Below are 1,153,433 nucleotides of genomic sequence, written 5' to 3'. Positions count from 1 at the left end.
GCCAAAAAAATTTTCAAAGCCAATTACACCTGGTGCTAGGTATATACGGCCAATATATCCCACAGGTCGCAGAAGCAGCACCAGAACACAGGACCCTCTTGATATATGAAATGATATGTATACACATCAGGCCTTGCACTGATGTGTATACAGCGACGTACACTACCCTGCCTGCCTAACACTGGAACCTATATACTCCGGAATTAGTCCTTAGAAGGACAGTTGGTTTAGCTGGATTTGAGATATTTAGGATGGTAGACCCCACACTCACTAATAAATACCTAATTCTGACCCTATCAAGGCAGCAGCTGTCCCTACATTATCTCAATCCGGAGCTGAATGCGGAGAGCAAGGCGGCGTCAGGTCTCTTATACCTCTGATGATGCTGTGCAGCCAGCCAATCACTGCAAGACCACAACAAAGATGGCTGTGGCGTTTCATTGCCTGGCAGACAATCCCTGCATCGTGATTGGTTCTGTAAAGTCCGCCAAAAATGCTGGGTGGAGACCCGAGTTCCCGCCGAGTAATCCCGGAAATACTCTGTGCTCGCCGAGTACACCGAGTACAGTGATACTCGGACGAGTACCGCGTAGTGGCAAACACGTTCGCTCATCACTACTTGGATATTATTCATGTGCTGTTTTTCACAGACCGTTTGTAATGAGAAGCTCCCTCAGTTTTTTTTTCATCTGAGAAAAACTAATGAAAATCTGACCAAACTCTGATGATAAAAACTGACACTGACAAAACTCTCATAACAATGTTCAAAAACAATGATAAAACTCTGGTCATTTTTGGCATACAAGGAAAATCACTGGAGAGTGAAAGCTATTTGCATCCTAAGTGGTAGCTGCAGTGTTTCTACATTCAATCCTGCAGATGCTGAGTATGGAAATGGTCCTGTCTGCTCCTTATCCATGAATACGGAGGTAAGAATTGTCTCACAGCCCCTTTATCAGTCAGCTAAACCTCCTTTCGCCTTATATGGAGACAGAACAGTCAGAAATTGCTTTATTGTCCAGTCATGGTGTCTCCCCTATGCCCCCACACCAGACTGCAGCTGCTCCTCACACAGGAATTTCCCTATCAACAGGTAAGTCTGAGGAGAAGCACAGTCCGTCTGCAACAATCTTCACTCTCTTAGAAGTCTTTTGCAAACTGCACCAAGCCGGTCTCAGGTCTGAATGAACTCTTTTCTTGCACAAGTAAAGAACAGTTTATGTGTGTGCAGCTTCACCTCAGATCTCACTGTTTAAAGAGACTTTCTGCATATTTTACCACAGACTACTATAACACTTCCCACATAGCAACAGTCACCCAGACCCGGATCGGTGTCTGATGTTCTCCTGCTGAGCCAGTGCTATGCCTGAGGCCTGAGAGAGAGGACGTCCTAGTATGCCCGTGCCAGAAAATCCTGGACTGCATCAACCCATGATGACTCCTGCCATCGTCTGACGTCTGTCCTGGGAATGTGTCTGATGTTCTCCTACTGAGCCAGTGCTATGCCTGAGGCCTGAGAGAGAGGCCGTCCTGATATGCCCGTGCCAGATGACCCTGGACTGCATCAACCCGTGATGACCCCTGCCATTGTCTGAAGTCTGTCTGAGGTCGGTGTCTGATGTTCTCCTGCTGAGCCTGTGCTACGCCAGAGGCCTGCGGAAGAGGCCGCCCTGGTATGCCCGTGCCAGACAACCCTGGACTGCATCAACCCGTGATGTCCTCCTGCCTTCGTCTGTTATCCTGAGACATGTACCCCTCCCTGATGTGCGTAACCGGGAGCCTTGCATAACTGTTTCGTTTATGTACCATGTCTTGTTCAAGTAAACTTTGTCTATACCTGAAGTTGTGCGGTGTCATGTCGTTCTGCCTCCTCGTCCACATGTTCAGCTGCCACAGACCCCGGTCGCTACCCGAGTCCCCCCTGTGGTCCAATGGGTCCACATTCCGTCCCCACCTGAGACACTCGCCCCACGTCGGCATGGTCGGTCGACGTGGAGGCGCCGGCTCAGCCGCGAGCGCGGTCGCTAGTCGAGACACTTATTAGCTTTACTCCTAGAGGGAGCACATGTCATCATGGCTTCCAGGAGCCTTCTTCTCCTCCTTCTTCCTCACCACTGAAAACAACAACTCTGACTACTCCCCCTCCGAGTTAGGGCATGTCAGCAGAGCTCTAAGCTTCAGATAAGCAAGGGAGTGAGGTAAATTGTGTGTGTGGTCTCTAGCAGATAAAGCATAACTCCCATTGCTCACAAAACACATACAAAACAGTACATATTTAACCCTTTTGCGGCGGTAAAGACGTAGGGTGCCACATATACACTATTTTGGGGGGGAAAAAATACAGGCCACATATTGAACAGTCTGGTATCTCCGTCAGACAACTGATCTATCTGTGGGCTACAAATTGTGGAATTTGAAGCCTCCATTCTACTGTATTTGCTGTATGTTACTCTATTTCTATACACTATTTTTGGGGAAAAAATAAAAAAAATACAGGCCACATATTAAACAGTCTACAATCTCCGTCAAACACCTCTTCTATCTGTGGGCTAAAAATTGTGGCATTTGAGTACAGTAATACATTTTACAATCATATGATCTTCAAGGAGTATTGTGGACAGATCTGCACTTCTTAACTGTACCCCCAAACAATAACATACAGTACTACCTTTGAACATGGCACAGCAGTACCCCAAATGGTAATAACAGTAGTACTTGCCCTTATAGCCAAGATGTGCAGCTGTGCTCCTTCATGTCCTTGAAAGTATTCAAAGCAGGGAGCTTTTTCCTCAGATGTCATATTAATATCCAATACCCTCACAGTCATATAGACACTTTACCCCAGCAAGTAAAATATAATAGCACAACTATTTTGCTCAGGAGTCACATTAGTGTCCCCTTTTACATACTATTGTCAGTCCCCCTGGCAAAAGCTTTTTCCCACAGCAGGGCAAAATTTAACAGCCCATTAAAATAGCAGGGCTCCTCCTGTAGCTAGTGGTCCACAGCAGGGTTTCCTTTTTACCCTAGTGGTTCACAGCAGCACCCCCTCCTTACCACCCTCATTTATTTCACTTTAGTCACTGACAGATCTCCCCCCCTCCTACACTCAACTCCTCCACACTGCACCCTCTGCTCCCTCTGCTGGCAATACAGTCTACCCTACACCCTATAATTCTCTACTCTTGTATCCATCTCTCCTCACAGAGACTGATATGGAACCAGACACCTGAGAGGTGTCCTGTGCCCTCTATCCTGCTAGAGACGTCACAGTATAATAGATCGGTTAGTGGAACTGCACCCATGACCGGCTCACACTTGTGTAATTTGCAGTATGCTCTAAATATAAAAAATGATCGTCTGCCATCATACAACTGTCAGCAAATGCTCTTCATAGGATTCAAACTGATGCAAGAGTCCCCAGCGTTTACCAGTACTTCTATGACCATCTTTGCTTTAGGATCTATTATGATCATTCTTTATTATATTGACAGAATAAATAAAACTAATGTAAATGCAGCACTGGTCTTAAAATCAATTTTGATTGAATGCAAGAAAAGACCATATTGAAAATATGCCACATCAATCCTGTCCAGAGTTTCTTTTTTGTGGGATTTTATTCTTCAGCATTTGGTTTTCTAGAATAGGAAACACATTATATTGGACATTATTAATAAGGCATTCAGAATGTGAGAGAAAGCGATGGTACTCCTGAAGAGCCCCTGCATGATGTGACATTAGTGAGGAAAGACTGCTGTCTACTGGATGGACGAAACCAGGAGGAACCAACTAGCACCAAAAGAATTGCAGAGGGAGCCAGTTCTTGTGCAGGACATGGTCAGGTGTGTTGCATGACAGAGTTCCTGGATATAAAAGCTCTGTGCAACAAACAACTGCAGGGGGATTTGACGCCAAGAGAGCGTTCTACACATGGGAAGAAGGAATCAATATTACCATTACACACTGAACAGGAAACCACTGGGTAAATCTGACATGGAGAAGGACTTGGAGATCCTAGTTAATGATAAACTTACCTGGAGCAGCCAGTGGCAGACAGCGGCTGCCAAGGCAAACAGGATCATGGGGTGCATTAAAAGAGGTCTGGATACACATAATGAGAGCATTATACTGCCTCTGTACAAATCTCTGGTTAGACCGCACATGGAGTACTGTGTACAGTTTTGGGCACCGATGCTCAGGAAGGATATAATGGAACTAGAAGTGGGTACAAAGGAGGGCAACAAAATTAATAAAGGGGATGGGGGAACTACCATACCCAGAGAGATTAGCAAAATTAGGATTATTTAGTCTAGAAAAAAGATGATTGAGGCGCGATCTAATAACCATGTATAAGTATATAAGGGGACAATCCAAATATCTCTCCGAGGATCTGTTTATACCAAGGAAGGTGACGGTCACAAGGGGGCATTCTCTGCGCCTGGAGGAGAAAAGGTTTTTCCACCAACATAGCAGAGGATTCTTTACAGTTAGGGCAGTGAGAATCTGGAATTCCCTGCCTGAGGAGGTGGTGATGGCGAACTCAGTCGAAGGGTTCAAGAGAGGCCTGAATGTCTTCCTGGAGCGTAACAATATTGTATCTTACAGTTATTGTTAGGTTCTTTAGAAGGATGTAGATCTGAGGATTTATTCTGACAGAATTTTATAGGCTGAACTGGATGGACTATTGTCTTTTTTCGGCCTTACTAACTATGTTACTACGTTACTATGTTACATAAGGTGCAGATGTGCACAGGAGAAGACGCCGCAGCCAGACTGACAGGCCGCAGCACGAACCATGTGCCAACAGTGAGCTGATAACTTGCAGATGGGATCCAAACAACACCAAATCAGATCCAGAACCCCGACTACGTCGGAGAAGCCACAAGGACCCGATCTATGGTGGTTGAGACTCCAACTCCAGACTGCATCGGTCAAAGCCTGAATCCCAGACCTGCGCCAGTGAGGATACCATACCCTGTCAACGCAATTCAAGATCCAGAACCCAGGCCCCTTTTCCACAGATTCGGAAGACAACCATCAACTCTCATGCACAGAAGACCCAAAAGGAGACCCTGCACAGAAAAGGATGTCTGCAAATACAGAAGGATTACACGAGTGAGCCGGGCTTTCACTTCCAGCAATAACGTGCATGACAGAGGTCGGCATGGGTTAGGAAAATAGGTGGGGTGGGGGCCAGTTGGTATACAAGAGGCTCAATGTTCCTTGATAGAATTTGTTAGGAGGATTTGCAGCCTAGGGGGAAAATCCGGTGACCCCCACTAGGGCCACTGTTGCAGGAAGAGCTAAGGTAGCAGCTTCCAGGAACGGGTGTGCCACCCTTGTATAAAGAACATTAGTATAATTCTTGAGAGACTTTCCCTGTTATTCACATTTTATTGTTGTATGGTTTATTGCTGTTTTGCACTGTTTGATATCATTGCCTGTCCCCTAACTCCTGTAAATTTTCACTGTAATTGAAAGAATTAAATTGTGCATTGACTGTTCCTGCCTCGAGCCTCCTGTGCGTTGTGTTCGGTCTCGTGATTTACAAAAAAACATAAGTAGTTTTCCATGCTTGTAATGATAGGTGTAGTTCTGCTACTTATATTTTTGTTTTCTTACAATCAGTAGGGACAATTTTACTTATGTTATGTTACAACATGGACACTAAGGCAATTTATCACTACAACATCTGCAAATAGTTTGAATATTCTCTGTGTGAGCTTCCACCGGGTTCTCTGGTTTACTCCAACACTCCAAAGACATACTGATAGGGAATATAGATTTATGAGCTCCAATTGGGACAGTGATCATGGTGTCTGTAAAGCGCTGTGGAATATGATGGTGCTATATAATTACCTAAAATAAATAAATACATTACTATGTACATTTGTTATTTACCTATTGGAGTTCTGACTACAGATAGCAGTTAGTCTCTGCTGCGCAAATAGGAAAGCAAAAAGTCTTATCTCTTATCTGTAATATCTACAGTAGAAATTTCATTTCATTAATAAAATAATAGCAGCATGTTTGGTAATTTATATTTAAGAAACATCCTAATATTTAGAAATAACTTTAAAGGCCCCTTTACATTTAGCGATGCACCAGTGATCCCGACCACGATATGACCTGGTCAGGATCGCTGGTGCATCGCTAAATGGTCGCTAGTGAGCTGCCAAACAGGCAGATCTCACAGCGATGCAGCGACGAAGCAGTGGTCGTTACTTACCTTTCAGACGCGGCGATCCTGACGTCCTTCCGCCTGCGTCCACGCGTCGCTTGTCGGCGCCAGCAGGAAGCAGCCGACGAGAAATGGACCTGGACGATGTCGCACGATCAGCGATAGTCAGCGGGGGAGCCGGTCGGAGGTAAGTATCACACATTGTGATATTGCTGCTCCATCACAAAATCAGTGACGCTTTAGCGATATTGCTAGCGATATCGCTATGTGTAAAGCCCCCTTAACTCCAAGTGAGTTAAGTAAATTCGAACTAGCAGGTAAAAAAAAGTCAATATACTTCAATTGTTCTTGAAAGAAATAAAGACACTCTGAACTGTTTTGTAAGCAAGATTTATAGCTCCTGTAAATTTAAAGCTATGCTAAAGAGGTGGTCCGGCCTTAGGCCCCCGTGACACATAGCGACGCACCAGCGATCCCGACAACGATATGACCTTGTCAGGATCGCTTGTGCCTCGCTACATGATCGCTGGTGAGCTGCCAAACAGGCAGCTTCACCAGCAATCAGGACCAGCGACGACACTGTGTACCTTAGATACCAGCGTGCTGGAGCTGGTAACCAAGGTAAACATCGGGTTTCTAAGGCTGAACAACCTCTTTAATATCCCAAGCCTGAAATGATATGCGGCAAAATTGTAATAACAAATGCACCCTGAGCAAAACTACAGCACATTGTCTATAGCTGTAAAAAAAACAAACCACAACTTACAAGGATGACATCTATATGCATGTGTTTCCGTGTATGAAATAGCAATAGAAAAAGGGATGTGATCAGCTCACCTATCCAAGAGTGTACAGAATCACAAATCCAAGGAAAGGCAGTCCATAACGAGAAAAAAGTTGATCCAGCACTTCAAATAAATTGCAAAATTTTATTCCGAAATGATTCCATCAGTAAAACATGATCCAAGAAAAAATTCACATTCTGAAATGGATAAATGTATAACCCGGGGAGAAAGTACCAAGAGAAATTCAATGTCCTGGTTGACACGTTTCAAAGTGATACTTTTTATTTATAACCTGCATGAATTATGAGTAATGGTTATGAATAAGAACACATCAACCTGGACATTTTTTCCTTTTAGTGTATGAAATCCTATGCGACAAAGGAACTTTGCACTAATAACACAAACTATGTAGTACCATATATTTCGATTTGTTGGATTTTGGAGCATTCTCCTGATATCAATCATCAGTTTAGATGTTTAGGACATAGAGTCAGATGTTCAGAAAGGTCTTCATAACAAAAGGCAAATAAACTAGTCAGTAGCTGGGAAACAAAACCTATAACAAATGAAGGTAAACATTCAGCCACAGGAAGCCATTAACAACAGTGGGTACCAATTAGGACCCAGTAGGTGTTCTTTGGACAACCTGCTGCTTGTCTCCTCCTCGAACACTTTGAAGAGACACAGGGGTATGGTTTCAGAAACAAGGGTCCCCATAATTTATTCCTTGGCTTTCTGTCTCCTTACCATGCTGACGTGACGGCATCCTATTTTTTACTTTTATGCTACTGAATTCCTTTGCATTTGTTACTTTTTACCAGACATCGTTATATTATTATAGAACATTATTATTTTCGGAGATTAGGTAAAAGGAGATGCAGACATGCTGTGCTGCCGGTAAAAATTCAGGTAAAGTAGCTAGAGAGTCCAGGGCATTGTAACATAGGTTTGGATTATTCTCAACTCATTTCAAAGCCTGTATGACTTCTTCATCAGAGGAACCAAAGAAAGTGGTACAAGCAGTTTAATAAACTTGGTGCACCTTACTCCAGTGGGCTTTGGGTTCCCTTTGGGGTACGTGCACACGCTGCGGATTCTGCTGCGGATTGATCCGCGCGGATTTTGCAAAATCCGCAGGTAAATCCACAGGTCATAAGATTAGGCTGCAGTTTTGCCCTGCGGTTTTGACACCTCTACAATTGAGGAGATGGTAAACAGCAGCGGAATCCGCAGAAAGAATTGACATGTCAATTCTTTCTGCGGATTAGAAACCAAGCAGATCCGGGTGGAAAAATCCGCACCGTCTGCACTGCGGTTTCCATTTCCCATAGGATATTATGGTACTGTACACCGCAGCAGTTTCTGCTGCGGATCCACAGGACCAAAACCGCTGCGGATCCGCAGCAGAATCCGCAGTGTGTGCACATACCCTTGTAGTTCATTTTTTATTCTTCTATAGCCTATAAAATAGCCTGAACTGTATGTGCTTCCTGAAAGTTTTTTTTTTGGAGAGCTTAGTCTTTTCAGATATTTTAAACAATTAGCTATTTGGGGAAAATGGCAGAAAAATATGCCATACCTAAATCACACTGTGACATAAAAAAAGACCACGTAGCAAAAATAAAATACCAAAAGTGAATGGAAATACCACAAACATGAATGCAAAACTCTGTAGTTTTTTTATTTTAATTATGAATTTTATCAATCATCTGGCTGCAGTGATTTTGGTAAAAAAGAAAAATCCGCATTAATAAATTTCAGGGGAAATTCTCCAAAACATAGGCATTTATGGGTGAAAATATGTAGGAAGCCACCCTTACACTTTTTTTTTAGTCCTGCTCTGTCTTTCATACTGTGGGAAAAAACATATACGTTAATGTTTTACCATGGTGCTTTTTTCCCTAACAGTATTCCACAGACAATTGATCAAATTGTGAAGTTTACACATTATACAACAAAATGTGAAATACTTTTTGTAAGGCTAAGTTCCCGCAATGAGCTTTTGGTGAGTTTTTGATGCTGCAGCATTTCTGCACCATTTCGACAATTTAAATTAGGTCACTTGTGTGTTTTCATTACGTCTTTTTAACATGTATTTTTTATCACGTTTTTGTCTCTTTTTGGTGTGTCATCCTTTCAATAATGCTGTTTTGGTTATGACACTTCTTGGTATTTGGTTTTGACATAACTTAGTAAAAATACTGCATTTTTGACACAGCAAAAATACGCAGTCAAAAAGGTACCAAAAGCTCATCGAAAGAATGTAGCCTAAAACGTCTGGGAAAGATAGGGTATCTGCATTGTTTTCTGCAGCATGCACTGATTTTTTTTATTGACTATACATTAATAAGAATAACAAACCTGATTCCCTCATGTATATATGTGGCGCCCCTGAGGCTTCAGTCGCCACAGAGGTACTGCACCTTCTCCTAAGGCGTAGTGCCTCACCATCCAGGTAGGGTGGGAACTCCTGACCACGCTCCACACCTGCATTCCACACACAGGATAGTTCAGTGGGGCCACCTAACAGTTTTAGGCTGGGGGTTAGCAGAGCACCCCTCGTGGAACCCTGCTTTGTAACACGAGATGTGCTGGGAGGCGGGTGGAGTGAGATGATATAAAAGAGTGGGAAGAGTGAGAGTTAGAGGTTGGTTGGTGGTTAGAGAGAGAAGATGGGTGTCTGAAGGATGTGCTGCAGCAGGTCCCAGTGATCTGGGCTGCTGGCACGAGAAAGACCAGAGAAAGAGACTGATAAGATTGATAACTTAACCTTCCATAAGAAAGATAGAACAGATCGGAATGAAGGAGAATAGAAGGAAGGTGGGAAGCTGGTTGAAGAAAGATAGAGAACCCTTCCAGTCCAGAGAGCGCAAAGGCCGGGGCCCGGTCCCCGAGGTTGATTGGACCTTTATGTCCGGCAACAGACACCGGAGGAGTAGTGAGCCACTAATGCCTTGCTCCCATCATAGACTTGGGACACAACAGCAACTGAATAGAGAGCCGGGACGCAGTGAGGAGTCCCCGAAGCAGGCTACAGCTGTGTGTCATACAAGTAAAGACTAGGAACACCTAGAGAGAGGCAGTCCAGGGTATCTAAGTACTGGAGTGCTTCGCACCTAAAGGCGCATTGGAGGAGTCGTTCAGAAAGGTACATATTGGCGGAGTGTGGAGGGGAGAATCATATCCTGCCTGGAGGTTGGCTGGGGCACTGACCTGGAGAACACAGTATGGAGACAGGCAGTTGTGTGAACTGCAAACAGTGAGTAAAGCTTTGGAACCGCATAATCTGGTGTCCTCCAGTTATTCCAGCACCGCTACATCTGGGTAACAACATCTATACCATTCTGCGCCTCTCCTCATCCATTGCACCTACACTGCCCTGGGACTATAGTTCCATCTGTGGGGAGCTACACCATCTTTGCTGCACCAGACCATCAGTCCCAGTGGATCTGCATGCAGCGTTGACTCAACATCTTACTTGCCAAACACCACGGGTGGCGTCACGAACTATCCAAATAAACTACTATACCATTAACATCACCGCCATTGATATTGGGTGCCCAGGGCCACGGACCGGGTCACCGCTGCTGTGACATGCATCCCCTTGACACTGGCCCGGTACCGATTACGCCGCTGCCCTGGGTGTGAGAGGGCGACCCATATACTCATGCTACTCAACTTGATACAGAAGATTCTGTGGAACCTATGCCCCAATTCCACAATGAAGTACAGTCCAATGTTAGTGAATGATGTTTGCACAAACTAATTCATTCATAGAGAAAAAAAAAATCCATAGTGGATTGTAGGCCTGCGACCAATTTCCATCCCTACCATATCCTATCTCTTGGGGACATGCTGCAGATTTTTTCAATGGATTTCATTCATTGCAGTGCAAATTGCTTCTTCAAAGAAGAAGGGCTAGAACTCTAGCGCCACCTATTGGAAGTAGCAATCCTAAACGTCAATGTCGACCCTTTAATGAGCCTTATCACATGACTTAGGAAAAAGTCAAACCAGAATCTCAACTTGCAGACACTTTGTTTTGAGGTGTCGCCCTTCCTTAATGCAAAATATGAGATCTAATTTGGCTAAATGGAGGCTTAGACTGGGATCTAAGGGTAATGTTTCTACTTTTAGGTTTGCTACTTCCAATTGGTGGTGCTATAGAGATCAAGTTCCCTTCCTCTCTGAAGAGGCAATTTGCATATTTAATTTTCCAAAGGAACATTACATGGCGTATAAGTCTCCTCACTCTGACATGCCAGGCCTGGCTTGTCACTCTTCACAAGGAGAAACGTTACCTCTTAGATCCCATTCATTGCAGGGCAATGACTAAAATCTATGGCTAAATCCTACAGAATATGCAACACATGAAGATTTTATTGAAGTTTTTTGAGTGGATTTTATTAAACAGTTTCAGGCTAAAGTCCCACAATGCACATGTGCTGCGTTTCTTATGCTGCACACTTTGTGCAAAAAAACGCAGCATCTTACAGCTCTAGTGTAGGGAAGGTGACCAGACGGACGGACTGACTGGTCAGGTTTCAAAGGGGTTTGCACTTGTCAGGCAGGATGTCAGTTATGACAGAAGGGAAAACAGCTAGGAAAGTGTAGGTGACGTGCAGTACCTGGAATTGACATTAGAGGGCAGGGAGGAGTGTGAGCATAGGACTTGACATCAGCTTAGGGCTAAGAAACCGTTGGTCATGGGGGCGGAGTTATAGGGAACCGGGAAAGCTATAAATTTGCCAGGAGGGTTCCAGAAAGTTCCAGTCCCCAGGGGGAGCTCAAGTGACGAGGAGACTGTGACAGTTGCTGCACTGTGAGGAAAACCCAACCAGGGGGACTGAGGAGAAAGGAAGTCAGGGGGTGGTCCTGACACAAAATACCACATTGTAGACGAGGCTCCGGGTGTGGGACACCGTATTGGAATGACGCTTGACCAGTAACATTACTGTTGGTGTATAGGCCTAAGGCAGCCACAGTGACGGAGCTGTCAGAGGGTCACTGAGTGTAAAGGGGACGGTACGTAAATATACGTCCCTGGAGAAAGTGTGTCACCCTGTGTTCTGTAACCAAAAGAACTGTGAAGAAAAGTGTGGTGTGCTGTGAGGCCGTCTGGCGGACGGCGAAAGAAAGAATAAACTTGGACCTGTTGCACCCGAAACATGCCTCCAGCTTGTGTCTGTACGTTACTGCGCGGTATCCAGAGGGACCACCCCCCAGCCCGGCCCACCGACCCTACACTAGTAAAGTGGATAGAATTTATGGATTGATAGAAATCTTATGCCCATTGTCTTTTTTATGTTCTTTTTTATACTGACCTGCAGTGTGTTTTTAGAATTTGCAGTATGTCATTCTCTTGCAGTACAAGACTTTACCAATAAAGTGTTATCAAACCTACGGAATATGCCAGGAAGAATTAAAAACAAACTAGCTTTATTTAAAAGATGACACACCAAAAAGAAACAAAAACTGTATCTGACAAAATGCAATAAAAACGTAATAAAAAACGCAAGTAACCTAATTTAACTAATAGGTGCAGAAAATCTGCACAATCAAAAACTCACCCAATACTCATTGTGGGAACGTAGCTTTATAACACAATTTTTGCTCTGTGCCATACTCTTATCAGTGCAGAATCTGTGTTTAAAATCCATTGCATGGAAATGTACCTGTGTTTAGCTTCCATTTGGAAATATTACATCCTTTAGTCTAATATACTGTACATATAAGGACGGGGTCAGACTTGCGAGAAACTCAGACGAGTCTCGCACGCCAATACCCAGCACTGCCGCCGGCACTCGGATTGGAGCATGCGGCTGCATGTGTTTCTATGCAGATGAATGCTCCGATCCGAAGTTCGGCGGCAGTGCTGGGTATTGACATGCGAGACTCGTCCGAGTTTCTCGCAAGTCTGACCCCGGCCTAAAGGGAACAGTTGCGTTTGTTTCTCCTTTATGTTCCTTTAATCAACTATTAGGAAGATGCAGGATCTTGTCATTATAACCCATAAATGGCAGCTACTGTATAGCTCGGTCTTCCTGTCTGCTGCCGGGATCTTTTCCTGTAGAATCCCTGTTTCCTGCTGGGTTTTCCCACTGATCTGTCACATTGGATGCTAGTGTGGTGTTATAAACATAGGAGACTCAGACTTCTGTAAGATCTGGGAAGGCAGAATGGGCCATGAACTGCAGGAGGCCCAACACATCCAGGGATTATGCCTGCAGGGGACAAAGTATTCAGCTGTGGGAGATGTAAAACTCAGCAGATCAGTAGTCATTCCAGAATGCTTTCCAGAAACGATTGGTTTTCCATAGATACAAATGCAAATATGCTCTATGACGATCATATACAAGAGAAGAAGAACTAAGAATTCAGTTTACTAACCGGGATCATAATATTGTGATAACTTCACTTGCAATCAGAATTTACATGCGATTTTACTGGCCTGTGTATAGACGACATTGTTACAACATGATTTGTTAGATTTCTGTAACAAATCTGACCCATATCAACATATTTTAAAGATTCCAAAACACAGCCTCAGAATTACAGGTTTATTACATTTTTTAAAGGAATTTATAGAGAAAAATATCAATCACGCCATTTTTTTTTTTACGTCATTTACCGATTACCGTAAACAGTTTCATCGCTAAGTTGTGGGGGGTTATAACGAATACAGGACCACTAATATGTCCGTATTATTTGCTGGTTTGTGATATTTATAATTTTTTTAAAAACGCAGTAGAAATGACATTATTTTTTTTCATTATCAAGTGTTTTTCATTACTATTTTTTAGCAATTTTATAGGATGAAAAAATCTCTTTTTCTCCCTCTAGAATAAAAAATCATATATTGTACACAGCAGTGCATGTCTATCAGTATAATCTGCCTGTAGTCAGCGCCTGAGGTACAGATCAAGTACACAAAAGTCTCTCCATGATATCATCATGGCTTGTGGCTCAGTAGATTATGTGCTGTGTATAATGTTTTAAGTTTATGGGTTTGAGACCTAGGAACTCTTACAGAAAAATGAGAAATAGTTATCTTTTCTATGAACATAAAAAAAATCTTTTTCTTTACCTCAGTATACAGGCACCATAAAATACATTGCTATATACACAGTGCATTTCTATGTATATTTATTACCTTCTAGATTCATTGCCAGCAATAGAGGTCAAGATAACCAAAATCTTCTTGCTACATGATTGTGGGCTGCAGCTTGTGTAGAGCAACAGCCTGTGAACACAGATCTGCTAGAATTTGGGAGTTTGAGTCCTGGGGAAACCCAATCACAGGAGAAAGAAGAGGTGAGTAGAGATGGGCAGACCCCTGGGTGTTTGGCAGAAAAGTTTGTGTTTGGGTACCAGAACAGTATCTAGCCCCAAAACTGACCCTGGACCCTATTCACTGCTTCTGATTGGCAGTGCATTCATTACTGCTGGTCAGACAGCTGCAGTTCCCACGCTGTCAAATGCCAAGGTGATTTTCTGGATTTGTTTTCTCATTTTGACTCTCATAGTTGTGGTCTACCTATGATGTCAACTACAGGCCTCTTTCATCTTTTTAAGTGGGAGAACTTGCACAACTGGTGGCTGACTAAATACTTTTTTCCCCACTGTATATGGATCCAATCCAAAAGTTGATCATAATGAAATGGAAATGGAGACGAGGACAGAAACGCAAGAAACAGTGCACACACAGCTGAAATATGTATATAAAAAGGCTTTATTAGACACCAATGCCTGACAGACAGAAAATACAAGTTAAAAACACCATAAAAATCACAAAAAGCAAGGACAATTCAAACCTGACAAGGTAGACTGGTAAAGCAATATTTAATCAGGGTATAGTAAAGGATAAAGAATTAGTAAGTAACTGACACATAAATCATGGCTGAGGAAGCATGAATGTGATTTTTATGGTGATTTTAACTTATATTTTCTGTCTGTCAGGCATTGGTGTCTAATAAAGCCTTTTTATATACATATTTCAGCTGTGTGTGCACTGTTTCTTGCCTTTCTGTCCTCGACTCCTTGTCCATAGTATTTAGACGCATAGTAGCACCCGGCTAATTTATAGTCATATATCAAGTGTGGTGAGCCATTTATAAAGTTCGATGCAAAATGGCCTACTTCAAAATGGCCACCAGGGTCAACACCCATCTTGAAAAGTTTTCCCCCACCCAAATACTAATGTGCCACAAACAGGAAGTTGATATCACCAACCATTCCCATTTTATTTAGGTGTAGCCATATACATGGCCTACCCAGGTGTATCCATATAAATAGCCCACCCTATACTATACATAGGCGGTACAAGTCATCTCATTAGTGTAATCATAGCTCCCAACCACCCTAGATTCAGTGGGACTGTCCCAATTTGAGAGTTCAGTCATGCACGTCAAGGCTTTGTCCCAACTTCCAATACTCATCTTTCTCTGACATCTTCATCACTCAGTGCTCCTCCTCCTCAGGAGTGGGGCTGCAATCTCTTTTACACTCTTTTAAATAAACAATTCTCCTTTTATAATCGGGTCTGCCTGTGACTCAAAATCATGACCTCCATGTTTACAGGCAGCAGCTAAAGTCATGAGCCACAGCAAACAATGATAAACATTAGAGAATTTGGTAATCCTGAGCTGTACTGGATGCAGTGAACCCAGAAGATACAGGTGCATAGAGATACATCAGTACATAGCAGTGTAGCTCTATGTCCCTGTATTCAAGAGATAAAAAAAGTCAGAGTTTGATCAGAGTGGAATCTCTTTTCCTCAGAGGTAGAGAGAAAAAAATACATTTCTTCACCCTCTTTATTCAGTCATTCTGTTATGACATCAGAGTGCGGTCTGATGTTTTTCAAAGCCCCATAAACTTGCATTGCCAATTTTGAAACTTAGATCGAAATCTGATATTTTACTGATTTTTTTCAAGGGGCCTTTCATTCCAAGAACGGACATGTGCAAAGCCCCAAAGAATAACATGGATACAATTGCTATTTGACAAAACCACAGATAGCATTTTGCTCAATATAAATGGTCTATTGCACCTGCCCTTAGAGGACATGAATTTCATCATGAGTTTAGGGTTGTGGCGAATTTTCAGAGCTTTTGCACCAGAATTCTGTTGTGAAAGCTTTGACAGCTTAGGTCCAATAATTACTGAAAGATGTCTTCTCTTTTTTTCAACACAAAAAAAAATTATTTGTAACAGGAAAAGTTTGGGAAACATTCATATATATCAACATTTTGGTTAAAACAATGAAGTGAAGGTCCCAGGTCCCAGCAGGTCCTCCTCTGCTTTGTGTCTGACACAGGATGGCATGTCCTATGTCAGCACATGGCCATAAATGAGCAGTCAGCCAGTCCTTTCATACACAGCTCAGGAAAGAACCAGATGGGACCAAAAGATTGTAGCTCAAGATTGGGGAATTTTTCAGACATGTTAGTAAGTATCATAACTTATAGGGAATCTGTCACCACATTTGACCTATCTAAACTATTAATATGGGCATATAGGCCATAGACTGCTGAAAAAGTCCTACCTGCATGTCTCATATCACAAGCCGTGTTGTTGGTAAATCATTTTTTATCACTTTATGTAAATTACCTCTTAGAGGCTATGGGGAGGATGTTGCCTGGAGTATAACTGCCTCCAGTGCTTATTTTACATAACGGGGGAGTTACCGGTGTGAGACAAGTAAGGCTAGTTTCACACTTGCGCTGTTTTGCGCAGCGTTTCGAGCGCACATGAAACGCATGCAAAAAACGCATTCAAACGCTTGTAAACGCTGCGATTTTTCGTCACATCATCGTGAGTATTACGACAAAAAAAACACAGTGTTTGTATGCGTTTTCAAGCGTTTTCCATGCGGTTGCGTTTTTTATGCACATGGGTTGTCCTAGGTGTCACATTTCACAGAAGGAAAATCCTTGAAAAATTCTTGCAACAGACTCCACAAATGGGACAGCAGTGGGCGTGTGTTATGGGAATTCTTTATATAGACCCTGTTTACAGCTGAATTCTTCACATTTGCTTGCATTTTCCTTTGTGAAACATGGATCTACGCTGGAAGAGTTTTCACTTCAACTTGGATCTGGACATCAGGATGGCTCAGGCTCATGCAGTTGCTTGCCATCAACAAAGGGAGAGAGAGAGACAGTGAAGACGGCAGCGGCGGCATTTGTGGATACATCCTATTACTGAACTCCGGGAGAGCCGTGGTGCGTACCACACCCTCTACAGCGAGCTTCAGGCAAACCCGGAGAAATTTACTGATTATACCCGGATGTCCAAAAAAAGCTTCAGTGATTTACTTGCTTGTGTCCAAGAAGGCATCCGGAGACAGGACACACAGCTCCGTCGTGTGATTCCTCCGGAGGAGCGGCTCCTGGTCATATTACGGTACGTAGTGTTGCAAAACCAATGCCTGCATAATTTTCTTTGTTGTGTCATGTACTATTCCAAATCTGTCAGAATTATTGTTCTGCCATATAGTAAACAAAAGGCTGCAGTATTATTTTTATGCCATGTAGTAAACAAAAGGCTGCAGATTTATTTTTATGCCATTTTTTTATTTTTTTTTAATTTTTTTAAAAATCCATATACATAAATATTAATTTTTGTATTCTCTTGGTTTCATAGATTCCTGGCTACTGGAGAGACCCACTCTTCACTCTACTTCCAGTACCGGATTGGAATGTCCACCTTGTCTGGAATTGTTGCGGACACCTGCCGGGCTTTGTGGAACACTCTCTGTCCTGAATTTATGCCCCTGCCCACCGCCGAAAAGTGGTTGAAATTGCAGAAAAATTCTGGACAGTCTGCAATTTCCCCAACTGTTTGGGAGCGGTTGATGGGAAACATCTGGAAACTAGAGTTGAACGAAACGGGTCGGCCAAATTCATAATCCGCCGACTTTTGCTAAAGTCGGGTTTCGCCAATCGAAACCTGACCATAGCGTGAGGTCGGCCACGAGGTCGCCGACTTGAGCGCCAAAGTCACGTTTCCCACAATCCTTCCAGCACCTATTTTCAGCCAATCTTGAAGGACGCACACTGTGGGCAACACGATTACGTCGGCAGTGGCCCCCACCATGTTAGAGAAGGGCATGCAAGTGATTGGCTGGCTTTGTGTGGCGTCACAGTGCCTATAAAAGGCCGTGACCGCCGACCGCCATCTTACTTCTGCCGATCTTAGCATAGGGAAAGGTTGCTGCTGATCGTTCTCAATAGGGAGAGTATTTAGGCAGGGAAAAAGTAAAAAAAATTGCTTGTGCTGATAGCGAATGTCACTGTAAAACAACTGTATAGTGTGCAGTGACAGGGGAGGATATATTTGCGTGCAGCAGCTCTGTTGGTGATTAGGCTGCCTTATAAGGCTCCCTGATAGCTGCTTTGCAGTTTGCACACTGCTGTGCAGAGTGCTTTTTTAAAAGCAAAAATATTTTTATTCCTTTTTTTCTGCAGTTACCAATCCTTCATTTTTTCACACTTTTTTGTACAGCAGCTCTGTTGGTGATTAGGCTGCCTTGTAGGCTCCCTGATAGCTGCATTGCTGTTTGCACACTGCTGTGCAGACTGCTTTTTTAAAAGCAAAAATGCTTTTATTCCTTTTTTTCTGCACAGTAGATACTGAGCGTACATTCTTTCACACACCGTATAGAGGTGTACGCTCCTCACACACTACCGTGTACTGGCTGGTATCACAGACAAATACATGCTATATGTGTGTGACTCTGTAAAAAAATACATGGAGATTAATATTTTTCCATACATACACCGTATAGAGGGGTCCGATTATCAAACAGTATCGGATATCTGGTGTTCTTATTACTGTCACATCTACACAGAGTCAGTGTAACAACCCTGCCGGCATCACTGCATGGCCTCCCATCCCCCACACTCCAACTTACATACTGCTTCAAGCCATGCTGTGAATTCTGTCTGTTGCCAGCTCTGTGCTCCGTGCTCTGTGCCTCCGCTCTCCTGTATGCTTCCAAGCTATGTGTGTATAGGGGGCGGCGCCAGAACTCTCTGGTTCTTATGCAGTCAGGGTGGACCTATGTAATCTGTCCCTGACCAATCACCTTGAGCCCTTGACTATTTAGTTCCACCACACCCACTAACCCTTGCCTGTGCAATGTCTCTACTCAGCGCCTTTCGACTGAGGAAGCCAGGTCCTGTCCTTTGTCTTGCCTTCCTTGAGAGGCTTTACACCTAGCTTTTATTGTACACTCTGAGTGCCCGCCAGGAGGCTTATATCCTGGTCCCTGTCTTGTCCTAGCCTTGTCTGAGTACTTGCCTGGTACTTCTCTGATTGCCCTCCAGGAGGCAGAATATCCTGGTTACTGTATCCTTCGGTCCCTGTACATTGTCTCATACTGTTTCCCTATCTGAACTCTGCCTTACTTCTGTCTGTCAGTCTCCTTGTCCGTGGTTCCTTTCCCTGCTGTGTCCTTCCCTGTGTCCTCCCTGTCTTACCTTGCACTCTTGAAAGCTCCGCCTACCTTGCACTCTTGCAAGCTCCAACTACCTTGCACTCTTGCAAGCTCCGCCTACCTTGCACTCTTGCAAGCTCCGCCTACCTTGCACTCTTGCAAGCTCCGCCTACCTTGCACTCTTGCAAGCTCCACCTACCTTGCACTCTTGCAAGCTCCACCTACTCTGCTCTCCTGCGGCTCAGTTCCTAACCTGTTCCAACACACTCCACTCCTTCCTGCCTATATCGTTACCTGCATCTGCTGTGTGAACAGATGCCTGCCTGTTCCTTCTCATACCACGCCCGCCTGTCCTGTGTCTCCAAGCCATGCTCACCTGTCCTGTGTCTCCAAGCCATGCCCGCCTGCCCAGTGTCTCAAGCCGTGCCCACCTGCCCAGTGTCTCAAGCCATGCCTGCTTGCCCTGTGTCTCAGCCTGCTTGTCACTTGCACCTGTCCAGGTGTTCTGTTCCCGAGTGGGATCAGCAGCCACAGCCAGACACCACCCTGGAGTGGCACCCGGCAGCTACCTGCCACACAAGCCTGACCTCACCATCAGAGGCTCCAGTGAAGACCAAGGTAGCTGTCGTAGTCACGCCCCTTCCAGGGTAGTCTGGTTTGTGGCACAGTGGGGCTACAACCCCTGGCTCACGCCAATCAGCCAAGGCGCGAGCGTGACAGTCAGCGTGTGTGTGTGACACTCCATAAATACATATACGGATATTTCCCTTTCTTTATACACCGTATTGAGCAGTCCGATTGTCAAACAGTGTCGGATATCTGGTGTTCTTATTACTGTCACATCTACACAGAGACAGTGTGTGTGTGTGACACTCCATAAATACATATATAGACATTTCCATTTCTTTATACACCGTATTGAGCAGTCCGATTGTCAAATAGTATCGGATATCTGGTTTTCTTATTACTGTCACATCTACACAGTCAGCGGGTGTCTGTGCCATTCCGTAAATACATATACGGAGATTGACAGTTTCACCAACAACGCATACAGCTGTAGTGTACACCTCTGATACAGTACCGTATATCTGCTTGTTGGATTACGGTGAAATATATACTGGGTGAGCGTCTGTGATTTACAAAATATATACGGAGATTTCACTTCTTACATACACCATACACAGCTGTACGCTACTCATACAATACCATTTCTCTGCTGGTATTTTTGGTACATTTTCCAAAACATGAGGAAGTCTGGTGGAACAGGCCGCGGATGTGGGCGGGAGGGCGCAGCTGGTACTGATGGTGGTGGTGCATCGGCTGGTTCTGGCAAAAGCACAATAGCAGCTCAGGCTGGTTTCACACTTGCGTTTTTTTGCGCTGTTTTTTAGCACAAAAAAGCATGCGTTTTTTTCCCTATCTTTTACATGGGTGCGCATAGGTGCGCATACACATGTGTTTGTACGCGTTTGTATGCGCATGCGTTTTTTGTAGTGTGCGCTCGGGCGCACAAGATGCATCCTGTTGCATTTTTTGTGCGTCCGACTTGCCCAAAAAAAAGCATGCGCACGCAATGCGTTTTTTTACAGCAAAACACCCATTATAGTCTATGGATGCGCATGCGTTTTTTTAAAAAAAATGCACCAAACCCACAAAAAAACGCACACAAAAGCATGATGCGTTTTTTATGTGCATTTGCACTGCGCATGGTGCGCAGCGCAAAAAACGCAAGTGTGAAAGTAGCCTAAGGCAGGAGGTGTTGAGCCTGCATCATCGTCTGGCACAAGAAGGCCTTTAAGGTTCCCTTTTCTCGGAGTAGGTAAACCACTTTTAAAGCCGGAGCATCAGGAACAGGTTTTGGCTTACATTGCCGAAACAGCCTCCAGCTCTATTGCCTCCTCTTCTGAAGTTACAAAAACTGCAAGCACAGAGTCGTCAGTACAGGCCTCTGGTCAGGAACAACACCTTTCGTTGTGTTCACCCACACCAAAAGTGAAGGATGCTGCAGCACACACTTCAGATTACTCCATGGAGCTCTTTTCACATACCATTCCGGGGTTATCAAGTCAAATCCTGAATTCCCCAGTCCAAGATGAATTTGACATGGAGTGCACTGATGCACAGCCACTGCTAGACGAATCTGCTGGTACATTCACCCACAGCAGTACATTGCGCTCGCAGTCTACTGAGCCCGAATCAGACCCTGATGAAACTCAGGTGCCCCTTCCCGCATACTATACCACCTTACACGGTGACGCAGAGGAAGGTACAGAGGAATGTGCAGATGACATTGAAGACGAGGTCATGGATGACCCAGTTGTTGACCCAGATTGGCATCCATTGGGGGAAGAGGGTGCTGGTGACAATAGGTCAGAACAGGAGAAGGATCCGCAGCAGGCATCGTGATCGCAGCAGCGGTTATCCGGCAGGCCCGTAGCTGTCAAAAAACTTGGCAAGAAAACTAAAAGAGTTGCAGGACAGCTTGGCCAGATGGTAAAATTAGCACAGCGTGCAAGCCCTGAAAATTGGTACCATAGTAGGAAGAGTGCAGTGTGGCACTTTTTTGAACAAAATCCTACTGATGACGCAAAGGTTATCTGTAAGAAGTGCCGAAGGACCTTTAGCAGAGGGAAAAATCTGAGAAATTTGAATATCAGTTGCATGCTTAGACATTTAACCAACATACACTTGCAAGCGTGGACAGACTACAAAAGCTCAGGTAGCACATGGGCATCTGGTCTGACTCAAGTTAGCCGGCAACGCTCCATCGCTTCCCCCACTGTAAGGCCACCACTAAGCACACCACCATCAAGAAATGTTGAGGTGTCGTCACTAGGCCAAACCAGTCACGCAAACACAATATTTTCGCGAGGAAACACTGAATCTAGGCCATCAACACCCTCACCATCACCAACCCCTTCTCAGTCCGTCATGTCCAATGCTAGTTCCCCCATATGCAGATCTCAAGTCCAGCTCACCCTACCAGACACTCTGAGTAGGACAAGAAAGTACTCATCCTCTCATCTGCGTACACTGGCTTTGAACGCCTACATTGCCAAACTGATCTCATTAGAGATGATGCCCTTCCGTTTGGTAGAAAGCGAAGCTTTCCGAGAGCTCATGGCCTACGCTGCCCCACGCTATGACCTACCCAGTCAGCACTTCTTTTCTCGAAAAGCCATCCCTGCCCTCCATCGGCATGTGAAAGACCGCATTGTCCATGCACTAAAACAATCAGTGAGTGGAAAGGTGCACCTCAAAACAGATGCATGGACCAGTAGGCATGGCCAGGGCCATTACACGTCCATCACTGCACACTGGGTTAATGTGGATGCAGGCTCCACAGGGGACAGCGGCAGTGGAACAGTGCTGCCTAGCCCACGGTATAGGAAACAGTTGGGTGTAGGCGTTCGACCCTTCTCCTCCAGAAGCGAAAGCTCATCGACAGAGCGCAGTCGCACGAGCACTCCATCCACATCTGTCAGTGTTGGACACGAGGTGTCCCACTATCGAACAGCTAGTGGTAAGCGGCAGCAGGCTATTTTAAAAATGATGTCTTTGGGCGACAGTAGACACACCGCAGAGGTACTGGCCGAGTACTTGCATCGACAAACTGAGTCATGGCTGGGCAGTCTACATCTTGAGCCAGGCAAGGTAGTCAGTGATAATGGGCGGAATTTTGTGGCAGCCATAGCCCTTTCAAAACTCACACACATACTGTTAGGTGCCAGATTCCTGCAGCTACACAACAGGAATCCAGAGCCTCACATGCTGCTCTGCAGCAAGTCATTCCTGAGGCTAAGTTCCTCTGCCGCTCCACTGAGCATGCTCACGAGATGATCTCCCATTGGAGGTCGGGAGTCACATGCTCAGGTCCTTCTCCAGATCTGATTGGTCCATCTCATAGATCTGGAAGGTCCCGGCAGCGCACGGCTATAAAAGGCCCGCATGGCCATTAGGCCATGCGCTAGTATAGACTCTTCTTGCTAGATGTGTGAATGGTGATGGATGTATGATTCTGGTGACTGACTTATTAAGATTCCCTTCCCTCTGATATTACGCATGGGGATAGGGAACTATAGAAAGAGTCAGCACCAGTCAGTGGCAAGCCATAGGCCACTGTGCACACCGCACTCTACACTAGCGTCCGGTGGTGTCTCGTCTCTCACGGCACTATCGCATAGCGGCTGTGTCTGCCACCGCGCTGCATTCAGCAGCACTTACCGGCGTCCGCTACTGCACGGTAGGTCTAGACGGACACCGTCCCCTGTCTTGGACCCGTGTCCTGTGACCTGATACCGTGAGTGCAATTTCGCTGAGACCTGGGAGTCTAACAGGCTCGGTGTTTATGTTTATGTTACAGTGCCTCTTTGAGTTAACAGAGTCCGCTCTGCGCACATCGGGTGACATTGAACCCATGCACATTATTTCGCCATATAGCGTGTCTGCCATTAATTAGCAGCAGTGTTAACACCTTCTGCACGGTGGACCCCGGGCGGCGAACGCACTTTATTATTTATTTATTTAGTGCGTTCCGTCATTCCTAACACATGCCTTGCCTGGCTCACACCTTGAACCTGGTGGTGCAGTGCTTCCTAAATAATTATCCAGAGTTAACAGCCCTGCTCCATAACGTGCGAAGACTCTGCTCGCACATCCGTCGCTCAAATGTCCACTCCAGTCATATGCAGAAGCTGCAGCGATCACTCAGCCGCCTCAAGCACCGCCTAATCATAGACGTTGCTACAAGATGGAACTCCACCATGCACATGGTTGAGAGGCTGTGCGAACAGAGGCAGGCTGTAATGCATTTGTGGGAGGATACACAGGCAGGCAGTTTGAGGGCAGTGGTCAAAGCTGAAAGACCTCTGTAAAGCCCTTCAGTGTTTTGAGGAATGCACACGGCTGGTAAGCGCAGACGACGCCATCATAAGCATGAGCATACCACTTATGAGTCTGCTCATGCAAACTTTGACGCACATCAAGGATCAGGCATCTGCAGCTGAGGAGAGACAGGAGGAGGAGGAGGGAAGCCTTGATGACAGTCAGCAATTGTCTGGTCAGGGTACTGTCGTGGATGAGGTGGAGGAAGAAGATGAGGAGGAGGATGAGGGGGATGATTATTTTGGGGAGGAGGATGCTTCTCAGGGGGCAAGAGAACATGTGGGTGTGCCAAGGTAAGGTACAGGGTTTGTGCGTGACTGGAGGGATGTAGATTTGCCAGAAAGCGCTCCTCCACCCACCACTGCTTCCCACCACTGGCAGTGCAGCATTGACACCTGGAACATTGGCCCACATGTGTGACTATGCCTTGGGATCCTAAAAAGGGACCCCCACATTGCCAAAATGATGAGGGATGACGACTACTCGTTGGCCAGCATCCTCGATCCACACTATAAAGGCAAATTACAAAACATCATGCCACAGGAGAACCTAGAGCTAATATTGGCTAACAAACAAGCAACTCTGGTAAACAGGTTGTTTGAGGTATTCCCAGCACACAGCAGCGGAGCTGGTTCTCCCACGGACCGTAGTGGGCAAAATGGAAGAGGTGTTCGTGGTGCACACAGCCGAACTGGCGTTGGAGACAGGGGTTTCCTGACCATGTTGTGGTCTGATTTCTCAAGTCCTACGCACACAACAGCTAATACAGAATCGATTGCAAGTGACAGGAGACAGCAGTTGTCAACTATGGTTACAAACTACTTACATATCGAGATTCTCCCTCACAGGTCATTCCCCTTTGATTATTGGGCCTCAAAACTGGACACATGGCCTGAATTGGCACAATATGCCTTACAGGAGCTCGCTTGCCCTGCTAGTAGTGTGCTATCTGAAAGAGTCTTCAGTGCTGCTGGATCAATCCTGACAGAAAAAAGGACCCGTCTGTCGACTCAAAATGTTGATGATCTTACCTTCATTAAAATGAACCATGCATGGGTTTCAAAAGATTTTGTCCCACCCTCCCATGATAACACATAGGTTGCCAGAAAAAAGGCTCGCTTTTGTCCTCCTCTTCCTCTAACTTCTCCAATTCCTCCATTTGCAGCAGCTGAAAGTCCAGCCTACACATCAACATATGCCATTTTTTAAACCACTCGAAATGGGCTGCCCCCCCACATCCCAGGCCCGGGGTCAACACCTGCTGCACGAGGGCAAGTGCTGTTGCCCTGAACAGGTGTGTGGCCCAACCCTAGTGCGACGGCCCTGGCACAGGGCCTCTCATAGTGCAATAAAGTGTCTCTGACGGTGTGGGCCCACTCACCGTCAGACACACTGGCGTACTATGAGGGGCCCTGTGCCAGTACCGGCGCCCACGAGTGGGTCCCCCCTGCTTGCTCAGGGACACAGCACTTGCAACACTTACCTCTTCCTGCTCCACCGCTGTGTAGTCTAGCCAGTTAAATCCATCACAGGGACGGCCACTACAAATTTGGTGTACTGATCGATGATGGTTAAGATGTAGCTATGTCCTGTCCTGACGGCCTCTACCTTCAGATTACCAATGGCTACCATTTGTAATGGACGTCAACTCCCAATCAGATGCAATGGTGCATTATGATCACCTTTTACATTTTTCATAGTCACAGAGGTGTGACATTCCTGCCACCATTTTTCAATGTGTCCTGAAATGGCAATCCAATAGAATCCCCTACGGCCTGTGGCTTGTGTGTTTTGCACTTCAAAGTGACCAAACATATCATGATAGGCAGTGAGGACCATGTCTACAGCTCTCCCTGTGATCACAATTTGATGGAAACGAATTATGGTGATGGGATCGATGCAACTGCGATACAGCAACCCTTTCTTCACTAATTTGCGTTTTATCTGTATCCACAGTTAAAGTTATTGAGGGTCAGCATTGTCTCTGCGAATTCTCCTGGGAGGTTTTCCCATGATTACAATTTCAAAAACATCTAAAATAACTCGACTTTACGTCTGTACTTTTATCCATCTACCTTCCTAAAGCGGAGAGTCTGGACTGGCAGACTGACACTGAAATATAAACGAAGATTTCAAAGTACTCCAACACTGTACACTGGTGTATGTTTCGAATACATTTCCCTTTTTTTCATTTTTATATTTGGGTGTAATCCATACTGAGCCTGTGAGAGTTTGTGTCTTACTCTGGTAAAATATAAGGAGATTTAAAATGACACCAACACTGTACGCAACTGACCAATTGTAAAACATTACCCTTTTTCAAGTTTTTATATTCTTGTGTAATCCATACTGAGCCTGTGAACGTCTGTCTGTAACTCCAGAAATTTATTTGTAGATTTAAGATTAACCCAACACTGTATACAGCTGTACGCTTGTGATACCTTACCCATTTACTGCTTTTTATATAGTGGTCTAATCCATACTGGGCCAGTGAGAGTCTGTTTCTGACTCTGGAAATATCTACTGAGATTTACAATTACCCCAACACTCTATGCAGCTGTATGCTTCTGATCCATTACCCTTTTACTGCTTTTTATATTGTGTAATCCATACTGACCCTGAGAGCGTCTGTGTCTGCCTCCTGAAAAAATAAGGAGATTTATAATGTTTAAACAATACTATATGTACCTTGTATCTTGTGATACAGTAACCTTTTTATATTCTTGGCTAATGCATACTGGGACTGAGAGCATCTGTGTCTGACTCATGAAATGTCTACGGAGATTTAGAATGTTTAAACTATACTATATATATCTTGTATCTGGTCATACTGTACCCTTTTTCAACTTGTTACATTATTGTCAAATCCATACAGAGCGTGTGAGCATATGTGTCTGCCTCCTGAAATACATACTGAATTTTTTTGTGTTTTAAGTAGACTATATATACCTTGTATCTGTTGATCCAGTACCCTTTGTGCCCGAAATTCATCCTCCACGCACCACTCAAAGTGCATCATTGACACCTGGAACATTGGCACACATGTGTGATTATTTCTTGCGGATGTTCTTTTTATATTATGGTGTGATCCATACTAAGCCTGTGAGAGGCTGTGTGTTACTCTTGAAATATATATGCAGATCGCCAAATGACCCCAACACTGTATACAGCAGTACGCTTGGGATCCATTCCCCTTTTACTGCTTTTTATATTGTTGTGTAATCCATACTGGGTCTCAGAGCATCTGTGTCTGCCTCCTGAAATAAATACGGAGATTTTGAATGTTGAAACTATGCTATATATACCTTTGATCTGGTGATACTGTACCCTTTTTCTACTTTTTAGTTTGTTGTCGAATCCATACTGGCCATGACAGCGGCTGTGTTTGCCTCCTCAAATATATACGTAGAAATATATCCCTGTTATCTGGTGTTAAAATGAAACGCCACGCAGGGTCGGAGGTTACTCAGTACCGGGCCTTTCAGGCTCTTTTAAGGGGGAAGTATGTCACGGTGGTGATTGGGACCCGGTCCGTGGCCCTGGGTGTCCAATAAAGAAGATGACAGTTCAGATGAGGGGAAGATGGTATGATAATTAATTTTGAAAAGGGGGCTCGTGACGCCACCCATGGTACTCGGCTAGGGTAGCCAACGCTGCAATGCAGATCCTCTGTGCTGGTGTTAAAGCAGACAAGATGATGAAGCTCTCCACGGGCAGAGCTGTATCCCAGGGCAGTTGAGATGGTGTTTGTGAGCCGTTGACGGTGATGGTGAGTGTAGCGTGTGTGTAGCAGGCGAGTTGTAAAAGCAAGCAAGGACGCAATTGGGTGCAGTTTCTGAGTTTTTCCTCAAAAGTTTTGTGCACAAGATGACCCGATTGGTACTATGTCATCCGAGGGAGGGGTCCGGCAAACTCAAAGGTAGATCAGGAACACCTGGTCAAGACTCCTCCTTGTGTATCCTTTCTAGGCCATGTCTCTGCGCTGATCTCTCCCTTCCTTCCTCCTGTGGGCCTTCGCAAACCACGGATCACACCGGGCGACGTGGGTCAGGCTCCGGGGTCCTTTATTCCAACTGCTGCCTTTTTGAGTATTGAATGCGGCTGCGACTGAGGCACTTAAAGTTACCTCAGTGTCCGTCTTTCTAGCTGAGCCCTGTATTTCTCCACTACCTTCAGGAGCCACCTTCCCCAACGAGGCCTGGCCCTTCCTTCTCCAGAAACGGGCTTCACAGGTGGCTTATTGCACTGCCCCAAGGACCCCTTCCTTCCAGTCTAGGAGCTTGGACAAGATTTTTCTCTTTTCTCTGACCCTCAGCCCTCTCACAGCAATCCTGCTCTTACTCTGTCCTGTCACCGAATGACAACTCTCTAGAAAGATCCATTTACCTCAGACTAGCTCCACCCATCAACTGTCAGCTTGCTCTCTCTGATTGGATGCCCACAATCACTCCACTACCTAAGCTCCTCCCACTGTACCTACCTTCCACACTAACCCCCAACTCCCTTTCCAAGTCTGTCTGGGATGAGGCCATCCTCCCGCCGGGTACACCCAGAAAGCACTGACTAACGTGTGTGTGTTGAGTGCAGGGTTAGGAGTCCTGAGTGGTGATCCCTCCTTACCTGAGGGTGGGATACCACACCTGTGGATGAGGTGCAGTACCTCTGTGGTGACCGTACCCTCAGGGGCGCCATAGTACCCTTTCTCAACTTTCTATATTAATGTCGGATCCATACTGGGCCTGAGAGCATCTGTGTTTGCCTCCTAAAATGTATATGGAGATTCAGTATGTTTAAACTATACTATATATACCTTGTATCTAGTGATACTGTACCCTTTTGCAAATTTTTATATTATTGTCTAATCCATACTGAGCCTGTGACCATCTGTGTCTGACTCATGAAATATATACGGAGATTTACAATTATCCCTAGACTGTATAGAGCTGTCCACTTCTGAAACAGTACCATATATCTGCTGGTATTTTTAGTCCATTTTCACAAAAATTATTACGTATGGTGGAAGAGGCCGCGGACGTGGGTGTTGGGGGGCCAGCTGGTACTGATGGTGGTGGTGCATCTGCTGATATTGCCAAAAGCACAATAGCAGCTAAGGCAGGAGGTGTTGAGCCTGCATCATCAGCTGGCACAAGAAGGCCTTTAAGGCTCCCTTTTCTGGGAGTAAGTAAACTGCTTTTAAAGCCGGAGCATCAGGAACTGGTTTTGCCTTACATTACCGAAAAAGCCTCGAGCTCTATCGCCTCGTCTTCTGAAGTTTAAAAAATGCAAGCACTGAGTCGTCAGTGCAGGCTTCTGGTCAGGAACCACCCCTTTCCTTGTCTCCTTCACCCCCACTAAAAGTGAAGGATGCGGCAGCCCACACTTCAGATTACTCCATGGAGCTCTTTTCACAGGCTATGCCTGTGTTATCAAGTCCAATTCTGAATTCCCCAGTCCAACATGAATTGGAGATGGAGTGCACTGATGCACAGCCACTGCTAGATGATTCTGCTGGTACATTGACCCACAGCACTACATTCCCCTCACACTCTACAGAGCCAGAAGGTGACACTGATGAAATTCAGGTGCCCCTTCCCGCATACTATACCACCTTACATGGTGACACAGAGGAAGGTGCAGATGAAAGTGCCGGTTCCCTGAGTTCTACTCGTGGGCGACGGCAGTGGCACAGGGCCCCTCATAGTACACAAAAGTGTCTCTGCCGGTGGGAGGGCCCACTCGCCATCAGACATACCGTCATACTATGAGGGGCCCTGTGCCAGTGCCGTCGCCCACGAGTGGGCCCCCCATGCTTGCTCAGGGCCACAGCACTTGCAATACTTACCTCTCCCTGCTCCACCGCCGTGACGTCTCCGCCTTTCCTGACAGCGACATTCAGATAACAGAGTGCGATGACATCACGTCTGTATGCCCTCTACCGAAACAGTACAAGTGCAGAGAGCTTTAAAATGGCAATGCTGAGGAGTCCAGAGTAGAGCAGTGCCCAGCGAGGAGCGGTATTTAATTTTTTTAAATGTTAGGAGCATTTTTTGGGGAGCAATATACACTGGAGAATGATATATGGGGCCATCATACACTGGGGCATCATCCATTTGGCCCATCATATACTGGAGCAATCCAAATGGGGGACATCAGACACTGGAGCAGCATTTACGGGGCCCATTATACACTGGAGCATTAGAAATGGGGCCCATTATATATGGAGCATTATTTGGGCCCATAACATACTGGAGCATCGTCCATGGGGACCAACATATACTGTAGCATTATGTGGAGCTCATCATATACTGTATGGAACATTATATGGGACCAATTATTCTGTATGGAGAAATATATGGGGCTCATTATTCTGTATGGTGCACTAGGTGGTGGCCATAATACTGTATGGAGTAATATACTGTCCGTTTTTTGAGCTATTGTAGAATTTAAAATAGATATCAGTCATGTCATGTAAGCAGTGAAGTATTTTTCATTGTACTATACCTATATTTCTGTGCCATATCGGAGCATTATGAATTGTGGTATGTGTTAAAAAGGTGCACTGACACTCTTTTGCCCAGGGCACACGAAAACCTGGTGCCAGCCCTACCCCCCACAACTTTAGCCAAATAACCACGAGTTTTCAATGCGTAACTATTATTATAAAGTAAATTAAGGTTGACAAGCTTAAGTAATAAGAATTGATGTCGTTGGCATTGAAATGGGCACTGTAGGTGTGTTTACTGTCCTCCACTCCCTGCCGACTTTGCTTCCTCATTGACTTGCATTGGGTTTCGTGTTTCAGTCGGACCCCGACTTTTCCCTATAGTCGGCCGATTTCATTCTACCCAACTTTTTAGAAAGTCAGGTTTCATGAAACCCGACTCGACCCGAAAAAAGGAAAAGTCGTTCATCTCTACTGGAAACATCCGGATTATCAAGCGAAAAAGAACTGGATCTGAGTACTATAACTACAAAACGCACTTTTCTACAGTACTCATGGCCATTTCGGATGCAGACTGTATGTTTCTTGCAGTGGACATTGGGGAATTTGGCCGTGGGAATGACTCCCAGGCTTTTAAGAACTCGGACATGGGCCGGAGGTTGTATGGCAACCAGTTCAATTTCCCCATGCCACGGCCTCTTCCCAACACCGAAGGTCTGCCACAGCCATTTTTAATGGTTGGGGATGAGGCATTCCAGATGTGCCAAAACCTGCTCAAACCCTACTCTAGCCGGGACTTGGACCATACTAAAAAAATTTTAATTACAGGCTGACCAGGGCCAAAAGAACTGTAGAGTGTGCCTTTGGTATACTGGTCTCCAGATGGTGCATTCTTGGCACAGCCATTAATCTGAAACTGGAAACAGTGGATGAGGTGGTGAAGGCCTGTGTGGTTCTACAAAATTTTGTGATGGCTAGAGAGCACCCGAACTTTGAACTCGATGATGCATCTCCTAACCCATTGCCTGAATTTACTCAGCACCCTCTCAGGTCATCCATTGAAGTTGGCCAAATGAGGGACCAATTTGCGGCCTACTTCAACTCAGATGTAGGACGGGTGGAATGGCAAGATCAAATGATGTAAAAATGTTTTCTTGTGTGTATGTTAATAATAAAAACCTGTTTTCATATCTGTACCGAGTGCACTCTGTCTTTTTACACTCCAATACAATAATCAACTGGCTAAGTGTACCAGTGAATTCATGATGCTGTGTTTTGTGCATCATGAATTTACTAGTACTCCTGACCAGGTGACTATACATACACACACAAGTTGTATGACCTTTATCATCTCTACAGTTTGCGTTCATTTTTCAGCGGCGGTGGAGATAATACAACTAATATTTATGCCACATGGCCTGATGTTACAAATAGTGATTTGGGGATGCACTAGCATCCGTCACTCTTCATGACTCATGACCCTGTGATTATAAATCTTATTTGTAGTATCATCACTGTGGCTTGAGTTTGAACGCAGACTGGAGACATAATAAAGTTTATACAACTTCTACAATACCCAGGCCTGGTGTCATGCTAAAGTGAGGATGCCCAAACTAACACATCCTGACTTCAGAAAGTTATCACACATGGGCAGGAGAATACACATGAGTTAAACTGCAGCATCGCTACTGTCTGCTTGAAATATATGCAGACTGAAGCGATGCTGCAGGTTAAAACTCATGTGTATTCACCTGTCCAGGTGTGATAGTTATGATACAAGGCCAGGGTATTGTACATATGAGGTGTATTTTCCCCATCATGTCATCAGTTTATTCAACACACACTGAATAGAGGATTAGAGGATGTGGTTAATTACAAGGTATATGTAGAATCCCCTTGCCTTGTCTCACAAATAGTTAAATGATGATGGTAAAAAAACACCATAGTCAATTAACTTTTTATGATACCTGGCAAGGTAACAATAGATATGCCTTGCATACAACACCATCCTCTATTCCAGGGTTCCCCAACTCCAGTCCTCAAGGCCCACCAACAGATCATGTTTTCAGGATTTCCTTTGTATTGCACAGGTGAAGCAAATATCACCTGAGCAATACAAAGGAAATCCTGAAAACATGATGTGTTGGTGGGGCTTGAGGACTGGAGTAGGGGAACCCTGCTCTATTCAGTCTGTGCTATATTAGCAGACTGAAGAGACTGGTGGTGAAAATACAAGTCATAGATTAGCGTTTTTGACACCACATAGCTTCAAGACTGACACAAGAATCATGTGTCAGTAATGGAGCTATGTGGTGTCAAAAATGCAAAGTGTACGGCGCAGTGTGTGTACGGCGCAGTGTGTGTAGGTGGCGAAAGACACATTAATGAAACTGTATTTTGTGAAAGCAGAATTGCACATTTATTTTTAAACACAAAAAAAATCTAATTTTTTATTGTGAATGACGTTTGGGGGAAGATTGGGATACTTTGGGGGGTGTGGAGAGACGAGGAACAGCTGGAAGTTGAGGAAGGGGTTCTAGGGGAAGGGGCAACAAAAGTACTGGGGGAAGGGAGCTCAGGGATAGAACTGGAGGCAGGTTGAGACACATTAGGAGGAGAGGGGGGAGGGACAAACAAAGTCTTTTGTTTTTTTGCTTCTTTGTGACTGGAGTCTGCTGCCTGGACTGACTTCCACCATGTGACCGCCTTACATTGCTCGACCGCCTTGAGCTGCTGGACCGTGGGCTTGATGGGTAAAAGAGGGAATGTGGGTCACCCCTCTGATGCTCGGTGCTGACGGTGCTCCTAGAAGGAGAAGTGGTGTCGGTGCTCCTAGAAGGAGAAGTGGTGTCTGTGCTCCTCGGAGAAGTGGTGGCGGTGCTCCTAGGAGAAGTGGTGGCGGTGCTCCTATGATGAGGAGTGGTGGCGGTGCTCCTAGGAGGAGAAGTGGTGGCGGTGCTCCTATGATGAGGAGTGGTAGCTGTTATGAATTGGTCACCGAAGAGGATAGCAGACCAAGGCTAAGCCACAGAAAACCAGAGAGGTTGGTAACTAAGCAGATTGCAGACCCCTGATCCTGTCCAGACAACTAGCAGTAGCCGTGGAGCGTACCTACGATGATCCTAGACGCCTCGGCACAGCCGGAGAGCTAACTAAACCTAAAGCAAGAAAGGGGAAATCTAAACTGCCCCGGAGCAGACCCCAAAAGAATAGATAGCCCTCAAACATATATTGTCGGTGAGACAAGATGAAAACACAAACGCAGGCAGAAAAATAGACTGAGCAAACGATGGGGCCCACACTGACTAGACAGGACAGGAAAGGAAAGATACTGTCTGCAATCACGCAAAAAACCCTGCAAAAAGTCCAACATGTCTGATGCACAAAAACACTGAAGTCGCACGAATTCACCCCCACTATATCAGCACTCTGGTATATTCTGAAAGCAAAGCAAAAAGAGACCAATATAACAGGGGACAACACAAACTGACACATGCAGTAACATATGGGCGGTGATTCAGCACAGCCCCAGCCGGAGCTGGCTGACCCGCACAAAGCAGAGATAGACAAAAACAGATCAAATGCAAACAGAATAGCAAATGAACCACTTAGCTGAACATGCAGGGAAAGAGCAGGAGACATCAGACCTCAGGAGGCACAGGAAGAAAATCACCAGCAGGGATAGGAGTCAGCTGTCTTAAATCCCAGTCAGAAACCCCAGATCTCCAATCGTCTTCCTCATTATCAGGTGGCAAGCCTCTGTCAATCAGATCAGCTCCACTACCTCCAGTAACCACCAGAGGGAGCCCAGAAAGAGAACTCTCAATCTGTCCAGCTCCACTATCTTCAGTAATCACCAGAGGGATGCCAGAGAGAGAATTCACAACAGGTGGTGGTGCTCCTAGGAGGAGAAGCGGTGGCGATGCTCCTATGATGAGGAGTGGTGGCGGTGCTCCTTGAATGATGAGGAGTGGTGGCGGTGCTCCTTGAATGATGAGGAGTGGTGATGGTGCTCCTTGAATCTTGATGAGTGGTGTCGGTGCTCCTAGACGGCGAAGTGGTGGTGGTGCTCTGAACAGGAGAATAGGTGGCGGTGGCCCAAGCAGGTTCGGCCGTGGCGGTGCTCCAAGATGGTGCTCCAGTGGTGGTGGTAGTGCTCCAGACAGGAGCAGCACTTGCCATGGTGGTGGCGGGGGTGGAGTGTCCAGCAGCACTCAGCATTGGTGTGGTGTAGTGGTGTAGTGGTGTCCGGCTTGGCTAGGAATGCAGGTGGCCGTGCAGTGGTATGCAGAAGTCGGTAGTGAGGTGTAGCGAGTCAGTAGTGGCACTGTTGGAAATGACACCACTGACTGCTGCACGTACCGATTCTGCTGCATGTACCGATTCTGCTGCATAGCCTGCAAGTAATCAGTGTTGCAGGCCTGCAACACACTCAGCTGTTGCTCAGGACTAAGGTGTTCCACCATGCCCCGTTTAATTTTACTGAAAAAGTGGTGCGCTGGTCTGTTGAGGTCGGCCTCCAGACGGTCAAGGCGCTGGTCGACAGAGTGCAAGCGGTGTTCCATGTGGGTAAAACCGCGTTCCATGAGTGAAAAATCGCTTTCCACTCTGTCTGATAGCGACTTGAGGTTGGCATGAAAGGCCTCGCTCAAGTGCATGAACTCAGGCAAGATAGGCCTGTCTGAGGCCCTCTGCCGCTGGCGGGAAGTGCCCGCATAACCAGTGGCAGAGACCTGGGACAGGGGAACACCTGATTGACCAGTTTCCTGGTCACCAGCTGTCCGTGTTGCTGACCTGCAAGATGCTTCCTGGCTGTTGGATGGCTGGGACGGGTCCAAGGTCGATCGATGAAAGACCGCTCCAGGGACAGGTTGCAGGGTGCTGCTCCAGGTGCTGTGGAAAGAAAAGAAAAAACATTACTATCATGCATTTACAAGAAGCATCAGCTGTGGAATAGAAAAGCACAGATTATTTAAAAAAAAATATATATATAATACTTACTCTCTGGTGGCAAGGATCGGTCTTAGGAATGCCAACTCACGATGATAGTGGTACTTTCTTCTGGTCCTTGCAGCTGAACCACTGCGAACCTGTCCCTCAGCATGAACATCAGTGTTGAAGCAGTCCTTCATCGAGCGCCAACTTGTGCGGACTTTGCTCACTGTTGAAAAAGCAAAGAAAAACGTTATACAATGCACTGATGGCAACATCTATGTCATCACACACACCTGAGTGAACTTGGCAAACATTCAATGCGGCATCAATAAAAGAATTCAATAGACAATGTAGTCACTGTTGATCCTGAGGACACTGGTGTGTTTCCTGCCAGAATATATCTTGCAAAAAACACACCAGTATCATCAGCAGCATGAGTGAAAGCATGATCAATACAGCATTACAATACACTATGCAGTCACTGTTGATCCTGAGGACACTGGTGTGTTTCCTGCAAGAATATATCTTGCAAGAAACACACCAGTATCATCAGGAACAAGAGTCAATGCGGCATCACAGAGCATGGAAATACTTGCAAAACACCTTTTTGGAAGTTGGAGAGGCGCTGTCCTAGCCAGCCATTATTGCTGCGGCCATCTCATTCCAGAGCTGCCGAGTCACCGCAGTGTCCTTGTATTGCTGGTCATGGCTGTCCCACAACGGGACACGCTCCTGGACCAGGCGGGCGGATCAGGTGCTCGTTGTCCAGATAGACGTCTTCATCCCGCTGAGGAACCTAGAAAAAAAAATTATAATCTTGGAAATTTTGGAGAATGAAAAAGATAGAAAAATAGAAATAAAAGAAGCAAGAGAGAAGATGAAAAAAAGGATAGAAAAAAAGGAAGAGAAAAAATAAATTAAAAAAAAGGGACATTGAAAGACTGTATACTTACATTATGTCTCCTCGCCGGGACTTGGGTAGGATGCTCCCGCTGTTCCACCTCACTTGCTGGGTCCGATGACGATGTCTGTAAAGAAAAAATTTTTTACACAATTGTAGAGGCAGCAGCTATACTTACCCAAAGGCAGCAAAATCCTCACCTCACGCTCTGCTTGGGCCAGTTCTTGCTGGGATGGAGAATATTCCGATCCAGAAGACATGCTGGAATTTAAACAAAAAAAATACATTAGTACAAAATAAATTTGAAAGGACAGGCAGACATTATGTTGAAGAATACTCACATTTTGGCTGATGCAGCTTGTATCCAAACTTGTGGCTCTTCTTTGTTCAAGGCTGTCTGGTCTATTCCAGGCTGTCTTTAGAGTAAGTGGTCAGAACGTGCAGACACCTTTTATCTACACTCCTCCCAAACAATGATGCTTGTGTAGGGGGTGGTTTAAACCAGTGTCTAGACATTATTTACTCTAAAATCGCGTGTGTGCTAAAAGCGCTGACTAGCGCAAAACCTCGCGCAAGCCAGCGATCCCATAGACTGTAATGTTATTTTTTGCGCATGCGATTTTTTAACGAGGTTGGGTGGAACAAAAAATGCAACATGTAGCGTCTGGCGCGTCTGAGCTCACGCCTGGAAAATGCGTAGCGCACGAAAACACTGATGAGTGCGTGCAATCGCTAGACACTGCGCCCGCCATTTTAAAGATAGGGAACCATTGCGCGTGCGCCCGATAGCGCACGATGCGCTGCGCGATAAGACGCTAGTGTGAAACCAGCCTAACTAACACAGAACCGGGGGAATTAGATTTGCCTTCTTGCAAGTACATTTTTTGCAGCTCCCTGATCTCTGCTCCATTGCAACAATATTGCAACTCTGTCTTCCTGTCAGGTGGAAGCTGAAACTGAGAGGAAAGGCAGATAAGTCAGTTATAGTCACACATAACTTTGCAATGAGATTAGAAGAGCCAAGAGCGGCCATTGCACATCAGTCACCTTCATGTATTATAGACTCTGGAGGCAGAGTTATCTTCCAGAAATCATCCTCCCCAAAGCCTGGAAGAGATCAGTTACATAAAGTGATAACAGAACTTTTTTCAGCAGTCTATAACCTGTATGCCCATAGTAATAGTTTAGATAGTTCAAATGTAGTGACAGATTCCATTGTGTTATTCCCATCTCCAAGATCCCAATATGTGGAAGGTGTAATAATAATAATATTAACAAATACCTCCAATTTCAAATGTAGTATAGTTCTTCTGTTTTGCCATGTCATTTTCCCTATGTGCAGGGCATTGTATTAGGTTAGGTATCCATGGTTACAACCAATGCTTTTTTTTTCGCCGGTACACGATGGTACGGCGTACCTGAAATCTGAAGGTGCTTCAGCGGGGGAGGGGGAGCGATGGCAGGAGTCGGTGGCTGGGAAGTCATACTCACCCCTCCCATGCCTCCCTGAACATCCCCTGCATCCTCCTTGTCCCAGAGCTGACAGCTTCTTCCTGCCTTGAGCAGTCACATGGGACCGCTCATTAAGCTCATGAATATGGACGCCCATGGGCGTGGAAGCATATTCATGAGCTTAATGAGCGGTACCATGTGACCACTGAAGGCAGGAAGAAGCTATCAGCGCTGGACAATGGAGGATTCAGAGATGTTCAGCGACGGCACAGCAGGGTGAGTATGAAGGAGGAGGACGGGGCCTGCACAGAGGAGGTCGGGGGCTGCATAGAGGAGGACAGGGCTGCACAGAGGACGGGGGCTGAACAGAGGAGGTTGGGGGCTGCACAGAGGAGGACGGGGGCTGAACAGAGGAGGTCGGGGGCTGCACAGAGGAGGACGGGGACTGCACAGAGGAGGACGGGGGCTGCACAGAGGAGGTCGTGGGCTGCACAGAGGAGGTCAGGTGCTGCACAGAGGAGGATGGGGGCTGCACAGAGGAGGACGGGGGCTGCACAGAGGAGGACGGGGGCTGCACAGAGGAGGTCGGGGGCTGTACAGAGGATGGGGGCTGCACAGAGGAGGACGGGGGCTGCACAGAGGAGGTCGGGGGCTGTACAGAGGAGGTCAGGGGCAAATATTGCGTACCGGCAAATATTTTTTTACAAAAAAGCCATGGTTACAACCAATTATATAGTGACAGTTAGCTCTTAGTGGATACCTAAGCTTCTGCACATAGGATAAGAATAAGGCTACTTTCACACATCCGGCTTTTCTATTCCGTCGCCGTGCGGCAAAAAGCCTGACAGCCGGATCCGGGATGAAGCGCTGACACCGTAACGTCTTCCGTGGCCAGATATGGTGCTCCAGAGATTTAAAGGAGCAGTGCAGCCGAAAGGAAGCTATGAAGAGAGAGAGAGAATTTTTTTTTTTTCCCCTGGGTTGCCGGGCACTTGTGGGGTTAAAACTTACAGTGTCCAGGCATGCGCTCTGCAAAAAAACCATTCCGGCGCTGCAAGAAAATGTAGCAGGGAACATTTTTTGCAGAAGCCGGACGGCACACGTTTGCCATATCCGGCAAAAAAACGGAGGCGCTGCATGTCCATCCGGCACGATGCGGCGATCATTACATTCTATGTGAAAAAAAACAGATCCGGTATCGGATCCGGTTTTACAATTTTCGCCACATTGTGCCGGATTGCAAAAGCATGCCCCCCCCGAAGAAGCAGGTAGAAACGAGCGCATCGGAGCAAAGAAACTTGAGTCCTTGAGCACAATTTTACATGCAGCAGCAACATTGAGGTATTATATGTTATTCTTATTCATATATTTTATTTGTAGGTTATGACATTGTTTTTGAATGGGCCCCATAGCATACAGTGCTTTGCAAAAGTATTCGGCCCCTGGAACTTTTCAACCTTTTCCCACATATCTTGCTTTAAACATAAAGATACCAAATATATATTTTTGGTGAAGAATCAACAAGTGGGACACAATTGTGAAGTTGAACGAAATTTATTGGTTATTTTAAATTTTTGTGGAAATTCAAAAACTGAAAAGTGGGGCGCATGCAATATTATTCGGCCCCTTTAACTTAATACTTTGTTGCGCCACCTTTTGCAGCGATTACAGCTGCAAGTCGCTTGGAGTATGTCTCTATCAGTTTTGTACATCGAGAAACTGAAATTCTTTCCCATTCTTCCTTGGCAAACAGCTCGAGCTCAGTGAGGTTTGATGGAGATTGCTTGTGAACAGCAGTTTTCAGCTCTGTCCACAGATGCTCGATTGCATTGAGGTCTGGACTTGGACTTGGCCATTCTAACACCTGGATACGTTTATTTGTGAACCATTTCATTGTAGATTTTGCTTTATGGTTTGAGATCATTGTCTTGTTGGAAGACAAATCTCTGTCCCAGTCTCAGGTCTTTTGCAGACTCCAACAGGTTTTCTTCAAGAATGGTCCTGTATTTGGCTCCATCTATCTTACCATCAATTTTAACCATCTTTCCTGTCTCTGCTGAAGAAAAGCAGCCCCAAACCGTGATGCTGCCACCACCATGTTTGACAGTGGGGATGATGTGTTCAGGGTGATGAGCTGTGTTGCCTTTACGCCAAACTTGGGGATTTAATGCCTATATTTCAATAGTTTCCATTCATTCAATTCATTCATTCAATGGATTTATTTCAGTGATCCCAAGTGTTTTCTTGCACAGGTACTTTGTGAATCAGGAGGTGGTAGCACCATCTTGTGTTCATTTAATACAACAGCATATCTTTATTTTTAATATGTAATTAAAATTACTCCTACTTATTTATTATATACTGTATATTTATTTAATCTATTTGAATTTGTTATTTATAATAATAATTATAATATATATTGGTATCTGCACCTTCAGTAATGTTTGTATATTTTATTGATTTATATATGCATCAACACTTTAGGGATCATGTGCGTTAATCTAATTTAAGATACTGTATAACAAATTGTTTTGTATACCTGGCTGCTATATATTATATTAGTACTTTTAGTCAAGCCTCTACTTTCCAGTACCTCCTTTCTGAAATTGTAAATGTTTTTATCAGTAGTGAAATAAACATTATGTTTTAAATTAAATTTATTCTGTAGTAACTTCTATTGTTTTGTTCCCTAATATTTAGTTGGGAACAAACTTTGGCTTGAATTCTATGTTAAGAAAGTGCAGCCCACTGAATATGGACAAATTATTATAGGTATTTGCTAATATTATTACACCTAATACATATTGGGATCTTGGCAATGACAGTCAGCCAAGCCAAGTGGAAATGCATGTGCAATATCCAGGAAGAACAGCTACTCATTTGTCTGACAACTATTGAAGCTGTATTTACACCTTGAGAATATAAGTGATTTTTAAAGTTTGCATCTGTAATCTACTTAATAAATAGTAATCAACTGCCAGCATGCTAACAGCATACTCATTTGTGTCCCTGCCTATAAATGTAACACTAGCTGTATAAACTGGTAAATGGCTCCACCAAGTGGCAGTTCCTGGCAATCGGCTAAACATACTAGTGATAGTCTGTTAGAAGGACTTAGCATAGGTATCTTCATGGAAATCTGGAAAGATGAAAACTTTTCTGACACTAAACATGCCATAGATGACATAACTGAATGTACATAGCATTACTTTCAATTTAGAGTAGCTGTTTTAAACTGCAGGTATGGCAATGGTCATTCTCCAGTGTGAGGATCTGCTCCTCTGCCCCATGCTAGTGTAAGGAGGTGGCGGGAACCCTCAATTGCCTTCTCTCTTCCTGACGTTTTCTAATCTTCTTGCAATGTGTAATGTGCTGTATATGTTCTCTTTATGTTTTACACTGTAATGTGAATGCATTTGTACATGTTAAGCTTATGGATAGAGTGTTAAGTGTTAAATAGATGGGGGGAGTTAAAAGGGGGACAGTGCAAAGCCTCTGGACTTAAAAAAAAATCTCATCTTTAAGGAACTCATTGTCCATTATCCTGATGAATTCCTTGTCTTCCATTGACGGGGCTACTTTGGTGTCATCCTTAGTCATATGAATCACCGATCTTCCCAAGTCATCTGCATAGGGAGAAGGGATGACATCAGACAGCTGTACGGGATCTGGAGGTTTCTCTTTTACATCATAGTGATGAGGGCATGGTTTGCAGAAAGTATTGTGTCCTTCCCGGCGTATGCAGGTCTTAAAGGAATCGACTCCTGTTTGGCCCAAGCATACATTTCCTATGACTACCCACCCCAAGTCGAGTCTCTGGGAGTAGGGGACGTAGTTGTAAGAGAATGGTCAGTCATAATATACTGAGCGGCCATGTTGTCTCTAGCGGCCATTTTGTTGAAAGTTAGAGAAGATTCAACTTTTACAAAAGAGCTGATAAAATGTATTAAATGGAGGATGGAAAATGAGATCATGTCTCCTAGCAACCTCAGCCGATGTGCGTAGAGGAAGATTGGATCAATCAATAGGGTCACAGGTTACCAAATATATGGTCAGTATGCTTATACGTGATAGTGTGGTAGCGAAGAGTAGAGTAGTTAAAATGTCAGGATGTAAGAATTTAGGGACCTAGACTGGAGACAATGATAAGATTTTAGGACAGTAGCCATAGATACCAATGACTTATGGGTTTTAGTGTTGCTTGGAGAAATGTTAATTAATATCTTTGTATTATGTCATTATATTCTCTGTTCTAAACCACGTTTCTGTAGATTACCATGAAAACGCCTTAGAATTATAATGTTAACGCCCTCTGCTGCAAAATGCAGCTTTCTTTGTTCTGGTAATGTATAAGAAGCCCCTGTTACTGTCGATCGGGGCCATTCCATCGCCATCATGCCCCTGTGCCTCACCATGGCCAGGGCACAGAGCCTTACCATCGCCAGACTTCCTAGCGAATCTCTGCCTGTCTGAATTCCTGTTTTTGCCCGCATATTCCAGCTCCTCTGTTATTCTGTATCTGTTTTGCTGTGTATCTCCGAATAAACCTTCAACCTCAGCTTGATAAGAGATCGTCTGTGGAACTTCTTCCCGACTCTTCCAGCTCTCAGTAGAACTTTTTCTTACAAGTGGCGAGCCAGCCAGGAGGAGCGGCTCCGGAGAGCTGCCTCCAGAAGAACCACCGGAAGAAGCCGCAGATGAGGGCTTGGAGGTGGGAAGAGAAGAGAAAAAATAAAAGAAACGCGTTTGGCCATACGTTAAACCGGTCAAAGGAAGCCAGCCTGAAGGAGAACCTCTCGTGATCGCTCTGAAACCGCCTGCCCGATTTTTTTATAATAAAACCACGGACAAAGAAAAAGACTATAAAAAGATGAGTAACTAAGAAGAAGCTATCTACAAGGACGTGAGAATTTGTTGTGCCGGGTAGCAAGAAGCTTTAAAAGGGCGTGGGGAGACGCTTGGCAAGCGTAACGAGTGAGGCTGGAATCACGGCTGCACCTCTTTTGATATCTGGTCGACCCCAAACAGCTGCAGCGAGGTCTTCCATCTGAGAGGTGTGAGTATCTAACTTTGCTTAAATTGCATTTGTTGATACTAGGACAGAGTAAAACTCGTCCTTGTAGACCACTGTAAATATGGAGTGGTTACGGAAGCAGGCAGAGAAATATGCTGGCACACCCCAGCTGGAGGGGGTTAATGTGGAAACCACGTGGTTAAATTGTATGCGTTGGTTTACCACAGAGAACAGGGAACTAGATAGGAAAAAATTTCCTAGGTTAAGCTAATAGCCAAGTAGTGGCTTTGTGTAAGACAGTCATAACCTTTGATCAGGCTCTTGATAAATAGTCTACACAACAATATGTTAACATGATCACCCGGGGAGGGGCAGCGTATAGGGAGAGATCAGAAAAGCTCAGTGAGATGCTGGAGCTAGCACGGAAGCACAGAGAGGAGGGGTGCGAGCAGCAGCAGCAGCTGAGAGCAGTTATGTCACAGATGGACACTGCAGCTTCAAGACACAGTGCTGATGTAAATACAGTTGTAGACTGGAAGAGAGTTAGGAGAATGAGTGAAGTAGTACATAACAAGATATAGTGTCCCAACAGCTCCAGCTTATGCAGACACAGTTGAGGAAAGATATATTGTCCCGACAGCTCCAGCACATGCAGACCCTAGGTTAGGTGTGATGCTGCTTCTACCCCGAGAGAAAAAATCCCAGGCCAAATGTTCCTGGTCCATCTTAAATTTATTAAAAAAAATGTTGCCTAATTGGGAGGAAAGTAAGTGAGTGTTTTGTTAGGACGATGCAATCCGAGGTGAGGGGTGATGAGTCTAATGTTTTTGCATACCATTCACCTCGGGGTGTATCTGCTGATTCGGGGAGGCCAGGGGTTCCGGGGGGGTATAGCCAGGTACCGAGAATGGGCAGGTCCCGTTCGGCAGAGCCCCCAAGGGATCCCATGAGAGGCCCCCCCCTTGTGTTATTTTTGTGGACAGCTGGGACATGTTAGACGTTTTTGTCCCAACCTTGTGCCAGGGATTGTACCCCTAGAACCCCGGGCACCATTTAATCCCCAACAGCCCCGGGAGTTCTCTAGATTACCTTTCGGAGTTAGACCTCCGTATCCAGCAGTGAATGACCTTAGGCAGTATCAGCAGTATAATGGTCTTCAAATGGTTAACCCAGTTTCACAGGTGCCTTCTGCTCCTGTTCCTTCCCCAACGGCTTTCACTCATCCGTGCCCGGAGGTCCATGCCATTCAGGGAGGGGTCGCTCCTCCTCGTCCCTACGCTCCCCTGATCAAGGAGCTACGGGAACATGGGGACCGGACCCTGACTAAGGATCTCTTTGGGGCGGAGATGGCAGCTGTTGGACGGAAGCCATGTCCAGATGGGGATGATGGATTTTTCGGGCTTCCCACGGCAGGTAACACTGATTGATGGAGTGCTCCCCCTGTTCCCCTTACCCTCCTTGCCCCCCTTTCCCTGGGCAAGGACGGTAGACCTTATGTCAGAGGGAGAATAGAGGGGCTGCCTTGGGAAGACATCCTCATCGATACAGGAGCCTCAGTTTCAATAACACGACACAAATTGCAGTCACCCCCTGGACTGCCTGAGACTATCATTTTGGGTAGAATTTGGGGGCTCCTGTATTCACGCAGTAAAAAGTCGTCCAGTAAGCCTGAGATTTCAGGACACAGGGGGATCGAAGCAAAGGGGTCTTCGATGCGCTTTTTGGGTAAACCCACAGTTACGGTACACTATTTTGGGAACTGATGTTTTGGGAGCAATGGGAATTGTTGTTGATTTATGAAACAAAGTCTTGTGGCGGAACAAAGAAGCCACTATCTGTTCTGTAATTGTACCTGTGGAGGAGTATGAGGGGAGTCACAAATTACCCATTGCTAGTTTCGGAGTATGTACTGGTGAAAATGTTGAAAATGCTGACAATGATGCTTTAAAGAATGAATTGAAGCAAAAGTTCCCTGAATTGTGGATCTCAAAGAAAACTGATTGTGGGTTAATGCAAACTCAGGTTAAAATTGATGGTGAAAAGCTGCCACCTTTCCAGCGTCAGTACCATATTCCGGAGGACGCAATCCCTTACATAAGGGTAGCAGTCAGTGAATTGGAGAAGCAAGGTGTTGTTCTGAAAGGTAATTCTCCATGTAATAGTCCTATTCTACCTGTAAAAAAGGAAGATGGCAGTTTTCGAATGGTAGTAGACCTGAGACTTGTAAATAAGTACACTCCCTCAGCTGCTCACCTTGTTGCATCTGTCCCTGAAGTTATGTCACAGCTGAGGAGTGATTGTAAGGTATTTTCTTGTTTGGATATTGCAAATGGCTTTTTCTCAGTACCCCTAACACCTGAATCTGCACTCCGCTTCGCACGCGGTTGCCCATGGGATTTCACAGTTCTCCTGTGTATTTCCATCAGGCATTGGCTCAGATGTTAGAATCCCTTGGTTACGGAGACAAAGTCTTACAGTATGGGGATGATTTATTGATTCAAACTGTCGATGAATGTGAACACAGAGAAACCCTTGAAAATGTTTGTCAGGCTTTACAAGAGGCAGGACTCAAAATGAGTCTAGATAAAGTACAATTGATGAAATCAGAGGTTAAATTTCTGGGTGTGTCTGTCTCAGCAGAGGGAAAGAAGCCCATGCATGATAGGGTTAAAGCTATTCAGGCTGTCCCCATACCAACTAATATTACTGAACTCAGAAAATTTTTGGGTCTTATTAATTTTTCCAGAGAATTAATTGAAGATTTTGCTTATTTGGCTAAACCACTGTATGATTTATTGAAAAATGTTGATAATGACTTTGACCCTGTTAATGTAGAGGGAACCGCCTTACAGGCTTTTGAGGGATTGAAGCGCGCCCTTAAGGCAGCTGCTGCATTGATTAACCCTGACCCTTCCCAGCCTTTCTACATTCAGACTCACACCGGTGATATCTCTATTTCTTCAGTGCTCCTACAAAAATGGCCCAAAGAAAGCCCAGAAGTGTCTAGTCAGTTGGATGCCTTAGGTTATTACTCCAGGTTGCTTACTCCTGTGGAAAAAGGATTCACTCAGTGCATGAAGCACCTACTGGGCGTGCACTGGACTATGAATCAAGTGAAGCATATAGTGGGATTTGCTCCTTTAATTCTACAAACCACACATGTCACTTTAAAAACTTTGCTGAAGGGAAAAGATTCAGGGATTAATTCACAGAGAATGGCCCAATGGATCATTGATTTTGAGACTAGAGACTTACAAGTTGAAGTAGGTGAGAGATATCACTTAGCCCAGATGATGCAATATGCAGGAAAAAGTCACGATTGTCAAATTGAACAGGCTAATGTTACTCCCTCTCCCTTCCGAGCAGACTTTCAAGAGGGAATCCCCTGTGCCTATATTGACGGAGCTCGCTATTGGCATGAGGGGCATTAAGTCACAGGCTTCGCTGTGTGGTTTCCAGCTAAGCCATTGCTGCTGCAGTATAAACTCCCTGGTCATTTCTCCGCTCAAAGAGCTGAGATGGAAGCAGCTCTACAGGTCATTCTCGTGTGTCCAGAGCCAATGAATATCTTCAGTGATAGCGCATATGTCGTGTCGTCACTCACTCTATATCTTAATGTATGGGCCCTTAGGGGGATGGTTGATTCTCAGAACAAGCCCTTGCAGCATGCAGACATTCTAAAACAAATTGAGCAACGGGGTAAAGAATTTCCAAAATTATGGTCCTTCTGCAAAATTAAAGGACACCAAAGGCTAATTCCTGACCCTCACATCCTTGGCAATGCATATGTAGATCACGCAGCCAGGGAAGCTGCACTCACAGGCGAGGACAAATATCCCCAAGAAGTCATCGCTGCAGTTACTAAAAAAACCCCGAGAGCCCCCCCCTTGTTTATTCTTCTCTTCAAGATCTCATAAAAGCACAGGAGAAGGATGGAGACTCATCTCTGTTCAATTCCCTTGAGTCCCTGCCCAATGAGGGGGAGTGCTTGTACTACAAACGGGTTAATGATAGACTAGTGCTTTACATCCCAACGACAATAAATGGTTCATATCAATCAGTGTAGACTTCTTAATTATTTTACTGAGATTTCTGGTAAGGACTGATACTCCACTTTTTTTTTTCTATTTCCTCCAGGTCAGCTGAAGTTTTTCATATTCGACTCCAGGGACCATGAACCTATTGGATGATCAGGAGAAGATGTTTCACACTATACAGTGGGACTCTGATAGTGTGAGAGGGGGAGAAGATCAGGAAAATCCAGAAGACAAAGAATGAGAAGAAAAAGACCAAAAGACTTGACTAATGTGCAACTTATTTCTTGACTAATGTGCAACTTATTTTTTTCGGGACTATTTGAATTATTTTTTTATTATGTGTTTGTTCTATTTTTAGGGACATTTGCCTTACACACACATGTGCATAAAGTGCTGAATTACCTCAATATTCTTATTTTCAGTAATTCACCCATGAATATTACAGTACTGTATGTTGTACTCTGGATAGAGTACAAGAGGGGGACTTGTAAGAGAATGGTCAGTCATAATATACTGAGCGGCCATGTTGTCTCTAGCAGCCATTTTGTTGAAAGTTAGAGAAGATTCAACTTTTACAAAAGAGCTGATAAAATGTATTAAATGGAGGATGGAAAATGAGATCATGTCTCCTAGCAACCTCAGCCGATGTGCGTAGAGGAAGATTGGATCAATCAATAGGGTCACAGGTTACCAAATATATGGTCAGTATGCTTATACGTGATAGTGTGGTAGCGAAGAGTAGAGTAGTTAAAATGTCAGGATGTAAGAATTTAGGGACCTAGACTGGAGACAATGATAAGATTTTAGGACAGTAGCCATAGATACCAATGACATATGGGTTTTAGTGTTGCTTGGAGAAATGTTAATTAATATCTTTGTATTATGTCATTATATTCTCTGTTCTAAACCACGTTTCTGTAGATTACCATGAAAACGCCTTAGAATTATAATGTTAACGCCCTCTGCGGCAAAATGCAGCTTTCTTTGTTCTGGTAATGTATAAGAAGCCCCTGTTACTGTCGATCGGGGCCATTCCATCGCCATCATGCCCCTGTGCCTCACCATGGCCAGGGCACAGAGCCTTACCATCGCCAGACTTCCTAGCGAATCTCTGCCTGTCTGAATTCCTGTTTTTGCCCGCATATTCCAGCTCCTCTGTTATTCTGTATCTGTTTTGCTGTGTATCTCCGAATAAACCTTCAACCTCAGCTTGATAAGAGATCGTCTGTGGAACTTCTTCCCGACTCTTCCAGCTCTCAGTAGAACTTTTTCTTACAGTAGTCAGGACCATTACACTGTTGGCAGACTTTATGTATCCTTAAGTTGTCTCAGCTGAGCAGAAGTAGGATTTCAGCATCTGTGTCCAAAGGTGGAATAATGCTGGCTAGATGCCTTAAGTGTGGTTGGGGAACGTAGCTTCCGGGGTAGGGATCTCATCCCTTTGGTCAGGTATTTGATCGTATTTGATTTGCATAGGTAGGGGTATTTCTAAGTCTCCGTTGATAGGGGAAGCATTGAAACCTTGTGCACTTCTGCCGCTAGTCTCTATGCGGCCTGAGCAAGTGTTCAGAGTGTAGGGTGTTGCTGGCCCCTTGATTCAGAAGGCTTCAAAGAACTTCGGTCCAGCTAGGGATCGATTGCTCTGATCATCAATGATGGCCTACATTCTTACTGCCTTCTCTGGTTGCCCTTCTGAATAGACTCCGATTAGGTATATCCTGGCACAGCATTTAGCACTTTGGATCTCCCCACATATCTCTAAGCATGGGCAGGAGACAGCCGTGGTGGACTTGGCGTGATTCTGTGGCTCCCCGCCATGGATTGCAGCTGGACTAGAGGTAACTGCGAATGCTGAATCGCTGGTGGCTGAGATCGGATGCAAGACTGATGGGTGTCTGTCGCTAAATCACTCGTCAGACTTAATGGCAGATTTACAGTCCTTGGTAGTGTTGAGCATTCCGATACCGCAAGTATCGGGTATCGGCCGATATTAGCGGTATCGGAATTCTGATACTTAGTTCCGATACTTTTGTCATATCGGATTCCGGAATCGGAATCGGAAGTTCCCATCATGCTATGAGCCTGCTTGCTTTGATTAAGCCAATGGGAATCCTCCGAAGTGTGGGCACATCCTGTTAGGCATGTAGGCATGTTAACTATTGGCATGGCTGTGATTGGCTGCCGAAATGATGTCATGATGCACTATAAAAGCCACCGCAGCCGCCATTTCTGGTCACTCTGCTGTGAATTCAGTTAGGGACAGGCTGCTGTAGAAGACTGTGAGGGACAGTTAGAAATAGCGATTCCACCAAACATCTAGTGCTTTACCCAGGCTACATAAACCACCACTGTAGCCTTCTTTGCCCTAGCAGCAGTGTTCACAGCTGTCTGCAAGGGCTGTGTGAGTGCAGCTCACGCTGTGGAGTGGGTCCTGCAGCCACGTCAGGCTGTAGGCCACCCAGTGTGATCACTGCTGCCTCATACATCTTTTATTTTTTGAGCTGCATTTTTTACATAATTTCAATCTAGTGTGCTTCCATCCGTATCCATATACGTTGGTTGCAAACACTAGTAGTAGACAGCGGAGCCTTTCTGCAGCCTTTCAGTGCTAGTGTCCACTTTGCTGCACTGTTCACGGCTGTCTGAGAGGTCTCTGACTGTGTGTGAGTGCAGCTCACGCTGAGTAGTGTGTCCTGCAGCTACGTCTGGCTGTAGGACGCTCAGCGTGCGTCAGTGCCTCACACATATTTTTATTTGAGTGCAGCTCATTTTTTCTTCTATTAGTGTGCATCCATCCGTCTCCATCTACGGTGGTTGCAAACACTATATAGGAGTACACAGTGGAGCCTTTCTGCAGCCTGTCAGTGCCAGTGCCCACTTAGCTGCACTGTTGACGGCTGTCTGAGAGGCCTCTGACTGTGTGTGAGTGCAGCTCACGCTGAGTAGAGTGTCCTGCAGCTACGTCTGGTTGTAGGACGCTCAACGTGCGTCACTGCCTCACACATATTTGTCTTTGAGTGCAGCTCATTTTTTCTTCTCCTATTAGTGTGCATCCATCCGTATCCATCAACATTGGTTGGTTGCAAACACTATATAGGAGTAGATAGAGGAGCCTTTTTTTCTGGCTTGTGCCCTGCCGGCGCAGCCAGATTAGTATTACCCAATTTTTTTGGAGCCTCATCTTTTGCATTGTAGGTTACCTGCCTGCATTGTAATAGCTCCAAAGAGTTGGTGATACTATCAGTTTCAATTCTTTGTTCACATACTTTGAGTTTGTTTCCAACAAAGAAACCACAAAAAAAGTTCACCAAACACTACATTTTGAACTTGTGTAGGCCACATCAGCTCCTATTAAAGTCTAGTCCACACACACACACACTTCATAAAATTAGTGTTTCTTGTACCTGTAACCAGCTGTTCAGGAATAAGCACACTAAGGCCCCCCTTTGTACTTTTTTGCCTATCTTAAGCAGTCTTGCAAGATGAAGAAGGCAGGGTGTAAGGCGCGTGGGCGTGGGCGTGGGCGTGGAGTTTCAGCAGGGAGAGGACGTGGGGATTCTGCAGGGAGAGGACGTGGGGATTCTACAGGTAGAGGACGTGGGGATTCTGGGCCTGCTGCGGGCACCAGTGGATCAGCATCCCCCAGTTTTAGCAGGCAACAGTCCTTTATGCGCAGCTTTGTAGGACCTCAACGTACCCCACTGCTGCGGGAGGAACAAATTGAAGCCGTTGTCGGATGGATGGCAGCTAACGCATCGACTTCAATTACTTCCGCATCCTCTCAGGGTCAGAGCACCGAAGAGCAACCATCTGTCTCTTCACCACCTGCCAAAGTGCCCAGGCAGTCAGAGAGACATGGACAGGAGCCATCACAGTCTCTACTTCTGTTCTCGGAATCTGTTGGCTTGGAAAGAGGGGGCCAGCCAAGCAGCATTCCTGAATGTGAAGAAGAGGGAGTATGCAGTGATGCGCAACTTCTTTGTCCCTCTGAATCTGAAGAGGCGAGTGGGCCAGTGCCTATGGTCAGCACACCTCAGTACACATCAGATGATGACGAGACTCAGTTGCCACTTTCTGGTGCGTACGGTGCTGGCGAGACAACCCCGGAGAAGCAGCTGTTTGAAGAGGGGAGGGAAGATGATGAGGTCCTTGACCCATCATGGCGTGAGCAACAGGAAGGTGGTGGGAGCAGCTCGGAGGAAGAGATTCCCCTACCGGCCAAAACAGGAGGCAGAGGGAGGGGGAAGACTTGGTTGCCTGTACCCTCCACTTCGGCACCCGTTAGGAGCATTCCTCCTTCCAAAGGCAAACCGGGCGCTCACAAGAGTTGCAGTGCGTGGTCCTTTTTTGACACAGTTGCAGATGACATTTGCTTTGTCAAATGCAAGCTGTGTCATCAGAGAGTCAAAAGAGGGAGAAATGTCAGCAACCTCAATACCACAAATATGTGGAAACATGTGCGCACCAAGCACGAGTTGGAGTTGCAGAGACACCCTGAAGATGTAGGCCAACGTACAGCACCACCTACCACCTCTTCAGTTCGTGTTGGGCCCTCTTCCTCCAGCTCACACACTGCTGGTTCGGCTTCCTCACAGGATCGCCAAGGAAGAACCTCTGCCACTGTTGTCCGGAGACCCTGTCAGATTACACCCATAGCAGCACGTTCCCATCCATCACAGCCATTGGTAGCACAGGCATGGGATAAAAGGCGCCCTTACTCGGCAAACCATCCCCGAGCACAGTCTCTGAATGCTGGCATTGCCAAACTTCTGGCAGTTGAAATGCTGTCATTCAGGCTGGTGGACACTGACACCTTCCGGGACTTAATGGCATTGGCAGTCCCCCAATACAACGTGCCCAGCCGCTTTTATTTCAGCAGGCGAGCCGTCCCTGCCCTGCAGAAACATGTTGAGGGCAAAATAAAACATGCGCTACTAAACGCCGTTAGTAGCAAGGTCCACCTGACCACCGATGCGTGGACCAGTAACCATGGACAGGGACGATACCTTTCCCTCACTGCCCACTGGGTCAATGTTGTGGAGCCGGGTACAGATCTGGAGAGTGGCGCTGTACGTGTTCTTCCAACGCCACGGATTGCAGGACTCCAGTCTGTACACATAGACTCCTCCTCCTACTCAAGTTCCTCAGAAACAGCAGAGCAGGAGCCTGTTACGACCGATATGAGCACAGCCGTGGCCAAACGTCAACAGGCTGTACTCAAATTAATTTCTTTGGGGAATCGAAGCCACACAGCGCAGGAGCTCTGGAATGCTATCAAGCTGGAGAGCGATGTGTGGTTTGGGCCAGCGAATCTCCAGCCGGGCTTGGTAGTGTGTGACAATGGCCGAAATCTGGTGGCAGCTCTTGGCCTAGGCAACCTCACACACATCCCATGTCTGGCACATGTTCTTAACTTGGTCATGCAGAGCTTTCTGAGGGACTATCCGGATCTTGCTGCACTGTTGCACAAGGTCCGCATAGAGTGCGCTCACTTGCGACGTTCCAGCACGGCAAGATCGCGCCTCGCTGCTCTGCAGCGACGATTTGGCCTTCCGGAACATCGCATCATATGTGACCTACCCACCCGGTGGAATTCAACGTTACATATGTTGGAGCGGTTGTGTGAGCAGCAGGCAGCAGTCATGGAGTACCAGCTGCATCAGGCGCAAACAAGTCGCACTGTGCGCCGTTCACACTTCAGCACCATTGAGTGGGCCTCTATGAAGGACATCTGCCTCGTTTTGCGTGCCTTCGATGAATCCACGCGGATGGCGAATGCAGATGATGCACTAGTCAGCATGACTGTCCCCCTTATCTGCCTGCTTCAACAAACACTGCAAGTACTAAGGGATGAGGTTTCAGAAGAGGTGGAGGATGAGGAGTCCCAAATGCCATCTGCTTCTGGACAGTCTGCGCTACGTGTTTCCTCACAAAGGCCTAGGCAGGGGACACTTTGTGAGGAGGATGAGGAGGAGTCGATGGAGGAGGAAGACATCTCTCCAGAGGAGGGAGGTACACAAACCTCTACTCAGTATGTAGAGCGAGGGTGGGGTGATGCAGAGCAGGCCGAGGTCACGCCTCAAACAGGGGACAGCGGTTCTTTGGCAGTTGGGAGTCTGCAGCACATGGTTGATTTCATGCTGCAGTGCCTGAGAAACGACCGCTGCATCGCCCACATTCTCGTCTCGGCTGATTATTGGGTGTACACCCTCCTAGATCCTCGCTACCGGGACAGCGTACAAAGGCTCATACCAACGTTGAACCGGGAGCGTAAAATGCGGGAGTACGAAGAGTCACTGGTGCAGTCCATAATGTTTTCCATTCCACCCGACAGCATTGTTGCTAGTGCTTTACAAAGCAGCTCTGTGCGTCGAGGCAGTGGAGGAAACTCTGCACAAAGAGGGAGCAGAGGCAGCGCCGCAGCACAAGGCAAGACCACTATGGCCCAAATGTGGCAAAGTTTTGTGTGTCCACCACAATTGTCTACACCATCAGCGACGCCTCGAGTCAGCAGGAGGCAACGCTTCCGTCAGATGGTGTCAGACTACATGTCTTGCCCTGTCGCTGTACTCCCAGATGGCTCTTCCCCCTTCAAGTTTTGGGTCTCTAAGCTGGATACATGGCCAGAGCTTAGCCAGTATGCATTGGAGGTGCAGGCTTGCCCTGCTGCCAGTGTATTATCGGAACGTGTCTTTAGTGCCGCAGGTGGTGTACTAACAGACCGTCGCACGCGACTATCTTCCGATAATGTTGACCGGCTGACTTTTCTGAAAATGAACAAGGCCTGGATCTCCAAAGACTTTGCCATTCCTCTTACAGACTAAATTAGTGGTTGGCAACTGTATCCAGGTCTGCTGGTGTGTTCATTTTTCTACCACCTGAACTATAATCCCTGTGCTTCAACACAGCCAGTTGTCGCTCAGATGTGTCGTCTGCACAGAGAAACACACTAGCTCCTGTGTTAGTGGGGTTCAGTAATGCCAGCTGATCCCCTGCTGTGTGGACGGCAAAGTCACCAGCTCCATCAACATTCAAACCACTACTGATTTTTAACCGTGCCCAACTTAGGTCTCTGGCTCCACTGTCTCTACTATTTCCCCTGACCTCCAACCCCGCCATCTACATCTCTGAAGTGGCGTCAGCACAATCTACACTTGTTCCTGTGTTCCTGTGGCTCAGTCCCATCAGTTTATCCCCTGATGTGTGTCCGGCAAGGTCTCCTGCTCTGTCCACATTCCCATAACCAGTAGTGGGAATGAGGACAGAGCTGGCGAACTTGCCGGACAAACATCAGGGGATCAACTGACGGGACTGAGCACCAGTAACACAGGAACAAGTGTAGATTGTGCTGACGCCACTTCAGAGATGTAGCTGGCGGGGTTGGAGGCCAGGGTAAATAGTAGAGACAGTGGAGCCAGAGGCCTAAGTGGAGCATGGTTAGAATCAGTAGTAGTCCACAACCTCCATAAAAACCGCTGCCCATTGGCCTCTGCATGCGGCATGCGTAATCCTGGGCTCCAACAGCGTCAGTTGGTGTTCAGAAGTGTCGTCTCCACAGAGCCAAACACATTCGTTAGAGTGTTAGTGGGTTTCAGCACTGCCAGCTGTTCCCCTGCTGTGGAGATGGCAAGTCTCCTGCTGCCTTCACCTGCCAAAATCCAGTAGGCCCCAGCCTGCTCCTCGCCTAATCCTGGGCTCCAACAGCGTCAGTTGGTGTTCAGAAGTGTCGTCTCCACAGAGCCAAACACATTCGTTCAAGTGTTAGTGGGTTTCAGCACTGCCAGCTGTTCCCCTGCTGTGGAGATGGCAAGTCTCCTGCTGCCTTCACCTGCCAAAATCCAGTAGGCCCCAGCCTGCTCCTCGCCTAATCCTGGGCTCCAACAGCGTCAGTTGGTGTTCAGAAGTGTCGTCTCCACAGAGCCAAACACATTCGTTCAAGTGTTAGTGGGGTTCAGCACTGCCAGCTGTTCCCCTGCTGTGGAGATGGAAAGTCTCCTGCTGCCTTCACCTGCCAAAATCCAGTAGGCCCCAGCCTGCTCCTCGCCTAATCCTGGGCTCCAACAGCGTCAGTTGGTGTTCAGAAGTGTCGTCTCCACAGAGCCAAACACATTCGTTAGAGTGTTAGTGGGGTTCAGCACTGCCAGCTGTTCCCCTGCTGTGGAGATGGCAAGTCTCCTGCTGCCTTCACCTGCCAAAATCCAGTAGGCCCCAGCCTGCTCCTCGCCTAATCCTGGGCTCCAACAGCGTCAGTTGGTGTTCAGAAGTGTCGTCTCCACAGAGCCAAACACATTCGTTAGAGTGTTAGTGGGGTTCAGCACTGCCAGCTGTTCCCCTGCTGTGGAGATGGCAAGTCTTCTGCTGCCTTCACCTGCCAAAATCCAGTAGGCCCCAGCCTGCTCCACGCCTAATCCTGGGCTCCAACAGCGTCAGTTGGTGTTCAGAAGTGTCGTCTCCACAGAGCCAAACACATTCGTTCAAGTGTTAGTGGGGTTCATCATTGCCAGCTGATCCCCTGCTGTGGAGATGGCAGTCTCTCCTGCTGTCTCCGCATTCCAAAGACAGTAGGCCTCTGCCTACACCCTCCTATTTCCTGGGCTTCAACTCAGCCAGTTGTAGCTCGGAAGTGCCGTCCACACGGAAAGAGATACTTGCTCCCGTGTCTCAGTGGGGTTCAGTAACGTCAGCTGATCCCCTGCTGTGTGGATGGCAGTCTCTCCTGCTGTCACCTCATTCAAAATACAGTAGGCCTCTGCCTACACCCTCCTATTTCCTGGGCTTCAACACAGCCAGTTGTAGTTCGGAAGTGCCGTCCACACGGAAAGAGATACTTGCTCCCGTGTCTCAGTGGGGTTCAGTAACGTCAGCTGATCCCCTGCTGTGTGGATGGCAGTCTCTCCTGCTGTCACCTCATTCAAAATACAGTAGGCCTCTGCCTACACCCTCCTATTTCCTGGGCTTCAACACAGCCAGTTGTAGTTCGGAAGTGCCGTCCACACGGAAAGAGATACTTGCTCCCGTGTCTCAGTGGGGTTCAGAAACGTCAGCTGATCCCCTGCTGTGTGGATGGCAGTCTCTCCTGCTGTCACCTCATTCAAAATACAGTAGGCCTCTGCCTACACCCTCCTATTTCCTGGGCTTCAACACAGCCAGTTGTAGTTCGGAAGTGCCGTCCACACGGAAAGAGATACTTGCTCCCGTGTCTCAGTGAGGTTCAGTAACGTCAGCTGATCCCCTGCTGTGTGGATGGCAGTCTCTCCTGCTGTCACCTCATTCAAAATACAGTAGGCCTCTGCCTACACCCTCCTATTTCCTGGGCTTCAACACAGCCAGTTGTAGTTCGGAAGTGCCGTCCACACGGAAAGAGATACTTGCTCCCGTGTCTCAGTGGGGTTCAGTAATGTCAGCTGATCCCCTGCTGTGTGGATGGCAGTCTCTCCTGCTGTCACCTCATTCAAAATACAGTAGGCCTCTGCCTACACCCTCCTATTTCCTGGGCTTCAACACAGCCAGTTGTAGTTCGGAAGTGCCGTCCACACGGAAAGAGATACTTGCTCCCGTGTCTCAGTGGGGTTCAGTAACGTCAGCTGATCCCCTGCTGTGTGGATGGCAGTCTCTCCTGCTGTCACCTCATTCAAAATACAGTAGGCCTCTGCCTACACCCTCCTATTTCCTGGGCTTCAACACAGCCAGTTGTAGTTCGGAAGTGCCGTCCACACGGAAAGAGATACTTGCTCCCGTGTCTCAGTGGGGTTCAGTAACGTCAGCTGATCCCCTGCTGTGTGGATGGCAGTCTCTCCTGCTGTCACCTCATTCAAAATACAGTAGGCCTCTGCCTACACCATCCTATTTCCTGGGCTTCAACACAGCCAGTTGTAGTTCGGAAGTGCCGTCCACACAGAAAGAGATACTTGCTCCCGTGTCTCAGTGGGGTTCAGTAATGTCAGCTGATCCCCTGCTGTGTGGATGGCAGTCTCTCCTGCTGTCACCTCATTCAAAATACAGTAGGCCTCTGCCTACACCCTCCTATTTCCTGGGCTTCAACACAGCCAGTTGTAGTTCGGAAGTGCCGTCCACACGGAAAGAGATACTTGCTCCCGTGTCTCAGTGGGGTTCAGTAACGTCAGCTGATCCCCTGCTGTGTGGATGGCAGTCTCTCCTGCTGTCACCTCATTCAAAATACAGTAGGCCTCTGCCTACACCCTCCTATTTCCTGGGCTTCAACACAGCCAGTTGTAGTTCGGAAGTGCCGTCCACACGGAAAGAGATACTTGCTCCCGTGTCTCAGTGGGGTTCAGTAATGTCAGCTGATCCCCTGCTGTGTGGATGGCAGTCTCTCCTGCTGTCACCTCATTCAAAATACAGTAGGCCTCTGCCTACACCCTCCTATTTCCTGGGCTTCAACACAGCCAGTTGTAGTTCGGAAGTGCCGTCCACACGGAAAGAGATACTTGCTCCCGTGTCTCAGTGGGGTTCAGTAACGTCAGCTGATCCCCTGCTGTGTGGATGGCAGTCTCTCCTGCTGTCACCTCATTCAAAATACAGTAGGCCTCTGCCTACACCCTCCTATTTCCTGGGCTTCAACACAGCCAGTTGTAGTTCGGAAGTGCCGTCCACACGGAAAGAGATACTTGCTCCCGTGTCTCAGTGGGGTTCAGTAACGTCAGCTGATCCCCTGCTGTGTGGATGGCAGTCTCTCCTGCTGTCACCTCATTCAAAATACAGTAGGCCTCTGCCTACACCCTCCTATTTCCTGGGCTTCAACACAGCCAGTTGTAGTTCGGAAGTGCCGTCCACACGGAAAGAGATACTTGCTCCCGTGTCTCAGTGGGGTTCAGTAATGTCAGCTGATCCCCTGCTGTGTGGATGGCAGTCTCTCCTGCTGTCACCTCATTCAAAATACAGTAGGCCTCTGCCTACACCCTCCTATTTCCTGGGCTTCAACACAGCCAGTTGTAGTTCGGAAGTGCCGTCCACACGGAAAGAGATACTTGCTCCCGTGTCTCAGTGGGGTTCAGTAACGTCAGCTGATCCCCTGCTGTGTGGATGGCAGTCTCTCCTGCTGTCACCTCATTCAAAATACAGTAGGCCTCTGCCTACACCCTCCTATTTCCTGGGCTTCAACACAGCCAGTTGTAGTTCGGAAGTGCCGTCCACACGGAAAGAGATACTTGCTCCCGTGTCTCAGTGGGGTTCAGTAACGTCAGCTGATCCCCTGCTGTGTGGATGGCAGTCTCTCCTGCTGTCACCTCATTCAAAATACAGTAGGCCTCTGCCTACACCCTCCTATTTCCTGGGCTTCAACACAGCCAGTTGTAGTTCGGAAGTGCCGTCCACACGGAAAGAGATACTTGCTCCCGTGTCTCAGTGGGGTTCAGTAATGTCAGCTGATCCCCTGCTGTGTGGATGGCAGTCTCTCCTGCTGTCACCTCATTCAAAATACAGTAGGCCTCTGCCTACACCCTCCTATTTCCTGGGCTTCAACACAGCCAGTTGTAGTTCGGAAGTGCCGTCCACACGGAAAGAGATACTTGCTCCCGTGTCTCAGTGGGGTTCAGTAATGTCAGCTGATCCCCTGCTGTGTGGATGGCAGTCTCTCCTGCTGTCACCTCATTCAAAATACAGTAGGCCTCTGCCTACACCCTCCTATTTCCTGGGCTTCAACACAGCCAGTTGTAGTTCGGAAGTGCCGTCCACACGGAAAGAGATACTTGCTCCCGTGTCTCAGTGGGGTTCAGTAATGTCAGCTGATCCCCTGCTGTGTGGATGGCAGTCTCTCCTGCTGTCACCTCATTCAAAATACAGTAGGCCTCTGCCTACACCCTCCTATTTCCTGGGCTTCAACACAGCCAGTTGTAGTTCGGAAGTGCCATCCACACGGAAAGAGATACTTGCTCCCGTGTCTCAGTGGGGTTCAGTAATGTCAGCTGATCCCCTGCTGTGTGGATGGCAGTCTCTCCTGCTGTCACCTCATTCAAAATACAGTAGGCCTCTGCCTACACCCTCCTATTTCCTGGGCTTCAACACAGCCAGTTGTAGTTCGGAAGTGCCGTCCACACGGAAAGAGATACTTGCTCCCGTGTCTCAGTGGGGTTCAGAAACGTCAGCTGATCCCCTGCTGTGTGGATGGCAGTCTCTCCTGCTGTCACCTCATTCAAAATACAGTAGGCCTCTGCCTACACCCTCCTATTTCCTGGGCTTCAACACAGCCAGTTGTAGTTCGGAAGTGCCGTCCACACGGAAAGAGACACTTGCTCCCGTGTCTCAGTGGGGTTCAGTAACGTCAGCTGATCCCCTGCTGTGTAGATGGCAAAGTCTCCTGCTGCCTACACAGTCGTACCACTACTGATTTTTAACCGTGCTCCAATTAGGCCTGTGGCTCCACTGTCTCTCGTATTTCCCCTGTCCTCCAACCCTGCCAGTTACAGCTCCGAAGTGGTGTCTGCACAATCCACACTTGTTCCTGTGTTACAGGTGTTCAGTCCGGTCAGTTAATCCCCTGATGTGTGTCCGGCAATGTCGCCTGCTCTGTCCACATTCCCATTATGGGAATGTGGACAGAGCAGGCGACATTGCCGGACACACATCAGGGGATTAACTGACCGGACTGAACACCTGTAACACAGGAACAAGTGTGGATTGTGCAGACGCCACTTCGGAGCTGTAACTGGCGGGGTTGGAGGACAGGGGAAATACGAAAATCAGTGAAGCCACAGGCCTAAGTGGAGCTTGGTTCAAATTAGTAGTCTACAACCGATCTTAAAATTTCTTCAATGCAGCCTCAGCCTGCTCCGTGCTTGTCCCTGGGCTTCAACACAGCCAGTTGTTGCTCGGAAGTGCCGTCTTCACAGAGTAAAACACTAGCTCCTGTGTTTGTGGGGTTCAGTAACGTCAGCTGTTCCCCTGCTGTTTTGATGGCAATCTGTCCTGTTGCCTCCCAATTGACAGCACATCAGGCCTCAGCCTGCTAAGTGCTTGTCCTGGGCTCCAACATCGCCAGTTGCTGCTCATAACTGACTTTGGCACGGGTACTCCCTCCTGCCCAGCTTGGTTCCAGCCCTGCCTGCTGTTTCCGGGAAGTGTCAATGTCAGTTTGCCACCCCAAGTTGCCATGTCGTGTTGCGGTTGGGTTAGCCGAGGCTAGGGTGCCAGCAGTTTAGGTGCTTCCTATGTGGACTGCGGGTTCTGGTAAGAAAGGCTTGTTCCATAGTGCCAGTAGGACAAGCACCCCCTGTAGGACTGTGTGATTCGGTAACTGCGGCCAGCTTGCGACATGCCAACTTTGCTTTTCAGGGGTAACTTCTGATACCCCTCCGGGTTCCAGCACCGTCAGCTGGTTCTCGTCAGAGCCTTTGGCCTAGGTGCCTCCATCTCGGTATCCGAGTTCCGGCAACGTCTGCTGGTCCTTGGTAGTGCTTTGTAGCACAGGTACCTCCTGCTTAGTAACCGGGTTCCAGCACCGTCAGCTGGTCCTCGGTTGTGCCATTGGCTCTTATTCCTTCTGCTGCCCCTCCGGGTGCCAGCACTGTCAGCTGGTCCTCGCTATTTCCATTTGCTCTTGCAGCTTATGCTACCCCTCCGGGTTCCAGCACCGTCAGCTGGTTCTCGTCAGAGCCTTTGGCCTAGGTGCCTCCATCTCGGTATCCGAGTTCCGGCAACGTCTGCTGGTCCTTGGTAGTGCTTTGTAGCACAGGTACCTCCTGCTTAGTAACCGGGTTCCAGCACCGTCAGCTGGTCCTCGGTTGTGCCATTGGCTCTTATTCCTTCTGCTGCCCCTCCGGGTGCCAGCACTGTCAGCTGGTCCTCACTATTTTCATTTGCTCTTGCAGCTTATGCTACCCCTCCGGGTTCCAGCACCGTCAGCTGGTTCTCGTCAGAGCCTTTGGCCTAGGTGCCTCCATCTCGGTATCCGAGTTCCGGCAACGTCTGCTGGTCCTTGGTAGTGCTTTGTAGCACAGGTACCTCCTGCTTAGTAACCGGGTTCCAGCACCGTCAGCTGGTCCTCGGTTGTGCCATTGGCTCTTGTTCCTTCTGCTGCCCCTCCGGGTGCCAGTACCGTCAGCTGGTTCAAGAGGACAAAGAACAGGAAGACAACCACCAAGATGCAGAACAACAAGAGAGAGAAGACAAAGAAGCATAAAAAAAACAAAGCAGAAGAACCTTAAGCATAAGACTAATACTCTGAGCAAATGATATTATCTTATTTATAAGCAGAAGAAGACTAAGCAGTGTATGGGGGTGAGTCCGTTCCTCCTCGTGGTGCCCCTGGAAAAGGCCTGCTGCTGCAGGCCAAACTGAACGCGGACAAATCCTGTTGTAAATCTTTTGTGACAGGCAGAACGGAAGGTGTAAACTTCTAACTTTTCTAGATAACAACTACAGGAATGCCTGACACAAACAAGAATATGATGAAGAAGAATAGGAAGAAGATGAAGAAGTTGAATATGTAGAATAATAATTGTTGAATAAGAAGAATATGAAGAATGTAAGAAAAGGAAGAAGAAGAAGAAGAAGAATGTAAAAAAAGGAAGTAGAAGAATTTAAAAAAGGAAGAAGAAGAAGAATGTAAAAAAAGGAATAAGAAGAAGAATGTAAAAAAAGGAAGAAGAAGAAGAATGTAAAAAAAGGAAGTAGAAGAATGTAAAAAAAGGAAGAAGAAGAAGAAGAAGAATGTAAAAAAAGGAATAAGAAGAAGAAGAAGAAGGTAAAAAAAGGAAGAAGAATAAGAAAGAAGAAGAAAGAAGAAAGAAGAAGAAGACATACATGTCTGGCAAAATATAAATGAGGCTAACATAGTCAATATCTTTGTAACTCCTAACATCTTTAAAAAAAAAGTTTAATTCCTGCTATTCCATTTGATTGGGCTAAACCTCTATGGCTTTAATGTCTCCTCCACCTCCCACAATACATTCTACATTATTCTTAGTTGTTTTTCTTCATGTAGAATTAACCTACAAGGAAAGAAAGGTTTTTTTTTAATTCCGATATTTTGGCCCCATTGACTTGCATTGGTTCCCGGTATCGGAATCGGCGATACCGATACTTTTTTTTAAGATCGGCCGATCCATTCCGATCCGATATTTTCAAGTATCGGCTGGTATCGCTCAACTCTAGTCCTTGGCCATGTGTTCTAATGAGGAACAGTACTTCAAACATACCCCAAGTTTACTGAGGATTTTCTTGCGCTCCTGCTTAGTTTTGGGCCTGAGGCCTCTACATTTGTTCAATGAATGTGGTTTTTTGTGAATGGGACACTCACGATTGGAAGACTAGTCCCTCAACGGAATAGTGTACTGTTTATCGGCAGGTACAGCAGGTGGTGGCAGGTTAGTCTTTCTGACGCTTACACTGTTCCTCAAGTCCTTGCATCTATGTGCGACACTTTCATACCTTGATGACGGTGTTGCTGGAGTTGCAGTGCTAGATTCCAGGAAGTCGAGGCTAGGATCGTTCCTCATTTGGACCTGTTCATCAAAGAACTTGCAGAATTGAATGAACGGAGGAAAGGTGATATCATGTAACCTTTTGTACCTGGAGATGCACACTGCCCACTTCTCTTGCAAATTGTGGCAGCTTTGAGACGATAGGTTTCACCCCATGGGCAGTGTCCAGGTAGCACAGTCCAGACAGATGAGGGTCCCTTTTCGCAAGTTCCAGCTCCATAAGCAGATCACTTAAGTCCAGAAGCTTATGGGCTTCCTTAAGGTTGATCCTTGAAACATTCTGCAGTCTCTTGAATAGGGACTTTTCTATGGCTTCTGTCACGGGAAGGGTTGCAAGTGAATGCACCAGTGCAATCTCCTGGAAGACGGGATCAGAAGACAGCCTCAGGCTCCTTGGAATGTGAGGTGAGCAGGACAGAAGAGAGATTGCTTCAGGCCAGATAGGACCTGAAGCACCAGACTGTTGGGGGCGTGGCCTAAGCTACAGAGAGCTAGGAGCTGAAGGAAAACTCCTAGAAAGGTAACTGCATCTAATGAGCATCCACTACCTACCCACACCCTCCGTTTTGCTGATGACCTGAGGTTAGTATCCTCAATAGTCAGAACCTCCCACTCCCGTCTCCAAGACTTTACACGTGCCGCGCCAATTCTTTGGAATGCACTTTCCAGGTCAATACGATTAGTCCCCAATCCCCACAATTTTAAGCGTGCCCTGAAAACGCATTTATTCAGACTGGCCTATCGCCTCAACACATTAACCTAATCTATCCCGGTGTGGCACTTTTACCATGACCAGATTTCACACATCATGTTCCCACATGCTTTATGCATCCATTAGCCCTCTGTGTCTGTACTGTTACACACTTAACATTATGGCTGGTCCATACAATCAGGGCAACTGTTACCACCCACCTTTCGTGTCTACCTCTTTCCTCATAGACTGTAAGCTTGCGAGCAGGGCCCTCTTTCCTCTTGGTATTTGTTATAATCTACGGTATGTGATTATTGTTATGCTGTAATGTCTATTGTCTGTACAAATCCCCTCTGAAATGTAAAGTGCTACGGAATATGTCGGAGCTATAAAAATACAATTTATTGTTTATTATATTATTATGGGTATCATGGCTCACCACAGCAAGCGGTGGACACCGTGCTGATGAGCCTGTCATACCGCCCACTGAACCACCACTGGGCTGACGTTAATACTGCCTGGGGACACAGTGAGACTATACATAAGTAAAGGCTTTACCCTATATGATAGATTTAAACAATTTCCCATTATCCTATTAGAGGACGTTTTCCTCCTGAATACATCTTGCCATATTTAAGTGCCTTATGCCATCCATGAAAATTTTTGATACCTATGGTAGTGGATGCTCATTATCTTCTAACTATTATATTTGAACATACTGTAGTATGTAATGATATTATGGTCTTTAACGGGGAAATGTAAAAGAAGAGGCTGGACAAGGAAATGACATCACAATTCTTTTTTTGTTTGTTTGTTAAATAATATATCTTTATTTAGCTTCCATCTGATGTTTATTCCATTTGCACAACAGCATGTGAAATTGATTGTCAATCAATGCTGCTTCCTAAGTGGACAGTTTGATTTCACAGAAGTTTGATTTACTTGGAGTTATTATTCTGTTGCTTAAGTGTTCCCTTTATTTTTTTGAGCAGTGTATATATATATATATATATATATATATATATATACATACATATATATATATATATATATATATATACACTACCGTTCGAAAGTTTAGGGTCACTTAGAAATTTATTTTTTTGAGCAGTGTATATGTATATATATACATACAGATCTGGCAAAAATTAAGAGACCACTGCAAAATTTTCATTCTGTCTGATTTTTCTCTATAGGTGTATTTTTTTGAGTAAAATGTAAATTACTCTTTTATTCTATAAACATGTCTTCGAATTTCTAAGCACTAAAATTTGTATTTTCAGAAAATGAGAAATGGTCAAAAGAACAAAAAAATGCAGTGCTTGCAGACCTCAAATAATGCTAAGAAAACAAGTTCATAATCATTTAGAAACACCAAGGCTACTTACCGGTAGCCTGTTATTCTGGAACCCATGACAGCACACCTGAGGGGGGGGTGGTTTTGCCTAGTCAGGACAGGAACCCTATTGAAAATAAAAGGGTGGTACCTCTCCCTCACTTCAGTTGGTTTACAGAGCATGAGAGGCCCCCCTGGTTAGTACACATGGCAAAACTATCACCACGTTATATTAACTAAAAACACCCAAACTATAGTGCACACCAAAGAGTGATAAGGGGGGAATATACGGGTGCTATCATGGGTTCTGGAAAAAACGGCTACTGGAAAGTAACCTTGGCGTTTTCCCTTCCCCCATGACAGCACACCTGAGAGACTTTTGGAGTATGAAACACCTTAGGGAGGGACCACCACTGGCAGCACCCTTCTACCAAAGGTTAGGTCAGCAGAGGAGGACAGATCTAGCCGGTAGTGTTTGAAAAAAGTTGATGGGGAGGACCAGGTAGTGGCCTTACATATCTGATCAATCGATACCTCAGTCTTTTCTGCCCAGGAGGTAGCCACGGCTCTGGTGGAGTGAGCCTTGATGCCTTTAGGAACCAGAGCACCACTCGCAGAGTAGGATAAACTAATGGCCTCCCTGATCCATCTGGCAATGGTACTTTTAGCTACCCCATAACCTTTTCTGCTACCCTGGAAGGCTACAAATAGGGACTGATCTTTCCTCCACTGACTAGTCATGGGCATGTATTGTAGCATGGACCTTCTCATGTCTAGAGTATGGAACTTTTCCTCCCCTGGATTCCTAGGGTTACTACAAAATGATGGCAAGGTGATCTCCTAGCTCCTATGGAACTTAAGAACTACCTTGGGTAGATAGGCCGGACCTGGTCTTAACACTGCCCTGTCCTGGAAAACCTGAGTTTATGGTGGGCACATAGACAGGGCCTGTAAGTCGCTCACCCTACAGGCTGATGTTAGGGCCACTAGTAACACCGTTTTAAGTGTGAGAAACTTTGGTGATAACTCCTGTAATGGCTCAAAAGGGTCCCTGGTTAAAGCCTCCAAGACTAGATTCATATGCCAGGGAGGAATCTTTGGAACAATGACCAGCCTAGACCTGCTACAAGATTTAATAAAATGGGACACCCACCTATTGGATGCTAAGTTGCAATTATATAGGGCCCCCAAGGCTGAAACCTGAACCTTGAGGGTGCTAGTTGCTAACCGAAGTTGCAACCCAGCCTGCAGAAAACGCTAGGATAGGTCCCACCAGCGCTACCTCCCCCAAAGGTTGACCCAGGAATTCCAGGAACTTTTTCCATGTTCTACCATAAATTCTCGATGTGATCGGTTTCCTACTTTTCAACAGGGTGGAGACTAGCCTTGTGAGAATCTCAGTAGCACCCTCTCAAATTCCAGGCTGCCAGATGGAAGCCCTTCACCTGAGAGTGGCAAACTGGTCCCTGAGTAGGTAGGTCCAGAATTTCTGGCAAGATCCATGGATCTGTAATGGACATCTGCCTTAGCAGGGAGAACCACGGTCTCTTTGGCCAAATTGGGGCAATGAGAATTACTCTTGCCTGATCCGCTCTTATTTTCCTCACTACCACCAGAATCATTGCTACCAGGGGGAACACGTAGGCCAGGGTGAACCTCCAGAGTATCTGTAGAGCATCCACGGCAAATGGATTTTCTCCTGGATCTAGAGAGCAGAACTTCCTGACCTTCCTGTTGTTTAAGGTGGCAAACAGGTCTATCTCTGGTTTGCCCCAAGCCTGCACTATTAGCTGGAACACATAAGGGTTTAGGGACCATTCCCCCTCTTAGTTTTCTGCAACTCAGGAAGTCTACTTGGACATTTTTGATGCCTCTTATATGTAGTGCCATGAGAAACAATAGGTGTTGTTCTGCTAATTGAAATAGGAGGTTTGAAACCTCCATGAGCCCACAGGCTCTTGTCCCCCCGGTGGTTGATATAAGATACCACTGCTATAATGTCCGACATGACCCGGGTATGGCGGTCCTGAAGTAAGGTGAGAAAATGTCTCAAGGCAATTTTCTACAGCCCAAAGTTCTTTTATATTTGAGCCCTGATCTCTTTCTAGAGAAGACCAGGTTCCTTGTACTGAGTGGGCTCTTAGGTGTGCTCCCCAACCTGAACCACTCGCATCGGTTGTAATAATGTCCTCGAATGGTCTCAACCACTGGACCCCCGATGTCAAATGATCCCTTACAGTCCACCAGGTTAGGGAATCTCTTATGGCCAAAGAAAGATATAATTTTCCTTCTAAACATCCTTTCAATGATCTCTGTGCTGACAGGACATCCCACTTAACAGTCTTAGGTGAAATTGTGCCCGGCCTACAGCCGGTATACATGATATTAATGAGTCTAGTAGGGCCCTCCTCAGTGTCATTACAGGCTGCTGTATTGCTGTCTGAGCCAGGCTTCTTATCTTGACCACTTTGCTTTCTGGCAGGAGGCCGAGCTGGCGTTCGGAATCCAGCATCAACCCTAGGAAGAATTGTACTTTCTGTGGCTCCAACTTCAACTTGCGGGTGTATACCACCCATCCTAACTCCGTTAGGGTTAACATTACTTCCTTCACCTGATGAGCACAGTGAGTTTCTGACCTCCCCACTACAAGGAAGTTGTCCCGGTATGGGATGATCACTATGTTCCGGGATCGGAGGTATGACATTACCTCCACCATCACTTTGGTGAAAATTCTCGGAGCTGTAGATAGACCGAATGGAAGGGCTGTGTATTGATAATGCCTGACCTGTTCTTGGACCCAGAGAGCTACTCTCAGGTACGTTTGATACTCCTGATGGATTGGTATATGATAGCAGGCCTCTTTTAAGTCTACTACTGCCATGAAGCAGTGCTGGAACAACATTTTTATGGCCGTGCTTATTGACTCCATCTTGAAGGAGCAATTCTCTACCCACTGGTTGAGCCTCCTCAGGTTGACAATGGTTCTCCAAGAACCGTCCGGTTTTTGTGTAAAAAAAAAAAAGGGGAGAATAAAATCCCCTTCCTTCCTCCTGAGTCATGACTTCTTATAGCACCTGTTTCTGCCCTAAACTCAAGACCTCCCTCTCCAAGGCTAGTTGTTCCTCCTGGGACTTTCTGCGAGGTGCTAACGCAAAGGTCTGCTGAGGTGGAAGATGAATTTTATTCTTAAGCCGTCTTTGATGATATTCAGTACCCAACTACTGGGGGAGATATTTACCCAGGCAGGGAGGAAGAGAGAGAGCCTTCCCCCTACCTCTGACCTGACATCATTGGGGAGACTTTTTTGATTATGTAGAGGGCCCTTTGAACATGTAGCCAGACCCTTTCCTGTCCTTAAAGTCCCAATTTTATCTTTCCCCCGGGGGACGACCCCTATAAAATTTTCTTCTCCGAAAAGAAGGCCTTTTGGTCTCGTCAGGTAAACTGGGAAAGCCTTTCTTTTTTAACCCCTGCCTTCTCCAAAATATCCTCCAGCTTCTGCCCAAAGAGGAATTGACAATCACACGGGAAGGAACAGTCTATTCTTGGACGGTAAATCACCCGGACACCCTTTAAGCCACTGGGCGAGTCTCACCACATTAGACAAGCCTGCCGCCCTGGCTGCCAAACTTACTGAGTCCGCTGAGGAGTCTGCGAAGAAGGTTGCTGCCCCTTGTGCTAGGGCCATATTGGGTAGAATCTCATCTCTTGGCACCTTATTTCTCAGCTGATCCTCTATCTGCTGTAGCCAGATCATAGGAGGGCGGGCAGTACATGTCCCCACTGTCACTGATTTTAATCCTCCTGCTGCTGCCTCCCAGGTGTCTTAAGAATCCATCTGCTCTTTTGGCAAGTAGGTCTCTTCTAAAGGCATGTATAGTCGTTTTGAGGACCTAGCCACAGCACCATCGATTTTAGGGATTTTTTTCCCCAGGTCTCAGAGTCTTTCTCCTCAAAAGGGTACCTCCTTTTAGATGAGGAAGGTACCCAACCTTTCTGTTTTTTTCCACTCTTTCTCTATTAGCGCTTTTACTTTTGTATTGACACGGAAGGTGAGCTTTCTTTTTTCCTCCAGTCCTCCAAACATAGCATCCTCTAAGGATCTTGGTGTTTTCTCCTCTTTTAGGCCCATCGTAGATCTGACTGCTTTACCCAGTCTCTCCACATCCTCAGCTGGGAAGCACGGTTGGTCCCATACATCACTGTCCGAGGAGTTCGAGGACTGGGGAGAGGGGGAGGAGGGGGAGGGGGAGGGGGACGGAGATCTTTCACAACCATCCCCACCCAGAGAGGCTTCCGAGTCCGTAAGTATCTTATGACTTTTCTTGCCCCCTTTTTTAAGGGCTGCCTTTAAGGAACCTTTTACTTCTGCCCATATTATGGCCCTAAGGCCAGTGGCGAAGTTTTACTAATACAGTCAGCGCAGAGTTTCTTCTGCCTCTGAACTGTGATCGGGGCTTTACAAAGGGCACACTCCTTGTTCTTTGTTTTGGCGCTAGCTTTCCTTGACCCCTGGTGATCAAGCAGAAAATATGGACCCCATTACCATAAGGGTGACATTCACCATCGCTGTCAATCAAGGGTACCAGATTCGGAGGCTGGTGAGAGGCACATACAATGTCCCATCTGGATGTTGAGGAGTCCTGTGACCACCGGTCAGGGTGACTGCTCATCCTGCCAATCGAGCGGCTGCCCCTCCTGGTATGCTGGTGACCAGCCGATGCCTCAGGTGAGAGCTCCTGCTGCTGCTCCATCTTCAGACACGAGCGCCTCTTCTGTGGTCATCCCTCCTTAAGAGGGATTCACTGCACTCTCCGCCTACTCCGGTGCCCATAAAAGAGCCCCTCTCCCCTCTACCAGACCGCCAGGATGCGTACAGACAATCGGTGTTTTTCCCATGGGTGCTTCAATATTGGATCCTGCACCGCCTACTGACATCAAGCAGACACGCCTCATTCCCAGCATGCCCTGCGTGCGACGCCAGAAGCGCGCTACCCAGAAGCAGCCGCTCTTCCTGGAGCTACAGACCGCCAGCAGAGGGAGGGTGGTGCGGCAGCCATGGAAGAGCCCCAGGACCCCTGACCGTGCTGCACCCACGCCCGCTCATACGTCGACCCCCCAGGACCCATGGTTGGCGCTTCCACCACCTGAACGCTAGCATACAGGCGTCCTGCCTGTTCTTCCAGTGCCGGGACAGGCGTGGGTAAGGAGAAAAAGAAAAAATCCTTTAACCGCCATCTTCAGCACAAGGGTCTCTGTCAGGACAGGAAACCAAACTGACGCGAGGGAGAGGTACTGCCCTTTTATTTTCAGTAGAGTTCCTGTCCTGACTGGGCGGATTCCCTCTCTGATGTGCAACAATACTAATTTTTTAACTGAGGAAGAGTTCATAAATCAATATTTTTTGGAATAACCATGATTTTTAATCACAGCTTTCATGCGTCTTTGCATGCTTTCCACCAGTCTTTCACACTGCTTTTGACCTTATGCCACTCCTGGTACAAAAATGTAAGCAGTTCTTTGTTTGATGGCTTCTGACTATCCATCTTACTCTTGATTACATTCAAGAGGTTTTCATTGGGGTTCAGGTCTGGAGATTGGGCTCAGCATGATAGGGATTTTATGTGGTGGTCCTTCATCCACACATTGATTGACATAGCTGGGTGGCATGGTGCATTGTCCTCCTGGAAAAAACAGTCCTCAGAGTTGGAGAGCAGAACGAATCAACTGTTTTTCCAGGATAACCTTGTATGCGGCTTGATTCATATGTTCTTCGCAAAGAATAACCTGCCCAATTCCAGCCTTGCTCAAGCATCCCCAGATCATCACCGCTCCTCCACCAAATTTCACAGTGGGTGCAAGACACTGTGACTTGTACGCCTCTCCAGGTCTCCATCTAACCATTAGATGAACAGGTGTTGTGCAAAGCTAAAAATTAGACTCATCAGAGATTACCTTACTCCAGTCCTCTATGGTCTTTGGCAAACTTCAGCCTGGCTCTCCTTTGCTTCTCATTGATGAAAGGCTTTTGGGTCGCCCTCCCAGGGCTGTGGGGTACTCGGTACCGGGCCGGTCTCTCAGATGGGAATGTTCACAGCAACGGTGACCCGGTCCATGGCCCTGGGCGCCCAAATAATAGGGGAGATTGAATGGTAGAAATGCAATGGATTAGATGAATAGTTCGTGACGCCACCTGTGGTGTTCGGCAATTGAGGTGTTAAGCCGACGCTGCATGCAGATCCTCTGGGACTGGTGGTGTGGTGCAGCACAGATGTTAAAGCTCCGCACAGGTGGAGCTGTAGTCCCAAGGCACTGTAGTGGTGGTTGGCACCGGGATGTAGCGGTGCCGGCAGGGTAGGAAGCAGGCAAGACAGCGGTGTGCAATTTCTGTACCTTTACTTGATAAATGCAGTCCAGGGTCCTGGTTACAGATGGTACCAGAGCAGGTTAGCCTGGAAGCAACTCAGGGATTCTCTCTCAGCATATGGGCTGTGCAGTCTCCTTCCTAGCGCTTACTTGAGGGATCTCCAGTACCGAGTTACACTGGAATTCCTCCTGACATATGTTCCCAAGAACTCTACTTGTATGGCAGACAGCTGTAGCCTGCTTCGGGGACTCCTTGCTCCTAAGTCCCGGCTCGCTATCAAGGTTGCTGTTGTGCCCCCAAGTCTTAGATGGGAGTAGTGCATTTACAGCCTCCTACTCCTCTGGTGTCTGTTGCTGGACCATTAGTATCCATACAACCATGGAGACCAGGCTCCAGATCATGCGCTCTCGATGGAGATGAACCTTCCCTTGTTGCTTGATCTCCGCGCTTCTTCCTCACATCTGCACACTTCACCCTCCTCACACTTACTCTCCACTCCTTCCTCTTGGCCCTCAGAGAGCACTCCTCCCCTCAATTCCGGTTCAGAGTCCCCCCTGCTGGCCTGGAGTGGAACTGTGTTGCATGTATAGGTTAACTGCAAGAGAGACCCTTCATTGCTTCCAAGCATGACATCACCCTCCCAGGAGGAAGGCAATGCCATTGTGGCGACCATACTCCTGGGGGAGCCACTGTTTTTCTAGCTTTACATAACTTGAGCCCTGCCTCCAGGAGCCTGTTACGAACTGTTCTTGCCATGCACTTCACCCCAGCTACCATTTGCAATTCCTTTTGTAGGTCACGTGATGTGCAGCGGTCTCATTTTTTTTGCTAGAGCTGTGTGTACGCATGTAGGTATGTATATATATAGCCATTTAATCTAAGCACATTTATCAAAGTACCTGGCAGCTATTTCATGGCAGTTAGACAGGGCAGGAGACAGGTAAGACAATTAAACAAACCTGTTGTGAGTTCATTTTCCCCTCTGTCACTGAGGTCTGGTGAACTCCCTATTCTCGTAAAGGAAGGTAATGAGCCTGATTATCAGGCAGCTGAGCCTAATGAGGATGACTGGCTGAGTGGAGTCACGGACTGGATATAAGGCTGCCGACGCCCTTCTGCCCTGCGGGTGATTTCTCTGTGGACTTCTAGGACACCAGTCTGATTCCTGCTCCTCTAAAGCTGTTTTCTGCTTTGCCTGTTAGCATTTGTGTTTTGTTTTTGTTTTTCTTGCTTTTCTGGATTCTGCCATTCCCTGCTGGGGTGAGCTGAATCTCCTTTTGCCTGTTGCTCTGTCTTCAGAATATTCCTGAGTACTGACATAGCTTTTTTGAAGCCTAGCGTCTTCAGGGCCTTTTTCACTGTCAGTCTGTTGGCTCTTATTTTCATAGGGTTTTTCACGGATTGCAGACAGCAGCCTTCCTGTCCTTTCCTATCTAGTTAGCTTTGGCCCCATCTTTGCTCAGTCTATCTTTCTGTCTGTGTTAGTGTTTTCATCTTGCTTCACCGTCATTATATGTTGGGGGCTGCCTATTGCTTTGGGGTCTGCTCTGGGGCAGTTTAGATTTCCCCTTTCTTTCTTTAGGCCTATTTAATTCTCTGGCTGTGATCGAGGGGTCTAGGGCATCGTAGGAACCCCCCACGGCTACGGTTAGTTGTTGTGGATAGGATCAGGGGTCTGCAATCCGATAGCTGCCAACCTCTCTGGTTTTCTGGACTTAGCTAGCATTTCAGTTTTTGCCTCCTATGGTGACTCAATCATAACACAAACCTATTACCAGTACATTTAGACTACACAAATATTTACTATATACATTTATATAATTTCTATCATGGCTGCTGCATTCACTCACATCCACCATCCTTGCATTAATTCTTTACACTCCATCCATATTGGCACCAGTCCTCTCCTATGTATAGCATTCATGCTCTTTTCAACTGCTAAAGTGCACAGATCCATGCAGTCCCACCATTCAACACAAGAGACACTCTCACAAATCACTTAACCTCCTTCTTCTCACTCTATCCTTCTTATTCGCAGGAGATCTCTCTCCCAGTCCGGGCCCCCGTGTTATAGTAAGTCAAACCCCTCAACCCTCATTAATATTCCCTGCATGCCTTCTGTCTCTTTTAATTGTGCCTTTTGGAATTCTCGCTCAGTGTGTAATAAACTCTCCTTCATCCATGACTTCTTCCTTTCTGATTATGTTAACCTTCTGGCTCTTACTGAAACCTGAATGCAGCAGTCAGACACCACTGCTGCTCTCTCATATGGTGGTCTACACTTCTCTCATACCCCAAGAATGGACAACAGAGCAGGTGGAGGCATTGGTCTGCTCCTACCACCCAAATGTATCTTTCAGGTTATCCCTCAAGTACCATCACTTGTCTTCCCTTCTTTTGAGGTCCATGCTGTCAGACTCTACATCCCCTTCTCCATGCAAGTGACAGTGGTGTATCGTCTTCCGGGCCCCTCCCATCAGTTCCTGGATCACTTTGCCACCTGACTTTCACATTCTCTCTCCTGTGACATCTCCACCCTAATCAAGGGTGGTTTCAACATCTCCATTGCTTTTCCAATCTCCCCATCTGCTACTCACCTTTTATCTCTAACCTCTTTCGGCTTTTCGCAGCTTTCTAACTCTCCTACGCATGAAGGCAGAAACTCCCTCGACTTGGTCTTCTCCCGGCTTTGCTCAGTGGATGATTTCACAAACTCCCCTCTCCCACTCTCTGACCACAACTTTCTTGCATTCTCTATCAAGAACTGCCAGAAACTTAGGAAAAACTTGCAGTCATCATTGGCCCCAATCTCCTCCCTCTCATGTCCTGATTCTGCACTGAAGCATTACAATGAAACACTGCAAAGTGTCCTGGATGAAACTGCACCTCCTATACATAGAACAACTCAGCACAGACGGCGACAACCGTGGCACACGCTGCAAACACGTTTCCTACAGTGGTGCTCCAGGTGTGCCGAACGTCTGTGGAGAAAATCCAATCTACCCAAAGATTTCATCCATTATAAGTTTATGCTTAAAACATACAACACTGCTCTTCACCTCCCCAAACAAACCTATTTCAACATCCTCATCACCTCACTATCCCATATCCCGAAACGTCTGACACTTTTCATTCCCTACTCAATCCAAGAGTACAGGCCCCAACCACGGATCTCCACGCTGACGATCTGGCCAATTATTTCAAAGAAAAAATTGTTCATATTGACAGGAAATTATCTCCCAATCCCCTCATACCATGCACTGTCCTCTCTCCCCACTGCAGCTACCTCACTCTCTGATTTTGAGCCAGTCACAGAAGTAGTAGTAATCAGGCTCCTTTCATCTTCTCGCCCTACCACTTGCACCAGTGACCCCATTCCGTCATATCTCCTCCAATCCCTTTCCCCTGCTGTCACCACTCACCTAACAAAAATAATCAACCTCTCTTCTGGTAGCTTTCCCTCCTCATTTAAGCATGCCATCATACATCCATTACTTTAAAAACCATCCCTCGACCAAAACTGTGCCACTAACTGTAGACCTGTCTTTAATCTTCCTTTCATCTCTAAACTCCTGGAACGGCTGGTTCACTCCCGTCTTTTCCGCTAGCTCTCAGATAACTCTCTTCTCGACCCTCTACAATCCAGTTTCTGCTCTTTACATTCTACTGAAACTGCCTTCACTAAAGTCTCTAATGATCTACTAACAACTAAATCTAATGGTCACTACTTCATGCTAACTCTCCTAGATCTCTCTGCAGCATTCGACACTGTGAATCATCGGCTCCACCTCACTATGCTCCGCTCCATCAGCCTCAAGGACACCGTTCTCTCCTGGTTCTCCTCCTATCTCTCTGACCCCTTCTTTACTGTTTCTTTGCTGGCTTCTCCTCCTCTCATCTTCCCCTTACTGTTGGGGCTCCTCAAGGAACAGTTCTAGGCCCCCTCCTCTTCTCTTTGTATACTGCCCTTAGTGGTGAAACAATCAATAGATTTGGTTTCCAGTACTATCCCTATGCTGATGACACCCAATTAATACACTTCTTCTCCTGATATCATGCCTGCCTTTTTAGAATACACCAGTGATTGTCTTACCACTGTCTCTAACATCATGTCCTCCCTCTATCTGAAACTGAACCTGTCAAAAACTGAACTCCTTGTGCTTCCTCCCTCTACTAACCTACCTACGTCCGACATTGCCATTTCTGTGTTTGGTTCCACCATTGCTCCCCAGCAACATGCCCGCTGTCTTGGGGTCATACTTGATTTCGAGCTTTCATTCACCCCCCCACATCCAATCACTGGTTCGCTCTTGTTATCTGCACCTCAAAAACATTTCTACAATTCAACCCTTTCTTACTTTCAACTCTGCAAAAACTCTGTTTCTCTTATTCATTCTTGTCTGGACTATTGTAACGCTCTACTAATCGGTCTCCCTCTTACCAAACTCTCACCTCTCCAATCTGTCTTGAATGCTGCAGCCAGGATCATGTTCCTCACCAATGTTTATACCGATGCCTCTACCTTGTGCCAGTCATTACACTGGTTACCCATCCACTCCAGAATCCAGTACAAACTTATTACCCTCACCGACAAAGCACTCCATGGCTCAGCACAACCCTACATCTCCTCCCACATCTCAGCCTACCACCCTACCTGTGCCCTCCGTTCTGCTAATGAACTGAGGTTAACATCCTCAATAATCAGAACCTCCCACTCCCATCTCCAAGACTTTTCACGTGCTGTGCCAATTGTTTGGAATGCACTACCCAGGTTAATATGATTAATCCCCACAGTTTTAAGCATGCCCTAAAAACGCATTTGTTCAGACTGGCCTACTGCCTCAACGCATTAACGTAACTATCCCTGTGTTGCCCATTCAAAATTTTTACCATAACCAGGTTTCTCACATCATGTTCTCACATGCTTTATGCATATAATAGCCCTCTGTGTCTGTACGGTTATATACTTAGGCTGTTAAACAGTTCATGCAGCATTACAAGAACACCCGATTCTTATACTATGGCTGGTCTGAACAACGAAAGCAATTACCATGCACTTTTCGTGTCTTCCCTTTTTTTCTCATAGATTGTAAGCTTGCGAGCAGGGCCCTCATTCCTCTTGGTATCTGTTTTGATCTAAGTGATTATTGTTATGCTGTAATGTTTATTGTCTGTACAAGTGCTGCGGAATATGTTGGCACTATAGAAGTAAAATTATTATTATTATATATTCACTTATATTTGTTTTGTGTGTGTAAACATTATAAATTTGAACATGGTATGTAATGACATAATGGTCTTCAATGGAGAATGAAAAAGAAGAGGTTGAACAAGGAAATTATATCACAATTTTTTTTTAATAATATATCTTTAGTTCTATGGATTTACAAAAACGCATAAAAACGCGTAAAAAAGCGAGTATTTTCCACTGCATTTTTCTGCAGAATACACACATAGCCTAACAAGTAACTGACACAGAACAGGAGAAATGAAATTTGTCTTCTTGCAAACACATTTTTTGCTTCTCTCAGCTCTGCTATATTGCAACAATATTGCAACTCTGTCTGTGAGCTGGAAACTGAAGCAGAGAGAAACCTGCAGATGTGTCAGGTATAATCACACACAGCGCTGCAGTGAGATCAGGTGAACAGAGAGCGGTCATTACACACCACACTGGTAATTCCTCCTTCCTGTTAAATAATCTCTGAAGGCAGAGTAGTCTTCCAGGCAACATCCTCCCCATAGAAAACAAAAAGCAAAAAAACACAAATAAAAAGTAAAAAATAAACTGCAAATAATGCATAAAGGTAATAATAATAATAAGGGTATTTAGTAAACATAATTTTGATCAAAATACTGTACAAGCCATCCCGCTACATCACGGCAACCCTTGTGGGACAGTCCTACTCTAGTATTTAAAACCTTTTCACTTGCCAAGTGACGTGAATGTGAACAAGGATCGAGGGACTGACCCACTAGTAAAAGCATAGGCCAGACTGGATGGTTTTCCCAGCTCAGAAAGAGGGCGGTCACACCCGTATATGCACTAAATGCACAATAAAATGAATAAAAAAACTGAACGGAACGGAGATGCAGAATACTGGAGAAACTGTTGAGAGAGGTGAGTCAGCAAACAGGAGTCATGTGGACACCATGCAGCCTCCTCCCCTCCCCTCTACACTTACTACTCAGAGTGAGTTACAGTGCATCAGAGACTTCATTCAAGCCCTACCATCTAAACAAGACCTAGATGCTCTGAAACAGATGCTTGAGGCTTCCCAGGAGCGGGCCCTGAGTTCTATAAAAGAGGACTTAGATTCTCTGAAAGAGAGAGCTGTGGCTAATGATGAAGCTGTGTCCTCACTAGAAAGCAGAGTGGCAGCCCTGGAGAGGGAAGTGGGGAGGCATCAGGCTCATATTCTGTCGCTTACTATGCAACAGGAACACCAGAGACAGGACTGGAGTAGGACGGCACGACTGGAGCAGGATGGAACAGGAACACTGGAGGCAGGACTGGAGTAGGACGGCAGGACTGGAGTAGGATGGAGTAGGATGGAACAGGAACACCGGAGGCAGGACTGGAGTAGGACGGCAGGACTGGAGTAGGATGGAACAGGAACACTGGAGGCAGGACTGGAGTTGGACGGCAGGACTGGAGCAGGATGGAACAGGAACCCTGGAGGCAGGACTGGAGTAGGATGGCAGGACTGGAGTAGGATGGAACAGGAACACTGGAAGCAGGACTGGAGTAGGACGGCAGGACTGTGGAAGACAGCAAGGAACACGGGTAGCAGGACTGAGAGGCTGCTGCGGGGAGCAGACGAAAACAGAACTGCAGGAGCAGAGAGCACATGATCAAGCGAGGCCCATTGTGCTAGGAAACACAACAATCAGGCACCTCCCCCAGGGGGAAGCGGCCTGATATGCTCCTGTCTGGTCTGCCATTGGTCATGGAGGTGCTTCTGGGTCAGGGCATAGCCGGAGCACAAGAAGCAGGAGGGAGGCGCGGCCGCGGCCTATGGCACATGCGCATTGCATGCAGGGACGCCGCCGGCCGCGCACCTGCCAGAGGCGACCTCCGTGGATGTCGGGCGGTGGGAGGCTGCGGCATGGGAGCGATGGCCGGGTGAGTACGCAGAGACGGCGTAACAGATCTGTTTATAAGATTGACAGAATACACTTAGTATCTCGCCCAGGCCCAATCGACAGCGCTAACCCACATGATGTCTTATGCAGGCTACACTATTTTACGGATAAAGAGGCCATCATTCATGCTGCACGGTCGCATGGCTCAATCTCTATGGTGGACACTAAGATCCGCTTATTCCCTGATGTGTCCAGCCGCACACTTTTCAAGAGGAAGCAGCTCCGTACCCTCCTTTTGAAGATTAAAGAAACAGGTGCCTCATACAGATGGGGGCACCCTTTTCACCTGATTGTAAGACTGGAGGGTTGCCTGTAATATTTATGGAGAAAGGAAGATCTGGAGGGTCTGTTTGCTTCCTTAAACATTCCACCTATTTCGATCCCCGACTGGCTGTCCATGGAGGACTTTGTTAGAATTCCCACTCGGAGACGTTGAAGATCTGAAAGTCAGACGCTTCCTAGAGGGCAGCTGGGAGACAAAACAGGTCGCGGGCTACGAGAGCCTCCGGGGAGATCCCCAACTTCAAGATCAGACACTCCTATTTTTTTTTTTTTTTTTTCGTACGCACCTGTGGGTCATAAAGTGGACTTCGAGTGGTGGGGCGAGTCGGACGGCGTAGTTTGGGATTAATATATGGTCTACTTCCTTACAATCGTCGTTACCTGGGAGTTTGATCTCCCTGGTAAATTACAGTAACTGCTTTTCTTTTTGTTTCAGAGCCGATAGTGTTACTGTTGTGCTTTCTATATGCAGCCCTTAATTCACAAGATATAAATGGTGACTGGGATGAGAAAAAGGGTGAATAGGATACAGTAAAAAGGGTCTTGTCTCCCTGATGTGTTGGATGGGTGAGGGCGGAACCTGTTATATTAACGTTGACAGTGTTTTGGTTACTCTTGGGTCTGCAGGGCTTCACCACGTGGTTGTCTTCATCCCCTAGGATCCCCCCTAACTTTTCAGCGGGGATCTGGTACTCCGGCTAGGTCTGGACAAGGCTTATTAAGCCTCCTTCTATCTGTGCATTTAACTTATTCTTAGCCTTTATCCTTTCACTTTTCTATCATAAACCTATTTGCTTTGAATTTACTGTATTTCTTTAGAAACTTTTAATTTACCCCATACTTTTCTCTCCCTTTTTTCTCTTCCCCCCACTGGGCAATGTCTCTCAGTTAGCAATCAGAGCTGAAAATAGGCTCTCTAAATGTGAAGGGTCTTCATGATGCAGGTAAAAGGTCAATCATGTTTAACTATCTGAAGTCTAACCTGATTAATATTGCATTCCTACAGGAAACTCACTTATGCGCAGCCAAACCGTTCAAGCTTACGAATCAATGGTACCCCACGGCGTATCATGCCTTTTCGACAGATACCAAGTCATGTGGTACCAGTGTAGTGGTGACGCACTCTGTTCCGTGGGAGTTTGGGGAGTCTCGTAGTGATGATGCGGGCAGGATGCTGTTGGTAAAGGGTAAGATTGCCTCTCAGACATACACTTTTGCTTCGCTATACCTCCCAAACACTGGTCAGATTTTTACGCTAGCTTTTTTGGAACATGTTGATGATTTTGCTGAGGGGACTCTGATACTGGGTGGCAACTTTAATGAGGCTCTGGAGCCTGCCCTTGACACATCTGTAGGGAAAACATTGGTGTCTGATGCTGCCTTACGCAGACTGCGACGTACCTTACAAGATCATCAATTACTGGACACTTGGCGCATGTTACATCCTGAAGATAAAGACTTTTCATTCTATTCTACAGCTCATGATACATACTCCAGACTTGACTATTTTTTTTATACGACATGCTGATCTCTATAGTATTATCATGGAAAAATAACCCATTAATAAATAGTAAAACAAATACACTTATATATATAAATTACCAACCAATGGGATATAATTTATACAGACCTAGAAGACAATCGCAAAGAAATGTATAAAATATGTAGAAAAAACAGCGAAAAAAGGAAGTCCAATACAGATTTAGCAAATTCGTAAACAATTTTATTCAAGTATATCAGGATAATCAAAAAAGGGGGGAAGTGAGACAATGATGACCATAAAAGGTACATGGGCAAAAACAATAGGGCACACAATGGTGTCAGGACATGGGAATATACATAGTATTACAAGTATATCATACAAAATTAGAACATGCATCATAATCCCAAATGTAGAAAATGCTAGTAACCAGTCATAATGACCCCTAATCCGGGCTAACGTAACCAGGAGGTTAGCGTGCACTCAAGTCCAAATAGCGAGGTGCAGGTGTAACAGACCTGTAGGTCCTATTACCAATAATAATATAATTCACCGCACACTCAGAGGGGTTTTTTTTTATGCAAATAAGTGCTTATTTTTATTATATACAAAACATGTGGGAGCCAAACAAGTATATATAGCACGAAGTAGAAGCGATATAATTTAGTACTTTTTTTTTTTTTTTTATGCAAATAAGTGCTTATTTTTATTATATACAAAACATGTGGGAGCCAAACAAGTATATAGAGCACAAAGTAGAAGCGATATAATTTAGTACGACGTTTCGGCTCAATCCGAGCCTTTATCACTTTTATCGCTGAATTGAAATTCGGATCTTTGAATAAGGAAGAACAGAACTCCCAAGAGAATAGCCCAAGAAAGATGGCTGGTGCAGTTGTGCTAGATAGCGGCGCTCCCACGCCTAGCTGCAGTGGCGCATGATGGCTGCTGTCGTCAAGGAGATATGGGATACTATTTCCCAAAAAAATATATATATTGTAGAATGTAATCACCATAACGCATAAAACACTACAGCCTCATGAAAATGGCCATTGACCAAAAAGATCACTCAAGACAAATGTTTATAAGGTCCACTCACACAGATAGACCAGGATAAGAATAATGATCAAAATCGCAAAAAGAAACTTTATCTATATATGCACATAATCTAATCCTGTACCAGGTCACCGCCATCTTCAGAGTCATATACATAATAGTTGTCAGGGACACATCGCCTGACAATCCGCACCGTCCTGCACAAAAACCGTGGGCGTGGCCAAAATAGCAGAGGACGCAAGTCGCCGGCAGCCAGCCACAGCTGGTGACGTCAAAGGTCTGCGACCGTTCCCCCGGCGACGGACAACCAGCGTCCAGGAAATGGCGATCATGAAAGCGCATAAGGGGCGCATAGGAACAAGCGCCCAATGACTCAGAGCACGTCACGTCCGCCCATGGTGATGCAGGCGCGTCGGCGGCAACCATGACTACGGGCAGCGTTGGCATCACATGACCCGCGGCGTCACGAGGTGACCGCCCACAAGCCAAAACCCGATGCCAAAGGCCACCCGGAGTGTTGGAAGCAGCATGGTGCATGCGTACAGGCAGGACATGAGATGCTCCGGGGACCCGGTCAGAAAAGAGGAGATTCAAGTGATATGGCCGCTGGTATAAAGAGGCTGAAAAACTGAAAGGGGATATAAATGAAAGGTGAATATGTAAACAAAATTATAAAAATAGAAAATGGGAAATACTTAAATAAATCCAAAATATAATAATTAATGTCAAAAAAAGGGGGGGGGGATTAATGGAATAAAGACAAAAATATATATAAGAATATAAATATATAAAGTCACATCTCTATACAATAGCTATATCTCACAATAGTAACCATAATGCATAATCCAGAAATATAGCACAACATCACACTTATTTGTGAAATAAATATAGACACACTATATATATATATATAGTCTTCGTCCGTTAATCAGGATCCAAATGGCTACGTTTTCCGTGTCCAAGATCATAGCGGAATGGAATAGACAAACATCAGTGGGCAATTTCTAAAAGTAAACAAAAATAATATTAAAAACAAAGCAACATGTACACAAAAAATGGTCAAACAAGTTCAAGCCGTTGAAGATGATTTAAAGAAATGGAGCAAAGCTGATGGCCTCATTTAGTCCTTTTGGTTGAACTATATCGAGTGCCCAGAACCAACGCGTTTCACGTTGTGATAGTCTTTTTGTGAGATTACCCCCTCTAATGCCAGGTTTAATAATGTCAATACCTCTGACACGAAGGAGTGAACTATCACAATTATGTTTAAGTTTAAAATGCCTGGGTATTGTCCTGAGTGTGGATGGGTCCTCACCGTCGGCTGCCGCCTGAATCCCCAACACGTGTTCACGGACATGCGTTTTTAATTGGCGAGTGGTCATTCCAATGTATATTAGATTACAAGGACATACGGCAAAGTATATCACATAACGTGATGTACAGGTGATGTAGTTCCTGATGTCGTATGTCCGAGTTCCTGAAGAGTTGTAGAACGCATTGATATGATCAACATTGGGGCAGGCGACACACCGGCCGTAGGGAGCACATCCACACCCAGGACGACCAGCATCCAAAAAGGTGGTTTTCGGTTCAGACTGATAGGTCAACAGCATTTTTGGTGCCAAAGATATTTCATCGAATTTAGGGTATTTTTGGGGTGCTGATTCTGAATATGTCATCAGTTTTGCCAGATTGGCTCAAGTTTTTGAGATTTTTGGTATCTTATTTATAGCACTTGTTGGTAAATGCGACGCATCATCTCATTAATTTCTTTGGATTAGTACTTGAACTGAGCAGTTCTCAATATAGTTTTGTGTTAATTAGTGTTCTAAAAGTTTGTTCATAGCTTGATTTTTGCACTAACTTTATGTTGTTGTCTGTTTTCCAGTGAAAAGCATGAACTCATCAAGAAGAAGTTGTCTTAACGATCCAGACTCATTCTGTTACATTTGTGGTGAATACACACTGCCAAAACATAGAAGAAACATAACAGACTTCGTAAAAAAAGTGTATTTTGCCTATTTTGGGGTTATGCTTGGGGACCAAGACAAGTTTTGGGCACCACACATAGTGTGCAAAGCATGTATCGAATTATTACGAAAATGGAGCAAAGGACAAAGAAAAAGCTTCAAATTTGGTGTTCCAATGGTGTGGAGAGAGCCAAAAAATCATCATGATGACTGTTATTTATGGTAAACACAGGTACAGGCACATCTTCACAATGAGGGACAGGCCTTCTTGCAGATTCCATGTTACTCCCATTTTCGTTTCTTATGCTTATTGAATCCTTGCACTTGCACTGCACAGAAATAACAGTCATCATGATGATTTTTTGGCTCTCTCCACACCATTGGAACACCAAATTTGAAGCTTTTTCTTTGTCCTTTGCTCCATTTTCGTAATAATTCGATACATGCTTTGCACACTATGTGTGGTGCCCAAAACTTGTCTTGGTCCCCAAGCATAACCCCAAAATAGGCAAAATACACTTTTTTTACGAAGTCTGTTATGTTTCTTCTATGTTTTGGCAGTGTATATTCACCACAAATGTAACAGAATGAGTCTGGATCGTTAAGACAACTTCTTCATGATGAGTTCATGCTTTTCACTGGAAAACAGACAACAACATAAAGTTAGTGCAAAAATCAAGCTATGAACAAACTTTTAGAACACTAATTAACACAAAACTATATTGAGAACTGCTCAGTTCAAGTACTAATCCAAAGAAATTAATGAGATGATGCGTCGCATTTACCAACAAGTGCTATAAATAAGATACCAAAAATCTCAAAAACTTGAGCCAATCTGGCAAAACTGATGACATATTCAGAATCAGCACCCCAAAAATACCCCAAATTCATTAAAATATTTTGGACACCAGAAAAAAAATTTTTTTTCGTTGACCTGTGTAATGACTGTGAACAAGATGGTCACGAAGATTCCTGGACCTCCTTATAGTAATACTAGGCACAGGAGGAAGAAGCTGATTCAGGACAGGATCAGTCTGAAGAATAGGCCAAGCACGTCTAAGACAGCCTTCCATACGGGCAAATTGTGCATGATAGTTAGTAATGAATCTTATTTTGTTATCCGATTTAGCCACTTTTTTCTTAAATAAGAGGGACTGATGTGTGGACCATTTTGCACAATTCAATGCCCTCTTAATAGCACGCCCACTGTATCCTCTCTCGCGGAATCTGTCCGAGAGGTCCTTGGCCTGTAAATCAAGCTCACTTTCAGTGGAACAGATCCTACGAAGTCGCAGGAACTGTCCGACCGGTATAGAGTCAATCATTGCTTTGGGATGGGCAGATGTAGCGTGCAACAACATATTTGAAGATGTCTCCTTCCTAAATATGCCAGTTTGTAAATTGTTATCCATATCCCTCCAAATGGTGACATCAAGAAAGCTAATCCTGTCAGCATCCTGTTGGTATGTAATATGGATATTTTTATCATTCGAGTTGATCCCTGCCATGAAAACACACAACTGAGAAGTGTTCCCCTGCCAGATCCAGAAAATGTCGTCGATGTACCGCACCCAAAATGGGATGCGGTCCATCGACAGACACTGATCAGACAGGGGGAGGTCCCTCTCCCACAGCCCCAGGAACAGGTTGGCATACGCAGGGGCAAAATATGCCCCCATAGCAGTGCCCTGGAGCTGCAGGTAGAAGGACCCCATGAATGTAAAAATGTGCGTCAGGGAGAACTCAAGGAGTTCAAGGATTAAACAATTAATCTCCACTGGTAGATTAGACATATTGAGGAAGTATCTAGTTGCTGCCAGCCCATCCAAAGGCCTGATGCTGGTGTACAGAGATTCAACATCACCTGTCACCAGCATCATATCTGTGCCAATGTGAAGGCCATCAATACGTCTTAGAAACTCCCCTGTGTCCAAGATAAAAGAGGGTAAACTCTCAACTAGAGGCTGAAATTTAGACTCTACCCAGCGGTTAACTTTTTCCAAGAAGTTACCGGTCCCTGAAATGATAGGACGTCCCGGAGGGGCCTCAAGGTTCTTGTGTACCTTGGGTAGCAGGTAAAAAGTAGAGATAGTAGGTTCTTGCACCTGCAAAGCCAGCGCTAGATCTTTAGTAATGACACCATTTTGTACAGCTGAATTCAAAATATTTGTCAGCTGTACGACAAAGGAGGAAAGGGGATTAAATGTCAAGCGCTTATAACAAGCCTTATTGTTCAACTGCCTAAAGGCTTCTTGTTCGTATAGGGATCTAGGCCATATGACAATGTTTTCCCCTTTGTCTGCTGGCCTAAAAACGATGTCAGGAAGTCCCTTCAGGATGTCCAACCTGTTACGTTCGTCACGAGTAAGATTATCTCTACACCTCCCCTTGGGGATGGCCAAGAAATGCCTCGTTACAACCTGCACAAATAGGTCAACCGCTGTGCAGGTTGTGAGAGGAGGAAATTTCTTAGATTTGATTCTAATGGATGCGGGGGATCTTACCTCCCTCTCCGCATTCATGCTCTACAGACAGATCCTCAAGGTCCCGAAGTGCTAGTTGCTCCTCTTCTGTAGGAAATAAATTTTTCAAGCAAGGATCAAAAAAATGTTTTTTGAATATTAAAGACCTGGCAAACAGATGTAAATCTTTGATTGCCACAAAGGTGTTAAAATTAGATTTAGGAGAAAACGTAAAACCCCTATGCAATAACGACAGGTCTGAGTCAGTTAATTGATAGGAACTCAAGTTAATTACCTTATGTTTATTTTTCTTCCGTTCTGGTGATTTAAATTGCATCCTCTTGTAGGGGTGAAAGTTCACATCTCTCACTCTTTTAGGCCTAGGCCCAGACCTTGTCGTTATAGATGGGGTGGACCAATCAGACGAGTCACTGACTGAAGAGAGAACTCATAGAAGGTGCCTCTGATAGCTTGGGCGTATGGATGTTAGGCTTTCTCCAAAAATAAACATTCTTACTTGCAAAATCCCTACTGTCTCTCTGAAGCTTAGGCCTCTTTCACACTTCCGTTTTTTACAATCAGTCACAATCCGCCAGGTTTTGAAAAAAACGGATCCTCAAATTTTTTTTGAGGATCCGTTTTTTTCCCCATTGACTTGCATTAATGGCGGATTGTGACGGATTGCTGTCCGTTGCATCCGTTTTTTTTGAGGATCCGCCAAAAATTGCTGTCCGTCACCATCCTCAAAGATTTCAAAACGGAGCTTGTAACGTTTTTTTCTCTGGCGGATCCTCCAGACACTCATTTAACCCGAAATTCTTTCTGGGTGCCGGACAAAAAAAAAATTCTCTCTCTCTCTCTCTCCCCCCCCCTTCCCGGCCAGCATTTCCTTTAAATTTCCGCATTTTCAGGATCCGTCTAAAAACGGATCCTGTGCCATCCGTTCACATCAGTTAACAACGGATCCGCTTGTATTACTTTTTGGCGGATTTGAACTGATGCAAAAAAACTGAAGTGTGAAAGAGGCCTTAGCAGATTGTGTCTTGTGGATCCTACTCACACAAGCATCCAAGTTTTTCTCAATTCTGGACTATATCCAGACATCTTATCTATTGGACAAGCTATTTTGAATTTTTGTTCCAATTCATCTATAGATTTGTCCAGATCCACAATGGCCTTAGAGTTATGTTCGATCAAAAGCTGCATCAGGGAGGAGCAACTACCACACGTTTCCTCCCACCGGCTAACAAAGTCCTTGTCATCGACGGGAAAGGATGGAGTCACCCTGACTCTGAGTCCCCTAGGAATCATTTTAGAGGAAACATACTTCTCCAGGAAGGCCCAATTCCACCATATTTTAGTCCGCTTTAATAATAATTTTTCAATTTCTAGGACCTGGCTATCAAGACTTTGATCCACAGACGGCTGAAACTCACTCCCACCTGTTCCAAATACCTGATTAATTTGACCGAGCCAAGCCTTGTCTTTGGCTCTGAAGTCCATTTCCAAGAGACAAAAATAACCTGTGCATGACACGGCAAACATAAACCATAGTATTATCATGGAAAAATAACCCATTAATAAATAGTAAAACAAATACACTTATATATATAAATTACCAACCAATGGGATATAATTTATACAGACCTAGAGGACAATCGCAAAGAAATGTATAAAATATGTAGAAAAAACAGAGAAAAAAGGAAGTCCAATACAGATTTAGCAAATTTGTAAACAATTTTATTCAAGTATATCAGGATAATCAAAAAAGGGGGGAAGTGAGACAATGATGACCATAAAAGGTACATGGACAAAGTCCGTTCCGTTCCCCCGGCGACGGACAACCAGCGTCCAGGAAATGGCGATCATGAAAGCGCATAAGGGGCGCATAGGAACAAGCGCCCAATGACTCAGAGCGCGTCACGTCCGCCCATGGTGACGCAGGCGCGTCGGCGGCAACCATGACTGCGGGCAGCGTTGGCATCACATGACCCGCGGCGTCACGAGGTGACCGCCCACAAGTCAAAACCCGATGCCAAAGGCCACCCGGAGTGTAGGAGCAGCACGGCGCATGCGTACAGGCAGGACATGAGACGCTCCGGGTACCCGGTCAGAAAAGAGGAGATTCAAGTGATATGGCCGCTGGTATAAAGAGGCTGAAAAAAGTTGAACAAAATGAAAGGTGAACAAAATTATAAAAATAGAAAATGGGAAATACTTAAATCCAAAATATAATAATTAATGCCAAAAAAGGGGGGGGGGAATTAATGGAATAAAGACAAAAATATATACAGTATAAGAATATAAATATATAAAGTCACATCTCTATACAATAGCTATTTCTCACAATAGTAACCATAATGCATAATCCAGAAATATAGCACATCACCACACTTATTTGTGAAATAAAGGGGAGGCCAAATGTGTCATTTCATTGGCTTGTTCTATCATGTGTCCTGCAGCTAGTCTCTCATTGGTGGGCTTTCCTTTTAAATATTTCCTGTTTCTCACTTCTCCTCATACCCCTTGATGAAGGCCATCTAGCCGAAACGTGCGTTGGGGAGGGCACACTTGAGTGGACTCACTTTACTGACCAGTCTGAAGGTAATATGACGTTGTGTGAATATTTTGTGTTTAACTTGTTGTTAGCACTTACCATGAGTGGTGGCTGGTTCCACAGCCTATGTTAGTGCTGTCTAGCCCAGATTAGGGGTCATTATGACTGGTTACTAACATTTTCTACATTTGGGATTATGATGCATGTTCTAATTTTGTATGATATACTTGTAATACTATGTATATTCCCATGTCCTGACACCATTGTGTGCCCTATTGTTTTTGCCCATGTACCTTTTATGGTCATCATTGTCTCACTTCCCCCCCCCTTTTTTGATTATCCTGATATACTTGAATAAAATTGTTTACAAATTTGCTAAATCTGTATTGGACTTCCTTTTTTCGCTGTTTTTTCTACATATTTTAGACATGCTGATCTCGCACGACTGCAGCGTGCAGACATTGACGCTATAACATTCTCGGATCACACTCTGGTGACGATCTCTGTCTCCCTCTTCTCTCCGGGTCCCAGACAATATCAATGGAAACTGAACACTTCTTTACTAGATGATCTTGTGGTGTTCGGAGAGGTTAGAGACTTTAACTGAATAGTTTGCCCTAAATGTTACAGGAGACTCCTCCCCGATCATGGTCTGGGAGGAACATAAATGTGTCATAAGAGGTGTGTTTGTAAAACACGGAGCTAAATTAAAAAGGGAGAGGGAGGCTGAGATTGCTGACCTGTTGACACGACTCAGGGACCTAGAAATGCGCCACAAAAGGACTGACAGTTGATGTGAGACTCATTGCTCACGAGGGAAGCACTTAGGTCTATATTGATCAAAAAAGCAAAGGGACTCCTTTTCCAGATGTAGGCGGCACTATTATGAACACGGAAATAAGGCTAGGAAGTCGCTAGCCAGGGCTGCGAGACTGCAAAAGGCTTCCACATGTCTCAGAAATTGTACCATCTACAGGGATCTCCCAATTAAAACTCCCTATTGAGATAGTCTCTGCCTTCCAAAAGTATTATGCCTCTCTGTATAATATAAATGATAGAAACGCCCACTCCAACCAATCAGAATTCAGGTCTCGTATTCGAGAATACATCAAAACCTCGGGACTGCCTTTTCTTCAGGAGTCTGAAGTGGCGTCCTTGGAAGAACCAATCACAGGCCAGGAAATCACATATGCAATTTCCTCTTCCAGGTCGGGGAAAGCTCCAGGCCCGGATGGGTTCTCCCTTGCTTATTATAAAAAGCTGCGGGAAAAGTTTACCCCTCACTTAAAAAATGCATTTAACGCCATGGCGGTGACCCCCGTCGCCTCCGGAAGACGCTCTTAGAGCGATTATAACAGTGATCCACAAGCCGGGGAAAGACCCCTCGCAGTGTTCCAGCTACCGCCCAATCTCATTACTAAATGTAGACACTAAGCTATTCACTAAGATTTTGGCAGCTAGATTGTCTCCCCTAGTGTGTAATGTCATTCATCCGGACCAGGCTGGTTTTGTGTTGGGGCGAGAAGCGCGGGACACCATCAAAGCAATAAATCTAATATATAAAGCTAAACTCTCCTTAATGTTGCTCTCGACGGACACAGAAAAAGCGTTTGATAGAGTTGGACATTTATGGAAGAAACTCTGATTCATATAGGTCTGGGAGGGAAGGTGCGGTCCCTGTGTGGTCCCTGTACTCAACACCATCTGCTAGGGTGTGGGTGAACGGCATCCTCTCTGACTCTTTCAGAATTAAAAATGGCACCCCTCAGGGTTGTCCCCTCTCCCCATTAATATTTGTTCTGACTCTTGAACCCCTGCTTCGACGCATAAGAGCGAATATAGATATAGGGGGAGAAGTGGGATCAACCATAGATAAAATCGCAGCTCATGCAGACTACTTGCTGTTTTTCATTACTAAACCTGAGATTTCCCTCCCTAATCTCAAGGAGTTGGAGAAATATTCCAATCTCTCAAATTTTAAGATTAATCAATCTAAAGCTTTGAATATCAATTTATCCCCCTCACTTGTGGACCGACTAAGGGCTACTTTTGGTTACAGGTGGTCCTCACAGGCCTTGGATTATTTGGGTCTACGCATTACAGCAGATATTCAAGCATTATACAAATGTAATATCCCGAAACTTATTAATTCTATTCGTACAGATTGTGAAAGATGGGCAAAATTAACCTTTACTTGGTTGGGCAGATGCCAGTTGTTTAAAATGAATGTACTGCCCAGAATTCTATACTATCTACAGTCTTTGCCTATTAAAATACCATCTTCCTTTTTTAAGTCGATCAATAGGATCCAAACTACATTCATATGGAATGGAAGAGGTTCACGACTTAGACGTTCGGTGTTATGTAGGCCTAGGGTGGAGGGTGGAGTGGGTCTCCCTGACATTAAGTTGTATCATCTGGCGAGTCACCTCACATGGGTTGTTGACTGGTGTAGAAATGGCGAAAATAAATTATGGGTACAGATTGAACAGAGCTTTACCCCCTGCCCCCTACATTATCTCCCTTGGGTGGCGATAAAGGACCTGGAAGGCTTGAGGAACCATCCTATCAAAAGGCCTACATTATATAGTTGTGACAGTTACTTGATATGATCAACAGTAATGCTTAACGACTCGGCCCTCACACCGATACCAAGTCACCCGACCTTTAAACCAAGTGTTTCAGACCCAATATTCAAGTCATGGATCGAGGCAGGAATTGACAGAGTGGAGAGCTGGGGTGATGGGGATGAGTGGCCATGAATTGAATCTCTTGGAGCTATGTCTGCTCCGGTCCGTCTTGGGTTTTGGAGATGCTTATAGCTCAAACACTTTTTTAGTAGGCTCCCTCCTAAAAATAGGCTTTGTAAAACTAGAACCCTATTTGAAAATATCTGCATTGGTTCTGGCACATAGACATGCTTTGTCTAAAATATACGCAATGCTAATCTCGTCGCCAGAACCGACACCGCCCCCTTACATGACACAGCGGGAGAGCGACTTGGGGCTAGATCTTAACACGGAACAGAGAGCTAGAATATTCACTCTCGCACACACACATCAATCAGTTCCAGGTTTCAGGAGGCAAGCTATAAATTGTTGACACGCTGGTATAGAGTCCCCACTCGCCTTCATAAAATGTTTCCATCCTTAAATCCTTTGTGCTGGAGGTGTGGTGAGGCAGAAGGCTCACTTATTCATATCTTCTGGGAGTGCAGAGTGCTCAATCCCTTTTGGTCTGGGGTTGGTAGCATCATACGTAAAGTTACAGATTATGAGGGCGAGTTGGGTCCGGCTCTGTTTTTGCTGCATCACTGCGGGATCCCCACTAACACTTACAGGCGCTCTCTTCAAACTTCTAAGATTCCTGATAATGGCGGCTCGCACCTGTATTCCCCTGGCGTGGAAGAGAACAGTATGTCCCTCGGTTGCCTTATGGATCACAAATATGAATGACCTAATGCATATGGAAGATCTAACTGCATCCTTACATGATACCTATGCAAAGTTGAGAGATACTTGGTTTAGCTGGCTAGAATATCAACAATCAGAGGAATATAGATCTTATCGTAGAGAGATTGTATGAACAGTGATTATCAAAAGAAAGAAGACAGCAAGCATTGCACAGTGGTCTTCTTCCCTCCCTGTTACCCTCTCTTATCCTTTTTTTTTCTTCTCTCCTCTTCTTATTAAATTTCTTTATTGAGTAGTTTATCTTCTCTTTCCATCTCTTTTCTTTATTTCTTCTAACACAGTGTAAAGGTGAATAGTTATTTGGTATTGTTTATACACACAATATGTAAGAATATTGATGGTCCAGTCACTGATTTTTATTGCTGTGTAGTATTTGTTATATTGTTCTGATTTTTCTGAAGTAAAATTCCATAAATAAAGAATTATAAAAAAAAGGCTGTTTATCCAGACACTTTGCATCACACTAGCATCCTATGCAAGCCCTATGTGTGTGCATTTTTTCTACTAGGCAGCCAACCCCTCCATGATTCATTCAGGTGAGTGGGTGGTTGTTCTCATCAGTAGAGTGCACCTGTGCTGCTCCAGCCTTTATCGTGGGGGGTTGCTGCATCCTGCTAGTGCATTTGTCAAGGTTTTGGTGAGGCTATTTTCATGATGTGTTTTTTTGAGTTTCTCTATGTTAGTAGTTTTGGATTATGGTAAACCATTGAGGTCCCATTCAGGAATCATAAACAAAAATTCAGACTCCTAGAAATACTTATTTGGGACACTACACTACAACAGATTTATTTTTTTTAAATTCTTAGTGACAAAGCCTATCTATATTAATGCTGCTGCATCCCCCAGTGATTACACAAATATAGACACTATTTCCAAAATAGTAAAGGTGCATTATTTCCCAAAAATCATGAACTGTAAATTAATGATCAAGTAGATAATGAACGTAGTGTATGAAATATGAAAATAATACAATGTAGTGCACAAAATAAGCAAATACTACTACACATTTTTGCACTTAAGTTTATTTTAAGTTTATTTTAAAATATTGAATATCCCTAAAATACCTGTGGGAAAATAAGTTATATTACAGCTCCTTAGGCAAAAATGAAGATCACTGGATGAAAGCAGCAGGTTACCGGAGCATACAAATCTTTTTCGAAAGCATTTTGCAGTTGGAAGAGTTTCACTGTTACTTAGAATCATATTCCATCCTTGTTTTACCATCTGACCAAGACACAATCTCCATTTTCCATAGAGTAAAACTGAAGTGTTTTTAGGTCATTCTCTAGTTGAATTTCTTTGCCTTCCATCTGTCAATAAAATTAAAACAGGAGAGATTAATACTGAAAATTCATATTCTCACAATGCTGTCAAAATGTACGGGGCATTAGGGCAAACTTCCTAAGCTGTGGCCACATCAGCTGTGATCTGTGTACGCCCCCTTTCATGTGCAGTTCACAGCTGTGGAAGTCAGCGCCATGTCTTTCAATAACACTTATAAAGATATCTTTCTATGCGCAAGGTCCAAAAACACTAGGAAATCCTTATGGCAGCAAAGTCAATGAGAATCCAGAAGTGCTGTGTACATGATCAGTAGTTTTCCTTTCAGGATTTTCTGTGCAGCATGCCAAGTCTTTATGCATTTTTGACCCATTGAATATGCATGAAAAAAATGGACCAAAAACGCTGCGGTTTTTGCAGTCAAGAGATGCAATAACTTTGAGTATTTGCTTGCAGAAATCTCTGCAATGTGTGAACATATCCTTGGGCTATGGTTCAGTATTTGCTCAGTATTTTACATCAGCATTTGTAAGCCAAAACCAGGAGTGGGTGATAATACAGAAGTGGTGACGTGATTCTGTTATACTTTTCCTCTGACTGTTCCTCTCCTGTTTATGGCTTACACATACTGAGGTAAAAACCTCACAAAATACTCAACGTGTGCACATAGCCTAAGTTTTTCATCCCTTGAGAAAGGCTCAGTGTGAGAATTGAAACGTTGCATACCTTGGGGCATGGAATAAAGGTCTTTCTAGGCTTTAATGAAGGACATGCTGCCTCCATTTTTATTTTTGCGACTTATTGCTATTGGACCTAGGGGTTTGCTGTAACCGCATTGATGGATGGATGCTGCTTTGTTTTTTTCTTTTACAAAATATCTTCTTTGAGGGACACAGTAGTAATGGGTTATATGCTGCCACCTGGAGACTGACATTAAGAATACTGCGTCAAGTATAGCGTGGCACTACCACAAGGTGCACAAGTAGGTTACCCAGACCCAAGTGAATAATAATAAAGTAACTTGGCACTCAACTGAATTGTTCTTTTTAAGTGAAGTTTTTATTTATGTGCAGTCATTAAGAATACATCCTAAAAAAAGAAAAAGCTGACTCCTCCCCAAAAGTCTACACCTGATAGCCAACACCCAGCTATTAAGTTAGTATAAAATCCTTAGTAGGAGCAACATTAAGGATCGCCAAAACAAGAGATGGTGCTGTGCCCTCCCCCCAATGAAGGCTGCAATAAAAAGATTTAAGGGTGAGTAGTAAAAATCTTCACTTCTCAGAGACTTCTTTTGGGGGACACAGGACCAAATTCTAAAGCAGCCCCTGGGGTGGAAAAACTAATACCAGTAACGCAGACGGAAGAATAGCAATCAGGGATGGAAGTTCAGGTTCTAAAACGTGCCCCAGACTTTTCAAAAAGTTTGGTTCGGGTACCAGAACAGTTCCTGAACTTCCACCAGAACCCCATTGAAAATAATGGATAGCCGAACTGCTAAGAAATTTTTTTTAAAAATTCTCTCTCTACACAGGACCTACAGCAGAAAGTCCAGCATTCAGGCCCAAACAGTGACTGTCCATTACGCACCCAGAACATTTCTGTTCGGGTTTGCCCATCTGTAATAGAAATCCCTCAGGTTACGACCCGAGCAACTGCCGCTTGTAGCACCCTTCTGCTAAAACTTGCCACCATAGATGTAAAAATAAGATGTGGACTGAAGACTAAAGTAACGGCCCCACAGAATAGAAGAATAGATGCTTGGAGACTTCTGACCCAGAAGCCTCTATTACATGGGGGGAGTGAGCTGTGCCCTGGCAGTAGCACCGTTGTTTCTATTATACTCTTCCTCTGGCTGTTCCTCTCCTGGTTTTGACCTACAAATAGAGGTGAGCGAATATGTTAAGAATCGGTCACTGAATCTGAATTTGCCATATTCGTGCATGTTGGTACCTTATTCGTGCCGAATATATGTTTGACAATCGATTCTGAACATGTTCGATAATTTCTACTCCTATTGACTCTAATGACGAATAATGTAAATACAATATTAGCCTCCATTCGTAATCGGAACAGAATTTTTAAAAATTCGCTCAACTCTACCTACAAATAATGAGGTAAAAAACTTTCCAAATACTCAGTGTGTGCACGTGGCCTGATAGGGAAAGACCAAGATTCTCCTGGAATATTAAAAGCTCTGACTTGCACCCTGACCAACTCTAGTGGAGGAGGCGAGCTCTTGGGAGACCATTAGAGATGTAAAATCTCCAAATGCCTGGCAGTCCAGGCACCACAACTAGAGTCAATTGTCTGAACGACCTGCCTTAAACCTTGAAAGAGACGAATCTGGCCAGCACTCCCATAGAAAGTGAAAAGATGAAAACACAGTTAGTATTCTCTAATCCAGTCATCAAAGACAGTAGGCGAAAAAGACTAGAATAAAATGGAGACCGCCTTGGGAACCAAGATAGCAGGATGGATGAACCAAAGTACTGAACCAGCCGCCTCAAGGTAAGCTTCACCAGACAATCAATGTATCTAAAGTGGTGCCCAACCCAGGTATGATGATGTATCCACAAGGGCAGAGAGCATGGGCATTTCCTTAAAAAATGAAGACCACTTATGAGAAGATCAGACAAAGGAGATAAAAGGTGACGGGACTCTAGGGGTATGTTCACACGTTTTTTGGTGCATTTTTTTCCAGTTTTTTTACTGCAAATTTTGACTGTTTTGCGGTACTAGCTATGTGTATGAGATTTCAGAAATCTCAGGCACACAGCTTGTTTTTCTGTCCTCAGTATTTTGTGAAAAACTTTGGGTTTTGCAAAATAGAATGTCATTTCTCTCAGCGCTTCTTCAGCGTTTTTCACTCATTGAAAGTAATGGGTGGCAAAAACGAAAATGTGTGAACATAGCCTAGGGCTCAGGGAGCATCAATCCAGATAAATCTGATCAAAGATCTAAGATACCACGAATAAGAGACTCAAACTGGCTAATGAAGACTATACAAGTGTGACCTGTCAGCATACCCCACTGCAAATTGATTAAATCTAGCTGAGTAAAGAAGTCTCCCCTGCCTCTAGAATTAGAGGACATTTCCCTGCTTAAGGTTGGAATCATCAACTAAAAGGGAGCTATCCTCTTCCAGCACAAAAACTGGAGCAAGGCTACTTTGACTCTTTGAAGGATACATTAAGCTATTAAGCTAAAAGATCTTTTCCAGAGAACGAGGTTAGAAGTTAGATAAATCCACACAAATCTGTGACTTCGCCAGACCGAGAGATCTCTCCATAATCCATAGAAGAAAAGAAGGACCACACTCACCGGGCTTGTGAAGAAAAACTTGCTGCTTTATTGGCACATGTGAGACATGTTGGCCAGGGGAGTGAGAGCAGGAGTGAACAGGGTTTATGGATATCACTGTGGTATTCTAAGGACGAGCACCCGTGGCTGAAGGCAAGCCATCAGTATGATAACGGCACACAGCTTGGACCAATTACCGTAATAGCAGTGCCACCCGCGTTTTCTTTTATACTGCGAGAGAGATCTCCGTTCATAGGTCTGACTCAACAAAGACACGATCAGAGACTTGTCGTTCACCAGAAATACACCCATCTGAGGGTCTTAAGTTAGCTGAAATGACTCACCTAGGACAAGGTCAGAGTACTCACTAGTCCATGTGCAGTGAAAACTAACTTACCAAGTGGTATCTGCTTAATTATAACACGTCCTGGATAGTGACAACTGGATTTGTGGCATGAGCAGCCCTACAAGCCGCCTCGTTTATTTACTTGACATGCTGAGAAAAATGGTCAGAGTACCGATTGTACGATATGCAATACTTCGCTTGGATGAATCACCTATGAAGAGACATTTGCCTTAGTAAGTGGTCAGAGTTCCATCAGGATTGGCTATGAGGAGTCTGAGCCAGGTAGTCTGACTTCTGACTCATCCAGTTAAGATATCAAAGTAATGTTTGGTCAACTAGTGTAATACACCCAGCGAGGGATCTCGCTTGGTTGAACTGGCTAGTTGAGGGAAGTGGAAAGAGCATTGCACTGTTTGCTTCTATGATGCATCCTGCTGAGATGTTTCAGTGTGCTGTTCTGACTCACTCCGGAGAGAGGTCAACATAGAGATTGGTTTACTTGAGTGCTACATCAGGCTGGAAGGTCTCTGGTTACGGACCTTAAATACCCTGAGAATAGGTCTGAGTACCATATTGCTCGCTTCTACTATATAACCTATTAATTTGAGTTGAGCGAATTTTTAAATATTCGGTTTGGATACCGATCACCGGCAAATATTGTTTTTGCAATATTCGCCAAACATAGCCAAGCGCCATTGGAGTCAATGGGATTAGAAATGAGCAAATATGTTCGCAAATGATCGTCAAACAAATTCGGCACAAACAGGGTACCATTATGCATGAATATGGCAAATTCGGATTTGGTGAACATCTCTACTAATAATGAAAGACACTGGTTAAAGGTCAATCTCACTGCAAGTCTGAGGACAGTTAGGTACTTTTGCACGGTTATGTGTTACTGAAGGAACTCTGAGGGAGGACTCATGACTCATTCGGAAACATTCAGAGTAATGTCTGACATACTTGAATGATAAACACCTCGAACTGAAATTTGTTTGTTGGCCTGACCAAATGGGGTAAGTGGTCAGAGTACCTACTGTAAGGTAAAACTGCTGGGGGTTCAGATACACTGAGGAAAGCATTTGGAGCGCCAGCAGATCGCTCAATCAGCAGTGCACCGTCTAGAGCAAACTCTTTAGCTTGTCTGACTCAGCCAGAATTCAGAGTGCTAGATAGATAACTTCTGCGAGGTGCCACCTTAGCTCTGTGAGAGTTAGTCCAAATAGCATCCGGGCTGCAATTTCATATGTGGTATAAGACCAGCTGTGAGGTCTTATTTTGAGGGTCTGACTCTTTTTAGAAGGTGGTCAGAGTAGCATCTGGGTTGCACGGTCCTCTGTGGGATTCGCCCAGCTTTGAGGTCTCAGCTGACGGGTCTGGCTCACTCTGGGATGGAGGAAGAATAGTATCTGGGTTTCAGAGTAACCTTCAGGATTTGCCCAGTTGAGACAATCTCAGATGGTTAGTCTGACTCCGAGAAGCACTGGGGTACTCTGCAGGGTATTCTGCTGGCTATGCCTGGATGTATGACCTGAGTTGGTGGGTCTGACTCACTCTGGGAGGTGGTCAGAGGGGAAATGGTTAGTCGCTCCACAATTGTAACCAAGGACAATCACACCTTGGCAAACTCTGCACCTGACTATGGACATCGGCAGAGGAAGCGGGCAGGAGCCAGCAGTATAAATCAGCACAGATTAAACTGATGTAAACTTGCTCTTACATAAGGGAAACCAGGAAAGGCAGGTGAATACTATTTTTTCTAGGTTGGGGCTTGATAGTAGCAGTTGAGCTGCTGGGGCAACGCTAGTGTCAGCCACCTAGCAGACCAACAGCATACCTGGTTTTGGAAGGTAACTTTCCAAAGCTGCAGGGGCCAGTGGTGGGGCAAAGTGAGGTGAGGCTTGATGGTGGCCTGCAAAAGCCAAACTGAGGCAGGGTGGCAGCGTGAGGCCGAACTGTGGCGTAGTGAAGTTGTACGGCTGCCTGCCTAGTAAGGCCGGACAGGGTCAGCAAATAGGCCATGACGGTGCTTGCAGATAAGCTGAATGGTGACTATAGAGATGCCAGCAGTGAGGTGCCTCTAAAAGACAGCAAGTGCCCATGGAAGTGGTCAGAAAGGTCAGAGCCTCAATAAGGCAGGAGTTTGTCTGATTGACTGGCGGGTGGAGGGACATGGCTTGCTGGCTTACTTACTGGGAGACAGTTAGGAAGCAGGAAAGCTAGAAACTCAAATAGGTCAACAATCATGAAGGAAGCCCCAATAATGCTCCAACAAGCCAAGGGAACACATCAGAGAGGAAAGGAAGGCCCCCTCCACTTCCTAAATCAAAGGGACTCAACAGACTTACTGAAGACCCAGAAGAGAGGAAGAGACGCAAGGAGACATGAGACTGATGGTGCGGACACCCAGACTAGTGTCACATTGCTGCAGATATGCTGAAGCTGCCACAGGTGAGCCAGCCAAATGCCGGAAGGTAGCAAATGACATAATTAACTGTCCTGAACAGGCTTGATCCTGAGAATAAGAGTCTGGAAGTTCTGGGAAACGCACAACGCTGTACAGTACAGTCGGGCAGGATAGTAAGGATGGGGAGGGCACCACCAACAGTAGACACGGGGTTACACCAATAGTCAGTATGAGAAACTGATAAATGAAAAAGAGGAAAGCTACTGACCAAAAACTGGGATCACCACAATAAATCACAAAAAATATCAAATTTTTATGAAAGTGTCACACAGACCAAGACATAATTAAAAACATTAAAAAGTCACTAAATGACAATACACCCATAAGCTTAATAATATAACCCAAAAGGCTCCCCTAAAGCTTAAAGTACAAGTAAAGACAAATAATTGGTCAATAGAATCAATAGTCACATCATATTATTCCACAAAACATGTAATACAAGTAAATAAATAGAGTCCAAATGGACACAGTAAGAAACCACTGATATACTTCATACTATTTAACAGTCTATCGTTAATCAAGCCGCCCTATAATGTAGGAAAAGGACATAAACTAGAGGCAGGGGCTGACGAAGCTACCTGTGTGGTAGCGATACGCGTCGGGCACTTCCACAGGCTCCCCCTACCTTTGGTATGGTACGGCTGCTATGCATTTGAGCGCACATGTTATGCGCTATCCTGGAGGATGGTTCTCTGGCTCTGAGTATATTTCTACAGGGCTCAGATATTCCATTGGAAATTATTCCTGCCTCTAGTTTATGTCCTTTTCCTACATTATAGGGCGGCTTGATTAACGATATACTTCATACTATCTAACAGTCTATCAGTGGCTTCTTACTGTGTCCATTTGGACTCTATTTATTTACTTGTATTACATGTTTTGTGGAATAATATGATGTGACTATTGATTCTATTGACCAATTATTTGTCTTTACTATACTTGTACTTTAAGCTTTAGGGGAGCCTTTTGGGTTATATTATTAACCTTATGGGTGTATTGTCATTTAGTGACTTTTTAATGTTTTTAATTATGTCTTGGTCTGTGTGACACTTTAATAAAAATTTGATATTTTTTGTGATTTATTGTGGTGATCCCAGTTTTTGGTCAGTAGCTTTCCTCTTTTTCATTTTACAGTCGGCAGGAGTCAAAAGGACCAATTTCCTAAAGTACCTGATACTTGGCTGTGTCAAGGAACAAGGTCTTGCCATCCCAATGAGAAGGAATACAGGCTGGTCAGTACAGTCTGTGCTCTACATCGCTCAGTGGGGTGAAACAAAGCAGCACCATTCCCACTCTATTACCTGTCCTAAAGGGGAGAAAAAGAGAATGTGTTTTTACTAACCTAATAAAGCCAAGGAAAAGACAGGTCTGAAACTCAAATCCATTTCTGTCTCCAAAGTTATCATACGCTAAACTGAATAGCTGGCTGTAGGCTGACCAGGTGGTAAGCTGTTCGGGAGGAGTTCAGCTTATTTTCTAAGATGTATTCTTTGTGTCAGCCTCCAGGTGGCAGCATATAAATCATGGTTCCTGTGCCCCCAATGAAACATCCAAGAAATATAACAGACTTTAGAAATACTCTTTCTAAAAGATCTGTTTATGTGTCCAACTTGCTAAAGGGACTGTTAGGCAGTGAATTTAGACAGCAAGCTACAACTGCTGGTGGTTTCGGGGCATGAGGGACCTGTCAGGTTACCTTTAATTACAAATAAAAAAAAATAATATATCTTGGATCGCCACATTCGTATAAAGTCCATTCTACGATGAATTAATCAGTGCGATAAATGCTATAAATAGAAACCAAAAAGCTAGAATAGCAAATTTTCAATAACACTATTTCCCTAAAAAATGCAATAAAAATTAAGAAAACATTGTCTGTACCCCAAAATAGTATAAATAGAAATATTAGCTCACCACGCAAAAAAGCCCCAACACATCTTCATCAAGGGAAAACCAAAATCCTTACAATCCAAATCCTTACTCGGAAAATGGTGCCACAAACCAATTACAGTATTTTTTTCAAGCTTCTGATTTACTTTTCAACATAAAAAAAGAAAAAAACTCTATGCAAATTTGGCATTGCCATAATCATTGTCACCTGTAGAATCATGTTACCAGTAATTTTTAAGACACAATGATAGCCGTCAATAAACCCATTATTCCCCTCCCCCCATCCACTGCATGATTTTATTGAAGGGAGTTGCGCTATTTAAATTTTCTCCTCAGATAACAGGAATGTTAGACTTGGTCCTGCCAGCAGAGGCATAGCTAGGGTTTTGGTTCAGGGAGGGCGAAACTTCTGAGTGAGCCCCTAACCTGAGAACATAAGCAGATGACCGCGCTATTGCCAAAAATAATCTATATATAAAAAGACCAATATTGATATTACGTTCACGCTGTGTGCCGGTCTGACTGCAGCGCAGTTCCTGACATCGGAGCAGAGTCGCCGCCGAAATCAGCGTGCGAGAAGAGGTGAGCATAGTTTTGTTTTTTTTTTTTATTTATACAGCGAGTCCTGGTTGCATGATTATGATACCCCGTATGGGGGGGCAGCATGATATACCCCGTATGAGGGGGCAACATGATACCCCGAATGAGGGGGGGCAGCATGATACCCCGTATAAGGGAGGGCAGCATGATACCCCATTAGGGGGGCTGCATTATATTCTAAAGGGGATACATTATATTCTTTGGGAGGGCTGTATTATACCATATGAAGGGGGTTACATTATAGAGAAAGAACAGACAGAGAAAGAGAGGAAAGAAAGAACAGAGAGAGAGAAAGAAAGAACAGAGAAAGAAAGAACAGAGAGAAAGGAAGAACAGAGAGAGAAAGAAAGGTTAGAGAGAGAAAGAGGGGAAAGAAAGAGAAAGAAAGAACAGAGCAAAAAAAAAAAAAGAACAGAGAGAAAGTAAGAGGGGAAAGAAAGAACAGAGAAAGAAAGAAGATAAAGAAAGAACAGAGAGAGAAAGATTCTATAAAGACACTATAGCAGCCCCGCTCCCATTGTAATGCCCTCCTGAGCCTCCCGATGCAGGACATATCATGATCCGCTCACATGGCCAACATCCCCGAGTCCAAGGCGATCCCGCTGTCCACGCTGGAGGAGGACACCCCGTACACACATGGCTCCGCTCCATACACATGTGGCTCCACTCCATACACTTTGTAACACAGGACTCCGCTCCGTACACACGCGGCTCCGCTCCATACACACGCGGCTCCGCTCCGTACACCTCGTACACACAGCTCCGTTCCATACACACACGGCTCCACTTCGTACACCTCGTACACACGCGGCTCCGCTCCGTACACCTCGTACACACACTGCTCCAGGCTCTGCACTGTACACCTCGTACACACATGGCTCCGCTCCGTACCCACGGCTCTGCTCCGTTCACCTCGTACACACCAAGCTCTGCTCCATCCACCCTGTAAACCCCCCCTGACCCCACACAAACTTCCCCTCATCCAGCACCATGACAACCAGCACAGCAGAGTCCTGCAGACAACGAGGCCCCTGATAATGTGACCCCCGACTCCTCCCCTCCTGTGACTTCATCATTTGTCCTGTGCGCACAGAATAGAACATAGCAGAGCAGGGAGATGATCGATTCTTCCTGCTCTGCCGCAGCGTAGCTCTAAGTGGGCCACCTCAGAGCGTGGAGCCCGGGGCCGCCGCCCCCTCTGCCCCCCCCCGGTAGCTACGCTACTGCCTGCCAGTCATTCTAGGTGACACTATATACATGTCAGTGTCTCATTACAGTTACCAACAAAATGGCTCTGCACTGTGATCCCAAACTTTATCCCGCCACCTCTTTTCGGAAAAGCCCAGTATGAGAGCAGAGAAGTGACATCAAACACACATGGAGCAGATCTTAAGTTTTATGCTCCTTCTTTTGAAAAACAATGCATTTTTCAACTTTTAAGCATATTTCTAATTTTATTTTTAAAAAATAAAACTTAATATATTAAATTGTTTAACTTTATTTAAATTATGCATTCCCATTAAGTAAAAAGAAAAGTTTACATTAGTTATCATTAGAAATTACTTACTTTGGAGCTTTCATATGACAGCTTCAGTTCTGAACCAGGTACTTTGAGTAAGCGATAAAGTAAGCCCTTGACCTTTTGGACAGTCATAGAATCTTGGAGGGGAAACAAAAAATGTACACATAACTACAGTAATTTCTTTAAAAAAAATAAATAAATAAAAATAATTATATATATATATATATATATATATATATTTATATATATATATATATATATCTCTATCTATATACACTCACTGGCCACTTTATTAGGTACACCATGCTAGTAAGGGGTTGGACCCCCTTTTGCCTTCAGAACTGCCTCAATTCTTCGTGGCAGAGATTCAACAAGGTGCTGGAAGCATTCCTCAGAGATTTTGGACCATATTGACATGATGGCATCACACAGTTGGCGCAGATTTGTCGGCTGCACATCCCTGATGCGAATCTCCCGTTCCACCACATCCCAAAGATGCTCTATTGGATTGAGATCTGGTGACTGAGGAGGCCATTTGAGTACAGTAAACTCATTGTCATGTTCAAGAAACCAATCTGAGATGATTCGAGCTTTATGACATGGCGCATTATCCTGCTGAAAGTAGCCATCAGATGTTGGGTACATTGTGGTCATAAAGGGATGGACATGGTCAGCAACAATACTCAGGTAGGCTGTGGCGTTGCAACGATGCTCAATTGGTACCAAGGGGCCCAAAGAGTGCCAAGAAAAAATTCCCCACACCATGACACCACCACCACCAGCCTGAACCGTTGATACAAGGCAGGATGGATCCATGCTTTCATGTTGTTTACGCCAAATTCTGACCCTACCATCCGAATGTCGCAGCAGAAATCGAGACTCATCAGACCAGGCAACGTTTTTCCAATCTTCTACTGTCCAATTTCGATGAGCTTGTGCAAATTGTAGCCTCAGTTTCCTGTTCTTAGCTGAGAGGAGTGGTACCCAGTGTGGTCTTCTGCTGCTGTAGCCCATCTGCCTCAAAGTTCGACGCACTGTGCGTTCAGAGATGCTCTTCTGCCTACCTTGGTTGTAACGGGTGGCAATTTGAGTCACTGTTGCCTTTCTATCAGCTCGAACCAGTCTGCCCATTCTCCTCTGACCTCTGGCATCAACATGGCATTTCCGGCCACAGAACTGCCGCTCACTGGATTTTTTTTCTTTTTCGGACCATTCTCTGTAAACCCTAGAGATGGTTGTGCGTGAAAATCCCAGTAGATCAGCAGTTTCTGAAATTCTCAGACCAGCCCTTCTGGCACCAACAATCATGCCACGTTCAAAGGCACTCAAATCACCTTTCTTCCCCATACTGATGCTCGGTTTGAACTGCAGGAGATTGTCTTGACCATGTCTACATGCCTAAATGCACTGAGTTGCCGCCATGTGATTGGCTGATTAGAAATTAAGTCTTAACACACAGTTGGACAGGTGTACCTAATAAAGTGGCCAGTGAGTGTATATCTCAAATATGCCAGCATTATCAAATATGATAAGAAATTCTAAAAGCTCTAGTAAGTATTATGTTAAACCTACAGATTATGTCAGGGAAGAGAAAAATACCATATTTTAAATTTCAACATCCAGTCCGGGAGACGTCAGCTCTCTTACTCATGTATTCAAATGTATTTGTATCTTTCAGACATGGATACACTTGAACACTTAGAGTCGAGACAGGAGCAATGCGACGCTCATTAGCTTCCACTCAGACGTGCAGCGGCATGATGAGGTCATCACACTGCTGAACTCATCACAGAGGCAGTGAGCATGCAGCAAACATAGAAGAAAATGGTAAACATCCCACTTAGGAGCCGAAAATTCAATGAATGGATTGTTATTTTTTGGACACATTATAGGGAAGTTGGGGTGAAAATTATGAGTGTGTGTGATATATTATGGAGAGGGGCAGCGTTGGAGACATTATGGAATAGAGCAGTGTGTGTGGGAATAAATTATTTACTCATGGGCACAGAGTAAGACAGATATTTTTATTCAGGAGAACTATAATGACACTTATTTTTAAAGGGAACCTGTCAGCTGTTTTGGCCGCTATAAGATGCGGCCACAGCCTTTCAGGGCTTATCTACTGTATTCTATAATGCTGTAGATAAGCCCCCGACCTGAAAGATAGGAAAAATAAGCTTTATTATACTCACCCGGGAGATGGGGGGTCCGGTGCAGTGCAGTCCGATGGGTGTCGCAGGTCCGTGTCCGACGCCTCCCATACTCCTGCACCGCCGCCCTCCTGCTGGCTTCATGGCTCACCGACATAGCGCTCCTGTGCAGGCATACTCCTCTTCCCTGTTGAGGTCAGAGCAGATTCCTGCAGTGCGCAGGCGCTGGGTCTCTCTGACCTTTCCGGGCACCTGCACATTGCAGTACTTTGCTCCGCCCTCAACAGGGCAGAGAAGTACGCATGCGTAGGAGCGCAATGCCAATGAATCAAGCAGAAGGGCGTCGTCGCAAAAAGTTGGGAGGAGTCAGACCTGCGACACCCATCGGACCGGATCGCCCCCGGGTGAGTATAATAAAACTTATTTTTCTAATCTTTCAGGTCAGATCGGGGGCTTATCTACAGCATTACAGAATGCTGTAGATAAGCCCTGAAATCAGTGGCTGCATCTTTTAGCGGCCAAAACTGCCGACAGGTTCTATTTAAGGACATCATATTGGGAAGTGCTGCAGAAGAACGAAGAAGATGGAAATCTACAGAGACAAGTTGTGGATGTCTACAGTCATCATTGCAACTATACTAATTGAATTAAAAGAGTATGGGGACAACTTCAATTAGACAAGATGTCACCTGTAAGGTGCCTGGATGCAAGTTTATTTGCGATACAGATTTTGTCTCACCCGTACCGTGGTTCCTGTATGGGTATGATCCACAGTCTAATGATGGCTGTTAGTAACAACTCCAAGAATCTCCTTACCATTGTTAAGGACATACTGGAAATTGCAAGTTAATGCTATAAAAGTATACATGGAGCTAAAATCCAATAGGAAAAAGATGCAGCACTCACCGGATGAGTTAAAAACCACAGTCCTTTATTGAACCATCAGAAGTATGGACAAGGTTTACGGGCTAGGTACGTGCAGGCATGCAGTGAAACAGAGCAGGACAACTGCCGTTTCATGTTACACACGATTCCACGAGTCCATATTTCTGATGGTTCAATAAAGGACTGTGGTTTTTTAACTCCTCCAGTGAGTGCTGCATCTTTTTCCTTTTGGATTTTAGCTTCTTGTAAGCACCGTGATAACCGGTTTCAGACCTCCTATGTGTCGTGGACCCAGAGGGTTTTGTCTCCATATGTGAGTAGCTGTGACTTGGTGCCGTTGTTTTTCTTTCTCCAGTTGTTTTTTGTATATATGAGACTGACCTGACATTTTAATTGATCACTGTCCTAAGCTTGGTGCTGCAATCATGTACTGATGATGGTTCTGATGCTGTATTCATGTATGGAAATCCCCTTAAAACACAATTTTATTAATGATCATAAAAACACACCTTCCCAGTGACGTTGAAAAAATGTCAAAAAATAAACCTAGTATAAGGTGCTGCATAGCCCTACATTAAGGCCTAACTGATACCTTCCTATCCGTGGAGGTTGGCACCCTAATAGTACGATATTGGCGCCCCCACTCAACGAGGACTATCCCTCACTTCCCTAGTGATCCCTAGTATCACAGAGGGGAAAACAATTTCCAAGATAGAACAGTAATGAAAAGATCAGAATGCCCTAGGACTTATGCAGACCAAACAGATAATAAAGCAATAAACATTTACCACATCATGATATCATGTGACCCACAAAGATAGCAGCTATTCTCACTTGGAGAGATAAACATCCTCAAATACAATCAGCAATTAATAAAAAGGTCACTTATCATGTCTCATGGGGGACCCTCAACGCGTTTCCCCGCCGTAGCGGTTCATCAGGAGGAATAGTCCTATCAAAGATATTGTTGCTGCTTCATGCCTGATACCTTCAATAATAGTGGCACCGGAAGTCCGGATTTAAATAACCGGTGTGATTATTTTGCATACCACCCACTATCCGGCAGTCCAATCGGTGTGAAGATGCAAATAACTGAGAGCCAGGTGTGCAGCAAAAAATGTCATATACCTGAGAGCCCGCCGCTGCATTCGAAATTCAAAGCGGAAGAAGGGGTCATTAGCGTGCGTTCCACCGTGGGGCGTATCCAATATGGCGCCCATACTTCCGGTCGCGCAACCCCCTCAGCGGGTTGTAGCCTCCGGAACCATCCTGTGCGGGCAGAGCGGAGGGGAATCAAAGATGGCGCCGGCACTTCCGGTCACATGTTTCCCCTTTGCTCCCGGACACGCCCATAGTAACCAGCAATGGGCGCATCACCAATGTGGGCCGGACCTTTCGATCACATGTTTTCTCCCTACTCAATGATGTAAACAGACAGAGCGCATCACATGAAATCGCCAGGAAATAAAGAGTCTGCCCGCAATACAATGTCCCACAGATTTATCACAGTAAGGATGACCCCCAATAAATCTAGTAGTACCAATGTCCTCATATTCGGCATAATGCTGCACATCAGAAATTCAAGGAATGTAGAAAAATAAAAATATGCATATTGCTATGCGATAAATCAAATCAACCATACAATGTGGTCCATGCCATACAGGCATCATCCAATATGCCAGACATATAGAACCCCTTATCATAACCCCCTATAACAGAAAAAAGGGCAAGTTCAACCAACCAGAAAATCAAAAGATCATAAAAAACAGGCATATGAGATGCATTCATTCATCCCATTAGGGAAGACCGATTGCAGTCTGAACATCCATTCACACTCCCGTCTCAGAATTAAATTGTCCAGATTACCTCCCCTAGCCCTTGGTTTGATTAATTCTATCATATTAAAAGTGATGTCACCCATTCGACCCTGATGTATACCATTGATGTGTCTGGCGACAGGGGTATCACGTTTATTTCTGATATCCCCCAGGTGTTCACCCACCCTCACCCTTAATTCTCTAGTGGTTTTTCCCACATAATCCAATGGGCAGGTACACGTGGCCTTATAGACCAGACCTGTTGATTTACAGTTTCCAAAATCCCTCAGATAAAAGGTCTTACCATTGTGTGAACTCATAAAGGTTTTACATTGAAGCATATATTTGCATTTAGTACAGTCCCCACACTTGAAGAAGCCCAAAGGTTTTCTATCTAACCATGTTCCCGTTCCCATGTACCCTGCACGGAGTTGAGTGTCTATAGAAAACAAGCCAATGACCTATATAATAGATTTAGAAACAGGGGTTATCCCCCACGTTTCTTGAATGGGCCATGGCATGAAGCATTCATAGCGGATAGGCCCTCTCTCCTCCAGTCAAAAAAAGAAGATACTGTCAGGGACACTGTTGTCAGACTTATTGGCACGTATGATGGTCAGTCAGACAGGGTGTACCATGTTCTTAAAAAGCACTGGGGGATACTCTTAGCTGACCCGAACTTGAAGGGGCTGGTACCATCTAAACCCTCTATTACATATAGAAAAGGGAGATCTATAGGGGATCGGCTTGTGCACAGCCTCTACCAAAGACCCAAGGGAACGGGTACATGGTTAGATAGAAAACCTTTGGGCTTCTTCAAGTGTGGGGACTGTACTAAATGCAAATATATGCTTCAATGTAAAACCTTTATGAGTTCACACAATGGTAAGACCTTTTATCTGAGGGATTTTGGAAACTGTAAATCAACAGGTCTGGTCTATAAGGCCACGTGTACCTGCCCATTGGATTATGTGGGAAAAACCACTAGAGAATTAAGGGTGAGGGTGGGTGAACACCTGGGGGATATCAGAAATAAACGTGATACCCCTGTCGCCAGACACATCAATGGTATACATCAGGGTCGAATGGGTGACATCACTTTTAATATGATAGAATTAATCAAACCAAGGGCTAGGGGAGGTAATCTGGACAATTTAATTCTGAGACGGGAGTGTGAATGGATGTTCAGACTGCAATCGGTCTTCCCTAATGGGATGAATGAATGCATCTCATATGCCTGTTTTTTATGATCTTTTGATTCTCTGGTTGGTTGAACTTGCCCTTTTTTCTGTTATAGGGGGTTATGATAAGGGGTTCTATATGTCTGGCATATTGGATGATGCCTGTATGGCATGGACCACATTGTATGGTTGATTTGATTTATCGCATAGCAATATGCATATTTTTATTTTTCTACATTCCTTGAATTTCTGATGTGCAGCATTATGCCGAATATGAGGACATTGGTACTACTAGATTTATTGGGGTCATCCTTACTGTGATAAATCTGTGGGACATTGTATTGCGGGCAGACTCTTTATTTCCTGGCGATTTCATGTGATGCGCTCTGTCTGTTTACATCATTGAGTAGGGAGAAAACATGTGATCGAAAGGTCCGGCCCACATTGGTGATGCGCCCATTGCTGGTTACTATGGGCGTGTCCGGGAGCAAAGGGGAAACATGTGACCGGAAGTGCCGGCGCCATCTTTGATTCCCCTCCGCTCTGCCCGCACAGGATGGTTCCGGAGGCTACAACCCGCTGAGGGGGTTGCGCGACCGGAAGTATGGGCGCCATATTGGATACGCCCCACGGTGGAACGCACGCTAATGACCCCTTCTTCCGCTTTGAATTTCGAATGCAGCGGCGGGCTCTCAGGTATATGACATTTTTTGCTGCACACCTGGCTCTCAGTTATTTGCATCTTCACACCGATTGGACTGCCGGATAGTGGGTGGTATGCAAAATAATCACACCGGTTATTTAAATCCGGTTTCCTAGACTTCTGGTGCCACTATTATTGAAGGTATCAGGCATGAAGCAGCAACAATATCTTTGATAGGACTATTCCTCCTGATGAACCGCTACGGCGGGGAAACGCGTTGAGGGTCCCCCATGAGACATGATAAGTGACCTTTTTATTAATTGCTGATTGTATTTGAGGATGTTTATCTCTCCAAGTGAGAATAGCTGCTATCTTTGTGGGTCACATGATATCATGATGTGGTAAATGTTTATTGCTTTATTATCTGTTTGGTCTGCATAAGTCCTAGGGCATTCTGATCTTTTCATTACTGTTCTATCTTGGAAATTGTTTTCCCCTCTGTGATACTAGGGATCACTAGGGAAGTGAGGGATAGTCCTCGTTGAGTGGGGGCGCCAATATCGTACTATTAGGGTGCCAACCTCCACGGATAGGAAGGTATCAGTTAGGCCTTAATATAGGGCTATGCAGCACCTTATACTAGGTTTATTTTTTGACATTTTTTCAACGTCACTGGGAAGGTGTGTTTTTATGATCATTAATAAAATTGTGTTTTAAGGGGATTTTTATGTACACTAAGTCTTTTCCAATCTCCATGAATTAGTGATTTTTTCTGGTTTAAGTTTGTTCTGATATGGCCAGTTTCTTATCAACCCCAATTAATACTGAGCTTTGGGCACAGGATGCCAACCAGGTGTTTTCTACAAATCCATTACTTGATAATTCTGATAGCCCCTCTCTTAAAACTTTATTTAAAGACCTCTATCATGCCTACAAGGAAAATATAAAATCCTGGTGGGAGATAAGGGGGTTGGAAAGTTACATTAAAAATAAAATTGTACCCAAGGGCTTACGTATTAATATACAGCCCTCTCCCCGAACGGCCAATCCTGAGTTTCTTGCTAATTGGATTAAAGAGTCTGTTGAGTCCTCTACTCGCTTTATGTTACTTCTCCTAACCGAGGAGAAAAGGTTGTTTGAGGAATCTACCAAAAAGTTAAATGATCTAATTGAAAAGGCAAAAAAATTTAAAACTGATCCTGATTTTGTACGAAGGGAGGATATTCTTCAAACATCAGTCGAGAAATTTCAGACCAATCTTAAGGATCGTAAACACTTACAATTTACACGTGATCTGACTGACTTTAAAGAGAACAGGGCCTACGGATATCAAGTGGTGAATCAAACTGAGGTATCTTCCTCAGATATTGACACATCTGACACTGAACGAGTAGATAACTCAAACAGTCTCCGGGGAAGAAGTGGACACAATAGGTCGAGATGGCGTCCATCAAGAAATCAGCACAGACAAAGGGATATGGGGGGAGGAAGGGGGGTACAACATTCCTCCTCGGGATCATCATCCTCTGTATCACAATCTTTTTTGGACAGAGGTCCAACAGTAGGATACGACCTGAGGAGAAAAATGTAATTGATCAGGGGCAAATTATCAATTTGTCATCATATGAATTGTCTAAAGATGAATATTGTGTGTTGCAGAAGGGTCTTAATTTTGTACCAACTAATACATTTAACTGCTTTAATTGGGTCAAAGATCTGAACTTATTTTGTCGCAATCTGAAATGGAAACTTTTCTTTAAGCAGCATGACCGTGAACAGTGTCTCCAATTGGGTTTAGCTGAAGAAGACATAGAGGGCCTGGAAGCTCTGACTAGTCTCCTAAGGGAGAACGAGCAACCACGGGGTTTGGGCCCCTTCACTACCCTGAAAAATAGGAGCACCAGGTTGCCACCTAATAATGAGGTTTTGAGCATTGATATTTTTACCAAGATGGTGGAGGAGGATCTCCGTAAAATTTCAAGTATAAATCAGAGTCATCCATCTAATCTTTCCCGTTCTGAAGAGTTGGCTCTTGAGGGACTTGAAAAAAATGCCAGAATAATTATTAAAGCCTCGGATAAGGGGGGTAACCTGGTGCTTCTGGATCATAATAAATATAGGGCAATGTGCTATGCGCTCCTGAATCATGAGGACACATATGAGGTCCTACGGGATAATCCAACATCTGGATACAAAAATGAGTTATTATCCATTCTAAGTGAAGCTAAAGAGAATAGGGTGATTTCGGATAATGAATTTCGGTTTTTATTTCCGAATTCTCCCACAATAGCAACTTTTTATGCATTACCAAAGGTTCATAAGGGGTTTGAACCACTTAAAGGTCGCCCTATAGTTTCTGGAATAGACTCGCTCACTCAGAATAGTGGTGTATATCTGGATAAAGTCCTAAGACCATTTGTGACCACATTACCGTCCTATATACGTGACACATCACATTTGTTGAACCTGCTGGAGGGTGTTGTTCTGGAGGAAAACACCCTGCTGGCGTCTATCGATGTGGAGGCACTGTATAGTTGTATTCCACATGAGTGGGGCTTGAAGGCGGTTACCCATTTTCTACAAATGAGAGCAGTTGAGTGTCAAACACATAATTGTTTCATTAAAAAATTGTTGGGATTTGTCCTCACCAGGAATTACTTCCTCTTCGATTGTAAGTACTTCCACCAGCTCAGGGGGACTGCGATGGGGAGCCCCTGTGCCCCCACGTATGCTAATATCTTCCTGGGCTGGTGGGAGGAAACCCACATTTTTGGGGGGGAAGAGGAGTGGTGGACTCCGTTTATCAATCTATGGGCCAGATATATCGATGACATTCTGATATTCTGGTCTGGCCCTGAGTCAGATTTTCTTCGTTTCATTGAATGTATCAATGGGAATATAGTGGGACTTAGATTTACCTCAGAGTGTCACACCACAAGTATTAACTTCCTGGATTTGACGATTTCAAAGAATGATGATGGAAGGATTAGTACGTGTACCTATCGGAAGCCTACTGCAACAAATAGTCTGTTGAGATGGACAAGCCATCACCCGGAACCTTTGAGGAGGGGGATACCCAAAGGGCAGTTCCTTAGGGTTCGAAGGAACTGCACGGAGTTGAGTGTCTATAGAAAACAAGCCAATGACCTATATAATAGATTTAGAAACAGGGGTTATCCCCCACGTTTCTTGAATGGGCCATGGCATGAAGCATTCATAGCGGATAGGCCCTCTCTCCTCCAGTCAAAAAAAGAAGATACTGTCAGGGACACTGTTGTCAGACTTATTGGCACGTATGATGGTCAGTCAGACAGGGTGTACCATGTTCTTAAAAAGCACTGGGGGATACTCTTAGCTGACCCGAACTTGAAGGGGCTGGTACCATCTAAACCCTCTATTACATATAGAAAAGGGAGATCTATAGGGGATCGGCTTGTGCACAGCCTCTACCAAAGACCCAAGGGAACGGGTACATGGTTAGATAGAAAACCTTTGGGCTTCTTCAAGTGTGGGGACTGTACTAAATGCAAATATATGCTTCAATGTAAAACCTTTATGAGTTCACACAATGGTAAGACCTTTTATCTGAGGGATTTTGGAAACTGTAAATCAACAGGTCTGGTCTATAAGGCCACGTGTACCTGCCCATTGGATTATGTGGGAAAAACCACTAGAGAATTAAGGGTGAGGGTGGGTGAACACCTGGGGGATATCAGAAATAAACGTGATACCCCTGTCGCCAGACACATCAATGGTATACATCAGGGTCGAATGGGTGACATCACTTTTAATATGATAGAATTAATCAAACCAAGGGCTAGGGGAGGTAATCTGGACAATTTAATTCTGAGACGGGAGTGTGAATGGATGTTCAGACTGCAATCGGTCTTCCCTAATGGGATGAATGAATGCATCTCATATGCCTGTTTTTTATGATCTTTTGATTCTCTGGTTGGTTGAACTTGCCCTTTTTTCTGTTATAGGGGGTTATTATAAGGGGTTCTATATGTCTGGCATATTGGATGATGCCTGTATGGCATGGACCACATTGTATGGTTGATTTGATTTATCGCATAGCAATATGCATATTTTTATTTTTCTACATTCCTTGAATTTCTGATGTGCAGCATTATGCCGAATATGAGGACATTGGTACTACTAGATTTATTGGGGTCATCCTTACTGTGATAAATCTGTGGGACATTGTATTGCGGGCAGACTCTTTATTTCCTGGCGATTTCATGTGATGCGCTCTGTCTGTTTACATCATTGAGTAGGGAGAAAACATGTGATCGAAAGGTCCGGCCCACATTGGTGATGCGCCCATTGCTGGTTACTATGGGCGTGTCCGGGAGCAAAGGGGAAACATGTGACCGGAAGTGCCGGCTCCATCTTTGATTCCCCTCCGCTCTGCCCGCACAGGATGGTTCCGGAGGCTACAACCCGCTGAGGGGGTTGCGCGACCGGAAGTATGGGCGCCATATTGGATACGCCCCACGGTGGAACGCACGCTAATGACCCCTTCTTCCGCTTTGAATTTCGAATGCAGCGGCGGGCTCTCAGGTATATGACATTTTTTGCTGCACACCTGGCTCTCAGTTATTTGCATCTTCACACCGATTGGACTGCCGGATAGTGGGTGGTATGCAAAATAATCACACCGGTTATTTTGGATACGCCCCACGGTGGAACGCACGCTAATGACCCCTTCTTCCGCTTTGAATTTCGAATGCAGCGGCGGGCTCTCAGGTATATGACATTTTTTGCTGCACACCTGGCTCTCAGTTATTTGCATCTTCACACCGATTGGACTGCCGGATAGTGGGTGGTATGCAAAATAATCACACCGGTTATTTAAATCCGGTTTCCTAGACTTCTGGTGCCACTATTATTGAAGGTATCAGGCATGAAGCAGCAACAATATCTTTGATAGGACTATTCCTCCTGATGAACCGCTACGGCGGGGAAACGCGTTGAGGGTCCCCCATGAGACATGATAAGTGACCTTTTTATTAATTGCTGATTGTATTTGAGGATGTTTATCTCTCCAAGTGAGAATAGCTGCTATCTTTGTGGGTCACATGATATCATGATGTGGTAAATGTTTATTGCTTTATTATCTGTTTGGTCTGCATAAGTCCTAGGGCATTCTGATCTTTTCACTACTGTTCTATCTTGGAAATTGTTTTCCCCTCTGTGATACTAGGGATCACTAGGGAAGTGAGGGATAGTCCTCGTTGAGTGGGGGCGCCAATATCGTACTATTAGGGTGCCAACCTCCACGGATAGGAAGGTATCAGTTAGGCCTTAATGTAGGGCTATGCAGCACCTTATACTAGGTTTATTTTTTGACATTTTTTCAACGTCACTGGGAAGGTGTGTTTTTATGATCATTAATAAAATTGTGTTTTAAGGGGATTTTTATGTACACTAAGTCTTTTCCAATCTCCATGAATTAGTGATTTTTTCTGTATTCATGTATGGCCAGTGGTTCTGGTGATTGATTGATAAACTGGCATTGGTTCTGATGTTGCATTCATGTACTGATGGTGGTTCTGGTGATATATTCATGTACCAACAGTGGTTCTAGTGCTGCATTCATGTACTAATGGTGAATCTGGCGAAGGATTCATAAACTAACATCTTCTACACATGTAGCAATCTATAACTGGTCAGATGATGTTATAGTATGTTAAAACTAAAAATCCTTAAAACATGTTTTGAGATTATGAGGAGGATTTGGAGAGTTTATGCTCCAAAAACGCAGCGTAAGTTAGGGTGTGTTCACACTGTTTTTTGCCACAGTAACGGAAAAGAAACTTCCAAATCCTCCTCAAACACTCAACTCTTGGTTCTGGTGATGTCTTAATGTACTGACAGTGGTTCTGGTTATGTATTCATGCAAGTATCCTTTTAATTTTGTTTTGCAGCCCTTGGGATTGATTCAGTAGGACAGTGTGGCCCTCGGCCCAAAACCATTTTGCACCCCTTGGTTACATGGTTACATGCAAGCAGAATAGCGTTTATTCAATGGCCAGTTTAGACAGGGTGAACAGGGCGCATGCTATGAAGATCATTCTTTGCACATGGAATGCCACTGACCTCATCCGTAAATGTCCTATTTTCACATGATAATGTGCTGCCAAGAACAATGATTTTTAAGTATGTTTAAAAATAATTTCTCAAGATGATCAGTTATTTTTCCTGTTAGTAGGATGAATGGCAGCCTGATTAGACAGGCCAATCATTGGAAAATGAGTTGTCCTAGAAATGCATGTTCCCAATAATAGTCTAGTCTAAATGCACCTTATTCTTGTTTTCTACCTTAAAAGAATAGCATTCTACGCTGAATCAAACATTCACGTGCAAAGAAGGACAAGTGTTTGGTCAATTGAGCCAACTGATGACTAGCCACAATAACCATTTAAAACAAACCAATAACCTTCACAAATGTTATCTATCTGCAGATATAGTGGGTAGCTATAGATTTATAGCGTTTAAATCATGTCTGCCTGCTTTTACTGGAGGAGCGGCTACAGGGAGAAAATTAAGTGCATGGAGCAGTGTCACAGTTACGGCTCACTGTACTGTGACTGGCAGCTGTAATCAATCCCTTGCACTTTGCACACATGCACTGCAGGGCAGGATGTCAGAGCTGACTGTCAATCAATGTGCTGAGGAGTTATGACAGATTATAGTGAGTAGCGAATGTAATGACTCCCATGACTGGAAGAGAGTGACTGCAGGTAGGAAGATAACTTATATTTTCTACTTGCAGCCATTATTCCAGTAAGCCACCCAGACATGATTTCCAAGCAATTTACCTGCAGATTACCATGATATAGTGTTTCTGGAGGATACAGCTTCCCTTTAAAACCAGATTAGGATGCTGGCAGCATCTGTTACCAAAACAAAAATGTGAAAGGAAAAAAGCCTTACTGAAAAAAGCACACATTCAGTATTTACCTGGTAATTTCTTTTTTATAGGGTTTTGATCTGGTTTGTCAGGGCACATAATAGTAAGAGCTATAAATAGAAGAGAACAAAGTTAAATTAACTAAAATAGAAGTTAAATTCATAATACTTTATAATTTACCTAATAAAACATAGTACAAGTTAGTAGTTCATTATATTAAGCGGACAACACTGTCAGATTTAGATTACCAGTATTTTTCGGACTATAAGACGCACCGGACCATAAGACACACCCAAATTGTGGGGTGGAAAATAGCAGAAAAAAGATTTTTATAAGATGGGGTCTGTCTTATTGTCCGAATTTAAGGTATCTTACTTGAGGGCTGGCAGTGGTAGAGTCACAGGAGGCAGCAGAAGTGAGGCAATGCTGCAGTCCCGGGGTGCGATGTTGTGGGTCCAGTGTCAGCGGTGAGGCAGAGCATGGAGCAGGGTCCCTTCCTCAGGGTGGCGACGCCATGGCCTGCTGATCATGGCGAGCAGAGTGCATCACCGGTTTCTCAGCAGCCATCTTCCTGAGGCCGCGCATGCGCAGATTGAGACCACAGCTACAGGAAGATGGCCGCAGGGAAACCGGTGATGCACTCGGCTCTGCTCACCGTGGACACCGAGCCGCAGCGTTGCCACATTTCTGCCGCCGGCATCCTGAGGAAGGGAGCCTGCTAACGTGCACTCCGCTCCGCCCACACCGAGCCTCAGCATTGCATCAGCATCGCCACACTTCTTCCTCCACGGATTCCGCTGCTACACTACTGCCACAACTCCCCAGGAAAGCCTGCGTTCGGACTATAAGACGAACCCCCCATTTTCCTCAAAAAATTTTTTGGGAAAAAGTGTGTCTTATAGTCCAAAAAATAGGGTATTCCTGTTAAATTCCTACCCTCAATGTTCTAAGTGTAGGAATGTTATAAAGAAAGAACTGGGATTCATCAGATCTGGTCAGTATTTATACACACAATAAAGTTGAACATTGTTATTTTCTCTAAGCAAAGCTTAAAAGGGGTTGTCCCACGAACAAAATACATTTAAAATAATAGATCTTGGAATAATAATTTCCACAATTGGATATGATGTGTTACATAAAATGTTCCTGTGCTGAGATATTCTTATAGATGTGCCCCTGCTGTGTACTGTGTAATGGCTGTCTCTCTTCGTACAGGGACATAGTCTGTATATGGTACTCTCTTTTCCTTCCTCCTCTGCCGAGGAGCTGTGGTATGACAAGACCATGGTCCAATACAGTCAGACACAGCCATTACACAGTACACAGCAGGGGCTCAATATAATATCTCAGAACAGGAACATTTTATTAACACCCAATTGTGGAACTTATTAATATTCCAAGATTTAGTGATTAACATGTACTTTGGTCATGGGAAAACGCCTTTAAAAAACAATTATCTCCTATCATACTCACTTCACTTAGTCTGTACTAAGAAATGATGTACCACGTATGCTGAAATGGCATTATGTGTTAAATGTACTGGTTCTCCATACCAACTGGGTGTTGCCTCTTACATGTAATGCTCCATTAGAGAAAAGTATGCAAATTAGCCTTCTTGAAGAACCACCTAGGAACAGTAGATACCCTAAAAGTACCTTTTTTTCTTTACACTTTCTTCCCATTGAGCAATGCTTTTTAGATTGTATTCTTGGCTGATCTTTAAGGAAAGCTAGTACCTCCACCATGTTGCTACAAGAGTGTTGTGCACAGCCATTCAGACTCTGCTTAACACTGCTGAGGGACTTTGACATAGGCAGGCTATAGATAAGCTTATGATTTGGCATTAATCTCTGGTCATATTGCAAGGCTCGATAAAGGGTCAGTCATTGATTTATGGAGTATTTACCTCACCTAGGTGGTACTTGCAAGATCAGTCTTCGTTCAGACTTCCCTCGATACCATTATCCTAGGTTCTCATTTCACTGTGTTTGGGAGCCACAGTCTCCTCCACTCACTCTAGGCTGCGAGAGGATGCAGGGACAACCGAAGAGTCATGATATTAGCCTGATGAAGAGACTCAAGTTGTCTCGAAAGCTTGCTTTGTAACATCATTTACTATTATTTGTTAGCCATTAAAAGGTATCATACCCACAAGATTCCTATTTTGTTTCTCTCACTGAGAGCACTTTATATATTTTTTTCTACTGGCTAACACGGTACCAAACCACTTTTTTCTTTTACTAGTATGATGAAAAACCTTATTCCTTTGTGGCCATTTAAGAAGGGGGTCAGAAAGAAGCTGGCACTGAAGACTAAGATGAACTGATTTGCAACATTTTTAGCAAAATGTGTATATAAACTTACTGAGCAGTTGATTTTTCAACGCAAAAGGCTGAGGTTGCTGAATTTCTGCATCATCAGGTGCCCCATATTCTTAAAAAATGAATAATAATTATTGAGAGATATCAAACATTTTACATTAATTTATTATATAAGAAAACTCAATGCTCTTCCTATCATACTTATTAAAAGATTTAAAAAAGCCACAGCACTTTGTCCCAGAGAAGTAAATACATTACATGCCTGCTTATGGCATTTCAAAAGCAATCACTGTTATAATCTGCTTGTAATACATTGGGTGTTAAAATTCATTGTACTTACACTCATTATTGACAGGTCATGAGTGGGGGAAAAAACAAAGCTGTTGTTGCGATTAGCTTATTTTATTAGCATAATAAAGAGCAATGAGTATATTCAATTGGCTGGCATGTATAAATGACATTTAAATTGAAAAAGTTTAAGGATCACGAATAATCACAACATTGTTGTTTACATAGCAGAGTAAACATCACAAGACATCACCAACATGGCACAAATCTCACCAATTTTACTCTCTAATTTGATATGAAGTTATTAAAAATCGTTGGCTAATGTGGTTGGAGAGTGGGGTTATCGTTTTCCATGGTGAAATAATCCCCCCAATCTCTCTCCCTACAAACATCCAAATAAGATAATTATTACCAGTACTCCCTTTTATATCCTAGAGAGGGAGAAGCAGTTCGGGTCAGAGAACGGTAGCTACTTCCCATTTATGATTTGAAGCTAATAACACCCCGATACGCATGTTTTAGTTTTGGTTATTAGACGTTTAGGATCAATGAAAAAGAATGAAACCATTTGATACAAAGGAAGACACCCCAGTCTTTAAGCATATATGAAAACACCCCATGGGTGAGTTCTCAAGTCTTTTGAGTCATAGAACACATGCGTCCTCCCCAAATATGACTGCAAAACTGAGAGTAGCCTATTCCATTTAATGTCGCACTAGAGATTCTCTGGCTGCAATCTTAAGGGGTAGTAACCCTTGTACAGTCATGACCAAAAGTTTTCAGAGTGGCACAAATTTTGGCTTTAACAAGGTTTGCATCTTCTGTGTTTTTTGATTTTTTTTTTATTAGATGATTTCTATTGTTACTTACAATAAGTAAAAATGTTTACACTTTTATTGACAAATACATCAAGTATATGCAAACCCTCAATACTGACATTACTGACCCCTATTTATCAAGACTTCTGTATTGCCCTGGTATGCTGGATATCAGCTTCAGGGCCTGATCCAGACTGATGGCAATACACACTTGTCTTTATGAATGCTTGGAGATTATCACAATTTCTGTGTTGTTGTGTGAACACCCATTTTGAAGACTGAGCACAGGTTCATAATGGGACAGATTGACAGATCTCAATCTGGGGAGTTTTATGGCAGGAACTTTATTTATTTCTAAAAGCACCATTAAAGAGGTTGCTTACTACTTTATCATTGATGACCTATCAGACTACCAGCATCCCTATCGAGCAGCTGTTCTTAGTGTCAGCACCGACAACCAATGGAAATGTTCACAAGGCAAAAGTGATAACCAAGTGGCTCGGTGAACAAAGCATTGACATTTTGGTTCCATGGCCACAAAACTCCACAGGTCTCAGTCCCATTGAGAACCTGTAGTCAATCCTCAAAAAGTGGGTGGACAAACAAAAACACAGAACTTGTGATAAAACAACAAGCATTGATAAGGCCAGAATGGGTTGTCATCAGTCAAGATGATAATATCCACCATGTCAGAGTGAATTACAGTAGTCTTGAAAAATAAGGGTACAAAACCTACAAAAGACAAAAAGAAAAAAAACCTGCTATAAATAAATAAGTGAAAGCAAAAGTGCATTTAAAACATACAGAGTTCTTAGTAATACTGTATTTGATCAAACATAGCATAAAAGCCGTCCCACCATCGACATGGTGACTCTGTGGTCGGGGCGGTCCTACACTGTCTAGTATTAATAACCTTATCATGTGTCAAAGTTGACGTCTGTGTGAATAAGGGCAGACAAGGACCGGGTCCTAACCAGTGGACACCAGTCAGGGGAAGCCTTTAAATACAATTTTCAGCTCAGGAGAGGGAGGCCACACCCCAGCTAAAACAGAATGCAAAAATAAAATGAAAAAACACAAAAATTGAGCTTGGTTTGAGTTGGTACACATGCAGCATATAAATGCATGTTCACATGGCCAAAAAAGCATACAAAACCTACACAAGACAAAATGAAAAAAACCCTGCTATAATTAAATAAGTAAAAAGCAAAAGTGCATTTAAAATCATACAGAGTTCTTAGTAATACTGTATTTGATCAAACATAACATTTTTTCATTTTGTCTTTTGTAGGTTTTGTATGCTTTTTTGGCCATGTGAACATGCATTTATATGCTGCATGTGTACCAACTCAAACCAAGCTCAATTTTTGTGTTTTTTCATTGAAAAATAAGGGTCAATAATGTAAATATTGAGTGTTTATATAAAAATGATGTATTTGGAAATAAAAGGTTAATAAAATATCAAATGCTTATAACTGTACTCCAGTAACAATTTGACTAAAAGATAAAAATAAAACACTGAAGCCCCAATTTTGTAAAAAAAATAAATTTGTCTCGGTCTCAAAATATTCAGCCACAGCTGTACATCCTATACAGCTGCACAAGATTTCTGCTTTTTATCTATCCTATTATCTTATATATTGCTTGATAGGGTTTCTGGATAGTTAGCCCTTCTAATTTTTGACTTTTTTTCTCAAGCAACAAGATAAGAAACCATCATTGCATTCCCTACACAAATTCTGGCATCCTTTTCTTATTCTCTAATTATGCTTTCACTGTGTACAAAATAACACAAAAACAATAATCTGGAAACTCCTTATACTCATTTTTATATTAAACCCTTTCATGCCCAAACCGGTTTTCAGCTTCCTGAAAAGGCCTCGTTTTTCTAACCTGACAGGTCACCGTATATACAGTGCCTTGCAAAAGTATTCGGCTCCCTGGAACTTTTTGACTTTTTCCCACATATATCATGCTTCAAACATAAAGATACCAAATGTAAATTTTTGCTGAAGAATCATCAAGTGGGACACAATTGTGAAGCTGAATGAAATATATTGGTTATTTTACATTTTTGTGGAAATTCAAAAACTGAAAAGTGGGGTGTGCAATATTATTTAGCCCCTTTACTTTCAGTGCAGCAAACTCACTCCAGAAGTTCATTGTGGATCTCTGAATGATCCAGTGTTGTCCTAAATGACTAATAATGATAAATAGAATCCACCTGTGTGTAATCAAGTCTCCGTATAAATGCATCTGCTCTGTGATAGTCTCAGGGTTCTGTTTCAAGCACAGAGAGCATCAGGAAGACCAATGAACACAACAGGCAGGTCCGTGATACTGTTGTGGAGAAGTTTAAAGCCGGATTTGGATACAAAATGATTTCCAAAACTTTAAACATCCCAAGGAGCACTGTGCAAGCGATCATATTGAAATGAAAGGAGTATCATACCACTGCAAATCTACCCGCTAAACTTTCATCTCAAACAAGGAGAAGACTGATCAGAGATGCAGCCAAGAGGCCCATGATCACTCTGGATGAACTGCAGAAATCTACAGCTGAGGTGGGACAGTCTGTCCATAGGACAACAATCAGTCGTACACTGCACAAATCTGGCCTATATGAAAGAGTGGCAAGAAGAAAGCCATTTCTCAAAGATATCCATAAAAAGTGTAATTTAAAGTTTGCAACAAATCACCTGGGAGACACACCAAACATGTGGAAGAAGGTGCGCTGGTCAGATGAAACCAAAATCGAACTTTTTGGCTACAATGCCAAACGATCTGATTGGCATAAAGGCAACAAAGATCATCACCCTGAACACACCATCCCCACTGTCAAACATGGTGATGGCAGCATCATGGTTTGGGCCTGCTTTTCTTCAGCAGGGACAGGAAAGATGGTTAAAATTGATGGGAAGATGAATGGAGCTAAATACAGGACCATTCTTGAAGAAAACCTGTTGGAGTCTGCAAAAGACCTGAGACTGGGACGGAGATTTGTCTTCCAACAAGACAATGATCCCAAACAAACAAAAATCAACAATGGAATGGTTCACAAATAAACGTACCCAGGTGTTAGAATGGCCATGTCAAAGTCCAGACCTGAATCCAATCAAGAATCTGTGGAAAGAGCTGAAAATTACTGATCACAAACGATCTCCATCAAACCTCACTGAGCTCGAGCTGTTTGCCAAGGAAGAATGAGCAAGAATTTCAGTCTCTCGATGTACAAAACTGATGGAGACATACCCCAAGCAACTTGCAGCTGTAATCGCAGCAAAAGGTGGTGCAACAAAGTATTAAGTTAAAGGGGCTGAATAATATTGCACGGGCGGCCCCACTTTTCAGTTTTTGAATTTCCACAAAAATTTAAAATAACCAATACATTTCGTTCAACTTCACAATTGTGTTCCACTTGTTGATTCTTCAGCAAAAATTTACATTTGGTATCTTTATGTTTGAAGCATGATATGTGGGAAAAGGTTGAAAAGTTCCAGGGGGCCGAATACTTTCGCAAGTCACTGTATATGATGTAGTCACTACTGACAGCAGCATCTAAGGGGCTAAACAGATTTGGACGGTGCCAACACTGATCGTGGCTGATGCAGCAAGTTGTCAGCTATAATGTACAGCCGACAGCTGCTGGATTGTCACCTGTATGTTGATGCTAGTCTCTTATATCTCAGGTCAGTTAAAAGACGAATTTGCGATGATTAAGGGGTTAAATAAACTTATATTTTATGTATTCTCATATACTGGTGTTTAAGCTGGCGAATATATTTTCTCTTGCACTTTAATAAAAAAAAACCATAACAAGGCTAGCACTTTAATAGTAGCTTTATTCAGTGACATTATACTTAAAGCATATACTCACCTCCCGTGCTGGCTGCCCTTCCAGCGATGTTGGCACTCGCGGTCCCGGGCTGTGATGCGGTGGAATGACACGTGATGCCTGACTCTCAACCATCATTGGCGTCGCCTTCGGACAATCTGAACATGAAAAGGAATTCCGGGCTCAGCTGCAGCCTTGGCCTCTTTCTTCATGTTCAGTTTGTCCAAAGGCGGAGACAGTAACGCCAGCGTTGATTGGAGTCCAGCATCACGTCACAACACTGCTTCACAGCTCTGGGGAGCGCGAGTGTCAACACCATGGGAACAGCGCCGGCACGGGAGGAACGCATAGGTTTTATTATTTTATCTGGCTGACCATTTAGTTTAAGAAGTGTTTGTCCTAGTAGCGGACCCTCTTAAGGCGTCTGTAAAGACAAGCAGGTGATATAAAGTTGAATAAAATGATATCTTCATATCTGCAATCCGATAACTTATTTCATTGAAATCCACATTTTACTTAATATGAATATAAGGGGTATATAGATCTCCCTGAGAATCTGCCTGCAGAGATTATTTAATATTAAAGGAAGTGTTACCAGTGTGAGACATGTAATGACTGACCGTCCGCACTCCTGATCTATATCTCACACTGGTAATCTTTTAATTTAAAATAAGTTATGGAGGTAGGTTTTTAGGGAGGACAGGGTGCAGTACATAGAGTATAACAGCTCATTTACATATTAAGAATAACATGGATTTCTCTGGAATAAGACATCAGATCACAGCTATCAAGGTATCATTTTATTCCGATTCCTATTAATTGCATGTCCATAGAGACGCCTTAGGTGGGTTGTTCCTATAGACAGATTCCCTTCAATCAATATTTGATCTATGTTTAAATAATAAAAAGGGTGCGTGTCATAAAAAAACAAACAACATTTTTGGTACAGATTAAAAAAACACTTTTGAAGGCTCTATACTGAAAGGTAAAATGTTACTCTAGGCATCAAAACAAAATCAAATTGTTATTAAGCAGTACAAATCAACTGCTATGGTTATGCCCATGCATTTTCTATTATATCAAGATATATAGAAAATTATGAAAAGGATGCAAGAGCATTTCTTACTCTCTATAAGTTCAATGTATCGAGGGTGTTCTGTCAGAAACTCCATGGATGGATTATTAGGATTAGGGTCCCGATTTCCACCAGCTTTTAGCCATTCATTCCCAAACATTTTTCTGTAGTCTAGTTCAGCTCCTTTTCTTTCCTGTAGAAGAATCTGTGAAGACAGCACAGATGTAATATCCAGAAAATTACAAAACTACTCCAAGAAATTAGAATTTGCATTGAGTATTTTGTTCCTTATGTATCTCACAGACACCTATTTTAAAGCCCCCGTCACACATAGCGATCTCGCTGACCAGCAACCTCCCCCCCTGCCGGTTATCGCTGATCGTCCTTGAATAGCCAGGACTTTTTTTTGATCGCTGGTCTCCTGCTGGCCAGCACGCATCGCTGCGTGTGACAGGCGGGAGACCAGCGATCAGAGCGCTGGTAACTAAGGTAAACGCAGGGTTTCTAAGCACCGGGTGGTGCTTAGAAACCCGATGTGTACCTTAGTTACCAGCGCGCTGATGCAAGGAGCTGGTAACCAAGGTACACATCGGGTTTCTAAGTGACGCACGCCCCTTAGAAACCCGATGTGTACCTTAGTTACCAGCTCCTTGCATCAGCGCGCTGGTAACTAAAGTACACAGTGACGACGCGCGCTCGGCGTCGCTGGTTGTTGGTGAAGCTGCCTGTTTGACAACTCACCAGCGATCATGTAGCGACTCACCAGCGATTCTGACAAGTTGATATGGTTGTAGGGATTGCTGGTGAGTCGCTATGTGTGACGGGGCCCTAAGAATATGGTATTTAAAACACATTATAGTAGTGCTCTTGGTTACAGTTAGGTCCAGAAATATTTGGACAGTGATAAGTTTTGATATTTTAGCTATTTACCAAGACACATTCAAGATATGATATCTAATTAATATGGGCTAACTTTAATTTTAGAGCATTCACATCCCAAATTGAGTAAGGGTTTAGGAATTACAGCTATTCAATATGTAGCTGACTCTTTCAAAGAGACCAAAAGTAATTGTAAAAGTAAACTCAAAAACTCTTTAGTTGGCTATTCTCTTGTTAATCCATCAGCAATTAAGCAGGTTAAAGGCCCAAAATTGATTCCAGATGTGACAATTACATTTGGAAGCTCTAGCTGTGAACCAACAACAAGGGGGGTTAAATGGGCAAAAATTTACGAATTGGCCAAATCAACTGTTTGGTACATTCTGCAATGTGGATATGCGGATATGGAAATTACTATATCAAACAGTTATTATTTATCTACAGGTGGTTATAACAACAGCCTGTTTTGAGAAATACAACCAAAAAAAATAGAATAAAAAGAACACACTGATGAGTGCGGGAGCTCAAAAAGGCCTGGATGTCCACGGAAGACAACAGTTGTGGATGACTGCAGAATCCTTTCAAAGGTGAAGAAAAACCCTTCACAACATCAATCCAAGAGAAGAAAACGCTCAAGGAAGTAGGTGTTTCAGTATCTAAGTCTACAATAAAAAGACTTCATGAGAGCAAATACAGAGGGTTCACTACAAGGTACAATCCATTTATCAGCCTTAAAATAGAAAGGCCAGATGAGACTTTGCCAAAGAAAAAAAAAAATCAGCTAAAGAAGCCAGCTCAGTTTTGGAATACTAACAAAGTATTTGTGAAATGAAAAGGAAATACACGGTGTTCTCAATATTTTAAAAACATAAACCGTAAAATTGTGACCTGTATTTGGATTCAGCCCTTCCTGAGTCAATACTTTGCAGGACCACATTTCATTTAAATTACTGCTAAAAGTCATTTTGGGGTATGTCTCTACCAGCTTTGCACATCTAGAGGCTGAAATTTTTTGCCCATTCTTCTTTGCAAACTAGCTCTAGCTCAGTGAGATTGGATGGAGAGAGTCTGTGAACAGAAATTTTCAAGTCTTGGCACAGATAATAATAAAATACATTTAAGTTTGTGGGTGTAATGTGAAAAAATGGAGAAATTCAAGGGGTATGAATACTTTTTCATTTATTTTACTTACTTATAGAGTGCCGCTAATTCCACAGCACGTTACAGACATTATTCCTTTTGGATTGACTAATGCCTACGCCATTTTCAAACATTTTGACAATAACATTTTTGGTCACCTTGTGGGTAGGTTTGTCGTGGTATAGCTTCAAAATATTTTCATATATTTACCTGATCTCAGGTCAGATCAAGTGCATGTCATGCAGGTGTTACAGGATAATAAACTGTATGCCAAATTAGAAAAATGTGTATTAGCAGTACAAGAGGTTCGGTACCTGGGTTTCCTAGTGTTTGCTGCAGGTATCAGGATGAATCGTAATAAGGTCCGTTCAGTTCTGGTATGGGATCTACCAGAAAATCTGAAACGCTTTTTGGGGTTTCCTAGCTTATCGGAAGTTTATTAAAAACATTTTGTTTGTTTGTCTAACCCCTCACTTCTCATGTTTATTATTCCACTGTTGCTGCACCTAAACCTTCATTTATATATTTGTGATTGGTACAGTTGGTGCGCCCCATTTTTGTTATATATAACCCCTCACTGACATGACAAAGAAAGGTACCGACTTTTCGAGGCTGTCCGACTGCGCCGGTTAGGCATTTTCTTCTTTGAAGAAGTGATTGTCCACTGCTCCTGTACTCATTGAACCTGATGTTTACAAACCATTTATTGTTGAGTTTGATACTTCTGAGGTGGGGGATGGGGTTGTGTTCTATAAAGGTTTGTCCCATGATGGCATCCATGTGATTTTTTCTCTAAAAAATTATCGTCAGCGGAAAGGAACTATGATGTATGCAATCGAGAACTTTTGGCCATCAAGCTGACTCTGAGGAGCAGCGTTACTTTTTGAAGGGGGGCAGTCCACCCTGTCACTCTCATTACTGATCATAAAAATGTGTTATACCTCATCAAATTTGCTAAATGTCTTAGTCCTATACAAGCTAGATGGTCTTTGTACTTTACAAGATTTAATTTTATTGTCACTTACAGTCCAGTGGTTAAAAGCGTCAAAGCTGAAGCTTTATCTTGGAGTTTCCCTGGGGGTGGTAGTTCTGATGACTGTCTCTATTTTGCAAGAAGGGGTGGGTAGTCTCCGTTGTGTTCTGACCTGGAGGGACAGATATTGAAGGCTCAGGAGGTCGCCCTTCAGGAAAATTATCATCTGCATCTCAAAGTTTTAGGGGCATATCATAGCTCGGCTCTCGCTGGTCATGCAGTTAGTAAAGCAACCATGGACCTCGTTTCCCATAGTTTTTGGTGGCCAAGGTTGCAATGGGATGTAGTTGACTTTATGTCTTCCTGTAATGTGTGTGAGCGTTCGATGAACCACCATACTTGTCCATCTGGGGCTCTTCTACCAGTAACCATGCCTGATTGGCCATGGACACATTTATTCATGGATTTTATTACGGATCTTCCTTCCTCTTCGGATAAAACTGTTATCTTAGTTGTGGTGGATAGGTTTAGTAAAAGCGCACTTCATAGCTTTACCTGCTCTCCCTAATGCAAAGACCCTGGCTAAGGTGTTTGTCACCAAGATTGTGAAGCTTCACAGGGTTCCCTCTGATGTGGTGTCAGATCGAGGGATCCAGTTTGTATCTAAAATCTGGAGAGAATTTTGTTCTAGTCTAGAGATACATCATTCCTTTTCTAGAGATACATCATTCCTTTTCTTTAGTGTTCCATACTCAATCTAATGCCATGTTCACACTATCAGTATTTGGTCAGTTTTTCACATCAGTATTTTTAAGCCAAAATCAGGAGTAGGTGAAAAATGCAGAATTGGTGACGTGTTTCTATTATGCTTTTCCTCTGATTGGTCAGTATTTTACATCAGTATTTGTAAGCCAAAATCAGGAGAAGACCAAATACTGATAGTCTACGTTCACACTAATGGTCAGACTGAACTTCTAAACCAAAGTTTGGACACATACACTACCGTTCAAAAGTTTAGGGTCACTTAGAAATTTCCTTATTTTTGAAAGAAAAGCACAGTTTTTTCCAACGCAGCCAACATTAAATGATTCAAAAACACACTATACATTGTTAATGTGGTAAATGACTATTCTAGCTGCAAACGTCTGGTTTGTAATAAAATATCTTCATAGGTATATAGAGGCCCATTTCCAACGACCATCACTACAGTGTTCTTATGGTACTTTGTGCTTGCTAACTGTGTAAGAAGGCTTATGGATGGTTAGAATACCCTTGAAAACCCTTGTGCAAGTATGTTAGCACAGCTAAAAACAGTTTGGCTGATTAGAGAAGCTATAAACCTGACCCTCCTTTGAAATGGTTGAGAATTTGGAGCATTACATTTGTTGGTTCCATTAAATTCTAAAAATGGCCAGAAAAAAAGAACTTTCATGTGAAACTCGACAGTCTACTCCTACTCTTATAAATGAAGGCTATTCCATGCGAGAAATTGCCAAGAAACTGTAGATTTCCTACAGTGGTGTGTACTACTCCCTTTAGAGGAGAGCACAAACAGGCTCTAACCAGCGTGGAAAGAGAAGTGGGAGGCCCTGCTGCACAACTGAGCAACAAGACAAGTACATTAGAGTCTGTAGTTTGAGAAACCGACACCTCACAGGTCCTCAACTGGCAGCTTCATTAAATAGTATACGCATAATGCCAGTGTCAACGTCTACAGTGAAGAGGTGACTCCGGGATGCTGGCCTTCAGGGCAGAGTGGCAAACAAAAAAGCCATATCTGACACTGGCTAATAAAAGGAAAGATTAATATGGGCAAAAGAACACAGACATTGAACAGAGGAAGATTGAAAAAAGTGTTATGGACAGACAAATCCAAGTTTGAGGTGTTTGGATCACACAGAAGATTTGTGAGACGCAGAACAACTGAAAAGATGCTGGAAGAGTGCCTGACGCCATCTGTCAAGCATGGTGGAGGTAATGTGATGGTCTAGGTTGCTTTGGTGCTGGTAAAGTTTGAGATTTGTACAAGGTAAATACCGCAGTCCCCCCACCGCTGTGGTATAATGACACCTCATTTTCCCCTCAAATTCCCCCATTTTCTGCAGTCCCTGGAATAAGAGTAGATGTTGCCAATTTTGCCCCCCATTTATTTTTTCAAAATTTTCATTAGCCCCGAAGTCCTAGAATTAATTGCCCACCAAACAAACCTATATGCCCCACAATACATTTCACAAAAACACACTGCCTTTCATTCCCGTTCCTGGATCTCCACAAATGACCCTGAAATTAAAAAAAGTTTTAGGCCTTACCCTGAATATGGGTTTAGTTTAAAAAAAAAAAAAACAACACACTCCGCTCTTACTGGGCAACAAAACCTGTCCACAGCACCCCTGTATTCGCAGCCGTCATGTCCCGAGTCCGTTGCGAAGCCCAAATGAGATTCCTCCACTTCAGTGACAATTCCCAAGCCCCCCCAAGAACTGACCCCAACTATGATTGGCTAAATAAATTGAGACCCCTAATTTGCCTCCTACAAACTTTGTTTAGAAATTCCAATACCCCAGAGAAAAATGTGGCAGTCAACAAATACTTGATGAGCTACAAGGGCAGTCTGTCATTCCGCCAATTTATCCCCTCCAAGAGTGCCAAATACGGCATAAAATTTTACAAAACGTGCGAGAGCTCATCAGGGTAAACTTCCACCTTCCTAATTTATGAAAGTAGGGACCGCCAAATAAACCCCACAAACTGTCCCCAGGCAACTGGCATCCCAGGCAAAATTGTCTGGGAGCTAATCACACTCTTTCTCCATTAAGGGTACCATGTGTATATGGACATCTATTACACAAACATCCCCTATATAAATCCCTCCATGCTGCAAATACAGGGGCCTGTGGGACAGTCAGGAAAAACAGAGTGGGGTTTCCGTCACAGTTGGTGTCCAGACGTTTGGAGAGGGGGGTGTAATTCTCACTCACAAGTGACCAACTTCTTGCAGTGAAGTGGAATGACAGGAAGGACGTCTACATGCTGACCACACTGTATGCAGACACCACTGTGACGGGCAGAGAGAGGGGTGCCACCAGGGACAAGGAAAAACCAGTCTGCGCCAAAGACTAACAAAAATATGGGTGGCGTTGACTTGTCAGAACAGGTTCTGCAACCATACATGGTCAAGTGGAAGACAAGGGCCTGTTAAAAAAGGTAGCAATCTACCTTATTCAAACTACCACATACAAGAGCTTTGTCCTGTATAAAAAGTCCCAAGGACCACTTACGTTCCTGCAATTTCAGGAGAAAATTGTAGAGGGCCTCATGTTTGAGTCAATGGCTCCGGGGGAAGCCTTCAACTCTGATGATTCCCAGAAACTTGCAGAGCGCCATTTTCCTCACCATGTCCCTCCCACCCAAAGGTATCCTCAAAAAAGATGCCAGGTTTGCAGGAAGCATGGCAGACGGAGTGATTCCCGGTACTATTGCCCCACATGCTCATCCCAACCAGGCCTTTGTATCTCCCCCTGTTTTGAGACCTACCACACCACCTACAATTATTAATTTACTTTTGTTTATTTTTTGTAATTTTTATTTTCTGCTTAGTGGCCCCAGTAAAGTCATTTGGAACAATTAATAAAGAATATTTTCATTAGTAGATCCCATTATACCCCATTTCACAATTCCAGGACTTGATAAATTCCATGCCAAACTACTATTCCAACAAATTCTCATCCACGTACCGACGTCTGTAAACCCCAGAGTGTGGACACCACAAATATTCATGAAAAGTTCGGTCATTTGAAAATTAATTCTACAACTTAATCACATACCAAACTACTATTCCAACAAATTCTCATCCACGTACCCATGTCTGTAAACTCCAGAGTGTGTACCCCACAAATGTTCTTGAAAGTCAGGTCATCTGAAAATTAATTCTAGGACTTGATTACTCACAAACATTTTTGACCATTTATCTAACTTTGACTGTTTTTACGACTGTCTTGCCACACAAAACTTTGGCTTCCATTTATATTACTTATATTTATGTTGGTGATACGGGGATGATCATTTTATTGGAGGAATTCTAAAAATTAGCAAGTTCCGAACTTATACACTATGTGCTTTACTTTTTGTTTCTTGCCGAACCTCTGGTACCAGACAATACTTTCAATAGAGAATTGGTTGTTTTGTGCATATAGCAGTTCTGACCTTGGTGGCTGGGAGCTTGCTATGGTGCACCACGTCTGTTGGCACATTAGTCTCTCATATAGGGATTGATGGAGCTAAAAGGACGTTGTATGACCAGTCTCTGAAAGTGTCTACCATTCTAGCCCTGCTGGTGTTCTTTCATCTTTGGAACAAACTCAGCTTTGCCACATAGTTGGCTGCATTTTCTTCCACATTTTGCCCTTCATTCCAGTACAGTTTATTCTTCCTGCTACAATATACGCAAATGCAGGACAACTGTTTAGTTAGCAAGACCAAATTTTATAATTGGCCAATGTGATTTTAGGAGCATGCCTGCCTCTGTGAGTAATAATTCCTGGAAGGATTTTCTTGTTTGCTTAATGTCTCTAGAAGCTTAGAATGGGTCCTGGAACGGCACAGCTGTGTGTCCAGTACTCACATTGGTGCCATATAGGATATATTTATGAACACATAAAAACTAGTGCAATAAAATTCGAGGTGTGTTCCTCAGAATGTACAAAAAAGAACCATAAAAGAGAAAGTGAAAAAAAATGCCATTTGTAAATTTTCAAACTTATGTTGCATCAACTGCATAAAAAATGGTGGCATCAAACTACTCACTACCTCCCTAGATAAATAGATTAGAGGGTACAATTTATATAAAAAAAAAAAAAAAAAAGACATTTATGAGGGATTTCTGTTGCTCTTGAACCACACAGGCTCTGCAAATATGACAATCTATTTCAAATAAAGCCAAATTTGTCACATTGTGCCCCTTTTCTGTCTGAGCCCTGCCGTTTGTCCAAACAGAACTTATTGACTACATATGGAATATCGCCGCGCTCATAAGAAAGAGAACAACAAATTGTGGGGTCCACTTTTTGGTGTAATTTCTGACAAAAGTGAGAAATTCAGGTCTAAAACAAGATGTTTGTGAAAAAAAAAATTAACTTTTTCAATATGACGACCTAATGTTATCAAATTCTGTGTCGTACCTGTGGGTTCAAATTGCTCAATATACCCCTGGATAAAATCTTTGAGGGGTGTAGTCTCCAAAATGGGGTCAATTGTGGGGGGGTTTTCTGCTGTTAGGCACATCTCCAAACCCGACATGGAATCCGCTCTCACAATTTTGAGATTAAAAAGTCAAAACGGCACTCCTTCGATTCCAAGCTCTGCTGTGCACCCAAACATATGGGGTATCAGCATACTCAGGACAAATTGGTCAACAACTTTTGGGGTCCAATTTCTCTTGCTACCCTTGGAAAAATAAAAAATAAAAATCGGGAGTGAAAAGAATTTTTGTGAAAAAAATGTTTTATTTTTACGGCTCAATATTATAAACTTCTGTGAAGTACTTGGGGGTTCAAAGTGCTCACCACACATCTAGATAAGTTACTTAGGGTGTCTAGTTTCCAAAATGGTATCACTTGTGGGGGATTCCACTGTTTAGGCACATCAGAGGCTCTCCAAACCCGACATGGCATCCAAGCTTAATTCCAGTCAATTCTGCGTTGAAAAAGTCAAATGGTGCTCCTTCCCTTCTGAGCTCTGCCATGCGCCTAAACAGTGGTTTACCCACACACATGGGGTATTGGCGTATTCAGGAGAAATTTTACAACAAATTTTGTGGTTCATTTTCTCTTTTTACACTTGTGAAAATAAAAAAAAAAAATTGGTTCCGAAGTAAAATTTTTGTGAAAAAAAGTTAAATGTTTCATTTTTTCCTTTCACATTGCTTAAGTTTCTATGAAGCACATAAAAGGTTAATAAACTTCTTGAATGTGGTTTTGATCAGCTTGAGGGGTGCAGTTTTTATAATGGTGTCACTTTTGGGTATTTTCTGCCATAGAGACCCCTCAAAGTGACTTCAAATGTGAGGTGGTCCTTAAAAAAATGGTTTTGTAAATTTTGTTGTAAAAATGAGAAATCGCTGGTCAAATTTTAACCCTTATAACTTCCTAACAAAAAGATTTTGTTTCCAAAATTGTGCTGATGTAAAGTTGACATTTGAGAAATGTTATTTATTAAGTATTTTGTGTGACATAGCTCTCCGATTTAAGGGGGTAAAAATTAAAGTTTCAAAATAGCAACATTTTAGAAATTTTCGCCATATTTCAGTTTTTTTCATAAATAATCGCAAGTCATATCGAATGCAAATTGCCTCTTCAGAAAGAAAGAGGACTTTTACTCTACAGCGCCACCTATTGGTAGTAGCGATCCTACAAGTCACAATCAACCCTTTAACGAGTCTTGTAGTATGACTTAGGATACAAGCCAAATCAGAATCTCAATTTGCAGACACGGTGTTTCGAGCTGTTGGCTCTCGTCAGTGCAAAGTATGAGATCTGATTTGGCAAGGTGAGAGGCTCTGGACTAGGGTCTAAGAAGTAAGGTTTCTCCTTGCGGAGAGTGACATGCCAGCTGTGGCTTGTCAAGGTAAGGAGACTTATTCGCCGTGCAATGCTCCTCTGGGAAAATAATATGCAAATTGCCTCTTCAGAAAGAAAGAGGACTTTTACTCTACAGCGCCACCTATTGGTAGTAGCGATCCTACAAGTCACAATCAACCCTTTAACGAGTCTTGTAGTATGACTTAGGATACAAGCCAAATCAGAATCTCAATTTGCAGACACGGCATATTATTTTCCCAGAGGAGCATTGCACGGCGAATAAGTCTCCTTACCTTGACAAGCCACAGCTGGCATGTCACTCTCCGCAAGGAGAAACCTTACTTCTTAGACCCAAGTCATATCGAAGAAATTTTACCACTAAAATGAAGTACAATGTCGCGAAAAAACAAACTCCGAATCAGCAGGATCCGCTAAAGCATTCCAAAGTTATAACCTCAAAGTGGCAGTGGTCAGAATTATAAAAATTGGTCTGGTCATTAAAGGGAATGTGTCACCCCATTTTTGGCCTATAAGATGCGGCCACAGCCATCAGGGTCTTATCTACAGCATTCTGTAATGCTGTAGATAAGCCCCCAATGTAAACTGAAAGAGAAGAAAAATGAGTTAGATTATACTCACCCGGGTTCCGGTCCGGTCCGATAGGTGTCGCGGCCCGGTCCGGCGCCTCCCATCTTCTAGCGATGTACTTCTTACTTCTAGTGCGGCTCCTGCGCAGGCGTACTACATCTGCCCTATTGAGGGCAGAGTAAAGTACTGCAGTGTGCAGGCGTCGGGAAAGGTCAGAGAGGTCCGGCGCCTGCACACTGCAGTACTTTACTCTGCCCTCAACAGGGCATATAAACTGCACCTGCGCAGGAGCCGCACGAGAAGTAAGAAGGACATCATCGCTAGAAGATGGGAGGCGCCGGACAGCGACACCCATCGGACAGGACCGGACCCCCGGGTGAGTATAATCTATCTTGTTTTTCTTTCAGGTTACATCGGGGGCTTATCTACAGCATTACAGAATGCTGTAGATAAGCCCCTGATGGCTGTGGCCACATCTTATAGGCCAAAAATGGGGTGACAGATTCCCTTTAAGCTGCAAATTGGCTCTGTCACTAAGGGATTAAACAACTGTTGCAATGAGTCCACTGGTAAGCTGCCATTTTTTGGTGCAGATGGCTTCCATCTGCAGTTCTGTAACTTCAGTAAAGATGGGTCTTCAGAGGTTCCTGAGGAATGATTTTCCTCATCATTGCTCATCGGCATGGAAAGGAGTTCAGAACAACTTAAAAATCATGGGGGATAGACACGAACGCATGGCAGATAAGAAACAGTTGTCAGGTCCGAACATGAGAGTGAATGATTTCATTTGGCTGTCTACCAGAAATATTAAACTGAAAATTCCATTGTGGAAATTAGGTCATAGGTTCATTGGTCCTTACAAGGTTGGTCGCCGTAAATAACCCTGTGGCTTTTCATCTTGCACTTCCTCTAACTCTCAAAATCCACAATGTTTTCCACAGGTCGTTGCTCAAAAAATATGTAGCACCTGTGAAGCAGTCACCCTTGCCACCGGTTATTATTGATTGTTAATTGGAGTTCAGGTGGCAAGAATTGAGAATTTCCTTATCGTTCGCCACTCTTTACAATACTTGGTGCACTGGAATGGGTGTAGCGCCCACATCTCTGCCTGCAGTCCCTCTCTCCCTGTAGAGACATCAGCGTACTCACCGCCAAGGATCCCGTCCTGCCACTTCCGGGCCTGCTGCTGCCCGAGGTGCACACACTCCTAGCAGGTCTCCAAGTACTATGCTTAGAGCGTGCGCACACTTCCTCTTTCCTAAAGCGGCCGCGTGCGTTCCTCTAAAGTGTCCCCAGCCAATGGCTGGAAGTCTCTTTCTATTTAAGCCACCTCCTCCAACATGAAGGTGCCTATGCAATGTTGTGGGGTTTGTTCCTAACACGCTTGTCAGTTCTCAGGTCCCTGTACTTGTATCCGAGTCTGCTGCACACGCCAGTGCTCACCTCTATGGCAACAGAGGCTGCATCCACTAGTGCTCACCTCAACAGCAGCAGAGCCAACTGCACCCACCAGTGCTCACTTAAACAACAGCAGAGCCAGCTGCAACCACCATTGCTCTCCTCAGCAGCCGAGCTAGCTGCACCTGTCAGTGTTCATCTGTCCATTAAACTGTCGTGTCTGCACCTGCGGTTCCTGACATTTTCTCCATCTGTCTGCATCTGTTGAACATTCCCCCGGGCCATTCCAGCTATCCACGCCTAGGGGTCAGCCGCCATCTACTCAAGGTCAGTACTGGAGTAGCACCTGGATCACCTCCCTTGTCTCTCCACGGACTGCGTTGTCATTAGCTGCTGCGTGTCCGTAGTCGGATTGGGTGAGGTTCCTAGTCACGTCCCTCCAGGCGTTACGTGGGCTTTGGCGCAGAAGTTCCACCACCCAGTCCCGTTACAATGGGTATGGTCCCGAAGAGAGGATGTGGATACCGGCATCAGAGGTTAATGCCGGTAAACTAATGCAGTCCTTCCATGCAGCCCATCCGAATAAACACCGTCCCGAGAGTGCAGTAGCCTCCTCAAAGAAGGAGGGTCCTGTCACAAGGCTGTCATGTCCTCCTGAGAGGCCTGGAGTTAGAAGGCCACAACGGGTAAGGAATCACAGGTCATCTTTAGAGATGGTGTGATTCATGTCCTTTTTTAAATGGATTTCCTTCCCATCAGTGCTGAAAGAGTTAAGGACTTTTTCCACGTTGGCTGGGAAAATGCACGTGGTTGCTCCCATCTGCAGCTGCTGACCTCATCTCCCTATTTATCCTAGCTCTGGGTGTTTGTTCCTTGCCGGTTACAGAATCTCGATCATGAAAACTGTTGAGCTTTCAAGTTGGAGTTGGTAGTAGTTATTGGAGAGTTCTGTGCTCACTAGGTTTGTGCGAGTTTATGTCCTTGTCCTCATTCCTATTTGGCTTGTTTATTCCTCCCTTTGCCTACCTTCCTCCCTGTTTTTGGTGAGTGTTTTGTAAAAGATAGTGGTTTTCAGTTATTCCTCTCTGTCTTTGTGCCAGATTTCCCTTACATGCCTGATGGGATGGGGAGGGACAGATCAGGGTTTAGCAGCAGCATAATGAGGTCAGAGACTCAGGCCTCTATACCATCAAGAGAACCCATGGGACAGAGAAAGTTAGGGTTCCTGGTCCAGTTTGAGGCGCCTCTAGTTTACTTCAGAGCGCCACACATTGATACTTTCAATTAATCTAGTCTTTTTTTAAATCCATAGTCTCTTTTCAGAACTCATTTACATGAGCAGACAAACTAGCTAGAATCAAGCATTCAGTTTTGCACTGAACCACAAATCAAGGAGTGATAGGTCTTCCAGATTTGTTCTTACACCTTTCCTGGCCTCCAACCTGTCAAAGTTGCTATGGATAAAACCTTCCATAACTAATTGCTTTGAGGCAATATCTCACCATTTCTTGTTCTGTGAACTCTCTGTCCTAGGCCCACCATCTTCCCCAGTCACCCACTTACAATCCTGGGAAAATCGTACTTTCTTACTAACCTAGACAACTCTGTGTATAGAGCAGGCCGGCCAGCAGTGACGGTTATAGTATCCATATGAACCACATAGTTTCCCCACCCTATGTTTTAATCTCTCATTTTCACTTTTTACTGTTTTTATAGTTTTTTGCTTTTCATTATCATTTCTCAAAACTAAAAGGTATTATAAGGAATAAAGCTTTAAGCCTGCCATTTTTTCTTTGTTCTGAGATCCATCAATTGTAATGCTCATTTCTAAACAATGTCAATTGTTTTGTTGGCCCCTTCCAGCTTGTTTGTTTTCAGAATGGGGCCTGACCACAGTTCCATTTTGCTGCTTCTTGCTAAATAAAGTCTTCATGAAATATTATTACGTGCTCTTATTAAGACCAAAGCAAAGATCTGCAACATGATTTGTTAAAGTAGCATAATAAATACCTACCTCAGTCCTGTTTAAGAATTTTAGACTTGATATCTTTGCAATTATAAGTTGTCTGATGGTTTCAGGGTTCTTATCAGAGTCCATTACAGGGTTATTCTGACAATTTAAAGACTGTAAACTGCTCAATTTATTCAACTCATTGATAAAAGACCACTGCAAAAGAAAGGACAGGACAAAGCACCACATAGTTATCTGTAATTGCAGGAAAGTAGGACAAATCATTATAATAAACAATAAAATATACCTAACATTAACTTATACAGCACATACAATACTCCAAACTGATATCCACATTCTACAACTTGTCCAGCAAAATACAAGGCCTCAAGCAGTGAGCCAGATAGAATAAGAGATGGCCGACTAAATGGATCAAAAACTAAAAATTTCCTGCAGTTCTTAAAGAATGAGAATTTTTTTGTTGTGCTTTATTTTTTCCTCCAGTTGTTCAGAGAGCCATAATTCATTCTGCAGCAGGACTTGGCACCTGTCCACACTGCCAAAAGTACCAATACCTAGTTTAACTACAACTGTATCACTGTGCTGGATTGGCCAGCAAACTCGCCTTACCTTGACCCCATAGAGAATGTATAGGGTATTCTCAAGAGGAAGATGAGAGACATCAGACCCAACAATGCAGACGAGCTGAAAGCTGCTATCAAAGCAACCCCGGCTCCCATAACATCTCAGCAGTGCCACAGGCTGATCGCCTCCATGCCACGCTGCATTGATGCAGGAATTGATGCAAAAGGAGCCCCGACCAAGTATTGAGTGCATTTACTAAACATACATTTCGGTAGGCCAACATTTTGGATTTTAAAATCATTTTTCAAGCTGGTGTTATAAAGTTTTCTAATTTACTGAGATAATGACTTTTGGGTTTTCACTGGCTGTAAGTCATAATCATCAACATTTACAGAAATAAACACTTGAAATAGATCACTCTGTTAGTAATGACTATATAATATATGAGTTTCACCTTTTGTATTGAAGAACTGAAATAAATTAACTTTTTGATGATTTTCTAATTTAGTGAGAAGCACTTGAATATTGTGGTAGAGCGGCTCTCTCAGCGGTACAGAGGTAGAAACAGAACACTGTCTCTTTAAGAACATCCTTGGTTTAAGTGCAGCATAAACCTAGCTGGAAATAAAGTAAACACGGCCCTCTGGGCAAAGCAGCAAAACAAAACAGCCCCTAGCAGGGATCAGCTCGCTCAGGGTTAACAATGTCCACGGTTCAGATCCTTTAACCCAGGCACACACACTTCTTTGGAATGTTTCAGCTAGTTAAGCCCCAGACCACAACTCTGAGGTGGATATAAGGTGAACAAACTCCCACCCGCTCTATGGATGTCCATATAAAAGTCAGCCCATTATAAAAGTTAGCTTAACCTCTCACAGCACTTAATGTGCTGGAGGAAAAACTCTGGGTTTTATATAATTGACGCCATTAGGCGTAGTGAAACGTATCCCCCCCCCAGCACTTTACCAGTGAATTTATCACAATAATATATTATATACGAGGGACGTTCAATAAAGATTTCCCCTGACCCACTTCTATTTATCACAGGACGCGGACACGAAACTGCACATGTAATGATACAAGTCTCTATAGGTTACACGCCAATTTGCAACTCAGAATTGATAATGGTCTTGATTTTACAGGTGATAAAGTTATATGAGGTTTGATAATGGACCAAATGAAATACAGATTAGTCATCAAGTTCCTTGAAAGGCTGCACACCAATGGAGACGTTCGATAAGATTACAGAGGTTTATGGAGATGATTCCCTATCATATGATGTAGTCAAGAACTGGCATCAAATGTGGTCGGACTTTGGTGCAAACAGCTCCAGTTCCAGGGCAAACCCACTCTGCTATTGATGAACACACCATCCAGCAAATGGATTTCGCCATTTTGGAAAAATACCACATAACCATTCGCCACCTAGCTTAAAATGTCAAGAATAGTATGGGGTCCAAGGAAAAAATCATCCAAAACCATCTTCACATGCATAAGGAATCTGCTCTCTGGGTTTCCCTGGCTGCTCACACCTTTCCAGAAGCAGAAACGAGTCGAATGCTCTCAGGCTCTATTGACGATGTGCCATGGAAACCAGGAGGACTTTTTCAACAGACTGATCACACAGGGTGAAAGCTGGGTCCATCACCATGATCCTGAGACTAAAGTCCAGTCGATGCAATGGAAGAATCATGACTCCACCTCCAAAGAAGCCACATGCCCATCCTTCAGCAGGCAAGGTCATGCTCACAGTATTTTGGGACAAGCACGGAGTAGTATTGATGGAAGACCAAGCAAAGGGTACCATAATCACTGGGGCATACTATGCTACACTGCTGCGGAAATTGTGGGGGGCCATCAAAACCAAGAGATGTGGCATGCTCAAAGGTGTCCGCCTTCTGCAAGACAATGCACCAGTTGACAACTCACATGTTGCCCAAATGGAAGCATGCTCTTGTGGCTTTGAAATTCTATCGCATCCACCTTACTCACCCCGACCTCGCTCCATCGGAATTCCACCTCTTTCCAGCAATTAAGTTATTTTTGAAGGGCAAGCATTTTCCAGATGATGAGACGGATTTCCGAAATCACAACGTGGCTTTTGGAGCAACCTGTCGACTTCCTACAAGCAAGGTGTCTACAGTTGTTTAAAGAGATGGGAGAAGTGTGTTGTCCCTAGGTGGCAAATATGTAGTGAAGGACTAGTAACTGTGCCAAGTTTCATTGCCCTCAGTCCACAGGGTCAATGGAAATCTTCAATAAACATGCTTCATGTGTGTGTGTGTGTGTGTGTATATATCTATATATATATATATATATATATATATATATATATATATATATACAGTGGGGCAAAAAAGTATTTAGTCAGTCAGCAATAGTGCAAGTTCCACCACTTAAAAAGATGAGAGGCGTCTGTAATTTACATCATAGGTAGACCTCAACTATGGGAGACAAACTGAGAAAAAAAAATCCAGAAAATCACATTGTCTGTTTTTTTTTCATTTTATTTGCATATTATGGTGGAAAATAAGTATTTGGTCAGAAACAAGCAATCAAGATTTCTGGCTCTCACAGACCTGTAACTTCTTCTTTAAGAGTCTCCTCTTTCCTCCACTCATTACCTGTAGTAATGGCACCTGTTTAAACTTGTTATCAGTATAAAAAGACACCTGTGCACACCCTCAAACAGTCTGACTCCAAACTCCACTATGGTGAAGACCAAAGAGCTGTCAAAGGACACCAGAAACAAAATTGTAGCCCTGCACCAGGCTGGGAAGACTGAATCTGCAATAGCCAACCAGCTTGGAGTGAAGAAATCAACTGTGGGAGCAATAATTAGAAAATGGAAGACATACAAGACCACTGATAATCTCCCTCGATCTGGTGCTCCACGCAAAATCCCACCCCGTGGGGTCAGAATGATCACAAGAACGGTGAGCAAAAATCCCAGAACCACGCGGGGGGACCTAGTGAATGAACTGCAGAGAGCTGGGACCAATGTAACAAGGCCTACCATAAGTAACACACTACGCCACCATGGACTCAGATCCTGCAGTGCCAGACGTGTCCCACTGCTTAAGCCTGTACATGTCCGGGCCCGTCTGAAGTTTGCTAGAGAGCATTTGGATGATCCAGAGGAGTTTTGGGAGAATGTCCTATGGTCTGATGAAACCAAACTGGAACTGTTTGGTAGAAACACAACTTGTCGTGTTTGGAGGAAAAAGAATACTGAGTTGCATCCATCAAACACCATACCTACTGTAAAGCATGGTGGTGGAAACATCATGCTTTGGGGCTGTTTCTCTGCAAAGGGGCCAGGACGACTGATCCGGGTACATGAAAGAATGAATGGGGCCATGTATCGTGAGATTTTGAGTGCAAACCTCCTTCCATCAGCAAGGGCATTGAAGATGAAACGTGGCTGGGTCTTTCAACATGACAATGATCCAAAGCACACCGCCAGGGCAACGAAGGAGTGGCTTCGTAAGAAGCATTTCAAGGTCCTGGAGTGGCCTAGCCAGTCTCCAGATCTCAACCCTATAGAAAACCTTTGGAGGGAGTTGAAAGTCCGTGTTGCCAAGCGAAAAGCCAAAAACATCAGTGCTCTAGAGGAGATCTGCATGGAGGAATGGGCCAACATACCAACAACAGTGTGTGGCAACCTTGTGAAGACTTACAGAAAACGTTTGACCTCTGTCATTGCCAACAAAGGATATATCACAAAGTATTGAGATGAAATTTTGTTTCTGACCAAATACTTATTTTCCACCATAATATGCAAATAAAATGAAAAAAAAACAGACAATGTGATTTTCTGGATTTTTTTTTCTCAGTTTGTCTCCCATAGTTGAGGTCTACCTATGATGTAAATTACAGACGCCTCTCATCTTTTTAAGTGGTGGAACTTGCACTATTGCTGACTGACTAAATACTTTTTTGCCCCACTGTATATATATATATATATATATATATATATATATATATATATATATATATATATATATTATACACGCACGTATTTTTTGGCAGTGTCTGGAACACAAATGCCACATCCTAGATACAGTCGGGAAAAAAAAAGTATTTCGTCAGCCACCAATTGTGCAAGTTCTCCCACTTAAAAAGATGAGAGGCGCCTGTAATTGACATCATAGGTAGACCACAACTATGAGAGTCAAAGTGAGAAAACAAATCCAGAAGATCACCTTGTCTGATTTAACAAGATTTATTTTGCAAATTATGGTGGAAAATAAGTATTTGGTCATTAACAGAAGTTCAACTCAATATTTTCTTATATATCTTTTGTTGGCAATGACACAATGACAGAGGTCAAACGTTTTCAGTAAAGGTACTGTCACACTTCGCAATGTACCAGCGATCCCGACCAGCGATCAGGATCGCTGGTACATCTCTAAGTGGTCGCTAGTGAGCTGCCACACAGGCAGATCTCACCAGCGACATCACAGGGGTCGGGGGTCGCTACTTACGTGTCAGACGAGGCGATGAAGACGTCCTCCCGTCCACGCGTAGCTCATTGTCACAGCAGGAAGCCCCAGCAGGAAGCTGAAGACGAGAAACAGTCCAGGACGTTCTCAAGCGATCAGCGATAACCAGCAGGGGAGCGGTCGGAGGTAAGTATCAGACATAGCGATATCGCTAGCAATATTGCTATAACGTCACAAAAACCAGTGACGTTATAGCGATATTGCTAGCGATATCGCTTAGTGTGACAGGCCCTTAAGTCTTCACAAGGTTGGCACACACTGTTGGTGGTATGGTGGTATGTTGGTCCATTCCTCCATGCAGATCTCCTCTAGAGCAGTGATGTTTTGGGCCTGTCGCTGTGCAACACGGACTTTCAAATCCCTCCAAAGGTTTTCTATGGGGTTGAGATCTGGAGACTGGCTAGGCCACTCCAGGACCTTCATATTCTTCTTACGAAGCTACTCCTTCATTGCCCTGGCTGTGTGCTTGGGATCATTATCATACTGAAAGACCCATCCACGTTTCATTTTCCATGCCCTTGCTGATGGAAGGAGGTTTGCACTCAAAATCTATACACTGTTTTTCTTTTAAGTGTATATTTTTATTTATTTTTAAAAATTACTACTTGATTTTTTAGATTCCTTAGAGGACTTGAACCTGCCAATGATCGGTTACTATTATATACTGCAATATTGTGATGTTGCAATTTAAAGAGAAATAGTTCTCCTATAGAGCATAGTGTGGCAGGAACAGGGGCCATCAGCAGGTCCCTGGCTGCGATGGTAATCCAGCGGTTCCCCAGGATCACATTGCGTGAGTGGGAGTGTCGTGGGAAGCCAATGCAATTGCTTAAATGCTGCAGTCAGGGATTGAAAGCTTCTAACTAGTTAAACTGTGGGAATAGTGCAAGTTCCCGCCTCTGCAGTTACAGTCAGGTGATAGCCATGTAACAGTGTCAGCATAAGCTGTCAAATTATGACAAAAATGTACACCATAGGTCATTAAAGGGGTTCTCTAAGAATGGCCCCGTCCCAAGATATGTCAGGATGTTTTGCAGCTTGAAGAAACACTGCTTGTGACATGTGTCTGGACTGTCAGAGAAACAGCATTGTACAGAGGAGGACTGAAGGTGGAGGAAAAAAAGCCCTACTCAGGTAAGAAGCTTTGTTTTTTTTCTCCTGCTACAGCCCTGCTCATTGGCTGAGTGAGCAGACTAGTTATTTCTGTTCATGATGTTGCTCCTCTGACCATCGAGACATCTCAAGCAGTGTTTCTTCAACTTGTGATGCTGCAACCTGGCCTTATACATGACTAGAATGGGTTGCAGCTTGAAATAAGAGACGGTTGACATTTTTATCACTTGAAAAAAAAAAAAAAAAAAAGGAGCATCAGGCGAAGAGCACAGTGAGTCCACACAGTGAGATGGAGAGTTGAAGGATCAAAGCTCCACATACTTCGTAAGGGGGAGAAGATTCCTATCCTTCCTTTTTCCAGGTTAGCCTCTCCTTGAACATAGATCAACGCAAGAGACTCACGGAGTTAATTTAATGGATGAGAAAAACTTTTACAACTCAATAATAAATAGCTTTGTTTATTTGTTATCGAGTTGTAAAAGTGTTTTTTGCTTGTTTCTTCAGCTGTCTTACAATTCGGCACCTGATTACGATGTCCGGAACTGGTAGCAGCAGGCCGATTGAGCTGTAACAAAGTTGTACACATTCAAGATCTCTATTTAGTTTAAGTGCTTTGTTGGGTTTTTCTTCCCCTACTCCCTTCCTCAGAAGTGCTCCTTTTCAGCCTTCTTGCTTTTTTCCTGTATTTTTATCACTTGGGGAACTTAATATTTATCTATATTTTTGTTAAATAAAACAGAGGATCTAACCATTTTAAACAATTCTGAAATATAATTTATTCAAGGATTTATGCAGCTTCCCAATTACTGGACTCCATAAGGCTAAGTGCACACGTACCGGAACTCTCGCGGAAATTACCGCGAGAATTCCGGAATTCCAGTCCGCGGGAAAATCGCATTTTAAATTCCCGCGATTTTCCCGCGGAAAAACTAGCATTTTGCAAGCGTATTTAGCTTGCAAAATGCTAGCGTTCTCCAAGCGATCTGTAGCATCGCTTGGAGAACTGATTGACAGGTTGGTCACACTCGTCAAACATAGTGTTTGACAAGTGTGACCAACTTTTTACTACTGAGGCCGCCTATGCGGCATCAATAGTAAAAGATAGAATGTAAAAAAAAAATAAAAAATAGTGTTATTCTTACCCTCCGACATCCCGCGCATCCGTTCCCAGTAATCCTTTGCGAAAATGCCTGCGATGACGTCAGTTCTCGCGGGATCGCGACGTCTCGCGATAATTCGCGATGGCGTCGCGCGAATGACCGCGAGACTTCGCGATCCCGCGAGAACGGACGCCATCGCGGGCATTTTCGCAAAGGACTACTGGGAACGAGAGCGTGAAGAGAAGCAGGAAGACTGCGCGGGACGTCGGAGGGTGAGAATAACAATATTTTTTATTTTTAAATTCTATTTTTTACAGGGATATGGTACCCAAAGCCCGGAGGACAGTCTGCTCTCCTCCGGACCGTGGGTACCATCCGCAAATGTTCTGCTTACTTTCCGCATGGTGTGCACAGCCACATGCGGGAGGTAAGCGGAACAATGCATTCCTATGGGTGCGGGATCGCCGCGATTCCGCAAATTAATGAGCATGCTGCGGTTTTTACCGCCGCGGTAAAAACCGCAGCATTAGTACAGCATTGCGGAATCCCATAGGAATGCATGGGATGCTTATTTTTCGCGTTTTCGCGGCAAAATCGCGCAGGTTAAAACCGCCGCGGAAACGCGAAAAAAACGCCAAGTGTGAACTCAGCCTAACAGTTACATGAAGAGTTGTGCTTTTTGTATTCCTTTGTAAAATAACAGGTACACTTTTTTATATATATATTATAAAAACACAAAAGCGTAGATGTTGCACCCTTTTGGACTCACCTGTGATATATCATTTCCATCAATTGACAAACTATTTAAAGAAGAAAAACTTTCAGTGCAGCAGCCTAAACAAAAAAATGCATAAAAAGCATATTTTAAGTAAAATATAAGTTGCTTTGATAATGTTATTCGCAAAAAAAACAGGAGTTATCCCCCCTAAAAAAAAGAAACAATAGGGGATAACTTGTTGATTGCTGGGGGTCTGACCTCTAGGGCTCGTGATCCCAAGATCAAAGCTCTGGAAACCTGATGCTCTGCATCTCCAACCCAACTGGAGCAATGATGAGAATATGCAAGGCCTTCATTCTCTATTCATGGTCTATGGGACTGACAGAAAAGTTGGTAGTCTCAGACAATGAATGGAGTGAAAGCTGTGTATGCGAACCTTGGCTCCATTCAGGACTGGGCTGCAGAACCATATTCTTGGAGTCCATGGGCTTAATCTTGAGATCCCTGGAGGTTTCAGCGGTCAAACCCACAGCGATCAGCAAGTTCTCCTCTATCCTAACATGCTTTTTTTGGTGGGGAAACTATGAAGCATAATAAAAGGAAAAATACACGCACCATGCTGAACAGGAAAGTTTATTGATGAAATCCTATTATTTGAAACAATGAGGTGCTTTAATCTGCAATGAACAAATGACATACAATTTATTTAACATTGATCTGAGCACAAAAAAATGTAAAGGTGAGCAGGTCAAATTTTATATTTTATCATTTCTTTTTTTATAATAATTTTATTGCTTATCCAAAATTTTAGGCAGCCCATAGTCAACAACTGAACAACCATGAACACAGAAGAGTGCTTGTTCCATGACAAAGGTTTTGATGTATATGACCAGTTTTAAAGCACATTTTTCCGATCACAACATTTCAGTTTACAATTTTATTATTTTTAAATTATATCATGTCTTTGTCACCTATAGCTGCTTTCAATGTTTTTGTCCATGATAGCAGATATAGAAGACTGTAATTTAAAAGTGTATAATTATAATACGCCCCAATTACCCTAAGAAATTCCCACCTCAGCAACCCAATGGCCTCTGTCGCATGGTGCATCCTCTCCGGCTGCTTTCAAATTACAGTACTAATCACAAGTTTATACAATAGTTTTCCCTCACTCTTATTTTGAAGGTGCATAGTGTAGATGAAGGCAGCAAAACCATGAAGGTACTCATGAAAACAAGCAGAAAAGAAAGATGCATAAAACAAACCAAATTATGTACCTTAGAATCCTTAACCCCTTTCTGACCTTTGACGTACTATTCCGTCCATGTGCCCTGGGCCTTAATGCCCATGGATGGAATAGTACATCATATGTGATCAGCCACGCTCACAGGGGGGGTGCGGCTGTTAAAAATACTTATTCTCGTCACAGCTAACACCCGGCACTAAGTGCCAAGGAGTGGACCGCTCCCGACACTTTAACCCCTGGCACACTGCGATCAAATATGATTTCCAGGAGCAGGCAGAGGGGCTGTCAGCTGTGCCAGACCCTCTGCCTTTGGCTCGGCAACTCAGCGGCATGACGCGGGGTCCTGATCCCTCCCATGGTAACTCGATGTCATCATGATGACATCCAGGTTACTAGAGCTCAGAGACTTCCTGTCATGCGCAGTGCATGTCAGGAAGTCTCTGAGGTTAGTGAGAATTCGAATGAAATGACGGTCATCCCGGTCTGTGGAGAGTCGTTTTCGCCCTCTGCCGGTCTGTAGCTTTGTTGTCCCCAATGTCTGCTGCCTCACCTTGTTGTAATGGACTGCTGTTGTGTGTTCATTTTCTGGTCTACCAGTTGTGCGTTCTCCTTCCAGGCTCCCTCTGGTGGTAACAGGAGGTAGTGAGGCTGATTTAATCAGTAGAGATCTGCCACCTAATAATGAGGATGACGATTGGACCTCAGGAATCTCAGATTGGATTTAAGAGAGCCGACGCCCTACTCTGGTGCTGGTGATTCCTTCTGCTTGTCAGGTCTTGGTACTCAGCTCTGTTCCAGTCAGCTCAAGCTAAGTTTTTCTGCTAATGTTCACACCTGATTTTGTTGTTCTATTCAGTTTTTTGTGTGGTCAGCCAGCCCCGACTGGGGCTGTGCTGAATTTCCACTCTTATTTATCTGTATTTGCCAATTTGCTTTTTGTCCCTTATTAGATTGGCCTCTTTTTGCTCTGTCTCAGAATATTTCAGAGTGCTGATATAGTGGGAGAAGTCTAGTGACTTCAGGGTTAATTTTGTTATCAGAAGTGTTGGACATTATTTTGAAGGGTTTTGGGCAGATTGCAGACAGTGTCCTTCCTTTCCTCTCCTGTCTAGTTAGTTTGGGCCCCATCGTTTGCTCAACCTATTTTCCTGCCTGTGTTTGTGTTTTCATCTTGTTTCACCGTCAATACATGTGTGGGGGCTGTCTATTCCTTTGGGGTCTGCTCTGGGGCAGTTTTCCTCTTTTCTTGCTTTAGGCTTATTTAGTCCTCCGGCCGTGATGAGGCGCCTAGGTTCATCGTAGGTACGCTCCACGGCTGCTGCTAGTTGTGTGGTTAGGATCAGGGATCTGCAATCTGCATAGTTACCAACCTCTCTGGTTTTTCTGGGCTCAGCTTGTTTAGGTTTTTCCTCCTCGGTGACCCATTCATAACAGACTGCCGTCTTAGAAATTTTAAGGATGAAGGCAACATGATGCTGACTGTATCCCTCTGTTAGTAAAGCCAGAATTGAGCCTTTCTTTTCCTCACTCAAGACTTTTCTTTTCAACTCATTTGGCATCGTTTTAAAGTAATTTTTTCATTCCTATTACTTTTGGGATATGCTGTAATATCTGGACGCTGCAGCTGTACGCAGCGTCCAACCCGCAGAGTTTACGGGCCATGGGAACATGCCCTCAAATATAAAAATGTTCAATGTAAAATCAAAACTTATATCCTATGGAGGTCTGGATTTGAAATGATACTCAAAATCGAAGTAGAAAGTCAAATTACAGGCCGCTGATCTAAGTTGAGTGGAAATGCCTCAAGACAAGGAAATGAGGCTCAGTAGTGTTTGTGCCCTCCATGTGCCTGTATGACCTCTCTACAATGCCTGGGCATGTTCCTGATGAGGCAGTCTGAGGTGCATGGTGGATGGAATGAGACAAGATGTCACAAATGTGCTCGATTTGTTTCAAGTATGGGGAAAGGGCAGGCCAGTCCATTGCAGGAACTGCCGACATACTTCAGCCACATGAGGCCTAGCATTTACATGCATCATGTTGCAGGCAGCAGTACATTCTCCATGGTGTCGCCAGACTCTGTCACGTGCTCACTGTGAAACTGCTCTCATCTGTGAAGAGCACAGGGCGCCAATGTTGAATCTGCCAATCTTGGTATTCTCTGGCAGATGCAAATCGCCCTGCATTGTGTTGGTCTGCAAGTTCAACACCCACTTGCGGACGCGGACGGCCCTCATACCACCTTCATGGAGTCTGTTTCTGACAGTTTGTGCAGACACATAAATGTTAGTGTGCATATATAATTATAGACACACACAGTGTAAGGAAAATAAGCATTTGATACACTGACGATTTTGAAAGTTTACCCACCTACAAAGAATGGAGAGGTCTGTAATTTTTATGGTAGGTACACTTCAACTGTGAGAGACAATCTAAAAATAAAACCCAGAGAATCAGAGAATCACATTATATGATTTTTAAATAATTAAATTGCATTTTATTGCAAGAAATAAGTATTTGATCACCTACCAAGCAGCAAGAATTCTGACTCTCACAGACCTGTTAGTTTTTATTTAAGAAGCCCTCCTATGTTGCCCTCATTACTAGTATTAATTGCACATGTTTGAACTTGTTAGCTTATAAAAGACACATGGCCAAGACCAAAAAGCTGTACAAGGACACCAGGGACAAAATTGTATGACTGCAAAAAACTGGATGGGCTACAGGACAGTAAGCAAACTGTTTGGTGAGAAGGAAACTACTGTTGGCGCAAATATTAGAAAATGGAAGATATACAAGATGACTGTCAATTCTTCTTTGGTCTGGAGCTCCATGCATGATTTCGCCACGTGGAGTAAGGATGATTCTGAGAAAGGTCAGGAATCAGCCCAGAACTACAAGGGAGGACCTGATAAAAGACAAGTGAAGACAGCTGGTTGGTCCAGAGTCTCTAACATTTCTGTTGGTAACACACTATGCCGTCATGGATTAAAATTCTGCAGGGCATGCATGGTCCGCCTGCTCAAGCCAGCAATGTCCAGACCCATTTAAAGTTCTCCAATGACCATCTGGATGATCCAGAGGATGCATGGGAGAGGGTCATATGGTGAGGCGAGACCAAAATAAAACCTTTTGTTATCATCTCCATTGGCCGTGTTTGGAGGCAAAAGAAAGATTAGTACAACCCCAAGAACATAGTCTCAATCATGAAACATAGTGGGTACAACATTATACTTTGAGGGTGCTTTTCTGCAAAGGGGACAGAACGACTGCACCGTACTGAAGGGAGAATGGATAGGGTCATGTATATATGATTTTGGCCAACAACCTCCTTCCCTCTTTAAGAGATTGAAGATGAGTCGAGGCTGGGTCTTGCATCATGACAATAACCCGAAAAACACAGCCAGGGCAACTGGCTCCATAAGACCAGGACCCGTTGAAGCGCAGTAGCGTGAAACGGCTGTAGTCTGTACTCAACACATTTCTCCCGTGCCTTTGTTTTTTATTCCTGATTAAAGCATTCTACATTTGAACGGTGAGCGTCAGCCTTCATTTCTTCACTTGTGGAAGCTCCATAAGAAGCATTTCAAAGTCCTGGAGTGGTTTAGCCAATTGAAAAATCTTTGAAGGGAGCTGAATACGATCTGTATAGAGGAGTGGGCCAAAATCCCTGCTGCAGTGTGTGCAAAGATGGTCAAGAACTACAGGAAACATCTGATAGCTGTAATGGCAAACAAAGTTTTCTGTACCAAATATTAAGTTCTGCTTTTCTACTGTATCAAATACTTATTTCATGCAATAAAATGAAAATTACCGTAATTATGTAAAAACCATAAAATGTTATTTTCTGGATTTTTTATAAAGATTGTCTCTCACAGCTGAAGTGTACCTACGATAAAAGTTACAGACCTCTCCATTCTTTGCAGCTGGCAAAACTTGCAAAATCGGTAGTGTATCAAATACTTATTTTCCTCACTACATTTCACACTATTGCTGTGACTAGCTTTCACCTAAGATTTCACCTCATGTTACAGATCATAATATTATAACAGGAATGTCTAGGGAAAGTTAGGGAGAGCCACCAATGAGCCATAGCTCATTTCATATATGATACCACCCTCCATGGCTAGGCAGTACCATCTGAGATTATCAGATCAGGGAAGCCACATGCTCCTGGGTGTTGCCTGGTATATATTAAAATATACTTTTGTAGGTGGATCTACTCATATTGTGAATTTATAGTGGATACATTTCACTAGAAGTCCACCACAATGAACATCATGCATTTAATTGTCTATGTTGTATGGTATTTTGCTGCTTTTAATACTGTTGATAAAATTAGTTTTTAGAGTGTTTATATGTTCACGTCCGTCATTGATAGACCTTTACTTACGAATTAAAGATATTAAAAACATGGAACATCTCACAGCTACACTTTAAAATAGAGTGGACAACTTCAATGGCATTTGGTCTTTGCGGAACCATTATTGGGCTGAACATGATCTAGAAATAGTTGATTATTATGGGATCCATGTGGTCTCCGTGAGTTATGAATTCTGCGGGGTAGATTGTATTTCTTATATGATCATAAGATCATTCTTCCCATTTTATTTTCCTTTTCCTTCTGTGTCTTGCTTTCTTGATTATTATACATTTCTTGCATTACTGCAAAATTATTCAGTTCAAGTTCTGAACTTATTATGCATGCCATGTAACTCCCTTCAATAAAAATAACGATGTTGAAAATTGAAAATAAAAGAAAAGTTTAAAAAAATCACTTTAACCCTAAAAACGTAATTTAAATAAAGTCATGTTATGATTTCACATTCACTCACACATTAACTTTCTTAATATCATTACATTTAAATGTTACCTTGGTAAATATGAAATTGCATGAAGATGGTTTCCATCAGTAATATAATTGTTAGAAATATCAAGTAGTGTCAGAGACTGAAGACAATTCATAGGCCTACAAGAGAAAGGTTTTCAACATTGTTAATTTATAACTAAACAACAACATCCAAAAATGAGAGAAACAAAAACCAAATCTCCTAAAATAAAAAAGTAAAAAATAAATTGCAAAGATTGCATGAAGGTAGTAATAATAATAAGGGTATTTAGTAAACATAATTTTGATCAAAAGAATGTACAAGCCATCCCGCCACGTCAAGGCAACCCTTGTGGGACAGTCCTAACTCTTGTATTTAAAACCTTTCCACTTGTCAAGTGACATAAATGTGAACAAGGACCGAGGGACTGAACCACCAGTAATAGCATAGGCCACACAGGATGGATTTTCCAACTCAGAAACAGGGCGGTCACACCCTTATATGTACAGAATGCACACTGAGCTGAAATGAGAAACTACGTCTGAGCTGAAAAAGTAAATTAATGTGTATGCAAAATGTAAATGCATATAAACACATGACCTTTACACAGAGAAAACCAAAAAACAAATATCCTAAAATAAAACATCCAAAACTGTTGGTTACAAGGACCGTAATCTACTAATAGGACAGTACCTCACTAAGGCTGCTGTATTGTAGCATTTGTTTTCTGCATTATTTTAATGCAAATTAAAAGCTGCTTTTCACAGTACCAGCAAAAGCTTTGGGATTTCAGAAATCTCTTCCACTCTCGCTTTTTGTGGACTCTCCTGTGTCCTCACCATAAAAGTTAGAGTCAGAAGTAGACCAATGAGGATAAAATAGAACTCATGGGCCACAATGAACAAAGGTATGTGTGGAGAAAAAAAGGGGATAGAATATCTGTAAAATAACATCTTGCCAACCATTAAGCATCTGCGTGGATCAATCATGTTTGGGGTTGTGTTGCAGCCAGTGGCATGGGGAACATTTCACGGGTAGAGGAAAGTGTGATGTACAATATCTGCAAGATATGTTTTCTGTTGCAATGTGCTAACAAATCCTCCATCCTAGGACATTGTAAACTGTCAGTAGTAGGAATTCCTTCCCCCCAGGTTTTACCAACCCTGCCACTTCCTCTGGAAGAGCAGGAATGTTAATTAGCTAGACCATCTTCCTCACACCATTTGGCTTCTCTCAGCTGAAAGAGAAAAAAGTGCGGGAACTAAACTTCTTTGTTTGAAACGAATAAAACTATGAGAGACTATACCATAAGAACCAAATACCCTAGAGATATGAAAATCATATTTTTGTAACCTGAGCGGTCCCAGCTTCGAGACCGCGTATGTTTCGAAGTTCTACCCTGTCCAGAACATGAGATAGGATTTGCGCCCAAATGGACGGTCATATCGCATAGATGTATGATGTTTTCTTGATGGGCTCATTACGCTGGGAAACATGATACCACTGATGAGTCCATACCAGCTTCTCCCATAAAGTTATAGCTAATCTAAGTTTTGTAGCCAAAACATAACTTGGATAAGAGAGGTGGGATCAACCCAGAATGCACCTCTCTGTGATATCACATAGGAAAGTCTATAAGGCATTTCCTGGGCAAACCAGCTCAGAACAGCTGCAGAGTCCGTGCTGACAAGAACTCAGATGAGCGGAGAAGTGCAGCTCCGCCTCCACCCACCTTAGCCGCATGGTCTGCCTAAGGAACAATATGGAACTGTGAGTGTAATCTCTTTGTTTTCTCCACTTTTATTTTATACCTGTACTGTACATATTTTATGTCTCAATTTTATAGCAACTTTTATCTGTAATCACTGTCCTCTTTCGGAAAATAAATGAAATTATTTAGATCTGTCTCCATGCTCTAAGAATCGAACTATACGCCTTTGATAGATAATCGCTACTAATTCAAGGGGTTTGCCACGGACCCTCTTAATTTAACACTGTGAATTAAGTAACCGTGACTGGTGGCAGCGCGTTGTATACGGCTATAGAGGCTTGCTGGCAGTCTAGAAGGGTCTTATATTGCTGAGTAAGGGGCTTCAGCCACAGCATTGATAATTCCCTTACTGCAGAAGCCTAATTGCCGGTTCACAACAGGCAGCCCGTCCGGCGACCAATTATCCTAGGTGCAGTTCCCTGACTGACCTGAGGGTAAGGGGGGTGCCGGAGAGCTGCGAGTTCCAAGGTGGAACTGAGAAAGTGGGATATACATAAATCCCCGCAGTGCTTGGAAGATTGATAGCAGTGGTGGGGCATCCAAATTAAACTCCCCCTGCGGCAAATTGTAGAGCGAGATTAGCTTGCTGGTTATTTTCGGTCACATGGTGCCAGTGTTGGGATAACTAAGATAAGCCCCACTGCGCCTGTGATAGCCGTGTGCCGGCATTGTGTCACGCCCCTCCGTCCGCTGATACACCCGTGTCAGTGGTGGGACTGTGACATAGTGGTGACACAGGGTCCGCTGTCCGTCACGTTTTGGTGGCAGCGGGACCCCCGTTAGTGTCGCCCGTAAGTAGACGAACGGCGGTGGGCTGTTCGTCACATATTGGTGGCAGAGCGGTGGGATAATCCTAGAGCATTAGTGATTTGGTTTGAGCAATCATTCCTCTCACTAAAAACCTGCACGGTTCCTGCGGGAATCCTGCATCATAGGTTTTGGAGAACAGACTCAGTGGTTACTAGTTCTGAGACATTTGTGTGTACGTACAAGTATTCCCTCCCATTTCTTCATTTTTCTTTTTCTATCTTTTATTTGGCAACCATGGCGGCAAAAGGAGAACCTTGGTACAACCGGCAGACAAAGGAAGTTCTTGCTGGGTTATGCACGTACCAAGGCCTTGACGCCACGAACAAAAACAGAGCTCAAATGATCGCGGCTCTAGTGCAGCTGGACAACGACCAGAATCCAGCGAGCGCAGAAGTTGGCCCAAGTGGCAATGGGGCTGCAGCAGAGGCTCCACTCCTGAGCGCTGGCCCCACATTCAACCAGGACGGGGTGGACCCCTATCTGCAAATGGCCTTGGACACACTCCCCGCCGAAGACAGTGATGGGCGGGTGAGGCTGATCCAGCAATATCGGCAGGAGGCCCAAGCCGAGCGTCAAGCCCAGGCTGAGAGAGCTGAGCGCCGAGCGGAGGCTGAGAGAGCAGAGCAGCGAGCCGAGAGGGAGGCGCAGAGGGCCCATGAACTGGAGGTACTCCAGCGGGGTGGGAATGCCCCCACAGCCCGAAGCAGTGAGCCCAGCAGCGTCCAGACTCCTAAACCCCGGCCAGAGCATTTTCCCCGTGATGGAAAAGGATGGGGACTTTGACACATTTCTGCGAGCCTTTGAGAAAGCCTGCAGACAGTACCAGCTGCCTAGAGACCAATGGGCAAGGTACTTGACCCCAGGGCTAAAAGGCAAAGCCCTGGAGGCATTTGCTTCTCTTCCGCCAGAAGCCGATGACGACTATGACGCCATAAAGCAGGCGCTGATCGCCAAATACCGGCTGACACCTGAGGTATACCGAAAGAAGTTCCGACACCTCCAACGTGGCCCACATGATAGCTACAGTGATGTGGTGCAAGGACTCAGGACCCACTTTGACCAGTGGATCCATGGACTGTCCGTTGAAACCTTTGAGCAGCTACGGGACCTGATGATCAAAGACCAGTTCCTGCATCTCTGCCCAGCTGAGGTCCGACAGTTCATCCTGGACCGCGAACCAACGAACGCGGACAAAGCGGCGCAGATCGCCGACAACCACGAGGCCAACCGGAAGCCCGAGACGCGGAGGCCAGTCGCCACCAGCTGGAAAGGGGGTAAGCCAGCAACCAACCCCAATGCCCCAGCTAGCCGTCCCTCCGGAGGCCCTGTCCCTGTTGCCAACAACAGGCCGGCTACTGACAGTCGCCTGTGTCACCACTGCAAGCGGCCTGGTCACTTCTCTTACACCTGTCCGGATAGGCCGAAGAACCCCCCAGCCAAGGCCCCCGGGCCCAACGCCTCTGTTCTTTTGGTGGGAGGTGTGGTTGGGAGGGCTGACGACAACGTTCAACCTGTTCAGGTGGGGGCCCGTCTTGCTACAGGCCTCAAGGACACCGGGGCTGAACAAACCCTCATCCGTCCTGGACTGGCGGCCCCTGAAGAGTTTGTTGAGGGGAAAACCCTTACTGTCACCGGGATTGGAGGCACCCGTTGTCCCTTGCCAGTGGCACGAGTTTTTCTTGACTGGGGTGCCGGGAGCGGGTTGAGGGAGGTGGGAGTGTCTGAAAATTTGCCCACTGATGTTTTATTGGGGACTGACTTGGGGAGGATGGTTGCATACTACGTCCCTGACACCCTTCCCCAAACTGATAATAAGGGTAACGTTAACCCTGATGATGATGATGAGGACGGGAAACTGAATGTGTTACCTGCTAATGCCTTGATGAGTAATGATGCAACTAACAACCATTCTTTCCCCAGGTACGATGCTGATGCTGATGTGAATGTACCAAAGCAAACTGATAACCATTCTTCTCCTAGGAAGGATGATGATGATGTTGATGTATATGTGCCGACTGAACCCGTTAACCCTTTCTTTGAAGCGGTAGATGTGTCCACAGGTACCGAAGTGCTCAGCCCCATCACTCTGCGGAGTGAGACGGCTGAGGAACCCCTGGCAGGAGTAAGCAACGGTGCTCAAGGAAATGGGGAGGTGCATGGGGACCATGAGGAAGGTAATGCCATGCAGCTGACCAGTGCCACCGAGGAAGGTAACTGGCCCATAAGTAGCACTGCTCCTGAAGTGTTGGGGGTGGATGGGGAGGTAGAGCCCAGGGCAGCACCAGCTGGTGGGTCTGAAGAAATCCCCAGGGAGACAGCATACATAGCAGCTGTCACACGCAGTCAGAGTGCCCAGATCGCAGGTAACGCACTGACTTCTGGACCCTCTGCTGCTACAGGAGAGACTGAACCAGAGGTGAACCCAGAGCCGGTTCCAGAGGGTCCCAGTAAAGAGGGGACCCTGACGTCACTTCTGGCAGCCTCCAGCATGGAGTTCCAGGCTGCTCTGCACTCAGATGCCAGCCTGGAGAAATTGAGAGGTCTCGCCGAGACGCCCACCTCCAAGTCTGATAAGGAGAGGGTGTTCTGGGAACGAGGAAGGTTGTACCGGGAGACAGTACCCGGAGATCCTAAAAAGGAGTGGTTGAGGGAAAGACAGCTGGTCGTCCCCTATCAGTTCAGAACTGAGTTGTTGCGGATTGCCCATGAGATTCCACTCGCTGGACACTTGGGGATCAGCAAAACAAAGGCACGGCTGTCTCAACACTTCTATTGGCCCAAGATGGGGACAGATGTAACACACTACTGCCGCTCCTGTGCCACCTGTCAAAAAGTGGGTAAGGCGGGGCCTGCTCTTAAGGCTCCCCTTATTCCTTTGCCGGTGATAGAGGAGCCTTTCCAGAGAATCGCGGTGGACATTGTAGGACCGCTGTCCGTCCCCAGCAGCTCCGGAAAGCGATACATTCTCACCGTGGTAGACTACGCTACCCGGTACCCAGAGGCAGTAGCTCTGTCTTCAACCAGGGCAGATAAGGTGGCTGACGCACTGGTGACCATCTTTTCAAGAGTAGGATTTCCCAGGGAGATGCTTACCGATCAAGGGCCCCAATTCATGTCTCGCCTAATGGAGGCTCTCTGTGAGAAAATGCAGGTGACGCAGCTGGTATCGAGTCCGTATCACCCACAGACTAACGGTTTGTGTGAACGTTTCAACGGTACCCTCAAACAGATGCTCCGCATACTGGTTGAGACCCAAGGGCGCGACTGGGAGCGGTACCTCCCACACCTGCTGTTCGCTTACAGAGAAGTTCCGCAGGCCTCGACCGGGTTCTCCCCCTTCGAGCTCCTGTATGGCAGGTGAGTCCGGGGACCCCTTGGGTTGATAAGAGAATCCTGGGAAGATGAGCCAAACCCCACAGAAGTGTCCATCGTGGATTATGTCATGCGCTTCCGTGACAAGATGCAGACCTTGACGCAGTTGGTGCATGACAACATGACGCAGGCTCAGGCTGACCAGAAGCACTGGTACGACCAGAACGCCCGGGAGCGGACCTACCAGGTGGGCCAAAAGGTGTGGGCGTTGGTCCCGGTACCAACGGATAAGCTTCAGGCAGCCTGGGAAGGCCCGTACGTCGTCCACCAACAGCTCAACCCGGTCACCTACGTGGTCACGCTTGACCATGCTCGGGGTAGGCGCAAGGCCTTTCACGTCAACATGCTGAAGGCGCACTACGAACGTGAAGCTTGCGTCCTACCGGTCTGCAATCTGCCAGAGGATGGGGAGGAAGATTCCCTCCTGGACATGCTGGCCCAGGCCAAGGCCAATGGGTCCATTGAGGACATGGAGATAAGTGTTTCGCTCACCGTGTCCCAGCGGTTGCAGTTGATGGCCACCCTGGAACTCTTCCGGCCCGTGTTCACCAACCGTCCTGGGAGGACGGAGTTAGCGGTTCATGAGGTGGACACCGGGAATCATGCCCCATTACGGCGAACACCTTATCGGATCTCTGAAACGGTGCAACAAGTCATGCGCCAAGAGGTCGATGAGATGTTAAGGCTGGGAGTGATTCGACGGTCAAAAGGTGCGTGGGCTTCACCTGTAGTCCTCGTGCCTAAAAAGGATCGAACCACCCGGTTCTGCGTGGACTACAGGGGGCTCAACGCCATCACAACCCCTGATGCCCACCCAATGCCGCGCATCGAGGATCTGCTCGAGTGGTTGACAAACGCCAACTACATATCCATCATGGATTTGAGTCGGGGATACTGGCAGATTCCCCTGAGCCCTGAGGCGCAGGAGAAATCCGCCTTTATCACCCCCTTTGGACTGTACGAGTCCACGGTCATGCCCTTCGGCATGAAGAATGCCCCTGCCACTTTGCAGCGGATGGTCAACCACCTGCTTCGGGGACTGGAGGAGTACGCGGTGGCGTACTTAGACGATATTGCCGTCTTCAGTTCCACCTGGGAGGAACACCTTCAGCACCTCCAGGAGGTGCTCAAGCGTCTTCACCAGGCAGGCCTGACCATCAAGCCGGGGAAGTGCCAGATAGGCATGCGCAAGGTCCACTACCTGGGGCACCGGGTAGGCGGGGGTTCCATGAGTCCGGAGCCAGGAAAAGTGGACGCAATCGTGTCCTGGCCCACCCCCAGGACCAAGAAACAGGTGAAGTCCTTCTTGGGCACTGCAGGGTACTATAGGCGGTTCGTACAGGACTATAGCGCCCTTGCCAAACCCTTGACTGACCTCACCAAGCAGAGGCTACCCCAAACAGTCAACTGGACAGATGACTGTGAGGCGGCTTTCCAAGCTTTGAAAGCAGCCCTGTGCAACTCTCCAGTGTTGAGAGCAGTCGACAGCAGTTGCCCGTTTCTGGTACAGACCGACGCCAGCGAGTTTGGCCTCGGTGCTGTGCTTAGCCAGGTCGACTCGGGGGACCAAGAGCACCCCGTGTTGTACCTGAGCCGGAAACTTTTGCCGAGGGAAGTGGCATACTCGACCATCGAGAAGGAGTGTCTGGCCATGGTGTGGGCACTGCAGCGTTTGCAGCCCTACCTGTATGGGCGCGCCTTCACGGTGGTAACCGACCACAACCCTCTGAGCTGGTTGCACACAGTGTCCGGAACCAATGGAAGATTGCTCCGCTGGAGCCTTGCCCTTCAACAGTACGATTTTACTGTAAAACACAGGAAGGGCAGTGAAAACGGCAATGCCGATGGGTTGTCCCGCTGGGGCGAACCCGCTGAGGTGCGCATGGCCGATTACCGAGAGGTAATGCCTCCTTAGCGCCCTCTTAAGGGGGGAGGTGTGATGTACAATATCTGCAAGATATGTTTTCTGTTGCAATGTGCTAACAAATCCTCCATCCTAGGACATTGTAAACTGTCAGTAGTAGGAATTCCTTCCCCCCAGGTTTTACCAACCCTGCCACTTCCTCTGGAAGAGCAGGAATGTTAATTAGCTAGACCATCTTCCTCACACCATTTGGCTTCTCTCAGCTGAAAGAGAAAAAAGTGCGGGAACTAAACTTCTTTGTTTGAAACGAATAAAACTATGAGAGACTATACCATAAGAACCAAATACCCTAGAGATATGAAAATCATATTTTTGTAACCTGAGCGGTCCCAGCTTCGAGACCGCGTATGTTTCGAAGTTCTACCCTGTCCAGAACATGAGATAGGATTTGCGCCCAAATGGACGGTCATATCGCATAGATGTATGATGTTTTCTTGATGGGCTCATTACGCTGGGAAACATGATACCACTGATGAGTCCATACCAGCTTCTCCCATAAAGTTATAGCTAATCTAAGTTTTGTAGCCAAAACATAACTTGGATAAGAGAGGTGGGATCAACCCAGAATGCACCTCTCTGTGATGTCACATAGGAAAGTCTATAAGGCATTTCCTGGGCAAACCAGCTCAGAACAGCTGCAGAGTCCGTGCTGACAAGAACTCAGATGAGCGGAGAAGTGCAGCTCCGCCTCCACCCACCTTAGCCGCATGGTCTGCCTAAGGAACAATATGGAACTGTGAGTGTAATCTCTTTGTTTTCTCCACTTTTATTTTATACCTGTACTGTACATATTTTATGTCTCAATTTTATAGCAACTTTTATCTGTAATCACTGTCCTCTTTCGGAAAATAAATGAAATTATTTAGATCTGTCTCCATGCTCTAAGAATCGAACTATACGCCTTTGATAGATAATCGCTACTAATTCAAGGGGTTTGCCACGGACCCTCTTAATTTAACACTGTGAATTAAGTAACCGTGACTGGTGGCAGCGCGTTGTATACGGCTATAGAGGCTTGCTGGCAGTCTAGAAGGGTCTTATATTGCTGAGTAAGGGGCTTCAGCCACAGCATTGATAATTCCCTTACTGCAGAAGCCTAATTGCCGGTTCACAACAGGCAGCCCGTCCGGCGACCAATTATCCTAGGTGCAGTTCCCTGACTGACCTGAGGGTAAGGGGGGCGCCGGAGAGCTGCGAGTTCCAAGGTGGAACTGAGAAAGTGGGATATACATAAATCCCCGCAGTGCTTGGAAGATTGAGAGCAGTGGTGGGGCATCCAAATTAAACTCCCCCTGCGGCAAATTGTAGAGCGAGATTAGCTTGCTGGTTATTTTCGGTCACATGGTGCCAGTGTTGGGATAACTAAGATAAGCCCCACTGCGCCTGTGATAGCCGTGTGCCGGCATTGTGTCACGCCCCTCCGTCCGCTGATACACCCGTGTCAGTGGTGGGACTGTGACATAGTGGTGACACAGGGTCCGCTGTCCATCACGTTTTGGTGGCAGCGGGACCCCCGTTAGTGTCGCCCGTAAGTAGACGAACGGCGGTGGGCTGTTCGTCACAGAAAGAATGGATTGAATGAAATTTCAACAAATTCTTGATGCAAACATAACACCATCTGTAAAAAAAAAAAAAAAGCTGAAGTTGCAAAGAGGATGACTTCTACAAATGGATAATGATCCAAAAACATGTCAAAATCCACAATAGACTACCTCAAGCTGAAGGTTTTACAATGGCCCTCAAAGTCCCCTGATCGGAACATGAATGAAAATCTGTGGCTATACCTCAAAATAGCAGTGCATGCAACACAACCTAGCAATCTTACAAAACTGGAAACATTTTCCAAGAAAGAATGGATGAAAATCCCTCAAACAAGAAATGAAAGACTCCAGGCTGGCTACAAAAAGCATTTACAAGCTATGATACTTTCAATAGGCAGTGTTACTATGTACTAACCATGGTATATTAGAATGCTAATGACCATTGTCAGCATAACAATTAGAGTAATACATTAATATGTTGATAATATCAGCAGCTGGCAAAAATGGAAAAATATGGACTAATCGCAAATTTATAGCAACCATGAAGCAAAGCTCCAAAAACACGACAAACTTCCAGAGGAAAAAATAAATAAAATATAATTATTTTATTGTTGCATTAAAAAGACAAATGACAGGTACAAAAAGGATTGGACGGGTCCTTCTTCCTGCAGCTCCAGTGGACAGCGATGGGCACGGCCTTTGCGCCGGCCTACGCTAATCTCTACCTGGGGCTGTGGGAGAGGGACCTCTTCCTGTCAGATCAATTGGGGTCGATGGAGCGCGTCCTTCTCTGGATGCGCTACATCAACAATATTCTCTTGATCTGGCAAGACACCCTACCTCCCTTGACCAATTTATTTTGATGTTGAACAGAAATGACCGTAATATTCACCTTAATTTTAGGAGGTCAACTTAAGGGGAGACCCCTCGGGAATTGTGCAGACCGACATATATAGGAAGCCAACAGCAACTAATATGCTGTTACATGCGACTTCCTCTCACCCTGGACACATGGTACAGGCAGTTGCGACAGGTCAATTTTTTCGTATCAGGTGAATTTGTTCGACAGAAGCCGATTTTGAACAACGTGCTAATGAATTGAAAGTAAGGCTTCTTGATCGTGGCTATAGCCATCGAGCCACTAAAAAAGCCTATCATGAGGTAAAATACAATTCTAGGAATTCACTGTTATATAAACATCCTGACTTGGATAATGCCCCACAACCTATCAGGTTTATCACTAACTTTCACTGTCAATCTGATAGAGTGCGCAATGCCCTGTCCAAATCATTGTCTATCTTGATGGTAGATCCCATTCTGGCCAAGATTTTACCAAACAGACCGCTCATCACATATCGTAGAGCCAGGAACCTACGTGACCAACTTGTGCACAGCCACTATACCCCTGCACCTCAATCTCATTTTTTAAATCAGTTTACCCCTAGGTGTGGATGAGTTCCTTGTAGCCATTGTGTGGCCTGTACCAATATTGAATGCAGTGTGTCATTTATGGACTCTGCAGGATCACGTGAGTACAAAATACGTAAATCTATTACGTGTACTATCAAAAACATGATCTACTATGCCACCTGTCCATGCTCCCTGATACATGTTGGTTTGACCACTAGACAACTCAAGGTCCGTATCAGGGAGCATGTGTCGGGTATTCAGGCCGCCACTGGACACGAGGACGCATCCACACTCAAGACAATACCTCATCATTTTAAATTATACCATCAATGTGACGCTAGAGGTTTGAGGGTCAGGGGTATTGATACTGTAGAGGTGGGGATTCGTGGCGGTAAGGTTTCTCAACGCCTTGCACAATTAGAGACCCGATGGATATGGAGGTTAAACACGGTCCACCCAAATGGGCTTATTGAAAATTTAAGCTTTGTCCCCTTCTTGTGATCACTATGGTTTTGCTGCATTTTTGTGCCATTATCCTACGCCAATTGTGTATTTTTATTGTATTGTTTTTATATTTTTATTTTTTATCTAGTTTGCTTTCACTCTTACTTTGACTCGTATGATGCCGGTTCTTTTGGAGGACTTATTGGAAATTACATGAATTGGATGCCCTTCATCATAGATAGTCCTTTTTGTTTAATGCATAATATATGTGCTATAATTATATGTGACATCTGTTCATCTAAATTAATAGTGATAATTAAAGTCTATATTTGTGACCGCAATATGAATAAAATGTTTATGATTATGGACCTTTGAGTATATTTACCCTATTTTATTATGTGTCTTTCTACATTGATATGTGCAATTATATGTTAGATCTTGATGACGGACTAATTAGTGGATGATTTTGTTAAATTATATCTATTTCAGTCTGCAATGTCTTATATAGTTGTATGTTTGTATATAGCCTTTTGGCTGTGTAATTATCTTGTGCCCATATATTTATTTACAGTTGTGTATACATGCTTAATATACAATGTAAAATATTTGTCATCTATGTCTATGCATCGCATTTGACTATCTTAATTATGTAGTCATATGCCCCTGTTCATTCTTTACGGCATTTTGCCATTTAGTTGTTAATATTAGTACCTAGTGCATCCTTAATTTCCCTTCCTTTCCATTGTGGCTGGCTTGCTGCCTGTGGCTCATGCGCATTCTGCGTCCCTGCTGCTGTGCGGCTCTCGGCGTCTTCATGCTTCTGGGGTTGCCATGACGCTTCTCTGTTGCATGACGCCAACGCCGCATGGTGTCTGGGTTCCTAGGATCGCGGATGCGTCACATCCGGGTCGCGGCGCATCCACTTCCGGTATTAATACAGGGTCTTTTCCCTCACTTGTTACGCCCCCTGATGAAGGACTGACCCTCCAAAATGCGCGTCGGGGTGGGTGTCTGGACACAAGGAAGCCTCTGGCCGCTGCCCATCTGGTATAATTGTTACTTTCACCTTCAGAATGATGTCGGCATCTGACCACATATATGTTTACATGGAATATGTGATGCCTATTTGACCTATTGGAAGTCCATTGTATGGATTATTTCCTACCTGACGGTATGAACTGCTATATCATATTTAACATTATATCAGCTGCATAGGCTGTAATTGGCCCAACACCCCTTGTTTATACCCATGCGGTTATGGATGTGCCACAATTCATTGTCCCCCTTCCAATCCTTTTTGTACCTGTCATTTGTCTTTTTTAATACAACAATAAAATAATTATATTTTATTTACTTTTTCCTCTGGACGTTTGTCGTGTTTTTGGAGCTTTGCTCATGGTTGCTATGTACTAACCATGCAGGGTGACAAAACTTTTGCATCAAAGGAAATGTTGCCTAAAAATACAAAGGAAATGTCTTATCTTTAACTTTAGAGATAATTTCATCTTCAATTTGCCTGTTTACAAAAACAGTAATTTTGACCAGGGGTGCCCAAAATTTTACATGCTATTGTATGTGTAGAGAAAATCACGATCTCTTATGAACATCAGCTAAATGCTGACTTTGATAGGAGGATCATAACAGGCGCAGAGGTCTTTAGCATGACATGACTAGTCATGACAACTAGTGATTACAAAAGGTGCCCGGGTAATGTCCCTGTGGTCTGCAATTTTTGCAGCTACTAGACAACCGCAACACGCCCAAGATGCACAGATAACACCCGAGCATGTTCGGATAACACATTATCTGAGCAAGTTCGCTCATCACTAATGACAACTCATGGGCACCCTGGGATCAGGTCAAGGGTGCGCCGAAGGGTGCGCGGAATGACATGTCCCTGCCGACGTGTTAAATGTTGTTGTCACAGATTGACAGTGGGATTCAAAAGGTTAACAGTTGCAGACTCCTTTCCACACATAGCTGTTAGAGGCACATGACGACTGATTAAATTAGCCATTATGTGCTAGGAAAGATGAGCACTCGCACGCCAAGCTCGCATCAAGTCAGGGAGCCAGCATATAACGTACTAGTACATCATATGTCGGTAAAGGATTAACCCCTTCATGAGCTTGCACTTCCATTTTAGCATTTTTGTTTTTTGTTCCCCTTCTTCCCAGAGCCATAACTTTTTTATTTTTTATTTATATGCCCCTGTGAGTGTTTGTTTTTTACAGGGACAAGCTGTACTTTTTAATGACACCATTGATTTTACCATATAGTGTACTGGAAAATGGGGAAAAAAATCCTATTTTAGTGAAATTGAAAAAAAAAAAAAAAAAAGTGCAATTCCACAATTGTTTTACGGGGCTTTTAATTACCATGTTCACTAAATGATAAAACTGACCTGCCATTATGATTCTCCAGAACATTATGAGTGCACTGATACCAATCATGTATAGGCTCTTTTTCATTTTAGTGGTAAAAAAAAATCCAAAATTTGGTAAGAAAAAAAAAAGGCGCCAATTTCCGAGACCCATATCATCTCCATTTTTCAGGCAATGGAGCTGGGTGAGGACTTATCTTTTGCGCACCGAGACAACATTTTTATTGGTACCATTTTAGGGTATATACAATGTTTTAATCGCCTGTTATTGCATTTTATGGCAATGTTGCGGCAACCAAAAAACTTAATTCTGGCATTTTGATTTTTTTTCTCATTATGCCATTTACTGATCGAACTAATCTACTATATAATTATCTAATTCTGTCTGTCTGTAACGGAAATCCCGCGTCGCTGATTGGTCGCACCCGGCCAGGTGCGACCAATCAACGACATGCGCAGTCCGGCCGCGAATTGGCGCGGCATTCAAACGATGCACGCCACCGCTACCGTCAGGAGATCTATGGCGGGTCATCTCCTGCCGCACGGAGGTCAGTGGCGACTCTCCTCCAGGCCCTGGGTGCCTTAAACCTGTAAAAAATAGAATTAAAATAAAAAATAGTGATATACTCACCTTCCGAAGGCCCCCGGACTCTTTCCCTCCTCTCACCACGCGCATGGCATCTTCCGGTCCCAGTAATGCTTTGTGCGAAAGACCGCTGATTACGTCGCGCTCTTGCGAGAGTGACGTCAGCTCCGGTCCTGCGCGCTAAGCATTACTGGGACCAGAAGATGTCGGGAGTGTGGAGAGGAGATCGGGGGCCATCGGAAGGTTAAAATAGTGATATACTCACCTTCCGACAGCCCCCGGACTCTTTCCCTCCTCTCACCACGCTCCCGACATCTTCCTGTCCCAACAATGCTTTGCGAAAAAGACCACTGATGACGTCACGCTCTCGCGAGAGTGACGTCATCTCTGGTCCTTCGCGCTAAGCATTACTGGGACCGGAAGATGCCGGGAGCGAGGAGAGGAGATCGGGGGCCGTCGGAAGGTGAGAATAACCTTTTTTTTTTTTTAATTATTTTTTACAATCTATCTTTTATTATTGATTATTGATAGTAAAAAGTTGATCACAATCCTAGAATACCTGATGCGTTAGAATCGGGCCACCATCTAGTTGTTTTTATATTTTGATAGATAAGAGATTTCTGAACGCAGCAATACCAAATGTTTATTTTTTATTACTTTATTTTGAATGGTGCAAAAAGGGGGGTCATCTGAACTTTTTTTCTATTTTTTACTTGCTTCAATAGTCTCCATAGGAGACTTGAAGCTGCGATCATCCGATTGCTTGTGCATAGCTAGGCTTCAGACCTGAAATGTGTAGCAGAAATAATCATATCCTATGAATGACGGCAGACTCCCGGCTGTCATGCCAACCCATTGGCACCTCGCGATCATGTGACAGAGGGTCTTATGATGCGCTTCTGGCGCGAGATAAATGCCGCTGTCAGTGACTGACAGCGCCATGTAACATGTTAACAACCATGGGTGGATAGCGATTCCACCCGCAGCTGTTGAGGGCAGATGACAGCTGATCAAGTACCAAAAAAAGAATATAACCAAATTTTAAAAGTTGTGGACATGTTTTTTTACATTAACTGATGAAACCCCTCAAAAATAGTTGTAAAACCACGTTGTAAGGTGGCAAAACACGAAAAATGCTATGGGGATGTGTGAATACTTTCACAAGCCACTGTATAATCTGACTAGCCACATTCCTTAACCTTGCCCACTCGCTCTTTCCTTGGTGGTTTAGGTAGGCAACCATTGTGGTGTTGGCTGATCTTGTTTTGACATGTTAACCCACTCGATGAGGAATTAATATGTTTACGGCTCTTAGAACTGGCATTATTTCCTTCAAATTGAAAGAATTGCCCAAGGAAGTAGTGTATCATTTCCTTATACATTGTAAGATACAGCATGACCCCCCTCACCGTAGGGACTGATGTCGATTTTTACTATTACTGGATCTATAAACTTCCAGGGAGTCCTAAAAGAAAGGTTTGACCATCACTCATCTTCACGTTGGGTTTCCTTACCAAGAAGAGATGAGCATAAAACCCCGAACCCTCCTTTTGAGTTGGACAAGGCAGTGGAGACCAATACATGTTCTTTTAATAGAAAAGAGATGTCTAGTTCTAGGGCTTAATCTATAGCACAAAATGAACCAATAGAAAAAAATCTCCTATTGTTGCCAAATGCCGGTCGGCAGATCTTGGCAGGAGCATAGTGCATGTGCCCACCATTTTCTTACCGGAATAAGACGCAGAGGGCCGGGGGACAGAGCCGGAGGTACGGGGGGAGGGGAAATCGGGGGACCCCATTTCTCTCTCCTCTGATGTGCTAGATCATATCAGAGGAGAGAGAAAAAAAAATAAGTAGGAAATTGGACTATTTTTTGCGGTTGCCATTAATCCGTGAATAACAGTGATCGAAACACTTGGGATGGTAAAATCCGACCCGAATCATCATGTTCTCGGGGTCTCAGCTACCCCCAGCAGCCGAGACACCGGATATTTTCCAACGCTGGGGGATACTATAACCTTATTTCTCAGCGCCGTTAAAAAGTGGTGCTGAGGAATAAGTACCCTTAACTGCCGCCATTAAAAGACTTATCGGCGGTCGTTAAAGGGTTAAACATCTTTTCACACAATGAAGTGACTTAAAAGGGTTAGCCACCTTATTTTCTGGAAACATCAATTGCTAAAAGAATGTTACGAGAAGATTTATGCCGCTGTCCTGTGCTATCCTGCTTTACTTTCCAATCATCGCCACTGATGGAAGGACATGTAATCCTTGTCAATCAGCAGCATCCACTGAACAACACTTCGCATGGCAATGCCCATGAGCTCCTTTACCTTTCCATGCTCAATCTTAAAGGTTATTTGTCACCACATTTGACCTATAAATTTGGGCATACAGGTGAAAGACTGCTGAAAAAAAACATACCTGCATGCCTCATATCAGATGCCTTGTTGTGGATAAATCATCTTTTATCACTTTATGTAAATGACCTTGTTCAGGCTATGGGGAGGACGTTGCTAGAATATAACGTCTCCTCCAGAGATTATTTTACATAAAGGGGGAGTGTGGCAACACAGCATTGAATCTGAATTATCCTGACATATTATTTCAGTTTGCCCAGGGACATGAGCGACAGATTCAGCCAAGACATCAAAACATCCAACGGACCAGAGACAGAACAGCAGCCAAGACATCATGGCTCCATCACGACAGACACAGATTTATCATTATACAGGATGCCAGCTTAGGGGACCTCAGTCCCAGCAGGAAGAATACAGATCTGCTCCATTGACCATCGCTGAACCATGGGTATGTTTGGAGAAAGCCAGGAATGGGACCCGCCAGTCACCTGACTCCATGGATATGTTCACAGAAACCAGGTTGTGCCCTCCAGTCAACTGGCCTTGTTCCTCAATGGACTGTCATCTTCTTAAGTTTGTCATTACCTTCTCTCTGTGTGTACAACAGGTGGGGTAGTCAGCCCTGGAAGCTTTGAAGTAACAGCTAATCTTATCTTGGCGAGTTAGCAGAAAGGTCAGACTCTGTAATTTTCACCATCTTGGGTATTGTGCTGGGACTGTTCTATGTGTTATCTGCCTCTTTTGTGGTTCAATAATGTATTGCCAGACTGTTTTACCCTCACATTGTGTTGTCCGAGTAGTGTTACGCCCATGGTGAAAGGAGAGCGGGCATGCGGTGGGACTATCCCTGGTGCATGCGGTTTCGGCCAGCGGACCGGGGCGCCCACTGAACCCCCGTGTCTCCATAGGGAGTTACCAATGATATGTGTAATGGCAGTTCTCTGCTCTCCTGATCTCACTGCAGAGCTGTGTGTAATTATACACTAACTGACATCTGCAGGTTCCTATCAGCTTCATCTTTCTCTCACAGGCAGACAGGGTTGTAATATTGTTGCAATACATCAAAGCTGTGTTTACAAAAAACAGTTAATTTCTCCTGCTCTGTGTTAGTTACTTGTCTTACCCCGGTAACTCCCCTTTTATTTAAAAGAAGCTCTGGAGGCAGCGTTATCTTCCAGGCAACGTCCTCCTCATAGCCTGGAAAAAGTAATTTACATATAAGAAAATAGCTTAGTTACTCACCGATAACGGTGTTTCTCGGAACCCATGATAGCACCACGGAGATGGGATCCGCCCTTCAGGGACAGGAACCTACAGATAAAAGGGCGGTACCTCTCCTCCGCCTTCAGTTGGTTACAGAGCATCAGAGGGTCTCCAGGTTAGTTAGACAACAGAAATACATACACAATATTATAATACTGCTTACTTATCAAAGCACCGTGCCTAAACGGAAACACTCTACTAACAGTAAAAACGTGCTCACCATACTCGTGAAGGGGAGGGGAATAAGCGGGTGCTGTCATGGGTTCCGAGAAACACCGTTATCGGTGAGTAACTAAGCTATTCTCTCTCACCCATGACAGCACCACGGAGAGAATTACAGAGATTGGTAGCTTAGGGAGGGACCACCGCCTGAAGGACCCTTCTCCCGAAGGTCAGGTCAGATATAGAGGCTAGATCTAATCTATAGTGCCTAAAAAAGGTCGAAGGTGATGACCAGGTGGCCGCCTTACAGATTTGTTCTATTGACACCTCAGATTTTTCTGCCCATGAGGTCGCCATTGCCCTTGTGGAATGAGCTCTCAGCCCCTCTGGGATGGTATTCCCGCTGGATGAATATGCTAGCGCAATCGCATCCCTTATCCACCTTGCCAGGGTACTCTTGGATGCTTTGAGCCCCTTCAGAGGACCCTGCAAACATACAAAGAGAGAGCCTTCCTTCCTACACTTTTTGGTGGCCTCTAAGTACTGTACTAGGCACCTTTTAACATCTGAAGTGTGACATTTTTCTTCCCCCTTATTTTTTGGATTTGGGCAGAAGGAAGGAAGGACTACCTCCTGGGACCTGTGGAAATGTGATGATACTTTAGGTAAATAGGCCGGGTCAGGTTTTAGGATGACTCTATCCTCTAGAATTTTTGTAAAAGGAAGCCTTGCTGACAAGGCCTGAATATCGCTCACTCTTCGAGCTGATGTTAGTGCCACCAGAAGCACCATTTTAAGTGATAGGATTTTTAGGGGTGCCGAGTGAATTGGTTCAAACGGAGGCCCTGTCAGTGTTGAAAGTACAGGATTCAGGTCCCACGACGGTAACCTTTGACTGGCTATTGGCCTAGATCTGGTTGCGGCTTTAATAAACTATGCTACCCAGGGGTCACCTGCCACATCATGGTTATAGAGGGCGCCTAACACCGCTATTTGTACTTTTAATGTGTTGACCGCCAGACCCTGTTCTAGGCCCTTTTGTAGAAATTCTAGGATCTTATCAATCTGAACCCCGTCCTGAACCTTTGCCCTAGAAGTGGATAGAAATTTTTTCCATGTTCTGCCGTAAGTTCTCATGGTAACCGGTTTACTACTTTTTTGTAGTGTAGTTATCAGGTTCTCTGAAAATCCCCTGTCCCTCATCAGTGCCCTCTCAAATTCCATGCTGTTAAATGGAGGTTGTAACACTGGGCCCTGCGATAGCAGGTCCGGGAGATCCGGTAGGATCCATGGGTCGGTTACTGAGAGCATTCTTAGCCAGGAAAACCAGGTTCTTTTGGGCCAGAAAGGGGCTATCAGTATCATTCCTGCCCCGTCCTCCCTGACTTTCTTCAGGACCGCTGGAATGAGCATGATTGGGGGAAAGGTATATGTTAGACTCTGTGTCCATGGGAGCATAAACGTGTCCAGAGTTAGAGGATTCCCCCTGGGATCTAGGGAGCAGAAGGCGTCTACTTTTTTGTTTTTGAAATCGGCAAACAGATCTATGTCTGGGGTCCCCCACATTTTTACAATCTGCCGAAAAATGGACCGCTTTAGTACCCATTCCCCCTGTCGCAATTGGGTGCGGCTCAGAAAGTCTGCCCTTTGATTCTCTGTACCACGGATGTGTAGGGCTGTCAGAGATAGCAGGTTTGCCTCTGCCAGTTTGAGGATTTTGGCGGATGTGTCCATTAGGGCTTGGGACCTGGTTCCCCCCTGGTGATTTATATAGGCCACTGTGACTCGATTGTCCTAAAGAATGCGGACATGGTGATTTTGGAGCCGGGGTAGGAAGTGTGTCAGGGCATAGCCTACTGCTAAAAGCTCTTTTTGATTTGAGGAGGCTTTTAGTTCTTGATTTCCCCATACGTTCTGAGTCACCTCATTGTTCATGTGCGCTCCCCATCCCGTGGGACTGGCATCCGTTGTCACTATGTGTGTTATCTTTGTTACCCAGGGGATCCCTTTGGACAGATTTTCCTGGTTTCCCCACCAAGCTAGGGAATGAATAGTTCTTGAATTTAGGGTAATGCGACCCTCTAGGTGTCCCCCTATTGCTGCCTGGTTGGCCAATACGTCCCACTGGAGATCTCTCGTGTGTAACTGAGCCCATTGAACTGCTGGCAGGCAGGCGGATAGGGAACGCAGCAGTGACATAGCCTTCCTTAGTGTCATGGAGGGATTTTGGATTGCTCTTGCTGTAATTTAAGCGATCTCCTTTTTGTGGTCTGGGAGGCGACACTCCTGAATGTTTGAGTCTAATGTTAGACCCAAGAATTCTTGTACCCTGCTGGGCTCCAATCTTGATTTTTTTAGATTTAGAAGCCAGCCTAGGTCTTGAAGAGTGTTCGTCACCCAGTCTCTCTGCCCCCTGCATTTTTGAGCCGAGCTGCCTGCTATTAGGAAATCGTCTAGATACGGGATTATTATTATATCTTGTTCCCTTATATGAGCCATCATTTCCGCTACTATTTTGGTGAATACTCGCGGGGTTATCGATATTCCGAACGGCAGGGCTCTGTACTGGAATTCTTTCACCTTGCCCTTTATTGAGACGGCTAACCTTAGATATTTCCTGGAGTCTTTGTGGAAAGGGATGTGATAGTAGGCGTCGCTGAGATCCAACACCGTCATGTAGCAGTTTGGGAACAGGACTTTGGTGGTAGACGTGATCGACTCCATTTTGAAGCTCTGATTCTTGATGTATTTGTTTAGCTTTCTCAGATTTATAATTGTACGAAAGGTGCCGTCTGGTTTGGTTACTAGAAAAAGGGGGGAGTAGAACCCTCTGCCCATATCCTGCAGGGGAACCTCCTGGAGGACTCCTTTTTTTACTAGGCCTAGGACCTCGCTTTCTAGCGCTTCTTGTTCTCGCGTACTGGATCTCAGCGGCGTTGTTACATATTTTTGAGGCGGGAGAGAAAGTCTATTCTTAGGCCCCCCTGGATTAGGTTTATTATCCATGGGTTGTTTGAAATTCTCCTCCAGGCTAGAAGGAAAAAGGTTAACCTTCCCCCCACCCTGGGCGTATTGTCACTTGGAGGGCTTTTTGTCTCGGGGAGAGTTATTAAAGAAGAAGCCTCTATCTCTTCTTTTGTCATCCCACTTTTGTTCACTTGGTGGTCTCCTCTGAAAAAACCTCCTATTTCGAAAGGGCCTCTTAAATGCCGCTGGCCCTAAATTTGGGAATCCTTTTTTTCTTGTCCCCTGCTTTCTGGAGGATGTCATCTAACATCTCCCCAAAAAGGAATTTCCCTTCACAGGGGATTGAGCATAACTTAATTTTGGTCTGTAGGTCCCCTGGCCAACTTTTAAGCCATAGTGTCCTTCGGGCCGCATTTGAAAGTGCTGCTGTTTTGGACCATAGCCTGACTGAATCGGCCAATGAGTCCACTAGAAATGCAGCCGCTGCCCTTATTACTGGGATAGAATCTAAGATTTTATCTCTTGGTGTCCCTTCCCTCGGCTGTTTCTCAAGTTGGTCCACCCATACCATTAGGGCTCTTGAGGTACATGTCGCCGCTATCGCTGGCCTGAGGTTACCGCCTGCCGACTCCCAAGCCCCCTTTAGAAAGGTATCCGCCTTTTTATCTAGGGGGTCCCTGAGGGTCCCCATGTCCTCAAAGGAAAGGGCGAATTTCTTTGAGGCCTTAGCGACTGCTACATCGAGTTTCGGGGCTCTATCCCAAGACGTGGATGCCTCCTCCTCAAAGGGATATTTTCTTTTAAGGGAAGGGACCATAGTATTTTTCCTGTCTGGCTTATCCCATTCTTTTTTTATTAGACCCTTGACAATTTCATTAAGCGGAAATACTCTCCGTTTTTTTCTGGCCTAGTCCACCGAACATTATGTCCTGGACTGTTTTATCCGGCCTTGGGTCCAATACCCCCATGGTAGACCTTACAGCTTTCACTAGTTTGTCTACCTCTTCTAGGGGAAAACAGTGGCGTCCTCCTGTTTCCTCATCTGAGGATGAGGAGCCGGATTCTGAGGATTTAGACGAGATTTCTCCCGATGTGGAAGAGTCTGACTGGGAGGTTTCTACCGTGTCTTTTTTCCTCGTTTTATCCCTATGTTTAAGGAATTCGAGGGCGCTCTGGACCTCTGATTTAATTGCGGCCCTTAGGTCAGATGCGAAATCCGGAGTCTCCTGACAAACAATTTCTTTTGTACAGGACTCGCATAGTTTTTTCTCCCATGATACAGGTAGGGGTCTAGTGCAAGTGGGACATTCCCTGTTCTTCTTTTTTGCCTTCTTCTTTCCCTAATAAGGGAGAGGAATTGTATTACAAGGGTGACATTCACGAAGATCACTTACCCCAAAAAGGTGCGCAGCTGCAGGTACCGGTTCGGGAGACTGAGTCAGGTCCTGTATAGGCTGATCTCCTGGTGGCGTTTTGCTCCTTGCCGCTGACGTACTACTCCGCGTGGAGTGACTGCTGGAACGGCCCTCTATGTTTCGTTCCTTTTGTCGGTGGTGGTGTTGGTGGTGCTGCTGCTGCTTCAGCTGCTGCCTGGCATGCTGCTCCTGTTGCTGGTTGCTATCCTCCATTATTAGGATCGCTTACAGCCAGGAGTTTCTGCACCTCACCCTTTTTAAAGTTGCCGCCCCCATGACGTCACCGCTCCCCCTGAATCGCGCTGGTCGGGGAGTGCGCCCTGCGCATGCGCCTGGTTCTGGGACCCGGAAGTCGCTTCTCTACTCTACTACTCTACTCTAAATAGAAGATTTGTAAATCACTATAGAAAATGAAGCCTCCCCCCACCCCCGCATAAAAATGTCCTACAGGTCTTAGTCACACAGAAGCATGGAAGCATTATAGGAAATGGGGGTATAGAGTTTCTTCTGATACCTGTGAAGTGTTGTGTGCAGATCAGATAGAACCTGGGGATCTCCTTTCATGCTCAGCTTATCCACAGTCTTTCTCCTGACCTCCTTTCCTTGATATCTGAGTAAAGCTTTACTACCCACACAGTAATAATCCCTGACCACTTCTCCAAGCCAGCTGTGCTGTATCATCATCAGTGTACACTAACCATCAAGCTTTATTTATTGTACTTACATATCTATTAAATTCCGCAGTGCTTTACAGACATTATCATTAGCTAGGTAGATCTTAGTTAAATAATAAAATAAACACTTGCAAAATTAAGGTTAAATTATAGCAAAAGTGATGGAAAAATTGTCAGAAAGGTTGCATCAGGAAAAAAAGACTCTGGAAGTGCTATGTTGATGCATATGGCAGAAGATAATTTTCTGTTATATGCATCAATAGCGTGGCATTTACAGTTTCAAATCACTGGCCTCAGACCCATACTACAGTATCTCTCTACTCTCAGATCCCTGTAAACAACCATCTTGTACAGTACACTGTGTTCCAAATTATTATGCAAATAATATTTCCTCATATTTTCTCTAAATTACCTATATGAATTGCAGTCGTTATTTTCCAGTCATCTACTATTCTAGTATAATTGCAATGTTTTTGAACAAACTGCCTATGAAAACAGTATATTTTTAAAAATAAGAAATACTCAAAATGCATGTTCCAAATTATTATGCACAGCAGAGTTTTCAACCTTTTTACTTTTATTTTGAACAAAAAAATGGTCAATTGTGAAATTATAAGCATTATCAGCTTATTACAAAATGAAATCAAACAGTTTTCAAGTCAAAACTTTATTCTAGGTAATGTTACATTTGCACTTAGGACCCCTTGTTCGAAAGAAGCTTCTGAACTCTCTCGTCAATTGAATTTGTCAGTTTTTGGATGGTTTGGGCTTCAATTGTTTTGCATGTGGACAGAATACCCTCCCAGAGCTGTTGCTTAGATGTGAACTGCCTCCTGTCATCATAGACACTCCTTTTGATGATGCTCCAGAGGTTCTCAATGGGGTTGAGGTCAGGGGAAGATGGTAGCCACACCATAAGTTTGTCCTCCCATAGCAGCCAGAGATGCAGATGTGTTATTTGCAGCATGAGACGGTGCATTATCATGCATGAAAATGATCTTGCTGCGGAAAGCACGGTTCTTCCTCTTGAACCATGGCAGGAAGTGCTGTTTTAGAAACTCCACATAGATTATGGAGTTCATCTTTACCACTTCAGGGATCCTAATGGGGCCGACAATCTCTCTCCCCATGATTCCAGCCCAAAACATTACTCCACCTCCTCCTTGTTGGCGCCTTAGCCGTGTTTTCATGGGGTGTCCATCAACCAGCCATCCTCCACTCCATCCATCTGGACCACCGAGCGTTGCACAGCACTCATCGGTGAACAAAACAGTGTGGAAGTCCGTCTTCATGTATCGTTTGGCCCACTGGAGCCGTTTCTGCTTGTGTGCAGTGGATAGAGGTGGTCGACAGGATGGCTTACGCACAGCTGCAAACCTCTGAAGGACCCTGCATCTTGTTGTTCGGGGGACGTTGGAGGCACCAGCAGCTTCAAAAACTTGTCTGCTGCTATGACAAGGTATTTTTGCAGCTGCTCTTTTAACCTGACGCAATTGCCTGTTGGAAAGAGTCCTCAATTTTTCCTTATCAGCACGCACACGTGTGTGCTGGGAATCAGCTACATACTTCTTGATTGTGCGATGATCACAATGAAGTGTCTTGGCAATGTTGATTGTAGTCATGACTTGACCTAAATACTCCACAATTTGTTGCTTCTCAGCAGCCGACACATCCTTTTTCTTTCCCATTTTGGCAAAAAATGTAGGCTGCTTAATAATGTGGAACAGCCTTCTTAAGTAGTCTTGCCTTTATTTGGACACACCTGCCAAACTAATTTGCATAGGTATCTGCAATTGCTTTCAGTGATATAAAGAGCCCTGACACACATCACCATCAATGAGTTTAAATGACAAACAAAAAAATTCTAACCTTATCACTCCTAAACTCTTTTTGCATAATAATTTGGAACACAGTGTATATCCTCTTAGCCTCTCTACATGTAGTCCAATGTTGCAATATATCTTTCCTCTCAGGTCCCTCTATATATAGCCCTATTCTTAGATACCAGCACACTGCAAGAGCATTCGATTGTGATGAAAAAGGATAACCCCTTTCTGAGACATTATCTCTCAAGTAAAAGCTCAATTCTAGATACATCCCAGAGCTTAGCTAAGCTGATAAAATGCCAGATAAGAGAAACCACATAATCCTCCATGAGCTAGAACTACACAGAAGGTTAGAAGGTAAGAGGCAGTACTCTGTCCCATGTATCGGGTGTCCAACGGAATAGGATGTGCAAATAATTTTGCATTAACTCTAATGTATACATTATAGTAAGATCGTATTGTGATTTTTAGAATAACCTAACCTTTTCACACAAAATAACATTGTGATCAACCTAACCAATTGGAAGCCATAATAATATTCTGCAGCACAAACACCCCAAAGGAAGGATTATAGTGTGAACTCATGCATTCTTGTGAATTTCCACAATACATTCAAATAAAGACTTTACCTTTCTAAAAAAGTGATGTTGTTTGAAGACAGATGTAGCTCTTCAAGAGCAGGCCACATAACAGCACACTGTAAAACCTTTCAAAAACAAAAAGACTGACTTCAATTACAGGATGAAAATGTTCATAAGCTGCATGAACTAAGCAAAGATTTAAAATACATATTTAAATCTAAAACAAAAAAAAAAAAACAATCAGAGTTCCTAAAATGACTGCTTTAGTAAATACTTGAATTTCATATGAAATAATTCTGGGGTACACCTATTCACCCATTATTCCTCCTGAATATTTATGAATACAGCAACCACTTGGTGTTACCATTCTCATTATGAAAGAGGTTTGTTCCTAAAAATTCTAACACTGCTAGCAATCATTTGACATTGTGTAGAAACTCCACGCTAAAGGTCCGTGTATCTGCCATCTTGATTCTTTTGTGAAGTTGAAGCACAGGCAGAGTTCTATGGTAGAACAACAATTTCTCTATATACAGAAATCCCCTGGTATTGCAGTATAAGCGATCAAACGATCGCAAGTTCAAATGCCCTTAGGGGCCTCAAAAATAACAAAAATGAAAATAAAAAATGCTTTAAAATCTAAAAAAAAAAAAATTTGACGTTTAAATCACCTCCATTTTCACGGGATGTCACACAGCAATACCTGGGATGGGGAATAACAAGGTTGCAACAGAAAGAAAAGTAATTACTCAGGCCATCATCTGAATGACTGCCTATTTCAGCATCTTTCTACCAGGATTTGAATCCATCGACGCAAATTACTCTGTAAAACCTAGAAGGTGGTATGGATAAATGACCAAGTAGCGGCCGTACAGAGTTGCAGAGCAAATGCACGGTGGTATACAAACCAGGAAGCTCACACCATCCAGGTAGAGTGAGCCGTAACACTGAATAGAAGCATTCTGGCCTTAGCCTGATATACTTTCACAGTGGTAGATCGAATTCAGCAAGCAATGGTTGCCTTAGAGGCGGCCAAACTTCTGAGCACCCTTTGGGATTAAAAAGCATTTGAATGGAGCAGTGACCGTGAAGCCCTGACTGACAACATCAACCTTGTGCAAAGATTTCTCCAAGTGATGAGAGGGCGCAAGAATGAAGGAAGGAAGGAAGGACAGTACTGTCATTATGTTGAAAGACAAACTTTTTTTATGAAGAAAAGACCATGAATTCTGAATGAAGATGGGACCTTGGGAAAGAAGATTTGGATAGTCCAAGAAGCTCCATTGGGCATCTGCAAGGAGGTTGACCACTTCAGCGCACCAGAATCTTTGGTGCCAGTCTGAAGCAATCAAGTTTATAAGAACACCCTTTGTCTTGAACTTCCTGAGTTACCTTGGAAGGAGAGACAGTGATGAAAACAGGTAACAGAGGGAGATCTGTGACCAAGGAATTGCCAGGGCATCAAAAGCAACACCCAGAGCGTCTTGAGACCTGGCCACAAACCTTGGAATCTTGTGGTACAACGAGAATGACATCTAGAGTTCCTCACCGATGAGAAATCTGGCCTCTGGATAAAAATTATTTTTCCTTTGAATAGCCCCTTTCGGCTTAAAAAGTCCATGGGTTAATTGACCACTTGTGGATCATTTACACTGACAGAACTTTGCATTCTGCCCAAACAAAAAACCCTTGAAACCTCTGCCATGGCAGATCAGCTTTGTCATGATGGTTGATGCATGCCTCTGTGGTGGCATTCTTGAATGGGATTCGGACAGCCAGACATTAAAGAAACCGCTGCAGAAAAGACAGGTGGATGGCCCTCAGCTCTATACCTCATTGATGGGAAGAAGTCTCTATTGCATCTTCCAACAGCCTAGAACTAAAAACTGTTGAAAAACCGCTCCCCAGCCGAGGAGACTAGCTTCCATCATTAGAATTTGCCAACAAATGGGAAGCAGTCCTTGTACAAGAAAAGTGAGTACAACCACTGGCTGAGAGACTGGTGGACGTTAAGCGACAAAAGGACCAGCTGATCTAAGGAGACAGTCACAATATGATAAAAGGGCTCACCGCAAAGGTCTGGAATTATACTGAGCAAACAGAATTGACATGAAGGCGAATACCATCTTGACTGTGCTACTCATGCAGAAGCGGAGTTTTCTTGATGGCCATCTCATAGAACAGATGCTGTACTGAAGAGCAGGTATCTTGTTTTCAGCAAGAGAATCTCTTTCTTATCAAAACAGCATCCCCAGAAAACAAACACACATTTTCCCACTATCAGAGAGGACTTCATCTTGATGAAGATCCACCTGAAGCGAGACAGGCTATCCCAAAGAGATGGCTTTCTAGGTTTCCCAAGCGTGAAAGAGCCTTGAAGATGCCATCCAGGTAAGGTATAATCATGACCCCACTGGTACAAAGTGAGAAGACATCTGTGCAAAAGAAGTCGTCAACAGCAGAAAACTATTCGTTCTGTAAGAGAAAGGGATGGATGCCCATCCAAGGGAAGTCCCCAGATTTGGATGTCTGTCAATACTATTGCTTCTGAACCAAGAGGCCTTGTCTTTTGGACCCCATACTCACTAGGATGGGGTTAGCTTGAAAGACGTTCTCTCTTCCTTCCCTAGGGAGCTGGGTATCTATCTTGGTGATTACGGCTACCTACCGAAGAGATTAATGAAATTGATGAGTTCCGCATTTACCAAACTCACAACTGGTCTGGAATGCGGGAGCAAAGATCTCTTGCCACTGATGTAGTCTACAATAATCTTGTCTAATTTGGCCCCGAAACAGAAGGCTTGTAAAAGATTTCTTGGAAAAAAAGGTTGAGTCTTGAGCCACAGAATACGGTGAATAGCCACCATATTGCTCGCAGTTTGAGCTGAGCACTCAGTAGCATCCAAAGAAACCTAGCAAAGATACTTGCCCATGTGAGTGATCTGGTTAGTCACGTCCACAAATACAGCACTGAATGCTTCTGAAATAAGTCCTCACCAGTGCTGGTAAACGCTTTGGCAACCCAAGTGGCGGCGAATGCTGGGCAGAGGGCAGAGCCTGCCACCTTTAAGACAGACCTGCCAAAGAATCTATCTGTAGGGTACTTTAGAGATATGAGAAACAGAGGACGCAGAGAAATAAGTGAGACAGAAGAGATAGGTGGTGCCAGGAAACAGAGAGAGTGGTGCCATCAGCAATGTCCGTTGGAGCACCATTCTCAAAAAGACTAAGAAGACTGTGGTGCCCAGGAAAAGAGGAAGGAGTTAAGCCTACCCAAAAGGTAAGTAGTGCAATTCTGTTTGGCCAGAGAGGTGGTGTGGCCTCACGGAAGACGACTAGGCCATAACAAAGCCAGGAAGTAAATTAGTCACAGCCACACTGGAGGTACTGCGTGTCGCAATAGGGTGACCAGAACAGAAGCATTGTAGCCCACATACCACAGAGACCACCAGCTGGCAGGATAGAATGGCTAGGAGACGCTGGAATGGACGCAATAGAAGGAGAAGGGCAAAAGGAAATAATTGGACTTGCTGCTATATCACTAAGAGGCCACTGAAAGCCTGTGAGAAAGACATTGAAGGAGCAGCCAAAGGGAAGACAGCAAAATGCAGGACCAAAGCAAGGGACATACTCAACTGTCCCATAGAGGCTTGACACTGTGGTCCTGAGAATTCTGAATTCATCTTCTAATCAACACAATGTGCTGCGCTCTGGATGACAATTGGTCAGGAGTCAAAAAGGCAAAGGATTGATTGCTGACAGAGGATATAGACAGACCACTACAGGCTGTTCCTCTCATCACTTAGTGGAGTGAAACAGAGTACTCTAAAAAAAAAAAAAAAAAAAAACCATAGGTAAAAACAGGTCTGAGGCACAGATCTGTATCTGCCTCCTACGTGATAAGCTGAACAGAGTAGCTTGGTTTGCTAGGCAAGGGAGGTTGGGAAGAAGTCTTTTTTTCTTAAGGTGTATTATTAGGATCAGCCCCCAGGTGGCTGCAGACTTAACCTATGGTTATTGTGTCCCCCAATGATGCACCTGGGAAAAAAAAAACAACTTGAAAGCGTTTACATGTGGTAGAATACTATATTAATATAAGCCATTTTGATTTCCAGACTCAAAACTTTTGTTATTCATCTGGCAATCATAAAATTACAATAAAACACAACAGTGCTCCACTAGTATCCCACTCTCCTAAACATGTTTTGAAGCATCAGCAGTGTCATCAGTGTTAAGGAGGGACATACGGACACTAAGAGTAGTAAAGGAACCATGTGCTATGAAAAGGGTACCCCTTTCTAAAGAAGATTACCTCATTCCATGTTACTCCTGTCCGGTTAAGGGAAAGGGTAGTCAATTTTCCAAAAGAACTTGCTAATGAAGATGGATTTGATGGAAGAGAAAGTTTGTTCTCACTGTTAAGAAAAAAGAAGAATAGTAAAGGCTTCTTCATATTTATTCAGTTATTCAAGGTTTGATCACTTTATTTTTGAAGAAAAGGATTGATGCAATGCTTTTATGACAAGTACAAATAGTCACAAGAGCACCTAACAGATGCCTAGAAATAAATGTTGGCTAAGCCTAACTTTAATGCCTTTTACATGTGCAAGAAATGATTTCTACATAAATGGTTCATAAATGCTATTGAGGGCTGAGCTAAGATATTGTTATTCCACGGTCCAGCATGCCTGGATTGACTGTGAGCTTTGTTAAGAAGGAGTTAAAACACATACTGCAGATCAATTATCACAGTTTATTCTACACAGCGCATCAATGAGATTTGCTAAAATATTTGCTGCTTGAATGGTAAATTAACAGTGTATCCGTTAAGTGTAAGCGTAACCAGGCAATGAAAAATTTGCATCCTGTATCCTAACCAAGCTTTAAGCACCACTTCAGTGTTCTGTTTATTGTTTTATTTCAGCCCTTGATTGGTGCCACTAATTTAAGTTCCCTGGCCCTATTATACTGACCAGCTGGAGTAGTCTGCTCTTCTTAGTTCCATGACGCAATCTTGTGACTGTAACTTCTGAATGACCAGAAGTCAGAAGTAACGGTCACGAGCTCCCAAAGTCTATGAAAGTCTTGCTCTGCATCTCAGACTTACATTTAGTTGTGCTCACCCAGCAATCACTGGAGCAATCCAGCAGATCACAACCTGCAGAAGAAGACTGAACTGGCACTGAAACAGATGAAGACCGCGGAAGGAAAGTATGATGCTAGGTGCAGGGAACTAGTGATTAGTGGCACCACTCCATTGGTAAAGTAAAAAAAATATGCCCGAGTGGTGTTTTAAAAGAGTTGTATGGGGCTTACATATTAATGAAAGATCCACGGAATCGATCACCATGAATGGATTGCTTGGGGATCTTGCACTTTATCTCGCACTCAAATAAATAGGAAATGTATGGTGCTGATGACGTCTATCCATATTGATGACCTGTCCCACAGATAGGTGATAAATATGCAAGTCTGGACAACTGCTTTATTAAAATGTGTTGTTAGTAAATATTTACACAGCCTTACTAGGGAACATTAGCCTTTTTGTTCTATGTCTGAAGTAATTATTAAATGTCAACATTACCTGCAAATGAGCAAAATGCATTCACTTGGAACTGTAATTGGCATATTTTTACAGACTCACATGAAACTTCCAAAGTACAGCTATCCTGGTTGCCACAGATCACACTTACTACACAAGACAATTTTGTGTAGGTGCCTAAGGAAGCAATGACCACTCCAGAAACCTATAATAGGGGAGTCCTATGATTACATGCATTTTCCTACACTAGTAGAACTGATCTTATGTCCATGGAAAACCAAAGCTTCTGAATTAACATCAGTTTTACTACACTACCTAAACCGCAACATGCAGCACAAGTTTTGGTTGGAGAAGGTTGGAAAATTCCTTAGGTCATACCTGAGGTCAAGAGTTTTTAGTCTTTCAAGCTGGCAAGCAATGTCTGCTACTTTTTCCCAAGACGACAGTAGGTTTTTTGATAAATTTAAAGTAGAAATGTCTAATTACTCATTTTAAGGATTACACACCATAAGACAACGATTTATTTTAGTCAATGCATCCAATACCTGTTTTGACTGATTAATATTGGTCTTGAGCAAAAAAACATTTGAGTTGAGATATGGGGAGCAAGGTCTTTAATTAGCCATATATAAGCTGCCTCTTGGCCAAACGTCTGTCCGGAAGACAGTCACGTCTCCATCGAAATCAGCCAACTTTCATGTAATGTGTATGGTTGTATTTTATGGTACAATATTAATAAGCTCTGAGGTTTGTGATATTTACAAATGTCTACAATATTTTTTAGGTAGGTTTGGAAAGAACTTGATCAGATCATTATGACTTAAAGGATGGATTGCAATAATATCTGCTACACATTCAAATGAATGATGACAGACTGATCTCACAAAAAATGTGTTTAAGTTTAACCTCTTCGCCCCGATGCCTGTTTTCACCTTCCTGACCGGGCCAATTTTCACAATTCTGACCACTGTCCCTTTATGAGGTAATAACTCTGGAGCTTCCATGGATCCTGGTGATTCTGAGATTGTTTTCTTGTGACATATTGTACTTAATGATAATGGTAAAATTTCTTTCATATGACTTGAGTTTATTTGTGAAAAGATTTGATGAAAATTTTGAAATTTTCAAACTTAATTTTTATTCCCCCTAAATCAGAGAGTTATAACGCACAAAATAGTTAATAAATAACATTTCCCACATGTCTACTTTACGTGAGCAAAATTTTTGAAATATAATATTTTTTTGGTTAGGAAGTTATAAGGGATAAAATTTGACCATCGATATCTCATTTTTACAACAAAATTTGCAAATCAATTTTTTTAACCTCTTTACCCCCAAGGGTGGTTTGCACGTTCATGACCGGGCCAATTTTTTACAATTGTGACCACTGTCCCTTTATGAGGTAATAACTCTGGAACCCTTCCATGGATCCCGGTGATTCTGACATTGTTTTCTTGTGACATATTGTACTTTATGTTAGTGGTAAAATTTCATTCATATAACTTGCGTTTATTTGTGGAAAAAAAAAAAAAACGGAAATTTGGCGAAAATTTCGCAATTTTCCAACTTTGAACTTTTATGCCCTCAAATCACAGAGATATGGCACACAAAAAACTTAATAAGTATCATTTCCCACATGTCTACTTTACATCAGCACAATTTTGGAACCAAAAGTTATTTTTTCTTTAGGAAGTTATAAGGGTTAAAAGTTGACCAGCAATTTCTCATTTTTACAACACCATTTTCTTTTAGGGACCACATCACATTTGAAGTCACTTTGAGGGGTCTATATGATAGAAAATACCAAAAAATGACACCATTCTAAAAACTGCACCCCTCAAGGTGCTCAAAACCACATTCAAGAAGTTTATTAACCCATCAGGTGCTTCACAGGAATTTTTTGAATGCTTAAAAAAAAAAAAATGAACATTAACTTTTTTTCACAAAAAATTACTTCAGGTCCAATTTTTTTTTTTTTTTACCAAGGGTAACAGGAGAAACTGGACTGCAACACTTATTGTGCAATTTGTCCTGAGTACGCTGATACCTGATATGTGGGGGTGAACCACTGTTTCGGCGCATGGCAGAGCTCAGAAGGGAAGGAGCGCCATTTGACTTTTTCAATGCAAAATTGACTGGAATTCAGATTGGGGCTTCACAGAAGTTTAGAACGTACAGCCGTACAATTAAAAAATCATATTTTTTCCACAAAAATGATCTTTTCACCCCCAATTTTTATTTTCCCAAGGGAAACAGGACCCCAAATGTTATTGTGCAATTTGTCCTTAGTACGCTGATATCCCATATATGGGGGGCAATCCACTGTTTGGCTGCATGGCAGAGCTCTGAAGGGAAGGAGCACCGTTTGACTTTTTCAACGCAGAATTGGATGGAATTGAGATCAGACACCATGTTGTGTTTGGAGAGCCCCTGATGGGCCTAAACAGTGGAAACACCCCAATTCTAACTCCAACCATAACCCCAACACACCCCTAACCCTAATCTCAGCCCTAACCCTAGCCCTAACCCTAATGGGAAAATGGAAATAAATACATTTTTTTAATTTTATTATTTTGCCCCAACCCTAACTTTAGCCCCAACCCTAGCCCAAACTTTAGCCCTAACCCAAACTTACTTGCAACCCTAACCCTAATGGGAAAATGGCAATAAATACATTTTTTTATTTTATTATTTTTCCCTAACTAAGGCAGGTTTCACATTAGCGCTTTTTAAGCGCACGCACGGCCGGGGGTAGATCCGCCCCCGCCCCTTGCTTGTAGCGCCGCCTCCTAGCGCACAGCGGCGCCTGCGCTCGGCGCACCCTATCTTTAGCATAGGGTGCACAGATCGTGCGCAGGCCGTGCGCTAGTTGCGCTTTGACCTGCGCTGCGCACTTTTGACGGTGCGCCGTGCGCGCCAAAATCAAACTTTTCGGATTATGCTAAAGATAGGGTGCGCCGATCGCAGGCGCCGCTGTGCGCTAGGAGGCGGCGCTACAAGCAAGGGGCGGGCACGCCGGGCAGAGCCGGCTCGGGGGCGGAGCTACCCCCGGCCGTGCGAGCGCTTAAAAAGCGCTAATGTGAAACCAGCCTAAGGGGGTGATAAAGGGGGGTTTCATTTACCATATATAGCGGAATTTTATGCTTGGCAGCTGTCACATGCTAAAAGACGCTTTTTATTGTAAAAATAGTTTTTGCGTCACCACATTTTGAGAGCTATATTTTTTCCATATTTTGACCCACCGAGTCATGTGAGGTCTTATTTTTCGCGGGATGAGTTGACGTTTTTATTGGTACTATTTTAGGGCATGTGACATTTTTTTGATCACTTTTTATTCCGATTTTTGGGACAAAGAATGAGCAAAAAAACAGCATTTCATGAATTTCTTTTGGGGGGGGGGTGCGTTTACACCGTTCCACATGTGGTAAAATTCATAAAGCGGTTTTATTCTTCAGGTCAGTACGATTACAGCGATACCTCATTTAGGTCTATTTTTATGTTTTGGCGCTTTTATGCAATGAAAAGAATTTTATACAAAAATAATTATTCTTGCATCGCTTTATTCTGCGAGCTGTAACTTTTTTTTTATTTTTTTGCTGATGATACTGTGGGGCAGTTCGTTTTTTGCGGGACAAGATGACGTTTTCAGCGGTACCATGGTTATTCATATCAGTCTTTTTGATCGCGCTTTACTGCACTTTTTGTTCGGCGGCATGATGATAAAGCATTGTTTTTTTGCTTTTTTATTTTTATTTTTTAAGGGGTTCACTAAAGGGGTTAACTAGTGGGACATTTTATAGGGCGGGTCGCGGCGATACTAAATGTGTACTTTTATTTATTTATTTTTTATTTCCAAAAAAATGAATTAGGGAATTTTTTTTTTTTTATTTATTTAGGGATTTTTTTATAAATTATTTTTACTTTTTTTTTTTTACTTTATTATTTTGTCCCAGTGTGAGACATCACTGAAGTGTCAGATCACTGATCTGACACTTTGCAGTGCAGTGTCAGATCAGCGACCTGACACAGGCCCTGCAGCAGGCTTTCTCTGCGTCTGTTCTCTGCAGGCACTGAGGAAGTCGCCTCCATGCAGGCCCCCGCGGCTATCTTGGAGCCTGCAGGGAAGGAGGCCCTCAGAGCAGCGCAGCACATCGCGCTGCTTTGGGGGTCTCAGGGATTCTTCCCTAATCCCCCGGTACACTGCGATCATGGTTGATCGCAGTGTGCCAGGAGCTAATGTGCTGGGGGCGGTACTTTACCGCCCCTGACACATAGTGGCGGGTGTCAGCTGTGATAATCAGCTGACACCAGGCCGCAATCAGCAGAGCTCCCCCCGGGGGCGCCGCTGATTAGACGTACTATCCAGACCCCGGTCAGACGGGCCTGGGATAGTATGTCTGATGTCAGAAAGGGGTTAAGGACTACCTCACATTTGAAGTGACTTTGAATGGCCTATATGATAGAAAATACCCCAAAAGTGACACCATTCTAAAAACTGCAGACCTCAAGGTAATCAAAATCAAATTTAAGAAGTTTAATTAACCATTCAGGTGTTTCACAGGAATTTTTGGAATGTGGAAGGAAAAACAAACATTTACTTTTCTTTCACAAAAAATTTTCCTTTAGACCTAATTTTAATTTTACTTTCGCAAGGGTAACAGGAGAAAATGGACAATACATTTTGTTGTGCAATTTCTAGTGAGCATGCTGATACTTCATATGTGGGGGAAAATCTACTGTTTGGGCACACGGCAGGGTTCGAAAGTGAAGGAGAGCCATTTCACTTTTTGAATGTAAAAATTTGATTGCATAATTAGCGGACCCCATGTGATGTTTGGAGACCACCTGATGTGCCTAAACAGTGGAAACCCCCCACAAATGACACCATTTTGGAAACTAGACCCCTTAGGGAACTTATCTAGATGTGTATTGAGCACCTTGAACCCACAGGTGCTTCACAGAAGTTTATAACGTTAAGCTGTGAAAATGAAAAAAAAAAGATAAAAATCACATTTTTCCCAGATAATTTTTAGCTACAAATTGTGTAATTTTGTATTTGCATAAGGGCAAAAGGAGGAAATGGACCCAAACGTGTATTGTGCAATTTCTCCTGAGTTTTCCAATACCCCATATGTGGTTGATTTTGCTGCACTTGTTGGAGTGTGCCATGTTACATTGGCAGAGCCCCTGAGGTGCCACAACAGCAGAACCCCCCCCATAAGTGACCTAATTTTACCAATTAAACCTCTCGATGAATTCATCTAGGGGGGCAGTGATTATATTGACACTACAGGTGTGTCACAAACTTTAATACCATTGGGCAGTGAAGATAAAATAATTTACATTTTTACCACCAAGATTGTGTTAACCCCAAGTTTTACATTTTCACACTGGGAAATCGGTAAAAACGGCAACAGATTTTGTCCCACGATTTCTACTTAACGTGGTAATACCCCATATGTGGCTGTACAGTACTACTTAGCCATACGGAGAGACTCGGGAGGGACGGAGTGCTATTTGCCTACTGGGGCACAGATTTTCCAACACTAGTTTGCGGATTACATATAAAGAGCCCCTAAGTGCTAGAAAAGCAGAACCCCTCCCCCCAGGTGGAAATTATAACCCTTTAGGAATTTAAATACAGATGTAGTGACGATTTTGACTCCATGAATGTTTTCCAGAAGCAAGTGGCAAACCGCCATTGTAGTGACCAGTACATTATGCCCAGCTCGTGCTTCTGGAGACACCCACCTGTAAATTAGATGGGCTCACATCACTACAGAAAAGCCAAACATGTGGGCGCTAAATGTTCTTTAAGCACACTGGGGCTCAGAAAGGATGGGAGCATTTGGAAGCAGAGAATTTGCTGAATTTCTTTGAGGGAACGAGGAGCCATTTAGCTTTTCCAGAGCCTTTGTGCTAACAGTAACATGGAAGCCACCCATATTTCCTTTAACAAATAACATACCTGAGTGGGGACTTGCTTTTTTGATTTAGTTGAAGCTTTTATTGGGAGCATTTTACATAACGCTTGGGATCACATTTATCTGGCGCTCTACGCTGAGCACTTACATCAGTGTTTCCATCTAAATCTCTGAGTGACGTGACAAATGAAAACCCTGAGGGATCCATTCACTATAATGAGGCAGCAGAGTTTGGCCAGGGTCACATTTGCAAATGCAATGCGAGAAACTCACGCGAGTCTCTCGCATCAATACCCGGCACTCGGGACCGGAGCGCTCAGCTGCATAGAAATACACGCAGCCCGCACACTCCGGTCCCGAGCACCGGTGGCAGTGTCGGGAATTGATGAGAATTTCTCGCATTGCAGTTGCAAGTGTGACCCCGGCCTTACTCTGGACTCCGTCTGGCCTCTGTTCAGCAGTATCCTTTTCAGAAGTGCACAAAACTGTGGCCGACGGCACTTTTATGCAATCCTAAAAAGGACGGACACCTCTGGATCACAGGTCAGAGGGCGTCCACAGTGCCTCATTATAGGGAATCTTCCGCTGGGACTTCTGTCTGAATCACGTATTTTAGAGATTTACCCAGAAACCCCGATGTAAGCACTCAGCACAGAGCATTGGATAAATGTGTGCCAAGCCTTCTTGCTATCTTTGGGAGGCAGAAGGAAAAAACAAACAGCATGTGAAGAATTGGTTTTATTTTTTACGCCATTTCTCATGTGGTATAAGTGATTAGGCGACTTTATTCTGCGAGTCGGTGCGACTACAGTGATACCAGATTTATATCGGGTTTTTATGTTTGGCTGCTGTCACACACTAAAAAACGTTTTTATTGCAAAAACTAGTTTTTGCATCACCATATCTTGAGAGTTATAATATTTTTATATTTCGGCCGACAGTCATGTGAGGGCTTATTTTTTTGTGGGACGAGCAGACATTTTATTGGTACAATTTTTGGGCACATAACATTTTTTGATCGCTTTCTATTCTGTTTTTTGGGAGACAGAATGAACAAACACCAGCAACTCAAGAATTGCTTTTTGTTTTTGTTTTTTATACCGGTAAAATTGGCAAGACAGCTTTATTCTTCAGGTCAGTACGATTACAGCAGTACCTCATTTTTATTGTTTTTTTATGGTTTGGCACTTTTACACAATAAAAACTATTTTATACAAAAAAATAATCATTTTAGCATAATTTTGTTCTGAGAGCTATAACTTTTTATTTTTCTGCTGATTGAGCAGCTTGTTTTTTGCGGGACAAGACAACGTTTTCAGAGGTACCATTTTTATTTGCATCCGTCTTTTTTATTGCACTTTTTGCTCGGCGGTATGATAAAGCATTGTTTTTTGCCTTTTTTTATGGTGTGCTCTGAAGTGGTTAACTAGTGGGACAGTTTTATAGAGCGGGTCATTAAAGACTCGGCGATACCAAATATGTGTACTTTTTTTATTATTTACATAAATAAATGTATTTATTGGTAAAATATTTATTTTTATTTTTTTATTTATTTAGGGATTTTAAAAATATTTTTACTTTGTAATATTTTTTTTTTCTTTATTACATTGTCCCAAGATGGGACATTACTATTTTGTATCAGATCAGTCATCTGACAGGCAGGGAAGGAGGCATATCAGGGCCTGCTCTCAGCAGGTGCTCAAAAGCCACCTTCCCTGCAGGACCCCATCTTGGGAGTCGGGATCTCTATAGAGATCATCAGGACAACGCGATCGCATCACGTTGTCCTTATGGGAGCGCGCAGGGAGCCCCTTCCCTGCTTGATGATTCTCTATGCCGCTGTCAGTGGGTATTGCTGCGAGGTGTCAGCTGTCACATACAGCTAACACCCACACATGATCGCCACGGCACTCAGTGTGAGGCCTCGCAATCACTGCGATATACATACACTGGTGTTTGCAGGAACGAATCATCACAGAGCAGTATATGTACGCGCATGTCAGGAAAGGGTTTAAAATAGCACAGAAAGCTGTACTCCCTGACCCCAGCGCCAATTAAAGTTTTTTTACAACAAACTGAGGTCTATTTTTTCCTGAGTATGCCAATACCCTACTTGTAATCGGGAAATATTTTTCAGGCACAGTGCAAACCTCAGAAGGCAAGGAGCGCCAGATTTTACTGTTATGGTTTTTAGGTGTCATGACCCACTGGGAGAGCCCATGAGGTGCCATTACAGCAGAACCCCCATACCATAAGTGATCCCCATTTTATGAACTACATCTCTCTATGAATTCATCTAGGGGTACAGTGATCATATTGACACCATGCGTGTGTCAGAATTTTATACCATTCGGCAGTGAAGACAAAATAACTACATTTTTACCAAAAGAAAAAAAAAAAGAATTGTTTTAGCCAAAGATTTTAAATTTTCACACAAGAAGCGGATAAAAATGGCACCAAAATTTGTCTCACAATTTCTACTGAACGTGGTAATACCCTATATGTGGCTGTACAGTACTACTCAGCAATATGGAGAAACTCGGGAAAAACGGAGCCCTATTTGCCTATTCAAGTGAATGGGTCTGCACTTGACACGCTGACATGTCCATTTTTTAATGTCAGCACGGGCCACAAAATGTCCCACACACATGCATACGCATAACACACATGGATGTCACCCATGTGACGTGCATCGGCGCCGAGGAAGAAGCATTACAGTAAGCGCTGTTCCCCAATGCCGGGTGCTGAACACAGCTCTCCTCATTCTCCCTTGTTCTGCGATTGGTGCGAGCAGTGAATGATGAGAGTTACATTTAAGAGATAAAAGACAGCAGGCAGCAGCTGATGGGACTATTGCTCCCATCAGCCTACCCCTGCTGCTGCTGCCAACAACAGTGACAGCAGAAGTGGCCGATGGGGGGGGTACTCACCAGCTGCCGACTGCGCTATAAATGAAAGAAAAATACGGCGTGAGTTCCCCTGTATTTTCTATAACCAGCCAGGCAAAACTCACTAATAATTAAAAAAAAAACGATGTGGGGTACCACCCATTTTTTTACATCCAGCCTTGCTAAAGCTCACAGCTGGGGGCTGGTATTCTCAGGCTGGTAAGGGGCCATGGATATTGACCCTCCCCTAGCCAAAAATAGCAGCCTGCAACTGCTCAGAAAAGGCACATCTATTAGATGTGCCAATTCTGGCATTTTGCCCGGCTCTTCCCACTTGCCCTGTAGCGGTGGCATTTGGGGTTCATATCTGTGGTGTTGATGTCACTTTTGTATTGTCAGGTGACATCAAGCCGATGGCTTAGTAAAGGAAAAGCGTCTATAAGACAACTATTACTAATCCTATAGTCACATGGTAAATTAAGACACAGCCAGAAAAGTCTTTTATTAGAAATAAAACAAAACAGGTTTACTTTATTTAAAAGTAAACAGTTATAATCACCAAACTCCTATTCCACCAAAGCCCTCGTTCTCCTGCAATAAAACTAAAATAAAAAACGAACAATATACCTTACCTGTCTGTCGTTCTGTCCCATGCTGTAATCCACGTCTGGGGGATAATTAGTTTCAACCTGGACGGTGCCAAGATGCGACCGTCCAGGCTGACAACCACTGGTGAATGAGCTGCTGGGAACGCAGCATCAGTGACCTGGGGGTGACGTCATACAGGCCCCGTTACCAGCAGGGCTCAGCTGCAGTGAGATCCCTGCTAGCACCGTGATCGCTCACTGCGCTAGCTGGGATCTCACTGAAGTCACGTTTTGTTTTTTTTCCCATTATTTATTTATATAATTAAAAAAAAATAGCCAAGGGTGGCAGCCCCTGCTGTGAGTATTGCCTGGCTGGTTATAGAAAATACAGGGGAACCAACTGTTTTTTTTTTTTCATTTATTTATTTATAGCGCAGGTGGTGACTGATGAATACCCTATCATCCGCTCCTGCGGTCACTGTTATTAGCAGCAGCAGGGGTAGGCTGATGGGAGTAATAGTCCCATAAGCTGCCGGCTGCTGTCTATTTTATCACTTAAATATAACTCATCATTCTCCCCTGCTCGCACCGATCGCCGGAATAGCAGGGGAGAATGAGGAGAGCCGTTTTCAGCACCCCGCGCCGGGGAACAGCGCTTGCTATAATGCTTCTTCTCTTGCGCCCTTCCATGTGGTACTGCTGCGGCAGATGCATGCCACACAAGTGCCGCAAGTATTACAGGCACAGACACTGACATCTCCAGTACCCGAAATATCAGGACGTGTGAGAGAGGCCTTATAGCGGGTATTTATGTTTGAATGCTGTGACACTAAAAGATGCTTTTTATTGCAAAAAAAAAAAAAATAGTTTTTGCTTCACCATATTTTGAGAGCTATAATTTTTTCATATTTTGGCTCACAGAGTTATGTAAGGGCTTGTTTTTTGCGGGACAAATTGACTTTTTGTTGGTACCATTTTTGGGCACATGATATTTTTTGATCACTTTCTATACAGATTTTTGGGAGGCAGAATGAACAAAAGACATAGTTACCTACCAGTAACAGGATTTCTCAGAGCCCATGACAGCACCATGGAGAGAGGGGATATGACTGTGTTTATACATAAAATCACACCACAGTGAAAGCATGCTCACCCACACGTGACGGGAGGGAATAAACGGTTGCTGTCATGGGCTCTGCGGAACCCCGCTACCGGTAAGTAACTATGCGTTTCTCCTTCCTCCCATAACAGCACCACGGACAGAATTACAGAGAATTGTAAAATAGGGAGGGACCACAGCCTGTGGAACACTTCTCCCAAAGTATAGGTCAGAAGAAGAGGCTAGGTCCATCCAATAGTGCTTGAAAAAGGTAAATCGTGATGACCAAATGGCAGCCTTACAGATCTGTTCTATTGATACCTCCTATCTCTCTGCCCAGGAGGTTGCCACTGCGCTTGTGGAATGAGCTCTTATACCCTCCGGGGTGACATTCCCACAAGACGAGTAGGCCAACGATATTGCATCTCTTATCCACCTCGCCAGGGTACTTCTTCAGGTCTTGCGTACCTTTCTAGGCCCCTGAAAACATACAGAGATCCTTCCTTCCTACACCTCTAGTTGGATTCTAGGAACTGAACCAAATACCTCTTTACATCTAAAGTGTGGAGTTTTTCTTCCTCCCTATTTTTGGGATTAGAAAAAACCTCTAGGGACCTGTGGAACCGAGACGCTACCTTGGGCAAGTAAACAGGGTCAGGTTTTAAAATAATGCTATCGTCTAAGTTTTTAGTTAAGGGAGGGACCGCAGATAAGGCCGGTATGTCACTTACCCTCCGGGTTGTTGTTAAAGCCACTAGAACGACCGTTTTAAGGGACAGGACCTTGAGAGGAACCGAATGCAGAGGTTCAAAGGGAGGACCTATTAGGGCTGATAGGACTAAATTTAGGTCCCATGACACTAATTTCTGGCTATTAATGGGCCTAGATCTTGCAGAGGCTCTAATAAATCACGCAACCCAAGGGTTGCCTGCAATGTCCTGATTATATAAGGCCCCCATAGCTGCTACCTGAACTTTTAAGGTGCTGGACGCTAAGCTTCGCTCCAACCCTTTCTACAGAAATTCCAGGACTGTCATAATAGCTACTCCATCTTGGATTCTCACCCCTGAGGAGGATAAGAATTTCCTCCAGGTTTTATCGAAGGGCTCTAGTGGTGACAACTTTCCTACTCTTGAGCAGGGTGGAGACAAAATTTCGTGAAAAACCTCTATCCCTCAACAGCATCCTCTCAAATTCCATGCTGTCAAATGCAGGTTCGCTGCCTAAGGGTGAAACTTCGGTCCCTGAGAAAGAAGGTCCGGTATTTCCGGTGGTACCCAAGGATCAATGATAGACATCATCCTCAGCCAGGAGAACCAAGTTCTTTATGGCCAAAAGGGGGCTATCAGTTTTACTCTTGCCCTGTCCTCCCTGATCTTTCTTAGAACCGCTGGTATGAGGACGACCGAGGGAAAGACATATGCCAGGCTCTGATTCGATGGGATCATAAAGACGTCCAGAGCCTGAAGGTTCCCTCTGGCATCTAGGGAGCAAAAAGGGGTCTACCTTCGCATTGTCTATATTGGCGAAGAGATCTATGACCGGGAGACCCCATCTTTTTAAATCTGACTGAAAACAGACTCCTTCAGCTCCCACTCACAGTGTCTTAACTGAGTGTGGCTCAAAAAGTCTGCCTTGTGATTCTCTATCCCCTGAATGTAGTGTCGACAGGGATAGGAGATTGCTTTCTGCCAAACTAAAGATCTGAGATGTTATGTTCATCAGGGCTCATGACCTGGTTCCCCACTGATGGTTTAGATAGGCGACCACCACCTGATTGTCCAAAAATATTCGTACATGATGACCTTGCAGGGATATCCAGGAAATCTATTAGGGCATAATTCACCGCCAGTAGCTCTTTTTGGTTTGGGGACACCTCGAGCTCTTGCCCCCTCCAGATCCCCTAAGTAACTTTGTTGCCCAGGTGAGAGGTGAGCCCCTACCCAGTGGGGCTTGCATCCATGGTTACTACTCAGGAAACTTTTGTTACCCAAGGGACCACTTTGGTGAGACAAGGTACGCCGAACTGGAGGCTCCCCGTCAGAAACGGGAAACCAACTGATGCTAGGTAGAGATACCTTTATAGGTCAATACAAAAATTTCTTTTTCTTTTTTTTTTTTTTTTTGGGGGGGGGGGGGGGGGAAGGGTTTATACCTCATTTATATCGTTTATTGTATAAAAGTGCCAAAACATAAACAAAAACTATTTTATAGAAAAAATAATTATTTTTGCATCACTTTATTGTGAGAGCTATAACTTTTTTTTATTTTTGTGCTGATGGAGCTGTACGGTGGCTTGTTTTTTGCGGGACAAGATGACGTCACAATGTTTATTTATATCCGTCTTTTTGATCTTGTGTTATTACAATTCTTGTTCGGCGGTATGATGATAAAGCATTGTTTTTTGCCTTGCTTATATTTTTTTTATGGTGCTCACTAAAGGGGTTAACTAGTGGGACAATTTTATAGGACGGATCGTTGCGAACACAGCGATACCAAATATGTGTACTTTTATGGTTTAGATTTTTTTTTATTCAAATATCTATTTAGTGATAGAATATATTGTTTATTATTTGATTTTTTTATATTTTTACAATTGGTTTACTTTTTTACTTTGTCTCACTAAAGGACAATCATTTTTTGCAGGCTGATCGCTTCTATAGCATGCAGATGAAGCATCTCTGCACTGACAGAGAGACTTGCTGATCATGCACTGCGCATGATCAGCAAGATTACTAGGTCTGGTAACCCGGATGTCATCATGACGACATATTGTCACCATGGAAACAATCGGGACCCCACATCACACCGCGGGGTCTCCGATCCAAAGAGAGGGGCTGTCAGCCCTCCGCCGGCTTCCGGAATGTGTTAGTCTTCGCTTGCATTTCAGGGGTTAAAGTGCCGGGAGCAGTCTGTTACCACTCCTGGCACCTTGTGCCGGGTGTCAGCTGTCAGAATCAGCTGGCATCTAGTGTCGGGTGTCAGCTTCTCCCTCGGTCGTCTTCTTCCTGCGTTCAGCTGTCACGTGGTAACACTCATTAAAGTCAAGAATATGCACATATTCATGACTTTAATGAGCGGTACCACGTAACCCTGAACACAGGTGCAGGAGACCTACGGAGAAGCAGGGGCTGCAGAGACGTGCCAGGAGGGGGCAAGTATGGTCTCTGACACCCCGGCTCCCCCTCCCCCGCCGACACCTTGTATATGACTAGCGTATAAGCCGAGAGGGGGACTTTCAGCCCAAAAAAATGGGCTGAAAATCTCGGCTTATACGCGAGTATATACAGTATGTCATTTCAGAAAGGGGTTGCATTTTTTGTGAAAAAAAAGTTAAATGTTCATTTTTTTTCCCCACATTTCAAAATTCCTGTGAAGCAACTAAGGGGTTAATAAACTTCTTGAATGTGGTTTTGAGCACTTTGAAGGGTACAGTTATTAGAATAGTGTCACTTTGGGGTATTTTCTGTCATATATAACCCCGTAAAGTCACTTCAAATGTGAGGTGGTCCGTAAAAAACAAAATGGTTTTGTAAATTTTGTTGGAAAAACTTATAACTTCCTAACAAACAAAATTGGTTTTAAAAAATGTGCTGATGTAAAGTAGACATGTCGGAAATGTTCTTTTTTAACTATTTTGTGTAGACATCTCTCTGATTTAAGGGCATAATTAAGAAATTTGAAAAATGCAAAAATTTCGAAATTTTCACCAAATTTACTTTTTTTCACAAATAAACACAAGTTATATATCAAAGAGGTTTTACCACTATCATGAAGTACAATATGTCACAAAAAAAACTAATTCAGAATCAATGGGATAGGTTTGATATCCTTATAAAGTGACACCGGTCAGAATTGTAAAATTTGGCTTGGTCATTAAGGTCAAAATTGGCTCGAACATTAAGTAAAGGGCTGGCAATTTTTTTTTTCATTATAGCATTCTAAAAGCAACCCTTATTTCTTTCAACAAGCTGTATTATGTTTTTTGTTTTTATTTCTTACAGCTGAAGGTCTTATTGTACAAAGCAATTGGGCACTAATGTAATTATAGGAGAACAGAACCACATTACATTGTGTCTGCGCACAACCAAAGTATCGAAAAATACAAATATTTTATTGGAAAAGCGATATACATAAAACTGTACACATACATTTAAAACCTTTGAAAACACCAAAAGCATTCCTACCATAATATAATAGATATAGAAAAACCTATTGAAGCCCACCCATATTATAGTGGAAGACCAAGCAGGTAGAGTAACTCTGAGAATGGTCGGAAAGTGCCGGACAACACATCCGGGTCTCCAGGTCTGAGAGACTTCCTGTCATGCGCACTGCATCTTAGGAAGTCTGTCAGGTCAGTGCACAGAAGCTGCAGCGCTGACAGCTTCTATAGCATGCAGATATGCATGCTATAGAAGCAATCAGCCTGCACAAAATGAGTGTCCCATAGTGGGACAGGGTGTAAAAGTAAGAATTAAATTAAAAAAAAAAATTTGTTAAATTGTAAAAATATTTTAAAAAATAAAAATCAATATTTATTCTAACATTAAATCAATATTTGAATATAAAGAAATCTAAACAATAAAAGTAAAAATATTAGGTATCGCCGCGTCTGTAATGACCTGACCTGTAAAACTGTCCCACTAGTTAACCCCTTTAGTGAAAACCATTAAAAAGCCAAAAAAACAATGCTTTATCGTCATACCGAGGAACAAAAAGTGTAATAACACACGATCAAAACGACAGATATAAATAAACGTAGTACTGCAGAAAATGTCATCTTGTCCCGCAAAAAACGAGCTGTCATACAGCTTCATCAGCGAAAACATAAAGCTATAGCTCTCAGAATAAAGCGATGCAAAAATAATTATTTTTTATATAAAATAGTTTTTATTGTATAAAAGCGCCAAAACACAAAAAAAGGATATAACTGAGGTATCGCTGTAATTGTACTGACCTGAAGGATAAAGCTGCTTTATCAATTTTATCACACGCGGAACAGTATAAACGTCCCCCCCTCCAAAAAAAAAAAAACACATGGATTTTTGTGATAACTCACTGTAAAATCCTTTTCTCCGAGACGCTCATTGGGGGACACAGGTACTGTGGGGACACAGGTACTGTGGGTGTATGCTACTGCCACCTGGAGGCTGACACTAAGTGAACAAAAAAAGGTTAGCTTCTCCTCCGCCGCATACACCCTCGCCCCGATTGCGGGCGGAAACCAGTTTAGTGCAACAGCAGTGGGAGAACACAAAACAAATCAGCCTTAATGCAGATAACATGTCTGGAAAGGGACCACCCTAATATCAACAAAAAATGCATATTACTTAAATAAACAAGAGCCAACTGGCTATCAGGGTGGATGCTGTGTCCCCCAATGAGCGTCTCGGAGATAAGTATTTTACGGTGAGTTATCACAAAAATCCATGTTTCTCCTTTGTCTCATTGGGGGACACAGGTACTGTGGGACGTCCTAAAGCAGTCCCTGGGTGGGAAGTTAACTCACCGATCCAAGCTACATGCACCTCCTGTCTAAAGGTGCGCCACCGCTGCTTGGAGAATCCTTCTACCCAGGCTCACATCTGATGAAGCCTGAGTATGGACATTGTAATGTTTGGTAAACGTGTGCAGGCTGGACCAGGTTGCTGCTTTGCACACCTGCTCCGTCGAAGCCTAGTGCCGAAGCGCCCAAGAGGAGCCCACTGCCCGAGTAGAGTGTGCTCTGATCCCCGCTGGAACCGGTGCACCCCTGGTGTGGTAGGCTTCCTGAATAGTTAGACGGACCTGGCTATGGTCGATTTCGAGGCTGCGAGTCCCTTCCTGTGCCCCTCATGTAGAACGAACAGCGTGTCCGTCTGGCGAAAGGGTGCTGTCCGCAACACGTACCTCCTGAGTGCTCTCACCAGGTTCAATGTGTGAACAGCCTTTTCCACACGATATACAGGCGCTGGACAAAGCGAGGGCAAGATAATATCCTCATTAATGTGGAATGAGGAAACGACCTTCGGCAGAAAGGGGGGAGCTGGTCTGAGAACCACCTTATCCTTGTAGAAGGTGAGAAACGGTGCTCAGCAGGATAGGGCCGCCAACTCCGAGACTCGCCTAATGGAAGTTATGGCTACAAGGAATACCACCTTCCAGGAAAGGTACGACAAGGAAATGTCTTGAAGAGGTTCAAATGGAGCTTCCTGGAGCACACTTAGGACCAGGTTAAGGTCCCAGGCATCCAGTGGCGCCCTACAGGGAGGTACCAAGTGGGAGACTCCCTGGATGAAAGTCCTCACCTGCATATTGGTAGCGATTTTCCGCTGGAAGAGGATGGACAAGGCCGATATCTGTCTCCTAAGGGAGCTCGGGGCCAACCCTGAGTCTAAGCCCGACTGGAGAAAAGCCAAGATGTTGGGGATAGAAAATGTCAGTGGAGAAAAACCGCGATCTCGACACCAACCAAAGAAGACCTTCCAGGTGTGATGGTAAATTTTTGCAGAGGTAGGCTTCCGGGCGCTAACCATTGTAGCGACCACCTCACGCTCAAACCCCGCCTGGGTCAGAATCCAAGATTCAACGGCCATGCCGTCAAACACAGGGCCCCTGAGTTCGGGTGGAAGATCGGGCCCTGGGCCAGTAGGTCTGGGCGCTTTGGCAGTCGCCATGGGACGTCGGCGAGCAGCTGCACTAGATCTGCGTACCATGCCCGCCGGGGCCAGTCTGGGACCAGCAGAATCGCTGGAACCCCTTCTGTCTTGATGTTCTTGATGACCCTCGGAAGTAGTGGCAGCGGGGGGGAACAAGTATGGAAGGCAAAATTGGTTTCATGGCAGAACCAACGCATCTACGGCGATCGCCCGCGGATCCCGAGACCGAGCGACGAACCCGGGTACCTTGGCGTTCACCCTGGATGCCATTAGATCTACATCCGGCATTCCCCACTGTTTGCAAATTTGCTGGAAGACTTCAGGGTGCAGAGACCATTCCCCGGACACGACACCCTGCCGGCTGAGGAAGTCCGCCGCCCTATTTTCCACGCCCGGGATGTGGACCACCGATATTACCGAATGGTTCCTCTCGGCCCAGTGAAGCACATGTCCCACCTCGTGCATGGTTGCCCTGCTGCGGGTGCCCCCTGATGATTTACGTATGCCATCGCCGTGGCGCTGTCCGATTGAATCCGGGCGGGGCATCCCGCTAGAAGGTGCTGAAAATGTTGCAGCGCCAGCCGGACCACTCGTATTTCCAACAAGTTGATCGGGAGGCGTGCCTCCTGTTGCGTCCATTGCCCCTGGGTCGTGTGGTGGTGAAAAACTGCTCCCCAGCCGAGGAGGCTGTCGTCGGTTTTGACCACCAGCCACTGGTCTGGGGGGAAAGGTTTCCCCTGAAGGAGGGAGGAACTGATCGTCCACCACTGTAGAGACTGTCTGACCTGAGAGGACAACCGGCACCGACGATCGAGCGTGAACGGGTTCTTGTCCCAAGATGACAAGAGGGCGTGCTGCAGGGGGCGAAGATGAAATTGGGCAAACGGAATCGCTTCCATTGCTGCCACCATCTTCCCTAGTACCCTCATCCCAAACCGAATGGTGTGAGGGACTGGTTGTACAAGCTTCCGGACTCCTTGCCGGAGCGCTAGAGCCTTGTCCAGAGGGAGAATTACCAAACCTCGGGAGATGTCGAAAATCATCCGTAAAAAAAGAAATCCTCTGGGCTGGGACAAGGGATGATTTTTTCCTGTTGACCAACCACCCTAAGCGGGAGAGGGTATCGAGCGTTATGCTGACATTCTCCTCGAATGGCCGAAATGAGGGGCCCTTCACCAAGAGGTCGTCTAAGTATGGCAAGACGACTATGCCCCGAGAGTGTAAGATGGCCATGACGATTGCCATTACCTTTGTGAACACTCTGGGGGGCGGTGGCTAGCCCGAAGGGTAGTGCTGCAAACTGGAAATGTCGGCCATTGATTGCGAAACATAGAAACCTCTGATGCGGAGGAAAAACGGGAACGTGCAGGTAGGCATCCTGGACGTCGATAGAGGCCAAGTATTCTCCTTGCTCCATGGCTGATATAGCTGAACGGAGAGATTCCATTCGGAAATGTTTGAACTTGTTCAGGAGCTTCAAGTCCAGAAGCGCCCTTACTGTCCCGTCCCTTTTGGGGACCGCAAATAGATTGGAATAAAACCCCTGAGCCTTCTCATGTTCTGGCACAGGAATAATCACTCCGTTGCGCTGGAGTGACTCGACGGCTCCTAGCAACGCCTTTGCCCGGGTCTCCACTTTGGGAAGCTGGGAAAGAATCGTTTTGGGGGATACCTGACAAACTCTATCTTGTACCCCGAGGACACCAGTTCCGTCACCCATGAGCTGTGTGCCACCGAGACCCAGATGGGGTGAAACAGGAGCAGGTGGCCTCCTACTCTGCTGATGTCGACCACAAATTGCTCCGAGTCATTTAGCTGAGGCTTTCTGGGACCTGGTTCCCCTCGACCTGGCGCGCACGCATCCTCCCCAACGGGTTGGTTCTATATGAGACCTGTCGATCCCTATCCTGGTTGGAGCAACGGAACTGGCCACTGCCATCCACCTGGGGTTGCGAAAGGCCCGAAACCGTGCCTGAGGCTGGCGAAATGGCGGTTTGATCCTTTGTTGCGGGAGGAAAGTGCTTTTTCCTCCTGTAGCATCGGAGATGAGCTGGTCTAACTTATCCCCGAATAGGCAGCCACCTTGATAAGGCAGGGAAGTCGAATCGGCCCACCACATCCTTAATCATAGGGCCCTCCTGATGGAAATTGTGTTTGCAGCTGCAAGTGCTGTGCAATTGGCCGCATCCAAGGAAGCATTGATTAAGTAATCACCAGCCATAGCGATCTGACTCGCGATCTCTGATACTTCCGTAGGCAGGTCCCTATCCTGCAATGCCTTGTTCAATGATTCTGACCATGACATCATGGCCTTGGCTACCCATGTTGCCAAGAACGAAGGAAAAAGTGCTGATCCTGAAGCTTCAAATACCGAGCGAGCCAAGCTCTCAATGAGCCGATCAGTGGGGTCCTTAATAGAAGAACCACTAGGTACGGACAACAGGGTTTTACAGGCCAAGCGTGACACTGATGGATCTACCGTTGGGGATTCCGCCCATTTCCTACAGAGCTCCGGATATCTTGCCTCGAGCGTCTTCTGGCCCGAAAAATGCCTATCTGGCCACTCTCTGTGACGCTGCACTATGTCCTCGAACTCTGGGTGAGTACAAAATACTCTATGCGGCCGCTTAGCCCACTTAAAGGAAACCTTATGGCCTGAGGTCAGGGTGACGTCATCCTCAATCCCCAAAGTCTGATTGACAGCTTCGATGGGCCAAGAGACGCCGTGTGGGTTCTTTTCTTTTGTGCCTGCCTGGAGTGACAGCGGCCCCTGCAGGTCGTAGGCTCTTGTGAGGTGGATGACCCCTCCCAGAGAGGCGAGCCACCATCTCTGCCCCTATCTGGGCCATGAAGGCACTCGATCGCCTTTGTAAGTGATGACATAGACTGTGATAGGGCTCATTCCGGGGGATCTGGATCACTGGGCTCTGTTATGAATGAGTCACCGAAGGAGGAAAAAACAAAAATACAAGCCAAGTCCAGAGAACCGGAGAGGTTGGTAGCTATCGGATTGCAGACCCCTGATCCTATTCACCACAACTAACAGTAGCCGTGGGGAGTTCCTACGGTGCCCTAGACCCCTCGATCACAGCCGGAGAACTAAATAAGCCTAAAGAAAGAAAGGGGAAATCTAAACTGCCTCAGAGCAGACCCCAAAGCAATAGACAGCCCCCAACATGTATTGTCGGTGAAAAGCAGATGAAAACACAAACACAGACAGAAAGACAGGTTGAGCAAACGATGGGGCCCAACTAACTAAATAGGAAAGGACAGAAAAGATGCTGGCTGCAATCTGCAAGAAACCCTACCAAAAATGTCCCAACCGTCTGATAGGGAAAAAGGCCCTGAAGTCGCTAGATTTCAAAATCACTATATCAGCACTCAGGTATATTCTGAAAACAGAGCAAAGAGATAAACTGATCAGAGACAAAAAAGGAGCTCAGCCCGTCCCAGCAAAGGAAGGCTGAACACAAAACACTAAGCAAACAGACAAAATCTCATGGAAAAATAAGAGAGCAAAAAACTTAGCTTTCAGTAGACAGGACTAAACAGGTTGCAAGAGCTCAGAGCAGGAAGGATCACCAGCACCTCTGTAGGGAGTCGGCTGCCTTATATCCACTCAGTGATTCCGGGTGTCCAATCAGGCTCCACCTGTTCAGATGACAGGTTCTTCTCAACCCAATCAATTTCACTACCTCTCTTCACCAGCAGCGGGAGTTCATCAGACATCAACGGTGAGGGGGAAAATGAACTCACAACAGGGCTCGGTCACAGGGGAGGGCTCCTGGGTGCGTTCGGAGTCGCAGGCTTCGCATAATTTGTTGCTCTGCGCTCGCGGAAACATGGCCCGACAAGAGATGCATGCGGCGTAAAGGAACATGTGCGTCTTCCCCTTCCCGGCCATACTGTCTGCCAGGCCTCAATACTATCTGTTGGAGGGTGGGAGGAGGGCACCCCTTAATTACACGTAGCGTGGCCTCTAGGGTCGGGGTCACACTTACCCCGGTCCTGTGTCCCCCATGTGTTCCTCCCGCGTGCTGCTCCTCTCTGCGCTGCCTCCTGTTGCGTCATGTGCTCTTGTGGGTAGGCCGAGACGTCCTTTCCCGGTTGCGGCCTACCTTGGAGTGAAGCCGGGGGCTCCCTTTATTTGGCGCCCGCCCAGGTCACAGAGGGCGGGACGCCAAAAATGGCGTCGCGATGGGAGGGCGATGCCGCGGCCTGGATTTCTTTAGTGTCCGCCCGCTGAGGGGTAGCGGCGGGCAGGCCGCCGCATACCAAGGGCGCAGCCAGCGTCGGGACACGGCGTCAGCGCCGGGGGGAGGGGGGGAAGGGGCCTGCTTTCTGCTGACATCCTGACCTTGCCGCATGACGTTAACCCTCTGGACGCTGCCGCAGGGCCCTCCCCATTGCAATTGACACCTTTCCATCCATGACGACTTCACCGATCAGGTAGAGGGAAGGGGGGTGATATCCAGGACGGTGCAGACACCCTAGCTCCGTCCTCCTTCCAGGGATGAGGAGAGGGACCGTCCGCCGCCTTGCAGAGCCCATGGTTTCAATACCTAGGGTTGGCCAGGGCTAAGTCCCGCATCATGTCCCACGTCGCAGGAGAGGATACGTGGAGGGACACTCGCACGTGCTCGCCCTTTGATGGTTTGGGGAAATCGGACCCTTTCAATAGGGTCCGTTGCCCCCTCTTATCTTCACAGAGAGAAAAAAAAAAGTCTGGGGAAAACGGCCCAGATATGTCCCACGGTGTGAGAGAGGATACGTGGAGGCGATACTCAACACGTGCTTGCCCGTTGATGGTTTGGGGCGATCATAGGAAAAAGAAAAAAAAGGAAAAAAAAAAAGGTCTGGAGCAAACCAGACTTGTGTGCCTCCAAAGGACACTAAGCATAAAACTGGTTTCGCCCGCAATCGGGGTGAGGGTTTATGCGGCAGAGGAGGAGCTAACCTTTTTTTTGTTCACTTGGTGTCAGCCTCCAGGTGGCAGTAGCATACACCCACAGTACCTGTGTCCCCCAATGAGACGAAGGAGAAAAAGAAATTAATTTATTGCTGGTTCTTGTTCATTCTGCCTCCCAAAAATCGGAATAAAAAGCGATCAAAAAATGTCATGTGCCCGAAAATGGAACCAATAAAAACGTCAACTTGTCCCACAAAAAACAAGACCTCACATGACTCTGTGGGCCAAAATATGGAAAAATAATAGCTCTCAAAACGTGGTGATGCCAAAACTATTTTTTGCAATAAAAAGAGTCTTTTAGTGTGTGACAGCTGCCAAACATAAAAACCCACTATAAATAGTAAATCAAACCCCCCTTTATCACCCCCTTAGTTAGGGAAAAATAATAAAATTAAAATAATGTATTTATTTCCATTTTCCCATTAGGGTTAGGGTTGGGGCTAAAGTTAGGGTTGGGATTAGGGTTAGGGCTGGAATTAGGGTTAGGGTTGGAATTAGGGTTAGGACTAGGGGTGTGTTGAGGTTAGGGCTGGAGTTAGAATTGGGGGGTTTCCACTGTTTAGTCACATCAGGGGGTCTCCAAACGCAACATGCGTCTGATCTCAATTCAGCCAATTCTGTGTTGAAAAAGTCAAATAGTGCTCCTTTCCTTCCGAGCTCTGCCATGCGCCCAAACAGTGGTTTACCTGTATATATGGGGTATCAGCGTACTCAGGACAAATTGTACAACAACTTTTGGGGTCCAATTTCTCCTGTTACCCTTGGTAAAATAAAACAAATTGGATCTGAATTTAAAAAAAAAATTGTGAAAAAAAGTTAAAATTTTCATCTTTTTTTAATCATTCCAAAAATTCCTGTAAAGCATCTGAAGGGTTAATAAACTTCTTAAATGTGGTTTTGAGCACCTTGAGGGGTGCAGTTTTTAGAATGGTGTCACTTTTAGGCATTTTCTATCATATAGACCTCTCAAAGTCACTTCAAATGTGATGTGGTCCCTAAAAAAAATGGTGTTGTAAAAATGAGAAAACGCTAGTCAACTTTTAACCCTTGAAACGTCCTAAAAAAAAATTTGGTTCCAAAATTATGCTGATGTAAAGTAGACATGTGGGAAATGTTATTTATTAACTATTTTGTGTGACATATTTCTCGGTTTTAAGGGCATAAAAATTCAAAGTTGGAAAACTGAAATTCAATACTTTCACCAAATTTCCGTTATTTTTTCACTAATAAACGCAAGTCATATCAAAGAAATTTTACCACTAACATGAAGTACAATATGTGACGAGCAAACAGTGTCAGAATCACCAGGATCCATGGAAGCGTTCCAGAGTTATTACCTCATAAAGCGACAGTGGTCAGAATTGTAAAAATTGGCCCGGTCATTAACATGCAAACCACCCTTGAGAGTAAAGGGGTTAAACTTTTGTGGTGGGTTGTGTGCTTTTTTCTTGGTTTTCAATTTTTATTTTTTAACAATTAACACAAGGTTGTATATTTGTGGGGCACAAGTCATAGTTAATCAGTATCAATTTGGGTTACTTACAACTTCTTTATTAGTTTCTGGAAGGCAGGATGATCCATGAAAACAGCTATTCCTATTTTTTTTTTTCAGTATAGTTCACCATGCGGAATATTGTGTTAAAGGGTTATTCCGATCTCCAAGATTCTATCCAAATATGTAGTAGGTGTAATAATAATAATATTAGCAAATACCTCCAGTTAGAAATGTAGTATAGTATATCTGATTTGCTATGTCTCTTTCCACATGTGCAGGCTTTGCAGGACCTTAGTAACACTGTTTTTGATCAAAAATAGAATAAAAGACACCCACCGTTGGCAAAGTGATCTTTTTTACCCAGACGTACAAGCAGTTTGTGTTTCGAAAAGGAAGGGGGGGGGGTAAATAACTGTGCATTTTAAAAGAGGATGCGTAAGTGTACTAACTGGGTACAGGAGTCGCAAGTGTTTAGCGAGTGTGTAGAAACAATGACCAGTAACGTCAACGTGGAGTTGGTGCTCCACTGTTTCTATAACAAAGCAGATGACTTCTTGACAGTAAATATACAAGTAGAGGTTTGCAACAAAGATGTACTGATACACTATAAAATAAGAACCAGCAATATGGGGATTTAATTTTTGCACTTGAAATACCCGCTAATATGCAAAAGTGGATAACCATTTGTCAATACAAAATGTAAAAACAAAAAATACAAAAATATGTTATAATGCAATTTCCACGAAAGTAAAGCTGTCTCAAAAGGAAGTCAGAAAAGGATACTGGGACAGGAACGGTGTATCTCTCCCTTCTCACCAGCATCACTAACCAAACATTCTCGTAAAGAAATGTCATGTAATGTGTTCAACTGACTGAAAGACAAAATAAAAATTAAAAGGTTATTTTGTTTGTTTTTTTAATTTTACACATGGTAATGTACAAATATAGTGAAACCTTGCATCAGTATTTTTATAATTTCATAAAACAGCAAAATTTCTTCTTGGTTGAATGCGGTTTTAGGTGGAGGGAGAACGGATGGCAGTCGGCATTGCAATAATATATTCAAGGTTTTAATACACAAGAAAATAAGCCTCTAACCTTTGCTCCTCTTGAACAGATTCAAATCCCACAAGCTCAACAGTCTTCTTCCCAATCACTATTACTTCATCCCATTCCGTGTTTGGACCATAACGCTTTGACATTCCAGTTAAGAAACTGACACCAAAATTTGCCTTCTTAGGTCTTACAAAAGATGCTCCTGTGGGATGGCTACCAGTGTTACAATGAGACGGGGAGAAAAAAGTAAACAAGTCAAAAATAACTTCAGAGTAAGGGGTGTTTTAACGTTTAGGCCATAAATCAATAGTACACAAGAAAAGAAGCAACTTTGCAACATATCTTATCAGAAATATTTGTTTCTTTCTCCTCCTGGACTGATCTCTCACTCTCAACTCAAGGGCAAAATCTGTCTTTACTGAAGACAGATTTTTACATAATTGTGAAAGAAGATGACAGTTGATGCTCATAAGATTCCAGGCAGACGGGAGGCAGGAGGAAGAGGGAGGAACTAGGAGCAGAAGACACCAACTTTCTGCTGAACGTTCTTATGAGACAACAGTTACACTTAAGATATTTCTAAACTATTGACCTCAATCAAGTAAATGAAAAATATGGTTAGTATAATAGCATTCACACTACGTTCTTCTGAAACATTCCTCAGTCGGGCATCTCTAACCCCTTCATGGCAAGGATTTATTTTGAAGGCTTGTTTGTTTTTTTGGGGGGAGGGCAAGTTGTAACATGAAACACCACCATTCACTTTACGATATAATGTATTGAAAATAGGAGAACGATCTAAAGTGGGAAGAAATGGTGAAAAAAAAAAGTTTGCCATTGGCTTTTGGGGGTTCAGTTTTGTAAAAATGACCTGATAACATGAATCTTCAGGTCAATAAGACTGCAAACTTTTTTACTAGTTTGTTGGAACTGTAACACTATTTTTGGACCTGTCTGAAGGCTAAAAATTGAGTGATGAGCTGTCAGTTTAATTGTTACAATTTTTTTATTTCTTCATTATTTTAACAGGAACAAAATATGAATGATTCAAACATTCATATTTTTAAATGAAAAAAACATTTTTTTCTTTCATTTTTGCTTTATTTTTTAGTCCCATAACAGGACTTAAACCTGCGATCATTTGAATGCTAGTTCAAAAACTTCAAACTATAGAACACTCCAAAACTTTATTCTACAGTCAATGCAACCTTACTTACTGATCACAATTGTTGTGATCATTGTCCTAAGAAGCTACATGATTTTTGGATTACCATAGTCATCCTGAAAAAAAATTCCTCTCTGTAGTGTTGGGATCCACAGGATTATTACAGTCCTAAACGGAATTTCCCCAGAATACAATCATGTTGATAGGCTTGCGCTAGTTGGAAATAAACACGTTATGTACTGCTCCAGTTACTCCTCTCTGCTGTTGCTCCTGTCTTTGTTGACAAGCTGCAGTAGTGGAAATATAACTACAGAGCAAGAGACCAGTGCAGCCAATTAGCAGTCATGCCAATGTAGGCAGCACTAGCTGCTGTACTCATGATATCACCAGTCAATACCAACCTTAACCCAACACCAACATTAAAAAAAGAAAAGAAAAAAAAAAAAAAAAATTTGGGGGGCGGCTATACCATTAATTTCTGCTAAGTATTTATGTTTGTCAAAAGTTTCATCACGGCTACCACTTTATATATTTATCGAGTTAATGTGAAATGCTCAAATACAGCTGAATTTATAGGAAGCTTTCTAATCATGTTGTAATCATATAATTCATATAATAATCATATTGGCGCTCCCAAAATAATTTTGTCCTACGAAAAAATAAGGTATATTGTAATTCCTGCAAGAATAGGGAATCATGTATCATTTTGCATAGAAATAAAACAAACTTTGCATAAATCAATAGTACAGATCATGATAAATAAAAAAAATTGTAATATATGTTATTAGATAGCTTTAAGCTGAACTTTCAATCTTGGGCGTTTCTCAGGGTACATGTCAGTAAGGGTATGTTTCCGCCATCAGTATTGGCAGCACTTTGGACGCGCGGTGATTCCGCATGTGTTCATTGAACCATGCGGAATCACTGCATCCTATACATTGAACTGTGATATTTATCTTGCAGAGACTGAGCATCTCTGCAAGATAAATAGACATGCTGCGGAGGCGTCCCTGCATGCATAGTGGAGATACTGTAACATCTGGCCGCTGCGCGTTGGACGCTGCGGCTGTACGCAGCGTCCAATCCGCAGCGTTTACTAACCATGGAAACAAACCTTAAATGTTTCACATCATGATGCTTCACAGTCTATGAAGCAGGGAGGGAGCAAGTTTGTGCTGAATCATACCCCAGAAAGAATGTGAAACTGCAAGCAGAGCTAACAACATGAAGAGCATCAGATCAACTAAGCTCTCCAAACATGAGCTCAGAGAAAAAGCAAGCCAAAACATGAAGCATACAGAGAAAGCATACACTGGGCTATTGATTTATGCACAGTTTATAGAAAGTTTAAATATGCTTTAAGACGTACTTGCCTTAATTCTGTTTTCCTGTTCAGGCTAGCAGTTTTTGAGATGAGTGCAGGGCTGCAGGCATTCCTTATCAGTGCCTTTTTGCTCCAGTCTGTAGGAGGAGCTACTGAGCATGTACATAAAGTGCAGCACAGATTCATCTCAACTAAAAGCCTAGATCAGGAACAGAACAGATATCTATAGGACCTTTCATAACTTTCCTAAATTCTTATGAAAAAAATATTCAACACATACTGCATTTAAATACTGCAACCAATTATATATTTTAGGAGTCTGAGTAGGTCCATTTTATACCAACTCCACCAAAAAACACACAGACTCCACAGCCTTGGCAAGCAACACGGCCTCCTACGAATTCACCCAAAAGGAAATTTGCGCTTGCATCAGGTGCAGGTGTAAAGGGTAACCAGGGTGATGATCTTCAAGCTCAAACATTATGAAAGACATAGAAGGCAAAGAGTTAAGAAAGACAAATGAGAGATAGCTGGTGCCAGGAAAGAGCGGGAGAGTTACTGGTTCACTGCAAGAGGCGGTCCCTGGCCAATAAACAACCTTCTCTACCCTGGAGCTCTGCTGAGAGTGTGTGTACTGAGGCCAGGAGAGCAAAGGCCTGACGGCAACTGTAGAGAAGCCGGCGGCAAAGTGCACCCGAAAGACAGCAGGCATCCATGGAAGAGCAGTCTGATAAGTGTGGTGTGGCTAACAGTGGATGTGAGGCAGGGAAGTGGTGCAATCAGAAAGTGCCTTGGAGCAACATCCTTAGTGAGCTTCCAACGTCTTATAACAATGTCCCTTTGTCCTGGGCCCATTCATGTAATAATGTTCCCCAGCCTATAACAATATCCTCCATTCTGGATTCCTTGCTGGTATAATGTCCCACATTATAGGCTTCCCAGTTATAATGCCCTTTTTTCCTTCAGCAAATTTAAAAAAAACTAAATAATCTTACCTGCCCCGTCTCCCAAGATGTACGGCGCCCTCTTGTATAACTGGCGCAGAAGTTGGCAGATGACTGTGGTGTGCTGGCATGGGCAGTGCATAACATCACTGCCATGCGTTGCCCGTCACAGGCCTCTGATTGGCCGGTGGCATGTATTTCAATGTAGGGACTCCCCGACAATACATTTCAGCTGAATGTGCATCTCAGGAAACATATCTAGGTTCTGGTGTCTGCAGGCCCCCTCTCCATCACAAGACCGGTCATACCCTCTGCGACCTTTCCGCCCCTATTTAAGATGATGTCCAATCACCACTCAGCAGCATGTAAACCTATTTGAACAGCATGATCTTCCCCTCTACGATGCTCCGTAGTTAATGCTCGGCAGCACCTGCACCTAGTTGAACATCATGATCATTCTGTTCAATCAGGTTCAGAAGCTGCTGAGCACTGACAGGGCAGCATCAAAGGGGAAGAACTACAGTGGGAGATCACACTGTTCATCCAAGATCAAATGCTGCCAAACAGTGATTGGCCAGCTTCATAGAGAGGATGACTACACAAACCCAGAGAAAACGCTTGAGAAATTATCTCTTCGACCACAAGCATTCTTAGAGCAAAAAGAAAAAAAAAGGGGGGGGGCATATTTCTTTAATGGAGTGACAAGAGTAACTTCAAAACAACAGCAGATTCAGGGGAGCACATTGATTTTTTTTGACCCGTGACAGGTCCCCTATATGTTTAATACATACTGCTAATAGTAGGAAATTAGGTATTTTTATCAAAATTTCTGATACAATGAATATTTTATTGTAAGGAAGGTAGAAGTATAAAGGTGATCTTGGACATTAAGGGTATGTGCACACGCTGCAGATTCTGCTGTGGTGTACAGTAGCATTATAACCTATGGAAAACGAAAACGGTAGTGCAGATTTTTCCGCGTGGTTTTGCTGCGGTTTTCAATCCACAGAAAGAAATGACATGTCGATTCTTTCTGCGGATTCCGCTACGGTTTGCCATCTGCTCCATTGCAGAGATGATAAACCGCAGTGTAATCCGCAGTTCTTCTGACCTGCGGATTTACCTGCGGATTTGACTAAATCCGAGCGGACAAATCCGCAGAGCATTCCGCAGCGTGTGCACACACCCTAAAACTTTATATTTATAGAGGTGAGAAATAAGCTGTTCTCTAAACTAATGAAAAGTAAAATTGCAATAGTCTGCCCAGTGAAAAACAACATCAGCCAAATTTCCTGCAGAAGGGTTAATACAAATACAAGAATACAAATTGCTGAAAAAACTGTAAAGAACAAAGTGGGAAGCACAAAAAAAAAGAACTCCAAAGGTTATAATTTATCTTTGCCATTACCTGCATGTAAAATATCTTGTTCCTTCATGGGAGCCATCATGCTTTCCTCTTAAAGGGTTGTCCCATTCTATTCCAAGCCACATGCCTAAGTATAACGTACAGCAATATCTCAATCAATTTAAGACAGTTTACTAACTACTTTCATTTACCATATTTTCCGGTGTATAAGACAACTTTTTAACCCCTGAAAATCTTCTCAAAGGTCAGAGGTAGTCTTATACGCCGGGTATCGTCTTTAGTGAAGCAAGCTGCAGGTGTCCAGGATGCCCAGGGTACAGAAAAAAAGAGAGCGGCTTGCGCCGCTTCACTGCATGACAGCGCGGCAAACACCACTTCTGATCGGCGGGGAAATCATCCCCGTCGGTCAGAGAGCCGTGGTTCCCATGCTGTCAGAAGACATCATAAGCACTCAGCTGTGATCTGAGGTGTAAAGTTTACCTCCGGTCACTTATGTCAGCTGATGGGACTATTGCTCCCATCATCCGACACCAGCTACCTTTAATTACAGAAGAGCAGGAGCGGCAGATGGGAATATTCATCATCCGCTCCTGCACTGTAAATAAATAATAAAAAAAAAAAAAAAAAAAAAAAAAAACAGCGTAGATCCCCCTGTATTTTTGATAACCAGTCAAAACTCACAGCTAGGGGCTGCAACCCTCAGATGTCAGCTTCAGCAAGGTGGGCTATTAACAGAGGGGTCCCCATGCCATATTTTTTTAATTATTTAAATAATTTTAAAAAACAGCGTGGGGTCCCCCCATTTTTAACAACCAGCCTTGCTAAAACAGGCAGCTGGGGGCTGGTATTCTCAGGCTGGTAAGGGGTCATGGATATTGCCCCAGCCTAAAAATAGCAGCCCGCAGCTGCCCAGAAAAGGCACATCTATTAGATGCACCAATTCTGGCGCTTTGCCCGGCTCTTCACACTTGCCCTATAGTGGTGGCAAGTGGGGTGATAGCTGTGGGGGTTGATGTCACCTTTGTATTGACCAGTGACATCAAGCCCACGGCTTAGTAATGGAGAGGTGTCTATAAGACACCTCTCCATTACTAATACTATAGTCACATTGTAAGAAAATACAGACACCCAGAAAAAAGTCCTTTAATTGAAAGAATGACACACACTCCTTTAACAATCTCAATTAATTCGTACTTACGACCTCACCTAACTCCACCGAAGCCCTTTATCTCCTGTGATAAACCAAAAATTAAAAAAAAAAAAAACAATATACCGTACCTGTCCGGTATGCCTGGACGGTGCCAAGATGCGCCTGTTCAGGCTGAAAACCACTGGTGAATAAGCTGCTGCTAGCTCAGCCTCACTGACTAGCGGTGACGTCACTGAGGCTGCATTCCCAGCCAGGCTGAACTGCGGTGACCTCGGTGAGATCCCCGCTAGCACAGTGAGAAAAACTCTCAGGGTGCTAGCAGAGATGTCACCGAGGAAACAGCAGTTCAGCCGGATGGCAATGGAGCCTCAGTGACCGGACGTAACCTCAATGACGTCACCACCAGTCTCTGAGGCTGCGCTCACAGCAGCTCATTCACCAGTGGTTTGCAGCCTGGACGGACGCATCTTGGCACCATCCAGGTTGAAAACTGTTTATCCCCCAGACATGGATTATGGTGTGGGACAGAACGAAAAACAGGTATCCTATATTGTTGTTTTTTTATTTTACTTTTATCACAGGAGAACGAGGGCTTTGCTGGAATTAGGCGTTTATTAAATAAAAATGGAAAACTGTGTTTTGTTTTATTTCTAATAAAGGACTTTATTCTTGCTGTGTCTTTATTTACCATACAACTATAGGATTAGTAATGGATAGGTGTCTTATAGACGCATCTCCATTACTAAGCCATGGGCTTGATGTCACATGACAATACAAAGGTGACATCAACCCCACAAATATGAACCCGACTTACCACCACTACAGGGCAAGTGGGAAGAGCTGGGCAAAGTTCCAGAATTGGCGCATCTAATAGATGTGCGTTTTCTGGGCAGTTGCAGGCTGCTAGTTTTAGGCGGGGGGGTCAATATCCATGGCCCCTTACTAGCCTGAGAATATCAGCCCCAAGCTGTGAGCTTTAGCAAGGCTGGTTGTCAAAAATGGGTGGTACCAAATGCCTTTTTTTTTTTTTTTTTGTTTAAATAATTTAAAAACAGCGTGGAGACCCTTCTACTCTTGATAACCAACCTTGCTGACTGGCACTGAGATCTCATCTCCTGAGATCTTGGCGTGGAGATATTCATCTGCGCAATATGCAAATAGAAAGAAGAAAAAAGCTACAGACTATAACCAGGATCACCAAAAAATAAGCAAATCTTTTATTAGATACAAAAGAACAACATCATATTAAAAACACTTAGTCATAAAATGACATACAAGCAAGGCTAAGTCGCCCATAAGGGCTACAGTGCCCCAAGGTGATCATTAGACCCACATGCTAAATAAGCACCGAGTTATCGAAACGTAATACCCGTGTACAGTAATAGATGGATATGGTTAGCATATTAACAAATGACAACAAGCAGAGGTTTCGCTAATAAGTGCCCTGCAAAAAAAATGTGACAGACGTAATATATAATACTAGATAACTATAGCACAAGCAATAAGTGCTGACATGTGCAAAGTCACATTATAAGGTGTAATGTGGTACCAACTAAAAAATAGCATAGCCTGTACAGCTAACACTCAAATGAGTCAATATATTGTAAAACGACCCAAAACACTGAGGTACACAGTGTAGTGATAAAGAGATATTGAGTAAGCATGAGTTAATATACAGTATAGAAGGCAAGAAGCGTCCAGAACCAAGGTTCAAGGACAAAAATGAAAACACCAAGATTCAAAGAATAAGCCTGGGTTCCATAATGCCCAGACAAATAGCCATGTTCAGAGCGTTCTTGCCTAAAATATCACACAGGGGGGAGCTGTGAAGATGCCCGACGCGTGTCGCCACCCTACGTGGCTTCGTCAGCTGGGAAAGACTGCACAATGTCAACTAGGAGCACAGGAACTACAACAGGACAATCCCAATGGCAACAGGTAAGGAAATAGAGCCTGGAGGGGCATTATATAGGGGTGAGGCAAAGTTAGGAAAATTTAAACATAAGTTACAATGGCACAAATGTATATGTTTATTATTAGAATACCACATTGTGATTTGGGGAATAATCCTTTAAAAGAAATGTGTATAAGAAAACATTTCTTCAGTTTATGATATTAAGGTATACCTGGTGTGGGTGGCACCAATCCAACAAACTGGACAGTTGCATATTCTCCATCACAAATTATACGTCGACCAATGGGATCACTGGGAATTACTTGGGTCATTTTCCTGAAGATTTCTTACCACTGAAAAATAAATTAAATTCTAAATGTTAGGCTGAGTTCACACGTGGCGTTTTTTTCGCGTTTCCGCGGCGGTTTTAACCGCGCAATTTTGCTGCGAAAACGCGAAAAATAAGCATCCCATGCATTCCTATGGGATTCCGCAATGCTGTGCTAATGCTGCGGTTTTTACCGCGGCGGAATCGCTTCGCGGTAAAAACCGCAGCATGCTCATTAATTTTGCGGAATCACGGGGATCCCGCACCCATAGGAATGCATTGTTCCGCTTACTTTCCGCATGTAGCTGTGCACACCATGCGGAAAGTAAGCAGAACATTTGCGGATGGTACCCACGGTCCGGAGGAGAGGAGACTGTCCTCCGGGCTTTGGGTATCATATCCCTGTAAAAAATAGAATTTAAAATAAAAAATATTGTTATTCTTACCTTCCGGCGTCCCGCGCAGCCTTCCCGCTTCTCTCCACGCTCTCGTTCCCAGTAATGCCCGCGATGACGTCCGTTCTCGCAGGATCGCGAAGTCTCGCGACGTCATCGCGAATTACCGCGAGACATCGGGATCCCGCGAGAACGGACGTCATCACGGGCATTTTCGCAAAGGATTACTGGGAACGGCTGCGCGGCACGTCGGAAGGTAAGAATAACACCATTTTTTATTTTTTTTTGCATTCTTATACTACTGATGCTGCATAGGCGGCCTCAGTAGTAAAAAGTTGGTCACACTTGCCAAACACTGTTTGACAAGTGTGACCAACCTGTCAATCAGTTCTCCAAGCGATGCTACAGATCGCTTGGAAAACGCTAGCATTTTGCAAGCTAAATACGCTGGCAAAATGCTATTTTTTCCGTGGGAAAATCGCGGGAATTTAAAATGCGATTTTCCCGCGGAATGGAATTCCGGAATTCTCGCGGTAATTTCCGCGAGAGTTCCGGTAAGTGTGCACATAGCCTAAAACTATTACAAAGATAGAAAATACTAGGTTTGATATAAACAAGAAGCTTGTGTTTTGGTAGGTTTCCACATTGAAAGTCACTGTCGCTTTAAGATGATTAGAAATTCAGGGTAAAGTGATTGCACAATATTTCTACACATCTGAGCAGCCATTTCCAATAGGCAACTGACTTACACTGAATTTGAAAGATGCTAGGAGTTTCATAGATGGGAAGCAACCTACACTTACAAATTAGTAATAAAATAACAAAGAAAACCTATCACCAGGTCACAAGTGGCCGTTTTTTTTCCTCTGATTTTTTTCCTGTTACTCTCCTGAGTATTCCGCTTTTTTCTATGGAAATCCACCAAACGGCAAAAAGAACTAATTTCAAAAAGTTGACAAGACTGGGTTTCATAGAACATTGATTAACCCATAACATAAAAGTTTACAATATACCGTAACTTCCATTACCTCACATGAAAAATTACTACATGTAGTATTTTATATGACCTCCATGACTTTTAAGAACGGCACCAAGTCTTCTAGGCATGGAATAAACAAGTTGGCGACAGATTGCAACATCTCTCTTTTTCCATTCTTCAAGAATGACCTCTTTTAGAGCCCGGATGCTGGGTAGAGAGTGAGGCTCAACTTGTCTCTTCAGAACTCCCCATGGGTGTTAAACTGGGTTCAGATCAGGAAACTCACTTTCACCCTGTTCTTCAAAAATGCAACAGATATCTATTTTGGATCTTTGTTGTATTGGAAAAGTGCATGTCCAACAAGGGCACAGAGTGATGGTAGCATATTTTCTTTAACGCTTTTCCTACATCAGACATACTATTCCGTCCATGTGACCTGGGACTTAAGTTCCAAGGACGGAATAGTATGTCTAACGCGATCAGATCACCAGCGCTCACGGGGGGGAGCGCCGCTGATCGCGGCCGGGTGTCAGCTGATTATCACAGCTGACATCCGGCACTGTGTGTCAGGGGCAATCACGGACCGCCCCCGGCACACTGCGATCAAACATGATCGCAGTGTACTGGAGGATCAGGGAAGCATTGGCAGGGAGGGGGCTCCCTCCGTGCTTCCCTGAGACCCCCGCAGCAGCGCGATGTGCAGCGCTGCTGCAGGGGCCTCCTTCCCTGCAGGTCCCCGAATCCAATATGGCCGCGGGGGCCTGCAGGGAGGCGTCTTTCTCAGGCTCTGAGAAAGCCTGCAGCAGCGCCTGTCACATCGCTGATCTGACAGTGCTGTGCAACCTGTCAGATCAGTGATCTGACATATTACAGTGATGTCTCCCCCCTGGGACAATGTAATAAAGTAAAAAAAGTGTAAAAATAATTTATTAAAAAAAAAAAAAAAAAAAAAAAATCGCTAAATAAATTAAAAAAAACAATATTCCCTAATAAATTCATTTTTTGAAACTAAAAAAAACACAATAAAAGTACACATATTTACTATCGCCGTGTCCGTAACGACCCGCCATATAACACTGTCCCACTAGTTACCCCTTTAGTGAACCCCGTAAAAAATAAAAATAAAAAACGAAGCAAAAAATAATGCTTTATCATCATACCGCCGAACAAAAAATGTAATAAGGCGTGATCAAAAAGATGGATATAAATAACCATGGTACCACTGAAAACGTCGTCTTGTACTGCAAAAAACGAGCCACCACACAGCGTCATCAGTGAAAAAATTAAAAATTTATAGCCGCAGAATAAAGCGATGCAAAAATAATTATTTTTTTATATAAAATTGTTTTCATTGCATAAAAGCGCCAAAACATAAAAAAAGACAAAAATGAGGTATCGCTGTAACCGCACTGACCAGAAGAATAAAAGCGCCTTATCAATTTTACCACATGCAGAACGGTGTCAACGCACCCCCCAAAAGAAATTCATGAAATGCTGGTTTTTGTTCATTCTGCTTCCCAAAAATCGGAATAAAAAGCGATCAAAAAATGTCACGTGCCCGAAAATGGTACCAATTAGAACGTCAACTTGTCCCGCAAAAAATAAGACCTCACATGGCTCAGTGGGTCAAAATACGGAAAAGTTATAGCTCTCTAAATGTGGTGATGCACAAACTATTATTACAATAAAAAGCGTCTTTTAGCGTGCGACAGCTGCCAAACATAAAAACCTGCCACAAATAGTAAATCAAACCCCCCCGTTATCACCCCCTTAGTTATGGAAAAATAAAAACGTATTTATTTCCATTTACCCATTAGGGTTTGGGCTAGGGTTAGGGCTGAGATTAGGGTTAGGGGTGTGTTGGGGTTAGGGTTGGAGTTAGAATTGGGGGTTTCCACTGTTAAGGCACATCAGGTGCTCTCTAAACGCAACATGACGTCTGATCTCAATTCCAGCCAATTCTGTGTTGAAAAAGTCAAACGGTGCTCCTTCACTTCCATGCTCTGCCATGCGCCCAAACAGTGGTTTGGGGGTATCAGCCTACTCAGGACAAATTGTACAACAACTTTTGGGGTCCAATTTCTCCTGATACCCTTGGGAAAATAAAAAATTAGGGGCAAAAATATCATTTTTGTGGAAAAAAATATGATTTTTTAATTTTATGGCTCTAGGTTATAAACTTCTGTGAAGAACTTGGGGATAAAAAGTGCTCACCACACATCTAAATAAGTTCCTTGGGGGGTCCAGTTTCCAAAATGGGGGTCACAACAGATTAGGCACATCAGAGGCTCTCCAAATGCGACATGACACCCACAGACCATTCCATCAAAGTCTGCATGAATTCCAAAACGTCACTACTTCCCTTCTAAGACCCGACGTGTGTCCAAACAGTAGTTTTCTCCCACATATAGGATATCAGCGTACTAAGGACAAATTGGACAACAACGTTTGGGTTCCAATTTCTCCTGATACCCTTGGGAAAATAAAAAAATTAGGGACTAAAAGATCATGTTTGTGGAAAAAAATATAATTTTTTTATTTTCACGCCCGGGCGTTATAAACTTTTGTGAAGCACTTGGGGGTTCAAAGTTCTCACCACACATCTAGATAAGCTCCTTGGGGGGGTCTAGTTTCCAAAATGGTGTGATTTGTGGGGGAGGTCCACTGTTTTGGCGCATCAGGGGCTTTCCAAACGCGACATGGCGTCTGATCTCAATTCCAGCCAAAAAGTCAAATGGCGCTGCTTCCCTTCCGAGCTCTGCCATGCGCCCAAATAGTGGTTTATCCCCACATGTGGGGTATCAGCATACTCATGACAAATTGTACAATAACTTTTGGGGTCATGTTGCCCTTGGGAAAATACAAATTGGGGGTGAAAAGATAATTTGTGGAAAAAATATGATTTTTTAATTTTACGGCTGTACGTTATAAACTTCTGTGAAGCCCTTGGGGGTTCAAAGTGCTCACCACATCTAGATAAGTTCCTTGGGGGGTCTAGTTTCCAAAATGGGGTCACTTGTGGGGGGTTTCCACTGTTTAGGCACATCAGGAGCTCTCCAAACGTGATATGGCATCCAATCTGAATTCCAGCCAATTTTGCAGTGAAAAAGTCAAACGGCGCTCCTTCCCTTCTAAGCTCTGCCATGCACCGAAACAGTGGTTCCCCCCACATATCAGGTATCTGCATACTCAGGACAAATTGCACAATAACTTTTGCAGCCTAATTTCTCCTGTTACCCTTGGTAAAATAAAAGAATTGAACCTGAATTAATTTTGTTTAGTGAAAAAAAGTTAAATATTCATTTTTTTTTAAACATTCAAAAAATTCCTGTGAAGCACCTGAATGGTTAATAAACTTCTTGAATCTGGTTTTGAATACCTTGAGGGGTGCAGTTTTTAGAATGGTGTCACTTTTAGGTATTTTCTATCATATAGACCCCTCAAAGTGGCTTCAAATTTGATGTGGTCCCTAAAAATAAAATGGTGTTGTAAAAATGAGAAATCGCTGGACAACTTTTAACCCTTATAACTTCCTAACAAAAAAATGTTGGTTCCCCAATTGTGCTGATGTAAAGTAAACATGTGGGAAATGTTACTTAGTAAGTTTTTTGAGTGCCATATCTCTGTGATTTAAGAGCATAACATTTCAAAGTTGGAAAATTGCGAAATTTTCAACATTTTCGCCAAATTTCCGTTTTTTCCCCAAGTAAACGCAAGTTATATGAATGAAATTTTACCACTAGCATGAAGTACAATATGTCACGAGAAAACATGCAGACTTTGATGGAATGGTCTGCGGGCGTCATGTTCCGTTTGCAGAGCCCCTGATGTGCCTAAACAGTAAAAAAAATTTTACTGTAAAGCTAAGTAAATTAGTAGTGCATGGAGGGGTGGTACAATTTGAAGCATTCATACACAGGCCAGGTTTTTCAAGGCAGGTGTCGCATTGATAAATGGTGTCCTTGCGTATTCCCTTTTATAACACACTCCGTACCTTTTTTGCAACTTACCTCTTTTTCCAGCTTGCGGGACCTCCCCTCGGGAAATGCTGACCTGGTACGATACAAGCACCTTCAGTTCTGGAAGTACTGGGGCCCGCTCCTTCCCGAGTGCCAAATATCAGGGCCTTAAACCACTACCTCCTGGAACTGAAGGTACAACATATCGGTGTGGCGTGCACATCGTGACAGCAGGAAAGCATTGAGCATTGCCATTTTTACGATGTGCACGGCCAGCTTTTTGCACCACACCCTGGCCTTTCTCAAAGCACTGTACGGTTGGTGGAGTTGATCGGAGAGATCAACGCCCCCCCATGATTTTGTTGCACGCACCCCAGTACACAGTCTGGTTTGCAGACAGTGCTGTGGGCGCTGCTATCACCATGTATGGTGGTCAAGAGAAGGACATCCTTCTTGTCCTTGACCACCAGCAGGTGGTCGCTACACTGGGCTCTTCTGTGACCCCTTCTTAGCATCTTCCTAAGTAGCGTTTTCGGGAGGCCTCTCTGATTTTAGCGGACAGTACCGCAGGGCTGCAGTACCTCGTTCAGAGAGGGATTTCTAGAGTGGGATGCTGGTATAAAAGTTATCGGTGTAGAGGTGATAACCTTTATCCAACAGTGGGTGCACCAAATCCCACACAATTTTCCCACTCACTCCCATTGGGAGTGGATGAAGAGAGATCGGGCAGAGATCAGGGATCAACACTTATGGTTGTAGTCTCTCTTTCTTCTGTCTTCTGCAGGCCCAGCACAGAAGATCTGGCAGTGCGAGTGCTCTGCAGGAATTCTCACCTAGTGTGAGGACCTGCAGAGCAGTCACACATAGGTCAGAGGCAGGTGACAGACAGGTCACAGACCGGTGATGCCGCTGCTGTGACCTGTCATTGGTGGGATCGATGATCACATCGATCCCACCAATCAGAGCTTTCCCTGGTGACCTTGGCAACAGCCTAGGATCAGAGCTCACAGCTCCGATCCTAGGCAGGTCACAGACGCACCGCGCGGTCACACCACAGCTGTGCCCTGTGATTGGCGCAATCAAGCAGGAGCTGCAGGGAATCTCTAGGCGCCGGCCTGTGATCAGTGCTCTTACAGCACCTATCCTAGGCCGGTTCTGGCAGGGCACAGCACGGTAACACCGCTGTGCCCTGCGATTGGCGTGATCATCGATAGCGCCAATCTAAGCGGTTTGGGTACATCGGTACTCGATTCTATCCTAGGACCTCAATGTTACAATCTGTTTGGCTGAAACAATGAGAGGCGCTGCAATTAGCTGTTCAGAATTGAACAGCCAATCACAGCGATCAGGAGGCTGGGTGGGCGGGGACACAGCCCAAGATGAAGACACCATCTTCCGGTCAGATGGCGTCGGAATTTAATGCGATCACCACGACTTAAGTCGCAGTGTCGCATTAAAGGGCATGACGTATTAAGTCCCAGGTCACGTGGATGGAATAGTATAGTACGTCCAATGGCAGAAAAGGGTTAAAATAACGGTCCCCTCCATTTTTTACAACAAGCCTTGCTAGACAGCTGGGGGCTGGTATTCTCAGGCTGGTAAGGGGCCATGGATATTTGCCCCCCAGCCTAAAAATAGCAGGGCAGCAGCTTCCCATAAATGGCACATCTATTCTTGCGCTTTGCCCAGCTCTTCCCACTTGCCCTGTAGTGGTGGAAAGTGGGGTTCATTCATCTCCCGAGATCTTGGTGCCAAGATCTCCATCTGCGCATGTGCCGCCCCCGGCAGCCATTTTCCCGGAGTCCACCGCACAGTAAACCATGTAAGGGTGGGGTCTCTGGGCTTTCACAAAATGTCGGCAGAGTCCTCGCAGCAGCGCACATCAGAACACCCCCTCATCCCAGCCTAAGGCCTGCAGCAACGCTCCACTTTTGCCTCCTCCAGCAGCGACCCTGGGACCCCGCTTCACTGTAGCCACCACTCCTCAGTAAGCAATAAGATGCATGGATTATAAGAAGCACCCCCATTAAAAAAAAAAAAAATCTCCTTATATTCCTCCTCAAAATTTGGGGTGTGTCTTATAATCCGCAAAATATGGTAGGTGTTCTCTCATTGCTACAGAAACACCAGACATATTAAATGTGGTTTAGGCACACTGTGGCTCAGAAGGTAGGGGGCATTTGGATTTGGGAGTGCAGAATTCTCTGGATTTCTTTTGGGGGGTGAGGTGCCATTTTGCTTTTCCAGAGCCTTTGGAAGCCCTATATATTTCCGTTAACACATGACAGACCTGAACGGGGACATTTTACACAATATTTAGGATCATATTTATCCTGTACACTACACTGAGCACTTTGGAGTTTCCATCTAAGGCCGGGGTCACACTTGCGAGAAACTCGCACAAGTTTCACGTCTCAATACCTGGCACTGCCGCCAGCACTCGGACCGGAGCGCTCAGCTGCAGAGAAATACATGCAACCGCACACTCCGGTCGCAAGTGCCGGGTATTGAGACGCGAGACTCGTGCGAGTTTCCTGCAAGTGTGACCCCGGCCTAAATCTCCGAGTGACATGACAGATGAAACCCAAAAGGGATCCATTCACTATAATGAGGCAGCAGAGTTACTCTAGACTCCTTCTGGCATCTTCACAGTGGTGTCCGTCTTTTCAGAAATGCACAAAACTGTGGACGATCGTGCTTTAATGCTCACCTAAAAAGACGGACAGAGCCGGATCACAGGATCTATGGCATCCACAGTGCCTCCACCTGCCTCATAATAGGGAATCTTCCACCAGAGATTCCATCTAAATCACGTATTACAAAGAATTACACAGAAACCCCAGTGTAAGTGCTCAGTGTACAGCAAATAAGCCGAGCCTTAGTGCGATCTTTGAGAGGCAGAATGAACAAATCAACAGCAGGTGAGGAATTGGTTTTATTTTTTACGCCGTTCCTTGTGCAATATAAGGGATTAGACAACTTTATTCTTCGGGTCGGTGTGATTACAGAGATAACAGATATAAATCGGCTGTTTATGTTTAGCTGCTGTCACACACTAAAAGACGCCTTTTATTGCAAAAACTAGTTTTTGCGTCCTCATATTTAGACAGCTATGTTTCCATATTTCGGCCCACAGGGCCACATGACAGCTTATTTTGCGGGACGAATTAATGTTTTTACTGGTACCATTTTCAGGTACATGACATTCTCTTTCTATTCCAATTTTTGGGAGGCAGAATGAACAAAAAAACAGAAATTCGGTTGTTTTTTATGTCGTTCCGCGTGTGGTAAAATTGATAAGTCAGCTTTATTCCTTGGGTCCATTCGATGACAGAAATACCACAGTTTTTTTATGCTTTGGCGCTTTTATGCAATAAAAGCTATTTTATAGAAATAATAGTTTTGCATTGCTTTATTCTGAGCGCTATACCTTTTTTATTTTTCCGCCGATGGAGCTGTATGACAGCTTGTTTTTGCAGGACAAGATGATGTTTTCAGAGGTATAATTTTTATTTACACTGCACTCTTTGTTCGGTGGTATGATAAAGCAGAGTTTTTTTGGCTCTTTTTTTAATGGTATTCACTGAAGGAATTAACTAGTGTAACAGTTTTATAGGTCGTGTTGTTCCGAAGAGACAATACCAAAATGTGCGTACTTTTTTTTTTTTTTATTAAATAAAATGTATTTATGGGATTAATATGGTTTCTTTTTTTTTGTTCTCTATTTGGGGATTTTTTTCAAATTCTCACAATTTTTAATAACTTTTTCTCACTTTTTTTTTACATTGGGGGAAAAAAAAAAAATTGGATTTATAAACTTTCTTCTAACATCGTAACAAAATAAGAGCCAGGTGGAAAATGGCGCCGACGTCACGTCCACCGCCTGGAAATGTTATTAACCATTTTGTGTGAGGTCACCATTTGATACAAGGGAATAAAAATTCAAAGTTTGAAAATTGCTATTTTCACCACACTTCCACGTATTTCATAAATAAATGCAGATTGCATGGATCTAAATGTACCATTAACATAAAGTACCTCAGCAGGTGTGTAAAATGAGGCAGTCTTTAAGGGGTTAAACCATCAGTTGCGATCCAATAGGTTATCACCGAAATGTACTCAATGTAGAGGAGCCGGTGGTTCCCAGTGCCCAGATGGCCATGGGGCGGATGGGGTTAACCGCCCAGTCTCTACACTGCTGTAAGGCCAGGCTCACACTACTGCCGGCACCGCACAGGAGGCAGCGCCATGTCCGCAGGCTGTGCTATACACATAGAGAAACCAGCGGCGCCCGACACAATGTAACGAGCGGCCATACTACACCCACCAGCTGCAGCGCCGCTACGATGCAGACGATCTTGCTATATTATTTCCATGGTCCCCACATTTCGATTTCCGGGTTGAACGTCATGACGTCACTACCAACCACGCCTTTCACGATGGAACATCAATTACCAGAACAACAGAGACTTGAATGCCTCTTCCGCCATCTAGTGGTAACATTGTATATAGCAGCACACCGGACGTGCGTCGACATAAGCCAATGTTATGCCCCAAGAAGGAATCTGTGGGATGGAAATCGGATCGTTTCGTTACAATTTACAGCAACTAGTGACCTAAATAGGAAAAATATTTCACCTGAATGGGTAGAAAGCTCAGTATTATCAGGGAAAACAGATTCATACGTGTCTGTTCTCCAGTCATTTTCATTCAGAACACTGAAAAATGGAAAACCAAAGCCCAGAGTTGGCAAATCAGCCTGGTGCCAGCTACACAAGCAGAAACACCCGGAACCAGCTTTTCGAGAAGGTTCTTTGTGCGGGACTCCAGAGTGACCGTCAGAAGATTGAGTTCTAGTCACACTAAGGCGGCAGGATCGGGACGGGCCGAGCAGACAGAGGCCCCTTCCCTAGTAAAGGTTTAGGGCCCCGGGTGCTGGAGTGGCATGTTACAGATTGGGAAGAGCCGGCAGATGATTTAATGCGAATTACAGCACCACAAAGGCACGCAGGGCCCGAGAAGCCATATACAGTCAGAAGGATAACTATTGTTTATGGCTGCCCAGCCTGCACACATTATAGGGGCTTGTTGCTAGCAGTGGAACTGAGAAGTGTAGGAAGGGCTTCATGATAGGACTGTATCTGGAGGGGAAGGGAGGATCGATATACTGCAAGATGAGGGTGTGCAGAGGGCAGCTAAGAGGTGTGATGTTCTGTAGAATGGAGCTGTGTATAGATGCACTGAAAAGGAGAGATAGGGCTGTGTATGGCTGGAAACATGTGATGTACTGCCGGATGGGGCTGTGCATAGATGGAAACATGTCATGTACTGCCGGATGGGGCTGTGCATAGATGGAAACATGTGATGTACTGCAGGATGGGGCTGTGCATAGATGGAAACATGTGATGTACTGCAGGATGGGGCTGTGCATAGATGGAAACGTGATGTACTGCCGGATGGGGCTGTGCATAGATGGAAACATGTGATGTACTGCAGGATGGGACTGTGCATAGATGGAAACATGTGATGTACTGCAGGATGGGGCTGTGTATGGCTGGAAACGTGATGTACTGCCGGATGGGGCTGTGCATAGATGGAAACATGTGATGTACTGCCGGATGGGGCTGTGCATAGATGGAAACATGTGATGTACTGCAGGATGGGGCTGTGTATGGCTGGAAACATGTCATGTACTGCCGGATGGGGCTGTGCATAGATGGAAACATGTGATGTACTGCCGGATGGGGCTGTGCATAGATGGAAACATGTGATGTACTGCAGGATGGGGCTGTGTATGGCTGGAAACATGTCATGTACTGCCGGATGGGGCTGTGCATAGATGGAAACATGTGATGTACTGCCGGATGGGACTGTGCATAGATGGAAACATGTGATGTACTGCAGGATGGGACTGTGCATAGATGGAAACATGTGATGTACTGCAGGATGGGACTGTGCATAGATGGAAACATGTGATGTACTGCCGGATGGGGCTGTGCATAGATGGAAACATGTGATGTACTGCCGGATGGGGCTGTGCATAGATGGAAACATGTGATGTACTGCAGGATGGGGCTGTGTATGGCTGGAAACATGTGATGTACTGCAGGATGGGGCTGTGCATAGATGGAAACATGTGATGTACTGCTGGATGGGGCTGCATAGATGGAAACGTGATGTACTGCAGGATGGGGCTGTGTATGGATGGAAACATGTGATGTACTGCCGGATGGGGCTGTGCATAGATGGAAACATGTGATGTACTGCAGGATGGGACTGTGCATAGATGGAAACATGTGATGTACTGCCGGATGGGGCTGTGCATAGATGGAAACATGTGATGTACTGCCGGATGGGGCTGTGCATAGATGGAAACATGTGATGTACTGCAGGATGGGACTGTGCATAGATGGAAACATGTGATGTACTGCAGGATGGGGCTGTGCATAGATGGAAACGTGATGTACTGCAGGATGGGGCTGTGCATAGATGGAAACATGTGATGTACTGCAGGATGGGGCTGTGCATAGATGGAAACATGTGATGTACTGCCGGATGGGGCTGTGCATAGATGGAAACATGTGATGTACTGCAGGATGGGGCTGTGTATGGCTGGAAACGTCATGTACTGCCGGATGGGGCTGTGCATAGATGGAAACATGTGATGTACTGCCAGATGGGACTGTGCATAGATGGAAACGTGATGTACTGCAGGATGGGACTGTGCATAGATGGAAACATGTGATGTACTGCCGGATGGGGCTGTGCATAGATGGAAACATGTGATGTACTGCAGGATGGGGCTGTGTATGGCTGGAAACATGTGATGTACTGCCGGATGGGGCTGTGCATAGATGGAAACATGTGATGTACTGCAGGATGGGGCTGTGTATGGCTGGAAACGTCATGTACTGCCGGATGGGGCTGTGCATAGATGGAAACATGTGATGTACTGCCAGATGGGACTGTGCATAGATGGAAACATGTGATGTACTGCAGGATGGGACTGTGCATAGATGGAAACATGTGATGTACTGCCGGATGGGGCTGTGCATAGATGGAAACATGTGATGTACTGCAGGATGGGGCTGTGTATGGCTGGAAACATGTGATGTACTGCCGGATGGGGCTGTGCATAGATGGAAACATGTGATGTACTGCAGGATGGGGCTGTGTATGGCTGGAAACATGTGATGTACTGCCGGATGGGACTGTGCATAGATGGAAACATGTGATGTACTGCAGGATGGGACTGTGCATAGATGGAAACATGTGATGTACTGCCGGATGGGGCTGTGCATAGATGGAAACATGTGATGTACTGCCGGATGGGGCTGTGCATAGATGGAAACATGTGATGTACTGCAGGATGGGGCTGTGTATGGCTGGAAACATGTGATGTACTGCCGGATGGGGCTGTGCATAGATGGAAACATGTGATGTACTGCCGGATGGGGCTGTGTATGGCTGGAAACATGTGATGTACTGCCGGATGGGGCTGTGCATAGATGGAAACATGTGATGTACTGCAGGATGGGACTGTGCATAGATGGAAACATGTGATGTACTGCCGGATGGGGCTGTGCATAGATGGAAACATGTGATGTACTGCCGGATGGGGCTGTGCATAGATGGAAACATGTGATGTACTGCAGGATGGGACTGTGCATAGATGGAAACATGTGATGTACTGCAGGATGGGGCTGTGCATAGATGGAAACGTGATGTACTGCAGGATGGGGCTGTGCATAGATGGAAACATGTGATGTACTGCAGGATGGGGCTGTGCATAGATGGAAACATGTGATGTACTGCCGGATGGGGCTGTGCATAGATGGAAACATGTGATGTACTGCAGGATGGGGCTGTGCATAGATGGAAACATGTGATGTACTGCAGTATGGGGCTGTGCATAGATGGAAACATGTGATGTACTGCCAGATGGGGCTGTGCATAGATGGAAACATGTGGTGTACTGCAGGATGGGACTGTGCATAGATGGAAACATGTGATGTACTGCCGGATGGGGCTGTGCATAGATGGAAACATGTGATGTACTGCAGGATGGGGTTGTGCATAGATGGAAACATGTGATGTACTGCAGGATGGGGCTGTGCATAGATGGAAACATGTGATGTACTGCAGGATGGGACTGTGCATAGATGGAAACATGTGATGTACTGCCGGATGGGGCTGTGCATAGATGGAAACATGTGATGTACTGCAGGATGGGGCTGTGCATAGATGGAAACATGTGATGTACTGCCGGATGGGACTGTGCATAGATGGAAACATGTGATGTACTGCAGGATGGGGCTGTGCATAGATGGAAACATGTGATGTACTGCAGGATGGGGCTGTGTATAGAGGGAAACATGATGTATTGCTGGATGGGGCTGTGTATAGAGGGAAAGGTATGATGTACTACAAGATGAGACTGACTATAGAGGGGCTGATAGGAATGAGCTACTGCAGGTTGGAGCTGTTTATAGAGGGCCTGAGAGAAGTGACTTATGCTACTGCATGATTTGGATATTTATAGAGGAAACTAAGAGGAGTAATGCTCTGTATTACACGGATACATGTAGGGGGGATAAGGTGTAATGTATTGAATCATGGGACTGTTTATAAAAGGGGCTGAAAAGGAGTGATGCACTGCAATATAGGGCTGTATATGAAGTTCTGAGAAGAACGACGTACTGAAGGATGGGACGCGATGCCGGCTGTCACAAACTTAGTCAGGAACTTGCAGCTCTCTGGTGCCCCCTTACCTCGCTGACCAATAAGGGTATTGACAGAGGTAAAGAAAATGAGTGCAGCTGCTCTAATCTATGTCGAATATTGCGGCACATGAAGTGACGGGATGTATATATACCACCGGTTCCTGATAAGAACATATATATACCTCGATCCAGTCACCATCAAGTCCTCAACAGCACATAAATACAGTAAGAAAACTATGCTGCCGCCACCGACCTCTTATAGGTGGATAGGACACCCGTTTGGTAACGTGAATTTGCACAGAGTACGTGGCGGATTGCTCATAGAACAGGAAGAACGAAGCTAGCAAACTTATAATTTCCTCCTGAAGAATCTGCAGTGTTTACAAAAGATACAAATGATATTACAAAAGAGACAAAATACAAATATGTATAAACAGTTATTAAATAAAATGAGATAAAAATACAAAAACGTACTAAATCTCAGTAAAAGGTATGACGTGTCGATAAAGGGGAGGAGAGATCCAAAAAAAATATTCCAGAACCACAGTATGGTGTTCAACTGTCTCTCCTGGCTCTGAATGCATGCCAAAGATGGCCGTTCCTGTTTTATGCCTCGGCCATAAAACTAAGGCTACTTTCACACATCAGGTTTTCGGCGTCAGGCGCGATCCGGCTTCGTGCCGGAATGCCGGATCCGGCAAATGTTTTGTAAAACCTGAAGTGCCGGATCCGGTTTTCTGCCGGATCCGTCTTGTTCTTGACAGACAAAACCGGATCCGTCTCATCCGGTTCATCCGTTTTTCTATCCGTTTTTCGACGGATTACGCCGGATCCGGTTTTTAAAATTGACCCTTGTGGCCTTCCGAACGGGATTGGCTACTGGAAAACTAGATATAGCGTGTTCCTACAGCCCTTCTTTGACAGGTTGTAGAGAAGAAAGTGCAGGTTGGAGAGAAGAGCAAGTTACTGGCGAAGATGGATGTTGTCATTGGAAATATTACCACTAGAAGTTCTGTGACGGTTTCAGGGACAATTTTCCACTATACTTTATGTCACCTCAAGGCAGAGTACACTGGGATGACAGAGTGTGAAAGATTTGTGCCCTAAACTTGTGTACCTTCTGGACCAACAGTATATACCTTTGCCAACCAAAGTTGGCTATCTTGTCATGGTCTTACTATTTTTACCTTTAGGCCACAGGTGTGTACCTGGTTGTGTTTTATGCAAAGTATTTCACCTTTTAACAAAAGTTGTGTACATTGGTAGGAAATCACCAACAATAAACACAACTTTTTAGGTGAAATACTTTGCTTCAAACACAACCAGGAACACAACTGTGGCAAAAAGCTAAAATTTACCCACAGTTATATACCTGGTTTTGAATACCTTTTTACCTTTGAAATACCCTGTATTTAACCTTTTTTTAAAACATAGTTCGCCGCAGAAAGAAATGACAGACAACCATTGTGAAACGATAATTTAACTTTTATTTAAATTTTTTTTTTTTTATGTTTTTAAAGTGCAAAAAACTTTTTTAATAAAGGTTTTAAACCCAATGGGCATTTTTATTACAAAAAAAAAACATTACAACTCTGTGTAGTGTGGGGTGGAAATACTGCTGGAGGGGCTGCGGGACACTTCGACACTGGGTGTGTGGAGAGAGGACTGGGATCGTGGTGGGGAAGGAACAGTTAGAGGTGAAGGTGTGGAAAAAGCTACAGAATGGGTGGACATGTGGGAGGCAGAAGAGGTGGTGGGCGGTGGAGTGGAGGGTTGGGCAGGGACTGTAGGAGCAGATGATGTTGATGGAAAGTTGTATGGGGAAGGAGTTTGGTACGGGGAAGGAGTTTGGTACGGGGCAGGTTGCTGGAAGTGGGGAGATGTCTGGTACTGGGGAGGTTGCTGGTATGTAATAGGAGGGGGAGGATGGAAAGTGGCTGGAGGGGGTGCAGATGTAATAGGAGGGGGAGGATGGAAAGTGGCTGGAGGGGGTGCAGATGTAATAGGAGGGGGAGGATGGAAAGTGGCTGGAGGGGGTGCAGGTGGAGGAACTACAGTGGTGGGAGGTGGAGGTTGGGAGGTAACCTGCTGTAGAGCACCGTGGCACGAATGCATTACATGCATCTGCTGGGTAGGAGATAGTGTTGCCATGCGCTCCACAACAGACCTGAAAAAGGTGTGGTTTGGCGAAGATCTTGCTTCTGAATGCATGGTTTGCAGAAGTGTCTTCACCTCCAGAATGCTGGAGTTGATCTGCTGAAAGCCTGCGGAGATTTGCTCTGACAAGACTTTGAGACAGTTCTGGAAAGATGCATTCAGATGCAAGAACTCTTGCGCATAACTCTTTTCCTGACCCCTCTGCCGCAGCCGCCCAGTACCCGCAGGTGTACTAGAGGTGGCAGGGGCAGAAGGGTGGGGTAAAGGGAAATCGATCTCCTCACCAGCAGCTTCATGTAATGTAGGCGGCCACGATGCTCCTGTGCTGTGCCGTCAGAGTCGGGAGCACGCTGTGAAGGCTGTTAAAGAAAAAGACAAAAATAACATAATTAGCCTCCACAAAAGAAATGAAATAAAAAGTGCAAAAAAAAAAGCAAAAATATTTATACTTACACGCTGGTGACCGCCGCGTTGCTGTCGCCGACGACCCTGGGAGGCACTGCGAGGACCTCTTGGCCGAGCACCAGATTGGGAAGACTAGAGAAGAAAACAATAAATGTTATGTCTTTGGATGTAGGCATTTGTTTGCTGTGTGTGGTCTGCAGAACATTGTTTTCTATGTGTTGTGTGTAGTGTGATGTTGTGTTTCTGCGTTTGATGCAAAAAACTTACCAATTGTGAGCCCACTCCAGGTGTCTGTCCACCCCTTCCTTCTTCTTCTGGGAGCTCCTCTTCATCTTGTGATTCCTGTTTTGAAATAAAAGGCAATGAATAGACATATATTACAGAGATGATGGATTTTGGAAATAAAAACTTACCGTCAAACGCTGACGATGCGAGGGAGGGCTCCCAGAAGAAGATGTGCTGTCCTGTTGATGGCCAGACTCCATGGCTGTGGGTATTGCTGCTGCCAGTGATGCCATTTCTGCTGCTGCTGCTGCTGCTGCTGCATCTCTTTGGCGGCTGTTGAATAAAGAGAAACAAAGGGCCAATGAATATCTTGATATTCCATGGCCCTAGTTTGGAGGAATGGGGGATTTGATAATTACCGTCTCTCATCTGCTGCTGGCCTCCCCTCCTCAGCATGTTCTATTTGCTGCTCCATTTGGGGTGGTGGTGGTGCTGATGGTGCTGCAGTGGTCTCCTGCCTTCTCCTGCTTCGCTTGGTTGCTTTCTTGGGTGGCATGTTGGGTGTGGCTGTGGGTCCCACTGTCTTGCTTTTATATATGTCTTGTGGGCAGAGCTACTGAGCATGCTCAGACCAAAAAACCGGATCCGGCGCATTGCGGCGCTCATAGGCTTTCATTGTGTGAAAAAGCCGGACGCGCCGGATCCGGCGGGTACGGCTTTTTCGCCGGAGACAAAAAACGTTACAGTAGACGTTTTTTCCAGAGGCCGGATCGCGACACATTGCAACACATTGCCGGATCCGGCGAAAACCGGATGAAACGCATGGCCATCCGGCGCGATACGGCGCAAATGCAAGTCAATGGGGGGGAAACCGGATCCGGCATTGCATTTCGCCTGATCCGGTTTCTGTCAAAAGCGCCGGATCGCGCCTGACGGCGAAAACCTGATGTGTGAAAGAGGCCTAAGAACTCCCTCTTTGCGGAACTCACATATGGGCTGTTTTCTGGGAGGTACACATATCTTAGAAAGTTATCGATAACTCCTTTTTGTCATATCTTTGGCCTGGAAGCACACAGGCCAAAGATATTATCATTATTTTTCTCTTGCGATTTTACAGTTTTTTAGAGTTCACACACAATATGTCTGTGATTTCTGGTGGGCAGAAATTCATTTCCCAGGTTCCTGATAGCCCTAAATGCTGAAAAACGCTGCCATGCATAACCCCAAGTGCTCAGGTCCTGGAAATCTAATTTCATGTTTCTGGGATTAAGGTGTTGTTACGGAGTGACTGACCAGTGTGACACAGCCCAACAGTTGGTCGGTCACCAAACAGCACAACAACACAATGCCGATTGAATAGGGGGGAGGAAGGGGGAATCAGGGATGGTCACCTACTGAGCTCCACCCTGAACCTGTCCAGGATTGGGGATTACCCTTAATAAGGGATACAATGATTTCCACCCGTTGTTCCTCATTCCTTGATGAACGAGGGCGGAGCCTGAAGTATAACTTGCAGGCTTCTTTAAATACCAAAAGTTTATCTCTCTCAGGGGCAACACAGTGGCTCAGTGGATAGCACTGCAGCCTTGCAGCGCTGGAGTCCTGGGTTTGAATCCCACCAAGGACAACATCTGCAAGGAGTTTGTATGTTCTTCCCCATGTTTGCGTGGGCTTACTCCGGGTACTCCGGTTTCCTCCCACATTCCAAAGACATACTGATAGGGAATTTAGATTGTGAGCCCAGTGATGATAATGTGTGCAAAACTGTAAAGCGCTGCGGAATATGTTAGCGCTATATAAAAATAAAGATTATTATTATTATTATCTCTCCCTCCAGAAAACCGGTCAGGGAGAGATATCTTGGGTTCTGGTTGAGCCTTCCTCTGAGCCGAGGCCCAGAACCACATCAACTGCTGCAGCTGCTGCACCACCTCACCACGCAGCACCTTGAGCTCATCGGTGAGGGTCTGGAGCAGTTGAGAAAAGGCCTGCATCTAAGCCATGGCTCACCAGAAAAAAAAATGTGCGATTGGTCATAATGTCACAGAGTGACTGAACAGTGTGACATGACCCAACGGTTGGTCGGTCACCAAACGGCACAACAACACAATGCCGTTATACCGTTATACCGTGATACCCTGACAATAGGGAATCAGGGACGGTCACCCCCTGAGCCTGTCTCTGTTCTCACCTATCACCCTATGCAGGTCCTTCCCCCTGTCGACATCAGGCTACCTCGTCCCTATTGGTCACCTAGATCTGCCCTGGCTAGTGCACTGGCTGGCAAGGAGCTCTAGCCTCACCTCTGCAGATAAAACACACAGGGGGAAGTAACAGACACCAAAGGGACAAAGTAAAAAAAATACAACACTTAGCTTGTGCACACCGCTGCTTAGCTCCACACCACAGATAGCACAGCAACAGGACTCCAAACACCAGACATGGCTGACACCAGAGAGCTGCTTCTGCAAAGGTTGGTCTCCAAAGAGGAACAGTATCACCAACAGTCAGCTGATGCATCAGGTGACCTTTACAAGGATGTGGGAGTGGTCACCAGCAACATCAGCTGACGCAGCAGCACTGCAGTAACACCAGCTTGCCAGCGGGAAAAAACTGCATTTAACCCCCTCTGGCATGAAAGGAAAAAAGTTTTAATGTGAGTGGAACCACAGCTGCCACAAATCTAAAAATGGATCGTGACAAGTGTATTATTTAATTTAACTCGGAATGTTTTGCTTAAAAGACGAAGAGTTTTTTGGAGGAAAAACGCAATCAGCTCTGCTAGTCCTGGCAGGCAATAAAACTCAGCATTGCAAGCTGACCATTTGCTTCTGGGGGGGTGGAAATTCACGAAATTCATGGAGGGAGGCTGTATGTAGGATTTGGTCCTACAGAAACTAATGGTGGGAGGATGAGTAGGCCAGAACCAGACCCCTGGAAAATAATTCATATTTTCACTGACCGCGGCCTTAGCCTGAATGGTGCCCTGTGCAAAACTACTCTTTGGTGCCACTACCCTACTCATTTTTTACCCAGTTTCCCAGAACACAAACAAGGCCAGTTTTAAGCTGCTGAAGATCTCATTAGATACCTCAGCTGCTGCAGAACCTCATACACACACCTCGTCTACAGCAGAATCACATAATACATGCCTCAGCTACTGCAGCACCTCCTTTTAGACACCTCAGCTGCTACAATACCTCATAATACATCTCAGCTGCTGTATAACCTCATATTAACCCCTTCCCGACCAGTGACACAGCATATGCGTCAAGAAAGTCGGTGCCAAACCGACCGATGACGCATATGCTGTGTCATGGTTTGTTAGCCCCCTTTCGGGTCGGGTGACCAGGGTCACTGAAAGGTCACCCGACTCGCAGGCACAGGACCCTTTGCACTTCACCCCAGAGGGGGTGGCTTAGCCCCCCTGTGGCTACGATCGCTCTGATTGGATGTTAAAAGTGTAACAGCCAATCAGAGCGATAGCAATATTTCATCAATGAAATTTGATGAAATATTACAATCCAGCCATGGCCGATGCTTCAGTAGTGATCAAAGTGATCAAAATAAAAAAAATAGTAAAGCACCTCCTCTTATCACCCCCATAGGTAGGGACAAATAATAAAATAAAGAAAATATTTTTATTTTTACATTAGGGTTAGGGTAAGAATTAGGGTTAGGGTTGGAATTAGGGTTAGGGTAGGGTTGGAATTAGGGTTAGGGTAGGGTTGGAATTAGGGTTAGGGTTGGAATTAGGGTTAAGATTAGGGTTAGGGCTGTGTTGGGGTAAGGGTTGGGATTAGGGTTAGGCTTGTGGTTAAGGTTATTGTTAGGGTTGGGAATGTGTTGGGGATAGGGTTGTGGTTAGGGTTTTGGTTAGGGTTAGGGGTGTGTTGGGGTTAAGGTTCAGTTAGAATTCAGGGGGTTCCACTATTTAGGCACATCAGAGGGTCTCCAAACATGACATGGCACCACCATTGATTCCAGCCAATTTTGCATTCAAAAAGTCAAACAGTGCTCTCTCCCTTCTGAACTCTGCCATGCACCCAAACAGTAGTTTACCCCAACATATGGGGTATCAGCGTACTCAGGACAAACTGGACAACTTTTGGGGTCCAATTTCCTCTGTTACAATTGTGAAAATAAAAAATTGCGGGCTAAAAAATCATTTTTTGAGGAAAAAAATTATTTTTCATTTTCACGGCTCTGCGTTATAAACTTCTGTGAAGCACTTGGGGGTTCAAAGTGCTCACCACACATCTAGATAAGTTCCTTGGGGGATCTAGTTTCCAAAATGGGGTCACTTGAGGGGGAGCTCCCATGTTGAGGCACACAGGGGCTCTCCATACGCGACATGGTGTCCGATAACGATTGGAGCTAATTTTCATTTCAAAAAGTCAAATGGTGCTCCTTCCCTTCCGGGCCCTGCTGTGCACCCAAACAGTGGTTTATGACCACATATGAGGTATCAGTCTACTCAGGAGGCCTTGTGAAAATGAAAAAATTGAGGCTAAAAGAAAATTTTTGTGAAAAAAAAAAGTACTTTGTGTCTCTACCTTTGCATCATCTGCAGCAGGCTGCTTCTCTCATACACAGATACAGGAAAAACAGGAATACAGTCACATGCACTCACTGTGTGAGCCTCTGGGAATTTTTTTTGTTATAACTTTATAAACAGCCCAGGACACCCAACAACAGAGTCGTGACATTAGCTCTGACCGAAACAGTTTTTTTATCCATTATGGATGCTGTTACTGCTCTAACAGGGCATCTGCAGCAGCTCAGCCTGGAGGTGGTAGATCTACGTGGGTCGCCCTCCCAGGGCTGTGGGGTACTCGGTACCGGGCCGGTCTCTCAGAGGGGATTGTCACAGCAGCGGTGACCCGGTCCATGGCCCTGGGCGCCCATGTAAAAGGGGTTGAGTTGGGAAAAAAGTTTATAAGTGAATCGTGACGCCACCTGTGGTGTTCGGAAAGGGAGGTGTTAAGCCGACGCTGCAAGCAGATCCTCTGGGACAGATGGTGTAGTGCAGCAAAGGTGTTGTAGCCCTCCACAGGCAGGGCTGTTGGTCCCAGGGCAATGTAGATAGGTCTTGGGGAAGAGGGTGCAGTGTCTGGCACAGAGATGTAGCAGTGCTGAGGATGTTGCAGGAAGAAGGCAAGGACACAACAGGGTGCAGTGTTATGAATGGGTCACCGAGGAGGAAAAAACCTAAACATGCTAAGCCCAGAAAAACCAGAGAGGTTGGTAACTATGCAGATTGCAGATCCCTGATCCTAACCACACAACTAGCAGCAGCCGTGGAGCATACCTACGATGAACCTAGACGCCTCATCACGGCCGGAGGACTTAATAAGCCTAAAGCAAGAAAAGGGGAAAACTAACTGCCCCAGAGCAGACCCCAAAGGAATAGACAGCCCCCACACATGTATTGACGGTGAAACAAGATGAAAACACAAACACAAGCAGGAAAATAGGCTGAGCAAACGATGGGGCCCAAACTAACTAGACAGGAGAGGAAAGGAAAGACACTGTCTGCAATCTGCCCAAAACCCTACAAAATAATGTCCAACACTTCTGATAACAAAATTAACCCTGAAGTCACTAGACTTCTCCAACTATATCAGCACTCTGAAATATTCTGAGACAGAGCAAAAAGAGGCCAATCTAATAAGGGACAAAAAGCAAACTGGCAAATATAGATAAATAAGAGTGGAAATTCAGCACAGCTCCAGCCGGGGCTGGCTGACCACACAAAAAACTGAATAGAACAACAAAATCAAGTGTGAACATTAGCAGAGAAACTTAGCTTGAGCTGACTGGAACAGAGCTGAGAACCAAGACCTGACAAGCAGAAGGAATCACCAGCACCAGAGTAAGGCGTCGGCTGTCTTAAATCCAATCTGAGATTCCTGAGGTCCAATCGTCATCCTCATTATCAGGTGGCAGATCTCTACTGATTAAATCAGCCTCACTACCTCCTGTTACCACCAGAGGGAGCCTGGAAGGAGAACTCACAACTGGTAGACCAGAAAATGAACTCACAACAGTACAGTTTCTTTACCTTTACTTGGCAAACGCAGTCCACGGTCCTGGTTACAGATGGCACAGGAGCAGGCTGGAAGCAACTCAGGGATCTCTTTATGGGTTGTGTAGTCTGCTTCCTAGCGCTGGCTTGAGGTACATCCAGTACTGTGTTACACTGAAGTTCCTCCTTCTTATCTTCTCTTAGAACTACCTCGTATGGCAGACAGCTGTAGCCTTCTATCTCTCTTGGCTCACCCTTCGCTGTTGTGCCTCCGAGTCTTAGTTGGGAATAGAGCATTTACAGCTTCCTATTCCTCTGGTTTCTGTTGCAGGGCCTTCAGCATCCATACAACCGTGGAGACCAGGCTCCAGATCATGCGCTTTCACTGTGAGGGAGCTCTCTATCCTCAGCTCAACCTCCAGCTTCTCTCCACACGTCTACACTCTTTGCCCTCCTCACACTAACTCCTCATTTCCCTTCCTGGCCCTCAGAGAGCACTCCTCCCACAATTCTGGTTCAGAGCTCCCTCTGCTGGCCTTGAGTGGGAACTGTGTTGCATGACATGGCTAACTGTTAGAGAGACCCTTCATTGCCTCCAAGCCTGACATCACCCTCCCTGAAGGAAGGCAATTTCACTGTGGCGACCATACTCCTGGGGGCGCCACATATGCACTGTCATTTTGCAGCACCCTAAAACATCAGGTTTGGGTACAATGACTCCCAGTCAACCCTTCGTGGAGCCCAAGATCGCTTTGCCTGATAGGTTTTCTGGGGAGCGTGACAAGTTCTTTGTTTTCTGGGAGGCCTGTAACTATACTTACGTTACGTCCTTGTTCCTCAGGAACTGAGGAGCAACAAGTGGGGATAATAATCTCGCTCCTGTGCATTTTCTCTCCCGTCTGATTCCCAGTCGCTCCAGAAGGTGGAGGAATTTTTTCTGGTGCTGGGTCCGACGACGCCAACCGCATCTCCCTGGCTGAGTCCACACTACGTCAGCTTAAGCAGGGAGACCAGCTGGCGGAAGAGTATTGCTCCAAGTTTCGGAGGTGGAACACGGACAAGTGGAATGACCCATCACTCCATAGTCTGTTCTGTGAAGGGTTATCAGTAAGGGCGAAGGATGTCAAATCCCTATATGAGACTCTTGTTTCCTGTGACGGACTCAGCTTCTGCTGAGCCGATTTTTTTGAGTGGACCCTCTGGGTCGTGGCACCCACCCACCGAGGGCGAGCTTACCTTGTGAGAAACCACCCCCTATACAGGGAGCATCAGGGGCAAGACCAAGGGGGTGAGCGACCACGACTGCTGGGACCAGACGGCCGGCTCAGGGGAACACTATGTGCAAGTGTCTGACGACAAGGACGAGCAGGAAGCAAGACAAGACAAGAGGTAAGTTCAAGGTATCTTCATTAAGAACTTCAGGATAACATTCAGTGTGAATGTGAAAACAAGCAACATGGCAGGGTGCGTGCGTGGGCACGCCAAGGTCCATAGCATGGTACAGGCCAGGAGGCACGCCTGGGTACAGGTAAAGGCACAATGGCATCGGACTCCGGACAGCTGGCAACGATCGACACGATCAGGGCATCAGGCTGCGGACATCAGCTCCGGACATCAGGCCACAGTCATCAGGCCTACGAACTCTGGCAGCGATCGGCAGGTTCCGGGCATCCGGCAGGCAAACCAGGTTCAGGCAAGGAGGCATGACAGATCTCCAGGCATGGTGCGTGTTAGGGAACACGCCGAGGTCCAAGGCAGGATTCCAGGCAGGATGCGTGCTAGAGGCACACCAGGGTCCAGGGTAAGGTGCAAGGCTAGGTGCGTGTGTAGGGGACACGCCAGGGTACAAAGCAAGGTGCAAGACAAGGTGCGTGTGTAGGGGACACGCCAGGGTTCAAGGCTTAACAAACGAGACAGGGAGCATGTGTAGAGACACACCAAGGCACAAGGTACAAGACAGAAGGGTTCAAAGTACAACAAACAAGACAGGGTGCGTGTGTAGAGACACGCCAAAGCACAAGAAACAAAGCAGAGTCCTGCGCGTGCAAAGAGACACGCCAGGATCAGGGTTCAAGGCAGAGTGCGTGCTAGGAGCCAAGCCAGGGTTCAAGGCAGGGTGCGTGCTAGGAGCCACGCCAAGGTTCAAGGCAGGGTGCATGCTAGGAGCCACGCAGGAGGCACGCCTCACTGGCCAGTGCAAGTGCACACGGCTGTACACAAACACGAGGCACGACCAAGGCACAGGAGGCGGTGAGGGAACCCACGCCGGGGTTCAGGGAAGGCAAGACAGGGAGCGACGTGAGGCAATTCAGGGAGCAGAACACGGAGAGGAACAGAGACAGAAACACAGAGTCAGATCAGAGCGAGAACAGAGCTAACAGCGGAGCGTAGGCCGAAGCCCAGAGCAGAGCCTTGGGACTAGCCAGGAAACGAGACATATAACTAGCAGCGGAGTGTAGGCCGAAGCCCAGAGCCGGGCTAAGGCAGAGCCTTGGGACTAGTCAAGGAGTGTGCTAGAGAGCACCAGAGGACAGAGTCTAGCAGCGGAGCGTAGGCCGAGGCCCAGAGCCGGGCCAAGGCAGAGCCTTGGGACTAGACATAGAAATGTGCAAGAGAGCACAATAGAACAGAGTACGGAAAACCAGGCTGAGACAAGAAACATGAGAAGTACTACAAGGCTCAGAATAGCAAAAACCAGACATGGAAAAACAGGCAAGGCAGAGCAAGGACACAACATGGCGAAAACAGGCTAAGGCAGAGAACAGCGGAAGTACTACAAGGCAAAGCAAGGAAAGGACAAACATGGCACGAGAGACAACACAAGACATGGCACGAGACAAGAGGCAGAGTACAAGCACAGAGCGTGTGCAGAGACGCACGACAGGGCAGAGTACAGGGGCACAGAATACAGGGAGCGACCGAGCAGACCAAACAGCCATGCAGGGAAGCAACACAGTAATCAGGTCTTGACCATAGGGAGGGGCAGTCTGATATAGCACCATAGCACCAGTACTTCCGTGTCAAGACCAGGGGAGAACTTCCAGTTCAGTTCCTCCAGGATCACAGAGAGCAGTCACATGACCAGGGATTCCAGACATGCAGAGATGATTGCAGAACCAGACAGCGCTGGAGCCTAGGAAAGGTCACATGATCAGGGGTTCCAGACATGCAGAGATGATTGCAGAACCAGACAGCGCTGGAGCCTAGGAAAGGTCACATGATCAGGGGTTCCAGACATGCAGAGATGATTGCAGAACCAGACAGCGCTGGAGTCTAGGAAGGACACATGATCAGGGGTTCTTGGAACACAGAGATGATCACAGAAGGCAGAGCAGAAACGCAGGCATCTTGCAGCCCAACAGTCATGAGGTTAGTGTGCGCACTGCTCTAGGGAACATGCAGGATAGCAGACATGAGATGCGCGTGCACACCGCTCCAGGGGTCATGAGGCAAAGCAGACATGGCAGACGTGACATTTCCCTTCAGGTGGCCAGGTGGATTGCCATCTTTGCCACAGACATAGGGAGACCCCAATGTGTGGGAGGCCTGGGGCAAAGGGAAATCAGGTCTGAGTCAACTGAGGAACCCTTGCAGTTGGGTGCGGCAACTCATTCTGGAAAGCAGTCTGTTGTTCAGCGCAAAGGGGGAGTATGTTTTTACTGTGGTAAAAAGGGCCAGTTTGTGGGCACATGTCCTTCCCTATCTCACGGTAAAACAACCGCCGGAAAACTAAGGAGACCAGGTTGCGGGGAGGTTAGTGTACATATCTGTCACAGTTCCACCCCTCAGGGTGTTTGGGATGCAGTTGCTGACAGCTCGGCCGTCCAATCCAGTACAGGGGCGTGCTAAAGCTGTCAGTACTTTGATGGACAGCATGGCTATCCAATCTGGTACAGGGGAGTGCTGAGCTGTAAGTGTGATGACTGACAGCTCAACTAGCCAATCTGTGACTAGGAGGCATTGGCTGTCTCAGGTGTTCACTATCCCGGGTAATTGCAATGCCTACTTAACTGAGCAGCTTCTCCCAGACCACTGCCAGATGTATAGTCATCTTGTGAGGTTTGTGTTCTGTGCTCTCCTGTGTCGTGTTCTGTTTGCTTGAACTGTTGCCTAAATTTGGACTTCGTTCTGACCATCTGCCTGTTTAACCCCTTCAGTTCTGATCAGTTAACCTTTCAGTACTCTAACCTCGGAATGTTACCTGACTACACTTTTGTCTCTTCCTTCTGTTTATGATCTACCCTCCTGGCTTCTGACCTTGGACTCCTTGACCACTCTGACTCACGGCTTGGCCGTGAGAAGTGACTAGCGTCACATTATCACCTACTGTATGTAGGACACAATTTTCTTTGCCAGCTGAGATCCATCTGGACAAAAATAAGGTGGTTATTTCTGCATTCCTGGACAGTGGGGCGGAGTTTAACTTGATCGACACTAGGTTAGTCCAGGTCCTCAATCCACATACACTGTCCATACCTAAACCCATAATCGACATTGACTCCGCACCCTTGGGACAGGGGTTTTTTACTCAAGCCGTCCGAGGGTTACATCTTCAGGTAGGGGCCATGCACTCTGAAGGTATTGACTATTATGTGCTAGATGGTCTCCCCTCTCCTGTGGTTCTTGGACTTCCTTGGCTCACTCTGCACAATCCTGTGATAGATTGGCAGACTCCAGAAGTGGTAAAGTGGAGTAAGTATTGTCAAGGACATTGCTTGGGCACCCGGCTTGCAAGGGTGGATACCCAGTCTGTGCCTAAATACCTGTCTGACTTCGAGGACGTATTCTCGAAGAAGGGGTGCCAAGAACTTCCTCCCCATCATCCTTATGACTGCACTGTTAATCTTGTTCCTGAGGCCTAGCTGCCTAAGAGCCGCCTATATAATATCTCTGGTCCAGAGAGAAAAGCCGTGAAGGACTATATCATGGAAAGTTTGGCAAAGGCTCATATCAGACCATCCTCATCCCCTATTGCTGCAGGGTTTTTCTTTGTAAAGAAGAAAGATGGGGAGGTTACACCCCTGCCTAGATTTTCGCAAACTCAATCTGATGACAGTCTGGGATCCGTATCTGTTCCCTCTCATCCTGGAACTCTTTAATCAGGTTGTAGGAGCAAAATATTTTTCAGGAGGTGTATAATCTCATTTGTAGTAAAGAGGAGGATGATCTTTTAATACGCCTGAGGGACACTGTGAGAATTGATACCATTTGGGATGACGAAAGCTCCTGCTGTCTTTCAGCACTTTGTAACTGACATCTTCAGTCACCTGGTAGGTAGACTTGTGGTAAGCTATTTTGATGACATATTAATTTATTCATCTCTCCTTGGGTCACATCAGGTACATGTCAGGCAGGTCAGATACTCAGAGACAATAAATGAATTGTCAAACCACAGAAATTTATGTTCTCGGTTAAGGAAATACCTTTTCTATGATATGTTTTATTATCCACCAGTGAAAGTCTGGGTGGTACTTGATTGGGAACGTCCTGAGGATTTGAAGGCATCACAAAGGTTTTTGGGTTTTGCCAACTACTATCATAAGTTCATCAAAAACTTTTTGTTCGTAGCCGAACCTCTGACGGATATGACCAGAAAGGGGACAGACTTTTCCAAGAGGTCCAGTGGCATTTGATACCTGACATTAGTCAGCCTTTTATCGTCAAAGTTGACGAGTCTGAGGTGGGGGCTGTATTGTCGCAGGGTGCCTTTCCTGGTAAATAGCGCCCATGTGCACATTTTTAAAAAAAAAAAAAAAACTAATCTGCAAAGAAAAATTATGACATTGTGTAATGGGCTAGGTGGTGGAACCACTGTGCCAAAGCCCAAGGAAGACCTGGAGGGGCGTGACTAGGAGCCTCCTCCAATCTGACCATGGACATGCAGCAGCTAACGACACTGAGGTCCATGGAGGGACAAGAGAGGTGATCCAGGTGCTACTTCAGGTCTCACTTTGGGTAGATGACAGCTAGCCCCTAGGAACGGGTAGCTGGGGTGGCCTGGGGGAATGTCCAACAGATGCAGACAGGCAGAGAAGATGACAGAAACTGCAGGTGCAGATAGAACAGTCTGACGGAGAGATGGGCACTGGAAGGTGCAGCTGGCTTGGTTGCCGTTGAGGTGAGCACTGGCGGGTGCAGCTGACTCGGCTGCCATTGAGGTGAGCACTGGCAGGTGCAGCTGGCTCGGCTGCCTTTGAGGCGAGCACTGGCGGGTGCAGCCGGCTCAGCTGCCGTTGAGGTGAACACTGGCGGGTGCAGCAGGCAATATATGAGTACTGGAATCTGAGTACTGACAAGTGTGTTAGCAACAAACTCACAACATTGCACATGCACCTCCATGTTGGAGGAAGTGCTTTAAATATTAAGAGACCTTCAGCTATTGGCTTGGGACACTTTATAGGAACGCGCGCGGCTCCTTTAAGAAAGAGGAAGTGTGGGTGCACACGCTCTATGCACAGTGCCTGGAGACCTGCTAGGAGTGCATACACCCCGGGCATCAACAGACCCGGAAAGAGCAGGACGGCAGCCTCGGCGGTGAGTACGTTGGTATCTCTGCAGGGAGAAGAGGGACTGCAGGCAGAGATGCGGGCGCTACACATTGGTAACATTGAAGCGTGGCATCATTTTCTTAAGGAAGCAGTTCATTCGGTTATGGTAATCACGGATCATAAGAATCTCGTATATTTAGAATCTGCGATACATCTAACACCTCGACAGGCATGATGGGCGTTGTTCTTCACGAGGTTTAACTTTTTTGTTACATATAAACTGGGGAACAAGAACATTTAGGCTACTTTCACACATCAGGTTTTCGGCGTCGTGCCGGATCTGGCAAATGTTTAGTAAAACCGGACGTGACGTAAAACCGGATCCGTCTCATCCAGTTTTCGATCCGTTTTTCGACGGATTACGCTGGATCCGGTTTTTAAAATCGCCCCTTGTGGCCTTCCGAAAGGGATTGGCTACTGAAAAACTATATATAGCGTGTTCCTACAGCCCTTCTTTGACAGGTTGTAAAGGAGAAAGTGCAGGTTGGAGAGAAGAGCAAGTTACTGGCGAAGATGGATGTTGTGATTGGAAATATTTTGAAGAATTTGGCGGATTTTATAGCGGAGGCGAATCGTTTGAGGGTGATTGTTCTGGAGAAGGAGAGAGCGAGACAGCAGCAGCGCATCAGGCATCGTAGACGACGTTTGTGGATCCACCCCATCACAGCCAAGAGAATGACGCGTGGGGTCTATTCTACACTCTGCATGGACCTTAGACGAAACCCGGATAAATTTTTTTGGATATGTTCGGATGAAAATGGAGAATTTTAATTACTTGGTTGAGCGCATTGCACACCTCATAAGAAAATCGGACACCTATTGCCGCTTCTCTGTTTCACCCGCAGAGCGTCTGATGGTGACTTTAAGGTAAGCCACATTTATTGGATATGCTCGCATCAGAGCACACTTTCACTGCAATCTTGTTGGTGGTAGTTTGCAGCTCCAAGTGTTATAGCTGACTTTTGGTATGTAATGCTGTGATTTTAACCCCTTACCTACAATTGACGTAATATTCCGTCCATGTGACCATGGACCTAATTACCATGGACGGAATATTACGTCACCATGATCAGCGGCGCCCACGTGGTGAGCGCCGCTGATCGCGGCCGGGTGTCAGCTAATTATCATAGCTGACACCCGGCACAATGTGTCAGGGGCGGTCACGGACCGCCCCCGACACGTTAACCCCTTACACACCGCGATCAAACGCGATCGCGGTGTACCGGGGGTTAAAGGGAAGCATCGGCAGGGAGGGGGCTCCCTCCGTGCTTCCCTGAGCCCCCCACAGCAGCGCAATGTGCAGCGCTGCTGTGGGGGGCTCCTTTCCTCCAGGCCCCCGAATCCAAGATGGCGACGGGGGCCTGAGGAAGCTGGCTTCCTCAGTGCCTGCAAAGCGCAGGCATGAGGAAGTCTGCAGCAATGCCTGTGACAGATCGCTGATCTGTCACAGTGATCTGTGATGTGACAGATCAGCGATCTGTCACAGGACAGTGATGTCCCACCTGGGACAAGGTAATAAAGTAAAAAAAAAAAAAAAAATCGCTAAATTAGTAAAAAAAAAAAAATATTCCCGAATAAATCCATTTTTTCAAAATAAAAAAACCCAAAAACAATAAAAGTACACATATTTGGTATCGCCGCGTCCGTAATAACCTGCCCTATAAAACTGTCCCATTAGTTAACCCCTTTAGTGAACCCCTTAAAAAATAAAAAACGAAGCAAAAAATAATGATTTATTATCATACCACCGAACAAAAAGTGCAATAACGCGCGATCAAAAAGACACATATAAATATCCATGGTACCGCTGAAAACGTCATCTTGTCCCGCAAAAAACGAGCCGCCATACAGCGTCATACGCAAAAAAATAAAAAAGTTATAGCTCGCAGAATAAAGCGATACAAAAATAATTATTTTTTATATAAAATTGTTTTCATTGCAAAAAACCGACAAAACATAAAAAAACGACCTAAATGAGGTATCGCTGTAAGCGTACTGACCCGAAGAATAAAACCGCTTTATCAATTTTACCGCACGCGGAACGGTGTAAACGCATCCCCCCAAAAGAAATTCATGAAATGCTGGTTTTTGTTCATTCTGCGTCCCAAAAATCGGAATAAAAAGCGATCAAAAAATGTCACGTGCCCGAAAATGGTACCAATAAAAACGTCAACTCGTCCCGCAAAAAATAAGACCTCAAATGACTCGGTGGGTCAAAATACGGAAAAATTATAGCTCTCAATATGTGGTGATGCAAAAACTACTTTTACAATAAAAAGCGTCTTTTAGCGTGCGACAGCCGCCAAACATAAAAACCGCCATAAATAGTAAATCAAACCCCCCGATATCACCCCCTTAGTTAGGGAAAAATAATAAAACTAAAAGAAAATGTATTTATTTCCATTTTCCCGCTAGGGTTAGGGTTAGGGCTAGGGCTCAGATTAGGGTTAGGGGTGTGTTGAGGTTAGGGTTGGAGTTATAATTGGGGGGTTTCCACTGTTTGGGCACATCAGGTGCTCTCCAAAGGCAACATGGCGTCTGATCTCAATTCCAGCCAATTCTGCGTTGAAAAAGTCAAATGGTGCTCCTTCCCTTCCAAGCTCTGTCATGCGCCCAAACAGTGTTTTAACCCCACATGTAGGGTATCAGCCTACTCAGGACAAATTACAAAACAACTTTTGGGGTCCAATTTCTCCTGTTACCCTTAGGAAAATAAAAAATTGGGGGCAAAAATATAATTTTGCGGAAAAAAATGTTTTTTTTATTTTCACGCCCAGGCGTTATAAACTTCTGTGAAGCACTTGGGGGTTCAAAGTGCTCTCCACACATCTAGATAAGCTCCGTGGGGGGTCTAGTTTCCAAAATGGGGTCACTTGTGGGGAGTTTCAATAGTTTAGGTACATCAGGGGCTCTCCAAATGCACATGACACCCGCAGACCAATCCATCAAAGTCTGCATTCCAAAACGTCACTACTTCCCTTCCGAGCCCCGACGTGTGCCCATACAGTAGTTTTCTCCCACATATGAGGTATCAGCGTACTCAGGCCAAATTGGACAACAACTTTTGGGGTCCAATTTCTCCTGTTACCCTTGGGAAAATAAAAAAATTGGGGACTAATTGATCATGTTTGTTGAAAAAATACGATATTTTTATTTTCACGCCTGGTCGTTATAAACTTCTGTGAAGCACTGGGGGGTTCAAAGTGCTCACCACACATCTAGATAAGTTCATTAGGGGGTCTAGTTTCCAAAATGGGGTCACTTGTGGGGAGTTTCCACTGTTTAGGTACATCAGGGGCTCTCCAAAAGCAACATGACACCCGCAGACCATGCCATCAAAGTCTGCATTCCAAAACGTCACTACTTCCCTTCCGAGCCCTGACGTGTGTCCATACAGTAGCTTTCTCCCACATATGGGGTGTCAGCGTACTCAGGACAAATTGGACAACAACTTTTGGGGTCCAATTTTTCCTGTTACCCTTGGGGAAAATAAAAAAATGAGGACTAAAAGATGATGTTTGTGGAAAAAATACGATTTTTTTATTTTCACGCCCGGACGTTATAAACTTCAGTGAAGCACTGGGGGGTTCAAAGTGCTCACCACACATCTAGATAAGTTCCTTGGGGGGTCTAGTTTCCAAAATGGTGTCATTTGTGGGGGGTTTCTAGTGTTTTGGTACATCAGGGGTTTTCCAATCGCGACATGGTGTCCGATCTCAATTCTAGCCAAAAACGTCAAATGGCGCTGCTTCCCTTCCGAGCTCTGCTATGCGCCCAAATAGTCATTTACACCCACATATGGGGTATTAATGTACTCAGGACAAATTGCACAATAACTTTTAGGGTCCTGTTACCCTTGGAAAAATAAAAATTGGGGGTGAAAAGATCATTTTTGTGGAAAAAATATGATTTTTTAATTGTACCGCTGTACGTTATAAACTTCTGTGAAGCCCTTGTGGGTTCAAAGTTCTCACCACATATCTAGATAAGTTCCTTGGGGGTCTAGTTTCCAAAATGGGGTCACTTGGGGGGTTTCCACTGTTTAGGTACATCAGGGGCTCTCCAAACCCGGCATGGTGTCCGATCTGAATTCCAGCCAATTTTGCATTGAAAAAGTCAAACGGCGCTCCTTCCCTACTGAGGTCTGCCATGCGCCGAAACAGTGGTTCCCCCCCACATATCAGGTATCAGCGTACTCAGGACAAATTGCACAATAACTTTTGCAGTCCAATTTCTCCTGTTACCCTTGGTAAAATAAAGAAAATTGAACCTGAAGTATTTTTTTTGTGAAAAAAAGTTAAATGTTCATTTTTTTTTTTTTAATATTCAAAAAATTCCTGTGACGCACCTAAAGGGTTAATAAACTTCTTGAATGTGGTTTTAAGCACCTTAAGGGGTGCATTTTTTAGAATGGTGTCACTTTTGGGTATTTTCTATCATATAGACCCCTCAAAGTGGCTTCAAATGTGAAGTGGTCCCTAAAAATAAAATGGTGTTGCAAAAATGAGAAATCGCTGGTCAATTTTTAACCCTTATAACTTCCTAACAAAAAAAAATTTTGGTTCCAAAATTGTGCTCATGTAAAGTAAACATGTGGGAAATGTTATGTATTAAGTTTTTTGTGTGCTGTATCGATGTGATTAAGGGCATAAAAATTAAAAGTTGGAAAATTGCGAAATTTTCAAAATTTTCGCCAAATTTCCGTTTTTTTCACAAATAAACGCAAGTTATTTGAATGCAATTTTACCACTAACATGAAGTACAATATGTCACGAGAAAACAATGTCAGAATCACCGGGATCCATGGAAGCGTTCCAGAGTTATGACCTCATAAAGGGACAGTGGTCAGAATTGTAAAAATTGGCCCGGTAGTTAACGTGCAAACCACCCTTGGTAGTGAAGGGGTTAAACTAATTGATTGTTTTTTAATTCCCCACAGATTTCTTGCAACTGGAGAATCCCTTTCGTCACTGCATTTCCAGTACAGACTTGGGATTTCCACCATATCTGGAATAGTGAAGTACACATGCCATGCACTGTGGGACTCCTTAGCTGAAGTTTTTACCAGAGCCCACAACAGAGAGGTGGATTGAAATTTCAGAAAAGTTTCAACAGATATGTCAGTTTCCTAACTGCTTGGGCGCTGTGGACGGGAAACATATCCGCATTGTAAAGCCAGCCGGATCGGTGTCAGAATATTTCAATTACAAGAAATATTTTTCAATTGTCCTCATGGCCATCGCTGACGCGGAATACAAATTTATTGCTGTTGATATTGGGGCCTATGGCCGCTCCAATGACTCTAGTTTTCAAACTGTCTGCCATGGGGCGTAAACTGTATGGAAACACCTTCCAGTTCCCACCCCCTAGACCACTGCCGCAAACATCTGGTCCACCTATGCCATTTGTCTGTGTAGGGGATGAAGCCTTCCAGCTGTCAAAACACCTTTTGAAACCGTACGGTAGCAGAGGATTGTCAAGAACAAAACGCATTTTTAATTACCGCCTCAGAAGAGCAAGAAGAATGGTTGAATGTACCTTTGGTATTCTGACAGCCAAAGGGCGGGTCCTATTGACTGCAATCAACCTCAAGACAGAAACTGTGGACGAGGTGATCAAAGCTTGCATGGTACTCCACATTTTTGTTATCTGCAAGGAACCCATTTCCATTGAGGACACCTCTGAAGAAACCACCTTGCAAGATTACCATGACATTACCACTAGAAGTTCTGTGACGGTTTCAGTAATGAGGGACAATTTTGCACTGTACTTTGTCACCTCAAGGCAGAGTACACTGGCAGGATGACAGAGTGTGAAAGATTTGTGCCCTTAACTAAACTTGTGTACCTTGTGTACCAACAGTATATACCTTTGCCAACCAAAGTTGGTTATCTTGTCATGGTCTTACTAGTTTTACCTTTAGGCCACAGGTGTGTACCTGGTTGTGTTTTATGCAAAGTATTTCACCTTTTAACAAAAGTTGTGTACATTGTTAGGAAATCACCAACAATAAACACAACTTTTTAGGTGAAATACTTTGCTTCAGACACAACCAGGAACACAACTGTGGCAAAAAGCTAAAATTTACCCACAGTTATATACCTGGTTTTGAATACCTTTTTACCTTTGAAATACCCTGTATTTAACCTTTTTTTTAAACATATTTCGCCGCAGAAAGAAATGACAGACAACCATTGTGAAACGATAATTTAACTTTTATTTAAAATATTTTTTTTTTTTGAAAAATGTTTTTAAAGTGCAAAAAACTTTTTTAATAAAGGTTTTAAACCCAATGGGCATTTTTATTAAAAAACACACATTACAAATCTGTGTAGTGTGGGGTGGAAATACTGCTGGAGGGGCTGCGGGACACTTCGACACTGGGAGTGTGGAGAGAGGACTGGGATCGTGGTGGGGAAGGAACAGTTAGAGGTGAAGGTGTGGAAAAAGCTACAGAATGGGTGGACATGTGGGAGGCAGAAGAGGTGGTGGGCGGTGGAGTGGAGGGTTGGGCAGGGACTGTAGGAGCAGATGATGTTGATGGCAAGTTGTATGGGGAAGGAGTTTGGTACGGGGAAGGAGTTTGGTACGGGGAAGGAGTTTGGTACGGGGAAGGAGTTTGGTACGGGGAAGGAGTTTGGTACGGGGAAGGAGTTTGGTACGGGGAAGGAGTTTGGTACGGGGAAGGAGTTTGGTACGGGGAAGGAGTTTGGTACGGGGAAGGAGTTTGGTACGGGGAAGGAGTTTGGTACGGGGCAGGTTGCTGGAAGTGGGGAGATGTCTGGTACTGGGGAGGTTGCTGGTACTGGGGAGGTTGCTGGTATGTAATAGGAGGGGGAGGATGGAAAGTGGCTGGAGGGAGTGCAGGTGGAGGAACTACTGGGGTGGGAGGAGGAGGTTGGGAGGTAACCTGCTGGAGAGCACCGTGGCATGAATGCATTACATGCATCTGCTGGGTAGGAGAGAGCGTTGCCATGCGCTCCACAACAGACCTGAAAAAGGTGTGGTTTGGCGAAGATCTTGCTTCTGAAAGCATGGTTTGCAGAAGTGTCTTCACCTCCAGAATGCTGGAGTTGATCTGCTGAAAGCCTGAGGAGATTTGCTCTGACAAGACTTTTAGACAGTTCTGGAAAGATGCATTCAGATGCAAGAACTCTGGCGCATAAGTCTTTTCCTGACCCCTCTGCCGCTGCCGCCCAGTACCCGCAGGTGTACTAGAGGTGGCAGGGGCAGAAGGGTGGGGTAAAGGGAAAGCGATCTCCTCACCAGCAGCTTCATGTAATGTAGGCGGCCACGATGCTCCTGTGCTGGTGGATGGGACAGATGGGTCGAATGTGTGGGAAGGCTGGGAAGGTGCAGATGTACTGGGGCGGTTGAAGTGTCCCTCGGTGCCGGTCTCCTCAGGGATCGCCTCAGAAGGGTCCAATCGTGCAAGCTCCCGAGTGCTGCTCACCGTGCTGTGGAATAAAGAGGAAAAAAAAACAATTAAAATAGTGACATGGCATGGCCCTGGCTGAAAAAAAATTGTTACATCTAAACATTTTTTTTTCACATGTGGTGTGTAATATTTACCTTCTGGTGACCATTGTATCCCGGAGGAACGACAGGGCTCGTGCGTACTTGCTCCTGCTTCCTCCAGATCCACTCGGGGCCCGCATCTCTTTATTGAACTCCTTCTTGAAACGATCCCTCACAGACCGCCACTGCTTCACAATTCTGTCCCCTGAAACGAGAAAGGACAAAGTGGTTAGTATGCAACATCAGTGTTTCCCAAACTCCAGTCCTCATGGTCCCCAGGGGTCATGTTTTCAGGATTTCCATAGTAAATAGAAATCCTGAACACATGATCCGTGGGGACCACGAGGACTGGAGTTCAGGAAACACTGGTTTACATCAAGCAACCGGTACTGTATATACTTACGCTCTTTAATCTGGGCCCGAGCATCGAGGTCCTCCCAGCGGGCCACAAGGAGCGAACAGATTTCCTCCCAGAGTCATCGGGTAACGATCAGGTCAGCATGGCGGCGGTCAGCCATATTCCATAGCGGCTCCCTTTCTCTGACGAGATCGATGAGGTGGTCCACATCTATTCCTCCATCCTCACCGTCTGAGTCGGGAGCACGCTGTGAAGGCTGTTAAAGTAAAAGAGAAAAATAGCAAAATTAGTCATCACACTTAAGACATGAAATAAAAAGTGTACCAAAATTTAACTTAAATATTATACTTACACGCTGGTGACCGCCGCGTTGCTGTCGCCGATGACCCTGGGAGGCACTGCGAGGACCTCTTGGCCGAGCAACAGATTGGGAAGACTAGAGAAAAGAAAAAAATTTATGTGTTTGGATGTTGGCATTTGTTTGCTGTGTGTGGTCTGCAGAACATTGTTTTCTATGTGTTGTGTGTAGTGTGATGTTGTGTTTCTGCATTTGATGCAAAAAACTTACCAATTGTGAGCCCACTCCAGGTGTCTGTCCACCCCTTCCTCCTTCTTCTGGGAGCTCCTCTTCAGCTTGTGATTCCTGTTTTGAAATAAAAGGCAATGAATAGACATATATTACAGAGATGATGGATTTTGGAAATAAAAACTTACCGTCAAACGCTGACGATGCGAGGGAGGGCTCCCAGAAGATGTGCTGTCCTCTTGCTGGCCAGACTCCATGGCTGTGGGTGGTGCTGCTGCCAGTGCTGCCACTGCTGCTGCTGCATCTCTTGGGCGGCTGTTGAATAAAGAGAAACAAAGGGCCAATGAATATCTTGATATTCCATGGCCCTAGTTTTGAGGAATGGGGGATTTGATAATTACCTTCTCTCATCTGCTGCTGGACTCCCCTCCCATTGTTCAGCATGCTGCTCCATTTGGGGTGGTGGTGGTGGTGCTGATGGTGCTGCAGTGGTCTCCTGCCTTCTCCTGCGCCTGGTTGCTGTCTTGGGTGGCATGTTGGGTGTGGCTGAGGGTCCCACTGTCATGCTTTTACATGTGTCTTGTGGGCAGAGCTACTGAGCATGCTCAGACCCAAAAAACCGGATCCGGCCACCGGATCTGGCTAACGCCGGATCCGGCGCATTGCGGCGCTCATAGGCTTTCATTGTGTGAAAAAGCCGGACACGCCGGATCCGGCGTGTCCGGCTTTTTCGCTGGAGACAAAAAACGTTACAGTAGCCGTTTTTTCCAGACGCCGGATTGTGACACATTGCCGGATCCGGCGAAAACCGGATGAAACGCATGGCCATCCGGCCCGATCCGGCGCTAATGCAAGTCAATGGGGGGGAACCGGATCCGGCATTGCATTTCGCCGGATCCGGTTTTTGTCAAAAGTGCCGGATCGCGCCTGACGGCAAAAATCTGATGTGTGAAAGAGGCCTAAGGCGGATGCCTTATCACGTTGTTTTCCTGGGGTTGGTGATAATTGTGAACTGGTTTCTATACTTTGAAAAATGGGGTTGAAGTTGCGGCTATATGCTCTGATCTTGAAAAAAAAGTAGTTCATGCTCAGGGGGTCGCCCATGCTGCTTGTCCGTTAGAGATTCACAGGCACAACAGATTTCCTATCTGAGAGTCCTTAGTAAACATCATGGTTCAGTCTGGGCTGGATATCCTGGTAATAAAGCCACCACTGACCTCCTTACTCTGCGTTTTTGGTGGTCAGGGGTACATCAGGATGTCCGGCAGTATGTAGCTGTCTGCAGTGTCTGTGCGCGTTCCAAGACCGCTCATACTTGTCCATCGGGGTCTCTCCAACCATTGGTGATTCCCAGTAGACCTTGGACTCATTTATTAGACAATTTTATCACTGATCTACCTGTGTCGGCAGGGAATTCTGTAATTTTGGTGGTGGTGGACAGATTCAGAAAAATGTCTAATTTTATTGCGCTACAAGGCTTAACCAAACCATAAGATTCTGTCGTTAAGCTTATGTCTGGGGCCAAGATGCCAAAGAGCAGATTATACAATATAAAAACTCTAGTCCAGAGAGGCAGGCTATTAAGGACTATATTGCTGAAAGTCTGGCAATGAGTCATATCAGACCATGCTCATCCCCTGTTGCTGCCGGGTTTTTCTTTGTAAAGAAAAAATATGGGGGGGTTATGCCTGTGCCTAGATTTCCGCAATCTCAATCAGATAACAGTCCAGAATCCGTATCCTCTCCCTATTATCCTGGACCTCTTTAACCAGATTGTAGGAACAAAATGGTTTTCTAAACTGGATCTTAGGGGTGTGTTTAATCTCATTTACATTAAGGAGGGGGATTTGTTGTGATCTATCTTGATGACATATTAATTTATTCACCTGACCTTGAGTCACTTCAGGTACAGGTCAGGCAGGTCTTACAGATACAATAAATTATTTTTCAAACCAGAGAAACGTATGTTCTCTGTTGACTAGATCCCTTTTCTGGGTTACAGTGGCTTGCAAAAGTATTCGGCTCCCTGGAACTTTTCAACCTTTTCCCACATAACATGCTTCAAACATAAAGAAACCAAATGTAAATTTTTTGTTAAGAATCAACAACAACTGGAACACAATTGTGAAATTGAACAAAATGTATTGGTTATTTTAAATTTTTGTGGAAATTCAAAAACTGAAAAGTGGGGTGTGCAATATTATTCGGCCCCTTTACTTTCAGTGCAGCAAACTCACTCCAGAAATTCATTGTGGATCTCTTAATGATCCAGTGTTGTCCTAAATGACTAATGATGATAAATATAATACACCTGTGTGTAATCAAGTCTCCATATAAATGCACCTGTTCTGTGATAGTCTCAGGGTTCTGTTTGAAGCACAGAGAGCATCATGAAGACCAAGGAACACAACAGGCAGGTCCGTGATACTGTTGTGGAAAAGTTTAAAGCTGGATTTGGATGCAAAATGATTTACAAAACCTTAAACATCCCAAGGAGCACTGTGCAAGCGATCATATTGAAATGGAAGGAGTATGATACCACTGCAAATCTACCAAGACCTGGCCGTCCCTCTAAACATTCATCTCAAACAAGGAGAAGACTTATCAGAGATGCAGCCAAGAGGCCCATGATCACTCTGGATGAACCGCAGAGATCTACAGCTGAGGTGGGACAGACTGTCCATAGGACAACAATCAGTCGTACACTGCACAAATCTGTCCTTTATGGAAGAGTGGCAAGAAGAAAGCCATTTCTCAAAGATTTCCATAAAAGTGTGGTTTAAAGATTGCAACAAGCCACCTGGGAGACACACAAAACATGTGGAAGAAGTTTCTCTGGTCAGATGAAACCAAAATCGAACTTTTTGGCAACAATGCCAAACAATATGTTTGGCATAAAGGCAACACAGCTCATCACCCTGAACACACCATCCCCACTGTCAAACATGGTGGTGGCAGCATCATGGTTTGGGCCTGCTTTTCTTCAGCAGGGACAGGGAAGATGGTTAAAATTGATGGGAAGATGGATGGAGCCAAATACATTCTTGAAGAAAACCTGTTGTAGTCTGCAAAAGACCTGAGACTGGGACGGAGATTTGTCTTCCAACAAGACAATGATCTCAAACATAAAGCAACATCTACAATGGAATGGTTCACAAATAAACGTATCCAGGTGTTAGAATGGCCAAGTCAAATTCCAGACCTGAATCCAATTGAGAATCTGTGGAAAGAGCTGAAAACTGCTGTTCACAAACGATCTCCATCAAACCTCACTGAGCTCGACCTGTTTGCCAAGGAAGAATGGGCAAGAATTTCAGTCTCTCGATGTACAAAACTGATAGAGACATACCCCAAGCGACTTGCAGCTGTAATCACAGCAAAAGATAGCACAAAAAAGTATTAAGTTAAAGGGGCCGAATAATATTGCACGCCCCACTTTTCAGTTTTTTTATTTCAACAAAAATGTAAAATAGCCAATACGTTTCGTTCAACTTCACAATTGTGTTCCACTTGTTGTTGATTCTTCACCTAAAATTTACATATGGTATCTTTATGTTTGAAGCATGATATGTGGGAAAAGAGTGAAAAGTTTCAGGGAGCCGAATACTTTCGCAAAGCATTGTATGTCTTATTGTGCATGAATTCGGCGAAAATCCAGGTAGTACTGTATTTGGATCGCCCGGAGGACCTAAAGGCCTTTTAATCTTTTGGGTTTCTCCAACTACTACTGTAAGCTCATCAAAAACTTTTCGGTAGTAGCCAAACCTTTGACGGATATGACCAGGAAAGGGACGGACTTTTAAAAATGGTCCAGTCGGGCCAGGGAGACATTTGATACTTTAAAAGAGTGTTTTTGCTCCAATTCTCATACAGCCTGATGTCACTCAACCATTTATTGTGCAAGTTGATGCGTCCGAAGTGGGGGTAGGGTCTGCATTGTTACAGGGAAATCTCCTTTGTAAAGGGAGTCTATATGCATATTTTTCTAAGAAAAGGTCATCCGCTGAGAAAAACTAGGACATAAGGTAACTTTTGGCAGTTAAGTGGGCTTTTGAAGAGTAGCGTCATTTTCTGGAGGGGGCAGTTCACCCAGTAATGGTAATCAGGGATTGTAAAAATCTTGTATATTTTGAATCTGCAAAACGTCTAATGCCTAGACAGGCAAGATGGATGTTGTTCTTCACCAGATTTAACTTTTTTGTTACATATATGGTGGGAAATAAAACAATTAAGGTGAATGTCTTATCTTGTTGTTTTCCTGGGGGTGGAGGTAATTGTGAACCAGTTCCTATACTACAAAAAGGGATGGTTATTGCGTCTATGGGCTCCGATCTTGAGAAAGAGGATGTAGAGACTCAGCCCCTGCTGCCTGTCCATTAAGTAAACTGTTTGTACCTATGAATCTCTGTCTAAAAGTATTACGTTCTTGATGTTCGGGAGTATGTTGCCGCCTGTAGTGTTTGTGCACGTTCTAATACCCCTCATACTTGTCCGTCTGGTTGTCTCCAACAATTGACTATTTCCAGTACACCTTGGATTCATTTATCGGATGATTTCTTCACTGATCTACCCGTGTCGGCAGTTATTACTGTAATTTTGGTGTTAGTTGACAGATTCAGCAAGATGCCACATTTCATTGTGCTCCCTGCTTTACCTAACACTAGAAAAATTGTAAAGTCACAGGGGATTCCTAACGATATTGTTTCTAACTGGGGGTTACATTTTCTTTGCAAATTTTGGAGAGCATTTTTTTGCTTGATTGGGGATCCATCTGTCATTCTTCTCAGCGCACAGTCTAGTGGACAAACTGAACCTTAGCTTAGGTGTTTTGTGTCTGAGAATTAGAAGGATTGGGTTACTTACTTACATCTAGCTGAGTCGTGGTGAATAACAGTTCTCAAGTGTTGCTGGTAAGTTGTTAGCACCACGCCGGTTTCCCGGTGTGTCAGTCCACTTACAAGCGCTGCAGTTGGTCCCTCTCCCCCTCATGCTCCGCATGCTCCCAGCAGCACTTCCATCCGGGCCTCTGGCCATGTTCTAAGGGCACACGCGCGCTCCCGCCCTCTTAAAGGGCCAGCGCGTGCACTTGCTATTTCCTCCCCAGCCAATGGTTTTGAGGCATTATGTATATATTGCTTCTTCTCCACTTGGGAGGTGCCTGAGCAACCTTCCTGTATGCACTGGTATGCGATATTACACAACATAGACTATAGTCTATGTTGTGTAATATCGTATACCAGTGCAGGTCCTGTAAGTACAAATCCTGATTGCTGCACTCTGAAGCAAATCCTGCTTGCTGCACTCGGAAGCCAATTCTGCCTGCTGCACTCGGAAGCAATTCCTGCTAGCTAACGTAAACTCGGTCTCTGACACAAACTCTGTTGCACTCTGATACAAGATCCGCCGGTTGCTCTATCCAGCCTGTTCTTTGGGTCCAGCTGCTGTGCGACCGTTGGTGTGCCATGGAGTGGTACCTGGCATTCATCGGGAGCCAAGTCTAACCTCACCATCAGAGGCTCTAGTGAATAGTCAAGTGATCGCTTAGTCAAGCCCCTCCAAGCTCTCCGTGGTCCGTGGCACATTGGCGCCACAAACCACGAACGTGACAGTTTGCTCAGGCCATGGATCCCTCTGGATCCCAAACCCTGCCCGTACACACCATGTACCAGGAGCTTCGCCGACAGCAGAACGCACAGGAAGAGCTGTCCACACAGTTACAATCCTTAACCACCAAGTTGGAGATCTTAAATATCCCTCCAAAGTTCCAGCAAGTCGAAACAGCCGTGTCTCCTGCATTGACTTCCCAGACAATTTGCTTAGTTCAAGATCCTGGCCCCCCGACTTGAAGCCCCACCACGTTTTTATGGCAATCCGAAGCTCTGCCGCGGGTTCATCTACCAGTGCCTGCTACATTTTGAACTTTTTCCACACCACTTCCCGCTGGACCGAGCAAAGGTGACTTTTCTAATGTCGCACCTTAGAGGTGAGGCCCTGGTGTGGCTGAATCCATTATGGGAGAGAGAGGACCCAATAATCTCCAATTTGCCAGCATTCTTGGAAGCTTTCTACAAAGTGTTCGATGACCCCGGGCGAACCATCTCAGCAGCTTCAGCTCTTCTCCATTTACATCAGTCCAGTTCTACTGTGGGGCAATATGCGCTAGGCTTTTGCACCCTGGCGTCCGAACTTGGATGGAATAATGAAGCTTTAGTGGCGACATTCTGAGAGGGGCTTTCAGGAGATATTAAGGATGAGCTAGCCTGTCGAGACCTACCAACCACCCTCAATGACCTGATCTCACTCGCCATCCGTACAGACCTCTGCTTCTGTGAGCAGGCAAGTGAAGTGGCTCGTGAAAGGAAACTGCAGCGCCTGGCTTCATTTTCTCAAGGACCAGAGAAGCCCCAGCATCTTGGGGTGGTAGGAGAGGTCTCTCTAAATGGAAAGGATGTCTCTCAACCCCTGATTCTTACTGTGGCCGTGACAACCGGTGATTCCCAGTTTGTTGAGTCAGCATATGTAGATTTCGGGGCAGCCGGAAATTTCATCCTTCAGGCTGTAGTGGATCCGTTCCAAATCCCAGTTTATCCACTCCAGAATACCCTGGCAATAACATTTGTCGATTGGAGAACTCTTCAGGAAACGGTTCGTTTGGCTACTGAGCCACTTGAGGTCCATTTTGGGATGCTCCATACGGAGAAAATGGTCTTCTATGTCCTCTCATGCCTTTCTCTTGGGCCTACCATGGCTGCGTCAGCACGAACCTGTGTTGGACTGGAGAACTGTAGAGGTGCTCCACTGGGGACATTACTGTCATGAGAGGTGTCTGGCTCCCGTAAGCCCATCTAAGGCTCCGTCTAGTCCAGCATCGCTGCCCGGTTTTCCGTCTGCCTATTGGTACTTCGCTGACGCATTTGACAAGAAGGAGGCAGAGATTTTATCGCCCTACCGGCCGTATGACTGTCCTATCGACTTAATTCCTGGGTCTACACCCATAGAGGCCGAATTTACCCTCTGTCCCCAGCTGAGACTCAAGCTATGTTGCACTATATTCAGGAGAATTTGGCCAGGAGTTTCTTTCATAAATACTCCTCACCTGCTGGGGCCAGGTTTTTCTTTGTCAAGAAGAAGGACGGATCTCTACGACCCTGTATAGACTATCGAGGTCTCAACCAGATCACGGTGAAAAATAAATATCCTATCCCACTGATTTCAGAGTTGTTTGACCTATTAAGAGGTGCCAGAATCTTCACCAAATTGGATTTAAGAGGCGCCTGTAATCTAATTCGCATTCGCCAGGGAGACGAAAGGAAGACGGCTTTCAACACCAGGGACGGACACTATGAATGCCGAGTGATGCCCTTCGGTCTGAGTAATGCACCGGCCGTTTTCCAAGAGTTCGTCAATGATATCTTCCGGGACCTGCTTTATACCTACGTTGTGGTGTACCTGGACGATATTCTGATATTTTCCCCAGATCTGGCCTCCCACAGACGAGCAGTTCGGCAAGTTCTTTAGCGTCTTAGGGAGAATCAACTCTACGTCAAGAATAAGAAGTGCGTTTTCGAACAGTCCTCTTTTCCTTTCTTGGGATACATTGTCTCAGATACCGGACTCAGGATGGATCCCAAGAAGGACTGTTCCATCCTTAAATGGCCGCTGCCCATAAGAGTCAAGGCAATCCAAAGATTCCTTGGCTTTGCTAGTTATTATCAGCAATTTGTTCCGCACTTCTCCACTCTAACTGCTCCCATCTCTGCCATGACCCGAAAAGGAGCTAATCCAAAAAACTGGTCTCCAGAGGCTGAAGGGGCCTTCCACTCTCTCAAAAGGTGCTTCTCCACCGCACCCGTTCTGCATAATCCGGATCTGAATAAACAGTTCTTCCTTGAGATGGACGCATCCTCATTAGAGGCCGGAGCTGTGCTAACACAGAAGGCCTCCTCGGGTCATTGAGTGTCCCACTCCAGAATGTAACTATTCCATCAGGGACCGGGAGTTGCTCACCGTTAAGATGGCTCTGGAGGAGTGGCGATACCTGCTGGAGGGCGCAGTTTATCCATTAGTGATCTACACGGACCATAAGAATCTGGCATATCTCCAGTCCGCTCAGAGACTTAATACTCGCCAAGCCAGATGGTCTTTGTTTTTTGCCCTCTTTAACTTTCTTTTGAATGTCAGATCCGGTGACAAGAATGTCAAAGCTGATGCCCTCTCTCGTTCATTTCTGTCAGTAGACAAAGAAGAGGATCCTCCATGTATCGTTGAACCTTCTAAGACGGTTATGGTCGCCCCTGTCTGCCTGTCGCAAATTCCTCCAGGAAAGACCCTTGTGGGTGAATCTAAGAAGGAGCGGGTTTTGTCTTGGGGTCACTCTTCCAAGGTGGCTGGTCACGCGGGACAAAGGAAGACATTACAATGATCTCTAGTCATTACTGGTGGCCATCCATGAGGAGGAAGATCTATGCCTATGTGGCTGCCTGTTCGATTTATGCCCGCAATAAGGTTACTAGACGGCTTCCTACAAATTCTCTCCTGCCATTACCCTTACTATCCGTTCCTTGGCAACACATAGCAATGGACTTCATTACGGATTTGCCAGTTTCTGAGAGTTGCACCGTCATCTGGGTAGTCGTGGATCACTTATCTAAAATGGTGCATTTTACCCCGTTATCTGCTCTTCTGTCCACTCCTGAATTGGGTGACAGCTTCATTAATTATATTTTCCGCTTGCATTCATTTCCTTGCCACATCGTATCTGATCGAGGTTCGCAGTTTACTTCCAGATTCTGGCGAGCACTCTGTAAACATCTAGATATCGTCTTGGACTTCTCCTCGGCTTATCACTCTCAGTCTAATGGACAAGTGGAGCGTGTCAAACAGGTGCTGGGCAACTACCTGCGACACTTCGTCAATGCCCACCATAATGATTGGGTGAAATTATTTCCCTGGGCTGAGTTCTCGTACAACAATCATGTTGTTGAAGCCTCTGGAGAGTCACCATTCTACATTGTGTTCGGTCGGCAACCCGAGGTTCCCCTTCCAGTGGAGGCTCCTTCTGATGTTCCTGCAGCAGATATCCTTTCCAAGGATTTTGTGAAGTTGTGGGAGGACACCAGAGTCACGTTAGAAGCATTGTCGGTTTGTATGAAGAGACATGCAGACAAGAGGCGCCTGGATCCTCCGTGCTTCTGTCCTGGAGACAAGGTATGGCTTTCATCCAGGTACGTCCGGCTGAAGATCCCTTCTTACAAGTTGAGTCCTCGTTTTATCGGGCCTTTCGAGGTGTTGAAGCAGATCAACGAGGTCTCCTATAAATTAAAGCTGCCTCCTTCTCTGCGGATTCCAAATTCTTTTCATGTATCCCTGCTGAAGCCAGTCATCCTGAGGCCCTCCTTCAAGGATCCAAGTACCACACCCATGCCAACAGCCTCGGATGATGTTTTTGAAGTGGAGAACATCTTGGCCATGAAGAAGGTGAGTGGCAAGACCTTCTTCCTCGTTGACTGGAAGGCATTTGGTCCTGAAAAGAGATCCTGGCAGCACAAGGAGAATATCCACGCTCCTATTCTTCTCTGGAACTTCCTCGATGGCCTGAAAAGGAGGGGGCGTGTACAGAGGGGGGTACTTTTAGTACCACGCCGGTTTACCGGCGTGTCAGTCCACTTACATGCGCTGCAGTTGGTCCCTCTCCCCATCATGCTCTGCATTCTCCCAGCAGCACTTCCAGCCGGGCCTCTGTCCATGTTCTAAGGGCAGGCGCGCGCTCCCACCCTCTTAACGGGCCAGCGCATGCACTTGCTATTTCCTCCCCAGCCAATGGTTTTGAGGCATTATATATATATATTGCTTCCTCTCCACTGAGGAGGTGCCTGAGCAACCTTCCTGTTATAGTCTATGTTGTGCAAGGTCACATACCAGTGCAGGTCCTGCCTGCTGTACTTCAAGTGCAAACTATGCCTGTTGTACTCTAAATATAAATCCCGTTTGCTGCACTCTGAAGCAAATCCTGCTTGCTGTACTCAGAAGCCAATTCTGCCTGCTGCACGCTGAAGCAAATCCTGCTAGCTTCACTCTGACGCAAACTCTGTCTCCTACACAAATTCTGTCTGCTGCACTCTGATACAATCTCCACCTGCTGCTCCATCCAGCCTGTTCTTCGGGTCCAGCTGCTGCGTGACCATTGCTCTGCCTTGGAGTGGTGCCTGATGCTCATCGGGAGCCAAGTCTAATCTCACCATCAGAGGCTCTAGTGAACAGTCAGGTGATCGCTTAGTCACGCCCCTCCAGGCTCTCCGCGGTATGTAGCACAGTGGTTCCACAAGCCATGAACATGACATAAGTCCATGTTCTTTGGGGCTACAGGTTTCATCCTCAGTTCATTTCATTTAATAGGAATTGTTCTTCATGGTACCTAAAGAACGATTTTCATCATCTATTACATCTGCATGGCAAGGAGTTTTGAATAAGATGGGGTCCAAATATATCAGTGTGTGGCTGATCGGAAACATTTGGTGGATCTGGACCGGTTTGTGCGTGATTTGATGTAGTTGTCCTCGAAGAAAATTAAGCTGAATTTTCCTTATTGATATCTGAGTCCCAGGTTCATTGGTCCTTATAAGACTGTGGCCATCTTCAAACCCGTAGCCTTCTGCCTTGCTTTGCCACCCACCTTAAGGATTCATAATGTGTTTCAATGGTCTCTACTCAACAACTATATTGTGTCCTCTGCAGGGCTGCCATCAGGGCATTACTGCCCTGACTGGCGTATGGGGCCCGATGAGCAGAAGGGGCCCACATTGGGCCCCCTCTCTTCTGCTCCCCGGGCCCCAGTGGCAGGATTCTGCCAGTGCAGTAAATGAACCTGTGTGCAGGACGCAGGTTCAGTTAAACTCTATTACAGTGCGGCGCACACGGCAATAGTTAAAAAACACCACCCAATCGAAATCTGACAGCTGACATCAGGATCGAGCAGAATGTAGACACATGGTGCAGGATCATGGGGCAGGAAGGAGACAAGGTGCAGGATGTAGACATGGGGCAGGATAGAGACAGATGGTGCAGGATCATGGGCAGGATTGAGACATGGGGCAGGATGGAGACACATGAACACATGGGGCAGGATGGAAACACATGGGGCAGGATGGAGGCATGGGGCAGGATGGAGACAGATGGTGCAGGAACATGGTGCAGGATCATGGGGCAGGATGGATACAATGGAGACAGATGACGCAGGCTCATGGGGAAGATGAGGCAGGATCATGGAACAGATGGGGCAGGATGGGCGATCAGATGGGGCAGGATGGGACATCACATTGGGGCAGAATGGTTACTCATGAGGGCAGGATGGGAGAACATATGGCTGGAGCAAGGAATGAGACACACGGTGGCCAAGATGGGTGATATTATTACCATAGGGGTTAATTAAGGGGTATTATTACTGCAGTGATGTATTTATTTTACTTTTTGAGGATTCTGTTTTAAATGGGGGGTGATTCTGTTACTGTCCAGAGGGACACTATGTCGCCTTTTTTTCTTCATCTGGTGTAGTGAAGAAGTTGGGAAAAAATTAAGTAATGAGCTCCGTAAGCGGTGCTCTAGATAATTGTTATTTCCTGCAGAGACGAGCCCTGGCTGGAAGAAGTGATGGCGGTCTGTGCCGGATGTAAATGAAGAGCAAAGATGAAGGATTTCACCTAGAGACGTCACTGGTGAGTCAGTGTGTTACCTGTACACTGACACTATACACTGTATACTATATAAGCAGCAGAAAAGACAGTGCATAGGGCTATACTAAATTATTATAATAGGTTTAAAAATTTAAACCGAAAAAATTTAAAAATGTATTTAGAATTATAAGCCCAAATGCTCATCAGTATAGGACACACTGAATATGTATACAAAAAAGCAAAAGGAAAAACAGTGCATAAACATCCAAAGTAGATATAAACATCACAAATCTTTATTTAAACACACAGGTAAAATATGGCATAATGGCATAACAAGAGTGACATAAAATAAGCACCAAGGTGATCAGTATCCTTACATATGTGCAAATAGTACAAAGTGATATAGGGTGCCGACCAGTCAATATATCATAAGGGGAACCATCCCCAAACGATCAGCTACCCTATATAGGGTTAAGCAGTCAGAATTCAAGTATATTGCACATACCGTAACAAAGGACACAGGACACCTAATGCTGTAACAACCCAACGTACGTTTCGGAAGCAAAAGAGCTTCCTTCCTCAGGGGGTGTGTCAGAATGGATGCTGAGTGTGCTTTAAGTAAAGGTCCAAATCAACGTAAGTGCCCATCAGGGGGAAGCGCCCGACCCCCAACCTCTAATCTCCCATCACTCCCGGGCTGGCGCCGACAATGCACGGGGCCCCGTGATGTCAGACGCCAGACCACAGGAGGATGGGGGTGGAGAGAAGGGCGCGTAACCCGCGCATGCGCAGACGCGATCTAAACAGACTGCCGCCATTTTGAAAAAGGGCAACATCAAGGGCAAACTATAATGATGAAATAGACAGTATAGATAACCAAAAATAGAGCGAAACTGCTAGCAGGGCATCCACAAATAGGTAAGAGTAATATAATAACATTTAAATAAAAAAATTATAACCAAAAAACATAAAAGATACCACAGCCGCAAAGATGCAGATATAAGTTACACAGGCAAAACATAATTACAAACAGTGAGATACATAAGTACACCAAATGTATACAAGGGAATGTAAGATGGATTACAATGCCTGAATATGCCATACCCACAGTGGGAAAATATCACATAACATAATGGCAATCATATAAAGCATATAGGGCATTAGACATAACATATAATGCAATACCACCCATAAATATCTCACCATCTATAGACATACATTATATAAATCCCCATAAGGACAAACAAATCCCAAATTGGAAATCAACTACCTATATAGAGTCCAAAAAATAAAAAATAATAACGACAAAAAAGAGAGAACTCCATCTTCATCTTATGCTCATGAAGATGTCATCATATTCATCAGAAGAACAGCATATTCACCAGATGTATCGAGGAGATGGACCAAACACAACACGGTCATAGGAATGCCAGACATAGAACCTAAATTAAAAACAAAATTAAAACCAACGACACAATATATGTCACTACAAGAAATAGAGGGATATACAATATTCATAAAAATGGGGCAAATGAAAGACATTCATTGAGACCATTTGGGTGGATAGTGTTTAATTTCCATATCCATTTGGCCTCTAATTGACTCAGTCTTTTAGAGAGACCCCCACCCCGAATATCAATCTTCAGAGCCTCAATACCCCGAATTTTGAATAAGGTGGAGTCACAATTATGGCGTTCTTTAAAGTGTCTGGGAATAGTCCTCAGGGTGGAGTCATCCACGTGGCCAAGTGCCGCCTGTATCCCCAACACGTGCTCCCGAATTCTTACCTTAAATTGGCGTGTAGTAAGGCCTACATAAATAAGGCCACAAGGGCACGTAGCATGATATACGACATATCTAGTCGTACATGTAATGCGTTGCCTTATAGTGAAGACCTGATCTCCACTGGAGTTGTTAAAATCAGTACAACGCACAACGTTGGGGCAGGCAACACAATGGCCACATGGAAGACAACCCACCCTGGGGACAAACCCATCCAAAAATGTAGGTTTAGGGCCTCCAGGATAGTGACTCATAACTAGATGATCCCTAAGATTTTTAGCCCGTCGGAACGCCATGGATGGTCTCTCTGTCGTGAACTTTTTTATGACAGGGTCAATACGAAGAATTGGCCAAGCTTTACCAAGGGCAGTGCGAACAGCCTCCGATCTAGAACTAAAGGTGGTAATAAACCTCACGGTTTGGTTTCCCCTTAACGTACTAGGTGTCCCTGGTTTGTATAACAGATCCTGTCTGGTAGCATACTTGGCCCGATTGAATGCTTTTTTGATGGATCGGTGGCTATATCCACGCTCAAGAAAACGCTGACGAAGCTCATCTGCACGATGAACAAACATTTCATCCGTTGAGCAAATACGGCGCAAGCGTAAAAACTGTCCAATGGGCACTGCCTTAATAACATGCTCCAGATGTGCAGACGTAGCATGGAGTAAGGAGTTTGTTGCGGTAGTCTTTCTGAATATGTCCGTCTGTAACACCCCAGAGGGGTCCCTCCTCACAGTAACGTCCAAGAAATCCAACTCATCAGCATTACATGTAAATGTAAGTCTAATATTGCGGTCATTGTTGTTTAAGTTGGAGACAAGCTGCGCAAGGTCGACGGAAGTGCCCTGCCAGATGAAGAAAATGTCATCAATGTACTGCGTCCAAAAAGGGACGCGGCACATTGACCCATCTTCATCTGACAGAAAGAGGTCCCTCTCCCACAGCCCCAGGAAAAGACCAGCATAGGTGGGCGCAAAGGCCGCTCCCATAGCGGTCCCCTGGAGCTGCAGGTAGAAGGACCCCTTAAACACAAAAAAATTGTGAGTGAGGGTGAACTCTAGTAGTTCCAGCAGAAGGTCCCTCAGCCTAGGAGCCAAGCAGGAGGTGCCGAGAAAAAATCTCACGGCTCTTAGGCCGTCAGAATGTCTAATGTTCGTATAAAGGGACTCAACATCTGCTGAAACTAGTAGAGTATCACCCTCAAGGCAAAGTCATTCGACCCTACGCAGCAGGTCCCCAGTATCCCGGAGGAAAGAAGGGAGGCTCATTACAAGGGGTTGCAGATGGTAATCAATCCATCTGTTTATATTTTCTAGAAAGTTGCCACGTCCAGACACGATTGGTCGCCCGGGTGGCACAGAAGAGCTCTTATGTATCTTGGGAAGCAGGTATAGCGTAGGGATCTTAGGTTCAGAAACCATTAGTGCTGAAAATAGCGATTTGGTGATAACGCCGTCCCGTAGAGATCTTTTCAAAATTAATTCCAGCTGAGATGAATATACAGAGAGGGGATTGTATGTCAACTTCCTATAAAGTCTTGGCTCACACAAATGGACCAGGTGTTTGGCAATAATTTGGCTAGTCTACAGCCTTCTGGGGATATTGGATTAGAGAATAAATTTTCTACGGTCAAATCTTTATTGACCAAGCGATCCAAAATTTGGTGGAACCGTGTACTCCTGGAAAAATATATAAGTAGTAAAATGATTCCAAGAGGTCTTAGAGTAAAAGTGGTACCCTCTTTTCCTATTGAAGACGAAATATTCATATCCTAATGGGAGGAGTCATGTAACAATTGCTCTTTCTTATGTAATGTTTAATCGATCACAATACCTCAACCATATTCATCTCAGCTGGAATTAATTTTGAAAAGATCTCTACGGGACGGCGTTATCACCAAATCGCTATTTTCAGCACTAATGGTTTCTGAACCTAAGATCCCTACGCTATACCTGCTTCCCAAGATACATAAGAGCTCTTCTGTGCCACCCGGGCGACCAATCGTGTCTGGACGTGGCAACTGTCTAGAAAATATAAACAGATGGATTGATTACCATCTGCAACCCCTTGTAATGAGCCTCCCTTCTTTCCTCCGGGATACTGGGGACCTGCTGCGTAGGGTCGACGGACTTTGCCTTGAGGGTGATACTCTACTAGTTTCAGCAGATGTTGAGTCCCTTTATACGAACATTAGACATTCTGACGGCCTAAGAGCCGTGAGATTTTTTCTCGGCACCTCCTGCTTGGCTCCTAGGCTGAGGGACCTTCTGCTGGAACTACTAGAGTTCACCCTCACTCACAATTTTTTTGTGTTTAAGGGGTCCTTCTACCTGCAGCTCCAGGGGACCGCTATGGGAGCGGCCTTTGCGCCCACCTATGCTGGTCTTTTCCTGGGGCTGTGGGAGAGGGACCTCTTTCTGTCAGATGAAGATGGGTCAATGTGCCGCGTCCCTTTTTGGACGCGGTACATTGATGACATTTTCTTCATCTGGCAGGGCACGTCCGTCGACCTTGCGCAGCTTGTCTCCAACTTAAACAACAATGACCGCAATATTAGACTTACATTTACATGTAATGCTGATGAGTTGGATTTCTTGGACGTTACTGTGAGGAGGGACCCCTCTGGGGTGTTACAGACGGACATATTCAGAAAGACTACCGCAACAAACTCCTTACTCCATGCTACGTCTGCACATCCGGAGCATGTTATTAAGGCAGTGCCCATTGGACAGTTTTTACGCTTGCGCCGTATTTGCTCAACGGATGAAATGTTTGTTCATCGTGCAGATGAGCTTCGTCAGCGTTTTCTTGAGCGTGGATATAGCCACCGATCCATCAAAAAAGCATTCAATCGAGCCAAGTATGCTACCAGACAGGATCTGTTATACAAACCAGGGACACCTAGTACGTTAAGGGGAAACCAAACCGTGAGGTTTATTACCACCTTTAGTTCTAGATCGGAGGCTGTTCGCACTGCCCTTGGTAAAGCTTGGCCAATTCTTCGTATTGACCCTGTCATAAAAAAGTTCACGACAGAGAGACCATCCATGGCGTTCCGACGGGCTAAAAATCTTAGGGATCATCTAGTTATGAGTCACTATCCTGGAAGCCCTAAACCTACATTTTTGGATGGGTTTGTCCCCAGGGTGGGTTGTCTTCCATGTGGCCATTGTGTTGCCTGCCCCAACGTTGTGCGTTGTACTGATTTTAACAACTCCAGTGGAGATCAGGTCTTCACTATAAGGCAACGCATTACATGTACGACTAGATATGTCGTATATCATGCTACGTGCCCTTGTGGACTTATTTATGTAGGCCTTACTACACGCCAATTTAAGGTAAGAATTTGGGAGCACGTGTTGGGGATACAGGCGGCACTTGGCCACGTGGATGACTCCACCCTGAGGACTATTCCCAGACACTTTAAAGAACGCCATAATTGTGACTCCACCTTATTCAAAATTCGGGGTATTGAGGCTCTGAAGATTGATATTCGGGGTGGGGGTCTCTCTAAAAGACTGAGTCAATTAGAGGCCAAATGGATATGGAAATTAAACACTATCCACCCAAATGGTCTCAATGAATGTCTTTCATTTGCCCCATTTTTATGAATATTGTATATCCCTCTATTTCTTGTAGTGACATATATTGTGTCGTTGGTTTTAATTTTGTTTTTAATTTAGGTTCTATGTCTGGCATTCCTATGACCGTGTTGTGTTTGGTCCATCTCCTCGATACATCTGGTGAATATGCTGTTCTTCTGATGAATATGATGACATCTTCATGAGCATAAGATGAAGATGGAGTTCTCTCTTTTTTGTCGTTATTATTTTTTATTTTTTGGACTCTATATAGGTTGTTGATTTCCAATTTGGGATTTGTTTGTCCTTATGGGTATTTATATAATGTATGTCTATAGATGGTGATATGCAAATTGCCTCTTCAGAAAGAAAGAGGACTTTTACTCTACAGCGCCACCTATTGGTAGTAGCGATCCTACAAGTCACAATCAACCCTTTAACGAGTCTTGTAGTATGACTTAGGATACAAGCCAAATCAGAATCTCAATTTGCAGACACGGTGTTTCGAGCTGTTGGCTCTCGTCAGTGCAAAGTATGAGATCTGATTTGGCAAGGTGAGAGGCTCTGGACTAGGGTCTCAGAAGTAAGGTTTCTCCTTGCGGAGAGTGACATGCCAGCTGTGGCTTGTCAAGGTAAGGAGACTTATTCGCCGTGCAATGCTCCTCTGGGAAAATAATATGCAAATTGCCTCTTCAGAAATAAAGAGGACTTTTACTCTACAGCGCCACCTATTGGTAGTAGCGATCCTACAAGTCACAATCAACCCTTTAACGAGTCTTGTACTATGACTTAGGATACAAGCCAAATCAGAATCTCAATTTGCAGACACGGTGTTTCGAGCTGTTGGCTCTCGTCAGTGCAAAGTATGAGATCTGATTTGGCAAGGTGAGAGGATCTGGACTAGGGTCTCAGAAGTAAGGTTTCTCCTTGCGGAGAGTGACATGCCAGCTGTGGCTTGTCAAGGTAAGGAGACTTATTCGCCGTGCAATGCTCCTCTGGGAAAATATGCAAATTGCCTCTTCAGAAAGAAAGAGGACTTTTACTCTACAGCGCCACCTATTGGTAGTAGCGATCCTACAAGTCACAATCAACCCTTTAACGAGTCTTGTAGTATGACTTAGGATACAAGCCAAATCAGTATCTCAATTTGCAGACACGGTGTTTCGAGCTGTTGGCTCTCATCAGTGCAAAGTATGAGATCTGATTTGGCAAGGTGAGAGGCTCTGGACTAGGGTCTGAGAAGTAAGGTTTCTCCTTGCGGAGAGTGACATGCCAGCTGTGGCTTGTCAAGGTAAGGAGACTTATTCGCCGTGCAATGCTCCTCTGGGAAAATAATATGCAAATTGCCTCTTCAGAAAGAAAGAGGACTTTTACTCTACAGCGCCACCTATTGGTAGTAGCGATCCTACAAGTCACAATCAACCCTTTAACGAGTCTTGTAGTATGACTTAGGATACAAGCCAAATCAGAATCTCAATTTGCAGACACGGTGTTTCGAGCTGTTGGCTCTCGTCAGTGCAAAGTATGAGATCTGATTTGGCAAGGTGAGAGGCTCTGGACTAGGGTCTGAGAAGTAAGGTTTCTCCTTGCGGAGAGTGACATGCCAGCTGTGGCTTGTGAAGGTAAGGAGACTTATTCGCCGTGCAATGCTCCTCTGGGAAAATAATATGCAAATTGCCTCTTCAGAAAGAAAGAGGACTTTTACTCTACAGCGCCACCTATTGGTAGTAACGATCCTACAAGTCACAATCAACCCTTTAACGAGTCTTGTAGTATGACTTAGGATACAAGCCAAATCAGAATCTCAATTTGCAGACACGGTGTTTCGAGCTGTTGGCTCTCGTCAGTGCAAAGTATGAGATCTGATTTGGCAAGGTGAGAGGCTCTGGACTAGGGTCTCAGAAGTAAGGTTTCTCCTTGCGGAGATGGATGGTGAGATATTTATGGGTGGTATTGCATTATATGTTATGTCTAATGCCTTATATGCTTTATATGATTGCCATTATGTTATGTGATATTTTCCCACTGTGGGTATGGCATATTCAGGCATTGTAATCCATCTTACATTCCCTTCTATACATTTGGTGTACTTATGTATCTCACTGTTTGTAATTATGTTTTGCCTGTATAACTTATATCTGCATCTTTGCGGCTGTGGTATCTTTTATGTTTTTTGGTTATAATTTTCTTATTTAAATGTTATTATATTACTCTTACCTATTTGTGGATGCCCTGCTAGCAGTTTCGCTCTATTTTTGGTTATCTATACTATTTCATCATTATAGTTTGCCCTTGATGTTGCCCTTTTTCAAAATGGCGGCGGTCTGTTTTGATCGCGTCTGCGCATGCGCGGGTTACGCGCCCTTCGCTCCACCCCCCATCCTCCTGTGGTCTGGCGTCTGACATCACGGGGCCCTGTGCATTGTCGGCGCCAGCCCGGGAGTGATGGGAGATTAGAGGTTGGGGGTCGGGCGCTTCCCCCTGATGGGCACTTACGTTGATTTGGACTTTTACTTAAAGCACACTCGGCATCCATTCTGACACACCCCCTGAGGAAGGAAGCTCTTTTGCTTCCGAAACGTACGTTGGGTTGTTACAGCATTAGGTGTCCTGTGTCCTTTGTTACGGTATGTGCAATATACTTGAATTCTGACTGCTTAACCCTATATTGGGTAGCTGATCGTTTGGGGATGGTTCCCCTTATGATATATTGACTGGTCGGCACCCTATTTCACTTTGTACTATTTGCACATATGTAAGGATACTGATCACCTTGGTGCTTATTTTATGTCACTCTTGTTATGCCATTATGCCATATTTTACCTGTGTGTTTAAATAAAGATTTGTGATGTTTATATCTACTTTGGATGTTTATGCACTGTTTTTCCTTTTGCTTTACTGTATACTATATGCAGAGGTCCTGTGTACTATGTCAACAGTGATCACTGTATGACCTGTACACTGACACTATATACATAGCTCCTGTGTATAATGTCATTGATCACTGCATAACCTTTACAATATATATAGCGCTCGTGTGTATAATGTCACTGTTGATCACACGTGGTCAGAATTGTTGATACCCCTCGTTTAATCACAGAAAAACCCACATTGATCACAGAAATAGCTTGAATATGACAAAAGTAATAATAAATAAAAAAATCTATGAAAATGAACAAATGAAAATCAGACACCGCTTTTCAACCATGCTTCCACAGAATTAAAAAAAAAATAAAACTCATGAAATAGGCCTGAACAGAAATAATGGTACACTTAACTGCAATCAAACGATTCCTGTAACTGTCAATGAAACTTCTGCACCTCTCGACAGGTATTTTGGCCCACTCCTCAAGAGCAAACTGCTCCAGTTGTCTCATGTCTGAAGGTTGCATTTTCCAGACGGCATGTTTCAGCTCTTTCCAAAGATGCTCAATAGGATTTAGGTCAGGGCTCATAGAAAGCCACTCCAAAATAGTCCAATGTTTTCCTCTTAGCTATTATTGGGTGTTTTTAGCTGTGTGTTTTGGGTCATTATCCTGTTGCAAGACTCATGACCTACGACTGAGACCAAACTTTCTGACACTGGGCAGCACATTTCTCTCTAGAATCCCGATAGTCTTGAGATTTCATTGTACCCTGCACAGATTCTAGACACCCTGTGCCAGATGCAGCAAAGCAGCCCCAGAACACAACAGAGCCTCCTCCATGTATCACAGTAGGGACAGTGTTCTTTTCTTGATATGCTTCATTTTTCCATCTGTGAACATAGAGCTGATGTGCCTTGCCAAAAAGTTCCATTTTTGTCTCATCTGTCCATAGGTCATTCTCCCAGAAGTTTTGTGGCTTGTCAACATGTAGTTTGGCAATTTCCAGTTTGGCTTTTTTATGATTTTTTTTCAACAATGGTGTCATCCTTGGTTGTCTCCACTTTGGCTCATACAGTGACGGATGGTGCGATCTGACACTGATGTTCCTTGAGCTTGAAGTTCACCTTTAATCTGTTTAGAAGTTTTTATGAGCTCTTTTGTTACCATTTGTATTATCCGTCTCTTTGATTTTTCATCAATTTTCCTCCTGCGACCACATCCAGGGAGGTTGACTACAGTCCCATGGAGCTTAAATTTCTGAATAATATGTGCAACTGTAGTCACAGGAACATCAAGCTGCTTGGAGATGGTCTTATAACTTTTACCTGTAACATGTTTATCTATAATTTTCTTTCTAATCTCCTGAGACAACTCTTTCCTTCGCTTCCTCTGGTTCATGTTGAGAGTGATGCACACCATGTCACCAAATAGCACAGTGAGTATCTGTAGCCCTATATACAGGACCCCTCACTGATTCCAAGATTGTAGACACCTGTGATGCTAATTAGTGGACACACCTTGATTTAACATGTCCCTTTTGTCACATTATTTTCACATCATTTCTGTCCAGGCCTATTGCATGAGTTTTATTTTTTTTAAATTCTGTGGAAGCATGGTTGAAAAGCAATGTCTGACTTTCATTTGTTCATTTTCATAGATTTTTTATTTAATTTTACTTTGGTTCGATTCAAGCTATTTCTGTGACCATTGTGGGATTTTCTGTCATTAAACGAGGGGTACCAACAATTTTGACCACGTGTACCTGTACACTTCTAGGAAGAGCAGCCCCCGCCGAGTGTCCGGGCCGGAACCAAGGGGACCGTCATCTAGGATCTAGGTTCCTAGGGGGTCTGTTTCCAGGAAGCAGAGTTAGGGGACGGACCGCTGAGACTTGCAGGACGGTTGGGGGGAGGAGCCTATATAAAAGGGGCGGTGAATGCCAGTCAGAGGGAGTCAGCAGAATGAGTGAGAAGGAGCAGGAGACCGTGGAAGCGCCAGGGAGACAGGGTCTCCAGCAGTAACCGGAGAGGACAGCGACAGAAGGGAGATGGTGCCAAGTTGACCGACAGAAGACCACCACTTCGCAGCCACCTGCGGCCATTGCCGCCTCGCTCCAGCCCGCGGTTGCAGCCTGCCCGCAGGCTCCGTGGCCGTTGCCGCCTCACTCCAGCCCGCGGCTGCAGCCTGTCCGCAGCCATTGCCACCTCACTCCAGCTCGCAGCTGCGGCCTGCCCGCAGTCACCCGCGGCCGTTGCAGCCTCGCTCCAGCCCGCGGCTGCGGCCTGCCTGCAGCCACCCGTGGCCGTTGCCACTCCACTCCCGTCCGTGGCTGCGGCGTGTCCATCGCCGCCCGCAGCCGCCATCACCCCGCTCCAGTCCGTGGTAGGAGCTGAGCCTTCGCCCACCGCGGGTCCCCTAGTGCAGCCGCTGGCTGTGCCGGTGGCCTACCAATCGCCACTCAGCACCGCTACTGCCCACTCCTTTCCGGGGGCTGCGGCCTCTACTCTCCCACTCCCAGGCGGTATCCTGCTGCCTCCGCTGGGGGGACATTCCGCCAAAGAACTCTTCTAGGGCCTGTTGTGCCCCTGCTTCGTCTGGGCATCGGAACACCCGAAGACTACGCCAGATCCTCGGCAGCTGGGCCCAGCGGCTGCGACGCCGAAGCACCACCGAACAGTACGTCGAGGGACGTCAGAACGGCTAAGTGACACATAATAACTAAGGACCTGTAGTCGGCCATACCGTGGCCCTATAGTGACCGACCTTTGCCGGAGCAGTCGTGTTCTGATAATTTGTGTCTTCTTGTATTTGGGTCCCTGCGAGGACAATTACTGTTAACTTGTTTAGTTGCTTAGGATAGCCCTACCGCCATCCATTTATAAAAGTTACTACCTAAAGTTTAATCCGTCTCGTGTCTCGTCACTGCATCCCACGTACCTGCCATTACCACATTTGGCGTAGTCGGCAGGATGCAGTCTCCGAGCACAGACAACGGCACCCCAGACCAGAGCGGGGCCATAGACTCAGCAAATAATGAGGGCTCCCGGTCCAGCATCTCTTTGGGGGCTATACTAAGCAACCTGCCTAGGTTCTTCGGCTCCAACACCATGCTGTGGAGCTGGACAGAGCGGATGCGAGTGCTCTTCCGAATGCATTCGATGACCCCTGACCTGGAAGCTGAGGTAGCTCTCATGGCATTAGATGGGGAGGCCCGGGATTCAGTAATGTTGAGGCCCCCGGGACACCACAACACCTTTGCTAGGGTCTTGCGGATTCTGGAAGAGACCCATGGGGATCCAACAAATGTGGGAGAGTTGAGGACCCGGTTGTTCAGTCGCATGCAGGGAGAGGGGGAGACCATCACCCAGTATATGAATGTTCTGCAGGAGTTATACACGGCCATCAAGCGGAAGTACTTCAGGCATAGGGGTAGGACACCGACATTACCCTACGCGACCTGTTAGTGACTGGACTCCGAAACCCTTGGATAAAGCAGGCATTACGGGAGCAGGTCCGGGTGAACCCACGTATAACTTTCTCTGAGGTGGGGAGTCAGGCGCGTGCTAGAGAGCAGGAGCAGGGACTGACAGTCCCCGTGGGGAAGGTCTGGAGTGTGGAGGCCTCCGTGAACGTTGTCAGGGAGCCCCAGTGGATAGAAGAGATAAAACGAGCTGAAGAACATCAGGGGCAAGTTGGCCGAATTGAAAAGGACCGAGGTTACGACTGGGAGGCCCTGGGAGCCTCGCAATGAACGAAGCAGCCGACCCTCGCAACCCCGGTGTTAGGAGTGCGGGGAGCTGGGCCACTTCGCACGAGAGTGTCTGTGGCGTGGGAGATACCCACCCCGGCGGCCATTAAACTAGAGGGTTCCGGGCTGGGGGGACGCCACTCGGAGCCAGAAGCCACAACATGGGGTGGTGGAAGTCCCGAAGATCTGGTCGCAAAATGTCCAGTGGTATGGTCAGAGGTTGAGGGCCATGCCGTACAGTGCCTAGTGGACACGGGGTCGCAAGTAACGACCATGCCTGCAAATTACTTTCAGCAGCATTTTCCCGAGGCAGCAACACCCCAGTGGGTGATCCATGATAAGATTGGTAGCCGCCAATCAACTACCGGTCCCTGTTGCCGGAGTGGTTTGGATGCAGATGACGCTGTGTGGCAAATCCCTCGGCCGCCGGGGAGTGATCCTGACCCAAGGGGAAACCAAAAACAAACATCCAGTCACCCTGGGTATGAATATACTGCGGGAGTTCGGCAATTTACTCCTCAATGACCCCACGCAAGAGACCCTGAAGCAGTGGGGTTCCCGCACGCCCCAAGGGCTGGTCTTTCAGCAGTTGGTGCGAGTACTCCAGGACTGCCAGGAGGGCGAGGCACTGGCAAAGTCATCGAGCCAGCGGCACCCCCGCTCATGCTGCCCCCCGGGCAGACAGTGGTGACCCTGCCTATCCGGGCCCCATTGCCCTTGGAGGGCGTGGAGATGCAGGTGGTGCCGTGCTACTCGGAACGCCTGCCCCCTGGCATACTGGTGGCCCGCTCCCTGACCACTGTGCGGAGAGGGACCATCCTGGTGCGCTGCATTAACCTAGAAGACCAAGACATCGTCTTAAAGCCCCGGGCCGAAATGGCCAAGCAGGTGAGGTCTTTGGAAGAGGTGCTGCCAGCTCCTGCAGACCAAATAAAGGTGCAACCCGAGGACCTTTGGGCAGTGACTATCCGAACCTTGCAGACTGCCGAGTCCTCGAAACTGGAAAAGGGCCGAAACATCTTGGAAAGAATGCGGGCCGAACTCTCCGGCCTGACTCCAGCCTAACATCTCCAGGTGGAAACATTACTAGGACAGTACCATGAGGTATTCGCCAGCCATGAGGATGATTTTGGATGCACCACAGCCACCACGCATGGAATTCCTACAGCAGGAACAGCCCCCATTCGGGAACGATATCGGCAAATACCTCCACAGCTATACCAGGAGGTGAAAACGTTATTGGGCCAAATGCTGCGGAAGGGGATCATACGAGAAAGCCAGAGCCCCTGGGCGGCTCCCATCGTTTTGGTTCCCAAAAAGGATGGCACCCTGTGGTTCTGTGTGGACTATGGGAAACTGAACGCCTGCACCATCAAAGACTCGCTGCCCCGTATAGAAGAGTCCCTGTCCGCCTTGGTGAAGGCGACGTACTTCTTGACGCCAGCGGGTACTGGCAGGTGCCGATGTCGGAGGAAGACAGGGCCAAGACGGCGTTCATTCTTCCCATGGGGCTGTTTGAATTTAATCGGATGCCGTTCGGGCTGGCCAACGCCACGGGGACCTTCCAGCGGCTGATGGAACGGTGTAGGCCACGCTGATATATCTGGACGATATCATCATCTATGCCGCCACGTTTGAGGACCACCTGCGGCGGTTGGAGCAAGTGCTCGGCCGGCTGCAGAAGTACGGGTTAAAGGTAAAACCCCAGAAATGCAACTTGTTTCGCACCCAGATTGAATATCTGAGGCATATTGTTTCTGCCGAGGGAGTTAGACCGTCCCTGGAAAAGGTTGCCGCCATCCAGGGATGGCCTACCCTCGAAACGGTAAAAGAAGTGTGGGCCTTCCTGGGGTTGGCCGGATAATACCGTCATTTCGTAAAGAATTTTGCAAACCGAGCCCGAGCCCTGCAGGACCTGCTAAAGGGGGCTCCTGCCGGGGCGAATGGACGGAAAATCCAGTGGCAACAACCGCAAGAGGAAGCCTTCCAAGATCTCAAGGCTGCACTCTCGGGTGCCCCGGTGTTAGCTTATGCGGATTTTTTGCAAGCGTTCATACTGCACACTGACGGGCTAGGGGCTGTATTGTCACAAGTCCAAGTCGGCCGGAAGAGAGTGATCGCTTACAGTAGCAGATCACTTCATGACTCCGAACGAAACCCTGACAATTACAGCTCCTTTAAGCTTGAGCTCCTCGCGGTAGTGTGGGCCATGACAGAACGGTTCGCAGAGTACCTGGCGGGCTCCGAGTTGGTGGTGCGGACCGACAACAACCCGCTGGCCCACCTTGAAAATGCCAAACTAGGGGCTCTGGAGCAGCAATGGTTGGCCCGGATGGCCAAGTTCAACTATAAGATCATTTATAAAAGAGGAGCGGAAAATGTACACGCTGACGCCCTCTCCAGGATCCGGCATACAACTCCAGGGAAGAGTCGAGATGACGAATTAGAAGGGGAAGAGGTGCCGTTCGCCCTCAACGCCGTCGTGCTCATGGCTGCCACCCAGGAAGAATGCCATCTAGGACCCCCATGGGGTATGCTGGAACAATCACGTGACAGATGGATCCAACAGCAGCAGGAAGACAAAGAAATTGGGCTCCTACACCGATGGGTGACCACCGGCAGACTACCTACCAACTCCCAGAGACAGACCTTGACTCCAGATATGTTGCTAATGCTACGCCAATGGGAGAAACTAGTCATCAAGAAAGGACTATTGTATCGGAAGGCAGTATCATGGACGACGTCTGCAACATCTTGGCAGGTAGTCGTGCCCGAGGCCCAACTCAGTGAACTGGCTCGGGAAGCCCACAAAAAGGGGCTCACTTCGGGGCTCAAAAGACCTTGCAATGCTTGCAGCAGATAGTTTACCATCCGCGATTGCATGCTGCTGTGGAAGAAACTTGCCGGGCCTGCCGCCTATGCGAGCTAGCTACACCACAAACGGGCCCCTGTACAGACGATAGTGACATCAGCGCCTCTCGAACTCTTGACAGTGGACTACTTGACCATTGACCCCACATACCAGGGGTATGAACATTGTTTCGTCATGGTGGATCATTTCACCAAATTTGCCGTGGTAACCCCCACCCGAGATCAAATTGCAGAGTCGGACTCCTATGCAATCTGTAAAAACTTTATCCAAGTGTACGGCTGCCCCCAATGAATACATTCAGACCAGGGAGCGTGCTTCCTGGGAAAAGTCATGGAGGAATTACATTGTTTCTATGGTATCAATAAATCCTGGACCACGCCATACCACCCGCAGGGAAACGGGGCCTGCGAGCGATTTAATCGGACACTAATTCAAATGTTGCGTACCCTGGAGAGTGACCGGAAGACCCGCTGGCCTGAGCATGTTCCTGAACTAGTGTGGGTTACCAGCTATACCCCCTACTCACTGCTGTTTGGGCGGGAAGGCAAAGGGATCACGGAGGTGGAACTGAACCCGGAGGAACCCCAACCCTGGACCGGAGTGTCATCATGGGTCCGAAACCACCGAAAGCGGCTACAAACCCTCCACTGGATCGTCCATACAAAACTCCAGGACCTGGAACACCCAGGGGGGACTCTGCCTCCGCCCGCCGACCCCCAGACTGGGGATCGAGTACTCATGCTAGACCAGCACCCACTGAACAAGTTAGAACCCCGGTGGGAAGAAAGTCCTTACCGTGTATTGCGCCGAATAAGCTCCGACGGGCCTGTGTACGAAATACAACCTGAAGAAGACGGGGCACTTCCCACTCGCACTGTGTACCGTAATATGTCGCGACCCTGTACATCCACCAATCCTCTGTGACCCGAACTTACTCCACAGGTCCCCGAACCACTACCAACCGTCTGGGACCTAGATAACAAAGATCGCCCAGCGATGCAAACGGGCCCTCCGAGAAACAATATCTCAGCCGGCCCAGTCAGGCCCCCAGAATCCACCAGCCCACCACCTGCCAACACCCCAGAAAACTCTACCACAGTCGAACCAAGACGCTCCGAGAGGTCCACAGCTGGCAAACCCCCCGAACGGTGCGAACAGGACCAGTTCGTATGGCAACAAGGACTTTTGTCTCAAAAGGCCAACCCGAGCATACCAAAGCCCTCGCCCGAGGACTGGCGAGCATACAGGATGGGGGAGTGTAGGAGGAGGGGCCCCCACCGAATGTCTGGGCCGGAACCAAGGGGATCATCATCTAGGTTCCTAGGGGGTCTGTTTCCGGGGAGCAGAGTTAGGGGACGGACCGCTGAGACTTGCAGGACGGTTGGGGGGGAGCCTATATAAAAGGGGCGGTGGACGCCAGTCAGAGGGAGTCAGCAGAATGGGAGAGGAGCAGGTGACCGTGGAAGCGCCAGGGAGACAGAGCCTCCAGCAGTTACCGGAGAGGAGGACAGCGACAGAAGGGAGACTCTTGGTGGACTGCAGGGACACAGCGCCGAGCCGACCGACAGAAGACCACCGTTTCGCAGCCACCTGCGGCTCTTGCCGCTCCACTCCCGTCCATGGCTGCGGTGTGTCCATCGCCGCCCCTAGGCCGCCATAGCCCCGCTCCAGTCCATGGTAAGGGGCTGAGCCGTCGCCCACCGTGGGTCTCATAGTGCAGCTACTGGCTGCACCAGTGGCCTACCAACCGCCACTCAGCACCGCCACTGCCCGCCCATGTCCGGGGGCTGCGGTCTCTACTCTCCCACTTCCAGGCGATATCCTGCTGCGCTGGGGGGACAGGCCGCCAAAGAACTCTTCTGGGGCCTGTTGTGCCCCTGCTTCGTGTGGGCGTCGGAACGCCCGAAGACTAGTCGGAGTAGTCGTGTTCTGATAATTCGTGTTTTCTTGTGTTTTGGTCCCTGCGAGGACAATTACTGTTAATTTGTTTGATTGCTTAGGATAGCCCTACCAGCATCCATTTATAAAAGTTACTACCTAAAGTTTAATCCGTCTCACGTCTCGTCACTGTATCCCGCGTACCTGCCATTACCACACACTGATACTGTATACAGAGTTCCTGTGTATAATGTCACTGGTAATCACTGTATTACCTGTACACAAACACTGTATACTACATTAAGTGCAGATCTCCTGTGTATAATGGAACTTATGGTGATATTACTATCGTGTTTTTTTTAAATTAATTATTAGTAGTGTTGAGCGACTTTGGTCAGATCGGGTTTCATGAAACAAAATTTGTTTCAGATGAAACTGGTCCGACTAGGGCAAAAAAAGTCGGAGTTTCGTCCGAAATCCGACCCCAATGCAAGTCAATGGGGAATAAAAGTCGGCATTGAGTGGATGAATATCATCCGCTCAATGCCGACTTTTATTTCCTATTGACTTGCATTGGGGTCGGGTTTCAGACGAAACTCCGACTTTTTTTGCCCTAGTCGGATCAGTTTCATCTGAAACAAATTTTGTTTCATGAAACCCGATCCGACCAAAGTCACTCAACTCTAATAATTAGTATTTGGTCACTATATTGTGGGTTGTGGTAATATGTGGTCCAGCCATAGCGTGGCTGTATTTGTTCCTTGTATGTGGTATTATTGGTCATTTTAAAAGTTGAAAAAATAAAAATATACCTAAATTGCATATTTTAACAAATATTTAATAGGTTAGAGTAGAGTAGAGTAGGGCCCGTCCAAAAGAGTCTACCTTGTAGCAGTGGCTGATTAAAAAATCTTTTGGCCAAAACAAAAGCTGCTAGCTATATGTCTGATCTGGTGATGGGAACTGTTAATGTGTGATTGGTGAGAAGTGGTTTTTCCAAGAGAGAACGGTGGGACTGTGGACAGTTCGAGGGGTGGAGGTGGGGCTGGGCTTAAAGGGAACTGTCACCGTTTTTTTGGCCTATCAGCTGCCGGCATTGACATCAGAGGCTTATCTACAGCCCCCGATGTAACCTGAAAGATAAGAAAAACACGTTAGATTATACTCACCGGAGGGGGCGGTCCGGTCCGATGGGTGTCGCGGTCTGGTCCGGCACCTCCCATTTTCATACGCTGCCGTCCTCTTCTTCCCTTCCTGTCGTGGCTCCGGTGCATGTGCATTGCTCTGCCCTGTTGAGGGCAGAGCAGAGTCCTGCAGTGCGCAGTCGTCGGGAGAGGTCTGGCACCTGCGCACTGCAGTAATAATAATAATAATCTTTATTTTTATATAACGCTACCATATTCTGCAGCACTTTACAGTTTGCACACATTATCATCACTGTCCCCGATGGGGCTCACAATCTAAATTCCCTATCAGTATTGTCTTTGGAATCTGGGAGGAAACCGAAGTACCCGGAGGAAACCCACGCAAACACGGGGAGAGCACACAAACGCCTTGCAGATGTTGTCCTGGTGGGATTTGAACTGAGGACTCCAGCGCTGCAAGACTGCAGTGCTATCCACTGAGCCACCATGCTGCCCAGATTCTGCTCTGCCCTCAACAGGGCAGGGCAGTACACCTGCGCCGGAGCCACTACAGGAAGGGAAGAAGAGTACGGCATCGTATGAATATGGGAGGCACCGGACCAGACTGCGACACCTATCAGACCGGACCACCCCTGGGCGAGTATAATCTAACGTGTTTTTCTTCTCTTTCAGGTTACATCGGGGGCTTATCTACAGCATTATAGAATGCTGTAGATAAGCCCCTGATGTCAATGCCGGCAGATCATAGTCCAAAACAAGGGTGACAGATTACCTTTAAGGGGGCCCCGAACATTTTGCCAGTATGGGGTCCCGAAATTCCTAGTGGCAGCCCTGGTCCTCAGTACCATCATTACTACCTCCATCTTCGGTCATTGCGGATGGTAATTTGAAATTTCAGATTGCCAGAATCGTTGATTCGCTGGATTCGTCAGTCATTTCAGTATCTGATACACTGGAGGGGTTATGGTCCTGAAGAGAGGATGTGTGTACCATCATCTGACATCCATGTGGTGAGGTTTATCCGGTCTTTTCATATGGCACACAATGATAAACCCGGCCCTGAGGTTCCGGAGGTCCCTCATAGAAGGGTGGGTACTGTCACGAGTTTACCGCAACAGAGAGGAGCCAGAAGATCACACTGTCAGATTTCTCCTACTCCTGCACTGATTAGAAGCATTTCACCTTCATATTAAACAGTGCAGGTTTCCTCTAGCAGTGCAGGGATTAATCTGCTTCAATTGAGACCTCCTGGAAGCTTGCTTGTGTGGATGCTTTCAGCTGTTCACAGTTGGCCACTCCCCTCACATATTTATACTGTCCTTTGGCAATCAGGAATTACCAGAATCAGTGTCATATTGCATGGTTCAGGAGCATGGAGAAGTTTAGTTGTTTGAAGAGGCGTTTTTCCAATCTAGTGACTGCTGCTTAGCTTTGGTTGTGTGCAAATCCTCTTCTCCTACTTTGAATTTTCCCGTCCTTTGCTCCCCGGTGTTTCCCTCTGTTGCTTGTGAGTGCATATTTGTATGATTGGTATTTTCCTTTATTCCTATGTTAGTCTGGTTGGTGTATTTCCATATACTACTACTCCCTTCTTCCCTGGGTGGGGGAAGGGAACAGACTAATTCAGGAGCTGCAGAAGTAATTTGGGGAGCAGGGATAGCTTTGATGCCCATAGCACTAGAGACAGGGAAGGAGCCCATGGCCCCTGGATATCTGACAACAGAATAGTAACAAATGTCCAGGAAAGTTCAAAATTTACTTACTGAAATTTTGATTTCCTGAAGTCCATAAGCCGCACAGACTCCCACCCTTTTAACAAAATGTTTCTGCTGCTGCATATATACACAGAGTGTGGATCCTACCTGTTCCCTTTTATTGTGTGTCTTCGATAAGTCCACATTGTTAAGCTAATTTGAATAATTAATCATAATCACAAAACAGAAGAAAATCCAGTGTTACGCTCCCTCTCCCTTCATCCGGGACGGACTAAAAGGAATGAAGAAAAAGAATGAACATAGTAACTTATAGGAAATCATCACAGATCCCATATAAACAGGAGTATATTATATTCCCTGAGCTTTATAGGTAAGGAATGAACATGAAATATGTGTAGATAATAGAGGAATGAACACAAATCCCATATAAACAGGTGTATATTATATTCCCTGAGCTTTATAGGTGGGGAATGAACATGAAATATGTGTAGATAATAGGAGAATGAACACATATCCCATATAAACAGCTGTATATTATATTCCCTGTGCTTTATAGAATCATAGAATCGTAGAGTTGGAAGGGACCTCCTGGGCCATCTGGTCCAACCCCCTGCTCAAAGCAGGATTCGCTAAATCATCCCAGTCAGATGTCTGTCCAGCCTCTGTTTGAAGACTTCCATTGGAGGAGAACTCACCACTTCTCATGGCAGCCTGTTCCGCTCATTGATCACTCTGTCAAAAAGTTTTTTCTAATATCTAATCTGTCTCCTCCCATTCAGTTTCATCCCATTGCTTCTAGTCTTTCCTTGTGCAAATGAGAATAAAGATGATCCTTCTACAATGTGACAGCCCTTTAGATATTTGTAGACACCTATTAAGTCTCCTCTCAGTCTTCTCTTTGGCAAACTAAACATTCCCAAATCCTGCAACCTTTCCTCATAAGACAGGGTTTGCAGACCGGTCACCATTCTGGTCGCTCTTTTCTGAACTTGCTCCAGTTTGTTGAAGTCTTTTTTAAAATGTGGTGCCCAAAACTGGACACAATATTCCAGATGAGGTCTGACCAAAGAGGAGAAGAGGGAAATAGTGACTTCACGTGATCTAGACTGTATGCTTCTGTTAATACATGCTAGAATTGCATTTGCCTTTTTTGCTGCCGCATCACACTGTTGACTCACATTCAGTCTGTGATCTATTAGTATACCCAAGTCTTTTTCACATGTGCTGTTGCTTAGCTCTATTCCTCCCATTCTGTATATGTTTTTTTCATTTTTATTGCCCAGATGTAGTACTCTGCATTTTTCCCTGTTAAAAACCATTCTGTTAGTTGCTGCCCACTTCTCCAGTTTATTTATATCTTTTTGAATCCTCTCTCTTCTCTAGTATTAGCTATCCGTCCTAGCTTTGTGTCATCAGCAAATTTAATCAGTTTACCCTCAATTCCTTCATCTAAATCGTTGATAAAGATGTTGAACAATACAGGGCCCAGGACAGAGCCCTGTGGTACCCCACTTGAGACATTCTTCCAACTGGATGTGCAGCCATTTACGACCACTCTTTCGGTTCGATCACTAAGCCAGTTATGAATCCACCTAACAGTTGCCTTGTCCATTCCATACTTATTTTTTCAATAAGGATTGTATGAGATACTTTGTCAAATGCTTTGCTGAAGTCAAGATATACTATATCTACAGCATTTCCTTGATCCACCCAATCAGTGATTCCGTCATAGAAGGAAATTAAGTTAGTCTGACATGACTTATTAGTTACAAACCCATGCTGACTCTGTTTAATCACTTCATTCTAAGGCCTCTTTCACACATCAGGTTTTCGCCGTCAGGCGCGATCCGGCGCTTTTGACAGAAACCGGATCCGGCGAAATGCAATGCCGGATCCGGTTTCCCCCCCATTGACTTGCATTTGCGCCGGATCGCGCCGTATGGCCATGCGTTTCATCCGGTTTTCGCCGGATCCGGCAATGTGTCGCGATCCGGCGTCTGGAAAAAAACGGCTACTGTAACGTTTTTTGTCTTCGGCGAAAAAGCCGGACATGCCGGATCCGGCACGTCCGGCTTTTTCACACAATGAAAGCCTATGAGCGCCGCAATGCGCCTGATCCGGCGAAGGCCGGATCCGTTTTTTTTGGTCTGAGCATGCTCAGTAGCTCTGCCCACAAGACATATATAAAAGCAAGACAGTGGGACCCACAGCCACACCCAACATGCCACCCAAGAAAGCAACCAAGCGAAGCAGGAGAAGGCAGGAGACCACTGCAGCACCATCAGCACCACCACCACCCCAAATGGAGCAGCAAATGGAACATGCTGAGGAGGGGAGGCCAGCAGCAGATGAGAGACGGTAATTATCAAATCCCCCATTCCTCCAAACTAGGGCTATTGAATATCAAGATATTCATTGGCCCTGTTTCTCTTTATTCAACAGCCGCCCAATAGATGCAGCAGCAGCAATGGCAGCAGCTGGAACACCACCCACAGGCATGGAGTGTGGCCACCAGGAAGACAGCACATCATCTTCTGGGAGCCCTCCCTCGCATCGTCAGCGTTTGACGGTAAGTTTTTATTTCCAAAATCCATCATCTCTGTAATATATGTCTATTCATTGCCTTTTATTTCAAAACAGGATTCACAAGATGAAGAGGAGCTCCCAGAAGAAGAAGGAAGGGGTGGACAGACACCTGGAGTGGGCTCACAATTGGTAAGTTTTTTGCATCAAACGCAGAAACACAACATCACACTACACACAACACATAGAAAACAATGTTCTGCAGACCACACACAGCAAACAAATGCCTACATCCAAAGACATAACATTTTTTGTTTTCTTCTCTAGTCTTCCCAATCTGGTGCTCGGCCAAGAGGTCCTCGCAGTGCCTCCCAGGGTCGTCGGCGACAGCAACACGGCGGTCACCAGCGTGTAAGTATAAATATTTTTGCTTTGTTTTTTTGCACTTTTTATTTCATTTCTTTTGTGGAGGCTAATTATGTTATTTTTGTCTTTTTCTTTAACAGCCTTCACAGCGTGCTCCCGACTCTGACGGTGAGGATGGAGGACTCGATGTGGACCACCTCATCGATCTCGTCAGAGAAAGGGAACCGCTCTGGAATATGGCTGACCGCCGCCACGCTGACCTTATCGTTACCCGACGACTCTGGGAGGAAATCTGTTCGCTCCTTGTGGGCCGCTGGGAGGACCTCGATGTTCGGGCCCAGATTAAAGAGCGCAAGTATATACAGTACCGGTTGCTTGATGTAAACCAGTGTTTCCTGAACTCCAGTCCTCGTGGTCCCCACGGATCATGTGTTCAGGATTTCTATTTACTATGGAAATCCTGAAAACATAACCCCTGGGGACCATGAGGACTGGAGTTTGGGAAACACTGATGTTGTATACTAACCACTTTGTCCTTTCTCGTTTCAGGGAACAGAATTGTGAATCGGTGGCGGTCTGTGAGGGATCGTTTCAAGAAGGAGTTCAATAAAGAGATGCGGGCCCCGAGTGGATCTGGAGGACGCAGGAGCAAGTACAAGTACGCAGAAGCCCTGTCGTTCCTCCGGGAAACAATGGTCACTAGAAGGTAAATATTACACACCACATGTGAAAAAAAATGTTAGATGTAAATTTTTTTTTTCAGCCAGGGCCATACCATGTCAGTATTTTAATTGTTTTTTTTTCTCTTTATTCCACAGCACGGTGAGCAGCACTCGGGAGCCTGCATGATTGGACCCTTCTGAGGCGATCCCTGAGGAGACCGGCACCGAGGGACACTTCGACCGCCCCGGTACATCTGCACCTTCCCAGCCTTCCCACACATTCGACCCATCTGTCCCATCCACCAGCACAGGAGCATCGTGGCCGCCTACATTACATGAAGCTGCTGGTGAGGAGATCGCTTTCCCTTTACCCCACCCTTCTGCCCCTGCCACCTCTAGTACACCTGCGGGTACTGGGCGGCAGCGGCAGAGGGGTCAGGAAAAGACTTATGCGCCAGAGTTCTTGCATCTGAATGCATCTTTCCAGAACTGTCTAAAAGTCTTGTCAGAGCAAATCTCCGCAGGCTATCAGCAGATCAACTCCAGCATTCTGGAGGTGAAGACACTTCTGCAAACCATGCATTCAGAAGCAAGATCTTCGCCAAACCACACCTTTTTCAGGTCTGTTGTGGAGCGCATGGAAACGCTCTCTCCTGCCCAGCAGATGCATGTAATGCATTCATGCCACGCTGCTCTCCAGGAAGTTACCTCCCAACCTCCTCCTCCCACCACAGTAGTTCCTCCACCTGCACCCCCTCCAGCCACTTTCCATCCTCCCCCTCCTATTACATCTACACCCCCTCCAGCCACTTTCCATCCTCCCCCTCCTATTACATCTACACCCCCTCCAGCCACTTTCCATCCTCCCCCTCCTATTACATACCATCCACCTCCCCAGCACCATCCACCTCCCCAGTACCAGCAACCTCCCCAGTACCAGCAACCTCCCCAGTACCAGCAACCTCCCCAGTACCAGCAACCTCCCCAGTACCTGCAACCTCCCCAGTACCTGCAAACTCCCCAGTACCAGACATCTCCCCACTTCCAGCAACCTGCCCCGTACCAGACATCTCCCCACTTCCAGCAACCTGCCCCGTACCAGACATCTCCCCACTTCCAGCAACCTGCCCCGTACCAGACATCTCCCCACTTCCAGCAACCTGCCCCGTACCAGACATCTCCCCACTTCCAGCAACCTGCCCCGTACCAAACTCCTTCCCCATACAACTTCCCATCAACATCATCTGCTCCTACTGTCCCTGCCCAACCCTCCACTCCACCACCCACCACCTCTTCTGCTTCCCACATGTCCACCCATTCTGTAGTTTTTTCCACACCTTCACCTCTAACTGTTCCTTCCCCACCACGATCCCAGTCCTCTCTCCACACTCCGTGTCGAAGTGTCCCACAGCCCCTACAGCAGTATTTCCACCACACACTACACAGATTTATAATGTGTGTATTTAAATAAAAATGACCAGTTTTATGGTTTCAGTTTTATAGTTTCAAAGCTTTATTAAACAAGTTTATTAAAATTTTAAAAAAGTTTACTAAAAAAAACATTTTTCAATAAAAGTTAAATTATTTTACGCTGGTTGTCTGTCATTTCTTTCTGCGGCGAAAAAGGTTAAATACAGGGAATTTAAAAGGTGAAATGGTATTCAAAACTAGGTATATAACTGTGGGTAAATTTTAGCTTTTTGCCACAGTTGTGTTCCTGGTTGTGTTTGAAGCAAAGTATTTCACCTAAAAAGTTGTGTTTATTGTTGGTGATTTCCTAACAATGTACACAACTTTTGTTAAAAGGTGAAATACTTTGCATAAAACACAACCAGGTACACACCTGTGGCCTAAAGCTAAAAATAGAGACCATGACAAGATAGCCAACTTTGGTTGGCAAAGGTATATACTGTTGGTACAGAAGGTACACAAGTTTGGTTGGGCACAAATCTTTCACACTCTGTCATCCTGCCAGTGTACTCTGCCTTGAGGTGACAAAGTATAGTGCAAAATTGTCCCTCATTACTGAAACCGTCACAGAACTTCTAGTGGTAATGTCATGGTAATCTTGCAAGGTGGTTTCTTCAGAGGTGTCCTCAATGGAAATGGGTTCCTTGCAGATAACAAAATTGTGGAGTACCACGCACGCTTTGATCACCTCGTCCACAGTTTCTGTCTTGAGGTTGATCGCAGTCAATAGGACCCGCCATTTGGCTGTCAGAATACCAAAGGTACATTCAACCATTCTTCTTGCTCTTGTGAGGCGGTAATTAAAAATGCGTTTTGGTCTTGTCAATCCTCTGCTAGAGTACGGTTTCAAAAGGTGTTCTGACAGCTGGAAGGCTTCATCCCCTACACAGACAAATGGCATAGGTGGACCAGATGTTTGCGGCAGCGGTCTAGGTGGTGGGAACTGGAAGGTGTATCCATACAGTTTACACCCCATGGCAGACAGTTTGAAAACTTGAGAGTCATTGGAGCGGCCATAGGCCCCAATATCAACCGCAATAAATTTGTATTCCGCGTCAGCGATGGCCATGAGGACAATTGAAAAATATTTCTTGTAATTGAAATATTCCGATCCCGATCCAGCTGGCTTTACAATGCGGATATGTTTCCCGTCCACAGCGCCCAAGCAGTTTGGAAACTGACATATCTGTTGAAACTTGTCAGCAATTTCAATCCACCTCTCTGTTGTGGGCTCTGGTAAAAACTCTTCAGCTAAGGAGTCCCACAGTGCACGGCATGTGTACTTCACAATTCCAGATATGGTGGAAATCCCGAGTCTGTACTGGAAATGCAGTGACGAAAGGGATTCTCCAGTTGCAAGAAATCTGTGGGGAATTAAAAAACAATAAATTAGTTTTAAATCACAGCATTACATACCAAAACTGACCTATAACACTTGGAGATACAAACTACCACCAACAAGATTGCAGTGAAAGTGTGCTCTGATGCGAGCATATCCAATAAATGTGGCTTACCTTAAAGTCACCATCAGACGCTCTGCGGGTGAAACAGAGAAGCGGCAATAGGTGTCCGCTTTTCTTATGAGGTGTGCAATGCGCTCCACCAAGTAATCAAAATTCTCCATTTTCATCCTAACATATCCAAAAAATTTATCCAGGTTTCGTCGAAGGTCCATGCAGAGTGTAGAATAGACCCCACGCGTCATTCTCTTGGCTGTGATGGGGTGGATCCACAAACGTCGTCTACGATGCCTGATGCGCTGCTGTCTCGCTCTCTCCTTCTCCAGAACAATCACCCTCAAACGATTCGCCTCCGCTGTAAAATCCGCCAAATTCTTCAAGATATTTCCAATCACAACATCCATCTTCGCCAGTAACTTGCTCTTCTCTCCAACCTGCACTTTCTCCTCTACAACCTGTCAAAGAAGGGCTGTAGGAACATGCTATATATAGTTTGCCAGTAGCCAATCCCGTTCGGAAGGCCACAAGGGTCAATTTTAAAAACCGGATCCGGCGTAATCCGTCGAAAAACGGATAGAAAAACGGATGAACCGGATGAGACGGATCCGGTTTTGTCGGTCAAGAAAAAGACGGATCCGGCAGAAAACCGGATCCGTCACATCCGGTTTTACGAAACATTTGCCGGATCCGGCGTTCCGGCACGACGCCGGATCGCGCCTGACACCGAAAACCTGATGTGTGAAAGTAGCCTTATCCAGGTACTGACATACATGTTGTTTAATAATTTGTTCAAAGATCTTTCCTGGTATAGAAGTCAGACTCACCGGCCTATAGTTGCCTGGATCCACCTTCTTCCCCTTTTTGAAGACAGGAACAACATTTGCTCTTCTCCAGTCTTCTGGGACGTCTCCGGTTCTCCAAGAATTTTCAAAGATTATGGACAGGGGTTCAAAAATTTCTTCTGCTATCTCCTTCAGTACTCTGGGGTGTAATTCATCTGGACCTGGAGACTTGAATTCATTTAGGTTAGCTAAGTGTTTCCTCACTATCTTTCTGTTTATAGATATCCTGGATTCTTCTATTCCCTTAATAGGACAGTGAAGAACAGTTGATGTTACATTTCCTTTTTGAGAGAAAACAGATGCAAAATAGGAATTTAAAAGTTCGCCTTCTCAACATTCTGTCTTACCATTTCATCATTTTCATCCTGTAAAAATCCTATAGCATCTTTGACTTTTCTTTTAGTTTTGACATATCCCCAAAATCCTTTATTATTGCTTTTGACATCTCTTGCAAGCCTCAATTCATTGTCAGCTTTAGTAATCTGATTTGTGCCCTGCAGGTTCTGCAGACAGCATTATATTCTTCTTTAGATATGCCTCCCTCTTTCCATTTTATAAACATTTTTTTCTTCCTTTTTAGCATGTGCTTAAGTTCTGTGTTCATCCATCCTGGCTTCCTTAAATGCTTCCTATTCTTCCCTCTTTTCGGAATTGTTAACAATTGTGCTTTGAGAATTTCATTTTTCAAAATTTCCCATCCTTTCTGGACATTTTTGTCTTTAAGGATATCCAGCCATTGGATCCCTCCAATTCTCTTTCTGAATCCCTTAAAATCTGCCTTTCTGAAATCTAACCTTGACGTCTGAGTCTTCACAGGTCTTCCTCCTCTAGTTATCCAAAATAGCATGGTCGCTACCTCCTAGGGTCCCAGCCACTTTTACCTCCTCAACCATTTCCTCCCTGTTTATAAGATTTAGATCCAAGGTAGCAATTCCCCTTGCTTTCTCCCCTACCTTTTGGAAGATAAAGTTGTCAGCAAGAGAGGATAAGAATTTCCTTGACCTGTTAGTTTTGCCTGAGAGAGATTCCCAACAAATGTCTGGATAGTTGAAATCTCCCATGACAACTATGTCATATTTTTTGGAGAACTTGGCCATTTGATGCATAAAGAGTTCATCCATATCTTCAGCTTGCACAGGCAGCCTGTAGTAAATGCCTACAATGGTGTCCTTTCCATTGTTCTGTCCTTGTATTCTTACCCAAACAGTTTCCACAGAACTCCCAGTCTCTGAAGCTTCAATCTCTGTACAGATATACGCGTTTCTAACATACAATGCGACACCTCCTCCTCGTTTATCAAGTCTGTTTCTTGCAAATAAGTTGTATCCTTCTAGTCTTGTATTCCAATCATGTGTATTGTCCCACCAAGTTTCAGTGATTCCAATGACATATTTCTTTTCCTGTGTTAGTAGTTCCAATTCTCCTTGTTTGTTGCCCATGCTTTGTGCATTAGTATAGATACATTTTAGTTTGTGATTGGTTTCTCTTTCTTCAATATTTGTATTAATTAGATTCTTTTGTCTTTGTTCTTCCTTTCAACTTCTAATAGCAGAGTTCTCAATAGCATTTGTCAGGTGTATGGCTTTTTCTGGTCTTTTGCTTTCCTTCCCATGTTGTTCTAGTTTAAAGCTCTCCTTACAAGTGTAGCAAGGCGACTTCCAAATACATGTTTTCCAGTCTTCGTAAGGTGCACCCCATCTCTAGCAAATAGTCCATCGTATAGGTAATTCACTCCGTGATCCAGAAATCCAAATCGTTGTTGACGGCACCATCGACGTAGCCAGTTGTTCACCTGCAGAATCTTATTCCACCTCCTTGTTCCATGGCCATCCACTGGGAGGATGGAAGAGAAGACCACCTGCGCTCCCAGTTCTTTCACTTTCTTGCCTAAGTTTTCAACGTCTCTGCAGATGGTTTCCAGGTAGTTTCTTGCGGTGTCATTTGTCCCCACATGTAGTAGCAGGAATGGGTAGTCATCTGTAGGTCTGAAGAGTCCTGATATCCTGTCAGACACATCTTTAATTTTTGCACCTGGAAGACAGCACATTTCTCTTGAAGTTATATCCGGTCTGCAGATAGCGGCCTCTGTTCCTCTCAACAGGGAATCCCCCATGACCACCACTCTCCGTTTCTTCTTCACAACATTTTTATTTCTCCATCCAGGAGGACTCTGAAGGCGTACAAGGTTGCTGTTTGTGGGCAAAGTCTTATCCTGATATATTTCTTCATCGTTTTCCTGCGTGAGAGCCTGGTACTGGTTTCTGAGAAGTATGGGTGCTGACTGCCTCCTGATCCTCCTGCTTCTCTGGGTCACATCTTTCCATGCCTCTGTTTCTTCAGGTGCACTTCGAATTTCTTCTCTTTCTGTAACATGAAGAGATAATTCTGCTCTAAGAACTCTTCACCTTCCTTAATGATCTTCAACGTAGCTAACCTCTCTTCGAGATTTTGCAACTTTTCCTCCAACATGGACACAAGCTTGCATTTGTGGCATGTGAAGTTTGGCTTTTCCACTGGTAAGTCTGTGAACATGTAGCAAGAAATACAGGTCACCAAATGGCTCCTGGCCTCTTCCATATTGAGATTTCTTACAAACTATGAAAGATGAGCCAAAATTCGGTTTTCCGATTTCCTCTTTTCAGCTGCAACGGCCAAAACCCAGTGATTGTTGAGCTCGAGGAGACTCTTCACTTATCCCAGAAGGCACTGGGAATATGCAAATCATCTCCTCAGGACTCTTCCCCTGGTTTATAGGTGGGGAATGAACACGAAATATGGGTAGATTATAGGGGAATGAACACATATCCCAAATAAACAGGTGTATATTATTTTCCCTGAGCTTTATAGGTGTGGAATGAAGATGAAATATGTGTAGATAATAGAGGAATGAACACATATCCCATATAAACAGCTGTATATTCTATACCCTGAGCTTTATAGGTGTGGAATGAAGAGGAAATATGTGTAGATAATAGGGGATTGAACACATATCCAATATAAACAGCTGTATATTATATACCCTGAGCTTTATAGGTGGGGAATGAACACGAAATGCATGTAGATAATAGAGGAATGAACACATATCCAATTTAAACAGCTGTATATTATATTCCCTGAGCTTTATAGGTGGGGAATGAAGATGAAATGTGTAGATAGAGGAATGAACACATATCCCATATCAACAGCTGTTTATTATATTCCCAGAGCTTTATAGGTGGGGAATGAACATGGAATATGTGCAGATAATAAAGGAATGAACACATATCCCATATAAACAGGTGTATATTATATTACCTGAGCTTTATAGGTGGGGAATGAACATGAAATATATGTAGATAAATGAGGAATTAACAAATATCCCATATAAACAGGTGTATTCTATATTCACTGTGCTTTATAGGTGGGGAATGAACATGAAATACATATAGATTGTGTTGACGCTCTGCTGGTTTCACAGGGGGTTTTGCGTAGGGGGCTCTGCTGGACAGACAGAGGATGCAGACAAGCAGTAAGGTCGAGTAGACGCCGCAACGTGAAGTGTGAGCATGACCGAGGCCTTACTGGGAGCGCGGTGTCAGGAGAAACGATTAAGGCGGTGCCAGCAAGTAATCGGAGGGATGGAAGCCGATCGAGTCTGCGGTACAGAGAGGGAGAAAACAGGACGCTGTCAGAGCCGAGACAGAGGGTCAAATGCCAGATGGGAGCGTTGCATCCGGAGGACAAGAAGCCTGCAAAGTCAGAGGTGATCCAGGGGTCAGAAGCCAAATAGGAGCGTAAAACCGGAGGAAAAGACCGGAGCGTAGTCAGGGGCTAGCCGAGGGGTCAGGAAACCAAAGAGGATTGAACGATACCAAAACAGAAGATGGAAGCACAAGTCAGGGAACAAACAGTAAGGATCACACATACAGAGGAACAACAATTATAGCAGAGTAACTTGGGTCTTTTGCTCTAGCCAAGAGAATGGAAGTATCACCAACATGGAACCCAGGAAGTGCCGCCCCTGAACCAGAGAGAGGCAAATTAAATTAACTCTGACCTGTCCAGGACAGAAAAGGAACAACCCCGTCCTGGATCATGACATAGATCATATGGAATATGTGTTCATTCCTCTGTTATCAACATATATTTCATGTTCATTCCCCACCTATAAAGCTCAGGGAATACAATATACACCTGTATATATGGGGTCTGTGTTCATTCCTCTATCATGTACATATATTTCATGTTCATTCCCCACCAATAAAGCTCAGAGAATATAACATACCTGTTTATATGGAATATGTGTTAATTCCTCTTATCTACACATAATTCATGCTCATTCCCCACCTATAAAGCACAGGGAATATAATATACTCCTGCTTATATGGGATATGTGTTAATTCGTCTATTATCTACACATATTTCATGTTCATTCTCCACCTATAAAGCTCAGGGAATATAATATACAGCTGTTTATATTGGATATGTGTTCATTTCCCTATTACCTACATATCTTACATGTTCATTCCCCACCTATAAAGCACAGGAAATATAATATACACCTGTTTATATGGGATATGTGTTCATTCCCCTATTATCTACACGTATTTCATCTTCATTCCCCACCTATAAAGCTCAGGGAATATAATATACAGCTATTTATATGGGATATTTGTTCATTCCCTACTATCTACACATATTTCATGTTCATTCCCCACCGATAAAGCTCAGGGAATATAATATACAGCTGTTTATATGGGATATGTGTTCATTCCTCTATTATCCACATATATTTCATGTTCATTCCCCACCTGTAAAGCTCAAGGAATATAATATACACCTGTTTCTATGGGGTATGTGTTCATTTCTCTATTATCTACACATATTTCATGTTCTTTCCCCACCTATAAAGCTCAGGGAATATAATATACACCTGTTTATATGGGATATGTGTTCATTCCTCTTTTATCTACATATATTTCATGTTCATTCTCCACCTATAAAGCTCAGGTAATATAATATACACCTGTTTATATGAGATATGTGTTCATTCCTCTATTATCTACACATATTTCATGTTCATTCCCCACCTATAAAGCTCAGGTAATATAATATACACCTGTTTATATGAGATATGTGTTCATTCCTCTATTATCTACACATATTTCATGTTCTTTCCCCACCTATAAAGCACAGGTAATATAATATACACCTGTTTATATGAGATATGTGTTCATTCCTCTATTATCTACACATATTTCATCTTCATTCCCCACCTATAAAGCTCAGGGAATATAATATACACCTGTTTATATGGGACATGTGTTCATTCCTCTATTATCTACACATATTTCATGTTCTTTCCCCACCTATAAAGCTCAGGGAATATAATATACACCTGTTTATATGGGATATGTGTTCATTCCCCTATTATCTACACATATTTCATGTTCTTTCCCCACCTATAAAGCACAGGAAATATAATATACACCTGTTTATATGGGATGTGTGTTCAATCCCCTATTATCTACATGTATTTCATCTTCATTTCCCACCTATAATGCTCAGGAAATATAATATACAGCTGTTTATATGGGAGATGTGCTCATTCCCCTATTATCTACTGTGAAGTAGCGCTGTCATTCAAGGTTGGGGGACACTCGCTTGGCAGCAAATAAATCACATCCGGTACGGGTTTTCCATAAAACCATATCAGTCCGTGAAATTTATTCACCATCATAAACCACAGCAGCAATATACAACAGCGTAGCGTCCATTATATAGCTTCACATTACAGGATAGCGTCCATTATACAGGCTATTTAGCCCCAGGGTTATCTCACTCACGTCATGGTTCCCATATGGCTGTTTCTCCAGGCTGCAGACATCCACTCACTCCTCAGGGACTCTCAGACGCTGGCCACCATTACACACACAGCCGCTCCACAGGCTGTTAGCCAGGAGATCCTTCTCCTCACAGGACCTTCCAAATTAGACCAATCAGGTTCCAGCATTCACTCCTTGTGACCTACCCTGGCCACCTTATATGGTCCATAGCCACGCCCACTGGGTCACATGGCTATGACCTCATCCTAGGTCCTTCACACACTTACAAAGCCTTTTACTATAGGCGTTTTCAGACACACCCCTGGGTGGATTTGTAGGTAACTAGAACCCTCCCATCTCTCTAGTTACCTGAAGACTTCTCCCTTACACTTAGAAACAACACCTCAGCAATGATATTGCTGCTCACACATACAGAAGTCTCCATCTCAAAGCCACCCACTTTGAGATACATAACTATCCTTCAGGATTCTGCCACTCATCCGTTCTCTTGGGACATCCACACAGCGCTCCCTAGTGGACACAGTGGTCATTACACCACACTACCCATATTTCATGTTCATTCCCCACCTATAAAGCTCAGGGAATATAATATACACCTGTTTATATGGGATCTGTGTTCATTCCTCTATTATCTACACATATTTCATGTTCATTCCCCACCTATAAAGCTCAGGGAATATAATAATATACATCTGTATATATTGGATATATGTTCATTCCCTTATTATCTACACATATTTCATGTTCATTCCCCACCTATAAAGCACAGTGAATATAATATACACCTGTTTATATGGGATATGTGTTCATTCCCCTATTATCTACACATATTTCATGTTCTTTCCCCACCTATAAAGCACAGGAAATATAATATACACCTGTTTATATGGGATATGTGTTTATTCCCCTATTATCTACACATATTTCATGTTAATTCCCCACCTATAAAGCTCAGGGAATATAATATACCCCTGTTTATATAGGATGTGTGTGCATTCTCCTATTATCTACACATATTTCTAGCTCTTTCCCCACCTATAAAGCTCAGAGAATATAATATACAGCTGTTTATATGGGATTTGTGTTCACTTCTCTATTATCTACATGTATTTCATCTTCATTCCCCACCTATAATGCTCAGGAAATATAATATACACCTGTTTATATGGGATATGTGTTCATTCCCCTATTATCTACTGTACATGTATTTCGTATTCACTCCCCACCTATAAAGCTCAGGGAATATAATATACAGCTGTTTATATGGGATATGTGTTCATTCCCCTATTATCCACACGTATTTCATGTTCATTCCCCACCTATAAAGCTCAGGGAATATAGTATACAGCTGTTTATATGGGATATGTGTTCACTTCTCTATTATCTAAACATATTTCAAGTTCATTCCCCACCTATAAAGCTCAGAGAATATAATATACAGCTGTTTATATTGGATATGTGTTCATTCCTCTATTATCTACATATATTTCATGTTCATTCCCCACCTATAAAGCACAGGGAATGTAATATACAGCTGTTTATATGGGATATGTGTTCATTCCCCTATAATCTACCCATATTTCATGTTCATTCCCCACCTATAAAGTTCAGGGAATATAATATACACCTGTTTATATGGGATATGTCTTCATTTCCCTATTATCTACATCTATTTCATCTTCATTCCCCACCTATAAAGCTCAGGGAATATAATATACCGCTGTTTACAGTTGTGGCCAAAAGTATTGACACCCCTGCAATTTTGTCAGATAATACTCAGTTTTTTTTCCTGAAAATGATTGCAATCACAAATTCTTTGGTATTATTATCTTCATTTAATTTGTCTTAAATGAAAAAACACAAAAGAGAATGAAGCAAAAAGCAAAACATTGATCATTTCACACAAAACTCCAAAAATGGGCCAGACAAAAGTATTGGCACCCTCAGCCTAATACTTGGTTGCACAACCTTTAGCCAAAATAACTGCGACCAACTGCTTCCGGTAACCATCAATGAGTTTCTTACAATGCTCTGCTGGAATTTTAGACCATTCTTCTTTGGCAAACTGCTCCAGGTCCCTGACATTAGAAGGGTGCCTTCTCCAAACTGCCATTTTTAGATCTCTCCACAGGTGTTCTATGGGATTTAGGTCTGGACTCATTGCTGGCCACCTTAGAAGTCTCCAGTGCTTTCTCTCAAACCATTTTCTAGTGCTTTTTGAAGTGTGTTTTGGGTCATTGTCCTGCTGGAAGACCCATGACCTCTGAGGGAGACCCAGCTTTCTCACACTGGGCCCTACATTATGCTGCAAAATTTGTTGGTAGTCTTCAGACTTCATAATGCCATACACACGGTCAAGCAGTCCAGTGCCAGAGGCAGCAAAGCAACCCCCAAAACATCAGAGAACCTCCGCCATGTTTGACTGTAGGGACCGTGTTTTTTTCTTTGAATGCCTCTTTTTTCTCCTGTAAACTCTATGTTGATGCCTTTGCCCAAAAACTCTACTTTTGTCTCATCTGACCAGAGAACATTCTTCCAAAACGTTTTAGACTTTTTCAGGTAAGTTTTGGCAAACTCCAGCCTGGCTTTTTTATGTCTCGGGGTAAGAAGTGGGGTCTTCCTGGGTCTCCTACCATGCAGTCCCTTTACATTCAGGCACTGCTGGATAGTACGGGTTGACACTGTTGTGCCCTCGGACTGCAGGGCATCTTGAACTTGTTTGGATGTTAGTCGAGGTTCTTTATCCAACATCCACACAATCTTGCGTTGAAATCTCTTGTCAATTTTTCTTTTCCGTCCACATCTAGGGAGGTTAGCCACAGTGCCATGGGCTTTATAAACTTCTTGATGACACTGCGCACGGTAGACACAGGAACATTCAGGTCTTTGGAGATGGACTTGTAGCCTTGAGATTGCTCATGCTTCCTCACAATTTGGTTTCTCAAGTCCTCAGACAGTTCTTTGGTCTTCTTTCTTTTCTCCATGCTCAATGTGGTACACACAAGGACAAAGGACAGAGGTTGATTCAACTTTAATCCATGTCAACTGGCTGCAAGTGTGATTTAGTTATTGCCAACACTTGTTAGATGCCACAGGTAAGTTACAGGTGCTGTTAATTACACAAATTAGAGAAGCATCACATGACTTTTCGAACAGTGTCAATACTTTTGTCCACCCTCATTTTTATGTTTGGTGTGGAATTATATCCAATTTGGCTTTAGGACAATTCTTTTTGTGTTTTTTCATTTAAGACAAATTAAATGAAGATAATAAGACCAAAGAATTTGTGTTTGCAATCATTTTCAGGAAGAAACTGTGCATTATCTGACAGAATTGCAGGGGTGTCAATACTTTTGGCCACAACTGTAGATATGTGGTGAAAACTTTGAACCCACAAGGGCTTCACAGAAGTTTATAACATACAGTCGTCCAATTAAAAAAATCATATCTTTTCCACAAAAATGATCTTTTCACACCCAATTTTTATTTTCCCAAGGGTAACAGGACCATAAAATTTATTGTGCAATTTGTCCCGAGTACGCTGATACCCCATATGTGAGTGTAAACGACTATTTGGGCGCATGGCAGAGCTCAGAAGGGAAGCAGCGCCATTTGACTTTTTTTGCTGGAATTGAGATCGGACACCATGTCGCATTTGGAAAGCCCCTGATGTGCCATAACAGTGGAAACCCCCCCACAAATGACACCATTTTGAAAACTAGACCCCCCAAGGAACATATCTAGATGTGTGGTGAGAAGTTTGAACCCCCAAGAGCTTCACAGAAGTTTATAATACCCGAGCGGGAAAATAAAAAAATCATATTTTTTCCACAAACATGATCTTTTAGTCCCTAATTTTTTTATTTTCCCAAGGGTAACAGGAGAAAATGGACCCCAAAAGTTGTTGTCCAATTTGTCCTGAGTACGCTGGTACCCCTCTGTTTGGACACACGTCGGGTCTCAGAAGGGAAGTAGTGACGTTTTGGAATTCATGCAGACTTTGATGGAATGGTCTGCAGGTGTCATGTCGTGTTTGGAGAGCCTCTGATGTGCCTAAACTTTTGAAACTCCCCACAAGTGACCCTATTTTGGAAACTAGACCCCCACAGAACTTATCTAGATGTGTGGTGAGCACTTTGAATCCCCAAGTGCTTCACAGAAGTTTATAACGCCCGGGCATGAAAATAAAAAAAAAATCATTTTTTTTCCACAAAAATGATATTTTTGCCCCCAATTTTTTATTTTCCTAAGGGTAACAGGAGAAATTGGACCCCAAAAGTTGTTTTAGAATTTGTCCTGAGTATGCTGATACCCCATATGTGCGGGTAAAACACAGTTTGGGCGCATGGCAGAGCTTGGAAGGGAAGGAGCACCATTTGACTTTTTCAAAGCAGAATTGGCTGGAATTGAGATCAGACGCAATATTGTGTTTGGAGAGCACCTGATGTACCCAAACAGTGGAAACCTCCCAATTCTAACTCCAACCCTAACCCAAACACACCCCTAACCCTAATCTCAGTCTTAACCCTAGCCCTAACCCTTGTTGGCATATGCAACAGAAATGGACTTATTGTTTATATAAAGGAGGACTTTACACTAGCCTGACAGCAGATGGCGATAGTGTGAAGTTAAATGTTTGCTGTATTGTGGGGAGGGAAGCTCTCTTGTTATTGTTAGTTTAACTTTCACTTTTGACTGTATTATACCAGCAGCACGGGCTGTGTGCTTCTGAATTCTTATCTCATGTTTACCCATAAGAAGTAAATGCTGTTTACTCAAGATAATTTGCTCAGTGAAGTTCTCCTGTGTACCGGTGAATTCTCAAAAGATATACTCTGCTACAGGTTATGGGCCCAGACACCCAGAACAGGAGACAGTCCCAGACACCCAGGAGGAAGCCCAGACTCCCAGGACAGAGACACCCAGGAGATAACCTCAGACATGGAGAAGCAGATAAGCTCTGTTAACAGAAGGAGATAAAACCCAGTGAACGGACGCTGAAAAGAAAAAAATCCAGATACAGAGGGACAAAGGAATTTATGATCCAGGAACTGGATGACTGCACACTGGAGATAATTACAGAGAATCACCACACACAGGATATACAGGAATTATAAAGAAAGAAGAATATCTTCATAAAACAAGTAAGATTATATAAAAATGATGTGCAGCACTGAGCTTAAACTCACTGTAGCTAAGCTGAACAGTGAAAATTATCAGTTATGGAAATTCATAGTAGAGATGTTGTTATCTAGAGATGATTTATTTGAAGCAATCATTACAGATAGACCTAATGAAGATAATCAGACATGGGATAAAAAGAATAGGAAAGCGAGAGCCACCATTAGCTTATTAGTGGATGATGCTCAATTAATACACATAAGGAATGAAGAAACAGCTAAAGGAAAGCGGGATGCATTGAAAAAGCTATATGAAAGACCCAGTTTATATCACAAGTTATTTCTATTAAGAAAGCTTTACAGTATGAGATTGAGTGCAAATGATGATATGCAGAAACACATTCTCAATGATGGAAGTAATATCGCAGCTTAGGTCTATTGGTGAAGACATTAAAGAAAGTCGTGTAGCAGCAATATTATTGTGCAGTTTACCAGATTCATATACAGCCTTGATAAATGCCCTAGATACAAGACCAGAAAAAGACATCACATTAAATTTTGTGAAAACAAGACTAATAGATGAATATCAGAGAAGAAAAGAACAAACAAATGATTCTTCTACTGGAAAGGACAGTGGAAACACTCTTAAAGCTACAGAATTTAAAAAACCCTATAATAAAGAGACAAGAAAATGTTTCAGATGTAAGAAAAAAGGTCACTTAAAGAAAGACTGTACAATATGGAAAGCAGAACAAAAATTACAACATAAAGCGCATACACAGAAAGTGAAAAACACAATTTCCGATTCATGTGAGAATAATTGTAATGGCACACTTAAAGTAACAGATAAGAAATTATCACTTGGTTGGTTTATTGATTCAGGAGCGACAAGTCATATGACAAGTGACAAGAATTTCTTCGCTGATCTTGATTTAGATAAGAAAGAAGCCATTTATCTTGCAGATGGAAGCAAAATAACATCATAAGGTATAGGACAAGGTATGCTAAACTGTTCAAACAAGTTTGGACAAGATTCAAAGATACTTGTACAGAATGTGTTGTATGTTCTAAAATTGGAAGGCGGATTGTTATCTGGGAAGCGTTTAACAGTCAATGTAAAATTCAAAGACAATAAGTGTGCAATTCTAGCAGGAAACAAGGTGATAACCAATGTCAAAGCAGATGAACAATTATATCATCTTGACACACCAAAGGAACAGATGAAGGTATGTACACATGATCACAGGAACTGTATTCACGTGTAGCATAGACGTCTAGGACACAGACACCCTGATAGTATAAGGAAACTACAAAGAAAAGAATTGACAAAAGATCTAAAGATATCAGATTGCTCAATTACCGTAAGATGTGAATGTCGTATAAAATCTAAAGCCACAAGAATATCTATTCCAAAAGAAAGTGAGATGAAAAGCAAAAGACCACTTGATTTGGTGCATACTGACGTATGTGGACCCATGCAAGTGACTACATCAGGAGGAAATAGATACATGGTAACTTTCATAGATGACTTCTCAAGATACACAGTCACATACTTAATTAAGAACAAAAGTGAAGTTTTTGATAAACTTGTAGACTATGTAACAAGATCGAGTAACAAATTTCAAAGGAAGCCAATTGTCATCAGAAGTGATAATGGAGGTGAATTAACAGGTCACAAAATAGAAAACTACTTAAGACAAAATGGTATAGAACACCAGAAAATTGTTCCGTACAAACCTGAACAAAATGGAGTAGCAGAAAGGAAAAACAGAACTCTGACAGAAATGTTGAGATGTATGCTGACAGATTCCAAACTACCAGAGAAATATTGGGGTGAGGCAGCAATGACAGCTACATATCTACAGAACAGACTTTTTTCCAGAAAACTGAAGAAAACTCCATATGAACTGTGGCAAGGTATGAAACCAAGTGTCAATCATTTAAAAGTTTTTGGATGTAAACTTTTTATATTCATTCCAACAGAAAAACGTTCCAAACTTCAAAACAGATCCATGGAGGGAATATTTGTTGGATATAGTGAAAATTGCAAGGGATACAGAATCCTAGATTCCAAAACAGACAGTCACAGTGAGTAACAGTGTGACATTCATTGAGGAGCTAAATGAAGACATTATGATTTCAATTGACACAAAAAATGAGAAAAACAGCAGTGACGTAGCTGAAGAGATATCTGATGAGAAAGTCGTTGAAATTGATGAAGAACAGAATACTGAAAATGAAGAAATACAACTACAGAACAGAACCAAGCCATTCAATGAGAGAAAACAAAGGTAAACTGTTGTGAGCTCATCTGTTCATTCACCTTTTGTGTCCGAGGATCTCCCTCTTCTGGTGAAGGAAGGTAGTGAGGCTGATTTGGATGAAAGAAACCAAACACCTGATCAGGTGGATTGTGACTGGGTAACGGGAACTTCAGATTGGATATAAGGCAGCCGACGCCCTTCTGAGTGGCTGGTGATTTCTCTGCTGGATTCTTGGAGACCAGTCTGATTCCTGCTTCCCAAAGATAAGTTCAATAGCAGAGCAAAAACTTGTTAGTTTTGGTTTTGTTTTCCTTGTTTTCTGAGATCAGCCATCCCCGGCTGGGGGTGTGCTGGATTCTTTTTTTTTCCTTGATCAGTGTTCTCTTTTGCTCTGCTTTCAGAATATTCTGAGTGCTGATATAGGGTTTGAAGTCTAGTGACTTCAGGGTCCTTTTTGCTTATCAGTTGTGTTGGTAATATTTTTAGCAGGGTTTTCTCGGATTGCAGACAGCAGCTTTTCTGTCCTGTCCTTTTTAGTTAGCTTGGGCCCCATCGTTTGCTCAACCTATCTATCTGTGTTAGTGTTTTCATCTTGCTTCACCGTCATTATATGTTGGGGGCTGCCTATTGCTTTCGGGTCTGCTCTGGGGCAGTCAGTTTTTCCCTTTTCTCTCTTTAGGCTTATGTAGATCTCCGGCTGTGACGAGGTGTCTAGGATCACCATAGGAACACTCCACGGCTACTGCTAGTTGTGTGATAGGATTAGGGGTCTGCAATCCGCTAGTTTCCAACCTCTCTGATTTTCTGGGCTGAGCTTGTGTTTTGTTTTTTCCTCCTCGGTGACTCAATCATAACAGTAAAACACCAAAACGTCTCTCAGACAAGACAAGCACAAGTAATATTTATGAACCTACTTCTTGGGAAGACATATCTACACTCCCTAAAGAAGAAGCTAATAAATGGATAGAAGCAACAGAAACAGAAATGAAATCCATGCATGACTCAAATACATGGACACTGACAGATTTACCAGAAGGAAGAAAAGCCATAGGATGTAAATGGATTTTTAAAGTAAAATACCAAACAGATGGCACACCTGAAAGATACCGAGCAAGACTAGTAGCTAAAGGATATTCTCAAAAATATGGAGAAGACTATGATGAGACATTTGCTCCAGTTGTCAAACATACTACAATAAGAACTTTACTTACAGTTGCAGCAATGAAACAGATGGAACTGGTACATCTGGATGTAAAGACAGCATTTTTGAATGGAGATTTAACAGAAGACATTTACATGGAACAACCTCCAGGAGTCAAAGATGAAAGAAACCCAAACAAAGTTTGCAAATTACAGAGAAGCATATACACTCACTGGCCACTTTATTAGGTACACCATGCTAGTAAGGGGTTGGACCCCCTTTTGCCTTCAGAACTGCCTCAATTCTTCGTGGCAGAGATTCAACAAGGTGCTGGAAGCATTCCTCAGAGATTTTGGACCATATTGACATGATGGCATCACACAGTTGGCGCAGATTTGTCGGCTGCACATCCCTGATGCGAATCTCCCGTTCCACCACATCCCAAAGATGCTCTATTGGATTGAGATCTGGTGACTGAGGAGGCCATTTGAGTACAGTAAACTCATTGTCATGTTCAAGAAACCAATCTGAGATGATTCGAGCTTTATGACATGGCGCATTATCCTGCTGAAAGTAGCCATCAGATGTTGGGTACATTGTGGTCATAAAGGGATGGACATGGTCAGCAACAATACTCAGGTAGGCTGTGGCGTTGCAACGATGCTCAATTGGTACCAAGGGGCCCAAAGAGTGCCCAGAAAAAATTCCCCACACCATGACACCACCACCACCAGCCTGAACCGTTGATACAAGGCAGGATGGATCCATGCTTTCATGTTGTTTACGCCAAATTCTGACCCTACCATCCGAATGTCGCAGCAGTAATCGAGACTCATCAGACCAGGCAACGTTTTTCCAATCTTCTACTGTCCAATTTCGATGAGCTTGTGCAAATTGTAGCCTCAGTTTCCTGTTCTTAGCTGAGAGGAGTGGTACCCAGTGTGGTCTTCTGCTGCTGTAGCCCATCTGCCTCAAAGTTCGACGCACTGTGCGTTCAGAGATGCTCTTCTGCCTACCTTGGTTGTAACGGGTGGCAATTTGAGTCACTGTTGCCTTTCTATCAGCTCGAACCAGTCTGCCCATTCTCCTCTGACCTCTGGCATCAACATGGCATTTCCGGCCACAGAACTGCCGCTCACTGGATTTTTTTTCTTTTTCGGACCATTCTCTGTAAACCCTAGAGATGGTTGTGCGTGAAAATCCCAGTAGATCAGCAGTTTCTGAAATTCTCAGACCAGCCCTTCTGGCACCAACAATCATGCCACGTTCAAAGGCACTCAAATCACCTTTCTTCCCCATACTGATGCTCGGTTTGAACTGCAGGAGATTGTCTTGACCATGTCTACATGCCTAAATGCACTGAGTTGCCGCCATGTGATTGGCTGATTAGAAATTAAGTCTTAACACACAGTTGGACAGGTGTACCTAATAAAGTGGCCAGTGAGTGTATGGTTTAAAGCAAGCAGCTAAAGCATGGAATGACAAAATCACAGAAGTGCTTACAAATGAAAATTTTCAAAGGAGCAAAGCTGATCCATCATTGTACACAAAAACGCTGATGAATAGATGGATTTATGAACTCATATGTAGACGACATTTTGATGTGTTCTGAACAAGAAAGGGATAAAGAAAACATTCTAAAAATCCTGAAGCGACATTTTGAAATTAAAGACTTGGGAAATGTGAAGTCTAATTTCTTGAAGGATTATCCTACTGAAGAAATGACAGCAGACATCTTCACGAAGGCGTTGAATGCTGATAAACACCAGAGACTAATAAAAAAGTTGGGTTTGACTGAATGTACTTACTGTTGAGAAAGGGTGTTGGCATATGCAACAGAAATGGACTTATTGTTTATGTAAAGGAGGACTTTACACTAGCCTGACAGCAGATGGCGATAGTGTGAAGTTAAATGTTTGCTGCATTTTGGTGAGGGAAGCTCTCTTGCTATTGTTAGTTTTACTTTCACTTTTGACTGTATTATACAAGCAGCACGGACTGTGGGCTTCTGAATTCTTATCTCATGTTTAGGCTGTGTTCACACACAGCATTTTTTTAGCGGTTTTTACTGCGGTTTTCACTATAAAACCGCTAAAAAGAAGCTTCCTAGTCATTTCTATGCATTTTGCACTTTTTGTGCACATTGATGCGTTTTTTACCGCGAAAAACCGCATCGCGGTAAAAAACCGCAGCATGCTCATTAATTTTGCGGATTTTTCCGTGGTTTTGGCTTCTTCCATGCTGTTTGAAACCGCTGCGGAAAAAAACGCATCAAAACCGCGCAAAAACCGCCGTGGAAAAATAGGTGCGGTTTCTGGGAAGGGATTCAGGTTTTTGAGCAGAAATTTTCTGAAACGTGTGCACTTAGCCTTACCCATGCTAAGTGCACGTTTTTTGCGCGGTTGTGTATCCACAAAATACACAGTAAAGTTTGAGTTATAGCTTTAATTTTCATGCATGTCACCCCTTAGAGATAGTGGTTTATATTTTGGTCCTATCCTCTTCATTTATGGGATTATATCAGCAGCATTTCGCTATGATATGTGTTTGTGCAATAATTATTAGTGGCCAATGGTTGTAAAATATTGAATATTCTATTCTGAATTTTGTGGATTAGACATGTCCTTTCTTTCGGGAATTTTTAAATGTTTTTAAGCGGTGTGCTTTTTTCTGGCTTTGTAAACAATAAAATTTATTCATTTATATTCATTGGTATTTTCTGTGGTGATGCTATATTCATGCATGCTCACCTCACGCTGTGTCTCACCCTGCCTCCAGTTTCATCCCTGAGCTCCCTTCCCCCACTACTTTTGTCACCCCTTCCCCTAGAACCCCTTCCTCGCCTTTTAGCCATTCCTCGTCCCTCCACACCCCCAACTTGCCTTCATCTTCCCCCAAACGTCGCTCCCAGTAAAAACTGTTTTTTTTCTGTGTTTTTTTTTTTTTACAGTAAATGTAAAATTCTGGTTTCCCCTAATATTGTTTGGTTATTTTCTTTTGCCGCCTACCAACACTGTGCTGTACACTTTGTGTTTTTGCCACCACATAGCTCCATTACTGACACGTTTCTTGTGTCAGTATTGGAGATATGTGTTGTCAAAAACACAAATATATGACTTGTAGTTTCACCACCAGTCTCTTCAGTCTGTTAATATTGCACAGAATGAATAGAGGATGGTGTTAAGTGCAAGGCATATCTATTGTTACCTTGCCAAGTATCATAAAGAGTGAATTGAGGATGGTGTGTTTTGGCCATCATTATTTCACTCTTTGACACAAGGCCAGGGGATTCTAGATATAGATATACCTTGTAATTAACCACATCATCTGTTTAGTCTGTGGTGATTAAACTGAAGAGATGATGGAGAAAATACACGTCATATTTACAATACCCTGGCCTGTTATCATAACTATTTATCACACCTTGCCAGGTGACTATACCTACGAGTTGTCATCTGCAGCGTCGCTTCAGTCTGCATTATCTATTGCACGCAGACAGGAGAGATGCTGGACGTTCACTCATATGTGTATTCACCTGCCCAGGTGTTATGACTGGGTCACCGAGGAGGAGAGCAAGACCAAGCTAAGCCACAGAAAACCAGAGAGGTTGGTAACTAAGCGGATTGCAGACCCCTCATCCTATCCACACAACTAGCAGTAGCCGTGGAGCGTACCTACGATGATCCTAGACACCTCGACACAGCCGGAGCTATATAAGCCTAAAGCAAGAAAGGGGAAATCTAAACTGCCCTAGAGCAGACCCCAAAGGAATCGATAGCCCCCAAACATATATTGTCGGTGAGACAAGATGAAAACACAAATGCAGGTAGGAAAATAGACTGAGCAAACGACGGGGCCCACACTAACTAGACAGGACAGGAAAGGAAAGACACTGTCTGCAATCACGCAAAAAAACCTGCAAAAAATGTCCAACACGTCTGATAGAAAAATACTGAAGTCGCATGACTTCGCCCACTATATCAGCATTCTGGTATATTCTGAAAGCAGAGCAAAAAGAGGCCACTCTAATAAGGGACAAAAACAAACTGGCACAAGCAGTAACATATGGATGGAGATTCAGCACAGCCCCAGCCGGAGCTGGCTGACCACACAAAACTGAAATAGACAAAACCAGATCTAATGTGAACAAAAGAACACTTAGCTGAGCATGCAGGGACAGAGCTGGAAACTAAGACCTCAGGAGGCAGGAAAAATTCACCAGCAGGGATAGAGGAAGTCGGCTGTTTTAAATCCAGTCAGAAACTCCAGATCTCCAATCATCCTCCTCATTATCAGGTGGCAAGCCTCTGTTAATCAGATCAGCTCCATTACCTCCAGTAACCACCAGAGCCCAGAAAGAGAACGCGCGACCCCTCTGTCAATATAACCAGCTCGACTACCTTCACTAGTAACCAGAGGTAGGCCAGAAAGCGAATTCACAACACCCAGGTGTGATAACATTCTGAAGTCAGGATGCATTTTTTGGGCATCCTCACTTCAGCATGACACCAGGCCTGGGGATTGTAGAAGTTGTGTAAACTTTATCATCTCTCCAGTCTGCGTGCATACTGAAGCCACAGTGGAGATCCTACAATTAATATTTATACTCACATGGTCAGGTGACATAAAGAGTGAAGGATGTAACATCAGGACAGGTGATATATTTGTTGTATTATCTCTACTGTCACTGCAATCTGCATTATTGAACACAGACTGGAGAGATGATAAAGGTCATACAACTTGTGTATGTAGAGTCACCTGGTCAGGATTCCTAGTAAAGTCATGATGCACAAAACACAGTATCCTAAATTCACTGGGACACCTGGGCAGGTGATTATTGTATTGGAGTGTATAAAAACAGAGTGCACTCGGTACAGGTATTAAAACAGGTTTTTTATTTTAATCCCAAAAGCACACTCTACAGTTCCTCGTGCCCTGGTCAGTCTAATTATTTTTTTTTCGTGTGGTCCAAGTCCCGGCTGGAGTAGGGTTTCAGCAGGTTTTGGCACATTTGAAGGGCCTCATCCCCAACCATTACAAATGGCTGTGGCGGATCTTCAGTGTGGGGAAGAGGCTGTGGCATGGAGAAATTAAAATGGTTGCCATACAACCTACGGCCCATGTCCAAGTTCTTAAAAGCCTGTGAGTCATTCCCCCGGCCAAATGCCCCAATGTCCACTGCAACAAACAGACAGTCTGCATCCGCAATGGCCATGAGTACTGTAGAAAAGTACTTTTTATAGTTATAGTACTCCGATCCACTTCTTGGGGGGTTTGGTTATCCTGATGTGTTTCCCATCAACCGCGCCCCAAACAGTTGGGGAAATTGCAGACTGTCCAGAATTTTTCAGCAATATCAATCCACTTTTCCGCGGTGGGCAGGGGCATAAATTCTGGACAGAGAATGTCCCACAAAGCCCAGCAGGTGTCCACAACTATTCCAGACAAGGTGGAGATTCCAAGCCGGTACTGGAAGTGGAGTGAAGATAGGGTCTCTCCAGTAGCCAGGAATCTGCCAAACAGAAAAAGAACAAAAATTAATATTTATGTCTAGGGTTTTGTAAAACACTGAAATGAAAAAATATTAGTACATGGCATAACAATAATTCTGCAGACTTTCGAATAGTACATGGCAGAACAAAAACAATTATGCAGGCATTGGTTTTTAAATATTACGTACCGTAATGTGACCAGGAGCCGTTCCTCAGGAGGAATCGCACGACGGAGCTGTGTGTCCTGTCTCCGGATGGCTCCTTGAACACGAGCAAGCAAATCCATGAAGCTTTCTTGGGACATCCGGGTATAGTCACTAAATTTTGATTGGTTTGCCTGGAGCTTGCTATAGAGGGTGTGGTACGCTCCACGGCTCTCCCGGACTTCAATAATCGGATGTATCCACAAACGCCGCCGCTGCGATCTTCGCTGTCTCTCTCTGCCTTTCTTTCTGACAAGGAAATGCAAAAGCCTGAGACAGCGCGATGTCCAGATCCAAGTTGAAGCGAAAACTCTTCCACCGCAGATTCATGCTGACAAAGGAAAAAGCAACAAAATCTGAAGAATTCAGCTGTAAACAGGGTATATATAAAGAATTCCTATGACACATGCCCACTGGTGTCCCATTGGTGGAGTATGTTTCAAGGATTTTCCTCCTGTGAAATGTGACACCTAGAGAATGCATGCGCATAAAAAACGCAAATGTATGAAAACGCATACAAACGCTGCTTTTTTTGTTGCTGAAAAAATTAAAAATAAAAATCGCTGTGTTTACATGCGTTTGCAAGCGTTTTCTGCTTGCGTTTCAAGTGCGCACGAAACGCTGTGCAAAAAGGCGCAAATGTGAAATTAGCCTCATGTATGCCTTGTGCATCATTACGCTAGTCTCCTAAATAGGAGAACATATGGCCATTTAGTGCAGGATCTGACAGTGTAGGGGGTTGGATTCATTGTACTGCACACAAGACTTCATCACTAGGTCTGTATAGACTTATTCAAAAACATCCATGTGGATGCAGAGGTGTACACAATTGCAGCCTTCACAAAAGGAAGTATTTGCCTGAGAACATGAATGAAAATATATATATATATATATATATATATATATATATATATATATATATATATATATATACACACACACACTCACTGGCCACTTTATTAGGTACACCTGTCCAACTGTGTGTTAAGACTTAATTTCTAATCAGCCAATCACATGGCGGCAACTCAGTGCATTTAGGCATGTAGACATGGTCAAGACAATCTCCTGCAGTTCAAACCGAGCAGCAGTATGGGGAGGAAAGGTGATTTGAGTGCCTTTGAACGTGGCATGATTGTTGGTGCCAGAAGGGCTGGTCTGAGTATTTCAGAAACTGCTGATCTACTGGGATTTTCACGCACAACCATCTCTAGGGTTTACACAGAATGGTCCGAAAAAGAAAAAAAATCCAGTGAGCGGCAGTTCTGTGGCCGGAAATGCCTTGTTGATGCCAGAGGTCAGAGGAGAATGGGCATACTGGTTCGAGCTGATAGAAAGGCAACAGTGACTCAAATTGCCACCCGTTACAACCAAGGTAGGCAGAAGAGCATCTCTGAACGCACAGTGCGTCGAACTTTGAGGCAGATGGGCTACAGCAGCAGAAGACCACACTGGGTACCACTCCTCTCAGCTAAGAACAGGCATCTGATGGCTACTTTCAGCAGGATAATGCGCCATGTCACAAAGCTCGAATCATCTCAGATTGGTTTCTTGAACACGACAATGAGTTCACTGTACTCAAATGGCCTCCTCAGTCACCAGATCTCAATCCAATAGAGCATCTTTGGGATGTGGTGGAACGGGAGATTCGCATCAGGGATGTGCAGCCGACAAATCTGCGCCAACTGTGTGATGCCATCATGTCAATATGGTCCAAAATCTCTGAGGAATGCTTCCAGCACCTTGTTGAATCTCTGCCATGAAGAATTGAGGCAGTTCTGAAGGCAAAAGGGGGTCCAACCCGTTACTAGCATGGTGTACCTAATAAAGTGGCCAGTGAGTGTATATATATATGGTACAGAAAGTATTCAGACCCCTTTAAATTTTTCACTCCTTGTTTCATTGCAGCCATTTGGTAAATTCAAAAGTTTTTTTTTTTTTATCTCATTGGTGTACACTCTGCACCCCATTTTGAATGAAAAAAAATCAAAAATGTAGACATTTTTGCAAATTTATTAAAAAAAAGAAAAACTGAAATATCACATGGTCATAAGTATTCAGACCCTTTTCTGAGGAACCTTTCCCCATGGTTGGGACAGTGTGTCTATTCTCGCTGAACCGTCTAAGGGGTTTGGGGAGAAAAGTCTTCTGACCGTCGCATTTTCTCTGGCTTCGAACAGATCCACTCATGGCACCCTCTAGCGTTGACACAGCATACTGGACACTTCCTCGTTCAGCTCCCACTCCATGGAGGATAACTTCTGCCTGCTCAGGAAGTCTGCCACCTGGTTCCTGGATCATTCCAGGTGTACTACAGAGACTGATAAAACCGTCCTTTCTGCCCATCTGAAGATCTACTTGGCCAGTTGTTGCAGTGTAGGATGTTTTGGTCCCCCTTGATGACTTAAGAATGCCACCACCATCATGTTGTCGGACAGGATCTTTATAGGTCCGCCTCTGACCATCGACTGGACCTGCAGTAGTACCTTCCATACAGTTCCCTGAAATTTGAAGACCTGGATCCCATCTCTGGACTCCATTGTCCCTGGAAAAATCTCCCTTCCACATGGCCACCCCAGGATAGCCGACTTTCGTCGGTGATGACGATGCACGGGGAGAGAATCCAAGGAACTCTCGCCTGGAGGTTTTCCGGAGTGGTCCACCAATGTAAAGAATTGCTCACTGGAAGAGATGGGGGCATCACGTTGTCCAGCCACAGAGGACCTTTGTCCCAGGCAGATAGAACTGCGCACTGGAGCTCTCGAGAGTGGAATGGACTCCACCGTACGGTAGGGCATACAAGAGGTCATTAGTTCCAGGATTTTCATTGCTTCTCTGATGGAGCAGCGGCTTCCTGTAAATTGGGGGATTCCATCCTGGCGTCCTGCTTCTCTTCTGGTAAAAAGATGTTCTTAGTTGTGAGTCTAGTAGGGCCCCTCGGAATCTCTTCCTGGATTCTGGAACGAGAGCTGACTTTTCCCAATTTATGACCCATCCCAGCCTCTAAAGTGTGGAAATCAAGGTCTGGCAGTGCTCCCTGAGCTGTTCCTCAGAGCTGGCTATGATCAGGAAGTCTAGATAAGGGACTATGATGATGTCCCGTTTCCTTAGGTAGGCGACTGACTCCGCCACAAGCTTGTTGAATACTTTGGGTACTGAAGCTAGGCCAAAGGGAAGACACCGGAACTGGTAAATGACGGACTCTCCCCTGGACCTTCAGAGCAAACCTTAGGAATCTCTGGAATGAAGCATGGACCGGAACTTGACAGTACACATTTTTTAAATCTAGGGTACACATCACCGTATTCCTGTCTGTAAGAGGAAATGTAGATCTGATTGATTCCATCTTGAACTTCTTGTATTTTATCCATTGGTTTAGGGGCTTCAAATATATTATTGTCCTGCTCTCTCCTGAGGGTTTCTTTAATGAGAAGAGACTGGAGCAATGGCCCTTGCAAATTTTCCTGCTCGGGGACTGGGTCTATCGCTCCGATTTTTAGTGGGTCTTGGATATCTGCCCACATGGGGGAAGCGGCTGACTGAAGATGGGAGTTTATTATGATCCTTTCTGGGGTAGTTGGGTGAACTATATTTTGTAACCGCGGGAGACTTTCTAAAATCCACGGATTTTTTGAGATCTTCTGCCAGCTCCCCAGTAACCGCCATAGCCATCTGCCCACTCTCATGGCGTCACTTTCTACCAGAGCCAAAAATGGAGTTCCAACCCCTACCTCCCTTGGGCAAGCTCCATCTGCCAGTTTTGCCCTTCCCCCTTATAGCCTGACATCTGGCTAGGTTGGGGCCTACAAAAGCACGGATATTTCTTTGGTTTCTCCTCAGAGAACCTTTTCTTTTAGTCTGATACCCTTTTCAAAATATCATCTAGAACAGGCACAAACACAATGTACCTCCATGGTACTAACAGGATTGGTGAACTGGAAAACAAAGTTAGAGGAGGAAAGGGAATTATCACACGTACAAACCCAAGCAACAGTCACAGACAATGCCACAAAACTCCTCATATAACCAAACTATCCTCCCAGCTATGCAGCATAAGCTAGCTCTGGCAATGTGTTTCAGTCAGGACCCAGATTATATAGGGAATAGGAGTGGCAAACCATGCTCAACTGAGAGCTCAGACTCCCAGAGCTCCCAACATGGCCGATTAACCCATGTACTGCCAGAAAAAATTAACACAATTTAAAAAGGTTAATTGCTTCTTTTCAGCACAGGAGTAGGAGCAGTCAGACGCTGCGGTCTTCTGGCTCCTCTCTCTGAGACAAGGCACCTATTCCAGCAGGGCTGTTTCTTGGATGCAAGTAAAATAATTCCTTTATCTTTGCATTTTTCTATGAAGCAAATAGGTCCTACCTGAGGAGTACCCCAGCACTGGGTTAACTGATGAAACGCTTCCAAGTTCAATGCCCATTCTGATAACTGCACCTTCTTTCTGCTAAGAAAATCCGCAACCTGATACGGAGATCCTTCCAGATGTACTAGTGACATGGAGAGCACCACCTTCTCTGCCCAAAGAGAGATCAGAGTCTAAAAATTGGAGATGGTAATGTCTTGGACCCCCTTGGTGATGGAGAAACATGGGTATTACTTACCTGGTAATGTGTTTTTTTCATAACCCATCATGGCAAGAGAGGGGATCTGCCCTTCAAGGACAGGAAACCTTAGAGATAAAAAGGGCGGCTCCACTCTCTGCATCAGTTGTTTTCCAGAGCATGAGGGGAACTCCGCCGATTAGTGTAACCTCAAATAACTAATTCAACAATATATCTAAATTCTTACTATACACGACCAGGTGAGTGTTTAACGACTAAGATTCACTGAACACACAAGAATGATAAAGTAGGGAGGGAATTTAAGGGTGCCGTCATGGTTTATGAAAAAACACATTACCAAGTAAGTAATACCCGTGTTTTTCAATCACCCATGACGGCACGAGAGAATTAGAGATTTGTAGTTACTTAGGGAGGGATCACGGCTTGTAACACTCTTCTCCCGAACATGAGGTCAGAGGAAGTAGACAGATCTAACCTATAGTGTCTGAAGAAAGTAGAAGGAAAGGACCAAGTGGCCGCCTTACAAGTTTGGTCAATAGAGGCATCTGCTCTCTCTGCCCAGGATGTCACCATGGCTCTCGTGGAATGGACCTTCAGTCCTTCAGGAATAGCCCTGCCTGCACTTACATAAGCTAGCTTAATGGCTTATCTCATCTATCTGTAGTCTGTTTGGACACCCTAAGGCCCTTCCTCGATCCCTGAAATGAGACAAACAGGGCCCTTTGCTTTCTCCAGGGCTGCCTCCGACCCCGTGCACACCCGGCATTCTACTTCCGGTGCACGCTTCTGGCCTGTTTCAGACCCCACGCGCACCCTGCATTCTACTCCCGGTGCACGCTTCTCTCAGTACTGCATGCGCTGACCGCCATGACACCCTGCAAAGTGCCTCACCACATGGACCCGGAATCAGGGTAAGGAGCCAATAGTAATCCCTTCACGCATCCTGCTCAGGGAAGGCAGGGAACCCCTGGCCTCCAAGGCCTATTAGATCATATTTGTATCAGGTCACTGCCAGCCCAAATTCACCCAGGCACCGATGTGCCTTGCGGGCTGCGTGGCCCAACATTACGTCTTCCCACGCTTCACTCAGGGAGGGCACGGCGAGATGTGGCCTGCAAGGCGCTACCGGTACCTGGTGACAGATGCAACAGCCAGGCTGCCAAAGCACCATCCGACCCAGGCATCCTCTGCTGTCTTAAGATTTCATCTTGAGGGTTCCCCATCAAGGACAGGAAACCAACTGATGCAGAGGAGCAGCCCTTTTTATGTTGAAGGTTTCCTGTCCTTGAAGGGCGCGTCCCCTCTTGTGCCTTCATGGGTGACAAAACAGGATTTTTGGGTTGCTTACCATAAAATCTGTTTCTCGGAGCCTTCTTTGGGGGACACAGAGACCATGGGTGTATGCTGCTGCCACTAGGAGGCTGACACTATGCAAAAAAAGGTTAGCTCCTCCTCCGCAGTGTACACCCCACTGACCGGCAGGGAATTTCCTCAGTTAGTGAGAAAGCAGTAGAAGTAACAGAATAGATTGAAAACAGAACAACTCAACTGTAACCAATCAACCAAAGTAAGAACAGGAGTTGTAGAACATGGGAGGGTGCTGTGTCCCCCAATGAAGGCTCCGAGAAACAGATTTTACGGTAAGCAACCCAAAAATCCTGTTTTCTCGTTCGCCTTATTGGGGGACACAGAGACTATGGGACGTCCCAAAGCAGTCCCTGGGGTGGGAAACAAACTTCCATCAGGCCAGTGGACTCACCACTGCTGCCTGCAGAATCCTCCTACCTAGGCTGGCATCCGCCGAAGCGTAGGTGTGGACCTTGTAGAATTTCACAAACGTGTGAACCGATGACCAGGTTGCAGCTTTGCAAAGCTGCAGCGTGGAGGCTCTGTGGCATACCGCCCAGGAAGCACCCACTGCCCGGGTAGAGTGCGCTCTGATCCCCGGAAGGGCCACTCGATGCCTAACCCGGGAGACCTCCAAAATTGCCGATCTGATCCAGCGAGCAATAGTAGCCTTGGAGGCCGGGTGACCTTTCCGCGCCCCATCTGGAATGATGAAAAGAGAGTCTGTCTTCCGCAAGGAAGTCGTCCTAGACAGATAGATTCTCATCGCCCTGACCAGATCCAGCTTGTTCAGGGACCGCTCCCGAGGGCGAGTAGGACTCGGACAGAAGGACGGCAGAACAATATCCTCATTGAGGTGAAAGGAGGACAGCACCTTCGGAAGAAGAGGGCGGAGGCCGTAGAACTACCTTGTCCTTGTGAAGTACCAAGAAAGGAGAGCGGCAAGAAAGAGCCGCTAATTCCGACACGCGCTGGATGGAAGTGATGGCCACCAGAAAAGCTACCTTCAAAGAAAGGAGAGAAAGGGAAACATCCCTGAGAGGTTCAAAAGGAGAACCTTGCAGAACCTCAATAACCAAATTATGATCCCATGGATCCACGGGCGCTCGGTACGGAGGAGCCGTGTGAGCCACGCCCTGAAGAAAGGTTTTGACCTGAGGGCGGGAGGCCAACGTCTTCTGAAATAAAATGGACAGCGCCGAAACTTGACCCTTCAAGGAACTGAGAGCAAGCCCCGCATCCAGCCCTGCCTGAAGAAACGCCAGAACGGAAGGGAGCGAAAAGCACATGGGCTCGATGTTATTGGCCTCACACTAAGTGAAATAGGCCTTCCAAGTACGGTAGTAAATCTTGGAAGACGATGGCTTCCTGGCTCAGATCATGGTATGAATTACTCGACCGGAGAATCCTGCTCGTTTCAAAACCTCGGTCTCAACAGCCACGCCGTTAAATTGAGCGGCCGAGAATTGGGGTGGCAAATCGGGCCTTGAGACAGCAGATCTGCCCTGTCTGGAAGCTTCCAGGGGCGTCCGCGAGAAGGTTGACAATGTCCGCGAACTCTATCTAGTATCCTGACAATACGACCTCCCTGACCCAGGCGTCCTCTACTGAGGCCAGCCAGACGTCCTTGAAGAACAAGAGTCGACCTCCCAATTGGAAGGGACCCTCGGGAGTCAGAGGATAGTCATGCTGAAGTGGACCGTCCAGATCTGGATCTGGATGGTCTGCCCTGTGAAGAGTGGGATCGCCAGGAGGGAGTTGGTCTGAATGAAACTTTCTTCCTATGTTGGCGTGCCTGCGGCCTTTGTTGGTTGGAGGATGTCTCCGCCGTATTGAAACGGCGGAAAGCCCGAAAGGGTCAAAACTGACGCCTTAGTGGAGGTCTGCGAGGCTTGGACTGAGGGAGGAGGGAACTCGTGCCTCCGGTGGCGTCCTTAATAATCTGGTCCAATTGGGATCCAAAGAGGTTTACTCCCTGAAAAGGCAGATTAGTAAGAGACTTTTTAGACAAGTCAACCTGCCAGGCTTTGAGCCAAATTGTACGTCGGATTGCCACGACGTTGCTTGACGCCTGAACTGTGCAGGATGCGGCATCCAAAGAAGCAGAAAGCAGATAATCCCCCGCATGGGAAATCTGATTGGCGAGATCGGCCAATCGATCTGATTGTGCTTTCTCTAGGATGCCCTGACGAAGATCCTCTGCCCAAGTAGCTATGGCCTTTGCTGCCCAAGATGAAGCAAAGATTGGGCATACCGCCGTCGAAGCCGCTTTGGATTCTATAATTCTATCATTAGAATCCTTTAAAGACGCCACACCTGAAAGAGGGAGAACCATGTTATTAGACAGTCTGGACACGGGCGGGTCGACCGAGGAAGAGGCAGACCAGTTATCCGTGAGCTCTTTAGCAAACGGGTACAGTACGCCGAGACGCTTTCCTCTTTGAAAGCGTCTGGTCGGATCTTCCCTTTCTCTTGTAAAAATCTTTCCAAACTCGGAATGAAAAGGAAATACCCTGGCGGGTGTTTCCTCCCGTCTGAACGAAACCTCCTGATCTGAGGATTTCGCAGGGGAGTCAGAGATTTCGAAGGTGTGGTTAAATTGCCGCGATGAGGTTCTGTACTGTAACCTTCATGTCCGCGTCCTGGCCAGATTCCAGCTCTACAATCTGTAGGGATGTGACTCACTCAGGTGCAGCGGGAGACGATCAGGAGACAGGTTCTTCCAAAGTTCATAAGGTTTATTTCTGTCATAAACCATAAAACAGAGTGTCACCAAAAATAGCCTCTAGCTTAGGCAAAAAACATAACCGTTCGTGGTTGCAGACTCAGACCGCGAGTCTCAGCACATGCTGGGAGGTGTAGTCCTCCCTACATACAGCTCCCTGGTTCAGGAGCAGGCCACATTATAAGGCTGTAGCCACACCCACGAACCCAGCAGCTGACAGGTCACCTGACTGACCTCACCACAGGACCTTCAAACAACAACAATAATAATATCTGGTAGGCTTTACATTATAGAGACAAGCCATTTATGAGGCACATATCGCCCATCGATTACACGACCCTTAGCCCTGCCACATACCTCCCCCCTCTGCCTAAAGCCATAGGGCTTGGCACTTTCACCTACCAGGCAAGGGATTCTGGAGAGGGCATCGGCATTCCCATGTAGCTTCCCGGCCCTATGCTCTACATGGAAGCTGAAGTCTTGTAGGGCTAAGAACCAGCGGGTGACCCTAGCATTCTTGCCCTTTGTTTCCCTCATCCACCTGAGTGGGGCATGGTCGGATATCAACCTAAGCTTCCGTCCCACCAGGTAGTACCGTAATGTGTCCACTGCCCATTTTATGGCCAAACACTCCTTCTCTACAACTGAGTAATTTCTCTCACAAGAAGTTAACTTCCTACTCAAGTAGAGAACAGGATGCTCCTCCCCACGTATCTCTTGGGAGAGGACTGCTCCTACCCCGACATCTGAGGCATCTGTCTGGAGGACAAATTCACGTTTAAAGTCTAGGGCCACCAAAACGGGTTGCTTACAAAGAGCTCCCTTCATTTCTTGGAAGGCTGACTCTGCTTCTTCGGACCAGCTGACCATCACTGACTTCGTCCCCTTAAGCAGATCAGTTAGAGGTGCAGCCATTGTGGTGAAGTTTGGGATGAACCTCCTGTAATATCCCACAATCCCCAGGAAAGCTTTAACTTGCTTCTTTGACAGAGGTCTCGGCCATGTCTGAATTGCTTCCACTTTATTGATTTGGGGTTTGATCTCGCCACACCCCACTACATATCCGAGGTACTTGGCTTCTTCTCTCCCCAAGGCACACTTCTTCGGGTTTATTGTAAACCCCGCCTCTCTTAGAGCATCAAACACTGCTTGGACCTTCTCCAGGTGAGTCTCCCAGTCCGGGGTAAAGATGACGATATCATCTAGATATGCGGCAGCATATAGCTTATGAGGCGCAAGGATTCTATCCATCGCCCTCTGGAAGGTTGCTGGAGCTCCCTGTAGGCCAAACGGCATCCGGACATACTGGAAGCACCCGTCTGGTGTGGAGAATGCCGTCTTCTCCTTGGCTTCCTGTGCCATGGGAATCTGCCAATATCCCTTTGTCAGATCCAAAGTGGTTATGTATCTGGCCGGTCCAAGTCTCTCGATGAGCTCATCAACGCGTGGCATGGGATAAGCGTCGAACTTGGAGACCTCATTCAGCTTTCGGTAATCGTTGCAGAACCTCCATTCACCATCAGGTTTTGGGACCAGGACAATCGGGCTCGACCAGCCGCTCTTGGATTCCTCAATGACCCCGAGCTTCAACATACGCTGCACCTCCTTGGAGATTACCTCTCGCCGGGCCTCAGGAATACGATAGGGTTTCACGTTCACCCGCACATGTGGCTCGGTCAGAATTTCGTGCTCCACCACCTTCGTGCACCCCGGCAACTCTGAGAACAGGTCGCGGTTTTTCTGGAGTAACTTCCGGCACTGCTGTTTCTGGGCCTTCGACAGAGTCTCCACTATGGTAACGGCTCCAACCTCTCCTTCTAGGTTGCCCAGCAAGCACGGAGTTACCGCTGGCTCTCTATCTTGCCATGGCTTGATAAGGTTAACATGGTAAACCTGGTATGGCTTCCGTCTTCCGGGTTGGTGGATCTTGTAGTTTACGTCTCCCAGCTTCTCCACCACCTCATATGGCCCTTGCCACTTGGCCAAGAACTTACTTTCCACCGTCGGGATTAGCACGAGAACTCGGTCTCCCGGATTGAACTGCCACACTCTGGCTGACCGGTTGTAGACCCTGGCCTGAGCCTCTTGTGCCTGGCGGAGATGTTCTTTAACAATGGGGCATCACCTTCGCAACCCTCTGCTGCATCAGTGCCACATGCTCAATGACGCTTCTGTGGGGCGTGACTTCGGCTTCCCAGGTTTCCTTGGCTATATCTAGGAGACCTCGCGGATGCCGGCCGTACAGAAGCTCGAAGGGGGGAGAACCCCGTGGAGGCCTGGGGAACTTCACGGATAGAAAACAGTAAATACGGTAAGAGACAATCCCAGTCTCTACCATCTTCCTCTATGACTTTTCTCAGCATGCTCTTCAGTGTCTTGTTAAACCTCTCAACAAGGCCATCTGACTGCGGATGGTACACTGAAGTCCTTAACTGGGAAATTTGCAAGACTCTGCACAATTCTCTCATCACCTTGCTCATAAAAGGTGTCCCCTGGTCGGTCAGGATCTCCTTCGGCAAACCCGTCCGGGAAAACACATGGACCAACTCGCGGGCTATACTCTTCACGGAGGAGTTTCTCAGGGGAATGGCCTCAGGGTAGCGTGTGGCATAGTCCAGGATGACTAATATATACTGATGGCCCCGAGCTGATTTAACTAAGGGACCGACCAAGTCCATGGCAATTCTCTCAAATGGCACCTCAATAATGGGCAGTGGCACAAGAGGGTTCCGAAAATGAGATGTGGGGGCAGTTAACTGACATGTCGGGCAGGACCTGCAATAGTTTACTATTTCCCGGTGACACCCAGGCCAATAGAACCTCTGTACAATCCGTTCCTGGGTTTTTTCCACCCCCAGGTGTCCCCCCAAGATGTGTGAATGGGCCATGTCCAACACTTTTCGTCTATAGGGGACTGGTACTATTAACTGCTCTGCCACCCCCTCCCTTATTTTCGTGACCCGATACAATTCCCCACTCAACATAAAATGGGGAAACCTTGAGTCTGCTCCCGACTCTTGTGCAACCCCATTAATGACGGTGACATTGTTAAAGGCTTCCCTTAGTGTGGGGTCCCTATGTTGGGCAGTCCCAAAATTCTCCCCGGCCACCCCTAACTCCGGGATGTCAGGTACAGGGGACCCTTCCTCTTCATCCCCAACAAGGACACAAAGGAAACTCGTCTGCGTCTGGTGGTGGCGATACCTCAGTGGGGTGGATTGGTTCCTTGCTCTGGCTTGCACACTCAGAACCCACCCCCCACAGATCCCAAAACAGACAGAAATCCCGGCCAATAATTATAGGATGCAACAGGTCTCGAACAACGCCAACTTCATGCGACTCGGTGCCATGCGCCGTTTCAATATTCACCCTAGCCATAGGGTAGTCCTTTGCATCGCCATGTATGCACCGAACACCAATCTTTTTACCCGGGAGTATGTTTAGAGGAAAACTGGCCCTCACAAGGGTCACCAAGCTCCCGGAGTCCAGAAGCGCCATTGCTGCTCGACCGTTCACCTTCACGGGACACGCTTGTGGCCCCTTGTTAGGTAGCGAGTTCACACTGCAGGCTGGATATGCGTAGTATGAACTACGGCGTCCCATGCTGCAGTCCATCTGCTCGGTGGTCTGGGGACAACGGGCCGCTATATGTCCTGGCTCATGACACTTCCAGCAAATAACACCCGAGGGGACCTTGGGCACCGCCTCCCCCACCCCTTTTGACCTTGGACGCACCACGCCTTTGTGACTCCGCCCCCTGCTGGGACCCCCAATACGGAATGGGCTGCTTCCCCAAGGAACCTTCCATCCCCTGGTATCTCTCGACCAGCCCAACCAGTTCATCAGCATTTTGGGGATCACCCTGGGCAACCCAAGTCTGTAGAGGTCTCGGCAGAGAATGCACAAACCGATCCATCACAACTCGCTCTACCATCTGTGCCGGGGAAGCCAACTCTGGCTGCAGCCATTTCTGGACCAGGTGCAACAGGTCAAACATTTGGGAGCGCGGGGGTTTGTCCCGGTGATAGGCCCAACGATGCACTCTCTGTGCCCTGGTAGTCATTGTTACCACCAAGCGGGCGAGAATTTCTGCTTTTAATTTGGGATACTCTCTGGCATCTTGTACAGTCAGGTCAAAGTACGCCTTCTGGGGCTCCCCCGTTAGGTATGGGGCCAGTACCTCCGCCCACCGCTCTGGCTGAAGTTTTTCCCTCTCAGCCACCCTTTCAAACACCGTCAGGAAGGCCTCAACATCATCCTCAGGGGTCATTTTTTGTAATGGGCGTCTTACCGCCTTCTCGACGTCGGTGGCATCAGCCCGACCTGGGGTTGGGGCGCTCGTCCTGCCCTCCTGGATGGCGGTTGCCAGAAGCTGCATCTGCTGCCGTTGTTCCTGCTGGCTCTGCTGGAACTGCTGCCGCTGCTCCTGCTGGCCTTGCTGGATCTGCTGTAACAACAGCTTGTTGGTTTCCTGCTGCAGTGCCTGGGACTGGACCAGGTGTTTCAGCAGGTCCTCCATGATTCCCGGCAGTGCTTGTTGCCCCGCTGCAAACTTCACCCAGGACATGCAGCAACTGTCTCAAGTCTCTGCTGGGACCGCTGCCCGCACGTGTACCACCAATTGTAGGGATGTGACTCACTCAGGTGCAGCGGGAGACAAACAGGAGACAGGTTCTTCCAAAGTTCATAAGGTTTATTTCTGTCATAAACCATAAAACAGAGTGTCACCAAAAATAGCCTCTAGCTTAGGCAAAAAACATAACCGTTCGTGGTTGCAGACTCAGACCGCGAGTCTCAGCACATGCTGGGAGATGTAGTCCTCCCTACATACAGCTCCCTGGTTCAGGAGCAGGCCACATTATAAGGCTGTAGCCACACCCACGAACCCAGCAGCTGACTGGTCACCTGACTGACCTCACCACAGGTCCTTCAAACAACAACAATAATAATATCTGGTAGGCTTTACATTATAGAGACAAGCCATTTATGAGGCACATATCGCCCATCGATTACACGACCCTTAGCCCTGCCACAAATCCCTTCAGAGGACATATCAGAGAACGCTTCACCTGACTCGGGTGAGGAGGCACGGGAGGGCAACTGCTGGGAAGGACTAGGTGCAGATGAGGGGCCAGGAGAGGATTCCGGCCGGAGATCCTGCCTGGGCCTTTTGCGGCTTCTGCTAGCTGGCTCAGATGGAGCGTCTTCTGACCTGCTGGACCCTGCAGAAGTGTCCAGGGGCAACTTGTCAAGAACGGCCACTAGGGACTGAGACACCCTGGTGAGGTTGGCCACAGATTGTGAAAGAGACAAGGCCCAGCCAGGAATGGGTGGTTCGCTTTCCCGTGGCACAATAGGTGGTTCCTGGACGGGGTCATGCTGAACGGGATTGCTGCAGTCCAGGCAGATGGGAGTAGGCTGACCTGAGGGAAGTTTGCGATTGCAAGAGGAGCATGCGAAGAACTGGACTAGGGTGCCCGTGGGGACTGGCGGACGGCCACGATCAGGCTTAGAAGTAGACATGGTGAAGGAAGAGAAGATGAAAACCTGCGGAACTGCCGGAAGGTTGGGGGACAGAAAGGCAGAGTAGGGTGTCAGTCTGCAGATGCAGAAGTACTCACGGTCTGGTGACCCCAAAAGAGATGAATTAGGCTCCTGCAACTGGCCAGGGACCGACAGGAAGCGCTGGTCTCTGCTTTGGTCTCCGGCTGTCAGGCTGCAAAGATGGCGACAGCCCGACGTGAGGAAGTAAAAGCGCGGTTTCTGTGCAAGGATAAGGGCGGAGCTAGTCGCCTCCACCCGAGGGAAAACCCGCCCCACCTTCCCAGACACAAGCCTGAAGAGGCGGTGGGAGGGCTTAGGAAGGCAACGGCCTATGAGAGCGGACGGGGGCGTGGCCGCGACGGGCGTGAAGGCCCAAATTGAAGACGGGGGCTAAATTAGACACGGCGGCCGCCTGTCAGCACGGGGCGGCGCTGAAGAACTGCGGCGCAGCCATGCCCGCCCCTAAGAAGAATGCCGCCCTAGCCCTGCTCCCAGACGCCACCCTATGCAAAAATACCGGCGGTGGGGTGAAGGAAGCCCGCACCGCAGCTGGGGCCAAAAGGGATGCGGCGACTGGGAAGCGCCGGCCGCTGATAACCTGCGGCGCTACTTTGGCGCCGCCACCCGGCATCCTTGTGGAGACTCTGGGAGCAGTGGTGTCTTCTTCCGGTCCAATAAAGGTACCTTCCATATCCCACGCTATCTGTCCATTCCGTCTTCGCGCCTCATCCAACCGACAGGCTCTGGTGGGCGAGTGGGTGGGAGGCAGGGGGCAAGAACCATCCGTCTTCGCTGGCACGTCCTGTGCTGAGCCCGTGGTCCGCCCGGAGAACTATGAGGATACGGGGTGACAGTACACGCCGTACTCAGTCTCTTGTGGGAGTACAGTTGTGACCGTTCACACTGTATCCCGCCTAAGACCTGAAAGGGAACGACGCACATCGAGGTAGATATGGGTCCAATGAAGGACCCGTGTCCACCTCCTACTGACACTAAGCTAAACTGAGGAAATTCCCTGCCGGTCAGTGGGGTGTACACTGCGGAGGAGGAGCTAACTTTTTTTTGCATAGTGTCAGCCTCCTAGTGGCAGCAGCATACACCCATGGTCTCTGTGTCCCCCAATAAGGCGAACGAGAAAAAGATACTGTTGTGAATTTATCTGATAGAATTCTGATATGCTGGTTCTTTAGCTAATCTTACATTTCTGTAATGTCTCCCAGATGGCTTGGAATGCTTTGAAATTTAAAGATCTGAGACAAGCTGGCCAAGTGCCCTAAAAAGTTACCGACCTTGTACATGAGCTCCCCATGCGCAGCGGCTCACATCAGTAGTAACTGTCATGAATGGGTATAGAATCCATGGATTCTCTCTCCGAAGATTCCCAAATATGTCCACCATGCTAGAGATTCTTTTACTTTACTATTGTAATTTTCTCATTTCCTGTTTTAACTCAAGTGGAATTGACTCCACTGAATGTATAGTATACAATAAGTCATCAGGTCTACATTTCTCATGGCTTATCTGATGGAAACTTGTGCTCTTTTCAGGAAGGATAGGTTTTTGTTTTTTTCCTTAGAAAAGACATAATCTCAGCTATATGTCTGGCGAAGAGGCTTAAAATAAAAAAATAAAAAAAACAAACAACCCACAATCCTAGGCCCAACCCCAGTAGCAATGAATGAAAGAAACAAGAATTATAAAAATAAAAAACAACAAAACTGGTTTACTAATTACTGGGCTTTGATAACTGTGATAGACCATCAGTGAGCAAAAAGAAGCCAAGAACAAAAATCTTTGCAGATGCTAGCAGGCAGATCTCGATGGGCGCATTACGCATACACACGCCATTTTTCTTCATGAAGCGGTGAGGCCAGAGGAGATGGCAGAGGGGTGCTTGGGGACATAATTTCTATGTCCTCTGACCTGTTGTATCATGTCAGAAGAGAGAAATTATTTTAATACTGGAGTGCACTTTAGGTGATCGCCTTTATTCCTGAAATAACGGCGATCATCTAATCGAAAACTGTTACAACCAGTCTTGATCGTGTTCTCCATTTACGGACTCTGCTAAGTGGGTGGGTGTGGGGGACGAAACCCTTATTCCTGACTGCAGTTTTAAAACGGCGATGAGGGACTAACGCCCCTTTGTGACTGGCGTTTTAATGCGCATGGGTGATCGTTAAGTAGTTACAAAAATCTGCAAATAATGAATGAAAACAAAATAATGCAGTAGTATCAGGTCCTAGTCTACTTTCTTAGCCACAGTTCACAGCTTACAGAAGATTAAAAAAAGAAAAAAAACGGATTACTTACCGGTAATACTCTTTTGTAGAGTCCACGACAGCACCCACTGAGAGAGGGGATCCGCCCCTAGGAACAGGAAACCTACAGAGAGATAAATGGGGCGGTCCCCCTCGCTCCCTCAGTTTGTATTACAGAGAACAACGGAGGAACCGCCATACATGTTTTAGTCAATTTGTTAACACAATTCATCTGTCCTTATAAACAATTCTACGCCTGCTATAGCTTTCTACATTTTAAGTCCTAATTCTAATCTCCACCACGAAGGAGAAACCCCTGTGAATTCTTACGGGCGGGAAGTGAGCGGGTGCTGTCGTGGACTCTACAAAAGAGTATTACCGGTAAGTAATCCGGTTTTTCCTCTTCGCCACGACAGCACCCACTGAGAGATTTCCAGAGATAATCACCTGGGAGGGCACACCGCGTTAAGGACAGATCTACCAAAAGACAGATCCTCTGTAGAGGACAAATCTAGTCTATAGTGACTATAGAAGGTAGATGGAGAAGACCAGGTTGCAGCCTTACATATTTGCTCAATTGGGACGTTCGCCCTCTCGGCCCAGGAGGATGACATGGCTCTGGTAGAGTGCGCCTTAATACCCTGTGGAGGGTCCTCTCCTTTTGCTGAATATGCCATTGTGATCGCATCTCTGATCCACCTGGACAACGTGCCCGTTGTAACTCTAGCCCCCTTCTTGTTACCCTGGAAGGAGACAAAAAGAGACCTACTCTGCCTTCAGGGACTGGTCCTATCTAAGTAGGCTAGTACAGCTCTTCTAACGTCTAAAGTATGGTATTTAGCCTCGTCCTGTGTTGTTGGGTTCTCATAAAACGAAGGTAGGCAGATCTCCTGAGATCTATGAAACTTAGTTGCCCGTTTGGGAAGGTAGGACGGGTCTGTTTTCAATACCAGTCTGTCCCGTGTTACTGACAGGAACGGGGGGGGGGGGTCAACTGACAGGGCGTGAAGATCACTTACTCTTCTAGCTGATACTAAGGCCACTAGCGTAGCAGTTTTCAATGAGAGGCATTTCATTGATATTGAACTTACGGGTTCAAAGGGGGGCTGAGTGAAGGCATCTAAAACAAGGCTAAGGTTCCATGCTGGTAGCTGAGGAATATGAACTGGCTCTGACCGCTGACAAGCTGAAATAAACCGGGTCACCCACCTATTACCTGCCACGTTGTAGTTAAACAAGGCTCCTAGGGCCGATACGTAGACCTTAAGAGTATTTACTGAGAGCCTCAATTCCCGACCCTTCTGAAGGAATTCTAGAATGGCCGTAATGGGCACTTCACCGGATAATTTTGCTGGGTGAAAGGCCAGAAATTTCCTCCACACCTTAGAGTATATTCTTGTTGTAGATTCTTTCCTACTTTGCAGAAGGGTATTAATCAGGTTTTTTGAGAAGCCTTTTTGCTTCAATAGTTCCCTTTCAAATTCCAGGCCGCTAGGCGCAGGGCTTTGACCTGTGGATGGTAGCAGGGACCCTGCGAGAGAAGGTCCCGGTGTAGCGGCAGAATCCATGGGTTGGTTATTGACATGGCTCTCAGCCATGAAACCCACGGCCTCTTGGGCCAAAACGGTGCTATCAAGATGACCCTCGCCCTCTTGTCTTATTTTCCTGATCACTGTTGGTAACAGAACCATTGGAGGAAAGGCATAGGCTTGCTGGAATGTCCAGGGTGCTTGGAGGGCATCTAGTATGTCTGGGTTGTCTGCTCTGTAGAGAGAAGCAAACTTTTTTACCTGTCTGTTGGCTCTGGTTGCGAACAGGTCTATCTCTGGTCTGCCCCATTTTGCCTCTATCATTTCGAAGATATGGTGGCTGAGGACCCACTCGCCCTGATATAGGGTCTGGCGGCTGAGGTAGTCTGCTCGAGAATTGTCTACTCCTCTTATGTGGAGCGCAGACAAGGAGTGAAGATGCACCTCGGCTATCTGAAAGATCTTTTCCGCGATAGACATCAATGGTCCTGATCACGTACCTCCTTGCCGGTTTATATATGCCACTGCGGTGGTATTGTCTGACTGGATCCTCACGTGGGTGCCTCTTAACTGCGGGAGAAATTGAGATATAGCATAGTAAACTGCTGTTAGTTCCTTCATATTAGAGGAGCTTTCTGCTTCTTCCTCCAGCCACTGGCCCTGTACCATCTCTTCCTCCAGGTGGGCTCCCCACCCCGAGGGGCTAGCATCCGTGGTGAGTACCCAAGAGGGAGTAACCCACCATTGAACTCCCTTTGATAAATTGGTAGGATCCAACCACCAATCAAGGGAGTTGACGACTTCGGGCGATAGTGATACCCTCCCTTCCAACCGCCCCTGCAATCTGTCTGTCTCCTGTAAAATAGCCCACTGCAATTTTCTGGAGTGGAATTGGGCCCATTGCACCGCTGGAATGCATGATACTAGGGACCCCAGCAAGGACATACCCTGCCTCAATAATATTACAGGTTTTTCAGTGATGATCCGTATCTTATTAACTATGGCCTGCGCCTTAGCATCTGGTAGAAAGCATTTCTGACTTGCGGAATCTACTTGCAGGCCTAGAAACTTCTGACAGGTTACTGGTTTTAGCCTGGACTTCTCCCAGTTGATTAGCCAGCCTAGTGTCTGTAAGGATGAGACAATATCAGCTATTCTTTTTTCACATTGGGCAACAGAATTTCCCACTATGAGCAGGTCGTCCAAGTAGGGGACCACTAGGGTGTCATTCAGCCTTATATATGACATCACCTCCAACATCAATTTGGTAAACACTCGAGGGGCCATAGATAGTCCGAACGGCATCGCCGTAAACTGGAAATGTTGAATCCGACCCTCGAACTAGACTGCTACCCGCAGGAACCTCTGGTGCCGCTGGTATATGGGGAGATGGTAATAGGCATCCTTTAGGTCCAAGACTGCCATATAGCACCTGGGGAACAAGAGTTTTATTGCTGAATTTATTGATTCCATTTTAAACGACCTTAGCTTCAATATTGTGTTAAGCTTTTTTAAATTTATTATAGTCCTAAAAGAGCCATCTGGCTTAGGCCTGTTTCACACTTCCGTTTTTGTGTCCGCCAAACGGATCCGTTTCCGTTTTTTTGACGGAAACTGATGCAAACGGATCCGGTTTTTTAAAAACGGATCCGTTTTTTTGACGGATCCGCGGTAACCGTAATGGAAGTCTATGGGACAAAAAAAACGGATCCTGCAAAAAATGGCGGATCCGTTTTTTTACGGAAAACAACGGATTTTGACAGATTTGAAAAAACGGAAGTGTGAAACAGGCCTTAGGGACTAAAAATAGGGGAGAATAAAAGCCCTCTCCCTTTTCGTCCCCCGGGACCTCTATCAGAACACGCTTAGTTAACAGCGTTGCAATCTCCATCTCCAGTGCTTCCTGTTGTGCTTGGGACTTCATAGAAGTCAATAGGAAGGAGTTCGGTGGATGCCGAACAAATTCTAGTTTTAGGCCCGATGAGATGATATCAATGGCCCAGGGGTTGGATGTAATCTTCCCCCATTGGTGGCTGAATTTCAGTAGTCTGCCACCTACCGGTGTACTGGTACTAGCGGAACCTGTCTCCTCTGAAGGGACGTTTCCCAAAAAGGCTGCCCCCTCTGTTTGGGATCCTTATTTCCCCAGCGGTCCTGAGGTTTGAAATCTCTCTTTTTTCCGAATGAAGGCTTCCTGTAGGCCCTCCTGCTAAAGGGAATATATATGGGTTAGGAAAACCTTTCTTTCTCTCCCCCGCTTTTGTTAAGATCTCGTCCAATTCCGTGCCAAATAGGTAGTTACCCTGGCAGGGTATAGCGCAAAGTTTAGTCTTTGTCTGCGTATCTCCTCTCCACCCCTTCAACCATAAGGCCCGCCGGCCCGAATTGGTTAGCCCTGCTGCTCTAGCAGATAATCGGAGAGAGTCCGCTGAGGAGTCAGACAGGAAAGTCGCTGCTCCCTTAATGAGGGGAATAGACGAAAGGAGTTTGTTTCGGGATACTCCGCTCTTTATTTTCTCCTCTAGGTCATTCAGCCACACCAACATTGACCTTGCTGTGCACGTGGCTGCTATTGCGGGCTTAAAAGCTGCAGTGCATGCCTCCCAGGATCGTTTAAGAAAGGTATCTGTCTTACGATCTAACGAGTCAGCCAACGTCCCTGAATCTTCCACCGGCAGGGAGGATCTACGAGAGGTAGAGGCCACTGCCGCATCTACTTTAGGGGCTCTCGACCAAGATGTCAACTCCTCATCGTCAAACGGGTATTTGCGTTTTGACGTTAAGGGGAGGAAGGTTCTCTGACCCTGTCTCTCCCACTCCCTCTTTACCAGCTCTTTTATGGCTGGGACTACTGGGAATGCTTGGACCTTTTTCCGGGAAATGCCTGCGAACATCATGTCTTGCGGAGTCTTGGGGTCCTTACTCTCTGGTAACCCCATGGTATTTCGGACAGATTTAACTAGGTTACTAACACTGTCCGTAGGGAAACAAGTCTGTTCCTCCTCCTCTGAGGAAAAGTATTCCTGGGATCTGAGTCTAGTTCTCAAGTTTCTGACGGTGATCCTGACGCTGGTGAAGCCATTCCTCTTGGCGAAACCATTCCTCTAGAACGACCCCCCAGACTACTGGAGCCGCCCAAGGCCCGTAGCTCCTCTCTAATTATAGCACGGATATCTTCCTTTCTCCCTGAGGACTCTTCCTGTAGGGTCTCTTCAATACAAGACTCGCATAATCTTTTAGGGTGGCCATCTGGGAGGGGCTGAGAACATAAGGCACACTCTCTATTTTTCGCCTTCTCCGTTCTCTTGGCCTAAAAGTATGGATCAAGGAAACGCCATTAGCTATGAGTCTGACTAAAAACACTCACCCGTGAATCTCGTCAGCAATTTACCGGCTGCGGGGTTCGCAATTCAGGCTGAGGCGAAGCGTGGGACTGATCTTTCTCCTTCCGCTTTTTTTGTGTGGGCTCATTCTGTCTGGAATGCTCGCTGGACTCCCTTCTGGAGCTGCCACTTCTCCTGGTACTGCTGCTCCTTCTCGTAGTGCCGCTCTTTCTGCTGCACTGTGGGGACTCATTCGGCTGGCTCTGCTGGAGCGAAACCGGGTCATCTATGGATGACATAGCTGCGCACCGCTGTAAGATTACCGGCGCTTCTTATGCAGCTCACCGGTTCCGCCCCTCTTTCCTTTTTTTTTTTTTTTTTTTTTCTCCTTTCGGCCATTTTTCTTCCCACTGCGCAGGCGCAGCTCTGCTGCCGCGATACCGAGCTTTCCCCCCTGACCCCGGAAGCTGATACTACACTTCCGGGTCGCCTCAGTCTGGGAGCGCTGGCTACCTCCCGACCGCTGCCCCCGGACTCCAGGTATCTCCATTTTCAATCCGCGCTATTCCTAGCGCCACCTCTAGCCACCCTTGCTGTATCGGGGGGCACGAACATCCCCGATGCTGTAATATGCCCCGTAATGCGTGCATATCCCTCTATGGGGATGGGGGGGGCGCGTTGCTCTGCCCCTGCCCCATTAAGTGAGCCTCCGTACTCCTCACTGAGGCCTCACCTGCATTACCAGCTAGGGGAGACCTCATCTCTTCCTCCCGAATGCTGCTTCCAGTCCTGGGGCCCCCGCTGCTCATATCATGCACTCGGGCGGCTTACCAGACCAGGTATCCTCTTCTGCAGGTTCCTTCCTAGGAACTGGAAACCAAACTGAGGGAGCCCGCCCCATTTATCTCTGTAGGTTTCCTGTTTCTAGGGGCGGATCCCCTCTCTCAGTGGGTGCTGTCGTGGCGAAGAGGAAAAAACAAAAACACAGATCTTGACAGGCAGGTTTTAATGGTTATTTATTCTTTTTACAGGAAGCAGTTATAGTTTGGAGAAGATCCCCAGGCCTAACTTGTAAACAGTGAAACCTCTGAGATATGCCACCTTTTTATCTAGGCCAGATTTTTTATTCAGATACATCCTACATATTTTTGCAACCCCAGAGGTTTCACTGGAATGCCTAAGTGGAGGGAAAATAATTCTAATGAAACCAAGATTGTGTTAATATTCTAAAAGCTGTTTTTTTATTTGGAATTTTACAATACAGCTAGAAATGCAAACAGTATGAATTAAAGTAATAGGCTTGTATTAATATAAGCAACTTGCTGTCACTAGGATGGATTTTTATACATACTGCTAAGTTGTTCTATTATTGAAACTAGTTCCGGGTTTCCTCCTAGAGATCTGATGTGTCCATAGGCTTCATTTTCTAATTCTCTTAAGGTTTGCTTTGTATATTCAAAAGAGCCCACCTTTTCAAGGTAGTGAACACAGTATTTCTTGATGTCTACATTTTCTGTCCTTTGTCGCAATATGTTTTGAACCTGAGTGCTTTCAGGCCTTGACCAGATAGCATGAATTGTAGGAAAGGAAAACTTGCCTTCTGTCAAATCTTCACAAAAGCTTTTGTTTTCACTATACTCTTTGGAGTGTAAATTTGCATAATCATCTCTGATTTGAAAGAAAAGTCCAAGAGTATTTAACAATGGCTTTAAATCTTTGTCATATGAAGAAAACAACTGCATTAAGCCAATAGCTAATCCAAAGAGACCCCCTGTTTTCTGCAACACCATCGCTTTATATTCTGCTTCTGTTGGACATGTATATGTATCTCTCCAGTAAATGTCTAAGCCTTGGCCACGATGAAGTTCAAGTAATTGCTGGGTAAACACATGGACAGCTTGTGGATGATTAAGAGTTAACACTTTCTCCAGACCAAGAAAGTAAACATAATTTGCCGAATTAATAACAGATGGAACCCCATATATGCTATGAGCAACAGGAAAACCCCGGCGAAGCTTGGAATTGTCTTCAATGTCATCAATAAGTAGACTGGCATTGTGCAACATCTCTGTAACTTCAATGATTACCTAGTAGTGAAAAAAAAAAAAAAAAAAAAAAATATTAATCCAAATGAAGATACCCAAGTCACAAACAGAAATTTTTATACAGGGAGATTATAAAAAGATTCATAGGGATTTGCATTCATTTTAATCGCAAAACATATCACTGTCATCAATATGCAATAACGTATCAAAAGGTCACATCTCCGAGTTTGCAACTCATGTGTGCAGACTCCCTTGTGACTCACCAGGTGGCAGGGCGGCATCAGATCACAAAATGGCGACTATGCAAGAAAAAGCGTTTTGCGTTTTAGAATACGAGACGTGCAAGTCAATTGTTACCGTGCAGCGAGCGTTCTGAAGACAGTATGAAAGTGACCCACCTTGTCACCAGAGCATTCTGCGGTGGCATCGACTATTTAAGGACACAGGAAGATTGTGTAAACGTAAAAGCCCTGGACGACGGAGTGTAAGGGTATGTGCACACGTTGAAGATTGCTATGCGGAATTTTCTGCGTGGAATCTGCACCTCTTGGCAGAATCCGCAGGTCAAAATCCACAAGTTTTTTTATGCTGTTTTCCTGCGGATTTAGAGCGGATTTGGCATGCGTTTTTACACCTGCGGATTCCTATAACGGAACGGGTGTAAAAACGCTGCGGAATCAGCACAAAGAATTGACATGCTGTGGAAAGTCGTAGTTACTTACCGATAACGGTATTTCTCTGATCCCATGACGGCACCACGGAGAGGGATGCGCCCTCAGGGACAGGAAACCTACAGATGAAAAAGGCGGTACCTCTCTCCCACATCAGTTGGTTTACAGAGCATTACACAGAACTCTCAGCTGCAACTCAAATGGTTATAAAAATCCAAAATTAATCAAAATTTACTCACCTTAAGCTTAATAGAGGCAACGTGTGGCTAAGTACTAAAGCTAACTAACTCACTCTTATGTGCACACCTGTGGGTGTGAAAGGGAGGGGATGTACGGGTGCCGTCATGGGATCAGAGAAATACCGTTATCGGTAAGTAACTACGATTTTCTCTTTCCCCCATGACGGCACCACGGAGAGAATTACAAAGATAGTACATCTAGGGAGGGTCCACCGCCTCCACAACCCTTTTCCCAAAGGTGAGATCTGAAGAGGAGGTCAAGTCTAGACGGTAATGTTTGAAAAAATGTAGAGGGGGGAAGACCAAGTGGCAGCTCTACATATCTGATCTATTGAAGCGCCGGCTTTCTCTGACCAGGATGATGCCACTGCCCTGGTTGAGTGGGCCCTCACGTCCTCTGGTATGGCCGCCCCGCAAGAGGAGTAGGATAGGGTGATGGCTTCTCTTATCCACCTCGCCAGTGTGGCCTTCGATGCTCTCTGACCGTTCCGAGGACGCTGAAAACAGACAAACAGAGCCTATCCTTCCTAATATTGGATCAGGCATCTTTTTACGTCTATAGTGTGCAACGCCTCTTCCGTTTTGTTTTTGGGATTGGGGCAGAAAGAGGGTAGGGAGATTTCCTGGGTCCTATGAAATTGTGAAGACACCTTGGGGAGATAAGCTGGGTCGGTTTTAAGAATTACCCTATCCTCCAGAATTTGCGTGAAGGGTGCGTGGGCAGACAGAGCTTGTATGTCACTAATGCGGCGGGCCGAAGTTAAGGCTACTAGGAGGGAAGTCAAGCGACATATATATTTTTAAAAGGAGAATTGTCTAGGCGTACGAAGGGAGATTTGGTTAGTGCGTTTAGCACCAGGTTTAGATCCCAGGGTGGGGTGGTGTGTAGAGGGATCGGCCTAGACCTACTTGAGGCTCTAATGAATCTCCTAACCCATCTATTTTTGGCTAGGTCATGGTTATACAAAGCCCCCAAGGCTGCCACTTGTACTTTTAAGGTGCTAGTAGCTAACCCCTTTTCCAACCCCTTTTGTAGGAATGCCAAAATCTTAACTACAGGGATTTCACCCGTTGGGCAAGAGCCTGACACTGACATGAACTTCTTCCACACTTTGCCATACGCTTTAGTGGTTACTGGCTTTCTACTTTTTAGTAGTGTGGATACCAAGTTTGACGAGAAGCCCTTGTTACTTAGGAGCTCCCTCTCAAAAGCCAAGCTTTCATGTGTAGGTTTTTTTATGTGGGGGTGATACACTGGTCCCTGGGATAGCAGGTCTGGAGTTTCTGGTAGAACCCAGGGATCGGTTACGGACATTCTACTCAGCCAGGAAAACCATATTCTCCGTGGCCAGAAGGGCGCTATTACCACTACCATTGCCTTGTCTTCCCTTATTTTCCTCAGTACTAAGGGAATGAGAGATATTGTGGGGAAAAGGCGTAGGCCAGATGATAATCCCAGGGTATCGTGAAAGCGTCTAGCGCTACTGGGCCCCCCCGGGGATCGATCGAGCAGAAGGTTTCCAGCTTCCTGTTCTGACTGTTCGCAAATAAGTCTATTTGTGGCCGGCCCCAGAGTTTCACGATCTGATTGAAAATTAACTGGCTCAGCGCCCACTCCCCCTGTTTTAGACGTGTCCTGCTTAAAAAGTCATTTGTGTCATTTTTTGAACCTTCGTCTGCGGCTGGTAACATTTCTGTTCGATTGAATTTAGTGTTATCCCCAAATACTCCTGTACCTGACCTGGTATGAATTTGGATTTGGGCAAGTTCAGCATCCACCCTAGGCTCAGTAGGGACCTCATTACTATGTCCAATTGTTGTTCGCAGTGTTGAGAGGTACCACCTATTATTAAGAGATCGTCCAGGTATGGGACTATCAGAATGTTTTGCTCCCTTATGTGGGCGATTACTTCCGACATTACCTTTGTAAATACCCTTGGAGCAATGGCTAGCCCGAAGGGGAGGGCTCTGAACTGATAATGTTTTAACTCCCCCTGAATCGTCACTGCCACTCTGAGGTATTTCCTGTGGTCTCTGTGAATAGGCACATGATAATATGCGTCCCTCAAGTCCAACACGGCCATGAAGCAAGCTGGGGGAAGCATTTTTATACAAGATTTTATCGTCTCCATTTTGAAGTGCTGGATCTCTAGAAATTTGTTCAGCCTTTTCAGATTTATGATCACCCTGTATGAACCGTCTGGTTTCTTGCGAAGGAAAAGAGGGGAGTAGAAGCCTTTGCCCCTGTCTTGGTAGGGGACTTCCTGTAATACGTTTTTCTCCCTTAGGTTCGCTATTTCTTGTTGTAGAGCCAACTGCTCTTGTGACGACCTTTGAGGGGTTATTATGAAAGAGTTGTTTGGAAGGGAGATGAATTTTAGTCTCAGGCCTTCCTTTATTATGTCCAGTATCCACGAACTTGCGGATATCTTCTCCCAGGCCTGGAGAAAGTATGATAATCTTCCCCCGACCCGGGGAATACCTTCATTGTGGTTTCTTGCTGTCGGGATTTCTGTTAAACATAAATCCCTTATTCTTGTTCCTTCTGTCCTCCCAACTTTCTTTGTTCCCTTTTGGGGGTTTCCGCCGCATAAACCTCCTGTTCCGAAAGGGACGTTTGTATGACTGGCTGGGGAACCCAGGAAAGGATTTTTTCTTGTCCCCGGCCTTGTCTAAGATATCGTCCAGTGTTGGGCCAAACAAGAATTCCCCCTCGCACGGGATTGCGCACAATTTGGCTTTTGTCTGCAAATCTCCCGGCCAGCATTTCAGCCATAAGGCGCGTCTTGCGGCATTTGAAAAGGCCGCTGTCCTGGCTACCAGTCTGGTTGAGTCTACCGACGCATCCGCCAGAAATGCTGCTGCTCCCTTCATTACAGAAACGGACCTCTATCGTTTCTCTCGGGACCTTCTCCTTTATTTGAGAATCTAAATGGTCCAGCCATATCATACGGGCCCGTGCTGTACATGTGGCTGCTATGGCTGGCTTTAGCCCCCCTCCTGCTGCTTCCCAAGCGTTTTTTAAAAAGGTTTCAGCCTTCTTGTCCATTGGGTCCTTCAGGGTACCCATGTCTTCGAAGGGCAGGGCAAACTTTTTAGAGGCCTTTGCGACCGCTACGTCTAACTTAGGAGCTTTGCTCCAAAAGGAGCAGGCCGGGTCGTCAAAGGGGTATTTCCTCTTTGGTGTTAGGAGGACTTTTTTGTCTGGTTTTTTCCACTCTCGCTTGATGAGGGAGTGGATTTTCTCATTAATCGGGAAAGCCCTCCGTTTCTTTTGCCCTCTGAACATTATATCTTGGGCCGTTTTCTTGGGGCGTTCGTCTACCAGCCACATAGTTGTCCTCACAGCCTTTACCAGGGCGTCCGTCTCCTCCATGGGAAAGCAGCTGCGTCCCCCTTCAGATGATGATGAAGAGGATTGGGAGGATGATGAATCACTTGAGTCGGATAGTTCGTTTTCCGACTCACTGGTGCTCGACTCTGGGGATCTATGCCTCTTCGACCTGAGTTTTTATTAACGTTCTGAGGTCTAAGGCAAACCTCGGGGATTCTTCCTGTATTGTCTGCTCTATGCAGGCCGCACAGAGCTTTTTCTCCCATTTAGGGGGTAGTTCCTCCGTGCATATAGCACATACCACATGTTTAGATTTGGTTGTGCATTTACGCCCCTGCAAAAGAAAAATTAATAGTCGTAATTTAGCAGACAGCATTCACAGAGTTCACTCACCCTCCTGTGGAACGAATAATACCGTCTCAGGCGTAGGGATTATCTCCACTGCTGCATCCACTTCTGGCTGCGCCGCGATCTCGTGTGACCGCTGCTGCTGTGCTGCTGGGAAGAGTTGCGCTGGCGCTGTTCTTGGATTTGCTGAGGTCCCTGCTTCGGGGACCGCCGCCGTGTCTCCTTCTGCGGTTTCCCACTCATGGTGACCGCTTTCTTTTTCCACTTCCCCCCTTTTTAAACTTTAGAGGAAATTTTTTTTTTTTTTTAACTTAAATTTCCCGCCGCCGCCCCCTTCCCAGGGATCCCTGCGCTCCGCCGGAAGTACCGCGGCCCGCCGGAAGTCTCGCGCATGCGCACCGCCAGATTACCCAGCGGTGCACTGCGCGTCCCCCATTAAAGGAGCCGACATGGCGCGCACGCACCCATCCCCCGATGTACAGCGCGTCCGGCGCCGGTTTCTCGCGGCCTCCCGGTCGCTGCACACGTGGCTCCGGTGGCCGCCGCCGCCCCCGCTGTATGCCGCAGAGGCCCGCCCAGTTCGTGGCTCTCGGTGGGCCCCCACCTCCGCCCCGGTATGGCAGGGTCTGCTATATGGCCCTCGGTGACCGCCGCCACCTGCCTGGCCCCTTATGATATCGGCAAAGCTCTCCTGCAGTGACCGCCGTCGCAAACTGCAGGAGGCCCCCCTTTTTTTTTTTTTCCCCCTTTCGCTGGGATCAGCAGGCTTCCAGGATTTCTTCACTGCCTTTCCCCACTCACCCTCAGGGCCCGCCGGCCCCGACGGTGGTGCTTCGGGGGGGGGGGGGGGGGGGGAGAGCCTATTCAAAGCCTCGATCCAGCCGAGGCAGGGAGCCCCGCTGCCTATTGCCGGTCTGGATCGGTCCCCGGATCCTGCGACGACTCCAGGTACGCGCTGTAGGTTCCCCGTCAGGGACAGAAACCAACTGATGTGGGAGAGAGGTACCGCCTTTTTCAGCTGTAGGTTTCCTGTCCCTGAGGGCGGATCCCTCTCCGTGGTGCCGTCATGTGAGAAAGAGAAAAAAAACGCTGTTTCCCGCGCAGATTTTTCCGCAGCTTGTGCACAGCAGTTCCCCCCCCATAGAATAAGATTGTACTGTAAATCACTTGTGGATCGGCAGCAAATCCGCAACGTGTGCACATAGTCTTACTGGCGAAGCAGTGGAGTGGATTCAAGAGACCTTAGCACGTAGTCCACAGAAACGAACAAGTCTCTTCCTATTCAGCAAATATGTTTGAGTGAATCAGGACCAAGCCACTTTGTAAGTTAATGACCAGGCCTTAATTTTGCAATCGGACCACTGTCACTTTATGTGGTTATAACTTTGGAATGCTTCAACGGATCCCGCTGATTGAGAGACTTTTTTTCGTGACATATTGTACTTCATGTTAGTGGTAAAATTTCTACTATAAGACTTGTATTTATGAAAAGGGAAATTTGTCAAAAATTTCCAAACTTATAATTTTTGTAACCTTAAATCAGAGAGTGATGTCACACAAAAGTTATTAAATAACATTTCCCACATGTCATCTTTACATCAGCACAATTTTGGAAACAATTTTTTATTTGTTAGGAAGTTATAAGGGTTAAAAGTTGACCAGCGATTTTTCATTTTTCCAACAAAATTTACAAAACCATCTCCTGTGCGGTCATGCTGTGATCGGTCAGTCACATTGACAGACCGATCGTAGCATTGCGGGTGCGGGGACCGACAGCATGGGTGCCCGCACCTCTTGCCGTGCCTGTCAGCTGTCTATGGGGACTCTCAATTCTATATATGACAGCTGTCGGCACTGAACTGTCACTGCGTGGTTACATGCAGTGACAGTTCAAATGCACGACAGGCATAGCCCGTCATGGTGCGGGAACTTACATCCTGCCATGACGGGCTATGCACGTCAATGGACATTAAGGGGTTAAAGTAAATCCATACCTGTGTTTTATCTTCTGGGACATTCAACCAGTGGTTGAAAGCCTGAGACAACTTTGTCCTGATCTGCTTACCTGGGAAAAGACAACAAAAAGTTTATCACAGTCTAGCAAATGTATTTTTCCCCCCTAGAAATTTGTACAAGTTTGTTACTTAAGCCAGTAAAAATGTGGTTTGATAAAACATGTTAAGTTGCTTTTCTTTCGCCGGTCAACAAATCATTAGTCACTTAAAAGAAGTATTCTTATTAGCTTTTCCCCCACTAAACCAGTGTTAGGGTCATACGCACATGCGAGAAACTCGGACGAGTCTCGCCAGCCAATTGGATCGGAGCGATCAGCTGCATGTATTTCTATGTATTGACATGCAAGACTCGTCCGAGTTTCTCGCATGCGAGTATGAGCCCTTAAAGTTAGTGTTGTGTCCGTGTGCTAATAAACTCACCGAACGCTGTCTTCGCCAGTATCCCAGTGCTGGTCCAGTCCTCTTCAGAGTCAACCAACAATGATACAGATGCTCGAGATTACACTGCACTCTGCATGACCTGGCAGTGACTTTTACAATGCAAGCCTATGGAGCATCAGAAGGCTTACATTATAAAAATTATGGGTCACACATAAAACACAGTGATCTGGAGATTCTGAGTTTCCATATAGTGTGACAAGAGTAGTGGAGTGGCAATGGATACCAGAAAAGACAGTGATCGACAAATACATTAACAATACACTAGCATTAAAAAAAAAAAAAAAAAAAAAAAAAAAAACACAAAAAGTTAAATGCGAGTGCTTCTTTAAAAGCTACCCATACTCGTTGGATAACAGGTGGCTGAACGCTCATTTTTATTTTTTCAATAGCAGTCTCTCCAGAAACCTGCATTAGAGTTGAGCATACTCACTAGAAGGTCAGCAGATTCAGCAAAGCAAAGTGGATTGTGACAAATTTTGTCTACTCATGATGCGGGACTTTAAGTGAAGAGGCTTTGACGCACACATCCACCAAACTTGCTATTGCATAAAATATACATATTCTATGCAAACAAAAGAAAATACATGAACACACAGAAAAATACCTGGCAGTTGAAGCAAGTATTTGTAAGGTTCAAGCAGGATTCTTTCTGAGGAGCTGGCCATCTTATTGTTTTATCTAGTGATGTGTGAGAAGGAAACTGGAAAAAAAAAATAATTTAAAAACACACACACTATAGAAAACAAGAATTAAGAAATTAAAGTCACTCTGTAAAATATGAGTAGTGGCTACTATACTAATTCTACAGTGTAGTTTTGGTAAGTGACAAGTGTGGAATGCAAGAATATCACACCTTACCCAGACTGTTTAACCCCTTTACCCCCAAGGTGGTTTGCACGTTAATCACCAGGCCAATTTTTTTTTACAATTCTGACCACTGTCACTTTATGAGGTAATAACTCTGGAACGCTTCAACGGATCCCAGTGATTCGGAGTCTGTTTTTTGTTCCCCACAACATATTGTACTTCATGACAGTGCTAAAATTTGTTCGATATGACTTGCGTTTGTGAACAAACACTGAAATTTGGAAAATTTGGCAATTTTCAAACTTTTAATTATTATGCCCTTTAATGAGAGATGTCACAGAAAATAATTAAACAACATTTTCCACATGTTTACATCAGCACAATTTTTTAAACAATTTTTTGTTAGGAAGTTATAAGGGTGAAAATTTGACCAGCGATTTCTCATTTTTCTCCCATCAAAATTTACAAAACCATTTTTTTCCCTTAGGGACCACATTACATTTGAAGTGACTGAGGGGTCCCAAAAATTTTACATTAAACCCAAAATTCTTTTTTTATTTTCACAAGTGTAACAGGAGAAATTGGACCCCAAAATTTGTTGTGTAATTTCTCCTCAGCATGCCTATACTCCATATCTGGGGAAAGATCACTGTTTGGGCGCACGGCAGAGCTTGGAAGGGAAGGAGCGCCATATGACTTTTTGAATGCAAAATTTGCTGGAACAATTAAAAAACACCATGTCATGTTTGGACAGCCCCTGATCTGCTTAAACAGTGAAAAGTGGTTCTGTCTGAATCACTTATTTCAGAGATTTACACAGAAACCCCTGTGTAAGTGACCAGCGCAGGATAAATGTGAGCCAAGCCTCAATGCAATCTTTAGGAGGCAGAATGAACAAATCAACAGCAGGTGAAGAATTGGTTTTATTTATTTTTTACGCTGTTCCTTGTGCAGTTTAAGTGATTACGTGAATTATTTGGGTTGGTGCAATTACAAAGATACCAGATTTATATCAGTTTTAGGTTTGGCTGCTGTCACACACTAAAAGACGCTTTTAAATTGCAAAAACTATTTTTGTATCACCATATTTTGGGAGCTTTAATTTTTCTATATTTTGTCCAACAGAGTCATGCTAGGGCTCGTGTTTTGCAGGACAAGTTGACTTTTTTTTTTTTTATTGGTACCATTTTCGGGCACATGACGTTTTTGATCGCTTTCTATTCCTTATTTTTGGGAGGCAGAATGAACTAAAACCAGCAATTTTTTTTTTTTTAGGTCGCTCCACGTTTGGTAAAATTGATAGCTTTATTCTTTGGGTCAGTACGATACAACATTAATAGAATTTTTTTATGTTTTGGCACTTTGAGGCTGGGTTCACACGTAGCTGAACTCTCGCGGAAATTACCGCGAGAATTCCAGAATTCCATTCAGCGGGAAAATCGCATTTTAAATTCCCGCGATTTTCCCGCAGAAAAACTAGCATTTTGCAAGCGTAATTAGCTTGCGGAATTGCTAGCGTTTTCCAAGCAATCTGGAGTATCGCTTGGAGAACTGATTGACAGGTTGGTCACACTCGTCAAACAGTGTTTGACGAGTGTGACCAACTTTTTACTATTGAGGCCGCCTATGTGGCCTCAATAGTAAAAAATAAAAAAATATTGTTATTCTCACCTTTCGACGTCCCGCGCAGCCGTCCCACCTCTCTCCACGCTCCCGGTCCTAGTAATCCTTTGCGACAATTACTGCGATGACGACTGTTCTCGCAGGATCGCGACGTCTCGCGGTCATTCGCGATGACGTCGCGCGAATGACCGCGAGACTTCGCAATCCTGCGAGAACGGACGTCATCGCTCGCAAAGGCTTACTGGGACCGGGAGCGTGGAGAGAGGCGGGAATGCTGCGCGGGATGTCGGAAGGTGAGAATAACAATATTTTTTATTATAAATTCTATTTTTTACAGGGATATGGTACCCAAAGCCCGGAGGACAGTCTCCTCTCCTCCGGACCGTGGGTACCATCCGCAAATGTTCTGCTTACTTTTCGCATGGTGTGCACAGCCACATGCGGAAAGTAAGCAGAACAATGCATTCCTATGGGTGCGGGATCGCCGCGATTCCGCGAAATTAATGAGCATGCTGCGTTTACCGCAAAACGATTCCGCTGCGGTAAAAACCGCAGCATTAGCACAGCATTGCGTAATCCCATAGGAATGCATGGGATGCTTATTTTTCGTGTTTTCGCGGCAAACACCACGTGTGAACTCAGCCTAACACAAAAACTACATTATAGAAAAAATTATTTTTGCATCACTATCTTTTTATTTATTTTTCCACTGATGGAGCTGTATGACGCTTGTTTTTTTGCAGGACAAGATGACCTTTTCAGAGGAACCACGTTTATTTATATTTGTCTTTTTGATTACATTTTATTCCACTTTTTGTTCGGAAATAGGATAGACAGATGATAAAGCATTGTTTTTGCCTTTATGTGTTCACTAAACAGGTTTATAGGCCGGGTCGTTTCAGATGTAGCGATACCAAATGGGTGTACCGCTATTGTTTATATATTTTCTTATTTCAGAAAAAAATATTTATGAGTACTATTTTTACTTTGTCCCACTATGGGACTTTCACTTTCTGCAGTCTGATCACAGTTATAAAAGGTATAGCAATGCAGGAGAATTGCTATACCTTATAGACTTTCAGCCCTGCATACACAAGTTAGTTTGATCTTGCACTGTGCATGATCCTCTGCCTGCTCCTGAAATGCTGCGGTCGACTTTGATTCCAGCATTTAGGGGGTTAAAGTGTCAGGAGCGGGGCAGGACTACTCCTGGCACTGAGTGTTGGGTGTCAGCTATCAGAATGACTTACACTCGGCGGCAATCACGTGTGCACAGCATCTGCGTGCGCAAAATCGCCTAAACGTATCCATACGTCCTAGGTCTGTAAGTATCAGGCCACAGGGAAGTATGGATATGTCTAAGGTCATAAAGGTGTTAAAGGCATTTTTGGGATGACAGGCTCCCTTTATCACCCCTTCACACCCTTTGATGCAATTTTACAACTCGGTCAGGAAGGGGCTCCAGCATACTCACGTAAACTTATGTAATTGTAGTCCTGTGGGCACAGGAGCCGTTACAACACGAGCGCTGCCGGGAGCTCAACTTAAGTAAAAGGCAAGCCTTGCCTGCCACAGCCCAAGTAGGGTTACCATTACCTCATTAGCAATTAGAGGAAAGGGTCACACATTATCTGGATCTCCCCATTGTACACTTCAATACTTTAATTCCATACACTACAATATATAGGGCTACCTGTACCTCATACCTCCGGCTCCTAAAAATTATTGGGGAAACAGATCAGGAAGGAATCATTTGCTCTTTGACGGGAGATAGGTGTACAAGTACAACTAAAATTTACAAGCCAAATATCTGGTCCTCATCCCTCAGTTAACCATGTGACTTATCAAATGTACTATTTAACGGTCTCATTAAGCAACTTTGATATCAGAGGATTGTTATAGGCAATACTTCACATGAAGCCTCTTAATCTGCAGAGAAGGTTGAGTTTCTTAACACAGCTTACTGTTGCTTTTGGCACTTGCAATTTGATATTTTTCTTCCTGCCTTCTGCTTGTTGTTGACAGCTGACTAGGAGAAACCTTAGGCTATGTTCACACGTTGCGGATTCCGCAGCGGGTTTTCCCGTGCGGAAACGCAGGTAAAACCGCAGGTAAGGTGACCTGCGGTTTGGTCTGCGGTTTCACACCTCTATTATGGTAAAGGTATGAAACCGCTGCGGAATCCGCACAAACAATTGACATGCTGCGGTTTGTAAACGCGCGGAAAAATCCGCACCGTCAGCACAGCGTTTTTGAAACCCCATAGGGTTTCATTGTACTGTACATGGTCAGCGGAACTGCTGCGTTTTTGCAGGGCCAAAACCACTGCGGAAACGCAGCAGAATCCGCAACTTGTGCACATAGCCTTAGAAGCTATTCATATAATACACTGAAGATTCTGCAAACAGCACAGACATAATTAAAGGGGTTGCCTAGCCTACTACTATGACACCAATAAAAATAAAAAAAAAAAGAGAGCCTATACTACACTCCCCTTCTGTGCTCAGGCCATTTCAGCGGTGTCTGCACTCGCTCTCCCCAGGGGCTCTCGTGAGGTGTAGCGAAACGTGACCCCGGCACCCAATCATATGTGGAATCACCGTGAAGAGCGAGTATACTCGTTGCTCGTTTTCCCCAAGCATGCTCGGGTGTCCTCTGAGTATTTTGGCGTGCTCGGAGATTTAGTTTTCGTAGTGTCAGCTGCATGATATGCGACTGCTAGACAGCTTGAATACATGTGTAGTATGCCTGTTTGTTAGGGAATTCCCACATGTATTCAGCATGTTTATGTCGCAAATTATGCAGCTGAGATGACGAAAACGAAATCTCCGAGCACGCCAAAATACTCGGAGGACACCCGAGCAAAGAGTATACTTGCTCATCACTAATCACCTTGCCCCGCCTACGTACGGATTGAACATGAAGAGGAAGCCAGGGATCAGCTGCAGCCTGGACTTCTCGTCATGTTCAATGGACAACTGATTCCAGCGCTCACTGGGTGCCCGGGTCAAGTGTCAAAACATCACACGAGAGCCCCGGGGAGAGGGCTGACACAGGATGCAAGTAAAGGCTTTTTCATCTTATCAGGGCAAATCAGTTATTTCAGGAAGGGGATGCTATTAAAAAAAAAAAAAAAAAAAAAAAAGAAAAAAAGTGTATTTAAAATGCCTGCCAGTAGAGATGAGCAGATCTTTTGATAATACAATTTGCCATGTTTGCAGAGATCTCCCCCTCAAAATTAATTTCATAATTGACTGAGCCAATTTTGACCTTAATGACCAGGCCAATGTTTACAATTCTGACCGTTGTCACTTTATGAGGTCAAAACTCTGGAATGCCACAACAGATCCCACTGACTTTTTTGTGACATACTGTACTTCATGTTAGTGGTAAAATTTCTTCAATAGGATTTGCGTTTATGAAAAAAAAAAAAAATAAATAAAAAAAAAAAATGGAAATTTGGCAAAAATATTTGACAATTTAGCAATTTTCATGTCCTTAAATCTGAGTTATTGCACACAAAATAGTTAATAAATAACATTTCCCACGTGTCTACTTAGCACAATTTTGGAAACTTTTTTTTTTCTAGTAAGTTAAGGGTTATAAGTTGACCAGCAATTTCTCATTTTTGCAATAAAGTTTACAAAACCATTTTTTTTTTTTTTTTATTTAAAAAAAAGGGACATCACATCACATATGAAGAGACTTTGTGGGGTCTGTATGACAGAAATATACCCAAAAGTGACACCATTCTAATAATTGCACCACTCAAGGTGCTCAAAACCATATTCAAGAAGTTTATTAACTCGTCAGGTGCTTCACGAGTACTAAAGCAATGTGGAAGGAGAAAAACTAACATTTTTCACAAAAAATTTACTTTAGACCCCAACTTTTTTTTTATTTTCACAAGGGTAACAGGAGAAACTGTACCACAAAATTTGTTGTACAATTTCTCCCGAGTACACCAATACCCCATATGTGGGGAAAAATCCACTGTTTGGGCGCATGGCAGTGCTTGAAAAGGAAGGAGTACTGTTTGACTTTTTGAACGCAAAATTGTATGGAATCGATGGCGGGCACCTTGTCATGTTTAGAGACCCCTGATGTGCCTAAACAGTGGAAACTCCCCCCAAGTGACCCCATTTTGGAAACCACATCCCTCAAGGATTTTATCCAGGGGTATAATGAGCATTTTGACCCCAAGAGTATGGCACATAATTAGATAACATTAGGTAGTCATATTGAATTAGATTTCGAACTGGGGGAGGGGGGGGTAGACCATCGCAGTGACAAAAATGAACTAATAGGAAAGATTTCTTATTGTTGCTGGGAACCAGCCGGCAGATCTCGGCAGGCGCACTGCGATTGCCGTTTTCTTCCAGAAAGATGATGAGGAGGGCTAGGGGATGGAGCAGCACGACCTGAGGATGGTGGAGGTAACGGGAGGTCTCGGGGGGGACCCCATTTCTCTCTTCTCTGATATGCTAGATCATATCAGAAGAGAGACAAATTAATTGAATACTTGACTTGTGCGATCGGTGTTATTCAGTGAATAACCGCATTCACGTGACAGAGGATCATAAAAAACTAACCCGAATCATGTTCTCCTGGGTCTCAGCCAGGGCTGTGGAGTCGGAGTCGGTGCTCATTTTGGTGGAGTCGGAGTTGGAGTCGGTATAAAATGGACCGACTCCGACTCCTAAAATATATAATAAATTGGGTACAGTAATTCAATGCAGGATGTGCTGAATATTTTTTCATAGGAATTTGGGAAAGTTATGAAATGTCCTATAAATGGCTGTTCTATTCCTGATCTAAGGCTACATTCACACACAGCGTTTTTCCTGTGTTTTTTGAGGATACGTTTTTCAGCTGCAAAAGCTGATCATCTATTTAAAAATCCGCATCACCTGAAAGGTTTTTGAGCTCATAGATAATGTTTTCAATAGCAAAAGCAGATTAGAAATCTGCTCTATCCATTTATCCATATCTGTCTATCCATATCGTATCTGTACCAAAAAGAATGAAAACCGGGTAGTACACCAATATACCGGGTGAGTCATAAAGGACGGACGTTTTTAAACTAATCATAAAATCGTTAAATATTTATTAAATATAAATGTATTCACAGATTTGGTTACGTATACTAATAGCATTTGACAAATTCAAGTGTGGAAAACAACATCTGCCATGTGGTGGCCATTATCAGTGATGCATTTCCAAAGGCGTTCTTGGAAGTTGGCATCAACACGTTCCAACACAACTCTGTCGATTTGGGCAACTTCCACTCGAATAGCTTCCTTCAGTTCTTGTAATGATCGAGGCTTAAGCTTGTATACACGTGATTTGAGGTGACCCCATAAGTAATAATTGCACATGGACAGGTCTGGGGACCTAGGAGGCCAATTAATATCGCCAAACCTGGAAATGATGCGACCAGGGAAGAGAGGGCGAAGAACGTTCATTGTTGCTCCGGCTGTGTGGGCCGTTGCCCCATCTTGTTGAAACCACACACTAGAGATGGGGATATGTTGCCGTCGTAACTCAGGAACAAAGAAGTTATTTATCATGGCAATATAACGTTGTGAGTTCACGGTAACAGTATTGCCATTATCGCCTTCGAAAAAGTACGGACCGATCACGCCATATTTGCCCATAGCGCACCACACCGTTACCTTAGGGCTGTGCAGCGGTACGTGCCGTTCGTGGAGCCCCCGGTGGTCGTTTGTTCATTAGTGTACCTTGTGTACGGAGTGCTTCAACCCAACGTAGGATAGTGTTACGAGCGGGAACAGCTTGATTTCTGTGAATATTGAAATGACGCCGAAACTCACGCTGAACGGCTGTGATACACTCATTATTCTTGACAAAACTGTCGTACGCAAAAACGCGATGTTCTATCGTCCACGGCACCATAGCTTAAACTGAAACTAAAATAAAAACAATGCTTTCACCTCACAAACATAACCCCGCCTCCCGCACATCTCTACCTCCACCTGGTGGTGAGTTATAGCCACTTCAAATACATCCGTCCTTTATGACTCACCCGGTATATTCTGTTCTATCTAAATATCTTGATTATGGGATCATAAAAATGATTAAATGTCTGAGGTTCACATTGTACTACAACAAATTTTTCACTTAAATATAAGCAATATGTGTGGGAGTCGGAGTCGGTGTAAGGGAAATTGAGGAGTCGGAGTCGCAGGTTTGGCTTACCGACTCCACAGCCCTGGTCTCAGCTACCCCAAGTAGCTTGAGACCCCAAAGATTTTCCAACGCTGGGAGGCACTATACCCTTATATCTCAGCGCCGCTAAAAAGCAGTACTGAGGAATAAGTACCCTTAGCCTAGGTTCACATTTATGGTTGAGTACGCAGCGTGTCATCCGCAACCTCATGCAAACCCATGCGGACAATTGACAAGCGCTATTTTCCCGGCAAATTTTTGAATTTAAACAAGCCACGCCCAATGGGCGTGACTTATGTAAATTCTTGCGTATGCAAAATGCAAAGTGTACACGTGCTTGCGTACACATGCGTTCCCATAGACTTTAATGCGTTGTTTAGATGCATTCCTTCCGCAAGCGTATGGAGGCGGCAATTTGCAACCTCCAAAATCGCAACATGTTGTGTTAGCCGCGCCGCACAACCCGAAAACGCATGTGTAAGCAAACGTGGTCGAACGCATACAAACGCATGTACCTGTGTCCAATGTTAAAGATAGGAAAACGCGACGCATGCAGATGAATGCGTCAGAAACTCTGCGGACACAACCGCAAATATGAATGCAGCCTTCACTGCTGCCGTTGAAAAGCATAATACTGGATCTCAGATACAGAAACCATATTTTTAAAAGGACAGTCCAAAGCCTAATAGCACTGTTGCAGGCTATAGCCATAGGAACTCTAACTGACATTAAAACAGAAAACATGGAGCATATAATCCACAAGTCACAAAAGAATGTATTTTTAATAAAAAATTATATAGTATACTACAAGGCAATACTTACATCAGAAAAACTTATCAATGACAGAACTATTTAATTTAGATCTTAGGTGCACCAAAATATGGTGTATCGCCACAGAACACAAAGGGAAGTAGCCTTAAATTAGACTAAGTAAATGAGTAAAGCGACAGTGCAACTAGTTAAAAAGCGAGAAGGTACAGCAGCAAACTCATAGCACCATACGGGTGAGGTACTTCATGATATACAGGTGCTTCTCACAAAATTAGAATATCAAAAAGTTAATTTCATTTCTTCAACACAAAAAGTGAAACTCATACCGTATATACTCGTGTATAAGCTGAGATTTTCAGCCCATTTTTTTGGGTTGAAAGTCCCCCTCTCAGCTTAAACACGAGTCATATATACCTGGGGGGTCAGTGGGGGCAGGGGTGACACAGATCATACTCACCTGTCCTGGCACTCTCTGCAGCCCCCTCGCTGCTCCACTGTCTCCCTTCCTGCCTTCAGCGGTCACGTGGTATTGCTAATTAAACTCATGAATATGCGCACGTGACCGCTGAAGGCAGGAAGGGAGACCGTGGAGAAGCGAGGCTGCAGAGACGTTCCAGGACGGGTGAGTATAGCGATATTCACCTGTCCTCGTTCCCACGCTGCTCACCGCTGTCTGCTTCTTCCTGTGTCCATGATGTTTAGCCAGCAGGGGGCGCGGTGACGTGGTTAGTGCCCGCTGTGCCCTCTGCTGGCTGAACAGTCACTATCAGAGGACGCGCAGACAGTGGTGAGCAGCGATGGACCCCGGACAGGTGAATATCACAGGTGCCGGGTCCTGAGCAGGAGAGGAGAGTATGGCATTTTTTTTTTGCAGCAGCATATGGGAGCATATTCCACAGAGCAGCATATGGGGGCATATTCCACAGAGCAGCATATGGGGGCATATTCCACGGGGCAGCAAATGGGGGCATATTCCACCGGGCAGCATATGGGGGCATATTCCACCGGGCAGCATATGGGGGCATATTCCACCGGGCAGCATATGGGGGCATATTCCACCGGGCAGCATATGGGGGCATAACCTTTATGGAGCATTATATGGGGCATATTATTCTATGGAGCATTATATGGGGCTCCTGATTCAATATGGATATTCAAAAACATTTAACCTACTGAAGTCTCAATTAATTTTACTTTTATTGGTATCTATTTTTATTTTTGAAATTTACCAGTAGCTGCTGCATTTTCCACCCAAGCTTATACACGAGTCAATAAGTTTTCCCATTTTTTTGTGGCAAAATTAGGGGGGGGGGCGTATGGAGGCGGCAATTTGCCACCTTCAAAATCGCAACATGTTGCGTTAGCCGCACAACCCGAAACAACGCATGTGTAAGCAAACACAAACATAGGCCAGAAATTTACTAGACTAGTTCCCTAGTTCAAAGTAGGATTGATGAGTAAAAAATAATTTACGTTTGGATTTGGAGTCTATATGTGGAGTATATAATCTTTGGGCAGTCAACCACTCCACTCTATTACCACTAGTTTGATCGGCTATGTAAGCTGCCTCAGAATCTTTCAATCGTTGCTCTATTTCGTCATCCTCCCCCGACGTCACCAGTTTGATGTAGGAGATCGTGGAAGATAGGCAGCCCCTCAAGTACGCCTTAAGGGTATCCCAAAATAAATTAACATTCCGGGGTTCGGGGTGGGAGGACACGAAATCAGCCAGAAAGGGTTTAATTTCCATGTCATCCTACTACCTGGTGGGCCATATTTAAGTTTAAGAATGATTGGGCTATGATCTGAAATCCCTCTACTCCCATGCTTAATACTATCCACCCACATTGCCAGACCAATAGATCCAAAAATGTAATCTATGCGAGACAAGGAACACTTAGTGGATGAATGACAAGTATATTCTCTTATCTCTGGGTGGCGCGTTCTCCATAGGTCCAACCATCCACTACCTTCTATAAACTGTGATAATGGGGACACAGCCGCTGCAGGGGTCCCACCTTGTGTCCCATCATCCAGTCTCAATCTGTCAAGGCGATTATTCATAACCAAATTAAAGTCCCCCATACAAATGACATCTGCGTCTGGGTAATTCAGAGCAAAACTCAATGCTATCTGGAGAATTGATGTGCCTGCTGGAGGGGGATTATAAAACACACAGAATAACATATTTCCTAGAGTTAGTCAGTGCATACACAAATATGAAGCACCCTTCAGAGTCCCTCCGCGCCTCCCGAACCTCCCATCTAACGTCCCTATGTATTAGTAATGAGACACCCCTGGAGTAACTGGTGTGAAATGCGTGTATAGACCACTGAACCCATGGTTTTTGTACGCTCCAAACTGTATCTCTGGTCAAGTGCGTCTCGACCAGAGCCACAATGTGAGGGTGACAGTGCCTGATTTGTGAAAATACTTTAACCTTTTTCCGGGGGGGTTTGATACCCCTCACATTCCATGTCATGTATATTAATTCAGAACCCATCTTCACCTATCTGGACATGTTGCGTACCGGTGCCCAAATAGAACCCAGAGACATCACATAGATAGTAGGACTTCCATTGGCTGCAACTTCTACCTAAGTAACATTTAAAGCTAAAACTAAATCTTTTGAAAAAAAGAAAACAAGATATAAACCTAGTAACATAGGAGCAAAGTCCCACGCTCCTATTAAAAAATAAACAAGGGGATACCATCACTGATCGCAGTGTCCGGTATTGTAGATATCTGGGTGCTCGCCAGAAGAGCTCCGATTGAGCCTGCAATTAAGGGATCCAGACGAAAGTATACACACTAGGATTCCTTCGCAGGAGATCCTCTATGGGACCGCAGCCACTCGGTACCCTCCGTTGGATCCGTGAAAAACACGGAGGAACCCCCGTGGACCACCCGAAGCCGAGCCGGATAAATCATGGAGTATACAATGTTCTATTCCCTGAGCCGCTTCTTGATGTCGATGAATTGTGCACGTTGCTTCTGGAGTTCCATGGAGAAGTTCGGGAAGATTGAGATCACCGCGTTGTTGTACTTGAGGGGACTCTTGTCGTGCGAGGCGTAGAATGGTGTCTCTGTCTTTACAGTTGAGGAGACGTGCCAGGAAGGGTCTAGGTGGGGCTCCCGGTGGCAAGGGCTTGGTGGGAACCCTGTGGGCTCTCTCAACTGCGAACACCAGGGAGAATTCATCTCCCAGAGAGGTCTTAAGCTAGCCCTCTAGGAATTGCTCAGGGTGCTGACCTTCAGAGTGTTTAGGCAGACCGATGACACGGATGTTATTCCGGCGCATTCTGTTTTCTAGGTCGTCTGCCTTTTGCCTCCAGGCTTTCATAGATCCTGCTACCTTGGTTAACTTAGCCTCCCTAGGCGTAATGGTGTCCTCCACCTGGGACACTCGTTTCCACCTCCGTGATGTGCCCCCTCATGGCCTGCATATCATGACGGAGTCTCCTCACCTCAGTGTAGACATCCTCCATTTTCTCCGTCAGGGATGTCCTAGTGAGGGAGATAGCCTGCATCAGCTTAAGGGTCATTTCTTCCCGTTTGGCCTCCTCTCCACCCTCTGGGGGACGATTTTTACGCTGAGATTGTGAGGGGGCATTCCGTAGAGATCGTGCACTCTCAGAAGGGTCGGGTCTGACAAATTCCTTTAATTTTTCTGCTGCCGTCGATCCTTTAGATCGATTCATGATTAAGAGCAGTGGAATACGTCAGTAGAACTGAAATTGTACAGTCCAGAAATCCTCCCGTTTCAATTATATACACAGCAGGGATCAGTTTATTTATTATTATAGCCCGGGAGCAGAGTCTGTGCAGACAGAAGATCACCAAGGCTCCTATGGCAGGGGGGAGGGGGAGGGAAATCCACCCCTAGAGACAGCAGCAATGGGAGGGGGAGCAGGTTCCCCTACAATAATGGCACCAGCAGGTCAGCTAGTCAGTGCAGAGAGAGGGAGTAATGCAGGGCCCGTTTTTCAGGGCACTCACCGCATACCCCTCCTATCCTCCAGGATACAGGTCACTATCTCTGCAATGCTGCAGCGTTGGAAGTTGGACGCCGCGCTCCCTCTGATAGAGCGCACGCCCAAGATGGCCGCCGCTCCCCGCTGTCCGCCCCGACCTCTCATTCCGCTCACCGGAGCCGTCCTGTGCCTCTCCTCAGAGTCCCCGGGGGGGTCCCAACACCAGCGGACACCCAGTGCCGCCAGATCCAGAGCAATATATAGGCGGTATGTTCAGGATGTATGGAGGATAAGCAGGAGCTCTCGCAGCGTGCGTCCTTCCCTCACCACCGCATAGCCACGCCCCTCTTCCATAATCATCAACATTAACGGAAATAAACACTTGAAATAGATCACTCTGTTTGTAATGACTATATAATATGAGATTCACTTTTTGTATTGAAGAACTGAAAAACTTTCTGATGATATTCTAATTTAGTGAGAAGCACCTGTATATTGTACGATCAGTAAAATTCTGAGTAACATCCCCGGTAGTGGTGAGACGAGTCATATCATGAATGGCTCTTACCCATATCCATGTCTGCGGTGTCACATGCACCCCGATGAAAGGAGTATCGGCCATCATTAAGGGGTTAAAAAACCTCTGATTTCCTAGAAAATATGTTTCGAACACAGAGCTCGCCTTGGAGGCAATTGGAAAGGATTTGAGCTCTGTAATACAAACTGCCTTTTTCATGTCCAAATGACTTCCACCTATCTGTCTAGGGAAAAACAAGTGATGACCAACAGCGTATTTAACTACACCCTGCAGTATCAGACGCTAAGGCCACGTTCACACGTTCAGTATTTGGTCAGTTTTTACCTCAGTATGTGGAAGTCAAAACCAGAAGAGGTACAGTCAGAGGAAAAGTGTAATACAAACACATGGCCTTAGGTTACATAAAAGACTGAATAAACATTCAAAATAGTTGTCTCTCTTTGGGGAGTCGGTGGCGAGGGCAGATGCATGCATTGCTGTTTATAGAGATATGGTGCAAACAGAGGCAGTGACATTTTCATACAGTTGGTTGCACCAATCATCCCTGTTTGGATTGTATAAAGAGGTTTGCTAAACGAAGGAGTAATAGCTTGTTTCAGAAGCCACCTAAAAATTATTACTTTAATAAAGACAAGACAGGCGGACTGTAATGGTTGGAATGTGAAGTAATGGCCTCTATTTTCAGAGCAGTTCCTTGGGGGTACAAAAGCATGAGTACATTTCCCAGCATTTGTAGTAGTTAAAGACATTGGTCAGTAGAGGCGTGCAATAGCATGGCTATGGTAAGAGCAGCATAGTAGGGAGCCAATATAGCGCAGGCAAGGGGATGCTTGGCAGTGTAGGGACAGCAACGGCAGCCGTACTACAGTATAGAGGACATGGTGGACATGCCCGACCATACCCAGGGTTACATTGCCCACCTATGCAGAGCTCCACGCCCACCCACCAACACAGAGCTACACGCCCACACCCCTTCCTATGCAGAGCTCAACGTCCACCCACACCCCTCCCCATGCAGAGCTACACGCCCGCCCCCACCCCCTCCCCATGCAGAGCTACACGCCCACCCACACCCCCTCCCCATGCAGAGCTACACGCCCACCCATGCAGAACTACATGCCCACCCACACCCCTCCCCATGAAGAGCTACACGCCCGCCACACAGAGGTAAACGCCCACACCCCTCCTCAAACAGAGCTACATGCCCACCTACACCCCTCGCAGCACTACATGCCCACACCCCTCCCCACACAAAGCTACACGCCCAGCAACACCTCATGCAAAGCTGAATGCCCATCCACGCAGAGCTACACGCCCACCCACACCCCTCGCAGTTACATGCCCACACACCTCCCCAAGCAGAGCTACTTGCCCACACCCCTCAGAGCTACATACTCACCCAAGCAGAGCTACACACCCCTCTCCATGCAGAGCTACACGCACACCCCGCAGAGCTACACTCCCACCCACGCAGAGCTACACTCCCGCCCACGCAGAGCTACACTCCCGCCCACGCAGAGCTACACTCCCGCCCACTCCACATTCTTCTAAAAGAATCATTATAGCACCATTTATTCCATGGCGCTTTACATGTGAGGAGGGGTATACATAAAAAAACAAATGCAGTCATTTTAAACAATACAAGTCACATCTGGTCCAGCAGGAGAGAGGAATCCCATACTGCTGATGTGAGCAGAGCCCTTTACTGTGATTCCCTCAGCTCCATGCACCCAGTATTCCTGAAGCGCCGAACAATCCCTCTAACTACACACCAGCTAGGTCAGGCTAGAAGTTCCTACTCCTGTGCTGCCTGCTCACGTCACATGTACAGCCACCAGAGCCTGCATCCGGGTATCTGCCCCAACCACCCTCGTGTATCTGTTCACTCACATAGGAAAAGCCCAGTGTTACACCAGTGGGATGTCAGAGTAGGACCTGTAACTCACCCGCCACGACTCCTGAGAAGTTCCCGCACACTCCACACCCGCCTTCCACATTAGTGGAGGCAGCGCTCGTTCTTCTGACCTGCGCATGCGCAGTACTATGGAGAAAATAGCGTAGATGAAGAACGGAGCTTTTACCGCACAGGCTTGTGGTGTTTGCTCCTGGGACTTGTAGTTTATGTTAGCCAGCAACATGTTCTATTAAGCGCGGCCGTCTATTCTGCATCGACTACATTTCCCATGATACTACAGACCCTTCTGCGTAGAACCAATGGCAAACGTAGGCGGGGTCTCTTTGCTGCCCAATGAGAACACTGCAGGGGCGGACCTAACGCTGACAGTTAGAGAAGTCGCTGGGTGGAGCTAAGAGGCTTGGGATGACGGCACGACTCGGTGTGTGAGGTGGGAGGGGGAGAAGCGCTCGGCAAGACGCGGACGAGGTCGATGGTCGCGCATCTCCTGTTCTGTAACCTTGCGCTTCCGCAACTAATGGATCTACATTAGGGACCGGTGGTGGAGCAGGTGCGGCATTGTCTGCTGCAGAGCGGAGGGCGCACGGCACGGGAGAATCCGGTGACATGTAATGGTCACTGGCCCCGCTCCTCTGCACGGTGCAGGAACAAAAGGGAGGAAACAGCGATCAGCAGCGGGGTCCTCGTCAGTGCGGAGCCTCCCGGGGGGCCTCCGAGCCGTGTGCCCGGGCTGTGACACGGGAGCGGCGGGGCTGCCTCCTCCATAGCGGGCATTCCATGTGAGGGCAGCTGGTGCCCGGGCATCCTCCCCATCCGAGGCCTGCTGCACCGAGCCATCACAGCTGGCAGCCGCCGCTCTGCTCCACCCAGGCTGCTGCAGAACCTCTTACCGGGCCGAGCTCTGCTGCTTCTGGTCGCCATGGAGCGTGTGTGATGAGGCTGGAAGTTCCCCGAGCTGCTGCCCATCATTGATGTACCAAGTGTCTGCCGGCATCTCCGGAGCCCATGGCCGGGCACACACCAGTAAGTGCCGCCAGCCCTTTGTTTACTCGCTGATCTGTGTGTGCGGGGACCGAGGCGTCCGAGCAGTGTCACTGTGCTGATGGTGGATGGCGCCTGTGCTCGGGGTGTGGGAGCTGCCAGCATAGCGGGCACACGCCAGCCAGTGCCCAGGTTCCCCCATAACAATGGCCGGCCCCGGGTGATGTACCTGCAGCAGTGGCCGGTCCTCCTCAGCCCATTGTATGGATGGCCTGGATTTACACACAGTGCAACATTGTTTCCCTTTACACAAGTGCAGTAACTTTCTGTCCACACAGCCCTAACCAGGCCTATAGGAAAGTGATGCCAGGGCAAATCCGCCACAAAACTGCACTTTTTACTGACCCCCCGCTTGCATTGTCCTTACCGGGTACGCTGAGATTTTTATATGCCTACAGGCATGATTATTTTCCATTAAAATTAGTGCTGTCTATTTCCATTCTGTAACATTGCCCTTAATGGGTTATTTAATGGGTTAAGTCCGTCTCTTCCTATTGATCTGCAGTTTGCTGTAGAAAATGAAAGTTTCCTCTGCTTTGCCTGGAACGCTGCGGCTTATTGTCGCCGATCCGTCATGTCTGGGGCTGGTGAGTGAGCGCCACCGATGGGACACGGCGTAGTGGTGCAGGCCTGGCGTCCCGCTGATGTGTGCGCGCTATATGGCCACTAATGGATGTGCTTTGTAGCCGGGTACCATTGTATGAGCATGTCACAGCTGTACCGCCATCCATATCATCTGCATAGTGACACCTGGCCAGTCTCCTTAATCTACTGGTCGCCGTACTCCTGCCAGGTATCGCTGAATGACCCGCAAGGATGGATGTGGCACATTGGTCTGAGCAATGATTGCAACAATGAGAGCTGCTCTGCTGGAGAGCACAACTTTCCATGTGGTGCTCAGATTCAAGTGGTGTAATATTGAATTGCTCAGGTATATGTGTGTCCGCTGCAGGACATTGTACAGGTGTTCTCCCATACACTGTGTGCATTCTCCATGAGAACCAGTATCCCGGCCGAGATGGAGGTTCTACAGCCAAGAGGAAATCAGGATGCAGAGGACCGTGTTGGGGGAGGGTGGGATGGATGGTGATACAGTTGTTTGCACTTGTTAGTTTTTATTCACATTTTCATTATAACAATCTGATTAAAAACAAAAAGGATGCAGAGCAGTGGTTACTCCGGTGGCAGACGTCATCCCAATGTCTGACAGGCTCCGCTCATCTATTACAATGTTTCCTTCTCAGTGTCTATCTTTAATGTTGATTTCTCGGCACTGTCCCCATCTAATGACTGTGCCCCGACAACACTGCAACCTATTCTTGTCATGGATTGCATGATGTACCTTGAGCTTATTGGAGGGGAGTTCCACCACTGTGATATGTTGATGATCTATCCTTTTAAGAGAAGTCATCAATGGGGGTCTAACCCATGGAACCTGGCAGGAGAGGGGTCTTCTCACTTCTGGCTGGGTCTGCTCCATCACACTGCTTGGTGGATTCTGTGGGCACTGCAGATTAGCGGCCATTGCATGAACAGGAGCTGATCTGCAGGCATAAAATCATGAATCTCATAGTGATGGGAAAACCCTTTCATTCTTTTTCTATTTCAGTTTACTTAACCCCTTCACCCCAAAGCCTGTTTCCACCTTCATGATCAGGCTGAATTGTACAATTCTGACCACTGTCACTTTATGTGGAAATAACTCTGGAACGCTTTAAGGGATCCCGCTGATTCTGAGTTTCTTTGTTCATGACGGTGGTAAAAAAATTTTTCGATATGACTTGCTTTTATTTGTGCATAAAAATCTTAAATTTAGCAAAAATGTCACAATTTGCACACTTTAATTTTTATGCCCTTAAACCACTGAGTGATGTCACACAAAATGGTTAATACATAACATTTCTCACATGTCTACTTTTACATCAGCACAATTTTTGAAGCACACTCTTTTTTTTTTTTTATTACGAAGTTATAAGGGTTAAAAGTTGACCAGCGACTTGATTTTTTTTTTTTTTTTTTCATCAAAATTTACAAAACCAATATTTTTTCTTAAGGACCACATCACATTTGAAGTCACTTTGAGGGGCCTATATGACAAAAGTACCCAAAAGTGACGCCATTCTAAAAACTGCACCCCTCAAGCTGCTCAAAACCACATTCAAGAACTGTATTAGGCTCTGTGCACACGGTGCGGTTTCTACTGCGAATCCGCAGCGGATCTGCAGCAGAACTGCAGGTGATGTACAGTACCATTATAGCCTATGTTAAAAAAAAAAAAAAAAAAACGCTGTGCACATGCTGTGGATTTTTCCGTGGGAAAAAAAAAAGCAGCATGTGACTTCTTTTGTGCGGTTTTGCTGCAGTTTTCCACCTGCTCCATTCTACAAATCCTCAGGTGGAAAACTGCAAAAAAAAGGAAGAAATCCGCAGGAAAAATGCAGGTCATTTGACCTGCGGATTTAGTAAAATGTGCGGAAAAATCCGCGGGAGGATCCGCACCATGTGCACATAGCCTTAAACCTTCTTGAACTCAAAATTTGCTGGAATCATTAGTAAACACCAAGTCATGTTCAGATAGTCCCTTATGTGACCAAGCAGTGGAACCTACCCCCACAAGTGACACTTTGGAAACTAGACCCCTCAAAGGACATGTGGTGAGCCCCTTTAAATCCACAAGTGCTTTACAGAATTTTTCAGTGCTGATCTGTGAAAACAATTTATTTTTGCCACAAAAATGTTTTTAGCCCCAACTTTTTTTTTTTCATTTTTGCAATTTCCCTGTACACAGATATCCAATGTGTGGTCAGAAACTACTTTTGAGGCACAGTGCAAAGCTCAGAAGGGAAGAAACGCCTTATTGGAGTTCAGATTTTCCTGGAATGGTTTGAGGGTGTCATGTCACACTGGCAGAACCCCTGAGATGCCAGAATAGCAGAAGCACCACAGAAGTGAGCCCATTTTACAAACTTCATCCCCCACAATTAATTCACGTAGGGATGCAGTGATCATGTTGACACCACAGGTACCTTACAGAAATGTATACCATTGCGTGATGAAGAGAGAATAAATTACATTATTACCACCAGAATTTTGTTTTAGCCCCAGATTTAACATTTTCACATTGGGAAATGGGTAAAAATTGCACCAAAATTTGTCCCACAATTTTTGCTGAATGTAGAAATGCCCCCATATGTGGCTGTACAGTGTTGCTTAAAGCCATACGGTGAGACTCTAGAGGGACCGAGGCTTTTTGCCTCCGTGAGCGCAGATTTTCCAAGATTAGTTTGCAGAACTCCATATACAGAGCCACTAAGTGCTAGAGGAGCAGATCCCCCCCCCCCCACCCCAGGGTTTGCAACCAGATATTAAATTGAGAGTGCCAACAATTTTGTCCCTTTTTGGAGTTGTGTGAAATTATGTCCAATTTGCCTTTTTTGTAATTTTTGTTTGTTTTACAATACACACAAAGGAAGTAAACGTGTATAACAAAACATGGGTATTTGCAATAATTTTCAGAGAGAAATATTTCATTTTTTGAAACCATTTGAAGGGTGCCAACACTTTTGGCCTTGACTGTATTTGTTATTGCCGCCTCCAGATTAAACTGATGTATAAAACTGTTAAACTATTTAACTTTTACAGTGAACACTGTAAAAAAAAAATAGAAACGGATTGTTTTTTTAAATCATACCACTTAACAAAAAGTGAAGTAAAACATGATCAAAAAGTTTTGCGTAAATAAAATGTTATCCCTGTAAACCTCATGTTGTCAAGCAAAAAACAAGTCCCCACTAAGCTTCATCAGTGGAAAAAAACTAAGCTATAGCTCTCGGAATATAGCAATGTTAAATAACGTTTTTCCTATAAGATTATTTTTAGTATGTAAAAGCAGCAAAACATAAAAAAATATAAATGTGGTAATAGTGTAAACTATTTTTGTTCTAAAAGGAGAAAGAGGCGTTAAAGAAAATTTCCTGACTTGCTGTCTTTTGTTCATCCTGCACGACTTAGTGAATGGATCTGTTAGGGGGTTTCATCTGAATTATGTCAGTTTCCATCCAAATCTCCGAGATACGTATGTGCTCACCATAGACCGCAGGATAAATGTGAGCAGAGTCTGGAAGAGGTTGTCCACTACATTGTTTAATGTTCCCACCAATTTAAACCTTGTAAAGAAGTATTTTTTCAAGTGCCTCTCTTTACGATCTATGCCTGTGAGCCGCGCAATCAGTGACCGCTCACTCCGCATCCGCCGATGTCACATTAAGTTCCAGAATCCCTTGCATCGCCCGGGCGTGACCTAGTCGCGTGCACCCCTAATGATTGACTGGGCTTTGGGTGGTGTTTCAGTGCACGTCACAGCCCAGTATTTAGCATGCACTTGCGGCTAATGAAAGCAGAGGAGAGAGGGAAAGTATAGGGAGTTTCCATGATAATGGTAGTACAAAGATGCTGGAAAAATATAATTCTCCCCTGACCCCCCCCTTTCAGATGAAATTTAGTAATATCTTCACTTAAGTGAAAATGGACCCCCTCTTTTCTGAGAACTTCAATGTGCCTATGGCATTACTGTAGCAAAGAGCCCATTTAATTTACAGGGTTTATGTCTGGTCAAAAATACTGTTATAGTGAACATTTAAGCAGGTTAAAAATGAAATTACCTCTAAAGGGGATAAAGTTAAAGATTACACATTTCCTTTGTATTTGATTAAAAAAAATATATTTTTTACATTTTTAAAAATGACAGAAAGGAAAATGCGCCAGTGCATATGTTTGTGCACCCTGCTTGGTTAGTACCACGTAGCCCCTTTTTCAAGTATCACAGCTTAATGCTTTTTGTAGCCATCCAAGAGTCTTTTAGTTCTTGTTTGAAGGATTTTCATCCATTCTTCCTTGGAACATTCTTCCAGTTCTATGAGATTCCTGGGTCGTCTTACATGCACTGCTATTTTGAGGTCTGCCCACAGATTTTCAATGATGTTCAGATCTGGACTGTGAGTGCCATTGTAAAACCGTAATTTTACGCCTTTTGACGTGTATTTAGGATCATTATCCATTTTTGGAAGCTATCCTCTTTTCAACTCTAGCATTTTTACAGATAGTGTTATGTTTGCCTCAAGAATTTGTTGAAATTTCAACAAATCTAGTCTTCCCTCTACCCATGAAGTGTTCCCAATGCTGCAACGCAACCCCAAAGCATGATTGATGTACCCCATACTTAATGGTTGACGAGATGTTCCTTTCATGAATTTTTGTGCGCTTTTTTCACAACACGTACTGGTTATCATTTTGGCCAAAGTTTTATTTTAACCTCTTCGGTCCACAGGACTTGTTTCCAAAATGCATCAGGCTTGTTTAGATGTTGTTTTGCATACTTGTGATGCTGAATTTTATGGTGAGGACGCAGGAGAGGTTTTCTTCTGATGACTTCCATCAAGGACGTATTGCAGGTGCCTGAACAGTAGAACAATGTACCACAACTTAAGAGTGTGCTAAATTTTTCTGAAGGTCTTTTGCAGTCAAGCGGGGGTTTAGATTAGCTTCTCTAGCAATCCTATGAGTAGCTCTCACTGAAATTTTGTTTGGTCTTCCAGTCCTTATCTTGACCTCTAATGTTCCTGTTAACTGCTATAACCTAATGTTATCTCAAACTGAGGAAAGGACAACTTAAACGCTTTTCTACCTTCTTATAGCTTTATTGGCCTCCACCATTTTTATTTTCAGAGTACTTGGCAGCTGCTTAGAAGAACCCATTGCTGTTTTGGCAAAAGGTTAGAGGAGGCTGGGTTTTTATAAAGCTGGGATATTTGCATTACCTGGATTTTTCTAACACTGATGGTGGAAAAACCCATAACCCTAACAGGCTAAGGTCTGAAACCTTGTTCAAAGTTATGAGCACACAAATCTCCAAGGGTGGCCAAACTTTTGCATCTGCCTACTTCCCTTTTTGTAATTTTTAAAATGTACAAAATGACAATACATTTTTCCTCTTCGCCACGACAGCACCCACTGAAAGATGGGATCCGCCCCCGGAACAGGAAACCTACAGAGAGATAAATGGGGCGGTCCCCCTCGCTCCCTCAGTTTGGTTTCCTGTTCCTGGAAAGGAACCCGCAGAAGAGGATACCTGGTCTGGTAGCCGCCTGTGTGCATAATATGAGCAGCAGGGGCCCCAGAACTGGAAGCAGCGTCGGGCGGAGAGGCGATTTTTTTTTTCCCCCCCCCCCCCCCCCCCCCAGAGCTGGTAATGCAGGTGAGGCCGGAGGTAAGAAAGGTGCCAAGGCTCACTGAAGTGACGGGGCGTATGCCCCCCCCTCAGGAAAGGGCGAGAAGCGCTTTACAGATGCCATGAGGCTATATCCGGGATGGCGGCCGTGCGCCCCCCCCGGGAGAAAGAGAGGCCTGAGCACTGTGCCAGGCAGCGCTACGGGAAATCATACCTGCGGCAAGGGGTGCAGCCGGGTGCGTGGGGATCACTGTCCGGCGGCCGCTGCATAAGCACTTCCAGCGGCGCTCCCAGGCAGAGGCGACCTGGAAGTGGTAGGACAACTTCCGGAGGAGGCGGCGATCGCGGGGAAACGCCCGCGCATGCGCAGATGGGGCAAAAAAAAAAAAATGGTGGAGCATCAATAAGAAAAACCTATAAAATCCATAGATGACCCAGCTTCGCTCCCATTAAATCAGCCAGTGGAATCCCCACATGGCAGCAGACAAAGCGGTACTACAAGGAGAAGTAGTAGCACCAGAAGAAGTGGCAGCTCCAGGAAGGAATCTAGCGGACCTTCCAGACAAGACGAGCCCTTAGAGAAAAAACGTAAAGAGAAGAAACCGTCCCACGCCTCGCCTAAGCCTGAGTCGCGGACCCCGCAGCCGGTAGTTTACTGACGAAACTCACGGGTGAGTGTTTTTAGTCAGAATAAATAACTGATGTCCGTTTTTTCTGGTCCACATCCCCCTTTTTTAGGCCAAAAGAACGGAGAAGGCGAAAAATAGAGAGTGTGCCTTATGTTCTCAGCCCCTCCCAGACGGCCACCCTAAAAGATTATGTCAGTCGTGTATTGAGGAGGCCTTACAGGACGAATCCTCGCGGAAGAAGGAGGATATCCGAGCGATAATTAGAGAAGAGCTATGGGCCTTAGGCAGCTCCAGTAGTCTGGGAGGTCACTCCTCCGTGAGAGAAATAGGTTCACCAAGAGGGGGAGCTTCGCCGGCGTCAAACTCGCCGTCAGAAACCGGGGATCTAGACTCTGATAGATCCCAGGAATACCCTTCCTCAGAGGATGAGGAGCAGACCTGCTTCCCTACAGATAGCGTCAGTAACTTGGTTAAGTTGGTCCGGAATACCATGGGACTACCAGAGAGTAGGGACCCCAAGACTCCGCAAGACATAATGTTTGCAGGCATTTCCCGTAAAAAGGTCCGCGCATTCCCAGTGGTCCCAGCTATAAAAGAGCTAGTAAAAAGGTAGTGGGAGAAACAGGGGCAGAGAACCTTCCTCCCCTTAACGTCAAAGCGTAAATATCCTTTTGACGACGAGGAATTGACGGCTTGGTCGAGAGCCCCCAAGGTGGATGCGGCCGTGGCCTCTACCTCTCGTAGATCCTCCCTGCCGATAGAGGATTCAGGAACGTTGGCTGACTCATTGGATCGTAAGACCGATACACTCCTTAAACGATCCTGGGAAACATGTGCGGCAGCTTTTAAGCCCGCAATAGCAGCCACGTGCACGGCAAGGTCAATGTTGGTGTGGCTGAATGACCTAGAGGACAATATTAAGAATGGAGTGGCCAGGAGTAAACTCCTGTCCTCTATGCCCCTCATTAAAGGAGCAGCTGCCTTCCTCTCCGATTCCTCAGCGGACTCTCTCCGTTTATCCGCTAGAGCAGCAGGACTAACCAATGCAGGCCGGCGGGCCTTATGGTTGAAGGGGTGGAAAGGAGACACGCAAACAAAAACTAAACTGTGTGCTATACCCTGCCAGGGTAAGTACTTATTTGGTACGGAACTGGACGAGATCTTAACAAAAGCGGGGGAGAGAGAGAGAGAGGTTTTCCTAACCCGTATATTCCCTTTAATAGGAGGGCCTACAGAAAACCGCCGTTTGGCAAAAAGACTTTAAACCCCAGGATCGCTGGGGAAATAAGGACCCCAAACAAAGGGGCAATCTATTCGGAAAACGTCCCTTCAGAGGAGACAGGTTCCACTAATACCAGTACACCAGTAGGTGGCAGACTACTGAAATTCAGCCACCAATGGGGGAAGGTAACATCAAACCCATGGGCCATTGATATCGTCTCATCGGGCCTAAAACTAGAATTCGTTCGGCATCCACCGAACCTCTTCCTATTGACTTCCATGAAATCCCAGATACAGCAGGAAGCACTAGAGATGGAGATTGCAGTACTGCTAACTAAACAGGTCCTGATAGAGGTCCCAGGGGACGAAAGAGGAATGGGCTTTTATTCTCCTCTATTTTTAATCCCAAAACCAGATGGCTCTTTCAGGACTATAATAAATTTAAAGAAGCTTAATACCTTCTTGAGGCTGAGGCCATTTAAGATGGAGTCAATAAATTCTGCAATAAAACTTTTGTTTCCCAGGTGTTATATGGCAGTCTTGGACCTAAAGGATGCCTATTACCATCTCCCCACATTCCGAGAGCACCAGAAGTTCCTGCGGGTAGCGGTCTGGTTCAAGGGTCGTATTCAGCATTTCCAGTTTGCGGCAATGCCATTCGGGCTATCCATGGCTCCGCGGGTATTTACCAAATTGATACTGGAGGTGATGTCGTATGTAAGACTGAATGACACCCTAGTGATCCCTTACTTGGACGACCTACTCGTAGTGGGGAATTCTGTTTCTCAGTGCGAAACAAGAATGGCTAAGATTATCTCATCCTTACAAACACTGGGCTGGCTAATTAACTGGGAGAAGTCCAGGCTAGAACCGGTGACCTGTCAGAGGTTCCTAGGCCTGCAAGTAGATTCCGTAAGCCAAAAATGCTTTCTACCAGATGCTAAAGCGGTGGCTATAATCAATAAGATACAAAATACTATAGGAAGACCCATAATATCATTGAGACAGGGTATGTCCTTGTTGGGATCCCTGATATCGTGCATCCCAGCGGTGCAATGGGCTCAGTTCCACTCCAGAAAGCTACAATGGGCTATTCTGCAGGAAACAGACTGCAGGGACGGTTGGAAGGGAAGATGTCCCTATCGCTGGAAGTGGTTAATTCCCTAAAGTGGTGGTTGAATCCTACCAATTTGTCAAAAGGAGTGCAATGGTGGGTAACTCCCTCCAAGGTGCTCACCACGGATGCTAACCCCTTAGGTTGGGGGGCCCACCTGGAGGAGCACATGATGCAAGGCCGGTGGCGTAAACATGAAATAGAAACCTCCTCTAATGTAAAGGAGCTAAAAGCAATTTACTATGCGATGTCTCAATTTCTCCCGCAGTTAAGAGGAACCCACGTGAGGGTCCAGACAGACAATACCACCGCAGTGGCCTATATAAACCGACAAGGAGGTACGCGATCGGGACCGTTGATGTCTATCGCGGAAAAGATCCTGGAGGTAGCCGAGTTACATCTTCACTCCTTGTCGGCGCTCCACATAAGAGGAGTGGACAACTCTCAAGCAGACTATCTCAGTCGCCAGGTCCTATATCAGGGCGAGTGGGTCCTCAGCAGGCACGTCTTCGAGACGATAGCGTCAGAATGGGGCAGACCAGAGATAGACCTGTTCGCGACCAGAGCCAACAGACGCGTAAGAAGGTTTGCTTCGCTCTACAGGTCAGACAACCCAGACATTCTAGATGCCCTCCAAGCACCCTGGACATTCCAGCTAGCCTATGCCTTCCCTCCAATGGTTCTCCTGCCAACAGTAGTCAGGAAAATAAGACAAGAGAGGGCGAGGGTCATCTTGATAGCCCCATTTTGGCCCAAAGGCCGTGGTTTTCATGGCTGAGAGCCATGTCAATAACCGACCCGTGGATCCTGCCTCTGCACCAGGATCTTCTCTCGCAGGGACCCTGCTACCATCCACAGGTCAAAGCACTACACTTAGCGGCCTGGAATTTGAAAGGGAACTATTAAAGCAGAAAGGCTTTTCGAAAAACCTGATTAATACCCTGCTACAAAGTAGAAAAGAATCTACAACAAGGATATACGCCAAGGTGTGGAGGAAATTCCTGACCTTTCACCCAGCAGGGCTAGCCGGTGAACCACCCATTACGGTCATCTTAGAGTTTCTTCAAAGAGGCCGAGAATTGGGCCTCTCAGTAAATACTCTTAAAGTCCATATATCGGCCTTAGGAGCCCTATTTAACTATAACGTGGCAGCAAATAGATGGGTGACCCGTTTTGTTTCAGCCTGTCAACGATCAGAACCGGTGCATATTCCTCGGCTTCTGGCATGGGACCTTACTCTGATCTTGGATGCCTTTACTCAGGCCCCATTTGAACCCATAGATTCAGCATCAGTGAAGTGCCTCTCATTGAAAACTGCTACACTAGTGGCTTTAGTATCAGCTAGAAGAGTAGGTGATCTTCATGCTCTATCAATAGACCCTCCGTTCTTGTCAATAACACGAGACAGACTAATTTTGAAGACAGATCCGTCCTACCTTCCCAAACGGGTAACTAAATTTCGTAGATCTCAGGAGATATGCCTACCTTCCTTCTACGAAAACACGTCAAACCAGGACGAGGTGAAATATCACACCTTAGATGTGAGGAGAGCTGTACTAGCCTACCTTGATAGGACCAGTCCCTGGAGGCAGAGTAGGTCTCTTTTTGTCTCCTTCCAGGGCAACAGAAAGGGGTCTGGAGTTACAACAGGCACATTATCCTGGTGGATTAGAGATGCGATCACAATGGCATATTTGGCTAAAGGAGAAGAACCTCCGCTGGGGATAAAGGCGCACTCTACTAGAGCCATATCATCCTCCTGGGCCGAGAGGGCAAACGTCCCAATTGAGCAAATATGTAAGGCTGCAACCTGGTCTTCTCCATCTACCTTTTATAGTCACTATAGACTAGATTTATCCTCTATCGAGGATTTGTCTTTCGGTAGATCAGTCCTTAACACAGTGTGCCCTCCCAAGTGATTATCTCTGGAAATCTCTCAGTGGGTGCTGTCGTGGCGAAGAGGAAAAACCGGATTACTTACCGGTAATACTCTTTTGTAGAGTCCACGACTGCACCCGCTCACTTCCCTCCCGTAAAACTTTTTTCACATGGGTCTCCTTGGTGGCGGAGAATGTAATTAAAATTTTATACGTGGTTAAACTTAGCAAACTTAAACGATGTAGGGGTAAGATAGATGAATCGCCCAAACAAATTGACTAAAACATGTATGGCGGTTCCTCCGTTGTTCTCGGTAACACAAACTGAGGGAGCGAGGGGGACCGCCCCATTTATCTCTGTAGGTTTCCTGTTCCGGGGGCGGATCCCCTCTCTCAGTGGGTGCTGTCGTGGACTCTACAAAAGAGTATTACCGGTAAGTAATCCGGTTTTCTTTTACCTAAAATACAAAGGAAATATATAGTCTTTAGGCCTTTTAGAGATTCTTTCATGTTCAGCTTGTTTAACTGTTCATAATAACATTTATTTTGACCAGTGATGCCCAAACGTTTGAATTCCACTCTATTTAGCACTACACTGTTCTGGTTCTTATGGTCTCTAGAAATGTACTTTTATACGACCCAGTGTTATACAATTTTTCATGAATTAACTGTGGGTATAAAATGTTCACTACACCCCTAGATGGATTCCTAGAGCGGTGAAGTTTTACTGTGTGGTGTTTTATTTACTGTTTAGACCTCTTATGGACTCTCCTGACTTGGCACCTGCAAACTACTCTATCAAAGGGAACGCCTTCTCTTTCATGCTTTTCTGTTTTTTCAAACAAGTTTGTAACCATGTCTGGAGAATCTACTTGCTAAGGAGAAATTACACAACAAATTGTGGGGTTAATTTTCTCCTGTTGCTCTTGTGAAAAGGAAAAATTAGTGGCGAAAGCAATATGTAGTAAAAAATAAAATTTTTCTTCCTGTTTGCATTAACCCCTCTCTGCCATCTGACGTACCATACCGTCCATGTGACCTGGGCCTGTCTGATCATGGACAGTATAGTACATCATCGCGATCTGCCGTGCACACAATGTTGGTGCGTGTCCGATTGCCGTCGGTGTCAGCTGATTCTCACAGATGACACCGGGCACTAGGTGCCAGGAGTTGTCACAGACCACTCCCGGCACTTTAACCCCTGAAGTGCTGCAATTGATCACAACATTATGGGAGCTGACAATCTCTTTCTTTGGATCGGAAACCCCGCGCCATGACGTGGGGTCCCGATTTCTGCCATGGTAACCTCATGTCGTCATGACGACATCCGGGTCACCAGACCTAAGAAACTTCCTGTCATGCGCAGTGCCTGATCAGGAAGTCTCTCAGAGTCAGTGCACTAAGTGCAGCGCTCACAGCTTCTATAACATGCAGAAGCTGCTTCATCTGCATGCTATTGAAGCGATCAACCTGCAAAAAATGATTGTCCCATAGTGGGACAAAATAAAAAAGTCAGAAGAAAGTAAAGAAAAAAAATTAAATGTAAAAATATTTTAAAAATAGAATATATTTTATTTTTTGTCACTAAATAAGTATTTGAAAAAAAATCTAAACAATAAAAGTACACATGTTTGGGTATCACCACGTCCGTAACAACCCAACCTACTAGCTAACCCCTTTAGTGAACACCATAAAGGCAAAGAAACAATGCTTTATCATACCACCGAACAAAAAGTGGAATAACACGCAATCAAAAAGACAGATTTAAATAAACATGGCACCGCTGAAAACGTCATCTTGTCCCGCAAAAACAAGTCCCCATACGGCTCCATCACCGGAAAAATAAAAAGTTATAGCTCTTAGAATAAAGGGATGCAAAAATAATAATTTTTTATATAAAAGTTTTTATTTTATAAACGCCAAAACCTAAAAAATGATATAAATGAGGTAGCTCTGTAATCGTACTGACCCAAAAAATAAAACTGCCTGATCAATTTTACCACACACGAAACTGTATAAACACCCCCCCCCCCAAAGAAATTCATGAATTACTGTTTTTTGTTCATTCTGCCTCCCAAAAATCGGAATAGAAAGCGATCAAAAAATGTCATGCGCCTGAAAATGGTACCAATAAACGTCAACTCATCCTGCAAAGAACAAGACCTGATGTGACTCTGTGGGCCAAAATATGGAAAAAAATATGGTGACGCAAAAACTTTTTTTGTAATACAAAGTGTCTTTTAGTGTGTGACAGCAGCCAAACACAAAAACCCGCTATAACGTCTCTTTGACACGTCCTGATATTTCCTGTACCGGAGAGGTCAGTGTCCGTATGTGTAAGACTTGCGGCACACATGTAGCATGCGTGTGCCGCATCAGTACCACATGGACGGGCACCAGGGAAGGAGCGTTAGAGTAAGCGCTGTTCCCAAGCGTCGGGTGCTGAATACGGCTCCAATCATTCTCCCCTGTTCTACTGGTGATTTTTACGGCTCTGTTATAAACTTCTGTGAAGCCCTTGGGGGTTCAAAGTGCTCACCACACATCTAGATAACTTCCTTTGGGTCTAGTTTCCAAAATGGGGTCATTTGTGGGTGGTTTCCACTATTTAGGCACATCAGGGGCTCTCCAAACGTGACATGACGTCCGATCTCAATTCCAGCCAATTTTGCGTTGAAAAAGTCAAACGGCGCTCCTTCCCTTCCGTGCCCTGCCATGCGCCAAAACAGTGGTTCCCCCCACATATGAGGTATTGGCGTACTCGAGAAATTGCACTAACTTTTAGGGGACAATTTCTCCTTGGGAAAATAGAAAAAATTGGACCTGAAGTAATTTTTTTGTGAAGAAAAGTTAAATGTGTTTTTTTTTTTTTCTTTGGTTTTTTTTTGTTTTTTTTTTTTAACATTCCAAAAATTCCTCTGAAGCACCCACCTGAAGGGTTAATAAACTTGAATGTGGTTTTCAGCACCTTAAGGGGTGCCGTTTTTAGAATAGTGTCACTTTTGGGTATTTTCTATCATATAGACCCCTCAAAGTGACTTCAGTTGTGACGTGGTCCCTAAATAAAAATGGTGTTGTAAAAACGAGAAATCGCTGGTCGAATTTTAACCCTTAATTTCCTAACAACAAAAAATTTTGGTTCCAAAATTGTGCTGATATAAAGTAGACATGTGGGAAATGTTAGTTTTTAAACGGAATCCGTCACCCTTTATTTCCCCTATTATCTGCCGGCATAGACATCGGGGGCTTATCTACAGCATTCTGTAATGCTGTAGATAAGCCTCCGATGTAACCTGAAAGAGAAGAAAAACACGTTATATTATACTCACGGAGGTGGGCGGTCCGCTCCGGCGCCTCCCTTCATGCGATGACGTCCTCTTCTCCCGTCCTGAAATGGCTCCTGCGCATTGTTCTGCCCTGTTGAGGGCAGAGCAGAATTCTGCAGTGCGCAGGCGCCAGACCTCTCCCGACGCCTGCGCACTGCAGGACTCTGCTCTGCCCTCAACAGGGCAGAGCAGTGCGCCTGCGCCGGAGTCATTACAGGACGGGAGAAGAGGATGTCATCGCATGAATAAGGGAGGCGCCGGACGGCGACGCCCATCGGACCGGACCGCCCGCCTCCGTGAGTATAATATAACGTGTTTTTCTTCTCTTTCAGGTTACATCGGAGGCTTATCTACAGCATTACAGAATGCTGTAGATAAGCCCCCGATGTCTATGCCGGCAGCTAATAGGGGGAAAAAAGGGTGACAGGTTCCCTTTAAGTATTTTGTGTGACATATCTGTGTGTTTTAAGGGCATTAAAATTCAAAGTTGGAAAATTGCAAAATTTTCCCAAATTTCCATTTATTTCACAAATAAATGTAAGACCTATCAAAGAAATTTTACCACTAACCTGAAGTACAATATGTCACAAGAAAAAAAATGTCAGAATCACCAGTATCCATGGAAGTGTTTCACAGTTATTACCTCATAAAGGGACGGTGGTCAGAATTGTAAAAATTGGCCCAGTCATTAACAGGCAAACCACCCATGGGGGTTAAGGGGTTAAATAATTTCTAAAAGGCCTAAAGTTAAAGATTACACAGTTCCTTTTGTATTTTAGGCAAAAGCTAATTTTTTCATCTTTTACATTTTAAAAATTACAATAAGGAAAATGGTCTTATGCAAATGTTTGGACACCCCGCATGATTAATAACTAGTAGCACCCCCTTTTCAAAGTATCACAGCTTGTAAATGCTTTTTGTTGCCAGCCAAGAGTCGTTCAATTCTTGTTTGAGGGATTTTCATTCATTATTTCTTGTAAAATTCTACCAGTTCTGAGATTCCTGGGTCGTCTTACATTCACTGCTATTTTGAAGTCTAGCCACAGATTTTGAGTGATGATCAAATCAGGGGACTGTGAGGGCCATTGTAAAACCTTCAGCTTGTGCCTCTTGAGGGTAGTCCATTGTGGATTTTGGCATGGGTGTTAGGATTATAATCCATTTGTAGAAGCCATCCTCTTTTTTAAATTTCAGGTTTCTTTTTTTGTTTTTTTTTGTTTTTTACAGATGGTGTTATGTTGCATCCAGAATTTCTTGACATGTAATTGAATCAATTCTGTCCTCTACCTGTGAAATGTCCCTGTGCCATTGGCTGCAACACAACCCCAAAGCATGATTGATCCACCCCCATGCTTAATGGTTGGTGAGGGCAACTTGAAAACAGTCATAGCCTTCTGCGTTGTAAGCTGCCACCATTTTCATTTAAGAGTGCTAGGCAGCTGCTTAAGAACCCATGGCTGTTGTTTTGACTCCATTTGTTTGATGAGCATTTTGAACCCCCAGGTGTTTCACAGAAATTAATAACAGAGCCGTGAAAATAAAATAAAAAGTCCACAAAAAACGTTATTTTAGCCCCATTTTTTTAATTTGCACTAGGTTAAAAGGACAAAATGGACCCCAAAATTGTTGTGCAATCACTGATGAGTACCCCAATATCCGTATGTGGTCAAAAACTACTTTTGAGGCATGGTGCAAAAGACAGAAGGGAAGAAGCAACACCTTTTTACCACCAAAATTTAGTTTTAGCCACAGATTTTACATCTTCACAAGGAGAAACTGGTTAAAATGGCACCAAAATTTGTCCCACAATTTCTACTGAATTTAGACATGCCTCATATGTGACTGTATAGTAATGCTTAGCCATAAGGCGAGACTTGGGAGGGACAGAGCGCTATTTGCCTCCTGTAGGGCAGATTTTCCTAGAATAGTTTGCAGACTCCATATACAGAGCCCCTAAGTGTTGGCAAATCAGAATCTCCCTCAAGTGACCTCATTTTGAAAATTATACCCTTTTTATCAACAGGTGTAGTGACAATTTTGACTACATTGGTGTTTTCCAGAAACAAGAAGCAGTGGATGTTGCTGAGTGAAAATTGCAAACGGCTATTGTCATGTCCAACTCATCTTTCTGGAGACACACACCCGTAAATTAGGCAGGCTGTCTACAGGTAGGCTACGCAATTGTCAAATGTGTACACTAAATGCGGTTTAGGCACACTGGGGCTCTGTAAGGAGGGGGGCATTTAGATTTTGAAGGCCAAAATTTGCTGAATTTCTTCTGGGGAGTGAGGAGCCATTTTGCTTTTCCAGAGCCTTTGTACCAACGGTAACCTGGAATCCCCCTATATTTCTGATAAGAGTATATGCCAATACCTCAGTGACATCTTGGTGTCAGAGAGAAGGTGAGGCTAAACTAAGCCCCCCCTAGGAAGAAAAAAGAGGCACCCACTCCAATATATATGAATGCAAGGAGAAACCGGAGTAAGGCTGTGTGCCCACGTAGCGATTTTTTTTTTAGCGTTTTTGCCACGATCTTCGGCGCAAAAACGTTTAAAAATCGTGCACAGAATGCCCCCATGCACTCCTATGGCATTCCGCACATGCTGTGCTAATGCTGCGCTTTTTTCCACGGCGGAATGGCATCGCGGAAAAAATCGCAGCATGGTCATTCTTTTGTGTGGAATCGCAAAGAATTGCCGCGACTCCGCACCCATAGGAATGCATGAGAATCGCTTACTTCCCGCATGTGGCTATGCCCACCATGCGCGAAGTTAAGCGTCTCATGTGCGGTTGGTACCCACGGTGTGGAGGAGAGGAGACTGTCCTCCAGGCCCTGGGTACCATACCCCTGTAAAAAAAAGAATAAAAAATCGGGGTATATTTACCTTCCGGCGTCCCGTGCTGCATTCCACACCTCAGCGTTCCCAGTAATGCCTTGTGGCATGGTCCTGTGATGACGTAGTCTCGCGTGACTCTAGCGGTCTCACGAGATCGCTATAGTAACGCGAGACCAACGTCATCACAGGTCTCGCAAGGCTTTACTGGGAATGCTGAGGCTGGGAATGCGGCGCGGGACGGCGGAAGGTAAATATACCCCGATTTTTTTTTTTATTTTTTTTTTATTTTTTTTATTTTTTTTTTTTTAACATTCTATCTTTTACTATTGAGGCCGCATAGGCGGCCTCAATAGTAACAACCTGGTCACACTTGTCAAACACTATGTTTGACGAGTGTGACCAACCTGTCAATCACTTTCCAAGCGATACTTCAAATCGCTTGGAAAGTGATTGAATATCGCACGCGAAAATCGCAAACATAATCGCGGTGAAATCGCGCGGAAAAAAACGCGTGATTTCTGGGAAGGAGTCCGGTTTTTAGTGTCCGGAATAAAACGCTACGTGGGCACATAGCCTAAACAGTATTTATCTGTTTACTCCGGTTTCTCCTTGCATTCATTTCCGATAACAGACCTGGGTGGGAACTTTTTTTTTTTTTTTTTTCCGATTTGATTTTAAGCTTTTTTGGGTGGAAAATCTTACATAACATTTGGGATCACCTTTATCCTGTACTCTCCACTGAGCACTTACTTTGGGCTTTTCATCTAAATCTCCAAGTGACGTGTTTCAGATGAAACCCCCAAGGGAGCCATTTACTATAATGAGGCACTAGAGTTACTCAGGACTCCATTCAGCAAAGTTCTACTTTTCAGAAGTACACAAAGCTGTGATGGACCGCGGTATGCCTACAAAGAAAGACACCATCGGATCATAGGCCAGACTGTGTCCAGTGTCTCAGTCTGCCTCATTATAGGGAATACCTATTAGCCTATTACATCTAGTGCAAAATGGTGCAAATTGAATGATGCAAGTAGTAAAAAACACACTAAACCAGCAGCAAATCTAAGAAAAGGGCTTTAGTAAGTAGCAACCTGCAACCTATTTACAAGGCTTTACACACTGCTCAAAAAAAATAAAGGGAACACTTACACAACAAAGTATAACTCCAAGTAAATCAAACTTCTGTGAAATAAGTGTCCAGAGGCTGGAGGCGCTACCAGGAGACAGGCCAGTACACCAGGAGATGTGGAGGGGGCCGTAGGAGGGCAACAACCCAGCAGCAGGACCGCTACCTCCGACTTTGTGCGAGGAGGAACAGGAGGAGCACTGCCAGAGCCCTGCAAAATGACCTCCAGCAGGCCACAAATGTGCATGTGTCTGCACAAACTGTTAGAAACCGACTCCATGAGGATGGTCTGAGTGCCCAACGTCCACAGATGGGGGTTGTGCTCACAGTCCAACACTGTGCAGGATGCTTGGCATTTGCCACAGAACACCAAGATTGGCAAATTCACCATTGGCGCCCTGTATTCTTCACAGATGAAAGCAGGTTAACCCGTAGCACATGTGACAGACGTGACAGTCTGGAGACTCCGTGGAGAGCGATCTGCTGCCTGCAACATCCTTCAGCATGACTTGTTTGGCAGTGGGTCAGTAATGGTGTGGGGTGGCATTTCTTGTGCCCTTCATGTGCTCACCAGAGGTAGCCTGACTGCCTTTGGGTACCGAGATGAGATCCTCAGACCCCTTGTGAGAACATATGCTGGTGCGGTTGGCCCTGGGTTCCTCCTAATGCAGGACAATGCCAGACCTCATGTGGCTTGAGTGTGTCAGCAGTTCCTGTATGATGAAAACATTGAAGCTATGTACGGGCCTGCTTGTTCCCCAGACCTGAATCCTATTGAGCACATCTGGGACATCATGTCTCGCTCCATCCACCAATGACACGTTGCACCACAGACTGTCCAGGAGTTGATGGATGCTTTAGTCCTGTTCTGGGAGGAGAGCCCTCAGGAGACCATCCGCCACTTCATCACGAGCTTACCCAGGCGTTGTACAGTAGGGAGGTCATACAGGCATGTGGAGTCCACACACAATACTGAGCATCTTTTCCTTGTCATCAGGCATTTCCACTGAAGTTGGATCAGTCTGTAATTTGATTTTCCACTTTGATTTTGAGTATCATTCCAAATCCAGATCTCCATGGGATATTCATTTTAATTTACATTGATAATTGTTTATTGTTCTTCACATATTCCACTATGCACTGAATAAAAATTTGCAACTGGAATATTTCATTCAGATGTGGTATTTTAGTGTTCCCTTTAGGAGTTCCGTCTGAATCGTGTATTTCAGAGATTTAGGCCATGTGCACACGATGCAGATTTCCAGTGGATCCGCAGCGGATTTTACCATGCAGAAACGCTGCATATCCGCATTGTGATGTACAGTAAAGTAGCATGTTAATCAATAGAAGAAAAAAAACGCTGTGCAGACGCTGAGTATTTTTCCACGCGGTTTTCTTGTGGTTCAAAATATGCAGCATGTCACTTCTTTTGTGCGGTTTTCCACCTGCTCCATTCTCCAAATCCGCAGGGAAAAACTGCACAAAAACCACAAGAAAAAAGGAAGAAATCCGCAGGAAAAATGCAGGTCATTTGACTTGCGGATTTCTTCAATTCTGCGTGGAAAAATCCGCAGGGCAAAAAAATACGTGTGCACTTAGCCTTACATGGAAACCCTGATATAAGCACAGAGCGCAGTATAAATGTGTGCCGAGTATAATACATTTGTTAATAAAAGTAAAAACATGATTACACAACAACATAGAAGATTAAAATATGATCACAAAAAGGTGATTAAAAAATAAATATAAAATAACAATTGCATGATGAGGGCAGGATGTGTCAGATCAATTGGTAAATTATAAGTAGCAACCATCAGAAAGCAAAAAACACTATTTCAAGATGCTGTATATAATTACCAAAAACATGTAAATTCATTAATGAAGCATAGTGCAAGTACTTGTCAAACTACTGTGCTTTCTCTTTTTAAATCATAATCGCAACCCAAAACATCCAAATGACCCTGATCAAAAGTTCACATACTCTGGTGATTTTGGCCTGATAACATGCACAGAAGTTGACACACATGGGTTTGAATGACTACTACAGGTAACATCCTCACCTGTGACCTGTTTGCTTGTAATTGGTGTGTGTGCATAAAAGCTGAGTGAGTTTCTAGGATCCAGACAGACTCTTGCATCTTTCATCCAGCCTCCTACGTAATCGTTTGAGCACAACTGTATGTCCTTTTCCGACATGAATGGCATATATATATATATATATATATATATATATATATATATATATATATATATATATATATATATATATATATATATATATATATAAAAAAAAATAGGCGGCACTCAAATTTAATGTGAAAAAAGTGGATACTTTACTGATCCTCAGATGGCAACGTTTCAACGGTGACCCGTCTTTGTCAAGCCAAAGACGGGTCACCGTTGAAATGTTGCCATCTGAGGATCAGTAAAGTATCCACTTTTTTCACATTTAATTTGAGTGCTGCCTATTTTTTTTCCTTTTGTCATTTTGGCTGTTTGGACACTGCTGAACACTGTTTTGCACCTGCTGTATTATTTTGGTAGTGCTGCCCTTTTTTCTTGAGATATATATCTATCTCATTTATTGTGAGGTAGCGCTGTCATTCAAGTAGGGAATCCTCGCTAGGCAGTGAACAAAACACAGATCCGGCACAGGTTTTCCATAAACTCATAACAGTCCATGCGGTTTATTTAGCAGCATAAACCCACAGAAGCAACACAAAGTTCATATACAGCATAGCGTCCATTATAGCTTCACTCTGGTTATCCTTATATCACACAGGTCAAGCAAATGTCCATTACACAGGCTCTTCAGCCTCAGTGTTATCTCACCCACGTCAGGGTCACTCATGGTTCCTTCTCCATCATGCGGCAGACGTCCATTCCCTCCAGGGAATTCTCAGGCACATGCAGCCATTAACACAGCGTTCCCTTGCTGTCAGAAGGCAGCCCTATCTCACTCAGACGGGAGCTTCCACACTGGACCAACCAGGTCCCAGCATTCACCACATGTGACCTACCCTGGCCACATTATATGGTCCATAGCCACGCCCACCGGGTCACATGACTCTGACCTCATCACAGGTCCTTCAACCACTCACACGCTTTACAACAGTGTTCTTTAAACACAACCCCTGGGTGGGTTTGTAGGTAACCAGGTCCACCCATCTCTCTAGTTACCTGGAGACTTCTCCCTGACACATTGAAGCAACACCTCAGTAATGTCATTGCTGATCCACACACCTACATAAGTCTCCATCTCAAGATACACCTTGAGATACATAACGGTCCTTCCATATTCTGCCAGTCATCCTCTCTCTTGGGACATCCACACAGCGCCCCCTAGCGGACACAGTGGTCATTACACCACTATGTGTATGTATATATATATATGTGTGTATATATTTATGTGTGTGTGTGTGTGTGTGTATATGTATGTGTGTATATATATATATATATATATATATATATATATATATATATATATATGTGTGTGTGTATATATATACACACTCACTGGCCACTTTATTAGGTACACCATGCTAGTAAGGGGTTGGACCCCCTTTTGCCTTCAGAACTGCCTCAATTCTTCGTGGCAGAGATTCAACAAGGTGCTGGAAGCATTCCTCAGAGATTTTGGACCATATTGACATGATGGCATCACACAGTTGGCGCAGATTTGTCGGCTGCACATCCCTGATGCGAATCTCCCGTTCCACCACATCCCAAAGATGCTCTATTGGATTGAGATCTGGTGACTGAGGAGGCCATTTGAGTACAGTAAACTCATTGTCATGTTCAAGAAACCAATCTGAGATGATTCGAGCTTTATGACATGGCGCATTATCCTGCTGAAAGTAGCCATCAGATGTTGGGTACATTGTGGTCATAAAGGGATGGACATGGTCAGCAACAATACTCAGGTAGGCTGTGGCGTTGCAACGATGCTCAATTGGTACCAAGGGGCCCAAAGAGTGCCCAGAAAAAATTCCCCACACCATGACACCACCACCACCAGCCTGAACCGTTGATACAAGGCAGGATGGATCCATGCTTTCATGTTGTTTACGCCAAATTCTGACCCTACCATCCGAATGTCGCAGCAGAAATCGAGACTCATCAGACCAGGCAACGTTTTTCCAATCTTCTACTGTCCAATTTTGATGAGCTTGTGCAAATTGTAGCCTCAGTTTCCTGTTCTTAGCTGAGAGGAGTGGTACCCAGTGTGGTCTTCTGCTGCTGTAGCCCATCTGCCTCAAAGTTCGACGCACTGTGCGTTCAGAGATGCTCTTCTGCCTACCTTGGTTGTAACGGGTGGCAATTTGAGTCACTGTTGCCTTTCTATCAGCTCGAACCAGTCTGCCCATTCTCCTCTGACCTCTGGCATCAACATGGCATTTCCGGCCACAGAACTGCCGCTCACTGGATTTTTTTTCTTTTTCGGACCATTCTCTGTAAACCCTAGAGATGGTTGTGCGTGAAAATCCCAGTAGATCAGCAGTTTCTGAAATTCTCAGACCAGCCCTTCTGGCACCAACAATCATGCCACGTTCAAAGGCACTCAAATCACCTTTCTTCCCCATACTGATGCTCGGTTTGAACTGCAGGAGATTGTCTTGACCATGTCTACATGCCTAAATGCACTGAGTTGCCGCCATGTGATTGGCTGATTAGAAATTAAGTCTTAACACACAGTTGGACAGGTGTACCTAATAAAGTGGCCAGTGAGTGTATATACACATACACATACACACACAGTGGGGAAAAAAAGTATTTAGTCAGTCAGCAATAGTGCCAGTTCCACCACTTAAAAAGATGAGAGGCGTCTGTAATTTACATCATAGGTAGACCTCAACTATGGGAGACAAACTGAGAAAAAAAAATCCAGAAAATCACATTGTCTGGTTTTTTTTAATTTTATTTGCATATTATGGTGGAAAATAAGTATTTGGTCAGAAACAAGCAATCAAGATTTCTGGCTCTCACAGACCTGTAACTTCTTCTTTAAGAGTCTCCTCTTTCCTCCACTCATTACCTGTAGTAATGGCACCTGTTTAAACTTGTTATCAGTATAAAAAGACACCTGTGCACACCCTCAAACAGTCTGACTCCAAACTCCACTATGGTGAAGACCAAAGAGCTGTCAAAGGACACCAGAAACAATATTGTAGCCCTGCACCAGGCTGGGAAGACTGAATCTGCAATAGCCAACCAGCTTGGAGTGAAGAAATCAACTGTGGGAGCAATAATTAGAAAATGGAAGACATACAAGACCACTGATAATCTCCCTCGATCTGGTGCTCCACGCAAAATCCCACCCCGTGGGGTCAGAATGATCACAAGAACGGTGAGCAAAAATCCCAGAACCACGCGGAGGGACCTAGTGAATGAACTGCAGAGAGCTGGGACCAATGTAACAAGGCCTACCATAAGTAACACACTACGCCACCATGGACTCAGATCCTGCAGTGCCAGACGTGTCCCACTGCTTAAGCCTGTACATGTCCGGGCCCGTCTGAAGTTTGCTAGAGAGCATTTGGATGATCCAGAGGAGTGTTGGGAGAATGTCCTATGGTCTGATGAAACCAAACTGGAACTGTTTGGTATAAACACAACTTGTCGTGTTTGGAGGAAAAAGAATACTGAGTTGCATCCATCAAACACCATACCTACTGTAAAGCATGGTGGTGGAAACATCATGCTGTGGGGCTGTTTCTCTGCAAAGGGGCCAGGACGACTGATCCGGGTACATGAAAGAATGAATGGGGCCATGTATCGTGAGATTTTGAGTGCAAACCTCCTTCCATCAGCAAGGGCATTGAAGATGAAACGTGGCTGGGTCTTTCAACATGACAATGATCCAAAGCACACCGCCAGGGCAATGAAGAAGTGGCTTCGTAAGAAGCATTTTAAGGTCCTGGAGTGGCCTAGCCAGTCTCCAGATCTCAACCCTATAGAAAACCTTTGGAGGGAGTTGAAAGTCCGTGTTGCCAAGCGAAAAGCCAAAAACATCACTGCTCTAGAGGAGATCTGCATGGAGGAATGGGTCAACATACCAACAACAGTGTGTGGCAACCTTGTGAAGACTTACAGAAAACGTTTGACCTCTGTCATTGCCAACAAAGGATATATCACAAAGTATTGAGATGAAATTTTGTTTCTGACCAAATACTTATTTTCCACCATAATATGCAAATAAAATGAAAAAAAACAGACAATGTGATTTTCTGGATTTTTTTTTTCTCAGTTTGTCTCCCATAGTTGAGGTCTACCTATGATGTAAATTACAGACGCCTCTCATCTTTTTAAGTGGTGGAACTTGCACTATTGCTGACTGACTAAATACTTTTTTGCCCCAATATATATATTATATGACCAAAAGTTTGGACACACCTAATTCAAAGAGTTTTCTTTATTTTCATGACTATGAAAATTGTAGATTCGCGCTGAAGGCATCAAAACTATGAATTAACACATGTGGAATTATATAATTAACAAAAAAGTGTGAAACAACTGAAACTATGTCTTATATTCTAGGTTCTTCAAAGTAGCCACCTTTTGCTTTGATTACTGCTTTGCACACTCTTGGCATTCTCTTGATGAGCTTCAAGAGGTAGTCACCGGAAATGGTTTTCACTTCACAGGTGTGCCCGGTCAGGTTTAATAAGTGGGATTTCTTGCCTTATAAATGGGGTTGGGACCATCAGTTATGTTGTGCAGAAGTCTGATGGATACACAGCTGATATTCCTACTGAATAGTCTGTTAGCTGCTTTTTTCTTGCCATAATACAAATTCTAACAGTCTGTTCAGTAGAACTATCGCCTGACCCTCAGGTTTATGGCAAATGCAGCCTGATGGAGATGACGACAATGTAGGCTCCGGAGGCGCCAAAAATCTCCAAAGTGTTGACCTGGGGAATGAGTTGTGTACATGCATAATTGGGGGTAACTCGAATTGGAAAGTCCTCGGACTGAGAATTGCGGACACCTGATACTTCCTGATCACCCTAGAACTCCAGGTCCCAGTAGCACACTTCCACCTGATGTTTTTGGTGGACACCCACACGTACTCATTCACACATGTTCGGACCTGAATTTTTATTTCTATGCACAGGTTTGCCGCAAGATGGTGAACTTTTTAGAAGAACTGACTGCGTCCCCCTGTGTCTCCACACTCACACCCCCACTATGTACAGAGGGAACCACCACCCTCCCCTGACCCCCTCATCCTAAGAGGACTCGAACACACAGGGATAGCTTGTTGTGAGGGTAGAGTCTTGCCCCTACTCCCTGGCAGCACCTCTGCTGCCCCCACCGGAGAAGGGGTAGGTTGTAGAAGGACGGCAGCCCTCATGACTGATCCCAGCTGACTGCTTCCCTGGACAGCCAATCTATGACTGGGATGTGTCTTTTCAACCAAGGGATGCCTAAAACATTGGGTGTTGGCATTCCCCCCCCCCAAGACATAGCACGACATTAACTCTTCATGATGAGTCCCTATACATAGGAGTATATCATCTACAACTTAGGTCACCATCCCCTGGCTGAGTGGGACAGAGTCAATGGCCTGAACGCTTAGGGGTTTTGCTAGCATCCTACACCTCAGGCCATGGGTCTGGACAAAGTGAGCATCCACCAGATTGACACCTGCTCCATTGTCCACAAGAACTGGAATTGTCTGTCACTTCAGCAGGGATGGTGCACTGAGATGAGAAGATGGAGGAAATATACACTCCCCGGTCGCCTCCCTCCACACAACCAGGGGGATGCAGCTTTTGAGTTGGTGATGGTATTTTGGTGCGAGCTGGGCAGACAATGATGAAATGACCAGTCTGCCCACAGTAAAAATATGCCCCCATTACGTGGCGAACCGCAGGCAACCCCATTTGAGAGGCAACTACCACCTGCATGGGTTCGTCCGCCAGCATCGGTGTGTTCTCCCTAGCAAGGACAACAGGAGACAGATTTGGTGTATGCCTCTCCCTGAGGCGTCTATCCACCCAGATAGCATGGGACATGTAGGTTTTCAGCGACTTGGGAGCAGTGTACTGCACCAGAGTATCCTGCAACTTCGGAGACAGACCCTGACAAAAATGGCTGCTAAGAGCAGGGTCATTCCACCGCGTGTTAGTGGCCCACCTCCTGAACTCTCAGCAGTACTCCTCAGCCGGCTGGCCCCCTTGCTTGATCTTACGGAGACGGGACTTACATCAAGACCCTCATACACCAGCACCGATCGCAAAGATGGTAAATCGGTCTGCATGGAATAGGCCCAGGATTGGGGATCATCCTTAAGAAGGGAGACTAATTCCCACCCATTGTTCCTCACTCCCTGATGAACGAGGGCAGAGCCTGAAGTACAACTTGCAGGCTTCCTTAAACACAAGAAACTTCTCTCTCCCTCCAGAAAACCGGACCGGTAGAGCCTGCAACTGAGCTGAGGCCCAGATCCCCGTCAACTGCTGCAGCTGCTGCACCACCTCACCACGCAGAACCTTGAGGTCATCGGTGAGAGTCTGGAGCAGTTGGGCAAAGGCCTGCATCTGAGCCATTGCTCACCAAAAAAAAAGTATGGTTGGTTATAATGTCACGGTGTGACTCGACCCCCAACAGGTGGTCGGTCAATGGACGGCGCAACTCACAACGCTGATTGGATAGGGGGAGGAAGGCCCTGACAATAGGAAATCAGAGACTGTCTCCTACTGAGCTCTGCCCTGAGCCTGTCCCTGTTCTCACCTAACACCCTATGCAGGTCTTTCCCCCTGCCAACGTTAGGAACCTAATCCCTAGTGTCACCTGTCTCTGCCCTGGCTAATGCACTGACCGGCAAGGAGCACTAGCCTTTGCCTCTGCAGATAATACACATGGGAAAGTGGCAAACACCAAAAGGGACTAGGAGAAAAAATGCCACACTTGGCTTATATGCGCCGCTGCAAAGCTCCACACCGCAGATATCAACTGCAACAGGACTCTTAACACCAAACGTGGTGAACACCAGAGAGCTGCTTCTGCTAGGCTGGTCTCCAGAAAGGACCTGTATAACCAACAGCCAGCTGATGCATCAGGTGACTCTAAAGGATGGTGGGAGTGGTCAGCACCTACATCAGCTGACCCAGCAGCACTGCACTATTACCAGGTTGCCAGCGGGAAAAAAATGACATTAACCCCCAATAGCCTGAAAGGAAAAAAAATTTAAACTGAGTGGAACCATAGCTGTCACAAATCCAAAAGCGTTTCGTGACAGCCCCCTTCCCAAATATGACATAGTAAGAAAAGCTAGGTAGGTACAAGATCAAAACTCCTGCTCCTCCAACAAGTCGCTATATTGGTGATGCATGTACAGGAGTTAAATTTGACTAGTAAAACAAACATGGAGGAAAAAATTGTTTGGACCTCATACACCCTGTGAGAGAGAGTCGCAAGTAAATGTCTGGATTTTGAGTCATTTTCCATTTTGTATTATTAAGAAACAATTATTCCCACTTCACCGAAACTGTTCCATAAGAAATGCAAAAAACGCGCATCGTCTAACTGTCTTCAGATTCCTTTTTTTTTTCTTGTAACTAATAATATTCCTCACAATAATAAAGATCCCTTCCATGATAAAGGTCATATACTTAGTGTTATTGAAGGAGCAACATGATCAAGTTTAATATAAAATCCCAATTTTATTAAGAAATTTATATAAAATATATCGTACAAAATATGATGTTAACTTACTGTCAACATAGAACATGATTACAGAAGCCAAAGATCAGACCAGTATATCCTATAAGGCAGGGATCCCCAACCTGTAGCTCGGGAGCCACATGTGGCTCACAATCCCATGAATTGTGGTTCGCGACTGTTTGCCAGCTTGGTGCATTAGGTCCATGTCTAGCAAACAAACTATGAAGAGTACATCTCAATATGGTGAATTTTGTGAGTAACCCTGCAGATCTGGATGCACATTTAGTGGTCTTAGGGGTTTAGAGATGTTTTAGGTATGGTATGCTGGAGGATGGTACTACCTGTTAGAGGAGGTGCTCAAAGCTGGATGTGACAGTGTGTTGGGCGTCCTTGATGGGAGAATACTGAATGGGGGTATTGTGGGAACCCCTGGATCTCAGTGTACTGCTTTGGAGTTATTTCTGTGGAAAAGCTTTGGTTATCATTACACCTGCAATGGCTTTGGTTGACACTACTTTGAAGGGGGTGGGAGCATTCTCATTGCTGAATGTGGCTTGCGACCCTCTCTCTAAGCTGAATGTGACTCTCAAGGTCAGAAAGGTTGGGGACCACTGTTGTAAGGTAAATCTAGAGTAAATGCAAAGTGAACATCTAGTATAGAGATGAACTGATGATGTCAAATTAATTAACTTTCATATCCACAAAATTCATTTATAGGTGAACCATAAACAGTACATAGATCCAATTTATCTGAGATCGTCACAAAAGTTATTGTGGCAACACAGGAGATGTTGTGAATTGAACTTATAAGGCCGGAATCGCACTAAACATATGAAAAATTGGTCCAAGTCTCCGTGTTGAGAGTTGTACAAGTGTCATGCGAGTACAATCCGATTTTTCACACCTAGCGTCCGATTCACATCTGAATGCAGTGGGATTGCTATCCGATTGCAATGCGATTTTTAGCATGAGCTTTTAGATAGAGCAATTCTGTCATTTGCATATCGTTTTCAAAGGAAATATTTGTCAAAACACACACACATATAGAGCGAGATGGCAATTCATGTGCCGCATGCAATAAAATCAGAGTGACAGGTTAGAATAGATATATACACATAGAATACATACACTACCGTTCAAAAGTTTGGGGTCACCCAGACAATTTTGTGTTTTCTATGAAAACTCATACTTTTAATAATCAAATGATTTGCCAAATGAATATAAAATCTAGTCCAGACATTGACAAGGTTCGAAAAAAAATTTTTTTATTTGAAATAATTTTCTCCTTCAAACTTTGTTTTCGTCAAAAAATGCTCCCTTTGCAGCAATTACAGCATTGCAGACCTTTGGCATTCTAGCAGTTAATTTGCTGAGGTAATCTGGAGAAATTTTACCCCATGCTTCCAGAAGCTCCTGCCACAAGTTGGTTTGGCTTGATGGGCACTTTTTGTGTACCATATGGTCAAGCTGCTCCCACAACTGCTCAATGGGGTTGAGATCTGGTGACTGCGCTGGCCACTTCCCTAAATAGTTCTTGCATAATTTGGAGGTGTGCTTTGGGTCATTGTCCTATTGTAGGATGAAATTGGCTCCAATCAAGCACTGTCAACAGGGTATGGCATGGCGTTGCAAAATGGAGTGATAGCCTTCCTAATTCAAAGTCCCTTTTACCTTGTTCAAATCTCCCACTTTACCAGCACCAAAGCAACCCCAGACCATCACATTACCTCCACCATGCTTGACAGATGGCGTCAGGCACTCTTCCAGCATTTTCAGGTGTTCTGTGTCTCACAAATGTTCTTCTGTATGATCCAAACACCTCAAACTTGGATTTGTCTGTCCATAACACTTTTTTCCAATCTTCCTCTGTCCAATATCTGTGTTCTTTTGCCCATAATAATATTTTCCTTTTATTAGCCAGACTCCGATATGGCTTTTTCTTTGCCACGCTGCCCTGAAGGCCAGCATCCCTGAGTCGCCTCTTCCCTGTAGACGTTGACACTGGCGTTTTGCGTGTACTATTTAATTAAGCTGCCAGTTGAGGACCTTTGAGGGGTCGATTTCTCAAACTACAGACTCTAATGTACTTGTCTTGTAGCTCAGTTGTGCAGCGGGGCCTCCCACTTCTTTCTACTCTGGTTAGAGCCTGTTTGTGCTTTCCTCTGAAGGGAATAGTACACACCGTTGTAGGAAATCTTCAGTTTCTTGGCAATCTCTCTCATGGAATATCCTTCATTTCTAAGAACAAGAATAGACTGTCAAGTTTCACATGAAAGTTCTTTTTTTCTGACCATTTTGAGAGTTTAATGGAACCAACAAATATAATGCTCTAGATTTTCAACTAGCTCAAAGGAAGGTCAGGTTTATAGCTTCTCTAATCAGCCAAACTGTTTTCAGCTGTGCTAACATTCTTGCACAAGGGTTTTCAAGGGTATTCTAACCATCCATTAGCCTTCTTACACAGTTAGCAAACACAAAGTACCATAAGAACAATGGAGTGATGGTTTTTGGAAATGGGCCTCTATACACCTATGAAGATATTGCATTACAAACCAGATGTTTGCAGCTAGAATAGTCATTTACCACATTAACGATGTACAGAGTATATTTTTGAATAATTTCATGTTAGCTCCATTGGAAAAAAAAAACGAGCTTTTCTTTCAAAAATAAGAATTTCTAAGTGACCCTAAACTTTGGAATGGTAGTGTAGATATATAGATGTCACTGGCGCACACACACACAAAATATATATATATATATATATATATATATATATATATATATATATATATATATATATATATATATATACACACACACACGGAAAAGCCGGCAATTCAGCGGCCGTTGAGTGTACAATCACTGCAGGAGCAGACAGGATAGAAGAGATGTATTACATAGAGTAAATACAAATAGAATAGGTAGTTATACAGATGTATGTGGCAAATACAATTAATACAGTCTGGGTGCAACATACTGTACATGTATTTAATTAATAAAAGATAATTTTTCTGAAAAAAAGATGTGGGCTCCCGTGTAATTTTCGTAACCAGCAGAGGGAAAGCCTAGGTTAGGCTGCTGATATTTATAGCCTGGGAAGGGGGTAATACCCATGGAGCTTCCCATGCTATTAATATGAGCTCTCAACTGTATACTTAGCCTTTACTGGCTATTAAAATGGGGGACCCTAAAAAAGTAATGTAGTGTCCCCCTATAATTATTAAACAGCAAAGGCTATGCAGACAGCTGCTGGCCACTCAGGCTAAAAGCATCAGCTCTGAGCCACCCCAGGAAAGGCACATCTCTAAGATGCGCCAATTGTGGCACTTAGTCTCACTCTTCCCACTTGCCCATGCAGCCTGCCAGCTAGATGTAGCAGAACTAGACCCATCGTGGGACAAATGGATTAGCAGCATCGGTGCCGAAAGGTGAGGAATATTATTCTTTATTTTTAATTGCAGATGACATGGCACCGCTACAGGGCAAGTGGGAAGAGCGAGGCTTGGGGCTCATAGTCATTTGCAATTCTCGTGCGAGTTTCTCGCATGAAAACCTGGCACCGCTGCCGGCACTTGGCCCGCAGCATGCAGCTGCATAGAAATACATGTAGCACCACGCTCCGGTCCGAGTACCAACAGCAGTGCCAGGTTTTCATGCGAGAGACTCGCACGAGAATTGTGCGAGTCTCTCGCAAGTGAATATGAGCCCTAAGTGCCAAAATTGGCACATGTTAGAGATGTGCATTTTCTGGGGCGGCTGAGAGCTGATGTCGTTAGCCAAGGGGGGTGGTAGTATCCATGGCTATTCCTAGGCTATTAATATCAGCCCGCAGCTGTCTGCATGGCCTTTGCTGGTGATTAACCTCTTTCTGACATACAGTGGGGCAAAAAAGTATTTAGTCAGTCAGCAATAGTGCAAGTTCCACCACTTAAAAAGATGAGAGGCGTCTGTAATTTACATCATAGGTAGACCTCAACTATGGGAGACAAACTGAGAAAAAAAAATCCAGAAAATCACATTGTCTGTTTTTTTTTCATTTTATTTGCATATTATGGTGGAAAATAAGTATTTGGTCAGAAACAAAATTTAATCTCAATACTTTGTGATATATCCTTTGTTGGCAATGACAGAGGTCAAACGTTTTCTGTAAGTCTTCACAAGGTTGCCACACACTGTTGTTGGGATGTTGGCCCATTCCTCCATGCAGATCTCCTCTAGAGCAGTGATGTTTTTGGCTTTTCGCTTGGCAACACGGACTTTCAACTCCCTCCAAAGGTTTTCTATAGGGTTGAGATCTGGAGACTGGCTAGGCCACTCCAGGACCTTGAAATGCTTCTTACGAAGCCACTCCTTCGTTGCCCTGGCGGTGTGCTTTGGATCATTGTCATGTTGAAAGACCCAGCCACGTTTCATATTCAATGCCCTTGCTGATGGAAGGAGGTTTGCACTCAAAATCTCACGATACATGGCCCCATTCATTCTTTCATGTACCCGGATCAGTCGTCCTGGCCCCTTTGCAGAGAAACAGCCCCAAAGCATGATGTTTCCACCACCATGCTTTACAGTAGGTATGGTGTTTGATGGATGCAACTCAGTATTCTTTTTCCTCCAAACACGACAAGTTGTTTCTACCAAACAGTTCCAGTTTGGTTTCATCAGGCCATAGGACATTCTCCCAAAACTCCTCTGGATCATCCAAATGCTCTCTAGCAAACTTCAGACGGGCCCGGACATGTACAGGCTTAAGCAGTGGGACACGTCTGGCACTGCAGGATCTGAGTCCATGGTGGCGTAGTGTGTTACTTATGGTAGGCCTTGTTACATTGGTCCCAGCTCTCTGCAGTTCATTCACTAGGTCCCCCCGCGTGGTTCTGGGATTTTTGCTCACCGTTCTTGTGATCATTCTGACCCCACGGGGTGGGATTTTGTGTGGAGCACCAGATCGAGGGAGATTATCAGTGGTCTTGTATGTCTTCCATTTTCTAATTATTGCTCCCACAGTTGATTTCTTCACTCCAAGCTGGTTGGCTATTGCAGATTCAGTCTTCCCAGCCTGGTGCAGGGCTACAATTTTGTTTCTGGTGTCCTTTGACAGCTCTTTGGTCTTCACCATAGTGGAGTTTGGAGTCAGACTGTTTGAGGGTGTGCACAGGTGTCTTTTTATACTGATAACAAGTTTAAACAGGTGCCATTACTACAGGTAATGAGTGAAGGAAAGAGGAGACTCTTAAAGAAGAAGTTACAGGTCTGTGAGAGCCAGAAATCTTGATTGCTTGTTTCTGACCAAATACTTATTTTCCACCATAATATGCAAATAAAATGAAAAAAAAACCAATGTGATTTTCTGGATTTTTTTTACTCAGTTTGTCTCCCATAGTTGAGGTCTACCTATGATGTAAATTAGACGCCTCTCATCTTTTTAAGTGGTGGAACTTGCACTATTGCTGACTGACTAAATACTTTTTTGCCCCACTGTATGACGTAGTATCCCGTCCATGTGCCATGGGCCTTAATGCCCATGAAAGAGATAGTACGTTATACCCGATCAGCTGTACTCATGGGGGAGCGGGGCTGATCGCGGCCGGGTGTCAGCTGATTCTCACAGCTGACACCCGGCACTAAGTACCAGGTTAATTATAAGGGGACCTCACTTCATTTTTTGAGGGGTGGTCCCCCATTTTAATAGTCAGTAAAGGCTAAGTATACAGTTGTGAGCTGAGAAGCTCCATGGGTATTATCCCTTTCCAAGGCTATAAACATCGGCACCCTGCCGTTCGTTTTCCCTCTGCTGGTTAAGAAAATTACTCTGAATCCCATGCCATTTTTTTCAGAAAAGTAATCTTAATAATTGTATATACAATAAGCTGCACACACATTGTACTATTTGTATATGTCCCTGACATCTGTATAACTATCTATTCTATGTGTATTTACTGTATGTAATCAATCTATTCTATCCTGTCGGTTTCTGCTGTGATTTTACTGTACACAGCACATGAATTGCTGGCTTTTCCAAGGAGATTTGCGTGTAAGATTGGACAGCACTTGCATGGCCCGAGTGCTGTGATTTTTTTTTTTTTTTTTATTTTCTCTCGAACACCTTGACTTCTAATGTGGGATGCGATACAATTTCCGACTACAATCTCAGTATGCTGCAAGTTTTTTCCAGTCCGATCGCTATCCAATCCGAGCTGGAAAAAAAATGCAGATGAACACACAATGATAGAATAACATTGGTCCGAATGCAATCTGATTTTTAATCTGATTGCATTCATCCAATTTCATCGCAAATGTGAATGAGCCCTAACTGCTAAATTGCCATGCATAAATCACACAAGTGCCGAAACTGTAGAGGCGGTGAAACGGCGTGTGGAGGTGCTGTGAACTTGCCTTACATCCTCTCTATTGTAGCCACAGGTAATGGATCAAGGCATTAGTGCGAATATTTTCTTAGATCCGCTTGTGTGATTTATGCCTGGCAATTTAGCTGTTTGCGAAGGATCAGCCACTGGAGACTGTCAGTAAGGTCACCAGCAAAAACGGCGTGAAAGTGCAATGAGGACTGCGCTTGCTTCTGGTGGAGTACAAAGTTCTTTATTCAGCCAACGCGTTTCCTGAGCCTACTGGCTCACTTCATCAGGGCAGATTACATTGAAAGATAATGAAACATTCTTATAGAGAAAAAAAAAAAAAAAATTGGTGCCAATGCAGGGTTAAATGACATCAACAAAGGTAAAAAAAAAAACTCAAACAATGAAATTTTATTACAAACATAAAATCACTCCAATAAAAGTGTATTAAAAAAAGAAAAAGTATAAAATTATGCAAAAATAAAAATAGAACAGAGTGCTATGGATCACGGGGTAAAAAGTGACTAAATGAAAAAAAAAAAAAGGGGGGGGGGGGGTGAGACCTCAAGGAGTATTAGAACCTGGCTCATGAAGTGCAGATATATGCTGTAAAGTGCAAAGTACCAGGTATTAGTCCACTACACCAGGGGTCCCCAACCGCCGGTCCGCGGCCCAGCACCGGGCCGCTGCAGTGCCCTTGCCGGTCCGCGGACACAAGGGGAGCCAGGGGCGGTCAGTGGCGTAGCAGGGGCTGGGGTGGCGCGCAGCAGTTCTTAGCGGCGGCCAGGGAGCGATCCAAGCAGCTCCGCTGCCTGCAAGAGGGAATAGCAGGAGCGGAGCTGCAAGGACCCGTCCAGCTTCCTGCCCGCCGCCCGCGCTTCCTGTCTCTGACTGACACAGAGAAGAGCGCGCGGCTGCTGTGTCAGAGCGAGGAAGCGCGGGCGGCGGGCAGGTGAGAGGAGAGAGGTGGTGTCTGTGTGTATGTATAATGTGTGTGTGTGTGTGCGTTGGTCTGTGTTTGTGTAGCCTGGCCCTGGAGGAGATGGGGACATGAGGAGAAGGCCATGAGGGGAGTGATGGAGAGACGGCAATGATGGGGAGAGGGGAGTGATGGGGTGAGGGCAATGATGGGGAGAGGGGAGTGATGGGCTGAAGGCAATGATGGGGAGAGGGGAGTGATGGGGTGATGGGGAAACAGCAGTGATGGGGTGAAAGCAATGATGGAGAGATGGCAGTGATGGGGTGAAGGCAATGATGGGGAGAAGGGAGTGATGGGGTGAAGGCAATGATGGGGAGAGGGGAGTGATGGGGTGAAGGCAATGATGGGGAGAGGGGAGTGATGGGGTGAAGGCAATGATGGGGAGACAGCAGTGATGGGGTGAAGGCAGTGATGGAGAGAAGGCAGTGATTGGGTGAAGGCAATGATGGGGAGAGGGGAGTGATGGGGTGAAGGCAATGATGGGGAGAAGGGAGTGATGGGGTGAAGGCAGTGATGGGGTGAAGGCAGTGATGGGGTGAAGGCAAAGATGGGGTGAAGGGAGTGATGGGGTGAAGGCAATGATGGGGAGAAGGGGGTGATGGAGCACTTATTCAAAACCTATGGTGAGTTGAGTCACATTATAAATGTTATTTAATTATAAGTATGCACTGCTACACTACAACCATGTCCATAGCCCCGCCCCCTTATGACCAAAGCCCCGCCCCTGCCACACCTCCATCCCCGCCCTGCCGGGCCATGGAAGAATGGTCTTGCTTGAAACCAGTCCCTGGTGCAAAAAGGTTGGGGACCACTGCACTACACCATTGGATTTAGCTGAAGTGGTTTAAGAAAAATTTTTTAGAAATTATTTGTTTTATAAAAAACAAAATCCAGCAAAATAACTTGAAGTGGTATTAGAACCTGACTAATAAAGTGCAAGTACAGGTTGTAAAGTACGAGGTATTAGTCCACTGAACCATTAGAATAAACAGAAGTGGTTTGAAGAACATTAAAGGAGTTATTTGTCAATTTATTTTATAGGAATCAAAATTCAAAAAAAAAAAAAATTCAAATGGTATTTTTGTAAAGAAATAGTCTTTTCATTTTATTTTGTAGAGGGAAAATCAAAATCGGACATCAGAAGAAAAAAAAAAAGGGGATAAAATTGGGTAAAATGTAATAAAAGTGTATGAAAATCACAATAAGGATGAAATCAAATGAAAGCATCATTGATAATATTGAGGCCATAGGAGCCAATTGTCTTCAATTTATAGATCCAATAGACCTCTTTTCTGTTTAATGCTTGGGTTCTATTGGAAACGTGTTCAGGGATGTGTTCTATAGGAAAAATGATGGCTTTAGAAAAATCTCTTTGGTGAAATGAATCAAAGTGTCGTGACAGACCATGTTGTTGATATCCAATTTTAGTGTTGTGTCTATGTGAGTTCATTCTACAATGAAGGGGTTGTGTGGTTCTCCCAACATACAATTTAGGACAAGGACACAGGATAACATAAATAACAAAGGCAGACACACAGGACAGGTGATTAGTGATGGTGAATTTTTCTGAGGTGAATGGATGTGAAAAGATGAAAGTATTATGGGCAATATTGCTGCAAAGGCTACATCTGGGCCTCTGGCATCTAAAAATGCCTGGTGTCAAGCCGGTATGATTGTCGGGAGTATATTGGCTCAATCTGCTAGGGGACAGATGATTTTTTAGTGATCTGGCCTTCCTAAATGTAACAGTAGGTTTGTCAGGAAGAACTTTATTAAGTACAGGATCTTTTTGGATAATGTACCATAGGTCCCCTAGTATATTTTTAATCTCCTTATGTTGGGAGTTGTAGGTAGTGATAAAATTGGCCTGATAGTTAGCATGTGTATCTTTTTCTTTAGATCTCCCACTTAAAAGAATTTGCTGGTTAAAATTTTTTGAAATATTATTAAAAGTAGAATGAACCAATTGGGAAGGGTATTTTTGAGCCAGGAATCTTCCCTTGAGGACCTCAGCCTGATTATTAAAATCCTCATCTTCTGTATAGTTCTTTCGGATTCTCTGAAATTGATTATGAGGAATGTTAAAAAGCCATTTAGAATAGTGGCTGCTCTTAAAATGGACATAACTATTGGAGTCTACCTTCTTAAAAAAAGTTTTGGTATAAATTTTGGAGTTTTTTATATAAAAGGTGATATCAAGGAAGTCCATCTGGGTATTACTAATGTGGGGGGTGAAGTAAGGTCACCAGATTAGTTGTGAAGAAATACAGAATGGCCGATTACTGCAAATAGATTTCCCAGCATGCTGCACCTTTCCTAACTACCAAGTATCTAAACATGTATAGACAAGCTTTATTGTCTCTTGGATAACACGTTTTAAAGTGTTGAACCCCTTTTTCAGGTCCAAATAGCCAGTACTTTAATACTTTGGGCCTGATGCATCAAGATCGGCCTTGTTCTTGAGGAGATGTGCTGGAGTCAGACCTTACTGATTTATGAAGAGGTGTACACCTGTGTGCTTCGCAACAAATCCTACTCCAGCCCTTGCTGGAGTAAGACTTATGGCATATCAAACGCCTCTGCTAGTCATGAATTTGACGAGTGGCAGTCACCAGATTATCGGATAAATCGCATAATTCTAGTTCAGCTGTCAGTTGCGCCAAAATTATGCAACTTTGAAAAGCTTTTTACAACAATTTACTGGTGTAGAAGCTTTGCTGAATTGGTCCATTCGTCTCTTAGAAAGGATCAGAATTTTAACAATTTTTTTTGTGGTAAATCTACAATCTGAGTATTTGAGGTGCAGTTGAAGATAGCCATATGAAACCGCAGTCTTAATATTTCTGCCTCTTCCAAATTCACGTTAGCATTTTTTTACAATAACCAAGCACCAAATATTTTTAGCATTGGTCACGTGCCATTATGTTGTTGTTTGTTAATATTCAGTGTTTTTTATTTTCTTTTTCATCTATCGTTTCACAGGTCTAAGACTGGAGCCTTGAAAACTTCTCAAACATTTTCTCAACTTTGCAGTAATTATGAAGGTATGTATTAAATATTCTCTTTCTTACAATATCATGTTCCAGACAGCAGAAATCAAAGTTCAGTTTGAAATAATTTGCTAATAAACTAAGATTATTCTTGACTAAAATCTTCATTAGAAGGCTGTAAGAGAACTTTTCAGTTGTTGGCCAAGTGTGCGCACACCTAAGGTTATGGTTGCACAGGGGTGGATTCGCTGCGGATTTTATAGGCAGACTCCACAGTACAAATCTGAATCCCATTGCCGTTCACTTTAAGCAAACTGGTTTATCAAAACCCAATTCATGAAAAAAAATCTGTATGTGTAATCATACGGTGGGAATGTAAAATACTTGACACTGCGAGAAGAACATCCATCTGAGCAGATTTTGGATTCCTCATTGGCAAATCTTCCTCATGTAAAAATAATGAATGAGTTATGCCACTTAGGTTTGATTTTATATGGAGGTGTTTTTTTGAGCATGATTTGTAAGTTTAGAAAAAAAAATGAAGAACTTAAGAAATCTCAAATTTAAGGAGATTCTAGAATTTAAAATTGGCTTCTGCAAATATATCAATCTTCTATCGCTGCAGTCCTAAAAATATTACATAGTATCACTGCTACCTGTCATTAAGTTGTATGATTGTGTGCATATTAGTGGAGATTAGACTGGAACGTGATGCACAGAGGTGTCGATGCTCCCATTGATGCCCAAGAACGAAGCAAAATATTTGCTTTACTGAAAAGCCGGATTACTTACCGGTAATGCTCTTTTAATGAGCCACGACAGCACCCACTTGGAGAGAGGGATCCGCCCATAGGAACAGGAAACCTACAGAGATAAAAGAGGCGGTCCGCCTCTCCCCCTCAGTTGGATTTCAGAGTACCAGGAGGACCGCCAATTATTAGGCCATTATATTATCCAGTATTCAATTTTTATCAATTTTACCACTAGGAAAGGCGTATATACATTGTTAACTTCTAGGGAGGGTTCGTGAACGGGTGCTGTCGTGGACTCATTAAAAGAGCATTACCGGTAAGTAATCTGGCTTTTTACTCTTCGCCACGACAGCACCCACTTGGAGAGACTTTCAGAGACCTTCACCTGGGAGGGACCACCGTGCCGAGGACCGCTCTACCAAAGGCTAGGTCAGATGAGCATGATAAATCAAGCCTATAATGGTTATAAAAGGTAGAGGGTGTAGACCAAGTTGCAGCCTTACATATAGACTCGATTGCGACGTCTCCCCTCTCTGCCCAAGAGGAAGCCATAGCTCTGGCGGAATGTGCTCTGATACCCTCCGGAGGATTTTCATTGCTCTCGGAATATGCCAGCCCAATCGCGTCTCTGATCCACCGAGACAAAGTACCCCTTGTGACTTCATATCCCTTCTTTTGGCCCTGGAAGGAAACAAATAGAGCCCTACTCTTCCTCCAGCTGCTAGACCTCTCGATGTATTGTAATACAGCTCTTCTAACGTCTAGTGTATGGAACTTTTCTTCCTCTGGAGTAGAAGGGTTTCTAAAAAATGAAGGGAGGTGGATCTCTTGTGATCTATGAAACTTCCCTGCTACCTTCGGTAAGTATGAGGGGTCTGGTTTTAATATTAGCTGATCCATGGAATGTCAACAGAAAAGGGGGTTCTATTGAAAGTGCTTGTATGTCGCTAACTCTTCTGGCTGAGGTTAGTGCAACTAGCAGTACTGTTTTGAAGGATAGGTGTTTAAGGGATATTGAATCTAAAGATTCAAAAGGAGGACGTGTTAGAGCCTCCAGTACCAGGTTCAAGTCCCAAGGAGGAACTCTAGGTATGTGCACCGGCTCGCTCCTCTCACAGGCTGAGATGAATCTGCCTATCCATCTATTGCCTGCCACGTTATAACTATAGAGGGCCCCTAGAGCCGACACCTGGACTTTTAGTGTGTTAACAGATAGCCCTAATTCCTTCCCTTTCTGTAGGAACTCTAGGATTGCTGTTATCGGAATTTCTCCGGAATCAGGGGCTGTGTGGGACTCTAGGAATTTTCTCCATACCCTGGTGTAAATTTTTGTCGTTGCCACTTTTCGACTTTGTAGGAGTGTTATTGACTAATCCCTCCGAGAATCCTCTTGATCTCAACATTTCCCTTTCAAGTTCCAAGCCGTCAAGTGGAGATTGTCCACTTGAGGATGGAAGAATGGCCCCTGCGAGAGGAGCCTGGGGGTTGAAGGAAGCACCCACGAGTCTGTCACTGACATTGCTTGCAGGCATGAAAACCATGGCCCCCTGGGCCAGAATGGTGCTATTAAGATTATTCGTGCTTCCTCTGCTCTGATTTTCCTGATCACCTGCGGTAGTAGTATGATTGGTGGAAAAGCATATGCCAGTTTGAATCGCTACGGGGCCTGGAGGGCATCCAGAATTTCTGGATTGTCTGTCATATTTAGAGAGGCGAACCTTCGCACCTGCCTGTTTTATCTGGTGGCGAAGAGATCTATTTGGGGAAGACCCCATAGTGACTCGATGCGTGTGAATATCCCCCGGCTCAGACCCCACTCTCCTTGTCGCAGTGTATGACTGCTTAGAAAATCTGCTTCCAAATTGTCTCTTCCCCTTATGTGGAGGGCTGAGAGAGACAAAAAATGTTTTTCGGCTAAGGATAAAATCCTTCTTGCGGAAGACATTAAGGTGACTGATCGAGTCCCACCTTGTCTGTTCAGATATGCGACTACTGTGGTGTTGTCCGAAAGGTTTCTCACGTTTTCCCCTTGTAACTGTGGAAGAAAATGACATAATTCTAATTCACCAATAGCAGCTTTAACAGATGCTTGAGGGGGAATATATACTGCAACCAGAACCATAGATGAAAACTCTCTTGGAGAGTAAAATGGTCTACAATTCTACAATTGAGTGCAAGGTACTCTAGATCTTGAGAGCAACCTTTTCCCAGTATGTTAACATCACAGCACCAGCTAGTGTTGATGTAGAGACATACCCCTCCCCCCCTTTGTTTACCTGAAGCTACACAATCACTGTCAGCTCTGTAGATAACAAAACCAGGTAGATCCAGACTGCAATCAGGGATAGTCTCATTCAACCAGGTCTCAGTAAAACAAAGAGCAGCTGAATTGGCCATATCAGATCTCATGTCACAAAGTAAGCTTGGATCCTCCATTTTGTTAGATAATGAACGGACATTAGCCAAGTGGAGTGAAGGAAGAGCTGTTCTGAACCCATAGGCCTTGGGCAAAAATATTCCCCATATGGGCTCCCCATCCTGTGGGGCTAGCGTCCGTGATAATTATACGGGAGGGTGTTATAACCCAAGGTACTCCTCCCGCTAGGTTATCATCCCTTAGCCACCATGCGAGGGAGGTTAGGACCTCCTGGGATAGCGTGATTTTCTTTGTCAGATTCCCCCGGTCACGGGATTCCTCTAAGAGAATTTGGTGTTGTAGTTCCCTCGTGTGGAACTGGGCCCACCGAACTGCCGTGATGCAGGAAGTAAGGGATCCCAGGAGAGACATTGCTTCCCTTAAAGATATGTGTGGCCGATCTATTGCTATACTAACCTTCTTTTTAATTACTGAAATTTTTACCTGTGACAGCAGACATTTTTGGTATATGGAGTCTAGCTCGAGACCCAGGAAGGACTGAACGGACTGCGGCTCGATTCTGGACTTCTTGAAGTGTATTATCCACCCTATAGCCTGTAGGGACAAGTTTGTATCAGCAACTCGCTCATTACATTGCCGAATTGAATTCCCTACTATCAAAAAATCATCCAGATAGGGTACTATTAGTGTGTCCTTCTGGCGTAAAAAAGCCATCACTTCCAGCATCACCTTTTGTAAATACTCGTGGTGCGATGGATATGCCGAATGGCATGGCTGTGAACTGGAGATGCTGTATCTTGCCATCGAGGAGGACCGCCACTCTGAGGTATCTCTGACATCTGCAATGGATGGGAATATGATAATAAGCATCCTTCAGATCCAAGCCTGCCATCATACAATTGGGGAAGAGGAGCTTAATCGTGGATCTTATGGATTCCATCTTAAATTTATGATTTATTATAAATGAATTTAATTTCTTCAAGTTGATTATCGTCCGGAATGATCCGTCTGGTTTAGGTATCAGAAAGAGAGGGGAGTAAAATCCTCTCCCTTCCTGTCCTTTAGGCACATGGACCAAAACTTTTTTGTCCAGTAGGTTCCAAATCTCAGCCTCCAGAGCCTGCTGTTGGATTGGTGAGCTGAAAGATGTTACGATTAATGAATTACGGGGTACATGATGGAATTCTATCTTTAACCCTTCTTTAATAATGCCCAGAACCCAAGGGCTAGCCGTAATTTTCTCCCATTCTCGAAAAAATTTTTTTAGCCTCCCTCCTACTGGAGGGACTGGCTCCTCAGTTCCTGTCCCTGCGGAAGGAGGATCCTCTAAACATGGCACCTTTGCCCTTTCCTTCCTTTGTGGCCCAGCGGTTTTGATTTTCTGCTGGTCTTCCCCGGCCAAATGGTCTTCTCCTAAACACCCTCCTATAAAATGGGAGAGGAGGGTTAGGGAATCCTTTTTTCCTTTCTTTTGCCTTAGTAAGGATTTCATCTAAGGCTTTCCCAAATAAGAACTCACCCTCGCAAGGAATGGTACAAAGCTTTGCTTTGGATTGGGTGTCACCTCTCCAGCTTTTAAGCCATAGGCTACGTCTGGCGTTATTAGCCAACCCTGCTGTTCTGGCTGCCATGCGTAAGGAATCAGCAGAAGCATCTGCTATATATGCTGCTGTGCCACGGATTAGTGGTATGGCGGCTCGTAGCTTGTCTCTGGAGATCTTCTGGTCTATTTGCTGGTCTAGTTGATCGATCCAGACCAGCATAGAGCGAGCTGTGCACGTGCTAGCTATTGCCGGTTTAAACGTGCCGGTAGCTGCCTCCCATGCCCTCTTTAATGAGGCGTCAGCTTTGTGGTCAAGAGGGTCTTTTAGAACCCCTGTGTCCTCCACTGGTAAGATCCTTTGCTTTGAGGTGGAGGCCACTGCCACGTCCACCTTCGGGACCTTAACCCATGTCGACAACTCTTCGTCGCTAAAGGGGTACCTTCTCTTTGAGGATGAGGGAAGATACCCTCTCTGGTCCTGTCTCTCCCATTCCTTCTTAACCAGAGCTTTTATCGCTGGTATAACCGGAAAAACTCTCCTCTTTCTGTCTGTCAGACCTGCAAACATAATTTCTTGTGTCGTTTGCGGCTCCTTTGAGTCTGTGCATCCCATCGTATTCCTCACGGATTTAACTAAATTGTACATATGATCTAAAGGAAAACAGCAACGGCCCTCCATATCTGAGGAGAATGCTGATGTGGATGCATTGGAACTATCCGAGGCTACTTCTCCCTCATCGGTGTCTACGGCCCCTGCTGGCTTATTAGTTTCGATATTAGTAGGCCTGCTAGACTAGTTTAAGGCCTGTAGTTCTTCCCTAATTATAGCCCTTATATCTGCGGCTGATGTTGATGCCTGTTTTGCCGTTTCGTTAATACATCTTTTGCACAGCCTTTTTGTGTAAGAGTCCGGTAGCGGACGTGTACACAGGGCACATTCTTTATTTTTTGATTTTTCCTTCCTCTTAGTCTGAGGTAGAGACATAATGACGGAGGGGAGAGAGAGAGACATTTTATCAGCTTGATAGGCAGAGCGTCGTCCACTCACCCTGAGAAGCTGTAGGTACCGGCTGAGGAGGCTTGTTGGCGTGGCTTCTGTGGCTACGATCCGAGGAACCTCGTCTTGCGTGGTCCTTGGCTGCTGCTGCATCGCCTGCCTGGGGATGCGTGTCCTGCCTTGGTGAAGACATGATTGCACGCCATATCCCTGTGCCCCAGGCCTTTTGTAAGCCCCTTCATACCTGGTACCTCACCCTCCAGGTGCGCCTATTTGCGGTCCATTAGTATGCGCTTCAGCGCTGACACTAGCCGCCCGCGCTCTGCAGGTTAAATCGCTCGCTTTTTTTTTTTTCTCTCTTCCTCCTCTGGAGGGTGCGGGGAGCGCCTCTATGCCTGTAGTGTCGCCCAGCCGCGCTTGCGCTCTGAGCCGAGGAACCTCCGGTAACCCGGAAGTTCCTCCTTACCACTTCCTGCTGCACTGCATGTGCGTCCTCCTGGACGCTGAAGCCATTTAGGAACGCCGGAGGCTGCTGCATTCTCCGGTTCCTGCGTCCCCACACGGACCGGAATGGATCCTCCCGCAATTCCGGTGTCATGTCGCCATCAGAGGAACACCCGGTCGGCGCCACCCGGTACCGGTTTTTCTGCCCGGTCTGTCCATACCAGCCTAGGAGGGAGCTGGACCCCAGCACTCCCCCGTCGCTGCCTCTAGACCGGAACCCCTGCCGTTCTCGCAGACACTGCACAGGCGGTTCCTTGGCTCAGGTAAGACTGTAGCGTATCCTGCGGTTCCCCTTAGGAACAGGAAACCAACTGAGGGGGAGAGGCGGACCGCCCTCTTTTATCTCTGTAGGTTTCCTGTTCCTATGGGCGGATCCCTCTCTCCAAGTGGGTGCTGTCATGGCGAAGAGTAAAACAGGAGTTTAGATGTAAAAGAATCAACATATGACAAGTATTAGGCATAATTCCAAGTTATAACGTGGTTGTCCAAGGATTAAGGGTGTGTGCACATATTGCAGAGTCGAGTGCGGATTCCTATAATTGAATGGGTGTAAAAACGCTGTGGAATCTGCACAAAGACTTGACATGCTGCGTAAAATAAACCGCAGAATTTTCTGCAGCATGTGCACAGCGTTTTTCTTTTCCCATAGGGTAACATTGTACGGTACATCACTTGCGAATCTGCAGCGGATGCGCACACAAAGCCGCAACGTGTGCACACAACCTAAGAGTCTTTTTTTTTTTTTTTTTTTTTTTTTCCTATTGTCCACTGATCTCCAACCATAGAATGTACTAATTAAATCCTTACTGCCTGTGAAGGGAGGTTGCTATGTATGGATTTAAACAGGTAGTGAGTTCAATGAAAGCTGCATGAATTACTACACAGCTCACCCTATGGGGTCCTCCAGTTTTAGCATTCAAGTGGGGCTTCAATTAAATAGCTTTAAGACGTCTATGTAAAGTGAAAACTCTGACTGGAGACTGCCCTGGGTGCAGCCCTCCAAACTTTCAGAGTTTATCTTTGTTAACATTGAAAAAAAGACTCAAATCAAGTCCAAAATATAATCCTAACGTGTTGGACCGGAGGAAGGCAAAAAACACCATGAAGAAGATGCTATAGGATCAATAAACATGTTAATAATATGGAAATGATGAAAAAATGTAAGCAAAATGTAAAAACATCTTGATTTTTAATTAGTATCAAATATCACCTGCACACACAAAAATACATGTACTTTCACTCCTATGCAAGTTATTAATTAAGTTATTTCTCAACATATCCCCAAAGCTGCTTTTCAACACAGCAATGCCAAGCCCGCATGTTGCTTGTGCTACTGTGAGCAGCCTGCGCCACATGGAATTTTGTGTCTCTCGTTTTGTCTCCTACCGAGCACATTTATGTTATTTTTAGCCGGCTATTGCAAAAGAAGCTGCCGGCAGTACATCTTGATGATTTTAGTGCCCAAGTGTATCCATCCTGACAGAACAGTCCTCAGACAACCATTAAAAACCTCATTGATATTAACCAAGGTGTGCGATACGGAATAAAACAAGGTGTGTTGAAACATTTTTTTTCCTATTTTTTCCTATCATTTGCATCTCATTAACATGATTATCATCCTGTGATTTCCATAATTTCATGACTTTTCCTTCTTGGTGTTGCAATTTCAGTGTGAAAGAGAATGTATAAGTATGTTGTAATAAACTTACATTTTTTATTTTTCCCACTTTTCTCAATTGAAATACTTTTAAATTTAGTTCTACGGTCTACCCAGTCTTTAAAAAAAACCTTGGTTGCTCTTCTGACCCTTCTCTTATTTAGCTTTGACCTTCTTATAAACTGGAGTACATATTTTGTAGACTGTTTTTTCGCTCTACAAGTTACTAGTTAGATAATCTATGGCCCCAATTCATCAGAGTGTTTATGCCAGAAAACAATCATAAAATACTTTGAAAGATTGCAAAATTTTAACGCAATGCTGAGTTATGCAAAAATTTTGCAACTTTTCATGACCGTTTCGACCAGCTCCTCCAAAATGGGCAGAGCCTGGGGCAGCACGGAACGTGGCGATGCCTGCTGATCTTTTTCATGTTAGAAGTAAGATCTGTGGCGAGTCAGGCGCTTCTGACTCCATCAAGTCCCCCTCATAAAGACTGGTGTGAACAACACCTGTTGAATCTAGGTCTATGTTCTTATCGTGAGTATTTATGCCTCTCCTAATGCATCCCATGAATGTATTTGCTTTTGCCGCAGCTGCCTGATATTGATTACTAAAGCTGAGTTTGCTTCCACCAATACCACTAAGTTTTTTTCAGTTAAAGTTTCTCCCAGTGTTTTATTATGTTTAACTCCATTTCCATTTATCCACATTACATCCCCTGTAATTCAGAATGACTATTTACCACCCCTCCATCTTCCCATGGTAACTTTGAAAATCACATGTACCAGGTGCTTGATGTAGAGAGCCTTGGTTTGGGTTTCAGATTAAATAGTAATAGATGTATTTTCTGGAAAGACCCCATTAAAGTGGAAATCATTCAATTGCATAACCTTGTAAATATAAATAGTCAGTGCCCGTTTATGTTATGGAGTATTAGATGATCAAACTTAACCCCTTAATGACCATCAATACGGCTTAAAACTGAACAGCGATATAAGAGACTAGCATCCTCCAACAGATGAGAATACAGCAGCTGTCAGCTGTACACTATAGCTGACAACTTGCTGCATCAGCCATGATGAGTGTTGGCACCGACCATGGCAGTTTAACTCCTTAAATACTGCTTTAAGTGGTGGTACAGCATCTAGATAGTTAAGAGTGTGGGGGCTCCCTCTTTAACCCCATCAGCACCCTGAGGTCTTGATTGGGTGGTCCTGATTTATGGCAATTCATGGCAAAATAACGGCCTTAGAGTCTGCCAGCCATAGCGGCCTGTTCAAAAGTTAGAAACATTTAGGTGGTAAAAATAAATTTCTTCATTCCTGTCATGTCACTTTTCAATAATTCCTGAAAATCACATGAATGGTTAATAAACTACTTGAAAGCAAGTTTTGAATACGTTGAGGGGCGCTGTTTTTAAAATGGTATCACTTTTGGGGGATTCCATTATACAGGACCCTCAGTCACTTAAAAACGGAATTGGTCCCTAAAAAAATAAGTTTTGGAAATTTCCTTGAAAAAAAATTAAATTACAAATACATTTTTAAATCTTTTGAAATGTTAACAAAATAAAACTACATTTTACAAATGGTGCTGATATAAGGCACACAATTTATTAATCTTTGTGTGGTCAGTTTTAGGGATCATTATTCAAAGTTGCTAATTTTTTGAAATTTTTGCCAAATTTGTGATGTTTTTATAAATAAGCACAAAACATAACTTAAAGGGAATCTGTCACCCCCTGGGACTTATGACCTGTTAGTATGGGCATACATCTAATAGAAATGTTACACTAGTCCTACCTGTATGCCTCATATTAGTGGTCTTGTTGTGGAGAAATGTTATATTCAGACTGCATGCTAATGACTTCTTCCGGAGCGTGCGGTGCTGTAAGAAATCCATGCCTCCTCCCATGCACGTCAATTATGGGGCCTGAGTCACACGACTGTGCCCTGCACTCCCTAAGAAATACATACCTCCTCTTACCTTTTATGGGCACTGCATTCGGGGATCTTCTGCGCAGGAGAGTCCTGGAGTGTGGTGACATATTCCCTTTAAGTTTACCATTATCATAAAGTATAATGTGTCACGAAAAAACAATATCCAAATCAATGGGATATGTTGAATCATTCTAGAGTTATTGCTACATAAAGTGACAATGGTCAGATTTAAAAAACTTGCCTGGTCATTCAGGGGTTAAAGAAAGTAACTATCTTATGTACGCGAAATAGTTGTGTTTCTTTTACAATTGTTTTTCTTTTTTTATTGCACAGCATTAAAGCTCTACTTGTCATTTATTCTGTTTTATAGTTTTTCATCTGCATGAAAATCCGCGACTACAGAATTTTTGCACTATGCTTGTTTTTCTTCACTGCAATGCTCCTCTTTGTGTTTACAACAGGTTTCTTATTTATAGTGGTAATGAAAAAAAAACCTGCGTACTTACAGTTTTGTTCTTTGTTTTGTCTTTTTTTTCCTTACATATTTAGAGTACCATAGGGTTTGCTGCTGATACAAATTGTTTTCTTATTTAGTATTAATGCCTTGTTGTATGTAACTATGTATGGTACACTTTATTTTTTTAGAATACTCTATTTAATAAAGAGTTCACAGACAACTGTAGGAAATAAATGGAAAAATCTCATGTTGCCACATTTGTCCTTTTTTTTGTAATCATTTGTATATAAGTCACATTTTTACTAGTGATGAGCGAATGTGCAGGGCTAATGTCTTATCCGAACATGCTCTTGTGTTATCCGAGTATCTTGGCCGTGCTCGTATATTATGTTCTCGTCCCTGTGGCTGCATCATCTGCGGTTGTTAGACAGCCTCAACACATGCGGCGTTTCCCTAGCAAACAGGCAATCCCTGCATGTGTTGAGGCTGTCTCAACAGATGCAAATCATGCAGCCGCAGGGACTCAAACATAATATATGAGCACTCCCAGATACTTCGATAAGACGTTATCCCAGCACATTCTCCCATCACTAATCTTTATACATCTTGGTTTTGTTAAATCTGTCAATTTAGGTAAATTATTCAGAAGAGATTCATTCAATTTTAATAACTTCAATATGCAAAATCAATTTATAACTAAAAAGTCAAAATCCAATGGAACAATTTGTGAGGAGGCCAGGGTGGTAGTCGTTGGCGAGGTGCTGTTGCATTCTCACACCCTGGCATGCCACAAAGGAAACAAAGTAGAACACTCACTTTAGATTCTGGGGTTCCATCTGCCTCAGCCATCCCGGCTCCAGATTCCCGATTTTCTCTCATGACTCCAGAATCTATGTCTATGCTTAACAGTTTAACTTATCACCAGAGTTCTTATTACAGATGCAGCACAGTTCTCTTGCAATGACATTCCTGGAGCTTTCCCTGGCAATATCTACCTCATCCGACAATCTGTCTCTTCCGGCAATCTCTGACCCGCTGGAAAATCTCTGTCCCTTCTGCGACGTCCGTGCTTTTAGGTCCACCAACTTCCTCCCATTCCCTTTGTTTCAATAGGAAATGATAAAAGGCGCACTCGGCTCTGCCTAATTCCAGCCGTATGCCCTGGATCCTCCTTGTAATGGTTACCATTTAAGATGGTGACCTTTTGCACGCTCCTTAGCCTGGGGTCCCTTCTTGCCTCAGCAACTTCACCCCCATGGCTATCTGACTGTCTTCTTTCACTGCTGCATCTCTATTCCTCACTAACCAGGAAGTATCTTTACTATCCCACTGCTCTGCACTACACCCATCTGTAGCTCCTCCCAGCCTGGAAAACCCCTTATTTCTAACTGAGTCGTCAGAATAGCTGCTGTGTGACAAGGTTCCAACGACCGCCGAGGTCGTTATATGGATCACCGTATCGTTGCTGCGTCGTTGAGTAGATCTGCCTGTTTGACAGCTTACTAGTGACGTACCAGCGATCCTTACCAGGTCGTAACGTTGTCGGGATCGCTGGAGCATCGCTATATGTAACGGTACCCTAAGAGAACGAAACAAACAAAGAAAAACCGACCATATAGTCCAAGATCTCAAATCTTAAAAATGTACAGTTTATTAGTTGATCAGGTAAAAATATAACAGAAAAAAGACCAATGCAGGAATAAATACAAATGTAAAATGGACGCTACATCCAGTACAAGGTATCAAGCATATATATCTTAATGAGTAGTACACATAGTAACACCATGATAAGATAGAAAAATACAAAAAAATTTTGTAAAATAAAAAGGTGATAAGAGGGAGTCAAGATGACACAAAAAATTCATATATATATATATATATATATATATATATATATATATATATATATATATATATATACTCTTTATATTGCATAGAGTTAGGCTAAGTTCACACGTAGCGGAACTCTCGCGGAAATTACCGCGAGAATTCTGGAATTCCATTCTGCGGGAAAATCGCATTTTAAATTCCCGCGATTTTCCCGCGAAAAAACTAGCATTTTGCAAGCGTAATTAGCTTGCAAAATGCTAGCGGTTTCCAAGCGGTCTGTAGCATCGCTTGGAGAACTGATTGACAGGTTGGTCACACTCGTCAAACATAGTGTTTGACAAGTGTGACCAACTTTTTACTACTGAGGCTGCCTATGCGGCATCAGTAGTAAAAGATAAAATGTAAAAAATAAAAAAATAAAAAATGGTGTTATTCTTACCTTCCGACGTCCCGCGCAGCCTTCCCGCCTCTCTCCACGCTCTCGTTCCTAGCAATCCTTTGCGAAAATGCCAGCGATGATGTACATTCACGCGGGATCGCGACATCTCGCGGTCATCCGCGATGACCGCGAGACTTCGCGATCCCGCGAGAACAGACGTCATCACTGGCATTTTTGCAAAGGATTACTGGGAACGAGGGCGTGGAGAGAGGCGGGAAGGCTGCGCGGGACGTCGGAAGGTAAGAATAACACCATTTTTTATTTTAAATTCTATTTTTTACAGGGATATGGTACCCAAAGCCCGGAGGACAGTCTCCTCTCCTCCGGACCGTGGGTACCATCCGCAATTGTTCTGCTTACTTTTCGCATGGTGGGCACAGCCACATGCGGGAAGTAAGCGGAACAATGCATTCCTATGGGTGCGGGATCACAGTGATTCCGCAAAATTAATGAGCATGCTGCGTTTTTTTACCGCGAAGCGATTCCGCCGCGGTAAAAACCGCAGCATTAGCACAGCATTGCGGAATCCCATAGGAATGCATGGGATGCTTATTTTTCGCAGCAAAATCGTGCGGTTAAAACCGCAGCGGAAACGCAAAAAAAAGCCACGTGTGAACTCTGCCTTATAGATAGATTAGCCATTAATTCATTTGTCGGCTTCTGTAAAATCATTACAGAAGCTGACAGGATAGGAGACATGTTTTACATATAGTAAACCATTGCAGAACAGTTAGATTTATATATGTCAGTGACTAATACTGTATATGTGTAAAATTTGGGACCTGTATGTACTGTATTTAATAAAAGAATGTATTCATGGGAAAAAATAAACTCCCACTTCAAGCGCATTCCTCTCGTGGTTTACAGCCGAGGCGGTCGCATTAGCATCGCTCCCGGTTGTAAACTATTTAAGCCCTTGAGATGGATTGCGGCGTGGGACTTGACTGTACGGCGGATAGGTATGGAATATTGTTACTTTTTTATTTTTTACAGGATAACGATGGCTTCACTTGGATTGGGAGTTTAATAAAAATGGGAAACCAGTGTGTTAAATTATTTCATTAAAATACTTTATTCTTAATGTCTGTGTGTTTTTTTTAGTTTTACCCTTTCATACTATTGGATTAAGAATGGATAGGTGTCTTATTGACACCTCTCCATTATTAACCATATGCAACCCGCTACAGGGTAGTAGGAAGAGAGAGGCTAAGTGCCAGAATTGGCGCATCTTACAGATGCGCCTTTTCTGGGGTGGCTGGGGGTAAATGTTTTTAGCCAGGGGGGGCCAATAAGCATGGACCCTCTCTAGGCTATTAATATCTGCTTTCCCTCTCTGGCGAAGAAAATTGCATAGGAGCCCGCACAATTTTTTTCCGTGATTTAATTCTTTAATTTAACAGCTATAGCTACAAATTGTTACACACATACACTAATAACATTAGTAGTCAGAGACATATAAATCGAAATGATATGCAATTGCTTACTGTATGTAAACCATGTGTCATATTCTGTTGGCTTTGCAATTATTTTACTGAAGCCAATAATTGAATTATTGGCTATTAACCTGTCAGTGTGATTTTTTACTTTATAGCCGCTTATGAATTGACGACTTTTTAAGGAAGCCGGTGCGTAAAAATCGCACAGCACTCGCATGGTGCGAGTGCTGTGCGACTCTATTATTGCACCCATTTACTTCTATTGTGGGATGCGACCAATTTGCGCTTACAGTCGCAAGCATGCTGCAATTTTTTTCCAGCCAGATCTTGATCTGATCCTAGCTGGAAAAAATAACGCAGATGAAGACACTATCATAGATTAACAATGGTACGAATTCAATCCAATTTTTTATCGTATTAAATTTGTCCGATTTCATTGCAAGTGAGCGTGAGCCCTAAGCCTGATGTGTGTGTGCAGGTTTGGAATGTCATTCCATCATTTGTTCTCTGCCTGGGTTAGGATGACCTGTGTGATCTATGCCTGTTTCTTCACAGCTTATCTGTGAATACTCAAAGCTCTATTTGACATGACACAAAGGGAAGAATACTTCGATGTTGTAAACTTATAGCCATGTGAATGCTTCTGCCAATCACTGGCCATGCTGCTATCACTGCTGAAGCCAGTTACTGCAAAAGCAGTAGTTACAGTTAGGTCCATATATATTTGGACAGAGACAACATTTTTCTCATTTTGGTTCTATACATTACCACAATGAATTTTAAGCAAAACAATTCAGATGCAGTTGAAGTTCAGACTTTCAGCTTTCATTTGAGGGTATCCACATTAAAAATGGATGAAGGGTTTAGGAATTTCAGCTCCTTAACATGTTCCACCCTGTTTTTAAAAGGGACCAAAGTAATTGGACAGATTAAATAATTGTAAATAAAATGTTCATTTCTAGTACTTGGTTGAAAACCCTTTGTTGGCAATGACTGCCTGAAGTCTTGAACTCAAGGACATCACCAGACGCTGTGTTTCCTCCTGTTTGATGCTCTGCCAGGCCTTCACTGCGGTGGTTTTCAACTGTTGCTGTTTGTTTGTGGGCCTTTCTGTCTGAAGTTTAGTCTTTAACAAGTGAAATGCATGCTCAATTGGGTTGAGATCAGGTGACTGACTTGGCCATTCAAGAATATTCCACTTCTTTGCTTTAATAAACTCCTGGGTTGCTTTGGCTTTATGTTTTGGGTCATTGGTCGTCGTTTCATACTACAGATGGACAATCAGTTTGGCTGCATTTGGCTGGATCTGAGCACACAGTATGGCTCTGAATACCTCAGAATTCATTCGGCTGCTTCTGTCCTGTGTCACATCATCAATAAACACTAGTGACCCAGTACAACTGGCAGCCATGCATGCCCAAGCCATCACACTGCCTCCACCATGTTTTACAGATGATGTGGTATGCTTTGGATCATGAGCTATACCACGCCTTCACCATACCTTTCTCTTTCAATCATTCTGGTAGAGGTTGATCTTGGTTTCATCTGTCCAAAGAATGTTCTTCCAGAACTGTGTTGGCTTTTTTAGATGTTTTTTTTTTTTAGCAAAGTCCAGTCTTGCCTTTATATTCTTGATGCTTATGAGTGGCTTGCACCGTGCAGTGAACCCTCAGTATTTACTTTCATGCAGGCTTCTCTTTATGGTAGATTTGGATATTGATACGCCTACCTCCTGGAGAGTGTTGTTCACTTGGTTGGCTGTTGTGAAGGGGTTTCTCTTCACCATGGAGACTATTCTGCGATCATCCACCTCTGTTGTCTTCCGTGGGCGCCCAGGTCTTTTTGCATTGATGACTTCACCAGTGCTTTTTCTTTCTCAGGATGTACCAAACTGTAGGTTTTGCCACTCCTAATGTTGTAGCAATTTCTCAGATGGGTTTTTTCTGTTTTTGCAGCTTAAAGGGAAGGTGCCATCCAAAAAATTTTTTTTCAGCAATTAAAAAAATGTAAAGAATTAATGTTTACATTTTCTTAAAAATATCATTTGTTTTTAATTTTGTAAAATATGAAATTTTTTTTAAAAAGATTGGCAGTTCCACTTGTTATCGCTAGGGGGAGCAGCTACTGAAATTTGGCACAAAAACCTAGTGTACAACTAGCTCACATTACTGCCCTGCGGTAATTGAGGGTGGAATCTGCTGACATGGGTGTGATGTCACTCCTCTCCTCCCCTTCTGGGTGTTTGCTAAGGGAAAAGAGAGGATGACATTTAGGAACACAGTGATCAGCCATTTTGATAGGGCCTGCAAATTTACTGACTGTCTTTGCATGCAAAGTCTGGATCAGAACAGGTCATCAATCAGCAGAAATGTTTCCTGGTTTTCTGTGGAGCAGACGTTCCATCCATGTGTATAAAACAGTGCTCTATGTACAATCCCTGGCTGCTCTGCACACAAAACAGGGGGGCCCCCCATAGACCAGCACACTGCTCTCCTGAAATACTCTGTGCTGCTGTCACCCTACTCCTTCCACCATATATCAAGCCCCTGTCGCCTCGCTTTCACACATCGCCAGGACAGGATCTGAGGAGAGGAATGGGGTCTTCGGTCACTGAGGATGGCAAGCAACAAGGATTCTGGGAGCAGGGTGACAGCAGCACAGAGTATTTCAGGAGAGCAGTGTGCTGATGTTTGGAGGGTCACTGAGGGAGATATATGGGAGAGGAGCAGGGTGACAGCACCACAGAAATACAGGAAACATTTCTGCTGATTGATGGCCTGTTCTGATCCAGACTTTGCATGCAAAGACCCTATTCCCCTCCTCAGATCCTGTCCTGGCGATGTGTGAAAGCGAGGCGACAGACGCAGTCCGAGGTAACGCTGGGAAACAGGATCGGGGGGAAATGTAGCCATACAGTAGCAATAAAAATGAGACCCCTCTCTTCAGCTGCCTCACCAGCCCTCCCCTGACTGCACCTAACTATTACCCCTGACCCGTGTGCAGGTGCTCAGCCAGAACCACCCTAGAATGGGTCCCCTTTTTGCAGATGATACTGTCATAGTGTTCTCACACAAAGCCGCCATATAGATCACACAGAAATCCAGCAGGGAAACAGCAGCACAGAGTATTTCAGGAGAGCAGTATCACATGGGATAGGATTAGATACACGGCTCAGCAGTCAGTATCACAGGGGTTAGGATTAGATACACAGCTCAGCAGACAGCATCACACGAGAGGATTAGATACACGGCTCAGCAGACAGTATCACACAGGATAGGATTAGATGTCCATCAGATGGCCAAGTGTTTTGAAAGAGTGGGTAGTAGCTCCTCCTATATTTTGCAGGGGCAGCAGCTGGTCGGGTGTTTTGGAAAGAGAAGCTCGGTCTCTAGGAGCTCGTCCTGTATCCTCTCCTGCAACTGGTATGTGCAGAGATCCAAGCCCTGTTATGCTGGAACAGTACAGCATCCGGCATAACAGGGCTTGCAATAGAGTGTAAATGGAGCTAAAAGGAAAGCACTGGCCTCTAATAAAATGGTGCCTGGCCCCACCTACAGCTGTGAATTGAGCTGCCCACAGAGGCGTGCTCAGTTCACAGCCGATGCTGTTGCAATGATACAGATGGGGTCAGGAGCCGACTCTTGTCTGTTATGCCCAGGGACTGCCGTAAATGAGCATGGAAAGTGTCGTTCAGCAGCCAAAAAAGGTAAGATGGCAGCCCCCAGTGGCTGCATTAATACAGGAAAAAAAAAAACATACACACCACTAAGTCAAGCTTAGGGGACAATATCTTTTTATACTACTTTCTTCTTTACATTAAATTATGAAAAAACACGGCACCTTCCCTTTAAGGATGGCTTGTTTCACCTGCATGGAGAGCTCCTTTGACCGCATGTTTCCTTCACAGCAAAACCTTCCAAATGCAAGCACCACACCTCAAACCAACTCCAGGCCTTTTATCTGCTTAATTGAGAATGACATAACGAAGGGATTGCCCACACCTGTCCATGAAATAGCCTTGGAGTTAATTGTCCAATTACTTTTGGTCCCTTTAAAAAACAGGGTGGCACATGTTAAGGAGCTGAAACTCCTAAACCCTTCATCCAATTTTAATGTGGATACCCTCAAATGAAAGTCTGAACTTCAACTGCATCTGAATTGTTTTGTTTAAAATTCATTGTGGTAATGTCTAGAACCAAAATTAGAACAATGTTGTCTCTGTCCAACTATATATGGACCTAACTGTACCTGAGTGTACAGCATCTCATCTTTGAAGTAAGAGGGAACAAAAACAGTCTTGGACACCCAGTGCACATCAGTGGAGTAGTGATGGACTTAACTAACTAGTATCGTTTGGGTTTTTAATTTTAGAATATTTAATGCAGTTAGTTTAATTTTTCCAAAACCAAAATAAAATTCTTAATAGTTTATGCAGTTAAAGAAATAGCTTAAAGTTTATAACTAAAGGTGCAGTAAAGAATCTACCCCATGACTTTAATTCTTAGCTCTGTCCATATGTTAGTATTGTCAAGGGGTCAGTACTAAATGGTGCTTATAAAGATCTTTGTAACTGATTCAATATATTGTGCACTGAATATCCTCCATAAAAGCCGTTAGAATACAGCAGATATAAGTATGACTTGTCTCTGGATAGGCATTGTGACAGGGAGGGGCAGTAAACCAGAACTGACAGTGCTATTAGATGAGAAAATCTGATCGAAGTGTTTGTAATGTGACACCGCTAAAATCGGCTGCACTTTCTAATGATGCAGGAGGTTAAACCAGGGAGACCCAGAGCTGTATCATTACATCTTGTACAGAGAAAGGAAGTACATGCTCCCTTGAAAGCTGAAATGTAGCAAACATAATACATGTGAGAGGGTAAAATTACAACTATTAACCCCTTACCTACAATTGACGTAATATTCCGTCCATGTGACCATGGACCTAATTACCATGGACGGAATATTACGTCATCGCGATCAGCGGCGCCCACGTGGTGAGCGCCGCTGATCGCGGCCGAGTGTCAGCTAATTATCATAGCTGACACCCGGCACAATGTGTCAGGGGCGGTCACGGACCGCCCCCGACACGTTAACCCCTTGCACACCGCGATCAAACGCGATCGCGGTGTACCGGGGGTTAAAGGGAAGCATCGGCAGGGAGGGGACTCCCTCCGTGCTTCCCTGAGCCCCCCACGGCAGCGCAATGTGCAGCGCTGCTGCGGGGGGCTCTTTCCCTACAGGCCCCCAGATCCAAGATGGCGACGGGGGCCTGCAGGGAGCTGACTTCCTCACTGCCTGCAAAGCGCAGGCATGAGGAAGTCTGCAGTAGTGCCTGTGACAGATCGCTGATCTGTCACAGTGATCTGTGATGTGACAGATCAGCGATCTGTCACAGGACAGTGATGTCCCACCTGGGACAAGGTAATAAAGTAAAAAAAAAAAAAAAGTGTTAAAAATAATTTAAAAAAAATCGCTAAATAAATTAGTAAAAAAAAAAAAAATTCCCCAATAAATCCATTTTTTCAAAATAAAAAAAACAAAAACAAAAGTACACATATTTGGTATCGACGCGTCCGTAATGACCTGCCCTATAAAACTGTCCCATTAGTTAACCCCTTTAGCGAACCCCTTAAAAAATAAAAAACGAAGCAAAAAATAATGATTTATTATCATACCACCAAACAAAAAGTGCAATAACGCGCGATCAAAAAGACGCATATAAATATCCATGGTACCGCTGAAAACGTCATCTTGTCCCGCAAAAAACGAGCCGCCATACAGCATCATCCGCGAAAAAATAAAAAAGTTATAGCTCGCAGAATAAAGCGATACAAAAATAATTATTTTTTATATAAAATGGTTTTCATTGCAAAAAAACGACAAAACATAAAAAAAGACCTAAATGAGGTATCGCTGTAACCGTACTGACCCGAAGAATAAAAACGCGTTATCAATTTTACCGCACGCGGAACGGTGTAAACGCACCCCCCAAAAGAAATTCATGAAACGCTGGTTTTTGTTCATTCTGCGTCCCAAAAATCGGAATAAAAAGCGATCAAAAAATGTCACGTGCCCGAAAATGGTACCAATAAAAACGTCAACTCGTCCCGCAAAAAATAAGACCTCACATGACTCGGTGGGTCAAAATACGGAAAAATTATAGCTCACAATATGTGGTGATGCAAAAACTATTTTTACAATAAAAAGCGTCTTTTAGTGTGCGACAGCCGCCAAACATAAAAAACGCCGTTATCACCCCCTTAGTTAGGGAAAAATAATAAAACTAAAAGAAAATGTATTTATTTCCAATTTCCCGCTAGGGTTAGGGTTAGGGCTAGGGTTAGGGCTCAGATTAGGGTTAGGGGTGTGTTGAGGTTAGGGTTGGTGTTATAATTGGGGGTTTCCACAGTTTGGGCACATCAGGTGCTCTCCAAAGGCAACATGGCGTCTGATCTCAATTCCAGCCAATTCTGCGTTGAAAAAGTCAAATGGTGCTCCTTCCCTTCCAAGCTCTGCCATGTGCCCAAACAGTGTTTTACCCCCACATGTAGGGTATCAGCCTACTCAGGACAAATTACAAAACAACTTTTGGGGTCCAATTTTTCCTGTTACCCTTAGGAAAATAAAAAATTGGGGGCAAAAATATAATTTTGCGGGAAAAAAATGTTTTTTATTTTCACGCCCAGGCGTTATAAACTTCTGTGAAGCACTTGGGGGTTCAAAGTGCTCTCCACACATCTAGATAAGCTCCGTGGGGGGTCTAGTTTCCAAAATGGGGTCACTTGTGAGGAGTTTCAATAGTTTAGGTACATCAGGGGCTCTCCAAACGCACATGACACCCGCATACCAATCCATCAAAGTCTGCATTCCAAAACGTCACTACTTCCCTTCCGAGCCCCGATGTGTGCCCATACAGTAGTTTTCTCCCACATATGAGGTATCAGCGTACTCAGGACAAATTGGACAACAACTTTTGGGGTCCAACTTCTCCTGTTACCCTTGGGAAAATAAAAAAAATGGGGACTAAAAGATGATGTTTGTTGAAAAAATACGATTTTTTTATTTTCACGCCCGGACGTTATAAACTTCTGTGAAGCCCTTGGGGCTTCAAAGTTCTCACCACACATCTAGATAAGTTCCTTGGGGGGTCTAGATTCCAAAATGGTGTCATTTGTGGGGGGTTTCCACTGTTTTGGTACATCAGGGGTTTTCCAATCGCGACATGGTGTCCGATCTCAATTCTAGCCAAAAACGTCAAATGGCGCTGCTTCCCTTCCGAGCTCTGCTATGCACCCAAATAGTCATTTACACCCACATATGGGGTATCAGCGTACTCAGGACAAATTGCACAATAACTTTTAGGGTCCTGTTACCCTTGGAAAAATATGGGGGTGAAAAGATCATTTTTGTGGAAAAAATATGATTTTTTAATTGTACCGCTGTACGTTATAAACTTCTGTAAAGCCCTTGTGGGTTCAAAGTTCTCACCACATATCTAGATAAGTTCCTTGGGGGGTCTAGTTTCCAAAATGGGGTCACTTGGGGGGTTTCCACTGTTTAGGTACATCAGGGGCTCTCCAAACGCGACATGGCGTCCGATCTGAATTCCAGCCAATTTTGCATTGAAAAAGTCAAACGGCGCTCCTTCCCTACTGAGGTCTGCCATGCGCCGAAACAGTGGTTCCCCCCCACATATCAGGTATCAGCGTACTCAGGACAAATTGCACAATAACTTTTGCAGTCCAATTTCTCCTGTTACCCTTGGTAAAATAAAGAAAATTGAACCTGAAGTATTTTTTTTGTGAAAAAAAGTTAAATGTTCATTTTTTTTTTTTAATATTCAAAAAATTCCTGTGACGCACCTAAAGGGTTAATAAACTTCTTGAATGTGGTTTTAAGCACCTTAAGGGGTGCAGTTTTTAGAATGGTGTCACTTTTGGGTATTTTCTATCATATAGACCCCTCAAAGTGGCTTCAAATGTGAAGTGGTCCCTAAAAATAAAATGGTGTTGCAAAAATGAGAAATCGCTGGTCAATTTTTAACCCTTATAACTTCCTAACAAAAAAAAAAATTTGGTTCCAAAATTGTGCTGATGTAAAGTAAACATGTGGGAAATGTTATGTATTAAGTTTTTTGTGTGCCGTATCGCTGTGATTTAAGGGCATAAAAATTCAAAGTTGGAAAATTGCGAAATTTTCGCCAAATTTCCGTTTTTTTCACAAATAAACGCAAGTTATTTGAATGCAATTTTACCACTAACATGAAGTACAATATGTCACGAGAAAACAATGTCAGAATCACCGGGATCCATGAAAGCGTTCCAGAGTTATGACCTCATAAAGGTACAGTGGTCAGAATTGTAAAAATTGGCCCGGGAGTTAACGTGCAAACCACCCTTGGTGGTGAAGGGGTTAAAGAACAAATGTCACATACCTCTTTTTATCTGTCTATATCGGACCATATCAGGGCCAACTGCAAAAAAAGCATGCTAATAGGGTCCCATAAAAAATAGATTTTATTAAATACAAACTATAAAATAATGAACTAATAGGTACAGTGGTTAAGGAGGGGAACATTGCACATACTCAATGGTCACACAACACAAAACAGGCTACAGGACCAACCACACCTGCATCAACATACTGACACATAGCTATTGTGATAAATATCACACAGACTGCAGCATAGCAAAGCAAGTGCTCACATAAATAGATAGTTAATACCATAAACAAGCAGCCCTGAATAAATAATCACGGTAAAATATCTGATTGATGCATGAGTGGAGGACCGTCAGCCCAACCCGACCCGTGTTTCGGAGCGCCAAGCTCCTTCCTCAGGGGGCGTGAAGAGAGAGCGCAATTAACATACATTTATATGGCGCCGACCGGAATTGCCTTGTTCTTACTATTAGCGCGCTGCCTGTATCCACGGCCAGCGCTTCCCCTGACCGCCGACACCGGAAACTCGGAGCCCCACGTGATCAGGTGCCAGACGTCAGGAGGAAGTGACGACGGTCGGGACAAGGGGAGCAGCAGGGGCATGCGCAGTACGGGTAACACACTAGCGGCCATTGGAATGAGGGCGACAGAAAGGGCACAGACAAAGCTGTCTGATAACACACACTTGGACTTAACAAAAATTACCTCATTAGGTGCAAAATAATTTGATTGCTAATATCTTCACAACGAAGAGGCAAAAAGCCCCCCTCAAAAACGTTTATTCTGTTCTGTAGTCACTATTATATCATGTTCAACAGGAAAAATTTAGAGAAAGGTCCTCTTTAAGCATCACAAAACAATTCCAGGTCAATTAAACCCTTACTGCTATACCACATATATTTCCATCGTGGGTACACGGTCCTTTGTGTTCCATGACAGATACGTCAATAATGCTTATCACACAGAATATCTTGAACTGCTCTCAGTCCAATAGACTTATAGAGTTAGACTACAGCGGTAACTACTAGGATTGCTGTTTTCCCAAAACCCAGCAGTTTAAACACCCATATGCCGCTTGCAATAGTGATAGTGGCACATGAAAGGTTTGACAGAGTGAAAATTCTCCCTCTCTCTAACTATCAGCATTTCTGCTGCATAACCATGGCGTGTCCATAGGATTCCTATGGCAAGTAGAAGCTTGACAATGGCCTCTAAGTCTACCATACATTTCCCCCTTTCCTATCATACGGGAGGGTGAGCTAACTCTCTACAATGTTTATTTTGTTTACTATCCTATAGTTCCATAACATTTTACAGATATCACTGTCTTCATTGGGTCTCACAATCTAAACGTCCCATTAGTATGTCTTTGGAGTATTGGAGGAAAAGCATGTAAATGTGGAGAACATGCAAACTTCTTGCAGATGTTCTCCTTGATAGGATTTGAACCCAGGACTCCAGCGCTACAAAGCAATACTGCTTAAAAAAAAGAAATCCATCAGCAGTTTTTTGCCAACTAATCTGAGAACATATAGGGGCAGTGACCCTAATTTTAGCAATGTGTCACTCACCTGGCTGTGTGTTGATTCAATAAAGTTATTGTATCAGAAGCAGATTATCCCTAGAGGACTAGATGACTCATGCCATCCTACAGCTCTGTGTAACCCCACACCCACCACACCACTGATTAGCAACGTTCTGTCAATGTATAGTGTGCATAGAGTACTGCGGATGGGATTATACAGGGTTAAGCAGTCGAGCACTGCTAGATCTGCAGCACAGAAAATGGTGATTTTAGAAGAACTACACCAATCAAGCAAGTAAATGATACATTACTGTAATCGTGGGGTATCTGCCCTACATTATGCTGTTCTCAGATTGCATAGCAAAAACCTATTGACATTCAGTTAACCACTAAGCCACTATGCTGCCCATTGTAGCACAGAATGTGGCTATATGATCGTAGGATCACGTCCAAGACCCGTTGGAGGAATAATGAACACTGTAAAAAAAAAATGTTTTTTAAGTGTTAAACCCCTTAGCAACGTATAGGTACAGTTGAAATCAGAAGTTTACATTCTGTACATTGAAACCAGAGGTTTGAAACTTGGAGGGCCAGCAGGCGTCTTGTGGCCGGAGGAGATCAAGATTGATATGCTTTACCAAAAAGCTCTTTCTACTATTTACTGTAAATGGAATGAGGGCTACAAATAAAAGAATACAGTAGTTACAGTCCAATATGAATGAGGAGCAGACATACAGTATTTTGGTGTTATTTTGCTGCCTCTGGCACTGGATGCTTTGACTGTGTGCAAGACATCATCAAATCTGAAGATTCCCCAAAGGATTTTGGGTGGCAATGTAGTGCCTAGTGTCACAAAGCTGGGTTTGCATCCTATGTCATGGGTCTTCTAGCAGAACAATGACCTCCAAACATACTTCAAGAAGCCCCCAAAAATGGATGGAAACAAAGCACTGGAGAGTTCAGAAGTGGTAATTCCAGCTCCAGTAGTCTCCCACCACTACTACCTCTTACATACAGATGCTACATAGAAACTGCACATGAACACATTAAATCAGTTAATTTTGCCTTCTATGATGAATTTCTGATACAGCTCATTGTAAAAAACATAAATTTGTCAGTGACTGCATGGACAAAAGCAGCAGCAAGGATTAGAATTTATAATGCAATAATCACTTTGTTTACGCCTGTCGTATGCTATCCCTACTGCCACATCTCACCGTATATGAATTGCAGATAAGCGCGGTATTGTATAATATAGAAGGGATTTGAACCAATGCTGAAAAGATTTTTCTCTTGTACATGGCAGCAACAAACTCTGGAGGTGTTATGATGTGACGTGACCCAACGGGTGGTCGGTCAGTGGACGGCGCAACACGCTCACAACGGGATGGAAATGGGGAGAGGAAGGCCCTACTGATAGGGAAATGGGGGATGGTCACCACCTGAGCTCAAACCTGAGCCTGTCCCTGCACTCCCCTAACGCTCTAAGTGGGTCTTTCTCCCACCACCATCAAGAACCTTGTCCCTTGCTGTCACCTAACACTGCCCTGGCTAGTGCACTGGCCGGCAAGGGGCGCTAGCCTCACCACTGCAGATAATACCACACAGAGGAGGGACAAACATGAAACGGATAGGGTAATAACACAACTTAGCTTTAACTTCCTCTGCTGCAAAGCGACGCACAGCAGAATAAAGGCACCAGGATCACAAATTCACGAAACCAGCTGATTTACCACAGCAGCCCGTAAGCTCCTTACTCCAGGCCTGGTCACTGCAGATTGTTCTATCACCGACTGTCAGCTGATGCATCAGGTGACCATTTAAAGGATGGTGGGAGTGGTCACCACCCATGTCAGCTGACAAAGCAACCCTGCAGTTATAGCACACAGTCTGCAAGGGAAACTGACATTAACCCCCGCTGGCCTAAAAGCAAAAAAGCTACATTTAAATAATAGTAGAACCAGACCAAAAATTGATCGTGACAGGAGGATTGCAAGCAGCACTGCCAGCTTGGATGAATTTCTGAGTACAAATCACTGTAAAAAAACATGAATCGGTCAATGAGTGCTTGGAAAAAAGCAGCAGCAGAGATTACAATTTATAAGGCAATAATCTCTGACTAGATGCCTATTATACGCGATCCATACTGCGACTGCTCAACCTACATGAATTGCAGTATTATGAGGGAATAGAATCTATTTGAATTAACCCTGAAAAAGGCTATTATTTTAGCCCCTTAACGACCACCGATACGCCTTTTAACGGCGGCAGTTAAGGGTACTTAAACCACAGCGCCGTTAATTAATGGTGCTGAGGAATAAGGGTATAGCGCCCCCAGAGTCAGAATCTCTCCAGGGTCTCGGCTACCCCCATGATTCGGGTCGGTTTTTACCGACCTCGGTGTTGCGATCGCCGTCATTAGAGAACAAACCCAGTTGCATAATGATGCCAGGGAAAAAAAACACGTGGTGAGTCTCCCTATAAAAAGGCTACATCAACTCCAATAAACATAGCAACACCGGAGAATAAAGGAGTACTAGATGAAATTGATTTTAAAAAAAAAGGTAAATCAATTTTATTCAAGTAGAAAATACATGTATCAAAAAGACATAGTAGCAAAGTGACCATAGTGCACCAACAAACATACAGGCAGAAGCAGGGATAATCCCTCTGAAAAACTATCCCCATTCACTATAAGAAGTAATGTATAACAGCAAGTGAGATAAAATATAACTTTTAATGCATAGCTTAAAAATTACCAGACCTAAAGTGTCACCAAATAGTGATTAAAATGAGATGCTCATACACTGGGTGATCCCCAAGGGATAATTGAAAACACCCAAAAGCATCAAACAGGAATATAGAATGCAGCTAGTATAACATCCAAACAGCAATCTAGATATATTGGATACAGCATAAAAAATAGCAGCCTAGCAGCAAAATGCCATAGCCAATTGCACTCATATGTTTATATACTGGCTAGACCAAAAAAAGGGGGTTCATAGCCACCAATAGATGAGAATAATGAAAGGAACGATCTCACCAATATTTTGCAGACGGTCAGGAGTCTCCAGGGATACTCATCATACATGTGGAGAGGCAGCGATGGGAGTACAATACCCTGTCACATCCCTCATAAGCTGACCATTATCTGATCCCCAGGCTCCTGCCCTGACAAGGGCAGTCCACAACTAGCCCTAAATTGCACAAGCCCTACACTTTCCCTTAAAGGAGCGTCCCAACGCGTTTCATCCAAGTAACTCTTCAGGGGACTAACTTGTTCAAAAGTGCCACAGTGCTAAAGCTAAGAGACATACATCCTCCTGCTCTCAATGCTATCTGCTGTCTATTCACTATAAGAAGCCCAGGCCAAGTGACCCATACTAATAAAGCGGCACAATGCCGCTTTCGTTGCCAGCGAAACGCGCGTCGGGGTGGACATTGGCCCTGGGATCCCCTCTCTGATACCTCCACTACCTTGGTAAGCCCAGTTACTGGGGTCTCTGGCTGAAATCTCATCTTATTGGTAGGACGCTTTATTAGTATGGGTCACTTGGCCTGGGCTTCTTATACTGAATGGGGATAGTTTTTCAGGGTTGTCCCTGCTTCTGTCTGTATGTTTGTTGGTGCACTATGGTCACCTTCCTATTATGTCTTTTTGATACATGTATTTTCTATTTGAATAAAATTGATTACCTTTTTTTAAAAAATCAGTTTCACGTAGTGAAAAATAATTATGGTAAAGTAACACGGGCGCTACCTATCCAAAAAACTCAGATGCAGCTGGTGAAGAGACAGGATGGTGTCGGCTCCTGTTATAAAGTCTGAGCGAACCGTATATTTGTGTGATTGAGTTGAGATGTCTACGTGGTAAGTAGTTTGCAGGTTATCTGATGGTAGAGATCTTGTTTTTGATAGCTATCAAAGTACGTATAACTGCTGTTAAGTATTTATTTCCCCCCTTTTTTTTTTTTTTGTATACATCTGCTCAGCATAGCGCGGTGAATCACAGTTTCACGTAGTACTCCTTTATTCTCCGGTGTTGCGATTGCTGTTAACAGTATAACGGCGATCGCAAAAAAAAAAAATTGATTTTCCATTTACTTTCTCTCTCCTTTGATGTGATCGCATATCAGAGGAGAGAGAAATAGGGTCCCTCCCAATTCCCTCCCTCAGTACCTCTGTTGTCCCTGCAAACCCCCGTGAAGTCCCCCGGGCTGCCGGCAACAATAGGAAATTTTTCCTATTGGTTCATTTTGATCACTGTGATAGGGTCTATAACAGTGATCAAAAGAAAAAAAAACAGTAAATCAAACCCCCCCCTTTATCACCCCCTTAGGCTGGTTTCACATTTGCGTTTTTTAGCGCTGGAAAAAAACGCACACCTGCGCATGCGTTTTTTCCCCTATATTTAACATGGGTGCGCATACCTGCGCGCTGGTAAGCGCATGTATGCGATTTTCATGCGCTGCGTTTTTTTGGGGTGTGCGTTGGGATTTTCCAGACGCAGCATGTTGCATTTTTTGGCCCTGCAAAAAAGCGCATGCGCACATATGCGCACGTTTTGCGCTAAAAATGGCATTTATAGCCTATGGATGCGCATATGTGCGCACTGGCATGCTCAAGTATGCGTTTTTTTGCATATGCGTTTTTTTTTTTAAACCATGGAATTTAGGGGTTTGGGTTAGAGTTAGGGTTAGTTAAGGGGGTTTAGGGTTAGGGTTATGGTCAGGGTTAGGGTTGGGGTTTGGGTCAGGGTTAGGGTTAAGTATGGTTTTGTTAAGGATTAGGGTCAGGATTAGGGTTAAGTATGGTTTTGTTAAGTGTTAGGGTCAGGGTTAGGGTCAGGGTTAGGGTCAGGGTTAGGGTCAGGATTAGGGTTAAGTATGGTTTTGTTAAGGATTAGGGTCATGGTTAGGGTCAGGATTAGGGTTAAGTATGGTTTTGTTAAGGGTTAGGGTCAGGGTTAGGGTCAGGATTAGGGTTAAGTATGGTTTTGTTAAGGATTAGGGTCAGGGTTAGGGTCAGGATTAGGGTTAAGTATGGTTTTGTTAAGGGTTAGGGTCAGGGTTAGGGTCAGGGTTAGGGTTAAGTATGGTTTTGTTAAGGATTAGGGTCAGGGTTAGGGTCAGGATTAGGGTTAAGTATGGTTTTGTTAAGGGTTAGGGTCAGGGTTAGGGTCAGGGTTAGGGTCAGGATTAGGGTTAAGTATGGTTTTGTTAAGGGTTAGGGTTAGGGTCAGGGTTAGGGTCAGGATTAGGGTTAAGTATGGTTTTGTTAAGGATTAGGGTCAGGGTTAGGGTCAGGGTTAGGGTCAGGATTAGGGTTAAGTATGATTTGGTTAAGGGTTAGGGTCAGGGTTAGGGTCAGGGTTAGGGTCAGGGTTAGGGTCAGGATTAGGGTTAAGTATGGTTTTGTTAAGGATTAGGGTCAGGGTTAGGGTCAGGATTAGGGTTAAGTATGGTTTTGTTAAGGGTTAGGGTCAGGGTTAGGGTCAGGGTTAGGGTCAGGATTAGGGTTAAGTATGGTTTTGTTAAGGATTAGGGTCAGGGTTAGGGTCAGGATTAGGGTTAGGGTCAGGATTAGGGTTAAGTATGATTTGGTTAAGGGTTAGGGTCAGGGTTAGGGTCAGGGTTAGGGTCAGGGTTAGGGTTAGTAAAGTCATGGTTTGGGTAGTGTGAGGGGCCACCTAAAAATGTTGGAAAAAAAACGCGCTGCAAAAAAAAGCAAGTGTGAAACTAGCCTTAGGCTAGTTTCACACTTGCTTTTTTTGCAGCGCGTTTTTCACGCAAAAAAACGCATTGAAAAAACGCATACATAAGCATACAACTGCTGCGTTTTTTTCAAGCATTTATATGAGCATGCATGAAAAAAACGCAGCGTTTTTATGCGTTTGTATGCGTTTTTACCGCGTTTTTACCGCGTTTGCGTTTTTTTCCAACATTTTTAGGTGACCCCTCACACTACCCAAACCATGACTTTACTAACCCTGACCCTAACCCTAACCCTGACCCTAACCCTAACCCTGACCCTAACCCTTAACCAAATCATACTTAACCCTAACCCAAACCCTAAACCCTAACTAACCCTAACCCTGACCCTGACCCTAACCCTAACCCTGACCCTAACCCTTAACAAAACCATACTTAACCCTAATCCTGACCCTAACCCTGACCCTAACCCTAACCCTGACCCTAACCCTTAACAAAACCATACTTAACCCTAATCCTGACCCTAACCATGACCCTAATCCTTAACAAAACCATACTTAACCCTAATCCTGACCCTAACCCTGACCCTAACCCTGACCCTAACCCTGACCCTAACCCTTAACAAAACCATACTTAACCCTAATCCTGACCCTAACCATGACCCTAATCCTTAACAAAACCATACTTAACCCTAACCCTGACCCAAACCCCAACCCTAACCCTGACCCTGACCATAACCCTAACCCTAAACCCCCTTAACTAACCCTAACTCTAACCCAAACCCCTAAATTCCATGGTTTAAAAAAAAAACACATATGCAAAAAAACGCATACATGAGCATGCCAGTGCGCACTTATGCGCATCCATAGGCTATAATGGCCATTTTTAGCGCAAAACGTGCGCATATGTGCGCATGCGCTTTTTTGCAGGGCCAAAAAATGCAACATGCTGCGTCTGGAAAATCCCAACGCACACCCCAAAAAAACGCAGCGCATGAAAATCGCATACATGCGCTTACCAGCGCGCAGGTATGCGCACCCATGTTAAATATAGGGGAAAAAACGCATGCGCAGGTGTGCGGTTTTTTCCAGCGCTAAAAAACGCAAATGTGAAACCAGCCTTAGTTTGGGAAAAAAAAATATAAAATACAAAAAATGTATTTATTTCCATTTTCCTATTAGGATTAGAGTTGGGCTAAAGTGAGTTGGTATAAAGTTAGGGTTAGGGCTAAAGTTAAGGTTGGGGCTAAAGTTAGATTTAGGGTTGGGATTAGGGTTAGGGGTGTGTTGGAGTTAGGGTTGGACTTAGAATTGGGAGGGTTTCCACTGTTTAGGTACATCAGGGGTGTTTTTTTGCATCTTGAGGGGGGTGCAGTTTTTAGAATGGTGTCACTTTTGGGTATTTTCTGTTATATTGACCCCCCAAACTCAGTTCAAATGTGAGGTGGTTCCTAAAAAAAATGGTTTTGTAAATTTTCTTGGAAAAATAAGAAAATTGCTGGTCAAATTTTAACCCTTATAATGTCCTAACAAAAATAAATATGGTTCCAAAATTGTGCTGATGTAAAGTAGACATGTGGGAAATGTTATTTATTAACTATTTTGTGTGACACCACTCTCTGATTTAAAATTAAAAATTTGAAAATTGCAAAATTTTCAAAATTTTTGCCAAATTTCGCATTTTTTTCATAATTAAATGCAAGTTACTGTATATGGAAGAAACTTTATCACTAGCATGAAGTACAATATGTCACACAAAGCAATGTCAGAATCCGTGAGATCCGTTGAAGCATTTCAGAGCTATAACCTCATTAAGCGCCAGTGGTCAGAATTGTAAAAATTGGCTTGGTTTTTAAGTAGCAAATTGGCTCTGTCAGTAAGGGGTTAACCTAACAGAATCAAGGACTGTTATTTCATCAATCCTGTTCGGAAATATAGTAGAGTGTTTCTTCTCAGCCTGATATGGAGGAGAGGAGGATCTTCTGTACAATGTCTCCTGTCTCCTACTTTGAAATCCTGTGTGCAGTGTGAGAACTTCCATGAGGAAGGAACCTAAGAAGTCCAAAAATCTTGCTTGAAGTTGGAGCCTCAGAAGACCATTTTTTTCCAATTACTAAGCAGTGGGCCTCCTACACTAGTAAAGTGTCACGATTCCTCCACTCAGTGAGTGACTGCTATGCTGTCCCATGGAAACTGAATCCTGCTGAAGTGTCAGTGTTATAATTGACAGCTTTCCTGTCCAATCCTGTGATGGGCTTACTGAGCCGTCAGTGCTTTGATTGACAGCTCAGTTGTCCAATCTGTGACTGGGAAGTGTGGGACTTTCTCCAGGTATTCGGTGTTCAGGAGATTGCCCAAGGTATTTAACTGAGCTGTCTGCCCTGATCCCTGCCAGATATAGTTTGTGCTTCCTGGTGAGTGTTAGCCTTAGGCCAGGAGCAGAGATGCGAGAAACTCAGACGAGTCTTGCATCTTAATATCCAGCACTGCCACCGGCATTCGGGAGAGGAGCATGCAGCTGCATAGAAAGACATGCAGCCGCACGCGCCGCTCCCAAGTGCCGGTGGCATTGCCGGGGATTAGATGCGAGACTCATCCGACTTTCTCGCATGTGTGATCCCGTCCTTCTGTTCTTCTGAATTCTAATCTACTGTTGACCGACCCTTTAGACCATGTTCTGAGTATCCCTTGGTCTTGTCCTTTGGCTTTTATCCCCTATCTCTTGTTTTTGACCCTGGACTGTGACCTGACTTACACCTTTGTCTTTTCACTTGGTTAGCTACGGCTCTCTTGGCATTGACTCCGGAATGTCTGACTTTTCGGCCTCATGGTCTGTCTATGAGTAGTGACTAGCGTCACATAAAGAGTATGCACTAAGTGCTAGGAATGCCAAAAATTAGGAGTCATTACAATACCTCTCTGAAGAGACGTAGTGGAGGGCCTTAGAAAACATTTTTTCCACATTATTAACCCCGTTTCGACGTTGGGCGCAATAATACGCCCACGTCGAAATCCCTCCTTTGATGTGGGCTCTGGCACTGAGCCAACATCGTTCCCGGCACATATTAGCTGTTTTCATCAGCTGACATATGCCTCTAACAGCCGCTGTTGGAATCGCGATCCACCCACAGCTGTTAACCCATTAAATGCCACTGTCAATCTCTGACAGCGGCATTTAACTCGCGCTTCCGGCAAGCACGCCGGAAATCTAGGCCATCGGTGACCTCGTCACATGATCGCGGGTCACTGATGGGTTGGCAGGGCAACTAGAGGTCTCCAGTAGGCTTCTGTGGTTGTCATTGCTGGATTTCTATGAGCGCCGCCCGGTGGTGAGCAAGTGAGCATTTCTGCTACATGCAGGTGATCTGATTGACAACTGCAGCTTCTAGTTTCCCATGGAGACTATTGAAGTATACAAAAGGTAAAAAGAAAAATGTTACAAATATTTAAAAAGTCAAAAAATATAAAAGTTCAAATCACCCCGCTTACGCTCCATTCAAAATAAAATAAAAAAACCCCTCAAACATACACATATTGGCCGCGTTCAGAATCGCCCAATCTATCAATATAAAAAAAAGAATTAACCAGATCGGTAAGCGTCGTAATGAGAAAAAAATTCAAACACTAGAATTACATTTTTTTGGTCGCCGCTACATTGCAATAAAATGCAATAATGGGCGATCAAAAGATTTTATTTATACTATTTTGGTGTAAATACAAACGTCAGCTCGGTGCGCAAAAAATAAACCCTCACCCAGCCCCAAATCATGAAAAATGGAGACGCTACGGGTCTCGGAAAATAGCGCCTGTTTTATTATTTTTACCAAAGTTTTTTTTTTTCACCACTTAAATAAAAAAGAACATAGACCTCTTTGGTGTCTATGAACTTGTAATGACTTGGAGAATCATAATAGCAGGTCAGTTTTAGCATTTAGTGAACATGGTTAAAAAAAAAAAAAAAAAAGAAAAGTGTGTAATTGCACTTTTATTTTGCAATTTCACCGCACTTGGATTTTTTTTCCCATTTTCCAGTACAAAATATGTTAAAACCAATGTTGTCTTTCAAAAGTACAACTTGTTCCGCAAAAAACAAGCACACACATGGCAATATTGACCAAAAAAGTTATGGCTCTGGGAAGAAGGGGAGCAGAAAGTAAAAACGGAAAATGGCTCAGGGGTAAAGGGATATCCTAGACTGGTAATGCGCATTCACTAAGTGGATGGGCTGAAAAACATTTACCCCTGTGAAGTATACATAAATATCAAAGAAGAGGTAGGCCTCTCAAAATTTTTAATGCAGGCATCATAAACACCCTTAAAAATTGATAGCGAAGGTAGCATGATCACCCTGTTAATATGGTGGTGGAGGAGGAGGACTACACAAAAAAGGCAAAATCATGAAGTGTTTAACCATGTTTGGGTAGGAAGGGGTGCATGGGAATAGAACCGAAAAAAAAAAAAACCCACTGGAGTTGAGTTTATGTTCTGCTGCTGTCATCCACTGGGGTTGAGAAGTCTGGCCAGTCCAGCCCTTGTTCATTTTGCTAAGAGTCAGCCTGTCAGCATTTTCAGTTAGTTGACAGGCGGATGCACCTATCTCCGGCGGCATTAAAAATCTGCTCTGACAAAACGCTAGCGGCATGACAGGCCAGGACCTCCGAGTCGTAAAGAGACAGGACATGCAACATGTCTACCTTGGATACCCAATAGTTGTGAGGTTCAGAGGTACAGTCAGCAAGGTACTCCTTCAGAAGCTTCCAAAACTTTTCCTCCTTGCCAGAGAACCCCCGCACATCAGGGCATGGGCCCTGGGAGAGTCTGAGAAAATTGTTCTAGACATTGAGTGTTCCCCTGGCTCTGCTGCATCTGGTGTGTGTCTCCTTCATGTTCCTTCCTTGATTGTCCAAGGAACTGTGACCTCTGCCGCCAGCATTGTCAGATTGGAATTGTTTTAGGAATTCTTCCACTAGGGTCTTCTGGTACTGCAACATTTAATTAGACCTCTCATCCACAGGAAGGAGAGATGTAAAGTTCTCCTTGTAGTATGGGTCTACAAGGGTGACAAACCAATAATTGGAGTTGGCCAAAATGAGTACAACGCAAGGGTCCCTGGAAAGGCAGCGGAACATGAACTGAGCCATATGTGCCAACATGCCAAGATTTCCCTGTCCTCCTCGTCTTCATGCCATCCACACTGAAAATGCGGGATGAAGGTGGTGGGGGTAATATAGTCTATAGCGCAGGCAACCAACTCCTGTTCCTCCTACTCCTCTGTTATGAATGAGTCACCGTAGGAGGCAAAAACAAATGCTAGCTAAGTCCAGAAAACCAGAGAAGTTGGCAGCTATCGGATTGCAGACCCCTGAACCTATCAACAACAACTAGCAGTAACCGTGGGGGGTTCCTACGATGCCCTAGACCCCTCGATCACAGCCGGAGAACTGCCTAGCCTAAAGACAGAAAGGGAAATATAAACTGCCCCAGAGCAAACCCCAAAGCAATAGGCAGCCCCCAACATATAATGACGTAGCAAGAAGAAAAAACACTAACACAGATAGAAAGATAGACTGAGCAAATGATGGGGCCCAAGCTAACTAGAGAGGACAGGATAGGAAAGCTGCTGTCTGCAATCCACGAAAAACCCTATCAAAATAAGAGCCAACAGACTGACAGGGAAAAAGGCCCTGAAGAAGCTAGGCTTCAAAAAGACTATGTCAGTACTCAGGTATTTTCTGAAGACAGAGCAAACAGACAAAAAAGGAATTCAGCTCACCCCAGCAGGGAATGGCAGAATCAAGAAAAGCAAGGCAAAATAAAACCAAAACACAAATGCAAAAAGGCAAAGCAGAAAACTTAGCTTTTGAGGAGCAGGAATCAGACTGGTCTCCTAGAATCCCTCAGAGAAATCACCAGCGAGGCAGAAGGGCGTCGGCTGCCTTATATCCAGTCAGAAATCCCCGTCGCCCAGTCATCCTCTACCAGCTCAGGTGCTTGGTAATCAGCCTCACTACCTTCCTTCACCAGAAGAGGGAGTTCATCAGACCTCAATGGTGAAGGGGAAAATGAACTCATAACACTCCTCATTATCAACCAATCCACGTTAAGAAAATGAGATGAGGTTCGGCTGTGTAGCATCACTCGGTATAGTTTCTTGCTCCATGTCAACTTGCTCCGCCTGTAAAGCCTCTTCTTTATGGTGACGTTAATTATGGAGTCATCGCCACTTATCATCTTGGTCGAGAACCACACAGATGTTAGACATCCATGTCTACTCATCAGTTCTTATGCGCGGAGGCTGACCAGAATACATACGTGCAATTGTGTAGCTGGTGTTCAACTACTACCTTGCCAAAATATGTAACATTGAGTTCCAATGCGTGTTCACATCACAACACTTCCAGGGTGGCGGTACCTGTAGCTGACTTGTGGAAATGGGCACACACATGGCCTATTTTCACAAGTAGCTGAGGCAGATCTGGGTAGGTATTGAGAACCTGCTGAACTACTAAATTGAGCATGTGGGACAGGCTTTGGGGCTGTTTCCCTGCAAAGGGACCAGGATGACTGATCCGTGTACATGAAAGAATGACTGGGGCCATGTATCATGAAATTTTGAGTGCAAACCTCCTTCCATCAGCAAGGGCATTGAAGATGAAACATAGATGGGTCTTTCAGCATGATAATGATCCCAAGCACACCGCCAGGGCAATGATGGAGTGGCTTCGTAAGAAGCATATGAAGGTCCTGAAGTGGCCTAGCTAGTCTCCAGATCTCAAGCCCATAGAAAACCTTTGGAGGGATTTGAAAATCCTTGTTGCCCAGCGACAGGCCCAAAACATCACTGCTCTAGAGGAGATCTTCATTTAGGAATGGGCCAACATACCACCAACAGTGTGTGCCAACCTTGTGAAGACTTACAGAAAACATTTGACTTCTGTCACTGCCAACAGAGGATATATAACAAAATATTGAGATGAACTTTTGTTAATGACCAAATACTTATTTTCCACCATAAGTAAATCTTGCCAAATCAGAGAAGGTGATTTTCTGGATTTGTTTTCTCATCTTGACTCTCATAGTTGTGATCTAACTATGATGTCAATTACAGGCCTCTCTCATCTTTTGAAGTGGTAGAACTTGCACAATTGGTGACTGACTAAATACTTTTTTTTTCCCACTGTATGTGAGGAACAGTGCACGCACACATGATTAGTTTGGCGTCAAACTCTGACAGGCAGATACAGGCACTTGAATGCAGCAGTGCCCATCTGACTCAGCTTCCTGAACCACTAGTGACTTACAGAGACCACAGCATTAAAAGGGATCTGCCAAAGTATACAGAGGTGTTCTGAGGAGTGGCCCATTGCACTCACATGGTCCTTAAAGTGAACACAACGGTGTATAAGTCAATCCGTTTTTTCGGAAGGATGCATTTAGATGCAAGAACTCAGGCGCATAGTTCTTTTCTTGACCTTTCTGGCACTGCCGCCCAGAACCCAAAGGTGAAGGGAAGGCAGGGAAGGTGTAGATGGGTCGGGTCTGTTGAAGTGGTCCCCGGTGGCAGACTCCTGTGGGATCGCTCCAGAAGGGTTCGACTCTGCAGGCTCCCGCGTGCTGCAGATGGTGCTGTGGTACAAAGAAAAAATAAAAGTAATTAATATATTGCTATTGTTTGGCCCTGGCTGAAACAAAAAAAAAAAGGTTACACATGTAAACATTTTTACTTAGTAAATGGGGTGGGGAATATTTACCTTCCGCTCACCATAGTCGACCGGAGGAACGACAGGGCTCTTGCATACTTAGACTTCAATCTGCGTCCTCCCGATCCACTCGGGACATGCATCTCTTTGTTGAACTCCCTCTTGAAGCGATCCCTGAGTGACCGCCACCGATTGATAACTCTGTCCCCTGTAAAGTAAAAGCACAAATTGGTTAGTATACAACACATTAAATCCTGCAACATAACTTACTGAACTGTGAATACTTACGCGCTTGATTCTGAGCCTGATCATCAAGGTCCTCCCAATCTTCCACAACTTCGTGGCATACTTCCTCCCACAGCAGACGGGTCACAAGAACATCAGCGTGGCGGCGGTCCCCAATATTCCACATCGGCTCCCGCTCTCGTACTACAAAAAAGACAAAAAACCAAAACATTACACTCAAATCATCCACATGAAGTTGAAAAATACAAAAAACAAAAACAAAAAAAACTTACTCTCTGCTGACCTCCCCGACGCTCACGCCGACGACCCTGGGAGGCGCTTTGAGAACCTCTACGTTCAGCCTTAGAATCGGAAGACTATAGAAAAAAAAAAGAAACATTATGTGCTTGGATATAGGCTTATGTGTTGGGTGTACTGTGATGTCTGTGATCATCTGTTTCTGCGATGCATGTAAGAAACTTGCACTACGCGAGCCCGCTCCGGATCTTTCTCCACCCCATCCGTCTCCTTCTGAAAGCACTTCTGATGCTGCAGCTTCCTGTTAAACAAGAATTTATGCCTATAGGGTTATGTGTACGAAAAATGTTATCACAAAAAAAGAAAAACTAAATTTAACTCAGTTCGCTGACGATGTGAGGGAGGGCTCCCAGAAGAAGACATATTTGAGACTGGCTGGCCTGGCTGTGTCGCTGATTGGGCGGCAAAAGTATCTGCAAGTTTAAAGACACTTGTTAGCTACTATACAAAGATATATAAAGCTTTCTGGCCTTTAATACTTACATGATGGGTTTCACTGGCTGTGTCGCTGGTGGCCTAGGCAACTTTCTGCAAGAAATAAACACAATTGTTAGCTATTATACTAAGATTTTTTCTGTGTTGCATGCTGATTTAAAAAAAAAAAGAGGTAGCTCCATAGCTATTAGGATTTCAATCACTCCCCCCCCCAAAAAAAAAAATCCACCTATTCACCCACAAACAAAAAAACTTCTTTAGTAAGAAGCTAAACCACCCCCTCTGTAATTAAAAGGTTTTAGATATGCGCGATGTGCAAGCAAACATAACCCTCCCTCTCCAGTATTTCCTCCCCCCAAAAAAAACATAACACACCCACCCAATTAGTACCTTGCAAACACCATTGCACAGTAAATACCCTCCTTTCCACTTTAAATCCCTAAACCCCCACTTGAATATATACTGCTAAATAAAAGAAAGGGAACACTAAACAATACAATGAATTGTTTAGTGTTCCCTTGATTTTTTTGAGCAGTATATATTGACCACAGATGTAATGTTTTAAAAACCCTGGTAAAATTTTAAAGACCCAATTTCTGCATTCCCCATTTGTATACACCATGGTTTTTTAACCCCTTAACGACCGCCGATACGCCTTTTAACGGCGGTAATTAAGGGTACTAAAACCACAGCGCCGTTAATTCACGACGCTGTGATTTAAGTGAATAGCGCCCCCCAGTGTCGGATTTTCTCCGGGGTCTCGGCTGCCAGGGGTAGCCGAGACCCCAGAGAACATGGTTTTTACCGACCCCCGCTTTTGCGATCACCGTTATTAACTCTATAACGGCGACCGCAAAAAAAAAAAAGCCGCGATTTTACATTTAATTTCTCTCTCCTCCTCTCCTCTGATGTGATCGCACATCAGAGGAGAGAGAAATAGGGTCCCCGATCCCCCCCGCTACCTCTCCGTGGCCCTCCGTCCCCTCCCGGTGGTCCCACGTCCCGCCGGCATCCTCCGATGGGCGCCGCCATCTTGAAAAAGGGTTAATAAACTTCTTGAATGTGGTTTTGAGCACCTTGAGGGGTCTAGTGTTTAGAATGGTGCCACTTTGGGGTATTGTCTGTCATGTACACCCCTCAAAATGACTTTAAATATGATGTGGTCCCTAAAAAAAATGGTTTTGTAAATTTTGTTGTAAAAATGAGAAATCGCTGGTCAACTTTTAACCCTTATAACTTCCTAACATTTGCTTCCAAAATTGTGCTGATGTAAAGTAGACATGTGGGAAATGTTATTTATTAAGAAATTTGTGTGACACATCTCTCTGATTTAAGGGCATAAAAATTTAAAGTTTTAAAATTGCAAAATTTTCAAAATTTTCGCCATATTTCCGTTTTTTTCATAAATAAACACAAGACTTATCGAAGAAATTTTACCACTAACATGAAGTACAATATGTCACGAAAAAACAGTCTTAGAATCAGCGGGATCTATTAAAGCGTTCCAGAGTTATAACCTCATAAAGGGACAGTGGTCAGAATTGTAAAAATTGGCCTGGTCATTAAGCTGCAAACTGGCTCTGTCGCTAAAGGGTTAAAATACAACCTCAAACACCTCAGTATTGCACTTAAACCAAAATAACCACCACAAGTGCTTTCCTATGAGACATAACCCAAAAATGTAAAGTTACCTTGGTGAAGGTTTTGGAACAATTTTAATAATTTTTTTTTTAGCTCACTTTTTAAAATTTTCTTTCAACAAAGTAGGATCTACATCTCTCTTTATTGAAATACTAGGACAGTAATGGAATACTGGACTCCCGCCAGCTGGCTTGCTTACTGGAACATTGATGAGTGAAGTCATACCTTTCCTTATTGGGGGCTGGCTGGCTAATTTGATACTAAATAATAAATTGGAGCATGCTCAGTTAAAAAAAATAGAATTAGACTTACCGGTAATTCAGTTTCTAGAAACCTTCCACGACAGCATAGGAGAAGGTCGTCTCCACGCCCTAATGGGGGACAGGAAGCACAAGAGGTTAAAAGGTCCCTCCCTCCTTCCTCTCACCAGTGACTTACTACTGATTACCATAGCATCGGTTACCTTTAAGATTCTCAGAATTTGTCCAAGAGTACAGGGAGGGAAATAGTGGTGTCGTGGAAGGTTTCTAGAAACCGAATTACCGGTAAGTCTAATTCTATTTTCTCTAGCAACCTTCCACGACAGCATAGGAGGCATAACAACCTATACTGCACTAGGGGGGACAACGGCCTGAAGAACTTTTCGGCCAAAGACTAGATCCCTGTTGGATACAAGGTCTAATCTATAATGTCTAGTAAAGGTATGTAGGGAGGACCAAGTTGCTGCCCTACAAATCTGCTCTGAAAATGTGCCTGCCCTCTCAGCCCATGACGTAGAGGTAGACCATGTTGAATGGACTTTGATTCCAGCAGGGGGAGTGATGTTTTGCATCAGGTAAGCTTCAGAGATAGCTCTTCTAATCCAATTGGCAATAGTGTTCTTTGCCACCTTCTTCCCTCTGTTTGGGCCAGAGGTATGGATAAATAGGTTGTGGTCGACTCTATAGGGTTTGGTAAACTCCAGGTAGTGGAGAACTATACGTCTTACATCCAGCATATGAAACACCTCTTCCTTGGGGTTTGCTGGGTTCTGACAGAATGACGGAAGGATTATATTCTGTGACCTATGGAAGTCGGACACTACCTTCGGCAGAAAAGATGGGTCAAGAGAGAGAACTATGGAATCATCTCTAATAGGTAGGGTTCCCTAACTGAGAGCGCCTGGAGCTCTCCTATTCGTCTTGCTGAAGTTATTGCTACAAGGAAGGCGACTTTACAGATGAGATGCTGGGAAGTGCAGGAAGATAAGGGCTCAAAGGGAGATTGAGTTAGTCCCATAAGCACCACATTCAAGTCCCATGTTGGGACCGCTATTAACTTCTTTGGATGAAGTCTAGTGGCCGATGTCATGAATCTTCTTATTCACCTGTGGTTGGCCAAGTCACAGTCGAACATAGCACTTAATGCTGACACTTGAACTTTCAAAGTGGTAGGTTTTAGACCTAGTTCTAGCCCCCTCTGCAAGAAATCCAGGATACGAGAAATGTTAGGTTTCTCTGGATCAGGCAGGTCTGGTAGACACCATGAGGAGAACCTCTTCCATATCTTATTTATGGCGATAGTGACCGGTTTTCGGGATTTCTGTAGGGTCTTTATTACCTCCTCTGATAAGCCCCTGGCCCTCAGGATCTGGGCTTCAGTAGCCAGGCCGCCAACCTCATTCCCCGGAGGTTTGGGTGATGTAGGGGGCCCTGCGAGAGAAGGCCGTCTTCCATGGGTTGGATGAATGGTCCGTCTACCACCAGCTCCGTGATCAGAGAGTACCAGCTCCTCTTTGGCCATAACGGAGCTACTAGGATGGTTGGGGTATGATTGTCCCGAATCTTCTTCAGGGTTGCGGCAAGGATTGGGACTGGCGGAAAGGCGTAAGCTAGATGGAGCCTCCACCTGTGGGCGAAGGCATCCACTCCGAGGGACCTGTCTCTGGGGTTCAGTGAAAAGTATTTCTCCACTTGAGCATTCTTCTGAAGCTAATAGGTCCACCTCCAGGAGGCCCCACCTGTCGACCAGTTTCTGGAAGATTATTTTGCTTAGGGTCCATTCACCCGGCTGGATGCTTCTCCTGCTTAGGAAATCTGCCTGAAGATTGGCGGTACCCTTCAGGTGAATTGCCGTCAAAGAGCGGAGGTGCTTTTTGGCCCAGGAAAATATTCAGCTTGAGAGGCCCTCCAGGCTGCTGGATCTCGTACCCCCTGATGCCTGAGATGGGCCACTGTTGTTATATTGTCTGAGTAGACGTTGATGTGCTGGCCCCGGACCAGGTGTCTTGCTGCCAGTAGAGCTTCTTCCACTGCCTTCAACTCTCTGAAGTTTGAGGATTTTGCGCTCACTTTCTGGCTCCATAACCCCTGGAATGGGTGACGAGACACTACCGCTCCCCAGCCTTTTTTACTGGCGTCTGTTGTTACCGTGACTAAAGGGGTCTGAGACCAGTTGATTCCCCTGCACAGGTTCTTGTGGTCCATCCACCATGCCAGCGTGGCTCTCACTACCCCTGGGGTCTGGACCTTTTTGTTCAGACAGGTGTGATCCCGATTCCAGTTTCTTAGGATATGGGACTGCAGCGTTTTGGAGTGGGCCTGTGCCCAAGGTACTGATTTGATACAGGAGGTCATAGACCCTAGTATGGACATAGCTGACCTGAGGGTCGGGGATCTCTGGTCCCTGAACTCTGAGATCCTTGATATTATGGATCTCTGGTGCTCCTCCGGGAGGAAGGACATTTGATTCCTTGAATCCAGTGGCATTCCTAAGAATTTCACCTCCTGGGAGGGTCGGATCTGTGATTTCTTGATGTTTGGGATTCATCCCAACGACTGGAGAATACTCAGGGTCTGATTCACCTGTAGTTCCAGAGTCCGGCAGGAGGCTCCTATTATTAGTAGGTCGTCGAGGTAGGGTACAATACATATGCCCTGCCTTCGGATGTGGGACACAGCCTCCGTCATGATCCTGGAGAATACTCGAGGAGCAGATGATATCCCAAATGGAAGCACGTTGTATTGAAAGTGTCTTATTTCTGGACCCTGGTGGATTGCGAATCTCAGATACTTCCTGTGGGAAGGATGGATGGGGATGTGAAAATAGGCATCCTTCAGATCTATAGTTGCCATAAAGTAAGACTGCACTATTAGAGGAATGGCGGTCTTTACCGACTCCATTTTGAATTTGTGGTAAGCAATGTGTCGGTTGAGGCCTTTTAGGTTTATTATTATTCTCGACTCCCCTGTTGGCTTTCTTACTAGGAACAATCTGGAATAATGCCCTCTTCCTTGCTCCTTCACAGGGACCCGAGAGATGGCATTTGACTGTAGAAGCTGCAGAATGCCGGAATTTAGAGCCGGGGTCTCCCAAGATGGTAGGGAGGTGACTCTTATACCCCGCGGGGGATAGGATTCGAGTTCTAGCAGAAGGCCCTTTCTGATCATACTGAGGACCCAGGGGCTGCTGGAAATCAACTGCCAAGCAGGAAAGAAACTCGAAAGCCTTCCCCCCCACCGGGATCGAGTCATTGTTTCTCTTGGGACTGCTGTTGCTGCTGCTGGGGGACCAGGATGTTCCTGCCTTTCCCTTTAGTGTAGCTTCATCTTCCCGTCTTTCCCTTCCCTTGTGTTTGGGATGATTGATTCTGGGGGGCTCAAAAAAGACCTTTCCTTGTGGTTCTCTGCTCTGGAAGCACCTTCTTTTTGTCAGTGGCTTTTTCCAGAATTTTGTCTAAGGCAGGGCCGAAGACATGTTCACCTTTAAAAGGTAAAGAGCATAGTTTAACTTTAGATGTAATGTCGCTGCTCCACGTCTTAAGCCAGAGGGCTCGTCTGGCAGAGTTTGATTGTACCATGGCTCTAGCAGAAGTACGGATCATCTCCATTGATGCATCTGCCAGGAAGCCCGTAGCTTTCTGCAAGATAGGGAGTGAGTTAAGGAGGTCCTTGAGGTACCATGCGAAATATGGTTCTCTAGCTCCTCAATCCATTGAAAGAGGGACCTAGAGACACAAGTGGACGCAATTCCTGATTTTAAGGTGGCCACAGAGGTTTCCCATGTTTTCCTCAGGAGGCTTTCAGCTTTACGGTCCATTGGGTCTCCAAGCTGAGACACATCATCGAATGGTAGAACCGTTTTCTTTACCACCCGGGCCACCTGGACATCGACCTTCGGGATGTCCCATTTAAACTCCTCTCCTTCCAGAGGAAATCTATGACGGAGCTCTGAAGGGGCTGAGTAGCATTTCTCAGGGTATTCCCAGTCCTGGGAGATCATGTCCGCTATGCTTTTATGAACTGGAAAGCCTGCTCGTTTAGGTCCTTCATATCCCCCAAACATGCGATCCTGTGCTGTTTGCGTGACAGGTTCATCTTCTAGGCCCATAGTGGCACGTACTGCGCTAATCAACTCCTCCACGTATTCTGTGGAAAGGAGATACCTTCTAACGTCAGGTGCCCTAGAGGTCCCTGATTGCTCCCAATTTTTGGAGCCCGAGTTGAATGATTTCTCCGACTCGGATTCTGAATCCTCCACCTGAATCCTCCTTTTTTTTGAAGGTGGTGAGCCCATGATCTGAGGGGGTAGGGGTGGAGGTGGAGGGGGGAACAGGGCGGCTAAAGAGGTCTGAACCTGACGGGTGACCAAGCTGCGGATCTCATCAATTAGTGACGGGTGCTCGGCCCTGACCACTTTATCTGTGCATGCCTGACATAACTTTTTCTCCCAATTAGAGGGAAGTTTCGTGCTGCATATGGCACATTTGGCCGTTTTGCTGGACGTATTGGTGCTTTTATGGGCAGACTTTTCTCCCTATAAAAAAGAGGGGGAGAAGTATTTTAAGGACCTCTATCCCGGATCGCACACTAGGACCCACCCCAGGTAACACTCACTGTGGCTGGGGCAGCGCTGGGCTCTGCAGATGCAGGGCAGGAAGAACCATCCATGATAGCAGGGGATCTGTCTTACCTGTCGGCGTCTTCCAGCGGGTTAATGAAGGGTTAACTCCGCCCTCAGCGCATTAGCTTGTTTCCCCCTCCTCCTCCCTGGGTGCTGGAGCAGGCACAGCAGGCGCCGGCGAGCTCCGCGCACTGGCAGCAGCATGGGGGCCGCCATGACCGCGCGCCCTCCACATACCCTGGAAGCGACCCACGCGTCACATCACTTCCGGTGTTATGAATGAGTCACCGGAGGAGGAGAAAACAAAAATACAAGCTAAGTCTAGAAAACCGGAGAGGTTGGTAGCAGACCCCTAATCCTATACACCACAACTAACAGTAGCCATGGGGGGTTCCTACGGTGCCCTAGACCCCTCGTCACAGCCGGAGAACTACATAAGCCTAAAGAAGGAAAGGGGAAATCTAAACTGCCCCAGAGCAGACCCCAAAGCAATAGACAGCCCCCAACATGTATTGTCGGTGAAAAACAGATGAAAACACAAACACAGACAGAAAGACAGGCTGAGCAAACGATGGGGCCCAACTAACTAGATAGGACAGGACAGAAAAGATGCTGGCTGCAATCCACAAAAAACCCTACCAAAAATGTCCCAACCGTCTGATAGGGAAAAAGGCCCTGAAGTCGCTAGACTTCAAAATCACTATATCAGCACTCAGGTATATTCTGAAAACAGAGCAAAGAGATCAACTGATCAGAGACAAAAATGGAATTCAGCCAGTCCCAACCAGGACTGGATGAATACAAACACTAAGGAAACCAGACAAAATCTCATGGAATAATAGCAGGGCAAAAACTTAGCTTTTAGTAGACAGGAACTAAACTGGATGCAAGAGCTCAGAGCAAAAAGGATCACCAGCAGCTCTGCAGGGCGTCGGCTGCCTTATATCCACTCAGAAATTCCAGATGTCCAATCACACTCCGCCTGTTCAGATGACAAGTTCTTCCCATCCCAATCAATTTCACTACCTGTCTTCACCAGTAGAGGGAGTTCATCAGACATTAAAGGTGAAGGGGAGAATGAACTCACAACATCAGGGTCGCACAGCACGCAGGGGAGGAGGAGACGCCGGAGAGCGGCGGGAGGCCTCCGGCGGGATCACTGGCCCGCTTTACTCCCCAAAGGGGAGCGCGGGAGGGCCAGGAACGGTCCGGAATGCAGGTGCAGACGGGAGCAGAACGGAGGAGGGGAGGCTGCGCCACCGACCACGACTGCCCAGCTCTTTTAATCTTCACAGGTATGCTATAGCAGCCGGCCACACAGCACACCAGACCTCTCCATGCCCCATGGGGGACAGGAAAGACACTGGTGAGAGGGAGGAGGGAGGGACCTTTTAACCTCTCGTGCTCCCTGTCCCCCATTAGGGCGTGGAGACAACCTCCTCCTATGCTGTCGTGGAAGGTTGCTAGAGAAAAACAGAATCCTTCGCCGGATTCCGTCATTTGACGGATTATGACGGATCCTGTGCCCCTAGGCTTCCATTCTAGCCAACGACGGACAGCGACAGATCCATCACTGTCCGATTTTTCGACGTAGACAAAAATCGTTACATTGTCTCCGGCTGATAGCATCACGTTACGGATCCCTCGAAAATTGTTTGTCTATCGGTCGCTAATACAAGTCTATGAGAAAAAAAACGGATCCAGCGGCATCAGTCACCGGATCCATTTTTTTCAAAATTCGACGGATTGCGACTGATAGCAAAAAACTGATGTGTGAAAGGGGCCTAATAGGCCACTCCTGGCATTCATTTGATTGTTCCAGTTTTTCAGTTAGGCCTGTTTCACACTTCAGTTTTTTTACGTCAGTCAAAATCCGTCGTTTTGCAAAAAAAACGGATCCACCTTTTTTTTGGCGGATCTTTTTTTTTCCCATTGACTTGCATTGCGGCCGATTTTGATGGATGGTCGTCCGTTGCATCCGTTTTTTGACGGATCCATCATAATTTTGGCGTCCGCTGTCTTGACTGGACGGACAATGAAACGTTTTTTGTGTGCGTCAAAAAAGCAGATAGCAACGGATCCGTCGCTGTCTGCCATGCGTTATAATGGACACCTATGGGCGGCGGATCCGTTGGCATCCGTTAATTGACGGAATCCGCCAACGGATCCGCCTTTTTATACTTATTCTCTCTCTCTTTCATGTCACTTTTGATTTGAAGTCTCCTCCAGACCCTGGGTACCATCCACACATGAAGCTCTCACTTCACTCATGGTGGCGTAGCCACATGCATAAAGTGAGTGTTTCAATGCAATCCTATGGCGGCTGAATCGCAGAAATAATGGACATGCTGCAGATTTTACCGCTATGCAATTCCGCAGCGGAAAAATCCACAGCATGGGCACAGCAACTGCGGAATCCCATAGGATTGCATGGGGATGCGTTTTATTAGTGTTTTTTAAGCGTTTCCGCTGCGGTAAAAACGCGGCGGAAACGCAACATGGGCACACAGACTAAAAGTTCATTTCACAAGTTTAGTGTTCACTGCTTTTCTTGTACACGGCTTTGCTGTATTCTGGGAAGCCCACCTTGGTCCTTGGCTTCTACAGTACATACACACTACTCACATTCTGAGCTGCCCTGATGAAAATCACACAAATTGGATCCGCCTGGATTTGACATTAGTTTTCAACAAATTAAAGGGAATCTGTCACCTATTTTTTGGTATATAAGATGCGGCCACCGCCATCAGGGACTTTTCTACAGCATTACAGAATGCTGTAGATAAGCCCCCGATGTAACCTTAAAGATAAGAAACACGAGTTATATTATACTCACCCAGTGTCACGTGGACCCTTCCTGTGTGACGCGACCAGCAGGCCGCTGTACTAATACACACCAGGAAAAAATACAAACAGGGAAACACCACTTAGCTTTGCTCTTGCTCCCAGCAACAGAGTCCACAACCAGAATGCAGCTTTCCTCCTGAATAGCTGCCACCAAGCTCTGTCAGAGCTGCAAGGAAATCCCTTCTGACTCCTTCCACACCAGGGCTCTGACTGAGCTGCCAGGACCTCTCTCTAGATCCTTCCTCCACCAAGGATGGTTGAAATGAACACTATCACCAACAGTGATTGCAACACCAGACACTCTTTTATAGCAGAGCCAGAGCAATCACCTGCTTTATAATCACATGCACTAAAAAAAAACAGAGTGTAATGACGCTCACCACCACCGGGGGCAAACTAGAACAAAAGACACCACTGTGTAATAATCCTAGTGGCCACCGGGTGCAAAACCAAACTTAAGCACACAGCTTAAGGAAAAAAAAGAAGGTTACATGTGCTTTTATCTGTCATGATCCAGCATGGATCATGACACCCAGGGGCGGTCCGGGTCCGGAGGGTGTCGCGGTCCGGTGCCTCCCATCTTCTAGCTATGACGTCCTCTTCTTTGCACTGCAGTACTCTGCTCTGCCCTCAACAGGGCAGAGCAGTGCGCTGGAGCCGCGACAGGAAGCAAAGAAGAGGACGTCATTGCTAGAAGATTGGAGGTGCCGGACTGGACCGCGACACCCTCCGGACCCTAACAGGACCGCTCCTGGGTGTGTATAATAAAACTTGTTTTTCTTCTCTTTCAGGTTACATCGGGGGCTTATCTACAGCATTCTGTAATGCTGTATGTAGATAAGCCCCTGGTGGCGGTGGCCGCATCTTATATACCAAAAAATAGGTGACAGATTCCCTTTAACCATAACAACTCCTTTGGTATTTGTGATAAGAGACTACAAAGAAACCCTCTGAAGTATGATTTTGTACTTACAGTGGGGAAAATAAGTATTTGATACCATGACTATTTTTTTCAAGTTTTCCCTCCTGTAGAGAATGAAGAGGTCTGTAGTTTTTATCATAGGTACAATTCAACTGTGAGATACAGAATCAAAAAATAAAAGCTAGAAAATCACATTGTATGTGTTAGGGACGGCGGAACGCACTAAATATAAAATAATAGAAAGTGCGTTCACCGCCCAGGGTCCACCGTGCAGAGGTGTTAAACTGCTGCTCTTTAATGGCAGACGCACAATATGGCGGTATATCTCACACGGGTTGAACGTCACCTGGTGTGCACTGGGCGCACTCTGTTATATTCACAGAGGCACCTTAAGGCATAAACATGAATGCCGAGCCTGTTGACCTCACAGGTCTCAGCGGTGTGCACGCACGGTATATGGTCACAGGACTCGGGCCCAAGACACAGGGTCGGTGTCCGTCTAGACCTACCGTGCGTGCGGCGTCGCTACCGCGGACGCCCACAAGTGCTGCAGACTGCAGCACGGCAACTGACTCAGCCGCTATACGACAATGCCCAGGAGGGGCGCACTGTCGGGCGCTAGCTCTGTGGAGATGAGCACTGTGGCTTGTAGCATGCCTTTGACTGGAGCTGACTCTAAGTTCCTAACCACACACGTAATATTAGAGGGAGTGGATCTTAATGAGTCTTTCGCAGGTTCATGCATCCATCATCATGCACACAATAGCAATTAGAGTGGCTTGCTGGAGGGCAGCCTGCGCTGCTATTGCTGACCCATAGGTGGCAGCAACAACCAGTCCTACAGAGCTGGTCTGAGCAGAGCGCCTGCGACGCAGAGATTGCTGTGCAGGCTCTTGAGCAGTCGGAGAAGAATGGGAGACCGCAGGACGCAAGGCTCTGGATTCCCGCTGTGCAGCTGGAGGAACCCGACGCCTAACAGTATGTTTTTTAAGTATTTGATCACATACCAACCAGCAAGAATTCTGGCACTCACATACTTGTTAGTTTTTCTATAAGAAGCCCTACTACTCTGCACTCATTACCTGTATTAATTGCACCTGTTGAACTTGTCACCTGTATAAAAGACACCTGTCCACACAAGCACGCTCCAACCTCTACACCATAGACAAGACCAATGAGCTGTATAAAGACCCTGTGGATAAAATTGTAGACCTTAACAAGGCTCGGATGGGCTACAAGACAAAAGGCAACAACTTGGTACAGTTATTAGAAAATGGAAGAAACACAAGATGACCGTCAAGCTTCCTCCGTCTGGGGCTCCATGCAATATTGCGCCTTGTGGGGTAAGAATAATTGTGAGAAAGGTCAAGAATCAGCCCAGAACTACACGGGAGGACCTGGCCAATGAGCTAAAGAGAGCTGGGACCACAGTCTCAAACATTACCGTTAGTAACACACTGCACTGTCATGGATTAAAATCCTGCAGGGCACGCAAGTTCCCCCTGCTCACTCCAGCACATGTCCAGGCCCGTTTGATGTGCGCCAATGACCATCTGGATGATCCAGAGGAAGGATGGGAAAAGATCATGTGGTTAGATTAGACCAAAATAGAACTTTTTGGTTTAAACTCCACTCTCCATGTTTGGAGGAATTAAAATGATGAGTACAACCCCAAGAACACCATTCCAACTATGAAGCATGGTAGGGAAACATCATACTTTGGGGGTGGTTTTTTGCAAAGAGGACAGGATGACTATTGAAGGGCAGATGGACGGGATCATGTATCGCAAGATTTTGGCCAAAACCTTTGGGTCATGGCTGGGTCTTCCAGCATGACAATGACCCGAAACACACAGCCAGGCCAACTAAGGAGTGGCTTCGTAAGTAGCATTTTAAGTTCATGGAGTTGCCTATCCAGTCTCCAGACCTGACCCCAATAGAAAATCTTTGGAAGGAGCTGAAGCTCAATGTTGTGAAATAAAAACTTTAGGTACACTTTAGACAGTCTCTGATAATTTATAGTATATAATAGTATCATCAGAAATGTAACAACAAAACTTCACTTTTTAGGTCTTATTCAGACGTTTGTGATTTTTATCTTATGTAAAACCACAGACTATTACTCATCAGTGTTTTGGATCTGACATGCATAATAACTTAGTCCGTGTGTCAGGTTTTACCATCAGTGGTGATTTTACCATCAATGGCGATGAGAAATAAGTAAATAGTGGCCCCCCACAGGTGAAAATCCCACAGGTCATATACGACAGCTGACACCCAGTGGCATTAACCGAATAACCTCTTAAATGCTACTGTCAATCTCGACAGCAACATATAAGTGGTGTGAGGCAGTGACCCCTGTTACAGCTAGGGGGCACTGTATGTTCTCCCCAGGATGCGCAAGGAGGTGTATTGAGGCTATGGGAATGCATTGCGGTTACAGGTGTAGCTAGGATTGCAATGGTGAAGCAGTGACCGATGTCACAGGTAGGGGTCGCTGTGTAGTCTCCCCAGGATATGCACGGAGGTGTATGAAGGCCATAGATGTGCATGGCAGTCATGGGCGTAGCTGTGACCTCAATGTAGACTGATAATAAAAGCAAGGCCGGGATCACACATGCGAGAAACACGGCCGAGTCTCGCATGTTAATACCTGGCAATGCCGCCGGCACTCAGGAGCGGAGCGTACGGCCTCATAGCAATACATGCAGCCTCATGTGTGATCCCAGCCTAAGTGTTAGTCTTGGACATGTTAGTGTCCAAGGCAGAGGTACAGAAAACCTGCTCTGGATGTTGTGTTTGAAGCAGACTGCAGGATAGTAGATGGTGCAGTCAGTTCCATTCCGGACCCAGGTTTTCCATGTGGCTGAAAGCCACAGATTTCTGTGATAAAAACCCTGCAGGAAAGGGTTAATGAGGTCTTAGTGAGATCTGAGTAGGTCTGAGGAGTCTCAGGTGTGTTAGGGCCAGAGTGAGTTGGTGCTTGTTGCTGTGTAGAGCAGTTTTTGTGCAGACCACAGGACAGAGCGGAGCCACTAGGCCTGGCACCCACAGTGTACACAGTGTTGCTGACGTCCACAGTGACTGGTCTCGGAGGTGGATGTCTTGTGCCCAGAGGTGGATATCCTGTGCCCGAATAAAGGCCTATAATGTTTAACGGCTGCAATCAGGTGGATATGGTGCCTGACTGTGACCCGGAGGATATCGAGGAATGTGTACGGCTGTGAGTAGAGACTGTGATACATCCACGGGAATTAGTCAGTGGAGGACTAGCGTGTGTAGTGACTGCAATCTAAAGGATGCCGTATACTATGTAGTGCTATGAACTGGTTTGAATTGAACACTGATAATATGCACTGAAGTTATATGCACTGAAGTTATATGCATTTGTGTGGATTGGAACATTTTCTGTGTGAAGATAACACATTAAAGAGACTTTTATGTTTGAACTTTGTGGGTCACTGCTTCATCAATGCGTACGGTTCTACCGCTGCCTTACAGTGGTTAAAATTCCTTTTAACACTATTGGCCCCAGTCCATTGTAATGGCGGGTGCCAATAGTTGACATGGCACCCCAAGGTCTATTGATGACCCCAGCTATAAGCAGGTTCTAACGGGCTGTGTTAGTGACAAACTGACAAGTCTCAGACACTGCAGTACACGAGTACTGAGTATAAATAAGTGAAAAAGCAAAAGCAAGTTAACAAGAAATCCCATAAAAGCGCACACAAATCACGAAAACCTGTTTCCCCTCTAAAAACGCAGTCTTTGTAGTAAAATAAAAAAAAGTACAGATAATTGGTTTTGTTACATCTGGAATGACCCCAATTATAAAGCTGTCATATTATTTATTTCGTACAGCAAAACCATAGAAAAATGAAAAACTAGCCAAAAATGTCGCTGTTTCATCATACTGACACACAAAAAAATTAATCAAAAGCGATGAAAAAGAAATATGTTAAAAAAATGTATAAATGAAGACATCAAATATTTCCATAAAAAACAAGCACTTATATAGCTAATTTGGCAAAAAAAATAAAAAAAGTTACAGCTCTCAGAATATGGAGATACAAAAACAAATACATTTTTGTAAAATATTGGTTTTAGTGTGTAAAAGCAACAAAGCATAAAAAAAAGATATAAATCTGGTATCGCTGTAATCATTCTAACCTGAAGAACAAAAAATGGGGTTCTTATCACTTTTGCAGCATGAAGCACACAAATTGAATTGCTGTTTTTTGTTCATTCTGCATCTGAAAAATCTGAATTAGAATCGATCAAAAAATGTTATATACCAAAAAAATAGTATAAATAAAGTCTTGTACTTGTCACGCAAAAAAGAAGGCTTTATAGAGCTCTGTTTGCCAAAAACTTAGAGTTATGGCTCTTAGAATATGGTGATGAAAAATCTTTTTCTTAAATACCCTTCAGAAGAAGCTGTTTGCGATAAGCGCTACAGTGGGGTTCTTTTTGAGTGATCCTACCACAGGTTGTCCCCTTTGGTTTTGCTTCGTATTCTGCCACTATTCTGGATAAAACACTTTTCTGTTTAGTACAATTTCTTTCATTCTTACCTTACAATCTTTCGGGTTATAATCTGTAGAATTTCTGTATTAATTTTTCTAAAGTTCATCTTTTTAAAGACATTAGGTTTACTATCTGGCTACAATGCAGTGATCCTAAGCTTAGAACTGATTATGATCATCTATTTATTAACATAACCATCCTTTGTGTGTCTTGAATAGCTGCTGTTATTTTTTTAAAATAATGGGCTCTTTGTGTGGCCTCAACCTTTGTTTTGACATTCTCCTTTAACGCGTCTTTAATCTTGCTTGTAATTCTCTAATAAAGATTTACCATATTTTTCGGACTATAAGACGCACCGGACCATAAGACACACCCCAATTTTCAGAAGGAAAATAGGGATAAAAAATAATGTGTCAAATGGGGATCCGTCTTACAAGTCCGAATTGAGCTTCCTGGGAAGGGATCCGGCACAGGTGGAGGAGTGGTCACAGGGGTCATTCAGTGGTCCAGGTTCGTGCGGTGGCGGCTCTGTGCTGGGGCAGGTTGGTTGTGCTGGAGCAGCTGGGCTGTACTGGGGCAGCTGGGCTGTGCTGGGGCAGCTGTGCTGGGGCTGGGGCAGCTGTGCTGGGGCTGGGGCAGCTATGCTCGGGCAGCTGTGCTCGGGCAGCTGGGCTGTGCTGGGCTGGGGCAGCTGGGCCGTGCTGGGCTGGGGCAGCTGGGCTGTTCTGGGGCTGGAGCAGGTGGGCTCTGTGGGGTGAGGGTGGCGGCTCTCTGTGCTCTGATGCAGGAGTGGCCACCGCCCCTGCACCGGAGCACAGAGAGCCGCTACCCCTGCACCAGGGCACAGCCCGCTGCCACCACCGCACTACAGAGCCCCGCGGCACCCGCACCAGCCTCCGGAGGTTAGTATATTTTGACCATAAGACACACCCCCCACTTACCCCAAAAATTTTGGGGGAAAAAAGTGCATCTTATGGTCCGAAAAATACGGTATTTATTGGTTGCTCTACTTTTTTTACTTTTTGTAGGTTTTTGTTTACTTCAGGAGGACCTTTACACTATATGGTCAATTGTAGGTTTCCTTTTGGGTTTTACTTTGCCAAATGGAATCACTTGTGGATGTTTATGCAGGTGGGAAGAAGAATTTAAATGAGTGGCCACGCCATGGAGCTGTACTTGGCTTTAGCAGGCATTTTGTGCTGACAGCATACCTATAAGCATGGACAGCACACGAACTACACATTGATTCCATCTGTGTGCTGGCTATGATTTTCATGGACTTGAATGGATTTGAATGGGTAATGGTTTTGATTTGTGACTGAGATCAAGAATGGAAATGTCTCAATGACTTTTTGCTGACTACTCGGTCCCCAAAAGACACGGATATGTGAACAACCCCATAGACTATAATGGGTACACAAATAGAAGAACATGGATAGAACTTAAAAAAACATACGTCTGAATGAGACAGTTAAAACCAAACTGGACAAAAATATAGAAATAGGCAAAAATACAAGACACCTTGAAGATAAAAGTAAAATATTCTCGTATACTGTAATATTTTTCATTTGTTTATGAAAGAGACAAAGTAAGAGTAATGGGGGTCTTACCTCCTTATTGACGTAGCTAATTTTGACCTTAATGAGCAGGCCAAATTTTTTAAATCTGACCAGTGTCATTTTATGAGGTAATAACTATGGAATGTGTTATGAATGAGTCACCGGAGGAGGAAAAAGCAAAAATGCAAGCTAAGTTCAGAAAACCGGAGAGGTTGGTAGCTAGCGGATTGCAGACACCTGATCCTATTCACAGCAACTAACAGCCGTGGAGCGTTCCTACGGTGGTCCTAGACGCCTCTTCACAGCCAGAGAACTAAATAAGCCTAAAGAAAGAAAGGGGAAATCTAAACTACTCCAGAGCAGACCCCAAAGCAATAGACAGCCCCCAACATGTATTGTCGGTGAAGACAGGCAGAGCAAACGGTGGGGCCCAACTAACTAGATGGGAAAGGACAGAAAAGATGCTGACTGCAATCCGCAAAAACCCTACCAAAAATGTCCCAACACGTCTGATAGGAAAAAACGGCCCTGAAGTCACTAGACTTCAAAAACCCTATATCAGCACTCCGATATATTCTGAAGACAGAGCAAAAGAGATTTAACCGATCAGGGATAAAAATGGAAATTCAGCAGAGCCCCAGCCGGGGCTGGCAGAGCACAAAACTAAGCAAATCAGACAAAATCTCATGGAACAATAACAGAGCAAAACTTAGCTTTAGAAGACAGGAACTGAACTGGATGCCAGAGCTCAGAGCAGAGAAATCACCAGCAACCCTACAGGGCGTCGGCTGCCTTATATCCACTCAGAGATTCCGGATGACCAATCGCAATCCACCTGTTCAGGTGACAGGTTTCTCCCATCCAAATCAGTTTCACCACCTCCTTTCACCAGCAGAGGGAGTTCATCGGACATCAAAGGTGAACGAGAAAATGAGCTCACAACAGGAATGCTTCAACGGATCCCAGTGATTCTGAGATTGTTTTTTTTCTTTATTGTAATTCATGTAAGTGGTAAATTTTGGTCGATATGATTTGCATATATTTATGAAAATATCAAAAAATTTCCCCAAAATTTGAAAATTTTGCAATATAAAAACTTTAAATTTTTATGCCCTTAATGACAAGGGGTATTTTTGGCTTTGCATTTTCATTTTTTCCTCCCCTTCTTCCCAGAGCCATAACTTTTTTTATTTTTTGGTCAAAATGGCCTTAGGAGGGCTTGTTTTTTGCGGGATGAGTTGTACTTTTGAAAGACATCATTGGTTTTACCATGTAGTGTAACAGAGAATAGGAAAAAAAAATCCAAGTGCGGTGAAATTGCAAAAAAACTGCAATTCCACACTTGTTTTTGTTTGACTTTTTTACTATGTTCACTAAATGCTAAAACAGACCTGCCATTATGATTCTCCAGGTCATTACGAGTTCATACACACCAAACATGTCTAGGTCCTTTTTTATCAGAAAGAAAAAAGTTGCCATTTTCCGAGACCCGTAGCCTCTCCATTTTGTGTGATCTGAGGCCGGGTAAGGCCTTATTTTTGTGTGCTGATGTGACGTTTTTATTGATTCCATTTTGGTGCAGTTATGTTCTTTTGATTGTCCGTTACTGCAATGTTGCAGCGACCAAAAATACATATTTATGGCATTTCCTTTTTTTTCTCGCTATGCCGTTTACTGATTGGAGTAATTCTTTTTATATATTGATAGTTGGGCGATTCTGAACACGGCGATGCCATATATGTGTATATTTTATTTTATTTTGAATGGGGCGAAGTGGGGTGATTTGAAAGTTTATATTTTTTTATTTTTGTAATATTTTTAAAAACATTTTTTTTTACTTGCTTCAATAGTCCATGGGAGACTTGAAGCTGCAGTTGTCTGATCGCCTCTGTAACAACGCTGCCGGCATCACTGCATGGCTTTCCATCTCCCACCAGGCAGATACATCATCTTACTTACCCCTCCAGGCCATGGTGTGAGTTCTGCTCTCTGTCTGCTCCATGCTGTGAGCCTCACATCTCATGCCTGCTGCTTGCATACTTACTGGCAGTATGCTTAGGGCAGCGGCACTTCCTGGTTCTTATAGCGACTGTGTGCACCTTCCTAAGGTGTCCTCAGCCAATTGCCAAGAGGCATCAGGTACTTAAAACATTCCCACCCATAGGAGGATGCCTGAGCAAAAAACGCTCTCAGACTGCGCTTTTCTACTGAGTTGCCAGATCCTGTCCTGTTGTTTCTCTTGTCCTGCCTTCCATGGGGCTGCATAGCCTGGCCTGTACCTGCATCCTGTGTCTTGTTTTATGCCTCCCTGAGGACTACATACTCAGCCTGAATCCTCTGTCCTGTACTTGTCCCATGTCCGTCCTTTTCTGTACTGAGTCCTATACCTGTACCTGACCCTGTGTGAACTGAGTCCTATACCTGTACTTATTTGTATCTGTAGCCTTCCTTACCTTGTTGTGTTTATCTGTGTGTTTTCTCTTGCGTCTCTGCTCTGCTCTCTGTTCTGCATCCTGCGACTTTGCTCTGCACTCTGCTCTGCAACCTGCGATTCTGTTCCGTTCTCCGCACCGCAACCTTGAGGTTCCGCTCTGCACCTTACGGTGCTGCTCTGCTCTTAGCTCTGTGCCTTGCAGTTCTGCTCTGCTCTGCACTCTGTGCCTTGCAGTTCTGCTCTGCTCTTTGCTTGGCACCTTGCAGCTCTGCTTTGCTCTCCGCACTCTGCGACATTGCTCTGCTCCTGCTCCACATCCTCTGTATCTTTGTCTGTCCTGTCTGAACTGGCTCCTAACGGTTCCTGTCTCTCCAGTCTGAACAGGTCCCTACCTGTTCCCATATACCACTCATTCCAGTCTGTGTCTGTCCTTTCTAAATCAGTCCTAGCTCCACCCATCCCTTTATCCCACTCGCGCCTGCCAGAGTGCCAGCCGTGCTCGCCTGCCTGCCTACCAGAGTGCCAGCCATGCCCGCTTGCCTGCCAGAGTTTCAGTCGCGCCCATCTGCACCTGCCCGCACCTGTCATTAGTGTTTAATTTCCCAGTGGGATCAGCTGCTGCAGCCAGACACTGTCTTGGAGTGGTACCTGGTAGCTACCTGCCGCACAAGCCTGACCTCACCATCAGAGACTCCAGTGAACACCAAGGTAGCTGCTTAGTCACGCCCCTTCCAGGATAGTCTGGTATGTGGCACAGTGGGGCCATAATCCCACGCTCGCGCCAACTAGTCAGGGCGTAAGCGTTACAGCCTCTGCCACATAGAGCAGGGTTGCAGCCCTGCTCTATGTAGCAGAAATGCTCACTTGCTATAAGTGCCGAGCGCCAGGTGGCGCTCATAGCGATCCAGCAGTGACAACCAGAGGGGTCTTCTCCTGACACCGGGTTGTCATGCCAACCCATCGGCAACCCGCGGTTATGTGACATGGACGTCGATGGGAGGAGGTAACGACGTGCTTACTGCTCGTGCATGTTAAATGAAATGTCAGGGTTTAACAACAGCATTTAACATGTTAACAGCCGAGGGTGAATCGCGATACCACCCACGGCAGTTCTGAGCACATGTCAGCTGATCAGATCGGGTTCATCGCCGGAGCACGCACCAAACAAGGAGAGGGGTTCAATGACAGACTGTGTCTCTCATTGAACATTAAGGGGTTAAATCAGATAGTTGTACCACACAAAATAATTAATTATTAGTATTTCCCACATGTCTACTTTGCATCAGCACAATTTTTGAAATTTAATTTTTTTCTGTTAGGAAGTTAGAAGAGTTCAAATTTGATCAGCAATTTCTCAATTTTCCAACAAAATTTAGAAAAACTTTTTTTAGTGAACACCACATTTGAAGTGACTTTGAAGGGTATACACGACAGAAAAAAAGACTAAAGTGACACCATTTTAAAAACTGCACCTCAAGATGCTCAAAACCACTTTCAAGAAGTTTATTAACCCTTCAGGTGCTTCACAGGAATTAACGGAATGTGGAAGGAAAAATTGAATATTTTACTTTTTTCACAAATTTAGTTTTAGCCCCCCAATTTTTTTCTTTCACGAGGATAGGAGAAAATGGACCCCAAAATGTGTTGTGCAATTTCTTCAGAGTACGCCAATACCCCATGTCACTGGGAAAACTACTGTTTGGGTACACAGCAGGGCTGAGATGGGAAGGAGCACCGATGGAATCGATGGCGGACACCGTGTCTTGTTTGGAGAGCCCCTGATTGGCCTAAACACTGTAAACCCCAAGTGACCTTAATAATTTTGGAAACTACACCCCTCACTGATTTTATCCAGGGATATAGTGAGGATTTTTAACCCATAGGTGCTACACAGAATTTGATAACATTAGGTCATCATATTGAATATGTCGTCATTAGCATTTTTTTAGGGACCGTATGACAAATGAAGTGACTTTGAGGTGCCTATATGACAGAAAATACAAAAAAATTACACCATTCTAAGCACTGCACCCCTCAAGGTGCTCAAATCCAATTCAAGAAGTGTATTAACCTTTCAGGTGCTTCACAGGAGTTACTCAAATGCGGATGGAAAAAATTAACATTTAACTTTTTCACGAAAAATTTTACTTTAGACCCCATTTTTTTATTTTCACAAGGGTAACAGGAGAAAATTGACCTCAAAATTTGTTTTATGATTTCCTCTGGGCACACCAATACCCCATATATGGGGGAAAACTACTGTTTGGATGCAAGGCAGGGCTCAGAAGGGAAGGAGCACCATTTGTATGCAATATTTGCTGGAATCAGCTGACGCCATTTCGCATTTGAAAAGATCCTGATGTGCCTAAAGAGTGGAAACTCCCAAGTGACCCCATTTTAAAAACTAGACCCCTCTAGGAACTTATCTAGATGTGATGTGAGCATCTTGAACCCTTAGGTGCTTCACAGAAGTTTATAGCATTGAGCTGTGAAAATAAAAAAAAAAAATCACATTTTTCCCACGAAAGTGTTCTTTTAGCCCCAATTTTAAATTTACATAAGGGTAACAGGAGAAAATGCACCATAAAATTTGTTGTGCTATTTCTCCTAAGTATGCCAATATCCAATATGTGGAGGAAAACTCTTTTTTGTACTTTTTGAGTGCACGGCAAGGCTCAGAAAGGATGAAGTGACATTTTCCAATGCTGGTTTTGATGGAATGTTCTGCGGGTGTCATGTTGTGTTTTGGAGAGACCCTAATGTGCCTAAACACTTGAAACTAGGCCCCTGAAGGAATTTATCTAGATGTGTGGTGAGCACCCTGAAATCCACCGGTGCTTCACAGAATTTTACAACGTTGATCTGTAAAAATGAAAAAAAAAATATTTTTTTACAGGAAAATGTTGTTTTAGCTCCAATTTCACAAGGATAGCAGGAAAAAATTTGTTCAATTTCTCCTGAGTACAGAGGTACACAGATACCCCATATGTGGTAAAAAATACTTTTGAGGCACAGTGCATAGCTCAAAAGAGAATTCAGATTTTTCTGGAATGGTTTGAGGGTGCCATGTCACAATGACAGAGCCCCTGAGGTGTAAGAACAGCAGAACGCCACATAATTGACCCCATTTTACAAACTACAACTCTCAATGAATTCATCTAGGGGTGCAGTGATCATATTAACACCACAAGTGTGTCACAGAATGTTATACCATTAGGCAGTGAAGAAAATATAATTACATTTTTACCACCAAAATGTTGTTTTAGCCCAAGATTTTACATTTTCATACTGGTAAATGAATAAAAATGGCACCAAAATTTGTCCCACAATTTCTGCTGAATGTAGAAATACTCCATATCTGGCTGTACAGCACTGCTTAGCTACACAATGAGACTCGGGAGGGATGGAGCACTATTTGCCTCCTGAAGCGCAGATTTTACTAGAATAGTTTGCGGACTCCATGTACAGTTGTGCTCAAAAGTTTACGTACCCTGGCAGAACTTCTGCATTCTTGGCCTTTTTTCAGAGGATATGAATGATAACACCAAAACTTTTTCTCCACTCATGGTTAGTGGTTGGGTGAACCCATTTATTGTAAAACTACCGTTTTCTCTTTTTAAATCATAATGACAACCCAAAACATCCAAATGATCCCGATCAAAAGTTCACATACCCTGGTGATTTTGGCCTGATAGCATGCACAGAAATGAACATAAGTGGACTTGAATGACTACTAAAGCTAACATCCTCACCTGTGACATGTTTGCTTGCAATCAGTGTGTGTGCATAAAAGCTGAGTGAAAGCTGAGTGAGTTTCTGTGATCCAGACATACTTTTGCATCTTTCATCCAGCCACTGACATTTCTGGATTGTGAGTCATGGGAAAAGCAAAAGAATTGTCAACGGATCTATGGAAAAGGTAGTTGAACTTTATAAAACAGGAAAGGGATACAAAAAGATCTCCAAGGAATTGATAATGCCAGTCAGCAGAGTTAAAACTGTGATTAACAAATGGAAAATCAGTGGCTCTGTAAAAGCAAAACCACGGTCAGGTAGACCAACAAAAATTTTGTCCGCAACTGCCAGGAAAATTGTTTGGGATGCAAAGAAAAACCCACAGATAAAATCAGCTGAAATACTGGACTCTCTGAAAACTAGCGATGTGGCTGTTTCAAGATGTACAATAAGGAGATACTTGAAGAAAAATGGGCTGCATGGTCGAGTCGCCAGAAGAAAGCCATTACTGCACAAATGCTACAAAGCATCTTGCCTACAATACACAAAACAGTACAGAGACAAGCCTGAAAACTTCTGGAACAAGGTCATTTGGAGTGATGAGACCAAAATTGAACTAATTTGGCCACAACCATAAACGTTACGTTTGGAGAGAGGTCAACAAGGCCTATGATGAAAGGAACACCATTCCTGCTGTAAAGCACAGAGGTGGATCGCTGATGTTTTGGGGATGAGCTACACAGGCACAGGAAACCTGGTCAAAATTGAAGGAAAGATGAATGCAGCACATTATCAGCACACACTGGAGGAAAATTTGCAATCATCAGCCCAGAAGCTGCACATGGGACGTACTTGGAAGTTCCAACGTGACAACGATCCAAAACACAAGTCCAAGTCGAAGTGACTTTGGCTACAGCAGAACAAAGTGAAGGTTCTGGAGTGGCCATCTTAGTCTCCTGACCTCAATATCATTGAGCCACTTTGGGGAGATCTCAAGAGCGCAGTTCATGCTAGACAGCCCAGGAATTAACAGAAACTGGAGGCTTTTTGCCAAGAAGAGTGGGCAGCTTTACCATTTGAGAAAATAAAGAATTTCATCAACAGCTACCACAAAAGTCTTAGCTGTCATTGATGTTAGAGGGGGCAATACAGGGTATTAAGAAATGGGGTATGTGAACTTTTGATCAGGGTCATTTGGATGTTTTGGGTTGTCATTATGATTTAAAAAAGAGAAAACACAGTTGTTTGACAATAAATGGCTTCACCCAACCACTAAACATGAGTGGAAAAAAAAGTTTTGGTGTTATCATTCATATTCTCTGAAAAAAGGCCAGAAAGCCAAAATTTTGCTGGGGTATGTAAACGTTTGATCACAACTATACAGAGCCCCTAAGTGCTAGAAGAGCTGAGATCCCCCTCAAATGACCCCATTTTGGAAATTATACCTCTTTGGGATTTTATCTTCAGGTGTAGTCATGATTTTGACTCCATCGATGTTTTCCAAAACCTGGCAGCAGAGGATGTTGCTGAGCGAAAATTCCAAACTGCCATTTTTGTGCTCAGTAAGTTGTCGTCACCAGTACATTATAGTGCCCAGTATGCTGTGGTGCCCAGTTCATGCTTCTGAAGACACGCACCCTTAAATTAGGCTGTCATTGCTACAGAAATGCCAACTATGTGGACGCTAAATGTGGTTAAGGCACTCTGTGGGGCTCAGAGGAGAAGGGGGCATTGAGATTTGGGAGCACAGAATTTGCCGAATTTCTTTTAAGGGTGAGGAGCTATAGAGCTTTTCCAAAACCTTTGTACTACTGTAAGACAAGGGGCGCCAGGTGGTAGTCCGGACCGAGCTCACCCACTACACAAAGTCTTTATACAACCTGGCCCTTTGTACATGTGATATGAGATGGATTAGGTTTTTCCCCCAAATGAAGTTACCTTCTCTCCTTTTGTCACAGCAGTCCAGGTGATTAAAAGTCCAGAGATGTAGCTGTGTTCCAACAGGGAAAATATAACTTATTGAAAACAGGTAGTGAAGAATGGACATCAATGACAATCCCAAACATTGGATTTCCTGTTCTTTCCCTGACATGAACTGCAGTTGCACCCACTATGGCTGCAGCAGCTGAGAATTCCAGTCGTCCAATCAGCGGAGGCACCTCTATAGTCCAGAGAGCCTGAATGGAAGTCCTCTTTAGTCCATGGCCTTCTTTAGTCCGGGGCAACAGACCTCTCCCAACTAGGGGGTCTGGCAGTGCCCCGTCTGTTTGACACGTCTGCACCTATCAAGGATCCAGGCAGAACTGGAAGGAAACCGCAGTATCCTCTCTCTGCTGCTGCTGGCCCAACCCGTCACATTAACCATTTCTTGCCCTAACTCTAATACATTTAAAGGGAAACATCCACAATATAATACAGTACATTGCAAGGCAAAGGACACACATAAAACAGTACAGGTACATAACTTATGTACACAAGAAGTGCACAGGAGGTCACACAGAAGATGGAGGGGGGGCAACTGAGGGGACCGGCCATCTCCTTACACTACCAGTAGCGTTGAAGCCCCTTATATTTCCATTAAGAGATGATGGAACTGAGTGGGAACTTGCTTTTTTGTGAATTGATTTGAAGCTTTTATGGGGAACATTTTACATAATGTTTGAGATCACATTTATCCTGCGCTCTAAGCACTTATATTGAGGTTTCCATCAAAATCTCCAAGTGATGTGATTCAGATGAAACCCACAAGGGAGCCACTCACTATAATAAGGCAGCAGAGTTACTCTGGACTCAGTCTGATCTCTGTTCAGTGGTCTCTTTCTTTTCAGAAGTGCACAAAACTGTGGCAGACCGCGCTTTTATGCATGCCCTAAAAGACGGACATCACCGGATCTTAGGCCTGACTGCATCCACAGTGCCTCCATCTGCCTCATTATAAGGAATCTTTCATCGAGGGTTCCATGTGAATCACGTATTTCAGAGATTTACATGGAAAGCCCAGTATGAGCGCTCAGCACAGAGCGCAGGATAAAGATGTGCTGAGCCTTGTTATCATCTATGGGAGACAAAATGGCCGAATCAACCACAGATGAAGAATTGATTTTATTTATTTTGTACGCCATTTCTTGTGCGGTATAAGTGATTAGACAACTTTATTCTTCGTGTTGGTGCAATTACAGCGATACCAGATTTATACCTTTTTTATGTTTGGCTAAGACTTTTTTTTATTGCAAAAACTTGGCATCCCCTTATTTTGAGAGCTATAATTTTTCCATATTTTGGCTGACAGAGTCGTGATGGCTTGTTTTTTACAGGATGAGTTGACGTTTTTATTGGTACTATTTTCAGGCACATGACATTTTTGGGAGGCAGAATGAACAAAAATCAGCAATTCAGGAATTGTTCTTTGTTTTTGTTTTTTATGCTGTTCTGCGAGTGGTAAAATTGATAAGGCAGCTTTATTCTCTGGGTCAGTACAATTACAGTGATATCACATTTATATCTTTTTTATGTTTTGGCACTTTAACACAATAAAACTATTTTATATAAAAAAAACATGTATTTCTGTATTGCTTTATTCGGAGAGCTATGACTTTTTTATTTTTCTGCTGACTGAGCTGCATGGGAAATTGTTATTTGCGGGACAAGATGACGTTTATACCAAATATGTGTACGTTTTTGTTTATTTTTACATAAATAAATTTATTATTAGAATACATTTTTATTGAAAATATTTTCACTATTTTTATTAACTTATTTAAAAAATTTTGTTACATTGTCCCAGGATGGAACATCATCTTTACATTGACAGATCACTGATCAAATACTCTGCATTGCAGGGCATTAGATTAGCTTCTCTTACACAGGGAGGAGGTGAGTCAACAGAGCTTACAGTCCACTGTCCCTGGGAGACCACGCTTCCTTCTTTAGGCCTGGGGTTACCATGGGTACCAACGTGGTCGCAATCGCGGTGTGCTGATAGGAGCAGAGAGACCTCCCTCCCTCTGCAATGCCTTTCAATATTGCTGTAACTATTAACAGTGGAATACGAGGGTTTAACCCCTTTTGCCTCCGAGACGTATCCACACGTCCCTATCACCTGGTACTTACTGAGCTGAGACATATGGATACATCCCTGTGATTTTGCGCTCACAGAAGCCGTGCGCACGGGATCGCCACCAGATGTCAGCTGATTGTGACAGCTGACACCCGGATCTCATTACCAGGAGCAGTCCTGCACCACTTCCAGCACTTTATTCCTCCCTCCATATGTTGCGAACTTGATTGCAGAATTTCAGAAGCAGACAGATGGAAGAAATTGTCTCTGCCCTTGGATCGGAGACCCCGCGTCTCCATCCAGTTCACCAGAGCTAGCAAAGTTGCTCAATCATGCTCAGAGCATGATCAGCAAGTTTGCCTGTCAGTGCAGCTCTGACAGTTTACATAGCATAGGGATACTCCTGCATCTCTATGGACAAAGTAAAAAAGTTAAAAACAGTTAAAAAAGAATAATAACGATAATAATCATCAAAATATATTGTACCCATGAATAAATATTTTTATGAAAAATTTATATACATATATAAACAGTAAACTACACATATTTGGTTTTGCACGTCCGGAATGACTCTACCTATAGAATTATCCCACTAGTTAACCCCTTTAGTGAACGCCATAAAAAAATAAATAAAAAAACAAGGCAAAAAAACAATGCTTTATCATCAAACCACCAAACAAAAGGTTGCATAAAATGCAATCAAAAAGACGAATATAAAAAAAATGGTACCCCTGAAAAAGTCATCTTGTCCCACAAAAAACAAGCCATCATACAGCACCATCAGTGGAAATATAAAAAAGTTACCACTCTCAAAATAAATTGATGCAAAAATAATTCTATAAAATAGTTTTTATTGTGTAAAAGAGCCAAAACACAGAAAAACTACTGTATATACTCGAGTATATGCCGATCCGAGTATAAGCCGAGTCCCCTAATTTTGCCACAAAAACCTGGGAAAACTTATTGACTCGAGTATAAGCCGAGGGTGGGAAATGCAGCAGCTACTGGTAAATTTCAAAATTAAAAATAGATACCAATAAAAGTAAAATTAATTGAGACATCAGTAGGTTAAATGTTTTTGAATAGCCATATTGAATCAGAAGCCCTGTATAAAGGTTGATGATGGCCCCATAAGATGCTCCATAGTAAAATATGCACCATATAATGCTGCACAAAGGATAATGTTGGCCCCATAAGATGCTCCATAGTAAAATATGCCCTATATAATGCTGCACAAAGGATAATGTTGGCCCCATAAGATGCTCTACAGAAAAATATGCCCCATATAATGCCGCACAAAGGTTAATTGTGGCCCCATAACGTGCTCCATAATACAATATGCCCCATATAATGCCGCACAAAGGTTAATTGTGGCCCCATAACGTGCTCCATAATACAATATGCCCCATATAATGCTGCACAAAGGTTAATTGTAGCCCTATAACGTGCTCCATAATACAATATGCCACATATGCTGCTGCTGCGATTAGAAAAAAAAAATGACATACACCTTGTCGCTGGTGGCCAGGTGCCAGTGTCCTGAGCAGCGGGGACACCGGTGCGCTATGGGGGTCAGGTGCCAGTGTCGCCGCTTGCTCAGGCCCCCCGGCACTGGCTATATTCACCTGTCCGTGTTATACTGCTGCGCGCAGCAGCACCTGAAGCAGGACCTGAAGAATAAAACTTAAAAAAAGTCTTATAACTTTTACCACACGCAGAACAACATTAAAAAAAATAGCAAAGCCTGAATTGTTTTTTGTTCATTCTGCCTCCTAAAAATCAGAATAGAAAGTGATCAAAAAATGTCATGTGCCTGAAAATGGTACCAATAAAAATGTCAAGTCATCTTGTGAAAAAACAAACCACCACATGACACTGTCAGCCGAAATATAGAAAAATTATAGCTTTGAAAATTATGGCAATGCGCAATACAAAGCGTTTTTTAGTGTGTGACAGCAGCCAAACATAAAAAAAATATAAATCTGGTGTCGCTGTAATCACACCTACCCAATGAATAAAGTCGCCATATCACTTATACTACGCACGGAATAGCGTAAAAAATAAATAAAATCAATTCTTCACCTCTTCTTGATTTGTTCATTCTGCCTGACAAAGATTGCAGTAAAGCTCGGCACACATTTATCCTGCGCTCTCTGCTGATCGCTTTCATTGGGGTTTCCATGTATATCTCTGAAATATGTGATTTAGACGCAACACCTGTGGGAGGAATCCCGATAGTGAGTCAGATAGAGCAACTGTAGACTCCACAGGACCTGTGATCCAGCAATGTCCTTCTTTTTAGGATTGCATAAAAGTGCCGTCGGCCACAGTTTTGTGCACTTCTGAAAGGAAGGACACCTCTGAAAAAATGCCAAATGGAGTCCAGAGACACTTTGCTGCCTCATTAGAGTGAATGGATCCCTAGGGGGCTTCATCTGAATCATGTCACTCAGAGATTTAGATGGCAACCATGATGCAAGTGCTCAGCGTAGAGTGCTGGATCCCAAACATTATGTAAAATGTTCCTAACAAAATCTTCAACTCAATCCACAAAAAAAGCAAGTCCCCACTCAGGTCTATCATCTGTTAATGGAAATATAGAGGCTTCCACGTTACTGATAGCACAAAGGTTCTGAAAAAGTGAAAAGCCCCCCTAAAAAGAAATTCAGCAAATTCTGTGCTCCCAAATCCAAATGCTCCCTTCCCTTCTGATCCCCAAAGTGTACCTAAACCACATATAGCATCCACATGTTTGACGTTTATGAAGTGCCCACCTAACTTACAGGTGCATGGTTCTAGAAGCATGAGCTGGCCATAGCATACTTATCACTATAAGGTACTGGACACTACAACTGACTGATCACTACAGTGACAGTTTGCAATTTTCACTCGGCAACATTCATTGCTGATTGTTTCTGGAAAACACCCGTGGAGTCAAAAGCGCCACTACACCTGTAGATAAATTTCCAAAGGGGTATAATTTACAAAATAGGGTCACTTGAAGGAGGGGCTCTGTATATGGAGTCCGCAAACTATTCTCTGAAAATCTGCGCTCCAGAAGGCCAATAGCGGTCCATCCCTCCCGAGTCTCTCCATATGGCTAAGCAGTACTGTACAGCAACATATTGGGTATTGCCACGTTCAGTAGAAATTATGGGACAAATTATGGTGCCTTTTTTAACCCACTTCTTGTGTGAAAATGTAAAATCTGGGACTGAAATAAAATTTTGGTGGTAAAAATGCCAAGGGTTCCCATAACTTGCGAGTCCTAACACTAATTTCAAAACAGCTAGCTGTGTTAGGACTCGCAAGTTATTGGGGACCCTTGGCGTTGGGTTGCAAGCTTATCTGTTTTGGCCAAAATAGTAACCAATACCTCATTTAATGTATTTATCATATGCATTATTTTTTCATGTTTTTATTGCACTTTTTATCATTTTTTGCAGGATGCAGCTAGGCCCCTTTATGTTGGCTTGGTATTCTGTGTGGTGCATATATAGTGCTGGACAGCCCGCCTGCTAATACTATGGGCGTGATCAATAGGCTGTTATCCACTTAGCATCACACTTACCTGTGTGACTAGCATCCTATGCAAGCCCTATCTGTGTGCATTTTTTCTACTAGGCAGCCATCCCCTCCATTATTTAGGTGAGTGGGTAGTTGTTCTCATCAGTAGTGTGCACCTGTGCTGCTCCAGCCTTTATCAGCTGCTCCAGCCTTTATCAGTGGGGGCCTGCTGCATCCAGCAAGTGCATTTGACACTTGACAAGGTTTTGGTGAGGCTATTTTTTATGATGTGTTTTTTTTCTGATACCGTTATGAAAATGCTTGTGGGGGATTTTTCCTGTTTAGGCACATCAGAGGCTCTCCAAACGCGACATAGTGTCTGCCAATTGTTCCAGCAAATTTTGCAGTCAAAAAGTCAAATGGCGCTCCTTCCCTTACGAGCTCTAACGTGCGCCCAAACAGTGGTCTTCCCCCACATATGGGGTATTGGCATGGTCAGGGAAAATTACACAACAAATTTTCGTGTCAATTTTTTCCTGCTACCCTTTTAAAATAAAAAAATGTGGATCTTAAGTAATATTTTGTTAAAAAAATTAAATGTTCATTTTTTTTCCATATTCCAAAAATTTATGTGAAGCAAGGGTTAATACACCTCTAGAATGTGGTTTTAAGCACCTTCAGAGGTGCAATTTTTAGAATGGTGTCACTTTTGGATATTTTCTGCCATATAGACCCCTCAGTGACATCAAATGGCTTTGTAAATTTTGTTGGAAAAATGAGAAATCGCTGGTCAACTTTTAACCCTTATAACCTCCTCACAAAAAAAAATGTGTTTTAAAAATTCTGCTAATGTAAAGTAGACATGTGGGAAATGTTATTTAATAACTATTTTGTATTACATCTCTCTGCTTTGAGGACATAAAAATTAAAAGTTTGAAAATTGCAACATTTTCTACATTTTCACCAAATTTCTGTTTTGTTTTTATTTCACAAAGAAACACAAGTCATATTGAAGAAATTTTACCACTAACATGAAGTACAATATGTCACAAGAAAACAATATCAGAATCACCGGGATCCATGGAAGCTCCAGAGTTATTACCTCATAAAGGGACAGTGGTCAGAATTGTAAAAACTGGCCCGGTCATAAACATGCAAACCACCTTGGAGGGTAAAGGGGTTAAATGCCCGTGATTGGTGCTAGCACCTATCGTAGGCGTTGCTGCAGGGTGTCAGCTCTCATAGGCTGGAGTCACACTAACCTGTGCAAAATACGGTCCGTAGTTTACTTGCGTAATACGGATGAATGACCACTAAATAGTGCTCCGTAGGTCATCCGTAAGCAGGGTGAGGTCGCGTATTTTGCGCATGTCTGCATCCGTATGTAATCCGTGTGGCATCCGTATGCAATCCGTATGGCGAGATTTTCTCGCAGCCTTGCAAAATGGACATTTAACGTTTTTCAGGCCTGCAAACAATTTAAATCATTAGCCTGCACCCTATTTAGACACTCAGAAACAGGTGGATGCCTACATTCTGTCCATTTGTCACCTTGCTTTCACGAGGTGTGTTGGTGTTCTTTGTGCAGCATGGCAGAGGGTCTGCGATTCAATACAACTGAGCAGGTTCTCTTTACCTGGCTTTTGTCACGGCGCTTTGGGCAACCATATCCTGTGATAGTGGATCCGCGGAGGAGGAGACGCATGTGGGTCCATCCACTTTTGAGCCAACGACTCACAAGAGGGCATTTTCACCGCCTCTATTCTTCTCTGCGGGAGCATCCGGAGAAATTTTACCAGTACTGTCGCATGAGCATTGCCACATTTGATCGACTCTTGGAGACAGTGCGCCCTGGGATAACCTTTCAGGATACAAGGATGCGCAAAGCCATATCTGCAGAGGAGCGACTTCTACTCACAATACGGTATGTACTCCACAACCACATTCTCTCTATTCCTAATGTGTGTGCTAAATTATGTTTTTTGCTCTTCTTGGACAAAGTTGAATGCCATCATCTTACTCCAAATATGAAGCACCTGACACAGCAGAATGTTACATCTAATATGTCCAGCATATCACTTAGTCATTGTGCCACCAAATATGTGTGTGTTCTTCTCTATCATTTCCTAACAAGTTTGGTCGGCATGTAAATGATTTTTTTTTACTTTAGCCATTCTAAACTTTACTATTTCTGTTGTTCTACAGCTTCCTGTCCACTGGCCTGTCTTATGCCGCCCTCCACCATGAGTTTCTCATAGGAAAATCAACCATTTCAGGCATAGTGAGGTCTACATGTGCACAAATCTGGACAAGACTCCCATCAAGTGGTCATGCCCGAGCCCAGGATGGAAGACTGGTTAAGGATATCAAGGGACTTTGAGGAGGACTGCCAGTTTCCAAATTGTATTGGGGCCCTGGATGGCAAACATATCCGGGTGCGTAAGCCGCCGAACTCAGGCTCCCAATTCTTCAATTATAAACAATACTTTTCTGTTGTATTGTTGGCTCTGGTAGACCCTCAATACAAGTTTATAATTGTTGACATTGGGGCCTATGGAAGGACGGGAGACTCTAGAGTCTTCAATACTTCCATAATGGCTCGGCGGCTACGCACCAACCAGTTGGATCTACCACCACCATGCCAGCTACCAGGCTCCCCCGAACAATCAGTCCCTTTTGTCCTTGTGGCAGATGAGGCCTTTCAGTTATCGCGCAATGTCATGAGGCCATATCCCCGGCGCAACCTTGACCACAGGCGCAGAATTTTTAACTTGCGCCTATCACGTGCTAGGCGACTGGTGGAGTGTTCCTTTGGGATTCTTTCTGCCAAATGGCGAGTACTCCAGTCTGCCATTCAGTTGAGTGAGCAAAATGTGAATGAAGTTGTGAAAGCCTGTGTTGTTCTGCATAACTTCACCAGGATACATGATTGCTCCTCCTCTGATGGTGTTGTGCGTAGGCCGGACAATGTGCGCAGGGTGAGACCACCTATGAACCCTCAACGTAGACCGCTCTCTGGCCTCAAAGTGCGTGATATTTTCACTAATTACTTTATCTCACCTGAGGGGGCAACTTCTTGGCAAGAGCATGCTGTGTCTATGTTATAATTTGTTGCTTTAAGTGTGTCTAAATATATATTACTCAAGCCTTTATGATTCTATGAGTGTTTCAGTGCATTGGTTGGTGTCTGTTAGTATGTTGTGAGGGATTGTGAAAAATCACACAGAGACGTTAAGTAGAGTTGACAAATATTTAGTTTTGCCTTTTTTTTTTTTTTCTTCGCTTAAAGGCAAACATAATTTTGCCATAACACAAATTTGGCAATGGCCAAAATGACCCTTTGTGCCTTCTTTAACTTGTTGTAAAATGAACATAACAGAACAAAACAGCCACAAACATTAGGCCAAAAAAACAACATTGCTGCATGACTAGATTAACCGAGATTTGCCAACAAAAGGTGAGCTCCATCACCAAAATAAAGGCAACGAGATAACACTCACATTTCCACATAATGTTAGCCAAACATAGAAAGATTCTACCATGACAGGCAAGGCTACCTCACAGCTTTCACACAGATATTACCTGTCTGCACACCAGACAATATTTAAGCATGCTATACTGGAAAGGATGAAAATACAAAAGTCACTTGTTAATACATAGAGAAAGCGGATTATTCTGAATGCTTGTCGCCTAGAAATTTTGTCCTCGAGATTGCTAACAAAAAAGGTGACTACTTAACTAAGGCGAGCACGCCTTTCCTATGCGTTTGCAAGTGAGTAGTGTGTTTTCATCCTTTCAGTTTACAGCATAGCGCATTTAAAGATTCTCTTTTCTACACACATGTAATATCTGTCTGAAAGGCGTGAGGTAGCGTTGCCTGTCATGATGGATTGTTTCATATGTTTGGAAAACATTGTTTAAAAATGTGAATGTTACATTATGTTATAAATGTTGGTGAAGGAGAACACCTGTTTTTACATTTAGATTAGGAGCACCAGTTACATCTGACTGGACATCTCCAACCATCAGAATCATAAATCCTCATATGTTGGGGAAGGGGAACGTGGATCAACAGCCTGTGGGTGCTGCTGGACATTGTGGCCAACATCGCCCTGTGTGGGGCCATACTGGTGCCCATGATGCTGGAATTGTCCAGCCTCCTGGGACTGTTGGGGATACTGGCCAGAGTACTGATGATGGTGAGGGGCTTCTTGTTGGCTCTGGTAGGCCCGTGGCTCATACCCACCAAGATAGCCAGATCGTCCCCAACCAGGTTGGGACCAGCCTCCAACACTGGGTGGGTACAAGTGGCCATATTGGTGGGGTTGGCTTGAGGAAGACATTTGGTGCTGCGGTATAGATGGTTGGGTAGGGGGAGGAAGGAGTTGAGGTGTTGGCCCACGTATTAGGGGCTGTTCAGACCCTGCTTGAGCAAGCATCTGTGTAGATGGTCTCATGCGCATTAAATTTCGTGGTGAGAGCTGCCACCTCTCCAGAAATTCAAAAACCTCATATGGGGTATTGGGGGGGGTGCTTGCATCAAGCAGGATCTGAATACATCCCCTAATACGGAGCCTGACCTCACGGGTAAGGGCACGGAGATAAAGGGTGAGTCTACGTGCATAGGCCTCCTCACCATCATCTGTTGTTACTCTGGACAAATAATTTAGCACCCCTGTGTCCACATTGGTCCTACTCTCTTGAACAGTGACCTGGCGCCTTCTTCTTGTTTGCCGTGATACTACAGCAGCCGGTGGGGAGGACCTGATCTGGGCAGTTGGGCTGCTGAAATCACTATCAAATGTAGAGGGTCTCAAACCAAAAAATCATATGAAAAAACCCTAAAAACGATACTTTATTATTAAAAGACCAAAGGTACACCACAAAGTGAACAAAACAAAACAACAACGTGTCCATTACCATCCAAATACAAAAAACATGTAATGGGGGTTTCCTAGGAGTCCCTATTAACGTCTAATGCTCAATCCTTCCTTGCCGCGGAGGTTGGCACCCTAGGGGGAACGTTGTGGCGCCCCCGCTCAACGGTGGCTGTCCCTATGGACCCTGGTGAACCCTGCAACCGCTGAGGATCCCTTCCCCGATGCTAAAGGGACCCCTAACAATAGACAGAGATCAACTATAATAAGGAGGACCCTAATCCCCAAAAGGATTAAAAACAAAGGAACACATTAAAGTACTGGCATTAAAGTGATGGCATCGTGATGACATGAGTCAATTAGATACATTAGAGACAATCCACAGCAAATAGGGTGTCCAATATCATTTAAATGAGGTTAGATCAAAATGCAGACTCCACAAATGGTCAATCACTAAATAGCCAAAAAATTGCATGCATAGTGACGATGAACATACTAACTGACTAGAAATATGGTGCCAGTAGATACATAATTCAAACACTCAATGATCAATGCTGCAGATACTCATCATGTCATACGCCTTCTGCCATGTACGTGAAGCGCCTCGACGCGTTTCGCCCCATCTGGGCTCATCAGGAGGGCCGGTCTCAATAAAAATAGTGTCCTAATGTGGTATAGTGGATGTGCTGGCATGATAACCCTTATTTTATAGTTACCGCCATAGCGTTCGCCAGCTCCGGACGCTATGAAGGGACACACCCCCTTAACGCTACTGCGCATGTCCCGACTCAAAAAAAGAGACTCACCCATTGGTAGTGGAGTGTCTCATTCATTTCCTCGCATCGAGTACGCCCATCATGATTTAGATAACGCCCCTGTCACGGGTGTAGTGACAATCCTACCCCGTATTATATTGCGTTTGATGATAAACGCGCGAGGTCCCGGGGGGTGGATATGTATTAACAGGAACATGTGTTGATATTCACTAATACGCATGTCGCTCATCACTGTACCAAAATATGGGGCTTACATATATACAACCCGGAACTGATTGTATTATTTCCGGGTAGGTCAAAGGTGGATCTCACCGTACAGAGCCACGGATCTCAATGAAAGCGCACTCACTGCATCCATAACACAACAGTGTCGACCGGGCGGGTTCCAGCTGGGAAGCACCACCATCATACATCCCTATTGTTGCGCATGTCCACCAACTGCCATTCAAAACCCGCATCCGTAGCGGGTGCATAGCACTCAATGAGAGACAGCATAAAGCATTACGAACAGAGCACAAAAGAGACAAATGAACCCAATCCTCCAGTCCAGCAGAGCATAGGCAATATGTACCGCTAGCTCCACAATTGACATACAATAGATGCCCATGTTCATCTCTTAGATTATAGTGCGAGATGAAACACATTCAATGTAGATCCAGGATAGAAATCATCATGTTAATAGGTGCATTCTGTCCTCTATTCATATATATATAATTAGCCAATGTGTACATTTATGATTGAACACCATGTTTTATAGTAGCAGAGCAAAGGCAATATATACTCCTATCCTCATAAGTAAACATGCATATTAATGCCCATGTTCATCTCTTGAATATGGTGCCAGATAAGACACCCTATTAGTGGGTGCCTTAGATCCTTTATTAGTGTATGTTACGCCAATCCATACATGGCCAATATCAGACCTCAAACTACCTTGATAAACTGGGTGGTCTCAAGGCGGGGTGTCAAGTCCCTAGTAGTATAAGGGGGAAATGAATCATCTAAAGAATTTATCATGGTAGATCCATGTAGGTCTTAAACCTAGACCTTAACAAGAATTTGGAAAGCAATCCAGTCTCACATTCGGTCCTCATAGGAGCTATATCCGGGTTTAATACAAAATTTGATATATAGCAGACCCGTGAACAAGGATAAAGAATCACAAAAAACAGGCAAAGGACAGTTGTTCATTTAGTCCCCTAGGTTCACGACTCTCCATCCTGAATATCCATTCACACTCTCTTTTCAGGATGGTTTTATCCGTGTTGCCTCCTCCAGGGTTAATATTCACTACCTCAATAATCGTGAACCTGACCTCAGCAGGGGAATTATTGTGGAATAGTAGCATGTGCTTAGCCAAAGGGGTGTCTCTCCCGTTCCTGATATCTCCCATGTGCTCGCCTACTCTACGTCTGAATTCCCTCTTCGTCTTCCCAATATAATCCTTAGGGCAAGAACAAGTGGCCAAATAGATCACTCCAGTGGTCTTACAGTTTGAGAAATTGCGTTGGTAGAAGGTTTTCCCCGTGGCAGCACTACAAAAGAATTTATTGGGCTTCATCCATCTACAAAGGCTACAGTCCCCACACTTGAAAAAACCAATAGGTTTCCTCTCAAGCCAAGTACCCTTCGGTTCCGGTCTCTTGTATTGACTATGTACTAGCATGTCTCTAATGGACTTCCCTTTCCTGAATGTGATGTTAGGGCGTTCACCTATCAGACTTCCAATATCTGGATCTAGTCTAAGAATATCCCAATGTCTTGTAATAATTCTCCTAACTTCTTGATGTTTATCATCAAACGTACCTATGATTCTCACTATCTCAGATGTGTCCCTTTCTGTACGTTTCTGTAGGAGTTGCTGCCTATCCGCTCTTTCAGCAAAGTTTAATGCTGTATCCAAGACATGTGTCGGATATCCCTTTTCCCTGAATCTGTTATACATGTCCCCAGCCTGACTATAAAAGAGATCCTTTCTCGAACAATTTCTCCTCAATCTAAGGAACTGGCCTTGAGGGATTCCTCTCTTAAGAGGGACAGGGTGATGACTCTGCCAGTGAAGCAGACTGTTAGTACTAGTAGGTTTACGATGAATACTCGTTGAGATATTCCCAAAAGATTCTCTCCTGATTTTAATATCCAGAAAGGCCAGTTCTTGCTTCTCAATTTCAAAGGTGAATCTGAGATTAATAACATTATGGTTAAGCTCATTGACAAACATCTCAAATTGTTGTTTCGATCCTGACCATACAACAAAGACATCATCTATATAGCGATACCACATAGAGATGTGTTGCTGCCACCATTTAGTGTCACCTCCGAACACAATAGTCTCCTCCCACCAGCCCAGGAACAAATTTGCGTACGACGGGGCGCAGGGGCTCCCCATCGCAGTGCCCCTGAGCTGGTGGAAAAACCTACCGTCAAAGGTGAAAACATTACGTGTGAGGGTGAAATTGAGAAGAGATGATACGAAGCTATTGTGCTTTCTGCAAGCAATTGACCTTTGTTGTAGATAATGTTCAACACTGCTGATCCCTTCCTGGTGTGGGATACTACTATATAATGCTTCTATATCAATAGAGCCCAGCCAAGTACCTTCCTCAAGATGGATACCTTCCAGTTTTAATAGTAGGTCTGATGTATCCCTCAGATATGAGGGAAGTGAGGTCACAAATGGACGCAGAATTTGATCTATATAGATCCCACAATTTTGTATCAGGGAGTCCACCCCTGAGACAATTGGGCGTCCTTTCAGCGGATCTATACCCTTATGTATTTTTGGAAGTGCATAAAAGGTCGCCATCATTGGAAACTTGGGTACAAGGAAATCAGATTCAGTTTTAGAGACTAGTTTATTCAAAAGAGCCTCATCAACTAAGGTTCTAAGTTCTACCTTATATTCCAATAATGGACTCACCTTCAGGACCTCATAGGTGAAAGCGTCCTGCAGAATATTTAGACACATCTTGCGATATTCTAGATGATTCATAATCACAAGGTTACCACCTTTATCAGATGATTTAATAATCAAATGGTCATTTCTCTTCAGACCCATGAGGGCATCCCGTTCCCCCATTGCCAGATTCTCCTCATCATCCCAGTTAGTTCTTTTCATAATCCTTTTGAGATCTCTCTCAACTAGTGATGCAAAAATGTCAATGTTCTTAGTATCCCCTTGAGGTGGCATCTTTTCACTCTTGTTTTTAAGTTTAGTAAAGGGGCCTTTTCCATCCACTGGGAGATTCTCATTCTCTCTGAGGAGACCCATGAGTGCTTGGTAACTCTCAATGTCCTCATCACTAAGGCCTTGTCTATAGCACTCCTCCCGGTCATTATGTCTAAAAAAATTTTTCCATTTTAGTTTTCTGCAGAACAGATTGAGGTCCTTCACCCACTCAAAACAGTTGTAACTGTTAGTGGGGACAAAATTCAGTCCTCTTGACAGCACAATAGATTCTTCTTTACTTAAGGTGTGCGAGGATAGATTTATAATTTGACCCTTAGTTAGTTGAACCGGGTTCTTAGATGATAGCCTGCCCTCGCACCCCGCTCCAAAAAAGAGGACGAAGAGGATAAGGGTGTAATAGAGGAGGGGGTAGTCAAGGAAGACGGTCCCGCAGGTACCGATGACATATTTACTTTTGAGTAAGATACTTCTTGTCTCATACTGCCCCTGTATGACCCTCTTCCCTTTCTTCTCCCCCTTCCACCCTGCCATCTTTGTTTCGGAAAAGCACCTCTGAATGATGGTACACAGTCTGCTCTTTCTGTATCTGAGGCTTCTAAGTCAGACGACGATGCCTCTGACTGTCTTTCTGTTTGAAAATTGAAAACTTGGTTCTCACTGAAGTCCCTCAGATCCCTTTGAAACTGAAGGTGTTTTCTTTCCTTCAGAAGGGCCTGATATCTTTCTACAGAGGTTTGTAACAAACCTTCTCTCCTGACAAAATCAGAGTCCGTTTTATACTTGAGAGTTTGCTCAATTAGTGTATTGAGTTGGCTATTAGACCTCTCAAATATTTTCTTTTCTTCTGCTAATAAGATTTGCATAAACCTTAATGATGCCTCAATAGATTCCTTTGTCCAGACATTCAAAAAATCAGACGAGGCAACTCTTTGGGAAGGACTAATATTGATTCTAAGCCCTCTTGGTACAATACGATTTTTCAGATAATTTTCCAGTGTCCTAATCTCCCACCAGGATTTAAGATAGTTTTTGTAACCAACATATGTTTCATTGAACAGATTCTTTAATGCCTGTGGGCCAGTATTATTCTCTATAGTACCACCAACGTTGAACGCCTGATTTGCATCCTCCATCCATATATCCGAATTATCCGGACCTGTCAGAAAACTGGCCATTCCAATTCTGAATTGCTAGCAAAAATCACTATCAAATGTAGAGGGTGTCAAACCAAAAAATCATATGAAAAAACCCTAAAAACGATACTTTATTATTAAAAGACCAAAGGTCACACCACAAAGTGAACAAAACAAAACAACAACGTGTCCATTACCATCCAAATACAAAAAACATGTAATGGGGGTTTCCTAGGAGTCCCTATTAACGTCTAATGCTCAATCCTTCCTTGCCGCGGAGGTTGGCACCCTAGGGGGAACGTTGTGGCGCCCCCGCTCAACGGTGGCTGTCCCTATGGACCCTGGTGAACCCTGCAACCGCTGAGGATCCCTTCCCCGATGCTAAAGGGACCCCTAACAATAGACAGAGATCAACTATAATAAGGAGGACCCTAATCCCCAAAAGGATTAAAAACAAAGGAACACATTAAAGTACTGGCATTAAAGTGATGGCATCATGATGACATGAGTCAATTAGATACATTAGAGACAATCCACAGCAAATAGGGTGTCCAATATCATTTAAATGAGGTTAGATCAAAATGCAGACTCCACAAATGGTCAATCACTAAATAGCCAAAAAATTGCATGCATAGTGACGATGAACATACTAACTGACTAGAAATATGGTGCCAGTAGATACATAATTCAAACACTCAATGATCAATGCTGCAGATACTCATCATGTCATACGCCTTCTGCCATGTACGTGAAGCGGCTCGACGCGTTTCGCCCCATCTGGGCTCATCAGGAGGGCCGGTCTCAATAAAAATAGTGTCCTAATGTGGTATAGTGGATGTGCTGGCATGATAACCCTTATTTTATAGTTACCGCCATAGCGTTCGCCAGCTCCGGACGCTATGAAGGGACACACCCCCTTAACGCTACTGCGCATGTCCCGACTCAAAAAAAGAGACTCACCCATTGGTAGTGGAGTGTCTCATTCATTTCCTCGCATCGAGTACGCCCATCATGATTTAGATAACGCCCCTGTCACGGGTGTAGTGACAATCCTACCCCCGTATTATATTGCGTTTGATGATAAACGCGCGAGGTCCCGGGGGGTGGATATGTATTAACAGGAACATGTGTTGATATTCACTAATACGCATGTCGCTCATCACTGTACCAAAATATGGGGCTTACATATATACAACCCGGAACTGATTGTATTATTTCCGGGTAGGTCAAAGGTGGATCTCACCGTACAGAGCCACGGATCTCAATGAAAGCGCACTCACTGCATCCATAACACAACAGTGTCGATCGGGCGGGTTCCAGCTGGGAAGCACCACCATCATACATCCCTATTGTTGCGCATGTCCACCAACGGCCATTCAAAACCCGCATCCGTAGCGGGTGCATAGCACTCAATGAGAGACAGCATAAAGCATTACGAACAGAGCACAAAAGAGACAAATGAACCCAATCCTCCAGTCCAGCAGAGCATAGGCAATATGTACCGCTAGCTCCACAATTGACATACAATAGATGCCCATGTTCATCTCTTAGATTATAGTGCGAGATGAAACACATTCAATGTAGATCCAGGATAGAAATCATCATGTTAATAGGTGCATTCTGTCCTCTATTCATATATATATAATTAGCCAATGTGTACATTTATGATTGAACACCATGTTTTATAGTAGCAGAGCAAAGGCAATATATACTCCTATCCTCATAAGTAAACATGCATATTAATGCCCATGTTCATCTCTTGAATATGGTGCCAGATAAGACACCCTATTAGTGGGTGCCTTAGATCCTTTATTAGTGTATGTTACGCCAATCCATACATGGCCAATATCAGACCTCAAACTACCTTGATAAACTGGGTGGTCTCAAGGCGGGGTGTCAAGTCCCTAGTAGTATAAGGGGGAAATGAATCATCTAAAGAATTTATCATGGTAGATCCATGTAGGTCTTAAACCTAGACCTTAACAAGAATTTGGAAAGCAATCCAGTCTCACATTCGGTCCTCATAGGAACTATATCCGGGTTTAATACAAAATTTGATATATAGCAGACCCGTGAACAAGGATAAAGAATCACAAAAAACAGGCAAAGGACAGTTGTTCATTTAGTCCCCTAGGTTCACGACTCTCCATCCTGAATATCCATTCACACTCTCTTTTCAGGATGGTTTTATCCGTGTTGCCTCCTCTAGGGTTAATATTCACTACCTCAATAATCGTGAACCTGACCTCAGCAGGGGAATTATTGTGGAATAGTAGCATGTGCTTAGCCAAAGGGGTGTCTCTCCCGTTCCTGATATCTCCCATGTGCTCGCCTACTCTACGTCTGAATTCCCTCTTCGTCTTCCCAATATAATCCTTAGGGCAAGAACAAGTGGCCAAATAGATCACTCCAGTGGTCTTACAGTTTGAGAAATTGCGTTGGTAGAAGGTTTTCCCCGTGGCAGCACTACAAAAGAATTTATTGGGCTTCATCCATCTACAAAGGCTACAGTCCCCACACTTGAAAAAACCAATAGGTTTCCTCTCAAGCCAAGTACCCTTCGGTTCCGGTCTCTTGTATTGACTATGTACTAGCATGTCTCTAATGGACTTCCCTTTCCTGAATGTGATGTTAGGGCGTTCACCTATCAGACTTCCAATATCTGGATCTAGTCTAAGAATATCCCAATGTCTTGTAATAATTCTCCTAACTTCTTGATGTTTATCATCAAACGTACCTATGATTCTCACTATCTCAGATGTGTCCCTTTCTGTACGTTTCTGTAGGAGTTGCTGCCTATCCGCTCTTTCAGCAAAGTTTAATGCTGTATCCAAGACATGTGTCGGATATCCCTTTTCCCTGAATCTGTTATACATGTCCCCAGCCTGACTATAAAAGAGATCCTTTCTCGAACAATTTCTCCTCAATCTAAGGAACTGGCCTTTAGGGATTCCTCTCTTAAGAGGGACAGGGTGATGACTCTGCCAGTGAAGCAGACTGTTAGTACTAGTAGGTTTACGATGAATACTCGTTGAGATATTCCCAAAAGATTCTCTCCTGATTTTAATATCCAGAAAGGCCAGTTCTTGCTTCTCAATTTCAAAGGTGAATCTGAGATTAATAACATTATGGTTAAGCTCATTGACAAACATCTCAAATTGTTGTTTCGATCCTGACCATACAACAAAGACATCATCTATATAGCGATACCACATAGAGATGTGTTGCTGCCACCATTTAGTGTCACCTCCGAACACAATAGTCTCCTCCCACCAGCCCAGGAACAAGGAAGCCCAGGAACACCTTTGACGGTAGGTTTTTCCACCAGCTCAGGGGCACTGCGATGGGGAGCCCCTGCGCCCCGTCGTACGCAAATTTGTTCCTGGGCTGGTGGGAGGAGACTATTGTGTTCGGAGGTGACACTAAATGGTGGCAGCAACACATCTCTATGTGGTATCGCTATATAGATGATGTCTTTGTTGTATGGTCAGGATCGAAACAACAATTTGAGATGTTTGTCAATGAGCTTAACCATAATGTTATTAATCTCAGATTCACCTTTGAAATTGAGAAGCAAGAACTGGCCTTTCTGGATATTAAAATCAGGAGAGAATCTTTTGGGAATATCTCAACGAGTATTCATCGTAAACCTACTAGTACTAACAGTCTGCTTCACTGGCAGAGTCATCACCCTGTCCCTCTTAAGAGAGGAATCCCTAAAGGCCAGTTCCTTAGATTGAGGAGAAATTGTTCGAGAAAGGATCTCTTTTATAGTCAGGCTGGGGACATGTATAACAGATTCAGGGAAAAGGGATATCCGACACATGTCTTGGATACAGCATTAAACTTTGCTGAAAGAGCGGATAGGCAGCAACTCCTACAGAAACGTACAGAAAGGGACACATCTGAGATAGTGAGAATCATAGGTACGTTTGATGATAAACATCAAGAAGTTAGGAGAATTATTACAAGACATTGGGATATTCTTAGACTAGATCCAGATATTGGAAGTCTGATAGGTGAACGCCCTAACATCACATTCAGGAAAGGGAAGTCCATTAGAGACATGCTAGTACATAGTCAATACAAGAGACCGGAACCGAAGGGTACTTGGCTTGAGAGGAAACCTATTGGTTTTTTCAAGTGTGGGGACTGTAGCCTTTGTAGATGGATGAAGCCCAATAAATTCTTTTGTAGTGCTGCCACGGGGAAAACCTTCTACCAACGCAATTTCTCAAACTGTAAGACCACTGGAGTGATCTATTTGGCCACTTGTTCTTGCCCTAAGGATTATATTGGGAAGACGAAGAGGGAATTCAGACGTAGAGTAGGCGAGCACATGGGAGATATCAGGAACGGGAGAGACACCCCTTTGGCTAAGCACATGCTACTATTCCACAATAATTCCCCTGCTGAGGTCAGGTTCACGATTATTGAGGTAGTGAATATTAACCCTAGAGGAGGCAACACGGATAAAACCATCCTGAAAAGAGAGTGTGAATGGATATTCAGGATGGAGAGTCGTGAACCTAGGGGACTAAATGAACAACTGTCCTTTGCCTGTTTTTTGTGATTCTTTATCCTTGTTCACGGGTCTGCTATATATCAAATTTTGTATTAAACCCGGATATAGTTCCTATGAGGACCGAATGTGAGACCGGATTGCTTTCCAAATTCTTGTTAAGGTCTAGGTTTAAGACCTACATGGATCTACCATGATAAATTCTTTAGATGATTCATTTCCCCCTTATACTACTAGGGACTTGACACCCCGCCTTGAGACCACCCAGTTTATCAAGGTAGTTTGAGGTCTGATATTGGCCATGTATGGATTGGCGTAACATACACTAATAAAGGATCTAAGGCACCCACTAATAGGGTGTCTTATCTGGCACCATATTCAAGAGATGAACATGGGCATTAATATGCATGTTTACTTATGAGGATAGGAGTATATATTGCCTTTGCTCTGCTACTATAAAACATGGTGTTCAATCATAAATGTACACATTGGCTAATTATATATATATGAATAGAGGACAGAATGCACCTATTAACATGATGATTTCTATCCTGGATCTACATTGAATGTGTTTCATCTCGCACTATAATCTAAGAGATGAACATGGGCATCTATTGTATGTCAATTGTGGAGCTAGCGGTACATATTGCCTATGCTCTGCTGGACTGGAGGATTGGGTTCATTTGTCTCTTTTGTGCTCTGTTCGTAATGCTTTATGCTGTCTCTCATTGAGTGCTATGCACCCGCTACGGATGCGGGTTTTGAATGGCCGTTGGTGGACATGCGCAACAATAGGGATGTATGATGGTGGTGCTTCCCAGCTGGAACCCGCCCGATCGACACTGTTGTGTTATGGATGCAGTGAGTGCGCTTTCATTGAGATCCGTGGCTCTGTACGGTGAGATCCACCTTTGACCTACCCGGAAATAATACAATCAGTTCCGGGTTGTATATATGTAAGCCCCATATTTTGGTACAGTGATGAGCGACATGCGTATTAGTGAATATCAACACATGTTCCTGTTAATACATATCCACCCCCCGGGACCTCGCGCGTTTATCATCAAACGCAATATAATACGGGGGTAGGATTGTCACTACACCCGTGACAGGGGCGTTATCTAAATCATGATGGGCGTACTCGATGCGAGGAAATGAATGAGACACTCCACTACCAATGGGTGAGTCTCTTTTTTTGAGTCGGGACATGCGCAGTAGCGTTAAGGGGGTGTGTCCCTTCATAGCGTCCGGAGCTGGCGAACGCTATGGCGGTAACTATAAAATAAGGGTTATCATGCCAGCACATCCACTATACCACATTAGGACACTATTTTTATTGAGACCGGCCCTCCTGATGAGCCCAGATGGGGCGAAACGCGTCGAGGCGCTTCACGTACATGGCAGAAGGCGTATGACATGATGAGTATCTGCAGCATTGATCATTGAGTGTTTGAATTATGTATCTACTGGCACCATATTTCTAGTCAGTTAGTATGTTCATCGTCACTATGCATGCAATTTTTTGGCTATTTAGTGATTGACCATTTGTGGAGTCTGCATTTTGATCTAACCTCATTTAAATGATATTGGACACCCTATTTGCTGTGGATTGTCTCTAATGTATCTAATTGACTCATGTCATCATGATGCCATCACTTTAATGCCAGTACTTTAATGTGTTCCTTTGTTTTTAATCCTTTTGGGGATTAGGGTCCTCCTTATTATAGTTGATCTCTGTCTATTGTTAGGGGTCCCTTTAGCATCAGGGAAGGGATCCTCAGCGGTTGCAGGGTTCACCAGGGTCCATAGGGACAGCCACCGTTGAGCGGGGGCGCCACAACGTTCCCCCTAGGGTGCCAACCTCCGCGGCAAGGAAGGATTGAGCATTAGACATTAATAGGGACTCCTAGGAAACCCCCATTACATGTTTTTTGTATTTGGATGGTAATGGACACGTTGTTGTTTTGTTTTGTTCACTTTGTGGTGTGACCTTTGGTCTTTTAATAATAAAGTATCGTTTTTAGGGTTTTTTCATATGATTTTTTGGTTTGAGACCCTCTACATTTGATAGTGATTTTTGCTAGCAATTCAGAATTGGAATGGCCAGTTTTCTGACAGGTCCGGTTAATTCGGATATATGGATGGAGGATGCAAATCAGGCGTTCAACGTTGGTGGTACTATAGAGAATAATACTGGCCCACAGGCATTAAAGAATCTGTTCAATGAAACATATGTTGGTTACAAAAACTATCTTAAATCCTGGTGGGAGATTAGGACACTGGAAAATTATCTGAAAAATCGTATTGTACCAAGAGGGCTTAGAATCAATATTAGTCCTTCCCAAAGAGTTGCCTCGCCTGATTTTTTGAATGTCTGGACAAAGGAATCTATTGAGGCATCATTAAGGTTTATGCAAATCTTATTAGCAGAAGAAAAGAAAATATTTGAGAGGTCTAATAGCCAACTCAATACACTAATTGAGCAAACTCTCAAGTATAAAACGGACTCTGATTTTGTCAGGAGAGAAGGTTTGTTACAAACCTCTGTAGAAAGATATCAGGCCCTTCTGAAGGAAAGAAAACACCTTCAGTTTCAAAGGGATCTGAGGGACTTCAGTGAGAACCAAGTTTTCAATTTTCAAACAGAAAGACAGTCAGAGGCATCGTCGTCTGACTTAGAAGCCTCAGATACAGAAAGAGCAGACTGTGTACCATCATTCAGAGGTGCTTTTCCGAAACAAAGATGGCAGGGTGGAAGGGGGAGAAGAAAGGGAAGAGGGTCATACAGGGGCAGTATGAGACAAGAAGTATCTTACTCAAAAGTAAATATGTCATCGGTACCTGCGGGACCGTCTTCCTTGACTACCCCCTCCTCTATTACACCCTTATCCTCTTCGTCCTCTTTTTTGGAGCGGGGTGCGAGGGCAGGCTATCATCTAAGAACCCGGTTCAACTAACTAAGGGTCAAATTATAAATCTATCCTCGCACACCTTAAGTAAAGAAGAATCTATTGTGCTGTCAAGAGGACTGAATTTTGTCCCCACTAACAGTTACAACTGTTTTGAGTGGGTGAAGGACCGCAATCTGTTCTGCAGAAAACTAAAATGGAAAAAATTTTTTAGACATAATGACCGGGAGGAGTGCTATAGACAAGGCCTTAGTGATGAGGACATTGAGAGTTACCAAGCACTCATGGGTCTCCTCAGAGAGAATGAGAATCTCCCAGTGGATGGAAAAGGCCCCTTTACTAAACTTAAAAACAAGAGTGAAAAGATGCCACCTCAAGGGGATACTAAGAACATTGACATTTTTGCATCACTAGTTGAGAGAGATCTCAAAAGGATTATGAAAAGAACTAACTGGGATGATGAGGAGAATCTGGCAATGGGGGAACGGGATGCCCTCATGGGTCTGAAGAGAAATGACCATTTGATTATTAAATCATCTGATAAAGGTGGTAACCTTGTGATTATGAATCATCTAGAATATCGCAAGATGTGTCTAAATATTCTGCAGGACGCTTTCACCTATGAGGTCCTGAAGGTGAGTCCATTATTGGAATATAAGGTAGAACTTAGAACCTTAGTTGATGAGGCTCTTTTGAATAAACTAGTCTCTAAAACTGAATCTGATTTCCTTGTACCCAAGTTTCCAATGATGGCGACCTTTTATGCACTTCCAAAAATACATAAGGGTATAGATCCGCTGAAAGGACGCCCAATTGTCTCAGGGGTGGACTCCCTGATACAAAATTGTGGGATCTATATAGATCAAATTCTGCGTCCATTTGTGACCTCACTTCCCTCATATCTGAGGGATACATCAGACCTACTATTAAAACTGGAAGGTATCCATCTTGAGGAAGGTACTTGGCTGGGCTCTATTGATATAGAAGCATTATATAGTAGTATCCCACACCAGGAAGGGATCAGCAGTGTTGAACATTATCTACAACAAAGGTCAATTGCTTGCAGAAAGCACAATAGCTTCGTATCATCTCTTCTCAATTTCACCCTCACACGTAATGTTTTCACCTTTGACGGTAGGTTTTTCCACCAGCTCAGGGGCACTGCGATGGGGAGCCCCTGCGCCCCGTCGTACGCAAATTTGTTCCTGGGCTGGTGGGAGGAGACTATTGTGTTCGGAGGTGACACTAAATGGTGGCAGCAACACATCTCTATGTGGTATCGCTATATAGATGATGTCTTTGTTGTATGGTCAGGATCGAAACAACAATTTGAGATGTTTGTCAATGAGCTTAACCATAATGTTATTAATCTCAGATTCACCTTTGAAATTGAGAAGCAAGAACTGGCCTTTCTGGATATTAAAATCAGGAGAGAATCTTTTGGGAATATCTCAACGAGTATTCATCGTAAACCTACTAGTACTAACAGTCTGCTTCACTGGCAGAGTCATCACCCTGTCCCTCTTAAGAGAGGAATCCCTAAAGGCCAGTTCCTTAGATTGAGGAGAAATTGTTCGAGAAAGGATCTCTTTTATAGTCAGGCTGGGGACATGTATAACAGATTCAGGGAAAAGGGATATCCGACACATGTCTTGGATACAGCATTAAACTTTGCTGAAAGAGCGGATAGGCAGCAACTCCTACAGAAACGTACAGAAAGGGACACATCTGAGATAGTGAGAATCATAGGTACGTTTGATGATAAACATCAAGAAGTTAGGAGAATTATTACAAGACATTGGGATATTCTTAGACTAGATCCAGATATTGGAAGTCTGATAGGTGAACGCCCTAACATCACATTCAGGAAAGGGAAGTCCATTAGAGACATGCTAGTACATAGTCAATACAAGAGACCGGAACCGAAGGGTACTTGGCTTGAGAGGAAACCTATTGGTTTTTTCAAGTGTGGGGACTGTAGCCTTTGTAGATGGATGAAGCCCAATAAATTCTTTTGTAGTGCTGCCACGGGGAAAACCTTCTACCAACGCAATTTCTCAAACTGTAAGACCACTGGAGTGATCTATTTGGCCACTTGTACTTGCCCTAAGGATTATATTGGGAAGACGAAGAGGGAATTCAGACGTAGAGTAGGCGAGCACATGGGAGATATCAGGAACGGGAGAGACACCCCTTTGGCTAAGCACATGCTACTATTCCACAATAATTCCCCTGCTGAGGTCAGGTTCACGATTATTGAGGTAGTGAATATTAACCCTAGAGGAGGCAACACGGATAAAACCATCCTGAAAAGTGAGTGTGAATGGATATTCAGGATGGAGAGTCGTGAACCTAGGGGACTAAATGAACAACTGTCCTTTGCCTGTTTTTTGTGATTCTTTATCCTTGTTCACGGGTCTGCTATATATCAAATTTTGTATTAAACCCGGATATAGTTCCTATGAGGACCGAATGTGAGACTGGATTGCTTTCCAAATTCTTGTTAAGGTCTAGGTTTAAGACCTACATGGATCTACCATGATAAATTCTTTAGATGATTCATTTCCCCCTTATACTACTAGGGACTTGACACCCCGCCTTGAGACCACCCAGTTTATCAAGGTAGTTTGAGGTCTGATATTGGCCATGTATGGATTGGCGTAACATACACTAATAAAGGATCTAAGGCACCCACTAATAGGGTGTCTTATCTGGCACCATATTCAAGAGATGAACATGGGCATTAATATGCATGTTTACTTATGAGGATAGGAGTATATATTGCCTTTGCTCTGCTACTATAAAACATGGTGTTCAATCATAAATGTACACATTGGCTAATTATATATATATGAATAGAGGACAGAATGCACCTATTAACATGATGATTTCTATCCTGGATCTACATTGAATGTGTTTCATCTCGCACTATAATCTAAGAGATGAACATGGGCATCTATTATATGTCAATTGTGGAGCTAGCGGTACATATTGCCTATGCTCTGCTGGACTGGAGGATTGGGTTCATTTGTCTCTTTTGTGCTCTGTTCGTAATGCTTTATGCTGTCTCTCATTGAGTGCTATGCACCCGCTACGGATGCGGGTTTTGAATGGCCGTTGGTGGACATGCGCAACAATAGGGATGTATGATGGTGGTGCTTCCCAGCTGGAACCCGCCCGATCGACACTGTTGTGTTATGGATGCAGTGAGTGCGCTTTCATTGAGATCCGTGGCTCTGTACGGTGAGATCCACCTTTGACCTACCCGGAAATAATACAATCAGTTCCGGGTTGTATATATGTAAGCCCCATATTTTGGTACAGTGATGAGCGACATGCGTATTAGTGAATATCAACACATGTTCCTGTTAATACATATCCACCCCCCGGGACCTCGCGCGTTTATCATCAAACGCAATATAATACGGGGGTAGGATTGTCACTACACCCGTGACAGGGGCGTTATCTAAATCATGATGGGCGTACTCGATGCGAGGAAATGAATGAGACACTCCACTACCAATGGGTGAGTCTCTTTTTTTGAGTCGGGACATGCGCAGTAGCGTTAAGGGGGTGTGTCCCTTCATAGCGTCCGGAGCTGGCGAACGCTATGGCAGTAACTATAAAATAAGGGTTATCATGCCAGCACATCCACTATACCACATTAGGACACTATTTTTATTGAGACCGGCCCTCCTGATGAGCCCAGATGGGGCGAAACGCGTCGAGGCGCTTCACGTACATGGCAGAAGGCGTATGACATGATGAGTATCTGCAGCATTGATCATTGAGTGTTTGAATTATGTATCTACTGGCACCATATTTCTAGTCAGTTAGTATGTTCATCGTCACTATGCATGCAATTTTTTGGCTATTTAGTGATTGACCATTTGTGGAGTCTGCATTTTGATCTAACCTCATTTAAATGATATTGGACACCCTATTTGCTGTGGATTGTCTCTAATGTATCTAATTGACTCATGTCATCATGATGCCATCACTTTAATGCCAGTACTTTAATGTGTTCCTTTGTTTTTAATCCTTTTGGGGATTAGGGTCCTCCTTATTATAGTTGATCTCTGTCTATTGTTAGGGGTCCCTTTAGCATCGGGGAAGGGATCCTCAGCGGTTGCAGGGTTCACCAGGGTCCATAGGGACAGCCACCGTTGAGCGGGGGCGCCACAACGTTCCCCCTAGGGTGCCAACCTCCGCGGCAAGGAAGGATTGAGCATTAGACGTTAATAGGGACTCCTAGGAAACCCCCATTACATGTTTTTTGTATTTGGATGGTAATGGACACGTTGTTGTTTTGTTTTGTTCACTTTGTGGTGTGACCTTTGGTCTTTTAATAATAAAGTATCGTTTTTAGGGTTTTTCATATGATTTTTTTTTTTTTTTTTCAGTTGGGCTGCTGCTCAAGTTGCCCGGCTCTTCCAGGATGGGTGAGGTGGCAGCAGCAGACCGTCCTGGTGGTGTGGTGTGTAGGGCAGCCATTGTGTGGTCTTGTGATGCCTCATCTTCAGCCATCCTCCTTGTAGGGGGAGAAGATGGGCCAGCCACCTCATCCCCTACAGGATCTATAATGGGCTCTGCCTCTGAGGCCGTTCCTCGATCCGTAAGGTTGGATTGAGTTCTGTTATGAAATAGAACAGAGGCAAAAATACATCAATATTTTTGTCCCTGTAAAGTATTTGTGTAATGTATTTGTGTAATGTGGTGTGAGCTATGTACTTACGGTCTCAGATCCAAAATTGGGGCGAGGAAGTTCAGCCGGTCATAGTAGATATATTTTCTCTTCACATGCCCAGCATCCCCACTCCTGGACCGCTGCTGGCGTTCCCGGCGGAACTGGTCCCGGATGCTTCGCCAGTGTTTCATCACATCTTCCACTGCAATGTGACAGGAAAGATTGTCAAAATCACATATTTGAGAGGTCACATTTTCTAACAGTAGTCTAGGCATGGGGCCTTCTGGGGTGTGCTTTCTACCCATGGTAAAAAAAGGGGGAGACAAAAAAGCGCAATAGGGTCTTATCCACGTTACAAAAGACAGTATATCATGAAATATGCTCACCTGGTTAGGATGAGATAAGAGCGTGTAGGTAGCGGCTGCTGCAGATCCACAGGTCTTCAGTGACCAAAGAAATGATGAATCCAAAGGGAGTTTGTAGCTATATTCCGCGCTGCCGCTTTAGACAAATTCCAGGAGAATGCTGTATGATTGCAGTGGTTTTATTCTACGCGTTTCAGGGGTCTCATGCCCCCTTCATCAGGAAATATATCAGGTATTTCCTGATGAAGGGGGCATGAGACCCCTGAAACGCGTAGAATAAAACCACTGCAATCATACAGCATTCTCCTGGAATTTGTCTAAAGCGGCAGCGCGGAATATAGCTACAAACTCCCTTTGGATTCTACCCATGGTGGCATATGTAATTGGGCCGATACACAGGGTCTCATTAGCTACACTGAAAATAATTTTATTGGCTAGCAGGATGAGGAGCTTGTGGCCTAACCCCTAATTATGGCTGTGTGAAGCCACGTGTCACATCCAAATGTAACGGCCTCATGAGGCTAATAAAATTACATGCCCAGGAAGGGGGGTGCTGATTGTAGAATCATTTTGAAGCGTGCGCTAAGGTTAATGATGTTTTTATGGTTGCACTTACGAATTTTATGCTGCTCATCACGTGGTCTGTCACCAAAGTCATGGTACATCTGGCGACTGATGCGCCTCCATGACGCCTCCTTTCTTGTCCGGTTCGCATAATTGGCATCGCGTGGGTCCCATATTTTGGGACGCTCCTGCACCAGCACAATGAGCATCTCAACATTAATATATGTGGACGCCATGCTGCTGCTGTACTCCGTGGAGGCGTACTTCCTGGATGTCTGGAGCGGTTTTTGAGCTCATTTGCATGTCTAGGCTTCCTGATGATGGATTGGCCCATTTCCTGTCACCAGCCAAAAGACCTGCGTATTGCTCGCAGGTCACACGTGTGTTCCGTGTGTAATCCGTATTTTTTGCGCACCCATTGACTTGCATTGGCGTACTACGGGCGTAGTACGCTGACAATCGCAGCATGCTGCGATTGGCACGGAGCGTAGGATATGGAAGAGAAAAATACGCCTGGTGCGAGTGACACCATTGAAAATCATTTGCCCGTGTGTAATGCGTGTTTTTTGCGCCTCTCACGCGCCCGTATTCCTCGCCAGTGTAACTCCGGCCATATACAGCTGACACCCGCATGGTGCTCCGCATGTGGCTGCGAGATCATCACACTGTATATATATGGCGCATGTTGGGAATGAGTTAAATAAACCTCTTGAACCTGATGAAACTGGTGTGCTTATTTTTAAAACTGGTGTCATAATGGCTGTATGTATAATAAGAATACTTTAACCCCTTCAAACCCAGGCCATTTTCCTCTTTTTCCTTTTAGTTTTTTCCTTCCCTTCTTCCAAAAGCCAAACATTTTTTATTTTCCTGTCAATTTAGCCATTTGAGGGCTTGTTTTTTTTTTTGTGAAGAGTTGTACTTTTGAATGACACCAATGATTTTACCATATAATGTACTAGAAAACTGGAAAAGAATTCCAAATGCTGTGAAATTGGAAAAAAAATGCAATTGCACAATATCTTTTTTTGTTTTTTTTTATTTGCTATGTTCCCTATATGGTGAAACTGAGTTGGCAATCCGATTCTCCAAGTCAATACGAGTACACAGATACCAAACATGTATAGTTTTGTTTTTTATTTAAGTGGCCAAAATAAATTCTGAAACTTGTATGAAAACATTTTTTTTGCTTTTAGTGCCATTTTCCGAGATGCGTAATGTTTTCATTTTTCGGGATAAGGCGCTGTATGAGGGCTCATTTTTTGCGCCCGGAGTTGATGTTTTTACTGATAACATTTTGATGTAGATATGATGTTTTCATTGCCTCGTTTTCCATTTTATTGCAGTGTTGCTGTGGCCAAAAAACATAATTATGGTGTTTTTTGTTGTTTTTTTTTCTCGTTACGCTGTTTACGGATTCATTTATTTTATATTTTGAATAGATTGGACATTCTGTCGACATAAATTTTGCATTATGAACACCAATTTACATTTTATGGCTAATAGTATTGGACACCTACACTTTCCACCTTAGGAAACGTTTTAGGACACCCCATTCTAATTCTATGGACATTAATATATGGTCCCATAATATAGAGTTCCAGCTAAAACACCTTCCACTGGGAAGATTTTCTACAAGATTTTTCCACCACTGTGTGACATACTCAAATTTATTGCAGGCATTCTGCTGCTAGTACAGTCATATATGGTCTGAAATATATTTATTCAATATTCCGCGTATATAGGGCATTTAATGAATTTCCTATTATCTGCTCCATCTTCATTTTAGACCGTTGTGGTATGCTATCTATAACTGAATTTGATATAAGGCATCTTGGATATTTACTATTATATTTACTGTTAATCCTATGGATTATACATTCATTTCCAAGGCTGATTCAACAATTGCCATAAGATATATCTTAAATGTTGCTAGGGACTGTGACAACACAGTATAGTGTTCTGAATTCTCAATATTTTCAGCTGACTGTCCGTCATGTACTGTATATATCACCTATGTTTAATATCTAATAAAGTTATTATTTTGATACAATATACCTCCCTTTATTTGTTATTTTCAGATCTATCTCAGGGTTATATTTCTTGCCGGTATTGCTCCTCCTGCTCCATCATGTAACATATGATAGGTGATAACTTGTTTTCACTGGACAACACTTTAAATGCCAGAGTACCATTACTAGAGTGATCTGTTTGTTCTCGGTGTACAATATTACCTTTTAGAATATGATACAAGAATTTTTCTATGCAAATTGCCTCTTCAGAGAGGAGGACTTGAATTCTATAGCTGCACCTGTTGGAAGCAAACTCGTTAAAGGGTCAATAGTGACTTGTAGGATTGCTGCTTCAACAGGTGGAGCTATAGAGCTCAAGTTCTCTTGCTCTCTGTAAAGGCAATTTGCATATTAAAGTTCCCACAGGAGCGTTGCACGGCGAATAAGCCTCCTTACCTTGACAAGCCATGGCCGGTGTGTCACTCTCCACAAGGAGAAACTTACACCTTAGACCTGGGAATGTTTTTGCCATTCAACACGAAGAGCAGCTGTAAAGTCAAACATGTTGATCGGTGGGATTCAATTGCTTGGACGTGCACTGATTGGCTGAACTGTTGATTAGCCTAATTAGAATGGAACTGCCGTGTGCATGTGCAACTTGAGCTCCATTTGTTCCCTATAGGGCTGACAAGCACTGCGCTCACCTTTTTTCCAGCAGCCTTATAGTGAATGAATTGAAAAGGAATATGGCCAGCTCTCTGGGTAAACTTCTGGTGCTGCATGGTAGAATTCTGAACCCATAGCAAATGAATGACATGGTGTTGCAGTTGGGTGTCCATCCTCCTGCTCCATCATGTAACATATGATAGGTGATAACTTGTTTTCACTGGACAACACTTTAAATGCCAGAGTAAATTCTGAACTCTGCAGTTATCAAGCCAACAGAACTCTATGCACAATGGACAAATGTCGGCAGATGGTTCGGCTATCTACCCCAGGGCCGGACTGGCCATCTGGCAAATGCCAGATGGGCTGGTCCAGTGGTGGGCTGTATTGCCTGCTATGCTGTTAACAGTATCAGCGACCTCAGGGTGTAGCTGAGACGAAGCATCAGGGAGGAGGAACAACATGGGCCTGTGTGCTTTCAAATGCCAGGGCTGAATTTCACTCCCAGTCCGTTCCTTATCTGCCCCAACTGCTCCATGTACAGGAGCAGTCGGCCCAGCTGAACAATCCTGTGTTCTCTATGAGACAGCCGATACCAGACACCACAGTGCTCTAGCCAAGTCTTATCTCAGCAACTCCAAAAAGCTCAGCAGTCCGGAATTGACATGACAGAGCCTTAATACACCCACCCCGACATTGTCTTTTGGAGAGGCGAGAATTCACATCTGACTGTCAGCCAAATCTGCCTATATCAGTGGCTTCAGCCGACTTTAGTCTAATGCATCTAAGGGCCTCAACCCAAAACCAATCCCAAGCCCTAACACTAACACTAGTTAGGGTTAGAAAGAGTGTCAAAATATAAAAGCAGCTCTTAGTATTGAATGAAGACAGTATTGATTGATGTAAACAGTATGTGAATCAGTCTTCATTCATTAGCTGCTCATCTTATGCAAAGCACAGCAGTAGAGATGAGTTTGTCCTTGGCTGCTGTGCTCTGCATAGACAGCGACCAAGATGACAAGCGGCAAAGCTTACTTCATTATGCTGATAACAAACTCATCTCACCTCACTATAAACAACTCTGGGTGGGCACTCACTGTGATGTGGTCACTTGACAGTGGAAGTGGCACAGGGAAGGGCATATTTTTGCACCACTATAGACTTTGGTGCCTAAAGCCACCGCACCTTTGGCCAACTCTTTGCTACACTACTGCTGATCATTATTTTCTATTGATATATTTATATTATTTTTTTGTTGTTCAATGCATTCATCCTTGTCTAGTTGTGCTGTGACTATAACGTGTCAATATACAGTGGGGCAAAAAAGTATTTAGTCAGTCAGCAATAGTGCAAGTTCCACCACTTAAAAAGATGAGAGGCGTCTGTAATTTACATCATAGGTAGACCTCAACTATGGGAGACAAACTGAGAAAAAAAAATCCAGAAAATCACATTGTCTGTTTTTTTTTCATTTTATTTGCATATTATGGTGGAAAATAAGTATTTGGTCAGAAACAAAATTTCATCTCAATACTTTGTGATATATCCTTTGTTGGCAATGACAGAGGTCAAACGTTTTCTGTAAGTCTTCACAAGGTTGCCACACACTGTTGTTGGTATGTTGGCCCATTCCTCCATGCAGATCTCCTCTAGAGCAGTGATGTTTTTGGCTTTTCGCTTGGCAACACGGACTTTCAACTCCCTCCAAAGGTTTTCTATAGGGTTGAGATCTGGAGACTGGCTAGGCCACTCCAGGACCTTGAAATGCTTCTTACGAAGCCACTCCTTCGTTGCCCTGGCGGTGTGCTTTGGATCATTGTCATGTTGAAAGACCCAGCCACGTTTCATATTCAATGCCCTTGCTGATGGAAGGAGGTTTGCAATCAAAATCTCACGATACATGGCCCCATTCATTCTTTCATGTACCCGGATCAGTCGTCCTGGCCCCTTTGCAGAGAAACAGCCCCAAAGCATGATGTTTCCACCACCATGCTTTACAGTAGGTATGGTGTTTGATGGATGCAACTCAGTATTCTTTTTCCTCCAAACACGACAAGTTGTGTTTCTACCAAACAGTTCCAGTTTGGTTTCATCAGACCATAGGACATTCTCCCAAAACTCCTCTGGATCATCCAAATGCTCTCTAGCAAACTTCAGACGGGCCCGGACATGTACAGGCTTAAGCAGTGGGACACGTCTGGCACTGCAGGATCTGAGTCCATGGTGGCGTAGTGTGTTACTTATGGTAGGCCTTGTTACATTGGTCCCAGCTCTCTGCAGTTCATTCACTAGGTCCCCCCGCGTGGTTCTGGGATTTTTGCTCACCGTTCTTGTGATCATTCTGACCCCACGGGGTGGGATTTTGCGTGGAGCACCAGATCAAGGGAGATTATCAGTGGTCTTGTATGTCTTCCATTTTCTAATTATTGCTCCCACAGTTGATTTCTTCACTCCAAGCTGGTTGGCTATTGCAGATTCAGTCTTCCCAGCCTGGTGCAGGGCTACAATTTTGTTTCTGGTGTCCTTTGACAGCTCTTTGGTCTTCACCATAGTGGAGTTTGGAGTCAGACTGTTTGAGGGTGTGCACAGGTGTCTTTTTATACTGATAACAAGTTTAAACAGGTGCCATTACTACAGGTAATGAGTGGAGGAAAGAGGAGACTTTTAAAGAAGAAGTTACAGGTCTGTGAGAGCCAGAAATCTTGATTGCTTGTTTCTGACCAAATACTTATTTTCCACCATAATATGCAAATAAAATGAAAAAAAAACAGACAATGTGATTTTCTGGATTTTTTTTTCTCAGTTTGTCTCCCATAGTTGAGGTCTACCTATGATGTAAATTACAGACGCCTCTCATCTTTTGAAGTGGTGGAACTTGCACTATTGCTGACTGACTAAATACTTTTTTGCCCCACTGTATATGCCTAGGTTACTATAACATGGCCAGATGACTGTAATGCCTATGGCTCTCACATGGAGATCACTGTTTATTTTTAAACAATAATAAAAATATATTGAGGTTATTAAAATGTTATTGTATGGCTCCTATTATACTGTATTAACAATATACTAAGACCAGAAACATGACAATGTGACTGGATGCATAACTTGCATAGCTATTGGTATGTATTGACAATAATTACGCTACTTATTGATGGGAATGAATCAGCACTGCAATTTAGATATATTTATATATATATTTATACAGCATATTGAAAACTGTTAAAGGTTATTACTAAATGATAAGTATTCCTCTCTCCTAACAGTCTTTGGATGAACCTCCTTTCCTGTCGGTAGGCACAGATGTGAGTGCTAAATACAGAGGTGCATTTTGCGAAGCCAAAATAAAGGCAACAAAACGGCTTGTGAAAGTTAAGGTATGCAATGTTCTACATTAAGTTACTGACACAAAGTGCTACCAAATAGTCTATCATTTATCTTTCTGCTTGCTTGTAAAAAAATGTTTGCATCCTGATAACACTGTATTACATAGTCTTCAAATGGTTGAAGTATAGTAAATCTATGCAGAGGTGACAGCCACCGAATTGGCTGTAAGGGCAGAGACACACTAGCGATCAAAAAACGGTCCGATTTTGATGCAGAAGAGTCGGACGAGTGTCATTAGAGTGTCATGCATTCTTTGTTCGAGTACAATCCGATTTTTCACACCTAGCATCCGATTTACATACAAATGCAATGCGATTTTAACATGAGCTTTTACATAGAGCAATTCTCTGTCATTTACACATCGTTTTAAAACAAAATATTCTTCAAAACACACATATGTATATAATACTGTATACATATACTGTGTATATATCTATAATATATGTCTATAATATATCTATATAAATATATATAACATATATACTGTACAGTGGTGGCCAAAAGTATTGACACCCCTGGAATTTTGTCAGATAATACTCAGTTTCTTCCTGAAAATGATTGCAAACACAAATTCTTTGGTATTATTATCTTCATTTAATTTGTCTTAAATGAAAAAAACACAAAAAGAATTGTCCTAAAGCCACACCAAACATAAAAAAGAGGTTGGACAAAAGTATTGGCACTGTTCAAAAAATCATGTGATGCTTCTCTAATGTGTGTAATTAACAGCACCTGTAACTTACCTGTGGCACCTAACAGGTGTTGGCAATAACTAAATCACACTTGCAGCCAGTTGACATGGATTAAAGTTGACTCAACCTCTGTCATGTGTCCTTGTGTGTACCACATTGAGCTTGGAGAAAAGAAAGAAGACCAAAGAACTGTCTGAGGACTTGAGAAACCAAATTGTGAGGAAGCATGAGCAATCTCAAGGCTACAAGTCCATCTCCAAAGACCTGAATGTTCCTGTGTCTACCGTGCGCAGTGTCATCAAGAAGTTTAAAGCCCATGGCACTGTGGCTAACCTCCCTAGATGTGGACGGAAAAGAAAAATTGACAAGAGATTTCAACGCAAGATTGTGCGGATGTTGGATAAAGAACCTCGACTAACATCCAAAGAAGTTCAAGCCGCCCTGCAGTCCGAGGGTACAACAGTGTCAACCCGTACTATCCGTCGGCGTCTGAATGAAAAGGGACTGTATGGTAGGAGACCCAGGAAGACCCCACTTTTTACCCCGAAACGTAAAAAAGCCAGGCTGGAGTTTGCCAAAACTTACCTGAAAAAGCCTAAAACGTTTTGGAAGACTGTTCTCTGGTCAGATCAGACAAAAGTAGAGCTTTTTGGGCAAAGGCATCAACATAGAGTTTACAGGAGAAAAAAAGAGACATTCAAAGAAAAAAACATGGTCCCTACAGTCAAACATGGCAGAGGTTCCCTGATGTTTTGGGGTTGCTTTGCTGCCTCTGGCACTGGACCGTTTGACCATGTGCATGGCCTTATGAAGTCTGAAGACTACCAACAAATTTTGCAGCATAATGTAGGGCCCAGTGTGAGAAAGCTGGGTCTCCCTCAGAGGTCATGGGTCTTCCAGCAGGACAATGACCCAAAACACACTTCAAAAAGCACTAGAAAATGGTTTGAGAGAAAGCACTGGAGACTTCTAAGGTGGCCAGCAATGAGTCCAGACCTGAATCCCATAGAACACCTGTGGAGAGATCTAAAAATGGCAGTTTGGAGAAGGCACCCTTCTAATATCAGGGACCTGGAGCAGTTTGCCAAAGAAGAATGGTCTAAAATTCCAGGAGAGCATTGTAAGAAACTCATTGATGGTTACCGGAAGCAGTTGGTCGCAATTATTTTGGCTAAAGGTTGTGCAACCATGTATTAGGCTGAGGGTGCGAATACTTTTGTCTGGCCCATTTTTGGAGTTTTGTGTGAAATGATCAATGTTTTGCTTTTTGCTTCATTCTCTTTTGTGTTTTTTCATTTAAGACAAATTAAATTAAGATAATAATACCAAAGAATATGTGTTTGCAATCATTTTCAGGAAGAAACTGAGTATTATCTGACAAAATTGCAGGGGTGTCAATACTTTTGGCCACAACTGTATATATACGGTATATATAATACATATAACTTATATATATATATATAATATACATATATATATACATACTGTATATACTCGTGTATAAGCCGACCCCCCTAATTTTGCCACAAAAAACTGGGAAAACCTATTGACTCGCATATAAGCCTAGGGTGGAAAATGCAGCAGCTACTGGTAAATTTAAAAAATAAAAATAGATACCAATAAAAGTAAAATTAATTGAGACATCAGTAGGTTAAATGTTTTTGAATATCCATATTGAATCAGGAGCCCCATACGCGTAGTGGTCTAATAAAAGGTTTGTTTACCACTAATCCATTGCAGTGTGCTCTATAGCCATAGCGCTTCTTACATTGACCACATATACTGTATATCTAATATATAAAGCTCAATATGTGTGTGTATGTATGTATGTGTGTATGTCCGGGATTGGCATCCTCACCGTCGTAGCTACAGCCACAAAATTTTGCACAGTCACACATCTGGACCCCGAGAGCCTCATAGGCTATGTTGTGAGATGAAATTTTAACCCCGTGCATCAATCTGGCTACCACTAGCCAGGAGTTTCAGGCGGCTCTGCACTGAGATGCCAGTCTAGAGACGTTAAGGGACCTCGCAGAGAAGCCCATCGTTGAGTCCAATAAGGTGAGGGTATTCTGGGACTAGGGGAGGTTGTACCAGAAGACGGTTCCATGTAGCTCCCAAAGGTAGTGACTGAGGGAAAAACAGCTGGTCGTGCCCTATCAGTTTAAGTAGGAGTTGTTGCGGGTTGCCCATGAGATTCCACTAGCCAGACACTTGGGGGTCCGCAAAACTAAGACCCGGCTGTTACACCACTTCTATTGGTCCAAAATGGGGACTGATGTTGCCAACTACTGGCACTCCTGTGTCAGGAGTCAAAGACTGAGGAAGTCAGGACTTGCGCCCAAGGCTCCTCTGGTCCCTTTGACGGTGATTGAGGAGCCGTCCCAGAGGATTGCTGTGGACATCGTTGGCCAGCTGTCCATCCCCAACAGCTCTGGAAAAAGGTTCTTCCTTACTGTGGTGTACTATGCTACCCGGTACCCGGAGGCAGCAGCACTGTCCTCAGTTAGGACTGATAAGGTGGCGATGCCCTTTTGGAAATTGTTTTTTGCGACTAGGATTAACCAGGGTGATGATTACGGACCAAGGAACTGAGATCATGTCTCGTTTAATTGAAGCACTTTGTATTAAAATGCAGGTGCAGCACCTGGTATCAAGTTCGTATCACCCACAGACCAATCCTTTGTGTGAAGGATTCAGATGTACCCTTAAGCAGATGCATAAGATGCTGGTTGAGTCCTATGGGCGTGCTTACAGAGAGGTACCACCGGCTTCAAAGGGGTTCTCCCCCGTTGAACTCCTGTAAGGCAGACGAGTCTGGGGCTCCTCAGTCTGGTAAGAGAAACCTGGGAAGGGGAACTGAACACCTCCGAAGTGTCAACAATAGAGTATATCATGCTGTTCCATGACAAAATGCAGTCAATGATACGGCTGCAGCATGAGGATATGGTGCATGCCCATGTCAGCCAGAAGATGTGGTACATCTGAAACGCCCGGGAGCGGGTGTATGAAGTGGGTCAAAAGGTGTGGGTCCTAGTCCCAATGACCCAGAACAAGCTTCAGGTGGTCTGGGTAGTGCCATACCTCATGCATCAGAGCCTCAATGACGAAAATTATATGGTCTTCATTGACCACCCAGGAATAGGCAGAAGGTCTTCCACGTCAACATGATGAAAGCTCATCATGATCGGAAAGCCCGTGTCCTTCCTGTGTGTAGTCTTCCCGCCTAAGGCGAGACAGAAGTCCTGGTGGATTTTAAGCCATAAAATCCAGGAGGCAGCCCAGGACGGAGGGTCTATTGAGGACGCGGAACTCAACTTGCATCTATCCACTGACAAGAGGTCCCAGCTGCGGGAGGTGTTCTGGCCATACCTGACCATCTTTATGGGTGTACTCAGGAGGACGCATATGGCCTTCCACCAGGTGGACAAAGGAGGTTACCCCCTCAGTCCGGCAACCCACCTACCATGTCTCTCTAGAGGTGCAGAAAGACATAGAAACTTCCACCTGATGAAGACGGAGTACAATCGAAACGCATTGTGATTTACACCAATATTCTTGTCCTGGCTTCATTTCAGCGCTCCTGTGACTGTGCTTTTTTTTCTAAGTTTTGCTCGCTCCTTCTAGAAGGTGCACGGCTGGAGCTGCAGTGAATCCTGCTTCCCTTTTTAACTCCCTCACAGCGCTCCTAATAGACCGCTATTTTCCTGACTTAGAAAGACATAATGTTGTGCCTGGGGGTGACCCAAAGGTCCAGAAGTGCGTGGGCCTCACCTGCAGTCCTAGTACCTAAATAGGACCAGATGACCCAGTTCTGAGTGGACTACGGGAGGCTAAATGACTTCACAGCTCCCGTTGCGTACAAAATGCCATGCATTGATGAGCTGCCGGATCGCTTATACGGGACCCTTACCTGACAATCTAGTCCTATGTCCAAGGAGGAAAAGGAGAAGTCCGCCATCATTACCCCATTTGGACTGTATGAATCCCTCATTATGCCCTTCGGCATGAGAAATGCACCTGCCACTTTCTAGTGATTAGTCAACCAGCTGTTCAAGGGGCTAGAGGAGTTTGCTGTTGCTTACCTGACATTGATGTCTTCAGTCCTACCTGGGAGGAACACCAGGACCAAATGCTATAAAGCCGGGAAAGTGTCAGGTAGGCATGACGGATGGGCAGTACTTCGGTCACCGAATGGGTAGCAGAACTCTGAGACCAGAGCCCGAGAAGGTTGATGCTATCACCTCCTGGCCTACTCTCAAGACCAAATAGCAGGTGGTGTCCTTTTTGGGTATTGCAGGGTACTATAGGAAGCTTGTTCCCAATAAAATGCCCTTGATAAGCCTCATGAACTCATGAAAAAGAAGTTACCGCAAACAGTCAACTGGACAGCTGACTGTCAATAGTCCTTCTCGGCACTGAAGACTGCCTTTGCCAGTTCCCAAGTTTTACAGGCCCCGGACTGCATGGCTGTTGCAGTCCAAAATAGGTGACAGTGCGTTTGACCTAGGTGCTTTGCTCAGCCAGGTAAACAGAAAGAGCTCTTTTTAGGACAAAGACCATGAGGATGTCTTTTGGAGTGTAAACAAGAGTTATAGTTTGGACAGGTAATGACATGTAATGACAGGTAGACAGGAGATGTCTTTTCAAAGAGTTGCACAACAATTGGTTACTTGTGTTTACACATAAATAGCCAAGTGGAAGGTTATTAATCCCCTGAAAATGCGTTTTGAATTCAAGTGACACTGTGGTTTTTTGCAGGGGTGATATTTACAATAATTAGCTGTGAGGATCTGAGGTTGTGGGTTATAAAAATCACCTAGGCAGGTTAAGAATGCAGCTATTTTTATTTCATACATCCATGGTTGTATGACAAATCTTTGTAGGTGGTCTTAGTTCACAAGTTCCTAATCTGAGATCGGTAGTTCAACTGACCACGTACCAAGCAATACCCACTGTCTCCCAACTTTAGGTTGGCCCACAGCTTTTGGTATCTTCAGCCAGTATAGTGTGCAGTCACAGCCTTTGTTCCTCCAGACGATGGATATCATGACCGTACCGCAAGGATACCCCTCCAGACAAACAATCAATCTCCCAAACTCCATAGATCATCCATCCATCCATCCCAGCTTGGATCTTCTCCCATCGAAGTCACTCCAACAACTGATTCAACCCATGTCTCTTTATTTCCTTCCCCTTAAACTTTTTCTTTAGCTCAGAGAGCAAAGCATATTCCCATGGGCTGCATGTGAGACCCCCTGTGGTGACGTCTCTCCTGGATCTACTATCTCCATCCACACAATGGGTCTAGGCTGTGTGATAAAACACTCCGGGATCGCCTTTGCTGGGGTCAAAGGTCACGTGCGTTCAGCATAAAACTCAGGCGCACAGCCGGGGTCCGGGTATAACTGACACTGGGTCAGGTTTATTAAAGGTGAAAGCAATGCATAAAGAAAAAAAACATAAAACAAATCCTTGCCTGTCTGGCACTACCTAAACAAAGTACAACCTAACTACCAACTGGCGGGCTTCTCCCGTCCAGCCAAACCACAGTTGCAGTGAGCACTGCTTTCACTCACATGTGTCTCTCACACAGACAGGCTCTCTGTGTTCCCAGGCTGAGAGACTCACACAACCACCTGGCATCCTTTTATATCCGCCTCCCATTATTCATTAGTAACCAGGTGCGATACTGATCAGACTAGGCCACATAGGAAAGGTATCTGGGCGAGATATACCTGCCCTCATCTACTATTCCCATATGATTCTCACATATCCCCCCCCTCTGCTCAGACCACTCCGGTCGAGCAATGACACCCGCCAAACAGTGCACTCGGGACAGGGCATCTGCATTCCCCATCTGTACCCCTGGGCAGTGCTCCACCGTAAAAGTGTAGGCCTGCAGGGCAAGGAACCACCGGGTCACCCGGCTATTCCGTTCCTTGTTCAAGTGCATCCACTTGAGAGGGACATGGTCAGTGATCAGCCTGAACTTTCGGCCCACCAGGTAATATTTGAGGGCCTCTAGAGCCCACTTAATGGCTAGGCACTTTTTTTCTATGACTGCATACTTTTGCTCATGTTTGTTCAGCTTTCTGCTGAGATAGAGGACTGGGTGTTCCACTCCGTCCCTCACTTGTGACAGTACGGCCCCGATACCGGTATCAGAGGCATCCGTTTGTACCACAAACTCGCTGCGGAAGTCCGGAGTCACCAGTACGGGTTGAGAGCAAAGTGCCCGTTTTAGGCTATGGAAGGCTTCTTCAGCCGCTAAACTCCATTTAATCATGATGGAGTCTTTCCCTTTTGTAAGATCCGTCAGGGGGGTAGCGATGGCTGCAAAATTGGGTATGAATCGGCGATAATAGCCGGCGATCCCCAGAAAGGCTTGCACCTGCTTCTTGTTGACAGGTTGCGGCCAGTCCTGAACCGCCTGAATCTTATCGAGCTGGGGTTTAACAATACCCCTCCCAATTACATACCCCAAATACCGGGCTTCTTCTAGCCCGATGTGACATTTCTTGGGGTTCGCGGTTAGACCTGCCTCCCACAGGTCGTCAATCACAGCTTGTACTTTCTGGAGATGAGTCTCCCAGTCCAAGCTGTAAATGACAATGTCATCCAAATAGGCCGAAGCATACTGCCTATGTGGCCTCAGGACTCGATCCATCAGTCTCTGGAAGGTCGCCGGTGCCCCGTGCAGTCCAAACGGCATATACACATACTGAAATAAACCTTCCGGTGTAGCAAATGCCGTCTTTTCTCTGGCAGCCTCAGCCAGAGGGATCTGCCAATACCCCTTTGTTAGATCTAGGGTCGTAATATACCGGGCTTTTCCTAACCGATCTATTAACTTGTCGACTCGGGGCATAGGGTAGGCATCAAATTTTGAGACCGCATTCAGTTTCCTGAAGTCATTGCAGAATCGGATGGTGCCGTCCGGTTTAGGAATTAGCACAATCGGGCTGGACCAAGCACTGTGCGATTCCTCAATGACTCCTAACTCTAACATTGCCTTCACTTCTCGGGAAACGGCTTCACGGCGCGCTTCCGGGATTCGGTAGGGTTTTACGTGAACTGTGACACCAGGTTCCGTTACAATGTCATGTTTCATTAGCGTAGTCTGCCCGGGTTTTTCTGAGAAAAGCTTTTGGTTGTGAAGTAGAAACTGCCTGACCTCAGTCTTTTGCCGCTCCGAGAGAGTCTCTGCAACCCGTACCTCCGGTACGGTATGCGAGCAGATGGGACGGGCCAGCTCCGCTGACAAGGCAGACCGATCTTTCCGGGGTTTTATCAGATTTACATGATAAATCTGTTCAGGTTTCCGTTTACCTGCCTGGTATACTTTGTAGTTTACGTCACCAACTCTTTCCTTAATCTCAAAGGGGCCCTGCCACTTTGCCAGGAACTTACTGTCCACCGTGGGGACCAGGATCAACACCCTATCTCCGGGTGCAAACGTACGGATCTTGGCGCCCCTATCATAGATTATCTTTTGGGCTCCTTGAGCCTGTATCATGTGTTCTTTGACGATAGGCATAACAGCCGCAATACGGTCCTGCATTTGTGTGACGTGATCTATCACCATTTTAAACGGAGTGACCTGACCCTCCCAGGTTTCTTTTGCAACGTCTAACAGTCTGCGAGGACGTCGGGCGTACAATAACTCGAAAGGCGAGAATCCCGTGGAAGACTGGGGTACTTCCCTGATGGCAAAAAGCAAATACGGAAGTAAATAGTCCCAGTTCTTCCCATCCTTGTCCATCACCTTTCTCAGCATCTGCTTCAGAGTTTTATTGAACCGTTCGTCCAACCCGTCTGTTTGAGGGTGATACACGGATCTGCGTAACGGCTCGATTTGTAACAATCGGCAGAGCTCCTTCATTACCCTGGACATAAAGGCGGTCCCCTGGTCGGTGAGTTTCTGTTTTGGTATACCGACCCGACTAAACACATGCACCAGTTCCTTGGCAATCGTCTTGGTGGCCGTGTTACGCAAAGGGATGGCCTCCGGGTAACGAGTGGCATAATCCAAGATGACCAGGATATGTTGGTGTCCACGTGCAGACCGTGGAAGGGGCCCAACTAAATCCATCCCAATCCTCTCAAACGGAACTTCAATAATAGGTAGGGGTACCAAAGGGCTACAGAACCGGGGCTTAGGTGCAGAGGCTTGGCAGTCAGGACAAGACTCACAACATACACGAATATCGTGATGCATGCCTGGCCAAACGAAACAGTGTAATATCCTTTCAGTGGTTTTCTGGACTCCCAGGTGACCTCCCATTACATGTCCGTGGGCCAGGTCCAGCACCTGCCGCCGGTAGGGTTTTGGCACGACTAATAGTTGCACCGTGTCTTCCCCCTTTTTCTCTATCTGATAGAGTAAATCATTCTCCTGAACCATGTAAGGATATGCCAGCCTAGAGCCAGGTTCTACGAGTACCCCATTTATCACTTTTACATTTGTCCTAGCCTGAGAAAGGGTAGGATCCTTTATTTGCTCGCTTTGGAAGTCATCTTTCTGAACTTCCAAATCCGGCAAACGGGGAGGTGGACGGCTGTCGGCCTCCTCCTCTTCCTCAGTCTCCTCCGTATCACCCGCCATGACTGAAAACGGGAACCGCAGGTCATTTCCAGCAGACTCTTCCCCCGAGTCTTCCGGGGAGGCCTCTTCCAGGGGTTCGGCACCCACACGCGCCCTGGGAGAAGAATCATGTACACTATTACCCTGGGGTATCAACTGATAACATCATGCAATAACGCCGGAACGAGTCCCACTTTATGTTGCACAGACCCATAGGAAGTAGTAATGCATATGACTGTGGTGAGGTACGAACAGGTGTCTCCATGCACACACATTACAGAAAATTTGTCTGATGGTCCAGTCGGGGCTAACACCAGACTGGCCTTCACCAGAGTCACCACACTTCCCGAGATTAACAAGGCCACCACATTTTTGCCATCAACAGTTAAATCACACAAGTGTTTTTCCACATCCTTTTGACCAGCATTCACACTCACTACCCGTGCAACCATAGACATGCGGTTTTTAGAGTCTGTGACGTCGTACTGCATGGGTTCCGTAGTGAGCGGACAGTTCGCAACAATGTGTCCCATCTCTTGGCAGCGGAAACACCTAACGGGCCCCTTGCTTAGACCATAGTTCGTTACTCTCGGCCTCGCAGTGCGGGCAGTCCCGTTTTCCTCCCCCACTGTCTTAGGGATTTTTCCTTCTCCCCTACTCCCTGGAACAGTCTTACCGGTTCCACGTGGGGATGATGAAGAACGAGGTGGGGTAGCGTCGTCTCGGAGTCCTTCCACCACGGAGTAACGTTCAACCAGATCCACCAGTTGATCTGCCGTCGTAGGATTTCCATGGCTTACCCACTTCCTCAGGGCTGGCGGTAGAGCTCTCAGGTACTTGTCCATGACGATTCTCTGGATTATCTCTGGCGCTGTCAACACCTCGGGATGTAGCCACTTCTTCGTCACGTGGATCAGGTCGAACATCTGTGACTGCGGTGGTTTATCCGGCTGATAAGTCCATTGATGCACTCTCTGTGCACGGACAGCGGTCGTCACTCCCAGCCGGGCCAAGATCTCGGCTTTCAGTTTGTCAAAGTCCTGCGTGGCTTCAGGTTCCAAGTCATAATAAGCCTTTTGGGCTTCACCGGAAAGAAACGGGGCAATCAGGCCGGCCCATCGTGCCTTCGGCCATTTTTCTCGCACCGCCGTCCGTTCAAACGTAGTCAGGTATGCCTCGACGTCATCTTCGGTCGTCATCTTCTGCCAGTACCGACTCACTTGAATCACTCTCGACTCGGCTTCCAGGTTAACCTCAGGTAAGCTTGCCAAGCGCTGCGCCACCTGCAGGAGAAGTGAACGATCGGTAACTGTCATGTCCACCAACTCCTTCAGCTGGGCCATCATCACCTGATTAGCTTCTTGCTGGACGGCGGTGGACTGTTCCAGCGCTTTCACCACGTCCTCCATGCTCATGCTTCCCACGTGATGCCCGCATTCTCCACCACAATGTGATAAAACACTCCGTGATCGCCTTTGCTGGGGTCAAAGGTCACGTGCGTTCAGCATAAAACTCAGGCGCACAGCCGGGGTCCGGGCATAACTGACACTGGGTCAGGTTTATTAAAGGTGAAAGCAATGCATAAAGAAAAAAAACATAAAACAAATCCTTGCCTGTCCGGCACTACCTAAACAAAGTACAACCTAACTACCAACTGGCGGGCTTCTCCCGTCCAGCCAAACCACAGTTGCAGTGGGCACTGCTTTCACTCACATGTGTCTCTCACACAGACAGGCTCTCTGTGTTCCCAGGCTGAGAGACTCACACAACCACCTGGCATCCTTTTATATCCGCCTCTCATTATTCATTAGTAACCAGGTGCGATACTGATCAGACTAGGCCACATAGGAAAGGTATCTGGGAGAGTTATACCTGCCCTCATCCACTATACCCGTATGATTCTCACAGCTGGTAGAACAATAGATTGATAGGGTTATTGCTTTGCATTTACCTTTAGCAATTTGCTGTCTGGCCTTAGGTTTACATAAGATCTAGCCTGCTCATCTTCCTCTGCTTACTGTCAATGAATGGAAACATTGATTCCTGAGGATGAACTGACGAGCAAGCAAATCACTAATAAATCACAGCAAGAAAATATCTAATAAAATAACACAATTTTGACGCAACCGGTGCTCTATGCTCAAAAAAGTCTCTATCTCGTAGAGCTGTGGACTCCGCTCTACATCCATTTGTCCTATAGTCTTTAGTAAGCCGCCATATCCTCACATTAGCCTAGACTCGATATCTCCGAAAGACAGTATTGAATATCAGCGTTTGTATAAATCCGATATTGATGAGAAATATATTTTCCATGCCAGGGCAAACTAAGGAAGAAGATGCATATTTTCTCATAATTGTAACCCCTGCCTATAGGCCACAAATCGATATTGGGCAAATCGTTGACAGCAGCCATGTCATGTTTGGTGTCTGGGTAACCATAAATTCCCAATGAAAAATATAGCAGTTATCTCGAACTTCTGCGATCATCCAGAGAGGAGTTATTGCATAAGTTGAGATTTTCATAAAATCCTGAAGTGATGAGGATGTCACACAACCTGGCCCACATGAGGTCATCACGAGGGGAAGGAGGAGTGTTTTGTAACTCAGGTGCTCATAAAAGATCAAGGCAAATTATCATCTTGTTTCCTGTAGAGAGTTTCACATTGTGAATGCATTAAGCCTGTTCATTGAACGTCCCTGTCATGATCCATGCTTGATCATGACAGATAAAATGCACTAGTAACCTTTTTTTTTCTCTTAAGCTTGGTGCTTAAAGATAGTTTTTGCCCCCGGTGGCCGTTAGGGTCATTGCACTGTGGTGGTTTTGTTCTAGTTTGGCCCCGGTGGTGGTGTGCGTCATTGCACTCTGGTTTCTTTAGTTTAGTGCATGTGATTATAAAGCAGGTATGATTGCTCTGGCACTGCTATAAAAGAGTGTCAGGTGTTGCAATAAGTGTTGGTGATAGTAGTCATTTCCAACCATCCTTGTTGGAGAAAGGAGCTAGAGAGAGTTCCTTGGAGCACAGTCAGAGTCCTGGTGTGGAAGGAGTCAGAAGGGATTTCCTTGCAGCTCTGACAGAGCTTGGTGGCAGCTATTCAGGAGGAAAGCTGCATTCTGGTGGTGGACTCTGTTGCTGGAAGCAAGAGCAACAGAGCAAAGCTAAGTGGTATTTCCCTGTTTGTATTTTTCCCTGGTGTGTATTAGTACAGCGGTGGGGCCAGTGCCTGCACCACCCAGCTCCCTAGCAAGGGATAGGTGTAGGGTGTGCTAGGGTGACAGGTATCCTGATCGGCGCCCGGAGCAGAACCGGCATAGGGAACGTTAGGAGTGTTAGGGACAATGACTCAGGGGAGTGCAGGAGGTCTCCACGTCCCTGTTCCCAATCGCAGGGCCCACCATTGTAACTGTCTTGTTGTTTCAGTTACCGGCCTGCGGGCCGTGTCACACATGACAGTTACACGTGCCGTGTCTTGTTGTCTTAGTTACCGGCCTGCGGGTCGTGTCACACAGGACGGGTCCACATGACCGTCCCAAAGGGAAGCTCTCTCCTTTGGCTAAGTTGACTCATCTCTGTGAGCAATCTAGTAAATTTTTCTGTTAATCCCTTTTATTTTATGTACTGTATATGCAGTATTGTTTTGTATCTTTTGTAAAATGTTTTGTATATTTTTCATAAACATTGCCACCCTTTGGATTAAATCTAAAATTTAATAGTTTTGTTCCTTTTGTTCTGTACTGCACCTCAAAGCCATATGCTACCTACAAGGCCTCCAGTCATCTTGTGCATAATAAAAAAAAAAACTGGTGGTGGCAGCGAGTAATCTGGGGTTATCGTGGAACTAGCGGTGATCATACGGGGGTATATGCATATTCCATGTGTTGGAATCAGAGGTGTACCTACCGTATTCTCACTGTTAGCTTCCCAATAACTGGACTATTAGTGGATACAGCATGCAGCATCCTCCATTAATCGTCGGTCAATCGTGTAATTGACAATAGCGGCAGCAGAGAGCTGTTCGACACAAAGATCATTGTGGGTGGTTTTGCATGACTTTCCCGAGATGCGATAATCTTGACAATTTGCACTAACATATATTGTAGTCCTTCATTTCAAATGTGATTTTTGTTGATTGATCATAGTCAACAAGCTGACTATTAGGTCCGAGTCACACTAAATGTATGAAAAATCGGTCCAAGTCTCCCTGCTGAGAGATGCTCGAGTGTAACATGAGTACAATCTGATTTTTCACACCCAACATCCGATTTACATCCGGATGCAGTGCGATTGCTATCCGATAGCAATGCGTTTTTAACTTGAGCTTTTACATACAGCAATTCTCTATGTCATTTACACATCATTTTCAAAGGAAATATTTGTTAAAACACATATATATATATATATATATATATATATTAGATAGATGGCATAAAAGCCGTAGAGTAGAATCAGAGTGACAGGTTACAATAGAATAGATATATACACATACAATACATAGATATATAGATGTCAGAGACACACACATATAAATGTGTATATATATATTGCATAGATAGATACAGGAAAAAAAATGGTGTGGGGTCCCCCTATAACTAATAACCAGCAGAGGTGGAGAGGGTCCCTGCAGGATGGCTAATAATGAGGGCAATCTGGCCTGTTATCCGGCCCCGAGGTTCCGGGGGGCCCCTGGCCAGATTGCCATGCAAGAGAAAATGACATTGGAACGGAGCTACAGCGATCCGTCCTGCTCCCTGCCCACGTTTCCTGTCTCTCACACAGTCAGCAGCGCGGCTGGATGACATCATCATTCAGCGCTGTAGCTGTGCCAGAGAGAGGAAGCTGCTGGCGACGGTGATGCTGTGGGAGAGCATGCGGAGAGGTGAGAGGTGCTGTGTGTGTGTGACGCTGTGGGGGAACGTGCAGAGAGGTGAATGGTGCTGTGTGTGTGTAGGTGGAGGAGAGGGCAGTGATAGGGAGAAGGCAATGATGGGGGTGATGGGGAGAAGGCAAAGATGATGGCAGTGGAAAGGACAATGATGTGGTGGTGCGGAAGAAGGCAATAATGGAAGTGGTAGAGAAAAGGCAATGGTGGTGGTGGAAAGGACAATGATGGTCGTGGTGGAAAGGGCAAAAATGGGGGTTGTGGGGGAGAAGGAAATGATGGGGGGTTGAATGGGCAATGATGGGGGTGGTAGTGGAAAGGACAATGATGGTGGAAAGGGCAGTGATGGGGTGGTGAGGGAGTAGGAAATGATGGAGGTGGTAGCATGGGCAATGATGGAGGTGGTAGGCAATGATGGGGGTGGTGGGGGAGAAGGCAATGATGGAGTGGTGGGAGAGAAGGCAATGATGGAGGTGGTGGGAGAGAAAGCAATGATGGAGGTGGTGGGAGAGAAAGCAATGATGGAGGTGGTGAAGAGGGCAATGATTGGGGTGGGGGAGAGGAAAATAATGGGATGCGGGGGTTGGAGGACAATGAGGGGTGTGGGGGATTGGGATGGGAGGAAGGGGGTATTTTTAATGGATTTAGAAACAGGGGGAGGTGGAGTAAGACATTATCGCTTATTATTTCTAATACAGTCCCTTAGTATAAAGTGTACTCACTTATTATACATAGCGTAGCCCCTTAGTATATAGTGTACTTATTATGTATAGCACAGTCCCTTTGTACATAGTGTACTCGCTTATTATGTATAGCGCCATTCCTCAGTATATAGTGTAGTCACTTTTTATGTATAGCACAGTCCCTTAGTATATAGTGTACTCACGTATTATGTCTAAAATAGTCCCTTAGTATATAGTGTACTTATTAAGTGTAACACCATCCTTAGTTACATAGTTTCCTCTTTTGTTATTTATGATGCCGTCCCTTATTATACAGCTTCCTCTGCTGTTATGTACAGTGCTGTCTCTTACATAGTGTATTCTTGTTATTCACAGCGCCCTCTTTTATTACATAGTCCCCTCTCTTTTTAGATATAATATGACTACTGATGGAGGAGCCGGTGACCAATCTACCAGTCCATCAGCTCCTCCATTAGAAAAGAAGCTTTCCCTTGCTCCATCAGCCATCATTGCATTATACAGTTAACAAGACAGGACGATATGTAATAAAAAAACAGGGCTCTATGTAATCCAATATGTAAGGGACGGTGCTGTACATAACAAGAGAGGGCACTGAATAATAAGGGACGGCAATATACATAATAAAGGAGACTATAATAAGAATACAGGAAAGATGTATATCTTTGTACCGTGTTAGCCAGTGGATAGAAAAATATTCAGGATTGAGAGTCCTCAGTAGTTGATACCTTTTAATGGCTAACTGAAAAGATGGTAATACATTGCAAGCTTTCGAGACTACTCAGGTCTCTTCATCAGGCTAGACTAATACAAAATCTGAAGTCACATATTTATGCACAATACAGCCTAGAAAAAATGCAATAGATAAGACAAGTGACGTGAAGCAGAACTATCAATATGGGAGAGGGAGAAACATAAATATAAACATTGGACCAGTTCATAGATAAGGAGTCTGGATGTTTTATGGTCCTCTGATTGGGGTCTAGTTCTGTGTTGCCCCGCAAGGTTTTAAAAGGAAATTCGTTAATTGATGTAAAAAGACATAAATCCATGCGACACATTCATTCCAGCACTGAGAGTGTCAAAGTTCGTCATAAATTTGTACTCCCAAACTCGTCTCTCTCTCTGAGATGTGAAGTTACCTTTCAATACCAGTAATTTCATATCCATGCTGCTGTGATCAGGGATACAGAAATGTTTTGCCACAGGTAGATCCATTCTTTTTTCTCTTATAGTGTGACGATGAGCATTCATCCTTGTTCTAAGCTTTTGCCCTGTCTCCCCCACATACAGACCCCCAGTTGGACATTTAGTACAAATAATTAAGTACACCACATTAGATGTAATGCAGGTGAAAGTACCTGGGATCTTGTAGTCCTGATGTGAGTTGGGGATCTTTATCTTGTCCGTGGTCATTATAAATGGACAGGTTTTACATTTTTTCTGGTTGCAAGGAAAGGTTCCTGCAGCTGTTGGAGAGGACAGGGAGCTTCTGACAATGATGCTTCTTAAATTTGGGGGCTGCCTAAAACACAGTAGTGGGGGGTCTGGAAAAATGGATTTTAATCGGGCATCTTTTTGTAGTAAAGGTTGTAATTTCCGTGCAGCTCCCCTTAGCACCTCCAGATTTGGGTTGTAGGTGACTACTAGAGGCACTCGGTTATTTTCTTCTTTAGCTTTGTAATGTAGCAGGTGATTCCTTGACAATCTGGTGGCTCTTGTAATTTGGTTTTCAATTGTTCTTGGATGGTAACCCTGATTCAAAAAGGTCTTTTTGAGGCGACCAAGGTGTTTGTCTCTATAATAAGAATATGAATAATGAAGGCAGCACTCCATGCTTGACATGCTTGAGAAAGGTCCACACTTGCGACCGAAATGTCGCACATGGGCCAATAAACCATATTATATTTTTCTCTTGATATATATAGATATATAGATATATATATAGATATAGATATACAGTATATATAAATATACAGTATATATATACATTGGGTTCAGAAAGTATTCAGACCCCTTTACATTTTTCACTCTTTGTTTCATTGCAGCCATTTGGTAAATGAAGACAAGTTCATTTTTTTCTCATTAATGTACACTCTGCACCCCATCTTTACTGAAAAAAGAACTGTAGAAATTTATGCAAATTTATTAAAAAAGTAAAACTGAAATATCACATGGTCATAAGTATTCAGACCCTTTGCTCAGTACTGAGTAGAAGCACCCTTTTGAGCGAGTACAACCATGAGTCTTCTTGGGAATGAAAGCAACAAGTTTTTCACACCTGGATTTGGAGATCCTCTTCCATTCTTCCATGCAGATCCTCTCCAGTCCTGTCAGGTTGGATGGTGAATGTTGGTGAACAGCCATTTTCAGGTCTCCCAAGAGATGCTCAGTTGGGTTTAGGTCAGGGCTCTGGCTGGGCCAGTCAATAATGGTCACAGAGTTGTTCTGAAGCCACTCCTTTGTTATTTTAGCTGTGTACTTAGGGTCATTGTCTTGTTGGAAGGTGAACCTTCGGCCAAGTCTGAGGTCCAGAGCACTCTGGAAGAGGTTTTCTTCCAAGATATCTCTGTACTTCGCCACATTCATGTTTCCTTCAATTGCAACCAGTCATCCTGTCTTGCAGCTGAAAATTACCCCCATAGTATGATGCTGCCACCACCTTGTTTCACTGTTGGGATTGTATTGGGCAGGTGATGAGCAGTACCTGGTTTTCTCCACACATACCGCTTAGAATTATCACCAAAAAGTTCTATCTTTGTCTCATCAGACCAGAGAATCTTATTTCTCATAGTCATGTTTTTTTTTAGCAATCTCTATGTGGGCTTTCCTATATCTTGCATTGAGGAGAGGCTTCCGTCGGCCCACTCTGCCATAAAGGCCCGATTGGTGAAGAGCTGCAATGATAGTTGACTGTTGTGAGTTCATTTTCCCCTTCACTACTGAGGCCCGAGGAACTCCCTCTTCTGGTGAAGAAAGGTAGTGTGCCTCATTGTCAAACACCTGGGGCTGATGATGATGACTGGCTGAGTGGAGTTAATGACTGGATATAAGGCTGCCGACGCCCTTCTGGCCTGCGGGTGATTTCTCTGTGGACTTCAAGGAAACCAGTCTGATTCCTGCTCTTCTAAAGCTAAGATTTCTGCTTTGCCTTTTTGCATTAGTGTTTTGTTTTCCTTGCTTTTCTGGATTCTGCCATTCCCTGCTGGGGTGAGCTGAATCTCCTTTTGCCTGTTACTCTGTCTTCAGAATATTCCTGAGTACTGACATAGCTTTTTTGAAGCCTAGCGTCTTCAGGGTCTTTTTTACTGTCAGTTTGTTGGCTCTTATTTTCATAGGGTTTTTCACGGATTGCAGACAGCAGCCTTCCTGTCCTTTCCTATCTAAGCTAGCGTGGGCCCCATCTTTGCTCAGTCTATCTTTCTGTCTGTGTTTTGTTCTTTCTTCTTGCTTCACCGTCATTATATGTGGGGGGCTGCCTTTTGCTTTGGGGTCTGCTCTGGGGCAGTTTAGATTTCCCTTTCTGTCTTTAGGCTATGTAGTCCTCCGGCTGTGATCGAGGGGCCTAGGGCATCGTAGGAGCCCCCCACGGCTACTGCTAGTTGTGTTGATAGGTTCAGGGGTCTGCAATCCGATAGCTGCCAACTTCTCTGGTTTTCTGGACTTAGCTAGCATTTCTATTTTTGCCTCCTACGGTGACTCAATCATAACAGTTGACTTTGTGGAACTTTCTCCCATCTCCCTACTGCATCTGTGGAGCTCAGCCACAGTGATCTTGATGTTCTTCTTTACCTCTTTCACAAACGCTCTTCTCCCACGATTGCTCAGTTTGGCTGGACGGCCAGGCCTAGGAAGACCTCTGGTGGTCCCAAACTTCTTCCATTTAAGGATTATGGAGGCGAGTGTGCTCTTTGAAGCCTTGAGTACTGCATAAATTCTTTTGTAGCCTTTGCCAGATCTGTGTCTTGCCCCCTCCTATGGGGGGGATGACTGTAGATGTTTTCATGGGAGAGGTGTTATAGCATAGAGATGGAATCAGAACTAAAGTCTTTGATCAGCTATTCCACAGCAGGATGTGTTGAGCAGCTGTTGCTAATTTATAACAAACAGCTCCCACAATTCCTCTCTCTTGTCCTTGTATTGGGGTCTATAAATTTAGAAACATTCTAAGGGGTACACGCATGTGTGGGGTCGCACCCATTCAGCAAATCATCACATTAGCTAAGCATCAAGCAAAAGGCAGTTATTCCATGGCAGTTAGTCAGGGCAGGAGTCAGGTAACCCACACTTTGCACTCCCTTTTATCCATGTGCTTTATTTCTATCCTCCTGTGTTCCCTTGCCATCCACATTCACCACGCCATCCCCCTCCATCACGACTCCTACACATCAGCCCCTCTATGTTTCCCTCTCCCATGTACAGCTCCCATGCACTTCTCACCTTCCTGAAAAATCTCAGCCCATCTTGCCCATTGACATCGCAAAAAAAAAATTCTTACTATTCCAATAACTACTTGCTCTTTATCTTCCTACTCCTACTGATTTTGGGGGACATCTCCCCCAACCCCGGTCCACCATACCTCAACCCCTACCCTACCTCATATCAAAACCATAATAATCTTATTAATATTTGTTGCACTCCCTCATCTCCTTCTTTTTATTGAACCCTCTGGAATCCACGGTCTGTATGTAACAAACTTCCTTTCCTGCACAATTGCTTTCTGAACAATTGTCTGAATCTGTTGGCCCTCACTGAAACCTGGATTCAGGATTCTGACACCGTCTCCTCTGAAGCCATTTCCCATGGTGGTTTACAATTCTCCCATTCCCCGAGACCCACAAACAGACTTGGTGGTGGAGTCGGCATACTCCTGTCCCCACAATGCACTATCCAGTTTATCTCCCCAGTTCCATCACTTTCATTCCCTTCTTTTGAGGTCTACACCATTAGGCTCTTCCGTCCCCTCTCACTCAGAGTAGTGGGCATATACCGGCCCCCAGGCTCACCCACCCACTTCTGTGACCACTTCTCAGCCTGGCTGGCGCAATTCATGTCCTCAGAACTCCCAACCCTTATCCTGGGAGACTTCAACATCCCCATTAACAGCATCACTTCCACATCTGCATCCCAGCTTCTATTACTAACCACTTCTATAGGCCTCTCATAGCTTTCAACCTCTGAGACACCCTGTCACGCCGCCTCGGCATACTCACCCAGCCTCCGCTCCCACGCCGCAGCCCTCCACCGCCCGACGGCCACAACGGTCCCTTCTGACAGGCTCGCGGCCGACGGGGTCTCTGCATGCAATGCGCATGCACCATAGGCCGCGGCCGCGCCTCCCTCCTGTTACTTGTGCTCCGGCAATGCCCTGACCCGGAAGCACCCACTGACCAATGGCAGACCAGATGGGCATATCAGGCCGCTCCCCCTGAGGGAGGCGCCTGATCATTGTGTTTCCTAGCACACGGGGCCCTGCTTCCTTGTGTGCTCTCTGCAGTCTCGCAGTCCTGTCCTCAGTGATTCCTGCTGTAGCCTTGCAGTCCTATCCGTGTTCCCTGCAGTATTCCCGCAGTCCGGTGCTCCGTCCGGTCATCCCCGCTCCAGTCCTTCAGTCCTACTCCAGTCCTGCCTCCGGTGTTCCTATTCCATCCTGCTATCCACACTCCAGTCCTGCAGTCTTACTCCAGTTCTGTCTCCTGTGATCCTGCGCTGTCCTGTGGTCTACACTCCAGTTCCGCACTCCTACTCCAGTCCATCCTGAGCCGTCCCTTTCGCTACCAGCTATCGTGGTACCCGAACCCCTGGGCCTGCTGCTAACGATCCCTGTATAGGGGTCGGCTCCACCTGGCAGCTCGCCTGGGGCCCCTTGGTGCCACGGTCCAGAGGGTCCACTCCTGGAGATTCCGGCTCCTGACCAGCCATGGTAACACACAAGGACGGTAACACCCTTGACCTGGTTTTTGTCTGGCTCTGTTAAATCTCCTACCTAAATAACTCACTGCTTCCCCTCTCTGACCACAACATTCCCTCCTTCACGCTCACAAATCCTCGCCCACCCCAGCACACTCCTACCTACCACACATTCAGAAATCTACAAGCCATTAACCCTCAGAGACTTTCAGACTCCCTACACTCATCACTGTCACCAATCTCCTCTTTTTCCTGTCCTGATTTGGCTGTTCATCACTACAGCGACACTCTTAGAAGCACCCTTGACCAAGTAGCTCCCTTCACCCCCAGAACCTCCAAACACAGAGTAAAACAGCCCTGGCTCACATCGCAAACTCAACTTCTCCTGCGATGCTCTAGGAGTGCTGAACGCCTTTGGAGAAAAACCCTCACACCAGAAGACTTCATCAACTTCAAATTTATGCGGCATGGTGGCTCAGTGGTTAGCCACTCTCCTTCACATCTCTCCTACACATCCCATATACAATCTCTTGCCGCTTACACCTAAAGAACAACTCTAGAATCTGCCCTTTTCTCACCATGGAAACAACAAAAACCCTCACTGTCGCATTGATACAGTGAGGGATTGACCCAGATGTTGTCCTGGGTTTGTATCCCACCAAGGACAACATCTGCAAGGAGTTTGTATATTCTCCCCGTGTTTGCATGGGTTTCCTCCGGGTACTCCGGTTTCCTCCCACATTCTAAAGACATACTAATAGGAAATTTTGATTGTGAGCCCCATCGGGGACAGTGATGATAATGTGTGCAAACTGTAAAGCGCTGCGGAATATGTTAGCGCTATATAAAAATAAAGATTATTATTATTATGTTAAGAACCTATAACTCTGCCCTTCACCACGCCAAGCAGACCTACTTTACCACCCTGATCTCCTCACTAGCCAACAACCCCAAGAAACTTTTTGACACCTTTCACTCCCTCCTCAGGCCAAAATCACAAGCTCCTATCACAGACATTTGTGCTGATGACCTGACCTCCCACTTTATAGAAAAAATAAGTCATAATATCCGTCAGGAAATCCGCTCCCAACCACCAAGTGTGTGACTCCCATCCCTCTCTGCATTTCCCCGCCTCACTTTCCACATTTGATCCCGTCACAGAAGAAATAGTCTCCAAACTCCTCTCTTCTTCTCGTCCGACTACATGCACTACCGACCCCATTCCCTCACATCTCCAGTCTCTCTCTTCAGTCGTCACAACTCACCTAACTACAATCTTTAATCTCTCCCTCTCCTCGGGCATTTTCCCATCCTCCTTCAAACACTATCGTTACTCCATTACTAAAGAAACCCGCTCTCGACCCATCCTGCACAAACAACTACAGACCAGTCTCTAATCTCCCCTTCATCTCTAAACTTTTGGAGCGCCTAGTCTACTCCCGCCTTACCCGTTACCTCTCCACTCACTCCCTCCTAGACCCTTCACAGTCCTGCTTCCGCTCCCTACATTCGACTGAAACTGCACTCATCAAAGTTATCAATGACCTTCTGACAGCAAAATGTAATGGTGACCACTCTCTGCTCATTCTCCTCAACCTTTCTGCAGCTTTCAACACTGTTGACCACCATCTCCTACTCTCTAGGCTCCAGTCACTAGGCATTAGGGACACTGCTCTCTCCTGGTTCTCTTCCTATCTTTCTGACAGCTCCTTTAGTATTTTGTTCACTGGCTCCTCGTCATCTCCTCTTCCTCTCGCTGTCAGGATACCTCAAGGCTCAGTCAGACCATCAGCAGATTTGACTTTCAACACCATCTTTATGCTGAGGACACCCGCTGTACTACAGAATGCCAGTGACTGTCTGTCCACAGTCTCCGACATCGTGTCCGCTCTCTTTCTGAAACTCAACCTCTCAAAAACTGAACTTCTTCTGCTCCCGCCGTATACTAACCTCCCTAAATCTGACATTTCCCTCTCCCTGGGTGACACCATAATAACACCCTGGCAGCACGTGTGCTGTCTGGGTGTTATGTTTGACACCAATCTCTCCTTCACATCCCATATACAATCTTTTGCCCGCTCTTGCCGCTTACACCTAAAGAACAACTCTAGAATCTGCCCTTTTCTCACCATGGAAACAACAAAAACCCTCACTGTCGCATTGATACACTCCCGCCTGGACTACTGCAACGCTCTATTAATTGGCCTCCCAATTACTCGACTTTCCTCTCCAGTCCATACTTAATGCAACAGCCAGGATCATCCGTCTGGCTAATCAGTACTCGGACGCATCCGCTCTTCGCCAGTCCTTACATTGGCTGCGCATTCATTATAGGATCAAATTCAAAGTACTTGACCCAAAAAGCTCTCCATCGTGCAGCACCCCCCTACATCTCCCTCATTTCTTTCTATTGGCCTAACCAACCTCTGCGCTCTGCAAATGACTTTCAACTAACCTCTCCACTAATCCGTACCTCACACTACCGACTCCAAGACTTCTCCCGTGCGGGGCCAATTCTCTGGAATGCTCTGCCCAAAGAAATTAGGACTATCCACAATTTGCATAGTTTTAGGTGCTCCCTCAAAACGCATTTGTTCACAGTGGCCTATCACGTTCACTAGTCAAAGTAATTGTATGTGTAAGTGTGCGTGTGTAGCCCATTCACTATCTCCATCTCTCCCTCACTCCCTCAAGATGGCTGGACCATCATTGTAAATACACCATTGTAAATACACACCTGTACTTTGTATCTCCCCCACCTCACTGTAGATTGTAAGCTCTCACAAGCAGGGTCGTCTTATTTTGCTTTAATTATTGTATTGTTAATGTTGTTACTTCTTACTTGTGTTTTGAAACTGTTAAACTGTAAAGCGCTGTGGAATATGTTGGTGCTATATAAATAAAGATTATTATTATTATTATTCTTAATTCTGTCTCTGAGCTCCTTGGCTTGATCTCATGATTCTCATTTGGTCTGACATGCGCTGTGAGGTCTTATATAAACATGTATGTGCCTTTACAAATCAAGTCCTATCAGTTTAATAAAACACAGCTGGACTCCAATGAAGGAGTAGAACCATCTCAAAGAGGATCACAAGGAAATGGACAGCATGTGACTTTAATATGAGTGTCTGAGCAAAGGGTCTAAATACTTATGACCATGTGATATTTCAGTTTTTATTTTTTAATAAATTTGCAAAAATTTCTACATTTCTGGTTTTTATCAGTCAAGATGGGGTGCAGAGTGTACATTAATGAGAAAAATGACTTTTTTTGCATTTACCAAATGGCTGATATATATACAGTGTATATATATATATATATATATATATATATATATACAGTGGGGCAAAAAAGTATTTAGTCAGTCAGCAATAGTGCAAGTTCCACCACTTAAAAAGATGAGAGGCGTCTGTAATTTACATCATAGGTAGACCTCAACTATGGGAGACAAACTGAGAAAAAAAAATCCAGAAAATCACATTGTCTGTTTTTTTTTCATTTTATTTGCATATTATGGTGGAAAATAAGTATTTGGTCAGAAACAAAATTTCATCTCAATACTTTGTGATATATCCTTTGTTGGCAATGACAGAGGTCAAACGTTTTCTGTAAGTCTTCACAAGGTTGCCACACACTGTTGTTGGTATGTTGGCCCATTCCTCCACGCAGATCTCCTCTAGAGCAGTGATGTTTTTGGCTTTTCGCTTGGCAACACGGACTTTCAACTCCCTCCAAAGGTTTTCTATAGGGTTGAGATCTGGAGACTGGCTAGGCCACTCCAGGACCTTGAAATGCTTCTTACGAAGCCACTCCTTCGTTGCCCTGGCGGTGTGCTTTGGATCATTGTCATGTTGAAAGACCCAGCCACGTTTCATATTCAATGCCCTTGCTGATGGAAGGAGGTTTGCACTCAAAATCTCACGATACATGGCCCCATTCATTCTTTCATGTACCCGGATCAGTCGTCCTGGCCCCTTTGCAGAGAAACAGCCCCAAAGCATGATGTTTCCACCACCATGCTTTACAGTAGGTATGGTGTTTGATGGATGCAACTCAGTATTCTTTTTCCTCCAAACACGACAAGTTGTGTTTCTACCAAACAGTTCCAGTTTGGTTTCATCAGACCATAGGACATTCTCCCAAAACTCCTCTGGATCATCCAAATGCTCTCTAGCAAACTTCAGGCGGGCCCGGACATGTACAGGCTTAAGCAGTGGGACACGTCTGGCACTGCAGGATCTGAGTCCATGGTGGCGTAGTGTGTTACTTATGGTAGGCCTTGTTACATTGGTCCCAGCTCTCTGCAGTTCATTCACTAGGTCCCCCCGCGTGGTTCTGGGATTTTTGCTCACCGTTCTTGTGATCATTCTGACCCCACGGGGTGGGATTTTGCGTGGAGCACCAGATCGAGGGAGATTATCAGTGGTCTTGTATGTCTTCCATTTTCTAATTATTGCTCCCACAGTTGATTTCTTCACTCCAAGCTGGTTGGCTATTGCAGATTCAGTCTTCCCAGCCTGGTGCAGGGCTACAATTTTGTTTCTGGTGTCCTTTGACAGCTCTTTGGTCTTCACCATAGTGGAGTTTGGAGTCAGACTGTTTGAGGGTGTGCACAGGTGTCTTTTTATACTGATAACAAGTTTAAACAGGTGCCATTACTACAGGTAATGAGTGGAGGAAAGAGGAGACTCTTAAAGAAGAAGTTACAGGTCTGTGAGAGCCAGAAATCTTGATTGCTTGTTTCTGACCAAATACTTATTTTCCCCCATAATATGCAAATAAAATGAAAAAAAAACAGACAGTGTGATTTTCTGGATTTTTTTTCTCAGTTTGTCTCCCATAGTTGAGGTCTACCTATGATGTAAATTACAGACGCCTCTCATCTTTTTAAGTGGTGGAACTTGCACTATTGCTGACTGACTAAATACTTTTTTGCCCCACTGTATATATATATATATATATATATATATATATATATATATATATAAAATAGTGTTGGTTGTCCAGCAATCAGTCCAATGGTGGGGTAAAATGTGGAGGAAGACACATATAGTGTCGAAACATGTCATCCAAAAGGGATTGACCATATGCAAAATTGTCATTGAAGAAACCCGGAACCTTTTTAATGGAAGAATAAAAGTTATATTTTACCCCACCATTGGACTGATCGCTGGAGAATCAACACTATTTCTTTTACATGCAAGGATTTATCCCAATCTGTTTCCGTGCGAACTGCTACCACAGGCTGGACTTATTCCTGGTTTTCTTCAAAGCGGTGAGCTGGTTGTGCCAAAAAAAATTTTTTTTTCATATATATATATATATATATATATATATATATATATATATATATACATATATATATATATATATATATATGTGTGTAGCTATGTCGCCATAGAAGGAGAATTGTAGGTATACGTCAACTACAAGGCTACTTTCACACTTGCGTTTTTTGCGCTGCGCACCGTGCGCAGTGCAAACGCACATAAAAAACGCATCATGCGTTTTTGTGCGTTTTTTGCGGTTTTGCGCTCGTTTTTTGCGCTGACGTGCGCATTAACAAAGGTCCCCTGAAGGTAAATATTCATCTTGAAATTGTGAAATTGATTATCTTTAATGAATGGTGCTACTGATCTTTCAAACGACCACTTATAGGTATTAAAACGGCACCTGTTAAGGTGCCTTATTCCCTTATTGCTGCTTTAAAACGCCAATCGGCCATAATGTCATAGCGCCCCCTAGAGTCAGAAAATCTCCAGTGTTTCAGCTATTGGGGGTTGCTGAGACCCTGGGTTTTGTGGTCCCCGATCACGTGATCGCCGTCATTCAATAAATAACGGCGGACACAAAAAAAGTGTGCCAGCTAATGAAAACATTAATCTCTCTTCTGACATGATATACAGTATAGACCAAAAGTTTGGACACACCTTCTCCTTCAAAGAGTTTTCTTTATTTTCATGACTATGAAAATTGTAGATTCACTCTGAAGGCATCAGAACTATGAATTAACACATGTGGAATTATATAATTAACAAAAAAGTGTGAAACAACTGAAAATATGTCTTATATTCTAGGTTCTTCAAAGTAGCCACCTTTTGCTTTGATTTGCTTTGAAACGCATCATGCGTTTTTGTGCGTTTTTTGCGGTTTTGCGCTCGTTTTTTGCGCTGACGTGCGCATTAACAAAGGTCCCCTGAAGGTAAATATTCATCTTGAAATTGTGAAATTGATTATCTTTAATGAATGGTGCTACTGATCTTTCAAACGACCACTTATAGGTATTAAAACGGCACCTGTTAAGGTGCCTTATTCCCTTATTGCTGCTTTAAAACGCCAATCGGCCATAATGTCATAGCGCCCCCTAGAGTCAGAAAATCTCCAGTGTTTCAGCTATTGGGGGTTGCTGAGACCCTGGGTTTTGTGGTCCCCGATCACGTGATCGCCGTCATTCAATAAATAACGGCGGACACAAAAAAAGTGTGCCAGCTAATGAAAACATTAATCTCTCTTCTGACATGATATACAGTATAGACCAAAAGTTTGGACACACCTTCTCCTTCAAAGAGTTTTCTTTATTTTCATGACTATGAAAATTGTAGATTCACTCTGAAGGCATCAGAACTATGAATTAACACATGTGGAATTATATAATTAACAAAAAAGTGTGAAACAACTGAAAATATGTCTTATATTCTAGGTTCTTCAAAGTAGCCACCTTTTGCTTTGATTACTGCTTTGCACACTCTTGGCATTCTCTTGATGAGTTTCAAGAGGTAGTCACCGGAAATGGTCTTCCAAAAGTCTTGAAGGAGTTCCCAGAGATGGTTAGCACTTGTTGGCCCTTTTGCCTTCACTCTGGGGTCCAGCTCACCCCAAACCATTTCGATTGGGTTCAGGTCTGGTGACTGTGGAGGTCAGGTCATCTGGCGTAGCACCCCATCACTCTCCGTCTTGTTCAAATAGCCCTTACACAGCCTGGAGGTGTGTTTGGGGTCATTGTCCTGTTAAAAAATAAATGATGGTCCAACTAAACGCAAACCGGATGGAATAGTATGCCGCTGCAAGATGCTGTGGTAGCCATGCTGGTTCAGTATGCCTTCATCTTTGAATAAATCCCCAACAGTGTCACCAGCAAAGCACCCCCACTCCATCACACCTCCTCCGCCATGCTTCACAGTGGGAACCAGGCATGTAGAGTCCATCCGTTCACCTTTTCTGTGTTGCACAAAGACACGGTGGTTGGAACCAAAGATCTCAAATTTGGACTCATCAGACCAAAGCACAGATTTCCACTGGTTTAATGTCCATTCCTTGTGTTCTTTAACCCAAACAAGTCTCTTCTGCTTGTTGCCTGTCCTTAGCAGTGGTTTCCTAGCAGCTATTTTACCATGAAGGCCTGCTGCACAAAGTCTCCTCTTAACAGTTGCTGTAGAGATGTGTCTGCTGCTAGAACTCTGTGTGGCATTGACCTGGTCTGTAATCTGACCTGCTGTTAACCCGCGATTTCTGAGGCTGGTGACTCGGATGAACTTATCCTCCGCAGCAGAGGTGACTCCTGGTCTTCCTTTCCTGGGGCAGTCCTCATGTGAGCCAGTTTCTTTGTAGCGCTTGATGGTTTTTGCCAGTGCACTTGGGGACACTTTCAAAGTTTTCCCAATTTTTCGGACTGACTGACCTTCATTTCTTAAAGTAATGATGGCCACTCATTTTTCTTTACTTAGCTGCTTTTTTCTTGCCATAATACAAATTCTAACAGTCTATTCAGTAGGACTATCAGCTGTGTATCCACCAGACTTCTGCACAACACAACTGATGGTCCCAACCCCATTTATCCGACAGGGCACATGTACGGGATAGTACGTCATTTGGGATTAAGGGGTTAATGCACCCCATGATCCTGTTAGCCTTGGCAGCCGCTGCCTGGTACTGGCTGCTCCAGGTAAATTTATCATTAACTACAATCCTCAAGTCCTTCTCTATGTCAGATTTACCCAGTGGTTTCCCATTTAGTGTGTAATGGTGATATTGATTCCTTCGTCCCATGTGTACAACCTTACATTTATCAATGTTAAACCGTATCTGCCACCTTTCGGCCCAAGTTTCCAACTCATCCAGATCCATCTGTAGCAGAATACTATCTTCTTTTGTATTGACTGCTTTACATAGTTTTGTATCATCTGCAAATATCGATATTTTACTGTGTAAACCTTCTACCAGATCGTTAATAAATACGTTGAAGAGAATAGGTCCCAACACCGACCCCTGCGGTACCCCACTGGTCACAGTGACCCAGTTAGAGAATATACCATTTATAACCACCCTCTGCTTTCTATCACTAAGCCAGTTACTTATCCATTTACACACATTTTTCCCCAGACCCAGCATTCTCATTTTGTGTACCTACCTTTTTTGTGGCACTGTATCAAATGCTTTGGAAAAATCAAGATATACCACATCCAATGACTCAAAAATATTGCTTCTTTTATTGTGTGCACTGAAAGTTCTTTTTATATTATTTCAGTAGGAGGAATTGGACAGTCGATCCTTCCTGTTTACCATTGCCATATGTAAACTTGTGTATGACTTTAAACTATCCATTAATCTACTCCACATTTTACCCCCGTGTTGCAGTCCTAGTAAATCTGAACTGTTCCAATATTCATTATTGAATTGATTTTATTTAGGTAACATTTCGACAGGATGCCACAACTGTAGAAGTGCAGGATGATCATGTAAAAGGTCCCCTGAAGGTAAATATTCATCTTGAAATTGATTATCTTTAATGAATGGTGCTACTGATCTTTCAAATTAAACTGTAGGTGTTAGTAAGAAAATAAGAAATATGTATCTAGCTAATTATCCTAACAATCTAGAGTTTTACTCAGTGTTATGAAAAAATAACTATTCAAAGTTGTTAAAGCTGTATTCCCAATGTAAACATATTTGGTATATCCATAGGATGTGCCATAAATGGCTGATCAATACAGGTCCCTATGTTACCTCCGGTGGCACCTGATCCACAACCTGTCCAGTGAGGCACACTACTGTGTGGAGAATGGATGGAGACGTAGCCATGCATGTGCTTTACAGCCTTCATTTGCTTCTATAGATAATAGAGAAACGATGACGTATGCCGTTTCTGTTATAGTCCCACAGCAGTGAGTATTGAGAGCTGCTGCCTCTTTTTATCATTCTCTGCGTGGAAGCAATAGCTTCTTCACCAAGCTGGTCAGTGAACCCTGTCATCCATATACAGTCATATGTAAAAGTTTGGGCACCCCTATTAATGTTAACCTTTTTTCTTTATAACAATTTTGGTTTTTGCAACAGTTATTTCAGTTTCATCTATCTATCTAATAACTGATGGACTCAGTTATATTTCTGGATTCAAATGAGGTTTATTGTACTAACAGAAAATGTGCAATCTGCATTTAAACAAAATTTGACCGGTGCAAAAGTATGGGCACCCTTATCATTTTCTTGATTTGATCACTCCTAACTACTTTTTACTGACTTCCTGAAGCACTAAATTGGTTTTGTAACCTCATTGAGATTTGAACTTCATAGCCAGGTGTATCAAATCATGAGAAAAGGTATTTAAGGTGGCCACTTGCAAGTAGTTCTCCTATTTGATTCTCCTATGAAGAGTGGCATCATGGGCTCCTCAAAACAACTCTCAAATGATCTGAAAACAAAGATTATTCAACATAGCTTTTCAGGGGAAGGATACAAAAAGTTGTCTCAGAGATTTAACCTGTCAGTTTCCACTGTGCGGAACATAGTAAGGAAATGGAAGAACACAGGTACAGTTCTTGTTAAGCCCAGAAGTGGCAGGCCAAGAAAAATATCAGAAAGGCAGAGAAGAAGAATGGTGAGAACAGTCAAGGACAATCCACAGACCACCTCCAAAGACCTGCAGCATCATCTTGCTGCAGATTGTGTCACTGTGCATCGGTCAACAATACAGCGCACTTTGCACAAGGAGACGCTGTATGGGAGAGTGATGCGAAAGAAGCCGTTTCTGCAAGCACGCCACAAACAGTCGCCTGAGGTATGCAAAAGCACATTTGGACAAGCCAGTTACATTTTGGAAGAAGGTCCTGTGGACTGATGAAACAAAGATTGAGTTGTTTGGTCATACAAAAAGGCGTTATGCATGCGCTGTATTGTTGACCGATGCACAGTGACACCATCTGCAGCAAGATGATGCTGCAGGTCTTTGGAGGTAGTCTGTGGATTGTCCTTGACTGTTCTCACCATTCTTCTTCTCTGCCTTTCTGATATTTTTCTTGGCCTGCCACTTCTGGGCTTAACAAGAACTGTACCTGTGTTCTTCCATTTCCTTACTATGTTCCTCACAGTGGAAACTGACAGGTTAAATCTCTGAGACAACTTTTTGTATCCTTCCCCTGAAAAGCTATGTTGAATAATATTTGTTTTCAGATCATTTGAGAGTTGTTTTGAGGAGCCCATGATGCCACTCTTCATAGGAGAATCAAATAGGAGAACTGCTTGCAAGTGGCCACTTTAAATACCTTTTCTCATGATTTGATACACCTGGCTATGAAGTTCAAAGCTCAATGAGGTTACAAAACCAATTTAGTTCTTCAGGAAGTCAGTAAAAAGTAGTTAGGAGTGTTCAAATCAAGAAAATGATAAGGGTGCCCATACTTTTGCACCGGTCAAATTTTGTTTAAATGCAGATTGCACATTTTCTGTTAGCACAATAAACCTCATTTGAATCCAGAAATATAACTGAGTCCATCAGTTATTAGATATATGAAACTGAAATAGCTGTTGCAAAAACCAAAATTGTTATAAAGAAAAAAGGTTAACATTAATAGGGGTGCCCAAACTTTTACATATGACTGTAGATGTGAATCCTAAGACTTGGGCCCAGATTTATTGGAAATTTATGGCATGTAATGTGGATACTATATAATAATGGAGGTACCTTGTAAGAATGCTGCTGGTTAATAGGTAATAGAATTGAGTAGGCTGTAGTTACATAAGATTAACAGGTTTCTGCTCCAGAATGTACATGAACGTCAGAAGTGGAAGTGACAATACACATTGATGTGTGTTTTCTCCACATTTTTATGTGCGGTTTTGATGGGTTTTTACTTTCTTTCTTTTCCCATTAATTTGATGTTTGAAAAATGCAAAAATGCTGAAAGAATTGACATACTGTAGATTTGAAAAACGCTTTGGAATTTCATATCTGCAAGGAAAAAGCTAAGCTTTGTGCACAAGAGATTTCAGAAATATCCATCACTTTGGTGGGACTGTAAAATACAACGTTATTTTCCGTGGCAATAACGTGCAAAAATTATGCAGCAAAAACGCAACAAGTGAACATGACCTTAGAATCACATATACAAGTCTATGTGATCGCTTAGGTACAACTAAACTCATCGCATTGTATATGAAGAAAGAAAGATTTCATTTTGCCATAGCAGACTTAAAGGCTGCGTTCACACTTTGCGTTTTTTTTCGCGGCTGTTTTTAACGCGCGATTTTGCCGCGAAAGTGCAAAAAAAAACCAGCATCCCATGCAATCCTATGGGATTCCGCAATGCTGTGCTAATGCTGCGGATTTTCCCGCGGCGGAAACGCATCGCGGAAAAATATGCAGCATGCTCATTAATTTTGCGGAATTGCGGCGATTCCGCCCACATAGGAATGCATTGTTCTACTTACTTTCCGCATGTGGTTGTGCCCACCATGCGAAAAATAAGCAGAACATTTGCAGATGGTACCCATGGTCCGGAGGAGAGGAGATTCTCCTCAAGGCTGTGGGTACCATATCCCTGTAAAAAGTAGAATTAAAATAAAAAAATCGTCATATTCTCACCTTCCGATGTTCCTCGCAGCGTCACCAGGCTTCAGCGATGCTGCCGGCAGGTCCCGTTCCCAGTGATGCATTGCGGCAATGACCTTTGATAACGTCTCGGTCTCGCGACACCGTAGCGGTCTCGCGAGACCGCGACGTCATCAAAGGTCATTGGCGCAATGCATCACTGGGAACGGGACCTGCCGGCAGCATCGTGAGGATTGGGAACGCTGCGCGGGACGTCGGAAGGTGAGAAAAACACGATTTTTTATTTTTTTTATTATTTTTAACATTAGATCTTTTTACTACTGATGCTGCATATGCAGCCTCAATAGTAAAAAGTTGGTCACACTCGTCAAACACTGTGTTTGACGAGTGTGACCAACCTGTCAATCAGTTTTCCAAGCGATGCTACAGATCGCTTGGAAAACGCTAGCATTCTGCAAGCTAATTATGCTTGCAAATCGCTAGTTTTTCCGCAGGAAAATCGCGAGAATTTAAAATGCGTTTTTCTCTCAGAATGGAATTCCGGAATTCCCGCGGTAACTTCCGCGAGAGTTCCGCAACGTGTGCACATAGCCCAAATCAGCAAAAATCTCTGGTCAGTATAAGAACTTAAAGGGATTCTGTCAGCATGGGCATGTAGGTCAGAGAAAGTTGAATAAAATGATACCTTGAGATCTGCTTTCCAATGTCTGATTCCGAAGAAATCCTAAAAGTGTGCATTTTATTAAGCTTCCTGAGACCTGCCCATATAGACGGCTAAGGTGGTTTGTTTCAACTGACAGATTCCTTTTATGTCCTCCATATAAATTAGATGGCTGTTGGCTGAACAATGGTTTGGCCGAACGATCAGCCGGCAGCCATTTTGTCCTACGCATATATTTACAATGTATAAATATATGCGGGGACAATACCAAGAGCTTTCTAATGATCTTTTTACTCTTAGACCTGTGACGGGGACAAGGGGGCATCCTCTACGTCTGGAGGAAAGAAGGTTTAAGCATACTCACAGACGCGGATTCTTTACTGTAAGAGCAGTGAGACTATGGAACTCTCTGCCATATGATGTTGTAATGAGTGATTCCCTACTAAAATTTAAGAAGGGACTGGATGCCTTTCTTGAAAAGTATAATATTACAGGGTATATACACTAGTTTCCTTAATATTGCGTTGATCCAGGGAGCAAGTCTGATTGCCGTATGTGGAGTCAGGAAGGAATTTTTTTCCCCAATGTGAAGCTTACTTGTTGCCACATGGGTTTTTTTTGCCTTCCTCTGGATCAACATGTTATGGCAAGTTAGGATAGGATATGGGTTGAACTAGATGGACTTAAAGTCTCCCTTCAACCTTAATAACTATGTTACTATGTTACTCATATATACACAGGAGCACTTATGCAGCTGAGTGCTCCTGTGTCCTTTATGAGAGCTGTCGCTAAACATGTCTAGCGACAGCTTATCTCTCGAAGAACAAAGTGGTTGGCAGCCGGAAATCAGACATGCCCGATCAACATCTCTCTCCCCCAAGAATATCAAAGGATTCGAACAATATTAATCAATGTTCATTGGGCCTTTAGGCCTACTGGTTTCTTGGTGTTGAAGCACCCTCTAAAGAAATGTTCCCATCCAACTGACAACCACTCATTCAGTCATAGCTGTATGTGTTAACTGCGAGACCATGAGAACCAACAGTGATCTCTTAGCTCAGTAATGGGAAAGTATCTACTGAAAACAGATGTTATCTATGAATTGAGATTATTGAGATTGAATAATCAGTCCAGGAGGAGAAAGAAGATGATTTCTCTCATAAGATATTATTAAAAAGTTCCTTATTTTCTTGTGCCCAATTGATATATTAAAAGCAAATAAACAAAAAAAAACGACAGTTGCTCTTAAACTTTTAATTGAACAGTTGAAAAAAACACTTTTTTTTTTTTACAACAGATTGGAGCTGTGGTAGAAATCAAAAGTCCGGATGGAACTTATCAGGAAGCTGTTATCAATAAGTTAACCGATGCAAGCTGGTACACAGTTGGTAAGCTTCATAGATATCCAAATATGCTTTTATGATATAGTGATCCACATATAATCCCAGTTACTTAGGTGATTAGTGAAGCACTAGTTGGGAGCCAGTTTAATGATCATATTAGGTTATTGTACAAAGACTAATCCCGCCATTATAATGTAAGATAAAGCAATAAAAATGAACTTTAAAAGGTAAGATAACTTGACAATAGTTGCTAGGAATGTTATTCCGCAACTTTATCCTTTAATGCTTCATTAGTAAAAATGCATTTTTCATACATCAATTAGCGAGCTTCCTTCTATATGCTTTTTGTAACCCTTTTTAAATGGGTTCCCTGTCTGTTTCTGCTGTGGCCAGCCAGTTCTTTCCCTGCATTAGCCGAGTCTTCAGGAAAAATGTAGTATTGCATGGCAGCCAATGAAAAGAAGCCATTTTCATAAAGAGGATATATACAGTAGAGAGGGACTATCTTCACAAGAGAATCTCTTAATATAATCTATAATGTTTCCAAGCCAAAGTTTGAAAATACTTAAGTTAGCGATGCCTGCCGAACACGTAGAGTAGAGGTGCGCCATCATTATTGGGAGCTGGCCCAGGAGGTGAGCCTACTCTATACTGCATCCATATGAGCTGCGTTGTAATGCTGGCACATGAGTGTAACTACTGCGATTGGAGCCAAAAGTTTAACCTCTATAATTATGCAGAGTGACAGAAGCATTTAACAAGTTTCAACATGGCAGCCGTCGATTATGATGGCCATCACCCTCCTGCACAACATGATTACAGGTTGCCATAGCAGCCAGGAGCTTACTGAACACCCCCATCTCTTTCTTGTCCTATGTCACACTATGTCATAGGAGATTGATAATTTTACAGTAAGTACACTACACTACAGTTGAGAATCAAGTGATTACAGGTTCACGTCTAATAAGTGGACTAATCAAACGTATAAAAAAAATTAAAAAGTACTTAAAAAATGCAAAAAAAGAAAACTGAAATCACCCCCCTTTTCCCTAAAATTAAAGTCAGAATGATGTATGAACCTGAATATGTTAAACAAAATAAACTATAGCTCGCCCCATCAGAAGAAGGCAAGCCATTTTACAATTCTATCGAGTTAAGTTGCGTCTCTCAGAATAGGATTACTGAAACTTTTTGCATGTTTTTTTTAAATTACCTGTAAAACAAAAAAAGTTAATAAATTTGGTTTCACTGTACTCATACTGACCATAGAACAAAGTTAAATGGAACCTGTCAGAAGGATTGTGCACAGTAACCTACAGAAAGTGTCAGGTCGGCGCTGAATAAAATGATCCCTTGGTTGATGAAATCCGTCTTGTGGTGCTCATGGCCCGAGGCAAACCTTTGGGCCAGGTTCCCTTTAATGGAAAACCAATAGAAGGTGGATGTGCAGTGCCATTATTAGAAGACGGAACAGCTTTGCAATTCAGCATTTCCGTCCGGTACCTGCAGCAGACACCAAGAACTGCTTACCGGCGAGGGTGTCGGACTCCAACCGATCAAACATTGTTGACCTATCCTGATGATATCTTATCAATAATAAAGTGGTGAACAACCTCTTGAACAGTACATTTTTACCACCAAGTGAATGGCGTAAAAACAAAATCCAAAAACTCAAATGCACAATTGCATTTTTTTTTTTAATTATGTCCGACTTAGTATAATTAATGGGTTAAAATCTAAGTAAAGAAGGAATATTATTAGAAAGTCATAACTAACTGCATTGTTATTTTTAACCAACAGTGTTTGATGACGGTGATGAAAAAACTTTAAGAAGATCTTCACTTTGTTTGAAGGGAGAGAGACATTTTGCAGAGAGTGAAGTAAGTATAACATTTTGTAGTTGAAGGTTGGTTTTATTTTAAGTGTGGTTTGAGGTCAATTTTTTTCTCCTGTACTGTAAGGCTACGTTTCCACAATGAGCTTTTATCGCGTTTTTGACTCTGCATATTTATGTTGCATCAAAAACACAGTGTATTACAGTTCCAGCAAAATGGATGGGATTTACAGAAATCTCATGCCCACTGGGCTTCCTTTTAACACACGTACAATGCTTGTTTCAAATCCAAACATGCTAATATCTCTAGTGGGTACACTGAGTATTTCTGTACATTTTCGCTGGTGAGACGCAAAACAAAATTCATGTACTCTGTGTAGCTAAGTACATCAAGAAAGTTTTGCCAAAGCCAAATACCAGGAAGTATCAAAAAGATTTATTTCATTTAAAGTGTGACACACAAATAAGAGACAAAAAATGTAGTGTCAAAAACGCTGCAATGAAAAAACGCAAATAACCGAATATATATAATAGGTGCAGAAATAATGCAGAGATTCTACAACATCAAAAACTCCCCAAAAGTTCATCCTGGTAACCAAGGATGTCAGATACTCCACTTCACCAAGCTCCATCTTCTACAGTCTTTGTATAAACTAGGTTGCAGGATCTTAATTCCTTTCTGACATTTGACGTACTATCCCGTCCCTGGGCCTTAGTGCTCATGGACAGGATAGTACGTCATACACGATCAGCCGCGCTCACGGGGGGGGGAGCGTGGCTGATCACGGCTGGGTGGCAGCTGATTATCACAGCTGACACGCGGCACTAAGTGCAAAAATCGAGCAACCATACAGCGTCATCAGTGCAAAAAATTAAAAAGTTATAGTTCGCAGAATAAAGTGATGCAAAAATAATTATTTTTTATATAAAATTGTTTTCATTGTATAAAAGCGCTAAAACATAAAAAAATCATATAAATGCGTTATTGCTGTAATCATACTAACCCAACGAATGGTACCAATAAAAACGTCAACTCGTCCCGCAAAAAATAAGACCTCACATGTCTCTGTGGGCCAAAATATTGAAAAATTATAGCTCTCAAAATGTGGTAATGCAAAAACTATTTTTTGCAATAAAAAGCGTCTTTTAGCATGTGACAGTTGCCAAACATAAAAACTTGCTATAAATAGTAAATCATACCCCCCTTTATCACCCCCTTAGTTAGGGAAAAATAATCATATAAAAAAATGTACCGTATTTCCTTTTTCCATTAGGGTTAGGGCTAAACTTAAGGTTAGGGTTTTGGTTAAAGATAGGGTTAGGGTTGGGGCTAAAGTTAGGGTTATGGTTGGAGCTAAAGTTAGGGTTGGGGCTAAAGTTAGGGTTGGGGCTAAAGGTAGGGTTAGGGTTGGGGCTAGGGTTAAGGCTAAAGTTAGGGTTAGCGTTGGGGCTAAAGTTAGGGTTAGGAGTGTCTTAGGGTTATGTTTGTGGTTAGGGTTATGGTTAGGGTTGGGATTAGGGTTAGGGGTGTGTTGGGGTTAGGGTTGGAGTTAGATGTTGGGGGTTTCTACTGTTTAGGCACATCAGGGGCTCTCCAAACACGACATGGCGTCTCATCTCAATTCCAGCCAACTCTGCGTTGAAAAAGTCAAACGATGCTCCTTCCTTTCCGAGTTCTGCCATGCGCCAACACAGTGGTTTACCCCCACATATGGGGTATCAGCATACTCAAAACAAATTGCACTATAACTCTTGGTGTCCAATTTCTTCTGTTACCCTTGGGAATTTAAAAATTGGGGCGAAAATATAATTTTTGTGGAAAAAAATATAATTTTTTTATTTTTATGGCTCTAAGTTATAAACTTTTGTGAAGCAATTGGGGGGTTCAAAGTTCTCACCACACATCTAGATAAGTTCCTTGGGGGTTCTAGTTTCCAAAATGGGGTCACTTGTGGGGGGTCTCCACTGTTTAGGCACATCAGGGGCTCTCCAAACACAACATGATGCTTGCAGACCATTCCATCAAAGTCTGCAATCCAAAACGTCACTACTTCCCTTCCGAGCCCCGACGTGTGCCCATACAGTAGTTTTCTTCTACATATAGGGTATCAACGTACTCAGGACAAAATAGACAACAACTATTAGGGTCCAATTTCTCCTGTTACCCTTGGGAAAATAAAAAATCGGGGACTAAAAAATCATGTTTGTGGAAAAAATATGATTTTTTATTTTCACGCTCTGGTGTTATAAACTTTAGTGAAACACCTGGGGGTTCAAAGTTCTCACCAAACATCTAGAAAAGTATCTTAGGGGTCTAGTTTCCAAAATGGGGTCACTTGTGGGGGGTTTCCACTGTTCAGGCACATCAGTGGCTCTCCAAACGCGACATGGCATCCGATCTCAATTCCAGCCAATTTTGCGTTGAAATAGTCAAACGGCGCTTCTTCCATTCCGAGCTCTGCCATGCGCCCAAACAGTATTTTACCCCCACATATGGAGCATCAGCATACTCAGGACACATTGAACAATAACTTTTGGGGTCTTGTTACCCTTGGGAAAATAAAAATTGGGGGTGTAAAGATTATTTTAGCGGAAAAAATATGATTTTTTATTTTTACTGCTCTACGTTATAAACTTCTGTGAAGCACTTGGGAGTTCAAAGTGCTCTCCACACATCTAGATAAGTTCCTCAGGGGGTCTACTTTCCAAAATGCGGTATCAGCATACTCAGGACAGATTGAACAATAACTTTTGGGGTGTTACCCTTGGGAAAATAAAAAAATTGGACCTGAAGTATTTTTCCCTTCTGAGCTCTGAGCTTCTGAGCTCTGCCATGCGCCGAAACAGTGGTACCCTGCGCCGAAACAGTGGTTCCCCCCCACATATCAGGTATCAGCGTACTCAGGACAAATTGCACAATAACTTTTGCAGTCCAATTTCTCCTGTTACCCTTGCTAAATTAAAAACAATTGGACCTGAATTAATTTTTTTGTGAAAAAAAGTTAAATGTTCATTTTTTTTAAACATTCTAAAAATTCCTGTGAAGCACCTGAAGGGTTAATAAACCTCGTGAATGTGGTTTTGAGCACCTTGAGAGGTGCAGATTTTATAATGGTCTCATTTTTGTGTATTCTCTATCATATAGACCCCTAAAAGTGACTTTAAATGTGATGTGGTCCCTAAAAAGAAAATGGTGTTGTAAAAATGAGAAATCGTCTGTCAACTTTTAACCCTTATAACTTCCTTACAAAAAAAAAGTTTGGTTCCAAAATTGTGCTGATGTAAAGTAAACATGTGGGAAATGTTGCTTATTAAGTATCTTGTGTGACATAGCCCTATGATTTAAGGGCATGAAAATTCAAAATTGGAAAAATGCGAAATTTTCGCCAAATTTCCAATTTTTCCACAAATAAACGCAAGTTATATCAAACAAATTTTACCACTGTCATGAAGTACAATATGTCACGAGAATACAATGTCAGAATCACCAGGATCCATGGAAGCGTTCTAGAGTTATTACCTCATAAATGGACAGTGATCAAAATTGTAAAAATTGGCCCGGTCATTAACGTACAAACCACACTTGAGGGTAAAGGGTAAAGGGAACATGTCATGTCGGGAACTCTGTAGATAAAGGGTCAATATGCACTTAAATAGCATTAAAATACTGTCTGCCTTACTGGTACCTTGGGTACAAGGAGGAAAAAAAAATTTAGATCCTCCCTGTAGATGATCACATTCAGTCATAGTGTGCAGGGAATGGTTACAGTCACCAATCATTAGACTGGAATCACTTCTGGCACTTTGACAATCTGTTCTGTAGCATGTGTTTGCAGTATGTATGTGCTTAGCAGGCTGTCACTCAAAGTGTGGAGGACTGACCACAGCTGTAACTGTGACTGTAACCACTCCCTACATGCCAATATGACTGAAAGCGATTAGCTATAGGGAGGGTATAAGTCCGTTTTTATGCTTCCAGTTGTGCAGTATTTTCATGCTATTTACCTTAAGATTAACCCTATTTCTTCAGGTAAATAACGTTTACACAATCATGTAGTTGTAATGTCCTGTTGAAATCAGACACCACAACAGCCATGTGACTGGTGGTTGCGACTTCATCACTTCTGATCCAGAAACACACCACTTATGCTGCCACCACCATGTCATTTGGATGCTCCGATGCCAGTGCTAGGATCTTTGTGTGCTCTTCCGCCCTCAAAAGAAAAAGGTATGATGAATTTAACACACACACACCAATGCAGTGGCCATATTGTTTGTCTTTTATATGGTGGTATTACTGGTAATACAGTGGCAAGTAAAAGTTTGGCCACTCCTGGTCAAAAATACTGTTATTGTGAACAGTTAAGCAAATTGAACATGAAATGATCCCTGAACAGCCTAAAGTTAAAGAGGACACATTTTATATGTATATTTTAGGCAAAAAATATATATATTGTCATTTTTTATATTTTAAAAGTTACAAAAAGGAAAATGGGCTGATGGAAAAGTTTGGCCAAGCTCGGAGATTTGTGTGCTCAGATAACATTGACAAAGGTTTCAGACCTTAATTAGCCTTTTAGGGTTATGGCTTGTTAGCTATCATTGTTACAAAAGGCCAGATGATGCAGATTTCCCAGCTTTATAAAAACCCAGCCTCCTCTATCTTTGTGCCAAAAATCTGCAGCCATGGGTTCTTCTAAGTAGCTACTTAGCACTCTGAAAATGAAATTTGAGGAGGCCCACAAAGCAGGAGAAGGCTATAAGGATATATCAAAGCGTTTTCAAGTGGCACTTTCCCCAGTTCGAAATATAATTTAGAAATGGCAGTCAACAGAAACAGTGGAGGTCAAGATAAGGCCTGGAAGATCAAGCTAAATTTCAGTGACAGCTGCTCATAGGATTGCTAGAGAGGCAAATCAGAACCCTCGCTTGACTGCAAAAGACTTTCAGAATGATTTAGCAGACTTTTAAGTTGTGGTACATTGTTCTACTGTTCAGAGACACCTGCACAAATACTGTATGACCTTCATGGAAGAGTCATCAGACGAAAACCTCTACTGCATCCTCACAATAAAATTCAGCGTCAGAAGTATGCAAAAGAACAACTAAATAAGCCTGATGCATTTTGGAAACAAGTCCTGCGGACCAATGAGGTTAAAATAGAACTCTTTGGCCACAATGATCAAAGGTACAGTGGGGTAAAAAATATTTAGTCAGCCACCAATTATGCAAGTTCTCCCACATAAAAAGATGAGAGAGGGCTGTAATTGACACCATAGACAGGCCACAACTATGAGAGTCAAGAAGAGAAAACAAATCTAGAAAATAACCTTGTCTGATTTGGCAAGATTTATTTTCAAATTATGGTGGAAAATAAGTGTTTGGTCATTAGCAAAAGTTTATCTCAATATTTTGTTATATATCCTTTGTTGGCAATGACAGAGGTCAAACATTTTCTGCAAGTCTTCACATGGTTGGCACACACTATTGGTGGTATGTTGGCCCATTCCTAAATGCAGATCTCCTCTAGAGCAGTGATGTTTTGGGCCTGTTGCTGGGATACACAGATTTTCAAATCCCTCCAAAGGTTTTCTATGGGATTGAGATCTTGAAACTGGCTAGGCCACTCCTGGACCTTCATATGCTTCTTATGAAGCCACTCCTTCGTTGCCCTAGCGGTGTGTTTGGGATCATTATCATGCTGAAAGACACATCCACGTTTCATCTTCAATGCCGTTGCTGATGGAAGGAGGTTTGCACTCAAAATCTCACGATACATGCCCCAGTCATTCTTTCATGTACGCGGATCAGTCGTCCTGGTCCCTTTGCAGAGAAACAGCCCCAAAGCATGATGTTGCCACCCCTATGCTTCACAGTAGGTATGGTGTTCTTTGGATGCAACTCTTTTAACTTTAAAACAGATAAGTGTAAGGTTATGCACATGGGAAGGAGAAACAGATGCTACAATTACTTACTAAATGGGAAACTGCTGGGGAAATCAGACATGGAAAAAGACTTAGGCATCTTAGTCAATAAGAAGCTAAATTGGAGTGCCCAGTGTCAGGCAGCTGCCACCAAAGCAAATAGGGTCATGGGATGCATTAGAAGAGGTCTGGGGACACGAGATGAAAACATAATTCTCCCTCTGTACAAGTCACTCGTCAGACCACACTTTGATTATTGTGTGCAATTTTGGACGCCGGTGCTCAAGAAAGACATTACTGAACTTGAAAGGGTTCAAAGGCGGGCTATTAAATGATAAATGGAGTTGGTTCACTACAATACCCAGAAAGGTTATCAAAATTAGGTCTATTTACTCTAGAAAAGAGAAGACTTAGGGGAGACCTAATATATATGTACAAGTATCTCAGAGGGCAATACAGAGATCTCTCCAATGAACTGTTTGTACCAAGGACTGTGACAAGAACAAGGGGGCATTCTCTTCGTTTGGAAGAAAGATAATTTCTGCACCAGCATAGAAGAGGGTTCTTCACGGTAAGATCAGTGAGGCTCTGGAATTCTCTTCCTGAGGAAATGGTGATGGCCAACTCACTGAATGAATTTTAAGAAAGGAATGGATGCTTTTCTTGTGAGTAACTGTATAGAAGGTTACGAATAACAGAATATTATAGGTAGATGGTTGACCCAGCTTGGGGGAAGGAATTTTTTCCCTATGGAGAAAATTGGCTTCACTCTGTGGGTTTTTTGCCTTCCCCAGGATCAATAATGCAGAACAGCTGCACTAAAAATAGGCTGAACTAGATGGACATAAGGTCTTCCTTCAGCCTTCAAAACTATGTTACTATGTTATATCAGTGATTTTGCATTTCTTCCATTTTCTTATTATTACTCTCAAAGTTGATTTCATCACACAAAGCTGCTTGCCTATCGCAGATTCAGTCTTCCCAGCCTGATGCAGGGCTACAATTTTGTTTCTGCTGCTCTTTGACAGCTCTTTGTTCTTCACCATAGTGGAGTTTGTAGTGTGACTGTTTGAGGTTGTGGACAGGTTTCTTTTATACTGATAACTTCAGACAGGTTCCATTACTACAGGTAATGAGTGGAGCACAGAGGAGCCTCTTAAAGAAGAAATAAAGGTGTTTGAGAGCCAGAAATCTTGCATGTTTTAGGTAACCAAATACATATTTTCCACCATAATTTGAAAAATAAATCTTGCCAAATCAGACAAGGTGATTTTCTGGATTTGTTTTCTCATTTTGATTCTCATAGTTGTGATCTACCTATGATGGCAATTACAGGCCTCTCTCATCTTTTTAAGTGGAAGAACTTGCACAATTGGTGGCTGACTAAATACTTTTCTTCCTCACTGTAAGTGTGAAGAAAAATGGGCACAGAATTTCAGGAAAAGAACATCTCTCCAACAAATTAAGCATAAGGGTGTGGAACAATAATGCTTTGGGGGGGTGTTGCAGCCAATGGCACGGGGAACATTTCACGGGTAGAGGGAGAATGGATCCAATGAAATTTCAACAAATTCTTGATGCAAACATTACATCTGTAAAAAAGCTGAAGTTGAAAAGAAGGCCTTCATACATGGATAATGATCTAAACACACGTCAAAAATCCACAATAGACTACCACAAAAGGCGCAAGCTGAAGGTTTTACAATGTCCCTCACAGTCCCCTGATCTGAACAGCATTGAAAAGCTTTTACAAGGTGTGATACTTGCAAAAGGAGGTACTACTAGATACTAACCATGCAAAGTGACCAAACTTTTTGCACCAACCCATTTTCCTTTTTGTAAGTTTTAAAATGTAAATGTGACAATATATATATTTTTTTGTCTGAAATATAAAGGAAATGTGTCATCTTTAACTGTAGGCCTTTTAGAGATAATTTCATCTTCGACTTGCTTAACTGTTCACAATAACATTAATTTTGACCAGGGGTGCCCAAACTTTTACATGCCGCTATATTACCAGTAATACCACCATGTAAAATACAAATAATACAGCCAAACTATGACCATATTATCAACTGATAAAAAGTGACTACATAATACCTGTATACATTTACTGAACAAAACCTAGTTTTCCAATGCCAATATCATTAATAATACAACTATATAAGGGACAAATAATACAAATAATAATAAAATGGGTTCATATTAAACCGAACAAAAAACACGGAACTAAGTTCAATACTACTCTCATATAGTGGTAGATACCAGCTCTGCAGTGATTTTTCCTTTTCCATCCATTCCAGTCAGCCATGAAAACTTTAACATAGTGTCGCTACAGAATTTAAAGTTGTCCACTACTTGGACATCTCCTTGTCAATCTTGGCCCCGATAAAATAAAAAAGCTTATACTCACTTCCCGTGCAGGCGCTGATTCCTCAGTGTCGGCACTCACTCTCCTCTGGGCTCTCGTGCAGTTGTTGTGACACGTGACCCTGTCTGCCAATTAACACAGGTGTCACTGTCCCCGCCTTCTGGTGAGTTGAACATGAAAAGGAAGTCCGATATCAGCTGTAGCCAGAACTTCCTCTTATAGTTCATGTTCAATTTGTTTAAAGGCAGGAACAGTGACGCCAGTGCTAATTGGGTGCCAGGGTCACGAGTCACAACAACCACATGAGAGCCTCGGGAGAGCGAGTGCAGACACCAGAGGAACTGCGCCGGCTCGGGAGGTGAGTATAAGCTTTATTATTTTGTCAGGGCCATATGTGAGATATGAGAAGGGGTTGTCCTAGTAATGGACAATCCCTTTAACACAGACATCTTTGGCCGATTGCTTTACTGGCTACAAAGTGCTATAGCATAGTGCAGTGGACAGTAAATATTCCCCTGATACCCTTCGTACAGTAGTAATAGTCTCTTTCTTTTAATTTAAAGTGAAGCGCCCCCCAGAGTCAGAATTTCTCCGGGGTCTTGGCTACCGTGGGTGGCTGAGACCCCAGAGAGCATGATTCAGGTTGGTTTTTACCGACGCCGGTGTTGTGATCGCCATTATTAATGGTATAACGGCGACCGCAAAAAAAAAGTCAGATTTTCCATTTAATTTCTCTGTCCTCTGATGTGCTCGTACATCACAGGAGAGAGAAATAGGGTCCCCCGATCCGTACCTCCGTTGTCCCTGCAACCCCCCTGAAGTCCCCTGGGCTGCCTGTGTCTTCTTACGGGAGAAAATGGCAGGCGCATGCGCAGTGCACCCACCGAGATCTGCTGGCCGATACCCAGCAACAATAGGAAATTTTTCCTATTGGTTCATTTTGATCACTGTAATAGACCCTATCAAAATGATCAGTGATCAAAATAAAAATTTAGTAAATCAGCCCCCCCTTTATCACCCCCTTAGTTAGCTAAAAAAATAAAATGAAAAAATTTATGCATTTCCATTTTTCATTAGGGTTAGAGTTGAGCTAAAGTGAGTTGGGCTAAAGTTAGGGTTAGGGTTGGGCTAAAGTTAGGGTTGGGCTAGGGTTAGGGTTAGGGATGGGCGAAAGGTAGGGTTAGGGTTGGGCTAGGGTTAGGGTTATGGTAATGGTTGGGATTAGGGTTAGGGGTGTGTTAGGTTTAGGTTTGTGTTTAGGGTTGGGGTTAGGGGTGTGTTGGCATTAGGGTTGGAGTTAGAATTGGGGGGTTTCCACTGTTTAGGTACTTCAGAGACTCTACAAAAGCGACATGGTGCCACCATTGATTCCAGACAAATTTGCGTTTTTCCCTTCTGAGCCTGCCATGCACCCAAACAGTGGCTTTTCCCCACATATGGGGTATTGGCGTACTCAGGAGAAATTGCACAACAAATTTTGTGGTCCATTTTCTCCTGATACCCGTGTGAAAATAGCAAAAATTGGTTCCAAAGTAAATTTTTTGTGAAAAAGTTAAATGTATATTTTCCTTCCACATTGCTTTAGTTCTCGTGAAGCACCTGAAGGGTTAATAAACTTCTTGAATGTGGTTTTACGCACCTTGAGGAGTGCAGTTTTTATAATGGTGTCACTTTTGGGTATTTTCTGTTATATTGACCCCCCCAAACTCACTTCAAATGTGAGGTGGTCCCTAAAAAATGGTTTTGTAAATTCTGTTGGAAAAATAAGAAATTGCTGGTCAACTTTTAACCCTTATAAATTCCTAACAAAAAAAATTATGTTTCCAAAATTGTGCTGATGTAAAGTAGACATGTGGGAGAAATGTTATTTATTAACTATCTTTTGTGACACCATTTTCTGATTTAAGTGTACAAAAATTAAATGTTGCAAAATTTTCAAAATTTTTGCCAAATTTCGGTCTTGTTTTTTTTTTTTAATAAATAGACACAAGTTATATTGAAGAAATTTTACCACTATCATGAAGTACAATATGTCACGAAAAAACATTCTCAGAATCAGCGGGATCCGTTGAAGTGTTCCAGAGTTGTAACCTCATAAAGTGACAGTGGTCAGAATTGTAAAAATTGGCTTGGCATTAAGTACCAAAATGGCTCTATCACTAAGCGGTTAAGGCCCATTTTTACCTCTATATATTAATAATGTACCCTTAGTTTATTAATAATGCCCCTTTGTGGTAATCTATTAATAAAGCCTCCATATAATAATGACGCTTTCTGCCTCTTTATATTAATAATGCTATAGAAAAAACGGCTCCAGCACCTCCAATATAATAAAATCGCGTCTTTACGGAAATCGATTATAGCATAGTACACCAGTCCATGTCGATTTTCTTACTTTTGAGCTTACATTGCTGTTAGTCATAGAATGAGATACAATGATACAAGTGCAATATTTAAACAAAAAAGCACAGCCTATTCACAAAATAACATCTATTCCATTAGGTGAAATGATCCTCAGGCTGGTTTCACAGTAGCGTTTTTTTGCGCAGCGCATCGCGCATGTCCATGCGCATGCGTCATGCGCACCTATGTTTAACATGGGGGGCGCATGGTCTAGCGTTTGCACGCGTTCGTATGCGTTTTCATGCACATGTGTTTTTTTAAGGTGTGCGCCTAGGCGCGCCAGACGCAACCTGTTGCATTTTTGGGTCCATCCAAAGGCGTAAAAAAAACGCTTGCGCACGGAATGCGACAAAATAACGCATTACAGTCTATGGGAACGCAGGCATGCGCATGGACATGCGCACGCCTGCTTTAAAAAACGCATGCGTTTTTAGAGTTATGGCTTGAAACTAGTTAAACCGCTTGCGCCTAAAAACCGCAAACGCATGCAAAACGCATGATGCGTTTTTTGCATGCGTTTCTTTTGCGCACGAAGCGCTGCGCTAAAAAACGCTAATGTGAAAGTAGCCTTAGGAGGCTATTTTCAGATGAGGCAACATTCAAATCACAATTTCAGGAGTGTACAAATAGACTAAAAAAAAGAGGATATAAGGAGTGGAGCAGAACATATATAAATGGAAAATCACAAAAATCAGCTGGAGCAGTTTTTCTATAGTACTACTACCACAAGCAAGTGTTCCTCTCAGTACTCTACTAACATGGCATAGAGTTGTTAATGGAAACTATGATAATTTGAAGCAATTACAATGGTGAGCAATATACCTACAATTTTGTGCCTCATTAATAATGACTCCTTAGTGGCTTATATATGTTATCCACCTCTGTGTATCATACATTAATTCTGCCCCCTTTGCATCTTTTTATATTAAACAATACCCTCTTTTTGCCTCTAACTATTGATAATAGTGGATTATTTTATTCCTTCAATGGCACAGTGAAAATCAGTTGATGTTACATTTACTCTTTACACTCCATCCATATCGGCCCCTCACTCCTTTCCTCTCCTATGTATAGCACTCACCCTCTCTTCATATTGCTAAATTGCACAGATCCAGTCAATCCCACTATTCAACATCAGAGACGCTCTCACAAATCGCTTAACCATCTGCTCACTCTTTCTATCCTCCTTCTCCTAGTCGCAGGGGGCATCTCTCCCAGCCCTGGCCCCTCATTTTATAGTAAGTCAAACCCCCCAACTGCTACACTCAGAAACCCCTCTAATTAATGTTCCCTGCATGCCTTCTGTCTTTCTTAATTGTGCCCTTTTGAATTCTCGCTCAGTGTGTACTAAACTCTCCTTCATCCATGACTTCTTCCTTTCTGATTCTCTTAACCTTCAGGCTCTTACTGAAACGAGCAGGTGGAGGCGTTGGTCTGCTCCTATCACCAAAATGTTCAGGTTATCACTCAAGTACCCTCACTTGTCTTCCCTTCTTTTGAGGTCCATGCCGTCAGACTCTACACCCCCTTCTCCATGCGAGTGGCGAAGGTGTTTCATCCTCCTGGCCCCTCCCATCAGTTCCTGGATCATTTTGCCACCTGGCTTCCATATTTTCTCTCCTATTACACCCTCATCATGGGCGATTTCAACATCCCCATTGCTCTTCCCCTCTCCCTATCTGCTATTCACCTTTTATCTCTAACCTCCTTGTTCGGCCTTTCGCAGCTTACTAACTCTTCAACGCATGAAGACGGAAACTCCCTCGACTTGGTCTTCTCTCGGCTTTGTGCAGTGGATGATTTCGCAAACTCCCCTTTCCCGCTCTCTGACCACAACCTTCTTTTATTCTTTATCAAGAACTTCCATCCCGCTCAGGTCACCCCCACTGTCCATACTTATAGAAACATACAGGCCAGTAACACCCAGAAACTTATGAAGAACTTGCAGTCATCATTGGCCCCTATCTCCTCCCTCACATGTCCTGATTCTGCACTAAAGCATTACAATGAAACACTTCAACGTGCCCTGGATGAAATTTCACCTCTTATACATAAGAACAACACGACACAGATGGCGACAACCCTGGCACACCCTGCAAACATGTTTCCTGCAGCGGTGCTCAAGGTGCGCCGAACGTCTACCCGAAGATTTCATCCATTATAAGTTTATGCCTAGGACATACAACACTGTCCTTCACCTCTCCAAACAATCCTATTTCAACACCTTCATCACCTCACTGTCCAATAACCCTAAACGTCTCTTTGACACTTTTCATTCCCTACTCAACCCAAGAGTGCAGGCCCCAACCACGGAGCTTTGAGCTAACAATCTGGCCAATTACTTCAAAGAAAAAAATTGACCATATCCAACAGGAAATTATCTCCCAATCATCTCATACCATGCATTTTCCTTTCTCCCCCACTGCATCTAGCTCACTCTCTGATTTTGAACCAGTCACAGAAGAAGAAGTAGGCAGGATCCTTGCATCCTTGCATCTTCTCACCCAACCACTTGCAACAGTGACCCAATTCTGTCACATCTCCTCCAGTCCCTTTCCCCTGCTGTCACCGCCCACCTTACAAAAATATTTAACCTCTCTCTCTCTTATGGTATCTTTCCCTCCTCATTTAAGCATGCCACCATACATCCACTACTTAAAAAACCATCCCTCTACCAAAACTGTGCCGCTAACTATAGACCTATCTCTAATCTTTTAATCTCTAAACTCCTGGAACGACTGGTCCACTCCCGTCTTATCCGCTTTCTCTCTGATAACTCTCTTATCGACCCTCTCCAATCCGGTTTCCGCTCTTTACACTCTACTGAAACTGCCCTCACTACAGTCTCTAATGATCTACTAACAGCTAAATCTAATGGTCATTACTCCATACTAATTCTCTTGGATCTTTCTGCAGCATTCGACACTGTGGATCACCAGCTCCTCCTCACTATACGCCGCTCCATCACCATCAAGGACACCGTTCTCTCTTGGTTTTCCTCCTATCTCTCTGATCTCTCCTTTACTGTATATTTTGCTGGCTCCTCCTCCCCACATCTCCCACTTACTGTTGGGGTTCCTCAAGGATCAGTTCTAGGCCCCCTCCTCTTCTTTTTGTACACTGCCCCTATCGGTCAAACAATCAGTAGATTTGGGTTCCAGTACCTTCTCTTTGCTGATGACTCCCAATTATAGGCTTCTTGTCCTGACATCACGCCTGCCTTTTTAGAAAACATCAGCGATTGTCTAAACGATGTGTCTAACATCATGTCCTCACTATATCTGAAACTGAACATGTCAAAAACTGAACTCCTTGTGTCTCTACTAATGCACCTATGCCCGACATTGCCATTTCTGTGTGTGATTCCACTATTACTCCCCAGCAACATGCCCGCTGTCTTGGGGTCATACTTGACTCCAAGCTTTCATTCCGCCCCCCACATCCAATCACTGGCTCGCTCTTGTTATCTGCACCTCAAAAAGATTTCTAGAATTCAACCTTTTCTTACTTTCGACTCCGCAAAAACTCTTACTGTTTCTCTTATTCATTCTCGTCTCAACTATTGTAACTCTCTTCTAATCGGTCTCCCTCTTACCAAACTCTCCCCCCTCCAATCTGTCTTGAATGCTGCAGCCAGGATTATATTCCTCGCCAATCGTTACACCGATGCCTCTACCTTGTGCCAGTCATTACACTGGCTACCGATCCACTCCAGAATCCAGTACAAACTTATTACCCTCACCCACAAAGCACTCCACGGCTCAGCACCACCCTACATCTCCTCTCTCATCTCAGTCTACCACCCTACCTGTGAAAAATCTCCCATCCTTCTTGAACATTTCTGTCCTTTAGAACATCCAGCCATTGGACCTTTCCTACACTCTTTATGAGTTCATTAAAATCTGCCTTTCTGAAGTCCAACCTTAAAGTCTTGAGTCCTCGCTGGTCTTTCTCCTCTTGTAATCCAAAATTTGAGGATAGCATAACCGTTGCCTCCTAAATTCCTAGCCACCTTTACTTCCTCAACCATTTCCTCCCTGTTGGTAATAATTAGGTCCAAGATTGCAGATTCTCTTGTTATCTCTTCTACCTTTTGAAAGATAAAGTTGTCAGCAAGAGAAGATAACAATTTTCTGGACTTGTTACTTTTGCCTGAAAGAGATTTCCAACAAGTACCTGAATAGGTAAAATCTCCCGTGATCACTATGTCACTCTTTTTTTGAGAACATAGACATCTGATGTAAAAAGAGTTTATCCATAGCTTCACTCTGTCTAAGTGGCCAGTAGTAAACACTTACAATAGAGTCCTTTCTGTTCTTCTCTCCTTGTATTCTTACCCAAACAGTTTCTGCATTCATTCTCTGAAGCTTGGATCTCTGTGGAGATATATGTTTTCCTAACAATGCAACACTTCCTCCCCTCTTGTTAGTCCTGTTTCTAATACATAAGTTGTAGCCTTCTAGGTTTGTATTCCAAGCATGTGTATCATCCCTTCCTTTCTCCTTGTAGTTATTAATAATGCCTATTTGTGTCTCCATGTGTTAGTAATGTATACTTTGCAGCTCCATGTATTTATTAATAATTCCAATTTGTGACTCTATGTATTAATAGTGCTCCTTTGTTCCTCCACATGTTTATTAATAATTTCCCTTTGCAACGGTGATCATTACTCCACTGCTAGTAGAACTAGATCCCAAAATAGCAAATAGGGATTCACTGTATATTATATAGGGGTCTCTAAAGTAGATAAAATATAGCTTTTATTAATCATCTTAAAAATCTAATCAGATGATGATGCATGAGAATGGTAAAGTGCATGAATTGAAAACAGTTATAACAGTAGTATAATAGTCAGTGTGGACATGACTCCCTCTAATACCTAGAACTGGAGGCTTTTTGCGAAGAGTGGGCAGCTTTACTATCTGAGAAAATAAAGAACCTCATCCACGACTACCACAAAAGACTTCAAGCTCTCATTGATGTTAGAGGGGACAATACACGGTATTAAGAAATGGGGTATGTAAGCTTTTGATCGGGGTCATTTAGATGTTTTGGGTTGTCTTTATGATTTAAAAAGAAAAAACACAGTAGTTTGACAATAAATGGCTTCACCCAACCACTAACCATGAGTGGAGAAAAAGTTTTGGTGTTATCATTCATATTCTCTGAAAAAAGGCCAAGAAAGCAAAAATTCTGCTGAGTTATGTAAACTTTTGACCACAACTATATATATTTATTTATATATATATATATATATATATATATATATTATAAAATAAATTCCTTTGTCTCTGAGAACTGAAGCTAAAAGTAGCAGTCTATAAAGGGGTTGCCCGGGACCTATGAACTGACAGGCAGGTGTTTGCTAGCTACCAGCCTGTTCTACCCGATGCTCTCTGAGAGCGGTCACAGACAACTCCTGCCGGTGATTCTGCTGCTTTACGTCAACCAAGCTGCTCTTCCGAGCTCTCTCCACAGATAGGTAGTGGGGAGCTGGCTGTCAGTCAACAGGACACCAGCAATGTCAACCTATCAACAGAGTAGGGTGGAAAAGAAGGAGCTGCTCTGTCGATGTGACGTCAGCGGAATCCTCAAAATTGCCAGCACGAGCGGTCTGTGATCGCATTATGCCAGCAGAGATATGACCTTGTTCAAAACAATCAGGTACTTAACAACTACCTGCCTGTAAGTTTTTGGGCCCATAGTAAAATAATAAATTGTCCTGAACAAGCTCTTTAGCATTTATAAAACCTATACGTATATAGCAAAAAAGGAGAGGGAGGACTGATAGAGGAGAGCTACCCAAGGATAGAAGAAACACTAAGCTAACTAAGTTAAAATAAATTTCACTGTCCTTACAAATAGCCCAAATCTTTTCCACTGCCTTGAATGATTGGTGGATAGGCAGAACAATTAACAGACTGACAGTACATCAGTGCACAGTTGTGTGCACATAGTGGTAAAGTAACTTTGTCACTATGTGCAGACAACTGTGCACTGATGTACTGTCAGTCTGTTTATTTGTTTATTGTACTATTAAGTGATTGGGAGAAAATATCCTGTGAGATATGGTGAATTTTTTCTTTGAAATACCGTAAGTGGCCAAATTGTCAGCGCTGAGGTTGGCGATCAGGACGTGCACTTTACGACTGAAGAGAGAGTTAAAAAAAAGCGTTAGCGTTGTTTTGGATTGTTGGATAGTGAGATGATGAGGGTGGTGAAGTAGATTTGTTTGGAGAGGTGAAGGGTAGAGGTATATACAGTATTTTGTGTATAAACTTAAAATGATTGAAGTGTTCAGGCAAAAGTGATTTTCTCCTCAGATATTCGGCACACCTACAATACCGCTGGGGAAACTTGTTTGCCACCATGCCAGGGTTGTCTGTGTTGGGTTAGTTCTGCGTGTAGTATGTCTGGCCTCAGCAATGGCACTGTCCAATGTCTAATAATAATGCATTAACACTAAGTCGGGACAGAGAGGGAGGAGAATGAGGCCAAAGATAACTGTAAATTGTGCATCAGCTGCTGAGCTGAGTATTGATGACCCAGGTGTGTGATGGGATGAGATGTCTTGAGTGGGGCAGTAGGTTAGAGATAGAAGATGAGCGACAGATGGGGAGAGCGCATTATCAAATGGGATGTTAAAGTCCCTCATGATGAGAGTGGGAATGTCATAAGATAAAAAGTGCATAAGCCAGGTTGCAAAATGATCCACTTTACTAGTACAGGGATGGTCAGGATTAGGGGGATCCTGCAACTAAAAGAAAGGGAATTTAGAGAATGAGCAGATGGCTCAGTGCGTTGTGAAAACAACTCCGGCATTACGTGGTGGATAAGGATGGATCTGAATGCTTTAACTCCTTCTCACAAATGGATGTGTTATTCACAAGAAGGTCTCACGTGTGGAGAGGACTAAGGAGCTTTGCTCCCTCAACACGCGGCAGATACTAGCTATATTATATAGCCACCATCTATCTCTAATAGCCATGGCTGGCGCTGCGATTAACAGTGAAATTTAAATGGAACGTGCTCTGGTGCTCGCATGCATCGATTTTCACTATATAGTGCAATACTGTGGTACTGCAGTCAGGGCTGTGGAGTTGGTAAGGCCTGTTTCACACATCTGTTTTTTGTGTCCGCCAAATGGATCTGTTTCCGTTTTTTGCCGCAAACGGATGCTACCGGATCCGTTTTTTTGACGGATCCGCGGTAGCCGTTAATGCAAGTCTATGGGGAAAAAAAAACGGATCCGCCAAAAACATGGCGGATCCGTTTTTTAACAGAAAACGACGGATTTGGACGGATTTTAAAAAATGGAAGTGTGATCCAGGCCTTAGCCAAACCTGCGACTCCGACTCCGCAATTTGCCTTACTCCGACTCCGACCGACCCCCACATATATAGCTTATATTTAACCCCTTAATGTCCAATGACGGACACAGTCCGTCATTAGACATATCCCCTGCTTTGATGAGGGCTCTGGCGCTGAGCCCGCATCAAAGCCGGGACATGTCAGCTGTTATGAACAGCTGACATGTGCCCGCAATAGGCGCGAGCAGAATCGCCGACAGCGGGCATTTAAATAGTATTTCCGGCCGCCGGGCCGGAAATGACCTCATCGCCGACCCCCGTCACGTGATCGGGGTCGGCGTCATGTTGCCTGGACAACCAGAGGTCTCTATGAGACCTCTATGGTTGTTCCAGGCATATGGCTTTCAGCGCCACCCGATGGTCGGCACTGAAAGCACAGCAGTAAATCTGCTCATCGCCCATATGTAGCAGAGCCGATCGGGTTGTGCAAGCTTCTAGCCTCCTATGGAGGCTATTGAAGCATGCCAAAAGTAAAAAAAAAAAATGTTTAAAAATAAAAAAATTAAAAAAACCTAAAAGTTCAAATCACCCCCCTTTCGCCCCAATCAAAATAAAACAGTAAAAAAAAAATCCCACATACACATATTAGGTATCGCCGCGTTCAGAATCGCCCGATCTATCAATAAAAAAAAGCATTAACCCGATCGCTAAACGGCGTAGCGAGAAAAAAATTCAAAACGCCAGAATTACGTTTTTTTGGTCACCAAGACATTGCATTAAAATGCAATAACGGGCGATCAAAAGAACGTATCTGCACAAATGTGGTATCATTAGAAACGTCAGTCCGGCACGGAAAAAATAAGCCCTCACCCGACCCCAGATCATGAAAAATGGAGACGCTACGGGTCTCAGAAAATTGCGCAATTGCACTTTTTTTGCAATTTCACCGCACTTGGAATTTTTTTCCCGTTTTCGAGTACACTATATGGTAAAACCAATGATGTCATTTAAAAGTACAACTCGTCCCGCAAAAAATAAGCCCTCACATGGCCATATAAACAGAAAAATAAAAAAGTTATGGCTCTGGAAAGAAGGGGAGGGAAAAATGAAAATGTAAAACCAAAAATACCCCTGGTCGTTAAGGGGTTAAGTGAAAAATTTATTGTAGTACAATGTAAACATCAGACATTTAATCATTTTTATGATACAATAATCAAGATATTTAGATAGAAAATAATATATATTTATTGGAATACAACTTTAGAACACAAAAAACTGTAATAAATTGTATATATGTAATACAATATGTAATATCGATTACATATATATATTGTATGTACAGTACAGACCCAAAGTTTGGACACGCGTCATTCAAAGAGTTTTCTTTATTTTCATGACTATGAAAATTGTAGATTCACTCTGAAGGCATCAAAACTATGAATTAACACATGTGGAATTGTATAATTAACAAAAAAAGTGTGAAACAACTGAAAATACTGTATGTCTTATATGTTAGGAATCTGTGTCCCTCTATGCCTATGCAGCAACCCAGATTCTCACATTTGTCTCCAGAGGCTAAGTCCTTTTTCCCAGCTTCTGAGCATGCTCACGGGACGAGCTCTCATTGGAGTTCAGAAGTCAGGTGCTCAGGTCCTGCTCCTGATTTCATTGGTTCTGCTCGGGGCTCTGGAGATTTCTGGCAGGTCCTGTACGCTATAAAAAGTGCGCATGGCCGCTATGCCATGCGCTAGTATTTCTATACTTGCTGCTGTGTGTTTGATGATGGATGCTTGGACTGGTGACTGACTCATTAAATATCCCCCTCCTTGGTTATTACGAGCGTGTGAGTGATTGGGTCAGCTAGTAGCAGCGCTAGCGCCAGCGCGCTCAAGCTCCATCTAATGCAGCAGCCAGCATCCTGCTTTGCGCCTGCTATATTGCACTTGCAGGCCGATTTGGCGTCCGCAGTTGCGACGCCGTGCACGCGTCCAGTCACGGTAAGTCTGTTCGGCTGTAGTGACGTTAATTAACTACTCCGGTCTCTGGCTACCGCACGTGTGCCGCTGAGTTTCTGGGAAGTAAATACAGACTCAGCGTTTTAGTATTTGTGTTTATGTTTGCAGCTCTGTGAGCGCAACAGAGCTTGCTTTTGTGCACCAGGTGCAGTTCAACCCTGTGCACATTACTGTCCTTGTGCTCTGCCTATTTAGCAGCGGTTATTACACCTGCCGCACGGTGGACCCTGGGCGGCGAACACGCTTTCATTTATATTTTTTTTAGCGTGTTCCGCCGACCATAACATTATATTCTAGGTTCTTCAAAGTAGCCACCTTTTGCTTTGATTACTGCTTTGCACACTCTTGGCATTCTCTTGATGAGCTTCAAGAGGTAGTCTCCAGAAATGGTTTTCACTTCACAGGTGTGCCCTGTCAGGTTTAATAAGTGGGATTTCTTGCCTTATAAATGGGTTGGGACCATCAGTTGTGTTGTGCAGAAGTCTGGTGGATACACAGCTGATAGTCCTACTGAATAGACTGTTAGAATTTGTATTATGGCAAGAAAAAAGCAGCTAAGTAAAGAAAAACGAGTGGCCATCATTACTTTAAGAAATGAAGGTCAGTCAGCCCGAAAAATTGGGAAAACTTTGAAAGTGTCCCCAAGTGCAGTGGCAAAAACCATCAAGCGCTACAAAGAAACTGGCTCACATGAGGACCGCCCCAGGAAAGGAAGACCAAGAGTCACCTCTGCTGCGGAGGATAAGTTCATCCTAGTCACAAGCCTCAGAAATCGCAGGTTAACAGCAGGTCAGATTACAGACCAGGTCAATGCCACACAGAGTTCTAGCAGCAGACACATCTCTACAACAACTGTTAAGAGGAGACTTTGTGCAGCAGGCCTTCATGGTAAAATAGCTGCTAGGAAACAACTGCTAAGGACAGACAACAAGCAGAAGAGACTTGTTTGGGCTAAAGAACACAAGGAATGGACATTAGACCAGTGGGAATCTGTGCTTTGGTCTGATGAGTCCAAATTTGAGATCTTTGGATCCAACCACCGTGTCTTTGTGCGACGCAGAAAAGGTGAATGGATGGACTCTACATGCCTGGTTCCCACTGTGAGGCATGGAGGAGGAGGTGTGATGGTGTGGGGGTGCTTTGCTGGTGACACTGTTGGGGATTTATTAAAAATTGAAGGCATACTGAATCAGCATAGCAACCACAGCATCTTGCAGCGGCATGCTATTCCATCCGGTTTGCATTTAGTTGGACCATCATTTATTTTTCAACAGGACAGTGAACTCAAACACACCTCCAGGCTGCTTAAGGGCTATTTGACCAAGAAGGAGAGTGATGGGGTGCTACGCCAGATTAACTGGCCTCCACAGTCACCAGACCTGAACCCAATCGAGATGGTTTGGGGTGAGCTGGACCGCAGAGTGAAGGCAAAAGGGCCAACAAGTGCTAAGCATTTCTGGGAACTCCTTCAAGACTGTTGGAAGACCATTTCCGGTGACTACCTCTTGAGCTCATCACAAGAGAATGCCAAGAGTGTGCAAAGCAGTAATCAAAGCAAAAGGTGGCTACTTTGAAGAACCTAGATTATAAGACATATTTTCAGTTGTTTCACACTTTTTTGTTAATTATATAATTCAACGTGTGTTAATTCATAGTTTTGATGCCTTCAGAGTGAATCTACAATTTTCATGGTCATGAAAATAAAGAAAACTCTTTGAATGAGGTGTGTCCAAACTTTTGGTCTGTACTGTGTGTATATATATATATATATATATATATATATATCACTATGTAATAAACTATGTAAGTGGCAAAAAGCAGTTTTCAACAAAAACATACTAAATAACATTTTTTGTTCTAAGAAATAGAATTGCCTCCATCAGATCCTCCTTCATAGATGACCTCAAATCTGACCTAATAATTTTAAGGCTAGAGAACAACCTTTCTACACTAACTTGGGTTGGAGGCAAAGCCGAAACCACATGGGCAACATCTCTAACAATTTCCGAGTATAAAGGAATTGCCTCATGCACAGTTTTGATGAACTGTTGAATTTTTCTATTTCTTTGAGAGCAAGTGAAACATTTTGCTGAAATATGGTCAATCTGCTTGCTATAGGAGACGGAGTGAAATCTTTTTCCTTGCGGCAACACTTTGCCTGCTCCATGTCATCCAAATACTTATCAAAGTCAAACTCCTCATCTGATGAGGATGAAGATATGGCAGCAGTAGCACTGTCAGGACCCAAGTCCTCTTGCGCCTGGCAGTTCTCCTGTAGGCCACTCATCCTAACTGCTACCTCAGTCAGAGCTTCTTTTCCTTTAGTAAGCTGTTGATCATCAAGCAGTATACGATGACTTGGGTCCACATAAACAGCTGCCAGAAAAATGTTATTTTCCAATAGCTGTGTCTCTCTCCGTTTCATTGAAGCGGAAATGCCATCTGCGATTAAACCTCTTCTTTGGGACAGGCAAAATAGCAAGTTCTTCAACTCCCTTATGAAAATTCCAAGAGTTAAATCCTCAACTTGTAATTTTTTAGTCACGGTAAATGGGTGATTAAGCAATTCCTTCAATTCAGCCACCTGTGTCCATTGACCTTCATTTAGTGTTACCTGAGGGTTCGCCATATCTAAGAAACGGGTTTAGTTCAAGCAATCGCTCAATCATTAAATAAGTGCTTCCCCACCGAGTGGCTTGATCGACAATTGCCCCTTTCCCAGCACGTCTCTTCAAAATGGAATCAATTTTAGGGGTTCTGGCGGCAATAACCAATTTCCTCACTTTTCCAATCAGATTTCCAGCATGTCCCTCTTGCATACTATCTCTTATTGCCAGCTGCAGTGTGTGCACAACTTTCTCACTTTCTCCAGCTCGGGGCCCAGGAATCGGATCCTGTGCAGGGCAGGCACCCCTCCCCCTCCTCTCTCTGGTGAAGACGGCAGAAGACAGGACAGAGTAGGGGAGATTGCCCCCTGCAGTCTGGAGCCGGTGTAGGACGGGAGCACTGCAGCATACAAGTGAGTTTTGATAGGTGCGTGCCCCTGCTTCTAGGGGGGGCAGCTGCCCCCTCTGCCCCTTGCTGGCTACGGCCATGATTCACACACAGCATTTTTGCGGATCCGTTTTTTGCAGTAAAATGCAGTGACTCTGGGCATCCCAGCAAAGTCAATGGGTATCAAGATATGACATTCAGACACATTTGTTTTGTGAGGATCCATTTTGGGCTGAATGACCATGTCAGTTTGTGTGGCGTTTTTCTAAGCTGCTTTTGCTATTGAAAACATTATCTATGAGCTCAAAAACCTTTCAGGTGACGCAGGTTTTTAAAAAGCTGATCTGCTTTTGCAGCTGAAAAACGTATCCTCAAAAAACGCAGCAAAAACGCTGTATATGAATGTAGCCTTAGATCAGGAATAGAACATTCATTTATAGGACATTTCATAACTTGCCATAATTCCTCTGAAAAACATATTCAGCACATTCTGCATTGAACTATTGTACCCATTTTATTATATATTTTAGGAGTCGGAGTTGGTCCATTTTATACCGACTCCGACTCCACCAAAATGAGCACCAACTCTGACTCTGCGACTCTGACTCCACAGCCCTGACTGCAGTATATAGAACAAGTGATCAAATTATCACAGGTTCATATTCCGTAAGGGAACCAAAAAGTCATATGGAAAATAAAGAGAAAAAGGTTTCAAATATATATACAGTATATATATAAATATATATATATATATTGTCATGATCCAGGATGGGCTTTGTCTTTGGCCCATCCTGGTCAGACAGGGGTTAATTGTTTCTGCCTCTCTCTGGCAGAGGGCGGCTATTTAATGCTCACTTGACCTAGGTCCGGTGTCAGTTATACTCCTGCCCTCGGCTGAGTTAGTTGACCTCGTGCGTATGTGTGCCTTGTGCCTGATATCTTGCTTGCTTGTTAGGTTTTGATCCGGTTCCGTCCCTGTTACGAGTTCTGCCTGTCCCTCTTGTACTGCGCTACCTCTCTGTGTATGACCCTCTGCCTGTGACTTGACTATTCTTTGCTCGTCCCTCTGGTACCGCACAGCCTTCTCCGTGTACGAACCCTCGCTTGTCTGACCTGCGTTTTCCTCTCCTCTACTACAGTTTCCCTGCAGTAGGTACAGTATATCATCTGCAGCAGTAGGACGCTAAGCCCCGCCCCCTGCAGTCACATGATATAGGTCCTGGGACTCCTTACTATTTTCAGTGCCGCAGGTCCTGTCTGCTTGAACCGTCACTACTGTATTGGACCCCGTGCTCTCCCATAGTGTGGGTAAGTCACCCCGCCCGGCGTGGCAGTTTGCCGACGCGACCGGGTCCTGACATTAGAGTCCTGACATATATATATATGAAATAGTATGGTTTCTCCAGCGATCAGTCCAATGGTGGGGTAAAATATAGCTTTTATTTTTCCATTAAAAAGGTTCCATGTTTCTTCAGTAACATTTTTGCAAATAGTCAATCCCTTGTGGACGACATGTTTCGACACTAAATGTGTCTTCCTCCAGGTTCCTGGAGGAAGACACATTTAGGTTATGTGCCCACGTTAGCGTTTTTAAACGCTCAGGAATCTGATCCCCTTCCCAGAAAACGCGCGTCTTTTTTCTGCTCGTTTCTTGCGCGTTTTTTGCAAAAAAGACGCGCGTTTTTGATGCGTTTTTTGACTCGCGTTTTCTGGGAACATTGGGGAAGGCTAAAAATGCTCAGCAATGCGGAAATTAATGAGCATGCTGCGTTTTTAACCGCTAAGCGATTCCTGAGCGGTTAAAAACGCATGCATTGGCACAAAAATTGGCCAAAAACGTATGCAAATTAATTTGAAGCTTCAAGCGTTTCTGCAGCATTTGAGCCGGCACAAACGCTGCGGAAACGCTTAAAAAAACGCAACGTGGGCACACAGCCTAAGTGTCGAAACATGTCGTAGGGATTGACTATTTGCAAAAATGTTACTGAAGAAACGTATATATACTGTATATACACTGCTCAAAAAAATAAAGGGAACACTAAAATACCACATCCTAGATATCACTGAATGAAATATTCCAATTACAAATCTTTATTCATTACATAGTGGAATTCGTTGAGAACAATAAAACATAAAAATGATCAATGTAAGTCAAAATTAATATCTCATTGTGGTGCAACGTGACGGTGGATGGTACGAGACATGATGTCCCAGATGTGTTTAATCGGATTCAGTTCTGGGGAACGGGCGGGCCAGTCCATAGCTTCAATGCCTTCATCTTGCAGGAACTGCTGACACATTCCAGCCACATGAGGTCTGGTATTGTCCTGCATTAAGAGGAACCCAGGGCCAACCGCATCAGCATATGGTCTCACAAGGGGTCTGAGGATCTCATCTCGATTCCTAATGGCAGTCAGGCTACCTCTGGCGAGTACATGGAGGGCTGTGCGGCCCTCCAAAGAAATGCCATCCCACACCATTACTGACCCACTGCCAAATCGGTCATGATGAAGGATGTTGCAGGCAGCAGATCACTCTCCACGGCGTCTCCAGACTTTGTTACGTTTGTCACATGTGCTCAGTGTGAACCTGATTTCATCTGTGAAGAGCACCGGACGCCAGTGGCGAATTTGCCAATCCTGGTGTTTTGTGGCAAATCCCAAGCGTCCTGCACGGTGTTGGGCTGTGAGCACAACCCCATCTGTGGACGTCAGGCACTCAGACCATCCTCATGGAGTCTGTTTCTAACCGTTTGTGCAGACACATACACATTTGTGGCCTGCTGGAGTTCATTTTGCAGGGCTCTGGCAGTGCTCCTCCTGTTCCTCCTTGCACAAAAGCTGAGGTAGCGGTCCAGCTGCTGGGTTGTTGCCCTCCTATGGCCCCTTCCACATCTCCTGGTGTACTGGCCTGTCTTCTGGTAGCACCTCCAGCCTCTGGACACTACGCTGACAGACACAGCAAACCTTCTTGCCATGGCTCGCATTGAGGTGCCATCCTGGATGAGCTGCACTACCTGAGCCACTTGTGTGGGTTGTAGAGTCTGTCTCATGCTACCACGAGTGTGAAAGCATAATCAACATTCAAAAGTGACCAAAACATCAGCCAGAAAGCATTGGTACTGAGATGTGGTATGTGGTCCCCACCTGCAGAACCACTCCTTTATTGAGTGTGTCTTGATAATTGCAATAATTTCCATCTGTTGTCTATTCCATTTGCATAACAGCATGTGAAATTGATTGTTAAACAGTGTTGCTTCCTAAGTGGACAGTTTGATTTCACAGAAGTTTTATTTACTTGGAGTTATATTCTGATGTTTAAGTGTCCCTTTTTTTTTTTGAGCAGTGTATATACCGTATTTTTTGGACTATAAGACGCACCGGACCATAAGACGCGCCCCAAATTTTCAGAAGGACAATAGGGGAAAAAAAAATAATGTGTCAAATGGGGTCCGTCTTACAGTCCAAATTCAGCTTACCAGGGAAGGGATCGGCACAGGTGGAGAAGTGGTCACAGGAGTCGTTCAGTGGTCCAGGCTGCTGCGGTGGCCTCCGGGAAATCCTATCCCAAGTTGGTGTGGTGGCAGGGCAGGGGCTCTGTGCTGGGGCAGGGGCTCTATGCTGGGGGGCTGTTCTCCAGGTGCTCCGGTGCAGTGGCAGCAGCTCTCTGTGCTCCATCGGGGAGCCCCATCAGTATTTCGTCAAAGCCCGGAGGCCCCCGCACACCCGTTGCTGCCATGTTGCTGTGGCCTCCGGGAACGTGGCCGCCGGGAAGATGGCCTCTGGGCCGGGGGCGGCGCATGCTCAGATTCAAATCTCGGCAACGAGATCTCGTCTCCCGAGATCTCGGGACGAGATCTGAGTCTGCAAAACACAAGCCGCGGAGACACCATCATATGTTTCTCAACGCAAGCAATGACTAGCCAGGTCTTTCCCCGGGAAGGAACAACCACGGGAAGGGCAGTCTCCAATGAAGGAAACCACCTATGCCAAAACATGGTATCCATCCACAGACAGCTGTTTCGGGGTATTGCCCCTCATCAGTGTGGAGTAGGAAACTGGCAAGTAGGAGCAATGCCTAGTAGATGACTGTAAAAAATGAGGATGAATGAACTCATGGAGATCAACATCCAACACTGCGGAGACACCATCACATGTTGCTCAACGCAGTGATTCTAGAGCAATGGGCTGGTTTTAGTGGACACTCATAGAGCGGGTGGGAGGATGTCCACCGTTTCTCCACCTGCAGAGTCCTGACAGGACCTGTGTTATGTCAAGATCATGGGAACAGTCACATGATGGAGGAGTCACATGGTCTGGGCTTAAATAGCTGATTACCAGAGATTTCAGTGTTCAGTGTGTGTCTGCAAAGGGAGCACTCCAGGAAAGTGTGTGTTAAACCTGAACCGTGGACATTGCTACCTGTGAGCTGGCAGATCCCCGCTATAAAAAGGACACTTTTTCTTTTTGTTTCTTTGTTTTTGTTGTTTAGCCCAGAGGGCCGTGTTTACTTTCCCAAGCTTGGTTTATGCTGTCTTCAATAAATCAAGCATTTTCTTAAATAGACTGTTAATAATCACCTTTCTTTTCTCCTGTTAAAAAAGCAAGGAAAAAATTTGTAAAACTGCGAAATATTACAATATCGATTTAATTAACTAAAATATAATGCTGTAAAAAGAAAAAATACAGAATTGTGTTTTTTTGTCACTTTACTTTAAAAATGGCTGCTCACCTTGCAAAAAGCAAACTTTTACTAATCCCATCAGCAAAAAAATGTAAATGTTATAGGTCTTTAAAAATTATGACACAAAGCAAAAATATTTTTTTTTTAATATGCTCAATTTTTTCATTACATAAATAGAAAATAATCAATCATTGTTTGGTATCTTTGTAATTAGACTGATGTGAGGACTCGGTTTTTCATGATCGAAATTAGACTGATGTGGAGAATCAGTTTTTCAGTTCATTGCCACAAACTGAACACCGTAAAACCTCCAAAATGGTGAAATTGAATTTTTGTCACCATTTCATTATATTTTGAATTTGCCGTTTTTCAGTACATCGTGTGGTAAAATGAATGGTGACATTCAAAAGTACAACTCGTCCTATAAAAAAGAAGCCTTCATACAGCAATTTCAAAGGAACAATAAAAAAATTATGGCTCTTGAATGAAGGCAAAGAAAAAACTGCAAAGATGAAAAATTCCCTGGTCCTTAAAGTGTTAAGAAGAGCCAGTTAGCTGTATATGGTAGAGGGGAGGAGAGAGGGACTGATGTGGATAGAATGCACTGCATGTGTAGAAAGGTGATGTATTGGAGAGAAAGCAGTAGAGAGAATGTTGATGAAGCAAATAGATATTCAAGAAGTTTATTAACCCTTTAGGTGCATCACAGGAATCTTTTAAATATTTAAAAAAAAATGAACATTTAACTTTTTCACAAAAAAAATATATCAGGTTCAATTTTTTTTTTATTTTACCAAGGGTAACAGGAGAAATTGGACTGCAAAAGTTATTATACAATTTGTCCTGAATACGCTGATAACTGATATGTGGGGGGGAACCACGGTTTCGGCGCATGGCAGAGCTCAGAAGGGAAGGAGTGCCATTTGACTTTTTCAATGCAAAATTGGCTGGAATTCAGATCGGACGCCATGTCGTGTTTGGAGAGCCCCTGATGTACCTAAACAGTGGAAACCCCCCACAAGTGACCCAATTTTGGAAACTAGACCCCCCAAGGAACTTATCTAGATATGTGGTGAGAACTTTGAACCCACAAGGGCTTCACAGAAGTTTATAACGTACAGCGGTACAATTAAAAAATTCTATTTTTTCCACAAAAATGATCTTTTCACCCCCAATTTTTATTTTCCCAAGGGTAACAGGACCCTAAAAGTTATTGTACAATTTGTCCTGAGTATGCTGATACTCCACATGTGGGGGTAAACCACTATTTGGGCGCATGGCAGAGCTCGGAAGGGAAGCAGCGCCATTTGACGTTTTAGTCTGGAATTGAGATCGGACACCATGTCGCGATTGGAAAACCCCTGATGTACCAAAACAGTGGAAACCCCCCACAAATGACACCATTTTGGAAACTAGACCCCCCCAAGGAACTTATCTAGATGTGTGGTGAGAACTTTGAACCCCCAAGGGTATCACAGAAGTTTATAACATACAGCCGTGCAATTAAAAAATCATATTTTTTCCAAAAAAATGATCTTTTCACCCTCAATTCTTATTTTTCCAAGGGTAACAGGACCCTAAAAGTTATTGTGCATTTTGTCCTGAGTACGCTGATACCCCACATGTGGGGGTAAACCACTATTTGGGCGCATGGCAGAGCTTGGAAGGGAAGCAGCGCCATTTGACATTTTTGGCTGGAATTGAGATCGGACACCATGTCGCGTTTGGAAAACCCCTGATGTACCAGAACAGTGGAAACCCCCCACAAATGACACCATTTTGGAAACTAGACCCCCCAAGGAACTTATCTAGATGCGTGGTGAGAACTTTGAACCCCCCCAGTGCTTCACAGAAGTTTATAATGCCTGGGCGTGAAAATAAAACAAACATGATCTTTTAGTCACCAATTTTTTTATTTTCCCAAGGGTACCAGGAGAAATTGGACCCCAAAAGTTGTCCAATTTGTCCTGAGTACGCTGATACCTCATATGTGGGAGAAAACTACTGTATGGGCACACATCGGGGCTCGGAAGTGAAGTAGTGACGTTTTGGAATGCAGACTTTGATGGAATGGTCTGCGGGTGTCATGTTGCTTTTGGAGAGCCCCTGATGTACCTAAACAGAGGAAACCCCCCACAAGTGACCCCATTTTGGAAACTAGACCCCCTAAGGAACTTATCTAGATGTGTGGTGAGCACTTTGAACCCCCAAGGGCTTCACAGAAGTTTATAATGCCCGGGCATGAAAATAAAAAAATCGTATTTTTTCCACAAACATGATCAGTTAGTCCCCAATTTTTTTATTTTCCCAAGGGTAACAGGAGAAATTGGACCCCAAAAGCTGTTGTTCAATTTGTCCTAAGTACACTGATACCTCATATGTGGGAGAAAACTACTGTATGGACACACGTCAGGGCTCGGAAGGGAAGTAGTGATGTTTTGGAATGCAGACTTTGATGGAATGGTCTGCGGGTGTCATGTGCGTTTGGAGAGCCCCTGATGTACCTAAACTATTGAAACTCCCCACAAGTGACCCCATTTTGGAAACTAGACCCCCCACGGAACTTATCTAGGTGTGTGGTGAGCACTTTGAACCCCCAAGTGATTCACAGAAGTTTATAACGCCCGGACGTGAAAATAAAAAAATCATTTTTTTCCACAAAAATGATATTTTTGCCCCCAATTTTTTATTTTCCTAAGGGTAACAGGAGAAATTGGACCCCAAAAGTTGTTTTGCAATTTGTCCTGAGTAGGCTGATACCATATAAGTGGGGGTAAAACACTGTTTGGGCGCATGGCAGAGCTTGGAAGGGAAGGAGCACCATTTGACTTTTTCAACGCAGAATTGGCTGGAATTGAGATCCGACGCCATGTTGCATTTGAAGAGCACCTGATGTGCCCAAACAGTGGAAACCCCCAATTCTAACTCCAACCCTAACCCCAACACACCCCTAACCCTAATCTCAGCCCTAGCCCTAACCCTAATGGGAAAATGGAAATAAATACATTTTCTTTTAATTTTATTATTTTTCCCTAACTAAGGGGGTGATAACGGGGGGTTTGATTTACTATTTATGGCGGTTTTTATGTTTGGCAGCTGTCATAGGCTAAAAGACGCTTTTTATTGTAAAAATAGTTTTTGCATCACCACATATTGAGAGCTATAATTTTTCCATATTTTGACCAACCGAGTCATGTGAGGTCTTATTTTTTGCGGGACGAGTTGACCTTTTTATTGGTACCACTTTCGGGCACGTGACATTTTTTGATCGCTTTTTATTCTGATTTTTGGGACGCAGAATGAACAATAACCAGCGTTTCATGAATTTCTTTTGGGGGGTGCGTTTACACCGTTCTGCCTGCGGTAAAATTGATAAAGCGCTTTTATTCTTCGGGTCAGTATGGTTACAGCGATACCTCATTTATGTCGTTTTTTTATGTTTTGGCGGTTTTATGCAATGAAAACTATTTTATATAAAAAATAATTATTTTTGCATCGCTTTATTCTGCGAGCTATAACTTTTTATTTTTTCGCTGATGACGCTGTATGGCGGCTCGTTTTTTGCGGGACAAGATGACGTTTTCAGCGGTACCATGGATATTTATATGCGTCTTTTTGATCGCGCATTATAGCACTTTTTGTTCGGCGATATGATAATAAATCATTATTTTTTGCTTCGTTTTTTATTTTTATTTTTTAAGGGGTTCGCTAAAGGGGTTAACTAATGGGACAGTTTTATAGGGCAGGTCGTTACGGACGCGGTGATACCAAATATGTGTACTTCTGTTGTTTTTTTCTTTTTTTATTTCCAAAAAATGAATTTATTGGGGAATATATTTTTTTTTTCTAATTTATTTAGCGATTTTTTTAAAATTATTTTTACACTTTTTTTTTAATTTTATTAGGTTGTCCCAGGGGGGACATCACTGTCTTGTGACAGATCGCTGATCTGTCACATCACAGATCACTGTGACAGATCAGCGATCTGTCACAGGCATAGACGCAGACTTCCTCATGCCTGCGCTTTGCAGGCACTGAGGAAGTCAGCTCCCTACAGGCCCCCGAAGGTCGCCGTCGCCATCTTGGATCCGGGGACCTGTAGGGAAAAAGCCCCCCGCAGCAGCGCTGCATATTGCGCTGCGGTGGGGGGCTCAGGGAAGCACGGAGGGAGCCCCCTCCCTGCCGATGCTTCCATTTAACCCCCGGTACACCGCGATCGTGTTTGATCGCGGTGTGCAAGGGGTTAACGTGTCGGGGGCGGTCCATGACCGCCCCTGACACATTGTGTCGGGTGTCAGCTGTGATAATTAGCTGACACCTGGACGGGATAGTATGTCACATGGGATTAAGGGGTTAATAGATAACTGGAATTAATAAATAGAATAGACAAATAGAATAGATAGCTGTCATGTAGATATTTAATGTCACAAGCCCCCTACATGTAATAAACTAGCACCCTTTATTACCTTTCATGTGGCACTAAAGGGAGTTTAGTCTTATTAAACCTATTAAATAAATAGATAAATAATTAAATAAAAATGTCTTGAGGTGCCCCCTATTTTTCATAACCAGCCAAGGTAAGGCAGACAGCTGCCTTACCATGTATTCTATGTATCTATTCTATCTATCCATGTATTCTCTGTATCTATTCTATGTTTATTCTATCTATCCTAATCTTTATATATATATATATATATATATATATATATAATATATACTACCGTTCAAAAGTTTGGAGTCACCCAGACAATTTTGTGTTTTCCATGAAAACTCATTTTTTTATTAATCAAATGAGTTGCCAAATGAATTTAAAATCTAGTCCAGACATTAACAAGGTTCTAAAAAAAGATTTTTATTTGAAATAATAATTTTCTCCTTCAAAATTTGCTTTTGTCAAAGAATGCTCCCTTTGCAGCAATTACAGCATTGCAGACCTTTGGCATTCTAGCAATTAATTTGCTGAGGTAATCTGGAGAAATTTCACCTCATATATATGTGTGTGTATATATATACACTCACTGGCCACTTTATTAGGTACACCATGCTAGTAAGGGGTTGGACCCCCTTTTGCCTTCAGAACTGCCTCAATTCTTCGTGGCAGAGATTCAACAAGGTGCTGGAAGCATTCCTCAGAGATTTTGGACCATATTGACATGATGGCATCACACAGTTGGCGCAGATTTGTCGGCTGCACATCCCTGATGCGAATCTCCCGTTCCACCACATCCCAAAGATGCTCTATTGGATTGAGATCTGGTGACTGAGGAGGCCATTTGAGTACAGTAAACTCATTGTCATGTTCAAGAAACCAATCTGAGATGATTCGAGCTTTATGACATGGCGCATTATCCTGCTGAAAGTAGCCATCAGATGTTGGGTACATTGTGGTCATAAAGGGATGGACATGGTCAGCAACAATACTCAGGTAGGCTGTGGCGTTGCAACGATGCTCAATTGGTACCAAGGGGCCCAAAGAGTGCCAAGAAAAAATTCCCCACACCATGACACCACCACCACCAGCCTGAACCGTTGATACAAGGCAGGATGGATCCATGCTTTCATGTTGTTTACGCCAAATTCTGACCCTACCATCCGAATGTCGCAGCAGAAATCGAGACTCATCAGACCAGGCAACGTTTTTCCAATCTTCTACTGTCCAATTTCGATGAGCTTGTGCAAATTGTAGCCTCAGTTTCCTGTTCTTAGCTGAGAGGAGTGGTACCCAGTGTGGTCTTCTGCTGCTGTAGCCCATCTGCCTCAAAGTTCGACGCACTGTGCGTTCAGAGATGCTCTTCTGCCTACCTTGGTTGTAACGGGTGGCAATTTGAGTCACTGTTTCCTTTCTATCAGCTCGAACCAGTCTGCCCATTCTCCTCTGACCTCTGGCATCAACAAGGCATTTCCGGCCACAGAACTGCCGCTCACTGTTTTTTTTTTCTTTTTCGGACCATTCTCTGTAAACCCTAGAGATGGTTGTGCGTGAAAATCCCAGTTGATCAGCAGTTTCTGAAATTCTCAGACCAGCCCTTCTGGCACCAACAATCATGCCACGTTCAAAGGCACTCAAATCACCTTTCTTCCCCATACTGATGCTCGGTTTGAACTGCAGGAGATTGTCTTGACCATGTCTACATGCCTAAATGCACTGAGTTGCCGCCATGTGATTGGCTGATTAGAAATTAAGTCTTAACACACAGTTGGACAGGTGTACCTAATAAAGTGGCCAGTGAGTGTATATATATATATATATATATATAGTGTGAGGTGCCAAAGGGAGAGGTACTAGAAGACAGATATATTTTCCCCCGTTTCATTTCGTATGTCTCCCTGTACTGATAGTGAAGCCGGTTTATTTCACTGTGATCTGGTCCTGGTTTCTTTAGTGTTCAGCGTGGAAAAGACTGGTGGTTTCCAGTCCACACGTTCTATCCAGGTTTTGATTCCTGACGGGTCCAGCTGATATAATCAGGAGGAGCTGGGATCTCTCTCTCTCTCGTCTGCTGGGCTGGGAGCTGACACAGTAAGAGTACATGGACTTCTTTGTTGTTGTATAGGTTTATTTTGTAGTTAGCCTTCTATTGTTAGTCAGTGGCCAGACGGCCTTAGACATTTTATTTCATGTTTGGCATGTGTAACATTGATTGACCAATGTGCACAATAAAATACGCCGTGCCCATAGCCTAACTCTGGAGCTCTGCGCAGCAGGTTAAAATTGTCATCTCCTTGCTGCGCGGCGATCCCCAGGATTGGGCTTTTTCTCTGACACCTGAAAATCCTATTCTGACTAATGTGGATGCATTTTTTCAAGCCTTGGGGTTGTTGTATGATGAACCTAATGCTGTTGATCAAGCTGAGAGAACCCTGTTGGCATTAAACCAGGGTCAGGATTCTGCAGAGTTATACTGTCAAAAATTCCGAAAGTGGGCGGTCCTTACTACATGGAATGATAGTGCTTTGGCAGCTCTTTTTCGGAAGGGTTTATCAGAGACCGTAAAAGATGTTATGGTGGGATTCCCTGTTCCCCCTGGTCTGGATGATTCTATGTCATTAGCCATTCAAGTTGATCGGCGTTTACGTGAACGTAAAACTACACGGGAGGCGCTGCCACCTTTTGAGCAAACGTCTGAACTTATGCAATGTGATGGGGTTTTATCTAGGGCGCAATGTCAGGAGTTTGAAGGCGTAATAAGCTGTGTTTTTTCTGTGGAGACGCCTCTCATACTATTTCTGCCTGCCCTAAACGAGAGAAACGTTTTGCACACACATTTGCTGTGGGCAGTGTATAACCTAAGTTTCTTTTGGCAATTACTCTGATCTGCTCCTTATCCACGTTTTCCACTAAGGCTTTTGTGAATTCAGGAGCAGCTTTGAATCTGATAGATTTGGACTTTGCTAAGCGTTGTGGTTTTTCCATGACGCCTCTGCGGACGCCTATTCCTTTGAGAGGTATTGATACTACTCCTTTGGCGGAGAATAAACCTCAGGTTTGGACCCAGGTGATAATGTGAGTTGCCCCAGACCACCAAGAAAATTGTAAATTTTTGGTGCTGCATAATTTGCATGATACTATTGTTCTGGGTTTTCCCTGGTTGCAAACTCATAATCCAGTTTTGGATTGGAAATCTGGGTGTGTGGTGAGTTGGGGGTGTCAATGTGTTCTTAGGGATGCTCCTGTTTTCTCCACCTCTCCTCAGTCTCATGATATTCCTGATTATCTGGCCGATTTTTCTGATGTATTTAGTGAGAGTAAGTCTGCATCTTTGCCTCCTCATAGGAGTTATGACTGTGCAATTGAGTTGATGCCTGGGTGTAAATTTCCCAAGGGTCGGCTTTTCTACTTATCAGTACCCGAACATGATGCTATGCAGAGGAGTCCAGTTTGTTTCCAGATTCTGGAAAGCCTTTTGTTCTAATCTGGGAATTCAGTTATCCTCCTCCTCCGCGTTTCATCCCCAGACCAATGCGCAGACTGAGAGAACAAACCAGACCTTGTAGTCTTATTTAAGATGTTTTATATCTGCTGATCAGGATGATTGGGTCTCATTTTTGCCCTTGGCCGAATTCGCGCTGAACAATAGAGCTAGTTCTGCCACTTTGATGTCACCCTTTTTCTGTAATTTTGGGTTTCATCCTCGATTCTCTTCAGGGCAAGTGGAATCTTCGTCCTGCCCAGGTGTGGACACTGTGGTTGAGAGAATGCAGCAGATATGGGACCAAGTGGTGGATAAGTTGTCACTCTCTCAGGAAAAGGCCCAGCGATTTTCCAACTGGCATAGGACCATTGGTCCCCGGTTTAAAGTGGATGATATGGTTTGGTTGTTGTCTAAGAATATTCCTATGAAGGTTGCATCTCCAAAATTTAAGCCAAGATTTATTGGACCTTATAAGATTTTGGAGATTCTTAATCCTGCTTCTTTTCGATTGGCTCTTCCAGTTATGTTCAAGATCCATAACGTATTTCACAAATCACTGTTGAAGAGGTTTGTTGAGCCAGTAGTTCCTATGGCAGCACCTCCTGACCATGTATTGGTTAAAGGCAATGTGGAATATTAGGTAGAGAAAATATTGGATTCTCGTTTGGTTAGACGGAGACTCCAGTATTTGGTCAAATAGAAGGGTTATGGCCAGGAGGATAATTCTTGGGTCTCTGCCTCTGATATTCATGCCAGTAGATTGGTTCGTGCTTTTCACCGGGCCCATCCTGATCGGCCTGGTGGCGTGGATGAGGGTTCGGTGACCCCTCCTCAAGGGGGGGTACTGTTGTGAACTCATTTTCTGGTCTACCAGTTGTGAGTTCTCCTTCCGGGCTCCCTCTGGTGGTAACAGGAGGTAGTGAGGTTGATTTAATTAGTAGACATCTGCCACCTGATGATGAGGATAACGATTGGATCTCTGGAATCTCAGACTGGATTTAAGACAGCCGACGCCCTATTCTGGTGCTGGTGATTCCTTCTGGCTTTTCAGGTCTTGGTTTTCAGCTCTATTCCAGTCATCTCAAGCTAAGTGTTTCTGCTAATGTTCACACTTGATTTTGTTGGTCTATTCAGTTTTTTGTGTGGTCAGCCAGCCCCGGCTGGGGCTGTGCTGAATTTTCACTCTTATTTATCTGTATTTGCCAATTTGCTTTTTGTCCCTTATTAGATTGGCCTCTTTTTTGCTCTGTCTCAGAGTATTTCAGAGTGCTGATATAGTGGGAGAAGTCTAGTGACCTCAGGGTTAATTTTGTTAATCAGAAGTGTTGGACATTATTTTTGTAGGGTTGTTTGGGCAGATTGAAGACAGTGTCTTTCCTTTCCTGTCCTTTCTAGTTAGTTTGGGCCCCATCGTTTGCTCTGCCTATTTTCCTGCCTGTGTTTGTGTTTTCATCTTGTTTCACCGTCAATACATGTATGGGGGCTCTCTATTCCTTTGGGGTCTGCTCTGGGGCGGTTATTTTTCCCCTTTTCTTGCTTTAGGCTTATTTAGTCCTCCGGCTGTGACGTGGCGTCTAGATTCATTGTAGGAACGCTCCACGGCTGCTGATAGTTGTGTGGTTAGGATCAGGGGTCTGCAATCTGCATAGTTACCAACCTCTCGTTTTCTGTGACTTAGCTTGTTTAGTTTTCCTCCTCGGTGACCCATTCATAACAGTTCCCCCCGTTTCATTTCATATGTCTCCCTGTACTGATAGTGAAGCCGGTTTGTTTCACTGTAATCTGGTCCTGGTTTCTTTAGTGATCAGCGTAGAAAAGACCGGTGGTTTCCAGTCCACACGTTCTATCCAGGTTTTGATTCCTGACGGGTCCAGATGATATAATCAGGAGGAGCTGGGATCTCTCTCTCTCTCGTCTGCTGGGCTGGGAGCTGACACAGTAAGAGTACATGGACTTCTTTGTTGTTGTATAGGTTTATTTTGTAGTTAGCCTTCTATTGTTAGTCAGTGGCCAGACGGCCTTAGACATTTTATTTCATGTTTGGCATGTGTAACATTGATTGACCAATGTGCACAATAAAATACGCCGTGCCTATATCCGTGTGGAACTCGCTAGACAGCTGTTGTGACTCCATAGCCACCCTCTTGTGCCAAAGCAAAGATCCCAGCTGAGCTTTATATATATATATATATTCCCCACAATATCTATACAGTATATATATATATATATATATATATATACATACAGCTCTGTCAAAAATTAAGAGCCCACTTTCAGATGTTCAATTTGTCTGATTTTTCTCTTTATAGATATATTTTTGAGTAAAATGTAAATTGTTCTTTTAGTCTACAAACTTCTGACAACATGTCTCTGAATTTCCAGACAATATTTTTTTTTTCTGAAAAGGAGAAATGGTCAAAATAGTAATAAAAAAACAGTGCTTTCAGACCTCAAATAATGCAAAGAAAACAAGTTCATAAACATTTAGAAACATCAATACTAATGTTTTAACTCAGGAAGAGTTCTGAAATCAATATTTTGTGGAATAACCATGATTTTTAATCACAGCTTTCATGCGTCTTGGCATGCTTGCAACCAGTCTTTCACACTGCTTCTCGCGTAAAAATGTAAGCAGTTCTTCTTTGTTTGATGGCTTGTGACTATCCATCATCCTCCTGATCACATTCCAGAGGTTTTCAATGGGGTTCAGGTCTGGAGAATGAGCTGCCCATGATAGAGTTTTGATGTGGTGGTCTCTTAATTTTGCCAGAGCTGTGTATATTTATTTATTTCCATGTCCTTACAAAGAATAAACATAATACCGCAATGTCAAAATGCAAAACGACTTCCTGTGCACAGGTTTAGTCTTTTGGAGCTTCTTCTAACCGCTTTAGACTTCAAAATCCGTGAAGCTGCTAAAAGAAGTGACCTGTTCATTTTTCAAAGCATTTTCCCCCATTGAAAATAAAGAAAAAGAAAACTAAGTGTATTTGGTATCGCCATATCCCTAAATGTCTCCTTTATCAAGACATAGAACTATTTAACCAGATTGGTAAAAAAAAAAAACAGAATTCTGTTTTTATTAGTCATCAAACCTCCCTATATAATGTAATATACAAAAACAATTAAAATATGTAATGTTCTCCAAATTAACTAAAACCGTCATCTCACCGTACAGTACAAGAAGAACTCACACAGATCCATTGACAAAACAATAAAATGATGACAGGTCTTAGAAATGGTGACTCAAACTTAAATTATTATTATTTTTTTTTTTACAAACTTTTGTTTTTTTTATCACTACACCGTTAAAAAAAAAAAAACTATGCAAGTTTGGTATATCAGTAAACGTACTGATATACATGCTACGTCATATTTACCATACAATGAACACCATAAAAATAAAGGCCAAAAGGAATGGAGAAATTGCATTTTTTTTCACCATTTCATATCAGTGGGAATTTTTTTTCTTCCCTTGTTTTTTTCAATATAGAAAAATGGATGGTGTCATTCAAAAATACAACTTGTCTCATAATAACAACAAACCCTCCTACGGCTATGTGGAAGGAAAACTAAAAAAGTTATGTCTGTTGAGGGAAAAATTAAAAGATAAAAACAAAACTTGTCTGCCTAGTCAATAGGGATCGAACGTGCTCGGTGGCACTCGGTTATCACTCAAGTATCACGGTAATCGTATGCACTTGCCAAGTAATGGTTGTGCTGTAGGTAAAACTTGAATCCCCACCCCGCTTCTTTGGTGCCTGTTACACTGCTATTAAACATTCGAGGAATGCTTGCGCATCACTGTAATGCCGTAGCCATCCTGGTTGTGGCATTGCTGTGATTGACTGGCCGTGTGACATCTTCAGGGGTTATAAAAGGACAGGCACTGCCTGGCTCAAAACACTGACGCCACTGCACAGTTCTGTCACACTTCGTATTGGAGGGAGAGAGTGCTTGTCCAGGCCTGTGTGCACAGTATATTGAACCAGTATCCTGTAGTGTTGATACTGGTGCTGAAGCTGAGCCATCATGCTATCAACCCTTTTAAGGGCTAATTGTTTGCTTTGCTGTTTGTATCATACACAATGCACATTTAGCCTAGGGAGGGAGAGAGAGTTGCAGAAGCAGGGACAGTGGCAGAATACAGTCTGAAGACAGGGATTAGAGCTGTGCAGTCCGTTCGCAAATATATACCTGCAGCTTTTTTGGGGGGATGAAAAAATGTAATATATTTTGATCCATCAAGTTACGTGATTTGTGTTACTATTGTGTTATTTAACACTCTCAAAAAATTGTTAAAATATTTCCCTGACTTAAATTTCTTACTGTGATAGTATTCTGTGTTTTTAATGAATTTTTTTATATATTACTCTCCAAAAAAGGTTACTACAATATGATGTGGGGTACATTTCTGTGATATTATCTAACACACCAAAAAAGCATTAAAAAAAATTGGCTGGATTACAGTTCTCATCCATACATTATTCCATGATATGGGGTACATTTTCTGTGGTCTATAAAACTGAAAAAAGCGTTAAAAATTTTTGTAGGCTTAAATTTCTCAACCATACAGTATTATGTGATTTGGGATACATTTCTATGATTTATAACACTCCAAAAAAGTGTTAGATTTTGTTACTGTATTCAATTAGTCATCCATACAGTGTAATGTGTATTGGTCGACAAACATGGCAGAAGCATACGAGACTCCCAAGGGAGTGATTGGAGGAATATTGGAGCCAAGGAAAGCTGGTGCAACAGTGGAGGTGGCAGTGTTCCTGATCCTGCTGATATTCCAGACCCAGACAGCAGACAGGAGAGCCAGGATTCAGGAACTGGTGTGCGGAATGTGGGGCCTAGGCTGGTTGGAAGAGCTAAGGAGGTGGACCAGGTCTGGACAAATGTTATCAATCCCCCTAGCCTTAAGATACTGAGAAGTTGTATCCCAGGGGGTGCTAGTTACTTTCAACCATCATCGGAGAACGGAGTCCATTGAAGAGTTTGTGACCTATCATCACATGTCGTTCAACTATTGGGCAGTAGAGATAGAACACTTGCCTCGAATGCTGCAAGAGTTGACAGCTGGAACAAGGCTCACGTTCTTCAAAATGAAGGGGCAACATCGCTGGTATGCAGTGGCTGTGATCCCAGAAGGAAGGGAGCATGATGAACCCATTTTGAGGAATTAACTAGTCTGGGAGAGGTTTCTTGAGACAGGGCTACTAGTACTACACCCGAGAGATCGTACTGTCCTTGGGGTTCCCCACTTCCTATGTGTGAGCAGCCGATCGTGCAGTTGACACAATGGACTGTTGATAGGCATATTTTTTCCTAGCTTTGTACTTTGCGCAAAGCCTTCATGAGTGTAGGAGTACAGCAAGTTCACTTTTAAAATATTTGAATGAGGCCTGCAAGTTGTTGCTTTCCAGTGTTCTTTTGATGACTGTCCTTATATTTTTTTTATGGTTTGCACTATGTGCAAAACCTTTGAGTGTAGGAGTACAGTGACTAAACTTTAAAAATATTTCAATGAGGCCCACCAGTTTTTGTCTTTCAGAGGTCTATAGATGACCTTCCTTATAATTTTTACTGAATTTGCACTTTCTGCAAATCCTTTGAGTGTATAAGTACATAAAGTACACTTTAAAAATATTTAAGTTCAGATTTTTTTTTATGGATTCAGTGACTTGTCTATACTGTTTAACACTGTTAGGCCGGAGTCACACTAGCGAGATACGGATTAGGGCTATGCAAGAAAAAATCGCATAGCACTTGGACCAATGTTAATCTATGGGGCAGCTCCCATCATCCGTTTATTTCTCACCCGTATTATACATGCGGAGGAAACCGCAGCATGCTGCGATTTGCACCGTATTATGCCCGAGACTTGCCAATGCAAGTCTATGGGTGCGAGAAAAAAACAGATTACACATGGACCATCAGTGTGACTTGCGAGAAATACGCATCGGTGTCCTTTAGAAAAGCTGGCAATTCAGTGCGCTATACTGTAAAATCTCACTGAAAGGTTAATAAAGAATAGATGGAATACATGTATACACATAGTATAGGTATACTGTGTGTATATATATATATATATATCTATACAGTGCCTTGCGAAAGTATTCGGCCCCCTGGAACCTTTCAACCTTTTCCCACATATCATGCTTCAAACATAAAGATACCAAATGTAAATTTTTGGTGAAGAATCAACAAGTGGGACACAATTGTGAAGTTGAACGAAATTTTTGCTTATTTTAAATTTTTGTGGAAATTCAAAAACTGAAAAGTGGGGCGTGCAATATTATTCGGCCCCTTTACTTTTAGTACCACATAAAGAAGATGATCAAAAGGCAGTCAAATTATGCATAAAAAATACAATTTTTATTAGTACAAAATTAAAATCATATTGCCAAATTCTGGTACAAATAGAAAAGTGCAAAGTGTTCACCACTCATAAAACTCAAGGACGCTCAGGTCCAGGAAAACAGACACCACAGATGAAATATTCGGACAACACGGGTGTTATAATAGGATTTAAAGCACAATATTTCTCATACTATGCAAAAAATAGTAGATGTTATAAAAACCTATAACAGCATTATGTGCCTAGCGCCACCTAATGCACCCCATGTGTGGCCATGTAGGAACAGCAGGATATTTATCAATCAGTCACTAAGCAACCCCCTGTAATCAGGTTTGTGCCACACCAATATATCCTAGTATAGCCTGCAGCGCAATGCCATAGCTCTTATCACACACCCATAAGTCTAGCACTACCCGGTCAGCCCCTCATACCAGTGACTTCCATAGTATAATCCATGGTAATTACCTATTGGCGTCAGTGGTACCGGGTGCCATGGTTCCTGGGCCAGCGCGTCTGCCCCGACACGCGTTTCGGACTCCTTTCTCAAGGGGCCTTTACTTTTTGTGCAGCAAACTCATTCCAGAAGTTCATTGTGGATCTCTGAATGATCCAATGTTGTCCTAAATGACTAATGATGATAATCATAATCCACCTGTGTGTAATCAAGTCCATGCTGTCAGTTCACCGCGGGTCAGGCGGGGAGTCAGCACAGCCTCAGTGACGTCAGCGGTAATCACAGAGGCTGCGCAGACTCCCCACCTGATCCGCGGTGAACTGACAGTGTGTGAAAGTATTCAGAAACTTTCCCATGCTAATCAGTTCATGCCCGGTCAGGTGGGGAGGCTGGACAGGCAGCTTCTCAGTCATTCCACCGTGGTTTACAGCCGGGCCGGTCGCATTAGCGACCTCTCCCGGATGTAAACTATTTAACCCCTTTAGATAGATTGCAGCATGGGACTTGACTGTATGGCGGACAGGTATGGATATTGTTGCTTTTTATTTTTTTTACAGGAGAATGATGGCTTTGATATTGGATTAGCTGTGCAATAAAGATGGAAAAAAAATGTGTGTTTATTTCATTAAAAGTCTTTTTTCTTAATGTGTGTGTGTGTGTGTGTGTGTGTGTGTTTTAACCCCTTTCTGACTAGTGGATTAATAATGGATAGGTGTCTTATTGACACATCTCCATTATTAACCAGGCTTAATGTCACCTTACAATAGCAGATTTTTTTAGCCAGGGGGTGGGTCAAAAACAATGGTCCCTCTTGGCTATTAATATCGTCCCTCAGTCACTGGCTTGCCCTCTCTGGTGGAGAAAATTGGGCGGGAGCCCACGCCATTTTTTCCTGTGAATTAATCCTTTAATTTAACACCTACAGTTCCAAAATTTTACACACACTACTAACATTATTAGTGAGGGACATATAAAAAAAAATAAGGGATATGCAATGGTTTACTATATGTAAACCATGTCTCATATCCTGTCGGGTTCTGTAATGATTTTACAGATGCCGACAATTGTTTTTTCATCTATTCTGCTATCTAGATCTCTATGAAATAAATATATAAACGGTATATATATATATATATATATATGTAGACTGTATATATGTTTTCATGAATATTTGAGGCTGTGGGCCCATTATATGTCCATTTTGCAAGCCGGCAAAAAAATCTCGCCGTACGGATGCCATATGGATGTCACACGGATGCTTAAATGCAAAAAAATCGCATCCTCGCATTGCTAGCGGATGACATACGGATCACTGTTCAGGGAACATTTCTGCTTTTTTCGCCCTTAAAAAACGGACCGTATTTTTATATGTTCTGTGTGACTCAGGCCTAATTGTTACATTATGGTTCTATGTAAAACGTACAAAAAGCATAGAAAAATATTTCTGGATTAGATTACTTATCTATAGAGTATTACATGCTTTCTGTCGCATTTTTTGTAGTATATAACACTACAATTAACCCCTTAGTGACAGAGCCATTTTGCAGCTTAATGACCAGGCCAATTTTTACAATTCTGACCACTGTCACTTTATGAGGTTATAACTCTGGAACGCTTTAACGGATCCCGCTGATTCTGAATGTTTTTTTCGTGACATATTTTGTGATGTACAATGTCTGTGAGGTATGGGGTTTTGTCCACAAAATATGATGTTTTCTGTTGTAACTTTCCAGAAAGATCTGGCAGATATGACAATCCAGGCTGCTAGCTCTGCAGCTTCATCCCTCCTCCCTTCACACACACACAGAGCAGTGCCACCCCCCCTCCTCTACAGCCTGTGTTCGCACTAGTAATAGGAGACCCCCCTGCTGTTACAACCATTTGTTTCCTTCTCTCCTCTTCAGAGCGGGAAAAACTTCTTTGTTTGAAACGAATACAACTATGAGAGACTATACCATAAGAACCAAATACCCTAGAGATATGAAAATCACATTTTTGTAATCCGGGCGGTCACAGCGTCGCTGCCGTGGTTCTTGCGAAGCCTAATCCTTTCAGAACCTGAGATATGTGTTCCAGCTAAACGGTGTATCAGAACTACTGCATATTTGGTCTTGAATTATTGTACTCAACAAATCACAACCAATGATGCCCTATATATGTCTGTGCGGGCTGCCCCCACAGAGTTATGATTAGTATAAGTTTTCTAGTGTAATTCTAAATCCAAAAGGGAGAGGTGGGATTAACCCAGCATGCATCTCTCCGTGATGTCACATAGCAAGTCTATAAAGCATTTCCTGGACAAAACCAGGGCAGAACAGCTCAAGTCGTCGTGCTAGAAAGACCCAGATGAGCGGAGAAGTGCAGCTCCGCCTCCACCCACCTTAGCCGCATGGTCTGCCTAAGGAACAATATGGAACTGTGAGTGTACTCTCTTTGTTTTCTCCACTTTTATTTTATACCTGTACTGTACATATTTTATGTCTCAATTTTATAGCAACTTTTATCTGTAATCACTGTCCTCTTTCGGAAAATAAATGAAATAATTATTTAGATCTGTCTCTATGCTCTAAGACTCGAACTATACGCCTTTGATAGATAATCGCTACTAATTCAAGGGGTTTGCCACGGACCCTCTTAATTTAACACTGTGAATTAAGTAACCGTGACTGGTGGCAGCGCGTTGTGTACGGCTATTGCGGCTTGCTGGCAGTCTAGAAGGGTCTTATATAGCTGAATAAGGGTCTGCGGCACCAGCATTCATAATTCCCTTACTGCAGAAGCCTAATTGCCGGTTCACAACAGGCAGCCCGTCCGGCGACTAATTATCCTAGGTGCAGTTCCCTGACTGACCTGAGGGTAAGGGGGGCGCCGGAGAGCTGCGAGTTCCAAAGTGGAACTGAGAAAGTGGGATATACATAAATCCCCGCAGTACTTGGAAGATTGATAGCAGTGGTGGGGCATCCAAATTAAACTCCCCCTGCGGCAAATTGTAGAGCGAGATTAGCTTGCTGGATATTTTTGGTCACATGGTGCCAGTGTTGGGATAACTAAGATAAGCCCCACTGCGCCTGTGATAGCCGTGTGCCGGCATTGTGTCACGCCCCTCCGTCCGCTGATACACCGGTGTCAGTGGTGGGATTGTGACATAGTGGTGACACAGGGTCCGCTGTCTGTCGCGTTTTGGTGGCAGCGGGACCCCCGCTAGTGTCGCCCGTAAGTAGACGAACGGCGGTGGGCTGTTCGTCACATATTTTACTTTATGTTAGTGGTAAAATTTCTTCTATATGACTTGTGTTTAGTTATGAAAAAAATGGAAATATGGCGAAAATTTTTACAAATTTTGCAATTTTCAAACTTTAAATTTTTATGCCCTTAAATCAGAGAAATAAGTCTTCTTAATAAATAACATTACCCACATGTCTACTTTACATCAGCTCAATTTTGGAAACAAAATTTTTTTTTGTTAGGAAGTTATAAGGGTTAAAAGTTGACCACCAGTTTCTAATTTTTACAACAAAATTTACAAAACCATTTTTTTAGGGACCACATCATATTTAAAGGGAATCTGTCACCCCTTTTTTGAGATATCATATAATGATATCATACAGTTGTGTGTCACATAAGGATTCTCTTTTTTTTTTTTAAACCAGTTATTTTTATTTAGGTTTCAAAAGATTTTAAACAATAAACAATGGATATCAATATACATGTAACAATTCACATATCTTGAGAAAACAAAAAGCAAAAAACACAAATATCCTAAACTAAAAAGTAAAAAATGTATACTGCAAATAATGCATAAAGGTAATAATAATAAGGGTATTTAGTAAACATAATTTTGATCAAAATAATGTACAAGCCATCCCGCCACGTCACGGCAACCCTTGTGGGACAGTCCCTACTCTAGTATTTAAAACCTTTTCACTTGCCAAGTGGCGTGAATGTGAACAAGGGTCGAGCGGCTGAACCACTAGTAACAGTTTAGGCCAGACTGGATGGCTTTCCCAGCTCAGAAAGAGGGCGGTCACACCCATATATGCACTGAATGCACAATGAAATGAATAAAAAACAAATCTGAACTGAGAAAAGTAAGTTAATGTGTATGCACAATGTAAGTGCATATTAACACATGACCATTAACCAGAGAAAACAAAAAGCAAAAAACACAAATATCCTAAACTAAAAAGTAAAAAATGTATACTGCAAATAATGCATAAAGGTAATAATAATAAGGGTATTTAGCAAACATAATTTTGATCAAAATAATGTACAAGCCATCCCGCCACGTCACGGCAACCCTTGTGGGACAGTCCCTACTCTAGTATTTAAAACCTTTTCACTTGCCAAGTGGCGTGAATGTTTTTTATTTTTTATTATGCCACCAGCCGCGGACACGACCATAGCATGTGTAACAGTCCGGCCTGGTCTGTGCCACATCTAGGGCAGCTAGAGTCTCCCCTCAAGCCCGCTTTGAATAGGACCAGCGGTGTTTTGTATGTTCTATGTATTACATATAATTGGGAGAGCCGTGCCTGCTCGCTTAGAGAGATCTTCGAGACATTTTCAAGTATAGCCTCCCATTGTTCTGTTGTGAGGGTACCCACCTCCCTTTCCCATTTACTCTTTGCAGTGAGGTGATTGTCCCCCAGATAGGAGTGTAGTAGATCATGATATATGCTCGATATAACTCCCCTCGTCCCTCCCTTCATACACACAAAGTCTAGTACAATGTCGCCCTGAACCGTCATGGCTCCCAATCTACACTGTGCCCTCCAAGCATGTCGAAGCATATAGTATTGAAACCCCCATACCGAAGGCAAATCAAATTCCTCTCTCAATGTCTCAAAGGTCTTCAGGTCCGTTCCACTCTGCAGCTGGCACACATATCTCACTCCTTTCGCCTTCCAATTGCCCATTTGACGCAGCTTATTAAGTTTTGGCAGATGCTCATTGTCCCACACCGGTGAGTACCTAGTCAGCTCATCCACCCCTCTGATCCTTTTAATGGTGTCCCATACCTTCTGAATCATGCCTATGGTAGGATATGGTGCTCCCAGTTTCTTAAAGGTACCATCCTCTAGACCCTGGATAAGTGGGCGTCTCCCCGTCACATGTACCAGCACCCGGTGAGCTGCTCCTCCACAGTCGAGCTCTCTCCATCCCCTGACATGCTGGCCCTGTACTGCCAAGAAATAGACCCATGGATTTGGTGCGGCCAGTCCTCCCTCTTCCTTTCCTTTTTGCAGAGTTCCAAATTTAATCCGTGCCTGCTTCTTGCCCCATATCAAGGATATGAAGATAGAATCAATGTCCCGAAACCGTTTTTTTGGTAGCCATATCGGCGAATTATGCAAAACGTACATTAGTTGTGGTATAAGGACCATCTTAATCAGGTTAGTTCTACCCGTTACCGTTAAAGCCAATTTGCACCATGCACCTATTTTCCCTTTAAATTTCTCTAGCAGAGGAACCAAATTCAGACTCGTGAATCGGGACAGTGGAAGAGCTACCCATATCCCTAGGTATTTAAACTGTGAAACTAGCTGGAGTTGTTTCCCCCTCTCATCTATCTCCTCCGCTTCTATTGCTCTATCCACAGCCATGACATAAGACTTGTGCCAATTTATCTCCAGTCCCGAAATGCTCCCAAATTGTTTAATTACATCCATCGCGCACCCCAGTGTCTCTCCTGCACTTTCCAAAAACAACAGGATGTCGTCGGCATACAATGATATTTTTTCTTCCAGCTTCCCAAATTTAAATCCGACCACTCCCCTCTCAGCTCTGATCTTGGCCGCCAGGGGCTCCACTGCCACCGAGAACAATAGCGGGGACAGCGGACACCCCTGCCTTGTGCCCCTATGCAAGTCAAACATCCCGGACTGTTCTCCATTCACCTTAACTACCGCCTTTGGGGATGAGTACAATAACTTCACCCAGGCCATGAACGTGGGGCCGAATCCCATCAGTTCCATAATTTTCCATAAGTATTGCCATTCCACGCTATCAAATGCTTTCCTAGCGTCCAATGACATCACTATTCTCCTGCCACCATTATCAGCAGGCAGTTGCATATTAAAAAATAATCTTCTTAAGTTAACAGCCGTGGAGCGGTTAGGCATAAAGCCCGACTGGTCCTCGTGTATAATGGTATGCGCAACCCCGGTGAGCCGGGTGGCCAGGATCTTAGCGAGTATTTTGACATCCGTTGTCAACAACGAAATGGGCCTGTACGACTCCGCATCCATGGGATCTTTTCCCTCCTTCGGCAGAACTACTATCACCGCTTCCTCCATTGATCTCGGCAGTGCCCCCGTCACTAAAGCCTCATCAAACACAGATTTCAATTTCGGAGCCAGCAGTTCCACTAACTCCCTGTACACCTCCCCAGGTAGACCATCAGCTCCCGGTGATTTGTTATTGGGCATAGACAGTATTGCACATTCCACCTCCTCCACACTCACAGGTTCTTCCAACCTCAACCTATCTTCCTCAGACAATTTAGGTAGTGAAATGCCTTCCAAAAATTTCTCCACATCCCCCTCTGTGTCCCGTGCTCTCGAAGTGTACAGTGCCATGTAATATGCCTTGAAGACCTCCAGTATGTCCTTTGTGTCTGTCAGAGTCGCTCCTGTTTGATCTCTCAGTTTATACACCCTGGAAGACTCCCTTTGTGCTGCAGATATCACCGCCAACAAGTGACCTACTCTCTCTCCTTCTTCAAAGAATTGGGCTTTCTGAAATGCCCTTTTCCTCTCAGCTTGCATCATGTGCAGTTTATCAACTGCCTCCTGAGCCAATTTTAGTCTATTGTGAGCTTCACTCGTTGGCGCCAAAATCATGTCTGCCTCCGCTCTTGTCAGGTCATCCTTTATTTGTTGATCTGCCAATTTAGTTTTGGTCTTACACCTCGCAATCTCACTTATAAAAAGTCCCCTCGTAAACGCCTTCATGGCATCCCATACTGTTGTGGCCTCAGTACTCCCTTCGTTCATTTGGAAGAAGTGCTCTAGCTCTTTGGTTATGCCACCCATGTCCACCACTTTAAGCCTCGTCGGGTGAAGACGCCAACCTCCCCTCTGACCCTGAGCAGATCTCACCAGAAGCGTGACCACCATAGGACCATGATCCGAGAGAGTCCTCTGTAGGTATTCCACCTCCCCCACCATCCCGTCCATAGCGGTATCCCCCAAAGCCAGGTCTATCCTCGACAGTGTTCCATGTGTTGCCGAATGACATGAAAAAGTCCTCTTACCCTCATTTCGTACTCTCCACAGATCTACCAGCCCAAGTTCCCCTACATACTTGCCAAAGGCAGTCATCCTGTCCTGTCCAGCTTCCGTACCTGCCGGTCTTACTTTATCCCAATAATCATTCATAGTGTTGTTAACATCTCCCATAATCAACAACGGAGTCTCCCCCCCATCTGCCCGTCAGTTCCAGTACTGCTTGTAGTTTCTTTTTAGAGTAAGTTGGAGGGATATATAAAGCCACTAAAATCATTTTGTGTCCGAACAATCTGCAAGCAATCCATACATACTGCCCTTCACTGTCTACATGCACTTCCAGCTCTTCAAAATGTGTGTTTTTATGTATTATGACTGACACCCCCCTGGAGTACGAGGAATAAGTAGAATGATATGTCTTTAGCATCCAGGCTCTTGACAACCAGTGCAAAGTGTCTCTAGTGAGATGTGTCTCCTGCAAGCACGCGATCATAGGTTCACAGGATTTGATATGATTCAGAACAGCCGCCCTCTTAACCTTATCAGATATACCACGTACATTCCAACTTAACATCCGAACAGTACGGTTACTCATTGTGCATTAGAAAGAACAATCCATCATCATCAAGTAACATCATTACATTGTGGTCCCAATCATACCCGGTCAAACAGCATGAAAACCCCCATCTCCCTACAAATCCACCCCACCCACCTCCCCCCATCCCTCTCCGCTTCCCCTCCCCCCACCCTTCCCCTTTTGCAGTTGTCACTCTCTCCCCAACGTGAGAGTGGGAGCTCAAAGAACCTGAGCAACTTCTCAGTATTCCGCACTTCAACATGCGTCGTGTCCTCCTCCATCATTGGCAGCCTCTCCGCCATATTGTCAACAGTATGCATAGTCCCGAACCATTAGTCAAACAATTAACCATAATACGTAGATCCCAGTGGGGAGTTCTCCCCCTCCTCTGCGCTCCTATTTCGCAGAGTAAAGCAGCGCCACAACCCTGTCCAGTGATCAGTCTAGCAGGGTCATGTGGTCATATTGCCATTATCTTCTCTCAATTTGCTCCGGTTGCGCTCCAACCACGAAGCAGCCTCAACCGGTGACGGGAAAAAAATGACCTTTCCAAAAGCTTCCACTCTTAATTTAGCAGGATAAATTGTAGAGTATTTCAAATGCAAAGAGCGGAGCTGTTTCTTCACTTCGCCATACCGCAGTCGCAACTTTTGCACCTCGGCTGAGTAATCCGGGTATATTTCGATTCGTTTGCCCTCCAGGTTAAGATCTGTCAACTTTCCAGCCTTTCGTAAGATAGTGTCCCTGTCTCTGCAATTCAGGATTCTGGCTAGCATCGTGCTAGGTCCATCTCCCGGCACTGGGGGTCTCATGGGTACACGATGGGCACGCTCCACCGCAAACACTCTCGACAAGTTATCAGCACCAAACTTGTCCAGCAGCCAGGTTTCAATAAAGGCTGTGGGGTCAGCACCGTCAGCTCTCTCAGGGATGCCCACAATGCGCAAATTGTTCCTAGATGACCGGTTTTCCAGGTCATCATTTTTATTGGCTACTACCGTGATCCTCTGAGTGTGCTGTTGTTGTGTCTTTTGCACTGAGGTTAAGTGATCTTCTGTTACACCAACTCTGTCCTCCACCTCAGTTAATCTGGCTGTAACTTTCTGCATAGATGTTTTTATGCCTCCCATTTCTTCTTTCAGGCAATTCACCTGCTTTGTTAGAGCAGTTAAGGCAGTCTTGCAGTATAAGACAGCTTGGAATACATCCCGCAGGGTGGGCTCTGCTACATCTGCACTTTCAGCTAACTGCACAGTGTCACCATCCCCCTCTTCCTCCTGCTCCAGCTCTGCATTCAGCACAGGCATCTCCTCATCGTCTTCCTCCTCATCTCTGTGCTTCTCACTCCCTCCATTTCCTTCTTCATCTGTCTCTGTGCCCCTGACATACCTGTTCAGCCGGGCTGAGACTTCCAGCCTCTGTGCAAAGGCTGTGTTTCTTCTTCCCGCCTCCTCCTCTCTCTCAGCACCATCTTGGACTGAGGCACTGCTGCAGGCTCCGACATCTTTCTGCCTTTTGCGGCCCATGTCTGTCTCTCTGAGTCTGGCAGAAGCTCGCCCCTGACTCCTGGGACCTTCAGACATCTGATCCTGGTAAAGGAATTAGCTAGTTCGGGCTCTGTGCAGGATAATTGAGGCTAATGGTGGCAGAGAAGCACAGCCACCCGACTTCTCACATCAAGAGCTAGGCCCCGCCCCACATAAGGATTCTCTTAGTACTTATGCTTCCCCCTGACAACGCACCTTTCATGCATAAATATCTTGTTTATATCGGTTCAGATGTATGTAAACTGCCGCTGTCCGGTCCGCTGGGCGGGGCTTATTCACCTGCTCCCCCCTCCTTGTCTTGCTCTACGCATTTCTTCTTGTGTAGAGCAAGACAGGGAGCAGTTGAATAAGCCCCGCCCATCGGACCGGACCGTGGCAGTTTACATTCATCTGAACCGATATAAAAAAGGTATTTATGCATGAAAGGTGCGGGGTCAGGGGGAAGCAAAAGTACTAAGAGAATCCTTATGTGACACACAATTGAATGATATCATTATATGATATCTCAAAAAAGGGGTGACAGATTCCCTTTTAAAGTCATTTTTAGGGATGTACATGACAGAAAATACCCAAAAGTGACACCATTCTAAAAACTGGACCCCTCAAGGTGCTCAAAACCGCATTCAAGAAGTCTACTTGTTCTCACCCACAAAGCTCTCCACAGTGCGGCACCCCCTTACATCTCTTCTCTCATTTCTGTCTATCGGCCTAGCCGATCGCTGCGCTCTGCAAACGACTTTCGACTACCCTCTGCACTAATCCGTACCTCCCACTCCCAACTCCAAGACTTCTCCCGTGCTGCTCCTATCCTCTGGAATGCTCTACCCCAAGAAATCAGGACTATCCACAATTTGCATAGTTTTAGGCGCTCCCTCAAAACACACCTGTTCAGACCGGCCTATCACATTCACTAATCAAAGTCATTCTCTGTGTAAGTGTGCGTGCGTAGCCCATTCACTATCTCCATCCATCCTTCACTCCTGCAAGATAGCTGGACCTTCATTGTAAATACACCATTGTAAATACACACCTGTACTCTGTATCTCCCTCACCTCATTGTAGATTGTACGCTCTCACGAGCAGGGTCGTCTTATTTCGTCTTATTTTGCTTTAATTATTGTATTGTTAGCGTTGTTACTTATGACTTGTGTTTTGAAACTGTTAAACTGTAAAGCGCTGCGGAATATGTTGGCGCTATATAAATAAAGATTATTATTATTATTATTATTTATTATTATTAACCCTTTACGTTCTTCACAGGAACTGAAGCAATGTGGAAGGAAAAAATTAACGTAACCTTTTTTTGCAAAAAATTTACTTCAGCACCAATTTTTTTTATTTTCGCAAGAGTTAAAAGAGAAAGTGAACCACAAAATATGTTGTGCAATTTCTCCTGAATATGCCGATACCCCATATGTGAGGGTATACCACTTTTTGGGCGCACGGCAGAGCTCGCAAGGGAAGGAGCGCCGTTTCAATGCAGAATTGGCTGGAATTGAGATCGGACACCATGTTGCGCTTGGAGAGCCCCTGATGTGCCTAAACAGTGGAAACCCCCAACAAGTGGCCCCATTTTGGAAACTAGACCCCTTAAGGAACTTATCTAGATGGTGGTGAGCACTTTGAACGCCCAAGTGCTTCACAGAAGTTTATAACGCAGAGCAGTGAAAATAAAAAATAATTTTTTTTCCTCAAAAATGATTTTTTTTAGCCCGCTATTTTTTATTTTCACATGGCTAACAGGAGAAATTGGACTACAAAAGTTGTTGTGCAATTTGTCCTGAGTGCACCGATACCCCATATGTGGGGGGGGCACTGTTTGGGCACATAGGAGAGCTCGGAAGGGAAGAAGCGCCATTTTGGAATGCAGACTTTGATGGAATGTTTTGCGGGCGTCATGTTGTGTTTGCAGATCCCCTGATGTGCCTAAACTAGACCCCCCCAAGGAGCTTATCTAGATGTGTGGTGAGCATTTTGAACCCCCAAGTGCTTCACAGAAGTTTATAAACGCAGAGCCATGAAAATAAAAAATATTTTTTTTTCCACAAAAGTGATTATTTTAGCCAATTTTTTTATTTTCACAAGGGTAACAGGAGAAATTAGATCCCCAAAGTTGGTAAATAGTGGAAACCCCTCAATTCTAGCTCCAACCCTAACCCTAACCTCTAACCCTAATCCCAACCCTAACCCCTCACCCTAATCCCAACCCTAACCCTAATTCCAACCCTAATTCCAACCCTAACCCTATTTCCAACCCTAACTCTAATTCTAACCCTAATTGTAACCATAACCCTAATGGAAAAATGAAAATAAATATATTTTCTTTATTTCATTATATTTCCCTAACTAAGGGGGTGATATGGGGGGTTATTTACTATTTTTTTTATTTTGATCACTGATAGGTTTTATCACAGTGATCAAAATGTACATTGAATGAATGAATGGAATTTGCCGGCCAGCAGATTCGGCGGGCGCACTACGCATGCGCCCGCCATTTTCTTCCCGGACCAAGATAGCGGCACCCGCCGGATGAGGCAGAAGGGCCCGAGGACCACCGGGAGGTTCCCGGGGGGGATTGGGGACCCTATTTCTCTCTCCTCTGATGTGCGATCACATCAGAGGAGGGAAGGAGGGAGAAATTAAATGCAAAATTGCGTTTTGTTTTTTTTGCTGTCACCATTATACGGTTAATAACGGCGATCGCAAAAGCGGGGTCGGTAAAAGCCAACCCGAATCATGTTCTCTGGGGTCTCGGCTACCCCCGGCAGCTGAGACCCCGGAGAAAATCCAACTCTGGGGGCGCTATACACTTTTTTTTTTTTTTTTTTTTAATTAACGGCGCTGTGAGTTAAGTACCCTTACCTACCGCCGTTAAATGGCGTATCAGCGGTTGTTAAGGGTTTAAGTGTATAAAATTGTGCTTGTTTGTTTACATTTTTCCCCATACACTATTCTGTGTTCTGGGGTACATTTTTGTGATCTATAACACAAAATTTTTTTTGTCTGGGTTATATTTCTCAGCCATACAGTATTACGTGTTCTTGGGTACATTTCCTTGCTATACAACCCTCAAAAATCTTGTTTACAAATGTATCGGTATTATATTGCTCACCCACAAGGTATTATGTCTTTTTGGGTGCATTTTGTTGCTATCTAAGCCTATAAAAACATTTTAAAAGGTATTATGTCTTTTTGGGTGCATTTTGTTGCTATCTAAGCCTATAAAAACATTTTAAAAACTGTATCAGTACTATATTGCCCATCCATACAGTATTAAATGTTCTTGGATAAATTTCCTTGATATATATCCCTCAAAAAAATTGATCGGTATCATATATTGCTCATCCATAGACCTTTACATATTCTTTCGTAGATTTCATTGCTTTATAAGTCTCAAAAAACGTATTCAAGATTTTATTGGTATTATATTGCTCACCCATAGACTACTCCGTGGTATGGAGTACATTTCAACATTTCATTGGTATAAAAGTCTCAAAAAACTTGGCCAAAAATGTATTGTTATTATATTGCTCTCACATAGGGCATTTCATCTTCTTGGGTACCGTTTGTTGCTATATAAGCCTCAAAAAACTCTTTTCTTACCATTTATTTACCTGTAGAATGCAATTTCTCCTCTGTTTGGAATGTTTCATTGTCACTCCTTAAAGTGTAGTAAAAGTGTGCCACCATTGTTCTCAGCAGCGATCTGGGAGTCAGAGATGCTTCCAGGGGTCTTCCCCATTCTGGTTTCCTTCCATTCAGCATTTTTTCCACCCATTTGAACATTTTCACTGCCCCCCCATACCTCTTTGAAGGGTCTGCTGGTTTGCTGAAAAAAAGCTCAGCTTTCTATTGACTCCCATTAGACTCGTTACTCGAAACGAGCATTAGGAATTGCTCGACACGAGCACTCGAGCATTTTAGTGCTCGCTTATCTCTAGTTATTAAGTAAAAGCGTTGCCATGTAAAGTGATATGCTAGTTTTGAAAATGGAATTGTGTCCTAGTGCCCAAATAGCCCTTGTCAGTAAAGCCCCCGTTACACACGGCGAGATCGCTAGCGATCTCGCTGAAGCGACGATTTTGTGACGCAACAGCGACATCGCTAGCGATCTCGCTAAGTGTGACACGCGGAAATGACCGGCTCTCTGCTGCGATGTTGCTGATCGTGCGCGAATGTTCAGGATCATTTTTTGATCGCTGGCGTCACGCTGACCAGCATGCATCGCTGTGTTTGACGCCCCTTATCAACGACGAGCGACCTCGTTGGTGACTCCGAATTCATATAGATAGCGCTGAAGGACACCTATTCAAAGTCTGAATCGCTATTATAGACAGTGTGTGACACGGTACCAACGATCGCCGTGGTCGTTAGTGACATCGCTGATCGCTGATGCGTCGTTATGAAGATCGGCCTGTATGACTGCTTACTAGCGATGCACAAACGATCTTAGCCAGATCGTATCGTTGTCGGAATCGTTGGTGCGTTGCTACGTGTAACGGTACCCAAAGAGGTTAATATCCTTGTACGTGAACAGTGTTTCTATTGTCTTAGACTCTGTGGAAGTATAGGACTGTTTGCTTAGTGCTCCTCTTAGGCCGGGGTCACACTTAACGTATGAAAAATCGGTCCAAGTCTCTTGGCCGAGAGTTGCACGAGTGTTCTCTGTACGGTGATCCGTGTGTAATTAGTTTGCAATGCGATTTCCTCGTATCTATGTATCCGTATGGCTTTACATTTCTCACTGATTTTCCCCATTGAATTTAATGGCTCAATGGGCTGAAATGAGAATAATGTGTGCATATTTGTTGCAAGCTAGACGAATGGTCCATGTGGCGTCAGAGTGTTTGACGCACCCATAGACTTGCATTGGAGAGACTCAGCCGATATACGCGTACAATCGCAGCATGCTGCGATTTCTCTCGCCTGAGAAAAAATACGGTGATGGGAGCTGCCCCATAGATTAACAGTGGTCCGAGTGCTATGCGATGTTTTCTCGCATACCACTCGTCCGTATTCAACGCTAGTGTGACCCCGGCCTTACTATGATAGTGGCATTCATCAGCTGAATTGTCATGAGAAATTATCACTAAATAACTATTAATATCCCTAATAATATTGAGTTTATTATTGTTTGTTTTTTTTACTGCATGTAGTTTTGGGAAAATTCTGATTGTTTTTTTTTTTGCTTATGCTATTACTCCTGCATAATAATAATAGTCTTTATTTTTATATAGCGCTAACATATTACGCAGCGCTTTACAGTTTGCCCACATTATCATCACTGTCCCCGAAGGGGCTCACAATCTAAATTCCCTATCAGTATGTCTTTGGAATGTGGGAGGAATCCGGAGGAAACCCACACAAACACAGGGAGAACATACAAGCTCCTTGAAGATGTTGTCCATGGTGGGATTTGAACCCAGGACCATGTGAGTGTACACTAAAAATGCAAGGGAAATTCAGCAAGACTGGTGTTTTATACCCCAATCTTGATTAAACATCTACTGGATTAAGAAGCGCCAAATTCTACAGTGATTTTGGGTACATTTGCTTCACTTTCTGGCATAAATTCTACTTAATTCATTTGGCCGTGTGGGGCATGGGCTGTTGGGAAAGGGGTGTAACCTAATGCAACAGCATGTACCAGAATTGTGGCACACAGTAAGGCAAGCGAAAAGTGGTGAATAGAGTTGGTGCAAATTCATATGCACGTCCCATTTTATCATCCTTTACAGTGATCTGCGGTAAGGGAGTGGGAGAAGTGTTTCTTACGTGATGGCTTCTGCAGCTCTTCTTTTGAGTAGCTGACATCATCCTTGTGGTGTTATCCAGGCTGGCTAATCAAAATAAGAGCCATGGATTCTGACTTATAAGAGTCGCATCTCCCACTCCTATAGAGTGGACACAGACCACCGCCATGGCTGCTGGAATGGTATACGCAAAACTTAAACCCCAAAACAATTCTGTTAATGTCCAAACATTAGTTATGCATTTTAATTAGCAATTTATTAACCCATTAATTACCAAGTACGGTAAATTTATGGCGTTTGATTCTAGGCTTTAACCTGAAAATTTATGACATGTTGTAAATACTCCTGCTATCTATCGGGAGCATGTCCGGTCCCCAGGTGTTAGATACAGTAAGGGACACAAGGGAAAATACAGAAATTGTTTATATTATTATCTTCCATTTTCCCAGCTTAATAGCAATGAACTTGCACTATGCATTGAACTGAAGCATTGACATGCTGATGCTTCTATAGAACCCGCAGTTCACATAATCGCTAGGTGTCTGCTGGCATAGCAAGGTTCCTGGGTTGTAGTAGAAGAACTAGATGTAGAGCTGTAAGTGGGCTGTTTTCCCCTGTAACTTGGTCTGCTACGGATGTCTCAGTTACGGCAGAATATGAAAATGAATAATAAAGGGAAAAAATATGTTCCCTAGAGATCTTTTTACACACAAAAAAAAGTAAACCAAAATGTTTCTGTCAGTCATTACATGTCTCACACTGGTAACACCTCCTTTCATTGACAATAACCTCCAGAGGCAGATTCACAGGGAGATCAGTGTCTGGCCCATAGCCCTGAACAGCTCATACTGGATTAAAAACACATGTGACATACTGTACATATTAAGAAAAACTTGGATTTCTCATGAAGATGTCTGATTGCAAATATCATTTTATACAGCATCCTGAGACCTGCATGCGCATATAGACGGCAGAGGAGGATTGATCCTACTGACAGATTCCCTTTCTGGTCTATCATTAAAGAGTTTAAAAGGAAAGATAATTTTTAGTTCTTGATGTATACTGCATTTCCTTCATGACAAAACATTACATTTACTGAAACTGGTGTGACTATTCCCTGATAGTATTTTCTTTGTTTCCCCAGACACTAGACCAACTTCCTCTGACCAACCCAGAACATTTTGGAACTCCCGTAATAGGAAAGAAAACAAATCGGGGAAGAAGATCGAATCACATGTGAGTGTGTCCTCTGTATTGAAGTGTAACATTTATTCAATAATTTAGTATTTTAATTCAACAACCCAATATATTATGGGACTTTAAGAGGAACCTGTCACCTGATTCACACTGCCCAAACCGCGAGAAGTATGAATTAGAGCCTGGCGATACAATTCGCTGCTAGATGTGATTCACAGGCCTTTCCCTTTTCTGTGCATAGGGAGAGACCTGTCAGTCACTTGCAGTAGTGCTGAGAAGATCCAGCTGGATTTTTAGAGTATATTATCACTGAAATGTCACAGCAATTCAGGAAAAAATATACCTAGCTGTAATCGAGCAGCCAGGCCGAGTCGTGCTGTCCAAGGTTTAGGCACCATGAATCAGATTAAGGCTATGGGCACACGTAGCGTTTTAAAACGCACAATGAAAACCGGACTCCTTCCCAGAAATCGCGCGTTTTTTTTCCGCGCGATTTTGCCGCGATTTTCTCAAGCACTTTCCAAGTGATTTGAAGCATCGCTTGGAAAGTGATTGACAGGTTGGTCACACTCGTCAAACATAGTGTTTGACAAGTGTGACCAGCTTTTTACTATTGAGGCCGCCTATGCGGCATCAATAGTAAAAGATAAAATGTTAAAAATGATAAAAAAAATAAAAAATCGGGGTATATTTACCTTCCGACATCCCGTGCTGCCATCCTGGGCCTCAGCGTTCCCAGCAATGCCTTGCGAGACCTGTGATGACGTTGGTCTCGCGTTACTATAGCGATCTCGCGAGACCGCTAGAGTCACGCGAGACTACGTCATCACAGGACCTTGCCGCAAGGCATTACTGGGAACGCTGAGGCCCGGGAATGCAGCGCGGGACGTCGGAAGGTAAATATACCCCAATTTTGTATTCTTTTTTTTACAGGGGTATGGTACCCAGGGCCTGGAGGACAGTCTCCTATCCTCCACACCGTGGGTACCAACCGCACATGAGACGCTTAACTTCCCGCATGGTGGGCATAGCCACATGCGGGAAGTAAGCGGTTCTCATGCATTCCTATGGGTGCGGAATCGCGGCAATTCTTTGCGATTCCGCACAAAAGAATGATCATGCTGCGATTTTTTCCGCGATGCGATTCCGCCGCTGAAAAAAGCGCAGCATTAGCACAGCATGTGCGGAATGCCATAGGAATGCATGGGGTGCGTCATATACAAGATTTTTAAACGTTTTCGCAGCGTTTTTGCGCCGAAAATCGCTGCAAAAACGCTTAAAAATCTCATCGTGGGCACACTAGGTATGGCTGAGGCGAGTTACGGCCACTGCCTTTCAGAGCTTTTCTACAGCATTCTAGAATGTTGTAGATAAGCCCTCGATCCGACCTGCAAGATAAGAAAATGTTATGACACTCACCCGGGGGGGCGGTCCTGTCCGATGGGTGTTGCAGGTCCTGGTCTTCAAATCCCATCTTCTTGCGATGCTGCCCTCCTGCTTGTTTCATAGGCTTCCCGGCATAGCGCTCCTGTGCAGGCGTACTTATCTGCCCTGTTGAGGGCAGAGCAAATTCCTGCAGTGCACAGGTGCTGGACCTCTCTGACCTTTCCCGGCACCAGGTCGGATCGGGGGCTAATATTCAGCATTACAGAATGCTGTAGATAAGCCTTGAAAGGCGTTGGCAGTAACTCGTATCAGCCAAACCTGGTGACAGGTTCCCTTTAAATATATTGGAATAAAATTGGACGTTACCATGAGAGATCCAGTAGGAAAACAAGCGGCATATCAAATCTAAGTCTGGCGGTGACCAGAAAAATACCCACAGGAAAAATGCCCACAGGAAAAATGCCCACACGGAAAGTTGCCCACATGGAAAATTGCCCACACGGAAAGTTGCCCACATGCAAAATTGCCCACACGGAAAGTTGCCCACATGGAAAATTGCTAATTGCCAGCATCACAAAGTTTCAGATCTATGATATTTGAGGTGCAATGTGAGGATGTTCACATGATATGTGGAAAAATGCCCACAGAAAATTGCCCACAGACATGAATACCCACAAGAAAACAGTAGAGAGTTATAGGTGAGATGCTCTGCAGCACAGAAGAATGTCTGCGAAAATTGCTCACACAGAAAATTACCCACAAGTTTCTTAAGAACAGTTTATTAAGGAGGTCTAATAACAATAACTTCAGTTTATTAAACAATCATTGCACACCTGCAAATAATTAGCCACCTGGTGATAGTCCTGAACAAGAATAGTTTATTAAAGAGGTCTAATAACAATAACTCCGATGTAGTAAACAATCATTGCACACCTGCAAATTAGCCATTTTACTGAAAATTAGCTATTCTCTTTAAGTACTTTAGTTTATCTTCTACCTGGTGATAGTCCTGTACAGAAGTTGCAACCATGTGATACAGCGCCTCATACTTTTTCTTTTCTATCTCAAGGCGACTTGCCTGTGCATTAGCAAGTGTTAATTTGTGGCAAGCCAGGTCCTTCTGCAATCCATCAAAGAGAAAACACAAGCTGGGATGACTGTAGTGGAACATGGAATTAAGAGCATTATGAAATCCCTCACAACAGTTTGTGTATTTTGGTGACTGTTCTAGGGCTGCATCATGATGATTCCATATTCTTATAGGGTCTCTACCAGCTGCACCCTCAATATATGTTGAAAAAAAGTATGTGAGCATCTCATAGCATTCTTCATCTGGGATTGTGGCAGCAAGCTTATCAAAAACACACCTCACATCTTCAATTGGCACAAAGGCTAATGCAGCAAGAGACTTCAGTGTAATTTTTATGTTGATATTAGATTCATATTCTGTTTTCAAACCAACATTTTTTATTTTTCTAATGAGACTCTTACAAAGATGAAAATGACACCCTTTAACATCAGCAAGTGGAAAGACAATCCTTACTGCAGTCATACAAGCCTTCTCAAAATCCACTAAAACCTTTTGAGTGCCAGATTTGGAATCAATAGCTTCATTGTTTCAAAAATGTTCTTATACGTGTTCATGTCCTTTCATTGTAGTAAAATGTACAAACATGGCGGATATGAGTTACCCACCTTGGCTTGCCAAGTGTATAATTGTTAAGACATATTGGGCACTTTATCAAAGGTGCCATCTCCATAGATAGTATCTTTGTTCAGTTCAAGCATAAGATCTCTTTCTCCTAAAACCATAATTCTGTTTCGATCATCCTTTCCTGAATCATGAAGTATTAGTTGACTATACTTTTCCGGAATGCAAAAATGTATAGTTTTGGGTTAGGTAAATTATCATCTATTCTATGATAGACCAGGCTTCTCGCAAGAGACGATTGTCTTGGCATATGGGCCAATACATCATTACTTAACACAGACAACACCTTTCCCACCACGTTGCGGAGAGTAGCACTTACTGCTCTCATGTCTTCTCTCATTTTTTCTTCTGGCAATGCTTGCTTCTGCTTTTTGAGGGCAGGAGTCATGACAATGTTCTGTTGGTTCTTGAACTACGTTGCCATCTTATGTTTTGAGAATTGAATGGCACTTTGAAGAGCGATGCAGTCGGCATCTCCAAGTCACCACTGCATTGATAATACGAAATGCAAGATATTCAAAGCCCAAGTAAATCATAACTTTGTTGTTCCTCTGGCTTCTTGAAAACTCCATTGTTTGCACTAGAAGAAGAAATAGAATACTTTAGATGAACTCAAAATACACTTTTATTGAAAAGAAATAAGGAATGACACGATTGCCAATTGAAAACAATGGGGGTGGGGGACCGCTGGAAGGCCCATTTTAAAAAATGTTAACAAGGAAAGCCAATTGACTTCCATGGGCTCAATTGAAATGCAATACAGCACAGCACAGGCAGCAAACAAAATTCAGAATGGATTTCAACAAAGGTATGTGGGCCCAGTTTACTTCTCCTGGTTCTACAGATTTGGTTCACTCATACCTAGTTCCAGAGGACAGAGTCTGTTATTACGAGTTTTCATTCCAGTGTGCTGTAGGAGGAAGGACAAGATCAGGAGTACCGTTCTCACACCGGTTCCGGAACCACCGGGACTGTCACCAATGTTGCAGGGGGAAGACTTTCGGACAAGGACCGACCCTTGCATGTGACTGCGGCAGGCGGGGTCAGAGTCCATGCGGGAAAGCTAAGTGGATGGTCAGGTGCCGTGTCGGTTCTGAGAGCAGAGTACCCCATGAATGCAGGGCGAATTGACTCATCTCCTGCGTATCGTTCCACTGCAGAAGGACTACCGACTGACGGTTCCACGCTATTCTCCGTGCCGGGAGGTGGCTCAGATTGGATGCCAGAGACTGTAATGTGTGTGTAGCGCAGTAATCAACAAGTGACTAGGCCAGAGCCTGTTAATCAAGTACCCATATACAACGCGGAGTGAAGCCTCTTTCTGGTGGTTCTCTGTACTGAACTGAGCACAGTGTTTGACATTTGCGAGTGTGGAAGCTCCCCTCATTCATCAAGTGCTCTCCCCCTGCCCCGTGGATTGGAACCGCCTTCCCTATGTAAACCGGAAACCTTCGAGACATCACGTGCCGCTGCAATCAAGACGACTACAGACTGATAAGTTTTTCTGCATTTTACTTATTGAACTATCGTTTGCCCCTGTCCTATCCCTACTGAGCTCCTAGTTTTACACAAATCCCTATCTCACCCCCATCTCCCATCACTCCCTGCGTGGAGTATACTTGTTAATAAATCTGTTAACTCTTGATCTGTCTCCTACTGTGATGACATCCCGGGTTCCTGCGATTACTTCAGTGCTAAAAATAATTCCACTCTCATTGTTGTGTGTATGGGCCTAGAGACTCTTATTCAAATCCATTCTGCATTTTCTTTCATCCAATACCTGCCTACACCTGCAGTATGTGTGTACGATACATAACTATGTAGGATCTGTTCACTCTTACTCTTGGTAGTCATAAGTGGACAGGGAGGGAAGTGCAGGCGCCAGATTCACTGCTACTGAAATCAATGGGAGAGCGGTGCTGCTATGGCACTTCCTCCTCCTCTGTTGGCCAGTGACATCACTATGGAGACACACCGGTCAGTGGGTGCTCTTGTCTGCTGGCCTGGCTGTCTTTTGAGAGCCTGCAAGAACCAGGGCTCATCCCACTGAACGCCCGCACTCGATACCCGTGGGTAGAACACCACTCAGACAACACAGGGTGAGGGGAACACACATTGGTAAGACTATTGGTTAGCCAGCAGAAAAAAACACAGAGGTGTAACGACTGTGGCCACAGGGATCAAGGCCACGACACGGCACGGGGGTACAGATGCCTGTTCTGCTGGATCTGCGTCCTCACTGAAGATGCAGATCCAGATGACATGCATCGTGTTGCAGAGACCCGTCGGGTCCCTGCACTGTGATACATGCTGCCGTCGCAGTGGTTGTGAGCTGACGTCGGAGGTGCAGCCACAGGGAGTGACGCATGACAATGGCGCACACTCCGATGTCAGCTGCCGGGCTGTGCGGTGGCTGCAAAAGACACAGGGCGAGGTGGGAGCAGAGGAAGGTTGAGTAGAATGTTTTTGTTTTTAATTGTGCATTAGGGGCAGAACGGGGACACATACACTAGGATTGGGGACCATGTAAACCAGGATGGGAACATACTGTATATACCAGGAAGGGGGCTTATATACCAGGGTGGAGACCATGTGGAACATACATACCAGGATGGGGACCATATATACCAGCATTGGGACATATATACCAGGATGCGGACATATTCACCAGGATGATGGGCATATATACCAGGATGAGAGACATTACTACATAATGAAGGGGGAGGGGGGCAATTCAGAAGTCTTTATATAATTTAGAACACAACAGAGGCCCATACATCTGACCAACGTGTGTGTAGGGGGGGCAGGTCCAAATTTTGCACTGGGGCCCATCGGACTCCAGTTACATCACTGCAAAAACATATACATTCTCAGCAAGAACACAAGGTGGTAAAAGTGACAGACTCTCACCTTTCTGCTGTGCTTTGAGGGCTTCCATTAATAACTATCTTCGACAACAGGTCCCTGCTTTTGGTGGGCTTCCACTGAGATGATAATGTATTAGATGTGACCTGTAGTCCCATGTAACGTCACGGATAATACAGTGATACTTTTGTGAGTACTGAGAGCAGTGATGGCTCCTCTGGATCACACTGCTGCTGGTTGTGCTTGTGCTGCTGTTTTGGGCTGGCGGGAGGAGTAAGGCAGAATCAGTGAGAGATGAAAGCAGACTATATCTATTGCTGATAATGACACACTGCAACAAACCACAGATCTTCATCATTTTTGCAGTTTTGCACTAGGTCAATTGTAAATCAGAAGTTAATCACATATCATGTGAACATCCTCACCTTGCACCTCACATATCATAGATCTGAAACTTTGTGACGCTGAAATTGGCAATTTTCTGTGTGGGCAATTTTCCTGTGGGCATTTTTCAGGGAAGACCAATGTATGCTGAAAATATTGTATTCTGGACCATTGTGATTTCAGGGATCACTGTACATGATCAAACTTGGTGCCTGCAACCACCATTACGATGAGTTATATTTGTATATATAGCTAAGATTTTCCTGAAAGGGAACCTGTCATCAGGTTTGGCCGATATAAGATATGGCCATCACCTTTCATGTGTCGCAGGTCTTGGTCCGGCAGTTTCCGCCTGGTAGTGCCTAAATAGCATACAGTACTAAATGTAGTGTACTGCTCTTTTTCCTGTGCCTGGTTGAGCTGCTCCTTTTGACACCAGGTGAGGACTGCTCTATGTTATTTTTCTGTTACACTGGTTTCATGCTCAGGACCCTGCAGATACTTCCGAATCCTAGACACTGGATGCTTACCCTGAGAACGAAGGTGCTACAACCATGTTTGTGCTCCTGGAGATGCACTTCATCTACAAACTAGAGACATTCTGAACAGAGGAAAACTGAAGAAAATGCAGTAGTGAAAAAAAATGTGAAAAGAATGCAAACTCTGATCCTTTTCTGACATAAACAGCAATTTACATTTTCCAGCAACTATTTCCAAATGTAACATATAAGAGCTTTTTTCACGTATAGCCCCAGTTCCCAAAAAGTTGTGACAGTGTCTAAAATATATCGAAAACAAGAATACAATGATTTGATAAACTATTGTAACCTTATTTTAGTCACTGAATATATTTTTCCATTTACTTAGAAAAAATATTACATTTAATTTTTTTTTTTCGTTTTAAAAATTAACTCATTTAGAAATTGATGGCAGTGGCACAACTTAAAAAAAGATGTGACAAGGTTGGAAAGGAATGATAGTAATTCATGTTTTCTTTATATTTTACACAGCGTCCAACTTTTTAGGAATTGGATTTGTAAGGGTACATTCCCACGATAATGAATTGCTGCGGTTTTGACGCTGCGTAATTATGGAGTGTCAAATCCGCAGCAGCCAAAGTGGAGAAATCCCATCTCCACTATGTGTTCAAAGACACTCGCGGACACTGACGCGCGGTGCGTCTTTCAGGACTGCAGCATGTCCATTTCTCTTGCGGAGACTCTAGTCTCTGAAACAGATATTTCATCAATAGAAAATATTGATTGTAGTAAATCCGCATGGTTCAGTGAACACATGCGGATTTACCTGCAGACAATAGAACACAGCGTTTTGGACAAAGAAAAATATGCTACTTCCTGATCATGGGCACATAGCCTTATAGTCATTTGCTTATTTTCTTTAATAGTAATTTTTTTTTCTTATTTTGGATGATGTCTTGATTACTGTGAAACCGGATATTAATTTTCATGTGGTTATAATACTATAACTTCATAAAATGAGTAACTGATTTTATAGTAATCAAAGTCATAATTACAACATGGAATGGTTCCCATAGAATGAGTAAAAAATTTAATGATCAGTGGTGGAATAATAAATCTTTATTTTTATATAGTGCTAACATATTCCGCAGCACTTTACAGTTTGCACACATTATCATCACTGTCCCCGATGGAGCTCACAATCTAAATTCCCTATCAGTATGTCTTTGGAGTGTGGGAGGAAACCGGAGTGCCCGCAGGAAACCCACACAAACACGGGGAGAACATACAAACTCCTTGCAGATGTTGTCCTTGGTGGGATTTTAACCCAGGACTCCAGCGCTGCAAGGCTGCAGTGCTAGCCACCGAGCCACCGTGCTGCTCATGCAAGCAGCAGGTGGTTTCTGTGCAGGTATTGCAGCGTCCCATCACCAGTAATTCTTAGCAATTGCATTTATTAGCTCAATTCTTTCATGCAATGTAATAGTCCATAGAAAGCTGCAGGTGATCATGCATTTCCTTACATTCTCGGCAACAGTACATCTGCACAGGTTGCACATATGATCAGAGCCATATGTAACGCTCCCCCTGCCCTAGCCACTAAGCATTTGGATGCTCTTATTTTTGGGCAGACTCACTGATAATTGGTCTGTGATAGCAAAGCAGAAAAACAGTGATAAAACTATTAATTCCAATTGATGTATTGGGTGAAACAGGGCATGTTATGCTACACCAAAATCTCTATACGTAGATAAGCCCTACCGTGAATGAATGGTCAACCATAGTATGACCAAATAGAACAAGATCGGACTGAAATGAAAACGAAGTCCTGGCACATAAACGGAACCAGCCTACATACAATATATGCCTCGACACCCCTAGCCAAAAGAGGGAGCATAAAAGTGGCACCACTTAGAAACACCTACCGTAATTCCATGATCACGGCTAGACATACATTCTTTCTTAGCCCAGAGACCTGTAGCCAGCCAGGAAAATTCTGATTCTAGAATAGACTCTTAAATTAGTTCAGACCTCAGGCCAGGTGCCTAAACCAATTCATACCCAAAAACAGATTCTTAAAACTAATCTAGACTCAATCAAATAGAGAGAGTCTGGGTCTATCTATAGTAGCTCACATGAAAAACCCAAGAAAAATATGTATAAAAAATAAAATGTAACTTTTAATAAATTTGGTTAAAAATTAAATAAAACTAACAGCAATAAGGACACACAACACAGAAATGATGGTACATCCTAGATCAACCCTGTATATGATTCCTCACCTATATTCCTGCCTAACAGCGGAAGTTGGCACACTATAAAGATATATACACCACAATGATGCCCATGCTCCTCGGTGGCTGTCCCTTCTTGCCCTGGTGTGCCCTATAAAGTGACCTATAAAGTGATAATATCAAACAACCGGAGACGTTTCACAATCAATTTATTCCAGTCTAAACACCAAGATGTTCAAGTCTGTAAACAGGACTAATAATGCAAGAAGAAACCCGAAATAGTTGCACTCCAACAGAGCTTACCAATCTGTATAGTAGGAGAATTTGTCAGTCTAGATGCATCCCAATGATAGAAAGATGAAACCAGGAGGGAGTTTGGTATTGTAAGTCCCTGTATGTGGTTCTAATCAGTATATTTAACAATGCTCATGTTGTAACTTTGCCTTTTGCACTGGTATTTGGCATATGCATCAGTTGATTATGCAGTAGCACTTTCTACATACTACACATCATGGAATTTTTGCACCAGCACTTTACATATTTTTTCTTTGTCCTATATTTTTACCGATAAAGTTATACATGATTTGTATATGTGACACTTAAAGTGCAAATTCCTATGGGAATTCATATGCTATAATTCTTGGTCAGATTAGCACCTAGCCCAGAAATGGCTGGGAGGATGCTCCGGGAAAATCAATCATTTTATCAGCCCAATGAGACCTCAAGCAACAGAAGTCAGCCACATGCAGGGGTCATCGAACAGCTACGATAGTTCTTAACCAGAGCAGAACAAGAATTAGTTATCATTTCAAGGGAATCTGTCAGCAGGATTTCACACCCCAAAATATTTATATGCACATGGAGCTCTTTCAAAGACAAGTCCAACAGTACTTTACATGGCCAGTTTGGGCCACTGTTACTCAGAAATCATCATATTAATTCATATAGAAAAATAAAGAATTGATTCAGCTTCCAGTCCACAATCCAAGAGTGCATTAAAATTGTAAACGCTTTATTTTTACAATTAAAATATACAGTAACAGCATGAAAAAATGCACGCGTTGAAGAAAGAACCTCCAACTGTGTAGAGGTGGGGGGAACAAGGGGAAGTATAGTAATATCAGACGAGTTTTGAAAGCAATCTCTGTTCTTAAACTTGCTTTGAAAAAAAAGCCAGAGGCAACGCTGGGCACACAATAGAGCTGGAGTGACAGGGTCGTTAGATCTACAAATAGATGTTCACTCTCAATCATTGATTTCTCAGTAATTGAGGAACCGACTGGGCATGTAAAGGTATTGCTGGACTTGTGTTTGAAAGAGCTATATGCAAGTATAATTCGTTTGTGGTGTGAAATTCTGCTGACAGATTCACTTTAACATCAAATGTGGTCTCTGGGCTGTACACTCATAAAATCTCCCAAACCAAGGAGGCCAGTACAGTGCTCTAAAATTGTGGTTCTCGGTGGCAGAAGCTGATTCAGTTCAGTCTGACAGGCTACTGCAATAGTGGGAGCAAGGTAACAAGAAAGGCTGTGTTAACCCCTATGAATTTGCTAACAGACCAAAGAATAAAACATACAGGTGCATCTGACAAAATTAGAATATCATCAAAAAACTAAATTTATTTGAGTTCTTCAATACAAAAAGTGAAACTCATATATAGAGTCATTACAAACAGAGTGATCTATTTAAAGTGTTTATTTCTGTTAATGTTCATGATCATGGCTTACAGCCAATGAAAACCCAAAAGTCATTATCTCCGTACTTTATGACACCAGCTTGAAAAAATTATTTTTAAATCTGAAATGTTGGTCTACTGAAATATATGTTAGTAAATGCACTCAATACTTGGTCGGGGCTCGTTTAGCATCAGTTACTGCATCAATGCAGTGTGGCATGGAGGCGATCAGCCTGTGGCACTGCTGAGGTGTTATGGAAGCCCAGGTTGCTTTGATAGCAGCCTTCAGATCGTCTGGTGTCTCTCATCGTCCTCTTTACAATACCTATGGGGTTAAGGTCAGGTGAGTTTTCTGGCCAATCAAGCACAGTGATACTGATGTTTTTCAACCAGGTATTGGTACTTTTGTCAGTGTGGACAGGTGCCAAGTCCTACTGGAGAATGAAATTTCTATCTCCAAAAAGCTTGTCGGCAGAGGGAAGCATGAAGTGCTCTAAAATTTCCTGGTAGACGGCTGTGCTGACTTTGATCTTGATCAAACATAGTGTACCTACACCAGCAGATGAGAAGGCTTCCCAAACCATCATTGGTTATGGATACTTCACTTTAGACCTTCAAAATCAAGGTCCCAGAGTCTGGAGTAAGAGTGGAGAGGCACACAATCCAAGCTGCTTGAGGTCTAGTGTGAAGAGCTTACATGAACAGTCGCTGGTATCTACGTGCGCCGTGAACTGACATTAGGCGATCCCGCCTGCGTGTTGTGGAGGCCCCAGATCCGGCCCCGCAGTGTGTGTATTATGATGTATTCACACTGTGGGGCTGGGAATCTTGGACCTCCACAACACGCAGGCGTGATCGCTTGATGTCAGTTCACGGGCAGCACGCACTGCGCATGCCCGAGAACTGTTTTCACAGAGCAAGCGCCGGCATAGGAGACAGAAGAACGCGGGGAACAGAAGCAAAACAGGGGCATGATGGACGGCTATAGGAGGCGGGGCACAGACGGCAGCACAGGGGCATGATGGACGGCTATGGGAGGCGGGCACAGATGGCAGAGCAGGGGCTATGGGAGGCGGGGCACAGACGGCAGAGCAGGGGCATGAAGGACGGCTATGGGAGGCGGGGCACAGACGGCAGCACAGGGGCATGATGGACGACTATGGGAGGCGGGGCACAGACGGCAGAGCAGGGGCATGATGGACGGCTATGGGAGGCGGGGCACAGACGGCAGCACAGGGGCATGATGGATGGCTATGAGAGGGTGGTGCCCAGATGCTACAGAGACATGATTGACGGCGTTGAGGCGGCTGCTTCAGGGGGAGACTCCTGAATACAGGTATGAGGACCTTTTGAAAAAAGTTAATGTTTCAGCGTTACTGGGGGTCAGAAACGGGAAAGCCACCTTCACAGAATGCAGCCTGATGCTGAAGGTGGCTCTTTTAGTTAAAAATGCGCAGGGGGGGTGACAGGTTCCATTTAACGACCAGGGGTATTTTTGGTTTTGCATTTTCATTTTTCCCAGAGCCATAACTTTTTTATTTTTCCGTCAATGTGGCCATGTGAGGGGCTGTTTTTTGCGGGGCGAGTTGTACTTTTGAACGACACCATTGGTTTGACCATGTCATGTACTACAAAAGTGCGGTTAAATTGCAAAAATGTTCTTTTGATCGCCTGTTATTGCATTTTAATACAACGTCATAGTGACCAAAAAAACGTAATTCTGGTGTTTTGATTTTTTTCTAGCTACGCCGTTTAGCGATCGGGTTAATCCTTTGGTTTATTGATAGATCAGGCGATTCTGAACACAGCGATACCTAATATATGGATGTGTGATTTTTTTTTTTTTTTTGAATGGGGTGAAAGGGGGGTGATTTACACTTTTAGTTTTTTGTTCCTTTTTTTTTCATATTTTTTAAAACATTTTTTTTTTTTTTTACTTTTGGCATGCTTCAATAGCCTCCATGGGAGGCTGGAAGCTGCCATAGCTCAATCGGCTCTGCTCAAATCGCCTATATGTAGCAGAAATACAGCATTGCTATGAGTGCCGACCACCGGGTGGCGCTCATAGCAATCAAGCATCAACAACCGTAGAAGTCTCCAGGAGACCTCTGGCTGTTATGCCAATGCATCACTGACCCTCGATCACGTGACGGGGGTCAGCGATGCGCGCATTTCCGGCTGCGCTGGTTAAATGCTGCTGTCAGCGTTTGACAGCGGCGTTTAACTAGTTAATAGGCACAGGTGGATCACGATTCCACCTGCGCCTATTGCAGGCACATGTCAGCTGTTCAGAACAGCTGACATGTTCCGACTGATGCAGGCTCACCATCGGAGCCCTCATCAAAGCGGGAAATACGTCCAATGACGGACTGTGTTCGTCATTGGACGTTAAGGGGTTAAACAGTGGAAAGAAATATTTTTGTAAATACCTCTTGTTACTATTCTTGCTTATGAGTGGCGCTATCGCTGACCTCTCAGTGGGCATCATGTGTCTCTGGCTGCAGTCTGCTCTGATATCTGTTGATGTCATGTAAAGTTCGGGAACCCAGAGGCGTGACCCAGTCCCGCACACCCCCCTGATTGACTGGGCTATGGTTGGAGTTTCACGGACTGGATTCAGACTCACAAACAAAGCTGGATTTGCAGCCTGTTCAGCAGGTGCAACTTCAGGATTTGGGTACCATCAGAGAAGCTTCTGGTTCGGGATCTGCCGAAGCCGCTACAGAGTTCAGGAACTGCTGGAGTGGCTTCAGTATTCAGGTACCGCTGGAGCGGCTTCAGGGTATATATTTCATTCATCTTCTGCATATATCCTTCAACCTCATTTCCATCTGTGCAAGCATATTTTAATCCCCCATACAAACGGAAGCGCCATCGGTTTTTCACCTCTCATTCATGCATCCAGAAATGGATGGAAACAAAGTGCTGAAGAGTTTTGAAGTGTCCAGCAGTTAGTCTGGATCTAAATCCCATTGAACACTTGTGGAGAGATCTTAAAATTGCTGTTACCCTTCAAATACAAGACCTGGAGCAGTTTGCAAAAGAAGAGTGATCCAAATTCCATCTGAGAGGTGTAAGATGCTTGTTGATTGTTATAGAAAGTGATCGATCGCAGTTATTTATCTGAAAAGGTGTGCAACCAAACATTAAGCTGAGGGTGCAACAAAAAAACAATATTGTCCAGCCCATTTTGGGGGTTTTGTGTGAAATTATACTCAATTTGCCTTTTTTCAGTTTTTTTTGTGTTGTTCCAAGGAAGTAAAACATGTATAGCAAGACAGGTGTAACTGCAATAATTTTCTGTTAGAAATAGTTCATTTTCAGGAACAATTTCAAGGGTGCCGACACTTTCAGCGCCATGACTGTATATCAGGTGGTGAACTTTGATATTTGCCTTGTTAATGGTCCCTGGTACAGTCAGTTCATTGGTGAACACAGATGAAAAGTGCCTGTTAAATAAAGATATTGAATGCCCCTTGTTTTTGTCTTATTAATCTTTGTATTCTCTTATTTATCCATGTTTTTTGTATCCCTGTACATTTTATTACCGAAGGGTATACGTTTTCTACAGGATTCTAGTAGTATATCCGTAATCATGCCACATTTATTGTTTAGTATCAAGCAGGGGCCAATGTACCAAATCAATTTTCAATTCCGTTTGTAGCAGATTGGTAAAATAAAACTTAACCTTTATTCTAAATGTTAAAAACCTTATAAAGTGCCAAAAAGTGCTCGTGCAAATAAAATAGCAACCTGTGCTATACCACCTTTTAACTTTGAAGGACCAGTAATGTATATATTATCAATAGTTGTTGTATAGCATAAATTGGTAGCCACACGCAAGTATATTGTAGATACCTTATCACAACTTAGTATCCAAAGAAAAAAGAGCATTCACAAATATGTCATCCATAGTGTGATAATGTTTCAATAAAGGCAATCTGGCCCCACATATATCCACTTATAAATCATATTTACGATGCATGTCCTTCATAATCTTTATGTGGCGGGCTGATCTAATGTCTTAGTACCAAATCTAAAAGCATTTGGAATAACATCTCATTATTAATCATTACAATGATCACCCCACCTATGGAGTCCCGTAGACACAAGCAATTAGCTTATCCGACAAGGTTTACATATATATATGACTCTCATGGTGAGCTCTCATTATACTCATCTGAAGTATTGTGATTCTGTACACCGATGCCTGTAGCCACGCTCTCATATGGGGGTCCCAACCTCAGTATGTCATGGCGCTTCTGCCTTACTGAGTGGCCTCTATCCCAGATTACGTCTTCCAACGCATTTCATCTTGCTTAGATTCATCAGGGGAGTTGTGACATCTTTCATGTAGTATGAGACATAGCACGCAGATTACTCATTCACTTGCCTTATATGTATTCAAACACCCCGAGGCAGACCGCCTATTTCCGGACACTGAGTTACTCACTTCTGGCTTCTGAAGCGCATCGGTTCATCTGTGAACCGCATGCATCATTTCCTGTGTTTGTCACTGAACCGGCGACGTCACTTCCAGTTTCTGGAACGCAGCGTCATCTTCCTGGAACCCTCACGTGATCTGTCTGTGCCCATGGCAACTCAATGTTGCTCACAAGTACCACATAGCCAGCGGTTATTTCGCAATGCCGTGGTATAGACGCAGAGCGACAAACCAGTGTTGATCCCCATAAATAGCTGTATATAGTCACTACTAATTTTTTGGTGAATCACTACAAATATTTCAAACCAGCAAGTCATGTGTTGCTAAAGAAAACAACTGAGGCTGTGTGCCCACGATGCGTTTTTTAAGCGTTTCCGCAGCGTTTGTGCCGGCTCAGACGCTGCAGAAACGCTTAAAAGCTTCCTATTAAATTTAATGCATTTTTGGCATTTTGTGTCAATGCATGCGTTTTTAAACGCTCAGGAATCGCTTAGCGGCTAAAAACGCAGCATGCTCATTAATTTCCGCATTGCTGAGCGTTTTTAGCCTTTTCCAAAGTTCCCAGAAAACGTGCGGAAAAAAAACGCGCGTTTTCTGGGAAGGAGATCAGTTTCCTGAGCGTTTAAAACCACTAACGTGGGCACATAGCCTGAATGTGGACATTTTGAAGGGTTTCTGTGATCCAGATTAATTGTACACATTATTCATGGAACCAAGGCTAACAATGGATGCATCTCAAGGAGTATCCAATATTGAAAGACATATCTCAGGAGATTGAAATGTTATACATTATGGGAGAAATATTTGCGTTGCCATGGGCACAGACAGATCACGTGAGCGTTCCAGAAACCGGAAGTGACGTTATTCCAAATGCTCTTAGATTTGGTACTAAGACATTAGATCAGCCCGCCACATAAAGATTATGAAGGACATGCATCGTAAATATGATTTATAAGTGGATATATGTGGGGCCAGATTGCCTTTATTGAAACATTATCACACTACGGATGACATATTTGTGAATGCTCTTTTTTCTTTGGATACTAAGTTGTGATAAGGTATCTACAATATACTTGGGTGTGGCTACCAAGTTATGCTATACAACAGCTATTGATATACATTACTGGTCCTTCAAAGTTAAAAGGCGGTATAGCACAGGTTGCTATTTTATTTGCACATTTTGCACGAGCACTTATTGGCACTTTATAAGGTTTTTAACATTTAGAATAAAGGCTAAGTTTTATTTTACCAATCTGCTACAAACACATTTATGTCTGGTATCCCCAGTTACCGTTACATAATCCCAGTCTACACGACTAAACTCTTCCCTTAATCTGTGAAACTCAGCTATCCTAAAGTTCCATACTTTTACATTTCCCCTTTGAAATTTTTATTGAATATTACATTGAAACTTCCCATATTATGGTAGCTGCATCCTAAATGCTCCCGGACCTGTAGATCTGAAATTGTATCTGGTCTGTTTGACAGCACCAGATCCCTCAGATTAACTCCCCTGGTTGGTTCATCTACCAGTTGACAGAGGTAATAGTCTTGCCATGTCACAAGGCAAAAGTGATAACTGAGGCGCTCATAAAAGAAAACTTTGAAAGTTTGGGTCTATGGCCAGGAAACTCCCCAAATATCAATCTCATTGAGGACCTGTGGTAAATTTTCAAAAACACAGAACACTAGGGTTCACTAGGTGCTGATGTTGGGGTCTCTGCAGGTAGGCCCGTGATAATGTCACGCACAGTGTAGGAAAGTGCAACAGGAAGGGATGAGGGGAAGGGGGAAATGGAGACCCCTAGGCAGATCTAAAGTCACCCTATCTGCCCTAAACATCCCTATATAGGTTCTGCACCTATCACAGAGCAGGAACCTAATCCCTGCCTGACCCTGGCAACAAGCACTGCTTAGGGAACGACGGGGTTAACACTAGTCAGTCCCCAATGCCACTAAAGACAGCTGGGATAGACAAACAAAGGGAACACTTATCTTGAGAAGACTCGGAGATGTAACACAGACGTCCTCCAGCAATACCTGAAGAAGACGAATAATGACTCCTATAGCTCCAAGCCACAAAAGGGGGAAATGGAAATATCACCGGCAACTCCCAGCAGCAGGCTGAGAGTTTATAAACACCCAGGTCCAGGTGTGTCAATTAGTGCCGGAGAAAGGTTGGTACTGGGTCAAAGAGTCAGAAGGGTTAAGAACGTGTCTGCAAGGCCAAACGTAGAGACCTTCTGCAGCTAGATGCAGTGCGACTGCAGCCTCTGACACACCCATGACACCTGCCTATTCTTCATGGCTGCAATATCTACCATTATAGAGTAGTCATAGGCAGCTCCTGCAGGCAATTATGCAGCTTCCACTGACGTCACGTCACCTGACTAGCATTTTCTTTTCCGCTCTGTTGATGTGGTTTGACTGCTGATGTGATGCTGATTGACAGTTGGCTCCCCTCTGCCTAATGATAGGAAGCGGGCTGTCAATCAGCTTGACATTGACAGTCACGTCTTGTCTACAAAGCAGTCAGGAACAGAATGAGCTGCTCTGTTGACGTGGAGTAGCTAAAGCGCTGGCAGGTGCAGTTGGTGACTGCTCTGAGCTGGCGCTGGGTACAAGAAGGTAGTTAGCAATTACCTGCCTGTTAGTTTATAGGCCCATGGTAAAAAAAGTGAAAAAATTCTGGACAATATCTTTAATGACATTGACTGTATTCTTGGGAAATTTTACAGGCAATCAGATGCCTCCCTGATGGTCTTACATGGTTCATGAGTGTTTGCCAAGGAATCTCACCCACGATTCACTGCAGACATTCATTATCATACCGTTCTTCAGGCCTTTAGAGAGCTTACTGCTTCTGTTACAACAAAATATTTCCAATTTTGACTCATCGGTCCATTACACCTGCTGCCATTGTTTTGCACCCCAGTTCTCATGTTTTTTATACATATAGTAGTTGAGAAACTTGGCCTTGTTTCCATGTTTAAGGTTTTTTGCCACAATTCTTCCATGAAAACCACTTCTGGCCAGACTTCTCTGAAGAATAGATGGGTGTAGCTGGGTCTCACTGGTTACTGCCAGTTCTGAGCTAATGGCACTACTGGGCATGCATGTAAGCATGATGTGTTTCATCTGCTGCACGACTTTCCTTTGCTGACCGCTGTATCTACGGTCTTCACCTTTGCCCATTTCTTGGTGTCCTCAATGCTGAAAAATACAAGTAGATACTTATCCATCATGCACTACCATCAGGAAGGTATCTCATTGGCTGCAAATTTATTTTACAGCAGGACCGCAAACCCCAACATACAGCCAAAGTCATTAAGAACTATCATCAGTGTAAAGAAGAACAAGGAGTCCTGGAAGTGATGAGATGGCCTCCTCAGCCCTGATCACAAAATCTTTGAGTCTGTGTAGGATTACATGAAGAGCCAGGAATTTTTTTGTAAAAGCGACAGGAGATCTGTGGTTATTTTTCCAATATGTTTGGAACAACCTCCCTGCCGCGATCCTTCGAAATCTGTTTACAAGTGTATTTAGAAGAATTATTATTTGTTGCTTTTGTGACGGGAAAGGGCGGTCACACCAAATACTTACTTGATTTAAATTTCTCGTTTGTCCGTTCTCTTTACCTTTTGTTTATCAAAATAAACCATTAAAGTTTATATTTTTTAAAGCATTCTTTATGGCAAAACATTTACACAATACTTTATATTATAGTAGTTGCTTAAACCCCCTGCAAGCTGCCACCCTGGGTGCTCAAATTCCAGTGCCAATATGGCCCGAGTGACAAATATGGCCCGAGTGACAAGTATGGCTCTACACATGGTCCGAGTGGCAAATATGGCCCGAGTGACAAGTATGGCTCTACACATGGTCCGAGTGGCAAATATGGCCCGAGTGACAAATATGGCTCTACACATGGTCCGAGTGGCAAATATGGCCCGAGTGACAAATATGGCTCTACACATGGTCCGAGTGACAAATATGGCCCGAGTGACAAATATGGCCCGAGTGACAAATATGGCCCGAGTGACAAGTATGGCTCTACACATGGTCCGAGTGGCAAATATGGCCCGAGTGACAAGTATGGCTCTACACATGGTCCGAGTGGCAAATATGGCCCGAGTGACAAATATGGCTCTACACATGGTCCGAGTGGCAAATATGGCCCGAGTGACAAATATGGCTCTACACATGGTCCGAGTGACAAATATGGCCCGAGTGACAAATATGGCCCGAGTGACAAATATGGCCCGAGTGACAAGTATGGCTCTACACATGGTCCGAGTGGCAAATATGGCCCTACACATGGTCCGAGTGGCAAATATGGCCCTACACATGGTCCGAGTGAGAAATATCGCCCTGCACATGGCCCGAGTGAGAAATATGGCCCTGCACATGGCCCGAGTGAGAAATATGGCCCTACACATGGTCCGAGTGAGAAATATGGCCCGAGTGAGAAATATGGTCTGAGTGACAAATATGGCCCTGCACATGGCCCGAGTGAGAAATATGGCCCTGCACATGGCCCGAGTGAGAAATATGGCCCTGCACATGGCCCGAGTGAGAAATATCGCCCTGCACATGGCCCGAGTGAGAAATATGGCCCTACACATGGTCCGAGTGAGAAATATGGCCCGAGTGAGAAATATGGTCTGAGTGAGAAATATGGCCCTGCACATGGCCCGAGTGAGAAATATGGCCCTGCACATGGCCCGAGTGAGAAATATGGCCCTGCACATGGCCCGAGTGAGAAATATGGCCCTGCACATGGCCCGAGTGAGAAATATGGCCCTGCACATGGCCCGAGTGAGAAATATGGCCCTGCACATGGCCCGAGTGAGAAATATGGCCCTGCACATGGCCCGAGTGAGAAATATCGCCCTGCACATGGCCCGAGTGAGAAATATGGCCCTGCACATGGCCCGAGTGAGAAATATGGCCCTGCACATGGCCCGAGTGAGAAATATCGCCCTGCACATGGCCCGAGTGAGAAATATGGCCCTGTAACGTGTGAAGGGAAATGGGATTTGAAGCTGTATGTGGGCGAGTTACCAGTGTATTTCCTCGGGATGCAGCAGGGATATGTCACGCTGCGGCTTGTCAGAGCAGAACATAGACACTTTGACAGCCGCCACGGACTGAGTGGCGCTGCTGAGGTGTAGGTGGGCCCCGCATTGGCCCCTGCTGTGGAGTGGCGCTACAGAGCTGAGGTGTAGGTGGGCCTCGCATTGGCCCCTGCTGTGGAGTGGCGCTACAGAGCTGTGGTGTAGGTGGGCCCCGCATTGGCCCCTGCTGTGGAGTGGCGCTACAGAGCTGTGGTGTAGGTGGTCCCCGCATTGGCCCCTGCTGTGGAGTGGCGCTACAGAGCTGAGGTGTAGGTGGGCCCCGCATTGGCCCCTGCTGTGGAGTGGCGCTACAGAGCTGTGGTGTAGGTGGGCCCCGCATTGGCCCCTGCTGTGGAGTGGCGCTACAGAGCTGTGGTGTAGGTGGGCCCCGCATTGGCCCCTGCTGTGGAGTGGCGCTACAGAGCTGTGGTGTAGGTGGGCCCCGCATTGGCCCCTGCTGTGGAGTGGCGCTACAGAGCTGTGGTGTAGGTGGGCCCCGCATTGGCCCCTGCTGTGGAGTGGCGCTACAGAGCTGTGGTGTAGGTGGGCCCCGCATTGGCCCCTGCTGTGGAGTGGCGCTACAGAGCTGTGGTGTAGGTGGGCCCCGCATTGGCCCCTGCTGTGGAGTGGCGCTACAGAGCTGAGGTGTAGGTGGGCCCCGCATTGGCCCCTGCTGTGGAGTGGCGCTACAGAGCTGAGGTGTAGGTGGGCCCCGCATTGGCCCCTGCTGTGGAGTGGCGCTACAGAGCTGTGGTGTAGGTGGGCCCCGCATTGGCCCCTGCTGTGGAGTGGCGCTACAGAGCTGAGGTGTAGGTGGGCCCCGCATTGGCCCCTGCTGTGGAGTGGCGCTACAGAGCTGAGGTGTAGGTGGGCCCCGCATTGGCCCCTGCTGTGGAGTGGCGCTACAGAGCTGTGGTGTAGGTGGGCCCCGCATTGGCCCCTGCTGTGGAGTGGCGCTACAGAGCTGAGGTGTAGGTGGGCCCCGCATTGGCCCCTGCTGTGGAGTGGCGCTACAGAGCTGAGGTGTAGGTGGGCCCCGCATTGGCCCCTGCTGTGGAGTGGCGCTACAGAGCTGAGGTGTAGGTGGGCCCCGCATTGGCCCCTGCTGTGGAGTGGCGCTACAGAGCTGAGGTGTAGGTGGGCCCCGCATTGGCCCCTGCTGTGGAGTGGCGCTACAGAGCTGAGGTGTAGGTGGGCCCCGCATTGGCCCCTGCTGTGGAGTGGCGCTACAGAGCTGAGGTGTAGGTGGGCCCCGCATTGGCCCCTGCTGTGGAGTGGCGCTACAGAGCTGAGGTGTAGGTGGGCCCCGCATTGGCCCCTGCTGTGGAGTGGCGCTACAGAGCTGAGGTGTAGGTGGGCCCCGCATTGGCCCCTGCTGTGGAGTGGCGCTACAGAGCTGAGGTGTAGGTGGGCCCCGCATTGGCCCCTGCTGTGGAGTGGCGCACGCAGGCAGAGCCCTGTCAGGCTGGTAATGGAGGTTTTCTCCGACGTGCCGCAGCTCTTCACAGTAACATCTACCTGGCTGAGAGCGTTCATGACGGGATCCCGAATGCCGCTGGGTCACAGCACTGTTACATGGTAGACCTGGCACAGCCGGGGGAGGTGGGCACACGGGCACTGAAATTATTAACCAATGGTTGTCCATGACGCTGGTCCCCAGAACTACTTTTGCTGCTGATGAGCACACTTAGGTGGCACAATGGTGGAGACCAATCACTAGTGTTCTGATCGCACAGAAATGTCCGCAGTGTGAGAATGACTCGTGGAAAGAACCTTCCTCCCCAGCTTCTGAGATCATACACGTGGCCGCTGGGGCCCCAGGATGCCCGGGGATTGGCAGACTGTACTCTGCCTGCAGCATCTGCCTAGAACGTGACGCGCCTCAGCTCTTCCTGGGAGATCACTGCGCCGCGAAGATTCTACTAGTCACAGACGGCAGCCAATAGGAGGGCGGGACAGAAGAACGTCTGCTGCTCCGGAGAGGAGGAAGCCCAGCGCCCCGCGCAGCACCGCAGCCATGGAAGCCCTGCTGTGTGTGGTCGGGCTGTTCTATGAGATGGAACAAGACAGCGGAATGGATGAAGTAGTGGAAATGGAGTTCGAGTCCCAGGCAGAAGTGGAGGAGGAATATGAGACCGACGAGGAGGCCGCCAGGCGAAGAGAGCTGGAGGCAAGGTGCGAGAGGTACCTGGAGGAGGCCTGGGAGACCGAGGGCCACGAGCGCCTGCACAGCGAGGCGGAGGAAGGCTGGAGCGCCAGGATGGAGCAGCGCTGGCAGAGGCTGGGGGAGAAGCTCGCCCAGACCAACCACAGCGACACCGACGACGACTACAAGAGCGACCCTGACAACGAGCTGGACGAGGCCGGGCCCAGCGCCATGGACGTGTCCTGGGAGGCACTGTACATGATTGATTCTGATAGGTAATGGCGGGGGGACTGCGCGCCTCGCATTCCACAGGTACCATATCCAGCCATCACAGGGCATGGATCCCCCATAATAAGTGCAGGACATGTACAGCCATCACAGGGCATGGATCCCCCATAATAAGTGCAGGACATGTACAGCCATCACAGGGCATGGATCCCCCATAATGAGTGCAGAACATGCACAGCCATCACAGGGCATGGATCCCCCCATAATGAGTGCAGAACATATCCAGCCATCACAGGGCATGGATCCCCCATAATAAGTTCAGGACATGTACAGCCATCACAGGGCATGGATCCCCCATAATGAGTGCAGAACATGCACAACCATCACAGGGCATGGATCCCCCATAATGAGTGCAGGACATGTACAGCCATCACAGGGCATGGATCCCCCATAATAAGTGCAGGACATGTACAGCCATCACAGGGCATGGATCCCCCATAATGAGTGCAGAACATGCACAACCATCACAGGGCATGGATCCCCCATAATGAGTGCAGAACATGCACAACCATCACAGGGCATGGATCCCCCATAATGAGTGCAGGACATGTACAGCCATCACAGGGCATGGATCCCCCATAATGAGTGCAGAACATGTACAGCCATCACAGGGCATGTATCCCCTATAATAAGTGCAGGACATGTACAGCCATCACAGGGCATGGATCCCCCATAATGAGTGCAGAACATGCACAGCCATCACAGGGCATGGATCCCCCCATAATGAGTGCAGAACATATCCAGCCATCACAGGGCATGGATCCCCCATAATAAGTTCAGGACATGTACAGCCATCACAGGGCATGGATCCCCCATAATGAGTGCAGAACATGCACAACCATCACAGGGCATGGATCCCCCATAATGAGTGCAGGACATGTACAGCCATCACAGGGCATGGATCCCCCATAATAAGTGCAGGACATGTACAGCCATCACAGGGCATGGATCCCCCATAATGAGTGCAGAACATGCACAACCATCACAGGGCATGGATCCCCCATAATGAGTGCAGAACATGCACAACCATCACAGGGCATGGATCCCCCATAATGAGTGCAGGACATGTACAGCCATCACAGGGCATGGATCCCCCATAATGAGTGCAGAACATGCACAGCCATCACAGGGCATGGATCCCCCCATAATGAGTGCAGAACATATCCAGCCATCACAGGGCATGGATCCCCCATAATGAGTGCAGAACATATCCAGCCATCACAGGGTATGGATCCCCCCATAAAAGGGGCAGAACATGTACAGCCATCACAGGGCATGGATCCCCCCATAATGAGTGCAGAACATGTACAGCCATCACAGGGCATGGATCCCCCATAATGAGTGCAGAACATGTACAGCCATCACAGGGCATGGATCCCCCATAATAAGTGCAGGACATGTACAGCCATCACAGGGCATGGATCCCCCATAATGAGTGCAGAACATGTACTGCCATCACAGGGCATGGATCCCCCATAATGAGTGCAGAACATGTACAGCCATCACAGGGCATGGATCCCCCATAATAAGTGCAGAACATGTACAGCCATCACAGGGCATGGATCCCCCATAATGAGTGCAGAACATGTACAGCCATCACAGGGCATGGATCCCCCATAATAAGTGCAGGACATGTACAGCCATCACAGGGCATGGATCCCCCATAATGAGTGCAGAACATATCCAGCCATCACAGGGCATGGATCCCCCATAATGAGTGCAGAACATGTACAGCCATCACAGGGCATGGATCCCCCATAATGAGTGCAGAACATGTACAGCCATCACAGGGCATGGATCCCCCCATAATGAGTGCAGAACATATCCAGCCATCACAGGGTATGGATCCCCCCATAATAGGTGCAGAACATGTACAGCCATCACAGGGCATGGATCTCCTCATAATAAGTGCAGAACATGTACAGCCATCACAGGGCATGGATCCCCCCATAATGAGTGCAGAACATGTACAGCCATCACAGGGCATGGTTCCCCCATAATGAGTGCAGAACATGTACAGCCATCACAGGGCATGGATCCCCCATAATAAGTGCAGAAATGTACAACCATCACAGGGCATGGATCCCCCATAATAAGTGCAGAACATGTACGGCCATCACAGGGCATGGATCCCCCCATAATGAGTGCAGAACATGTACAGCCATCACAGGGCATGGATCCCCCATAATGAGTGCAGAACATGTACAGCCATCACAGGGCATGGATCCCCCATAATAAGTGCAGAAATGTACAACCATCACAGGGCATGGATCCCCCATAATAAGTGCAGAACATGTACAGCCATCACAGGGCATGGATCCCCCCATAATGAGTGCAGAACATGTACAGCCATCACAGGGCATGGATCCCCCCATAATGAGTGCAGAACATGTACAGCCACCACAGGGCATGGATCCCCCCATAATGAGTGCAGAACATGTACAGCCATCACAGGGCATGGATCCCCCATAATAAGTGCAGGACATGTACAGCCATCACAGGGCATGGATCCCCCCATAATGAGTGCAGAACATGTACAGCCATCACAGGGCATGTATCCCCTATAATAAGTGCAGGACATGTACAGCCATCACAGGGCATGGATCCCCCATAATAAGTGCAGGACATGTACAGCCATCCAGGGCTGTGGAGTTGGTAAGCCAAACCTCCACTCCCCAATTTCCACAACTCCGACTCCCTCAAACATGGCTCATGTTTAAGTGATAAATTTATATACAGTATTAAAATGGTAACATCAGACTTTCAATCATTATTATGATGTAATAAACAAGCCATTTAGATAGAACATAAAATGTATTTCTTGGAATACAACTTTAGAACGAAAAAACGTTTGCAATTTATTATACACTCTACAGTAAGTGGAAAAAAACAGTTTTCAATAGAAACATACTGAATAACATTTGTGCAGTCTGAGTTCTGAGAAATAGAATTGCCTCCATCAGCTCCTCCTTCACAGATGACCTCACATCTGACCTAATTATTTTAATGCTAGAGAACAACCTCTCTACACTAACATGGGTTGGTGTCAAAGCCGTAACCACAGTGGCAACATCACTAACAATTTCAACGTGTGAAGGAATTGCCTCGTGCACAGTCAGTTTTGATGAACCACTGAACTCTTCTACAGTCATGGCCAAAAGTTTTGAGAATGACACAAATATTATATTTTCACATGATCTGCAGCCCTCTGGTTTTTATGTGTGTTTGTCAGATGTTTTTATCACATACAGAAATATAATTGCAATCATATTATGAGTAACAAAAGGTTATATTGACAGTTAGAATGAGTTAATGCAGCAAGTCAATATTTGCAGTGTTGACCCTTCTTCTTCAGGACGTCAGCAATTCTCCCTGGCATGCTCTCAATCAACTTCTGGATCAAATCCTGACTGATAGCAGTCCATTCTTGCAAAATCAATGCTTTTATTTTGTCTGAATTTGAAGGTTTTTGTTTGTCCACCCGTCTCTTGATGATTGACCACAAGTTCTCAATGGGATTAAGATCTGGGGAGTTTCCAGGCCATGGTCCCAAAATCTCTATGTTTTGTTCCCTGAGCCATTTAGTTATCACCTTTGCTTTATGGCAAGGTGCTCCATCATGTTGAAAAAGGCATTGTTGATTGCCAAACTGCTCTTGGACGGTTGGGAGAAGTTGCTCTTGGAGGACATTCTGGTACCATTCTTTATTCATGGCTGTGTTTTTAGGCAAGACTGAGAGAGAGCCCATTCCCTTGGCTGAGAAGCAACCCCACACATGAATGGTTTCAGGATGCTTGACAGTTGGCATGAGACAAGACTGGTGGTAGCGCTCACCTGGTCTTCTCCGAATAAGCCGTTTTCCAGATGTCCCAAACAATCGAAAAGGGGATTCATCAGAGAAAATGACTTTACCCCAGTCCTCAGCAGTCCACTCCCTGTACCTCTTGCAGAATATCAGTCTGTCCATGATGTTTTTCCTGGAGAGAAGTGGCTTCTTTGCTGCCCTCCTTGAGACCAGGCCTTGCTCCAAGAGTCTCCGCCTCACAGTGCGTGCAGATGCACTCACACCTGCCTGCTGCCATTCCTGAGCAAGCTCTGCACTGCTGGTAGCCCGATCCCGCAGCTGAAACACTTTTAAGAGACGGTCCTGGCGCTTGCTGGTCTTTCTTGGGCGCCCTGGAGCCTTTTTGGTAACAAGGGAACCTCTCTCCTTGAAGTTCTTGATGATGCGGTAGATTGTTGACTGAGGTGCAATCTTTCTAGCTGCGATACTATTCCCTGTTAGGCCATTTTTGTGCAGTGCAATGATGACTGCACGTGTTTCTTTAGAGATAACCATGGTTAACAGAAGAGAAACAATGATGCCAAGCACCAGCCTCCTTTTAAAGTGTCCAGTGGTGTCATTCTTACTTAATCATGACAGATTGATCTCCAGCCCTGTCCTCATCAACACCCACACCTGTGTTAATGGAGCAATCACTGAAACGATGTTGGCTGGTCCTTTTAAGGCAGGGCTGCAATGATGTTGAAATGTGTTTTGGGGGATAAAGTTCATTTTCTAGGCAAATATTGACTTTGCAAGTAATTGCTGTTAAGCTGATCACTCTTTGTAACATTCTGGAGTATATGCAAATTGCCATTAGAAAAAATGAAACAGTAGACTTTGTAAAAATTAATATTTGTGTCATTCTCAAAACTTTTGGCCATGACTGTACTTCTTTGAGAGCAAGTGAAAAATGTTGCTGACATATGGTCAGTCTGTTTTCTATGGGAGTGGAATCTTTTTCCCTGTGGTGTATCGCTTTGCCTGCTCCATGTCGTCCAGATACTTTTTGAAATTAAACTCATCTGATGAGGATGAAGAAACAGCAGCAGCAGCACTGTTAGGACCCGAGTCTTCTCGTTGTTGGCCGTCCTGTAGCTGACTCATCCTAACTGCTTCCTCAGTCAGAGCTTCTTTTCCTTTAGTAAGCTGTTGATAATCCAGCAGTATACGATTACTCGGGTCCACATAAACAGCTGCCAGAAGAATTTTTATTTTCTAATAGCAGTGTCTCTCTCCGTTTCATTGAAGCAGCAATGCCATCTGCGATTTAACCTCCTCTTTGGGACAGGCGAAACAACAAGTTCTTCCACTCCCTTATAAAAATGTCAGAAGCTAAATCCTCAGCTTTTAACTTTTTAGTCACTGTAAATGGGTGATGAAGCAATTTCTTCAATTCAGCCACCTGTGTCCATTGACCTTCATGTGGTGTTACCTAAGGGTTGGCCATATCTCCAAGGAAGGGTTTCAGTTCAAGCAATCACTCACTTATTAAATAGGTGCTGCCCCACCGAGTGGTCTGAATCACAATTGTCCATTTTTCAGCACGTCTCTTCAAGATGGAATCAATTTTAGGGGTTCTGGCACCAATAGCTAATTTCCTCACTTTGCTAATCAGAGTTCCAACATGTCCCTCTTGCAGACTATCTCATATTGCCAGCTGCGGCGTGTGCACAACACAACGCATGTGTTGATTAGGATAGAGGTGTGAAGCAGCTTCAGCAAGATCATCTAATTGTAAAGAATCATTTTGCTGTTCTTCTGTGATAATATCTGTTTGTTCCTCCGTTATGGAAACAGGACTGTGTGTTTCATCGCCAACATACTGAATGTAAAATGTTCTTCTAGCTGCTGTTCACCTTCATTATTCTCATTAAAGGGAATCTGTCACCAATTTTTTTTGCCTATAAGCTGCAGCCACCGCCATCAGGGGCTTATCTGCAGCACTATAGAATGCTGTAGATAAGCCCCCAATGTACCCTGAAAGAGAAGAAAAAGGAGTTATATTATACTCACCCAGGGGCGGTCCAGAGAGAGTCTGGGTCCGGTCCGGCGCCTCCCATCTTGTAGCGATGATGTCCTCTTCTTTCCTGCCCGTCGCAGCGCAGGTGCACAGCTCTGCCCTGTTGAGGGCAGAAGCAGAGTACTGCAGTGCACAGGCGCTGGACCTCTTCCGGCGCCTGCGCACTGCAGTACTCTGCCCTCAACAGAGCAGTGCGCCAGAGCCGCGACTAGCAGGAAAGAAGAGGACGTCATCGCTACAAGATGGGAGGCGCCGGACTGCGACTCCCTCCAGACCCGGTCCGCCCCGGGTGAGTATAATATAACTCCTTTTTCTTCTCTTTCAGGGTACATTGGAGGCTTATCTACAGCATTCTATAGTGCTGTAGATAAGCCCCTGATGGCGGTGCCGGCAGCTTATAGGTAAAAAAAATTGGTGACAGATACCCTTTAATCAGTTTAATTGTACTTATCATGTTTGAAGCATTATCAGTTACAATAGCAAGAACCTGTTCTTTTGTGAGTTCATAATTTTGCAGAACTTTTTCCACTAAGGTCTGGAGAAACTGGCTGCTGTGATGAGCTTTAATATCTTTTACTGCCAGCATCTTAGTAACAATTTTTTTGTTGTCACAAACATATCCAACGTTGATAGCAAAATAGTTCACTCTGTGACGTGTGCAGGCATCCTTTTTAAGAAACACAAAGTGTCTCTCGAGAGTCTTTTTAAGATCTTCCTTTTGGTTAAGGGCTTCTTCAATTACTAATTTTCTAATACTTTCTCTTTCCAGAGAAACACCAAGTTTGCAGGCCATTTCTCCATTAAGAGCTGGAAAACTGGTCGTGCAAATAATGATAATGGTACACTGTCCTTCACAACAAGCTCAATGAGCTGTCTTTTAAACACATCTGCTGTCATTGTTATAGTAACTTTGTCACTTACAAAATATGTTGTAACTGATGTTTGAGACGCTCTTTCCTCCACTTTTGCCTGGCGGGAAGTGTTGGCTTCTGGTTTCTTGGTGCTGTTGTGATCTTTTTCAATCACAGCTTTGTAAACTTCTGGGTGACAGCATTGTAAATGTCTTTTTAGATTGGAAGCTCTTGAAGGAGCATTTTTATCACTGCCTGAGTATGCACTGGTTTTGGCATCACAGCACTTGTTTCAATCTGGGTCACTTATACACTGACACACAAAATGTTTTTTTACGTTGAGTCTCAGTCTCTGTGAAATGCTCAAATACAGCTGACTTCATAAGATACTTCTTAGACATTTTGTAATTATGTAAATTTGTTCTCAAAATAATATTGTGCTGTAAAAAAAAAAGTATATTAAAATTCTTGCAAGAATAGGGAATCATGCACTGTATAATTTAGGATAGAAATAAAACAATCTTTGCATAAATCAATTGGACAGATAAGTATAAAGTTTGTAAAATATGTTGTTAGATAGCTTTACTCTGAACTTTCAATGTCAAGCTTTTCTCAGGGTACAGCTCAGTAAATGCTTCACATCATATTTCTTCACAGTCTATGAAGAGGGGAGGAGGGAAGGAGCATATTTGTGCTGAATCATATTCCAGAACACACACACAAATATATATGTCCTCATCGATCCTGTTACTGTATTTCCGAATTTGAGATGTTAGAAAACAGTTTTTCCTCTTATATTCTATGTATAGTGTATACAAGTCATCATAGCAGCTAATTTCTCCTAACATGAGCTAAGAGGAGAAAACAAATTAAAACATCAAGCATACAGAGAAACATATACTGGACTATTGATTTATGCACAGTTTATTGAAAGTTTAGATATGCTTTAAGAAGTACTTACCCTAATCCTGCTTTCCTGTTTACTCCAGAAGTTCTGAGATGAATGCAGGCTTTCCTTCCCTGTGTTTATTTTTCCCCCTGGTCTGTAGAGGAGGAGCTTCACTACTTATTATGAACATATACTGCAGCGCAGATTCATCTCAGCTAAAAGTGTAGATCTTAGCAGGAATAAGACAGACATTTATAGGACATTTCATAAATTTCCCAAATTCTTATGCCCCACAAACTGCATTGAACTACAGTACCCAAATTATTATATATTTTAGGAGTCGGTCCATTTTATACCAACTCTGACTCCACAGCCCTGCAGCCATCACATGGCATGGATCCCCACATAATAAGTGCAGGACATGTAAAGCCATCAAATGGCATGTATCTCCACAAAATAAGTGCAGGACATGTACAGTCGTAACAGGGCATGGATCCCCCCCACATTACAAGTGCAGGACATGTACAGCTATCACAGGGCATGGACTTCCCCACATAATAAGTGCAGGACATGTACAGCAATCACAGGGCATGGATTCTACCACATAATAAGTGCTGGACATGTACAGCTATCACAGGGCACGGATTCCCCCACATAATAAGTGCAGGACATGTACAGCAATCACAGGGCATGGATTCTACCACATAATAAGTGTTGGACATGTACAGCAATCACAGGGCATGGATTCTACTGTACCACATAATAAGTGCACTACATGTGCCATTTACAGCCATCACATCACAGGGCATAGATTCCCTTATATTACAATTGCGGGACATGCATGGCCATCACATCTGGCATGGATCCCCCCACATAATAGGTGCAAGAAAGGTGATTAGAATTTTTGGTTTCTGGGAGTCCCATAGTGAATGAGTAAAATGGAGATTGAGCATGTGCACCTCCACTCCATTCAGGGGTTCTTGAGTCCCTTTTTCAGGATTTTTGGAAGTCCCAGCAGTTAGACCCCCAGCAATCTATCCCCCCCTTGCTATGTGCAGGGTAGATGTCATTCTTGCATGCTCAGATGGTGATCTTGGGACCAAAATCTCGAGAGATGATATTTCAGCGCTGAGATCTCATCTCTTGAGATTTTGGTCCCGAGATCACCATCTGCGCATGCGCCTCCTCCGGCAGTGGCCATATTCCCTGAGTCCAGTCCACCGCACAGGGAACAGTGGAAATGCCGGGGCTATTGCCTGTTGCAAAAAGTCGGCAGAGCCCCGGGCAAGCGCCGGACACCCACGCAGCACCGCTGGGTACCGGAGACACCCACAGCACCGGCCAGCAACCACCGGGCACCCAGAGACACGCGGCAGCAGCATCGGACACCACAGCAGCACAAGACCCCGCGGCAGCGCGCTGCACATCGGAGCCCCCCCCCCCGTCATCCCTGCCTGCGGTCTGCATCATCACCCCACTCTTGCCTCCTCCAGCAGTGACCCTTTTACCCCACTTCACCGCAGCCACCACCCCCGGTAAGCAATAAGACACATGGATTATAAGAAGCCCCACCATTTTATTAAAAAATATTTTTTTCTTATTTTTCTCCTTAAAATATGGGGTCTGTCTTATAATCCGGAGCGTCTTATAATCCGAAAAATACGCAAATCATTAAATATAATATGGCAGCTGTTCTCAAAATCTTAGTTCAAATAAAATTGCTGATAATCACAATTCAATAATTAAGATCACTAAGCATCTTTCATTTAACCAGAGCTGTTTAAAAGAAGCTGAGCTGTGATTGGTTGCTATGAGCAACAGTTTTTCCACTCCAGAAAACACCTCAGCAGACACTGACTAGGTGGGAGAAATCTAACATCCCCAGGAACATAAGCTATTGTCTGCCCCCCAGAAAGGATCAAAGAGCACAGGACAGAAATGAATCACCCCCGTCCCTGTCCATATACCCATCACACATCCTCCATCCCATAGGAACATCTCTCTTAAAGGGATCTCCAGTATGGAAGTTAGGGTAAATCCCTCAGCGCTCTGATTCTGACCCCAGGCCTCTCTTAAAGGGATCATTGGTATGGAAGTCAAAGCAAATCCATCCATCGCTTTGGTTTTGACCCCAGATTCCCTTAAAGTGATCATTGGTATGGAAGTTAGCGCAATTCCACTCAGCGCTCTGATTCTTACCCCAGGCCTCTCTTAAAGGCATCCCTGGTATGGAAGTCAGGGCAATTGCCTTCAAATGCTCTGGTACTGACCTCAGGCTCTCTGAAAGGGATCTCCTGTATGGAAGTTAGGGCAAATCCCTCAATGCTCTGAATCTGACCCCAGGATTCTATTAAAGGGATCATTGGTATGCAAGTCAGGGTAAATACACTCAGCGCTCTGGTTCTGATCCCAGGCCCCTCTTAAAGGGATCCCTGGTATAAAAGAGAGCAAATCCACTCTGCGCTCTGATTCTGACCCCAGGCCCCTCTTAAAGGGATCCCCGATATAGAAGTGAGGGCAAATCCACTCTGCGCTCTGATTCTGACCCCAGGCCCCTCTTAAAGGGATCCCCGGTATATAAGTGAGGGCAAATCCACTCTGCCCTTTGGTACTGACCCCAGGTCTCTCTTAACGGGATCTCCAGTATGGAAGTTAGGGTAAATCCCTCAGCGCTCTGATTCTGACCCCAGGCCTCTATTAAAGGGATTGGTATGGAAGTCAGGGCCATTCCACTCAGCGCTCTGGTTCTGACCCCAGGCTGATGCGATGATGTGGGATATTAGGGGGAGTAGTCCATGGCTCTGGCTGACGGGATGATGTGGGATATTAGGGGTAGTAGTCCGGTGGCTCTGGCTGACGGGATGGTATGGGATATTAGGGGTAGTAGTCCGGCGGCTGTGACGGGATGATGTGGGATATTAGTGATAGTTGTCCGGTGGCTCTGGCTGACAAGATGATGTGGGATATTAGGGGTAGTATTCCGGTGGCTTTGACGGGATGATGTAGGATATTAGTGGTAGTTGTCCGGTGGCTCTGGCTGACAAGATGATGTGGGATATTAGGGGAAGTAGTCCGGTGGCTTTGACGGGATGATGTGGGATATTAGTAGTCCGGTGGCTCTGGCTGACTGGATGATGTGGGATATTAGGGGTAGTTGTCCAGTGGCTCTGACGGGATGATGTGGGATATTAGGGGTAGTAGTCTGGTGGCTCTGGCTGACAGGATGATGTGGGATATTAGTGGTAGTAGTCCGGTAGCTCTGGCTGATGGGATGATGTGGGATATTATAGTGAATGTGGCTATGCGGAGTGGGCAGGCTATACACTCACCTTCATATATATAGATATAATCATAATTTGTTATAACTAACCGTAGTTAGTTACTATGCCGGGCAGTGCCGGGCTCTTCAGCTAGTATAGTATAAAAACAAATAGTAAAATGCCACTCAAAAGACTCATAAGACTTATTACCCAAGACTATAGAAGCAAGGTGTCTGGGATAAGACTGCAAAAAATCCAGGAGCTTATCCATTCCTATACCCAGCATGGAGGTAGCAAAGGGAGATGTTACCTGACAATTGGTGTGGTAGTGGTCCCGGGAGAGGTGCGAGGCACGCCCCGACGCACGTTTCGGAAAGTCCTGACGAAGAGTTTTAAGGTTTATGGCGGCCACTGTGCTCTTAGGAACCTTGAGTACTGCAGAAATTATTTTGTAACCTTGGCCAGATCTGTGCCTTGCCGCAATTCTGTCTCTGAGCTCCTTGGCCAGTTCCTTTGACCTCATGATTCTCATTTGGTCTGACATGCACTGAGAGCTGTGAGGTCTTTAATTAAACACAGCTGGACTCTAATGAAGGAGTAGAACCATCTCAAGGAGGATCACATGTAAATGGACAGCATGTGACTTAAATATGAGTGTCTGAGCAAAGGGTCTGAATACTTATGACTATGTGATATTTCAGTTTTTCTATTTTAATAAATTTGCAAAAATTTCTACATTTTTTTCAGTGAAGATGGGGTGCAGAGTGTACATTAATGAGGAAAAAATGAACTTTTTTGAATTTACCAAATGGCTGCAATGAAACAGAGAGTGAAAAATTTAAAGGGGTCTGAATACTTTCCGTACCCACTGTAGTAGATATTTCTTATAGCTAACAATAAGATCATTGTTACTTACCCCAAGTCAACTAGTTCAGTGCAGTGGTGACTTCATGACTCGCTATAGCCAGTCACTGCGCCCTTGTAGATCTCATGGGACTCCTCCCAGGGATTTTTCTGTTTTTGTGTCTGTAAAGTGACGCCACACTTCTTCAAATATTAAATAGCTGGCATTTATTGGGAAATTTAAGAGTATTCCTAAACATGTCACCTACACAGTGATGAGTTCAAATCAATGGTTGTCATGCAAGTGCCCTGCAGCTGCCAGTCTTTATGGGAAACATCTGAGTTCCGTGTTCAGTGCTGCAGGCGGGTGATAGGTAAGAAATGTTTGTCTTGGGATAACCCATTTATTTAATTTTCCATATATAAGGTGGTTTCAGGAAATAATTTTGTTGCACAGTGTTATAGGCAAAAAAAAAAATATAGCTTCAGTTAGATGTTAGCTGTAAAACATTAAGTGTGATACAAACATGTTTTTGTTACATTTTTAGTTATTGCTTTACTATTTCTTGGGTTGGAGGTGTTTAAAGTGAATCAACCCTTCACCTACCCATTAAAAAAGGAAAACCTGGAAAAAATAAAGGCTTATGTGGTCATGTTGCCCGCGGACAGCTCACTATTTTGAGCTGTCAGTCCAATATAGGAAGGTGGGGCTAGACATGGAGGCAGAGGCTTGAAAATTGCTTTAATCACACTCAGAGCACTTAAACCTTCTTTGTATGTGTACTAAAAAAGCAATTTTCCATATATAAAGCAGTGGGTAAGATCTTTCAGACAGCAGTCTGACCAAACAGTTTGGGGGGGGGGATTGTTTTGACATAAATAAAATAAAATTTGTGTTGCTTTTTCATTCATTTTTTCCATAGGATGCTTAAAATTGTCTGCATAAAATATGCAACCCGAAAACAATTGTAAAGAAATGCACAAAATCTATAGCATTTTTACAAGCCGAAATAATAATAAAATATCCTCAAGAAAAACTAGGTCTAACAGAAACCTTAAACCATTTTACTATAGAACTGAGACAGTAGATTTTAATAGGTGTTCCGAAATTAATATTTTTTGTTAACCCTAAATGTCTAATGCAATAATCTAGTCTCTTTTCTATTGTACTTTAATTAAAAGTCCCTATCGTTCCCTCACAATATGACTTCACTTCTGGGGGTGGGCTGGCCTCTGTTCGCCAGTTTTTCTGTTTGCATTATGTACTGACAATGCGCTCTCTTGCTGGCTTGTCACTTCTCAGAGCCGTCGAGGGAGTGTACTGTCACTTGGCATTCAATGAATATGCACTATGACAAGGGAGCTATCCTGACAGGGACTGGCGCAAACCCTGAAACGGATGTCAGTGGTGACGCTTTGTTTCAGGCTGGGGGCAGAGGCTACGGTAGTGATCACAGCCTCTGCCCCCTGATGATGTCGCAGGCACTGGGGGTTCTCAAATGAAGATTCATCAAAAAGAAGCTAGGTAAAAAAGAAAAGCAGATAGAGTTGTGAGGGAACTATAGAGACTTTTTATTGATAATATGTTAGAAAAGAGATTAGATTATAACATTAAACACAGACATTTAGGATTAAAATCAATTTTAGTTTCGGATCTCCCCCCCCCTTAGACCACACATGCGACTTGTTCTGTGCTTGGTATACCATAGTAGGGAGATGTAAGAAATATGTCTAATTTACATGCCATCAACTATATTTTTTTATATATTGTAGACCAGAGGAAGACTCATCCACATCGTCTAGTGATGAAGATGAGGAAGATGACAAAACTGGAGATCAGTTACTTGGGAAAATTGTTTGTGTATCTTTGAATAATGGAGACAAAAAGAAAGTGTCTTGTGTTCCAGCACTGGTAAGAGACGTTTTGGGAAATGGGTTTTACATTTTATCCATAGCCATCTCTACTTTTGAGACTCCTGTCACTTATTCCTTTTTAATTATACTTTTGATGCAGTTTGGTACAATATTGGACAAGGGGATTCATTTGAAATCTCTGTAAGGGTTCGTGCACACGCTGCGGAATGCTCTGCGGATTTGTCTGCTCGGATTTAGTAAAATCCGCAGGTAAATCCGCAGGTCAGAAGATCTGCGGTTTATCTGCGGATTACCCTGCGGTTTTGCCCTGCGGTTTATCATCTCTACAGTGGAGGAGATGGTAAACCGCAGCGGAATCCGCAGAAAGAATTGACATGTCATTTCTTTCTGCGGATTGAAAACCGCAGCAAAATCCGCACCGTCTGCACTGTGGTTTTTGTTTTCCATAGGTTAGAACGCTACTCAGAAACTGCTGCGGTTCCGCAGGGGCAAAACCGCTGCGGATCGGCAGCAGAATCCGCAGCGTCTGCACACACCCTAAAGCTTAGATTTTTTAAGAGCCTGGGTAGGAGCATGCCAGCTTGAAGGAAGTGAAGTTGAGGAATGTTTATTCAAATAATTGTATATTTTAGGCTTAATAACTTCTTAAATAGGTTGGCCACTTTTTAATCAGTTGCTTCTTTAATACTATATTACCACATGTAAATTAAAAATAGCAAAAACCTTCTGCACCAGCATCGTCCCAGCGATGTCAGCATTTGTGTGACTCTATTATACCACATGAACAATGCAGCCAATCAGCAGCTGCCAATGATCTGCAGTTCTCACACTTCATTTGGATTTCCAAGGGAGGTGTGAGACCTGCCGTCCATTAGCGGATGCTGATTGGCTGCAGCAATCAAGTGGCATAGCAATGTCACGTGATCGCAGACAGACCTGGCTCCAACATTTCTGAAGCTGCGTTAGTGTGGGAGGTATGTTATTTTTATTTTACATTGGGCAATAGATTACTTAAACCGAACCTGTCAGTAACTCTAGATAATTGACAAATCTCTCCCTATTTACACATATGGGAGAAATCTGTCAATCAACTAGAGTGGTGCAGGGAGAAGCCAGAATAGTCTCCGCTCTGTACAGTCCCTAGCTGCATCCTCTAACTATATTTTCTATGAAACCCTGGACTGTTTCAGAGTTTCAGAGAAAAGCATACCTTGCTTCAATTACACTGATTCATAGTGCCCTTGGCTTGGGCAGCATGTATCTACAAACAGGTTCCCTTTAAGAGGGGGAGTCCAAGTAGTGGACAACCCTTTTACAGCTCTATAACATAAAGGCAGGTCATATAATGCCTTGTGTTTAGACTCCATGGTATATTATTGCAGGGCATAGTGGGATCCTGGTGGGACTTATAGAAGGGCTTGCACTTTTATTGCTGAGAACCCTTTGATTCTGACTGTTTAACCCCTTTACCCGACAAGCCTGTTTGCATCTTTATGACCAGGGCAAATTTTCGATTCTGACCAGTGTTACTTTATATGGTAGTAACTCAAGAACACTTCAACGGATCCCACTGATTTTGAGATTGTTTTAGTGACATATTGTACATGATAGCAGTAACATTTCTTTGATGACTTATGTTTATTTGTGAAAAAAAAACGAAACTTGGCAAAAATTTTGAAAATTTAGCAATTTTCAAACTTTTAATTTTTGTCCCCTTAAATCAAGAGTTATGTCACACAGAATAGTTAATAATATTTCCCATATGTCTACTTTACATCAGCACAATTTTTGAAACATATATTTTTTTGTGTTAGGAAGTTAAAAGGGTTAAAAGTTTACCAGCTGTTTCTCATTTTTACAACAAAATTTACAAAACAATTTTTTTAGGGACCACATCACATTTGAAGTGACTTTAAGGGTCTCACCGTATTTTTCAGACTGTAAGATACACTGGACCACAAGACACACTTAAGTTTTAGAGGAGAAAATTAGAAAAGAAATTGAAGCAAAAAATGTGGTCAATTCTGTACTAATATCCCCTATCCTGGTGTGTGTGTGTATGTGTGTATATATATATATATATGCATATATATATATATATATATCCACAATCCAGGTATACATGGCCCCCTCATCCCCATCCTGGTATGCATGGCACCCTCATTCCTATCCTGGTATGCATGGCCTCCTCAACCCTATCCTGGTATGCATGGCCCCGTCATCCCTATCCTAATATGCATGGTTTCCCTATCCTGATATTCATGGCTCCTTATCCCCATCCTGGTGTGCATATCTCCCATTCCTATTCTGGTATGCATAGCCTCCTCATCCCTGTACTGGTATGCATGGTCCCCATCACCATCCTGGTATGCATGGCCTACTCAACCATATCCTGGTATGCATGGCCTCCTCATCCCTATCCTGGTATGCATGGCCTCCTCATCCCTTTCTAGGTATCCATGGCCTCCTCATCCCTATCCTTGTATGCATAGCCCCGTGATCCCTATCTTGATAGGCATGGCCTCCTAATCGCTATCCTGGTATGCATGGCCCCCTCATCTCTATCCTGGTAGGCATGGCCCCCTCATCACTATCCTGGTATGCATGGCCCCCTCATCTCTATCCTGGTAGGCATGGCCCCCTCATCACTATCCTGGTATGCATGGCCTTCTCATCCTTATCCTGTTATACATGACCCCATCATCCCTAGCCTGGTATGCATGGCCCCCCTCATCCCTAGCCTGGTAGGCATCACCCACTCATCCCTATCCTGGCGTGCAGGACCCCATCTACGTCCTGGTATGCATGGCCTCCATAAAAAAAAACATTAAAATAACATAAACCATTCTACTTACTGCCTGCGCTCCCTCGCAGCTTCTTGTACCGATGCCAGCAGCTGATTTATGCTTGTAAACAGCGCATGGCAGTGACATCATGCACTGCTTACAAGCCGAGGACAGCTGCTAGAATATGCAGTGCTCCCCACACTGCAACTAGCCGCAGCCACCGGCTTCCTGCAGTCGTTCACGTGTGCATGCTACTAAAGGAATGAATATTCACTGAGAGCACTTAATAGCGGGCACACGTGATCGCCTGTCAGCTACAGGAAGCCTGTGGCTGCCGGTCCTGTGCCCATAGGCGTGGAGAGCAGTGAATATTCATTTCTCTTTAGCAGCGGACACAGAAGTTAACGACAGCAGCCGACTCCTGCCTCCTGTGACAGGCGGCTCCACTGCTGGCGTACCCGCTCCTCCCCATCCACAGCTAGAGCAGGTACATCCAGACTATGGAGGAAAAAAATGAGTCTTATAATGCGAAAATGCAAATATATGACAAAAAAGTGTACAAAAGTGACACCATTCTAAAATCTGCATCCCTCAATGTACTCATAACCACACTCAAGGTGCTTCACAGGAAGTTTTAGAATGTGGAAGGAAAAAATTAATATTTTATCTATTTTTTCACAAAAATTTTACTATAGATCTTCATTTATTTTTTTTTTTTGCAAGGATAACAGAAAAAAATGGACCCCACAATTTTTTGTGCAATTTCTCCTGAGCGTCCCTATACCCCATACTGTATGTGGGGGAAAACCACTGTTTGGGCGCATGGCATGGCTCAGAAGGGAAGAAGCGCCATTTGACTTTTTGAATGTAAAATTTGCTGGAATACTTAGCAGACGCCATGTTGCGTTTGGAGATCCCCTGATGTGCCTAAACAGTGGGAACCCCCCACAAGTGACACAATTTTGGAAACTAGACCCCGCAGGTGTTTCATAGAAGTTTATAACGTTGAGCTGTGAAAATAAAAATCCAATTTTTCCCACAAAAATATTTTTTAGCCCCAAATTTTTTATTTTCACTAGGGTAACAGGAGAAAATGAACCCCTAAAATTGTTGTTCAATTTCTCCTGAGTATACCGATACCCCATGTGTGGTCGAAAACTATTTTTGAGATACCGCTCAAAGTTCAGAAGGGAAGATGCATCATATTGGAGTTCAGATTTTTCTGCATTGGTTTGAGGGTGCCATGTCACCTGGGGAGAGCCCTGAGGTGCCAGAACAGCAGAACCCCCATAAGAGACCTCATTTCACAATCTACACTTCTCAATGAATTCCTCTAGGGTTGCAGTTATCATATTGACACTACAGGTGTGTCACAGAATTTTATACCTTTGGGCATTAAAGAAAAAATAATTCAATTTTTACCAACAAAATTTAGTTTTAGCCCTAGATTTTGTTTTCACAAAGGGAAATGGACAAAAATGACACTAAAATGTGTGCCACAATTTCTGCTGAATGTAGAAATACCCCATATGTGGCTGTACAGTACTGCTTAGCTACACTGTGAAATGCGCTATTTGCCTCCTAGAGCGTAGATTTTTCCTAGAATAATTTGTAGACTCCATATGCAGAGCCCCCAATCGCTAGAAGAGTAGAATCCCTCTTCAACTGAATCCATTTTGGAAATTATACCCCTTTGGGAATCTATACAGTGGGGAAAAAAAGTATTTAGTCAGTCAGCAATAGTGCAAGTTCCACCACTTAAAAAGATGAGAGGCGTCTGTAATTTACATCATAGGTAGACCTCAACTATGGGAGACAAACTGAGAAAAAAAAATCCAGAAAATCACATTGTCTGTTTTTTTTTCATTTTATTTGCATATTATGGTGGAAAATAAGTATTTGGTCAGAAACAAAATTTCATCTCAATACTTTGTGATATACCGTATCCTTTGTTGGCAATGACAGAGGTCAAACGTTTTGTGTAAGTCTTCACAAGGTTGCCACACACTGTTGTTGGTATGTTGGCCCATTCCTCCATGCAGATCTCCTCTAGAGCAGTGATGTTTTTGGCTTTTCGCTTGGCAACACAGACTTTCAACTCCCTCCAAAGGTTTTCTATAAGGTTGAGATCTAGAGACTGGCTAGGCCACTCCAGGACCTTGAAATGGTTCTTACGAAGCCACTCCTTCGTTGCCCTGGCGGTGTGCTTTGGATCGTTGTCATGTTGAAAGACCCAGCCACGTTTCATCTTCAATGCCCTTGCTGATGGAAGGAGGTTTGCACTCAAAATCTCACGATACATGGCCCCATTCATTCTTTCATGTACCCGGATCAGTCGTCCTGGCCCCTTTGCAGAGAAACAGCCCCAAAGCATGATGTTTCCACCACCATGCTTTACAGTAGGTATGGTGTTTGATGGATGCAACTCAGTATTCTTTTTCCTCCAAACACGACAAGTTGTGTTTCTACCAAACAGTTCCAGTTTGGTTTCATCAGACCATAGGACATTCTCCCAAAACTCCTCTGGATCATCCAAATGCTCTCTAGCAAACTTCAGACGGGCCCGGACATGTACAGGCTTAAGCAGTGGGACACGTCTGGCACTGCAGGATCTGAGTCCATGGTGGCGTAGTGTGTTTCTTATGGTAGGCCTTGTTACATTGGTCCCAGCTCTCTGCAGTTCATTCACTAGGTCCCCCCGTGTGGTTCTGGGATTTTTGCTCACCGTCCTTGTGATCATTCTGACCCCACGGGGTGGGATTTTGTGTGGAGCACCAGATCGAGGGAGATTATCAGTGGTCTTGTATGTCTTCCATTTTCTAATTATTGCTCCCACAGTTGATTTCTTCACTCCAAGCTGGTTGGCTATTGCAGATTCAGTCTTCCCAGCCTGGTGCAGGGCTACAATTTTGTTTCTGGTGTCCTTTGACAGCTCTTTGGTCTTCACCATAGTGGAGTTTGGAGTCAGACTGTTTGAGGGTGTGCACAGGTGTCTTTTTATACTGATAACAAGTTTAAACAGGTGCCATTACTACAGGTAATGAGTGGAGGAAAGAGGAGACTGTTAAAGAAGAAGTTACAGGTCTGTGAGAGCCAGAAATCTTGATTGCTTGTTTCTGACCAAATACTTATTTTCCACCATAATATGCAAATAAAATGAAAAAAAAACAGACAATGTGATTTTCTGGATTTTTTTTTCTCAGTTTGTCTCCCATAGTTGAGGTCTACCTATGATGTAAATTACAGACGCCTCTCATCTTTTTAAGTGGTGGAACTTGCACTATTGCTGACTGACTAAATACTTTTTTTCCCCACTGTAGCTACAGGTATAGTGACGATTTTTACTCCATGGGTGTTTTCCAGAAACTAACAGCAGAGTATATTGCAGATTCAAAATTGTGAACTGCCATTGTAGTGACCAGTGCGTGGCAGTGACCAGTACGCTGTAGTCACCAATAACTTGTAGTGACCAGCACATTGTGCCCAGCTCGTGCTTTTGGAGACACGCACCAGTAAAATAGGCAGGCTCTCATCGCTGCAGAAATTCCAAACTGTGGTTTAGGCATGCTGGGGCTCAGAAGGGAAAGGGCATTTGGATTTGAGAGTGCAGTATTCACTAGATTTCTTTTTTTTTTTTTGGGGGGGGGGGCGAGGAGCCATTTTGCTTTTGCAGACCATTTGTACTACCAGTAGCGTGGAAGCCCCCTATATTTCAATTGACAGATGCCGGATCTGTGATTGAGGACTTGCTTTTTTTGTGGACTGATTTGGAGCTGACATAACATTTGGGGTCACATTTATCTGGAGCTCTACACTGAGCACTTACATCAGGGTTTCAATATCAGTCTCCGAATGACGTGATTCAGATGAAACCCCTGAGGGGTCCAATTCACTACAATGAGGCACCAAAGTTTCTCTGGACTCTGTCTGCCTTCTGTTCAGCGTTATCCTTTTTTTCAGAGGTGCACAAAACTGTGGCCGACGACACTTTCCTGCACACCTAAAAAGATGGACACAGGCTTGTTCATAGGCCAGACAGTGTCCACAGTGCCTCCTTCTGCCTCATTATAGGGAATCTGCCATCGGGGGTTTCGTCTGAATCACGTTTTTCAGAAATTTACCTGGAAACCCAGATGTAAGCGCTCAGCACAAAGTGCAGGATAAATGTGAGCCAAACCTTACTGCGATCTTTAGGAGGCAGAATGAACAAATCAACAGTAGTTGAAGAATTGCTTTTATTTATTTTTTACGCCGTTCCCTGTGCGGTTTACAGTTAGGTCCATATATATTTGGACAGAGACAACATTTTTCTAATTTTGGTTCTAGACATTACCACAATGAATTTTAAACAAAACAGTTCAGATGCAGTTGAAGTTCAGACTTTCAGCTTTCATTTGAGGGTATCCACATTAAAATTGGATGAAGGATTTAGGAGTTTCAGCTCCTTAACATGTGCCACCCTGTTTTTAAAGGGACCAAAAGTAATTGGACAATTGACTCCAAGGCTATTTCATGGACAGGTGTGGGCAATCCCTTCATTATGTCATTCTCAATTAAGCAGATAAAAGGCCTGGAGTTGATTTGTGGTGTGGTGCTTGCATTTGGAAGGTTTTGCTGTGAAGTAAACATGCGGTCAAAGAAGCTCTCTATGCAGGTAAAACAAGCTATCCTTAAGCTGCAAAAACTGAAAAAAACCATCCGAGAAATTGCTACAACATTAGGAGTGGCAAAATCTACAGTTTGGTGCATCCTGAGAAAGAAAAAAAAAACTGGTGAACTCATCAATGCAAAAAGACCTGGGCTCCCACGGAAGACAGCAGTGGTGGATGATCGCATAATAATCTCCATGGTGAAGAGAAACCCCTTCACAACAGCCAACCACGTGAACAGCACTCTCCAGGAGGTAGGCGTATCAATATCCAAATCTACCATAAAGAGAAGACTGCATGAAAGTAAATACAGAGGGTTCACTGCACGGTGCAAGCCACTCATAAGCATCAAGAATAAAAAGGCTAGACTGGACTTTGCTAAAAAACATCGTGGTACAGCTCATGATCCAAAGCATACCACATCATCTGTAAAACATGGCGGAGGCAGAGCGTGATGGCTTGGGCATGCATGGCTGCCAGTGGCACTGGGTCACTAGTGTTTATTGATGATGTGACACAGGACAGAAGCAGCCGAATGAATTCTGAGGTATTCAGAGTCATAGTGTGTGCTCAGATCCAGCCAAATGCAGCCAAACTGATTGGTCGTCGTTTCATACAACAGTTGGACAATGACTTAAAACATAAAGCCAAAAGCAACACAGGAGTTTATTAAAGTAAAGAAGTGGAATATTCTTGAATGGCCAAGTCCGTCACCTGTTCTCAACCCAATTGAGCATGCATATCACTTGTTAAAGACTAAACCAAACAGAAAGGCCCACAAACAATCAGCAACTGAAAACCACCGCAGTGAAGGCCTGGCAGAGCATCAAAAAGGAGAAGAAACACAGCGCCTGGTGATGTCCATGAGTTCAAGACTTCAGGCAGTCATTGCCAACAAAGGGTTTTCAACCAAGTACTAGAAATGAACATTTTATTTACAATTATTTAATCTGTCCAATTACTTTTGGTCCCTTTAAAAACAGGGTGGCACATGTTAAGGAGCTGAAACTCCTAGATGAGGACATTGTCCATTTCTTCCCGGATGCAAAGGAGGCCCTCAACTGGCTGGACAGCAACGAGATGCGTCTCCGCAAGGCAAATTCTAAGGACTCCGCTGGCTGACTGAGCTGACTTGTCCTTTAATCGGGACGGGACTTGTCCTTTAATTGGGATGGGATCCTGCATATATCCGCTCTTCCTTCCTGTGTACCTTTTTCTCAGGAGGAGGACCCTCCCTCTCATTTTGGGAAATAATCTTGCTGTGCTTTGGAGGGGGAGGGAGAAATTTTCCTACCTCTTTCTATTTTTACTTCTTTTGTGGTCACCTCATTAATTAATTTTAAGAAGTTCCACACAATGGTACATTTTTTAAAAAAAACCATCTTTATTTATAAATTCCAATGTGAAAACATTATAATCATAAAAAGAAGGTGCTGGACCAATTAAGAGAGACAACAAACATAGAAACACCATATAGTGATATATCCATATTAGTAGGCTACTAATATGTTAAATTATTGCCTATGTCACACAGGTTTGAGTGGAGACAGCCTTACTAATTCATAAATGTGGAAATGGATGGCACGGTATTTGGGGTTGCAGGGTAATGGCGGATAAAATAAAGTTAATAAGTTGGAACGTTAGGGGGTTGGCGTCCTGAGTAAAAAGACAGGCAATGTTTACGCTCTTGCTCGATGCCAAACCTGCAGTCATATGCTTGCAAGATACCCACTTGATAGAGAGTAGAATGCATCTTCTTAAAAAAAGGTGGCTGCAGGCGGGGTATCATGCAACATATTCCTCATACTCACGGGGGGGGGGGTCAGTGTTCTTGTTCGCACAGGTATGCCTTTTGAACAGTGTAAAGTGATTATAGACCCGCTGGGACGGTTCGTATGCTTGCTATGTAAATTGTCTGGTATACTGATGTTACTGATCTCGATATATATCCCTCCGCCGTATTGTGGGAAATTGCTGTACAAGGTCATGGAGGTAGTGGGCAATTTCCCAGGGATTCCCTTTCTGATAATTGGCGACTTCAACAATGTTCCTGATGCCCATTGGGACAGGAGTGGCCGGGAGGCGCGAAGATCGGGTGGTAATTGAACCCCCTTTGGGGCGGTTCTGAAGGAGACTGCACTAATAGATATATGGAGAATCCATCACCCCGGAACCTAAAAGTACTCCTGCTTCTCGCCCGCCTAGCTGCCTCGCTGTCCAGGATTGATCTGGCTCTGGGGAATGGTCCGATGTTAAGTCTAGTGGGTGAGGTAACTTATTTGGCAAGAACTCTGTCGGATCTCTCACCTATGTGTGTGGTGCTTCAGGGGCAGGGCTCCGAGTTTTCCAGGAGACCCCTGTGGAGGCTAAATCTGTTCTGGCTCCAGTTGATTGATCTGGACGGCCATGTGGGGGCTGACCTGACAGAGTTCTTTAAAATTAATATGGGCTCGGCCTCGGTATTAATGGTATGGGAAACCATTAAGGCCTACTTTAGAGGGCTGTGCATTAAAGACATATCGCTAGTTAAAACCGAGACGGGCAGGAGAGACAAGGAATTGATTAGGTAATTAGAGGGAGCAGAGGCGGCACTAATTGAGGAGCAAACCCCTGAGGCCCGGGACCATTTGAGATCAGCGCAGAGAGAGGTTTGTAATATGACTATGAAAACTGCGGAGAGGAAAAGGCTGTTCTGCACAATGAAGTTTTTTGAGGGGGGAGAGAGAGCGGGTCACCTTCTGTCCAGGGTGGTGGCGGCCCAAAGGGAATCGGCGTATATTGCTAAATTAAAGGGGAAAGACGGATGTGAGCATACAGGCAGTAGGGCCATAAATGGCCAATAAATCCACAGCTATAAATCTCCGGCGTTTATACTTAAACATGCAGGCGAGGGCGGATAATGTGGGACAGAGGGTAATAGTTTCCCTAGTTGCCGCTAAGGCGTTCGACAGTGTGGAGTGGAGGTATTTGTGGGCGGTAATGAGAACCATGGGATTTGGTGATCAGTTTGTGAGTTGGGTGCGTTTGCTATATACATCCCCTAGTGCTAAAATACAGGTTAAAGGAACTTAAAGGTTTGCTGTCTGAGAGTTTCTCCCTATATAGGGGAACGAGGCAGGGGTGTCCCCTGTCCCCCTTGCTGTTTGCAATTGCCGTTAGCGGCAAAGATTCGGGGTACCACGGATATCTGGGGATTCCAATATGGCTGCCACGTAGAGAAAGTGGCTTTATACGCGGATGATGTGCTGCTGTTTCTGGCTGACCCGAGCGACTCCCTGAGTTCGGCTATGGCAGTTATTGGTAAATTCGGCTCTATTTCTGGACTGACTATCAACTGGGATAAATCCGTGTTGCTTCCTGTGGACTTGGCTGCTCCCCTAACGCTAGACCCTAGGACCCTTTTTTTTTTTTTTTCTCAATTATTTTTATTGAGGTTGAACAAGAAAACAAGTCAAAACAATGACAACCATAGTTACAACCACCATATATATGAAACTAGGGGAACGAGAGGAGAAAATAAGGAGCAGAAAGTGGGGACCGACAAATGAAAAACAGGAAAGGAAGGGGGGGGAAGGGGAAGGGGTGAGGGGAGGAACAGGCATTAGTGGCATCGATAGAACTATGTGTAACAGCAAGTACACATAATAAGTCTCAGTGTTCTGCAGTACAGTAATATATTCCAAAAAGGAAAGAAAACAAACAACATCCAATATCTAATATCCGGCATCTTAATTATATACGGCTAAGCAGGCTGGAGCGGGGCAACCGTGGAGTGTCTACTATGTATCCAGGGGTGCCAAATGTTCTGTCTTTTTATTATGGCGGTCATCGAGTGAACTAGTTCTAGTTCAAGCTGGCAGTGAGTGTTAATTCTATCAATTAGTCCTGCAACCTCTGGGGGGGGTGGGATCTTTCCATCTAGCCGCTGTCAACACTCTAGCAGCTATCAAAATATGTGACAGCGTACCTCTAAGAATATGAGGAATTTCGTTCAGGCCAATGCGTAAAATGGCCTGGCTTGGGGTCAGAGTCATCTGGATACCCAAGACTTATGAGATCAATAAATCAACACCCCTCCACCAAGGCTGGAGGACCGGACAGGACCACCAAGTATGCTCAAGAGTACCCCTCATCCCACACCCTCTCCAGCATTCACCAGACCCACCAGCTCCAAAAAGTGCCGTTCGGACCGGGAACTGGTACCATCTCAGGTGCTTCTTTTTCTGAAGAGACCCGTACAACTTCACACAATCCTTCCTCCCAGTCAACAGGTTCGGAGAGAAAACCCAGATCCCGCTCCCACCTGATCATATAGGGCAGTTTTGTATTATCCGGCGGGTCATTCAGGGCTCTATATAATAATGAGATACCTCTCGGGCCAGAATCAGGCAGCAGAAAATAACCGTTAACTGTGATATTTAGTTGTGAATTGAAAAAAAACGAGTCCGGTGAATTATGCAATATATGACGTATTTGTAGGTATTGGTAAAAACACCTCCGGGTGGCCGGAAACTCAGCAGCCAGTTGGTCAAACGGGATTAACCCACCACTCCCCACCAGGTCTCCCAGACTCACAATTCCGGCAGCAACCCATGACTGAAGATTAAGGTATGGAATATGCATCTCAAGGGCCTTTAACGATATGGAGTGGCGTGATAGTTTAATAAGAGATGGGACCACTGTCCTCCAATGATGTAGCGCAGCTTTCATAGTTGGCAAAAGTGGGGAATATTTACTAGTTTTAATAGCTTCAGCCTCCAAAATATATCGGGTAGACCTGGCGGTAGCATAATAGTTTTCTATTTGAAGCCATTTATGGTCTCTGTCCGCTTGCCACCAGTCTCTCAGTCCCGTCATTATAGCGGCTTTATGATACTTTAACAAGTTTGGTACCCCCAGTCCCCTTTTTTTATACGGGAAATACATTAGGGCCCTGGAGATCCTAGACTTTTTATATGACCAAATATAACTATATGCCATAGTTTGTAATCTTAGAATTCTTTTTTTAGGGATTATCATTGGTATGCACCGGAGTAGGTACAATATTTTAGGTAGGACAATCATCTTAAAGGCATTAATCCTTGCAATCCAGGAGGTCTGGACAGCATGAAGCTGCTCCAATTGTTTCTTAAGCTGTATTAACAAATTAGTAAAGTTCCTATCCACATTCTGCTCAGAACCCGTCAGTGTAATGCCCAAATATGGAATACCCTCTCTCATCCACTTAAACGGAAAAATGGCCTCCAGCCTTGTCTTTGCCGCACAAGGAACCGCCACTGGAAACAACAGGGATTTTGTGGGGTTCAGTTTATAGTATGAGACCTTGCTAAGTTCCCCAAGTTCACAAATAATCGCAGAAAATGAAGATTCTAAATTTACACAGGATAGAATGACATCATCGGCGTATAGACCGACTTTGTGCTCCACCTGTCCAACCCTAATCCCAGAAATGCCCGTCGACATTCTAATGCGCTCGGCAAGCGGCTCCATGCACAGCGCAAAAATCACAGGCGAGAGCGGGCACCCCTGTCTCGTACCGTTCGTGATCTGGAACGGGCCGGACAAGAAGCCAGACGTCAAAACCCTGGCGCAGGGGGTCGAGTACATGGCACAGATTGCGGATAATATAGGGCCCGACAGTCCAAATTTCTTCAGGACTGCTCTTAAATATCCCCAGTGCACCCTGTCAAAAGCTTTTTCAGCATCAAGTGACAGGAATGCACTGGGTTGGCCAGACAGCTCAGATATTTTAATCAAATTCAACTTACGTCGTATGCCATCCTTCGCCTCCCGTCCTGCAACAAAGCCCACCTGATCTGGTGACACTATAGTCGGTATAATTAGTTTCAGTCTAGATGCTATGATTTTAGTAAACAGTTTGACATCTGAATTTAACAAAGCAATGGGTCTGAAATCTCCGGGATGTGTGAGTGATTTCCCCGGATTTGGTATAGTGGAAATAGTGGCCTCTAAATTAGGGGCCATCACAGTACCAGCGTCTCTCCAGTGTGTGAACAGACGCTGTAGATATGGTGTTAATTGCTGAGAAAAGGTCCTCTAATAATCATTCGTTAAGCCATCCGGGCCTGGGGCTTTATGAAGTTTAGTCTGTTTAATCGCCTGCTGAATTTCTGCAGCCGCTAAGGGGGCGTTTAAATAATTTAATTGGTCAATGGTAATACATGGCAAATTAACAGAATCTAAGTATGCATCAATAGATGTTTGGTCAGGTTGAGGGGTGGAGGCATCATCTTTTAAATTATAGAGGGCAGTGTAATATAGAGCAAAGGCTTGCACTATGTCCCGTGGGTTCCTAAGGGCTCTACCTTGCTCATCCAATATGTGGTCAATTCGTGACATGACCTCCCGTTTATGAACTCTGTGAGCTAGAAGCGCTCCCGCCCTGTCCCCGGTAGCATATAAGTTAGTTTTAAGTTTCCTCATATTGTATGCATATTTGTATAGGAAATTTTCCCTTAATTTAAATCTAATTTGGGAGATCTCCTCAGAGACGGAGGGCGTATGTGCAGCCTTATTAATAGCATCTAAATAATGTAAACGGGAGAGCAGAGCCTCTCTACTGGCTTCTCTTTTCTTCTTTAAATATGAAGCTTGTTGTAGGAGAACCCCCCTAACCACCACTTTGTGAGCAGACCAAAGGGTCTCATCAGAGACCTCCCCATTATCGTTTATTTGAAAGTAGCCCTCCAGCTCCGAGGAAACCTTATCAACCACCTACCCCCTCAGCAGCAATGAGTCATGAAGACGCCACCTGAACGCAGGGTCAGCCTGGTGGGCAAGAGCAAGGGTCAGAGAGACAGGAGCGTGGTCAGACCAGGCGATTAGGCCAATAGTGGCATTTAGACACCTGCTTAGGTTCGCACTATCTATTAAGAAATAGTTGATACGGGAGTATGTGGAGTGCCTAGGAGAATAAAAAGTATAATCTCTTTCTGATGCGTGTGAGTATCTCCAAAAATCATGCAGGTGAAATTCATGGGATAGGAGGTTCAAACCCCTCCTAGTTCTCTTCCTTCCTGAAGAGCAGTCAAGGTCCGCATTCATGGGGAGATTGAAATCACCACATATGATATTGCTACCCTTCGCTTTTAAAGAGATATCATTAAAGGTAGTTCTCAAAAATTTGTGTTGGCCTTCATTGGGAGCATATACATTTGTCAACGTGTGCACCTCTCCATTTAGCAGGCAAGTAACTGTCAAGCATCTACCTACGGAGTCAGCATATTGTGATAACAATTGAAATGCTATTGTACGTTTCGCCATAATGCACACACCAGCCTTTTTGGTCTGATCATTAGCAAAAGACATGTGGGGGAAGTGAGGGTGTCGAAGCCTGAAATTATCGGCTTCCAATAGATGTGTTTCTTGAAGGCAGACAACATCCGCCCGTGACCTCCCCACCTCCCTCCACATCATAGAGCGTTTTTCAGGGGAATTTAGGCCCCTAACATTCAAGGATAAGATTTGTATACTCATAATACTGATACGAGAAGTTCACAGTGCTGCCGGCAGAATGGAACTGCACACTTAATATAGTCTACAAATACACTGAGAGTCCATTGTAGCACATAGATGCCTGGGTATTTGGGAGGAAAAAACCTGGAAGAAAAAATGGGAGCAGATATACTTACAGACGGGCCAGAGTATTGACCCGAAAGGATGCCAAAAAGAAAATAAAAAAGAGAACAGACAAAAAAAGAAAGGAAAAATAAAAAAGAAAAAGATAAGAAGCCAAAACATAGTCAAATATACGAGAGCCACTCGTATAAACATCCAGAACAGTTCGGACGATCCGCAGATCAAGGATCTACGAGGGGGGTGGAAGTGAAAAGTTCACGAACCAAGGCCCACTAGGAAGCGTAGCAGGAGAGTCCAGTTATCCAGACTCATACCATGCAGTACAGTCAAGCCATAGACCACTCCGAAGCCACCTTCTGACCCGTGTCAGCTTGTCTCGGTGAAAAAAGGATCTTCCAGCTCGTGAGCTTCTCCTCCGCTTGCTTAGGAGAGGAACAGACGACTGTACTTCCGTCATGAGTAATGAAAAGCCTCACAGGATTGAAACCCCACCGATATTTCACGGAGACCTCCCTTAAGGCTCTGCAGACGTGGGCATATTCCCGCCTCTTAGACAGCGTAGCAGCCGATAGATCTGGGAAAACTTGCAGTGCCTGAAACTCAGAAGGAAGCTCAGGAGGATTTCTTATTTGTCTCAGAAAGGTCTCTTTAGTAGTATACAGGTGTATCCTTGCAAGAGTGTCCCTGGGGAGAGACGAATCCAAGTGCCTGGGTTTGGGCGTCCTGTGGACCCTGTCAACTAACAGGTCCCTTGGGGAGAGCGATGGCAGGACAGCTTGCATATAGTTTTGGAGGAAGGGGGCCAGATCTTTATCTCTGATAGTCTCTGGGATGCCTCTTATATGAAGATTATTTCTTCTAGATCTGTCCTCCAGATCGTTTATTTTATCAAATGCCCCTGCCAATCTACCTTTCATGGCTTGATTCTCATCCACAAGAGCTTTGATAACGGAAACATACTCAGACATCTTGTTTTCTAAGTGGTCTGTACGTACTCCTAAAGAGTTAACTTCTCTTATCTCCTTTAACATGTCCTGCATGTCCTCCCTTAAAGAAGTGCGTATAGATGCCAGGAAATCCCTCATGTCCCCCCTAGTTATAGGTGCAGAGTTACTGTGATGTGTATCTGCTGAGGTCTCACCTCTCTCTGAGCCCTGGGAGCTGTGGGAGGAACGAGATGATCCTGTGGGAGGGGAAGCTGCTGCCATTTTCCCTGCTGCATGTGCAGTCTGAGTCCTCAGAAAGAAGTCAGGCAGGCGCGGAGGAGAAGCCTTTCTCTGTGTTCTACCATGGGCCATCATGTGCCCGGGGGTGTTAGGAAGCCGGCGGTGCACTGCACGGTGGTCAAGGAAGCCGCTGAATGCCGATATGAGCCGATGTAAGTCTGGAGTCACTGGAGCTCTGGAATCACACTCCCTCCATCTTCAGCACGCAGACCCCGCCCCGACCCTAGGACCCCTTTGAGGGTGGTTAGGGAGTTTAAATATTTGGGCCTTGTGGTCTCGGCTAAATTTGAGGAATATGAACGGCTCACTCTTACCCCCTTATCAATAAGTTTCAACAAAAAATTGGAGCATGGAAGAAACTATTCCTGTCTGTGGCAGGTAGAGCAAATTTATTAAAAATGATCCTCATGCCCAGTTCCTATATATACTTCATAACACGCCTGTCTGGTTGGCGCAAAATAAATTCTACCGGATTTATTCTCTTTTCCGGGAATTGATCTGGAAGGGTAGTAGGGCACGCATTAAACTTGAACATCTACAGAGGTCAAAAGAGGAGGGGGGCCTGGCAATCCCAAACCCGTGGGTTTATTATGTGTCATCCCAATGTCAGCATATGATGGGGTGGAGGGAGCCAACTTAATCGACGTCGGCCGGGAAGGTCCTTGAGTTTATAGTGGGCAGAGGTCTGCTGCTGACTAGTCTAGAGGCTGGTAGGTTCCGGGTGAACCCTAAAATGCTCCCGACGATCGCTATGGTGGAGAAGATTTGGCAAAGAGTTGGACAATGGAGGGGCATTACGGATTTCACGCGCTTTTCGTCGGTTTGGTTTGATCAGAGACTGGGGGAGTTGATACGTCTGAGGGGATTTGCTCAATGGAGAAGGGTCGGGATATGGTTTGTGTCACAGCTGTTGGTTGACTGCATGCTTAAGTCTTTTGACGAGATCAGGAGGCAGTTCCCTCTGAGTCAATCCCTCTTCTTTCAATATCTGCAGCTGCGGCATGCAGTCGATCGACAGATTAAAACATCAAGAATAGTGGTGCAATCAGATGTGATGGTGAATCTTATAGGGTCACTGAGGGGCACTAAGAGTTTCATCTCCCTCGTGTATAGGGTTTTTTTTGATTAATTCTTAGTAAGGCACCCGGCTAAGTCCAGAGAAAAATGGGAAGAGGATGTGGGACCAATCTCGGACTCTTAAGTGGGAGAGCGTATTACAATTCATCCCCAAGGTCTCTATGAGTGAAGCCAGGAGAGACTCACAACTCTACCTAACACATAGGGTATACAGGACCCCGGTCTGGATGAGGAAGGCGGGCCTGAGGGGGGATTCTTGCTGCCCGCGATGCTCTGAGGATGGGGCAGATCTCCTACATATGATGTGGTCCTGCCCTGCCCTGCAGAACTTTTGGGTACAAACACTTAAGTTGACTCAGGAGGTAATGGGAGTGGATCTTATAAGGAATCCGCTGACGTGTGTATTGGGATGCATGGAGGATATTACAGTTGATGAGTGGGGGAAGCTGACCATAGCCAGAATCCTATATGCTGCCAGAAAGCTCATTGTGGCCCACTGGTTAGATGACAAACCGCCAGTTAGACAAGAACTGATTAATAAGGTTAACTTTATTGTTTTGATGGAACAGAACATATATGCAAAAAGAGGTCAACACATGCAGTTTGAGAATGTGTGGGGTGGCTGGATGGAGCACCCAGGCCTGGCTTCGGAGGCTCTTATGAGAGAAAGAATGCGTCTACCTACGCGCCCTTGACCCTCTGTGTTGGTACTTTAAACAGGGATCTTAAGTGGCTGTCTCGAAAAAAGATTCAAAATGTGACATGGTGTGTGATAAGTGCAATGATTTAAAGGGATGGGGTTAGGGTGGATGGGGGGAGGGTAGGGGATTTAGGATGCAAGTACAGTTATATCGCCTGTCAGGTTGAACATGGTTTATATGGTTTGCTAAAGTTAAATGTATTGTCAAAGTTTCATGCTGACAATTTTTAAATAAAAATCATCTGATTTAAAAAAAAAATAAAAAAAAATGGAGCTGAAACTCCTAAACCCTTCATCCAATTTTAATGTGGATACCCTCAAATGAAAGCTGAAAGTCTGAACTTCAACTGCATCTGAAATGTTTTGTTTAAAATTCATTGTGGTAATGTCTAGAACCAAAATTAGAAAAATGTTGTCTTTTTCCAAATATATATGGACCTAACTGTAAGTGATTAGACGACTTTATTCTTCGGGTCATTGCGATTACAGTGATACCAGATTTATATAGTTTTTTATGTTTGGCTGCTGTCTCACTAAAAGACGCTTTTGATTGCAAAAACAAGTTGTCACGGTGATGTGTGTCCAGACCTGAACGTTTATTGCCACACATTCGTTTGTCATATTTTGGTGAACTCATTCTGGACTCAACAACAGAGGCGTCCCCCTGTGTCACCACGCTCACACCCCCGCTATGCCAACAAGGGACACCACCCTCCAACCCTTTCACCATGAGGTCTGCGCCTCCCAGGGTTGGTTAATGGCGAGGGTTGAGATTTGTCCCTACTCCCCCGCAGCGCACCTGCTGCTCACACCTGGAGGAGAAGGGGACAGGAATATGGAGGAAATATACACTCGCTGGTCGCCTCCACACGACCAAGGAGGGGCGGCTTCTTCGATGGTATCGAAGATTTGGCGTCAGCCCCGCGGACTATAACACCAGTCTGCTCACTACAGGGACGTACCCCTTCACCTCGGGGAACCCCAGACAGCACCATGGGGATCACCAACTCCACCCACCTGTCTGGGTACGTCGGCCTGTATGAACAAGTCCCGCTCCCCAGCAGCGACTCTAGGGGGCACTTTGCCAGAGCCGCAGGAGCCATTTGATTTTCTGGTGAAGCCAAAGGGAAGGCCCCAGACCCTGAATACTGCTGCTGGAATTGCTTCACACACCATGCCGCTCCTCACTCACCTCAGTGAGGCCCGGCAGCAATTACTCAGCGGTCTCCATATGGCCAAGGCAAACCAGAAAAAAAAAATGTAGGGTTGGTGATAATGTCATGGTGACGTGTGTCTGGACGCAGCGAGTATCGCAAGGCGAACCCATGACACGCGTGACCCTGGATACGCCGCCTCCAGTAGTGCGAATTTAAATAATAAAACATGCAGCTGGATACACCGCCTCCAACTGGCGAATTTAGGTAATACATGTTATATATACAGTAGTCTGGAAACCCCGCCTCCAGTAAGGCGAATTTAAATAATAAAGGGGAAACCTGGGTAACAATAACAATGGTGGGCCCTGCGATAGGGAATAGGGACGTGGAGACCTCCTGTACTCCCCTGAGCCAGTGTCCCTGCACTCCTAACGTTCCCTATGCCGGTTCCGCACCGGGCGACGCACGCGTACCTCAAACCCTGACTCACCCTGCACCTAAACCCTCACTAGGGAATTGGTCGGTGTGGACTCTAATCCCACCACTGCACTAAACACACATGAGGAAAGATGACAAAACAGGGGAAACACCACTTAGCTTTGCTCTGTTGCGTACGTTCCTAGCAACAGAGCCCACCACCTGCTTGCATCTTCTCCACCCGGATCCATCACCATAACCGGGTCCATCACCATAGTGCAGCCTTGGAGCAGAGTCTACCACCAGTTGCAGCTGCCCAGTAAACAGTCCCAAAGATGAGTCCAGCTTCTGCCAAAAAGTCCAGCATGCTTGAGTCCAACTTTTCTGCCAATAAGTCCAGCATGCTTGAGTCCAGTTTTCAGCAGCCAAGTCCAGCATGCTGAGTGCAACTCTCACCATAGTCGCCACTCCACCAAGCCATGCAAGCACCTCCTGCTGACACCATAAACTGCGACTCCACCACGCCATGCCAGCCCTTCTTGCAGACCACATCGTTGGACTCCACCAATCCATGCCAGCACTTCCTACAGACTCCATAGCTGACTCAACCCCTCTGACTGGGCTGCCCAGGACTCTCATTCAGCTCCTTCATCACCCAGGCTTGCTTCCCAAATGACGAACTATCAATATCACCAACCATCATCAAATACAGCTGAAACTCTTTTATAGAGCCTCACACCTGATTTGTAATACGTGCACATTAAAACTAAAGTGCAATACCATTCACCACCACCGGGGCAACTTAGAATGAACGACACCACGTGTAATAATTCTAATGGCCACCGGGGGCAATCACACCCACTTTGGCACCAAGCCAAAGGAAAAAAAGTACACTTTGTCCATTTACTTGTCAGATCCACCTTGGATCATGACACAAGTTTTGAGAAATATAAATTTTCCATATTTCTGCCAACAGAGTCATGTGAGGGTTTGTATTTTGCGGAACGAGTTGACATTTTTATTGGTAGCATTTTCGAGCACTTGACATTTTTTTTTTCAATATATTTCTTTATTGAAGAAAAATGTAGCAACAATACAGCGAATTGGAACATTTCAAGTAACAGTGTAGGTGTTAGACAAGCAGTATATTGCGAAATTAGGAGGCTTGACTAACAGAGTCAAACCGAATAGTACAACAAAATTAACGGTAAAACTTTGCATTGGTACAGGGACATGCAGAGATGAGTAAATGGATGTCATCAATGATGTATATGCGAAAAAATAAGTTCCTTTAGAAGCTTTGGTCGGAGCTTGAACAAAAGGGAAAGTGTGAGTGAGGGGGATATAAATGTCTAAGAAGCCAAGATCTGTTGGTGGGAGGGAGCAATTAGGAAAAGGCAGTAGACAGCAGATGGACCAGCCTAAAAGAAAATAGAAGAAATCTGAGGATTTTTAGAGGACTAAGTTTGGGCATATTTTAGCCTCCATGTGGCCCAAGCCTTTATAAAAAAAAGGGGTGTGAATGAGATTCCCAACTGGAGAGCTCCTCCATTCTGTATATGAGTTTGATTTTTTCGAACCATTCGGGAAGGGGTGGAGGAGATGGATTCTTCCAGTGGGATGAGATTAAATGTTTGGCTGCACACAATAGAGCCAGAGGCCCATGCTTTTTTAGCCTACAATCTGGAGTGAGACAAGAGAGCTACACTTCCTTAGGAGAAAGGCCTCTGGTTATAAACTTTAGGTCTAAAAGCGTTTTGTTGACCCCTGACCAGAAGTCTTTCAGAAGAGGACAGGTCCAAAAAATATGCGACATTTTGCCTATTCCCAAACCGCACCTCCAGCATGACTTTGACTCAATTAATCCAAGATGATACAGGAACTCGGGTGTTCTATACCATCTTGTGAGGATTTTGTAAGAGTTTTCCTGTAACAAAATTCATCTGGAGAACCTCTTTGAGTTGGCCAGAATCTTATGTACTTCCGTGTCAGATAGCGAGATGCCTAGCTCTTTTTCCCATGAAAGTAAGCAGACTGGTTTCAGTGTGCTGGAGGGGGAGATAATATTTTTGTATGTTCTGGAGAGTAGCCCGGGGACAGGCATGGGACGTTTCGTCAGCATTTCGATCCAGGACCAGTTTCTGGTCTTAGTGTATTTAGCATTAAATTGTTTTAAAATTTCAGAGGCGTGAGCTTCTTGTATAAACTTCTCCAGGTGCGTTGTCCAATTGGGAAATTGCCTGGTATGGGATTTGATGCCACATATTGAAAATGTCAGTATAATTGGGGTTGAGAAGATATGGAATGACGCTAGTGGGTGTTAATGCGGATAATCCGTCTGATATGAGCAAAGTTTTGCTTAAGTCTTTTTTGACTCTTAAAGTAGTCAGGATGATCGGGACTAATTTTAAATGGGTGGGGGGTATCAAATCGTTCCAGATGTAGTGGTACGCATTTTTCTCAAGGAGAAGTAGTTCTAGATTATTGTGACTCGGGGATTGATAGGCCTGTGCGAGTTTTAATCATCTGTTGATGTGAATGGCTTTATGATAGGAAATATAGTCTGGAAAGTTTAAGCCCCCAGATAAATTTGGGAGAGTAAGAAATCTATGGGAAAGCCTCGGTTTTTTGAATTTCCAAACATATTGTGAGATAGTTCTCCTAATGGACGAAAAGAAAGTTTTGGAGAGAGGAATCGGCACCATGGACATTGTGTATAGTATTTTAGGTGTGATATACAGTATGTTTTGATTATATTTATTCTTCCCAACCAAGAGAGATATGGGTGATCAAAGGACTTTAGTAGTCCCTCAATTGTTTTAATCAGTTTATCATAGTTTTCTTTATAGAGATCATCTGGAGGGTTTTTGGTAAGAAAAATTCTTAAATATTTGATATGGTTTGCAGGCCATTTAAATGGTACCGTCCGTACCCTCCAGGAAGGAGACGTCTACGGGCACTTGACATTTTTGTTCTCTTTATATTCTAATTTTTGGGAGGCAGAATGAACAAACACCACTGGAAAACGGGAAAAAAATTCCAAGTACGATGAAATTGCAAAAAAGAAGTGCAATCTCACGCATGGTTTTTGTTTGGCTTTTTTGCTAGGTTCACTAAAATTGCCTGCCATTATGATTCTCCAGGTCATTACAAGTTTATAGACCAAACATGTCTAGGTTCTTTCTTATCTAAGTGATGAAAAAAAATTCCAAAGTTTGCTAAAAAAAAAAAATTTGCTCCACTTTCCGATGCCCGTAGCGTTTACATTTTTCGTGATCTGGGGATGGGTGAGGGCTTATTTTTTGCATGCTGAGTTTACGTTTTTAAGGGTACCATTTATGTGCAGATACGATCTTTTGATCGCCCGTTATTGCATTTTAATGCAATGTCGCGGCGACCAAAAAAACATAATTCTGGCTTTTTTTTTTTTTTTTCCCGCTACGCCATTTAGCGATCGGGTTAATCCTTTTTTTTTATTGCTAGATCGGGCGATTCTGAACACGGCGATACCTAATATGTGTATGTGTGATTTTTTTAAATTGTTTTATTTTGAATGGGATGAAAGGGGGGTGATTTAAACTTTTATATATTTTTTTTTTTCATATTTTTTAAAAAAAATTTGGAGATGAAAGGGGGGTGATTTAAACTTTTATATATTTTTTTTTTCATATTTTTTTAAAAATTTTTTTTACATTTTGTCATGCATCCATGGGAGACTAGAAGATGCCACAAACTTGATCGGCTGTGCTACATATAGGCGATGAGAAGATTGCATATATGTAGCAGAATTACAGCATTACTATGAGTGCCAACCACTGGGTGGCACTCATAGCAATCCGGCATCAAGAACCATAGAAGTCTCTATGAGACCTCTGGTTGTTATGCCAATGCATCGCTGACCCCGGATCACGTGACGGGGTCAGCGATGCTCGTATTTCCGGCCCGGCGGCTGGAAGCGCTGGTTAAATGCCTTTATCAGCATTTGACAGCGGCATTTAACTAGTTAATAGGCGTGGGTGGATCACGATTCCACCTGCGCCTATTGCAGTCTACTGTTCAAAACAGCTGACATGGCCTGGCTTTGATGCAGGCTCACCTCTGGAGTCCTCATCAAAGCGATGGTACTGCCATTGGATGTACTATTGAGTCCAGTGGCAGTAAGGGGTTAATAAGGCAGTTTTGTTCTTTGGGTCAGTAAGATTGCAGCAATACCTCATTTATATATTTTTGGTGTTTTGCTGCTTTTACGCAATAAGAACTATTTTATAAAAAAAAAATTATTTTTGCATTGCTTTATTCTGAGAGCTACAGCTTTTTTATTTATCCGCTGATTGAGATGCATGGTGGCTTGTTTTTTTTTTGTTTTTTTTTTAAGACATGATGACATTTTCAGCCATATCACTTTTATTTCCATTCATCTTTGTGATCGCGTTTTATTCCAGTTTTTGAGTTTTTGTTCGGTGGTATGATGAAAAAGCACCATTTTTTGCCCTTTTTTTTAATGGTGTTCACTGAAGGGGTTAATCGGTGGGTCAATTTTATATGTCGGGTTTCATAAAAGTATTTATTTACAGATACAATTTATTTTTTATTATTTTGTGATTTAAAAAATATATTTTACAATTGTTTTTAACTTTTTTACTATTCCACTATGGGACTTTCATTATCTGCAATCTGATCGCCATTATCATGCATTGCAATGCACCAGCATTGCAATGTATTAGAGCTGTCAGCCCTGCAGACACAAGTTAGTTAGATCATGCATTGTGCATGATCTAACTCAGGGTTCCCCAACTCCAGTCCTCAAGTCCCACCAACAGATCATGTTTTCAGGATTTCCTTAGTATTGCTCAGGTGATAATTGCTTCACCTATGCAATACAAAGGAAATTCTGAAAACATGATCTGTTAGTGGGCCTTGAGGACTGGAGTTGGGGAACCCTGATCTAACTTACTTGCTAATGCCTGGTGGCCCGGAAGTCATCATGACGACATTGGGTCATCATGGCAATGATCGGGCCCCGCGATGACGCTGATCGGTGCATAGGGGCTCCCTCCCTCTGCATGTCTGTCGAAATGCTGCGATCGCAGTACTTAGGGGGTTAAAGTACCTGCAATGCTCCTGGCACCGAGTACCAGGTTTCATCTGTCAGAATAAGTAGACACCAGGCAGCGATTGTGCACGCACAGCCTCTGTGCATGCAGAATCGCCTTGACCTATCCATACGTCAAAGGTTTCTAAGTACCAGCCGACCATGACGTATGGATATGTTAACCCCTTTCTGCCATATGACGTACTATCCCGTCCATGTGCCCTGGAACTTAATTCCCAAGGACGGGATAGTACGTCATAGCGATCAGCGGCACTCACGGGGTGATTATCACAGCTGACACCCGGCACTATGTGTCAGGGGCGGTCACGGAGACGTTAACCCCTGACACACTGCGATCAAACATGATCGCAGTGTACCGGGGGTTTAGGGAAGCATCTGCAGGGAGGGGGCTGCCTCCGTGCTTCCCTGAGACCCCCATCGCAGCGCGATGTGCTGCGCTGCTCTGGGTGCCTCCTTCCCTGCAGGTCCCCGGATCCAATATGGCAGCGGGGGCCTGCAGGGAGCCGGCTTCCTCACTGCCTGCAGAGCGCAGGCATGAGGAAGCCTGCAGCAGTGCCTGTGTCAGATCGCTGATCTGTCACAGCTCGATCTGTGATGTGTCAGATCAACGATCTGTCACACGATAGTGATGTCCCCCCTGGGACAGTGTAATAAAGTTAAAAAAAAAGTGTAAAAATAATTTATAAAAAAATCGTTAAATAAATTAAATAAAATTAAATAAATTGAAAAAAAAAAAATATTCCCTAATAAATTCATTTTTTGGAAATAAAAAAAACCAAAACAATAAAAGTACACATATTTAGTATCACCGCGTCCGCAAGGACCCGTCCTATAAAACTGTCCCATTACTTAACCCCTTTAGCGAACCCCTTAAAAAATAAAAACAAAGCAAAAAATAATGCTTTAATATCATACCGCCGAACAAAAAGTGCAATAACGCGCGATCAAAAAGACGGATCTAAATAACCATGGTACCACTGAAATCGTCATCTTGTCCCGCAAAAAACGAGCTGCCGTACAGTGTCATCAGCGAAAAAATAAAAAAGTTATAGCTCGCAGAATAAAGCGATGCAAAAATAATTATTTTTTATATAAAATTGTTTTCATTGCATAAAAGCCCCAAAACATAAAAAAATGACATAAATGAGGTATCGCTGTAATTGTACTGACCCGAAGAATAAAACCGCCTTATCAATTTTACCGCATGCGGAATGGTGTAAAGGCACCCCCCCAAAAGAAATTCATGAAATGCTGGTTTTTGTTCATTCTCCGTCCCAAAAATCAGAAGTCAAAAATCAAAAATCAAAAAAGTCACGTGCCCGAAAATGGTACCAATAAAAATGTCAACTCGTCCCTCAAAAAATAAGACCTCACATGACCGGGTGGGTCAAAATATGGAAAAATTATAGCTCTCAAAATGTGGTGATGCAAAAACTATTTTTACAATAAAAAGTGTCTTTTAGCGTATGACAGCTGCCAAACATAAAAACCCGCCACAAATAGTAAATCAAACCCCCCCGTTATCACCCCCTTAGTTAGGGAAAAATAATAAAATAAAAAAAATGTATTTATTTCCATTTTCCCATTAGGGTTAGGGCAAGGGTTAAGACTAGGGCTATGGCTAGGGTTAGGGCTGAGATTAGGACTAGGGGTGTGTTCGGGTTAGGGTTGGAGCTAGAATTGGGGGGTTTCCACTGTTTGGGCACATCAGGGGCTCTCCAAACGCAACATGGCGTCTAATCTCAATTACAGACAATTCTGCGTTGAAAAAGTCAAATGGTGTTCCTTCCCTTCCAAGCTCTGCCATGCGCCCAAACATATGGGGTATCAACCTTCTCAGGACAAATTGCAAAACAACTTTTGGGGTCCAATTTCTCCTGTTACCCTTAGGAAAATAAAAAAATTGGGGGGCAAAAATATCACTTTTGTGGAAAAAAAATATGATTTTTTTATTTTCACGCCCGGGTGTTATAAACTTCTGTGAAGCACTTGGGGGTTCAAAGTGCTCACCACACATCTAGATAAGTTCCGTGGTGGGTCTAGTTTCCAAAATGGGGTCACTTGTGGGGAGTTTCAACAGTTTAGGCACATCAGAGGCTCTCCAAACGCGACATGACACCCGCAGACCAATCCATCAAAGTCTGCATTCCAAAATGTCACTACTTCCATTCCGAGCCCCGACGTGTCCCCATACAGTAGTTTTCTCCCACATATGGGGTATCAGCGTACTCAGGACAAATTGAAAAACAACTTTTGGGGTCCAATTTCTCCTGTTACCCTTGGGAAAATAAAAAAATTGGGGACTAAAAGATCATGTTTGTGGAAAAAATATGATTTTTTTATTTTCACGCCCGGGCGTTATAAACTTCTGTAAAGCCCCTGGGGGTTCAAAGTGCTCACCACACATCTAGATAAGTTCTTTGGGGGGGTCTAATTTCCAAAATGGTGTCATTTGTGAGGGTTCTCCACTGTTTAGGCACATCAGGAGCTTTCCAAACGCGGCATGGCGTCCAATCCCAATTCCAGCCAAAAAAGTCAAATGGCGCTGCTTCCCTTCCGAGCTCTGCCATGCGCCCAAATAGTGGTTTACCACCACATATGGGGTATCAGCGTACTCAGGACAAATTACACAATAACTTTTGGGGTCCTGTTACCCTTGGAAAAATAAAAATTGAGGGTGAAAAGATCATTTATGTGGGAAAAATAGGATTTTTTAGTCGTATGGCTGTACGTTATAAACTTCTGTGACACCCTTGGGGGTTCAAAGTTATCACCACACATCTAGATAAGTTCCTTGGGGGGTCTAGTTTCCAAAATGGTGTCATTTTGGGGGGTTTCCACTGTTTTGACACATCAGGGGCTTTCCAAACGCGACGTGTCCGATCTCAATTCCAGCCAAAAAAGTCAAATGGCGCTGCTTCCCTTCCGAGCTCTGCCATGCGCCCAAATAGTCGTTTACACCCACATATAGGGTATCAGCGTACTCAGGACAAATTACATAATAACTTTTAGGGTCCTGTTACCCTTGGGAAAATAATAATTGGGGGTGAAAAGATCATTTTTGTGGAAAAAATATGATTTTTTAATTGTACGGCTGTACATTATAAACTTCTGTGAAGCCCTTGTGGGTTCAAAGTTCTCACCACCTATCTAGATAAGTTCCTTGGGGGGGTCTAGTTTCCAAAAAGGGGTCACTTGTGGGGGTTTCCACTGTTTAGGCACATCAGGGGCTCTCCAAACGTGACATGGCGTCCGATCTGAATTCCAGCCAATTTTACATTGAAAAAGTCAAATGGCGCTCCTTCCCTTCTGAGCTCTGCCATGCGCCGAAACAGTGGTACCCTGCGCCGAAACAGTGGTTCCCCCCCACATATCAGGTATCAGCGTACTCAGGACAAATTGCACAATAACTTTTGCAGTCCAATTTCTCCTGTTACCCTTGCTAAATTAAAAACAATTGGACCTGAATTAATTTTTTTGTGAAAAAAAGTTAAATGTTCATTTTTTTTAAACATTCAAAAAATTCCTGTGAAGCACCTGAAGGGTTAATAAACTTCTTGAATGTAGTTTTGAGCACCTTGAGGGGTTTTAGAATGGTGTCACTTTTGGGTATTTTCTATCATATAGACCCAAAGTGACTTCAAATGTGATGTGGTTCGTAAAAATAAAATGGTGTTGCAAAAATAAGAAATCACTGGTCAAATTTTAACCCTTATAACTTCCTAACAAAAAAGAAATTTGGTTCCAAAATTGTGCTGATGTAAAGTAAACATATGTGAAATGTTATTTATTAAGTTTTTTGTGTGCCATATCTCTGTGATTTAAGGGCATAAAAATTCAAAGTTGGAAAATTGCGAAATTTTCAAAATTTTCGCCAAATTTCCGTTTTTTTCCAAATAAACGCAAGTTATATGAATGAAATGTTACCACTAAGGCTACTTTCACACATCAGGCTTTCGGCGTCAGGCGCGATCCGGCGTCGTGCCGGAGCGCCTGATCCGGCAAATATTTCGTAAAACCGGATGTGACGGATCCGTTTTTCTGCCGGATCCGTCTTGTTCTTGACAGACAAAACCGGATCCGTCTCATCCGGTTCATCCGGTTTTTGTTCCGTTTTTTGACGGATTACGCCGGATCCGGTTTTTAAAATTGACCCTTGTGGCCTTCCGAACGGGATTGGCTACTGAAAAACTATATATAGCGTGTTCCTACAGCCCTTCTTTGACAGGTTGTAGAGGAGAAAGTGCAGGTTGGAGAGAAGAGCAAGTTACTGGCGAAGATGGATGTTGTGATTGGAAATATTTTGAAGAATTTGGCGGATTTTACAGCGGAGGCGAATCTTTTGAGGGTGATTGTTCTGGAGAAGGAGAGAGCGAGACAGCAGCGCATCAGGCATCGTAGACGACGTTTGTGGATCCACCCCATCACAGCCAAGAGAATGACGCGTGGGGTCTATTCTACACTCTGCATGGACCTTAGACGAAACCCGGATAAATTTTTTGGATATGTTCGGATGAAAATGGAGGATTTTGATTACTTGGTGGAGCGCATTGCACACCTCATAAGAAAAGCGGACACCTATTGCCGCTTCTCTGTTTCACCCGCAGAGCGTCTGAAGGTGATTTTAAGGTAAGCCACATTTATTGGATGTGCTCGCATCAGAGCTCACTTTCACTGCAATCTTGTTGGTGGTAGTTTGTATCTCCAAGTGTTATAGCTGAGTTTTGGTATGTAATGCTGTGATTTAAAACTAATTGATTGTTTTTTAATTCCCCACAGATTCCTTGCAACTGGAGAATCCCTTTCGTCACTGCATTTCCAGTACAGACTCGGGATTTCCACCATATCAGGAATAGTGAAGTACACATGCCGTGCACTGTGGGACTCCTTAGCTGAAGAGTTTTTACCAGAGCCCACAACAGAGAGGTGGATTGAAATTTCAGAAAATTTTCTACAGATATGTCAGTTTCCGAACTGCTTGGGCGCTGTGGACGGGAAACATATCCGCATTGTAAAGCCAGCCGGATCGGGATCGGAATATTTCAATTACAAGAAATTTTTTTCAATTGTCCTCATGGCCATCGCTGACGCGGAATACAAATTTATTGCTGTTGATATTGGGGCCTATGGCCGCTCCAATGACTCTCAAGTTTTCAAACTGTCTGCCATGGGGCGTAAACTGTATGGAAACACCTTCCAGTTCCCACCACCTAGACCGCTGCCGCAAACATCTGGTCCACCTATGCCATTTTGTCTGTAGGGGATGAAGCCTTCCAGCTGTCAGAACACCTTTTGAAACCGTACTCTAGCAGAGGATTGACAAGAACAAAACGCATTTTTAATTACCGCCTCACAAGAGCAAGAAGAATGGTTGAATGTACCTTTGGTATTCTGACAGCCAAATGGCGGGTCCTATTGACTGCGATCAACCTCAAGACAGAAACTGTGGACGAGGTGATCAAAGCGTGCGTGGTACTCCACAATTTTGTTAGCTGCAAGGAACCCATTTCCATTGAGGACACCTCTGAAGAAACCACCTTGCAAGATTACCATGACATTACCACTAGAAGTTCTGTGACGGTTTCAGTAATGAGGGACAATTTTGCACTATACTTTATGTCACCTCAAGGCAGAGTACACTGGCAGGATGACAGAGTGTGAAAGATTTGTGCCCTTAACCAAACTTGTGTACCTTCTGTACCAACAGTATATACCTTTGCCAAACAAAGTTGGCTATCTTGTCATGGTCTTACTATTTTTAGCTTTAGGCCACAGGTGTGTACCTGGTTGTGTTTTATGCAAAGTATTTCACCTTGTAACAAAAGTTGTGTACATTGTTAGGAAATCACCAACAATAAACACAACTTTTTAGGTGAAATACTTTGCTTCAAACACAACCAGGAACACAACTGTGGCAAAAAGGTAAAATTTACCCACAGTTATATACCTGGTTTTGAATACCTTTTTACCTTTGAAATACCCTGTATTTAACCTTTTTTTTAAACATAGTTCGCCGCAGAAAGAAATGACAGACAACCATTGTAAAACGATAATTTAACTTGTATTTAAAATTTTTTTTTTTTTTGTAAAATGTTTTTAAAGTTTAAAAAACTTTTTTAATAAATGTTTGAAACCAACCAAATGGGCATTTTTATTACAACAAAAAACATTATAACTCGGTGTAGTGTGGGGTGGAAATACTGCTGGAGGGGCTGCGGGACACTTCGACACTGGGAGTGTGGAGAGAGGACTGGGATCGTGGTGGGGAAGGAACAGTTAGAGGTGAAGGTGTGGAAAAAGCTAGAGAATGGGTGGACATGTGGGAGGCAGAAGAGGTGGTGGGCGGTGGAGTGGAGGGTTGGGCAGGGACTGTAGGAGCAGATGATGTTGATGGCAAGTTGTATGGGGAAGGAGTTTGGTACGGGGAAGGAGTTTGGTACGGGGCAGGTTGCTGGAAGTGGGGAGATGTCTGGTACTGGGGAGGTTGCTGGTACTGGGGAGGTTGCTGGTACTGGGGAGGTGGCTGGTGCTGGGGAGGTGGATGGTATGTAATAGGAGGGGGAGGATGGAAAGTGGCTGGAGGGGGTGCAGGTGGAGGAACTACTGTGGGTGGGAGGAGGAGGTTGGGAGGTAACGTGCTGGAGAGCACCGTGGCATAAATGCATTACATGCATCTGCTGGGTAGGAGAGAGCGTTTCCATGCGCTCCACAACAGACCTGAAAAAGTTGTGGTTTGGCCAAGATCTTGCTTCTGAAAGCATGGTTTGCAGAAGTGCCTTCACCTCCAGAATGCTGGAGTTGATCTGCTGAAAACCTGCGGAGATTTGCTCTGACAAGACTTTTAGACAGTTCTGGAAAGATGCATTCAGATGCAAGAACTCTGGCGCATAAGTCTTTTCCTGACCCCTCTGCCGCTGCCGCCCAGTACCCGCAGGTGTACTAGAGGTGGCAGGGGCAGAAGGGGGGGGTAAAGGGAAATCGATCTCCTCACCAGCAGCTTCATGTAATGTAGGCGGCCACGATGCTCCTGTGCTGGTGGATGGGACAGATGGGTCGAATGTGTGGGAAGGCTGGGAAGGTGCAGATGTACCGGGGCGGTCGAAGTGTCCCTCGGTGCCGGTCTCCTCAGGGATCGCCTCAGAAGGGTCCAATCGTGCAGGCTCCCGAGTGCTGCTCACCGTGCTGTGGAATAAAGAGAAAAAAAAAACAATTAAAATAGTGACATGGTATGGCCTTGGCTGAAAAAAAAAAGTTACATCTAAACATTTTTTTTCACATGTGGTGTGTAATATTTACCTTCTGGTGACCATTGTTTCCCGGAGGAACGACAGGGCTTGTGCGTACTTGTACTTGCTCCTGCGTCCTCCAGATCCACTCGGGGCCTGCATCTCTTTATTGAACTCCTTCTTGAAACGATCCCTCACAGACCGCCACCGCTTCACAATTCTGTCCCCTGAAACGAGAAAGGAGTGGTTAGTATACAACATCAGTGTTTCCCAAACTCCAGTCCTCATAGTCCCCAGGGGTCATGTTTTCAGGATTTCCATAGTAAATGGAAATCCTGTACACATGATCCGTGGGGACCACGAGGACTGGAGTTCGGGAAACACTGGTTTACATCAAGCAACCGGTACTGTATATACTTACGCTCTTTAATCTGGGCCCGAGCATCGAGGTCCTCCCAGCGGTCCACAAGGAGCGAACAGATTTCCTCCCAGAGTCGTCGGGTAACGATCAGGTCAGCATGGCGGCGGTCAGCCATATTCCATAGCGGCTCCCTTTCTCTGACGAGATCGATGAGGTGGTCCACATCAATCCCTCCATCCTCACCGTCAGAGTCGGGAGCACGCTGTGAAGGCTGTTAAAGAAAAAGACAAAAATAACATAATTAGCCTCCACAAAAGAAATGAAATAAAAAGTGCAAAAAAACAAAGCAAAAATATTTATACTTACACGCTGGTGACCGCCGCGTTGCTGTCGCCGACGACCCTGGGAGGCACTGCGAGGACCTCTTGGCCGAGCACCAGATTGGGAAGACTAGAGAAGAAAACAAAAAATTTTATGTCTTTGGATGTAGGCATTTGTTTGCTGTGTGTGGTCTGCAGAACATTATTTTCTATGTGTTGTGTGTAGTGTGATGTAGTGTTTCTGCGTTTGATGCAAAAAACTTACCAATTGTGAGCCCACTCCAGGTGTCTGTCCACCCCTTCCTTTTTCTTCTGGGAGCTCCTCTTCATCTTGTGATTCCTGTTTTGAAATAAAAGGCAATGAATAGACATATATTACAGAGATGATGGATTTTGGAAATAAAAACTTACCGTCAAACGTTGACGATGCGAGGGAGGGCTCCCAGAAGAAGATGTGCTGTCTTCCTGCTGGCCAGACTCCATGCCTGTGGGTGGTGTTACTGCTGCTGCCAGTGCTTCCAGTGCTGCCACTGTTGCTGCTGCTGCATCTCTTGGGCGGCTGTTGAATAAAGAGAAACAAAGGGGCAATGAATATCTTGATATTCCATGGCCCTAGTTTGGAGGAATGAGGGATTTGATAATTACCGTCTCTCATCTGCTGCTGGACTCCCCTCCCGTTGTTCAGCATGCTGCTCCATTTGGGGTGGTGGTGGTGCTGATGGTGCTGCTGCAGTGGTCTCCTGCCTTCTCCTGCGCCTGGTTGCTGTCTTGGGTGGCATGTTGGGTGTGGCTGAGGGTCCCACTGTCATGCTTTTATATATGTGTCTTGTGGGCAGAGCTACTGAGCATGCTCAGCCCAAAAAAACCGGATCCGGCGCATTGCGGCGCTCATAGGCTTTCATTGTTTGAAAAAGCCGGACACGCCGGATCTGGCGTGTCCGGCTTTTTCGCCGGAGACAAAAAAACGTTACAGTAGCCGTTTTTTCCAGACGGCGGATCGCGACACATTGCCGGATCCGGCGAAAACCGGATGAAACGCATGGCCATCCGGCGCGATCCGGCGCAAATGCAAGTCAATGGGGGGGAAACCGGATCCGGCATTGCATTTTGCCGGATCCGGTTTTTGTCAAAAGCGCCGGATCGCGCCTGACGGCGAAAACCTGATGTGTGAAAGAGGCCTAATATGAAGTACAATATGTCACGAGAAAACAATGTTAGAATCACCGGGATCCATAGAAGCGTTTCAGAGTTATTACCTCATAAAGGGACAGTGGTCAGAATTGTAAAAATTGGCCCGGTCATGAACGTGCAAACCACCCTTGGGGGTAAAGGGATTAAGGATCCTAAAGGGAACCTGTCACAAGAAAAAACGCTATTAACTTGCGGTTATGGGGTTAATCAGACGTTTAATATCATTACTAATCTGCCCGGCGCCCGCACTAATGTAGTTGAACGCTGTTGAGAGAAAATTAACATTATTCCAGTCATATAGTCATATAGGTGGCCCTGGTTAAGTCACCGTTCTAAGAATACAGAGCTGCGGGAGTAACTGCACCCCTGACCTTGACTGACATCCGGCAGTTACTGCTGCTGCGCTGTATAATCAAGGCGGTGACTGAACCCTCACCTTCATCACCTATTACTGGAAAATCAGCGCTGCTGGGGGAAATAAAGTTAATTTTCTCCCAACAGCTTTTGGCTAAATGTGGGCGCCTGGCAGGTTAGTAATTCTACTAACTTGCATATTAACAACATACAGTTAGGTCCATATATATTTGGACAGAGACAACATTTTTCTAATTTTGGTTCTAGACATTACCACAATGAATTTTAAACAAAACAGTTCAGATGCAGTTGAAGTTCAGACTTTCAGCTTTCATTTGAGGGTATCCACATTAAAATTGGATGAAGGGTTTAGGAGTTTCAGCTCCTTAACCTGTGCCACCCTGTTTTTAAAGGGACCAAATGTAATTGGACAGATTAAATAATTGTAAATAAAATGTTCATTTCTAGTTCTTGGTTGAAAACCCTTTGTTGGCAATGACTGCCTGAAGTCTTGAACTCATGGACATCACCAGACGTTGTGTTTCCTCCTTTTTGATGCTCTGCCAGGCCTTCACTGCGGTGGTTTTCAGTTGCTGTTTGTTTGTGGGCCTTTCTGTCTGAAGTTTAGTCTTTAACAAGTGAAATGCATGCTCAATTGGGTTGAGATCAGGTGACGGACTTGGCCATTCAAGAATATTCCCCTTTTTGCTTTAATAAACTTCTGGGTTGCTTTGGCTTTATGGTTTGGGTCATTGCCCATCTGTAGTATGAAACGATGACCAATCAGTTTGGCTGCATTTGGCTGGATCTGAGCACACAGTATGGCTCTGAATACCTCAGAATTCATTCGGCTGCTTCTGTCCTGTGTCACATCATCAATAAACACTAGTAACCCAGTGCCACTAGCAGCCATGCATGCCCAAGCCATCACACTGCCTCCGCCGTGTCTTACAGATGATGTGGTATGCTTTGGATCATGAGCTGTACCACGCCTTCGCCATACTTCTCTTTCCATCATTATGGTAGAGGTTGATCTTGGTTTCATCTGTCCAAAGAATGTTCTTCCTGAACTGTGTTGGCTTTTTTAGATGCTTTTTAGCAAAGTCCAGTCTAGCCTTTTGATTCTTGATGCTTATGAGTGGCATGCACTGTGCAGTGAACCCTCTGTATTTACTTTCATGCAGTCTTCTCTTTATGGTAGATTTGGATATTCATACACCTACCTCCTGGAGAGTGTTGTTCACTTGGTTGGCTGTTGTGAAGGGGTTTCTCTTCACCACAGAGACTATTCTGCGATCATCCACCACTGTTGTCTTCCGTGGGCGCTCAGGTCTTTTTGCATTGATGAGTTCACCAGTGCTTTCTTTCTTTCTCAGAATGTAGATTTTGCCACTCCTAATGTTGTAGCAATTTCTCGGATGGGTTTTTTCTGTTTTTGCAGCTTAAGGATGGCTTGTTTTACCTGCATGGAGAGCTTCTTTGACCGCATGTTTCCTTCAAAGGAAAACCTTCCAAATGCAAGCACCACACCTCAAATCAACTCCAGGCCTTTTATCTGCTTAACCCCTTCATGACCAAGCCTATTTTGACCTTAATGACCAGGCCATTTTTTGCAATTCTGACCAGTGTCCCTTTATGAGGTAATAACTCAGGAACGCTTCAACGGATCCTAGCGATTCTGAGATTGTTTTTTCGTGACATATTGGGCTTCATGTTAGTGGTAAATTTAGGTTGATAATTTTTGCGTTTATTTGTGAAAAAATCAGAAATTTGGCGAAAATTTCGCAATTTTCAAATTTTGAATTTTTATTCTGTTAAACCAGAGAGTTATGTGACACAAAATAGTTACTAAATAACATTTCTCACATGTCTACTTTACATCAGCACAATTTTGGAAACAAAATATTTTTTTGTTAGCAAGTTATAAGGGTTACAAGTTGACCCGCGATTTCTCATTTTTACAATAAAATTTACAAAACCATTTTTTTTTAGGGTCTGCCTCACATTTGAAGTCACTTTGAGAGGTCTATATGACAGAAAATACCCAAAAGTGACACCATTTTAAAAACTGTACCCCTCAAGCTACTCAAAACTACATTCAAGAAGATTATTAACCCTTCAGGTGTTTCACAGGAACTAAAGCAACGTGGAAAGAAAAAATGGACATTTTAATTTTTCCAACAAAAATTTTCTTTTAGCATCAATTTTTTCATTTTCACATGGGCAACAGGATAAAATGGATCCTAAAATTTGTTGGGCAATTTCTCCTGAGTACACTGATACCTCATATGTGTTCATGAACCACTGTTTGGGCGCACGGTAGGGCTCAGAAGGGAAGGAGCACCATTTGACTTTTTGAATGGAAAATATGCTGGAATATTTAGCGGTTGCCATGTCACATTTGGAGAGCCCCTGTGTGCATAAACATTGGAGCTCCTCCACAAGTGACCCCATTTTGGAAACTAGACCCCCCAAGGAACTTATCTAGATGCATAGTGATCACTTTGAACCCCAGGTACTTCACAAATTGATCTGTTAAAAAAAAAAGTACTTTTTTTTCACAAAAATTTTCTTTTAGCCTCAGTTTATTTCATTTTCACATGGGCAACAGGATAAAATGGATCCTAAAATTTGTTGAACAATTTCTCCTGAGTACAACGATACCTCATATGTGGTCATAAACAACTGTTTGGAGCGCACGGCAGGGTCCGGCAGGGAAGGAGCACCATTTGACTTTTTGAATGGAAAATTAGCTCCAATCGTTAGCGGACACCATGTCGCGTTTGGAGAGCCCCTGTGCACCTAAACATTGGAGCTCCCCCACAAGTGACCCCATTTTGGAAACTAGACCCCACTAAGGAACTTATCTCGATGTGTAGTGAGCACTTTGAACCCCGAAGTGCTTCACAAAAGTTTATAACACAGAGCAGTGAAAATAAAAAATATTTTTTTTTCCTCAAAAATGATTTTTAGCACACTATTTTTAATTTTCACAAGGCTAACAGGAGAAATTGGACCACAAAAGTTGTTGACCAGTTTGTCCTGAGTACGTTGGTACCCCATATGTGGGGGGGAACCACTGTTTGGGCACATGGCAGGGCTCAGAATGGAAGGAGCGCCATTGAATGAATGGAAATTGCAGCCGGCGGGTGCACTGCGCATGCGCCCGCCATTTTCCAATATGGCGGCGCCCATGGTCCGGGACCGCAGGACACCGGGAGCCATAACGGCACTCGGTGAGTACCGGGGGTGGGAGGAGGGGCGATTGGAAGGCGGGGGGGAGCGGAGGGAAGGCGGGGGGGGGGGAGATGATGACAGCGGCGGCACATCGCCGCTGTCATTCAGTGGCGGGGGGCAGATCGCCCCCATTAACAGGTGGGGGGGTCGGATCGCTGTCACCAGCCATGTCCGATGCTTCAGCAGCGTCGGACATGGCAGGATTGTAATATTTCATCAATTTTCATTGATGAAATATTACTATCGCTCTGATTGGCTGTTTCACTTTTAACAGCCAATCAGAGCGATCGTAGTCACGTGGGGGCGAAGCCACGCCCCCTATGCTGAAGAACAAAGCCCCTGTATCTGCGGGTCGGGTCACCTTTCAGTGACCTAGGTCACCCGACCCGCAGGGGGGGCTTTAAAGTCATGACGACACATAGACGTCACTGGTCAGATTGGCACCAGTTTTCATGACGCGTCATTGGTCGTGAAGGGGTTAATTGAGAATGACATAACGAAGGGATTGCCCACAGCTGTCCATGAAATAGCCTTGGAGTCAATTGTCCAATTACTTTTGGTCCCTTTAAAAACAGGGTGGCACATGTTAAGGAGCTGAAACTCCTAAACCCTTCATCCGATTTTAATGTGGATACCCTCAAATGAAAGCTGAAAGTCTGAACTTCAACTGCATCTGAATTGTTTTGTTTAAAATTCATTGTGGTAATGTCTAGAACCAAAATAAGAAAAAAGTTGTCTCTGTCCAAATATATATGGACCTAACTGTATCTAAGGTTAATAGCATTTTTTTCTGGTGACAGGTGAATTCCTCCACAATACCCTCCATGTGTACAGTATTATTACTGTACCCCGCTCCCTCAATCCCCCCAACAAGGTATAGTGACCCCGGTATGATTCTCCAACTGTAATGCCCACAAAGCCCTCCATACAGTGTAGTGGCCACAAAAAGTGCTTCATACAGTATAAGGGTATGTGCACACGGTGTGGATTCTGCTGCGGTTCCACAGCGTTTCTGCACCTGCGGGGCCGCAGCAGATTCTGCTGCGTTGTACAGTACCTTTATTTCCTATGGAAATAAAAAAAAGCTGTGCACATGCTGCAGTTTTTTCCGCACGGGTTTGCTGCGGTTTACAAACCGCAGCATGTCAATTGTTTGGTGCAGAAACGCTGCAGTTTTACACCTCATCCATTATGAGGTGTAAAACCGCAGATAAACCGCAGGACTTTTGTCCTGCGGATTTACCTGCAGTTTTCTCTACAAAATCCGCACACCCAAAAAACTACGTGTGCACATAGCCTAATAGCCCCACATAGTGCTCCATACAGCATAATTGCCCAACATAGTCTTCCATACAGAATACTGACACCACATAGTGCTCCATACAGTATAATGGCCCCACATAGTGCTCCATACAGTATAATGGGCCCCACATAGTGCTCCATACAGTATAATGGCCCCACATAGTGCTCCATACAGTATAATGGGCCCCATATAGTGCTCCATATAGTATAATCGGCGTGCTCCATACAGTATAATGGGCCCCACATAGTGCTCCCTACAATATAATGGGCCTATGGTGTCTTCAGATCCTCTGCAATTCTCAGTACAGTGGGCGTTTTGTAATGATGTCATCACACCCTCTGCTCTGAGATGTCAGATCCAGAGGGAATGATGGGAGAAGTATATGATGATCAGCATCGATGTTGCTGATAATGATGCAAGTGTGATGCCGGGCAGGGGATTTGCAGGCCAAATACACTTGAGGGACCCACCCGACATCGCTAGCCAAATGTACCGACCCTGTGGGCCAGAATTTGACATATGTACCCTAGTGACTCTGATACGGAACATTTTGGACAAAGGGTGAGGGCTCTTCGATTTCTGGGGGAGCAAAAGTATTAGTGATCTTAGTATCGAGTTATGAGTTGATAAAATATATTGAAAATAAAGTTAAACTTTTCTTGCATTCATTCTAAAACTGAAATAATGTTGTTTTTTTCTGAAAGCAAGGCAAATAAATGTTTTTTTTTGTCTTAACAGGTAGTATCACCAGACTGCCGTGATGATATAGCTGTTAAAAAAGATTTTATTCTAGTGCGGTCTTTTAAAGATGGCAAATTGTAAGTATGTTTTTATCGTAAGTTATCATATCCGTTATAGCTGATGGATCATGTGCAGATTCTAACAATTTTTTCATTTTAACAGCTTGTCTGTTGTAAAGTCTAATATCCATGACATTGGCGATATCTCAGTTAAAAATGACAGTACATTGAAGCCAGGTAAGAGGAGTTTGGACTTGATTACGTCAGTATATTTGTGGAACGGGGTCATGGGCCACCATCATACTTTCTCTGTCTCCTCAACAGCTGTTCTCCGATCCTGTCATACGAAAGAATAGGGGCACTGTAGCACTGACACTCGACTCACGCTCACAGCAGGGCAGGAGCCGAGGACCATTAACATCACATCCGATGCCATATACTTAGAATCATAGAATCGTAGAGTTGGAAGGGACCTCCTGGGCCATCTGGTCCAACCCCCTGCTCAAAGCAGGATTCGCTAAATCATCCCAGTCAGATGTCTGTCCAGCCTCTGTTTGAAGACTTCCATTGAAGGAGAACTCACCACTTCTCGTGGCAGCCTGTTCCACTCATTGATCACTCTAACTGTCAAAAAGTTTTTTCTAATATCTAATCTGTGTCTCTTCCCATTCAGTTTCATCCCATTGCTTCTAGTCTTTCCTTGTGCAAATGAGAATAAAGTTGATCCTTCTACAATGTGACAGCCCTTTAGATATTTGTAGACAGCTATTAAGTCTCCTCTCAGTCTTCTCTTTTGCAAACTAAACATTCCCAAATCCTGCAACCTTTCCTCATAAGACAGGGTTTGCAGACCGGTCACCATTCTGGTCGCTCTTTTCTGAACTTGCTCCAGTTTGTTGATGTCTTTTTTAAAATGTGGTGCCCAAAACTGGACACAATATTCCAGATGAGGTCTGACCAAAGAGGAGTAGAGGGAAATAATGACTTCACGTGATCTAGACTGTATGCTTCTGTTAATACATCCTAGAATTGCATTTGCCTTTTTTGCTGCTGCATCACACTGTTGACTCATATTCAGTCTGTGATCTATTAGTATACCCAAGTCTTTTTCACATGTGCTGTCACTTAGCCCTATTCCTCCCATTCTATATATGCTTTTTTCATTTTTATTGCCCAGATGTAGTACTTTGCATTTCTCCCTGTTAAAAACCATTCTGTTAGTTGCTGCCCACTTCTCCAGTTTATTTAAATCTTTTTGAATCCTCTCTCTCTCTTCTCTAGTATTAGCTATCCCTCCTAGCTTTGTGTCATCAGCAAATTTAATCAGTTTACCCTCAATTCCTTCATCTAAATCATTGATAAAGATGTTGAACAATACAGGGCCCAGGACAGAGCCCTGTGGTACCCCACTTGAGACATTCTTCCAACTGGATGTGCAGCCATTTACGACCACTCTTTGGGTCCGATCACTAAGCCAGTTATGAATCCACCTAACAGTTGCCTTGTCCATTCCATACTTAGTCATTTTTTCAATAAGGATTGTATGAGAGACTTTGTCAAATGCTTTGCTGAAGTCAAGATATACCTTGTGTGAATCCAGCCTAAGACTGCGTTTACACTGTGTTTGCAGTGTCTGGTTAGGCTAGTTTCACACTAACGTTTCCAGGAGCTGCGTTGGGGAGCGCACCGCCGCCGCTAAGCTCCGCCCACGGCTGCGCCTCCTCCTGTCAGCTCTGCCTATGGGCGCATGCGACCTGCGTACCCTATCTTTAGCATTGGGTACGCAGGCTGTGCGCAGGTATGCGTTTGCCGGCGCATGCATCCTTTTGACGGTGCGCCGACCTGCGCCAAACGCACCTTGTTGCATTTTGGTGCGCTCGGCGCAACGTCAAAAGGACGCATGCGCCAGCAAAAGCATACCTGTGCACGGTCTGCGTACCCAATGCTAAAGATAGGGTACGCAGGTCGCATGCGCCCATAGGCAGAGCTGACAGGAGGAGGCGCAGCCGTGGGCGGAGCTCCAGAAAACGCTAGTGTGAAACTAGCCTTAGGCTATGTGGCCACGTTAGCGTTTTTAAACGCTCAGAAAACTGGACTTCTTCCCAGAAACAGCGCTTTTTCCTTCCGATTTTTGCACAAAAAACGCGCATTTTTGATGCGTTTTTTTCCGCGCTGTTTCTGGGAACATTTGAAATAGCAAAAAAAAAGGGGACCTATGCGGAAAAGAATGAGAATGCTGCGTTTTTAGCCGCTAAGCGTTTTCTGAGCGGAAAAAAACGCGTGCATTGGCACAAAAATGCATTAAATTGAATGGGAAGCTTCTTTTAAGCATTTCTGAAGCGTTTGATCCGGCACAAACGCTTAAAAAACCGCAACGTGGGCACACAGCCTCAGAGTTTATGCTGGGAAAGCTCCCAGTGCACTTACTAAGTGTATCCATAGACTTCCATTAACATGACAGAGGCCATAATAACTATTTTGCCCCTGCCTATGTGATATGAAGGCGGGGAGAGTGAATCCAATGCTGATTGGGTCAGAGCTCGTGTGATGTAACAACCTCACGTGAGCCCTGGGAATGCGAGTGCCGACACTGCTGGTACAGCATCGGAGGTGAGTATAAGGCTAAGTGCACACGTACCGGAACTCTCGCGGAAATTACAGCGAGAATTCCGGAATTCCAGTCCGCGGGAAAATCGCATTTTAAATTCCCGCGATTTTCCCGCGGAAAAACTAGCATTTTGCAAGCGTAATTAGCTTGCAAAATGCTAGCGTTCTCCAAGCGATCTGTAGCATCGCTTGGAGAACTGATTGACAGGTTGGTCACACTCGTCAAACATAGTGTTTGACAAGTGTGACCAACTTTTTACTACTGAGGCCGCCTATGCAGCATCAATAGTAAAAGATAGAATGTAAAAAAAAAATAAAAAATAGTGTTATTCTTACCCTCCGACGTCCCATGCAGGCGTTCCCAGTAATCCTTTGCGAAAAAGCCCGCGATGACGTCAGTTCTCGCGGGATCGCGACGTCTCGCGGTAATTCGCGATGACGTCGCGTGAATGACCGCGAGACTTCGCGATCCCGCGAGAACGGACGCCATCGCGGGCATTTTCGCAAAGGACTACTGGGAACGCCTGCGCGGGACGTCGGAGGGTAAGAATAACACTATTTTTTATTTTTAAATTCTATTTTTTACAGGGATATGGTACCCAAAGCCCGGAGGACAGTCTCCTCTCCTCCGGACCGTGGGTACCATCCGCAAATGTTCTGCTTACTTTTCACATGGTGTGCACAGCCACTTGCGGGAAGTAAGCGGAACAATGCATTCCTATGGGTGCGGGATCGCCGCGATTCCGCAAATTAATGAGCATGCTGCGGTTTTTACCGCAAAGCGATTCCGCCGCGGTAAAAACCGCAGCATTAGCACAGCATTGCGGAATCCCATAGGAATGCATGGGATGCTTATTTTTCGCGTTTTCGCGGCAAAATCGCGCGGTTAAAACCGCCGCGGAAACGCGAAAAAAACGCCACGTGTGAACTCAGCCTAAGTGTTTTTATTTTTACTGGGGCAGACTTTCTTATTGAGAAGGGGTTGTGCTAGTAGAATCATATCTACATTTTAAAAAGTGTACTTTCTCTAAGGCCACGTTCACGCTTTCAGTTTTTGCTCAGTATTTTACATCACTATTTAAAAGCTAAAACCAAAAGTGGGTGATAATACAGAAGTGGTAGCATGTTTCCATTATACTTTTCCTCTGACTGTTCATCTCCTGGTTTTGGCTTGTAAGGCCGGGGTCACACTAACCGACGCAAAATACGGTCAGTATTTTACATGCGTAATACGGATGACAGACCCCTAAACAGTGCTCCGTATGTCATCCGTAATCAAGGTGTGGTCGCGTATTTTGCGCATGTAAGCATCCATATGGCATCCGTATGGCGAGATTTTCTCGCAGGCTTGCAAAATGGATATATAATGGAGCCCTATGACAGGGTTTCTAACAGAAATGAAAGAATAGATATAGACACATAGAATGCGTGTATATATATATATATATATATATGTATTCTATGTGTATATATATTCTTTCGTTTCTTTATTAAACCTGTCAGTGTGAGTTTACGGTATAGCGCACTGAATTGCCGGCTTTGCTAAAAGACACCTGGTGCGTATTTCTCGCAAGTCACATGTGTTGTCCGTGTGTAATCCGTATTTTTTGCGCACCCATAGACTTGCATTGGCGTACTACGGCCGTAGTACGCTGACAATCGCAGCATGCTGCGATTGGCACGGACCGTAGAATACGGATGAGAAATATACGGCTGGTGCGAGTGACCCCATAGAGAGTCATTTGTCCGTGTCTAATGCGTGCTTTTAGCGCCTCTCACTCGGCCGTATTCCTCGCCAGTGTGACCCCGGCATAAATACTGAGGTAACATACTGAACGGATACTGAATGTGTAATTGAATTCGGACCAATGTTAATCTATGATTGTGTGCTCATCTGCGTGTTTTTTCCAGCTCGGATCGGATTAGGATCAGGCTGGAAAAAAATCACAGCATGCTGCGACTGTAATCAGAAAACGGATCACTGCCCGCAATAGACGTCAATGGGTGTGAGAAAAATTCGCACAGCACTCGCACGAAAAGCCGGCAATTCATATTCGGATATTGTAAAAACACACTGACAGGTTAACATAGACAAGATAGATTACATATATACATATAGAATAGGTGTATTATATATATATATATATATATATATATGTGTGTGTATATCGGATATATGTATATCAGTGACACACACATATATACAGTATATATATATATATATATATATATATATATATATATATATATATATACACTACCGTTCAAAATTTTGGGGTCACCCAGACAATTTTGTGTTTTCCATGAAAGCTCATACTTTTATTAATCAAATGAGTTGCCAAATGAATTTAAAATCTTGTCGAGACATTGACAAGGTTCGAAAAAAAGATTTTTATTTGAAATAATAATTTTCTCCCTCAAACTTTGCATTCATCAAAGAATGCTCCCTTTGCAGCAATTACAGCATTGCAGACCTTTGGCATTCTAGCAGTTAATTTGCTGAGTTAATCTGGAGAAATTTCACCCCATGCTTCCAGAAGCCCCTCCCACAAGTTGGTTTGGCTTGATGGGCACTTTTTGCGTACCATATGGTCAAGCTGCTCCCACAACAGCTCAATGGGGTTGAGATCTGGTGACTGCGCTGGCCACTCCATTACAGATAGAATACCAGCTGCCTGCTTCTTCCCTAAATAGTTCTTGCATAATTTGACGGTGTGCTTTGGGTCATTGTCCTGTTGTATGATGAAATTGGCTCCAATCAAGCGCTGTCCACAGGGTATACCATGGCATTGCTAAATGGAGTGATAGCCTTCCTTATTCAAAATCCCTTTTACCTTTTACAAATCTCTCAATTTACCAGCATCAAAGCAACCCCAGACTATAACATTACCTCCACCATGCTTGACAGATGGTGTCAGGTACTCTTCCAGCATCTTTTCAGTTGTTCTGCTTCTCACAAATGATCTTCTGTGTGATCCAAACACCTCAAACTTGGATTCGTCTGTCTATAACCCTTTTTTCCAATCTTCCTCTGTCCAGTGTCTGTGTTCTTTTGCCCATATTAATCTTTTCCTTTTATTAGCCAGTCTCAGATATGGCTCTTTCTTTGCCACTCTGCACTGAAGGCCAGCATCCCAGAGTCGACTATTCACTGTAGATGTTGACACTGGTGTTTTGCGTGTACTGTTTAATGAACCTGCCAGTTGAGGACCTGTGAGGCGTCGATTTCTCAAACTACAGACTCTAATGTACTTGTCTTGTTGCTCAGTTGTGCAGCGGGGCCTCCAACTTCTCTTTCTACTCTGGTTAGAGCCTGTTTGTGCTCTCCTCTGAAGGGAGTAGTACACACCGTTTTAGGAAATCTTCAGTTTCTTGGCAACTTCTCGCATGGAATAGCCTTCTGTTGTGAGTTCATTTTTCCCTTCATCATTGAGGTCTGATGAACTCCCTCCTCTGGTGAAGGAAGGTAGTGAGACTGATTACCAAACACCTGGGCAGCTAGATGATAGCTGAGTGGCTGGAATTGAGGACTGGATATAAGGCTGCCGACGCCCTTCTTCCTGGCTGGTGATTTTCCTGCTGGATTCTTGGAGACCAGTCTGATTCCTGCATCTCAAAGCTAAGTTTTTCTGCTCTGCTTTGTACTCTTCAGTTTTGTTTTTGTTTTGCCTTGTTTTTTGGGAGTTCTGCCATCCCCGGCCGGGGGTGAGCTGAATTCCATTTTTGTCTCTGATCTGTTGATCTTTTGCTCTGTCTTCAGAATATACCTGAGTGCTGATATAGTCTTTTGAAGCCTAGCGACTTCAGGGCCTGTTTTTCCTATCAGTCGGTTGGCTCATTTTGATAGGGTTTTTGCGGATGGCAGACAGCAGCTTTCCTATCCTGTCCTATGTAGTTAGCTTGGGCCCCATCGTTTGCTCAACCTATCTTTCTATCTGTGTTAGTGTTTTCATCTTGCTTCACCGTCATATGTTGGGGGCTGCCTATTGCTTTGGGGTCTGCTCTGGGGCAGTTTAGTTTTTCCCCTTTCTGTCTTTAGGCTATGTAGCTCTCCGGCTGTGATCGAGGGGTCTAGGGCACCGTAGGAACCCCCCAAGGCTACTGCTAGTTGTTGTGGATAGGTTCAGTGGTCTGCAATCCGATAGCTGCCAACCTCTCTGGTTTTTCTGGACTTAGCTGGCATTTTGTTTTTTCCTCCTTCGGTGACTCATCATAACAGAATCACCAGCCATACCGCAGATCCTAGGGTACTCAATAGCAGGAGAGAATTGTAAAAAAGAAAAAAAGTGTCAGAATTTTTTTTTTTTTTGTGTGCATATTTTTTCCTCTATATCTCTGAGGCCGTAGGGGGGATTTTTCTCTCAATGGAGATGAAGCAATTGTCTGATCGTGTGGAGCAGCTCACTGCTGAAGTGCGGGGAATTTCCGCCTATCTTGCTCATTCACATGCTGCTGAACCAAAGAGTCCTACTTCTGAGGTGTTTTTTGGGGATCGGTCTAAATTCTTGAATTTCAAGAATAATTGTAAATTATTTTTTGCCTTGATGCCTAACTCGTCGGGGAACTCCGCGCAGCAGGTTAAAATTGTCAACTCTTTGCTGCGTGGCAGGGTGGATTTGATTTAAATCTAACTGATTTAAATCACGATTTAAATCACGATTTAAATCACTAGTCAGTAAGGCTTGATTTAAATCAGTGATTTAAATCAAAGTTTCTACCTAAACTAGTTCTTGCTACTTTAACATGCAAGTAGATGAAGATTTTTAGAATCACTTTTTATATTACTTTTTTCTCCCCAGTTTAATGGGTTAATCATTCATATTTGGACACCACTGTTCTGTTGTACTTAGGAAGGAGAAAAATAATCCTGACCTTAATAACAATTTAAATAGATTTATTCAACTGAAACAATAACATCATTACAGCATAAGTTATTTGCTTAAACAAACATCCATGTTTGTTATCTAATTTGGCTAAACAAAATATATATATATTTTAAGAAACTTAGACTGTCAGCCCAGCCGACACATGAAAAACTTAAATACTACTGTCCCTGCTGTCCTCTGTAGCTCACTTGTCGTCATCTTCATCATCATCTTCTTCTTTGTTCCTATTCATAATCTGGAAAAGAAAAACAAGCTTTCCTGCTTTATTGGGTCCCAACCGATTTCTCAATTTAGAATGAATGAGTCCAAAGGAAGAGAATATTCTTTCAACGCCTGCAGAAGAAGCTACTGCTGTTAAAAGTGAAATCATTACTTGAACAGTCTCTAAATCCAAGCGCTTAAGTGACTTCCACCAGTTTACTGGTGTGACCTTCCTTAAAATATCTTCAGCAAACATATATTTCTTGAATGGTTCCCCCTTAGCTCTGAAGTTTATTATAGTTGGCATTAAAGATGGATGATTGCTGGATACCCATGTCATAGCTAACTCCTCTTCCTCAGCACTTAGGTTTTGACCCTGATATTGGATATTGACAATATTTGCCAAAAAATGAGCTGGAGTCAGTGCTTGTCCCATTCGTTTGTTTACTGCTTGTAATTTAATTCTGTCCATGTGTAGTTCTGTTTTTAAGTGTTCACTCAGTTCCTTCCAAATTTTAACAGCATCCGCAATAAAACAGCTATTTTTCTGTATTTTGTTTAAAGCTTGAGAGATGGGTTTCAGGAAGCTCAGCATATGTTCAACATTTCTCTTAAGCCCAATGTTGAGGATTTTGGCCGTGACAGTGCCATCTATTTTATCTCGATTTTCTTCACAAAGTGTCATCAGAATAGGCCAGTTTTTGATATACTGCTCAAAACAGTCCACCACAGAGTTCCATCTAACATCTTGTGGGAGCATTAGCTTGGTTCCACACATCCTTTTCAGAGCTGCTGCAGCAAAATGATTATTACGGAAGTATTTAGCAATTTCAACAACATTAGCCTTTATTTCTGGAACACTTAAGTCTTTGGCTAAGAGGTGCAGCAAATGAGCACTGCAACCATATGTTATTAGCAGCTTTGTATTCCCTCCCTGCTCTTCTAAATCTCTTCTCATCTTGGATACGTTTGCAGCATTGTCAGTGACCAAACTGCGTACTAGACATTTGAATTTTTGTTCACATGTCGTTATAGCTTTTACTGCCACTTCTTGTAAGTATTCTGCTGTGTGTGCATTTCCTGACGTATCAGTTGTTTGTGCAAGGAAGACTTTACCTTCTTCTGTTGTTATACAAGCACATACAATAGGATCATTGTGGACATTACTCTACCCATCAATACTTAGGTTAACAATTTTACCCTCCAGAGCTGTTGCACATTGCTCCATTTCTCTGTCATACACTTGATCCAGCAGTTTCCCTGCAACATCAGCTTTGCTGGGTGGACTGTATCCTGGTCTCAGTGACTGAACCATATTAATGAAATGTGGGTTCTCAGTCAGACGGAAAGCAGAGTTCGTTGCATAAATAAACTGGGCAATTTTTTCATCAATCAACTCTTTTTCTAATCTGCTAGTTCTTATCACAAACCTATCTATGGTGGTTCCAGGAGGTAAAGGTTTTTTCTTCCTTTTGGGTGATGGTGATATGTGGCTGTGGATGTCTGATGATGATGCTGCTGCTGCTAATGAAGCACTATCCTGGATGGATAACTCTGAAACTGTAGAACAGGATGATGGTGATCTTGGAGGTGGTTAGTTTCCAGAATCCATGAATTCCCCTAAACAAAAAAGTCAATGCTGTTATTTTATTGTTTATACAATTTCTGTTTATTGTACACAACACATCACTGCCCCTGCCCCAAAAGGAATATTTGTTTTTCTTCATAACTGTACCAAATGACAGTAACATGCAGTAATAATAAGAAATATAATTTTTTTCACACATGACAGTTCAGTCTTTAGAAATAGGATTCAATAAAAATGTTTACCAACCTGAAGATCCTGCCTGTTCAGAAGTGTTTCTTTGGTCATCTTCATCACCGCACTTCTCATGATGTTGCCTCATTTGCGCCACCAGGCCTTGCATCTCTTTGTTGCATCGTTTGCATTTTGCACGCATGCCTGCCTTACCGATAGACGAAGGAGCTTCATTAAAATATTCCCAAACTGGGTCTCTTTTACGGCCTGCTGCTATTATAAGGAAAGAATGTAATAAACCTCAGATCGTACACACAAACAGATCCAGACTTGTCTGTCTGTGGCTATGCTGCAGTATTGTGCTCAAAGTTTCACTTTCATTTTCTTGTCTGCTAGCCCTTCCTCCTCCTCACACTTAGATTCACATTCTTCTTGTGTTGTGCAGATCGATTCCACTCCAAACAATCAGAAACATATTGTCTAACTTCTTGGACTTGGCACTGAAGGGGTTGATTCTGTATTCATAGGTTTGTAGAACAATAGGATTAAGGTCTTTTTCTCAACTCTGTTCATGTTGTAACATTTTTGCCGTGAAGAAGAGGCTGGGACCTCTGCGGAGTCAAATTCAGTTTTGAGAACTGCGTAAGTAAAGCGAGCGTCTGTGATAATATAGGAGAGAAACTGCCCACTAATCCTACAGAAACCTCTGGAAGAGCATGGCATTGTGAATGTTACACATATATAGCCTTTATTCTACTGAGTTAAACAACTCAGCTTTATCTCATGATGGAAGAACCTTTGGATGGTAAAATATTTTCCTCAAAAAGCAGTTTATTGAAAAAAATCCGATTTAAATCAAAAAAATCCGATTTTTTTTATTTTTTTTTAAAAAAAACATTGATTTTTATCCACCCTGCTGCGCGGCGATCCCCAGGATTGGGCGTTTTCTTTGAAACCTGATGATCCTATTCTGAATAATGTGAACGCATTTTTTCAAGCCTTGGGGTTGTTGTATGATGAATCTAATGCTATTGAGCAGGCTGAAAAGACCCTGTTGGCATTAAGCCAGGGTCGGGATTCGGCAGAGTTGTACTGTCAAAAATTCCGAAAGTGGGCGGTCCTTACTACCTGGAATGATGGTGCCTTGGCAGCCCTCTTTCGGAAGGGTTTGTCAGAAACTGTAAAAGATACTATGGTGGGATTTCCTGTTCCCTCTGGTCTTGACGATTCTATGTCATTAGCCATTCAGGTGAATCGGCGTTTACGTGAACGCAAAACTACACGAGAGATGTTGCCACCTGTTGAACAAATGTCTGAACCTATGCAATGTGATAGAGTTTTGTCTAGGGTGCAACGTCAGGAGTTCAGAAGGCGTAATAAGCTGTGTTTTTTTTGTGGAGATGCCTCGCATATTATTTCTGTCTGCCCTAAACGAGAGAAACGTTGTGCACACACGTTTTCTGTGGGTGGTGTTCAACCTAAGTTTCTTCTGGCAATTACTCTGATCTGCTCCCTGTCCACATTTTCCGCCAAGGCTTTTGTGGATTCAGGAGCAGCTCTGAACCTGATGGACTTGGATTTTGCTAAACGTTGTGGATTTCCTATGACACCTCTGCGGACGCCTATCCCTTTGAGGGGTATTGATGCTACTCCTTTGGCGAAGAATAAACCTCAGTTTTGGACCCAGGTGGTAATACGGGTCACCCCAGACCATCAAGAAAATTGCAGATTTTTGATGTTGCATAATTTGCATGATACCATTGTTCTGGGGTTTCCCTGGTTGCAAATCCATAATCCAGTTCTGGATTGAAAATCTTTGTCTGTGGTGAGTTGGGGTTGTCGGTGTGCCCTTAGTGATGCTCCTGTTTTCTCCACCTCTCCCCAGTCGAATGATGTTCCTGACTATTTGGCTGACTTTTATGATGTATTTAGTGAGAATGAGTCTGCGTCTTTGCCTCCTCATAGGAGTTATGACTGTGCAATTGAGCTGAACCCGGGGTGTAAATTCCCCAAGGGTCGGCTTTACAATTTATCTGTACCCGAGCACGAGGCTATGCGATCCTATATTAAGGAGGCATTGGAGAAGGGTCATATTAGACCATCCTCTTCACCCTTAGGTGCTGGCTTTTTTTTCGTGGCTAAAAAGGATGGTTCATTAAGGCCTTGTATTGACTATCGTGCCCTCAACAAAATTACTGTTAAATATCAGTATCCGTTACCCCTGATTTCTGATCTATTCTCCAGAGTTAAAGGTGCTTGCTGGTTTACCAAGCTTGACCTCAGGGGGGCGTATAATCTTATTCGCATTAAGCATGGGGATGAATGGAAGACGGCGTTTAATACTCCGGAGGGACATTTTGAGTACCTGGTGATGCCTTTTGGGCTCACTAATGCCCCTTCTGTCTTCCAGTGCTTCATGAACGATATATTCCGAGACTTTGCGGATAAATTTTTGATTATTTATCTGGATGATATTTTGATCTTCTCCAAGAATTAGGACTCTCATGTGGAACATGTTCGGACTGTGTTCCAGATTTTGAGGTAGAATTCCCTGTATGTCAAGGGATCGAAATGCCTTTTTGGTGTACAGAGGATTTCATTTTTGGGATTTATTTTGTTTCCGTCAACTATTGAAATGGACCCGGCCAAGGTACAGGCCATTTATGATTGGGTTCAGCCCACTTCTTTGAAGGCCCTCCAGAAGTTTTTGGGTTTTGCTAATTTTTATCGGAAATTTATAGCTAATTTTTCTGGTATTGCCAAGCCATTGACGGATTTGACTAGGAAGGGTGCTGATGTGCTGAATTAGTCTCCGGAGGCTGTTTCTTCCTTTCAGGAGCTGAAGCGAAGATTCACTTCTGCTCCGGTTTTGCGGCAACCTGATGTCTCACTCCCATTTCAGGTGGAGGTGGACGCTTCTGAGATTGGTGCAGGAGCGGTGTTGTCCCAAAAAGATCCTGTGACATCTAAAATGAATCCTTGTGCTTTCTTTTCCCGAAAGTTCTCCCCATCCGAATGTAACTATGATGTGGGGAATCGGGAACTGTTGGCCATGAAATGGGCATTTGAGGAGTGGAGATATTGGTTTGAGGGAGCCAAACACCAAGTCGTGGTCCTTACTGACCACAAGAATTTGATTTACCTGGAGTCGGCCAAGCGCTTGAATCCTAGACAGGCTAGGTGGGCCTTGTTTTTCACACGTTTTGATTTTGTGGTCTCTTTTCTTCCGGGCACTAAGAATGTCAAGGCAGACGCCCTCTCTAGGAGCTTCCTTGCTGATTCTCCTGTTGTGACTAAGCCTGCTACCATCTTAGGCGAGGGGGTAGTTCTTTCTGCCATCTCGCCCGATTTGAGACGTGATCTGGAAGAGTTTCAGGAGGACAAACCTGAGCGTTGTCCCAGTGGAAAGTTGTATGTTCCTGACCAGTGGAGGAAGAGAGTGATGTCTGAAGTTCATTGCTCTGCATTGGCTGGTCATCCAGGTATTTTTGGTACTAGAGATCTGGTGAGTCGGTCTTTTTGGTGGCCCACCTTGTCTCGTGATGTCAGGAATTTTGTGCAGTCCTGTGGGACTTGCTCCCGGTCTAAACCTTGTTCTTGCTCTAGTGGCTTGTTGATGCCTTTGCCGGTGCCCAGGAGGCCATGGACCCATATTTCAATGGATTTTATCTCTGATATGCCTGTCTCTCAGAGTATGACTGTTATTTGGGTGATTTGTGATAGATTCTCTAAGATGGTCCATCTTGTACCACTCCCTAAGTTGCCATCTTCCTCTGAGTTGGTGCCCTTGTTTTTGCAACAGGTGGTTCGCTTGCACGGGATTCCTGAGAACATTGTATCTGACAGAGGAGTTCAGTTTGTGTCTAGATTTTGGAGGACTTTCTGTTCCAAGCTGGGAATTCAGTTGTCCTTCTCCTCTGCGTTTCACCCTCAGACCAATGGGCAGACGGAGAGAACAAACCAGACTTTGGAGTCGTATTTGAGATGTTTTATTTCTGCCGATCAGGATGATTGGGTTTCATTTTTGCCCTTGGCCAAACTTGCTTTAAATAATAGAGCTAGTTCTGCCACTTTGACGTCACCTTTTTTTTTGTAACTTTGGTTTTCACCCTCGATTTTCTTCAGGGCAGGTGGAGCCTTCTGCCTGCCCAGGTGTTGACACTGTGGTGGAGAGAATGCACCAGATCTGGGACCAAGTAGTGGATAAGTTGTCTCTCTCCCAGGAAAAGGCCCAGCGGTTTTCCAACCGGCGTAGGACCGTTGGTCCCCAGTTTAAGGTGGGTGATATGGTTTGGTTGTCATCAAAAAATATCGCTATGAAGGTGGCTTCTCCTAAGTTTAAGCCTAGATTTATTGGACCTTACAAGATTTTGGAGATTATTAATCCGGTCTCTTTTCGGTTGGCTCTTCCTGTCACATTTAAAATTCATGAAGTGTTTCATAAGTCCTTGTTGAAGAGGTTTGTTGAACCAGTAGTTCCTGTGGTGGCACCTCCTGACCCTATATTGGTTGAAGGTAACATGGAATATGAGGTAGAGAAGATACTGGATTCCCGTCTGGCTAGACGGAGACTCCAGTATTTGGTTAAGTGGAAGGGTTATGGTCAGGAGGATAATTCCTGGGTCTCTGCCTCTGATATTCATGCCGAAAGATTGGTACGTGCCTTTCATCGGGCTCACCCGGATCGCCCTGGTGGCATGGATGAGGGTTCGGTGACCCCTCCTCAAGGGGGGGAGGTACTGTTGTGAGTTCATTTTTCCCTTCATCATTGAGGTCTGATGAACTCCCTCCTCTGGTGAAGGAAGGTAGTGAGACTGATTACCAAACATCTGGGCAGCTAGATGATAACTGGGTGGCTGGAATTGAGGACTGGATATAAGGCTGCCTTCTTCCTGGCTGGTGATTTTCCTGCTGGATTCTTGGAGACCAGTCTGATTCCTGCGTCTCAAAGCTAAGATTTTCTGCTCTGCTTTGTACTCTTCAGTTTTGTTTTTGTTTTGCCTTGTTTTTTGGGAGTTCTGCCATCCCCGGCGGGGGGTGAGCTGAATTCCATTTTTGTCTCTGATCTGTTGATCTTTTGCTCTGTCTTCAGAATATACCTGAGTGCTGATATAGTCTTTTGAAGCCTAGCGACTTCAGGGCCTGTTTTTCCTATCAGTCGGTTGGCTCATTTTGATAGGGTTTTTGCGGATGGCAGACAGCAGCTTTCCTATCCTGTCCTATGTAGTTAGCTTGGGCCCCATCGTTTGCTCAACCTATCTTTCTATCTGTGTTAGTGTTTTCATCTTGTTTCACCGTCATTATATGTTGGGGGCTGCCTATTGCTTTGGGGTCTGCTCTGGGGCAGTTTAGTTTTTCCCCTTTCTGTCTTTAGGCTATGTAGCTCTCCGGCTGTGATCGAGGGGTCTAGGGCACCGTAGGAACCCCCCCACGGCTACTGCTAGTTGTTGTGGATAGGTTCAGTGGTCTGCAATCCGATAGCTGCCAACCTCTCTGGTTTTTCTGGACTTAGCTGGTATTTTGTTTTTTCCTCCTTCGGTGACTCATCATAACAGCCTTCATTTCTAAGAACAAGAATAGACTGTCGAGTTTCACATGAAAGTTCTTTTTTTCTGGCCGTTTTGAGAGTTTAATGGAACCAACAAATGTAATGCTCCAGATTCTCAACTAGCTCAAAGGAAGGTCAGGTTTATAGCTTCTCTAATCAGCCAAAATGTTTTCAGCTGTGCTAACATACTTGCACAAGGGTTTTCAAGGGTATTCTAACCATCCATTAGCCTTCTTACACAGTTAGCAAACACAAAGTACCATAAGAACACTGGAGTGATGGATGTTGAAAATGGGCCTCTATACACCTATGAAGATATTGCATTACAAACCAGACGTTTGCAGCTAGAATAGTCATTTACCACATTAGCAATGTATAGAGTGCATTTCTGAATCATTTAATGTTAGCTTCTTTGGAAAAAAACTATGCTTTTCTTTAAAAAATAAGGAAATTTCTAAGTGACCCTAAACTTTTGAACGGTAGTGTATATCTTTATATTGCATAGAGATATAGATAGAAGATTAGCCATTAATTCATTTGTCGGCTTCTGTAAAATCTATGCAGGAGCCGACAGGATAGGAGACATGGCTTACATACAGTAAGCACATGCATAATAGTTTGATATATAGATGTCAGTGACCAATATAATTAGTAATAGTGTGTGTGTGTGTGTGTGTGTGTGTGTGTGTGTGCAAATTATGGGACATGTGTGTATTTAATAAAATAATCTTTTCAGGGAAAAAAAATGGCCGGCTTACAATAGAAAGGTGACATCAACCCCCAACTATTACCCCATATGCCACCTGCTACAGGGCAGTAGGAAGAGAGAAGATAAGTGCCGGAATTGGCGCATCTTAGAGATGCGCCATTTCTGGGGTGGCTGGGGTAGATGTTTGTAGCCGGGGGGTGGGGGCAATAACCCTGGTCCCTTCCTAAGCTAGGAATATTTGCCTCCAGTCGCTCATTTTCCCTCTCTGGCTTGGAAAATTGCGCGGGAGCCCACACCATTTTTTTCCCCGAAAATATTCTTTTATTAAATATACACATGTCCCATAATTTGCACACACACTATACTAATTATATTGGTCACTGACATCTATATATCAAACTATTATTCATGTGTTTACTTTATGTAAACCATGTCTCCTATCCTGTCGGCCCCTGCATTGATTTTACAGAAGCCGAGAAATGAATTTATGGCTAATTTTCTATATCTATCTATAATAGTAATAATAGTCTTTATTTTTATATAGCGCTAACATATTCCGCAGCGCTTTACAGTTTGCATACATTATAATCACTGTCCCCGATTGGGCTCACCATCTAAATTCCCTATCAGTATGTCTTTGTATCTATCTATCTATCTATCTATCTATCTATCTATCTATCTGTCTGTCTGTCTGTCTGTCTGTCTGTCTGTCTATCTATCTATCTATCTATTATAGATACATAGATATAGATATGTACGTTTTGAAGAATATTTCGTTTTAAAGCAATGTGTAAATGATTAAGAACATTTCTCTATGTAAATGCTCATGTTAAAAGCGCATTGCAGTCTGATAGCAATCGCACTGCATTCAGATGTAAATCGGATGCTAGGTGTGAAAAATCGGATTGTACTTGCATAAAAAACGCATAACAATTGCACTACACTCCTCCGACTCTCCTGCATCAAAATCGGACCGATTTTTAAATCGCTAGTGTGTCTCCAGCCTAAATGAAATTGTCAAGAAAAGTTTGTTATCCAGTGAAAGCTTCTTCTGCCTATTCAGAGTTATAAATTGGTGTTTATATTGTTAAGCTTTAGACTATGCCATGGAGTTCATAAGAAATAAAACTATACCCCCTAACTGGAAGGTTGAGGTTAAAGAGGAAAGCTCAGGTAGCGAAACTGAAGAGGATGAGACCAAAGATGATGAAGATGACAACATCAGTGAAGAGGAGGCAAGTGTTTGTACATTTCATACTATTTTGTACAGGTATTTCCCCAAATGTTGAAGTTGGTATCTACCAAGAGTAACCAATTCACTCATTGGTACGTACATTAAGGCTGTGTGACCACGATGCGATTTTTAAGCGTTTTTGCCGCGATTTTCGGTGTGCGAAAACGTTTAAAAATCATGTACAGAACGCCCCCCCATGCATTCCTATGGCATTCCGCACATGCTGTGCTAATGCTGCGCTTTTTTCCGCAGCGGAAACGCATCGCAGAAAAAATCGCAGCATGCTCATTCTTTTGTGCGGAATCGCAAAGAATTGCCGCGATTCCGCACCCATAGGAATGCATGAGAATTGCTTACTTCCCGCATGTGGCTATGCCCACCATGCAGGAAGTTAAGCGTCTCGTGCGGTTGGTACCCACGGTGTGGAGGAGAGGAGACTGTCCTCCAGGCCCTGGGTACCATACCCCTGTAAAAAAAAGAATACAAAATCGGGGTATATTTACCTTCCGGCGTCCCGCGCTGCATTCCCGGCCTAAGCGTTCCCAGTAATGCCTTGCGGCAAGGCCCTGTGATGACGTAGTCTCGCGAGATCGCTATAGTAACGCGAGACCAACGTCATCACAGGTCTCGCAAGGCATTACTGGGAACGCTGAGGCCCGGGATGGCAGCGCGGGACGCCGGAAGGTAAATATACCCCGATTTTTTATTTTTTTATCATTTTTAACATTTTATCTTTTACTATTGATGCCGCATAGGTGGCCTCAATAGTAAAAATCTGGTCACACTTGTAAAACACTATGTTTGACGAGTGTGACCAACCTGTCAATCACTTTCCAAGCGATGCTTCAAATCGCATGGAAAGTGCTTGAGAAAATCGCGAACAGAATCGCGGTAAAATCGCGGTGAAATTGCGCAGAAAAAAACGCACGATTTCTGGGAAGGAGTCCGGTTTTCAGTGTGCGTTTTAACACGCAACGTGGGCCCACAGCCTTAATGTGATTTTTCAGTAAGATAAACAATCTTCAATTTGCCTGTTTCTTTTTAGTGTATAGATACTACACTTCATAAAATGCAAAGTCTCGGAGCAAGCTATGTGTGAATTGGGTATTAAAAAACAATTCAGGGTAGAACTGTTGAATAGATATTGTAGTGCAGCGTTGTCCCAACTGTGCAGTGAAGAGGCAGTGACCCAGGAGAGTTCAAAGAAAACGTAGGTTTAATGTCCAAAAACTTACAAACAAAACAAACGGTATCCTCCTAATCGCAGCCGGGAATTAAGACAGTCTGTAAATGCGCCGGTTGCCAAGGGCGACTGCACCACCATATTAGGCTGCGGGGTGCCAGGAGTTCGCTCTGCTTGGTTCTATGTTCTCTCACACAAGGTTGAGCTTTTTGCAGAGCTGTCACCTCTGCACCTTGAAAACGCCACACTGACGCACCCAACCCTCTGCAGCAGGGGTTTTTACAAAGAACCTGTGGTCGTAAGCCACAACCCTTTGCTGCAGGGGTTTTTACAAAGAACCTGTGGTCGTAAGCCACATATAAACCCGGGCCGGGGGAGGAAATGGACCGCCCGGCTACCTTCCTGTAGTCCGTTTCAAAAATAAAAGTCCATGGCAGGTTTCTTCTAATCTGCCTTGGACAAATAGCTTGTCCAAGACTAGCACTCACTTTCATTCTGCATTGCAATCACAGCAATACCTGTGACTGCAGTACACTCCCGAGGCCTCAATATTCTTCTTTGCGCATCCTGGGGGACACATAGCGTCCCACACATATGACCCCGGTCACTGCCTCACAATATGTATTAACATAGTTACAAAATGGCTGACCTTTCTACAGAATGCCATACTTGTGCGCCACAGTGAGAGAGTGTATGCATGGAGCGGGCTAAAAAGTTGCACACTCTCCATACAGGTCAGACCTGCCAGTTGTAATGCACAGCTGCAATCTGCCTGTAACACCAGCGACTGGTGCATGCTACAATCACTGCTGTTAACTAAGAGAGTCAGTCTCTTAACAAGGAAAACAATGGCAAAATTGCAGGGGTTTTTTTCCACAATTTCATCTCGCAGCTCACCCAGCAAAAAAAAAAAGCCTTCATAGGGCTGTAAAGAGAAAGAGTCTGTCTCTATGATAAGGAACATATTTGTGCTTCGGGGCGGCCTGCAGGCAGGTCTCCTTCTTTTCTCTGGCTTAGAGCAGCAAGATAAGACTCTGCCTACAGTCCTGCCCTGGATCACGGGCATATCATTAGCTGAAAAGTTCTAACACTGATTACACAAGAACCACAAGATGGATTTCTTCACCACAGGTATCGATTTAATCAGTATAAGGGCAGAGACACACTGGTGAATTTTTCGTCCGAGAATCGGATCGTAAAACTTGCCCTGGCTGGCACCTCTCCTGACCTGAGCATGACAGCGTGATGGATTACTATGCAGCTGTCAAGTTCAGGTGAGGAGAGGTGCTGGCCAGGGCAAGTTTTATGATCAGATTCTCGGACGAAAAATTCGCCAGTGTGTCTCTGCCCTAACAGTGACAACATGACAGTGTCTGTAGTTTACGGAGTACATTCCTGCTGACAGGTTCACTGATCATGTGAATACAACAAATGTAATGATAAATTGTATACATTGCTGTGGAATATGTTGCTGCTATATTTCAGGAAATATTTTTAAATATATAAATATATAAATTATATAGGATGAAGTGGAACCATTTCCTGATGAAAATGAGAACTTTTTACAGCAGCTTTATAAATTTATGGAAGACAGAGGTGAGAATGTTATGTAGTCTTTTGTGTTTGAGCAGGAGACCATGCTTTGATCATATGATATGAACTACTTGAAACAGTATAAAAACAATATAATTGCAAAAAACCCAAGGACCATCAAATCCCATCATTAGGAAATGTCTTTATCTTATTAGAACTGACTAATACATTTGTAGAATAATATTTGCCTTCCCACATACAGATACTTACGGTTTTTAGTATGGTTCATAAAAGACATATCCATTAAAGGTTGTCCACTACTTTTTAATTTCATCTATAGGAGGCGGATGTGTGGTACCCTGCCACGGCCACTACCATAAGATAGAACAGCTCTGCAGACGAGCAGTTCCAGATGGCAGCCGCCGCTACAGTTAACAGCTGATCGTCAGTGGTGCCAGGTGTCGGACCCTGACCAGACATTGATGACCTATCCTTAGGGAAAAAGTAGTGGACAACCATGTGTTTTAAAGGGAAAGGGTAAATATTAGAACATTGGGGCGTACTTAGCAATACTGTTTCATTCTTAGTGCAAACTTAGAGTAAACAGGATTAAAATGTGACAAATTTATCACGATATATATGGCTTATCGTCACAGTACACCAAATGTACAGTATGTTGGATTGCTTTGTGCCAGAAATTTAAATGGATGGGCCGGTCTAAAATTACAAGTCTGCGGTCACTCTATGTGACTGCAGACTTGTGCATCCTCACATTGCTCACATTGCGCTATGAGAGTCCTCTGGTGTAAGCGTCAGGAACGGCGGTCACCTGATCCTAAGTATGCGATATGCATGCACCTTACCACAATCCAGCTAAACGGTTTCTAGCCTCACTCAATGCCCTTACATAGAGCGAGTCTGAATGTGGCCGGGAGTATGCATATCGCATACTTGTAAGCATGTGACCGCCATTACCCATGCTGTCGTCAGAGAATCCTTGCAGTGTGCAAGATGTGAGAATTCACCAGTATGCAGTCACATAGAGGAAAAAGGAAACTACAAGGTATTTTGACAAATCTCTTGAGGTGTACTAATTTATGCTGAGCTCTGTATATGCACAACCACCTCACACCTAATCTGTCCCCTACTTAAGAACGTATGGAACACTATTACAAAGCATGACTCTCGTATTTCATCCCCATAGATTTTATTTGTTGAGTTTGATCATTAAAACATATAAAAGTAGGTACTCTGAGTCTCACGAACCAAAGACACGGATCTGTTTTTATAAATAATGTGTGTATGGATCATTTAAACTATTGGTCATTGTGCTGTCCAAGAAAAAAAAAAGAGAAGAGTAGCATGTGTCACATATATATGTCAATGGAGCTTAATTGTAAGCGGTAAGGAGGCAGAGGTCAGGACGGGAAGCTGACATGTAGACGGTCATTATCACAAGCCAGGTAGGTATCACAATAAATTCATAGCAAGTGATGCTATCCCTGTAACTCCCCCTCAGTTTGGTGGGTGTTTACAGAAACATCGTAGCACACCCCTCTTGGCTGAGTCTTTAATCCCAGCTGTCTCTGGCTGCCAAAGAGGTGGGAATACACCTTTTAAGAACTTTTAAAGAGGTTTAGTTTGCTTTCTTCAGCAATCCACATTAACTGATTTTATTTCCATTTTGCAGATCATATTAAAGTTTTTATAATTTTCAAAAACTAAAGTGCATTTTTTCTTTTATTGCCCATTTTAACAGTAGGTCTAGGCCATGTGCTCAGTGCACTGGGCTGAGTAGTAGGTTTAACCCCTTAAACCTACTACTATGCCCGTCATTGGACGTCTCACCCGCTTTGATGAGGGCTCCGGTGGTGACATGTCAGCTGTTTTGAACAGCTGACGTGCCCGCAATAGGCGCAGGTGGAATTGCGATCCACCTGCGCCTATTAACTAGTTAAACACCGCTGGTAAACGCTGACAGCGGCATTTAATCAGTGCTTCCGGCCGCCGGGTCGAAAATGCGCGCATCGCTGACCCCCGTCACGTGATTGGGGTTCAGCGATGCGTTGGCATAACAACCAGAGGTATCCTGGAGACTTCTATGGTTGTTGATGCCGCATTGCTATGAGTGCCACCCGGTGGTTGGTGCTCATAGCAATGCTGTATTTCTGCTACATATAGGTGATCTGCTCATCGCCTATATGTAGCAGAGCCAATCAAGTATGGGAGCTTCTAGCCTCCCATGGAGGCTATTGAAGCGTGCCAAAATTAGAAAAAAATGTTTTAAAAAATATGAAAAAAATAAAAAAAATATAAAAGTTTAAATCACCCCCCTTTTGCCCCATTCAAAATAAAACAATTGAAAAAAAAAAAATCACACATACACATATTAGGTATCGCCGCGTTCAGAATCGCCCGATCAATAAAATAAAGGATTATCCCGATCGCTAAACGGCGTAGCGAGAAAAAAAAATCAAAACGCCAGAATTACGTTTTTTTGGTCGGTGTGACAATGCATTAAAATGCAATAACGAGCGATCAAAAGAACGTATCTGCACAAAAGTGGTATCATTAAAAATGTCACTTTGGTGTGCAAAAATAAGCCCTCACCCAACCCCAGATCACGAAAAAAAATGGAGACGCTACAGGTCTCGGAAGATGGCGCATTAGTTTTTTGTTTTTTTTAACAAACTTTGGAATTTTTTTCACCACTTAGATAAAAAAGAACCTAGACATGTTTGGTGTCTATGAACTCGTAATGACCTGGAGAATCATAGTGGCAGATCACTTTTAGCATTTAGTGAACCTACCAAAAAAGCCAAGCAAAAAACAAGTGTGAGATTGCACTTTTTTGCAATTTCATCGCACTTGGAATTTTTTTCCCGTTTTGTAGTACACAACATGGTAAAACTAATGGTGTAGTTGTTCAAAAGTACAACTCGTCCCGCAAAAAACAAGCCCTCACATGGCCATATTCATGGAAAAATAAAAAAGTTATGGCTCTGGAAAGAAGGGGAGGGAAAAATGAAAATGCAAAATCAAAAATACCCCTGTTCATTAAGGGGTTAAAAAAAGCGCTCCCTGAAATGGGTATGTGTATGGCTCATTCAGAGAGCCCTGTCCGTCAGCAGCACTCCTCTAGTCAGTGATGCCAAGCAGAGTTAAAAAGCTTTCTGCCAGGAATGTACATTTTCCTTCATTTTTTTTCTAGGAACCCCCATTAACAAGAGACCTGTGCTAGGGTACCGGAACTTGAATCTTTTCAAATTATTCCGTCTTGTTCATAAACTTGGAGGATTTAGTAATGTAAGTAGTTATCAGTCTGAGTTTTGTACTGTATGTTATTTATGTGAATGTTTTACGAAAAATTTGTATTTCCTTTCATAACATAACTGTGTTTTTAAAGTTAATTTGTTAAAATCCTATTACAATTTCTCGGTCGCTTCATTGAGAGACACAGACAGCCATGGCTGTATGCTGCTGCAACGAGGAGGCTCACGCTCGGCGGAAAAAAAGGTTAACTTCTCCCCAGCAGACTACATCCACCAACTGGCAGAGAACTAACCAGTTTTTGATTAGTGTCCAAGGAGGCAGACACAAGTCTGACCCGTCTCTACCATCATGTTTTGTTTTATTAATGTTTTCCCCTTTTTTTCTTTCAGGTGCACCTTGTGACTTTGGGTTTCAGGGTGTAACTTCTCAGCCTGATTTCCCACCTAACAGACAGGAGAGAACAGTGTGGTGCTGTCCACATCGTACCCTCTCTAGTCTGATAGGCAGGAGGACCCTTACCTCCCAACACTTCCAGCGTGTCTCGTAGCGAACGGTCCTGCCTTTCTTCACTCAGCCCTCTCACAACGGGCTGAGAGGAAAACGGTTATCACTCCCCAGTGACTCCCCCCTCATCCAGGCTCCACACCGTCTTCTACACTGTCTGGGATCGTGACAGAGCGGGAAGGAAGACGTATCCATTCCTACGACCCCCCTCTCTCATCCACGGGCTCCTAATACCTTCTTCAGGACTGTGAAGAAGGAGTCGTTTCCTCATTTCAATGCAGGTTCCCTCCTTTCTACAGTCCTTCTCGTGACAGAGACTCTATAGAACAGGCACCTCCAGCTGGAAAGCACCACTGTTCTTTCCCGGCCCCGGCTTACTCACATTCTCCTGCTAAATACACTCCCCACTGCACCTTAGCCACTCAGAGCCATAGAGACTTCTTTGCACCCCTTTTGTGTCCGATCTTCGTGTTTTTTACTGTCTTTTTGGCGCGGGCTCAGCTTGCACCGTTTTGCCTACAAACCCTCCCTCTACAGTCACGCGACCGCTTTCACAACCCTAGTCGCAGCTTCCTGCGACTATGGCACAGTACAGCCAGTTCCTGGCACAGCTCCAGCCGGTGACACACATGCCATCTTCCTTCAGCATCCGGATCTCCTGCGCACAGGGGTCCTCACACAGGACAAGGTAGGCCCTAACCTGCCTGTCCAGTCTTCAGGCTCAGCCCGCATTGGTCCCCTTCTAACCTCCCACCCTTGTACCAGCAATGCCCAGGTATAACCTTTAGCCGCCCTTACTATTCCCTTCCCTGCAAGGTTGGGATAACCTTAGGCCCTTCCCCCTTACTATTCCCTTCCCTGCAATGTCAGGATATGACACGAACATGACCTGAGGTTGCTATAGTTCCAGAAGTTGACTCCCAGCCACACATCTACATTGTTCAAAATCACAGGTTTTGCGGGACATCTCATTCCAAAACCATACAGTTTGTGGGACATCTCATTCCAAAACCATAGAGTTTGTGTGACATTTTATTACAAAATCATAGCATTTGTGGGGCATCTCTTTCCAAATGCATAGAGTTTGTGGGATATCTCATTCCAAAACCATACAGTTTGTGGGACATCTCATTCCAAGACCATTAAAGCGAATCTGTCAGCAGTTTTGGCCCATATAACATACGGCTACTGCCTTTCAGGGCTTATCTACAGTATTCTATAACACTGTGGATAAGCCCCCGGTCCGACCTGAAACGTAACAAAAATAAGTTTAATTATACTCACCCGGGGGCCGATCCGGTCCGATGGGTGTCATAGGTCTGGGTCCGGCGCCTCCCATCTTCTTGCGATGCCGCCCTCCGGTTGCTTAATCGCTCCCGAGCATTGTGCTCCAGCGCAGGCTTAGTTATCTGCCCTGTTGAGGGCAGACCAAAGTACTGCAGTGGGCAGGCGCTGGGAAAGGTCAGAGAGGCCCTGTGCACTGCAGTACTTTAATTTGCCCTCAACATGGCAGATAAGTACGCCTGCACAGTAGCGCAATGCTGGGGAGCGATGAAGCAACAGGAGGGTGGCATCGCAAGAAGATGGGAGGCGCCGGACCTGGACCTGTGACACCCATCGGACCGGACCACCCCCCGGGTGAGTATAATAAAACTTATTTTTCTTATCTTTCAGGTCGGACCGGGGGGGCTTATCTCAAGCTATATAGAATGCTGTAGATAAGTCCTGAAAGGCAGTGGCCGTATCTTGTATCGACCAAAACTGCTGACAGGTTCCCATTAATGTTATTATGAAACTAGCTGAAGAGCCCGGCGTTGCCTGGGCATAATAACCAACTGTGGTTAGTTATAATTATATTGCACATAAAAACCGTGCATCTAATCCTATCCTGTGTGATACTGACTGCTGAGCCGTGTATCTAATACTATTCTGTGTGATACTGTGTGCTAAGCTGCATATCTAATCCTATCCTGTGTGATACTGACGAGCTGTGTATCTAATCCTATCCTGTGTGATACTGCCTGCTGAGCCATTTGTCTAATCCTCTCCTGTGTGATACTGACTGCTGAGCTGTGTATTTAATCCTCTCCTGTGTGATACTGACTGCTGAGCTGTGTATCTAATCCTATCCTGTGTGATACTGACTGCTGAGCTGTGTATCTAATCCTATCCTGTGTGATACTGACTTCTGAGCTGTGTATCTAATCCTATCCTGTCTGATACAGACTGCTGAGCCGTGTATCTAATCCTATCCTGTGTGATACTGGGCTCCCCCCTGCAATCTGAGTCAGAGGGTGGTCTGTGTTGGCACAGTAATAAATTGTGTTATTTCCAGCTTTACAGAAGGAAGATAACACCATAGAAATGATAAGAATAATAGGCCTCAGTTACCACAACTGTCTACAAAGAAAACTGTTGCTGATAGCAACCAATCACAGCTCATTTTTCATCTTTTAAACAGCTCTGGGACAGCGTGGCGAGTTTTGAGTGGCGACTTTTGTGTTTTGACTTTTATGTGGCGAGGTTGGTGTATGTGTGGTGAAATGTGTGCTGAGGGTGGTATATGTGTTGAAGCACGTGGTAGTGTGTGGCGCATTTTGTGTGTGTGTTCATATCCCCGTGTGTGGTGAGTATCCCATGTCAGGGCCCCACCTTACCAACTGTACGGTATATACTCTTTGGCGCCATCGCTCTCATTCTTTAACCCCTTTACCCCCAAGGGTGGTTTGCACGTTCATGACCGGGCCAATTTTTACAATTCTGACCACTGTCCCTTTATGAGGTAATAACTCTGAAACGCTTCCATGGATCCTGGTGATTCTGACATTGTTTTCTCGTGATATATTGTACTTCATCTTAGTGGTAAAATTTCATTCATATAGCTTAATTTGTGAAAAAAACGGAAATTTGGCGAAAATTTTGAAAATTTTGCAATTTTCCAACTTTGAATTTTTATGCCCTTAAATCACAGAGATACGGCACACAAAAAACTTAATAAGTAACATTTTCCACATGTTTACTTTATATCAGCACAATTTTGGAACCAAAATTTTTTTTGTTAGGAAGTTATAAGGGTTAAAAGTTGACCAGCGATTTCTCATTTTTACAACACCATTTTATTTTTACGGACCACATCACATTTGAAGCCACTTTGAGGGGTCTATATGATAGAAAATACCCAAAAGTGACACCATTCTAAAAACTGCACCCCTCGAGGTGCTCAAAACCACATTCAAGAAGTTTATTAACCCTTCAGGTGCTTCACAGGAATCTTTTGAATATTTTAAAAAAAAAAGAACATTTAGCTTTTTTTCACAAAAAAAATATTTCAGGTTCAATTTTTTTTATTTTACCAAGGGTAAAAGGAGAAATTGGACTGGAAAAGTTATTGTGCAATTTGTCCTGAGTACGCTGATACCTGACATGTGGGGGGAACCACTGTTTCGGCGCATGGCAGAGCTCAGAAGGGAAGCAGCGCCGTTTGACTTTTTCAATGCAAAATTGGCTGGAATTCTGATCGGACGCCATGTCACGTTTGAAGAGCCTCTGATGTACCTAAACAGTGAAAACCTCCCACAAGTGACCCCATTTTGGAAACTAGACCCCCCCAAGGAACTTATCTAGATATGTGGTGAGAACTTTGAACCCACAAGGGCTTCACAGAAGTTTATAACGTACAGCGGTACAATTAAAAAATGATATTTTTTCCACAAAAATGATCTTTTCACCCCCAATCTTTATTTTCCCAAGGGTAACAGGACCCTAAAAGTTATTGTGCAATTTGTCCTGAGTACGCTGATACCCCACAATGGGGGTAAACCACTATTTGGGCGCATGGCAGAGCTCGGAAGGGAAGCAGCGCCATTTGACTTTTTTGGCTGGAATTGAGATCGGACACCATGTCGCGTTTGGAAAGCCCCTGATGTACCAAAACAGTGGAAACCCCCCACAAATGACACCATTTTGGATACTAGACCCCCCAAGGAACTTATCTAGAAGTTTGGTGAGAACTTTGAACCCCCAAGGGCTTCACAGAAGTTTATAGCGTACAGCCATACAATTATAAAATCATATTTTTTCCACAAAAATGATCTTTTCACCCTCAATTCTTACTTTCCCAAGGGTAACAGGACCCTAAAAGTTATTGTGCAATTTGTCCTGAGTACGCTGATACCCCATATGTGGGGGTAAACCACTATTTGGGCGCATGGCAGAGCTCGGAAGGGAAGCAGCGCCATTTGACTTTTTTGGCTGGAATTGAGATCGGACACCAGTCGCGTTTGGAAAGCCCCTGATGTACCTAAACAGTGGACTCCCCCCCCACAAGTGACCCCATTTTGGAAACTAGACCCCCTAAGGAACTTATCTAGATGTGTGGTGAGCACTTTGAACCCCCAAGGGCTTCACAGAAGTTTACAACGCCCGGGCGTGAAAATAAAAAAATCGTATTTTTTCCAAAAACATGATCATTTAGTCCCCATTTTTTTTATTTTCCCAAGGGTACCAGGAGAAAATGGACCCCAAAAGTTGTTGTCCAATTTGTCCTGAGTACTCTGATACCCCATTTGTGGGAGAAAACTACTGTATGGGCACACGTCGGGACTCGGAAGGGAAGTAGTGATGTTTTGGAGTGCAGACTTTGATGGAATGGTCTGCGGGTGTCATGTTGCCTTTGGAGAGCCCCTAATGTACCTAAACAGTGGAAACTCCCCACAAATGACACCATTTTGGAAACTAGACCCCCTTAGGAACTTATCTAGATGTGTGGTGAGCACTTTGAACTCCCCCAGTGCTTCACAGACGTTTATAACGCCCGGGCGTGAAAATAAAAAAATCGTATTTTTTCCACAAACATGATCATTTAGTCCTCATTTTTTTATTTTCCCAAGGGTAACAGGAGAAAATGGACCCCAAAAGTTGTTGTCCAATTTGTCCTGAGTACAATGATACCCCATATGTGGGAGAAAACTACTGTATGGGCACACGTCGGGACTCGGAAGGGAAGTAGTGACGTTTTGGAATGCAGACTTTGATGGAATGGTCTGCGGGTGTCATGTTGCCTTTGGAGAGCCCCTGATGTACCTAAAGAGTGGAAACCCCCCACAAATGACACCATTTTGGAAACTAGACCCCCTAAGCAACTTATCTAGGTGTGTGGTGAGCACTTTGAACCCCCAAGGGCTTCACAGAAGTTTATAACGCCCGGGCGTGAAAATAAAAAAATCATATTTTTTTCCCACAAAAATGATATTTTTGCCCCCAATTTTTTATTTTCCTAAGGGCAACAGGAGAAATTGAACCCCAAAAGTTGTTTTGCAATTTGTCCTGAGTAGGCTCATACCCCATATGTGGGGGTAAAACACCATTTGACTTTTTCAACGCAGAATTGGCTGGAATTGAGATCAGACGCCATGTTGCGTTTGGAGAGCACCTGATGTGCCCAAACAGTGGAAACCCCCCAATTCTAACTCCAACCCTAACCTCAACACACCCCTAACCCTAATCTCAGCCCTAACCCTAATGGGAAAATGGAAATAAATACATTTTTTTTATTTTATTATTTTTCCCTAACTAAGGGGGTGATAGCGGGGGGTTTGATTTACTATTTATGGCGGTTTTTATTTTTGGCAGCTGTCACACGCTTTTTATTGTAAAAATAGTTTTTGCATCACCACATATTGAGAGCTATAATTTTTCCGTATTTTGACCCACTGAGTCATGTGAGGTCTTATTTTTTACGGGACGAGTTGACGTTTTTATTGGCATCATGTTCGGGCACGTGACATTTTTTGATCGCTTTTTATTCCGATTTTTGGGACGCAGAATGAACAATAACCAGCGTTTCATGAATTTCTTTTGGGGGGTGCGTTTACACCGTTCCGCGTGCGGTAATATTGATAAAGCGATTTTATTCTTCGGGTCAGTACGGTTTCAGCGATACCTCATTTATGTAATTTTTTTATGTTTTGGCGCTTTTATGCAATAAAAACTATTTTATATAAAAAATAATTATTTTTGCATCGCTTTATTCTGCGAGCTATAACTTTTTTATTTTTTCTCTGATGACGCTGTGTTGTAGCTCATTTTTTGCGGGACAAGATGACGTTTTCAGCGGTACCATGGATATTTATATGCGTCTTTTTTATCACACGTTATTGCACTTGTTGTTCGCCGGTATGATAATAAATCATTATTTTTTGCTTCGTTTTGCTTTCGATTTTTATTTTTTAAGAGGTTCGCTAAAGGGGTTAACTAATGGGACAGTTTTATAGGGAAGGTCGGTATGGACGCGGCGATACCAAATATGTGTATTTTTATTGTTTTTTTGTTTTTTTATTTCCAAAAAATGAATTTATTAGGGAATATTTTTTTTTTTTTTAATTTATTTAGCGATTTTTTTAAAATTATTTTTACACTTTTTTTTTTAACTTTATTAGGTTGTCCCAGGGGGGACATCACTGTCCTGTGACAGATCGCTGATCTGTCACATCACAGATCACTGACAGATCAGCAATCTGTCACAGGCAGTGTGCAGGTTTCCTCCTTGCCTGCGCTTTGCAGTCACTGAGGAAGCCTGCTCCCTGCAGGCCCCCGAAGGCCCCCGTCGCCATCTTGGATCCAGGGACCTGCAGGGAAAGACCCCACCGCAGCAGCGCTGCACATTGCGCTGCTGTGGGGGGCTCAGGGAAGCACGGAGGGAGCCCCCTCCCTGCCGATGCTTCCCTTTAACCCCCGGTACACCGCGATCGTGTTTGATCGCGGTGTGCAATGGGTTAACGTGTCGGGGGCGGTCCGTGACCGCCCCTGACACATAGTGCCGGGTGTCAGCTGTGATAATCAGCTGACACCCGGCCGCGATCAGCGGCGCTCACCACGTGGGCGCCGCTGATCGCGCTAGACGTTCTATCCCGTCCTTAGGCATATTGGCCCGGGTCCCATGGACGGGATAGTACGGCTGATGTCAGAAAGGGGTTAAGTCCCCCTTGTTCACATCGGGCAGCTGTCAATTTGCCTCCAACACTTTTCCTTTCACTTTTTCCCCATTATGTAGATAGGGGCAAAATTGTTTGGTGAATTGGAACGCGCGGGGTTAAAAATTTGCCTCACAACATAGCCTATGACGCTCTCGGGGTCCAGACGTGTGACTTTGCAAAATTTTGTGGCTGTAGCTACGACAGTGCAGATGCCAATACATACATACCCTTTTTCCCCATTATGTAGATAGGGGCAAAATTGTTTGGTGAATTGGAACGCCTGGGGTTAAAATTTTGCCTCACAACATTGCCTATGACGCTCTCGTGGTCCAGACGTGTGACTGTGCCAAATTTTGTGGCTGTAGCTGCGACGGTGCGGATGCCATTCCCGGACATACAGTGCCTACAAGTAGTATTCAACCCCCTGCAGATTTAACAGGTTTACACATTCGGAATTAACTTGGCATTGTGACATTTGGACTGTAGATCAGCCTGGAAGTGTGAAATGCACTGCAGCAAAAAAGAATGTTATTTCTTTGTTTAATTTTTTTTTAAATTGTGAAAAGTTTATTCAGAGGGTCATTTATTATTCAACCCCTCAAACCACCAGAATTCTGTTTGGTTCCCCTAAAGTATTAAGAAGTATTTCAGGCACAAAGAACAATGAGCTTCACATGTTTGGATTAATTATCTCTTTTTCCAGCCTTTTCTGACTATTTAAGACCCTCCCCAAACTTGTGAACAGCACTCATACATGGTCAACATGGGAAAGACAAAGGAGCATTCCAAGGCCATCAGAGACAAGATCGTGGAGGGTCACAAGGCTGGCAAGGGGTACAAAACCCTTTCCAAGGAGTTGGGCCTACCTGCCTCCACTGTTGGGAGCATCATCCGGAAGTGGAAGGCTTATGGAACTACTGTTAGCTTTCCACGGCCTGGACAGCCTTTGAAAGTTTCCTCCCGTGCCGAGGCCAGGCTTGTCCGAAAAGTCAAGGCTAACCCAAGGACAACAAGGAAGGAGCTCCGGGAAGATCTCATGGCAGTGGGGACATTGGTTTCAGTCAATACCATAAGTAACGTACTCCACCACAATGGTCTCCGTTCCAGATGAGCCCGTAAGGTACCTTTACTTTCAAAGCGTCATGTCAAGGCTCGTCTACAGTTTGCTCATGATCACTTGGAGGACTCTGAGACAGACTGGTTCAAGGTTCTCTGGTCTGATGAGACCAAGATCGAGATCTTTGGTGCCAACCACACACGTGACGTTTGGAGACTGGATGGCACTGCATACGACCCCAAGAATACCATCCCTACAGTCAAGCATGGTGGTGGCAGCATCATGCTGTGGGGCTGTTTCTCAGCCAAGGGGCCTTGCCATCTGGTCCGCATCCATGGGAAGATGGATAGCACGGCTTACCTGGAGATTTTGGCCAAGAACCTCCGCTCCTCCATCAAGGATCTTAAGATGGGCCGTCATTTCATCTTCCAACAAGACAACGACCCAAAGCACACAGCCAAGAAAACCAAGGCCTGGTTCAAGAGGCAAAAAATCAAGGTGTTGGAGTGGCCTAGTCAGTCTCCTGACCTTAACCCAATTGAAAACTTGTGGAAGGAGCTCAAGATTAAAGTCCACATGAGACACCCAAAGAACCTAGATAACTTGGAGAAGATCTGCATGGAAGAGTGGGCCAAGATAACTCCAGAGACCTGTGCCGGCCTGATCAGGTCTTATAAAAGACGATTATTAGCTGTAATTGCAAACAAGGGTTATTCCACAAAATATTAAACCTAGGGGTTGAATAATAATTGACCCACACTTTTATGTTTAAAATTTATTAAAATTTAACTGAGCAACATAACTTTTTGGTTTGTAAGATTTATGCATCTGTTAATAAATCCTGCTCTTGTGTGAAGTTTGAAGGCTCTAACTTATTTGCATCTTATCAAACCTGCTAAATCTGCAGGGGGTTGAATACTACTTGTAGGCACTGTACATACACACCCACATTGCGCTTTATACATTAGATTAGTCTACTACTAGGCTGCCCACAGGGCAGCAGGAAGCTACTATATCGACCACAGCAACCACAAACACGTAAGTCTCTTGGGAGCTCCCTGCCAGCAAGGGTGAAAGCGGTATTCTTAGTGGTTGCCGCTTTATTTCATCTGAACCGACCTAACCAAGGTAGTCCTAGCCCTTGGTAGTGGTCCTATCGCCACTGCCTAGCAAGCCCTCCGCCTCTGCTTCTCTGATCATTTCCCAAGATGTTTCAGACGCATGCTTCTATGCAGATCACGCAAAGGTCCAGGAAATGGGTGCATTCTAGCTCCACATTTGGATCCTCCCTGTTTCCTACTTCAGAATTGCTTACTTTTCTGACTTCTTTTTCCCAGAGATAGTTCCAAGGTTGGACCTACCCACCCTGCCTGACGTGAAGAAAAGCACGGCACTTCTGGATACAAAGGTACACAAGTAGGATCCTGATCCATTATTGATATGAAAGAGATACTTGACACTCATTAAATATGTTCAACAGTAATATTTTATTAAACATGGAATATCCAGAAAGGAAAAATACGTTTTAGTCAACAAGACCTTCATCAGTACTCTGGATCATGAGAAACTGCATGTGGCAGCACTGAAGGGAAGTCTGCGGCATCCTCCGCAAACCGAATGTTTTAATTTTTCAATAAAATAGAAACATTTTAAAGGACAGTAAGTGCGTTTTTTCCTCCATTTTTCCCATTAATACAGCGATGCAGTCACCATCCTTTCACATAAGTCAGGTTTCGCTACTGTCCTTTTTTCCTTATAGTTTTTCCTTGTTCACGTTTTTCATACGGCAGAGCTTAGATTCCGGTCTGTTCCCACTGCTCTATAAAGGGCCAGGCACCCTTTATATTCCTTTCCAGAAGATCTTGGCCCTTTGTCACATAGAAAGGGCCTCTTTCCTTCCTTCCAACCTAGGTGGTTCTTATATCCTCTTCCAGAGGAACTTGGTCTATCGTCCCACGGGGATAAAGGGGTCCTACTCCCAGTTCCATCCCTCTTCCCTGGGGTGGTTAATCCCTTTCCTTGTGTAGGTACTTTGCACTTCTTTCTTCTCATTCTTGCCCTATATAGTTGAGCAAGCGCCAGCCTAGACCGGAAAGGTCCTGCGTGCAGCAGAAGAACCGGTTTTATTTTTTGGCGTAGCTGTTTCTTCCCACCCTAGGGACCGCTTTAGGGCTTCCCATGGTTTCCTGTGTCCCCCAATGAAGCGATAGAGAAAGGAAGATTTTGGGTACTTATCGTAAAATCTTTTTCTCAAAGCCTTCATTGGGGAACACAGCACCTGCCCTTGTTAGTGCCATGTTGGTTCAATTTAGGGTAATCTCCTTTCCTACTGTTTTCTCACAAACTGGTTAGTTCTATGCCAGTTGGTGGGTGTAGCCCGCTGGGGAGGATTTAACCTTTTTTTCTGCCTAATGACAGTCTCCAATTGGCAGCAGCATACAGCCATGGTTTCCTATGTCCCCCAATGAAGGCTCAGAGAAAAAAGATTTTACGGTAAGTACCCCAAATCTTCCTTTCATGAAGTCTTACTTGTATTTTGTCCCTTGAATTCAAAGATTGAAAGTGGAGCAGTTTGGAAACAAGTTTATCAAGACCTTGGGATTCCTGTTCTGAATTCAGCCGCTGGCTATAATGTGAAGTGTGCTTACAAAAAGTAAGTGTAAAAAAGTGTTAATTTGTAGAAAATGCTCACCACTGACTATGCATTGGGTATATAGTTTTCATTTCTGTTTTCCTGGTGATAATACTGGAAAACGTGTACAGAATTGGAATATATGTGAAAATAATTTATGACGCCACAAATACTATTAAAACAAGGAAAGCAAACATTTACATGACTCACATATAGTTATTGTAATAATATGGAAAATGAGCCTATAGGGCATTGGCAAGTAATCTAAATTCCCCAAAGCTATCATTACAGTGTGTACTAGAAACGGCGCACCACTGGAAATGTGCCACTTAAATGCTTCTCTCAGATAGTAATAGGAGCATTAAATGGTGGCTGTGTAACACAGTTTCTACCTGTGTATGGAGCTGGCCCAGCTCCTGAGCCCACTCCATACACCTCACACAACATGCGCAGTACATGTACAGTGAATGTTGAGAAGGGGTAAAATACAGACTTAGGGTGTGTGCACACGTTGCGGATGCTGCTGCGGAATTTTCTGTGCGGATTTGTCTAAATCCGCAGGTCAAAAGACCTGCGGATTTATTGCGGATTAGCCTGTGGTTTTCCCCTGCGGTTTGACACCTGTCATGGAGCACGTGTCAAACCGCTGCGGAATCCGCGCAAAGAATTGACATGCTGCGGATTTAAATCCGCAGCAATTCCGCGCGGAAAATTCCGCATCATTTTTAGACATACAACACATATCTAGATAAATAATCATAATTAGAAGGAATGGATTCTAACTGTACCACTAAAATAACCCCAAACGAGATTTTTTTCAATCATTTTATGGGGTGAAAAATGCTTCAAAAACACTGAAAGAACTTGCAAGCTGCAGATTTGAATCTGCATTGAAAAAATAAGGAACCTGTCTGTGTATGAGATTTCAGATATCTCATTCATTTAGCTGGTACAGTTAAATGTTGCATTTTTTTGCTGCAAAAACGCATCGTGTGAACATACCCTTAGAATCGCTGGAATTTGCAGAAGTGCGCCAAAGTTATTACCATATAAAGTCACCCACGTCAGATTTGAAGAAACGAGCTCTGTCGGGAACATCAAAACGGGCTTTCATGTAAAACTCAGCATAGGAAGTCCTACTACTTCTAAATTCTTTTCCAAAGATTTTATTCTTTTAAACAATGGGGAGAGGGGAAGATGGGGGGGGAGGGATGGGAATGGGAAGAGAAGGAAAGATAAGGGGAAGTAGGGAAATTACAAGTTGACATCATGTACAGAAAATGCAAAACATGCATTAATGATGTCATTTTACTACTACTTCTAAATTCAACCAATAGGATTGTTAAGGGTATGAATGTAAGAATGTTTACGATGCGCCAGATCAAGTGATGCTCTTTTAAATATTTTGTCTCTCTGATAATTTAAAACAAATCTTTTTTACTTCTGTGCTCTTTTGGTTTTTTTTTCAGATATCTCTATGGTTTTGAAGAGTACTGTACTTCCACCAATATTCTTTTCCACATGGACCTGCCAATAAAAGTTGCAAAAGCAAATAAACACCTTACCATGGAATGCGAGCTTCCACAGAACCAGGAAGCCGAAAATCTAGGAAATTTGAAGGAAGAGTTTGGTGAAAACAAAGATGTTTGCGATAATACTGATAAAGTGTCGTCAGAGGAAAAGGAAATTGTAAGTCATGTGATAATAACCTATGTGATTTCACCAGTCACTTAAAAATTTACGAAGTATAGCATTTTAGGCATCAGGGCAAGTAGAATATTTTGGTTCAATTTATTCTATTATTTCTAAACACTGTTTTTCGGTGATTCCTTTGTATCCCCGTTCATATTGCACCCACACACACAAATGATACACCATTTGAAAGGTAAGCTTGCCCCCTTCAGCAAGAAAATAGCGAAACAAACTACACATCCACGATTTGATCACAAAATACAGTTTAAATATTAATTTTCATAAACCTGCAGTAAAGAAAAATGACCTGCAGGTTGCATGACAGTAGCCCAAAGCACACTACCACAAAGTTGCATACAGACATCACAAACAAATCCAAACATTTGCCTTGGGGGCTTTGAAGCTTGCCGAACTGCTTGCCCAGCCTATTGTAGCCAAATTGGAGGATTGCACACTTCACTGCAGGTGAGGCACATATGCAAACACATTTGTAAACATTCACTGCCTATTGAATTGCACACTTGCTCAGTTCATACTCCACCCACACAAACAAATGATACACCATTTGAAAGGTCAAATTACCTGCAGGTGGCAGCACACTACCACAAAACACACTAAAACAAACCAGCTTGCAGACATCACAAACAAATCCAAACATTTTCCTTGGGGTCTTTACAGCTTGCCCAAGTGCTTGCCCAGCCTATTTCAGGCACATTGGAGGATTGCACACTTTAATGCTGGTGAGTCACATATTCAAACACATTTGTACACATGCACTGCTTTTCTCCTACGCCTCATTCTCGGGTATACAGGACCATGGGTGTTCTGCTGCTGCCACTTGGAGGACACTAAGTGAATCACAGAAAAAAATTAACTCCTCCTCTGCAGTATACACCCTCGCGCTGGCTGAGATTTACCCAGATCTTGCTTAGTGACTGTAGGAGGCACTTGGGTCTGGCTTCAGACCCCACCGTTTTTATTTATTTTTTAAAAAAAATTTTCTGTAAATTTTTATTTTTTAATTAACGGAGTGAAGGGGGCGACGGGCCTTTTTTATGGTGTCCGGTCTCTCCCAAAACATCAACAGGCGAGAACGCGGAGTATACCTCTACGTACCCTCTCCTGCTACGAAGGGGTCATGCCGAGGCTCATTTAGGGCGACGGTTCCTGCCAGTCCCAAGCTCTCAATGGCAGCAGAGGCAAATGGAGGCTCCCCTCCATGTTTCCTCCCCCGGACCCATCCTGCAGCCCACTGATGCAAGCGGCAACCTCTCCATCCTCCTGTGTAAATGGGATCGATTGAGCAATATACCTTTAAGAACAGCGCAGCTCCAGCTCTGCTATGCCACTTACGTGAATATGACAGGGGCTGATCTGGGACGGCTTGTCACTGCACAGCTGTCATGACCGCGCAACAGGCAGTGGGTCCTGGTCCCTGAGGGGGAGGGCTGATCCGTCATCCAGCGGCGTTTGTGCTGTGTCCAGCCACTGCCTCTCTTCAGCCAACGCGCATCGCCGGCGGCCGTCATAAATTAAGCCCCCGCCCTCTAGCCAGTCTAGGCCGCAGTCCCATAGATCCGCCCACCACGAGTGGGTGCCGCCCACGATACTGGTGCTTCTCGTTCTGAACGAGAAGCGCCTTCCTAATCTCTGTGGTCATACCTTTTCATTCAGCCTGCTTCCTGACGGCTGAGGGGGCACTTATTTGCTGGAAGGAGCCTCAAAAGGACTGCGGAGGGCACAATTCTCCCCTGGGGACATCAGGACCTGGATAAGCTGCACTGCGCCACAGCAGTGACATTAACCCATTCTGCATGTGAGCAGTGACATTAACCCCTTCTCTGCATGTGAGCCGTGACATTAACCCCTTCTCTGCATGTGAGCAGTGACATTAACCCCTTCTCTGCACGTGCTACACTCTTCTCTCTGCCTGCGCATATTCTGCGGAAAAGGCTAACAAGATTATAGCTCTTACGGCTACACTATGTCTTAATCTAAGGAAAAGGCTGACAAGAAACACACGTCGTTATTTACCTCATTTTCCACGTGCAATACAGCCTTGCCCCGTGCTCACACTAATCCAGTATGCATGAATTGTCAACCGGAATGTGCCCAGGCGCCGCCCGCCGACGCCACCGGTCCCACTGAGTTTCGTCCCCCTGAGTGGGCTGCGTCCCTGTCACAGTCTGTGGAGTCCCTGACCAAAGCAATAGACTCCCTCTGGGGCTCCTCTTTAAGTCAGAACGTCTCTTTGCCGACCGCGGAGGACTCTGGCGACGGCTGGGAACCGTCCACAATCAGGGGTCGTACTCGGTCAGGGGACGATCAGGCTTCTAGAAAACGGACCAATGACGCGTCCCCCGATCATGCTCGCGCTTCGGCATCTGCGAGTTCCATCTCTCGTTCTCCCTCTCCTGACGTTCGCAGCGAACATGACTCTTGAGTACGAGTGTGACACGTCATTAGTTCACGATCCCCCGAATTATCAAGAGACGCTTGATTTTCTTATAGAGTCGGTCAACAAGATTCTGAGGTTGGACGAGGAAAATATTTCTACTCCGGAACACGTAGTGTCCTGTAAGAAGACTAAACATGTTCACAAAGTTTTTGCCAATCATCCTGAGTTTAAGGACATTGTCCGGAGACATAGGGACCGGCCAGATAAACGGTTCTCAGGTCAAAAGCCTGTTGAGTCTAAATATCCTTTTGCTCCGGATCTAATGAAGGACTGGTTATAGTCCCCTTCAGTGGATCCTCCTATATCGCATCTTGCTTCCAAAACGCTCCTATCCGTATCTGACGGTTCCTCAGTCAAAAACCCCTCTGACCGTCAAATTGACTACCTTGCTCGCTCAGTCTTTGAGTTTTCCGGAGTGGCGCTCTTTACTTCTTTTGCTGCAACTTGGGTGGCTAAGACTATGGCAGCTTGGGCAGAGGTATTAGTCACGGCCATTCAGGATAGCAATCATCCCCCGGAGGCAGCCAGCCTCGCCAGTCAGATAGCTCATGCAGGAGACTTTGTAGTTAACGATTCATTAGATGCAGCCAATTGCGCTGCACAGGAACAAAGAGAGCCAGATCCCATAGAACCTCTACGCAATGACTCATTGCGGTATCCGGCAGACACCGACAAAGTAGGCGGTCGTTTGCTTTCGTTACGTCAGGGCTGGCTCGCAGTCGCCCACAACGAGTGGGTCAGAGAGCTGGTGTCCTCCCGGTACAAGATAGAGTTTTCTTCTCCCCCCCCAACACGTTTTTTCCGGTCCTCCCCTCCCAAAACAAGGACAACAGCTTTCTTTCAGGCCGTACTTGCTCTTCAAAGGGTCGGAGTCATTATTCCGGTTCCTCAGGACGAAAGGTTCAAAGATTTTTACTCAAACCTATTTATGGTTCCGAAGAAGGACAGTACTATGCGGCCCATACTGGACCTCAAGCTGTTGAACAGTTTTGTCAGGGTACGACGATTCAGAATGGAATCTCTCCGTTCAGTCATCGCCTCCATGAAAAAAGAAGAGTTCCTACATCGACATCAAGGATGCTTACCTTCACATCCCAATCTTTCTGTCCCATCAACAGTTCCTACGCTTCGCAATTCATGAGGAACATTTCCAGTTCGTTGCCTTGCCTTTTGGCCTCGCCACCGCCCCCAGAGTCTTTACCAAGGTCATGGCAGCTGTCATGGCCATTTTTCACACTCGGGAAGTGGTGGTACTTCCGTATCTGGACAACCTGCTCATCAAGGGCCTGTCCCTTCCAGCCTGCGAGGAATCCGTTGGTATCACAGTGGATACACTTTCTCGCCTGGGCTACAAAATAAACTTCGAAAAGTCTTCTCCAGTACCGGCTCAGCACATTTCCTTCTTGGGAATGATCCTGGACACTTCCCACGGGTTGGTCATTCTCCCTCCAGAAAAGGCCTTGGCCTTACAACAGAGAGCACGGAGTCTTTCCCGCCCGGTTCCTCACTCCATACGTTTCAGTATGGGGATTCTCGGAAAAATGGTAGCAGCGATAGAAGCGGTCCCGTTCGCACAGTTCCATCTCCGCCCTTTGCAACATGCGCTGCTGTTGGCTTGGGACAAGAACCCGTTCTCCCTAGACCGTCGGTTCCATCTGTCACTGCGGGTCAGAGAGACCCTCTGGTGATGGACGCTGAAGTCCTCCATGATCCAAGGAAAGTCCTTTCTCCCAGTACGTTGGTTGGTGGTGACCACCGATGCCAGTCTTTTTGGTTGGGGTGCGGTTTTCCGCCATCACACGGCACAGGGTTGTTGGTCCAATCGAGAGTCACGTCTCCCCATCAACATCTTGGAGATACGAGCGATCAAGCTAGCACTACTGAGTTTTCAACATCTCCTTGCAGGTCACCCCATCAGGATCCAATTCCGACAACGCCACGGCTGTGGCGTATATCAACCGTCAGGGGGGGTACCCGCAGCAGGACGGCCATGCACGAAGTGAGTCACATCCTCCATTGCGCCGAGACCAACCATTCGGCCATCTTGGCGATCCACATCCCGGTCGTAGGGAATTGGCGGGCGGATTTTCTCGCCAGGGCCTCGCCTCGGGGAGTGGTATCTTCATCCGGAAGTTTTTCAGCAGATTTGCCGTCGCTGGGGGACTCCAGATGTGGATCTCATGGCCTCAAGACTAAACAACAAGGTTCCCCGGTTCATTGCCCAATCACGCGATCCATGCGCCATCGGAGCAGACGCCCAAGTTCTGCCGTGGCATCGGTTTCGACTCCCGTACATGTTTCCCCCTCTTCCCTTGCTCCCAAAGGTCATCAGAAAAATCAGCAGAGGGGGTACCAGTGATCCTAGTCGCGCCGGACTGGCCACGCCAGACATGGTACGCGGAACTAGTTAAGTTTGTCTCCGACGTTCCCTGGCGATTACCAGACCGCATAGATCTACTTTCACAGGGCCGATTTACCACCAGAACGCCGGGGCTCTGTCTTTGACGGCAGGGACGTTGAATCCTGGATTTTAGCACAAGCTGGATTCTCTAATGAAGTGATCACCATGATTAGTACTAGGAAGCCCGCGTCCATGCACATTTATCATCGTACCTGGAGAACCTTCTTCTCGTGGTGCAAGGACCATGGACGATCTCCTCTGGTGTTCTCCATTCCTTTCATATTGGAATTCCTGCAATCCGGGTTAGAGTTGGGTCTCGCGCTTAGCTCGCTCAAAGGACAAGTTTCAGCTTTGTCAGTTCTATTCCAACGCAAGATTGCCACCTGATTGCAGGTGAAGACGTTCATTCAGGGAGTTTCCCACGTGGTGCCTCCCTATAAAAGGCCGTTTGGAATCATGCGATCTTAACTTGGTCCTCGGGGTCTTACAGGAAGTCCCTTTCGAATCACTGCATAACGTATCACTAACCTTTCTTTCTTGGAAGGTGGTTTTCCTAGTGGCGATTACGTCAATCAGATGAGTTTCGGAGTTGGCGCCCCTGTCCTGCCGACCTCCGTTCCTGAATTTTCATCAGGACAAGGCAGTCTTGAGGACGTCCCCGTATTTTCTGCCCAAAGTCGTGTCTTCCTTTCATCTCAAATAGGAGATTGTTTTGCCTTCATTCTGTCCGGCACCAGTCCATCGTATCGAAAAGGCCCTCCACACCCTGGATGTGGTTAGGGCTCTTAGATGGTGAATCTCGCGGACTGCTCCCTTCCTCAAGTCATATGCCTTGTTCATGCTTCCAGAAAGACATAGGAAGGGTCTAGCCACTTCAAAGGCACACTAGCCAAGTGGATTCATTTGGCTATTCAGGAATCCTACCATGTCAGGGGTACACTTGTCCCAGCAGGGATTAAGGTACATTCTACACGGGTCAGTGGGCAAGTCTTGGGCCATTCGACACCAGGTGTCATCAGAACAGTTCTGCAAGGCTGTGACTTGGTCCAGCTTGCATACTTTTACAAAACACTACCACATTCATTCTCAGGCCTATGCAGATGCAGCTCTTGGCAGGCGCATTCTGCAATCGGCAGTACCACAGCTGTAAGCCAGTGGTACATGCGGTATTAGCAGTTGTGCTGCTCCCCACCCAGGGACTGCTTTAGGACATCCCATGGTCCTGTGTCCCCCAATGAGGCGTAGGAAAAATAGGGATTTTTGTGTACTCACTGTGAAATCCTTTTCTCCGAGCCAATCATTGGGGGACACAGCACCCACCCTGTTTTTCTATTGGCTGGTTGTCTCGTTCTTAGATTTGACATAGTTTATTGTTCTTTGTTTAATACTCCTACTGCTTTTTCACCGAACCGGGTAAATCTCAGCCAGCGAGAGGGTGTACACTGCAGAGGAGGAGTTAATTTTTTTCTGTGATTCACTTAGTGTCCTCCTAGTGGCAGCAGCATAACACACATAGTCCTGTGTCCCCCAATGATTGGCTCAGATAAAAGGATTTTACGGTGAGTACACAAAAATCCCTATTTTCGGTGATTACTTTGCCCCACACACACAAATGGAGAGTCACATATGTAAACACATTTGTAAACATGATAATAATAAATAAACCTGATAGAAACTTGCGCTAATTAAATGTGTCTTGGTTAAATAAAGATATCTTATGAAGAAATCTATTACCTTTACTGAAGCTAAAAACTGGCGAGGCAGGGAAAAAGGTCTTCAGAATGCAGGGTGGATTTCCAGGTCCTTTCCCAATAATACTCCCCGATACAGGTATATAAAAAGTTACTGGAGCTAAAGGGTGCTACCTCCTAGCATGCCGCCGTCCCGGCCGGTGACTGGCGCGCAGCTGGAGGTGTATATCGGCAGGCTGTAAGAGTACCAGCCGCCGCTTGCAAAAGCAGGCCTGCAAGGTCCGAAAAAGCTGAAGGACCTTGCGTGACGTCACAGTCACGTGATAGATCACGTGACAGGCAAGAAAGCCCTATGGGGCGCTGATGAGGCCAGAAAGCAATGGCAAATCCTACGCGTTGCGCAATTCACTGATTCCTTCTTCAGGGATGGCCCCCTAGAGCAAGAGGAACCCTTATATAGCCTCCAGTATATAGCAATGGAGCATTATACTATGCATTAAAAGCAAATAGCTCAATCTCGCTATTTAAACCGTTTGGGATCAGAGTATTCAATTCAAATATCCATTTACTTTCCACCCTGGACATCTGATGGATAAAATTACCTTTCCTGATACTTCTTTTAACTATTTGAATCCCAGTCACTTTAGTGTCCCTTAGGGAGCTCCCATGATGTGTAAGATAATGATTAGAGAGGGGGTGACCTGTGAATTTCTTACAAATATTCCATAAATGTTCCCCAATTCTGACATTTAAGGGACATTTGTAAACATGCACTGCTTTTTCGCTGATTACTTCGCCCCACACACAAATGATACACCATTTGAAAAGAAAACTTGCTCCCTTCAGCAAGAAAAGAGCCATCATCTCATGAAATACATTTAAATTTCACCAGCTTGCTTTTTCTGAATTGCCTGTGCCCCTGACGACCAATGTGCGAAAATTTCGCACATGCCAAGCTAGTCATTTTAATTTTATTCTTTGGACAATCTGTCAAAAAAGTTAAAGGGGTTGTTCCGTCAAAACCGATAAGTTTGCAGTCACTCTGTATGTGTCTGCAGACCTATTATTTCCCCTCGCACACGCAGTGTGCGCTGCAGGGATTCGCCGCTTTCAGACCCAGGAACGGATATTATGTATGCTGTAAGACAGTGCTTACTGCGTGTGTTGGGGGTCACTCACTTGGCAATGGGATGAAGGCACACAGGCACGTTTTTCTCACAACACAGTCTATTTGGGTTTATTTAAGCATCATAAACCGCGCCGTAGGCCATGTTACACTTCACAGACCTAATATATAGTCCATAGCACTCCACAGCTCATGGCTTAACTCACAGTCACTAAACACGCCGGGCTTCTCACTGTCCAGTTGCTGTGGGTGACCGCACGCTGAACAGTCCGGTAACATCCATGGAACCTAACAAGTACCAACAGTCTGTGGCGTTACCTTACAGGAGCTCCTGCTCCACTCGCTGACTCTTTGTCACTCCTTACTCCTGGGAAAGCTGCCTCACTGGAATCACTGTCCTTGCGACCAGGGCACTCCCGACAGTCCAGACCCTCACAAGGACGATAGCTTCCTCAACACAGTGCCGTCACAGATTCTGCATATGCACTCGGCCTCTCTATGTGCTCCTCAGGAAGTTGTCCACTCCTAGGACCTTTCAACACACAGGCCTTCAGGTCCAAGGCTTCTCCATGTGCTATTCAGGAAGTAGGACCTTCCAACACACAACCTTCCAGGACCTTATATCACAGGCCATTCAGGTCCATACACTCTCACCATGTGACCAGACCTCAGTCACATTATATAGCTGAAACCACCCCCATAGGTGGTCGGTGTATGTGTGGTTAGTCCCGCCCAGCTCTCCGACTAACTCTGTAAGCCCCCCTAGTAAGTAAGCAAACAAAAATAAGGCTTGTAGGACTACAGGTCCCAGAGCAACATTAGTGGCTTACAGCGCAGAACGCAGAGGATCTCCTCTGCGACCCATACCTGCCATTCACAATGACGCCAGTCACTGTCTCACTATCACTGTTACACCTCCATGCGTATCCTGAGGAGCACCTACAGGGCCCCCTAGCTGTAACTGGTTACTGCCTCACAGTGCGCTATACCTCCGGCTAGAGGGCGCAACCTCCATGCCCATGTGTAGTGCCAATGGGCGTGTCTGACTAAAGGGTGCAACCTCGCTCTATAGTCCGCTCCCACTGGTCAGGGTTATGTATCGTGGGTACGGAAAGTATTCAGACCCCTTTAAATTTTTCACTCTTTGTTTCATTGCAGCCATTTGGTAAATTCAAAAAAAGTTCATTTTTTTTCTCATTAATGTACACTGCACCCCATGTTGACTGAAAAATACAGAAATGTAGAAATTTTTGCAAATTTATTAAAAAAGAAAAACTGATCACATAGTCATAAGTATTCAGACCCTTTGCTCAGTATTAAGTAGAAGCACCCTTTTGAGCTAGTACAGCCTTGAGTCTTCTTGGGAGTGATGCAACAAGTTTTTCACCCCTAGATTTGGGGATTCTCTGCCATTCTTCCTTGCAGATCCTCTCTGGGTTGGATAGTGAAAGTTGGTGGACAGCCATTTTCAGGTCTCTCCAGAGATGCTCAATTGTGTTTAGGTCAGGGCTCTGGCTGGGCCTGTCATGAATGGTCACAGAATTGTTCTGAAGCCAACGCCTTTGTTACTTTAGCTGTGTGCTTAGGGTCCAGAGCACTCTGGAAGAGGTTTTCATTCAGGATATCTCTGTACTTGGCCGCATTCATATTTCCTTCAATTGCAACCAGTCGTCCAGTCCCTGCAGCTAAAAAACACCCCCATAGCATGATGCTGCCACCACCCTGTTTTACTGTTGGGATTGTATTGGGCAGGTGATGAACAGTGCCTGGGATTCTCCACACATACCACTTAGAATTATCACCAAAAAGTTCTATCTTCGTTTCATCAGACCAGAGAATCTTATTTCTCATAGTCTGGGAGTCCTTCGTGTGTTTTGCTTTCATATGTCTTGCACTGAGAGGCTTCCGTCGGGTCACTCTCCCACAAAAGGACCAACTGTTGAAAGGCTGCAGTGATAGTTGAGTTTGTGGAACTTTCTCCCATCTCCCTACTGCATCTATGGAGTTCAGCCACAGTGATCTTGGGGTGTTTCTTTACCTCTCTCACCAAGGCTCTTCTCCCACGATTGCTCAGTTTGGCTGGACGGCCAGGTCTAGGAAGACATCTAGTGGTCGCAAACTTCTTCCATTTAAGGATTATGAAGGCCACTGTGCTCTTAGGTACCTTGAGTACTGCAGAAATTCTTTTGTAACCTTGGCCAGATCTGTGCCTTTGCCACAATTCTGTCTCTGAGCTCCTTGGCCAGTTCCTTTGACCTCATGATTTGGTCTGACATGCACTGTGAGCTATGAGGTCTTATATAGACAGGTGTGTGCTTTTACAAATCAAGTCCTATCAGTTTAATTAAACACAGCTGGACTCCAAAGAAGGAGTAAAACCATCTCAAGGAGGATCACAAGGAAATGGACAGCATGTGACTTAAATATGAGTGTCTGAGCAAAGGGTCTGAATACTTATGACTAGAGTTGAGCGACTTTGGTCGGATCGGGTTTCATGAAACAAAATTTGTTTCAGATGAAACCTGTCCGATTAGGGCAAAAAAAGTCGGAGTTTCGTCCGAAACCCGACCCCAATGCAAGTCAATGGGAAATAAAAGTCGGCATTGAGCGGATGACAAATTTTGTTTCATGAAACCCGATCCGACCAAAGTCGCTCAACTCTACTTATGACCATGTGATATCTCACATTTTCTTTTTTAAGAAATTTGCAAAAATTTCTACATTTTTTTTCCAGTGAAGATGGGGTGCAGAGTGTACATTAATGATAAAAAAATGAACTTTTTTGAATTTTCCACATCGCTGCAATGAAACAAAGAGTGAAAAATGTAAAGGGGTCTGAATACTTTCCGTACCCACTGTATAACTCGTACATACCCTCCATTCCTCACATGTGACTGCAGACTTAGGCCAGGTTCATATTGCGTTTAACCAGCCCGTTCAACGCATAGTGTTGACGGGCTGCGTTAACGGTATAGCATAACATGATCGCGTTATTCTATACCCGCTAGCGCTGATGATTCATCTGCGCTAGCGCTGATGGAGCTTCAGACTCTGCAGCCCGTGTCCGAGGCTCCGTCACTGAATGACCGCACCTTGCAAACGCATGCCGCTTTACGGCATGCGTCGCGATGCACCCGATAATGGTCAATGGCAGCGTTAACGGACTGTGTTACAGTGTTATGCCGCGGTATAATGCAGTCCGTCTAACGGACTGCCATAGCGCAATGTGACCCCGGCCTTATCGGTTTTGACCAGACAACCCTTTTAACAAAGACTTTTTATGAGAAATAATTCAAATAAATCATAATGTGGTCTTTAAAGTTTTTGGGTGTAAAATATTAGTTAAATATTTACTGCAGACATTTCTGCACCAAGAAAACTGCTGCATAAAATACATGCATTTTTGCTGTGATTTTTTGCATGTGTTTTTGATGCATACAGTATTTTTCCCATTCATTTGAATGGCTGAAAAATGCTGCAAAAACACTGAATGAATTGACATACTAGAAACTGTTTCAAATTGCAAGGAAAAGATATGCAACGTGTGCACAAGGCGTCGGGAATCTCATTCACTGCCGGTTCAGTAAGGCCACATTCACACGCTCAGTATTTAGTCAGTTTTTCACCTTAGTATGTGTAAGCTAAAACCAGGAGTGGAACAGTCAGAGGAAAAGTATAATAGGAACACGCCAGCACTTCTGTATTATCACCCACTCCTGGTTTTGGCTTATAGATACTAAGGTCAAATACTGAACGTGTGATTGTGAACTAAGGTTTTATGCTAAACGCTATCTGAGCTTTCTCTCCACATGGTACCTGGGCCTTGTGTAGGGAACAGTCACACCTAGGTACTTTACTTTAAAAAAATATTCAGTGGCAAGACAGAATGCCACGTTTAATGCAGCTTTGTTAGGTTGTTTAAAGTATTAAATAATTACCCTAGCAGGAGCACATGTGATAACATATTGCTGTCATATCTGTGACCAAACATTGTGGCAGGGACCACAGGGCAGTGATGTGGATACAGCTAGAGTTTATAAGGTGAGTTCTGGTAATTTTGTTTTTATCTTGTCACATTTGCTTCTGTAGGGAAAATTTTTTAAAACCCCCAAGCAAGCCATGTATTATTATTATTATTATTATTATTATTATTATTATTATGTATTTACATAGTGCCATTAATTCCATGGTGCTGTAGGGGGGTTACATACAAAGTTATGTAGACCCCGATTTTTGTATTTAGCATACAGTTGATTGATGCTTTATTGTGCTGTTGTCACTTCATGATAAAATCAGTGTCATCCAGATTACTTCTGAACTTTATGTATTTGGACTAGGTGAAAGACACGGATGATCCATGTCATAGTGAGAGAGATTTAAAGGGGAAGGATGAAAACTCTGGAAATGAACCTGTCAGTGGATCAGAAGAGGTTGAAAACCATCAAGAGCATGATATGGATCGTAGTACTGAGAAAAAAGAAGAGTAAACCTTTCCTTACATAAAACTATACCCCCAATAATGTTCATCGTTATATACCCTTTATCTCATTATTAGCATTACATGTTATTTATGGTAGATGTAATTTGATGAATCTGTTAAGAATGGCAGCTTATATGCCATAATAAAAAGTCATCTGGAGTAAGATACTTCTTATTTATTACAAGGTGCACATCTCTTAGGCCGGTTTCACATTAGCGTTTGGAGGCGCAGCGGACGCTCGCTGTGAAGCTCCGCCCCCTGCCCCGCCTCCTCCCGTCAGCTCCACCTATGGGTGCATGCCGCTGCATGCGGCCTGCATACCCTATCTTTAGCATTGGGTTCGCAGGCATGCTTTTGCCGCCGCATGCGTCTTTTTGACGGTGCAGCGATCGTACCAAAATGCAACACGTTGCGTTTGGCGCAGGTTACCGCACCGTCAAAAGGATGCATGCGGCGGCAAAAGCATACCTGCGCACGGCCTGCTTACCCAATGCTAAAGATAGGGTACGCAGGCCGCATGCAGCGGAGGAGCGGAGCTTCACGGCAAGCGTCCGCTGCGCCTCCAAACGCTAATGTGAAACCAGCCTAACAAATAATGTCCACATCTGGGAGTCTGTGCACCCGAAAATCACATCTACATAGATAACAAGGTCATCGTAGTCTTCCTAGTGTGTTAAAAAAACAATTGTAAACTTCTCACGTTAGAAAATATCTGTCTACATGTTTAAATAAAAATACTTTCAAACATTAGATCTTGTTTGCTGAAGAAAGAGGATGAAGTTGTAGAGAGTAACGCTGAGGTCAAGGTGGAAGTGAATGAAGTGAATGAAGAGGAGGAGGTTGAAATATATTCAGCAGCTGTCAAAGGCCACATGCGGTATGACCCAGGAGAATGTTATGATTTTTTTTTTCTTCAATTGCGTATATTTGCTGAAAAAATGTGGATATTATTTGCAACACAAACGAGAGAAAAACAAAAATCAATGCTAATCAGAACCAACAAAGCAAGAAATCAATTAGTGTCACCAGACACTACAAATAATCAGTTACAAAACTCATAGCAATAACAAAAGTGTTGCTACTGTGATGCCATTTTTAACAATAATTATAATTTTTTAAGAGTATCAGTGTACATTTTACAAAATTTTTCATGTTGAGCTGTATACAATGTAATAGCAGCTGCAGAACGGAATAAAATGTTTTTGTTTTAGTTTTGCCTCGGATGCTGAGATATTATCAATCAAGGTATTTAGCACATAATGAGTTATCAGGTAGTTTTCACTGAGGTGTGCACTTTTCTCTGTATGAGTTACTATTTGATAACACCCACTTGGACTTAACAAAAGTTAACTCATTAGATGCCAATTTATTACTAATACCTCCACAACTGAGGGGCAAAATAGAAAAAAAAAACATTTTATTCTGCTCTGTGGCCACTATTACATCATGTCCAGTGAGATTCTGTAAAGAAGGGGAGTATAAGACAGATGAGTTTCAATCAAAGTATAGAATGTGTAGGACCAAGACGTCCAGTTGCATGCCTCTCACACTTGCAGGATACCAATCAGGAACGCTTCAATTACTCTAAATGTCTGTCTAATTAAGAAATACACCAGTGGTTTCGGTAAGACCAAATCTACAGGGTCTTTCTCTCTTTATAAAGTCTCCAACTTGATACGAGCTTGATACAGGAATATCTTGTTAATTGTATGGACATAGACTGGGATCCAAACTTGTGAATTATTCAGAAAGTATAATAATTGAGGCATCCATACCATTCTTAATTTGGCTTTACCTACTACTGTCAATAGTAATTGAGACTAAATCCCTATTTTTTGTGTGAATTTGGTGAGAACCGGTGCCAAGTTTAATTTTTATAATCATGAAAGTAAGAGGCCGCCGCAACACCCAAAAACTTGAATACTGATACCTCCTGCAAATCCGAGCTGTTGAACATACCCGCTTGATTAGTCCCATCATCCAGAGGCATAAGCCCAGCTATTGACCAGTTAATGACCATCCAAGAAGGTGTTACATACGTCTAGATCTCAACATGTAGAGACCTTATAGTGTCTTGATTGGAAGAGTAGAATGTTATCAGCTTACAAAGCTACCCTTTTGTCCAGTTCACCTCTTTTATAGCCCATGATACCTGAATGATCACTGATTACACAGGTATGCCAAATTTGGGTTTATTAATTTGTTTTTCAATCCAATGACTGACTCATGTTTTGTTATTCCTTGATTTAAAAAAACACTTCTATTTGTAAGAATCACGTATGCATTTTGCTCTTGAAATTATGTACAAGCCAGGAGAACAAGAAAATCTTTATTGTAGCCAAAAATGTACACAATATTATATATTAAACTTTATTGAACATTGATTCTGCAAATTTATTGAAATTGAATTCTTGTGCCTTTTCTCTTCAAAGCTTCTCTTGATAATTTTTCTCTTATAGAAGACCTGCAGATCTTCTCTGTGGTCCATCCAGCAGTAGGGTCCCTTCATGTTCACGTTCCATCTACCTTGGTATCATCATTGCATCTCCTTTTTATCTTCATGAAATCTTTCTCCTTGCTCTTTACCAACAGCACCAAATGTAAAAAATGTAACTTCAAATTCATCAGACCACTCAAAGCTTTGAAACTTTTCAGCATGTTCTCTACGATGGTCTTGAGTTTTGAATCTTTTTTGTTAACTAGAAATTCCTTTGTGACTTCTTTTAAAGAATCCCAAGCCCTTTTATCAACAGCTTTCATTTTTGTTTCAAATAAGTCATACTTCATGAGTTTCCGAATATCCGGACCCACAAAGATGTTTTTTTTTTTTTTTCAGTTTTCTTTGGAAAGTCCCAGAAACTTGGTACTTTAAAGTCTTTCATTCTTTCGGTTGCGCTTTTACAAAAATCCAAGTCATCAGTCCAAACTTAATGTGAAGTGGTGGCATTAGAAATTTAGTGGGATCAACTAAACTTTCTGAAACTTTGTTCTTGAGAGTCCAGGTTGCAAAGATTTTCTTGTTGGCCAACTTTTTTGGCACCAGTGATGAGTCGTATCCCAGCTGTTCCATTCACACAAAAAGAATGGCTACTTTGTGTATCCTCCTTGCTACCCAATGAGCAAAGCGAGAACTTTCAGATCACCACCTATTGACAATCCTTGATCCTCGTAGATTAATGGAGAATAAAGCCTAAATAATCATGGCTTTACTTCAAGGGCACAGAATGCCCTACAGGCCCTGAAGCATACTTGCTGCCATTGTGCAGTAACACAGCTTTCAAACTTTTTTATTGGATGAATCAATAATGAGTCTCCACTATCTCACATTGTACTCAATGTTAAATGTTGCCTTCAGCCCAGGAACATCACTGCAATACACATGAGCACCATCTTGAGGAAAATAAGGAAGGAATTAATTTTCTCTGCTTCTGTAGTATGAAAAACAGGTACCAGAAGCTAGTAGGTTCTTTTCCTTGAATTTGAGCTTGAAAAAAAGCTGTGGCTTGTTGGGACTAGCCTGAAAATCTTTGTAAGAATCCTGCCCTTCATTTCTTTTTCGCTTAATTGGGGGGGACACAGGATTCCATGAATCATGTGTATCTTCAAGTTTCTCTGGAGGTGAAGGGACAGGTTTTCCTGCACCATAAGGTACAGGACAAATTGCTGACAGGAGGGCCAGGTATATAATTTCCTTCTTTTTACAGTTTAATCCCTTGATGTTGCATGTACAAAAGTATCAGTCATCACTGTGATTTTTCAGCTCCCTTCAGAGCAAAGGCATGTCAAAATGAAAGCTCACTTTTTTCCCTTTAGACCATCGTCGTAGTTCTTTTACACAAACAGAACACACTACTTGTGCAGCTCACAATTTGTCTTAATCACCTAGTTTTACATCAAAGTATGCATAATACACTTTTCTAATGAAGTGTGTAATGTTCCTTTGTTGTCTCTTTACTATAAAACAACCACAAATATAGCCTAAGTTGTCGGGTGAATTACGACTCCCCCTTGTAACCATTTCGATCATGTTCGAAACAGAAGCTTATCCAGCTAGTTAGCAGACTACCACCCTTTTATGAACTATTGTCTAAAAGAAAATCTGCCTTTTGCTTTCTACAGTAACCAATCACAGTGCAGCTTTCATTTCTTATACCGCTGAGGTAAAATGAAAGCTGTGCTCTGATTGGTTGTGCTGGATACCACCACAGTGTGAACTGTGACAAAAAAAACAACTGTTTACTGCCCATAACAACCAATCACAGCTCAGCATTCATTTCTTATACTGCTCAGGTAAAGTGAAAGATATGCTATGATTGGATGCTTTGGACACCAGCACACTATTTGGAAGCTGGGTATAGAAAATCATTTCACAGCAGCCAATCACAATACAGGGTCCATTAATTTCTAGCCAATCTAATGACACCAAAGTCATCCACCAAAGGTCAAGCAAAGGGATCAAAGTATGGTGCAAGAAAATGCCCATGGAGTCAATGTTTGTGAAAAAAAACTACATGATGGAATTTTTTCAATATTTTTACTGAGTTCAGTGATCGAAAGTATATAAAAATCACCTCTTTTCATACTATTTTACCCTTGCAGACCTGTGTTATAGCTGCTGAGGGTTCCATCGACAACGTAATGAGTGCAGGGGTCAAGGGGCTGCCCTGCCTCGTACCTCTGCTTAAACAAATCTGAAAGACAGCTGTTACCAAGTCACTAGTCGTGGGCTTGAATCATAACAGTTGTATTGAAAATATGAACTGCGGATGCAAACCACACTTCTGAAGTGAAGACCATGGAAAGTCTGTTGGTCTGTCATCAGAAGGGAGATACGGCACTATGAGTCTGTCAGCAGAGGATCTTTGTGGGTTGTACTATCATTACTATAAGCCTTCTGCATATATTTTGGGCAATGAGTGGGTGTTTGTAGCCTCCTGGAACACTTTCAACAATTTAGGCAGCAAAATATCAGTTTACCTTTCGTAGAATAGTGTGCCCATCCGAATCCGGAGACTTAATTGCATTAGCTGCCACTATCTCTTCCTGCTGAACAAGACTGTGCAAAAAGCTTGTATCCTTATCTGAGTCAGTAGGAAGACGTATCCCTTGTACTTGTGTATTTTTTGTATCTGAAGCTGTGACTTATCTATTTTGGACTTGTAAAGAGAATCAAAACGGTAAACAACTGATTTAATATGTGTGGCGTATCGTAAAGCACATCTCCACTTGCATTGTTTAGCACAGTGATGTATGAAAATGTGAACGCTAATACATGCCCAGCTTTCTTCCGTTTATCATAGCAGGTTTGCCTTTGGAAAAACCTTAGTCCTTGCTACTTCCAGGATATGAGCATTATATACATCCCGTGCCTCCTGAGGCTCCCAATAGATCTGTCATTCCCCACTTGCCACAAAGAGCCTTTCGGTGTCCTGTACTCTTGTCCTGAAGAATTCCCCATATTGTCTAATTTTTATTTTCACTCTGCTCACTGCCTTAATGAAAGCTTTTGTAACACTTATCTTTGGTTGGCACCTGTTCACACTAGTTCATATGTGCTGGTCCTTTTTTCTTTTGAATTATAACCTTTTGGACATGTGCACTCCCATTAATTACAGGTGATTTTAAGCAGATTAGCTGGTCCAATCATGCCCCATAAATTGTAGGCTTTTTGCCCAGGAGAGGGGACATAGCAAGTCAGGGACCCAATTTACGAAGGATGCCTTGACATGGCAATTGGGCTCACATATACTTGCCAATCTATGCGCAATTTCCTTCTTTTTTCATAGCAATTTTTGCAGATAAATATTTCATGTATACATTACATAGCGCTTCTCTCTATTTTTTCCATTTTCTATGGCAGCAATGCAGTTTCATTGTTCTAGAGTAATCATTCTTTGTATATTATGGTGCAAACTTACTATTTGTTGCTTATGTTCTTTCTTAGGTTGGCACCTGTTCACACTACTTCAGATGTGCTGGTCCTTTTTTTCTTTTGAATCTTAGGTTTATCTTCATAACATCCCACAAAACAGCCTAAGGTGCATTGTCAATTTTAGGCTGGGGTCACACTAGCGTATGACATCCGATGCGAGAGCATAGGATGCAATATACTAATGACCCTCAGCTCCTGCTCTGCTGTGAGCGGGAGCCGAGTGTCCTGCTACTGTGCCCCGAGCCTCTCGCACAGAGCGGATTGGAGCACAGCTGCGGAGGAGGCAGAAAAACTATTTTCTCTTCTCCATTGCCGGTGTTGGCATATATCGCACAGCACTCGGATGATGTGCGTTGTGTCACTCGCACCCATAGACTTATATGGGTGCGAGTGAGCCGAGACTCATCTGAGTCTCGGTGCCAATGGCAGCATGCTGCGATTTTACACGCACGCTGAATACGCCCGAGAAAATAAATGGTGATGTGAGCTTCCTCATAAATTAACACTGGTCCTATGTGATGTTTTATCGCATAGCACTCATCCGTATTGTACGGTAGTGTGACGCCGGCCTTACACAGAAGATAGTCCTGCAAAGTCTGTTCTATTAATTTCTTCAATAACCTGAAGCCAGAATGCATTAAATGCCCACAATCATGAAAAGGAAATATTAGTAGGAGAATAGCTTAAGCATAACAACAGTTTGAAGTGATCCTGTAGCATCTAGGGAAATACTCTACAAACTCTAGTTGTTACACTATTTGCTGTGCCTCAAGGCCTAAATCTTTACATGACAATGTGTCATGGGTAAGAATAACAGAAAACTGTTTAGTATTAGGATGCTCCAACTGCCCTAAATCATTTAGTTCACACAAATAATTCCCCAAATTTTAGAAATTGGTTTGTCTTCTGTGATCTGCTCAGATCCCAACCTGTTCCAGTATGGATTAATCACTTTATGAAGTTTCCCAGCATCAATATAGAAGTCTCTGGGAAATTCTTAATAAAAGATATAATCTGTTCTTAAAGGGAATCTGTCACCTGGTTTTGCCGGGCTATTTAAATGAGGTCTGTCCAGTCCGATGGGCGGTGTTTCGGATTTTTGCCGCCTCCCCATCCTTGGCCGCCATCCGCAGTTTTTTCATGAATAGGAGTAGGTGTCCGCCATCTTTCGTGCGTGCCCTAAGCATTCTTGGCTTGCGCACGCTCAGTATGCTTTGCCCAACTGCGGGCAAAGCCGAAAAGCCTTACTGCGCATGCGCCGGTTAACTAGGCCCCGGAACACAGCAAAATACTTCCGGAGCTTAGTTAACCGGCGCATGCGCAGTAAGGCTTTTCGGCTTTGCCAGCAGTTGGGCAAAGCATACTGCGCGTGCACGAGCCAAGAATGCTTAGCGCACGCACGAAAGATGGCGGACACGTACTCCTATTCATGAAAAAACTGCGGACGGCGGCCAAGGATGGGGAGGCAGCAAAGATCCGAAACACCGCCCATCGGACTGGACAGGCCTCATTTAAATAGCCCGGCAAAACCAGGTGACAGATTCCCTTTAAAAGTACTGTTTTATGGGAGTTGAGTATATACAGATACATAGAAATCTTCTTGAACAAAAATCTTACAATACTGGCATTTATTATATCTACCCTCCCTATCAATATTTCAGTTTAAACATTCAAATGGAAGGGACTTATGTTTGAGTGTAGAAACTCCTCTGATATACAGTGGGGAAAAAGTATTTAGTCAGCCACCAATTGTGCAAGTTCTCCCACTTAAAAAGATGAGAGAGGCCTGTAACTGACATCATAGGTAGACCACAACTATGAGAGTCAAAATGAGAAAACAAATCCAGAAAATCACCTTGTCTGATTTGGCAAGATATATGGTGGAAAATAAGTATTTGGTCACCTAAAAACATGCAAGATTTCTGGCTCTCACAGACCTGTAACTTCTTTTTTAAGTGGCTCCTCTGTCCTCCACACATTACCTGTAGTAATTGCACCTGTTTGAACTTGTTATCAGTATAAAAGACACCTGTCCACAACCTCAAACAGTCACACTCCAAACTCCACCATGGTGAAGATCAAAGTGCTGTCGAAGGACACCAAAATTGTAGCCCTGCACTAGGCTGGGAAGAAATCAACTGTGGGAGCAATAATAAGAAAATGGAAGACATACAAGACCACTGATAATCTCCCTAGATATGGGGTTCCACGCAAGATCTCACCCCATGGAGTCAAAATGATCACAAGAACGGTGAGCAAAAATCCCAGAACCACACGAGGGGACCGAGTGAATGACTTGCAAAGAGCTGGGCCCACTGTTACAAAAGCTACCAATCAGTAACACACTACACCACCAGGGACTCAGATCCTGCAGTGCCAGACGTGTCCCCCTGTTTCAGCCAGTACATGTCCGGGCCCATCTGAAGTTTGCTAGAGAGCATTTGGATTATCCAGAAGAGTATTGGGAGTATGTCATATGGTCTGATGAAACCAAAGTAGAACTGTTGGTAGAAACAAAACTCGTCGTGTTTGGAGGTGACAGAATGCTGAGTTGCATCTAAATAACACCATACCTACTGTGAAGCATGAGGGTGGCAACATCATGCTTTGGAACTGTTTCTCTGCAAAGGGACCAGGACGACTGATCCATGTACATGAAAGAATGAATGGAGCCATGTATCGTGAGATTTTGAGTGCAAACCTCCTTCCATCAGCAAGGGCATTGAACATGAAATGTGAATGGGTCTTTCAGCGTGATAATGAACCCAAGCACACCGCCAAGGCAACGAAGGAGTGGCTTCGTAAGAAGCATATGAAGGTCCTGGAGTGGCCTAGCCAGTCTCCAGATCTCAACCCCATAGAAAACCTTTTGAGGGATTTGAAAGTCTGTGTTGCTCAGCGACAGGCCCAAAACATCACTGCTCTAGAGGAGAACTGCATGGAGGAATGGGACAACATACCACCAACAGTGTGTGCCAACCTTGTGAAGACTTACTGAAAACGTTTGACCTCTGTCATTGCCAACAAAGGATATATAACAAAATATTGAGATGAACTTTTGTTAATGACCAAATACTTATTTTCCCCACTATAGTTTGACCCAACTGAGTGGAGATAATGTCCTAGGCAAAGCTTGTTTTATATTAAGTCTGTCTTTATGCAGCTGTGTCTCCTGCAGATGTGAGCCAGGAGAACGCTTCTTTTCAAAGCTCAAAATTTCTGTATATTTATTGGAATCCCCCAATCTCCGCACTCTCCAATTCAGTAAGGTAATTCTATTACCATCATTAATACTGAGAAGTAAATAACCACTGGCAGTCATATACAGCCTGTGTTTCATTAGCATATCATATACAGTAGTTCCATATAGCTTAAGGTGATGCCTCAATAACTTACAATAGATCAGATGCCTCAAATAGCAGGGCATGTTTTCCTAAATAAGAAAAATACTTTGTTGTTGCTCCTTTATCTGCCAATTAGAGATTATCAGACTCCTTAAGGGGCCTTTACACATAGCGATATCGCTAGCGATATCGCTAAAGCGTCACCGATTTTGTGACGCAGCAGCGATATCGCTATGTGTGATACTTGCCTCCGACCGGCTCCCCCGCTGGTTATCGCTGATCGCGCGAGATCATCCAGTTCCATTTCTCGTCGGGCGCTTCCTGCTGGGCTTCCTGCTGGCACCGACGAGCGATGCATGGACGCGGGCGGGAGGACGTCAGGATCGCCGCATCTGAAAGGTAAGTAATGACCGCTGCTGCGTCGCTACATCGCTGTGAGATCTGCCTGTGTGGCAGCTCACCAGCGACCATTTAGCAATGCACCAGCGATCCTGACCGGGTCGTATCGTTGTCGGGATCGCTGGTGCATCGCTAAATGTAAAGGGGCCTTTAGGTTTTGTTTCTGCATAGCTCTAAGCAAGGGAATATAGAAATATAGCCAAGTTTAACTTAACAACGCACCAACTTGATAACTTGTCACAGAAGGTTATCTCACTTTAAGGTAAACCTTGTATAAGCCATTGACTGATTTCGTGTAGGGGGCAAATTACTTTTTTTTTTGTGTCATGATGTTCCAGCGTTGAGTTATCTGTGATGATATAAACTGTCCTGCATCTGTACTTCCAATGAATGTAGCATGCAGTATTATATTTAGAGATGAGGCATTTCGGTAAGTCTGTAGTAAAGTATAAGTTACTGGCTGTTTAATCAGCCCAGTTGTTGATTTTGATCAGGCAGTGTTGCATTTTTAGAATCGTCAAATAAGTGTGTCTATCCATGGCAACCACTCTCTGTTGCTCACAAAAGTCTGGAACTGAAGCTTCCTTTTTTAACTATTTATTATTATTATTTTGCATTGCATGGATAGCGCTATTATATTTGGCAGTGAAGCTTCTTATGAACCACTGCAGAGTTACAGTAACTAGATAAAAGGCTATGCTAAGGCCATTAATGGAGAGCTCTGGATTGTTTCTGGCAGAGCAAAGAATATTATTTCTGGATTTATAATGTAGCAATTTATCAGTACTGGTGTTGGAGGGGCCCCCGGCGGGAACGGGCTAGTCGGAAGTCTATAAGGCTATTCAACAGCATACAGTAGGGATAGGACATCCACCTGAAACACCTATGCAAGCTAGGACTCACGGTACTCGGTCGGGTTTGTAACCTCCATCTTTTCTGGAATTCCAATCAGCCTAATATTATTTCTTCTTAGTGTTTCTGCAGGTCATCAGTTTTAGCTAGGAATGAAGCAATCTGATTATCATGTCTCCATGTGCCTTTATTCGGGACTGGAAATTGGTCCATGATAAAACTCACACAGCTTTTACCTGCTACTAAAATTTCTGACTTATTTTAAAGGGTTATTCCGATCTCCAAGATATTATTCCAATATGTAGTAGGTGTAATAATAATATTAGCAAATACCTCCAACTAGAAATGTAGTATAGTTCTTTTGATTCGCTATGTCACTTACCCCATGTAGGGCATTGCAGTAACTTAACTATCCACGCTTATGACCACTAGGAACTAACTAGCTATCACTATACAAGTGGTCATAACCATGCATACTTAAACTACTGTAATACCCTGCACATGTGGAAAGCAAAAGAAGAAGTACACAGTTTCTCATTGGAGGTATTTGCTAATATTATAATTACTCCTACTACATATTGGAATAGGATCTTGGAGATGGGAATACCCCTTTAAATCTTGTCTCATCATTGAAAAGTCCTCCCAGGGCACCCCTTTGGAGACTTATGAGTAGAAAATGCATAGATAAATTTTGGGACCGCTGTTAGGACATCACCCAGTGTGGGCTCTTTGGTACTCTGGAAGTCATTTCTGCAAAGCCAGGTAAATTACAAGGCATCTCACTTGATGTAGTGATTTCTTGCTCCTTTAATACTGGAGTGCCATAGAGATGTTCTTCTGTATCCCTCTTCTTCTCTTGAGCAGGAGATTAATTTGAGTGAGAGATATCAGTCTTACTCTGATCTCTACCAACTTTTGTGAGCTTCTCCACAACACCCGCTACCACAGATTTTCCCCCTAATAGGGTGTTTGGCATTGGGGTGCCTGGGTTAGTACAAGGCACCTGGTCAGGTGATTTTCAATGCTCAATGCGCACTACAGAGAATAATTCAGCACTGTTCGAGAGGAACTTAATGCTATCCAGCAACCAGGCAACACACTGATTCAGTGATCCAATTCACTCAGCACCCCACAGTTCGTGGTTGCCAGTCAGGTAACTCACAGCTCATTTTGGTACCTTTGAAAATGGTGCTGGTGACAGTCCAAGCATCCACCTTAGGCTTGCCCGTATCCTCGTCAGTCTTAATGTAGTAATGATGCACTGCCATGCCCAAGTTCGTAGGTAAGTGCAGGCATCAACCTTCTCGACTCAAGTGGTGCTCACTAGGCAAATCCCAATTTTTGTTACCAAGAGTGGGTAGTCTTCAGTGTCTCAAACTTCTTGAATATGATCAACTTCCCTGTATGTAAAGTGTTGAAGCCGTATAAATGACAGGATTAAGCAGGAGCACTCACAATTTGTGATCACTCATATGCCCATCCAGGGCACACCCACCCATTATAAGAATTTTTAATTTCTTAGATGCACAGAATGCTTGCATCTGACTTCTCATATTATTGATGATTACTCATGATTATTCTGGTTTATAATGATTTATGGTGTTAATATAGTGGCTTATTTGCATGGTTTACCATAATAGTTCAAATGTAACTGCAGTAAACTTGAACTTTTCTCCTGTTAAGGACGGACTTGAATGGCTTCACATGTCTAGGCCATGTAGTACTTAGTAATTTTATTTCTATGGTGCTAATGCAACCCAGCACTTTACAATTCAGAGGCTACTTGTACAAACCAGATAAGACATTACTGAGTAACACATAATACAAACATACTTAAGGTACTGTCACACTTAGCGATGTACCAGCGATCCCGACCAGCGATATGACGCGGTCAGGATCGCTGGTACATCGCTAAGTGGTCGCTAGTGAGCTGCCACACAGGCAGATCTCACCAGCGACATCGCTGGGGACGGGGGTCGCTACTTACCTGTCACACTAGGCGATTCTGCGACCTCCCGCCCGGCTCCACACTCGTCTCTCGTCTCTCCACAGGAAGCGCCGCAGGAAGCAGACGACGAGAAACAGTCCTGGACGTTCTTGCGCGATCAGCGATAACCAGCGGGGGAGCGGTCGGAGGTAAGTATCAGACACAGCGATGTCGCTAGCAATATCACTATAACGTCACAAGTTATAGCGATATTGCTAGCGATATCGCTTAGTGTGACAGGCCCTTAAGAGGAGTGCGGGCCCTGCTCACAGGTCTACAATCTATGTGGAACTAGGGTACCATAAAAGATAAAAATAAAGAAGTGCTTGTCATGTAATGTCCAGCCATCAGTGTCATAAAGAAGGCATCCAGATAACGCTGCATGAACCAGTCACCAGCCAGCATATGTACAAGCATGGATATAAAGCGCTAGGGAATGCTTGATAACTACGCTAACTTCATACTGCAATTAAACTGAATCTATTCCTTCTTTTTTTAACATTTAGATATGAAGAAGAATTTGGAAAAGCTGACAGGACCATCAGACCAGCACAAAGGAGTGTACCAAAAATAAAACATAGGAGAAGAATTAAGGTATTTTTTTACTTTGAATATGTTTGACTATTCTTTGATTTCTTGAAGTTAGGATAGAATCTGTTTTTCCTGAATGTCTTTCATTCAATGTCGCCAGAGATAGCCGAGTACCGTGTACCGTGTTGCCGGAAAATGTAAAGTCCTGGTGGAAATTGGCAACTACTTTCTTTGGCAATTTGCGTTAGTCTCATAAAGATTGAATGTAGCAGAGGTGCTCCGATGCATTCACATGGGTTCTCTGCAGAGCCCTGTTCTTGGGATTGTACAGGTTCCAGTTGTCGGCCATGTGCACACGTCCAGTATTTGGTGTGTATTTTTTACCTGGTACAGTCAAAACCAGGAGTGGGTGATAATACAGAAGTGGTGAGGTGTTTCTATTATACTTTTCCTCTGATTGTTCCACTCCTGGGTTTGGCTTACACATACTGATGGAAAATGACTGTGTGAACGTGGTCTGAGTGATCAATAAGTTATCCCCTATCCTTATTGATAGGGAATATATTATTTACTTTCCAATTGGTCTATGAGAAACGTGAGAGGACTCTGGATGCTTTCAATAACACTGGTATGTTTTCTTTATACGAGTCTTGACAAAACTTTCCAGTTTGTGAAAATAAATGTAATTGTATTTCTTATATGAGGTATAAATGTCTACATATTGACTAGTTAATTCTTGGCCTACTTTAAAGGGAATCTGTCCTTAGGATCAATGCTCCTAAGCCGTCTATATGGGCATGCAGGTCAATCAAAGCTGAATAAAATGATCATTTGATATCTGTGAACTGATGACATATTCCAGAGAAATCCATGTTTTTTGTAATATGGAAATGAGCTGTTAAGATCTATGGACCGGACACTGATCTCCCTGAGAATTTGCCTCCAGAGCTTAATTTCAGTAACCACTTCTAACATGTCCATTTTAGTGAATGTTTGTATTCCCCATAAAATAAAGGCTCTAAAGTATATTTTCTCTTAATCTTGCATTGTTTGGTTTCTCTGATATTCCTCCTGGAAACGTATTAACAAACTACTGGGTTTACTATGTGGTGATGTGCTACTGCTGAGTGAGACAGTGATCAATCTGTATAGGGTTAAGTAGCTTTGACAATGGGAAAGGTAGCTTTTAGTTTTGAGTTTATTCATAAATATTGCAGGAGGACTAACAGAAAGATGGCACAACACACAGTATTCAGAGACGATGCCCCAGAATTTACATTTCCTGGGAAATACAAGTAAAAACAGACATATTCAGTCAGTGTTTTTCTTGTTAATGCTTTTAGTTTTCATATATAAATATCTGTTAGGATTTATGTATCCAATGGGTAACGTTTCACCTTGCAGAGAGGGACATGTCAAGCCAGACATGCTGAGGTGAGGAGACTTTTAAGCTGCAATGCTCCTCTGGGAGACATGAAACACAGTGTCTGCCAATTGAGATTTTGGTTTTGACATTTATCCTAAGTCATGTGAAAAGGCTCGTTAGAGGGTCCATATTGACTTTTAGGATCGTTACTTTCTATATGTGTCACTGGAGATCTAGTCCTCTTCCTCCCTTAAGTGACAATTTGAAGGTTTATGTATGTAATATAAATATATATTCTTCTAAGTGCTACCTTATTGTATTTTAACAAAAGTATTGCATATAAAACAGGTTCATATACTTATATGCCAAACTCTCTCCTTTTTTTTTACAGAGTAAGGGAGAAACAGATCACAGTAGATCCAAATCTGAAAAAGATGAGAATTGCCCTAAACAATGCAGACTGTTTTCAAGACCTTTATTCCAGCCATGTGATCTGGACAATGAGTCACAATTTGATTCTTCAGAAAGTAAAAACTTTGGATCAGGTCCATTGAAGCCATTAGAAATTACTTCTATTCTGAATGGTCTTCAAGGTACATGTATGCGATAATAATAAAGTGCAAAAAATAAGATCAGTACATTGATATGATTGAAAAATAGGATTTTACACTGATAGACTGAGTAGTGCTTCTTATAATCAAGCACTTGAATACACTGATGAGGATGATATGTCCAGCGGGTAAAACCTGCCATAAAGAATGTCTATAGATCTAAGAATTGAGGCCCTCGTCCATCTCACACATCTTCTCTGGAGCTCTGCTATGTGTAATAACCCAGAGACTATACAAATCATGCCTTGTAGGAAGTAGAAGGTTGTCTTTTCAGTTGGTACACAATTTCTGAACAGTTATGGATTCTTTTGCCAATTAGGTGAAAGTGGTATTTTATTTAAAGAGCTTTTCCCAAGATGAGACATTTTTGATGGCTAGGTGCTCCTCTACCACACTGCGTTCATGCATTGAGGAGGAATGGGGACTCCCTCTTCCCAGCTCTGGACTTCCCAGGGAATAGCTATCTTTACAAGGGGACGTGCTCTCACCCCTCTCTCATAGCCTCTGCCAGTCACAGTTTGGCAGCGTATGATAGATTGCTAGATCAGATGCTGGGCTTTCATCGCTCCCTCCCATACGCTGACAATTGTTTTTGCATGTAGAGCTGACGATTTCATACCATTTTGGGGTAGATATGAGAATTTGCAGCAACAGAAAGATGGCAATTCAGGCATTCCTATGTTTCTTTATTTCCACATTAACGTATGGTTTCATATTTTGATATGTTGGACTTTTTGAGACATAACGATAGGAAATATGTCTTTTTATTTATGTGTTTTCATTTTCCTTTCTTTGAAGGGGAAAAGGAGGAGGATTTAGACGTATGTTTTTAATCTTTTTTAATATGTTTTAAAACACGTTTTTTCCATTTTCACTTTAGTTTTTAGTCTCTTTTGGAAGGCAAATGGAAACGAGTGCGCACACATGCACCAGTAATAATGTAATTTAAATGCCGCCATCATAACTTGCTGCGTTTAAATGGTTAAACTGCAGGGAATGGAACAAGCTGTAGTCGCTGCAGTTCCAGGCAGATGTAACGCAGATTTCTAGCATCCCTCTGGTATGACGCAATCTCAGCTTCTGAGCCGGCTTCATCCTCACCTTAACGATCTATGTACGTCAATGGTTGTTAATGTCATAAGTGTAAACTAGTATAAGTACAAAACTACTGGAATATTGGTTTTGAAGTCTGTCTTTATCGCTGTCTGTCCTTGAACTTTCTTTACAGTTGTACTATATTTTCTATATATTTATACATGGCATTATTTTTTGCAGCTACTGAAAATTCTGCCGACGATAGTGAAACAGATCAAAAAGCAAGCATTACTAAGAGTGACATGACCACACAAACTGAAGGGAAGAGTGTTACAGGGATGGAACAAAATTATTTCAGAATAACCAAAAAAACTGATTCAAAACACTCCGCTGTGAAACAAGAGGAGTCTTCAGATGACTCAGACTCTGAACTGGAGACTCCAAGACGGGAGAAGTTTGTAAAAGACTTTGTAGATAAAGTAACCAAATCGCAGTTTAAATGCAGCAAGAAAAAAATTGTAGATTGTGGAAAACCAATTACTTCCAACTTTAAAGATGAACGTAGGAAATCCAAAGAGACCATTGACCATTTTGAAGTTGACACCGTTTCTTCTTCCTCTGATGAGGACATTTCCAAGCCAAAAGGTTGTCTTGTAAAAAAAGGTAGCATTTTGGAGGGCAAGAAAAAAAACATACGAGCACCGATCTTCTACTCAAGCTTAACCGATATGCAGGAGAAAAGAACAAAATTAATAAACTATTCTGAGGAAAGGATCAGGGCTAAAGAGCGGAAAGATGTGTGGTCAAGTATACAAGGACAGTGGCCAAAAAAAACTCTGAAGGAACTTTTTTCAGATTCTGATACAGAGGGAGCTGCATCACCACCTTGTGTAAATCGAGAGGACACTTCTCTTAATTCTGCTGCTCAGCCAATGAGAGATGAAAATCGGGATTTGTCTGCAGAATTTCTCAAGCCTATAACTGATGCCATTGAGATGAAACCAGCTGAAGAAAAAACAGTTGAATTTAGTGATAAAAATGTTGACTTCCCCAGTAGTGGTAGCAATTCTGTGCTAAATACTCCCCCTACAACGCCAGAGTCCACCTCATGTTCAAGTGAGTCAAGAAAAACACAATCAATCCTTGAATGCTTGGAAAATGTGGAAACAAACCAAGAAGAAGTTGAAAGCATGAAGAGTGATACAAATAGCACAATTGAAGTGGACAGCGTTTCTTGTGAACTACAAGATCTCCAGTCAGAGGGAAATCTTTCACCTACGGGATGTGATGCCAGTGTCAGTTCCAATAGTAGTAACCACTTGGAAAATGAAAGCAAAGAGAAGGGTAAGTAATTAATAAATTATCATTGTTTATATTAAGTCAATTACTTTTAATATGGACGAGCAGGATATAAATAACAAAATAAACTGACTGCATTTTAGTAAATTTATGATATATACCTGCTCTTCTACTTCTTATTTATAGATTTGAAAATGTTATTATCCCCTTCCCGAGCATGGACGTATCTATACGTCTAGGGTGGTTGGTACTTACCGACTTTTCACGTATGGATTCATCATATCTTTAACCCCTTCATGACCCAGCCTATTTAGACCTTAATGACCAGGCCATTTTTTTGCAATTCGGACCAGTGACACTTTATGAGGTAATAACTCAGGAACGCTTCAACAGATCGTAGCGATGCTGAGAATGTTTTGTCGTGACATATTGGGCTTCCTGTTAGTGGTACATTTAGGTCGATAAATTTTGTGTTTATTTGTGAAAAAAAAGCAATTTTCAAATTTTGAAAATTTTGCAATTTTCAAATTTTGAATTTTTATTCTGTTAAACCAGAGAGTTATGTGACACAAAATAGTTAATAAATAATATTTCCCACATGTCTACATTACATCAGCACAATTTTGGAAACAATTCTTTTTTTGTTAGGAAGTTATAAGGGTTAAAAGTTGACCAGCGATTTCTCATTTTTACAACAAAATTTACAAAACCATTTTTTTAGGGACCACCTCACATTTGAAGTCACTTTGAGGGGTCTATATGGCAGAAAATACCCAAAAGTGACACCATTCTAATAACTGCACCCCTCAAGCTACTCAAAACCACATTCAGGAAGTTTATTAACACTTCAGGTGCTTCACAGGAACTAAAGCAACGTGGAAGGAAAAAATGGACATTTTAATTTTTCCAACAAAAATTTTCTTTTAGCATCCATTTTTCATTTTCACATGGGTAACAGGATAAAATGGATACTAATATTAGTTGGGCAATTTCTCCTTTGTACACCGATACCTCATATGTGGTCATAAACCAATGTTTGGGCGCATGGCAGGGCTCAGAAGGGAAGAAGCGCCATTTGACTTTTTGAATGGAAAATTAGCTCCAATCGTTAGCGGACACCATGTCGCGTTTGGAGAGCCCCTGTGTGCCTAAACATTGGAGCTTCCCCACAAGTGACCCCATTTTGGAAACTAGACCCCCCCATGGAACTTATCTAGATGTGTGGTGAGCACTTTGAACCCCCAAGTGCTTCACAGAAGTTTATAACGCAGAGCAGTGAATATAAAAAAATCATTTTTTTCCTCAAAAATGATTTTTTAGGCCGCTTTCTTTTATTTTCACAATGCTAACAGAAGAAATTGGACCACAAATGTTGTTGTGCAATTTGTTCTGAATACACCGATACCCCATATGTGGGGGGAACCACTGTTTAGGCGCATGGGAGAGCTCAGAAGGGAAGGAGCGCCATTTTGGAATGCAGACTTTGATGGAATGTTCTGCAGGCGTCATGTTGCGTTTGCAGAGCCCCTGATGTGCCTAAACAGTAGAAACCCCCCATAAGTGACCCCGTTTTGGAAACTAGACCCCCAAGGAGCTTATCTAGATGTGTAGTGAGCACTTTGAACCCCCAAGTGCTTTACAGAAGTTTATAAACTCAGAGCCATGAAAATAAAAAATCATTTTTTTTCCTCAAAAATGATTTTTTAGCCCGCTATTTTTTATTTTCCCAAGGGTAACAGGTTAAATTGGACCCCAAAAGTTGTTGTCCAGTTTGTCCTGAGTACGCTGGTACCCCATATTTGGGGGGGAAACCACTGTTTAGGCGCACAGCAGGGCTCAGAAGGGAAGGAGCGCCATTTGACTTTTTGAATGGAAAATTAGCTCCAAACATTAGCGGACACCATGTCGTGTTTGGAGAGCCCCTGTGTGCCTAAACTTTGGCGCTCCACCACAAATGACCCCAGTTTGGAAACTAGACCCAATAAGGAACTTATCAAGATGCATAGTGAGCACTTTGAACCCCCAGGTGCTTCACAGAAGTTTATAACGCAGAGCCGTGAAAATAAAAATATTTTTTTTTCCTCAAAAAATGATTTTTTATTTTCACAAAGGTAATAGGAGAAATTGGATCCCAAAAATTGTTGTCCAGTTTGTCCTGAGTACGCTGGTACCCCAAATGTTGGGGGAACCACTGTTTGGGCACACGTCGGGGCTCCGAAGTGAAGTAGTGACGTTTTGAAATGCCGACTTGATGGAATGGTCTGCTGGCGTCATGTTACATTTGCAGAGCCCCTGATGTGCCTAAACAGTGGAAACCCCCCACAAGTGACCCCATTTTGGAAACTAGACCATCCAAGGAACTTTTTAGATGTGTGGTGAGCACTTTGAACCCTCAAGTGCTTCAAAGAAGTTTATAACGCAGAGCCACAAAAATAATTTTTTTAGCCCCCAATTTTTTATTTTTCCAAGGGTAACAGGAGAAATTAGACCCCAAAAATTGTTGTGCAATTTTTTCCTGAGTACTCTGATACCCCATATGTGGGGGTAAACCACTGTTTGGGCACACGTCAGGGCTCGGAATGGAGGGAGCACTGTTTGAACACTTTTTGAAGGCAAAATTGGCTGGAATAAATGGTGGCGCAATGTCACGTTTGGAGACCCCGTGATGTGCCTAAACAGTGGAAACCCCTCAATTCTAACTCCAACCCTAACCCCAACACACCCCTGACCCTAATCCCAACCCTAATCATAACCCTAGCCACAACCCTAACCCCAACACACCCCTAACCCTAATCCCAGCTCTAACCGTAACCACAAGCCTAACCCTAATCTCAACCCACCCCTAATCTTAACCCTAATTACAACCCTAACCCTAATTACAACCCTAACCCTAATCACAACCTAATTCCAACCCTAACCCCAATTCCAACCCTAACCCTAATTCAAACCCTAATCCTAATTGAAACCCTAACCCTAATTCCAACCCTAATCCTAATTCTAACCCTAACCCTAATTCCAACCCTAATCCTAATTCTAACCCTAACCCTAATTCCAACCCTAACCCTATTTTCACCCGTAACCCTATTTCCAACCCTAACCGTAATTCTAACCTTAATGGAAAAATAAAAATATTTTATTTATTTTATTATTTGTGCCTACCTATGGGGGTGATAAAGAGGGGTTTATTTACTTTTTTTATTTTGATCACTGTGACAGTTTATCACAGTGATCAAAATGAATTAATGAATCGTCAGCGCAACGGGCGTACTGCGCATGCGCCCGCCATTTTCCAAGATGGCAGCGCCCATGATCCGGGATGGCGGGACACCGGGACGGCCAGAGGGACATAGGAGGTACCGGGGGGGTGAGGGGGGGATCGGAAGGTTGGCGCGGAGGGAATGGGCAGAGGAGCAGATGATGACTGCGGCGACCATGGCTGGATTGTAATATTTCACCAAATTTCATTGGTGAAATATTACAATCGCTCTGATTGGCTGTTTCACTTTTAACAGCCAATCAGAGCGATCGTAGCCATGGGGGGCTAAGCCACCCCCCCTGGGGTGAAGCACAAAGGGTCCTGTGCATGCGGGTCGGGTGACCTTTCAGTGACCCCGGTCATCTGACCCGCAGGAACGCGATCCCCCATGACACAGAATATGCGTTACAGGTCAGATTGGCACCGACTTTCATGACGTATACACTGTGTCAGGTCGGGGAAGGGGTTAATGCGGCACCAAGAACGCAGTCGCATTGATCTCATTAAAATTCCGTCGTCCCGAACAGCCAATCACAGCGTTTTTCAGTGTTTCAGGCAATCAAATTGCCTGAAACAATGATGCCCAGCCTACGATCTGTGCTGCAAGAGCACCGCTCATAGCATCGCCAGGGTCAACAGGGCCAGTTCTGAATGATGGGATTGGACGATAACGCTGATTGCATCAATCTGTGAGTAGAGACGGGATCTGATCTTTCAGAGACCTACTAAAGACGCTAATTGGGCAGCTGCTCATAAAGGGTGGAAGCAGAGCCCAATGTAGCGACAACATACTGGTCAAGGACAAGAGGGATGTCCTTTTCTTGACCACTATACATGGTGATGGCAGCACCCCCACCGCTGTATCAGCTATCTCTACACAGGTCATAAAACCAGACTGTGTACTGGGGTACATCAAGAACATGGGGGGTTTTGATCTCTTTGATAAAGTCCTCCAGTGCCATGAGAAAAACCAAGGTGTGGAAAAACAAGCTGCCCGTGCACATCGTTTAGACGGCAATGTACAACGCTTTTGTTCTACCACAATGTGTAAACCAGACCGGTACGTACTTTCAGCTCCAGTAATCAAGGCCCTAATCTTTGGAGATCAGAAAGGAGCGGGCCACAGTGCTTCCAGAATTAAAGGTACTCGTATCATAGCAGGCCACCATTTCCCCGGTTAGGTCCCTCAAAGCACAAAGAAAAAAGTTGTTCCAAACATCCAAGGAATACTAAATAAATTTCTGACTTGCATAACTCGCGTATGCCAACTTGATGTAACTAACAACTAACATATCAACCTGACGTATGCTACACAACTCACGTATTCCAAACTGATGTGCACTAAACAACTTATGTCAATATGATGCACTGTACACAATTTACGTATGCCACTACATTATATAATTCACATACCAGGACACTCTAGATTAATTCCAATATAGGATCATTGGTGGGGGTTTCCACTGTTTCTGCACATCAGGGGCTGTCCAAACGCAATATGACAGCCGCAGATTATTCCATCAAAGTCTGCGTTCCAAAACATCACTCCTTCCTTTCCGAGCCCTGACGTGCGCCCAAACAGTAGTTTTCCTCCACATAAGGGGTATCAGCGTACTCAGGAGAAATTGCACAACAGATTTTGGGAATTATTTTCTGCTTTTACCCTTGTGAAGATAAAAAAATATTGGTGCTAAAAAACATGTTTTTTGAAAAAATGTAATGTTTGTTGTTATGATTGAGTCACGGTAGGAGGCAAAAACAGAAAAGCTAGCTAAGTCCAGAAAACCAGAGAAGTTGGCAGCTATCGGATTGCAGACCCCTGAACCTATCAACACAACTAGCAGTAGCCGTGGGGGGTTCCTACAATGCCCTAGACCCCTCGATCACAGCCGGAGAATTAAATAGGCCTAAAGAAAGAAAGGGGAAATCTAAACTGCCCCAGAGCAGACCCCAAAGCAATAGGCAGCCCCCAACATATAATGACGGTGAAGCAAGATGAAAATACCAACACAGACAGAAAGATAGACTGAGCAAAGAGGGGCCCAAGCTAACTAAATAGAAAAGGACAGGAAGGCTGCTGTCTGCAATCCGTGAAAAACCCTATGAAAATAAGAGCCAACAGACTGACAGTGAAAAAGGCCCTGAAGACGCTAGGCTTCAAAAAAGCTATGTCAGTACTCAGGAATATACTGAAGACAGAGCTACAGGCAAAAGGAGATTCAGCTCACCCCAGCAGGGAATGGCAGAATACTGAAAAGCAAGGAAAACAAAACAAAAAGCTAACAGGCAAAACAGAAACTTAGCTTTAGAGGAGCAGGAATCAGACTGGTGTCCTAGAAGTCCACAGAGAAATCACCCGCAGGGCAGAAGGGCGTCGGCAGCCTTATATCCAGTCCGTGACTCCACTCAGCCAGTCATCCTCATTAGACTCAGGTGCCTGATATTCAGGCTCATTACCTTCCTTTACCAGAATAGGGAGTTCACCAGACCTCAGTGACGAAGGGGAAAATGAACTCACAACAGTACCTCCCCCTTGAGAAGGGGTCACCGAACCCTCAACCACGCCACCAGGGCGATCAGGGTGAGCCCGATGAAATGCACGCACCAATCTTTTGGCATGAATATCAGAGGCAGAGACCCAGGAATTATCCTCCTGACCATAACCCTTCCACTTAACCAAATACTGGAGTCTCCGCCTAGCCAGATGGGAATCCAGTATTTTCTCTACCTCATATTCCATGTTACCTTCAACCAATACAGGGTCTGGAGGTGCCACCCCAGGAACAACTGGTTCAACAAACCTCTTCAACAAGGACTTATGGAACACATTATGGATTTTAAATGTGACAGGAAGAGCCAAACGAAAAGAGACCGGATTAATAATCTCCAAAGTTCCGTAAGGTCCAATAAATCTAGGCTTAAACTTAGGAGAAGCCACCTTCATAGCAATATTTTTTGATGATAACCACACCATATCACCAATCTTAAACTGGGGACCAATGGTCCTATGTCGATTGGAAAACCGCTGGGCCTTTTCCTGGGAGAGAGATAACTTATCCACCACTTGGTCCCAGATCTGGTGCATTCTCTCCACCACAGTGTCAACACCTGGGCAGGCAGAAGGCTCCACCTGCCCTGAAGAAAATCGAGGATGAAACCCAAAGTTACAAAAAAAAGGTGACATCAAAGTGGCAGAACTAGCTCTATTATTTAAAGCAAATTCGGCCAAGGGCAAAAACGAAACCCAATCATCCTGATCAGCGGAAATAAAACATCTCAAATACGACTCCAAGGTCTGGTTTGTTCTCTCTGTCTGCCCATTGGTCTGAGGGTGAAAAGCAGAGGAGAAGGACAACTGAATTCCCAGCTTGGAACAGAAAGTCCTCCAAAATCTAGACACAAACTGAACTCCTCTGTCAGACACAATGTTCTCAGGAATCCCGTGTAAGCGAACCACCTGTTGCAAAAACAGGGGCACCAACTCAGAGGAAGATGGCAACTTAGGGAGTGGTACAAGATGAACCATCTTAGAGAACCTATCACAAATCACCCAAATAACAGTCATTCTTTGAGAGACCGGCATATCAGAGATGAAATCCATTGAAATATGGGTCCATGGCCTCCTGGGGACCGGCAAAGGCATCAACAACCCACTAGAGCGAGAACAAGATTTAGACCGGGAGCAAGTCCCACAGGACTGCACAAAATTCCTGACATCATGAGACAAGGTGGGCCACCAAAAAGACCGACTCACCAGATCTCTAGTACCAAAAATACCTGGATGACCAGCCAATGCAGAGCAATGAACTTCAGACATCACTCTCTTCTTCCACTGGTCAGGAACATACAACTTTCCACTGGGACAACGCTCAGGTTTGTCCTCCTGGACTCTTGCAGAGCAAGTCTCAAATCGGGCGAGATGGCAGAAAGAACTACCCCTTCGCCTAAGATGGTAGCAGGCTTGGTCACCACGGGAGAATCAGCAAAGAAACTCCTAGAGAGGACGTCTGCCTTGACATTCTTAGTTCCAGGAAGAAAAGAGACCACAAAATCAAAACGTGTAAAAATCAAGGCCCACCTAGCCTGTCTAGGGTTCAAGCGTTTAGCCGACTCTAGGTAAATCAAAATTCTTGTGGTCAGTGAGGACCACAACTTGATGTTTAGCTCCCTCCAACCAATGTCTCCACTCCTCAAATGCCCATTTCATGGCCAACAGTTCCCGATTCCCCACATCATAGTTACGTTCAGATGGAGAGAACTTTCGGGAAAAGAAAGCACAGGGATTCATTTTAGATGTTACAGGATCCTTTTGGGACAAAACAGCTCCTGCACCAATCTCAGAAGCATCCACCTCTACCTGGAACGGGAGTGAGACATCAGGTTGCCGCAAAACCGGGGCGGAGGTAAATCTTCGCTTCAGCTCCTGAAAGGAAGCAACAGCCTCAGGAGACCAATTCAACACATCAGCACCCTTCTTAGTCAGATCAGTCAATGGCTTGGCAATACTAGAAAATTTTGCTATAAATTTCCGATAAAAATTAGCAAAACCCAAAAACTTCTGGAGGGACTTCAAAGAAGTGGGCTGAACCCAATCATAAATGGCCTGTACCTTGGCCGGGTCCATTTCAATAGTTGACGGAGACAAAATAAATCCCAAAAATGAAATCCTCTGTACTCCAAAAAGGCATTTCGATCCTTTGACATACAGGGAATTCTCCCTCAAGATCCGGAACACAGTCCGAATATGTTCCACATGAGAATCCCAATCCTTGGAGAAGATCAAAATATCATCCAGATAGATAATCAAAAATTTATCGACAAAGTCTCGGAAAATATCGTTGATGAAGCACTGGAAGACAGAAGGGGCATTAGTGAGCCCAAAAGGCATCACCAGGCACTCAAAATGTCCCTCCGGAGTATTAAACGCCGTCTTCCATTCATCCCCCTGCTTAATGCGAATAAGATTATACGCCCCCCTGAGGTCAAGCTTGGTAAACCAGCAAGCATCTCTAACTCTAGAGAATAGATCCGAAATCAGGGGTAACGGATACTGATATTTAATAGTAATTTTATTGAGGGCATGATAATCAATACAAGGCCTTAAAGAACCATCCTTTTTGGCCACAAAAAAAAAAAAACGGCACCTAAGGGTGAAGAGGATGGTCTAATATGACCCTTCTCCAACGCCTCCTTAATATAGGACCGCATAGCCTCGTGCTCGGGTACAGATAAATTGAAGAGCCGACCCTTGGGAAATTTACACCCCGGGCTTAGTTCAATTGCACAGTCATAACTCCTATGAGGAGGCAAGGACGCAGACTCATTCTCACTAAATACATCATAAAAGTCCGCCAAATAGTCAGGAACATCCTGCGACTGAGAAGAGGTGGAAAAAACCGGAGCCTCACTAAAGGCACACCGACAACCCCAACTCACCACAGACACAGATTTCCAATCCAAAACTGGATTATGAATTTGCAACCAGGGAAACCCCAGAACAACGGCATCATGCAGACCATGCAACACCAAAAATCTGCAATTTTCTTGATGGTCTGGGGCGACCCGCATGACCACCTGGGTCCAAAACTGAGGTTTATTTTTAGCCAAAGGAGTAGCATCAATCCCCCTCAAAGGGATAGGCGTCTGCAGAGGTGTCATCGGAAATCCACAACGTTTAGCAAAATCCAAGTCCATTAGGTTTAGCGCTGCTCCCGAATCCACAAAAGCCTTGGCGGAAAATGTGGACAGGGAGCAGATCAGGGTAATTGCCAGAAGAAACTTAGGTTGAACACCACCAACAGAAAACGTGTGTGCAAAGCGTTTCTCTCGTTTAGGACAAACAGAAATAATATGCGAGGCATCTCCACACAAAAAACACTGCTTATTACGCCTTCTGAACGCCTGACGTTGCGCCTTTGACAAAACTCTATCACATTGCATAGATTCAGAAGTCTGTTCAACCGGTGGCAACACCTCTCGTGCAATCCTGCGTTCACGTAAACGCCGATCAACCTGAATGGCTAATGACATAGAATCGTCCAGACCAGAGGGAACAGGAAATCCCACCATAGTATCTTTTACGGCTTCTGACAAACCCTTCCGAAAGAGAGCAGCCAAGGCATTATCATTCCAGGTAGTAAGGACCGCCCACTTTCGGAACTTTTGACAGTACAACTCTGCAGAATCTCGACCCTGGTTCAATGCCAACAGGGTCTTTTCAGCCTGATCAATAGCATTAGGTTCGTCATACAACAACCCCAAAGCTTGAAAGAATGCGTTCACATTAGTCAGAATAGGATCATCTGGTTTCAAAGAAAACGCCCAATCCTGGGGATCGCCACGCAGCAAAGAGATGACAATTTTAACCTGCTGCGCGGAGCTCCCTGACGAGTTAGGCTTCAAGGCAAAAAATAATTTACAATTATTTTTGAAACTCAAAAATTTAGATCGATCCCCAAAAAATACATCAGGTGTAGGGATCTTTGGTTCAACCGCACGTGAACGAGCAAGGTAGGCGGAAATTCCCCGCACTTCCGCAGCGAGCTGCTCCACATGATCAGACAATTGCTTTATCTCCATTGAGAGAGAAAAAAAAAAATTCCCCCTACGGCCTCAGAGATATAGAGGAAAGAATATACACACACCTTTTTTTTTTTTTTAAACACAATTCTTTCCTGCTATTGAGTACAATAGGATCTGTGGGTGATTCTGTTATGATTGAGTCACCGTAGGAGGCAAAAACAGAAATGCTAGCTAAGTCCAGAAAACCAGAGAAGTTGGCAGCTATCGGATTGCAGACCCCTGAACCTATCAACACAACTAGCAGTAGCCGTGGGGGGTTCCTACGATGCCCTAGACCCCTCGATCACAGCCGGAGAATTAAATAGGCCTAAAGAAAGAAAGGGGAAATCTAAACTGCCCCAGAGCAGACCCCAAAGCAATAGGCAGCCCCCAACATATAATGACGGTGAAGCAAGATGAAAATACCATCACAGACAAAAAGATAGACTGAGCAAAGAGGGGCCCAAGCTAACTAAATAGAAAAGGACAGGAAGGCTGCTGTCTGCAATCCGTGAAAAACCCTATGAAAATAAGAGCCAACAGACTGACAGTGAAAAAGGCCCTGAAGACGCTAGGCTTCAAAAAAGCTATGTCAGTACTCAGGAATATACTGAAGACAGAGCTACAGGCAAAAGGAGATTCAGCTCACCCCAGCAGGGAATGGCAGAATACTGAAAAGCAAGGAAAACAAAAAACAAAACAAAAAACTAACAGGCAAAACAGAAACTTAGCTTTAGAGGAGCAGGAATCAGACTGGTGTCCTAGAAGTCCACAGAGAAATCACCCGCAGGGCAGAAGGGCGTCGGCAGCCTTATATCCAGTCCGTGACTCCACTCAGCCAGTCATCCTCATTAGACTCAGGTGCCTGATAATCAGGCTCATTACCTTCCTTTACCAGAATAGGGAGTTCACCAGACCCCAGTGATGAAGGGGAAAATGAACTGTTATTTTCACAACTCAATGTTATAGTTAAACATGGGGACTCAATGTGCTCACCACACATCTAGAAAAATTCCTTGGGGGGGTCTAGTTTCTAAAGTGGAGTCACTTGTGTGAGATTTTATATTTTCAAGGCTCTACGTTCTGTGTTCTTCTGTGAAGCACCTGGTGGTTCAAGGTGCTCTTAAAGGCCCCGTCACACTAAGGATTGTTTCACACTTACGTTTATGGTGTCAGTTGGCAGCTGTCAAAAAGGCGGAGAACGGTTCCGTGGCCAATGAAACACCAATGGGAGCTACCGGACCGTTGGTGCGCCTGGATCTGCCGATATGGGAATGTTAAAGGAACCTCGCTGGAAAAAAAAAAATACCGCCGATGTAGCGGGATCCGGGAGGCGAGAGCAGTCATATCGCGGGATGGATCCGGGAGGTGAGAGCGGTAATCTCGTGGGATGGATCCGGGAGGCGAGAGCAGTCATATCGCGGGATGGATCCGGGAGGTGAGAGCGGTAATCTCGTGGGATGGATCCGGGAGGCGAGAGCGGTCATCTCGCGGGATGGATCCGGGAGGCGAGAGCGGTCACTCGCAGGATGGATCCAGGAGCAGCGGTAAGGAGAGAGAGAGAGATGCTCCAGCATTGAGAACAGGATTTAGGGTTAAAAAATGCGGATCTGGCCACACAAAAAAACGTTGCATTGTCCGTCCAGTCATGTCAGCGGACGCCAAAATTTTGGCGGATCCGCAGAAATACGGATGCAACGGACGACCGTCAGTCAAAATCCGCTGTTAATGCAAGTCAATGGGGAAAAAAACGGATCCGCCAAGAAAAATGGCGGATCTGTTTTTTAGGCAAAACGGCGGATTTTGACTGATGGTGACAAACGGATGTGTGAAACAGGCCTAAACGATGCACCAGCGATCCTGACAAGGATACGACCTTGTCAGAATCGCTGGTGCATCGCTAAATGATCGCTGGTGACCTGTCAAACAGGCAGACTCACCAGCGATCAGGACCAGCGAGGACGTTGGTATCCAAGGTAATTATCGGGTAACTAAACGAGCGTGTCGCTTAGTTACCCGCTGTGCACCTTAGATACCTGCATGCTTGCGCAGGGAGCTGGTATCTAAGGTACACAGCGGGTAACTAAGCGCGCGCGTCACTTAGTTACCCGCTGTGTACCTTGGTTACCAGCTCCCTGCGCAAGCACACAGGTATCTAAGGTACACAGCGGGTAACTAAGTGACGGCACTCGCTTAGTTACCCGATATTTACCTTAGATACCAGCTCCCAGCTGGGAGCTCGCTGATCGTTGCTCTCCCGCTACCACACGCAGCGATGCATGCTGGCCAGCGGTAGACCAACGATCAAAAAATGGCCCAGGACATTGCTGCACGATCAGCGATACCCGGCCCGGGGGGGGAGGCGGTCACTAATACGTGTCACACACAGCGAGATCGCTGGCGAGAGCGTTGTTGCGTCACAAAATCAGCGATCTCGCTGTGTGTGACGGGGCCTTAACACTTCTAGATAAGTTTCTTAGGGGGTCCAGTTTCACAGCAATTTTTGGAGTCGATTTTCTCCTGTTAGATTTGTGAAAAAGGTTCTCCAGCGTGGTCAGAAAATAAAACTTCATGTTTATTATAGAAACATTAAAAGGACATGTAGTGGATACACTTGGAAGCCTAGGATGGCTAGCGACCAATGAATTTTGACTGTGAGGTCTTAATTATGGTCTTTTTACCCCTGTACAGGGACATATATCTGTTGGACACCAGTCAGGTGTAACATAATCAGTCAATTACTAACAATGGAGGAAACAAAGTAGCCAGTCCTTGTAGTATGATAAGCAGATATTACATAAAAACATACATTCTGTAAAGCATATAAAGAATGGCAAAAAAAAACATCCTATCAATATAAAATACTAGATGGATGTCCGATGCTACCGCATTGTGAGAGCGGTAATGTCACGATGCGGGCAGGCTTTGCAGCGTTGAGAATCTCTCGCCCCATGTGCTCACTGACCTATCCACACTCTCTCCCCATGTGGTGACTTCTCCCATCTGTGCTCTCTTCTTTGACCTGTCTACCCCATGTGCTATCCCCCTTGTCTGCTGTCTCTCTCCATCCTGTGCTGTGTTTTCCCCTCATGTGCTGTCCTGTTTGAGCTGTCTCTCCCGCTGTGCTCTATCTCTCTCAACCATGTGTCTGACCGTGTACAGAACATACCACAGCTCCTGGGCAGGGGAGGAAGCAAAAGACAATACTGTCTCTCCCCTCTGTAAATCCCTCCACTGGCTCCCAATTCACCAACGAATCCAGTTCAAACTGCTAACACTGACCTACAAAGCCATCCACAACCTATCCCCTACCTATATGTCACGGTCAACGTATGACTGGACACACCGCCTCCAGCAGGGCAAATTTCTATCACACACGTGACTGTTGTGAGTTCATTTTCCCCTTCACCGTTGATGTCTGATGAACTCCCTCTGCTGGTGAAGAGAGGTAGTGAAATTGATTGGGATGGGAAGAACCTGTTATCTGAACAGGTGGAGCGTGATTGGACACCCGGAATCACTGAGTGGATATAAGGCAGCTGATGCCCTGCAGGGTTGCTGGTGATCCTTTCTGCTCTGAGCTCTTGCATCCAGCTTAGTTCCTGTCTTCTGAAAGCTAAGTTTTTGCTCTCTTATTTTTCCATGAGATTTTGTATGTTTACTTAGTATTTGTGTTCTTCCTGCCCTTGTTGGGACAGGCTGAGCTCCATTTTTGTCTGTGGTCAAGTTGATCTTTTTGCTCAGTCTTAAGAATATACCTGAGTGCTGATACAGTGATTTTGAAGTCTAGTGACTTCAGGGCCTTTTTCTATCAGACGTGTTGGACATTATTTTTGGCAGAATTTTTGCGGATTGCAGCCAGCATCTTTTCTGTCCTTTCCTATTTAGTTAGTTGGGCCCCATCGTTTGCTCAACCTGTCTTTCTGTCTGTGTTTGTGTTTTCATCTGCTTTTCACCGACAATACATGTTGGGGGCTGTCTATTGCTTTGGGGTCTGCTCTGGGGCAGTTTAGATTTCCCCTTTCTTTAGGCTTATTTAGTTCTCCGGCTGTGAACGAGGGGTCTAGGGCACCGTAGGAACCCCCCATGGCTACTGTTAGTTGTGGTGAATAGGATCAGGGGTCTGCAATCCGATAGCTACCAACCTCTCCGGTTTTCTGGACTTAGCTTGTATTTTTATTTTTTCCTCCTTCGGTGACTCATTCATAACACGTGACCCTGGATACACCGCCTCCGGTGGTGCGAAATTAAATAATAATGGGAAACACCGGGGAAACCGATTCAATGGAGGGCCCAGCGATAGGGAACGGGGAAGTGGAGACCTCCTGCACTCCCCTGAGCCAGTCTCTACACTCCTAACAGTCCCTATACAGGCTCCACTGTTATGATTGAGTCACCGTAGGAGGCAAAAATAGAAATGCTAGCTAAGTCCAGAAAACCAGAGAAGTTGGCAGCTATCGGATTGCAGACCCCTGAACCTATCAACACAACTAGCAGTAGCCGTGGGGGGCTCCTACGATGCCCTAGGCCCCTCGATCACAGCCGGAGGACTACATAGCCTAATGACAGAAAGGGAAATCTAAACTGCCCCAGAGCAGACCCCAAAGCAAAAGGCAGCCCCCCACATATAATGACGGTGAAGCAAGAAGAAAGAACAAAACACAGACAGAAAGATAGACTGAGCAAAGATGGGGCCCACGCTAGCTTAGATAGGAAAGGACAGGAAGGCTGCTGTCTGCAATCCGTGAAAAACCCTATGAAAATAAGAGCCAACAAACTGACAGTAAAAAAGGCCCTGAAGACACTAGGCTTCAAAAAAGCTATGTCAGTACTCAGGAATATTCTGAAGACAGCGCAACAGGCAAAAGGAGATTCAGCTCACCCCAGCAGGGAATGGCAGAATCCAGAAAAGCAAGGAAAACAAAACACTAATGCAAAAAGGCAAAGCAGAAATCTTAGCTTTAGATGAGCAGGAATCAGACTGGTTTCCTAGAAGTCCACAGAGAAATCACCCGCAGGCCAGAAGGGCGTCGACAGCCTTATATCCAGTCATTAACTCCACTCAGCCAGTCATCATCATCAGCCCCAGGTGTTTGACAATCAGACTCACTACCTTTCTTCACCAGAAGAGGGAGTTCCTCGGGCCTCAGTAGTGAAGGGGAAAATGAACTCACAACACTCCACACTTGTCGCCGAGCTGGAACCTAAGAACCCTAGCTTGTCCTTCACCTAGCCCTTTCTAATGAAATGGACGGTGCAGAAACTAATCCCACCACTGCACTGAAACACATATAAGGGAAGTCACAAACAGGGAAACACCACTTAGCTTTGCTCTGTTGCTATTGCTCCCAGCAACAGAGTCCACCACCAGAATGCAGCTTTCCTCAAGAATAGCTGCTACTTCTCCAAGCTTTGTCAGAGCTGCAAGGAACACCTCTCTGTAATTCCTTCCTTCACCAGACTTTACACCAGAGCTCCCCTGAGCTGCTCTCTGTAGTTCCTTCCTTCACCAGTCTTGGTTGGAAATGAGCAATATCACCAACCGTGATTGCAACACTTGACACTCTTTTATAGCAAAGCAATCACACCTGTTTTATAATCATGTGCACTAAACTAAAGAAACCAGAGTGCAATGACCCTAACGGCCACCAAGGGCAAAACTAGTACTGAAACCACCACAGTGCAATGACCCTAATGGCCACTGGGGGCAAAACTATCTTTAACCCGTTAAGCCCCAAGGGTGGTTTGCACGTTCATGACCGGGCCAATTTTTACAATTCTGACCACTGTCCCTTTATGAGGTAATAACTCTGAAACGCTTCCATGGATACCGGTGATTCTGACATTGTTTTCTCATGACATATTGTACTTCATGTTAGTGGTAAACTTTCATTCATATAACTTGCGTTTATTTGTGAAAAAAACGGAAATTTTGAAAATTTCGCAATTTTCCAACTTTGAATTTTTATGCCCTTAAATCACAGAGATACGGCACACAAAAAACTTGATAAGTAACATTTCCCACATGTTTACTTTACATCAGCACAATTTTGGAACCAAAATTTTTTTTTTGTTAGGAAGTTATAAGGGTTACAAATTGACCAGCGATTTCTCATTTTTGCAACACCATTTTATTTTTACGGACCACATCACATTTGAAGCCACTTTGCGGGGTCTATATGATAGAAAATACCCAAAAGTGACACCATTCTAAAAACTGCACCCCTTAAGCTGCTCAAAAGCACATTCAAGAAGTTTATTAACCCTTTAGGTGCGTCACAGGAATTTTTTGAATATTTAAAAAAAAAATGAACATTTAGCTTTTTTTCACAAAAAAAATACTTCAGGTTCAATTTTTTTTATTTTACCAAGGGTAACAGGAGAAATTGGACTGCAAAGGTTATTGTGCAATTTGTCCTGAGTACGCTGATACCTGATATGTGGGGGGGAACCACTGTTACGGCGCATGGCAGAGCTCAGAATGGAAGGAGCGCCGTTTGACTTTTTCAATGCAAAATTGGCTGGAATTCAGATCAGACGCCATGTCGCGTTTGTAGAGCCCCTGATGTACCTTATCAGTGGAAACCCCCCCCACAAGTGACCCCATTTTGGAAACTAGACCCCCCAAGGAACTTATCTAGATATGTGGTGAGAACTTTGAACCCACAAGGGCTTCACAGAAGTTTATAACGTACAGCGGTACAATTAAAACATGATATTTTTTCCACAAAAATGATCTTTTCACCCCCAATTATTATTTTCCCAAGGGTAACAGGACCCTAAAAGTTATTGTGCAGTTTGTCCTGAGTACGCTGATACCCCACATGTGGGGGTAAACCACAATTTGGGCGCGTGGCAGAGCTTAGAAGGGAAGCAGTGCCATTTTGACGTTTTTGGCTGGAATTGAGATCGGACACCATGTCGCGATTGGAAAACCCCTGATGTACCAAAACAGTGGAAACCCCCCACAAATTATACCATTTTGGAAACTAGACCCCCCCTAGGAACTTATCTAGATGTGTGGTGAGAACTTTGAGCCCCCAAGGGCTTCACAGAAGTTTATAACATACAGCCGTACAATTAAAAAATCAGAACTCCTTGACATGCATAATAAATGATATAAAAATATACACAGGAACCATAGAGTAAAAAATACATAATCTTTATTAAACATAGAAAAATGCATAAAAGATTGATAAAAGCGGGAGACCGCAAGGTGGCACAACAATAGAAACGAAAAAGAAAGTTGCAAATGTGTGGTGGTGCCTACCCCAATGCAAGTTTCTGTGCTCTGCTCTTTCCTTTTTAGTTTCTTTTGTGGCTGTGTGGCGCCACCTTGTGGTCTCCCACTTTTATCAATCTTTTATGTATTTTTCTATGTTTAATAAAGATTATGTATTTTTTACTTTATGGTTCTTGTGTACATTTTTTATATGATTTATCATTGATTGTACTGAACTTCCCATCCTGTGCATGGCATGGCAGTTTGTTGGTACTTTAATGTTTAAATAATCATTTTTAGATATTCTTTTATTCAGTTAGGTCCATATATATTTGGACAGAGATAACATTTTTCTAATTTTGGTTCTAGACATTACCACAATGAATTTTAAACAAAACAATTCAGATGCAGTTGAAGTTCAGACTTTCAGCTTTCATTTGAGGGTATCCACATTAAAATTGGATGAAGAGTTTAGGAGTTTCACCTCCTTAACATGTGCCACCCTGTTTTTATTTAATCTGTCCAATTACTTTTGGTCCCTTTAAAAACAGGGTGGCACATGTTACGGAGCTGAAACACCTAAACCCTTCATCCAATTTTAATGTGGACACCCTCAAATGAAAGCTGAAAGTCTGAACTTCAACTGCATCTGAATTGTTTTGTTTAAAATTCATTGTGGTAATGTCTAGAACCAAAATTAGAAAAATGTTGTCTCTGTCCAAATATATATGGACCTAACTGTAGGTGCCACAATCACAGACACAACTCCCCTCTAACCGCTTGACATACATTTACATCAAATGTCTTGTCTCCATCTTTGATGTAGGCTAGCACTGCAAGCCTGCATATTTCCGCACATTTGATGGATGATTTAATTACTGTATTTTTCAGACTGTAAGAGGCACCGGACGATAAGACGCTGCTAGGTTTTAGAGGAGGAAATTATAAAAAAATAATTTAAGCAAAAAATGTGGTCAATTCTGTACTAAATATCCCCCATCCTGTTATGCATGGCTCCCTTAGCCCTATCCTGGTGTGCATGGCCCCCTCATTCCCATTCTGGTATGCAGGGCCCCCATCTATGTCCTGGTATGCATGGCCCCATCTCTGTCCTGGTATGCATGGCCCCATCCTTATCCTGGTATGATTGGTCCCCATCCTGGTATTCAGAGACCTATCCTTATTCTGGTATGCAGGGCACCCATCTCCGTCCTGTATGCATGGGCCCTAATCCCTATCCTGGTATTCATGGCCCCAATCCCTATCCTGTTATGCAGTGATCCCATCTCCGTCCTGGTATGCATGGCCCCATTCTTATCCTGGTATGATTGGCCCCTATCCTGGTATGCAGGGACCCAATCTTCATCCTGGTATGCATGGCTCCTTATCCTGGTATGATTGGCCCCCATCTCCATCCTGATATGCATGGCCCCATCCTTATCCTGGTATGATTGGCTCGCTTCCCCATCCTGGTATGCATGGTCCCATCACAAAAAAGAAAAAAACATTCTACTTACCTTCCCTGCGCGCCCTTGCAGCATCCTGCTCCGGTGCCAGCAGTTGCTTTATTCTTGTAAGCAGCGCATGGCAGGGACATCATGTGCTGCTTGCAAGTCGCCGAGGACAGCTTCCGGAATACTCACTGCTCTCCACGCCGGGACTGTGTGTGTGGAGCTTAGTGAGTATTCATTGCTCTTTAGCAAGCACATTGTTAGCAGCAGTCGCCAAGTTCCTGCAGCTGCTGGCTTTCACGTGTGCCGCTACTAAAGGGAAGGAATATTCATTGCATTCCACACCTGTCGGAGTGGAATGCAGTGAATATTCATTGCTTTAAGTAGCCGTCACACTAGAACGTCACACTAGAACGCCTGGCAGCTGCAGGAAGCCGGCTACTGCGGCTAACTTTTTGCTCGCTATTAAAGAGAAATGATTATTCACTCCTTTCCATGCCCATGGGCGTTGAATGGAGTGAATATTCATTTCACTTTAGCAGCGGGCACTGGAGTTAGCCACAGTAACCGGCTCCAGCCTTCTGTGACCTGGCGCTCCCCCACCTCCCCACCGCTGCCGCTTCCCCACCACAGCCAGAGCAGGGACATCCAGACTATAACACTCACCCCCCCATTTTCCTCCACATTTTTGGAGGAAAAAAATGCGTCTTATAGCCTGAAAAATACTGTAGCCATCATGTGCTTTTAACAGCCCTTGGTGGAGTGGATCTCTGCCCGTGGCTGTTAACCTGTTAAATCCGCTGTCAATCTCATTCCACCGCCCATCGGCACCCCTATAATGTGATTGCGGGATGCTGAGGGGTTGCAATGACAACCGAGTCTCTGCTGATGACCTCCATGCTTGTCATTACGGTTATCCTGAAAAAGTCAGCCTGTCGCTGGCTTTTATAGGAGATTGTTATTTTGTCTATACATAGCAGGACTGATTCAGTGCTGATGCACTGCTACAGGTGCTTCTCACAAAATTAGAATATCATCAAAAACTTAATATATTTCAGTTCTTCAACACAAAAAGTGAAACTCATATATTATATAGAGTCATTACAAGCAGGGTGTTCTATTTCAAGTGTTTATTTTCTTTAGCAACACCTGAAAGAGATCACTCTCTTTGTAATGACTGTATATAATATATGAGTTTCACTTTTTGCATTGAAGAACTGAAATAAATTAACTTTTTGGTGATTTTCTAATTTTGTGAAAAGCACCTGCATGTATAGCACAAGTGATAAGACGATTGCTTATCAAGTCCCCTAAGGTAACTATTAATTACAGCAAAACGTGAAACCCCCACACACACATACTAAAATTCACATCACCATTCGTTTGCCCCATTAAAAAGAAAAAATACACATATTTGGTATCGCTGCTTGTTAATTAATCTGATTATCAAACAAAAAAAACACATGAATTACGCTTTTTTGGCTTCAGCAACATTGCAATAAAATGCTGTAAGAAGCGATCAAAGCATCTTATCTACCTATATCAGTAAAAATAGTAGAAACATCTGCTCAGGGCGCCAAAAAGAAACCGTCGCCGAGCTCCATATCCCGAAAAGTGAAAGTGATCTTGAAAAATGGTGACATAAACAAAGGTTTCTTTTTCTTACAAATTTCTATTTTTTTTTCATCAGTTAAATAAAAGAAAACTATACATGTTTGGTATTTGCGTTCTCGTACTGACCTGCGAAATCATATTCCCTGGTTAGGTTTACCATATAGTGAATATGATAAATAAAAAAACAAAAGAAACATTGTGGAATTGCACTTTTTTTTTGCACTTTCAGTGCACTTGGATATTTTTTTCCACTTTGTAGAGCATCACATAATAAAATGAATGGTGTCATTCAAAAGTGCAACTTGTCCCGCAAGAAGAAAAACTCATACGGCTATGGGGACGGTAAAATAAAAAAGTTACGGTTCTTAGAAGAGGTGGAGGAAAAGCAGAAAATGAAAAAACAGAGCAGAAAATTGCATGGTGGTAATGGGGTTAAAAGTCTGATGTGCACAGTATATTCAACAACAGGTGGTAATATGTAGCACCAAGAGCAGGCAAAGAAAGGGTAATGGAAAGGCAAAATAGCTTCCCTTTATTGAGCCATGCCTCACTAATCCTGAGAGTCAAGGGACTGCAGTGCTAATTTACTGCTCTGATCCTTCAGTGTCCCCCTTCTTCCCCACAACACATGGATTGGACAATTGCATGGGGTCAGTTGCATTTTCCTTCATTATTATGAGAGAGCACATCTTTATATGGGAAACTGGCTGTGACAGAGAAGGGAAAAAGCAGACAGTAAGCTTTCTCACACAATGATGACATGTGGACGCAGGAATCTCCTTCGTCAGGCGCAGGGCAAGAAGTGGCGCTGGACCTGGGAGCAAAGGTGAAATGGGGACATTCATGGCGTTTGCTTACAGGGGTATAATAATAATGATAAGTACTATACAGTTGTAACAAGAACAAATCTAAGCATATATGAGTTTGATCCTTTTAACTGTTTTGTTTATTTCTACCTTATTTTACAAATAGGCCAAAAAAGACTAACAGAAGATAATGGAGATCATATGGGAAATTGTACTGTAAAGAAGCTAAAAAGAAACCACAAGTCAATGACTCATAAGAGGAAAATGAGTATGTTTATTTAAGTTTATTTTTTGCTAGAAATATGTGATAAAAATGTTTAGCCGTCTAGCATCAAATTGTCAAAGTGTTTTTATTTTGATATGTTTTATGTTGTTTTTGTATCAGGTATGCATTGTAACAGATTTTAATGAGCTAAGCTAATTAGTGCACTTGTGTGTTCAGCATAAGAAGTCACTTTCCAAGACTATGCATCATTATTAAGGGTGCGCAGACACCTGAATTGCGTTGATGCCTGTCATTTGAATTTGTATCACTGACCTTGGATGTCCTCCGAATTGCTTATGTGAATAAAGAATCACAGTTCCTGGATCTGGAGTCTCTTTATTTTGCAAACACAAGTAGACCATTGTTTTTCTTTGTCAGGACCTATCAGATTTAGAGTGCTATTTTGGTTGGTTGTCTCAGAGGTTCAATTGTGGATGAAATTTTTAGTCTCCTGATGAAATACAATAGTAGAGGTTAAGGTGGAATGTTTCTCCTTCTGGAGAGTGCGAAGCCAGCTTTAGGAGACTTACAGGTCATGCAGTACTCCTCTGGGAATTTAAATCTGAAAATGGCCTCTGCAGACATGAAAAGGACTGGAACTCTAGTGCCACCTATTGGATGTAGGATTCCTAATAATCAATATTGACCTATCAATGAACCTTACCACATGAGTTGGGACACATATATTTCAACTATATCAGCATCCTAGATGTCGATTCAGTTCAAAGCAATGATAGAGGAGCAAGCATCAACTGATGCTCCCTCGCCAATCATTCCCCCTCTGCATCTGACGCCTCAATGCAACGGGCGCGATGACATTATTACAACGCACCCACTGTACCGAGATGTTCAGAGGATCTGAATATTCTATATAGAGACTAGAGCAGTGGGGGAACAGGCAGAGGAGAGGGGTTTTTCGTTATACTGTATGGAGGACTATGTGGGGGCCACAATACTGTATGGATCACTTTTTGTGGCCATTATACTGTATAGAGGGCTGTGTGGGGACTACAGTTGGTGAATCATACTGTGATGGGAGGTCATCATTCTTTGTCGGGGTGATTGAAAGGGGGGGTACAGTAGGGTCATCATACTGTGCGTGTGGAAGGTACTGTGGAGCAATTCACTTTGGGAGTATCATACTGTGTGAACACTTGTTTGCTATCTGTATTATTCAAGTTTTTTTAACCTTTGTTATGCTTTTACTGCTCTTACATAATATATTATTCCATTATTTTATTAGATCTATTAATTAAAATGTACTTTGTTCGTGGAACAGCTCCTTTACGTTTGTTTTCATTTGAAAAAGTTCATTGTTATAGTTAATGATAAGGTAAAACTTTTAATAAATATAAAGATTGGCCCGTGACTTTGTCCAAGCTTTTAGTTTTGTGCCTCCTTGAGTTTGACATTCCTGACTTAGGATAAGAAGTCAAACCAGAAACTCCATTTGCAGACATTTGTTTCAGGGTGATTGCCTTACGCTGGCTTGGCACTTTCTTCAAGGAGAAACATTTACCCTTAGATGCCCAGTCAGAGGCTTCTCACATAGTTAAACCATGTCTCCTGCTTTGCACTGAAGAGGAGCAAACAACCCAAAACATGTTTTGAATTGGATTTTTTGGTTTGGCTCCTTATCTTAAGTCATGTGGCAAGGCTCGTTTAAAGGGACAATTTACTTTGCTACATCCAATAGGTGGTGCTAGAGTTAAATGGGTTGTCCACTACTAGGACAACCCCTTCTTGATCAAAATGGTTGGCCCCCCATAAAATAATAAAACCTATGCTCACCTCCCATGCTAGTGTTGTTTCCGTGGTGTCAGCACTAGCGGTCCCAGGGCCCTCATGCGGTTGTTGTGACGCCGGCGTCACTGTCTCTGCCTTCAGACAAATTGAACATGAAGAGGAAGTCCGGGCTGCAGCTGATCTTAGACTTCTTCCTGTTCACTGCACTGATTGGGCGCTGGCATCACGTATCATTTCACCGCATCGCAGTCCCAGGTCCGCAAGTGCCGACATCGCGGGAACAACACCAGCACGGGAACTGAGTATCGGCTTTATTATTTTATGGGGGCCAAGCAAGGGTATGAGAAAGAGGCTATTGCACATTAATAAGCACAATTATTTTATCTTTCTTTTTTTAGCTAATACAAGTGATAGTGAAGACCTTTCCGGTGGTGAAAGTCTCTTAAAACTTCAGGCTTCAAAGTCATGTTCTGGTGTAGCATCAAAACATACCAAAATGTCATCTGGATTGTCTGCACAAGAAAAATATGTGAAAAACAAAGAGAGAGAATCTTTTCAGAAGGAATATAGTGATTGTTTACCTAAAGTGTACAAGTGGAGTTTCCAGTTATGTATGTATACTTTTCTTTTAGCATTCATTTAGTGTACTTTAGAGTGTGACAAATATAGTAGCTTTATAATTAAATGCACCTTTTGAGGAGGTTAACAAGAAGTTATATTGATTTTTATCTAGTAGAGGTCAATATGTAATGTTTTTTGTGTGGAGCCTGAGTTAGGGTATTTAGTGCATGGAAAACGTTTCTACATTTCCCTTGCTTGCTTCTTTTTTCAAATGCTCAGTGCGCTCACCAAAACTGTGTGCCCACCTCATCACTGATAGAGTAACCCCTTGTCAAGATATGTGACATTCAGACATTAAAGGGAATCTATCACCAAGTTTTTACTACTTTATGTAAGAGCAGCATAGTGTAGGGGCCGAGATTGTGATTACAGCAAACTTACTGGGCTGCATAGTGTAGTTTTGATAAAATCAGTGTTTTATCAGCAGGAGATTATCATTAGAATACTAGTAAACCTGCCGCAGCCAGTAGTCCTCCATATTCACGAGCTGTGTATAACCCTGCCCCACCTCTAATTGTCAGCTTTCTGCCTATGCAGAGTATACACAGAAACCTGGCAATCGAGTGTGGGCAGGTTTATACAAAGCGCTGCATTCAGAGACCTGAAAGATCTGCAGCAGATAAAACAACACTTTAAATAGTTTTAATCAAAACTGCAGCACCAAAAAAATAATTGATCCATCACTAGAATCAGTGTCTCTGCCTCCTACAACATGCTGCTCTCAGATGAGGTAGTGAAGATCTGGTAACAGACTCCCTTTAGTTGTATAGCCTAAGCATATGCCAGAAATATCTGAGGTGAGAATATAACGGGCAGACAAAGTGAAAGCACACACTGCCTTGCTGCCTTGTATGCATACAGTTAAGCAGTGTATGTGCATTTATACCAAGCAGCTGAAATAAATGTCTTAGGCTGGTTTCACAATAGCGTTTTTTCGCACAGCGCATCGTGCACTATCGGGCGCATGCGCAATGTTCCCCGATCTGTAACATGGTGGTCGCAGGGTCTTGCGATTACACGCACTCATCAGCGATTAGTGTGCGCTGCGCATTTTCCAGGTGTGTGCCCAGACGCGTTGTTGCATTTTTTGTTCCGCCTACATCGTTAAAAAAATTGCATGCGCACGGTGTGCGCCCAAAAATAGCATTACAGTCTATGAGGTCGCTGGCGTGCGCTTGGATGCGCGCACGTCAGCGCTTTGTGCGCGCACGCGATTTGAGTAAACAATGTCTAGACAGTTGTTTAAACCTCCCCCTAAACAAGCAACATTGTTTGGGAGGAGTGTTGATAAAAGAAGGTGTCTTCAGGGACACACCACTACAGCCTTGAAGATAAGAGCAGCTACAGAGAGCAAGAGAAGAGCAGCTACAGACAGCCTTGAATAGAAGACCAGACAAGAGCCTTGGATTCAAGCTTCAGTAGCCAAAATGTGAGTATTCTTCAACATAATGTGTGTGTGTCCTGTACAATTTATTATGTACTAATGTATTTTTTGTTTAAATTTCAGCATGTCTTCTTCTTGATCGGTCTATTCGCCATCTCGGCAAGAACTAGCCCAAAATGATCGTGAGGTGAGGATATTGCTGCCTTTGGGTAAGTTTAGCTGCTGCCTCTAGAAATGTGTAATAATTTTTTTTTCTTTAAAGACATCGGACACGGCCAGTGAAGGTGAAGTGCGGGAGCAGTCTGAGCTGGAGCCGTCTGAGCGGCAGCAAAGTAGCCAAGTCGTGGCGAGGAGACGCAATGTTAGTATTTAGTCTTTCCCTTTTTTTTTTATTTCTGTCTTTATTTTCATCTTCTCTGTTTCTTTTTCTATCTACCGCAGCGATGATGGATGGCTGGGACAGCACCTCTCCTAATTCAAAAAAGGCGTTCAGTAAGTATAAAGCTGCTCTGTGATGCTGCATTGACTCTTGGTCTTGATGGTACAGGTGTGTTTGTGGCAAGATATATTCTTGCATCAAACACACCAATGCCTTCTGGAAAACAGTGATTGCTTTGTGTATTGAACTGCTGTCTTGAAGCTGCATTGATTTTTGGTCCAGATGGTACAGGTGTGTTTGTGGCAAGATATATTCTTGCATCAAACACACCAATGCCTTCTGGAAAACAGTGATTGCTTTGTGTATTGAACTGCTGTCTTGAAGCTGCATTGATTTTTGGTCCAGATGGTACAGGTGTGTTTGTGGCAAGATATATTCTTGCATCAAACACACCAATGCCTTCTGGAAAACAGTGATTGCTTTGTGTATTGAACTGCTGTCTTGAAGCTGCATTGATTTTTGGTCCAGATGGTACAGGTGTGTTTGTGGCAAGATATATTCTTGCATCAAACACACCAATGCCTTCTGGAAAACAGTGATTGCTTTGTGTATTGAACTGCTGTCTTGAAGCTGCATTGATTTTTGGTCCTGATGGTACAGGTGTGTTTGTGGCAAGATATATTCTTGCATCAAACACACCAATGCCTTCTGGAAAACAGTGATTGCTTTGTGTATTGAACTGCAGTATTGATCCTGCTTTCACTCTTGCTCCTGATGATACTGTTGTGTTTGCTGCCACATATATTCTAGCAGGAAACATAAGTGTCCTCAGGATCAACAGTGACTGCATTGTATAAATAATTATTTTGTGCTGCCGCATTGACTGTTTGCAAAGTTCTATCAGTTGTGTGTGCTGATAATTATGTTGCCTTCAGTGCATTGTCTAACGTTTTTTCTTTGTTTTTCCAACAGTGAACAAAGTCCGCACACGTTGGTGCTCGATGAAGGACCGCTTCAACACTGATGTTCATGCTGAGGGACAGGTTCGCAGTGGTTCAGCGGCAAGGCGCAGAAGAAAGTACCGCTATCATTGCGTGTTGGCTTTCCTGAGTCCGGTCCTTGCCAGTAGAGTGTAAGTATTATTATTTTTTTTTTTTTTTATTACTATGTGCTTTTCTATTCCACAGCTGATGTTTCTTGTTAATGTGTTAATGCATGATAGTAATGTTTTCCCTTTCTTTCCACAGCACTTGGAGCAGCACCCTGCAACCTGTCCCTGGGGCGGTCCTTCATCGGACAACCTCGGACCAGACCCAGCCATCTGACAGCCAGGAAGCATCTTGCAGGTCAGCAACACAGACAGCTGGTGACCAGGAAGCTGGTCAATCAGGTGTTCCCCTGTCCCAGGTCTCTGCCACTGGTTATGCGGGCACTACCCGCCAGCGGCAGAGGGCCTTGGACAGGCCTGTCATGCCCGAGTTCATGCACTTGAGCGAGGCCTTTCAGGCCAGCCTCAAGGCGCTGTCCGGCAGGGTGGAAGGCGGTTTTTCCCTGATGGAACGCGGTTTTAACCACATGGAACACCGCTTCCACTCTGTCGACCAGCGCCTTGACCGTCTGGAGGCCGACCTCAACAGACCAGCGCACCATTTTTTCAGTAAAATTGAACAGGGCATGGCAGAAGACCTTAGTCCTGAGCAACAGCTGAGTGTGTTACAGGCCTGCAACACTGCTTACTTGCAGGCTATGCAGCAGAATCGGTATGTGCAGCAGTCAGTGGTGTCATTTCCAACAGTGCCACCGCTGACTCGCTACACCTCCCTACCGACTTCTGCTGCATACTACTGCACGGCCACCTGCATTCCAAGCCAAGCCGGACACCACTACACCACCCCAAGTCCGAGTGCTGCTGGACACTCCTCCGCCACCACCACTATGGCAAGCGCTGCTCCTGTATGGAGCACCAACACCGCCACTGCACCACCTGCTTGGAGCAACACCACCACAGAACCTGCTTGGGCCACCGACACCACCAGTCAACATCATCAAAGGAGCACAGCCAGCACTCCTCATCAAAGGAGCACAGCCAGCACGCCTCATCAAAGGAGCACCGCCAGCACTCCTCATCACAGGAGCACCGCCGCTACTCCTCATCAAAGGAGCACCACCACCACTCCTCATCCAAAGAGCACCGCCACCAATTCTCCTCCTAGGAGTCCCGCCAGAACTTCTCCTGTTCGGATCACCGACACGCAGCCTCCTTCTAGGAGCACCGACACGACTTTGTCTCCAAGGATCACCGCGACTTCTTTGAGCACCGACACGACTTTGTCTCCTCTTATCACCTCCACTGCCGCTACTTCTATGAGCACCGACACAACTTTGTCTCCTTCTAGGTGCGCCGCCACTGCCACTTCTAGGAGCACCGCCACCACAGAGCAGCAGAGTGGTGACCCACATTCCATCTTTTACAGGTCAACGCCACAGTCCACCATCTCCAAGCGGTCGAGCAAAGTAAGGCGGTCACACGGTGGAAGTCGGGCCAGGCAGGATACTCCTGCACCAAAGAAAAAAAAAAACTTTGTTTGTCCATCCACCCTCTCCTCCTAATGTGTCTCAACCTTCCTCCATGTTCATTCCAGAGCTCCCTTCCCCCAGTACTTTCGTCGCCCCTTCTCCTAGAACCCCTTCCTCAACCTCCAGCTGTTCCTCGTCTCTCCACACCCCCCAAAGTATCCCAATCTTCCCTCAAACATCATTCCTAATAAATTTTTTTTTTTTTTTGTGGAAAAATAAATGTGCAATTCTGCTTTGAAAACATTTGGATTGATTACTGTGTCAATCGCCGACTACACACACTGTGCCGTACACTTAGTGTTTTTGACACCAGATATCTCCATTACTGAGACATGTTTCTTGTGTCAGTCTTGGAGATATGTGTTGTCAAAAAAACAATCTATATGACTTGTATTTCCCACACCAGTCTCTACATTCTTGTAATATTGCACAGACTGGATCCAGCAGGATTCCCCAACTCCAGTCCTCAAGGTCTACCAACAGATCATGTTGTAAGGAATTCGGGTTTTTTTTGCTCATGTGAAGCCGTTATCAACGGAGCAATGGAATTACTTACAACATGATCTGTTGGTGGTCCTTGAGGACTGGAGTTGGGGAACCCTGCTGAATTCAGTCTGTGCAATATTACAAGAATGTAGAGACTGGTGTGGAAAATACAAGTCATATAGATTATTGTTTTGACACCAGATATCTCCATTACTGAGACATGTTTCTTGTGTCAGTCTTGGAGATATATGTTGTAAAAAAAAACACTGGTACACCTGGTGAGTTAATAATACTATTGGGAGTGTAAAAATACAAAATACACTCAGTACAGGTATCAAAACATTGTTTTATTAACCCAACAACAAGAAAAATTTTTTACACCATTTGATCTTTCCATTCCACCCGGCCTACATCCGAGATGAAGTAGGCCGCAAATTGGTCCCTCATTTGGCCAACTTCAGCCGATGACCTGAGAGGGTGCTGAGTAAATTCAGGCAATGGGTTAGGAGCAACATCAACAAGATCTAAGTTTGGATGCTCTCTAGCCATGACAAAATTATGTAGAACCATACACACCTTCACCACCTCATCCACTGTTTCCAGTTTTAGAATTATGGCTGTGCCGAGAATGCGCCATCTGGATACAAGAATACCGAAGGCACACTCAACAGTTCTTCTGGCCCTGGTCAGCCTGTAATTAAAAATACTTTTTGTGTGGTCCAAGTCCCTGCTGGAGTAGGGCTTGAGCATGTTTTGGCACATCTGGAATGCCTCATCCCCAACCATTACAAAGGGCTGTGGTGGAGCTTCGGTGTTGGGAAGAGGCCGTGGCATGGGAAAATTAAATTGGTTGCCATACAATCTCCGGCCCGTGTCCGAGTTCTTAAAGGCCTGGGAGTCGGGGCGTGGCCTGAGCGGCATGTGAGGAGGACGTGTGCCCGCTGAGCTCCCGCATATACCTGCTTCATTCAGCCGTTTCGTCCCCACAGCACGGCTAGTATAACCCCTGGAGGCTGCACCGAAGTCGGTAGACACCGCGGGGCACCGGAGATCGCTGCTTCACCCCAGGATATGGGGAAAAGAGGTCAGAGAAGGGTGGCAGGAGAGGCCGGAGCGGGGAGCCAAGATGGCGCCGCCGCCACAGCGCGCGCCTTAGAGGAGGCCGCAGAAGACAGCGCGGCTAGGAACAGGGCAATGGCGGCCAGATTGCAGCGCTTTGCCCGCACGGCTGAGGCAGAACAGGAGTCTCTCCAGGACTCTGATATGGACCAGGAGACTGTGGCAGAGGACATGGGCCCGGGAATGGGGGAGGAGGAGGAGGCTGCCCATGCTGGAGTGCAGGGGGGGAAGGGAGCTGAGCCTAGCTGGAGTGATCTGGTGGAAAGAAATAAACAGCACCTCACAGCCTTGCAATTACAAGTTCCAGACGAGCCCACCAACAAAGATGTCATGCTGGCAGTGGTGCACTGTGGGACTGCGATCTCACATGTCCTGACGCAACTGGGCTTTCTGCAGGAGTCCATGCAGACTGTGCGACATGACCTGCACAGTGTTAGAGACAGAACAAGCCAGCTGGAAAAGCGTATGGGTGCTGTGGAGAATTCGGCCTCTGACTCAGGACAGCACTGTACAGAGCTCAAGAAGGATATGGCAGCTGTCTGGGCTAAAACTGATGACCTTGAAAATAGATCCAGACGGAATAATGTTCGTATTGTGGGCATGCCAGAGCACTGTGAGGGAAAGAATCCTACTGCCTTCATTGAAACATGGCTTAAAGAAACAGTAGGTGTGGACAATCTAACACACCTGTATGCAGTGGAAAGAGCACACAGAGTCCCGACTCGGCCCCCCCTCCCTGGTCATCCACCAAGACCTGTGCTGGCTAAAATCCTTCATTACAGGGACAGAGACGTTATCCTTAGATACTCGAGAGAACACCCTGACCTTACAATGGAGGGATCCAGAGTCTCCTTTTACCCGGACTTTTCGCCGGAAGTTCAGAAGATGAGAGCGAAGTTCATAGACATCAAGAAGCGTCTGAGAGCCTGCGGCGTCAAGTACTCCATGTTTTTCCTGGCTAAATTGCGTGTTGAGGCCTGGAATAAAAGCCACTTTTTTCTGGACCCCAGGGAAGCTGTGGACTGGTTGGACCTTAACGAGCGACAATAGAGGAAGGAGCAGGAATGTGGCTGATGGTTTCTTGACCTGCTTAGTTGTTATGGAGTCATGCGGTTGGAGTCTGCGGTCCTGATGCAATGGACTGCCTAAGAAGTTATACCTCTATTTATTCTTTTATTACTCTGTTATATGCTGTTTTTTTTTAAGAATTTGTGGTCCTTATGGGGCCTTAGTCTGAATACGGATAAGGGAAAATGCAAAGTGCTGTGGGGTTATATCCTGTCAAATGCGGGTAGTGAACAGGAACTGAAGCGCCTGCTGAATGGGGTGGAAGGGTTTGACAGTGCCCTTACTTGTTGCACCCTTGGTTCAGCCCAAGGAATTGTTGGAGGGTGTTTTTTGGGGGGAGGGGGGAGGGATTGGGTTCAAAATGTCCCTTGGCATACTTGTACATTTCAATATTGGCTATGGTACGGCCAGGGGGGAGATGGTAGGCAATATGCTATGGTACGATAATGGCTGATTTTAAGATACTTAGTTGGAATATCAGGGGGTTGAAGTCGCCAGTAAAACGACAGGCCATATTCTCCTTCATAGCGGACCAGAAGCCGGCGGTTGTTTGTTTGCAGGAGACGCATCTCACACAGGAGACGCTGGGAATCCTGGATAAGAGATGGGTACAGGCGGGCTTTCACTCTACTCATTCCCAATACTCTAGGGGGGTTAGTATATTGATTCACTCCAGGACTCAATTTAAGTGCCACCGGGTAGAGGTGGACACAGAGGAGCAATTCGTCCTTTTATCTTGTACAATCTTTTCCACCCCACTGGTGTTGACATCTATATATATACCTCCGCCTTATAGCAGCAGAGTTATCTATAAAGTTCTGGCCATTCTGAGAGATTTTCCCGGGGTTCCGCATTTGGTGGTGGGAGATTTTAATAATATTCTGGATTCACACTGGGACAGGGGTAGCCATGAACCTCTGAGGCTGGGAGGTAATCTTACGCCATTTGGGGTTCTCGTGCGGGAGATAGCTTTGACCGACTTGTGGAGATGCCGTAACCCTGGCGTCCGTCAATTCTCGTGCTTCTCCTCTACTCACTCCTCCCTGTCTCGCATCGATTTGGCCCTGGGCGATGATCTTATGCTGGGTAAAACTTTAGAGGTTAAATATTTGGCGCGAACGGTGTCTGATCATTCGCCTGTTTCAGTCATGCTTGGGGGGGCGGGAACGGGAGGAATGATAGACCTCTCTGGCGCCTTAACCTGTTTTGGCTGCAGCTAATCGACAAGAATGACGGCTTTATCCCTGAGTTGCAGGAATATCTTAATCTTAATAGAGGCTCGGCTTCTAGTGGGATTGTCTGGGAGGCCTTAAAGGCGTACTTAAGGGGAATGTACATACGAGAGATTTCTAAAATAAAGACCGCCTCCAGGGCAAAATTACAACTTGTATTTAGGGAACTGGAGGATGCGGAAAGGGCCCTTGCAACACAGAGCACACCTGCCACTCGGAAGCGATTGGGGGAGGCGCAGTCAAAGGTGACCAAACAGACATTAGAGGCGGCGGCGCAAAAACGGCTGTTTCAATCTACTCAATATTTTGAGAGTGCGGAAAGTGTGGGGCATTTGCTTTCTGTCGTGACATCGGCACAGAGAGGGTCTGCGGTTATAGCGGGTCTTCAGGATGTGAATGGGCGACTACTCACTGACGCACCTGGGATTTTAAAAATTCTAGAGATTTTTTATGCTGACTTGTATTCCTCACATGCTAGGGCCCCGACAGAGGATGTTGTTTCCTTTTTGGAAGCTGCCAATCTCCCAAGGTTGACTCCTGAGGACAGACACTCTCTAGATAGCCCTCTAGGTCTGGACGAGTTGGAGGAGGCTCTGGGAGCCATGTCCAATGGTAAGGCACCTGGGGTGGACGGGTTGCCAGCTGAGGTATACAAACGGTATAGAACAGTATTGCTCCCTGCTCTATTGACGGTGTTTAATGATAGTCTGGAACGGGGTGTTCTCCCACCGTCTATGCGAGAAGCTGTCATTGCCGTGCTGTTGAAAAAGGATAAGGACCCAACTCTGCCCGCGTCCTATAGGCCCATCTCCCTGTTGACGCTAGACATTAAACTTTTAGCGAAGGTCCTGGCCATTCGACTCTCAAAGGTAGTAGCTGTGTTAATACACCCCGATCAGACGGGGTTTATGCCCAACAAATCGACGGCTATGAATATTAGGAGATTATATCTGAATATGCAGGTGAGGGCTGATAATGCCGGGAAGAGGGTGGTTCTGTCCCTAGACGCCGCTAAGGCATTTGATAGTGTGGAGTGGGACTATCTATGGGCGACGCTTCACTGTATGGGCTTTGGCCCGGGCTTTATTGGCTGGGTCAAGCTCTTGTACTCGGAGCCGAGTGCTCGGTTGAGGGCTAATGGTCAGTTGTCTAATCCTTTTTCGCTTCATAGAGGAACAAGGCAGGGATGTCCTTTATCCCCACTGCTGTTTGCTCTCGCGGTGGAGCCATTGGCTTCCAGGATAAGATTGGATACTGGCATAGAGGGATTCCGGTACGGGGAGCATGAGGAGAAGGTAGCACTATATGCGGATGACCTGTTGTTATTTTTAGCGGATGCGGACAGATCATTACAAAACACGATGACACTTCTTGGGGTATTTGGGAAGTTCTCGGGTCTGGTTATTAACTGGGAGAAGTCTGCGCTCCTCCCATTGGACTCAAGCTCCTGCAGTGTGGTAGGTGTGCCGGTTGCAACGTCCCTTCAATATCTGGGCATAAAAATATCCAATAATCTTGTCCCGTTGTTGGACAGGATCAAACAGAAGGTTAAGGCCTGGGCAAAGTTACACCTCTCTGTAGTGGGAAGAGTGAATCTGTTGAAGATGGTAGTTATGCCGCAACTCTTATATGTCCTTCATAATTCCCCTGTCTGGCTTCCCCAGAACAGGTTTCATAGAATTAATATGATTTTTAGAGAGCTCGTTTGGCTGAAACAAGGCGCGAGAATTAAACTTGAACACTTGCAAAAACCTAAGGATGAGGGGGGACTTGCGTTGCCCAACCCATGGCTTTATTTCTTGTCTTCCCAGTGCCAGCATGTACTAGCAGGAGGGATGGAGGGTGGGTTGGCGGATTTGGTGGGAGGTCAGAAGATCCTTCAATTTCTAGTGGGACGGGGATCGCTGGTGTCGAGTCTGGAGTCGGGTAGATTTCGATCCCTTGCATTCAGGTTTCCTACGGTGCTTCTAATGGTAAGAGTATGGGATAAGCTGAGGCAGCTGAGAGGAATACACGGTCTTACAAAGTACTCCCCCATATGGGACAATCAGCACTTGCCATGTATGAAAACGCTCAGAGGCTTTGCTCACTGGAGGCGGATTGGCATATGGTGGGTGTCGCAGCTGGTGGAGGGAGGGGTTTTTAAAACTTTCGAGCAATTGGGACGGGAATTTCCCCTCCAACGCTCTATGTTTTATCAATATTTGCAGCTGCGTCACGCGTATATGGTGCAGAGCAAAAAAGTTGACCTAACCATACACCACAACGTCCTTATCCATAGGCTGGGTATGCAGGGGTCCACCAGAGGACTGATTTCAATGGTGTATGGTGGTTTACTTGGACAGGTCCTGTCAAGGCATCCTATTAGCGCACTGATAAAGTGGGAACAACAGTTGGGTACGATATCAGCGGAACAGTGGGACTCGATTCTACAGATGATTCCCAGATTATCTCTTAGTGAGCCTGGCCGCCTGTCTCAGCTATATGTCCTCTATAGGACATACAGGTCTCCCGAATGGTTGTTCAATAGAGGGTTGCGGTTGGATTCAAGGTGCCCTAAGTGCAAGACAGATAATGCGGACATTTTACATATGATGTGGACATGCTCTTGCCTGCAGATATTTTGGATCGTGGTCCTTGGCCTTATACACTTGGTCACGGGACAGGATATTCCCAGGGACCCCATGATTTGTGTTCTGGGTTATGTTGATGAGGTGGGAGGGGATCAATACCTTAAAATTGCTGTGGCCAGAATGCTATTTGTGGCCCGAAAGCTGATAGCTTATCACTGGATTTCTGCCAAAATCCCCTCAAGAAAAGAATATATTAATAGGTTGAACCAAATATTATATAGGGAAAAGTCTGTGTACCTTAGGAGGGGTGTGCCGCATGTTTTTGGGAAAATATGGGAGGGATGGTTGAAGATTCCCAGCCTGGCTGCCTCGAATCTTCTGGATTAGTGGGTGGGCCCTGGAGGTGGTCTCCTGTCGGTTGTTGCTCGCCATTTCTCATATGATATGGTTGTGTGATAGAATTGGGCTTGTTCGCTATGTGCCAGTCCATGCCATCGGACAAAGGGAGGGGGGTGTTATGGGGGAAGGGAATGTTTGACAACACGTTGTAAGTTGCATATGCCTGTCATTTCCAAAACTTTTAATAAAAACTATCTGATTAAAAAAAAAGGCCTGGGAGTCATTTCCACGGCCAAATGCCCCAATGTCCACTGTAATAAACATACAGTCTGCATCCGCAATGGCCATGAGTACAGTAGAAAAGTACTTTTTATAGTTGTAGTGCTCCGATCCAGTTCTTTTTGGCTTGATAATCCGGATGTGTTTCCCATCCACCGCTCCCAAACAGGGAAATTGCAGACTGTCCAGAATTTTTCGGCGATTTCCAACCACTTTTCTGCGGTGGGCAGGGGCATGAATTCTGGACAGAGAACATTCCACAAAGCCCGGCAGGTGTCCGCTACAATTCCAGACAACGTGGAGATTCCAATACGGTACTGGAAATGGAGTGAAGAGAGTGTTTCTCCAGTTGCCAGGAATCTGGGAAACAAAGAAAAAGCAACAATTATTACTTCTGTATATGGATTTTAAAAACACCAACAATAAATTAAAAAAAAAAAAAGTTTATAAAAATACCTCTGCAGCCTTTTGTTCATTACATACCATTAAAAAAAAAAACTGCCGCTTTTTGTCAAATACATGGCAGAACTATAATTTATAATTCTGCCAGATTTGTAATAGTACATGTCACAACAAAGAAAATTCTGCAGGCATTGGTTTTGCAATACTACGTACCGTAATGTAACCAGTAGCCGTTCCTCAGGAGTAATCGCATGCTTGAGCTGTGTGTCCTGTCTCCGGATGGCTTCTTGGACCCGACCAAGCAAATCATTAAAGCTTTGTTGGGACATCCGGGTATAATCAGTAAATTTCTCTGGGTTTGCCTGGAGCTCGCTGTAGAGGGTGTGGTACGCTCCACGGCTCGATACGCTGCGCAAAAAGGCGCAAGTGTGAAAGTAGCCATAGAAGTGACAGAAAAATGTAATAGATAGTTCCAGGAAGTGATGAAGTTCACTCCTCCGCCAGAGTTTCCCTGGGATGCATACAGAAACGCATCAATGTTTATAGCGATGCTATTTTATTTTGTTTGTTTGGGAATGGAAAAGGAAATTATTAATAATATAAACAATTTGATGTCTGCTTACTCAGCATGTGATCTTGTTTTCAGCTGACCTGGAAAACATGGCAAGCGTAGAACGCATTGCATTTCTTCAGGAAAAACTTAAAGAACTTCGGAAACACTATGTGTCATTAAAATCTGAAGTAGCTTCCATCGACAGAAGAAGAAAACATTCTAAGAAGAAAGAAAGGGAAGGTATGTCTTTTTCATAATTATCATCAGCTATTACTTCTTATGATGTTAGAAAACTCTACTTTATGTACTTCCATTCATAGATGAAGAGGCTTATGGAAGTACAGTGCAAATATATGACAAGAGGAATCTCAAGCGCTGAATGGATGTTAAAATACAAACATTTATTGAAAAAAGTTTTTTTCCCGTTTTTTTTTTAAAAATGCAACATATACTTAAAAATACATGAGTTAAAATAGATAGACAATATAGCAAGTGGTGACTCAGGTGGTACAGCCAACGCATTTCGACCGCATTGGGTCTTATTCATGGTTAGTTAGAGACACATAATACCAGCTACATATAGCACAAAGACAGGTTAAACACAGGTGCAAATAATGTCAATCAGTGAAGTCAAGGGAAAACATAGTATTAACCATTCACATAAATGAAGACGACATCTGACAAATATCTTAAAAACAGCATATATGGAAAAACATATAATATATACAAAATACAAGTTGGAAAAAGAACAAATCCTGCACAGTAACCAGAATAAATTAGAACAAACAAAAAACGTACTAAAGACATACCAGTAAGCTAATATATCCCTCATTAAGGTAATGAATATTCCCTTCACGTCTATGAAAGTGAAGAGGCGTGCATATTCATTACCTAAATGAGCGGGGCACATCATCGCTCGGTACAGGATGAGCTGCTGGCGCCGGAACCAACGGTATGCTGCAAGGGCGCGCAGGAGGCTGAGTAGGATGTCTTCTGGAAGCCGGCGGCTGCGGGTGACACTGTGCGCTATAAGAAAAATGAATATTCATTTCTCTTTAGGAGCAGCACAGGCTTTAGCCACAGCCACCGGCTCCTGCCTCTGTGACCCACCGCTCCCCCGCTGGCTTTCTGAGACAATTGACTCATGTATAAGCCGAGGGGGGCATTTTCTGCACAAAAAAATGTGCTGAGAAACTCTGCTTATACACAAGTATATACGGTAAATCTGAAATTATTACGACACATTCACTACTATTCTAACTTTTTATTTAGCTTGGAAACAGACTTTATAGTGTACATTTGATTATAAAACAACTCTCCTTTAACTCTCCTTACAATATAAGCTAAGACAATTTGGCTCCCTTCTTCCTCCTCTTCTCCTTGCCCACTAAATTGTTGTACTTCATTCTGACTTCACAGGTAAAATCAGTCACCAAAGAGGAGACAAATTTTCAGTTTCACCTAGATCTGGTAGTAGTTGCCCATAAAAGTATGTAGAAAGGAGAAAGCAGGTGCAAAGTTAGTGACAGATGCAGAGACAGACATAAATAAATAATCTTTATATAGCGCTAACAAATTCCACAGCGCTTTACAGTTTTGCACACATTAGCATCACTGTCCCTGAAGGCTCACAATCTAAATTCCCTATCAGTATGTCTTTGGAATGTGGGAGGAAACCCACACAAACACAGGGAGAACATACAAACTCCTTGCAGATGTTGTTCTTAGTGGGATTTAATAGTTAATGGTGAAGTTATTTCTTTATCGCTTCATTGGGGGAGACAGGTAACCATGGGTGTATGCTGCTGTCGCTAGGAGGCTGACACTATGCAAATAAAGGAAAACTGGCTTCTCCTCCGTAGCATGCACCCACCGACAGGCTTAGTGTCTGTAGGAGGCAAACCTGGATCAAACCCCAGATCCGCAGTGTTTTTTTCTTTCACAGGTTTCTGTGTGAATTTATTAATCCTTTTCCCTTTGTTTTTCAGATACAGCTCGTCGGATAACAGGGTGCAGATTTCTCACCCTGTTTTCCTACATTTAAGCGACCGAGAGAGCAGTGTGGTATCACCCACATCGCCCACTCTCGGACCCGCTGGCAAGACTTTGTCCCCTGTCCTCCTTTTGGGGTGTTTCAGGGTGACTCTCGGTGGCCAGTCCTTGCCTATTCCCCTCCTCACCCCTCTCCTCGGAGAGGGCTAAGAGGAAGACAGTGGTCACCGGTGGTGGCCTTCCCCCTTCTGGTAAGGGGTTGACGCTGTCTTATGCACTGTCCGGAGACGGTGCGGAAAGGAGGATCTTCATTCCCAGGACCCTCTCACTTCCGAGGGCTCTTGATGCGATCCTCATCTATCAAGAGGAGCCGGATTCAAGCAGGTGGTGAGCCAGCAGCCCCCCTCCTTCCCCCTCTGCAGCAGCCCCCCCGGCAGCAGCTGCCCCGCTTACCGGTGTATAGGAAGCCGCTGTAGATAGACCACTTTCCTCCCGGCTCCACACCTCATCAGATTCAATTTTCGCTCCTTTTTTCTCATAGCACGCGGCCCCGGCATTTTGCAGGCTTTCTTCTTCTATTCTGCCATTTTACGTCAGGGGCATGCCCCCCAGCATGTCTTCTATCTACCGCCCTCAGACACGACCAGACATGCCCCCCGCTTGGTGTGTTTAGTTTGCCATAGCCATCTTCTATGCTGGACACGCCCCCTCTGGCATTCCATCTTATTATCTCGCCTTTTCCACCGCCGGGCACACACCCCCTTTTTGCGCATCACCGCCGGCGATTGGGCCATTTGCGGGTCGCACACGCCACCTCCGCTTGTCAGCCTATCAGGCCGCAGCTTTCGTTTTCATTTTTCGCACTCTTTCCTGCCCGATGGCCGGGTCACGCCCACCGCTCTGCAGCTTGACGCTGTACCTGTCTCTCCCTGGCTCCCCCGGTCCAGTCACTACTGGTGCCCCCCTGGCGTGTCATCCATTAGGAGGGGCACTTTTCTTTGGTTTTTGCTGGCCGCCACATTAGGCTGGTTTCACATTAGCGTTTTTTGCGCAGTGCATCGTGCGCATCTGATCGCATGCGTCATGTTGCATGTTGCATTTTTTGGTCCTCCCAAAGTCGCTAAAAAACGCATGCGTTCGCTTGCGCACGTAATGCGCCAAAACAACACGTTACAGTCTATGGGTTTTCGAACGCATGCGTTTTTTTAATTAACTTGTCTAGACTCTGGTTTAAACCGCCTCCTACACAAAGAAACATTGGGGGGTAGTGTATATAAAAGAAGGTGTTGTCACTGGCAGTCCACTACTCTACAGCCTGGAAGAGACAAGAAGCTTGGCCATTTTTGGAGAGAGAAGCACTTTGGAGAATAGCAGCAACTTGAATAATGTGAGTATTAAACCTAATGTCTGCCTGTCCTTTTTTCTCAATTTATTATGTACTAATGTCCCTTTTTTTATTGCAGCATGTCTTCTGGAGAGGAGTACCGACCAGCCCGTGGTGAACTGGCCCAAGCAGAGCGTGAAGTGAGTACCTTCCTGCCCTACTGATTGGTAAGTAATCGCTGCTGCATCTACACATGTGGCAAATTAATTTTTTTCCTTTTTCAGACCTCATCGTCCACGGCAACAGAGGAGGAACAGGAGGAGCAGCCAGTCCAAGTGCAGGCGGGGAGACGGCGTGTAAGTACAGACTGACTGATCGTACTCTTTTTTTTTTTCCCTGACTTTTTTCTTACCTTTTTTTCATCTTCAATCTTGCTTTTGTCTTTTTTCTATCTTTTTCATTTCCAAATCCTTCCAAGATTAATGTTTTTCTTTCTTTTCTAGGCTCCACAACGGGATGAAGAACTCGCCCTGGACAATGATGCCCTGATACAGTTAGTCCAGGAGCCGTGATCCGCAGCACTCGGACAACGTGGTGATCCGGCGCCTCTGGAATGAGGTGGCCGCAGCGATGCTGGATGGCTGGGACAACGCCTCTCCAAGGGTCTGCAAGGAATTTTGTAAGTATTTCAATGCTGTATCATGCGGCAGTGACCTTGGCCAGGATCACACAACTGTGTGTAATGCTAGTAACTCCTGCAAGTTTCTATCATCACACACATTTGTGTTATCCCAGCCTACAGTGCATTGTCTGATTTTTTTTTTTTCCACAGTGAACAAAGTCAGAACCCGTTGGCACTCGAAGAAGGACGGCTTCAACAGGGATTTCCGTCAGAAGAGCCAGGGTCGCAGTGGTGCTGCAGCAAGGACCTCAACGAAATACTGATATCATCGGGCATTGGCATTCTTAAGACTGGTCCTTGCCACCAGAGCGTAAGTATTTTGTTTTTTTGTATTGTGTTTTACTCTGTGTTTTTCTATTCCACAGGAGTTGGCGCTTTAACTATTGTAAATGCATGATACTAATGTTTTTCTTTTCACAGCACCTGGAGCAGCACCCTGCACCCTTTTACTGGAGCGGTTCTTCATCGAACTACCTCGGACCCGTTCCAGCCATCTGACACCCAAGAAGCATCTTGCGGGTCGGCACAACAGACAGCTGGAGACCAGGAAGCTGTTCACTCAGGTGTTCCCCTGTCCCAGTGTCTGCCACTAGGTTTTGCGGGCACTTCCCGCCAGCGGCAGAAGGCCTCGGACAGGTCTGTCATGCCCGAGTTCCTTCACTTGAGCTCGGTCTTTCAGAATGGCCTGAAGGCACTGTCAGACAGACTGGAAAGCGGTTTTACCCTAATGGAAACACGCTTCCAGGCTGTCGACCGTCGCCTTGACCGTCTGGAAGCCGACCTCAACAGACCAAGGCACCATTTTTTCAACCAAATTGAACGGGGCATGGCGGAACACCTTAGTTTTGAGCTCTAGCTGAATGTGATGCAGGCCTGCTACACTGCTTACATGCAGGCTATGCAGCAGAGTCAGTACGTGCAGCAGTCAGTGGTGGCATTTCCACCTGTGCCACCACTGACTCGCTTCATCTCACTGCCGACTTCTGCATACCACTGCACTGCCACCTGCATTCCAAGTCATGCCGGACACCAGTACACCACCAGAAGGCCGAGTGCTGCTGGACACTTCCCCGCCACCACCATGGCAAGCGCTGCTCCTGCCTGGACCATCACTCCTGCCTGGACCAGCACTGCCACCACTCCTGCCTGGACCAGCACTGCCACCACTCCTGCCTGGACCAGCACTGCCACCACTCCTGCCTGGACCACCACTGCCACCTCTCCTGCCTGGGCCACCACCAAGCAGCAGCATCAGCCGCTGGGGGACCTCCATTCCATATTTGCGCCCACGAACCCTGTCAGGACCTCCACCACCACTTCCAGCATGCCTCAGCAGCTACAGGACCCTGCCAGGAGGTCCCCCAGCTCCAGGATGTCCACAAGCTCCAGGCAGGACTCACCCACGGGCCACAGGAGGCACAAAAATGGACATAAAAAGAGGAAAACTCTTACCCGCCTTCCCCCCTCAACTCACACTGTGTCTCACCCTTACTCCAGTTCCATCCCTGAGCTCCCTTCACCCACCACTTTTGTCGCCCCTTCCCCTAAAACCCCTTCCTCGCCTTTAAGCCGTTCCTCGTCCCTCCACAGCCCCAAGTTGCCACCATCTTCCCCCAAAAGTCACTCAATAATGTCTTTTTTTTTTTTTCACAAATAAATGTCATTATTGTTTTCCCATAATACTGTTTGTTTATGGTGTCTTTTGCCGTCTACACACACTGCGCCGTACACTTTGTGGTTTTGCCACCACATTGCTCCAGTACTGACACGTTTCTTGTGTCAGTCCTTGATATATGTGTTGTCAAAAACACAAATATGAATCCTTATGGATAATAAACTTTCTCGGACTTACTGTGCGCTACTAGACAAAGTTCAATTCAACACTGCATATGAAGTTTAACTGTTTAATTCCCAACGCGTTTCAAAGTATAAAACTTCTTCAGGGGATGACATAATGAAGAAGAAGTTTTATACTTTGAAACGCGTTGGGAATTAAACAGTTAAACTTCATATGCAGTGTTGAATTGAACTTTGTCTAGTAGCGCACAGTAAGTCCGAGAAAGTTTATTATCCATAAGGATTCATATTGGCGGTCACAGAGTGGACCTTCGGACGTGCAGCAGACTGACATTTGGTTCCTATGCCTTTATTTCTCCTAATTCAGGTGAGTGGATTTCTTACATTTATTTGATTCACCACCCAGATAAGACCCTATTGCGCCTTCTTTTTCCTCAGCTTTTACAATAAAAAACACAAATATATGACTTGTATTTTCACCACCAGTCTCTTCAGTCTGCTATTATTGGAGAGACTGAATAGAGGATGATGATGAGTGCAAGGCATATCTATTCTCACCTTGCAAGGTATCATAATGAGTGAATAGTGAATTGAGGATGGTGTGTTTTCGCCATCATCATTTCACTCTTTGTGATACAATGCCAGGGGATTCTAGATATACCTTGTAATTAACCACATCATCTATTCAGTTTGTGGCGAATAAACAGAAGCCATGATGGAGAAAATACACGTCATATCTACAATACCCTCGCCTGGTATCATAACTATTTAGCACACCTGGCCTGTTGAGTATACCTATGAGTTGTAATCTGCAGCGTCGCTTCAGTCTGCATTATCTATTGCATGCAGACTGGAGAGATTGTTGTGAATTCTCTTTCTGGGCTCCCTCAGATTGACAAAGGTGGTGCGAGTTCTCTTTCTGGGCTCCCTCTGGTGGTTACTGGAGGTAGTGGAGCTGGTCAGACTGACAGAGGCTTGCCACCTGATAATGATAATGACGACTGGAGATCTGGGGTTTCTGACTGGAGTATTTAAGATAGCTGACTTCCTTCAATCCCTGCTGGTGATTTTCTTCCTGTGCCTTCTGAGGTCTGATGTCTCCTGCTCTGTTCCTGCATGGTTCAGCTAAGTCGTTCATTTGCTAATCTTTTTGCATTTGATCTGGTTTTGTCTATCTCTGCTTTGTGCGAGTCAGCTTGCTCCTGCTGGGGCTGTGCTGGATCACTGTCCATATGTTACTGCTTGTGTCAGTTTGTTCTGTCCCCTGTTATATTGGTCTATTTTTGCTTTGCGTTCAGTTAATACCAGGGTGCTGATATAGTGGGGGCGAAGTCGTGTGACTTCAGTGTTTTTTTGAGCATCAGACGTGTTGGATTTTTCAGGGTTTTTTGCGTGATTGCAGACAGTGTCTTTGCTGTCCTGTCTAGTCAGTCTGGGCCCCATCATTTGCTCAGTCTATTTTTCTGCCTGCGTTTGTGTTTTCATCTTGTCTTACCGACAATATATGTTTGGGGGCTATCTATTCCTTTGGGGTCTGCTCTGGGGCAGTTTAGATTTCACCTTTCTTTCTTTAGGCTGAGTTAGTTCTCCGGCTGTGCCGAGGCATCTAGGGCATCGTAGGTACGCTCCACGGCTACTACTAGTTGTGTGGATAGGATCAGGGGTCTCCAATCCGCTTAGTTACCAACCTCTCTGGTTTTCTGGTAGCTTAGCCTGGTCCTTCTATCCTCCTCGGTGACCCATTCATAACAGGAGATGCTGGAGGTTTAACTCATGTGTATTCAACTGCCCAGGTGTCATAAAATTCTGAAGTCAGGATGCGTTTTTTTGGCATCTTCACTTCAGCATGACACCAGGCCAGGGGATTGTAGAACTTTTATAAACTTTATCATCTCTCCAGTCTCCATGCATACTGAAGCTACAGTGGACATCCTACAACTAATATTGATACTCACACGGTCAGGTGTCATAAAAAGTGAAGGATGCTAGTGCATCCCAAAATCACTATTTGTAGCATCAGGCCAGGTGATATAAATATTAGTTGTATTATCTCCACCATCGCTGCAATCTGCCTTATTGAACACAGACTGGAGAGATGATGAAGGTCATACAACTTTTCTATCTAGAATCACCTGGTCAGGACTCCTAGCAAAGTCATGATGCACAAAACAGCATCCTGACTTCCCAGGGACTCCTGGGCAGGTGATTATTGTATTGGAGTGTATAAAGACAGAGTGCACTAGGTACAGGTATAAAAACAGGTGTTTTATTTACATACACACAAGAAAACAATTTTACACCATTTGATCTTTCCATGCCACAGGTCCTACATCAAAGATAAAGTATGCCGCAAATTGGTCCCTCATTTGGCCAACTTCAACTGATGACCTGAGAGGGTGCTGAGTGAAATCAGGCAATGAGTTGGCAGCTGGTTCATCTAGTTCAAAGTTAGGGAGCTCTTTAGCCATAACAAAGTTGTGAAGAACCACACAGGCTTTCACCTCATCCACTGTTTACAGTTTAAGATTAATGGCTGTGCCAAGAATGCGCCATCTGGACACAAGAATCCCAAAGGCACACTCTACAGTTCTTCACGCCCTTGTGAGTCTGTAATTATGTATTTTTCTTGTGTGGTCCAAGTCCCGGCTGGAGTAGGGTTTCAGCAGGTTTTGGCACATTTGAAAGGCCTCATTCCCAACCACTACAAATGGCAGTGGCGGACCTTCGGTGTGGGGAAGAGGCCGTGGCAGGGGGAAATTAAAATGGTTGCCATACAACCTACAGCCCATGTCCGAGTTCTTAAAAGCCTGAGAGTCATTGCCCTGGCCAAATACCCCAATGTCCACCGCAGCAAGCAGTCTGCATCCACAATGGCCATGAGTACTGTAGAAAAGTACTTTTTATAGTTAAAGTACTCCCATCCACTTCTTGTGGGTTTGGTTATCCTGATGTGTTTCCCTTCCACCGTTCCCAAACAGTTGGGAAAATTGCAGACTGTCCAGAATTTTTCAGCTATTTCAATCCACTTTTCCGCTGTGGGCAGGGGCATAAATTCTGGACAGAGAACGTCCCACAAAGTCCGGCAGGTGTCCGCAACTATTCCCGACAAGGTGGAGATTCCAAGCCGGTACTGGAAGTGGAGTGATGATAGGGTCTCTCCAGTAGCCAAGAATCTGCCAAACATAGAAAGAAAAAAATTAATATTTATGTCTAGGGTTTTGCAAAACACTGAAATGAAAAAAATATTAGTACATGGCATAACAATAATTCTGCAGGCTTTTGTTTACTACATGGCAGAACAAGAGAAAACAAAAAGCAAAAAACACAAATATCCTGGACTAAAAAGTAAAACATATACTGCAAATAATGCATAAAGGTAGTAATAATAATAAGGGTATTTAGTAAACATAATTTTGATCAAAATAATGTACAAGCCATCCCGCCACGTCACGGCAACCCTTGTGGGACAGTCCCTACTCTAGTATTTAAAATCTTTTCACTTGCCAAGTGACGTAAATGTGAATAAGGATCGAGCGGCTGAACCACTAGTAACAGCTTAGGCCAGACTGGATGGCTTTCCCAGCTCAGAAAAAGGGCGGTCACACCCATATATGCACTGAATGCACAATGAAATGAATAAAAAACAAATCTGAACTGAGACAGTAAGTTAATGTGTATGCACAATGTGAGTGCATATTAACACATGACCATTAACCAGAGAAAACAAAAAGCAAAAAACACAAATATCCTGAACTAAAAAGTAAAACATATACTGCAAATAATGCATAAAGGTAGTAATAATAATAAGGGTATATAGTAAACATAATTTTGATCAAAATAATGTACAAGCCATCCCGCCACGTCACGGCAACCCTTGTGGGACAGTCCCTACTCTAGTATTTAAAACCTTTTCACTTGCCAAGTGACGTAAATGTGAATAAGGATCGAGCGGCTGAACCACTAGTAACAGCTTAGGCCAGACTGGATGGCTTTCCCAGCTCAGAAAAAGGGCGGTCACACCCATATATGCACTGAATGCACAATGAAATGAATAAAAAACAAATCTGAACTGAGACAGTAAGTTAATGTATATGCACAATGTGAGTGCATATTAACACATGACCATTAACCAGAGAAAACAAAAAGCAAAAAACACAAATATCCTGAACTAAAAAGTAAAACATATACTGCAAATAATGCATAAAGGTAGTAATAATAATAAGGGTATTTAGTAAACATAATTTTGATCAAAATAATGTACAAGCCATCCTGCCACGTCACGGCAACCCTTGTAGGACAGTCCCTACTCTAGTATTTAAAACCTTTTCACTTGCCAAGTGACGTAAATGTGAATAAGGATCGAGCGGCTGAACCACTAGTAACAGCTTAGGCCAGACTGGATGGCTTTCCCAGCTCAGAAAAAGGGCGGTCACACCCATATATGCACTGAATGCACAATGAAATGAATAAAAAACAAATCTGAACTGAGACAGTAAGTTAATGTGTATGCACAATGTGAGTGCATATTAACACATGACCATTAACCAGAGAAAACAAAAAGCAAAAAACACAAATATCTTGAACTAAAAAGTAAAACATATACTGCAAATAATGCATAAAGGTAGTAATAATAATAAGGGTATTTAGTAAACATGGCAGAACAATAAGCATTAGATTAGTGCAGACCAAAAACAATTATGCAGGCATTGGTTTTTAAATATTACGTACCGTAATGTAACCAGGAGCCGTTCCTCAGGAGGAATCGCACGACGAAGCTGTGTGTCCTGTCTCCGGATGGCTCCTTGAACCCGACCAAGCAAATCCGTGAAGCTCTATTAGGACATCCGGGTATAGTCACTAAATTTCACCGGGTTTCCCTGGAGCTCGCTGTAGAGGGTGTGGTACGCTACACAGCTCTCACGGACTTCAATAATTGGATGTATCCACAAACGCCGCCGCTGCCGTCTTGCTGTCTCTCTCTCTGCCTTTCTTCCTGGCAAACAAATGCAAAAGCCTGAGACAGCGCGATGTCCAGATCCAAGATGAAGCGAAAACTCTTTCAACGCAGATCGATGTTGACAAAGGAAAAAGCAGCAACATCTGAAGAATTCAGCTGTAGCAGGGTCTATATAAAGAATTCCCATGACACACGCCCACTGGTGTCCCAATGGTGGAGTCTGTTTCAAGGACTTTCCTCCTGTGAAATGTGTTGTCATGCGTACGCTGATGCGTTTAAAAAACGCTGTGTTTGTTTGCGTTTTTGCATGCGTTTCAATTGCGCACGATGCGCTGCGCAAAAAGGCACAAATGTGAAACTAGCCTTAGCCAGAGACGGCGCGGCTTATCTGGTTCCTTCTGCTAATTGAGCCCCGGGCTTTGGGCCTTCTCTACCGGTCTCCATGTAGCCACGCCCTCTTACCGGCCTCCGGCCAGTCAGTGACCCTCGGCCAATCAGTGCGCGCCCTGCGCATAACCAGGCCAATCGGCGTGCACCTTAGGCTTAGCCACGCCCCCTCCCGATGGCCGCGTTTGTTTGACTAATGAGTGAGTGTGCCTCTCTAGCACTGTCACCCGAGACACGCCCCCAGTATAGCGTCTCAATGCCTGCAAGTTTGTGATCATGCAATATCTGTAGATTTGTGCACTGTCTGTCACCATCTGCCTCAGGACCCAGAGGGCACAGCAGGAAGTGTGTCTCTGTCTGTAACAGTGGGCGAAGATTAGTGCATCTACTCCAGAACACAGAGGGCTCAGCAGGCACCCATCTCTATCCGGCACCGGATCTGGTAGACACTGCAGCCTGAGCTGTGACAGCGCCATCTCTGTTTTCAGGTAGGACCAGCCCAGGCTGGTTGTTTTTTCTACATCATAGGGGCTTATCTATCTCCGGCAGTAGTCTTAGTCTCTCCCTTTGGCCACAATCTAAGGCATTCCTGATAAAAGCAGTGACCTTCTGGCTAGTCTGCATTATTTATACCCGTACTGCAGTTTTTCCACCGTATCTGCCCTACAGCAGTCCGCTAACGCCTGGGGCGAGAGCACTCCCCTCCCTCCGAAGTGGGCTGCTGTCATGTCTCAGTCGGTATCCGACCTGACAGAAGTTTCATAGTCCACGGCCCAGGTCCTGGAGCGACTTTTGCATCGGTCTACTGCCATCAGTGCTCCAAACACCTTTTATGGTGATTCGTACGCACCTGACTGCGATGGTCACAAGGACATATCTGGTATGGAACAAAGGAAGCGAGTCCAGGTCCCTCGGCATCTGCCCAGGAGGACAGCACTCCCCTCTCTCCGGAGTGGGCTGTTTCCATGTCCCAGCCGGTCTCCAGCCGGACAGAACCTTCAATTTACGGGATGAAAGCACTCCCCTCCCTCCAGAGTGGGCTGTTGCCATGTCTCAGTCGATCTCAGACCTGACTAGAAAATTCCCAGTCCCTAGTACAGGTCCTGGAATGTATGCCGCATCTGTCTGCTGCCACCAGTGCTCCGAACATCTCCCATGGTGATTCGCATGCACCCGACCAAGACCTCTACAGGGACAGATCAGCAAAAAGATCTAGGAAGCGGACTCTGTCTAGCTCTACATCGAGGTCACCGGGCCCCTCTGCGGCATCCAGAATGCCCCTCTTTACCCTCTTTACCCATTCCCCCTCCTTGGCAGCGGACGTCGGGTCAGATGTAGCTTCTCAGTCAGAGTCTGACTCTGATGTGGATCAGACTTCTGGGACGCTGGACATGATAGATAGCCTTATTTCGGCTATTATTCAACCCTCGAAATAAAAGAGGAGCATGCGGCGACTCAGGATGTCTCCATTTCATTCAAACGGGTGAAACGTCTCTACAGCATTTTTTCCAAATCACAAAGACTTTGAGGCTACCACCTCTAGTCACTGGAACATCCTGGTAAACGCTTCCCGGGAAGAAAACGTCTGGACACCTTTTAGTTCAGCCCTTGTCAGCATATGGTCCGATTCCCCTAAAGTGGATCCGCCTTTTTCACGCTTAGCCTCTCTAACAGTTCTGTCCAGTCCTGATGCGGCGTCTCTTAAGGACCCTACGGACAGACAGATTGAGACTTTAACCAAATCGGCCTTAGAGGCGTCACGCACTTCTCTCTGACCTAATTTCGCCTCCACTTGAGTGGTGAAAGCCATATCGGCCTGGGCCAAGGTACTTCACCAGGTCATCACACCGGTGGCTCCTACAGAGGAGCTAGCAGATCTACACTGGCCTGCCATTCCAAGAATCCAGGCTCTTTGGGACGAAGCTGGTCCAGATCAATTCCGACTCCACCGGAGGTAAAAGTACCTCTTCCTTTCCTTTGACGGTTCCTTCCAGCAGCACTGTTCTTCTGCACAAGGGAAAGAAGGAAACCTTCCTTCAAGCTACTCCTCACTGGAGGCCTAGGAACCGTCTATCTAAGTCCTCAGGATCTCGCTGTCACAGATTCTCCTCTAATGACAGGTCACCCCCATCTAGGAATCTTTCCAGGGTAGAAGGCAGGCTTCTTCTTTACAAGGAGACTTGGTTGTCGGCGGTCGACAACGCTTGGGTGAGGAGATCGTTACACCCGGCTACAAAATGGAATCTTCTTCACTCCCAGGAAGGCGTTTCTCCCTCCCGCCAGATCAACCCTTTCATGGGTTCTCCAGGCCGTCTCTTCCCTGCCTAAGGCCTAAGCTCAGGAGTCATTGTACCCGTTCCTGGCACGTACGGATTTCCGGGTTCTACTTGAACCTCTTCGTACTCAAAAGAAAAAAAGATGTTTCTCTCTGCCTGATCTTAGACCTCGAGCAGTTGAATTGCCACCTTCGGATTTGCCTCTTCAGAATGTAGTCCTTGCGCTCGGTGATCCCCTCCATGGAGCAGGGGGATTAACTTTGCTCTGTGGACATTCAGGATGCTTACCTGCATGTTCATGTTTGTGTACAGCATCGGAGGTTCCTTCGATTTGCGATACAGGAGCACCATTACCTGTTCACGGCACTCCAGTTCGGCCTGGTGTCCGCTACCAGGGTCTTCACGAAGGTCATGGCGGTGGTCTTGGAAGCTGTGCCTCATGCCCAGTTTCACACCCGCCCTCTTCAGTTGGCCCTCCTGTCTACCTGGGACAAGAGAACTGTTTCCCTGGATCGGCCAGTGCTTTTACCTCTCAATGTGAGGCAGTCCCTCTCTTGGTTGGACACTATCCGCCTCTGCCCTGCGCGGGAGGTCATTACTCCCACTCCGTTGACAGATCATCACCAACTATGGCAGTCTTCAGGGTTGGGGAGCGGTCTTCCTCAATCTCACAGCACAGGGTCGCTGGAACGTTCAGGAGACCCTCCCCATCAATCTATTGGAGATCAGGGCAATTTTTCGCTGACAGTCTCTCCTCGCAGGCAAGCCATTCCGCTTTCAGTCAGACTATGTCACAACCGTGGCTAACATAGATCACATTCCAGGGGTGGACAACTGGGAAGCCGATTTTTTTTTTTTTTTGAATCGTCGGGGGTTCGCGTCAGGCAAGTAGTCTCTCAACCCCGCCGTCTTCCGCAAAATTTGTCAGCGGTGGGGCATTCCAGATGCCCACCTAATTGTTAGGAGGTCAGATTTCTGCCTCTCCTTTGCTGAAGTCTAGATCCTCACATTCTGCAGTCTCCTGCGCTTTTCCTGCTGCAGAGGAAATTGCCCTGCGGCAGCTCTCTCTAGAAGCTAAGTCCTTTGTTCCCTCATCTGAGCATGCTCATGGGATGAACTCCCATTGGAGTTCGGGAGTCAGGTGCTCAGGTCCTGTGTCGAATCCCATTGGGTCTTCCTGGAGCCTTGGAGATTTCTGGAAGGTCCCGTTCGGTATAAAAAGTGCGATTGGCTGATCCGCCATGCGCTAGTATTTCATACTTGCTGCTGTATGTATGGTGATGGATGCTTGGACTTGGTGACTGACTTATTAAGAAACCCCTTCCCTCTGATAATACGATTGTGTGAGTGTTTGGGTTCAGCCAGTAGCAGCGCTAGCGCCAGTGCGCCTTAGCTCCATCTTGCTCAGCAGCTTAGCGTCTGCATTGCGCCAGCGTTATTGCAGCACCTTGCCAGCGGCTCAGTTCTTGCCGCACTGCAGTTGCAGCTTATCTCCGTGTCCGCAGTTGCGACGCCACGCACCTCATTTTACGGTAGGTCTAGACGGAGTAGTCCTGCTGTCTAAGGCTACTCCTGTGACCTTTAATACCGTGTCTGCATCGCTGAAAGTCTGTGACCCTGAACAGGCTCCGTGTTTAGTTTATGCTTTGTGCCTGCAGCTCTGTGAGCATAACAGAGCTTGCTTCAGTGCACGGGGTGCAGTTAAAACCCTGTGCACATTACCGCCATAGTGCTCTGCCTCTTTTAGCATCGGTTTTTCCATCCACCACACGGTGGACCCCGAGTGGCGAAGGCACTTTATTTATTTTTATTTAGTGTCTTCCGCCACTCCTAACATAATACTAGCGCCAGGGTCTGGCTAGAGATGGCAGAACAGCAGCAACTTCTGCAGTGTGTACGTCAGCTCGAGACTCGCTTGGTTACCCTCAAGAGGTCCCTCCCAGCTGCGCAAGCCACAGACGCTGCTGTTCAGGCACTCACAGATGTGGTAGGGCGTATGTCCATGTCTTCCCTTGCACCGACAGTTACTCGCCTCCCGTTGCCCGATAAATTCTCTCGGGATGGTGCCTCCTGCAGGGGTTTCATCAGCCAGTGCTCAATACACCTGGAGCTGCTGGCTGCGCAATTCCCTACAGAGCGGGCTAAGGTGGCCTTTATTATCTCCCTACTGTCGGGCAAGGCCTTGGAATGGGCTACGCCTTTATGGGAACATGGTGACCACGAGATTCGGACCACAGCCAACTTGCTAACAGCCATCAAGCAAGTATTTCTCGGTCCACGGGTCACGCACAATACGTCTCTGCAACTTCTCGCCCTTACTCGGGTCACTCTCGATTAGCCAGTATGCCGTCCGTTTTCGGACACTGGCGTCCGAGTTGGAGTGGTCCGATAAAGCCCATATCCTCGTTTTTTGGCGAGGTCTAGCAGAGCACGTGAAGGATGCTCTCTCCACTAGAGAGATCCCCACCAGCTTGGAGGAGTTAATTTCCGTCTCCTCACGTATCGACCTCCGTTTTTCGGAGCGCGGTATGGAGCGGGCTCACTCCAAGCGCAGAGCTGTTTTGGCTCCTAAATTTTTTGAACCTCTTGAGCTGTCTGAGCCAGAGGTTCTACCCCCTGAGCCCATGGAGGTGTCTCATACCAATCTAAATACGGACTCGGACCAGGAATCCATTTGTGGTTGTCACCATGTATGTGCGGTCTCTCCGGAGGCCAGCTCCCAGCAATGATCGGAGTCTGAACCGGTTATCGAGACCTTTGTCCCTCCTCATCTTAGGGCTCGGGTTCTCACCTGGGCACATGCGTCCAATGCGCCCCACCATCGGGGTTACATGCAAATCTCGAAGCTATTGGCCGGAGCATATTGGTGGCCCCATAGGGCGTGGGACATCAAAAAATTTATTCGGGCATGCACCTCATGTGCTCAGAATAGCCTTCCTAGGCAGAGGGTGGCGACAGCCACCGACTCATGGCGACGCTCTGTTGCATCGGCCGCTCCCGCCATTTCCCAGGTGTCTCTTCTGAAACCTGGTGACCTTGCCTCCACTGATGCTGTCCAGGTGTCCCGGTTTACCGTCTCACCTACCAGGACACCAAGCTCGCCTTCGGACGAGTTTGTGCCCTATGCCACCTCAGGGCACAGGTTGATGGTCCGGAGGGCTCAGGGAGGAGGGGGGGTAATGTTAGGAGTCAGATTTCTGCCTTTCCTTTGCTGAAATCTAGATCCTCACATTCTGCAGTCTCCTGCGCTTTTCCTGCTGCAGAGGAGATTGCACTGCGGCAACTCTCTCCAGAGGCTAAGTCCTTTGTTCCCTTATCTGAGCATGCTCATGGGACGAACTCCCATTGGAGTTCGGGAGTCAGGTGCTCAGGTCCGGTGTCGAATCCCATTGGCTCTTCCTGGAGCCTTGGAGATTTCTGGAAGGTCCCGTTCTGTATAAAAAGCGTGCATGGCTGTTCCGCCATGCGCTAGTATTTCATACTTGCTGCTGTATGTATGGTGATGGATGCTTGGACTGGTGACTGACTTATTAAGAAACCCCTTCCCTCTAATAATACAATTGTGTGAGTGTTTGGGTTCAGCCAGTAGCAGCGCTAGTGCCAGCGCGCCTTAGCTCCATCTTGCTCAGCAGCTTAGCGTCTGCATTGCGCCAGCGTTATTGCAGCGCTTTGCCAGCGGCTCAGTTCTTGCCGTGCTGCAGTTGCAGCTTATCTCCGCGTCCGCAGTTGCGACGCCACGCACCTCATTTTACGGTAGGTCTAGACGGAGTAGTCCTGCTGTCTAAGGCTACTCCTGTGACCTTTAATACCGTGTCTGTGTCGCTGAAAGTCTGTGACCCTGAACAGACTCAGCGTTTAGTTTATGCTTTGTGCCTGCAGCTCTGTGAGCATAACAGAGCTTGCTTCAGTGCACGGGGTGCAGTTAAAACCCTGTGCACATTACCGCCATAGTGCTCTGCCTCTTTTAGCAGCGGTTTTTCCATCCACCGCACGGTGGACCCCGAGTGGCGAAGGCACTTTATTTTTATTTAATGTCTTCCGCCACTCCTAACACTAATGACTTCTCGAACGAACCAAAAGGTTCCCCGATACGTTACCAGGTCCCAGGATCCGATGGCTGTCAGTTGCGAGGCACTTGTGTTCCCGTGGTCCCAGTTTCAGACGCCTTTTCTGTCCCCGCCTCATCCCTTGATCACAAGATTTGTAAAAAAAAATCATAGTCAGAAGGGTTTACAGTAGTCCTGACAACTACAAGCTGATAAGTCAGACCTGGTACCCGGAGCTGGTGTACATGCTCATGGACGCCTCCTGGGGCTTCCAGACCGTTCGTTTATTCTTCCGCAAGGCCCCTCTTCCGCCACAGTTCACAGTCGTTTAAGTTTAACGCCATGGCCGTTGAGGCCTACTTCTGTGACGGCCTGGGTTTTTTCCCATCAGGTCATTCTGACCATGCTTTAGCCAAGGAAACCTGCATTCTCAAGTTTTCTACAACAGTTACTGGAAGATCTGATTCCGTTAGCCTTATTGACTACCAAGAAGAGAAATCAGGAGTTCTGAGTTGGCAGCATTATCCTGCCGTCCTCCATTCCTTTTCATTTCACATTAGTGCAGACATTGTCCCTTCTTCCCTAGGTCCCTCTTGTCCCTCTCCGGTCCATACACTGGATATCTCCTGGGGCAGTTTCTCGCTAGACCCTGGCTTTACAGGTTGTATGGCCGCGGCCTGGTCATCTTCGCACATTCTTGCAAAGTTTTACGAAGTTCATACTCATGTCTTGTCCGACGCTGACCTAGGAAGGAAAGGTGCTGCAGGCGGCTGTTACGCATCGGCCGGCCTCAGTCCTTTTTTCTCTGCATTCTTTCTGTTCCCACCCTTGGGGACTGCTTTAGGACATCCCATGGTTACCTGTGTCCCCCAATGAAGTGATAAAGAAAGAAAGATTTTTGGTACTCACCATAAAATCTCTTTCTTGGAGCCTTCATTGGGGGACACAGCACCCTCCCTATTTGTTTGTACTGGTTTTGGGCCTACGTGCCTTTGTCGTTGACCGGTGCATACAGTTGTGGCCAAAAGTATTAACACCCCTGCAGTTCTGTCAGATAATACTCAGCTTCTTCATGAAAATGATTGCAAACACAAATTCTTTGGTATTATTATCTTCATTTAATTTTTCTTAAAAGAAAATAACACAAAAAGAATTGTCCTAAAGCCAAATTGGATATAATTCTACACCAAACATAAAAAAGAGGGTGGACAAAAGTATTGGCACTGTTCGAAAAATCATGTGATGCTTCTCTAATTTGTGTAATTAACAGCACCTGTAACTTACCTGTGGCACCTAACAGGTGTTGGCAATGACTAAATCACACTTGCAGCCAGTTGACATGGATTAAAGTTGACTCAACCTCTGTCCTTTGTCCTTGTGTGTACCACATTGAGCATGGAGAAAAGAAAGAAGTCGGGGGCGTGGCTATGCCGTGACCGGGAGAAGACGCTGGTGCAGAGAGCTCCTCATAATCCTGTCGGATCCTGATCGTGGACCCCTTCCTGACAGCATACCTGCGGCTGGCTGGACCCCCTTTGCACGCCGGGACCCCTGGGCACTTTGTGGCAAGTCGGGAGAGAGGGCTTCTGAGCGGGCGGCAGAGGAGATAGAAGTGGGCGGCTGGCTCCCCACGAGGCGGCGGCCATCTTGGGCGCGCAGCTCGGCTGCTGAAAGCTGCAGCGCCGACTCCCATTGCTGCACCGCCACCGGGCAGTGAAGACAACCGGCTGGCAATCTGAGGGGACACGCGGTGAGTGCCCTGGAAAACAGGCCCCACGTGATATCCCTCTTCATTTACTGGCTCACTGTGCCGATCGGTGCCATTATTAGGGGAGGCTTTGTGTGCCCCCCCCACTGCAGCTGCCTCTGCGGGGGGTTCCTCCTCCCTTCCTGGGTCATTAAAATCTGGACAGTGCCTGGCTATCGTCCTTGTGGTCCCTCGGGCGTCCCTCGGTGCCTAATTCATAATTAACTGTTGCTAGCCCCGCTACAATTCCCATCTGTAGAGGGCATACCCGGATTACAAGTTTTATTTGTCCCGCTAAACCTCACTGCAGACAACCATGAGCCGACTTAAAGGGGCGGGAGCGGCGGAAAAGCTGAAGGAATTTGCTAGAGTTGACCCCGCTGAAAGTGCGCGACATAATAGCACATTCTCTCAAGTTCAGCGCAAAAATCGCCATTCTGGGGGTGAGGAGGAGACGGAACAGGAGGAATTGACCCTTAAACAAGCATCGGAGCAGTTGATGCAGGCTATCTCGTTGACCAGGACATCCCTGACAGAGAATTGAGGATGTCTACACGGAGGTGGGGAGACTCCGTCAGAATATGCAGGCTATGAGGGGACGCATTACGGAGGTGGAGACAAGGGTGTCCAAGGTGGAAGATACCATTACACCCATGGAGGCTAAATTAGCGAAGGTGGCGGGCTCCATGAATGCTTGGAAGCAGAAGGTGGACGATTTGGAAAATAGAATGCGTCGGAATAATATCCGTATTGTTGGACTGCCTGAGCGCTCAGAAGGTCAGCATCCTGAGCAGTTTCTGGAGGATTGGCTTAAGACCTCCTTGGGGGACTAATTCTCCTCAATGTTCGCTCTTGAAAGAGCTCACAGGGTCCCCACAAGACCCCTGCCTCCGGGGGCCCCACCTCGGCCGTTCCTGGAACGCCTGCTCAATTGCAAGGACAAAGATACCATTCTACGTCTCTCACGCTTGAAAAGTCCTATCAAGTTCAACAATGCCGTCGTTTCCATCTTTCCGGATTTCTCCATGGAACTGCAGAAGCAATGGGCACAATTCTTCGAGGTCAAGATGCGATTTAGAGATAGGAACATTGTTTATTCGATGATATATCCAGCCCGGCTCCGGATTGTCCATGAAGGTTCCTCCGTATTTTTTACAGATCCGGCGGAGGCGATTGAGTGGCTACGGTCCCATAAGGGATTCCCTGCGAAAGATTCCTAATGTGGCGGCTGTTGCCTTGAATCCTGTCAGTCAACAGTCTAATTGGAGCTCTCTCGGCGAGTTCCCAGATGCCAGCTATACCGGACGCTGTATACAGTGATGGTATCCCCTTGTTTATCTTTTGATGAGGGCGTAAGACTGTACACCTATGTTATTAGGTTCCTGTTTTGCTTTTTCTTTCTTAAAAGTTATACTTTTTATAATTGTTCATATGTAGGCCGCAGCCGACGCCAAATTCTGCTATCTGTGTGGGTTCTCCGCACCTGGTTCAGGCATCATCATGCATTATATCCAGATAGATGGGAATGGGTTCTGAGCTGATTTGTAGGACTTGGAATATTAGGCTGAGTTCACACGTGGCGTTTTTTTTCGCGTTTCCGCGACGGTTTTAACCGCGCTATTTTGCCGCGAAAAATAAGCATCCCATGCATTCCTATGGGATTCCGCAATGCTGTGCTAATGCTGCGGTTTTTACCGCGGCGGAATCGCTTCGCGGTAAAAAATGCAGCATGCTCATTAATTTGCGGAATCGCGGCGATCCCGCACCCATAGGAATGCATTGTTCCGCTTACTTCCCGCATGTGGCTGTGCACACCATGCGGAAAGTAAGCAGAACAATTGCGGATGGTACCCACGGTCCGGAGGAGAGGAGACTGTCCTCCGGGCTTTGGGTACCATATTCCTGTAAAAAATAGAATTTAAAATAAAAAATATTGTTATTCTTACCTTCTGGCATCCCGCGCAGCCTTCCCACCTCTCTCCACGCTGCCGGTCCCAGTAAGCCTTTGCGAAAATGCCCGCGATGGCGTCCGTTCTCGCGGGATCGCGAAGTCTCGCGGTCATTCGCGCGACATCATCGCGAATGACCGCGAGACATCGCGATTCCGCGAGAACGGACGTCATCGAGGGCATTTTCGCAAAGGATTACTGGGAACGGATGCGTTGAACGTCGGAAGGTGAGAATAACACTATTTTTTTTTTTTACATTCTATCTTTTACTACTGATGCCGCATAGGCGGCCTCAGTAGTAAAAAGTTGGTCACACTCGTCAAACACTATGTTTGACGAGTGTGACCAACCTGTCAATCAGTTCTCCAAGCGATGCTACAGATCGCTTGGAAAACGCTAGCATTTTGAAAGCTAAATACGCTTGCAAAATGCTAGTTTTTCCACAGGAAAATCGCGGGAATTTAAAATGCGATTTTCCCGCGGAATGGAATTCCGGAATTCTCGCGGTAATTTCCGCGAGAGTTCCGGTACGTGTGCACTTAGCCTAAGAGGCATAAAAACCCCTCGGAAAAAAATTAAAGTGTTCTCACAAATTAGACATTACCATCCTCAAGTTGTGGCTCTGGTGGAGACACATTTGACCAGAGATACGGTTCGATGGGTACAGAAACCATGGGTGCAATGGTTTATGCATGCTTTTCATACCAGCTACTCAAGGGGAGTTTCACTGTTAATTCATAAGGATGTTCGGTGGGAGGTTAGGGAGGCCCGGAATGACCCCGAGGGACGATTTGTGTTTGTGCACGCACTGATTAATTCTCAGAAATATGTCATCTTTTGTATTTATAATCCCCCTCCAGCCAATATATCAATTATTCGGAAGGCATTGAGCTTTGCTTTGAATTACCCAGACGCACATGTCATCTGTATGGGAGATTTCAATTTAGTCATGAACAGCCATTTGGATAAATTGAGACTGGGTGATGGAATACAGGGTGGGGTTCCCCTCCGGGTACATCCCAACTGTCACAATTCATTGCGGGTAGCGGGTGGTTGGATCTATGGAGGGTGTGCCATCCAGAGACAAGGGAGTATACTTGTCATTCCTCCACTAAGCGCTCTCTGTCTCGTATAGACTACATTTTTGGGTCTAGCGGTCTGGTGGCGTGGGTGGATGATATCAAACATGGAAGTAGGGGGATTTCGGATCATAGTCCAGTTATTCTCAAGCTTAAATTTGGGCCCTTGACTAATAGGATAACATGGAGGTTGAACCCCTTTTGGCTGAAGTTGATAGCATCCCCTGATAGAACGATAGATCAATTACATTGCTTCGTCTCATCCCATCCCGAACCCCGAAATATTAATGTATTCTGGGATGCTCTTAAAGCTTATTTACAGGGTTGTTTATCCTCTACAATTTCTCATATTAAGCGAGTGACATCGAAAGAGGATGGTGAGATGGAGCGACGTCTGAAAGACTCAGAGGCAGCCTATATATTGGATCAAACTAACAGTAACAGGGTAGAATGGCTGACCACTCAAAGGCTATATGCTCAATACACTGACACTAAAACGATACGTAAATTATTCTTTGCCCGGCAGTCTTATTTTGAAATGGGGAATCAGGCGAGTAAATTTCTGGCATATTTAGTATGACAGCACAATGCTACTAACACAATTCTACAGATTCGTGACTCAGATGGTACTGTGGTTTCCTCAACTGAAGAGATACTAAAATGTTTTTCTGACTATTATGGTTCATTGTACAATTCTAAGACTGGTGGGGATGGCCTGGAGTGTTTAAATTATTTGTTAGATATAGAATTTCCTAACCTAAGTCCTTCCCAACGGGCCTTTATGGATGCAGAGTTTACTCTGGAGGAGGTAGAGGATGCCATAAAAGACATAGCCTCGGGGAAGGCCCCTGGGCCAGATGGATTTCCTGTGGAGCTATATAGGAAATATCAGGATATACTGGCACCCCTTTTGTTGACAGTGTTTCGTGGGATTTCGGAGGGGGGATGCATGCCGGAGTCCTTTTTTGAGGCCAATATAATAGTTCTTAAAAAGGAGGGGAAAGACCCTTTAGACTGTGGATCTTATAGGCCTGTATCACTAGTAAATGTGGATTATAAAATTTTTACAAAAATTTTAGCCAAAAGAGTAAATTCAGTCATATTAGATCTTGTACACCCTGATCAGACGGGTTTTATGCCGGGTAAGAGTACTTCCATAAATATCAGACGAGTCCAGTCAGTGGTCCAATATAGGTCTTTGGTACCAGATAATGAATGGGCATTGGCATCGCTGGATGCGGCCAAGGCCTTTGACTCGCTTGAATGGCCTTTTCTCCGTGCATGCTTACAGAGGTATGGATTTGGTGAAAGATTCCAAAAATGGGTTAATGTTATATACATGAAGCCCAAGGCCCGGGTTATTGTAAATAACTCCATATCTGAATCATTTTCACTGCATAGAGGAACTCGTCAGGGGTGTCCCCTTTCCCCGGCCCTTTTTGCTCTTGCTATTGAGGCGCTGGCAATACGTATAAGGTCCTCCCCTAACATTGCTGGTTTAGAAATAGCGGATCGGATAGATACCATAGGCCTATATGCTGATGATATGGTGATATTTATGGACAAAACTGAGGAGACCCTGGCAAGAGTGATCACTACCATAAAGAAATTCAGTAAATATTCTGGCCTATACATAAATTTGGAGAAATCTGCTTTGATGCCTCTTTCCCACACTCCAATGCCACGACTTGAGACTCTCTCCTTACTGCCCATTGTAACTAGTTTTAAATATTTGGGTGTTCATATCTCTCAAGGTAGTAAATTTGATCTGCAACTCAATATACAACCATTGCTGGAGATGGTTAAAGTCAAATTCACAATTTGGAGTAAACTCCCGCTGTCTGTAGCTGGACATATTAACTTAATTAAAATGATGCTACTCCCTAAGCTTAGCTACTTTCTTCAACATAGTGCGGTGGTGGTACCCAAATCCTTTTTGCTAATTTAAATTTCCAAACCACTTCCTTTATTTGGTGGAAAGCCAGGCCCAAACTTAAACTAACCACTCTGCAGAGGCCCAATCGTGGAGTCCCGAGATCCCAGTTTTTTCATTATCTACAGCTAAGATCAGCCTTTCAATCACACATGAGATGTATGGGTATAGATAATGCCATTTCGTCTCTACCTCTGATAGGGATTCTCAAATCACAGGGCCCTCAAGGTCTCATCTCCTCTCTATATACGTACAGTGGGGAAAAAAAGTATTTAGTCAGTCAGCAATAGTGCAAGTTCCACCACTTAAAAAGATGAGAGGCGTCTGTAATTTACATCATAGGTAGACCTCAACTATGGGAGACAAACTGAGAAAAAAAAATCCAGAAAATCACATTGTCTGTTTTTTTTTTCATTTTATTTGCATATTATGGTGGAAAATAAGTATTTGGTCAGAAACAAAATTTCATCTCAATACTTGTGATATATCCTTTGTTGGCAATGACAGAGGTCAAACGTTTTCTGTAAGTCTTCACAAGGTTGCCACACACTGTTGTTGGTATGTTGGCCCATTCCTCCATGCAGATCTCCTCTAGAGCAGTGATGTTTTTGGCTTTTCGCTTGGCAACACGGACTTTCAACTCCCTCCAAAGGTTTTCTATAGGGTTGAGATCTGGAGACTGGCTAGGCCACTCCAGGACCTTGAAATGCTTCTTACGAAGCCACTCCTTCGTTGCCCTGGCGGTGTGCTTTGGATCATTGTCATGTTGAAAGACCCAGCCACGTTTCATCTTCAATGCCCTTGCTGATGGAAGGAGGTTTGCACTCCTTCCATCTCACGATACATGGCCCCATTCATTCTTTCATGTACCCGGATCAGTCGTCCTGGCCCCTTTGCAGAGAAACAGCCCCAAAGCATGATGTTTCCACCACCATGCTTTACAGTAGGTATGGTGTTTGATGGATGCAACTCAGTATTCTTTTTCCTCCAAACACGACAAGTTGTGTTTCTACCAAACAGTTCCAGTTTGGTTTCATCAGACCATAGGACATTCTCCCAAAACTCCTCTGGATCATCCAAATGCTCTCTAGCAAACTTCAGACGGGCCCGGACATGTACAGGCTTAAGCAGTGGGACACGTCTGGCACTGCAGGATCTGAGTCCATGGTGGCGTAGTGTGTTACTTATGGTAGGCCTTGTTACATTGGTCCCAGCTCTCTGCAGTTCATTCACTAGGTCCCCCCCCCCGCGTGGTTCTGGGATTTTTGCTCACCGTTCTTGTGATCATTCTGACCCCACGGGGTGGGATTTTGCGTGGAGCACCAGATCGAGGGAGATTATCAGTGGTCTTGTATGTCTTCCATTTTCTAATTATTGCTCCCACAGTTGATTTCTTCACTCCAAGCTGGTTGGCTATTGCAGATTCAGTCTTCCCAGCCTGGTGCAGGGCTACAATTTTGTTTCTGGTGTCTTTTGACAGCTCTTTGGTCTTCACCATAGTGGAGTTTGGAGTCAGACTGTTTGAGGGTGTGCACAGGTGTCTTTTTATACTGATAACAAGTTTAAACAGGTGCCATTACTACAGGTAATGAGTGGAGGAAAGAGGAGACTCTTAAAGAAGAAGTTACAGGTCTGTGAGAGCCAGAAATCTTGATTGCTTGTTTCTGACCAAATACTTATTTTCCACCATAATATGCAAATAAAATGAAAAAAAAAACAGACAATGTGATTTTCTGGATTTTTTTTTCTCAGTTTGTCTCCCATAGTTGAGGTCTACCTATGATGTAAATTACAGACGCCTCTCATCTTTTTAAGTGGTGGAACTTGCACTATTGCTGACTGACTAAATACTTTTTTTCCCCCACTGTATATGCTGTCAGTGGGGACAGAAAATGCTTTAGATTCCATTAAGAAGAAATGGGAGAGACTCATCCCGGATACACAGGGTGAGGAATGGGAAGAAATCCTGGAGTCACCAATCTGGGTGTCTCTGTCTGTGAACAACAGGATGATACAACTGTATATTATTAATCAATCATATTTGAATCCAATTCGACTCTTTAGGATGGGCCGATACCCGTCATCAGAATGTTTAAAAAGTCATTCAATAGATGCAGACTTTATTCATATGGTCTGGTGCTGTCCTGTTGTTGTGCAATACTGGACGGGGGTGACGTCTTTATTAACATCCTTAGTACAAGCCCCTGTTCCCCTTGAACCACTGATTTGTCTGTTTGGAGTGTGGGATGAGGAGGCCTGGGGTCATTATGTGGGGATTTTTCTACGGGAAACACTGTTCATGGCACGGAAGATACTTGCATTACGGTGGATGGGGAATTCACCCCCTTCTCTAGGGTCCTGGATCACTCTGGTAAACTCGATTATCCCATATGAACGTACACTGAATCAAAATAGAGGGTGCCCGGGTAAATTCAAAAAGATTTGGGAGAGGTGGAACTCACCTCACTTTGCAGGGCGGGGATGTCGCACAGTAAACCGTTTATTATATAGAAGTCGGCTGCGGAACTGTTTACGTTTTGGTAGATGTAGGTAGGTTTAGAAGCTAGGCAGGTTTTTATTACTGGTACAATAACACAATACTACTGTGATTCAATTGATATTATATCTGCTTTATTTACACACAATTGATGCACATGTTATGTCTCACGTTTTCATGTTACCTGAGCATATATATACTATGTATCACGTTTAAAATTTTGTACTGACTGTGTGTATTATATAACTGCTAATGGTTTAATAAACGAATTTAAAAAAAGAAAAGAAAGAAGACCAAAGAACTGTCTGAGGACTTGAGAAACCAAATTGTGAGGAAGCATGAGCAATCTCAAGGCTACAAGTCCATATCCAAAGACCTGAATGTTCCTGTGTCTACCGTGCGCAGTGTCATCAAGAAGTTTAAAGCCCATGGCACTGTGGCTAACCTCCCTAGATGTGGACGGAAAAGAAAAATTGACAAGATTTCAACCCAAGATTGTGCGGATGTTGGATAAAGAACCTCGACTAACATCCAAACAAGTTCAAGCTGCCCTGCAGTCCGAGGGTACAACAGTGTCAACCGTACTATCCGTCGGCGTCTGAATGAAAATGGACTGTATGGTAGGAGATCCAGGAAGACCCCACTTCTTACCCCGAGACATAAAAAAGCCAGGCTGGAGTTTGCCAAAACTTACCTGAAAAAGCCTAAAACGTTTTGGAAGAATGTTCTCTGGTCAGATGAGACAAAAGTAGAGCTTTTTGGGCAAAGGCATCAACATAGAGTTTACAGGAGAAAAAAAGAGGCATTCAAAGAAAAGAACACGGTCCCTACAGTCAAACATGGCGGAGGTTCCCTGATGTTTTGGGGTTTCTTTGCTACCTCTGGCACTGGACTGCTTGACCGTGTGCATGGCATTATGAAGTCTGAAGACTACCAACAAATTTTGCAGCATAATGTAGGGCCCAGTGTGAGAAAGCTGGGTCTCCCTCAGAGGTCATGGGTCTTCCAGCATGACAATGACCCAAAACACACTTCAAAAAGCACTAGAAAATGGTTTGAGAGAAAGCCCTGGAGACTTCTAAGGTGGCCAGCAATGAGTCCAGACCTGAATCCCATAGAACACCTGTGGAGAGATCTAAAAATGGCAGTTTGGAGAAGGCACCCTTCAAATATCAGGGACCTGGAGCAGTTTGCCAAAGAAGAATGGTGTAAAATTCCAGCAGAACATTGTAAGAAACTCATTGATGGTTACCGTAAGCGGTTGGTCACAGTTATTTTGGCTAAAGGTTGTGCAACCAAGTATTAGGCTGAGGGTGCCAATACTTTTGTCTGGCCCATTTTTGGAGTTTTGTGTGAAATGATCAATGTTTTGCCTTTTGCTTCATTCTCTTTTGTGTTTTTTCATTTAAGACAAATTAAATGAAGATAATAATACCAAAGAATTTGTGCTTGCAATCATTTTCAGGAAGAAACTGAGTATTATCTGACAGATTTGCAGGGGTGTCAATACTTTTGGCCACAACTGTATGTTGAGTTGTTGGTTGCTTCTCCTACTGCTTTAACACTTAACTGATGTACTTTGTGCCTGTCGGTGGGTGTATGCTACGGAGGAGGAGCCAATTTTCCTTTATTTGCATAGTGTCAGCCTCCTAGCGACAGCAGCATACACTCATGGTTACCTGTGTCCCCCAATGAAGGCTCCAAGAAAGAGATTTTACGGTGAGTACCAAAAATCCTTCTTTTGCACCCCAGTACTGGATTCCTTGCTCCCTACTGCTGTTTAACCCCTTTACTCCCAAAGGTGGTTTGCACGTTAATAACCAGGCCAATTTTTAAAATTCTAACCACTGTCACTTTATGAAGTAATAATTCTGGAACGCTTCAATGGATCTCAATGATTCTGAGATTGATTTTTCGGGACATATTGTACTTCATGTTAGTGGTAAAATTTCTTTGGTATGACTTGTGTTTGTTTGTGAAAAAAAGAAATTTAGCAAAAATTGGGAAAATTTCGCAATTTTCGAACTTTTCATTTTCATGCCCTTAAATCACAGAGATATGTCACACAAGAGTTAAAAAATAACATTTCCCACATGTCCACTTTACATCAGCACAATTTTGGAACCAAAATTTTTTTTGTTAGGAAGTTGTAAGGCTTAAAAATTGACCAATGATTTTTCATTTTCCTGAAAAATTTGCAAATTTATGATAGAGGATACCTAAAAGTGACAGCATTCTAAAAACTGCACACCTCAAGGTGCTCAAAACCATATTCAAGAGGTTTATTAACCCTTTAGCTGCTTCACAGGAATTTTTTGAAGAAAAAAAAAGTAACTTAACTTTTTTCCCAAAAAATTTAATTCAGATCCAATTTTTTTTATTTTGACAAGGGTAACATGAAACAATGGACTCCAAAATTTGTTGTGTAATTCCTCCTGAGCATGTCGATACCCTATATGAGGGAGAAAATTACTGTTTGGGTACACGGCAGAGCTCGGAAGGGAAGGAGCGCCATTTGACTTTTCGAATGCAAAATTTACTGGAACAATTGACAGATGCCATGTCGCATTTTGAGAGCCTCTGATGTGCCTAAACAGTGAAAATCCCCCACAAGTGACACCATTTTGGAAACTAGACCCCTCAGGGAACTGATCTAGATGAGTGGTGAGCACATTGAACCCTCATGTGCTTTACAGAAGTTTATAACATTGAGCCGTAAAAATAAAAAAATCAAATTTTCACAAAAATAAGATTTTAGCACAAAATATTGCATTTTCATTAGTGTAACTGGATAAATTGCACCATACAATTTGTTGTGCAAATTCTCTTGAGTGCGCCGATACCCAATATGAGGGAGAAAACTACTGTTTGGGCGCACAGCAGGGCTCAGAATGGAAGGAATGCTATTTGACTTTTTGAATGCGAAATTTACTGGAACAATTGGCAGATGCCATGTCACGTTTGGAGAGCCTCTGATGTGCCTAAACAGTGAAAATCCCCCACAAGTGACACCATTGTGGAAACTAGACCCCTCAGGGAGCTGATCTAGATGAGTGGTGAGCACATTGAACCCTCATGTGCTTCACAGAAGTTTATAACATTGAGCCGTAAAAATTAAAAAAAATCAAATTTTCCCCAAAAATAAATTTTTAGCACAAAATATTGCATTTTCATTAGGGTATCTGGAGAAATTGCACCATACAATTTGTTGTGCAATTCCTCTTGAGTACGCCGATACCCAATATGGGGGGAGAAAACTACTGTTTGGGCGCACGGCAGGGCTCAGAATGGAAGGAGTGTCATTTGACTTTTGAATGTAAAATTTCCTGGAATCATTAGCAGGAGTCATGTCCCATTTGGAGAACCCCTGATGTGCCTAAAAAATGGAAACCCCACACAATTGACCCCATTTTGGAAACTAGACCCCTCAAGGAATGTACTTAGATGTGTGGTGGACACCTTGATCCCTCAGGTGCTTCACAGAAACTTATAACATTGAGTCTTGAAAATAAAAAAAATCACATTTCCCCTACAAAAATGTTATTTTGGCCCCAAATTTTGCATTTTCATAAGGGTAACAGGATAAATTGCACCATATAGTTTGTTGTGCAATTTCTCCTGAGTACATCGATGCCCTATATGTGGAGGAATACTACTTTTGAGGCACAGTGCAAAGCTCAGAAGGGAAGAGGCGCCATATTGGAGTTCAGATTTTGCTGGAATAGTTTGAGGGTGCCATGTCACATTGACTGAGCCCCTGAGGTGCCAGAACAACAGAAACTCCCTATATGTGAACTCATTCTAAACAAACTACACTCCCCAATGAATTCATCTAGGGGTGCAGTGATCATATTGACACCACATGTGCCTCACAGAATTTTATGCCACTGAGCGGTGAAGAAAGAATAAATTACATATTTCCACTAAAATGTTGTTTTAGCCTCAAGTTTTTAATTTTTCTAAGGGCTAGTAGGAATTTTTATTTTTTTTTACAACAAACAGATCCATTTTTCTCTGAGTGCGCCAATACCCTACATGTAATCGGGAATATTTTTCAAGCACAGTACAAAGCTCAGAACGCAAGGAGCTTCAGATTTTACTGTTATGGTTTGCAGGTGCCATGGCCTACTGGGAGAGCCAATCAGGTGCCAGAACAGACCCCCCATAAGTGACTGCATTTTACAGCCTACACCTCTCAAAGAATTTATCTAGGGGTGCAGTGACACCATGGGTTTGTCACAGAATTTTATACCTTTTGACAGTGAAGAAAAAATAATTACATTTTCACACAAAAAGTGGGTAAAAAAATAGCTCAAAAATTTGTCCCACAATTTCTACTGAACGTGGCAATACCCCATATGTGGCTGTACAGTACTAGTTAGCCATGCAGAGAGACTTGGGAGGAACGGAGTGCTATTTGCCTCCTGGAGCGCAGATTTTCCTAGACTATCTTGTGGACTCCATATGCAGAGCACCTAATTGCTAGAAGAGCAGAATCCCCTTTCAAGTGACCCCATTTTGGAAACTATACCCCTTGGGTATTTTATCTACAGGTGTAATGATGATTTGGACTCCATGGGTGTTTTCCAGAAACAAGCAGCAATGAATGTTGCCGAGTGAAGATTGCAAACTGCTGTTGTAGTGACCAGTATGCTGTAGTGACCAGTACGTTGTAGTCACCTGTACGTTATGCCCAGGCCTTGCTTCTGGAGGCATACACCCGTAAGTTAGGCGGGCTCTCATTGCTTCAGAAATGCCAAACCTGGACGCAGTAAGTTGTTTAGGTACCCTGTGAGGCTCTGGAAAAAGGGGGGGGGGGTGACATTTGGATTTGAGAGCGCAGAATTTGCTGATTTTCTTTTGGCAGATGAGTAGCCATTTCGTTTTTCCAGAGCCCTTGTGCTACCAGTAACGTGGAAGCCCCCTGTATTTCTGTTAACAGATGACAGATCTGAGTGAGGACTTGCATTTTTTGTGGATTGAGTTGAAGCATTTATTGGGAACATTTTACATTACGTTTTGGATCACATTTATACGGCGCGCTACGATGACCACTTACTTACTTTGGGGTTTCCATCTAAATCTCTGAGTTACGTGATTCAGATTAAACTTCCTGACGGATCCATTCACTACAATGAAGGGTCGGTTCATTGTGAGATAATTCCTTGCTATGTCCTGAACTGTCTCCCAACTCCAATTGTATTGGGCCTTCCCTGGCTGGTGAAACATAATCCGTTGGTGGATTGGCAAGCCAGGGAGGTCATTGAGTGGGGGCATTACTGCCAGGAGAATTGTTTAAATATTTCCCTTTCTTCAGTCGCTACAGAAACAGATGCTTTTTTTTGTCTGGGTTTGAGGATGTTTTTTCTGAGAGGGGGTCTTAAGATTTTCCTCCTCATCATGAATATGACTGTCCTGTTAATCTTGTCCCCAGAACTAAACTGCCTAAGTCAAGACTGTGTAATCTTTCCTGTCCAGAGAGACAAGCCATGAAGGATTTAATTGCGGAAAGTCTGGAGAAGGGCCATATCACACCCTTATTTTCGCCCGTGGTGGCAGGGTTCTTCTTTGTGAAGAAGAAAGATGGCGGTCTATGTCTCTGTTTAGATTTCCGGGTGTGACGAACAGCCCACGGCCGTTCGTCCACTTACGGGGCGACTAACGGGGGTCCCGCTGCCACCAAAACGCGACGGACAGCGGACCCTGTGTCACCACTATGTCACAATCCCACCGCTGCCACCAATATGTGACGAACAGTCCACGGCCGTTCGTCCAAATACGGGGCGACTAACGGGGGTCCCGCTGCCACCAAAACGCGACGGACAGCGGACCCTGTGTCACCACTATGTCACAGTCCCACCACTGACACGGGTGTATCAGCGGACGGAGGGACGAGACACACTGCCGGCACACGGCTATCACAGGCACAGTTGGGTCTTATCTTACAATTTGCCGCAGGGGGGGTTTTATTTTGGATGCCCCACCACTGCTATCAACCTTCCAAGTACTGCGGGGATTTATGTATATCCCACTTTCTCAGTTCCACTTTGGAACTCGCAGGTCTCCGGCGCCCCCCTTACCCTCAGGTCAAGTCAGGGAACTGCACCTAGGATAATTGGTCGCCGGACGGGCTGCCTGTTGTGAACCGGCAATTAGGCTTCTGCAGTAAGGGAATTATCAATGCTGTGGCCGCAGACCCTTATTCAGCAATATAAGACCCTTCTGGACTGCCAGCAAGCCGCAATAGCCGTGCACAACGCGCTGCCACCAGTCACGGTTACTTAATTCACAGTGTTAAATTAAGAGGGTCCGTGGCAAACCCCTTGAATTAGTAGCGATTATCTATCAAAGGCGTATAGTTCGATTCTTAGAGCATGGAGACAGATCTAAATAATTATTTCATTTATTTTCCGAAAGAGGACAGTGATTACAGATAAAAGTTGCTATAAAATTGAGACATAAAATAGGTACAGTACAGATATAAAATAAAAGGATTAAAAGGGTAGAAAGTCACACTCACATGTGGTCAGTTGGCATCCCATGTGGCTTTACGGGGGGTGGAGGCGGAGCTGCACGTCTCCACTCATCTGAGTTCTTGTCAGCCCGGACTCTGCAGCTGTTCTGAGCTGGTTCTGCCAGGGAATGCCTTATAGACTTTCCTATGTGACATCACAGAGAGGTGCATTCTGGGTTGATCCCACCTCTCTTATCCAAGTTATGTTTTGGCTACAAAACTTAGATTAGCTATAACTTTATGGGAGAAGCTGGTATGGACTCATCAGTGGTATCATGTTTCCCATCGTAATGAGCCTATCAAGAAAACATCAAACATCTATGCGATATGACCGTCCATTTGGGCGCAAATCCTATCTCATGTTCTGGACAGGGTAGAACTTCGAAAGATACGCGGTATCGAAGCTGGGACCGCTCAGGTTACAAAAATATGATTTTCATATCTCTACTTGGTACGGTTTTCGCAGGGCAGGCTCTTAAAGGTTTACTACTAACCTTTATTTCAAACAAAGACCTTTTCCCTCATTTTTCAGCTGAGAGAAGGAAACAAATGGTTGTAACAGCAGGGGGGTCTCCTATTACTAGTGCGAACACAGGCTGTAGAGGAGGGGGGGTGGCACTGCTCTGTGTGTGTGTGAAGGGAGGAGGGGTGAAGCTGCAGAGCTAGCAGCCTGGATTGTCATATGTGCCGATCTTTCTGGAAAGTTACAACAGAAAACATCATATTTTGTGGACAAAACCCCATACCTCACAGACATTGTACATCACACCGGGTATTAAATCAAATTACGATCTGAGATCCATACCCCCTTCTTCTGATTCCTGATCTATTCAGCCAGGTTGTGGGAGCTAAGGTTTTCTCCAAGTTAGGGGCCTGACAACCTGTTTAGAATCAAAGAAGGGGATGAATGGAAAACGGTGTAATACCCCTCAGGGTCATTTCGAGAGTCTGGTCATGCCTTTCGGTCTGAGCAATGCACCTGCGGTAGTTCAGCATTTCATTAACGATATTTTCCATCATTTGGTGGGTAGGGTTGTGGTGCTCTATTTAGATGATATATTAGTTTACTCATCTGATTTGGAGACACATTGGGGGCATGTTAGACAAGTGCAGCAAATATTAATAAGAGATAACAAATTGTATGCCAAACTGGAAAAATGTTTTTTCTCCGTCCAGGAGGTGCAGTTTTTGAGGTATCTGTTGTCCTCTTCAGGTTTTTGGATGGCTCCGGAGAAGATCCATGTTGTCCTTGATTGGTACCGTCCCAAGAACCTGAAAGCCCTACAACGTTTTCTGGGCTTTACTAAATTTTTACCAGAAATTCATCCGGAATTATTCAGTACTTGTGACACCCCTGACTGACACGAAAAAGAAGGGGTCTGACTTTTCCAAATGGTCAAAAGCTGCCCTGCAGGCTTTTTCCTCCCTAAAGAGCAGTTTTGCCACAGCTTCTATACTTAGTCAACCTGAGCTTTCCCAACCCTTTGTTGTAGAGGTTGATATGTCGGAGGAAGGGGTTGGGTCTGTGTTGCCTCAGGGTCTGTCCCCTGGTAAATGGCATCCATGCCCCCTTTTTTCTAAAAAAATTTCTTTGGCTAAGAGAAGTGATGACGTTGGTAATAGGGAGCTTTTGGCAATCAAGTTGCCATTTGAAGAATGGAGACATTGGTTGGAGCGGGCTGTCTATCCTATTACTGTTATCACTGACCATAAGAACTTGTCATATCTTCAATCGGCTAAACTTCTCAATCCTAGGCAGGCCAGATGGTACCTGTTTTTTACTAGGTTCAATTTTGTGGTCACTTTCCGTCCAGGGGTCAAAAAGGTCAAGGCTGATGCTTTGTCCTGGAGCTTCCCTGGTGGTGGTGACCATAAGGACCCTGCCCCGATTTTGCAGAAGGGGGTAGTCATTTTGGCGCTGTACCCTTGGCTGGAGGGTGCGGTGTTGGAGGCTCAGGGGAATGTCCCTGCCTCCTGCCCTCCAGGAAGGTTATTTGTACCACCAAATCTGCATTACAAAGTAAAAAGGAAACTTCAGAACTTTGTATTTGCTGGTCATCCAGGTGGTAAGGCAACCGCGGACTTCCTTTCTCGTCGGCTTCGGTGGCCAGGGTTGCATTAGGATGTGGTTGAACAAGTATCTGCTTGTAGTGTCTGCGCACGTTCCAAAGTATTGTATACCTGTCCGTCTGGTACTCTTCTTCAACTACCTATTCCCAGCAGACCATTGACACACTTGTCCATGGATTTTATTACTGACCTACCGGTGTCTTCAGGCAGGTTCAATAAAATGGTCAATTTCGTCGCATTACCTGCACTTTCAAATGCCAAGACTCTTGCTCAGGTATTTATAAATGAGATTGTGAAGCTTCACGGGGTTCACTTCGATATGTCAGATCAGGGGACCCAATTTGTTTCCAAGTTCTGGAGGGCTTTCTGTTCTCGACTGGGGGTGCAGCTGTCCTTTTCCTCTGCCTTACATCCCCAGTCGAATGGACTGACTGAGCGCATTAACCAGAATTTGGAGATCTACCTTAGAAGTTTTGTCGCTGAAAATCATTAGGATTGAGCATCCTTCTTACCGCTGGCAAAATTTGCTATCCATAATCACTGCCAGGAATCTACCGGCAGGTCACTGTTCTCTTGGTGCATATGGTTACCATCCTCAGTTTGGTACTTTTAGCGGGGGAGGGGCTTTGGGAGTTCCTGAAGAGGATTGTTTTGCTTTGTCGTTCTCAGTGTGGCAGGGGGTTCTGAGTAATTTGAAGATTATGGGAGACAGGTACAAACATATGGCTGACAAAAAATGAGTGCCAGTTCCGGACCTGAAAGTGAATGACTTTGTGTGGTTGTCTACCAGGAATATCAGATTGAAGGTTCCTTCCTGGAAGTTGGGACCTAGATTCATTGGTCCCTATAAAATAACCTCCGTCATTAATCCAGCAGTGTTTCGCCATGAGCTACCTCAGGCTCTTAAGATCCACGATGTCTTCCAAAGGTCTTTGCTCAAGAAGTATGTGGATCCTCTTGAGCCATCACATTACCGCCGCCCCCAGTAATGGTAGATAGAAATCTGTAGTTTCAGGTTTCGAGGATTGTAGATTCTCGCCTCCAATGTCGTTCTCTACAATACTTGGTGCCCCGGAAGGATTATGGCCCAGAGGAAAGGATGTGAGTCTCGGTATCAGAGATGAATGCCCCCAGGCTGGTTTGTTCATTTCACACCTTTTGTCCCAAGAAGCCTGGTCCTGAGTGTCTGGAGACCACTCGTAGAAGGGGGGGTACTGTCACGGGTGTGTCAGAGGCTGCAGGCAGTCACACTGCATTTAGCTGCAGAAGGTCTCAGCGGTTGGCTTTGCAGATTCCTTCCTAGTTCTGACTTTAGGACCCAGTGGCAACCTACCCCGGCTCTATTTGACACACCTTGATCAGGATGTTTATAACCCCCAGCTTGCTGCTAAGAGAGGTTTATATTTCTATTTCCAGTTCCCTGTTGCGACTTGAAGCTGTTGCAGTCCGCTGTCTTCCTCCTTGGTTTTGCTGGAGGATGTCTGTGTTTCTCTCTGAGTTTACTCAAGCTCAGTGTTCCCCCTTGTTTGTGTATCCCATCTATCTTTAGCGGTAGTGGGGATTGACCAGTTCCATCCGGTCCCTCCCGGTGCAGGGCTTATCACCAGGGTCAGGCAAGGATTAGATATCCTGCTTGGCAATAGATGTGGAAACTATATAGGGACGATAGGGCAGACACGGTGACGTTAGATCTGTATAGGGGGTCTCCACTCCCCCCTTCTGTAGTGTTTGGTTCCCTTATCCCTTCGTGATGCACATAGTCTCCCTTCACTGTGCGTGACAGTGCGTGGCCGCACACGCCGGCAGCATTCAGACAGTGCTCACTTTGGGAAGCAAGCACTGTCAATTAGAAGCAGAGGAAGATACTCAATATGCAAATGAGGAAGCATCACAGTTCACCAAACTCTTGGCCATGCGAAGGGTGTACTAAAGTCTCCTCATTTGCCTCATATGTATATTTTCTTATCCTTGTTGGAATAGAAACTTGAGTACCTTGGAATAAAGACATAGAGAAGTGCTGAATTTCAAAGTAGTGATATCTACTTAAGCTTGGGAGGGAATTGGATGGACGATCCTTGAAGCGGTTGTTCTAAAATGAAAAGTTTGCAGTCACTGTGCGCTGCTAGGATTTGATGTTTTCTGAGCCGGAAACGGGGGTGTTGTATGCAATATGCCTACTCCTCAGCAGAAGCCATCTCGTGGGTGCGGCCTTGCTCCATTCAATTGTATGAAGTGAGAGCACAGCCGTCTAGTGTGAGCGGCTTCGCTAAATACGCTTGTATGGAGCAAAGTTTCACCTACTAGACAGCTTCTGCCCAGGAGTAGGCATATCGCATAGATCACCCCTGTTCCCGGCTCAGAAATTGTATTTTCACAAGTGTGCAGTCACACAGAATTACTGCAGACTTTTCATTTTAGACCAGAGAACTCCTTTATAGAAGTGAAAGGATCTAGACCTTTAGTAGATTATGTCTGCAAAGATATACAGGCCCGCTTAGGACAATGGTTTAGACAGGTTGATGGAGCAGGAAAGATGTCAATGGCAAGCCTAGCTTAAATACTTTCAAGCAAATTTTCCAGCTGTCCCTAATTAGAGCCATGAGACCCAACAACATGGAGGGACAATAATTTCTTAAATGCTCATTTTGGGAATTTTTGCTTAATAAATGAGGAATCAGTGCTTTATGACTTCTGTGGGATTTTTGTACTGTCTCATTAAAGTTGTTGCTGATGTATTTATCATGAAACATAACTAATTGTGCGATGCAAGAAAGTCATTTTTGCTTGGTTAAGGCGACAATGAAGGTTTGCAAGAGGAGAAAAGCTTTACCTGAAATAATTCTTACAGGTTATACATGTGAATATTCTTGCTGAACAAAAACAGCTTTGCTATTTTTAAAAGTGAATGGATTATTTTACTTAGTTATTTCTTTATTCGTACGATTATAATTTCTGTTCAATTTCAAAATAAATAATCTTATTATATCATGGCGTACATTATTCCTTTAAAGTATTTATGGATTTTAAAAATCAGCTACTTTTTCTTATTCTTTAAAAATGTCTTATTGTTCACAGGCGCAGTTCTGTCCACCATGTCATCATCACCTTCCTCAAGTTCCATCACTGCAGCTGTAATGTTGACCTTAGCGGACCCATCCCTATCGACACAGAATGCAATGCCTGTTGAGTGCAGGTGACAGAGGGACATTTCGATGCACTTTGCACTTACCATTGTTCAACTTGTTGAGGCCATTGACTTATTTTTATACTGCACAGCAACTCAAATAAAGACAGGCACTATTTTCTATTGCATTTTTGATGTGTTGTCCATGCACTTAAGTGCACTTTTTATGATGTGGAAGTAAACTGATTTTCTTAAAGCAATAATTGTTTCCAACTAGTATGGGAGTTTTGCTCTCATTGCCTTCCACTATGGGAGGAGGAGGCTATTGTTGTGTGTCATATAAGGGTTATGCAGTAAATATATTGAGGGTCCTTTGCAAAGTGCTGTGCAAATTGTAACACAGTAGTTGTAATTGAGCTTGCATGATGTGTTGGAATGTAAAATGGCAACTTACACTGTAGGGAGAACTTCAAAAACTTAATTAAAGTGTGTGATGATTGTTTTTGTACTTTGTTATTAAACCATATATTTCAGTTGTGTGGTCATTTCTGGCAGTCATATCAGAATTTCCATTTATAACGGGGGGCAGTTGCCATATGGATGCTATACTCATCCATTCTCTGCTAATCTTTTTACATATTAAGCTTATAGGCAATTGTAAGACACAATATGGGCTCTTTCAGACGTCCATGATTATCAGTCCGGTATCGGATCTCGGTGCATGGACTGGTCGCACATCTGCCGACCCAGAGTGTGTCAGATTCATATATTTTTTTGAGTCTGCCACACTCTGGGTCGAGAGACACACAGCCAGTCCTTGCATTGAGATCCGATACCGGACCGATAATCATGGATGTCTGAAAGAGCCCTAATAAATGTAACATAGGATAAAGATATAGGAGACAGAATAATAGAGATAAGGTAGCATAAAGATCTCTTAGATTCAATAATAGCGATAAAGATGGCTAAAAATCTCCGAAACACAATAACAGAGATGAGGAAGTGTACCTACCAAATGGCTAATCAAAGTGCAGCAGGATGGAATTGTAGAATCTAGCGTGCTCAATAGTCGAGCCATATCTGAAGTGCTTGTGGTGGTGCACATAGCATGAGTACTCTGTAAACAGTCCTCAAACTTGGGAGACAACACTGCTTTACCCTGAAAACCTTCCGGCTCCCATCTTCTAAGAAGGTTGTCTGAGCATAGGCATTAATGACCTTTCCAATGGATAGGTCATCCATAGCATATCAGTAGGAGGCTCACTCCTGGCAACCCAATGATCAGCTATTCATTGTTTACATCCGGCCACTGCCAGAACAAATGTCAGCTGATCAGTGGGGGTACCAGGAGTTGGACTCCCACAAATCTGCTATTGACAACCTATCCTGAAAGTAGGTTATTTATACTTTTGCTCAGACAACCCGTTTAAGAATTATACTTAAATAGTGGTCAGAATGCTTCCTTTAAAGAACTCCGATCTAGTAAAAGGCATAGTAGGTAATGGAAGAGAGTAGTTGTACAGGTTTCTGAGGCAGTAGCAAGGTATGCTTTCATAGGAGTCATTGGCTGCCAAGTTACTTTTATGTTCATTATTGAAAAATATTCCAAGGCACTCTTGTGTACATTAGCACTGCACTTAGTAAATGACCCTAAATGTGTTGTGCTTTAATTGTTTTTTTTTTTTTGTTTTTGTATTACTGAATAATATTCTTCTTCAACAGAAACTTTTGGATTGAAAGTGTAATGTGTTAGTGTTAATGAAAGGAAAGCAGTTTTCCCATTTTCCTCTTTGCAGATGTCATTTGCTTGACTTGGCATATGTTAAATAAAGCACAGATTGTTTGGTTTTAATAGTAATAATTCAGTCCAGTTATCTGTCTCATACATTCTTTAGAGATAAGTTTCTACATTTGGCGTTCATAACATTGTGCAAAAATTCATGTTCTCTTTATAAGAATTTTTTTTTCTAAGAATAAATGTAACGAGACACATGCTAAAGTGACATTTATAGCATAAATAACACACTATGTGTATTAACCTCAAAACTACTGCAATTTCTAGAATTATTTGTGGAGGAAAAACCTTGAATAAATATGGATTACCTTAAGTTGTATGTTTCTCTGCCAGATGTAATTTGTCTCTTTGGCAAGCATTTGTGTAGTACATTGCTTGGAATTATAGTTAAGTTGATGAAGTTGACTGCAGTGCGTCTACATAACCAAGACTGTTATATAGTTTTTACTGAATATAGCAAACATTTGAATAAGTTGGAATGTTCCTTTTCACATGTTAACTAAATGTGTTTGTGTACTTTTTTTTACAGTAGTCCTTATTCCATTATTCATTTTTCTGTTACATAGTAGTACATTTCTTTTGTCTATTTAATTGGCCAATAATTGTTTTTGGAGCCTTAGGAAATTGCCATTCAGCTTACAGTAAGGCATACCATATTTATTGAGTCCAAGAGGTGGTGAACAATGTACCATATTGTAAAGAATTGTAAGAAAAAAAACCAATAAATAAAATGACATAGTTTGTGAATCTTTTTAAGATAATTATTTTTTTCCATTTTCAAGTACTAAAGATTGACAGAGAATCAAAAATCAGGTTTTATATTAACAATGGAATCATTTGGACATATTTATCAAACTAAATCCAGCCAAAAACTGTGTTTCATGACTTCCATCATATTTATAATGAGAGGCGTGGCTTCATTGAAAGGGGGTGTGGCATTTCTGGAAAAAGGTGTGTTTTGATGTGCAACACTGCTGCAAAAAATGTTCCATTATTTTGGTAAAGTTACTTTTTTGCACAGTTAGCTATGTAACAGGTGGTGTAAACTTAGGCCTCAATTCATTAAGTCTAGCATTTTGTCTGTTGTCCTGAAATGATGAAAAGATTAAAAACTGTGCTCCATAACAAATAAAACAAATTTAAGTAGTGAACACAATGCTTTTGTTGTGACACTGATTTGTTTTGGAAAACAATTTCTTTTTATTCAGTGGTATGCTGTTCCATCAGTTCATGATGACAGCAATGGAACCAGTATGTACCCCATTGGGAGGACCTTTCAATTTTCACTAATCACATTTTAGTTTGAGCATGTCATAAACGAGGAATATCCTAAATCACACTTGAGAAAAGTACATCTCTCGGGCCATATCCAGCCCTTTATCTGTTCCTAATGTAAATATTTGTAAAATATTCACAAGGAAAAATAGACACGGCACTGTTACGGTTAAAAAATGGTGGCGGACAAGTAGGTTGTCCAGCCCCGTAGTACAAATTGTGGAAATATACCTGGCACTCAGATAGAAGTGTGGCAAAATAAAGGTTCCATTTATTGCTTCCAGAATAACGTTAAACGTTTTCGGTCCGCATCCGGACCTTCTTCAGAACTGGTATGAAGAGATTGGGTTCTGAGTCTTGCTATGGATATCCTGTTCTCTACAGTGAATCCAGGGAGAAATTCAGGAAGACTGGATGTCTGGTGGAGAGACTTGTGTGAGGCTGCGCGTGGGAGCAGGCGAACGTGGTCTCGGTGGGTAAGCTTAGGATATCCACAGCAAGACTCAGAACCCAATCAATTCATACCAGTTCTGATCAAAGTCCAGATGTGGACCGAAAACGTTTAACGTTAATTCTGGATGCAATAAATAGAACCTTTATTTTGCCACACTTCTATCTGAGTGCCAGGTTTTTTTCCACGTTTTGTAAAATATTGGCACATATGGAATATATAAAATAGTTACCAACCTGGGTATACTTATTTCTTGTTATTGGCTGTATAACCCACGCGGTTTGGATGAGGCAGAATAATCTTAATGAATTTCAACAAGATAAAATTGGGATTTTGAAAAAAAAGAAGCAAAGTTTATCACCAATTGCAATAGAAAATCAGCTACAGTTTATCATAATCCCAAGATCCATAAGTCTGCAATGAATGCAACAGGTCGCCCTATTATCTCAAGAACGGATTGTTTTGTTTTTTTTAAAGGCTTTATTTTCTATTTTTTAAACAAAATTAAAATATTAACAATAGCAACCATTAGAGTCAATAATTATCATTAATGTCCATTGAAGCCAGTTCAATCTATAAACTTTAGATCAATATTATGTAGTTGTATAGAATGAATTAACAACAACTATAGTGGGTTCGGAAAGTATTCAGAACCCTTTATATTTTTCACTCTTTGTTTCATGGCAGCCATTTGGTAAATTCAATAAAGTTCTTTTTTTTCTCATTAATGTACACTCTGCACCCCATCTTGACTGAAAAAAAAACAGAAATGTAGACATTTTTGCAAATTTATTAAAAAAGAAAAGCTAAAATATCACATGGTCATAAGCATTCAGACCCTTTGCTTAGTATTGAGTAGAAGCACCTTTTGAGCTAGTACAGCCATAAGTCTTCTTGGGAATGATGCAACAAGTTTTTCACACCTGGATTTGGGGATCCTCTGCCATTCTTCCTTGCAGATCCTCTCCAGTTCTGTCAGGTTGTATGGTGAATGTTGGTGGACAGTGATTTTCAGGTCTCTCCAGAGATGCTCAATTGGGATAAGGTCAGGGCTCTGGTTGGACCAGTCAAGAATGGTCACAGAGTTGTTCTGAAGCCACTCCTTTGGTATTTTATAAAACAAAACCATACGGGACCAAATATATATCCCAATGGAGTCGCCCACTTTGTAGTGCCGACTCAATGGGGAATGGACACTCCAGCATAACATATTACACAGGGAAAAAAATGGAGTACAAGTCCAATATCATAAAAATAGACAAGATTTATTAAACATGTAGTACTGACAATTACATAAATGACAAAAGATATATGAAGGATCAGATAATATCTGCTGCTTGTTAGTCCTAAGAATTAACAAAATAAAGTGCTTAGTGCTTGTAATAAATATGGGCCATACTTGAGGGATATAAAAGTAAGAGAGATCCTAACAGGTGCGTGTGATGTACAATGTCTGTGAGGTATGGGGTTTTGTCCACAAAATATGATGTTTTCTGTTGTAACTTTCCAGAAAGATCCGGCAGATATGACAATCCAGGCTGCTAGCTCTGCAGCTTCATCCCTCCCTTCACACACACACAGAGCAGTGCCACCCCCCCTCCTCTACAGCCTGTGTTCGCACTAGTAATAGGAGACCCCCCTGCTGTTACAACCATTTGTTTCCTCTCCTTCAGAGCGGGAAAAACTTCTTTGTTTGAAACGAATAAAACTATGAGAGACTATACCATAAGAACCAAATACCCTAGAGATATGAAAATCACATTTTTGTAATCCGGGCGGTCACAGCGTCGCTGCCGTGGTTCTGGCGAAGCGTAATCCTTTCAGAACCTGAGATATGTGTTCCAGCTAAACGGTGTATCAGAACTACTGCATATTTGGTCTTGAATTATTGTACTCAACAAATCACAACCAATGATGCCCTATATATGTCTGTGCGGGCTGCCCCCACGGAGTTATGATTAGTATAAGTTTTCTAGTGTAATTCTAAATCCAAAAGGGAGAGGTGGGATTAACCCAGCATGCATCTCTCCGTGATGTCACATAGCAAGTCTATAAAGCATTTCCTGGACAAAACCAGGGCAGAACAGCTCAAGTCGTCGTGCTAGAAAGACCCAGATGAGCGGAGAAGTGCAGCTCCGCCTCCACCCACCTTAGCCGCATGGTCTGCCTAAGGAACAATATGGAACTGTGAGTGTAATCTCTTGGTTTTCTCCACTTTTATTTTATACCTGTACTGTACATATTTTATGTCTCAATTTTATAGCAACTTTTATCTGTAATCACTGTCCTCTTTCGGAAAATAAATGAAATAATTATTTAGATCTGTCTCTATGCTCTACGAATCGAACTGTACGCCTTTGATAGATAATCGCTACTAATTCAAGGGGTTTGCCACGGACCCTCTTAATTTAACACTGTGAATTAAGTAACCGTGACTGGTGGCAGCACGTTGTGCACGGCTATTGCGGCTTGCTGGCAGTCTAGAAGGGTCTTATATAGCTGAATAAGGGTCTGCGGCACCAGCATTGATAATTCCCTTACTGCAGAAGCCTAATTGCCGGTTCACAACAGGCAGCCCGTCCGGCGACCAATTATCCTAGGTGCAGTTCCCTGACTGACCTGAGGGTAAGGGGGGCGCCGGAGAGCTGCAAGTTCCAAAGTGGAACTGAGAAAGTGGGATATACATAAATCCCCGCAGTACTTGGAAGATTGATAGCAGTGGTGGGGCATCCAAATTAAACTCCCCCTGCGGCAAATTGTAGAGCGAGATTAGCTTGCTGGATATTTTTGGTCACATGGTGCCAGTGTTGGGATAACTAAGATAAGCCCCACTGTGCCTGTGATAGCCGTGTGCCGGCATTGTGTCACGCCCCTCCGTCCGCTGATACACCGGTGTCCGTGGTGGGATTGTGACAGTGGTGACACAGGGTCCGCTGTCCGTCGCGTTTTGGTGGCAGCGGGACCCCCGTTAGTGTCGCCCGTAAGTGGACGAACGGCGGGGGGGGCTGTTCGTCACATATTGGTGGCAGCAGTGGGATAATCCTAGAGCATTAGTGATTTGGTTTGAGCAATCATTCCTCTCACTAAAGACCTGCACGGTTCCTGCGGGAATCCTGCATCATAGGTTTTGGAGAACAGACTCAGTGGTTACTAGTCCTGAGACATTAGTGTGTACTTGCAAGTATTCCCTCCCTTTTTCTCCGTTTTTCTTTTCTGTCTTTTATTTGGCAACCATGGCTACGATGGGAGCAGAGTGGTATAAGCAGCATAACAAGGCATCTCTTATTGCCCTCTGCGGGGTGTGGCGGATCGACACCACGAACAAAAACAAAGCCCAAATGATCGCGGCTCTGGTGCAACGGGAAAACGACCAGAGCCCAGCGAACGCAGAAGCGGGCTCAAGTAACAATGGGGCTGCAGCAGAGGCTCCACTCATGAGCGCTGGCCCCACATTCAACCATAACGGGGTGGACCCTTATCTGCAAATGGCCTTGGACGAACTCCCTGCCGAAGACAGTGAGGGTCTGACACTGATCCGGCAATATCGGCAGGAGGCCCAGGCCGAGCGTCAAGCCCAGGCTGAGAGCCGAACGTGAGCGGCAATCCCAGGCTGAGAGAGCTGAGCGCCATGCAGAAGCTCAGAGGGCCCATGAGCTGGAGATGCTCCAGCGGGGGTGGAATGCCCCCACAGCCTGAACCAGTGAGCCCAGCAGCGTCCAGACTCCTAAACCCCGGACAGAGCATTTTCCCATGATGGAAAAGGACAGGGACTTGGACACGTTTCTGAGAGCCTTTGAGAAAGCCTGCAGACAGTACCGACTGCCCGAAGACCAATGGGCCAGGTACTTGACCCCAGGGCTAAAAGGCAAAGCTCTGGAGGCGTTTGCTTCTCTTCCGCAAGCGCATGATGATGACTATCGCGCCATAAAAGAGGCGCTGATCGCCAAATATCGGCTGACACCTGAGGTATACCGAAAGAAGTTCCGACACCTCCAACGTGGCCCACATGATAGCTACAGTGATGTGGTGCAAGGACTCAGGACCCACTTTGACCAGTGGATCCATGGACTGTCCGTTGAAACCTTTGAGCAGCTACGGGACCTGATGATCAAAGACCAGTTCCTGCATCTCTGCCCAGCTGAGGTCCGACAGTTCATCCTGGACCGCGAACCAATGAACGCGGACAAAGCGGCGCAGATCGCCGACAACCACGAGGCCAACCGGAAGCCCGAGACGCGGAGGCCAGTCGCCACCAGCTGGAAAGGGGGTAAGCCAGCAACCAACCCCAATGCCCCAGCTAGCCGTCCCTCCGGAGGCCCTGTCCCTGTTGCCAACAACAGGCCGGCTACTGACAGTCGCCTGTGTCACCACTGCCAGCGGCCTGGTCCCTTCTTTTACGCCTGTCCGAACAGGCCGAAGAACCCCCCAGCCAAGGCCCCCGGGCCCAACGCCTCTGTTCTTTTGGTGGGAGGTGTGGTTGGGAGGGCTGACGACAACGTTCAACCTGTTCAGGTGGGGGCCCGTCTTGCTACAGGCCTCAAGGACACCGGGGCTGAACGAACCCTCATCCGTTCTGGACTGGCGGCCCCTGAAGAGTTTGTTGAGGGGAAAACCCTGACTGTCACCGGGATTGGAGGCACCCGTTGTCCCTTGCCAGTGGCACGAGTTTATCTCGATTGGGGTGCTGGGAGCGGGTTGAGGGAGGTGGGAGTGTCTGAAAACCTGCCCACTGATGTTTTATTGGGGACTGACTTGGGGCGGATGGTTGCATACTACGTCCCTGACACCCTTCCCCAAACTGATAATAAGGGTAACGTTAACCCTGATGATGATGATGACGGGAAACTGAATGTGTTACCTGCTAATGCCTTGATGAGTAATGATGCAACTAACAACCATTCTTTCCCCAGGTACGATGCTGATGTGAATGTACCAAAGCAAACTGATAACCATTCTTCCCCTAGGAAGGATGATGATGAGGTTGATGTATCTGTGCCGACTGAACCCGTTAACCCTTTCTTTGAAGCGGTAGATGTGTCCACAGGTACCGAAGTGCTCAGCCCCGTCACTCTGCGTAGTGAGACGGCTGAGGAACCCCTGGCAGGAGTAAGCAACGGTGCTCAAGAGAATGGGGAGGTGCATGGGGACCATGAGGAAGGTAATGCCATGCAGCTGACCAGTGCCACCGAGGAAGGTAACTGGCCCATAAGTAGCACTGCTCCTGAAGTGTTGGGGGTGGATGGGGAGGTAGAGCCCAAGCCAGCACCGGCTGGTGGGTCTGTAGAAATCCCCAGGGAGACAGCATACATAGCAGCTGTCACACGCAGTCAGAGTGCCCAGATCGCAGGTAACGCACTGTCTTCTGGACCCTCTGCTGCTACAGGAGAGACTGAACCAGAGGTGAACCCAGAGCCGGTTCCAGAGGGTCCCAGTAAAGAGGGGACCCTGACGTCACTTCTGGCAGCCTCCAGCATGGAGTTCCAGGCTGCTCTGCACACAGATGCCAGCCTGGAGAAATTGAGAGGTCTCGCCGAGACGCCCACCTCCAAGTCTGATAAGGAGAGGGTGTTCTGGGAACGAGGAAGGTTGTACCGGGAGACAGTACCCGGAGATCCTAAAAAGGAGTGGTTGAGGGAAAGACAGCTGGTCGTCCCCTATCAGTTCAGAACCGAGTTGTTGCGGATTGCCCATGAGATTCCACTCGCTGGACACTTGGGGATCAGCAAAACAAAGGCACGGCTGTCTCAACACTTCTATTGGCCCAAGATGGGGACAGATGTAACACACTACTGCCGCTCCTGCGCCACCTGTCAAAAAGTGGGTAAGGCGGGGCCTGCTCTTAAGGCTCCCCTTATTCCTTTGCCGGTGATAGAGGAGCCTTTCCAGAGAATCGCGGTGGACATTGTAGGACCGCTGTCCGTCCCCAGCAGCTCCGGAAAGCGATACATTCTCACCGTGGTAGACTACGCTACCCGGTACCCAGAGGCAGTAGCTCTGTCTTCAACCAGGGCAGATAAGGTGGCTGACGCACTGGTGACCATCTTTTCAAGAGTAGGATTTCCCAGGGAGATGCTTACCGATCAAGGGCCCCAATTCAAGTCTCGCCTAATGGAGGCTCTCTGTGAGAAAATGCAGGTGACGCAGCTGGTATCGAGTCCGTATCACCCACAGACTAATGGTTTGTGTGAACGTTTCAACGGTACCCTCAAACAGATGCTCCGCATACTGGTTGAGACCCAAGGGCGCGACTGGGAGCGGTACCTCCCACACCTGCTGTTCGCTTACAGAGAAGTTCCGCAGGCCTCGACCGGGTTCTCCCCCTTCGAGCTCCTGTATGGCAGGCGAGTTCGGGGACCCCTTGGGTTGATAAGAGAATCCTGGGAAGATGAGCCAAACCCCACAGAAGTGTCCATCGTGGATTATGTCATGCGCTTCCGTGATAAGATGCAGACCTTGACGCAGTTGGTGCATGACAACATGACGCAGGCTCAGGCTGACCAGAAGCGCTGGTACGACCAGAACGCCCGGGAGCGGACCTACCAGGTGGGTCAAAAGGTCTGGGTGCTGGTCCCCGTACCAACGGATAAGCTTCAGGCAGCCTGGGAAGGCCCATACGTCGTCCACCAACAGCTCAACCCGGTCACCTACGTGGTCACGCTTGACCATGCTCGGGGTAGGCGCAAGGCCTTTCATGTCAACATGCTGAAGGCACACTACAAACGTGAAGCTTGCGTCCTACCGGTCTGCAATCTGCCAGAGGATGGGGAGGAAGATCCCCTCCTGGACATGCTGGCCCAGGCCAAGGCCAATGGGTCCATTGAGGACATGGAGATAAGTGGTTCGCTCACCGTGTCCCAGCGGTTGCAGTTGATGGCCACCCTGAAACTCTTCCGGCCCGTGTTCACCAACCAACCGGGGAGGACGGAGTTAGCGGTTCATGAGGTGGACACCGGGAATCACGCCCCATTACGGCGAACACCCTATCAGATCTCTGAGACGGTGCAACAAGTCATGCGCCAAGAGATCAATGAGATGTTAAGGCTGGGGGTGATTCGACGGTCAAAAAGCGCGTGGGCTTCACCTGTAGTCCTCGTGCCTAAAAAGGATCGAACCACCAGGTTCTGCGTAGACTACAGGGGGCTCAACGCCATCACAACCTCTGATGCCCACCCAATGCCGCGCATCGCGGATCTGCTAGAGCGGTTGACAAACGCCAACTACATATCCATCATGGATTTGAGTCGGGGATACTGGCAGATTCCCCTGAGCCCTGAGGCGCAGGAGAAATCCGCCTTTATCACCCCCTTTGGACTGTACGAGTCCACGGTCATGCCCTTCGGCATGAAGAATGCCCCTGCCACTTTCCAGCGGATGGTCAACCACCTGCTTCGGGGACTGGAGGAGTACGCAGTGGTGTACTTAGACGATATTGCCATCTTCAGTTCCACCTGGGAGGAACACCTTCAGCACCTCCAGGAGGTGCTCAAGCGTCTTCACCAGGCAGGCCTGACCATCAAGCCGGGGAAGTGCCAGATAGGCATGCGCAAGGTCCACTACCTGGGGCACCGGGTAGGCGGGGGTTCCATGAGTCCGGAGCCAGAAAAAGTGGACGCAATCGTGTCCTGGCCCACCCCCAGGACCAAGAAACAGGTGAAGTCCTTCTTGGGCACTGCAGGGTACTATAGGCGGTTCGTACAGGACTATAGCGCCCTTGCCAAACCCTTGACTGACCTCACCAAGCAGAGGCTACCCCAAACAGTCAACTGGACAGATGACTGTGAGGCGGATTTCCAAGCTTTGAAAGCAGCCCTGTGCAACTCTCCAGTGTTGAGAGCAGTCGACAGCAGTCGCCCGTTTCTGGTACAGACCGACGCCAGCGAGTTTGGCCTCGGTGCTGTGCTTAGCCAGGTCGACTCGGGGGACCAAGAGCACCCCGTGTTGTACCTGAGCCGGAAACTTTTGCCGAGGGAAGTGGCATACTCGACCATCGAGAAGGAGTGTCTGGCCATGGTGTGGGCACTGCAGCGTTTGCAGCCCTACCTGTACGGGCGTGCCTTCACGGTGGTAACTGACCACAACCCTCTGAGCTGGTTGCACACAGTGTCCGGAACCAATGGAAGATTGCTCCGCTGGAGCCTTGCCCTTCAACAGTACGACTTCACTGTAAAACACAGGAAGGGCAGTGAAAACGGCAATGCCGATGGGTTGTCCCGCCGGGGCGAACCCGCTGAGGTGCGCATGGCCGATTACCGAGAGGTAATGCCTCCTTAGCGCCCTCTTAAGGGGGGAGGTGTGATGTACAATGTCTGTGAGGTATGGGGTTTTGTCCACAAAGTATGATGTTTTCTGTTGTAACTTTCCAGAAAGATCCGGCAGATATGACAATCCAGGCTGCTAGCTCTGCAGCTTCATCCCTCCTCCCTTCACACACACACAGAGCAGTGCCACCCCCCCTCCTCTACAGCCTGTGTTCGCACTAGTAATAGGAGACCCCCCTGCTGTTACAACCATTTGTTTCCTTCTCTCCTCTTCAGAGCGGGAAAAACTTCTTTGTTTGAAACGAATAAAACTATGAGAGACTATACCATAAGAACCAAATACCCTAGAGATATGAAAATCACATTTTTGTAATCCGGGCGGTCACAGCGTCGCTGCCGTGGTTCTGGCGAAGCGTAATCCTTTCAGAACCTGAGATATGTGTTCCAGCTAAACGGTGTATCAGAACTACTGCATATTTGGTCTTGAATTATTGTACTCAACAAATCACAACCAATGATGCCCTATATATGTCTGTGCGGGCTGCCCCCACGGAGTTATGATTAGTATAAGTTTTCTAGTGTAATTCTAAATCCAAAAGGGAGAGGTGGGATTAACCCAGCATGCATCTCTCCGTGATGTCACATAGCAAGTCTATAAAGCATTTCCTGGACAAAACCAGGGCAGAACAGCTCAAGTCGTCGTGCTAGAAAGACCCAGATGAGCGGAGAAGTGCAGCTCCGCCTCCACCCACCTTAGCCGCATGGTCTGCCTAAGGAACAATATGGAACTGTGAGTGTAATCTCTTGGTTTTCTCCACTTTTATTTTATACCTGTACTGTACATATTTTATGTCTCAATTTTATAGCAACTTTTATCTGTAATCACTGTCCTCTTTCGGAAAATAAATGAAATAATTATTTAGATCTGTCTCTATGCTCTACGAATCGAACTGTACGCCTTTGATAGATAATCGCTACTAATTCAAGGGGTTTGCCACGGACCCTCTTAATTTAACACTGTGAATTAAGTAACCGTGACTGGTGGCAGCACGTTGTGCACGGCTATTGCGGCTTGCTGGCAGTCTAGAAGGGTCTTATATAGCTGAATAAGGGTCTGCGGCACCAGCATTGATAATTCCCTTACTGCAGAAGCCTAATTGCCGGTTCACAACAGGCAGCCCGTCCGGCGACCAATTATCCTAGGTGCAGTTCCCTGACTGACCTGAGGGTAAGGGGGGTGCCGGAGAGCTGCAAGTTCTAAAGTGGAACTGAGAAAGTGGGATATACATAAATCCCCGCAGTACTTGGAAGATTGATAGCAGTGGTGGGGCATCCAAATTAAACTCCCCCTGCGGCAAATTGTAGAGCGAGATTAGCTTGCTGGATATTTTTGGTCACATGGTGCCAGTGTTGGGATAACTAAGATAAGCCCCACTGCGCCTGTGATAGCCGTGTGCCGGCATTGTGTCACGCCCCTCCGTCCGCTGATACACCGGTGTCCGTGGTGGGATTGTGACATAGTGGTGACACAGGGTCCGCTGTCCGTCGCGTTTTGGTGGCAGCGGGACCCCCGTTAGTGTCGCCCGTAAGTGGACGAACGGCGGGGGGGCTGTTCGTCACAGTGCGCATCCTGAAAAAAATCCCCTATCCCAAGCCATAGTTCTTACCCATATTGAACTCTGCCAAGGACCACAAGCAGCGCCGCCACCGACGCGCGTTTCGCCTCTTTTTCAAGGTGCCGGCACCTTGAAAAAGAGGCAAAACGCGCGTCGGTGGCGGCGCTGCTTGTGGTCCTTGGCAGAGTTCAATATGGGTAAGCACTATGGCTTGGGATAGGGGATTTTTTTCAGGATGCGCACCTGTTAGGATCTCTCTTACTTTTATATCCCTCAAGTATGGCCCATATTTATTACAAACACTAAGCACTTTATTTTGTTAATTCTTAGGACTAACAAGCAGCAGATATTATCTGATCCTTCATATATCTTTTGTCATTTATGTAATTGTCAGTACTACATGTTTAATAAATCTTGTCTATTTTTATGATATTGGACTTGTACTCCATTTTTTTCCCTGTGTAATATCCTTTGGTATTTTAGCTGTGTGCTTAAGGTCATTGTCTTGTTGGAAGGTGAACCGTCAGCTAAGTCTGAGGTCCAGAGCACTCTAGAAGAGGGTTTTCATCCAGAATATCTCTGTACTTGGCCACATTCATGTTTACTTCAATTGCAACCAGTCATCCTGTTCCTGCAGCTGAAAAACACCCCCATAGCATGATGCTGCCACCACCATTTTTCACTGTTGGGATTGTATTGGGCAGGTGATGAGCAGTGCATGGTTTTCTCCACACATACTGCTTAGAATTATCCCCAAAAAGTTCTATCTTCATCAGATCAGACCAGAGAATCTTATTTCTCATAGTTTGGGAGTCCTTCATGTGTTTTTTAGCAAACTCTGTGCGGTCTAACCTATGTCTTGTACTGAGGAGAGGCATCCGTCGGGCCACTCTGCCATAAAGCCCCGACAGGTGGAGGGCTGCAGTGATAGTTGGCTTTGTGGAACTTTCTCGCATCTCCCTACTGCATCTATGGAGCTCAGCCACAGTGATCTTGGGGTTCTTTACCTATCTCACTAGGGCTCTTATCCCACGATTGCTCAGTTTGGCTGGATGGCCAGGTCTAGGAAGACTTCTGGTGGTCCCAAACTTCTTTCATTTAAGTATCATGGAGGCCACTGTGCTCTTAGGAACCTTGAGTACTGCAGAAATTCTTTTGTAACCTTGGCCAGATCTGAGCCTTGTCACAATTCTGTCTCTGAGCTCCTTGGCCAGTTCCTTTGACCTCATGATTGTCATTTGGCCTGACATGCACTGTGAGCTGTGAAGTCCTATATAGACAGGTATGTGCCTTTACAAATCAAGTGCTATCAGTTTAATTAAACACAGCTGGAATCCAATGAAGTAGTACAACCATCTCAAGGAGGATCACAAGGAAATGGACAGCATGTGACTTAAATAAGAGTGTCTGAGCAAAGGGTCTGAATACTTATGACCATGTGATATTTCAGTTTTTCTTTTTTAGTAAATTTGTAAAAATTCCTACATTTCTGTATTTTTCAGTCAACATGGGGTGCAGTGTACATTAATGAGAAAAAAAATGAACTTTTTTGAATTTACCAAATGGCTGAAATGAAACAAAGTGAAAAATTTAAAGGGGTCTGAATACTTTCCGTACCCACTGTAAATAATCATACCCATACACTCATTACATACAAGTGTTTCTCACTAAATTAGAATATCAAAAAGTTAATTTATTTCAGTTCTTCAATACAAAAAGTCAAACTCATATAGAGTCATTACAAACAGAGTGATCTATTTCTAGTGTTTATTTTTGTTAATGTTGATTATGTCTTACAGCCAATGAAAACCCAAAAGTCAGTATCTGAGTAAATTAGAATAATTAACAAAAAACACCTGCAAAGGCTTCCTGTTATGAATGGGTCACCGAGGAGGACAGCAGGCCCAGGCCAAGCCACAGAAAACCAGAGAGGTTGGTAATTAAGCAGATTGCAGACCCCTGATCCTATCCACACAACTAGCAGTAGCCGTGGAGTGTACCTACGATGATCCTAGACGCCTCGGCACAGCCAGAGAGCTAACTAAGCCTAAAGCAAGAAAGGGGAAATCTAAACTGCCCCGGAGCAGACCCCAAAATAATAGATAGCCCCCAAACATATATTGTCGGTGAGACAAGATGAAAACAAACGCAGGCAGGAAAATAGACTGAGCAAATGATAGGGTCCACACTGACTAGACAGGATAGGAAAGGAAAGACACTGTCTGCAATCATGCAAAAAACCCTGCAAAAAGTCCAACACGTCTGATGCACAAAAAACACTGAAGTCGCACGACTTCGCCCCCACTATATCAGCACTCTGGTATATTCTGAAAGCAAAGCAAAAAGAGACCAATATAACGGGACAAAACAAACTGGCACAAGCACTAACATATGGGCGGTGATTCAGCACAGCCCCAGCCGGAGCTGGCTGACCCGCACAAAGCAGAGATAGACAAAACCAGATCAAATGCAAACAGAATAGCAAATGAACCACTTAGCTGAACCATGCAGGGACAGAGCAGGAGACATCAGACCTCAGAAGGCACAGGAAGAAAGTCACCAGCAGGGATAGAGGGAGTCAGCTGTCTTAAATCCCAATCTGAAACCCCAGATCTCCAATCGTCATTCTCATTATCAGGTGGCCAGCCTCTGTCAATTAGATCAGCTCCACTACCTCCAGTAACCACCAGAGGGAGCCCAGAAAGAGAACTCGCAACCCCTCTGTCAATCTGACCTGCTCCACTACCTTCAGTAATAACCAGAGGGAGGTCAGAAAGAGAATTCACAACAGCTTCCTAAGCATTTCAAAAACATCCTTTAGTCTTTTATAAAATATCCCTTAGTCTGTTTCAGTAGGCTCCACAATCATGGGGAAGACTGCTGACTTGACAGATGTCCAGAAGGCAGTCATTGACACACCACACAAGGAGGGTAAGCTACAAAAGGACATTGCTAATGAAGCTGACTGTTTACAGAGTGCTGTATCCAAGCATATTAATGGAAAGTAGAGTGGAAGGAAAAAGTGTGGCAGAAAAAGGTGCACAAGCAACAGGGATAACCCCAGCCTTGAAAGGATTGTTAAGAAAAGGCCATTCAAAAATTTGGGGGAGATTCACAAAGAGTGGACTGCTGCTGGAGTAATTGCTTCAAGAGCCACCACACACAGATGTATCCAGGCCATGGGCTACAAGTGTCGCATTCCTTGTGTCATGTCACTCATGACCAATAGACAGCGCCAGAAGCATCTTACCTGGGCCAAGGAGAAAAAGAGCTTGACTGTTGCTCAGTGGTCCAAGGTGTTGTTTTCATATGAAAGTAAATTTTGCATTTTATTTGAAATTCAAGGTCCCAGAGTCTGGAGGAAGAGTGGAAAGGCACACAATCCAAGCTGCTTGAGGTCTAGTGTGAAGTTTCCACAATCAGTGATGGTTTGGAGAGCCATGTCATCTGCTGGTGTAGGTCCACTGTGTTTTATCAAGACCAAAGTCAGCGCAGCCATCTACCATGAAATTTTAGGGCACTTCATGCTTCTCACTGCCGACAAGCTTTTTGGAGATGGAAATTTATTTCTCCAGCAGGACGTGGCACCTGTCGACACTGCCAAAAAAGTACCAATACCTGGTTTAAAAACAACAGTATCACTGTGCTTGATTTGCCAGCAATCTCGTCTCACCTTAACACCATAGAGAATCTATGGGGTATTGTCAAGAGGAAGATAAGAAACACCAGACCCAACAATGCAGATGAGCTGAGGGCTGCTATCAAAGTAACCTGTGCTTCTATAACACCTCAGCAGTGCCACAGGCTCATCGGCTCCATGCCACGCCACATTGATGCAATAGTTGATGCAAAAGGAGCCGCGACCGAGTATTGAGTGCATTTACTGAACATACATTTCTTTTATGAATGAGTCACCGGAGGAGGAGAAAACAAAAAAAAAGCTAAGTCCAGAAAACCGGAGAGGTTGGTAGCTATCGGATTGCAGACCCCTGATCCTATACACCACAACTAACAGTAGCCGTGGGGGGTTCCTACGGAGCCCTAGACCCCTCGTCACAGCCGGAGAACTACATAAGCCTAAAGAAGGAAAGGGGAAATCTAAACTGCCCCAGAGCAGACCCCAAAGCAATAGACAGCCCCCAACATGTATTGTCGGTGAAAAACAGATGAAAACACAGACAGACAGGCTGAGAAAACGATGGGGCCCAACTAACTAGATAGGACAGGACAGAAAAGATGCTGGCTGCAATCCGCAAAAAACCCTACCAAAAATGTCCCAACCGTCTGATAGGGAAAAGGGCCCTGAAGTCGCTAGACTTCAAAATCACTATATCAGCACTCAGGTATATTCTGAAAACAGAGCAAAGAGATCAACTGATCAGAGACAAAAATGGAATTCAGCCAGTCCCAACCAGGACTGGCTGAATACAAACACTAAGGAAACCAGACAAAATCTCATGGAATAATAGCAGGGCAAAACTTAGCTTTTAGTAGACAGGAACTAAGCTGGATGCAAGAGCTCAGAGCAGAAAGGATCACCAGCAGCCCTGCAGGGCGTTGGCTGCCTTATATCCACTCAGAAATTCCAGATGTTCAATCACACTCCGCCTGTTCAGATGACAGGTTCTTCCCATCCCAATCAATTTCACTACCTCTCTTCACCAGCAGAGGGAGTTCATCAGACATCAAAGGTGAAGGGGAGAATGAACTCACAACAGTACCTCCCCCTTGAGGAGGGGTCACCGAACCCTCATCCACGCCACCAGGGCGATCAGGAGGGGCCCGATGAAAAGCACGAACCAATCTTTCGGCATGAATATCGGATGCAGGGACCCAAGAATTATCCTCCTGGCCATAACCCTTCCATTTAACCAAATACTGGAGTCTCCGTCTAGCCAGACAAGAATCCAGTATCTTCTCAACCTCATGTTCCACATTACCTTCAACCAATACAGGGTCAGGAGGTGCCACCACAGGAACTACTGGCTCAACAAACCTCTTTAACAGAGACGTATGAAACACGTTATGGATCTTGAATGCAACAGGAAGAGCCAATCGAAAAGAGACCGGATTAAGAATCTCCAAAATCTTGTAAGGTCCAATAAAACTAGGTTTAAACTTTGGAGAAGCCACCTTCATAGAGATATTCTTTGATGACAACCAAACCATATCACCCACCTTAAACCGGGGACCAATGGTCCTATGCCGGTTGGAAAACCGCTGGGCCTTTTCCTGGGAGAGAGACAACTTATCCACCACTTGGTCCCAAATCTGGTGCATTCTCTCCACCACAGTGTCAACACCTGGGCAGACAGAAGACTCCACCTGCCCTGAAGAGAATCGAGGATGAAACCCAAAGTTACAAAAAAAAGGTGACATCAAAGTGGCAGAACTAGCTCTATTATTTAAAGCAAATTGGGCCAAGGGCAAAAATGAAACCCAATCATCCTGATCAGCAGAAATAAAACATCTCAAATACGACTCCAAAGTCTGGTTTGTTCTCTCCGTCTGCCCATTGGTCTGAGGGTGAAACGCAGAGGAGAAGGACAACTGAATTCCCAGCTTGGAACAGAAAGTCCTCCAAAATCTAGAAACAAACTGAACTCCTCTGTCAGATACAATGTTCTCAGGAATCCCGTGCAAGCGAACCACCTGTTGCAAAAACAAGGGCACCAACTCTGAGGAAGATGGCAACTTAGGGAGTGGTACAAGATGGACCATCTTAGAGAATCTATCACAAATCACCCAAATAACAGTCATTCTCTGAGAGACAGGCATATCAGAGATAAAATCCATTGAAATATGGGTCCATGGCCTCCTGGGCACCGGCAACGGCATCAACAACCCACTAGAGCGAGAACAAGGTTTAGACCAGGAGCAAGTCCCACAGGACTGCACAAAATTCCTGACATCACGAGACAAGGCGTGCCACCAAAAAGACAGACTCACCAAATCTCTAGTACCAAAAATACCTGGATGACCAGCCAATGCGGAGCAATGAACCTCAGACATCACTCTCTTCCTCCACTGGTCAGGAACATACAATTTTCCAATGGGACAACGCTCAGGTTTGTCCTCCTGAAACTTTTCCAGAACACGTCTCAAATCGGGCGAGATGGCAGAAAGAACTACCCCCTCACCTAAGATGGTAGCAGGCTTGGTCACAATAGGAGAATCAGCAAAGAAACTCCTAGAGAGGGCATCTGCCTTGACATTATTAGTGCCCGGAAGAAAAGAGACCACAAAATCAAAACGTGTGAAAAACAAGGCCCACCTAGCCTGTCTAGGATTCAAGCGTTTGGCCGACTCCAGGTAAATCAAATTCTTGTGGTCAGTAAGGACCACGACTTGATGTTTAGCTCCCTCCAACCAATGTCTCCACTCCTCAAATGCCCATTTCATGGCTAACAGTTCCCGATTCCCCACATCATAGTTACGTTCGGATGGGGAGAACTTTCGGGAAAAGAAAGCACAGGGATTCATTTTAGATGTTACAGGATCTTTTTGGGACAAAACAGCTCCTGCACCAATCTCAGAAGCGTCCACCTCTACCTGAAACGGGAGTGAGACATCAGGTTGCCGCAAAACCGGAGCAGAAGTGAACCTTCGCTTCAGCTCCTGAAAAGAAGAAACAGCCTCCGAATTTCCCACGCAGCAATGGCATAAAGTGAGACTAGGGACTTTTTTTTTTTTTTAAGTGGCGGAGGAATACAGTGCGGAAGGATACCTACCTTCCGTCATTGGATTCCTGCAGCCCGTAGAGAACGGCAGCATCATCTGATGCTGCAGTTCTCTACCCAAGATCGTCGTGGGACACACTCGTGGACTGCTTCGGATCGTGGGTGAGTATTTTTGTGGTTTATGTTAATATTTATTCCGGAAAAGACAATGGCTTCGGGGAACAATGTGACAAGTATTGGTAAGTATGTTACTCTATGTTATATGTACTGTATGTCTATGTATGTATTGTATGAATGTATTGTATGTATGTAGTATATATGTGGTATGTATGTAGCATGTAGTATGTATGTAGTATGTATGTAGCATGCATGTAGCATGCAGTATGTATGTAGCATGCATGTAGTATATATGTAGTATGTATGTAGCATGCATGTAGTATATATGTAGCATGTATGTAGTATGTATGTGGTATGTATGTAGCATGTAGTATGTATGTAGCATGCATGTAGTATATATGTAGTATGTATGTAGCATGTAGTATGTATGTAGTATGTATGTGGTATGTATGTAGCATGCATGTAGTATGTATGTAGCATGCATGTAGTATGTAGCATGTATGTAGTATGTATGTGGTATGTATGTAGCATGTAGTATGTATGTAGCATGCATGTAGTATATATGTAGTATGTAGTATGTATGTGGTATGTATGTAGCATGCATGTAGCATGCATGTAGCATGCATGTAGCATGCATGTAGTATGTATGTAGCATGCAGTATGTATGTAGTATATATGTAGTATGTATGTAGTATGTATGTAGCATGTAGTATGTATGTAGCATGCATGTAGTATGTATGTAGCATGTAGTATGTATGTAGCATGCATGTAGTATGTATGTAGTATATATGTAGCATGTATGTAGTATGTATGTAGTATATATGTAGTATATATGTAGTATATATGTAGTATATATGTAGTATGTATGTAGCATGCAGTATGTATGTAGCATGTATGTAGTATGTATGTAGTATGTATGTAGTATGTATGTAGTATGTATGTAGTATGTAGCATGCATGTAGTATGTATGTAGCATGTAGTATGTATGTAGCATGCATGTAGTATGTATGTAGCATGTATGTAGTATGTATGTAGCATGTATGTAGTATGTATGTAGTATGTATGTAGCATGTAGTATGTATGTAGTATTTTTTTTTTTTTTTTTATAACATTTAACACATTAGCCGGATGATGGGACTACTACTGTCCCATCATTGGCTAATGTGTCAATCACTGTCATGGTAGCAGGCATCGCCCGATGGGACTTGTAGTCCCATCGGACGATGCTTGCACAGACCCCCGGACATCAGCACAGCCCCCCGGCAGGCCGGCACAGCCCCCCGGCAGGCCGGTACAGACCCCCACAGGGTGCACAGCCCCCCGGCAGGCCGGCACAGCCCCCCGGCAGGCCGGTACAGACCCCCACAGGGTGCACAGACCACCGGCAGGCCGGCACAGCCCCCCGGCAGGCCGGTACAGACCCCCACAGGGTGCACAGACCACCGGCAGGCCGGCACAGCCCCCCCGGCAGGCCGGTACAGACCCCGGGCAGTCCACACAGCCCCCCGGCAGGCCGGCACAGCCCCCCGGCAGGCCGGCAGAGACCCCCGGAAGGCCCGAAATGACGGCGCATCATGATGCGCACACACCGCGCATCATGATGACGTCAGTCTGTCAATCAACTTTGAACTTCCGATTCCGATGCCGAATTCCGATATTGAAAAAATATCGGAAGTCGGTATCGGAATTCCGATACAGCAAGTATCGGCCAATACCCGATACTTGCGGTATCGGAATGCTCAACACTACTCTGGAGAATAGATCAGAAATCAGGGGTAACGGATACTGATATTTAACAGTAATTTTGTTGAGGGAACGATAGTCAATACAAGGCCTTAATGAACCATCTTTCTTGGCCACAAAAAAAAGCCCAGCACCTAAGGGTGAAGAGGATGGTCTAATATGACCCTTCTCCAACGACTCCTTAATATAGCCTCGTGCTCGGGTACAGATAAATTGAAAAGTTGACCCTTGGGAAATTTACACCCAGGGCTCAGCTCAATTGCACAGTCATAACTCCTACGAGGAGGCAAAGATGCAGACTCATTCTCACTAAATACATCATAAAAATCAGTCAAATAGTCAGGAGCATCATGCGACTGGGGAGAGGTGGAGAAAATAGGAGCATCACTAAGGGCACACCGACAACCCCAACTCACCACAGACACAGATTTCCAATCCAAAACTGGATTATGGATTTGAAACCAGGGAAACTCCAGAACGATGGTATCATGCAAATTATGCAACACCAAAAATCTGCAATTTTCTTGATGGTCTGAGGCGACCCGCATTACCACCTGGGTCCAAAACTGAGGTTTATTCTTCGCCAAAGGAGTAGCATCAATACCCCTCAAAGGGATAGGCGTCCGCAGAGGTGTCATAGGAAATCCACAATGTTTAGCAAAATCCAAGTCCATCAGGTTCAGAGCTGCTCCCGAATCCACAAAAGCCTTAGCGGAAAATGTGGACAGGGAGCAGATCAGAGTAATTGCCAGAAGAAACTTAGGTTGAACACCACCCACGGCAAATGTGTGTGCAAAACGTTTCTCTCGTTTAGGGCCGACAGAAATCATATGAGAGGCATCTCCACAGAAAAAATACAGCTTATTACGCCTTCTGAACTCCTGACGTTGCGCCCTAGACAAAACGCTATCACATTGCATAGGTTCAGACATTTGTTCAACAGATGGCAACACCCCTCGTGCAGTTTTGCGTTCACGCAAACGCCGATCAACCTGAATGGCTAATGACATAGAATCGTCAAGGCCAGAGGGAACAGGAAATCCCACCATAGTATATTTTACGGTTTCTGACAAACCCTTCCGAAAGAGAGCTGCCAAGGCACCATCATTCCAGGTAGTAAGGACCGCCCACTTTCGGAATTTTTGACAGTACAACTCTGCAGAATCCTGACCCTGGCTCAATGCCAACAGGGCCTTTTCAGCTTGATCAATAGCATTAGGTTCATCATACAACAACCCCAAGGCCTGAAAAAATGCGTTCACATCAGTCAGAATAGGATCATCAGGTTTCAAAGAAAACGCCCAATCCTGGGGATAGCCGCGCAGCAAAGAGATGACAATTTTAACCTGCTGCGCGGAGCTCCCCAATGAGTTAGGCTTCAAGGCAAAAAATAATTTACAATTATTCTTAAAATTCAGAAATTTAGACCGATCCCCAAAAAACACATCAGGAGTAGGGATCTTTGGTTCAGCAGCATGTGAATGAGCAAGATAGGCGGAAATTCCCCGCACTTCAGCAGTAAGCTGCTCCACACGATCAGACAATTGCTTAATCTCCATTGAGAAAAAATTCCCCCTACGGCCTCAGAGAAATAGAGGAAAAAATATACACCAAAAAAAAAAAAAAAAAATTCTTGACTTTTTTTTTTTTTCTACAATTCTTTCCTGCTGTTGAGCACCCTAGAGTCTGCGGTATGGCTGGTGATTCTGTTATGAATGAGTCACCGGAGGAGGAGAAAACAAAAATACAGCACTATCAGCACTCAGGTATATTCTGAAAACAGAGCAAAGAGATCAACTAATCAGAGTCAAAAATGGAATTCAGCCAGGCCCAACCAGGACTGGCTGAATACAAACACTAAGGAAACCAGACAAAATCTCATGGAATAATAGCAGGGCATTAGCTTTTAGTAGACAGGAACTAAGCTGGATGCAAGAGCTCAGAGCAGAAAGGATCACCAGCAGCCCTGCAGGGCGTTGGCTGCCTTATATCCACTCAGAAATTCCTGATGTCCAATCACACTCTGCCTGTTCAGATGACAGGTTCTTCCCATCCCAATCAATTTCACTACCTCTCTTCACCAGCAGAGGGAGTTCATCAGACATCAAAGGTGAAGGGGAGAATGAACTCACAACACATTTCAGTAGGCCAACATTTCGGATTTTAAAATAATTTTTCAAACTGGTATTATAAAGTAAAGTTTTCTAATTTACTGAGGTAATGACTTTTGGATTTTCATTGGCTGTAAGTCATAATCATCAACATTAACAGAAATAAACACTTCAAATAGATCTCTCTGTTTGTAATGACGCTATATAATATATGAGTTTCACATTTTGTATTGAAGAACTGAAATAAATTAACTTTTTGATGATAGTCTAATTTAGTTCTAAGACCTTTTACAACCTCATACACAACATCCAATCATGAACAAGGGGGGAGGGGTTTTGTGGAAACCACAATCATGACCAAAAGTCCATACATAATTAATAAAAATTTATTAGAATACAATATACAAACAGTGAAAAACTGTGAACTTGACGAAGGACGAGCATCCGAAACGCACGTCGAGGTAGATGCGCTGACCCTGATAATCCTATTAAGTGATATATACTGCAGGTAATACAAAATGTATATATGTGTCTCATGTTTGATTTAATATGGCATTATGTGTCTTGAAGGACTTATGGTGATCATATGTTGGTAGTGCTGACCGGCATATCTTTGTATTTTTACATGCTCCCTTTTGGTCCATTTGTATATATGGATTAAATCTTTTGGGTCAGGCTTTTTTTGCATAACGGCACAGTTGTGCCAGTGATTGCACCCAAGTTCACCATTTTCTGCTGTTTGTATATAGTATTTCTAGTAAATATACATTTTTATTAATTATGTATGGACTTTTGGTCGTAATTGTGGTTTCCACGAAACCCCTCCCTCCTTTTTCATGTTTATCATTAGTGAACGGCCCACATTTTTAGTCCATTCTAAATAGCAATTATTATATCTCCCAATTTGAGGATATATTCAATATTTATTAAATTAGTTTTGCTTGATCACTAGCATCTGCTCTCACAACACCCAATCATACTGGTCGCCATACCCATCACCAATATTCCGAAATGTCAATAATTATCACATTATGCAGACATACAGACATATGATAGAACTAAATATGCAGAGGTCTGTGCTTGGAATCCTATTGGGCAGTTTCTGCTATTGCTAACCAAAGTCACCATACTTTACATCAAATTTATAAACTCATCTTCTATTCCTATAAAGGAATTATATAGTGGAATGTATTTATTGGCTAATTGTAGCCAATGGCGCATACAGGGGAATCTAAAGTTGGTGTTAGGATCCTCCAATAAGCCCATCCACAATACCTAGCAAGCACAGTTTAAGGAACAACACCCTTGGGAAATCCGTGATCATGAAGAAACAAAAATAGCTCAGACTAGAATGGAAGAATGCTCAGACAAGACCAAATTGAGTGCCGAAAGAGCGCCACCTCTGATTGACTTTTAAACCAAAAATCATCCGCTAATAACAGCAAGAGCAGACGACGGCTGACGGGAGAATTCATCAACCGGCACCTGCGCTTTGAATAAATAATAAAAAAAACAAACTAAAGTTGGTTCCCCTGTATTTTTTTTATAACCAGCCAGGCAAAACTGACAGCTGCTGGCTGCAACCCTACCGCACACCGCAGTTCATTGGCACGGCTGAGAATACAGCTTCAGTGACCTGCCGTAACCTCAGTGATGTCACCGCTAGTCACTGATGCTGTCCTCGCAGTAGCTCATTCCTCAATGGTTCTCAACCTGGGCAGTCGCATCTTGGCACCATCCAGGTTGAAAACGGTTTATCCCAGACATGGATTATGTCATGAGACAGAACGTCGGACAGGTGAAGGATATGGGTTTTTATATTTCTGTTTTATTACAGGAGATGAGGGCTTTGTTTTTTTTTTTTATTTGAAATAAAGGATATTATTCCGGCTGTGTGTTTATTTACAACTATAGGATTAGTAATAGAGAGGCGTCTTATAGATGGCTGTCCATTACTAAGTCATGAGCTTGATGTCACCGTACAATACAAAGGTGACATCAACCCCTCAGATATGAACCCCACTTGCCACCGCCACAGGGCAAGTGGGAAGAACCGGAAAGAGTGCCAGAATTGGCGCATCTAATAGATACGCCTTTTCTAGGACCACTGCAAGGTATTTTTAGGCTGGGGGGCAATATTCATGGCACCTTACCAGCCCCCAGTTGTTTGCTTTAGCTTGGCTGGGTGTCAAAAATGGGGGGACCACAAGCCGTTTTTTAAAATTTTTAATAATTTTAAAAAACGGTGTGGGGACCCCTCTTTTCTTGATAAGCAGCCTTGCTGACAGCTGAGGGTTGCAGCCCGCAGCTGTCAGTTTTGCCTGGCTGCTTATCAAATATTCAGGGAAACCCATGCCATCTTTTAAAAAAATATATTTATTTAAAGTGCAGGCACCTGCTGATGAGTACTATCAGCTGCCACCTGCTCTCGCTGTTATTAGCAACAGCAGGTATAGGCTGATGGGAGTAGTAGTCCCATCAGCTGATGCCATTGACCAGAGGTAAACTTTTTACCTCCGGTCCCAGCTGTTGGTTCACGCTGTCATTTGACAGCGTGGGCACCGCAGATCTCTGACCGGCGGTAATGATTTTACCGCTGTTCAGAGGCTGTGTTTACTGCGCTGTCATGCAGATGACAGTGTGGCAAACACTGGATTTTCGCCCCCCCATTCAAGTGAATGAGGTACTGTTTTGTTACCCAAACCAAACTTTTTAACTGTTCAGGCGAACCCGCCGCACCCAATCATCCAGGGTTTTTTCCTATCACTAGTCCTATTTAAGTGATTTCTTGATTGAGAACAGTTGTGGCAGTAATCAGGCGTGGCTGTGGCTAGAGAATTTGAACTCAGCTTCGCAAAGATGTGATAAACCACAATTATTTTATGTTTTTTTCACTTAGAGCCCTGTCGGTTTGGATTTCTTTTTCCATAACAATAAAGATCTCCATTTTACAACTGCATTTTGTGTTTACTTGTGTTATCTTTGTACACTAACTGAGCAGCCAGTAAATAAAAGAATAATAAGTTAGCAGCCGTCAGGCCTCCATGATATTTCGGCGCTTGCACACTACATTAACTTATTTTTTGGTATCCCAATTGCCTGTAAAAGGTATGCACTAAACTTTCCAAGAGGCGAAATGTTCCTCTAGCAATCATAACCGGGGAGGAATTAAATAAATATAAGAATTTGGACAAATATATCATTTTAAAGAGATTTATGCGCCTAATAAGAACTAGATGGAGATGTTTTGACTAAAGTTGACTATATGTCTTTGCTATTAGTGGATTAGTGTTTAATACAATAAATTGTTCTACTGTAATGCTGCTGCAGTGCAGTATAGCGCAACCTCCACCAGGGGTTGCTGGTGAGGGAAGAGAAGTTGCACACACAGCGTAGCAACACTGTGCAGCAGCACAGGCGCCACCAGTGGCAAAAGAGTGGTCAGTCGAGCCGAGTCAGAAACAGGAGCAGAAGTACCAGAGGTCACAGCAATACGCGTGGTCAAATACAAGCCAAGAGCCAAACGGGAGCAAAGATAACCGAGACAAGAGACAGCCAAACAAGTCAGAAGACAAGCCGGGTCACATACCAAGAGGTCCAAGCACAGAGAGCGAACACAAAGACACGCAGGGTGGCAGGAAAGGGAAGTCGTGGAACAGAGTAAACGGACAGAGGACAAAACACGGTATCAAGGGGTCAGCTGATCTAGCCTGGGTGCATGAACTATCACTGACGTTGGTCTGCAGGCCACAGAAGACTTAAATAGCCACACAGAACCCAAAATGAGGCAGAGAAGGTTAACCCCCAATGACCAGACCTGGGAGAGAATAACAAGAAACAAACCCCGGCCTGGATCATGACATCTACTTTTTGAGAAACAACCCCCAAATACATAAAATTATCAGCAACTGGTACACAAACATCTTGAGTCTGGCTCAGAGTATATGAAAACGATAGCGGTAAAAGAACCGATTTCTGGCAATTAACCTTTAGACAAAAAATGACCCAAATCATCCACCAATCTTAGAAGGAACGTCAGGGAAGGACCCTCAGATTAAACCCTTGATGTCCCAAGCCAGCTGAATAGCCAAGTCAATGGCTCAAAGGCCATTGTGAACAGCAGAGGAGACGGGGGCAGCATTTTCTAGTCCCTCTTCACAAATCAAAAGGTCATGACAGCGTCAGACTGGAGCACCTTGGGCCCACCAGAGCAAATCATTCTTGGGGCCCACTATGTAGCTACATAGAAATAAATACAAGTCCACCAATTGTGTGGTAAAATGCGCTAATATCAGGGTATAATTTAAGGTAATACACGTCTTAATTATGGAGCAAGGGTTTGTGTAGCCCCCTCATAGATTATAAAGTAGCCCCCTCATAGAATATAAAGTAGCCCCCCCATAGAATATAATGTAGCCTCCCTCATGGAAGATAATGTAGCCCCCTTCATAGAATATAATGCAGCCCCCTCATAGAATATAATGCAGGCCCCCTCATAGGGTATAATGCTGCACCCCACAAAATATAATGCAACTCCCTCATAAGGTATAATGCAGCGCCCCCAAAATAATATAATGTAGCACCCTCATGGTATAATGCAGCCCCCCTCCTATAGTATAATGCAGCCACTCCACAGAATATAATGTAGCCCCCTCAGAATATAATGCAACCCCCTCATAAGGCTGCCCACCATAGAATATAATGTAGCCCCCTGAGATAATGCAGCCCCCACACAGAATATTATGCAGCCCCCCACAAAATATAATGTAGCCTCTCTTAAAGTATATTGCAGACCCTTCATAGGGTATAATGCAGCCCCCCTCCACCTCCATCATTGTTCTCCCCTCCACCCCCATAATTGTCCTCATATCCACCTCCATCATTGCCTTCTCACCCACCACCCCTATCATTACCCTTTCCACCACCTCCATCAATGCCCATTCCACCACCACCATTGTCCTTTCCACCACTACCATCATTGTCCTTTCCACCACATCATTGCTTTCTCCCCCACCACCCCCATCATTACCCATTCCAAAACCTACATCATTGCCTCCCCCATTACCACCATCATTGTCCTTTCCACCACAACCATTTCCTTCTCCCCCACCACCCCATCATTGCCCATTCCACCACCTCCATCATTGCTTCCTCCCCCACCACGCCATCATCCTTTCCACCACCACAAATATTGCCTTCTCCCCCACCACCCCCATCACTGCTCTCTCCACCTACATCATTGCCAATCTCCAATACACACACAGCACCACTCTCACACACATAGCACCACACACACAGCACCACTCTTACACACACACAAAGCACTGCACCACATACACACAAACACAGGCAGACACACAGCACCACTCACTTCTCTGCACGTTCCCCGCAGCCACAGACCATCCCGGCAGCTTTCTCTGAAACAGCCGCGCTGAATGATGACGTCATCCAGCTGCAGGCAGGGGTGAACCTAGCCTCTGTGCTGCCTGAGGCGAAGTGCAGAATGGCGCTCTCCCATATTACATTTTTTTAAAATTGGTAGGAATAAATCTGGTTCATACAGATTTATATCTATCCTGTAAAAATTAGGACAATAGTGGACATTTTAATTTAGAGAAATAGAAAAAAAAGATGTCAAAATACAAACATGTCAGCAGTGCACCATCACACACACATACAAAAACCTCAGAAGAATCCAGAACAAGGGTCACTAATGGCAATGGCAGGCTTTGCACAAGTATACAGACACCCAATGATGGCTGGCAGAGCTGTGTTCCTATAGGCAGACACAGTCCTTCATCCTTATAGCACAGGAGGCAGATACTGATTGCCAACCTATTATCTCTGGCACACGCCTTCAAAATTCTGGGCAGCTCCAATGTGGCCGCTGCCTGGCACTAACAAGTCAGACATGTCCACTATGCAGCACTGTCTACACACCACATGAAACAAGCTGCAGTCTGAGCATCAACAAGCCGCCACTGCACTAACCTGGTAAAACGGCACGCCTTCCCCAACAGACCATGCCTCCTCCCGAAACGCTTAGCCAATCACAAGCACCACACACGGGGCTGTCCGGAGGTAATAGCAGGGGCCTTGATATTGTGTTGAGTAAGGGATGTGAAACAGAAAGGGGATGAGTGCAACTGATGCTCAGGAGAAACGGCTGAATGCCTGTAAGTAATTTTTGGGGGATTTCTAAGTCCTGTTTTGATGTTTAGTGACAGGACTCGCAAATGTGGGGACACTTGACGTGGGTTGCGAGCTTCCATATTTTGGCGTTAATATCAACTAATACCTCACATATATTGATTTTTTTTTGCACTTTATCTATTTTTCAGGGTGCAATTGGGCCCAGATGGCTCTGTAAACTGTGGCCTCTGTTCACACAGGATGCATTTTGGTTAGCACTGGGCAGCCCGCCTGATCTAAAAGTCTGGGCATCAGTAATAGGCTGTAAGGCCGGGATCACACTTGCGATTTAAACGGCCGAGTCTCGCATGGTAATACACGGCGCTGCCGCCGGGACTCAGGAGCGGGGCGTGCAGCTCCATGTATTGCTATGCGGCCGCACGCCCCGCTCCTGAGTCCCGGCTGCAGCGCCGTGTATTACCATGCGAGACTCGGCCGTTTAAATCGCAAGTGTGATCCCGGCCTAAGCCAGATGCTCTGCATTACTTGTATGTGAATAACGCCACATACAGATTATTAACTTTTGTGCACTAGTATACCAATCACCCCCTCCATGGATTGGTAGATTGAGGGTGATTGTCTCATTGGTATTACTGGACCTGTGTTGTTGCCATCTTTAATCGGGTCCACTGCACCCTGATATAGTGCATTTGTTTGGGGGCCTGGGCAGGTAAGCATCTCTGCCTTTTTTCTGTGATTTTTATAAATTTTGGGTGGATTTCTAAGTCCTGGGTAGGCAGCACTGATTGCCAACCTACTATCTCTGGCACATGCCTACAAAACTCTGGGCAGCTCCAATCTGGCTGCTGCCTGGCACTAACTAGTCAGACATGTCCACCATGCAGCACCGTCCACACACCACATGCAACAACCTGCAGTCTGAGCGTCAACAAGCCGTCACTGCACTAACCTGGTAAAATGGCATGTCTTCCTCAACAGACCATGCCTTCTCCCGAAACGCTTAGCCAATCGCAAGCACCACACACGGGGATAACCGGAGGTAACAGCAGGGGCCTTCATATTGGGTTGAGTAAGGGATGTGAGAGCGTGAAGGGGGACGAGCCCAAACGACGCTAAGGAGAAACATGGCTGAATGCTTGTATGTACTGAGGGGCAGCATTAGACATGATGTGTAAGTTATGGACAATCAGTCCTGCAGCAGAGGCATATGTGAAAGGGACAATGCATTCTGCATCAGGGCGTATAAAGAGATCATGGGGCCCCAAAGCAGTTCTTATTGCTCCCCCCCCAAAAAAAAAAAAATTGTCTGTGTCACATAGCTACATATGTCACAACTAGCCATCCAGTCAACAAGCCATCCACAACCTGTGTCCTCCATACATCTGTGACCTCGTCTCCCCGTACTTACACGCGACCTCCGATCCTCACATGATCTCCTTCTCTACTCCCCTCTTATCTCCTTTTCCCACAATCGCATACAAGATTTCTCCCGCACATCAACCCTACTCTGGAACTCTCTACCGCAACATATCAGACTCGCCTACCATCGAAACCTTCAAAAAGAACGTGAAGACCTACTTCTTCCAACAAGCCTACAACCTGCAGTAACCACTGATCCACCAAACCGCTGCACGACCAGCTCTACCCACGCCTACTGTATCCTCACCAATCCTTTGTAGATTGTGAGCCCTCGCGGGCAAATTCTCTCTCATCCTGTACCAATCGTGATATGTATTGTTTAAGATTACTTTACTCGTTTTTATTATGTATACCCATTTTCACATGTAAAGCGCCATGGAACAAATGGCACTATAATAATAATAATAATAACTAGGCTGCCATTACAAAGTAATTTCCCTCCTATTGAATCCCCCAGATTCCTTTTACATTGCCCCCATAAAGTATGATGCCAACAAAGGTGCCCCACAAACACTATGACCCCCCACAGTGATTCCTCCACACGCACAGTATGATGACCTTACTGTACCCCCTCAACTATCCTGCCACAGTATGATCCTCAATGGTGAGCACCATACAGCCCTCCATACTGTATAAAGGACCTATGTACAGTATAATGGCCCCCAGCACAGCCCTCCATAAAGTAGAAAGGCTTCCTCATAGCCCTTCAAGTATTATCATGCCCCCCACAGAGCCCTCCAAATATAATTTCTTCCATATAGTATAATTGGCTTCATATAGCCCTTCATATATTATAATGTACCCCCATAGTCCTCCATATACTGTATTCTAATGCACCATCCATAGTCTTCTATATAACATAATGCACCCCCCATAGTCCTCCATAAAGTATAATGCACCCCATAGTCCACCATATAGTATATTGCCAGCGTATAAGATTGTATCAAAGGCAAGGATGCAACCTTTAACGTATAAGGGGTTAAATTACATTATATACTTGTATATAGCACACATATACTGGACAACACATGCTCATTACATACACATCATACAGTCACACACATACATGTTCTTAGTACACATGCTATATAACATGCACAGCAGGTACACATCATATACACAGGAAATGCATGCAGGACAAGTGTATATGCACACTTCAGTATACTCAAAAGATATTTAAACACAGACACAACCCCCCCACACACACACAACCCCCACACACAAAGACACAAGCCACACAGACACAACCCACTTACGCAGACACACACAGACACAGCCCACACAAGCAACACAGACACAACCCACACACCCAGTCTACAGAACACAGAGACACTACCCACACACAGAGACACCACCCACACACAGACACACAACCCACACACGCAGACACACCACAGACAACCCACAAAAACAGACACAACCCACACCACACAGACACAACACACCAGACACAACACACAGAGACACAACTTGCACACAAACACAGACACAAACCACAGAGAGACACAAGCCCCACACACGCAGACACACACACACACAGAACCCACACACAGACACACAACCCACACACAGACACATCCACCACATGCAGACATAACCCACACATAGAAACCAAACCAACACAGAGAGACACAACCCACACACAGACACACAACCACAACCCACACACACAACCCCCCCACACAGACACAACCCCCACACAACACAGACACTTGGAGACACACTCCTCTGTGCTACAGGGGTGGTGGCTGGTGTACATGTGAGGCTTCCACTGCTCACAGCAGCTGAGCCCCACACCCATGCTCTCTGTCAGGACTGCCCAGCAGGAGATCTGTCACCTGCTTCTCCGTATCTTCCAGCACAGGTGGCTCCTCTGATCTTATTTCCTGGCTCTCACTTCATCCCTTCAAAGACACGCCATGCAAGAAGACATGCAAGAGCCAATCAGCTCTTCTGTCAGTGATGTGAAAGCGTTCATTAGCCAGTGTTCTTTTCCTGCAGGACACCTCCACTCTCTGAGTTGCTGAACCCGGAGGGTAAAAGATACTGCATACCCGTAATCATTTAAGTGCATATTCCCCCAGTATGAAGTAGGCAGCGGCACAGCAGGAGACAGCAGGATGTCAGGGAGAGAAGAGGCGCCAAATGCAGGCACAAGCCGGCATCTGAAAGAACGCCCCCCCCACAGATGCCGCCCCACTTTTTATCACCAGCCTGAATACATGTGGGAATTCCTTAACAGGCAATCCCCACATGTATTCAGGCTGTCAAGTAGCTGCAAATCATGCAGCTGCGGTGACAGAAACTAAATCTTCAAGCACTTCCAAATACTCGGAGACCACCCGAGCAACGAGCATACTCGCTCTTCACTAGTAGGGATATGACAGAGGTAAGCCAATAAGGTGGAACAACAGTAAGAGACAGGCAAACCAGCAGGCTTATAGAAAATAAACAATTTTGCTCAAAAGTGCAGGTGCATAGATGCAATTTAGTACACCCAATGACATAGCCTGGAGAATAAATATGTCCAAACAAGGGAATAAAGCAAACGTCCAAGAAGGCTGTGTACCAAATCAAGGACATAAAGTACCGAGCAAAAGAAAATATAAACCAATAGTACAATATTAGCCAAGGAGGTTACCTGAGACTCTGTGGTTCCACCCGCCCCAATGCGCGTTTCGGCGCCGTGCCTTCTTCCGGGGGGAGTGGGATCCATGAGTAGTCAAAGCCTTAAATATATCCTCTCTCCTCTGCACCAGTCTGTCATTGTAAATTTGTTTAATGTTAACGATATCTATAACTTTGTATGTAACCCCCTTCTCATGTACAGCACCATGGAATTAATGGTCTTAAATAAAAAATAATAATAATACTGGGGGGCCTAATCGAGTGTCTGTTGCAAAACAGGGTAACGCTGCATATCAGCGGCACATGTGATGCCAGCCGCTCCCGGAAGCAAGCGTCACCAAGGGCGTCATTGGTCAGGACGGTCCGCGTCATTAGGCAACACCCACATAGGATCACGTGAGCGGGGCCGCCGCCGCGAGCACAGCAAGGCAGGGAAGAGACGCCTTTGGCGGTGCCAAGCAACGAGACGCCAGCACAGATGCGCACCATCAGGTAAGTATAGGGAAAATAACAGACATTAAAAAGGCTGATGAGCAAATGGCTAAAGGATGGAAATACTTGATAAAGATGTCTAAAAAGTGCTGATTTAAAGCTAATGCATAAAAGTATGCATAATAAGTCTCAATAAAAGCAAAGTGAAACATATGCATAAAAAGATATATCATTATATAGTGACAGTATATAAAAAATGTGACAGCGAGAATATGCAAAAAGGTGCTTGAATAAATACCAAATCATACAAATATGCTTAGTAGGTCTGCATTAACAGACAAAACGAATCATATTCATGTGAACATGTGACATATTATAGTGACAATACATAAGACAGACAAAGATAAAATGCAACAATACAATAAATAATAAAGCACCAAAAAAGACACTTTAATAAAAGCACTTGTGTTGCATGGGGTAAAGGTCTCAAATGGTATCCCATCAGAAACAAGGAACTAGCAATCCACGAAGAAGTCTCAGCAGATGCAAACACATCAAAGCTAAAAGAACACACTGACAAAAAGTAAAAAGTGGGTAGCAAAATCAGAAATATATCAAACAAAAAAACAACAAACAATAAAAATAAATAAAAAATTATATAAATTATATAAAAACAAAAAAAAGTACATAAACAAAAGAACAAGATACCAATTAAAACCACATGGAACAGGTTATTCAAAGGAAAGGGGCAAAACTTAGATCCAGGATTGGTTAGATGGACCTGTATGATACATGAACAATGATCACATGGCAAAAACATGCGCCTGCGCATAGTGGTATATACATAAAGTAGAAAGACATAGATTTAACCCCGTTCTGACAGTGGACGTACTATTCCATCCATGTGCCCTGAGACTTACTGTCCATGGACGGGATAGTACGCCATTAGCGATTGGCCGTGCTCACAGTAGGAGCGAGACAGATCGCAGCCGGGTGTCAGCTGATTCTCACAGCTGACACCCGGCACTAAGTGCCAGGAGCGGTCACGGACCGCTCCTGGCACTTTAACCCCCGAGACACTTCGAGTAAACATGATCGCAGCGTTCTGGAGCCGGCACATGGCTGACAGCCCCTCTGCCTTTGGATCGGAGACCCGATGTCATCATGACAACATCCAGGTCTCCAGAGCTGAGAGACATCCTGTCATGCGCAGTGATGATCAGGAAGTCTCTCAGGTCAGTGTAAAATACATGGAAAAAAGTAAAAAAATATATTGCAAAAATTGCATAAAGGTAGTAATAATAGTAATAATAAGGGTATTTAGTTAACATAATTTTGATCAAAATAATGTAGAAGCCATCCCGCCACATCAAGGCAACCCTTGTGGGACAGTCCTAACTCTTGTATTTAAAACCTTTCCACTTGTCAAGTGACGTAAATGTGAACAAGGACAGAGGGACTGAACCACCAGTAATAGTATAGGCCAGACAGGATGGATTTTCCAACTCAGAAACAGGGCAGTCACACCCTTATATGCACAGAATGCACAATGAAACAAATGAGAAACTGGGTCTGAGCAGAAAAAGTAAATTAATGTGCACGCAAAATGTAATTGCATATGAACACATGACCTTTACACAGAGACAACCAAAAACAAAACACAAAACAAATATCCTGGAAAAAAGTAAAAAAATATTGCAAAAATTGCATGAAGGTAGTAATAATAAGGGTATTTAGTTAACATAATTTTGATCAAAATAATGTAGAAGCCATCCCGCCACATCAAGGCAACCCTTGTGGGACAGTCCTAACTCTTGTATTTAAAACCTTTCCACTTGTCAAGTGACGGAAATGTGAACAAGGACAGAGGGACTGAACCACCAGTAATAGTATAGGCCAGACAGGATGGATTTTCCAACTCAGAAACAGGGCGGTCACACCCTTATATGCACAGAATGCACAATGAAACAAATGAGAAACTGGGTCTGAGCAGAAAAAGTAAATTAATGTGCATGCAAAATGTAATTGCATATGAACACATGACCTTTACACAGAGAAAACCAAAAACAAAACACAGTCCTAACTCTTGTATTTAAAACCTTTCCACTTGTCAAGTGACGTAAATGTGAACAAGGACAGAGGGACTGAACCACCAGTAATAGTGTAGGCCAGACAGGATGGATTTTCCAACTCAGAAACAGGGCGGTCACACCCTTATATGCACAGAATGCACAATGAAACAAATGAGAAACTGGGTCTGAGCAGAAAAAGTAAATTAATGTGCATGCAAAATGTAATTGCATATGAACACATGACCTTTACACAGAGAAAACCAAAAACAAAACACAGTCCTAACTCTTGTATTTAAAACTTTTTCTGCTCAGACCCAGTTTCTCATTTGTTTCATTGTGCATTCTGTGCATATAAGGGTGTGACCGCCCTGTTTCTGAGTTGGAAAATCCATCCTGTCTGGCCTATACTATTACTGGTGGTTCAGTCCCTCTGTCCTTGTTCACATTTACGTCACTTGACAAGTGGAAAGGTTTTAAATACAAGAGTTAGGACTGTCCCACAAGGGTTGCCTTGATGTGGCGGGATGGCTTCTACATTATTTTGATCAAAATTATGTTAACTAAATACCCTTATTATTACTATTATTACTACCTTCATGCAATTTTTGCAATATATTTTTTTACTTTTTTATTCCAGGATATTTGTTTTGTGTTTTGCTTTTGGTTTTCTCTGTGTAAAGGTCATGTGTTCATATGCAATTACATTTTGCATGCACATTAATTTACTTTTTCTGCTCAGACCCAGTTTCTCAGTGTAAAATACATGCAGCGCTGACAGCTTCTACAGTCTGCACAAAATGAGTGTCCCATAGTAGGACTAAGTGTAAAAGTTAGAATTAAATAAAAAAAAATTTTTTTAAATACTTGTAAAAATATTTAAATATTAAAAAACAATTTAAAAAAAATCAATATTTATTCCATCAATAAATATTTGAATGAAAAGAAATCTAAAATAAAAGTACACATATTTAGTATTGCCGCATCCGTAACGACTTGACCTATAAAACTGTCCCATTAGTTAACCTCTGTAGTGAACTCCATTAAAAAAAAGGCAAAAAATAAATGCTTTATCATCATACCGTTGATCAAAAAGTGGAATAACATGCGATCAAAAAGATGGATATAAATAAACGTGGTACAGCTGAAAACATCTTGTCCCGCAAAAAAACAAGCCCCCATACAGCATCATCAGCCAAAAAATTAAAACAGTTATAGCTCTCAGAAAAAAGAGATGCAAAAATAATAATTTTTTTATATAAAATAGTTTTTATTGTATAAAAGCGCCAAAACATTAAAAAAAAATATAAAAGAGGTATTGCTGTCATTGTACTGACCCGAAGAATAAAAGTGCCTTATCAATTTTACCACACACGGAACGGTATAAACGCCCCGCCCCCACAAAAGAAATTCATGAATTGCTTGTTTTTGCTCATTTTGCCTCACAAAAATCGGAATAAAAAGCGATCAAAAAATGCCATGTGCCTGACAATGGTACCAATAAAAATGTCAACTCGTCCCGCAAAAAACAAGACCTATCTGTGGGCCAAAATATAGAAAAATTATAGCTCTCAAAATATGGTGACACAAAAACTATTTTTTTGCAATAAAAAGCGTCTGCCATGCGCCCAAACAGTGGTTTACCCCCACATATAGGGTATCAGCATACTCAGGACAAATTGCCCGATAACTTTTGGGGTCCAATTTCTCCTGTTACCCTTGGGAAAATAAAAAATTGGGGGCGAAAAGATCATTTTTGGGGAAAAAAATATGATTTTTTATTTTTACGGCTCTACGTTATAAACTTCTGTGAAGCCCTTGGGGGTTCAAAGTGCTCACCATACATCTAGATAAGTTCCTTAGGGGCTCTAATTTCAAAAATGGTGTTACTTGTGGGGGGTTTCCACTGTTTAGGCACATCAGGGGCTCTCCAAACGCAACATGGCGTCCTATCTCAATTCCAGCCAATTTTGCATTGAAAAGTCAAACAGCGATCCTTCCCTTCAGAGCTCTGCCATGCGCCCAAACAGTGGTTTGCCTGCACATATGGGGTATCAGCGTACTTAGGACAAATTACACAACAACTTTTTGGGTCCAGTTACTCCTGTTACCCTTGGTAAAATAAAACAAATTGGATCTGAAATCAATTTTTTGTGAAAAAAAACTAAAATGTTCATTTTTTTAAACATTCCAAAAATTCCTGTGAAGCACCTGAAGGGTTAATAAACTTCTTGAATGTGGTTTTGAGTACCTTGAGGGGTGCAGTTTTTATAATGGTGTTACTTTTCGGTATTTTCTATCATATAGACCGCTCAAAGTGACTTCAAATGTGATGTGGTCCCTAAAAAAAAAATGGTGTTGTAAAACTGAGAAATCACTGGTCAACTTTTAACCCTTATAACTTCCTAAACAAAAAAAAAAATTGGCTCCAAAATTGTGCTGATGTAAAGTAGACATGTGGGAAATGTTACTTATTAAGTATTTTGGGTGACATATCTGTGTGATTTAAGGGCTTGAAAATTCAAAGTTGGAAAATTGCAAAATTTTTGCCAAATTAATTTTTTTTTTCCACTAATAAACGCAAGTCATATCGAAGAAATTTTCCCACTATCATGAAGTACAATATGTCAGGAGAAAACATTGTCAAAATCACCGGGATCCATGGAAGCTCCAGAGTTATTACCTCATAAAGGGACAGTGATCAGAATTGTAAAAATTGGCCTGGTCATTAACATGCAAACCACCCTTGGGGGTAAAGGGGTTAAGCCATGGCCAGGTGGTAATAGGGCCCATAAAACATATAAATACCAGCAATCCAAATGTAAAGCAACACTTCACAGGTATAGTGGTTTGAATGAAATAGTGAAAAATAAAAGACTTTACTTTGTGAACAGACTCACCCACAGCAAAGGGGCTGGGACATGGCGGCAGGGATATGCCCCAATATTTTGGCAAACCGCAATTTTATAAGTTTAAATTTAAATGTGAAAGGGGCCCTAAGAAGTATGTAGATGAGTGAGAATATTGCTTAGATGGATGAGTACAGCATGTGGTAAACATATCTGTCCATACAATAAACTTGAAGGTTTAAGGTTTGTCGGTACAAGTGGGTCCATTAAATTACGGATCCTTACAGTTATGTAAAAAGTACAAAGGAGAAGAGTATGCATCTCCCAAATTGCAAAGTTATCATAAAGCTTCATTTTCAGGGGCAAGAATAATTACAACATAAGAGTCATGTTAATTTACAAAGGTAGAAAATGTTTTATTATTATATTAAATTACAAACCGGGTAACCAGGAAACTCACAAGGCTCCACATAACAAATGTGAACATGAAGCAGCATCTGTCCTATAGAGTCCACATGATGCACACAGTGGAGGAGTAAACAAGAAGGGGGGGTAGTAAGAAATAAACAAAAATGTCATGAGGTCCCAAGAGCTCCATATATTCGACGTGGACGTGAGAGAGTAGAGTTAATCCAGTAGTTTAAAAAGTTAACATATTACACACAATGGAGGAGTCATATCCTTAGCAAAAGGGAAAGAGAGATGTATAATGAAATCATATATGTGATATACGAACAAGTAAACAACCCACATGACATGAATATGTCGCCCAAGGCGAAGGAGGTATCCGCGATGAAGAACGATTGAGGTGATAAGCAAAAGCTTGGTGAGATCACGGGGGGGGGGGGGGGGAGACATAAGAAAAAATAAAATAGGTAAGTATATGTGTGAAAAACTATATGTGTAAGCAACTAAGCTTATTTCTTGTAAAAGGAGCTCTTCATTAAGGCCCCTAGGTGCTAAACTGCCCAGGTCATGAATCCACCTGGACTCAAGCATGAAGAGTTCATCCGTGACACTTCCTCCCCTAATAGATGTGTGGATCCTGTCCACAACCATAACCTGCAAGTGCCCACATGATCCATTATGGAAGTACAAGAGGTGAGAAGCTACTGAGGTGATGGGCTTACCAAGTGCTATGTCCTTCCTGGCACATGCGATGTTAGATGTGTGTTGTTGAACTCTCCGACGTAATTCTTGACTAGTCTGGCCCAAATACAATTTTGGGCAACCACAAATAAGAAGGTAGATAATGTTTCTGGTGCGGCATTTGGAATAGTGCCTAGTCAGAATTGGATCAGGATGGAATGGGTTTGAGACTATTCTATTAGAGACCATATAGGGATAAATAGTGCAGAAACCACACAGATATGTGCCAACTAATGCAAGACAACCCAGCTGCATAATTAGTGTTAACGGGTGGATTAAAAGTGGAGAACCACCCAAACACCTAATACCAACTCCAAACAATCATGAAAAAACAGGAGAACCAGGAGTACACCGTAAGAAATACTACAAATTTTATTAGAGAACAATACACACTTCTAAAAGCACATACATAATAATATAGTAATAATAATATAATAATAAATTTTATTTCTATAGCGCCGACATATTCCGCAGCACTTTACATTTCATAGGGGACTTGTACAGACAATAGACATTACAGCATAACAATAATCGCATAGATCATAACAGATACCAAGAGGAATGAGGGCCCTGCTTGCAAGCTTACAATCTATGAAGAAAAGAAAGGAGACACGAAAGGTGGGTGGTAACAGTTGCCCTAATTGTATGGACCAGCCATAATGTTAAATGTGTAACAGTACTGTTAGGAATCTGGGTTCTATGCTGCCTATGCGGGAATCCAGATTCTCACATTTGTCTCCAGAGGCTAAGTCCTTTTTTCCAACTTCTGAGCATGCCCATGGGACGAGCTCCCATTGGAGTTCAGGAGTCAGGTGCTCAGGTCCTGCTCCTGATTCCATTGGCTTAGCTCAGGGCTCTGGAGATTTCTGGCAGGTCCCGTACGCTATAAAAAGTGCGCATGGCTGCTATGCCATGCGCTAGTATTTCATACTGCTGCTGTATGTATGGTGACGGATGCTTGGACTGGTGACTGACTTATTAAGAAACCCCTTCCCTCTGACATTACGATTGTGTGAGTGATTGGGCAGCCGCCAGCGCTAGCCAGCGCGCTCCAGCTATTCCTGTCTCAGCAGCTAGCGTCCTGCATCACGCCAGCGATATTGCGGTGTCTCCTCTTTGGCTCCGTTCACACCGCGCTGCGATTGCAGTTTCTCGAGCGTTCGCAGTTGCGACGCCTCGCACCTCTTTTCACGGTAGGTCTAGTTCGGAGTAATTCTGAGAGTTAAGGCTACTCCTGTGACCCTGTAATACCGTGTCTTTATCGCTGTTGTTTTGTGACTTAAACAGACACAGCGTTTTTGTGTGCTTTAAGTTTGCAGCTGTGTCCTCAACAGAGCTTGCTTCAGTGCACTCTGGGTGCAGTTAACCCCATGTACATTAACGCCACAGTGCTCTGCCTCTCTAGCAGTGGTTATATCACCTGCCGCACGGTGGACCCCGAGTGGCGAAGGCACTTTAATTATTATTTTTTTTTAGTGCCTTCCGCCACTCCTAACAAGTACAGACGCAGAGGGCTAATGGATGCATAAAGCATGTGGGAACATGATACGGGGAACATGGTTATGGTAAAAACTTTTGGCTGTGCCACATAGGGATAGATTAGGTTAATGTGTTGAGGCGGTAGGTCAGTCTGAATAAAAGAGTTTTCAGGGCACGCTTAAAATTTTGGGATTTGGGGACTAAACGTATTGACCTGGGAAGTGAATTCCAAAGAATTGGCGCAGCATGTGTATAGTCTTGGAGACGGGAGTGGGAGGTTCTGATTATTGAGGATGCTAACCTCAGGTCATCAGCAGAACAGAGGCGCGGGTAGGATGGTATACTGAAACAAGGCAGGAGATGTAGGGAGGTGCTGAGCCATGAAGAGCTTTGTGGGGGAGGGTAATAAGTTTGTACTGGATTCTGGAGAGGATGGATAGCCAGTGTAATGACTGGCACAAGGTAGAGGCATCGGTGTAACGATTGGCGAGAAATATGATCCTAGCAGCAGCATTCAAGACAGATTGGAGGGGAGAGATTTTGGAAAGAGGGAGACCGATTAGAAGAGAGTTACAATAGTCGAGACGAGAATGAATAAGAGAAACAGTAAGAGTTTTTGCGGAGTCAAAAGTAAGAAAAGGTCGAATTCTAGAAATGTTTTTGAGGTGCAGATAACAAGAGCGAGCCAGTGATCATATGTGGGGGACAAAGGAAAGCTCGGAGTCAAGCATGACCCCAAGACAGCGGGCATGTTGCTGGGGAGTAATAGTGGAACCACACATGGAAATGGCAATGTCGGGTATAGTGTATATATAGTGACAAATGCTTCCATAGACGTCCCAAAAATATGGGGAAATCACCCTCAAAAGGTACCAAAAAATTCCATGACAATGAATCCTATTACCATAAGGAGTTACCATATACAAAAAAATCTGTGTCACATGGAATGGTACCAAGCAATGACGCCCTTTATATTACCCATAGTACAGTGCAAAAGTGTAAAGACCAATGTAAACAGCACATCATGGAAAGAAAAGAGCTTACCAATCAATAAGAGGTTAAGGGATGGTACCCACGCCAGATGTCACCCTGACGCGCGTTTCGCTGACATTACACGCAGCTTTCTCAAGGGGATGATACTGGGACAGGGAAAGGACCTTAAAATAGCCCGTCCAACTCATCACATGATCTCAGAGGACGAGTAGAAATGGCCATAGCGGCGCATGCACCGTGGCAGCCCCAGGTCCTGCGGCAACCAGGGTGTCATGTGTCAGAGTGCAAGCGCATGGGGAGGAAGAAAATCCCCAGTGCACGTCCGACACAGTAAGATACTAGGCAGCAAGCACGGACACAGGGGGACAACACGGCGCATACTCTCGGTCAAAAGATATGAACAGCAGTGAGTCTGTCCACTGGAGTATCTATAGAGTGCCATAGTGACATGTCCCATACTTATGGCATTAACGCACATTGAAAAGTATGCAGTTACAGAAATAATGGACATAATTAAATATATATATATCGTAAGCAAATGCCACAATACTCATTCAAAGAAACAACGTCAACGCTGAAAAAACATTACAGCAACAATATTATGGCACGAAAAAATTAATAATGCAGAATGTTAGTGATGTAACAGGCCAAAGATCCAATGCACAGGCAGCCATAATATAAGGTCCATATCATCAGCCCATCTGTCATATATGGATCTGTTATGAATGGGTCACCGAGCAGGATGGCAGGAACAGGCTAAGCCACCAGAAGACCAGAGAGGTTGGTAACTAAGCAGATTGCAGACCCCTGATCCTATCCGCACAACTAGCAGAAGCTGTGGAGCGTTCCTACGATGACCTAGATGCTTCGTCACAGCCGGAGGACTAACGAAGCCTAAAGACAGAAAGATGAAATCTAAACTGCCCCGGAGCAAATTCCCAAAGGAATAGACAGCCCCCAAACAGACTGAGCAAATGGTGGGGCCCAAGCTGTCTAGACAGAACAGGACAGAAAAGATACTGTCTGCAATCACGCACAAAACCCTGAAAAAGTCCAACACTACTGATATACAAAAAATCTGAGATCACACAATCTCACCCCCACTAGATCAGCACTCTGGTATAAACTGGCAGCAAAGCAAAAAGATACTAACATAACAGGGGACTGAACAAGCTGCAATATATGAAGCAGGGCCCAGCGCTGCCCCCAGCAGGGAGCACGCTGAACCCTAGCAACAAAACAGAAAGCACAGAAAGCAAGAGCTGCCACCAGATTTCGGCCATTGTCACACACTATCAAGCCCGTCTGGAGATTCGCTGGCACAAACCACACGTCGCTCTCCTGCTTGATGGCATTCCAGAGCTCCTGCGCTGTGTGACTTCGATTCCCCGAAGAAATTAATTTCAGTACGGCCTGGTGACGTTTAGCCACGGCTGTGCTCATATCGGTCATAACAGGCTCCTGCTGCGCTGTTTCTGAGGAACTTGAGTAGGAGGAGGAGTCTATGTGTACAGACTGGATTCCTGCAATCCGTGGAGTTGGCAGAACACGTACAGCGCCACTCTCCAGATCTGTACCAGGCTCCACAACATTGACCCAATGGGCAGTGAGTGAAAGGTATCGTCCCTGTCCATGGTTACTGGTCCACGCATCGGTGGTCAGGTGGACCTTGCTACTAACGGCGTTTAGTAGCACATGTTTTATTTTTCCCTCCACGTTTCTGCAGGGCAGGGACGGCTCGCCTGCTGATATAAAAGCGGCTGGGCACGGTGTATTGTGGGACTGCCAATGCCATGAAGTCCCGGAAGGTGTCAGTCTCCACCAGCCTGAATGAGAGCATTTCAAGTGCCAGTAGTTTGGCAATGCCAGCATTCAGAGCCTGTGCTCGGGGATGGTTTGCCGAGTATGGCCGCCTTTTATCCCATGCCTGTGCTACGGATGGCTGTCGAGTGGCCTGGGAGTGTGAGGATGACTGGGAACGTGGTGCTGTGGGTGGAATGTCACAGGATCTCCGGACAACAGTGCCAGAGGTTCTTCCTTGGCGATCCTGTGAGGAAGCCGAACCAGCTGTGTGAGCTGGAGGAAGAGGCCTCAACACGAGCTGAAGAGGTGGTAGGTGGTGCTGTATGTTGGCCTAAGTCTTCAGTGTGTCTGTGTTACTCCACCTCGTGCTTGGTCCGCACATGTTTCCACATATTAGTGGTATTGAGGTTGCTGACATTTTTCCCTCTTTTGACTCTCTGATGACACAGCTTGCATTTGACAAAGCAAATGTCATCTGCAACTGTGTCAAAAAGGACCACGCACGCAAGTCTTGGGAGCTCCCGTTTTGCCTTTTGAAAGAGGAATGCTCCTAACGGGTGCGGAAGTGGAGGCTACAGGCAAACAAGTCTGCCCCCTCCCTCCTGTTTTGGCCGTTCGGGGAATCTCTTCCTCAGCGCTGCTCCCACCACCTTCCTGTTCCTCACGCCATGATGGGTCAAGGACCTCATCATCTACACTCCCCTCTTCAAACACCTGCTTCTCCTTGGTTGTCTCGCCAGCACCGTACACACCAGAAAGTGGCACCTGTGTCTCGTCATCATCTGATGCGTATTGAGGTGTGCTGACCATAGGCACTGGCCCACCCGCCTCTTCAGATTCAGAGGGACAAAGAAGTTGCGCATCACTGCATACTCCCTCTTCTTCAGATTCTGGAATGCTGCTTGGCTGGCCCCCTCTTTCCAAGCCAACAGATTCAGAGAACTGAAGTAGAGACTGTGATGGCTCCTGTCCAGGGCTCTCTGACTGCCTGGGCACTTTGGCAGGTGGTGAAGAGACAGATGGTTGCTCTTCGGTGCTCTGGCCCTGAGAGGATGTGGAAGTCATTGAAGTCGATACGTTAGCTGCCATCCATCCGACAATGGCTTCAATTTGTTCCTCCAGCAGCAGTGGGGTACGGCGAGGTCCTACAAAGCTGGGCATAAAGGACTGTTGCCTGCTAAAACTGGGGGCTGCTGACTCACTGGTGCCCGCAGCAGGCACAGAATCCCCACGTCCTCTCCCTGCAGAATCCCCACGTCCTCTCCCTGCTGAAACTCCACGCCCACTTGCCTTACTCCCTGCCTTCTTCATCTTGCTAGACTGATAAAGATAGGCAGAAAAGTACAAAGGGGGGGCTTAGTGTGCTTATTCCTGAACAGCTGGTTACAAGTAGAAGAAACACTAATTTTATGAAGTGTGTGTGTGGACTACACTTTAATAGGAGATAATGTGGCCTACACAACTTTCAAATGTAGTGTTTGGTGAACTTTATTGTTTTTTTTTGTGAAAAAAACTAAAAGGTGTGACCAAAGATTTGAAAGTGATAGTATCACCAACTTTTTGGAGCTATTACAATGCAGGCAGGTAACCTACAATGCAAAAGATGAGGCTCCAAAAAAATTGGGTAATACTAATCTGGCTGCAGATGAAGGGCACAAGCCAGAAAAAAGGCTCCTCTATCTACTCCTATGTAGTGTTTGCAACCAACCAATGTAGATGGATAGGGATGTATGCACACTAATAGGAGAAGAAAAAATGAGCTGCAATTAAAGAAAAATATGTGTGAGGCAGTGACGGCCTACAACCAGACGTAGCTGCAGGACACACTACTCAGCGTGAGCTGCACTCACACGCAGTCACAGACCTCACAGACAGCCGTGAACAGTGCAGCTAAGTGGGCACTAGCACTGAAAGGCTGCAGAAAGGCTCTGCTGTCTACTACTAGTGTTTGCAACCAACGTATATGGATACGTATGGAAGCACAATAGATATAATTTTTTAAAAATAAGCAGCTCAAAAAGAAAACTATGTATGAGGCAGCAGTGAGGCACGCTGGGCGGCCTACAACCAGGCGTGGCTTCAGGACCCACTCCACAGCATGAGCTGCACTCACACAGCCCTTGCAGACAGCTGTGAACACAGCTGCTAGGGAAAAGAAAGCTACAGTGGTGGTTTATGTAGCCTGGTTAAAGCACAATATGTTTGGTAGAATCGCTATTTCTAACTGTCCCTCACAGTCTTCAACAGCAGCCTGTCCCTAACTGAATTCACAGCAGAGTGACCAGAAATGGCGGCAGCAGCGGCTTTTATAGTGCATCATGACATTATTTCAGCAGCCAATCACAGCCATGCCAATAGTTAACATGCCTACATGCCTAACAGGATGTGCCCACACTTCTGAGGATTCCCATTGGCTGAATGAAAGCGAGCGGGCTCATAGCATTATGGGCACTTCCGATTCCGGTATCCGATATGAAAAAAGTATTGGAAGTCAGTATCGGAATTCCGATACAGCTAATATCGTCCGATACCCGATACTTGCGGTATCGGAATGCTCAACACTACCGGGGACCAATGGTCCTATGCCGGTTGGAAAACCGTTGGGCCTTTTCCTGAGAGTGGGACAACTTATCCACTGCTTGGTCCCAAATCTGCTGCATTCTCTCTACCACAGAATCCACACCTGGGTAGGCAGAAGCTTCTACCTGCCCCGAAGAAAATCGAGGATGAAACCCAAAGTTACAAAAGAAAGGAGACATCAAAGTGGCAGAGCTAGCCCTATTGTTTAGCGCAAATTCAGCCAAGGGCAAAAATGAGACCTAATCATCCTGATCAGCAGATATGAAACATCTCAAATAGGACTCCAATGTCTGATTTGTTCTCTCAGTCTGCCCATTGGTCTGAGGATGAAATGCAGAGGAGAAAGACAACTGAATTCCCAGTTTGGAACAAAAAACCCTCCAAAATCTGAAAACAAACTGGACCCCTCTGTCCGACACAATGTTCTCAGGAATCCCGTGCAAACTTGTAAAAACAAGGGCACCAACTCAGAAGAAGATGGCAACATTGGGAGTGGTACAAGATGGTCCATCTTAGAAAATCTATCACAGATCACCCAAATAACAGTCATTCTCTGAGAGACAGGGAGATCAGAGATAAGATACATTGAGATATGGGTCCATGGCCTTCTGGGCACCGCCAGAGGCATCAACAAACCACTAGCATGAGAACAGGGCTTAGATCGAGAACAAGTCCCACAGGACTGCACAAAATTCCTGACATCACGAGATAAGGCAGGCCACCAAAAAGACCAACTCACCAAAGATACCTGGATGACCAGCCAACACGGAGCACTGAACTTCAGACATTACTCTTTTCCTCCACTGGTCAGGGACATAAAATTTTCCCATAGGGCATCGTTCAGGTTTATATCCTCCTGAAATTCCTCCAGGGCACGTCTCAAATCAGGAGAGATGGCGGAAAGAACTACACCCTCATTTAGAATGGTCGTAGGCTTGGTCACGTCAAGAGAATCCGCAAAGAAACTCCTAGAAAAGGCAGCCGCCTTAACATTCTTAGTGCCCGGAATAAAGGAGACCACAAAATTAAAATGCGTGGAAAAACAAGGCCCACCTAGCCTGTCTAGGATTCAAGAGCACGGCTGATTCAAGATAAATCAAATTCTTGTGATCGGTGAGGACCACAACTTGATGTCTAACTCCCTCCAACCAATGTCTCCACTCTTCAAATGCCCACTTCATGGCCAATAATTCCCGATTCCCCACGTCATAGTTACGTTCAGATGGAGAAAATTTTCGAGAAAAGAAGGCACAGGGATTCATCTTAGAGGTTACTGGATCTCTTTGAGACAAAACGGCTCCGGCACCAATCTCAGAAGCATCTATCTCCACCTGAAATGGGAGTGAAACATCAGGTTGCCGTAGAACCGGAGCAGAAGTGAATCTCTGCTTAAGCTCCTGAAATGCCAAGACTGCCTCTGGAGACCAATTCACCACATCAGCGCCCTTTTTGGTCAAATCCGTCAGAGGTTTAACAATACCAGAAAAATTACTTATAAATTTACGGTAGAAATTAGCAAAACCCAAAAACTTCTGAAGAGCCTTCAGAGAAGTGGACTGAACCCAATCATAAATGGCCTATACCTTGGTGGGGTCCATTTCAATAGCAGACGGGGACAAAATGAATCCCAACAACAAAATCCTCTGTACACCAGAAAGACATTTCGATCCCTTAACATACAGAGTATTTTCCCTCAAAATCCGTAACACTGTCCGGCCATGTTCCACATGAGAATCCCAATCACTGGAAAAAATCAAAATATCATCCAGATAAATGATCAAAAACTTATCCACAAGGTCCCGGAAAATATCGTTCATAAAAGATTGGAAGACAGAAGGGGCATTAGTGAGAACAAAAGGCATTACCAGGTACTCAAAATGTCCCTCCGGAGTATTAAACGCCGTCTTCCATTCATCCCCGTGCTTGATGCGAATAAGATTATACGCCCCCCTGAGATCAAGTTTGGTAAACCAACAAGCACTTTTAACTCTGGAAAATAAATCAGAAATCAGGGGTAACGGGTACTGATATTTAACAGTGATTTTGTTAAGGGAACGATAGTCAATACATGGCCTTAGTGAGTCATCTTTTTTGGCCACAAAGGAAAAAACAGCGCATAAAGGCGAAGAGGATGGTCTGACATAACCCTTCTCCAATGATTCCTTGATATAAGATCGCATAGAATCATGTACAGGTACAGATAAGTTGAAAAGCCGACCCTTGGGAAATTTACAACCGGGCATTAACTCAATTGCGCAGTCATAACTCCTATGAGGAGGCAAAGACGCGGACTTATTCTCACTAAATACATCAGAAAAATCAGCCAAATAGTCAGGAACGTCTTGAGACTGGGGAGAGGTGGAGAAAACAGGAGTGTCACTAAGAACACATTGACAACCCCAACTCACCACAGACAGAGATTTCCAATCTAAAACAGGATTATGGGTTTGCAACCAAGGAAAACCCAGTACAATAGTATCATGTAAATTGTGCAACACCAAAAATTTACAATTCTCTTGATGGTCCGGGGTGACCCGCATTACCACCTGGGTCCAAAACTGGGGTTTATTCTCCAGCAAAGGGGTAGCATCAATCCCCCTCAAGGGAATAGGGGTTCTCAGGGGCACCATGGGGAAACCACAATGCTTGGCAAAGTCAAGATCCATCAGATTCAAAGCTGCTCCTGAATCAACAAATGCCTTAGCAGAAAATGTAGACAAGGAGCAGATCAAGGTAACTGCCAACAGGAACTTAGAGGCTGTACACTGCCCACCGCAAATGCGTGAGCAAAATGTTTTTCTCGTTTAGGGCAGACAGAAATAACATGAGAGGCTTTCCCACAAAAGAAGCATAACTTATTACGCCTTCTAAACTCTTGACGTTGCGTCCTAGACAGAACCCTATCACATTGCATGGGTTCAGAAGTTTGTTCCAAAGGCATCACCGCCTCTCGCGTACTTTTACGTTCACGTAAACGTAGATCAATTTGAATGGCTAATGGCATGGAGTCGTTAAGACCAGAGGGGACAGGAAATCCCACCATAACATCTTTTATGGTTTCTGCTAAACCTTTCCGAAGGAGAGCTGCTAGGGCATCATCATTCCATTTAGTAAGGATCGCCCACTTTCGAAACTTCTGGCAGTATAACTCCACAGCATCCTGACCCTGGTTCAATGCCAATAAGGTCTTCTCAGCTTGATCAATAGCATTAGGTTCATCATACAACAACCCCAGGGCCTAAAAAAACACATCCACATTAGGCTATGTGCACACGCTGCGGATTCACCAGCGGATTTGTATCTGCGGATCCGCAGGTAAAGCCACTGCTAAAATGACCTGCGGTTTTACATGCGGATTGGCCTGCGGTTTGACACCTGGACAATGGAATAGGTGGCAAACCGAAGCAGAATCCACAGAAAGAATTGACATGTCAATTCTTTCTGCGGATTCAAAACCGCAGATTTTCCGCAGTTGAAAATCCGCAGCATGTGCACAGCTGAATGTAAATCACATAGACTTACATTGTACTGTACATTGTCTGCAGAACTGCTGCGGATCCGCAGAGGCCAAATCCGCAGCGGATCCGCAGCAGAATCCGCAGCGTGTGCACATAGCCTTAGCCAGAATAGGATCTCCAGGTGTCAGAGAAAAAGCCCAATCCTGGGTATCGCCGCGCAGCAGGGAGATGACAATTTTAACCTGCTACACCGAGCTCCCCGATGAATTAGGCTTCAAAGCAAGAAATAGTTTACAGTTATTCTAGAAATTCAAAAATTTAGACCGATCCCCAGAAAACACATCAGGAGTAGGGATCTTTGGTTCTACAGCAGATGATTGAGCGAGATAGGCAGAAATTCCCCACACCTCAGCAGCGAGCTGCTCAACACGATTGAATAATTGCTTAGTCTGCATTAAAGAAAAAATCCTCCAACGGCCCCAAAGAAAAAGAGGAAAAAAATATATAAAAAAATTCTGAGACTTTATTTTTTTTTTACAATACTTTCCTTCTTTTGAGTACCCTAGAGTCTGCGGTTAGACTTGTGATTCTGTTATGAATGGGTCACCGAGGAGGATGGCAGGAACAGGCTAAGCCACCAGAAGACCAGAGAGGTTGGTAACTAAGTGGACTGCAGACCCCTCATCCTATCCACACAACTAGCAGTAGCCGTGGAGAGTTCCTACGATGACCTAGACGCTTCATCACAGCCGGAGGACTAACTAAGCCTAAAGACAGAAAGATGAAATCTAAACTGCCCCGGAGCAGATTCCCAAAGGAATAGACAGCCCCCAAACATATATTGTCGGTGAGACAAGATGAGACACAAACACAGGCAGAGAACAGACTGAGCAAATGGTGGGGCCCAAGCTGTCTAGACAGCACAGGACAGAAAAGATACTGTCTGCAATCACACACAAAACCCTGAAAAAGTCCAACACTACTGATATACAAAAAATCTGTTAGCGTGGGTAGTCTGGAGCCAGAAACTCCAGGTGTGGACCCTCTGGACCGTGGCACCGAGGGGCCCCGGGCGAGCTGCCAGGTAGCCGATACCGAGAGGGGCGGCTCAGGATGGACCAGAGTAGGACTGTGGGACTGAAGTATAGATGACAGAACAGAGCTGGAACCAGGAGGCAGGAATGGAGTAAGACAGTAGACTGGGATGAGGAGGGATGACAGGAGTAGGAACACAGGAGAAAGGATTAGAGGAGGACGGAAGGACTGAAGCTGGATGGAACTGGAACACCGGAGGCAGGACTGGAGTAGGACGGAAGGACTGGAGCAGGATAGAACAGGAACACCGGAGGCAGGACTGGAGTAGGATGGCAGGACTAGAGCAGGATGGAACAGGAACACTGGAGGCAGGACTGTAGTAGGATGGAACAGGAACACTGGAGGCAGGACTGGAGCAGGATGGAACAGGAACTGGAGGCAGGACTGGAGTAGGACGGCAGGACTGGAGCAGGACGGCAGGACTGGAGTAGGATGGAACAGGAACACCGGAGGCAGGACTATGGAAGACAGCAAGGAACACGGGTAGCAGGACTGAGAGGCTGCTGCGGGGAGCAGACGAGAACGGAACTGTAGGAGCAGAGAGCACACGATGAAGCGAGGCCCAGTGTGCTAGGAAATACAACAATCAGGCACCTCCCTCAGGGGAAGCGGCCTGAAATGCTCCTGTCTGGTCTGCCATTTGTCAGGGAGGTGCTTCCGGGTCAGGGCATAGCCGGAGCACAAGAAGCAGGAGGGAGGCGTGGCCGCGGCCTATGGCGCATGCGCATTGCATGCAGAGATGCCGCCGGCCGCGCATCTGCCAAAGGCAACCTCCGTGGATGTCGGGCGGCAGGAGGCTGCGGTGTGGGAGCGATGGCCGGGTGAGTACGCAGAGACGGCGTAACAGTACCCCCTCCCCTAAGCCGCCCTACCCGGAGATTAGCAAGAAATCTCTTGAGGATACGGGGAGCATTGATATTCTCCCGAGGCTCCCAGGATCTTTCCTCAGGACCAAAGCCCTTCCAGTCAACAAGGAAAAATGTCCTAGCTCTAACCTTCTTCATGGCGATAATGTCCTCCACTTCAAAGACATCATCGGCACCCACCGGCTGAGAACCGGAATCAGGCAAGGAATGGAAGCGATTCAGCACCACAGGTTTCAGGAGAGAGACGTGGAAGGTGTTTGGGACCCGGAGCGAAGCAGGCAACCTCAATTTGTAGGCGACTTCATTGATACGTCCAAGAATTTCAAACGGCCCGATGTAGCGTGGCCCCAACTTCTAGGAGGGCAGTTTCAACTGGATGAATTTGGATGAGAGCCAGACCTTGTCCCCAACACGATAGGGTGGAGGATCCAATCTCTTCTTGTTGGCAAAATTCTTCATCCGATCAGCGGACTTCTTGAGTGACGTGTTGGTCTCGGCCCAGATCTTGGAAAACTCGGAGGACAAAGCATTGGCCGCGGGTACCTCGGAGGCAGGAGTTATCGGAAGAGGAACACCAGGATGTCTGCCGAGCACAATGAAAAACGGAGACTTGGCCGAGGACTCACCAGCATGGTTGTTGTAAGCAAACTCTGCCCAGGGAAGTAAGTCAACCCAATCGTTCTGGTGGGCGTTCGTGAAATGACATTTGTACCCTGTCAATGTCTGGTTGGTGCGCTCCACCTGCCCGTTGGACTGTGGATGGTAGGCTGAGGAGAAGTCAAGGGAAATGTTCAGGAGCTTACAAAGCGATGCCAGAACTTGGAGGTAAACTGAACCCTCGGTCCGTCACAATGCGTTGAGGTAGTCCATGGAGTCTGAAGATTTGGTGGACGAAGACTTTGTCCAGCTCCGAAGCCGAGGGGAGACTGGGCAGAGGGACGAAGTGGGCCATCTTGGAAAAACGATCCACCACCACCAAGATGACTGTGCAGTCAGAAGAACAGGGCAGGTCGGTGATAAAATCCATGGCGATGTTTTCCCAAGGGACCGCAGGAACGGGCAACGGCAGCAACAAGCCGGACGGAGGTCTTCGTGGCACTTTGTTTTTTGCACAGAATGGACAAGAGGCCACAAAATCGAGTACATCTTGGCGAAGCGTGGGCCACCAATAGTGACGCGAGATAAGATTCAGGGTCTTCTTGATCACGGCATGGCCGGCCAGTTTGGAGGAGTGCCCCCATAGGAGGACTTTTCGCTTGAGGTTCTCAGGCACAAGCGTTTTGCCAGGAGAAGGAGCAAGCCAGTTCACTGGAGCCACTGTGATGATCCAAGTGGGGTCAATGATATGCGAGGGTTCCTCCGTGTTTTCGTGTGGCTGAAAGATCCTGGACAGAGCGTCGGCTTTAGTAATTTTGTTGCTGGGGCGGAAACGGAGCTCGAAGTCAAATCGGGCGAAAAACAAGGACCATCTGGCCTGACGAGGGTTAAGTCTCTGGGCAGACTGGAGATAGGCCAGATTCTTGTGATCCGAGAAGATGACAAAGGGATAGACAGCTCCTTCCAGGAGGTGACGCCATTCCTCCAAGGCCAACTTGATGGCCAGGAGTTCCCGGTCGCCGATCGAGTAGTTACACTCGGATTGAGAAAAGGCCTTCGAGAAAAAGCCACAAGGGTGCAGACGACCAGAGTCGGATCGCTGAGACAATACTGCCCCGGCACCTGTCGAGGAAGCGTCCACCTCGAGTACAAAAGGTTGGTTGCTCTCGGGGCGATGCACAACCGGAGCTGTGGAGAAGGCCTGTTTTAGGGTCAGAAAGGCCTCTTCAGCCTCCGGAGGCCAATCCTTGGGAGTAGCCCCTTTACGGGTGAGAGCAGAAATAGGTCTTGTGATGGCGGAAAAGTGAGAGATGAATTGCCGGTAATAATTGGCGAATCCGAGAAATCGTTGAATCGCCCTTACTCCAACGGGGCGAGGCCATTTGAGAATGGCAGACAGCTTCTTGGGATCCATTCTCAGTCCAGCGTCGGAGATAATGTATCCCAGAAACGGCAGAGACATTTCTCAATCTTCGCATACAGGCGGTTCTCCCGAAGACGCTGAAACACCAAGCGGACATTCTTTCTGTGGGACGAGATATCCGGCGAGAAGACGAGGATCTCGTTGACGAACTCTTGAAACATGGCAGGAGCATTGCAGAGGCCAAAGGGCATGAGCAGGTATTCGTAATGGCCGTCTCGTGTGTTGAAGGCCATCTTCCACTCGTCTCCAGCCCGGATGCGGACCTCATTATAGGCTCCTCTGAGGTCCAGCTTGAAGAAGACCCGGGCTCCTCTGAGACGATCAACAGCTCCGGAATGAGTGAAAGAGGGTACCTGTTCTTAATGGTAATTTCATTCAAACCCCTATAGTCAATGCACGGCCGTATAGTTCCGTCCTTTTCTTGACGAAGAAAAACCCGGCTCCCGCGGGTGACGAGGATTTCTGTATAAAACCTTTGGCGAGGTTCTCTCGGACGTATTCGAACATAGCTGTGGTCTCAGCGGGAGACAGGGGATAGATTCTGCCCCTTGGGGGAGTTGAACCAGGAACAAGTTCAATTGGGCAGTCAAAAGGCCGATGTGGAGGAAGGACCTCCGCTTCCTTCTTATCAAAGACATCAGCGTAGGAACTGTAGGCTGGAGGAAGACCCGGAAGGTCTGGGAGTGGCCAAGGAGTGGCCACCAGGCGGACAGGAATCAGACAGCGAGCTTGGCACGGGTGCCCCCAGCGGAGTATCTCCCCAGAAGACCAATCGAGGACAGGCTGATGAGTCCTTAACCATGGGAGACCGATTAGAATGGCGTGGGAGAGCTTAGGCAAAACGTAAAAGGCTATCTTCTCTCGATGTAAGGCACCGACTTGCAACTCCACTTCCTCAGTGACCAAGGTGACGGTCACCTGTAGCGGTTTGCCATCCACCACGGCAATCCAGAGAGGGTTAGATAGTGCAACCACGAGAATTTGGTATTTGTCCACCTCTTCTGGTCGAATGAAGTTACCTGCCGAACCCGAATCCACGTAGGCCACCTCGGACTCACGTCTCTCCCCTGAAACCAGAAGCACAGAAATAGTAAGAGGTTGAGAGGAATCATCATCGCCTAGGGAGGCCTCTCTTACCTGACCTAGGCGGAGGAGTTTCCCTATCTCTTAGGACAGGTGCGGATATGGTGCGATGAAGCTCCGCAATAGAGGCACAGACATTGTGCCCGCCTCTCTTGCTGACGTAACTCGGTCAAGTTGAGACGGTCAATCTGCATGGGCTTGATCGACCGAGGACTGGCAGAATGGATGAAAAAGGGGGCTGGCCTGGTGGATCTCCTCTCTCTCGCTGACTCCCGAGCGCACTCCTGGAAGCGTAGGTCAGTGCGGGTAGCCAGAGAGATAAGGTCCTCTAAGGAGGTCGGGGTATCTCGACCTGCGAGTTCATCTTTTATTCTGCCTGAAAGACCATGCCAGAACGCCCCTACCAAAGCCGTGTTATTCCAGCTGAGCTCGGAGGAGATGCGAATGCGAATAGCATACTGACCGACCGTGAGAGAACCCTGATGTAGATTAAAGAGTGATTCAGTGAGGACAGCTAACCGACCCAGCTCATCGAAGACCCTGCGAAAAGTATCCAAGAAAACCGGAAGACTCGAGACAACGGGATCATCACGTTCCCAGAGAGGATTCAACCAGGACAGGGCCTCTCCCTCCAGATGGGACATAATGAAGGCTACTTTGGCCCGGTCAGAGGGATATTGCTGCAACAACCATTCAAAGTGGAGGCTACACTGATTTAAGAACCCCCTGCAGAGCTTAGGATCCCCAGTGAAGTGAGGCGGTTTGGCGAGGCGGGGCGTCGGGAGAGCTGTAGGAGCGGAGAGAGGAGTCAGAGCTGTGGCGGCAAAATGTAGGGCCGACAGGCGGCTATCAAAGGAGGCCATGTGAGACAAAATATGGGCTTGAGTATCTTGTTGCTGGACCAGCTCCTGTTGAAGACTGGTCAGTAATGTGGCAGTTCCAGGATCGGCCACCTGCAGGGCCGACAAACGGGTGTCCATGGACTTCATGACGGACATAATGCGTCCCTGATTCTCCCGCAGGAAGAGTAACTCTTTCTGGGTGGCAGCTGTGGTACCGGCGGGATCCATGGCCTGATTGTACTGTTAGCATGGGTAGTCTGGAGCCGGAAATTCCAGGAGTGGACCCTCTGGACCTTTGTACCGAGGGGCCCCGGGCGAGCTGCCAGGTGAAACCGACCCCTATACAGGGACCGTTAGGAGCAGGCCCAGGGGTTCGAGTACCACGGTAGCCAGTACCGAGAGGGGCGGTTCAGGATGGACTGGAGTAGGACTGTGGGACTGAAGTATAGATGACAGAACAGAGCTGGAACCAGGAGGTAGGAATGGAGTAAGACAGTAGACTGGGATGAGGAGGGATGACAGGAGTAGGAACACAGAAGAAAGGATTAGAGGAGGACGGAAGGACTGAAGCTGGATGGAACTGGAACACCGGAGGCAGGACTGGAGTAGGAAGGAAGGACTGGAGCATGATAGAACAGGAACACCGGAGGCAGGACTGGAGTAGGACGGCCAGACTGGAGCAGGATGGAACAGGAACACTGGAGGCAGGACTGGAGTAGGACGGCAGGACTGGAGCAGGACGGCAGGACTGGAGTAGGATGGAACAGGAACACCGGAGGCAGGACTGCGGAAGACAGCAAGGAACAAGAGCGGAACTGTAGGAGCAGAGAGCACACGATGAAGCGAGGCCCAGTGTGCTAGGAAACACAACAATCAGGCACCTCCCTCAGGGGGAAGCGGCCTGATATGCTCCTGTCTGGTCTGCCATTGGTCAGGGAGGTACTTCCGGGTCAGGGCATAGCCGGAGCACAAGAAGCAGGAGGGAGGCACGGCTGCGGCCTATGGCGCATGCGCATTGCATGCAGAGATGCCGCCGGCAGCGCACCTGCCAGAGGCGACCTCCGTGGATGTCGGGCGGCAGGAGGCTGCGGCGTGGGAACGATGGCCAGGTGAATACGCAGAGACGGCATAACAAAACCTGAGCTCACACGATCTCACCCCCGCTAGATCAGCACTCTGGAATAAACTGGCAGCAAAGCAAAAAGATACTAACATAACAGGGGACTGAACAAGCTGCAACATATGAAGCAGGGCCCAGCGCTGCCCCCAGCAGGGAGCACCCTGAACCCTAGAGCAAAACAGAAAGCAAAAAAAAAGGCACAACCAGATTAGATGCAAAGGATTAGCAAAAGAATCACTTAGCTGAACCATGCAGATCAGGCTGGGGACAAAAGAGCTCCAAATGCCCACTGAGGAAATCACCAGCAACCTCCAATAGCAGCCAGCTCAATTATATGCTCCCAGCCAGTAATCACAGGTTTCCAATTATCGTCATCAGGTGTTGAACTTCCATCCACCTGGCCAGCTCCACTACTCTCAGCAACCACCAGAGGGAGCAGAGGAAACTTCGGCTCAGAACTCCAAGCAAGAGAATTCAGAACATGGATCACTAAAAAATAAAAAACAAATAAAAGTTAAAATAAATAAATAAATAAAAACAAAAAGAGACATCCTGTACTGATGGGGAAAACACATGATCAAGGATGTTATAAGAAGGAGGCAAAACTCAAATTAAAACTCATTTAACCCTTTAGGGACAATGGTGTCTAATGTAACAATCCACTTGGTCTCCATCTGGGCCAGAAGTTTCTTGTTGTTACCACCTCTAATGCCCAGATGGAGACAATTAATCCCTCCAACTTTAAGTATACTGGCATCGCTATTTTGATGTGACAAAAAGTGTTGAGGGATTGTTTTCAAATCTGATGGGTTAATGGACACCTATGGCTGTGCCAATATCTCTCACGTGTTCACGAACACGTTCGTAATTCATGAGTTGAAAGCTGGGTGTAATGTCAGCAAGACACATGTCGAGGTGACATCTGGCGTGGGGTCCCCTCTCTTAACCTCTTATTGCTTGGTAAGCTCTTTTATTTCCCTGATGTGCTGTTTACATTGGTCTTTACACTTTTGCACTTTGCTTTGGGTAATACAAAGAGTGTCATTGCTTGGTACCATTCCATGTGACATGGATTTTTTGTATAAGGTAACTCCTTATGGTAATAGGATTCATTGTCATGGAATTTTTTGGTACCTTTTGAGGATGATTTCCCCGTATTTTTGGGACGTCTCTGGAAGCATGTGTCACTATATTATTATGTATGTGCTTTTATAAGTGTGTATTGTTCTCTAATAAAATTTGCAGTATTTTTTACCGTGTACTCCTGGTTCTCATGTTTTCCAGATATGTGCCAACTAGTCTCGTACCTCTTCCCAAATTCGTCATAGGCCTTGTAAAATGACTTGAGCAAAGCAAGTCCCGAAGTTTCCTTGCTCTCTTTGCAATAAGCTTTGGAAAGTCATTAATAAAGGGATTCAGTCTGGGATTGTTGAGAAGGAAACCCCAATTCTTTTGTAGAACCTTAGAAATGTCATTCCAATCATTATTGAAGGGAGTGATGATGTTCATTTTGTCCAGATGTTGACGAGATTGTGGTGTCAATAGATCCCTGTGGTCCGCCTGTATAGAAGCCTGAAATGCGTGTGCTACCATTTTATGCGGATAATCTCTTAGCTTTAAAGCGAGAAGTCAAGCCTCTTGCCTCCCTGCGAAAATCTTCTGGGTTGCTACAGTTACGACGTACACTGAAGAACTGGCCTTTGGGAATCCCATCGCAAATGTGTCGAGGATGAAAATTACCATAGTGTAGTATGCTGTTCGTTGAGGTAGCCTACCTGAAGAGAGTGGTAGTGATGCAGCCATCCTGGTTGAGGATCTTCAAGACCAGGAATTCTATTTCAGTCGGAGAAACATGGTAGGTAAGAGAGATGTTCTAGGGGTTACGGTTCAGATAACTGATGAACTGGTGACATGCCTCAATAGAACCTGACTAAAAAAAACAAATATTGTCTATGAAACGGTACCACCTGACACATGTTGCCTGTAGGTGGGAACCAGGCATACATGGGTCTCTTTCCACCATCTTATAAAAAGGTTGGTGTAGGAGGAGGGGCACTTGGCGCCCATGGCGGTAACGGAGGTTTGCCTGTAGAAGACCAGGTCAAAAACAAAATAACTGTTATAGAATATAAGTTTAAGCAAGTCGAGAATGAAGGAGTCATGGAGTCGGTCACCTGAGGTATTAAGAGTCCATATATGAAGACACTGCCTGTAGTCCAAGGTCATGGTTAATACAGGTTGTGGTGTAGTGACCACTGTGTCCGCTAGGGGGCACTGTGTGGGTGCTCCAGGACAGGCGTATAAGTATTTCCAGTGTCCTGATAGTAGTAGGATGCTGAATGATCGTAATGTATCTCAAGGTGGGTGGCTTTGAGATGAAGGTTTACTTATGTACTGATCAGCAGAGCTGATCTTTCGTTCCAATGTGTCAGGGAGAAGTCTTCAGGTAGCTGGAGAGACGGGCGGAACCAGCTACCTACAAATCCACCCAGGGGTGTGTCTAGAACGCCATACTAAAGAATGTATGAATGCTTGTAGGACCTGTGATAAAGTCATAGCCATGTGACCCGGTGGGCGTGGCTATGGACCATATAAGGTGGCCAGGGTAGGTCACATGAGTGAATGCTGGGACCCGGTTGGTCCGTTGTGGAAGGTTCCGCTGGGAGATGGGGCTTCCTGCCTGTCAGCACGTGGAGTGGCTGTGTTTAATGGCTGCAAGTACCTGATAGTTCCCTGGAGGGAATGGACGTCTGAAGTGTGGAGTATGAAGCAGCCATGAGGTAACCCTGAGAGGGGATATAACTGTGAGGCTCGAGAGCTTGTGTGCTGGACATTGCACAACCTGTATGACTACAGGATAAACAGAGTGAAGCTCTGTCATGGACGCTATGCTGTTTATATTGCTGGTCATGGTTTATGATGCCTGAATAAACCGCATGGACTGTTCTTGTTTTGTGGAAAACCCGTGCCGGATCTGATTATTTGGCTGTCAAGCGAGTGTCCCCAACCCTGAATGACAGCGCTATCTTACAAATGGTGACAGACTGCGGGCAGCGGTTCCAAGAAGCACGTTGCCGTACTGGCAGCTCTGAGCCAGGAGAGCAGACGGTCTTGAAAACCGTGAGTAATACTGACCGGGGTCAGAGAAAGTGACTGTATTGATATTTGTGCGATACCTCTGAGGAGAAGAGGCGTCCGGGAACCTGTGTGGCCGTCACCAACAGGTAACAGACAGGAGTCTGTGGTATGCTGACCGGGGTCAGGGAAAGACTATTTGAGAAGTCACTATAGGGTACCTCTGTGGATGAGAGGTACCAAAGAACCTGTGAGGCTGACACCAGCAGGTAACGGACAGGAATCCGTGTTGTACTGACCAGGGTCAGTGAGAGACTGTGCATGTGTTTTTTTTTCTTTCTCTCTTTATAAGAGCTGAAGGTGTTGCTGTGACTCGGCGGGGTCACAAAGTGCAATTACAGCGATACCAGATTTATATTGGGTTTTTATGCTTGGCTCCTGCCACACACTAAAAGATGCTTTTTATTGCAAAAAATAGTTTTTGCATCACCATATGTTGAGAGCTATAATTTTTCCATATTTCAACCGACAGAGTCATGTTATGGCTTGTTTTTTGCAGGACGAGCTGACGTATTTATGGGAACCATTTCCAGGCACATGACATTTTTTGATCACTTTCTATTCCGATTTTTGTGAGACAGAATGAACAAACACCAGCAATTCAGAAATTGCTTTTTGCTTTTTTTTGCTTTTTTTATTCTACCGTTCCGCATGTAGTAAAATTGTTAAGCCAGCTTTATTCTTTGGGTCAGTACAATTACAGCGATAACCAAGTTATGTACCATATATACTATAAGCCGACCCCCCTAATTTTGCCACAAAAAAATGGGAAAAGTTTGACTCGCGTATAAGCCTAGGGTGGAAAATGCAGCAGCTACTGGTAAATTTCAAAAATAAAAATAAATACCAATAAAAGTAAAATTAATTGAGACATCAGTAGATTAAATGTTTTTGAATATCCATATTGAATCAGGAGCCCCATAAGATGCTCCATAGATTATACCCCCATAAGATGCCCCATAGATTATGCACCCATAAGATGCTCCATAGATTATGCCCCCATGAGATGCTCCATAGATTATGCCCCAATAAGATGCTCCATAGATTATGCCCCCATAAAATGCTCCAGAGATTCTGCCCCATATGATGCTCCATAGTTTATGCCCTCATATGCTGTTCCATAGATTATGCTCATATGCTGCCCCATAGAATATTCCCCCATATGATGCTCCATATATTATGCCCTCATATGCTGTCCCATAGAATATGCCCCCATATGCTGCTCCATAGAATATGCCCCCATATGCTGCTCCATATAATATGACCCGATATGCTGCTCCATAGAATATGCCCCCATATGCTGCCCCATAGAATATGCCCCCATATGCTGCAACATAAAATATGCCCCCATATGTTGCTCCATAGAATATGCCCCCATATGTTGCTCCATAGAATATGCCCCCATATGCTGCCCATAGAATATGCACCCATATGCTGCTCCATAGAATATACCCCCATATGCTGCCCCCATAAGATGCTCCATATATTATGCCCCCATATGCTGCTGCAAAAAAAAAAAATGCCATACTCACCTCTCCTGCTCAGGACCTGGCACTTGAGATATTCACCTGTCCGGGGTCTATCGCTGCTCACCACTGTCTGCCATTTCCTGTGTCAGTGACGTTCAGACAGCAAAGGGCGCAGCGAACACTAACCACGTCACCGCACCCTCTGCTGGCTAAACGTCACTGACACAGGACGCAGCAGACAGCGGTGAGCAGCGATGGACCCTGGACAGGTGAATATTGCTATACTTACCACCTCCTGGCGTGGTCTCTGCAGCCCCGCTTCTCCACAGTCTCCCTTCCTGCCTTCAGCGGTCACGTGGTACCGCTCATTACACTCATGAATATGCGCATATTCATGAGTTTAATGAGCAGTACCACGTGACCGCTGAAAGCAGGAAGGGAGACCGTGGGAGAAGCGGGGAGGCTGCAGAGACGCGTCGGGGGGTAGGTATGATCTCTGACACCCCCTCCCCGCTGACCCCCAGGTATATAACTCGTGTATAAGCCGAGAGGGGGACTTTCAGCCCAAAAGAATGGGCTGAAAATCTCAGCTTATACACAAGTATATACGGTATGTTTGCATCACTTTATTCTGAGAGCTATAACTTTTTTATTTTTCCGCTGATGGAGCTGTATGGCGGAGTGTTTTTTGCAGGACAAGATGACGTTTTCGGGGGTACCATTTTTATTTACATTTGTCCTTTTGATCACGTTTTATTGCACTTCTTCTTCGGCGGTATGATGATAAAGCACTGTTTTTTGCCTCGTTTTTTTTTTACGGTGTTCACTAAATGGGTTAACTAGTAGGACAGTTGCATAGAGCGGGTCATTACAGACAAGGCGATACCAAGTATGTGTACTTTTATTGTTTATTCATTTATTTACATAAATAAATGTATTTATTGGAAAAATATTTGTCTTTTTTTAATTTATTTGAGATTTTTAAAAACATATTTTTACACTTTCTAATATATATATTTTTTTTTACTTTTTTACATTGTCCCAGGATGGGATATCACTATATTACATCAGATAGCTGATCTGATGTTCTGCAATGCATCTGCACTGCAGAACATCAGAGAAGCAACTGACAGACAGGGAAAGAGCGTCTCTGGTCCTGTTCTGAGCAGGCACTGAGAAGCCACCTTCCCTGAAGGACCCCGTGGCCATCTTGCGGCCGGAGGCCTCCATGGAGACCATCAGGATAACGTGATCTCATCGCGTTGTCCTGATGGAAGTGTGCAGGGAGCTCATTCCCTGAGTGATGCTCCTCGATGTCGCTGTCACTAGTGACAGTGGCATCAGATGGGTTAAATGCCCGCAGACGCTTACATAGAGCTGACACCCACACCCGATCACCGCTGCTCTCAGCATTAGGCCGCGTGATCGTTGCAACGTACCTGTACTGCTCTTTGTAGGAATGCAGCTCCCACAGAGCAATACATGTACGGCGCATATCGGGTAGGGGTTAAACAACTACAAGACGGATTAAATCAATTAAGGTATCATTTTAATCAGTATAACAGCGCCAACCTGGCCCTGTCTGTAGGTTACTCAGCACAATCCTGCTGACAGGTTCCCTTTAAGCACGACAAAGTAAAACCAGTGGATTTCATTTTGCCAGATTAAAATGCCTTCTCCTTACTCAACTGACTCTTTTAACAAAGTTGGATAGCACCCTTTTTGAAAGGTAGGACTCGGAGAATAAACTTTCATCATTGAAGCAACTACTGCTTGGGCTGAAAAAAAGAACTTGATTATTTAACTGAAGAGAATCAGAAAAAACACCAAAAGAAGAAATTCAAAGCCATGCATGCATAGCCAAATCCATTGTCTGCATTGTTAATTAATTGTTAGTCCTGATTTGTGTTGGGTATGGCGACGTTATCTGTTGGTGCAATGCAGGGACATACATCGGGGAAACTAAGCAAAAACTACAAACAAGGATGAATCTGCATAGACATACTATTAAAATGAGCTGCACACGCCTGTAGGAATACACTTCTCTAGACCTGGACACAGCTTAGCAGATCTAAAAGTCCTAATATTGAAAGGTCATTTTAATAGTGACAGAGAAAGTAAAATTTGGGAGTTCAAATTTATAAATATGTTTCAATCCCTAACAATAGGACTGAATTTGACACCTGGATTGATGACTCATTATATGGACACAGTTCACACCTCCACAAGAAGGTCTTCAGATCTCTAATAGAACATTTCCACCTCATTTGCATGTATAACAAAAGCCTTAAATTGATTTCCTTGGCCTGTATCACCTCATGTCCTGTTGAAACAAATCCAAAATGGAAAAAAATCCAAAGTGGAAAAAAAGAGCCGGGCTGAATAAACCGCGCTGACCAGAAAAAAACGCACCTTCGGCAGTCCATATAATAAAAAACTTCTTTTAGAAGCCTACGCGTATGGTTTTATATGATATATGGGCGTTTCCACAGGAATGATGTCAAAGAAAGGTGTATTGAAACAGTTTGTGATTGTATTTATATCCTGAATTTGTGATTGTTCTTTATGCCCTGATGAAGTGGCTGGTTTTGCCACTAAACGCGTAGGCTTATTAAAGAAGTTTTTTATTATATGGACTGCCGAAGGTGCGTTTTTTTTTTTTTTGGAGGGACATAAGTATTTACATCTATATTGGACTCAGAAGAGACTTCCCTAGATCTTTTCTTCTGTCATGATCCCAGTGCAGGTTTTTGACCTGCACGTAAGGGGTTAATGTCTGGAGCTCAGTGCAGGCTTTGACCTGCACGCATGGGGTTAATTATTATGGCCTCTGTTTGGTTAAGGGAGAGCTTTTTATAGCCCTGAGAAACTCCAATCCCTGTCAGTTATACTTTTGCCTTTGGCCGAGTGTTTTGACCCCTGTGTGCCTGTTCGTTGTCTTATAGCTTGCTTATATGGTTCTGATCAGGTTCTGTCCCCCGTTGTGAGTTTGCCTGTTGATTCTGTACTGTACATCGGCTTCTCTGGTTTCTGACTTCTTGGCTACGTCTTGACTATCCATTCTATCTAGCCCTAGCCCGGTAATTGTCGTGCTATCTCGTGCCTTGATCCCGGCCTGATCTGGTTTATGTCCCTGTTTATGCCAATTAGTAACTTTGTTCCGTAGTTACCATTCTAGGAGTTTTCCTGCAGCTCCTAGCTCTCTGGAGGTTAAGCCACGCCCCCAGCAGTCACGTGCTTCAGGTCCTGTGGGTCTGAAGCATGCATCTTCTCTGCTGCTGCCCGCTCCATAGGTATCTCTGAGCACAGTTTCTCTTACTCAGGACATGCGTACTGGCTCAGTAAGCAAGTGCAGTGCGGTGTTCCTGACATTTTCTCTTTCCTCAATAGGGATTTCAGGAAGCCTTCCACCTCTGGTTTGATGACAGAGTTAAAGTTTGAGGCAAAAGTCTTAGTTGCTTACCTGTAACTGTATTCGGAGCCCATGACAGCACCACGAGAGAGAGGATCCGCCCTTTAGGGACAGGAAACCTACAGATACAAAAGGGCGGCACCTTTCCCACGCATCAGTTGGAGTACAGCGCTCGAGAGGACCACCATGGTTAATGGGAAAATTATGTACAATACTCTAATGGCTAACAATTTCACACACGTGAAAAAATATAGGAGAAAGAAGTGCACACCCACACGTGAAGGGAGCGAATCTAAGGATGCTGTCATGGGCTCTGAAAAATATTGTTACAGGTAAGTAACTAAGACTTTATTCGGTCTCAAATGACAGCACCACGAGAATTACAGAGAGGTAATAACTACCTTAGGGAGGGACTACAGCGTGCAGCACCCTTATTCCGAAGGTGAGATCTGAGGAAGCACCCATATCCAACCTATAATGATTATAAAAGGTGGAAGGAGAAGACAAAGTAGCTGCCTTACATATCTGGTCGATGGAGACTTCCGACCTCTCTGCCCATGAGGCTGCCATGGCTCAAGTGAAATGTGCCCTCAGCCATTCTGATGCCAGCCTGCCACTTGGTATATAAGCTAATTAGCCTCCCTAATCCACCTAGCTAAAGTGCTCTTTGACACCCTAAGACCTTTCCTGGTGCCTTAGAAGGAAACAAACAAAGCATTGTCCTTCTTCCAAGAATAAGTAGCTGACAGGTACTCTAGTAGGCATCTCCTAACATCTCAAGTGTGGAGCTTCCTTTCTTTCTTGCAGGATTGGGAAGGAAAGAAGAAAGAACTATCTCCTGTGACCTGTGAAATCTGAAATCTACTTGGGCAAGTAAGCTGGATCTGGCCTAAGCACCACCCTGTCTTCCAGGAACTGAGTATATGGTGAAAGTCTAGAAAGAGCCTGGATATCACTCACCCTCTGCCCCGATGTTAATGCGACTAAGAAGGCTACCTTGTGGGAGAGTACTTTTGCTGAGGCAGATGTAATGGGCTCAATCAGGGCCTCAGTCATGGCCGTGAGTACTAAGTTCAAGTCCCATGGCATAAACCTTTCTCTATGTAGGGGTCTAGACCTGCCTGCTGCTTTAATAAACCTATCAACCCAGTAGTTATTAGCGATGTTGCAGCTAAATAAGGCCCCCAGGGCTGACACCTGCACCTTAAGGGTACTAGTGGAAAGACCCATGTCCAGACTCTTCTGAAGGAACTCCAGGATTTGGCCCATTGGCAACCCCTCCCCAGCTGTAAATTTTGTGGGAGCTAGAAATTTCCTCCAGGTCCTAGCATAGATCCTGATTGTAATTACCTTCCTACTTTTTAGAAGGGTGGCTACTAAATTGGGGGAGAATCCTCTATCCCTCAGTAACGCCCTTTCAAATTCCACACCATCAGGTGGAGTCCCGCCATTTGTGGATGGTAGACTGGACCCTGGGAGAAGAGATCCGGATGTTCAGGCAGCACCCATGGATCAGAAACCGACATGGTCATTAGCCATGAGCTCCATGCCTTTCTGGGCCAAAAGGGGGCAATTACTATAGTCCTTGCCCTGTCTTCCTTGATTTTCCTCACCAATAGAGGCAACAGAGATAAGGGGGAAAAGCATAGGCCAGGTTGAAGTCCCACTTCATCAGGAAGGCATCCACAACCAGAAGACTTTCTCTGGGGTCCAGAGAACAGAATTATTTCACTTTCCTGTTTCTCCTTGTGGCGAACAGGTCCATGTCTGGCCGACCCCATATCCACACAATCTGGTTGAAGATGGCACCTTTCAGCGTCCATTCTCCCTGCCTTAGTAGGTTGCGGCTCAAAAAGTCTGCCCTGGCATTGTATTTTCCTTTTATGTGCAGCACTGTTAAAGATAGAAAATGCTCCTATGCTATCTGGAACAGACGCTCTGTTACTTCCATTAGGGGTCTGGATCGAGTCCCATCCTGGTAGTTGATGTAGGCCACTGCCACCTGATTGTCGGAGAGGATCCATACGTGATGACCCTGCAGATATATAAGGAGTCTTTTAACTGCCATTTCTACCGCTGTTAGCTCCTTTAGGTTAGTTATCTCTCTATTTTGTGGTGATCCCATAAGCCCTGGATCATGACTTCACCCATATGTGCTCCCCAACCAGAAGGGCTAGTGTCTGTGGTGACCACTTGGGTTATGCGATTCTCCCAGAAAACCCCTCGGGACAGGTTACTCTGGTCTAGCTGCCATCTAAGGGACCTTACAGAAGTCCAGGATAAGGTCAGCCGTCCCTGCAGGAACACACCAAGGGCCCTATTATTAATTAATTGTAGGTTCGTTGTATAAAATTGTGCCCTCCGGACTGCCGGGATGCATGAAGTTGGAGAACCCAACAGGGACATAACCTGCCTAAGGGACATGGTGGGATTGTTGGATGTCTTCAAAACCTGATGACAGTGAACCAGCTTGTCAAACAGTAGACGACACTCCTATTTTTCCAAGTTCAAAATGAGGCCCAAAAACGGCTGCACTCTGTAGGGTTGTAGTCGGGATTTTTTAAAGTTAAATAACCCCCCCAAGCGCTCTAGAGTGGACATTGTCTTCTCTACCTGAACTTGACAATGGTCTGCAGACCTGCCAACAATAAGGAAATTGTCCAAGTAGGGAATGATGAGGATGTTGGTCTCACGCAGGTGGGCCATAATTTCAGCAACTACTTTAGTAAACACACGAGGGGCAACCACAAGGCCAAAGGGGAGAGCCCTAAACTGGAAGTGCCGGACTGAGCCCCATGGCTACTGCCACCCTGAGGAACCACTGATGATCTACGTGAATAGGTACATGGTAGTATGCATCTTTCAGATCTAGCACCTACATAAAACAGTTTTCAAAAATTAGTTTTATTGCCGAGCCAATCGATTCCATCTTGAAGGGGAGTATTATAAGAAACTTATTCAGGGCTCTAAAATTAGTGATAGCCCTGAAACAGCCATCAGGTTTCTGAACCAAAAAGAGGGGCGGAAGGTGAGTAGAATCCTCTACCCCTCTCCGACCCTGGAACCTTCATCAGGACCTCCTTATGACATAGTTCATGGACCTCCGCCTCTAGGGCAGCTGCACTGAGGAGAAGACCGAAAAAGGGGTTACTCTGAATTTATCCTGTGGAATAGAAGAGAATTCCAATCTAAGTCCTGACGATATTAGACTCTGAACCTAGTCACTATTGGTAATTCATGACCAGGCTGGGTAGAAGGCAGATAGTCTACTCCCCCCCCACGGGAACCGCTAGTCACTGGGACGGCTTTTTATGCTCTCGCGATGAGCCTCCAAACATATACCCCGTACCTCTTTTCTTCCTTTCATCCCACTTGGCTCGGTCCCTGGAAAGCCTTATGACTGAACCTTCTTCTGCTGAAGGGACACCGGCAGGAAGGGGTCGACAAGCTTGGGAATCTCTTTTTATTGTCCCCTGCCTTCTCCAGAAGCTCGTCCAGAACCGGACCAAAGAGGTACTCTCCCTCACATGGGATGGAACAGTCTGGACCTGGCCTGAATATCCCCTGGCCAGCACTTTAAACATAGCGCCCTCTGAGCTGTGTTAGAAAGCCCTGCTGCTCTAGCAGCCATCCTGACTGAATCCGCTGAAGAATTGGACAGGAATGTCGCAGCACCCTGAATCACCGGTAAGGCGTGTAGGATAGTCTCACAAGGTGCTCCCCCTTTCAACTGAGTCTCTAGTTGGTCCAGCCAGACCATCATTGACCTGGCCATACAAGTGGACACCACTGCTGGCCTCAGGGATCCAGCCGACATCTCCCATGCCCCTTTAAGGAAAGTGTCAGCCTTCCTATGGCAAGGAGGACTTCTTTGAAGCCTTGGCCACTGCTATATCAAGTTTCAAGGCTTTATCCCAAGTATTTACAACGGGGTCCTCGAAGGGGTACCTGCGCTTAAATGCCAGAAGCAAGGAGCCCCTTTTTCCCGGCTTCTTCCATTCTTGGTGTACCAGGTTCTGAATTTTCTCATTTAAGGGAAAAGATCTACAGTACGTTTTCTCTGATCCAATCCCCCAAGCATGACGTCCTGTACAGAACATTCCGGCCTGGATTCCACCACCCCCATAGTGCCTCTGACCACCTTCACTAATTTGTCCACGCGGTCTAAGGGGAAGCAGGAATGGCCAGAGTCCTCCTCCGAGGAAGAAGATGAGGGAGAAAAACCGGAGGAATCCTCATTCCTCACATAGTCAATAGAGAAGTCCGAATCCGAAAAGCTTGTTCTACATTCTTTCCCCTTCCCTTTGGAACTCTCTCCCTGAGATAGGGACTTTATGGACTCCCTCACTTCCGTCCTAACGATCTCCTTCAGGCTTGCGGTGAAGTTAGCCGTTTCTTCTGCTCCCTGTGGGGAGGTAAATATGAGGCAACGTATCCTACCCTAGTGGCCGATGCCTCCCCCTGGTGTAGCCTCACAGTCTGCTGGACACAGGGCTGACATAACCTTCTCGGACAAGAGTCCGGAATCGGACATCTGCAGAAGTCACATTCCTTGTGTCTTAACTTCCCTGTACATGTCTTCCCCGAGCAGGACCTCTTCCTCCTCTGGACCCAACACGCCCCCAGCGTCACGTCACCCCAAGACCCCGGTGTCCCCGACCCTGGCCGCAGCCCCAGGCGCCACCCCCAATGCGTTGCCACGGCAACCTCAGCCGAGGACACCGCTGCATCAGAGGACCACCCAGAACCCGTCACTGGCATGCCGCCGGAAAACCTAGCAGCATACCAGGCAGCACACGACAGGAGCCGCACAGATCCAAAGGGATACACTTACCCCCTGGCGTTGGCCCTCCGGAGACAGTAATCCTCCGGACACTGCTCCACCTGCCCACTCACTGTCGTGTAATCCTCTTCGGACCCACCGTGGCACTTCTAGGAACCAGGCACCAGCCGATACAGGGGACCCCCGCTACCTGAACTGACCTGGGATCCGATGACTCCTCACAGGTATCTGTAGGAACAGGGTCCCCATCAGGGACAGGAAACCAACTTATGTGTGGGAGAGGTACCGCCCTTTTGTATCTGTAGATTTCCTGTCCCTGAAGGGCGGATCCCCTCTCTCGTGGTGCTGTCATGGGAGACCTAATAAATTAAGGGTTTCCTCACTAATTGTTTTCTGTATACAGGCTGAACAGAGTTTTTTCTGGCAGTCACCTATCAGCAGGATTTTATACAGTGCACATTCCCTGTTGCTTCGTTTGTCACTGGCTTTTTTAAGCCATCCCTAGTGACAAAACAGGTAAAAGGGGGGCCTATTAACATGCTGACATTCATGTAGATCACTCACCACCTGCTGTCACTTCAAGGGTACGGGATTTGGAGGCTGTTCTTGGATACACGAAATAGCGTCTTTGGACACCGTGTCCCTCTGCTCCTGTGGCTGGGTTGGCTACTTGCTCCTGCCACTTGAATGGCTGTCCCCACTATGTCCGTGCTGATGAGGCTGCTGCTGATCTTCCATAACATACCAGGAAGGAGAGCCACAGCACAAGCTCTCTGCTTGTAGTCAGACCTCATTTCAAATGAGGGACCAACACAGCTTCTCCCAGGATCGCCTCCTCCAGCCCCGATTTCGGGTCACATGACTCTGCGTCAGGGCACGCCATCCCCCAGGCCACCCTGCTCCAGCGATGCCAGCAGAGCGTGCCGCCATCTTTTCGGGCACGCCTCATCTGGCATCACTTGGGCATGCCTATTCCCAGCGTGCCTTGTCCGAGATGTCAGTGGAATGCACAGCCGCTATCTTCCTGAGGATTCCTCTCACGTCTCCCATCGTGCCTCTTGCAGAATGGGGTGGCGTGGCTGCTGGAGACACCGCCTCCCTCATGTACGAGCCCCCACTGAGCCAACAGATGGCACTTCCAGGATCTGAACACCAGCATTAAAAGCATGCAGTTTGCAGCTGGAGACACCGCCTCCCGCATGTACGAGCCCCACTGAGCCAGCTGATGGCTCTTCCAGGATCTGAAGGCCAGCATTACAAGCATGCAGCTTGCTCTTGCCTGGACAGGAGTGGGTGAGTGATTCCTTCTGCTTTACACTGCCTTGCTTCAACATTAAGTCCCATCAAGGACAGGAAACCAACTGATACGGGGGAGAGGTACCGCCCTTTCATTTAATTAGGTATCCTGTCCATGGTGGGCAAATCCCTCCTTCAGGTGTGCGGTCATGCGTGAAGGAAAGTCTTAGTTACTCACCGGTTAACGGTATTTTTCAAAGTCCATGACAGCACCACCTGAGAGAGGGATCCGCCCTTCAAGAACAGGAAACCTACAGATACAAAAGGGCGGCACCTCTCCCATGCATCAGTTGGATTACAGAGCACAAGAGGACCACCAAGGTTAATGGCATGATTTATGTACGATACTAAATTACTTGGCACTCAAAATCGGAGAAGCAATTTTATCTTTATTGTGCATCCAGACAAAAATAGACACATATCATATGAACGTTTTCGGTCCAACAACGGACCATCATCAGAAAGGTCTTTTTGTTTCTTTTAGAGTAGACTGTTTATTTTGTAATGACTGGAGCTCGAGTCCCTTCAAAGGGGCTGGATGCAATATGACTGGATGAAGCAGGCCTTAGGGAGAGAGAAGCCGCGCTGTATGGAGCAGTATCTGCAAGGGGATGCAGCGCTAAGAGGCCGCTGAAACAATCCAGGGTGCCGCCGTGAGAGGAGGCACCCTGGATTGTTTCAGCGGCCTCTTAGCGCTGCAGCCCCTTGAAGATACTGCTCCATACAGCGCGGCTTCTCTCTCCCTAAGGCTTCTTTCACACATCCGGCTTTGTGTCTCCGGCGCCGTGCGGCGAAAAGCTGTAGGGGCGGATCCGGGATGTGCCGGAGACACCGGATGCCTGTGTGGCCGGATACGGTGGTGCCCACATTTAAAAGAGCAGCGTGAGACATGCACTGTGAGAAAAACCGGTCCGGCACTGTCAAAAGATGTTGCAGCAAACGTTTTTTGCAGACGCCGAACGGCTACTTCTTGCCGTATCTGGCAAAAACCGGATGCGCCGCATACCCATCCGGCGCGGTGCGGCGACAATACAACTCTATGGGACAAAACCGGATCCGGTTGTTCCAAATTTCGCCACATTGTGCCAGATTCAAAAAGCCGGATGTGTGAAAGCAGCCTAAGGCCTGCTTCATCCAGTCATATTGTATCCAGCCCCTTTGATAGAGTCGAGCTCCAGTCATTACAAAATAAACAGTCTACTCTAAAAGAAACAAAAAGACCTTTCTGATGAAGGTCCGTTGTTGGACCGAAAACGTTCATATGATATGAGTCTATTTTTGTCTGGATGCACAATAAAGAAAAAATTGCTTCTCCAATTTTGAGTGCCAAGTAATTTTGTATATGTCTATGGGTTGGAAACCTTACTTGAGCACCAATTCTCCTCTGTTTTTCTCTGCAGTGACGTGTTTTTTTATATAATATGTACAATACTATTACTACTATTTACCACATGTGAATCATGAGAGAAAGAAGTGCACACCCAGAACTAAAGAAAGGGAGGGAATCTAAGGGTGCTGTCATGGATTCGAAAAATACCGTTAACCGGTGAGTAACTAAGACTTTATTCTAGCGTCCATGACAGCACCACCTGAGAGAATTACAGAACAATAATTACTTAGGGAGGGACTACAGCCTGCAGCACCCTTACACCAAAGGAGAGGTCTGAGGAAGCACCCAGGTCTAGCCTATAATGATTGTAAAACGTGCTCGGAGAGGACCAAGTAGCTGCCTTACATATTTGGTCAAAAGAAACTTCTGATCTCTCCGCCCACGAGATTGCCATGGCTCTAGTGGAATGCGCCGCCCTGTTTTCCATTTGCCGACCAGCCCTTCGAGGTGTATGCCAGCGAAATAGCCTTCTTAATCCACCTAGCTAGTGTGCTTTTTGATGACCCAAGGCCCTTCCTAGCGCCTTGATAGGAGACAAACAAGGTATTATCCTTTTTCCAGGAATCAGTAACTGCTAGGTATTCCAGGAGACATCTCCTAACATCTAGGGTGTGTAGTTTCTTTTCCTTTTCGGTAACTGGATTAGGGAGGAAGAATGGAAGGACTATTTCCTGCGTCCTATGGAAACTGGAAACTACCTTAGGTAAATATGCTGGATCAGGCCTAAGTATTACCCTATCGTCCCTGAATTGCGTATAAGGAGGAAGCCTAGATAATGCCTGGATGTCACTTACTCTACGAGCTGATGTCAGTTTTACCAGGAAAGCTACTTTGAGGGACAGGTTTTTTAAGGAGGCTGATGAAATAGGTTCAAACGGGGCCTCTGTCATAGCCGTGAGGACTAGGTTCAAATCCCACGGCATGAACCTATCTTTCTCTACTGGTCTGGATCTACTCACTGCCTTAATAAACCTTAATAATTACCGGCAATGTTGTGGCTAAAAAGGGCCCCCAAGGCTGACACTTGCACTTTAAGGGTACTGGTGGAAAGCTTCATGTCCAGACCTCTTTGCAGGAATTCTAGGATCTGAATTATCGGTGCTGATTGTCCAGCTACCACCCCTGAGTCCTGAAGGAATCTTTTCCAGATTCTGACGCAAATTTTGTTTGTAATCACTTTCCTGATTCTAAGCAGGGTATTAATCAAGCCTGGGGAGAAACCTTTATCCTTTAGCTATCCGTCAGATAAAGGCCAGCCACCTGAGGATGATAGACTGGGCCCTGGGATAGGAGATCCGGGATGTCTGGTAGGAACCACAGGTCAGACACTGACATAGTCCTGAGGCATGAGTACCAAGCCCTCCTGGGCCAAAACGGAGCAATCACAATAATCCTCGCCCTGTCTTTCCTCATCACCAGGGGGAGTAGAGACAGGGGAGGGAAGGCATATGCTAGCCTGAAGTCCCACTTTATCAGAAAAGTGTCTACCGCCAGAGGGTCTTCTCTGGGATTTAGTGAGCAAAATTGCCTCTTTCCTGTTCTCCCTGCTGGCGAAGAGATCCACCTCTGGTTGACCCCACTTTTGCACAATCAGGTCGAAGATTTTTAGGGACCATTCCCCTTGTTTTAGAAGATTGCGGCTTAAGTAATCCGCTGTGGTGTTTTCTCTTCCTTTTATATGCAGAGCTGTTAAAGACAGAAAATGCTGCTCTGCCAGTTGGAACAAACGTTCTGCTACTTTCATCAGGGGTCTGGAACGAGTCCCCCCTTGGTGATTGATATAAGTCACGGAGACCTGATTGTTGGAGAACACTCGTACGTGATGACCCTGTAGATATGCAAGGAGTCTTTTAGCCGCCTGTTCCACTGCTGTTAATCCTTTCAGGTTAGAAGATACCTGATAATGTTCCCATAGGCCCTGGACTAAAACCTCACCCATATGAGACCCCCAACCGGAAGGGCTTGCGTCCGTGGTGACTATACGGGTTATGTTATATTCCCAGAGCACCCCTCTGGGTAGATTATTTCCCTCTAGCCACCAATCGAGGGATTTTCTAGTGTTTCGGGATAAAGTCAGCTGGCCTTCCAGGTAACCCCTAAGAATCATCTGATGTAATAAAACCTCACCCTGTAGTTTCCTTGTATGGAACTGATGCGTGGGAAAGGTGCCGCCCTTTTGTATCTGTAGGTCTCCTGTTCCTGAATGGCGGATCCCCTCTCTCAAGTGGTGCTGTCATGGACGCTCGAATAAAAATAAAGTTATATACTCTCTGCACCTACTCACTCCCAGACATCGGAGCAATGCTCCAGTTACACCCATACTACACAGTGAGAACGTTTTAATCACTCCCTGGAATTTTGATTGACAGCCTGCTCTGCAACATCTGTGCTGGGGAGTGATTATAGATTGCTCACATTAAAGTGAGCAGTGACTGCATCCACTTCCTGTACCATATCAATGACTAGAAACGAGTAGCTGCAGAGAGAAGATAACTTAATTTACAACCTATAGCAGCTCTTCCAGTGAGCCAGCCAAATATTCTTTTAAGGCTATGTGCCCACGTAGCGTTTTTCAAGCGATTTTTTCCTGAGCAGAAACGCATGCCCTTGCCAGGGAAAACGCATGCGCTTTTTGACACGCATTTTTTACGCGATTGTCAAACGTTTTGACATGCGTTTTTGCCCATATAATTGATGGTATGCGGAATCGCGGGTGATTCCGCAAAATTAATGAACATGCTGCATTTTTTACCACTAAGCGATTCCGCAGCGGTAAAAAACGCACCATTGGTACAACAGGTGCGTTTTCTATTACAAATGCATGGCATGCTTGTTTTAAGCGTTTCCGCAGCAGAATTGCGCTCTTAAAAACGCCGCGGAAACGCTTAAAAACGCTACGTGGGCACACAGCCTAACAATATTTACTTGCAGATTAACAAAATATCTGCAGGTAAATAGCTTTATTGGACATGACAGGTTCTCTTTATTGAATTTTAATGCATCTTTCAGGTGATTTGTGACAGCGTTAGGCCTCATTCAGATGTCAGTTTTTCACGTACAAATGTCATCATCTTTTTTAGGAATAGCACTCGTACCTGTGATAGTCTATAGCAGGGTTCCCCAACTCCAGTCCTCAAGGCCCACCAACAGGTCATGTTTTCAGGATTTCCCTTGTATTGTACAGGTGAAGCAATTATCACCTGAGCAATACTAAGGAAATCCTGAAAACATGACCTGTTGGTGAGCCTTGAGGACTGGAGTTGGGGAACCCTGGTCTATAGGGCAGTTCATATATCCAATTTTTCATCAGACCCAGTGGTCAGTGCAAAATCATGGAGACATGCACGATATTAATCCGAGTTTCGTATCAAAATCAGCAAGTATATGTGTCCGTGAAAAAAAAAAAATCAGACAGCCCACAGGTGGCATCTGAGTGCGGTCCAATTTTCATGGACTGTTAAATAGGAAAAGTAGAAGATTTTTTTTTTTTTTTACGTACTAGAAAAACTGATTACACTCGGACCAAACACTGATAATCTTCGGATGAAACTTATGAGGCCTAAGAAATTTTCTGCAGTCAAGGATTGGATTATATTTCTGTGAAAATGAATGCTTTTAAGTGGCATAAATTTTCATGAATCTGATGCTAAGAGCAGCTCACTTTTCAAAGTCAGCGAAACTGTCATAAAGTAACGAAAAGTCCCCAAACTGCATTTTAAAGTGAACCTGTCAGCTGTTTTGGCCACTATAAACTGCGTCCACTGCCTTTCAGGGCTTATCTACAGCATTCTATAATGCTTGTAAGGTAGCGCTGTCATTCGGGTAGGGGATACTCGCTTGGCAGCCAATAAATCATATCTGGCACGGGTTTTCCATAAAACAATACCAGTCCATGGGGTTTATTCATGCATCATAAACCATCAAAGCAATATAAAACAGCATAGCGTCCATGACAGAGCCTCACTCTGTCCAGCCTGTGGTCACACAGGTTATGCCATACGCAGGCTCTTCAGCCTCACAGTTATCTCACCCGTCAGGGTTCCCTCATGGCTGCTTCAGCTCACTGCAGACGTCCATTCCCTCCAGGGAACCATCAGGCACGTGCAGCCATTAAACACAGCGTTCACTTGCTGTCAGGAAGACAGCCCCATCTCTCTCAGACGGGACCTTCCAAAACGGACCAACCAGGTCCCAGCATTTCCTTCATGTGACCTAATCTGGCAACCTTACATGGTCCATAGCCACGCCCACCAGGTCACATGGCTATGACCTCATCACAGGTCCTTCAACCATTCATGCAAACTTTACAATAGCATTCTTAAACACACCCCCTGGGTGGGTTTGTAGGTAACTGGTCCTCCCCGTCTCATCAGCTACCTGGAGACTTCCCAAACACATTGAAACAGCACCTCAGCAGTATCACTGCTGATCTACACACATAAGTCTCCATCCCAAGGCAACCCACCTTGAGATACATAACGGTTATTCAGTATTCTGCCACTCATCCTCTCTCCTGGGACATCCACACAGCGCCCCCTAGCGGACACAGTGGTCACTACACCACATGCTGTAGATAAGTCCTCCATCCGGCCTGAAAGATAAGAAATAAGTTTTATTTTACTCACCCAGGTGGCCATCCGGTCCGATGGGTGTCGCAGGTCCGAGGTCTCCCATTTTCTTGCGACGCCGCGCTCCTGCACAGGTGTACTTCTCTGCCTTGCTGAGGGCAGAGCAAAGTACTGCAGAGCGCAGGCGCTGAGAAAGGTCAGAGAAACACAGCACTGGCGCACTGCAGGAGGGCAGAGAAGTACGCCTGCGCAGGAGCGCGATGCCTGGGAGCCATGAAGCAAGCAGGAGGGTGGCGGCACAAGAAAATGGGAGATGCCGGACCTGCGACACCCATCGGACCAGACCGCCCCCCCCTGGTGAGTATAATAAAACTTATTTCTTATCTTGCAGGTCGGATTGGGGGCTTATCTACAGAATTATAGAATGCTGTAGATAAGCTCTGAAAGGCAGTGGCCGCATCTTATAGTGGCCAAAACAGCTGACAGGTTGCCTTTAAGCTTGTCCTGTCTTCAGCTAAATGAACGGGATTCATATAGCTTAACAAGCAGCTAAACTGCTATACCGGGGTCCAATAAGGGACACTGTAGTTGAATCTGTGGTTTATTGAACGTAGGTATATAGATGGTGAAACTACAAATAAACGTATAATACAATCAGTCAGTATGGGTACATAAAAATACATAATATACATTATACAGATTACCTGCGCTAATAGCTAACCAGGGGAGAGCTAACTAAGAAGGTGATCTAGGACAGGGATAAATGTGGGAGCGTGGTTACTCACCGACGATGCTGACACAGGGGGAGAAGAGGGATGAGGTGTTTTCAGTATGCAAACTGAAGGGAAAAAGGTCGACTGGAGGGAAATGGGCTGTGCTAACACACAATCCCTTGCAAACCTACCCAGGATGCATTGGGAATTGGAGGGAAATCAAGGAAACCAGAAACAGAATAACACTGCAGTTATTATTTTTGGCCACTAGATGGAGCTGGAAACAATAAACATTAAAATGTATGGCAAACTGAGCATTATTCTGAATTTATGTTATGGAAATAAACAGTTAAGAGTCATTAATTGTGTCGGAGACAGAACAAAGCTGTTTTTATGAAAGAAGACTGGAGTAAACTGCTTTATGAATCAGGCCCAAAAAACTGATTTGGTATGGTTGTAATGTATAGACGGATACAATTCTTACGTTGGTTTCTTATTCAGCAGTTTCTTCTTTGCAAAATTTTCTTTTTGTTTTTTACAGGTTTAATAGCAAAAAAAATCACAATAATAAAATACAATGTTCTGATGTGAGTACAATTAAAAATACGGACAAAAATTATAAAAGTGGCACAAAAATGGCCATCAAAGTGGGCACCAAAGGCATTATCTATATGCCTCCATAAGTATAATGTACCCAGAAACAGAATAACACTGCAGTTATTATTTTTGGCCACTAGATGGAGCTGGAAACAATAAACATTAAAATGTATGGCAAACTGAGCATTATACTGAATTTATGTTATGGAAATAAACAGTTAAGAGTCATTAATTGTGTCAGAGACGGAACACTCCCCGTCTGGCATTGAACAGATGCCACCATTCTTATCCTCTGAAGATAACAGAGCGAGCTCAGACACTGGTCTGGAGAAAGTCTTAGGTCCATCTCCTTTGACCATCCTCAGTTCAACTTTGCGGACATTACCATCTTTACTCGGAAGTGTAGCAGTCACTAGTCCAAGTGGCCACTGGCTCCGATGGGCCTGGTAGTCTTTAACAAGGATGAGGTCACCAATCCGAAGATTAGGCCTGGTTGATTGCCACTTTGTCCGTGGCTGCAGGGTAGACAAATATTGTTTGCGCCACCTGTGCCAGAATGTATTTGCAAGACTTTGTACCTGTCTCCATTGGCGCTTGTAGAGGTCCTTAGTGTCGAATCCTCCTGGAGGGGCACTGGATAGTCCTGTTTTCTGGGTGAGGAGAGAGTAGCTGGGGTCAATAACAAGGGCTCCTCAGGGTCATTAGGAAATGGAACCAAGGGCCTTGCGTTGATTATAGCTGCGACTTCTACCATGAAGGTGGTTAGACTTTCGTGGGTAAGTCTCGCTGCTCCTTCCTGAAGAAGAGTAGAGTCAAGAATTCTTCGTACTAGACCAATCATTCATTCCCAAGATCCACCCATATGCCAGGAGTGAAGTGGGCTGAATGACCATGTGCAACTTCGGTCACTGAGGAACCTTTCGAGAGTCTTATGGTCTAGATTTGAAGGTAGGTCCAATTCCTTTGCTGCACCAATGAAGTTGGTACCTCTTTCTGAATGTATATGTTTGATGGGACCATGGATGGCAATGAAACATCTCAAAGCATTGAAGCTTGAAGTGTCAAGTGACTAAATGAGCTCTAGGTGGACTGCTCTGATTGACAGACAGGTAAACATGACGTCCCAACGTTTACTATTGGCTTTTCTGCCTCTCGTGTGACGAGCAACAACTGACCAAGGTCCAAACACATCAAGACCAATGTTGGTAAAAGGAGGGTCTGGACTGAGTCTATCTGCTGGTAGGTCAGCCATCTTTTGGGTTTGAGTGGAACCACGAAGCTTACGGCAGGTAATACATTTGTAGATGACACTACAGATGAGTTTCTTTGCACCGACAATCCATAGACCAGCAGTCCTGATGGCTCCTTCTGTGAATAGTCTTCCTTGGTGTTCGACCACATTGTGGTAGTGTTGTACGATTAAGTAAGCAATGTGACATTTTCCAGGAATGATAAGAGTGAATTTCTCCTCAAACTCCATTTTAGCTTCTTTGACTCGACCTCCTACTCTCAGCAGGCCGTTGTTGTCGATGAATGGGTCGAATTTTCTCAATGAGCTGCTTGCTGATATTGGAGCTTTGTTAATGAGACATTGGATTTCCACAGAGTAGGTTTTTCTCTGAACTGTGGAGATGATGTAGTTTCTGGAGGATTCCAAGTCGGAGGCAACATAGGTGCTTTTGCAGAGAGGCCAACCTTTACATTTTTCCATGTCACAAGCTCTGGTGATCTTGAATGAGCAAGCTATATGAGTCAGGCAGGTAATGGCTCGAGTGAGTGACTTCCAACTTGAGAATTTGTCAAATCTGTGGGATCCAAGCTGAATAACAGAAGTCATTGTACGAAGTGTGGACACCTGAGGGCGGATTTTAGCATCTGAGTCCTCTCTTATCAGTTCAAAGGTGTCTGGATAACATTCCTGAGTGTACAGTAGTTTTGGTCCTCAGAGCCATGTTGTGCTCTCTAGTCGACTTGCGTCAACTGCTCTAGTTGCATGATGTGCAGGGTTTTGGTCTGTGTGGATGTAATGCCACTGTTTTGGATGAACTGGTCTCCTAATTCTTTGCACTCTGTTGTTGACGTAAGCGTAGAATCGCCTGGTTTCATTGAGGATGTATCCCAGGACTACTTTGCTGTCTGAGTAGAACTTGGCTTGTGTCAGGTCGATATCCATCTCAGATACGATGAACTCTGCTAACTCGACGGCTAAGACTGCAGCATAAAGTTCTAACCTCGGTATGCTGTGCTCTGGTTGTGGAGCAAGTTTGGCCTTCCCCATGACAAATCCAATGTGGCTTTGACATTTGGAGTCCACAGTTTTGAGATAAGCAACAGCAGCAATTGCTTTGACAGAAGCATCTGCAAATACATACAGTCTTTGGCTTTGTATCTCTGTAGACGGCACAGGGGTGTATGGCCTTGGCACATTTCGGTTGGAGAGGGATGCTAAAGAGTTCTTCCATGCTTCCCACTGGGTTTTCTTATCAGGTGGCAGAGGTGCATCCCAGTCAGAAGTCTCCTTAGTTAAGTCTCTAAGTATGGCTTTGCCTTGTATAGTAACAGGAGTTGCAAAACCTAAGAGATCGTACAGGCTGTTGATGGTCGACAGGACACCTCTGCTTGTGAAAGGCTTTTCTTTCTGGCTGACCTGAAAGGTGAAGGTGTCTGACAGTAGATTCCAGAGAAGCCCGAGGCTGCGTTGTATTGGAGTGGGGTCTGACCCCAGGTCCAGGTCTCTGAGACCATTACACAAGTCTTGTGAAGGGAATGCTTTTATGAGTTCTTGGCTGTTTGAGGCTATTTTGTGAAGCCTAAGGTAAGAGCAAGCAAGCATCTCTTGGGCTCTCCTGAGAAGACTGATGGCAGTCTCATTTGAAGGCATGGCTTTCATACAGTCATCAACATAAAAGTCTTTTTCTATGAATTGTCTGACATCAGATCTGTATTCTGATTCTCCTTCTAGAGCTGACTTTTTGAGTCCATAGATGGCGACTGCAGGAGAAGGGCTATTGCCAAAGATGTGCACTCTCATGCGGTACTCTGTGACCTCTTTAGTAGCATCGTTGTCTCTGTACCGGAAGAATCTTAGGAAGTTCCTGTCTCTCTCTCACAAGGAAACAAAGGAACATTTGCTGGATGTCAGCGATGAAAGCAATGGAATCCTTACGGAAGTGCATAAGTACTCCGAGCAGTTTGTTATTGAGGTCTGGTCCTGTCAGTAGAACATCATTCAGGGAGACATCGTCAAACATAGCACTGGAATCGAACACCCCTCTAATCTGGCCCGGTTTCTTAGAATGGTATACTCCAAACATGGGTAGGAACCAGCATTCTTCAGAGTCTTTGAGAGTGGGAGCTAGTTCTGCATGGCAGTTCTCAAATATCTTTGACATGAAGGAGAAGAAGTGATCTCTCATCTGTGGATTCTTTTGCAGATTATGTTTGCGAGAGGAGAAACGTTTAAATGCTTGATCTCTGTTGTTTAGTAGACGTGGTCTGTGGGTTCTGAAGGGGAGAGGTGCGACCCAGCTGTTGGTCTCATCTTTTACAAGTCCTTTGTCCATTACCTCTAAGAACAACTTATCCTCTACCGACATTGCTACTTGGTTGTCTTGCTTAGTTCTTTGGAAGACTGTGCATCCCAACTGATCATCATAGCTTCCTGACATCATACTGCTGTCATGAGTAAAATCTATTAAATGATTGGGCAGTTGGATGCTGTGTGGCAGTTCCTTGACATGGAACTCATTGTTGCAAGGTTGAAACAGAGATGGGCGTCCTTTCTCCAATTTCTCCAAGCATACTTGTCACAGAAGATGTGGCATGCATGTGTCCCAAGCATACGTTTCCTATTATGACCCATCCTAGGTCTAGCTTTTGGGCATAAGGAGCATTGTGGAGTCCATTGATATGACTTCTCACTTTATGAACCTGTAAGATATCTCTTCCCAACAGCAGTATTATCTGTGCCTGATATGTCGAGTTCCGATATAAGGTGTGCTCTGCGTTTCAAGTGAGCATGATGGATTGCCACATCTTGTGTAGGGATTTCAGATCTATTGTCTGGGATCTGGTTACACTCGATGATTGTAGGTAGTGGCAGGCAGAATTGTCTGTCTAAGGACTCAATTTTGTAGTCAGTGGCTTTCCTGCCCGCTGTTGTCACAGTACCTGCATGTCTTTAATGAATAAGGAGTGCTTGGTCCTTTAATGTTGAATAGGTAAAAGAATGTTGATCTAGCCAGGGATCGATTACTTTGATCATCCAAGATAGCATACAGGCTCACAGCTTTGTCTCTATGGCCCTTTGGGTACACTCTGTTGAGGCATATTTTTGAACAAGACCTACTGTCTATTGTCCCTTTACAGACTTCGGTACCCTGTGAAGAGATCTCTGGCGTAGCTGCATCAGTGCTCTTTTACTCCCCGCCATGCTCACTGTCAGCTGGCATGTTCTGTGCACTCCATGGAGCTGGGCCAGGGTGTAGGGCAGTGTTATGATCTGTGGTACCACATTCTGTGCATTTTACACTGACCTTACAATCCTTGGCGAGATGAGTGGTGGATGAGCAGCACTTGTAGCAGATACCGTTCTCTTTCAGGAAGCTTCTGCGTTCTGGCAGATTTTCCTCTGAAGGCTCTGCATTTCAGGAGAGGATGAGGCTTCTGATGGAGCGGGCACTGCTTGTCAGGTTCTTGTACCTTTGTCTCTGATTGAGAGCAGCCAGCAGACCTGTAATTGGAACTTGGAGGAGAAACATTAGTCTGGTGCACTGTCACAGATGTTCTGCGTGGGTTTGCAGCTGGTGGTGGTGCAGCATATCACATTGCAAAGTCAAAGCTGGGATCATTTCTGATTGTCGCTTGTTCATGTATAAAGTCTACAAAAACGGAGAAGGGAGGGAATGAAACACTGTGTTTGTATTTGGACGTGGAATCATGTGTGAGCCTCCTCTCCTGTAGATCGTAGAGCAACTTTTGGACTATAGGGTTAACACCTTTGGCTGTGTCAAGGTATGCAAGTCCTGGTAGGTCACCTTCACATTTGGCAACTAGGACCTCTTGTAGCAGGTCACCTAGCTCTCTAAGTTTAGGGAGACCTTTGTTAGATATTTTAGGAAAGTCCTTGATTCTTTTGAACAAGGCTCTCTCTATGACCTCTGCAGAGCCGTAACACTCATCTAGCCTCTTCCAGATCTCTTTAAGGCCGATTTGAGGGTGGTTTATGCTAATGTCTCTGATCCTTACTGCATGTTTGACTGACTCTTCTCCCAGGTATTTGACTAAGAGGTCTATCTCTTCCCTGTATTTGTGAAAAAGATGCTCCAAAAAGACATTATTAACCCATCACCAGTAACATACATATGGTGGGCCTCAATAGTGTTTACAATAGAGCTGACTCCTTTAGGAACATGATGAAAAACAGGAGAAACACTGGAGTCCAAAAACTGTATAATTAGAATCAATTTTTTATTTGTATCAAAAAGAAGGCACAGAAAGAGAACAAGACAGTTTTAAGAAATAATAGAGTGAGGCATACAATAAATAGGTAACCCAGAACCATAGGAAAACAGGTCAGCACTATTAATGGTCAAAAAGATCACCAAATGGACAGCCCTATTATAGTATGAGTAGGTCAAAAGCTGTTTTGTTGATACGAGCAAATTGTGCATATGTAAATAATAAATAGTAAATTAGATTCATAGATATTATATCAATTATTGCACATGGCCCTAATGTTATGACTCAAAACTGTCATGCTGCAGCAGTTGAAAATAGATTCCATACAATTTGGAACAGCAGCAAAAAGACAGGTGCAGATCTAAATGTCTATAGGGATGACCAAATCAAAATTAAGTGCATGAGGGCATGAAGGTATATACAGTATATATTGAGGCTTCTCATGCACCAAAAAAGGCAGAGCTGGTCGTCAGATTGTATACTGAATTATGTGTTGCCCAAATAAGGCTCTCTCTTTATATAAATAAGAGAAAATATGTGTAGCAAGTAACTGCACTAATAAATTCCAAATGATGGACACATGTCTAGTGACCTATGTAGGTCCCATCATAGCAGTAACAGCCACACAAAAAATGACGACCGCTAAAGTCAATGTGTATAGCATACAATGAAATATGAAGCAATATGCATATTACTGGAACAATGGCAGTGCCTGAAAGATACATATTGATTGGAGCCAAATTATAAATGAGAAGCAACTCGAATGATCAAAAATAACATACCCATCATGGTACTGTATGGTAAATGTGCTGACCTGGGACCCAACACACGTTTCGCGGCTAATGTGCAGCTTCCTCGGGGGGCGTGGCTTTAGATGGTGTGTATACCAATTTAAATACACACCCAATATAGTCATCTGATCAAGTGGCACCAATGGCATATAAAAAGTATACACATGCGCTGTACCGCTAAGGGGAGGAGAAAGTTCCACCGCCACCACCCTCACAGGACGCGCCGGCGGTGCCTGATAGCGGCCATGGCGCGGCCGTCGTCAATGTGACGTCGGCGGGCGGGTCAAGCAAGGATCCGCCAGAAAGCAGAGCCGCCGGGCTAGACGCTGGCCATGTGACTGAGCTGCGTCACCAAGGGGCGACCAGCGCCAAAGTCGCACCAAGGCAACGCAGGAGTCAGGAGACACGCAGATGTCTCTGGGGAATGGCCGGCGCCAGGCCATTACCCCAGCTGACATCATAACGCGCCGAGGGGGCAGCGGAGGAACGAAAACCACCACAAAAGCGTACATGCATGGCAAAAAATTACCATTAGGCAACAATATAATAATAAGTGCACATAAAAATATACATATTAATCCATACTAACCATACATATAACACACCTGGGTGTAGAAAAAACTTTCTATTAATCATCAGGAGGATGACCATCTATAATCATATATAAAGCACCCAGTGTTGTGAGTTCATTTTTCCCTTCACCGTTGAGGTCTGATGAACTCCTTCCTCTGGTGAAGGAAGGTAGTGAGGCTGATTACCAAACACCTGGGCAGCTAGATGATGACTGGGTGGCTGGAATTGAGGACTGGATATAAGGCAGCCGACGCCCTTCTGCCTTGCTGGTGATCCTGCTGGATTCTTGGAGACCAGTCCGATTCCTGCGTCTCAAAGCTAAGTTTTTCTGCTCTGCTTTGTTCACTTCAGTTTTGTTTTTGTTTTGCCTTGTTTTTTTGGGAGTTCTGCCATCCCCGGCCGGGGGTGAGCTGAATTCCATTTTTGTATCTGATCTGTTGATCTTTTGCTCTGTCTTCAGAATATACCTGAGTGCTGATATAGTCTTTTGAAGCCTAGCGACTTCAGGGCCTGTTTTTCCTATCAGTTGGTTGGCACATTTTGGATAGGGTTTTTGCGGATGGCAGACAGCGGCTTTCCTATCCTGTCCTATTTAGTTAACTTGGGCCCCATCATTTGCTCAACCTATCTTTCTATCTGTGTTTTCATCTTGCTTCACCGTCATTATATGTTGGGGGCTGCCTATTGCTTTGGGGTCTGCTCTGGGGCAGTTTAGTTTTTCCCCTTTCTGTCTTTAGGCTATGTAGTTCTCCGGCTGTGATCGAGGGGTCTAGGGCACCGTAGGAACCCCCCACGGCTACTGCTAGTTGTTGTGGATAGGTTCAGGGGTCTGCAATCCGATAGCTGCCAACCTCTCTGGTTTTTCTGGACTTAGCTAGTATTTTGTTTTTTCCTCCTTCGATGACTCATCATAACAACCCAGTATGAAGAAAAAAATAATATAGATAAGCAATACGATTATAAATTTGCGCCTATAAATAAACATTTCTTAAAGCGCATATGCTTGGATGCCATCCACGAGCAACGATTAGGCCCATCCCTATTAGTCAATTTCTACCTATTAGGAGAATCTGCTCATCAGATGCTAGGTTTCAGCAACAAGCGGAAGACCTCAGAGAACGCTTCTCAATACGGGGCTACAGTCAACGCTGTATCAAAAAAGGATACAATAGGGCAAGAAAAGCCAACAGAATAGCTTTACTACATTCCACCTCCAAGAATAACACAAAAGGACAACACGGAATAACTAGATTTATTTCTACTTTCAATGGAGAGTGGGATAGTATGAGAGATGTCCTTAACAAACATTGGAACATCCTCAAAATGGAGCCCTCACTAACTAAATTTGTATCTGAATGTCCCTCTATGACATATCGTAGGAGCCCAAATTTGGGTGACATCCTTGTCCACTCTCATTATATTCCTACAATAAAAAGACCATTCGAATCCCGTGGCCCTCCACTTGGATGTTTCCCCTGCGGAGACTGTGTGGCCTGTGAAAATATCTTATTTATATCAACTTTCCAATCGGCAGACTGTAAACAAAATTTCTCCATACGGCAGCATATAACTTGCAACACCTCACAGGTGATTTATTATGCCACCTGTGGATGTGGGAAAATATATGTAGGGCGTACTAGTCGCCAGTTAAAAATTCAAGCAAGAGAGCATGTCCGTGATATTCTTGCGGCCAAAACAGTCTCTGACCTCACCCAACTAAAAACGATACCTCGACATTATAAGGCTGTACACAACTGTGATCCTACAACATTTTTAGTCAGGGGGATTCAACATGTGAGAAGTGGGATACGTGGAGGAGATATTAAGCACCTCCTTCTCAGAAGGAGTGCAGGTAGATCATGGTTCTTGGAACCATGACACCACATGGTCTCAATGAAACATTGGGTTTTGCGTCTTTTTTATGATTCCAGCAGTTTAGTTTTTTTCTGACCTGCCTCGGTCTCTTCACCTTGTGTTTTTAAATACTTGTGTTTTTATTGTATTTTAATTTGTTTTTGTACACTTTGTTCTCAGGCATCCCCAATATTGTCATCTTTACACTATTATCTCTGTACCTTCGCATCATGATGATCAACTAGCAAGATGGAAAGGCTGAAAAACATATGGACCCTACATCTGTTATTTCTTTTTGGAATGCAGGATGTATCAATTTATTTTATTTGTCTTCTGTCTATGTCTACAATTATTTTGATGCCTATACTTGATGCTGTATATCTTAGCATATGCGCTTTATGAAATGTCATTTGGCAACTAATATATGCTTATTTATAGGTGCAAATTTATAATCATATTGCTTATCTATATTATTTTTTTCTTCATACTGGGTGCTTTATATATGATTATAGATGGTCATCCTCCTGATGATTAATAGAAAGTTTTTCTGCACCCAGGTGTGTTATATGTATGGTTAGTATGGATTAATATGTATATTTTTATGTGCACTTATTATTATATTGTTGCCTAATGGTAATTTTTTGCCATACATGTACGCTTTTGTGGTGGTTTTCGTTCCTCCTCCGCTGCCCCCTCGGCGCGTTATGATGTCAGCTGGGGTAATGGCCTGGCGCCGGCCGTTCCCCAGAGACATCTGCGTGTCTCCTGACTCCTGCGTTGCCTTGGTGCGACTTTGGCGCTGGTCGCCCCTTGGTGACGCAGCTCAGTCACATGGCCAGCGTCTAGCCCGGTGGCTCTGCTTCCTGGCGGCGCCTTGCTTGACACGCCCACCAACGTCGCCTTGACGACGGCCGTGCCATGGCCGTTGTCAGGCACCGCCGACGCGTCCTGTGAGGGTGGTTGCGGTGGAACTTTCTGCTCCCCTTAGCGGTACAGCGCATGTGTATACTTTTTATATGCCATTGGTGCTACTTGATCAGATGACTATATTGGGTGTGTATTTAAATTAGTATACACACCATCTAAAGCCACGAACCCCGAGGAAGCGGGGCACATTAGCAGCAAAACGTGCGTTGGGTCCCAGGTCAGCACATTTACCATACAGTACCATGATGGGTATGTTATTTTTGATTATTCGAGTTGCTTCTCATTTATAATTTGGCTCCAATCAATATGTATCTTTCAGGCACTACCATTGTTCTAGTAATATGCATATTGCTTCATATTTCATTGTATGCTATACACATTGACTTTAGTGGTCGTCATTTTTTGTGTGGGACCTACATAGGTCACTAGACATGTGTCCATCATTTGGAATTTATTAGTGCAGTTACTTGCTACACATATTTTCTCTTATTTATATAAAGAGAGAGCCTTATTTGGGCAACACATAATTCAGTATACAATCTGACGACCAGCTCTGACTTTTTTGGTGCATGAGAAGCCTCAATATATATATACCTTCATGCTCTCATGCACTTAATTTTGATTTGGTCATCCCTATAGACATTTAGATCTGCACCTGTCTTTTTGCTGCTGTTCCAAATTGTATGGAATCTATTTTCAACTGCTGCAGCATGACAGTTTTGAGTCATAACATTAGGGCCATGTGCAATAATTGATATAATATCTATGAATCTAATTTACTATTTATTATTTACATATGCACAATTTGCTCGTATCAACAAAACAGCTTTTGACCTACTCATACTATAATAGGGCTGTCCATTTGGTGATCTTTTTGACCATTAATAGTGCTGACCTGTTTTTCTATGGTTCTGGGTTACCTATTTATTGTATGCCACACTCTATTATATCTTAAAACTGTCTTGTTCTCTTTCTGTGCCTTCTTTTTGATACAAATAAAAAATTGATTCTAATTATATAGTTTTTGGACTCCAGTGTTTCTCCTGTTTTTCATCCTCTTCCCTGTATTGTAGCCCCAAGTTTCTAGTAACGTTTTGGAAGGAAGCTTTCCAAGCTCTGTAACCTTCAGCGTGGTCAGTGAATTTCATGAGTCCCTTGGTAACCAGATCGCGTTGTGTGAAGATTCTAGCAAGTTCTGATGTGAACCGATTGTCAGCAGAGTATACTGGTGATGGGTCACCCTGATAGTGATGTGAAGTGCATTCATACCTGTTAGTATCCTCAGGGTGGCGCCAGCCGGTGTCATATTGCTTCAGGGTCAGACTGGGGTGTCTGAGGCCCACCAGGAGAATGGACTCTAGGGGCCCACCCTACAGCTATATGCAAATATCTGTCAGTTGTTATCCCCATTATAGTGGAGCATCGGCTGTAAAACACAGGCGGCTCCTGTACATCTATAATTACGGTAGTTTACATTAATGAGGTTCTTTGGTTAAAACAAGTTATCACCGATCCATGGGCTCTACAGGATAGGTGATCGCTTAGGGCCGACCATTAGAAACTGCACCGATCGGAAGAATGAGGAAGTTTTATCGTTGATAGGACTCTTATCCCCAATTTAAAATGGAGTGGCAGGTGGGATGTCTGACCGCAGCTCCATTCATTCTCTTTGGGGCTTCCAGAAAAAAACAAGTGCAGCCACTGAGGGAATTAATGGATCAGTGGTCAAGTCGGACATGCCACTCCAGTCTAATGGAGATAAAAAGTTCCACATTTTGCTGAATGGGTGCAAGTAGTCAGACTTCCACCAATCAATACGTTATCACTTTTCCTGTAGAGAGGTGATTACTTTTTTCACAGGAAAGCCCCCGACACACAAAGCGACGCACCAGCGATCCCGACAACGATATGACCTGGTCAGGATCGCTGGTGTGTCGCAACATGATCGCTGGTGAGCTGCCAAACAGGCAGTTCTCAGCAGCGATCAGGACCAGCGACAACGCGGGTAACAAGCGCACGTGTCGCTTAGTTACCCGCAGTGTACCTTAGATACCAGCGTGCTGTAGCAGGGAGCTGATATCCAAGGTAAACAGTGCGTTTCTAAGTGATGCGCACTCTTAGTTAACCGCAGTTTACCTTGGATACCAGCTCCAGCTTGCTGATCGCTGGTCTCCCGCCTGCCACATGCAGCGATGCGTGCTGGTCAGCGGGAGACCAACGATCAAAAAAATGTCCAGGGCTTTTGAGCACGATCAGCGATACCTGGCGGGGGGGGGGGGTCGGTCGCTGATAGATGTCACACCCAGCGAGATCACTGCTGAGATCGCTGTTGCGTCACAAAACTTGTGACTCAGCAGCGATCTCACTAGCGATCTTGCTGTGTGTGACGGGGGCTTAACTGCATCTCTACTGCTGTGTGCCAAGTATTTAATTATTAGAGAGAACAAATGACCACCATACACAACACAATCCACTATACCAAGACCAATAATACTACATACAGGGAAGAAATTCCACCACACCATGACCAGACCACATAGTGACCAAGTATTACCAGCATAGTGACCAAATAATACCCCATACAAGGATAAATACCACCACACCATAACTAGACTACATGTTCCACCACATGGTGACCGAATAATACCACATACAGAAAAGAAATACTGCCACACCATGACCAGACCACTTAGTGACCGAATAATACTACATACAAGGGACAAATACCGCCACACCATGTTCAGACCATATAGTGACTCAATAATATGACATATTACCAGCATATAAGGACCAAATAATACCACATACAAGGAGAAATACTGCCACGCCGACATCAGACCACAAAATACCCATCACATAATGACCACATACTGCAATACTGATTATGAATACAACCCACAATACTAACAGTTATTACCAGCAGTGACATTATACATAGGTGCTCTGTATATAGTGTCAGTGTACAGGTAATATAGTGATCACCAGTGACATTATACACAGGAGCTCTGTATATAGTGTCAGTGTACAGGTAATACAGTGATCACCAGGGACATTATACACAGAACCTCTGTATATAGTGTACAGGTAATACAGTGATCACCAGTGACGTCACATAGCAGTAACATTGAAAGGTCTCCAGCCTATCAAAGGCTGCAGGAGTCATTCAACGTAACTGCTATGTGACGTCAATGCATGGCCTGTCACAGAGCAGAATGCCCTGTCACAGCTGCAGCCAGCATTCATCTTGATGTGCGGTCACCAGGGTCAGCTCCAGGTTTTTGTGAGCCTCGGGCGAAAGAGTCTCAGTGGGCCCCTTTAATACATGCCACGATTCATGAGGCACAGATAAAAAATACAGGTATAGTACAATATGGGCACCACATAGTCCTCCATACAGTATTATGGGCACCACATAGTTCTCCATACAGTATTATGGGCACCACGTAGTCCTCCTTACAGTATTATGGGCACCACATAGTCCTCCATATAGTATTATGGGCACCACATAGTCCTCCATACAATATTATGGGCATTACATAGTCCTCCATTCAGTATTATGGGCACCACATAGTTCTCCATACAGTATTATGGGCACTACATGGTCCGCCATACAGTATTATGGGCACGACATAGTCCTCCATACAGTATTATGGGCACCATATAATGCTCATTCATACAGTATATCACAGGCTACATATACTGCTCATCCATATAGCACATCACGGGCCCCATGCAATACTCAATCATGCAGTATATCATGGGCTGCATATACTACTCCTCCATACAGCATTATGAGCCACCCTGCTCCGCCATACAGTATTATGGCCCCCTGCTCCTCCATACAGTATTATGGCCCCCTGCTCCTCCATACAGTATATTATGGGCCCCTGCTCCTCCATAGAGTATATTATGGGCTCCTGCTCCTCCATACAGTATTATGGGCCCCCATGCTCCTCCATACAGTGTTATGGGCCCCCATGCTCCTCCAGTGTTATGGGCCCCAATGCTCCTCCATACAGTATTATGGGCCCCCATGCTCCTCCATACAGTATTATGGGCCCCCATGCTCCTCCATACAGTATTATGGGCCCCTGCTCCTCCATACAGTATTATGGGCCCCTGCTCCTCCATACAGCATTATGGGCCCCATGTAATGCTGCTGCATAAATAAAAAAGAAAATCAAATCCTCACCTCTCCCGTTTCACTGCAGATACACTCACTCGGCGTCTCTCCTGGCTCTGCAACGCTCAGGACAGAGAGGCTGAGCACGCATTGATGACGTCATAGCACTCTCTGCCATGAGACGCCGCAGAGTCAGAGAGCGCTGAAGACCCTGCAGCTGCCGGAATGATGAGGTGAGTGTTAGAGGGGGCCCCGATGCCATCGCTGGTGCCGGGGGGCCCCGACTGACAGACCCTATGCAGCTATGCTGCGTCCTGCCGCGTTTCACACCCCCGTTTGCCCAGGACCCCCAGCGCCTACCTGGGTTCACGTGGGCAGATGGTGCCGCGCCGCCAGCCCTGGTCGGGATGGGACTGCAGGGTTAAAGGGCCCGCGTCCCTTTTTTTTTTTTCTTCCGCTTCATTTTTTTGTCTTCTTCCTCCTCTCTGGGGTGGGGCCCACTGGGCATTTCCCCGGTGTCCCGGTGGGCCAGTCCGACCCTGTATTGCTTCAGTATGACGTGCAATGTGTCAGCAAGGTGATTCACGTTGGTTACCTGGTGAAGGGCAAGGTAGACATTAGCAGATTTGTTTTGCTCCACATTTTCCTGGAGCTGAGCCTCCTGATGACTCTCACTCGTTTCACTGGATGTGTCGTGATCTTGGTTATAGTTCGGATCAGGAAGTTCATTAACATATTGAGATGTGTGTTGTGGTAAATCTTGCAATGGCAATTTCAGACTTGACGCACTGCTACGGCTATGCAGCTCGGGGTTGTGCGCGGCTTCTAGTGATTCTGCCTCGGCCAGTGCTGCAGCACCCTCTCTTTTTACCACTAGGCTCTCTAAGGCAGCATCCACACGCGCCTTTTCTAACTGCATCTTTCTCTCTTGCTCATCTCTAAGCATAACCTTCTCTATTGCTCCTCTCTTTCTAAGCATAACCTTCTCTCTTGGTCTTCTATTTCTATGCGTGACCTTCTTTCTTGGTCTTCTCTATGCGTAACCTTCTCTCTTGGCCTTCTAAGCGTGCTTTCTCTAATTTAAGTTCCATCTTTTCTACAGCAAAGTTTGCTCGCATTTTGGCGGCTTCAGCATTTGCGCGTGCAATGGTGACCGCGCTGCTGATGGATACAGTCTTTGAGGAGATGGATGTGGCAGGTTTTGTCCTATGTGATTTGTGGGACATAGTGTCTTGGAGGGATGCTTGGCTGTGCAGATTGCTGTAGCTGTATTAGTCTCTTTGTAGCCGGTGACTTGAATCTCACTAGATGGATTTCTGCAGTTTACTAGCTCCTGCAAGCTGGATGAAGGGATGTCTTTCCCTGAATTGCACTAGCTGGACAGCTGCTGTTCACTGCGGTCTGCAAGATGGAAGGCTCTTCTCTCTGTATTCCCACTAGCTGGAGAGCCGTCGTTTCACTGTCCTGTCTTCAGCTAAATGAACGGGATTCATATAGCTTAACAAGCAGCTAAACCGCTATACCGGGGTCCAATAAGGGACACTGTAGTTGAATCTGTGGTTTACTGAACGTAGGTATATAGATGGTGAAACTACAAATAAACGTATAATACAATCAGTCAGTATGGGTACATAAAAATACATAATATACATTATACAGATTACCTGCGCTAATAGCTAACCAGGGGAGAGCTAACTAAGAAGGTGATCTAGGACAGGGATAAATGTGGGAGCGTGGTTACTCACCGACGATGCTGACACAGGGGGAGAAGAGGGATGAGGTGTTTTCAGTATGCAAACAGAAGGGAAAATGGTGGACTGGAGGGAAATGGGCTGAGTTAACCCACAATCCCTTGCAAACCTACCCAGGATGCATTGGGAATTGGAGGGAAATCAAGGAAACCAGAAACAGAATAACACTGCAGTTATTATTTTTGGCCACTAGATGGAGCTGGAAACAATAAACATTAAAATGTATGGCAAACTGAGCATTATACTGAATTTATGTTATGGAAATAAACAGTTAAGAGTCATTAATTGTGTCGGAGACAGAACAAAGCTGTTTTTATGAAAGAAAACTGGAGTAAACTGCTTTATGAATCAGGCCCAAAAAACTGATTTGGTATGGTTGTAATGTATAGACGGATACAATTCTTACGTTGGTTTCTTATTCAGCAGTTTCTTCTTTGCAAAATGTTCTTTTTGTTTTTTTTACAGGTTTAATAGCAAAAAAAAATCACAATAATAAAATACAATGTTCTGATGTGAGTACAATTAAAAATACGGACAAAAATTATAAAAGTGGCACAAAAATGGCCATCAAAGTGGGCACCAAAGGCATTATCTATATGCCTCCATAAGTATAATGTACCTCATAGTCCTTCCTATAGTATAATGCACCCCATAGTCCTCCAGATAGTATAATGCACAACCCATAGTCATCTCTATAGCATAATGCACCCCTATAGTCCTCCATATCATATAATGGACCCCATAGTCATCCCTATAATATAATGCACCACAGTCCTCCATATAGTACAATGCACCCCATAGTCCTGCAAATAATATCATGCACAGCCCATAGCCCTACATGTAGTATAACGCACAGGCCAAAGTCTTATATATAGTATAACACACAGTCCACAGTCCTACATGTAGTATAACGCAGTCCATAGTCATACATGTAGTATAATGCACAGCCCATAGTCCTACATGTGGTATAATGTACAGCCCATAGTCCCACATATAGTATAACGCGCAGCCCATTGTCCTACATGTAGTATAACACACAGCCAATAGTGCGACGTAAAGCATAATGCACAGCCCATCATGGTATATTTCCCCCATCCCGGTATATGGACCCACTGTTGTTCAATACACAGGATAAAACACAATGCTCCTACTCTCCTTCATAATGCTTGCATGCCAGGTGGGGTCCGCTTCTGAAGCTGGCAGCTGATTTCAGAATGCGGCAGGAGTGCATCATGTATTGTGTTGCACAGACTCGGCAAGTACATATGCTGCAATACACTTCAGCTGAATGTATGTCCTCAGACGCACATTCAGCTGAAGTAGTGGTTGGCATCGGTAGGTCCCTCACCCGCCAGGTCGCAACGTCCCTGCATACCCCCTATTCCTGTTTTCAGATCTGACTGGAATATTGGACAGAAAATAGGAAATTAACTAGAATAATGAACACCTCTAATCTTCTGACCATAAATGGACCCACACCAACCAATGGTGGGACCCCAAACTATATTGAAATTAGCCCCTAGAGTAATATGTTTGGCGTAGCATACACCTCATCTCGTCATGAATTGGAAAAACTAGTCAACCTGAAATTGTGACTTTGATAAATCTGAGACAAGATATTCAAATCAATAAACAATGGTCGCTTGCCCATTTTCATGTCAGGAGCAATTTTACGTAAGGCATCAGAATCTGTGTATGGGATGTCGAGATCAGCAGTCCAAAGTCATTTATCCCCTAAAAAACACCAGTTACTTATTCAAATCTGTGAAAATTGGCTATTTTGTCCACTTTGATACCCAGGACCCATTTGTTCCAGGCTGGCGACACCTGCATAGCTCCCAACCATCCTGTTTTCCGCGGGACAGTCCCGTTTTCTGCGGGACAGTCCCGTTTTTGCCCCGCCCACCCTCTGTCCTGCCCGGGACTCTATTTTTCCAGCACTGCAGGGAGATAAGCCGCACGCCCCCCTTGCACCGACCCCATCCTTGCCCTCCCAGAGACCCACCGCAGCCTCTCACAGCCTGCAACAATGTCACTAGGTTGTGTTCTCTTCTGTGGCACAGGACCTGTGATGAGGTCACAGGAGGGGTGGAGTCAGGGTCACATGATCAGGAGCCTCCGTGTCTGCAAGACTCTGCAGTGCTGGTTGTCATGGTGCTGGATGAGGGAAGTTTATGTGTTGGGTCAGGAGGGGTTTGCAGGGTGAATGTAGCAGAGCCGTGTGTGTACGAGGTGTACGGAGCGGAGCGGCGCATGTACAAGGTGTACAGAGCGGAGCCGAGTGTGTGCGAGGTGTACGGAGTGGAGCCGTGTGTGTACGATGTGTACAGAGCAGAGCCGTGTGTGTATGAGGTGTACGGAGCGGAGCCGTGTGTGTACGAGGTGTACGGAGCGGAGCCGTGTGTGTACAAGGTGTACGGAGTGGAGCTGTGTGTGTACGAGGTATACGGAGCAGAGCCGTGTGTGTATGAGGTGTACGGAGCGGAGCCGTGTGTGTATGAGGTGTACGGAGCGGAGCCGTGTGTGTATGAGGTGTATGGAGTGGAGCCCTGTGTGTACAAAGTACAGAGCTGAGCTGTGTGTGTACGGGGTGTACAGAGTGGAGCTGCGTGTGTGTGGAGTGGAGCCGCGTGTGTACGAAGTGTATGGAGTGGAACCACCTGTATACGAGGTATATGGAGCAAATTCGCATGTGTACAAGGTTTACTGAGTGGAGCCATGTGTGTGCAAGGTGTACAGAACGTGGCTGCGTGTGTACAAGGTGTACGGAGCAGAGCCGCATGTGAACGAGGTTTACGGAGTGGAGCCATGTGTGTGCGCGAGGTGTATGGACCGGAGCAGTGTTTACAAGGCATACAAAGCGGAACTGTGTGTATATGAGGTTGTGCGGAGCCATGCGTATGCAAGGTGTATGGTGGGGAGCATTCATATCTCCCAACTGTCCCGGATCCAGCAGGACAGTCCCGATTTTGAGTCTGCCCCACTGCCCCAGCCGGGAAGTTACTTTTCCCGCGGACACAGGAGTACACGGCGGAGCCCTGAGGAGCACTTTAAAATTCGCACGTGACGTTCCACTGGAAGTGACGTGCTGAAAGCTGACCGGAAATGAGGTAATTTCAGGAGGCAATTGTGATGGAACCATGGAGGCACTTCAGTGAATGCTTCAGATCCATCACCCTGTCCTCTCCGACAGCGCGGACCGCGGGATCGCCTTGGAATCGGGGATGGCGGCCATGTGAGCGGATCATGGTATGTCCTGCATCGGGAGGCTCAGGTGGGCACTACAATGGGAGCCGAGCTGCTTATAGTATCTTTATATAATCTTTATTTCTTTCTCTGTTTCTTTCTCTCGCTATTCTTTCTATCTTTCCCTCTTCCTTTCTCTCGCTCTGTTATTTCTTTCGCTCTGTTTCTTTCTTTATTTCTTTCTGTAATCTTTTTCTTTCTCTGTTATTTCTTTCCCCTCTTTTTCTCTCTCTGTGTTCTTTTTTTCTCTCCTCTCTATCCCTGAGGAAGGTGCCAGGAAGGGCGCCGAAACGCGTAGGAAGGAATAAAGCAGTACTTTGTTACTACATCTTGCATCCCAGGTGATTTTGTGGATTCAGCAGCGCGGACTGTGGCACATCTTGCTTCCCATATTCTCTGTCAGAGCTGAGGTAGGAACGCTGACAGATCACTGGCCCACTTGTTGGATGGTGGCAGCCCTCTGACAGGAGCTCTCCCAGCAACACAGTGCTTTAGGGTATGTGCACACGTTGTGGATTTTGCTCTGTATCCGCAGATTTGGCCCTGCGGATCCGCAGGAGTTTCTGCTGCGTTGTACAGTACCATTATTTTCTATGGAAAATGAAAAACGCAGTGCACATGCTGCGGATTTTTCCGTGCGGATTTGCTGCGGTTTCAAATCTGCAGCATGTCACTTCTTTGTGGGAATCCGCAGCGGTTTCACACCTGCTCCATTGTACAGGTGTCAAACCGCAGGCTAATCGACAGATAAAACGCAGGTCTTTTGACCTGTGGATTTACCTGCGAATTTTGCAAAATCTGCGCGGAAAAATCCCCAGCACAATCCGCAACGTGTGCACATACCCTAAGGGTGTGTGCACCCGTTGCAGATTGTGCTGCGGATTTTTCCGCGTAGATTTGTCAAAATCCGCAGGTAAATCTGCAGGTCCAATGACCTGCGGATTAGCCTGCGGTTCGACACCTGTACAATGGAGCAGGTGCCAAACCGCTGCGGAATCCGCACAAAGAATTGACATGCTGCGGATTTAAATCCGCGTGGAAAAATCTGCAAAGTCTGCACTGCGATTTCCATTTTACATAGAATAAAATGATACTGTACAAAGCAGCAGAATCCGCAACTTGTGCACAGACCTTTATGCTTGTTGTCCATACCTGTCATGGACAACCTGAATAAATAAATGGCGGGAACACTCCTCAGGGTATATATGTGATGGGCGCATATTGGTCACGTGGTTTCCCCCATGTACTGTATGAGGTGTGTGTAATAAAGCTTCTAGAAAAAAAAATACTGCGACCAGGAAGTGCGCCGCGTGCATGGCCGCCTGTCGCCGGATAGTGACGTCATCTGGGGGAGACGGTCTTTTCGCTTCAAGGGTGCAGAAGGAGAGTAGCAGAGGTGGCCGCGCCTGGTGTTTCATTGTCCTGTGTGACACCTTTGCGGACCGGAGAACATGGTGGTAGTGGGGAAGACCAGCGCCATAGCGGCGGGCGTGTGCGGGGCGCTGTTCCTAGGTTACTGCATTTACTTCGACCGGAAAAGGAGAAGCGACCCTAATTTCAAGAACCGACTGCGGGAGAGTAAGTGTCCTGTGAGACCTGTGCCATGGCCGCCGCTGTAGTGAGTGGGAGCGCCGATTGTTTGGATGTGGCAGTACAATGGAGAAGGCTGGGAAGCCGGCTGAGCGGTGTGTGACCCTCCGAACCGAAGGTTCTCTCAAGCTGGAGCCCTCCATATAGATGTTAATCGTAGGACAAGAGAATGCTCCTTGTTGGGGCCGGAGGAGGGCTGATGGGTTCAGCTCTGTCCCTGCACAGTGGTGTCTTGGTCCATTCACCGAGCGCTGCTCTGCAGGAATAAAAAGGGAGAAGTAGCACTGGACACCCCCCAACCTAATCACTCCAGAGCCCCATATACAATAATGGACACTTGCCGTGGGCAGCGATCGGGTTCCTGGTGGCCACGGGTCGGCTGCAGTCTTCAGTATTTCAGAAGGGCATACATCCGCATACAGAATATTGATGAGCTGCAGCGATCACTTGACCCACCAGGAATATCGTCACGGATCTGACTAGAACTGCACCGCTGTGGGAGGCGAGTATCCTGTGTTTTATATTAAATATAACATATAAAAATAGCTAAGCTGGCCTTGGCTGGTAGTTGATATCTCCTTTTAAAATGAGCCTCCCATCTCCAAAAAAACTGTTCACTTGTAGATACACAGGGAAATGACATTTAAGGGGTTGCCCACCTTTGCTGACAATTTTTGTTTTTGGTAAGCGAATGCATTTAGGCATAAAGAGAATTTCTTTTTTCAATTCTGTTTCTTCAAAAATGTTGCACTGTCTGGCTTTTCCAGACCTTTTTTTTTTTTTTGCTGTACTTTGATGTGATTTGTGACGTGGCAGGAGCTCAGAAAAAGACATAAAAAAAAATAAGAAGTTAGAAGCAGTCCCACTTTAACCTTTTTTTCCCTTTAAACCTGTGTAAATGTTATAGTGTCAGTGTATTAATATACCCACCGATCACTGTCTTTTCCAGTATCCTAGTACCGCTCTGTTCCTTGTCTGAGTCTCAAAACTCTTCAGACAGTAGTGGCTTATAAAATATAAACCTATGGAGCACTAAAACGAGGATCCCTAGCCCCTTTCCGACATTGGGCATATATTTACACCAATGTTGGACTCCCTCCCTTTGATGTGGGTTCCGGTGTTGAGCCCACATCTTTCCAGGGACATGTCAGCTGTTTTGAACATCTGACATGTGCCAGCAATAGCCGCCGGTGGAATCGCGATCCATCCCTGGCTATTAACCAGTTAAATGCCGCTGTCAAACTCTGATAGCGGCATTTAGCAAGCGCTTCCAGCTATCATGCCGTAAATACGCACACCAGTGACCGCGGGTCACCGGTGTGTTGGCATGACAACCGGAGGTCTCCTGGAGACCTCTATGGTTGTCAGTGCCCGATTGCTGTGAGCACCACCCAGTGGTTGGTGCTCATAGCGTCAGCAATTCTACTACATAGAGGCGATCTGATCATCGCCTCTATGTTGCAGAGCCAATCAAGTTGTGGTAGCTTCTAGTCTCCAATGTTTACCACTGGGGGCTGCCATTTTCACTAGTGGGGGCGTGCGTGTCTGTCTGGGCACGACACTTGCACACCTCACTTATGGCAGCCATGGTCATAGGAGCCAACTTTCGGACTCCGACTGTGTCTCTTGCATTGAAGCCACTAAGCTGTGACCTGGGCACATCCTCATGGGCAGTCCAGGTCACAGCTGTGGGAGGAGATCATGGCCATTTTGTCGTAGCCCGCAGCGTATGCTGTGGGCTTTATTTTCCCCTGTCGTTGCACACATTGCTCAGTGCGTGTGATGACAGGAGCTGCTGGTAAGACCGATGGTCAGAGCACTGTGGGGTCATGCTATCACATATCAGCGTGACCCCACATCTGTCACCTGCGGTAACGCTACCGCCGGTGCTGTTGGTCACCGCTGCAGAATCATGCTGGCAGATGTCAGTGTTATCCCGCAGCTGTAACTGTCACCCGCGGTAATGCTACCGCCGGTACTGTCGGTCACAACGCTGCGGGATCGTGCTGGCAGATGTCAGCGTAATTCCGCAGCTGACTGTGACCCGCAGCGGTGACCTGCGGTAAAAAAGCAGGTGCGGGCCGGTGAGACTACTGCTTCCATCAGGCTATGTATAATGGGAGACGAGTTTCATCTGCCGACGCCTATGCTCACAGTTTATAAAAAAAAAAAATTATACTCGCCTCACACCAAATCCCCAACGCCCTCATCTCCTAGAAATAATTAAAATAATAAACCACCATATACTCCCTCTCCGCCGTAATCCAGATTGTCACACAGTGATCTCACGTGTAGAACAGTCACATCGGGAGATGTGAACGTTCTACCCGGCCGCCGGCGATACACTGACGAGCTAATCGCTCAACAGCTAAGCAAGTCTGGTGCTCTCACTTACGTCACCGCTTTGTGAGAACTTTCCCATGCAGCAGTTATGCCGTAAGTAAGAGCACCAGAGTTCGTGATGAACTCCAGTGAACTCTCACAGCAGCACAGTGATACACTGCAGGAGTGATTCACTCCTGTCATTGTATTGCCAGCTGTCTTTGAGAGCAGTCATATCACTACTGTGACTGCTCTCAAAGTGATCAGGATCATCGTGGGACATTATGGATTACCTTCTTGGCGGACAGGTGAGGAAAGTTTATGGTTTATTTTATTTTTGTTGCAGGAGACGAGAGCGTTTGGTATTAGGCGATGCAGTAAGTGTATTTAATTAAGATTCAATAAAGGAGTTTGTGTGATTATTTCAAATAAAGGACTTTATTCTGGATGTGTCTTTATTTACCATATAACTATAGGATTAAGGATTAGTAATGGGTAGGTGTCTTATAGACGCCTCTCCATTACTAAGCCGTGGGCTTGATGTCCCCTCACAATACAAAGGTGACATCAACCCCCACAAATATGAACCCCACTTGCCACCGTTACAAGGCAAGTGGGAGGAGCGAGGCTAAATGCCAGATTTGGTGCATCTTATAGATGTGCCTTTTCTGGGGTGGCTGAGAGCTGATATTTTAGCCTGAGGGGGGGCCAATATCCATGGCTCCTTCCTAGGCTATTAATATAAGCCCGCATCTTTCTGCATAGCCTTTGCTGGTTATCAATTAGAGGTACCCCACGTCATTTTTTGGGGGGGATCCCCCATTTTAATAGCCAGTGAAGGCTAAGTATACAGCTGTGACCTGATATTAACCCCTTCTTTACCGATGATGGAATAGTACGTCATCGGTAAGGATCCCCTGCTTTGAGGTGGGCTCCGGCGGTGAGCCCACCTCAAAGCCGCAACCTGTCAACTGTTATGAACAGCTGACATGTGCCCACAATAGGCGCGAGCGGAATCGCCATCCACCTGTGCCTATTAACTAGTTAAATCCCACTGTCAAAGCTGACAGCGGGCACTTAAATAGCACTTCCGACCGCCAGGCCGGAAGTGAGCTCATCGCCGACCCCATCACGTGATCGGGGGTTGGCGACGCGTTGCCTGGACAACCACAGGTCTCATAGAGACCTCTATGGGTGTTCCAGGCAGATCGCTTTGAGCACCGCCCGGTGGCCGGCGCTCAAAAAACAGCAGTAAATCTGCTACATATGGGTGATCTGCTCATCGCCCATATGTAGCAGAGCCGATCGGGTTGTGCATGCTTCTTGCCTCCTATGGAGGCTATTGAAGCATGCGAAAAGTTTAAAAAAAAAAAATTAAAAATAATAAAAACCTAAAAGTTCAAATCACCCCCCTTTCAACCCAATCAAAATAAAACAATAAAAAAAACCCACATACACATATTAGGTATCACCGCGTTCAGAATCGCTCGATCTATCGATAAAAAAAAAAAGCATTAACCCGATCGCTAAACTGCGTAAGGAGAAAAAAATTCAAAACGCCAGAATTACGTTTTACTCTGTCGCCTCATTGGGGGACACAGAACCATGGGTGTTATGCTGCTGTCCACTAGGAGGCTACACTATGCATAATCTGAAAAAGATTAACTATGGCTCCTCCTCTGCAGTATACACCCCTGGACAGCATCAGCCTTCTCCAGTTTTTGCTTAGTGTCGCAAGAAGGCACACCTTTTTTCGTCTAATTTTTTTTCCCTTTTTCGTCCGGAATACAGATGAAGAAAAGTGGGTCTCCAGCGAGACTCCCGGCATGGCTCCTTCCTTGGCCCCTTTTTAGGGGTGCCCAGTTGAAGTGGAGACGGCTATTCCCCATGTCGCTCTTTCCCCAGTCCCACGGGTACTGGTCCGAAGTTGAGACCCCCCCTCCTTCCCCAACCCCTTTGGGGTCCGGGTTGAGGTCGAGGCGAGGATGAAGACCCCCTGGCGGTGACAGACGCATCCTCCCTAATCCCCCTCGGGGCATTAGGTTGAGACACCTCCGGCAGGGTCGGTGAATAGATGGCACTCTGCACCAGGGACCCCAGACCAGCTGTGGGATCCTGCTGGGGCCGGGGGAGGGTGCAGGCAGACATGGAACAGCAGAGACAGGGCTTTATGCGCCCCTGTCTCTGCAGCAGCAGCGGCTCCAAAGCGCTCCACAGGGACCCCCCAAACAGGAACCGCTACCCCTGCTGCCCCCACCGCTAGCCAGTCGCCCATTCCGGGGGGGTCTGGTACAAATCCGACCCCCTACTGGGCATCAGACCTGTACTTGAGACCGTGGCTTCGGCCTAGCTGAAGCCGCCGCCTTTTCTCCGCCCCCCGCCCCGCCCCCCGGATGACTAAAATGATACTCTATAGTGTCATAGAAGGGGCAGATCAAGGCAGAAAGGGCGCGTTTCTACGTAGCCCAGCGCGCCCTTTTCAGCTCTCCGCCCCCTCCTCCCTCTTGTCAGCGTTCCGGTGGCCAATTTTTTGGCTGCAGACATCCTGACAACGGACGCCTCCAGCAAGAAGGAGAAGCACAGCAGTCTCCGGAGGGCACAGAACTGGGATTTGTCGGCGCTGGACCTAGTGGCATGTTCACAGCTGTGTTCTCTTTACTCAGCTGTGAATCCATACTACCTATAAGGCTCTCTGTGGGTTCCCTCTGCGTAGCCACCCTTGTAGGATCCCTGATAGCCAGCCTCTGTGCACTATGCCGGGCTCAAGAAAGAGAACCTGGCAGGAATGTTTCTATGCATTCTGCAAAGCCACGCTCCCCAGTGGCAGCACGTATCCGCACTGCCGGGATTGCATCCAGAACTCTGGGTCAGAACCCCAGGGAGCCCCTACCAATGCTTCAGTGTCGGATACCACGCCGGAATGGGCTACTCAGATGTCGCAGTCTATGACACAGTCCATAACTTAACCGCTACATTGCTGCAAGCTCTGCAGGGTCGTGTCCCAGCTATGAATGTTACCCAGCAAATGGACAACTTGTCTCAGGAACATGCTGCTTCCGACTCGCACAGACGTAAGCAGACCCACTGGTCTCGTTCACCTGATTCAGCCTATAGCACAAGGTCACCCCCCCCAGGGAGACACACCGTCATTCCAGGTCTCCTAGGCAGTCCCCTGTCAGAGACAGACAATGCAGTTCACCACACAGATCCACCACCACAGAAGACCTCCGCCCCAGATCGCCCACCAGGGAACACCTTAGAGATACACAGGATTCGGAACTCATCTGTGACTCCGGCTCAGACAACGAAACGGAGAGGTCCGTGGTACCATCTCCCCCTAGCAATACAGCGCTAGTTGAGGACATAATCTCTGCCATCCATCGGGTGCTGGAAATTTCGGAGCAAGCCCCAGAACATAAGATTTGCTTCAAAAGTGTTCTGAAACCACCTAAGGTCTTCCTTAATCACCATAAGTTTCAGAAGATACTTACTAAGCAGTTTTCGCAGCCTGAGAAAAAATTTGCCAATCGCAAATATTTGGAAGCGAAGTACCTCTTCTCACAGAAGGACACCAAACAGTGGACAGATCCACCTGAAGTGGACCCCCGGTTTCTAGACTAGCAGCACAGACCCTACTCTCTCTGCCAGATAGCTCAACCCTCAGGGACTCAGCAGACCGGCAAGTAAAACGCATGGCTCGTTCCATTTTCGAAGCGGCAGGGGCCTCCCTGGCCCCTGCGTTCACTTCAGTTTGGGCGGCCAAGGCCATCCTGGCTTGGGCCCAAAAACTGCAGGAGGGTCTTCAAGCTTCAAATACCGGGCTCTCGGACCAAGCGGTTCAGATAGCAGTGGTAGCAGACTACATGCTTCATGCAGCCCTAAACTCAGCAAGAGGTCTAGGGGGATAGCGGCAAACGCCATTACAATTCAGCGTATCCTCTGGCTGCGAGAATGGAAAGTCGATGCGGCCTCAAAGAAGTCCCTCACGCATCTTCTGTACCTTAGTGGAAGGCTTTTCGGCGAAAAGTTGGACACAATGATATCCAATGCCACTGGGGGTAAGAGTACCTCTCTCCCTCAACTGAAACCTAAACGGAGAAACCAGACACGATTCCGATCCTTTCGGAACTCTTTGGGCTGGTCCGTCTCGCGCCCAGCGCAAAATCGTAACCGCTCTCCATGCAGGGACAACCCACGGTCGGCACAGAGACCGGACAGGACTTGGCAGTCGAAAGCAGGCCAAGCGAAACCCAAGGGAGGAAAACCTCAGAACTTCGCTTCATCATGACTCATGAACTCCGCAAGACATCCCACCAGTAGGCGGGCAACTTTTACTCTTTCAGCAACTCTGGCTGCCTATTACAGAAGACAGGTGGGTCAGGGAAATAGTGTCTTCCGGATACAAGATAGAGTTCACTTCCAGTCCACCGAACCAGTTCTTCCTCTCTGTTCCACCAACACCATCAGACAAGGCTCGTGCCTTCCACCAAACGGTCTCCTCTCTCCTTCAAGCAGGTGTTGTGGTGCCGGTTCCCGCGAACGAAAGATTTCGAGGGTTCTACTCCAATCTATTTGTAGTTCCCAAGAAAGGAGGCAGCGTCTGGCCCATACTAGACCTAAAACAGCTCAACAAATATGTACGGGTCCGACATTTCCGCATGGAGTCCCTCCGGTCCATCATAACATCCATGGAGCAGGGAGAATACCTTGCCTCCATAGACATACAAGACGCATATCTGCACATACCAATTGCTCCCGCCCATCAAAGGTTTCTCAGGTTCGTGGTCAACCAAAACCACTACCAGTTTGTCGCCCTCCCGTTCGGACTCACCACGGCTCCAAGAACGTTTACCAACGTCATGGCAGCCACCATGGGCGTTCTACACTCCAGAGGCATTCTAGTCGTTCCGTACCTGGACGACCTTCTCATCAAGTCTTCCACCTTCAAGGACTGTGAGGTCAGTGTCTCAATCACAATAGACACACTAAGTCGTCTGGGATGGTTAGTCAACCTACAGAAATCGACTACCCCGTGTCAGCCTCTAACCTTCCTAGGAATGTTATTCGACACCTCCAGGGGTCTGGTGCTCCTTCCCAAGGACAAGACACTGGCCCTCTGTCTGGGAGTTTGCACGCTCCTCCGCAATCCTCCCCGATCTCCGGTTTGCCATGAGAGTCCTCGCAGGATGGCAGCAGCAATGGAGGCAGTGCCATTTGCCCAGTTTCACCTCAGGCCTCTTCAACTAGCCATCCTCAGATCTTGGGACAGGAATCCCTTCTCCCTCGACAGGGAGTTCCGGTTGACATCGTCAACCAGGAGGTCCCTACATTGGTGGCTCAAGCCAACTTCGCTTGCACGAGGAAAACCCTTTCTCTCAGGTCAATGGAAGGTCCTGACCACCGATGCAAGCCTGACAGGTTGGGGTGCGGTGCACCTACATCACAGGGCACAAGGCAAGTGGTCACCAATGGAAGCGACCTTGCCCATCAATATCCTGGAAATCCGGGCCATCTTCCTGGCACTGAGAGCCTTTCGTCACTTACTTGCAGCCTCGCACATACGGATACAGTCGGACAATGCCACGGCGGTGGCATATGTGAATCGCCAAGGCGGGACCTGCAGCGCTCAGGCGATGAGAGAAGTGGCACATATCCTCCACTGGGCGGAAAACACGAGGTCGGTGCTCTCTGCGGTCCACATTCCGGGTGTGGAAAACTGGGAAGCCGACTTTCTCAGCAGGCAAGGAATGGACTCGGGGGAGTGGCCTCTCCACCCCGAAATTTTTTACCATATCTGTCAACGCTGGGGAACCCCGGATGTGGACCTAATGGCATCCCATCTCAATGCCAAGGTCTCCAATTTCATGGCCAGGACACAAGACCCGCGGTTGCTCGGAGCGGATGCCCTGGTCCAGGATTGGACCGAGTTCCAGCTCCTGTACATCTTTCCACCCCTCCCCCTGATCTCTAGGGTCGTGAGGAAGATCAAACAAGAGGGAGTTCTAACCATCCTGATCGCGCCGGACTGGCCCAGACGTACATGGTACGCCGACATCGTACAACTTACAGCAGACGCCCCCTGGCGTCTCCCCGACCGTCACTACCTTCTGTCACAAGGTCCATTCTACCATCAGAATTCAGGGGCTCTCAATTTGACGGCATGGTCCATGAAACCTGGATTCTAAACCAGGCAGGGTTCTCACCGGATGTCATTGTGACCATGATCAGGGCAAGGAAGCCAGCCTCCGCCAAGATTTATTATCGTACCTGGAGAGCTTTCTTTTCCTGGTGCGAATCTCACGGACAAGTCCCACTCCCTTATTCCCTCATGAAGGTACTAGGTTTCCTTCAATCGGGCCTAGACGCCAATCTATCCCTAGGCTCGCTTAAGAGTCAGGTGTCAGCGCTTTCAGTCCTTTTTCAAAGGCGCATTGCTACCAAACCGCAAGTAAGGACTTTCCTCCAGGGAGTTTCCCGATTGATTCCCCCCTACAGACATCCACTGGAAACGTGGGACGTCTGTCAACCTGACAGCATTGCAGGCACCACCCTTCGAACCCCTTAAAGACGTTCCACTCTGCATTCTGTCACAGAAAGTGGGTTTTTCTAGTGGCAATCGCCTCGCTACGCAGAGTGTCGGAATTGTCAGCACTTTCCTGCAGACGGCCTTTCCTAGCTTTTCACCAGGACAAGGTGGTTCTCCGTACTGTACCATCCTTCCTTCCGAAGGTTGTGTCCACCTTTCACCTTAATGAGGAAATCTCACTGCCATCCCTTTGTCCGGTTCCGGTTCATAGAGTGGAAAAGGCTCTGCATACGCTTGACCTCGTCAGAGCATTGTGGATTTACGTGTCCAGGACTGCACCCTTCCGGAAGTCTGATTCCCTCTTCATTCTTCCGGAAGGCGGTCGCAAGGGCCTGCCGGCTTCCAAGGCTACCCTTGCCAGGTGGATCAAGTCCACCATACATGAGGCCTATCGACATAACAGTTCCCATCTTCCGGCCGGTATCACTGCACACTCGGGCAGTAGGGGCCTCCTGGGCCATTCGGCACCAGGCTTCGGCACAACAAGTGTGTAAGGCGGCCACTTGGACTAGCCTACACACGTTTACGAAACACTACAGTGTTCATACCCAGTCCTCAGCGGATGCGAGCCTTGGTAGACTGGTCCTGCAGGCGGCAGTGCCCCAAGTTTAGGGACCTGCTAGCACAATATTCGTCCATTGCTTCCCACCCAGGGACTGCTTTGGGACGTCCCATGGTTCTCTGTCCCCAATGAGGCGACAGAGTAAAGGAGATTTTTGTGTACTCACCGTAAAATCTCTTTCTCTTAGCCTCTAATTGGGGGACACAGCTCCCACCCTGTTGCCCTTAGGGGCCGTTGTTTATGGTTGAGTTCTCATATTGTTCTTTGAGCTCCTGCATAGTAGCCTTCTTACAGGCATGGTTATGTTATTTCTGTTACGTTCCTCCTAATGCTTTTGCACAAAACTGGAGAAGGCTGACGCTGTCCAGGGGTGTATACTGCAGAGGAGGAGCCATAGTTAATCTTTTTCAGATTATGCAGTGTCGCCTCCTAGTGGACAGCAGCACAACACCCATGGTTCTGTGTCCCCCAATTAGAGGCTGAGAGATTTTACGGTGAGTACACAAAAATCTCCTTTTTTGGTCGCCGTGACATTACATTAAAATGATCAAAAGAACGTATTTGTATTTGCACAAAAGTGGCATCATTAAAAACGTCAGCCCGGCACGCAAAAAATAAGCCCTAAGATCACGAAAAATGGAGACGCTACGGGCCTCAGAAAATTGCGCTTTTTTTTTTTTTTTTTTTTTTTTTTTTTTAGCAAACTTTGGAATTTTTTTCACCACTTAGATAAGAGAACATAGACATGTTTGGTGTCTATGAACTCGTAATGACCTGGAGAATCATAATGGCAGGTCAGATTTAGCATTTAGTGAGCCTAGCAAAAAAGCCAAGCTAAAAACAAGTGTGGGATTGCACTTTTTTGCAATTTCACCGCACTTGGAATTTTTTTTCCCGTTTTCAAGTACACAACATGGTAAAACCAATGGTGTCATTTCTCGTCCCGCAAAAAATAAGCCCTCACATGGCCATATTGACAGAAAAATAGTTCGGGAAAGAAGGGGAGCGAAAAACGAAAATGAAAAATCGAAAAAAGCTCCGGGAGTGAAGGGGTTAATAGCCTGCGACTCTCCATGGGTATTACCCCCTTCCCGGGCTATAAACATCTGCCCCCAGCCGTTGGACTTCACTCTGCGGGTGATTAAAATTACGCGGGAGCCCACGCAATATTTTTTTTTCATTTTTTTTTTTTTCTTTAAAATTAACAGTTGCCGTCTGGTTACAACGCTCCTGCATAGGCTGGTGACAATGTGCATAGGTTTGTGTTTACTTATCAGTTTAGTAGTTAGTGTGGGTTTCAGAGTGTGAGCAGTATGTGAATGTGTGTGAGCGTCAGCTTGTGAGCATGATACAGCGAGCAGCACCAACTAACAGAATCCTTGCTGCCTGCCATCCTCCGTGACCGTCTACTTGTTAGTATAACTTTGCAGTCACCAACAAAATGGCTCCACAGTGTGTTCCTAAATGTCATCTTCTCTTATCCCTTAGCAAACACCCAGAAGAGGAGGAGTGACATCACACACATGTGAGCAAATTAAGCCCATAATTACTGCAGTGCAGTAATGTGAGCTAGTTGTACACTAGATTTGTGTCAGTAGCTGCTCCCCCTAGTGTTTAAAAGTAGAAATGCCAAACCTTTTAAAATTATTTTTCATATTTTACAAAATTATAAACAAATTATAATATTTGTTAAGAAAAACTTAGCATTAATTATTTATATATTTTCAATTTATGGATTTTTTTTTTTTTTTTTTTTTTGATGGTACCTTCCCTTTAAGCCTTTCTGATTGCGAAACAGCATTTTAGGTGTACTTTAGTCACAGGGACATTTTCACAGGTCCTTATGGGAGAGAGACAAAATTCAATTTGAGTTAACGGTTAGCAACTAGGAGCCCTGACAGAATACAGTGGACGTATAGGGGCGATGATGGACAAATACGTCTTTATTGATTTTCAAATGTTACTGTGATGGAACATTATTACTAGACCAGGCAGTGAAGAAAGAAGACTGGTAAGGTGAGTATTTTTTTTATCTATATTTTTTGAGGGTTTTTTTCCATTACAAAACACATCTTGAGCACTTAAAAAAAACAATTTTGCATCCCATGTAACTTTATGGAGAGTATTCAGCTTTGCTTTATTTTTTTCTACAGAGAGAAGAAAACAGAAACTTGCTAAAGAGCGAGCTGGACAGTCAAGGGTAAAAGTTAGTTTTTCATTTTTATTTACTTTTATACACCTTTTTTAAAGTGGATCTATCACCATATTTCACAATTCAACACTGCATGAACACAATTGCAATAACAAATACTGTGTTTTGTGGACCATAAGATGCACCCCAAATTTTGGGGAGGAAAATGTTTTCTTTAATAAAATGGTGCGTCTTATAGTCCACTTTTACTGTAGTTTACCAGGGAGGAAGGGGGTGGCTGCGATGGAGCGTTGTCCTAGGAGGCAAGGTCACTACTGCAGGAAGCTGGCAGCGGCGGGAGGAATAGAGTGTTGTTGCGGGCCCTGTACTGGAAGGAGTGGGTGTTTGGTGCGAGGTTGAGGCGAACCCTGTGCTTCCGCAAAATGTAAGTGTAGTTCCTGTTCCTACCATTGTTCTCAATGTAGTGGACTTTGGGAAAATGGCCGCCGGAGTCGGCACTCAATGCAGATGAAGATCTCGGGAGACAAGATCTGCCTCCAGAGATATCAATCTGTGGAAGCACTTAATCCAGTGGCTATTTTCTCGAAGTCCACCATAGTGAAAACAATGGTAAATACAAGGATTATACTGACATTCTGTGAAAGCCCATTGCCCGCCACAGCCTTGCGCTGCTTAACACCACCTACTCCCAGCCCGGGGCCCGCAACATCGCTTTACTCCTCCCGCTGGCACCAGCTTCCTGCAGCAGCGACCCTGAATCATGAGACCACGCTTTACCCCCCACCCATTAGCTATATTTGGATTATAAGACACCCTCATTTTGCCGCAAATTTGTCAAGAAAAAGAAAAAGTGTCTTATAATCTGAAAATAGAGTGAGGGTCTTGTATAAATAGCACCTTTACATTGTACAATGACAATGTAGACAATTTTTTGTTCATTGTGTTTCAATAGTCTCATCATTTTCAAGATGACTTCTTGCAGTCAATGACCATTCTAAGTTGGTGTACTTACTCTGAAAATCAATGTTAGAATGGCTGTATAATCTTTTGTGTGCTTACCTTACAATCAGGATTATATAGCCATTGCGTAGAAATTACAAAGTTACATTTTTATGCTTTGTTACCATTGTGGTACTTTGTGATGTGTCTTTGAAATTAATATAAACCGAACTGTATAATCTATTCCAAAACGCGGGTATAAAAATATTTTCGTATTTGCTGAGTTTTTACGTACTTGTGTTTTCCACGCTGTCATCTGTGTGTGTGATCTGATTGGCGGTAATGTTACCACCGGAAAACCATGCCGTTGTCAGATGTTGGCGTGACTGTGATCTGCTGTAAAAAGCTTACCGCGGGTCAGCAGGCATCGACTGATGAGACTACTACTCCCATCAAGCTACGTCTGCTGTCACTGATAACAGTGATAGCAGGTGCCACTGATGGGAGAAGTAGTCTCTTGTAAGCTGACGCCTGTGTTCAAACTTAAAAAATAAATAACATTTAAAATAAATACATATTCAAATAAAAATAAAAAACACATTATACTTGCCTAACACCAAATCCCAGACTCCCTTGTCTTCTATTAAAAATCTAAAATAAAAAAACACCCTATCCTGTCAGCCGTAGTCCATGTAATCCAGAGTGGTGATCTCACTTGTAGAACAGTTACATGTAACTGCTCTAACTGGCCGCCGGCTACACACTGACAGGAGCGTCATCGCTCCCGCAGTGTATAGCGCTGAGCTGCAGTGAGAGAGGTCACATGAGTTCATCAGCAGATGAGCTTCGGTGATCTCACGGCACCACCGCTGCATGAGAACTTTCTCAGCTCTACACACTGCAGGAGTGCTTACCTCCTGTGTCAGAGTGCAGCTGTCTGTCATTGAGATTATCTTGTTGGCGGACAGGTGAGGAATATTGTTGTTTAGTATTTTAATTCTGTTACAAAAGACATTGGCTTCAGTGGAATGTGCGATGATGTGAGTATGGTTTAATTTAGATTCAATAAAGGTGTCTGTCATTATTTCAAAATGAAGACTTTTTGCAATAAATGCAATAAATTATCAGTCCAGTAGGCGAAAGAAACATATTTTGTTGAGAAATTATAAAGCTGCTTTCTTCCATGTGTCTTATATTTATTTTTTAAATAAAAATTAAAACCGTTTCTAACACATATTCTTTGAAAAATGATACTGTTGATGTTTATTCTATTATAATTGTTCATTTAGTTGATACATAGACATTTTTATCTTATTGCCTGAAGTGTGAGAATGTTAAGGCTAAATTCCTAATATCCTAATATGTACGATGGCTTTGATTTGTATTTTTCTCGTAGCTGCCTGATCTTAAAGATGCTGAGGCTGTTCAGAAGTTTTTCCTGGAAGAAATTCAGCTTGGGGAGGAGTTGCTTGCACAAGGTTGTAATTTTTATCATGGTCTCATTTATTTTTCATTTTATTAGTGGGGCTGGGGTTACTCAGCCACTGTGGTTGTGATACTGGTCGTGCAGCTAAAGATCGGTCTATACCATTACAATATCGCAGCATAAAGCATGTGAATTTGGTCACATTGCAACCTGCAAGGTATCGTAAGTAGAATGGACCCCTTCTGATATTTTGCAACTTTTTTGTCACGGTTGCAGCACCTTCCTGGTCGCAATGCTACGCTATTGCATTATACTTCAGTTTGGTAGTCGCATACAGCGATTTATGGTCCTGAATAAACCTGTCACAGTCGCTTTGTAGTTTTAGGGCAAATGGTGTTTTAAGGAATATAAGTATACCTAGAAGTTTAAAAATATTGGTAAACATTTCAAGTGATCTTTGCATCTCACCCTCTATCCTATCATATCTTCAATATAACCCAATCTATGTTTTTGTTTTTTTTACCCCCCCTCTGACTTTGAGTTGCACAGGTTTTTTTTGAGTATTAGAGGGGTAGGGTTGAGTGATCTTTTTAAAATTTAGTAATAATTAAACTGTCTTATTTTGTAAAACTAGATATCTGAAATGTTGCTTGACAAATGTCTCTGTATAGCCCCAGCCTTGTTTTTTTTTTTTTGTTTTTTTTTTAATTGTAATTTTTATTCAAAGATTTTTATATTCAACAAAGAACAGACGTGTAAAAAGGAATAAAGATTAGCAGATTACAATGAACACAATAAATCAGCTTTGTGATATAGATGTAACATATATATAAGAAATTTGTATATCACAATAATAACAGACAAAAACAAACATACAAGACATATAATTAGACAGAAGGGAAAGGGGATGAATAAAGGAGTTAGCATTGAAGGGTGAAAGGAGATATATGACGTAGTGAATGACGTTCCTAAATATTCAGAAGTACCCAGGTGTTCCTAGGGGGCCAAATGAGGTTGAACCTCTCAACCGTTTCACCATTCAGAGCACTGCGATATAAGAAATTTCTTATATCTTTGATCCTGGTGTATAAGTCATATACAGTGCCTTGTGAAAGTATTTGGCCTCCTGGAACTTTTCAACCTTTTCCCACATATCATGTTTCAAACATAAAGATACCAAATGTTAATTTTTGGTGAAGAATCAACAATAAGTGGAACACAATTGTGAAGTTAATCAAGAAAAGCACATCCAGCCCATGAATGGCAGCGCTTCCCAGGACTCACATGGATGATATTTCATTTTTTTTATTTGATACAACGCGTTTCGGATACCGTGTATATCCTTCATCAGGTATCATAAAAACACAGTACAAATCCTAATAGTATAAAATTCAGTTACACTTATATATAGTAGCAAACTTTTATCCCAGTCTCAGAAACTTGATTTTGGGTGTGGACCAAGTTCAGGAACACACCCACTGATTGATGCAACCTTGACCACATAGATGCAAGAAGAAAAAAAAAAAAGAGGAAAAAAAACCCCAGAAAAAAAAAAGGCCTACGTTCAAACTCTATGATATCATTCAATCCATTTGGATATAATGTTCCCGGACGATATATCCAAAATGTTTCTTTCCGGTTTAAAAGAGCATTCCTATTTGCAACACCAGAGGGTATCTGCTCCACCGGAGTTACTTTTATGTTAAAAATTTTATGTTTAATTATCAGATGCCTTGAGAGACTATGTTTTAAAAAGCCGTTTTTTGCTTTATTTCTGTGACCATTAATGCGGAACCGCAGTGTCTGCACAGTGCGTCCCACATATTGCAAACCACAACTGCATGTGATGACATATACAACAAAATCACTGCTACAGGTGAGTCTTTGTGAAATCTCAAAGATCTCACCAGTACTATTACATTTGATAGTTTTAGCCCCGTGATCTAGGATCCCACAGGTACAACATTTTTTAGAGGTGCATTTAAAAACTTTAAAAACTCCAGTTCCTTGAGAAACACTACTTAAAATTTGATCAGTACTTTTTTTTAATGTTTTTTTTTCCTTTTGAATCCAACTTTTAATTTACTGGGGGCCACCAAATTTTTCAAAGTTTTCCCCCTTCTATGTGTAATCCCTGGTTTATCAGGGAGATGTTTTCCCAAAACAGGGTCACGCTTCAAGATATACCAATATTTTGAAAGCACAGTTCTTATGACTTTATTTCCCCTATTGAATGTTGTCACAAAATTCAATTTCCAGCAATTTGTGAAGTTGAATGAAATGTATTGGTTATTTTAAATTTTTGTGGAAAGTCAAAAACTGAAAAGTGGGGCGTGCAATATTATTCGGCCCCCTTAACTTAACACTTTGTTGCGCCACCTTGTGGTGCAATTACAGCTGCAAATCGCTTGGGTTATGTCTCTATCAGTTTTGTACATCGAGAGATTGAAATTCTTGCCCATTCTTCCTTGGCAAAGAGCTCAAGCTCAGTGAGGTTTGATGGAGATCGTTTGTGAACAGCATTTTTCAGCTCTTTGCACAGATTCTCGATTGGATTCAGGTCTGGACTTTGACTTGGCCATTCTAACACCTGGATACGTTTATTTGTGAACCATTCCATTGTAGATTTTGTCTTATGTTTTGAGATCATTGTCTTGTTGGAAAACAAATCTCCGTCCCAGTCTCTGGTCTTTTGCAGACTTCAACAGGTTTTCTTCAAAAATGGTCCTGTATTTGGCTCCATCCATCTTCCCATCAATTTTAACCATCTTTCCTGTCCCTGCTGAAGAAAAGCAGGCCCAAACCATGATGCTGCCACCACCATGTTTGACAGTGGGGATGGTGTGTTCAGGGTGATGAGCTATGTTTCCTTTACGCCAAACATATCGTTTGGCATTGTTGCCAAAAAGTTTGGTTTTGGTTTCATCTGATCAGAGTACCTTCTTCCACATGTTTGGTGTGTCTCCCAGGTGTCTTGTTGCAAACTTTAAACAACACTTTTTATGGATATCTTTGAGAAATGGCTTTCTTCTTGCCACTCTTCCATAAAGGCCAGATTTGTGCAGCGTACAACTGATTGTTGTCCTATGGACAGTCTGTCCCACCTCAGCTGTAGATCTCTTCAGTTCATCCAGAGTGATTATAGGCCTCTTGGCTGCATCTCTGATCAGTCTTCTCCTTGTTTGAGATTAAAGTTTCGAGGGACGGCCGGGTCTTGGTAGATTTACAGTGGTATGATACTCCTTCCATTTCAATATGATCACTTGCACAGTGCTCCTTGGGATGTTTAAAGTTTTTTAAATCATTTTGCATCCAAATCCGGCTTTAAACTTCTCCATAACAGTATCACGGACCTGCCTGTTGTGTTCCTTGGTCTTCATGATGCTGTCTGTGCTTCAAACAGAACCCTGAGACTATCACAGAGCAGGTGCATTTATACAGAGACTTGATTACACACAGGTGGATTATATTTATCATCATTAGTCATTTAGGACAACATTGGATCATTGAGAGAGCCACAATGAACTTCTGGAGTGAGTTTACTGCACTGAAAGTAAAGGGGCCCGAATGATATTGCACGCCCCACTTTTCAGTTTTTGACTTTCCACAAAAATTTAAAATAACCAATAAATTTCGTTCAACTTCACAATTGTGTTCCACTTGTTGATTCTTCACCAAAAAATTACATTTGGTATCTTTGTTTTAAGCATGATATGTGGGAAAAGGTTGAAAAGTTCCAGGGGGCTGAATACTTTCGCAAGGCACTCTAAAGACTTGGGAGGCTTGTTTCCAGTGCGCAGCTATCGAACATCTTGTGGCTATCAATATAGGTACAAGTCTAATCGTTCTTTTGGATATATTTTGTGAAAAAATATTAAGTAAAAAGTGTTGAGAATCTAATGATAGGTCGAAATCAAAGACCTATTTAATCAAAGTTTGTACATTTTGTCAATGGTCTTGTCAAGGAGTAGTCCCAGAATACATGGAAAATAGATTCTGTTATAACAAGGCACATCTCCACCACAAGGGGTAGATAGATGGATATAATTAATGCAAAATCTGAGGAGCGTGGTATCAGAAGTGGAGGATCTTGTATTGGTTCTCTTTTTAAGTCTTACAAGATGCTGAAATCAGCCTTGTGTTTAACCCCTTCACAACCTTGGATGTGTCCATATGTCCAGGTTGCTAGGTACTTGCCGACCTTGGACTTATGAATACATTCTCTCTATAATGCGGTATCGCCACTGCAGTTACCTTGCTCGCCCAAGGTGCCTGCTGAATCTTACAGCATGACACCGGGAGTCGTCAACATGGGGGTGGAGCCTCCCCTCGCAACTAAGATGGCTGTGATAGACTTTTCAATTTTGAACAGTCAATCACAGTTGTCAGTGTTTCAGGCAACTCTGTGACAATGCCTGAAACACTGATGTCCAGCCTATGATTGGTGCTTTAACAGCACCGACCATAAGCTCGAGCTTAGCAACGGCTGTCTCACCAGGCCCAGCTCTGATTGGTGCGGTCAACGTCAGATGGAACCAATCAGTGCACAGAGGCAATCAGACCTCGGTATGACCGCCTTGCGCTTCCTGATTCTAGCTTCTGATGTTTGCAGAGCGCTCATACTACTATTCTGTCTCCAGCTCTGTGGAGTCGGTATGCTAAAACTTTGACTCCTTGATTTCTATGACTCCGACTTAACTTCACAGCATTAGCTCAGTGCTGAGCATGTATGGTACTTAAAGTGCAGAACAGATTCATCTCAACTAAAAGCCTAGATCAGGAACATAAGACATTTTCATAACTTTCACTGGATTCTTATGAAAAAAATTTACATCACATATTGCAATGAACTATACCCAATTTATTATACATCTTAGGAGTCCATTTTATACCGACTCCACCAAAATGGACTCCAACTCCACAGTCCTGTCAGTCGCGATGTCCTGGGCCTCGTGATGACACAGACTCTTTGAAGCCTGTGCCATCACTGCTGGTGTTGTTAAAAGAAGACATTCCTGATCCTTACCTGATACTTGATCTTTCCTCATCCCGTCTCCCCCTCCCCCTCCCCTCCTTCTGCGCCTTAGTATCAGTACTTTCCCTTTGCACCACCTCCGTGTGTGCGTCCTATAGCCACGGAGCCACTGATCAGACTCGCATCACTGATGGGCACCCGTACTCACTTTTGGCAAGCACCTTTATTTTGTCCTGTGTATTTTTTTTTTTTTCTCATCCCCTTTTTGCACCACATCCGTGCGTGCATCCTGCAGTCATCGAGTGCTCGTCGGTGATGCAGATCATTGATCAGCCTCCAGTTGTGGTGTTTTTGTTTTTTTTTTTTATGAAAAAAATTACAAAATTTTAATTAGCTGATTAGACTAGATTGGGCACAGTAAAAATATACTGTAGTGATAGTAAAGTGGGAAAAAATAATTTTAGATAAGGGACATTAACCCCTTTCTGATCTTGGACGCAATAGTATGTCGAAGGTCAGATCACCGCTTTGAGGGCTCCGGCGGTGAGCCTACATCAAAGCCGGAACATGTCAGCTGTTTTTAACAGCTGACATGTACCCGCAGTAGGCGCAGGTGGAATCTCGATCCACCCGCGCCTATTAACTAGTTAAATCCTGTCAAACGCTGATAGCACGATTTAACCAGCGCTTCTGGCCCCCGGGCCGGAAATGCGCACATCGCCGACCCCTGTCACGTGATCGGGTGTCAGCGATGCATTGCCATAACAACCTGAGGTCTCCTAGAGACCTCTATGGTTGTTGATGAGGCATTGCTATGAGCACCACCCGGTGGTCGGCGCTCATAGCAATGCTGTAATTCTGCTACATATAGGCAATCTGCTCATCGCCTATGTGTAGCAGAGCCGATCGAGTTGTGGATGCTTCTAGCCTCCCATGGAGGCTATTGAAGCATGCCAAAATTAAAAAAAAAAAATGTTTTCAAAAATATGGAAAAAATGTAAGAGTTTAAATCACCCCCCTTGTCGCCCCATTCAAAACAATACAACAAAAAAAATCACACATTAGGTATCGCCGTGTTCAGAATCATCCGATCTATCAATAAAAAAAAAGTATTAACCCAACCGCTAAAAGGCGTAGCGAGAAAAAAATCAAAACGCCAGAATTACGTTTTTTTTTGTCGCTGCAACATTGCATTAAAATGCAATAATGGGCGATCAAAAGATCGTATCTGCACATAAATGGTATCCCTAAAAATGACAGCTCTTCCCGTAAAAAATACGCCCTCACCCAAACCCAGATCATGAAGAGTGGAGATGCTACGGGTGTTGGAAAATGGCGCAATTTTTTTTTTTTCTTTTAGCAATTGGAATTTTTTTTCACCACTTAGATAAAAAAGAACCTAGACATGTTTTGTGTCTATGAACATGTAATGACCTGGAGAATCATAATGGCAGGTCAGTGTTAGCATTGTGAACCCAGCAAAAAAGCCAAACAAAAAAATTGTGAGATTGCACTTTTTTTTGCAATTTCACCGCACTTGAAATTTTTTTCCCGTTTGCTAATACATCACATGGTAAAATCAAGTGTCATTCAAAAGTACAACATGTCCTGCAAAAACTAAGCCCTTACGTGGCCATATTGACAGAAAAATAAAGAAGGGGAGCGAAAAATGAAAACGCAAAACCAAAAAAATCTGGGGTTAAAAATATACCATAGTAATTGGCGACCACTACAGTATTTTTTACTGATTTTAGTCAGGGTTAGTGTTGGCGCGGGGAAAAAATAATCACATCCGTGTGTGCGTCATACAGCCATCAAACTCTGTTCGGTGAAGCACTGAACGGCCCCCAGTTGTTGCTTTTTTTTGTGTGTGTGTGTGTGTCAAAAAAATAATACAAAATAAAATTAGTTGATAGAGGACTAAAATAGGGACATTAAAAATATACCATAGTAATCGCCGACTACTACAGTATTTTCTACTGAATAGTCTTTTTTTTTTTCTTACTGACGACTGTTTAGTAAGTTTGTTTTGTAGTTGAACATTTTTATATTTTTTCCTTTCAAGATTTTTTTTTTTGTCTTTTTAAATAATAAAAAAAAAGTTATACAGACAGAGGCAACATTCCGACATTCCGCATGGCTATGACCCGTAAACTATTTGAGGCAATCCACAAATTTTACAACGATAAAGCGCAGTGTCCTCCCCAAAATGACGCCCAATTTTGACCGACTTTTCAAAGTTCGCCCGGTCATTGATCACTTCAGCAACAAGTTTGCTGATGTGTACATTCCCCAAAGGGACATCTGCATGGATGAGTCCTTAATATATTTCAAGGGGAAGCTCAAATTCCGGCAATTTTTCCTGGGAGTGAGTGGGAAAATTGTGTGGGATTTGGTGCACCCACTGCTGGATCAAGGTTATCACCTCCATGTAGATAACTTTTATACCAGCATTCCACTCTTCAAGTCCCTCTCTGCGCGAGCCACCATAGTATACGGTCCTTTCCGCAAAAATTAGAGAGAGCTCCCTAAGTCACTAATTGGGCAGCTGTTGAGAAAGGGTGAGCAGAGCCCAATATAATGACAACATCTGGTGGTCAAGTACAAGGATGTCTGTTTCTTGACCACTATACATGGTGATGGCAGCACCTGTGACTAGGTACCTCTACATCGGTCACCAAACCAGACTGTGTACTGGAGTACAACAAGAACATGGGGTGAGCTGATCTCTCTGGGCAAGTCCTCCAGCTGTAGAGTGCCATGAGAAAAGCCAAGGTATGGTACAGGAAGCTGGCTGTGCACTAGGTAGATTTTAGTGTACAATGCTTTCGTGCTATCACAATGTGCAGACTAGACTGCTACGTTGTACATTCAGTTCCAGGAGGTAGTGATCAAGGCCATAATCTTTGGAGAGATTAGGGTGCTCGTATCGTAGCAGGCCAACATTTCCCTGGTGAGGTCCCTCAAACCACAATGAAAGTAAGGTCACAAAAGAGGTGCTAAGTGTGTTACAGAAGGGAAAAAAGTTTTTTTTTTTTTTTTTTTTCTTCTTTTCCACAGCTCAGAGTTATAAATTTATGTGAAGCACCTGGGGGTTCAAGGTGCTCACCAAACATCTACATAAATTCCTTGGGGTATAGTTTCCAAAATGGGGTCGTGTGTGTGGGGGTTTCACTGTTTAGGCACATTAGGGGCTCTCCAAACGCAACATGGGTTTTTCTCTCGATTTACAGTCAATTTTGCGTTCAAAAAATCAAACAGTGCTTCTTCTCTTCTGAGCCTTGATGTGCGCCCAAATAATAGATTTCCCCCCATATCAGGTATCTGTGTACAAGGGAGAAATTGCACAACAATTTTTGGGGTCCAGTTTTGCCTGTTACCCATGTGAAAAAAAAAAAGTCTAAAGTAAATTTTTTGTGAATAAAAAGTTTGTTTTTTTTTCCAAATTGTTTCAGTTTCTGTGAAGCACTTGAAGGGTTAATATACTTCTTGAATGTGATTTTTGAGCACCTTGAGGGTGCAGTTTTCAGAATGGTGTCACTTTTGGGTATTTTCCGTCATATAAGACCCTTCAAAGTCACTTTAAACGCAATGTAGTCCCCAAAAAAAAAAACTGTGAGTCATCTTTCAGCTCGTATGTAACGTCTTAACAAAAAATATTATGTTTCAAAAATTGCGCTGATGTAAAGTAGATGTGTGAGAAATGTTATTTATTAACTGTTTTGTGTGACACATCTCTCCAGTTTAAGGGCATAAAAATTAAGTTTGAAAATTGCAAAATTTTTGCAAAACTTCCAATTTTCACCAATAAACGCAAGTTATATCAAACAAATTTTACCACTATCATGAAGTACAATATGTCACGAAAAAGCATTCTCCGAATCGGTGGGATCCGTTGAAGCGTTCCAGTTTTATTACTACATGGCTTGGTCATGGGGGTGATGGGGTTAATCTAATTGGTACTTTATTTTGGAACATTTGCATAAAAGTGGTGTTATTTTGCTTTTACTTGTGAATTTGTGGACTTGTGTTTTTATTCTAACGTTGGTGTATTCCAGTATAGGCCAACACTTAATAATTCTACTTTTTTCACTAGGTGACTTTGAAAAAGGAGTTGATCATTTAACAAATGCCATTGCCGTCTGTGGACAACCTCAACAGTTACTTCAGGTTTTGCAGCAGACTTTACCACCACAAGTCTTCCAAATGCTTCTGACCAAATTACCTACAATCAGTCAGGTAAGTACCTTTCTGCTGATATTGAGAATCCATACGCCAGGCATTCTGTCTTTATCCAAGTTACAGATTTTAGGTTATGGATTTTGTTATATATTGAACAACCAAAACATGAAAACCAGGTGAGGTGAATGGCAATGACATGGGAAGTAGAGGGTGAAGTATATTAGGCAGTAGTTGAACAGTCAGTTTTTGAAGTTGATGTGCTGAAAACAAAAATGGGCACGTGTAGATATTTGTGCAACTTTCATATCAGCCAAATTGTGATGTTAAAGTCTGTGTCAGAGTGTCTCCAAAGTGGCTAAAGGAAGGACAACCATAGAATTAAGTATGAATGCACAATCTCAGTGAGGTACATGAGCATCGAAAATAAACCATTCAAGCAGTGGGAGAACGTGGCTTGGCCTGGTCTTATCAGTCATATTTTCTTTTACATGATGTGGATGGCCAGATTGTACTATAGGAAGAAGTAAACCACTGGAAGCAGTGTAAGGTTATATGAACACAGGATTTTCTGCTTCTCTCAGCAGGAAAAGCGCTGTTTAAAATATGCGCTTATTTTGTTGACGTTTTTTTTACATGTGTTTTTGTTACATATTTTTGCCTATTCATTAGTATGGCTGAAATCTGCAGCAAAGAAGCTGAAAGAATTGACATCCTGCAGATTCAAATCTGCTGTAACTCTGTAGTTAAAAAAAAAAAAAAAAAAAAAAATGTGCTTGAGACTTGAGGAATCTTATTCACTTTGGTGGTACCAAGTTTTTCAGTTTTTTTGACAAAACTGTGCATAAAAAATACGATAAATGCAACGTGTGCACAGGCCAGGCAATTTTTTTTTCATTTGTTCAGATACGTATCAAAACGGTACTACAGACCAGGTACACTGCAAGCGATCACCTAATGCAGCAGCCTCTCTATGCAGGATAATGTGCCCTGCACAATGAAGGTGTTTACTTGACCTTCAGATTCTCCACATCTCAGTCCATTTGTGCATCAGTGGGATATGTTAGAGAAAAAAAAAAAAAGAATGCAAGTGATCTGCTGCTAATGTCTTGATGCAAGATACCGTACGACTTTCAGTGATCTTGTGCTTCCAGAATCAGAGATGTTCTATTGGCACAATGAGGTTTTAATGCTATGGCTAGTGTTGAGCATTCCGATACCGCAAGTATCGGGTATCGGCCGATACTTGCTGTATCGGAATTCCGATACCGACTTCCGATATTTTTTCAATATCGGAATTCGGCATCGGAATCGGAAGTTCAGTTGATTGACGGCCTGACGTCATCATGATGCGCGGTGTGTGCGCATCATGATGCGCCGTCATTTCGGGCCTTCCGGGGGTCTCTGCCGGCCTGCCGGGGGGGCTGTGCCGGCCTGCCGGGGGGCTGTGTGGACTGCCCGGGGTCTGTACCGGCCTGCCGGGGGGCTGTGCCGGCCTGCCGGTGGTCTGTGCACCCTGTGGGGGTCTGTACCGGCCTGCCGGGGGGCTGTGCCGGCCTGCCGGGGGGCTGTGCTGATGTCCGGGGGTCTGTGCAAGCATCGTCCGATGGGACTACAAGTCCCATCGGGCGATGCCTGCTACCATGACAGTGATTGACACATTAGCCAATGATGGGACAGTAGTAGTCCCATCATCCGGCTAATGTGTTAAATGTTAAAAAAAAAAAAAAATACTACATACATACTACATGCATGCTACATACATACTACATGCTACATACATACTACATATATACTACATGCATGCTACATACATACTACATATATACTACATACATACTACATACATACTGCATGCTACATACATACTACATACATACTACATGCATGCTACATGCATGCTACATACATACTGCATGCTACATACATACCACATACATACTACATATATACTACATGCATGCTACATACATACTACATGCTACATACATACCACATATATACTACATACATACTACATATATACTGCATGCTACATACATACTACATATATACTACATGCATGCTACATACATACTACATGCTACATACATACTACATATATACTACATGCATGCTACATACATACTACATATATACTACATGCATGCTACATACATACTACATGCTACATGCATGCTACATACATACTACATACATACTACATGCTACATACATACCACATATATACTACATACATACAATACATTCATACAATACATACATAGACATACAGTACATATAACATAGAGTAACATACTTACCAATACTTGTCACATTGTTCCCCGAAGCCATTGTCGTCTACGGAATAAATATTAACATAACAAACCACAAAAATACTCACCCACGATCCGAAGCAGTCCACGAGTGTGTCCCACGACGATCTTGGGTAGAGAACTGCAGCATCAGATGATGCTGCCGTTCTCTACGGGCTGCAGGAATCCAATGACGGAAGGTAGGTATCCTTCCGCACTGTATTCCTCCGCCACTTAAAAAAAAAAGTCCCTAGTCTCACTTTATGCCATTGCTGTGTGGGAAATTCCCACACAGCAATGGCATAAAGTGAGACTAGGGACTTTTTTTTTTTAAGTGGCGGAGGAATACAGTGCGGAAGGATACCTACCTTCCGTCATTGGATTCCTGCAGCCCGTAGAGAACGGCAGCATCATCTGATGCTGCAGTTCTCTACCCAAGATCGTCGTGGGACACACTCGTGGACTGCTTCGGATCGTGGGTGAGTATTTTTGTGGTTTGTTATGTTAATATTTATTCCGTAGACGACAATGGCTTCGGGGAACAATGTGACAAGTATTGGTAAGTATGTTACTCTATGTTATATGTACTGTATGTCTATGTATGTATTGTATGAATGTATTGTATGTATGTAGTATATATGTGGTATGTATGTAGCATGTAGTATGTATGTAGTATGTATGTAGCATGCATGTAGCATGTAGTATGTATGTAGCATGCATGTAGTATATATGTAGTATGTATGTAGCATGCATGTATGTATGTAGCATGTAGTATGTATGTAGCATGTAGTATGTATGTAGTATGTATGTAGCATGTAGTATGTATGTAGTATGTATGTAGTATGTATGTAGTATGTATGTAGTATGTATGTGGTATGTATGTAGCATGCATGTAGTATATATGTAGTATGTATGTAGCATGTATGTAGTATGTAGTATGAATGTAGCATGTATGTAGTATGCATGTTGTATGTATGTATGTAGCATGTAATTTTTTTTTTTTTTTTTTTTTTTTACATTTAACACATTAGCCGGATGATGGGACTACTACTGTCCCATCATTGGCTAATGTGTCAATCACTGTCATGGTAGCAGGCATCGCCCGATGGGACTTGTAGTCCCATCGGACGATGCCTGCACAGCCCCCCGGCAGGCCGGCACAGCCCCCCGGCAGGCCGGCACAGCCCCCCGGCAGGCCGGCACAGCCCCCCGGAGCCTGCACAGACCACCGGCAGGCCGGCACAGCCCCCCGGCAGGCCGGCACAGCCCCCCGGAGCCTGCACAGACCACCGGCAGGCCGGCACAGACCACCGGAGCCTGCACAGACCCCCTGGCAGGCCGGCACAGCCCCCCGAAAGGCCCGTACAGACCCCAGAGAGGCTGTACAAGGGCAGGAAAGGGTTTTTCTTATTCCGATACCGGAAGTCCCATAGACTTGAATGGGACTTCCGGTATCGGAATCGGCGATACCGATACTTTTTTTAAAGATCGGCCGATACCATCCGATACGATACTTTGAAGTATCGGACGGTATCGCTCAACTCTAGCTATGGCTGATCTGTGTATTTTCAGCTACAAAGTGACACGCAGAATTACTGTTGCCATTTATGTAAGATATCCTGACTACAGGGCTGCAGTGGCATATAAATAATTGTGTATTTGGGTTGTGATTTTTTTTTTTTTTACCCAAATGTGTAAAATGGATCTTAACTTATTTAAAGTGTTTTGAAAGTAAACTCAGTACAGTGGAATATAAGAATCTTTGCAATATAGCTTATTAGAGCAATCTGCTTCCTTCTGCACTTACTAGCGACGTCTTCCTCTCCCACTGCCTCTTGAAATTTTCATCTACTATGGGGGAAAAAAAACTGCTCAAATTGTTTTAGCTCAAATAAGACTAATTTCAGGCTCACATGACACAGCCCATTGTAGTCTATGAGAGAGGAGGTGGAGTGAGTAAACAGGCAGGAGACACAGGAAGGTTGTGCTGAGCTCTGTATCAAGCGGTTTACCTCACCCCAGAGCTTGATTCACACCCAGACAGCTCAGGACTGCTGTATATTTCCTCCATGCTGCTGCTTGATTTGAGTGCTAAAATAGCGCAGAAATCTATTTCTGTGTGATGTGTATAGGAGACTTCATACAAGCTAATCCCCTCCCCCCAGCTCAGAGAGGATTGCAAAGAGAGAGCCTGCAGAGGGGAAAACTGGGGAAAATGCAGGATGCAAGTCATATAATGGTCAGATAAATTGTTACTCTTCATATACACATGTGAAAGCTTATTCTAAAAAGTTACATTAAAGTACGGTTATACTAGAAGCAATTATTATTGTTTTTTTGTCTTTTAGAGGATTGGAAGTGCTCAGAGTCTGACTGAAGATGATGTGGAATAAATGTCTGCATAAGTTACTGTAGACAGTTTAGTTGTATTGCATTAAAATTTATTAGTATTGAACATGCCATTACTATAACAGCAAAACAACTGTATTTTATAATTGTTCTGTTACTATGCTTTAGTTACTTTGATGTCCAAACATTTGTACAATAGAAATATTGTTAAACTTGTTTTTGTTTTTTGTTGATATAAAAGGATGATTTGAAACGAACTAGCTTGGCCTGACAAAAAAAAAACAATTTGGTTTACCTTTTACACAATAGTCATTTGTAATATTCTGTACTACATAACAGCACGTCGTTCAATTTGAATATATAACTTGCTATATAATGTGAAAAATCTGTGAATTTGTTTACACTTGCTCCCCCAACCGCTTTTTCCAGCATCTGTTATCTTTCTGTAGGTGTTGGAGAAAATGGTGTACACTTTTTAAAGAAGCACTCCCATTAAAGTTTTAATCCTCTTAATATGGTGCAATCATATCATCACATTACACAGCACTGTGTACTTAAAATTACTAATTTTGCCTTTCTATACCCAGTTATTTTCATTTCTCTGCTCTATACAGGAACAGTCTTTTGTCCCTTCTTGACTCGTACTCCTCTTCAATTCCTGACCAAGCTGCTTCATTCCTCCCCCCTGCCATAGATTTTTGCAGTGACGCAAAACTTGTGCAGAGAAAATTGACCTCCTGTTTCTACATAGAGGTGAGAAAGATTTAACTAGTCCACGCAAACACAAAGTCGTTCTGGCAAACAGAGAGGTTTATTACAGTTCATTAAATCTCCAGCAAGCAAACAAACAGAAAACATCCTCTCTTCCTGCATCAGAGGATGTGACAAAAGTAAGTCTAAACAGTCCATACTGCAAAATAATGCACAACAATTCGGGCTCCGTCATATGGGCTACACTCAATACTTTCTGTCTCTAGCTGAGACTCAACCGCAGTAAACACTTTCCTCCTTCACTTCTAGACACCATGGAGGCAACTCAGCTGCCTTTTATATGAGCTGCATACCCTAAATTGGAGATATGGTAGCAACCAGTCCCACCCAGCTCTTCTAGCTGCTTCTAAAGCCTGGATGCAGAAATCTGGTGTCTTTAATATACATTGCAGCAACGTACCGTATATACTCGAGTATAAGCCGAGGCCCCTAATTTTGCCTAAAAAAACAAAAAAACAAAAAAAACTGGGAAAACTTATTGACTCGAGTATAAGCCGAGGGTGGTGCTGCACAAGGGTTAATAGCGGTCCGAAAAGATGCTCCATAGATAAATACCCCCCATAAAATGCTGCACAAGGGTTTAATGGTGGCCCAAGAAGATGCTCCATAGGTACATACCCCCCATATATTGCTGCACAAGGGTTAATGGTGGCCCAAGAAGATGCTTCATAGGTATATACCCCCCCCATAAAATGCTGCAGAAGGGTTTAATGGTGGCCCAAGAAGATGCTCCATAGCTATATACCCCCCATATATTGCTGCACAAGGGTCAATGCTGGCCCAAGAAGATGCTCCATAGTTAAATCCCCCCATATATTGCTGAACAAGGGTTAATGCTGGCTCAAGAAGATGCTCCATAGATAAATACCCCCCATATATTGCTGCTGCAATTAAAAAAAAAAAAGAAAGAGACATACTCACCTCTCATCGCTGGGGGCCAGGTGCCGATGTCGCCGCTTGCTCACGCCCCCGGCACTGGCAATATTTACCCGTCCCCGCTCCATTGCCGTCCACCGCTGTGTCTCCCGTGTCTCTGCAGTGACGTTCAGCAGAGGGCGCGCACTAACTACGTCATCGTGTCCTCTGCTGAACGTCACAGCCAGAGGACCCGGGACACAGAGCGGTGGACGTCGATGAAACGGGGACAGGTGAATATGGCTCCCCCGTCATACTCACCCCCTCCTGGCGCATGGTCTCTACAGCCCCTCTTCTCCTATGTTCTCGGCGCCGCAGGTCTTCCAGGTTTCAGCGGTCATGTGGTACCGCTCATTAAAGCCATGAATATGTGCATATTCATGACTTTAATGAGCGGTACCACGTGACCTCTGAACGCAGGAAGAGCGGGGGCACCGAAACCATAGGAGAAGAGGGGCTGCAGAGACCGTGCGTCAGGAGGGGGTGAGTATGACGGGGGAGCAATATTCACCTGTTCCCGTTCCAAAATAAGGGCTGAAAATCTCGTCTCATACTCGAGTATATACAGTAATTTTGCTGGAAATTGCTCCCAGGTTTCACATCACTGAGGCTAATCACTTGGTAACACACATCTCCCATCCAGGACCTGTTCAACCGCATTCTAACATTATATACAATGGGTTAAATAAATATTGAAAATGTCACCAATCTAAGTAAATATACACTGCTCAAAAAAAGGAGTTGAAAATCTTTATTCATTACTTAGTGGAATGTGTTGAGAACAACAAAACATAAAAATTATCAATGTAAATCAAAATGCATATCCCACAGAGGTCTGGATTTGGAATAATACTCAAAACCAAAGTAAAAAAAATCAAATTGCAGATTAATTCAACTTCAGTGGAAATGCCTCAAGACAAGGAAATGATGCTCAGTAGTGTGTGTGGCCTCCACGTGCCTTTATGACCTCCATACAACACCTCGGCATGGTCCTGTTGGTGGCGGATGTTTTCTGAGGTATCTCCTAGACCTGGATTGAAGAATCAATCAACTCCTGCACAGTCTATGGTGCAACATGTCATTTATCTGTGACTTTTGCTAGGTTTTGAGTGTGTTTATTTCCCTTTCATCTACTTTGGTTTAATCTCATCCTCCATTCCTCCGGTGTTTACCTCTGTTGTTTATGTGTGTGTATATTTGTATGATTGCTGTTTTCCTTTATCCCTGTTAGTATTACCTTTTTTAGTCTGGTGTATTACGATACACTACTACTCCTCTCCTCTCTGGGTGGGGGAAGGGTACAGACTGAGGGCGGATTCAGGAGCTAAGGCAAGGTAGGTGGCCCCGGCATCTTCACCATCAAAAGTAATCGGAAACAGAACACGCTAAGGCCTTAAGCCTGTTTCACACTTCCGTTTTTGTGTCCGCCAAACGGATCCGTTTCCGTTTTTTTGACGGAAACTGATGCAAACGGATCCGTTTTTAAAAAAAAACGGATCCGTTTTTTTGACGGATCCGCGGTAACCACTAATGGAAGTCTATGGGACAAAAAAAACGGATCCTGCAAAAAAATGGCGGATCCGTTTTTTTACGGAAACCAACGGATTTTGACGGATTTGAAAAAACGGAAGTGTGAAACAGGCCTTAGAGACAGGGAAGGAGCCCCTGGTCCTGGGACACCTGACAACAGAGTCAGGACATTCTGTCACGTCTCTATTGTTGGGAAACGTCAAGCACTCAAATATCACAGTCCTTATCATGAAACAAAAATAAGTTTATTATGAGAATTCACAGCCGAAAGTGAATGCAATAGAAGAAAATATCCCAACGTTTTTGCCTTTATGACCTTTTTCAAGGGTTTTTCTACATAATAAAAAGTTACAAAAGAAAATAAATGCCAACGTTTTGTTTTAGACATATTTTACACAAATAAATAATATACAATATAACAGTTAATAAATCTAGTGCCATTAGAGAAAAAAAGGGGGTGTGACTTCACCTGCAAAAGAAAAACAAAAATAAACAGAAACCGATGGGAGGAACGAACACAGGCCAATAAAATTTAAGCCAATTACCGTATGTGTTGAACGAGAAATTTTCTCTCTAGCAACTGCTCAGAGACAGAAATATAAATTATAATTATTTTATAAATGATATTTAAAATTTTAAATCTAAATTATATTCAAACAATGCGTATTAAATGTAAGGTGCCATCATATACATGATTGACCATAGCCCAAGCATAGGAGAGGACCAGGGATTTTTTTTTTTTTAAACTGAAAGTCAGCTAGTATAAGAATGAATAATAATTCTACCATATGCATGCATCCCATCCCAAGAATAGGGCTAAGATATATAAAAAAGGATGAAAAGCAAGAATGTATGTCAGTAATACAATAAATGGAAGGAATAATAATAAATTTTATTTTTATAGCGCCGACATATTCCGCAGCACTTTACATTTCAGAGGGGATTTGTACAGACAATAGACATTACAGCATAACAATAATCACATACAGTAGATTATAACACATACCAAGAGGAAAGAGGGCCCTGCTCGCAAGCTTACAGTCTATGAGGAAAGAGGGAGACACGAAAGGTGGGTGGTAACAGTTACCCTGAATTGTATGGACCAGTCATAATGTTAAGTGTGTAACAGTACAGACACAGAGGGCTAATGGAGGCATAAAGCATGTGGGAACATGATGCGGGGAACCTGGTTATGGTAAAACTTTTGGCTCTGCCACACAGGGATAGATTAGGTTAATGTGTTGGGGTGGTAGGCCAGTCTGAATAAATGCGTTTTCAGGACACGCTTAAAATTGTGGGGATTGGGGACTAATCGTATTGACCTGGGAAGTGCATTCCAAAGAATTGGTGCGGCACGTGTAAAGTCTTGGAGACGGGAGTGGGAGGTTCTGACTATTGAGGATGCTAATCTCAGGTCATCAGCAGAACGGAGGGCGCGGGTAGGGTGGTATACTGAAACAAGGGAGGAGATGTAGGGTGGTGCTGAGCCACGGAGGGCTTTGTGAGTGAGGGTAATAAGTTTATACTGAATTCTGGAGTGGATGGGTAGCCAGTGTAATGACTGGCACAAGGTAGAGGCATCAGTGTAACGATTGGTGAGGAATATGATCCTGGCTGCAGCATTCAAGACAGATTGGAGAGGGGAGAGTTTGGTAAGAGGGAGACCGATTAGAAGAGAGTTACAATAGTCAAGACGAGAATGAATAAGAGAAACAGTAAGAGTTTTTGCAGAGTCAAAGGTAAGAAAAGGTCGAATTCTAGAAATGTTTTTGAGGTGCAGATGACAAGAGCGAGCCAGTGATCGAATGTGGGGGGCAAAGGAAAGCTCGGAATCAAGTATGACCCCAAGACAGCGGGCCTGTTGCTGGGGAGTAATAGTGGAACCACACACAGAAATGGCAATGTCGGGTATAGGTACATTAGTAGCGGGAGGAAACACCAGGAGTTCAGTCTTTGACAGGTTCAGTTTCAGATATAGTGAGGACATGATATTAGACACAGCGTTTAGACAATCGCCGGTGTTTTCTAGAAAGGCTGGCGTGATGTCAGGAGAAGAAGCGTATAATTGGGTGTCATCAGCATAGAGATGGTACTGGAAACCAAATCTACTGATTTGGAATGACATAAAGAGTCAGGTAATGTCAGATTAAAAAAAACAGACAATAGATTATTAGACAAGAAGATCAGGGGTATTCTTGTTTAGTAAGAGAAGGAACCCGTCTAATAACAGTAAGGCAGTAGACAAGGAATTGTGTGTTACCTGTAGATAGGGCTGTAGGTCGTGTGTAGCATGTATCAGGAAAGCGAGGTGGTATGACCTGCGTCGCAGGAGGTCCTTTTAAAGAGCAGTGAGATCTCCATTTCCAGATATGTCACATGATCCTGGCCGGTCTTGTGAGTATGAAAGCCGAGCGGTGCCGAAAGAGACCAAAGGAGATCAAGAGAATTGCTTGTGCTCCAACGTGGTCCGTGATCAACTAGTGGGAAATGACAACCATTGCGCGCATGCGTGAGGACCGCAATAAATAGCGGAGACAAAGAATAGAAAATGCATAGAAAGAAGATGATGAGGAAATGGGAGCGTATAGAAAAAGGGAGAAGAGCTATGGGACGAAATCTATGCACTGTGTTCCAAATTATTATGCAAATGATATTTTTCTATGATTTTCCTAAATAGTCGGTGCAAATGACAGTCAGTCTAATAAAAGTCATCATCTGTTAGAGTATACATCGAATTTTATTGAAGAAACCTCCCAATGATAACAGTATAATCTCCAAAATGAATAAAAACTCAAATTGCACTGTTCCAAATTATTAGGCACAGTAGAATTTCTAAACATTTGATATGTTTTAACCCCTTCCTGACATCCGATGTACTATCCCGTCCACGGTACCCGGGCCCGTATGACCGTGGACGGGATAGTACGTCTACCGCGATCAGCGGCGCCCACGTGGTGAGCGCCGCTGATCGCGGCCGGGTGTCAGCTGATTATCACAGCTGACACCCAGCACAATGTGTCAGGGGCGGTCACGGACCGCCCCCGACACGTTAACCCCTTGCACACCGTGATCAAACACGATCGCGGTGTACCGGGGGTTAAAGGGAAGCATCGGCAGGGAGGGGGCTCCCTCCGTGCTTCCCTGAGCCCCCCCACGGCAGCGCAATGTGCAGCGCTGCTGCGGGGGGCTCCTTTCCTCCAGGCCCCCGAATCCAAGATGGCGACGGGGGCCTGAGGAAGCTGGCTTCCTCAGTGCCTGCAAAGCGCAGGCATGAGGAAGCCTTCTGCAGTGCCTGTGTCAGATCGCTGATCTGTCACAGTGATCTGTGATGTGACAGATCAGCGATCTGTCACAGGACAGTGATGTCCCACCTGGGACTATTTAATAAAGTAAAAAAAAAAAAAATAAAAAAAAATGTAAAAATAATTTAAAAAAAATCGCCAAATATATTAGGAAAAAAAAAAAAAATATTCCCCCAATAAATCCATTTTTTGGAAATAATAAAAAAAAACAATAAAAGTACACATATTAGGTATCGCCGCGTCCGTAACGACCCGCCCTATAAAACTGTCCCATTAGTTAACCCCTTTAGCGAACCCCTTAAAAAATAAAAATAAAAAACGAAGCAAAAAATAATGATTTATTATCATACCGCCAAACAAAAAGTGTAATAACGCGCGATCAAAAAGACGCATATAAATAACCATGGTACCGCTGAAAACGTCATCTTGTCCCGCAAAAAACGAGCCGCCACACAGCATCATCAGCGAAAAAATAAAAAAGTTATAGCTCGCTGAATAAAGCGATGCAAAAATAATTATTTTTTATATAAAATTGTTTTCATTGCATAAAACCGACAAAAACATAAAAAAACGACCTAAATGAGGTATCGCTGTAACCGTACTGACGTGAAGAATAAAACCTCTTTATCAATTTTACTGCACGCGGAACGGTGTAAACGCACCCCCCCCAAAAGAAATTCATGAAACGCTGGTTTTTGTTCATTCTGCGTCCCAAAAATCGGAATAAAAAGCGATCAAAAAATTCCACGTGCCCGAAAATGGTACCAATATAAACGTCAACTCCTCCCGCAAAAAATAAGACCTCACATGACTCGGTCGGTCAAAATACGGAAAAATTATAGCTCTCAATATGTGGTGATGCAAAAACTATTTTTACAATAAAAAGCGTCTTTTAGCGTGCGACAGCCGCCAAACATAAAAACCGCCATAAATAGTAAATCAAACCCCCCGTTATCACCCCCTTAGTTAGGGAAAAATAATAAAATAAAAAAAATGTATTTATTTCCATTTTTCCATTAGGGTTAGGGTTAGGGCTAGGGGTGTGTTGGGGTAGGGTTAGGGCTAGGGTTAGGGCTAGGGTTAGGGTTAGGGGCGTGTTGGGGTTCGGGTTGGAGTTAGAATTGGGGGTTTCCACTGTTTGGGCACATCAGGGGCTCTCCAAATGCAACATGGCGTCTGATCTCAATTTCAGCCAATTCTGAGTTGAAAAAGTCAAATGGTGCTCCTTCCCTTCCAAGCTCTGCTATGCGCCCAAACAGTGTTTTACCCCCACATGTAGGGTATCAGCCTACTCAGGACAAATTGCAAAACAATTTTTGGGGTCCAATTTCTCCTGATACCCTTAGGAAAATAAAAAATTGGGGGCAAAAATATCATTTTTGTGGAAAAAAATGATTTTTTTATTTTCACGTCCGAGTGTTATAAACTTCTGTGAAGCACTTGGGGGTTCAAAGTGCTCACCACACATCTAGATAAGTTCCGTGGGGGGTCTAGTGTCCAAAATGGGGTCACTTGTGGGGAGTTTCAATAGTTTAGGTACATCAGGGGCTCTCCAAACGCACATGACACCCGCAGACCATTCCATCAAAGTCTGCATTCCAAAACGTCACTGCTTCCCTTCCGAGCCCCGACGTGTGTCCATACAGTAGTTTTCTCCCACATATGGGGTGTCAGCGTACTCAGGACAAATTGGACAACAACTTTTGGGGGTCCAATTTCTCCTGTTACCCTTGGGAAAATAAAAAAATTGGGGACTAATTGATCATGTTTGTGGGAAAAAATACGATTTTTTTATTTTCATGCCCTGGCATTATAAACTTCTGTGAAGCCCTTGGGGGTTCAAAGTGCTCACCACACATCTAGATAAGTTCCTTGGGGGGTCTAGTTTACAAAATGGTGTCACTTGTGGGGGGTTTCCACTGTTTAGGTACATTAGGGGCTCTCCAAAGGCAACATGACACCCGCTGACCATTCCATCAAAGTCTGCATTCCAAAACGTCACTACTTCCCTTCCGACCCCCGACGTGTGCCCATACAGTAGTTTTCTCCCACATATGGGGTATCAGCATACTCAGGACAAATTGGACAACAACTTTTGGGGTCCAATTTCTCCTGATACCCTTGGGAAAATAAAAAAATGGTGACTAAAAGATCATGTTTGTGGAAAAAATACGAATTTTTTATTTTCACGCCCGGGCGTTGTAAACTTCTGTGAAGCACTGGGGGGTTCAAAGTGCTCACCACACATCTAGATAAGTTCCTTGGGGGGTCTAGTTTACAAAATGGTGTCATTTGTGGGGGGTTTCCACTGTTTAGGTACATTAGGGGCTCTCCAAAGGCAACATGACACCCGCAGACCATTCCATCAAAGTCTGCATTCCAAAACGTCACTACTTCCCTTCCGAGCCCCGACGTGTGCCCATACAGTTTTCTCCCACCTATGGGGTATCAGCATACTCAGGACAAATTGGACAACAACTTTTGGGGTCCAATTTCTCCTGGTACCCTTGGGAAAATAAAAAAATGGTGACTAAAAGATCATGTTTGTGGAAAAAATACGAATTTTTTATTTTCACGCCCGGGCGTTGTAAACTTCTGTGAAGCACTGGGGGGTTCAAAGTGCTCACCACACATCTAGATAAGTTCCTTAGGGGGTCTAGTTTCCAAAATGGTGTCATTTGTTGGCGGGGTTCCACTGTTTTGGTACATCAGGAGTTTTCCAAACGCGACATGGTGTCCGATCTCAATTCCAGCCAAAAACGTCAAATGGCGCTGCTTCCCTTCCGAGCTCTGCCATGCGCCCAAATAGTGGTTTACCCCCACATGTGGGGTATCAGCGTACTCAGGACAAATTGCACAATAACTTTTAGGGTCCTGTTACCCTTGGAAAAATAAGAATTGAGGGTGAAAAGATCATTTTTGTGGAAAAAATATGATTTTTTAATTGTATGGCTTTATGTTATAAACTTCTGTGAAGCCCATGGAGGTTCAAAGTTCTCACCACACATCTAGATAAGTTCCTTAGGGGGTCTAGTTTCCAAAATGGTGTCATTTGTGGGGGGTTTCCACTGTTTTGGTACATCAGGAGTTTTCCAAACGCGACATGGTGTCCGATCTCAATTCCAGCCAAAAACGTCAAATGGCGCTGCTTCCCTTCCGAGCTCTGCCATGCGCCCAAATAGTGGTTTACCCCCACATGTGGGGTATCAGCGTACTCAGGACAAATTGCACAATAACTTTTAGGGTCCTGTTACCCTTGGAAAAATAAGAATTGAGGGTGAAAAGATCATTTTTGTGGAAAAAATATGATTTTTTAATTGTATGGCTTTATGTTATAAACTTCTGTGAAGCCCATGGGGGTTCAAAGTTCTCACCACACATCTAGATAAGTTCCTTAGGGGGTCTAGTTTCCAAAATGGTGTCATTTGTGGGGGGTTTCCACTGTTTTGGTACATCAGGGGTTTTCCAAACGCGACATGGTGTCCGATCTCAATTCCAGCCAAAAACGTCAAATGGCGCTGCTTCCCTTCCGAGCTCTGCCATGCGCCCAAATAGTGGTTTACCCCCACATGTGGGGTATCAGCGTACTCAGGACAAATTGCACAATAACTTTTAGGGTCCTGTTACCCTTGGGAAAATAAAAATTGGGGTGAAAAGATCATTTTTGTGGAAAAAATATGATTTTTTAATTGTACCGCTGTACGTTATAAACTTCTGTAAAGCCCTTGTGGGTTCAAAGTTCTCACCACATATCTAGATAAGTTCCTTGGGGGGTCTACTTTCCAAAATGGGGTCACTTGTAGGGGGTTTCCACTGTTTAGGTACATCAGGGACTCTCCAAACGTGACATGGCGTCCAATCTGAATTCCAGCCAATTTTGCATTGAAAAAGTCAAATGGCGCTCCTTTCATTCTGAGCTCTGCCATGCGCGGAAACAGTCGTTCCCCCCCACATATCAGGTATCTGCGTACTCAGGACAAATTGCACAATAACTTTTGCAGTTCAATTTCTCCTGTTACCCTTGGTAAAATAAAAAAAATTGAACCTGAAGTATTTTTTTTATGAAAAAAAGTTAGATGTTCATTTTTTTTTAAATATTCAAAAAAATTCCTGTGACGCACCTAAAGGGTTACTAAACTTCTTGAATGTGGTTTTGAGCACCTTAAGGGGTGCAGTTTTTAGAATGGTGTCACTTTTGGGTATTTTCTATCATATAGACCCCTCAAAGTGGCTTCAAATGTGAAAATTGTGCTGATGTAAAGTAAACATGTGGGAAATGTTAGTTATCAAGTTTTTTGTGTGCCGTATCTCTGTGATTTAAGGGCAAAAAAATTCAAAGTTGGAAAATTGCGAAATTTTCAAAATTTTCGCCAAATTTCCGTTTTTCTCACAAATAAACGCAAGTTATTTGAATGAAATTTTACCACTAACATGAAGTACAATATGTCACGAGAAAACATTGTCAGAATCACCTGGATCCATGGAAGCGTTCCAGAGTTATGACCTCATAAAGGTACAGTGGTCAGAATTGTAAAAATTGGCCCGGTCATGAACGTGCAAACCACCCTTGGGGGTGAAGGGGTTAAAGCACTGAAAATGTTCATTTGTGGAATTTGCAGCATTACCAGGTCACATTCACTGAACAAAAAAGCTATTTAACTCCAAAACATTCTAACAGGCCAAGTTACATGTTAACATAGGAACCCTTCTTTGATATCACCTTCACAATTCTTGCATCCATTGAACTTGGGAGTTTTTGGAGAGTTTCTGCTTGTATTTCTTTGCATGAAGTCGGAATAGCCCCCAGAGCTGCTGTTTTGATGTGAACTGCCTCCCACCCTCATAGATCTTTTGCTTGATGATACTCCAAAGGTTCTCTATAGGGTTGAGGTCAGGGGAATATGGTGGCCACACCATGAGTTTATCTCCTTTTATGCCTATAGCAGTCAATGACTCAGAGGTCTTCTTGCAGCATGAGACGGTGCATTGTCATGCATGAAAATGATTTTGCTCCTGAAGGCACATTTCTGCTTTTTTTTACCATGGAAGACAGCTGTCAGACAGAAACTCGATATACTTTGCAGAGGTCATTTTCACACCTTCAGGAACCTTAATGGGTCCTACCAGCTGTTTCCCCATGATTCCGGCCCAAAACATGACTCCTCCACCTCCTTGCTGACGTCGCAGCCTTGTTGGGACATAGTGGCCATCCACCAACCATCCACTACTCCATCCCTCTGGACCATCCAGGGTTGCTACACACTCGTCAGTAAACAAGACTGTATGAAAATTAGTCTTCAGGCATGTCTGGGCCCACTGCTACCATATCTGCTTGTCAACACTGTTTAGGGGTGGCTGAATAGTAGGTTTATGCACCACAGCAAGCCTTGAAGGATCCTACACCTTGAGGTTCGAGGGACTCCAGAGGCACCAGCAGCTTTCAATATCTGTTTGCTGGTTTGTAATGGCTTTTTAGCAGCCGCTCTTTTAATCCGATGAACTTGCCTGGCAGAAACCTTCCTCATTCTGCCTTTATCAGCACAAACATGGTCTGTGCTCAGAATCAACCACAATCTCATAACAGTACGATGATCACGTTTAAATTTTTGGGAAATATCTAATGTTTTCATCTCCTGACCAAGGCATTGCACTATTTGATGCTTTTCAGCAGCAGAGAGATCCTTTTTCTTTCCTAAATTCCTTAAAACCTGTGCCCTGCTTAATAATGTGGAACATCATTCTTAAGTAGTTTTCCTTTAATTGGGCTCACCTGGTAAACTAATTATCACAGGTGTTTGAGATTGATTTCAGTGATCCAAAGAGCCCTGATACACAATACCATCTATTAGTTTATTTGAAAAACAAAAAATTACATCTTTATGACACTTAAATCCAATTTGCATAATAATTTGGAACACAGTGTATATAGATAGATAAAAATGTGTGTATCAAGCCCAGCCCACTCTGCATAGCCACACTCACTCCACACGCAATGCCCCATATAATATCTAAAATATATATATATATATATACAGTACAGACCAAAAGTTTAGACACACTTCATTCAAAGAATTTTCTTTATTTTCATGACTATGAAAATTGTAGATTCACTCTGAAGGCATCAAAACTATGAATTAACACATGTGGAATTATATATTTAGCAACAAAGCGTGAAACAACTGAAAATACTGTATGTCTTATATTTTAGGTTCTTCAAAGTAGCCACCTTTTGCTTTGATTACTGCTTTGCACACTCTTTGCATTCTCTTGATGAGCTTCAAGAGGTAGTCACCGGAGATGGTCTTCCAACAGTCTTGAAGGAGTTCCCAGAGATGCTTAGCACTTGTTGGCCCTTTTGCCTTCACTCTGTGGTCCAACTCACCCCAAACCATCTCGATTGGGTTCAGGTCTGGTGACTGTGGAGGCCAGGTCATCTGGCGTAGCACCCCATCACTCTCCTTCTTGGTCAAATAGCCCTTACACAGCTTGGAGGTGTGTTTGGGGTCATTGTCCTGTTGAAAATAAATGATGGTCCAACTAAATGCAAACCGGATGGAATAGCATGCCGCTGCAAGATGCTGTGGTAGCCATGCTGGTTCAGTATGCCTTCAATTTTGAATAAATCCCCAACAGTGTCACCAGCAAAGCACCCCCACACCATCCCACCTCCTCCATGCTTCACGGTGGGAACCAGGCATGTAGAGTCCATCCGTTCACCTTTTCTGCGTCGCACAAAGACACGGTGATTGGAACCAAAGATCTCAAATTTGGACTCATCAGACCAAAGCACAGATTTCCACTGGTCTAATGTCCATTCCTTGTGTTCTTTAGCCCAAACAAGTCTTCTGCTTGTTACCTGTCCTTAGCAGTGGTTTCCTAGCAGCTATTTTACCATGATGGCCTGCTGCACAAAGTCTCCTCTTAACAGTTGTTGTAGAGATGTGTCTGCTGCTAGAACTCTGTGTGGCATTGACCTGGTCTCTAATCTGAGCTGCTGCTAACCTGCGATTTCTGAGGCTGGTGACTCGGATGAACTTATCCTCCTCAGCAGAGGTGACTCTTGGTCTTCCTTTCCTGGGGCGGTTCTCATGTGAGCCAGTTTCTTTGTAGCGCTTGGTGGTTTTTGCCACTGCCCTTGGGGACACTTTCAAAGTTTTCCCAATTTTTCAGACTGACTGACCTTCATTTCTTAAAGTAATGATGGCCACTCGTTTTTCTTTACTTAGCTGCTTTTTTCTTGCCATAATACAAATACTAACAGTCTATTCAGTAGGACTATCAGCTGTGTATACACCAGACTTCTGCACAACACAACTGATGGTCCCAACCCCATTTATAAGGCAAGAAATCCCACTTATTAAACCTGGCACACCTGTGAAGTGAAAACCATTTCCGGTGACTACCTCTTGAAGCTCATCAAGAGAATGCCAAGAGTGTGCAAAGCAGTAATCAAAGCAAAAGGTGGCTACTTTGAAGAACCTAGAATATAAGACATATTTTCAGTTGTTTCCCATTTTTTTTTTAATTATATAATTCCACATGTGTTAATTCATAGTTTTGATGTCTTCAGAGTGAATCTACAATTGTCATAGTCATCAAAATAAAGAAAACTCTTTGAATGAGAAGGTGTGTCCAAACTTTTGGTCTGTACTTTACATTTTTTGTGAAAAAAAAAGTTTTTTCTTTTCCACATTCCAAAAATTCCTGTGAAGCATCTGAAGGGTTAATAAACTTCTTGAATGTGTTTTTTAGAATGGTGTCACTATTGCGTATTTTCTATGATATAGACCCCTCAAAGTCACTTCAAATGTGATGTGGTTCGTAAAAAAAATGGTGTTGTAAATTTTGTTGGGGGTTAAAAGAAAAATTGCTGATCAAATTTTAATCCTTATAACTTCCTAACAAAAAAAAATTGGGTTCCAAAATTGTGCTGATGTAAAGTAGACATATGGGAAATGATATTTATTAACTATTTTTTGTGACATACCTCTGTAATTTAACCCCTTCCTGACATCCGACGTACTATCCCGTCCATGGGACCTGGGCCCCTATGCCCATGGATGGGATAGTACGTCTACCGCGATCAGCGGCGCCCACGTGGTGAGCGCCGCTGATCGCGGCCGGGTGTCAGCTGATTATCACAGCTGACACCTGGCACAATGTGTCAGGTGCGGTCACGAACCGCCCCCGACACGTTAACCCCTTGCACACCGCGATCAAACATGATCGCGGTGTACCGGGGGTTAAAGGGAAGCATCGGCAGGGAGGGGGCTCCCTCCGTGCTTCCCTGAGCCCCCCCACGGCAGCGCAATGTGCAGCGCTGCTGCGGGGGGGCTCCTTTCCTGCAGGCCCCCGAATCCAAGATGGCGACGGGGCCTGCAGGAAGCTGGCTTCCTCAGTGCCTGCAAAGCGCAGGCATGAGGAAGCCTTCTGCACTGCCTGTGACAGATCGCTGATCTGTCACAGTGATCTGTGATGTGACAGATCAGCGATCTGTCACAGGACAGTGATGTCCCACCTGGGACTATTTAACAAAGTAAAAAAAATAATAAAAAAAAGTGTTAAAATAATTAAAAAAAAATCGCTAAATAAATTAGGAAAAAAAAAATATTCCCCCAAATAAATCCATTTTTTGGAAATAAAAAAAAAAAAACCAATAAAAGTACACATATTAGGTATCGCCGCGTCCGTAACGACCCGCCCTATAAAACTGTCCCATTAGTTAACCCCTTTAGCGAACCCCTTAAAAAATAAAAATAAAAAACGAAGCAAAAAATAATGATTTATTATCAAACCGCCAAACAAAAAGTGTAATAACGCGCGATCAAAAAGACGCATATAAATATCCATGGTACCGCTGAAAATGTCATCTTGTCCCGCAAAAAACGAGCTGCCACACAGCATCATCAGCGAAAAAATAAAAAGTTATAGCTCGCAGAATAAAGCGATGCAAAAATAATTATTTTTTATATAAAATAGTTTTCATTGCATAAAACCGACAAAACATAAAAAAACGACCTAAATGACGTATCGCTGTAACCGTACTGACCCGAAGAATAAAACCGCTTTATCAATTTTACCGCACGCGGAACGGTGTAAACGCTCCCCCCCAAAAGAAATTCATGAAACACTGGTTTTTGTTCATTCTGCGTCCCAAAAATCGGAATAAAAAGCGATCAAAAAATGTCACATGCCCCAAAATGCTACCAATAAAAACATCAACTCGTCCTGCAAAAAATAAGACCTTACATGACTCGGTGGGTCAAAATATGGAAAAATTATAGCTCTCAATATGTGGTGATGCAAAAACTATTTTTACAATAAAAAGCGTCTTTTAGCGTGCGACAGCTGCCAAACATAAAAACCGCCATAAATAGTAAATCAAACTCCCCGTTATCACCCCCTTAGTTAGGGAAAAATAATAAAATAAAAAAATGTATTTATTTCCATTTTTCTATTAGGGTTAGGGTACGGTTAGGGCTAGGGTTAGGGCTAGGGTTAGGGCTAGGGTTAGGGTTAGGGCTAGGGTTAGGGTTAGGGCTGAGATTAGGGTTAGGGGTGTGTTGGGGTTCGGGTTGGAGTTAGAATTGGGGGTTTCCACTGTTTGGGCACATCAGGGGCTCTCCAAATGCAACATGGCGTCTGATCTCAATTCCAGCCAATTCTGAGTTGAAAAAGTCAAATGGTGCTCCTTCCCTTCCAAACTCTGCCATGCACCAAAACAGTGTTTTACCCCCACATGTAGGGTATCAGCCTACTCAGGACAAATTGCAAAACAATTTTTGGGGTCCAATTTCTCCTGTTACCCTTAGGAAAATAAAAAATTAGGGGCGAAAATATCATTTTTATGGAAAAAAATGATTTTTTTATTTTCACGTCCGAGCGTTATAAACTTCTGTGAAGCACTTGGGAGTTCAAAGTGCTCACCACACATCTAGATAAGTTCCGTGGGGGGTCTAGTGTCAAATGGGGTCACTTGTGGGGAGTTTCAATAGTTTAGGTACATCAGGGGCTCTCCAAACGCACATGACACCCGTCACTGCTTCCCTTCCGTGCCCCGACGTGTGTCCATACAGTAGTTTTCTCCCACATATGGGGCATCAGCGTACTCAGGACAAATTGGACAACAACTTTTGGGGTTCAATTTCTCCTGTTACCCTTGGGAAAATAAAAAAATTGGGGACTAATTGATCATGTTTGTGGAAAAAATACGATTTTTTTATTTTCATGCCCTGGCATTATAAACTTCTGTGAAGAACTTGGGGGTTCAAAGTGCTCACCTCACATCTAGATAAGTTCCTTAGGGGGTCTAGTTTTCCAAATGGGGTCATTTGTGGGGGGTTTCCACTGTTTAGGTACATTAGGGGCTCTCCAAAGGCAGCATGACACCCGCAGACCATTCCATCAAAGTCTGCATTCCAAAACGTCACTACTTCCCTTCCGACCCCCGACGTGTGCCCATACAGTAGTTTTCTCCCACCTATGGGGTATCAGCATACTCAGGACAAATTGGACAACAACTTTTGGGGTCCAATTTCTCCTGGTACCCTTGGGAAAATAAAAAAATGGTGACTAAAATATCATGTTTGTGGAAAAAATACGAATTTTTTATTTTCACGCCCGGGCGTTATAAACTTCTGTGAAGCACTGGGGGGTTCAAAGTGCTCACCACACATCTAGATAAGTTCCTTAGGGGGTCTAGTTTTCCAAATGGGGTCATTTGTGGGGGGTTTCCACTGTTTAGGTACATTAGGGGCTCTCCAAAGGCAGCATGACACCCGCAGACCATTCCATCAAAGTCTGCATTCCAAAACGTCACTACTTCCCTTCCGAGCCCCGACGTGTGCCCATACAGTAGTTTTCTCCCACCTATGGGGTATCAGCATACTCAGGACAAATTGGACAACAACTTTTGGGGTCCAATTTCTCCTGGTACCCTTGGGAAAATAAAAAAATGGTGACTAAAAGATCATGTTTGTGGAAAAAATATGAATTTTTTATTTTCACGCCCGGGCGTTATAAACTTCTGTGAAGCACTGGGGGGTTCAAAGTGCTCACCACACATCTAGATAAGTTCCTTGGGGGGTCTAGTTTTCAAAATGGGGTCATTTGTGGGGGGTTTCCACTGTTTAGGTACATTAGGGGCTCTCCAAAGGCAACATGACACCCGCAGACCATTCCATCAAAGTCTGCATTCCAAAACGTCACTAATTCCCTTCCGAGCCCCGACGTGTGCCCATACAGTAGTTTTCTCCCACATATGGGGTATCAGCATACTCAGGACAAATTGGACAACAACTTTTGGGGTCCAATTTCTCCTGGTACCCTTGGGAAAATAAAAAAATGGTGACTAAAAGATCATGTTTGTGGAAAAAATACGAATTTTTTATTTTCACGCCCGGGCGTTATAAACTTCTGTGACGCACTGGGGGGTTCAAAGTGTTCACCACACATCTAGATAAGTTCCTTAGGGGGTCTAGTTTCCAAAATGGTGTCATTTGTGGGGGGGTTTCCACTGTTTTGGTACATCAGGGGTTTTCCAATCACGACATGGTGTCCGATCTCAATTTCAGTCAAAAATGTCAAATGGCGCTGCTTCCCTTCCGAGCTCTGCCATGCGCCCAAATAGTGGTTTACCCCCACATGTGGGGTATCAGCGTACTCAGGACAAATTGCACAATAACTTTTAGGGTCCTGTTACCCTTGGAAAAATAAGAATTGAGGGTGAAAAGATCATTTTTGTGGAAAAAATATGATTTTTTAATTGTACGGCAGTATGTTATAAACTTCTGTGAAGCCCTTGGGGGTTCAAAGTTCTCACCACACATCTAGATAAGTTCCTTAGGGGGTCTAGTTTCCAAAATGGTGTCATTTGTGGGGGGTTTCCACTGTTTTGGTACATCTGGGGTTTTCCAATCGCGACATGATGTCCGATCTCAATTCCAGCCAAAAACGCCAAATGGCGCTGCTTCCCTTCTGAGCTCTGCCATGCGCCCAAATAGTGGTTTACCCCCACATGTGGGGTATCAGCGTACTCAGAACAAATTGCATAATAACTTTTAGGGTCCTGTTACCCTTGGGAAAATAAAAATTGGGGTGAAAAGATCATTTTTGTGGAAAAAATATAATTTTTTAATTGTACCTGTACGTTATAAACTTCTGTAAAGCCCTTGTGGGTTCAAAGTTCTCACCACATATCTAGATAAGTTCCTTGGGGGGTCTAGTTTCCAAAATGGGGTCACTTGTAGGGGGTTTCCACTGTTTAGGTACATCAGGGACTCTCCAAACGTGACATGGCGTCCGATCTGAATTCCAGCCAATTTTGCATTGAAAAAGTCAAACGGCGCTCCTTCCATTCTGAGCTCTGCCATGCGCTGAAACAGTGGTTCCCCCCCACATATCAGGTATCAGCGTACTCAGGACATATTGCACAATAACTTTTGCAGTCCAATTTCTCCTGTTACCCTTGGTAAAATAAAAAAAATTGAACCTGAAGTATTTTTTTTGTGAAAAAAAGTTAGATGTTCATTTTTTTTTAAATGTTCAAAAAAATTCCTGTGACTCACCTAAAGGGTTAATAAACTTCTTGAATGTGGTTTTGAGCACCTTAAGGGGTGCAGTTTTTAGAATGGTGTCACTTTTGGGTATTTTCTATCATATAGACCCCTCAAAGTGGCTTCAAATGTGATGTGGTCCTAAAAATAAAATGGTGTTGTAAAAATGAGAAATCGCTGGTCAACTTTTAACCCTTGTAACTTCCTAACAAAAAAAAATGTTGGTTCCAAAATTGTGCTGATGTAAAGTAAACATGTGGGAAATGTTAGTTATCAAGTTTTTTGTGTGCTGTATCTCTGTGATTTAAGGGCATAAAAATTCAAAGTTGGAAAATTGCGAAATCTTCAAAATTTTCTCCAAATTTCCGTTTTTCTCACAAATAAACGCAAGTTATTTGAATGAAATTTTACCACTAACATGAAGTACAATATGTCATGAGAAAACAATGTCAGAATCACCGGGATCCATGGAAGCGTTTCAGAGTTATGACCTCATAAAGCAAACCACCCTTGGGGGTGAAGGGGTTAAATGCATGAAAATTCAAAGTTGGAAAATTGCGAAATTTTCACCAAATTTCCATTTTTTTCACAAATAAACGCAAGTTATACTGAAGAAATTTTACCACTATCACGAAGTACAATATGTCACGAAAAAACGGTCTCAGAATCACCGGGATCCATGGAAGCTCCAGAGTTATTACCTCATAAAATGACCGTGGTCAGAATTGTGAAAATTGGCCCGGTCATTAACATGCAAATGCAAATTGGAGGTTAAAGGGGTTAAAGATTCGATATTGACTTTTAGGATTGTTGCTTCCAATAGGTGGCGCTAGAGTTTTAGTCCTCTTCCTATCTGAAGAGAAAATTTTCATATTTAAGGTTCTGGAAAGGAAATGATCAGGGCCAGAACAGATGTTTTTGTAGTGCCAAGTACTGTAGAGATGGATTTTAGAACATTACAAAGGTGACCTTGATATTAGATAGTATTAATAATAGTATATTGCAAGGCATTCAGTTGTCCTAAGAAGACATTTGCAAATTCAGAAAACTATAGGAATTAGTAGAAAAATAAACTTTGTTACAGAATATGCTTTATTTATATAAACATTTGTCATATAAATTGTCACAATAATTGAATGCACTTTTTCATCCTTGTGGCACATATAGCAGGACAAGATTAATTCTTTCATAAATTAATTAACTGCACAACATCACTTTAGTAATGCAATAATGTAACATGGTTTCATGATTAACCCCTTCATGACTGGAGGCATTTCAGTTTTTGAATTTCCATTTTTTGCCCCCCTTCTTCCCAGAGCCATAACATTTTTATTTTCAGGTCAAGATGGCCATATGAGGGCTTGTCTTTTGCGGGCCAAGTTGTACTTTTGAATGACGCCATAGGTTTTAAAATATTGTGTACTGGAAAATGGGGAAAAAAATCCCAAGTGCGGTGAAATTGAAAAAAAAAACTGCAATTGCACAGTTTTTTTTTACCATGTTCACAAATGATAAAACTGAGCTGCTATTAATGTTCTTTATGCCATTACAAGATCATAGACACCAAACATGGCTAGGTTTCTAGGTTCTTTTTATTTAAGTAGTGAAAAAAATCAAAAATTTGTTAAAAAAAAATGGCGTCATTTTACGAGACCTATAGTGTCTCTATTTTTGATCTTGGGTTGGGTGAGGACTTCTTTTTTGCGTGCAGAGCTGACGTTTTTATTGATGTCATTTTGGTGCAGATACCATCTTTTGATCACCAATTATTGCAATTTATTGCAATGTAGCAGCGACCAAAAAATGCAATTCTGGCTTTTTGAGCTTTTTTCTTGTTACGCAGTTTAATGATCGGGTTAATTCTTCTTTATATTGATAGATTGGTCAATTCTAAATGCGGGGATAGCAAACATGTGTATATTTGATTTTTTTAATTGTTATATTTTGAATGGGGCGAAAGGGGGGTGATTTGAATTTTTATATTTTATTTTTTTATATTTTTAAAAACTTTTTTTACTTTTTGCATGCTTCAATAGTCTCAATGATTTGAATTTTTATATTTTATTTTTTTATATTTTTAAAAACTTTAAAATAGTCTCCATAGTCTCCATGAATACAATAGTCTCCATGATTTGAATTTTTATATTTTATTTTTTTATATTTTTAAAAACTTTTTTTACTTTTTGCATGCTTCAATAGTCTCCATGGGAGTCTAGAATCTGCAATACTTTGATCGCCCTTGCTACATACAGGCAAAGATCAGGTCACCTGTGTGTAGCAGAAATGCTCACTTGCTATGAAAGCCAACCAGGGGGTGGTGCTCACAGCAATCTGGTAATGACAACCATAGAGGTCTGCTGCAGACCTCTGGTTGTCATACCGACTCATCGTGTGGCGGAGTCACTGATGGGTGGAATTAGCAATGCGGTTCCTGTAAGCGCAAGTTAAATGCCGCTGTCATAGATTGACAGCAGCATTTAACTAGTTAACAACTGCGGGTGGATCGCGATTCCACCCGCGGCTGTTGTGGGCATATGTCAGGTGTATAGATCATCAAACATGGGGAGTCCGACATGAGCGTACCATTACGCCACATATCGGAAAGGGTTTAATGTGGAACATTTTGCCGATTGTGTTTATAGACAGCATGGTCCCCAAAGCCAGAAGTCATTCACATCTCAGTAAATTGCATAACAAGAAGCCGAAAAATGTCAGTGTTTTCTTATTGGTAAACTAAAGACTAAATTCCATTTTCAAAATGACTTCCATTCTATTAAGTAAATATCCAATATCAATATTTTAGAGCTGTATTATCCCCTTCCTACAGAGGAAACAAGCGAAAATTTCATGACTCTTTCCCTTTTTTCCACAAATATCAGATTCACCTAGTGGGAAGGGGAAGAGGAATAGTTTACGGGAATAATTATAGTCCTATCCAACAATTTCATCTATCCTCGAAGACTTTTGTAAGACTGTAACTGACCCATTAGTGTAGCCAAGAGAAGAAAGATCTCTGCCATGTCTACAATGTGCGTGGTACAGCATTTTTCATCGTCCTGATTTTACATTTATCTGGTTTTCTGCTTTAAATTTGTTGTGTTTGGCATTTGCAATGATTAACTCTCTTGGATTTCCCTTTTATGCTATTTATTTTCAAAGAACCTGCCTTGAAGTTGGAGGCCAGCGTTCAGGGGAATTCCATGAGTCATAAATTAACAGTACAGTATGTCTTGGGGTTGTTTGGTGTAACTTGATATTGCTGTTTGTGCGAGTGAATGGAAATGTGCCTAGAGAGACAGAAATACAGAAACAGATGGATGATCAGCCACGTGACTGAACAGTTTGCTGAACAAGGCTCTGCCTGTAACAAAAATGTTAACAGACTTGATCTGGCCTGTTGTTTCTTTCCGGCATGAATTATGGCTTCAGTTCAACATAAGTTGTGCCTGAGCCTCATTCGTTTGTAGAGATATAAACATTCTTCTTTTTGTTTTGTGTCTATCATCCTGACGTTTACTTCAGGGCAATGCAGCATGCGCACGCCTTTATAGCAATCTATCCTTAAGGTGTGACTGCAGGTCATTGTGAAACACAAGCTCAGAAGACACTGTAGTAGGGAGTTAGCTATTATCTGAATAAATAGCCTCTCCAGAGAGCACAAAATCAGGAACTTTACTGCCGTCTATTGGAGGTAGCAATCCTAAAAGGCAATACAGTCTGTCCGTAAAGTCATGGTACACTTTTGACCAATGACAGGAAAGTATACAAGCATACCTCGATGCTGCAAATTTTAGGCCACGCCCCGACCACACATTTCACAACTAGTCACACCCATGTCCACACCCAAACGCACCCATTTAGCACTGCTGATCACACTGACTGGTATTGAGGGCACAGTGGCTGGCATTATGGGCACAGTGGCTGGTACTGTGGGCACACTGACTGGTACTGAGGAAAGCAAAGAAAGAAAACAGAAAAAAGAAAACAGAAAGGAAGGAAGGAGAGCGAGAGAGAAAGAAGAAATAACAGAGGGAGAGAAAGAAAGAGGGGAAAGGAAACAGAGAGAGCAAGAAGGAACAGAGAAAGAAAGAACAGAGAGAGAGAGAAAGAAAGAGAGGAAAGAGAAAGGAAGAACAGAGAGAGAGAAAGAACAGAGAGTGAAAGAAAGAACAGATAGAAAGGGGAAAGACAAAAAGAAAGAACAGAGAGAGAGAAAGAACAGAGAGGGAGAAGGAAAGAGGGGAAAGAAAGAAAGAACAGAGAGAGAAAGAAAGGGGACAGAAAAAAGAACAGAGGGAGAATGAAAGAAAGAGGGGAAAGAAAGAAAGAACAGAGAGAAAGAAAGAACAGAGAGATAGAGAGAAAGAAACAGGTGACAGAAAGAAGAGAGATAGACAAAGAACAAAGAGAGAGAAGTAAAGAAAGAATGAAAGAACAGAGAAAGAAATAAGGGAAAGAAAGAGTAAGAACAGAGAGAGTGAAAGAAAAAAGAAATAGAGCGAGAAAGAAAGAACAGAGAGAGGGAAAGAAAGAACAGCGAGAGAGAAAGAAACAGAGAAAGAAAGAACAGAGAAAGAAAGAAACAGAGAGAGAAAGAAAGAACAGAGAAAGAAACAGAAAGAGAAAGATTCTATAAAGATATTATAGCAGCCCGGCTCCCATTGTAATGCCCACCTGAGCCTCCCTCAAATGGCCGACATCCCCGATTCCAAAGCGATCCTGCTGTCTGCGCTGTCGGAGGAGGACATGGTGATGGAGCTGAAGCATTCCCTGAAGTGCTTCCATGGTTCGGTCATAATCTCCTCATGAAATTACCTAATTTCTGGTCAGCTTCCAGCACATCACGTCCGGTGGACCATCATGTACGAGTTTTAAAGTGCTCCTCGGGGCTCCGCCGTGCACTCCTGTGTGACCTCATCACAGGTCCTGTGCGCACAGCCACAGAACAGCCTAGCGACCTCATTGCAGGCTGCAGTTGGTCTCTGGGAGGTTGAGCATTGGGTCGATGTATGGGGGGGCGTGGCGGCTCAGTGCAATGCGGGAAAAATAGAGTCCCGGGCGGGACGCGGGCATAAAAAACATGGACTGTCCCGCGAGAATCGAGACAATTGGGAGCTATGATACAAGTATACCATGATCCCCAGATCTGACGCCCTTACACTTTTACTTTTGGGGTTATGTGAAGCAATATGTGTACATTGAACTTATCAATGACATTAATCACTTAAAACAGAGAATCACAGACGTTATTCACTCTGTTACACCAGACATCCTTACCCGTGTGTGGCAACAACTTCACTATCATTTGGATGTATGTAGGGCAACAAATGGAAACCACATCGAACTGCACTGAATAGGTATGAAACTGGGAGAGTTTTTCTTTTATTTGGAGCAGATTTCACATTTCTATAGTTTTTTTTGTTGCTTTCCAGTGACTGGTCGAAATTGCACCATGACTTTATGGACACACTGTATAAACCCTTTAAAGGGAATCTGTCAGCAGGTTTGTACTATTTAATCTGACGGCCCGCATGCCACATGCAGCCTTCTAAATTGTTTGTTGCGGCTTGCTGGAACCAGGAAACGCTGGCTCCCATTCTTGCTATATTCAAATATATTTGTGGCTTTCAGACTAGGGCAAAGGAGCACTCGTCATCACCCATCCTGACGTGCAGCGGTGTGATGCGGTCAGCATGCTTCTGACCTCATCACACTGCTGTTGTCGCCAGTGCCACAGAAGATGACGGGAGTGGCGTCGATAACAGATGAAGACGGCAGTTGGTAAGTATATTAGTAGCAAAAGGAAACTTACATTAGTAGCACCACTCCAGCAGTGAAATTAAAAAAAATGCTAGACTGGCGCTTTAAAATAAGAGTTAGCTTCTTAGGTTATTTTTTAGTTTGTTTTTTTTTATCAATTACTACTTGCTTTAGTTTAATTTGCCAATGACTCACTTTCTAGTATTCTGAGGAAAAAATGTGCATTGTTTCTGTTTTCTTTCTAGACAGACAGTAAGGTCAAAAAGTTGTGAGTTGTAGGGTAGGTAGAGTGCAATCACACGTAAGCTATACATACAGTTGTGTAAAAAAGTGTTTGCCTCTTCCTGATTACTTATTCTTCTGCATGTTTGTCACACTTAAAGGTTTCAGATCACCAAACAAATTTAAATATTAGGAGACACACCTGACCAGAGACACAGTTCAGTGTGTGCAAAAACCATGGGTACAGTGGTTTATTCATGCATTTCATACCAGCTATTCAAGGGGGGTTTCACTACTAATACATAAAGATGTTAGGTGGGAAGCCAGAGAGGCCCGGAAAGATCCTGAGGGGCGTTTCGTGTTTGTACACGCACTGATCAATTCTAGGAAATATGTTATTCTGTGTATTTATAACCCTCCCCCAGCCAATATGTCAATTCTCCAGAAGGCATTGAGTTTTATCCTGAACTATCCAGATGCAGATGTCATTTGCATGGGGGATTTTAATTTAGCCATGAATAATCATCTTGATAAGCTGAGACTGGGTGATGGTTACAGAGTGGGACCCCACCGCCGGCTGCATCCCAATTGCCACAATTTATGGAAGGTGGGGTATGGCTGGATCTATGGAGAATGCGCCACCCCGAGATGAGGGAATATACTTGCCATTCATCCACTAAGTGTTCCTTGTCTCGCATAGATTATATCTTTGGTTCCAGCAGTCTGGCAATATGGGTGGATGATATTGAACATGGCAGTGGGGGGATTTCAGATCATAGTCCGGTCATTCTTAAACTTAAATACGGACCATTAAATAATAGGACAACATGGAAATTGAACCCTTTCTGGCTGAAGCTGGTGAAATCGCCTGATAGAACGATTGATCAGCTACGTTGCTTCGTCTCGTCCCACCCTGAACCCCGGAATGTCAACTTATTTTGGGATACCCTTAAGGCATACCTGAGGGGTTGTCTATCCTCTATGATTTCTTACATTAAACGAGTGACATCGGGGAGGATGATGAGATGGAGCGGCGTTTGAAAGATTCGGAGGTTGCATACATATCTGACCAGACTAATAGCAATAGGATGGAGTGGTTGACAGCTCAAAGATTACATACTCAACATATTGACACTAAATCTAAACGTAAATTATTTTTTTCCCGCCAATCTTATTTCGAGCTGGGGAATCAGGCAAGTAAATTCTTAGCTTACTTGGTGCGTCAACATAATACACCTAATACAATATTACAGATTCGCAACCCGGATGGTACCTTGGTTTCTTCAACTGAAGAAATTCTGAGCTGTTTTTATGATTATTATAGTTCATTGTATAACTCTAAAACTGACGTTGATAACCAGGGGTGCCTAGACTATCTATCAGATATAACGTTTCCCACTTTAAGACCTTCCCAGCGGGCATTTATGGATGCTGAATTTACTTTGTAAGAGATAGAGGAAGCCATGAAAGATATGGCCTCTGGGAAAGCCCCTGGACCGGATGGGTTTCCTATCGAACTGTACAGGAAATATCGGGAGATATTGGCGCCACGTCTGTTAATGGTGTTCCGGGGGATTTGGGGGTGCTTAAAAAGGAGGGGAAGGACCCTTTAGATTGCGGATCTTATCGGCCCATATCATTAGTAAATGTGGATTATAAGATTTTTACGAAAATCTTGGCCACCAGGTTGAACTCAGTCATATTAGACCTCATACACCCTGACCAAACTGGCTTTATGCCTGGTGGTAAGAGTACTTCCATCAATATTAGACGAGTCCAGTCGGTGGTCCAATATAGCTCCCTGGTGCCGGACAATGAATGGGCATTGGCATCATTGGATGCGGCCAAGGCTTTTGATTCTCTTGAGTGGCCTTTCCTTCATGCATGTTTACAGAGATATGGCTTTGGTGACAGATTTCTAAAATGGGTTAATATATTATATATGAAGCCTAAAGCCCGGGTCATTGTAAATTGTTTCATATCTGAGCCCTTTTCACTACACGGGGGAACCCGTCAGGGGTGTCCCCTTTCCCCAGCCCTTTTTGCTCTTGCGATTGAGGCATTGGCACTTCATATAAGATCCTCCGCTAATATCACGGGTATAGAAATAGCGGATCGGACAGACACCATAGGCCTATATGCTGATGATATGTTGATATTTATTGATAGAGCGGAAGAAGCACTGACAAGAGTAATCACCACTATAAATAAATTCAGTAAATATTCTGGCTTGTATATAAATTGGGAAAAGTCTGCTCTGATGCCTCTCTCCCATGCCCCAATACCACGGCTCGAGACTCTCTCCTCATTACCTATTGTACCCAGTTTTAAATATCTAGGTGTTCATATTTCTCAAGGCAGTACGCTTGATTTGCAACTTAACATACATCCATTGCTGGAGATGGTTAAAGTCAAATTCACAATTTGGAGTAAACTCCCGCTGTCTGTAGCTGGACATATTAACTTAATTAAAATGATATTACTCCCTAAGCTCAGCTATTCTCTTCAACACAGTGCTGTGGTGGTGCCCAGATCCATCTTTGCGAACCTGAACTCCCAGATTACATCTTTTATATGGGGAAAAACCAGGCCTAAACTCAAACTATCCACTCTGCATAGACCTAAAAAGGGGGGCGGGGCATCATTACCAGATTTTTTTTCTGTATTATCTGGCTGGACAGGCCAGAGCTATAAGTAAGTGGATGCCCGGTAATCACCTCCCTAATTCTGAAAATTAGCTACTTCATGCCGCACGAGCCAATTGTCCATTAGGTTTTTTGGAATTGGGAAAAATAAATGTCCCTCGATAGTTACCCCTACTTCGCCTGTCACGCTCAGTATGGAAACAGATTAAAAGGGTGATTGGATTTGAGGATATTATAGCTGAAATGCCCCTATGGAATAATGGTTACCTTCCGGCATTACTTGAACACCCTTCTGCCGAATTCTGGACTCAATACAGCATTTCTACAATAGGTGATCTATATGACCACGGAACTCTGATATCTTTTGAACAATTACAGGTTAAATGCAATGTCCCGAGATCCCAGTTCTTCCGTTATTTACAATTAAGGTCAGCCTTTCAGTCACACATGAAATGTGTAGGTGCAGGGAGTGCCATCTCATCTTTACCTTTGATAGGAATCCTTAAATCACAGAGTCCCCAGGGTCTCATCTCCTCACTATACACATATATGCTGTCAGTAGGGACAGAATCCACCATAGATTCGGTTAAAGGGAAATGGGAAAGGCTCATCCCTGATGTACAGGGAGAGGAGAGGGAGGAAATCTTGGAGTCTCCAATCAGGGTATCTCCGTATGTTAACAACAGGATGATACAATTATATATTATTAATCAATCGTATTTGACTCCGACTCGACTCTTTAGGATGGGCCGATACCAATCATCGGAATGTTTGAGATGCCATTCAGTAGATGCAGACTTTATCCATATGATCTGACAGTGTCCTATCATTGCACAATATAGGAAGGAGGTGACATCATTTTTAACATCCCTGGTACAAGCTCTTGTTCCCCTTGAGCCACTGGTTTTGTTTGTTTGGGGTGTGGGATGAGGAGACATGGTGTCAATATGCTGGGATTTTCTTACGGGAAGACGTTGTATATGGCACGAAAGGTACTGGCACTACAGTGGATGAGAGGCTCATCTCCCTCTCTTGGGATCTGGATCAATTTAGTGAACTCGATTATCCCATATGAGCGCACGCTGTATCAAAACAGAGGATGCCTGGGTAAATTTGAGAAGATTTGGGAGAGGTGGAACTCCTCTCACCTTACTTTGTAGAGTGGAGATGTCATGTAATAAATAGCTAATTGTGTGGAATTACGCTGCAAAATAGTTATTGTTTTTTTTTTTTTTGTAGATATAGGTACGGTTCAGACGTTAGATAGGTTTCATCACTTGTGTAATAACATGAGACCAGTGTGATTTAATTGACAAAATGTTTTATTCTGTATACAACTGGTATGCACATTTTGCTTTGCATTTGATGTCATGTGGAACATATATGTTTTATACAGTATGTAACACCATGTACAAGTATGTATGCTGTATACTCTGTTTATGGTTTAATAAACGAATTTAAATAAAATTAAATATTAGACAAAAGTAACACAAGTAAACACAAAATGCAGTTTTTAATTGAAGGTCTTTATTATTAAGGGAAAAGGAAATCCAAACCTACAGGAACATGTGTGAAAAAGTGATTGCCCCTAAATCTAATAACTGGTTGGGCCACCCTTATCAGTAACAACTTCAATCAAGTGTTTGTGATAACTGGCAATGAGTCTTTTACAACACTCTGGAGGAATTTTGGCCCAGTCATCTTTACAGAATTGTTGTAATTCAGCCAGATTGGAGGGATTAAGGTCAGGACTTTGACTAGGCCATTCAAAAGTCTTAATTTTGCTTTTCTTAAGTAATTCAGAGTTGACATTGCTGGTGTGTTTTAGATCATTGTCCTGCTGCATAACTTAAGTGTGCTTCAGCTTGAGGTCACAAAGAAATGGTCAGACATTCTCCTTCAGGATTTTTTGGTAGACAGCAAAATTCAAGGTTCCTTTTACCACAGGAACTCTTACTGGTCCTAAAGCAGCAAACCAGCCCCAGACCATCACACTAATACCACATTTTACTGTTGGTATGATGCTCCTTTTGTGAAATGCTGTGTTACTTCTATTTCAAATGTAATGGGACATAAACCTTCCAAAAATTTCAACTTTTGTCTTGTTAGTCCACAGCGTATTCTCCCAAAACTCTTGGGGATCATCAAGATGTTTTCTAGCAAAACTGAGGCAAGCTTTTATGTTATCATTGCTCAGCAGAGGTTTTTGTCTTGGAACTCTGCCTTGCAGGCCATTTTTGCCCAGTCTCTTTCTTATAGTGGAGTCATGAACACTGACCTTAACCGAGGAAAGTGAGGCCTGAAGTTTTTGGATGTTGTTGTGGGGTCTTTTCTGACCTTGTGGATGAGTCGTTGCTGCACTCTTGGCATAATTTTGGTCTGCTGGCCACTCCTGGGAAGGGTCATCACTGTTCTATGTTTTCGACATTTGTAGATAATGGCTCTCACTGTGGTTTGCTGGAGTCCCAAATCTTTAAAAATGGCTTTATAACATTTTTCAGATTGATAGATCTCAATTACTTTATTTCTCATTTGTTCCATAATTTCTTTTGATTGTGGCATGATGTCTAACTTTTGAGGATCTTTTGGTTTGCTTCACTTTGTCAGACAGGTCCTATTTAAGTGATTTCCTGATTGAGAACAGGTGTGACTGTAATCAGGTCTGGGTGTGACTAAGGAATTTGAACTAAGCTTCCCAAAGATGTGATAAACCACAGTTAATTTATGTTTTACGGTGGGGGGAGGGGCAATCCCTTTTTCACAGAGGGTCTGGTAGGTCTGGATTTCTTTTTCCCTTAATAATAAAAACCTTCATTTAAAAACTGCATTTTGCCTTTGTCTAAAATTGTGTGACAAACATGCAATTAAATAGGAAATCAGGAAGGGGGTCAAACACTTTTTCACACAAGTGTATCTGACATACAGGATGAAGTGTGGCATAGGAAAAAACTGAGGTAAAGAAAAAAGACCAGCTTATCTCCTCTATGTGGCTTGTATGTCACATCACTACATGGAATTCACTCTGGTGGGTGCAGGCATCACAGAATAAGTAAAGGATAATTCAGCAAACGGGTGCAGTCAGAAGAACGTATAAATCATATAGAGATCAAAACGCAATGCTCAGACTGGCTCTCCCAGTCCGAGCAGTACAAATTCACATATTTCTATGCAACTATCATGCTCGGGTTGTGAGAGCTTTTCCGAGTATTGTGTTCTGATCTCTGTCCAATTTATATTTCTGCTTGACTATGCCCCAAGGGTTAAAACTTCCAAGCTTTATATCCAAACTCAAGTAAAATCTCGGTAAGGAAATATTATCCGTGGAATTTTTCATTGAGATAGAAAGAAAGCTTGGAACTTTTAAACCTTACACTGGATTATTTCTGATTTCTTCATACAGTATGCTGTTGTTCCTTTATGATGTTAGATGTGTAAGTATCAAGAAATAACACTACAGCAGTAAGGGGCAGAAAATGTTGCAATTGACAGCTTGCAGAAAAATAAAGTGGACAAACAAATCTAACCTATAAGTAGAAGTTTAGATGGCTGACCTTTGCTAAAGCATTTGAGATCGTCATAGGGCCTACTGTATTAAAGTTGAAGGGGTTTTCCCACTACTAAGATACCAATGACTCAGTCATCTGTGAGGGTAGCCAGGGCCGTACTAGTGACTGACAAAGATTGCTCAATCACGCCCTAATCTACCGACACATGCACACATTGTCCCCTTCGCGGCATACCTTTCCTTCCATTTTTGGATCCATCCGGATCTTCTCTGCTTTGCTGAGGTTTGTTTCCTGTCGGAATCACACAAAAACAGATGGAGTCCAGTTCCAACTTAACAGAAACAACTTTACTTGGTTCAATTCTCAGTACGTCCAGATCAGTCACAGTTACATCACAGGGATCATCACAGAGTACACTCTTTGCCTTTCCTGTGCTTTCCCTCACTTCTTCCAGAATACTCCAGGGTCGTACTGACTTATCCAATACCGCATCATTCCTTCGGGTCAGCCTAACTATCTTCAGGAGTTCCCCTGGCCGTTTTTCCCCAGACAAAAAGCATCACCCCACGTAGTTAGCCTCCACATATTGGAGCTGCCCTGCATTCACTCACTGTTGTGACCTTCTGCCACCAGGCCCTGGATGACTGGGCTCCTCTCTTAACATTACGGGGTCCACCTGCCCTGTCTGGTGCTCCTAGGCCCTACTGACTAGAATTCAGGAGGATATCCTACAACTTACCCACAGTTGACTTCTCCTAATTTAACTTGTTGCTATCCTTTTTGCTATTTAGTCCTAATGAGCCCCCTCTAATGGACTAACCTGGTACTGCACTCTCCCTATATACAATGGACACATAGCAGCATACCCAACCATATATATAGGGTAAAGCATTTACATTTACCGAATGTTTGACCGGGACGTGTGTGGGGCTTTAAACAGACTTTGTAACCCCTTACACATGCAATTCTTAGTTAGTAGTGGATAAAATAGGGGTTCAACACCCCCGCACTTTCACTGATCAGCTCTTATAAGTAGAGATGAGCAAACCTTTCAAGGATTGGTTCAGATGGCCAAAAGTCCCAATGTTCACCTAACATGTTCGCTAAACAGTCAGGAAAACATATCACAACTATATTGAATTCAATGGGAAGCAAAATCAAACGCATAGACAACATAGACAATGGGGTCAAAAACCTGCCAAAACAGCTCAAATTAGGGGCAAGCACCAGGAAAAGTGGCATCAATTGTGCAGCATGGATGCATAGACTAGGCCCTGGGACAGGGCTTGGACCAGCATTCCAAACTTAAACATTGATCGGTAACTGGTAGATGAGTGACAGGTGTAGATCTGGTGCTCTGAAAGAACTGCCAAATTCAGGCAACGCACATAAAGAAGACACAACTTGAAGTCCAAACATTTCCAAAAATTATGGTCAGACACCAGGAAAAGTGGCATCAAATGACCCGCAGTAGAAATTTAATAATTGCACAGCAGCAGTCAGCTATGGGCCATGCCTGTCGTATTGTAAGAAGAAGGACCGGACCACGGGTACTTGTTCTGTGCTGGGTCCAGAACTGTGGTGGCTGTCTAACCTGTTGTCCGGGGGAAAGCTAATGAGACCGAACAAACTGACACATCCGGGAGTAGGGGGTGCGGCTAAGCGGCTGCAGCTACAGCGTGCGAGGAAGTACTTAGTTTCGGCGGGAAAAGACAGCGCGCAGCAGGGAGAAGTGAGTGCTCTGGCCCTCGAGCCCGGTCACAGAGCAGACCCGCATCTGCAGATCCCCACGGCGATGAGCAGCGTCCACCAGTAGAGACGTGCAGGATGCCCATGGTCACTGAAGCGAGGTGCCAAATGCTCCAGACTCGTGAGTACCACGCACGCATCACCTCAGAGAGACTCAGTGTGGGACCGTAAGCTGTGCCTTGATTCCCCCGTATACGTCCACCGGTCTACGTTAAACCCGGAGAGTGTCGAGACCTATACCCTCTTGGCTGCATCAGTAGATGGACTAAAGGCTCAGTGGAAGGTACCGGAAGCCAACCACTGCCACCAGTAGACAGATCCTTGTTATCCATAGGACTTCATCGGATCAGCATCACTCCCACCGTTGTGGGCGCCATCTTCACTTCAGCAGCATCCACGACACAAGAACTGACCTGCACAATAAGTCAACCAAAAGAACTTCTGTTGTTATAGTTACTACTATTTACCCCCATCATATACACTGCATTTAATCAACATTTAAATTGCTTTATCTCCCTGTATTCCCCTGTTAATTAAATCCTTTAACCCTTGCTCTGCTTCTGCTGACTGACTGCATCCCGCAACCTGCTCACAGTATCAGGGTCTGGGCCAGCATTTACAGCTTTGAATTTAAGTTTAAATTAAGATGAGGTGCGTGAGGGATCGGTGTAAGCCTGCTGTGCTGGGAGCCCCGATACCTTATGCAATAGCTCAATCTGTTTTTTAGCTCATCCACACTCAGGTGGCAGTAATATCAGTTGGTTGACCACTAATGTTATAAAAATTTAAGGATAGTAACACAGGAAGGTCACTGATCAATTCACTCACAGTAGGAATTTTAGAATGGCACAGCAGCTGTCCGTCATGGGCCATGTATGAGGTATAAGGGCCTGGGTCAGCATTTTGAGCTTAGAATTTAAGTTTAAAATAAGATTAGGTGAGTGAGGAACCGGTGTAAATCTGCTGTGCTAGGAGACCTGATACCTCATGAAACAGGTCAAACTGATTTTCTTCTCAATCACACTCAGGTGGCACAAATATCAGCTTCGTAGACTACTATTGTTAGAAAGATTTAAGGATAGTAACACAGGTAGCTGACTGAAAGTAAGTACAGGCCTGCTGGTCTGGGATCCCTACTGCTACAGGCAGCACACAACTTAGAGACCAAACATTTCAAAAAATTATTGCCACACATCACTAAAGTGGCATCAATTTCCCTAGAGAAGAAATAGTAGAATGGCGCTCTGACACACCTTCCACTACAGGCAAGCCACCAGTTGGAGACCCAACTTGGAGTCTCCACATTTCAAAAAAATTGTTTGCAACATCAGCAGCATTAGCAACAGCAGGCACAGAAGACACCACAAAGGTGTGACAGACTGCAATAACGCAATATCAATGAAGCACATTAAAAACTACACCATAGCCTAATAGGTCCAGTCTGTGACTGGGATGCAAAAGTCATTGGAGATGCATGTTGATGAAAGTTAGGTGGTCTACACTTTCAGGGGACACCCGGATGTGCATATCCATCAGGACATCACCAGCAGTGCTAAAGAAACATTTTGAGAGAACACTGGCTGCCGGGCATGACAAAACCTCCAAGGCATGACAGGCGAGAACAGGCCACTCTTCTATTTTTGAAGACCAAAATTCAAAACGATCCAAACTCCCCTTGATTGCATTGATATTGAGCTTGAGATACTCCTGCACCATCCTCTCCAGTTGTTCTCAACCTGTCAGACTTGTACTGTGTTCTGCTGGTGCACGGGCTGGTCTAAAAAATGTGTGAAATGACTCACGGAAATTGTTTTGCCACACACACTGCTGTTGCTAATGTAATGTTTTTGCATTGATGACTTGACTTCCTGGGTTTTGAAGTCTTTAGCTGCGATGCATACTGTGTGTGCTGCTGTTTTGGGGAAAACCACTCTTAAGATTGTCTACAAGTGTGTTTCGATACTCCATCATTATCCTCTTCATCTCCTGACTATTGCACACCCATCACCTCTTCCTCCTCCTTTTGTTCCTCTTCTCCAACACCTTCACTAACAGTTTGTCTGGCACCGTGATCCCCCCTCGATCGCTGTAATCCACCCCCCTGTGGCACCTGCCTGTGCAACGACAGACTATTCAAAGTGTTCTCCAGCATGTAGATGACCTGAATAGTGATACTAATGACTGCATCGTCAGCACTAACCATCTTAGTAGCCACTTCAAAACTGTGCAGAAGGGTGCAGAGGTCCTTCATCTGTGCCCAATCCGTAAGCATGACTTGCACCACATCCATACTGCGTTGGCCCAGGCTATGCAAAAGGACGTACTTCACCAGGGCTCATCGCTGCTGTCACAATCTCTGCAACATGTGCAGAGTGGAATTCCACCATGTTGGCATATCGCATATCAAACGGTTAACCAGTATGCCGAAAGACCTCTGCAGCGATGCAAGTCGATGACCTGTGGGTTGCAAACAGCAGAAGTGAGCACACAGCGACTTCACTTTCTGCAGCAGTGCATCCAGGCCAGGATAGTGTCTGAGAAACTGTACCTCCAGGTTAAGACGTGAGTCATGCAAATCAGTTGTGTGAGGTTGCCCCAGCTTAGGGCCGCCACCAGGTTTGCACTGTTATCACACATGGTTATTCTGTCATGCATGGTGAGGGAAAACCAAGTGTTACATAAAGGGAAATGGGGAAGGGGGCCCAGATACTAAGGAAGGGATTTGGAGACCCCTAGGCTAGATCTAATCTCTCCCTAGAACCCCTACCGAGTCCCTATATTGGTTCCTCACCAATCGCCGAGCCGGAACCTGAGGCCCTGAATCTCCCTGGGGCCTAGTCCTGAATAGGGAACGGGAGGGAGATGCGCGCTAGGCAGTCTCCGCAAAACTAAAGACGGTAAGGTGAGACAAACAAGGGAACACTTAGCTGAATAGCCAGATACGGATACCAGAAGAGGGATTCCAGACACCAAACTGGACACCCTCTCTGACCCTAACCAGATTGTAAGCCCCCCTTAAGTCCAACTTGGTGAAAACTTTAGCTCCCACCACCTGACTGAACAAATCTGGAATCAGAGGCAGAGGGAATGGGTCTCAGATGGTGATTTGATTTAATTCCCTGAAATCTACACAGGGACGTAAGCCACCATTATTCTTCTTCACAAAGAAGAACCCTGCCGCAACGGGCGAAGATGAGGGTCTGATGTGTCCCTTCTCCCGACTTTTGGCAATGAACTCCTTCATAGCCTGTCTCTCAGGGCCAGAAAGATTATACAGTCTGGATTTGGGCAGTTTAGCTCCAAGGATCAGGTTAATGGGACAATCGTATGCACGATGAGGGGGTAGCTCCTGACTCCCCCTCCGAAAAGACATCCTCAAAGCCCTTCAGAAATCCCAGCAAGATTTCAGCAGAGACTGCAGAGAGGGAAACATTCAGTTTTCCTGACAGTAATCTCCCCAATCAATGATTTCCCTGGCTTGCCAATCCACCACTGGATTATGTCTGACCAGCCAGGGTATGCCCAACACAATTGGAGTGGGGAGCCCCTCTAAAACATAGCATGAAATTATTTCAGAATAAGGCCGGTTTCACATTAGCGCATTTTCAGCGCGCGCACGGCCGGGGGTAGCTCCGCCCCCGATCCGGCTCTCTGCCCGGCGTGCCCGCCCCTTCCTTGTAGCGCCGCCTCCTAGCGGACAGCGGCGCCTGCGATCGGCGCACCCTATCTTTAGCATAGGGTGCGCCGATCGTGCGCAGGCCGTGCGCTAGTTGCGCTTTGACCTGCGCTGCGCACTTTTGACGGTGCGCCGTGCGCGCCAAAATCAAACTTTTTGGATTTTGGCGCGCACGGCGCACCGTCAAAAGTGCGCAGCGCAGGTCAAAGCGCAACTAGCGCACGGCCTGCGCACGATCGGCGCACCCTATGCTAAAGATAGGGTGCGCCGATCGCAGGCGCCGCTGTCCGCTAGGAGGCGGCGCTACAAGCAAGGGGCGGGCACGCCGGGCAGAGAGCCGGCTCGGGGGCGGAGCTACCCCCGGCCGTGCGCGCGCTGAAAATGCGCTAATGTGAAACCAGCCTAAGTCGGCCCCATCCTCAGTTTTATATTATGAACAATTTGTGTGAGAGTCTTCTGTGCAAGTGGAGCTGAATCAATGGCGAAAATGGGAATAGGCTTAGCTAATGTACAGCAAGCAAGACCATGAGTTCTCACAAACTTGGCGTCCACTATACTGACTCCAGCTTCACTGTCAACAAACACAGAAATGCTCTCAGCCTTGCTCTCTAGCACCACCTTTGCTGACAGAACAAATCGAGAACTGCAAGCAAAAGAAAAATGCACGACCTGCTTATCTAACTCCAGACCACCAAGGGTTAACCGAGTACCCTTTTGCCTTGGTAACAAAGAGCAGGCTCCAATAAAATGACCCTTTTTCCCCGCAGAAAAAACAAACACCTTTTTTCTTGCGACTCTCAGCGGAGAAGTACAGGGTGGCGGCCCCTCTTAACTGCATGGGTTCTACCTCCTCCCCAACACAGGTTCACCACCAGGCTGATCCCCGGACATAGGGGAACGACTCCCATCAGAGGGACCTTGAGAAAGTGGTCTTACCCACCGATCCCGATGGCGTCTATCCACACGTATACAGTAGCAAGCGAAATAGCCGCCTCCAATGACACAGGAACCTCAAACATAGCCAGAACATCTTTTAGTTTTTCAGAAAGACCCTCACAAAATTGGCTCTTAAGAGCCGCATCATTCCATTTTGTGTCCATTGCCCACCTACAGAATTCAGAGCTATATGACTCTACTGACCGGTTCCCCTGCAGGAGGTGGCGAAGTAGGGCTGGCTCCAGGTTTTCGTGTGCCCCAGGCGAAAGAGTGTCAGTGGGCCCCTTTAACACATACCACAATTCATGATGCTCCGGTACGGCAGAGAAATATTGGTATAGTGCAATGACAAATACTTCACTTCTTACATTACATGACTGATATCTATTTTAAATTCTACAATAGCTCAAAAACCGGACAGTATATTCCTCCATACAGTATTATGGCCACCACATAGTGCGCCATACACAATAATGAGACTCATATATTGCTCCATACAGAATAATTGGTCCCATATAATGTTTCATACAGTATATGATGAGCTCCACATAATGCTACAGTATATGATGGTCCCCATATAATGTGCCATACAGTATAGGACGGTCCCCATAGAGTAGAATGAGCCCCACATATTGCTCCATACAGTATAATGAGTCACGTATAAAGCTACATACAGTATATGATGGGCCCCATATATTGCTCCATACAGAATGGTCTCTATATAATGCTCCATACAGAATAGGTGCCATATGTGCTCCATATAATGCTCCATACCCTATATGATGCCCCATAAATAATGAACCCCATATAATGGGCCCCATGGATGATGCTCCATTGTATGATGGGCCTATATAATGCTCCTTATATAATGGGCCCCATATGATGCTTTAGTATATGATGGGTCCCATATGATGCTCCAGTATATGATGGACCCCATGGATGATGCTCCATTGTATGATGGGCCTATATAATGCTCCATATATAAAGGGCCCCATATGATGCTGCAGTATATGATGGACCCCATGGATGATGCTCCATTGTATGATGGGCCTATATAATGCTCATATAATGGGCCCCATATGATGCTCTAGTATATGATGGGTCCCATATGATGCTCCAGTATATGATGGACCCCATGGATGATGCTCCATTGTATGATGGGCCTATATAATGCTCCATATATAATGGGCCCCATATGATGCTGCAGTATATGATGGACCCCATGGATGATGCTCCTTGGTCCCATATAATGTTTCATACAGTATATGATGAGCTCCACATAATGCTACAGTATATGATGGTCCCCATATAATGTGCCATACAGTATAGGACGGTCCCCATAGAGTAGAATGAGCCCCACATATTGCTCCATACAGTATAATGAGTCGCGTATAAAGCTACATACAGTATATGATGGGCCCCATATATTGCTCCATACAGAATGGTCTCTATATAATGCTCCATACAGAATAGGTGCCATATGTGCTCCATATAATGCTCCATACCCTATATGATGCCCCATAAATAATGAACCCCATATAATGGGCCCCATGGATGATGCTCCATTGTATGATGGGCCTATATAATGCTCCTTATATAATGGGCCCCATATGATGCTTTAGTATATGATGGGTCCCATATGATGCTCCAGTATATGATGGACCCCATGGATGATGCTCCATTGTATGATGGGCCTATATAATGCTCCATATATAATGGGCCCCATATGATGCTGCAGTATATGATGGACCCCATGGATGATGCTCCATTGTATGATGGGCCTATATAATGCTCCTTATATAATGGGCCCCATATGATGCTCTAGTATATGATGGGTCCCATATGATGCTCCAGTATATGATGGACCCCATGGATGATGCTCCATTGTATGATGGGCCTATATAATGCTCCATATATAATGGGCCCCATATGATGCTGCAGTATATGATGGACCCCATGGATGATGCTCCAGTGTATTATGGGCCTATACACTGTGTGCAGAATTATAAGGCAATTGAGTATTTTGATCACATCATCCTTTTTATACATGTTGTCCTACTCCAAGCTGTATTTGCTTGAAAGCCAACTGCCAATTATGTAAATCAGGTGATTTGCATCTCTGTAATGAGGAGGAGTGTGGTCTAGTGACATTAACACCCTATATAAGGTGTGCATAATTATTAGGTAACTTCCTTTCCTTTGGCAAAATGGGTCAGAAGAGAGATTTGACGGACTCTGAAAAGTCAAAAATTGTGAGATGTCTTGCAGAGGGATGCAGCAGTCTTGAAATTGCCAAACTTTTGAAGCGTGATCACTGAACAATCAAGCGTTTCATGGCAAATAGCCAACATGGTCACAAGAAGCGTGTTGATAAAAAAAGGCTCAAAATAACTGCCCATGAATTAAGGAAAATCAAGCATGAAGCTGCCAAGGTGCCATTTGCCACCAGTTTTGCCATATTTCAGAGCTGCAACGTTATTGTAGTATCAAAAAGCACAAGGTGTGCCATACTCAGGGACATGAAGGCTGGAAAACGACCACCTTTGAACAAGAAACATAAGATAAAATGTCAAGACTGGGCCAAGAAATATGTTAAGACAGATTTTTGTAAGGTTTTATGGACTGATGAAATGAGAGTGACTCTTGATGGGCCAGATGGATGGGCCCGAGGCTGGATTAGTAAAGGCCAGAGAGCTCCACTCTGACTCAGATGCCAGCAAGGTGGAGGTGGGGCACTGGTATGGGCTGGTATCATCAAAGATGAACTTGTGGGACCTTTTCGGGTTGAGGATGGAGTGAAGCTCAACTCCCAGACCTACTGCCAGTTTCTGGAAGACACCTTCTTCAAGCAGTGGTACAGGAAGAAGTCGGTATCGTTCAAGAAAAACATGATTTTCATGCAGGACAATGTTCCATCACATGCATCCAAATACTCCACAGCATGGCTGCCCAGTAAAGGTCCAAAAGAATTAAAAATAATGACATGGCCCCCGTGTTCACCTGATCTGAACCCCATGGAGAACCTGTGGTCCCTCATAAAATGTGAGATCTACAGGGAGTGAAAACATTACACCTCTCGGAACAGTGTCAGGGAGGCTGTGGTGGCTGCTGCACGCAATGTTGATCGTAAACAGATCAAGCAACTGACAGAATGTATGGATGGAAGGCTTTTGAGTGTCATCGTAAAGAAAGGTGGCAATGTTGGTCCCTTTTTTTTGGGTTTTGAATGCCAGAAATGTTTATTTCTACATTTTCTGTTGTTATATTGGTTTACCTGGTGAAAATAAACAAATGAGATGGGTATATATTTGTTTTTTATTAAGTTGCCTAATAATTCTGCACAGTAATAGTTACCTGAACAAACAGATATCCTCCTAAGATAGCCAAATTGAAAAAAATCCCACTCCAACTTCCAAAAATAGTAAGTTTTGATATTTATGAGTCTTTTCGGTTGATTGAGCACATATTTGTTGTTCAATAATAATAAGAATCCTCTCAAATACAACTTGCCTAATAATAATACTTATGCCAACAGTGTGTAAAGCTCCATATATAATGGGCCCCATTTATAATGCTCCAGCGTATAATTGGCGCCGTATATGATGCTCCAGTGTATGATGGGCCCCATTTATAATGCTCCAGTGTATGATGGGCTCCATTTAGAAGGCGCAGGTGTATGGTGGGCCCCATGGATGATGCTCCAGTGTATGATGTGCCCCATTTATAATGCTCCAGTGTATGATGGGCCCATATAATGCTCCATATATAATGGGCCCCATAGGATGCTCCAGTGTACAATGGGCCCTATCTATGATGCTCAAGTGTATGATGGGCTCCATATATAATTCTCCAGTGTATAATGCTCCCCATATATTGCTCCAAACATTAAAAAAATGAAATACCTCTCCTCGCTGGGCACTGCTCTACTATAGACTCCTCAGCGTCTGTACACTTGGACTGTTCAGGCAGAGGGCGTACAGACATGACATCATCGCGCTCTCTGACCTGACCTGTCACTGTCAGAAAACGCGGAAGAGGTCACAGCGGTGGAGCAGGGAGAGGAAAGTATTGCAAGTGCTGGTGCCCTGAGCAAGCGGGGGGGCCCACTTGTGGGCGACGGCAGTGGCACAGGGCCCCTCATAGTACGACGGTGTCTGTGACGGCGAGTGGGCCCCCCCACCGTCAGAGACACCGGCGTAGTGTGAGGGGTCCTGTGCCAGTGCCGTCGCCCACAAATGGCCCCCCCCACCTGCTCAGGGCCCCGGCACTTACCCGGGTGCACCAGGTGCTGATGCCGGCCCTGCGGCGAAGTCTAGACTCCTCCAAGGTAACTCGGTCAGGGTCGTCATAAATGATGGCCAGGGCCCCAAAAAATCCCTCCACAGACTGGAGACAAACAGAGTCCTGTGGTAAGGAAGAAGCCCAGGATTGTGGTTCTCCCTGCAATAAAGAAATCACAATCCCTACTTTTTGCTCTTCACTGCCAGATGAGTAGGGACGAAGTTTGAAATACAATTTGCAGGCCTCTTTAAACACAAAAAACTTGTCCCTGCCTCCTGAAAATCTGTCAGGGAGAGCAATATTAGGTTCAGGCCAACCCGGCCCAGCAGCAGAGGCCCCAACACTGGCGACCTGCAGCTGCTGCAGAACCTCCCGACGGAGACCAGTCACTTCCAGGGACAGACAGCGTAGTCGTCAGCCAACTCAGTGACTGCATCCATCTCCAAAGGGAGAGAGAGAAAAAAACACCCAATAAAAAAACCCACAAAACTAAAAAAAACACATGCACAAATGAACCACGTGTCAGTTTTTTTTTTTTCCTCTAAGGCCTCTTTCACACTTCAGTTTTTTACAATCAGTCACAATCCGCCAGGTTTTGAAAAAAACGGATCCGCAATTTTCTTTTGAGGATCCGTTTTTTTCCCCATTGACTTCCATTATTGGCGGATTGTGACGGATTGCCGTCCGTTGCATCCGTTTTTTTTGCGGATCCGCCAAAAGTTTCTGTCCGTCACCATCCTCAAAGATTTCAAAATGGAGCTTGCAACGTTTTTTTCTGTGGCGGATCCTCCAGACACTGATTTAACCCGAAATTCTTTCTGGGTGCCGGACAAAAAAAAAAAAATTCTCTCTCTCTCTCCTTTTCCAGGGTGCGATTCCTTTAAAATTCTTCATTTGTCGGATCCGTCAAAAAAACGGACGGGTGGCATCCGTTGTCATCAGTACTAAAACGGATCCGCCATCCGTCCTTTTGGCGGATTTTGACTGATGCAAATAGCCAGAATAGCCAGATACGGATACCAGAAGAGGGATTCCAGACACTCTGTAGCACTCTGTAGCACTCTGAGAAGGTTGAACACTCTAGCAAGCAGAAGTGGAAATTAAGCTATTACTCGCACTGGGTCACAGCTGAGCCAATAACTGAATAGATCCAAACTTTGCAGGGCAGGAGGAAGTTGACGCTGGGTCCTAGAGGCAGATGGTTCAGGGAGCAGTCTGTATGGACAGGCGCTCAGACCTTCTGAGGCCTGACACAGGATGATAGCCTGTCACCTCCAAAGCGCTCATGACACTTTCCTGGCTTCAGGTTCAGTGGAGACAGCCATTGCTCAAATTTGGCCTGGATAACTGTCCACAACTCTTGAGCTGTGTGACTGCGATCTCCAAAGCAGATTCATTTTAACAATGCCTGATTGCGGTGAGCACTGTTTGCCAGTACAGAGGTACGGGAGGGGGATTTTCTCTGCACGGTTAGAACACGTCTCATTAAGGGAGAGGATGAGGGCTCAGGTGGGTCCCTAGAGAAGATGGATGAGACAGAAACAGAGAAGGAACTATTAGATACAGAGGTTTGTGTTAGGGACTGCGGAACGCACTAAATATAAAATAACGTAAAGTGCGTTCGCCAACCAGGGTCCACCGTGCAGAAGGTGTTCACACCGCTGCTAGCTAATGGCGGACGTACAATATGGTGGTATAACGCACGCGAGTTGAACGTCACCCAGGTGCGCTGAGCGATCTCTGTTTACTCACAGAGATGCCATAAGTGCAAGACACAAAGAGGCTGAACCTGTTATCGTCACAGGTCTCAGAGAAGTGCACGCACGGTATATGGTCACAGGAGCTGGGCCCTAGGCAGAGGGTCAGCGTCCGTCTAGATCTACCATGCATGCGGCGTCGCAACTGCGGACGCCAAAAGGAGCTGCAGACTGCAGAGCGGCGACAGACGCTTCCGCTAGTCGACAATGCCCGGAAGCAGGCGCACTGTCGGACGCTAGCACTGTGGAGAATGCTGTAGTGGCTTGTAGCTTGTCACTGGCTGGCGCTGACTCTATAGCCAAGTCCCTATACACACTTGTAATATCAGAGGGAGGGGATCTTAATGAGTCATTCGCAGGTTCATGCATCCATCATCATTCACACAGTAAGCAACTAGAGACTATACTAGCGCACGGCCGAGCGGCCATGCGAACCTTTTATAGCCGGGACATTCCGGAAGCTTCCAGGTCCCTGAGATGGACCAATCAGATCACGAGAAGGAACTGGACATGTGACTCCCGATTTCCAATGGGAGATCGTCTCGTGAGCATGCTCAGTAGAGCGACAGAGGGACTTGCTGCTGAGCAGCCTGCATTGTCATTGCTGACCCAAAGTGGCAGCAGTAGCCAACCCCACAGAGCAGGTCTGGGCAGAGCATCTGGGAAGCTGGGATTGCTGAGCAATGTTCTCTGTGGTCGAAAGATAATGGGAGACTGCAGAATGTGAGGCTCTGGATTCCTGTTGAACCGCTGCAGGAACCCGATGCCTGACATTACCCCCCCTAGGGTCCCCTCCCTCCTGAGCCTTCCAATCCACCATATAAAGTTTTTTTCCACATATCACCTTGTGTCCCACAGAGGCATAGGCCTCAGGCTTGTCCAAAGACAAGTCTTATGTCCCGGCAGATGACTCAGAAAACCGGGACATATGAACATGACAAAGTCGACCCGTTTACCACCCTGATGGGCACTGGGTGAGGAAGTGGTACCAACAGGATAGCGTGCTGTTGGGCGAAGGACGAGGACATAAAGTTTCCTTCTGCCCCGGAATCCACTATAACCTGTACCTCCCATTAGAAATCACCGCTATCTAATGTCCCTTGGAGCGCAGATTGCAGATCCCTGATCCTACCACACAACTAGCAGCAGCCGTGGAGCGTACCTACGATGTTCCTAGACGCTTCGTCACAGCCGAAGGTTAAATAAGCCTGAAGCATGAAAAGGGGAAAACTAACTACCCCAGAGCAGACACAAAAGAATAGATAGCCCCCACACATGTATTGACGGTGAAACAAGATGAAGGCACAAACACAGGCAGGAAAATAGGCTGAGCAAACGATGGGGCCCAAACTAACTAGAAAGGAAAGGAAAGACACTGCAACCTGCAAAAAACCCTACAAAAATAATGTCCAACACTTCTGATAGCAAAATTAACCCTGAAGTCACTAGACTTCTCCCACTATATCAGCACTCTGAAATATTCTGAGACAGAGCAAAAAGAGACCAAACTAGTAAGGGACAAAAAGCAAATTGGCAAAATACTGATAAATAAGAGTGGAAATTCAGCACAGCCCCCAGCCAGGGCTGGCTGACCACACAAAAAACTGAATAGACCAACAAAACCAAGTGTGAACATTGGCAGAAAAATTTAGCTTTAGATGACTGGAACAGAGCTGAAAACCAAGAGCTGACAAGCCAGAAGGAATCACCAGCAACTGAATAGGGCATCGGCAGTCTTAAATCCAATCTGAGACTCCTGAAGTCCAATCGTCATCCTCATTCTCAGGTGGCAGATCTCCACCGATCAAATCAGCCTCACTACCTCCTGTTACCACCAGAGGGAGTCTGGAAGGAGAACTCACAACTGGTGAACCAGAGAATGAACTCACAACAGGCATGGCATTAAGAAATGTAAACTTTTGATCAGGGTCATTTGGATGTTTTAGATATTGTGTCAGGTAATAATGGACGTTGTGAGTTGATCGGGGACATGATTATTTCCTTAAACCATTGGTAACTAATCTGCCTTCTTATATCAGGGACACCACGACGGCACTGCAAAGGTTAGACCAGTTATATTTGGATGACAACATGGTTATTTTGATGGCTGACGTGGAGTCCCTGTATACATCTATTCGTCACCAAGATGGACTGAATTCTGTCCAGATTTTCTTAAATTCTAGTTCACTGGATGGTCAATTGGTGAGACTGAGTATGATTTTGTTGGAATTTTTGTTAACCCATAATATGTTTACTTTCAACAACCGAATCTACCTGCAGGTACAAGGCACTGCGATGGGGGCCTCCTGTGCCCCCTCGTATGCAAACTTGTATCTTGGGGCTTGGGAGAGGGATGTCTTCCACAGTGACCTCATCCAGGAAATGAGCAAAGTTCATAACTGGATGAGGTACATTGATGACATTCTTTTCCTTTGGGATGGCCCTCTTGAGGGATTAAATAACTTGATGCAACAACTTAATGATAATGACAGGAATATTAAACTAACTTTTAAGTTTGGAAGGAAAATTGATTTCCTTGATATTAAAATGGTAGTAGGTTCTGATCGTATACTGAATACTGATGTTTTTTAGAAAGAGCACAGCAACTAATTCATTTTTATCTGCTGATTCTAGTCATCCTTCTACCATCCGTGGAATTCTGGTAGGACAATTTCTCCATGCAAAAAGAATTTGTTCAAGTGACAAAAATTTTGAGGAACAGGCTACTGACCTCACTAGGAGGTTTATTGAGAGGGGGTACAGCAAAAGGATGATCAAGAGAAGCTACCTTCGGGCTTTGAAAATTCCACGCAACCAACTTCTTATACGGATTTCCAACCCCCAAAAAACAGGATCACTTGGATCAAATACGTATGTATTGCAATAAATGGAACGATATGAAAGAAGTCATTCGGAGACACTGGGGTGTTTTGCTTGCTGACCCTATATTAAGTCAAATTTTACCTTCTCAACCCTCCTTTATGGCTAAGAGGTCGGTGAACCTAAAAGACACTCTGGTTCACAGTCATTTTGATCAATAAAGAATAGGCCAGGACCTGGAATGCCGGGCTTTTTCCCCTGTGGCCTGTGCAAAGGTTGTCTAAATCATGTTAAAACTACAACCTTCCCTAATCATGATGGATCTCGACATTTCAACATACAGAAACATCTCAGTTGTAATTCTCAGGGGGTCATTTATCATGTGCAGTGCCCTTGTGGAAAAGTATACATTAGCCTCACCACCAGAGAATTGAAGGTAAGAATGCGAGAACACATTAGGGATATTGAGAAGGCTAGAAATGTTGAGGATGTGCCATGGTCACGTGTGTCTGGATGCAGCGAGTACCGCAAGGTGAACCCATATGACACACGTGACCCTGGATACACCGCCTCCAGTGGGGCGAATTTAAATAATAAAACGTGCAGCTGGATACGCCGCCTCCAACTGGCGAATTTAGGTATTACACTTTATACATACAGTAGTCTGGAAACCCCGCCTCCAGTAAGGCGAATTTAAATAATAAAGGGGGAACCTGGGTAACATTAACAATGGTGGGCCCTGCAATAGGGAATAGGGAAGTGGAGACCTCCTGAACTCCCCTGAGCCAGTGTCCCTGCACTCCTAAAGTTCCCTATGCCGGTTCCGCACCGGGCGACGCACAGGATCCTAAAAACCCTAGCTCGCCCTAAACCTAAACCCTCACTAGGGAATTGGTCGGTGCGGAAACTAATCCCACCACTGCACTAAACACACATGAGGGAAAATGACAATACAGTGGAAACACCACTTAGCTTTGCACTGTTGCGTATGCTCCTAGCAACAGAGCCCACCACCTGTGTGCATCTTCTCCTCCACCCAGATCCATCACCAAAACTGGATCCTTCACCATAGTGCAGCCTTGGAGCAGAGTCCACCACCAGTTGCAGCTGTCCAGTAACAGTCCCAAAGATGAGTTCAGCTCCTGCCCAAAAAGTCAAGCATGCATGAGTCCAGCTCTCAGCAACCAAGTCCCGCATGCTGAGTGCAACTCTCTCCATAGTCGTCACTCCACCAAGCCATGTGTGACATTGGCGGCTGAGCCCGCCAAGGCCCCTTCTGTGGTGGTACCCGCCGCTGCCTCTCACCACCGCCACTCCTCCGTCGGCGCGCTCTCTTACCCAGCCTTCCGCTCTGCTGCATCCCTGCGCTCTGTCCTTAGGTCGCGGACGCGCGCCCGCCCGCTTCCTTCATCCAGCGGTGGGCATCGCTGAAGGCGGGGCCTGCCGCTCACTTCCTGGCCAGTAGGTATTTCAGGCGTCCTCCCTATAGGGAAGATGCCTGATGATTGTGTGGCATTCCTACACTCTCTGGCCGCTATAGTTTTCCCACAGTACACCTGCCTTGTGTCTTGCTCTGTTCCCCTCTTCCTGCCTCAGCCTTTTCCTTCCATCCTCTTCCCCAGTTCTTCTCCTGCCTACCATCTGGGTTACTTACCTCCAGGTCCCCCTCCTCCCTTCCTGGGCGTCCCTTTCCTCTGGGGTTCCCTGTCCTAGGCCCATCCGCTCCTTTACTCCCTCCCGTGGCTCTCTCCTCTGTACTTCCTTGCCTCCTGTGGCAAAGTCTTGCTACCTTACTACTAATTTCTGCCTGGGTTCCTCCGTTACCTCGCCCCGGTACTCTGGTCTCTGTCCGACATCTCTGCCACCCCTCTGTCCTACCTTGTCCTTCGAGCCGTCCCTCTTGGTACCGGCTGTCGCGGTTCTGCCCCCTGCGGTCCTGCCCCCAATGATCCCTGTATAGGGGTCGGTCTTCACCTGGCGTGCTCGGCCCAGGGGCTCCAGGTCCACGACCCAGAGGGTCCACTCTCGGACGTAGTTGGTTCCTCAACGTCACAATATCATCAGTCCATGGATCCCGCCGGTGCCGCGGCCGCTACACAGAAGGAACTACTTTTTCTACGTGAAAACCAGACCCGGATAATGTCCTTCATGAAATCCATGGACACCCGGCTGTCTGCCCTGCAAACCTCTGATCCAGGGCATGCCCCCCTCTTAGCTAGTCTCCAGCAGGAGCTCTCGCAGCAACGCGATGCTCAGTCTCACATCTTGGGTTACATGGCGTCCGTGGACGATCGACTGCTTGCCTTGCAGTCCTTGGCGGCCGCCTCAACCCCATCCTGGGACGCAGCTTCATCAGGTATGGCGGAGACCCTAGGTTGTGTTGCGGCTTCTTAAACCAGTGCAGATTGCACTTTGAGCTTTTGCCCCAGCAATATCCCACAGATCGCGCCAAGGTGGCGTTCATTGTATCCCACCTTGAAGGAGAGGCCCTGGCCTGGGTGAATCCTTTATGGGAGAGGGATGACCCCATAGTTTCTAGTATCCGGAACTTTCTGGAGATGTTCCGCAAAGTATTCGACGAACCCGGACGCGTAGCATCCGCCACGGAGGCCCTCTTTAACCTCCGCCAGTGTTCCCTGACTGTGGGACAGTACGCCATCCGCTTTCGGACATTATCGTCGGAGCTGGGGTGGAATAATGAGGCACTTGTGGGTGCCTTTTGGAGGGGTCTCTCAGGTAATATCTAGGACGAGCTTGCCGGGCGAGATACCCCTACCACCCTGGAGGATCTCATATCCCTGGCCACTCGTATCGATCTGCGGTTTTTGGAATGCGCTCGAGAATCGGCTAGGGAGAAAAGGCCCTTTAGGCTCTATCAGGCTCTTATTCCACGCTCCTCTGTGCCCTCCACTAGCGTCGCCCCCAAGCCCATGCAGGTTGATCGTATCAGGCTGTCCGAACAGCGACGCAGGGAGAGGATGACGAACGGTCTCTGTCTGTACTGCGGTGGGGACAATCACTTCGTGCGCACATGTCCTGAGAAACCGGGAAACGCCTCCACCTAGGTCAGGTAAGAGAGGTCTACCTAGGTGATCATGATTCCTCTCTGCCCCTTACCCTTTCAGCTTTAATTATTGCAGGTTGGGAGCGTAGATCTGTGGAGGCGTATGTGGACTCAGGTGCAGCTGGTAATTTCATTCGGCAAGAGGAGGTTGATAAGCTCCAGATTCCGGTTGTCATCCTAAAAGACCCACACGCTATCGCCTCCGTTGATGGCAAACCTCTCCCCGAGCTCGTCACCAGGGTTACAGCCGAAGTAGACCTGCAAATTGGAGCACTTCATCTCGAGAGGATCGCCTTTTACGTCCTGCCGCAATTATCCCATGCCGTTCTCCTTGGATTACCCTGGCTCAGGCTGCATGAGCCGGTTGTTGACTGGCGCTCTGGGGAGATTCTCCGGTGGGGTCACTCCTGCCATGAACGTTGCCTGCGGTCCATCGTCCTTCCTCGTCCGCTGCCTAAGCCAGTCGAGCATCTGGGCCTTCCCGCACCGTATCATGCATATGCCGATGTCTTTAGCAAAAAAGAAGCGGATTCACTGCCTTCGCACCGGGCCTATGACTGCCCTATCGACCTGATTCCCGGGGCCACCCATCCCAGAGGGAGAATGTATCCTCTATCCCCAGCAGAGACCACGGCTATGACGGAATACATTCAAGAAAATCTGGCCAAGGGGTTCATTTGGAAGTCCTCGTCCCCTGCAGACGCAGGCTTTTCCTTTGTTTGGAAGAAAGACGGATCACTCCGACCATGTATTGACTGCCGGGGTCTGAACAACATCACCGTTAAGAATCGATACCCGCTTTACGAAGTTGGATCTGCGGGGAGCTTATAATCTAATCCGGATCCGTGCAGGGGACGAGTGGAAGACTGCCTTCAATACCCAGGATGGGCATTATGAATATTTAGTCATGCCATTTGGCCTCTGCCACGCTCCGGCCGTGTTTCAGGAATTCGTTAACGAGGTGTTTCGGGATCTACTGTATTCCTGTGTGGTGGTGTACTTAGATGATATTCTCATCTTTTCGCCCGACCTATCCTCTCATCGGAGAAGCGTACGCATGGTCCTGCATCGCCTTCGGGAGAATCATCTCTACGCCAAGAATGAGAAATGCCTCTTTGAGCAAACCTCGTTACCCTTCTTGAGTTATATAATCACAGATTCCGGCCTGAAGATGGATCCAGAGAAGCTCTTAGCGGTGCTCAAGTGGCCTCGTCCTGTTGGTATAAAAGCCATCCAGCGTTTCCTCGGATTCGCTAATTATTACCGACAGGTTGTGCCTCATTTTTCCACCGTGACCAAGCCCCTTACGGCTCTGACCCGTAAAGGAACCAAGTCAAGCAGCTGGTCTCCCGAGGCTGAAGAGGCCTTCCTTGCCTTGAAACGCTCTTTTGCATCAGCACCAATCTTACATCGCCCGGTGGTCAGTAGGCCTTTTGTCCTAGAGGTGGATGCCTCCTCCACGGGAGCCGGGGCGGTCCTTTCCCAGCAGGCTCCATCTGGACGGCTGGCTCCCTGTGGGTTCTTTTCTAAATCCTTTTCACCTGCAGAGGGCAATTACTCCATTGGTGACCGGGAATTGCTGGCCATTAAGATGGCTCTGGAAGAATGGCGGTACCTGCTTGAAGGGGCAGTGCACCCCTTTACTATCTTCACGGACCACAAAAATTTGGCCTATCTGCAGTCCGCTCAGAGACTCAATTCCAGACAAGCTAGATGGGCTCTGTATTTTTCTCGTTTTGATTTCAAGCTGCACTTCCGTCCCGGCAATAAGAACATCAAAGCGGATGCTATCTCCAGGTCCTTGCAGTCACCTGAAGGGGATGAGGGTCCTTCTTATATTATCGAACCTGCCAAAGTTATCACCGTGGCTCCTGTGAATTTCTCTTCCCCTCCACCAGGCAAAACCTTCGTTCCCCAGAATAAAAGCCCGGAGGTGCTGTGCTGGGGGCACTCCTCCAAGGTTGCCGGGCACGTTGGTACCAAGAAGACCCTCCTGCTGCTCTCCCATTACTACTGGTGGCCCTCCCTTCGCCAAGACGTGGTGGACTATGTAGCCTCTTGCACGACCTGTGCTCAGAACAAGGTTCCGAGAACCCGGCCTCCCGGTCTTCTTCACCCGTTACCGGTTCCGGAGGCTCCTTGGCAGCAAATCGCAATGGATTTTGTAACGGACTTGCCCCGCTCAGCTGGATGCACCTCCATCTTAGTCGTAGCAGATCGCTTCTCCAAGATAGCCCATTTTATACCTTTGCCCGGACTGCCCTCAGCCCCAAGGTTGGCCGAGATCTTCATCCACCAGATCTTCAGGCTACATGGCCTTCCTCAGCGGATTGTGTCTGACCGTGGGGTCCAATTTACGTCTCGTTTCTGGAGGGCTCTCTGTCGGCTTATGGGCACATCCCTCGACTTCTCCTCCACTTATCATCCACAGACCAACTGGCAAGTGGAACGGATTAATCAGGTTCTAACAACCTACCTACGCCACTTTTCCAACGCCCATCAAGACAATTGGGTCTCTCTCCTACCTTGGGCAGAATTTGCCCATAATAATCATCCCAGCGAATCCACCACCAAGTCGCCGTTCTTTGTAGTTTCTGGTCAGAACCCGGGGGTTCCGCTGCCCTTTTTCACATCATCAGGAGTTCCCGCGGCAGATACTCTTGCCATGGAATTTTCGCAAATCTGGAAAGAGGCCAGAGAAGCCCTCGTGAAGGCCAGTACCCGAATCAAGAAGTATGCGGACAAAAGACGAAGAGACTTCCTCCGTATCGTCCTGGCGACAAAGTTTGGCTTTCGACCAAGCATATCCGTCTAAAAGTTCCTTCCTACAAGTTAAGTCGCCGATACATCGGGCCTTTCGAAGTACTTGGACGCATTAATGAGGTGGCTTATAAACTGAGGTTGCCGGCTTCGCCTCGAGTCCCTAACACCTTTCATGTCTCGCTCCTGAAACCTGTGGTTCTGAATCGGTTTCAACCTACTTCCACTGCTCCTCCATCAATTGGGGCTGAAGACGTCTTTGAAGTAAAGGACATTTTGGCTATGAAAAGAGTTAGGGGGAAGACTCTTTTTCTCATTTTGGCCCTGAGGAGAGGTCCTGGGAACCTCGAGAGAATGTTAATGCCCCTCTTATACTGAAAAAGGTTTTGGCCACTCTCAGAAGGGGGGGACGTAAGGAGGGGGGTACTGTGACATCGGCGGCTGAGCCCGCCGATGCCCCTTCTGCGGCGGTACCCGCCGCTGCCTCTCAACACCGCCGCTCCTCCGTCGGCGTGCTCTCTTACCCAGCCTTCCGCTCTGCTGCATCCCCGCGCTCTGTCCTTAGGTCGCGGGCGCACGCCCGCCCGCTTCCTTCATCCAGTTGTGGGCGTCGCTGAAGGCAGGGCCTGCCGCTCACTTCCTGGCCAGTAGGTATTTCAGTTGTCCTCCCTTTGGGGAAGACGCCTGATGATTGTGTGGCATTCCTACACTCTCTGGCCGCTATAGTTTTCCCACAGTACACCTGCCTTGTGTCTTGCTCTGTTCCCCTCTGCCTGCCTCAGCCTTTTCCTTCCGTCCTCTTCCCCAGTTCTTCTCCTGCCTACCCTCTGGGTTACTTACCTCCAGGTCCCCCTCCTCCCTTCCTGGGCATCCCTTCCCTCCGGGGTTCCCTGTCCTAGGCCCATCCGCTCTTTTCCTCCCTCCCGTGGCTCTCTCCTCTGTACTTCCTTGCCTCCTATGGCAAAGTCTTGCTACCTTACTACTAATTTCTGCCTGGGTTCCTCCGTTACCTCGCCTCGGTACTCTGGTCTCTGTCCAACATCTCTGCCACCCCTCTGTCCTGCCTTGTCCTTCGAGCCATCCCTCTTGGTACCGGCTGTCGCAGGTTCTGCCCCCTGTGGTCCTGCCCCTAACGATCCCTGTATAGGGGTCGGTCTTCACCTGGCATGCTCGGCCCAGGGGCTCCAGGTCCGTGACCCAGAGGGTCCATTCTCGGACGTAGTCGGTTCCTGAATGTCACACCATGCAAGCACTTCCTGCCGACACCATAAACTGTGACTCCACCACGCCATGCCAGACCTTCTTGCAGACCACATAGCTGCCACTCGTCCCCTCTGGCTGGGCTGCGCAGGACTCATGTCATCAAACCCACCTGAACTCTTTTAAAGAGCCTCACACCTGATTTATAATTACGTGCACTAAACCAAAGAAACTAAAGTGCACTACCACTCACCACCACCGAGGCAACTTAGAATGAACGACACCACGTGTAATAATTCTAATGGCCACCGGGGGCAATCACATCACTTTGGCACCTAGCCAAAGGAAAAAAAGTTCACTTATCCATTTAATCTGTCAGATCCACGCTGGATCATGACAGGATGTTTCTTCCATGAAATCTCTCCCTAGGCATTTTAAATCCTATCATAATTGTAATACCAAAGGCTTGGTTATCAGGGCTATTGACCAAGTTAGTTTGGGATTTTGGGGTTGAGATTTGGCTAAGATCCTCGCCGAAATTGAAAGTAAGAGGATCTTTTGTCTGGGGACCTTAAGTCCCAATGGTCTCACTGAAACTTTGGGTTTCTCAGCATTCCTTTAAATGATAGTTTTTACTTTTTAATTTTGCTCTTATTTTTCTGAGGTATCTTTTATGAGTTAGGGTTGGTATATTCAGATGTAAGTTGTTTATTTTAATTTTTAATTATTCTCATTTTATTTTATTTCAGTTTGTACTTACCTTTTGGTCTTTGGGCGGCTGTGTGTTCCTTTAGTCGGTCTCCAGTGATGCCCAGAATTTAGACCGTATCTGGAGCAGGAAAGAAGAAGCTGTTATTATTGTTATTATTATTATCATTAATTATTTATGGTTGTACTATATTATTACCACATTATTATATTGCAAATTATGTTTTTGGTTTTGAATCTATTAATATTTTTATGGTTCATATCATCATTATATTTATATTATTATGGTGGAAGATTTTTTGATGGATTAATTATCACTGAAAATAGATATGATGTATTAAATTGTGAGGATTATGTGGTCAATTTGCACTTGTCACCTTATTAGGCATTATTAATATATATAATATTGTTTTTGGAATTTTATATGCATATTTATGTTAATTGAGATGTTTTATTATTAAATATAATAGTTTTATTTGTATTTTATATGCATATTTTTGTCATTATGACATGATGTATATATTATGTGGATTTTTATTTTTATTATTATGTTGTTAATTTGCACCTGTCACGTTATTAAGAGTTTTCATATCTATAATATTGTCACTGGCACTTTATGTGAGTATTTATGTGATTGAGGAGTGGCTAATTTATCTATTGGCTATTTTTTCACTGTGATTGATCATAGATTGTTTATTATTTTTTGTGGGTTAATTGTGATGTAGCATTCACTTATTTTTTGATCTGTTTATTTACAATTGCAGCACTTCCATGCACTTGTCCCTTTAATTAGATTTCACTTGGGTTTAGTGCAATATTACTATGCATTCGTTTTTGCATGTTATTTTCTTGCAACAAATTTTTGAATTTAGTATTAAATATATTCACTTCCTTATTGTCACTTTGTCTTTATTTTTTAATATTAATAAAATGTATCAATTATTTTTAACTATATCTGATCACCAGTCACATATTCATTTCACTTTTTTGAATGGTACTTCCGGTTTCATGGTCATATGCGCACTTATATTTCAGGTCCATGGGACGCAGCACATTCTCATACTGTCACTATTCCGTGCTCTTCTGACAGCATCATCAGTGAGACCGGCATGCATTTCACCATGCGGTCCACACGACAAAGAGTTTGTTTTCAGTTCCGAAGCAGTATGACGGGCGCATGCGCCATAGACTCCTTTTTTGGACTAGAGGCATTACATACTGTAACTTTTTAATGTATTCAGCATGTCCATTGGCCCATCGTTTCTGTAAGAATACCCCCCTAATCTGGTTGGGCACGCCCCCGGAAGAAGCAGAAGGGCAAAACGTGCGTCGGGGCGCTTGGGGCGCTTGGGGACCATTTAGCAGACCACGGATATTATTATTTACTGCACTATTAAGAGATAATGTTACCTACATTCTATGATATGGATGTTGCTTATTATTATTATTATTATTATTCTTTGATGTCTTAATCATTTTTTGGATTACCAGGTCACGCTTGGGCTGTTTGTTAATACAGATAGAGCATCATTATTGGGAAATTATCAAAATAGATGCACTGTGCACTTATTTGATTGGTTACCGGTATTTCTCATTGTGAGTGTAAATATAGATATTTTCATGGCAGTTCATGCGTGATCGGTTTTGAGCATAAGTAATTTGTGATGGTTTTCTAAATTTTATCTAATATTGGTTTGTAATATCTGGTCTGCTATTGTTTTCCCCCCTTTTTGAGGTTTGTTTATGTGGACAATGGATATGTGGCCTTTTTATATGTTCTGTATATAATTTTAATTATTTCCAAAAAAAGTTAATATTTTAGTGGTTCTCTTCATTATGGTGGTGGTATAATTACTGCCCCTTTGCTCTGCATATGTTCTTGGAAGTGCCATCTGATTATTTTTGGGACAGTTTAATAATTAATTCTTACTATATGGAGCTGTATTATGTTTTATGGGGGCTGCATTATTCTATATGGGGCTACATTATACTCTATAGAGAGCTCCATTATACTGTATGAGGTGGTTGCATTCTAATATATGAGGGAGGCTGCAATATACTATATGTGGGTTGCATTATATTCTATAGGAGGGCTGTATTATACTATATGGGGGCTGCATTATACTTCAGAGTGGCTGCAATATACTTAGGGATGGCTGCATTATACTCTATGGAGGGCTACATTATACTCTGAGCTGGGCTGCATTATACTCTATTTAGGACTATGGGCAGTGCATTATACTATATGTACTATATGGGACCTGCATTATACTATATCGAGGACTTTGGGGAATGCATTATATCATATGAACAACTATAGGACGCATTATACTAGAGGAGTGCATTGTACTACATGGAGGACTATGGGAGATGCATTATACTATATGGCGGACTATAAGGAGTGTATTATACTATATGAGGACTATGGGGAATGCAGTATACTATATGAAGAACTATGAGGAGTGTATTATACTATTTAGAGGACTGAATCGTATATTATGCTATTTTGAGGACTGAGAAGTGTATTCTAATATATGGAGGACTATGAGGTGCATTATACTATATGGATGACTATGGGGAATGTATTATACTATATGGAGGACTATGGGTAGTGTATTATACTATATGGAGGACTACAGGGAGTATATTCTACTATATGGAGGACTATGGGGAGTTTATTATACTATATATGGAGGACTATGGGGTGCATTATACTATATTTAGGACTATGGGGAATGTATTTTACTATATGGAGGACTATGGGGAGTCTTCTATACTATATGGAGGACTATGGCAAATGTATTATACTACATGAAGGACTATGCAGAGTATTTTATAATAGATAGAGGACTATGAGGTTCTAAATGGAGGACTGTCATGCACATTATACTATGTGGAGCACTATGGGGTGTGTATTATACTATGTGTAGGTCTATGGGGCGCTTTATACTAGACAAGCAAAAGCTGCATATTCATCAAGTGCACAAATCATTGTTTACAGCAGCACATCGACAGGAGAAAACTGCAGATATGCTGCTGAGAACATGATACTTATAAAAAATTAAAAACACATGTGACATGCACATATGTGAACAGGTTGGTCGGACAGTGTTTACACCACCCACTGACTGAAATACAAAAAGAAAGCACAGAATGACAAACGTGCAAAAATACTCTGTAGTAAAAAATGTAACAGTAGTCAGCTAGTGCTAGTAGAAAGATGATAACAAATACAGGGTATTTAGTCAATAGGTTTTTTGCAAAAAATGTATACAAAGCTACTCCACCTCGTCACGGTAACCCTTAATGGAGCAGTCCCTATCTAATGTATTTAAAACCTGAACATGTGAACAGTACCTAAATGAGCAGGATTCAGAGAGGCGCTTCCTGATGTGGGCACGTGGTGTAAGATAGCTTTTTATGTGCATGCCACACAAGAGAGAGTGGGGATCTCCCAAACCATGCATAAGCAAGGAAATAATGTATTAGGCCTCTTTCACACATCAGGGTTTCGGCATCAGGTGCGATCCGGCGCTTTTGACTAAAACCGGATCCGGCGAAATGCAATGCCGGATCCGGTTTCCCCCCCATTGACTTGCATTAGAGCCGGATCGAGCCGGATGGCCATGCGTTTCATCCGATTTTCGCCGGATCCGGCAATGTGACGCGATCCGGCGTCTGGAAAAAACGGCTACTGTAACGTTTTTTGTCTCCGGCGAAAAAGCCGGACACGCCGAATCCGGCGTGTCCGGCTTTTTCATACAATGAAAGCCTATGAGCGCCGCAATGCGCCTGATCCGGCGACAGCCGGATCCAGCGGCCGGATCCGGTTTCTTTGGTCTGAGCATGCTCAGTAGCTCTGCCCACAAGACATATATAAAAGCAAGACAGTGGGACCCTCAGCCACACCCAACATGCCACCCAAGCCAAGAACCAGGAGCAGGAGAAGGCAGCAGACATCTGCAGCAGCAGCACCATCAGCACCACCCCAAATGGAGCAGCATGCTGAACAACGGGAGGGGAGTCCAGCAGCAGATGAGAGACGGTAATTATCAAATCCCCCATTCCTCCAAACTAGGGCTATGGAATATCAAGATATTCATTGGCCCTTTGTTTCTCTTTATTCAACAGCCGCCCAATAGATGCAGCAGCAGCAGCAGCAGCAATGGCAGCAGCAGAAACACCACCCACAGCCATGGAGTCTGGCCATGAGGAAGACAGCACATCTTCTTCTGGGAGCCCTCCCTCGCATCGTCAGCGTTTGACGGTAAGTTTTTATTTCCAAAATCCATCATCTCTGTAATATATGTGTATTCATTGCCTTTTATTTCAAAACAGGAATCACAAGATGAAGAGGAGCTCCCAGAAGAAGAAGGAAGGGGTGGACAGACACTTGGAGTGGGCTCACAATTGGTAAGTTTTTTGCATCAAACGCAGAAACACAACATCACACTACACACAACACATAGAAAACAATGTTCTGCAGACCACACACAGCAAACAAATGCCTACATCCAAAGACATAACATTTTTTGTTTTCTTCTCTAGTCTTCCCAATCTGGTGCTCGGCCAAGAGGTCCTCGCAGTGCCTCCCAGGGTCGTCGGCGACAGCAACGCGGCGGTCACCAGCGTGTAAGTATAAATATTTTTGCTTTGTTTTTTTTGCACTTTTTATTTCATTTCTTTTGTGGAGGCTAATTATGTTATTTTTGTCTTTTTCTTTAACAGCCTTCACAGCGTGCTCCCGACTCTGACGGTGAGGATGGAGGGATTGATGTGGACCGCCTCATCGATCTCGTCAGAGAAAGGGAGCCGCTCTGGAATATGGCTGACCGCCGCCACGCTGACCTGATCGTTACCCGACGACTCTGGGAGGAAATCTGTTCGCTCCTTGTGGACCGCTGGGAGGACCTCGAAGCTCGGGCCCAGATTAAAGAGCGTAAGTATATACAGTACCGGTTGCTTGAATTAAACCAGTGTTTCCCGAACTCCAGTCCTCGTGGTCCCCACGGATCATGTGTTCAGGATTTCTATTTACTTTGGAAATCCTGAAAACATGACCCCTGGGGACCATGAGGACTGGAGTTTGGGAAACACTGATGTTGTATACTAACCACTTTGTCCTTTCTCGTTTCAGGGGAGAGAATTGTGAAGCGGTGGCGGTCTGTGAGGGATCGTTTCAAGAAGGAGTTCAATAAAGAGATGCGGGCCCCGAGTGGATCTGGAGGACGCAGGAGCAAGTACAAGTACGCACGAGCCCTGTCGTTCCTCCGGGAGACAATGCTCACCAGAAGGTAAATATTACACACCACATGTGACAAAAAAATGTTTAGATGTAACTTTTTTTTTTCAGCCAGGGCCATACCATGTCACTATTTTAATTGTTTTTTTTTCTCTTTATTCCACAGCACGGTGAGCAGCACTCGGGAACCTGCACGATTGGACCCTTCTGAGGCGATCCCTGAGGAGACCGGCACCGAGGGACACTTCGACCGCCCCGGTACATCTGCACTTTCCCAGCCTTCCCACACATTCAACCCATCTGTCCCATCCACCAGCACAGGAGCATCGTGGCCGCCTACATTACATGAAGCTGCTGGTGAGGAGATCGCTTTCCCTTTACCCCACCCTTCTGCCCCTGCCACCTCTAGTACACCTGCGGGTACTGGGCGGCAGCGGCAGAGGGGTCAGGAAAAGAGTTATGCGCCAGAGTTCTTGCATCTGAATGCATCTTTCCAGAACTGTCTAAAAGTCTTGTCAGAGCAAATCTCCGCAGGCTTTCAGCAGATCAACTCCAGCATTCTGGAGGTGAAGACACTTCTGCAAACCATGCATTCAGAAGCAAGATCTTCGCCAAACCACACCTTTTTCAGGTCTGTTGTGGAGCGCATGGCAACACTATCTCCTACCCAGCAGATGCATGTAATGCATTCGTGCCACGGTGCTCTACAGCAGGTTACCTCCCAACCTCCACCTCCCACCACTGTAGTTCCTCCACCTGCACCCCCTCCAGCCACTTTCCATCCTCCCCCTCCTATTACATCTGCACCCCCTCCAGCCACTTTCCATCCTCCCCCTCCTATTACATACCAGCAACCTCCCCAGTACCAGCAACCTCCCCAGTACCAGACATCTCCCCACTTCCAGCAACCTGCCCCGTACCAAACTCCTTCCCCGTACCAAACTCCTTCCCCGTACCAAACTCATTCCCAATACAACTTTCCATCAACATCATCTGCTCCTACAGTCCCTGCCCAACCCTCCACTCCACCGCCCACCACCTCTTCTGCCTCCCACATGTCCACCCATTCTGTAGCTTTTTCCACACCATCACCTCTAACTGTTCCTTCCCCACCACGATCCCAATCCTCTCTCCACACTCCCAGTGTCGAAGTGTCCCGCAGCCCCTCCAGCAGTATTTCCACGCCACACTACACAGATTTATGATGTGCTTTGTAATAAAAATGCCCATTTTTTTTTCAAACCTTTATTAAAAAAGTTTTTTTAACTTTAAAAACAGTTTACAAACAAAAAAATATTTTAAATAAAAGTTAAAATATTGTTTACACTGGTTGTCTGTCATTTCTTTCTGCGGCGAAATATGTTTAAAAAAAAGGTTAAATAAAGGGTATTTAAAAGGTAAAAAGGTATTCAAAACCAGGTATATAACTGTGGGTAAATTTTAGCTTTTTGCCACAGTTGTGTTCCTGGTTGTGTTTGAAGCAAAGTATTTCACCTAAAAAGTTGTGTTTATTGTTGGTGATTTCATAACAATGTACACAACTTTTGTTAAAAGGTGAAATACTTTGCATAAAACACAACCAGGTACACACCTGTGGCCTAAAGCTAAAAATAGAGACCATTACAAGATAGCCAACTTTGGTTGGCAAAGGTATATACTGTTGGTACAGAAGGTACACAAGTTTGGTTAGGGCACAAATCTTTCACACTCTGTCATCCTGCCAGTGTACTCTGCCTTGAGGTGACATAAAGTATAGTGCAAAATTGTCCCTCATTACTGAAACCATCACAGAACTTCTAGTGGTAATGTCATGGTAATCTTGCAAGGTGGTTTCTTCAGAGGTGTCCTCAATGGAAATGGGGTCCTTGCAGATAACAAAATTGTGGAGTACCACGCAAGCTTTGATCACCTCGTCAACAGTTTCTGTCTTGAGGTTGATCGCAGTCAATAGGACCCGCCATTTGGCTGTCAGAATACCAAAGGTACATTCAACCATTCTTCTTGCTCTTGTGAGGCGGTAATTAAAAATGCGTTTTGGTCTTGTCAATCCTCTGCTAGAGTATGGTTTCAAAAGGTGTTCTGACAGCTGGAAGGCTTCATCCCCTACACAGACAAATGGCATAGGTGGACCAGATGTTTGCGGCAGCGGTCTAGGGGGTGGGAAATGGAAGGTGTTTCCATACAGTTTACGCCCCATGGCAGACAGTTTGAAAACTTGAGAGTCATTGGAGCGGCCATAGGCCCCAATATCCACAGCAATAAATTTGTATTCCGCGTCAGCGATGGCCATGAGGACAAATGAAAAATATTTCTTGTAATTGAAATATTCCGATCCCGATCCGGCTGGCTTTACAATGCGGATATGTTTCCCGTCCACAGCGCCCAAGCAGTTGGGAAACTGACATATCTGTTGAAACTTGTCAGCAATTTCAATCCACCTCTCTGTTGTGGGCTCTGGTAAAAGCTCTTCAGCTAAGGAGTCCCACAGTGCACGGCATGTGTACTTCACTATTCCTGATATGGTGGAAATCCCGAGTCTGTACTGGAAATGCAGTGACGAAAGGGATTCTCCAGTTGCAAGAAATCTGTGGGGAATTAAAAAACAATCAATTAGTTTAAAATCACAGCATTACATACCAAAACTCAGCTATAACACTTGGAGATACAAACTACCACCAACAAGATTGCAGTGAAAGTGTGCTCTGATGCGATCACATCCAATAAATGTGGCTTACCTTAAAGTCACCATCAGACGCTCTGCGGGTGAAACAGAGAAGCGGCAATAGGTGTCTGCTTTTCTTATGAGGTGTGCAATGCGCTCCACCAAGTAATCAAAATTCTCCATTTTCATCCGAAAAATATCCAAAAAATTTATCCGGGTTTCGTCGAAGGTCCATGCAGAGTGTAGAATAGACCCCACGCGTCATTCTCTTGGCTGTGATGGGGTGGATCCACAAACGTCGTCTACGATGCCTGATGAGCTGCTGTCTCGCTCTCTCCTTCTCCAGAACAATCACCCTCAAACGATTCGCCTCCGCTATAAAATCCGCCAAATTCTTCAAAATATTTCCAATCACAACATCCATCTTCGCCAGTAACTTGCTCTTCTCTCCAACCTGCACTTTCTCCTCGACAACCTGTCAAAGAAGGGCTGTAGGAACACTCTATATATAGTTTTCCAGTAGCCAATCCCGTTCGGAAGGCCACAAGGGTCAATTTTAAAAACCGGATCCGGCGTAATCCGTCGAAAAACGGATAGAAAAATGGATGAACCGGATGAGATGGATCCGGTTTTGTCTGTCAAGAACAAGACGGATCCGGCAGAAAACCGGATCCGTCACATCCGGTTTTACTAAACATTTGCCGGATCCGGCGTTCCGGCACGACGCCGGATCGCGCCTGACGCCGAAAACCTGATGTGTGAAAGTAGCCTTAAAAACACATGTGACATACACATATGTGAACAGGTCGGTCGGACAGTGTTCACACCACCCATTGACTGAAACACAAAAAGGAAGCACAGAATGACAAACGTGCAAAAATACTCTGTAGTAAAAAATATAACAGTAGTCAGCTAGTGCTAGTAGAAAGATGATAACAAATACAGGGTATTTAGTCGATACGTTTTTTGCAAAAAATGTATACCAAGCTACTTCACCTCGTCACGGTAACCCTTACCCGAGCAGTCCCTATTTAATGTATTTAAAACCTGAACATGTGAACAGTACCTAAATGAGCAGGATTCAGACAGGCGCTTCCTGATGTGGGCACGTTGTGTAAGATAGCTTTTTATGTGCATGCCACATAAGAGAGGGGTGGGGATCTCCCAAACCATGCATAAGCAAGGAAATAATGGATTTCTACTAGCACTAGCTGACTACTGTTATATTTTTTACTACAGAGTATTTTTGCACGTTTGTCATTCTGTGCAAAAATGTATTTTTAATCCATTATTTCCTTGCGGGTAGAACACGACTACTTCCGGCAATAGCCGGTCACTATAGGGCCGCGGTATGGCCGACTACAGGTCCTTAATTATATATTCAACTTAGCCATCCAGATGTCCCTCGCCGTTCGGGATGGTGGTCTTTCGGCGTAGTAGTTGCTGGGCCCAGTTTCTGAGGCGATGACGAAGCCTTCGCACGCTCCGGCGCGCTGATGACACTGGGGCCCCACAGGCCCCAGTGGAGTCCTTGGACGGATGGGCCGCAGTCCCCGAACTGGGGAAAGCGGCAGCGATGGGCGGTGGCGAATGACAGGCCACCTGCACAGCTGACGGCCACGACGGGAAGTCCACGGCCAACAGAGGCTCGGCCCCTGCTGCGGACCGGAGCGGGACAGTGGTGGCCGCCGACGGCACTGTACTTGTTGCAGCCACTGGTGAGAGCAGGGCGGCTGGAGCGAGACAGCAGCAGCCGCTGGCGACCGCGGGTAGGCCACAGCCACAGGCTGAGGTGAGGCGGCAGCGGTCGCGGGTTGAACTGGGGCCGCAGTGGCCGCGGGCTGGAGCGGGGCAGCAAGTCTCAGATGATAGCCTTGGCACCGTCCCTCTGGAGTCCTCAGTGAGCATCTCCCCTGGAACTGGTAAGTCGCTCTCGCTTTCAGTCACTCCCACGGTCTCATGCTGCCTCTGTCCCGGTCTGCTGACTCATTGTCCTGGGAATTCCCCGCCTCCTTTATACTGGTCCCTCCCCCAGCCCATCTGTCGGTCACAACGGTCCGTCCCCGAACTCTGTCCCCTGGGGACAGTTTCCCTGAAACCCAGAAGACGGCTCCCTCGGTTCTGGCCCGGACACTCGACGGGGGCCGTTCCTCCCACACTCCCCCGCCCTGTATGCTCGCCAGTCCTTGGGCGAGGGTTTTCGTAGACTCGGGTTAGTTTTTTGGGACTACAGTCCTTGTCGCCATACGAACTGGTCCTGTTCGTAATGTTCAGGGGGTTTGCCAGCTGTTGACCGCTCGGAGCGTCGAAGCTCGGGTGTAGTGGAGTCTTCTGGGGTGGTGGAGGGTGGTCAAATAGTAGGTTCTGGTGGGATTCCCGGGTCTACTGTAGTGCCACTACTGTGGCGACCCGCAGATGCGACGGGGAAGTCCTCTTCGCCATCCAGGTCCCAGACCGTGGGCAGGGGGTCGGGGACCTGGAGGGTCGGTTCGAGCCGCGGGGGATCGGTAGACGTACAAGGTCGTAACATGTTACAGTGCACAACCCGAGTGAGAGGCGCGTTGTTTCCTTCAGATTGTATTTCGTACACAGGCCCGTCAGGGCTTATTCGGCGCAACACTTGGTACGGGTTCACCTCCCACTGTGGTTCTAACTTGTTTTGGGGACGTTGATCAAGTACGAGTACCTAATCCCTAGTCTGAAAGTCAATGGGTGGGGGCAGTGCTCACCCTGGTGTTCTAGATCCTGGAGCTTCGTATGGACGATACGGTGGAGGGTTTGCAGCCGGTGCCGGTGGTTTCGGACCCACAAGGATACCCCGGTCCAGGGTTGGGGTTCCTCCGGGTTCAACTCCACCTCCGTAATTCCTTTGCCTTCCCGTTCAAACAGCAATGAGTAGGGGGTGTAACCAGTCACTCGATGCGCACGATTGTTATATACCCACACCAGCTCAGGGACATATTCAGGCCAGCAGGCCTTGCAGTCGCTCTTCAGGGTGCGCAGCATTTGGATTAGCGTACGATTGAATCGTTCAAAGGCTCCGTTTCCCTGTGGGTGGTACGGCGTAGTCCAGGATTTATTGATACCGTAAAGATGGTGCAGCTCTTCCATGACTTTTCCTAGGAAGCACGCTCCTTGGTCCGAATGTATTCGTTGTGGACAGCCGTACACTTGAATAAAGTTCTTACAAATCGCATAGGCGGCCGACTCTGCTGTTTGGTCTCGGGTGGGGGTGACCACGGCGAACCTGGTGAAATAGTCCACCATAACGAGACAATGTTCATACCCCTGATAGGCAGGACCTATGGTCAGATAGTCCACCGTAAGAAGCTCCAGAGGGGCTGATGTTACAATAGCTTGCATCGGGGCTCGTTGCGCGGGGGGTTTAGCGAGCTCGCACGGGCAGCAGGTTCGACAAACTTCTTCTACAGCAGCGTGCAAGCGTGGGTGGTACAATATCTGCTGCAACCATTGTAAAGTCTTTTGAGCACCAAAATGAGCCCCCTTCTCATGGGCTTCCCGGGCCAGTTGGTTGAGATAGGTTCCGGGCACGATCACCTGCCATATCATAGCTGACGTGGTTCGTGACATGACTTTTCGATATAAAAGTCCCTTTTTGATGACTAGTTTTTCCCACTGGCGCAACATCAGCAACATATCTTGGGTCAAAGTCTGTCTCTGTGAGACCATGGGCAATTTACCGGTGGCCACCCATCGGCGCAGGAGTCCAACTTCTGTATCTTCCTGTTGGTGTTGAATCCATTTGTCACGGGGTTGTTCTAGCATCCCTCCTAGGAGTCCTGGATGAGGCGCTTCTTGCGCGTTGACTGTGAGCGCGGCGGTGGTGAGGGCGAACGGCGTCTCGTCTGCTTCTAAGTCGCTGTCTCGACTTCTCCCTGGGGTGGTGTGTCGGATTCTGGAGGGTGCGTCGGCGTGCACGTTTTCAGCTCCCCGTTTGTAGATGATCTTATAATTGAATTTGGCCATCCGAGCCACCCACCGCTGCTCTAGGGCCCCCAGTTTGGCATTCTCTAAATGGGCTAACGGGTTGTTATCAGTCCGCACTACTACTTCGGAGCCCGCCAGGTACTCTGCGAACCGATCCGTCACTGCCCACACTACCGCGAGGAGCTCGAGCTTAAAGGAGCTGTAATTGTCCAGGTTGCGTTCGGAGTCGTGCACCGACCGGCTACCGTAGGCGATCACTTTCTCCCGGCTGTCCTGCACATGTGACAACACAGCTCCTAGTCCCTGGAGGCTCCCGTCGGTATGCAGGATGAACGGTTGTGAGAAATCCGCATATGCCAATACCGGGGCATCCGAGAGAGCAGCTTTGAGATCTTGAAACGCATCCTCTTGCGGTTGCTGCCACTAGATCTTCCGTCCATTCGCCCCAGCGGGAGCCTCCTTCAGCAGGTCTTGCAGCGCTCGAGCTTGGCGTGCAAAATTCTTCAGGAACCAACTGTAGTAGCAGGCCAACCCCAAGAAGGCCCGCTCGTCATTCACCGTCTCAGGGGTAGGCCACCCCTGTATGGCAGTGACCTTTTCCAGGGATGGTCGGACACCCTCTGCCGAGACAGTATGCCCCAGGTATTCGATCTGGTTGCGGAACAGGTGGCATTTCTGGGGCTTTACCTTTAACCCGTACTTCTGCAGCCAGCCGAGCACCTGCCCAAACCGCCTCAGGTGGTCCTCGAACGTGGCGGAATAGATGATAATATCGTCCAGGTATATAAACGTGGCTTCAAAGTTGAGGTCTCCCAGACACCGCTCCAGCAACCGCTGAAAATTTCCTGGGGCGTTGGCCAGCCCAAACGGCATCCAATTGAACTTGAACAGTCCCATGGGAAGGATGAATGCCGTCTTGGCTCTGTCTTCCTCCGACATCGGCACCTGCCAGTACCCACTGGCAAGGTCTAGGGTGGAAAAGTACGTCGCGTCCCCCAGGGCGGAGAGAGACTAGACTCTTCTATGCGGGGCAGTGGATACGAATCCTTGATGGTGCAGGCGTTCAACTTCCGATAATCCACTCCAAAACGCAGAGTGCCATCTTTTTTCCAAACCAGGACAATAGGGGCCGCCCAAGTGCTCTGGCTTTCTCGTATGACCGCCTTCTGGAGCATTTGGGCTACTAGAGTTTTCACTTCCTGGTATAGCTGCGGTGGTATTTGCCAATATCGCTCCCGGATGGGGGCCGCTCTTGCCGTGGGGATCCCATGCGTGATGGCCGTGGTACATCCGAAGTCGACCTCGTGGCTGGCAAAGACACTGTAAAATTGTCCAAGAAGTGTCTCTACCTGGAGAAGCTGGGCTGGCGCTAGGCCGGAAAGTTCAGCCCACATTCTCTCCAGGATGACTCAAACTTTTTCTTGGGCCGAGGATGCGGCAGTCTGTTGGGTTCGTACTGTTACTGCCCAGGGATCTTTGGGTTGCACCCTCAACTGAACTGCGGGGTCAGGCAGCATCTCCTCTAATGGCCTTACTAGTTTGGCCATCTCGGCCCGGGACTTCAGGGCGATATCCTGATCTTCCAGGTTGACACAACGTACCAAGACGGTCCCTTCCCACACTGGGGCCAGGGAGCGGGCCACCAGGATACCAGGGTGCAGGCGCTCCGAGTAAAATGGTTCCACCTGCACCTCCACGCCCTCCAGTGGCGTCGGGGCGTGGAGCCACCACCGTCTGCCCCGGAGGAAGCACGAGCGGGGGGGCCGACGGCGCGATGACCTTGCCCAGCGCCTCACCCTCCTGACACTCCTGGAGCACTCGCGCCTCCCGCACCAACCGCTTGAAGACCTGCCCCTGGTCCGTGCGAGAACCCCACTGACTTAGGGTCTCCTGCGTGGAATCGTTGAGGAGTAGATTGCCGAACTTCCACAGTATGTTCATGCCCAAGATGATCGGATGACGGTCGTTAGTCTCTCCTTGGGTTAGGACCACTCTCCGGCGGCAGAGGGATTTACCACCCAATGTCATCTGAAGCCACACCACTCTGGCGACAGGTACTGGCAGTTGGTTTGCGGCCACTAGTGGTATCATGGGCCCCCACTGGGGCCTTGCCGCTTCCGGGAAATGCTGCCGGAAGTACATTGCCGGCATGGTTGTTACCTGCGACCCTGTATCCAGTAGACACCGCACGGCACGACCCTCGACTTCAGCCCATACTATTGGGCACTTAGCGACCAGTTCTCCGTGACTTCCACCACCCCTTGTTGTGGCTTCCGGCTCCGAGCGGTGTCCTCCATGCCCGGAGCCTCGTGCAAAGTGGCCCAGTTCTCCACACTCATAACACCGGGGCGGTGAGGCTCGGCCACCCCGGGTATAGCGAGGCCCCCCAGGACACGGAATTGTAGCCAGGTCGGCCGGGTGCAGGCTCCGTTCTCTTCTTCACTTCAGCCAGCTCGCCCCTGATACTCTTCAGTTCTTGCCTCATTTCCTCAATCCATTGAGGTTCTTCGACAACGCTTATGGAAGACTCCATGCTCCGGGCCTTCCCTACAGGAGCCGTCATCCCCTGCTCTTGCTCTCGCACCCGGGCCTGACTCCCCACTTCGGAGAAGGCTAAACGTGGGTTCACTCAGATCTGTTCCCGCAATGCCTGATTAGCGGGTCCCGGAGTCCAGTCACTAGCAGATCACGCAGGGTAATGTCCATGGGCCCTACCCCTATTCCGTCCTTCCTTTCTATGGCGGTGTATAGCTCCTGGAGGGCGTTCATACACTGGGTGATGGTCTCCCCCTCCCCCTGCATCCGACTGAACAACCGGGTTCTCAACTCCCCCACGTCTATTGGATCACCGTGGGTCTCTTCCAGGATCTGCAAGACCCTGGCGAAGATGTTGCGACGCCCCGGGGGTCTCAACATTACCAACTTCCGGGCTTCCCCATCTAGCGCCATAAGGGCCACCTCAGCCTCTAAATCAGGGGTCATGAGGTGAATGCGGAAAAGGCTCCGCATACGCTCTGTCCAGCTCCACAACAGCGTATCGGAGCCAGGAAACCGGGGCAAGTTACTTAGCATAGCCCCCAGGGAGATGCTGGAGCGGGGGCCCCCATCATCATCAGTGCCCGCAGCCCCACTCTGATCAGGCGCACCGCCATCTGCGCTCGGAGCCTGCATCCTGCCGACTACGCCAAATGTGTTTGCAGGTACGCAGGATGCAGTGACGAGTCGCCAGACAACTTTGTGCTTTCTATAATAACGTTTATAAGACTAGAGGGAACTTTCCTCAGTCACGGCCTGATCACGAGAAGAGGTAACACGGGTGCTCTCGCAGGGGCTCTATAGAAGCAAACACAAATGGGTAGAACACGACTACCTCCGGCAATAGCCGGTCACTATAGGGCCGCGGTATGGCCGACTACGGGTCCTTAATTATATAGTCAACTTAGCTGTCCAGACGTCCCTCGCCGTTCGGGATGGTGGTCTTTCGGCGTAGTAGTTGCTGGGCCCAGTTTCTGAGGCGTTTACGAAGTCTTCGCGCGCTCCGATGCGCTGATGACACTGGGGCCCCACAGGCCCCGGTGGAGTCCTTGGACAGATGGGCCGCAGCCCACGAACTGGGGCAAGCAGCAGCGATGGGGGTGGCGAATGACAGGCCACCTGCGCAGCAGATGGCTGCGACGGGGAGTCCGCGGCCAGCAGAGGATCGGCCCCTGCTGCGGACCGGAGCGGGACAGTGATGGCCGCCGACGGCATTGTACTTGCCACGGCCACTGGTGAGAGCAGGGCAGCTGCGGGTGGCGGGGAACAGGCCGCAGCCGCTGGCTGGAGCGAGGCGGCAGCGGCCGCGGGTTGAACTGGGGCCGCAGTGGCCGTGGGCTGGAGAGGGGCAGCAAGTCTCGGATGATCGCCTTGGCGCCGTCCCTCTGGAGTCCTCAGTGAGCGTCTCCCCTGGCACTGGTAAGTCGCTCTCGCTTTCAGTCGCTCCCACGGTCTCCTGCTGCCTCTGTCCCGGTCTGCTGACTCATCATCCTGGGAATTCCCCGCCTCCTTTATACTGGTCCCTCCCCCAGCCCATCTGTCTGTCACAACGGTCTGTCCCCGAACTCTGTCCCCCGGGGACAGTTTCCCCCGGAACCCAGATGACGGCTCCCTTGGTTCCGGCCCGGACACTCGACGGGGGCCGTTCCTCCCACACGTGTAAATACAACCAAAATGTTTCTGCATGATGGTACAATATGTTAGCATTTGGGGCCCCATTTTAAACGTTTGCCCAGGGCACCACTTTGCCTAAAACTGGTCATGCCTGGTATTCATGGCCCTCATCAAAAAACATAAAAAAATTAACCATTCTACTTACCTTCCCTGCCCTCACTCGCAGCGTCCTGTTCTGATGCCAGCAGCTGATTTCAGCTTGTAAGCAGTATATGAAAGTAATGTCATGCGCTGCCTACAAGCCAAAGACAGACGCCGGAATATTCACTACCCATGCCTGGGACTATAGGAGTGGACACAGCTTAGTATGTCTATATGTGCATTAACGTGCATGTAGCAGAGCTGTGTGTGTCTATAAATGTGCATGTAGCAGGGCTGTGTGTATTTATATGTGTGTGGCGCCACTGAGGCTCAGTCGCCAAAGAGGTACTGCACCTTCTCCTAAGGTGTGGTGCCCCACCATCCAGGTAGGTTGGAGGCTCCTGACCACGCTCCAACACTTGCACCCCACACAATAGAGTAGTTCAGCAAAACCACAATGCGGCTCCTTGCTTAGAGAGAAGCATAGCACCTTTGGTGGTTCCCTGCTTGGAACACTAAACGTGCTGGGAGATGGGTGGAGTTGAGAATACATATAAAAGAGCGGGATGGTTTAGGATTAGGGGTTCAGTCAGTCTGAAGGAGGGTCAGTCAGACGGAGAGTCTGAGGGAGAGGAAGCCACTCAGAGAGGAGTGGGGATCCCTGCAAGAGGGATGGAGGAAGGAGTGCTGCAGCTGCCTCAGTGATCTGAGCCAGCTGGCACGGGAAAGGAAAGGAGGACATTGAACCAAAGCCTTAGCTTCCATAGAAGGGAAAAACAAGTACGGAACGTAGGAGTAAAAGGGAACACAGAGGACGTGGGTTAGAGGAAGAACCCTGCCTAGAAGTTCTAAGCGCAAGGCCGGGGCTCGGTCCCCGAGGTTGTATGGACACTAATGGTTCTGCAGCAGACACCGGTGGAGTAGTGGGCTGTAAATGCACTACTCCCATTTAAGACTTGGGGCACAACAGCAACATGGATAGAGAGCCGGGACTCAGGAGTAGAGAGTCCCCGAAGCAGGCTACAGCTGTCTGCCGTACAAGTAGAGTTCTTGGGAACATCTGTCAGGAGGAACTCCAGTGTAACTCAGTACTAGGAGATCTTCACACTTAAAGGCGCTATAGAGGAGACTTTCAGAAAAGGCATATAAGTTGGCGGAGTGTTGGAAGGGAGCATTCCATCTTGCCTGGAGGTTGACTGAGTCCCTGACCCGGAGGACACGGCACAGAAGCGGACACTACAGACTGTGAGTAAAGCTTTGGAACTACATGCCCTGGTGTCCTCCATTCCTTCCTGCATCCGTCCGCCTGGGACTGCTACATCCCCTGCGCCAAACACTACACCATCTAAGAGTCTCCACCTCAACACTGCCCTGGGACAACAGCCCTGCCTGTGGAGGGCTATACCATCATTGCTGCACCACACCATCTGTCCCGGAGGATCTGTCTGCAGCGTCGGCTTAACACCTCCCTTGACGAACACCACAGGTGGCGTCACAAACTATTCCATTAACTACATTCCACCATTTACATCTCCGCCATTGCTTGGGCGCCCAGGGCCACGGTCCGGGTCACCGCTGCTGTGACACATCCCGCTGATACTGGCCCAGTACCGAGTACCCCACAGCCCTGGGAGGACGACCCAACTTTGCATCACGAACAGGATGACGAGACCCGATGCCATCGGGTTCTGTGTGCCTAAGATTTGTTGGACTTAAAACTTTTGAGAATGTGTAGAAGACCCAATTTAATAGACTGTGAAATGAACATTAAAAATGGCCGTTGGCGTGGAGAAGAAGGGCATGACAAGATGGGAGGTCCTAGGAAAAGACCACGAACAGTCTTGGGCCTCCCCTGCCTGAATTACTATGTGATAGCAACATGGCCCACCCCCGAGGGGTTCGTATACTGGCTTGGTATGGAGGCGCTGGAAGAAGACACCGCCCCAAGAAGGAGGGGAGTGGCGGGAAAGGGCCGAGAGAGGAGGGAGAAGAACGTCAGAATGCCATGATGGAAATAGAAAAGAAGACAGAAGAATGGGGGGGAGGAGAAGCCACTCGCCCCCAGGCCGCCCCTGTGGATGCTGCGACCGCTGATACATCCTCTGCAGCGTCCGCCACCATCTTACAACCGATATTGCCATTGGATGAGTCCCGTCCGGAGGAGATATATGAGGGCTCAGGAGAAGAATGGAGGGCCGGGACCGCGTCCCCGTCTGGATCGGGCACAGTTGCACCGGCCTCCACCGACGACCCCGGCCGAATAGGATCACTGCCCCCGACCAGACCCTAGTCTTGGGAATGGAACCCACAAATAGAAATGGCCCAATTGACCTCCGCCGGCAGCCCCAGGCTGCAGTGCTGCCAACCGAGGTCTCGATGGACACTGAAGAATCAGATTCTGAGGAACCAGCGACAGCGCCGGCTGAGTCACCAGCAGCAGCAGAAGTGCCATCGGAGGTAGTGGATATGCCATCCCCGCAGGCAGTAGACATTTCCATGGCCCTGTCAATTACCCCGACCAGTCCCTGTCTCTCCCTGTGGGAAGCAGAGTACATGTGCTTAGCAAGCAACCAGCAACAGGATGAAGATACCCAAGGTGTTACATCTGGTAGCAGTTCCCAGTCACCAGCTTCCAGAACCCCAGGAGGGGACCATCACTAGTAACCTGCAGTTAACTAACTCTCGTTACCCAGGAGGGTATTTGCACAGTTGTGCTTTGTTTTTCCATTATGTTTTAGTTTTGTTTTTCCAGTGTTGCCCTGTTTTGTTGGCAGTCTTTCTATTGAACTGAGCAATCATGAACTTGGAGTGATCCAAAAACTTTTGTTTGTAAATAGTTGCACCTCTTTAGGTGCCCTCTCTTGGTTTTACATAGGACACTTTGCGAAGATGATGTCTACCTCATTTGGAGCATAACTCCAATCAAAGGACACTGCAAGAGATCCCGGCTGGGAGCAGTGTTCAGCACTTACAAGAATTATTGAAAAGTTTAATGTGAAGTATTTGATAATGATGTGTTTTATGAGAGTAACAGCTTTTATATAGAATTAGGAATGTTTTGATACAGAGATGAGAGATTTGAATAAAGACTAATAAAGAATTGAAAGTGTAGATGATGAACCAGGCACCACGGTTGTCACTCAGAGTTAAAAGAAAGTAGAAAATGTGTACTAAAGAGAGAAAAGAAATGTGTTGATGAAGAATACTGAAGTGATAGTGAGTAACAGATAATAGCACTTTGAATTAAGTAGGGTATAGAAAATTGCACTTTTTGACTTAGGATTTTAGATAATTAATTAAGAATTGTTTGCAACGTTCAAGAATGAGTGCCTCTCACATTGGGAAGTTTAGCATAAGAAATGTTTTTTCAGCATTACAAAAATTTTGTATGCTCCTGTATTGTCAACTTTGTTTACCTTGCAGCCGGCGGACGTGCTGTGTTTAACGGGGGGGTATGTGGCGCCCCTGAGGCTCAGTCGCCACAGAGGTACTGCACCTTCTCCTAAGGTGTGGTGCCCCACCATCCAGGTAGGTTGGAGGCTCCTGACCACGCTCCAACACTCGCACCCCACACAATAAAGTAGTTCAGCAAAACCACATGGCGGCTCCTTGCTTAGAGAGAAGTAGAGCACCTTTGGTGGTTCCCTGCTTGGAACACTAAACGTGCTGGGAGGTGGGTGGAGTTGAGAATACATATAAAAGAGCAGGATGGTTTAGGATTAGGGGTTCAGTCAGTCTGAAGGAGGGTCAGTCAGACGGAGAGTCTGAGGGAGAGGAAGCCACTCGGAGAGGAGTGGGGATCCCTGGAAGAGGGATGGAGGAAAGAGTGCTGCAGCTGCCTCAGTGATCTGAGCCAGCTGGCACGGAAAAGGAAAGAAGGAGAAGGACATTGAACCGAAGCCTGAGCTTCCATAGAAGGGAAAGACAAATATGGAACGTAGGAGTAGAAGGGAACACAGAGGACGTGGGTTAGAGGAAGAACCCTGCCTAGAAGTTCTAAGCGCAAGGCCGGGGCCCGGTCCCCGAGGTTGTATGGACACTAATGGTTCTGCAGCAGACACCGGTGGAGTAGTGGGCTGTAAATGCACTACTCCCATCTAAGACTTGGGGCACAACAGCAACACGGATAGAGAGCCGGGACTCAGGAGTAGAGAGTCCCCGAAGCAGGCTACAGCTGTCTGCCATATAAGTAGAGTTCTTGGGAACATCTGTCAGGAGGAACTCCAGTGTAACTCAGTACTAGGAGATCTTCACACTTAAAGGCGCTATAGAGGAGACTTTCAGAAAAGGCATATAAGTTGGCGGAGTGTTGCAAGGGAGCATTCCATCTTGCCTGGAGGTTAACTGAGTGCCTGACCCAGAGGACACGGCACAGAAGCGGGCACTACAGACAGTGAGTAAAGCTTTGGAACTACATGTCCTGGTGTCCTCCATTCCGTCCTGCGTCCGTCCGCCTGGCACTGCTACATCCCCTGCGCCAAACACTACACCATCTAAGTGTGTCCACTTCTACACTGCCCTGGGACAACAGCCCTGCCTGTGGAGGGCTATACCATGATTGCTGCACCACACCATCTGTCCCGGAGGATCTGTCTGCAGCGTCGGCTTAACACCTCCCTTGCTGAACACCACAGGTGGCATCACAAAATTTTCCATTAACTACATTCCACCATTTACATCTCTGCCATTGCTTGGGCGCCCAGGGCCACGGTCCGGGTCACCGCTGCTGTGACACATCCCGCTGATACCGGCCCGGTACCGAGTACCCCACAGCCCTGGGAGGGCGACCCATGTGCATGTAGTGTGCATGTAGCAGAGCTGTGCATGTCTATATGTGCATGTAGCAGAGCTGTATGTCTGTATATGCATCTTTAGCTGTTAGCACCACTCCGGAGACCTGCTCTGACCGGCAGGGTCTCTGGCGTGTCTCTTCACTCCCCCATGCTGCGGTCAGTTCTTCCCTTCCCCATGCTCTGCATGTTTCCAGCCGATCCTCTAGCTATGTCCTTAAGGCATGTGCGTGTGCACTCCTGCCCTCTTAAAGGGTCAGCGCGTGCACTTGCTATTTCCTCCCCAGCCAATAGCTGTGGGACATTATGTATATATTGCCTCCTCCCCACTGGGGAGGTACCTGAACATCCTTTCTGTTTCAGTCTAAGTTATGTAAGGTTGCATACCAGTCCCCACTGCACTCTACTGCAGACCCTGCCTGCTGCACTCTGATGCAGATCCCACCTGCTGCACTCTGATACAAGCACTGCCTCCTGCTCTCTGATACAAACACTGCTTGCTCCACTCTGATAAAAACACTGTCCACTGTACTCAGGTGTGAACTCTGTCTGCTGCACTCTGATGCAAACTGTCTGCTGCATTGTAATACAAACCCTGCCAGCAGCTCCCTCCAGTCTGTCCTCTGGGTCCAGCTGCTGCACCTCCATTGGTCTGTCCTGGCATGGCACCTGGCGTTCACCAGGAGCCAAGTCTAACCTCACCAACAGAGGCTCTAGTGAACAGTCACGCCCTCCAGGCCCTCCATGGTCCGTAGCACAGTGGTTCCACAACCATGTCCATGACAGTTTGCTCAGGCACGGACCCCGCTGGACCCTGGATCCTGCCTGTTTGGACCATGTACCAAGAGCTTTGCTGACAGAAATACACACAGGAAGAGCTGTCCATACAGTTGCAGTATTTAACCACTAAGTTGGAGGCCTTAGTATCCCTCCAGAGTTCCAGTGTGTTGAAGCAGCTGTGTCTTCTCCGGAGCCTTCCCAGACAGATTGCTTAGTTCGAGATCCAGGTCCCCGACTCGCAGCCCCACCACATTTTGATGGCAATCCGAAGCTCTGCCGTTGGTGCATCAATCAGTGCCGGCTACAGTTTGAACTCCTTCCAAATCACTTCCCATGGTACCGAGCAAAAGCAACGTTCCTTATGTCGCACCTTGGAGGCAAGGCCCTGGCGTGGTTGAACCCATTATGGGAGAGAGATGGTCCGATCATCTCCAATTTGCCTGCATTCATGGAAGCTTTTTGCAGTGTTCGATGAACCTGGGCAAACCACCTCAGCAGCTTCAGCTCTTCTCCATTTACATCAGTCAAATTCTTCTGTGGGGCAATATGCGGTACGCTTTCTCATCCTGGCACCCGAACTCGGATGGAATAGCAAAGCTTTGATGGCAACATTCTGGGAGGGGCTTTCTGGAGATATTAAGGATGATCTTGCTGGATGAGACCTACCAACTATTTTTGCTGATGTTTTTGACAAGAAGGAAGCAGAGATTTTGCCGCCCCGCAGGCCGTATGACTGCCCTATCGACTTGATTCCCGGACCTACACACCCTAGAGGCCGAATTTGCCCTCTGTCACCAGTTGAGACTCAAGCTATGTCAGAATATATTCAGGAGATTTTGGCCAGGGGGTTCTTTCAGAAATCCTCCTCTCCTGCTGGGGCCGGGTTTTTCTTTGCTAAGAAGAAGGATGGATCACTCCGACCCTGTAATGACTAAATAGGTCTCAACCAGATCACGGTGAAGAATAAATACCCTATCCCACTGATTCCTGAGTTGTTTGACCGATTAAGAAGTGCCAGGATCTTCACCAAATCAGATTTAAGAGGCGCCTAAAATGTAATCCGCATTCGCCGGGGAGATGAATGGAAGACGGCTTTAACACCAGGGACGGACATTATGCATACCGAGTGATACCCTTCGGTCTCAGTAATGCACCAGCAGTTTTTCAAGGATTCATCAACGACATCTTCCGGGACCTCCTTTATTCCTGCATAGTCGTGTATCTAGACGATATTCTGATATTTTCCTCAGACGAGCAGTTCGGCAGGTTCGTCAGCATCTGAGAGAGAATCGTCTCTACGCCAAGTATGAGAAATATCTTCTTGGGTTACGAGAGGAAACCGGACTCAGGATGGATCCTGTGAAAGTCTCTTCCATCCTTAAATAGCTGCTGCCCGTGGGCTTCAAAGCAATTCAGCGATTCCTTGGTTTTGCTAATTACTATCGGCAATTCATTCCTCACTTCTCCACGCTGACCGCTCCTATCTCTGCTATGACCCGAAAGGGAGCCGATCTGAAGAACTGGTCCTCCGAGGCTGAAGAGGCCTTCTACTCTCTTAAACATTCCTTCACCGCTCCTGTTCTGCATCACCCGGATTTGAACAAACAGCTCTTCCTAGAGGTGGATGCATCCTCGTTAGGGGCTGGAGATGTGCTCACCCAAAAGTCCTCCTCGGGTCGCCACGTGTCCTGCGGTTTCTTTTCTAAGGCCTTCTCCGCTCCTGAGCGTAACTACTCTATCGGGGACCGAGAGTTACTCGTGATTGAGATGGCTCTGGAGGAGTGGCGCAACCTGCTGGAGGGCGCAGTCTATCCAGTGGTCATTTACACAGACCATAAGAAACTGGCATATCTCCAGTCCGCTCAGAGACTTAATCCACGCCAAGCTAGGTGGTCTTTGTTTTTTGCCGCTTTAACTTTCTTTTACATTTCAGGTCCGGTGACAAGAATGTCAGAGCCGATGCCCTCTCTCGCTCTCTTCTGTCCAAGGATCAAGAGGAGGATCTATAATTTATCATTGAACCGTCTAAGATGGTCACTGCTGCTCCAGTCAGTCTGTCATGAATTCCTCCTGGGAAGACCCTTGTGGCTGGATCCGAGAAGGAGCGAGTTTTGTCTTGGGACCACTCGTCCAAGATGGCTGGTCATGCGAGACAAAAGAAGACTCTACAGTTGATTTCTCGCCACTACTAGTGGCCTTCCATGAGGAGAGAGATCTATGCTTACGTGGCTGCCTGTCCGATTTGTGCCCGCAATAAAGTCCCCAGACGACTTCCTGTCGGTTCACTCCAGCCGTTACCCGTACCATCTGGTTCATGGCAGCACATAGCTATGGATTTCATTACGGATTTGCCAGTATCCGAGGGTTGCACCGTCATCTGGGTAGTTGTGGATCGCTTCTCCAAAATGACGCACTTTACCCCGTTGTCTACTCTTCTGTCCACTCCTGCACTGGCTGACACAGCTTCATCAAACATATTTTCCACCTGCACAGATTTCCTCATTACATTGTGTCCGATCAAGGTTCGCAGTTCACTTCCAGATTCTGGCAAGCTCTCTGTAAGCATCTGGATATTGCCTTGGATTTCTCTTCGGCCTATCACCCCCAGTCCTATGGTCAAGTGGAGCGTGTCAACCAGGTCCTGGGGAATTACCTGCGACACTTTGTCAATGCTCACCATAATGACTGGGTGAAATTGCTTCCCTGGGCTGAGTTCTAGTATAACAATCATGTTGATGAAGCCTCGGGAAAATCTCCGTTCTACATTGTATTGGGTCGGCAACCCGTGGTTCCCCTCCCGGTGACGTTCCTTCTGATGTACCTGCAGAAGATGTCCTATCCAAGGATTTTGTAAAGTTGTGAGAGGACATCAAAGCCACTTTAGAAGCATCCTCCGCCCGTATGAAGAGACATGCAGACAAAAGGCGTCTGGATCCTCCGTGCTTTCATCCCGGTGACAAGGTATGGCTTTCGTCCAGGTACATTCGCCTGATGGTCCCTACTTACAAGTTGGGTCCTCGTTATATTGGGCCTTTCGAGATGTTGAAGGAGATCTACGTGATCTCCTATAAATTGAAGCTGCCTCCTTCTTTGCGGATTCCAAATTCCTTCCATATATCTCTACTGAAGCCGATCACCCTGAGTCCCTTCTTCAAGGATCCCAGTACCACGCCCATGCCAAATGCCTCGGATGATGTTTTTAAATTGAAGAACATCTTGGCAATGAAGATGGTGAGAGGCAAGACTTTCTTCCTCGTTGATTGGAAGGGATTTGGTCCCGAAGAGAGATCCTGAGAGCCGAAGAGAACATTCACGCTCTGATTCTACTCCGGAAATTCCTCGATGACCCTTCCCCATGATCTGCATGCTTCCAGCCTGTCATCTAACCATGTCCTTAGGGCACGCGTGCATGCACTCCTGCCCTCTTAAAGGGTCAGCGCGCGCACTTGCTATTTCCTCCCCAGCCAATAGCTGTGGGTCATTATATATAAATATTGCTTCCCTCCCACTGGGGAGGTGCCTGAGCAACCTTCCTTTTTCGCAGTCTAAGTTGTAAGGTTGCATACTAGTCCCCACTGCCCTCACTGCAGACCCTGCCTGCTGCACTCTAATGCAGACCCTGCCTGCTGCACTCTAATGCAGACTCTGCCTGCTGCACTCTAACGCAGACCCTGCCTGCTGCAGTCTGATGCAGATCCTGCCTGCTGCACTCTGACACAAACACTGCTTGCATCACTCTGATACAAACCCTGTCAACTGCACTCAGGTGCGAACTCTGTCTGCTGCACTCAGATGCGAACTGTCTGCTGCATTCTAATACAAATCCTGCCAGCTTCTCCCTCCAGTCTGTCCTCTGGGTGCAGCTGCTGCACATCCATTGGTCTGTCCTGTAGTGGCACCTGGTGTTCATCGGGAGCCAAGTCTAACCTCACCATCAGAGGCTCTAGTGAACAGTCTGATGTTAGCTTAGTCACAACCCTCCAGGCTTTCCGTGGTCTGTAGCACAGTGGTTCCACAAACAACATCCGTGACAGTAGCAGAACTGTGTGTGTCTATATGTGAATGTAGTATGCATGTAATGGAGTCTTGTGTGTCTATATGTGCATGCACCAGAGCTACAGTGGTGAGCAAAAATGTAGCATTTTTTTTAAGTGTGCTTACTTTTGCATACCTCCCAACTTTTGAAGACGGCAAAGAGGGAAAAAGGCTGCGAAGAGGGACAAATGGAGCGCTGTATGGAGCGCTGATGCCCCGCCGCCGATTCTCTGTCCTCCTGCGGAGTCCCGAACGATTACCTCCTCCTGAGGTGACATGCTATAAGCTGACCGCCGTAAATGAGGTCAGCAGTCATTTCCAGCGGTCAGCTTACAGCACGTCACTTCTGGTGGAACGTGATGTGCGGCGCAGAGCACAGTCAGTGGCGTAGCAACTGTTTGTGGCGCCCGGGGCGGTCGAAAAATTTGCCGCTTTGGTCGCTGATATTCCGGAAGCATCCGAAGAGCCCACACTACACTCAAAGATCTAATTTTTAGTCTGCTACTAACTCTGCTGTTATTATTTCTAAATTTCTAGACTTTCATCTTCTTGCAGTTCTCTATATATACAGTATATGTATGTATTAGCTTCATGACCCTACTGAACCTCCACCACAGCTCTGCCAAGAGCCGCACCATAAAACAGTGTAAGGAGACCCACGTGTCCTCCCCCTGCACAGACCCACAGTACACCCCGTACAGAGCCGTCATGTTCTCCCCTTGCACAGCCCCTCCATGTCCGCCCCAGCACAGCCCCCCCTGTCCTCCCCTACACAGCCTTCCCATGTACCCCCCCAGCACAGCCCCCCCTGTCCTCCCCTACACAGCCTTCCCATGTACCCCCCCAGCACAGCCCCCCATGTCCTCCCCTACACAGCCCCCCATGTCCATCCTACAGAGCCCCCATGTTCTCCTATACACAGCCCCCCATGTCCTCCCCTGCACAGCCCCCCCATGTCCTCCCCCTACAGAGCCCCCCCATGTCCTCCTCTGCGCAGCCCCCCATGTCCTCCCCCATAGATCCCAACCCTCCCGATTCCCGCGGGACAGTCCCGATTTCGGGGCCGTATCCCGCCGTCCTGGCCGGGAAGCTATCTATCCCGCAATCGCGGTGGCCAGTGTATGCCCGCAAAATACAGCACTGTGCTCAGTGGCGTAGCGTGGGGGGGCGGTCCGCCCCAGGCGGCACGTGTGTGGGGGCGGCGCGGCAGCATGACAGTTCCTCAGCTGCTTTTAGGAAAGGCTCCAGCAGCCGTATTGTTAAGGTAACACTATATGACTACATTACCCGTCATGCCTCGGGCGCGCGTTCCTGGTATGACCCCGCTGCAGCGCTGTAGATTGGCAGTCACATGACCGTGGGATCTGCCGAGGCTCCGGCTGTCACATGCCCAAACTGAATCTAAAAATAAAAAAACAGAAAATCACATTGTATGATTTTTAAATAATTAAATTGCATTTTATTGCATGAAATAAGTATTTGATCACCTACCAACCAGCAAGAATTCTGGCTCTCAGAGATCTGTTAGTTTTTCTTTAAGAAGCCCTCCTACTCTGCACTTATTACCTGCATTATAATTGCATCTGTTTTAACTTGTTGTCTATATAAAAGACACCTGTCCACACACTCATTCAATCACACTCCAACGTCCCACCATGGCCAAGACCAAAATGCTGTCTCTGGACACCATGGACAAATCGTAGACCTGCACAAGGCTGGGATGGGCAACAGGGCTATAGGCAAGCAGCTTCGTGAGAAGGCAACAACTCTTGGCGTAATTATTAGAAAATGGAAGAAACACAAGATGACTGTCAGTCTTCCTCGGTCTGGGTCTCCATGTAAGATCTTGCTCCGTGGGGTAAAGATGATTCTGAGAAAGGTCAGGAATCTGGTCAGAACTACATAGGATGACCTGGTCAATGACCTGAAGAGAGCTGAGACCACAGTCACAAACATTACCGTTAGTAACACACTATGCCGTCATGGATTCAAATCCTGCAGGGGACGCAAGGTCCCTCTGCTCATGCCAGCTTATGTCCAGATCCATTTGAAGTTCATCAATGACTATTTGGATGAACCAGAGGAGGCAAGGGAGAAGGTCATGTGGTCAGATGAGACCAAAATAAAACTTTTTTTGTATCAACTTCACACGCAATGTGTTTGGAGGAAGAAGAAGGATGGATAACCTCAAGAACAAGCGTTAAGCGTGGAGGAGGAAACATCATACTTTTTGGGTTCTTTTCTGTAAAGGGGACAGGAAGACTGCATTGTATTGAAGGGAGGATGGATGGGGGTCAAGTATTGTGAGTGTCACGGTTGCACTCATCAGTGTGTCTGGGATGAAGTCTTCATTATCTCAGGTGATTGCCATGCTACTTATCTGAGCTGTTTCTCACAGACTTCTGCCAGACATACATTCAGCTGGTGTAGTTTTTGCTTCCTGTGCCTTGAGTTCTGTATGCTTAATCTTTTGTTGCCTGCCCTTGGATTTCATTCTGACCATCCAACTGTTAACCCCTTCTGCTCTGAACCGTTATCCTCCTGGTATTCTGACCTTGGAAATTTACGTGATCATGCTTTTGTCTCTTCCTTCTGTTTCTGACGTACCCTCCTGGCTTCTGACCTTGGACTCCTTGACTATTCTGACTCACGGCTTGGCTGGGAGAAGGGACTAGCATCACAGCGAGATTTTGGCCAACATCCTCATTCCCTCAGTAAGAGCATTGAAGATGGGTCATGGCTAGGTCCTACAGCATGACAATGACCCAAAACACACAGCTAGGGCAAGTAAGGAGTGGCTCCTTAAGAAGCATTTCATGGTCCTGGAGTGACCTAGCCAGTCTCCAGACGTGAACCCTATTGAAAATCTTTGGAGGGAGCGGAAACTCAATGTTGAAGAGAGGCAGCCCCAAAACCTGAAAGATCTGGAGAAGATCTGTATGGAGGAGTGGGCCAAAATCCCTGCTGCAGTGTGTGAAAACTTTGACAAAAACTACAGGAAACGTCTGACCTCTGTAATTGCAAACAAAGATTTCTGTACCAAATATTAACTTCTATTTTTCTCTTGTATTAAATATTTATTTCATGCAATAAAATGCAAGTTAAGTATGCCAAGATCATATAATGTGATTTTCTGTATTTTTTTATTTTTAAGATTCTGTCTCTCACAGTTGAAGTGTACCTACGATAAAAATTATAGAACTCTTTGTGGGTGGGAAAACTTGCAAAATCAGAAATTACAGAACTTTTTGTAGATGGGAAAACTTGCAAAATTGTCAGTGTATCAAATACTTATTTTTCCCACTATATGTATATGTAGCAGAGCTTTGTGCTTCTACATGTGCATGTAGCAAAGCTGTGTGTCTATACATTCATATGTAAGAGAGTTGTGTGCATATGTATATATGCATATGTACCTGTCACAAAGTGATTTGGGACTGTGGGCGCTAAACTGGTCCCTAGAACTAGGGGCGCCCTATTCAACCCTGTTGCATAGATTACTACTGAAGTTGGAGATGCCGGGTTCATGTGCCTTACTATGCTCCTGTATCAACTCCAATCTGTCCCCTCCCCCATCTAGGGAGGTGGGAAGCTGAAAATTATAGGATAACACTAACCAGACAAACAAGGGAAGACAGACAGGGATTAAATAGAAATAACAATCAGACAATATACACTCACCAAACAACTGAGTGTAACACAGGAGAGTAAAAGGATGGAGAAACCAAATAGGAGAGGATAAGGATGGCCACACAAACAAACCTCCAATCTCCTGAATAAATCTCCAAACACCTACTCCAACCACGTACAACACCTCCAACTCCAAACCAGGCAGCAATAACTAACACTGGCAATCACTAAGTACCAGAGGCAAGCATATATAGCAAAGGGGAGAGGCCAACACTGAACAGCTGAATCAATCCAGGTAAAATATCTTCTGCAACTTCAACTAAACAGATTAACCCTTGCACTGCGAGCAAGGAAAAAATCTGCACTGTTTAATAAGATGATGAAGTACTTCTAACCAGTGCAGGAGTTCATGATACCAGATGCAGCAATCTTTCAGCCCCTCTCTGTCGTGGTATCTCCATGATAGTAACAGAGCTGTGTTGTCTGTACATGCATATGTAGCAGAGCTGTGTTTGTCTATAAGTGCCTATGTAGCAAAGATGTTTGTGTATAATACATACACAGCAGAGACAATAATAACAGATTTATTACTTCCCTACTCTACCATAGTGCATTATAATTATTGATACTGAACCCTTCACCTTACACCATCAGGGAAGTTTTAATTATTAGGAAAAATTATTTTCCTATTTTCTTCTGTCTAAACCTGAAGTTGTGATTTATGGTAAGGTGTGTCTTTCAATCTGAAAATACAGTAAGTATTCCGATAGCTACTTAATAGAGTTGAGCGAAACGGGTCGAAAAATTTCAAAAGTCGCCGACTTTTGGCAAAGTCGGGTTTCATGAAACGAAACCCGACCCTAGGATGAGGTCGGCCACGAGTTCGGCGACTTACGTGCCAAAGTCGCGTTTCAAAAGTTTGTTTTGCGCTCTTTTTCAGCCAATCAGGATCCACGGACACTGTGGGCAACGTGATGACATAGGCAGGGGTCACCATCATCTTTCAGAAGGGCATGCAAGTGATTGGCTTGCTTTGGCGGGCGTCACAGGGGGTATAAAAGGGCGTGCACGCCGACCGCCATGTTACTCATGCTGATCTCAGAATAGGGAGAGCGTTAGGCAGGTAAGAAGACACCAAAAACTGCTTCTGCTGCTAGCGATTTTGCCTGTACAACACACCAGTCACTGTGTGTGCAGTGCAAGGGGAGGCTATATTTTGCTGGATCAGCGGTGTTGGTTGTTAGGCTGCCTTCTAAGGCTTCCTGACGGCTGAATTGCTGTTTACCCACTGCTCTGCAAACTGCTTTTTTAAAAGCATTCCCAATTTTTTTTTTGTCCTGCTGAGGTACTGAGCGTGCGTTTTTCAGTGCGTAACTAGTATTATGAAGTTAATTAAGGTTGACAAGCTTAAGTAAGAAGAATTGATGCTTTTGGCATTCAAATGGGCACTGTTGGTGTGTTTCCTGTCCTCTCACTGCCGACTTTTATTCCCCATTGACTTACATTGGGTTTCGTGTTTCGGGACGACCCCGACTTTTCCCTATAGTCGGCCGATCTTGCTCGACCCGACTTTTGGAAAAGTCGGGTTTCACGATACGATACTCGACCCTAAAAAAAACAAAAGTCGCTCAACTCTACTACTTAATGTTCATAAATTACTAAGGAAGTGCTCTCTCTCTCTCTGTATATATATATATATATATATATATACATATATATATATATACAGTTGAAACCATTGAAACCAGAAGTTTACATACACTATATAAAAAGACACATACAGTATGCATGTTTTCTCAACATCTGACATGAACTCAGAATAAACCTTTCCTGTTTTAGGTCAATTAGGATTACCATAATTATTAATATTTGCCAAATGCCAAAATAATGAGAGAGAATGTTTTAAGGCAATTGTATTGCTTACTTTAAAGTCAAAAATTTACATACACTAAGATTACTATGCCCTTAAACAATTCTGGACTGCCCATATGATGAAGCCATGTGTTTGGAATATTCTGAAATAAGAAATAAGCCAATATATCAGGAAGAGAATTGTGGACTAGCACAAGTGTGGCTCATTCTTGGGAACAATTTCAAGATACCTGAAGATGCTTCGTTCATCTGTACAAACAATGATACACAAGTACAAACAAGATTGGACTGTCCAGCCATCATACCGCTCAGGAAGGAGATGGGTTCTGTGTCCCAGAGATGAACATGCTTTGGTCCGACTTGTGCATATCAATCCAAGGACAAAAGCATTTATTGTGTTAATATCCACAGTGAAGCGAGTACTGTATCAACATAGGCTGAAAGGCCACTCTGCCAGGAAGAAGCCCTTACTCCAAAAGAAATATAAAAAAGCCAGATTAATGTTTGAAAATGCACACAGGAGCAAAGACCTTAATTTTTGGAGGCATGTCCTGCGGTCTGATTAACCTAAAATTGAATTTTACGGGCATAATGACCATTGCTACATTTGGAGGAAAAATGTAGAAGCTTTGAAGCCTAAGAACACGATCCCAACAGAGATGGCAGCATCTTATTGCGGGTGTGTTTTGCTACCGGAGGAACTGGTGCACTTCACAAAATAGATGGCATCATAGGAAAAGAAGATTTTACTGAAGCAACATCTCAAGACATCAGCCAGTAAGTTAAAGCTTGGGCGGAAATGGGTCTTCCAAATGGACAATGACCCGAAGCATAATGCCAAAATGGTAACAAAGTGGCTGAAGGATAACAAAGTCAATGTTTTTGGAGTGGCCCTTACAGAGCCCTGATCTCAATCCTATTGAAAATTTATGGGCAAAGCTGAAAAGGCAGGTGCGAGCAAGGTGACCAACAAAGTTGGATCAGTTACACCAGTTTTGTCAGGAGGAATGGGCCCAAATTCCGACCAACTATTGTGAGAAGCTTGTGGAAGAATATCCCAAAAGTTTGACCCAAGTCATTCAGTTTAAGGGCAATGGTACCAAATACTAATGGAATATATGTAAACTTTTGACTTTTCAATAAGTAATAAAAATGCCTTAAAACATTCTCTCTCTCTCTCTCTCTCATTATTCTGGCATTTGGTAAATATTAATAATTATGGTAATCCTAAATGACCTAAAACGGGAAAGATATATTCTGATTTCATGTCAGATATTGAGAAAAGCATGCATATGTGTCTTTTTATATAGTGTACATAAACTTCTGGTTTCAACTGTATAAATATATATACTAGCTGAAGAGCCTGTCGTTGCCCGGGCATAGTAACTAACTGTGGTTAGTTATAACAAATTATAATGATTATATCTAAATATATAAAACTGAGTATATAGCTCCACCCACTCTGCATAGCCACACTCACTCTAATATCCCACATCATCCCGTCAGCCAGAGCCACCGGAAAACTAATATCCCACATCATCCCGTCAGCCAGAGCCACCGGACTTCTACCACTAATATCCCACATCATCCCATCAGAGCCACTGGACTACTAACCCTAATATCCCACATCATCCCATCAGCCAGAGCCACCAGACTACTACCGTTAGTATGCCACATCATCATGTCAGCCAGAGCCCCCGGACTACTACCACTAATATCCCACATCATTCCGTCAGAGCCACCTAACTACTACCCCTAATATCCCACATCATCCCCTCAGAGGTAACGGACTACTAAAACTAATATCCCACATCATCCCATCAGCCAGAGCCACCGACTACTACCCTTAATATCCTATATCATCCTGTCAGCCAGAGCCACCAGACTACTACCACTAATATCCCACATCATCCCGTCAGCCAGAGCCACCGGACTACTACCACTAATATCCCACATCATCACATCAGCCAGTGCCACTGGACTACTACCCCTAATATCCCACATCGTCTCGTCAGCCAGAGCCACCGGACTACTACCCCTAACATCCCACATCATCCCCTCAGAGCCACCGGACTAAAACTAATATCCCACATCATCCCATCAGCCAGAGCCACCGACTACTACCCCTAATATCCCACATCGTCTCGTCAGCCAGAGCCACCGGACTACTACCCCTAACATCCCACATCATCCCCTCAGAGCCACCGGACTAAAACTAATATCCCACATCATCCCATCAGCCAGAGCCACCGACTACTACCCCTAATATCCCACATCATCCTGTCAGCCAGAGCCACCGGTCTACTACCTCTAATATCCTACATCATCCAGTCAGCCAGAGCCACCAGACTACTACCACTAATATCCCACATTATCACATCAGAGCCACTGGACTATTACACCTAATATCCCACATCATCCCTTCAGCCAAAGCCACCGGACAACTACCCCTAATATCACACATCATCCCGTCAGCCAGAGTCACTGGACTACTACCCCTAATATCCCACATCATCCCGTCAGCAAGGGCCACTGGGATATACCACTAATATCCCACATCATCCCTTCAGAGCCACCTGACTACTACCCCTAATATCCCACATTATCCTGTCAGCCAGAGCTACCAGACTACTACCCCTAATATCCCACATCATCCCGTCAGCCAGAGCCACCGGACTACTATCACTAATATCCCACATCATCCCGTCAGAGCCACGTGACTACTACCCCAATATCACACATCATCCTGTCAGAGCCACCGGACTACTAGCTCTAATATCCCACATCATCCCGTCAGAGCCTACGTTGTCAGGTTGACACTGTTACACCGACTAAAATGATACCTGGGTTGGAGAAATCCGTCTTGTGTTTCTTTTTTTAATCTGTGTTTGAATTTTTAAATGAATGAGATGCTTCATGCCTGAAAAAGAGAAGTTCCTGATTCGATGCTCCTCCTGCAGTCTGTGTCAGAGTGTGGTCTGTGTCGACACGGTAATAAATTGTGTTATTTCCAGCTTTACAGAAGGAGGATAACACCATAGAAATGATAAGAATAATAAGCCTCAGTTACCTCAACTGTCTACAAGGAAAACTGTTGCTAATAGCAACCAATCACAGCTCAGCCTTCATCTTTTAAACAGCTCTGGTGAAATGAAAGGTGCTTAGTGATTGGTTGCTATAGGCAGCACAGGCAGTGTAACCTGTTGTGGTCAAGAAGATGTGCCTATGAAATATACAGTCATATGCTAAAGTTTGGGCACCCTTATTAATGTTAACCTTTTTTCTTTATAACAATTTTGGTTTTTGCAGCAGCTATTTCAGTTTCATATATCTAGTAACTGATGGACTCAGTTATATTTCTGGATTCAAATGAGGTTTATTGTACTAACAGAAAATGTGCAATCTGCATTTAAACAAAATTTGACCGGTGCAAAAGTATGGGCACCCTTATCATTTTCTTGATTTGAACACTCCTAACTACTTTTTACTGACTTCCTGAAGCAGTAAATTGGTTTTGTAACCTCATTGAGCTTTGAACTTCATAGCCAGGTGTATCAAATCATGAGAAAAGGTATTTAAGGTGGCCACTTGCAAGTAGTTCTCCTATTTGATTCTCCTATGAAGAGTGGCATCATGGGCTCCTCAAAACAACTCTCAAATGATCTGAAAACAAAGATTATTCAACATAGCTTTTCAGGGGAAGGATACAAAAAGTTGTCGCAGAGAGTTAACCTGTCAGTTTCCACTGTGAGGAACATAGTAAGGAAATGGAAGAACACAGGTACAGTTTTTGTTTAGCCCAGAAGTGGCAGGCCAAGAAAAATATCAGAAAGGCAGAGAAGAAGAATGGTGAGAACAGTCAAGGACAATCCACAGACCACCTCCAAAGACCTGCAGCATCATCTTGCTGCAAATGGTGTCACTGTGCATCGGTCAACAATACAGCGCATTTTGCACAAGGAGAAGCTGTATGGGAGAGTGATGTGAAAGAAGCTGTTTCTGCAAGCACGCCACAAACAGAGTCTCCTGAGGTATGCAAAAGCACATTTGTACAAGCCAGTTACATTTTGGAAGAAGGTCCTGTGGACTGATGAAACAAAGATTGAGTTGTTTGGTCATACAAAAAGGCGTTATGCATGGAGGCTAAAAAACACAGCATTCCAGGAAAAACACTTGCTACCCACAGTAAAATTTGGTGGAGGTTCCATCATGCTTTGGGGCTGTGTGGCCAATGCCGGCACTGGGAATCTTGATAAAGTTGAGGGTCGCATGGATTCAACTCAGTATCAGCAGATTCTTGACAATAATATGCAAGAATCAGTGACGAAGTTGAAGTTACGCAGGGGATGGATATTTCAGCAAGACAATGATCCAAAACACCGCTCCAAATCTACTCAGGCATTCATACAGAGGAACAGTTACAATGTTCTGGAATGGCCATCCCAGTCTCCTGACCTGAATATCATTGAACATCTGTAGGATGATTTGAAGCGGGCTGTCCATCCTCGGCGACCATCAAACTTAACTGAACTGGAATTGTTTTGTAAACAGGAATGGTCACAAATACCTTCATCCAGGATCCAGGAACTCATTAATAGCTACAGGAAGCGACTAGAGGCTGTTATTTTTGCAAAAGGAGGATCTACGAAATATTAATGTCACTTTTATGTTGAGGTGCCCATACTTTTGCACCGGTCAAATTTTGTTAAAATGCAGATTGCACATTTTCTGTTAGTACAATAAACCTCATTTGAATCCAGAAATATAACTGAGAACATCAGTTATTAGATATATGAAACTGATATAGCTGTTGCAAAAACCAAAATTGTTATAAAGAAAAAAAGGTTAACATTAATAGGGGTGCCCAAACTTTTACATATGACTGTATATTATATATTTAATATATATATATATTAGATTAGATAATATATATATTTATTATACGGGGTTTTGCAGGTGGAGTGAATGTGGCTATGCAGAGTGGGTGGGGCTATGTGGAGTATGTGTGGCTGATACATACACACACATACATACACTCAGCGTTATATATTAGATATACATTGACTAATATAGCACACTAGCTGAAGAGCCCGGCGTTGCCCGGGCATAATAACTAACTAATATCCCACATCATCCCATCAGCCAGAGTCACCGGACTACTACTCCTAATATCCCACATTGTCCCGTCAGAGCCACCGGACTACTAATATCCCACATCATCCCGCCAGAGCCACCTGACTACTACCCCTAATATCACACATCATCCTGTCAGAGCAACCGGACTACTAGCCCTAATATCCCACATCATCCCGTCAGAGCCTACGTTGTCAGGTTGACACTGTTACACCGACTAAAATGATACCTGGGTTGGAGAAATCCGTCTTGTGTTTCTTTTTTTAATCTGTGTTTGAATTTTTAAATGAATGAGATGCTTCATGCCAGAAAAGGAGAAGTTCCTGATTCGATGCTCCTCCTGCAGTCTGTGTCAGAGTGTGGTCTGTGTCGACACAGTAATAAATTGTGTTATTTCCAGCTTTACAGAAGGAGGATAACACCATAGAAATGATAAGAATAATAAGCCTCAGTTACCTCAACTGTCTACAAGGAAAACTGTTGCTCATAGCAACCAATCACAGCTCAGCTTTCATCTTTTAAACAGCTCTGGTGAAATGAAAGGTGCTTAGTGATTGGTTGCTATAGGCAACACAGGCAGTGTAACCTGTTGTGGTCAAGAAGATGTGCCTATGAAATATATATTATATATTTAATATATATATATATTAGATTAGATAATATATATATATATTTATTATACAGGGTTTTGCAGGTGGAGTGAATGTGGCTATGCAGAGTGGGTGGGGCTATGTGGAGTATGTGTGACTGATACAAACACACACATACATACACTCAGCTTTATATATTAGATATACATTGACTAATATAGCACACTAGCTGAAGAGCCTGGCCTTGCCCGGGCATAGTAACTAACTAATATCCCACATCATCCCATGAGCCAGTCACCGGACTACTACTCCTAATATCCCACATCATCCCATCAGAGCCACCGGACTACTACCACTAATATTCCACATCATCCCATCAGAGCCACTGGACAACTACCCCTAATATCCCACATCATCCTGTCAGCCATAGCTAGCGGACTACTACCACTAATAACCCACATCATCCTGTCAGCCAGAGCCACCGGACTACTATCACTAATATCCCACATCATCCCGTTAGCCTGGGGTCAGAACCAGAGCGCTGAGTGGAATGGTCCTAACTTCCATACCGGGGATCCCTTTAAGAGAGGCCTGGGGTCAGAACCAGAGCGCTGCATGGATTTGCCCTGACTTCCATACCAATGATCCCTTTAATACAGGGGTGAGGAATCTTTTTTCGGCCAAGGTCATTTGGATATTTATACCATCCTTCGGGGGCCGTACAAACGCCGCCCACAAAGTACATCCTGACTCTGGCACTGGTGTTAGGATGTAATCTTTCATTGCATATCCTTCAGTGTTCAGTAGTGAACACTGCGTGTGTATGCTCACAGATCAAGAAGAAATTAAGGAGCTGGTGGCAGTCAAAATACAACTCCCTGGGAAAGCACTGCAGTCCCTGAGAATCTGCCCGGGGGCCGGATAAAAGGTCATTAAGGGTCATAAATGGCCCTGGGGCCTGAGGTTCCCCATCCCTGCTTTAATAGAAACCTGGGGTCAGAATCAGAGTGCTGAGGGATTTGCTCTCACTTCCATACCGTGGATCCCTTTAAGAGGGGCCTGGGGTCAGAACCAGAGCACTGAGTGGAATTGCCCTAACTTCCATACCAATGATCCCTTTAAGAGAGCCTGGGGTCAGAACCAGAGTGCTGAGTGGAACGGTCCTAGCTTCCATACCGGGGATCCCTTTAAGAGAAGCCTGACATCAGAACCAGAGCGTTGAATGGATTTGCCATCACTTCCATACCGGGGATCCCTTTAAGAGGGGCCTGGGGTCAGAACCTTAGCACAGAGTTGAATTGCCCAGACTTCCATACCAGGGATCCCTTTAAGAAAGGCATGGGGTCAGAATCAGAGCGCTGAGAGATTTGCCCTAACTTCCATACCGGGGATCCTTTTAAGAGGGAAGATGTGGCTATGGGATGGAGAATGTGTGATGGGTATATGGGCACTGGACTATGGGATGGAGGATGTGTGCTGGGTATATGGGCATGGGAGAGGGTGATTCATTTCTGTTATGTGCTCTCTGCTCCTTTCTGGGGGGGGCAGACAATGGCTGGGAGCTTATGTTCCCGGTGATGCTAGAGTTCTCTCACCCGGTCAGTGTCTGCTGAGGTGTTGTGGAGAGGGAAAACTAGTGATCATAGCAACCAAACACAGCTCAGCTTCTTTTAAACAGCTCTGGTGAAATGAAAGATGCTTAGTGATTGGGTAGGGCTATGTGGAGTGGGCGTGGCTGATATACACATACATACACACATACATTCATTTTTATATATATAGATATATTTCCTACTTGTTATTTTCAGCACCTTACCCTCAAAGCACAGTCCAAACATCTAGAGAAAACTACGTGTCATTACTCTAGAATGTAAGACCGAGTCAGTAAATGCAGAACCCAGCCTGTGGGAAGCAGAATAAAATTGCTATAGACTTTATTGTTAGCAGAACGTGTGGGCAAACAAATCATAGTTTCAGCTTACAACAGCATATCTTCAAAGAGTAAATCTGTCTTTTTTGGGAAAAAAACAACTTCTATAAATAATAGAATATGTAAGAATAGGCTCCTTTTCATTCCCCTGAGTTGATGACATCAGCAGGGACTATAATTTTAAAATCAACAATTGTCTTTGCTTATACAAGCAAGCTTTATAGAAAGTAACTACCAATATTGAATTTTTTTCCATTAAGTATTTATAATGCTTTTAAAAAGTGTATTCAATTGGTATGGGTGCTTGCAATTTACTCCCAAATTCTGGGGTAAAAAAATTGTAAGGTTGCTACATTTTTGGGCAATGCAAAGTTATAAACTACGTAGACAACTGTTCTAAGGGCTCATACTCATGTGTGAAGAAAACAGACGAGTGCAATCTGATAAAAAATCGGATTCCATTCTGAGCAATGTTAAGCTTAACCCCTTAACGACCGCCGATACGCCTTTTAACGGCAGTAGTTAAAGGTACTTAAACCACAGCACCGTGAATTCACAGCGCTGATGGAAAAAGGGTATAGTGCCCTCCAGAGTTGGATTTTCTCCAAGGTCTCGGCTGCCGGGGGACCTCAGAGAACATGATTTGGGTTGGTTTTTGCCAACCCTGCTTTTGAGATCGCCGTTATTAACCATATAACGGCGACCGCAAAAAAAACCCCTCCGATGTGCCATTTAATTTCTCTCTCCTCTGATGTGATCGCATATCAGAGAAGAGAGAAATAGGATCCCCGATCCCCCCGGAACCTCCCGGTGGTCATCGGCCCACGTGATTCCCCTCCATGGGCGCTGCCATCTTCTTCTGGGAAGAAAATGGCGGGCGCATGTGCACTGTGCCCGCCGAGATCTGCCGGCCGGCACCCGGCAAGATTTCATTCATTCATTCAAGGTACATTTTGATCACTGTGATAAACTATATCACAGTGATCAAAATAAAAAATAGTAAATAACTCCTCCCTTTATCACCCCCTTAGTTAGGGAAAAATAATGAAAGAAAATATATTTTTTCATTTTTCCATTAGGGTTAGAGATAGGCTAGGGTTAAAGTTGGAATTAGGGTTAGGGTTTGAATTAGGGTTAGGGTTGGAATTAGGATTAGGGTTGGAATTAGGGTTAGGGTTTGAATTAGGGTTAGGGTTGAAATTAGGGTTAGGGTTGGAATTAGGGATATGGGTGTGTTGGGGTTAGGGTTGTGGTTAGAGTTATGGGTAGGGTTGGGATTAGGGCTAGGGGTGTGGTTAGGGTAAGGGTTATGGTGAGGGTTGGGATTAGGGTTAGGGGTGTGTTGGGATAGGGTTGTGGTTAGTGTTATGGTTATGGTTGGTATTAGGGTTAGGGGTGTGTTGGGATTAGGTTTATGGTTAGAGTTATGGTTAGGGTTCCAATCCCACCAAGGTCAACATCTGCAAGGAGTCTGTATGTACTCCCTGTGTTTGCGTGGGTTTCCTCCGGGTACTCCGGTTTCCTCCCACATTCCAAAGACATACTGATAGGGATTTAGATTGTGAGCCCCATCGGGGACAGTGATGATAATGTGTGCAAACTGTAAAGCGCTGCGGAATATGTTAGCGCTATATAAAAATAAAGATTATTTTTATTATTATTAGGGTTGGGATTAGGGTTATGTGTGTTTGGGTTAGGGTTTAATTAGAATTGAGGAGTTTCCACTATTCACGCACATCAGGGAGTCTCCAAATGCGACATGGCCCCTCCATTGATTCCAGCCAATTTTGCATTCACAAAGTCAAACAATGCTTCTTCCGTTCCGAGCCCCGATGTGTGCACAAACAGTGGTTTACCCCATCATATGGGGCATCAGCTTACTAAGGACAAATTGCACACCAACTTTGGGGGTCTAATTTCTCCTGTTACCCTTGGGAAAATAAAAAAATTAGGGGCTAAAAAATCATTTTTGTGGAAAAAAAGGATTTTTTTATTTTCACGACTCTGCATTATAAACTTCTGTGAAGAACTTAGGTGTTCAAAGTGCTCACAACATATCTAGATAAGCTCCTTGGGGGTCTAATTTCCAAAATAGGGTCACTTGGGGGGGTTTCTACTGTTTAGGCACATCAGGGGCTCCGCAAACGCAACATGACGTCCGCAGACCATTCCATCAAAATCTGCATTCCAAAACGGTGCTCCTTCCCTTCCGAGCTCTGCCATGCGACCAAACAGTGGTTCCCCCCCACATATGGGATATCAGCGTACTCAGGACAAATTGCACAACAACTTTTGTGGTCCAATTTCTCCTGTTACCCTGGTGAAAATAAAAAATAGCGGGCTAAAATAATCATTTTTGAGGAAAAAAATATGATTTTTTATTTTCATGGCTCTGTCTTATAAACTTCTGTGAAGCACTCGGGGTTTTAAAGTGCTCACCACACATGTAAATAAGTTCCTTAAGGGGTCTAGTTTCCAAAATGGTGTCACTTGTGGGGTTTTTTCACTGTTTAGGGACATCAGGGACTCTCCAAACGCGACATGGCGTCCGATCTCAATTCCAGGCAATTCTGCATTGAAAAAGTCAAACGGCGCTCCTTCCGTTCCAAGCACTGCCGTGCGCCAAAACAGTGGTTTACCCCCACGTATGGGGTATCGGCGTATTCAGGAGAAATTACAGAACAAATTTTGTGGTTCACTTTCTCTTTTTACACTTGTGAAAATAAAAAAAATGGTTCTGAAGTAAAATGTTTGTAAAAAAAAGTTAAATGTTAATTTTTTCCTTCCACATTGCTTCAGCTCCTGTGAAGCACATAAAGGGTTAATAAACTTCTTGAATGTGGTTTTGAGCACCTTGAGGGGTGCAGTTTTTAGAATGGTGTCACTTTTGGGTATTTTCTGTCATATTACCCCCCTCAAAGTGACTTCAAATGTGATGTGGTCCCTAAAAAATGGTTTTGTAAATTTTGTTGTAAAAATGAGAAATCGCTGGTCAACTTTTAACCCTTATAAGTTCCTAACAAAAAAAAATTGTTTCCAAAATTGTGCTTATGTAAAGTAGATATGTGTGAAATGTTATTTATTAAGAATTTTGTGTGAAATATCTCTCTAAGGGCATAAAAATTAAAAGTTTGAAAATTGCTAAATTTTAAAAATTTTCGCCATATTTCCATATTTTTCATAAACACAAGTCATATCGAAGAAATGTTACCACTAACAAGAAGTAAAATATGTCACGAAAAAAACAATCTCAGAATCAGTGGGATCCATTAAAGCATTCCAGAGTTATAACCTCATAAAGTGACAATGGTCAGAATTGTAAAAATTGGCCTCGTCATTAAGCTGCAAATTGGCCCCATCACTAAGGGATTAAACAAATGAAAAACAACAATATTCCTCACATGTCCTCTGAGAAGATAACAACTTATTTGTCCCGCGACGTGTCTAGCTCTGCTACAACTACATGGCAGGCTGCATTGTTGCATGATGTGACTATATAGTATGCCATCCAGCAGAGACACTGAGCTGTTCGTGCTTGCTTAGCTCAGTGCCTCGCTGTGAACTCCTTTCACCTTCCTGATGTCACAGCGAGTTTGAGAAAGTTCTCAGGCTTGGTGCCGTCAGAAAGGTCCTGCGAGTTCACAGCAAATTAACTCAGTTCAACTTACTGACGTCAGTGCGAGCACTATGGGAAAAGTTCTATTATAGGCACTCGTGCTGACGTCAGTGAGTTGAACTGAGTTTATTGGGTGCGAACTCCGAGGACCTTTCTGACAGCACCACAAGCGTGTAAACTTTCTCAGGCTCACGGTTACGTCAGTTAGGTCACAGGAGTTCATCAATGTGAGCCACTGAGCAGCACTAGCACACGCTGCTCAGTGTCTCTGCAGGATGACAGCCTGCATTGTCGCAACATGCAACAAAGCAGCCTGCCATCTAAATATAGCAGAGCTAGACGCGTCTCAGGGCAATTGAATTATTATCTTCTAGTCAAAGAGGTGAGGATTAGGTTGCTTTATTATTTTATTTTTGTTAACTGGGACATTGGTTCCAGTGGACTCGGTGATTACGTATGATTTAATTTAGATTTATTAAAGGAGTCTGTGTCATTATGTTAATTAAACGACTTTATTCCGTGTGTGTGTGTTTTTTATGCAATAATCACTATGAGATAAGAAATGGCGGCATGTTATAAAAGCCTATCCATTACTAACCTCTGGGCTTGATGTCACCTGACAATACAAAAGTGACATCAACCTCCCCAACTATAACCCCACTTGCCACTACACCAGGGCAAGTGGGAAGAGCGAGGCTAATTGCCAGATTTGGTGCATCCTATGGATGTGCCCTTTCTGGGTCGGCTGAAAGCTAATGTTTTTAGTCTGGGATGGGACCAATATCCATGGCCTCTTCCTAGGCTATTAATATCAGGCTGCAGTTGAGTGGCTCGCCTTTGCTGGTTATTACCGTATTTTTTGGACTATATGACGCACCGGACCATAAAACGCACCTAGGTTTTAGAGGAGTAAATTAGGAAAAAAAATTGAAGAAAAAAATGTGGTCAATTCTGTCCTTAATATACCCTATCCTGGTATATATGGTCCCCTCGTCCCCATCCTGATACACATGGCACCCTCATCCATATCCTGGTATGCATAGCCCCCTCAACCCTACCCTGGTATGCATGGCTCCCTCATCCCTACCCTGATATGCATGGCTCTCTCATCCCTACCCTTGTGTGCATGGCCCCCTCATCCCTATCCTGGTAGGAATGGTCCTCCTCATCCCTATCCTGGCAGGAATGATCACCCTCATCCCTATCCTGGTATACAAGGCCCCCATCTCATCCTAGTATGCATGACCAATCCCTATCCTGGTATGCATGGCTCCATCCTTAACTTGGTATGATTAGTCCCATCCCTGTCCTGGCATGCATGGTCCCAACCTTATCCTGGTATGATTGGCAGGGCCGGCATTAGGGGCAGCCAGACCAGGTAGCCCTAGGGTCCCCAGCCAGCGGCACATCACACAGCCGCTATGGGGCCCCTGTGAGGCAGGGGGGCCCGCCTGCCCCCAGCGCCGACTCCCACCGCCGCCGCATTGCAGGAGGCAGTGATGGAGGAGAGAGCGTCAGCTGATGCTCCCTCTCCCATCATTCCCCTCTTACACAGCGGGGGCGCGATGACGTCATCGCGCTCTCACTGTGTGCCAGACAGAGCAGGAGGAGACAGGACCGTGGGGTCACTCTAGGGGGACTATATACCATGCTCGGCTGTATCATACCATGCTGGGGGGCTATATACCATGCTGGGCTGTATCACACCATTCTGGGGGGTTATATACCATGCTGGGCTGTATTATTCCATGCTCGGCTGTATCATACCGTGCTGGGGGGGCTATATACCATGCTGGGCCGTATTATACCATGCTGGACTGTATTACACCTTTCTGGGGGGCTATATACCATGCTGGGCTGTATTATACCATTCTGGGGGGGCTATACACCATGCTGGGCCGTATTATACCATGCTGGGCTGTATTACACCATTCTGGAGAGCTATGTACCATGCTGGGCTGTATTATACCATGCTCGGCTGTATCATACCATGCTGGGGGGCTATATACCATGCTGGGCTGTATTATAATGTACCTTGCTGGGCTGTATTATACCATGCTGGGTTGTATTATACCTTGCTGGGCTGTATTTTACGATTCTGGGGGGGCTATATACCATGCTGGGCTGTATTATACCATGCTGGGCTGTATTATACCATTCTGGGGGGGCTATATACCATGCTGGGCTGTTTTATACCGTGCTAGGCTGTATTATACCATTCTGGGGGGGCTATATACCATGCTGGGCTGTACTACACCATTCTGGGGGGGCTATATACCATACTGGGCTGTATTATACCATGCTGGGGGGCTATATACCATGCTGGGCTGTATTATACCATGCTGGGCTGTATTATACCATTCTGGGGGGGCTATATACCATGCTGGGCTGTATTATACCATTCTGGTAGGCTATATACCATGCTGGGCTGTATTAGACTATGCTTGGCTGTATTAGACCATTCTGGGGGGGCTAAATACCATGCTGGGCTGTATTATACCGTGCTGGGCTGTATCATACCACTTGGGGGGGCTATATACCATGCTGGGCTGTATTATAACATTTTGGGGGGCAATATACCATGCTGGGCTGTATTATACCGTGCTGGGATGTATTATAAAATTCTGGGGGGGCTATATACCATTCTGGGCTGTATTATACCATGCTGGGCTGTATTATACCATGCTGGGGGGGCTATATACCATGCTGGGCTGTATTATACCATGCTGGGCTGTATTATACCATTCTGGGGGGGCTATATACCATGCTGGGCTATATTAGACCATGCTGGGCTGTATTATACCATTCTGGGGGGGCTATATACCATGCTGGGCTGTAATATACCATGATGGGCTGTAATATACCATGGTGGGCTGTATTATACTATGCTGGGCTGTATTATACAGCCCACCATGGTATACAGCCCAGCATGGTATACAGCCTGTATACCATGGTGGGCTGCATTATACCATGCTGGGCTCTATTATACCATGGTGGACTATATAACATGCTGTGCTGTATACCATGGTGGGCTGGGCTGTATACCTTGTGGTGCTGTGGTATATACCATGTGGTGCTGGGCTATATACTAAGCGGCTGTGTTATATACCATGGGGGGTACATTTTACATTATATTCTATAGGGGGAGGCTGTGTTATATAATATGGGGGCTATATTATATTCTATGGGGAGGTGGGCTGTATTATATTCTATTTGGGGCTGCATTATATTCTATAGGGGGGCTGTATTATATTTATTATATTCAGTGGGGGCTGCATTATACTATATGAGGAGGGCTACATTGTATTCTATGGAGGGGCTACATTATACTATAAAAGGGGCTGCATTATATCCTATGAGGGGGTTGCCATATATTCTATGGAGGGGCTGCATTATACTATATGGGGTGTGGGGTTGCATTATATTCTGTGGGGGGTTACATTATATTCTGTGGAGTGGCTGCATTATACTCTGGGGTAGCTGCATTATTCTCTAAGGGGTGGCTGCATTATACTATAAGAGGGGGGCTGCATTACATTCTATGGGGGTTACATTATATTGTATGTCGGGGCTGCATTATACTCTGTGGGGTGGCTGCATTATGCTCTATTGGGTGGCTGCATTATACTATATGTGGGCTGTATTATACTGTATTGAGTACTATGAGGAATACATTATATGAAGAACTATGGGGTGCATTATGCTATGGGAAGTGAATTGTACTACATGGGTGACTATGGCGGTGCATTATACTATATAGAGAACTATGAGGAGTGTATTATACTATATGGAGGACTGAGGAGTGTATTATACTATATGGAGGACTGAGGAGTGTATTATACTATATGGAGGACTATGGGGCAGATTATATTATCTAGAGGACTATGGGGTGTAAACTGTAGATGTGCTGCTGATAACATGATACTGTATGGTGATCTGCTAGGGTGTGTGCACACGTTGCAGATTAGTCTGCGACTTTTTCTGCAGAGAATCCATGTCTCTTGGCAGAAACCGCAGGGTAAAACACATGCAATTTTCCTGCGGATTCCTAGCATGTGTACAGCGGATTTGATGCAGGTTCTAGTGCGGTTTGGCAGTGGGGATGAGAGAGAGATTGATTGATTTGTATGTCCCGGAGCGTACACTGCAGCTGCGGTTCCGCAAAAAAGAACATGCTGCGGAATATAAACTGTAGCAAATCTGCGCAGAATTTTCCGCTGCATGTGCACAGCGGATATGGTTTTCCATAGGTTTACATGGTATTGTAAACCGCATGGATACTGCGGATCCGCAGCAAAAACCGCAATGTGTGCACACACCCTGATCTTCTGTTCCCGGCATTCTTTCTCAGACGGTGGAAAGAGGCCGGGAAACAAGTGTTGAACGACTTCTTCAATTTTGTCGATCACACTCATTTAGCGGCCTGAACTCAGCGCATGTAAATACAATCGAAATGCTTCTGTGATGTGTAATATGTTAGCATTTGGGGCCCCATTTTAAACTTTGCCTAGGGCCCCACTTTACCTAAAACCGGCCCTGATGATTGGCACCATCCTGGTCCTCGTATGCATGGTCCCATCCTTATCCTGGTATGATTGGCCTCCACCACCATCCTGGAAAGCATGGACCCCACCCCTATCCTGGTATGCATGGCCACATCAGAAAACATTAAATAAAAAACATTACACTTACCTTCCCGGCACTCCCTTGCAGTGTCCTGTTCTGATGCCAGCAACTGCTTTATGCTTGTAAGCAGTGCATGGCAGGGACGTTATGCGCTGCTTGCAAGCCGAAGGACAGCTGCTGGAACACGCAATGCTCTACACGCCGGGACTGTGTGCGCGCAAAGCAGTAGTATTCATTGCTTCCGAGCGAATACAGTGTCAGCCGGAGACTTCCTGCTGCTGCCAGCGGTCATGTGTGCCGATACTTAAGAGAAATGAATGTTCATGGAATAGGGTAAATATGTATTTCTCTTAATTATCAGCACACGTGACTGCCGGCAGCAGCAGGAAAACTCCCCCTAACACTGTGCTTGCTAGAGAGCAATGAATACTCACTGCTTTGCACGTACAGTCCCGGCGTGCAGAGCATTGTGTATCACAGCAGCTGCCCTTCAGTTTGCATGCAGCACATGATGTCCCTGCCATGCACTACTTACAAGCATAATGCAGTTGCTGGCATCAGATCAGGACGATGTGAGGGAGCACCGGGAAGGTAAGTGTAATGGTTTGTTTTTTTTAATGTTTTCTGATGGGGCCATGCATACCAGGATGTGGGTGGGGGCCAATCATACCAGGATAAGGAAAGGATGGGACCAATCATACCAGGACCCGGATGGGGGCAAATCATACCATGATGCCATTAAAGAGAAATGAATATTCATTGCACTCCACGCCCATTGATGTGGAATGCAGTGAATATTCATTTCTCTTTAGCAGCGGGCATTGGAGTTAGTCACTGCCAGCTCCTGCCTCTGTGAATAGCTACTCCGCGGAAACCGATCCTCCACCTCCCCCCCACAGCTGGTACATCTGGACTATAAGACACCCCCCCATTTTCCTACACATTCTTGAAGGAAAAAAGTGTGTCTTATAGTCTGAAAAATACCGTAAATATAGGGGGACCCTATGTCATTTTTTTGGTGGGGGTTCCCCATTTTAATAACCAGAAAAGGCTAAGTATACAGCTGTGAGCTGATATTAATAGCCTGAGAAGCTCCATGAGTATTACCCCCTTCCCAGGTTATAAACATCAGCCTCCAGCCATCGACTTTCCCTCTGCTAATTATGAAAAAGATGTGAGTGCCCACAGCATTTTTTTTCTGAAAAATAAAAATTTTACTCAAATACATATACAGTAAGCTGCACACGCACTGTACTAATTATAAATGTCACTGACATCGTTATATCTATATTCTATGTGTATATACTGTATGTATTCTATCTATTCTATTCTAACCTGTCACACTGTGATTTTTCTGCATTGCTGTATGAGGCAGATGAATTGCTGGCTCTTCATCTATCTATCTACAGTATCTATCTATCTATCTATCTACCTATCTATTGTGAGGCAGTGACCTGTGTCACAGGTAGGGGTCACTGTGTGTTCTCCCCAGGATACGCACGGAGGCGTATTGAGGCCATGAGGGGGCATTGTAGTCACAGGCGTAGTGCAATGGTCACTGTGTGTTCTCCCCAGGATATGCTTGGAGACGTATGAAGGCCATAGGAGTGCATGGCAGTCATGAGCGTAGCTGTGACTGCAATGCAGACTAAAAATAAAATAAGTGCTAGCCTTTGACATGCTAGTGTCCAGGGCAGATGTAGGGAAAACCTGCTCTGGGATGTTGTGTTATGAAACAGACTGCAAGATAGTCCATTTTATTCCAGCCCGGGTTTTCCATGTGGCTTGAAGCCTCAGGTTCCTTTGTCAAAAGCCCTGCAGGAAAGGATTTGGGTGTATCAGGTGTAATGTCAGTGTCAGTCTGGTGTGTGCTGTTGTGCAGAGCAGTCGGCTTTGCAGAGCTATACCTGTGTGAGGCTACACAGGCCAGCAGAGCCAGTAGCCAGAGCAGCTGAACAGTCTGGCACCTGCAGCGTACACAGTGGTGCTGCCGTCCACGGTACCTGCTCTCGGAGGTGGATGTCCTGTACCCGGAGGTGAACTGGAGGTGGATGTTCTGTGCCTGAAGGAGGACTAGCATGTTTAACGGCTACAAACAGGTGAATGGCTGTAATCCTGAGGATATTAAGGACTGTGTATGGCTGTGAGTAGAGACATTGACACAGCGCTGCAGTCGCCCATGGAAACTAGATAAAGGGAGGTCCAGTGTGTTCATTGAACCATGCGTAATCACCGCATCCTATACATAGACTGTGTAATTTACCTTGTGGAGACGGAGCGTCTCCACAAGACAGACATGCTGCGGTCTATAAAGATGTGCTGCATGTGCATAAATGCAGGTCTGCCACCTGTATCTTTGAACGCATTGTGGAGATTGTATTTTATAAAATCCCCTCCACTATGCTGAAACATCTGGCCACTGCGGATTGTACGCTGCGGCTATATGTAGCGTTCAATTTGCAGCATTTCCTGACTATGGAAACATACCCTTATGCGACTGGGCAACTGGCACTGGGGGACTGCGACGTCCCCTTGCTTTCAGAAACTGTATATATCCACCAGACAGAAAGGCAACATTTCCATGGATAACAGATTGGAGATGGTGGAGTTCAAGTTCTTAGCTTTGGCATGTGTAGTAGGAAACATTTGTTTACGTGACCACAACTGTGGGGCTGAGGGTTGGCTGCTGTGTTGAGAGAGGCTGGAGTAGAGTGAACATGACAAACTGCTGGACTGCGACTGAGGTGCAGTGGGAGATGTTATGGTGGATTGAGCAAAATATGGTGTGCTTGGTGAAACAAAAACAGTAGCCATCTCCACTTCTGTAACAGGTGACCGGCTCTCACTCACTCCCACTGTAGGGGGCAAACAAGTGGAGGTTTTGCTGCCAGAAAACTGTGTGAGAACACTTGCTACAGTGACGTAGAAGGAAGATGCAGCAGATGCAGTTGATTGGATGGCCGGTGGTTGGCAAAGCCCTCTAGTTCACTTTTTAGCGCAGTGATATTCCAAGACTAACGCATGTTGATCGCACATGTGCCAGTTCATGCATGTAATAGTCAAATTATTGCAATTTTTGCCTCTACTGAATCGTTTTTTGCAACGTTGGAAGATAACGTGATTTGGGTCATCCTTTGCGGACTCAAAAAAGGCCCAGGCTAGGCAACCCTTGCTGCTCATTTATCAGTTGGCCAGATGTGTGCTTTACCACAATTCTGTCTCTGAACTCCTTGGCCAATTCCTTTCACCTCATAATTCTTATTTGGTCTGACATGCACTGTGAGCTGTGAGGTCTTATATAGACAGGTGTGTGCCTTTGTAAGAAGATGAGCCAGGGCAGAAGCAGCGGTTTCCGGTGCCCTTTAGGGCTGGAACTATCGGGGCTGTCACCACTGTTGCCTGGGGAGGGTTCTTCTGGGAGGGAAGGACCTTCACGCTGGACAGCAGGGGGCACGGGGAGTATAAAGAGGTCTGAGAGCGGGAACGGGTGAGACTTGGCGGAAAAGTGACAGGAGGTTGACTCCCTCTCCACTGCTCCAGCTGACAACTTCACGCCACCTTTCCCACAGAGTGCTGACAGCACAACTGACTTTGACGCTATTGAGATATCATCTGACCCTGTTCCTGTGGTGATTGATAAGCTGACTTGCTGCATTCCTAGAGACTATCCCAGAGGACAACCCACTACCGCGGTCTGTGAGCGAGCACATGGTTCGCGTTCGATGCCATCACAAAGGAATCCACACAAAGGACTGTTTCCACAACCCAGCGTACTCAAGCCAGCCAGGATCGGATCCATCCGCAATGTTGGAACACAGTGCTTCTTGTTCCTCCATAATAGAGCCAGAGACTTTGTTCACGATTTGCAAAGACGTCGGGAGATTTTCCAGCCTTTCCCCTGCAAAGACTGCAAGCAATAAGTTACCCCGCTTTTGCATATCTTTCTATTGTATATTGTGGTTGTGCTTAATAATTGTAGTTCATCTTGTCTCCCTGCGTGGAGTATTCCTTGTTTTACTTCCTGTACAGTAAACCTTTGTTAACCCCTTCTCTGCCTCCGGCTCTCCACTGCATTCAAGGAACTCTCTCCCTTTACACCTTTACAACTTTACAAATCAAGTCCTATCAGTTTAATTAAACACAGCTGGACTTCAGTGAAGGAGGATCCAAGGAGGATCACAAGGAAATGGACAGAATGTGACTAAAATATGAGTGTCTGGGCAAAGGGTCTGAATACATATGACCATGTGATATTTCAGTTTTTCTTTTTAATAAATTTGCAAAAATTTCAACATTTCTGTTATTTTCAGTCAACATGGGGTGCAGTGTGTTAGGCGTCGGGTTCCGGCCACTGCACAGCATGAAGCCCGAGCCTTGTATTTGGCAGTCTCCCATTCCTCTCCAGCCGCAGAGAAGGCTGCTCAGCAGACTTGTCGATCCAGGCGCTCTGCTCAGACCAGCTCTGTAGGTTTGGTTGCTGCTGCCACCTCTGGTCCAGCTATAACAATGCATGCTGGTCAGCAGCGAGCTACTCCAGGGACGAAGTTCTCCTTTCGGTCCACTGGGCATGCCCGTTGGACAATCTCTCTTTGGAGATCAGAGGTCACATGCTCAGGTCCTTCTCTAGCTCGGATTGGACCATCAGGAAGGTCCCGGAAGTACGCTGCTATAAAAGAGTTGCATGGCTGCACGTGTTGTATGCATGTATGAATGTCTCTGGTGATGACTCATTGGAAACCCCTACCCTTGGTACGCATGTGTTGTGCAGCCTAGCCTGTCAAGTGCCCAGGTCTAGATGTAGGTAGAGGCAGAGTCCAAGACTAGAATCTGTGTCCACCGGTGGCTCTACACGCCACGGTGCACGTGCTTGACACTCCTCCCTGGTCAGCGTCTATAGTGGTGTCCGCAGGTGCGACGCCATGTGCTCTGAAGGTCTAGAGGGACTCTGACCCCGTGTCCTTGGGGCATAGTTTTGTGACCATATTCTGAGCGCCCCCTTGCCGAGCTGTGTGAGTGCTAACAGACTCCGCCCTTTAAGTTTCGTGGTACTGCGGCTCTGTGACGTATCAGAGTCCGCTCCTGTTCACACCGGGGGACGTTAACCCTCGTGTGACCTTTTATATACCGCTATATACATCCGCCATTACTAAGCAGCAGTTTACCACCTCTGCACGGTGGACCCCGGGCTGCGAACGCACCTTACTATCATCATATTATTTGGTGCGTTCCGCCATAACACTGTGCGTACATTAATGAGAAAAAAATGATGTTCATAATACTCTTGCAATAGGACAAGCTGGATGGCAAAACAAGTGCTAGTAATATCCCAAAACTAATAAGAATGAAACAAATAACTTAACCATGCCAAAGGAGTCGAAAAGAAAAGTATTGAGTGAGGAAAAGAAGGATTCAATTATGGCTTTACTAGCAGAGGGATACAGTGAGGGTCATGTTGACTCCATCCTTAAAATTTGCTTCAGCAAGTCTGGAATTGGGCAGGTTAAACTTTGCGAAGGACGTATGAATCAAGCCACAAACAAGGTTATCCTGGATAAACAGTTGATTCCTTCTGCTCAGGCAATGTTTCCCAATTCTGACGATGGGTTTTTCCAGCAGGACAATTCCCCATGCCACACAGCTAGGTCAATCAATGTATGGATGAAGGACCACCATATCAAATCCCTGTCATGGCCAGCCCAATCTCCAGATCTCAACCCCATTGAAAACCTCTGGAATGTAATCAAGAGGAAGATGGATAGTTCACAAGGCATCAAACAAAGAAGAACTGCCTAAATTGTTGTACCAGGAGTGGCATAAGGACACCCAAAAGCAGTGTGAAAGACTGGTTGAAAGCATGCAAAGACGCATGAAAGCTGTGATTAAATTTCATGGTTATTCCACAAAATATTGATTTCTGAACTCTTCGTGAGTTAAAACATTAGTATTGTTGTTTCTAAATTATTATGAACTTCTTTTCTTAGCATTATTTGAGGTCTGCAAGCACTGTATTTTATGTTATTTTGAACATTTCTCATTTTCTGAAAATAAATACAAAATTTAGTGCTTGGAAACTCGAAGACATGTTGTCAGTAGTTTATAGAATAAAAGAGCAATTTACTGAAAATTTTGCAGTGGTCTCTTAATTTTTGCCAGAGCTGTATATATATATATACAGTATATATATTTAATCAGATGTTTTTCATTCAACAAGTAAAGCAAGTACAACTTATATACAATAACATACAATTAAGCATTTAAAAGATTTCTGTTATATATATAATATATATTATGTATATGTGTGTGTCACTGACATCTACTGTATATATTTATATATATATATTTATATATATATACACACTAACGTTCAAAATTTTGGGGTCACCCAAATTTTGTGTTTTCCATGAAAACTCATACTCTTATTAATCAAATGAGTTGCCAAATGAAATCTAGTCCAGACATTGACAAGGTTGGAAAAAAAGATTTGATTTGAAATAATAATTTTCCCCTTCAAACTTTTTGTCAAAGAATACTCCCTTTGCAGCAATTACAACATTGCAGATCTTTGGTATTCTAGCAGTTAATTTGCTGAGGTAGAGAAATTTCACCCCATGCTTCCAGAAGCCCCTCCCACAAGTTGGTTTGGCTTGATGGGCACTTTCTGCGTACCATACGGTCAAGCTGCTCCCACAACAGCTCAGTGGGGTTGAGATCTGGTGACTGCACTGGCCAGTCCATTACAGATAGAATGCCAGCTGCCTGCTTCTTCCCTAAATAGTTATTGCATAATTTGAAGGTGTGCTTTGGGTGATTGCCCTGTTGTAGGATGAAATTGGCTCCAATCAAGCGCGGACCACAGGGTATGGCATGGCTTTGCAAAATGGAGAGATAGCCTTCCTTATTCAAAATCCTTTTTACCTTGTACAAATCTCCCACTTTACCAGCACCAAAGCAACCCCAGACCATCACATTACCTCCACCATGCTAGACAGATGGCATCAGGCACTCTTCCAGCATTTTCAGGTGTTCTGTGTCTCACCAATGTTCTTCTGTATGATCCAAACAGCTCAAACTCGGATTCGTCTGTCCATAACACTTTTTACCAATCTTCCTCTATCCAATGTAAGTGTTATTTTGCCCATATTAATCATTTCCTTTTATTAGCCAGTCTCAGATATGGCTTTTCTTTGCCACTTTGCCCTGAAGGCTAGCATCCTGGAGTCACCTCTTCACTGTAGACGATGACACTGGCATTTTGTGTGTACTATTTAATGAAGCTGCTAGTTGAGGACCTGTGAGGCGTCGATTTCTCAAACTACAGACTCTAATGTACTTGTTTTGTTGCTCAGTTGTGCAGCGGGGCCTCCCACTTCTCTTTCTACTCTGGTTAGAGCCTGTTTGTGCTCTCCTCTGAAGGGAGTAGTACACACTGTTTTAGGAAATCTTCAGTTTCTTGGCAATTTCTCGAATGGAATAGCCTTCATTTCTAAGAACATGAATACACTGTGGAGTTTCACATGAAAGTTCTTTTTTTCTGGCCATTTTGAGAGTTTAATGGAACCAACAAATGTAATGCTCCAGATTCTCAACTAGCTCAAAGGAAGGTCAGGTTTATAGCTTTTCTAATCAGCCTAACTGTTTTCAGCTGTGCTAACATACTTGCACAAGGGTTTTCTAGGGTATTCTAACCATCCATTAGCCTTCTTACACAGTTAGCAAACACAAAGTACCATAAGAACACTGGAGTGATGGTTGTTGGAAATGGGCCTCTATACACCTATGAAGATATTGCATTACAAACCAGACGTTTGCAGCTAGAATAGTCATTTATCACATTAACAATGCATAGAGTGTATTTCTGAATCATTTAATGTTAGCTTCATTGGAAAAAACTGTGCTTTTCTTTCAAAAATAAGGAAATTTCTAAGTGACCCTAAACTTTTGAACGGTAGTGTATATATGCATTCTATATGTATATAGCTATTCTTTTCTAAGTTGTCAGTGTGATTTTACAGTAGCCACACATGAATTGTCAGCTTTTCAAAGGACACCGGTGCGTAAAAATCGGACAGCACTCGCATGGTGCGATTGCTGTGCGATTTTTTTTCTTGCACCCATTGACTTGAATTGGTGACTCTCGTCCGTGATACGTAGCAATAAGAAGGATGCTGCAATTTTTTATTTATATATATAATTTATATATAACCTGATATTATCAGACCACATGTTTGCAACTTTGCACATAGGCACTTTATTATCTATTTTATATGTTATATGCTAATTATATCCTGCATATCTTATTGTCCCTTGTGGTGTGTCCGTTTCCTTTCTGGTTCCCCCACCCCTATCTCACTTGTTCATTTATTTCATATAATAAAATAAATTTCTTTCATTCCATCTTTGGACTCCTGCATTTGGTGGTTTCCTCTATCTTTTGTGAAATTTGGACTTGTAGCTGGACCACAAAATTAGCACAAAGGATTTATATGCTGAAATGTGGGCAGGGGGCTGTACCACACAATCAGCACAAAGGATTTAGATGCTGAAGTGGTGACTGGTTGGTATATCACACAATCAGCACAAAGGATTTAGATCTCAGAGAGACAGGAGGGTCTGGAAGTATAAATTTATGACAACCTTTGACACACAGTGCAGGAATGCATGTGTTGCATGGATTTATGTCTTTTTACATCAATTAAGGAATTTGCTCTTCAGACCTTCTGGGACCATCACAACACAGTGCCAGACCCCAATCAGAGGACAATAAAACTTTCACACTCCTTATCTATGAACTGTTCCAATATTTATGTTTATCCCTCTCCCATAATGATAGTTCTGCTTCACGTCACTTTTCTTATCTATTGCGTTATTTCTGTGCTGTGTTGTGCATAAATATGTGATTCTTCAGATGTTGTATTAGTCTCTGCCTGATGAAGAGACCTGAGTAGTCTCGAAAGCTTGCAATTTGTTACCATCTTTTCAGTTAGCCATTAAAGAGAATCTGTCACCCTTTTTTTTGACTATGAACTGCCGGCATTGACATCAGGGGCTTATCGACAGCATTCTGTAATGCTGTAGATAAGCCCCCGATGTACCCTGAAAGATAAGAAAAACACGTTAGATTATACTCACCAGAGGGGGCGGTCCGGTCCGATGGGCGTTGCGGTCCGGTCCGACGCCTCCCATCTTCATACAATGCCATTCTTCTTTCCTTCCTGTAGTGGCGCAGGCGCACTGCTCTGTCCTGAAGAGGGCAGAGCAGAATACTGCAGTGCGCAGGCTCCAGACCTCTCCAGACGCCTGCGCATTGCAGGACTCTGCTCTATTCTGAAGGGCTGACAAACTCTCTAGCTCCGCTGTAGCTCATAAAGGGTCACTCTGATTCCACTGCTAATGGAGGCACTGTGATGGCTCTAGCTGCCTCCTGTACATGTACCTAGCACATTCGGATACCTAGTTTTGCAGCATTAAACTGCTCAGAGAATTCCATGAATGCTATTTCGCTTGTTTTAGTCAAGCTGAAAGTGATTACAGCATTGAATAATGGAATTGACAATTGTGGCTGCTTTCTTTCACATGCAACCACTGTGCAGTTGTGGCACTGTAAGAGTTACTGTGGCTTATTCCTATGCACAGCTGCAGTACCTGATACAGACTTTGGACAGGTGTGGCGCTGTTGCTGAAAAGAAGAAGCCGTGTTTCTCTAATCCTGGGCAAACCCTTTAATATTAATCTTGCTGTAATTTATCTGCAGTGAGCCGCAGCACATCTGGAGCCGGGAGTGTCTCTCTTTTGCTTCATTTTTCTCCCCTCTTTTTTTCCTTTACTTTCTGCTGTCATAGTAACCAGTGCATGTTTGGTGAAATGTTCTGAAAGAAGAAAAGGCGCTCAGAGAGCTCAACTGGCAGTTGTCCAGGGTAATCATTCTGCAGAGCTGAATTGAGGCCTTTGGCAGACATCCAAGTTTCAGAGAACAAAGATGTCAGTTCCTAATGTTGGCGGCAAAGCTTGTTTGACTTCCTTATAAGGTTACCCAGAATCCTCCGTCTTGGCTGCTTTCTATCGCCTTTAGGATTGCAAACAGGATTAGCACAGAGACTTGTTTTTCTCCTTTCTCATCCAACTGTTCCAGTGACATCATCTACGCTAAATTTTGTTTGCCACAAATGTCGATTCCACAATGTTTCACGTACAGCGTGCTTTAATATGTGTTCCTAATCCGAATACCATTTGCATGACCAACCTCAGCCTGCAATGTGTCCATCTACATTACCCACATGACACAGTCGTTTTAGCTCCACAGCATGGTGTAGTGAAAAAAATCACAGTCTGGTGCTAAGTATAATCCTTATATAACAGTGAGTCAGTAGAATCCAGGCTCAAAATAATTTCATTGTTTACCGAGGTCTCTGATTATTTGTCAGACTTAATGCTAATTTTAGAATGACGACGACGCTCAGTAACATCTGCTGTGGAAGCACAAATATGTCGTCCTTTACTGCAATTTATAGGATTTGGTCAAAGCGCGTACAGCAAGAATCGGGAAACATGGGCAACAACATCAGACACTATGCGCCAAATACATAACATAATGTCCTGTTACATCACATGTATTCTGGCATCCTGCCAATGTGAGCCTTGCAGCACTTCACTTTTGTCACAGTAACACGTTTCACAACATTGTGTGGCAAGCACTGTGAATACATGTCCGTGCAACACCAAAGCGTCATTGACCAGAAATGTACTTCAGTCAATGATTAGAACAGACTGCATTAAATAAAGAACTAACTCAGTGCAGGTTACAAAATACCAATCACTATTTACTTTACATCATTATGAGGGCAGCCATTTTGCCTACTCCAGAGATTTGCTTTTCACAGCAGGGACCCAGTCATAAGAAAGAAAAAGTAAGAAAAAGTTTCTTTCAATCAAGCGCAGTAGTTACTGAGAGGAAGAGGGAGGCGAGTGGAGCAGCTGCGTTGTCTCTGTTACCTACAGGTCATAGTGAGATCCTGGCTTTATTGACCTGAACATTTATGGCATGTGTAAGGAGGAAGACCGGGCCACGGGTATTTGCACAATGCTAGGTCCGGAACTGTCGAGGCTGCGTCCAGTGTTGCCGGAGGGAAGGAATGAGGGACCGGACAGGTCCATTGACCTGGGGGGAAGGGGCGTGGCTAAGCCGGGCAGTGTGCTGGAATCGCGGGAAAGTAACTCAGTTTTCCTGCCTGAAGGGAGAGGAGACAGAGGGACTGTGCGGAGGCGGGACTCAGCAGAGGACACGCAAGGGCCTTGCAGAGACAGTGAGAGTGCAGAGCGTCGGCGCCCAGCCATACAGCATGCGGTACTCGCGTTGAGAAGTGAGTGCTGGGTGCCGGACTTTGAGCATCATTCCGCCTGGTTGGCAGGAGTGCGACGGAGCACATATCAGGCAGAGACTTCCCCCCACTGCCTATTGCAGCTGTGCAAATTGATGGCCTATGAGCTCAATGAGTAAAACGGGACACTGCCCGTTGCAGCCGGAAGCTTATCCATGTGTTGGCGGGTGACACCTGAAGACTTCATACCGGCTGTTGCTGGTGCTACTACCCCTAGCGGACTGCCAGCGGTTGAGTGAACACAAAGACACGATAAGTTTAACAACTGGACTGCTGTGTTATATTTCAGTTCCTTTTTGTTGATTTCCTTGTTGTCTCCCTGCGAGGAGTTCCCTTACTGTTCAAATTAAATTGTTTTACTGTTAACCCTTGCTCTGCCTTCCCTGCATTACTGCATCCCGTAAACTGCTTACATATGTGGAGACGTTCAGTAATTGGCAGCGCTTTGGACGCTGCACACGTTCGCTACGTCCAAAGCGCTGCCGGCTATTGAATGCAGGTGATTCCGCATGTGTTTACTGAACTGTGTGGAATCACTGCGTCCAAAATATTGTACGGGTAAAACTTACCTTGTGGAGCCTCACGTCTCTGCAAGATAAATAGACATGCTGTGGTCTGGAAAGACGCGCCGCATGTCCGTCTCCGCAGGTAAGCTGCGGGCGTCTGTGGATGCCTAGCGGGCATGGGATTTCTTAAAATCCCTTCCACTATGCTGTAACAGCTGGATGTTGCTGTTGGACGCTGTACAAGTATGAAGCGTCCATCCTACAGCGTTTACTGACCGTGTGCACCTACCCTTATTGTAATGTCTTCTGACAATAATAATAATAATAATAATAATAATAATAATTTTATTTCAATAGTGCCAACATATTCCACAGCACTTTACATTATAGAGGGGACTTGTAAAGACAATAGACATTACAGCATAACAATAATCACATAGATCAAAACAGATACCAAGAGGAATGAAGGCTCTGCTCGCAGGCTTACAATCTATGAGGAAAAAGGGGAGACCCAAAGGGTGGATGGTAACAATTGCTTTTATTGTTCGGACCAGCCATAGTGTAAGAATTGGGTGTTCCTGTTGCTCCATGAACCAGTTAACAGTCTAAGTATGTAGCAGTACAGACACAGAGGACTATTAAATGCATAAAGCATCATGATGCGGGGAACCTGGCTATGGTAAAAAAAAATTTGAATGAGCCACACAGGGATATTTAGGTTAATGTGTTGAGGCGGTAGGCCAGTCTGGACAAATGCATTTTTAGGGCATGCTTAAAACTGTGGGAATTGGGGATTAATCGTAATAACCTGGGTAGTGCATTCCAAAGAATTGGTGCAGCACGTGAAAAGTCTTGGAGACGGGAGTGGGAGGTTCTGATTATTAAGGATGTTAACTTCAGGTCATTAGCAGAACGGAGGGCACGGGTAGGGTGGTAGGCTGAGATGAGATGAGGGAGGAGATGTAGGGTGGTGCTGAGCCATGGAGTGCTTTGTGAGTGAGGTTAATACATTTATACTGGATTCTGGAGTGGATGGGTAACCAGTGTAAGGAGTGGCACTAGGTAGGGGCATCGGTGTAACGATTGGTGAAGAATATGATCCTAGCTGTAGCATTCAGGACAGATTGGAGAGGGGAGAGTTTGGTAAGAGGGAGACCGATTAGTAGAGAGTTACAATAGTCCAGACTAGAATAAACAAGAGAAACAGTAAGAGTTTTTGCAGAGCAAAAGTAAGAAAGGGTCGAATTATAGAAATGTTTTTGAGGTGCAGATAACAAGAGCGAGCCAGTGATCAGATGTGAGGGGTGAATGAAAGCTGGGAATCAAGTATCACCCCCAAGACAGCGGGCATGTTGCTGGGGAGTAATGGTGGAACCACACACGGAAATGGCAATGTCGGGCATAGGTAGGTTAGTAGAGGAAGGAAACACGAGGAGTTCAGTTTTTGACAGGTTCGGTTTCAGATAGAGGGAGGACAGGATGCTAGAGACAGCAGTAAGACAATCACTGGTGTTTTGCAAAAAGGCAGGCGTGATATCAGGAGAAGACGTCATCAGCATAGAGATGGTACTGGAACCCAAATCAATTGATTGCTTGACCAATAGGGGCAGTATGCAAAGAGAAGAGGAGGGGGCCTAGAACCGATCCTTAAGGAACCCCAACAATAAGGAGAAGATGAGAGGAGAAGGAGCCAGCAAAAGAAACAGTAAAGGAGCAGTCAGAGAGATAGGAGGAGAACCAGGAGAGAACGGTGTCCTTGAGGCCGATAGAGCGAAGCATAATGAGGAGTAGCTGATGATCCCCAGTGTCGAATGCTGCAGAGAGAGCAAGGAGAATTAGCATGGAGTAGTGACCATTATATTTAGCTGTTAGAAGATTGTTAGAGACTTTAGTGAGGGCAGGTTCGGTAGAGTGCAGAGAGTGGAAACTGGATTGTAGAGGGTCGAGAAGAGAGTTATCTGAGGACCAAGTGGTGGATAAGTTATCTCTCTCCCAGGAGAAGGCCCAGCGGTTTTCCAACCGACATAGGACCATTGGTCCCCAGTTTAAGGTTGGTGATATGGTGTGGTTATCATCAAAAAACATTGCTATGAAGGTGGCTTCTCCTAAGTTTAAGCCTAGATTTATTGGACCTTACAAGATTGTGGAGATTATTAATCCGGTCTCTTTTCGTTTGGCTCTTCCTGTCACATTTAAAATCCATAATGTGTTCCATAAATCTTTGTTGAAGAGGTTTGTTGAACCTGTTGTTCCGGGGGTGGCACCTGTATTGGTTGAAGGTAACATGGAGTATGAGGTAGAGAAAGTACTGGATTCCCGTCTGGCTAGACGGAGACTCCAGTATTTGGTTAAGTGGAAGGGTTATGGTCAGGAGGATAATTCCTTGGGTCTCCGCCTCTGATATTCATGCCAAACGATTGGTGCGTGCCTTTCATCGGGCTCACCCTGATCGCTCTGGTGGCATAGTTGCGGGTTCGGTGACCCCTCCTCAAGGGGGAGGTACTGTTGTGAGTTCATTTTCCCTTTCATTACTGAGGCCCGAGGAACTCCCTCTTCTGGTAAAGAAAGGTAGTGAGCCTGATTGTCAAACACCTGAGGCTGATGATTGTGACTGGCTGAGTGGAGTTACGGACTGGATATAATGCTGCCGATGCCCTTCTGCCCTGCGGGTGATTTCTCTGTGGGATCCTTGGAGACCAGTCTGAATTCCTGCTCCTCCAAAGCTAAGTTTGCTGCTCGGCCTTTTGCTTTTGTGCTTTGACTTTGTTTTTGCTTTGTTTTTCTGGATTTCTGCCATTCCCTGCTGGGTGTGCTGAATTCATTTAGCTCTGTCTTCTGAAAATACCTGAGTGCTGATTCAGTTTTTGAAGCCTAGCTGCTTCAGGGCCTTTTTCATATCAGCTGGTTGGCTTATGTCTTTGATAGGGTTTTGGCAGATTGCAGACAGCAGCCTTCCTGTCCTTTCCTATCTAGGTAGTTTTGGGGCCCCGTCTTTACTCAGTCTATCTTTCTGTCTGTGTTAGTATTTTCATCTTGCTTCACCGTCATTATATGTTGGGGGCTGCCTATTGCTTTGGGGTCTGCTCTGGGGTAGTTTAGATTTCCCCTTTCTTTCTTGAGGCCTATGTATTTCTCCGGCTGTGATCGAGGGGTCTAGGGCATCGTAGGAACCCCCCACGGCTACTGCTAGTTGTGTTGATAGGTTCAGGGGTCTGCAATCTGATAGTTGTCAACTTCTCTGGTTTTCTGGACTTAGCTTGTATTTCTGCTTTTGCCTCCTACGGTGACTCATTCATAACAATATTGGATAAGTCGGGCGTGAACCAGGCGTTCCAGGAGTTTAGAGATGAAGGGAAGATTAGAGACAGGTATATAGTTAGCGGCACAGTTTTGGTCGAGGGATGTTTTTTTAAGTAATGGCTGTATGATGGCATGCTTAAATGAGGAAGGAAAGATACCGGAAGAGAGAGAGAGGTTAAATATTTTTGTTAGGTGAGTGGTGACAGCAGAGGAAAGGGACTGGAGGAGATGTGACGGAATGGGGTCACTGGTGCAAGTAGTAGGGTGAGAAGATGCAAGGAGCCTGATTACTTCTTCTTCTATTACTGGTTCAAAGGATGACACTGACTTTTCCCCCAGTGCACACTGTAATGTAAAGTGATTGCGACATAACAGGTTTAGGCGCTTAACAATTAATGCAAAATATTGTTGAATCTCTTATGCTTTTGGCTTAAAGGCCTAAAATACTTAATGTTAGAGCACACTAATATGATGTATCCATACGTAGCAGGTAGTTGTCAGCAGAATAATCAATCGGCTAACAACTGCCACTACCGATTTCTCCCGTTACAGTTCTGAAGTCAACATAAATGATTCTGATCCTACATCTGAGGAATAATAACCCATTTGACATATCTAGCACTGCTCAGATAGTGGAAACCATTGGAGACAGTTGAGGTATAAATTCCATGTACATCCTGGCCCACCAAATGATTCAACACCTTCTTGTGGTTCAAGAGAATGTCAGATAAAGGGGACTACCCCAACTGCAGATGAGATAGATATGAGGGTTCTCAATTATTTAAACAGCACAATTGATATATTTTCCCTCTTATTTGCTCCGCATGCCTGAAATTATCCGGCTTCAGACATGGGATGCTTTACAAATTGTTTACAGGCAAGTACCCACAATAGAAGATTCTCTGCTACATTGGCAACAGACCATCCAAAATGAAGTTCCTTCCTTTACGCCCCCCTGTTCCTTCTCCTTTGCTATATTCTGTCCTTATATAGCTTTAGACAGCTCAGAATTTGGCCTACTTCGGCCAATTCCCGGAGCACACAGTGTGACTGCAGACTTATTGGTTTTGACTGGATAACCCCTTTAACATATATAACAATTCCTTCCCCACTTTGCACTTGTTTTTTGACAACTTGCAATAATTATTTCAGGTCTCAGAAAGGTCTTGATCCCCAAGTCAAGTAACAACTGCTTTGGGATCTCTATAATCTAATATATAAAGCTCAATGTGTGTATGTATGTCTGTATGTCTGGGATTGGCATCCGCACCGTCGCAGCTACAGCCACATAATTTGACACAGTCACACGTCTGGAACCCGAGAGCCTCATAGGCTATGTTGTGAGTAGAAATTTTAACCCTGCGCGTTCCAATTCACCAAACAATTTTGCCCCTATCTACATAATGGGGAAAAAGTGAAAGGAAAAGTGTTGGAGGCAAATTGACAGCTGCCAGATGTGATCAAGGGGGACTTAAAGAATGAGAGCGATGGAGCGAAACAGTATACAACGTACAGTTGCTAAGGTGGGGCTCTGACATGGGATAATCACCACACACGGGGATATGAACACACACACAAAATGCGCCACACACTACCATGTGCTTCAGCACATATACCACCCTCAGCACACATTTCACCACACATACACCAACCTCGCCACATAAAAGTCGAAACACAAAAGTCGCCACTCAAAACTCGCCACGCTGTCCCAGAGCTGTTTAAAAGATGAAAAATGAGCTGTGATTGGTTGCTATCAGCAACAGTTTTCTTTGTAAACAGTTGTGGTAACTGAGGCCTATTATTCTTATCATTTCTATGGTGTTATCTTCCTGCTGTAAAGCTGGAAATAACACAATTTTTTACCGTGCCAACACAGACCACCCTCTGACACAGACTGCAGGGGGAGCCCAGTATCACACAGGATAGGATTAGATACACGGCTCAGCAGTCAGTATCACACAGGATAGGATTAGATACACAGCTCAGCAGTCAGTATCACACAGGAGAGGATTAGACACATGGCTCAGCAGGCAGTATCACACAGGATAGGATTAGATGCATGGCTCAGCAGTCAGTATCACACAGGAGAGGATTAGACACATTGCTCAGCAGTCAGTATCACACAAGATAGGATTAGATATGCAGCTCAGCACACAGTATCACACAGAATAGTATTAGATACACGGCTCAGCAGACAGTATAACACAGAATAGGATTAGATACACGGCTCAGCAGTCAGTATCACACAGGATAGGATTAGATGCACGGTTTTTATGTGCAATAAAATCATTATAATTTGTTAGAACTAACCACAGTTGGTTACTATGCCCAGGCAACGCCAGGCTCTTCAGCTAGTTATGAATAATTTTCTAATATTCTAATGTTTTTTAGAAGGTGGTTACAGAATTATATATATTTTGCAAAACTGATACATTTTTCTTATGTTCAGTATTTTGTAAGAAATTTTTTGTATCAAACTCAATTTTTTTGGTTATTTGTGTTAAAAATGTACTTAAGTAAAATACATTATATATAGCAAAATCGTTTTACATTCTAAATAACACAGTTTTCACACTGAACAAACACATTCCAGCCCTGATAACATATGTGATCTATACTGTATAACCAATGGTATCAATGACATACATCCCGACACTGCTGAGGACAGTGTTTGGCGCATATCTCGTGCTCGCAACCCGACAATTGGGGAAAAGGACTCTATCAGCTTAGAATCTTAAACCTTATAACGGTACATTTCAATCTATTGTGGATCATCATCACTACCATTACTTGGATTGAAGTTTTTATGTGAATTTTTATAATCAAAAAGTTTTTTTTGGATTACTTGCTTAGTATTCTGCGTGTATTAGCGCGATAAACTAAGTTTGGTTTTTATGATAGATTATATTGTTGGATTGCACACACAGAATCCGAAGTTTATCTGCAGCTTCTCACTATATGGTCTGTTGTATTTTCTGTATATAGGGCGCTGGTGATATTTGATTTATTTTGCATATCTCATGCTGTCTTTCCATACTTGGATATCTACAACCAACATAAACTGTAGTTTGAGGCAATGCTAGAGTTAAAAAGAACTTACAAGTTGTATATACAATTATATGTACAGTGCTGGCAAAAGTTTTAGGCATGTGTGGAAGAAAATATTGCAAAGTAAGAATACTTTCAATAGAAGTATTAATACTTTATTTCATCAATTAACAAAATGCAAAGTTAATGAACAACAGAGAAATCTAAAAACATAGCAGAAAAAAAAACAGCCGTATTTACCAACGCAGATCAGAAAACTAATGCAATTACTGGATGCAGCAGCCCCCTTGATAAAGGCAGGCGCAAAATACTGATGAACCTTGTGCAAATCCTCATGTCTCTTCATGTAAGTCCACACATACTTAATGAAATTGAGATCAGGGCTCTGTAGGGGCCATGATTGGCGCGCTAAACCAAGTGATATGTTACTTACTGGGCTGCTTGAAGTAGCTTCTTTCATACTTAGTAGATTATCATTAGAGGACTAGTAAACCTGCTGCCATCTAGTCCTCTATAATCATGACATCTGAATAACTCCACCATCACTGATTGGCTGCTTTCTGCTTATGCACAGTGTTTGGAGAAAGACGGGGCTGGGGAGGGCACAGCCTGAGAGGAAGCCCCCCCCATGACTGCAATGGGTGGGCAGGTTTTTCAAAATTATTTGGGCTTCGGGGGTCCTGAATGGCTGGGTCTGGGTCAAGGGAGGAGTTCTGGGTGTGGACGCCCTGGGGGTACTGGGAGAAAGTGCAGGAAAAACTGCATTTGGGTCAGAGAAGCAGAGAACCGAAGAACCCACCTGACCACAGAAGAAGTATGGAGACTGTGGATGCGCTTATGTCCAGGCTCCAGAACGTGGCACGGTCCAGGAGGGAAGGATGGCTCCAGTCTTAGCTGTCCTCTCTCCTCCGGTCTGTGGATACGCTCGGAATTAGCCAGCGGGACAGCAGGACGAGGTCCCCTGAGAGGTTGTCACCGGAGGTGACAGCGCGCAGCAGGCGATGGCTATGGAGCTCCTCCAGGGACCCTGCAGGCGGCGCGAGCTCCGGGGCAGCTTCCCCCCTCAGCGCCCGTCCCGGCAAGAATCTGCCCAGCCGACCTGCGGGCGCAGGAAGGAGAGCGGGAGCCGCACCGGAACAGCAGGCCGGCCAGTAAGTGAGGACGTTGCGGGCGGGAGCCGAAGTATCGCGGGACAGAGCGGCGCCAGGCAGGTCCCTGGGCACAGGAGCGGTCCGCGGCAGGCCTGCGTCGCAGCGGCGAGCAGGCCAGCGGGCAGAGGCTACGTCAGCGAGGACGGCATCGGCAGGCCAGGCAGGGGGAGGTCCGCACTGGGGGGCCTGCCGGACAGAGCGCCAGACAGAGCGGCGCAACGGGCAGGCAGGGACATTATGAGGACGTCCTGCCAGGCCCCAGCACTGAATACAGGTCGGGGAGAGCGCTGGGCAGCAACGGGCAGCTGTCCGGCAGTCGGCTGGAGTCTGATGCGAACCGGACAGGCCGGTCCGGGTCCGGGGATCGACACAGGTCCCGCTCGGGCGGGGGATCTGCGGAGCGCCAGGAGTCACGTGCTCAGGCCCCCCCTGGTGACAAGGAGGCCAGGGGCGCGGGCCGGGAGCAGCACAGAGGGTCCGATGTTACTGGCTCTGGCAGTGAACGGCAGGATCGGGGAGAACGGCGGGATTCTGGACAGTCGGCTGGCGGGGACTCGGCTCCTGCACAGCTATGTGAGTATGGCTCTATGTTGTTTCTGTCGCCCACAGGGGCAGTATTGCAGGACATTGGGGGTATTTTAGGGGGTAGTAGGGAGCAGAGGGGGTGTAGCGGGCATAGAGGGGCTGAAGTGCCTGGGCTGAGAGATATTTTGAATAATATGTCAAACATTTTAAGGAGACTCGAGGGGGGGTAATTGGGGAGGCAGCCCCATCTCCGGTGGGGGCATGGTTAGTGGGTCGGGGATCAGGCACTCAGACAGAAGGAGAGGCGTTACGCCCGGTCGAGTGTGACGGAAGGGCATCAGTCGGGGGTATTGGTTTCGGTGCAAACGGAGACGGGCAAGTGTGACAAGATAAAACTGGATGATAGGGCTAAGGGAAAGGTTTATGTGTGTTTTGAGGGGCCTTTGGGTGCCCATTTAAAGAAGGAAGTGAAGGAAAAGATCTGGCGGGACGAGTTTGTCGAGATATTCTCCCTCCTTCCGTTGGAGAAATTTAACTTGGATAAGGGGAAAAAAGACGATAGTAAAAAAGAGGAGGAAGAAAAGAGGAGGTGGCGGTTGATTCCACAGACGTTTGTAAATTGGATGCAGGCATTCGCTATTTTGGCGAGTGTCATAGGCGAAAAGTTTCCGGAAAATTGTTCTGGCCTATTTTGCTATTTAGATGCTATTGGGGAGGCGCATCTTATTTACGGGGGTCAGGCGTGGTCACGATACGATGAGCAGTTTAGACAGAGGAAGGCAGTGCGGCCAGAGATAAAATGGGATCAGAAGGATATCGGGTTGTGGCTGAAGGTGATGAAGGGTATGGGCAGTCCTTTCACGGGAGCGGGGTCAGTGGCAGCCAGCAGGAAGGACATGGAAGTGGTGGTCAGGCAACCCAAGGAGGAAAGGAGAAGTCTGGAACGTGGTGGCAATTTAATGACAGCCAGTGTAAGTACGGGAACAGCTGTAAGTTCAAGCACGTGTGCTCCCACTGCAATGGTACCTCTCACAGGGCGGCAAAATGTTTCAAAAAGGGGAAGGGTAAACCACACGTGGGTACCGGTCAAGGGGGAGAGCCTGGTGAGAATTCAAGAGATGGCCCCCTTTCTAAATAGGTACCCGGCTCGGGTGGAGGCCGATGTTATTTGGAAAGGTTTTGTTGAGGGCTTCAGGATTCCCCCTCAAGGCCATGTGGTTCCTTTCTTGGTTAAAAATTTGCGGTCGGCAACGATGCATGGGGAGGTAGTGGATGCGAAGTTAAAAAAGAAAGTGGAGCTGGGCAGGATGGCTGGTCCGTTCCCCACTGCGCCAGTAGCGGGTTTGATTGTTTCCCCTCTGGGGTTAGTGCCAAAAAAGGAACCAAACAAGTTTCGTTTGATCCAGCAGTTATCATACCCGAAGGGTTTGTCAGTTAACGATGGGATTGATAAAAAGTTGTGTTCAGTGGAGTATACCTCGTTCGATACGGCTGTGCATTGGGTGCGGCGTTATGGTTTTGGGGCTCTGTTAGCAAAGACCAACATTGAATCGGCCTTTCGTTTATTGCCGGTTCACGCGGAGAGTATCCCGCTGTTGGGTTGTTTTTGGAACGGGGATTTTTACCTCGATAGGTGTTTGCCGATGGGTTGTTCAATTTCTTGTTCACTTTTCGAGATGTTTAGCACTTTTTTGGAATGGGTGGTGAGGGATGTTGCAGGTGTGCAATCGATCATTCATTACTTGGATGATTTTCTTTTTATCGGTCCCCCGGATTCATCGTTGTGTAGGAACGCGTTGGCAGCCATGGTGTCATGATACCAGTGCTGGGTGACCGGCACTTCTGGGGTTAATGTTTTGATCTCAGTGCAGACTCTTACCTACACACCTGGGACCTTTTATGGTGGCCTCTCATTGGTTCTGGGAAAGCTTCTAATAGCCTCAGGAAGCTCCCATCCCCCGTCAGTTATACTTTCGCCCTTGGCATTGTGTGGTGATCCCTGAGTGTGTTTGTGCTGTGTTCTGGTTGCTTGATTCTCTGTGTACGACTCGGTCTGTTCTCTGGACATTGCTTTGGATTCTGCTTGGTACCGTCTATGTCTGTTTGGTTTTGACTTCTGCTTGGCCCTGACTATCCGTTCTGTCTCATCCCTGGTACTTTACTGATATATCTGTTTATGACCTCCGTTTTGCCTGACTCTGAGTATTTCTGTATAGTGTCCTGCCATCTCTGAAAGCAGGATGCTAAGCCCCACCCCCTTGCAGTCACAGGACCGTAGGTCCTGTGACTGCTTGCTAAACTTCAACGTCCACAGGTCCTGTGTATCTGTACTTTCCAGCTGTACCTGACCCCGGGCCCCCTACAGTGCGGGTGAGTCCCTGCTCAGCGGAGGCTGCACGCCGGCGCTGACAGGATCCTGACACATGGTTTCGGTGGCGGAGCGTTTTGGGGTGCCTTTGGCGACGGAAAAGATGGAAGGCCCTAAGACCGTTATAAGTTTTTTGGGCATAGTAATTGATTCGGAAAAGATGGAGTGTCGCTTACCAGAGGACAAATTGGCATTGTTGAAGCATGAGGTGGAGAGGATCGCCAGGTTGCGGAAGGTGACATTAAAGGAGTTGCAATCTTTATTGGGGAGATTGAACTTCGCTTGTAGGATTATGCCCATGGGTCGCATTTTTTCCCGTCGTCTGGCGTGCGCGATGGCTGGAGTGAAGGCTCCGCGCCATTATGTTCGATTGACTAAGGAACATAGGGAGGATTTGATGGTTTGGCAGCGTTTTTTACGGAATTACAATGGTCGGTCGTTGATGCAGGAGGAGACTTTGACCAATTTTGACTTTGAGATCTATACGGATGCAGCGGGCAGCTCGGGTTACGGCGCCTACTGTAAGGGGAAGTGGAGTGTGGGGCAGTGGCCGCAGGAATGGAAGTCGTTGGGCCTTACCAAAAACTTGGCGTTGTTGGAATTGTTTCCTATTGTCGTAGCTGTCTCGATTTGGGGTTCTATGTTCGCGAATCGGAGGGGGGGCGATTTCATTGTGACAACGCGAGCGTAGTGGTGGTGGTGATTAACAGTTTGTCGGCCTCATTCCCCCCGGTGATTAGGTTGGTTAGGGTTTTGGTTCTACGGTGTCTGGAGTTGAATGTGGGGATTTCTTCAGTACACGTGCCCGGGGGCGTTTTTGAGAGTTGGCGCCAGAAGCGGATGCCTCGGGTGTGGAATGCCCTTCTTATCTGTGGCGAGTGATTACGGAAGAGCGGGAAGATTGATCCAGGAATCGGTATCGCACCAGACCTGGTCGGCCTATGAATCCTTGTGGTAAGTAGGTGTCCGAATGGGGCGGAGTTAACGGCGAGGAGGAGAGAATGTTAGCAGTATTGTTTTTAATTGGAAAAGCGGCAGATAGTGGTTGGTCTGCGGCCAAGGTGAACAAATTTGTAGCGGGTCTGGCTTTTGGTTTTAAATTACTATTTATTATTTCGTTCAGTACATTGGAAGCCTTGGGCAGGGTCTTGGAGGGTATTTATACTTCGGGGTTTGAGCTGGCATTGTTTAGGTTAGCTTTTTCTGTGGCCTTTTTTGGGGCAATGCGCATCAGTGAGGTAGTGTCAAGTAGCAGGGTCACGGCCGGAGGTTTGTTGGCAGAAGATGTGGAATTTTGGGCGGGGGGCATTGTTTTTTGGATTAGGCACTCCAACTGGGTAGAGGCAGGAAGGTAATGTTGGGGCGAGTTGACGGGGCAGTAATGTGCCCTCAGAAGTGTTTGGAGTTGTATTGGGAAGGGTGGTCAGGTAGCGGGGGTCCTTTGCTGTGCCATGCGGATGGTACGTATTTGTCTCGTTTTCAGTTTATTGCGGTCTTGAAGAAGGGATTGTTGGAGCTTGTCCTTCCCCTGGATATGTATGGGTCCCATTCCTTTAGGATAGGGGTAGCGTCCGAGGCTGACAGTCTTGGTCTGGGGGCTGAGGTGATCAGGAGAATTGGCAGGTGGAGGTCGGATCGTTATTTATTGTATGTTCGGCGTTAATTGTCATTATTGAATGCTGAGGTATTTGTTTTCCATACTTTGTTATATTTTTTCAGGTGGCGACCCCTTTCTGGCCTGGATATTTGGACACTCGTACGTGTACTGGGGTGTGCTACGAGCTGATGCAAGGCCGGATGGTAGGCAATTGGGCTTTAGGAGGGAGCAAGTGGTGATCCGTTGGTTGGGTTTTCGAGGCATGGTGTGGAGCAGGGTGCTCTCTGAAGTAGCCAGGTCCTCTCGCCTTGATAGACCTCCCGACGTTCTGGTCATACATGTAGGTGGTAACGATTTAGGGGTTAAGCCGGTGAGGGAATTGATTAGGGACATACGTTCCGATTTTTTGAGATTGTGGATGTCTTTCCCGGACGTCTTGTGTGGTCAGATGTGGTACCCAGGCAGAAGTGGAGGCACACAAGGTCGTTAAAAGGGATTAATAGGGCTACGGTAAAATTGAATCGGGCAGTGTTGGGATTTGTATCTAGGAATAGGGGTATTAGTGATAGGCAGTCTGAGCTGGAATCAGGTGTCGGTAATTATTGGTTGGCCGACGGGGTTCATTTGAATTCTATTGGGATTGATTTGTGGGCATTGGCAATACAGGAGGGGATAGAGAGGGCCTTGGTGGCTTTGGGGCACTCTCGAGCCTGAGGTGGTCAGGACTGTTCGTGGTTGGCGGGGGGTAGGGTTCTTGGAGTTGACGATGATTGGTCGGGGAAGGATTTGGAAGAAAAATTCCCGGCAGTTTTCAAATGGTATGGGGGATCTGGCTTTTTGGTTATGGGCTCTGGACGGGGCTTTTACCTCGGGAGCTCTGGTGGTTAGTCTCCCGGAACGGGAGTTACGGTGCCCTCGAGCTGGGGATGGACGGCTGAGGGTAACATGGAGGTTTTAGCCAGATCTTTTAGCTCCAAGAACCCTCACCTCATATTTTGCATTATGAGTGCATATTAATGCTTATTGCTAAATGTTATTGTTTGCTAATAAACTTGGCCGCTGTGGCCAAATTATCCAAAGAATTCAAGTATTGGCGTGTGTTATTGTGGGAATGGTGATCTCGGAGGGGGGCCGGGTAGGTATTGGATAATGGTAAACGGGGGAAAAACTGGACTCGCCATATGCGGTCAAGACGGGGGCTGGGGAGGGCACAGCCTGAGAGGAAGCCCCCCATGACTGCAATGGGCAGACAGGTTTTTCAAAATTGTTTGGGCTTCGGGGGTCCTGAATGGCCGGGTCTGGGTCAAGGGAGGAGTTCTGGGCGTGGACGCCCTGGGGATAGTGGGAGAAAGTGCGGGAAAAACTGCATTCGGGTCAGAGAAGCAGAGAACCGAAGACCCACCCTCCCTCCCAGTTATGCAGTAATACGGGGCAGTAGGTGATAAGGGTTATAAAAAAAAAAGAAAAAAGAATGTGCTGAAGAGATTTATGTGGATCGTTTGTTGTTTTCTGTCATCACAGTGGCTAGTGGGGCGGGGGGGTAGGGTTCTTGGAGTTGACGATGATTGGTCGGGGAAGGATTTGGAGGAAAAATTCCCGGCAGTTTTCAAATGGTATGGGGGATCTGTTTTTTTTGGTTATGGGCTCTGGACGGGGTTTTTACCTCGGGAGCTCTGGTGGTTAGTCTCCCGGAACGGGAGTTACGGTGCCCTCAAGCTAGGGATGGACGGCTGAGGGTAACATGGAGGTTTTAGCCAGATCTTTTAGCTCCAAGAACCCTCCCCTCATATTTTGCATTATGATTGCATATTAATGCTTATTTTTAAATGTTATTGTTTGTTAACAAACTTGGCCGCTGTGGCCAAATTATCCAAAGAATTCAAGTATTAGCGTGTGTTATTGTGGGAATGGGGATCTCGGAGGGGGGCCGGGTAGGTATTGGATAATGGTAAAAGGGGGAAAAACTGGACTCGCCATATGCGGTCATGCCGTCAGAGTTCAGCATTCAGAGAATTGATAGTTTTGCCAGAGATATCAAGCAGCCTAGTAAATGATACATCACTGAAATGAGAGTCTCTGCAGCTACATAATCCTGATCTCAAATGAGGCAGCAAGATTCTTCTAAATGATGTTGGTTGTATGCTTGGGTAACACTGAGGACTGTAGATGTAGTAGTCAGTCGAGGAAACTTAATGTAGCATATGAAAGAAACAACCTGATTACTTCCCATCAAAATTTTAAGATGTCCAGTAGTAACATCAGCATCAGAAACACCCAACTATACACATCTACTGTTCAGAGAAGTTTGGCTATAAGTGGCCCCTATGAAAGAATTGCTGCCAACAACCACACCTTGGACATGGAAACAAGACCAAGTGACTCAATTTTGCACCAAAATATAGGAACAGGGGCGCAGAAAACTATACGCATGTGCTCTGGACTGTTGAGTCAAAAGGTGAAATATGTGTCTTTAACAGAAGAAAGTTTGTCCGGTACAGTAGTGTCTGCATGTGAAGCAGGTTTGAGACTGCATTTCAACAAATGGAGCTGGGAATTTGATCAATATTGGTGTTTTCAATTATGAAAAATACAGGAAGATTCTTAACCACCATGCAATACCATCAAAGAGGGATTTGACTTGCTCAAAACATAATTTTGCAAGAGGACAATGATCACAAACATACAGCCAATGTTACTATGAACAATCTTCAACATGAGAAAAAACAGGGAGTCCTGGAAGTGATGATATGGCCGCTATAGAACCCTAATCTGAACATTATTGAGTATCTGTGGTTATAGCCATACAGTGTCTGTGGGTATATCACCCAAGATGCTTTGATGCTGTTGTGATTTCAGAGGGTGGCCATACCAAATATTTATATGGATTCTATTTCTCTTTTGTTCATACACTTTGCATTTTGTTAATTGATAGAAATAACCTACAGAGGCATGTAAAAGTTTGGGCACCCCTAGTCAAAATCACTGTTATTTGTGAACAATTAAGCAAGTTGAAGATGAAATGATCTCTAAAGGGCCTAAAGTTAAAGATTTTAGGCAAAAAAAATAATAATAAAATATATATATGTGTGTGTCTCTTTTTTTCATTTTAACCCCTTCCTGACATCTGATGTACTATCCCGTCCATGGGACCCGGGCCCCTATGCCCATGGATGGGATAGTACGTCATAGCGATCAGCGGCGCTCATGGGGGGAGCGCCGCTGATCGCGACCAGGTGTCAGCTGATTATCACAGCTGACACCTGGCACTATGTAATTACCCAAAATTCGTCCACAAATGAACAGCAATGTATTACTTTTCAAAACAATGATTCATCAACTATGTCACCCATGATGTCAACATGGAAACACCAAGAAGCAGATCATAATTTAATATAAAATATATAATTTTATTTGAACAATTTAATTACAATATACACAGAAAGGGATGCATTTAAAAAGAGGGACCTAATAATCCAAACTGTGCCAAAACTAATATACGGACAGTAAACCCATATCAAAAGCACATACCAACAAATATCATGAAATCTGTATAAAAGGACAAGGTTTAAACCATAATTATTTTTACAAAATATGCATTATCAGTTTTTGGTCCAACCAATTTCCCCTAGTAGCCCAATGTGCCTATGTAATGACAGGAACAAACCCCCAATAAATACAGGCTGTAAATAAAATTGCCCCCAAAAAATGTGAAATAGGGGGGAAACAATTTACCTGACACCAAGAGTGCTGCCCGCCGCACAGACAATGTAGTCCCTCTGCCCCGACTCGCATTTTGCTTTGCTTCTTCGGGAGGCATGTCAGGGCAGGGGGCCGGCAAGGTTAAATACCATCTGTGACCAATCCGTAGGAAAGATCTACCAGCGTCATAGGTCTCATCGGCGCATGCACTAACCAATCTCGCTCCCATATCAAAGTAGTTCCGGGTGTTTCGGTCACATGTATAAACACACGCTGGAACACCCACTCAGGCTCTCCATGCGTGTGTCATCATGCAAAAGACCAGAGACCCGTGAACTGGTGAGCTCATGGTCTGCGCATGCGTGCTAACCAGACGCTGGGAAATTACCATTAAGGGACGGAAGGGCCGAAACAATGGACATTATGTGATCCCCAAAAGCAAAGTGCATAATAGTGCAAATATCAAATGCACAGTAAGTAAATAAAGTGCATGAAGGGAACGCGACATAAGTATTTTAGGTAGTAATATGTGCTGTGTAAAATATTTATACATTATATGATAAAAAATATATATTATATAACAAAAAACTTTTTACACCATATGAAAATCAAATTAATAGGTGACAAAAAATTCCAAAAATATATAATTGTATCAAAAATACTATATATTAAACAGTATATCAAAAAGTATACCATACATGATAATGAAATAGTGCAAAAAAGTAGTGCAAATTCAGTGCAAATTACTGTGATATAAAAGACAATACATCCATTTATAAAATAAAAAATGGCCTGTCTATATTGCGATCATCATTTCAATACTTCATGTAGACTGTGTCCAAGTCTACATACAGTAAATCCGCACATCCCCGTTTGGCTACATTTTATTTACTACCCAAAGTGCACAAAGATGCCCTAGATCCACCTGGGAGGACAATTGTTTCTGCAAAAGAGGGGTTGTGTGAAACAGTTTGTAATATCATTGAGTTCTATTTGAAACCCATTGTCACTGAATTGCCCTCGTACAGTAAAGACACCACGGCAGCTTTGGGGCATCTGGACCAAATACAGCTTAACACCGATATGGTCCTGGTGACCGCAGACGTGGAGGCTTTATATTCATCCATTAGGCATGAAGATGGCCTGAGAGTGGTCTCCAGATATTTGAGACACAGTAGCTTGGATAAAGAAATGATTGAGTTAATTTTGTAATTGTTGGAATTTGTGCTTACGCACAATATTTTCACCATCAACAAAAAATTTTTTTGGCAGCTACAGGGGACTGCGATGGGGGCTTCTTGTGCCCCCTCGTACGCAAACCTTTTTCTTGGGAGCATGGGAATGGGCCATTTTTCAAGATGAGACAGTGGCAGGTACAGAACACATCCATAAATGGATTCGATTTATCGATGACATTCTGTTCATATGGGAAGGTCCAATTAATGGCCTGGAACAACTAATGGCTGACTTAAATAACAATAATCTTAATATCAGATTATCTTACAAGTTTGGGAGAAGTATTGATTTTTTTGATATTTTCATTACAGCCTCTCCTACTGGTCATTTATCAACATCGGTATTCCGGAAATCCACGGCAACCAATTCCTATTTATATGCGACCTCAGCACATCCCCAAAGTACTATTCAAGGAATCCCAATAGGACAATTTATGAGGATTAAGAGGATTTGCTCTGAGGAACAACAAATTGAACAGGAAGCTCCACAGCTTACTGATCGTTTAAGAGAAAGAGGGTATGGTAAATGAACCATTTCTAAAGGATATCAGAGAGTCAAACAAATATCAAGGAATAATTTGCTATATCAACAAGGACAACCACATATTCAAACTCAGGATGGTAACTAGGTTACATTTATCACCAGGTATAATAATAGATGGCAGGAAATAAGAGATGTCATGAAAAAACATTGGCAAATTTACGTGACATTTTGGTGCATAGCCACTATAATCCCAAAAAATGTGATGAGGACCTACGGAGTAGAGAGAAGTGTGGTTTCTACCCATGTGGCATGTGTAAAGGTTGTAACAACATGACAAAAAGTAAGACATTTAAAAATCAGGAAGCCACCAGAACTTATGACATCAGAACCCATATAACATGTGCAAGCAAAGGTGTCAGTTACTATGTGGTATGTCCTTGCGACAAAATATACATTGGGTTAACAAGTAGAGAACTTAAGATCAGGGTGAGAGAGCACTGTTTAGACATAGAGAAAGCCAGGGGTGTCTTGGACGATTCCTTGTTGAAAACAGTTCCAAGACACTTTAAGAAATTTCATCAATGCAATCCCAAACTCTTAAGGTTCAAAGGGATTGATACGATCCACATGGGCTTCCGGGATGGGGATTTGGGAAAGAGGTTGGCTAAAAAGGAGTGCCAATGGATCTATAGGTTAGGCACGGTGGCACCATTTGGCCTCAATGAGAGCTTTTTTGGAGTAATTTTGGATTAATATACATAGGATTGTCTCTTTCTCTTCTTTTCGTTGTTTTTCATTTTTCATTTTTTATTAATTTTTCAATTTCATCTAGCAATAAATGGGAAGAATTATTTTAGTATTAGGGTTGGGGGGGTTTCTTATTTTTGTTTCTTATTCTTTACCCTAATTTTCTTATTCCTGGAATTTGTTTTTAATTTGTATATTGCATTAATTTTCTATTTCAGTATGGATCTTCATGGTTAATTCCTGAATAGTGTGACGGTGGTTGTGGAAGCGTCTTTGCTAGATTTTTGCCATGTATGGGTGGAAGAAAAGGGCCTTGGACACAGTCTACATGAAGTATTGAAATGATGATCGCAATATGGACTGGCCATTTTTTATTTTACAAATGGATGTATTGTCTTTTATATCATAGTAATTTGCACTGAATTGGCGCTACTTTTTTGCACTATTTCATTGTCATGTATGGTATACTTTTTGATATACTGTTTAATACAGTCATATGTAAAAGTTTGGGCACCCCTATTAATGTTAACCTTTTTTCTTTATAACAATTTTGGTTTTTGCAACAGGTATTTCAGTTTCATATATCTAATAACTGATGGACTCAGTTATATTTCTGGATTCAAATGAGGTTTATTGTACTAACAGAAAATGTGCAATCTGCATTTAAACAAAATTTGACGGGTGCAAAAGTATGGGCACCCTTATCATTTTCTTGATTTGAACACTCCTAACTACTTTTTGCTGACTTCCTGAAGCACTAAATTGGTTTTGTAACCTCATTGAGCTTTGAACTTCATAGCCAGGTGTATCAAATCATGAGAAAAGATATTTAAGGTGGCCACTTGCAAGCAGTTCTCCTATTTGATTCTCCTATGAAGAGTGGCATCATGGGCTCCTCAAAACAACTCCCAAATGATCTGAAAACAAAGATTATTCAACATAGCTTTTCAGGGGAAGGATACAAAAAGTTGTCTCAGAGATTTAACCTGTCAGTTTCCACTGTGAGGAACATAGTAAGGAAATGGAAGAACACAGGTACAGTTCTTGTTAAGCCCAGAAGTGGCAGGCCAAGAAAAATATCAGAAAGGCAGAGAAGAAGAATGGTGAGAACAGTTAAGGACAATCCACAGACCACCTCCAAAGACCTGCAGCATCATCTTGCTGCAGATGGTGTCACTGTGCATCGGTCAACAATACAGCGCACTTTGCACAAGGAGACGCTGTATAGGAGAGTGATGCGAAAGAAGCCGTTTCTGCAAGCACGCCACAAACAGTCGCCTGAGGTATGCAAAAGCACATTTGGACAAGCCAGTTACATTTTGGAAGAAGGTCCTGTGAACTGATGAAACAAAGATTGAGTTGTTTGGTCATACAAAAAGGCGTTATGCATGCGCTGTATTGTTGACCGATGCACAGTGACACCATCTGCAGCAAGATGATGCTGCAGGTCTTTGGAGGTGGTCTGTGGATTGTCCTTGACTGTTCTCACCATTCTTCTTCTCTGCCTTTCTGATATTTTTCTTGGCCTGCCACTTCTGGGCTTAACAAGAACTGTACCTGTGTTCTTCCATTTCCTTACTATGTTCCTCACAGTGGAAACTGACTGGTTAAATCTCTGAGACAACTTTTTGTATCCTTCCCCTGAAAAGCTATGTTGAATAATCTTTGTTTTCAGTTCATTTGAGAGTTGTTTTGAGGAGCCCATGATGCCACTCTTCATAGGAGAATCAAATAGGAGAACTGCTTGCAAGTGGCCACTTTAAATACCTTTTCTCATGATTTGATACACCTGGCTATGAAGTTCAAAGCTCAATGAGGTTACAAAACCAATTTAGTGCTTCAGGAAGTCAGTAAAAAGTAGTTAGGAGTGTTCAAATCAAGAAAATGATAAGGGTGCCCATACTTTTGCACCCGTCAAATTTTGTTTAAATGCAGATTGCACATTTTCTGTTAGTACAATAAACCTCATTTGAATCCAGAAATATAACTGAGTCCATCAGTTATTAGATATATGAAACTGAAATACCTGTTGCAAAAACCAAAATTGTTATAAAGAAAAAAGGTTAACATTAATAGGGGTGCCCAAACTTTTACATATGACTGTATATAGTATTTTTGATACAATTATATATTTTTGGAATTTTTTGTCACCTATTAATTTGATTTTCATATGGTGTAAAAAGTTTTTTATTATATAATATATATATTTTTTATCATATAACGTATAAATATTTTACACAGCACGTATTACTACCTATAATACTTATGTCGCGTTCCCTTCATGCACTTTATTTACTTACTGTGCATTTGATATATTGCACTATTATGCACTTTGCTTTTGGGGATCACATAATGTCCATTGTTTCGGCCCTTCCGTCCCTTAATGGTAATTTCCCAGTGTCTGGTTAGTACGCATGCGCAGACCATGAGCTCACCAGTTCACGGGTCTCTGTTTTTTTCATGATGATGCACGCATGGAGAGCCTGAGTGGACGTTCCAGCATGTGTTTATACATGTGACTGGAACACCTGGAAATACTTTGATATGGGAGCGAGATTGGTTAGCGCATGCGCCGATGAGACCTATGACGCTGGTAGATCTTTCCTATGGATTGGTCACAGATGGTATTTAACCTTGCTGGCCCCCTGCGCTGACACACCTCCCGAAGAAGCGAAGCAAAACGTGCGTCGGGGCAGAGGGACTCCATTGTCTGTGCGGCGGGCAGCACCCTTGGTGTCAGGTAAATTGTTTCCCCCTATTTCACATTTTTTGGGGCATGTTATTTACAGCCTGTATTTATTGGAGGTTTGTTCCTGTCATTATGTAGGCACATGTGGTTACTAGGGGAAATTGGTTGGACCAAAAACTGATAATGCATATTTTGTAAAAATAATTATGGTTTAAACCTTGTCCTTTTATACAGATTTCATGATATTTGATGGTGTGTGCTTTTCATATGGGTTTACTGTCCGAATATTAGTTTTGGCACAGCTTATTAGGTCCCTCTTTTTAAATGCATCCCTTTCTGTGTATATTGTAATTAAATTGTTCAAATAAAATTATATATTTTATATTAAATTATGAGATGCTTCTTGATGTTTCCATGTTGACATCATGGGTTTCATAGTAGATGAACCATGTGTCAGGGGCGGTCACGTTAACCCCTGTCACACTGCGATCAAGCACGATCGCAGTGTACCAGGGGTTTAGGGAAGCATCGGCAGGGAGGGGGCTCCCTCCGTGCTTCCCTGAGACCCCTGTAGCAGCGAGACGTGCAGCGCTGCTGTGGGGGCCTCCTTCCCTGCAGGTCCCCGGACCCAATATGGTGGCAGGGACCTTCGGGGTCCTGCAGGGAGCCGGCTTCCTCACTGCCTGCAAAGCGCAAGAATGAGGAAGCCTTCTGCACTGCCTGCGTGAGATCGCTGATCTGTCACAGCGATCTGTGATGTGTCAGATCAACGATCTCACACATGACAGTGATGTCCCCCCTGGGACAGTATAATAAAGTTAAAAAAAAAAAGTGTAAAAATAATTTAGAAAAAATCGCTAAATAAATTAAAATAAAAAATATTCCCTAATAAATTCATTCAAAAAACAATAAAAGTACACATATTTAGTATCGCCACGTCTGTAACGACCCGCCCTATAAAACTATCCCATTAGTTAACCCCTTTAGCAAACCCCTTAAAAAATAAAAAACAAAGCAAAAAATAATGCTTTATTATGATACCGCCGAACAAAAAGTGCAATAATGCGCGATCAAAAAGAAGAATATTAATAACCATGGTACCGCTGAAAACGTCATCTTGTCTCGCAAAAAACGAGCTGCCACACAGCATCATCAGCAAAAAAATAAAAAGTTATAGCTCGCAGAAAAAAGCGATGCAAAAATAATTATTTTTTATGTAAAATTGTTTTCATTGCATAAAAGCGCCAAAACATAAAAAACGACATAAATGAGGTATCGCTGTAACCATACTGACCCGAAGAATAAAACCGCTTTATCAATTTTACCGCACGCGGAACGGTGTAAACGCACCCCCCAAAAGAAATTCTTGAAATGCTGTTTTTTGTTCATTCTGCATCCCAAAAATCGGAATAAATAGTGATCAAAAAATGTCACGTGCCCGAAAATGGTACCAATAAAAACATTAACTCGTCCTGCAAAAAAAAGACCCCACATGACACCGATGGTGTCGCCCACTGCAGGGCACTATCGTACCCCAGAAACTTACAGTCATAGTCTGTGCGGCGCCGTGGGCAAGTTTAGCGCTTTCCTCCCTAGTCCGGGTGGTTAGTGGCGTTCGCCAGAGCGGTGCTGTGCGCACACAGTGCGCTTTTCTATTTAATTGTTTCCTCCTGGCACTGCAGTTCCGGTGCCGACACTAGTGTGTCTAGAGGGACTCTGACCCAGTGTCTCAGGGGTAGAGTCCTGTGACTATACACTAGTGTTCACACTGCCTTGCTAACAGGCCATGGCATTTATGTTTGGCGGCCGTGTGGCTCTGTGAGGTAACAGAGTCCGCCTCAGTACACACAGGGTGAAGTTAACACCGTGTGTTCCTTTAGTTTACCGCCATATCACGTCCTCCATTACTAGCAGCAGTTTACCACCTCTGCACGGTGGACCCTGGGCTGCGAACACATCTAGCACCTGTTTTATATTATTAAGTGCGTTCCGCAGGCCCTAACAATGGCTTGTTCTCTATCATGGAAAGGAAAGGCCAGGTGATGCAAATTTCCCAACTTTATGAAATCCCAGCCTCCTCCTCTAACCTTGTGCAAAACACAGGAGCCATGGGTTCTTCTAATAGCAATATAGATAAATGACATGTATTGATATGTCAAGGGAAATAAAGGCCAAAATAGTGAAAATAGTCACATGTAGTTATTAAATATATACACACATATACTGGGCCACCCCTGACACATGAATAGGACCAAATGCGGACTGATTGTTACAATACCATAACAGGGGGGAGAGGAACCAAACATACAATCACATAGTCCAAATGTATAAATGCAAATAACTTTATTGGTCACATGAACAGGTATGGATTGACAAGGTTAAAAAACTGGGCAAACATGCAGCCATGCAGTGCAGAAGGCAGGTGAGACCAAATACATGCTGTATTAAGCAGTCCAATATATAGCGAAATTAGCCATCATAGTAGAGAGCCACTGCCTAATATCAAAGTATATAACCTGCACAAAAATATCAAGGTAACGGTGAAAGGGGGTACAGGTGGCTAGTTTATGCCTTGCTCGCCTTGCACATGTCCCTATGTCTCTGTACAATTGATATACCTCATATGTCTTATAGTGTATGTCATTATATTGTGTCAAGCCATATATATGTATATATATGTATTCTTGTATAGATTTAGGGAAAGCATAGGATATAGATTTAGCCCACTAGGGGGAGCACAATAGGTAATAGAAGTAGATTAGGCCAATAGGATTTAGTTAGTTAGGAGGGGCCAACTAGGAGTAAGTTAAGGAGCTTCTTGGAGTTAGTTATTTGGGGCTGGGAGCCAGGACAGGACAGTTGTGTCCCATAACGTTTAAGCTGGGGATCCCAGCTGTCCAGGACCGATGGGTCGACAGTTACACAGTGGTGGAGGAATACAGGGCAGCATCAATATGGTAGCGGCTAATTTCGTGGAAACAACCCTAAATGTCCAGGGCAAAACGGACAGGGAACTCCTGAAGTGGGTTAAGCTGACCAGTCAGAAAGCTGCGGTACCGAAGGCGACGGTTCGACTCTGCGATATTCCTGGAGAAGTGAGGAACAGTACAGGGAACGGAATTATGACACTTTGTGAAGAACCTTGTGCTATTCCTGTGACTAAACTGGATGAGCTGAGTAAACTTGTCTTGTTGAAACTGGATTTGGACTCTGCCTGTCATTACGAAGTACTTAAAGGAAAGAAGCACCAGCCGAGGTGGACCCTGATGTGCAAGTAAGTGGACCACCAAGTGCACCACAGAAGGGACAATGTGTTTATGTAACGATGGGTCAGGGTGCAACAGTGCAGCCACCGTTAGCCACGACTACAGCCCTTGTCCCCGTTAGGCCGGGGTCACACTAGAGAGGAATACGGACGAGTGAGAGGCGTTAAAAGCACGCATTACACACGGACAAATGATTCTCTATGGGGTAGCTCCCAACAGCCGTATATTTCTCGTCCGTATTCTACGGTCCGTGCCAATCGCAGCATGCTGCGATTGTCAGCGTACTACGCCCGTAATACGCCAATGCAAGTCTATGGGTGCGCAAAAAATACGGATTACACACGAACCACGCATGTGACTTGCGAGAAATACGCACCCGGTGTCTTTTAGAAAAGCCGGCAATTCAGTGCGCTATACAGTAAACTCACACTGACAGGTTTAATAAAGAAACGAAAGAATAGATATATACACATATAATACATATATATATATATATATATATATATATATACATACATACATGTCATTGTGACAAACATATATGTATTTATATTTCACAGATTTCTTCATAGCAGAATAGCCGCTAATTAAATTGCCGGCTTCTATCAAATCATTCCCCAACCCGACATGAAATGACACATGATTTACATTCAGTAAAGCATTTCATTTCATGCATTTTTATATGTCCCTGACTAATAATTAGATGAGGGTTTGTGTGCAAAATTTGGGAGTTGTAGTTGTTATTTTAAGGGGTTAATTCGTTGTTAAAAAATGCGTGGGCTTCCCATTGCCCTATAGTGGTGGCGAGTGGGTTAATCTAACAAAGGGTTAATGTCACCATTCGATTGTAAGGTGACATTAACCCTTTGTAAGATTAACCCATTAGGCACCGCTACAGGGCAATGGGAAGTCCACGCATTTTTTTAACAACGAATTAACCCCTTAAAATAACAACTACAACTCCCAAATTTTGCACACAAACCCTCATCTATTTATTAGTCAAGGACATATAAAAAAACATGAAATGAAATGCTTTACTGAATGTAAACCATGTGTCATTTCATGTCGGGTTGGGGAATGATTTGATAGAAGCCAGCAATTTAATAAGCGGCTATTCTGCTATGAAGAACTCCGTGAAATATAAATATATATATATGTTTATCTCAATGACTTGTGTGTATATACAGTCATATGTAAAAGTTTGGGCACCCCTATTAATGTTAACCTTTTTTTTTTATAACAATTTTGGTTTTTGCAACAGCTATTTCAGTTTCATATATCTAATAACTGATGGACTCAGTTATATTTCTGGATTCAAATTAGGTTTATTGTACTAACAGAAAATGTGCAATCTGCATTTTAACAAAATTTGACCGGTGCAAAAGTATGGGCACCTCAACATAAAAGTGACATTAATATTTTGTAGATCCTCCTTTTGCAAAAATAACAGCCTCTAGTTGCTTCCTGTAGCTATTAATGAGTTCCTGGATCCTGGATGAACGTATGTGTGACCATTCCTGCTTACAAAACAATTCCAGTTCAGTTAAGTTTGATGGTCGCCGAGCATGGACAGCCCGCTTCAACTCATCCCACAGATGTTCAATGATATTCAGGTCTGGGGACTGGGATGGCCATTCCAGAACATTGTAATTGTTCCTCTGCATGAATGCCTGTGTAGATTTGGAGCGGTGTTTTGGATCATTGTCTTGCTGAAATATCCATCCCCTGCGTAAATTCAACTTCGTCACTGATTCTTGCACATTATTGTCAAGAATCTGCTGATACTGAGTTGAATCCATGCGACCCTCAACTTTAACAAGATTCCCGGTGCCGGCATTGGCCACACAGCCCCAAAGCATGATGGAACCTCCACCAAATTTTACTGTGGGTAGCAAGTGTTTTTCTTGGAATGCTGTGTTTTTTAGCCTTCATGCATAACGCCTTTTTGTATGACCAAACAACTCAATCTTTGTTTCATCAGTCCACAGGACCTTCTTCCAAAATGTAACTGGCTTGTCCAAATGTGCTTTTGCATACCTCAGGCGACTCTGTTTGTGGCGTGCTTGCAGAAACGGCTTCTTTCGCATCACTATCCCATACAGCTTCTCCTTGTGCAAAGTGCGCTGTATTGTTGACCGATGCACAGTGACACCATCTGCAGCAAGATGATGCTGCAGGTCTTTGGAGGTGGTCTGTGGATTGTCCTTGACTGTTCTCACCATTCTTCTTCTCTGCCTTTCTGATATTTTTCTTGGCCTGCCACTTCTGGGCTTAACAAGAACTGTACCTGTGTTCTTCCATTTCCTATGTTCCGCACAGTGGAAACTGACAGGTTAAATCTCTGAGACAACTTTTTGTATCCTTCCCCTGAAAAGCTATGTTGAATAATCTTTGTTTTCATATCATTTGAGAGTTGTTTTGAGGAGCCCATGATGCCACTCTTCATAGGAGAATCAAATAGGAGAACTACTTGCAAGTGGCCACCTTAAATACCTTTTCTCATGATTTGATACACCTGGCTATGAAGTTCAAAGCTCAATGAGGTTACAAAACCAATTTAGTGCTTCAGGAAGTCAGTAAAAAGTAGTTAGGAGTGTTCAAATCAAGAAAATGATAAGGGTGCCCATACTTTTGCACCGGTCAAATTTTGTTTAAATGCAGATTGCACATTTTCTGTTAGTACAATAAACCTCATTTGAATCCAGAAATATAACTGAGTCCATCAGTTATTAGATATATGAAACTGAAATAGCTGTTGCAAAAAACAAAATTGTTAAAAAGAAAAAAGGTTAACATTAATAGGGGTGCCCAAACTTTTACATATGACTGTATATATATATACAGTGGGGTAAAAAAGTATTTAGTCAGTCAGCAATAGTGCAAGTTCCACCACTTAAAAAGATGAGAGGCGTCTGTAATTTACATCATAGGTAGACCTCAACTATGGGAGACAAACTGAGAAAAAAAAATCCAGAAAATCACATTGTCTGTTTTTTTTTCATTTTATTTGCATATTATGGTGGAAAATAAGTATTTGGTCAGAAACAAAATTTCATCTCAATACTTTGTGATATATCCTTTGTTGGCAATGACAGAGGTCAAACGTTTTCTGTAAGTCTTCACAAGGTTGCCACACACTGTTGTTGGTATGTTGGCCCATTCCTCCATGCAGATCTCCTCTAGAGCAGTGATGTTTTTGGCTTTTCGCTTGGCAACACGGACTTTCAACTCCCTCCAAAGGTTTTCTATAGGGTTGAGATCTGGAGACTGGCTAGGCCACTCCAGGACCTTGAAATGCTTCTTACGAAGCCACTTCTTCGTTGCCCTGGCGGTGTGCTTTGGATCATTGTCATGTTGAAAGACCCAGCCACGTTTCATCTTCAATGCCCTTGCTGATGGAAGGAGGTTTGCACTCAAAATCTCACGATACATGGCCCCATTCATTCTTTCATGTACCCGGATCAGTCGTCCTGGCCCCTTTGCAGAGAAACAGCCCCAAAGCATGATGTTTCCACCACCATGCTTTACAGTAGGTATGGTGTTTGATGGATGCAACTCAGTATTCTTTTTCCTCCAAACACGACAAGTTGTGTTTCTACCAAATAGTTCCAGTTTGGTTTCATCAGACCATAGGACATTCTCCCAAAACTCCTCTGGATCATCCAAATGCTCTCTAGCAAGCTTCAGACGGGCCCGGACATGTACAGGCTTAAGCAGTGGGACACGTCTGGCACTGCAGGATCTGAGTCCATGGTGGCGTAGTGTGTTACTTATGGTAGGCCTTGTTACATTGGTCCCAGCTCTCTGCAGTTCATTCACTAGGTCCCCCCGCGTGGTTCTAGGATTTTTGCTCACCGTTCTTGTGATCATTCTGACCCCACGGGGTGGGATTTTGCGTGGAGCACCAGATCGAGGAAGATTATCAGTGGTCTTGTATGTCTTCCATTTTCTAATTATTGCTCCCACAGTTGATTTCTTCACTTCAAGCTGGTTGGCTATTGCAGATTCAGTCTTCCCAGCCTGGTGCAGGGCTACAATTTTGTTTCTGGTGTCCTTTGACAGCTCTTTGGTCTTCACCATAGTGGAGTTTGGAGTCAGACTATTTGAGGGTGTGCACAGGTGTCTTTTTATACTGATAACAAGTTTAAACAGGTGCCATTACTACAGGTAATGAGTGGAGGAAAGAGGAGACTCTTAAAGAAGAAGTTACAGGTCTGTGAGAGCCAGAAATCTTGATTGCTTGTTTCTGACCAAATACTTATTTTCCACCATAATATGCAAATAAATTGAAACAAAAACAGACAATGTGATTTTCTGGATTTTTTTTTCTCAGTTTGTCTCCCATAGTTGAGGTCTACCTATGATGTAAATTACAGACGCCTCTCATCTTTTTAAGTGGTGGAACTTGCACTATTGCTGACTGACTAAATACTTTTTTGCCCCACTGTATATATGCATTCTATGTGTCTATATCTATTATTTTGTTTCTGTTAGAAGCCCTGTCATAGGGCTCCATTATATGTCCATTTTGTAAGGTGGCGAGAAAATCTCGCCATACGGATTGCATACGGATGCCATACGGATTACATACGGATGCAGACATGTGCAAAATACGCGACCACACCTTGCTTACGGATGACATACTTAGCACTATTTAGGAGTCATTCATCCGTATTACGCATGTAAACTACGGACCGTATTTTGCGTCAGTTAGTGTGACCCCGGCCTTACACTTGGCATAGTTCGGCAGGATCCGGAAACCTTGCAGTGTGAAAATGCCTTTAATGTGACAAAGAAACATGTCCTATGTGACAGATGCCCTGAATGTGACAAAGGTGGCAGAAAATGGCGCAGAGATTGAGAACAACTTCAACCCCACCCCTCGTGGGTGTCCTGACCTGAAAATAGCACGAAATTCCGTCTGGCAGAGACAGTGGACCGGGCCTGAGATGCATACTCGGGTGAGCGGTGTCCGCCCATGGTGGGCACGATGGAAGAAAAGAAAACTTCGCCCCTTGCGGCAGATTCCTGCAGAAAGGGCGGAGTCCAATGCTGAATGGGTGGAGCAGCCGGAAGCAGCTCCACCCTGGAATTGGTGGGGCCCAGAAGAAAACCCTGTATGTAGCTGCGCGGTGCCATTGCAAGATACGGCAGCGGCAGCGATGGCACACTCCTGTACCCATTGTTGCGGCGGCATTGGCCGCATTGAAAGGAAGTGGCAACAGACAGAGGAGAAGAACCAACCAGGAAGGCTGTGGGGAGTTGCCTACGAGTACTGGCCCACTGGGTTCCCTGTACCTGAGGAGGAGTGGTGCGGGCCGGAGTGTCGTCGTCACGAGCTTGAGGAGCTTGATGACTTCTGAGTCATGACCCACACCAATGCCAGCACTTCTAGTTTAAAAAAACTAGTTGTCCGGGTTTCGTTCAGAGTTGTGGAGGGAACGGCTTGCGGAGGTGATCACTCGCTCTTTTCCACCCTGTATCTGGCACAGCACAGATCCTAGCCCATGTAGACTTTCATTGGTGTGGAGAATAAACGGTTTGGAGAAATCTGCGCATAGTAATACTGGTGCCTCAGTTAACGCCATCTTCAAAGCTCAAAACGCTTCCTCCTGACAGTCTCCCCACAAAATGGTCCTGTTCTTTGCACCCGACGGTATTCCTTTCAGCAATTCCAGTAGGCGATTGAAGATGTGAGTAAAATTCTTCACAAATCATCGTTAGTATCCTGTGAGTCCCAAGAAAGTCCGAACATCCTTTACAGTCTTCGGAGTAGGCCAATCCTGTAATGCTGTGATTTTTTTTCCCGTGATGGTCTCATCCCTTCCGTGGACTCAACATGTCCCAAGTATTCAATTTGGGTGTGACAAAGTTGACACTTCTGAGGACTCACCTTGAGGCCATGTCTCTGTAGACGTCTCAATACTTGTTCCAGTTTCTGCAGATGTTCATCAAAAATGGCTGCGTAAACAATGATGTCATCCAGATAGATGAGGGTGTCTTCGAAGTTTAAATCTCCCAGACATCTCTCCATCAGTCGTTGGAAGGTCCCAGAGGCATTAGCCAGGCCAAACGGTATGCGGTTAAATTCCAGCAACACTGTAGGTAGTATGTATGAAGGCTGTCTTTGCTCGATCTTTCTCGCACATGGGGACTTGCCAATAACCGCTGGTCAAATTCAACGACGAGAAGTATTTCACATTTCCCAAAGCAGATAATGATTCATCAATTCTTGGTAAGGGATATGAATCTCACACCATACAGACATTCAATTTCTGATAATCTATGCAGAACCGTAGAGTCCTGTCCTTTTTCCGCACAAGTACAATGGGGGCTGCCAATGGGCTTTGGCATTCTCTAATCACTCCACTCTGTAACATCTGTGTTAACATTCCCCTCACTTCTTGATACATTTGTTGTGGGATCTGATGGTAGCGTTCTCGGATAGGTGCAGCATTCCCAGTCAGGATTTCATGAGTGTTTGCCATGGTACACCCAAAATCATCATCATGGAGGGAAAAAATATCCTGGTATCGGCCAAGCAGAGCTTCCACCTGTTGCACCTGTTGCGGTGAAAGCTCCGTTATTTCAGCCCGCATCTGTTCTAGAATTCGGCACCCTTACTGTAGGTGTTGGGGTTCTGGTTCAGAAGACACGTTTACGGCCATTGACCAAGGGTCTCCCTGCTTCACTGTCAACTGGACAGCCTTCGGTGGTATCAGCTCTTCAGGCATGCCCAAGATCTGCGCTACTACGCTTTTAGGTGGAAGCGAGAGATTGTCTTCTCCGAGATTGACACGCCGCACTAGTACATTACCGTCACGGCAAAGAATCATCCGTGAAATGGAAGAATGTCAACGGGTGCTATAAGAACTCTCGCCCTGTGGAACGGCGAGCAAAAGAGAGGGGGAGTGTAAGCAGAATGACCCGGCTGATTGTACCTTTCTTGCACCGGGTCTGGAACTGTCGGGGTTGTCTCCTCTGTTGCCTGGGGGAAAGCTTAAGGGATCGGACCAACCTTTTCACTTAGCAGCGGGGGCGTGGCTAACTCGGGGAGAACAGAGCGCGCACAAAAGTCATCAGACTTGGCGGGAACAGACAGCACACGGCAGAGAGAAGTGAGTGCTCCATTCCTAGAGCACCGTAGCAGCGCAGGCCCGCACCTGAGAATCCCCGCGGCCACCCGCAGAGGTGGGTACAGAGACGTGTAGTGTGCCACTGGCTCTCGCAAACCAGGGTGCCAAACACTCTGGGCCTGCTTGTGCTGCACTTGAACCGCTTAAGAGACAACGGGTACATGACTGTGCACTGTGCCCTGACTTCCCGGTCCATAACTACCAAGCCACATTGGGCTCATACTGTGTTGTGGCCCGCACATTGCCTGCGACCACAACCTCAGAACCCTGCGTAGGGTAACAGAGACTAATTGTAATAATAAGTAAGATATGACTTCCCTGGAACATTCCAGAATCTCCCATTGTTACACTACAGATAAGATTTCTGCTTGTCACACGCTGCAGAAGTGACCCCTCCTTCCCCCCTTGGCAGCTGTGTGTATCTCCTCTGTGCCTGTTTGTAACCCTACACCAGAGACTTCCTGTGTAAACATTCTCCACAGCTAAGGAATGTTAATTAAGCTGACTGGAAAGAATGTCTTTGTCCTGGCCATGAGGCTAATTCAGTTATGGGAAATATTAAAAGAAGCCCTAGCAAACCCCTCGTTCGCGACAGAAAAATGAAACTTACATTTCTGCAAAATGCATCGACCCAACATCCTGACCCATAATTTGCACGGTTCTAGCACCCCCAGAAATCGAGAACTGGGTTCCTCCTAAACGGTGTGACATAACTACTGCATGTTTGTTTTTTCATTATTGCCTGCGACAGGCTAAAAAAATGATACCATGTGCATGTTTATACGAGTACCCTCTATCGAGATATAGTCATTATAAGTTTTGTAGTCAGAATTGTAACTTAGAGCAGGGTGGAGGACGGCCCCCAGACGGCCCCTTTTATGATGTCACAAACCCAAAGCTACATGGTATTTCCTTCCAAAAATCAGTCAGTCGAGCTGGAGGTTTTCATGCTGAAAGGACCCCAGTTGCAGGGCGATGTGTGGCCCCGCCTCCCCACTGTCACGTGCCCCGTCCTGAGTGACACGGCCAGCAGGCCGGTAACTGATACAACAGGATGCGGCACGTGTAATTTTCTTATGTGACGTGGCCCGCAGGCCAGTAACTAATACAATAAGACAATTGGAATAGGGAAAACCTGGGTAACAATAACAATTGTGGCCCTGTGATAGGGAAACGGGGAAGTGGAGACCTCCTGCACTCCCCTGAGTCAGTGTCTCTACACTCCTAACGTTCCCTAGGCTGGTTCCGCACCGGGCGACGATCAGGAACCTCAAAACCCTGACTCGCCCTGCACCTAAACCCTCACTAGGGAATTGGTCGGTGCGGAAACTAATCCCACCACTGCACTAAACACACATAAGGAAAAGTGACGAAACAGGGGAACACCACTTAGCTTTGCTCTGTTGCTTACGCTCCCAGCAACAGAGCCCACCACCTGCGTGCATCTTTTCCTCCACCGTGTCTGACATCTGGGTGCGCTGTCCAGAAACGGACCTTCTCGGCATCATAGTGCAGCCTTGGAGCAAACAGAGTCCACACCTGCGTGCAGCTGTCCAGAAACAGAGTCCCGCAAATGAGTCCAGCTTTTCTGCCAAAAAGTCCAGCATGCTTGAGTCCAGCTCTCAGCAATCAAGTCCAGCATTTTGAGTGCAGCTCTACACCATAGCTGCCACTCCACCAATCCATGCACAAATTCCTTGCTGACACCATAACTGCGTCTCCACCACGCCATGCCAGCACTCCTTGCAGACACCATAGCTGACACTCCAGGGATCTCACTGAGCTGCTCGTGACTCTCCTTCAGCTCCATCCTTCACCCAGGCTTGCTTGCAAATGAATACTTTATCACCAACAGTAATTAACACACCTGATACTCTCTTATAGAGCTGCCACACCTGATACCTAATTACGTGCACAAACTAAGGTAACCAAAGTGCAATGACCCGAATGGCCACTGGGGGCAAACCACCCTTGGCACACAGCCAAGGGAAAAAAAGGTTACTTTGTGCATTTACTCTGTCAGCTCCTACCTGGATCATGACACCCACATGGCTAGCCTAAAGACCATTAAGCAACTATGTGTTGAATCGCTATGTTAATCCCTTTTATTTTATATTTGCATTGTACATACCTACTGTCTCAACTTTGTAACGTCTTTTATCTATGTAATCACTGCCCCCCTTTTGGGGAATAAATAATAAAATTTATTAGTGTGCCTTCATGCTCTAAGAACGAACGTTCACGTGCCTTTAAGATAAATACGCTACTGAATTGGGTTGGCTTCGAACCCCTCTATTAAGATTATAACTTAAGCAGAGAAATCTGGAGCTGGTGGCGGCAATGTGTGGTCTGGGCCCTGGGCACTGCTGAGAGTGACAGAAGGGGTTTTATAAGCTAATTGTGTGGCTGTGGCCAGAGTGTTTTATAATTCCCTCACTGCAGCGTGCCGGGTGGCCAGACCTCATTGAAGCAGCCGGCCGGCGACCCATTATCCCAGGTGTAGTTCCCTGACTGACCTGAGGGTAAGGCTGGTTTCACATTTGCGTTTTTTTGCGCTGCAAAAAAACGCATACCTGCGCAGGCGTTTTTCCCCTATATTTAACATGGGCGCGCATACGTGCGCATTAGCATGCGCACGTATGCGTTTTTCGTGCCCTGTGTTCTTTTTGGGTGTGCATTTTTATTTTACAGACGCTACATGTTGCATTTTTTGGTCCGCCCAACCGCTTTAAAAAACTGCATGCGCAAAAAATGACCATTATGGCCTATGGATGCGCATACGTGCGCATTGGCATGCGCATGTATGCGTTTTTTTGCGCATGCGTTTTTTTGGTGTCCACTGGTTAGACAAGTTATAAAATTCCCAACCCCCCAAAAAAACATGTCTATATAAAGGAGGTGTCTGCCAACACTGTACCACAACTATAGTGACAGACTGGAGAGCAGAAATTCAGCTAAAAACGAACCCATCTTCAATCCCAGCTTCAGCGTCAAGAATGTGAGTATTATTACATCTAATAATGTATGCCTGTCCTTTTAAATTGTATATGAACTAATGCGTTTTATTATTTTTACATGCAGTATGTCTTCGGAATCAGAATATTCCCCATCCCGGCAGGAACTGGTGCAAGCAGACCGTGAGGTGATTATTTTCATGCGTTTGGTAAGTATATCTGCTGCTTCTCCAAATCTCTAACATTTTTTTTTTTTTCAGACATCGTCTTCTTCTGCGGACATGACTACTGAGGGCGAACAGCATGAGCAGCCAAGCCCAGTCCCGGTGGTGATACGGAATGTAAGTATCAAATGATTTGTAATGTTCTTTATTTTTTATCTTCTATATTTCATCTTTTCTGGATTTTTTTTGTAACTTTTTATTCACTCAAAATTTGAATATTCTAATGAATGTGTTTTGTCTAGGTTCCACAACGGGATGAAGACGTATACCTGGATAATGAGCAGCTTATCAGCCTGGTCCAGGAGCGTGCCCCGTTGTGGGACAGCCGTGACCGGCTGTACAAGGACAATGTGGTGACCCGGCGGCTATGGAATGAGGTGGCCGCAGCAATGATGGATGGCTGGGACAGCGCCACTGCATCCTCCAAAAAGGCATTTAGTAAGTATTTCCCTGCTCTGTTATGCCGCAGTGACTATTGTCCTTGATGGCACTGTTGGGTTTCGTGCTAGATATATTCTAGCAGGAAACCCAACAGTGTCATCTGGCTCTACAGTGACTGCTTTGGGTATTGTATTGCTGTATTGTGCCGCAGTGACTATTGACCTTGATGGCACTGTTAGATTTCATGCTAGATATATTCTAGCAGGAAACCCAACAGTGTCATCTGGCTCTACAGTGACTGCTTTGGGTATTGTATTGCTGTATTGTGCCGCAGTGACTATTGTCCTTGATGGCACCTTTGGGTTTAGTGATAGCATATGTCGTGCATCAAACACAATTGTTACATGTTGTTGGTTTGTTTTTCCAACAGTGGACAAAGTAAGATCACGTTGGCGCTCGATCAAGGACCGCTTCAACAGTGATGTTCGTGCTGAGGGCCAGGTTCGCAGTGGATCTGCGTCAAGGACATGAACAAGATACCGATACTATCACGCGTTGCAGTTCCTAAGACCTGTCCCTGCCACTAGATCGTAAGTATTATAATTTTTTGTTTTTTATTTTTATTAATCTGTGTTTTTCTAATCCACAGCTGATGCTTCTTGTAAAGGCATGATAGTAATGATTTTCCTTTCTTCCACAGCACCTGGAGCAGCACCCTGCAACCTGGCTCTGGAGCGGTCCTTCATCGGACGTCCTCTGACCCGTCCCAGCCATCCAACAGCCAGGAAGCACCTTGCAGGTCAGCCACACAGACAGCTGGTGACCAGGAAGCTGGTCCATCAGGTGTTCCCCTGTCCCAGGTCTCTGCCACTGGTTATGCGGGCACTACCCGCCAGCGGCAGAGGGCCTTGGACAGGAATGTCTTGCCCGAGTTTATGCACTTGAGCGAGGCCTTTAATGCCAGCCTCAAGTCGCTGTCCGACAGAGTGGAAAGCGGTTTTTCACTCATGGAACACCGCTTCCATTCTGTCGAACAGCGCCTTGACCGTCTGGAGGCGACCTCAACAGACCAGCGCACCATTTTTTTAGTAAGATTGAAAAGGGCATGGCGGAACACCTTAGTCCTGAGCAACAGCTGAATGTGCTGCAGGCTTGCAACAATGCTTTCTTGCAGGCTATGCAGCATAATCGGTACAGGCAGCAGTCAGTGGTGTCATTTCCACCTGTGCCACCATTGACTCGCTTCACCTCACCACCGACTTGTGCTGCATACCACTGCACGGACACCTCTATTCAAAGCCAGGACACCCACCGTTACACCACCACAAGTCTGAGTGCAGCTGGTCACTTCACCAACACCACCATGGCAAGCGCTGCTTCTGTCTGGAGCACCACCGCCACCCCCATGCATGCTTGGAGCACAGCCACCATTCCGCAAACGTGGAACAGCCCTGCCGCTACAACAACATGTAGTAGACCTGCCACCACCACTTCGCAAACCTGGATCATCACTGCGCCACCAGTCCTCCTGCAGGGAAGAGCACTTCCACCGCCACCACAGAGCATCAGCAGCAGCCACAGCATCAGCAGCAGCCACAGCAGCAGCAGCCACCGCAGCAGCAGCAGCCACAGCAGCAGCAGCAGCCACAGCTGCAGACGGGGGACCCACATTCAAAATTTGCCCCAAGTTCAAGGTGCCATCAATCAAGGCGGGCATTGGGCCAAGTAGGTCCAGGCAGACAAGTTTACGGAAACAAGCACTTAGGACCAATGTCCCTGAACCTCTTTCCTCTCCTCCAAGTGATTCTAGTTCAATTCCCATAACTGGACTCCCTTCCCCCACAAGTTTTGTTGCCCCTTCCCCTAGAACACCTTCTTCAACTGTAAGTTCTGCATCTTCCCTGCACACCCCCAACTTGCAACCATCTGCCCCCAAACGCAGAAAAAAATAAAGTTTTTTTTAATTTTTCTGGTTAAAAATAAATTTAAAATTTCTGGTTCACCATAACAAAGGTTGATTAATGTTTTTGGCGCCACTCACACACACTGCGCCGTACACACAATGTGGCTTAAACTTTGCAAGGTGTCATAAAAAGTGTTTGGAGGATTGGCTGTTTTTACCATCCTCATTTCACTTATTGTGATTCTAGGCAAGGGGGATTATTGATATACCTTGTAATTAACAACATACTCTTGTGTGTTGAATCCACTGATGGGTAAAATACACATCATATGTTAATATGTTAAATAAAAAAAGGCCTAGTATAATAACCAGCATTTTACCGACTAGGATCTGGTTTCCTGAAACACAAACTGGTGAAACTCGGGCAAAAAAAAGGCGAGTTTCTTTGCATTGTGGTTTGGTTTTGAACGAATCTCCAACTTGTTTTCCACTAGTTGGACAAGTTTCATTTCAAACAAATTTGGTTTCATGAAACCCGATCCTACCAAAGTCGCTCAAATGTCATAATCATAACTATTTATCAATCATGGCCTGGATAATACACATATCATATTTATCCTGCAGCTTTGCTTACGTACCAATATATTTAACGCAGACTAGCGATGCTGCATTTTAACTCATATGTGTATTTACCTGCACAGGTTTGAGAACATCATGAATTCACAGGTATACATGGGAAGTTTTTTATTTTATTGGAGTGTAAAAAACAGTGCACTCGGTACTGGTATCAAATCAGGTTTTTTATTAACATACACAAACGAAAACATTATTACACCATTTCATCTTGCCAGTGCACCTGTCCTACATCAGAGATAAAGTAGGCCGCAAATTGGTCCCTCATTTGGCCAACTTCAACGGATGACCTGACAGGGTGCTGAGTGAATTCAGGCAATGGGTTAGGAGCAGCATCATCGAGTTCAAAGGTCGGGTGCTCTTTAGCCATCACAAAATTATGTAGAACCACACACGCCATCACCACCTCATCGACTGTTTCAAGTTTAAGATTAATGGCTGTGCCGAGAATTCGCCATCTGGAGACAACAATCCCAAAAGCACACTCGACAGTTCTTCTGGCCCTGGTCAGCCTGTAATTAAATATTTTTTTGGTGTGGTCCAAGTCCCGGCTGGAGTAGTGTTTCAGTAAGTTTGCGCACATTTGAAAAGCCTCATCCCCAACCATTACAAAGGGCAGTGGCGGAGCTTCGGTGTGAGGAAGAGGCCGTGGCATAGGGAAATTAAATTGGTTGCCATACAACCTCCGGCCCATGTCTGAGTTTTTAAGAGCCTGTGAGTCATTACCACGGCCAAATGCTCCAATGTCCATTGCTGCAAACATACATCCGGCATCCGCAATGGCCATGAGTACTATTGAAAAGTACTTTTTGTAATTATAGTACTCAGATCCAGTTCTTTTGGGTTTGATGATCCGTATGTGTTTACCATCAACAGCTCCCAAACAGTTGGGGAAATTGCAGACTGTCCAGAATTTGTCAGCAATTTCCATCCACTTTTCAGCGGTGGGCAGGGGCATAAATTCTGGACAAAGAACATTCCAGAGAGCCCGGCAGGTGTCCGCAACAATTCCAGGCAAGGTAGAGATTCCAATACGGTACTGGAAGTGTATTGAAGATAGGGTCTCTCCAGTCGCCAGGAATCTGCGAAACAGAGAAAGAAGTAAAATTAATATTTCTGTATATGGTTTTGTAAAACTATAAAAAAAAATATTAGTACATTGACGAAAAATAATTAGCCAACGTTTTGTATAGTACATGTAAAAAAAAACCCATCAGACCCCACCCCTTGGTTTTTAAATATTACGTACCGTAATGTCACCAGTAGCCGTTCCTCAGGAGGAATCGCACGACGGGGCTGTTTGTCCTGTCTCCGGATGGATTCTTGGACACGAGCAAGCAAATCCCTGAAGCTTTCTTGGGACATCCGGATATAATCTGTAAATTTCTCCGAGTTTGCCTGTAGCTCACTGTAGAGGGTGTGGTATGCCCCACGGCTCTCCCGGAGTTCAACAATCGGATGTATCCACATACGCTGCCGTCTTCGCTGCCTCTCTCTCTTCCTTTGTTCATGGCAAGCAACTGCATAAGCCTGAGCCATCACGATGTCCAAATCCAAGTTGAAGTGAAAACTCTTCCAGCGCAGATCCATGTTGACACGAGAACAATCAAGCAAATGTGAAGAATACTGTAGACAGGGTCCATATATTAACATACCACACCGCCACTGACGTCCCATTGGTCGTGTGTGTTGCCAGATTGTTATTTGTTTTTTTTTTGGGTGAGGACAAACAATATGGAAAAAAACGCAAACGCACTAAAAACGCATACAAACGCATAAAAACGCTGCGTTTTTTTCCAGCATGAGCATAAAAATGCTTGAAAAAAACTCAGCGTTTGTATGCGTTTTTTCCATGCGTTTTTTTGGGCAAAAAACGCTCTGCAAAGAAAAGCAAGTGTGAAAGTAGCCTTAGGGGGGCGCCGGAAAGCTGCGAGTTCCCAAGTGGAACTGAAAGAGTGGGATATACATAAATCCCCGCAGTTCGTGGAAGATTGTTCGCATCCAAAATAACCCTCCTGCGATAAATTGTTAGACTAGCTTGCTGTTTTTATCACATGGTGCCAGCGGTGGGATAACTAAGATAAGCCCCCCCTGTGCCTGTGATAGCCGTGTGTCGGCAGTGCGTCACATCTCTCCGTCCGTGACATACCGGTGTCAGCGGGGGGTCTGTGACACTATTTATTGCTGTCAAGACTTCATCGGATCCTTGCTTACATCAGGACTTCACCGGATCCATGCTTACATCAGGACCTCACCGGATCAAGGCTTTGCTGACCGTTGTCTGCGCTACCGCTCCGTATCATTGTATCCGCCACCTGTAAGTCATATGATCGGATAAGTTATACTTTAAGAACTTGCTTCAGCCTTGTCACAAGTGTTCTACCACCCTCCATATTGCCCTGTGTTACCTTCATAACTGTAATATCCCTGCATAACTGCTTAACTCCCTATGTGGAGTATAAAGTATCACTGTTAAAGTTAATACGTTGACCCTTGATCTGTCTCTGGTCTGTCACTGCATCCCACAACCTGCTCACATGTCTCTTAAACCCTGCCAGTGGGAGTACTGTGCCAAAAGCCACAGTGTCTACTCTGCAACCTATATCTGTGGTTAATAAAGTTTAAAGGGTTTAAAGGAAAATTGACATCTTTAACTTTGGCATGTCAAAATAACTGTTATACATACTTTCGGACAGAAGCTGTCTAGTGGGCATGGCCTTGCTCCATACACTTGTATTGAGCGAGGCTGTGCCCTGTCTAGTGACGCGACCATCGAGTGTGCTCTCATTTTCCCATGGCGTTCGCATTGACGTCAGAAAGGGGAAGTGTGCTCATTGGCTGTGAACTCGCAGGACCTGACGGCACCGCGAGCAGGAGAACTTTCTCACGCTTGCGGTGCCTTCAGACAGGGAATATTTTATTAATTAATGCTCTCAATGTTCAGTAAAAACTGAAGAAAGCAGGATGAGAAGCTCGTTGTCACAAGACCATAACTATGAAAATCGCATATGAGTGAAGTGTCCATGTGATGACTACTGGAACCTGCAGAGCTGAATCCTGACATTGCAGGCTTCTGAATTCTCAAAATGAATGCACTGCACACTTTTAGGATTCTCCCTTGCCGATGTACAGTCATGTCAGCACAAGTATGTGATTTGTATACTTCTGGCCACATTCCGACTAGACATGCCCGGCCTCGCTCAGTTCATTTTTATTGAGTGAGGCCACACATGTCTAGTCAGCATGTGACCGTATGTATGTAAATTACCGGCATGATAGAATTCTAACAGCGTTCAGTGAGCACTGTGAGAATTCAGAAGTCTGCAGTCACATAGAATGACTGCAGACTCAGCACAAGCCTGGACAACCCCTTTAATGTTCCTAACAAATAAAAACACGAGAATTAGTCAGTATCACAAATAACATTTACATCCAGATACCTTATAGATGATGTCGTCCCTGAAGTCGTTCTCCTTTTCTTCTTCTTGTCCAGACCCCATGGTGAGTTTTCTCATCCACAGCCGTCTCTGCAGACTTCCATCTTCTCCGGTCTTCTGCAGCAAATCTCCACATGATGCCCTTAAAGATAGAAGTGTCATTATAATGCTCCTAAATAAAAAATATCTGCATTATACTGTCACCTCACACTATTCCCCTCCTTCCTCATACTGTCTCCTCTATCATCCCTCTGTTCACCATACTGTCTCCTCATATATTTACCCCCTCACTCTCTATACTGTCTGCTCACACATACCCCTGACTCCCCATACTGTGTCTGCACACATGCCATCACCCTCACTCCCCATACTGTGTCCACATACATTCACCCGTTCGCACCCCTTACTGTCTGCACCCATCCCCCATACTGTTTCCTCATACATGCCCTCATACATACTCTTCATTTTGTGCCCTCAAATCTCCCCACACACATTAAATACCATCCCCACTCCAAATCCCCCCATCCCCAATCCCCCACACACATTAAGCACCCCCCATCCCGACTCCAAATTCCCCCACGCACATTAAATCCCCCATCCTCACTCCAAATCCCTCACACACATTAAATAACCCCCCATCCCCACTCCAAATCCCCCTACACATTAAGTATCCCCCATCCCCACTCAATAACCCCTCGTCCCTACTCCCAAATCCCCCCACACATTATGTACCCCCAATTCAAATCCCCCACACATTATGTACCCCCATTCCAAATCCCCCCATACATTAACCCCCATCCCCGCTCATTAACCACTCCACTCATTAACCCCCATCCCAACTCATTAACCCCCATCTCCATTCATTAACCCCCATCCCAACACATTAATTCCCATCCCCACACATTAACCCCCCACACATTAACACCCATCCCCACTCATTAACCCCCATCCCCACTCATTAACCCCCCCACTCATTAACCCCCATTCCAACACATTAACCCCCATCCCCACATTAACCTTCACCCCACTCATTAACCCCCATCCCCACATTAACCCCATCTCCACTCATTAACCCCCACACATTAACCCCCATCTCCACTCATTAACCCCCATACATTAACCCCCATCTCCACTCATTAACCCCCATCCCCACATTAACCCCCACACATTAACCCCCCACTCATTAACCCCCATCCCCACATTAATCCCCATCTCAACTCATTAACCCCCACACATTAACCCCCCCACATTAACCCTTATCTCCACTCATTAACCCCCCACACATTAAACCCCATCTCCACTCATTAACCCCCCACACATTAAACCCCATCTCCACTCATTAACCCCCCACACATTAAACCCATTTCCACTCATTAACCCTTCCCCACTTATTAACACCCCCCCATCTCCTATCTTTGGTGGTTCTTCAGCTCCACAGAGGAGCACACTTACCACCAGCGTTTGCTCTGGGCGCCGGGGAGTGACTTCAGCAGCGTGATCACATGACATGATCACGCAACTGACGTAGCTCTGACCCGGAGGTCAGAGCTTCAATTGTACTGGTGTCTGTATAGACGCCAGTACAATTGCTGCCTGGGAGCCGGTGCGGCCTCCTTCTCTGCGCTGGCTGTCAGCTTGACAGGATGGGGAGCGGCAGAACGCAGCCGTCGGGGGAGACACTGCGGACCGCTGCATTAGGCGGCCCGACTGCGCCCCCCTGCTGCCTGTGCCCGGGGCAACTGCCCCGGCTGCCCCCCCCGGTACGCACTCTATGTGTTATTTACTATGTGTAATCCATCTCTTCTTTCCTGTCGGCTCCTGCTGTGATATTACACTACGCGGCTGCTGAATTGCCGAATTGCCGACTTTTCTTCTATCTATTGTATGTAATATATATACTGTATATATATATATATATATATATCTATATATAAAAATGAATGTGTGTGTGTGTGTGTGTGTATCACCAACAAATCACGAAGCATCATTCATTCCACCAGAACTGTTCAAAAGAAGCTGAGCTATGATTGGTTGCTATGACCAACAGTTTTCCCACTTGACAACATCTCAGCAGACACTGACATGGTGGGAGAAATCTAGCATCTTTGGGGACATAAGCTCCCAGACATTGTCTGCCCCCCTGAAAGGAGCAGAGAGCACATGACAGAAATAAATCCCCCCCCCTCCCAGCACATATCCCCATCACACATCCTCCATCCCGTAGGCACATCTTCCCTCTTAAAGTGATCATTGGAATGGAAGTCAGACCAAATCCATCCAGCGCTTTAGTTTTGACCCCAGGCCTCTCTTAAAGGGATCCCCGGTATGGAAGTTAGGTCAGTTCCTCTCAGCTCTGTGGCTCTCACCCCAGGGTCTCTTAAAGGGATCATTGGTATGGAATTTAGGGCAAATCCACTCTGCGCTTTGGTACTGACCCCAGGGCTCTCTTAAAGGGATCCCTGGTATGGAAGTCAGGGCAATTGCCTTCAAATGCTCTGGTACTGACCCCAGGCTCTCTTAAAGGGATCTCCTGTATGGAAGTTAGGGCAAAACCACTCAGCGCTCTGGTTCTGATCCAAGTCCCTTCTTAAAGGGATCCTCGGTACGGAAGTGAGGGAAAATCCACTCTGCGCTTTGGTACTGACCCCAGGCCTCTCTTAAAGGGATCTCTGGTATGGAAGTTAGGGTAAATCTCTCAGTGCTCTGATTCTCACCCCAGGCTTCTATTAAAGGGATCATTGGTATGGAAGTCAGGGCCATTCCACTCAGCACTCTGGTTCTGACATCAGGCCTCTCTTAAAGGGATCCCCAGTATGGAAGTTAGGACCGTACCACTCAGCGCTCTGGTTCTGACTCCAGGCTGACGGGATGATGTGGGATATTAGTGGTAGTAGTCCGGTGACTCTGGCTGACGGAATGATGTGGGATATTAGTGGTAGTTGTCCGGTGGCTATGGCTGATGGGATGATGTGGGATATTATGGGTAGTAGTCCCGTAGTTCTGGCTGATGGGATGATGTGAATGTGGCTATGCGAAATGGGCGGGGCTCTACACTCAGCTTTATATATATATAGTTATAATCATAATTTCTTATACCTAACTGTAGTTAGTTACTATGCCCGCGCAGCACTGGGCTCTTCAGCTAGTATATATATATATATATATATATGTGTGTGTGTGTGTCACTGACATCTTTACATCTCTGTATTCTATGTGTATATGCCTATTCTATCTATTCTATTCTAACCTGTCACTCTGTAATTTTACTTTATGTGGCACATGAATTGCCGACTTTTCAAATGCGATTGATGTGTAAAAATCGGACAGATCATAGAAATGAAAAGAAGTGTGTAAAGTGGACGCGATCAACCCCAAAATCAAAGAAATATAATGCAGCATAATATTATCAAAAATAATAAATAGGCCATGAAGGACACTCCAAAAACACAGGTTCTGAGGTGAGAACCTGATATATACCCCCTCCAATGTGCTGGGTAAAGACCTACACAATAATAATACATGGAAATATAAATGCATACATGAAAAAAAAAGACCTATATGAACCATATGCTAGATATGATAATATAGCATAAATACACAAAATGCAAACAATTTGTATAACATGGGGATAGAATAAATGACCCTAAATGCAGAAGAACACAAATAACCATGGATGCAAAGACCCTTGTTGTTAAGATGATGATTTGCACAAAAAGGTATAAACCCAGTGCATGGTTTGCAGTTCCCAAAATAGGCTAGCTAGATGAACCATATAAATGTGATGCCTCCAAGAAGACAAGGAGGCCCCCAAATATACAAGACCATATGCAAAATGAATGCACAAAAAATCACTGGAACCTGAAAAAAAGGCTAAATGTCTCTGAATAAGAGATATTCAAATGCACAGAATACCTAAAGATTACAAAAACCCATGAGGGTAAATCATAGAAAGGTCTGAAAGTGAGGCCAAATACCCGCAAGGACTGATAATTAGAGGGGGGGGTAACACCCCACGCGTATCGCCACCTCTGGCGTGGCTTCTTTGGGGGAAATGGAGGTGCACCCTAGTCACAGGCGGCGTCCTTTTTATATGCCATAAAATTAAAGTAAATTACTTACGCATGGTAGGCTGGTTCGGCGTTCATGGAGCCGGCGTCCGGAAATGACCGAAGCGCATGCGCCGGGATTAAATCGAAACCGAAACCTAAGTGTCAGGAGACGGCGCAGGCGCAGTTTGAATTGATGCCACACAAATATAACTGCGAATATATAGGAAAAAAGGAGAGACAACAACTCGCATGGACCGAGTGCTGTGCGATTTTTTTTTCTCTCGCACTCATAGGCTTGCATTGGAGAGTCTCGATGACAATCGCAGAATGCCGCGATTTTACACGCACGCTGAATGTGCCCAAGAAAATGAATGGTGATGTGAGCTACCCCATAGATTAACACTGAGCCGAGTGCTATGCGATGTTTTATCGCATAGCAATCTCCCGTATTCTACGGTAGTGTGACGCCGGCCTTATTTATACATACTTCCTGTCCGTGGCTCAGAAATCGGCCAATCCCAGCAGAGAAGAGTGCGTGCTCTGGGGGGATTCATAAGTCTTCTAGTTCATGAAGTGGTGTAATTTCTTCCAGAAATGTATTGGATTACATCTGTGGTAGACGGGCATGGCACCTGCAAGATGCACCTACCTCACTATGACTGGAGGGTACCATGCAGGTCTTAAAGAATCAAACTCAAAATTCTCAAAAAAGATACTAATAAAAATAAGAAACGACAATACAATTTTACCTGCAGTACCAATTAGTTTTCTAATAGATAAGTGCATGTTCACCAAATGTAGGAGAACGTATTTTGTGTGCTGCAAAAAGTATGGAAAATAAGACAACAAAAGCATACAACATATTATAGAGCATATACTTTTAAACCCTTTACAACCACCGATATGCCTTTTTAGGTTAGTAAGGGACCTTAATCCTCCGCACCATTTTTTATGTCACTGGGGATTAAGTACCGTAAATTACGATCACGGCTGTTTAACCTCCTAAATGCCGCTGTCGATCACAAAAGTGGCAACTAGATTGTTAACAGAGTGAGAGGGCTCCTTCTTTAACCCTATGGGGTTCCTGCCAATTATGGATCCCGATAGCTGCCAATATTTGGACTTCACCCAGAATATGTCTGAAAAAGCGACCCATAAAATGAACAAAATGCACAGCAATGTCAAAACAATATTTCACTTCACATGTCCCATTTTCAACTACTACTGTACAGGGTTCTGAAACCCTGATGTAGTTTCCCTTCAGCGGCTTTGTCTGGGAAAACTCAATGCTGTGCCAGTGTATAGAAAATGCCATGTCTACAGCTACTTAGGGGCTCAACTAGTGAGGTGGATTCTCTAACCCATAAGTCATAGTGAGCAGCATGAACAAGAGGCGAAGATACAACAGAGATGGTCTTGCCAGACAGTACATGGAACAGCAAGGACCAATAAAGCTAGATAGGACAGGCAGCAGGTGGATATGCAAAGCAGGAAGAACCATATGCAGCAGAGTCAAATGTGCGGACTGCACTGGAACAGTAGCCTAGAAGTTGCATAAGCACCAGGATAGCCAAGATGAGTTCACTATCAGATAACTTGCTGCAACAGAGCTGAAGGTTTGTACAACACCAGAAGTAGCAGAGATGAGTAGCAGAACTGAATTTGGTTATAAAAAAACTGATTGCATGATAGAGCAACTGAACCAATAATTAGACACCTGGCCAAGGCCAAACCAAGCGAGAAGTGTAGCTTAACCTCAGACGAATATGTTTCAGTAGAGTGCTATATTACCTCAATGCTCAGTGTTACAGAAATGTCCCAGATATCCCGGGCTCTGCTTCCTTCACCTTGGTCCGCTGCCATTTGATGTGCTCCACAGTGGGTTTTGCAGATTATCAGGTGTTAGGAGTCAGATTTCTACCTCTCCTATGTTGAAATCTAGACCCTTACATTCTGCAGTCTCCTGCGCTTCATCTGCTGCAGAGGAGAGTGCCTTGCGGCAACTCTCTCCAGAGGCTAAGTCCATTGTTCCCTTAACTGAGCATGCTCATGGGACGAACTTCCACTGGAGTTCGGGAGTCAGGTGCTCAGGTCCTGTGTCGAATCCTATTGGCTCCTCTTGGAGCCTTGGAGATTTCCGGAAGGTCCCGTTTGGTATAAAAAGCGCGCATGGCTGTTCTGCCATGCGCTAGTATTTTTCATACTTGCTGCTGCAGCGTCGGACTGGAACACCTTGGGCCCACCAGAGAAAATAATTCTTGGGGCCTACTATGTAGCTACATAGAAATAAATACAAGGCCACCAACTGTGCAATATAACACACTAATATCAGGGTATAACATAAGGTAGTACACATCTTAATGATATATCAGGGGTTGGCGCCCACATTTTGGTTCAAACTCAATGATAAATGTTCCCTGGTGTTTATTAACCACTAGGCCAATGTGTTATAGCACCAGTGTAGTGGAGGGGATTTTATGACATCTCATCTATACGCTGAGAAAATCCTCGGTTGGAATTGACCGATGCAGTTTTAAAGGGGATCTGTCACCCTATTTTAGCCCTATCAGCTGCCGGCACCGCCATCAGGGGCTTATCTACAGCATTCTGTAATGAATTCTGTAATGCTGTTGATAAGCCCCCTATGTAACATGAAAGATAAGAAAAAAGAGTTAGATTATACTCACCCCGGCGTTCGGTCCGGTCCGATGGGTGTCGCAGTCCGGTCCGGTCCGGCGTCTCCCTTCTTCATACGATGATGTCCTCCTCTTTGCTTCTCCCTCGGTTCCTGTGTACACATACTTTATCTGCCCTGTTGAGGGCAGAGCAGAGTACTGCAGTGCGCAGGCGCCGGACCACTCTGACCTTTCCCGGCGCCTGCGCACTGCAGTACTTTACTCTGCCCTCATCAGGGCAGATATAGTACACCTGCGCAGGAGCCAAGGGAGAAGCAAGAAGGAGGACATGATCGTATGAAGATGTGAGGCGCCGGACCGCGACACCCACCGCCCCCGGTGAGTATAATCTAACGTGTTATTCTTATCTTTCAGGTTACATCAGGGGCTTATCTACAGCATTACAGAGTACATTACAGAATGCTGTAGATAAGCCCCTGATGGTGGTGGCCACAGCTTATAGCGCTAAAATTGGGTGACAGATTCCCTTTAACAAATTCACCACCAATTTCATCCTTTGCAAGACAAAGAATCATGTCAGTGGTAAAAGTGCGACATTACATAGTAGTAAATGCAGCAATATCTGCACAATGTCTGTGTGGATGTTTTTGCTGTTAATTTGCTGTTTGATTTCTGCAGCAAATACATTATGTGAATGCCCCCTCTTCTAGTGGTGAGGGGTCCTAAATCACTTATATCTGACATTGGAGTAATATCAAGAGTTTTCCCTCACATCCCCCCATACACTTTTTACAGAAATCTCTCTGCCACCTATAAGACCATAATGTTTTATGAAGAGCCTCATTTTGTTAGTAGTAGGGAAAGAAAAGTTTTAGTCAGGGGTGATAAAGGGGCAGAGGGGCTCAGTCAGGGTGATACAGGTGTGAGGTGGTGCAGTCAGTCAGGGGTAATGCAGTGAGAGAGGGGCTCAGTCTTTGTGATACAGAGTGAGGTGGTGCAGTCAGGGTGATACAGGGGGAGGTAGCGCAGTCAGGGTGATAAAGGGGGAGAGAGGCTCAATCAGGGTGATAAAGGGAGAGGTGGCGCAGTCAGGGTGATACAGAAGGAGGTGGTGCAGTAAGGGTGGTAAAGGGGCAGAGGGGCTCAATCAGGGTGATACAGAGGGAGGTGGTGCAGTCAGGGTGATACAGGGGGAGGTAGCGCAGTCAGGGTGATAAAGGGGGAGAGAGGCTCAATCAGGGTGATAAAGGGAGAGGTGGCGCAGTCAGGGTGATACAGAGGGAGGTGGTGCAGTAAGGGTGATAAAGGGGCAGAGGGGCTCAATCAGGGTGATACAGAGGGAGGTGGCGCAGTCAGTGAGATACTGGGGGAGGTGGCGCAGTCAGGGTGATACAGGGGGAGGTGACGCAGTCAAAGTTATACAGGGGGAGGTGGCACAGTCAGGATGATACAAGGGGAGGTGGCGCAGTCAGGTTGATACAGGGGGAGTTGGCGCAGTCAGGGTTATACAGCGGGAGGTGGCGCAGTCAGGGTGATACAGGGGGAGGTGGCGCAGTCAGGGTGATACAGGGGGAGGTGGCGCAGTCAGGGTGATACAGGGGGAGGTGGCGCAGTCAGGGTGATACAGGGGGAGGTGGCGCAGTCAGGGTGATTCCGGGGCGAGGGGGTGCAGTCGGGTGATTCCGGGGCGAGGGTACAGTCAGGGTGATTCATGGGTGATTCCGGGTGAGGGGGTGCAGTCACGGGTGATTCCGGGGGAGGGGGTGCAGTCATGGGTGATTCCGGGGCAAGGGGGTACAGTCAGGGTAATTCAGGGGTGATTCCGGGTGAGGGGGTGCAGTCACGGGTGATTCCGGGGGAGGGGGTGCAGTCGGGTGATTCCGGGGCAAGGGGGTACAGTCAGTGGTGATTCCGGGGGAGGGGGTTCAGTCAGGGGTGATTCCGGGGTGAGGGAGTGCAGTCAGGGGTGATATAGAGTGAGGGGTGCAGTCAGTCAGGAGTGAAAGGAGAGATGAGGTAATGGGGCCCTGAATTATCCCTAAGTAACTTATCCCCTCCCCCTCTCACCCCCCAGACTAAAGGCCCCCCATTTACACTTACATTTAGGCTGGCAGGGGGCCCTCCTTCAACCATTGCAGCTGTAGTAGGGAGTCCTCTATCTCCCGCTGCTGCTTACACTGTGGGGGAGGGGCGTTATTGATGACAGCAGCTCATTACCTGAGCTGTGCTGTACAGCTGGGGAGAAGAGGACACAAACTTAAGCTAACACTGATTAGCTGTGCTGCAGCCAATCAGTGTTAGCCTTGCCAAGAGCAGCTCCACTCTCTGTGCTTGCTCATCGCAGGGAAGAGCAGTAACATAAAAAGTCATCAGGACACAAGAGCACTTACTACTTACAAATAGTGCTCCCGTCTGCAGCAGCCGAACATGTGATGCCTGCCCGCACTGCTCTCTGAGCAGTGAGCATGGAGCTGGGAGTAGTGCTGGTGACGTCACGCTGGGAGGAGTCCTGCTCTGGGCTCCTCCCACAGAGCAGTGAATATTAATTTTTCTTTAGTAGCGGGGACAGCAGAAGTCGGCTTCTGATTCCTGGACCCCCTTCTGCTCCGCTGGCACCAGGGGGGGCCCCCATAGAAGCTGCCCACTGGCTGGGGGCCCCTTGGAGCAGTGGGGGCCCTAGACAACTGCTAGCCAGTATGCCAGCAGCTGCCTATGCTTGGGCCCACCGGAGAATCCTCCGGTTCTCCCGTGGGCCAGTCCGACCATGTGCTGCTGTATGTTTGATGATGGATGCTTGGACTGGTGAATGACTTATTAAGAAACCCCTTCCCTCTGATAATACGTTTGGGTTAGTGATTGGTTCCTGCCAGTAGTAGCGCCAGCGCGCCTAGTTCCATCTTGCTCAGCAGTTTAGCGTCTGCATTGTACCAGCGTTTTTGCAGCGCCTTACCAGCGGCTCAGTTCTTGCCGCGCTGCAGTTGCAGCTTATCTCTGCGTCCGCTGTTGCGACACCACGCACCTTATTTAACGGTAGGTCTAGACGGAGTAGTCCTGTTGTCGAAGGCTACTCCTGTGACCCTGAATACCGTGTCTGCATCACTGAGACTCTGTGACCCTGAACAGACTCAGCGTTTTGTGTATGCTTTTTGCCTGCAGCTCTGTGAGAGTAACAGAGCTTGCTTCAGTGCACATTGGGTGCAGTTAAACCCTGTGCACATTACCGCCATAGTGCTCTGCATCTACTTGCTGCGGTTTTCCATCCCCCGAGCGGCGAAGGCACTTTATTCATAGTTTTTATTTAGTGCCTTCCGCCACTCCTAACACCAGGGATGGCTCAGTGGCGTCATCTCGCTAATCCTATTTAAAGCCCATTAGGACCACCTGTGTTTTAGGATTGAATCTATGGTGTCCCATGTTTGGTTTGCTCCATTAACTGTACTTGCTCTGTTTTCAACTTGCCTCCATCCCTGCTGGGTTCCACTCCATCTGTCAGACTGCTCCTGAGACTCAAGATGTTCAAGTCCTTGATTCCATTCATCCTCTGTGAAGCTACCCTAAATCCCCCGTTACACACTGCGATATCGCTAGCAATATCGCTGTAAAGTCACCGATTTTGTGACGTTGCAGCGATATTGCTAGCGATATCGCTGCATGTGATACTTACCTCCGACCGGCTCCCCCGCTGATTATCGCTGATCGCGCGAGAAGCTCCTGGATCATTTGGAGCCGGGCGGGAAGACGCAGGATCGCCACGTCTGACAGGTAAGTAGCGACCCCCGTCCACAGCGATGTCGCTAGTGAGATCTGCGTTAAGAGTCTTTAGATAATGACACCAGTGTTCCCTGTCAGGTTATCATAGTAACCCGGTACGGACTAGCACAGTATAATAAAGAGAAATGAGCACACTTTAAGTCAGTTTCACCAGGTTCTTTACATGTCAAGCAACTTCTCAGTTTGAATTGGTTACTAATATTCATTAGCTTTTACAATGTTACACCCTGACCCTAATACATAATTGACCTTGAAAGCTTACATCAGGATTTTGAAAGATGTGGCAAAGGTGTGGCAAAGCAAAACTTATATTACACAGTTGTGATAAGTAACATGCTTTGTTTGTAGACAATAGATTAATTTAAGAGAAACATCTAAATATTTTAAAGAAATTGTCCACAATTTATCCATGAAGTCTCTGTTTATTTTTGCACAGGAAATATGAACAATAGGAAATTTTACTAAGCAAAGCATGACAGAATTCTGGTACATTGTGGGGCTGATTTCCTAAAGCTGTCTAAGTTCTAGACATTGCAGACTTAGATTAGACAGGACAGTATTAAAATTATCTATATTTATCAGAGTGACTTGGGCTGATTTATATGTTTAGCGCACCATTAAACTGAACCTGCCACCTCCGATAACGCTATTTACCTGCAAATGTAGAGTTAATCTGCAGGTAAAGAGAGTAAAAAAGGTGCCCGGCCACCTTACTAATGCCGCTGGTTCTTAGTCAAGACATACAGGAGTACCAGTGTGGCTACGGTCACCCCTCAGAGTGCTGATGCACTCCAGAGCCTGCTATCAGTCAAAGGGTTGGGGTATGCTTACAGCTGTTGCGATTACTGTAGTCATGCAAGTACGCCTGTATAATTAAAAGATGGCCATTCCCGGGAGTCGGACTATAGTCCATTTTCTCCAATGAGTAGCTCTTTCAGTAAGCTTTTCTAACACTATTTACTGGGAGATTAACCCTATATCTGCAAGTGAATAGTGTTAACCTATTTCATGGATTCCCTTTAACTCCTTCTCGACATGCGCCATATGTTTATGGTGCTGCAAGAGTGGTGTTCCCACAAACCATCATATATATATATATATATATATGGCACCATGATCATGCAGGCTTACGGTGAGTGCTGCCGTGATCAAATGCAGGTGTCAGCTCTATGTGACACTCTGCAGCACAATTCGAGGGCGTTTTACCAGGTCTAAGAACCCACTTAGTTAGGTTCGAAACGCGTCTGTAGGTTCATTTTTTGTGTCCCCCCTACTACTCCTCCATCATAGAAGATTCTGTTTCCCATAGTTTGTATTTTTTCATTTTTCTAATGATTTTTAACTCTTCTGGAATTATAGACATCATGATTTTAAACTACGTCTCTTTGACCTGTGGATCAGAAGCTGGATCAGCTTCTTTCTTCCCTGAATCTGATTTAAGGGCATAAAAATTAAATGTTTGAAAATTGCTAAACTTTTCACATTTTCAACAAATGTCCGATATTTTCACAAATTAATGCAAATCATATCGATCAAATTTTACCACTATCATGAAATGGGACATCAGGAGAAAAACGGAGTACCGGTGATAGAAAGCATATCAATTTTATTAAATAACAATCAATAAAAAACATAGAATACAAGATAGGTGACACAGGTTTCCAGAGACGTCCAGACAAAATGGAGGTACCCCCTCAACAGGTGCAAGAGAAAATTCATGTGCATAGATCCATACTTTTCAAAGAAGCACCCACGGATAGCCAAGCCCACAATAGAATATATAAGTATATAGAAGTAACAGGTTTACCTAATGAGGGAGAGGCTTACCAGAATTAGCAGGTTTGTATGCCAGCGAAACACGCGTCGGGGTGACATTCAGCTGGGGCCCCCCTCTTACTTGCCTGTTAATTTTGTTAAGCCTTTCCTTCAATAGTTAAACCTGTTACTTCTATATACTTATACATTCTATTGTGGGCTTGACTATCCGTGGGTGCTTCTTTGAAAAGTATGGATCTATGCACATGATTATTCTCATGCACATGATGAGGGGGTACCTCCATATTGTCTGGACATCTTTGAAACGTGTGTTACCTATTTTGTATTGTATGTTTTTCATCATCGATTGTTATTTAATAAAATATATATGCTTTATATCACCGGGTACTCCTTTTTTTCTCCTGATCTCCCATGTATTTCTGGAGTTGGTGTTGGTTTATAGGTTAGATCGCCACTGGTGTTCTTTTCTCTAGCATTTTGATTATGCAGCTGGGTTTGTTTTCACTATCATGAAGTGCAGTATGTTACAAGAAAACATTCTCAGAATCGGTAGGATATGTTGAAGCGTTCCAGAGTTATTGCCTCATAAATTGACAGTGGTCAGAATTGTAATATTTGACCTGGTCAGGAAGGTGAGAACAGGCGTTGGGATGAAGGGATTCAACTATCTAATATTAGTTAACACCAGATATTGCTATGGCATAAATTTGGGGCAATGTTGGTGCAGAGTATCTTAATTTAGACTAGACCCCTATTCTGCTTCTTCTCGAGTGTGCCAAAAAATGTGTTTAAAACACATAATAAATGTCAGAGGTGTCCATCATTTCAGTGCTGCACGAAACTGGTTGACTGTGCTTTTGTGCAGGCCTAAAAAGATGGACACTGTCAGAAAATAGGCCAGAGACCAAAGTGACACAATCTGCCTCTATTATAGGGAATGTTCCTTTGATGATTTTGTCTGAGTCACGCATTTCAGCGATTTAGATGGAAACCATCTCAGCATAGAGAAAAGGACGAATGTGAACGGAGCCTTCCTGCGATCTTTGATGCCGTTCACTGGGCGGTATAAAAGACAGCTTCATTCTTTGGGTCATAACAATTTACAGCGATACTAGGTTTATACAGGGTTTTCCTCAGCTTTGCTACTATCAGTCAACAAAAAATGCTTCATTTTACAAAAAAAAGTTTGTGCATCACCATATTTTAAGTGATACTTTTTTCTATTTTTCTGCCAACAAAATTATCTGAGGTCTTGTTTTTTTCTGGATAAGTTGAAGTTTTTATTTACACCATTTATAATGTATATAACATTTTTTGATCACTTTCTATCCTGAATTTTGAGAGGCAGAATAAAAAAAATGTCAATTCAGGAATGTTTTTTTATGCCATTCATTGGCAAAAAGGATAAGACAACTTTATTCTCCGAGTTTTTATATTTTGCCACTTTTAGACAATAAAGACAATTTTATAGAAACAAAATTGTTTTTGCATCACCAGATTTTCAGAACTATAGCTTTTTTATTTTTCTTCTGACATAGCTGAGAGAGTGTTTGATGTTTGCAGGACAAGATCATGCTTTCAAGGATATTTTTTTTATTTACACACCAGTTTATTGATTGTGCATTCCACTTTTTATTTGGCAGAATGGTGAAAAATCGTAGTTTTTCCCACTTGTTTATTTTTTCTACAGTGTTCACTGAAGGAGTTAAATAGTGTGATCGTTTTATAGATCGGGTTGTTCTGGACACAGTGTTACCAAATACCATATATACTCGAGTATACGCCAACCCGAGTATAAGCCGAGGCACCTAATTTTGCCATGGAAAACTGGGTAAGCTTATTGACTCGAGTATAAGCCGGATATGTATTGTCCCCTCATCCCTGTCCTGCTCTGTGTGGCTCCGCCTGTCCTGTCCTGCTATGTAAACAATACATACTAGATGCCAAGTGGTTGTACTAAGTAGTGGCCAACCCTAAGGAGAAGAACACTCCAGCTCCAAGAATAACATGCATGGAAAGAGAAAAAGGAGCACTCAGGTGAATGGAGTAAAAAATCAAATTTATTGAAAAATACATTAAAAACACATCAAAGTACCAAATGTGACATGATGCAACAGCAGGATAACAGCAGAAATTCCAGGGTCATGCATTCCTCCTATTACCACCATATATCAATCCCATAAATACATAATGTGCAAGTGCAATGATTAAATAGGTGGGCAAAGGTACGTACCCCAAGACAGATTACACCATAAGAAAGGTAAAGATCAGAAATGATCACATTGAGGGAGGTAAAGCTTACCAAATAAAAGGAGGAAGGGACCCCAGACCAGGTGAATGAACCCCGACACACGTTTAGCGTGTCTGAGGCTAGTTTCACACTTGCGCCTTTTTGCACAGCGTATCGAGCGCACATGAAATGCATGTCAAAAATGCGTGCAAACGCTGCATTTTTTTGTGCCATTATTGTGCATATTACGACAAAAAAATCGCAGCATTTGTAAGCGGTTTTCCATGCGTTTGCGTTTTTTATGCGCAATGGTAGTCTGGGTGTCACATTTCACAGGAGAAAAATCCTTGAAAAATTCTTGAAACAGACTCCACCTATGGGACATCAGTGGGCGTGTGTTATGGGAATTCTTTATATAGACCCTGTTTACAGCTGAATTCTTCTCATTTGCTTGCATTTTCCTTTGTGAAACATGGATCTGCGCTGGAAGAGTTTTTACTTTTACTTGGATCTGGACATCAGGATGGCTCAGGCTTATGCAGTTGCTTGCCATCAACAAAGGGAGAGAGAGAGACAGCGAAGACGGCAGCGGCGGCGTTTGTCGATACATGCCATTATTGAACTCCGGGACAGCCGTGGAGCGTACCACACCCTCTACAGTGAGCTACAGGCAAACCCGGAGAAATTTACTGACTATACCCGGATGTCCCAAGAAAGCTTTAACGATTTGCTTGGTTGTGTCCAAGAAGCCATCCGGAGACAGGACACGCAGCTCCGGCATGCGATTACTCCTGAGGAACAGCTCCTGGTTACATTATGGTACGTAGTATTGTAAAACCAATGCCTGCATTTTTCTTTGTTGTGACATGCACTATTCCAAATCTGGCAGAATTATAGTTCTGCCATGTAGTTAACAAAAGGCTGCGGGTATTTTTTTTATGGCATGTAGTGAACAAAAGGCTGCAGATGTATTTTTATGAATTTTTTTTATTTTATTTTATTTTTGGTGTTTTAAAAATCCATATACATAAATAATAATTTTTGTTTTTTCTTGGTTTCCCAGATTCCTGGCTACTGGAGAGACCCTCTCTTGACTCCACTTCCAGTACCGTATTGGAATATCCACGTTGTCTGGAATTGTAGCGGACACCAGCCGGGCTTTGTGGAATGTTCTCTGTCCAGAATTCATGCCCCTGCCCACCGCAGAAAAGTGGTTGGAAATCGCTGAAAATTTCTGGACAGTCTGCAATTTCCCCAACTGTTTGGGAGCGGTTGATGGGACACACATCCGGATTATCAAGCCAAAAAGAACTGGATCTGAGTACTACAACTATAAAAAGTACTTTTCTACTGTACTCATGGCCATTGCGGATGCAGACTGTATGTTTTTTGCAGTGGACATTGGTGCATTTGGCCATGAGAATGACTCCCAGGCCTTTAAGAACTCAGACATGGGCCGGAGATTGTATGGCAACCAGTTCAATTTCCCCAAGCCGCAGCCTCTTCCCAACACCGAAGGTCCCCCATAGCCCTTTGTAATGGTTGGGGATGAGGCATTCCAGATGTGCCAAAACCTGCTCAAGCCCTACTCCAGCTGGGACTTGGACCACACCAAAAGAATATATAATTACAGGCTGACCAGGGCCAGAAGAACTGTTGAGTGTGCCTTTGGTATACTTGTATCCAGATGGCGCATTCTCGGCACAGCCATTAATCTGAAACTGGAAACAGTGGATGAGGTGGTGAAGGCCTGTGTGGTTCTACATAATTTTGTCATGGCTAGAGAGCACCCAAACTTAGATCTTAATGATGTTGCTCCTAATCCATTGCCTGAATTTACTCAGCACCCTCTCAGGTCATCGGTTGAAGTTGGCCAAATGAGGGACCAATTTGCGGCCTAAGTCAACTCAGATGTAGGACGGGTGGAATGGCAAGAGCAAATGGTGTAAAACAATTTTCTTGTTGGTATGTTAATAAAAACACTGTTTTGATACCTGTACTGAGTGCATTATGTCTTTTTATACTCCCAATACTATTATCAACTGGCCTGGTTTACCAGTGAATTTATGATGCTGTGTTTTGTGCATCATGAATTTACTAGTACTCCTGACCAGGTGACTATACATACACACACAAGTTGTATGACCTTTATCATCTCTACAGTGTGTGTTCAATTAGCACAACTAATATTTGTGTCACATGGGCCGATTTTACAAATAGTGATTTGTGGATGCACTGGCATCCTTCACTTTTTATGACACCTACACATGTGACTATAAATATTATTTGTAGGATCACCACTGTGGCTTGAGTTTGAACGCACACTGGAGACATAATAAAGTTTATATAACATCTACAATACCCAGGCCTGGTGTCATGCTGGTGAGGACGCACAAACTAACGCATACTGACTTCACAAAGTTATCACACATGGGCAGGAGAATACACATATGACTTAAACTGCAGCATCGCTACAGTTTGCTTCAAATATATGGAGACTGAAGCAACGCTGCAGGTTAAAACTCATGTGTATTCACCTGCCCAGGTGTGATAGTTATGATACAAGGCTAGGATATTGGTGAAGTAAATATAACATTTATTTTCACCATCATGTCATCAGTTTATTCAACACACACTTAATAGAGTATGTGGTTAATTACAAGGTATATCTACAATCCCCTTGCCTTGTCTCAAAAATAGTGATGCCAACATCATTATCAGCACACAAACCTGAGTGACCTTTCCAAACAGTCAATGCGGCATCACAAAATAATTCTAGACACAAAGCGGTCACTGTTGATCCTGATGGTACAGATGTGTTTCCTGCAAGAATATATCATGCAACAAACACACCTGTACCATCAGGAGCAAGAATAAAACCAGATTCAATACAGCAGTCCAATACACAAAGCAATCACTGTTGATCCAGAGGGCACTGGTGTGTTTGATGCAAGAATATATCTTGCAACAAACACACCTGTACCTTCAAGAGCAAGAGTTAAAACAGAATCAATACAGCAGTCCAATACACAAAGCAATCCCTGTTGATCCAGAGGGCACTGGTGTGTTTGATGCAAGAATATATCTTGCTACAAACACACCTGTACCATCAGGACCAAGAGTCAATGCAGCATCACAGAGCAGCTTTATACTTACTGAACGCCTTTTTTGAAGTGGGAGAGGCGCTGTCCCAGCCATCCATCATCGCTGCGGCCACCTCATTCCAGAGCTGCCGGGTCACCACTGTGTCTTTGTACTGCTGGTCATGGCTGTCCCACAATGGGATACGCTCCTCAACAAGGCGGATCAGGCGCTCGTTGTCGATGTACACGTCTTCTTCATCCCATTGTGGAACCTAGAACAAACCAAAAAAATTATAATCTTGGAAATTTGGGAGAATGAAAAAGATAGAAAAAGAAACAGAGAAGAAGCAAGATAGAAAATGAAAATAAAGACAGAAAAAAAAACAACAACAAAGGGACATTGAAAGACTATATACTTACATTACGTCTCCTCGCCGCGGCTTGGCTAGGCTGCTCCTGCTCTTCGCCTTCACTTGCCGTGTCCGATGTCTGCAAAGAAAAAAAATTATTACACATTTTTAGATGCAGCAGCTATACTTACCCAAAGGCAGCAAGATCCTCACCTCACGATCAGCTTGGGTCAGTTCTTCCTGGGATGGCGAATAGGCCGATTCAGAAGAAGACATGCTGAAATTTAAACAAAAAAAAACATTAGTACATAATAAATTGTACAGGACACACAGACATTATGTTGAAGAATGCTCATATTTTGGCTGCTGAAGCTTGAATCCAAGGCTCTTGTCTGGTCTTCTATTTAAGGCTGTCTGTAGCTGCTCCTCTTTTGCTGTCTGTAGCTGCTCTTATCTTCAAGTCTTTAGTGGTATGGCTCTGAAGACACCTTCTTTTATCTACACTCCTCCCAATGTTGCTTGCTTAGGGGGAGGTTTAAACAAGTGTCTAGTAGTGTTGAGCATTCCGATACCGCAAGTATCGGGTATCGGCCGATACTTGCTGTATCGGAATTCCGATACCGACTTCCGATATTTTTTCAATATCGGAATTCGGCATCGGAATCGGAAGTTCAAAGTTGATTGACAGACTGACGTCATCATGATGCGCGGTGTGTGCGCATCATGATGCGCCGTCATTTCGGGCCTTCCGGGGGTCTCTGCCGGCCTGCCGGGGGGCTGTGCCGGCCTGCCGGGGGGCTGTGTGGACTGCCCGGGGTCTGTACCGGCCTGCCGGGGGGCTGTGCCGGCCTGCCGGTGGTCTGTGCACCCTGTGGGGGTCTGTACCGGCCTGCCGGGGGGCTGTGCCGGCCTGCCGGGGGGCTGTGCACCCTGTGGGGGTCTGTACCGGCCTGCCGGGGGGCTGTGCCGGCCTGCCGGTGGTCTGTGCACCCTGTGGGGGTCTGTACCGGCCTGCCGGGGGGCTGTGCCGGCCTGCCGGGGGGCTGTGCTGATGTCCGGGGGTCTGTGCAAGCATCGTCCGATGGGACTACAAGTCCCATCGGGCGATGCCTGCTACCATGACAGTGATTGACACATTAGCCAATGATGGGACAGTAGTAGTCCCATCATCCGGCTAATGTGTTAAATGTTAAAAAAAAAAAAAAACTACATACATACTACATGCATGCTACATACATACTACATGCTATATACATACTACATATATACTACATACATACTACATACATGCTACATACATACTACATGCATGCTACATACATACTACATGCTACATACATACTACATGCATGCTACATACATACTACATGCTACATACATACTACATATATACTACATACATACTACATACATGCTACATACATACTGCATGCTACATACATACTACATACATACTACATACATACTACATGCATGCTACATACATACTACATGCATGCTACATACATACTACATGCATGCTACATGCATGCTACATACATACTACATGCTACATACATACCACATACATACTACATACATACTACATACTACATATATACTACATGCATGCTACATACATACTACATGCTACATACATACCACATACATACTACATACATACTACATACATACTACATGCTACATACATACTACATATATACTACATGCATGCTACATACATACTACATGCTACATACATACCACATACATACTACATACATGCTACATATATACTACATGCATGCTACATACATACTACATATATACTACATGCATGCTACATACATACTACATGCTACATGCATGCTACATACATACTACATACATACTACATGCTACATACATACCACATATATACTACATACATACAATACATTCATACAATACATACATAGACATACAGTACATATAACATAGAGTAACATACTTACCAATACTTGTCACATTGTTCCCCGAAGCCATTGTCTTTTCCGGAATAAATATTAACATAACAAACCACAAAAATACTCACCCATGATCCGAAGCAGTCCACGAGTGTGTCCCACGACGATCTTGGGTAGAGAACTGCAGCATCAGATGATGCTGCCGTTCTCTACGGGCTGCAGGAATCCAATGACGGAAGGTAGGTATCCTTCCGCACTGTATTCCTCCGCCACTTAAAAAAAAAAAAGTCCCTAGTCTCACTTTATGCCATTGCTGCGTGGGAATTTCCCACACAGCAATGGCATAAAGTGAGACTAGGGACTTTTTTTTTTTTTAAGTGGCGGAGGAATACAGTGCGGAAGGATACCTACCTTCCGTCATTGGATTCCTGCAGCCCGTAGAGAACGGCAGCATCATCTGATGCTGCAGTTCTCTACCCAAGATCGTCGTGGGACACACTCGTGGACTGCTTCGGATCGTGGGTGAGTATTTTTGTGGTTTGTTATGTTAATATTTATTCCGGAAAAGACAATGGCTTCGGGGAACAATGTGACAAGTATTGGTAAGTATGTTACTCTATGTTATATGTACTGTATGTCTATGTATGTATTGTATGAATGTATTGTATGTATGTAGTATATATGTGGTATGTATGTAGCATGTAGTATGTATGTAGTATGTATGTAGCATGCATGTAGCATGTAGTATGTATGTAGCATGCATGTAGTATATATGTAGTATGTATGTAGCATGCATGTAGTATATATGTAGCATGTATGTAGTATGTATGTGGTATGTATGTAGCATGCATGTAGCATGCAGTATGTATGTAGCATGCATGTAGTATATATGTAGTATGTATGTAGCATGTAGTATGTAGCATGCATGTAGTATATATGTAGTATGTAGCATGTAGTATGTATGTAGCATGCATGTAGTATATATGTGTTATGTATGTAGCATGTAGCATGCATGTAGCATGCATGTAGTATGTATGTAGTATATATGTGGTATGTATGTAGCATGCAGTATGTATGTAGCATGCATGTAGTATATATGTAGTATGTATGTTGCATGTAGTATTTATGTAGTATGAATGTAGCATGTATGTAGTATGTAGTATGAATGTAGCATGTATGTAGTATGCATGTTGTATGTATGTAGCATGTAATTTTTTTTTTTTTTTTTTTTTTACATTTAACACATTAGCCGGATGATGGGACTACTACTGTCCCATCATTGGCTAATGTGTCAATCACTGTCATGGTAGCAGGCATCGCCCGATGGGACTTGTAGTCCCATCGGACGATGCCTGCACAGACCCCCGAAGCCTGCACAGACCACCGGCAGGCCGGCACAGCCCCCCGGCAGGCCGGCACAGCCCCCCGGAGCCTGCACAGCCCCCCGGCAGGCCGGCACAGCCCCCCGGCAGGCCGGCACAGCCCCCCGGAGCCTGCACAGACCACCGGCAGGCCGGCACAGACCACCGGAGCCTGCACAGACCCCCTGGCAGGCCGGCACAGCCCCCCGAAAGGCCCGTACAGACCCCAGAGAGGCTGTACAAGGGCAGGAAAGGGTTTTTCTTATTCCGATACCGGAAGTCCCATAGACTTGAATGGGACTTCCGGTATCGGAATCGGCGATACCGATACTTTTTTTAAAGATCGGCCGATACCATCCGATACGATACTTTGAAGTATCGGACGGTATCGCTCAACTCTAGTGTCTAGACATTGTTTACTCAAAACGCGTGCACGCAAAAAGTGCTGACGTGCACACATCCAAGCGCACGCCTGCAACCCCATAGACTAATGCTATTTTTTTGCGCATACCGTGCGCACACGTGTGAGCACGATTTTTTTGCGATATTGGGCGGAACAAAAAATGCAACATGTAGCGTATGGCGCGTATGGACGCACACCTGGAAAATGCGCAGAGCACGCAAACGCTGATAAGCACGTGCAATTGATAAACACTGCGCCTGCCATGTTAGAGATAGGGGAACATTGCGCATGTGCCCAATAGCGCACAATGCGCTGCGCGATAAAACGCTAGTGTGAAACCAGCCTGACATACCACTTTCTCAAGGGGAGTACCACAGTAGTGCAAACAGGACCTTCTTAAACCATGTGACAATGTCACATAGTCCGTAATGGACCAATCACAGCGGTTCATTAGGCTCATGCGCGCTGCTTCCTCCAGGTCCCGGCAGATACAGCAAAGGCGTCCAGCATTAATGTGCATGCGCAGGGAGAAGGAGAAGAAATCCCCAATCGCGCACGGAAGGACGCCCAGCTGTACGCTGGGCACCGAAAACAACAGCACGCATGCATTCAGCCACTGGACCTCAAGTAGAGATGTTGAAAAGGGTACATTTAAAGGGGCAGTATCATTAATATAAGCATAACAAACAATCAAAAAACATAATTAAGGCAACTAGTTTAGGAAGAATTCCTTGATGAACAGGTTGATTGTAGATATGCTGAGAATTAGACCCTTAGGCCAGATGTAATGAAGATCAATGAAGGCACAAAAGATTTTGGCGTCACACTACATGGATGAAAAAATAAGAACAAATAAAAATAGTGATTAAAAATATATACAAATAGACAAAGAACAGAAACACCCGGACAAAAAAGGGTGTTGTCATTGTGGACTAGCAAGAAACAAATGGTTTTATGGATCATGCTGTACGGTCGATATTATAAGAAGGAAGAAAAGCTCAATGTTTCATTCAGACTTCTACGGGTCAAGGTATCCAAAATTGTAATCCACTTGGCTTCAACCTGTGCCAGAGTTTTTTTGTGATCATGCATGCCAAATACCCATATGTATCATATCAATCCCTCCGACAATGAGGGTCTTGGCCTCACAGATAAAGTATTGTCCAAAGTGACATGGGATAGTTTTTAGAAGGGAGGGGTCGGTCATTGACTTGGCCGCATAAATATCCCGCACATGTTCACGTACGCGCACTCTCAACTCCCTATCGGTAAGGCCGATATAAATTTTAGAACAACCACATGTGGCAAAACAAATAACATTCACACTGCTACAAGATATCCGATGTCTAATGTCAAATTGTTTACTACCATCCGATGAATGAAAAGTGGTACAGAGCAGGATATTTGTGCAGGCGAGGCAATGGCCCCTCAGTATAGATTCCAAAATCGGGCCACTAGAACCAAAGGAATTGCAGGGGTCGGGATGTAATGACTGCTAACCAAGATATCACTTAGGTTTTTTGACCTTCTAGGGGTCATAGATGGAAAATTTCCTAAAAGAGTTCCCAGGGAGGGTTCAGCGCCCAAAATAGCCCAATGCTTAATCAGGACCTGCCTCATATTCTCTCATTCATGGTTGTAGGTAGAAATAAACCTTATCAGCCCATCCCTACCCGTTCATACACAGCCTTTCCTAGAATTCAAGAGACTACTGCGTGGGGTCTTCCTGGGTCTATCATAACTATTTTTAATACACCTACGAGAATATCCACGGGCAATGAATTGTGATTTTAGATCAGAGGCTTGTGCCTCAAATTTAGCATCTGATGAGTATATTTGCCTCATCCGTAGGAATTGTCTGACCGTGATGGCCCTGATGGTGGAAGGATTGTGAGCAGACAATGCATGAATCAGAGCATTAACTGATGTAGGTTTTCTATAGACGTCCATCTGGATACAACCCACATTGTCGACCTTCAGAGCGACATCCAAGAAATTGATTTTTCTGGAGTCAAAACTATAAGTAAGGTGGATGTTAAATGAATTCTGATTCAAGACCATCATAAAATCCTTGAGCTGCTGCACCATCCCATCCCACAAAAACAAGATGTCCTCAATATATGTGTACCAGCACAGCACATGGGAAGCTGCCGGAGCGCCCCCATTGCCAAAAATGAATCTATCCCGGGAACATTTCTGTAAATAAAAATGATCTTTAAATACAAAGAAATTGTGGGTAAGGACAATGTACAGCAGCTCAAGGATGAGCTCACATAAGGGTCTGTCCAGATCAGAAGCCCCCAGGAAGAGGCAAACCGCATCAAGACCCTGTGAGTGGTTTATGCAGGTGTAGGGACTCTCCACGTAAGCAGTCACGAGTAAGGTATCATTGTCCACAAGGGCATCAGTAGTGTCACGAACATAAGATGGTAACATTTCCACCAAAAAGTTAAGGTAAAAGTCAATAAATTGACAAATGGGGTCACATATGCCCCCAATGCACAATACTATTGGACGCCCTGTGGGGTCAAGGGCATCCTTGTGGACTTTAGGCAATAGATAGAAGGTGGGGAATTGGGGGCATTTGGTCATAAGGCCATCAAAAACTTTTTTAGTGATGACATTATTATCCAACACCCCAATAAGAATACACTGGAGATCGAGAGAGAAGGAGGTCACATGATTTGAAGACAGTTTGATATATGTATTGAGGTCCCTCAATTGACAGAAGGCCTCCCGGTAATATTTAACTTGGGGCCAGATCACGATGTCCCCCCTTGTCTGCTGGTTTAAAAACCACATCAGGAAGAGATTGCAATTGTGCAAGGGCTTGGTGTTCTTTATGAGTCAAATTGTCATATCGCTGTCTAGTAGACAATTTCTTGAAATCCTCAGATACAATTTTTGTGAAGATTTCAATAGCCGGACTCAGAGACAAGGGGGGAACCTCGTGGATCTGGGCAGGATAGAAGGTGGAAACCAACTTGGTTGTAAACCAGCCTGTTCGGCAAGGAGATCCTCCAAATTATGAAGTGCTTCTCTTTCAATCTCACTCATGGGTTCCTGCGACACGTTTTTGCTGTGAAGTTTCTTCAAAAGTAATTTTCAGGAGAATAAGTGCAGGTCCTTCACGGCTGTAAAATAATTAAATGAATTAGTGGGAGAAAAGACAGGCCCTTGGCCAAAATCCCCAACTGAGTGTCAGTGATAACGTGTGAGCATAAATTTAATACCTGCAGCCCCTCCGGGAATATGAAGATTTGCCTGCAGAAGATTTGATCTTGGTAGTCTGTCTAGTCACATTGCGCTTTGTGCTACTATGTGTAGCTCCCCCTGTTGTATGCATGGCTCCCTCGTCATCCTCCGTATATACATGGCTCCCTCTTCCTCCTCCTTGTATATGTAAAGGGGTGGAATAATACTATTTCCTTCCTCTGCCTCCTTTAGTGTTCTTAATGTTTTATTTATTGTAATCCGGTGGTACTACTACATGTTGTCATGTATTACCACCCAGAATCAATGGTATTGCCACACTGTTATATGTGTTACCATTTCCTGTAAATATGTTGTGTTCCATTGTATAATGCTATGTTTTAGATAGCGAAAGTGCAGTGCACCCTTTGGACACTAGAGGGAGCACTTTAGTATATAGAGCTCTTAGTAGGATAGGGTTAAGTGTAGGAGGGGCTGTCGGGAATTAAGGCTAGGTTAGAAGGAAGTTAGTTCAGATGGGGCCAGGTTGCCTGATGTGTCCACATGGGCTATAGACCCAGGACGACTCGGCAGCCACGCAACATTAAGTAACGAAAGTTATCCACGGCTATTGGACATCAGTACAGTGAACCAGAACAGTAGAGAAGATGTGGAAACTCATAGCCTGGGCAGACGCTCTTAGGGCTGGAGTCGGACAGTGAGGAACAGAAGGATGCTGTAGCTTCACAGAGAGCAGTACAGACGGGTCGGATGCTTTTCCAGAGGCAACTAAACCTGGTGGCAGTTGATTTCAATTCTGGGGTGATCCAGGTAGAAGAAATTATCATATGGCAAGGTTAGGCCAGGAAGAAGCTGGGAAGTATTCTAAGACGGTCCAGTCCGGGTACGTGCCGTATTGAAGTGTCAGCAAAGTAGGGAAAGCTGAGGAAGTAAATAATGACGGATGTGTTATCAATGATGTGCCAACTGTGGATATATTGTGTGAAGTTGTCAGTAAAGAAACTGTTCAACTTACTATGGACTGTGTCTCGGTCACTGGGAGTCGCCTCGGAAAGGGGTTATCGCTTCTTGAGAAGTGCGCAGGGGGGACCCGGACCTGGAGACACAGGTACGTCGAACAGTGGATTGTACTTTTCTGTGAGGGAAGGCCTGGACACTGATGCTTTAGTGTCCCTGGCCACGACTATTGTCCTGGCCGACCCTTACATATGCATCGCTCCCCTCTACTTCCCTGTGTATGCATGTCTCCCCTGTACTCCCCCGTGTATTCATGGCTCCCCGTACTCCCTGTCTATGCATGGCTCCCCCAAACTCCCTCGTGTATGCATGGCTTCCCCGTACTACCCCGTGTATGCTTGGCTCCCCCGTGAATGCATGGCTCCCCCGACCTCCGACTTGTATGCATGGATCGGCACCCCCGTCATACTCACCCCCTCTTTTCAAATAATTTTTTATTAAAATTTAACAATTTAAAAAGGAAGGGAAGGGGAGTGGGAAAGGAATCAAAAGATAGAGATCTCCATTTTACAAATAGTAAAATCATACAATTACAAACAAGAATTATTACCATCATATACCAGACTTCAAACACAAAATGGAAGACATAACAATTCCCTCATGACTTCAAAATAGGACACAACAATTCATACATGACATCAAGGAAGGAGATAACAATTCCTACATGACTTTAAAATAGGACATAACAAATCTTTTATATTTGTTATTCCACACCTCCCACTTCAAATGATAGTGATTCAATGAACCAGCGTTGATAGCTATTTTTTCCTCCATTATACTATGGGTGCGTAGTGTGTTAACTATATCCAAGAAAATAGGAGCATCCTGCTTCTTCCACCACTGCGCTATAAAATTCTTTACCATAAGGAATATGTGCGTCATCACGAATTTGACTGTCGGACTAATACCCTCTAGGTTTAGGGATAAAAGCGCCATACAGGGGGTGACATCGATAAAGGTTTTGGACAGTGAGTTGACATGCATCTTTACCTGAGTGTATGTAACTTGGGGCAGCTCCAATAAATATGAAATAAATTTCCATTGCAATGGCAGCCTCTCCAACACAATGGAGAAGTATCCACACTTATATGAGTCTCGTAGGTGTGTAGTACCACCGGAGCGCTACCTTCATATGAGTCTCGTGTAGTCCCATAGAAATTGTATATCTGTTGGAAATCCTAAAGGCATATTTCCACTGCTCCTCAGAAATGGGTGATCTAAGATCTTACTCCCATTTTTTCATATAATTGGTCATTGAAAACACTGTATCTCTATTGAAACAATGATAAATACGCCTAAGAGTCCATCTACTTTCAAGAGCAGGGTTGCCCACTAATGAGAGAATCACGTCTAAATTTAACTTTCTACTGCTTATTAACTTTTGAAGGTTATCTCTAATCAGCAAATAAGACATGAATTCACCTGAGGGCAAATGAAAGCTGTCCTTAAAGGTACTGTCACACTTAGCGATGTACCAGCGATCCCGACCAGCGATATGACGCGGTCAGGATCGCTGGTATATCGCTAAGTGGTCGCTAGTGAGCTGCCACACAGGCAGATCTCACCAGCGACATCGCTGGAGACGGGGATCGCAACTTACTTGTCACACCAGGCGATCCTGCGTCCTCCCGCCCGGCTCCACGCGTCGCTCGTCGTCACAGCAGGAAGCGCCGCAGGAAGTAGACGATGAGAAACGGTCCAGGACGTTCTCGCGCGATCAGCGATAACCAGCGGGGGAGCCGGTCGTAGGTAAGTATCAGACACAGCGATAGTGCTAGCAATATCGCTATAACGTCACAAGTTATAGCGATATTGCTAGCGATATCGCTTAGTGTGACAGGCCCTTAAGAGAAGAGAAAGACTTGATACATATGCCATCATAGAGATCTCCAATTTTCTTTATATTATGATTGGGCCAGGCATTTGGTATTGGGCAATCATATATGACTGTGATCGTTTTGAGAGGCAGGTTGTTAAGAACAGAAACTCTATTATCATTTTTCTTAAGTTTGGCAAACTTACTCCACGCTTCAAAAATAGCATCATAAATAGGATGTCTATGCTTTTTCACAGACGAGAGAATATATTTAAAAAAAGTATCTCGTAATGAACTATAGTTAATTTGCGCCAATTCCAGATCCATCCATGCTGGATGATCCTTTTGTGTAAACCATTGGTGACTATGTTTAACTAGATACGCTTGTTGGTATGCCCAAATGTTTGGGACAGCCAAGCCCCCATGGATTTTTTGACGAAAAAGAGTGTTCCTGGCTATTCGTGGTCTCTTGTTTTCCCAAATGAATAGGTTAATCAGGTTTTGTATCTTATCTATCAGCTTTAAAGGGAATTTTAACGGAATGGCTCGGAAAATATACAATATTTTTGGCAAAATAATAGATTTAACTGTCAGTATCCTGCCCAGAAGTGTAAGTTCCAAAGAGTTAAAACATGAGAAATCTTTGGAGATGTTAGCCTTGAGAGTTTTAATATTTACTGGCACTATAGAGCGTAAGCTGGAAGTAATGGAAATTCCTAAATAAGGTAAACTTTTTTCTTCTAATTTGAAATTGGTTCTTTGCAGGACCCATTCTACATCCTCCCGGGCCATGTTAAACGGCATAATTTTGGATTTAAGAGAATTAATCTTAAAGAAAGACATTTTATTAAACTTTTCTAGAAGTGATAATAATACATTAGTAGATTCGACTGGGTTTGTGACCGATATGAAAAGGTCATCTGCAAACAGACTAATCTTATGGGAGGACCTTCTAGTATCAATTCCTGATATCGATGGGGATGATCTAATGGCTTCCGCGAGAGGCTCGATTGCAAATGCAAATAGTAGAGGTGACAAGGGACACCCCTGCCTAGTCCCGTTACTGATAATAAAAGGCTTGGATAGATGGTTATTGACATAGATTCTGGCACTAGGTTCATGGTAAAGGGAAAAAATATTACTAATAAATTTATTATCAAAGCCAAAACAAGAGAGGGTGTTTTTAAGAAATAGCCAATTTAGTCTATCGAAAGCCTTTTCGGCATCAAGGGATATGAGCATAGAAGGAGTATTTGAGGAATTGATTAAATTTAAAATATTTAAAATTCTTCGCGTCCCATCAGGGGCCTGTTTGCCATCAATAAATCCTACTTGGTCATTTTTGATCAACTTCGGAATAATATTTTTAAGGCGGTCTGCCAGGATTTTAGCGAAAATTTTTATGTCCCCATTTATCAGTGATATCGGTCTGAAATTTTAAACCCTATCCAATCCCTCCTTTCCTTTGGCAATCATAATGATTGTAGCTTCTAGCATGCTTTTTGGGAAACTACCTATAGCTGTGACATGCTTAAATAGTACCTGAAGTTGTGGAGATAAAAGTCTGGAAAAAAGCTGAAAATACTCATTTACAAAACCGTCTGGCCCAGGGGCCTTTGAGGGTTTGAGATTCTTAATTGTATTTGCAATTTCTTCAGTTCCAATAGGCCTATGGAGGAGTTCCAAATCTAGCTTATCAATTTTTGGTAGTTTTAGACCCTTTATAAAGGATTCTATGGAATTTAAACTGGGGGTGGGAGTTGAGGGATCCTCATGTAAATTATATAGAGATTCGAAATACTCAGAAAAGGTATTCGCTATGTCTTGGGGATGTGTTTTAATTACTCCCGATGACGATTGGATCTTGGAAATATTTTTTTTAACACGATCTAATTTTAACTTGGCCATCATGTATTTTGAGGGTTTGTTTTTGGAAAGATAGGAAGTAAATTTAGAGGCCTTGAGGGCTGAGTCGTATTCTGACATCAGTTGGTTACTGAGCTCTTGCCGGAGCTTTAAAATTTCTTTATGAAGAATATAGGACGGGAAACGTGATTTAGATTGGAGTTCCTCCTTCAACTTAATATTCTTCTGTATCTCAATTATTTGTTTTCTAAATTCTTTTTTGTGTTTAGTCAACAATTGTATAAGCTTGCCTCTAACGACGGCTTTATGAGCCTGCCATAGAATGAATGGGTCAGTATCCTCCTTTGAGTTTTCATTAAAATAATGGTAGATAGAATCTTCTATAATGTCTTTATATTTGGGATTTTTAAGAAGCGATGAGTTAGCCTTCCACAAAAACGTATTAGTTGTTGGAGGGCCTATCCTGAACTGGGCTAGTAATGGGGCGTGATCTGAGAAAGATTTGTTGAAAATTGAAATCTTCCGAAATTTTGACAAGGAAAAGATGTTCGTAAGGAACAGGTCTATTCTGGAAGATGAGTTATGCGTGCTGGAATAATGTGTGAACTCTCTAGAAGATGAATTCAGGCATCTGAAAACATCGTTGAGTACTAACCAGTCATCCAATGAGGATGAAGACAAGCGAGCAGATGAGGGTGAATCCAAACATTTGTCTGGTACCATGTTAAAGTCACCTATTAATAAGAGTTCACCCTGTTTAATTTTCTCAATTTTACGAATCAGTTTATTGAAAAACATAAAATTGTCTTATGTGGGGAGCATAGACATTAACCCCTTACCTACAAATGACGTAATATTCCGTCCATGTGACCATGGATGGAATATTACGTCATCGCGATCAGCGGCGCCCACGTGGTGAGCGCCGCTGATCGCGGCCGAGTGTCAGCTAATTATCATAGCTGACACCCGGCACAATGTGTCAGGGGCGGTCACGGACCGCCCCCGACACGTTAACCCCTTGCACACCGCGATCAAACACGATCGCGGTGTACCGGGGGTTAAAGGGAAGCATCGGCAGGGAGGGGGCTCCCTCCTTGCTTCCCTGAGCCCCCCACGGCAGCGCAATGTGCAGCGCTGCTGCGGGGGACTCCTTTCCTCCAGGCCCCCGGATCCAATATGGCGACGGGGACCTCCGGGGGCCTGCAGGAAGCTGGCTTCCACAGTGCCTGCAAAGCGCAAGCATGAGGAAGCCTGTGCAGTGCCTGAGACAGATCGCTGATCTGTCACAGTGGTCTGTGATGTGACAGATCAGTGATCTGTCACAGGACAGTGAAGTCCCACCTGGGACATTGTAATAAAGTAAAAAAAAATAAAAAAAAGTGTAAAAATAATTAAAAAAAAATCGCCAAATAAAAAAAATAATAAAAAAAAAATATTCCCCAATAAATTCATTTTTTGGAAATAATAAAAAAAAAAACAATAAAAGTACACATACTTGGTATCGCCGCGTCCGTAACGACCCGCCCTATAAAACTGTCCCAATAGTTAACCCCTTAAGCGAACCCCTTAAAAAATAAAAATAAAAAACGAAGCAAAAAATAATGATTTATTATCATACCGCCGAACAAAAAGTGCAATAACGCGCGATCAAAAAGACGCATATAAATATCCATGGTACCGCTGAAAACGTCATCTTGTCCCGCAAAAAACGAGTCATCATACAGCATCATCAGCGAAAAAATAAAAAAGTTATAGCTCGCAGAATAAAGTGATGCAAAAATAATTATTTTTTATATAAAATTGTTTTCATTGCATAAAAGCGCCAAAACATAAAAAAAGACCTAAATGAGGTATCGCTGTAACCGTACTGACCCGAAGAATAAAACCGCCTTATAAATTTTACCGCACCCGGAACGGCGTAAACGCACCACCCAAAAGAAATTCATGAAACGCTGGTTTTTGTAAATTATGCGTCCCAAAAAATGAAATAAAAAGCGATCAAAAAATGTCACATGCCCAAACATGATATGAATAAAAGCATCAACTTGTCCCGCAAAAAATAAGACCTCACATGACTCGGTGGGTCAAAATATGGAAAAATTATAGCTCTCAATATGTGGTGATGCAAAAACTATTTTTACAATAAAAAGCGTCTTTTAGCGTGCGACAGCTGTCAAACATAAAAACCGCCATAAATAGTAAATCAAACCCCCCGTTATCACCCCCTTAGTTAGGGAAAAATAATAAAATTAAAAAAATGTATTTATTTCCATTTTCCCATTAGGGTTAGGGCTAGGGTTAGGGTTAGGGCTAGGGTTAGGGCTAGGGTTAGGGCTAGGGTTAGGGCTAGGGTTAGGGTTAGGGCTAGGGTTAGGGTTAGGGCTAGGGCTAGGGTTAGGGTTAGAATTGGGGGTTTCCACTATTTGCGCACATCAGGTGCTCTCCAAACGCAACATGGCATCTGATCTCAATTCCAGCCAATTCTGCGTTGAAAAAGTCAAATGGTGCACCTTCCCTTCCAAGCTCTGCCATGCACCCAAACAGTGTTTTACCCCCTCATATGGGGTATCAGCCTACTCAGGACAATTTGCAAAACAACTTTTGGGGCAAAAATATCATTTTTGTGGAAAAAAATGTTTTTGTTATTTTCACGCCTGGGCGTTATAAACTTCTGTGAAGCACTTGGGGGTTCAAAGTTCTCACCACACATCTAGATAAGTTCCTTGGGGGGTCTAGTTTCCAAAATGGGGTCACTTGTGGGGGGTTTCCACTGTTTAGGTACATCAGGGGCTCTCCAAACGCGACATGGCGTCCGATCAGAATTCCAGCCAATTTTGCATTGAAAAAGTCAAACGGCGCTCCCTCCCTTCCGAGCTCTGCCATGCGCCGAAACAGTGGTTCCCCCCCACATATCAGGTATCAGCGTGTTCAGGACAAATTGCATAATAATTTTTGCAGTCCAATTTCTCCTGTTACACTTGGTAAAATAAAAAAAATTGAACCTGAAGTAAGTTAAATGTTAATTTTTTTTAAATATTCAAAAAATTCCTGTGACGCACCTGAAGGGTTAATAAACTCCTTGAATGTGGTTTTAAGCACCTTAAGGGGTGCAGTTTTTAGAATGGTGTCACTTTTGGGTATTTTCTATCATATAGACCCCTCAAAGTGGCTTCAAATGTGATGTGGTCCGTAAAAATAAAATGGTGTTGCAAAAATGAGAGATCGCTGGTCAACTTTTAACCCTTATATCTTACTAACAAATAAAAATTTTGGTTCCAAAATTGTGCTGATGTAAAGTAAACATGTGGCAAATGTTACTTATTAACTTTTTTGTGTGCCATATCTCTGTGATTTAAGGGAATAAAAATTCAAAGTTGGAAAATTGCGGAATTTTCAAAATTTTCGCCAAATTTCCGTTTTTCTCATAAATAAACGCAAGTTATATGAATGAAATTTTACCACTAACATGAAGTACAATATGTCATGAGAAAACAGTGTCAGAATCACCAGGATCCACGGAAGCGTTTCAGAGTTATGACCTCATAAAGGGACAGTGGTCAGAATTGTAAAAATTGGCCCGGTAGTTAACGTGCAAACCACCCTTGGTAGTGAAGGGGTTAACTATCGTAAAAATATGCTTGTTCAGTTTGCAAACCAAGATATGATACCTGCCTTTAAGATCTGCCTCTTCTACAATCAATTGGAAATCTACATTTTCTTTAATAATGATCATTACCCCTGCTTTCCTATTGGTTCCAAATGCTTCGAACGCAATGGGGAATTTTTTATGTTGGAAGGGAGGGTGGTTATTTCTAGCGAATTTTGTTTCTTGGAGACATATTATGTCCACTTTATAAAATTTAATTTCTCTCCAGGTGGTGTGTCTTTTTAAAGGACTGTTCAATCTCCTAACATTATAGGACAAAATATTTATGTCCATTTAAATTATTCTATCTAAACTTAAAGTATAAGAAAAACTTATGCAAACAACAAAAATAAACAAAGAAGATGAAGAACTCCTGGTAGAAACCAGTCCTGGTTTCCAACCTAGAGCTGGGGTAAAATCGAAGTGGCGAAAAAAGCCGTGGGGCCAATACGATTTTAGTTCCATTTAAACAGTAAAATTAACTTAGTTATAATTCTTAAGATGGAATTTATCTACCTAGTTCATCCTTTGTCTTTCAGCTTCTTTTGAACATGAGCAAGAAAGTCTTTACCTTCTTCAACGTTCAACAAGGAAATGTTTTTCCCCTTGTACCACACTATGAGCCTTGTGGGGAAACCCCATCTATAAGCGATATCCAGGTCTCGTAGATTAATTGTAACCTCTCTGAAGCTTTTTCTTGCTTCCATTGTATTGCGGGAAAAGTCTGCAAAAACCTTGATATGCTCAAAGGGGGCTGGGAGTGTCCCTCTATCCCTAACCAGTTTTAAGAGTTTTTCTTTAGTTTCGAAGAACAATAGCCGCAAGATAGTATCCCTCGGCTTATCCTGAGGGATGCCCCTCGGCCGAGGTAGCCTATGTATCCGGTCTATTGTTAACTGGATGTCAGAGAGTGAGGGGATAGCTTTCTTGAAGAGGGACTTAACATATTCTGAGAGATCCCCCTGGGCAACAGACTCCGGAATCCCCCTAAATTTAAGATTATTGCGACAGCTTCTGTCCTCCAAGTCCGTCAGCTTAGATTTTATAATGCAGATTTCCTCCTTCAAGGACAGATTCTGTCGCTCAAGAGTCTCCGTCCTGTCTTTGACTTGCGATATCCTGCTTTCATTAATTTCAAATCTACTAGTAAACTTATCACATACGTCCCGAATCAGACTCTTTTGTGAATCGAATCCATCAGCGATAGTGTCTTTAAGGGACTTACAGAAATTCGCCAAAATCCCCTCAGATAATTACTTACCCCCTCTTAGCGCGGTCTCTGCACTTCCCTGATTCTCCATTGTCCCGGGGCTGGCAGCTTCTTCTTGTGCAGAGCGGTCACGTGGTACAGCAAAATATAATGGTGATCACTCTCTGTTCATTCTCCTTGACCTTTCTGCAGCTTTCAACACTGTTGACCACCGTCTCCTACTCTAGGCTCCAGTCACTAGGCATTAAAGACCCTGCTCCCTCCTGGTTCTCTTCCTATCGTTCTGACCTCTCCTTCAGTGTTTTGTTTGCTGGCTCCACTTCATCTCCTCTTCCTATCACTGTTGGGGTACCGCAGGGCTCAGTCCTTGGCCCCCTTCTCTTCTCTCTCTACACGGTCCCAATTGGACAGACCATCAGCAGATTTGGCTTTCAGTACCATCTTTATGCTAATGACACACAACTATACATGTCATCCCCCAATCTTACCCCCGCTGTACTGTACTGTACTGTCTGTCCGCAGTCTCCAACATCATGTCCGCTCTCTATCTGAAATTCAAAAACTGAACTTCTTTTGCTCTCGCCGTCTACTAACCTCCCTAAATCTGACATTTCCCTCTCCATGGGTGGCACCATAATAACACCCCAGCAGCAGGCGTGCTGTCTGGGTGTTATGTTTGACACCAATCTCTCCTTCACATCCTATACACAATCTCTTGCCCACTCTTTCCGCTTACACCTAAAGAACATCTCTAGAATCGCCCCTTTTCTCACCATGGAAACAACAAAAACCCTCAATGTCGCATTGATCCACTTACGCCTGGACTACTGCAACGCTCTATTAATTGACCTCACCGGTACTCGACTATCCCCTCTCCAGTCCATACTTAATGAAGCAGCCAGGGTCCTCCATCTGGCTAATCGGTACTCGGACAAGTCCGCTCTTCACCAGTCCTTACATTGGCTGCCCATTCATTATAGGATCCTATTCAAAGTATTTGTTCTCACCCACAAAGCTCTCCACAGTGCACCACCCCCTACATCTCCTCCCTTATTTTTGTCTATAGGGCTAACCGACCGCTGCGCTCTGCAAAAGACTTTCGACTAACCTCTGCACTAATCCGTACCTCCCACTCCCAACTTCAAGACTTCTCCCAAGCTGCGCCAATCCTATGGAATTCTCTATCCTAAGAAATTAGGACTATCCTCAATTTGCATAGTTTTAGGCGCTCCCTCAAAACACATTTGTTCAAAGCGGCCTATCACGTTCACTAATCAATGTAATTTTATGTGTAAGTGTGCGTGTGTAGCCCATTCACTCCGTCTATCCCTCACTCCCTCAAGATAGCTGGACCATCATTGTAAATGCGCCATTGTAAATACACACCTGTACTTTGTATCTCTCCCACCTCATTGTAGATTGTAAGCTCTCACAAGCAGGGTCATCTTATTTTGCTTTAATTATTGTATTGCTAACGTTGCTGCTTGTGACTTGTGTATTGAAACTGCTAAATTGTAAAGCGCTGCAGAATATGTTGGCGCTATATAAATTAAGATTATTATTTATTATTATTACCGCTCATTAAGGTAATGAATATGCGCTCCACGCCTATGAGAGTGGAGACACGTGCATATTCATTACCTTAATGAGCGGTACTGCGTGACCGCTCTGCACAGGAAGAAGCTGCCGGCACCAGAAAATGGAGATGCTGGGATGGAGATCCAGAGACGGAGAGTGAGTATTGATGTCTGACTCATGTATAAACCCAAGGGGGGCATTTTCAGCAAAAAAAAGTGCTGAAAATCTTATACACGAGTATATACGGAATGTGTAATTTTTTGTTCATTTTTTTACATGAATGTGTATTTGTTGATAAAATATTTTTTACAACTTTTTTTGTTCTTTATTTTGTATTTTGTTTTTTAAAAAAAAAATATTCCAATGCCTCTTCCCTCTCTCAACCATCTACATGCTGCAAGTGCTATTGATCACGGCATTTAGAGTGTTAAATAACCAGGGACAGAGATTTCACTTGGTCTGGCTATTACAGCAGGGACTCAGCTATATAAGCGGAGCACCTGATGGTGATTGTGTGGGTACAGTTCATATGCACACATAATCACCAAGACGTACCAGCAAGTTCATTTGCTGAAACACACTGCAAAATACGACATACCGGTAGGTCCAATGTTGGGAAGGAATGGGGTTAATTATTTTACTAAACTGTATGTTGTAGCTCAGCTTCTCAAGCAGATGTAAATGGTTTAACCCCTCCCATTCTCAGCAGCAGCTTGTAGAGTAGTGACACCAGGTGAGAAGGAGGAGATCATTGTGTGCATATAGTCTTAGGTGCAGGTAAGTCCCTTAAGAGAAATATTGGGGACTAGCTGAAGAGCCCGGCGTTGCCTGGGCATAGTAACTAACTGTGGTTAATTAAAACAAATTATATTGATTATATTTCACAGAAAAACATTTCACATCATATATTCAACACTACAGATTTGCAACAAAAATTAACTAAATGATTACCCTTGATAGTATTTTATTTTCAACTCATTCAAGAGCCTTTTGATAAACATTTTTGGTTTTTCCTTTCGTTGTGTATCTAATCCTATCGTGTGTGATACTGTCTGCTGAGCCATGTATCTAATCCCCTCCTGTGTGATACAGTCTGCTGAGCCGTATATCTAATCCTATTGTGTGTGATACTGTCTGCTGAGCCGTGTATTTAATCCTATCCTGTGTGATACTGTTTGCTGACCTGTGTATCTAATCCTATCCTTGTAATACTGACAGCTGAGCTGTGTATCTAATCCTATCCTGTGTGATACTGTCTGCTGAGCCGTGTATCTAAGGCTATGTGCACACTCTGCGGTTTCTGCTGCGTTTCCGCAGCGGTTTTGGCTCTGCAGAAACGCAGCAGATTCTGCTGCGTTGTACAGTACCTTTATTTCCTATGGAAATAAAAAAAAGCTGTGCACATGCTGCGTTTTTTTCTGCGCGGTTTTGCTGCGGTTTTCAAAACGCAGCATGTCAATTGTTTGGTGCAGAAACGCTGCAGTTTTACACCTCATCCATTATGAGGTGTAAAACCGCAGGGCAAAACCGCAGATAAACCGCAGGACTTTGTCCTGCGGATTTCCTGCGGTTTTCTCTATAAAATCCGCAGAGACAAAAAACTATGTGTGCACATACCCTTATACTATCCTGTTTGATACTGTCTACTGAGCCGTGTATCTAATCCTATCTTGTGTGATACTGGGCTCCCCCTGCAGTCTGTGTCAGAGGGTGGTCTGTGTCTGCATGGTAATAAATTGTGACCAGCTTTACAGAAGGATGATAACACCATAGAAATTATAAGAATAATAGGCCTCAGTTACCACAACTGTCTAAACAAAATCTGTTGCTCATAGCAACCAATCACAGCTTAGCTTTCATCTTTTAAAACACTCTGGTGAAATGAAATATACTTAGTGATTGGTTACAAGGAAAACTGTTGTTCATAGCAACCAATCACAGCTCAGGTTTCATCTTTTAACCCCTTTACGCCCAAGGGTAGTTTGCATGTTAATGTCCAGGCCAATTTTTACAACTCTGACCACTGTCCTTTTATGAGGTAATAACTCTGGAACGCTTCCATGGTTCCTGGTGATTCTGACAATGTTTTATCGTGACATATTATACTTCATGACAGTGGTAAAATTTCTTTGATATGACTTGCGTTTATTTGTGAAAAAAAAAATTTGGCGAAAATTTTGAAAATTTCGCAATTTTCCAACTTTGAATTTTAATGCTCTTAAAACAAAGAAATACGTCACACAAAATATTTAATAAATAACATTTCTCACATGTCTACTTTGCATCAGTATAATTTTGGAAACAATTTTTTTAGTTAGGAAGTTATAAGGTTAAAAGTTGACCAGCGATTCATTATTTTTACAACACCATTTTTTTTAGGGACCACATCACATTTGAAGACACTTTGAGGGGTCTATATGATAGAAAATACCCAAAAGTGATACCATTCTAAAAACTGCACCCCTTAAGGTGCTCAAAACTACATTCAATAAGTTTATTAACCCTTCAGGTGCTTCACAAGAATTTTTGGAATGTTTAAAAAAAATGAACATTTAACTTTTATTCACAAAAAATTTATTTCAGATCCAATTTGTTTTATTTTACGAAGGGAAACAGAAGAAATTGAACCCCAAAAATTATTTTACAATTTGTTCTGAGTACGCTGATACCCCATATATGCAGGTAAACCACTGTATGGGCGCATGGCAGAGCTCGGAAAGGGAATGAGCGTCGTTTGACTTTTCAATGCAAAATTGTCTGGAAATGAGATCGGACGCCATGTTGCATTTGGAGAACCCCTGATGTGCCTAAACAGTGGAAACACACAAGTGACACCATTTTGGAAAGTAGACCCCCTAAGGAACTTATCTAGATGTGTGGTGAGCATGCTGAACCTCCAAGTGCTACACAGAAGTTTATAATGTAGTGCCGTAAAAATAAAAAATCTTATTTTTTTCAGAAAAATGATATTTTTGCCCCCAATTTTTATTTTCCCAAGGGTAACAGGAGAAATTGGAGCCCAAAAGTTGTTGAGCAATTTGTCCTGAGTATGCTGATTCCCCATATATGTGCTGTAAACCACTGTTTGGGAGCATGGCAGAGCTTGGAAGGGAATTAGCACCGTTTGACTTTTTCAATGCAGAATTGGCTGGAATTGAGATCAGATGCATGTCGTGTTTGGAGATCCCCTGATGTACCTAAACAGTGGAAATCCCCCAATTCTAACTCCATCCCTAACCCCAACACATCCCTAACACTAATCCCAACCCTAACCATAACCCTAACCACAAACCTAACCCTAACACACCCCTAACCCTAATCCCAACCCTAATCATAGAATCATAGAATCATAGAATCATAGAATCGTAGAGTTGGAAGGGACCTCCTGGGCCATCTGGTCCAACCCCCTGCTCAAAGCAGGATTCGCTAAATCATCCCAGTTAGATGTCTGTCCAGCCTCTGTTTGAAGACTTCCATTGAAGGAGAACTCACCACTTCTCGTGGCAGCCTGTTCCACTCATTGATCACTCTAACTGTCAAAAAGTTTTTTCTAATATCTAATCTGTGTCTCCTCCCATTCAGCTTCATCCCATTGCTTCTAGTCTTTCCTTGTGCAAATGAGAATAAAGTTGATCCTTCTACAATGTGACAGCCCTTTAGATATTTGTAGACAGCTATTAAGTCTCCTCTCAGTCTTCTCTTTTGCAAACTAAACATTCCCAAATCCTGCAACCTTTCCTCATAAGACAGGGTTTGCAAACCGGTCACCATTCTGGTCGCTCTTTTCTGAACTTGCTCCAGTTTGTTGATGTCTTTTTTAAAATGTGGTGCCCAAAGTTGGACACAATATTCCAGATGAGGTCTGACCAAAGAGGAGTAGAGGGAAATAATTACTTCACGTGATCTAGACTGTATGCTTCTGTTAATACATCCTAGAATTGAATCCTAATCCCAACCCTAACCTCAAACCTAACCCGAACTTTAGCCCCAACCGTAGCCCTAACTTTAGCCCCAACCCTAACCCTAATTTTAGCCCCATCCCTAAACCTAACTTTAGCCCCAACCCTTACTCTAACTTTAGCCCCAACCCTAACCCTAACTCCAGCCCCAACCCCAACTCTAACCCAAATGGGAAAATGGAAATATAATTTTTTGTTTTATTATTTTTCCCTAACTAAGGGGGTGATAAATGGGGGTTTGATTTATCATTTATAGCGGGATTTTATGTTTGGCAGCTGTCACACATTAAAAGATGCTTTTTATTGCAAAAAATAGTTTACGCATCACCACATTTTGAGAGCTATAATTTTTTCCATATTTTGGCCCACAGAGTCATGTGAGGTCTTGTTTTTTGTGGGACAAGTTGAGGTTTATATTGGTAACATTTTTGGGCACATGACATTACTTGATCGCTTTTTATTATGATTTTTGGGAGGCAGAATGAACAAAAACCAGCAATTCACAAATTTCTTTTGGGGTGCGTTTTGTAAAATTGATAAAGCAGTTTTATTCTTCGGGTCAGTACAATGACAGTGATACCTCATTTATTTCATTATATGCTTTGATGCTTTTATACAATAAAAACTATTTTATAGAAAAAATAATTATTTTTGCATCGCTTTATTCTTAGAGCTATTACTTTTTTTATTTTTACGGCGATGGAGCTATATGGCAGATTGTTTTTTGCGGGAGAAGATGATGTTTTCAGCAGTACCACGTTTATTTATATCCATCTTTTTGTTCGCGTGTTATTCCACTTTTTGCTTGGCGGTATGAAGATAAAGCATTGCTTTTTACCTTTTTTTTAATAGTGTTCACTAAAGGGGTTAAATAGTGGGACAGTTTTAAAGGTTGGGTCGTTTCGGATGCGGTGATACTAAATATGTGTACTTTTATAGTTTAGAATTTTTTTAATTCAAATATTGATTTAATAATAGAACAAATATTGATTATTTTTATTATTATTTTTTATTATTTTTAAAATATTTTTACAATTATTTTATTTTTTTAAAATTTTATTCTTACTTTTACACTGTGTCCCACTATGAGACACTCATTTTGTGCAGGCTGATCACTTATATGGCATGCAGATCTGCATGCCATTTAAGCAGTCAGCGCTGCACTCTGTAAACACTGACATCAGAGGCTTCCTGACATGCAATGGGCATGACAGGAAGTCTCTGAGCTCTGGTAACCCGGATGTCATCATGACGACATTGGGTTACCATGGGAGCGATCAGGACCCCGCATCATACCTCGAGGTTTCCGATCCTAAAGCAGTGGGGCTGTCACAGCTGACAGCCCCTCTGCCAGCTCCCAGAATGCTGTGATCATGTTTGATCGCAGTGTTCCAGGGGTTAAAGTGCCGTGTGTCAGCTGTGAGAATCAGCTGACACCCGGATGCGATCAGCCGCGCTCCCTCCATGAGTGTGACTGATCATGTATGATGTACTATTCCATGATCAGACAAAGTGCCTGGGTGCACTACAATATATTCAAATATATGACACAATAAAAATCAGGGTGCTACAGAATGCATGGAGGGCAGGATATAATCAATGAAAAAGAAAAAAAGGCCATTGCATAAAAACTGTGCACGCTATTAACTATGGACTTCCCTCTACCTTCCTGCCCGGGGCCTGATATACTGTGTTAGGATATTTTCCTGGTTACTATTGGCCATATTCGTGGGGTTTTGAAGGTGGTGGAGGGTCATGACCCAATCATATTGTTTCTATGTATTTGGATTATTGATGCTCCTTTGTCATTGCACGTTGTATTATTAAATATGAGTGGTAGCCTTAGGGTAATATACCAGCCTTACCATTCCTGTGGTGGCGCTCTTTGTGTGGCACGTTTTTATATTCTGCATGTTGGTGCATTCTGACCTGTGTTCAATGACTTTGTCTTTGTTTGTAATATATTGTGATGACTTTTTAATGATGATTTTTGCACTATTAAAGCAAATTTGATATTGAGTTATGTCAAACATATGGATGTTTTGCTCCAATTTCTGTGTGTTCCAGTAGTTAGGGAGCTGCATAGGGAATTTTTCCCCATCTATATCCTGGTGGTACACCTGGATTTATTGCCATATAGAACGTGCCCTGTACTTGAGATCAAGTTATTCACATATAATATAATGCAGCAACCCCATAGAGCATAATGCAGCAACCCCACGGAGTATAATTGAGCCCCTTCATACAATATAATGTAACCTCCTCATAGAATATAATGCAACCCCCCTCTTATAGTATAATGCAGCCACGCCTTAGAGTATAATGCAGCCACCCCACAGAGTATAATGTAACCCCCCATAGAATATAATGCAGCCCCCATCATATAGTATAATGCAGCCCCTTCATAGAATATATGGCAGCCCCCTCATAGAGTATAATGCAGCCCCCCATAGAATATAATGCAGCCCCTTATATAGTATAATGTAGACCCTCCATAGAATACAATGTAGCCCTCCTCATATAGTATAATGCAACGCCAATAGAATATAATGTAGCCCCCTCATAAAGTATAATGTAGCCCCCTCATAGAGTATGATGCGATCACCCACCATAGAATATAATAAATATAATACAGCCCCCCATAGAATATAATGTAGCCCCAAATAGAATAGAATACAGCCCACCTCCTCATAGAATATAATGTAGCCCCCCCATATTATATAACACAGCCTCCCCCATAGAATATAATATATAATGTACCCCCATGGTATATAACACAGCCATATAGTATATAGTACAGCCATAAAGTATATAACACAGCTGCATAGTATATAGCACAGCCACATAGTATATAACACAGCCCACATAGTATATAACACAGCTCACATAGTATATAATACAGCCCCATATGGTATATAGCACAGCCCACATGGCATATAGCACTGCACCACATGGTATATAGCACAGCCCACATGGTATATAGCACAGCACCACATGGTATATAGCACAGCCCCACGTGTTATATAGCACAACCCCACATGGAATATAGCACAGCCCATGTGGTATAGAGCACAGCACCATGGTATACAGCACAGCCCCACATGGAATATAGCACAGCCCCACATGGTATATAGCACAGGACCACATGGTATATAGCATAGCCCCACATGGTATACAGCACAGCACTATGGTATATAGCACAGCACCACATAGTATATAGCACAGTACCACATGGTATATAGCACAGCCCCACATGGTATACAGCACACCACCATGGTATACAGCACATCCCCACATGGTATACAGTACAGCACCATGGTATATAGCACAGCCCCACATAGTATACAGCACAGCCCCACATAGTATACAGCACACATGGTTACATAAAAAACACACTCCTCACCTCTTCTCATGCCCATGCTGCTCCCGGCTCCTGTCTCAGCCTGCACTGCCTGACACACAGTGAGTGCGTAATAACATCATCGCGCACCCGCATTGTCAGAGGCAGAGCAGGGAATGATGGGAGTATCAGCTGACATTCTCTCCTCCATCATTTCTCTGAACTGTACTGGCGTCTATGACGCCAGTATAGTTCAATGCGGAGGCGGGGGGAGCCGGCGCTTGTGGCAGGCGGTCCCCCCTGCCTCATGGGCCCCATAGCGGCTGTGTGATGTGCGGCTAGCTGGGGGCCTCTAGGGGAGCGGGGGCCCCAGGCAGCTGCCTGGGCTGCCTGCCCCTAACGAAGGCCCTGTTGTTGAGCATACAATACACTTGACAGGAGCAGGTAAATGACAATATCGGTAAATAAACTTGCAGCGCTATTAAATAGCTGAAAAAGACCCATGGGCTAATTCTGTCAAAGAGGCCAATACTAAAGCTATTGTCACATAGCATATGGGACTGATAAGGTAAAGAGGAAAGACAGACAAATGGGCAACCCCATTAATGCCTTAATGTTTGATATCCTTAAGGCATTAATGGGGATGCCCATTTGTCTGTCTTTCCTCTTTACCTTATCAGTCCCATATGTTATGTGACAATAGCTTTAGCATTGAGGGGTTGAAGGGTCGCACGCATTCAGCAAAGCTTCGCATTAGCTAAGCATCAAACAAAAGCAGTTATTCTATGGCAGAATGCAACACGCATCTGTATTCTCTTCATACAGGTAATTTATTTCATTCAACTCCTGCACTGATCCATCTTGCATGTGTTCACTCTATTCCACGTCAGCAAGCATTTTGTACTGGTAATCATTTCATTCAACTCCTTTGCTATAATTCATCTGTTACATTGCTCTCAGTACTTACTGTTGCATATCCATGAGGGGGAATCACTGGAGATGTGTCACGGGGCAGTAGGGGTAAAACAGGAGAAGTGGAACCAGGGCCCCTGAACTGCCCTCAGGCTAAGGGGGGGTGCCCTGACTTTCCTTACCTTGGGGGTACACTCAAGGTTGGACTGGGGTGTCTGGGGCCCACCAGGGGAATAGACTCTAGGGGCCCACCCTACAGTTATATGCAAATATCTGTCAGTCGTTATCCCCATAACAGTGGAGCTTCGGCTGTAAAATGCAGGTGGCTCCTGCACATCTACTGTGTGCCCCCATAACTGGGATGTATAATTACGATAGTTTACGTTAATGGGGTTCTTTGACTAAAACAAGTTATCACTAGAGATGAGCGACTGCCTTTTTTCGAGTCGAGTCGGGTTTCATGAAAACCGACTTTCTCAAAAGTCAGGTCGAACGAAATCAGCCGATTATCGTGAAAAGTCAAAGGCCGACTGAAACACGAAACCCAATACAAGTCAATGGGGAAGAAAAGTCAGCAGTGAGTGGAGGACAGGAAAAACACATACAGTGCCCATTTTAATTACATTAAAAACATCATTGCCAAAAACATCAATTCTTATTACTTAAGCTTGTCAACATTAATTTATTTTATAATAATAGTTAGGCATTGAAAACTGGGGGTTATTTGGCTAAAGTTGTGGGGGGGTAGGGCTGGCTCCAGATTTTCGTGGGCCCTGGGCCAAAGAGTGTCACTGGGCTCTTTTAACACATGCCACAATTCATGATCCTCTGATACGGCAGAGAAATAGCGGTATAGTACAGTGAAAAATACTTCACTTCTTACATCTCATGACTGATATCCATTTTAAATTCTCCAATAGCTCCAAAAACGGACAGTATATTACTCCATACAGTATTATAGCCACCGCATAGTACGCTATACAGAGTAATGAGGCCCATATATTTCTCCATACAGAATCATTGGTCCCATATAATGTTTGAAACAGTATATGATGAGCTCCACATAATGCCACAGTATATGATGGGCCACATGGATGAAGCTCCACTGTCTTATGGGCCCAAATAATGCTCCATATATAATGGGCCCCATTTCTAATGCTCCAGTGTATAATGGGCCCTGTAAATGCTGCTCCAGTGTCTGATGTCCACCTTTGGAATGCTCCAGTGTATGGTGGGCCTCATATATCATTCTCCAGAGTATAGTGCTCCCCAAAAATAGCTGTCCCAACATTGAAAACAATTAAATAAGTCTCCTCGCTAGGGAGTACTAGTCGAGGAGTACTAGTCTGCATTCCTCGTCATCCCCATCTTCCATCTCACTGCACTTGGACTGTTTAGGCAGAGGGCGTACAGACGTGATGTCATCACGCTCTCTGACCAGAATGTCACTGCCAGGAAACGCGGAAGACGTCACGGCGGTGGAGCAGGGAGAGGTACATATTTCAACTTTGCAAGTGCTGTGATCCTGAGCAAGTGGGGGGGGGGCCACTCGTTGGCGACGGCACTGGCACAGGGCCCCTCATAGTACGGCGGTGTGTCTGACGGCGGGTGGGCCCTCCCACCGGCAGAGACACTTTTGCGTACTATGAGGGGCCCTGTGCCAGTGCCGTCGCCCATGAGTATGCCCCCCACCTGCTCAAGGAACCTGCACTTTCATCTGCACCTTCCTCTTTGTCACCGTGTAAGGTGGTATAGTATGCGGGAAGGGGAACCTGAGTTTCATCAGGGTCAGATTCTGGCTGTGTAGAGTGCGAGGGCAATGTAGTGGTCTGGGTCAATGTACCAGCAGAATCATCTAGCAGTGGCTGGGCATCAGTGCACTTGTGGCGCCCCCAGGAGTACGGTCGCCACAGTGGCATTAACTTCCTCCTAGGGAGTGTGATGTCATGCTTGGGAGCAACGAAGGATCTCTCTAGCAGTTTAACCAACACACAACACAGTTCCCACTCCAGGCCAGCAGGGAGACCTCTGAACCTGACTGCTGAGGAGCTGCTCTCTGTGGTCGGGAGGAGGTAAGTTAGGGCAGTCTGTGAAGGGAAGGGGAAGTGTGTGGATGTGAGAAGGGGAGCTGGAGGATGAGCAGAGTTAAGGCTCACTCCTAGCTGGAGCACATGGTCGGGATTCCAGTCTCCGAGTTTGTAGGGACACTGACGGTCCTGCAGCAGAAACTGGAGGAAGTAGCAGCTGTAAATGCTCTGTTCCCAACTAAGGCTCGGAGGCCCCAGCAGCGACGTGTGTGAGCCAGAAGGAAAAGGCTATGGCTGCCTGCCATACGAGAAAGTTCTAAAAGAGAATCAACAGGGGGAACTTCAGTGAACTCAGTATTGCGAGTACCTCAGATAAGCGCTAGAACGGAGTCCACACTACCTATCTGCAGAGAGAGAATTCCTAAATTGCTTCCAGGCTGACCAACTCCTTCTCCATCTGTACTCTCGGTCCTGGACGGCACTTACCAAGTACAGGTAAAGGAACTGCACGACTGTGTCTGCCATCTTTCTCCTGCACCTGGCGCATGGCTCTGCTACATCCTGCACTGCACACCATCTACCAACTCTTTCATCTTCCCTGTGACTATGGCCCTACCTGTGCAGGGCTTCTACATCTTAGCTGCACCACAACATCTGTCCCAGAGAAGCGACACTGCAGCGCGGGTCAATCTGATCAGAAACCACAGGTGGCGTCACGTATCATTCACCTATAAACGTTATTCACTCCTTTGCATGGACGCCCAGGGCCACGGAACGTGTCATCACCACCATCGTGACACATCCCTCTGAGACACCGGCCCGGTACCGATTAACCTCACTGCCCTGGCTGGCCACCCACACTCCATGTCAGATTCATCTTGGACTGGGGAATTCACGATTTTACTTGATAACCCAGGCATGGTATGATAGAAAGAGCTACATGGACTAATGTGAAGTGTGGCCTGCTGCATCATTCACTTTTGGTGGGGGTGAAGGACACAAAGAAAGGGGTTCTTTCTGACCAGGAGCCAGCACTTGATGACTCAGTGCTTGCAGTTTTTGAAACTTCAAAAGAGGAGGGTGATGTGAGTTCATTTTCCCCTTCCAGAAAAACAAAGCAAAACAAAGTCAAAGCACAAAAGCAAAAGGCCGAGCAGCAAACTTAGCTTTAGAGGAGCAGGAATTCAGACTGGTCTCCAAGGATCCCACAGAGAAATCACCCGCCGGGCAGAAGAGTGTCGGCAGCCTTGTATCCAGTCCGTAACTCCACTCAGCCAGTCATCATCATCAGCCTCAGGTGTTTGATAATCAGGCTCACTACCTTTCTTTACCAGAAGAGGGAGTTCCTCGGGCCTCAGTAATGAAGGGGAAAATGAACTCACAACAGTGGTTTCTTCTGGCTATTACTCTGATCTGCTCCCTGTCCACATTTTCCGCCAAGGCTTTTGTGGATTCGGGAGCAGCCCTAAACCTAATGGACTTGGATTTTGCTAAACGTTGTGGATTTCCGATGACACCTCTGCAGACGCCTATCCCTTTGAGGGGGATTGATGCTACTCCTTTGGCTAAAAATAAACCCCAGTTTTGGACCCAGGTGGTAATGCGGGTCGCCCCAGACCATCAAGAAAATTGCAGATTTTTGGTGTTGCATAATCTGCATGATACTATTGTTCTGGGGTTTCCCTGGTTACAGATTCATAATCCAGTTTTGGATTGGAAATCTGTGTCTGTGGTGAGTTGGGGTTGTCGGTGTGCCTTTAGTGAGGCTCCGGTGTTTTCCCCCTCTCCTCAGACGCATGATGTTCCTGATTATTTGGCGGACTTTTATGATGTATTTAGTGAGAATGAGTCTGCGTCTCTGCCTCCTCATAGGAGTTATGACTGTGCAATTGAACTGAGCCCGGGGTGTAAATTTCCCAAGGGTCGGCTCTTCAATTTATCTGTACCCGAGCACGAGGCTATGCGATCCTATATTAAGGAGGCGTTGGAGAAGGGTCATATCAGACCATCCTCGTCACCCTTAGGTGCCGGTTTTTTTTTAGTAACAAAAAGGATGGATCATTAAGACCTTGTATTGATTATCGTGCCCTCAACAAAATTACTGTTAAATATCAGTATCCGTTACCCCTGATTTCTGATCTATTCTCCAGAGTTAAAGGTGCTTGCTGGTTTACCAAGCTTGACCTCAGGGGGGCGTATAATCTTCTTCGCATTAAGCATGGGGATGAATGGAAGACGGCGTTTAATACTCCGGAGGGACATTTTGAGTACCTGGTGATGCCTTTTGGGCTCACTAATGCCCCTTCTGTCTTCAAGTGCTTCATGAACGATATTTTCCGAGATTTTGTCGATAAATTTTTGATTATCTATCTGGATGATATTTTGATCTTCTCCAAGGATTGGGATTCTCATGTGGAACATATTCGGACTGTGTTCCGGATCTTGAGGGAGAATTCCCTGTATGTCAAAGGATCTAAATGCCTTTTTGGAGTACAGAGTATTTCTTTTTTGGGATTTATTTTGTCCCCGTCAACTATTGAAATGGACCCAGCCAAGGTACAGGCCATTCACGATTGGGTTCAGCCCACTTCTTTGAATGCCCTCCAGAAGTTTTTGGGTTTTGCTAATTTTTATCGGAAATTTATAGCAACATTTTCTAGTATTGCCAAGCCATTGACTGATTTGACTAAAAAGGGTGCTGATGTGTTAAATTGGTCTCCGGAGGCTGTTTCTTCCTTTCTGGAGCTGAAGCGAAGATTCACCTCCGCCCCGGTTTTGCGGCAACCTGATGTCTCACTTCCATTCCAGGTAGAGGTGGATGCTTCTGAGATTGGTGCAGGAGCTGTTTTGTCCCAAAAGGATCCTGTAACATCTAAAATGAATCCCTGTGCTTTCTTTTCCCGAAAGTTCTCTCCATCTGAACGTAACTATGATGTGGGGAATAGGGAACTGTTGGCCATGAAATGGGCATTTGAGGAGTGGAGACATTGGTTGGAGGGAGCTAAGCATCAAGTCGTGGTCCTCACTGACCACAAGAATTTGATTTACCTAGAGTCGGCTAAGCGCTTGAACCCTAGACAGGCTAGGTGGGCCTTGTTTTTTAAACGTTTTGATTTTGTGGTTTCTTTTCTTCCTGGAACAAAGAATGTCAAGGCAGACGCCCTCTCTAGGAGCTTCTTTGCTGATTCTCCTGTGGTGACCAAGCCTGCTACCATCTTAGGCGAAGGGGTAGTTCTTTCTGCCATCTCGCCCGATTTGAGACGTGCTCTGGAAGAGTTCCAGGAGGACAAACCTGAGCGTTGTCCCAGTGGAAGGTTGTATGTTCCTGACCAGTGGAAGAAGAGAGTGATGTCTGAAGTTCATTGCTCTTCTTTGGCTGGTCATCCAGGTATTTTTGGTACTAGAGATCTGGTGAGTCGGTTTTTTTGGTGGCCCTCCTTGTCTCGTGATGTCAGGAATTTTGTGCAGTCCTGTGGGACGTGCTCCCGGTCTAAATCGTGTTCTCGCTCTAGTGGGTTGTTGATGCCTTTGCCTGTCCCCAAGAGGCCATGGACCCATATTTCAATGGATTTCATCTCTGATATGCCTGTCTCTCAGAGGATGACTGTTATTTGGGTGATTTGTGATAGGTTCTCTAAGTTGGTTCATCTTGTACGACTCCCTAAGTTGCCGTCTTCCTCTGAGTTGGTGCCCCTGTTTTTACAACAGGTGGTTCGTTTGCACGGGATTCCTGAGAACATTGTATCTGACAGGAGTCCAGTTTGTGTCTAGATTTTGGAGAACTTTCTGTTCCAGGCTGGGAATTCAGTTGTCCTTCTCTTCTGCTTTTCACCCTCAGACCAATGGGCAGACAGAGAGAACAAACCAGACCTTGGAGTCATATTTGAGATGTTTTATTTCTGCTGATCAGGATGATTGGGTTTCATTTTTGCCCTTGGCCGAATTTGCTTTAAATAATAGAGCTAGTTCTGCCACTTTGATGTCACCTTTTTTTTATAACTTTGGGTTTCATCCTCGATTTTCTTCAGGGCAGGTGGAGCCCTCTGCCTGCCCAGGTGTTGACACTGTGGTGGAGAGAATGCACCATATCTGGGACCAAGTGGTGGATAAGTTATCTCTCTCCCAGGAAAAGGCCCAGCGGTTTTCCAACCGACATAGGACCATTGGTCCCCAGTTTAAGGTTGGTGATATGGTGTGGTTATCATCAAAAAATATTGCTATGAAGGTGGCTTCTCCTAAGTTTAAGCCTAGATTTATTGTACCTTACAAGATTGTGGAGATTATTAATCCGGTCTCTTTTCGTTTGGCTCTTCCTGTCACATTTAAAATCCATAATGTGTTCCATAAATCTTTGTTGAAGAGGTTTGTTGAACCTGTTGTTCCGGGGGTGGCACCTCCAGACCCTGTATTGGTTGAAGGTAACATGGAATATGAGGTAGAGAAAGTACTGGATTCCCGTCTGGCTAGACGGAGACTCCAGTATTTGGTTAAGTGGAAGGGTTATGGTCAGGAGGATAATTCCTGGGTCTCTGCCTCTGATATTCATGCCAAAAGATTGGTGCGTGCCTTTCATCGGGCTCACCCTGATCGCCCTGGTGGTGTAGTTGAGGGTTCGGTGACCCCTCCTCAAGGGGGAGGTACTGTTGTGAGTTCATTTTCCCCTTCATTACTGAGGCCCGAGGAACTCCCTCTTCTGGTAAAGAAAGGTAGTGAGTCTGATTATCAAACACCTGAGGCTGATGATGATGACTGGCTGAGTGGAGTTACGGACTGGTTATAAGGCTGCCGACGCCCTTCTGCCCTGCGGGTGATTTCTCTGTGGGATCCTTGGAGACCAGTCTGAATTCTTGCTCCTCTAAAGCTAAGTTTGCTGCTCGGTCTTTTGCTTTTGTGCTTTGACTTTGTTTTGCTTTGTTTTTCTGGATTTCTGCCATTCCCTGCTGGGGTGTGCTGAATTCATTTAGCTCTGTCTTCTGAAATTACCTGAGTGCTGATTTAGTTTTTGAAGCCTAGCTGCTTCAGGGCCTTTTTCATATCAGCTTGTTGGCTTATGTCTTTGATAGGGTTTTGGCAGATTGCAGACAGCAGCCTTCCTGTCCTTTCCTATCTAGATAGTTGCGGGCCCCGTCTTTGCTCAGTCTACCTTTCTGTCTGTGTTAGTATTTTCATCTTGCTTCACCGTCATTATATGTTGGGGGCTGCCTATTGCTTTGGGGTCTATTCTGGGGCAGGTTAGATTTCCCCTTTCTTTCTTTAGGCCTATATAATTCTCTGGCTGTGATTGAGGGGTCTAGGGCATCTTAGGAACCCCCCACGGCTACTGCTAGTTGTGTTGATAGGTTCAGGGGTCTGCAATCTGATAGTTGCCAACTTCTCTGGTTTTCTGGTCTTAGCTTGTATTTCTGCTTTTGCCTCCTACGGTGACTAATTTATAACAGGAGGGCATATTTGCTGAAGTCTGTTTCGGCAATTTAAGTCAAAACCAGTTCCTGATGCTCCGGCTTTAAAAGCGGTTAACCTACTCCCAGAAAAGATAGCCTTCCAGGCGTTCTGGAGCCAGACCATGATGCAGGCTCAACACCTCCTGCCTTAGCTGCTATTGTGCTTTTGCCTCTACCAGCAGATGCACCACCACCATCAGCACCAGCTGCCCCCCCCCACGCCCACGTCCGCAGTCTCTTCCACCAAACTTCAAAATGTTGCAGAAAATGAACCCAAAATAACATCAGATATATGGTACTGTATCAGAAGCGTACAGCTCTATACAGACAAAGAATGATTGTCAATCTCCCTGTATATACCATCAGTCACACAGAGATGCTCACAGGCTCAGTATGGATTAGACAAGAATTTAAAAAGTAGAAAAAGTGTACAGTATCATCAGATAGCAGGTATATATAGTATAGTTTAAACATTCTAAATCTCCGTAGATATTTCAGGAGGCAGACACAGATGCTTTCAGGCTCAGTATGGATTACAACACAGCATAAAAAGCAGTAAAACGGCAATGGATCTGAAGAGTACGGCTGTACACAGTGTAGGGGTCATTGTTGTCAATCTCAGTATTTATTTCCACAGTCAGAAAATAACTCTCACTTGGTCAGTTTGGATTAGACCAGAATCTAAAAAGCAGTAAATGGGTAATGTATCACAAGCGTAGAGCTGTATACACTAGTGTTGGGGTAATTTTTAAATGTACATCTAAATTGCAGGAGTAACTCACAGACTGTCACACGCTCAGGATGGATCACACCACAATATAACAAGAAGATCCGCAAGAAATAATCACACATATGGGACAATGTTCCAGGTGTCAATGACACACTTAGAGTGGTGGGTGGAGGAGGACTTCCTGGCAGAAAGGGTACAGTATCACCAGATACCAGGTATATATAGCATAGTTTAAACATTAAAAATGTACGTCTATATATTCAGGAGTAGTGTTGAGCCACCCCGCTAGTGTTCCAGTTCGTTTTGGTTCATTGAACACGAGGAAAGTTCGTCAACGTCGAACACCATTGAAAACAATGGCAGGCAAACACAAACACATACAAACACATAGAAAACAATTACAAAACACCTTAAAAGGTGTCCCAAAGCAGACAAAATGCTCAGAATACAAAAATAACATAAGGAAAACGGCAACTACATATAGAAAAGAGGTGGAGGAGTAAAAGGAGGAGGAGGAGACACAGATATAGGCATGTCATGCCCTTATGAAGTCAAGAAAGGCTGGAATAAAAATGTAAAATACCAAAGAACAGTAAAAATCTGAAATCGAAGACGATCATATATCGTCGGACTTCCCACCATAAATTAGGCCAACTGCTGATCGGGCGGCGTTATTCCCACGAACCTCCGAACAGCGTCCATGAAGGCAAAGTGTTTGGTTTCCAGGGGCAGTATGGTTGCAAAGCTGAACCTTAAAGGAATGTCCAGAAGGGCACCACCAGGAGTGGAGCCTGCGGCTTAATTCGACTCCACCCGGGAAATCTCAACCATGCCAGCGACAGAAAAGATTGACAGATTGCTTTGTTGATTCTGTGGGTGGTGGTGGATGTCCGTTTTTAGTTGTGCTAGCAATTTGTCAGCTTAATTCTGTTAACGAACGAGACTCCGGCATGTCCCCGCGGTACGCGTCAAGCTTACTAGAGGGATACGCGAGGCTCTGGCACGCGAGATCGATCAATAACAGGTCTGTCATGCCCTTACATGTCCGGGGCTGCATGTGCACTACACTGAAAGGTCCAGTGTCTGTCGCTTACAGGTGCAGATAAACCGCTGAACCCCGTTAGTGATGGGGATCTGGGATAACAATTCTTCCCCGCGAACGAGGATTTCCCAGTAAGTGCAGGTCAACCGGAATTCCGGAATTAGGCCTAACCGGCATTCCAGAAAAAAAGAAAAAATTAAGTGTCCAAACCACAGGTGCTGTAACTTGCTTAACAGCTGGGCTCCTATGCTGAGTAGCACGCAGTTCTTACATAAACAGGCGGCATAGCTTGGTTCACTGGTGGGCTCCTCTGCTGAGTAGCAGACAGTGCTACAAGGCCCAAAAGGATTTTCTGGACAAGATGCGGTAAAAAATAATTAGAAACACACAAGGTGTAGCTCCTTGACAGGTATACTACACCGCTTGCTACCACACACCGCTACTATGCTATGAAACAGTCTATTAACATTGAAAACCATTATCAATGTGAAAATGAAGTTACACTTTTGGTGAACGAACCGTTCTCGAACGGAACCTCGAAAAGCCGAATTTTAAGCAAAGTGTTTGAGTTCGACGAACGGCTCGAACACCTCCCAAAACAGCTGGAATTTTAGCTTGGCGAACAGCTCGACTCGAACACCGCTCCTCTCTAATCAGGAGGCAGACTCAGACATTCTCTGGCCCAGTATGGATTTGACAACATTGTAGAAAGTTGAGAAAGGGTACAGTATCACCGGATAACAGGTATATATAGCATAGTTTAAACATTAAAAACCTATGTCTATATATCAGGAGGCAGACTCAGACGGTCTCAGGCCCAGTATGGATTCGACGTGATTGTACAAAGTTGAGAAAGGGTAAAGTATCACTGGATAGCAGATATATATAGCATAGTTTAAACATTAAAAATCTGCATGTATATTTCCGGAGTCCGACAAAGACACTCACAGCCTCAGTATGGATTAGACAAGAATCTAAAAAGTAGAAAAAGGGTTATGTATTCGAAGCGTACACCAGTATACACTGTTGGGGTATTTTTCAATCTTCATATATATTTCAGTCTCAGTAAGACAGTCCAGACTCTCCGCAAGAGGAAACGAGATGGATACAAGTACAGACGGAAAGTCGACTGATTGCAGAAATTTTGGAATTACTAATCACGGTAAAAACTCCCGGGAGAATTCTCAGAGGCGATGCTGACCCTCAATTACTTTGTCTGTGGAGACAGCGAAAACAGTTCTTGTGGAGAAAGGTTTGCTGTATCGCAGTACCGTGGAACCCATCACTGTTACTCATCTCCATCAAATTGTGATCACAGGGACAGATGTAAACATTGTCCTCACTGCCTATCATGATCTGTCAGGTAACTGGAGTGCAAAAGACAGAAGCCACAGGCCGTAGGCGATTCTATTGGATTGGCATGAGATGACACATTTAAAGATGTGGGCAGGAATGTCACACGTCTGTGAGTCGGAAAACCGTGTAAGCTGATGATAAACCAACCACCACTGCATCTCATTGTGAGTCGACGTCCATAACAAATGGAAGCCATTGATCATCTGAAGATAGAGCCCAGCAGGACAGGGCATAGCTACGTCTTAACCATAATCTATCATTTCACCAAATTTGTATTGGCAGTCCCAGTGATGTATTTAACAGGCCAGACTACATAGTGGTGGAGCAGGGAGAGGTAAGTATTGCAAGTGCTGGTGCCCAGAGCAAGCAGGGGGGGCCCACTCGTGGGCGGCGGTACTGACACAGGGCCCCTCATAGTACGCCGGTGTGTCTGACGGCGGGTGTGCACCCCCACCATCAGAGACACTTGATTCTACTATGAGGGACCTGGTGCTAGTGCCGTTGCCAAAGAGTGTGTCCACCCACCTTTCCAGGGCAACGGCACTCACACGGGTGCGTGCGCCAGGTGGTGACCCCGGCCCTGGGGGAGGAGGCAGCCCAGTTAGGGAGGTGGAAAAATTGGCATATGTTGATGTTGGACATTCAGCAGCTGAAAATGGAGTAATTGGAGAAGTCCGTGGAAGAGGAGGACAAAAGCAAGCCATTTTTCTGGCAACCTACGTGTCAGCAGGAGAGGGTGGGACAAAATCCTTTGAAACCCATGTATGGTTCATTTTAATGAAGGTTAGATCATCAACATTTTGGGTCGACAGACGGGTCCTTTTTTCTGTCAGGATTGATCCAGCAGCACTGAAGACTCGTTCAGATAACACACTAGCAGCAGGGCAAGCGAGCTCCTGTAAGGCATATTGTGCCAATTCAGGCCAGGTGTCAAATTTACTGGCCCAATAGTCAAAGGGGAATGACCGGTGAGGGAGATCATCGATATGGGAGGAGAAGTAGTTTGTTACCATAGTTGACAACTGCTGTCTCCTGTCACTTTTGATCGATGTAGTATTACAAGTCGTGTGAGCGGTACTTGAAAAATCAGTCCACAACATGGTCATGAAACCCCTGTGCCCAACGCCACTTCGGCTGTGTGCACCATGAACACCTCTTCCATGTTGCCCCCTACGGCTCGTTGGAAAAACATCACCGCCGCTGTATGCTGGGAATGCCTCAAACGGTTTACCAGAGTTGCTTTTTTGTTAGCCAATATTAGCTCTAGGTTCTCCTGTGGCATGATGCTTTGGAATTTTCTTTTATAGTGTGGATCCAGGATGCTGGCCAACCAGTAGTCATCATTGTTCATCATTTTGGCAATGCGGGGGTCCCTTTTTAGGATCTGCAAGGCATAATCAGACATTTGGGCCAATATTCCAGGTGTCAATGATGCACTGCGAGTGCTGGGTGGAGGAGCACTTTCTGGCAAATCCACACCAACGCCAACATTTTTTCTTGCCCCCTGAGAAGCATCCTCCTCTCCAAAATAATCATCCCCATCCTCCTCCTCCTCCTCTTCCTCCTCCACCTCGTCCACGAGACTTCCCTGAACAGACAATGGCTGACTGTCCCTCCGCCTCTTCCTCCTAGGCTGCAGACGCCTGCTCCTTAATGTGCGTCAAAGTTTGCATGAGCAGACACATAAGTGGGATGCTCATGCTTATGATGGCGTTGTCTGCGCTTACCAGCCGTGTGCATTCCTCAAAACACTGAAGGACTTTACAGAGGTCTTTAAGCTTCGACCACTGCACACCAGACAACTCCATGTCTGCCTGCAAACTGGCTGCCCGTGTATCCTCCCACAAACGAATTACAGCCTGCCTGTTCGCACAGCCTCTGAACCATGTGCAGGGTGGAGTTCCACCTTGTTGCAACGTCGATAATTAGGCGGTGCTTGGGAAGGTGGAGCAACCGCTGCAGCTTCTGCATACGACTGGAGTGTACGGGCGACCGGTGGATGTGCGATCGCAGTCTTCGCACCTTATGGGGCAGGGGTGTTAACTCCGGATAATTATTGAGGAAGCACTGCACCACCAGGTTCAAGGTGTGAACCAGGCAAGGTATGTGTCTGAGTTTTGAAAGGGCTATGGCTGCTACAAAACTCCGGCTGTTATCACTAACTACCTTGCCTGCCTCAAAATGTAGACTGTCCAGCCATGACTAAGTCTGTCGCTGCAAGTAGTCAGCCAGTACCTCCGCGGTGTGTCTGTTGTCGCCCAAACACATCATCTTCAACACAGCCTGCTGACGCTTACCACTAGCTGTTCGATAGTGGGACACCTCGTGTGCAACACTGGCAGCTGCGGATGGAGTGCTTGTGCGACTGCACTCTGTGGACGAGCTTTCGCTTCTGAGGAGGAGGAGGGTCGAATGCCTACAGCCAACTGTTTCCTATACCGTGGGCTAGGCAGCACTGTCCCACCGCCGCTGTCCCCTGTGGACCCTGCATCCACCACATTAACCCAGTGCGCAGTGATGGACACGTAACGGCCCTGGCCATGCCTACTGGACTATGCATCTGTTGTGAGGTGCACCTTTCCATTCACTGATTGCTTGAGTGCATGGACAATGCGGTCTTTCACATGCACCTGGAGGGCTGGGGTGGCTTTTCGTGAAAAGAAGTGCCGACTGGGTAGGTCATAGCGTGGTACTGCGTAGGCCATGAGCTCGCGGAAAGCTTTGCTTTCAACCAACCGGTAGGGCATCATCTCTAACGAGATTAGTTTGGCAATGTGGGCGTTCAAAGCCAGTGTACGCAGATGAGAGGATGAGTACTTTCTTGTCCTACTCAGTGTCTCTGGTAGGGTGAGCTGGACTTGAGAGCTGCATATGGTGGAACTAGCGGTGGACATGGCGGACTGAGAGAGGGTTGGTGATGGTGATGGTATTGGTGGTGTTGCTGATGGCATAGATTCAGTCTTTCGTAGCAATAACATTGTGATTCCATGACTGCTTTGCCCTTGCGATGACACCTCGACATTTGCTGCTGGTGGTGTGCTAACCGGTGAGCTTACAGTGGGGGAAGCGATGTAGCGTTGCTGTCTACCTTCATTCGGAGCAGGTGCACATGTGGTACGTGAGGTTTGGTAGTCCGTCCACGCTTGCAAGTGCATGGTGGTTAAATGTCTAAGCATGCAACTGGTATTCAAATTTCTCAGATTTTTCCCTCGGCTAAAGGTCTTTGCGCACTTCTTACAGATAACTTTTGCCTGATCATTAGGATTTTGTTCAAAAAAGTGCCACACTGCACTTTTCCTACTATGGAAGACATTTTGAGACCTTGCACGCTGTGGTAATTTGACCGTCTGGCCAAGCTGTCCTGCAACCCTTTTGGTTTTTGTAACACGTTTTTGGACTGCTACGGTCCTGCCAGATAACAGCTGTTGCGATGTCATTGCCTGCTGCGGATCCTCCTCCTCCTCTTCTGAGCTATTGGCAGCGGCACCCTCTTCCCCCAATGGATGCCAATCTGGTCAACAACTGGGTCATCCATCACCTCCTCTTCAATTTCATGTGCACCTTCCTCTGTGTCACCGTGTAAGGTGGTATAGTATGCGGGAAGGGGCACGTGAGTTTCATCTGGGTCTGATTCTGAGTGAATGTACCAGCAGAAAAATCTAGCAGTGGCTGTGCATCAGTGCACTCCATGTCAGATTCATCTTGGACCGGGGAATTCACGATTTGACTTGCTAACCCAGGCATGGTATGTGAAAAGAGCTCCATGGAGTAATCGGTAGTGTGGCCTGCCACATCCTTCACTTTTGGTAGGGGTGAAGGACACAAGGAAAGGTGTTGTTCCTGACCAGGAGCCTCCACTGAAGACTAGTGCTTTTATTTTTTGAAACTTCAGAAGAGGAGGCGTGAGAGCTGGAGGCTGTGTCAGCAATGTAAGCCAAAACTTGTTCCTGGAGCTCCGGCTTTAAAAGTGGTTTACCTACTCCCAGAAAAGAGAGCCTTTGAGGCGTTGTGGAGCCAGACAATGACGCAGGCTCAACATCGCCTGCCTTAGGTGCTATTGTGCTTTTGCCACTACCAACAGATGCAACACCACCACCACCACCATCTGGACCAGCTGGCAACCCCCGTCCACTTCCATGGCGTCTTCCACCATACTTCCTCATTTTTGTGAAAATGTACCCAAAATACCACCAGCTACTTTATATGGTACTGTAAAACAAGGTAGAAGGTGTATCTACTATTGGTGAGAATTTGAATCTCAATGTAACAGGCTGAAATTGGATGGTGTATGACAAGGTGGAGGGTGTCTATAGGATTGGTGAGAATTTGAATCTCACTAGAGATTTGAGGACGCAGAACTATTGTCTCAGGACCAGGAGAGATTACACCTCAATGTAACAGGCTGAAATTGGATGGTGTATGACAAGGTGGAGGGTGTCTATAGGATTGGTGAGAATTTGGATCTCACTAGAGATTAGAGGACGCAGAACTATCGTCTCAGGACCAGGAAAGATTACACCTCAATGTAACAGGCTGAAATTGGATGGTGTATGATAAGGTGGAGGGTGTCTATAGGATTGGTGAGAATTTGTATCTCACTAGAGATTTGAGGACGCTGACAATGATGCTCTCAGTCCAAGTATGGACGCAGGCAGCCTAATAAGCAGGACTGCTGCACAGTGCGCACACAAAAGGGTGGAAAAATGAACGCTTGGTAACTGTGCAGAAAAGAGGAAGAAAAGTATTTTTGCTTTTAAAAAAGCAGTTTGCACAGCAGTGTGCAAACAGCAATGCAGCTATCAGAGAGCCTTATAAGGAAGCCTAATAACCAACAGAGCTGATGCACAAAAATAGAGCCTCCCCTGTCACTGCACACAAAGTGTTGTGTTGTAAGTGGAAATAGCTAACAGCAGAAGCAGTTTTTTGTTCTTCTTCCCTGCCTAACGCTCTCCCTACAGAATTGGCAGCAGCAGCAGCTCTCCCTATGCTAAGATTGGCGTAAGTAAGATGGCGGTCGGTGTTCACACCCTTTTATAGCCCCTGTGACGCCACACAAAGCCAGCCAATCACTTGCATGCCCTTCTCAAAGATGGTGGTGACCGATGCCTATGTCATCGCGTTGCCCACAGTGTGCGTCCTCCATCATTGGCTGAAAAAGGGCGCTGGAAGCATCTTTTGAAACGCGACTTTGGCGCTCTGGTCGCCAAACTCGTGGCCGACCTCACGCTATGGTCGGGTTTCGTTTCAAGAAACCCGACTTCAGCGAAAGTCGCTGACTTTTGAATATGACCGACCCGTTTCGCTCAACTCTAGTTATCACCAATCCATGGGTGGACTCCACAGGATACAGTTGTGGCCAAAAGTATTGACACCCCTGCAATTCTGTCAGATAATACTCAGTTTCTTCCTGAAAATGATTGCAAACACAAATTCTTTGGTATTATTATCTTCATTTAATTTGTCTTAAATGAAAAAACACAAAAAGAATTGTCCTAAAGCCAAATTGGATATAATTCCACACCAAACATAAAAAAGAGGGTGGACAAAAGTATTGGGACTGTTCGAAAAATCATGTGATGCTTCTCTAATTTGTGTAATTAACAGCACCTGTAACTTATCTGTGGCACCTAACAGGTGTTGGCAATAACTAAATCACACTTGCAGCCAGTTGACATGGATTAAAGTTGACTCAACCTCTGTCCTGTGTCCTTGTGTGTACCACATTGAGCATGGAGAAAAGAAAGAAGACCAAAGAACTGTCTGAGGACTTGTGAAACCAAATAGTGAGGAAGCATGCGCAATCTCAAAGCTACAAGTCCATCTCCAAAGACCTGAATGTTCCTGTGTCTACCGTGCGCAGTGTCATCAAGAAGTTTAAAGCCCATGACACTGTGGCTAACATCCCTAGATGCGGACGGAAAAGAAAAATTGACAAGAGATTTCAACGCAAGATTGTGCAGATGTTGGATAAAGAACCTCGACTAACATCCAAACAAGTTCAAGCTGCCCTGCGGTCCGAAGGTACAACAGTGTCAACCCGTACTATCTGTCGGCGTCTGAATGAAAAGGGACTGTATGGTAGGAGACCCAGGAAGACCCCACTTCTTACCCCGAGACATAAAAAAGCCAGGCTGGAGTTTGCCAAAACTTACCTGAAAAAGGCTAAAACGTTTTGGAAGAATGTTCTCTGATCAGATGAGACAAAAGTAGAGCTTTTTGGGCAAAGGCATCAACATAGAGTTTACAGGAGAAAAAAATAGACATTCAAAGAAAAGAACACGGTCCCTACAGTCAAACATGGCGGAGGTTCCCTAATATTTTGGGGTTGCTTTGCTGCCTCTGGCACTGGACTGCTTGACCATGTGCATGGCATTATGAAGTCAGAAGACTACCAACAAATTTTGCAGCATAATGTAGGGCAAAGTGTGAGAAAGCTGGGTCTCCCTCAGAGGTCATGGGTCTTCCAGCAGGACAATGACCCAAAACACACTTCAAAAAGCACTAGAAAATGGTTTGAGAGAAAGCACTGGAGACTTCTAAGGTGGCCAGCAATGAGTCCAGACCTGATTCCCATAGAACACCTGTGGAGATATCTAAAAATGGCAGTTTTGAGAAGGCACCCTTCCAATATCAGGGACCTGGAGCAGTTTGCCAAAGAAGAATGGTCTAAAATTCCAGCAGAGCATTGTAAGAAACTCATTGATAGTTACCGGAAGCGGTTGGTCGCAGTTATTTTGGCTAAAGGTTGTGCAACCAATAATAATAATAATAAATTTTATTTTTATAGCGCCGACATATTCCGCAGCACTTTACATTTCAGAGGGGATTTGTACAGACAATAGACATTACAGCATAACAATAATCACATACAGTAGATTATAACAAATACCAAGAGGAATGAGGGCCCTGCTCGCAAGCTTACAGTCTATGAGGAAAGAGGTAGACACGAAAGGTGGGTGGTAACAGTTGCCCTGATTGTATGAACCAGTCATAAAGTGTGTGACAGTACAGACACAGAGGGCTAATGGATGCATAAAGCATGTGGGAACATGATGCAGGAAATCTGGTTATGGTAAAACTTTTGGCTGTGCCACACAGGGATAGATTAGGTTAATGTGTTGAGGCGATAGGCCAGTCTGAATAAATGTGTTTTCAGGGCACGCTTAAAATTGTGGGGATTGGCGACTAATCGTATTGACCTGGGAAGTGCATTCCAAAGAATTGGCGCGGCATGTGTAAAGTCTTGGAGACGGGAGTGGGAGGTTATGACTATTGAGGATACTAACCTCAGGTCATCAGCAGAACGGAGGGCGTGGGTAGGGTGGTATACTGAAACAAGGGAGGAGATGTAGGGTGGTGCTGAGCCATGGAGGGCTTTGTGGGTGAGGGTAATAAGTTTATACTGAATTCTGGAGTGGATGGGTAGCCAGTGTAATGACTGGCACAAGGTAGAGGCATCGGTGTAGCGACTGGTGAGGAATATGATCCTGGCTGCAGCATTCAAGACAGATTGGAGAGGGGAGAGTTTGGTAAGAGGGAGACCGATTAGAAGAGAGTTACAATAGTCCAGACGAGAATGAATAAGAGAAACAGTAAGAGTTTTTGCAGAGTCAAAAGTAAGAAAAGGTCGAATTCTAGAAATGTTTTTGAGGTGCAGATGACAAGAGCGAGCCAGTGATCGAATGTGGGGGGCAAAGGAAAGCTCAGAATCAAGTATGACCCCAAGACAGCGGGCCTGTTGCTGGGGAGTAATAGTGGAGCCACACACAGAAATAGCAATGTCGGGTATAGGTACATTAGTAGAGGGAGGAAACACCAGGAGTTCAGTCTTTGACAGGTTCAGTTTCAGATATAGTGAGGACATGAAATTAGACACAGCGTTTAGACAATCGCCGGTGTTTTCTAGAAAGGCAGGCGTGATGTCAGGAGAAGAAACGTACAATTGGGTGTAATCTGCATAGAGATGGTACTGGAAACCAAATCTACTGATTGTTTGACCAATAGGGGCAGTGTACAAGGAGAAGAGGAGGGGGCCTAGAACCGATCCTTGGGGGACCCCAACAGTAAGGGGAAGGTGAGAGGAGGAGGAACCGGCAAAAGATACAGTAAAGGAGCGGTTGGAGAGATAGGAGGAGAACCAGGAGAGAACGGTATCCTTGAGGCCAATGGAACGGAGCATAGTGAGGAGGAGCTGATGATCCACCGTGTCGAATGCTGCAGAGAGATCCAAGAGAATTAGCATGGAGTAATGACCATTTGATTTAGCTGTTAGCAGATCATTAGAGACTTTAGTGAGGGCAGTTTCAGTGGAGTGTAAAGAGCGGAAACCGGATTGGAGAGGGTCGAGAACAGAGTTTTCTGAGAGATAGCGGATAAGACGGGAGTGGACCAGGCGTTCCAGGAGTTTAGAGATGAAGGGAAGATTAGAGACAGGTCTATAGTTAGCGGCAAAGTTTTGGTCGAGGGATGGTTTTTTAAGTAGTGGATGTATGATGGCATGCTTAAATGAGGAGGGAAAAATACCTGAAGAGAGAGAGAGGTTAAATATTTTAGTTAGGTGAGGGGTGACAGCAGGGGAAAGGGACTGGAGGAGATGTGACGGAAATGGGTCACTGGTGCAAGTAGTTGGGCGAGAAGATGCAAGGAGCCTGCTTACTTCTTCTTCTGTGACTGGTTCAAAATCAGAGAGTGAGCTAGATGCAGTGGGGGAGGAAGGACAGTGCATGGTATGTGGTGATTGGGAGATAACTTCCTGTCGAATCTGGTCAATTTTTTCTTTGAAGTAATTGGCCAGATCGTCAGCTTGGAGCTCCGTGGTTGGGGCCTGTACTCTTGGATTGAGTAGAGAATGAAAAGTGTCAAAGAGACGTTTCGGGTTATTGGACAGTGAGGTGATGAGGGTGTTGAAATAGGTTTGTTTGGAAAGGTGAAGGGCAGTGTTGTATGTTCTAAGCATAAACTTAAAATGGATGAAATCTTCGTGTAGATTGGATTTTCTCCACAGACGTTCGGCGCACCTGGAGCATCGCTGCAGGAAACGTGTTTGCACCGTGTGCCAGGGTTGTCGCCGTCTGTGTTGTGGTGTTCTATTTATAGGGGGTGCAAATTCATCCAGGGCACTTTGAAGTGTTTTATTGTAATGATTCAATGCAGAATCAGGACATGAGAGGGAGGAGATGGGGGCCAATGAAGACTGCAAGTTCTGGGTGTTAATGGCCTGTATGTTTCTATAAGTCTGGACAGTGTGGGTGACCTGAGCAGCCTGGCAGTTCTTTATAGAGAATGAAAGAAGATTGTGGTCAGAGAGCGGGAGAGGGGAGTTTGCAAAATCATCCACTGCACAAAGCCAAGAGAAGACCAAGTCGAGGGAATTTCCAACCAAGTAACCAAATAACCAAGTATTAGGCTGAGGGTACCAATACTTTTTGTCTGGCCCATTTTTGAAATTTTGTGTGAAATGATCAATGTTTTGCTTTTTGCTTCATTCTCTTTTGTGTTTTTTCATTTAAGACAAGTTAAATGAAGATAATAATACCAAAGAATTTGTGTTTGCAATCATTTTCAGGAAGAAACTGAGTATTATCTGACAGTATTGCAGGGGTGTCAATACTTTTGGCCACAACTGTAGGTGATTACTTAGGTCCGACCATTAGAAACTGCACCGATCGGAAGAATGAGGAAGTTTTATCATTGATAGGACACTTATCCCCATTTTAAAATGGAGTGGCAGGTGGGATGTCTGACCGCAGCTACATTCATTCTCTTTGGGGCTTCCAGAAAAAAACAAGTGCAGCCACTGAGGGAAAGAATGGATCAGTGATCAAGTTGTGCATGCCACTCCAGTCTAATGGGGATAAAAAGTTCCACATTTTTCCCATTTTGCTGAATGGGTGCAAGTAGTCAGACCCCCACCAATCAATACGTTATCACTTATCCTGTGGAGAGGTGATTACTTTTTTCACAGGAAAACCCCTGTAAGTGCATCTCTACCGCTGTGTGCCAAGTATTTAATTATTAGAGAGAACAAATGACCACCATACACAACACAATCCACTATACCAAGACCAATAATACTACATACAGGGAAGAAATTCCACCACACCATGACCAGACCACATAGTGATCAAATATTACCAGCATAGAGCGACCAAATAATACCACAAACAAGGAGAAATATCACCACACCATAACTAGACCACATATTCCACCACATGGTGACCGAATAATACCACATACAGAAAAGAAATACTGCCACACCATGACCAGACCACTTAGTGACCGAATAATACTACATACAAGGGACAAATACCGCCACACCATGATCAGACCATGTAGTGACTCAATAATATGACATATTACCAGCATATAAGGACCAAATAATACCACATACAAGGAGAAATACCGCTATGCTGACATCAGACCACAAATTACCACCACATAATGACCAAATACTGCAATACTCATCATGAATACAACCCACAATACTAACACTGTTATTACCAGCAGTGAGATTATACACAGGTGCTCTGTATATAGTGTCAGTGTACAGGTAATACAGTGACCACCAGTGACATTATACACAGGAGCTCTGTATATAGTGTCAGTGTACAGGTAATACAGTGATCACCAGTGACATTATACACAGGCGCTCTCTGTATAGTTAAACCGAAAAAAGAAGATACCACATGGTCAGGTGGAAAAAGCCACTAGACCAAAGACATAAGGACCGAAAACCAACTAGATCAGTCAGGGATAACAGAAAGAATTTTAATAGGACTGGCATTAGCGTTAATGAAAATGACTTATAAGTCAAATATCCATGTTTCAAAAAGCCAGTCACCAAGATATTATCAAAAATATCAATAGGAGTATTTTTTCATCATCACTTCCAGAGCACATTCCCCACTATTTTCCCCGACTTCTACACTATGTCAGATGAAAAAAAAAAAGACATAGTGCAGCCCTTCACAGTAGCAGGACCCCCTTTGTTATCCCC

The 1,153,433-nt window shown here is 44.7% G+C and overlaps 4 protein-coding genes and 1 long non-coding RNA gene across 12 annotated transcripts; 2 read left to right on the top strand and 3 right to left on the bottom strand.

Annotated features, from left to right (window-relative positions):
* Positions 1–92,337: 92,337 nt before the first annotated feature.
* TBCE (tubulin folding cofactor E) lies at positions 92,338–225,951 on the bottom strand. Of its 5 annotated transcripts, XR_012226898.1 has the most exons (18): positions 225,793–225,951; positions 216,037–216,157; positions 212,803–212,887; positions 208,004–208,174; positions 207,689–207,777; positions 183,681–183,780; positions 182,073–182,175; positions 177,809–177,885; positions 152,316–152,411; positions 146,812–146,873; positions 146,248–146,312; positions 138,239–138,391; positions 124,723–124,876; positions 118,699–118,767; positions 116,385–116,444; positions 102,788–102,879; positions 99,901–100,036; positions 92,338–92,643 (listed from the first exon to the last, which is right to left on the bottom strand). XR_012226898.1 is itself a non-coding variant. In XM_073560140.1 (17 exons), the coding sequence occupies exons 2-17, from the start codon at positions 216,134–216,136 to the stop codon at positions 92,551–92,553; spliced, it is 1,569 nt and encodes a 522-aa protein (XP_073416241.1). In that variant the 5' UTR covers positions 216,137–216,157; positions 225,793–225,951; the 3' UTR covers positions 92,338–92,550. The 5 variants fall into 5 exon arrangements, 4 of the variants coding, with proteins under 4 accessions (XP_073416241.1, XP_073416242.1, XP_073416244.1 ...); XM_073560140.1 differs by lacking the exon at positions 99,901–100,036; XM_073560141.1 differs by lacking the exons at positions 99,901–100,036; positions 225,793–225,951 and adding an exon at positions 225,504–225,780.
* An 85,809-nt stretch (positions 225,952–311,760) lies between these two features.
* LOC141072953 (uncharacterized) lies at positions 311,761–313,410 on the bottom strand. The gene is made up of 2 exons (XR_012226908.1): positions 312,567–313,410; positions 311,761–312,398 (listed from the first exon to the last, which is right to left on the bottom strand). It is a non-coding gene; the product is annotated as an uncharacterized lncRNA (long non-coding RNA).
* A 21,681-nt stretch (positions 313,411–335,091) lies between these two features.
* On the bottom strand, positions 335,092–358,983 carry GGPS1 (geranylgeranyl diphosphate synthase 1). 2 transcript variants are annotated; one of them, XM_073560139.1, is made up of 4 exons: positions 358,820–358,957; positions 343,576–343,671; positions 342,510–342,580; positions 335,092–335,965 (listed from the first exon to the last, which is right to left on the bottom strand). In XM_073560139.1, exons 2-4 carry the CDS (start codon positions 343,634–343,636, stop codon positions 335,207–335,209), a joined length of 891 nt encoding a protein of 296 aa, XP_073416240.1. In that variant the 5' UTR covers positions 343,637–343,671; positions 358,820–358,957; the 3' UTR covers positions 335,092–335,206. The 2 variants fall into 2 exon arrangements, with proteins under 2 accessions (XP_073416240.1, XP_073416239.1); XM_073560138.1 differs by lacking the exon at positions 342,510–342,580 and having other exon boundaries at positions 358,820–358,983.
* Positions 358,984–359,146: 163 nt separating this feature from the next.
* Positions 359,147–808,742, top strand: ARID4B (AT-rich interaction domain 4B). 2 transcript variants are annotated; one of them, XM_073560136.1, is made up of 25 exons: positions 359,148–359,811; positions 376,283–376,390; positions 398,166–398,227; positions 495,543–495,653; positions 525,125–525,190; positions 530,220–530,310; positions 532,066–532,145; positions 590,781–590,872; positions 627,028–627,166; positions 666,584–666,663; positions 666,749–666,822; positions 683,388–683,530; positions 686,236–686,308; positions 689,457–689,551; positions 700,609–700,706; positions 702,155–702,374; positions 714,391–714,536; positions 715,285–715,410; positions 727,554–727,641; positions 729,336–729,537; positions 730,831–731,934; positions 752,966–753,067; positions 755,209–755,421; positions 767,916–768,062; positions 806,148–808,742. In XM_073560136.1, the coding sequence occupies exons 3-25, from the start codon at positions 398,222–398,224 to the stop codon at positions 806,267–806,269; spliced, it is 3,618 nt and encodes a 1,205-aa protein (XP_073416237.1). In that variant the 5' UTR covers positions 359,148–359,811; positions 376,283–376,390; positions 398,166–398,221; the 3' UTR covers positions 806,270–808,742. The 2 variants fall into 2 exon arrangements, with proteins under 2 accessions (XP_073416238.1, XP_073416237.1); XM_073560137.1 differs by lacking the exon at positions 376,283–376,390 and having other exon boundaries at positions 359,147–359,811.
* Positions 808,743–905,658: 96,916 nt separating this feature from the next.
* TOMM20 (translocase of outer mitochondrial membrane 20) lies at positions 905,659–933,999 on the top strand. Of its 2 annotated transcripts, none has more exons than XM_073560133.1 (5): positions 905,659–905,946; positions 917,582–917,634; positions 919,916–919,997; positions 929,017–929,159; positions 933,742–933,999. In XM_073560133.1, exons 1-5 carry the CDS (start codon positions 905,820–905,822, stop codon positions 933,784–933,786), a joined length of 450 nt encoding a protein of 149 aa, XP_073416234.1. In that variant the 5' UTR covers positions 905,659–905,819; the 3' UTR covers positions 933,787–933,999. The 2 variants fall into 2 exon arrangements, with proteins under 2 accessions (XP_073416234.1, XP_073416235.1); XM_073560134.1 differs by having other exon boundaries at positions 905,661–905,946; positions 917,582–917,628.
* The last annotated feature ends 219,434 nt before the right edge of the window (positions 934,000–1,153,433 follow it).

Source organism: Dendrobates tinctorius, unplaced genomic scaffold, assembly GCF_039654945.1.
Source record: "Dendrobates tinctorius isolate UK_male_01 unplaced genomic scaffold, ASM3965494v1 ptg000293l, whole genome shotgun sequence".
Taxonomy (NCBI): Eukaryota; Metazoa; Chordata; class Amphibia; order Anura; family Dendrobatidae; genus Dendrobates; species Dendrobates tinctorius.
Note: the sequence above shows the minus strand (reverse complement) of the source record. Positions and strands in the feature narration are given on the sequence as shown.

Excerpts from the sequence above, each read along its gene's own strand:
- ARID4B (XM_073560137.1), top strand. Across the intron at positions 666,823-683,387 it reads TGACAGTACATTGAAGCCAG|CTTTAGACTATGCCATGGAG; the intron begins GTAAGAGGAGTT and ends TATATTGTTAAG. Across the intron at positions 714,537-715,284 it reads AGTACTGAGAAAAAAGAAGA|ATCTTGTTTGCTGAAGAAAG; the intron begins GTAAACCTTTCC and ends TTCAAACATTAG.
- TBCE (XM_073560140.1), bottom strand. The coding sequence starts at position 216,136 with ATGACCCAAGTAATTCCCAGTGATCCCATTGGTCGACGTATAATTTGT. Across the intron at positions 208,175-212,802 it reads ACAAGATATTTTACATGCAG|CCATCCCACAGGAGCATCTT; the intron begins GTAATGGCAAAG and ends TAACACTGGTAG. Across the intron at positions 152,412-177,808 it reads AACATCACTTTTTTAGAAAG|GCCTATGAATTGTCTTCAGT; the intron begins GTAAAGTCTTTA and ends TTTCTCTTGTAG.
- GGPS1 (XM_073560138.1), bottom strand. The coding sequence starts at position 358,906 with ATGCGCAGGTCAGAAGAACGAGCGCTGCCTCCACTAATGTGGAAGGCG. Across the intron at positions 343,672-358,819 it reads CTTCTCAGGAGTCGTGGCGG|TTTCCTTCTCACACATCACT; the intron begins GTGAGTTACAGG and ends TTTTTTTTCCAG. Across the intron at positions 335,966-343,575 it reads ATACTTGCTTCAACTGCCAG|GTAATCATTGAAGTTACAGA; the intron begins GTATTTTTCTGT and ends TTTCACTACTAG.
- TOMM20 (XM_073560133.1), top strand. The coding sequence starts at position 905,820 with ATGGTGGTAGTGGGGAAGACCAGCGCCATAGCGGCGGGCGTGTGCGGG. Across the intron at positions 917,635-919,915 it reads CTGGACAGTCAAGGGTAAAA|CTGCCTGATCTTAAAGATGC; the intron begins GTTAGTTTTTCA and ends TTTTTCTCGTAG. Across the intron at positions 919,998-929,016 it reads GGAGGAGTTGCTTGCACAAG|GTGACTTTGAAAAAGGAGTT; the intron begins GTTGTAATTTTT and ends TTTTTTCACTAG.